The 1,117,001-nt window shown below is 46.8% G+C and overlaps 7 protein-coding genes and 1 long non-coding RNA gene across 44 annotated transcripts; 4 read left to right on the top strand and 4 right to left on the bottom strand.

The window, feature by feature from the left end:
• LOC102165127 lies at positions 44,274 to 79,600 on the bottom strand. Of its 8 annotated transcripts, XR_002339005.1 has the most exons (9): positions 79,475 to 79,600; positions 78,863 to 78,949; positions 77,847 to 78,035; positions 77,462 to 77,529; positions 70,684 to 70,815; positions 48,796 to 52,471; positions 47,988 to 48,079; positions 47,167 to 47,324; positions 44,643 to 46,041 (listed from the first exon to the last, which is right to left on the bottom strand). It is a non-coding gene; the product is annotated as an uncharacterized LOC102165127 (long non-coding RNA). The 8 variants fall into 8 exon arrangements; XR_001306623.2 differs by lacking the exons at positions 77,462 to 77,529; positions 77,847 to 78,035 and having other exon boundaries at positions 79,475 to 79,599; XR_002339006.1 differs by lacking the exons at positions 77,847 to 78,035; positions 78,863 to 78,949; positions 79,475 to 79,600 and having other exon boundaries at positions 44,274 to 46,236; positions 77,462 to 77,757.
• On the top strand, positions 79,611 to 103,793 carry CRB2 (crumbs 2, cell polarity complex component). The gene is made up of 13 exons (XM_003122155.6): positions 79,611 to 79,798; positions 86,413 to 86,736; positions 89,343 to 89,538; positions 89,674 to 89,813; positions 90,270 to 90,455; positions 90,621 to 90,734; positions 93,450 to 94,322; positions 94,411 to 94,919; positions 95,406 to 95,571; positions 96,315 to 97,098; positions 97,935 to 98,051; positions 98,683 to 98,800; positions 100,568 to 103,793. Exons 1-13 carry the CDS (start codon positions 79,699 to 79,701, stop codon positions 100,790 to 100,792), a joined length of 3,852 nt encoding a protein of 1,283 aa, XP_003122203.3. The 5' UTR covers positions 79,611 to 79,698; the 3' UTR covers positions 100,793 to 103,793.
• On the bottom strand, positions 103,051 to 625,413 carry DENND1A (DENN domain containing 1A). 21 transcript variants are annotated; one of them, XM_021074661.1, is made up of 25 exons: positions 625,255 to 625,387; positions 584,202 to 584,272; positions 577,905 to 577,970; positions 485,774 to 485,817; positions 462,657 to 462,706; positions 446,587 to 446,706; positions 373,338 to 373,407; positions 367,841 to 367,921; positions 363,533 to 363,586; positions 348,971 to 349,081; positions 328,303 to 328,403; positions 311,493 to 311,538; positions 287,965 to 288,066; positions 257,279 to 257,404; positions 173,544 to 173,648; positions 173,084 to 173,171; positions 171,139 to 171,179; positions 168,522 to 168,593; positions 167,273 to 167,329; positions 157,896 to 158,027; positions 130,741 to 130,797; positions 124,180 to 124,268; positions 110,001 to 110,129; positions 107,137 to 107,392; positions 103,051 to 106,104 (listed from the first exon to the last, which is right to left on the bottom strand). In XM_021074661.1, exons 1-25 carry the CDS (start codon positions 625,269 to 625,271, stop codon positions 104,914 to 104,916), a joined length of 3,276 nt encoding a protein of 1,091 aa, XP_020930320.1. In that variant the 5' UTR covers positions 625,272 to 625,387; the 3' UTR covers positions 103,051 to 104,913. The 21 variants fall into 21 exon arrangements, with proteins under 21 accessions (XP_020930320.1, XP_020930329.1, XP_020930344.1 ...); XM_021074670.1 differs by lacking the exon at positions 577,905 to 577,970 and having other exon boundaries at positions 625,255 to 625,413; XM_021074685.1 differs by lacking the exons at positions 485,774 to 485,817; positions 577,905 to 577,970 and adding an exon at positions 620,726 to 620,882 and having other exon boundaries at positions 625,255 to 625,388.
• On the top strand, positions 702,993 to 722,950 carry LHX2 (LIM homeobox 2). The gene is given in 5 exon segments (NM_001170519.1): positions 702,993 to 703,205; positions 704,765 to 704,967; positions 705,899 to 706,302; positions 711,933 to 712,138; positions 722,223 to 722,950. Coding segments are annotated over 5 exon segments (1,221 nt in total). The 5' UTR covers positions 702,993 to 703,085; the 3' UTR covers positions 722,511 to 722,950.
• On the top strand, positions 880,469 to 973,022 carry NEK6 (NIMA related kinase 6). Of its 8 annotated transcripts, none has more exons than XM_003122163.5 (10): positions 880,469 to 880,633; positions 927,693 to 927,811; positions 936,585 to 936,725; positions 937,651 to 937,713; positions 940,939 to 941,049; positions 945,907 to 946,015; positions 947,305 to 947,412; positions 960,767 to 960,861; positions 968,643 to 968,756; positions 971,434 to 973,022. In XM_003122163.5, exons 2-10 carry the CDS (start codon positions 927,722 to 927,724, stop codon positions 971,542 to 971,544), a joined length of 942 nt encoding a protein of 313 aa, XP_003122211.3. In that variant the 5' UTR covers positions 880,469 to 880,633; positions 927,693 to 927,721; the 3' UTR covers positions 971,545 to 973,022. The 8 variants fall into 8 exon arrangements, with proteins under 8 accessions (XP_003122211.3, XP_005660481.1, XP_020924229.1 ...); XM_005660424.3 differs by lacking the exon at positions 880,469 to 880,633 and adding an exon at positions 893,072 to 893,957 and having other exon boundaries at positions 971,434 to 973,015; XM_021068570.1 differs by lacking the exon at positions 880,469 to 880,633 and adding an exon at positions 893,306 to 893,724 and having other exon boundaries at positions 971,434 to 973,005.
• On the bottom strand, positions 974,319 to 1,037,451 carry PSMB7 (proteasome subunit beta 7). The gene is given in 8 exon segments (NM_001097476.2): positions 974,319 to 974,546; positions 977,708 to 977,859; positions 1,003,652 to 1,003,710; positions 1,026,522 to 1,026,637; positions 1,034,123 to 1,034,263; positions 1,035,775 to 1,035,872; positions 1,036,848 to 1,036,941; positions 1,037,376 to 1,037,451. Coding segments are annotated over 8 exon segments (834 nt in total). The 5' UTR covers positions 1,037,438 to 1,037,451; the 3' UTR covers positions 974,319 to 974,434.
• Positions 1,060,909 to 1,077,350, top strand: ADGRD2 (adhesion G protein-coupled receptor D2). The gene is made up of 20 exons (XM_021085467.1): positions 1,060,909 to 1,060,917; positions 1,062,986 to 1,063,108; positions 1,063,403 to 1,063,439; positions 1,063,848 to 1,064,060; positions 1,064,376 to 1,065,017; positions 1,065,327 to 1,065,473; positions 1,065,786 to 1,065,871; positions 1,066,008 to 1,066,289; positions 1,067,409 to 1,067,520; positions 1,068,243 to 1,068,377; positions 1,068,851 to 1,068,974; positions 1,069,677 to 1,069,782; positions 1,072,178 to 1,072,233; positions 1,072,701 to 1,072,926; positions 1,074,399 to 1,074,502; positions 1,074,634 to 1,074,736; positions 1,074,994 to 1,075,147; positions 1,075,686 to 1,075,819; positions 1,075,904 to 1,076,019; positions 1,077,136 to 1,077,350. Exons 1-20 carry the CDS (start codon positions 1,060,909 to 1,060,911, stop codon positions 1,077,308 to 1,077,310), a joined length of 3,084 nt encoding a protein of 1,027 aa, XP_020941126.1. The 3' UTR covers positions 1,077,311 to 1,077,350.
• Positions 1,086,553 to 1,113,609, bottom strand: NR5A1 (nuclear receptor subfamily 5, group A, member 1). Of its 3 annotated transcripts, none has more exons than XM_021082954.1 (7): positions 1,113,332 to 1,113,609; positions 1,109,272 to 1,109,388; positions 1,108,988 to 1,109,129; positions 1,106,373 to 1,106,998; positions 1,098,633 to 1,098,752; positions 1,096,019 to 1,096,166; positions 1,086,553 to 1,088,290 (listed from the first exon to the last, which is right to left on the bottom strand). In XM_021082954.1, exons 2-7 carry the CDS (start codon positions 1,109,371 to 1,109,373, stop codon positions 1,088,043 to 1,088,045), a joined length of 1,386 nt encoding a protein of 461 aa, XP_020938613.1. In that variant the 5' UTR covers positions 1,109,374 to 1,109,388; positions 1,113,332 to 1,113,609; the 3' UTR covers positions 1,086,553 to 1,088,042.

Consider the following 1,117,001-nt stretch of genomic DNA (forward strand, 5'->3'; position numbering starts at 1 on the left):
AAAATTTTTTTTTTTTTTTAATAAGAGGATTGGACAGCACGAAGCATTTGGTGGTATCTCTTATTCCAGTATTTTTTAAATTGAAATATAGCTGACTTATAATATTGTTATACAACAAAGTGATTTGTTGTATACACACGCACACACTGTGTATATACATCTGTGTTCTTTTTTCTGTATTCTTTTTTTAATACTTTCCCATTATAGTTTATTACAAGATACTGAATACAGTGTCCTGTGCTATACAGTAAATCCTTCTTGTTTTCTATTTTATATATGGTAGTATGCATCTGTTAATCCCATACCCGATCCCTCCCCTCCCCCTTCCCTTTGGTAATCATAAATTTGTTTTCTATGTCTGTGAGTCTGTTTCTGTTTTCTCTTATTCCAGTATCTTTACTGGGTTTAGAACTCCAAACATTCCTGCTAAAAACATGCAAATAAAACAAAAGTAAAGAAATTAACATTTTTCAAGTGTACCTCTTCTTTCCTACCCCTCTTCCATTCCCTTTATCCCTAATCTCACCTCCCAGGGCAGCTACTTTTAAATTTTCCATGTCCTAAACGTCCAGAAAAAGAAGGTTGGAGAAAATGGTGAACTTAAAATGTGTATGTAACACTTGGATTCTGCGTAGAAAAAGGTCAGAATTAAACACCAATTCATCATGGGGACAATGGACTTAAAATACCTCTGCATTGTTTTAATTGTTTAAGAGTACATTAACATATATAAAAAACACATTTTTAAAATGTGTTTAAAATGTTATAGAGGTGTATTTACATATCATAAAATTGATGCATTTCAAGCATAAAAAGAAAGGATTTTTAGTACTTTTACCAAGTGGTACAAAGTCAATATAAGTCAGTTGCACCCTCTTACACTGTTGGTGGGAATGTAAATTGGAACAACCACTATGGAATACAGTATGGAAGTATCTCAGAAAACTAAATATGGAACTACCATAGGACCTAGCAATCGCACTCTTGGGCATATATCCAGACAAAATTTCCTTTAAAAAGATACATGGGAGTTCCCATCGTGGCTCAGTGGTTAAGGAATCCAGCTAGGAACCATGAGGTTGCGGGTTCGATCCCTGGCCTCACTCAGTGGGTTAAGGATCCGGCGTTGCCATGAGTAGGCCGAAGACACGGCTCAGATCCCGCGTTGCTGTGGCTCTGCCGTAGGCCAGGGGCTAGCTCCGATTAGACCCCTAACCTGGGAACCTCCATATGCCACAGGTGCGGCCCTAGAAAAGACGAAAATAAATAAATAAATAAAAAGATACATGTACTTGTATGTTCATTGCAGCACTATTCGCCATAGCCAAGACATGGAAACAACCTAAATGTCCATCTACAGATGATTGGATTAAGATGCGGTACATATATACAATGGAATGTTACCCATTAAAAAGAACAAAATAATGCCATTTGCAGCAACATGGATGGAACTAGAGACTTTCATACTAAGTGAACTAAGTCAGAAAGAGAAAGACAAGTACCATACAATATCACTTATATCTGTAATCTAATACACTGCACAAATGAACCTTTCCACTGAAAAGAAACTCATGGACTTGGAGAACAGACTTGTGGTTGCCAAGGGGGAGGGAGTTGGATGGACTGGGAGTTTGGGGTTAATAGATGCAAACTATTGCATTTGGAGTAGATAAGCAATGAGATCCTGTTGTATAGCACAGGGAACTATATCTAGTCACTTATGATGGAACATGATGGAGGATTATGTGAGAAAAAGAATGTATATATATATGTGTGTGACTGGATCACTTTGCCCTACAGTAGATATTTACAGAACACTCTAAACCAACTATAATGGAAAAAATAAAAATCATTTAATTAAAAAAATCAGTTGTAAAACATTTTACAGATTTCCCATAAACCGTTCATACTCATTTACTGTTAATCCCCACTCCCACTCAGCCACAGGCAACCACTAGTCTATTCTATTTTTACTTTTTTAGATGTACTAGATAGACTTTTTAATCAAGTAAATGTTTTAGAAAAAAAAGAATAAAAATATCACCTCCTGATCCCACCCAGTGATGGTATTCACTGTTAATATTTATATCTATTGTTCCAAACTTTTCCTATGCATAAAAATACATAACTTTTGCAAAGTGAGATTATAGTATACCTTCAGGTTTCTTTTTTTTTTCACTTAACAATATAAATTAAATACACCTCTTTTGTGTTACTGAATACTCCTTTGCATAATGTTGTATCTTAAAAATCATTTCGGGGGTTCTCATCATGGCTCAGTGGTTAACAAATCCAACTAGGAACCATGAGGTTGTAGGTTTGATCCCTGGCCTCACTCAGTAGGTTAAGGATCTGGCATTGCCGTGAGCTATGGTGTAGGTTGCAGACATGGCTCGGATCTGGCATTGCTGTGGCTCTGGTGTAGGCTGGTGGCTACAGCTCTGATTAGACCCCTAGCCTGGGAATCTCTACATGCCGCGGGTGCGGCCCTAGAAAAGACAGAAAGACAAAAAAAAAAAAAAAAAAAAGAATCATTTCATTAAACCAAACCCCTTATGTTTGGTATTTGGGTCTTTTCCAGTTTTTTCATCGTTATAAACAGGGGGAGGTAATAGATATTGTCAAGTGCTGGAGCTCAGCGAGCTTTGAAATCGCAAACAAGCTCAAATGCTAGCACTTCTTGTTTTATCCATTCGCTGCACAAATATATTCTGAGAACCTACTATGCACGAGTCCCTAGGGATAGAAAAGCAAACAAAGAGCTACCCAGCTCTACCCTCCTGGGGCCCATAGGGGAGAGAGACATGTAATCAAACAGTAACACTGAATGGTCCTGCAGAGAAGAGCCTCCAGGCAAGGGAGGGGGAAAGCAGGGTCTCTAAGGTGGCGTCTTTGGAGCCTGTCCTTGGCATAGCACTGTGTTATTCTTCTAGAAGGCAGCTAATAAAGGGAGGTGGACCAGCTGCCCTGCCAGAGCTGTGTGCAGCCCTTCAATTCCCGGTGACTTCACCCTCAGCCATTTGATCCTCTGTCTCCCCCTGGAAAAGAATAAAATATAGGACATTGAGGCCCAGAGAAGAAAGTGCATTGCCCAAAGTCACCAGGCCAGGAAATAAGGAAATGTGATCTGAATTCTGGTCTCGGAGTTCCCATCGTGGCTCAGTGGAATGAATCTGACTAGCATCCACGAGGACACAGGTTCGATCCCTGGCCTTGCTCAGTGGGTTAAGGATCCAGCGTTGCCATGAGATGTGATGTAGGTTGCAGATGCAGTTCTGATCCCGTGTGGCTGTGGCTGTGGCGTAGGCCAGCATCTACAGCTCTGATTCGACGCCTAGCCTGGGTGCGGCCCTGAGAAAGACCAAAAAAAAAAAAAAAAAAAGAATCTGATTTGACTCCTAATCTGGTGCTCTTGGTCTCAAAAGGAAACTGCCCAGACCAGGAATGGAAATCGTGCCGTAGCAGTGAGAGTGCCAAATCCTAGCCACTAGACCACCAGGGAACTCCTGAGGGTACTCATCTTTGAAGAAGCACATTGAAACAGAGGCAGAAAATGTACAAAGCTGCACTATCAATATAATAGGTAATAATTACTTAAAATTTAATATCAATTCCTCTTTTGCATTAAGCATGTTTTCAGTGTTTCATAGCTACATCTGGCCAGTAGCTCCCATATTGAATGGCACTGAGATAAAACTTTTCCATCATTATGGAAAGTACTATTGGTCAGCACTGACCTAGAGAAACAGTAATAATTACAGTAGTAGTATTAGTAATATCTGACTTGTATATTATTTTCCAAAGCACTTCCTCTGGGGGGTAGAGGTCAGTCTGAGGTCCCTATTCTTTCTTTCCCCACCCTTCCCCCCACCATAGACCTGCTCTCTAAAAAGAAGCTGAAGACAGAAAGGTGGCTAGGCGTGCTGTGGGTGAGGGGTGGGACCTACAGCCCTCAACTTTGAGCCATCATGGTTCTAAATCTACAGGTATCTCCAGCCATTCTCTCCTACTTCCCACCTTTTGCAAAGACCAGCTTTTCTCCACCAAAGCCAGGTCCCTCTGCTGTGCCCTCAACCTCTAAGGAACTTCACTCCTTAATTTGCCCCTCTCTGCTATGCAGCCTTTCTTCTCAACTGGATTCTTTCCATTATCATCCAAACAGTCTCTTTTCATCTTAAAAAAAAAAAAGAAAGAAAGAAGATAAGGAATGAAACAAGATCCCTAGCTGATCACATACACCTTACAGTGTGAGAACCATTGACCCCAAATCAGCAGCTACAGATACCAGTTGGAGGAGACTCAAATACCACAGGCAAAATTGCTCTTGCTGACACGATTTTCTGAAATGGTGACTAACTCTTCGTAGAATCTGAACACAACAAGGTGTAATCTCCATTCACTTTGCATAGTATTTGCCTCCCTGGAATATTAAAATCATGCTAGAATGTACTTTGTCTTTGTAGGAGAAATGGAGTTAGTTGTTAGGCTCAGATAATTGTATACAGGACTTTCACCTACATCAATGTCCAGTGTGATATTCAAAAAAGAAATTCACACAGGATTGCCGCTGTGGCACAGAGGGTTAAGAATCCGACTGCAGGGAGTCGGATCATGGCTCAGCAGTAATGAACCCAACTCGTATCCATGAGGATGCTACATCGATCCCTGGCCTCACTCAGTGGGTTAAGGATCCAGCATTGTTGTGGCTGGGGCGTAGGTCAGCACCTGCAGCTCTGATTCGACCCCTAGACTGGGAACTTCCATTTGCTGCAGGTGCAGCCCTAAAAACAAACAAACAAAAAGAATATGACTGCAGTGTTCCGGTCACTGTGGAGGCAGGGGTTTGATCCCCAATCCAGCTCAGTAGGTTGAAGTATCCAGCATTGTTGCAGCCATAGGTTGCAGCTGTGGCTGGGATTCAGTCCCTGGTCCAGGAACTTCCACATGCCACAGGTGCGGCCATTAAAAAGAAAAAAATTATGCAATATTGTTCATACATTGCAGGACATCTAGCATCCTGAGCTTCCCCCAGTAAATGCCATCATGACTATCCAAACTCTACCATGAATGCTAAAAGCTTCAAGGAGAACTATGGTTCTAGACTCTCATCGAACAATCTTTTCAGGAACTCTCTTTGGATGTCTCACATGATACTCAACTGTCTATTACTGCTGGATCTTTCCCCTAAACCCCAAACCTATGGCCCATTCTCGTCCCCATTTCAGTTCTCTTGTGGCGGCTATGCTAGCTATTGATATTGAATGACTAGTAGACTGAAGCTTTCACGTGGGCAGAATGTTTGTTTGATTTGTTCTCTTTGTGTGCCTTAGAGTAGTGCCAGGCATAGAGTAGAGTAGTGCCAGGCATATTGCTTAAATATTTATTGAATGTATGCCCAGCAAATTTTCCCAGTCCCCATCGTCGGGTAACACACCCCAGAGAAGGCAGTAAGCTACCAGATTCCTGGTCAGGAAGTCCCCACTTTTTACAGGATGTCCTCTAATATCCCTGATACTTATATCAGTTAAAGATGCAAAACTGCCCAGACTTACTGCTGAAATTTTCCTAGGAAAGTTCTCTCATGGCAAAGGAGACTAAGGCAGGCTTCCTGGAGGCCTGAGGATGAGGCCCAAATGCATCAGCCCCAAGCATAAATTTTCTTTGAAGTTTCACATTTTATCTTTCAAATCCATGCAAATTTCACCTTTCATTCTCATATTTGTTTGAACATGAAAATAATGTTTTTAATTACTTCCCTTTGGGAGAAAAATTCAAAGCCTGTCTTTAAAACTCTTTCAAGAGAAATTCACACTCTAAGAAGATGTTGCTGGAGTTCCCTGGTGGCTCAGGAGTTTAAGGACCCAGCATTGTCACTGCTGTGGCTAGGGGTGCTGTTGTGGCACGGGTTTGATCCCTGGCCCAGGAACTTTTGCATGCCGCAGTCTTAGCCAAAAAAAAAAAAAAAAAGTGTTTTTTGCCTATTGGTGGCTCTGAATATTCCCTGGCACACAACCGCCTAGCCCTAATGGTAATTACACTAACAGCCAACATTTATTAAGCACTTATTATATGCCAAGCAGTACATTAAGCACTTAACATGCATCATGTCTTTAATCCTCACAACAATCCTATGAAGTAGGCACAATTTTCCCTTTCATTTAGGCTCTGTGAAGGTAAGTAACTTGCAGGACATCACAGAATTGCTAAGTTGAAGACCTGGGATTCACCTTGGTGCTCGCAGTCACTGTACCGTCCATCCCCGTTTGAAAAGCGAGCTTCTACACTTTTAGAACTAGAGGACTTTCAGACAGCAGGAAGGCCCCGAGAAATCACCCAACCCCTGCACTTCACAAGGCAGGGAAAACACTGAGGTGTCTGGATCTCTGGGTAGTTACATTTTTAGGGTCCCCAAGTTCAAAGAGAAGTTTCTAAACGTGTGTCTTGGTTTCAATGACAGTCTACAAATAACAATTAAAAACAAGTATATTCTGCATCACCGGGACAGCCATCTGGTAAATGATCCCTAGTGCCCAAAATTTAGTGTTCACGTCAGTGCCAAAGACCCCTAAAATGATATTCAATGTGGGAATTCCCGCTGTGGCACAGTGGAATCAGTGGTGTCTCTGCAGCACCACAATGAAGGTTCGATCCCTCAACCAGCAGAGTGGGTTAAAAGGGTCTGGTGTTGTCCCAGCTATGGTGTAGGTCACAACTGCGGCTTGGATGTCATCCCTGGCCCAGGAACTCCATATACCATGAAGCAAAAAAAGAAGAAAGTAAAAAGAAAAGAAAATTAAATGCATGTACCTTAGACGAGGAGTCAAACTTTCAAGCCAATAAGAAAGCATTTCTTTCTCTCTCTTTTTTTTTTTCCTCCGACTTTTCTAGGGCCGCACCCACAGCATATGGAGGTTCCCAGGATAGGGGTCTAATCAGAGCTACAGCCACTGGCTTACGCCACAGCCACAGAAACGCCAGATCCAAGCCACATCTGCAACCTACACCACAGCTCACGGCAACGTAACCCACTGAGCAAGGCCAGGGATCGAACCCGCACCCTCATGGTTCCTAGTCGGATTCGTTAAGCACTGCGCCACGACGGGAACTCCAGAAATCATTTCATTTAAAACAGTGGTTCTCAATTAGTTATAATATCCTCCTCATTCCCCTAACTCCTCCTTTAGGACATTTTAGCAATATTTGGAGAGATGAGACTTTTTTGGTTGTTATAACAACTAGCATCTAGTGTCCAGGGATGATTCTAAATATACACTGATACACAGGATAGTTCCCCCTCCCCCCCCGCCCCATAACAAAGGATAATCCAGCCCAAAATGTCAGTGGTGCCAGGGTTGAGAAACCAAGCTTTTAAATGCGTTCTATGGGGGCAAAGAGAAGAGACTAGAGGGGAGAGGATTGGAAATGAGGCTTCTCTGAATGAGCCTTGTTAGATAACTTTGACTTTGAAATCTCATAAATGATTCAGGTAAATATTTAAATCATTAAGTCATATAAATTTTTAAATAATCCCTAAAATGAAAAACAAGCCAAAACATGAACATAACTTTATATGAGGTTGATAACTTGCCCACAGGAAAAAAAAAAAGCATTATCCCAATTGACCTTAAAACAAAGTACTTTTGACCATACATCTTCAATGAGATATATTCTAAGGATAAAGAAAAAAAATACAACAAAGATAAGAGTTCCCACGGTGGCAGGTTAAGATCCAGATTTGTCTCTGTGGCAGCTCAGGTTGGATCCCAGGTCTGGCACAGTGGGTTAAAAATCTGGTGTTGCCACAGCTGTGGTGTGGGTTGCAGCTGCATCTTGGATTCAGTCCCTGGCCTGGGAACTTCCATAGGTCGTGGGTGCTGCCAAAACAACGACAACAACAACAAAGAAATCACACAGGACATACTTTTAAAATGCATCTATGGTTATCAAATTTGAGTGGCCTGTATTTTCATTTGCTAAGTCTGGCGACCCTAATTTTAGGGGTGATATGAGATGATGTCATGTTCCAGTGGAAAAAAAAAAGGAAGGGGGCACAAATTGAGTAACATATGGCAAAATGGAAATGATTATTGAAACAATAAAGGCTACATGAAAATCCACAGCACTTTCTGCATCTGGACATTATTATAATAAAAGTTTTTCTTTTTTTTCTTCAGTTTCTCTTTTTTTGTCTTTTTAGGACTGCACCCGTGGCGTATGGAAGTCCCCAAGCTAGGAGTCGAATGGCTGCTGTAGCTGCCGGCCTACACCACAGTCACAGCAATGCAGGATCTGTGTGGCATGTGCAAGCTATACCATAGCTCATGGCAATGCTGGATCCTTAACCCACTGAGTGAGGCCAGGGATTGAACCCGTGTCCTCATGGATACTAGTCAGTTTGGTACTGCCGAGCCACAAGGGAAAATCCCTAATATTAGTTTTTCAAGTGGAGAAATTAATATATGGTTCAGGTTTGAGAAACAGTGATCTAAGCCAATTCCTTCATGTTCAGAAAAGGAAACTAAAGCCCAGAGAAGGGAAGTGACTTGCCTAAAGAGACAGCTACTGAGGGGCAAAGCTGGGCCTCAACTCCAGGTCTCCTAGCTCTCAGGATCCAGGTTGTTCCCATTTCCACACATGGACAGACAAAGGCAGTTCCAGAGGTTTCAATCTGCAAGCCTGGATGGTATTGCACCGCTCTCTAAACTAGGGTGCTCAAGAAGAGAGGCAAGGCTGGGAGAAATGAAATGAGTTGGATAATATGAATGGATAGAGCTTTTCCACCTGTGGGACACTTGCTGGATTGGTGTGTGGTCTGGAACGTCTCTGAGCATCGTTTCATCTTCCAAAAGAAAGCTAACAGCACTTATCTCCAAGTCGTCGTGAGCACTGAAATGAAATGTGCCTAGCACAGTGCCTGGTGATAGCAAAGGCTGGTTAAAAACAGGTAATGTTTTGGTTAGCTACTGCTGGGGAACAAGCCACCCTAAAACTTACTGGCTTAAAACAATGTTTTATTATTATCTCTCATGATCCTGAATGTTGACTGGGCTTACATGGGTGGCGCTCACTTGGGGTCCCTCATACAGATGCAACCACATGTCAGCTGGGCTGGATTCATCTGAGGGCCCCATGGGATGGCACATCCAAGATGGCGCACTCAAGCTGTTGGCTGGAGAGCCAACTGAATGTTCACCTATATGAGGCCTCTTCATACATCTTAAGATTCTCACAGCAGTGTGCTCTCAAAGCTAGTCTGAGGACCGTCCCAGCGTCATGCTCCCTGTGTTCAATGGATCACAGTCTCGTCACGGGACTGACCAGATTCATGGGGGGGGCAGGGGTAGGTGTAGACTCCATGGAGCAGTGTTCAGGGAGAGAAGGAATTGATGGCCATGTATATAGCTGGGTACAATGACTCTTCCAAAGCGCAGATGGGGAAATGCCCTTTCCCCTTGTTCACTGCTCTGCTTAAATTTCTCTCAAGTCCTCTCTGTGTCCTCTTCGCCATTATCTTAGTCTACTCCTATGAGAGGGGTGGCCCTGTCTCCCCTCATTCTGCTGGTGGCTAATTGTTGCATACCCCCTGAGTTCTCCAAAAGGCCAGAGAGCCAAGATAAAATGAGCAACTTAGTAAGGTGAAACTACTCCCTGGCTCACTAAAACATTTAAAGGAAAGAATTGCCAGGAGGTCCTCTGCTTCTGCCCCCGCGGCTCACTATGTGCCTTTCCAAAGCTCCCTTCTTCAAAACAGGTCACAGAAATTGTCCTTGCCGAGCCCCAGTGAGTTTGGATTCCTTTAAAAATAGCTTGTTCTTCAAGTGCAAAAAATAACATCTGAGACGTTTGTTTAAGTGTGAAACACACCTTTGTCATGACTCAGTACAGGCTGAACGGAAGTTTATTAAACTTTCCGAAAAGAAAAATTTCCTCTTGAACCAAGAAAGCCTGAGAGAGAACAGCTTGGGAATGGGGTGGGGGGGGGGCGGTACGAAGAAAAGAGGCAGACAGGTGGATCAGTGAGAAAAGCAGGAAAAGGATCTTTCTCATCATGTGAGAGCGGCTTTGGCTTTCACACGCCCGTTCTTTCCACCTTGAACGACCTTCCTCCTCCAGCCAGCCTGATAATATTCTCACCTCCTTGAAGCCTCATTTAAATTTCACCTCTGTGAAGCCTTCTCTGACCCCTCCAGGCAGAGTTACTCCCTCCCTCTTTGTTCTCAAAACCCTTTGAACGGGTGTCTTTATTATTAGCACGTTGTACTGAGGCTGTCGGTTTACAGGTCTGTCTCCCTCCTTAGACTGTGAACTTCTCATCACCAGGGACACTGGGTGAGTCATCTGTGAGCCCCTCTGCCTGGCGCCAGGCCTGGCACTGACGGGCGGGGTGTTGGGAGAGGTTGTTGATAAGAGATGCTCTTGCTGGGAGCTGCCTTAAATCCTCAAGTCCCGGCTTTCATTCCTCGTTCTACTTTCTAAATGCCTCCCGACTCTCTCCACACCCTCCTAATGCCAGATCTTTCAATCTACCTGCCTCTGAGCCTGTTAGCTCTGCCTTCACTCTGGATACAATAGACGAACTGTCCTTGCTGCTACCTAAGGCCAGCTGTTCCCCGTGTCCACCGGATCACATGCCCTTTTGTTTTTGCAATTGCCCCCTGCCTTTCTCCTGCATAATTCATAATTTTCTGTTTCTGATAAATGATTCCACCAACATACACACACTCTTTTTCTCAACTACACACACAACACACACACACACACACACACACACACACACACACACACACACACAGATTCCTTTCTCTGCAATGATCCTATTCTCCCCTCAGTCCACTGCATTCTGTTCCATTTAATCTTTTCAAGGTCATCTGTGGCTTCCACGTTGTCAAGTCCCAATGGTCAGTTCTTTCTCTGCCTCACCTTGCCTCCTATCAAATGCACATGCCTCTGCAATGTGACTTTGCCAGGCCTCAGCATTGTTCAACACCATTGTTGCTGCTCTTTTCTGGAAACAGTTTCTTCCTGGGCTTCCAGGTCTCCACCTGCCCTCCTTATCTTTCCATCTCACTGGCCACTCCTTCTCAGTTTTGTTGGGCCACGTCCTTCCCCTCAACCCTACTTCTAAATGTTGGAGTGCCCCCGGGTTCAGTAGCTAGAATCAGCTTTTTGAAACAAAGGAGTATGCTCAGTCTTGCATATAAGGCCAATGGCTTTTATTGTAGGTCTCCCCTACTCCCGAGATCTTAAGCTCCTTAAAGGCAGTACTTTACTGTCATCAGGTACAGCTTTATTGCCCTTCGCCCACCAATGCCTAGAAAAGTACCCAATATACAGGAGGTGTTCAATAAATACTGAAAGAATGGCCACCTGACTGGGTGAATGAGTAAATTCACTTCTTTACACCGCCCTGCCCTAGGCCAGGCTCCAGCATCTTCCATCTGTCTGGTCAGTTGCAAAATATGACCACAAATTCCTCCTTACCCCTTTGCAGTGTGACTTTGGTTGGCCTCCCATCATGAGGTGGAGACTCTTTGCCCACCCCTTAAATCTGGGCTGGCTTCATGAATTGCTTTAGCCAATGGAATCAAGCAGAAGTGTTCTTGTATGACGGCCAAGGTTAGGGCTTAAGAGACCTTGAAGTCTCTATCTCAACTTTCTTAGAACAATGACCTGAGAGCACCATGCTGAGAAGATATGAAAGACCATTTGGAGAGAGGTCCAGCTGCCCCAGCCAGCCCAACTCCCAACCAACCTGCCAACTGAATGTACCTGCATGAGAGAGCACAGGTGAGACCTGCAGAAGAACTGCCACGCCAACCTACAGAATCATAAGAAACAGGAAATCATTGCTTTAAGCCACTAGACTGGGGCAGGGGCTGTTTTGTTACACAGCAATAGGTAACTGATACAGTCTGGATGGTTGTAGGGCCCTCTGCTCTAGGTTCTCTTCTTTCAGTCTTAACAACTCCAGTTCAGCTCCACAGGTCACCAGCATGGCCATTCTGACTTGAACTTACACTGGATGAATAGTTTTGTTAGGTCTTCATCTTACAGGATAACACAGAGCCTCTGTGTCATACTGTATGGAATCCTCTGTGATCCAGCCTCCATGGACCTCTTCAACCTCGTCTCTAAACACAGGGGCAACCTCTGTGGGTTAGGCCCCTGCTGGGAGGAGCAGTTCCCAGACTCTCTGTGCATTGGCATTACTTGGGGAGTTTTGAAAAATTCCAGTGCTCAGGCTCCTCCCCGAGAGACTCAGATTTAAATGGTCTGAAATGGGACCCGGGCAACTGTATTTTTTAAAAGCTCCCAGGAGGATACTAATGCGTAGTCAGGACTGAGAGCCATTGAGCTGGAGGATCTAAAAGTGTATTTTAAAACTGCTGATCTTGCCTTCAAGGAAATTCAGAAGCTTCAAGGAAAGATTAAATTATGCTCAGTGCCCTTTTAGCATTAAGTAAGCGATACTGTGTTCTAAGTTTTGGGAAATAGGTAATAGACTCTATGAGAACATTCTTTAATTATTTGAGACATTGAACTATCAATACTTTATTTCCTCTATTCTAAGACACACCCTTTTCATTTTTTAATGCTTCTGAAATCAGGCTCCATCTTATCATGAATGTGTACATTTAATGTTACTTTATTTCATGAAAAAAAGTCATAATTAGACTAAAGGTGTGTCTCACTGCCAGTGGTGATCACAGTTAAGGAAACATCTTTCCAGGACACAGCATGGGGCATGTGCAAAATGCTAGAGCTTCTTGGATCCCAAGTGATTCTCCCAAGCTGGTGAGGTTGAGTTTTTAACTACATTTTATGTAAAAATAACTGCTATGATTTATTGAGCGTTGCCCTTGGGCCAGACATGGTTCTGAGTATTTTGCAAATACCATTTCATTGAAGCCCCAAGGTGACCCAAAATGTGATCACCTTTTATGCCTAGGGAAACGAAGCTAAGTGCTGACGACTTTTAAGTAAATGACTCGGAGTCACAGAGCTGGGAGGGAGCCTGGGGAAACAAGGACTACAGCCCAGGGGGCTCTGGGCATGCCATGGGGTTTCCAGGAGATGGGTCTCCCTGCTGGTTTCTTAGAATGAAGTGCAGGAGTTCCCGTCGTGGCGCAGTGGTTAACGAAGCCGACTAGGAACCATGAGGTTGCGGGTTCGGTCCCTGCCCTTGCTCAGTGGGTTAACGATCCGGTGTTGCCGTGAGCTGTGGTGTAGGTTGCAGACGCGGCTCGGATCCCGCATTGCTGTGGCTCTGGCGTAGGCCAGCGGCTACAGCTCTGATTAGACCCCTAGCCTGTGAACCTCCATATGCCGCGGGAGCGGCCCAAGAAATGGCAAAAAGACAAAAAAAAAAAAAAAGAATGAAGTGCAAATAAATGCCTTGACATGACATTTAAGGCCTTTAATAATCTGTCCCAAATCTATATTGCAATGGTAATTAAAATCCAGAGCCCCAGGCTAGAGAGCAGTGATCAGCTGAGAAGAATCCTGGTAATAAAGAGCCCACTATGTGCCAGAAACTTTGCACATATTATCTCTAATCCCCCTCACAACTTTATCTGAGAGTATCTGCAGGAGGCCCGGGTGGGTTTTGCAGGTAAGCCGCTCTCCCCTTTCTTCTGGCTTCTCCTCTAGGAATCATCACCTCTGTCCTACAGTTTGTAGTCTTAGCGGGCCTGTCAATAAAGATGCCCCACCTTCCCCTGGCCAAGGAGTAGGTGAGTGACCCTAGCTAGACCCATCACGTTCTCTAGGGATCTGAACCTTGAACAGAGCTGGGCACTGTCAGAAAAACTGGGTCAAGTTGAATCATCTCAGGGACAAGGTCCTGTCAATAGCAATAATATTTATTGTCAGTTTAGTGCGCCAGGCACTGTGATAAATGTCGTATGGGCATTAATTCATTTAATCCTTGTGGCAATCCTATAAAGGAGGCCTTGATACACTGCTTATCTTCCCTGTCTAGCAGCTGAACAAACCGAGGCCACAAAGCAAGCAAGGCCACACAGCCTTTCTGGACAGAGCTAGATTCAAACCCAGACAGCTTGACTCTGGGACCCCCTGCTTCACCAGGGACCCCATCAATTCTCAGGTGTACCCTTCTCTAGATTCTGTCCCTTGGGCCTTTTCTTTCTGAGCCTGGTTCTTTGTCCTTGTCTCAAAGTCATCTACACTGCAGCCTTGCAATAAACTCCTTTTTCACTCCTGAGACTGCGTAGGTGTCTGTTGGCTGTGACTACGAAACTCTAACTGATTAAAGGAGTATGACTCCTGCCTATAGGTGAGGCGTCTGAAGGCCTAGAGGGGGTCGTGATGTTTGAGGAACTAAAAGCACCAGTTATTATTTAGTAGTGATAACAAGAATAATGGTCCCTTACATTAAAATATACATATATTCACCATTTAATGAGTGCTTAAAACGAGGCAGGCTCTATGCTAATGGATTTACATAAATGATCTCTTTTAAGCATCGCAACCACCCTATGAGATGGAGCCATGTTGTTTACTGAGATATAATTCACATGCAACAAAAGTCACTCACATGGGAGTTCCTCTCACACAGCTCAGCGGTAATGAACCCGACTAATATCCATGAGGATGTGGATTCGATCCCCCGCCTCCCTCAGTGAGTTAAGGATCCAGCGTTGCCTTGAGCTGTGGTATAGGTCACAGATGCGGCTCAGATCCTGTGTTGCTGTGGCTGTGGCCTAGGCTGGCAGCTGTAGCTCCAGTTCAACCCCTAGCCTGGGAATCTCCACATGCTGCGGGTGTGGCCCTAAAAAGACAAAAAAAAAAAAAAAAAAAAAAATTCACTTAAGTGTACAATTCAGTGGCTTTTAGTATATTCACAAAGTTGTATACTCATCACCATGACCTAATTCCAGATCATATTCATCACCCCCCAAAAGAAACCCCATACCCATTAGCAGTCACTCCCCATTCTTCTCTCTGGCAACCGCAAACCTGCTTTCTGTCTCTATGGACTTGCCTATTTTGGACATTTCATATAAACGGAATTGTACAGTATGTGACCTCTTTTTTTTTTTTTTTTTTTTTTTTTTTTTTGTCTTTTTGCCTTTTCTAGGGCTGCTCCTGCTGCATATGGAGGTTCCCAGGCTAGGGGTGTAATCAGAGCCATAGCTGCCGGCCTACACCAGAGCCACAGCAACGTGGGATCCAAGCCACGTCTGTGACCTACACCACAGCTCACGGCAACGCCGGATCCTTAACCCACTGAGCGAGGCCAGGGATCGAACCCGCAACCTCATGGTTCCTAATCAGATTCGTTAACCACTGCGCTAGTATGTGACCTCTTATGACTGGCTTCCCCCACTTAGCGTAATGACTTCAAGGTACACCCACGCTGCTGCACCTATAGTCTTCCGTCCCTTTTATTGCTCAGTAACCATCCATTGAATGGATATATTGCATTTTGTTTATCTAGTCATCAGCTGATGAAGATTTAGCTGTTTTTACTTTTAGGCAATTATGAACAATGCTGCTGTGAGGATTCATGTACCAGTTTTTGTGTGGACCTCTGTTTTCAGTTGTCTTGGGTTAACACCTAGGAGTGGAATTATTGGGTCATACGGTAACTCTGTGTTTAACATTTTGAGGAACTAACTTGGCAGCGCTATTATTATCCTCACACTATAGATAAGAAACTGGTGCCCAGAGAGGTAGGCACTCAGAGCCACAAAAGTGGTGGCTGTGTTTGAGTCTGGTCTGGTTGTCACAGGAACAGAAACCACTGTCCTTCCTGAGAAAAGCAAACTTTGTTCTGAAGAAGATCACTAACAGTGTGAGATTTTTCAGAAGTGTGTGTGTGTGTGTGTGTGTGTGTGTCTGTCTGTCTGTCTGTCTGTCTGTCTGTCTTTTTTGTCTTTTTAGGGCCACACCCGTGGCATATGGAGGTTCCCAGCTAGGGGCCTAATCAGAGCTGTAGCTGCCGGCCTGCACCACAGTTCATGGCCATGCCGGATCCTTAACCCACTGAGAGGGGCCAGGGATCGAACCACAACCTCATGGTTTCTAGTCAGATTTGTTAACCACTGAGCCACAAGGGGGACGCCGAGATTTTTCAGAAATTTTGGCACCTGATGGGAGTTCCCGTCGTGGTTCAGTGGTTAACAAATCCGACTAGGAACCATGAGGTTGCGGGTTCAATCCCTGGCCTCGATCAGTGGGTTAAGGATCTGGCGATGCTGTGAGCCGTGGTGTAGGTTGCAAGGTTGCAGACGCAGCTCGGATCCCACGTTGCTGTGGCTGTGGTGTAGGACAGCGGCTGCAGCTCTGATTAGAACCCTAGCCTGGGAACCTCCATATGCCACAGGAAGCGGCCCTAGAAAAGACAAAAAAAAAAAAAGAAAGAAAAAAAAGAAATTTTGGCACCTGAGGAATTTAATGCCACTTCAATTCTCAGCAAAACACACTTTCATCATCATCATCACCATGTTTTTTTTTTTTTTTTTTGTCTTTTTAGGGCCGCACCGGCGGCATTAAGAGGTTCCCAGATTAAGGGTCAAATTGGAGCTACAGCTGCCGACCTACACCACAGCTCACAGCAATGCCGAGTCCTTAACCCACTGTGCAAGGCCAGGGATCAAACCCACAACCTCATGGTTACTCGTCGGACTTGTTTCTGCTGCACCACATCGGGAACTCCCATCACCATGGTTATTATTAGCTACTATTTATTGAGTGCTTACCATGTCTCTGATATTTTATACACTATTTGTTTTAAACCTTAAAACATGGAAGCCTAGCAGCAGTTTGGGGGTGACAGAGCCCTCAGGTTTGTGTCCTGCTCTGCCACTTGGGCAAGCAGTGTAACCCCTCTGAGCCTCAGTGCTTCATCAGTAAAATGGGACAACAATAATAACTATTTTAGGAGATGAATGTGAGGTTGCTCAGTAAGAGGGCAACAAATACTCTCTTTTAGTTTAACAAGAGTTGTTTTAACGAGATTTTATAAAAAGTCTTCTAAAAGCCATCTCCTGCACACATTTTTCAGCTGAGAAAGATGGAGAGATTTGATGCAGCCTATCCAGGGTCCTGAAGATAGGGGTGGCAAAGATGATGCTTTTTCTTTTTTCTTTCTTTCTTTTTTTTTGGTCTTTTTGCCTTTTCTAGAGCTGCTTCCCACAGCATATGGAGTTTCCCAGGCCAGGGGTCTAATCAGAGCTGTAGCCGCTGGCCTACACCACAGCCAGAGTAATGTGGGATCCGAGCCGCATCTGTGACCTACATCACAGCTCACGGCAACGCCGGATCCTTAACCCACTGAGTGAGGCCAGGGATCAAACCGGCAACCTCATGGTTCCTAGTCAGATTAGTTTCCGACACACCAGGACAGGAACTTTCTTTTTTTTCAAAAAATGTTTTATTGTTTATCTGAAATTCACAATTAACTAGGCATTCTGTATGTTTTTCCTTCTTTTTTGGCCACCCTGCAGCACATGGATTTCCTTTAACCCACTGTGCCAGGCTAGGGATTGAACCTGCGTCCTGGTGCTGCAGAGACTGATCCTGTTGCGCCACAGCGGGACCTCAAAGATGATGCTTTTTCATCTTTGCTCTTTTTGCTGTTGGTCCATCCCCACTGGCACTAGCTCTTCCCACTCCATCTGTGGACCACTCAGACACCTGGGGTTTCTCCATCCTGCCCTCCTTATGAAAACTGAGTAAGTGCCACCCTTTGGGGGCCCCTACTGACTCCCAGCTCACACCCCCTTTCCCCCCCCACATAGGACAGTGTCTCCCAGGACATCTCTTCCCCCAGGAGCTCTGGCTTCTCAGTACCTGACCACTGGGCATGCTCCAGGAAGACAACTTGACTTTGCAGGCTTGAGTTCAAGTTCTAGCTCCATCTCTTAGAGAAATGGCTTAATTCCCCTTGATTCACGGCTTCCTCAAATGTCCAGTGGGAAAAAAGGTTAGACTCTGTGGGACTGCTGCAAAGATTTGAGAATGTATGTCAAGCATCTGGGACAGGTGCCCGGTGCATCCTAGGCGCTCAATAAATGCTCATCACCTTTCTCGGGGCCTGTTCCTCTCGTGCAGTGACAAGGAGAGGCTGAGGCTTCTAGAGGACAAAGCTCAAAGATGGAGTCCACAGGGCTGGGGAAACAGCTTGGCAGCTGGAGGGAGAGCAAGGGAGGATTGGGGGGTGGCAGAGATCAAAGGCTAAATTATGCAGATTATTCCTTTGTTCCTTGTAGTTTGCACTTGCCTTGGTGCCTCCTGGGGCGCAAGGAGAGGCAAACTTACACCATATGCACACAGATACACAAAAGCACACATGTGCAAACATGCACCCAAACCCAGATGCGCATGAAATACACCCTACCAGGCCACACACAAACAAGCACATGGTCGTGGGCACCTTTGTGTGCTCACAAGTGCGTGAGTATACACTCCAAACACATACTCATCCTTGTGCTCATGCAGTCAGTCACGCAGAAGCTCATGTGCTCATGAACATGAGTAAATGCACAACCATGCAGGTACATGCAAGCACATATGCGTGTACAGGCACACACATGTTCACAACCACAAGCCCATACGGAACTGCACACAAATGCCTGTCCACGTGTGCGCGCACTCTCTTTTCAAATTCCCAACTCTAAATAGAAGCATAAGCTGCAACATATGTGCCTCCCTGTCGTTAGGAGAGAGGAGGCTTTAGAAAGACAGCTTTGCAAAATAATGTAGAGAAGCTGGCAGGGGCTCCAAGCACTGCAGGGTGGATTGCAGGGATGGAGGTTGTCCAGCAGCCCAGTGAAGGAGGACAGAGGATGACATGGGTCCCTTAGGCAGAGGAGATGACCCCTGAGGTCACCCATCACCAATCTGAATCCAAGTTGACCACAGGTTTGTACCAGGGGCTCCCAGACTTATCGATTGCCATGGCTAGTCAGAGTCAAACAAGCCTCAATACGAACATTCTAGCATCTCCAATAGGTCAGGCACTGTTCTAAGCCCTGTGCGTGGATGAACTCACTTAATCCTCAACAAAAATATGCTTAACAATAATATGTCAGTGACTAATATTATGATTATTCTCCTCAATTTTCAGAATGGGGAAATGAAGGCAGAGAGTACCTGCCCCCGCCCCCCCAAAAAGATGGGACACCCAGATTCTGGCTTCATCTCCAACTTCTTTTTTTTTTTTTTTTTTTATGTCTTTTTGCTATTTCTTGGGCCGCTTCCTCGGCATATGGAGGTTCCCAGGCTAGGGGTCCAATCGGAGCTGTAGCCACCGGCCTACACCAGAGCCACAGCGCGCCACAGCAACGCGGGATCCGAGCCGCGTCTGCAACCTACAGCACAGCTCACAGCAACGCCAGATCGTTAACCCACTGAGCAAGGGCAGGGACCGAACCCGCAACCTCATGGTTCCTAGTCGGATTCGTTAACCACTGCGCCAAGACAGGAACTCCCATCTCCAACTTCTGAGCACCTCTTTGGACTTGTTCCCATGCCATCTCCAGGTTTCCTACCGATGCCCTCTCCTCCTCCTGGAGTTTCCGCTGCTCCATTGCCCTCTGCACCCAGGCTGGACCTCCTCTGCCCTCATACATTCATTCACACAGAACATGAGTCATTTACTCATGTAACAGGCCGAAGAGGGCTAATACAGTGTGGGGGGTTGGAGGTGGGGACAGATGGAGCTCAAGACTTGCCTTACTGGGGAGGTGACTTTTTTCAGCTTTGAAGTATAATTAATAGGCATTAGATGGCACATATATTGAAAGTGTACAATTTGGTGTGTTTTGACATATCTCTACACCCATAAACAATCGCCACACTCAAGATAATAAACATGACCGTTATGTCCAAAAGTAGGAAATGATTTTTAAGATGAAACATGAAGCAGAAGTTACCCAGGTGATAGAGTGGGAAGGGTAAGGGAAGAATATTTCAGGGAGAATGGACCCCTCCAGGTAAGGTCCTTTGGAAAGAAAAAGCAAGTTTCAGCTGAGAAACCTAAAGAAGCTCGGATTGGCTGGTGTGCAGTGTTGTGGGGAGGGAGGGAGGCAGGAGAAGAGAAAAGGAGGCTGGAAGAGTTCCAAGGGGTCAGGTTACCAGAACCTGCACTGGCTCCACCCTGTGGTCTAGGCTTCTCCCAGCCTCCTCATCCTGCTACATGTGTGGCTGGTCCCAAGGAGGAAGGCAAATTGGAAGTGTTTTCTTCATGGACCAAGACAGCTAAGGCTCGGGAGTTCCCATCATGGCTCAGTGGTTAACAAATCGGACTAGGAACTGTGAAGTAGTGGGTTCGATCCCGGGCCTCGCTCAGTGGGTTAAGGATCCGGCGTTGCCGCGAGCTGTGGTGTAGGTCGCAGACTCCTCCCAGATCTGGCGTGGCTGTGGCGTAGGCTGGTGGCTACAGCTCCAATTAAGACCCCTAGTCTGGGAACCTCCACATGCCGCGGGTTCGGCCCTAGAAAAGACAGAAAAACAAACAAAAAAAGACAGCAAGGCTCTTCCTCATCCGGGGAGGCCCCTATGGCCTATTTCTGGAGGCTAACCCTGCAGAACCCCTGGTAGTACTCACTCTTAACTCTGAGCACTCATCCTGCTTGTTAACTGGTAGGTTTTAAAATTTTTAATCTGTATTTCAAAATCTGTAAAGATTTTTCAATTGATTTTGAAATGTTCATTTGGAAGACATTTTAAAGTAGCCGTAATTCCACCTGACCACATATGACCAATATGAGCATTGAGGAGTGTATTCTTCCAGACCCTTTGCCATACCTAATTATTACATATACACAGATATCGTTTTTTAAGGGATCACACCAAGGGCAGGCTTTTATTCATACTTTAAAATTGAACAATGTGTTATATACATTTCCATGTCTGTAAGCATAACTCTATAACAAACAACTCTATTATTGTTTGTTTGTTTTTTTTAAAGTACTGTAATAGGGTTTCTTGCTTATACATGGGTACACGATTCCTTAATTATTTCCTTAAGGTAGCCATCTTTAAAATCCATTTTATTAAGTTACGCATTTTGATGGGTTTTATATATATTGCCAAATTGCTCTTCAGAAAGCCTGAACCAAATTACACTCAAATTAGCAGTGTATGAGAGTCTCCCTTACCAAACTGTTGTCAGTACATATTGTGTACGAGCAGGTTTTTCTTCTAAAGTTGGTTGGTTAAAACATAGCCTCACAAAGCTGCTTTAATTTGCATTTTTAGTTATTAGCAATGTTGAGCATTTTTCATGTTTATTAGTCATTTGTATCACTTCTACTTGCATGCATTTCCTCTGCCTTTTTTTAATGTAAAAAATAATTTCAGGGAGTTCCTGTCATGGCTCAGCAGTAATAAACCTGACTGGTATCCATGAGGATGCATGTTCAATCCCTGGCTCTGCTCAGTGGGTTAAGGACCTGGCTTTGCTGTGAGCTGTGGTGTAGGTTGCAGACGTGGCTCAGCTGTTGCTGTGGCTGTGGGGTAGACCAGCAGCTGTAGCTCCAATTTAACCCCTAGCCTGGGAACGTCAATATGCCACACACACACACACAAAAAAAAAAAAAAAAAAAAAAGAAAAGAAAGAAAGAAAAAAAGAAAAAGAAAATAATAATAATTTCATTGCTTTTTCTAATTGTTAAAGCACTACATCCTGACTACAGAAAATTTAGAAAATAATACCTGTAAAGAAGAAAATAAAACTTAGTCAGATACCCACAATTAACCACTTTGTGGACTTTTTCCAGAGAGGGAAGATTAGAAACAGATCATATATTTAAAAAAACAAAATAGGATCATGCTCTATACAGTGTTACACCCTGGGGTTTTTTTGCTTTTTGTTTTTTGTCTTTTTAGAGCCATAACTGCAGCATATAGAGGTTCCCAGGGTAGGGGTCAAATTGGAGCTACAGCTGCCGGCCACAGACACAGCCACAGACACAGCCACAGACACAGCCACAGCCACAGCCATGCCAGCTCCAAGCCGCATCTGCGACCTACACCACAGCTCATGGCAACGCTGGAACCTTAACCCACTGAGCGAGGCCAGGGATTGAACCTGCGACCTCATGGATGCTAGTAAGGTTTGTTTCCGCTAAGCCACAACGGGAACGGCTACACTGTTTTCAAATGTATTAAAGAGCAGTAATTTTCATACGGTATTAGGTATTGTTGTAAAAGCATGATTATAATATGTGCAAAAATGTAGTTATACCATAATTTTCTTCATAATTGCCCTAATTTAGACATTTAAGCCCTTCCAATGTTTTGCTGTGATAAAAATCAGAATAATAAACATCTTTATCCTAAGGTCTTTTTCTTTTTTTTTGGCAGCGCCTGCAGCATGAAGAAATTCCCAGGCCAGGGATCAAACCCCTGCCACAGCAATGACCCAGGCCACAGGAGTGACAACACAGAGTCCTTAACCTGCTGAGCCACCGGGGAACTCCTCATTTTTTAAATTATTATTTTTTAGCATAAATTCCCAGAGGAAAAATTTCTTTTCTTTCTTTTCTTTTCTTTTTTTTTGTTTTGTTTTGTTTTGTTTTGTTTTGTTTTTTAGGGCCGCACCTGCAGCATATGGAAGTTCCCAATCTAGGGGTCAAATCAGAACTATAGCTGCCAGCATACACCACAGTTCCAAGCTGCATCTGTGACCTACACCACAGCTCATGACAACACTGGATCCTTAACCCACTGAGCGAGGCCAGGGATCAAACCTGCATCCTCATGGATACTAGTCAGATTTGTTTCCGCTGAGCCACAACAAGAACTTCCTGGAAAAATTTCTAAGTGAAAAAACACAATTTTTTTTTTAAGTTTTCCATAATTTCAACTCTGCTTCAATATACACTGCCATTATCATATTTTAAAAGTGGCTATTGGAGTTCCTGCTGTGGCATACTAGGATTGGCGGTGTCTCTACAATGCCAAGATGCAGGTTCAATCCCTGGCCTGGCACCGTGGGATAAAGGATTCTGTGTTGCCTCAGCTGTGGCTCAGATCTGATCCCTGGCCCAGGAACTCCATACACTGTGGGGCAGCTGAAAAATAAAAATAAAAATAGATAAATAAATAAAATTAAACAGTCTCCCAGGTTTAGGGAGCAGATGCAAACTATTATGTATAGGATGCATAAACAACATACCATGTAGCTCAGGGAGCTATAGTCAATATCCCGTGCTAGACCATAATGGAAAGGATTATGAAAAAGAATATAAATATATATGTATGTATAAAACGGAATCACTTTGCTGTACGGCAGAAATTAACACGACATTGTCAATCAACGATACTTCAATAACATTTTTTACAAAAATGTCTCCCAGGAACGCCTGGGTCAGAGCGGCTGGCTAGCTGCTAAGGTGTTTAATAACACCCCAGTTAATTAACAAGAGAAAGATTCCTTTGTGGTTTGCTTCCCAGGCCGGCAGGAGGACAGCAAGACGCTGGAGACAGATACCGGCCGGCCTCGATTCAGGCTTCTTTCAGAACTTTTAGAGTTAAAAGAGCAAGTTGACAGTATGACAAAGCACTCTGACCTCTCATCCCACTGCTAGGAACCCAAACGAGGGAAATACCAGCTCAGTTGTGCAAGGCTGGCTGCGTGTATGAGGATGAGTTGTTACTGCATTATGTTGGGGGGGGGGAGATATGCAAATTCTGCTTTATTCAGCCACGGCATCCAAACACATGTTTAAAAGAGTGATGGAGGTCTGTCTATCGTGAGGTGCCCATGAAATCCTACAGGATTCCATTTTGCAAAACAACTACACTAAATTACAGACATGGTTCTATACACACAGAGTCTGTAAAGATGTGAGAGAAGACGGAGCAGGATGCACACCTAATCCCCCGAGGAGAGAACAGTCGGGGAGGGAAGGAATGCTTGCACTTTTTTACCGTCACAGCCGTGGGTTGTTTCACATTTTACAAGCATATATTAATTTTGCACTTAAAGGGAAGATAAACAAAGCCCTTTGCAAAGCTGGCTTCCAATGGTCTTAACCTTGACTCACAGAGCTTCCTCATTCCCGGGATAGTCAAGTCAGAATAATCACTAACCCCCATCGTCGTGTTTTCTTTTCAAGCCTATCCCACCCACTATGTGTTTTACGGCCCCTTGATAGATACCATTATTATCAGCTCCATTTGCATCTCAGGAAACTTGGATTCGTGAGTGCCTTTTTTTTTTTTTTATTTGGATGATGATTGCATGAGTGTCTTGAATTGATCAAATTCCCAAAGAAAAAAAATTATACCCCATGTTAACGGAAATGCTAGAATAGGCCCCCTATATTCTGCGGGTGGGAGTGTAAACTGGTGCGAGCCTTCAGGGGAGCAATTTGACAACGCCAATTAAAATTCTTTAAAATCTGCATTCCTTTATCCCAGCAATTCCTTTTCTAGAAATGTATCCCAAGGACATAATTAAGGACATGCACAGAGTTTCAGCCGCAAGGATGTTCATTTAGAAGATGCTTATGATATTGAAAAATTGGAAACCACTTAAATATCCAAGAATAGAAAATTACTTAAATAAATTATGCTCCATTCACATGAGAGAATACTATAAGGTCATTAAGGAGTGGTGAAGAAGAATATTTAATGACAAGGAACGCAGTTCATGATGCATTTTTAAAAGTAGGTCACAAACAGTCTGTATTACATGAGTCCATTTTTGCTTTACAAAAAAGAAATTAAAAAGAACACATGCAATATATGTGCATAGAAAAAAAGGTGGAAATAAGCACACCAAAATGTTACTGCTAATTGCCTCCGGGGAATGAGACACCGAAGATTTTTAAAATTATCTTCTTTTATTAATTGTATTTTCCCCTGCTAAATGTCTTACAGTGAAATGATCATTTTGAATTGCATCACATTTTTTTTTTGGCTGTATACATGGCATACGAAGTTCCCTGGGGCCAAGGATGGAATCTGAGCCACAGCTGCGGCTATGCTGGATCCTTAACCCACTGTGCCAGGCCGAGGTCTGAACCCTCGCCACCACAGAGACAACAGCCAAATTTTAACCCACTGCACCACAGCAGGAACTCCTTTATCATATGACCTTTTTTAAAGGAGATTCATTTCCTTACTCTTCCCCCTGAAGCAACTTTTGCAGTCCTGCCTTTGCGCCTTCCTTCCAGATGGCTGCCCTCTCCACTCCCAGAAAACACTGCTCATTCTACAAGGCTAGCTCCTCCAGGAAGGCTGCCATGATCTTCACTGGCTTCTGGGCTCCCTGGCTCACACTCAGCTTTCCATTCCACTTGCTGGAGACCCAAGTGTCGTGTGACACTGCCAAAGTATCCTGGGAAGCAGCTCATCAGCCCAGGAAGCTTAAGGCATCTCCAAAGCAAGGGCTCAGTCCCTCAGTCCTTTAAATAGATCTGGCTGCTTACACTGCAGGTATCTGGCTGCCTTAAAGCTCAGCAGCCCTCAGAGCCCTGCCTCTGGCTTTTCCTGGGAGGCTCTCCCACTCTGTTCTTCATGCTCAACTCATTAATCTCTGGGTTCTGTGCCCATGCTTTCAAAGGCCTATGTAGCCTTGCTCTGACCGCTGGTCTGCCCCTGCTTTAGAGTTCATCTTCCGGTTGCATTGACGTCTGGGTAACCAGCAAGGCCATCGTCCTTCTGATCAAGCCCTTCAACCAGCACCTGCACAAAGTCAAGAGACAATAACGACCACAGCTTTCAGGTACCAAATAGCTATCGCGTGCTAGGCACTCTGCCAGGTGCTTTACTGACCAATCTCCTTTAATCTGCATAATGATAACAACCATAGTTCTCCTTTACTGAGTCCTCACTCAACTCTTTATATGCACCCCTGTTCTCCCAAGCATGAGAACCTCAGAGAGGTAGGGTGAGTTGCCCAAGGTCACAGAGCTAGTAAGGAAGGGGTGGTGTCCCATCTCAAACCAACCCTTGCCTGAGTGCCAACCTCAGCCCCTTAACTGGTACCCTATGCTGCTCCTATACCCTCTGGGATAGGTGTGAGAGAGAAGCAAGCGAGTTTTGACAAGATTAAGTTATGGTTCAAGGTCATTTCAGTAAAACCTCAAAGGGCCCTGGGAGCTTCGCCCAGATCTGGTCTGGGCAAGGCAGTGGATGAATAGGAGGAGCACAAAAGAGGAGAGTCTGCTAGGGGTAAGGAAGGCTAGGGTCCCCACTAGGAAGGCACAGATCCAGGGCTGGGCTCCAGTCTTGGCACGAGAAATAAAAGCTGGGAAGGGAAGCTTCCTGGGGTTCCCCTCCACCCACGAAACACCACCAACCTGTCTTTACAGCACAGCCGTTTCTAGCTCATACCTGCCACTGTTCCTCTTGGGCCTGGGCCCAGGGATCAGAGGGGTGGAGGAGAGGTGCCCAGGGCCTTCTGGTCTGGGGAGCTCAGGTAAGCTAGGATGGGCACTGTTCACCTGCTAGAAAGTGAGCTGCCGTGAGCAGCGGCCATGCCGCACAGCACTTCTCATCTACTGGGGACATACTAATAAGCCAGATGATAGATCTGGGGGTGCCAAGGGTGACATGGTGAATCTGGACCCCCAAGTTCTTGGTTCAGGTTCTGGCTCTGTCACTAGCTTTCCCTGGGACTTGGGCCACAGCACTTTCCCCGCTGGTGCTGTAATAGCTCCCCTTCTGGCTGTGGAATGATGGTGTGTGGGAAAGTGTTTTGAGAGCTAGAGTCAAGAATAGCTGGTGCAGCCGGTCTGGAAAACAGTCTGGCGGTTCCGCAAAAAGTTAAACATAGAGTTACCATGTGACCCAGCAATGGCACCCCTAGGTACACACCCAAAGAAACAAAAACATATGTCCACATAAAAACGGGTACATGAACGTTCACAGCAGCATTCCTCAGCCCCAGAGCAGAAACCATCCTATATCCATCAGCTGATGAATGAATAAACAGACTATCCTTACAAGAGAATATTATATGGCTAATCAACGATACTTTAAGAAAAAGTTTTTTAAGCTTTTGAAATAAAGGACGTGATTAATAGAAAAAAAAAAGAGCAGAATATTCTTCAGCCATAAAAAAGAATCAGCTACGATCTACATGCGACCAAAATGAATGAAAATACTGTATGTGAAAGGAACCTGGCACCAAAGGCCAGGTAGATGTATGATTCCATTTCTATGAAATGCTCAGAATGGGCAATTCCACAGACAGAAAGCAGATTAGGGGTTGCCTGGGGTAGGGGAAGGTGGAGGGAATGACGGATAATGGGTACAGGGTTTCTTCTGGGGTAAGGAAAACGTTCTGGAAATAATGGTGGTAGGTGCACAACCTCGTGAATATTCTCAAAACCACTGAACTGTATCCCTTAAGTTTTATTAAAGCATACCTGAATTACAATGTTGTGCAGCAAAGCGACCCAGTCATACATATATTTATATTCCTTTTTCTTTTTTTAGGGCCACACCTATAGCATCAGGAAGTTCCTGGGCCAGGGGCTGAATCAGTGCTGCAGCGAGGCCTATGCCACAGCCATGGCAATATCAGATCCGAGCTGCATCTGCAACCTATGCTGCAGCTTGCAGCAATGCTAGTTCCTCAACCCAAGGAGCAAGGTCAGGGATCAAACCCACATCCTCACAGAGACCTTGGGTCCTTAGCCCACTGAGTCACCATGGGAACACCTACATTCTTGTTCTCAAATTATCTTCCATCATGGCTTATCCCAAGGGGGTGGATATAGTCCCCCGTGCTAGACAGTAGGACCTCATAGTTCATCCATTCTAAATGTAAGAGTTTGCATCTACCAACCCCAAACTCCTAATCCATTCCACTCCCTCCCACTCTCCCTTGGCAACCACAAGCCTTGAACTGTACATTTTAAAAGGGAGACTTTTATGGTGTGAGAATTACAAAGAGGAAGAAGAGCTGGCATTTACTGGGAGCTTCCTCCTCCCAGCTCTGTGCCAGGCTCTTCCTGCAAATCATCTTAATCCCCCCCAACAGCCCTCTAAGGGAAGAACTCTCATGATGCCTTTTTTGGAAATGCGGAAACTAAGGCAGAGAGAGGTTGAATAACTTGCCCAAGGTTGCACGGCTCTGGCCGTGCTCAGGCAAGGTCATTGTGGACCCCTCGGTCCTTTGTCCCTTTTCCCACAAGAGTCTCGCTGCCCTTCTCCCCCACGAGGCCATGGGGGCCTGGGGAGCAGATGTCTTATCCTTGGATTCCCGGCTCAAGGCCTGGCTCGTAGACAGTTACTGAATGGACAGACAGTCTTGCTATCTTTGCCCTCTCAGCTAGTTTGCAGAGGCATCGACTTTTCACACGACATCCGCCGTGAAACCTTGAGGCTGCCAGGTGCTGCTTCACACTCGCCCTGAGGTTGCTGAGCCGAGAGGCAAGAACCACCTCAAATTGAGACAAAATGCATTTGTGGTTTTGAAGGAAAGTCGTTAGGAGACAAAGTCTGTCTTCCAAGGCCAAGGTTGCTCTGATGCGTTTACTTAAAGTAGAGAGAAGACAATTCCGCCCCAGTAAGTCTGGGCCCAGCTTGCAGGAAGGAGCGTTTTTTGCTGAGTATCCACCACTAACCACAGGAGAGAGCGGGCGGGGGGCAGCAGGGAGCCAAAGCAAACACTCTGAAGTCAGAGATAATGCGAGAAGGTAGGAGGAATGGGAATAGGTTTGGAGGCCAAGCAGGAAACAGGTCTGAAAGGAAGGGTGGGAAAGCAGGAAGCTTTCTGTGCTTTTATGAAAAGATGACCCTCCCAAGTTTTGGCGGGGCTGGGGTGGGGGTGGTCCGGCTGGAGCTGGGCTGGTTAAGGCAGCACTGAGCCCACACTGCTCCAGCAGCCACCACCCCAACCCCCATGCTGCCCCCTCCCTGCCCTCCTGCACGGGAGCCCAAGGGATCCTTCTAATAAAGAGGCTGCCCTTCCTTCCACTGCTCAATATCCTTCCATGGCTCCCTATTGCCTGTAATTTAGGGAACCATCCAGACGTGGCATCCCAGGCTTCTGTGGCCACATGCTGGCCCTGGCCCTTGGTGTCCTTTCAGCTTTCCTCCCCCCCGCCCGCCGCACCACCCCCCGGCATGCCCCTGGGGTCTCACGCACCAACTTCCTGCTCTTCCCTAAGTGAACTCTGCCTTTCCCAGCTTTTCTATTTCCTCTTTTCTGTATTTTCTCTATGTCTTACCTCCTCAAATAGCATCTTGAGGGATTCCTTTCTCCACTGCTTGTCTTTCGGTGTCTAGCCCAGCGCGGGCCATGTACCAAATGCTCGGTAACTGCCAGGAGAACTAATCAAGTCACCAGGGTTCTGGACAATCCACCTGTCTCGTCAGCTCTTACCTCGCTGGATGTCTTAGGCTGGGTCCCCCAGGAAGCAGCCTCTGAGAAAAGGTGTGGGGTCCAGACAGTGCCTTTGGAAGATGGGCATTAACATAGGGGGCTTTCATAAGCAGGTCCCTGTCCCAGTGGGACCCACGTACCCCTGGGGACTTTCGGGAAGCGGGGTGAAACACCAGCTAGAGTTGCTCCACCATGAGGGGCAGGGCCGCTGGGGTAGTTACCTGACGTCTCCCATCTGTCTTGGTTGAGGGCAGACTGGGGTGTTTACTCCTAGACACTCATGGTCTGCACCTGTCCTCACAGCTGCTCACAGCTGGATGCCATGGGCAGGTTCCAGGTGAGTGGGGGCATGTGCAAGGATGGTCCACACCTGCAAAGGTAGGCCCGCTCTCCCAGCTTCTGTGCTTTTGCTTGTGTTGTTCCTGTGCCCAGACTGCCCTCTTGCTGGCCTCTTCCACCCGCAGGGGTGGATTCCTACCCCTTGGCAACCCTGTCAAATGGTTTCCTCTCTGGGGCTTCTCCTGACCCGCCCCCGAGGAGTCAGGGCCACTCTCCTACCGGCTCCTGCAGCACCTGCTCTCCGTATCACTTTGTGCGGTTGTTCCCACAGCACCGACCCTGTGTGATCACCATGTCCCCTAATGGCCCGTGCCCTCATGGCCCAAGGTCTTGTCTGCCAGCCCCTCTGGCCCGGGAGCTCCCTGAAGGCAGAGTCTCCATCTGGTTCATCTGTGTCCCCAGCACCCAGCAGCGTGAAGGTGTCCAGCAAGTGAATAACTGAAGGAACGAGCAATGATAATCTCAAATATTTGTTGAGGGCTTTTTTTTTTTTTTTTTTTTGGTATTTTTGTCTTTTTGCTATTTCTTTGGGCTGCTCCTGTGGCATATGGAGGTTCCCAGGCTAGGGGTCGAATTGGAGCTGTAGCCCCTGGCCTACGCCAGAGCCACAGCAACGCGGGATCCGAGCCGCATCTGCAACCTACACCACAGCTCACGGCAACGCCGGATTGTTAACCCACTGAGCAAGGGGCAGGGACTGAACCCGCAACTTCATGGTTCCTAGTCAGATTCGTTAACCACTGCGCCACGACGGGAACTCCTGTTGAGGGCTTATTGTGTGCTAGACTCTGATCTAAATTCTTTCTGTGTGATGACATTTAAGCTACACGGCCACCTCGGAGGAAGGTGCTGTCATCGTCTCCAAGGGACAGAGGAGGCATCCAAGCCCAGAGGACTTAAGGCACTTGCCCTGTGCCCCTCGGCTCGAAGTGGTCCAGTGCGGAATGACTGGGGGGACCTTCCCTGGTCCCTCAGGAGCGCCACACCTGCACAAGCCAGGGGAAAAGGGAGACTCAGCTGGCCCAGGGCCCCTGCATGCTGCCTTGGGCTAGCAAACCGTCTTCCTGGAGGATTGGAGGATGGTGAGAAAAGAAAACAAAGGAGGCTGCAGAGAGGGGCCGGAGCTCGGAGCCTGCCCTCCTGAGAACCTGCCCGGATCTCAGGTTGGTGAAGGTGAGTGCGGGGTCCTGGGAGGAGCAGCCCAGGTGGGTGTGAAGGGTGTCAGGTCACATGACAGTTGTGGCAACAGTCTCTCCCAGCCAGACAGCCCCTTACAGGTTTCTAAGCTGTTCCTTAGCTGCGATCTCATGTCCTCTTCAGGATCCCTTGCTCCAACCCCAGTGACACGGGAAAGCATGCGTTCAACACATCTGCCCAGGCTCACAACCAGAGCTGGGACTTCAAATTAGGTGTGTGTGACCCTGAGTGCACTGCTCTTTCCATGGCCTCTTAGTCCTCAGTCAAGGTGCAAATCAAGCTTGTTCTCCTTGAGGGAGGAGGAAAGGCAGTGGGGAGCCAATGTTGTTAAGTCAGGCTCTCGGTTTGTACCAGAAAAATCTCATTCCACCCTCATCACCGCCTTATGAGAAAAGGATCATTGGAATTCCCATCCTGGCTCAGCAGAAAATGAAACTGACTAGTATCCATGAGGACGCAGGTTCGATCCCTGGCCCTTGCGCAGCAAGTTAAGGATTCCGCATTGCCATGAGCTATGGTGTAGGTTGCAGACACAGCTCAGATTTGGCATTGCCGTGGCTATGGGGTAGGCCAGTGGCTACGGGTCCGATTCAACCCCTAGCCTGGGAACCTCCATATGCCTCAGGTGCCACCCTAAAAAAAAAAAAAAAAAAAAGGATCATTATCCCCTTTCCAAGTTGGACAAAACTGAGGCCCAGAGAGGTTAAGCAACTTAGTCAAAGACACACAGCATGGAATCGAAGAGCTAGGATGAGTGTCCAGTTTGAAATGGCTAAAATGTAAAATCTAGCAAGCAGATAGGAGAAGCCACCGACAGGAGTGTAAATTAAGTTTTGACAAGTTGGGTATGCCAACTGCACTGTTTACCTACAACCTCCGAATCTACATGCACTTCATTCCAGAGATGCCTCACAGCACAGAACCGGAGGCAGGCTGCCTGAGAGACCTGCAACACAGGCAATTCACCCTACAGCAGGCGTGAAGCACAGAGCCAAGGTCATAAGCAGATGACACCCACTGAGACGGCTGAACGGCTGGCTGCAGGCATAGTGGTCCCTAAGGCTTGAGCCGGAAATGATGCTAAGGCTCTTGTGCAGCAGTCCCTGGGGGCTAGGCATGGGCAGAGATGCACAGGGCCATCTCAGAGGACAAGAAAGGATTTTATTAGCCGCTGAAATCTCAACTGTTTCATGAAATTTCATTTGGCCTCTAGGGAAAAGAACTAGCTGTGATCCAACAAGGGCAAAAGCACAGATGCGGGGGGGAAAAAAAAAAACCCTCATCTCTTAAAAATGCAAAGGCTTGAAGGTGCTTTCCAGAGATTTCACTGAGATAAATTCCGTGGTGAAAGAGACATCCGTTCAGAAAGGAAGAACGCTTCGTGGGAATCACAGGGCAGGTTTAAGAAAGATGTTTTTCTCGGAAATATGAGAGTGAACTTGCAGTGACTGTTCAAGTTAGCTTCTAAGGAGAGCTAGAATTCTCCTTATTACATTAGAAAGGTTTGGAATTAATAGGGAATCCACCATGCAGTTAGGGCGGAAGGCACAGAGCAAAGACCAAAGGTATTTAAAAATTAAAGACCAAAGGCTACAATTGTATTTTATCTTTGCAGTTTCCCAAACACACGCACGTCTATTACACCACACGATCTACGCTACCCTGATGCAGCAGAAGAGTGGCCAGCATTACACGTTTTCTTTCTTTCTTTAAAAAAACACAAAAACACAGCTTTTTGGAGCTATAATTCACATACCATACAGTTCACTCGTTTAAAGCGTACAGTTCATTAGTTTTTAGTCCATGCACAGAGTTGTGCAACCACCACTATCTAATTTCAGAACACTCTCGAAAATAAACCCTGTATCCATTAGCAGTCATTCCAAATTCCTTCTTTCTCCCAGCCCCTGGCAACCGCTAATCTACTTTCTGTCTCCATGGATTTACCTATTCTAGACATTTCCCATTAATGGAATCATACACTCTGGGGTGTTAATGGGTTGAATTGGGTCTCCCCCCACATCCATATGTTGAAGTTCTAACCCTCAGTCTCTCAGAAAGTGACCCTCTTTGGAAAGAGAGTTGTTGCAGATGTAACTAGTTACAATGAGGTCTTTAAGGTGTGCTCTGGTCCAACATGACTGGTGTCCTTATAAAAAGGGAACGTTTCGATACCCTGTGAAGATGAAGGCAGAGATCCAGGTGATGCTTCTACAAGCAAAGGAACACCGAAGATGGCCAGCAAGACGGCAGAAGCCAGGAGACGTCCTCAGAAGTAAGAAAGGCTGCCGACACGTTGACCCTGGACTTCTGGCTTCCAGAACTACAAGATGATAAATTTCTCTTATGTAAGCCATCCAGTTGTGGCACTTTATCATGGTACTTTATTACTATGGCAAACTAACACACATGGTTTGTTTTTTGTTTTTTGTTTTTTGCTTTTTAGGGCTGTGGCATATGGAGGTTCCCAGGCTAGGGGGCGAATCCCAGCTACAGCTGTTGGCTTACACCACAGCCACAGCAATGCCAGATCTGAACTGTGTCTGTGACCTACACCACAGCTCACGGCAACACGGGATCCTTAACCTACCGAGTGAGGCCAGGGATCGAACCTGCAACCTGATGGTTCCTAGTCAGATTCATTTCCACTGCGCCACGATGGGAAGGCCCACTTGTGGTCTTTAGAGACTGGCTTCTTTCACTTAGCATAATGTAGCCAAGTTTCATCCATGTCGTAGCATGTATCAGAACTTCAACATGCTGATGACCAAATAATACTCCATTCTATGGATTTTATTTTATTTATTTTTACAGCCACATCCATGGCATATGGAGGTCCCTGGGCCGGGGACTGAGCCCTAGCTGCGGCCACACCAGATTCTTTTACCCACTGCACCAGGCCAGAGATTGAGCTCATGCCTCCACAGCAACCTGAGCGGCTGCAGTCAGATTCTTAACCCACTGCCACAGCGGGAACTCCCATTATACCCAATTTTATCATATCGCTAGAAACAACATTTATCCATTCTTCAGTTGATGGAATTTGGGTTTCATTTGCTGTCGTGAAAAATGCTGCTACGAACATTCAAGTACAAATTTTCATGTAGACATGTTTTCATTTCTCTGGGGCGTAGACATATTTCTCTGTTCCAGCTGCAGAAACTGAGGCCCCATGAGGTGACTTGCCCAAAGCTACCAGCTAGCACATGGAAGAACTGTCCCTTCCAATCCAGGTGTCTTTGATTTCAAACACAGAGGTCTTTCAGCTATCTTAGGCTACACACACTCACACTCATGCAAATTCGCTCATACCTACACATCGCACAAGCACAAACGATGCTCAAAGTTCTTTGAGCCCGCTGATTTGTCCCAAGTGCAGAAGTTCAGCAAAAGCAATCAAACAGAAGTGGTGCGCTGCTGAGGGAGCTAGGAAACTTCCAAAGAATAAATAAGTAAGGACATTGATTTGAATATCACCGAGGGAAAGCCCAAAAACATTTAAAGGAGTATAAAGAGGTTAGTGGAGAGCAAATGGCTCAAATGTGGCCTTCAGTAGCATGCACACACTGCTATTGATTGCGACGAGGAGATTTCTGGAAACAAATGCACTTTACCAGAAGAATAGTATGCCAGTCAAAGATGTTTATGTGAAGAGAGCCGCATTTGAAATCTGTACAGGGCTCTGCCCTCACCATCCAGTTACTCAGCGCGGGCGGGAGCAGCTTACATAAGCAAACTTGCTTACGATGGATGGAGCGAGTGCAGGAAGATTTGATTTCACCGTTTCTGTGAGTGAGCAGATCAGAAGCTATTCTGAGCAGCCTCAAAGGAAAAGCGCCAGAAATCATAAATAAAGAAGTAGTCAGGCATGTCCAGTGGCCATATCAAATGGGACATTCCTGCAGAATGTGTGAACATGGTGTCTTTCAAAAAAGACTCTTAAAAAAAGAAAGAAAAGAAAGAGAGAAAAGAAAATACCTTAGTAGCTGGTGACAATGGCATTCGCTACAGTTAAAACCTAGCAGAAGTGACCTGGGACATAAAGAAAAAAGTAGCGGAGTTCCCGTCATGGTACAGCGGAAACGAATTCGACTAGGAACCATGAGGTTGCAGGTTCAATCCCTGGCCTTGCTCAGTGGGTTAGGGATCCAGCGTTGCCATGAGCTGTGGTGTAGGTCGCAGATGCGGCTCGGATCCTGTGTTGCTGTAGCTGTGGCGTAGACTGGTGGCTGTAGCTCCAAGTCAGCCCCTAGCCAGGGAACCTCCATATGCTGTGGGTGTGGCCTTAAAAAGCAAAAAAAGCAACAACAACAACAACAAAAAAACCAAAAAAAGCAAAAAGTAGCGTATGGAGGAGGGCAAGATTCAGCTTTTCAGCTTAACACATATTTTTGACACTCTTGGTGCCTGTCATTCTGGCCCCACTGTTCTCAAGTCCCTCACCCCGCTTTACTTTTTCATACTTTCTTATTGCTTCCTGAGCATCTATTATAAATTTACTTGCTTATTGTCTGTGACGGTTCATTTTATGTGTCAACCTGACTGGACCACAGACCTAGTTAAACATTGTTCTGTGTGTCTGGGAGAGTGTTGGCTGAGATGAACATTTCAATCAATGGACTGAGTCAAGCTGGTTGTTCTCCCGGGTGTGGGCAGCTGTCATCCAGTCAACTGAAGAGACTAGAACAAAAAGACCAAGGAAGAGGGACCTTTGCCCCCCTGACTGTCTGAGCGGGGCGACTGGTTTTCTCTGCCCTGGGACTTGGAACTTATATCACTGGCTCTCCTGACGTTCAGGCCTTTGGACTCAGACTGGAATTAGATCATGGGTTTTCCTGGGTCTCCGGATTGACAAATGCAGGTCTTGGGAGTGCTTGGCCAGTTCCTTATAATAAATCTCTTGAGGTAGATACAGGTGTAGATCTAGCCCATGGGTTCTATTTCTCTAGGGAACCCTGAGACAGTGCCCATCTTCCCTACCGGAGGGCACGCATTCTCAGCTCACTGCCAGGTGAGGGCTGCAGCCTCCGAATTCATCTCTCATTGTCCTTTTGCCTCCTCTCCAATCCACTTTCCCCCAACTGGGTATGTCAGTCTCCTGCTTAAAGTTATCAAGGTTTCCTCTGGGATCTAGAGGGCCAGACAGTGAGTGTGGTCCAGCTCCCTGGTTTCTCTCTCTCTCTTTTTTTTAGGGGCACACCTGCAGCATATACAAGTTCCCTGGCTAGGGGTTGAATCAGAGCTGCAGCTGCCAGCCTACCCCACAGCCATGGCAACACTGAATCCGAGGCACATCTGCAACCTCTGTTGCCACTTGTGACAATGCCAGATGCTTAACCCACAGAGCAAGGCCAGGGATTGAACCTGCATCCTCATGGATACTGGTCAGGTTCTTAACCCACTGAGCCATGAAGGGAACTCTGAGGCCCCCTGCTCTTGGGTACCTGACATCCTGCAGCCTCAGATGGAGACACTTTCCGACCCACGCTGTGACGCAGGTGATTTGAATTTCTTCAGTGGCCTCAGGTCTCAGGAATGCTCACCCCCCTGATTTCAGCATCACTCCATTGGGTGGCAGACCCCTTATCCATCCTGAAGCACCTGTCGGCCAAACTGGGCCACTCTCCCTCTACCTCCCGCCTTCCTTCAAGAAGGTAGGATTCATACAGGCCTGCCTCCAGCTCACCAACACATCAGCCCTGTCCCCAAAGCATGGTAACAAGCTCAAGCGTGAGCTCAGCTCACTTGCTGGCACACTGTAAGTGCTCAAAGACAGGGAGCCCTTCATTTTTTAAATAATAGCTTTATTGAGGTTATAATTCACATGCCATAAAATTCACCTCTTTAAAGCGTGCCATTCAGCAATTTATTCAGTCAGGCAATCATATGCAATCATTACTATGATTTGTTTTCAGAACACTTCCATAACTTCAAAAGAAACCCTGTAGCCATAAGCACGCCCCCCGACCCCTACCCCCCACCAGACCCAGATTTTTGGTGACCACAAATCTACTTTTTGTCTCTGTGCATTTGCCTATTCTGGACATTCCATATAGAAAGAATCATAACCACCTGTGGTCTTTTATGTCTGATTTCTTTACACCAGCACCATGTTTGCAAGATTTATTCATGTTGCACAGGTCTCAGTAATGCATTCCTTTCCATGGCCAAACAACATTCTATTGTATGGATCGATCACATTTTGTTGATCCATTCCTCATTTGACGGACACCGAGTTGTTTCTGCTCTTTGGCTATTATGAGAAAGGCTTCTGTCAACATTCATGCCCAAGTTTTTTTTTTTTTTGGGGGGGGGGAGGGCCTATACACAGTGGTGGAATTGCTGGAGCATATGGCAACTGTCTATTTAACTATCCGAGGGAATGCCAAACTTTTTTCAAAGTGGTTGCAGCATTTGACATGCCCGCCAGCCATGTAGGAGGGTTCTAATTTCTCCATGTTCTCATCAACACTTATAATTGTCTTTTTTGTTTTAGCCATCCCAGTGGAAAGATAGCACTTAATATTAATTGGGGTAGGTGCTGGGTGCTCAAGAGTCCACCCAGCCTCCCTGTTGCCCATCCTTCACCATAATGGCCCATCTCAGTCACCAGACCCCAATTTTGCTTCCACCGAGCATCCCTCACCTTCCTATGCACTGAGACATCTTTGTCTCTGTGCCATTGGTGGTCGTCCCATCCCAAACTAGACAAGCCTCTCGAACCAAGTAAGGCCACATGCCTGAGGAATATGGTTGCTGCCTAGAGCCTCAGCTATTAGGAACCAATGTTCTTGGCCATGGAGTCCAGCCCACATTGAACCCAAATACTCTGTTCCTGGAGATACCACCACAAGGCGAGAAGTTAGCTTTTTTGCGGCGGGCCGGGGGAGGGGGGGCACACCTGAGGCATATGGAGGTTCCCAGGCTAGGGTCGACTCGGAGCTATAGCTGCTGGCCTATGCCACAGCCACACCAATGCCAGATCTGAGCCTCGTCTGTGACCTGTATCACAGCTCACAGCAACACCGGATCCTTAACCCACTGAGCGAGGCCAGGGACCGAACCCGCAACCTCATGGTTCCTAGTTGGATTCGTTTCTGCTGCACCACGACAGGAGCTCCAGAAGTGAGCTCTTTTTAAGGCCTGTTCGAGAAACAGTGACCAGTGCATGGCGACAGTGGTCACACTGGCTAACATTGATTTATTCACCGCTCCTGGCGGGCCTGGCACTGTGCTAAGCATGGACACGTGTGCCCTTTATGAACCTTCACAACAAACTTATAAAGGAACCTAGTTATTTCCATTTTCCTGATGCGGACGTTCTTTTGAGAGGACAAATCACTTGCTCAAGGACACACAGCATGCAAACGCTGGACTAGAAACCCTGGATTATCTGACACAGAATAGAAATGCTTAATTGGTATGTAGCCCCTCCCTACGCTTCAGACATGAACTGCGTGCAGTCCTGGACTCCAGTCCAGGTTGCAAAATCTGTGTTGGTTTCCTATTGCTACTGTAACCAATATTGCTACTTAGCACAAATTTAGTTACACACCAACTTAAAACCAGCAACTTCATTACAGTTCTGGAGGTCAGAGTCCCCAGTAGGTCTTCCTAGGCTAAAATGAAGATGTCAACAGGGCAGAGCTACAATCTTTCTAGAGGCTGGAGGAGGGAATCCATTTTCTCGTCTTTTCCAGGCTCTACAGGCTGCCTGTGGTTCTTTGCTTGTGGCCCCTTCCTCTATCTTCAACGCCAACAACTTTTTTTTGGTCTTGGTTTTCCAATAATCTCTCTAGGATGGCCACTTGGGTTCTACACTCAAGAAGTCCTAAGACTCTGCAACTCTGAGGATTTTTTTTTTTTTCCCACCTAGCTCCCCCGAGGACCAGAAAGCACCAAAGCTACCAAAAGGGGGATAGGTTCTCATAACCTGTATTAAAACGTGGTACCTTGACACATGCTCCTACATAGATGGACCTTGAAAACATTATGCTCAATGAAAGGCCACATCTGTATGATTTCATTTATATGAAATCTCCAGAGAAGGCAAATCTATAGAGACAGAAAGTAGATTCATGGCTGCCAAGGGATGGCGTTGAGGGGAAATGGTGACTGGCCACTAATAGGTAACGGGACTCTTTACGGAGTGATGAAAATACTCTGCCATCAGTGCTGACAGTTGTACACCTTTGAATGTACCACTTAATTGTTCCCTTTAGAAGGATGAATTGTGTGGTATTGTAACAGGGACCAACATGTCTGACTCCATATTGGATCTGGTTTTTTGTTGTGCTTTTATGTCTTGGGTTTTTTCTTTTTAACTTTAACCTTTGTGTTGTACTGTTGTGCTACAAGTGAATCACCAAAGAGCTGTTGTCTATAGGCCTAAATTATACAAAATGGCCCATCTCTGGGAACTTTGCCACCCATGTAATGATCATGAAGCTAAAATACCTTTGTTTAACTCACAGGAAGCCTCCTGACCAGGCCCACCAGTGAATGGCTGTAGGATGGAAGATATTAACACACTTCCTCTGGAGTCTGGCCAGAACCAGGACTTTACCCCCTCCCCTTTCAGTATAAAAGAAGCCTGAATTCTTTTTTTTTTTGTTTTGTTTTTTTCTTTTTAGGGCTGCATCTGCAGCATATGGAACTTCCTGGGCTAAGGGCTGAATCGGAGCTGCAGCTGCCAGCCTACGCCACAGCCACAGCAATGCCAAGTGGCATCTGTGACCTACGCCACAGCTTGTGGCGACACTGGATTCTTAACCCACTGAGAGAGGCCAGGGATCAAACCCGCATCCTCAAGGACCCTATGTTGGATTCTTAACCCGCTGAGCCACAGGAGGAACTCCAGAAGCCTGAACTCCAACCCACCGACGATGGTTCTTTGGGACACTAGTATACCATCTTCTTGGTCTGCTGCCTTTCTGAATAAAGTTGCTTTTCCTCGCCCCAACAACTTGTCTCTCACTTTATGGGCCTGTGGTGTAGTGAGCAGTACAAGCCTAGACTCAGTAACAGTATGTGAATGATATCTCAGCAAGGCTGTTACTTTGCAAACTGTGGTCAGTGGAAAAGGGGTTTGGGGACACAGAAGAAATCTCTTAGCCAAGTCTGGGCTTTGAGAAAGGCTCTCCAGATGATGCTATGGCCACGGCCAAAAGACAAGTTAAGTGTCAGATGAAGGAAGATGGAAAGGGCATTCCAGGCAGATGGAACAGTGTGAATCAAGATAGGCAGGTGGCCTCCCCAGAGCTCCCCTCCTGGGCCCAGTCCGCCTGGATCCAGGGCTTGAGAGATGATTGATAGATAGATGAACTGACAGATGGATAAACAGACTGATGACTGAACGAATGGTGGATGGATGGGCGGACAGAGGGTGGATGAATGGATGGTGGGTGGACGTTTTCAGTGACAACACAGGCACACATGCCCTAATTCTCTTATCCAACACTTAATCCCAGGGAATTGAGGGAATGCCAAGGGTGAAAGACACAGTGTACCCCTTTTCAGTTGTGGAGCCACTCTAGTCTTGCTTCGAGGGGACTTCCCAGGAGGACCAATGGTTGCCTTCAGAGGATGGACAGAGGGGGAGCTGGAGACAGTGGAGTCCGAGAGGAAAGACTGAAACCTGCCTGGGGTACCCTCATCCCTTAGCTCTGCAGGCAGAAAGAAGCTCTCAGGACATCCTCAAGGAGGCATGCCATTCAGGGGAGGCCCCGGCCTAGGACTCTGGAGACCTGGGTGCTTGTCCCCTTTCTGCATTTGAATCCCCGTGGGACTGTGGGTTGGACACTAACCCTCTCTGGACTCCACTTCCTTGTGTGTGATTCCTTGTCTGTGGGATAATGAATGTAAACTTGAAAGTTTCTTTTTTTTTTTTTGTCTTTTTTTAGGGCCACACCTGAGGCATATGGAGATTCTCAGGCTAGGGGTCAAATCCGAGCTGTAGCCCCTGGCCTACACCACAGCCACAGCAACGTGGTATCCAAGCCACATCTGCAATGCTAGATTCTTAACCCACTGAGTGAGGCCAGGGGTTGAACCTGTGTCCGCATGGATGCTATTCAGATTAGTTTCTGCTGAGCCATGATAGGAACTCCAAGCTTGAAGGTTTCAAAACCCCTTCAGTGCAATGGAGAGGGTGGAGTCTTGAGACTCAGCAGAGCAAGGGCAGAAACACTATTTCCAATTTGTGCCAGGCATCATGGTACAGAGGACAGAGCTGGACTTAGTCCTGGACTCTCATCCAGCTTCACCCCTTACTAGACCCGTTGTCTTGGGCAAGTGCCTTAACATCTCAAGTCTAGCTTCCTTTTTTGCATCATAAAATTTTTGTTTTATCCTTTTAGGGCCACACCCACAGCATATGGAAGTTCCCAGGCTAGGAGTCAAATGGGAGCTGCAGCTGCCAGCCTACGCCACAGCCACAGCCAGGCCAGATCTGAGCCTCATCTGCCACCTACATTGCACCTTGCGGTCATGCCAGATCCTTAACCTACGGAGCAAGGCCAGGGATGGAACCCACATCCTCAGAGAGACCACATTGTGCCCTTAACCTGCTGAGCCACAGTGGGAACTCCTGCAATAAAGTTATTAACATTTATCTCATAGAGTCATTGTGAAGATATTAACAAAATATATGTAGGGTACTCAACATACGTCAATTTTTTAAAATGTAAATTCCCACCCCCAATTTCACTTCTCTCTGTTGAGTGTACATATTTTAGGGTTTAATCTGCACCATGTTCCCTTTTCCTCTGAGAAGCTCCAGCACCAGGGGTGAGCCGCAGCAGCCAGAGGAATACTACACAACCCTCCCTGTTCACTTGGTCACAGTGGAGGCCAGGGGCCCAGAAGTGGTCACCTGACCCAAACTGGGCCAATCAGATTGATTTTGCAATAGGGCACAAGACACCTGTCAGACTCTGCTGGGTGCTTGAGCCAGCAAGCAACACATTTAAGGGTCAAGATTACTTGAGGGAACAAAGGAAGGAAGGAAGGGAGAGAATGAGGGAGGAAGCAGGGAAAGAAAGGTTCCCATGAGGACTTGGGTTCGATCCCTGCCCTTGCTCAGTGGGTTAAGGATCCGGCATTGCCGTGAGCTGTGGCGTAGGTTGCAGACGCGGCTCGGATCCTGCGTTGCTATGGCTCTGGCATAGGCTAGTGGCTACAGCTTTGATTCGACCCCTGGCCTGGGAACCTCCATATGCCGAGGGTGCGGCCCTAGAAAAAAAGACAAAAAATAAAAACAAAACGAGTTCCTTCACACCTCACCTTAATTCCACCAGCAGCTAACCCAGGTGTTGGGTGCCTCTCCTGACACCTTTGCCTGAACTGTCCGGGCTGAAGGCCTGACTGATGTCACCACATCCTGGAGGGTCTTTCCCGTGGTCTACTCCTGACAGGGCACCCTCTGGGGACGAGCACATTAGGGGGCCAGGGAAGAAGAAGGACCCCTGCCGAGACAGGCCCGTGCTGGCCAGGAATGACCTCCACCGGCTCAGCCAGAGACTAACAGAGGGGTGTGACTGCCTCAAGGAACAGCGATGACTCGGTGGTGCCCACTGAGGGGTCCTAACGAGGATGCTCCAGGCAACATGGAAGACCTCCCAGTCCATTCTGTGGAGGCAGGGATGGGAACAACCTCGAGGATCCCGTGCTGTTCTGGTGCCCGGCCATGGAGGCCATCTGCCAAGGCTGGCCTCTGATCTGGGGCTCCCGCACCAGCTCCTCCATCTCTGCCGTCCTGCCCCTTGCCCTGCCTACCTTCATCCCACCTCCTGGCTGCTGCCACCACTTCTTATTCAGTCTTGGCTTCTGCTCTCTGCTCTCTTTCCGTGTCTTTTGGCTTCTGGCCTTGCAAAAACAGAGCTCTGCCTCTCTCCGGAGGCTCCCTCTCAAACCCCAAGAGAGAGGCCGTGTTGGCTCCGTTGGTTACTGTTCTCCACGCTGCCTCCCAAGCCACCGGGCCGCCCGTGAGGTGGGCTGCCTTTCCGTCAGGTGCACGCCTGAATCCACCATGCAAGGGTGGGTCACCCAGCTGGCTTTATTCTAGGAGGGACTGTGGCATTGCAGCTCTCACGGCATGACATATCTTTCTCCAAAATACATGGGGAAGGAGCAAATGAGATGGTGGAGGTGAATATGCTTTGGCAAGTACAGTGGGCCTTGCTGGCACAAAATATGTATTATTGATAACATGAGCAAGGCCATTAGGTCACTATTCATGGAGGTTTTGCTCCCCTAGGACTTGCTGGCCAAGGGCAGTGGTTAGTTACCAATAGCCATGGTTGCTGATTCCCAAACCCTCTCCAGGGAAGTTGCTGAACACCCAGCCCCCCTCCGCCCCCTCCGACTAGGGCTGCTTCATCGAGAATCCTCCTTACCTGCTTCCCTGCTGCTGCAGCTCTGGGCACTCAGGGAGCTCCCGACAAGGCTCACAGATCCCTTTTAGGCCGCCAAAGGGTTCCCAGGTGCCTCCACTTTACAGCTACTTCCGCCGGAAGTCGGACCATTCCCACAGGGTACTGGGGTGGGGGCAGCTCACAACGTTCTAGTTCACATATTCCAGCCCTTTGGAGAGAAGGCCTCTTCCTCTGTCAAATGCCCAATTCCAGAGAAGGGACCAGGCCTGGCTCAGCTGGGGTCCAAGGTCCACACGGGCACAATCAGCTGCAGCCAAGGGCTGTGTTGCTCCCCCTCTGCAGATGGGGAGAAGGCAGCTGTGGAGGGCGTCGGCCAGAGCCGAGCCAACAACACTAACGGGGCCAAAGCCCCATCCTTCTCACCAACGGACCAGGCACATGTCTCAGTGCTGCCCTGTGCCATCAGATCTGTCCCCAGCACTTTGAGCCAGGGACTCAGGCTGGGATCAGTCCCCCAGACTCTGTTGCCTTTTGGAGACCGACTATTTTCTCTCCCTCTTTTCCTTTTTTCTTTTTTTTTTTTTCCTTTTTAGGGCCACACCTGTGGCACATGAAAGTTCCTAGGCTAGGGATCGAATTGGAGCTACAGCTGCTGGCCTAGAGCACAGCCACAGGAATGTGGGATCCGAGCTACATCTGCAAACTATCCCACAGCTCATGGCTATGCCAGATCCTTCACCTGCAGAGTGAAGCCAAGGATCTAACCTGTGTCCTCGTGGATATTAGTCAGATTCGTTTCCGCTGTGCCACGATGGGAACTCCTCCCCTTTTTCATCAGAGAGGCTATTCATCCAGGGCTGGACTCTCAGGCCCCAAATACCTTTCACTTGTTTTGGAATCCAAGGCTTATCAGGCAGTTGGCCCTGACATCCCGGGGTTCCCCAGGCCGCCCCTCTTCCCCGACCTCCAGATGTATTCTTTTTTCCTTCTTCTTTTCTGGTAATGGCTATTCAGAGATATCATTCACACACAACACAATTCACCCATTTAAAGTGTCCAATTCAAGTTCTTTGTGTGTTCACAATTACACAATTACGCAACCATCACAACAATCGATTTGCAACCCCCCCAATTCCCATTAGCATGACTTCCTTTTTTCACCCCAATTCTGCCACCCACCCCCAGCTACAGACAATCTCTAATCTACCTTCTACCACTATTTTTTTGCCTGTGCATGATATTTCAGATGAATGGAATCATATAATACACGGTCTTATGTGACTGGCTTTTTTTTGGCCATACCCACAGCACACAAAAGCTCCCAGGCCAGGGGTTGAACCCATGTCACAGCAGCGACCCAAGCTACAGCAGTGACGATGCAGGATCTTTTTTTTTTTTTTTTTTTTTGTCTTTTTAGGGCCACTTCCTCAGCATATGGAGGTTTCCCAGGCTAGGGTCCAATCTGAGCTGTAGCCACTGGCCTATACCACAGCCACAGCCACAGCAGCACAGGATCCAAGTTGCGTCTTCGACCTACACTACAGCTCACGGCAACGCCGGATCCTTAACCCACTGATCGAGGCCAAGGATCAAACCAGCATCCGCATGGATGCTACTTGTGTTCATTAACCACTGAACCTTGACAGGAACTCCACAATGCAGGATCTTTAACCCGCTGAACCACCGGGGAACTCCAGTGACTGACTGGACTCTTTCACATAAAAAGACTTTCCAGTTTCAATCACGTTGTAGCAGATATTCCTCTTATGGCGGAACAATAGTCCATTGTTGGGACACACCTCATTTTATTTATCCATTCATCCGCTGGTGGACATTTAGGCTGTTTCTATTTTTTGGCAATTATGAAAAACACTACTGTGAAGATTCATGTACAAGTTTTTGTGTGAACATGTGTTTTCATTTCTCTTGGATACACAGCTAGGGGTGGAATAACTGCGTCATACGGTAGCTCTACGTTCAACTTTTTTTTTTTTTTGCATTTTTTTTGTCTTTTTGCCTTTTCTAGGGCCGCACCCATGGCATATGGAGATTCCCAGGCTAGGGTTCTCATCGGAGCTGTAGCCACCGGCCTACGCCAGAGCCACAGCAACAGAGGATCCGAGCCACGTCTGCGACCCACACCACAGCTCACAGCAACGCTGGATCCTTAACCCACTGAGCGAGGCCAGGGATTGAACCCGCAACCTCGTGGTTCCTAGTCGGATTTGTTAACCCCTACGCCATGACGGGAACTCCTTAACTTTTTGAGGATGTGCCAGACTGTTTTCTGTGCCATTTTATATTCCCACCAGCAGGGTATGAGGGCGCCAAGTTCTCCAGATCCTTGCCAACACTTGCAATTATGTGTCTTCTTAATTACAGCCTTGAGGGGTTCTTGCTGTCCGTCCTCTGAGCAGGGCCACCTCTTCCACGATGCCCTCCTTACTTACCTGCTTCTCCCCCTGGAACTCCCCCACCTCCTACGATTCCATGTAGTAGGGTCTTGACAAAACTCAGATGTCGCCATGGAAGGACATGTTGGAGCCAGAGTCAGGGCCAGGTCCCCTCTGATATGTGGTGTGATGTCAACAGAGACTGGAGATAGCCCAGGCTAAACCGGTTCTCCAGAAGTTGCTGTCACAGGCGAAAGCCCCTATCAGAGCTGTTCTTCTGGGACAAGGTGCTGGCCCTGAGCTTACTTAGTCAGGACTCAGGTGGCTTGTAAAACAGAAATTCCCTTAATTCCATGGTTTTTTTTTTGGGAGGGGTGTATTTGGCATTCTTTCCCCGTTGTTCTGAAAATAGCACTTTGATCTAAAAAAAAAAAAATAGTTCTTCACCCATTCTGAGGCTACTTAGTTTAGGTGGGGTGGACCCATCTGCAGGTAATGGCCCTTCTGGCCAATCAAAACGAATGGGTCAGGGTGGTCACATGACCCAATCTGGGCCAATGATAATCAGCCCTGGGACCTTTTCTGGAGGAGCCAAAGAGTCAGCAGAAACACTGGTCTGCAGAGGAAAAAGAAGGAGATATGCAGAGAAAAAAAGCAGAAATGGGAGATGGTGCGGCCTCAGATAGGAGAGAGAGACATGGGGTCAGAGGCAGCCTTTTCATTCCTTCGATTTCTGGTTATGCTTCCTGCAGGGGATTCCGAGACATTCACTGTTGCTTTATAATACAGCCCATTTTTAGTTGAAAGCTAGTCAAGATTCATTCAATTTTACGTGACAGAAGCTCAAACCAAATGAGCTTAAGCAAGAAAAGAGGGATTTGGGGGCTCACAAAACTGGAAAACTCAAGGGACGAATCCAGGTATGGGGGAATTTAAGAGCTCAAATGACATCCCTGGGAAGCTGTGTCTTTTTTTGCTGGTGCATCTTTTTTTTTTTTTTTTTTTTTTTTTTTTTTGTCTTTTGTTGTTGCTATTTCTTGGGCCGCTCCCGTGGCATATGGAGGTTCCCAGGCTAGGGGTCAAATCGGAGCTGTAGCCACCGGCCTACACCAGAGCCACAGCAACGCGGGATCCAAGCCGCGTCTGCAACCTACACCACAGCTCACGGCAATGCCAGATCCTTAACCCACTGAGCAAGGGCAGGGACCGAACCCGCAACCTCATGGTTCCTAGTCAGATTCGTTAACCACTGCGCCACGACGGGAACTCCTGCTGGTGCATCTTTTATTAGGTAGGTTTTCCCATGAGCTCGAAAAGGTGGCCCCAGCAACTCCAGGCTGGGCAGAGACCCCTGGAAGTCAGCACCCCGTTCCCAATAGCTCAGTAAGGCTGGAGTCTTAACGGATGCCCAGTAGACCCTGGATCTGCCACACTGGTCACTGTTTACTTTCAGCCTAATGGAGATGGGGGAGAGGGGGCAGACAGAAAGGGAAAGAAAGGGCATAGCCTTTGCGTACTGTATGGAGTCACTGTTCAGCCCATTTACCTGTGAGGGAGCCCATGGTCAATGTCAGCTGGCTGCCCTGGAAGGAAGGCCAGTTCTGTTCAAAGACGGGTCCTTTCTGTGTCTGCGCCTTCCCAGGCTGGACTGTGCAAAGTTGGGCAGGATTTGGGATTGGGCCTGGAAAGGTTGAATTGTTCTGCCTGGGAGAGTAGAAAAATTTGGAAGGGTGATTAATAATAAAATAAAATAAAATAAAATAAATAATAATAATAATGGCTAAAGTTATTAACACTCAGCTAAGGGCTTTGTTTTTTGAAATCCTAAGTGGTTTGCTTTATGAAATCTTCACTGTCAATCCTGTTATCTTCAACTTTTATTATCCTCATTTATAGATGAAATTGAGGTTCAGAGAGGTAAGGTAATTCCCGTCTTATCACACAGATGATAAGATGCAAAGCCAGGCTCACAGAGCCAGGCCATCTGGGAACAGACCTCTTGCATTTAACTACTGGACTGTTTTGCCTCTCAAGGAAGAGAGCTGTGAAAAGGAAGACGAAAAGAGCCAGGATCATTGTACAACTGAGAGACCGATGTCTTATAATAACGAAGTATAGCTAAGTAAATGAAGTATAATCTTTAAAAAATTGTCAATCACTATGTCATACACACGTGACTTATATAATATTGTACATCAACTCTGCTTTTTCTTTTTTGCTTGTTAGGGCCGCACTCGGGGCCTATGGAAGTTCCCAGGCTAGGGGTTGAATCGGAGCTACAGCTGCCGGCCCACACCACCAGCCACAGCAACATGGGTTTCGAGCACGTCTGCGACCTACACCGCAGCTCACAGCAAGGCAGGATACCTGACACACTGAGTGAGGCCAGGGATCGAACCTGCGTCCTCATGGATACTAGTCGGGTTCATTTCCACTGCACCACAACAGGAACTCCTCAACTGTAAAGAAAAAAGAAAAAAGGGAAAAGATGAAGAGCCAGGATGAGGCCAGGGAACTGTGTGAGGTAAAGAGTCCCGTGAAACCCTCCCAGGGCTGGGTGGACCAAAGAAGTTTTAAGAACATCTGTTTGAGGTTGTTGTTCTCACAGCACTTGAAACCATCCCTCTGACTTCCCTAAACCTCCCTCTGCCAGCCTCACACACAAACACCTTCCGCGGTGGGTTTCTGGTGGAAAGAGCAGAAGGCGACGGCCACATTCCATGTCTTAGTCAGAGCTGCGTGAAAACAACACAGCAGACCTAGGTCAGAGGCCCAAGCCAGATGCTAAATGAATTTAGCAGAAGCCGCAGCTCTGAGGCAGAGGAGAGTGTGAAAATGCAAACCATTCCAGAATGCTCCAAAGCTTTGGGGATAGCTTTGCATTTCCACACGGTGTGGGATACGGATTTGAACTGATGTCTTGGAAATCCCAGGGACGCCCCAGTTGATAAATGGGTGAAGTACAGATGGGGAACTGAGGCTATTCGCCCACATCAGCTCCCCTTCTGCATCCCCAGCTTCCAGCCCTGGGCTGGGGTGTGAAGACCAAGACCCCAGCTTATGTCCGGCAGGGAGGGGGCCGATGACATAAGTGAGCAAAGGACCAGGGAGGGGTTGGAAGTCTCCGGATCTCCGTGTCTGAGCCAGACTGGAAGCCGGGCTTGTCGGAACTCACGCAGAGGGACTTCTGAGCGGCAGTGGGCTGGCTTCGTTGCCTTGGGTGGGAAGGGTCCCCGGGCCTGGCTCGAGGCTCATCGCAGGCCTCAACTGGCTCCTGCTCTAAGAAGAGGAGAGAGAGGGGCAGGGAGCCAGGCAGAACTTGGCGGGGGACTCGGGAGAGAGAATCAGACCTGCCTGGTAAACTCTGATGAGGAGAAAGTCTGGAACGCTGAGCCCCAAGAGGGAGGAGGGTGCCGCTGGCCAGGGTGGGGCGGTCTCAGAGGCGGCCCTGAGCAGCCGCCAGAGCCCGAGGAGGGGGTGCAGGAAGCGGGGAGGTACATTTGTCCCGCTGCCCACCTGGGCAGACTCAAGGCCATTAGGTTTTCCAGAGCAGTTGAGAGATGCATCTTGTCAGCTGCCAGCAGGGCCCGGAGGCCGGCCAGGATCTGGCGGCTGCGGAGCTCTTGGGCCAGTTCCTGCAGCTTTTCCTCCCGCCTCCAAATACAGGCTCCTCCGAGGCTCCCTTCTCCTCGCCGCCTCTTCGTGCTCTCTGCTTTGGCTCCAAGGCTGCACGTCTGCTCGACTCTGATGACATCCAGATGTCCTTCTCCTGAGGGCCCCCGACCTCACACCCATCCCCCTGGATCACCCCAGACCCCTCACCCTCAGACACCCCGACACGAACCGAACCCCTCTCTGCAGCGCTAGGCACTGGGGGCAAGACTCCCTCGTTCACACGTTCTTTCCTTACCCGCCACCTCTCACAAGGGAGCCGGACCTGGGGGAATCCGACCCCACCCTTGGCCAAAGCTCTCCTCCTCCTCTTCCCTCTGCTGTCTTCCCGCCCTGGCCCCAGGGGTGACAGGCTAAGCGAGGACCAAGCTCTGGCTGCTGGCCCCTTCCTCTCTGGAAGGTCACCTCCCTGGTTTCAGGCCTGGCCCACGGGGCCCACTTAAGGTTAAGGGATCCTGAGATTCAGGCCCGGCCTTGGAGGGAGAGGTCTCCTCAAGTCTGAAACCAACCTAGAGGGGGCTCAGCATTGGGTTGAGGGCAGAAGCCCAACCACTGACAGAGTGACCCCACGATTCCCATAGGGACAGCGCTCCCAGACCTTGCAGGGGGTGGACAGACAGTTGTCCGACCTTCCCGGACCCCTCTGCCTAATTCATTCAATAAAGCTTCGTTCCATCCCGGTCTCTGATCATCTTTCCCCTTCAAATCCCATCCCCTTTCTGTGTTCCCCTTGGAAACGGCTCATTAAAGACCTTCGGGTCATTCACTGGGTTACAATTTGGGCACAGCTTTATTTTTCGAAGAACAGCTACCAGTTGGGCTCTGTGAGCCCCTCCACCAGAGGGGAGTTCTGCACCTTTGACAGTATTTGGTCCAGTTTCTAACGTTTAGACACTTTTGGATATAAAAGCAGTCTCATTCTGGTTAAGCTCTGGGAGTTTACTTTTTTAATGGCCACACCTCTGCATAAGGACGTTCTGAGCCAGGGGCTGAATCTGAGCCAGAGCTGTGACCTGTGCCATAGCTGTGGCCTCGCCAGATCCTTTAACCCACTGCGCCAAACCAGAGATCAAACCCATGTTATGCCTCAACTCCAGACGCTGCAGTCAGATTCTTAACCCTCTGTGCCACAATAGGAACTCCCAAGACCTGGGCCTTGTAAAACTTTAGGCTCAGGCGTTCTCTTGTGGTACAGTGGGTTAAGGATCCTGCATTGTCACTGTAGGGGCTTGGGTCACGGCTACAACGTGGGTTCAATCCTTATTCCGAGCACTTCCACATGCCATGCGAGCAGCCAAAAAAACCAAAACCAAAAAAACCGTTCAGGCTCAGATTTGATTCCAAACTTTCTTCTTCCACCACAAGGTGAGCCAAGCTGGGAGCTCTGGGGGCCTGAGTGTGTTAATGTGCACGTATGTGCCTGTGTCGTCTCTGTCACACATGCATCCACGCCCTTCCTCTGGGCTCACCCCAGGGCTGGGGTTAAGGGAGAAGACAGAGGGAATGGTCGTCCTTCTAGAGGCACCTGGCCAGGCTGTGGTTCCCCTTTGGAGAGTCACGGCTGTGGTGGAATTAGCTCAACGCCTGTAGATCTGGTGGTAGCAGGTGGAGGCCCCCAGGGTTCCACTGACCAGGGACTCAATTCCTGGCCCCTCTCCCAGACACTGGTGGCCCCTCCTCAGACAAAGCCACCCTGTGCTCTGAGCTCCCCACACCCACCCCCAGGGCTGAGACCCTGGCCCTAGGCTGAGAAGACTCCAGGGAGCCTGCAGCCTCCACTTCCTTCAACTGGCCACAGCTGGTGGCTCCACTCAACCACTGTGCCTCCCTGGAGCCAGAAACCAAAGGCCCTTACCCTGGCACTGTGCCCCCATGTCCCTTTCTGGTGACCCTGGGGCAGGTGGCAGCCCATGGCTAAGCAGACATCCAATCAGGGATGACGTGTCAGTGCCCCCCTCTTGCAGTTACCCCCAGACATTATAAGCAGTACCAGGGCCACCTCCTCTCCTCTGCGGAGGGGCCCTGAGTGGGGGGGAGGGGGGTGCATTTCATGATGGTTTGTTTCCCTCTAAAGGTGAATTTCTCCAGGCTCTGATGCTCTCCACAGTAAAAGCCACCGGACCTGTTGGGCCTCCTTCCCCCTGGGGGCACAGAGTCTCAGGGCGGCCTCTGGAACAAAGATTCCTATCAGGACCTCCTGCTGTGCTGTTACACCTCCCTGCCAACAGTCTTCCCACTGGGGCCAGGACTCCAGAGGCCTATCTGCCTGCCTCTTCTTTCCCTGCCCCATGAAAAACCTCTTCTCGGCCTTCAGCCCCACGTCTCTGCTCCACATCTCTGCTCCACATCCGGTCAGAGCCCCATCCATTCTCACCCTGTCATTCCAGGTCCTTCCACCAATGGCAGTGATCATTTAGACCAACTCCTGAAATGTTAGTCTAGTTATATCCCTCCCCCCAACACCCTCTGATGGCTCCCTAATACCTAGACAACATTCTAGCTCCTTCCCCCACATTCTAGGTCTCTTTCAGTTTGAACTCCAGCCTCATCTCCAGCAAAGTCCACACTTGTATCCACCGCTTAGCCTCCAATGGCAAATAGGTTTCATCTGGGGCCCAGCTTTTCCGCTGGCAGTGACTGGCCCCCTCCCCGCCCCCCAACACTGTGTGGAGGGCCGTGAGGCTGAATCAGTGGGAAGGAGTGTGATGGTCACTTAGTGATCCTGCCATGGGTCCAGGGCTGGCAGCTGCAAGGTGTCTGCCATCCTGTTCTAGTTGTTCCAAACTGCCCACCTCTTACTGCCTGGAGACCCCGGCCTCTCTTCTGCTCCTTCTCCGCAGCACACACCACATCCTTGCCACCATAAACTCTCCACTTGTCCCCAAGCTTGCCACATCCCCGTACCTGCCATTACCCCTGCCAAGACTCCCCTCTGCCTGTCCTCCATCGATTAAGTCTCCCCTCACTTTTCTATTTAACGGGAGTGACCTTGCACCTTGGTTTGCCAGGGTTTACGCTGCGTTCCCACCATAATTATTAGTAGACTTCCCTTCACACATGTCCCCGTTTGCACGATGAATCATATACATTCACCTTGACTCGAGCACCTCTGTCACTTTTAGGTCTGTCTTGCCAGCGCCCAGCCCAGTGTCCGCCACAGAGAGGGATCTTGGAGTGGCCTTGAAGGGGCAGGAAGAGAGGGAGGAAACAGATGGCAAGATGAGAGGTGGAGAGAGGTCAGCAGGCCCTTGAGTGGCGTCCTGGGACTCAAACGGACCCAAGTGTGACTGCCTCCGAGGAAGCTCCGCAGCTCAGGTCCCTGGAGGGAGGGGCCGAGACAGAGCCGCGTGGGTGGGAGACTATAAAAAATTACCCAGGGAGACCCAGATCCTGCCAGCCCACCGGTGTCAAAGGGAGGTAAGCGATCTAAACATACAGCCGGCGGACAAAGAGGAAGTGGGTGTGGTCAGGGGCGGCTGCCGCACAGCTATTGGCCCGCACTGTCCGCTGCCCTGAGGGTGTCCCGGGGGGTGGGGCGGTGCCCCGCGACCCACCTCCACTCTGGCAGAGCTCCCTACGCGGAAGGTTGGTTCCCCCCTCCCTTGGAATCTTCCCCCATCAAACTCCCCTTCCGGAACTTCTTAGCTCTAAGGACCCATCTAGAAAGGCTTCTCGGACAAGTCACCCCTCCCCGCACAGGGATCGCTTAGTTCTGGTCGCTCCTCCACGGCTCGGTCATTAGATCATTATTTAGATGATCAGCAGCCTAACCTTGACCAAAGCCCCTCATACAACTTTGGTCAGAGGCCTTGAAACTGGGCTCAGCTTCTGCCTCCGCCGCTTGCGCAGGCCGTGTGACCTCGGCTGTACGTCTCTGCGCTTGTCTGTAAACTCTTTCCTCCCCTGTAAAAACTCTTCCAGCAGCCACCTCCTGGGTGGTTATGACAGTACTATGTTCTGAAGACGGCCGCGTGTCTGGAACCTTCCCTAACGCATTGTAAGTCCCAGTATCACTAGTGTTCACTACTAAGACTTGAGGGCGGGGCTGAATTGATATTCTTGCCTCTCCCTGGAGCCCCTAGTAAAGTGCCTGGCTTGTTCAGTAAACGACTATCCAATGAATGCTTTTTTTTTTTTTTTTTTTTTGCTTTTTAGGGCCACAACCACAGCATACAGAGGTTCCCAGGCTAGGGGTCAAATCGGAGCTACAGCTGCCGGCCTACACCACAGCCACAGCAATGCAGGATCTGACACCACAGCTCACAGCAACGCCAGATCCTTAACCCACTGAGCGAGCCCAGGGATCCAACCCTTGTCCTTGTGGATACTAGTCGGGTTCATTACTTCTGAGCCACGATGGGAACTCCCAACGCATGCATTTTTATTTATGTACCATCTGGTCCCCACATGATGATGGACGTCATTGAGAGTTTTGCAAATTTTAAAGCAAGTTTAAAATGATTTCTCCTTGATGGCCCGGCTCTGTCCCCATGGACAGCTATGCCTCCCAGATCACCTGCCTCTGGTTACAAGGAAATCTATGTGGCACAGAGCAGAACTGAGATGTGCCTCAGGTCACATCCTGCCCCCATCCCAGTTCTGCCCTCCAGGCCTTGGCCTGGGAAGATGGGAAGCTGGCAACTCCTGGACAGACGTCTGGGTAGGGGAGGGAGTGAGGGCTGGGGAGGAGCCCTGGGCTGGCCAGCCCGCCCTGCCCAGGCCTCTGAGGGCAAGTCGGAGGTGTGAGGACAGCAGAACCGTGTTTTAGTTAAACTGTCGTCGCTCTCACTGGAGTCCCAGGGAGCCTGAATAATTGACAGTGTGGTCAGTAGCTGACCGCTACTTGCGAGCGTGGTGGAAATCGATCAGGTCAACATTTACTGCCCCAGCCCCGGGAGGCCTGCCTGGGGGCGGAGGTGAGCAACACTGCCTGGTCCCCAGTCCTAATCAAGCCGTGTGACCAGAGTCTGTGCGCTCAGTCCTGCTCTCCTGCAGCCTCCTTCCTTCTCTTCTGTGGGGCCAGGAACCTGCAGGTAACGGGAGTGCTGCACAAATAAGACTGTGGGGACAAACAGCAGTGGGAGCCGGGGAACCATGTGTCCGATTCAGGAGGTGTCTGAGTCCGAGGGGCCTGCCCAACAGCCTGGAGGAGAAGGTCCAGTCACTGGATGCTTGGGTCTGGAGCTGATGGGAGGGGGATCCTCGGCAGTCCCCCACGCTAAGGGTCCTCAAAGCCCCACGAATGGATGAGAGTGTCCAGGGCGACTGCAGAGCGAGGGGGAACGAGTAACAGGCACTAGGAGGCCACTGACATTTAAGGAAGGGCCATGGGCCCAGTAAGAGGAGACCCCAGGGGGGCAGAGAAGGAGCTGCGGGGGAGGGGGCAGGAAGGCGTCAAGGGCAGAATGTGGAAAGCCACCCAGAAGTCAGGGAGGATCAGGACCTAAAGGGGCCGGTCTTCTGCATCTAGGGGGCTTCTCAGGGACCCCTGGAGGGCAGCCGTAGGAGTGTTGTAGGGTGGGTGGGAGAACCCAGTTTTCCTAATAGCAGGGCCTCTAGAAGCAGGGGCACAAGGGGAGCTTAGGGGCGCCAAGACCTCACATGGATAACACTCAGGTACAGCTCTGGCATCATCAGGGACACTTAGGATTCAGCCCTAGATGGGCCCCTATTTGTAGGAGTCCTAATTTTTTGTCTGAGAGTTAATCCTCCTTCAACCTAGTCCCTGTTGTCCTCTCTAGCCTCTTCCCCCACAATCATCCCCAGAAAACTCCTATTCACCCCTCAACTCCCGTTTCAAATACCACCTCCCACCCCAGGCAGTTCCTGACATCTCCCCAGGTAGAGTTAAGCCCTCTCCCCTCTGCAGCCTGGACATTCTTTTTTTTTTTTTTTTTTTGGTCTTTTCTAGGGCTGCTTCCCCAGCATGTGGAGGTTCCCAGGCTAGGGTCTAATCGGAGCTGTAGCCACCGCCTACCAGAGCCACAGCAACAGGATCGAGCCAGTCTGCAACCTACACCGAAGCTCACGGCAACCTTAACCCACTGAGCAAGGCCAGGGACCGAACCCACAACCTCATGGTTCCTAGTCAGATTCGTTAACCACTGTGCCACAATGGGAACTCCATAGACATTCTTCTTTTGTGTGTGTCCATTTCTTCCTTCCTTCCTTCATTGACAGGTGCTGACGCCACTCCTGCTCTGTGCTAGGCTTGGGGCAGACCCTGGGGATTCGGTGGGAACAGGACAGACGGTGACAAACTCCATTTCCATCTAGCTAAGGCAAAAGGGGCAGTGCTCAGGGAGGCAGCAACTAACTGGACTGTCGGGAGGGGCAGGGCCACAGCTGGCCCAGGGGCTAGGATGCTGCCAGCTGCCTCCCCTCCCCCAGTGCCTACCCTCTTCTTTTCCTCCTTACTTCTGCCTCTCTCTTCAGCTTTCCTCTCCTACTCAAATTGGCTTCTCTGCTTTGTGAAAACATACCTACTCTTAGATCGAGAGTCCCCACCAGAGTGGGTGTAACTGTCCCCCACCCTGTTCCAGGTTTTTCTTTTTCTTTTTTCTTTTTACGGCCACACCTGTGGCATATGGAAGTGCCTGGGCCAGGGATCAAATTGGAGCTACAACTGCCAGACTATGCCACAGCCTCAGGAATGCCAGCTCCGAGCCACAGCTGTGGCCTACAGCGCAGCTCACAGCAACACTGGATCCTTAACCCACTGAGTGAGGCCAGGGATCACACCTGTGTCCTCATAGACACTATGTCGAGTTCTTAATCCTCTGAGCCGCAATGGGAACTCCTAGTTCCAGTTTAAAACAACAACCACCACCACCACAGAGAAGGAGCTGATTGGCCAGGTTTGGGTCAGGAGCCCACTCCTCCTGAATTGGCTGAACTGAGAGAGTGAGGGCATGTGACAATGTGAAAACTCCTACAGGGCCCACCTACTTCTGTAGGGTGGAGAGAGGAGCTGGCCCCCCAAAGAAAGTAGGGATCTTTTTCCAGAAGAACAGTGAGGGAGGATGGGTCAAGCCAGGGGGCTCTCATCAGGCAAAGGGCCCATGTTGTTGAGTAAGGAATCCTGGCACCAACAGCCTGGGGGCTACAATCCAGAGGGGTCCTGCTGTCCTGGACCCCTTGGGCATCAAGTGGAGGGTGGGCTTCTTTTCAGAAGAATGCTTTGAGGTGCACATGGGATTACTAAGAATGCAATTACCTTGGTTCTACCACAGCCCTCCTGAGAACGCTGAACTCTGCAGGAGTGTGAAAACGCAACTTAATTTGAAATTTGCTGCAGAATCCCCTGGAGGAAAGAGGTGGGAACCCTGGCCTTTCCCTGGAGGGTGGAAGCTGTCAGACTTGCCTGGGGTCTGGGACAGCCCGGCTGAAGCCGGCAGCCAAGGAAATCCTTGGCGGGAGGGGGTGGGTGAGCAGGTGCAAGGCCAAGGCTGCAGGAGGCGGGGCTCACCTGAAAGAGGTGTCTGGGAGAGCTTCAGGTGGCGCAGGCAGTTGACAGGGGACTGGAGAAACAGGCTTGACGGGAACCCGAGCGTGAAGGCCCAGCCAAGGTGCCACGCCAGAGCCCGCCACCTGCCAGCTGGTCACCATGGCCCCTGCTGGCAGCTGGAGAGGTGCCCTTCAGCTGCAGCGCCCTTTAAAGGTCTGATGGATGCCAGGCCTCTGTGTCACCCTATGGAGTGGAAGTCCCAGGAGGGCGTGTCCAGTTGGCCACACTTTAGGCCCCATGTCCACATTCTAGTTGGTGGGGGTGCAGAATACGTGCTGCAGTCTGTGTCTGTGGTGGGAGGGGGGTCCTCCAAACAGACCTTGGGATCCCCCAAACAGATACTGGTTAACCAAAGCGCAGATGTCGGCTATAGCTGGTTCTGAGATGTGTGTGTGCATGGGCGCATTTGTGTGTATGCGTGAGTGGTGTGTGTGGTGTGTGTGTGTGTGTGTGTGTGAACTGAGGTGCTGGTCCTCCCTCCAGGCTGTTTTGTTGAGAGCCCAGCCCTGTGGGGGTGTGAGGTGACAGGTAACCCTGGGGAGAGAGGCCCCTGCCTCCCCCTGAAAGGAAATTCTGCTGGCCTGAGGCAGAGAATAGGGCCTTTCAGGAAATGAACCCAGCCTCCCCACTTCTCTGCAACCCTTTAGAAACAAGGGTGGCTGACACCACTTGGCACGAGGTAGCAAGGACCCCGGGAGGCTTAGGCTTATCCTGGGGTGAGGTCTCTCTAGAGAGGAGTCATGGGCTTCTAGCGATTGATAATGTGCTAGACCAGCCCTTATTGGGAACCTCAAACTGATGGGCCTGCATCTCCATCTCAGCATCTCTGCCCAGGCAGCTTCCAGCTCGGGGCTGGGCACTGAGACCAGTCTGCCTTGTCTTCCTCGCAGGCACCCAGCTGGGCTACATTTCCTAGCCTCCCTTGCAGTTTGGTATCGACCCTGACCTAGTGATCCGCTGAGGGATGTGGACAGATGTGGCTGAGCCACTTCCAGGCCCTACCCAAACATCTCCATAAAAATCCATAAAACCTTGCGAGCCTCCGGATCCTTCCCCCATTCAGCTGGAAGCAGAAGATTCTGAGGCTTTAGGGGAGGGTGGAGCCACACGAAGCAGGGAGGCCCATCCACCCATCATCCACCATGCTCTCTGCCACACAAGCTAGAAGGACAGCTCCGTGGCACCCCCGAGACTGGGGGGCTGGCTCCGGCAGCAGCTGGGGCTCCCTGACATGCTCAGAAAATGGTGCTAAACCAAGCAGTCCCATGATCCTGGACAGAGCACTGCCCTGCCCTGGGCCTCCGATTCCTCCACTGAGCCTGGACCAGGGAACCTCCAGGGAGGAGCAAGCGTGCACGCACATGCACACACACACACACACACACACACACACACACACACACACACACACACACACACACACACACACACACACACACACCACACACACACACACCCTCCTGCTCTGGGGACTGTTTCCCTGAGACCAGGCCTGGGAATGGCTTCTGGATACTATTTGTCTCCAGCACCCAAACGAGGACAGTGTTTCAGAACCTGGTTTCTAACAGACGTCAGGCTAACAAAAACACACGCTGTAGACCAATAAAAATGTGATGGCCAACTCCAGTGATGACATGTGGTTGTTTATATGCGTTTTTATACCTTCCTGGATCATAAAAGGAATTACATTCTCATCAGATGGTGTCCACACACAGGCAGCACCGCAGGGAGAGAGGAAGTGGCAGCCTTTGTTCTTATAACCTTGTGATCCCCGTGGGACTCAGCGGCCACCCTTGTTGGCTGTTTTCTGCGACTTCTGCGGGGCTGGTGGTGGTGGGGGGTGATGGTGGTGCAGGAGGACGGGAAAAACGGCAGATGATTGCTTCCCGGGCACCTGCGATGGCCCTTCACCCCTTTCTTGGGGAGCGTAACACCCGTGAGGCTGTAGCCTCGGGTTGGGACTTAGTCACAAAGGCCCCTGGATGCTAACCACGGCCCACACTGCTCTGCATGCTTTGCATGTGGTACGAACGTCTGTAAACCTCATGATGACCTTATTTGGGGGCTGGGGGTTGGGGGTGGGGCGTTTTACAGCTAGGGAAACTGAGCACAGAGAGGGTGTGTGTCTCAGGTCACACAACCAGTGAATAAACAAGCTGACATTGTACCGGAGCCAGCTTCAGCTCCAGATTTACCTCTCTAGGTTGGGAGAAGATTTTGATCCTTATCCTAAAAGCCACCAGAAACAGAGGACAGGAAAGTGAAAACAGACTCTACAACACTGGCTCCCTGCTGGGGGCAATTTTGCCTCCCAGGGGACTTTTGACAAGGCCTGGACATATTTGGGGTTGTCACAAGTGGGGAGGGTGTGCCACTGACACCTAGAGGGTAGAAGCCGGGGCTGCTAAGCATCTTATAACGCCCAGGACAGCAACCCCCCACCCCCCACCCCCCACAAATTAACCAGCCCCAAATGTCAATAGCAGCTAGGTTGAGACATCCTGCTTTGAAGTCAGGCAAGGCCTGTGACCTCTGCCACTTCCTAGCTGTGTGGCCCCGGGTAACTGGCTCACCCTCTCTGAACCTCGAAGTTTTTAGAACGTGGTTACTAGCATTAATGAGACCAAGCCCGACACCTAGGAAGTGCTTGATAAATGCCAGCTCGTGTTGTTTTCGTCTTATTCTTCCCTGCACTTCCTCCACCATCATTGCCCCCAGGCGCTGTCACATTTCTTGACCGAGAAACAGAACCAGGCCCTTGCCCAGTGAGCCTGGGAGTCATGAATTTATGTTCCCCTGCTCACTCCTGGATGTGCCGACGTCTTCGGCTCCCCTAATTACTTATTTAAAGGCTATCGATTCCTTGGCTGCTGCTGGGAGGCCTCTCAGAATTGCCCGTCTCGTGGAGAGCGGGAGCGCCTCGGCCTAGCAACTGGGGCCGCAGCCTGACATAACCAGGCAGGGGGTTATTTGCACCGGGGATGCTTGTGAAATATTCATGTGCTGATTTAAATACTGAGGATGTCAGAGCTGGAAAGAGCCAGAGAGATCATACAGCACGGCTTGCCCTGGTCCAGAAGGGGCTGCAACTGGGGCGGGGGGAGGACACTTGGGCTCCCTGTGTTACCTTGGGCAGGTCACTTGCCCATTCTGGGCCTTTGTTTCCTCAACTGTAATGAGAAAAAGGGGGTTGTGAGGCTGAAATGAGATGGATATATAAGTATAAACTTAGCACCTAGTAGGCCTGCAAAATTGAATTGCATTTAAAGTCAGCAACCCTGTCAGAGCCTGAATTTCCTCCTGTAGCAATTTCCTAGGCTTGTTAAAGCTCTATGGGATGACAGATGAAATCATCTTAGACCAGGCCACAGACAAAGGGATGGGTGATAAATGTTCAGTGTTTAATGAGCATGTATTAGTGCCCAGGTGCTGCGCTAAGGGCTCAATGGGCACTAGCTTGCAGAGTCTCCCAACAACTGTGAATTAGGGTTATCTGAGTCCCACTGATGTGCTGGTAAACTGACTGGTGGGGGTGGGGCCATGGAGTCCTGATTTGTAATGTTTGCTGATTTCTCTGGTGTAAATACTCCCACTCTGGCCAATTACCAGCCCAGGGTCACTGAATAGAGTTGCGATGAGATGTACAGATCCCTGGATCTCTATTTACAGATGAGGAAACTGAGGCTCAGAGAGGTTGAGTGATTTGGCCAAAGGCACACAGCATGATGGGCCAGAACTAGGACAGGCCACACATCCTTTCTCCCAGACCAGTGCTCCTCCATCAGGTACTTAGGCCAGTCTTGGGGCCACCTTGTCCTCCCCTCGTGCCCCAGAGCTCGTTCAGGAATCCAAGAGAACCACACTTCATGGCGCTCTGGCTCCAAGCCGGGCCCCCTCATGCCAAGTAATTAGAGATGACATTCTCTTACTGATTGATCCCAACAGCCTGAGCAGCAGGAATGCTGATTGCCAATTAATGGAGAAGCTTAGGAGTTCCCGTCGTGGCTCAGTGATTAATGAATCCGACTAGGAACCATGAAGTTGCGGGTTCAATCCCTGGCCTTGCTCAGTGGGTTAAGGATCTGGTATTGCCGTGAGCTGTGGTGTAGGCTGCAGACACAGCTCGGATCCTGCGTTGCTGTTGCTCTGGTGTAGGCCAGTGGCTAGAGCTCCGATTAGACCCCTAGACTGGGAACCTCCATGTGTCGAGGGAGTGGCCCTAGAAATGGCAAAAAGACAAAAAAAATAAAATAACGGAGGAGCTTAGATGGGTGAAGTGACTTGCCCGAGGCCACAGGGCTGGAACGGGGTAGAACTGGGGATCTGAACCCAGGCCTCCATTGACTCCAAAGCCCACGTGCCTTCCTCCCAGGCCCTCCCCCTGGACACCAGCCTCCAGCCTGCCTGATCCATGTGGAAACCCCACGACATTCATAGACCATTTGCTTCTAAAATTCACCCCCTCTCTGTCTCAGTGGTGTATATTTGAACCAACTAGGATTTTAAAGAAATCAATCATTGGGCCCCATATGGATCACCTGAATCAGAAACTCAAGAAGAGCAGTTCACTTGCAGTGCAGTGGATTCAGGATCTGGCGTTGTCACTGCAGTAGCTCAGGTGACTGCTATGGCGCGGGTTTGATTCCTGGCCCAGGAACTTCTGCATGCTGCCGTCATAACACTTCCCTACCCCCACCCCTACCCCCACCACCAATAAAAAAGCTTTCCAGGGAATTCCGATGTACGGCTGGCCTGGGACCGTGGCCCTGTTTCTTTGTCACTCCCTAGTGCCCCTTGGAAGACGGAATCACTAATGGGGACGCATGAGACCCTAGAAAAAGACCCCACGTGCTAACTAACACTCACATGGCCCTGACCCAGCAAGGATGTGCTGGAGTGGACAACGTCCCTTCAGCCTCTTCCTACATGAGTGAGTCCCCTTGTCACTGAACTGGCCTCCGAGAGAGACAGGCACTGGACAAGCACACAGGCAGCTTCACTTCTCCCCTGCTCAGCAGCCCATCCCACTAGTTTATTCACTTAGCACATGTTTACAGGGCCAAACGCCAGGCTGAGTGCTGGGGATGCAGCAGGGACCGAGGGGCACAGTCCTGGCCCTGAAGGAACCTATGCACTGGTGCATGCAACCAGAGAAACTTGCATCACAACTCCTGGGAATTTTCTGGCTTTGTTCAGAAAAATGAATTCTACTGCAGGAGGCAAATGGGCACTGTTAATGTCTTACTTCTGAAAAGGAAGGATAGGAAGAGAAGAAGGTTGAGCAGTAGGGAGAGAGCCTGGGTTGAGCTCAGGGGCAGGGTGGCTGGAGCTGGGCAGGGGTTCCAGGAGCCTCCATTCAACTGGCCTGCATGGCTGCAGGGCAGACCCTCCTTCATCTATGAAATCTAGAGCGAGGGGTGCATTGCTCATGCATGGTTTGTGTGAGGGGCTCAGAGAGGAGCTGGGTTTCACTTTGAGGTCACAACCATGCAGCCCAAGGACTAGAAGGAGAAAGAGCTGGGAAAAAAGGGTTTCTCTGCAGAAAGCCCCTGAATGGGAGCCTCCGGCTGGATCCAGAGGGCCCAGCTGCCCTCGGGGTAACTTGGGAAGGCAGGCTTTTACCAAGTAATTGCAAGTGTGAGGAGGCATGGGAAGGACAGCTGTGTGGCGTTACAGAGCACAGAATAATTTGGAGAGGGACATCAGAGTCCCTGTGGATTGAGCAGGTCTCATGTCCTGGATTTTTGCGCACTGCATGCCACACACGTCTCTGAATCCTCACCAATTTTTTATGAGGTAGCAACTATCACTATAGACGAGGAAATGGAGGCTCAGAGAGGTGCCGTGACATCCCTAAGGACACACAGCTGCTCTGCTGCAGGGCCAGGATTTGAACTGAAATTTGATTTGAAAACCCATGCCCATCACCCTAGCCTGTAGAAGCTGTCTCCCCTTCTTCTTCTCTTGTATGAGAAGGCCTGCAGATAAAAGAAGGGACAAAACCGCATCACACCAGGCCACCAGGGGACCACGCACAAAGGGGAGTATTAGCCAGCATTCCCGCCGAGGTCCTCTGGCTTGGAGAAGTGGGAGGGCTTGCCCAAGGTCACGGATGGAAAAGTGGCTGGGATGGGAACCCAGGAACTTCACAGCCCAGGCCTTGGCTCTGCAAAGCAGGCTGGAAGGAAGCAGCTTGAACCCCTCCCCAGCCCTTGAAGCCCCGCTGCTCTGCCAGCAATGGGGCAACAGGCCCTCCAGCCCAGGCCCACAGCTGGGCCTCCGAGCAAGGTCACAGGCAGCCCCGGAGCCCCCCCACCTCCCCAGTCACCCATGGGGACATCTTTAAAGGGTACACTCGCCTCGCTGGCTCTGTGGTAGAAAAAGGAAAAAGACAAAGCATGAAGGCAAGGAAGATGAGGCCAATTCCTGCAGAACTCACCCCGTTTGGCTGAGTCAGCAACGCACGGAGGCCTCCCTGGCCTCTGAACAGAATGGCAGGAATCTGCAGATATGCTGGAATTTCTCTGCACCGGCTGGCATGGGCGGTGACGGCCCAGAGGGCGACGGCTGCCGTTTTTATCCTCTGGCTCTGCTTGCTCTCCCTACCCACTCCCACCCTGCTTCTTGCCCATGTCTTTGAAAGGCCACTGTCTCGGACTTCACAGCACTCAACAGTCTAGAAAGCCCTTACAAAGAGCTCCACGGCCTCTAAAGTGCTTTATGATTCTGAAGTGCTTTTCGGATTATAAAAAGCTAATCCACAATAGCCTCCTTAATGCGGTAACATTTACAAAACGCTTTGCAAGTCACAACGTGTTTTACAGTTTTGCACTGTCCTTTGCAGCCCAGAAATGCTTGCCTCTCCTGAGAGACTTTTATGGTTTGCAAACCCTGGTCACCCCTGGCCTCATTGGAACTGCAGAAAAACCCCACGGCGAAGGTTAACAACAGAATCTATCCCGCGTGTGGCTCTTAGCACGCGCCCGGCCCTTGTCTGAGCGCTTTATGTATGTTAAGGCCTTTCATTGGCTCGGCAGCCCTGTGAGGCTGGTATTCTTATCAGAGGAGCCGTGAGGTCTGGCCCAAGATCACAAGGCTGTTAAGTAGCAGAGCCTGGATTTGAGGCACTGATGTTTCATGAGATGAAGGCAGGTTTTGCGCCCATTTTTCAGATGAGAGAAACAAAGGCCCAGCTCTGCGCTGCTCACTGTGTCTCGACACATGTCTTGTCTTCCCTTTTCCTTCCCTGCAGAATCAAGGGGATAAGCCTGCCTGGGTCTCTTCTCAGGTCTGAAGAGATGTGAGTCACAGCAGCCACAGTGGCAGCTGGGGGGTGGTTCACGCCTGAGCGCCCACCTTGACCTTGCTCCCTATGTGGCCACTGTGTGGCAGGAGCTCTGCCTTGGTTTCCCCCTCTAGGGCTCAGCTCTGCTCTGCACAGATGGTCACCTGGAGGCCTGTCTTGAGATGGCCTTTCTCACACACAGGAGGAGGGAGGTCAGGGTGAGGGCATGGAGGGAGCAGGGACCTTCTCTGCCTGACTCAGGGAAGGCCTGGCTCAGGGAAGGGAGTTGCAAAGGGGCAAGTGGGCTCCCCTTGAGAAACTCTATGGAGAGCCTGGGGGGGGAAAAAAATCGCACAGTCCAACCCATTGCTTGGATGCAGAAACTGAGGCTCGAGAGGTGAGGGACCCACTTAAGGTCACCTTGAGCACTAGACACGGAGGTGGGACTGGAACTTATTTCTAGATTCCTCCATGGCCCCTGAGGGAAATTGGCTTTTGATCTAACAAGGCCTCAGACATTGATTCATTCATTCATTCAGCCAGTCAGTCAGACAGTCATTCAACAAACATTCCCTGAGTCTCCATTACATGCCAGACCTCACAGATAACAAAGGTGAGTACAGTCATGGTCCGGACTCTTGTGGAGTTTACAGTCTAGAGCTGAGCTGTTCGATGCAATAGCCACACGTAGCTATTAAGCACTTAAATGCAGCTCGTCCAAACCTTAAGTGTAAAGGACATGCTGGATGTTGAAACTTAGTGTGGAAAAAAAGTTTAAAAAAAACCCTCGGTAATGAGTACATGTAAAAGTGGTTTTTGGAGTAGAATGGGTTAAATAAAACATTTAAATTGACTTCAGCTGCTGCTTTTTTTAAGCAGCTACTAGAAAATTAAAATTAAAAATTACATAAGACGCTCATATTACCCATACTGGGCAGCACTGGTCTACGGGGAAAGTCTGAACGTGAACAAACCACCCCATGGCAGCGTTACCTCTGTGCTCACCCTGGCGAGAGGTGCAAACAGGCTCAGACGGCTTGTGGAAAGCTGATCCGGGACACGGTGAGGGTCCAGGGCCGGGGCAGACTCACTTCCCGTCCTTCTCAGCTGGTCCCCAGTACCCCTTGCGGCGGCCCCAGGACTCCCTTACATGGTCTTCCTCCTTCATCTGCTTTCCTTTTCCTCCCAGAGCCTGAGGCTGGCGCCCCTTCTGGTCCCATTTCCTGCCACCACCTCCAGACTCTCCAGCAGCTCAAGGCCAGTTCTCACTGCGTTGTCATCACCCCAAGACCTCCTGCTCATCAGAGAGGGGCATCTACACGACAGGAACCTACTTCCCCTGCCACAGGCCCTCCTGGCTGCTCAGTCCGTGGGGGCCACACCGCCTGCACCGGGTCCTGGCCCTGCCCTCACCAGCTGTGGCCCATTTGACCCTGCCCTCATCAGCTGTGGCAAGTCTCCCATAATGACCCACGTGATTACAGTGGAGCGCGAGGCCCTGCAGGGAAAGCCCAGGGGGATCTGAGCAGGGGAGGGGGTCAGGAGGAGGTGGCACTTGAGCTGAGGCCCTGCTGCAGGTAGATGAAACTACAGGGAACAGTAGGTGCAGAGGCTAGAGCACCGGCCCTGAAGAGACCCTGAGGGCAGGTCAGCGTGGCCTGGCTGTGGCTCAGAAACCCAGGGCAGTGGCAGGAGGTGGGCTCTGGGAATGGGCGGAGCTGGATCACAGGGGCCTTGATGGCCTTAAATTTGGTCTTTATCTGGAGGGTACTGGGGAGCCATGGAAGGTGTGTAAGCAGGGGAGTTCCTGGAAGCCTGAAGCTTTCTCTGGCCCTGGGCAGGGATGGAGGGAGGTGGAGCCTGCAGCCGCCGTCTCTTCTTTGGAGAGTTGGGCCTTCGAAGGACTTACTGGAATCCCAGCTCTGCTGCCTCCCAAAGTCCACTGCTGTGTGACTTTGGCCAGATGACCTACCTTTCTGTGCTTCGGTTTTCTAATCTGTGAACAGGGGTGACAGTGCTGATTCTCTGGGTTTTAAGACTCAGAGACGTGCGCTTATAAAGCGCTTGGCACAAAGAAGGTCCACACATGGCTGTCCCCTTTCCCGTCCCCTTCCTTGAGTTCCCACCCCACCTGTCAAACACCGTGCTCCCCCCGAGCTCAGGCAGCAGGAAGCAGGATCGGAGGCATGTTTCCAAACCCGTCAGGGTATTTATAGCTGTGTTCTGTCAGCTCGTTGTTGTTTTTCGGTTGCATATATATTTTTACATTCTCCTCCGTCACACATGGTTTCTCAGTGTGGTTGAGAAGCGGTGGGGGTGGATGGACGCAGAGGGTGGCAGGTGGAGGAGGTGGAGACAGATGGCCCAGACAAGCCCCAGGCACCTGAGGACCCAGCCTGGGTCATTTCTCTCCAGCTCAGAAACCATCAATGGCTCCTCAGCACCCTGGGCACAGAGTCCAGCCCCCTCCCTGTGGAGGAGGCCCTGGGGCCCCCACTGCATTCCTCTCCCTTGCCCTCTTCTCTCCTCTCATCTGAGCCACTGGACATGCACAGCGCAAAGGCACGCTGGGCCTAGCTGTCATTCACCAGCTGTGCCACCTGGAGAAGTCCAGGTCCATTTTTTTTTTTTTTTTGTCCTTTTAGGGCTGCACCCGAGGCATATGGAGGTTCCCAGGCTAGGGGTCTAATCAGAGCTATAGCTGCCAGCCTACATCACAGCCACAACAATGCCAGATCCGAGCCACATCTGCGGCCTACACCACAGCTCACGGCAACGCTGGATCCTTAACTCATTGAGCGAGGTCAGGGATCGAACCCACAACCTCACGGCTCCTAATTGGATTCATTTCTGCTGCACCATGGCAGGAACTCTTCTTGGGCCCTTTCTGGGGCAAAGTTGCCTGTCCTGTGAAATGGGAGCAGTACTTGCAGCCCCCTGGAGCTGCTCTGAGGATTACATGCAAATGCGAGTGAACAGTAGTCATTACTGAAGGGGCTCCAGTCTCGCCTCTGGGCCTTTGCACTGACTGTCCCCGCCCCCACGGCCCAAAGGAAGTCTCTCCGCCCCCCAAGCACCACACTGGGTTGAGAAGTCCTTCAGCCCCCTCTGCCTCTTCAAGGAGCCCTCCTGGCTCCCCCGCAGGGCAGCCCAGCCTTTCTAGGACAGGAGCTCTTTGCCCCAATACTCTTTCTCCTCTAGAGGCAGTTTACACACTCTTTGTTTGAAAACACTCCGCACCCACCCTCCCAGTACAAAGCCTGCCCGCTGTCCAGTCTGATCCTTACACCAGCCCCCTGGGGCGTGGGCCCCGTGTCCCCATTCTGCGGGAACTGGATTCAGGAAAGAAAGTGAGTCATCTAAGACCTCCTCCAAGCAGGACTCCAACTCAAGGCCTCAGGGTCACTGCCATGAGCAGTTGTGGGCATCTCTAATGGCCCTGCACCAGGCAGGTGCCCTCAGAATAAAGGTCGGTCCAAACAGCCCTTCGGGACTCTTCTCCCCTCTTGGAGCCCCACCCAGGCTCATGGCTCTGCTTCTGAGCTTCCTCCCCCAGCCCCCCAGCCCGGGACCCCTCCTGCCAAGCCCCACTCCAGCCCTGGCTGACTGAAGCGGGCAGGGCAGGGGTGCCTGAGGGCAAAGCTGCCGGGCAATGAACAGCCTGGAAAGAACTCAAGCCTCCTTGAGAGGAGGGGCAAGGGGCCTTTTCCTGGAAGCTGGAGGTGGAACAGTGGCCACGGCCTCCACCTCGGCTCCAATTCGCAAGACCGACCCTTCCCTTTGCTGCCTCCATCCTTCCTTCAAAGCCTCACCTTTTCTCCCCTTCATTCACGTAGCGTAACTCACGCTCACTTATCCATCAATTAGTTTGTAATTTATGTGTTTACTTGCTGCCTGTGTTTACAGCTTCACCACGTACCAGCTGTGTCTCAGTTTCCCCATCTGTGAAACGGGGGTCATCCGAGCACCTGCCTCTCAGGCCTGTGGTGAGCTCAGAACTGAGCGTGTGGTGGCACTTCGCAAGGGTCTGCTCTTAGGAAGATTATTCATTCACAGTATTTTCTGAGCACCAATCCCACGCCTCGTGTCAGCAGTGACAGCGTAAAGTAAAGAAGCTCTGTTGCGGGGAGAGACAGGTGAGACCATAGGAGATGCCAGCCTGGGCCCTGCCCTCCTGTGACTGGACTTCCTCGCACCGTCTCCTGGGCACAAAAGGGGTGGGTTATGAGCACTGGCTGGGGTTGTATCCTGATCCTTTACTTGCTATCTCTGTGCTCTTGGTGACAGACTGAACCCCTCCTGACCTCAGTTTTTCCGTCTGTAAAATGGGACCCGGCAAGCTTCGTGGATCTAGTGAAAAGGAAATGAGATCACGCCTCACCCTCCTCAGGCACAGAGTCTGCATTCAACAAGGGCCACAACTACAGTTACTGGTGTCTGGGCAGAACCGAGGCTCCCCAGGGTGCTGTGAAATCCCCGAGGGCTGAGACCCAGTTCACCTCCGTTTCCTCTCCTTGTTCCACTGACCCAGCTCCGCCTCCTGTTTCCCACCTCCATGCGGGTGCTCACGCTGGTCCCCCCCCCCCGATAATGTCTCCTGTCTCCTAAAGCTCTGATACAGTTTTTGGAGGCTTCAGGCCCCAGCTAACAGGGTGTGCAGTATTATTCATGCTTTTCTGGAAGCTTCTGTCTCCTGAGGCCAAGCCCACAGGGCTGTTTCAGCAGATTTCCTGCCCGAGAACACTCCCAAGAGAGACAGTCCTTGTTATACCCACTCGCAACATCTGGGGCTGCTACTTCCTAGCACTCAGCACAGTGGTGATGCATTTGGTTTTTGTGGGTGTGTCTGTTTAATATGTGGCTCCTTTGCCAGCTTGTACATGCACACAGGATAGGCTCTGCCCACATTGACCCCACATCCACCCCAGACCTGGTTACATAGAGGATGCTCACTGCACAGCTGTGGATGGATGCATGGATAGATGGATGCATGCATGCATGCATAGATGGATGATGGATGGATGCATACATGCATGCAGGGATGGGTGGGAGAGTGCATGCATGCATGCATGCATGGATGATGGGTGGATGGATGGATGCATGGATAGATGGATGGATGCATGGATGCACAGATGGATGGATGGATGCATGCATGGATGGATGGATGGGTGGGTGGAAGAATCAACAGTGTGGAGCAGTTGGGAAAGTGGCTGTCTTAGTCCATATGAGCTGCTAAAACAAAGCACCATGGACTGGGTGGCTTATATACAAATAACTTTTGCTAAGTTTTTGAGCTGCTAAAACAAAGCACCATGGACTGGGTGGCTTATATACAAATAACTTTTTCTCACAGTTCTGGAGGCTGGAAGTCTGAGATCAAGGTCCTGGCAGATTCAGTGCCTGGTGAGAGGCCATTTCCTGGGTCAGTCATTTTTTGGTTGTTTTGTTTTTGTTTTGCTATAACTGCACATGGTGGAAGGGGCCAGGGATCTCTCTGGAGCCTCTCTGATGAGGGCACTAATCCCTTTCTTGAGGGCTCCACTCTCAGCATCTCATCACCTCCCAAAGGCCTTGCCTCTAAATACCCTTGTGGGGGGGTTAGGGTTCAGACTGTGAATTTAGGAGATGCAAACATTTTTCTTCCCATACAGATGAACAGAGGATGGGAGACTAAGTGTCAGGAATTCTGGAGGTGAATCCCAGCTCTGCAAGCCTGGGCAAGTGGTGTCCCCTCCCGGGCCTGCTTCCTACCTGGGCCCTGCCAGCACCCACAGCGCCTACCTCAAGGAGCTGGGTTTGGGAGTCAGCACTCGAACTGGAGGGCCCTGAGCGCTGGCCTGAAGGTGGGGCTGGCTGCAGTTACACAGACTCACGGCTGGCCACTTCCCCGCTGCCCTGGGTGGCTCAGGGACTCGGTGAAGAGCTAGTTTAGTGTCCCACGGGCTCTGGAAGCTCCTTGGAGGCCCTTCTTTGGGAGGCCAGCCTCTGCTTGAGCCTAGACCCTGCAGAAGCACAGAGTGGCCCAGGGTTTGAACGCTGGCTCCGTCATGGCTGAGGCACTGAGCCTCAGCTTCCTCACCCATCAAATGGGTGATAATAGGACCCCATGGGCTGGCTCTGAGGATGTATGATTGTGTGGTGCCCAGGACACTGCCTGCTTGAGAAATGGCAGCCATGAGGCTTATTCTTATTGTTCCTGGTTCACATTTGTGTTCCATAAAGAGACCCCGTTTAGGGGTTTTTGAAGCTACCTCTCTGGGAAGTGAGATTCTGTGACTCTGCCATTGTGGCCGATGGGGTTGTCAGCCAGCCTCCCCCAGTGGGGTTTACTCAGTCCTGCTTCAGTCTCGGCCAGCCCCCCAACCCATCCACCCATCCATCTCCGACATATTACCCTCCCCCCCTTAGTTCTGTTCTATGTGGTGCTCTGATTTCCATGGACTCAGGGCTGAATCCGGGAGCAGCATTGGGGATCAGTCAATGGTTAGAGGCTGGGCTCAGCCTGTGGCCACATCAGGGCTCCGTCTAGGACAGGGGTCAGAGTGGGGACCAGGGCACAACATAGGCTCAGCCCACAAGTAGTACTGGGTACTGCTCACCTGCCTTGGGTCTCACTCAGTGTTGAGACTGGGCTCTGTCTGTGACTAGAACCTTAGATGGGTTCCTGGAAAGCGACTCTGCACTGGAGGACTGCATGCGGGTTTACTGGGGCGAGCCTTCTGCAGACACACCTGGAAGGAAAGAGGAAGGCAGCACTGAGCAGAAGGAGAAGCTGACTGGCCACCAGGCTGCCACAGAGGCCCCTGCGGGGTTCCCTGGAGCTGTGACGATCCTTCCGAATTGTCCCAGTGGAGGCCAGTGAGTCAGGCACTGGGCCCCAGCTGCCCGGGCAGGAGGCAGAGCCCAGTGAACCATCTGCAGCCAATGTTCCCAGCAGCTGAGTGGGTAACTGGCTCTGAAGGGGGACTCTGGAGCCCCCATGGTCCCCCACAACCAGCCCCAGGGCCCTGGCTCAGACCAGGGTCTCAGCCAAATACTAGGAGTAGAAGAATGACGCGCAGGGACTGGACAACCCCACAGCACAGGCTCTTTGTCCCCAGCTTTCAGCACAGGGCCTGGCTGGGCAGCACAGGCCTCAACTCACAAATGGAGGAAGAAGAGAAAATGGGATGTGAGACTAGCCAGTCGGCCTCCACCAGAGGCTCAGAGAGGGTAGGCCACCTGCCTGAAGTCACACAGCTGCTCAGGGCAGAGCCAGGCCTGGAACCCAGGACTGGCTGAGTCCAGAGCTTATGTTCTCTTGACAACACCAGGCTGTGAGCTTATTAGAAAGCAAAGGCTGGGAATGGAATAAGGAGAGTGCTCCGCCCAGTTCTTGGTGCAAGAGCTGGTGTCCGCCAACTCTGGCTGCCTCTGGCTAGGCCCCCAGGACCCGTGCCCAGGGGAGGGAGTGGCATCTTGCGGGCAGGCAGTCCTTCTTGGGTAATGAGGCCCAGCCAGCGGTTTGCAGGCCTTACAATGTGAATAATTCATTTGCAACCAAGTCTGGGAATTAGAAACTGTTACTGGATGATTTATTTAAAAGGGGCTGCTGGGGAGAGGGGAGGAGGACTTTGAAATATAAGAGGAAAGTGCCTGTAGATGGATTTACAGAGGCCAACAGACCTGGGTTCCAATTCCAGTTCTGGCTCCTTCTTGTATGACCTTGAATAAGTGGCTTGACCTCTCTGTGCCTCAGTTTCCCCAGGTGTAAACAGGGACAATAGAGTAGTTAGGAGGATTAAATGAGTCAGAATTTGGAGAGTGCTTCAAATCATGTCTGGCTCATAGTAGGTGCTAGCAGGTGAATGAATAAGGGAAAGCTTATACACAATAATGGGAACCAGCTTAATTAAGCATCTGCTTTGTGGCAGGTCTTGCGCCAAAAACTTTACATGCAATATCCCACAGCACTCACATAAAGTGGGCATTAAAATAAGTATTATTATACTTATGTTAGAGATGAGAAAGTAGAAGCTCAGAGAGGTTAAGACACCTGCTCAAGCTCACACAGTTGTCCTGGCACAGCAGGGATCTGAACCCAGCCAGGCCTCACTGACTCCAGGGCCTGCACACTTATCCATATTCCCATGTCGCGGACTTGGCACACAGCTGGTGTCTAATAAATGTCTACTATTGAATTTGATTTTTTTTTTTTTTTTTTTTTTTTTGCTTCTTAGGGCTGCACCTGTGGCATATGGAGGCTCCCAGGCTAGGGGTTGAAGTGGAGCTACAGCTGCCGCCTACACCACAGCCACAGCAACATCAGATCCAAACCGTGTCTGTGACCTACACCACAGCTCCTGGCCACACTGGATCCTTAACCCACTGAGCAAGGCCAGGGATCAAACCTGCAACCTCATGGTTCCTACTCAGATTTGTTTCTGCTGCGCCACGACAGGAACTCCGAATTTGATTCTAATAACAAATCCAACAGGGGGTCAGGGAGATCGTGGTCCCTATTTCTCAGATGAGGGATCTGAGGCTCAGAGAAAGATGTGACTTGCTCCGTGTCCCACAACCCCAGAGGGAACTCAGGTCTCTCTGAGGCCTCACGGCCATTGTCACAGCTGTAATGCAACGGTGCTCTGGACAGCACTCCGGGGGCAGAGGCTCTGTCTTGGTTTTGCCTTCTTAAATATCAGATGGGGAGAGGAGGAAAGTCCCTGAAGGTAGGTAGTGGGTGGACTCTCTCCTCCTGTCTTTACTCTGTCCCACCCCAGAAGATACACTGGAAGGCACCCACTCAGCACTCCCAAGGGGTGAGGGGGGTGCGGCAGAGCTGGGGCTGGGGGCCATGGAGCCCCCTGATCCTCCCAGCCTTTTGCTATGAACCCAGCCTGGCTCCTCCGAAGGGCATGGTCCTTGGCCTCCCACAGGGGGCGGTGCTTTGTCCATCTCAGATTCCCAGGCCCCTGCAGAGGCCTGGCAGGGTCTCTGGACCCTCCAAGCTGACCTTGAGGTCGGCACAGCCTGCATGTGAGCAAGCGGATAGGGCTGTTTAGCCCAGAGTGGCGGCCTATGGGCCACAGGGCTGTGTGTGTCTGGAAATGAACAGGAGTCTGTGTGTTGATGCGTGAGTGGTGTGTGTGTGTGTGAGTGGTGTGAGTACAGGTGTGCACTGAAGGCTATTTCTGAATCTTGTGTGTCTATTCGTAGATATGCACAGGGGTGTGTGTTTGTCCTGTGCAGTTGTCTGTACGTATATGAGCTTTAGATTTGGAATGATCAGGTGTCTGTGTGTGAGCACCCGTGCATGGATATGAGCAGGTTCGCATGTGTACTGGGGAGATGGGGGCACTGCGGGGACCTCTGCATACATCTGGCCATACAAGGATAGGTGGGTGTGAGTGAATCTGGGAGTTTGTGGAATCTTGCATGTGTCCACGTATCTATGTATCTGCGTCTGGAGAGTATTTCCTAGGCTGTGTGTGTGTGTGCGTGCGCATGTGTGTGTTTAGAGAGAGAGAGGCCAAGTTGGGAATCTGGAGTCTTTGTTCCAAGTCCAACTTCACCATGTGGCCTCAGATAGATCTGCCCCCATCTAAGCCTCAGTTTCCCCTGTGGGAAATGGGAGCTTCGTTCAGTTGAGCCCCAAATTCGGCTCCGCCAAGGGGGCACTGGACGTGAGCTCTGATCGTGTGTGGGCAGATTTTGTCACAGGTTATTAAAACCCGCTTCTCATTATTTGGGGCTTGGATTTGTTCTTTCCTTCAGATTTAAAAGTGGATTTCCTGTTTCAGTGTCTCCATTTGTTGTTATTCATTCTTTGTTTTCACTTTTTTTTTTTTTTTTTGTCTTTTTGCCATTTCTTGGGCCACTCCCGCGGCACATGGAGGTTCCCAGGCTAGGGGTCTCATCGGAGCTGTAGCCACTGGCCTACGCCAGAGCCACAGCAACGCAGGATCCGAACTGCGTCTGCAACCTACACCTCAGCTCACAGCAATGCTGGATCCCTAACCCACTGAGCAAGGCCAGGGATTGAATGCGCAACCTCATGGTTCCTAGTTGGATTTGTTAACCACCGTGCCATGATGGGAACTCCTGTTTTCATAAAAATTTAAAGTTATACTATTTAGATTCAACTAGAGAGGCAAAATCGGCCTTTCCAAAAATTGTAATTCTGCCATTCCCTTTCCTGCGGCCGGAGTGATCCTCTGATCCATCGCAAATGCCCAGCTGTCCTGGCATTGCCCCCAAGGCCAAGGATCCCCTCTCTGGCGGCATCCAGACTCTCAAACGGCACCCATCCTCCCTCCACCTCTGGGCCACCCCGCTCTCTGTGCTCCCTCTATGCTACCCTCTGCCCCAGGCCTGGAACCTGCCCACAGACTCCCCTCTCCCTAGGATGCTACTTCCTCTGCCCCTGGGGATGATGTGGGAGGTGGCTCAGGGGAACCCCCCCACCCCGTTTTTGTAGGAAGTGGAGCATGGAAAGACTCTTCCAGTCTACAACCTGGTCCGGTTTGGGAAGCCCTGGTCCATTCCTATCCCCTAACCGGGAGCAGCAGAGTTGGCTGGGATTGGTGTTGCCTCTGACAGTGGTGTGACTTGGGTGGGTCACTCCCCTCTTGTGGGGGTAGGGGGCACAGAGTGACACTGAACACAGGCGGTCAGTGCTTCTTGTCTGCAGTCCCCAGCTTCTGCCCCCACTTACCTCCCCCCAAAATGCTCCCCAATGCCTGCAAACCAGTGGCTGGAGGACGAGGAGGCTGGAGACAGTGAGTCACTGGACTTGGGCCCGGCCCGGCAGGTAGGATCCACAGAGCCTACACCTGAGCCTTGGGGTGGGTCCAGTCCCCTCTGAGAAGGTGGTGGAGGCAGCGGCTGCTGGGAGAGGGCAGCCTGGCCTATCCTGGAGCTCCCTCTAGTGTCTCTAGGGGGCCCTGCAGCCTGTCCTTCAGGATGGAGAGGACGGGGTTGCCCGGACCCCCCTCCCCAACTGGAGCCATCTTGCCAGCCTGCCTCCACCCTCATCCATCCACCACCGGCAGTTCACTGGGCTGGGATCCCGGGTACCCACTGGCCTTCTCCCTCTTTCTCAGCCCCAGCAGACGCCACATTCGGCTGTTTCTGCCGCTCAAATGCCACCCTCATCCAGTCTCCACCCTCATTGTCGTCCTAACTCAGACCTCATGCCCTTTCGCTGGACTGCTTCTACTCCTGCCCTCCTGCAGCGCACCTCCTCCCGGAAGGCACTCTGCCCCATGTAAACCTGGTCACGCCACCCCCGCTGTAACTCCTTCTACGGCCCCCCAGGCCCCCAGGACCAAGCCCACCCTCCTTGGTATCTTATAAGCCCTGCGTGAACCAGCCTCTGCTGATTACCCGCCTCCCCTCCATCACAGCCCCTCCACTCCTGACCTCAGGTAATATTCACCTGTTGCGTGGAGGAAAGACACCTGTTGTAAATGTGAGCCCAGAACCCAGGTCTGGCTCACAGAGGAAAAAAGAGCATTTTGCATGAATGCTCTGAATTTTAACATACACTGAATTGGCCAGGAATACCACTTTCATGTACAGTGAAGAAGACTGCTCTTTATCTTGTTCAGAATCTTACCCAGAGTTGTCTCCATTTGGGAAAATCACATACTTAGTGTCAACAGCGCTTGTGGTATTTGAGTTGCCAACACATCACTCTGCATAGGTCTGCATTTGGGGCTGTCACATTCAAGGCACAAGCATCTTATCATTTTGTCATGTCTTCTAGTCAGTAAGAGTATTTACAACTTGAAATACATATCATCTTAAATTTAACCAACACTCATTCAGCTGGTAACACGTGCCAGACACTGTTCTAAATGTTTATGAATAATTATGCATTTAATCCTGATAACAACTCTATGCAATAAAGTGCTGCAATAGGGAAAAAAGAAACTTTTTGACTGGGGAGCTGAGCACAGAGATGTTAAGTAACTTACCTAAGGTCACACAGCTGGGAAGTGGACAAGCCAGGATTTGAACCAAAGTCTGTGTGCTTCCCATCAGCCTATAATGGCTTGCTCTGACATTTCGTAGGGGCCCTGGGATCATTTTCGCTGGGCAATTGCACACATATGTATGTCATTTCATTTAATAAAAGCTGATACACGGTATCTGTTACCATGGGGCAGTTGAAAGAGGGTTAAGAACCATAGATGGAGAGCTGAGGAGAGGCTGGGCTGGTCAGGAAGCTGAGGCATAACCGTGCTCACCTGGGGAGGTCATCTGAGAAGGGCAGGGGGCTGGGAGCAGATCGGGACACACCCTAACATTCTGGGAGAAAAGGGGGCAGGAACAGCCAGGCAGGTAGGAGGGAAGCCAGGGGAGAGAGTTCCAAGGAAGGAATGGGTGACAGTGGGGACCCGGTGACGTCAGGGCCCCACACCTGGCCACAAAGGGAGCGGGGTTACCTGAGCCAGGAGAGCTGAAGGAGCAGAGGGGGCTTTGCTGGGGCTGTAGCCGGAAGTGCCCAGGGCAGGGAGAGAGCGGGAGAAACATCAGGCCTACCCCCCACTGACCATCCATAGGGATCAGCAGGGCGGAGAGGGGAGTAGGGACCCACAGAAGAACCACACAGCCCCTGAGAAGACATGGGGCAGAGGTCACCTTGGAAGAGTCTTTAGTGGGGAGCAGCCCCGAGTCACCATCCCCTCCCCCATCCGGGCCCAGGGGCAGCAGTCCACTCTTCCCAGTTCTCTGAGGCAGATACTTGGTGTTTTTTTTGTCTTGTGTCTTTTCGGGGCCGCACCTGAGGCACATGGAGGTTTCCAGGCTAGGGGTCTAATCAGAGCTGCAACTGCCGGCCTACACCACAGCCACAGCAATGCAGAATCCGAGCCACGTCTGTGACCTACACCACAGCTCATGGCAACACCAGATCCTTAACCCACTGAGCGAGGTCAGGGACCGAACCCGCAACCTCATGGTTCCTAGTCAGATTCATTTCTGCTGTGCCACGATGGGAGCTCCTGAGGCAGATACTTGTATTAACCCCATTTACAGATGGGGAAACTAAGGTTCCGAAAAGTAAAACAGATCAACAAAATCTTGCCTAAGGGCACAGGGCAGAATTAGGATTCAAACCAAGGGGGCCTGATGCCAAAGCTACCCAACCACTAAGCTTTACTGCCACATCCTCCTAAGGCTCGTGGGCACCTCAGGACTGGGTGCCCTTGACCTGGGAGCAGGCAGCAAATAATTCCTGAGTTGTGTGGAATGCAGTTAGTCAACCTAGAGTCAGAGGTTGGAGGAGGGGAGAGGGGGTGGCATCAGGCAGATCCCAGTTTGAATCCCACCCCCCATCCCCCGCACCACCACCCCTCCCCCGGCTGTGGGACTCTGAGCAGCCAGTCTCACCTCTCTGGGTCTCAGTTTCCTCATCTGTAAAATGGCGTCAGTGCTGCCCTTGCAGTGTCCTTGAGGGGCTAAAATGAGGTTACGTGTTGGTTTGTTTTCCTCTTCCTCACCGCCCTCTCCCCCAGGTCGGGAGGTTAGAGGAAGTGGACCCTCCGGATGGACCGTCTTCTCAGAGGGGCTGACCCACTCTCACTGTCTCTTCTCGGGGTGCGGACCGGGGGGTTGCGTCAGGATGGTGGGTCTAGCCTCAGTCCTGCCTGCCACCCGCCGACTCCCGGGCCCCCTCCTTGCAGCTCACAAGGGGCTCCCTCTGCCGGTGCTGTTGAGATCCCGCATCCCTCCCTCCCCGCCCTCCAGGACCCCTCAGGACACTCCCGGTTCTGACCACAAGGTGGCGCGTGGCGGCTGCGGGACCGGGGCTGGGGGCAGGGCCCGGACAGGCGCTCGGATTAGGCGCCCTTCTGACTTCGGAGCTCCCTGTGAAAGCCGGTGTTTGGGTCTGAGCATCCGGGGACCCAGCGGGCTGTGGCAGCCTCGTGGTCCTCCTGTTCCCCTTCTGCGGCTCCCTGGATCTCTGAGAAGCAGAATAAAGGGAACTTGCCCTGCCGCTTCAACTCACTGTCATCCCCATTTTAGAGATGATGAAACTGAGCCCCAGAAAAGGAAGTCAGGTGCTGAGGTCACTCCCTAATCAGTGGCAGAGCGGGGCTCAAACCTGGATCTACTCATCTGACCGGGCTTCCGGGGTAGGGTTGGGGTTGTCTGTGAGAGGCGGGGAATTAAAAGTGATTTGGGACTGTGGGGGCTTCCAAAAACCCAGGAGGGCACGTGACAAGAGGGTGGAGACGGGGCGGGGAGGCAGACCCCTGTCCACCTCTGAGCTCTTCCCCAGCGCTGGAGGACCTCCGAGCCACCTGCTGCCACCTGTGCCCTGTGTGACCCCCACTGCTCTCTTCCCTGAGCGGGCCCCAGACCACTGTCTGTCCCTCTTGTGCGGCCTGGAGCTCCATCAATGTACAGGGCTGTCTCTCCAGACTGTGCCCTCTGGGTGTCAGGGACACATCCAGAGCCCAGCATAGGGCCTGCGTGGCCCGAGTCCATGGTCACTGAATTGGGCCACACAGGGCTGAGTTGGCAGGGGCCAGCTGCTCATTTCAGGAAGTTCTTTCAGCAAGGGGATTCTCCTTTCACTGGAGCTGAGGGCAGAGGGAGAATGGGCTGTTTTTTGATGTTGTAGTGCCTTTGAGATGACCTAGATTCCTGGGTCAGGTCCCCACAAGAATGCCTCCTCTCCACCCAAAACATTCCCCCCTCCAGCCTGGAGCAAGCAAATGTCAAGTGCAGCAGACTATAAGGTTAGACAACAAGAAGGACTTCCAGCAGTGGAGCCGGAAAACTTACTGCTTCATGAGAGCTGCTGTTCAGTAGAATGGGCTGCCTTGGATTGCTGGGAGTTTCCTGGAGTTGTAAACAGCAAAGGCGGGGGATCTAGGCCACAGGAGAGAAACAGAAAAGTTTAGAGGGCTGTGGTGGGAGGGGCTGTGTGTGGCAGTGTGTGGGGCCCAAGGGAGTGGAAGGGGGTGGTGGGACCAAGGGACAGTGAGAAGGAAGAGCTGCTAGAAGCTGGCGGTGGGTTGAAGGTGGGGCATGGGGGGGAGGTGTCAGCTGCAGGTGCGGGGAGGGACGGGATGGGGGGGAAGGAGGCCTTTTCAGGTGGGCTGCCCTGGGAGGGAGCAAGCTGAGCGGGAGGGGCCAGGGGCTTTGGGGCAGAGAGGAAGTCTGGGAGGGAGGCCCGGCCCCAAGAGAAGAAGGGGTGAGGGGCAGCTGAAGTCTTGGGAGTCGCTGGCATTGTCTGGGGAGAGGAAGAGCCCCTCGGAACAGAAGTGTCTCTCAGGAGGCTGAGGCAGCAGGACCTGAGAGGAGGGAGGCAAAGGCGGGGGGGGGGGCTCAGGAGGGGGAGAGGGGTGGGCCCTGAGAGAGCATCAGACCCACGGGGGACCCCTGAGGCCTCACCTGGAGTCTGGAGCCCTGGGGCCTTGGGGAGAGGGGTGGCTGGCCCCTGCTCCGGAGCCCTGCTCCAGGTGGAGCAGCGGGGGAGGCCGGGCTGGGGAGGAGGCGGGAGGCCGGGGGAGGGGCCGGGCCTCTGTCCACGGCATTAGTGCTGGTTGGAGGGAGAGGGGGTGTGGAGCCCGCCAGGCCGCCTGTTCCCACAGCCGCCAGCCGAGCAGAGCGCTGCCATGGCGCTGGCCAGGCCTGGGACCCAGGACCTCATGCCCCCAGTTCCTCTCCTGCTGCTGCTGCTGCTGCTCTGGGCCCCTGCCCTCGCCCTCCCGACCGGTGAGTTGGGGCCTGAGCCTTGGAGGCCCTGGGGCTGGCTCTGCCCCCAAAACAGACTCCCTGGACCCTGGGGGGCTGTCCGTGTGGGTGCCTGGCTGACTGCGGGGTGCAGAGGGGAGTGCTGCTGGGGCAGCTGGCACCCGCGTGGTCGAGGGGGACTTTGTGGGGGGATGGTGGCCAGCTGTGGTCCGGGTAACAGGCTCTGTGCATCTCGGGAGGGGTGCTGTACCCTGCACAGGAGGGGGTGTTGGGGCTCGGGTGTCCCGGCCTGTGAGGTCAGCGTTTGGGGAGCTCTGATGTGTGCTGTGTGCAGGCCGGGGTGTGGGTCGTAGGTGCGTGGAAGTTGTGAGGTGGGACGGCTGTCCCACCCGTGCCAGGAGTTGTGTCTGAGGCTCTCTGGGTGCGGTGGGCTGTATCCCAGCGTGACTTGTGGGGTTGAAGTTATCAAGTGGGTGGAACTGTGTCTCTGCTCGTGACCTGGGGTAGGGGCGGGAGACCCCAGCCCGGGGGACTGGGGTGGAGAAGAGGGAAGGAGATCCAGGGGAGCTGGGCGCCTGTCTGCATCCCCTCCATGTGTGAGCTGGCCCTGCCTGCACTGGGGGGCTCTGGGGTCCCTGGGGGGTGGCTGGGCACCTGGGAACACGTGTGTCCACTCTTGCCCCCACCCGGCATTCCCAGGCCAAGCTGAAAGGGCTTTCTGAAGCGTGCCCTGTTCACCAAGAGGCTTTTGCTTTTGTCCAAGTGGATTCCTGCACGCGGGCCTAGGATTCTTCCTGGGGGGTCCAGGGACGCTTTGTCTTGGTCACTATAGCTACGGGGCCAGGACTGGGACGTCTTGCGCAGGCAAATGGCCTGGGCTCCGCCACGGCTGGGGGAGCCCCCGCCTCCTCAGACTCCCAGGGTGTGGGGCCCACACCCCCCCCCCCGCCCCCGCCCAGGCCCTCACCTGGCGCTTCCTCAGCCTCTCAGCCTTCGTCCCCTCTGCTCTCCGCAGGCCTGCAGCCTGGGCTCCTGAGGCAGATCTGAAAGGAGCTGGGGGCCTGCTCTCTGCACAAGGGGCATGTGAGCTGGTGCCTGTCCCCTACCCTACAATGCACACGCACAGATCACTCAAATGTACACATGCGTGTACACACACAAATCACATGTGTACACACACACACACCTGCCAGCACACCAGTGTGGGACACATGACCACGTGAACAGGTGTCCACAGGTACACGTAGACCCCCCCCACGCATGCACTTGTGGGCACACACATGACACGTACGTGACGTGTGCCTGCACACATGTGTGCATTCTTACTCAGACGTACATTCACATGCACCTTGCAGCAGCCTGAACACAAAGTAGATGCTACAGGAGGGAACGGACACCGATAGACACACTCCCCCCCCCACAGCCCCGCTGGGACTCCCAGGGCCAGCCTTTCCCCCTGCGATTCCCCCCAGAGGGAGCCCCCTCTCTGCGGATCCCTGAGGGCTGGTGGGGGTGGTGGAGTCTTGAGCATTTCTGGATGCTGGACCCAAGTACTGACCGCCGGGAGGAGAGGCGCTGGGGATTGTGTCACTTGAAAAGTAGCCTCTATCCCAGAGGGGCTGGGGATTCTGGATGCCCTGGGCCCCAGGCTCTGCTGCCAAGCCCGCCAGGCCCTGAGGGGGGGGTGGGGGCCCCTCTGCCTCAGGCCCTCTCTGCCGCAAAGGCCGGCTGGTTGCTAGGAGAGCACCAAGCATCTCAGAGCACAATGGGGCACATCAGGCTCTCACATCCCTCCCGCTCCCCGCACACCCTGGGAGCCTGGATGACAAAGGGGTGGCGAGTCCAGCCCCAAGTCTGGCCCCTCCTCCAGCCAGAGCTGGGTGGGAGCCTGTGGGATAGAGGCAGGGCGTGGGGAACTGCACACAAGCACCCAGCATCGGGATCTGTTGAAGAGTCAGTGTTCGCCCTGAGTAAAATTTGTTGGCAAATGAATAAATAATACCATCGGCCACTACGGGGCAGACGCTGTGCTGCTGAACTAACATGAGCAAATTTAACTCTCACAACAGCGCTCTGAGGTTGACTCTGATACCTCCAGTCTACAGAGAAGGAAAGTGAGGCCCAGAGAGGGTCAGTAACTTGCTCTGAGTCACAAAGCTTATGTGTGGTGGGGCAGGGTGAGGAGGGGGGCAGGATTTCACAGTCCCCTCTGGGACTAGTCTGTAAAGTCACATCTCTTCTCCGTGCTTCTGTCTAGAGAGCAAACCAGCTCACTCCAATGGTTGCTACAAGAATTCAATAAGAAAATGCAGTGGTTCTCCAACTTAGGTTTGGCATGGCAAGCCCCCCTGCCCACCCCACCCCCCCGCTGCCCGTTTCAAATGACATTTTTAGACAGAAGCCGGGCACCCACTCATAGTTAAAAGTGAAATAGTTACAAGTGGCCGGTCCGGTGGTGGCAGGCCCAGAGCCCCATCTGCTTGGTCTCGCCCCCATTTCCGGACGTGCCTCTGTGGCCCCAGTGCTCTGAGACGATGGTTTGGGAACAGTGGGGTCACTGAGGCCTGGCAAAGGGTAGACAGAGGATCTGTGGCTGCTACTGCTGCCATTATCAACATTATGCCTTTTAACCTCGGGTGACAAACATTTTCGTAAAAGACTATTCCCAACCTTCCTGCCTTATTAGAATAAGTTAGCCCTTTTCCAATGGTTCTGCCTCAGTTGCACTATTATTCAGTCCTTTGCTTGGGGCCTTGTGCTACTAGATGAACTTTTTTTTTTTCTCCCTAGGCCAAAAGCACATCTTCTGAGATCTTGGGTGGTGTCTTAGATATATTCTCTTTTTTGCCTTGTCAAGATGGGAAGCTTCACAAAACCCACCCTCAGGAAACACTTCTCATTTTTTGTTGGCCGTTCTCACTAGGCCCGTTACAAGTGCACATAGAGTAGGAGTTACTAGGCACCGAGTGAGGCCTGAAGCACCTTGGGATTGCTAGCAGCTGGGTTCTGGACAGACAGGGAAGACCACGCATTCTGCCCAGGCTGATACTGGAACCTCCACTCTCAGGCAAACCTTCAGAGATTCTGTCCGTGCCTGGGATAGGCTGAGCTAGAATGCTCTAAAATGATGATCGGTGGGTGACAATTTAGAGTTTGCAGAATTTCACATGCATTGGGAGATATGGGCTTCTCAGAAGTCCGGAATCGATCTGCCTCTTCATTTTCTGAGGGATGACCCTAGGCAAGTTTATTAACCTCTCTGAGTTAGAAAAGCAGAAACTTTCTTAATTTGCACCCACCTTTTCCACTTTGAATCAAATACAATAACGTAGTAATAGATGCAGGAGGTGTAGCGTGGCCCAGAGCACAGAATGTGCACTAAATGGCCGCTGTTGTGAAACTCCTGTCCTTTCCATGGAGAAAATTCCCTTCCTAGAGACGGGTTCTGGGCCTTCCCAAGGCAGGGCAGCAGGTCCGGGGCGGGGTGGGGGTGGGGGTGGGGTCGGGGGGGCGGTGGTCGGTTAATCCCTCCCTTGCCAGGTCGTCCCAGGCAGCCTGAGAGGTCAGGAGGGATTTGTAAAGATAAGCACAGGCCCCTCGTCACCCTGGCAACAGGCCACGCCCCTCCAGCCTGGCCCAGAAGGCCCCTCCCCTGTCCCGCCATCCTTACTTCTCCGCTCCGCCCCGGGCTAGCCTGGCCTCCCGGGCTCGCTCCTGGGAGGCAGAGAGGCCGAGATCTGCGTTCCTTTCCAGGCCTCAACGTGCAAAGGAACCCCCAGGGCGCACGTCGCAATGCAGATTTTTGGACCCGAGGCCCAGCGGTTCTGGATCTCTGGGTCTGCAGGAGGGGCCCAGGAATCTGAATTCTTAGGCTCTGGGGTAATTCTGGAGGCTGTGGAACAGTGAGACCTGGGTTTGGGTTCCAGCCCTTCCTGGGGGACCGTGAAGTCGCTTCATCTCGGAGCCTCACTTTGCTCAAGTTAAAAAAGGGAAAAAGCCCTTTCCACCTTCTTAGGCGGATGTGCAGACAGATGACAGGGAGATGCGCTGGCCCTCACGCGCAGGTTTCTGGCGCACTGCATGCCTCGTGGGACGAACCGCTCCCCTGCCGCTGTCGGCAGGAACTCCTTCCTCCCGTGGGGCTGGGCGCTGTCCCCCGGGCTCTGTCATATGGGGTCACAGCCCACCTGCTCTCACTGTGATGAACACCTTCCCGGTCCCCCAAGGCACTGTCTCCCCAGCCTGCTAGGAAGTGGAGGGCTCTGAACTGGGGACAGAGCTCCAGACTGGGGTGCAGTCCCTTGTGTCACACAGATGAAGGGTGGTGCCTTGTCAGGCCCAGCACCCACAGCCAAGGCCCCTCAGCAGGAGACGTGATTACTGTGCTGTGCCTCCTGAGTGTGCAGGTCAAGGGACCCTGACTTTAATGGCCAGAGCCCTCACTGCAGGCTCACTGGTGCCAGGATTTCACTCATGTCCCCTTGGTGGCTCCTTACAACACCCACAAGGTGGGCACTGTTCATCCAGAACCAGCCGGGTCTGATGTCTAAACCTGTGTCCTTTCCTGAGGGAGCCTGATCAACCTCCCACCCCACCAGAGTATCTTCCCCCCCATCAGAGCATCTTACCCCCACCACTGCATCCTCCCCCCAGTCACAGCATCCTCCCCCCATCACAGCATCCTCCCCCCATCACAGCACCTTCCCACCCCCAAAAGACCATCCTCCCATCCCCCCAGACCATCCTCCCACCCTTATCACAGTAGCTTCCCACCCCCAAAAGGCCATCCTCCCCCCATCACACCATCTTCCCCCATCACAGCATCTTTCCCCATCACAGCATCTTCCCCCATCACAGCATCCTTCCCCATCACAGCATCCTCCCCATCACAGCATCCTCCCCCCATCACAGCATCTTCCCCCCATCACAGCATCTTCCTCCCATCACAGCATCTTCCCCCCATCACAGCATCTTTCCCCATCACAGCATCCTCCCCCCATCACAGCATCCTCCCCCCATTACAGCATCTTCCTCCCATCACAGCATCTTCCCCCATAACGGCATCTTCCTACTCCATCAGACTATCCTCCCACCCCCATCAGAGCATCTTCCCCTGCCATCAGACCATCTACCCTGGGAGACCACACTCTATAGTGATCAGCCACTGTGGCTCAGGGTGGGAAAAAGAAAGACAAGCTACCCATAAGCCCCTCAGAGAGGCCCGTGTGACCAGTCTTTGGGGAGGGGAACTACGGGCAGAGAGGGTCTGTGGACCCCAGAGCCCCAGAAGGCGTTTCAGACCCTCTGCCCCTCTTGCCATATGCCTGGCCCTGGGTGGCTGCCTGCCCCCCACTCCCTCTCAGTGGGCATCTGGGAAGAGTGAGCCCATGTTGAGCTGTACCAGATGCTTTGGGAGCTGGGGGTGGGTGGCTGATGGCTGTTCCCTCCCTGTGTCCACGAGTCGGTATCTCTGCCTCCCTGTCCCCCATCTGGCTTGGCCCTGGCTGGTGAGGGTGGGGGCTGGCCGGTGGAAAGCCTGGCCTGGTGGAATGTGGATGACGCCTGAGAGGCTGCCGAGCCTTATCTGGGGGTCTTCACCAGGTGGGGGAGGGGAGATGCAGGGCTCAAAGCTGTTCCGGGGCCTGGTTAGTGTCTGGATGACAACCTTGGGGGGGAGGGGTGCCTCTCAGAGCCCCAGGTGGAGGGGGTGCCTCCTTCTTGCAGAGGCACCCCCTCCCCCATGACTTATTGCATTCCTACCGCCAGTGGGCACTTGACTGCTGTCTCTGAGGCTTTCAGTTCTTCAGTACCTCGTGGCCAGTACTCAAACCAGGGAGGCTCATAGGAGGAATGACTTGCCCAAGGTCTCACAGTTTGTTGGCCAGGCTGGGATTTGAATCCAGGACTGCTTGACTTCAAAGTTCTTAGACCAGCATGACACTGACGGGCCTAAGAAGGGAGGGTGGGAGGGAGGCGGCCTCTAGATCAGGGGGTGATTCTCTAACAGAGGATCTGCTTTGTGGGGCCAGCGCAGTGGCCAGAGCCAGGAGTTCCACCAGCAGGTCTCAATACCTGCCCTGTACCCTGTGACCTCGGCCAGTGAGGGATCCTCAGAGGGGTTCCCAGGCCAGCAGGGCAGGGAGGGAGGAGGGGCGGACTGCGGAGAGGGGCCTTTGAAGTCCTCCGGCTCCAGTTTCGGCTCCAGTTTCACGCAGAGATGGAGTTACCAGACCCCCAGCAGGAGCAGTGGAGTGGGCAATGGGAGGAGGCCCCCTCCTTGGAGGAAGAAGGCTGGGGACCCCCGCCCCAGGTGGGGCTGAAACATGAGGACAGACCCTGAAGCTCACAGGGTTGTCTGTTCACTAATCCTGCTGCGGAGCCGGGCATCCCAGGCCCTATTTCTCTGCCATGGACGGTCTTCTGAAACCGCTCCCAGTTCTGGTGTGCAGCTGCTTGGGACCCCATTTGCAGACCCCCGGCCCTCCCTCCATCCTCCTGTGTAGGACAGACCACTGCTGCTCCCCAAATCTGTGATCTGTGGATGGGCCTGGATTTGGGGAGGGGAGTGTCCAGGAAGTCCCTGCCTCCACCCTACCCCCCAACTCCCGCCACCAGCCAGTTTCCTTTCTCCACAGGAACGGTGCCTTCGGAGACCCCAGGGGCCTGTGCCTCAGACCCGTGTGCTCCAGGGACCGAATGCCAGGCTACAGAGAGTGGTGGCTACACCTGCGGGCCCACGGAGCCCCGGGGCTGTGCCAGCCAGCCATGCCACCACGGTGCTCTGTGTGTGCCCCAGGATCCAGATCCCAACGGCTTCCGCTGCTACTGCGTGCCCGGATTCCAGGGCCCGCACTGTGAGCTGGACATTGATGAGTGTGCGTCCCGGCCCTGCCACCACGGGGCCACATGCCGCAACCTGGCTGATCGCTATGAGTGCCACTGCCCCCTCGGCTATGCAGGTAATGGCCTAGGCTGTCCCTGGAGGCAGATGTAATGCCCATCCCATCAGGGGCTCAGAGTGTCAAACCGTGTATTCAGCTCTGACCATAGCGTAGACACCCCCAGGCAGCCTGGCAGCTCTAGGGTATGGCTGCTCTTGGCCTTGCTGTGGAATCGATGCTTCTCCGGCTAATCTGGCAGCTCTGGATGAGCGTGCGAGTGTGTGAGCGCTGGCAGGGTGCCTGGCACAGAACAGGCACTGGACAAATGTTATGTCAGTCCCTTGTAGGGTTCAGGCGGTGCTGGGGGGTGGAGACACCCCCAGGCATCTCTGGGACTAGAGTGCAGCTATGCCTGGTTTGACTTCAATCAGACGTGTCTAGACAGCATTTCTAGCACTGACTCACAGACCCATCGGCCAGTGGCGCAGACACCATTTGGTGCCTAATCTAGTGGTTCTAGAGCGTGAACACCCCTGGTATGGTTTGGGTGGTAACGGGTGCCCCTCCCCAGTGGGTGCCCCCTGCGCCCTCACAGCTCCAGCATAGATGAGCTTGCTGATCTTGCTCCAAGCAGTAATGAAGATGCACTCCAAGGGTGTCCACTGTCTTGGGGTCGGAGTTCCCTCCTCCCCAGTAGGGTCCTGTCCCTGCCCCACCACCATCCAAGGTGAGAGCATCCTGGGCCAACTGCCTAGAAGTCAGGAAGGAGGGCACAGCTGGGGACAGGTCTGGGAGCGAGGCTAGGTCTAGGGCAGTTGGGAGCCTGCAGGGTGGACACTGCAGGTTCTAGTCAACCCTGAATTCAGATGACTCTCTCTGAGGGCAGAGGGCAGGGCGAGGTCACCTAAGAGTACGGGGTGCAGACTGCGGGCTGGGCTCCAGGAAATGAGGCGTAGAGAGACGGATCTTGGCACACAGATGAAAATGAACTTTGAAAATGGGTTCTGTGCACCTTTCTCATCATTTGAGATTTCAGGTGTCTGGACAGATTAGCTATGATGTGTGAGTAGGTTACATAAAGGGCCTCTGTGTCTGTCAGTATCCCCAGTGTCTGGGCTCCCTGAATGCGTTTGTGGGAAATGTCGGTGTGTGGGTGCCAGCAGGTGTGTGTGTACTCGGATGTGTGGTGCTCAGATGCTTTGGGTAAGGCGTTCTGAGTGAGTTGTGGATGTGTGAGCTGGGGGCAGCGTCTGCTGTGATTCATTTCCTCCTCCCTCCGTTCTGAGCCAGGCGGGGGAGGCTGGGATTCCAGGAGCCCTGGGCCTGGCTCCCCCTGGCACAGAGGGTGGGAGTGGGGCTGGGTCACAGGAAGGAGGGGCCATGTTTTGTGCTCATTGGGCTGAGAAGGGGGGAGGGTTCCAGCTGGAGCCAGCTGCGTCCCTGGCTTCCCATGACCAATCCCACGTAGGGGCAGAGGCAGGGCCACTGGAGTGCACAATGAATGTGGCCTCCACCATGGGCTTGGGCAGGCCATCTCCAAATGCTGAGATCCTCCATCTCCTTTCATCTCCACAGCCCCACCCCCGAGAGCCTCCCAACCCTCTTGGTTTTGTCCAGGACTGAGGGGGGTTCCCAGGATACAGGACTTTCAGTTTTAAAAACAAAACAGGGAGTTCCCGTCGTGGCTCAGTGGCTCGGTGGTTAACAAATCCGACTAGGAACAATGAGGTTGCAGGTTTGATCCCTGGCCTTGCTCAGTGGGTTATGGATCTGGCGTTGCTGTGAGCTGTGGTGTAGGTTGCAGACGCGGCTCGGATCTGGCGTTGCTGTCGCTGTTGCGTGGGCCGGCAGCTACAGCTCCAATGAGACCCTCTAGCCTGGGAACCTCCATATGGCGTGGGTGCAGCCCTAGAAAAGACAAAAAGACAAAACAAACAAACAAAAAACAGTGCAGGGAAAACCTGAAGGAGTTGGTTACCTGCTCCAGCATCTCCCACCACGCTGCGTCCCTCCTGCCTGGGGTCCATATTTGCACTCTCTGCAAAAAGCCAGCAGAGCGGGGCTTCTAAAATGCAGATAGGATGGTGTGAAAACTGGTAGGATATAAGCTCAGATTGTGTTACTTGGCCCCCCAAGGCCAGACCCCAGCCCACCCCTCCCCTCTGCTCTCCCCTTGGCTTCTGACCCTCCATGAGGCCCCTGCCCCAAGCAAGTCTTGACCGATAGTCTCTCTGGCCTCTAACTGCTCCAACAGGCCCCTATCCTAGTCTAGTGAATGCCCCCTCCTTCTTCAAAAGGCTCCTCTTCCAAGAAACTTCCCTGACTCCCAATTCCCCTGGCCAAGAGCCGGGCTCTTGCTTTTACAAGATCCACCTCGTTGGCACTGTTGAGCCTATCAAAATTAAAAATCGGTCCCCACTTATGCAATATTGACCTAACCCCGTCTCCTGGGCTAGACTGCTGTGAGTTCAAGGGGGCAGGGATGTCTGTGTTGTTTTAACCCCACTGCCGTTGCGGGCGCAAGAAACACCTGCTCTGGATGAACAGACCGACGGATTTCTTCTCTGGATCCTGACATTCCGCTGCTGGTCACTGTCTGGAGCGGGTTTTGGGTCAGCCTGGCTCGGCCTCTTTCGCTCTCCCTCTGGGCGTCCATCTCTCCGTCTGTCTCGGGCCCTGTTCAGGCGTGACCTGCGAGTCAGAGGTGGACGAGTGCGCCTCGGCGCCCTGCCTGCACGGGGGCTCGTGCCTGGACGGCGTGGGCTCCTACCGCTGTGTGTGCGCGCCAGGCTACGGGGGCGCCAGCTGCCAGCTGGACCTGGACGAGTGCCAGAGCCAGCCCTGTGCGCACGGGGGCGTGTGCCACGACCTGGTCAACGGGTGAGCGGGCGCCCGGGTACCTTCAGACGGGAGACTGCGTGGTGGGCCTGTGGGGCGGGGGATGGCACAGCAGAGGCAAGGGAGGGGCTGGGGTCCGGCTCGCCCCTCAACTCCCGCCATCGCCTCTGGCCACAGGTTCCAGTGTGACTGCGCGGACACGGGCTTTGAGGGCACGCGCTGTGAGCAGGAGGTGCTGGAGTGCGCATCGTCACCTTGCGCACACAACGCGTCCTGCCTGGAGGGCCTGGGAAGCTTCCGCTGCCTTTGCTGGCCAGGTGTGTGTGCGCGTGCGCGCTGGGGGGGTGGTGGGGCTACCGGGTGGTATGGGCTTGTGCGCACGCGCTCTCAGTGGGCGAGGCAGTGTGTGCGTTGCGGTGGTAACCTTCTTTGCGCTTCAGTTTCCTGATCTGCAAAGTGGGCTAATCATAGCACTTGCTCCCAGGCTGTTGTGAGGAGATTAAAGGTGTAACATCCATGGAGCCTTGGCACAAGGTCCAGCACGTGCAAAGTGCCCCCTGATACTGGTAATAATAGTGACTTGATGCTGCTGGTGACAAAGACTGCCCTGGTCATTCCTACTCTTCTCAATGTGTCCCTCCTCAGAATATCAGTGACCATATTCGGAGCTGTTGTCTGAGCCTGGTCCTGGGCTGGCCTGGCGCAGTGGAGGGGTGCTGCCTGATGCCCGCCTGTGCCTTGATCCCCGTGCACGGGTGTATGTGTGTCCCCAGGATACAGCGGCGAGTGGTGCGAGGTGGACGAGGACGAGTGTGCATCGGGCCCCTGCCAGCATGGGGGCCAGTGCCTGCAGCGCTCTGACCCAACCCTCTATGGGGGCATCCAGGCTGCCTTCCCAGGTGCCTTCAGCTTCCGCTATGCTGCTGGCTTCCTGTGCCGCTGCCCTCTGGGCTTTGAGGGTGAGTCCACCCCCTTCCAGGGAAGCATCCAGATGCATGGGAGGGATGCCAGGGTTGGGTTCAAACTCCTCCCTGGCCTCAGTCTCCATAGCTATTGAAATGGGCTCTCCAGTTCCAGTCTGGCTCTGAGGGAGAGGGTGGGAACCACAGCTGGGCTTCTTGCAGGGGATGACTGCAGCGTGGACGTGGACGAGTGTGCCTCACGGCCGTGCCTCAGCGGAGGCCTCTGCCAGGACCTGCCCAACAGCTTCCAATGCCACTGTCCAGATGGCTACACAGGTGTCTGGGGTGGGGTGGGCACTGGGGCAGGGCAAAGTCAGAGTTAGAGGGCCTGGGACAAGAAGGTTCCTTCTGGCTGATGTGTGCAGGCTGGATCGATGGGGGACAAGGTGGATGTGGTGGCCGAGGTGACAGATGAGAGGGCTAAGCTGGAACCTGGGTTTCGGAGGTGGGAGTGGAGCTTGAGAAGTATTTGCGTGGGACACTCTCCAGTCCTGAGGGCTGAGGGCTATTCCAGGTGGGAGTGGGAGGGGTCAGGGATGCCAGCTGCGTTTCTGCCCTGGGTGATGCTGGGCAGAGAATGACGAGTTTAGCCTTGTCCATGTGGAGTGCCTGTGGAGCACCCGCAGGGAGGTCTGGGGTCTGGGGCCCAGGAGATGCGCCTGGAACTGGGGGTCAGGGGTGTTATCTTGCCAGCTGGCCAAGGTTGTCCAGGAGAAAGTGTGAAGTGTCCCAGACACGTGACATAAAAGGGCTGGGCAGAGGCCTAGGGGCCTGCAGGAGGGATAGGGTGGTTCAGCTGGGACAGAGGAGGCAAAGTGGCTGGTGTGGGTGTAGGTGTGGTGGCGGGTGGGGAGCATCATGAGATCTGGGAGCAGTATCTAGAGAAGGATGAGCATGCTCTTTGGGGAGCTGGGGCCTGTTGGGCAGGAGTTGGCTCTGCAGAAAGCCTCTCCCTGCCTTGGGCACAGCAGGTGCCAGACACGCAGACATCTTTCTCTAGACACTGGTGAACCCGAGGAACTTCTCACGCACTCACTGAGTGTCCCTGTCCCCTCTGGAATGCCTGTGACGCTTCCCCCCACACCCGCCCGCATTCCTGCCCAGGCAGGCGGCCTCCTCTCCCTGGCACGGTTCCTGGGCACAGGCTCCCGGCCCTGGGGAAGGAGGTGGTGATCTCTGTCCCTCACCCCCTCACCTGCCCAAAGAGGCTGGGGCTCAGCGTCCCACTCCTGGGTGGCCAACCTCCCCGGGCACCCTGAGAGCCCATCTACTGCTCCCACGGGCTGAGGTTCCCCGAGTCCTGTCCCAGAAGCAGTGGCCCCCACACAGTGGGCCTGCAGCGGCATGTCCTGCCTCAGAAGGCATTTTCTGCATTGTTTTTCTTCTCACCACTGCCCCATGAGATAAGCTAAGTCCCCATCTTACAGATGAAGTGACAGAGGCTTTAGAGAGGGGGTGGCAACCCCCTCCCCACCCAGGTTCACCAGTGTCAGCGGGAGCCCAGCTCCTCCCCAAGCTGAGCTCAGCTGATGGGTAGCAGGGAGGTCAGACCTCCGAGTTCAGGGACTGGGAGGGGAACCCCAGCCGTGGGGCTGGGATCCTTGCCGCTGTCCACCCCATCCTCCCTTTGGGTTGTGCTGGGTGTGGGGGAGGCCAGTGCCTGGCATTCCTGAGCTGGCTCCGAAGGAGGCGGCCAGGCCAGGCGGGGAGCTCCGCTCCCCAGCCTCGGCGCCTGCCCACCACTCTCCGCCCATCTGTGGGGACATGCGATGGGGCTGTGGGCTCTGAGGACCTTCCTGGGGGTGTTGTGGCTCCTGGCAGGTATGCGGGGCTCGGCCTTGGGCAGGGGGAGGTGGGGCTGGCTGTCCTCAGAAGGAGGCCATGGTGTTTGTGGGCTGATTAGGGCCAAGATTCAAATCCTGGAGGATTCTGTGGGCTTGGGTTCTTCTGGCTAGGAGACATGGGTGCGGGCAGGGCTGGCCTTGGTGATTTTGTGGAGACTCTGGCTGAGCTGGGGCTGGGCTGTGGCCTTTTGACCCACGCTGGGGCCAGAGCACCTGGCATGGAAGCTCCTGAAGGGGAGCGCGAGGTGGCCCTTTCACACCCAGGGTGGGGGCCATAGAGCAGAGGGACAGAGGGCTTAGAGCCAGGAGCTACTTGAGTGCCACAGATGCATCCTCCATTTCACTGTTCTGTCCACAAAGGTCATGCCAGGTCCACTGCTGGGCACCGGTGACATAGCCAGGCCCCTGCAGGAGATCTCAGCTGAGTAAACAGATATTTTCAATACAGGGTTCTGGAGAGCTGTGCCTGGGAATGGGCAAAAAGAGTTGGGAGTGACACAGTAGCTTGGGGTTGGGAGTCAGAGAAAGCCTCCTAGGGGACTGGGTGTTTGAATCTGGGTTTTGTAGGATGAGTAGGAGTTTGAAAGGTGGGGTTAGGGAGAATGAGAGGGGGCAGTGAGAGCAAAGCCCCAGAGGCAGGACTTTCTAGGGAATGCCTGGAGGAAGAGGCAGCTGGAGGGTTGTAGGCAGCAGGGTTGAGACTTGCATGCCTGGTAGAGCCCAGCCTCTGGATCTCAAATGCCAGGGTTGAGAGCCTGGACCTTAATCAATGGAGGAACCTGGCCAGGTCACACCTTAGAAATAGATCTCTGGCTGCTTTTAGAGATGGATGGTGGAGCGGGTTCTAAAGGCTGGAGAACTAGCAGACACTAGACATGCCCTGGAGAGCTTGTGAGGTGGGAAGGGGAGATCGGAGGGTGTTTAGGGGATTGAGTCCATAGGGCCTGGAGACTCACCAGGTGTGGTAAAGGAAAGAGCATCTTGAACTCTAGTGTCCAGGGACTTTAGGGGACCATGAGAAATCCTTTGGGAATTGGGAATGGGTTTGGCTGATAGAAACAGGTCCCTGTGCTGAGGCAGGTAGGCTCTGGGTCAGGACCGTGGTTCTGGCCTGGGGTGCTCAGCCTTGGCCTGGTCTCTCCTGAAGGCCCGACATGTCAGGAGGATGTGAACGAATGCCTGTCAGAGCCTTGCCTCCACGGTGGCACCTGCGAAGACACGGTGGCCGGCTACATCTGCTGGTGCCCAGAGACCTGGGGTGGGCATGACTGTTCCGTGCAGCTCACCGGGTGCGAGGGCCACACTTGCCCGCTGGCTGCCACCTGCATCCCCACCTTCAAGTCAGGGGTCCACAGTTACACCTGCCGCTGCCCACCTGGTACCCATGGACCTTTGTGTGGCCAGAATACCACCTTCTCCGTGGTGGCTGGGAACCCTGTCCGGGCTGTGGTGCCAGCTGGTGGTCCCTTGGGTCTGGCACTGAGGTTTCGTACCACAGTAACTTCTGGTCCCTTGGCCACTCGCTCGGATACTCAGGACAGCTTGGAGCTGGCACTGGTGGGGGCCATGCTTCAGGCCACACTCAGGAGCCGTGGCAACAATGTGCTTGTCCTGAGGCTGCTGGACATGGCCCTAAATGACGGCTACTGGCACCAAGTGGAGGTGGCACTCCGCCTAGGGGTTCTGGAGCTGCGGCTCTGGCACGAAGGCTGCCCTGCCCGCCTGTGTATGGCCTCCAGTCCTGTGGCCCTGCCTCCTCTGGCTTCCCAGGCCCCGATGCCTGCTGGGTTCTGCTCCAGCCAGCTGGGTGGCGGGGCCTTTGCAGGCTGCCTCCAGGATGTCCACGTGGACGGCCACCTCCTGCTGCCTGAGGATCTCGGCGAGAATGTCCTCCTGGGCTGCGGGCGCCAGGAGCAGTGTCAACCTCCGCCGTGTGCCCACGGAGGGGCCTGCGTGGACCTGTGGACTCATTTCCTTTGTGACTGCCCCCGGCCCTATAGCGGTCCCACATGTGCTGATGGTGAGGAACGGGCCAGGTGGGCCCAGGGCAAGGGCTGCGCCTTCCCCCAGCCCGCAGGCCTCACGCCCAGCACCCTTTCTCCCTGCAGAGGTTCCTGCTGCCACCTTTGGCTTGGGGGGCACCCTGAGCTCTGCTTCCTTCCTGCTCAACCAGCTGCCAGGCCCCAACCTCACTGTGTCCTTCCTCCTCCGCACTCGGGAACCTGCTGGCCTTCTGCTCCAGTTTGCCAACGACTCAGCAGCTGGCCTGACGGTGTTCCTGAGCGAGGGCCAGATCCGGGCCGAGGTGCTGGGCAGTCCCGCGCTGCTGCTCCCAGGGCGCTGGGATGATGGGCTCCGCCACCTGGTGATGCTCAGCTTTGGGCCTGACCACCTGCAGAGCTTGGGGCAGCAGGTGCATGTGGGTGGGAGGCTCTTCCCTGCTGATGCCCAGCCCTGGGGTGGGCCCTTCCGAGGCTGCATCCAAGACCTGCGGCTCAACGGCCTTCACCTCCCCTTCTTTCCACCGCTGCTGGGGAACTCCAGCCAGCCCAGTGCCCCGGGCAGCAGGCAGTCCTGGAATCTCACTATGGGCTGCGTCTCCGAGGATACTTGCAGTGTGAGTGCCAGGGGGAAGGGTATGGGTCCTTTCCTGCAGCATCGCTGGGGGTTAGCCTGTCCTTGTCCTGGGCAGGACAGCATGAGGAGGTGGAGCACCTGCCCGGGGTTCCACTGCTGGAGAGAGAGAGCAGGGTTCACTTTTAATCTCCTCTCTGGCCAGCTGCTCTTGGCCTCTGGTAGTCCCCATGCCTCTCTTCTCAGTTCTAATCTGAGACAGACACCCTGATCCAGGCAGAAGGCTGCCTGAGCCTTTCTGCAGGAGCCGCTTAGGGACAGGGACACCCAGGCTCATGAACAAAGCACCAGTCCTGGGACTAGGATAGTCTGGGTGGGAATTCTGCTGCCTCTATTTCTATTCTACTGGCTAGGTGACTCAGGCAAGGGGGTTTTCATCTCTGAGCCTGTCTTCTCTTCTGTAAAATGGGGATGACAGTAACTTCTCTATTTGTTGGTGAGGAGGTAACCTGCCTTGGTCCTCCTGCAGCCTGACCCCTGTCTCAATGGTGGGACTTGCCTCGTCACCTGGAATGACTTCCATTGCACCTGCCCTGCCAACTTCACAGGGCCCACGTGTGCCCAACAGCTGTGGTGTCCTGGACAGCCCTGTCTCCCGCCTGCCACCTGCGAGGAGGTCCCTGATGGCTTTGTCTGTGAGTGTGTGCCCTGGGTGGCCCACATGGACACCCAAGCTGGGTTAGATCCCACCCTATCCCTCAGGGGTCGGAGACAATAGACCAGGATCCCAAGAGCGCTGGCCCGGTATGGTTGAGCCACTGTATATGGGACAGTCTTTCTGGAGGAAGAGAGCACTTGCAACATTTTCAAGGGCAAATAAAACTCTGACCAGGCGTAAGGAAGGACATTTCAGGAAGTGGGGGGAAAGCATGTGCAAAGGCCCTGAGGTTTACAAGAGCTGAAATACAAGTACAGGTGGATTGCTAGGGTCTTTGAATGCTAGGCCAGGCAGCATGGGGCTCTTCCCCAAGGACAGTGGGGAGCCGTGGGAGGGCCAGCAGGAAGGCGGTGATTTAAAAAGGTGACTGGATTTTATTAAAATGATTGCAGTGAAGACTGAGCCTCAGTGATGACAGGGCAACTTCATGGAGAAGGGAAGGAGGCAGATTTTTCAGGGGGCTTTTATTACCTGGTGTGTGATCTAGAGTGCAGGGGTGAGTGTGGGGGCACGGTGAGGGAGGTCTCCCCAGCCTGGAGCTGCTTCTCTGGAAGTGGGGAGTTGGGAGAAGAGTTTCTGGGATTAGATGATGGGAGGGTGGGTGTGCCCCTCGAGGGGGGGGGCGGGGGCGTGGCAGACAATGTCTGCACGTCACCGCCGTGTGCCTGGGTTGGGCGTGGGCGCCTGTAGGGCATCCCCCGACGCTCTGTCTCCCTGCAGGTGTGGCCGAGGCCACGTTCCGCGAGGGCCCCCCAGCTGAATTCAGTGGGCACAACGCGTCGTCGGGGCGCGCTCTCAGCGGCCTGTCACTGGCCTTCCGAACGCGTGACCCCGAGGCCGGGCTGCTGCGCGCCGAGGACGCCCCTGCCACCATCTGGCTGGCGGTGCGCAACGGCTCACTGGCGGCCGGCGTGCGCAGCGGCCCCAGCCTGCCAGGTGCGGTGCTGCCGGCGCCCGGGCCGCGCGTGGCGGACGGCGCCTGGCACCGCGTGCGCCTGGCCATGGAGCGCCCGGAGGCCGCCGCGTCGCGCTGGCTGCTGTGGCTGGACGGCGCGGCGACGCCCGTGGCGCTGCGCGGCCTGGCCGGCGACTTGGACTTCCTGCGAGGCCCAGGCGCCGCGCGCGTCCTGTTGGCGGAGAACTTCACCGGCTGCCTGGGTCGCGTGGCGCTCGGCGGCCTCCCGCTGCCCCTGGCGCGCCCGCGGCCTGGCGCGGCCCCCGGCTCTCGGGAGCCCTTCTCAGCCTGGCCCGGGGCGCCGGCCCCGCTCCTCGGCTGCCGAGGCGCGCCCGTGTGTGTTCCGTCGCCCTGCCTGCACGGCGGCGCCTGCCGCGACCTCTTCGACGCAGTCGCCTGCGCTTGTGGCCCAGGCTGGGAGGGCCCACGCTGCGAGGCGCGCGCCGACCCGTGTCGCTCGGCGCCTTGCGCGCGCGGCCGCTGCCACGCGCGCCCCGACGGCCGCTTCGAGTGCCGCTGCCCGCCCGGCTTCGCGGGCCCGCGCTGCAGGTGCGCCGAGGCGTTCTGGGACCCAGGATCCTGGCGGCTGCCACAGGGGTGGGGACAGGAGAGGAGGCGCCCGCGGCCGGTGGGCGGGGCAGGCTAGTCTGGAGGCCAGCTGCGGATGCGCTGGCTCCGTGGGCCAGCCACATCCCTTCTCTGAGCCACCAAGCCCTTATCTGTGACTTGGGGACAGCAGCCTCCTAGAGTTGCCAGATAACATTCAGGTCGCCCGGGGAAATTTGAATTTGAGATAAGCCACGCTGTGGTCTGGGGGTGGGGGTGTGGGGGGATGGCAGCAGGGAACCCAGAGCTAGTGTTGGAGGAAAACCTAGAGGCTTTCCAGCGGAGCTGCTCACCACAGATGGCCACCCCCATCAGGCCCGAGGGACGGGGCGGAGTGAGCTGGTCTTGGCCCCTTCCCTTATTCAATCTGGCTACGACTCCCCACTCCTTTTGCAACCAAGCTTATGGAGGGCGTCTGCAGAGGCTCTATGTCTAGGAGGATGCTCTTGCCCCAGGAGAGCCTTACACTTCATCGGCTCCTCAGAAGACTCTGAGCCTCTGAAAAGCCCCATGAGTTCGGGGGGGGGGCGGTCTAGAGGTTGCACACATTGTTGGGGGTGGGGATAGAGCAACAGGTGGCCTGTGCTCCACTCCTTTCACCCCAGACACCACTCCCAAGACTGACAGCAGGGTCTCTAAGAGGTGGCTCTGAACTCCCTGGGTGATGATGCAGAGGCTCAGGTGGCCTGTGGTCCCCTGAGTGACCCATAGTGCGTGGGGGTGGCCAGGTCCTTCCCAGGTGTCCAGCCCCCAGTGCAGCCTCTGTGCTTTCTGCTCAGGTTGCCTGTCCTGCCAGAGGAGTGCAGCCCGAACATCACCTGCCTCAGTGGCGCCCCATGTGAGGGTGGGCCCCAGGGTGCCAACTGCAGCTGCCAGGAGAGTTTTGCCGGCCAGAGGTGGGTGTGGGAAGTGGGCTGGTGAGTGTAGAAAGCTGGGCAGAGCGGGTTTCTGGATCCCCTCTACCCAGGGCAGGTGAAGTGGGGTGTGGATCCTTGCTCACCTTCTCAGCCCTCACTGTCGTCACCGTGCCAGACAGCCCACCTCTGCCACTTGAGTTCTTTCCTTCTGGGGCTTCCAAGACCATCCTCTGTTATGCAGACACCTGCTGGGAAGTGGTTGCCTGGTGGTGTTCAGAGCCCACCTGCATAAGGTCTGCCAGGGGAGGCTGTAAAAATGCAAGTTCTGGGCCCACTGCAGACAGATGGCATCAGCTTCCCTGGGCAGCTGCCTGCCTGTACACAGGCTCTCCTGGGCTTCTGATGGCGTGAGAGTAATTCTCAGTCATGAATGCTGGGGTGAAGGGGCATGGTGGGTGATGGAGGTTACATTCAGCTTCGATCACCTGGCAGAGCCCAGCCTGGCAGAGGTGGTGCTGGGGACAGTGGATGAATGAGCTTTGATGCCTGTGGAGGGTGGGGGGTGGATTGGGGATGGGGGAGGATCTGAGGAGGTTAAGGAGCTGGGGGAGCAAGAGGCAGCATGGGAGGGAGCAGCTTTCTCAGCCCCACCCTCTCCCCTGCCTCCCAGGTGTCAGATCCCCTGTGAAGCCAACCCCTGCTTGAATGGGGGCACCTGCCGGGCAGCTGGTGGGGTGTATGAATGTATCTGCAGTACAAGGTTCTCAGGCCAGTTCTGCGAAGTGGTGGTGAGTGATGCCAGAATGGGTGGGTACCCTGTTTTGGACGTTAGTGAAATGATGTTGGGGTGGGGTGGGGTGGGGGGAGAGGGTAGTGCCTGTGGAGCTGTTCCTGGACCAGCCCAGGGGTGGGGTGGGAGTAGCAGGGAAAGGAGACTCAGGTCCCATCTACACCCCTGCCCCCGGAGATATTTTCACTCCAGGGAGAGCCTGGGGGCCCTCACCATCCCTCTGGGGACCGCAGTGAAACAGTTGGGCTTTGCCAAGTCCAATCTGGGATCGGGATTCAGGGCCCATAAGACTTTGGAATCCTGGTATTTAGGTTGGTGGTACAGGAGCCTGAAATCCCCCGTGATTTCTGAGTCAGGATCCTAGAGTAGGAAGATTTGGGGTGCCCAGGAGTCTGAGTCAGAGGAGGCTTGACTGCTGTGAAGGCAGCCCTGACCCAGGAGGCCCAGCTGAGGGAGGGGCGGGAATAGAAGGGCGGGCGGCTTGAGCTTGAACCTCCCTCTGCCCCCTCCCCACCAAGGGGCAGGGCGGGCTTTGCAGGCCCAGGCCGAGGGAGCCCAGAGTGGGCTGCGCTAGGAAGCCTCCGGAGGAGCTTTGTTCTCCACTAGCTTCTGGCAGCCCAGGTCATAAACCTAAAAATCCCCTCTGCTTCTGGGGAATGTTTCCTTTCAAGTTGAACTTTACAGCCTCTGGCTCCCCTAACCCCGCCTCCTCCCAGAGAGGAAGTGGCTTTACAGTCCCCCAGAAGTGCCCAGGGCTCGAGGCTGGGGAGGGCCCATTCAGAGCAGAGACAAACTTTTTTCTACAGCCTTGGGTACCTTTTTCAGAGCTGGGTGCTGAGACTTGGGACCAGGTCACAGTGGGCTGAGAGGTCTCATGGGACAGAGGGAGGGCTGGGGCTTCAGAATTCCAGGTCTGTAGAATCTCTGATGGGGCATCTGGGGTGGCTGTGAAGAGGTGGAAAGGTCTTTTGGGGGGTGGGGACAGGCCCTGGTGGATTCTGGGCCAGGTCACCCTGCCCCAGCTCATGCCCTGCACAGGCTCCCTGCTACTGCCTGAGAAGCCTCCTGCTTTGGGGTTAAGCATGGTCTCCACAGATGCTTAAAAAGACTAGAGCACCCTTTGGGATCAGGTGGGATCAAGCCTCATCATTTCAGATTGGATGAGTTTATTGAGAGCAGTGGGCCGCAGGGCTGGGCACCGAGACCTGGCTTGGCCAGGTGAAGGAAGGCCCTTCGGCTGGAATCAGAGGCTGAAGGGTGATGGTATGGGCTTGGCATGGGCCTGGCACGGGCGGCAGAGGAGAACCAGTCCTGGCTCGACACCCACTAGTCCTGGCCTGGGGGAATCTGGGCGAAGCCTCTGTCTTCTCATCTAATACTTGTCAAGTGCTGGCCCAGCAGGCTCTGCTCTGCGCTTTGGGCCATAACAGTGAACAAAATAAACCAAGGATTCCTGTGCCCACACAAGGAGGTGTCCTCGCTCCCGTGAAATTACCTGAAATCCCATGCCTGGTGCTGAGCTCCTACTGGGCATTCAATAAATGTGTGTTCTCTCCTCCTGGCCAGAACCCCTGGGTTGTACAGGAATCCCTTTGCAGTGGCTCTGATAGGTGGCTCCCAGGCACTTGCTTGCATACTGCTGGGGCCAGGTCTCTCACTACTTCCCAGGGAAGCCTGCCCCAGGGATGCTTTTCTCTTCTCCTCTGAAGGGCCTGGGGGTCTCCCTGCCACCCTGGTCTCAGGCGTCTCATCACATCTCTTGCAGAAGGGCCTGCCGCTGCCGCTGCCGTTCCCACTGCTGGAGGTGGCAGTGCCTGCGGCCTGCGCTTGCCTCCTCCTCCTCCTCTTGGGCCTCCTCTCAGGGATCATGGCAGCAAGAAAGCGCCGCCAGTCAGAGGGCACCTACAGCCCCAGCCAGCAGGAGGTGGCCGGAGCCCGGCTGGAGATGGACAGTGTCCTCAAGGTGCCACCAGAGGAGAGACTCATCTAGGCTCGTCTGTCTGCAGCTCCAGGACCTGTGAGGTCCTCAGCTTCCACCTGGAGACCCAAGGAGCCGCTTCCAGAACCTGCAAGGAAATGGCTCGCCCCTTCGGGCCCTGGGGAGCTGGTAGGGGGCCCAGGATGCCTGCTGGGGGAGTGTTCCCTTTGCTGGGAGCCCCTGCCTCTGCCCTGTTGTGGACTGAGGGGAAGGGGTGCACTCGGGGAAGCAACGAGGGTCCGGAGAGGTTGTGGCCATTCTCCACCCGACCGCTGGGTCTTGCTGTGGCAGGGACATGGCTGTGCAGGGGGGGCACCAGGGGTGCACATGATGTGTTCAGGAGTGAGTGTGTGAGTGTGTGTGTGTGTACCTGGGACTGGACCTGCAGATACCAGTGTGTTACGGATGGGGCTCATGGGCATGTCCAGATCTTTGCTGTGTGTGCACATGGGTGCAGGTGACCCCGCAGAAGGGCGGCTGGGCTGTGGGGACACTAGTTCTCCCAGAGGCCAGGCCAGGACTTGCCCAAGGACCAGAGCCCCAGGTCTGGCAGCCTCTCCCATCTCCAGAGGCTGCCCCCCTCCTGGAGGCAGCTGGAAATCAGTGGGCAGCAGCAGGACATCAGTCAGGGGCTGTGAGCTCCTGGAGGCAAATCTGCCCCTTCCCTGTGCCGCCCGGAGCCAGGTTCGGGGACACAGACCACAGGGCAGACCTGCAGGAGCTGTGGGGGTGTCTGGGCCCTTCTCCCACCGGCCTGTCACCTGAAGAAAGCAGCCCTGCCTACCTCACAGGGGACTACGGGGATGGGGCCCTGGAAGTGGCTGAAGTTGGGTCTGCTGTGAGGGCTGCCCAGGACATCCTGTTAGGTGTGGGGAAGGGGCACGCTCCCTGAGGGGCAGCAGGGGGGCCAGAGGGTGATGAGGACTGAGGACACCCTCCCTGCCCACCTGCGGTTCTCCAGCTTCACCAGCGCCAGCGCTGTCCTCTCCAGGCTGCCTTCCTCTGCAGACCAGTCACCTCTATGTGGCGTCGGGAGGACTCGAGGAGAGGACTTGCAGAAAGCCCTCAGGATTGTTTGCTGAGGCGGGTGCTCAGCAAACGTTGGCACCGCCTCTGTATCGGGGCTGGTCCTGTGGACAGACACACATGAGGGCAAGAATTGGCCACCTTGCTTCCAGCCCCTTTCCTGGTGAGGCCCTCACACTGGGCTGTCTAAGCCCTGGGACCTGGCTGAGGGCCTGGTCTCTGAGCTTCCGGTCCCTTTGTCCCTGACCTGGAGATGTGCCCTTTGGTCCTTCCTGTTTCTCGGGCCAGCACCTCCTGTGCCTAGGCCAGGAGACCCCTTTCCACTTCTAGATGGGAGGCTGACCTTACCCAGCCCCCGCTGGGGTCTCATCCAGCTTTCAGAGGACAGGAGTCACATCAGAGGTGGAGCCTTGTGGTGACAGAGGGGCAGGGGCAGGGGTGAGGCTGGGGACTCAGCTGAGGCTGGGATGGGAAGGGCCCTGGACACTAGGTTAAGGGGGTACTTGGTCCTTATCCTGTAGGAGGTGGGACCGCCTTTCCCCCAACTTTCTCCATGACTCTTGGGAAAGAGAGAGGAAAGTCTGGTACCAACAGCTTAGCCACAGCCAGTGCCTTGGTTAGTTTATTAAGTCAGAGATTTGGCAAACCCATGGTCTCACAAAGCCCTAAGAAAAGACCCCTGCGTGGAATCCCAACATATGAAAGCTGGGCTCTTCTTTGGGGAGCGCTGAGCTGTCCTAAGGTTCATTTTCCAGTGCAGCCTGGGGAGGGGGACACGACCAAATGATGGGCAGGTGGGGGGACTGGGTGTACCTAGTGCCCACTCTGGATGCTTGGTCTGGATTCCCTCCCCAACAGAGCTAAGGGAGGCACGACTTCCAGGACTCTGCCCTGCTCATGAGGTCTGTGGGGGTGAAGTTCCAGGTGTCCCCTTGCACGTGTTGTCATGGGGCCTGGGTGCCTTTGACATCATTGGTGACCCGCAGCTCTGCTCCGAGGACCTGGCAGGCCTGTGCACACCTGCGAAGCCCCCCCGTCGCCCTGGGTGCCATGCTCTGCTTGGGAGGGGAAGGGGCTGAGCTGGGCTCAGAGGCCTGAATGGGCAAGGCTTGGGAGTGGGCCAGGAGTCAAAGCCTCCCCCCACAGCTCCGAGCCCCAGCCTCTGCCTCTACAAATGGGGATGCTGCAGCTGTCTGAGGCCTCCCCTCCCTGCAGAGCTTCCTCAGGACACAGGGATACCAGCCTTTTCCCCAAGAAGATTTTATTGAACGTACACACAAGATTCATCCTTGGATTTGCAAATTCAATCCAGCAAGTGAAGAGACAGCAGTGCCCATGGCGCACTGGCCACCAGCCCCCAGCACAACCACCAAGACTTCGGGGTGGCCTCCACTTCCCTCAGGCCGCCTGGTACCTCTTGTCTTATACCCTGCCCCAGGCTCTGCCTCCCTGCGGGGGCTGCTTTGTCCCCAGGGGGGCTCAGGAGTCTGCCCAGGACGGGTGGATCTGGAACCCCTACTGAAACACCTGAGCGTCCCAGAGGTGCCCACGTGGCTCAGACATGACACGGCTCCCTGCTTCCAGCAGCCAGAGGACACTGCCCAGATTTAGAGAGAAGACTGGCCTGAGGGGCTGTGACTGACTCAGGAAGGGTCTGTGTGCTAGGCAGGCCCTCCAGGCCTCCTCACCTGCGTGTGGCTGGAGGTCTCCTAGCCGCCCGCCGCTCAGACACTGACAAGGCTCCTGGAGGTACGGGGGCCTCCAGGAGCCCTTGCCCTATCAGACACCTCTGAGACTGTGTGTCTGACCATTCACAAATAGGAAATGAGAAATCAGGATGAAATGCTCACAATTTCCTGCATGTCTCAGAGGGTTGTTTTCTTAAATGGTGGGGCCATATTTTAACTTGGTTTATTGAAACTAGTCAATCTCAAGATTCATCAAATCAATAAAGGAAAAAGGAAAAGAAAGATAAAAGAAATAATAACAAAACATTTCAATTTAGCTTTGGTGACATTGGCTTCAGGAATTTCTATGCTGGCAAGAACCACAAGGTGGGTGGGGAGGGGTGGTTCTGAGCCCCCCTCCTGCCTTCGGGCTGCAAGAAGGTAGGTTTGCCTGCTCCTGTGGGGGTGGGACTGGAGCGGGGCTCAGTGCCCTGCCCACTCCTGCCCCAGGGAGCTGGGCAGCTGGGCCTCCTGTGTCAGTCTGTGCCGTTAAGCTTGGCCTTTGAGTTGGAATCCGAGTACCTGCTTCTCAGCTCTACCCCTGCAGACCGGCTCTACAAGAGGCTGAGCCGCACCTGCCAGTAACTGGAGACCAGGAGAACCCGCGGGGACCAGAGGGCGCGTGCTGAACAGCAGCCTGACTCCACCTGGTACACTCAGATTTACCTGATGCAAGTTTGTCTTCTATGAATCAGGGTTGCTGGTGCTCCCGGCCCCCATGCAGGGCTGGCCAGGGCTGGGCTTGGCTACCATGAGGGACCCAGGGATCTCTCAGCCCCCAAATCCCTACCGAGCCAGGAAAATGGAAGTTGGGGTTGGGGTGAAGACTCATGAAAGAATGAGTGTGCATATTGCTAGAGGAGGCTTGGAAATGCCTCGGCAGGTCAACCCTCAAGCCTGGGAGGAGGGTTCTGAACTTCAAACTCCAAACTGCGTGTCTCGTGCAGACGAGCTCACACTGAGGGTCCCGCTGACGCCTGTGCCCTTGGAGGTGGGGTGTGCAGGGCTGGGCTGCAGCTGGGGCAGGAGAATGGGGCTCGGGAGGAGGCATCCTGAGGAGCCTCGGGACTCCTGGTGGGCAGTTTCCAGAGGGAAGGTGGCTGGGACATGGCCTGGGGCAGTTGTTGGCCCAGCTGACCTCTTTAGTGCAAAACCCAATCAGGGGTGCAGGGGAGGGGGTGGCAGGGCGGGACAGGTGCCCGGGAGCTGGGTCAATTCCCAGGCCGGAACTGGTGCCATTCTCCAGAGATGGGCAGTGTGGAGAGGAGGAGGGGCAGCAGAGAGGGGTCCCATCCCTTCCCACCAGCAGAAACTGGGCAGAAACAGAGTGGCAGGGGAAGCGGGGCCGGCCAGCCTCGTCCCCAGCCCTTGGTGCCTGGCTCACTCGAAGGTCTCCCACTGCTTCCTGAGCTGCTCCACCGAGCCGGGGGCTGGGGCCGGGCTCACATCTTGTTTGGTTTTCCGTAACAAATCCTCAAAGGGGTCTCTGGCCTCTCGTGGAGCAGAGGGCTGCAATGAGGGCTCCAGGCCCTGGGGGTTTCTGGGGGGTAGGAGTGGGGGGTCTCCAGGCCGTAGGGCCAGCCCTTGCTTGGGCTCGGCAGCCCTGGCGCTTGAGCGGGCCAGGGGCAATGTTCGGATCCTTGAAGGGGTGACCGCTGGGGGCCCCAGGGGCTGCAGGGAGTGGGCACCCATGGGCATCTGGCCGAAGAGGTTGGGCATGGAGAGGGCAGACAGGCTGGGTTGAGACCTATGTGGGGCACAGAAGCCAGAATTGGACAGTAGGAGGCTGGGGGCAAAAGCTGGCCCCAGGGAAGTAGGAGGGATCCCGAAAGGCCCAGCTGGTGTGGAGACCAGGGGCATGGTTGGCAGTGATGCTGGCACAGGTGGGACAAAGGGGTTGAGTGATGGTTGTGGAAATGGGGTGGAGGTCCCCATGGGGGGAAAGCTAAATTGGGGGGTAAATGGGGTGGCTACATTTGGGACTGTAGGGCCTGGTGGAAGGGTACTGCCTGACCAGGCTGTGTTAAGTGGGTCCAGGAGGGCCAGCAGGGCGTCGCTGCCCGTGCCCGCAGCCCCTGGGGCCAGGCTGAGTGGCTGGAGCAGTTCGGTGGGGTCTTGTGGGGCAGCAGCGGGGAGGAGCCCGGAGAACGGGGCCAAGCCCAGGGCCGCCCGCTTTTCCCGCTCAGCCTGCAGCTGCTCCGAGGAGAAGTCGCCGAGGGCAGCATTGGCTGCCTGGAGCTTGGCCGGGCGGGCAGTGGGGGGTGGGGGCACGATACCCAGCTCTGGGGTCTTCCTGCCCTGGGGCCGGGGGATGGTGATGCTGCCCAGAGTTGGGGTGGGCACCTCCTCCTTGTCGCTGGGGTTCAGGATGCCGTCCCGGTTCTGGGGCCTGCAGGGCAGGGCTGGGGAGTTCCCAATCAGGGCCGAGGGCTTCTCAGGAGAGGTGGCCGGAGGCTTGCTGGGGATGGCCATGTCGTCCTGGCCCAGGCTCCAGAGCTTGTTGTACGGGTGGGCAAGCTTCAAGGCTCCTGGCATCCCACGGCTCCTCTCGCTCCTGCCCAAGTCCAGCCTCTGTCGGAAGGAAGGAGGGAGGCAATCCCCACAGGCTGACCTGGGACAGACTGGAAGGCAGCAGCGCCCCTCCCCTTCCCGCTCCTGTGTGCCAGGCGGATGCTAGGACAGGGGGCCCAGGAGTGTGGCCCATGAGCCCCCTGGGGCCCAGAGCAGCTGGGGGCTCAGCCCAGGTCAGCAGCAGAAACTAAGTGCAGGTCTGTCCAGACTCCGAGCCAGGCTTTTCTCACTGTGTGGCACAAAAGAGCTCCAGAGAAAGCCCCGTCTTTTCACGCCGGCGCTGCCAAGTAGTTTCAGGAAAACGACTCTACTGGCCTGATCCATTTTAACTTTGCCAAGCGTGTGGGCACTTTCAACCACCCATGATCCTAAGAGGCCCGGACGAAGGCATGCTGACTGCGAAGGAAACAGGAGGACCGGGCTCAAGTCCCACCTCTGCCACGGATAGGGCCCCAACCTGGGTGTCATGTCCCTTCTCTTGGCCTGAGTTCCCTCACTGGCAGCGTAGGAACAGCAACTCCTTGCAGAGGGACAGGTGCTTTGTGAATCCCACAGTGTGACCCGGGGACTGCAGTCAGAAGCCCCCACTGGCCAGAGAGGGCACTGAAGCACAGGGAGGGGGCACGAGAGACTGAAAGTCACAGTGGAAGACTGGGGTCACACTCGAATGTCCAGAGCCAGGAGCTTTGATCCACGGGCTCTTCGAGGAGTTCCACCAGGGGTCACAGCCCCGCCAGGGCTTGGGTGGGGGGTCCTGGGGAGAGGTGCGTGGAGCACCAGCCCACCTCTGACGCATGGATGGAAGTGGAGGCAGACTTCCATTAGGCTCCAGCATCTTCTCCAGTGATCGCTGTGAGGGGGTCTGGCCACTGGCTGGCCTGGCAGGGTCTGCAGTTAGTGACCCTGAGCACTGGCTGAGCACCTTGCAAAAGTCCCTGGTTCTCCCTTGGTGTTTTTCAGCATCACATGGGGGGGACCTGCCTCACGTGCAGAAAGTGCCCTTAGCACTCACTCACCCCTACCCCACCATACCTGATAGTCAAAGGTCCCCGGCTGCTCCCTCAGGTCTTTGGGGGTCCGAAGGTCCTCCAGGCTCTTGGCCTGACCCAGCGGCTGCAGCGGGACCTCCATGTCGAGGTTGCTGAAGACATCTTCCAGAAGGTCGATGCTGGCGGCACGGTCAGGTGGAGCTGGGGCAGGGCCCACAGGCTCCCGCGCTCGCTGCTCCGGGCTCTCTGCCTCGTCTCCTGCACTGTCTGATTCCTTGAGTGTCCGGTATGGCTGCGGCCTGGGAGGAGGCAGAGCAGGCTGGATTCTGCCCCTCGGAGCCTCCCAGGGAGGATCAGGCAGTCCCCACCCGAGGAACCTCCAGGCCTCGAGGAAGCCTTGGGACGGGAAAGTGTCCTGGGCTCCTGAGTGTAGGAGTCTGGGCCGAGGCACCCTGAGACCTGGGGCTGCATTGGGTCCTGCTCACTGGGGGGCCTGGGGCAAGTTGCTCTGGCTCTAGCTTGCACTGGGCACCCACTTAGCTTTCCCCCAAACCACAGGCCCACCGCAGAACTGGCTAGTGGGCTCACAAGCCACTCCCACCCCCGCAGCACTCGGGTCCTGGGAACAGCTCACGGGGAACGGAGCCGAGGGAACTCTCCCCAGGATCCTCAGTGGGGACCGTCTTGGGCCTCGGCCTGTGCTGACCTCAGTTCCAGCTCTGGTACCATCTCTTGCTGTGGATCCTGGGCGAGTCATTTCACCTGAGCCTCAGCCACTCCCCCATTCCAGAATGCACCCTCCTTGCAGGTGGCGGTGGAGGTTGCACAAGCAAACATGGTGCCTGGTGCCCGGCAGACATGCTGACGCTGTTAACAGCATTCTGTCCATTCATGCATCAAACAAAACCTTGTAGCCGACCCAGGGGTAGGTGACACAGGATGCCTCTTGTTTTTCCTTGTCACAATCCTGAGCCTCGGGGCACCACTGGATACGTGAATGGAGTCTAGACAAACCCTGACCTCTAGAGGAGCCTAGGCCAGAGCAACATCCCATTTCTCTAACAATGAGGCTCTGACTCCTGGGTCAGGCACCAACTACCCAAGGCTCCTGGAAAGTGAGAGAAGGGCACCACCTGCTGGTCCCAAAGGCCCACTTACTTGAACCTGGACAGGGGACTGTCAGCAGAGCGAAAGGGCTCAACTAACAGCCTTGACTGTTAGCAAGGACTCCATCAGACAGTACTCTCTCCCTGAAGCCACATAAGCCACCCAAAAAGTAGGATTCACACCCCCACTTTATAGATGAGGAAGCTGAAGCTCAGAGAGGCTCAGTAACTCACCCTATGTCACACAGTATCTGGCAAGAGGTAGAAATGGAAGCCAATTATGAGAGCCTTCTAAAGTCCCCCACTTGTTCTGACTAAGCCATCTGACCAAGCTCCTCTAACCGAGTTTGGACACAGTGAAGGAAACTAAAAAAAACAGGCTGTGTGCTTTGTACAGTTAAGGAAACAGCATTCTTTGGCAAGAACCCATTTGTTTTAAGACGGTCACTTCCCTTTCGAACACACACACAAGCCCATCCTTTTCCTAGGTCATGGCTCAGGGAGTGAGCATTATTTTACGTAATGAGGGCATCGATTAGTTTAAAAAGAATGTGACCTGCTGGACTCTGCAGAGGGGAGGTCCTTGGACGTCACGCACATGGGGTGCCTGTACCTGCAGGGTGATTTTAAGTTGATGAGCCTTTCTTATTCCAATGATGCTACCTTTATTTTTCATAAATAATAGAAATAATAACTGATATATTAAGCCTGTGATATCACAGACATCATCGCTTAGGACAAGGCTTTTCCTCTAGTTTTAAAGAAGTTTCACTGCACTTGTCAGGTGGCATTTGAAGCTCGGGCGACAATGGCTTAGGCCACTGCTGTCTATAAATGAGGACCTCAGGAGGGGATGGACCTGCTCGTGGTCACAGGTGAGGCAGAAAGGTCCAGAACGCTCCTCCCCTGAAGGGACAGTGGCAGGAGCAGAGCTGTCAGTTTATCAGGTGCCCCAGGAACCCACAGGTCCAGCCCAGGGGGAGGGGCAGAATCCCTCTTCTGTGAACTGGCTGGGAAGGTTCACTCTGGAAGGGCTGCTATGGGTGTGCAGCAAAGGGAAGCTCCCTTCTTTACCTCCTTACAAATAAACACAAACCAAAGCTGTCCCTTTGCTCAATCCCAGCTCTGAAAAGCCTGTGGGTGGAGGGGTAAGAACCAGCAAAGAAAGGAGAGCCACCAAAGCCTGATTCTGAGGGGTGGTTAGAATCTGGTGAACCTTTCTTTTCCCCTCCTTTTCTTTCCTTCTTTTTCTCTCTTTCTTGCAATTTCTAATGAGAGGAAGCTTAGGCTATAAAAAATAATGATAAAAATTATCTTTAAGTCAGGCAGATCAGTAAAACCTTTGGACATGCCATCATTAACACATACTTCCATATTGGTGACTTTTTTTTTTAAACTTAAAATCTGACCCTCTGCTTTTATGGGTTTCCAAGATATGCTGAGATAAAGGGAGGCTTGGGCAGCAACAACCAGGCTAATTGTAGCCACCAACTCCACTGACAATCAAGTGCATTTTCTCCATAAGGAATGAGACCAACGCTCACACCTTTAGAGCCCCATCACTGTTGTCACCTCACTCCATCGTCACGGCCCCTGTGGAGCTGGCAGAATGAAAGCCCTGAGAGGAGGCACACAGAGGGGGTGTCCATCCTGCAAGCTGGCACCGGGCACCAGAAGGCAGCAGCTCCAGACACCCCTCCCCACACACAAGTGCAAGCAGCACCAGCCTCCCGCTCCCTCCCAAGTGGCCCCGGAGAGTCACCAAGCCGAGCTCAGGGAAATGGAAGGAGGAAGGAGAGACCATTCAAAGGGAGTGGAGAAGAAAAAGCTTTCGGTGAAGCCAGAGCTCGGGCCCTCTTCCCGCTGGCATTCATCATCAGAGGAGTCTTCGGAGAGGAAGACAGCATAGTGTCGCAAGGGCTTTACCAGGCTGGGGCAGAGGGAGACAAGAGAGAAGAGAACAGTTAGGAGGTGCTGCAGGACTCCGCGTGGCGGGGTGGGGAGGAGGCCTGGGGCTCAGTGCCTGGCCCTGGCCTCCTTCTGCCAGCCAGGGTGGAGGCTGCCCGGAGAAGGCCTGACAGGCCCCACAGTGGGGAAGCTGGTCCCGAACAGAAAAGAAACTGTGGGTTTGCCACCTGTGTCAGGAGACTTAAATGCACCTATGACCTTGTAATTCTACTTCCACTTAGATAACCCTGGATGTAGCAATAGATTAAGCCCAAAGATGTTCATTAGTGCTATGTTTATAATATTAAAACACGAGACAACCTCAATTTCCACAGCAGAAATCTGGTGAAGTGAATTATGATACAGTTGGCTGAATATTATCCTCCCATTAACTTATAATGTTTATAGAGAAAACGCTGAAAATCAGGATACAGAACTGCAATTATATGGAGTTCCCGTCGTGGCGCAGTGGTTAACGAATCCGACTAGGAACCATGAGGTTGCGGGTTCGGTCCCTGCCCTTGCTCAGTGGGTTAACGATCCGGCGTTGCCGTGAGCTGTGGTGTAGGTTGCAGACGCGGCTCGGATCCCGCGTTGCTGTGGCTCTGGCATAGGCCAGTGGCTACAGCTCCGATTAGACCCCTAGCCTGGGAACCTCCATATACCGCGGGAGCGGCCCAAGAAATAGCAAAAAAAAAAAAAAAAAAAAAGAACTGCAATTATATGGCGCTCTCTCTCATTTGCTTGTGAACAACTGCACAGAAAAAAGGCTGGAAAGGCCTACGCCTAAGTGTCATCAAAAGCTAGTAGGTTACAGGTGATTTTTTTTTCCCCTCAGCCTCTTTTTATTTTTGTGGCTCCTACATTTTTTCCAATGTGCATATCTACATCAATAATCAGGAAAAAAAAAAGTTAAAGAAAGTGAGCCAGTAGAGGAGCACTCATGAGAAGGCCCTTTTCTGATTAGCGGCCACTCTCTGGAGTTTCCCTCAGATGCCTCTTCAGAGAGTCTTTTTCATCTGTGATGTGGAAATTAAATATTCATTGTTATAAAAAATACATCTCCCTTGTCAGCCACCTGTGAGCACCACCTCTATAAACACAAATACACACACAGCCCAGAGAAACTCCTTGCCGGCTCCTATGAATTATACACTGACCAGGGCCCCGAGAGGTGTGTGCTTGGGAGAGGGAGCTGGACCCCGAAGACCTTGGTTCAAATCCCGGCCCCAGGGCTGCAGCTTGGGCACACAGGCTGGGGAGCAGGCGGCCCACGCCTCTGCCTGGTATAGCCGGCTGGGCAGGCACTGAGGATCCGTGGGGAGGTGGGCTAGCAGGCACAGGGGTACCTGATGGGGGGCTGTCTCCTCTCCCCCTACCCCCAGCTGGAGCAGTCTCCTTTCTTTGCTTTATCTGATACAATTCTTTTTAGGTGTTATTTCAGGAAGGGGAAATATGTTCAAAAAAAGTGCATGAGAACCAGGGCTGGAGGGTAAGTGAGGGACAGCAGCTGTGCCGGGGGGGGGAGCACTGCGACGGTGGGTTGTGACCAGTGCACCGTCACCCGTGCTAAGCCACTTGTTACACAAGAACACACTGTTCTTTTAGAAGTCCTAGGGCTGTGAGTTCCCCAGTACTGTCACACCCAAATCCTTCATTTCTTCAAATTGTCCCTGGAAGTTTGCCAGGCAACGAGTTTTGTCCTGTACCAAAGGGGAGGGTGAGGCTCAGAGAAGGAAAGCCTCTTGCCCAAGGTTGCACGGCGAGGGGGGACCAGTGCTCCTTCCCTCTCCCAGGCCACCTGGCAGGCTGTCCCGGACTAGAGAGAGCATGGCCTTGGAGGCGCAGTCTCCTCTGGCCCAGGAGAGAGGGCAGAGAGACCCCACCTGCAGAAGGGTGCCCAGCTCCTGCTCAGTCCCCTGGGACATGAAACAAGGCCTAGTAGAAGGGCCACTCTCCACCCAGCCTGGAATCCTGTTCTGAATCAGAGTCCTCCTACCTGCAAAGCTGCTGCTCTGAACCTTGATTTTGATGCCATTGGTTGTGCGGTGAGCAAACCCACTGAGTAAAGTGCCAGCAATACTAATGTTCAGACATTTGCAGAATGATTTACTTGTCTGCTTAAACGTGAGGGGGACCCACTCTCACTCGCCAGCTGGACTGTTCTCTTGAGCAGATGGGGGTGCAGGGGGGCAGGCGCCCTGCCTCAGGCTCCACTCTGGGGAGCTCACTGGGCAGGCGGGCGGGTGAAGGCTGCCAAGCCCCAGCTCCGAGCAGGGCCCACCTCTATGCTCCCTCCCCTCCCTCCCTGCCACCAGCCTGTGCCCTTGCCTGGGGCACTGACTGCCCTTCGCCAGGAAGACTCAGCTCAACTGCACTCCCAGGAGGCCTTCTTGAGCTCCCAGTGGAATTTTCTCCCTAGAAGGAAGTGGCTTCTCCTTGGCCTGCATGGTTTAGCATTTTGTTGATACCACTGACCTGCTGCAATTCTGTTTCTCAAGGGCAGGGGCCTGGAATGCTTTCTTTCTCCCCACCCGCGGTGGCAGCCGGCATGCTGGGGACAAGACACGGCACTCGCCTGTGTCACTCCTCTTCCTGGCACAGGTCCCTCTCCTCAGCTTGTGGCTACACAGCAGTATGAGTGCCCTCTCTCTGGTGTGGAGAAAAGGGGACCCTCCTATACTGTCGGTGGGAACGTAAACTGGTGTAGCCACTATGGAGAAGAGTACGGAGGGTCCTCAGAAAACTGAATATGGAACTACCACAATCCAGCAATCCCACTCCTGGGCATATATCCGGACCAAACTTTCCTTGAAAAAGACACACGCATCTGTATGTTCGCTGCAGCACTATTCACAATAGCCAAGCCATGGAAACAACCTAAATGTCCATCAACAGATGACTAGACTAAGAAGAGGTGGGACACATACACAATGGAATACTACTCAGCCGTAAAAAACAAATGAAATCATGCCGTTTGCAGCAACATGGATGCAACTAGAGATTCTCATACTAAGTGAAGTGAGTGATACGAGATCCTTTATGTGTAGAATCTAAAGTATGATACAAATGAACTTACTTACAATACAGAAACAGACTCACAGTCACAGAAAACAAAACTATGGTTACCAAAGGGGGAAAAAGTGTGGGGAGGGCTAAATTAGGAGTTTGGGATCAACGCAAACACGCTACTATATATAAAATAAACAAGGACCTACTGTAGAGCACAGGGAACTACAGTCAACCCCACAATAAGACATAACAGAAAAGAATAGGAAAAAGTACACACACACAAAACTGAGTCACTGCTGTGCACCAGTAACTAACACAGCATTGTAAATCTACTGTATTTCAGGAAAGAAAAAAAGAATGTTCCCTCTCTGAGCTCCCCATCTCTCTTCTGAGATGCTGAGACTTGCAGAATGGGACCCTGTGTAGGGGTGAGGGTGTTAGATATACAGAGGTAGGCAGGAGTCTCAGAAAAATGTTTTAGATAATATCCACGAACAGGCACTGTGCCAGGGGCTTTACATACGTTATTTGTAAGCTCCCAATGGGAAGCAGGAAGGCGTCAGGGTACAGATTTTATAGAAGACGAGACTGTCATTAGTCATCCATCCACCCGTATGTCCATCCATCCATGCACCCAACCGAGAGGCACCTCCTGAATGCTCGTAGTGAGCAGACCCAGTGCTAGCTGAGCACTGGGACCACTGGGGAAGGGAAGAGGTGTGACCAGGCCCCCGGCTGGGAAGTGAGGGGCAGGGAGGCCAGTCCAGGGCCCTCTCCTTCCCGTCCTCTGGGCTGGTGCTACATGTGCATGAGGGAGACCTGTGCCTCTGCTTGGGTCAGACTGAATGAGGCTTTAGGTGGCCCTCAGGTCCATTTTGAACGCCTTGCCAATACCCACCCGAAGACAGCAACCCCCCCACCCCCGCCAGCTGTGACAGGAAAGCAGAGAGCACAGCAAGCGTGTTAGGTGAACACCACTAAACCTGCCGGCAGCGTCTGGATTCACATGAGAGCAAAGAGCCTTGATGCTGGACTGGACCTTGGCTTTGATCAGGCTGCCACAGTTCCCGTGGCTGTCAAAATCCAGCGCTTCCCACGCAGGCACTTAGGGGTGAGTAGGGGGCAGAGAGGGAGCCTCAGTTTCCAGCTCACCGCTTCCCTCTCTCCAGCTGGGTCTTCTGGCCCGGTCGGGCCGGTTGGGCTCGGCTTTAACAAGAGGCCCAGGGTGTCTCTTGGACGCACCACCCATCTCTCGAAGGCGATGGAGCACCCAGGTGAGAGCTCTGCCATGTTGTGCGGTCGGTTTGTTCAGGTCTAGGCTTTGGGCCACATGGATGACGACGATGACACTAGCAGTGTGTCCATTTAGCAGGCTAAATGCTGTCTGTACAGTTTCTCATTAATTACTTATCACATCCTCATTTTGCAGATAAAGCAGCCAAGGCTCAGAGAGGGGGAGTCACTTGCCCAGTATCACACAGCAGCTAAGGGTAGAGCCAGGAATCTGGATGTGCCTCACTCTAAACCGATTTGTGATCCTGCCTCTTCAGTTGCGTGGATCTGAAACAATGAAATAAGGGGTAGGGTGTTTCCCCTTCCATTTTTGATAAAAGGTGAGATTTCAAAATGAACTTATTTAAATTCTCTGCTCATGTTCTCCCATGAAACATACAGTCAGATATTTGTCAGAGATAAAGGATGAGCCGTCGAATACTTCCAGGTTTAAATTTTTTATTAGCTTAAGGCAGAATATGAAGAAAAAAAGTGTACCTCTTCCCTCATTAACCCAATTCAGCTACTACCCTGCAGTCTGCCACCCACCACTTGCCTGGATTTTATTATACACAAAGAGCTGTCTGCGAAAAGGCAGGTCGTGGCGAACTTGGCTACTCAGCGAGGGCTGCCGGAGTCTTGGCGAGAAAGAAAGGCCCGCTGTCCATCACGCTCAGACCCCATCATCTCCCACGGCTGCTCCCGCCTCTGCCCACCTCATCTCGGCGCGGAGTTCCCATGCAGATGACTCCCCGAGCCCTTTCTAATGTTTGGTTTAACGTGTCGCTGGCTAGCGCGCGTGTGACAGTGGTGACAGGCGCGGCTGTTCCTTTTTAAATACCATGTCAGAGACACAGCGTCAGGAAGCGGGGACGTGCTCTGTGGCTCTCTGCTGCGCCGGGATCGCACGGGCTTATTTTTTAATGAGGAAGATCTGCATCTCGAGAGTTTTTTTCATGTGTCACATCGCGTGGACAAATCAGCAGCACGTCACGCTGGCCCAAAATGAAATGCTGACAAATGTAGATATTTCAAATTTAATTGACATTTAAATGCACTTGAGATAAAGAAGGGAAAAAATCAGCAAGGACTTGGTCTCTGGAGGTAACGAGGGGAGCTGGTGATCATTTTTTAAAGGATCATTTCACTCCAGCACAAAGGATCTTCGCTTTTAAACGTCTTGGTGTCCCTTGATTACAAGGCTCCTGTGGGGCTGATGAGTGGGGACAGGCCCCAGGATGAAGCCCATCTGTCCAGCCTTCTACCATCCCCTACGTGCCAGCCAAGGACCTCGGGAAAGTCATTTTACCTCCCTGAACCTTGGTTTCTTATCTGTAAAGTGGGTTCTCCAGCCCTCCTGTGAGTCTTTTTTTTTTTTTTCTTTTCCTTTCTGTCTTTTCTAGGGCCACACCCGCGGCATATGGAGGTTCCCAGGCCAGGGGTCCAATTGGAGCTGTAGCCACTGGCCTACGCCAGAGCCACAGCAATGCAGGATCGAGCTGCATCTGCAAACTACACCACAGCTCACGACAACGCCGGATCCCCAACCCACTGAGCGAGGTCAGGGATTGAACCCGCAACCTCATGGTTCCTAGTCAGATTTGTTAACCGCTGCGCCACGAAGGGAATTCCTGTCCTGTGAATCTTGAATGAAAACACTTGCAAAGGGCTTCTCCTGGTGCCCTGTGTATGTTCAGTCACTACCCATAGACCACAGTCTCCTGCCGGCAAATAGTTTCTGGGCCCCTTCACCGTGTGTAGGGTCTCCCTAGGTGTTCAAGGGCGAATAGGGTGGTTCCTGCCTTTGAAGACCGTCCCAGTCAAGGTTACTGGTCCCCAGCTGGGCATGTCACAGGACATCAGGATCTGAGAGCACCCTGCCTGCAGACTCTGCGTATCCCACCCCCCCCATCACCTGACATGGGGCCACGGTCCAGAGCGAGCCTTAGCACGTGCATGGGTGAAAGCAGAGAAGGGCTCTGAAGCAAGTGAGTGGGGTCTCTGGGGGAGACAAACTTGGTGCAGGACCCACGAGAAAGCCCTGGAAGCTGCACTGAGGCTATTCCCTGTGTGGCCCATTGCAAGGCCGGGGCTGTTCCCAGGCAGAACTGGAGAGAGATATGGGAACCCGCAGGATGTGGGATCTTTGTCCCCTGTGGCACGTGAATACCCACTGAGAGATGTGTCACGAGAGACTCACTGTTGTAATGAGTCATCATCACCAATGAGAAGGCGTCTTCCTGTCAGGTGGGGACAGGTGAATGTGAGGCCAGGTCCTTCCCACCCCACTGGGAACTTGCTCTGCCAGCGTGCAGTTGTGGAGTGGGCCAAGACTCCACTTGGGAGGTGACATAGAGCTGAGCTTTTAATTGTGGGTCCAGCAGGGGCTGCACAATGGCTTGGAGGTGGAGGAGGGGGCATGGGGCATGAGGCTGGGGTGAGGGTTTCAAGAGAAGAGGGAGGTGGGACTGGCAGGGAGGGACCAGGTGGTGCAGGGCTTTGCACTGGCGTGAGGACTGGAGGTCATGTGCAAGGTCAGGGGTGATGCGGGGGCTGGGAAAGCATCAGGGGGGCCTTATTGGCTTTCCTAGCCTGATTGCCTTCTCTTGAGTTGGTTGTGCCTTTGCCTTTCCAACCTACATTCATCCATCCACCTAATTAGCAACCCATCTCTCTCTCTCTCTCTCCATCCATCCATCCATCCATCCATCCATCCATCCATCCATCCTCCTTCCTCTCTCTCTCCCTCCCTTCATGTGAGAAAGCAGTGGATGCGGATGTGGAGCCCAGCAGACCCGGGTGTATGTGCGAGACTCAGGGCAGGTTATTCCACTTGTTAGAGCTTTGGCGCCCCGTGGCTGAATGCGCTAACAATGCTTTCATTGTGAAGACTTTTGGGGAGCAGGGGAGGTTAATCAAGGTGACAAATGTCAAAGTACTGGGCCAGAAACTGGCACCTGGAAAATGATGATGTGGAGTCTGGGATGGGGAAGGTGCTGGTTGGGATGGCGAAGCCTTTCAGAGGAGACGGAGCTTATTAACATCTTGAGGATGGGGCACATTTTCCAAGGGCATCCTAGAGGCTTGGCTCTGTAGCTGGAACTAAGTCCCCTTATGGCGACAGCTCCTGGGAAAGTCCCTCCTTCCGAGTTGCAGCGGAAGTGGCTGGAAACCAGGGCTGCCATGTTCTCTGGGGCTGCTGCACCTCTGTGGCAGCTCCTGCTCTTCCAGTCTGGGCTCAGGCTCCATGCCTGGCTTCTGGCTTGGCTTTGTCTCCAGACCCAGAGCCCACCGTTGGAGGGGGTAGGGGCCCAAATCAGGGCAGGAACCTCTCACCTTGCTTGATGGGTCTGCATCCTTCTGCCTGGTGTCCTGGCAGCTTGCCAGCAGGTAGTGCCCATTCCGCTGCCCCTGTCCCCTGGGGCCCACAGCCCAGGGCCCAGCTGGCCTCTTGGAGACTTGCTCCCAGGGAGGATCACAGTTTTGGTTCTTAGAAAGGCAGGCCGGGCAGATGGTAATCACATGTGGCACATAGCAGGTGCTTTTACATGTTTTGGGTTTTTGTTTTTTTCTTCTCTTTTTAGGGCCACACCTGAGGCATATGGAAGTTCCCAGGCTAGGAGTCGAATCGGAGCTGCAGTTGCCAGCCTATGTCATGGCCACGGCAACGTGGGATCCAAGCCGCATCTGCAACCTACGCTACAGCTCAAGGCAACGCCTGATCCTTAACCCACTGAGTGGGGCCAGGGGTTGAACCTGCATCCTCATGGATACTAGTCTAACTCATTACCGCTGAGCCACAATGGGAACTCCTCTTTACACGTCTGTCATTGTTAACTGACACACTCCCTCATCTCTAGGGTGCTGGGCTCTAAGCTTCAACCTGCCCTCAGTGACTCTTTTGCTCACACATTCAGTAAATATCCCTGAGCAGACATGGCGAGGCTCTGGTCTGGGAGTTGAAGAGTCAAAACTGGAGTCACACGGCCCTGCCCTGTTCCCAGATGACCAGGTGTGTGAGCTGTGTGTGGATGGGCATTGTGGGCTTGGGGGAGAGGGAGGGTGCCGTTCATGGGGGAGGGGGACTGTCAGATGGTGAGGCTGCAGCAGTCACTGCTGACAGGAATCCTGTGGGCAGTTTCCCAAATCGTGTTCTTTGGGATGTTACCAGGCACTGCATTAAAAAAAAAAAAAAAAAAAAAAAAAAAGGGCAGAGACTTGCTCAAGGTCTCAGATTGGCAGTCACCCTCAGGGCAGCCCTGGGCTGTGTAGGAGGGACAGGGGCTCTGGTTGTGACCCTCAGCTAGGGCGGGGCTGAGCCCAGGTCTCAGGAGACAGAGGAGGGGTGGGGACAGAGGGCAGCAGGCCGCACATCACCCGCCAGAGCACGTGTGCAACGGGCCTGAAGAGATACAGTCGTAAAGTGTTCTGAGACTGATCTTTGGGCAGCGCTCTCACTAAATGCTTCTGGCAGTTTCTTCTGATCTTATTTTAATCTTCTGGGGCTTTGGGTGCTGGGGTCACACAATGCAACTCAGACGAGCGGACTCTCCAAGTCCCTGAGCAGCGTGGGCTGGCCGCCCAGTGTACACACTGTCTGCCCAGCCAGTACAGCCTGCAGAGGCTCTCCGCGGCCAGAGGCTTTCTAACACCAGCCACATGTTCTTCGGGGTCTCTCAGATTCCCGGGGGTCCACGGCAATGATGGGAGTGTAAAGTGGTATAATTCTTTCAGAAAGTTATTTAGCAACACAGAGCAGAGGTCTGCCTATGAGACTCGTTAAGGGTTGGGCTTTGGCGTCAGAGACATGCTTGAAGCTCAGCTCTGCCATCAGCTAGCTGTAGGATCGAGGGCAGAGACCACCTCCCCGAGTCGCAGCTACTTCCTCTACAAAATAGAGCTAATGGTACCTACCCCTGTCCCCGGATTTCTCACAAGGAGTCAATGAAATAATGACTGTAAGGTGCTTAGGATGCAGTGCTCGTTCATGATAGTTTTTATAATGACATAAAACAAGAAACAACTTAAACAAGGAGAGTTACTCGGGCATTTTTCATATTTGTAAGAACCTGCAACAATCTACAATCTACCCATATGAGGGGCATGGTAGGCACGTGTGCGTGTGCACACGCACGCACGCACGCACACACACACACACACACACACACACTGGGATCTCCTGCGGTCACCAACAGGACTTTCAAGGACAAGGAACAAGTCTGTGCTATAGGATATTGCAAAGACACTGGAGGCTCTGAAAAATATATCTAGAAAAAAGGCCAGACAGGAATCTGCAGAAATGCTAATAAGTAGTTGAACTAACGTAATGGGAATCAGAATAAACTGTCTCTTTCCCCTAACTTCTAGATTGTCTGTCAGACTGTTGGGTAATTTGTACAAACAAACAAAATTACTGGAAAAGAGTAGATTTTTGCATGGATCTGGCGAGAGAAGTGACAGGGCAATGGTTTAGGGGCCCCTGGTGGCTGAATCTGGAACATTCTTATTGAGCACAATGAAACTCTTGATAACCAGCCTGCAGCCCGTCAAGACTCAGGTGACTGGAGGGTATTCTGTGTGTCACCTTTTGAGGACAAGGTGTGATGGAAAGAGCTTGGGCTCAGCACGTCTCAGATCCACACTGAGTGCAAACCTTTCCTCATTACCACTCAGAAGACAGCCCTACCCTTCTGGTTCGTGCGAAGGTTTTACAAGGTGGGGGCTGTTTGTAACTACTTCCCGCCGAACTCGCAGCCCTCATGGCAGTGGACGAAAGAGAGAGAGAAGCATTTGGGGACCGGTAGATCAACCTCTGCCTTTGGCCCCTGTCTGCTCACTGGGTGAGGTCCTGAGGGGGAGGCATGCTGAGCACAGTGCTGCCTTTTGGAGCTTGTTATCGGTTCTTTCTAAGCCTGCGTCACATGGGAAGGTGCCCTCTATCTGGCCGTCTGAAGGGAAATTAAGCTGGGGCCCACACCTAGTGAAACACCCAAAGCCCACCTTGAATAGGTGGGGACCTGTGACCTCACTGCCCACTGCGGTCGCCCTCTTCCTCACCACTCAGAGCGGCTTACTGTCATAATCTGCTTCTTAACAAAAAAACCTGGACGGTGCAGAAGAAAGGGCGAGGCCTGTGACACCAGACGGAAGACCTCTCCATTTGCCAGCCCTGAGACCTTGGGCAACTTATGGAAAGTCTCTCTGGGCCTCAGTTTCCCATCTGTTAAATGAGAAAGCCACCACCTACCCTTTACAACCTCCAAAGATGTTCAATAAATGTTACTTCTCTTTCCTTCTCAGATAGAAACCCTCTGGCCCCAGTGAACACTGCTTCCCCGGCCGGAAGGGGACTGAACAGTTCCGGTTCCCAACTAGAGGGAGCCCGAGAGGAAGGTGACATGCGGAGCCAGTCACCTTGGGCCATGGAGCCGTCTCCCTGGGCAGAGCCAGGCTGACAACGGACCCCCGTGGACAGCAGAGTGTCATTGAGAGAATGAAACTGAGCAGCATTTGAAGTCCTGGCCCTGCCACTCTCTGACTGGATGACCCTGGGACACTGGTTAATACATTTTCCGAGCCTGAGTTCCCACTCTGAGGAAGGGGAAATGGATTCCAGCCTAAGGGGGTCTGGCGCACCAGAAATGCTCCACTGTCCTTGCCGTGATTGACCTGGCCTCTGACCCCCAGCCCATGCTGTCTGACCTCTCCTAACCCTCTTATCCTAGGGGATCCTCGGGGCACACCATCAGCCCCGTTTTGAATAATAACGACGGTAGCTGATACTTCTCGAGGAGAAACGGTCACTGAATAGTAATTAGCTAATGTTAATTGAAAAACAGAGGGAATGTTCTCCATGGAAATCTTCTTTTCCAATTGCCATCAAATGGTTTATGGGGCTAGACACCCACCTTTGATTGGAAAGAAAATTTGACAGGAAAAATTTTATTTTGGGAAGATGCAAGCAAACAAAACTCAGCACTGGGATTCTCCTTAGGGCCTCTTTTAGAAATCCTATGACGCTCATACCTAGGAGGTTTTTTGAAGGCGTGTGCTGAATGAAAGGATGTGAGAAGGGACAGATGGACATGGACTCTGAAGGAAGAAGCAGACTTCGACGGATGGACTGGCCAGAGAGCTGCCGGTGGTGCTACCAGGTCTGGGCGAATCCCAGGCGCTGAGATGCTGAGCTGGAGCCGGAGGCTGTGGGACCATCTCAGTCTTAATCAGCTCCATCTTGCTGTCTACAAAGTTAATTATTTAATGTGCTTTTCGGAAGTGAGGGTTGGGGCAAGAAGTCAGGAAGAAGACCGAATCTTTTCCTCAACTTCAAAGATCCTCCGTCTCTTTCTGCTGCCCCAACCCTCTCAGTTTCTGATGCACTTTGACATTCCCAGTGGAGACAAAGATCCATGATTCAAGAAAGTCCAGTCCAGATTAAAGGGCCGGGCCCCGAGTCCGTGTGCCCACCCCAAACCATGGGCAACGGAGGCCCATTAGGATGAGGCTCCGTCCGCTGGCTTGTCTTCTCGTGTCTCCCAACGCAGTGCTGACAGATTGGTGGGGCTGGTTTCTCCCCCCTCCCCAAAACAATATTTTATGAGGAGTCTGTTTTATTAAAATATTTTCCGCTGGATGCTTCCTGTGTTTCAAGAAGTTGGTCTTGCCAGCTGGAGCTGATGACAGTTGAGAAAAACACATTCAAGTGCTGTTGTGACATGGCATTTGGAAGTGGAGGAGCACAACGGGGGGTGGGGGGTGTGTGCGGAGAGAAGGCAGCCTGGGAAGAGATGCTGGAAAACACCCGGGTTGCACCAGAAATGTCACGGGTGTTACAGGAGAACGGCCCTGCCCCCCACATTAAAAAATGTGAACAGAACTCTCAGAATGATGCCCTAAAATATACGGCCCTGTCTCCTGGGGGACCTGGGTCACTGTTACATGTGATCGCAGAGAACCCGTCATTTGTTTTCTAGCGCTGCCGGTTTGCCAGCCCACTAGACTAGCGCCCCCCCCACCCCCGGCCCCACCGGTTCATTTTAACCCCAACTGTTTCCCGAAAAGAAATCTAAAACAAGGCGTACTGCAAAAATGACAACAACAACAACAACTCCACAAAAAGTGGCACTGACGGTTCTGGTAATCACCAGAATGATGGGGTTGCCAGACACAGCCTCGTTGCATACACCGATGATGTGACCTGCTAGCACTGGGCTAGAAAAGCAACAGTGTAAATAAAGGTGGTGAGGAAGCCCAAGCTCTCTAATCGGGACCCCGGCCACCACACGGGTGACGCGCTTCTGGAGGCGGGGAAGTGTTGTTGGTCCGGGGTGTCTGGGGGGCGATGCAAAGATGACCTGGATTTGCATTTCAATATCTACAGGCCCATGACCCTGTGTCCCAGCACGGTGTCTAAAACACGTCGCCCAGTTTTAAAGAGGTGGCTGTAAAGAAGAGTGACTGATTTCATCCCCCTAAGGAGCAATCTTTGGGATCTGAGGCCCTCTGAAGCCATGTGGCATTTTCTCCACAAGGGGGCAATCATAATCCATGCCAGGGAAAGAGGTACACCAGTCCCCCGGTCCTATTGTGCAGAGCAAAAGTTAAACCGACACCCGAGTTCGGCAGCCCTCTCTCCAAATTCTGCATCACCAAGCATCTCTCAGGACACAGAGACACACAGACACACACAGGCTTGAGAACTGCCCAGGCTGGTTCTGCAATGACGCAACAGTCTCAGTGGTACCACACTGTCAGCGGGCGTCCTGGGAGGCTGAAATGGACCAGAAGCCGAGTCAGGCCACAGCCTGACAACTGGGAATCACTTCTTCCTTTGGGCTCTTTTTCTGGCTAGGACCTGCCCCTTTCCTTAACTTCTTTCCCTGAGAACTTCCCTGAAAATGGGGTGGACACAAGAAGCATTCCCCTCTTCACCCAAGGGATGTCAGGGTCCCAGGGGCAATTTTTTTGGTTCCCCCGACAACCCTAGACCTTGATGGATTCATGATCTTTTTTCAAGGCCTCACGGGAGGCCAGTGTGCAGCTTCTGGGTTATCTGGGCAGAGCCCATGGGCTGTGTGCCTTGGGGACGGACGCTCTGCATCCCTAGGATGGGCGACAGCTCTGGAGTCATCTGCTTTAAGGCCCTCCCCACCCCCCCCCCCCCCGCACAGAGACAGCTCAGTTTCTCCACAGTCTGTCCACCTGCCTCATCACTGCCTCATCTACCCAGCGAGTGACTCTAAGCCAGGCCCTGCCCCGAGGAACTCTGGTCCCAAGGGGAGGCAGGAAAGCAATCATTATAAACTAAAAGCTAAGGCACAGGTGAGCAAAGGTGCTGGGGGGATGGGGCAGTGGATGAAGACAGTCCTGTGTGGCAACCGAGCTCTGGAGATGTCCAGCAGCCCAGACCCAGGAAGGTGGGAGCTCTCGTTAAATAGGCTGCCCCCTCACCCGGGTTCCTAACTCCCGCTCACCCTCCTGAAAAGGGCCCGGAACCTTTCTCTGAGCTTGTCTGAGTACCGCCTGGGTGTCATCACTCAAAACCCAGCCCGGGTGCCCAGCTCCCTGGCCTCTGGGGAGCCTCCCGCTGGAGTGCCAATTGCCAGCACAATGGACACTGAAGATCAAGCCCTGCTCCCCAACTGACCTCTTTGCGAAAGACCCGCCTGGGGCTCAGGGAAGACTTTCAAAGGCTGGGCTGCCGCGTGGGCTCCGGCAGACAGAGGGGAGGGGAGCAGCGGGGTACTCACTGTTCGGGGCTCGAGACAGACGTCCTCCGGCCTTCCACCGTGATGTTGCTCTTCGGTCTCTTTACGACATGCGGCCGAGGAGGGCGCACCTAGAACGGGCACAGGGCTGAGTTGGAAGAGCCATAAAGGGACAGTCTCAAGATGCAGAGAAGAGGCCCTGAAACAAATGCTGAGGGACTGCCACAGTATAGGCTCAAAGGCTCTGCTTATCATGGAGATATGGCCTTTGAATTCCGCCTGACACGGGAACTAGAATTCGTGGCCTACTCATGGGCAAGGCTCTTCTGACGGGCTGGGTTTCCTCATCTGCAGCTGGGGGATGGTTCCACCTGCCTCCTCGCGGGGCTGCCCGTGGGGGTTCAGTGAGATACTGTCCCTGCGGGACCTGGAACAAAGAGGTCTTCACTAATGCCAAGTCCTGCTTGCCTCCTGGCACTGGGAAACCATTTGGTGGAACGGAGAGGTTTCACTCAGACCTTGTTTTTAGGGTACATGTGCTTATTTTGTTCCTTTTACAACTGAATTACAGGATGCTTATTCTCCCCCACCCCCGTGTATAGCAAACACTAACGGCATTAGAGGGCCAATAACAATCTTCCTTCTTCCTACTGTACAGCACAGGAAACTAAATCCAATCCCTTGAGATAGACCGTGATGGAAGATAATATGAGAAAAAGAATGTGTGTGTGTGTATGTGTGTATGTGTATATATATATATACATATGACTGGGTCACTTTGCTATACAGCAGAAATTGATACAACACTGTAAATCAACTATACTTTAATTTAAACAACTAAAACAAAATAGAAAACAACCACAAAAACCCTCAAACAATCCTCCTTCTGCTGCCCCAGACATCCCTGTCCAGTCCTTCTGAGCAGGGCTCAGCCTGAAAGTCACACAGCCTGTGTGGCTACTGCACTCGCCGCGTGGACCTGGCCCGAGGGTCGGAGGTGGGTGTATTTGAGAGTGAAGTACATAGCTTCCCAATCCACAGCCAGGCTGCAGCGAGAAGGTGGTTTTCTGTGTTTTGTTTCCTGACCTGCAGCCTCTGGAAAGCCAAGACCAGGGACCCTATGCAAAGACACCCTCCTCTCCCGCCAGAGCCGTGATGAGAGTTAGGCTAAGAATACTCATTTGGTCCAGTGAACATTACCCGGCTTTAAATACGGCACCGTCTTCTCTGAACAACGCCGGAAAGGGGCTGGAGAAAGGGAAGAAAGCCTATCTGCGAATTTTGTGGCCAGTAAAAATACCCAGCATGGGAGGCTGCTCTCGCTCTGCAGGTGAGGGACCACGGCAGGAGACGGTGCAGTTGCTGAGGTCAGCGCACAAGACGGGGAAGGAGAGTCCACACAGGCCGCCCTCTTCCCCACACCCCTCCCCCAACCCTGCGGTGGTGGGTGACACAGCACAATGGCTGCTGAACACACTATAGAAGTTGGCTGCATGAAAGGCAAGTCTCTATAGAATCTCATCAAGCCCGCAGGTCTCTGCACAGCCGATCTAACCGAAGTTTTTCCCATGGAGTGGCCAGTCTGATCTCAGCCCAGTTTGGCAAATGAGAGGTGTGGTCAAAGCCAAGTGCATCCCACCAAACTCTCTGTCTTCAGCGGAATGACCGTGAGGGTCCAACACGGTGAGGTAGGGGAAGCACCTGCACAGGGTCTGCACACAGTGGGGGCTCCATAAACACGCATCTTGCTTCTCTGTCCTCATCAATAACAAAAGAAAGATGGGGGTGGGCTGGGGTGGGGGTGTCTCTGAACGAGAAGATGGGATTTGTGATGGTCTTACCCTTGTCTGGCACCCTGCTCAGTGCTGTTTATAGTGATCCCTCAGCAAGGTTTTTAGAAACAAATGAAGGTTGCTGCTTGGAATCTAAGGAGTGTGCAATAATGTTGCTATTATCATCATTGCTATTAGAACATGGCCTGCCACAAAGCGGACAGCCAGCCACCCTTTGCTGAATAAATGAGTGTCTCTATTTCCCCGCCTGTGCTAACCCTGAACTGGTTTCCCAGCCCAGAGCCACACTCCTCTCGCAGCTGGTAAACAGGATCACCTGGTTTGCACCCGACTTTGCACCACAAAGGGGGTGTGCCCTTGGGGCAGTGTGGCCCTGTCCCCCCATCCTGCCCCCACAGAGGTCCTGGGTAGGGGCTTCGGGAAGGTCAGACATTAAGGCCTGTCAGCCTGTCCTCGCCCACAGCTGCTCCTTGGTACAATAGAGGCGGGTTAGGAATGTGAACTTGTGGCTGAAATGGGGGGATTAAGTTTGTGGCAACTTCAACTGAACTTGCAACGTGGTGAAACATGGGGAAAAAGAACAACAGAGCTAATTAGACGAGCTGAGCTGTCAGAGTGCCGCTGAATGGCTCAGCGCCAACAAACAAAAGGAATGGGTTGGCAATCAGCAGGATCGATGGAGAAGACTGCTTCATTAGGGATGATAAACCAGACAGAGCAGGGAGAGGGAGGGGCTGGAGGGGGAGGGAGGCAGTGAAGGCGGTGGTGGGGGGGAGCCCAGAGACGGTCACCCGCGCAGCTGCAGACACACCCAGCGTCACACACATCTGATTGGTGTGGACAAAGCAGACACAAAATTAGACGCATGGACAGACAACCACCCAGAGACACGGAGAGGCCTCAAGATGCCAACATACCCACAGTCTCACAAAACGCACTCACAGAGGCATGCACAGGAGGAGAAGGCACGTGCTTGAATCTCTCTCTCTCTCTCTCTCTCTCTCACACACACACACACACACACACACACACAGCCACAGACATACAGCTAGAGCCGCAACCAGGCACAGATACACAGAGACAAAACGGTTTAATTAAGCCCGAATCACAAGACGATGCAGACAACTGGCCCGTCATATTTCAGCGATCACATCCATCTTTCTGGGGTGCTCAGGAAAGGTGGGGGCTGGGGATGAGGGAAGAAACCACAGGCACACACAACAGCGACTGGCCCCACCAGGGCTGGGATCCCAGCAGCGCCGGGGAGAAAATGCTAAACAGGGATTTGGAGCTCTGTTCAAGGGGGACTTGAGGGGAAAGTTGGGAAACCAGCCAATTCCCCACCGGATTTAAAACCTGAGAAATCTAAGTCGGCAGGGTTAAATGTGTATTGAATACAAAAGCACCGAGTACATTTGATTTTAATGGTGAGCAAGAAATAATAAATACAGAGCTTATAAAGCGCTTCGCATGCGGCCGACCACAGCCTGCCTCTCCCCTGCTCGCCCCAGCCCACTCCCCTGAGTCCACCAGACACTGGCAAGGCTTTCTTCTGCTCTTGCCTTTTTCTCCTTTTTCAAAAGAAAACCTAAATCCTCTGGTCACATCTGAACTCCGGCCACAGGTGCCGGGGTACAAAGCTCCTTCCAGAAAGGCTGAATGACCAGCCCCCAGCGCCTCCCCCCGGAGGGGGTGCAGATGGCCACACTCCTGCCCAGAACATCCGCAGCCAAGTGACCTGGTGAAGCCGGGTTAGGGACCAGTGGCTCTGGACATGGGAGCCTGTCAGGCCGTCTTTTCCGAGGCCCTTGAGGGGCTCCATGAGCCATGTCTCCCTGGTTCACCCCTAGTGCGCACTGGTGCCCACTGCAAATACGTGCATGAGTGCGCTCGGAGTAAACAGACCCTGGGGCACCAGGGAACGCGAGGCCCTGAAAGCATAAAACTAGGGCTCCCAAATTAGTCCCACAGTGACCCTGCCTGGCAGAGGGTGTCTGGATGGGCAGAACTCGGATTCTATACCCACTGCTTGCCAGGGACTGTGCTGGGCACTACACACAGATGACCTCATCACCCCATCAGGTAGGTATTGCTAAACCCATTTTATAGATGATGAAACTAAGGCTCAGAGAAGGTATGCGTCTGACCCGAGGTCACACAGCCAAGAAGTGGCCAAGCTGGGACTCAAACCAGGACAGGCCTCGCTGATTTCAGGCCCAGGAGAAGTGGTTTTGCCAGGTATCCTGCCTCTTCAGCATGCCATAACCCAAGGGGTGCGGCCCCAAGTGCTGGGCTGGTCACCTCTTGCAGCAGTGCAGTGGTGTAGGCAGTAGCGACTCATCCTCAGGCTTTGCTCAGGACAATATTTGCCTTGCCAAGTTCTCAGTCACCAGCGGAAGTGGCTGTACTCCAGCCGCCCTCACCCTCCCATCTGTATGATTCCCCTCACTGGCGAGACAAAGTGGAGCCCACGGTAGCTGTCTCCAGGGCCCAAGCCTTCCAAGGGGAGCAGCCCTGCCCTGGGTCATGCTTTCTAAGAGACTCCCTGCCTGCCTTGGATCCTGGGTCTCTCCAGGGACTTCTGAGAGCTATCCACTGGATGACTTTGGCTTGGGAGAGGCTGCTTGGTGCGGAGTGGCGGGGAGGCAGGGCAGAGAGGCAGGGCTGGATGCAAAGGCCAGCAGGCCTCACGCCATCTCTGCGGTCTCGGCTGCCAGTTGGGAAAATAGCGTCTGCTCCTCTAGCCCGTTTTAAGGACAAAGGAGCACAGTCCTAGGCACATAAAAGGTGCTCAAAAAACGCCAGTTCTCCTCACCTCTGCATCCTTGCCAGAATCTAATGCTGCGTAGAGATTCTATGGGAAGCCCAGCTGGCTGCTGATAAATTTGCTCTCAGTTGAAGGCTCTGCCTGGGTATTCTGCACCAAGCTAGACCCCGTGGAAATGGAGGTGGAGGGTCCAGGGAGAATGGTATGCAGGAAAGACCATGGGTTCTAGAGTCTGATGACCCCTTTGTAGAGCTGTGGGACTTGGGTTACCTGGTTCCTGAGCATCAGTTCTCTCACCTCTAAAACAGGTGGGACGATGCCTGCTTCACAGAGTTACTGTGAGCCTCGACTGCGATGATGTGACCAAGAATGATTTGCTGACTATGAACATCCCAGGTGAATAATGGCTACGAAGAAACTGGGTCATTCCGCAGAAGTTGTAAGACTGAAAAATCAGTTGAGAGTAAGAACTGCTACTGTGTGCCAGGCACTGTGCTAGGTGCTTTACAAATGTCATACACATTCATTCTCGCAAAGAAAACCTCTGTGAATGAGGGTATATCAGAGAGAGAGAGAGGAGCAAGGCGCAGAGAGCTTCAGGACTTGCCCAAAGTCACACAGCTCTGGCATTCAGGAATCCATGTTGCTAATGACTGTACTGAAATTCTCACTAAATCACACAAGATTTGACCCAGAAGTTGACTTCTTATTCCCCAAAGTGGTTTCTTTTTGCCATTTGTGCCTTCCTTCCAATGACGGCGAGCAGCAGCAGTCTAGCCCCTTGACAGCTGTGCTGACCATGGTTTGACTGGGGCACAGGATGGCTCTGTCACACATGGTTGGAACCACAGTGTCGTGGCTGCCATAGGTGAAGGCACCTGCCAACATCCACCCCACCCTTCCAACCCCCATGCAGGGAAGGGAAAGAGTGCCACAGAACTTTCCAGGGTCTACTCAGAGCAGCCACCAACCGATGCTGGGTGAGTACGTAGAGGATTAAAAATAGACACAGTTGGAGCGTGTCCCGACTACTTCCGGTTTGGTGCCGGCCAATTCAAATTGATTTGGTTCAAATAAACAAAACAGAACAAAAAAGACACAGCTCAGCCTAGTCACCTGCACCCCTCAGCTGCCACACCCTTCAAGATGGATTTGGACATGACCACGAAGACGGGGGAGGGGCTGGGAACTCTGACGGCAGGTGGGCAGGAACTGGACCAGTTTTGTGTGACTGCAAGAGTGGTGGCCACTCTGAACAAGAAACAAAGTCTTCTCTTGGTAAACAGCCCTCATAAAAGGTCCCGGCAAGTTTCCTACTTTAAAGGAACCTGCTGAAGTTATCAGGCCTCCGCAGAGCCAAAGTGTGAGCTCACAAGAACAATGACTTCACCGATTTGCACATGGGACCCACACCTGGTATTTCCCCAGGGCATGTCTCTTGAGCAAACACGGATGGGTCTCTCCCCTTGCCCACCCATTGCCAGGGGTTGGTGGGCTTCTCACACCTCATCCTGCTTTTCTGCCCTTTCTTGGGGCGTCACTTGGGAGGAGGGCCCCATGGGAGGCCCGGAGGGGAGGAGGCTGGTCCCCATCAGAGTCGGCTGGATATTCTCTGGGCATAGCCTCCGCCCCCGGGAAGGGACATCAAATGCATTCCCAAACCAAGACCTGAGGGGAACGAGACCCCTGCTGCCAGACTTCTGCTTCCTTTGTGAGGAAGAGGGGCTGCAGCGAGCCTTTCAAGCTGATAGGTTAGAAACATGGCTCAGCCTAGGAGATTCACGCAAACAATGCACACACGGCCAACACACCACATGGCGGCCCCACTGCCTACAGCTCTGACCTGAGTCGCCAAACTGATTCAGAAAAAGGAGAGAAGCCCAGAATGTGCAAGTTCAGGTACATGCCACACAGAGGGAAGCCGAAAAACCCACTTCCCGGTTTTCTTTTGCAAGGCAGCCGAGTTCAGACTCCCGGGTTTAGTCAGCAGGGAGAACGGCTCAGGCAGTGTTAGGCGGGAGGGAAGGACCACCGGCTACTCACGGGCCTTGAGCGCTGTATCTTGGGAGGCGGCGGGCGAGTGGGACGGAGTCTCTGTGGCTGCATTAAAGTGGAAACTTAAGACATCAGTACACACGGTTTGATGCATCCCACACTCGGCCCCAAGCGTCCGGTCACCCAGACCCGAGGGCCATCTTCTGCGCCTTCCGCTCCCTCGGCCACCACGTCCTCTGCCTCGGGCCTGGATCACTGCAAGCGCCTCCCCATCGCCTCAGCCATTCTCCACACAGGCCGAGGGGGAGCTTCCAAACTGCCACGTGACCCTGCACATCCCAGCCTCGAGACCTCTGCTGCCCTCTCCTGTCCTGGGGTGACAGGTCCACAAGGCCAGGGGCTGGCATTCCAAATCCTCCACAGCTGGGCTCTGCTGTGCCCCACAGACCGCCCCCCTCCCCCTTCACCCGTGCTCACCCGCAGACCCTAGGCTCCCATCCCTGTTCCTGCCTGCCCAGCGGATGGAAGACCTGCCCCACCCTGTCCTGCCTGGCAAACATTTACTTGGCCTTCAAGGCTCCGCCCACGTCAGATGCAGCCTTTCAGTGCTCCCCCGCATCACCCAGTGTCACCCAGTATCTGCCCCACCCAGTGGACTTTCCAGTGGTCATTTCCTTGAGGGATTCATCCCTGTACCTTGGGAAAAAAAGAAATCTGCTCAATAAATGTTACAGGAACAAATAAAACCTGTACGAAATGCTTTTCTTTTCAATTTAGGATTTGAATCAAAACCAAAAGAGCACAGACCTCCTGGCTCGTCCTTTAAACCCTTTATCTTGAAAATTAAGGGTTTTTTTTGGGGGGGGGGGACTGCACTCGTGGCATGCAGTTCCTGGGCCAGGGATTGAACCTGCGCCACAGCAGGGACAACACCAAATCCTTCACCACTAGGCCATCAGGGAACTCTGAAAGTTAAGCTTTGTTCTGCCAACAGCCTGCCCATCTAGATGCCTGGACAGTGGGGATGGCGGGTAGACAGAGTAAGGAGAGTAGAAGTCCACACCACACCAAGGTCACAGGCACTCCGCAAATCCTAGGAAGTTTCTAGCTGGTTCCTCTCATTCAGCCTCGAGGTTCACGGAGGTCCATCATGACACCACAATATCTGGACCTGCACTGCCCACTGCAGCAGCCAATGGCCACACGTGTTGAGTCCAAATGAAGATATGCTACGAGTGGAACTTCAGCGTCACAGCTGCCGCACATAAAGGCAGCCCCCGACGTCCACCCCAGCCCTCTGACCCCCATGCAGTAGCCTTCAGAGACTTAGTTTGAAAAAGGAATGTAGACTATCTCACTAACATTTTATTTTGATTATATGTTGAAATGAAAACATTTTGGATATTTCGGTTAAGTATATCATTAAAATTAATCTTTTTACTTTTTAAAAGCCGTTAGTAAAACATTCAATATTCCATGTGCGACTCACATGTGTGGCTCCCACTACGTGTCTCTTGGACAGCAGCACCCTGGGTGTCACTCGCTTGCAGTGATCCTCCGGATAGCAAAGCGCCTCACAACTCATTCCCTACGCCTGACTCCTGGGGTCCTGGGCGTCCCTAGCCTGCCAGAGTGGTGATGGGGGAAGCGGGCTGACAGACTTGGTGGAGAACTGGGGTCCCTCCTGGGCACACTGAGAGCCCATCTGGGTGGAAATACGGTCTGGTTTCCCAGATCCTGCAGCATTAGGAGTGTAGGCCAAGTCATGCCTGGTGACCCTTCTTCAGCTGGAGGCTCTCTCGCGGGCAGGATGCCACCCAACGGGATGAGCATGGCCGCCCACAGGTGCACAGTCTGCTGCCCTCGACCAAACTCCCCACTGTCTCACACTTACCCCATTTCCCTCCAGCACCCTCAGCTCCCTTTGTTCTTGCCACCCTGCTCTGGGTGACCTCTTTCTCTAGCCTGGAGCCCTCGCCACGAGTCCCCTCTGACCTGGCCGTTTCCGTCCCTGCCAGTGGGGGTGGCAGCATGGCTGGGTGCTCAGGAGATGGCCTCTAAGGTCAGATGGTCTCAGAACGAACCCCACCCAGCCCTTCAATGTAATCATCCAAGCCTCAGTTTCCTCATCTGTAAATGCAATAATGGTATGACCTACTTGAGGGGGCTGTTAGAAGTTTCCGTGAGACAGTGTTTGCCCAGATCTCTGGCCAATAGATGCCAGCAACTATCACCATTAGCAGGTGACCCTGTCTCCAGCCTCACCCACTCAGTGAACCTGTCTCCCACGCTACTCCAGAGTAGACTTTATGCCCAATTACGTCATCTGCCAGCCTAAGTCATCTTGGTGGCGGGCTGGCATCTCTCAAGGTGTCTTCTGGGAAACACTCTGAGAGATGCACTGTGGGAGGAAGAAAAGGGGGGTTCCCAGCCAGGCAGGCCTGCGAAGGGCTGTCTCCTGTCCTGCTCCTTTTGGAGACTCACGATGCCGGTTAGCACAGCAAAGGCTGCCAACGCTTGCAATTAAAAAAACCCTACCCTAAACAGGCAAAACCCTATCAACTCTTTTTTTTTTCCATAAAAGTCCCATTTCCCATATTTATTTGAACATAGACTTGCTTCCCCATAACATCTGTTCATATCCCCTAGAAAATGCCCCAACGTGCTCACAGCCTCCCAGATTCTGGACCCCTCCCACCAGCCTCCACTGTCTCATCTCTGGTGCAACCCCCAATCCTGGCCCTCCCACCTTCCTGCTCTCCCTGAAAGCTCAGGTCTTCTAGAAGGCTATTTCTGAAGCACCTTCGATCTCCTTTTGTCTCACTTTCTTCTTCGGTCTTTTTAGGGCTGAACCCGCGGCATAGGAAGTTCCTAGGCTAGGGGTCGAATCAGAGCTGTAGCTGCCAGCCTACACCACAGTCACAGCAATGCCGGATCTTCACCCACTGAGGGAGGCCAGGGATCGAACCCACGTCCTCGTGGATACTAATCAGATTCATTTCCACTGAGCCACGATGGGAACTGAACTCCCCTTGTCTCACTCTTGATGTTGTCTCACCACCCCTCACCCCCCATGTATTCACAGCACATAGGCTGTAATTATCAGCTCGTTTCTCTATTTGTCCTGGGGTCCGGTATGGTACTGGGTAAACAGTAGGTGCTCAGCAAAGATTTTTTTTTTTTTTGTCTTTTGTCTTTTGTTGTTGTTGTTGCTATTTCTTGGGCCGCTCCCGCGGCATATGGAGGTTCCCAGGCTAGGGGTTGAATCGGAGCTGTAGCCACCTGCCTACGCCAGAGCCACAGCAATGCGGGATCCGAGCCGCGTCTGCAACCTACACCACAGCTCACGGCAACGCCGGATCGTTAACCCACTGAGCAAGGGCAGGGACCGAACCCGCAACCTCATGGTTCCCAGTCGGATTCGTTAACCACTGCGCCATGACGGGAACTCCTCAGCAAAGATTTTTGGCTGAAACTTCCTGGCGCATGTAGAAACTCCGCAAAAATCAGTTCTCCAGATTCTGTGATTAATCAATTTTGCTTTGTCACTAGGAAGTGCTAGTTCTTTTACAACTGAATTTACAGCTGGTGAAAGGAAAGCAGCCCCTCAACCACACCCAACCTAGAAGCCAGCAGAGGACACCAGGGCCATCTACAGACACTGAGGAAGGCTAATGTGCTACAAATACCCTGAGTTGGGCCACGAGGACACCCTGCAGGGTACATTCCAGCAGCTGCCCAGGGCAAGGTGCACAGTGGATTTCCTGCTAAGAAGAAGCTTCTGCTTCCTGGAGCGGAGGGAGTAGTAAGGCTGTTAGGCTGTGGTGGTTGCAGTTTCCCAAATATGCTGGGTGGCATGACGGGGGGCACAGGCTGGGGAGAGCTGAGTACTCCTGGGGACAATTAAAACAGGCCATAAAGGTCAAGTGGTGGTGACTTGGGTGGGAAGAGGGGGTGGGGAAGGGAAGATGCAACTCAACACACTGTTTTCTAGAACCCAGCCTCAGTGCTCGGGACGCTGAATCAGGGAGGGACTGAATGAGGGGCTATGACAGTGAGAGGCGAGGCCCAAGGCGGCTGCAGAGCTGCTAGACACAGGGAACATCATTTTGGTGGGCCAGGGCCCCTGCCCCTGACCGCAGGCCCTATGGACCAGGGACAGCACTGGCCCTAGTGCCAGGAACTTGTCCTTCCGTGGACAAGGAGACAGGCTGAGGGAGGCGAAGCGAGCTGCTCTCAGGCCTCTTGACTGCGAATCCAGGGCTCTTCCCACTGCTGGAAGAGAGGAGGCAAAAGCAGAAGAGCCTTGGAGCAGGGAATCCAGAGGGCCGGGCACCTGTGCAGAGAAATCACGTTGCATGTGATCCTCGATTCCCTGGCTACACTGACTGCTGTTTCTTAAGTGAGTTCGAAAAGGCTGGGCCTTTGGCAGTCTTTAGTAAAGAGTTCTGTTCAACAATTCATCTGAAAAAGACAAAAAAAAAAAAAAAAAAAAAAAAAAGTTCCTGTTGTGGCGCAGTGGTTAACGAATCCGACTAGGAACCATGAGGTTGTGGGTTCGGTCCCTGGCCTTGCTCAGTGGGTTAAGGATCCAGCATTGCTGTGGTGTAGGTCTGAAGAGGCGGCTCGGATCCCGAGTTGCTGTGGCTCTGGTGTAGGCCGGTGGCTACAGCTCCGATTGGACCCCTAGCCTGGGATCCAATATGCTGCAGGAGCAGCCCAAGACATAGCAAAATAAGACAAAAAAAAAAAGACAAACAACAACAACAACAACAATAATTCATCTGGCACTTCCTGAGCAGGGCTGTGGCAGGAGGGATGGGGGTGCTAGAGGTTTTAACAGCCCAGACAAGCACCTGCCTTCCTGAAGGTCATGTGTATAGGGAAGCAGGTTCACTCTGGCAGAGGAGAAACAGGCCTCTGGCGTCTAGGGATGGGACAGCTGCCTGGGGCCAAGGCCTGGGGATTCAGGAGAAGAGGACAGAGTCCAGTCCTCAAGGAATGCATGGGCTAATAGAATTTGACCTGCATCATGGGAAAATATCTTCATTTGGGCTAAACCCCCAAGATTTGTACTTGGTGTTAGAAAGACTCACGTTCATGTCTTGGCTCTATCACTTTCTAGTTGAGGTCAGTATTGGCTCTACCATTTGGCGAGTTACTTAAGCATCAGTTAATTCTTCCATAAAATGGAAATGACTCCTGAGTCACAAAGCACTGGTGTGAAGATGCTCCCTTGTAAGAGTCAGATGTAGGATGCTACAGGAGTGCATTACAGCTGAGTGAGGCTCTGGTCCGGCAACCTGCTGATCAAAGGAGATCACCCAGTCCTCTGCCCTTCCCTTAAACCCACAAGTCTTGCCAGAAGAGTCCTGTGGATGAGAGGAGCTTAGTTTTCCAAGGGAGTGTGCTGTGAGCAAGGCGCTGTTGAAAGGGACTGGATTTTACTAATCTCTTCTATTTACATGATGCTTTTTCCTTTCAAAGCATTTCTAGTTCTCTTCTTTCTTTTGAGCCTCACATTCCCTGGTGAGGCAAGTTAGAGGATTATTTCCCTGCTAGAGAGGCAGGAAATAGGAAGCTCAGAGAGGTTAAGTGACTAGTATGAGATCACACAGCTAGTAGCAGGAACTAAAACGAGCAGTTATTCTCAGTCCACTGTGCTATCCTTGTCAACCCAAACATCCAAGGTCATCTAGAATCCTTTCTGATTTGACTTCTCTAATCGCTGGCCCTTCTGCAGGTAGACTCTGTTGGTTGGGACCTGTGCCTTAGAGAAAAGGCTGGCGAGAGAACGAGTGACCTCCTCCCCTTCCTTCCTTATTTCAGCATCTCTTTCTGGGGCTTTAACAGGAGTCATGTGATTCACGCGTTCATTCGTTTAACAAACAGTGCAGTCTACTTTGTAGAGGTACAGGGGCGCACAGTGAATAAGACCCTGCCCCGCCCTCTGATGGCGGGGTTTTACGGCAGGGGGACAGAGGGGTGCTGAGGTCTATGTGGGTTCAAACGAGGGGCTCTTCTACCCGACGGGCTGCTAGAGAATTCAGGTGCATGAGACGGGAACCACAGAGGTCCAACAGGGTCGAGTGAGGGTGAATATGAGGACGGGTCAGGCCAGGACCTCGGAGGGGCTGGTGGGGGTCACATATGATATAAAGCCTTAAACACTGGCCTAAGAAGTGTGGATTTTCTCCTGAGTACAGTGGGAGGGATGTGGGCAGGGAGGGACATATCCGAGGCCTCCGTGTTCTTGGTGTAGAAGATGGGTGGGAGAGGGACGGGTGGGTGGGCTCCTAAGGACGGACATGCCCTCCTGGCCACGGGGGCCTGTCCAGGCCTCCACTGTTGACAACTCACCAGCTGGCCATACGACTGCTGGGAGATGTGACCACAAGGAGGGAAGCCCCAAAGTGTGACTGACACCAAGTCCCAGAGAAGAGCGGCGCTCTTAGGCCTCTGCCAGTCCCTCGGCAGCTGCATCCATCAGCCATGTGGGCCAGGTGACGCCTCTCATTGGGTATGAAACACACATTTATGAGGACAGCATCTGATTTGCAGTTAATTTGTTGATGCAGCAAAACACATTGTCTCCAAAAGGTCAGGAGGGGAAGCCGTGTGGAATACCAACTTAATTACCTGGGCGGCGTGCATGAGCGGGCGCCCTGCGAGGGGCTTCAGGGTGGAAAACACTCCACTGCTGGGTGAGGACTTGGGCAGAGAGCGAAGTGGCGGTGGCGGTGGGGGGTAGCCTGAGCTCGAGGCAGAGCTGAAGCTCTTCTGTCCACTGGGTTCCGATACCTAACAGCTCACGTTCTGGCCTGGGGGATCCTCAGGCTGGGAGGGAGGGTCATTGCTCCATTTCACAGATGAGGGGAGGCAAAGACTTGCTCAGGGTCACACCAAGCAATGGATGACAGGCCTTCAGAAGAGGGATCGAGAGCTTGTCTCCAGTGAATTGTGCGCTGGGGCAGGGGTCCTGTGATGGATGTGGGAGGGGAGGGGCCGGCTGTTTGGGACTGTCCCCCGAGTCCCCATGGAGGGAACACCTTGGACTATTCCTTCGACACCGCTCCAAGGTCAGAATCAGCATCCCCATTTCACTGCCTGGAAAGCAGGCTCAGGGAGGGGAGACAGGCACTACCTAAGGCCAGATAGGAGATGAAATGTCAAAGCCAGCGGGGTGACAGGCCAGACCCCAAGAGGGGACTGGTGCTATGGGGAAAGGGACAGAAGAACAGAGATGCCCAAGGCCACAGGGACCAAGCGGCTTCGCTGAAGGCTGAGTTCTGTGCATGCAAAGCCTGGGGTGGGGAGGCAACCTGCTTGAGGTGGTAGCCGCAGCTCCCCTTCTGATGGCCAGAGAAAGTGGGGTGTGCACAAGGGTAGCTGGAGGCATGGGAACGGTGGCCTCCGAGGTCAGCCTCAAAGCGGGTCTCAGGCACTCTGGGTGTCAATGGTGATCTGAACTGTCCCTTTTCCATCAGACTCCCATCTAGCCCATCTGGAGGAGGTGCTGGCATCCCCAAAGGGGAGGCTGGGGGCTTCTCTCCCAGGGATATGCCCCAACCACATACGCTGCCAAGAACGGAGAGGGCGAAAGAGAAAATTCACAATTAAACTCCGTCACTGTTTAACGAGGGGAGAGTTCACCTGGTTAATTTTCCTGGCTAGTAGCCACATCAATGCTCTGACCTGTACATGAAACGGCCCCGGTTGGGAGAGGAAGACAAAGCTTTACAAAGGGCCTCTGGGCTGGGAGCAAGGCTCCTCTACTCCTCGGGAAGGGAGAGCTGCTATTATGCAAGGTATGGAAATAAAAGAGGGCTTCTTTTGATAGGCATCCAAAAAGGAGTGTATTGAAGCTATATTTGTGTGGAGTGTCTCCTTTGAAATGCCCAACCAGCTCTTTCGGGCACAGCTCTCGCCTGTCCCCCAACTCCTGTCATTATCTCAAATCCTCTTGTCCATACTTGATAGAGCTGATCCTGCTTGTTGGGGAGGATCAAATGCTTGCCTCTGCCTCAGAGTGTCAGCAAAGACAGCTGGGGAAGACCGGGCACTGGTGTCTTAGAGCATTTGCTCTGAGCCGAGAGCACTGGGCAGGCTTTGGGCCCCCGTAGGATCCTGGGGTCCTCAGGCCCTGCAGTGTCCGCAGAGGGAACTTAGCTCCAGGCTATACCCTGGGGAGGGGGGAAATACTTCTTGTAAGATGCTGCACAGGATGGACTTCTGAGTCATAGCTAAGGAAGAAGTTTCCATTGTGCCCACCCAGGGTGACAAGGCTTCTTCATGGGAAAAGGAGGCTGGGAAGGACCTCATGCTGGAGCATCCTTGACAGGCCAGGCATCACCCAGGATAAACTGTGGATAGAGGTGCTGCCATGATCCCTCCCGCCCAAATCCATACACTGCATTAGCAAGCTGGTGGGTTCGTCTTCGGGCCCTGGTTGTCAGACTCAAGAAGTCCCAGGTGCCTGCAGCTCGCTGCCCTGAGGCACCCTCTGCAAGGGGGTGTTGGGGACTGAAGGTGGCCCTCAAAGAAAAGCCGTAGCACCTGCCGTTGGGTCTGTAAGCCATGGTCTCTGGAGAGGACTCGGCTGCCTGGACAAGTCGACAAATGCCTTGCGAGGCCATTCTCTCTCCGCAGTTGAGCGGGTGCTGAGCGGAGAGACGGCTGCGCCTGGTCCTAAAGAGCAGTGCATTCTTCCCCGATGTTGACAGGAGTAGTATTTTGTAGTGGTGCTGGTTAATTTGTAGTGGCATTTGTGGTTTGAAGCCTTGTCAAGATCCCTGATTACTTCCCGTGCAAGGAGCTCGGCTGACGGGGAAGTTCACATGGCGAACAAAAGCGGCGAGGCAGCTGTGAGGGAAGGCTGCGAGGGGCCGGGTGACCCCGGCCGCTTGGGGGACAGAGTGGGGGAGGGAGGAGGGCCGGCAGTGGGGCGGGGGAGGGGAGGCTTTTGTTTTTTAGTCAGGTGCAGCTGCTCGGTCTGAATAGGTGGCATCCCATTGGCGGCCCGAGGTCGGGCAGCAGATGCAGCCGTGGCTGGGCAGGGGCAGGGAGCCTTGCTGACGCGTGCCATTCTCTGCCCAGACAGAGCGGGAGGCGGGGGCTTCACTGTTACCTCCACCAGGGCAGCCATCTGGGATGCCACCAAGGGTGCCTGGGTGCCACTTCCAGGAGGTGGGGGATGTGAGGAGGGGCTTCCAGATGTTGGGAGAGAGAGTGCCCCTCTGAGAGCAGAGGGGGTGGGGCTGTTTGGTGGCACTTGCTATGTACCAGGTTCTGTACTAGAAGCTGTACTTGAACTTAAGGTCACTAATGATCTCAACAACCCTGCAGAAAAGGTAAAATCCCCACTTGGCAGATGAAGAAACTGAGGCTGCCCAGCTCAGTGACTTGACTGAGCCAAGCTTAACAGCTACCAGGTAGCAGAGGCAGGATCCAGACCCAGCTAAGTCAGACATCAAAGAACCCAGACTCCTTCCATCAGACTTAATACACGAACGACAGAAGGCAGATGCTGAAACTTATCCTCTTGAGAAAGAGGGTTCTCCCCTCTCTCTGGGGAGTTTGTCCCCCCAGATCCTCTGAGCTTTTTGTCTTGCCAAGTCTGTTCTGACCACACAGAAAGGCTCATCTCTGCAGCCACCCTCATTCCACTAGGCCCGCATCCTGACTTGGGGAGAGTTTGCTCAGTGCATTTAAGGGCCAGGGCCAGCTCAGCAAAACCAAGGCTAATTTATCATCTCTGGAATGATGTCCACCCCAAGCAGCACACCACTAGGAAATTAAAATAAAGACCTTCTCCTGATTTTGCAGTTGTACACGCAGCATCGCACAGCATTCTCCGGAAAGGGAGTCCAGGGATTACAAGAGCCTCCATGCTGCCTGCCCTGCCACCAGCAGGGGCCCCCTGGGGCCAGCCGCAGCTCAGGGAGCTGGTCATCACCCTGCAGACAGTCCTCGGCAGGCCATTCAAGACCCGGTCCCTGGCCCACGAGCCTCATGTCCCATCCCACTACCAGCAGTCCCTTTCCCAGCCTTACAAAGACCTGCCCTGCCACTCATGTGCCATAGCCCCTCACGACGCACGTGCCCATCCCACACCTCCCTACTTGGTGGATTCAGTGCATCTCTCACGGCTCTCCCTTCCCTGGAGGCTGTTCCTCTCTTCCTGGCTGGATGGAACCTGGCATCTTTCTTCTGTCCCTACCCTAAAGATGGGGGGCGGGGTGCCCCTCGCAAGTGGTGGGGTGTCTCAGTCACATCTAGATCCTGGGCTCGGAGCATGAGGCCTGCATGTGGATCAGTGCAAAGTAAATGCTCGTCCAAGACTGTGGGAATAGCCTGAAATGGACAGGAAGGCTGTCACCCGGCATTTGACTAATGTGGACCAACCAGTTGGCCCCGTTACTGAGTGGCACTGTCCACAAGGCTGGCAACATTTCTGACATGCTTCTGATCAAGAAAAACTCTCGAGCTAGAGGTATCTTGGTCTAACAGGTTGAGCCTCAGGGCCTCCCCCAAAAGCAAGAGACTTTGTGAGTAGAATGCAAAGGTGGGAAGCTCAGATGTGAAATATCCCCAATTTCCCTAGTGTCTGTTAAAGATAGGCACTCAGGTTCACCCGACAGAGGCTTCTTTTTTCCTTCCCTCGGAACAAATGGATGAAGAACCTGGTTTTAAAATTCCTGGACCCCGGAATACATTTCTATCTGTGTCAAAGTCTACCCCTCCACCGCCTCAGCAGAGTTTAAAATCCTAGCTAATAGGTTAACAACTGTTTTTCTTCAGCTTCAAATGAAGAATATCAGAAGGCTGGGGGGATATGCAGCTCTCCAATTTGTACGGACTGCACACAGCTCCCTGCAACGTGTGTTTGACAGGACTGACATTTTGTACCGCTGTGAGATGGGAAAACGTGTGACATTTTTATTCATGGTGGCGTACGCCCTTGTAATGATCAGCTCTGGTCGATGTGCTTACCGCAGCAGCCCCAGAGCCCTCGGAGAACAAACAGGAACCCAAGGTGCCAGCAGTTCGACTGCCTTATTAAACACCGCCAGGATCCTAACGAAGACCAACTGCTGGAAAATCTCACTGTCAAATCCTCAAGGACATTGTCAGCGCACAGCTAACTGCATATATTTTTCATTTAAAATACTGAAATCCAGCATTGTGCCATTACCACCGAGGGGAGGGGCGCCCACTCCAGCGGCCATCCTGTCAGCTGCCTCTTCGGAGCTCCAGATGCCGGAGCCAGATGCCCAGTGGGGTTCAGGGCTCCAAAAGGGGTGGCGGAGATGGGAAACTGACTTTCTGAAAACCCAGCCCCACCTTCAGGGTGAAAGGCTGCAAGTTACAGGGCTCTGGTGGGAGTCACTTGGAAAGTCGACCCACTGCTTCCCTCCCAAGTCTAAGCTGCGTAATGAGAAAGTCCGTTCCCCGCAGCCAGCCGTCTTCCTGTAGGTGCAACCCATGCCATCCCCCACCTTGGTGCTAATCAGCTCAGCGGCAGAACTTAGGACATCTGCAGGAACACACGGCCTGGTAGGTTTCACACCTTGGCAGCAAAGCTGTGTGTCAGGGCGCCCACCTGCAATCTCACCACTTGCCTCAATCCCAAGGCCTCGAGGTCAACATGCAGGAGGACCCCCTCCTTGCCACGGTCATTTCGAGTGCTGATGCACACGGATATATGGAAGCCAATCACATGGCAGACCCTGGAGCTTTCCGTGTTGTTACTTGGGGTGGTTTGATCATGGCTGCACACGCTAAGGTACTGATGTATTTATTTTGTGAGTGTGTATTATTTATTCAGTGCCTCTATTTCCATACTCCAGCCCTGATGCACCAGGCCACACTCTGCAATTTATTTATGGGGTCCTTGGCATATCAGGCCTAACAGGATGCCTGCGGATGGTTCTTGCAGGTTTGCAAGAAACTGTAAGCGATTGCCTAAACCACTGGATGTTCTCCATCCATCAAGGACAGAGGCTTGTATTTTAAGGGGCCGCCTGTAAAGTTGGTTTTGTGTAATACTGTACATCATCCTTGGCAAAACTGCCCTGGGGACCCTGAAGAGCTGGCAAGTTAACATTCCACACCCTGGGGTGGGGTAGTGGCAGAGTAAGCCATGGGTACCCTGGTTATAGGCCCCCCAGCGTTGGGGGAAGGAAGGTGGGTGGCAGACAGCCCTGGGGCAGAGGCAGGACAGTGAGGGTGGAGGTCACCGTACTCCGTCTCTTCCCAGCTGGCCAGGCTGTCCCTCCATAGAGCCTTTCCCCATTGCCCTCGTACACCCCAATCAAGATGCTCTTTTTCTGGAGTTCCTGTCATGGCACAGTGGTTAACGAATCCGACTAGGAACCATGAGGTTGCGGGTTCGATCCCTGGCTTTGCTCAGTGGGTTAAGGATCTGGCGTTGTCGTGAGCTGTGGTGTAGGTCACAGATGCGGCTCGGATCCCGAGTTGCTGTGGCTCTGGCGTAGGCTGGCGGCTACAGCTCTGATTAGATCCATAGCCTGGGAACCTCCACATGCCGCAGGAAGTGGCCCTAGAAAAAGACAAAAAAAAAAAAAAAAAGCGCTCTTTTTCTCTCAGGCTGTGCCTCAAATCTTATCAGAGCACACTGGCTGGAGGAGGAGAAACGCAGCCCGTGCCCAGCCCTGTGCCAGTCCAAGGTGAACCTCCGGGGTTCTGTCCGTGGGTCTCCTGGGCCTCTTTCCAATCCCTCTCCTTTCACACGAGCAGTGTCCTAGGTCAGGCTCCCAGCAGCTCTTGTCTGAAGGTTGGCAGTGTCATTAGTGGTGTCCCTGCCTCACTCGCTTCCAGCCTCCCCACGGTGGCCAGAGTATTTGTTCCTGGCTCTTGCCTACCTCCACAGTTTAGCTCCTGGCTCTTGCCAGCTGCCTCCTGGCCTCTTCCTTCCCCACGCTGCCCCCTGCTTCTCTGGAGAGTCAGACTCGCCTACCCTTCGCTTACGTCATCCTCTTTACCTGGGGTGCACTCCTCTGGCTCCACCTGGCTTTACACCCCATCTTTCAAGATCCAGCAGACATGTCACCTCCACTGAGGAGCCTGCTCTGGTTCCCCAGAGGTCCTTAGGACCCCCCTCCAGCCGGGACGCCTATATCCACTAGCATTTCTCTTCTCTTATCGTTTGTTCACTGTCTCTCCCAGACAAAGGGCCATCACACATCTCCTTCCTTTGTGACGCTGGGGACTTGGACAGGGCTTGGCATTTGGCATGCCTCAAAATGCACCCGACACGTGAAGGAAGGAATTAATGAGGGCACGAGAAAGTAACTCAGGGTTCTGTCAAAACAAAAACAAAAACAAAACAACAACTCCAAGACTCCAAGGATTTTTAAAGACAGGAGGGCAGCAGGGGAAGAATTCTTAGCTGGTTCCCATGGCTTGGGCAGTGGAAGGTATCTGGTAGACCAGTTCTGGGCGAAACCGTCCCTCTCTCCGGCCCTGTCTCTGGGGGGAGCTGCTGTCTCCTGGCCTTCTGTTGACCGCTTCATTCCACCCGGCCCCCCGAGGCACCAGCTTGCCAAGGCTCAACCTACTGCCCCCCTGGAAACACTCGCTATCAACCTCTCAGGAAGTGCCAACAGGGCCCTGCCTAGAAGGGGTTAGGGACTTAGGCGACCCAAGGAGGCCACGAGTGGCTGGAACCATGGAACCATGTGGCTGATGGGCATGAACAGCTCAGAAATTCAGTTTAAGCTGCTTCCAGGCAGTGTTAATCCCTATCACACTTCGCATTTTAAGTGGGATATAATCAGCCATCCCTTGGGAGACCTCCCTTTTAGGTATTCTTTTAGTACTTTTATTACATTTGAAAATTCTTTGCCGTATAATGTGATTCAATATTCCAGAAGTCATGGAAATAAGCAGACTGACAATAAAACTAACCCAGCTAAAACAGCGACCTAAATTAGGGACAGATCAAGTGTGTAGGAGGCTGGCAAGCAGCTTTTGCTGCCAGGGAGCTGCTGTCACCACTGAGCTGTCCCAGGGCAGGCGAGTTAGGTGATGCGGTAGAGGAAGCCAGGGTTTTGAATCGGAATCCATCTTGCCAGCCAGGGCATGAGGGTAAGGCCCTTGACCCTGGTGAGAAGTGGGGCAGTCGTGGTCCCTCCTGCATCAGTCCAGGGAGAACAATGTGAGAAAATGCAAACACCTACTGAGCTCACTGCCAGGAGCCCAGGAAGTGTTCAGAAGCGCAGCACTGCTGTTGTTCTTATCCCTGTGTTGAGTTTTATTCTGGGGAGGAAGCAAAGTGTCAAATCCAGACAGCAGCCATCAACCTTTGCCAGGAGTGAGGGAGAAGCAGAAGAGTGACCTTGACCTCCCTAGCCACCCTAAGCCACACTGCTGGGTTCTAAGCCCGCCCCAAACTGCTGCAGCCACAACCAGATTCCCCAGGGACCAGACGGAACCAATGCAGAAGGCTCGATGAGATGCTACAGTGAGGGGAGGGTCTGGGGTCCAGCATCAGGTGGGCCTGGTTTGGCAATCGTGCTCTGCCATGTACCCTGGGCAAGTTGCTTAACTTCTCTGAGCATCAGCTTTCTGAGGATAATAACTGCATGGATGTTTCATAGGGTTGTTGAAGGGAGTGAGCTGATGCTTGTGGGGCAGGGGCGGGGGGAGGCTGGTTCCCACAAGTAGGTCTACATGAGAATAAAACCCACCCCAATCCATCTACTCCCTCCCTCCTTGTCCTGCCTCCTCTCAGTTAGTCCTTGCCACCCTTCCCCCGTGCACAGGCAGGTTAATCACTTACCTCGCCCGTGGAAGGGCTCAGGGATTGATGGGGGACAACGAGATGGGCAGCTCTTGGCACAGGACTCCCTGAACTGCCAGTGACACTGAGCTGACTCTCCTGGAGGATCGTGCTTGTAGGATAGAATTTATTTTCAATATTTTATGTTTTATTTCCCCTTCCCTACTGTGATAAACTCTCCACCTTTGGCATAGAGAATTCTAATATGAGAAAATGCCTCCTCTGGTCTCGCTGAATCAGATTTCCTGCTCTTGTCCTGCTGGGCTCAATATCTCCCTGGCAGGGCGCTGCATTCTGAGCTGCCCCAGCACAGACCTTAAAAGAAATGCTGTTTTTAGGCTCTGGTCAGTCCTCTGGCAAAGAGACCCCGCTGTCACACTGCTGATCGTAGACAGGCTTGGGGGACGCGGGAGGCCTGTCACTCACGCACGGCGCCACATGCAGGGGTCCTAAAGTGAACACAGGCCTGCAGGACAGCATCACCCTCTTTTTCGGTTTCTCCTGCTCTGCTGAATCGACCGGCTACTCAAGGGCACGGGGAGAGCGTGGAGCTGCGCTCAGCCCTCCCCACGACCTGTCGCCTTCCGCGTATTGACCACTCACCACTCGGCCGTTCCCCAGACTCCCGGGGCAACTCATCTGCACGAGGCCCTGTGAGGCTGCTAGGGCTACAGAGATGAAGCTGACACTATCCCTGTCTGGGGACAGTGCTGGCCCAGAGCAGGGAGGAGTCAGGGAAGGCTTGTGGGGCAAGAGGTGCGTGAGTGGGCCTGGAAGGATGGTGGGATTTGGTCAGCTGGAACAGGAGGAAGAACATTCCTGGCACGGGGGACAGTAGAAGCCAATTCATCCCTGGGTTCCCCCAGCCCCCAGCATGGGCCTGGCCTGGAGCAGATGCCCACAAAGAGCTGGTGAATGAATGAATGAATGACTACAGAATTGTGCTGGGCACGGAGAAGAGGAAGGGACTCTGCCTGGGATGGGGGCACTGGGCAGTCTCTCGCAGGGTGAGAAGCAACTAGCCAGAAGTCAAGGTGGCAGGTACTGCCAGCCCAGCAGGCCCAGTTGTGGGTGAGGGTGGGGGAGGGGGTGACCCCTGGCAGGGCCCCGATGGCTGGTAGGCTCCCTGGATCATCCAGCAAGTCTGGGACCTGGGGTGGGACTCCTGGAGAGGGACCCACACGCTGGAGGGCTGAAGGGCCCGCCTATCTCTACCTCCCAGACCAGCGGGGAAAAACGACTCATGACCCCCCAGGATACGAGGCGGGCATGGACACAGGGGGGTGACACCCAGGTGGAAATGGGTGGGGAAGTTGGGGGGGGGCGCAGAAGAGACTAAGACTAAGCGAGTAGAGCTCGTGAGATAGGAATGGATGAAAAGGGGGCACTGAAGCTGCTTGAGCAAAGGTGGTGCTAAAACCACAGGTAAAGCCGAGCCCCACAGAGTGGAGAGTCAGAGGGGACAGGCCAGAGCTGGGGAAGGGCTCTGGTTCAGGGAAAGAGGGCCAAAGACAGCTGGCTCCCTTGGTGCATGTCCAGCTCAGACCTCTCTCTGCTGGATGCGACACATCCATCCAGCAGGCTCCCACCAGCCAGCCCCATTTCCATTCTTCTGTGTGTTTGAGTCCGATCTTTCTGGAGACTTTACCTTGGGCCAAAGAAGTGATTTGGAAGGCCGGCATTCTCTACTGCAACCAGCTAGAGAAAGCAGTGAGGACCGTGTGGGTGAGGTGCAGCGGATTCCGGCGCTCAACTAAGTCAGCTGCCACCCCATCCTAGAACAGGCTAGAACAGCAGTTGTGTCTGTTCTCCCAGGTTCAGAAGAAAGTGGCTCCCATCTAAACTCGGACAGGGAGCTCTCAGCCTAGCCGTTGAAGCGATGGAGAGCGAGGGTGTTAATCAAATGCCACATCTACTCTGCACTGATCTCCAACAAGTCAGCAGCCATGAGGCGACGGGCACCTCCTGAGCATAGTGGCAGGAATCACCCTGAGGATCAAAATGGTTGGCGTTTAAGACAAATGCAGAGGGGACTGTGAGATGCCCCATGGCGTGATCACATGGCACAGCTCCGCGCCTTTCAAAACCACCAGATGGAGTCCATCCATCAGGAGTAAGCTGGACTACTCATGTGGCACTGTGGGCTCCCTGAAGGCAAGGACCTTGTGATGGTCACCCTGTTTTCTTGGATGTGGCACAGAGCAGGCATCAGTGATTTCTGCTGAACAAGTGACCTAGGTTCTTAGTGCTTTCTCCACTCCCAGACCCTAGACTGCAGCTGACCTGGCGTACTCCATTTCTCAGAAACTGTCACAGGCCAATGTGTCCATCCCTGTAACCTGTGACGACCCCTGATTCCTATGTTCCCGCCAAGCACGTGCTATTGCTCTTCTGTCCCCCCGTCTCTCTGTTGCCCTGGTTGACCTCTGCCCTTGAATCTTAGCTGTGCATACTCTTGATTTCAAGATCCCCACCACTCTGGGTGTGAAACTTTCTCAGCCATCAGACAGGAGGACAAGGAGCTGGGCCTGTGTTTCCTGTTTGGCCTCTGTGCATGTTTATATCAGTTTAATCTGTTTTCCTTTCTTTTGATAATAGCCCCCTGATTTCCTTTCCAGGAACCAGCCCTCCTTTAACTTCTTAGGTATGTGTTTCAGGTAGGGCCCTACCCGAGGTGCACAGAAAACCCTTGATCACAATGATTAGTTCTGAGATAGGCATATCATCAAAGTTGGTTCAATGAGTGCACCCATGCCTCGTGTGGCAGTCACTAGGAAATGACACCCTATGGAGGGGTGCGGTCTGGAGCTGCTGCAATCATCTTGCCACTAGGAAGGGAAAGCCTGCCTGAGAATGGCACCAGCGGAGGAGGCCGAGCCAAGAAATTCAGCAAAAACTGGGTCTGACTGACATGATTTAATATCTGGATCAAGTCATACTTGAAGCTGGTATGAACCAACGATTTTTCTTTTGGGGTTTATGTCTCTTGAAACCTAAAGTAACCTAATTGATGTGGATTCCTAGAATAAGCCCTGCCTCTGCTCTTTGGGGGTTGGCCTGGTCCCCTGACACCCCCAATACTGACTCCTACACACGCCCAATTTCTGCCCTGCATTCTCTTTTTTTTTTTTTTTTTTGTCTTTTTTTGTCTTTTGTTGTTGTTGTTGTTGCTATTTCTTGGGCCGCTCCCGCGGCATATGGAGGTTCCCAGGCTAGGGGTTGAATTGAGCTGTAGCCACCGGCCTACGCCAGAGCCACAGCAACGCAGGATCCGAGCCGTGTCTGCAACCCACACCACAGCCCACGGCAACGCTGGATCACCAACCCACTGAGCAAGGGCAGGGACCGAACCCGCAACCTCATGGTTCCTAGTCGGATTCGTTAACCACTGCGCCACGACGGGAACTTCTGCCCTGCATTCTAATCCCTCACACAAACCAAGAAAGTACCCAGTGTGCTTTTGGTATCTGGTAGCAGGTTTGGTGCACAGAGTCTACCTGGGGTGCAGGATACCAGCTTTCTTGTCTTGGTGCCCACTGAGGTCCAGAGACATTAGGGAGGGCCCGGAATTTGGAAAGAAACCAGAACAAGGCCTTACCTCACCTGTGGTCCAACACTCTGGGATCCTGAGCCACCTGCACGGCTGTTGCACTGGCCCCATCACTTCCAACCCAGCAGGAAACTGCCATATTCTTAGCACGGGGCTGGGGTATGAATCTGAGGTCTAGTGTTAGACAACATGGCTTTGAATCCTGACTGTTGCTTCTGAGCTATAAACTTTGGCTTCTCTGAGCCCATCTCCTCTGCAAGAGAAGACAATACCTGCGACCCAGTAGGGTGGCAAAAAGGACTAAGTGGGCTAAGCTGTGGGAACTGCCTTGCATGGTGTTGGAACACAGACCCACTTCCCCATGTCTCAGCGCTGCACCTGGCACGTGGTGAGCAATTCAGCCTCGGGCTCCCGCCCGTCCCCCATGCTCTTTGACCATAAGGGGTGCTCAAGCTGCTGTGAAAATGCTCAAGACCTAGCAGGAGGCGGGGTGGACTGTGGCCTTTGGCCCTTTGCAGTCTTCCTTAACTTGAGCTGAATGGACGTCAGGTGGTTGAGCTTAGAAAGCGAACTGCTACCTTGAACCTGGATTTTCATTTGGCTGCTGACACTTCTCTGCTCTTCCAGGGCACATGAGGAGACGCCCAGCTCCCTGTGATGGGAGGAATACTATCCGTGAAGGCAACATCAGGTGCTTAATCAGAAATCGCCTGGATTTTCAACTGAATCCTTATGAATTTCCAGAATCTGATTTCTTGTTTTGATTGGCAAGTTTTTTTTCTCTTGAAATCAAACTTGTCTGCTCACAGCAGCAAAACCTGGCCTTGTTAACCTTCCATCAGAAAGCTGTCTCTGGGCTACCTGGGCTATGAGAAAGTGAAGCGACATGGAAAGACGGAGCCAGCCAGCCACCCTCGCCAGACAGACCTGACAAACCCAGTACCAATTAGGGACCATGCTGCTTTTGGTAATGGCGTGGAATGAGTTCGAACAACTTTGCACAGCCACCTGGCAGCGCTGAGGGCAGAGCTGCCTTCCAGTCACCCTGTGGCTGGCATGGGGGAGCTGGAGGGAGCAGAGCAGGAGACCACCCCAGTGGTGCCCGCTTTCTCACACCAGCAGAAAAAAGTGTGATAGACAAAGGGGAAATATGATTGGGAAACAACAGGGTTTGAAGGAGCAGCGTGGAGAGAGCGCTCTGCCTTATGGACGTGAATGAACAGCTGATGAGCTAGTCCAAGAAAATGACTCTGGACTGCAGACCTCAACGCTCGCCTGCTCACTCACACCCAGTGCCCTGAGCAGCCACGGCCCCTCCCACTCATGTGTCTGAGTCAGACGTGGGCCCCATCTCCTGGCCATGCCACCAGAGCCTCTCCCTCTGTCCCATGATGCCAGCCCTCCTTGGTTTAGGTATTGACTTTCCCCCAAGAGCCACGGGCACGAGGGTCAGTCATGAGTGTGCACGTGCAGGGGAGCTCCCACTGAGGACGCGTGTTCTGAGAGCTGTGATGTTGGCCAAGTGCAGGCAAGTCAGGATGCCTGGGAAGCCCTGCCAGGGGTGACATTTGGCTCCGTTTTCCCTCCACTGGGGAAAGAGACTGATCTTTGCCAACTGCCCATGTGGTACTGAGCCAGACGGCATTTCACCTAATTCTTTCTTTTTTTTTTTTTTAATTTATTTTTTCCCACTGTACAGCAAGGGGATCAAGTTATCCTTACATGCATACATTTTTTTCCCCACCCTTTGTTCTGTTGCAATATGAGTATCTAGACATAGTTCTCAGTGCTACTCAGCAGGATCTCCTTGTAAATCTATTCTAAGTTGTATGTGATAACCCCAAGCTCCCGATCCCTCCCACTCCCTCCCTCTCCCATCGGGCAGCCACAAGTCTATTCTCCAAGTCCATGATTTTCTTTTCTGTGGAAAGGTTCATTTGTGCTGGATATTAGATTCCAGTTATAAGTGATATCATATGGTATTTGTCTTTGTCTTTCTGACTCATTTCACTCAGTATGAGATTCTCTAGTTCCATCCATGTTGCTGCAAATGGCATTGTCATTCTTTTTTATGGCTGAGTAGTATTCCATTGTGTATATATACCACATCTTCCGAATCCAATCATCTTTTGATGGACATTTGGGTTGTTTCCATGTCACCTAATTCTTATAACAACCTATGACGTGAGTATTACCATCCCCGTGCTAAAGTTGAGAAAACTGATTTCACTGAAGTTAAGTGACTTAGTGAAGGTTACCAACTTTTAGTGGAAGAGCTGAAATTTATGTCCAGAACTGCCTAATGTGAAAACAGTGCTTTACCCTCTACTATGCTACTTTCGGCCACTGATCAGCCTCTGCCTTTCAGTAGCTAAATACTAGGGGCGGGGGCAGGGCTGCATTTGCTTCCTCTCTCTGTGAATGGCTCTTATACCATGTGTGTCTGCCACGTGCGTGTGTGTAGTTTTTTGGCCCTACCACGTGAGAGCAAGTTTCAGACATCATGGTACTTCAGCCCTAAATACTGCAGTGTGTACCTCTGAGCCATAAAGATAAGCCCCTAAAAGCCATGATCTCAACAATGACTCTATCATATCACCGAAAATCCGAGTCCATCTCTGAATCTTCCAACGTTCCCAAGAATATCTTTTTTTTTTTTTTTTTGTCTTTTTTTTAGCTATTTCTTGGGTCGCTCCTGCGGCATATGGAGGTTCCCAGGCTAGGGGTCGAATCGGAGCTGTAGGGCCACAGCAATGCCAGATCCGAGCCGCGTCTGCAGCCTACACCGCAGCTCATGGCAATGCCGGATCGTTAACCCACTGAGCAAGGGCAGGGACCGAACCCGCAACCTCATGGTTCCTAGTCGGATTCGTTAACCGCTGCGCCACGACGGGAACTCCCCAAGAATATCTTTAATGCACTTAGAAAAAAAAAAATCCAAGTTTATACTTAGTACTTGGTTATATACCTTAGTCTCTTTTTCGATACAATCTTTGCTTTTTGAATATAATTCAATGGACCCTAGACCTTTCCCTCCCTTGCCTGCTCTCTCCCCAGCTCCCCATCTCTCCAGGTTGACCCATCCTGGGAGCCTGGAGTGTCCCCGCGCTCCCCGCTCTTTCCTTCTGGGGCATATAGGCCTAGACCTTAAAAGCTCATAAGAACACAAAACAGAATGAGACAGGATCTAAATTCCTATAATATAAATCTGTTTCTACTTGGAAACAAAACCCTTATTTATAGAAAGTGACTTGGAAGTAGCTTTTGACCACTTCAAAAGAACAGTCACTTTCCTTTTGCAAATGAACACAATTATAAGCATAGCAACTGCAGTAAAATCAAATAACTTGCTGGATACACAGCAAGTACTTAAAAAATAATTAATTATTAATTAATTTAAAAATCCACATCCTGGAGTTTCCTGGTGGTCTACTGGTTAGGACTCGGTATTTTTACAGCTGTGGCCTGGGTTCAATCCCTGGTCTGGGAACTGAGATCCCACCTCAGGCCACTGCATGCCAGGGTCAAAAAAAATCCACATCAATAATAAAATCCCAAAACATTTACCAACTGCCAGGTCAGTGCAAGCTCTATGGTAGACATTCCAGAGGCTCACATTTTCATGGGAGAAGACAGGCATTAACGAAATAATTACAAGGCTGCATGAGGCACTGCACATGCCAAGTTCTGGGGCGGCACAAAGATGGGAGCAACAAAATCAGCTGGGAGGATTTACAGAAGGGACCTGCTCTGAGGGCAGATAGGCAGACCATCAGGGCCTCATGGGCTAGGCCAAGGGTGGAGGTGGAACCTTCAGAGGAGGCGAGGAGCAGGGAGGTAGCACAGCCACTTGTGTGTGACTCAAGTGTACCCTGTGAGGCTGTGTGGGGGATGCAGTGGTGGTGAGTGTGGAGGCCAGGAGGCCAGTTAGGAGACTATGCAGCAGCCCAGGTGAGCAGTAATACACCTGAACCAGAGCTGTGACAGAAGCAGTGGAGAGGAGGGGGACTGGCCAGGGCGGAAGAGAAAGGCCCTGGGGTGGGTGGGGTGGGCATGCAGGCCTCCGGGGTGAGGTGTCTAGGGAATGTGGGAACATCTGCTGGGGATGTCTAGGAGGCAAGGGTTGAGGTGAAGGAAATCGGGTGTGACTTCCAAGCTCAGCGGGGCAGAAGGCTTTCTCAGGGTGCTCAGAGCCAAGGGTGCTGAGAAGGCATTTGCTGGCTGGGCAGCTTCTCCAGCCCAGCGTGAAGCTGGCACTAGACGACCCGGTTCATGCTTGTAAAGCCGGAACTCTCCAGATGCACAGACAAGCAGGCAACTGCATTCCAAGAGCTGCTCCTGGGGTGTATCCCAACTACTCCGTCCCCCGTCTCTGGAAACTACGGGAACCCTTAGCTTGGGCTTTGGTTTAACTGGCTTTTCAGATTTTGTGTTAAGGAGGTTTAGGAAGCTTTGTTGAACCAGGAGAACAGACACCTTTCAATGCACACTTTTTGGAATCTGATTGGAAGGCAGGCGATTACTTTGTTTGCAAGTCAGTTGGGGGGAACACAACGAAGGGCCATGGAGTGGGTTTGCCATGATGTTCTCAGGGGAGCCCTGTCATCTCGCCTCCTGCGAAGGCTTGGTCCCAGGCCGAGGCCCACAGCCTGTGGCAGTGTGTGTCCAAGACTAGAATCTAGTGTCACAGGGTCCCACTGCCAGTCCAGTTCCCTAGCCAGGGAGGGAGGACTACAGTCAGCGAAAGCTACAGAGGGGCTGCTGGCGGTGGTAAGAATGCTACTAAGGCTACTAATTCAAGCAAATGTCTTCTCGGCCTGTTTCCCCATTTGTATAAAGGCATGAGGACTTCTTTACCTGAAGGCAAAGACTCAATTAAATGAGTACAGATAGGAAAGCACCTAGTGGCCTGTCCATCTTATCATATGCAGGAAGCAGAGCACTTCCCATGGGGGTGCTGGCTCGGCCATTTCTCAGAAGGGGAAGGCGTGCTCCCTCACTCCTTTCCCAGCCGCAGAGAGGAGAGAATGTCCACTTCCCTGCCCAGGAGAGAAGAGCATGGGGGAGTCCTTAGCTTCTCTCTGTGTCCTCTTGCTCACTGCCGCCCAGAGGAGGAGGAGGTCGGGAGAAAGAAGTGACCCGTCCTCCGAGCTTCCACTGCCCCCCCACCTCCAGCAGCCAGTTCACAAACAACCTGGGCACTGCCTGCAATTGTCCGTGTCTCCTGTGGGGAGCAGCACGGTCTTTTCAATTCCGAGGTGAGGCGTGAGCAGGCCCATTTGGTCTCAGGTCTAAAGCAATATTTTCCTTTTAGTCTCTTGGTAAAAAAGCTAGCATTCTCATCTTATTTGACTATCCCCTGGGCCTTATTTCTCACTTGATTCTAAACTCCGGGGAAAAAAAAAACCCCAAAAAACAGTTATTTACAGCCTCCTTAAATCTAAACATTTTCCAAGGCAGGAATAGGTTTTCCCAAGTCAGAGACTTTTGAACTCTTTAAAGAAACCAGACCTACAGAGGCTAACTAAAAATCTATTTAATTGCCCTTGGGCGTTTCTGTCGTGGCTCAGTGATTAATGAACTCTACTAGGAACCATCAGGTTGTGGGTTTGATCCCTGGCCTCGCTCACTGGGTTAAGGATCCGGCGTTGATGTAAGCTGTGGTGTAGGTTGAAGATGCGGCTCGGATCTGGCGTTGCTGTGGCTGTGGCGGAGGCTGGCAGCCATGGCTCTGATTAGACCCCCTAGGCTGGAAACCTCCATATGCCGTGGGTGTGGCCCTAAAAAGCAAACAAATGAAGTGCTAGTGAATTCAGTTTTCTGACAAAATATCTTTTAACTATAGGGTCCAACTTAGGACTCCAGGGAATGGTCCTGCAGGTGAAGAGGTTGCCACTGTGGGGCCCTCAGAGTACCCTGAGCTCACCTCTCTCATTGTTCTCATCACTTTGGGTTGGGCTGTCTATGCACTAGTCTGTCTCCCTTATTACCCCCCACGAGGGCTTTTTCTTTCCACATGGTAGCGCCCAATACACGGATGACGAGATGCAGAATTAAAGGGAGGAATGGTCAAAGCCTGGAAGGACGAGGCTCCAGTGAAGCGGAAGCAAGGGACCATCCTCTCTCCCCCAAGAGCTCTGCCAAGACCTCCACTGGGCTCCCTGCCACCCTCCCAAACGTCTCCATGGAGTCCCTGGGCTGGCTGGACAACGAGGGGAACTAGCTATTCGAGGGGAAGGGAGTAAAGTAATAGCGACCACAACTGCCTCCGCCCCCACTGGAAAGCTAGGTGTTCTTAGAGAATGGAATCCACAGGAACACATATCAAGGCACGGGTCTTCCTGAGGTTAGCATGCTCTGTTGGGCTAGTTTAAATTGTTTTTCCGGGACACGTAGCTTTAACAGACATTTCAAACAGAAGCTGATGTTTCTGCTTGGTGAGCTCGGCAGGTAAACTGTCCTGGGTATCAAACCTATGGTTTTATCAACAGCATCGCTTAAGATGAGGCTAAAGTTAGTGTAAATGTCAGGTTAGAGTCTGTTTAAAGAAAAATATCAAGTAAAAAAAAAAGTACAAATGGAGTAGAGAGAGAGTACGGCAATCAAAAGACTTCTTAGCGAATGCACAGCCCCTAAAACTCATGCCTGCCAGTAGTAGGTGCTCTAGAAACACCACCTCTTTTGGTCAATGGCCCCTCAAAGCCGGCGCCTGAGGGGGAAGGGCTGAAGGAAGAGCTAGCACCAGGGCAAAGCTGGAAAGAGTTAAAAGAAAGGGGTCTCAGGTTTCCCTGGCCCATCCCCCCTGCAGCTAATCTGTCACCTAATGAAGAAGCGGCCAGCGCAAGTGAGCTAGCTGGCAGTTCACTTACAGCAAACTGATTAAGAATGTTCAACCAACAGCAGACTGTAGACCTTTCCAGAGAAAATAAATAGAGTGTAGACTGTATGCAAATGTGTTTGTCACTTTGACAGCACGTCTCAATTAAGGCATCTCGCGGCTGTGGGTAGGCTCTGTGGCTGCAGCTGTAAGGGAGAGCCCGCTGCATGGCTGATACTTGGGGCTTGACCTTAATCCGCATGCATGCATTAAAAAAACCCCTGTCTTCCTGTACACTTGCATAATGCTGGCAGCCACGTGAGGGAAGTGACAAACCGGGGGGGGGGGGGGGGGGGGGGGAGCCACTTTCATCCTCTCCAGTTTACAGACCTGTGAAGGCACAGACAGCTCTTATTTCAACAGAGTTTGGGGTGGCTTTTTTAATTGTTTATCCCCCACCCGCGCACACACACTCTTATTCTGCATTTAGCTGGGAGTGACATTAAAGCATCTCTACTTCTTGCTGAAATGGAAAGAAGGTCTTTCTCCATTTCAAATAGGGCCTCCTTTTTTGTGTTTCGAAAATGGAATGTTTAACACCATGAAATCCCTCTCCCCCGCCCCCTCTTTCTCTGTAATGGGCTCCGAACTCCAGAGAGGGGCTCTTTTCATGGGAAGGTTAGCGTGTGCAGGAATGAGGACAAAGGAAAGCAGGAAGCTGGCTCTGGAATGCCATGCTGGCGACGACCGGGGGGGCTGTGCTTTCAGCAAACACAGCCAGGAAAACTGGGGCGCAGATTTAGCCAACAGGGTCCAAGCACCGGAGGAGGGGGCAGCTCCTCGGGGGTGCAAACGCCAATGAAATTTGAAGATAATCATTAATCAAATGAGCGCTGCCCGGTGGATGCTTCTTTCTTGCGCTACATGCCAATTTTTGTAACATCTCTTTTAAGTGTAAAATCAGAAAAGGGAGATGAACGTCCCCAAGTTTAAGGTGTATGAATGTATTATCTGAAAACGCTGATTACAGAGGAAGATTCCTGTTTCAACAAACTCATCTTTCACTATAATAATCCACAGCAACGATTTCGTTAGTTCTCTTCATTTCTAAATAGCTCAAAGCCTGGTACACAGTAAGCACTTGATAAATGTCTGTTAAAAGCAGGAACATTTAACATGCGTGTTTCTAGATCCCTGAGATGATAAAATAGCAATCATACTTAAGATTAAATTATGAAGATTATTTTAATCATGCTTCCTCTAATAAATGGTTAAAGAATCAGGTGATTTGAGAATGAATAACCTTGCAAATTCTTGTTACAATCATAGAACAGAACCATTTCTCTCAAATCAAAAAAAAAATCATGACTTTTACTAAACAATAAACTCTGGTCAAGAGAAGTAGAGAAGGGTACACAATCTTTTTCAAACAGAAATATAACTACTGATAGGAAATGGAGAAAAATCCTTTCAGTTTCTATATGTTTTACTTAAGAGAAAAGAAGTCAAACAACTGGACAATTTTTTAAATGCTCGGGTCGAAAACAGTTGCCTACAGACTGGGATCCGAAGAATCGTGGTGTGGGTGTTTACTCTGAGCAGCGCGACTCCCAATATTGATTTTCAGGAAGTACATTAATAAAGAACCCCTAATTGATTTTTTTTTTTTTTAAAGACTTCGCTGTTGCCTTTTATCTGAAGAGGCAAAGCAGGGCCTGGATTCTAACGCGATGCTGGGCTAACAGAGGCACCCTGAACGGAGTGCCTTGGAGTCGGGAGGCAGCAGCTGCGCTGAATGACTTCATTCAGCAGTTGAGCTGGGTTATGACCAGAGCCATGTTGTCGCCTCAACATTTCTGAAAAGTCACCTCTGGAAACATGTTTGCATCAAGTGAATCTCTGAAGATGTGCAAGACGCCATGGAGTTGTTTTGTTTTGCCAAAGAGAGCCAAAATGAAAGGCTGCTCCGTGCGCTATGGCTTCCGCTCGCACAAAACAACAAGCCCAGACCATCGAAGGGCTGGGATACATACCTGGCCAAAGTGAACTGTGATTGGCCTCCGGTCTTCTCGGAACTTGGGGTCCTTGGCCTCCACCAGAGGGGATGGCGCAGTCTTTGGCAGCTGCTCTTCTGTCGTGGGGGCACAGCCATTCTCGGTGATGTCCTGCAGGGAGAAGCCAGGTCAGGGGTTGGTGTTGGGGTCATGGCATCAGAAGTGAGCACAGGGGCTCCTCCAACCCCACCGCTAAGAGGCCTGCCAGGGAACGCCCTCTGGGACATTTGGAGCCTGTTCCTGGAGGAAACGGAAGGCTAATTTGGCCCTGTGACTTTTGAGGAGGAGAGAAACCAAAATTAGACACATTAAATTACAAAGACAACATCATAATTCACACTAGTGGGGTGTGGGGCTGGAAATCTTTTCATCCTACTACCTTACACAGCCATTTTAATTTTTATATATTCACTCTGTCCAATGCAGACATTTAAAAATTACTTGCAATCACAGCTCGTGCATAATTTTACATTCTGTTTTTTCTTACTACAGGCATCTCCATGGTGCTACATAGTCATTAGAATGATAATTTTAATGGATGCATAATATTTCATGGAGCAGATACTCAATAATTTAACAAACCATTCTTGCTACTATTGGGCACTTAGGTTGTTCCTAATTTTTTTTTTTAAACTTTCTAAATACCATAGTGACAAATAATGCAGTTTTTCTTTCTTTTGGATTATTTCTTTTATGGAAATCCCTCGGAATGAAACTGCCTGATCAAAAGATAGAAATATTTTTAAGGCTTTTTATTCATTCTACCAATTGCTTTCCAATTTACACCAACTCCCAGCAAGGGATGCATTATCGGCTTCACCATGCTCGTTAGCCTTACCATTTTAAACATGTATTGCTAATTTAAGAGGTGAAAAATTAGACCTCATTGTTGTTTTCATTTGCATTACTTTGATTATTTGTGAGTGTGGACATTTTCTCCACATTTGTTTACTGATGACGCTACTGTTTATGAAAACGATGTGCTCCTGCTCCCTCTTTCTTATCCCTAGTCTTTCTGGACGAGGATAAAAAGGCTGAAATCCGAGATAAGATTCTATGACTTGGAGAAAATCTACAGAGCCAATGTCACTTTTTTTTTTTTTTTAAATTCAGAAATTTACACTTAATTTGTGCTTCTGATGAAGTCAAATTTTAAGGTAAGGAAAAATCCCAATGTGCAAAAGTTATGTGATGGATCCTTTGCCTAAGGCTGGCAGCTGACTATACTTATAGGTTCTGTGGGACATGGATGATGCCAACTTGTGCAATATGGATCAGATGCTTTTTTCAAGTCATGAAACTTGCTTAAATCTTCATTTAAGCAAGGCAGAGAATAAATGTACAAATAAACATTTAAATCATTATTTTTTACTTAAGTAAAAAAAATTCACAGCCAGAATAAAATAATAAATACCATTTCCAATTATTTTCATAGCAAAAACAAAAACATATTTTTGTCAACAAAAGCACACACCCTCAGTACTCATTGAATTCTGCACAAAAAAGATTTGAAAATTGGTTGTTCTTAACTTAGTCAAGTAGAGACTGGTGGCACATAGAGGGAAGTGATCCCTGACTGAATAAAAAAATGCATTAAGAAAGAAATACTTGTAACATTGTTGAGCCTCAGTCTCCTTATCTGTAAAATGGGAATATGGCAGCTATGAGGAGTAAAGGAGATTAAGTGACATAGTGTCTAGAACATTTTTTTTACTTAATAGTGTACTATATATGGTACTCAATAATTGAGTACCCACTAATAAGATACTCAATAAACTATAGGGAGTAAATCAACTATACTTTAATAATAAAAACAAGTAAAGCATAGGACATGGAAACAACCTAAATGTCCATCAACAGATGAATGGCTACAGAAGATCTGGTACATATAACAATGGAATACTACTCAGCCGTAAAAAAGAATGAAATAATGCCATTTGCAGCAACATGGATTCAACTAGAGATTCTCATACTAAGGGAAGTAATTCAGACAGAGAAAGATAAATATCATATGATATCACTTATATGTGGAATCTTAATATGGCATAAACGAACCCATCTGCAGAACAGAAACAGATTCACGGACATAGAGAATAGACTTGCGGTTGCCAAGGGGGAGAGGGGAGGGAATGGGATGGACTGGGAATTTCAGGTTAGCAGATGCAAACTATTCATTTGGAATGGATAGACAACAAGGTCCTACTATATAGCACAGGGAACTATATCCAATCTCCTGGGATAGACCATGATGGAAAAGAATATCAAAAAAGATTGTACACACACACACACACATATATAACTGAGTCACTTTGCTGTATAGCATAAATTTGCACAACATTGTAAATCAACCATAGTTTAATAAAAAAAAGAAAGAAAAAAATAAACTATAGGGATCCCTCCCCCATCCTCTCCTCACTATGTATTCAACTCCATACACCCAGCGGGGTCTCCGCACTGCTTGGTAACAATACGGGAGATGGTGACCTCCTGGTTTTGTAGGGAGGGCTTGCATCAAGTGGCCCCCAAGTCTTAGCGTGGCTGAAGCTTAGTGATGAGAGAAGCTACTGGCAGCCAATTAGGAACAGCTCTCTTGGAAAGGGGCAGCCCTAAGGTGCTCAGGTCAAGTGGAACAAAGAGGGGAAGGGGCCACCTTCTGTGCCAGAAGTAACAAAGGGCAAAAGGGACATTTAGGATCCAGTGGGGTTACTGAGAGGACAGACATGGGAGGCTGAGTAAAGCCAAATGGTAAAAAAAACCTCACTTTCAGCTGAGGAAAAATACTGCATATGTGTGATTGGCTGGGGAAAAAAAAAGACATGGAGTAGTAAAATAATCTAGTCAGAAAATACAGATAGCAATGAAAACTAGAAGATGGCAACTAAAAAAATGTGGTAGCTTTAGGAAAAGTGTCTTAGTTTAAGCTTTTATTTTTATTTTATTTATTTATTTTTTGTCTTTTTTAGGGCCGCACCCACAGCGTATGGAGGTTCCCAGGCCAGGGGGCCAATCGGAGCTGTAGCTGCCAGACTACGCCACAGCCACAGCAACCCCAGATCCAAGCTGTGTCTGTGACCTACACCACGGCTCATGGCAATGCCGGATCCTTAACCCACTGAGCGAGGCCAGGGATGGAGCCTGCGTCCTCATGGATGCTAGTTGGGTTCATTAACCACTGAGCCACAACAGGAACTCCTTACTTTTTTTATTTTTAATTTTTGAGTTTAAGCTTTCAAGTTAAAATTTTGAGTAAAAATTCTTCAAGTTTTGTTTTTACCATTAACTAGCGGTCTGATCTTTCCAGTTCACTCAACCTCTCTGCACCTATTTCTTTATTTTTACAATGGGGAGTGTGCCACCTGCTTGGCACACTTCAAAGCTACTAAAACAATGGGTTAAATGAGATGCCATGTGAGGAAACTTTGAAAAATGGCACAGCCCTGTGCAAATGGAACCCTGTAGCCTTATTCCTTGCAGAATGGAAAACACACCATCTATGGCGAAGAGCTTCCCTGTGCTGCATGCCCACCACTGCAGTCAGACCCCTGACCTTCGCTATCACACTTAGTCTCCACAACAACCACAAGGCAGATAGGATTACAGCTCTTTCCCAGGTGAGGAGACAGGGCTCAGAGAGGGCAAATCACCAAGGCCACGTGGCTAGAAAGTGGAGGAGCCCAGAGCGATGTGATTTCTGGCATTTATACCCTATCGACCCACGACAACAGCACAGGAGAAGGTGTTCTGAGTTGAGGAGGTGCTCAGCCAATCACCAGATGTGACCTCCACCTCGAAACCCCTGTGTCACACTGAGTCTAGGCTGTCGTGCTATGTGGTATCTGCACTGATTTTCTCATCCCTACGGACGGAATGCCTTGGGTTTTGCTTCTCTGCCCCAGAGCCTTGACTATAATACACACTTTCCAACAAATCTTCATAAATTTGTGATTTTTGTCTTTTGCCTTTTTAGGGCCGCACCCGAGGCATATGGAGGTTCCCAGGCTAGGGATCCAATCGAAGCTGCAGCTGCCGGCCTACACCATAGCCCATGGCAACGCAAGATCCTTAACCCACTGAGCGAGGCCAGAGATCGAACCCGAAACCTCATTGTTCCTAGTTGGATTCATTTCTGCTGCGCCGTGATGGTAACTCCCCCAATCTTCATAGAGTTGAAATGAACATCTGGAAGGCCAATGTGTCGCACAGGCACGTGCTCTTGTGTATCAAAAAAACAGCACTGCACGTTAATTTTCTTTAGTTACAAGATCCTAAGGTGCCAAAGACTTCGTACAAAGTGCTGCAGCTGGCCCTCCCTAATCTGTTAACTTCTTCACTATTTCTCCACCTGGGGAAGGACAACCGCTTCCTCCTGGGACCCCGAAGAGCAGAGCGGGAGGAGCCCTAGTCAGGAAAGAAGTCAGGGCGGTTCACCTCCTCTGCCGTACTTACCGGCAGAGACCTTACACGGGCAGGCATCCAAGACACAGCCCTTGGTTCTGGTGATTAAAGAGATGTTGGTCTAAGAGCTAACTGAGACGCCATGGGCAAAGAGTACGGGGAAAGAGGCACTCTCACACCCTTTGTGGTGGGAAGAAAAACTGGCAATTCATATCAAATCCCTAAAAGACGTAAAGGGCTTGGGCCCACTAATTCCACTTCCAGAAATTTATCGGGATGAAATAACTAAGAATTCCTGCATGGTTCTATCTATGAGGATATTTGCCTAGAAAAAATTGGAACTAAAGTGTCCAGTAATGGGATTAATTAATGTATGTATATCCATCAGATGAAACTGTATGCGGCCATTTAAAACATGTGTAAGAAACATGTAGAGGTCTAGGAAATATTTAGGATACAGTAAGTGGAAACGAAGGTTATAAAAGGAGATTATCCGATTTGTTGAATTTTTTTCCAATAAACATGTTTTTTTGTCTGTAAACAAAAGACCCCAACTTTCAAAATGTCATTAAAAAAACCCACAAAATCAGGAAGCTGATGGAAGGGCTAAATCTGTTCCTTCCTGAAGGGTCACACAGGAGGGAGACACCAGACAGAGCTGCAGATCAGAGGCCAATGCAGGGTGGCCCACTTCCTCTCAGGAGCCCCCCTACGGCTCTGCTAGAGCTGGGGTACTATTACTTTCCACCCCTCGGTAAGGCAAAGCAGTCAGGAAATAATCCAGCTCCTATCACCTTCCCTAAACTGGAATCAAAAATCACAACTGGGATCTAATCTCCGCCTGTCTGTGGTGGGGAAGGCAGGGGCAGCCTGTGACGAAGCCTTGGACAGGATCCCCGGGACCAGTCAGGGGCGGGAACCCAGAGCGGGGAGGGGGCTCTGAGTGGCTTTGGGTAGGAGTGGGGTCTGGGGGTGGGGGTGGGCACTGAAAGAGCAGAGGCTAAGACTTCCTGAGGCAGAGCCCAAGGGGCCTGGAGGACGGCTCTGGGGGCTGTGTGGATGACCAAAAGGGAGAGCACCCCACGCCAGCCACGCTCTCGGGGGATGCGCACGCGCAAGGGCAGACTGGCGCAAGGGCAGACTGGCTGCTCCAGATGTGGGATGTGGGTGGGAGAACAGACCGGATGGGAACTCATTTGCTGAGTGGTTACGTTGTGTTGCTGTTTAAACCTCTCACCTCTTCTAATCCTTGCAACAATCCAGTACGTATCTCTATTTCCGCTACTTCATAAATGAGAAAAACTAGGTTCAGAGAGGTCTAGCAACTTACTCAGGGTCGCACAGTTAGTATCTCACCCAACTAGCACTGAAGCCAGCTTGTCTGCCTCAGAAGCCCAAACACCACATGGCAGTGGGGGTGGGGTGAGGAGGACGCTTCAGGCTCCTACGGGGGTGAGGCTGAAGCCTCCCATCTCTGACTCAGATCGCTGGTCTCCGTGTCCAGATCTGTGCAAGTGCCCTTCTTTTCCAGCCGACTTCACATCATAGCAAATGCAAATTACAAGATGAATATTGATATCAAAACAGTATCTAGAATTGGAATTCTGCGATTGAGGCTGCAGCATAGACAGGGAGCTGACAGTTGGGTGATGAGGTGCAAAAACGTTGGTTCTACAAGAGTCTACCTGGCTCTTCCTGCCCCACACATGCTTCCTCGCTCCCTTCAAGACGCCAGGAAGTGTTTAGCCAGAAACTCAAGCCTTCGCTAACCCAACTGTCAGCTTGCTCCTTTCGGTCACACGGATTCTAAATCAACAAGCTCGGATTTATCTTTTAAAAGATCAAAGATTAAGAAACTTTAAAAAGGGCTGAGAAATGGGCCCAGCTGATTCCATCATTTTGACACTGGAAAAAGAAAAAAGATACTTTTTCAGGGGTTCCCCAATAGGCAAAAAATAACATAACATAAAATAAAAATGATACCCTTAAGTAAATGTCATAATGTTCCCTGTAGGTGAGAAGGACTCACCTTAAAAGGAGCCATCCCTTTTAAAACAAGGCACTCCTGTGCTGGCCCCAGAAGGCGCTGTAAGAGAGTGTGATTTGTGGGGAGCTCAAGCCCAGCCAAGGGGCACGCCCCTGCAGGCCGGGTCTGGCGGGGAGGTGCTTGGGATGCAGGCACTGTATTCTCCCTTTAGAAAGCGACGGCTGGGTAGCATTCTTTGCCATTTCTTCTTCCTAATTTTGAGCAAGTCAAACTTCAAAGGAGGCCAAGCTACAGAAGAATTTGACCACCTTGCTCCATTTATCCAGAGAAATGTGCTATCCATCCTTCTTTTTTTTTGTTGTTGGGCTGAAGCAGAGCAGGTACAGAATAAAGCCACGCTACCGTCTCTATTAACAATTATTTGCCAATGGTCACACGGATAGCCTGAAAGCTCCTCTTTCAGATGCTTTGAAAGTCTGCAGCACAAATGAACGAGGGATGGAGAAGGGGCCCTGCTCAGTCGTATTAGAGATGGACCCTCCACACACCATGGTGACCTCTCCACAGGTCGGCCCTACAGTTTCTATTTGCAATTCAAACCCAAGGCGAGAGCGAAGAGGGCAAGGTTGGGTTCTTGATTATATCTGCGAGGTCGCCATTGCTATGCAGAGCTAGAGGAGGCCAGGTGGCAGCCCAGTACATTTGAAAATTGGGTCTTTGTTGGGAACTGCCTCAATTTCATAGCAGCAACCAAACTTGAGATGTCTGTCTGGGATGCATCTGGGGAGCCCCACAGACATGCTGCCACGTAAAGGGGACGGGGGGAGGGGTGGGGAACAAAAAAGCCAAGGAAACATTTTGTGCTGGAGTGAGAGAGGTCAGACAAAGCCAAATCCTAAATTAGCTCAGGCAAGGGAGCTGGAGCACCGCAGAAGACCAAGTCCTGTCTGTCCCGAACAACGCTAGAGTTTCAATTACAAAAGAGCTCTTCCAAGAACAACCGCAAAATATCAAGTCTGCAGAAATCTGTACGACCGAAGGGGGGAAAAGTGAAAATTGAAAAGGGTGCACTAATAGATCTGTCAACAGTCCGATGGTGACAAGCCACATTTCTATGAAATGCCTTCACCATTTGTGTCACCTGAAATGTACTGACACTCTCTATAGAACATTATCTCCTGAAGCTATTCTTGAAAAGACTGGCGGGGGAAGAGGAGAAGGGGAGGGAAGACTGCTTCAGACACTATCAAGGAAAGGAAGGGGAGACGGCGTGGAAGGAGAGTGATCTAGATTGTTTAAGTGAACCTTTGAACAACATCAAAAACCCTGAGCTTCAACTGGTTATTTGCAGAAATGTTACGTATCACAAAAAGGGGATTTTCTTAAGGCGCGATGCTGACAAGTACGAGGAGGGAGGCAATGGCCTGCAGAGAGCGGATCTGACCACGGAGGTGCATGCGGCCTCCGCCTGCGGGGGGACCCTTTCTTTGCTTATACTTCAAGTAACATTCTAATACCAGCCTGATGTAGTTATCAAGGAGGGGAAACTTGGTGAGAACTCTATGCTTCCTGCCCTTCCAGTTGGATTTTATATCTGCAATCCAATTCAGTTCCATTGCAGTAACTGGGGTAGGAGATAAAAACGGTACATTTGGGGACTTTGATGACATCCAAGTAAAGAATTTCACCTGCCAGTCTCTGGTGAGGTGTAGCAGACCACATTTAAGGTCTACGTGAGTTTACATTAACAGGATTTGAATCTCAACTGTTAAAACGTCACTCTTGGCTGAAACTAAGCATTGACATGCTTAGAGCAAATTATTTTGCAATGAAGAGAAAGGAATCAATTCCTTTGACCATTTCGAGTTAATGAGAGGTCCTTTCTGACTTCCTAAAATTAAAACTGCCTTCAATTAAAAAAAACAAAAAAAACAAAAAACAACAAAACTGCCAGGAAAGACAGAGGCCCTTATTAGCGTGGCACCTTTCGGGGGTGTGGGGAAAATGAAATACGTGATCCCAAACAGTTTTTGGAAAACAAAGCACTTGTTTTAGGAAGGCAGTATGAAGTGCTGTAGTGGTGAGAGCACAGACGCAGTAGGAGGTGGATGTGGAATCGAATTCTGGCTCTCCAGGCTCCTACGGTGGGACCCTGGGCAGATCACTGCACCTTTGAACCGTGGTCTCCTCACACATGACATGAAGATAATACCCCCAGGGCTGGTCCATGGATTAAATGCGAAAGCTCCTGGCCTGGACCATCCTTAGAAGGTGCTTAGAGAAGGGTGGCAACACTAATAACAATGATGACAGTCACAGTAACATACAAAGGCTCTCTCTGTTACATTAACCTCCCTGTACACGTCTAGGGAATCAGGTAGGGGGACCATTGGGCCAAGATGCAGCCTGATTTCATACGATTTTACTGATGGTCCAAGCAGACAATCAGAGTCTCTCCCCACCCTTCTAAGTCTCACACATAAACTGTGAGCAGAGCCCACAGCACCCTCCTCGGACCCACCCTTTGTGCCCTGTTCTGAGTGCTGGCCATGGGCATGCCAGGACCACGAACCACAGCAGTCATTTCCCTGCAGATGCTTCGTGGTTTTGGATACAACCAGCTTGGGGGCAGAGGTCAGGAGGTAGAGATGCTGGGATGGGGAGGCCGAGCCAATTTGTTCAGACCCTGGTAAAGCCCAGGCCCGGTGGGGGCGGGCGGGCGGGGGACAGACCGACAGTGGTAACTCTGAACTTGCTTGCCTTTGTGGGTTTAAGCCAGTCTTAATGTTATTTGAAGACAGTTTTTGTCTGTGAATATTTATAACAGTGTGAAAACTCCCGGACAGCTGGTAATGCATTTTGAAGTGTGCTAACAACACTGTATCAAACAGCCTCTATTGATCACATCGTACTTTTTTGTGGCCACGCATTTCATACACGGTGCTTATACATTTTGAATAAGAACTTCAAGTACCTTTTGCTTCAAGCGGTTTTTCACCTCTTTTATTCCCATTTTTGCATGATCTTTTGCCTGCATGAAAAATTAATTTAAGTTAAGATTCCCTTTCTGTTTCCAGCAGGGATTGTGCTTGATTTCAGTCCGTCGCGAATCACCTTCTCTGATTACTAGAAAAAGGAAGGAAAAATGGGATCACCAAGTCGAAAACATAATGGCTATGAAAACAAATACAATGTTGAAAGGTTAAAAAAAAAAAATCCCTTAAAGAGGCTACAGAGACTTTACGTTCTGCATTTTGATGGCACTGATTTCTCCCCCTCTGAAGCCCTTCTTCTGCTCTTGTGATTATTTATCTCCACAGCCTGGTGACAGCTACCAGTAAGAGGGGAGCAGCAGCTTCTCCAGCCGAGAGGCTCAGAGTATCCATTACACTTCACCAGGGCAGGGCCTCAGGACCAATATCCTGCCCAGGCTGAACAGGCACATCGCTGGGTGTCTCTGGAGCCATGTCTCAAATCTCATTTCGGCAGACACCCTGGCTTTTATTTTGTCATCCTAAGACCTGCGTGGTTCTCTTGGCAGCCACCCACCCCATGAAAATAACTACAATTTAAGTACAGAAAGGACTAACAAAATTAAAAATGGAAACGAAACAAAACCACCCCAGTTAAGTGGCTCAGAGTCAAATGAACAAGTAAAAGAAATCATGACAAAAAATACTTGAGGCTCGTAAAAGATGGAGCACAGGGAACTGGCGTGTTCTCTGATTTTCACTCTGCCATGGGCACAAGTCTCACAAACAATGCATTTCCTAAAGGGCATCGAGGAGAGAGCTGATGAAGAATATGGGACTCTAAGCATGTTTTAGGAACCTGCAAAGGGGCTGCTTTATTCTGACATAATAACGAGGATACACAGAGGAAGGTCGGTCAGAACACCTGACAGACCAATATCTGTGGGTCTCAGGGATGCAGGCACGGAGCAGCCTGCGTTGTAGCCACCCAGGCGACATTTTAAAAGCTAGAACCAGTAGCCTCCCATTTCTCTACTGCAGCAACTGTGAACAGAAACACTTTCAATTAAAAATGTCACTGACCTGGTTATTAAACATCAACGCTAAACAATTCTAAGCGCATTGAGAGCTTTAGGGAATAACGCAGCAGCCCCGGGATCATCTCTGCAACACAGGATCAGGCGTATTTAAGAGTTCTGTCATGCTAAGGAATAGACCTGTTTGGAACCTGAGACCAACACCAGTACTTACGAATTTGTAGACAGTCTTCATGGCTGGGTTTGCTTTCGTTTTTACAGTATTCAGAATTGCTCCACTTCCTTTCTGTAATAAAAATGTCAGTTAGTGATTTGTATTAAGATCTAGTAGGCCAACACCAACAAAGGCTTCTTCTCTTTAATTATGTTAAGCAACATTTCAAGAGCGTGCAACTTAATTAGGGGAACAGGCCAAGATGGTACCTGGTCCCAGGCCATTCTGTTACGGCCATGGTGGAATCCCTCCGGGTGGGTATGGGGGTGGGTGGGGAATGAGGACGGTGATAAACTCGCTGAGGGGGGACCCCAGGCTCAGTATTTTGCTTGGCATCTGTCCGCTGGCTAGAAGGCAAGCTCATCACAGGCTCTCTGACGCAAGGCTTTCCTCGTGGTAATCTACAGCTTCTCAAGGAATTCTAGTCACGACATTAAGGTGAGTTTAATGGCAATGGACTCTAACAACCACCAAGTCAGGGCGGAAAACTGGGGGCCTGGTTAGGCTCCATTATCTGGCTGCTGTGGACACATGCTACCTCCAGCCATGCGCCCTCCTCTCCTCGCCCTGGTTTTTTGTGTTGTTTTTTAAAAATCACTCTCAGGGAGGTTGCTTTCCTTACCACATAGATCTTGACACAAAGAAAGAGGGAACAGCCACAGATGTTCATCATTTATGCTTAAGTGTAAATGCAACATCTCCAGGCTCCGCTTCTTGAGGAGGGCAGGAGAGGAAGAGGAGGGAAGGCTGCCCAGCATACAGTGGAGGCAATGCATGCACACGAAGTGCACAGGCTCCAGATGTTTTGTGAAGGCTGCTCTGGGGTGCCCCGTGCCAGGCTCTGAGGGTCCTGAGCCACCAGAGGGCTGGTTTCTGCCTTCGAAGCCCTCCAGGCTGGGGGTGGGGGTGGGGTGCACCAGGTAACAAGGGCAGCCCAAGGTGGTGAGAGCTGTACAGGCTGTGGGGTGGCAGCTTACTGGGTGGGTAAGGCTTTAGAGGATGAGAAATTCAGTCCATGAAGAAGGAGTAGGAGCTTATGTTTGGATAGGAAGGAAAAGAATATTCTACGAATAGGAAACAGAACATAAAAAAATGCAGAAAGGCCATGGTGTATTCTGTAACAAGCAGTCAGTGCCTCTTGGGAGGTGAGGCAAGAGAGGCCAGACGGGATCAGCTCATGGAGGGCCAGCTTAAGGGGTCTACACTCCAGGGCATTTTTAACCATCACACAATCAGATTTATGGTGGTTTGGAAAGATAATTCTTTTTGTCTCTTTAGGGCCACACCCTCGGCATATGGAGGTTCCCAGGCTAGGGGTCCAATCCAAGCCACAGCTGCCTGGCCTACGCCACAGCCACAGCCACACATCCGTGCCACAGCTCACAGAAACGCCAGATCCCCACCCACTCAGCTTGAGGCCAGGGATCCAACCCGCATCCTCATGGATACTAGTAGGATTTGTCTCCACTGCACCACAATGGGAACTCCTGGAAAGATAATTCTAACTGACTTGAACAGGGAGAGAGGGAGACTGGATCCAGCGCGTACACAAAACAGGAAGATAGGTGACGTAATTACTGGGATTAACTTTTAGCACAATTTTGGTAACTGCCTATATTAGAAAATTTGAGTTTTAATTAAAAACTTCAAATTCTGACCTAGAAAGCATTCTTAGGTTGTAGAATAATAGGAAATTTTCACCCTCTCATTTATTCCATACTGCTTTCCAAAATTACTCAGTATCCTATTTCAATGGTCCTTTAGAGCATTAAAACTCCCTTTATCAATCAATCAACAAGTCCTTATTGCTTGTCTGTGATTTGCCAAGTGCTGAGTTTGGCCATACAAGAAGAACAAAAGAAGTCTTTCATTGAGGAACTGCTTACTCTCGGCCAACTGCAGCCACTTCCAAGGGACCCGCCTTGGCAGCAGTGCACTTGGCCCACAATCAGGAGAGAACACTTATCACACTATGTCGGAGTCGCCTGTTTACGTGCCGGCCTCCCCAGTAAGACCGGAGCTCCCCCAGGGCAGGGCCTGTGTCCTGCTCTGCACATCTCCCCAGTACCCAGCATGGCAGCCGGCACAGCAGCGTGGGCCTTCAGGACACACTCGCTGATAAACCCCCATAAAGGAAAGGAAGCGTTTCAATTTGTTGGTGGCTTCTGAAGTTCTAAGCACCTGGCTTCCAACGCAATTTGTTCACAACAACAGTGAGGGGATGAAAACTCTCTCAGTGATGGGTTCTCCCTTCTCCCAGGAGCCTTTGCTGTGAAAAATATTTCACAGCAGCAAGAGGGACACATTTTGGTTTTCCCCTAGAAGGTTCCCAGTTGGTCTGGCCCTAGGAGGACACCCCCGGAAATGCTCTAAGATGGCAACACCCATTCAACACGCCTTGGCCTGCTTCCCAGGACAAGGAAACTTCTGGCTTTCCTCACCCTCGGCGAGAGATGGCTCTGGACAGTCTCATCCCACTAGTCTCCACCCGGCACGAGAATGGCCTGGCTTTATAAACAAAAGCATCGTCAGCTGAGAGAATGCAGTGCCCTGTGGGCGGCAGGAAAGAGGAAGGCTGCCAGGAGAGGCCCAGCAGCTCTGCGGGGTACACACTTACCCGGACTGTGGAGAGCCACTGGTGGTACAGCTTGTCGCTTCCTGGGGAAAGAGGAGGCAGAGGAGCTGGTGATGAAAGTTACACACCCTCAGGAGTTCCTCCAGATGCTTTTCGCAGGAGGGACTTAGAAAGTTCTGGAGACTTTGAAAATCTGGAGACCCACGTGGAGGTGGCCCACTCCCTGAAGGAGCTGCTGTCACAGGTTTTCTTTCTTAAACTGAGATCTGATCCTATCATTGGCCCGAGTACAAACCCCAATCCCCCCTGCTGCCTACTGGATGGGGGTCAGACCCTCAGCGACCTTGCCTCTCTTCCCCAGTCTCCACCGTCTGCCTCTCTACCCTGTCCTACCATCCTGCACTGCTTCAGGCTCCCTAACTACGCATCCCCCAAGCCGTCCATGTCCTCACAAATGCTGTTCCCCTGGACTGGCCGCCATTCCCGGCTCTCTCTGCTGAGTACACTCAGTGACCAGCTCAGTCATTTCCTCTCTAAGCTTCTACTCGTTCCTCTGAATGGACTTCCTGTCAGGGCTCTACATTCTCTAAAGTCCTGTGAGCCACCCTGGGGGCAGGAACCGCAGGGTCACTTGTCCCAGCATAAGCACATTGCTGGACACACACTTGGCCCTCCTTACACCAGACCAGTGATGGGAACAGAAAAAGGAGGCGTTGTGGGGAGCTGACCCATTTTATCTGGTGGGATAAGGAGGTTTTATCAGCAGCTTTTCTAGAAGGCTGGCCAAATGACTTGACTTAGTTTAGCAACACATAAAGCCTGTTTTCTCCCCAGAAATCATATTCAGCTGTTAGAACGCTGCTCAAACCTGCCTCCTTTGTGAAGCCCTCACATAAGAGAGTGAGCATTAATGGAGCCTATCCTACCCGCCCAGAAACCATGTCTGCTCCTTTTCCTGCAGTGGTTTAGTTTGTACTCGCCATTAGTCATGTGGCTTTCTCGGACCCATCTAAAAGCTCTCTGGGGGCAGAACTGGGTCCCTGTTCTCACTCTACAGGGCTGTGGACGCAACAGGTGTCCAGGAAATGCTCACCAACGACCCGCTATTATTCCTGCAGACTCGCACGCTGGTTTTATTGATCAGCTGCAGCACAGGATGGTTGGGCTGAGGCTGGTCGGGGTCATGTAGGTGAGACTTGCCTGGCGCTGTGAGTTTATGCATACCAGTTGGATTATCAGACTAGTCCAGGCCAGACACACGTCCAGCAATAAGAGGGGGCTAGTAGCATGATTATTCTTGTTTTGCACTTAGTTTTGCTTTGCTGACAAAGACTGAGGCTTTGGGACTTGGAAGGAGAGCCAGAAAGGGATTCAGGAGGCAGGGTCAGCCACTAACACTTCTCTGGGCCTCAGATGCCTCCTCTGAAAAATGAGAGGAAGACTCTTCTGGTGCTAAAAGTCTGCAGGGACGGGGTGCCTTGTGATGGCTTTCACGTTTCAAAGAAACATTTACTGAGCAGTGATCCTGTGCCAGGGTCTGTCCTGGGTGACTGTGCAAACCTCTCCTCGGGGTCTCTGATTTAATCTTAATCAGAAGCCCATGAGGCAGGATTACACTCCGTGCACAGATAGGAGCACTTCAGCTCAAAGAGGTGGAAGACTCGACCAGGTAGCCACTGCTAGGCGGTGAAGCGGTCTCCTAACTCGATACCTCGGGTGCTTTCCACTGCATCGTGAGGGCCTCTACGTGTCCTAGAGTTCGCCCGCCCGAAGAAGTAAGTGACCCCAGCGGGGAGGACTTCAGCTGGGCCAATGAGCATCTCATCGGAAAATGAAGAGGAATTCCTCCAACACTTCAAGGCCAAGGTTGATATCAGTGTTTCCCTAACCCCCAGGGAAGGGAAAGAGACGTCACTGCTACTCCTTGCAAACACGCCCTGATCCCACAGACGGCCCACAGCTCAGAAAGGAAACGAAATGCTCTCACCGGCATACTCGCCCATGTTGATCTCTTCTTCAAAAACGTCACTGAAGCCCTCGCCAGAATTGAGAAGGTCTAATCTACCATCGATAAACTATACAGAGAAAGAACAAACGCACAACAGCTAGTACAAAGAAACGGGAAGCCCATTCAGCTGGCCTCCTTAGTACATGACCAAAGAACCGAGACGGGAAAGGGCCTTTGGAGCCGTGCGTTTAACAAAGAGAGTTTCTAAAAAACGGGCTGGGGTTTAGGATGACTTGTAAAACCACATGACATGTTTGCAAAGGTCCTGTCTGGTGGCTGAGCACCTTCCCCACCCAACCTCCCTCCCCAGGCCCTGGGCCCCCTTTGGGTTGAGGCTGGAGTCCCACCCCTGCCTGCAGCCTCAGTGCTTAGAGTGGAGGTAGCTGCAAAAACTCCACCAGGGACCCAGATGCAGACCACGCGAGGGACAGCCGGGCACCTGTTTGAAGAGCTGCAGCTGTGTGGCGTTCTGCAGGAACTGCCTCATGGCTCCTGAGCGATAGTGGGACACGAAGGCTTCCTCACAGAAGGTGATTGGCTCCTCCTGCAAAACAGAGACAGGGAGAGGAGGGTGAGAGGATCCGAGTAAGAGCATCAGGCCCTGAACTCTGTCCTGCACCTGCGGGTTGGTCTAACGCTCACCACTGAAGTGGCTGTTATCCTCGAGGGCACTCCACTCCATGGGTGAGGAAGCTCATTCAGAGACGGAAAGACATCTTCTAAAGTCACAGCGCTGGCAGGAGGCAGGGACTCCCAATGCCGCCCCGGCCCCTTCCGTCTTAGCCACAGTCGTACCCCGACAGCAAGTTTGTGGGATGTGCCCTTCAGTGGGATGATCTCCCAAACTTTCCACTTTTAGGAGAGGAACCCTTCCTTCAGCCAGCACTTTACGCAGAAGGAGCCCCTGGGGGTGCTGGGGGGGTCCTCGCCCTCCGACCCGGGCCCCGCCCGCCCCTCCCCACACCTTTGCAGTTCCGAGAGACCCAGTTTGAAAACCATTCACAGAGGGCTCTTAACCACTAGCAAAGTATAATTTTAAATTATTATTTATTATCTATATTAAAAAGCCAGGGATGGTCAAAAATAAGATTTATCATCCCATCAACTTGGTGCTTATGCTGTTTGATAAAGAAGTTTGCTTATACCAAACTACATTTTATGAGTCAAGAAAATGACACCCTAGGCTTAAAAAAAACCACCCATCTTGGTAGTCAACACCTCACTCCTTCTTTGAAGGTACTTGGAATACTCATCTACCCAGACAAGTCTTTAATTTCAACAGTGTATTCTCAATTCTGAAAGATCAGACTCTTATATCTTGAACTGAATTAAAGGTACCCCTCCCTTCATAGACTTGGTGGCAAACACAGAGACGTTTGAAGCTCCACTTTCATCCTGCTTTAATGAGTTAGGTGAGTGGTAAGTTTACTGTGCAGCTGCTGTAAACTCCAAGAGTCCTTCCTGCTTAAATCTAGCCAATATTAGCTCAGTAATTGGGCAGACTTACTGCACAAGGGCGGAAAGGATGACCCTAAAATATTAGGGTGAAGGGGATATTTATTTTTATATAGTTATACCACACCCAATTTTATAAAGGATTTGAGGCAGCTTATATAAGCACCTAAAACAAAGAAGAAAAAATCAGAGCTGGAAAATACATAAACATGTAAAATGTATTTCTTTGAGAAAAGAGTAGCTGGATATGCAGGTCCCATACGGTTTCCAAAATTAAGTTGCAAAATTAGCCCCGAGCTTCCTGGCTGTCAACGCAAGAATGAAACAATGCAAACTTTACATTGTCTATTAGAAAAAAAGCATACCAGTTCCTTAGGAAAAAGAGTTTCCTGGCATTTGTTACTTGGGCACGAATTTATACCTGCCTTGCTGAAGAGTGGAGAGATGAGCTAGTGATAACCAACCGAAGCCCACCTAGAATTCTATTTCTGCGGCCTGGAAGTTTTGCTTCTTACCCTTGGAACCACAGCAGGCAAGTGATTCTCTCTCCAGGAGATCTTATCCACGAGCACAGTGTCCCCACATACTGACGCCTAATAAAAATGGCCGGCTCAGACATCTCTTGTTTCAAACCCCTAAGTCTCAATCCCCACCTGAACGGTCCACCAGAACCTCAAACTCGAAATGGCCCAAACTCCCAACTGCTATCCCATCTGGACCACACTCTGGATGTTTTTTTTTCTTAGTTATCACTATCCATAGCTACCCATGGTAGACCTAGCAGACTTCCCAAGTCTTTCCCCCTTCCCCAGTGCAGTGTCTCATCTGTCTGTCCCCTGCTCTCCATTCGCTGGCATGGCCTGACTGCCACGGTGGCCATTCAACTGTATGTCCCTCTCCTGTTTTGTCCTTCCCTGTACACATCATTCCTCTGGCTAGACTGATTTCTAAAATGCAAATCAGATCATGTCATTATCCTACTTAAGAACTTTCATTGTGGAGAGGTTACATTTGTGGATTATTTAATTCTTGCACTAGACTATAAGCTCCACATGGGCAGGAACAGCTCCTGTTTGGCTAGCACGATGTGTGTCACACACATGGGGTCCTGTGTGGGAGAGGAAAGAGGAGGTCCTCACTCCTTAGGCAAGCAAACAAACCGCTCCCAAGCTGAGCCCAGCCTTTTCCAGAGTCCTTCTGTGTCCCTTCACCACGCTCCCCAGTCCACTTACGTTTCAAATGCATCTCCAAATCACAGGTCACATCCTCTCCCATCTCCTTCTGAGCTTCTGCCAGTTCTACTCCTTCTACCCAGACCATCATCCCCTAAACGCAGGTGGTCACTCACCCCTGCTCGGTGCCCCCACAGCACCTCGTGCACCCCAGGTACTGGGTAATCTTTCCTGGTGTCCCTGTGACCAGGAGCTCCAGAGGGTAGAAGCCCTGCTGGGCTCATTGCTACACTCCCTGGGGACAGTGCAGAGCCCAGGCCCCAGTTACAGGCTGAGGGATGTTGGTAAAAAAAAAACACAGAATGTGCCTGGCCCTGGTTCCTGTCACAGGAACCCTGCAGTCTCCATGTGCTGAGACACCACTTAGCCTGATTGGTAAAGAGGTCTCAGAGCACAGTACTGGGTGAGTGATGCCTGTGCTCAGGGAGCTTAGAGCTGCTCAGAGCAAAGGCTCATTGGAGCTGTTAGCATTCTCTCCCGGAGCTTTGGCCCAGGGTTGCCAGGAAGAAGTCTGCTGAGGGACCAATAAATTCAAAAGAGAGTGCAACCAGATTTGTATGGGAGAGTAGCCTGAGGCAGGCTTTAGCTGCAGGAGAGCAGGAAGAATCTCGTCTTTGGGGAGGCATGAACATTTTGGGGCTGTTGTCTACTTACTGGAGGTGACACCTCCCAGGTCTGATGACTGTGTCATAAAAACAAACAGAAGGACATGGGCACAGATGGGAAAGACTCAGGGGAAATGTGGCAGTAGGGGCTTTTTCCACAAAGAGCTGAAAGAACAACATCAGCAGGGTCAGCTCGACTCAGAAACAAGTACTACAGACAATGGAGTGTTACTGTGGTGTGGGTGGGTGGGTGGCAAGAGGCTACCAGAGTCAGAGAAGAAAAGGCTAATCCTTGCAGGGCAGCAGGTATGAACATGAGAAAAGCGGGCACATTCAGTGGAGCACAGAAGGGTGAATAAGAGTTAGGTGAGCATACCCCACTTGTTCAGGACAACCGTTCTCTCCTGACCCTGCTGTGGCACTGTCACCTGGAGTCAGCTATGAAGGGCTGAGTGGCAGCGGGCACAGAGGGCAAAGTCCCCTGGCGCTATTCACCGGCTAACAAGATGATGATAATCCCGGGTCACCTGATCTTTACAGAAGAGCAGGGAAGGCAGCGTGCCTGGGGTCTCATGGTCCATATGTGGCAGGGTTGGGGTTTAATACAAAGTGGCTACCAAAGCCTAGCCATCATGTGCGTTGTCTGCTGTGGGCCTGGGTTTTCTCTGAAGCCTCAGTTCTAACTGTTTGCCCCTGGACATTGGCTGGGGAGCATGAGTGTTTGCTTTAAGGTGAGAGCCCCTCAGGTTCTCCTAGGGGACATTCTAAACGCCAGTCCCTCAGAGACAAACAGCTCCCAGGAGGGAGCAGACGCACCGTCGCCCTACTTGTCGCCTAACTATGTGCACTCGCATGTCAGCCCCCCCCTGCAGCTGAAATGCCCCCTCCGCTGTCTGCAGTGGAGAGGAGCAGGCAAGGTGTCTTGTTAATTCCCTCCTTTGTAAGAAGTGCAGATTTAGTTCTCCAGTTAGGCTGATTAAACCTTTTGTCTTCTTGGGCGACACTCTAGGCGCGGGGGTTGCTGACTGGTAGCGACGTTAATTCAGGCAAGTCAGGCCGTGAGCATTCAAGCTTAGATCGTATTAGCAGAGTTTTCCATCTCTGACCCAAAGGACAGTTAAACACAGCTGCTTAACCCTACCAAGGACTTTGTTACAAAAAGACAAGTTTTACTCTCGGATTATCTTCTTGACACACGGACTCAGTTGAAAATTCCATTACTAATGAGTCTATTTTTGTCAATAGGTGAAGTTGGTGATTCCAAAGGTTTTTGATACTTCCGGAAATAAATGACTTTTATCCACAGCATTGTGGGTACTGGCATAAAAATACAATCTTCCATCAGATACTTCAGCAATTTTCCTTGTGCTGCAGATCCATACCTAAAGCATCAAATTCTTATTTTCCTTCACAAATTTAATTTTTATCAAAATTTTATGTGCACATTTACCCTGTGATTCTAAGAAAAAAGGAGGGGTCCACTGTTTACAGACCTTGCTTAAATTAAAAAAAAAAAAAAAGTTAATTTTGAAAGGTTTATCCACCCAAACATCTAAAAAACACCTACTGTGTGCCAGGCTCTGCAACAGGGGAATACAAAGATGAACGAAACATAGTTCCTATGAGTAATACTAATAATCAAATGAGGGGTGGGGAGTGGATGAAAGTATAGATGATACAAGAATGGCAGATTTTTTTTTTTTTTTTTTTGTCTTTTTGTCTTTTTAGGGCCACACCCGCGGCACATGGAGGCTTCCCAGGCTAGGGGTCCAATTGGAGCTGCAGCCGCTGGCCTACACCATGGCCACAGCAACGCCACATCTGAGCTGCATCTGCGACCTACACCACAGCTCACGGCAACGCCAGAGCCTCAACCCACTGAGCGAGGCCAGGGATTGAACCCATAACCTCATGGTTCCTAGTCAGATTCGTTTCCACTATGAAGAATGGCAGAATGCTATGTTTATAGCAGCATTATTCACATTAGCCAAAAGATGGGAGCAATCCAAGTGTGTCTAGAGATGAACGGATGAACAAAATATACATACAATGAAATATTATTCAGCCTTAAAAGGAAGGAATTTATGGCACATGCTGCAACATGGACGAAACTTGAGGGCGTTACACTAGGTGAATTAAGCCAGTGACCAAAGGACAAATACTGTCCGATTCCACTTCCACCAAGAGTTGTCAGCTTCACAGGCAAGTGGAATGAATGGTGGTTGCCAGGAGCCAGAGGGAGAGAGAAGGGGAGCTACTGCTTAAAGGGTACAGACAGACTTTCAGTTTTGCAAGATGAGAAAAGCTCTGGAGATGGGTGGTGGTGATGGTTGCACAACAGAGTGAACAGACTTCACACCACTGAGCTGTCCACCTAAAAATGGTTAAAGTCATCAATCCTATGTATATTTTACTATAATTAAAAGTTTTTTTAAATGATAGAATGTGTATAATTGTAGAAGCTGGGCAATGGGTACACAGGAGTTCATTTATTTTTATATGAATTTGAAATCTTCCATAATAAAAATCAAAAAGAAAAGCTCCTGTTACCAAGGAATCCTGCCCAGTTCAGGGAATAAATAACTACAGTACAGTGTGACAACTGGCACACCAGAGGGCTAGTTTGGTTTTTTTTTGTTGTTGTTGGGGGGGGGGGGGCGGTAAAGCTATCTTTAAAAAAACTTTTAAAAGTTTAAAAAACAAATCTGATCTATTTGAAGTAACACAACCGGTGGGGAGAGCACATGTCTTGGGGTCAGAAGGAAGGACCTGGACTTGAACCTGGATTCTGCAGATACTGAACACGTGGTCTCAGGTGACTTGCCTTCCCTCATCTGTGACAATTACTCAAGGTTGGTCCATTTCTTAGGGTTGCTTCGAAGATTAAATCAGATGACAACAAACAGACTTTCCACAAATAACTATTTCTGGAGGGCAGAGATTGGGTTTGACCCAGGCTAGTAACATAACTTGTGGGACCCAGTGCAAAATGAAAATGCAGGGAAAAATTGCCATTAAGTACTAAAATATAAAGCTTTTTCCTCTTCTTCACAGTCTCTTTCTAGACCCTTTATGGTGCTTTTTAAGTTTAAGTATTTAATGTCATTCCATGTTAAGGAAAAATAAAAATTTAAATTATTAGCATAGCTTTTGTTGTTCAGCTTTGTATCATGCAATGCCAGTTCTAAATGCTAACATATGTGGAATTGTATTTTGTAAATCGTATATGCATTTGTTCTTACCAGACAGTGGAAATGCTGCACAAAACTAACTCAACTGTTTTTATTCCAGTTCTTGACATATGCGTATTTTATTAACATTCTCTATCTTTGGCTTATAGATGAGAAAGGAAAGGGGGTCTCGTTGCTCCATCTTTTCAGGCTGTCGTCTTCACGAGAAGTAGTTGGCTAACACACGGATGAATAAGGAACGTGATAGGTCTCCAAGGTCATTGGTGTGTCCCAGAACACCACTGGCAGAGTGCCCGCTGTGGCACGGTGGGTTAAGGTTTCAGCACTGTTTCCAACGGCGTGGGTTTGATCCTTGGCCTAGTGCAGTGCGTTAAGGATCTGGTGTTGCTGCAGCTGTGGCGTAGGTTGCAGCTGTGGCTTGGATTCAATCCCTGGCCCGGGAATTTCATATGTCATGGGTGTGGCAGACAAGGAAGGTGTCTGCAGACTCCTCTGCTCCTACACGCGCTCCACTGTCCCATTAAACTTCATTTGCAAAGCACACGTTTGAAGGTAAAAGTGGTAAGATTTCGAGATGGTGACAGCACAGCATTAAACCAGGCACAGACCTTTCTGAGCACAGGGCTCCATGACTGCCCTGGTCACACCACACATCAGAAAGGCCCTCCTGGGTCTCACGTGTCTCTTCTCCCCTCTCCCTTCACAGGCTGAATACTCATCAGGGGCTCTGGTAGTCGATTATGTTTGCCATCCGACTGGACAGCATAGAGTAGCTTCAGGCGAGTTTGCAGGTCAGTGGGAGTGGGATTTCTAAACTCCTGAGCCTGATGTTCCAGGCTCTTCGCGACCTTCCACAGCTGCTAGGTCTTGCTTACAACATTGTCCACCTTGTCTACCTACTCATTCCCTGCTCTAGAAATTCTGGGCTCCACCCTCCAATCTCCCTACATACTCTCATTCCTCTGGCTTCCATTCTCCCAGTACTTTCTTGTGAGAACCTTACCTGATGCCCCCAGGTGACGAGGGCCCCCTAGCTGCTCCTCCATGCCCTCACCTATACCGCCTGTGCCCTGGCCGCCCCCAGCCCACTGCAGGCTCCTAGAGGCAGCTCTGATCTACTCCCAGCAGCTGGTGTGCAATAGACGTCAGCTGAGTCACTCCAGGGAGAGGCGGATGGCGTGTGCACAGAGCTGGGTTCCAGTCCCGGTTCTGCTGTGTGTGCAAATGACTGTGCCTCTCAGATCCCCATTCTTACCACCTGTCATGTGGCTGCAGGGATCGCTGGGGGGTTAAACAGGGATGAATGTGATGGCGGCCTTGGCCATGCATCTGAATCACCCGGGGCACTTTTAAAATCCCCAGTGTCAGGGCCACAGTAGTCTCTAAAACTCCCCAATAACAAATGACATTAACAAAGTCAAGGCTGAGAACCAATGACATAGGTGAAATCAACATTCATTTTTTAAAATTTAAGAATAAAGAAGTATTATCAAAAGAGCTGTAGAACCTGGCCCCATTCATCACCAGCAGTTCCAACTCAATTGCACCCTGTTTAAATACCCCCAAATTCCTAATAAAACACCCACGTTTTTGGCCAAAGTGTAGCATAGTCAAAACCTTGTTCTGAAGTCCTAAGGGTGCTCCCACAGCCTCCTCTGGGCAGCCAGCACCACCCTACCGGCCCCTGCTCCGGGCTCAGCACGGCTCCTAAGCTGGGTCTGCTCCTCACGGGGTCAGCTGTAGGGGTGGCCAAGGAACCTGGATGAGTTCCCAGCCAACACAGCAAAGGCTCAACGCGGTATCCCGTCCAGAGAATGCCAAATCCTTTCTGACTGGAAGGCAGGGAAGGAGGGCGGGAGAGCTGGGACAGCAGGATTCGACTCCAATGACTTCAGGTTTGCCAGAGAACAGAGTTTGGAAGGGAGCTGATGTCAGCTGAGCACCTGTTCTGTCTTTTTTTTTTTTTTTTTTCTTTTGCCTTTTCTACGGCCGCTCCCACGGCATATAGGGGTTCCCAGGCTAGGGGTCTAATAGGAGCTGTAGCCACCGGCCTATGCCAGAGTCACAGCAACGCAGGATCCGAGCTGCATCTGCAACCTACACCACAGCTCATGGCCACGCCGGATCTTTAACCCGCTGAGCAAGGCGAGGGATCGAACCCGCAACCTCATGGTTCCTAGTTGGATTCGTTAACAACTGCACCACAACGGGAACTCCCAGCTGAGCACCTGTCCTGGATCAACGTGTGCCTTGCCCTCCCTGAATCCTCACCAGAGCTGAGGGCGGTCAGGAACGACTCCCATCTTACAGGTGAGGAAAGGACGCTCAGGAAGGGGAGATGCCCTGTCCAAGGTTCCGGAGTTGGTCTGAATGACTCCCAAGGGTAGGCACTCTCTCCCCTACCCCCAGAGGCCGACGTGGCACAAGGTCGAGGGCCACCAGGGGCCAAGCAGGTGGTCGCTGCACAGCCACAGTCAGATGAGGGATGACAGAACCAAGAGGGCCTTCTGAACCATGAGTGTGGTGGGCCAGGCACCACCAGGGACAGCCTCCCAGCCTGGGCCCTGGGACTTTAACAAGCCCTAAACAAAGAATCAATGTGTCATTGTGAAGGCGGCTCACTGTTGGGTGATTTAGGTCAGTGAGACGTGGGTGCCCAACGAGAGCGACTCTGATGACTTGCAGGGGCAGGGACGGCTGGGCTGACGGTATTTGCCCATCCAGGGCGCCGCTCCGTATTGACAGAGGCCCCCGCACGCACGTGCTAGATTACAGTAAAGACATTCAAATCACAGGCCAGCGGCCCACGCCGGCTCCTCTGTGCCAGCAGCCCCTTCCTTCCGCATTAACCGAGACAAACAAGGGGAAGTCAGGAAATTCTGATTAGCGCAGGGCCGGCAGACGAGCGGGGCGGCCCCGAAGCCAAGGAGACACAGGGAAGTGGGTCTTCGTGCATGCCAGCTGAAGATTTTCTTCCCATAAGAAATGCAGATGGGGAGCGGCTGGCGGAGGAAAGCAGGTGCGGTGATTACAACAGAGGCCGCTCGCTGAGCGTGGACAGGCGCGGGGTGGCTTCACATGCATTATCTCACTTACTCCCCCAGGCAACCTGCAAGGTAGGTGTTGCTGGGACCTCCTTTTACCAGTGAGGCTCAGAAAGGTGAAGTTACCTGCCTTGGGCGACAGCGCTGGTCACTGACGGAGCCAGAGTTTGAAGCCAAGTCATCTGGTCCTGGGGCTCAAGCAACACAGTATTATTTCTCTTAACCAAAGAGAAATAATCATGAGATGGCATTTGAGGTATCAGCTGCCAACGGGGCTGCTCTAGCAATTCAGAGAGGTGGAGTATAAGGCAGTGATGAACAGACGAGTGAGTTTTGGCTCAACTCCATGCTGGCAGGAGCCATCCACCACTGGAGCCCATTTTCTTTTCTTTTCTTTCTTTCTTTCTTTCTTTCTTTTTTTTAGGGCCACACCCACGGCATATGGAGGGTCCCAGGCTAGGGGTCTAATTGGTGTGGGCCAGCGGCCACAGCAATGCCAGATCTGAGCCGCGTCTGCGACCTACACCACAGCTCACGGCAACACCGGATCCTTAACCTACTGAGCGAGGCCAGGAATTGAACCTGCAACCTCATGGTTCCTAGTCGGATTCGTTTCTGATGCACCATGATGGGAACTCCTGGAGCCCATTTTCTTAGGGAAAAACTACCTACCCTCCCCCTCTGAGCACTCAGTACCATTTATGCCGGCAGGTCCAGGGGGCAGGGCTGGTTCAGAGTGAGAGATGGTGACCGTCCCCAGGATGCAAACGGGCCCGCTGGGATCCTAGTGTCCAACACCTTCTGCTCGGCCACCAGAGTTCACCTCACTGTCACCGAGGGCCAGATTCTGGCTTTTAACACAAAGACTCTTGCATTCTGAAGTCCCAGGAAAGGATGTGCCAAACCGACTAGAGATGAGGGTTTTGTCTCCTGAGAGTGAGAAGACGGGTCGAGAGAGCACACTGGAGAGAGGGTGGGTTTGCAGGGCCTGCGGAGCCCTTGGGAGAAACGTAAATCAACCCAAAGAGTGACCAGCAGGAGAACCAGCTGTAGCAATGGGAATATGGGACTCACGGATCAGAAGCCTGAAGGACAGAAAGGTAAAACTGAAGCAGCAGCACAAACTAGTACATGGAGAGGAAAAGTCTCTACCCTCTGAGTTAAGTAAGGGGAAAACAGACCTCACCAAAGATACGCTGCCCGCCAGTCCTTGGTGACACGGCCCTGAGGGAGTTTATCCACAGTGCTGTCCACAGGCCGGATTATCAGGCTCACTTACTGGCTTGCTGATTTCTGACCAGCTCTCTCCTGAATAATGTCCCTTATTCAGGACCAACCTCCAGAGCCTGGATGGGGTGCCCCGGAGGCTTGGGCAGCAAGTTTTTGGTCCTGAACGAACGGCAGATTGTGAAAGGGAAAGAACACAAGCAAAAGAGTTGAAACACTTGACTTGGCTTTGATTCTTTCTCCTTGTCTGGGCCTCAGTTTCTTCATCTGTGAAAGGGTAAAGTGCTGAGCTAGAAAATCTTCAAGATACTTTCAAATGCTAATATGTGCTGTTTCTAGACACCCACCTAGGCCTTTCTGTAAAAGGCCCTTCTCTATGAGGCCACCTATAGCCCCTTGCAGAGAATATGTCACGATGCACAGCCCTCAGTACAGAGTCAGGAACAGGGAATGAACAGGCCTGCCACTACTGTTTCTGGAGCAGGGGTAAGGCCCTGAACCCTCTGAGACTGTTTTCTTACTCCCTCAATGGGGGAGACACGTCTTATCTCACGGGACTATGTGGGGATCAATAGGTGATTCAGGTAAAGGAACCCGGGGCTTGACTCCTAGAGGAGTTAAAAAATACAGGTCTTCAATCCCAAATAATCGTAGTTCTCCGCCCAAAGCTTGCTTCCCATGCTTTACTTTAGGGCGTGTGACATGCACCACCATCCAGGACACGTGTCAAGACAGTGGAGTCAGGACCATGACTCAGAGTAAGGAGAAAAGGCCTGTGTCACCCCACAGCTGCCCTCCGAGGAGCCCCTGCATGGCCTGGGACCTATGGCTGAAGGTTGCATCTGCATAATAACCCTATTAAGAGAGGCGCTTTCTTCTCATCTTACGGAGGGAGGGACAGCACTTGCCCAAGGCCACAGCACTGCCAAGAGCCAGAGCTGTGCTGGAAGCCAGTTCCCTCTGACCCTAAAGCCTGGGCAGGCTCTTCCTACAAACACCTCAGGGCACCCTGAGCATGCTCAGTTGCCCATTTTTTCCCCCCCTCTAGGTTTCTGGGGGCATTTGAGATACAGAAGATAATTTCTCAAATAAAAAAGTCCTTTCCCACATGTTGCAGCCCCAGTCCAAGGAGCCCAGAGTCTCTAGATGGGGATGATGGGAACTCAAAAGAGGCTTGGTGCAGCCCAGCGTTCGTGAATGGTGAAGCCAGTGAGCCCCTGTGAGCCTCAGTTTCCACATCTGTGAATTGGGGATACTTCATCATATCGAGAGGTCTGAAATGATACAATATTTGTCAAGGTACCAATTCTGAACAGCCTGCTGTGTAATGGTGGTTCATGTCCTAACAGCTCTTTCAGATGCTCTTTGAGGGCTGGGTGCTGCATTTTGTGTGGGACCTTATGCATCTTTCACTCAAAAATTAAATCTGCATCCATGATGGGGTGCTGGGAGAGCACAGCCAGGGTGACTCTGCTAGGGTGGGCCGGGCTCTAAAAAGGCCACATGGTGGGGGGTGGGCAGGAGGGAGCTGATATAAAAGCCAAGCTCCAGGGAGGAGCAGGCACTCGCCAGATGAAAAAGCAGGCCATGAACAAGGAGCAAGGCCCGGAAAAAGTGGTGCCCAGTAAGTTGTCATGTCCTTGGGGTTCAAGGGGCATGTCACACATGGGGTGGGTGAGAGATACTGACGATCTCCTTATTTGGGGGCATCTTCCCTGAGAGCCAGGGATCTGAGGAGTGGTGAATGCTGGACCCCCTAGAATATACAACTGCAAATGAAGGTGCAAAAAATAATTGCTCAGCATGTGCTGGTGGCTCGTCTCTGAGCAGCCCAGCCAGCCCTGAGCTGGGCCTCCTGTGCCCAGGGAGCAGACCTCTTTCACACGGAATGAAGGGTTTCATGTTCTCAGAGCCCCGTCTTTGAATCCACCTGCTGCAGGCCAGGCTGTGGAAGTGCCCCCTTGCCTTTTAAGGGTTAATTCTGGGGACAGCTGCCCCTCATCTTCTTTCTTCCTGCCTGGGGCTGGGTTAGGTGTCCCTGTTGTGCAGCCCCCGTGCTGACCTCCACTATGCCCTTCCTGCCATTTCTGCACTGTCTGGCTGCCCGGCGTTGCCCCGCTCGGGCGGACTCCCCGTGGGTGCTGGCGGAGTCTTGCTGGTCCTGCATCTCCAGTTCCTAGCGCAGGGCCTGGGTCGGCACAGGCATTCTGATGCTTGCTGAATGAATTATTCACTGCAGATAAGGCAACAGGAACATTTCTGAGAGAGGCCAATGGGGTGGAGAGGAAGACAGACTGACTGAGGATGCGGGGACGAGGGTTAGCGGGAGGAAGGGAAGAGAGAACGTGGTGCGTGTGCTGGGAGGGGTGGCGGAGGGAGGCGGGAGGCCGGGAACATCGTCTAATTAGACCACATGTGCAGAGCAGCATCTGGCTCAAAGCGCAGCAGTTTACACCGCTCCTGGAGTTGTCGTGGAGACAACCACATGACCAGCCTGGAGCCGAGACTCAGGGGCAGCAATCCAGATGCACTCCTAACATATTCTGACAGAGAGCAGATGGGCAGCTATTTGCAGGGCCAAAAAATGCCAACTCCGCTCCCCTCCAGACCTGTGTGCCCTCACTGATCATTTTCATCTTGTAAAGTCATTCTTATCTGCCCTGGAACCACCAGTTCCTCCCGTGTAGGAAGCAGTGTGAAAGCTGCTATTTCTGCGGTTCTCCGACCATCACAACTTCCGGCCTGCTCCTGTGGGCGAGGAAATGTTGCCACCTTTAACCAAGGGGTCCTCGTCCCGGGGCTCCACTGCCGCAAGGCTCCTCCCCCTTCCAATCTCTTTCTCCACTAAAAACATCCTCATCTATAGGCCCCACTAAACAGATCCAGGCTCGGAAGCAGCACCGCCGAGCACACGTGGGGAGAACAGGGGCTTTGTGGCTGAGCCCCCGCTGGGCCGGGTGTTCACGGAGGGCAAACGCCAGGCCTCTCTAAGCTCAGTTTACGTCTCTGCAAAGTGTAACCCTACTTTCACAGGGTTATTTCAAGGATTAAATTAAATAATTATGGAAGAACCCTGAAAAAATAAAATCTTAAATTTTTACTGGGACAAAAGTGTTTATTAACCTCAAAAATTTTAGGCAGAAAGCTCATTATCATCAGAGCAATAGAAAAATGGCAATATCTTAGGCTCTGTACGAAACTTTATTACCCACGTACATGGTAAATTTCTCATTTATGCCTTTGGGGAGGTAGGAAACACATCTCGTGTTGGAGAATCAAGTTGGGTTTGAATTCGGGCTCTGATGCTTACTAGCAGTGTGATCTTTAGCAAGTAACTCAGAACTCTCTAGAGCCTCAGTTTCTTTATCCATTAAATGGGAATAATCATTCTTACTGCCTATGAGCTAATTCCAGTTGTGACATTTAACTGGGACAATAGATGGCACCAGCCTGGCACATAGTAGGCCCGCAAGAAATGTTTCCCTTCTTCTTGATCAGTTAACAGAATAAGACAGGGTGAGGAAGAATATGGTGAAAAGTGTGGGTGTGGTTAGTGTGGGCTAGAGTCTCACCCACGGGCTGTGTGGCCTTGGGGAGGCACTCATCTTTTCTGAGCCTCAGTTTCCTCCTCTGGAAAAGGAGAACAGCAGAACACCCTGCTGTCTAGTTTAAAGGGAACCACGAAGGCAAAGCAGTTAGAATCTGATACAAGGTTGTCATGATCCTCCCTGCTCTTACTGGAGAAGTCCTCGACCTTTTAGGGAAAAATTGTATCTTTTATGTGGGTCCAGCCTGGGGCGCATATGCCACAATGTCTCAAGAGAAATGAGTTTCCCTTTTGATGGATGGGACAGGAAGTGAGGAGCTGGACTGGAGGTGCGGGCGGTGTCCACTGCCCAGCCTGCTGCCTGAGTGGCGTGCGGGGCGGGCCCGTCCAGGTGCGGGAGGCTTATTTATAAAGCCCGAAGGGGCTCCTGCTGCCACACTCGCCTGCCATCACAGGTGTGGGGAACGCCGGGCTAAAAATACTGCTAACGTGGGCTTAATGTTGCCCAGCAGAGACTAATGATTGTTTTAAGTAAATATTAATTATAAGAGTCACCCAGATAGAGTGCTGGAGTGGCGTGAATATTCCTGCATCTACATATGCAGGTGAAGAGACTGTGTGGGAGATGACTTCTCATACGCCTCCCCAGGGAATTATCTAAAGACTGAATATTCGGGGGATTCCTGGTTAAAAGATTTGGGAAGTGTCTTATTATGTGAGCTATAGGGATTTTCCTATTTGAGAGATGATCTTTCCCGCACCAAACAGCTGATTCAGTTCTACCGGACGCCTTACCATGAAAGATCGCCACAATGGTGTGGAGAACCCAGAGCTGGTCCAAGAATCAGCACACTGGCCGCAGGATGTCAGCCGAGCATCTGCCTGAGAGCCTGGATGGGGGGTCACCAGTCTGAGATGGGCTTCTGGTTCTAGTGCTTTACTACCTGGGCCCCCGTGGGAAACTCCCTCCCTCCCTCCCTCCCTGAGTCTCAGTTTCCTCACCTATAGGGATGCTAACATTTGATGACACTTTGATCAGTGGTTCCCACGTCTAGTATCCAAGGAAACACACTTAGGGAAGGTCTTTATAATGCAGATTTCTGGGCTGCGGCTCAGACTCACAAAGCTGCTCAGAAGATTCTAAGGCTTTTGGGAACCTGGATGGAGGCTGGGCAGCGGTGGTGTAGCAGTAACAAGAGCAACTGACACACTGCTTACCACCTGCCAGGTATCTTTCTAAGTGTTTTACGCGGATCCACTCATTTAATCCTCTTAAGGACCCCACAAGGTAGACACTACTGCTGTCCTCACTTTACAGCTGGGAAATTGAGGCACAGAAATGTGAGTTAGCTTTCCTAGGGTCACACAGGCAGGATTTGACCCAGGTGGTCTGTGCCTGACCTAGACTGTAAGCGCCAAGGGGACAGTGTCTCTGCTTCTCTTCTTTACCATTATGTCCCCAGTGTCCAGGGCAGAACCTTCTGGAGCAGGTGATAAATATGTTCACTAAACTTTTAGGTACTTTTATGTATTTACTGAGCCCCCAGCATGCAGAAGTTCCTGGGCCAGGGATTGAACCCATGCCACTGGGTGACCCGAACCTCAGCGGTAACAATGCCAGCTCCTTAACCTGCTGAACCACCAGGGAACTCCTCACTTAGGCACTGTTAGACAGGCACATCTCACAACATCTCAGGGGAGCTGAGATCACACTCCGTTTTCAGATGAAGAAACTGAGGTCAGGACAGTGAGTTGAGTACCTGAAGGCCATTTCCGAGCAGGTGGCGGGACTGGGATTACAAGCAAACCTGGCTTGCTCCTTTATCTCCTGCTATAGCCTAGCAGGACATGACAGCGGAGTCCTGCTCCACAAGATGGATGTAAGGGTTAAAAGGACATAAGACTCCTTATAAACTAAACTGTTTCAAATCCTGCTGGTGGACTACCTCTGTTTCCCCCAAGGTGGTTACTTCAAAGGCAAGAGCATTCAAAGAACCTTTGTTGACTGAATGGAAATATATACCAGCTGAGACTATGACACCACACGGTTTTCGGAAAAGAGAGGGTTCTCAGAGGGATCTTTCCACCTGGGCTGTTTCATTGAGACAGTAACAGTCCTATGTGAGGCCAAGACATTCAGTGGTCAGGCTCCTAGACTCTGACTTTCTAGAACCTGGATCCATGACCTTTCAGCTCCTGATCTCTGAGACTCAAATCCCTTCTGTAATAGACAAAGCCGAGAGAAGAGGGTGGCGCTGCATCGAGCCAGCAGGACTTGGGATGGACTGAGCGCAGACAACCAAAGTTAACCTCGCTCTACAGAAATCGCTGAGAAAGCCTCAGTCTCCATTTTCACGTTATGTCTTAAGTCTTCCAAAGGCTTCTGGAGGTTGTCAAGGGGGTGAGCATCCAGGGGATGGGCTCAACACTGTGCCTGGAGCACCACGGTGGCAGGGACTTCCGGGTGTTGCCCAGTCCACAAAATAAGGCTGGTTTGGTTCCCAGGAAATGGCAGGCCCCTCCCAACATCCTGGCTAGTAGGCATCTTACCTCTAGGAATATCAAATCACCACGACTCTCCTTTTTCCCTTAATAATAATAATAATTATGGCAGTAACATTTTAGTGTTTGCTACTCACAAAGAGTATTTATTCCAGTTCATGGTTAACATGGTGAATTATTTAGAGGAAATTGTACTGATAGTTGCAACTTATTCTAAAATGCATCAGAAAATAGACAGTCATAGATGGAAAGATAGGTGATAAGCAAGCACAGTAAAAATGTTAGTGGTACAGTCTAGATGGTAGGTATGTGGGTGTTCCCTGTAAAATTCTTTCAATTTTTCTGTATGTTTGAAAAATTTTGTTACAAAATGTTGGGGGAAAAACCCACAGAGGGACACAAAGTATCAGACTTCAGAGGAGGAACAGTGGTGGCAGGCAGAATGTGCTATTTTCCGATCAACTAGCCTTGAGGGGACACTGAGCATGACATTGTGTTATCCAATTTATTGCTGATCTAGTGACAGGGAAGCATCAAAAGTGAGTTACAAATGAAAAACTCTTTATTGAACATCTACCATGAGCCAGGAACTGGAACAGCAACAACCAAACTGGTCAGAGTCCCTCTGCTCAGAGAGTGTGGGGAGATTCCCCTCTCCCAACACACACACACAAGTGACAGGCATGTGAAGGCATCTACCCTCTTTTTACAGAGCTCTGAAAAGTTGGGCAATGTGCCTAAGACCATGTAAGGTCTTAGGTGGTGGGTGGCGGTTTGCATCCGGGCATGTCTAAGTATAGAGGTGGGGTCCCTGCCTCCATCATCTGCCACCTTTCAAAAGGTCACTAACAGCATCAAATCTCATTTGCTCTTGATGAGAAGAGCTACATGGAAAACTGACATTCCAAGATCATTTTCAAATTTCATTCTAGTCATTGTGTTCAACCCAGCCCCTCATCAGCCTGGATCCCAGAACACCAGCAACCAACTTTTAATTCTTTTCACTTGGGAAACCTTTCGGCTTTTAAGGTGGCTTCCTAATCACTACTTTACTTGATGTTCACATGACCCTGAGAGATGACGCTAGAATTTCATCTGACCTGCGACAGGCTGTCTGCTCCAGTGGCCCTCCCCTCTGCCCCAGGGCTAGTGGGGGCTGGGGGTGGGGGTGGCAGAAGGAGAAGACAGGCTGCTCAAAGAGGCATGTGGACCACAGAGTTTTGACTGGATATTTCCAGGCTCTTCACTGCCCCTTCAGGACCCCAAAGGCCCTTTGCCAATAACCTCTCCACAGGGACCAAACGATTCTCCCTGCTGCCCGGGGGGGAGTGTACATCTGGAGCCTCGCATTTCTTGCTTCCTTTAGAAGCTAATTGCAGGGTAATGTGTGGTCCCAGCCAGGGGGACCGTCAAAAGCCCATCCCAAGAACTCCTGGAAAGAGCTTTTATCTCCTAATGATGAATGGGGAAGGCAAGCCTCAGCCAAATTTGCTTTACTAGCAATACACTTCCTGGGTCAGACCAGACCGAAAAAAGAGGGAGCTGGTCATCTGAGGTGCTTATGAACACAGCTGCTTTAAGAGAAACACAAGATGAGCGGCTTTCTGCCGCAGGGCTATCGTCTTCCTTTCTTAAACACCCTGTCCCTGAGCCCTCCCTCTGACCCCATGAGGCTGCCCTGGTTGGAGCCAGCCCCCTGTCTCCTCTGACTCCTGCTGCCAGGTTCTCTTGGGGAGGGATCTTCCTAAAGCGCCACTCCCACCATCTGATGATCACCCCCACATCTGCTGAAAGTGCTGTGCCTGCTCCTGGCTGCCTCAGTGAGGGCTCCCCAAAGGCCCCTCCAGCCAAACCCGGAAGGCCAGTCACTGTAAGCTGCCTGTTTTGGACCTCCCCTCTTTCCTCTTCCCCGCGTCTTCATCGGGCTAGCTCCAACTCATCTTACAAGGCCGAGCTCAGGTGTCCTGGCCTCCAGGAAGCTGTCCCTGAACCCGTGGCCTCCCTCTCTGGAACGTCCCCGGGCGCCCATGGCATCCTTCATACAGTTCTCTGCTTACCCGCCGGCCTCGCTCCCTTGAGGATGTAAGCTCTTTACAGGTGGGAGTGAACTGCCCTACTGGCCCACGGTTCTTTAGTGACACACAGCCTGGCACACAAGTGGCACTGAATGCTTATGTGTGGAATGAATGAGTGAGTGAATGAATGAATGAACCGTCTATAATCCTGTAGGAGAGTGAGTCCCATGAAATGAAGCTGCTTTCTGAAAAGTAAAAGAAAACCAAGATAGTTTGAAACAGACCCACATCATCCCAGAATTCTTCCTGGAGCAGACGGCGTCACAGCAAGGCTGCAATTATAGACACGCACACACACGCGCGCACACATTGTTTAAAAAAATTCATAGAATGCACTGAACACTGACTTTTTTTTCTTATTGGAAACCTGTTTACAATCTTGTCCACTGTCAGTCTTAAATGTCACTTTTCAGAAAGATGGCTGCTGCCAGGAGAAATTTATTTTCAAATTGAATCACAGCATGTTCATGCAGAGAAGCGCCTCTTTTGAATCTCTAAATTGGAGGGAATTCAGGGAAGAGAACGCGAGGTGATTAGAATTTGCAGAGGCTGATTCAGGAGGAAAAATTATGAGGCTAAAATATGCACGGGTGAGCTAAACAGCAGCTATTAGTTGGTGGAGACAGTGAAGGCAGGGTAGCAACTACTTAGAAACCTACCAGAAGAGCGAGGATGCACAGAATGAAGTGGAAACAGGGCAGAGGGAGTGGGAGAATGAAGTGGTGGGGGCCTTTAAGCAACAGGAAGAAAGTGTACATTTACCAGCTGCCCACCCTGGCCAGTGATGGTGCAAGGTGGCCTTGCTCACTCAGCCTTTGCCCCCTAGCTATATTATCCCTGTTGTCAAGGTGAAGAAACAGCTTCTGAGAGATGAAGAAACCCAAATAAGGAAGTGGGGTGGGGGCCAGGGTCTGCCAGTCTCCCTGACACCAGCTGGTGACAAAGACAAGTTTGCAGTGGGCGTCACCTTCCCTATTTGCCAGAAGGGAGTAATCAGTGAAGGCTTCCTGGCGGGGGAACATGTCCGTTGATTGTGATCATGCTTCTTTGTTCCTGCTCAGAAGAGACCTGTCAGCTTTTAGGAAAAGTGAGTCTGACCTCAGCAAAGCCTCTTGAGTGGTCCCCCACCCAGAGGTGTGGAGGTACCTGACCTCCACAGCAGATTCTGTGCCGCTGCTGAGCCAGCGAGCAGGTGCTCTGTGTGCTGGCTTTTGTACTTATATGCCAAGCGAACTTGGGCCAGTCTGAGCCTAGCTACTTCCCCTAGAAAATGGAGCTGATGCCGCCAACCTCCTGGGGAGGCTGTGAGGACGAAAGCACTGGCACGTGGTAGGAGCTCAGTATGAGCATTCTTTTTCTTTTTCTTTTCTTTTCTTTTTTTTTTTTTTAACACAAACACTGTGCACATTGTCAACTGCTCACTTGACCTGGCAATTGTGTACTCATCCATCAGGACCCAGCTCAAGAAACTATGCCTTTCAGAAGCCTTTCCCAGATTTGCACAGTGCCCCTTCCATTCTGAGAGTCCCGCAGAGGCCTTGAGTGGGGACTGTCTTTTGTTCATCACTGAATCCCCATCTCCAAGGTATATGGAAGGTGCTCTGGAGCCACTGGGGAATGGATGGCCGAGGGGCTGCTGCTGACCCCACAAGGCGGCCTCCAAGAGCTCAGGAAGCAAGTTCCAAGTACAGCCAACCCAAGTCTGAGCCTTTCATGCAGACTCAGAAAAAGCCGAGGACTCCTAGCCAAGGCTTCAGGGATCTACCGGTTCCCCAGCTCTTAGCGGAGCCAGTGCTCGTGCCCTCAGTATCTGCCAGAGTCCATTCATTCTGCACTCCACCCGTCGTGACGGATACCCCATTCTGAGGGCTTCTGAGGGGGAGTGTGTTCTGAGGTGGCTCTGCCTCTGCAGAGGGCTTGGGAACCCTGGCTGTCGCTCACTAGCCATGTGACTGTGGGAAAGTTTTTAGCTAACTAAGCCTCAGTTTGTCGTTTGTAACATGGGCACAAGGCAACCTACCTCACAGAGTTATCATGTGGAACAAGACAGATTTTGTGTCAAAGGCTCTGACTCGGGGCCAGACGTGTAATGGACGGAGACTCAGTTATTACTGTCTTTATTTGAAACAGTTTTGTTTAGAAAATTCATTCTCAGTGTCCTAGGGCTACATAGCAAACTGGTTAGTGTTTCCTAGCAATTGTGGTCATTCAGTACAAGCTATCAAATATTACTTTATTCAGTGAAGACTTGTCTAAGTCTGGTCAGAGTGACTTGGTTCTGTTGAGCTGGTAGCTCTGATTTTTGGGAAGCCTGAGTGCCTAGTACAAGGTCTCTATTCAGAATCCACGGAGCCCAAGCCAGGAAACTCTGCCTTTGTGTTGCCAGCCATTTATCACACCTCTCTCTGGCAGGCCACAAGGTGAAAGGAGAGACACGGGGATCTGGCTGTGAATCCCAGCCGCACTCCCTAGCGTCTGGGCAGCCTAGAGCAAATTTCTCAGGTGGAGGCCAAGAGCTGTGATGGGGAGGCCTTGACCTTCAAATCCCAGTGTCACCTGATCCCTCAGGGCATGTGCGGAGAGTGCCACCCAGAGATTCTTCTGGCTGTCCCTCTGATACTGTCCCTCCCCTGCCTTAAATCTTTCAGTGATTGTCCTACCTTCAGAGTGGCTGTCCTTCCATTCACCAACACTGACTGACGACCTACTATGTACTGGGTGCTACCTAGGTCCCAGGGAGTGTGCAGTGGACAGGAAGTCTGAGGGCCTCTTGCTCTGGCCCCTGCTACCCTTCCTGCCTTGCTGCCTACTCTGCTGCCGTACTGAGCACTTGCAGGTCTGGAATGCACAGGGTGCGCTCTCACCCCTGAGCCTTGGCCAGGTCCCTCCTGCTTGGATGGTCCTTGCTCACATCCTCTACCTGCCGCCTAGGACTCCCGCCCCTCCTGGCGCAAGCTGCCTTCCACCGTGGCCCACTGAGAAGTGGGGAGCTTGCTGGCCTTGGTGGCCGGCAGACCTAACCCTACTCAGCTCCACGCCTTCCCACCTGTGGCACCTGGGGCAGGTGACACCACCTCTCTGCCCCTATTCTCCTCTTCTGTGACATAAAGGTAGCAATATCTGCCTCAGTTTTATTTCTAGGATTACAGGAGACCCGAGGGAGGGGTGTGGTCAGTGGCACCCATTGTGATTGTCTCGGCAGTTTCTTGCCTGTCACTCTAACTAGACTGCAAGCTCCCTGAGGGCAGGAGCTGTGCCTCCACCATCTGGGAACAACCTGAGTGAGGGGCAGAGCCTGGCTTACTTGACGTGAACTTGGGAGAAGTCGTGGGAAATTGTGTCTCTTGAAATCTAAAACCTCTTCAGTGCTGAAGGAGTTAAAATCTGCTCATGCTTATAAACAAGCCCCATTTCAGCTCGGCACTATCACTGGGTGTGAGTCACAAGGCTTAGCAGGTGTGGGCAATAATTAAAGGCTTCAGCAATCTACCTGGGCAAGGTATTTTTGCCTCTTATTCCAAAGAGGAAACTCTCTCTATGGAGAGCAGAGGAGCTCATTAATGAGACTAATTAGGTGTAAAGGGGGTAGAGGCTGGCATCAGCTGCAGCCTGGAGGAGCTAATCATTAAGCTCCGTAATCTCCTCCACTGCACACAAGCAGATCAGGCTCCGGGGCTGCGAGCAGGGCTCCCACACCTGAGGACCTGGCTACGGGCTTGGGAGAGGCTGAAAGGCCTTACCTCTCCCCCTGCCACGCTCCACCAGCGCGCGCGCGCGCTCTCTCTCTCTCTCTCTCATACACACACCTCTACCTCCCCCACAAGATCAGCTTCCAGGGAAAGGAGCCAGCTCGTCCAAGAAGAGGCTTTTCTCTCACTGTTCCCTCACCTCTGAGGAGTGTGCACTGGGAAGTTGTGCCTTGGGTTTTACAAGCTTTCCTGGATATAAGGAATGGATCAAAGAATCTCCTTCTTGGTCTGGGAATGTGGAAGATGAAACTCTCAGGCCTAGAACTCCATTTTCTAGCCACCATTAATGTTCAACTGGCACTGGGCAGATTTCTTTCCTATCCATCTCCTTCCTGATCTGCAGACAGGGGGCCTGTTCCCCTGGGGTCTTCAGTGGCCGGCATCCCAAAGTGTCACGTTTACTCTGGACGGGTGGCCGGCTGGATGGGGAGACTGTGGCACTGCCACCTTCCTCAGCTCTGTGGCTTTGGTCAGGTCACAACCCAGCCCTAATTCCCTCACCTGTGAGAGGAGCATAATGAGGTCATGGGTGCAAGAGCATTTTCAGAAGTATAAACCACTTAGCAAAGTAGTGCACTTACAATTATCGTGTTTAAAATTTCAGTAAGAGAGAGGTTGATCATCAGGGAAGTGGGAAAATAATTCCAATAAAGTCCCGCCCTGGGCTTGAGCTTGCCAAAGGGCAGGGATCCTTGGGCAGGGCTGTGGGGCAGAGAGGCTCACATCTGGGAAACCGGCCTCAGGTGCTGGCGCCGAGGAGCGGCTGCCCTGCTCACAGAGCTCTCACCGGCTTCAGCCTGGCCACCAGCCGCCTGGCAGGCTCTGCATCTCAGGGACGGGCCCTTAGAGACTCCTGGGAGTGGGACGTGGGGGGGGGGCGGGGAGGGGAGGAGACAGTTTGGCTCCTTGCCTCCCCCATGAGACCCCCCTCCACACAGCCCCCTTCGATTCTCCATACCTGCAGCATGTCCACAGGGGCCCGCAGAGCCAGCACCAACCCGGCCGCGTGTGTCCAGCGAACAAACCCTGAGGTCAGTTTGCTGGTGACACTCTCCTTGCCTTTCAAGCTTCAGCTTCGCCACGAGCACCTTGGGGAAGGCTTCCCGGTCATCCAGCCCCTTCCCTACCCGGGCTAACCTTCTGTAATCCTGCCATCCTCTGGGCACCCTCCATCCCACCACTGACTGCTTGTTCCCACATTTGTCTCTTCTGTTTCATTCTGAGTGGGAAGTAACAAAACTCCTTCTTCCCACTGGAGTAGATTTGCCAACCCCCATCCAGCCAAGGGGTGGGTATGTGACCTGCATCACGCCAACTGGAGGCCCCCATCCTCTGGTCACAATGATTGGTTCAGGGTGGCCCAGATGTAGCCAAGCTGGGCCAAGCAGTCTCCTCTGAGAGTGGATGCACAGACACTGGGGATGAGGGCAGGGGGTCCTCTCTTCAAGCTCTAAGGACCACATGGGTCCTCATGCCTCTATTGCAAACCTAGAAAGTGTGTGAAAATAAAAACTAACAGGCCAAGCCGAGCCCAAGAGTGATCACTGAGAGATGAGACATCATCATCTGAGCTCCTGAATCCAGCCACGGCTGTAGGGAGGGAAGCCTTGGGGTTCTCAGGCTTGTGAGCCAAGACATTCTCCCTTCTGCCTCTCCGGCCCAGGAGAGTTTTGGCTGGGCTTCCGCCATCTACAATCAAGAAAAAAAACCCAGGGTTTAACCAGGTCTAGGGCCATTCGGTCAGCCTGCAGGTGTTTTTCATTATCATTGCTGCTACTGTCCTAAATAGAACAATAGTCTCCAGATTCATTTTACCCACTCTTATCTTTCAGGTATGAGCCAAGGTCACAGTCCTTGATCTGAGGTAAGCAAAGACATGGCAGGACCCAAGGCTGCTCTCAGACCAATGCCTGTGGCCCCCAAATAGCACTCCTGGATGCAGCTGTCCTGTGGACAATTTTTGGCTCCACATGTTCCTTTTAAAAACCACAGTGTTTTTTTGTTGTTGTTGTTGAGATCCCTTTGAAAGTTTTCCACAATTTTCTTGATCTGAACAGCAAAAATCCCTCCAAATATAAATCTTCACAATGTCCTATAAAAGCAATATCTTTAAAATAATTAGCATAAGAACAGGGAACAGGGGAACCCAAGACCTGCCTCCAACAACTAAGTGAAGCATTCTGAGAGGGGCGCTGATATATCTGCAGCTCTGATGCTTTATGTACATATTTCACAGATGAAGAAACTGAGGCTCAGAGAAGGTGAAGTTGCTTTCCATCACTCAGCTTGGCAAATGCCTACCCCTCCCCATTTTAGGCCCAGCTCAAGTGTTGCCCCCCGTGACGTGAAGCCTTCTTCTTTTTTTTTTTTTTGCTATTTTTTTGGGGCCGCTCCCACGGCATATGGAGGTTCCCAGGCTAGGGGTCTCATCGGAGCTGTAGCCACCAGCCTACGCCAGAGCCACAGCAACGCAGGATCCGAGCCGCATCTGCAACCTACACCACAGTTCATGGCAACGCCGGATCCTTAACCCGCTGAGCAAGGCGAGGGATCGAACCCGCAACCTCATGGTTCCTAGTCGGATTCGTTAACCACTGCGCCATGACGGGAACTCCTTTTTTTTTTTTTTTTTTTTGTGAAGCCTTCTTCTTGATGTCTCCAGGAGAGCCCCCACAGCTCTCCATCCAGCAGTCAGCACAGGTGCCCTCCTGACAGTTACAGGAGGGCCTCCTCGACAGGCGAGATCTCAGGGCAGAGACTTCATTCATCTCCGTCCATCAGCACAGGGCCTGGCCAGGGCAGGCCTGCAGTGTACATTTGTTGGAGTAAATGAATGTCTGAAGGAGTCATGCTCTGGACCCTGCTTATTCGACTGTAAGTCAGACAGAGCTTCCCCGCCCCCGAGTTGGCTCCTTGACTGCCTCCCGTTCTCCCTGGAGGAAGTCAGGCGGGTAGGAGAAGTGGTTACAAGACCAGAGGGAGCATGGACAATGGTAATAAATATGTAAAACCCAGAATTCATTACATGCAGCTAATTCCAAATGCAAAGGATACCACATCTTCTGAGACGAACCCTGATGAAGGAGTCTGGTCTGCAACCGGAGGTGTAGACCAGGATTATCCGGCCCAACTTAAGAAATCATTCTCTTCTTGATGGGCAAGCTAGCCACAAGGCTCTCCATTTTCTACTAATTTCTATGGCCAGGGGATCACCTCTGCACGCTGCCTCAGTTTTATGTCTGGGAGAGACCCTCCCTGTGGTCCCTGAGAGGCCTCGCCACCTGAACTAGACTCGGTCAGAAGCCTCAAAATCTGCAAAGCGGAGGATGCAGTTCTCTTAAAGAGACAGTGTTGCAGCAAGATGCTACCATTACACAAAGTAAACTCTGTCCTCCGGGGTGGGGGGGGGAGATGCTCCACAAACCAGAAATAACGTGAATACCCCTCATGCAGTGCACTTGAAAACAGGTACCTTAGCATGGTGCCTGCCTTCATCTGTCAGCCCAAAGGAAGGGAGAAAGGGCCTGGCGAGCCACCCAGGAAAGACAGCTAATGCTTACAATTCAGGCAGGCAGGAGGTCTGCAAACGCTCCCCTCTAGCTCCCACTCGAAACATTTCCTATAGTGAACGCTTCAAAGGTAGAAAGGGGAAAAAAGATTTCCTCTCTGCCCTAGGCCAGCCAAGAGAATATCTTTCTGTTCCTTCTGACACACACACACACACACACACACACACACACACACACGAGAGGACCAGAACTACATACCTTGCTAGAAAGCAGGGGACTGGGTTTGAGACCACAGCTGCAGGTCAAGCCAAAATCACGTGAGAGGTTCAATTCCTATTTCTGAAACTCACTAGGGCTACAGGAGACCAAGGGAGAGTGTGGGAAGAGGCCCTCTACGTGAACTGCTAGCATGGCAGTGGTCACACACACCTACACCTCCTGGCACTCACAGGACTGTACTGACTGGGCCTTCATTACCAACTGCAGGAAAGACCGTTCTTCAGCAAGAACTAATGAGGAAAGTCTTGGGGGACACTGGACAAGGCCCCATCCTTCCCCACCTGAGGCCCCAAACGTCTTTCCTACGGACTCTGCCTCAGTGCCATGGCTCCAAATAAAGTTCTCTGTCTGCCTATGGTACCGAAGACCCCGGTTAAAAGCTGCATGTTCCCTTTTAAGCACAACGGTTAAGTTCAGTCCCTATGAATCACTAACACTTTAGTGAAAATTAGTTAATCCAGTTGGTGCTGAAAAGCAGGAGAACAGGTCATACCAGATTTTGTGTTTCTTTTTTAATAGGTGTTAAGGCACTGGGGCGGGTGGGGTGGGGGAGGCGGCTACTTTAGGTACAGAACAGGCTGGTGTTAGTGAGATGTCTGGAAAAACTCAGTCTCCATGTGGGCAAAATGGAGACATATAGGCTGAACAACCATAGCTAAATGGTGAGTTGGTAGCTGTTGTCAGAACTGTTGGCCAAGGCGCTGTGTGTGTGTGGTAGAACTCTCTACTTTGTTCTGATGCCAGCCGACATCACTAAGAGGGACTCAGATAGAAGCGGAGAAAACGCTGATCAAATCTGTAAAGGAGATGGTGACAGCAAGGATTAAAACAATTCTCAGGAGGCTGGAACAATGGGCTGAAACTAACAAGTTGAGATGTATTTGGGACAAATGTAAATCCCTACACTTAAGTTCAAAAAATCAATTCTACAAGTACTAGGCAAGGCTGACCTGTTTTAAAAGCAATTTATAGGGGAGGTGTAAAAGTGGCAGAATTTTATGTTCGGTACATGTTCAGCAATGGCCGACACTGTGATATGGTTCAAGAAAAAGAATAATGTAACCTGCTACATGCGCAAGCTGAACATCCTGAGCTGCACTCGAGTGCAGCAGGGTCCGACAGAGGGATAATGCCAGTCACATAAGCAACTTAAAATTCTCCAGGAGCACATCTCGAAAGTGGAAGAGAACTAGGGGAAATTAACTCTAATAATGTGTTATATTTTTACCCAAAAAATACAACAATTATAATTTCAATATGAATTAGTCTGGAAAATTATTAATGAGTTTTCCATTCTTTTTTTATATGAAATCTTAGAAATTTGGTGTATATTTTGCCCCTCTCTGCTCGGAGTAGCCACATTTTGAGTGTTCAAAAGGCACATGTGGCCAGTGGTATTGTGTTGGACATCACATATTTTGAGAAAGAGTAGAGACAGGTCTACCAAGTTCTTTCTCATCAGACCACATGTGGAATATGGTGTATTTCAGGCAGTTAGGAGAGACAGTAACAAACCAGATCCCTCCAAGGATTAGTGGAAGGACTGAGACAAGCAGGCTGAGCATAAAAGGACTTCCAGTGCTGGCAGAAAAAAATCCCAAGTGATCTAGCTACAGAGCATAAAACTAGGACTAGAGGATAAAAGCTGTGGTAAGAAGATCTAGCTCTGTAAGAGTGAGTTTTTCTGACACAAGGGCTATGTGAGCACAAGGCAGCTGATCTGCAGAAGAGGATGTTCACAGGCAGGAAGTCAGATGTCCTTTAAGGTCCCTGTCAACTCTGAGATCTAAGTATGACCATCAAGCAGAATGGCTGTCTGTCTAGCCGCCAATCCAGAATATATACTTCCAAAGACCTTTTCTCCTCTGAGCAGTCTTTCTGGGGTACAGGTTTATTCGGCTGACCCTCACGGGCTGCCTGTGTAGTTCCAGTTGTCAGATAAAGGCATTTTGGCCTGAATTCACACAATTCCTGCCTTCGAGGAGCTTACGAGTGAGTGTGTGCAGTGATAATGTCAGCTTGCTGGCTCCCAGCTGATCGTGAACGGAAAACTACCAGAAGGGTCTCTGTGGGAATGCTCCTCTGGCCATCTAACGGGGAAAGGATGCCTCCAGCTGCCTTGTGGACTTCAAGGCTAGAGAGGCCTCTGGCCCATGGAAGATCCTGGGAAGCCCGGAGCTCTGCTTTGGATGTCTCACTATCCACTGGTCACCTCTACCCAAATGTACCACAGCTGATGTACCAACATCAGCATGTCCCCAACTCAACTCCTTATCTCCTACCCCATCTCCCACCCTGTCCCGCTGTGGCCCAGACTTGGCTGAGTTCTCTGTTGAGCCAGTTGGTTGTCTCTGACCTAGGTACTGGCTCTCACAACCCAGGGGATAGGCACACATATCTCTAATGTGAAGCAAAAGGGCGGGAAGAGAGGCCTCCCTGGGGACAGCAGAGAAGGACCCCAGAGATGAATTCCAGTTGCGGGAGACTGGGAAGGGCTATCTGAGAAAGGCTTTCGTTCCTTGCCCTGACATTTATATGGGGGCACGTGTGTCACCTGTGCACTGGGGACACCAAGGGCTCTGATGGGGCTTCTGTCCTCGAGGTGCCTTCAGCCTCCAGGAAGAGACGGGCACAAGGCTAAAGGCTATAAGGGGCTTACATGAGAAGACAGAGACTTCCTCTCTGAAGAAGCGGTGGCTTCCACCCAGGCTGTCATGGAAAAGCGACTCAGAGAAATAGAGGCTGGGATGCTTGTGCTGAGCCTTGGAACTGGTTGGGCAGAGCCCGGAGGGTGTGAAGCTGAGCAGCTGGGGGCCCAGGGCCTCCAGGAACGAGTCTCTACACAAGACAACATGGTGGATGGAGAAGACTGAGCAAGGAAGTGAAAAGAGGCTCAATCGCGAAGGTCTTAGTTGCCAGGCCAAGGAGCTGAGACACTACCCTCCATAGACTGGGGGCATAGGAGGGTTTAAAGATCAGATCTGTCAAGAATAAGTGTACATTTTTTTAATACCAGAATTTTTTTGTTCTGCCTTCATTTTAGTAAAAGTGAAGCATTATGGAACTGGCAAATCATCTCTGCATCCCAAAGACAGTGAGACATGTGATAATGACTGTGAAGCGAGGCTGAGCCTGTTAGCAAGAATGACCAGGGAGTGAGAGAGGCAGGAGCAATGCATTACCCTCCGCCATCGTCTCTTTGTTTGAGCATCATTAGGAAAGGGGCCATTAGAAAAACGCTAGCCAGGTAATAGGAGGGAAACAGGTCTTGGCAGGGCTGAGTTACCCATGGAGAAATTAGCAAATAAAATTCAGAGAAGGCAGGGGCTTCTGTGCTTAGCCATTGAGGCTCTGGGGAAAAATGGCACATGTGGCTGCCACCTGAGGAGCTCCTGATGAAACCGCAGATGTGCCCAGCGTGTCACACCAGGCTTCAGGTGAGCAGAAGCCTCCTCCACAGGCAGGGCCGGGGGCCCCGGGCCCCTCACCCCTGAACTGCTCTCCCAGTCACCGGGTGATGGGCCAGGGATTGTGTGATGACTCAGGAAGCCCACACTCCCTGGGGTGGTGGCATCTGAGTCTCGAGGGAGGGAGGCAGGAGGGGAGGGAAGGACTTGGGTTATTCATGCATCCATTTCCCTGCTACTTTGCTTAGCCCCATGTTCCTCTTGTCGAAGTGACCACTCAGAATAGCAAGAGCATAAAAAAGAGAGGTGACTCACTGGTCAGAATGAAAACTGAGGGTTGGAACTGCCATTACTGAAAACAGGGGTCACCCAGAGGGTGGCACTCTCCTGGTAGTAACCCTCTCCTTAATTCTCTTAGGTTTCAGATAATCCTTCATCCAAAACTTTCACAGAGGGCCTGTGAGAGGCCAGGAGCCAAAGAAAAGTGCCAGCCTCTGCCCGGCACTGTAGAGTCCAGCCTGGCACTTCTAACAGGGGCTATGCGTGCCTGAAGGAATTCAGCCGGGGCCGGGGATCTGATTTCTAGGCTCGAAGTTGGGCACTCTGCCCAGGGGAAGTGTGAGAAACACTGCTTCAGGGTTACAGGTGGGAGGGGGACAGGGTATGAAGAGCGGCCTGGGGGAGAGAGTGGAGGTGGGGGGGGCAGAGGGTGACTGCTTGTACCACCATCACTTCAGGAGCAGCTTCTGGCTCTCTCTCCTGAACAGTAGTTTGAAAGACAGGCAGAGAGGCTGCGGGGGCAGCTGGGTGATCTGTCTCTAGGACTCTGAAAACACTCTGCAAAGGTTTCCGGGGAAGTCCCTTCCACCAGGGCATTACATCCTGGGAAAACAGGGACCGGGGCAGGCAGCCAGAAGCCCTTCACATTCTCTGGTGAAATGGCAGAGTGCATTTGAGGGGGCCAGGGCTGAGGGTCTCTCAACTGACAGCTGCTTCAGTGCCAGCACTTTTCATGTCACCTTGTCCTTTTGGAAGAGGTTCCAAAGATGAGGCTGGATCTCCTAGAGCTTTCTACCTAGCTCGCAGTAGCACCTTTTTGCACTGGTTCTCCAGAGAAGCCTGGAGCAGGGTGCCAGATATAGCCCTGGAGCTGGGCTCATCCGCATGTGGCTCCTGGTTCTGACACTTCCCAGCCTGGGCACCCAACTGCACCCGCCTAATCACACCCGATCCTTCCATGACACTGGCAGGGCTGGTGGTAGCTCAGTTTCGTAGATGAGAAAACTGAGGCCGAATTACTTTTGGGGGAGTATACGTAGCTCTTAGGGGTAGATTTAGGGCTAGACTCTTGATATTGAGAGTTCGATATTTTTTTTCCCATCGCCTCCGGGAAGCCTTGGCAAAATGACTCAAGGTTGAAGAACACACTCTCAAGAGAGAAGCTAAGAATACTATTTCAGTTTGGTTCTCTGTCATCAAGTCTGAACCTCTCTATTAAGGACAGACAGTCCGACAGTCTCGTTTCCTGGCCTCTGCTCAGCTGCCCTCTCTCAAGAAGCTCCACCTCACCTCCTAACTTTTCCTCAAACTCCGATTTATCTTTTAATACCTGCCTCATATATCACCTCTTCTGAGAAGACTTCAGGCTTCCTTTTTTTGTAATTTTCCCATCTGCCCATTTATTCCAACTCATCACTGTTTCACTCATGACTTTTTTAAACGTCTGTCTCCCTCATAGGACGTGAGCTCAGGGACAAGGGACTGTACCTCATTCATCTTTCTGTCACCAGCAGTGCCAGACAAACACTAGGAGTCAAATGAACGCCTCATGAATGGACGGCCTTAGGCCGGGGGTTCTGGGAGTGGGAAAGGGCCCTAGGAGGCCGGTTTCATCAATTCCCTGCAGCTCTTCCCTCCACAGATAGACATTCAAATGACTCACGTGGCTGAGTTACAACCCCACAAGACAAGGCCCCTTTTGCTCCTCAGAGGAAAAGCAAACCATGGGTTCTAAATCGTCACTTTCTCCACCATGGGTGGGGTGGGTGGGGAGGGGGCAGAGGGGAGAGACAAAAATATCAGGTCTGTGCGGTCAGAGATCATGATACTTAAACATATCCTGGAAGAACCCCTGACCAATATTAAACACGTGATGTCCCAATAGAAGGACAGGAGGTTAGACTTTTGGATTCTTTCAAAGATGAGCAAGAGTCCTGCCATCAGGGTTCCTCCAGAGCCTGTCCATTTCTTTCCTTCTAACTTGGAGCCATCTTCCTGGCCCATGACACATACGGAAAGCAACTCGCCGAGAGTTTTGAAGCACTGTTTTCCTATTGTTTTAATGGCCCCACTAAGGGCACCCCTGTTCCTTAGCGGTATACACGCTTCATTCTAGTAATTAGCTGTCAGAGAGGACCCGACAGCAGCCTAATGTTGTCCGCTCAAATCATATTAATGAAATGCAATCCACTCAAATGTCCTGAATGCATATCTGTAATTGCATTAAGCAGAGAGACTGGGGACATCAGGATCAAACTTCAGTCTCTGAACAGAGCGCTACGATCAAGCACATTAATCCATTACTTCTTCAGAATCTGACAGCCAATTAATACACCAGGCCTTCATACACCAGGCAAAGGATTGATGTCCCTGTCATGATTTTGTTTTTAAAAAAATCATTAAAATGACTGTTTGTACTCAGGGATGTCAAAGTAAACGTTGGGTGTAATGTTTCTAATCAAAATCAATTGTTCAAAGGTGGAAAGGTAAGAAACAAACTTTAGAGAAGCACTGTCATCTCTACCAAAAAAGGAAATTTAAAGATCTGAAAGCCTCACTGCTTTCCCTGGTGCTTTTAACAAAAAAGTAGCTAAAATTAAGTACTAGTCAGAGTTCAGAAAGCTCAGCTTCATCAAGTGATTTTGAATAGGACATGTTCGGTATGGGTTTTTTTTTATTTTTAACACAAACAGGCCTTTATTTCAAGGATTTCACTAGTATTCACAACTAAGCACATAAGTACATAGTGCAAGATGGTCCGGTCCTGAGTTCTCCTGCTTCAGTCCGCAGGACACACTTGGTTAATTCCCAAAGCTGCTGTACACAAATTAGAACTTCTGCTGGACTGGGGAAGGCAAAAATGAGAATAAATATCTCTTCAAATGTGCAGAACTGCACAAATGTCCTATGAATCAGACCTACTTGGAAGGGTGTGCAGGGCAGCAATGCGTTCATGACTGTGATAAAGTTTGATTAGAAGCTGCTATTAGGACACTCTTCCTGATGGGCTGGAGCACAGAAAGATACAACTGCAGCCTGGGTACCGCCTGTGCCCACAGTGAGAACCGTCTTTGGGCGGCTGCTTGCACCATGCTGAAAGCAAACTCATTTTGGGTTGAGGACCAGACACGCATTTTCCCATCTCCTCAGGCATATTCCAGCCACAGAGCAACCAGTGCTGCTCACCTTCGTGATGGGTCCCTCTGCAAATTCTCCTTGAGTGACAACCCTCCACCCTGAGCCTCAGCATCCCTTTCTGGAGCAGGGGTTGGTAAGCTCTCTGTGGGTCCCCACGAGCCCACGATTCCCTTTACCACAGCACCTGCCTAGACCATGTGGAAGTGCCTGCTCCCAGGCTGACTTCCTTTATGACTGCGCATAGCCAGAGCTTGGGTATGGCCACCTAAATGGAGGGCCCAGCATGTGGTAGCAACTCAAGGAAAGTCTGCTGAACCCAACAGAGCATGAATATCTTGAAGGTTCTTGACATGCACTGCCATGCTATGTCCATACTCTTCTCAGCAGCACAGGAGAGGTCCTTGTAGGCATTACTCCAATTGCAAAGGCCACGTGTGCTGACTCCATCTTCTACGGCTAACCATACAAATACTGGCTGTTTCTAGTTTTATTTCCATAGACCCATCTCCCTTCCACCTAAAAGTAAAACAAACAAACCAAAAAACCCCTCCCCTCCACTTCTCAAATTAAATCCCTCCCAAACCCTGGGAAATGGGACACTGCTTTTTATAAGCAACACCACAAAAGTAGCAGTTGCCTCATCAACCCAGACCCCATGTGGGGAGAAGAAAAAGTTTTAACTATTGTGCGAGGAGCCGCAAGAGTGGACGTGGGGATAAACAGGGTGTGAAACAAGATGTGTGTGATTTTAAGGTTCATGTCAGAAAGACTTTTTTCTTCTTCTTTTTTTTTTTTGGCTGTGCCAACTGCATGCAGAAGTTCAGGGCCCTGGGATCGAACCGGCCCCACAGCAGTGACAACACCAGATCCTTAATCCTTAGGCCATCAAGGAACTCCAAAAAGATACTTTTTTTTTTTTAATGACTTTTATTTTTTCTATTATAGTTGGTTCAAAAAGACACTTTCAATAGCAGGATTCAGATGCTGACAACTAAGAGATGGTTTAGACATGCAAAGCCTTGAGTGAAATGACTGCTGAGAACTTTGGCTCATAAAGAGTTCTGTTCATCTCCTGAACACAGAGGGTGGGGAAGCAGGAAGGAAGACATTCACACAGTGCCTGCTAAGCTGACTTTACACGCACCTCTCAGTCTCCACGACCATCCCTGTGAGGCAGGAATTACCATCCCTGTGAGGCAGATATTACCATCCCTTGTTTTATGGAGGAGGCTCAGGGAAGAAAAGCAACTTGTTTAAAGACCATCAGTGCGCTAGTCGGAAGCAGAGCTGGGATCTGAATCAGGTCTCCCTTGTTCTAGCCCATCCTCTCCAAAGGTCAATGGTTTTCCCACCATTAAAGCAAAACACGATTCAAAATAGCCAGAACCATGGAAGAAGGTATACAGCAAAGACGTGAGCAGAAGGTGTAATGAAGGGGGCCAGGGCTTTGGGGCCCAACAGGCTGCCGTTCAACCCCAGGCTCAGTCACCTTCTAGATTCATAGTTTTGGGCAAATCACTTAGCCATTTCCACTTGGTTTCCTCATTCGAATTTTGGGTCTAAAACCATATACCGTGAAGGGTTGTGCTTACCCACCACTTTCTCCTGCTTACAGGTTAATGGATGGTGGGAGTTCATCCTCCCGGGCTCAGCTCAGTCACCTCTTCAGGAAAGCACTGCTAAGTACCCTCTCCTCTGGTCGGGTTGCTACTCACGTAGCACTTCTTGCTCACAGTAAATCCCTCTCACTCCTCTCCTCATCTGTGAGCTCCCGGCAAGCAGGACCTGTGCCCTCTACTCTCTGTACCCTCAGAATCCAGCGAGGAGCACGCATCCTGCCAGATGAGTCAATGAGCAAGGAAGCAAGGCTCCCTTCACACCTGGGCAAGCAAAAGCTCCACACTTATCCCAGCCAGTCAGCCTACATGGGAGGGGAGGGTTTAATTAAAAAGCAGAAAGCCTAAAAATACTTATTTTTTCCCCTAAGATTCATCATTTGAACAATTGTAAATGAAGCAGGTCACCTGGATACACCATGGTCTCTGAATGAACAAGCATCTATAAATGCTATTCAGAGAAGACAGGTGCAGAAGGCCTCTGTGGGTCCCCCCCCTTCTCAGGATTCCAGTCATGTCAGGTTAGCAGATAGGGTGGGATTGGATTTTCTTTCTTTCTTATTTATTTATTTATTTTCCCACTGTACAGCAAGGGGATCAAGTTATCCTTACATGTATACATTACAATTACATTTGGGATTGGATTTTCTTACAAGTAAGTCAAGGCACCAAGGGCACTAACTTCAAGCTCTACATGAACTCTGCTGTTGTTCTTCAGTAGAACATTAACATTCAATCCAAGAGAGAGTACGCTCAGCCATGTTTCCCCTTTGCAGTTTGGCAAACTCCTATTTAGCCTTTAAAACCCACTGCAGACACACCCTCCCTCACCCTTCTTCTGGGTTACTTGCACAGGCTCCGATTGTTGCACTTAGCATGTTGCCCTGAGAATCCCCCACATGACTCCCCTATGATGTGAGGGCAAAGGCAGGGTTCTGCTCTAGCTCTGAGCTCAGTGGCAGGACCAGAGCACTGGCTTGATAACACACTCTGAGTTTAATGCATAAAGTCTTCATTCAAATCTGGGTTTCTCATCTCAGCACCAAGGCCAGGATCTAACCACTGGGCTTAACTCAGCTCAGGGCCAGAATATTGTTGCACCAAAAATAAACTTCCTAATACATTTACAGAGAAACATTTCTGAGAAATTTCTTGAACAACAACCTCAGAATTACTAAGGGGGAGCAGTGAGTAGACAGAAGTTCGATCCTGACTCTGCAATACCTAGTTGTGATATTGGCTACCAAGCAAGGCCTTAGCTTACTCATTGATTAAGCAGAGGTAATACCACTTCTTTGTAGGGCTGCTGGGGAGAGTAAATGAAAAAATGCATTTAAGGTACTTTGCATAGTGCCTGCTCTTAAACAGAGACTTTCTGAGGGCAGGCAGTATAGCTGTGTTAAGATCATAGATTTAGGAGTCAGATGGCTTTGAGGCCCATCAGCCATGTGACCTTGGGGCAGACACCCACTCTTCATGCTTCTATCTTCCTATTCATCAAAGTGGAACAGCAATACCTGTTAAAATGGTTTCAAGGAATAGTTGGGAGTGTATGTAAAGTACCTGGCACAGTCCCTGGAACATAGTAGGCCCTCAACAAATGGCTCCAGGGAGCCAGGGGACTCCTTAGCATCAGTCTTCATCATCTACCTCCAGCGTCCCAGCCCGAGTCCATACTCAGGTCAGTCACCAATTCTATCTGTGGGCGCCTGCGAGGCTGCCAGGCAGATGACTTGGAATATCAGCATCTGGCTAGCTTCCTGCTTGTAGGACTCATGGAAGGCCCATGTGTGTGGAGAAGGTGTGGACTGTACTCAGAGGGGGTTCTCCCTGAATACCTCCATGTATAACCAGGGGTCTAATCATCGTTCGGATACTGGTGACGCCCCCTGGCCATGCTCCCCCAGGACCAGTCCCTCCTCCAGGCTACAGCGAGTTTTCTAAAATGTGACTGGATCTTACATTTCAATTGACTACAGGTCTCTAGGGGGATGCCCCATCTCAAGCTTTATGTCCTAAAGTTGTCTCCACAACCTCAGTAGGACATTGGCCTCAGGAGGGTTTGATGGTCAGAAGTTTAATATGGGCTCAGGTCAGTCTCCCAAAGCAACAAAAATAAAAGCAAAAATAAACCAATGGGACCTCATCAAACTGACAAGCTTTTGCACAGCAAAGGAAACCAAAAAGAAAACAAAAAGACACCTTACAGAACGGGAGAAAATAGTTTCAAACGATGCAACTGACAAGGGCTTAATCTCTAAGATATGCAAACAACTTATACAACTCAACAGCAAAAATGCCAACAACCCAATAGAAATATGGGCAAAAGACCTTAATAGACATTTCTCCAAGGAAGATGTACAGATGGCCAATAAGCACATGAAAAAATGCTCAATATCCCTGATTATTAGAAAAATGCGAATCAAAACTACCATGAGACAACACCTCACGCCAGTCAGAATGGCCATCATTAATAAGTCCACATGTAACAGATGCTGGAGGGGGTGTGGAGAAAAGGGAACCCTCCTGCACTGTTGGGGGCAATGGAAGCTGGTACAATCACTATGGAGAAGAGTATGGAGGTACCTCAGAAATCTATACATAGAACTACCATATGACCCAGCAATCCCACTCATGGGCATATATCCAGACAAAACTTTCCTTAAAAAAGACACATGCACCCCCATGTTCACTGCAGCACTATTCACAATAGCCAAGACATGGAAGCAACCCAAATGTCCATGGACAGATGATTGGATTAGGAAGATGTGGTATACAGACACAATGGAATACCACTCAGCCATAAAAAATAACAAAATAATGCCATTTGCAGCAACATGGATGGAACTAAAGACTCTCATACTGAGTGAAGTAAGCCAGAAAGAGAAAGACAAATACCATATGACATATGATATCACTTATATCTGCAATCTAATATAAGGCACAAATGAATCTTTCCACAGAAAAGAAAATTGTGGATTTGGAGAACAGACTTTTGGTTGCTGAGGGGGAGAGGGAAGGAGTGGGATGGATTGGGAGCTTGGGGTTAATAGATGCAAACTACTGCCTTCGGAATGGACTAGCAACAAGATCCTGCTGTGAGGCACTAGGAACTATATCTAGTCACTTATGATGGAGCATGATAATATGAGAAAAAAGAATGTATACATGTATGTGTAACTAGGTCACCATGCTATACAGTAGAAAAAAAATGCATTGGGAAAATAACAATTAAAAAAAAAGATATCCAATCTTAAAAAAAAAGATTTTGAGATTCAAAATACATAAATATAAATACAATACTTAGGGGAAAAAGAAAAGAAGTTTAATACTGGGTCAAAGCACGGTCAGTACAGGTAGTTGCTGAGCACATGTGGGGTCTTTCTTGTACACTATGTACTTCCAAGAGGGGAACTGAGTCAACTGTATTCGCAGAGTCTCTTGGCCACAGAACCCTTTTTATTGGAAGAACATCCATCACTACTGGTTTGAGAAACACTGGACTGGAACTGCTAAGAGTCTGAGACTTTTCACAAGCCTTCCTTTCTAGTTTTATCCCTCCCTCTGGCCCCTCCTCATCCCACCGCCATGTTTCAATAGTGCAGAGCTCACTGCTTTGCCCCAACACGTTGCACCCTCCATTCCCACGTGTCTCTGCCTAGAATGGGTACCCCTTCTCCATTTGGTGGAACACGCACTCGCCTTTCAAGATCCAGCCCAAACATCCCCTCCTCTGTGACACCCGCCCCTCATCCCATCTCATTTACCCCATCCCTCCAGCAGAGTGCGCTGTAGAGATTCCTTTTAACAAAGAGATGACCTCTTTACTTGCTTTTCACCCCCACGCCCCTCCCCCCCAAACCCCTACCACAGGAGATGAGCTCCTGCAGGGCAGGGCCATGACTGATTTATCTTTGTACACCTGGCACCAGGCCTGCATAGGATAGGTGGTCAATTATGCTGAGTAAATGCTCAGTATTCAGTCAGAAGGAGCCACTGCATGCAAAGTAATAGAATTTTTAAATATGGTTTAAATGCCTTAGGTTTTATAGACTTAAAGCCTTTTTATTTCTCAGAACATAAATCCTTAGCATCTGACTATAAATTCTTAGTGGATTTAAAAGCATCAAGTACTTTCTGCTCTACTGAATATAGAATCTGAGAAAGGCAGAGCCAAGGGGCCTTCAGAGATCTGCTGACTCTGCTTTGTCATTTTTAAAGATGAAGAAGCCAAAGCCCAGAAAAGGGAGGGCCTGGCCCCAGCGCTGCTTTCCTGAGGCCCAGGCAAGCCCTCTTTCCCTTCAGCTCTGGGGACTATACGGGCCATTCCTCAGGAGCATGGAGGTGACCGATCAGGGTCTCCTGATCTGACTGTCTCCTTATGCCTAGCTGAGCTGAAGAGAACTTCTCCGCAATGACACCAAAATGTTCTGCCTGGTCATTGAGGACTCAACAGTTGTGATGAATTATGGCACATCGAAAAAAGGCTACAAAAAGGCATTGACAGCGTGACACAAAAGCCATGCCCCCACATCCTTAAAAGAGTTGACTAGTGTTCACTCTTAATGTTAAATGATGACAGTCACATATTTGTTCAGTATAACTCTGAAGGAACTCCGTGGTAATTTGGCATCAATATCCAACTTATGTTACCTAACATATTTTAACAGCTACAATTCCCTGCATGAGATATTCTATATGGACAGATCTATGGTGATTGGTACATTACAATATGTACAAGCACAAATGCCTCTAAGGAAACAGAACTTTATGTAAATATGTGATATTTTGTACAGAATCCATGCTACCTACATACACAGGTTGCTGTAATAGATGTGTAAACAGAGAGGTGTTGGCGAAGATAACATTTGTCTTCACAATGGCTTGGACTTATTTCTTCTTCAAACAATAGATTGTGAAGTGGGATTTACAAGTACCCTCCACATCTTGAGGCATGTAGGCAACACGGCTTTAAAAGAGTTAACATGTCTCTACCAGAAGTCTTAACAAATTGAATCATATTTAATTAGATATTGTATTTGGGGGGGGAATGAAATAAAATTCTTTCATTAACTAAACCAAACTCCCTTAAAGGCAACAATATGTTCCTCTTTGTCAGGACAGAATGGAATGAAATCTTTATTTTAATTGGGGTCAGATGAGGAGCCATTTGGCTTCAGATGCTTTGTTTATCAGCCCTGAGCTTTATGGCTGAACCGGAACGTGAAATATTCCATTACACAACCGTTCCACTTAAAAACCCACTTTCCCAATGATTTTTTATATATAAAATGCTGTAAATATAGCCTAAGCGTGCTTTGAAATTTAGAAATAGAATATTTAAAGATTTCCCAGTGACATGATGATCCCAGATGGCCTTGGGTCAGAGGTGCCATTTCTTCTGTCCAGCAGTGTGGCTTCCCTTTGACAAGGGCCCTGTGATGGAGAAGAGTAGGCTTGGAGGCCATCACTGGGCCACTGCCCCTCAGTGTGCATGAGTATGTGCCCTTCAGACACCTGCATGGAGAGGCGCCAGACACAATGAGCATTTATCAAACATCTGCTACATGCCAGGCTCTGAGAGGCGGCACAGTACGGTGATTAAGAGCAGGGACTCTGGAGCTAGACACCCTGTATGAGAATTCCAACACCAACTCTTAACTTGGGCAAGTTACTTAAACATTCAGGGTTTTGGTCTTCTCATCTGTACAATAAAAAAAATAATAGTATTCACCTCATAGGGTTGAGCCAGGTACAGAGTAAGTGCTATTACTATGATTATTACTAATAAATATTCTCACATTTGTCCTCCCAATAACTCACTGAGGTAAAGGTAGGCAAAGCTCTTTCATGAACGAGGAAACAGGCTCAGAGAAGATAAGTTATTTGTCCAGAGTCTCAGAGCCACTTCGACCCAGGTTGTTTTAAGTTCAGGGCTCTTTCCACAAAGAGATGCTGCTTTCAGGACAAACAATAAACACATATTCAAATCTTAGAAACCAGAGATGGCTCAAAATTTCCATACACTCTTTAAAAAAGAAACACATAACATTTTTGTATGGGTAACCAGGCAGGGAAGAACACATGCGTAACCACTACCATGTTCCCTTATAACTTGTGTCCCAAAGGGAATTCTAAAAAGATCTTATAGTCTACAAAAAGATGACCCACGTCATCTGATACAGTAAATGATTCACATTTAAAAGTTGGCACTTTCATTATAACTGAGGACAACAATAGCTATGATTAAGTGTATTAGCTCATTCACTGTGTGTTTATGTGCAAGGCTCTAGGCTGGGAGCCATTCATTCACTTTGATTATGTGAGATTATGACTTCTCCCCCTCAAATGGATGAAGGCAGATATAGAAATACTATTTCTTATCTCAAAATAATAGTGTTCAGAGAATCAAAAGACAATTTCTATTTCCACTGGGAAATTTCGTCTGGCTTTACTCAGTTCCCCTTAAAATGCATTCATTCAAAAAACAACTTACTTTTCGTCTATCAAGTTCTAGCATCAAAATCCATCTAGAGCTTCAGGATTCTTTTTCAAGCACATTGGCAGTGGGTTAATGATGACATTATCTGATAGCTCCCAAATAACACAGGCAGAGAGAGAAGGAACTGATCAAGAAAACACTGCCTCAGCTAGACTTGACAAGTCCAGAGCCAATGTTACACAAGGCTCCTAAAATGAAATTGATAAAGTAGCAAAGTTTAGGCAAAAGGCACATTTTATACTGTCATTTTTAGTGATGACGATGAGATCATATTGTCTGCACCTGATAGGAGAGAGTCAAATTCCAGTACATCTTTGAAATTTGCATTCACACATGCTTACAGAAAATACAGCCATTTCAAATTAAATGCATCATTCATGGTTCATAAATTCTAAGATGACACCCATGAAGTTCTCTCCGTACATTTCCCCATCTTCTGTAAGATGCTGTGTTCTTGGAAAATGTAATAAAATGATCTGTTTCTGCAACTTCACAGCAGGTAATTTGATTCGATGGTAAATCGCATTTCTTTACTATTTTCACATAATTGTGCCAGGGTCTTTCGACACATAAAAAAGATAAGCGGACAGCCATATGTATGTAATTCACTAATTGCACATCTTTTGTGAGGGGAAATGCTTATTTTAAAAGTTATGGATTCTCTTAACCAGAGTTCAAAGTGAAGGTGCCATGAACATCTAAATAAATATCAAGGAAGGATCAAAGGTAACGAAGGCAGAGCCAGGTGAAATGTGAAGCGTTAAACTGTATTTAAAAAGGTATGAACAATAGAGAGAAAAGACAGATTATACTCAACTTCCAATTATCATAATGTTGTCATATTCCCAGCACATTCTCAAACTTGAAAAAAAAAAACACTGAAGCCAGAGAAACTCAGAGTAGAGTAGCCCCAGGTTGCAGTTGATGCCTGACTGAGGCCCAGTTTCGGCACAGAGCTGGGTCTCGTCCCTGCTTGGCCACTTACTATCTCTGAACATTGGGAAAGTCACCTCTCATGTCCAATCCCCAGCTTCTTCCACTGAGAAACGTGACGAATGCTGGTATCTGCACCTCTTCCCTGACAGTTGGCCGCGTGTGTCACGGGGGACTTTGTGAACCAGAGCCCAAGCCAACCCCAGTGGTGAATGCTGCAGGGTGAGGCTGGGATGGAGTAGGAGAGGCAGAGGAGCTCCTGCCCAGCTGGGCTCAGCGGGGAGTGCTGGCTGTGGTCTGGGGGTCCTTGGCTCTCACAAAACCCAGTAGTTATCAGGATTTCGTGACTTGAGGGTCTCCACTTTGCTCATATGTGGAAGCTGTGTGCGGTCAATCACACGGGAAACCAAAATCAGAGAGGAAAATGACAAAGGGAGAGAGAGAGGAGAATACAGAGGATCGAGTAGGTCAAAGTGTTCCTAGAAAATAAAAGCCCCAAACAAGAGCCAGCAGAATGGCAAAAAGGCAAACAGACGATCAAAAGCAAGAGAACAAAATGCAGGCCGGGAAGTCAGTGCCAGAGAATTGATTAGTCAAACATATGAATCTCTCACGCTGAAGCAGAAATATCACAGCTCCGGCTCCTCACTGTGGAGCCCTCTCAGCATAATGGGAGCTATGAAGAAGCCGGGGAATAAAGCAACTTTCATTTTTCCTCTGTGAACGCAGAGGGCCCGGCCCCATGAGGACCTCGCCTTGTGCTGGCTTCGAGGGGGAGCGTGGCCCCTGGCCACGGGAGTGGGGTGCGAGTGAATGGGCCGGCACTCAGCTCACTTCACTTGAAAGCTTGGAGGCCTCTATAGACGCAGATCTCGGGCAAGAACAGCATCCTGGGACGTGGACTTAGAGATTCAAATGAGGAAAGGTGAGTGTCCTTCTCAGCGCCGTGGGGACTAGAGTTCCTTCGCTTCTCTTGTCAGTGCTCCTTCCTTGCTGCTCAGGCCCACTGGTTACTGCGGCAGCAGGCAGTGACAGCGCCGCGGATCTCAAGGCAGAAGCCAGAAACCCAGCCAAATGATGCAACTGGAAGACTCCCAAATGTGTGGGGGGCCCAGAAAGGGTGTATATAAGTTTGGTTGGCAACAATAAAGATCTGTAGGCAGCTTGGAACAGTGGAAGGAGCAGTGGATTTGGAGCCAGCAGACGCTGGTGCTAATACTAGCTTTGCCATTAATGGTTATGTGATCTCGGCCAAATTACCTCATCTCTCTGAGACTCGGTTTCCTAAGCTGGAAAATGGGGATAATGATACATAAGGCTTGCTGTGAGGATTAAATTAAATGAGACGTGAAGATGCCTGGAAGTGTGCCTGCCTCACTGTTGAGCAATTTAGGTAATCTGAAGAAGACATGCTGCTGAATTTTAAAACATTTCTGGTATTATGGAAACTAGAGAATGAGCTCCATATAATCTGTGGCTTTTCTATGAATGGGCTACAGGAACTTGGATCATTCAAGTTTATTACCATTCAAATGTCATTCTGAGGGCTGTTTAACTTTTGGCTTTTCTTCTCTGGTGGCCTGTGAGGCAGCCCCAGCCTGAACTCCTGGATGAAAGAGCTCAGGGCTGGCTGGCTTCTCTGTTGACTCTGATTCTCAGTGCAGCCCAGGCCTCCTTTTTACTCTACACCCAGAATCTGCCAGGCACAAGGGGAAAAGCTTAGGCTTTGGGAGTCAGAGACTCAGGCTGGAAGCCCAAATCTGCCACCGACTCACGTGGTGAGGATCAGTTTTTAAGTTCTCTATACACATCGTATACATGTGTTACTGGAAATTTCAAGAAGGAAATACTTTTTTTTTTTTTTAAGGATCTGTCCCAGTGGACAGGTGAGCTCCAACAGAACTGATGCGAATAGAAGATTGTCTACACACCTCATTGCTACACTGTAATTTTATGTCAAGATTCCCACCTCTTTCCCTCCTTGCCAGTAAGTCAACTAAGGCCCAGGGTCTGCGGACATTAGAGCTGGAAGTCTCTGGATTTCATCCAGTCCAATGGAGAAACGGAGACCCAAAGGGTTAGGCAATTTACACCCAGGTGACACAAGGGATTGAAGTACTGCTTTGGGTTGGTGCTGCCCCAAGCTGGCTCCAAGGCAAACACACAGAGTGCTGCCCCTGACCACTGGCAGTTAAGGGACGAGCTGGCTGCTTCATGGACAGGATGGGTTGGTCAGTACAGTTGAGCATGCTGTTGCCTGGAAGGCAAATGACTACAGAATAGTAGGATACATCCCTGCTGACAACTGCCCGCACGGCCCACTAGGGGGTAAGCTTGAACTATATCCTAGATGAAAACTCAGAACCTTGCTCCCTCATCTCCTCATTGCAGCCTTGCCTAACACCTATCCCCAAAGTCTATTCTCTAGGATGAAAAGATAGGAAGGAATCAGCTGGGATCAAAGAGCTGCTATATACATGATGCTATACATACATGACACTCAAAAAACTAAATGTCAACAATCATTTAAAAAATTGCCAATTCGAAAGAAATATTTGTAATCTATATCATAAACAAAGGATTTATTCACCTAATATACAAAACATTTCTAAAAATCAAGAAGAAAAAGAATAATTACCCAATAAAAAATAGATGAAGTCATTATTTGTAGGAATGCTTCCTCCAATTAACCTTAAATGTAAGAAAATATATTCAATCTCACTTGTAATAATAGGGATGTATATAAAATTTCAATGAGACATCATTTCTTACCCATGAGATTGGAAATAATCCATAAATTAGCAATATGGTCTATTGGTAAAGCTGTGGGATAACAGGATAGGAATGGAAAATAATGTAACCCCTGTGGAAGGGAATTTAGCAATATCTAGCAAAATTACATATGCAACTATTATTTGACCCAACAACCTCACTTCTAGGACATAGTCCAAAGATCTAAGAGAAAAATACAAAATGATACGTGTGCAAGGTTATTCACTGTGACATCTTCTAGCAACATCTAAAGAACATCAACATGGTACTGGCTGAAAAAAGCTGTGACACATCCATACTATGGAGCACTGGCAGCTGTGAAAAAGAATGATGAAGATCTCTATCAACTGTGATGGACTCATTTCCAGGATAGATTAAGTTTAAAAAAAAAGTGAGATGCAGAACAATATATGTAGTGGCTACTTTTTTTAGTAACAAAGTGGGGTTATGGGAGAGGGAAGTATCAGGGTAGAAGGAATTGAGACGAAAGCCTGATTTCTCTCAATGAACCTTGTTATATATTCTAAATCATATAAAAAGTTCATAAGATCAAAAAAAAAAGAATTAAATTTTAAAGAATTTCTAAGAATTGAAAAGATACTGAAACAGATGAACTGAACTATATATTACATATGACATAACCATTTTGAGAAAAGTAATACTGCAACAGACCATTCAGACAATATTCTATATATGCCAAGGGGTATTCTTTAAAGACAATTAAGAGCAAAAAAAAATCATAATTTGAAAATTACTCATGGCAATAAATTTGATGTTTTAACTTTTTTTTTTGCTTTTTAGGGGCACACCTGTGGCAGATGGAAGTTCCCAGGCTAGGGGCTGAATTGGAGCTGCAGCTGCCAGCCTACACCACAGCCACAGCAATGCAGGATCCGAGCTGCACGCGCGGCCTACACAACAGCTCATGGCAACACTGGATCCCTAACCCATTAAGCAAGGCCAGGGATCGAACCCGCATCCTCATGGATACTAGTTGGGTTCATAACCCACTGAGCCACAATGGGAACTCCTGGTGTTTTAATTTTAAAATGATTATTGTAAATATTGATAAAACAAATAATTATTTTCGATGAACATTTTTAGAAGCCAAGAATTTCAAGACAGAATAAACATGTAAATATAAAAAGTACACATGTATGTGTAACTGGGTCGCCATGCTGTACAGTAGAAAAAAAAATTGTATTGGGAAATAACAATAAAAAAAAAGTCAAGTAAAAATTCTGAAATTTTTGATTTGAAAAGAAAATCCAATCTGCACTCATTTTCCTTCTTCTTCTTCTTCTTCTTTTTTTTTTTTTAAATACATCTAGACTCTGTCTACCAAAAAGCTCTAGAAGCAATGACAGGTCAGCAGTAATGACCACCCCTAGTATTCAGAAAATGGTTTCTAAATATCATTCCCCACTAAGAAGAATCAGGGCTCACTGAAGAAAGGCCTGATTCCAGACCTGGGACAGGAAATATACAAGGTGAACTCAAGGCATCCTGTCATGCTAGAATATGGTGCTGCGTTAACAATCAGAAAATCTACACCATTAGACATTCTATAAGACAACTGGCCTGGACTCTTCAAAGATGTCAATATCATGAAAACCAAACCAAAACAAAACACGAGTGTTCTAGATTAAAGGTCACTAAAGGGACAATAACAACCAATACAATGTGTCATCCTTGTTTTGAGCTTAACTATATTAAAGAGAGAAAGAGAATTATAAAAGATTTTGGAGGCAACTGCGAAAGCTGAATATAGATTGTAAATCAGGTAATGTTTTTATATCAGTGTCACATTTCTTGAGAGTAAGAATGGTTTTGTGGTTACGGTAAGGAATGTCCTGTTTCTGAGGAGAGAGAGGCAGAAATAATTATGAGTGAAGTGTCATGACATCTGCAACATACTTTCAAATGATTCAGCAAAAAATAAAACAAGATGTGTGCTGTGTATATGTATTTAGACAGATAATGCAAATGTGTAAAACATTAATTATTGGTGAATTTAGGTGAAGGGTAAACGGGTATTCATTGTACTAGTCTTTCAACTTTCTCATAGGTTGGATTTTCTTTTAAATAAAACAGTTGAGGGAAAAAGAAAATTTCAGATTCTTATTTTTTAAAGATACTTACTGGAGTTCCCGTCGTGGCGCAGTGGTTAACGAATCCGACTAGGAACCATGAGGTTGCGGGTTCGGTCCCTGCTCTTGCTCAGTGGGTTAACGATCTGGCGTTGCCGTGAGCTGTGGTGTAGGTTGCAGATGCGGCTCGGATCCCGCGTTGCTGTGCCTCTGGCGTAGGCCGGTGGCTACAGCTCCGATTCAACCCCTAGCCTGGGAACCTCCATATGCCGTGGGAGCGGCCCAAGAAATAGCAACAACAACAACAACAACAAAACAACAACAACAACAACAACAAAAAAATAAAGATACTTACTAATATAACAAGGGTAAAATGAAATACAACACCGAATTTGCCTTAAAATACTTTGGCCAAAAAAACCCCAAAAAACAAAAAAGTGGAGAGAGTAGGAAAAGAAAGAAATGAAACAATACGACAAAACGGTAATCACAGTTGAAGCTGTGTGATGGACAGATGAGAAATCTGTACCCTGTGCTTTTGTGTATATTTGGAAATCTTTACATAAAGAGCTCATGTAAATAAAAAATAAAAAACATTAAGAGCCCAGAAGAAAAACGGACAAAAGGTAGGTAAGTACCTGGCTCATATACATGAAAAGAAGTTCAATGTCATTAGTAATCAAAGAAATGAAAATGAAAATAGAATTCAATTATTTTCACAGATTAAATTAACAAAGATAAAAAATAAGCCTCTTTTATCTGTAGCCCGGGGTGTAGTGTTATCACCATAAATGGACAACAGTAAAACATTTATGAAAAGTAACTTGATAAGCATATCAAGAACCTTAAAAATATGCATACCCTTTAATCTAGCATTGAAATTGCTGGGAATTTAGTTTAAGGAAAAACTCAAATGCCAATAAACTCTCACAGAAAACCACCACCAACAGCAAAGATTCAAATTTCAACTTACTCCAGAGGAGTAAGTTAAGTAAGTTGAGGCAAATCTAAGCAAAGGCATTATACAGCTATTTACAAAGACACTGTCTCACGGCCTGAGGAAAATCTACATGATGAAGATCACATGAAAAGAGAAGAAAAATATGAATTGGCCGTTTGAGCTCAATTATGTAAAAAGGCATAAAAAGATTTGGAAAGAAACACACCAAAATTTAACACCGGTTGCCTTAGGGTGTGGGAATGTGAGTGACCTTTTTTCCTTACTTTTCCAAACTTTCTACAATGAAAATACATTACTTTGACGATCTGAAAAAACAACACACATTATTATTTTTTGGATGTTGTCTCAACCTGGCTCTTTGCCTGGGTGTAAATTTTTATTACAACAAGAAGAGAAACTTTGTAAATGACTGGGTAGCCCCAAGTGGCATTAGGGACTCACCTATGAGGGTTGGATTTTATCTAGCACTAAGGACCCTGTAAGTAGGAACATTCAAAGACAATTAGTTCATAACAATATTATAAATAGAAAGGGAGCCAAATAAATGTTTCCTGGATATCATTAATTTAGTTGTAAAATAGATTCAGAGTTGCTCTGATAACCCCATATAAAGAAGGGACTCATTATAAAGACAGCCATGTGTTAAACAAGAAAACGTTAGATGCAGAGATGGCTCTGTTGTACACAACTAAGATATTCCCACGGAGACAGCAATTCTCAAAATATCACCCTCAAAAACAAAAGCTTCATCTAGGAAAACAATCCCAGTGCAATGTTAATTCAGTTGGTCCTGCCCACCTCTCGCAGCATCCAGCTCTCTTCTTCCCCCCGCCCCGACTCTGGCTCAGTCTGAATGCTATGACCCAGGGCAGGCCACCTTTTGGAACTTTCTTATTTGTAAAGTGGGTATAGTAATTTACTTCATCACCACCAACAAAAAATTACTGTATAGAAGGAGAGAGAAGTTTGGACATGAGAGGCCCAGGGAAGCACCTGGTGCAGTGCCTGGCAAGTCCTACCGATCCTACCTCCAAAAGAACTCACCCCACACCCCCGTTTCCACTGCCACCACACAAGTCCGAGTCACCCCTGTCTCCTGCCTGGGTGATCACGGTGACCTTCTAATTGCTCTCTGTGCTTCCACTAAGGCCCGCCTCCTGGCAGCCAGTGTGATTAAAAAATAAAATAAAATAAAATAAAATAAAAAATAAAAATAAAGATGTGTGACAGAGTCACACATCTGTCTTAAAAACCCTTCACTGGATTTCCACTGATTTTGAATAAAATCCAAACTCCTGTCTGTCTGTAAGACCTCATGTGATCCTCTAAATCTCTGCCTTCATCTCACGCCACTTGCCTCTTTGCTTGCTGCATCCTGGGCTCCCTAGCGGCCTTTGGTTCCTCCAAGATGCAGTTATCCCTTTCCCTCTACCTGGAACATTTTCGTGCCTCAACCCAACGTGGTTGGCTGATTCTCACCCTTCATCTCTCAGGTGAAACAGCCCCCTGAAGACTTCCTTGGCCACTCCATCTAAAGTAGAAGCACTCAAGTGCACCTCAGAAGAAACAGACGTTTTAAACAATAGAGCTGTGTGCCTCATTTCCTGTGTCTATTTCTTTTTTCTTTCTTTTTTTTCTGGTCTTTTGTATTTTTAGGGCGGCACCCGAGGCATATGGAGGTTCCCAGGCTAGGGGTCCAACTGGAGCTACAGCTGCCAGCCTACGCCAGAGCCACAGCAATGCCAGATCCGAGCTGTGTCTTCGACCTACACCACAGCTCATGGTAACGCCAGATCCTTAACCCACTGAGCAAGGCCACGGATTGAACCCGCAACCTCCTGGTTCCTAGTCGGATTTGTTTCCATTGCACCACCACGGGAATTCCCCCCTGTCTATTTCACTAGAATATAAGCTCCTTGAGGACATCTGTTTCTAGTCGCTACTGTTAGATGTCTCCCTCCCCTCTCTCTTTTGTAACACAACCCCAATTTGTTCATACCCCCATCCTCCTCCAGAGGACATGTGTTCCAGTCCCATCACAGAGGCAGGGGGTGGGTCCTGACATTGCAGCAATCCCAGTGGTCTCAATTTCCTTACCAGTGACTGGCTAGGGCATAGGCATGTCACTCAATTCTGGTCAGTGACATATGAGGAGAAGTCACCAAGAGAGCTTCTGGTAAAGGTTTCCTGAATCTTTAGACAGACCAGGAAGAGAAGGCCCTTTGGGGGTCTTTTAAGATTGTTGTGAGGATGTAATGCCTGGAATTGACACAATCATTCTGAGACCATGAGGGAAGCCATCCTGGTGGGATGGCCAGTAGGCTGAGATTGGCAGAGTCAAGAATGAAAGAATGGGGCTCTTGATATCACCACTGAGTTGCTCAATTAGCCAATCACTCACAACAATCTTAAACGGCCCCCCAAAGGGCCTTCTCTTCCTGCTCTGTCACTCAAGCCACAGAGATGTTGGGCAAGGGGTAGGGACAGGAGTAGTAGGACCCCGTTATAGATAAGGAAACTGAAGCGCAAAGATGTCGTGTCAGACCTACGGTCATGACCATTGAGTGCATGGCTGAGACCAGAGACCAGAGACCAGAGCCCAGTTCTGACTGACTCCAAGGCCTGTGCTCTTCTCTGGACCACAATGTCTCCCAGGAAGGAGGCCAGCCTTTGGCACCACTGGGAAGCCAGATCTCAGTTGACTTGTGACACATGGCATTTAGCCAGTTCCCATGCCCTCGGACATGTAAGGCCCTTCTTTAAGGAATCATAAAACTTAAGGATTATCGTAGGAACGATTTCCTCATAACTGTAGCTTCTTTTATATATTAACAGTCATAACAGTGAACTACACTCCAAGCCTGGCACATAGGAGGAACACAATGCATGTCGACTCCCTTCCACCTCTTTCGGTATCATCTCTTCACATGCAGGTTGAAGCCAGAAACTCTCAGTACACAATGAACTGGGCCCCCCTGGCAGGAGGGCGCAGGAATGGTACAGTTGGCTTTAAAAAGATGACTAAATTGCCCAACAATGGCAAATACGTATAATAAACCTATCCTACGAATGTTTTATTTGGTTTTAAGGCCCTGCTGTGCTTGCATCCTGCTACCCTCTTGAACATGGGGGTCTTTACTGCTCACTCACACAGGGAAAATTGGCAGACCCCTCTCCCCCACCCAGGGCTGCTTCTTGTGCCCTCTGCCCGAGGATGGGGATGTCACAAGAGCAAGGGAGCTGCACAATGTGCAGAGATTTATGAAAATACGCATCTGAAAAAGGGAACGCTGTGCAGAGAGTGGTCGTGTGGGCAGGCCTGGTGCATGGGAGCAATTAGAGCAGGTTTGCAACAACTCAGTGCTGTTCTATTCAATTGCTTAAAGAATTGCCATAGCAACAGCAGCCACACATAGTAAAGTGGCAGCAAGACGGAGCAAACACTTGAAAAAGACTCTCTTGTTAACCCTCCCCCCCTCCCCAAAATGAATAAAGGGCCATTTTGTTTTTCTAAAATAGTCTTGCAATCAATGTCCATACTTCATGCCAAAGTGAGTGACTAGATGCCCATCTTTCTTCTTCTTCTTTTGGTGTTCATGACAGTAGCTACCTTTTAATGAGCTCCTACTATGTCCTAGGTCCTAGACTGATAAAAACGTCAGCTAACAATTCTAGCAACTGGCATTTACTGAGTGCAAATTATATCTGCACCAGGGATGTGAGATGTCATGGACACTGTTCCCCTTGAAAGTGGGATGGAGCCATGCGCAAACCTGCTTAGGAGAGGGGGTGGCATCTGAGCCAAATCCTGAATGAACACTCAACAGGCACCCACTCTCTGAGGGACATAGAGATGAGTGAAAAACTCTTTTTCTTCAAAAAGCTCACTCTAGTGTGGGGGAGAAAGATGGAGGTAAAGCAGTCATTGAGGCCACATCTAGTTGATAATACACCGAGTGAGATCACATTCAGTAATTTACTTGATAAGACAGATTTCAGGAGGGGTGTGTAGGGACGATTACATTTAGGGCGAGCTGCCTCCTGTCTGGCGGGCCAGGTTCGTTAGCTGCGTACTCATGGTCAATGTTGTCACTCCCTCCAGGGTCACAGGCTGATCCCTGACTGCACGTCACATGCTCTTCCTCACCCTCATCCCACAAGAACCATGGGAAGCAGTAGTCCCTACTCTGTGTGTACGATAAGATGTGCAACCAGACCTCAGCTAGCTGTGACTTGCTTTAAGGTCATGTAGCTAATAAATCAGAGATGTGAACCCAAATCATCCTGATGAAAAAATCTGCAGTATTTACTTGGTATGCTGAATAGATTTGGATTGACAGGTCACTAGGTGGAAAGTTCATAATTTGTTCTTGCAATAGTAAAGTTGAAATCGAAAGACTATACAACAAAACTACTTCCAAAGAAAAGGTTAAAAAAGTAAAAGAAGAGTGGCCACTAACGACCTTTCTGAAGAGCCCTGAATGCTGGAGGTGTTTGGTAGCTCCGTGCAAAGGGCTCTGCTCTTCTGCAAACTTTGACCTAGAAAGAAGAACTTGATTCCAGGGTTAGAGTTTCAGAATGAATTTACCTGGAAGTATTTCCATGTATGGGATACATGCAGAAACTATCTGTCTGCTCTTGGGAATCAACAGCATCATTGATAAACTATTAGAATACTTTTAGGTTAGAAACTGGAGTTTCTAAGAGGTGATAACAGCAGGGGGCGTGAAATTCCCTAGAAACTAAGGACATAATAGAACGGACCCTTTGCGCCTGTAGAAACAGCCTAACAGAAAGGGGGATTTAGGTATATAGCTTGAGAGAAAAAGAATGAAGGATCTGGTGGCATCTCAGGGATGTTGGGCAACTGACTTGGCACTGAATGATGTCTTTTATACAATTACCCCAGGGTAAACATTGCTCCTTTCTGGTATCGATCTAAAAGAGGCCACTCATGGAGGGTTCCTCGCAGAGGGCTCAGAGACGTACCCACTGAGGGTACATGTAATACTTGGCACCTAGAAGGCACTGAATAAAGAGTCTTTGAATGGCTAAGTGAACAAAAGCCTCAACGACATACTTCTGCAAACACAGTAAGAGGAGTAAAATGACTTTCAGTGATTATCTATGGGCCTGACAGTCTGGGTTACTTCAGGACTGAAACCTAGAATGGATCTTGAAATAAAGGTTGCTGACTCAAATGCCTTCAGTGGTCCACTGGAATATATATGAGTGATGGGAGCAGGTGTAAGATAACAGCAAGTGGTGGCAAACAAAACAGCTATACCCTCTTTCTCCAAATAGTTGGAGGCATTAAAAAAAAAAAAAAAAAAAAAAAAAAAAAAAAAAAAGCACTGCTTGAGAAACCAACACAGTTAACAGCTGGGTTTGAATTTACCCCACAGGCTGCCAGTTCTGACCTCTGATAGAAGAATGGGTGGACTACACCCATTTGCCCATCAAAAATCCCTCCACAAATAATGTCTCCGACTGGCCATCAATGGGGCCAGGCAGTAATGGTTGAGGGCTCTGTGTTCAGAGAGGGGTCTAAAGGGCTGTCATTCTGTCCTATTGACTAAACATTTGTACTTCTGTATTCTTTGCTACTCACATGAGCAGATGGGGGTGCGCAGTCTCATTCTGGAAACTGAGGAGCATAACCAAACACTTATCTCCAACTCTGCTCCCTTGCAGAAGACAGATGAATTTTGACCTGATCTGTTATTTACCTGAAAAGTCAGGGACCTGCTCTTTACTCGAATACCTGAAAATGGGGCAAGGACAGGGAATAGACAGGCAATGCAGCTCTCTCTAGGTCCTTCACATACAGTGGTTCACTAACTTCTCTGAACCACTCTGGGAAATAGGTACGACCGCTGTTTTACAGATAATACTGAGACTCAAGAAAGGAGGAATGTTCAAGGTCACACTGAGTGTGAGCAGCAGGACCAGGGCTGAGATCAGGCAGGCCTTCCTTCGAGCACACCTTCTATTGCTCTGCAGAGGCCACAGAGGCAGGTGCAGGAACCGGTGGAGCAGCCCTCTTCAGAGAGTGTTCTATGGAGAGAGGGGTCCTTCCCCTGCCTTCAGGCCTGCTATTAGGCTCAATCTGGCCTGCTGGGGAGATGGCTAAAGGAAGAAGCCCAGCAAGAATTCCAGCCTCTTTTTTTTTTTTTTTTTTTTGAGGCTTTTCCTGAAATGTGTGCCAACCATCTAAGTGCCATGAGAGAAGATACTACTTGAGAGTTTGCCTCAATCACCTGTGCACCTTGGTGGGTGGCAGACAAATGGCAGGGCCGGAGGGCAGAATGCTTTAATAGGACCCTTCTCTTTCTGATCAACAGGTAACTCACTGAACAATAATCAGCCGGCATTATGACCCTTCTCCACAGGAGGCTCAGGGGAAAAGGATGCTCCAAACACAGGACAAAACATGCAGACCATGCAAAGTCCACTTCCCCCTCACAACTGGGCAAATCCTCCAGCCTTTAAGGAAAACCATCAACCTTCCAGATTCGCCCACCATCCTCTAGTCAGACCTGCTCCCTCTCCCTGTCTCCAGCTGCTGACCCACCACAGCTGTCCCCAACCACTGCCCAACACACACACACACACACACACATACACACGCACATGCACACACGCACATTCCTGCCAGAATGTCACAGAGAAAAGAAAAACCATCAGATGGACCCCTTCCTTCTTTCTTCGCCCGAATCCCCACCCCTTCAGGCTTCCTTCCCCACTGATACTCAGGCAGAGGGGTACCTGTTCTCTGCTCCAAGGCCAATCTAGCTACCCTGCTTTGCCAAATTCCTGCCTTCTCAGGGCCCTAGTTCTGTCAAATACCCTTACTTCCCCTGCAATGTGCTTTTGTTTCTTCCAACGGTAAAACAACAAACACTCCGTCCCCCTCAACTTCCCCTCGTTTCTATAAAGCTGCCTGGCTATGGCGATTTCCTCTCTCCACTTTCTACTGGCCAAACTGTCCAGAGGTGTTGTCCGATCTTATCCAAGAGTCCCAAGACCTTTGTGTGGCTAAAACCCACAAGAGGGTCTCTGCCTTTAACTGACTTCTCTTCAGTGGTCAGACATTGTTTGCTAAGCACACTCCTCCTTTGGCTTTGGGTGTTACCCCGGGTTTCTTCCCATCTCTCTGGATGTGCCTTTTCTGGCTCCTTCTCTGGCTCTCCTTTCTTTGCCAGCCTCTTACATACAGATGTTCTTTGTCTTAGGCTCTCTTCTCTGATGTCCTATACTTCCTCTGATTAAATATTTACTGTCCACATGTTAACATCTCTTAAATCTCTATCTTCATCTCACCCAGCTCTCCTGATCTCATGGATTCATATTCAAAGTTGCCTAAATGGACATTTCTTGGTTGAATGTCCACTGACAAGTCAAACTCAACATGAATAAAATTAAACTCATCTTTTTTCCCAAACTGGTTCTTCTTCTTTCACCCCAAGGAATGGGAATAGCCCTACCCAGTCACCTAGCTCAGTCTTGCTTATCTTTTCTCTCTCCTTCCCATTCACTCAGTTACCGAGATCTGGGGCTTCTACCTCATGTTTCTCAAGCTCTTCCACTTCTCTCCAGGCTTCAATCCGTTCCCCAGGCCAGGGTGCCTCATCTTCCCCTGGGTTATGATGACAGCTTCCTGAGTGGTCTTGCCTCCAAGCTTGCCTTCCTGTTAATGGGTTCTCTTCTCATACTGCCATCACAGCCATCTTTAAAAACGCCTGCATACTCACACCACTTTCTTGCTTTAACAGCTCTTCCATAGTTGCCCCAATATTATCAGAATTCATTTTCATCTTCCTGACGTGGCTTATAAGGTCCTCCCTGATCTGGCCTGCCATGCCACTCCCTTGTGCCAATGTCTGTTACCCCCTCTGTCTAGAGGATGCTTCCCTCTCTCACTTCTCATGTTTCTGCCTGGATATCACTGCCTCTGGGTACCTTCACTGAGCCCCAGTTTCTGATTGGGTGCCCCTCCTTGGATCCAACCTCATCCTCTACTTCCCCTCTGGAGCACTCAACAGACTCTACTTACAATTGTCTACTTGCTTGTCGTTCTCCCCACTGGTCTGTCTCATTCCCTGCTGCCAACCCATTGCCCAATCTGATTACTGAGACATAAGGGTTAAAACAGTGACTGGATGAATATAAAGCTCAAAGAAAGATGTATTTATTTAAAATATTCATGCGCTAAGAGTGGACAGTCATGGGATGGTAGGAAAAAACACTAGATTTCTGGTATAAATCAGCTTTTAACCTTTTATCCTCAAGTGACTTGCTTTGTGACCTGGATTGATTGTTTAATGTCTCAGTTCCCCGTCTGCAAAACTGATGTTACCACCTATCTCTCAGGTTGCTGTTATTAAATGAGATGGAATGTGAAAGCACCTGCCACCATGCAGGGTGCATAACAGGCATCAGAAATATTTTTTAAAATTAAGTGAAAAAGTCTAATTATTCAAAAAGAACATTTTAAGGTACATGAGTATAGAGCTGGCCAGCAAGACGCGTGACCAGCACTCTGTCTGCAATGATGAAAGAAAGCTAAACGCAGGAGTCACGAACTCAGTATCAAAGTTATTCTGTGTAAAGGAGAGGATTCCTCCAAAGACGTTAAATTAGAAGAACTAAGTTTCCACACGTTGTTCTCATTACTTTCCTAGCAAGCTGCAGAGAAAGTGAAGCCATTTTTCCTTGGGCAGCTTCTCTAGTACACCATTCTTGCAGAAAACCAATATTGTTGATTTCCTCCAGGATTGGCCCTTGCTTGACAGAAACCAAGATGAGGGGAAATATCTGCTATATTTTTTGTTGGAGCCTGAGACTGTGAAAAAAACCTTTCCACACAGGCCCCCAAGCTGGAATCCTAGAAGTCACCCTAGACCACTCCCTTTTCATCCAGCCTTACATTTTTTGACCGACTGATTCTCTCTCCTAAATCTCTTAAATTTGTTCTTTTTGCTCCATGTCCACTGCTTTAGAGTTCTGGGCTCAGTTTTCCTTCCAGGAACTAACAACAGCCTTCTCACTGGTCTCAGTCTTGGTCTCATTTCTTTCCAACCAACTTTCTTGATGCCTTCAGAAATGTCAATATTTCCGACTTTGAATCTTTAAGTGGTTTCACAGAGTGCAGAAGGCCACCCAAACCTCATGTGAAGCAGTTAAAGAATTCTGCAAACTGGCCCCTTCCTCTTAACGTTATCACTCAAAGACACACCCTGTAATCCAGGCATGCGTCATGTGGAACAGTCTTTTCTAAAGGTTTACTACTTTTGCTGTTACCTCTTTTTAAAGCAACCTTTGTTTTTTGGAAAATTTTCAAGACCCATTTCAAGTGAGTACCTCCTCCTCCTCTGGGAAGCCAACGTTAACCTATCTTGGCAGATTTAATCACATCTTCTTTTGTGTCTCCCTCTTATTTAGCACTTTCCTTCATTTTACTGCATTACAGCTGTTTTCATGTTTGTTTTCCTCATAGGCCTGTGAGTACCCCTGTCAAATAAGAGATGATCAATATTATATTTTTTAAATGAATGAATGAATGACAAAAATAACATATGTGTCACCCTCAGCTTTGGCTATACTACCCAAGCTCGGTGGTTTGAGCTCCTACAAAATATTGCTGAGCTACTGAGAAAAACAACAGATAAAATATTACAAAGAAATTACAAGGGATGTGACTTGCACAGAAAAAAAATCTGTGTGAGCCTGGACCCTTCCTCCTCCCACCGTAGTGATACTCAACACCCAGCATTCTGTGGGCGCTTAACAAATGTTGAATAATAACAACAATAGACTTTTTTTATTTATAGAATAACATTGTAAACATTTCATCACTTCCCTGTGGCTGAAAAATTCTAAGTTTAACAACATCTGCCCAATAAAACAAAACCAAAATTCTGCTACTGAGAAGAGACAAGCGGTATACAAACAAACCTTGGTGAAGAGTCTATGTAGACAGCCAAAAGAATGGGAGAGATGGAAATTCTGTGCACCATAAAAGATAAAAAGGAACGAAGGTTCCCTTTCTTAGAAACAACATAGGATGGAAATGGCAGCGAGGCCAAATATAACTCTTGACACTTCTCAGGTCTTCTAGCACGTGGTATCCTGCACAGGCTGAGGCTGAAGTCACATTCATCCTCCCAGTTACATCCACCCACACGACAGGATAATGCAGTGGTCTGAAGCTATTTCACCATTTTGGGGTTTAAACATTTGTAATGAACTTATGAATTCACAAATGACAGAACTGTGGTCAGAAGCTGGGTAGATCTGAATTTAAATCCAGGCTCTTCTTGCTAGCTATCTTACTTCGGGCAAATCCAATTTCGGTGTTGGATTTTTCGAAACTCACAACATTTGAGAACATCACCTATTCTGGAGATAATACTAAAGAGTTCAGCAGAACAAAGCAGAGAAAGATCAAGAGTAAAAGAAGATGAAAGAGTAGTTAGATAATAGATTGGGAAGTACCAACATATTTATATAGGAGTTTCCAGAATGAAAACCTAAAATGAAACAAACAAAAGAAACCCTAGGTTTGGCAGATAAGTAATATTTAAGGAGCTAAGGACTAAGAATATTCCAGAATTGAGGAGGATATGATCCCTCAGACTGAAAAGAGACTACGAGTACCAAGCAGCATGAATAAAAATATACCCATCCTTAGATGCATTATAGTAAAATTGTAGAATATAAGTCGAAAGAAGTTCTTACAGAGGAAAGATAGATGTTTACATATGGGTTGATCATGGACTTTTCACCAACAAGAACAAATGAGAAAAGGCAAATTTTCAAAGGGAGAAGGAAAACTATCAATGTATAGTTTCATAACTAGATAAACGATCTTTCAAGAGTCACAGTGAAATAAAAATATTTCAGACATACAAAGTAAAAGGGGTTTGTAGATCCTCACTGAAAGAAATATTAAAGATATAACTCATCAAGAAGAAAAGTGAACCCCCAGATGGTGATAAACTGTAAAGCTACAGTCTATGTTTTATTGCTAATGTTTTTTTCAAAAAGTTAGTATTTTAGTAATGACAAGATTTGTACATGGGGGTGCCCAATGATTAGTTAAAGTATATTAAAATCCTTGAATTGCTGAGGAAGAAAATAGAGATACTAAATAATTTAGAGTTGTTATTTTATGTGATTTCCATACATGTAAGTTTCTCAGTATTCTGGGCTAGACTCCCAAAAACTCTTCGAAAAGCAAAATGTTTGCTTTTCCATTTTGGAGATGTAGTCTTCCTATCATATTTTACAAAAAGCTTGTCTTAAGCTAAGCTACTCTGTGAAAAGACTGTTGAGGACCTTCTCTCTCCCTCTGCTTGGTCTTTTTCCTAGCTGAGGCACTTTCCTCCCCTTTTACCTTCCTTAGTTTTTCACATTTGAACTTCAATTAAAAAAAAAAAAATCTTCCCCAACCCTCTACTCTTTTTTCCTTTTAAACTTGTAATCTTGACATAATTTCAGATTTACAGAAAAGGTGCAAAAATAGTATAAAGAATTCTTATTTATCTATTTATCACCTAGATTCCCCAAATGTCAATATTTTACTGCAGTGGCTTTACCTTCTCTTTCTCCCACCTTGTGCGTGTGTGTGTATGCACACAGTTAGTACATTACATATATGTTTTATCTGTATAGAGTGTATTTATGAACATTTTGAGAATAAATTTAGACATGATGTCCCTTTACCCCTACATTCTCAAGTATAGTCAGTTCCGTCATAATGTAACATATATCTTCCTAAAAATCCCTATGTTTGGGGTACAATGCTCAAAAACTTCATCAATGACTTGTTAAAAATAAGATAGAAACCTAATAAAAATAGTAGCACCATTTTATACATGTTAAATGGGTACAAAATATATAAATACAACAATAAATGTCATTTTTACCTTGAAAAAGACCTCAAGCTTGCTATGGAAGTGGGTATCAGAAGGGCTGTTGCATCTGGGTAGATTCTGAAGTGGTGGAAGGAGGACGGAAAATTGGGCTTGCCACACATGCGGTGAAGTGAGGTAGCCTTTAGAGATATTCTGTGTATTACTACATATCTTGGTTAATTCGGGCTCTTGGTTAATTTGGGTGCAGTTGTCTGCATTTACCTAGTATTTCTCAGGGATGATATCAGGCGTAATCAAACACAAAATTCACATTATGGTCAAACTGTTCCCGGATATATCAACTGGATTAGAACAATCTTGTGCTATTGAAACAGGCATTATGACAAGCTTTACTTCCTAAAATCAAGAATGGTGTTTTAAATAAACACAGTACAATGATTAAAATCAGGAAGTTTACACGGGTAGAGTTAAAATCTAATCTACAGACTTTACTCAGAATTCACCAACTGTCCCAACAATGTCTTTTTACAGCAAAAGAATATCCTGGATCATACACACTGCATGCAGTTGTCCTGTCTCTCAGTCTCCTTTAATCTAGAATAGTTCTTGGGTCTTTCTTTGTTGCAAGACATTAACATTTTTGAAGAGTACAGGCCAGCTTTTTTTGTAGAATGTTCTTCAATTCAGGTCAAACCTTCTACTCTCAGCTCAATCTACCACTGTTGGCTAAAGCACCATTAATGACCGAAATCTTCCTGAATGTGATTCAAGTGTGGAGGTAAGGTCCATGTCTTTTATCATAGTTCCCTTTGAAAAATCAAATGAAATCTGCATTGGGAAACCTAGAAAATGGCAGTTACCTAACGGCCCTAAAAATAAAAGTCCCTTTTTAAAAAAGAATTAAAAACTAAAAGAGACACAGAAAACCCATCTACCACAGAAAGTAATTGGCTTACCATACTCCAAAGTGTAGGAAGTACACGTCACTCACCGAACGGTCATTTTAAGAAGTTTGACATTCAGATTAATATTTTAGGAAGGTTATTATGACTAGGGGAGGAAGCTTGGGAATTAACTTTTTTTGAGCATCTATAATACATTAATTATACACATTACTGCATTTATGTTCTAATTGTATAGATTAGGAAACTGAGCTAGGATATGAACTCCTGGCTAGACTGCTCTTAATCTTACACACTTGCTCCCATACCTCGCTGTATCTTCTAAGAATTGGCACATTCTCATGTGTATTAATCAACAGAAAAAGGAACCGGTGAGGTCGCAGTCCAGGGCAGAGCATGGAACAAAGAAGCCGAATTTCAGACTTGGATAAATAACGCAGATAGTGGCTGTCACTGTTTTACCCAGAGCTGGCACTCACAAACAACACTGTCACACACAAGCACATGCAGGACATTTTATGTAGAAACTGAAGGGTTACAAATTAATATTCAGATAAACTGTCTTACTTTGGGCTTTCTTGGTTTCTGCTGTTGAAATGTTTCTCCTGAAAAAGGAAAAGCACATTCTCTGCACAACCATGTTCTGTACTGGAATCAAAATTCTACTACTTATTTGCCATATGACTTGACTGTTGAGTGCCAAGCTCTACATCAAACATATAGTAGGTACTCAATATAATAGAAAAATGTTCTGAAAATGCTTTTAATTAGCTTGGTGGTGGGTTTTTTCTCCCAACTGGATTCTTATCTTGACTAAAAAGAAAATGGCACAATCTACTCAACTCACTCTCTTTAGCACACCCAGAACAAGGCAACCAGAATCTACTTCCCATATCCTTTGGCATTCGAAGGTTTAGAACAGAAAGGTTCTAAATAACAGGAGTTCCTGTCATAGTGCAGCAGAAATGAATCCGACTAGGAACCATGACATTGGTTTCGGGTTCAATCCCTGGCCTCGTTCAGTGGGTTAAGGATCCAGCGTTGCCGTGAGCTGTGGTGTAGATCGCAGATGTGGCTCAGATCTGGTGTTGCTGTGGCTACGGCCTAGGCTGGTGGCTACAGCTCCAATTAGACCCCTAGCCTGGGAACCTCCATGTGTCTCGGGTGCAGCCCTAAAAAGGACAAAAAGACAAAAAAACCCCAAACAGATAAGATGAAACAGTATAATAATACCATTTATCTCATTAAGTAACAGAGTTCCTCATTACTCCTCCAAATAACAGAGGAAGATTTTCTCAGGTTCCAGAGCAGACTTGCCATTTCTTGTGCTATAGGCAGAGTTTAGAAAGACAAATTTCCTGGAGTTTGGAGGTTGGTGACTGTGATTTCTTTGCAGGTACCCATACTGTGGGGGGTGTCGGGAGGTCTAGGAAACTGGAAGGAAAGCATCTTCTAACTAGTCAGGTAGGTTTTTTTTTTTTTTTTTTTTCTTGTCTTTCTGCTATTTCTTTGGGCCGCTCCCACGGCATATGGAGGTTCCCAGGCTAGGGGTCGAATCGGAGCTGTAGCCGCCGGCCTACGCCAGAGCCACAGCAACGCGGGATCCAAGCCGCGTCTGCGACCTACACCACGGCTCACGGCAATGCCGGATCGTTAACCCACTGAGCAAGGCCAGGGACCGAACCCGCAACCTCATGGTTCCTAGTTGGATTCGTTAACCACTGCGCCACGACGGGAACTCCAGGTTTTAAAACAGGATATGTGATGCTGCCACTATTGAGGGGGACCCATCAGATCATGCTGAGACTCCCTGTTCAAAGTTGCAGGGAGCAATTTACCTGTCCAACAGAGTTTCTGAATTAATTCTTTCTTGAAAAGCCAGCAAAGATAAAGGCCATAAATTGGATTATCTGGGTTTAGTTACCAAAAACCTGGGAAAAAAATGTTTACTTACATACTTACATTCTTACTCTCTTCCAGAGCCTCTGAGGAAATCTAAACTTCAACATACTGGGTCAAGCCACATTTCAAGACCCTTAGGAAATGTGTTGTACTAGAGGGGTCCAGACCTTGCAATCCCTGGGCTGGATTTTAAACATAGTATTATGATATTATAAAATTTAGAAATTAGTGGAGTTCCCACTGTGGTGCAACGGGATCAGTGGTGTCTTGGGAGTGCTGGGATGCAGGTTTGATCCCTGGCCTGGCACAGTGGGGTTAAGGATGCCACATTGCCACAGCTGTGGCTTAGGTTGCAACTGTGGCCCGGATCTGATCCCTGGCTGAGGAACTCCATATGCTGCAGAGTGGCCAAAAAAGAAAAAAAAATAATAATAAAATTTGGAAATTATTAACAGTTTATCTAGTTTATAACTTCATTGAGTTCGCCACATAATTTATATTTACACATGAAAGACTATGTAACCTGCATTAAGGTATGGAGCCTAATAAAACATAAACAGATACAATCACTGCATTATCTTGATGTCCCTTCACTGTCTCTTCCTATCCCTTTCTCTAGACCCCAATAACTTCTATCCGCAATTCTGCTTCTCATTCTCTAAAGTGTTTATTTTTTAAAAATAAGTTTTATCACATGTTTGTGGTCTGTGCGGCCTAAATAATATTTAGTTTTGCTTACTATTGAGCCTTTAAAAAAATTAGTCCAGTATGTTGCTAAGGTTCATCCCTGTTGTTGCTCCACTAATTCACTATTTTTTATGGCTGTATATTTCATCATATAAAAATAGTTTATGGAGTTCCCTTCGTGGCTCAGTGGTTAAGGAATCTGACTAAGAACCATGAGGTGGCGGGTTCGATCCTTGGACTCGCTCAATGGGTTAAGGATCTGGCGTTGCTGTGGCTCTGGCATAGGCCGGTGGCTACAGCTCCGATTAGACTCCTAGCCTGGGAACCTCCATATGCCAAGAGAGCAGCCCTAGAAAAGGCAAAAAGATTAAAAAAAAAATTTATTATCCTTAAATGTATATTTGAATTTTTTCCATTTTTTTGTTGCTACGAAAGTCTTTGAACATTTCTTCTAGCCTAACGGGCAAGAGTTTTGACTTTTTATAAAATAGCATCAAATTTGAAAACTGAGGTACAAATTCACACTTTAAACAGCAAGATAAGGACACCTATTGCTCTGCATAGTGACCAATAATAAGTATCTGGTACCAAATTAATAGGTGCAAATGTAATTTTTTTTGTGTGTGTGGTCATTTCTAGGGCCACACTAGTGGCATATGGAGGTTCCCAGGTTAGGGGTCTAATCGGAGCTGTAACCAATGGCCTACGCCAGAGCCACAGCAACACGGGATCTGAGCTGTGTCTGTGACCTACACAACAGCTCAGGGCAACACCGGATCCTTAACCCATTGAGCGAGGCCAGGGATTGAACCCAGAACCTCATGGTTCCTAGTCGGATTCATTAATCACTGAGCCACGACAGCAACTTCAATACCTGAGTCTTAATTTCAGTGTCCCGAGTATATTTTCAGTATCTGAACAGAATTGTCTGTTCATATATTACTGATTTATAGAAATTCTTTATATAATCTAGAAACCAAGCCTCTATCCATTAAATTTGCAAATATCTTTCTTTAGTTTGTTTTTTCCCCCACTTGCTTCATAGTCTCTATCTACTTGTTTAGGAGCAACATTCTACCTGACTTTCTCTGAGAAATAAGATTTAAAAAGACTAGAAACTGGAGGCAGATCAAGATCTTAGAAGACATCCTTGATTCTTCTCTTTCCCTCATCCAACTCATGAGCAAGTCCTGCTACCAAATCATACCCCGAATCTGACTGCTGCTCTCCATCTCCATTTGGCCACAGTGGTCTCTCCCCAGACCCCGTGACTATTCCTTGACATCGCCAGAGCCCCTACAGCCCTCTCCCCAGACAGCAGCCAAAACAAGCTTCTTGAAACTTGGAACTCAATCATGATCCTCTTCTGCTTCAAGTCCCTCCAATGGTTTCTACCGTACTGAGGTTAAATCCAAACTCTTCCTGAGCCCACAAGGTGCTTTACAATCCAGACTTTGCCTGGCTCTCTGACCTCCCATGACTCTGCTTCAGCTATGTTGAAGCACTTTCTGTCCTTGAAATGGGCCAAATGCACTCCTACCTCAGGTCTCTGTACTTGCTGTATATTCTGCCTCGAATACTTTTACCCCAAATATCTGTACACCTATTAGTTCTCATCATTCAGGTCTCAGCTCAGACACCACCTCCTTGGAGCAGAGTACCAAAAAGCACCTCCATACTCCCTCAAATCTATTACTTCCTACCCTACAGTATTTTTTCTTTGTAGCACTTGTCACTATGTGCAATCACCTTCTTCCACTTTTTTCATGTTTACTACCTATCTTCGTCCAGTAGAATGTAAGTTTCATGAGGGGACTTACTATATTTGTGGACTTCTAAGAAAGAGATGGAAGAACAGAAAAGAAGGATTCTGGGAATTTGGTGATGGTGATAATTGTGGTAGCATAATTTTTTTCAATATCTTCAAATCCTCACATAAAAAAGGCAGGACAATTAGAAAGCAAACCTTCAGACACATGTGCAACATTAGCAAAAAAGAAAAACTAGGTGAACAATGAACCCCAAATATACAAGCAGGTGAGTATAAACCAACAACACTGCAAATCACCAATATACCTGCTTGGTGTCATATCTGCATGAACAGATGTGAGGATGACTGAACCTCCAAATAGTTAACAGGACCTTGCCGAAAGCTCAATGGGCCACTTTAAGAACACAGCTGAGGAGTTCCCGTCTTGGCTCAGTGGTTAATGAATCTGACTAGGAACCGAGAGATTGTGGGTTCAATCCCTGGCCTCACTCAGTGGGTTAAGGATCTGGTCTTGCTGTGAGCTGTGGTGGAGGTCACAGATGTGGCTCGGATCCCATGTTGCTGTGGCTCTGGCCTAGGCCGGTGGCTACAGCTCCAATTAGACCCCTAGCCTGGGAACCTCCATATGCCTCAGGTGTGGCCCTTGAAAAGACAAAAAGATAAAAAAAAAAAAAAAAAAGAGAGAGAGAGAGAGAGACAGACAGACAGACAGAGAGAGAGAGAGAACACAGCTGAAACTAGGAGGGTTCTGATCTTTGCACCAGTTGAGAGTGCAAGGGACCTATAATAAGGACTGAAGAAGCAGCCCCTATGAGTCCAATGAACAAGAACATGTCAGGACTCCCTTCCAAGCCAGGGATACACATTGGGGAGAAGCTGCTGGAGTGGAACCAAGGCTGAGCAGAATAGGGACAAGAGAGAGGAGGGTCCAGATCAAAGTGGGAGATGGGAACACAGCCAGAAAGGTTCACAAAGCAGCTGTCTAACATTTGAACACTACCAAAAACAACAGAAGAGGGAGCTCTGTGAAGTTCAGAATAGCTTTCCTGAACTCTACCTCATTCTTAAGTCAGGAAAACTAATTTCACATAAAAATAAATAACATAAAGGCACAGAATTATAAGGAAAAAAGGGGAAAGATATGTCCACAAAAATATATCTTGAAGGATAAGCCCACAAATAGATTAAAATTGCAATCTACTCTGTCAAAATGAGCTAAAAACATTAAGAAAACTATGCAAAGAACAACATATGATTGAATTATAAAAACTTAGAAACACAGGGATAGAACTCAGGGAAGAATTAGAAATAAAAGAAAAACTCTCTTCTGAAGTGACGACTAGACTAGAGAGACTATAAGAGCATATCAACTCAATAGAAAATACTTTAAGAAAAAAAAGAAAAAGAAAAAACTGTTAAAAAAGAGGAATTCTATCTCAATAATAACATGAAGTTAAAAAGAAAAAAGAAATAGAGATTTAAAAGAAGGCAAAAATATTGAAGATAGCCAAAGAAGATTTGAATATACAAATAATTGGAGCCTCTGAAAAAGAAAGATAAAGCAAAAGAACAGAGTCAAAGCTAAAACATAGCATTCAAAAAATTTTTTTTCCTTGGGATTGAAAAATGACTTGAAGTCATGTGTTTCATATATGTTGAAAGACCACTTTATATACATGAGACTACAGACCCCAAATGACCATCCGAGATAGTTTCATAAAATTACAGGACTTTAAAACAGAAAAAAATCCTTAGCATCTAGTAAAAAAGTACATGTGATTTTTTTTTTACAGGAAGAAAATTAAGATTATTATCAGACTTTGACAGCAATACTTTTTTGCCAAAAGAAAATGTATCAACACATTTAAGATCCTCAAGGAAAGAAAGTAGGAGACAGAGATTTTATATCCAGCAAAACTGACTCACATCTAGAAAAGACACAGAAAAATTATCATCAACCTTTAACGACAGAGGGAATACTGCTTCCACGAACCTTCCTGAGGAAGCTGCCAGGGAGCCAGCTTGACAACCAAAAATGGCCAAAGAGCTATCACCATTAAAACAAGTTATAGTTATCTGAAGACTGAGACTAAGTGAGGGCTGAGAGGGAAAGTGTCTAGGATGTAATGGCTGTGTGTTCCAGCAAAGTAAATATAGTTCAACCGGCCAAAACCTACAGGGAGAATAGGGAGAGAACATGCAAAACAAAGTTAAAAGATTTTCTGTAATCATGCTGGTGGTAACATTTGTAGGGATTACCGAAGCTTCTGTGTGTGAAAGTAAACAAGTAATTATGGGATATTGTAATTCTATTATCCTCTGTCCCCTTGAGAACCAGAATTCTCAGTACAGAAGAGAGGAAAGACAAATGCAGTAGAGAAGAGGTTAAGCAAAAGGTCTGTAGTTTTGAACTTGGACTGAAGGTATCTAGATACACCTCTACGCACATGGATATTACGCATATGTGTGTACCTCCTACCCCTGTCCACTGAAAAGGCCTGGAAACAATGACCAGGAGTAGTGAGTATCCTAAGCACCTGGGTTTTGGTCTTGAGCTATTACTTCTTACTGAAAGAAGCCAGTGCAACATTTCCTAAAGAAATGTCTGACTCTAGGTTTGTGGGCTGGAAAGGTACAAGATGTGCATGGAGTGTCCTGTAATAGCAGATAACAAGGGAACTGTCAAAGACTACTAGGGTCATGTAAAAAACAACCAAAAAATCTCAGAGCCAACATGAAAAAGTCTCACTGGCTGCAATGGGATAGTTTAAGTTTCAATAACAATAATAACGGTAACTGACCCAAATCTATCAAATATGTTTAATTCCATTAGGTCAAAATAATACATATACAAAAGAACTGCCATGTTTTGAGGGTGTTAGGCAACCAATTCATTATACCAAACAGGTAAATATAGGGAAGAATCAAGCATTTATCTTATCTTTGCTGTATGAATTCTGACACTGGGTAATAACACTGTAAATTAAGGAAAGAATTTCTTTATAAAGATATTCTAATCAATAAATGAAAGATAAACAATAAATCAAGAATATCAACATTTTACAATACAGGTATTAAGCATCACTGGCTTAAAAAAAATCACAAAAAGAGAAAAAAACAGACTTGATATGTCTCCTATAGTCTTGCCAAATACCACCTGCATATCACCAAAAAGACTGAATCTTAGTCTATTCGATCTCAAAACCCAGTCACCAATTAGCAGGAAATACAGAGGATCATGCATCACGATCATGCAGTTAGCATGAGGAACCTATAAGTTAAAAGAGAATTTTAAAAGCCATATAATTTTTTTTTTAATGGACAAGACTAAACTATAGCATCTAGAGATACACATTTGGGTAAGAAAACTACTTTTAAAAAATATTAAAGCCCAAGAGCTCTCTCATGGTGCAGAGGATTAAGGACCTGGCATTGTCCCTGCAATGGCGGAGGTTCAATCCCTCACCTGAGAACCTCCATATGCCTCTGGCGTGGCCAAAAAACAATAATAATGTTTTTGATGATGGATGAGGGTATGCTTGAGTGGGAACAGGAAGTATATGGGAAATCTCTGTACCTTCTACTAATTTTTCTGTGAACCTAGAATTGCTCTAAAATATAAGGCTTATTTTTTTAAAAAGGCAACAAGTATTAAGTTCTTGCCATATGCCAGGCACCATTCTGTATTATCTCATTTAATCTTCACAATAATCCTATGAAGCAGATTATATTTGTTCTTCTTTTACAGATGGGGAAACTAAAGCAGAGGGTCTGATGAATGTGCTTAGTATTACATCAATAGAAAAGCGGAATCTAGGTCTATCTGACTCTTGAGGGCAGGTTCCATATTTGATCCATCTTTTGGTTCCCAGTCCCTACTTATGGAATTAAACTGACTTGCCGATAACTAAAGATCATGAAATCGATACTAAGCTTACATAAGCTAATACCTACAACATCACTTCTTGGAAGTAGAGAGAAAAGAGCTATGAGTTCTTTTGAGCCCAGCAGTCACAGAGACCTTCCTCTAGGGTAGACTGATCTCCCCAGCATTAGGGCTTGAGTCCAAGCTGGCAAGATGCTTTCTGCATCAAGATTAAATGTGTTTGGGAAACTAGAGAGATGAAAGAAACAGTTCCATGCTGCTGACAGCAGGGAGTGCAGCAAAAATGTTTTCTGTACCCTAGGAATGCAAAGTCACCACCCTGACACACTGAATTATCAACTTCGGACTAAGAAGTGAGATGTTAGAGTTCACATTTCTTCACCTGATGCTGGGAACCATCACCAAAGAGGATCAGAAGCAGCATGGGACCGGTGGAAAAAACATGAGTTCTAGAGGCAGACAGCCTGGGTCTCCATCCTGGCTCCATCTCCTACCAGCACCTACCTTACCTGGGGTTTCTCTTTATCCCCTTCCTTGGCTTTCTTTTTCTGCACAACACTTATCACCACCTAACACATTATATATTAACTTTCATCTTTGTTTCCTGTCTGTGTCCACCTAGAACATAGAGATGTGAGGTCTGGGACTTTATTTTGTTTGCTGCTGCATCTCAAAGCACCTAGAACAGTGTCTGGCATAATAGCAGGGTCTTGTCAAATGTTTGTTTAAAGTTGTTGATTTAAATTTTTTTAACTTTCTCTGCTTTAAGCTCCCTATCTATCACACTGGGGAAATACACATGTACATTTAACCAAGAAGATATAAATAAAGGGCAAGAAGTAGGGATTTAATACATAGCAAGTTCTTCCCTCCCATATTTCTTGGGTGTAAAATTCCTCAACAGAGGATAAAACTAATCAGCTCACGATTAAAGCTCCCCTTCAAAGAATAGATAATGACCTTTTAAGCTGACAACTGACTTGCTCAGGACACCTTCAAACCTACAGACCATTTTCGATACTGTGAAGATGAGAGTAAAAGTGCATCACAGGAGGAATATGGGGGGAAAAAAAAAAGTCTCAAGCAAATGGGTCATGAATAACGCCAGTGAACTGTGACTGACGAGAACAGGGTGAGTGGAGATCTGCCAGGACACATCACTAACAGGGACCAGCAACCCAAACATAAATAATCTCCAGTTAAAGGCTTTCCAAAATTCCTGCCACAACTCCATGGAATGTGACTGCTGGTGAATCGGGCATTCACTGGATAAAAGGGAAGCTGCCTCCAGAACCTGTTGCGGACGGTGGGGGCGATGAACAGAGAACAAGTATTTACATCCACCACCTCGCTTAATTATTAATATGATTTTATTTTATTCTTATTTTTTTGGTCTTTTTGTCTTTTTTTTAGGGCCACCCCTGCGATATATGGAGGTACCGAGGATAGGGGTCCAACTGGAGCTGTATCCGCCAGCCTACACCACAGCCACAGCAACTCGGGATCTGAGCCGTGTCTGCAACCTACACTGCAGCTCATGGCAACGCTGGATGCTTAACCCACTGAGCAAAGCCAGGGATCCAATCCGCATCCTCATGGACGCTACTCGGGTTCACTAACTGTTGAGCCATGACAGGAACTCCCTCAAAATGATTTTAGGAGGATGGCATTTCTATCCCCATGAAACAAAACAAAATGAAAACTAACAAACAAAAACCCCCTGTGGTTCAGCAGGGAAGGGCTTCCCAAGGTTTCAGATCCCTTACGTGGCAGCTTCTTGGAATCTCCACTCTCTTTAGCCTGTACTGAACTGGAACTACAATCAGGCGGAGTCCTTCTCCAACACTGGAACATTTCATTGCACATATTACAAGCTTGTCCACTCCAACAACCCCGGGAAGTGAATATGTTAAGAAATTAGACATCTACTAGATAATAATTGCTAGCTAATAATATTTCAGCCCATTCACTGAAGTCTGGAGTAGTCGATCAACATATGTGGATTTCTAACACTCCTGTTAGCTCCAGGCTAAGCCCTCGAAGTTTTCAATACCTTGTTCTTATTTCATTATAAAATAGGAACCAGCCAGACATATGTCAAGGACACCCTGTGGAAGGATCATTTGAGTAGAGATTCTCTTTCCTAGTTTATAAGTCAGACACTAAGGTTCAGGAAAGTATAAGCCTAGAGTCACAAAGCTGGGAAGAGGCAGAGAGTCCAGGTTGGCTCCAGATCTAACTATAAATCAAGGGGCTTTTAACTTCACTATGTTGTTTATTATTTGCCCGGGGAGGGGCATGTCACTAAATAGCCTTAATATCTCGCTCAGATGTGGGAGTGCGGGTTCTGAGCCTGTCTGATCTCAGACCCACTCTTCACTCTTCTCTATTCTGTACAGAGGGGAGGCCGAGTTCCCTGGGTTCTGGAGTCAACTGGCTTCCTGCCTGGTTTGGCAAATGTGGAGTGCTGGTGGTAGAGGAGGAGGCGGAGGACAGCGAAGGGCTGAGTGTTTCTAGAGTGTTTCTCCTCTCTCCCCGGCCCCTGGGTGAGCTGTCCAGCAGTAGTTCGCTTCCTCTCTGACTCAAGCGCCCCTGGCACAGACACACAGGTTCTGGCTGTCATCAGGTGACCCTGGCCCTGGCCTCAGGTACATCAGCTCTACTGTAATCTCTGGATTACCTTTCTGCTCCTCTGTCAGCTGTATGACCACTTCCTTGAATTGTCTTCCCTCCTATAAACATCTGAAGGGGTTCCTGTTGTCCTGGTTAGATCCTGATACCAGTATCAAGTGGCAGGACCAAGGGGACCAGTTGGTGGCTTACGGCTCTGTGCTGAGAAAGGCAAGCGATGGCTGGGCTCTGGGTCTTAAGACCACCTGCTGGCCACGATCCTCTGTCTAACAAGAAATGCTTTGGAGATGGAATATGCTTTTTTTCCCCCTGAAGCTCATACCAATGAGACTGGGGTAAAATGAACACAGTCGGTATCCTAATTCCATGTCCTTTGAGCAAGAAAAATTCATCATCAATCATTAGCTACAGCAGTGTTTCCCAAACTGTGCTGAGAAGTAGTAGATGCATGGAATGTTAATAAGTATTTCGTGGGGAAAGGGTTTTGAAAAATGCTGGGTTAAACAAAGTTAACTAGATTTCTTTGTAGTGGGGCTGTAAGTAATGTGCATTGTAAGGATCTAAAAAGAAAGAAGAGGTATAATATGCAATATAGGACAATCACAAGGTACGTGATCAGAAAACATTAAAACATCTTGTGGATCTATTATTTCAAGGACCACTGCTGTAGAAATGCTGCTCTATGCTGTGGGCTAAATCCTTTTGCGGCCTCCTAGGTCTTTCATGGACTGGAACTGTCCCCTTTTCCACTTTGCCCTTAGCCACACTCCTTTCTGTCTGTGCCACAGGTGCACGCATGCTCACAGGACCTGGCCATGCCATGCGTTTCAATGCCCCTTGGCTTTGCATGAGCTACTTTCTGCCCCTGCTCCTGGGGAAGAGCTACTCCTCCTGCCAGGTGCCATCCCAGGGGCATCATTCCCTCGGAAGCTTTCCCTCAGCATCCAGGCGGAGGTGCCTCTGGTGGTCTACCATCCTGTCCAAAATGCTACTACTACAATTACCGCATGCAGTAAAACTCTCTGCCTGCTACAGCTGTTGAGAGCAGGACTGGGTCTTCTTTGTCAGTTACGTGCAAGTCCGTGCCCAGGGCAGGGTGGCCACTCCGTCAGGTTGGGGTCGGGGGGGTAAGGATACCAAGATTTTAAATACCTGTATCACTTCCTGCGAAGGTTTGATTGTAACTGACTTTAAAATTCATGTCAAATCAAATAGAAATTCCGCCGTTATGATCCCTAATAAATTAACCCTATATTAATGCAACTTTTATTATGATGAAAATAACTGATTAAAAAAAAAAATCCTAAAATCAACTAAAAAACAACCATCAGCCTTTAGCACCTAGATTAACACTGCTACCAGAAAGCTCGCCACTAGGTGTCAGCCAAGGAAAAGAGGAGGGAGGGCTGCACTTGGACGTGTTTTACTTTTTCATCCAATTATCACCATAAATATCAAATATTTAAACAACAAAATATTGGGCAATTAAATTTATCTATTAAAGGTATGTTTTTAAAAAGATATAAAAAATGTTGACACTTCCCCTTTGCAAAACAATTTATAAATGGTGTTAATTTAACCTGTATTTTCCAAGAAACATTTGCACAGATTAGAGATACTGACTTTTAAGAGGAGAGCAGCTCAGTATTCTTTTGAGATGCCCTCCAATTGTACATAACACAGACCATATGGCTATCACCGTTGTGGTGAGTGGTCAGAGGAAAGAGCATGGTTGCTACAATTAGGCAAATGGAAAGTCCAGATCCTGGCTCTGTCACTATTTAAAAAAACGACCTAACCTTTCCCAGCCTTGGTTTCTCATCAATAAAATGGGGCTACACCACTTTCTTCCATATGAGGATTGTAAAAATCAATAAGGGAATATATGTAAAGAATGTGGCATAAAATAAATACTTCATATCATTTTTCTTTTTCTTAAGACCTCAAATCCTAATGATTTATTTAACAAAACTGTTGCATCTCCCAAACTACTAAGGACACAGTAACTAGGGACTATTGCAACTTCATTTACTCCACAGAGAACTACTGAGCATTTCTGACGAACCAGGCTCTGTGCCAGGGATACGTGAGTAATCACGACACTACACTGTGGCTTCCATTTCTTTGTAAAAGAGGAGCATAAGGCTGAATGAGACTGTATATATCCGAGATGATACCCATACCCCACAGAAAATCAGCGTGGATGCATGTCTGAGGGGTTGGAGGGTAGGGAAGGAAATCTACAATTTTATCCTCTAATCATCGTGTAGTGTGACATCCTCCACAGAATAAACCCACCATCACTCCACCTTATGTCACTGGACCTCTACTGTGGGCCAGGGGTATAAGAAAGAATAAGACAAAATCCTGTTCTTCAGAAGCTCACAGTCTAGCTACGTACATGAAGTCCTATATCACTGTTCCAGGCTCTAAATTGTCAAATGTTATCACTGCTTAGAAATGGATCAGAAAGGCTTCCTTTTCAGAGTCTCGCTGAAAACGTAAAAGACCCTAAAGTGAGATCATTTGACTTAAAATGCTGGTAACAGTAAGCATTTCTCTTTGCCACTGCTTCTGCCACCAAGGATTCTGCTTACTCCATTAATATAGTTGCCTTCTGAATTCTCCTAACTAGAAACGAATACTTACTGCACGTGGTGATTTCACAGAGGGTGGTCCTCTCCAGATCCTAACTGCCTGTGGTTAGCTACCATGCAGATGCTGGGCTGTGCCTTTGTTTTACATTTACACATTCCCGGTGTGGTGTTTGTGTCAGATTCTTCTCATGCTCTAAGATGACGCTATGGATAATTTTTTTTAAACTAAGCATCTATATTGGACAACACTGAAATAGGACCACCAGTCTTTCTGATGCACAGTACAGTAGAATCAGGTATCATTCACTCATTTGCTTATCCATTCGTTCAACATTTAATGAACACCTACTAAATATCAGACTATGCAAGGGACTCCAAGGAATACAAAACATGATTCCATCCTATAGGAACAAAGTAAGACAGGAGCCAGAACTATTAAGAGAGCTCAAGTGAAAGCCTGGAATTCCTCCTGGATAGTTTAAGGTACACTGGCTATGTTTTATTTTTCAAGAATTTTAGAACTTATGGGAATTTCATTTTGATCATATTCAGTGATGCTCTTTGAAATCATTCAGTTAAGCTTGATCATTGTGTTTAGGGGGATTTCCTGCCATTTCTCATCTTCTCTCACTTAAGGACCAACCTTCTACTTGGCAGTCTACTTGTAGAACAACGACTTTCAGTTCAGTGAACATTTACTGTGTGACTCAGGGTGCCAGGACTCCCAAACCAGGTTCCTGAGCCATCAGTGTCCCTGAGAGGAGAAGAGGGGAGATTTGGTGCCAATATGGAGCAAGGGTCAACTTCTCCCAAGAGGCCAAAAATATTGTGATGAAAGAGAAAGAAGATTCTCAATGATATTTTCTCTTAAGCATTGCGAAAATTAACCCTAAAGCATTTCTGAATTTAAAACTCTTGGTACCACCACTCCCATTTGCCTGTAAGTGCTGGTGAGCAATAGCATGAAGGAATAATTATCAAATAAATACCACAGGAAATAATTAAATATGATTTCTTCTAAATCCTTTATGTATTATTTGAGACAAAAGCCAAACTTTCACAGTTAACTTAAAAAAAAAAAAAAAAAAGGAATAAACAGGCCAGATTTTCATTGTGTTTTGACTGGTTCCAGGTAGCCTGACACTTGCTGAACAAGGATGGCCACGGCTTTTCTAGAATGTGGACATCTCATTCTCCTCCCCTTCCTCCTTTACTTTCTTGTCATCCAGGAAAGATCACTCTCATTTGGCTAACATGTGCTATTAGCAAAAAGCTACACTATTGCTATTTTTCTCAATAGTCCTACAAGGTAGGCATTATTTCCATTTTATAGACAAGAAAATTGAGACGCAAGGTTATCTTCTGGTGGATGACAGAGCCTGGATTAAAACCCAGGTGACTCCAAAGACCATACTCTTTCCATCATGCTCCCGAGCCACAGAGCTACAGTGGTGGTCCCCAGAGCTCTGATGTTGGGAGCACCTCCCCTTCTCCCTGTTTCATTTCAAGGACATGATCTTGACTTGGGATGAACACAAAAACAAGAGAAAATGGTAGCCGGTGAGTCACCAGACCCTTCTCTGACTCCTACGTCAATGCATCTATTTAGCTCAGGCCTGTAGGCTTGGCTATAATTCCCTACCTACTTGCTTAAAACAAACTGGAAAATGAGGAAATCGTTCACCAACTTTCCCTATAGAACTTTCATGGGTACATATCCATGTTTCACAAACATACCACTGTCCACTTAAAAATGCATGGGCTCTGTGTGGAAACCGATTTGCTAGCTCCTCAAAAAGGTAAACATAAAATGACTATGTGAGCCAGCAATTCCACTCCTAAGTGTATATCCCAAAGAAGTGAAAACAGGGACTCAAACAGAGACTCACGAGGAATGTTCACAGCAGCATTATTCTCAATGGCCAAAAGGTGGAAACCACTAGTGTCCATGAACGGGTGAATGCACACACAAAATGTGGTGCAGACATACATACGGTGGAATATTATTCAGCTATAAAAGCAATGAGGTTCTGACACATGCTACAATGTGGATGAACCTTGAAAACATCATGCTAAGTGAAATGAGCCAGATACAGAACAAATTTGATACAATTCCATTTATATGAAATACCTAGAACAGACAAATTCATCAAGTTAGAAAGTAGACTAGGTTACCAAGGGCTGGTGGAATGGGGGAATTAGGAGTTACTACTTAATGAGTTCAGAGTTTCTATTTAGGTAATGAAAAATTTTGAAAATACATAGAGACGGTGGTTGTACAACATTGTGAATGTAATTAATCCCACTGAATTATATACTTAACAACGGTTAAAATGGCAAATCCTATGTGACGTATGTTTTACCGTGATCGAAAAAAGAAAAAAGCAAGGGCTCTGAGACAGACGTGGGTTTGACTCCCAGCTCTACCACTGCCAAGCTGCTCGGGGAGCCTCAGAGCCAGCACAGAGGCACACGTCCCAGCCCCTTCTGGGCTTCGTTTGATTTCTCCCTTTCCTTGCTCTCCTCACTTCCTTATCTCGGCTTGCTGTGCGATACATATTGTTTTCAAGGTCCTCAAACTTTCTTTTAGCACAAGATAGAGGCACAGACAAATTAGTAACATCCTTTTAGTGTGTTCTGGGTATACTCTACTTGCCTCTGCGGAGGGCAGGGAGCATACAACACCACAAAACATCCTAAATCTCTCCATTTTGGGCTGCTCTTAGGCTGAGTCAACGGAAATCTGCTTCCTTACCACGTTGCGACAAGTTGGCACCCAAAGTCAGGTTCCTGCATGCAGACTTGAATTTCTTCTACTCAGAAGACTTCAAAGTAAAGTGTTATCCAAGCTTTATTCAAAGATGTTTAGTGCAATATTTTGTAAATATTTTTTCTATTTTCTGTTATACTAAAAACATATACAGTTTGTTTGTTTTTAAAAAACCATAATCTCAAAATACTGGAAACAATCTAAATGTCCAGTATGATAGAGTGGTTACGGAAATTACGGTAGCTGTACTTGATAGAATATTCTGCAGCTATCTAAAAAAGCCAAGGCTGTAATGTTAAATGGAGGAGAAACAAATTTTTAACTTAGATTTGATAGTAACTATGTAGATAGTCTTCATAAAGAAAAATAATTAGCAAGAATTTACAAAAGGTAGTTGAGGTAGTTGTGTTCATTCAATTGAAGTATAGTGATATTTTAGTTTTTCTAGTTTGTAAATATTTTTTCTATTTTCCGTTATACTAAGACCATATACAGTTTGTTTGTTTTTAAAAAACCATGAGATCAATGGTGTTACTCAAACAGGAGACAGATATATATGGTATTTTTCTGACCTGCTCTAACACAGCCTCGTCTGTTCATGCTTGAAAGCCAGGCTATCAATCTGCTTTTATCTTAACTTCTCTGTCTTCAAGGGGTTTTAGGTGGATAAATATGACTCAGCAGAATCAAGTGCAAAATCAGGGGCTGTAAGATGGATGATGCCAGCGTACCCATGGCTGACTCTGGAAGCTGGTCCTCCTGGGAAGGACTAAGCAAGCTGGCCAGGAGGAGCTGCCTACTGCCTGCACAGCCTGCTTTGCGGCTCTGACATCAACTAGCTTTACCGTCCCCACCTCAGCCGTCGCTCCCTGTGGGCAGGGGCTGTTCTCCATTCATAATGGGGAAGCCCAACCAGCAGAATGCCCCAGAGAGAGCCACGCAAGCTTGTTGAACAAACAACTCATGGTGGGCCATCTACCCTGGCCTTTCCACAGCTACTGGCACAGAACAGAATGCACGTTGGAGCACCAATCTCCATCAGTTTTGCTCTTTGAGCTAACATTTATCAGGGACTATGGGCCAGATATGGTAAAAGCACCTTCACATGTGCTGCTTTAAGATGACTCCACGTAGCACGAGCTATGAAAGAAGAAACTATGGACAGAAAAAAGGATGTAATTAAAGCACACAATTCTATTTTTGAAAGTGCTTTAAAACTGAGGCCACTGTGCTAAGAAACGTCTTCCAAAGAGAGGATGCTGGTTAGTCTTATTCAGATTTCAAGATGATATAATTTTAAACAAAAGAGTGAGGAAAAATAAGACTCTTTTTAAAATTCATTTGGTCTCCCGAGGAGGGAGAAAGGGGACCATTCGCAGCAAATTCAGGACCCACACTGCTATACACATCCTCCAAAAGTTGCAATCTTCTACCCAGCAGAGAAAGGATCCTTGGCCTAGCAATTAAAATCATTTCTTTCATCCCCTTCTTGCCAAAAAGGACCCCAGCCCTAACTAGTTAATCCCTAACACACACTGCTACTCCCAGAGTTGCCTGGCAACTGCTAGGAGGCGTGTCAGAGAGCAAGAAAGGCCTAAATAAATGAGCTAGAGCCTGAGCTGCCGCTTGACACGGATAAAGGGGGTTTTTCCGAATGGGGCTGCCTGGCTGCTTGTGGATCTGTCATTTAAGTGGAGAAGAACAAGTTGGCTTGGCTGATATTGTTAAATATCTTGGGCTTTGTACCTCATATTCTCCAGGTGACTGAAAAATGGGTCACATGCCCTTGTGATTTGCTGACACTCTCCCCTCTGCCAGGCAGCGCCAACCTCCAAAGCCTAAAGACAAGACAGGATATAATGTGTACGCACTGAACAGAGGCCCAGGGCCAACCCCGGCATCACACACTTCTCTGTTTGTTCATTTCTCTCACCCATCCTTCCATCCACTGTTCCAAATACATGCACTGATGCCTTCGCTCTGCCATGACCCGGGCCCGGTGCTAGAAATGCAGAGCGGGTTGTTAACGTGAAACACGAGGCAACCAGAACAAAGACGGGCAAGTGGTGTGGTGGAAGAAGCTTGGGTTTTCAAGTCAGGCCGACCTGAGTCTGATTCCTGGCTCTGACACTTGCCAAGAAGTCAGGGGCAACCTCAGCCACTCTCCCCAATCTGTAACATGGACAGCAACGAGCTCATGGGGAATCTCTGAGACCACAGATGCCAACAAGGGGGGTGACCTTGGGGAAGGCCACTGAACAGGTAGGAGACTTGCAGCTGGATACCCTCAGGTCTCACTTTCTGATCCTTGGGACGAGTAACCCACCTGGCCCTGAAGAGACCCTGCCAGGGAGCCCACACAGACCTTCTGGCCCTGGGACAGGCACACAGCAGAAGGCACGGGTGGAGTGGGGCAGCCTGATGCCTGGCATGTGGCTGGGACTCAGCCAGGGGGGTGCCTTCCTCTTCCCTTCCAGGCAGGGGAAAGAAAATGAAGTTTGGGACTCCCTAGCCAGCTGCATTTTGAATTTTTTCCAGTAGGAGAGGGAAAATGAAAAAAAAAAAAAAAAAAAAAAAAAAAAAAGGCCAAGGAATTAAAAATTTCAAACGAATGAGCTCTGAGGCATGGAGGAGCTGTTGCTCATCTCTGCCTCTGGGGCGAGGTCGGCCCCTCCTGGCCCTGTGGGAGCCAAGCAGAAAAGAGCATCCTCTAGTCTGTCATGTTTCATGTTTCAAAAAACCCAGACTCTGACTTTGTAATGACCTGAGTCCCATGACTGTGGCCACTAGCCAGGGTGGGAAGCTGGTGCCCTGCACATGCCTCCCAGGCCCGAGCCCTCAGGCCACCCTCGGCCCTGGGCTGCTCTCCACTTGGCCTGTCCCAGAGTCTCCCCTCCAGGCTACCAACCGTTTCTGGTGACCAGCTTTCTCCTTCAGTTTACGAATCAAAGGCCTTGAATGTACTTGGGTCCTCAGACCCAGTAAAACCACATTGGGGATTTCACCTAGGGAAATAATTCAGACTGTGAATGAAGATTTATATAAAGCTGTTCACCATCGCGTGGTTGAAGACTGTGGACAATTCAGAGAACCAGAGGTGGGATGATGTGGTGGGCCTTGGCATTGGTTCTGGACTGCAGGAAGTGGACAATATTCTCTGTGAGTGGGGCCCAGATAGTTGCCACTTTAAGAGCCCCCCAGGTGATTCTGAGCCACAGCTGGGGTTGAGAACCACCTGGGGTCACCAAATGGGAGATGCACAGCCAATATTTAAGAGGAGTTTTTTTTTTTTTTTTTTTTTTTTTTTTTTTTTTTTTTGTCTTTTTGCCATTTCTTGGGCTGCTCCCACGGCATATGAAGGTTCCCAGGCTAGGGGTCGAATCAGAGCTATAGCCGCCGGCCTATGCCAGAGCCACAGCAACGCGGGATCCGAGCCACGTCTGCAACCTACACCACAGCTCACGGTAACGCCGGATCCTTAACCCACTGAGCAAGGCCAGGGATCGAACCTGAAACCTCATGGTTCCTAGTTGGATTTGTTAACCACTGCACCACGACGGGAACTCCAAGAGGAGTTTTTATGTGATGTGAAAAAATGCTTACAATACACTAAGAGGCAAAACTAGCTAACTGGGAATGTACTGCTTTGCCAGGAATATCTCGACCCTCTAAAAGAAAAACAAAAGAAAACAAATGAACCCCCCTCCCCCCAAACCCTAGAACCTTGGTGGAAACATGCTAATATGTTAACTCCAGATGATAGATTTTAGGTATTTTCTCATTTCCAGTCCTGTTACTTTAAATCTTTTTTTTTTTTTTTTTTCTTTTTAAACCAAGAGCAGGTGCTATTTTTATAACCAGAGAAACAACTAAAAGACAGGTGGCCCCATGGAGGGCACTGTATCCCCTTAGCTCTGTGCTGTTTGCCACACAGGCAGGTTCATCTAAGGCACCGCTCTGCACGCCCGTCACGGCCTGACTCCAAAACCCCTGACCCCTTCATGGGCTCACAGGCCCTTTGTGGTCATTATTTTAATTACGCTCACAAATAATCTGTAAGGGAAGTGTTGTTATACCAATTTTTAGATGAGGAGAATTGGCTAGCATTAAATGTATGGTTTAAAAACAATCTAGGTAACATGATGAGGCTTGGTCAGAAACTTTCAGGCCCTCTGGCTTCTCTCTTGGCCTTACGGGGCGGGGGAGGGGGGAAGCCATTCTGGTACAGATGAATCAGACCAAAAGTAAGACAAATCTGCCTTATTTCATTGAGTCTAAGATGTAAGTTTCTTCACATTGTAACATGTCTGAAATCTGGATGTCTTACAATTGATGGCACTCTTCAATTATAATTGGCAGCACTCTTTTCTCTTTCTTTCTTAATGATACATGAAATAATGGTAAATCTTATGATGGAATGGCAAATTCAATGAAATGAACCGCGTTTACAACCAACCTCATCATCCTAACCTCAAAATGCTACTTTTAATGGCTACATGATATTCTATAACATGGATATACTTTAGTTGTTTATCATTATGGACTCTCAGTCTGTTCCCTGTGTTCACCATTGTAAATCTGCTACTGGAAACACCTTTGGATCCAGCTTTCCATTTTCCTACAGTGGGCATCACCATCTTCTCCCAGATCCAAATCCTGGGAGACATGTTGATATTTCTTGCCCCTCACCTCCCATATTTCATTTATTACTAGACTCATCTAGTCAGTTCTTCTTTGTGGTATCTTTTCCTGGTGTAACCACTGGAGGGCTCTCTTCTGAGTTTCCCTAACAGTCTCCTGGTCTCTGCTTTCAGTTTCTTTCGCAGTCCACTGCTGTACTTCTGGTCAAGATGACTTTAGTTACATCACATCTCTGCTCACATGCCTAGCCCAGCATCCCAGGCTCTGTCAAATTGGGTCCAACCTCTCCTGCAGCCCCATCTTCCAACCCAAACCCATGACTTCAGACAATGTGGACAAGAAGGGTCCTGCCTCCAAGCCTTTGTTGCCTGAGATAACTCCACGTGTACCACAGGAAGAGAAACTGCTGTCTTTCTTTGTTTAAACCCTACCCATCAGATACCGGTCAAGTTTCACCTTTCCTATGAAAGGTTTTATGGCTCATTTGATTCTTATAACATCTGGAAATGTAGAAAAATAGGTCTTTTTATCTTCATTTCACAGTGAAAAAAACTGAAGTTTAGAGAGATGAAGTGGCCTGCTCCAGGTCATACAGCCTAGAAGTACAAAGCCAGGCTTTAAACTCCAGCATTCCCATCCTTAAATCCAATGCCTTTGAGAGCCAAGTGCACGTACAACCATAAACTTCTCTGGAAGAGCAACTTGTGCCAGATCATCTACCCAGAAATATGCACCAGATTCAACAGCCTCTGGGTTCTAGATGTACACATGACCTCACTGACATCATTGTAAGGAGGGAAATAATACTTCATGCCTGTCAGTTCCCAGTAGCCTCAGAAAAGGACCGGGCCAGTTGTCCCAGTCTTACTTTAAAGATGGGAAGAAAACAGAATTTATACCAGCTCTCAAAGCCACACTGACTGGTTCAGCTGGGCCCAAGGTCGGGACAAAGAATCAGAGTCACCCGTCTTGGAGACAGCAGGACACGAAGAACTTGCTTTAAGCTGAAGAGCTTTAGAAGACCTGAGGGAAGCAGTTCTTAGGAAGCAAGAGTAGTGCATCCTTTCTGTGATGTGACTGCAGCACTACCTGAAACTGAGGCAGTGCAGAGAGTCAGGCCTAAGTGCTAGATGGAAGGCAAAGGAACAAGGAGGATGGTGGTGGTAGGCTGCTGTGCCCTGAGCGCCCACTGCCCCGGCCCTTCCCTCCGGGTGATGGGAAAACAAGGGGCGTGCTGTCACTCTGTGCTTCACTTACTCACACAATGGATACATGATGGTAAAAAAGTACTTAGCAAAATATAACGGTGGCATATGAGGAAGCATGATCAAGATTCACTGTCAGTTTGCACACGGAATGCATTGCCTGATATCTACTCAACTTTTGTCAATAATCTAATAAAATTCTATGGGTTAAAACAAAAACAAATGTCCCTGACCTCTAGGCAGCGTGACCTGTGCTGGTTCCCCACACCCACTCTGACTAGGCTGGGTGAGGCTGCATCTCCGCCTGCTCAGGACAAGGGAGCTCCACGGAGCTCCGGAGAGAAAAGGGCTGTCGGCAAGGTCCCCGCCCACGGCCTCTCCTATGCAGTGACCCACGTCCCTGGGCCAATTTCCCCATTCTCCTTGGCCAAGAGGCTCAGAGTAGGCTGGGTAGAGGGGTATCGGATGAAAGCTTCTCATTGAAGCTGAGAGAACTGGTACTTTCTTCGGTTTTAGGGATGACCTGGTCTCTTCATAGCCTCACAGTAACTAATCGCCTCAAGGATGAGGCCACAGAGGCTTGGAAAGGTTAAAGGGCCATGGAGGCAGATAACATATCCCCTAGTCCTCAGCATACTTCGTCACCAACACACCAAGAATACTCTGGGACGACTAAGCAGAGTCATCCCCTGGATGGTTTGCTTTCTCAAGTGTGGAGGAGAGGTCCCTTCGCAGGAAAAGAGCAGTGAGGTGCGGTGGGAAAGCATGGGCTTTGGGACCACCTACCTAGCTCTCCCATGGGTTAGCGAGTTATTGCTCCTGTGAGCCTCAGTTTCCTCATATGTCAAGTGGAGATGATCACTGCTACCTCTCAAGCTTACTGGGAATCCTTGGTGGGAGCAGGTGTGCGTGCAGCCCTGAGCACTGGACACGCAGTGGGGGCTCCTGTCCAGGGAGGGAGGGACCTCAGCATCCACAGGAGCAGAAGGGCTTCGCACATGGTGGTGCGGCTTCCTTGTGCCAAGAGGTAGCGCAAGTGAGGACGCCCCCTGCCCCTGCCCCCACAGACACGCACAACCTCTCTTGGTGAATTTACCAATCAGACAAACAGCAGGTTTCTTATGGCCCCTGAGGTACGTTTGTCAACCCTGACTGAGCATGGAATCGTGACATGCCGCGAAGCTACTCACCGGCTCAATTTTCAAAGCATTTCGGTAGCTGCCGAAGAAGGCGGCCTGGGCCTTGAGGAAAGCTCTGGCCACACCATCACCCGTTGTTGTGGAGACCTTCTTCAGCCGGCTCTTCAGTGAAGAGATCTGGTGACGGGAGAAAGGAGACACATGTTGAAGGCAGGGTGGGAGGAGGTCGGCCGGCTATGCCCAGCACTAGAAACAGAACTCTAGAAAATCCCTGGGAGGTGGACCGATTTGACACCTCAGCTACCGGGAGAACAAAAATGCACCCAATATTAGGGCAGGTTTTTGAAATTTAAATAGATGTTGCTCCAGTTAGAGCATATCTAATAAAAACAAAAGCAAGCCTTCTAAGCAGTTTCAATGTGCCAGGTAATTGCTTTCACATACGTTTTCTTTAATTCTTTCTACAATTGTCTAAGAAAGGGGTTGTGTTCCTGTCTTACAAGGGTGAAACAGTCTCAGAGAGGTTAGATTACACACATGCCTAGGAGCAAACCCAAGAAGTGGCTAAGGTGGAATATGAAGTCTTGCAATCTGAGCCCAAGCTATACAATTTTCTTTAGTTTCAACTCCATTTCTTCTTCATATTACTTATAAATATAGAAGTAAGTGGCTTATTTACAACATATATTATTACATACATCATACTTCATACTCTAAATATATATTTATTAAAGTATATATTATGTATAATATATAATACTATATACTTCAGACTCTAAAGGAATAGTCATTATATAGACTTACGGATACACACTTATAGAACTTATAGATATGTATCCAACAAATTAAAACAAAATAGACAAGAAAATCAATGCAACCGGAAAAGAAGAAGCCAGGTCTAGATTTAATATATAAACGTGAGCCATAAGGTCTTATATGGTAGCTAGAAGTAGACTGCAGATTTGACTTAAGAGCCTCCTCGTGTTCAAAACAGAAAGGGAATCATGAGAAGTGAGATTCCTGGGGGCCAAAGCAGTTGCACAAATGAACACAAAATTTCCTGAAGGTGACAACCAAAAGAGATCTCTCCTATGAATCCTTAACGTAGGAAAGACTGTGTCACGATGGCTGTTGCCCTCAACATCACCGATAACATCAGACTTCCTGGTCTGTTTCCACTATGCCAGTCATCTCAGGATGCCATACTGCACAACTTCTGGGCACACCAAACTGTGTCCCAGGAGAAAAACGCCCCTGGAATTGTGCAACTTAGTAGCCTTGAGTCAACGGTGATACAATGCTGAGCAAAGCCAGACAGGGGTCCTGCCCTCATTAAACTTACATTCCAGTGAGGAAAATACCAATACATGTGACATTGCTATCACGCTGATCCTGTGATAGAGTTCACCATGGAGGTCAAGGAAAGCTTCCTGGAGAGAAACAGGCTTGGATTGAGATCTGAAGGATGAGCCAAAGTAGTTAATTCACAAAGAGGGGAAGGAACAGTGTACCAAACACAGGGATCAGCATTTGCAAAGACACTACAGTGAGAAGGAGTTCAGAGCCTACGGAGAACTACGGCTTCAGGGGAGAGAATGATGGAGGCTGTGGCTTAAAATGAGGATAGAGGGAAAGGCAGGGGTCAAGAGCTATGAATACATTAAGGATTTTTTTTTCCTTCATTTTGAGGTAAATGTAATGACTATTTTTAAGCATGCAGGTGATATAGTTAAGTGCATATTTTAGGAATCTGTGTGGGGTTTAGATGTAGGACTATCTAATGGCCTGACATTACGAACAGAATTTAGGATAAAATTTAAAGATGAATTAGAAAATTAGATGCAGGTGGTCTAAGAATCATCTACGAAATTTTAATATGAATGAATAATGATCATTTTTCTGGGTATGGGATGTTTAGCTTTCTTCAGGTTTCTAAAGGTGCCTGCAAACCTAAAAATATTAAGGATCTGGGGTGGATTACATATACTTTTAAAATGCTCCATGGGGAGTTCCCGTCGTGGCTCAGTGGTTAACAAATCCGACTAGGAACCATGAGGTTGCGGGTTTGATCCCTGGCCTTGCTCAGTAGGCTGAGGATCCGGCGTTGCCGTGAGCTGTGGTGTAGGTTGCAGACACAGCTCGGATCCCACATTGCTGCGGCTGTGGCGTAGGCCGGTGGCTACAGCTCCGATTGGACCCCTAGCCTGGAAACCTCCATGTGCCGCAGGAGCAGCCCAAGAAATGGCAAAAAGACAAAAAAAAAAAAAAAAAGAAAAAGAAAAATTGCTCCATGGACATTATTTCTTTTTATTATTATTATTTTTAATAGTTATTTCCCCAATACAATTTTTTTTCTACTGTACAGCATGGTGACCCAGTTACACATACATGTACACATTCTATTTTCTCACATTATCATGCTCCATCATAAGTGACTAGACATAGTTCCCAGTGCTACACAGCAGGATCTCATTGCTAATCCATTCCTGCACTGTTGGTGGGAATGTAAGCTGGTACAAGCACTATGGAGATCAGTATGGAGATACCTTAGAAATCTATACATAGAACTACCATCTGACCCAGCAATCCCACTCTTGGGCATATATCCAAACAAAACTTTCATTATTTCTTATTGCCAAGCTTCTGATAAGGGGTTTTTAACAGCTTATTAAGATATATTTTGTATATCATAAAATTCATTCATTTTAAAATATATAATTCACTAGTTTTTAGTAGAGTGAAAATGTAGGACTATCACTATTACCTAATTCTAGAATGTTTTCATCACCCCCTAAAGAAAACCATCTTATTGGCAGGCATTTCTCACTCTCCACTAATCATGCTCCCTTCCTCCCTCACCCTGATCCTAGGTAACCATTAATCCACTTCCTGTCTCTATGAATTTGCCTATTCTGGACATGCCATATAAATGAAATCGTATAATGTGTGGCCTTTTATTTTTGGCCACGTCCATGGCCTGCGGACGTTCCCAGGCCAGGTATCGAACCTGTGCCACGATAGTGACGATGCTGGATTCTTAACCACTAGGCCACCAGGGAACTCTGGTGTGGTCTTTGTGTGTGTGTGACTTTTTGGGGGAGACTTGTGACTGGCTTCCTTCACTTAGCATAATGTTCATTATAAACAATTTCCTTCACACTGTAGCACTTACTAGTACTTCAATCTTTTTCACAGCTGAATAGCATTCTATCGTATGAATAGGCCACATTTTATTTACCTTCATCAGTCAATGGGCATCTGAGTCATTTCCACTTTTTAGCTATTATGAATAACGCTGCTGTGAACATTCACGGACAAGCTTTTATGTGGAGACAGCAGAGACTGTAAGGCAAGAAACCAAATAGCAAAAATCCTCTGTTGCCAGATCTTATGAGATGAAGATATGCTGAAAGGCCACAAGAAGTCATGGAGCACAGTGCTTAATCACTGTGGATCCGTGATTAACATGGAGTACAGGGGAAAAAGTGCTGTGTGCCACATGCTGGGACAGTCAAGCAAGTGAAAGGAGGATGACCCCCTTCTTGGCTAAGTCAGAAGGGATAGGAACATGCATTGAGGGGGCGGTCACCCCGTCTTCCTCAGAGGTAGGCCAAGGAAAAGTTTTCCTCAGGAAGCAGTTTGAAGTCTGTCTCAACACCTGGGTGTAAATATTCCACTTATTGTGATGTAACCTCCCCTATTCGGGGACACACGTGCTCCAGTGGTGAGAGCCCATGAGAAGCAGTTTAGGCCCTCCGCACCCTGGCAGACTCTGTCTTGGACCTCCAACTTGAACTAGCAATATGAGAAAGAAATATCCTTCATTAAAATGTTAAAAATATTGCCAGCTTCCCATCCTCCAAAGAATAAAAATCCTGCCTCTCCCAGGGACTAGGGTGACATTTGCATCTTTTGAAAGGGTGCAAACCAGAGTCACTCTTTTGGCTCCTCAAAGCCCTTGGGCCACCTGTGCTGTAGATTATTCCTCACTTAACCTTCCCTGGCCTTTCCCTTTCATTCGGGAGGTGTTTAATTACCTTGGATTCACAAGGCTGCACTTCAGGTGAGCCTCTCCTAATGGCCTCATTACCATTTTACACAAAGAAGTCGTTGCTGATTGTAACTGAGCAAATAGGAGAGTGTGCCTTCTTGCTCGCCCCCGTTGCTCTGAAACCAGCCAAGTGGTCCTGGGCTCTTGGTGCCCCTGTGGCCACTTAGGCCAAGACTTCTGAAGACCTCTTCTCACCTCGCAACAAGGAGAAGCTTTTGTCAGCACTTCAAACTTTGAAACTTAAAGCATATGCGCATCTGATAACTGGTGATTGCATTTTGTCCTTTAAATAAAAGCGAGGAAAGAAAATCTAAGGTTTAAATAACCCACAGTCACACATCTAAAAGTGAACTTTCTCTGAGTGCTCCTGGGGTGCAAATCATTAGAGTCGGGGCTCATCAGGCATGATTTGGGGGGGGCACAGAAATGCCAATGAGGGTGGCTTCCTCCTTTACTGAGGTAGCAGGAGGGAGACCAAAACAAAAGGGAGAGTACAAAATTGAACTCATCAGCTTCTTAGCTCCCCTCCTCCTCTGTGTCCTATCTTGGTTATTGCAGCACCATCCAACCAGTCTCCAAGGCGAGGTTCCCACATGAGACTCCATCTCCTCTTCCCCAAAACCATTCTCCACCTCTCACCAACATCACCCCAAACAGGTCCCTAATCTCTCAGGGCCCATGACCTTGGCCCTGTGCTGTTCAGCTCCCCCCAGCCTCTCTGATCTAGATTAGTGGAGTAGCTTCCTGGATGGGCTCTCTGTCTTCAGCTTTCCCGCAACGCCACCTACCCATGACTGTCCCAGTATTCTCAGAAACATATGAATCTGATCTCTATCAAAATCCTCCCATGCCCCCTCCCCTGACCATCACCAACTGAGCATGCCTCCTCAGAGCAGTCTGTGATGCTTTCCTCATTTGGCCTCACTTCCCTTGGCCCCACTGAACGTACGCATGACTGATAATGAACTGCTACCTAGAAGCATGTACTACCCTCCAGCCTAAACATAAGCTGGCAAGTCAGATGAAGCTGTCTCTTGCCCCTTTCTGTTCTACTTGTGAACATCTAGTCACCCTTTGAAAGACCTACCAAGTGCCCATGAATAGGGGCCTACTAAGTAAATTATACCAGATCCTTACAATGAGATACTGCACGGCTGCTTAAAAAATGTGGCACTACCATATGAACTGACATGAAAAGACAACCACAAACTACTGCCAAATGGGAGAGAAACATGAATTATGGACCAATATACATAACATGAATCATTAAAAAATTATATATATATATATATATATACACACACACACACACATATACATGTATGCTTATATATGTAGTAAGAATCTAAAATGCCATGTATCAAACTTTAACCACGTAGGGATGCTTTCACTTTCTATTTTATGCACTTTTGATTATTTTGATTATCCTATATAAAAAACCATGTTACTTTTATAATAAAGAATTTAAATGAGGTATGTTTCTTTAATAGTCAAATTAAACATTGCCTTGGGTTAAGGGAAAAAAGGGATCCAGATGTCCCTCCTTTGTGAAGCCTTCCCTGGCCACTGAGACAGGCTTAATGACGCCCTGCCTGGACCCCCTTGAACTGTGTAGGGGATTTATCAGTGAGCTGAAGTGCCTACCACCTTACCTGCTAGACTGGGTTCCTAGAAGGGCCAGCAGCGGCCCAGTAGTGCTTGGCCCAGTGTTATCATTCAGCACTTTTTGCTAAATGAAAGAACAGATGAGTGAGTGTTTTCACATCTTGAAAGGCACTGCCAGTGGGCAAGCCTCTCCACTTGGAGGAAAGTCTAGGACCACATTCTTCAGTGACTGACCATTGAAAGAAACTGGTCTCGGTTGGGAAGGATTAGAGGAGAAACATACACGCCCCTTTCCCTTTGGTAGAAGACCATCACTAAGATGCAACCAAAGTTACGAGGAAAATGAAGCTCTAGCTGCTGAATGAGTTACACAACACTGCACAAGCCACACGTCCAGTAACATACGCAGTATTCCCCACCCCATCCTGCACCCTCTTCCTGTTTCCCCTGGTAACTGGAGGCTCTACATCTTGGTTCTCCTGGCTTCACCTGCTCATCTACCCCCACACACTCCTCAGGCAGTAGAATGTAGAATTTGAATCACAGAAGCTTAAGTCTTAGAAACCTGGCTTCCTTACCTTAACCTTTCTGAGCTTCAGTTTCTTTTGCTGTAAAATGAGGTCTTTGCAACATACATACATTGTGAGGATTAAAATATAATGGATGTAAAATGGAGAACAGATGTAGCAGACTGCCCGGCTTTGTGTTTTGTTTAATTACTGCCTGGACTACTACTGCACCAGTCTTTAAACTGGTGGCCCTTCGCCTATTTTCTCCTTGGTCTAATCCCTCCTCTGCACTGAGTTATCTTTCTAAAGCGAGGGGCTAACATGGTGAAGGATATATGAGAAAAAGAATGAATATATATGTATGACTGGGTCACTTTGCTGTACAGCGGAAACTGATAGAACGTTGTAAATCAACTATAAAATAAAATAAAAAAATAAAATGAGGGGCTGAATCATATCACCCCCTTCCTCTAAAATTTTCAGTCACTCCATGGTGCTAACAAATAAAGCACAATATTCCGGGCCTTCTATTGGCTTGGCTCCAGCTCTGTTTCCACTTACCTTCTCAATTTCAGGGGCCTCAAAACTATCCCTAAGCCTGGGATACTCTTTACCCCAGTCTTAAAAAAAAAGCCACTGACCTTCTATGAAACCCTCTGTCAGAACAAATAGCTCTTTCTCAGGGCACATTAGCCTGTTCCTTTGGTTGATGCCTAATCTTTGCAGGCCCCATGCTGAAGATGTGCTGGAGACAGAGCTGCAGCAGATCAGGGCCCAGCCCTCAAGCACGCGCACCCAGGCTTCCCCTGACCAGCCACAAGCTCACACCGTTAGCTTATTACTATTTCCAACGGGGCTCTCACACTGTGTTCATTGCTACCCTGCTACTTAGCTTTTTGTATCATCAGCAGCTTACATATCTTCCTTCCCATATGAGGAAGATGACCCTTGCAATTCAGATCAGCCCTCAACCAGTACAGGTTTACTTCTTCATCACTTGGTTGTAATTTGTGGGGGAGGGAGACCAAGGATGGCACACCACTCATGTAGACGCCTCTACGACACCCCTGTCCACCTCTTTCCATCAGTGCTGCCACCTTAAGATCTTTCAGCAGTTTCCTCTTTGCTCCGAGGATAAAGACCGAGGCCTGGCCTGCAAGGCTCTTGCATCCTCCACAGCTTTTGCACACACTGGGCTCCAGCCGCCCTGCCTCCCTTACACCCCAGGACCTTCAGATAGGATTAACTCCTCTGCTCGGACCGCTCTCACCACCATCACCCCCTTGCCCAGCATTCAGCGCTGTCCAGGCCTTTCCACAAACAACCCATCAGCTGAGTTGTCCAATGTGGTAGCTGCAATTAGGCACTTGAAATGCAGCTGGTGTGATTGAGGAACTGAATTTTATTTCTCTTTAATCAATTTAAATACAAACAGCCCACACGTGGATAGTGGCTACCATTCTGGACAACCCAGGGCCATAGATCAACTACCACTCATCCTTCAGACGGCAGCTCAGTCTGACACCCTCAGACTAGACCAAGGTTCCTTTGCCATATATTCTCAGTGTACCTTCCCTTCAGAGACAAACAGCAATGTGCTGATGCATTGTGTAAGAGTCCATAAATGTCTGTCTCTCCCAACAGACTGAATATTCTAGAGGGGCAGGGACCATGGCCACCCTCAGTGCTGGCACAACACCACAGTACAGGTAAGGTCCTCTCAAGGTCTGACTCAAGCCAGCCTGTGCAGGGGGCCCCACTGCCGCCATTAATTGGTGTCAGAACTGGAGTTAAAAGTTGTTTTATTTTTGACAAATCAGACACCTAGCATCAACTAGAAGGAGGAATCACTTTCTCTACCCCTTTAAAAAACAGCCCTTAAGGCCTAAAGCAAATTGATTCTTCCTTTCCTGAGTAAACTAGACATCAAGGCTTTGTTACAAGATATCCTGTGGAATGTCTGGGTCTGGAGAAAGGAGAAGGGACTATCGCCTTGTTCCCCATCCTCAGGGCACATATACACTGGCTCCTCTCGCATCGTCACATGGGCAGTGGAAAACAGCACGGTTATCTACCTACAGCTTAGTTCTTGCCTCAAATCTGAAGCAAAAAGTCTTCATATGTAAAGGCAATCCCACCCCACTCTCTTTCCCAGTAACATTTTTTTTTTTTTTTTGGGAAAACCAGGACTTGCATCAGGAAAAAGGAATAGGAGCCAGTATTTATCAAACACTCTGCTAGGTACCAGAAGCCTAGGTAGATGTTTTCCTATCCAGCATTGTATTAAAATTTCAGAACAAGTGGGCTAGGCAGGGACAGTTGTACCCACCATGCAGATGAGAAAAGTGAGGCTCATCTGCACGTCAAAGTTAGCACCCAAGGGCAGAGGTCAGAGCGAAGCCCAAGTCTGTCTCACTGCAGTCTGCGCTATTCCATTAATTCTCACTGCTGCCAGGATCTCTCAGGCCAGCAAATTGGATTTGTCCACGATACTGGTTTATTTTTTCCACAACTTAATATATCTCCATTATTACTTCCTTTCAGTCCTTGCTTTTCTGTTTCTTTCTTGAGAACACTGTTGTACCTCGACCTCGGTTGGCTTTAATTGCTTCTTCTGCATCCCATTTTCCCCTCCAAGAGCCCAGTTCTCCATGGGGGAGTGGGGACTGTGCTAGTTAGGTGGTGCTCCAAGCTGAGGCTGGCTCTGACCCTGGGGCCCAGGTCTCTGCTCCCTCTGCTTCTCCCGTCATCTCACGGGCTGAGTATTAAGTCAGAAAGTTAGAGGCAGGCATTACAATTCTAAGCAGTTTTTTGTCAAGACAAAAGGATCAATTTTCATTATGTGAGGGGCTACTTTACTACATGTTATGATGGCCTTGTGGAGCATCCTGAGAAACAAACTATTGAGGCCTCAGGATGACATTCTTGAAGTAAAAAAGTACAATTCAGAAACAAAAATGCCTATTTCTACTATTTGCCAAATAAAGTTCAGGAGTCTTGTGCACTCCAGCCCCTCCCTGTGTGTTTAATCCCCAGTACCTCAGTGTTCTAAACTCAAACACACAGCAGCAAAGATTTTTCTATGTGTTTGTAATACTCATCTTCCTCCAAACACCTTTTTTTTTTTTTTTTTTTTTGCCCAGAGGAAGTGAAATTGTCTTTGTTTTTCCTAAAAAATAATTTAGCTTTAACACCACACATACACACCCCGCACAATTAATGCAGCTGAACATTAAAGGAGGCTACAAGATCTGAGCTTAAAGTAAATGAGTATTTATATTAGGTGCTCATTCAATAAGAAGATCATTTCCATCCAAATATGAGCATGCATGTATGCCTATGTATGTATGTATCCATGGAGTATTTTCAAATAAGGGTTTTCTCCCCCATACTTCTGGCAGTTTAGGTTTAAAGGTCAGATTTAAACTATCACCATGTTTCACAACGCAATCTGTGCAGTGCCGCATAATGAAATGGTTCAGTAAAGGTGCTCGTGGAAATTCTTTTAATTAGGTCTAAGGCTTTTCAGTTGTCAACATGAATAAACCAAGAACCATTCTCTTGCAAGCACAATGCACAAAGCACAAATCTAAGTTACCTTTGAAAAGACAGATACCCACTTGTAAAGGAAAGTTATGTTTTTTTTTTTTAACGACATATCCTTCACCAAATTAAAAAACAAAAAACAAAAAAACCCAACATCTTTCAAGAACAAAATGGACTGCAGATCAAAAATAAGGAGGTTACTCTATTTCTAATGAACCAGGACACACTAATGCCTGGTCCTAATGAAAAGTATTTGGTGGAAGACTAAAGTTAATCATAACTAAAAATGTGTACCAAGAGACTGACTTGACTTTCTTCCTGAGCAAAAGCTATTTCTTCATTTAACTACAATTAATCCTAGAGATCAGCGGTATTTCAGTCACACATGCGAATGTTCCATAATGACTCCTGCAAACTGAATGATATCAATTAAAAATGCAGCAAAATGCACTTTTGCCCTCAGCCCCACTATCTGAGGCCCCAAAGATGAGCATATCACAGCAGGAACATCATCAAGCCTCCTGCTTTTCAAAGCTGTGTTGACAAACTAAACTACTTAGATTTGGAATTTTTAGCTGTCAGCTCAAAGCTGAACCTAGAAATTCAAACTCACAAAATGAAAACTTCAAGAAAATGGTAGGTTGCTTGGGGAAGTTCAATTGTATTTGCATTGAGCTCTGATGGAAAAAGTAAAACTCAATAAATGGTTCCAGTCACCATCAAGAGTTCAGATTTAGAAGGATGGCATTTGTAAAAGCCAGTCGGGTGGCTTGAGACTTGACATGGACGACTCAAAGGGAGCAGAGGCTACATGTCACAAACACGTGCAGTAAATCAATGCACTGACTGATCAACCAATGAATGTCTGCCTAGCAAACCCCAGTTCCGCTCCTGACTCAGCTGCTGGCTATTAGCTGGCTGCCTTTAAGTAAGTTACTTAACCTCCTCTCTTTATCAGAAAAGGGGTAAAGGACTTCCCCTCCTCCAGGATTGCTACGTAGATTAAATGTCAAGTTTTCAAAGCCTCTAGTACAGTGCCTGGCACACAGTAGGAGCCTAATAGATGGTGAGTGTTCTTCCATACGAACCCAAGTCCAAAGTCAAAGCTACCCAAGCCATTATTTCAGCATAAAAAGAATAACGGGCTCACAATTAACATTTTCTAGGGCCTCATTTACTGAAATGTCACTCATTATGCTAAGCCTAGTGGGTTTATCAAGTGACCCAAACTCATGTGTATTTGGGAGTTAATTAAGTGCTTGGTGTTTACAAAGATAAAAGCAGGATTTGCCTTAGCAACAATCCTGAGCTAAATAGATAGATTTCCATGCTTAGCGATACGGCCGGGCCGGATCCTTGGTGGATCACATGGATACATCCACACAGAGTGAGATATCTCCCAAGTGGATCCGGGCATCTCCACCTCCTCAGGGGAGAAAAAAACAGGAAGGGGGGGTGGGAAGTGTATATAATAGATGTGTTTCACAGTGTCCCTGCTGTGATGAACAACTTGATCCACTTACAGTTCCAAACACATGATGCATAAAAGAGCTGACAGAAATTCAATTCTTGCAAAGAAAAGCATCTGCTCTCTAGTGGGAACGGCCAAATATTAAGCAGTTTTAAGACAGGGCAAAGACCTAGAGGAGCGCACTTCATTATCTAGATAGCCAGAGTCAAGAAATGCAGAGGATCTCCAACAAACGAAGGAGCAGCCGAGATTCCAAGCATTAATTACCCGGAGTAACATGATTCAAGTTAAATCTTTGTTACGACAAATATTAAACCCAGCTGTGTTTATGTAGCAGTTGTGAAAAAGAAGGAAAAAAAGAAATCCGTGTACAATATCTGTGAGCTCTGCCAGTTAATTGAATTCGCTGGCAGCACTTCCTCTACCACGAGCCAAACATCCTCAAAGATAAAATGTAGCTTTTAAACAGACCTGGGGAAAACGGAATCAAGAAATTTCAGCCAATAAAACACAACTCTTTACTGGTATAAAAGTAAAGTAAAATTCGGTAATGAAAGGAAGGAAGTCTCTTAAACATTTACTGCATTCCGAAGCTGGGAGCTGCGGTTTATTGCTGAGGTCTCCTCTGATGTCCCACAGTGCGCCTGCTCCAGCATCTTTAATGAAGCCCCATAAACTCCCGTAAATAGTCGATTGTTGACAAATCATACACACACACGCACACACACACACACACTCAGGACAAGGCCCACTGGATCACAATGTTCCTTCCCTTTCTTCATGAAATGTACAAGTCCTGGAGAAGACACTGTCATGGAGAGTGGGCCAAAACAGAACAGACAATCCCCTAAAAGCTAGAAGGGTGAATGACTGACAGGGGTGACAGGTGATACAGATGAGAATTCTCTTTAGCCCACTGTCACCTGACCCAAGTCCAATATCAGATTTGTCGTGGGGAAAGATTTGGCCAATCATTTAAGGAACCAGAGAAGCAGCAAGAGGTTGGATCTAACACTCTACCCTTAGTCTGAGTAGGGTAGTATGATGCAGATCCTATCATGTTATTACCTGACCTACCTACATTACCTGACCCACTGCCCAAAACATGAAGCCCAAACTTGTTTTTATGACAGAAGACCGTTTCCTATCTGGCCCTTGCCATCTACTTCTCTGGTCTCATCTTCTGTCCCTCCCAACCACACACCCTATGTTCTAGCTGGACTAAACCGCTATTCCCTGCCCAAACACCTTACACTTTGGTTCCACCTCCAGCCTCCCAGTATGCTCATCTCTCCTTTCCAGGAACAGTGACTATTTCTTGTATACTTCCATGTTCCTATGGTCTAACACACTGAACACACATCCAAAAGACTTTGGACGAATAAATAATCTCAATTCCTGAACTGGCTATCAAATCTGTCCTTTTGGGACATTCTGAACCAGAAGGGCCTGGAGGTTCCCGTGGATGGAAACAGGCTAAGAAGGTAGGAGAGAGGTAAGGCCAGAAGAGGCAGGCAGAGACTGGATTTAAAAAGGCCACACTATGGAGCTTGAATTTTACCCAGAGGAAAATGAGGAACCATTAAAGTGTTTTAAGTTGAAGAGTGGTACTTATGTTCTAGAATATGCCTTTATTTACAGCGATGGAGAATGGTCCAGGATTGGCAAACTGGGGACAAGACTGGCAGTCCAGCCTTCTATTAGGTCTTCTAGTAACCAGCCAGTGACCTCAGAGACTAAGGCCCATGTCTTAATCATCTCTGCATCTATTATACCCACAATAAAGCCTGACACATAGTAGGTGCTCAGGGAATGCCTGTTTTCCCCCCCTGGCTTTTCTGAGGTCTAATTGAGAAACAAAATTATATATATTTGAAGTGCACAAGGTGATGATTTGATATACATAAATATTATGAAATAATCACCATAATTAGGTTAACATACTCATCACTTCACATAGCTACGTGTGTGTGTGTGTGTGTGTGTGTGTGTGTGTGTGTGGTAACAATGCTTAAGATCTACTCTCCTAGCAAATTTCAAGTATACAATAAGATATTACTAGAGTCACCATGCTGTACATTAGATGCTTATTACGTATCCATGTTCTAACCTTTGTAACCTTTGACCCACATTTCCCCATAGGAAATACCTGTTGAATGGATAAATATTCTATAGAAGATACTAACAATGTATGCTTTAACATGGCAGAAGGATCAAATCCAAAAGGGTACTAAGCCTACGAGGCCCATCCTTGTAGAGATGTATGTAAGATGCTTAATATAATCAGAGCTGCCCATCTCCCCACCTAGTGTCCTTTTTCATATTGGGATTTTAAGATGGGTTTTTGCAAAGTTCACTATTAATTTAGACATCTCCCAGAAGGAGAGATTATTCAAGTCAGATAGCCTATGAAGTCTTTTCTATAAGATCTAGTCCCATGCTTCTGGGATCAAACGCTTTGCTGACTCACAAGGCAGGATGGCACAGCAGTGCCTAGGAGGCCCTGGAGCATCATCTCTAGAGTCTGAGGACTCTGGCCTTTGGAGAAACATGGCAGGGAGAAGCTCCAGCCAGTGAAGCTCTTAGCAGTGGCCTAACAAAGCAAGGCTGGCCCTAAGCAGGGACTGTTCTCTCCCCAGCTAGCATACTAAGCAGGGGGTACTCCAAAGAGAGGCAGCAAGCAGACACTGGGGCCCTTCTGAACCAATTTTGCCTTTGGACTCCCAAAGACAGTCAGCTACATGGTATAGCCCAATTTTAGTGTAATCTGAACTAGTCCTGAGGTCACAATTGAACAAGACTATGTCAATCATTTGGTGAAAATTTATTGAGTATGTGCTATATACTGAACTCTGGGGCAGATACAAACTTGAAGAAGGAATAGTTTTTAGTCCCTACCTAGAGGGATTTTAAGAGAAGACACAAAAAGAAAAAAATTCCAATATAACATGATGAGTGCGGTAACAAAAGGATGTGCCATGTGCTTTGAGAATACAAAGGATAGAGCCATCAACTACTGAGGGAGGGTCAGGGAAGACTTGATTCTGCAAAGACTAGAAAACTGATTGGAGTTAGAAGAGACTGAAGGCAGGAATTTAATTAGGAAGCCACTGCCAATTTCCCAGTTTCACAGCGCAGAAGAGAAGCACTGGGTTCAAATGACTCCTGGTCTGCACACCGGGGGCTAGGATACCTACACATGTATACAATTTCCATGAAAAAAAAAAGTTTATGAATTTTAAGCAACTTTTCAAAAGCGGTTCCAACTATTAAGTTACTAATAAAAGTGAAACCTGGTATAATCTTTTGGGGGAGGTGGTAGCATTTAAAAGTATTTATCAAAAAAAAAAAAAAAAAAAAAGAGAGAGAGAGAGAGAGGAAAAAAAAGGAGTTCCTGTTGTGGCTCAGTGGTTAATGAACCTGACTAGCATCCATGTGGACATTGGTTGATCCCTGGCCTCACTCAGTGTGTTAAGGATCTGGTGTTGCCGTGAGCTGTGGTGTAGGTTGCAGACATGGCTCAGATCTGGCGTGGCTGTGGTGTAGGCCAGTGGCTATAGCTCCAATTTGACCCCTGGCCTGTGAACCTCCATATGCCATGGGTGTGGCCATAAAAAAAGACAAAATGGCAAATAAAAATAAAAAAACAAAAGTACGTATCAAAAGCCTTGAATGTTTATGTAACCATGATTCAAAAATTCTCCTTCTAGCAATTCATGGAATTCAAGTAAGTGATACAGAGATTTAGTTATGGATATGTCTATCACATTGCTGTTTAAAATAATGCAAAACTTGAAATTATCAGGAGAGGTTAAATATATTATGGTACATATCCGTACCGTAAATGGTAGTTCATACATTAAAAGGTATGAATTTTAATGACTAAAATTGTCAAAATATATTAATGGTTTCCCTTTCTTTTTAAAACTGTGGTGGAGAGTAATGAATATATTATACATTGTAAACTAATTTATGTATATTATGTATATTTAAAAGTTTCATGAATTGATGCTTACCCATATTATCTGCCATGTACTCTATTTTTTATTTGGCTCCATTTAAAAAAATGCTTTGCTGTGACCCAATAAATTGATTTTATGGATTCACTAATGGGTAACTACTTGCAATTTGAAGAAAGGCATTTTTAGGTTGTAAAGTAAAATCCCAATGGCATTTAGCAATCATGACCAAAGAATCAAAATACCTGCTATTCAATATACCCAGTAAATGGTAGCTGTAGTGTGCACTGAATTTCTCCTGTCTCTTTTAAAAAGGAACTCTGATCTTTAGTGATCTTTCTTTTCCAGATACCTGTACAAAGTAGAATGTCAAATGCTGAACACTTAAATAAATGAATTCTCCAAGGTCTACAGTTCAAACTAGATTGCATACTTTGCTCATTCATTCATTCACTCATCCCACAAACATTCACTAAATGCCCCTGTGAGCCATGCTCTGTATCAGGGCTATTTTCACAACCATGCACAGCCCAAATGCTTAGGAAGGGAAGAGTTATGTAAATAAGCATTATGATACAGTAAGCAGTATAAAAGAAGTAGGAGAAAACATTATGGCACTCCCAGAGGAGGGAGTGGCAAACAATGGGAGCATCACAGAGGGGCATTTGAGGAGTGCCCTACAGAACAAGGAGGTTTTGCCAGGCAGAGAAGGGAGGGTATGCTCATCAGAGGGAAGAGCATGGAAAGGCACACAGAGAAGTGAAAGCGCATGAGGCACTGGGGAATGGGGTGTGAATAGCGAGGAGATGCAAGATGAGGCTGAGAGGTGGCCTGGTTAGCATCCAGCCTGTTTGGAAGCTGGGAGGCCACGTGGAAGGACTGGTAACTACTCTGGCCTGGGGCACTGCAGGCGCTCGCTCAGTAAAGAGAATCCTACTTCTCTTGCTTTCTCCCCTTTCTTACACCAGTGAACACTGCTCACTGTGGTTTCTCTCCCTCTTCACATGCTTAGAAACCTCTTGGCTAGCCCTCGAAAATTCCACCAAGGGATAACAAGAAGTTAAGTGGTTTAAATCGCATCATTAAACCATTTGTGATTTTATATCCAAAGAATATAGAGAAGAAAGAGAAACTATAGTCCTGAAGACATACAAACCATCAAGTCAAAAGCCAAGATTCAAGTGTTTCAGGAAAGAGGAAGAAGAAGGATGATTTTTCCATCATAAAATACTAATAATCATACCACAGTAAACTTGGAAAGTAAGAGGAAAAGTGTTAACACAATTTTTCTATCCTGATATACCACTGTTGGCAACTTGGAAGTTCTTTTAAAAATCTTTTACTTCTGAGTAGCTGGCTGTTTTTCTTCATTATAGTTGTAGTAAGTGTAGCATTCATTATTCTGCTTTTTTCACTGAATTTTATCCTTAGCATTTCCTCTGTTGCCCACATTCTTCATAACTATCATTTTAACTTTTATTTTATTTTTGGCTTTTTTTAGGGCCACGCCCATGGCATATGTTGGTTCCCAGGCTAGGGGTCTAATCAGAGCTGTTGCTGCCTGGCCTACGCCACAGCCACAGCAATGCCAGATCCGAGCCGCATTTGCGACCTACACCACAGCTCACGGCAATGCCGGATCCTTAACCCACTGATCAAACCTGCAACCTCATGGTTCTTGGTCTCATTCGTTTCCGCTGCGCCACAACGGGAACTCCCCCATAACTTTCATTTTTAACGGCTGTATGGTGTACTTTAGTGAACAGTAGTGGAATGGATTACCTAACCATTCCCCTTAATTTTGGATATTATGGTTGCTTCCAATTTCAGTTAACACAAACAACGCTATTTGGTTAGGTGGCTTTCTCCCTTTAAAAGGTATTTGCCAGGGGAAAAAAACCTTTAAAAGTAGAAGTATTGAGGAGTTCCCATCGTGGCACAGCGGGAACGAATCCAACTAGAAACCATGAGGTTGCAGGTTCAATCCCTGGCCTCAAGCAGTGAGTTAAGGATCTGGCATCGCTGTGAGCTGTGGTGTATGCTGCAGATGTGGCTCAGATCCCGCGTTGCTGTGGCTGTGGTGTAGGTCAGCAGCTGTAGCTCCCATTCGACCCCTAGCCTGGGAACCTCCATATGCTGAGGGTATGGCCCTAAAAAGCAAAGCAAAACAAAACAGAAAAGAATTATTGAGTCAAAGGTGAATACATATTTTAATGTCCAATTACATATGTTATCACATAAGAAAGTCTGATTTGGAAGAGCATCAATCAGGTTATAGAAAGCATGAAGCCAAAGAAAGGAGAGTGTAAACACATGATAAAGGCCCCCACATACAGGTGAATACACAAAAGTCTGTGAATTTCTGACCAAATATTAGAAAGGGCCCAGACTGAGCTCTGGGAAATCAGTGATGAAGTGAGGTCTGTCCACATCACCGGAAGCCTGGAAGAGTTTGAGCTCTTTTTTACCAAGCTTTATACAGCTCTACAAACTACCTGTTGGCTAAGCAGCTTATACTTAACACTCTTGAAAGAACAAGAGATCTTTAAATTTTAAAATGGAAGCAGATGATGAGCACTTGGTTAAATGGCTGCAGAGGGAGGGACATTATGTTTCTGTTCTCAGCAACCACAGGGGCTTGAGATAAACACAGTCTGCAAACAGGTCTTCATATCAATAAAATACTCTTGCCACATCCCTCCCTCAAATCCACAGCTAGGGAACAATACAATATTGTCAGTGAAAACAATATATTTGCAAGTTTCATGAACCCAGCAAAATACAACAGTATTAACCATGCCAGATTTTTTTTTTTTAAGGTAGAAAAAGCTTACTGAAATAAGGTAACAAAATTTAAGACTAAATTGTCTATTGACTAAGAGAAGGCCAGAGCCAACCTGCCTCCAAAGTTACCCCTTAACCCATGTAAATAAATCATGTGAAAATCAGCAGAGCTGTTCTGAAGGTTACTCAATATTAGAACCTCTTTTTAAAATTAATTTCCAAGTCCTCTTCCTTTTTAAAATTTATTTTATCAAGTCATAACTTATATGTAGTAGAATCCATACACTTACAAAGTATAGTTCAATGAGTTTTGACAAATATCTGTGTAACCATCACCAGGATCAAGAAACAGAACATTTCCTTCACCTCAAACGTCCCCTGGTGCCTTTCTCAATCAGTTCCCCATCCCAGGCCAGGGCAACTACTGGTCTGCTTTCATCCATTATAGACGAGTTTTCTCTCTTTTAGATTTTATATAAATGAAATCATACAGTACATTCCCATGTGCTTGGCTTTTTTTTTTTTTTTTTTTTTTTTAAGGCCGCATCGGCAGCATATGGAGGCAGGCTAGGGGTAGAATTGGAGCTGTAGCTGCTGACCTACACCACAGCAATAGCAATGCAGGATCTGGGACCTATACCACAGCTCAGGGCAACGCCAGATCCTTAACCCACTGAGCAAGGCCAGGGATCGAACCTGCGTCCTCATGGATGCCGGTGGGGTTCGTTAACCACTGAGCCACAACGGGTACTCGTCGAGTGCCTGGCTTTTTTCGCTCAGTGAATTCAAGATTCATCCATGTTGTTTTGTGTATCACAAGTATGTTGCAATTGAATACTGACTCAGTAGTAAAAAATAAGAGATAAAACATATTGCTTATCCATCTATCCATTAGGGTTGTTACCAGATACTGTTTATCAGGAATAAAGCTGCTATAAACATTTATGTACAAACGTTTAGATATATATTTTCATTTCTTCTGGATAAATACCTAGGATTGCGTTTATTGGGTTATATTGTAGGTGTATGCTTCGCTTCAGATAAAACTTCCCAACTGTTTTCCAAGGTGGTTGTACCATTTTATGCTCCCATCACCAGTGATGACAGTTTCAGACCAGTTGTTCCATATCCATGCTAACACTTCTTATTGTCAGTCCTTAAAAAACTTTTTTAAACTCAGGTATGATTTGCATACAGTAAAATTTACGACTTTCACTGACTAGTTCTATGACTTTTGAAAGATTCATGTAGCCACGTAACCATCCCCACAATCGAGATATACAACAGTACCTCCCAAATTTCCCTCCTACCGTTTTATAGTTAACTGCTCTTGACAACCATTCGTATGATTTCTCTCTATATGGTTTTGCCTATTCCAAAATGTCAAATAAATGGATTGTTTCATTTTGTATGTGAGATTCATCCATTTTTTTTGATAGAGCAAGTATCAGTTTCTTTTGATTGCTGAGTAGTATTCCATTTTATAGACATACCACTGTTTATACCATCACCAGTTGAAGAACATCAGGCATGTTTCCAGTTTTCGGTAATTATGAACAAAGCTGCTAAGGACATTCAGGTACGTGTGTTTGTGCATATACAAGGTTTCATTTTCTTGGGTGAATATCCAAGACTAGAATTGCTTGGTCATAAAGTAAACATATGTTTAAGACAAGAAATGCACAGTCTTTTCACTTTAGCCATACCAGTCGGTATACAGCAGTACCTTCCTTGTGGTATTAATTTGCACCCTCATGGGCTTACTGAATATCTCTTATTGTTAAGTGTCTCTTCGAGTCTTTTGCCTACTTTCGAATTCATCTTATTATTCAGTTTAAAGGTTCTTTACACACTCTGGGGGGAAAAATTCCTTTTTCAGATATAAATATTGAGAATATTTTCTCTCAGCATGTGGTTTGTCCCTTCTTTTAAATGGTGACTTTTGGGAGTTCCCGTCATGGCACAGTGGAAACGAATCTGATTAGGAACCATGAGGTTGTGGGTTTGATCCCTGGCCCTGCTCAGTGGGTTAAGGACCTGGTGTTGCCATGAGCTGTGGTATAGGTCGCAGATGTGGCTGGGATCTGGTGTTGCTATGGTTGTCGTGTAAGCTGGCAACTGTAGCTCCGATTAGCCTGGGACTCCTAGCCTGGGAATCTCCATTTACTGCAGGTGCGGCCCTAAAAAGCAAAAAAACAAAAAAACAACAAAAAAATGGTGACTTTTGAATAGAATAACTTTTTAGCTTTAATGAGATTCAACTTAGCATTCTTTTCTTTTATGATGTATGTTTTTTGTCTTAACCAAGAAAACACTCCCTACCTCAAGTTCATGAAGATTTTCTCCTATATTTTCTTCTATTCATCTTAAGAGTTTTTGCTTCTAAGTTTAGGTCTACAATCCATTTTGAACTAATATTTGCATTAAGTAAAAGTCAACATTCATTTATTTTCCCATATAGATATCCAATCCTTTGAGTAGCATTCATTGCAGAAAACTGAGAAACAGTTGAATTACTTTGGCATATTTGTTGAAGACATATTAACCATTTATGTGTAAGTCTAACTCTGAACTATTTATTCTGTTCTACTGAACTCTATGTTTACCTACAATGTCTATCCACATTTACTATAACTTTATTGTAAGTCTTAAAAGTAGGTAATACAAGTTCTAAAACTTTGTTCTTTTTCAACATTGTTTTGGCTATTCCAGATCTTTCGCATATTCATGTATATTTTAGAATCAGTTCGAGTTTTTTTTTTTTTTTTTTTTTTAAGCCATCTGGAATTTGGGCTGGGATTATATTGAATCTATAGATCAATTTAGGAAAAATTAACATCTTAAAAATATTGAGTCTTTCAATCCAAAATGTGGAATATCTCTCCATTTGTTTGGGTCTTTAAAATTATTTTCTCAGAAATGTTTTATAGCTTTCAGTATACAAATCCTGCACATATTTTGTTAAATTTATTCCTAAGTATTTTGTGTTTTGTATGCTATTGAAAATGGTGCTTTAAAATATTTCATTTTTCAATTGCTCATTGGTAGTATATAGAAATACATTTCACTTATGTATACCTTATCCTGCACCTTTGCTAAATTTGTTTTTGAGACCTTCTTAGGATTTTCCATATACAAGATCATGTTGTCTGAATAAAGAAAATTTTTCTTCCTTCTTTATAATCTTTTCCTTGTCATAGTGAATGGTTAGAACCTCCAGTACAATTCTGAATAGAAATAGGGAGAGCAGACCACCTTTTTTTGGTTCTTATTCTCAAAGGGAAAGCATTCAGTCTTTCGCCACCAGCTCTGATGTTAGCTCTAGATGCTCTTCATCACAAAGAGGATACCTAGTTTGCTAAAAGCTTTTATCAAGAACACATGTTGAAATTTTTTCTAAAACACCTTTTTGGGCTCTGTTTTGATATAGTTTTCCTTTTTTAGTCTGTTGGTATGGTAAATTACATTGATTTTCAAAATACTTAACCAATTTGTTAACCACTTGATCATGATGCATCATCGTTTTTATATATTGCTGGATTCAATTTGCTAATATTTTGTTAATGATTTTTACATCTACATTTATTAGGTATAATGGTCAAAAGCTTTCTTTCCTCATAAATCTTCATTTGATTTTCATGTCAGGATAATGCTGACCTAATAAAATAAGGTGGCAGGTGTTCCCTTCCCTGCTGCTGTCTGAAAAATCCTTAAATATATGATAGAATTAATCGGTGAAGCTATCCAGGCCTGGAGTTTTCTTTGTGAGAAAGTTTTAATTACAAATCCAAATTTCTCTAATAGAAACAGTACTGTTTCTCTATTTTCTATTCCTTCGTTGGTCGCTTTCTGTAATTTGTGTATTTCAAGGCATTGGTTCATTTCATCCAACTTGTCAAAATTATAGGCATCAAGTTCTTCATAATATTCCCTCTAATTCTTCTTTTCTCTATTTAAAAAAGACATTTTGGAGTATTTTTAGAGTCACAGAAAAGTTGCAGATAGGAGAATGAGTGCCCACATATGCCTCACCCAGTGTGTTTCCCATATCTTACATTGCCATGGTGCATTTGCCAAAACTAAGAGACCAACATAAGCATGTTAATATTAACTAAACTCCAAACTCTGTAATTTCACCAGTTTTTCCATTGATGTCTCTTTTCTATCCCAGGATCCAATCCAGATTCCATACTGCATTTAGGTGTCATGCCTCCTTAGCATCCTCTGGTTTGCAGAAGTTCTCCAGTCTTTCCTGTGTTTTAAATGACTTCCCTAGTTTTGAGAAGTACTGGTCAGGTATTTGATAGACTGTCCCTCGATCTGAGTTTATCTGAAGTTTCTGTCATGAATTGACTGGGTTTGGGGGAAAAATAACACAGGGGTGACACAGCCTCCACATTACATCATGTCAAAGTTACAAATGACACAGCACTTGGTTAAGGTAGTATCTGTCATTTCTCCACTAGGGTTACTTTTTCTCTTTACATACTCCAGCTTTTGGAAGAGAGTCACTAGGTCCAGCCCGCATTCAAGTGCATGTGTGTGTGGTGGAGAGGCAGAGATTAAGCTCCTTCTCCTAGGCAGAACAGTATCTACAGATATTATTTGGAATTCTTCTACAGGGAAGATTTATTTCTTCTCCCCTACCAACTGTCTTGATTGGTGTTTGTCATGGTATATTCTTTCCATCCTTTTACTTTTCACCTGACTCTTTATATATAAAGTGAAATTCTTGTAGACAGCATATAATTGGGTTTCGCTTTTCAAATACAATTTAATAATCTCCGTTAAGTGGAGTATTTAGACAATGCACATTTAATGTAATAATCAATGTAGTTGGGTAACTCTTATCATCTTGTTAACTTTCCTATTTGTTCCATTTGTGTTTGGTTCCTTTATCTCCCCCCTACCCTCGCCCAGCGCCAAAGTCTGGATCTTTCATATTGGCTTATTAGCAATATATCATTGTCTTACTTTCTTTTCTTAGCGGCTCCTCTAAGGTTTACAATATAGAGTTTTAACTTAATAGTCTGCTTTCAAATAATATTGTACCAGTTTACATATAATTTAAGCACCTTAAAATAGTACACTTTCATCCTCCACCTGTCCTTTGTGCTACTGCTGTCATGCATTTACTTCTGTGTGTAGCACATAATACACTGATATCATTTAAATACTCAATTATCTTTTACAGCAGTTAAAATGAGAAAATCTTTTATAGTTACCCACGTATTTGCTTACTCCTGGCACTTTTCACTCTCTTATTGTCCAAGTTTCTTTGTGGTATCATTTTCCTCTCATCTGAAGAAACTCCTTTAACATTTCTTATTATGCAGGTCTGCTGACAATGATTTCTCTCACTTTTTGTCTGAAGTAGTTTTAATTTTGTCTTTATTTTTAAGGATTTTTTTCCATTGGATACAGATTTCAAGGTTGACAAAAATTTTCTTTCATTACTTTAAAAATGTCATTCCATTATCTTCTGGTTCATGATCTTTTTTTAAAATTACTCCATGAATTTTATTACATTTATAGTAGTACAATGATCGTCACAACCCAGTTTTATAGCATTTCCATCCCAAACCCCCAGTGCATCCCCTGACCTGCCAACCTGTCTCATTTGGAAACCATAAGTTTTTCAAGTCTGTGAGTCAGTATCTGTTCTGCAAAGACGTTCACTGTGTCCCTTTTTTAGATTCCACATGTAAGTGACAGTATATGATGTTGGTGTCTCACTATTTGACTAACTTCACTTAGCATGATAATTTCTAGGTCATTCTATGTTGCTGCAAATGCCATTCTTTCTTTCCTTTTAATGGCTGAGTAATATTCCATTGTGCTTATGTACCACATCTTCTTTATCCACTCCTCTGTTGATAGACATTTAGGTTGTTTCCATGTCTTGGCTATTGTAAATAGCACTGCAGTGAACATTGGAGTACACGTGTCTTTTCAAGTCATGGTTTTCTCTGGATAGATGCCCAGGTTTAATTATGTCCCATTTGTTTATTTTTGCTTTTATTGTCATTACTCTAAGAAGTAGATCTGAGAAGATATTGTTGTGGAGTGGGATTGCTGGATCAAATGGTAATTCTATTTTTAGTTTTCTGAGGAATGTCCATACTGTTTTCCACAGTGTTTGCACTGATTTACATTCCCACCAACAGTGTACTAGGGTTCTCTTTTCTCCACACCCTCTCCAGCATTTATTGTTTGTAGACTTTTTGATGATGGCCATTCTGGCCAGTATAAGGTGGTACCTCATAGTGGTTTTGATTTGCATTTCTCTAAAAATTAGTGATGTTGGAGTTCCTGTCGTGGCGCTGTGGTTAATGAATCCGACTAGGAACCATGAGGTTGCGGGTTCGATCCCTGCCCTTGCTCAATGGGTTAACGATCCGGCGTTGCCGTGAGCTGTGGTGTAGGTTGCAGACACGGCTCGGATCCTGCGTTGCTGTGGCTCTGGCGTAGGCTGGCAGCTACAGCTCTGATTCGACCCCTAGCCTGGGAACCTCCATATACCGCAGGAGCGGCTCAAGAAATGGCAAAAAAAAAAAAAAAAAAAAAAAATAAAAAAAAAAAATAAATAAAAATTAGTGATGTTGAACATCTTTTCATGTATTTTTTTGCCGTCTGTATGTCTTCTTTGGAGAATTGTCTGTTCAGATCTTCTGCCCATTTTTTGGTGGAGTTGTTTTTTTTTTGGTATTGAGCTGCAAGAGGTGTTTATAAACTTGGGAGATTAATCCCTTGTCCCTTCATTTGCAAATATTTTCTATGAGTTGTCTTTTCATTTTGTTTAGGGTTTCCTTTGCTGTACAGAAAATTTTAGGTTTAATTATGTCCCATTTGTTTATTTTTGCTTTTATTGTCATTACTCTAAGAAGTAGATCTGAGAAGATATTGTTGTGGTTTATGTCAGAGAGCATTTGGTTTATGTTTTCCTCTAAGAGTTTTATAGTATCTGGTCTTATGTTTAGGTCTTTAATCCACTTTGAGTCTATTTTTTTGTATGGTGTTAGGAAGTGTTCTAATTTCATTCTTTTACACGTGACTGTCCAGTTTTCCCAGCACCATTTATTGAAGGGGGTGTCTTTTCTCCATTGTATATTCTTGCCTCCTTTGTCATAGATGAGTTGACTGTAGGTGCGTGGGTTTAATTCTGGGCTTTCTATCTTGTTCCACTGATCTATATTTCTGTCTTTGTCCCAGTACCATGTGGTTTTGATGACTATAGCTTTATAGTTTAGTCTGAAGTCAGGGAGCATGATTCTTCCAGCTCCATTTTTCTTTCTCCTGATCTTTCTTACAGGAAGTCTTCTGCCATTGTTTCTTTCTTTTATACAATGTGTCTTTTTCCTTTAACTTATTTTAAACTTTGTATCACTTGTTTTTTAACTAATTATCATGATGCACCTTTGTGTGGTTTTGTTTGGGTCTATTATGCTTGAGTTTATCATTTTCATCAAAATAGAAAAAAAAAACTGGCTAAAATTAAATATTTTTCTCTTTCTGTCCTCCTCTCCTTCTAGAACTCTAATTACATGTATGTTAGTCCTCTCGATGTTTTGCTATGGGTCCTTGAGGTTCTGTTAATCTTTTCCAATTTTTTCTTTCTATGCTTCATATTGGATAGATTTTTTTTTTTTTTGCTATGTCTTTATATTCACTGAGCATTTATGCTGTAGCATCTAATATCCTTTTAGTCCTATTAGTGAAAATTTCATTCTGGGTATTATATCTTTAACCTCTAGATACTCCCTTTCATTCTTTTTACGGCTTCCATTTCTTTCCTGATTTAATTCAAGTCTCCCTTTAAATTCATGGGCACACTTCAACTTTATAATATCTTAAGGTTCTTGTCTGCTAATTTTATCATATATGCCATTTTTGAGTTTATTTCTATTAATTAATTTTTCTCTTGGTACATTTTTTTCCTGATTCTCAACATGACTAGTATTTTTTTTGATAGGATGCTAGATTCTGTGAATGTTAATATAGTTGAGTGCTGGATTTTGTTGTCTTAAAATAGTTGAAATTTATTTTCTCAGGAGGTTAATTTTCCCATATATCAGGTTGATCCTGATAAGGCTTAAAAAATGTTTTTTTAAAAAAACTATTTGCTGAAGTTTAACATGCATATATAAAAGCACACATATCATTGTGTACAGCTTGATAAATTCTTGCCCACGTACCTGGCACTCAGATAAAAAGCCAACACATTACTAGCACCTCTGAAGCCTCTCTCTTCTGCTCCTCAAGGCTTGGTTTTAAACTGTATGAGGGCAGGGCTAAAATCACCTTTACTCTGAAAAAATTCATAGTACCACGCCTTGGCATGGCCTCCAGGGGTCTCTAATGATTGTCTGAGTGATCAGCAAGCTCTTCTTAATCTGGCTATGTGAGCTCCCCCTGCACATGGGCAGGTCAGTCTATAGCAGATTAGTCAAGATTTCAGATTTTTGCTAAGTAACTCCCTCTTAACTGGCACTCTGACCCACAAATTTAAATCATCTCTCCCTCAAACTTAGATCTCTAACCCCTTGACTCAGCAAGACTGTTGTGCTTTGCTGGGGAGTCCCCTCTGGCATCAGAATCCAGAAAAATGCCTCAAGGCAGGAAGCCAGGGTGATCACAGGCCTCATCACAATTGCTTCCTTTCTCTCAGGGATTATATTCCTGCACTGCCGGTTGTCCAATATGTGAAAACAGTTGTTTTCATATTTGCCCAGAGTTTTATTTGTAAATGGAGGGAGGAGAAACTCAGTTCCAATTATTCCATCATGACTAGAAGCAGAACAAAGGCCTCTTTTAATAAAATTTCCAGCATGGATGCCATGTTTTGCAAGATTTCATCTACCAAAATAACCCAATCCATATGTCCCTTCCATCCTTCCATCTATCTATTCAGTGGCTGCTACATCCCTCAGAAACAAAGATGAATAAAACTTGATTCCTGCCCTCAAAGAACTCACGATTAAAAGGGAAAGCTAGGAATGTGTAATATAGTATGCTGCTGGATAGTAGAGTATAATTTTTTAAGCAACATAAGGGTTTGTGAGGACAAAGACAAGGGTATGGTCAAATCTACTTGGAGAGGTCAGGGAAAGTTTTTACAGCCTTTCGTTTAGCCTAAGTCTTAAAAAATGAGTAGAGATTGACAGATGGGATAGGACATTTGGGATAGAAGAAACTCTGTATGCAAAGCATAAAGTTATGAAACAACATGTAAGCTTGGGAGCACTACTAATTCCTATGATATAGAGTTTGGAGCAGGGAGAGGAAAGAGCTAAATTATGGGGGGAAATGGAAGGATGCTCTCATAGAAGAGGGCCCTGCATGCCCTGCTAACCATCATTCACATCTATAATTCATCACTGTTACCACCACCTAGGGCGCTCACAGGATAATTGTTTTATTCATATTATACTCATTATACTTAATTCTCACAACCACTATGAGGAAACTACACAACTCACGATGAGGAGAGCTTACATAATTTTGACCAAGAGCACATGATTAGTTAAGTACAGAAGCCAAGATTTAAACACAGGTCTGTTGGATTCCACAGCCAACAAAAAAATCTTACCTCTAAATCTTTAGGCACTGGGAAGTTAAGGAAGGACTTGTTGTTTTTCGTTTTTTAAATTATGTTCATTGATGAAATGGTTTTCAGTAGGATGGAATCTTTATTTTAGAAAGGGCCTCTGATACATGAATTAGAAGGGCTGGAGTCTAAAAAAACCAGTTCAGAGGCTGCTGCTAACAGTGCAGGGGAGAAATGAGAGCTGGGATTAGGTGGTGTTTAGGAGGGATGGACAGAGGATTTGAGAAGTGTTTAAGCAGCAGTATCTGGAGTTCCCACTTGTGGCTCGATGGTAATACACCTGACTAGTATCCATGAGGACAAGGTTTCGATCCCCAGCCTCGCTCAATGGGTTAAGGATCTGGTGTTGCCATGAGCTGTGGTGTAGGCTGCAGACACGGCTTGGATCCTGAGTTGCTATGGCTGTGGGGTAGGCTGGCAGCTGTAGCTCTGATTCAACCCCAGCCTGGGAACTTCCATATGCTGTGGGTATGGCCCTAAAAAAAAAAGGCAGAATCTGTCAGACACAGCAAACAAGCAGATTTGGCGAAGGGAAAATTGTGAGGTCAACTGTGGACATGCTGAAGCCTGGCCCTGTACCACATGCTGGGGACACAAAGGAGTGTGGGATGAGGCTGGCCCTCTCCAGGGCTGGATGGCTGACAGCCCCAGTGAAGGCAACCCCCTCCTCGCTCACGGTAGGAACATCATCAGCACCCTGTGCTGCAGCCCCAACCGCTTTTGGCTCTGCTGCCACAGCCCCAGCATCAAGGCAGAGCCCCAGTGCACCTCTCTGGCTTTGCCTGCGGATGGCCAGACTTTGTCTGCTGGCTGCTCAGAGAGTGAGGTACAAGTGTGGCAGGTGACCATCTACACTCGCTAGAAATATATGTCAGAGCTTTAAAAATAAAAAACCTGACTTTCTAACTTAGAAGACTCAAATCTATGAATCAGAATCTATGACTTCTACTGAAACACACTAAGTACACATTCCCTCTCCACTACTATCTTGGAATCTTTGATGGGTCTAGAGCCCCGTTCTGGACACCACTGCTCTGGAACATTCTCAACCCTGCCACAAACCAGGCTGCAAACAGGAGGGGCTTTTTGTGAAAGCTGAGAACTATTAGGATGTGGAGGGAACCAACTGTCCTTTAACTCTGGCTGTAGTTTTTGACAAGAATTGTATTAAAAACAAGGCAGGTACCACTATGCAACACTGAAAACATGTGCACAGTGCCAAGCATCTGATGAACACCACCATCTCATGGACTTGCCACAACCATCCTAACAATGGCCTAATACTCCCTTTTTAAGGATGGGAAGAGGAAGCTCAGGGAGGGACAATAACTTGCTCAAGTTGCTCTGATTCCCTGAAGCTACCTCACTGACCACTGACAAGGCACTTTGGAATGTGCCCTCTTCAGGAACCTCCATTACCCTCGCTCTGGACCCTTCTGTGCCTGATCCCTATTTTCTTTGTGGCCCCCGTTGTGCTCTACCCGCCATTTATGTAATTTACATGTCTGTTTCCCCTACTGGAATATGCTCTTTGAAGGAAAAGACTAGATCTGCCTCATCTCCAGGTCAGAGCACTCACTGCACAAGGGATGGTCAGTCCAGGGTCTGTGCCATCCACCACGCATCCTGGACTGCCCGAGACCCTGGCCCTTCCTTCACCTAAAATACCCCCGGCTCACTTGCCACATTTACTCAGCACTTGCAAGGGCCATACCTAAAGCTATCTCAGATTTAAAGGAAGAACTTTTCCACTGAAAAGGAACTGGGATAGAAACCTCAGATTCTTTGGACAAAAGAACTCAAATTATGGCCAAGAAGCCCTAAGACATCAACCACATCCCCTTGTCCTGACACGATCGGCAGCAAACCTCACAGTGTCTGGCACTTTTATTTCTCCTACGCTGTCATTTCTCTCTGCCTCAGAGGGGGGTGATGTACGTGGAGTGGAGGCAGCACAGACTGGGTGTCATGCAGACTCTGCTCCGATCACAGCTCTGCCCCCGCCAGCAACACAAGTGCTCCCTAAAGTTCTCTCCTCCCCCACCTATTCCATGGGGCCAGGGCGCTCTGTGGAGTGACAGAGTTGGATTCACTTTTTGCCTCCCCCTCTTCTTAGCTCTGTGGGTAAAGTGAGAATAAGAAAAACACTTCCCTCAGAGTGCTATGAAGAGTAAGTGGGAGGTCAATGACGAGCATTTAGCATGTAGAAGTCAGTGAATGGCAGCCATTGTTTAGATATGGTACAAATGACACCCTTACAGAACACAAATGACCAAAGGCTCCCACCCAGTGAGTTAAGAGAAGAGGTCTGAGACCCTGTTGCAAGCCATTCATCAGCGAATAACAATCTCTTCCAGCGAGCTAATCCCAAAGGGCCACCAGGACTCCTGGCGGTAACGCAGTGGCAGTGCCCACCTGCAATTACACAACCCTAGAGACTCAAACCCAGACCCACATCAGCACACCTGGCCAGGAACATCACTCCTTGCAGCCCAGAAGCCAGTGCGACTTTACAGGTCTTCTAGCAAGCAAGTCATGGAGGCCAAACAAGAAACACGAAACCCGGACTTCCCAGGGAAGCCCCCCCCCCAACTTGTGTGAACGATGGCCGCCCACGAGGCAGTTCTGAGTGGCAGGTGTGTGGTCAGAGTTAGTGCGGCAAAGGCAGCAGCCAGTTGTTTTTCACTAACTGAAAAGGCCCATCTCTGTCTAGACCTGAGTTAAGTAAGAAAGATTTAGGGCCCTTGGAGCCACACTCAGAGCACTCAGCAGATACCCTGTTACATGGGAAACGCTGGGTTTGATAATGGCGCAGGAAAAAAAATGTAGGTCTGAAGGGCCCCAAATTGCCCACAGTGAAGCCCTTCCACCCACTTTCGGTGGGGTTAGCCCAGGGAGGCTGTCCTGCTCTCTGGACACGGCAACGGCAATGGGGATGGCAAGACCCCCAGGTTCCAGAGAAAGAGGAGCTGTCTAGACCCTGGACTGGGATCACTTCAGATGAGAGTTGAGAGCAAAACACGGCTAAAACAGTGGACCATCTCCCAGCTTCCTTCGCTGAGACTAAGGTTCCAGAGGAAAGACAAACCAACTGCAGTTCTTAGGCCACAGGAAAACCACCGCTGTCCCCGTCCCTTCTCGCCTAAGTTGTGCTCACATCCACTGCACAAGCTCGGGAGTCAGCGCTCGAGAGCTCATTACCTACCACATCATTTGGGAGGCTCTGGAGGTCATCAAAGGGGGTTTCCAGGGTGTTGGTGTCCACATTCAGGATCACGACATCATCCAGGGCCATGTTTCTGACTTTCTGCAAGTAAAAAAAAAACAAAAAAAACCCCAGAAGAGAAAATCATTAAAGCACCATGAAGACACAAATAGTTCCCTGACCTTCTCTGGGAAAGGGGAGTAAGGAAGAAGAGTGACATTTGACAAAGGTGTGTTCTGAGGCAGGCCCAATGCCAGGTAGTTCACATGTGTGAGATTCTTTAACTGTCACAAAAACTGTGAGCTTGAATGGTCATCTCCAAGTCCCAGGAGTGGAAAGGGACTAAGTTAACATGCCCCAGGTCACAGAGCCAGGCAGAGAGATCTTTCTACCATGACATTATTTTTTTCCCCCTATATTTTCAAATTAAAAGAAAGAAGAAGAAGGAGAAGAAGCTGAAGTCTAAAAGTCTAGTTCCAGAAACACTGAATTACAGCTAGGCTCTTGGGATTGGATACCCATATTCAATCCATCCCCTCTCATTTACCGAAGGCTACTGGCCCATCTCTTTCGAATCCTGTCATTCTTTGGCATGGAAGATGTTGTATAGCCCAGTGCTAACATATTAACATTTCTCTTAAACATTAAGTGAAAAGGTCACACCTTCAATTTGTTCCAGCTAGTGAACTATGGCTCTGAGGCTCTGGCCATAGCCCATGATTCCACTGGCACAGTAATAGAAAGGGTAAGAGAGGCTGGTGCCTACTCAGCGTTCACGTTTGGTGAGAGGATGAAGGAACATGATGGAGAAAAGAAAAGCCCACCATCCAGGCACAACTCTTGATAGTCTGTGAAGTACAGGATTGAGTGGAGACTGAGTTTTGTGTGTGTGTGTGTTTTGTTTTGTTTTTTTGTCTTTTTGTCTTTTTAGGGATGCACCTATGGCATATGGAGGTTCCCCGGCTAGGGGTTGAATCAGAGCTGTAGCTGCCAGCCTACACCAGAGCCACAGCAACGCCAGATCCTAGCTGTGTCTGCAACCTACACCACAGTTCATGGCAACACTGGATCCTTAACCCACTGAGCGAGGCCAGGGATTGAACTGGCATCCTCACAGATGCTAGTCGTGTTTGTTAACCACTGAGCCACGACGGGAACTCCATAAACTGAGTCTTTAATTACACCATTTGCCCACTGCTGGAATCCATCTCTATTTTCCTCCCACCTACCAACCATTTCTAATCTCATTCAATCCTCTTAACCTATCATATATCGAAGCTCATTCTTTAGAGTCTAGAACTTCAGATCTATAAAATTTTGAAGAACTTTATTTCATTTTATCCTGGTTAAGCAGAAAACCCTGTATTTTTTTTTTTAGCCAAAATGGGATACTCGTGGATGTGAAAGAGAGCTTATTACCCCAGGGCAGCAAGCGTAAGATGGGATATATATGGTCCCCCCACATAGAGGGGATCAGTTTCATCATTAGCCACACTCTGAGCCACGGGACATGACTGTGCAGGCGTGCACTGCCCAAGCATGTCCGCCAGCCAAGGTGGGGCTGAAATCTGCCAACCCATGTGCCTGCTGAGTGGCAACAGCTGAAGGAGGGGCTGGGTGGTGGTAGAGGGAGGGAGGAGATGCCTTATCCTAATTTGTCCATGAGCACCGTCCAGGCTAGCGAAGGAGCTGGACACCCCGACGCCTGCTAAGTTTGCTGGAACGGGACAACAAATAGAATGGAGCAGATGCCTATGAGTGCTTGCTCTAGGCTTTACCTACCAAATCTCACTGAATCTTTATCAGACCCTGTGAAGTGTACATTACCACCTTCATTTTAGGTAACCTGAGGAAAATAAGGCTCAGAGAGGTGAGGTAAGGGACAGAGGTAACACAGTACGGCCGCCTCCTCAGCCCATGTTCTTGTAACACACCATCAACCTTCGTGTCGTTAGACACCCCCAGTGAAACGGACCTCCGCCACCCTTGTGAGCCTGGGCCCCAGCACCCCTTTGCCTGCCTCCCCTGCTGGGGTGTGGGTTCCCTCAGAGGTTCATCGGTTTGGTGCATAAAATCCAGCACACAACAAAATGACTGGCACTTGATAAGTGCTCCTTAGTACTGGCTGATGTTTGTCGTCTCAAATCCCAGCCTCTAGGACAGAGGCTGTTCCCTAAGTAAACGTCCTGAGATTCTTCCCAGCATGAGAGTAGAGCCATGCTGGTTAGATGCCTCCTGGGGTTGAAGTCACACTCCTAAAGGGCAGAATCCTGGAACCCTTTCATTTAACCAGAAAGACCAGGACCCTCAAATTTCTTCTGCTGTGGACGTCTCCAGGGGCTAGTCCACGAACCTATCAACCAACTCATAACCACTTACTAAATGCTTCCTATGGGCTGAGAGCTGCATGGGAGGGACAGGACTGCATACTCAGAAGTTTATTCTTCCTTCCAAACCTCAAAACTCTTATGAACGGACTGATTTATTCACAGGGTGAAAAAGCGACCAGCAAATAACTATCAGTAAGGAGCACTGATAACTAGTATTTTACAAGGCACAAACTCATTTTACAGATGAGAACATTAAGACTCAAGGTGAACTGTCCAGAGCTCCTTAGCTGCCTCACTTTGCAATCCAACAGGGTAAATACCAAGCAGTGTGTGAGCAGAAGGTTACGCACAGTCTCAATGATAATCTTTTTCACTTACATCACACTTCAAAGCTCACAAAGCACCTTCACAGAGAGGCTTTCCTTATCAACAGTAGCTGGAGGTGTGGGATCACCACTTCCATTTCAGAGATGAGAAACGGAGGCTCAGAGAGGTGAAGTGGCTTATCTAAGGTTACGGGGCTACTAACTGGCATCTTCAACTGTACAATCAGGAAAACTGTGACTGCCCTCCTTAAGCATCTTCCCCCCCGGGCTGCTGTGCAGATTAGAGATGGTACGCCCTGTGCTGGGCACACAGTAGGCCTCACAGTGGCTATGATTATTGCTTTTATAATATACACCTTCCAGCCAGGGCCAGTCTGGAAACTGCAGTGGCAATGGCCTACGGGCAACAATCCTCTGGTCCCTCTTGGTAGCTGTTTGGCTCTCACTTCAAAGGCTGAGACACTGTCACTGGACTTGGAATTAGAGAAGGGGCCACAAGGGGCTCCAGAACTCTCCAGAACTCTGCCAGTGACTCCAGGCCTTGAGGACTGAACTGAGGGCTTCTGTACCCCCCCAACCCCCCCAGAATTGCTGATTTGGCCTCATTTGACCTTCAAAGAGCTCCAAAGAGTCCCAAACTGATGGGGGTAGGCTGAAAGGCCCAGTGACAGGGCCGTTGATTCTGGATCAGAATCGGGAGTTGTTTCTGCTTTCCCAGTGGGTCCCCAGTAGCACAGACCAGCCCTTGTGGGCTCTCCACGGCTGGGCTGGAATGGGCTTTTGATTTCTTCCCACTCCTGGCTGGAGGACTTGCCGGTTAAGCTGTGTGGAGTGTTTACTTTTTGAACAATGGCAGCAGGCTGAAGAAGAGGAAAAAACCTGGCTCTTTCTTCTGACTTTCAGGCCAGGGTCCCCTTAGTAACCAAAATGCCCGTGTACCAGGCTCCAGGAGGAGCTGGGTCGGCACAGTTTCCCCTCATAGGACAATGCCTGGTGGCAAGGCCTCTTCCAAAGGAGCTGGCGTGGACTCAAGGGCCTTCCTGAAGCTCATGTTCCCAAGGAAAGAATCAGAGGCCAGCTTGGCCGGATGGTGCCCTAGCCCTGAAAGGCTCAAGGAAACAAGAGGAACGAAGAAAGGAAAAAAACCAAACAAACCCCACGAAACCCTTCAGGCTGGAGGATGGGGTGGGCGGTGCTGATGGAGAAGGAAGCTGGGCCGTTACTGGGTGCCTGCATTTAACCCTGACCACGCCATGTGGGAGACCTCACCAGCTCCATGGTAAGGAGGCTCAAAGGTCAAAGAAACTGCCCCAAATCACACAGCGAGGGACTGGCGGAGCTGACTTCTGAACCCAGTCTTTCTGACTCTTTCTGAACACGTCCCCAAACCAACTGCTCAGGCTTCAGAACAGGAATCTGCCTGCGCAGGGCACGCAGCTCTTCCGGCACTCTCAGGGCTGGCTTTCCCTACAGGAAAGGACACGCACCTTCCGTATCACAACAATTATGGAAGTCAAAATCAATAAATAAACAAACAAATAGGAAAGAGAAAAATTCAAAGAAGAAAACTGTGGTAACTCTAATGCCTCCATTTGAAGATAACGTTTTGATGTATTTCCTTCCACACCCTTCCACCCTGATCCCTACTTTTTAAAACACAGTTGAAACAATTTTTAATGTTTCTTTCTGATTTTCTCATTTATTAAATATAAGCAATGTTTCACTTCATTAAAAGCTTTGTAAAGATCATTGCTAATTGCTACAAAATGTTCCACTTCATAGAAAGAAACCCAATCAAGCCCCTTTTGTTGGCTATTTCCAGTTTTTAAGAAATTATTATAAACAATATTGTTGTGAAATCTGTAGGCATAAAACCTTGTGCTTTAGGATGGATTCCTAGAAGTGGAATTTCCTTTCTACTTCTTAAAGAGTGTCCCTCTCAAATTTGACTTTGAGAGAGATATCTTTACTTCCAATTATTTTAAAGTCATTTTATCCACAGCTTGTGTTTCCTACTCTAAGTGAAGAAAAATCAGCAAAGACACGAGCAGATGTCAAAATAGTCCTCCAAAAACCCTACCCAATTAAAACACTTACTAGTACCGCGGCACACCGAGACAGCTCTCCGGTAGCCTGTCCCACCAACACATTCCCTCTCTTTTTAGTTACAACATATGCCAAAGCTCCTGCCAGCTGCAAACCCTCCCCCCACCAGACTCTATAGGCTTTTTCTCAGAATGAAGGGGGAAAAAAAAAAAAAAAAAAAAAAAAAAAAGAGATACTGACATGCACACTGGCTTTCCAAATGGCATTTCTTGCACAGAGAAACACACAAAAATGGCATCTTCCCATAAATGTTGTTAATCAAAAATGCCTTTATCTTTATGCTTTGTCACAGACAGACTTAGGCTGACCTCTACCTTTCAGGACAGGGAAGGGAAAAAAAATCACAGAATGGGAGGTGGTCAGGGCTGGCTGAGCAAATACAGGCTCTGAAAGAAACTTTCCCTCTAAATTGTCCCTGACCACGTGGGTTGCCTTGGGCGACTCACTCAACCTCATAACCTCCCAGTTTTCATCTGTAAAATGGGGATCACGATCACCTCAGAGCTGTTGTGGGGATCAGAGAAGCAAATGCACGTAGAGGAGTGAGCACAATTCCCAGGCCATCTATAATAGGCATTCGACGAACAGAGGCTCTCTTGCCTGTACTGTCCCTTCTCCCTCAGTGGTTCCTGGGACTTGAGTGGAGTCTGGTTATCCTCAACCCAGTTTGCCCTTCCCCATGCCTGCTTATGGTTTACTCCCACAACCAGAATAATGCGTCAACCTGGAGTTATTAATACAGGTTGACATGCACACTGGCTTTCCAAATGGTCTGTAGGTTTCTTGGAGCCACCAAGACAGAACTCCATACTCTCAGCTCCCATATCAGGCAATTCGTGAATGAATGAATAAATGAGAGGCAGGAGAGCCCAGAGTCTAAGGGTCTGGGATCTGGGAGCCAGTTCATCTGAGCTCTAATACAGCTCCACCATTCACCAGCTGTGGAAACGTGGGCATTTCCCTTAATCTCTGTGCCTCAGTTTCCTCCTTTACAAAACTGGGCATAACAGGGCCTATACCTCATGTCTGTGATAAGGATTAAATGAGTTAACATTTTTAAAGTACTTAGACTAGTGCCTGGCACATGAGAAGCTCAAGAAAAATGTTTGTTAAATAAAAGTGAGGGTCTTTTGAGGGTGATGGAAATATTCTACATCTTTATTGCAGTGGTTTCATGAACATATAAAACTTAGAATTCATTGAATCGCATTCTTTAAATGGATGTTTTTTTGTGCATAAATTATAACACAACGAGTTGATAAACACATTAGTACTATGCCCAGAACATAAAATAAAGCCACAATAAGACTTTGAAAATAACAATGCATGAATGATGGTGACCAAATGCCACATGACAAGGTAATTCTGCCTGAAACCATCACTCAGTGTACATTCTGATTTGCAGCTGTGTGGATCCCTTCCTCCTTCTCTTTTTGTCTAGCCCAGAGTTTTTAAAACTTTTTTTCTGCTCATGCCCTCCTAGGATAAACACAGAATCAATGCCCCTGATACAATTCTCTACACAAAAATTGGGTCCACTTGAGAATCACTCTACCTTCTGTGTACCTTCTCTAGTCAACAAGATTTTACTGAACTTACTTTCTAAACGTGGCTATATAAAAACAGTGGGTTCCCCCTCTATCGCCTGCCTCTAAAATATAGAGTATCAGTTGCACTTGTTCAAACCACACAAGCACTTCGCGCAGATGCAGTGACCTTGCCTATCTACAGTGGGGATTGAGCAGCCAGAGACCAGGCAGGACTTCTAAGCAGGTCATAAAATGAAGAGCAAAGATTTGCACTGGCGAGGTAATCCTGGGGATCCAGAGAATGGTCAGGAGCCTGAGGTGCTCCCCTGGCTGAGGAAGCCGAGAGCTGGAGATGGAAGAAGGAAGCTGCCCTGAATCTTCAACGGCTGGACCCAGATCCAAGTCTGCCTCCTCAGCTGAGAACTGGGCTCCCTATCTAGGACGAGGCTGTGGGGGTCTATGAGGCAGCAGCATGGGATAAAGGAGCCAGCACACAGTAAACCCTTTCTGCTGTCCTTCCATCAGGACCATTGTCAGGGCAGACTGTATCTTATTTGTCTCTGCAACTCCAGTGCCCAGCACAGTGGCTAACACAGGGCAAATGCTCATTAATTGGAGAAAGAATGAAATATTGTGGTTGGGTCCATTCTTCTGGGAGGCAGGCCTGGAGCAGACATCAATGTAAGCTCAAATGGACCATGTAAGCCCAATGTAAGCGTTTGCTCCAGGAAGTGAGAGGGGGATAATAGTGATGATGATGACAGTGACAACAATCATGTGAAATTATCAGGATTAATTAGTGTAGAATTAATTCACAGTTGACACAAAAACTGACATAGGTGTTACCACGGTAGTTAAGATGTGGATTCTAGAATAAGACAGCCAGATTCGACCCTGGCCTCCACCACTTTGCAGCCTTTGATAAGTTCTTTACTTCTGAACCTCAGTTTTCTTATCTATAAAATGGGGATAATACTACCCACTGTTCAGCTGGTTTGGAGGGTTGAGTGGAATAATACAGGTAAATAATTTAACACGGTACTTAATTGCAGTAAGTGCAATAAAGGGGGAGGCTGTGAAAAGCAAGTTTCTATCCTTGCCTTTTGACAGATTAGGGTTTCAAAACGAAAGATGTGAACGACTACTTTTCAGACCAAAGGCAGAGGATAATGACTCCATTATATGCACTATTTTGATTTTGTTCCATTAAATTTAAACTCTCACCAACCTATTGTTCTTTTCCTGGCTATGTCTTAGGGACATGGGCACAGGGGCACTCTGTAGCCAGACTACAAGTGTTAATCTTGACACCATCAGTTACCACTGTGCTACCTTGGGCAGACCCTTTAACCTCCTTGTGCCTTGGTTTCCGCATCTGTTCAATGAGATTAAAATAGTACTGGTACCCAGGACAATGGTTACCCTTGAGTCAGAGGGACAATGACTGCAAGGGGGCTCAATGGGGCTTCTAGAGGGCTGGTAATATTTTGATTCTTGAGCTGGTGGTGGTTACGTGGCAGACCTGCCTTGAAAGAACTCATCTTGCTCCATACTTCGGATGAGTGCACCCTTCCCTATAAACCCCATACTCCACTTAAATGTTTATAAAAAGGAAATAGCAAGAACTTCACTGTATTTTTATGGTGGTTAAATGAGTTAACATACATATAGTACTTAGAGCAGTGTCCACTATATAAAAGGCATTGGACATTGACCCTTATATTATTATGAAAACAATTTATCAGTAATTCTATGGGTTAAAAGAATCCAATCTAGAATATATTTCATGTCAGGAAATATGTTTGCAAAGGCAGATACGCCCTGGACAACAACTGCTTCTTCCATCAGTCCTGTCTCCTTCTCCAGCAAGGAACAAAGCAGCAGTATTACTGGGTACCCTCGAAGTCCTGAGGGGCCCTCGAGGTTCTGTGTCAGCCTGCTTTGGGATAGGAGCAGGACTGAGTAGGAGTCAAATAGGGCTCTGGGTTTTATCTTCTTCAATCCCTACTCAAGAGACCCAGGGCAGGTTCTTTAAATGTAACTGAACCTCAGTTTCTTCCTCTATAAAATGGGGCTGTGACCTTGTGCAACAAAGGGTTGTGAAAAGATTAATAGGAAAAAAAAAAACATAAAAGGAAACATTTACTTTGTATCTAATTCAACCATGTTCCCATTTGCCCAGGGTGCTAGCTAGTTTTGGCTCCAGGCAGGCCTTCTCCTGCTGGAGTGACCCCAAGGCTTGTAAGCTGTCTCCCCTCCTCTGGCCAAATCAGCACCTGAGGGCCACACCTCTGACAACCAGCAACAAGACCATCCAGCAAAGGGGACAGGTCCAGACTGGCTTCCTGCAAAGACACTTTCTTCAAGAGGATGCATCACCCTCTTCTATCAGCCTGTTATCAAACCTGCAAAGTACTTTACTTTGGCTCAGAGAAAGTCCAGTGTTTGTCTCTCTCTGAAAAAGGCACAACTGATATGGCTCCTGGCATGATACTTAATGTCTCACTTAAGTATGACTTATTGGCAGTTTTTTTTTTTTTTTTTTTTTTTTTTTAAGTTTTGAAAGGCAGAGAATACGGTTAAAACTAAACAAAAAATAACACCTTGGAGTTCCTGTCGTGGCTCAGTGGTTAACTATCTGACTAGGAAAGATGAGGTTTCGGGTTTGACCCCTGCCCTTGCTCAGTGGGTTAACGATCCGGCGTTGCCATGAGCTGTGGTGTAGGTTGCAGACGCGGCTCGGATGCCGCGTTGCTGTGGCTCTGGGGTAGGCTGGCAGCTACAGCTCCAATTAGACCCCTAGCCTAGGAACCTCCATACGCTGCGGGAGCGGCCCAAGAAATGGCAAAAAGACAAAAAAAAAAATCTTCATAGTCCATCAATCTAGACTTTATCTTAAGCAACAGTTGGCCTGGCTTCACACACACTGTCACCTCTTAGGCTGACTATACTCCTGGTTACGTGTGAGCCGAGGCACAGCTAACTTTACGGGGGCCTGCACGGGCCAGGGACTGAGTTACACACTCTGCATCCATCATCTTACTGACTCCCACAACAATAAAATGAGAGCTACTAGCTGTTGTGTTCCTCCTGTGGCTCAACCCTTACATGTACCACTTAATGCAATCCTCATGACACTTCTGCAGAGAGATGAGGAAAGGGAGGGTAATAGAGATAAAATAATTTGTCCAAAGCCCTGTGTCTTCACATCAGTGGAGCTAACACTGAACTCAGTTGAACACCAAAACCTTTGTATTACCCAACGCACCTTACTAACTGCTGTGACACACTGTTTCCATCAACAAACATTCTGAGCAGCTGTAATTTAATAGATGTTTGTCAGGCACATACCAGAAGAATCAAGCAGCTTGATGGTTGGTCTAGACTCCATTAAAATTCTGAAGGGGTAGGGTTTCCTATGGCATTCTGTACCCATTTGATGGATGAAGACACTGAGGCTAGAGATTAAACAGTTTGCCCATGTTCTCATGGTTGCCGTATCTGGGTCCCCCACGCCAATGTTCTTTCCACGATACAGCACACATCAAATGTACTCAAATGCATGCGCATGTCTATGAGAACATAACAAAAAACAGCGTGGGGGAGCTGTGGCCTCCCAGGAGGAAGGGAGAGAGGAATCGGAGGGAAAGAGGGAAGGGCAGGAAGAAGAGAGGTATACTCAGGTATCCTAACTCTACTCCCTCCTGAAGCCTCAGATACCCTCAGACGGAAGAGTGCCATTTTCTTTCCCTTCCTCAGGCCTCAAAGGTCACTGAGCTGCCAAGCAGTTGATAAACGTAGTAGCTTTCCTTGGAGCCAGGAGGCACTCATTTGCTCCTTCCTGCCCTGCAAAATTAAAAATCTAAGCCCGACGACAGTTCAGAGGAGCCCTGAAAACACTGCTGGAATGTCCCAGTGTGCTTTAAACAGAAACAGAAGCTTGGCAGGGGAGGGAAGTGGTGTAAGCACCTCACGGGTCAGGCCAAACCCACTCCTCACAAGGGAGTAGCACTGACTCTCATCAATGAAGCCAGAGACTTTCAAGGCAGGTCAGCAAAGGGGCTATTTCTCTGATGGACTTTTCCTCCTTTCCTGACCATCCATCCATTGGGCATTTACGTATTCACCCAATTATTCACTGATTTGGTCGGACAGGCTTCAGAGAGCCAATTGCATGAACCTGATGTGAGGTCCTAAGGACAGAGACGACTCAAATGTGATCTCTAATCTCAAGGGGCTCCCAGCCTGTTTGTGTGGGGGTGGTGTGAATGGGGAGGGCTGGGGTAAATTCTAACCAATAAGCCTAAGAAAAGGCACAGTCATATTATGTAGCAGAAAAGACCTCAGTCTGGTGGGACATCTCCACTCACATGGAGTCTGCCTGGCTTCCTCCCCAGGATGGCCATGGGCCCAGGGGCGCAGAGTCCCGGGGCTGGTGCCCTGGCTTACTCGCTCACTCACCAGGTTGCTTTAGGCAAGGCCTTTGCTTCCTTTAGCACTAGTCAAGTTTCCTTCTCTGTGAAATTGGGTCTTGAGCCTCACCGTCAGGATTGTTGAGAAGATTAAAAGGAGACATGGGAGGGCAAGTGCTTCACAGAGGGCCAGCCACAAGGCAGACACTCAGACAGCGCCTGTCCTCCTCCTGCGAATTTGCTTCTGCCAGTTCCGGGGCTCCCTCTACCAGACCATCCAACATGGTACCACCATCCAGCCTGACCTCCACTCTGCCCTCCGAAATGGAGCAGTGTGCCCATCTATACCTCTGACTCTGCTGGGGTTTTGGCCCAAATTGAGGCATCCTTCCTACTGTTAGAAACTCAGTCTCCTCATGAGTAAAAAGAGGACAAGGAAGGTGCCAACACCCTTCACCACTGCTGCAAAGTGCAAATGAGAGATGAGGTGGCAGAGCGCTTGGGAAGATGGCCCAGAGACAGATTACCGTGATGACCCCCTCCTGCAAGACCCTGCTCTTCGATACAACCTTCCTGACTACTCCTGCTCCCACAACAAGCTGCCTTCTTTGGTTCTAAGTAAGTACAGTGGGCAACACATACGTGGCTCCTCAATTCAAACTTGATTAGTGATGTTTCTGTTTCATGTATACCTGTCACTTCCTTCTTAAAATAACTGGTTTCACCATACCATGTTTACAAATATGGCAATAACACGCACCACTGTCACCTATAAAATACTGTCGGGTTTTAAAAGACTACATTTTAAACTATATGTTTTCATTGGATCCTCAAAGCAACCTCATGGAATAGGTATTATTATTCCCATTTCACAGCAGAGAAAAATAAAGTTCCTGCCTGAGGTCCAGACAAATAACAGAGGTAGGATTTGAGCTTTGGGCTGCTGGTCTCCAAAGCCCGGTCCCCTTCACCTCTCTGTATAACCTCTTCTGCTTTCCTGGCTTAGCAAATACTGAGGACAGTGACCAGGTCACATATTTCTTTTGTAACCTCCATGGACAGGCTTAAAAGAGGCAGATATATAACAAACAGACTCTAAAAGCAGGGCTTGTATCATGTATAGCTATATTTTGTACACACTAAAACACTTCACATAACAAAATAATTGGGTTTGAATTCTGGTCCTGCTAATTATTAGTTGTGTGACTTTGGACAAGTTGCTTTACCTTTCAGTGCCCAAATTTCATCATCTGTAAAGCATAGCCACCACTTCTGGAGTACAGATTTGTGAAAATTAAATAATGAGTGTAATATATCCAGCAGTGTTTCAAAAACAGTATCCAATTTGAAACGACGAAACTGAAATTTAATAAGAGTTTCACTTGGGTTTAAGGGGATCTTGATTCCCTAGCCCCAAAATGGTTTGGGGTCACCCTCTCATAAAACAGGGCCTTCCTTCCTCCCACACAACTGCCACTTGCCATCATTCATTCATCACTAAGCACAGCAAACCTGGACTCCCATCTCCACCTGCCTTTTATTTGAAATGTCAATTTTTAAAGAGTGGAGAGGTTGGAAACCCAATTTAACAAGCATGCTGAAACATTGTTTATTGCCCCCATAAACATGGCTTAGTGAGAATTACGGACTTAATCAGAGTGAACTTATCTCCCAGTGAAAAGGAACACTTTAAATTTCAGAAATGGCACCTTCACTGTGAAAATCTCTTAACTTTTCAAACAAACTACAGGGGGTCTTAAACATATGGGCAGTAAAGGGACAGCCATTACTGTGATTTGTCTTACCCAAGAGCCAAGGAGCCCTAAAGGTCCATAACAACTTTAAGATCTAGGAAAAATATCTGGAAAATCATATTCAGGAGACATGTCACTAAAAACACCCAAAAGATCTGCCAAGTGGCAGGTATTATCTGTACAGTTGCTTGGAGCTGCCCAAAGAAAGGACCCTGCCGTCATTAGAATGGGGCCGCGTAATAAGCAACAGCCCTGAGAAATCTCCCCTCTCCTCCTGTGTGTAAGATTAAAAACACTTAGCAATAGGTAATATTTTGGGACCTGCTTTTCAGAAGAGAGGTGCTACATAAACCCCAAAGGCTGCTAAACAGGTGGGTGATATTTTTTCCTTTTTAAAAAAACATTTCCAGAGGATGAGGTCCTATGAACCCCAACTTCCCAATCTGAGGCTTCATTAAGGCTGCTCTGATCATTCCAGGCAAGGTTTTCATAAAGACGCCCCATCTTGCAGAGAATGTATCAGCCTGGCTGCCAGAGGCAGGAAAGGCAACAGATATAAAATTTTATTATTTCAATGCCCCAGTAGCAGCCAGGAGGACTTAATGAAATCGCCAAGATTTACAATCTGAAATAGCTATTGCACAGACAGATATGGTTAAGGGAGCTGTGCCCTCTGACCTTTCAACCCTTTGATCCCCACACAGCAGGTGGCCTGGAGCCCCCTCCTGGGCATCTTCCCTCTCTTCCGACACTGCTGAACCTTGATGTGCAATAAGCCTGACCCGATACAGGTGACTCTCACAGTGCTTATCACTAGCAGCTGCTGCTAATGGATTGGCCCAAATCACTTGGCCTCGAGATGCTATATCTGAGATGGGGAGGGGGGTGAGGGATCTGCTGTGCAGTGTCCAAACTGCTGAAATGATGCCCAATAAATAGTTCAGCCTCAAGTCCAGCTGTTTGGAAATGCTTAGCAATGTCATTACCAAAAACTGTCCTAGAAATGGGACTCTGGTCTCCTCTGATTTATACTTTGAGTTAGAAAAAAAAAAAAAAAAATCACCTTTTAAAAATAAATCACAAATCTCAAAAAAAAAAAAAAAAAAATCAACCCCGAAGTCCCAAATGCATCTCTCAGAACTTCCCTAAAACCATGTGCAGCAAATTTATACCAATGAAAATCAAAACAATTTTTGGAAACCTAAAATTGACTGTTTTCAGTTCCATGAAATTTCATTTAAAAAACCCCATATGCCAAAATGTCCAAATTCTCTTATTTTTAAAAATTGGGATGACTTCCAAAATCATAGCTATCTTTTTCTTCCTTTTTTTTCTTCTTCTAAAGCTAAGGATGGGTAATGTGCATATGTACTTATCAAGCTTCATAATTTAACCCATTCGGTCAGTATAAAATATTTTCAGTAAAATGCTGAAGAAGCAGGATATAAACTTATCACCACTGCCTCTTTTAAAACAATTGACTCCTAGGCACCAGGGCTTAACAGATACTCTATTTGGTTAAGGACATGTCCAGGAGTCTAGGCGGCCCCAGTCTGCAGCTTTTGGTTTTTGTCAGATATTTGGGTTTATGGAGGGAAGGATTTTAGGCAAGACATGTGAACCATTCTGTAGGATGTTGCTAATGTCCAACTTAAGCACCACCATTGACCACACTTAGGAAAAGCCCTGAGCTCATGCGTTTGTTTCTAAACAAACATAGCACAGTGCCCCCATTCTTTACCTACAAAGGCCTGAGCTTAGGTCATGAACGTCTGAATCCAATGGGCAACGAATTAACCCACTTCTTTTGTAGCTAAATGGCATATATTTTAAATCTTCAACTTTAAATTCATTTTTAAATCAGCTGAGAATCAGACAATATGTAGAGAGAGGTTTATAGGCTCCAATTTTAGTCACAATCTTCTCTATGAATGTTTAAGTTTAGTACAGAGAGCAGTTTATGGAGAAATTAGTTTAGAAGGGGGGAAAAAAAAGGTATGGTTACTATATCACAGTTTGACCACTTTGTACGAAATTATTATTAAGCTCTCTTCTTCAGAGATGCCTATATTGGAAATATTTTATTAACATATAATATCTACCATTGGGTGAGGGTCTACTAATGGGCATGGAACTTTATCCATATTATTTCTAATTGTCATCACTTTGAGGCAGGTGACTTGAATTTTGCAGATGAAGGTGTGAAGGCAAACACACACAGATACTTGTGACTTGCCCAAGGTACAGAAGGACAAAGACTGGGGCTGGGATTCAAACTCAGCTTCACTGCCTGCCTCCAAACCCTTGGTGCATCCACACTTTCCCCAACAAAAGCAAAATGAAGACAAACAAAACAAAACAACATGCAATAACTTGTGCAGAAAATGCCAGATTTCAGCTTGCTTACACACTGCCATGGTCTATTTAAAGGCCTTCCGAATCAATTATTTTAGGTTATTAAGAGGAAGTTTAATTTGGTTGACAAACACCCCTACTGTGGTGACCTCACATATCAACAACAAATGCCTGATGGTCACAAACCCGTACCATGAGTCTGCTGAGCATGGTGTTAAACAAAACCACATGTGCCCTGCTTCCAAGAGGGATTTGACTAGGCCAAGGGTACCGCTCTTCAATCATCACGCTGCTGGTCTCTGAGCTCCCACAATGGCCCCGCCCCTAATCACTTGCAAGAAGTTTATGAAAAGAAGTCACTAGTCCCATGTGGCTGGGTTCGGTTGAAAGTGCCTTTAAGCCAATGTTGATTTAGAAAAAGTCACTCAATAAAAAATACAAAGGGAGGCTGAAAAAGAGGGCAGAGCCAATCTTAGGTAGATGTCTCAGCTTCTTTTAAGGAAAATTTACCAGTTCTACACACACATAATACTGATAATCCACTTCCATTTATGTGGCGCCTACAATGTGTCAGGTACAATTTTCTCATTTACTCCTTATTAAAAAAATCTCCTATGAAGTGGAGAATCTACCCATTTTACAAGCAAGGAGGCTGATGCTCCGAGAGGCACTTTTATATCTGCATCTGCAAAACAGGGGCACCTCTCAAAGGGGTGACAATTAAAAATTATATGGCTCATGTGCTGTGTATATTGGTAGAACTGCATCCAATGGCTGATATTATTATTAAATATTTCCAGTCAGTATCTCTCGAGAACATAATAGTGGTTTTGTAGAGAGTGCTCAGACTGTGTGATATAGTAACCCCATCTTTTTTCCCCGCCTGCTCAACTGATTTCTTAAACAAAGGAGCTTGTTTACAGTCACCTAGCAGTGGTGAAACTGGAATTTGAATCCAGGTCCCCACACCTGTAGAGTTCCTTCCACTCCATTCCACAGCCTCCTTGCATGCATGCTGCTCCTTATTGTAATCTGACAGGAATTTGGATAGTTCAAGCTTCTCTTAGTAGCAATTTATAAACTTTAAGTTTTCTTTGAAGTCAGCTTCAACATTGCTAAATTGGCTAAATGTTGATAGGAAAGTTGGAAAACAAAAGCATCAATGATGGTTTCACATTTTCTACTGGGATTCTCCCTCATAAATTACTTAGTTTTTCTAATCTATAACAGAGGGCTATCTCATCTCGCAGGAGAACATTTCAGTCACAACAAATTAGACTGAAAATGTACTGACTGCAAGAGATACTTAAATCAGCCAGAAGTACTTGTTCCCTTTGATTACATAAATTACTACTAGAGCTTCAAGTTGTTTTATATTAACTAATTCCAACATTAGAATAAGTGCCATTTAAGAATCATACTCATTTTAAAAGCAGATGCCACATGAGGAGGAGAGAGCTTTCAGGGGAAATCTATCAGGAGAAATCCAGAATATCCTTCAGGCCCTAGGTTGAAAAGAGCTGCTGCATGCTCACTCTGAAGGCTCTGGATGTGATGATTTTACTTGACAACAGCATGCTAAGGAAATTCCAGCAAGACCAAGCTACTGCCCAATTACTTTTTTCTTTATATAATTAAGCAAGGGTTTCATTGATCTAAACTTTGCCTCTTATTTTTATACTGCTCACTATGAAGAATAATGTCTGGTAGAATTTTTTAAAAAGCTCTTCACATCCATTATATCAGTTAGTTCTCACAATCTGAGATGGGTAATACGATCTTAATTTCACTGATGAGAGAATGGAGTCTTGGGAGGCTAAGTAAGCCGGCCCCAGTCATAAGTGTACTCAGAGGTTCCTCTAGAGAAGTATGAGGCTGCCAGGTGTGACCCCTCCTTTGCCTTCACTATGATCCACAGTGCAGGGCCTGGAGGCCAGACTAAAAAGGAGAAGTCAGGCAAAGGTGGGAGCCTCCACCCAGCACTGGAGCAGGGCTAGGCCTGATCCACACAGCCTGATCCAGGGGTTCTGGTGTCTGACAAACCCATAAGAGCTGAGGAACTGGATGCAAATAGTTCATCTTGCTGAGCCTCGGCGTCCACATTTGCAAATATGGATTCTCCTCCTTGTGGGAGAGATTCTGAGGATGCTCAAAAGTAAAAAAACAACAGGTATGGTACCTAGCATTGTGTCTGGCTTCGAGCAAGGACATAGAAGATAGCAGTTTCTTCCTAATCCTCTCTCTTTCTCGCTGAAGCTCTTCCCGTGAACCTATGACTAAAACTACTAGGTGGAATTTTTCATGCAAATTATCACCTTCTTACAAAGCAGGACTATGATTACTTAACACTAACAGATAGATCCCATGTGGAATTTCTCAATTCTTGTGAGGACACATTCAAGTTTTATCACTTATACTTGAATATAATCGTGGCTCAGTGTTGCATCAATCACCGTATTAACAACTGCAAGCTACATCTTACTACTGTCCACCTGTGGAGTCCTATGAGGAAGCAAAATGGTACAATGGGAAACAAGAAACTCTCTTCTCTACTCACCATGAAACTTTAAAAAGTAGGTGTAAAAAATGGACAAAGAATTAAAGACTTTCTATGCCAAGGAAAAATGAAAAGAAAAAAAAAAACTAGTTAAAATGGTGCCAATTCATTTGACGGCAATTCAGGTTCTTTGAGATACAAAGGAAAAAAAAAGTTACTTTTCTTGTCTGTAAATAAGTAAATCTTGTTCCTTTGTGTAAAAGCTCTACAGTTAAACTACTACAGCCACAGATAAATACCACCTCTGGATCCCAGAGACCAAGAGGCGCTTGGATGTGGCACCTGGGTGCTGTCCTTGGAGTAAGTGGTGGCTCAGCACTGTCTCAAGCACTTGGTGCCTTTGCAAAACCAGGCTTCCAAAGGCTCCGGCTAAACCTTCCTACAGAAAGGACAGTGAGGAGGAGAGAGGAAGGCTGTGAGTGTGGCCTGTCTCCAAATGCCCCATCACAAGTCTCGTGAAATTGGAGAGGTTCAGTGGGGCTGTGAACTTGGAACCTGGGTGTCGCTCCCCTTGTTCCTACTGCCTGAACTACCACTAAATTTATACTCCCAAACCATGCTGTAGAAAGATTATCTAAGTCTTAAAAAAAAGTACTTAGAAAGAGAGGGAACAAAAATCTAGTAAAAATGGTGCTTAAAACCTCAAAGAAAGCTATCAGTACAAACACCTCTGCCACAGTTTGGTAGCAAGGAAACCATTTGGAAGCTTGGGTTTGGGAGGCTGACACATCTGAATTTTATATATATGGTTGTGGTGTGTAATTTACGTAAGAATTACCTTGATCTCTACAAATATCAGTTTACTTTATTAACATGGTTAGGTAGTTTCCACGCATTTTATATGGAAGGACCGTGTTTCTAATGGCCCAGGAGGAGGACGCCTAACCATGTCCTTCCCCTATTTACACCCTTCAATGGCTCTCCGTTGCCCTATAAAGTTGAAACTCTCCAACATGGCTTACAAGGCCCTGGATGGCCTGGCCCTTGCCTGCCTGCCTGCCTGCCTGCCTGAGCACTCCCGTCAGACCCTGAACTGCTTGCACTTCCTGGGAAACTCCGTGGTCTATCCTGTAAGTCTTTGTAGATGCTGTTCCCTGTTCCCCGGGTTGAGCTCTAATTTATCTGTTAGGTTCCCTTCCTCTGAGAAGCAGAGACCTCAAGGCTCAGTTCTGTTTTCCCTACCAGAGGCTATAGCCTCTTGGATTCCCTGCAATTATATTCTCCTTGTCTGCATCTGCTCCAGAGAAAACTCTGAAGGCGCGATTATGTTACATTCACCATTTTACAAAGAACTCCTAGTACAATACAATTCCTGCCATGCAGAAGGCTCTCCAGACATTACTCTGGAAGGAGACGTGTATTGCGTGACTACCCCAGGCCAGACGCTGGGATACACTGGACAGATATAGGACTCAGTTATTTAATCTTTACCACAATCTTAAGAGATGGGGACTCACCACTCTTACAGATGAAGAAAAGATCAGAGAGACAAAATATCCTGCCTGAATTACTACAGCAGGGGAGTGGTCAAGCAGGAACTGGAATTCCACATATTAAGTTCTCTAAAAGTGCCACTCCGATCCCTGGCACAATGCCTCCAGTGTTGCCAACCAGGGGAAAACAGTGCAGGCACAAATCAGTTTCCTTGAAGTTCTCTCCCTAGGGAATGAAGACGATGATCCCTGGAACTTAAAGAGTCCCCAAAAAGCAATTTCAAAGCCATCAACTTAACAATGGCAATGGCTTTAAGGCCACTGAAATAAAAGTAACAGTGGCTGCTGACCTTTGCTGACCTCTCTATGTGCCAGGCACTGTGCTTGGTAACCCATAGGCGTTATCTTACTGGATCCCTCAATGATACAATAGGGGAGGTTGGCCATTGCCTTTATTTTACAGGTGAGAAAACAGAGGCCCAGAGGCGCATTTCCTTGCCCAGAATCAGACAAGCAGGGAGTAGGGAAGTCGGAACCCAGGCCCCACATCCTCACTGCCTCACTTTACCGCCTCTGTGTAGGTGGAACTTTTTTCACAGGCTGGCCCGAGCCTCTGTGTGCACTGTCACTGCTACCTCCTTTCCTTCCTCCTTCCAGACCAGGAACCACACAAAACTCCTTCCACATACATCCCTCCTGTCGCTCTAAGGCCTGTACACAAAGCATTCTTTGTCAGGCTTGCAAAGGAAGGTTTTCGTTTAACAAGAAGGAAAAGTACACCATCTATCAGATCTGACCCAACACCTGCTACCAGATCTGGCACAGAAGAGGAGCGGCAGAGCATCTCCTGAACTGAGCTGAGGTCGAGAGAATGAAAGGAAACAGTCACTGTGTAATCTGGCTGCGTTTGGGTATTTCCTAGCTGCCAGCTAACATGATCATTCCCTCCAAGAAGAAACTAGGTCTATGCCAATACCCTTGGCTATCCTGCTAACTTACCACCAGCCCCAAATTAGTGTTTGCTTAAATGAGAGAAAGGATATAAAAAGGCACAAGAGGGATAAGAATGACGATCAGCTAGAAACGTGTCACTTTAGAAGGAAGGCTGACTCTTTAAGGTGACTAGGTTGCCAGTTAACAAACAGTCAGGGCACCCTGTGAGAGTGTGGAGGCTAGAATTAGATCTTTCCCCCAAATAACCTTCTTTCAAATGAGAACACTAGGTTATAATTTATATTTCCTTTTGTGCAACAAATTTGAGTGTCATAAAAATGGTTAAAAAGTCTTCCTATGGTAGCTTTTTCTAAACTTTTATGAACATCTGCCACATTCATTTGAAGTTTAAAAAATTCTGGCACATATGCAAAGGCATAATAAGGTGCCTATAGCTTTCAAGAAAAAATAACAAGACAGTCAAAAATAAGCCTTTCGCTGAATTGCCAGTAAGAAAACTAGCGTGCGAGAGGAGATGGGCCTTCCCGAGCTCCTTCCTTAAAGGGCTTTCCTTTGGCCCCAGGTCTGAGCTCCTCCCCAGGCATGAGAGCCCACAAGTCCTGGGAGAAACCTCAGGGGAGCATCTCTTTCATGTGAAGGGATAACAGGAGCAGATAAGCACAATCAAAAAGCACAACTTAAGAGCTCTGCAAGTGGGAGCTGAAATCCAGGGGAGGGGATCAGGAGACTGCGTTTCATGGTTTGGTAGCTCACCACTGCCTCGCACATGCAGGAAGTGCTATCTTGTTTGGCCAGTGCCTTAGCTGGGTTCAAGAGTGGGGCCGCTACTAATTTTCCTTTTCTTTCAGTGCTGACCACATGATAGTTCAGCATGGCAACCCCCTCCCCAGTGTTAATCCACCGACAGAGCTAAGATTTATGGTGGCCAGTGCTTCCCGAAACTTCTCCCTCAAAAAACCCTTCAAAGGCAGAGGAGAGGGGACTTTCACCTACTCACTTAAAGTGCAAAACTCTGCCTTGAGTTTTTGCTTCAATATCTATGCATGTTTTGCTGTAAAAAACCCCCTTGTTTTAAGTTATTTACAGTCATATACAAAGAAAAAAAAAATTTACTCCCTCCATCTTTAAGTAAAATTATGGAGCTGGGTTCCCTGAAACAGCGATGTCTTTTGGAGAGGGCTCTAATGTGCCCTGAGTTCCAGGTCTCCAAGCACTCACTCAGCCCTTCTTTTCAGAAGGCACCCGCTGGGCATCCTGTGAGGTGCTAAGGACACCACAGTGAATGAAGCACAGTCCCTTTTCCCAAAGAGCTCATGCTCCCAGGACGACAGAGAGGACAGGGAAAAAAACAGCTGTCATCCCAAGCCGGAGGTTCAGTAAGCAGATGACAGCCAGGCCGGAGGACTTCCTCAAACAGCTGGGGGACAGCAGGCTTTGGCTTGCAGGGGTGTGGGGACGCGGGTGGGACCAGCCAGAGCACTGACTCTGCGGGGATGGTGAGGACCGAGGCCTTGACCATGGCGGGGAGACTGAACAGAATTTAGGGGTGGGCAGAGGAGGCTGGAGGGCGGACTACTCAATGCAGAATAACCAGGTGGAAGGCAACCCCTTATGTGTCGGGACCGGGGACTGAATTTTACACTCGTCTTCATACCTCCATGACCTAGCAAAATGTGTGTGATTTTGCGTCTAGAATGAACACGTAAAGGCTTTGCAAAAATCCAAGACAGCAAAGTAAAACATCAATGAAGGCAGTGAGGAAAGAAGAAGGTGAGAGACATGTCAGAACCTTAGTGGTTATTTTGAGAGAAAGAATGAGGAAGAGGACATCCAGCCATGCTCTGTGTGCCCCACTGTAGTGTCTTCTCAGGCAGTGGTGCCATTCACAGGGACCCAAGACAGTGGAAGAGGAGTAGAGTCACTCGGTGGGCGTGTGTGTACAGATAACAAGGGTTTGGGGAAGACTGAGTCTGAGACATCAACAGGCTATCTCATGACCTTCAATTGGCACTTGCAACTTTGGGCCTGAAGTTCAGAGACAGGTGGCCATTGTTCGACGCACAGCTGGGAGTCACCGACATTACCTTGGTAGCGGAAGCAAAAAGCATTAAACAAGATGACCAGAGGGCATGGAGAGAAGAAAGGCAAGCCAAGACTAGAAACTTGGACATTGCTCAAGGTAAAGGGCCGTGAAAAGGAGTGTGAGAAAGCCTGTGCTGGAACAGTCTGTGAGGCAGGAGCGGCAGGAAAGAGCCGTGGATGCCGATAGACCAAATGGTCTTTAGATTAGTGTTTCCAACTGTACAACAATTGGCAAGAAAGGTTTATTACCAAGTGCTCACTTTCAATTTTTCACACAGGAGCTCTGAATACACCCCTAAACTTGACAAACAAAGGTAAAACACAGAAATCTCTTCAATCTGATCTAAATACACCATCCGAGATAGTCCATAAACTGTACTGTATGTGCTCAGGGCTGGGTGATGACAAGGAGGAACTGTTAACAGAATGTAGGAGCCACATGGCCGTCCTGTCAAATTAGAAATTTGAGCAGATTTCTGTGGTCTATTTTGATCGAGATTCTCAATGTCAAACAAACAGGTTTTTCGATAACCAACTTGTTTCATTTTCGTGAGCACAATAGCACAGTGTGCAACAGTGAAGAAGCAGGTGGTCCTCGTCGACGTGAAATGAAGGGAACAGAAGAAGAGAAGTAGCACTTCCTTTAAGACATGCAAAGCATCACCACAGACGGACATGGCTTTAGCTTTTCCCTCTGAGGGCTTATCTCCTGTGCGAAACAGGCAAGCCCCTACCTCCTGCTTAATTTTACTCTAGTACAAATTTCAGCTCTCTCCTGAGGAGGGAAAAGCTTAGGGTTCATATCTACAAACCAGTGGCACTTATAAAAGCACAGAAAAGACCTTTAAAAGAATTGCTACCCAATTGGTACAGTCATGCAGGCAGCAATCTGGCCTTTGATTCGCAGCTTTGACCAAGCATTTCTACTTTGGGGTTCCAGGCTAAGGAAATAAGCCAAAATGTGGAAAAAGCCTTATGCTTAAAGATGTTCACTGAAATGTTATTTATAATAGCGAAAAATTCCAAGTAGCCTAAGTGTCCAACATAAGAGGAAAATGGCCAAGTTTTAGTGCATCTAAACAGTAGAAGGACAGGGAGCAAACTTAAAATTATTGAGAATAGACAAAAACATGTAGAGATCCCCATGCCATACTACTGAATGAAATAACAACAAAATGATATACCATATCCATTAAGTACATGTACACAAAATATATATTCACAAAATAAAGATGAGGATGAAGACCACTACTCCACTGGTTGAAGCTGGAATAATGGTACTGCGGATAATTTTAATTTTCCTCTTTATACCATCTACAGACTCTCTATACCACATTTTCTACAATGAAAAATGCAACACTGTTATAGTGATTTAGAGCAAACATCATTTTGAAAAGTGAATCATTTCCCTTCCCTCGTTCAAACCCTTGAAGAACCCTTTCCTCCGGCCTCTTTGAACCTCACTCCCTCACCCATGAAAATTGACAATCTCCAAACAAAGTGGAAAAACACTGGAAACAAGAGCCCGGTGGAAAGGGTCTAAGTGATCGCTCAGCTCCGTGCATGAGGTGTTGCTCCGACATGCTCTCACACGTGGAGCTGTGAATGCAGAGACTGCGTCTTTTCCACTGCCACGTAGCAAAATAAAACTGCAAGCAGAGAGATCGGGGGAGAAGAGGAGCCAACTTACCTCCATTAAACTTAAATGGATTCCTATGAGGTAGGGCATGGGAGCACTGTGAAGAGAAACAGAGACACACAGCTGCTTTAATGACTGTTGCTTCCGACAGAAAATTACAGATGGTTCACTATTTGGAGAAAAACTTTTTTTTTTTTTTTTTTGTAATAAACGTATGCACAGTTACATTCCCTTTCACAACACAAATCCTAATGTGACATTTTGTTCCCAAGTCTAGAAACTTTGGAAAAATTTCACCATGCGGCTAGCCTTAGAAGCAGCAGGGGTGGCAGGAAGAACGCTGGCCTTGAAGTTAGTCCCTAAAAAACAGCCATATGAGGGCATCATCTCAGTTGCCTTGTCTTTTTTTTTTTTTTTTGGCTTTTTTGGGCCGCACTCCCCGGCATACGGAGGTTCCCAGGCTAGGGGTCTAATCAGAGCTGTTGCTGCTGGCCTACACCACAGCCACAGCAATTCGGGATCCTTAACCCCCTGAGCGAGGCCAGGGATCAAACCTGCAGCCTCATGGTTCCTAGTCGGATTCGTTTCTGCTGCACCATGATGGGAACTCCTGCCTTGTCTTTAAAAAGGCATTTTGGACTCTACCTGGCAGCCTGCTATTAGAATGAGAAAATACATGTCGAGTGATTAGTACAGTTCCTGGTATAAATGGGAACCATTATTGCTGTGATTACAACAGAAAAAGCAGTTAACAACTTCCGAAGGAAAGCACACATGCTTCAAAGCAGAATGTTTTTTTATGTGCCTTTTCCTTCTGCCATCAAGAGAAGTGCTCAACTGTCCATTGTAACCGGACAAAGTATACCAAAGCCAGCAAGCGTCTCCTCCCCAACTGCACACATGCCACCCCGACAATACTGTAATTCAAAAAGCCCTTTCACCTGCTTCATTCCCAGAGCAATGGGTTTCCTAAGTTAGTGACTGAGCAGGAAATGGGAACCAGCTTCAAGGGTTTTAAAACCTGGGCATTATAGATTGATCTCCTTTGGATACACACACACAATATCATCATGATGCTACTTACCGATGATAAGCATGCTTGGCATCATAAGGGGAACTTCCAATTCATCTTTCCTAATCCACACAACAACCTCAACAAGGTAGGTATTATCCCCATTTTACAGAGAAGAGAATAGGCCTAGAGAATTTAAAGCACTTCTCTAATGCCACAAAACAAGCGGCAATCCTAGGATTTGACTCCAAAGCTTCTTCCTCTGTGCCACACTGCCTTTTTAATACCAGACCTAAAACCCCCAGGCCTGTCTCCCACACACTGTTTTCCTGGGGGTAGGGGAGGGAGGGCAATGAACAGAGAGGGAAGGAAAGTCTGCCAACTTATCCCTAAGTGTCTCTAGCATGGGCTACATCCCATGATAGGTGCAAAGGGTAATTCATGAGCCTAGAGGAGAGAGACCTGGCTCAGACTGAGATGACCAGGCACCCTTCCTCTGGGGCAGCTGGGGCATGGAAGTCAACCTAAGAGGGTGGCTTTCTCGGAGACTGGGTGGGAAAACGAGGAGTGGAAAGAAATGAGAAAGGAGAGGTTTGCTTCCTACTGAATACTAAGGCGTTTAGACTTTATCCTAAAAGCAATGGATAGGCAACGAAGAAGGTTTTTTAAACATCAGATGTGCATTTTAAAATTGCTCAAACATTTAAAAATAAGAAAGAGCACAATTCCCTCATTACCATTCAACAAATAAAATTCTTCAAGCAAAAATCCTTCCCCAGAATATAAAATGTTCTCCCTACTACAGATCTCAGCAGTAATACATCTTGGGAGCCTGTAAAACAGACTTGAATATTAGCAGCACAGTTTGGGAACTATTCTTCTAGGAGACGTTTGTATTTGATAATAGCCAAAGAAAGAATTAGACACACAACTGCAGTGAAAGTGGAGTTGTCTTTTCTTTTCTTTCTTCTTCGTCTTCTCTCCTTTTTAAAGAAAGGTATCTGCTGTGCACATTCGGCTTCTCTTCGCTTCTAGGGGCAAGGAAATGCCCTACGATATTTTTTTTCCCTTAAACTGTAAACCATTAGTTGAGCTGCCAGCTACACAAATGCTCAAACTTCCCAGTGTGCCTGACTCTGCTGTCCAAGCTTTTTCCAGTGCACACTGAAATGAATGTGTTTCTAATTAAGTAGCTTCAGGAACACGACAGCTTCAATGTCAAAAATACAAAGTCTGAACCCTGGCAGGAAGTCTTAAGACTGCAAATGTCTCATCTAGTGGAACCTTGCCTAATGTAATGAAAGGAAGCAGGAAGAGTGCAGAATTCCAGAAAAAAATGGCTACTTGCTAATGTGTCCAGAAACATAGCCAAACACATACAAGGGAGAAAACCTCAAATCCATAATATTTAACTGAATTTTATAAACTTCCCCAGCTCCTACTACTACTGTCATGCAAGTGACAAATGATCCTGTCAGAACTGAAATTCCAACAAATGAGTTAACGTATAGAAAAAGACATTCAAACAACTGTGAGAAAAAGGTGAAAATACAGCAAAAGTCTCTGTATAATTTAACTGTAGCTCTTATCTGAAAAAAAACATTTTCTAGAATTTTAAATACGTAGGTTTTAATGCCATGCCCTTTTGGCCTACAATAAAAATCAATGTAAGAGAGAAAAAAGGAGTCAGAAGTGACGGCAAATGTGAGAAGGGATAAAGCGAGACACACTCTTCAGGTATCATTAGGTAGGCATTTTTTGAAGCCCAATAATTGTTCAAAGAGTAATTAAGGCCTATTATAGAAACGTGGTTTCTCCACCAACTTAGGGCTGCAACAGCTCTGTATTTAGAAAATACTTAAAACACATTTATTCTGAAACACAGCAGCTCCACATCTTATATGAATTCAAATTTGGACAAATACCTTTTACATTGTCATCATTTGCTTGCAAAGCCTTAAAGGCTTCTCTGAATCTGCTGCATTTTTGCTCTGCAAACATAATGATTATAAATTTCAAGTGGGGAGAGGGAGAGAAGAAAAAAAGAAACCCAAAGTCTCCTTAGCATCTCAATGTAGCAAATACGTACCTGGGTAACTCTACCTGCACTCTGAAAAAAAAATTTATCTTTTGTCTTTTCATCTTTTAGGGCCTCACCCGTGGCATATGGAGTTCCCAGGCTAGGGGTCCAATCAGAGCTACAGCTGCCAAACTACACCCCAGCCACCGCAACACCAGATCCGAGCCGCATCTGTGACCTACACCACAGCTCACGGCAATGCCAGATCCTTAAGCCACTGAGCAAGGCCAGGGGTTGAACCCATGTCCCCATGGATGCTAGTCGGGTTTGTTAACTGCTGGGCCACGACAGGAACTCCTGAAAAAATTTCTAATTTCAACATACCTAAACAGTTTTTGCAGCTACTGACTGAGATTTCTTTGGCAATCTCTTTTGTTTCGCTTTTTGTTGTAAAGATAAAGTGGGGTTGGGGGGGGACACTAACCCATGATCAAGTCATCCCATGACAACTACTTTTATTTTTGTGTTATTCTCCTCCAACACTGGCCTACATCAACATTAAAGATATCTTCCACATTACAGAGTTCATATGCTTTATCGGTTTCTCACTAGCTCCATTAATGTTTCCCAGAGTATACCACAATTTTTGCGATTATTTTAAAGACTGTGTAATAGTCCACCAAGTATGGATGTCCCATAATTTACTGAACCCTATTGCTAGAGTTAGACTTTAGGTCATTTCCAACTTTTCACTACAAGTAACACCGCAGTGAAAATGAACAACTTCATGTGCATGAATTCCCAAACATGGAATTACCAAGTCAAAAGGCAGGACTGTATTGTACATCTTTTGTTATATCGTGGCAAAGTGTCTTTTAAAAGGGCAGTACCTGCCCTGGTGGAAATCTTTCAGGATTGCTGCAAGGATTAGAGATAACCCATGAAGTGCCTGGCAGAGAAGCAGTGCACAGTAGGCTCAGTAAGTTATCAGGTCCAAGTGGGTTCTCTTTGCAGCCCTGGCATGGCTGGTACCACTGGACCCATTCTTTTAGAGTCCAAAGAATGACTTCTAGCTCCTGCCCCGGTTCTGAAGGGCACCTGTAAGTGTTGGTGAGGACAGTGGAGACTCCATGATGAGCTGAGGTGCTCTTGATACATCATCCTCCACATGGGTTTTGACCTCAAGCACACTTTCTCGTCACTTGATTACCTGCCGAGTTCAGCAGGGTGGCTTATCACTTTCTTTGGATTTTATGTAGCACCCAGAATGCAAAAACCACCAAGTAAACTATGATTCATTACTTGCTTATCACATGGGATGATAAATTTAAAAAAAATCACTCACCATTCTTGGGTATACATTAAAAAGAAATTATAGCAAAAAAGATTGGTTCGGTTATTCTTAAAGAACTTCACATTCAGAACCTGACTCTTATGAATCATTTTCTGATTCAGAGTCATCAGTGTTCTTTCCAAGGATATCTCAGTAACAAAACATAAAACTTCATCTAGACGCGGTCTTCCTCTATTAGACACCATGCTTCTCTGCCCCGGTGCCTTTTAGCATTCACACTGACTTCACATTTCAATGCTGAATCTGACGGTGATTTGGAAGACATTTTAAACGGCAATTAGACACAACATGTGCAGAACCAACAATGCACATAATTAAATCAAACTGGTGATAATATTAACAGCTATGACCAAGTTCATGCATAGGCGGGCCGTGACAACTGTGTCACGACTGCCCTATGGCTGACAGCAACTGTGAGATTGCACTGTGCATCTCTGAATACTGGAATAGGGTGTACCTGCCCTAGGCCTCTATTCTCTGGGAATTATGGCACTATCTGACTTCATCAGTTACATCCTGGAAGAGTCAAAGTCATTCTTTCTTCCTTCTCCCCTGCAAAGGACAAGAGTTATATTGAAGGTGTCAAGGCAATATAATGACCTTTACCGGAAAGGTATGTTTACTTTGAATCCTTTTAAAGAGAAAAGTAACTAGTATCAATTGAGCTGTTATAACCCAGTTGCTTTTATGCATTACTTATACATAATTCTCAAGGTAACACTGCAAGGTATCACTACTAACCACATTTTCAGACTGGAAAACAGGCTCAGACAGCAGAAGTCACTTGCCCAAGGGTCACAAGTTAGTAAATAGGGAAGCTGTAATTCAAAATCAGGGCTACTGGACTGAAAGCCCATGCTGTCCCCCATGCATACTCAGTACTTAAGCCAAAAGGAAAGAGTGCTGGTAACCCAAGGGGCTCTTCCCCCGTCTTCCACCAACTCCAGCTGGGCCCGCAGTGCAGAGCACTGCTCTTACAGGTGAGTCCTAGCAAAGAGATCATTGCTAGCAATGAACAGCCATGAACTGTTCTGCAGACTTATTAGCGGTCCTGTAGTCCCTGTTCATTATTACTGCACTTTCTCAATTTGTTAATTCCTTTCCCCCAGATAACTAGAACCCTCTTAATTATGTTCCCCTGAGCTGAGAGGCTACTAATTGGAAAAGAGTCAGGTGAAATAAAAGAACACTGGCTGCTAAAATACATTAAATGCAGTTTCTCAAGACGAAGAGGGTGGGGAGGGGAGGGGAGATGGGAAGTGGAGACAGAGAGGAGGGCCCCAGCTCCAGGTGAGCAACCACTCTTTAACCTCAGTGTGGATACAGCTCAGAGCTGCCCACGGTTTTGGAAGGTGTACTCTTTTCCTTTCCCTAGAGAGATGCATACACAGCACAGCATCCATCTCACCTTTCAAAGGCACCCCAACTTCTTAGCCAAATACCCTGTTTAGCAAAAGGGATCCCATATATCTTTCCTCAGTTCACTGTTTTTGAAGGAAAGGAAAACTCTGGTCTTGTTCATTTGAGTTTTTCTATCTTTCTTTCATTCTCTCCTTTTCTTCTCTCCCTACATCTCTCTCTTTGAAAAGAAACAAAACTGTAGACACAGTCTGCTTTACAGTTTAAAATTTGGCTCTGAAACAAGGCCTGGTATTGTTAGGTTAAAAGACAAAAGAATGGGAGAGAGAAAGCCAACAAAGACCATATAACACATCTTGTTGGAAAACACAAGTAATCCTCACTTTCCTCTGAGAGTGACCAGCTAGATGGGCCACAGGCTAACACAGTGGCCAGCGGTGCACAGGGAGCCAAGAAGAGCAAACATTGTTTACAGTGCATTTGCCACAACTAGCACAGGCTAAGGGCTTGATGGGTATTTTCTCTTGGATGCTTAGGACAAGGGCATGATGTAGGTACTATTACCTCCAGCTGTTGTACGGATGCAGAAACGAAGGCTGGAAAGCTAGACGACTCATTGAGGTGACAGAGCTAGTAAATGGCAGCATGGAGACTAGAACCCAAGTCTGTCACCCTGAGACAAAGCAAGCCAGGTGTCCCAGCAGCCCAGTGTGTGTCCGGGCTTTGGAAGAAGAGGGGAAGGAGGTTTTCTAAGGTGCTCCCTGCAGGCCCACCAGCAGCTGTGCCAAATCCCGGGCCCTTCCACGTTCTATCCGAGACCCCAGCAGCCCCCTCACCACAGGAACCCAGACTTGCCTCTGAGGTTAGCCACACATGGACCTGTGGGTCCCAGTCCCCTCCTCCTCTAAGTCCGAGGACTAGTGCTGTCCACCAGGCACTGCTCAGATCACCCCAGGGGTTGCTAACACTTCCCAATTCAGCGGCTTTGTCTGGGTCGTCCATTTGGCTAAAGCACGAGCTAATTTGTACAGTTATTCTCGACTGTCAGTCACAGGAGAACCGAACTCTGTTTTCTATTCCCCGGAGTCTACGATGGGGCCATGTGCAGAGCGGAAGGAATAAAGAGATGGAAGTGCTGTGTGCTCACCAAATACCAAGGGATGTACCTTATCTCATTTAATCCTCAAATAATCCATTTCACAGATTAAAAGTACTGTCCACTTCATAGATTAAAAAGGGGAGTCTCAGAAACTTGCCCATGATCATGGTTAATGGTGACTGCAGCCCAAATCCTCCTACTTCAAAATCTCTTATACTTCTCTTGCTTTATCTTTACTTCTTTTAACTATCATGTTACACTTAAGAAAAAAATAGTTATTTGATAATTTTAGCTGGAAAATAAAATAGCAAGTGGACACTTTGTAGCCAGAATAAAACTACATTTGCCTAACTAGCTTAAATGAATTGATATCCTTTTTTGTTCTAAATAGAATTTAAGGCAGTTTATATGAATATAAACAACAAAAGCAGGAGAAAAAATAGGGGCAAAAGGAAAATAACACAAGCCAGGGTGAGGTTAGTACTTCAACTGTGTGCTGGGAGGTTTTGTACACCTGCTGGGATGGCCTCAAATTTGGCTCTGAATGCTCCAGCTGCCAACCCAAAGAGGGAAACAGGATTGTAACATGATTCGTGGTATCCACAGAGAAAAATAAACTAGTCACTCAGGAACTTGAATTTTAAAAAGGCAATCGGGGAGGGAAAAGAGAAAAAAACTGACATCTTAACGGTGCATTTACTATGCTCAGTGCTTTCCGTATGCTTGTCAGTCAGCAAATATTACTATGAGTCAGGTACCATGTTGGGCTGGGGACAGAGGAGAGAAAAACCGTTCTGATCCCTGCCTCTTTGGAGCTTACAGTTCACAGCAGACAGTAAATAAGCATATTCTTGTGTAAAGCTGTAGCAAGGAGACTTAGAAGGCGCCAAGGGGCAGATGTAAGATGACCTCATCTCATGCCCACAGCAATCTTGAAAGGCTGATCTCCATAATTCACAGAGGAACCTATGGCTCCAAGAGGTTAAGTGACGCGACAAAGGTCACAGCTGGTGAGAGGCAGAAAATATGGCTTGAAAAGCAGAATGGGTGGAAATGGCATGAGTTAAAGTTTTCTTAGGGGAGAAGGTATTTAACTCCTTGCCTGGTGTCCAACCGGCCATCCCTGATCTATGAGCAACAGCAGAGGACAAAGGTGTGGGCAAGCACAGGAGCAATTCTAGATTAGGAGAGGCGGCACAGAAGACCTCATTTCCAATTGCAGTTTCGGCAGCCGGAGGCTCACAGCCCTGGAGGGGCTGGGTGCGTGGTTGGTGCTGGGCACTGGAGACGGTCTGCTAATGTGATACACGAGTACATCTGAGCAGATGGTGAAAGGGGGCAAGAGGGAGGACAATGCCCTCCTGCGGCTTCTTGGGGATTGAGAAAGATGCTTTCTGGAGCTCCAGGCCACCTAACCCAACCACAACAAACATGAGTGTTACAAAGATAATGCCTGGACGAAAACCCAGAAAGGTCAACATCAAAGCCTGGGGCTGTCCACCCTTTTGTGCCTCCTCGGGCTACCGGAAGGAGACGGACTTGGAAAACATCAGGAAGGGCTCCATGGCTAAGACCGCTGTGGCAGGAGAAGTTAATCACAGAGGAAAGGTCAAGAGACGGGGCTCTGTACTGCTCCAGAGAGTTCAGTAAGAACCATAACAGCTAGAGCCAGGCTGCGAAAGGAAGTGTCACAGTGAGAGGCACCAGCGGCCCATAAGACCCTTGAAGAAATGCAGGAAAGAGTGAAGTACAGAAGGAACAAGAAAAGGAAAAGAAAGAGAGGCTTATGGATAAATAAGCCAAAAGAAAGTAATCCAGAAAAGGGTGTAAAAGTTGAAAATGCAAAAGTGGTAACGAGGGGAAAAAAATCTTCTCTTTTTGTTTTCACAGGACTACGATATGTCACATGCCAAGATGCACAGCATTCAATTGCCTTCTTAGCCTAGCCTGTCAGGCTTTCAAATGTTTATGGCAAAGACAAACCCACATAGGTTGGGAGACTACTCTGAGCCTAGCAGCACTGCGTTGGTGCTCCACATATTCTCCCTGTGAACGAGGCAGGGACTCTTATCCCCAAATTCCTGCCACAAGGTAACTTCCTCCACAGCTGAAGCTTCTGTGACAATGACATGACATGGTCTGTGGCTCCTGCTCTATTGGTGACCATGAACATATGCAGAATGTCTTTGCTATAGAGACTACTACGCTGTGCCTTAGAAGCTCCAGAGTTTTCTAAGTGTTGGATTCAAGATGGGCTCCAGGTCAGGGAGAAGTGAGGAGTTACATATAAGATGTGCCACAGGAAATGGAAAACCAGGCCAAGGCTTGGTCATATAAGCACAGGTCAGAGCCAGCTATGCCCCATGGAGACCAGTTAGAAACTGAAGCGAGGGAGGCTGCTGCTCATTACCACAACAGGCAGCAGGAGGGGGACTGGCAGGGCAGATCCAGATACTCAGACGTAGATGCAGCAGCAAAGGAGGCGGAGGACCATGGGGTAGTGGGCTGCAGCCAGGAGAGTTCCCCAAAGAGTGGGTGAGTGAGCCAACAACCACCAGCCCCAACCACAGAGAGGTCACAACCATGGCAAAGGGACACCGTGTCTTCTCTAATCTACAAGTCTCCGCACCCTCACAGGAAATGTCGATGCTGAGGCTGGATAAGAGCTGCCGCATGCTATACTCTTAGCATTTGTGCCATCAGGGGCACCTTGGAGGGACCAGGTTAAGGGTCTGATGCCAACCATCTACACAGACTACTCATTTCTGTGGAACATTTGCTTTATGCTATATGTACTTTTGAAAGGCTAAAAAATATTGCCTTTCAAAGTAACAGGATGAATTACCTTACCAACAGCAATAAAGAATGTATGAAAAATCTAATAGATCTGGAATTAGATAGTGGTGATGGCTGCACAATCTCGTTAATATACTAAAAACTAATGAATTGTATACTTTAAAGAGTGAATTTTATGGTATCTGAGTTACATTTCAATTTTTAAAAATCAAATGGAGAACTTGAAAACACACTTTTCCCATAGAAGCTGTATTATATAGATTCCTACAGAATCCATAGCATAGATAATGCAAAGAACCATCTTTCCTCTCTCCCATTGTTTTTCCACCAGGAAGACAGTTAACTCAGAAATTGTCCAAGGCTGCCTCCAAAGGCTCTTGGCATTTTCGATTTTGGGTGCTGCTGAAGAAAATGAAGGTACATCTCAACACAGGGCTCAGTGACTGTCATCACCTAACAACTTCTTTTTAGGTGTCTACTTGACGCCAGGCTCTTTATGGAAAATTGTATTTTTAGCTATATTTTTGTGGATGAGGAAAGAGAGGCTGAGAGGCTGTGTGACTCACCCAAAGACATATATTCAGTAGGACCAGAGCCAGGATTTGGATCCAGAACTTTGACGTCCAAGCTTGAATTCTTTTCTACTACTCAGTCGCTCTGTTCAAACCTCAAGGTCAAGTTCAGCCAAATCTTACCAAGGTATTTACCCAGGAATCTTTAATTTCACTTTGTTCAACCAACACATATTATTTGTGCACTTTCTAAGCATCAGGCCCAGCCAGACTCAGCTTCCCTTCTTCTTCTGTCTGAAACTGAAATCTGGTCTGTATCCTCTCTGACCCTTCCAGATGAGTTCCTAGTTCAGCGGTTACACCTCCTAAGCAATGGACCTGTCATGGTCCTTTGATGCTTCCTAGCTTAAAAACAACAACAACAAACAACCCCTCAACTCTTGCCTGACACCTGAGATCTTTTGTGAAGTAGTATTTCCTCAGATCCAGAACCATCTATAAGCTTCTACCTTCCTATGGCCAATGCCAAGGACATAAAAGACACTCATAAATACTTGCTGAAAATGAAAACAGTTTTTGCTTATGTGTTAAAATTCAATCTTGAACAAAGCCTGCACAGCCCAGAGTTCAATATAAATAAAATAATTTTAATCATACCTGTTTACTTAATCCACTTTCATCCTACCTGGGTGTTGGATACTTGAACTGTATTGTTGGATCATATATATATGATCACACACACACACACACATATATCACACATACACATTAGTATATATTGACTATAAATATATATTTATATATAGTCAGTAATAACAAAAATAGTACCTATTATTTGTGGAACACCTGCTTTTTATCAGTAGTAACTACTATTCACATTCAACAGAAGATAAAATTGGCTCCGAAGTGCTCAGTGACCTCAAAACTAGTAAACAGGGAAGCCAGAACCAAACCTAGGTTTTTCTGTTTCCAGTATACCGCACTTTGTCGATTTTTAGCGCTGCCTCTGAGAATATCAACAATCCCACTTACTTTAGCAACAATTCATTCCTCATGCAAGATTTCACAGCATCAACGAAGACAGAGATTAGAATGGTCCCAGCTCTGATCATCCAGATGTCACTTCACAGCTGTGTCCAGACTGATGCCCCATCACCCACATGGATTATGCACCCCGTGAAATGGCATATTAAAATTGTTTGCTAAAAATCTGAGATGGAATACATGATGCGGCATGATTCAGAACCCCACATGCAGCACAAATAAAGAGCCTAGAACTAGTATGTCTCACAGAGAATCTGAGCATGCCCATTCTGAGTGGAAGAATGGATTCCAGAGGCATCCAGAAATGTCAGGAAATATTTTTATGAAGTCAGATAAAAAAAATCCAAACCTTTTTTTTGGTCTTTTTTTAGGGCCGCACCCGCACGCCGGATCTGAGCCTTGTCTGCAAACTACACCACAGCTCATGGCAACGCTGGATCCTTAACCTACTGAGAGAGGCCAGGGATCGAACCTGCATCCTCATGGACACTAGTCAGATTTGCTTCTGCTGAGCCATGACAGGAACTCCAAAAAATCCAAACCTTAATTGTACACATCCGATTTAACTTTTTGGTTCAACCACGCCCTCAGAGAACCTCAGGAGTTAACTACTAATTTGGCTCTTGGCCTGGCTGTCCTTTGGGGGAAAATATGAACTTGTCCTCATCTGCTTTGAAAATATTTTATCGCATATTTGGAAACATGTTAACAAGTGTCCGGAATAACCCAAATATACAATTCAATTTGGAAACTGATTTGTGGTCCTTATTTAGGACAATTTCTGAAGGAAAAAGGGAAAAGAAGGAATTTACATGGGAAATACCATATGGCTTCTATTGGGACCTTTTATTAGCAACATTTAATTAGCATAGTGCCTGGTACATAATAAGTGCTCTATAAATATTTGTTGAATAATAATGAACAATAACATAAGTCTACAATTATTAGCAAGCCGTCAAAAAGCTTATGTGAAGAATTTTTTTCACATCTTGGTGATGGATACACCTTGTTCTCTAATACTCTGGAGGACACTAATGAGAAAGCTTTAAGATGAGATGGACCTTCAAGGGAAGCTTCTACCATTTCTTAGCTGTGTCATGGTGGGTAAGTCACTGAACCCCTCTGAACTTCAATTTCTTAATCTATATAATGGAGCTGATATTTACCTTACAACTTGATTTTAAAGATTTGTAATAACGTTTATAAAGAACTTGACATGCACACTGTATTCTCTAGATGGCTATTATTATCGTGAAAGGGAATGCTGATTCTCATCAGCAAGTTAACCTTTTGGTCCCAGAAATGGGAAGGCTCTTTCCAACACTGGCCAGGGTCAGGGCTGCCACCAGTCAAGGTAGGAAACATTCTCATTTTCACTTTCAAAGTCAAGAGAATGGCATAGATCTAAAGTAGAAAGGAACCAGCAGCACATGTTTTTAAATATTCATAAGGGCTGGAAATGTCTTACTCCTTTCGTTTTCTTTGCCATCTGCTTTTGTTTCTTTTCTTTTCATTCTTATGCCACAGCTGCAAATGAAAACAACCATACAATAACCCAAGTTAAATAAAAAAAAAAAAATCAAAATAAAAACAATCTGATGGGTAAAAAGAGAAGATGAATTATAAAGTTTTTCCCTGAGCTCACAAGGCAGCAGAAGGAAGAATAATGTTTGATATGAGTTAAAGCTTCTGGAAACAAAAATCCACGACCCATGTTTATAATAACCATAATATGAGCAACTGCTGTTTATTAAGGCCCCTGTGTGCCACTTGATGACCAGTGTCTCTAATTCCTAAAGCCACTCTTCAAAGTAGGTAAATTAAACTCATTTAACAGAAGAAGAAATGGCAGATCAGAGAGGTAAAATAGATTTTTCATGTGGCTACGTGGCTAATAAGAGATGAAACAGATTTGAACTTGGGTCTACCTGAATCCAAAGCCCAGGCACTTTCCCTACCACTCTCTCCAAAAATAGGTAGGGACATGAAAAAATTAATTTGGGAAATACTTAGGGCAGACTATTTGTATTAAGTGGATTTATTCAGATAATTAAAATCTGTGATTATAGCTCTAATTAAAGTTAACTCAGATAATTGGTTGTTGTATTTGTGAACGTGCAATTAGTCTTCCACATAATTGCAGGGTTTTCGGCATCATACTTTCCATTTATTCACTGCTTCCTAGAGCTTTGCTACACTGGCTTCTGTTCTACCAAAGGCTGCATTACAGCTCTCGGGGTCTCTGGGTCCAAGGACCATGACCTATAATACCAATAGCAGGGTCTAGGCTCAGCCCCATTTAGCATGTCTTTGTCCAGAAGTCAATGAACACTTCTTCAAGTGCAACATAAAAAGCTCTTACAGCCTACACTGTTGTCCTGAAAACTCCTAGCAGCATGTACCTGAAGAAAAACTGGCAGCAGTGGTCCTCATGTGTTAATTACACTTGCGAAGTCTATTATGCATAGAAAGGGCACCTGCTGGCAGTGAAAATGACTAGAATCTGCCCTTCCTGTGCAGTGAGTAAATTGAGAGTTCATTTCTACAGGAGATAATAGTTTTCAGATTCCATTTCGTGTATCCCCTGCATGGGGACGTACTTAACATTTAAATCATCTGCAGAGGAACAAACCGCCTTCAAATTTACATGTTTCAGGCTCCTAGCACTTTACTTAAAATGCTAGTTATCCCTGCTGGCTCTTACCACCAAGGATTAAACTCAACGGTGGTGAAAGTCACTGAGCACAATAGAATAAAGTTATTAGCATTGACTCAAATTTCATGACATTTGTAGTTTCTGACCAAAGCAGTGGTAGCAGGCTGAAGGTGATCAAATCAAGCCTTGAACAGAGGATCTGTTTTTCCTCTTTGGGTCTTTTATTTCTTCATTCTTACATCTTGCAGTTAATAACCAGATACCAAATCCCCACAGGCCTGCAATCGTCCTTTGGTCAAATGTCAGAAAGTCCTTTCATGAAAACAAGAACCAGGAGAGAGACTGCTACCACACACACAGAAACTCCCAATATGGAGTCTAATCATAAAACCCACTCGGGCTCCAAAAATTACAAGTCTTAACTCTGAGTTTCTGGAGTGGAAGCTTGGGGTGACAGGGGCTTAGCAGTCTTCCTTGCCAAGTCTTCCCTTCTCAGAGCTGCCATCATTGCTTTTGGTCAGGCTGGTGACAGTTCTTGAGAGGACTAGAGTTTGAGAGGAAGTTGAAAAAAGAATCTCAGGTCAGCTTCCTCGGCAGAGTGAAAGAGCTAATATACCCTCTAAGCAAACAAGAAAGGAGGGCTGAGACCTGAGATGGCAGCTGGAAAGAACAACTAGCCAGAGTAAACACTGATTTTTTTTTTAAATAAAACTTTTAAATTATAAAAACTATACCTTTTCATTGTAGAAATATTTGAAAACAAAGAAAACAAAATAAAAATCATGCAGAATTCCTCTCCCTCCTTCCCATAACAAATCACTGCTTTGGTGTATTTCCCTCCAGATTTCTGCCTCTCTATATGTTATGTATCTAATTTTTGTGCTACATATACACCTTTTGTTTATAAAAATGGAATTATAGAGTATACAGTAACCATATTAGAGCAAGGTATTAATCCTCTTTGGGGCCTTGTTTTAGTGATCTGTGAAATGGAGATAATAATACCTGCTTTACAGGGTTGCTGGAGGAACTAAATGAGATAGCAGATGTAAGGAGAGGGTCCAGTTACTGGAGGCACAGGAGATACTCAACAATGGCAACTATTGCTATTATGATGTTACTGACAGAGTACTTTCTTCTCTACAGTTTTGGGGCTCTAAGCTGCTGGTTTTAAACCAGTTAACAATTTAGTAACAAAAACACTCCAAATAATGGAAAGTTGAAGCTGTACTACTTGGGAGGCAGAGGGACTACCATGACTTTCTCAAGCTCCACCAATCCCTGGGTGTTCCTACCTGAAGCATCAAGATACACACAGGTGCGTCTCTTCCAGGGGGAATGCTAAGGTTTCCCTAGAGAGCACATGCCTGGGGTGAGGTGTATGGGGGGGGGGGTATGTCTCTCCCAGTGTGGGGTCTCTGACACACACATCTCTGGGAATGTACAGTGTCTGTGTGGAGGGGTATGGAGCCATGTGCGAGGGGTAGGGGATAGAGCATTGTGCTGGCAGGTTCTCTGCGCTAAGGGGACTGCTTGTCACTGCGTGAGTCTCTCTTTGGGACAAATGTCAAATGTCCCCTTCTTGACCTTTTCTATCTCCCTTCCATCTTCTCTGCATGTGTTTGTCCTTTCTTTCCCCTTCTCACTCTCCTTCCTCTCTCTTCCTGAGAGTCAGTGTCTGCTCACCCCCCAATCTTTCAAACGACAAACACTACTGGATAGAGCACATGGTCTTTCCTTTGAGCTATGCGGCAGTGGAAAAAACCCATATGGTTAATTCGGAAGCTCAAAGGAAGCAACAAGTCTAAGTAGAGAAAATGCCCTTAGTCTCATGAGAGGTGGGAGAAAAAAAGCATGGATAAAAAAACCCACCTGGATAGGAAAGTTTATGCACTGAAGAGAGAAATGAGCCAAGTTGAGTGCTATGAGCTAGAGAGGGCCAATGATTTTTACTTGACAGCCCTGAGCTACAAGCTACATCTTTGCTGAATCCATGGCTTCTTCTTTTTCTTCTTCTTCTGAATCCATTCCAATAAAATGAAGAGGTCTACAGGGTACCTTTAAATTCCCAGGACAATTTGGCTACCTGGGTGAACCTTTTCACTGAGAAGAATGCAAAACCAGCTGGAGAGCCCAGCAAAAATTATGACTGACCTGGACATGATCACTCCGAACCGTTGGTAAATGTCCTGAATCATCTCTTCTTAAGCAACAGGCTGTGACCCCCTCAAATGGGCCACTTCCTGTCCTTCCTCCTTTCCTTCCTTCCTCCCTCCCTTCCTTCCACTAAAACACCTTTCCATGAAAGTGAAATTCACATCAAAAGACTTCAGAAGATTTTGGAGCCTGACTTGTGCTCCCAAAGCACAGCTGAGAGCACGTCTTCCAGACTGTGCCAGGGCCTGGCTGAAACTTGAAGACCTTAGGGAATCTCAACTGTTCTTGACACCAGTTTCCAATGTGTCTTAGGGGGAAAAAAACATCACACAGCTACATGGTGCTTTGGTTTCCCTAAACTGAGGAATGGGAAAAGTCTTAACTAGGCGTGTGAACTCTTATAAATGTCATGGCACATATGAAAGCTGTTTGAAAACAAACAGGCCATGCAATCAGGTGGTCTAAAATTCAGATCACTCTGAAGTGAGTATTTTTATTTTTTGTCTTTTTAGGGTCTCTTGTGCAGCACACGGAAGTTCCCAGCCTAGGGGTCAAATCAGAGCTGCAGATGCCGGCCTACATCATAACCAAAGCAACACCAGATCTAAGCAGCATCTGTGACCTACATCTCAGCTCACGGCAACGCCAGATCCTTAACCCACTGAGCAAGGCCAGGGATCCAACCTGCGTCCTCATGGATCCTAGTCGGGTTCTTAACCTGCTGAGCTACAACGGGAATTCCCTGAGGTATTTTAAATTTGGAGTCACCAAGTGCATGCAACTTGTAGACCTAACATGCCTGGTCATTCTTTGGGGAAGGAAAAGCAGAAGACAGGGTAAACAGTGCCTTACCAGCAGTAGTCCAGCAAATGCGGAGGCAGGACAGGGATATACACGTGCTGCCAGAACATGGGGTAGAGCATCGCAGCAGACCCGTGGATGCAGGCAGTCAACTGCAATGGAAGCAAATCAGAGACTCAGAGCTAAAAATTCAAGTCAGGAGACACTATCATGTGGGTTCAACAATTAAATTAAATATATACTTATCAACATATTTAAAATTGTAAAAGTTAACTCAATAACCCTAATTCAAATTTAGTAAGATCTTTCTTTTAAAAAAAAAATCTTCTTCATGATTATGAAGCTAATTACATGATGACAGTCAAAAATTTAGAAAATGGAGAAAGGGATAAAAGTCTTCACCATCTGAAAATACGTTAACACCTTGGGATACTACATACATATTCGCTTTTCTAATAAAATCAGGATTACTGTAAATATAGCGTTGATTTGCCCTTTACTTAATATTATTTGCTGGCATTTCCCCATATCTTTAAATATTCTTAGAAAACATCTTTTAATGCCACTCAATGAATTTCCCATACTACACTGAACCACTCTTCCATCATTAAGTTATACCATTGGATCAGGTCAATAATTTTTATATGTGGTTCCTAGATATAGAATTTAAAGACAAAGGTTATAAATATGTAAGACATTTAAAACATATAGTAATATAAATATAATCGATGTGCTAATACAATACATGGATGAAGGACTGAGGCTCTTACACACTCCCAGCCACATACTGGCATGATGGACTTCCGTACCTCACTACACTAAGAAATACAATTCAACTTAGTAGCTTTAAGACTGTATCTACATTTTATTTTTATCTCTCTAAGCACAACCAAAGCTGAACAGCTTGTTATATGTTTCTTAACTATTTTTCTTCAGTAAATATGGTCTGTTCATATTCTTAGTTCACTTTCCCTAATGAGAATTAGTATTTTTTAATTGATTTAAAAGCAAATATTGGCTATGCAAAGGATAGTAATCCTATGCAACGTTTTTGAAAATAATTTATCTTTATTTTTCTCTGAATTTTTGGGTAGAGAGAAGGCTTAAATAATTACATAGGCAGATATTTTCCTTCATGATGGTTTCCATTGTTTTATACTAAGAAAGTCCTCTAAAGTTTTCCTCAGCATTTAACTTTTTAATCCATCTGGAATTAATTTAGGTTTAAGGACTGAGGTGAGAATTTATTTTTTCCACACAGTTAATCAATCTCTCTACCACCGTTTACTTACTAATCCTTCCACTCCCTGTTCTTCTGACTTGTCCCTACTTCATATTTTTCTTCTTATGAGTGAGACACATCATACAATCAGTATTTGATATAACAGAAAAATTAGGAAACAAAGAAACGATAGAATAAAACTGCTACAAAATTCAAAATAGTGTAAGAAGGGAAAAAACCCAACACCTTTGGAGATATGGCTTGAAGTGACAAAAGCCAACAACACATGTTTCTTTGTCTTTTTTCTTTAATGTTTCTTTGGTTTCTGGGAAGCCTATTCCCATGAAAACTTTGCTTCTTTTGGAAGCTGTTAACTGGCCCTTGCTGACAGAAGGACATTTACGTGGTGAAAGAGTGACGCGCCAAGGCCCAGTTAAAAGAATCCCAGAGGTTAGGGTAACATGAACAGCTTTAAATCGGATATTCTGCTGATGTTTCACAGTTGTGAGAAGGATGTATTAAATCCAGGGCCGCTACTTTTCCCCTTCCTTTTCCCTCCAGACCCTATTCTTTAAAAATCAGGTACATGCTACGAACAGGAGCTCATCCAAGAGTCTCTCAAGAGCAGTTCCCAATGACTCTGCCAAGGCTTGTAGGTTTAATTCTTCTTGTCGCAAACCCATTCTGGTAGGGTTCCATGTGAAGGAGGCTGTCTATCGTAGTGTACACAACTAATCTCTTTGGAGTTAAAAGAGATAAAAAATCTTTGCTGGTGTTGAGTGAGTAGAAAATGGACCAACTTTACTCCAACTCCACCCTGAAGTCAGGCTGGAGGGTTATACCGACCTCCCGCCCCAGCTCTTCCTCCCCATCCTTTAAACAGCTGCCGAAGTACTCTTACTAGAGTGCAGGTCCCGTCCTGTAACATCCTGCTTGGGGACACATCGGGAACTGGCATGTCTCCACCAGTTCCCAACCTACCTGTAGAGCAGCATCTCCAGCCATAGTCTCTGTTGCCTTCTCCAAGTCTATCTTTGGAATAAATCATTTGCAGATTTAGGAGTAGTTATGTACTCCTCTTCCTCCCTTCCTTATGATCACTGGCCCAGATCTGTGTCCCCAGCAAACTCCCGCTCCTTTAAGCCTCTGTGCACTTCTTTCCTCCACAAAACCTTGCATGCATCCACTGGGCATGTGCCCCCATTATTAATGGGACTCTAACTGTGTGTATGTTTGTCTTCTCACTGCAAAGTACAGGAAGACCCTGTCTCTCTTTTGCCCAGTGACACTGTATGTATGTATATGCGCGTGTGTATACACACACACCCCACGCGTTGTTTCTTGAATGAATAAAAAACAATTCCTACTAAGAATATATTTACAATATAAAGATAGTGGCATGAATCTCACAGAGTAGGGTATATGACTCAAATTCCAAAACAATAACAGCAAGCTTAGACTTACAAATATGTCACTTTTGGAAAATCATGTCAATGAATTTATGCATCCAGTTATTCAATAATATGCCTACCCTGTACCCTACAACACACCAAATAAATAAATAAAAGCACTTAAAAATCTATATAGTGCCATACAAATGTAAGATCTCATCACCACATGTATTCGTTGGTAATTCTCTTTGTAAAAGTCATTCAACAGAATGTTCCTGGTTGAGACAGAACTTGAATACTTGCCTCTTTTTAGCTTAAACTGGTTTGAGTCAAAATTCTATTTCAAGCAATAAAGTGGCAGAGATCTTATCTTCAGACAAAGTTCTTTTCATGTCTCCTTAGCCTCAAAAAAAAAAAAAAAACCCCAAAATAAAAAAAACCTACCAAGTTACATGACAAGGTTTTAAAATTACTTAACCCTCATAAAAACCAAACTTTTAAGATGTTTGATCATCATTTTCATTGCGGACTTTTCTAAGGGCCAAATCTCTGCATCTGGAACAAAATGCATTTACCCATTTGATTAAGAAAACAAACAGAAAAGGGACTTGTTTGGCTCTTTTCCAAAATACGAAATGGCAAAAACAATATGAGTCATTCTTTAGGAATAGTGGCTAAGTGGACCACGAATAAGTGTTATGACATATCTACGTTAAATCAGAAATAACATTATATCCTGTAAATTATCATTAGCCACTTGCTTTAAAAGAAAACTCTAAAACCAACCCCATTAAAAAAATAAGGGTCCTAAAGGCCTATGCTCATTCCTTACAGAATACAAAATTTTAAAGTAATGAAAGTATACAATTTGGACAGTAGTCAACAAAGGGGTATTGTGAATATTTAATTGAAGTGCAAGTTGAGAAAAATGATCCTATCAAAATCTCACTCAGTGGGAGAATAGAAAGATAGTATGTGTAAAATTTGCCCAAAGTCATTAGTCACAATGAATATTCATCAGAAGCCAATTATCAATCCCATTTAATGACACCCCAAAAGATTTTGCCCTGAAGCAGCTGAATAGTCTAAGACTCCAGACAAAAAGAGACAAATTACACAGCCAACAGCCAGTCTAGCCAGGACACAAATTGTAAGGTAAACCACTGGTGGGTTTTTGGATGCACTTTTAGCAAATTCTGTCCTCAATTAAAGGTGCACAAGGTCAGTCTGATTTTGGAGCTTTCTATATGGCTCCATAGTTTCCTTTGAGGCAAAAGGAGAGAAAGGAAAAGGCAGGGGAGGTAGGACATAAATGGAGAGCGATCAGTGATAGGGCTTGAAAAAAATCACAAAGACACATATTTTTTTCTTTTTTTTTCCAATTTGAGGTATTTCTTAGGGATAATGCCCGGACTGTCACAGTCTTAGATTCTGATTCAGCAGATTCCTAATAGTAGCTCTGAAATTTAACATGGAATAAAAGAGACCCCCTTAAAAAAAAAAAAAAAAAAAAAGAATCTCAGTGATGTAGGTGCCAGGTACCATGCTGGGGGTTTAGGATCTTGCAAAGCAGTGTTTTAGAGGTAGGGGTGTGTGTGTGTGTGTGTGTGTGTGTGTACACATACACATTCAACATCACATTTCACAGACAAAGCAACAGTCTCAGAGGTGAAATAACTTGCCCAAGGCCCATAGTAAGCGACAGAACTGGGACTCCTTTGCAGGTCTGTCGGACTAGAACAGCCACCTTCCCAAGGGACAAATTAACTACAAGTGTGCCTATACTGTGCCCATATACTCTGCTCAGGATTCTGAACTAGGTGACATAGCATCAGCATGGCCAAAATACAGAGACATGTGTTTGCCTTGCTGTTAGATGACCAAGTATCTAAAGCAAAATACAAATTAACAGAAAATAAAACACAGAGCTTATCATTTCCTGAGGATTACTTATATTTAACTAAGGTGGTACAGTATCCATAAGAAATTCGAGACAATGAAATAATGACTGTTAAAGGGAAAGGTTTACATTCCAGTTTGGGCACATCTATTGGAAAGTTTGCCTTTCTGTCATGTTCCCTTTAACATACTTGATGGAGTTTTCACTTAATCTTTTTGATCTGAGCAGGCTGCTTCCTCTCCTGGGTCTCAATATGGAAAACAAGAGGGTAGACTACATGATCCCCGTGCCCCCTTCCAGCTTTGACACCTTTGATCTAGAGGAACTGCCATCCTTTGACGAAAAGAACGCGCCTTCTCTGCCCCAGCTCACCTTCCTCAGCTACACTGACTAAGTATAAGGCCAACAGGCTCTGTCTCAAAGCTGGTCTTGCCTTCTCATTTCTGCAGTCTCAGGGGCCCACCTGGAATTCATGTGCCAGCCAGGAGCCACCAGCTTTCAGCCACCCCTCTCCATCACCTGACTGTGGAGGGCACAGCCTTCCTCCAGGCTTGGCCCCCAACACTCTGAAGATCTCAGCAGTAGATAATCTTAGGAGGCCAGGGCGTGAGCTCCTCAAGGACAGAGACCTCATTTGATTCCCTCCTTATCTCTGACTATGCTTGACACAGAGCAGGTGCTGAGTGAATGTTTGGGGAATGTCAGAATGCCTCTAGTTTAACATCATGATGAAGGGTAGACACGATTATCAGACATTTAACAAATTGCAATTGCTTAACAGATCACAACTAGGAGCTGTAAATTCCTAAAACGTATTGGAGATTCCAAGTTCCAAAAGTTGAAAGAGGAAAAAAAATCAGATGGTCACAGTCATCCTTCACAGCCAAGAACTCAGAATGTTAAAAGATTAAACTGACACCTGCTCCATCACAGGGTTAGAGACATTTGGATTTCTCCTCTGAACCCAAACTTCAGGAAAGTAATAAAATAAAGAACACCAAAAGAGTTCCAGATTATTACGTTTAAGGACAGGTCATTTTTCAGTCTATCCATTTGGACCAAGAACAATTATATGTAGAACAGTTGTAGAAAACTGTGTGTCTGAGAGAAGTTGTTAGCTTTTTCAATGTGAGAACTAGATTCTTCTATTTAATTATAAACCATCCTTGTATTCAAAAGGAAATAAATGGTGCCATGATCCATACAGTGTGATTCAAACAGTGTTTTTGATTTTGATTTTTTTTTTTTATTTATTCTCAAACGCAAAACCCACTATAAGACCAGCAGAAAGTTCTAAGTAAAACTTTCAGGGACACTGAAAATGAATGGACTCAACCCTTCAAAGAGTATGAGAAAACTTTTAATTATGTTTATTATAGTTAGTGGGGGAAGAATTGGCTTTTTAAGAAAGAGGCTTTAGGAGAAAGAGAACTTAGCCTCAGAAATGAAAGACCTTCAGCTGTTCTAGACAGACACCGTGCATGTGAGTAGAAAGGAAAAGAGCCAAGAATGTCCTGCTTTTCTGAGCAGTTGAAATGTAATGCCTCTGTATTCATTTATTTTTTTGTGGGGGTGGAAAAGGGCAATCTTTCTTCAAGCAGTTTGTTTTTGTTTTTTGCTTTTCAGGACTGCACCTGTGGCATATGCAAGTTCCCAGGCTAGGGGTCAAATTGGAGCTGCAGCTGCCAGCCTAGGCCCCAGGCACAGCAATGCAGGATCCAAGCCGAGTCTGCGACCTATACTGCAGCTCATGGTAATGCTGGATCCTTAACCCACTGAATGAGGCCAGGGATCAAACCCACATCTTCATGGATATTAGTCAGGTTCATTACCGCTGAGCCACAATGGGAATTCCCTAAGTAGTTTTTCTTTCAATTGGGGAAACTCTTGCTGCTCCACCATCTTCAAAGGAAAGGGAAGGAAAAAGACCCCCACAAAAACCAACACAGCAACATGGAGTCAAGTTGAGTGCTTTCACTAAGACAAAGATCATCCCTGCAATAGGAACTTTCCCAAGCCATCACCTGCTTACCCATTCACTTCTCTTTCCACCCTCCCCCTTTTTTTTCCTTAAAGCTACCTACTATCTAGAGTAATCCGAGTAAGTTATTAACCAAGGCAACAAGTTTTGTGCCAAGAGCTGAGACTTCAAAACACCAAAGAAACTAAAACTTCCAGAGAAAAGCTTTAGGTGCCAAAGCAGAGGCAGAAACTCTAGTATTATAAACTACAGTGTGAATAAGCCTGTACCACCATGAGTGAGCAAGCTGCGGACTTCTCTTTAAGATAAAAAAGAAAAGGTACAATTAAATTGTTATTGATAACAAGGCAAATACAGGGACAGCCACTTCTCCATTCTGTGCTTTGACAGATATTCTAACCAATGTGGAGTCAGGACATGGCCTGCAGATCCCTCTGAATGTGCAACCATCATCCGTGGATCTAAGCGGGCACTCAAGAAGAAATCTATTTTCCACCTCAAGCCTAGTATAGGTGGATATTTATATTCATTTGAAAATATTTCTAAGATCATAATATATGTTCAGCAAATTTATATATTGCTTTTAAAGAATCACATTTTTAAAAAGAAAAGAAAGCATAACTGAACATAGACTCATGAGTACCTAATTGTGAGGCATCCAGACATGAAAAAGAAACTAAGAAACCTTCAGGTGGTAAGAGTTACCAGATCTGAAGGCATAGGGGGGAAAAAAGTTTCCCCTGCACAGTTTTGTCAGGCAAATCCAACCTTAGAAAGTGACAGTAAATTCAGAAAGACTGAAGCTACAATCAATAGACACCACCATGACCACTTTCTCAGCATTTACTTTTGCCAAGCATGGGTCTGGGCGCTTCATATACAGCATGTTACACATTTAACCTTCACAGCAGCTCTATAAGGTAGGTAGCATTATTGTTTCCATGTGCAGGTTCCTAGACGTTAAGGACCTTGTGCGAGGTCACAGTAGTGGCAGAGCTAGGACATAAACTTACGGAGTCTAGCTCTGGAGTTCATGCTCTCAGCTCATAGGAAACTGCCTCTGTGCTGTGATCTGTTATCAATCTGACAATTACTGAGTATCCACTATGTGTACACGTCATGCCCTCAAGCAATTTAAAATAGAGAGAAAAAGATCAAAATGCAAACAATCAACTTCAACACAAAAAGCATTATGAAAGAGGTGCTATAATAGAGGTTCAAGTGTGCTAGCATAGAAAGAAGAAATCATTAATTCTGCCTGGGGCAAGAAGCGGGGCTGCTTCCCAGAGAGAGAGGCCTGAGAGCAGAGCCTAGAAGGATGAAGACAGGAAGTCGTTAGTCTTCTGCCCTAGAAGGCTGGTCAAGTGGTAATGCTGGGTCAAGTGAACACAGCAGCTCCTTAGGCCACTCTAGCTCTACACGGTGAAGACTATGGAGACTTGAACAAGAAATGACAATTTCGTCAATGACTATGTGACTAGTGAGATGTGGGTGGATATGGAAAATCTCACATGAGTTGCCATGGCTGTTCTCTGTTGCTTAGATTCATTCACCCTCCACTATCACCAGCTGTACTAATTAAATCTTCAGAGTGCTTTCAGGATGTCTACCGCCCTCTCTGCTTCTCAAAGTCAAATCAGGATTTATTGCCCAAAGAGGTGAGACTCAGAGTCAACATTCACTGATGAGCAATACGTGCCCGGCACTGGGCTACACGCTTTCATATCCTTTCAACAACCCTGAGGCAGGTGTTAATTCCACTTATTTTTACACAAGGGGACAGGGAGATTCAAAAAGACTAAACTGGGGAGGACTGAAGCCACGTGGCTAGGGAGGATTAGGTACACAGGTAGGAATTGAACAAAACCATCCTGACTTGAAGTCTGATGCTCTCTCCTTCAGTCCTTCTGTTCTTTTTCATGGGAAAAGATGGTAGCAGCAGGGCTGTCTGAATCATCTAGCTGGGAGAATGCATATCTACTAAGACAAGAGAAGAGGAAAAAAAAGGTGAATTTCCACAAGGTCTGCTCCAACCCCTAACTACATGGTCTAATCTGACATTACACTACCCTTGTTCCCAGTGACCGCACTTTCGGCATGAAGAAACCAAAGGAAATTTTGAGTTCTTGTCCTCGCTGACTCAGCACAAAGCAGGTGTTCTAATTTCTTTAATGAAATCCACATAGATGTCTGCCAGTGTGGGTGACATTTAGGGCTTTTGCAAGTATATTCAGATGTCACTGACTTGAATATTCCCCATTAGTTTTTTTAGTAGAGATTTGATTCGTAAGAGTCATATTAAAAAAGCTATCAGTACTACAATCTAAAGAACATACAATTTATTTCACAAATTGACACCACTAAAATAACAAGACTCTCTGCCATGTTTTCATTGCAATGGTTAAAAAAAATCACCTCTCTAGTTCTATTTATACATATGTAGCCAAAACTATACTAGTGGTTATTTAAAAACTATTGAATAAATAGTTGTGCTTTAAAAGAAAAAACAAAAAACCCACAAAGTTACACTGGCCGACTACATCAATATCTAATATTACTGAGAATGTAAATAGATTATACCTACTCTCTGTTCTGGTCTAGACTAGCCAATGTCAAAATCAAAGGTCTCTCAAAGAGAAGTGTGGAAATAAAGAATTTTTTAGTGCTCATCTGTACTCATAAATGTCTTCTAAACAAACAATCAGCCTCTATTACAGAATTTCAAAATGAAAAGGACTTTATTGATGCAAAATAACCAAAGAATAAATACGGTCTCAGAGAACTGTCTATCCACTGGTTTTGAATCTGGCTGTGTATCCATAATTTGGGGAACCTTAAAAAAAAAAAAAATACCCATTCCATGGTTCCAGGCTTTCTTTCCAAATAGAGTGTCTGGAGCCAGTGCCCAAGAACTTAAAATTTTTAACAAGTTTTCTGAGTGATTTCTTTCTTTTTTTTTTTTTTTTTTTGTCTTTTTTTGTCTTTTGTTGTTGTTGTTGTTGCTATTTCTTCGGCCGCTCCCGCGGCATATGGAGGTTCCCAGGCTAGGGGTTGAATCGGAGCTGTAGCCACCGGCCTACGCCAGAGGAACAGCAACGCAGGATCCGAGCCGCGTCTGCAACCTACACCACAGCTCACGGCAACGCCGGACCGTTAACCCACTGAGCAAGGGCAGGGACCGAACCCGCAACCTCATGGTTCCTAGTCGGATTCGTTAACCACTGCGCCACGACGGGAACTCCTGAGTGATTTCTAACACAACTAATCCATGGATCAGCATTTGGGAATCACTAATAATCTGAATCCTGTGTCTAGTCTCAAATAGGTACTCAATGCGCCGAAGCAAGAGGCAGGAGAGGAAGGTAAGAACTAGTAGGAAAACCATGGCTGGTTAAGTCACAGCAATTTTTAAAGTATCACAAATTAAACTGTTGTTACTTTACATATTACATAGTTCATATGGTCTCTAGAACATCAAGGTTCTTCATTCTAGTTATAGTTCAACATGAACAAGAGAAAACTAACTCACACATAATTAAATGAAAAACATAGTTCAAAAAGTAGTTAACTGTATTTACAAATGAAAACCAGAGAAAAGCCACATAAATAAAACATATCAATGTTTTCTCCTATTTCCTGCCAATGGAAGTTCCTTTCACTTATTTCTAACAGTTTTTAATATTCTCTGAGCCACAATAAAATTTTATGTGATGGAGATTAGAGAAGCTATGCCATTTGAAAGTTTGGCTGCAGAGTCTGTATTTCATACCACTTCATTACATTTTGTTAAGGATTTCCCTCTTCACCAAAAGGGATTAGTTTTCTCCTCACTTCTTTGAATACTCTTCTGAGGTTGTTAGTGTGAACTAGGTTAATCTCTTTCTTTTTTAACATATAAAAGATGAACAAACAAAATGTTCGATTTATTTTATTTTTTAAATGAAACACTAAATTTAGTCTTAGAATTCTCTGTTTGGTGAGGTTCCAGTTACAAGGTCTTGGCTTCCCTTGAGCACAGTTTGAAGCAAAATAATGCAGTTTGTTCCTACGGCTGAAACATGCAGAGTGGAGTGTGCAGGCAAAGAGGCCCTGGCTCTGGTCCAGTATATCAACCTTCTTAAACTGCCATTCTCATCTCAGCTTCAAGGACTACCGATAAGCAAACAGGATTAGTTGTTTCTGCTCCACAAGAGCTAGGAAAGCTTCACACACATCATTTAAGTACCAGCCCACTACACAGGCCGACAGAGTCATGACCAGGTAGAGTTTAATCAGGAAAGAAGTGAAGATGAAACTAAATCTGAAAAACTCCCTGTCCACAAACTGGCCCTTCCATAAGTCACAAGACTCGTGGTGCTGACAATGGATGCCATTAGTGGGAGTGGACAGGATCAGAGCAGGATTGGGAAGTCACCGATTTCTTCACACCAACTCTGAAGTGTCTATGAAGGGCCAGACCTGAGGGTGCTAGGCAGAGACAGGAATATCACCCACTACTCTCCAGGCCACCAAGGTCTAAGCCCTGCCCAAGGCCCACATTCTCTGGGACTAATACATAATGAAGTACTATCGGAAAAGTAGTAATTATTTTCATAGTTATGGATGCCACACAAATAATTAGGTGTGGAGGCTCAATTAATTAGGTTAAGAATCTTGCCACTAAACTGTGCCCTTCCTAAGAACTTATTTTAAAAAGCATCCACTGAATAAAACAAAAATACATTCCTTTGTAAAGTAAATATGCTTTTGTCATCATTTAAGTGGATAGTCTTAGTTGTCAAAACTTCTTGTAGCACCCCTAAATCATAGAGGAAGTGAGTAGGGCCAAGGTACACATGGGCTCAAAGGAACCGCAGTACACAAAACCTGGAAGCACAGTGAGTTGGGGGCGTTGCAACCCAGGGACCCACCAAGGCTGGGCTCACAGTGGAGGACTGGCTCAGGTAGGGCTGGGGGAGTCTAACAAAATGCAGACCGAGTGGGTTGAAACAAACAGTGTTCATGGAAATGGGGCTTTGGCCAATAGGATGAATGTGCCAGTTCAAAAATCACGTATTAAGCCTTCTGCTTGCCTGATGCCAAGCACATAAAAAGTGTCCACTGAATCTGAAGTAAAAAGCTTGGGTGTACATTCAAAAGCAATGTCCAGGCTGAAGTTCTTCCTGCTATTTCAGATCCATGGTCAACAGAATCATACCAATGATATTTCTCTGGGTACAAGTGGCAAAGGGAACTCATAACAAATGGTGAGTTAGCAAGGAGGCAGTATAAGGTAGTAAAAACGGGGTTGGCTTGGAGCCAAGAGAAGGGGGTTAATCCCCTCTCTGCCAGTCATCTTAGATAAGGCACTTCAACTTTCCAAGAGCCAACATTCTCATCTGCAAAAGGATGAAAAGCACCTAGTTCCTAGGGTTGCTGCAAGAACAAATGGAGAAAACAAAACAAAGCAAAAAAAGCAGTGTCTGGCACATAGTACGTGGCTCAAAAAGGTTAACTTAAAAGAATTTTTAAAGGATATGGGGGAGAATTGGGGACCTGCCATATAAAATGTAGAGCAGAGCTAAGTAAGGGGGCCCTACACACTTAGTCCACGGATGCTGTCAACACATTTTTGGTAGTCTCAGAGCTACTGACAAGCTACCTAAGAAGCTTCCCTAAATACTTTATAATCAGGACTAACTTTTTACCCAAACCACCATTACCAGCTCCACCAGCCACCTTATCCACCAGATTTGACTCAGAGAATCTTTTTGGCTCTTTACGAGAATTTTCAGAGTACCTCTAGTGGGACAGATATTCTCGACAATGTGCTTCTCTGACAATTCCCACACAAGGGTTCTGATGATAGTTTGAGAGGTGGCACCCATAAACATAAGCTGGTCCCCAAGGCGAGCACTCTGAAGGGGCTAAGATTCATCTGTATGTGTAATTCCTGGTTGCTTCTCCCTTTCCTGAAGCCAAAGCCTCCATTCCTCTGACTCTGTGTCTTAATGATCCACCTGCATATCTGTCTCTCCAATGACTAGGACATAACCCTGGGCAAATCACCCCATCTCTCTGAGTAGATGAACCATCCTGTAAAATGGGGATAATATGGATCCTCTAGGACTTCTGTTGCAATTAGATATTATCTTTATAAAGATCTTAACTTTAGACCTACCTACTATCCACAACAGTTACCAAAGTCATATGAATTAAACGCAGATATAAAAGTCTGGAAGAAAAATGGGGCTTTTGTGCTAAAGGAAATCACACTGAAGTGTTTACATTAGAGAACAAGATTTAGTTAAGCCTTCCCTATTTATCATTTATAAAGGAAAACAATCAATATACATTAATGGTGCAAAAAGAACAAAAACTTAACATTTTTCTTATGCAGAGTATCACAACATTATTGACCGAGAAAGCCTGAAATGAATATTACCTGATTCTGAACTAGACATTGCTGGGTTTGTCTCTATTGACGCACAGTCATTTTTATAGAAGACAGCACTCTGGAGTGTTCAACAGCTTTTATCTTTCAGATGCTTGATGGCTCTGAGGAGCATTAAGCCCACATCTTATCAAACAAAATTGAGAAAAATGTGGTTTGTCAAGGTATGACAGGCCACATCTGGATCTGTCAAGAGAGGGTCATCAGGAACCTTAGGCTAAAATAGCCTTTGCATTTTCCTTCATCTAAAAGATAATAAAAAGCCACTACCAAGGAAATAAAAGGCAACAATTAGAAAACTTTAATTCTGAAATTGAAGAGGTCCAAAGGCTTGGATAAAACTGATGTTACTCAGCTACTTTATCCCCAGAGAAACTGCACATATCTGATCAGCATGCTGCTGATCCCATGTGAGACATAAGGAGACTCCCTTCTCCTTCAAGAGATTTCTACCATCAATAAGTAAAACTCAGAACTCAGTTAAGAACCAACTATTTAAAAACATTTTTTAGGGGAGTTCCCATCGTGGCTCAGTGGTTAACGAATCTGACTAGGAACCATGAGGTTGCAGGTTCGATCCCTGGCCTTGCTCAGTGGGTTAAGGATCTGGCGTTGCCGTGAGCTGCGGTGTAGGTTGCAGATGCGGCTCGGATCCCGCGTTGCTGTGGCTCTGGCGTAGGCCAGTGGCTACAGCTCCAATTAGACCCCTAGCCTGGGAACCTCCATGTGCCGCGGGAGTGGCCCTAGAAAAGGCAAAAAAAACCCAAAAAAACAAACAAAAAAACCCATTTTTTAGATCAAAGAATGGTGTTTATTGTCTTAAAAACAGAAAGTGCTAAAGGCTTATACTACTGACTAACAGCAGTCCATTTCATGATACTCCTTAATTCAAAGTAATGACATTCACCATGTTTATCTATTTCTAAATAATTATTTCTTGATTTAAATTTTTAAGCATTAAAATTTGAATACCCAGAGTTTCTTGGTGGCCTAGTGGTTAAGAATTCGGCGTTGTCACTACTGTGGCTTTGGTTCGACCCCTGGCCTAGGAACATCTGCATGCTCCAGACACAGCCAAAAAAAATCTCTCTCTCTCTACACACACACACACACACACACACATATCTGACTTCCAATTAGAGATGTTAATAATTTATTTAAAAAAAAAATATATATATATACACACACACACTATATGCCAGGCTCTAAGAGTTTTGCACGTATTAATTCATTTTATTTGACTTTGGTGACTGAACAAAAGCTGTTTTGGTGGAGGTGGGGGTTAAATCCTAAAACAAGGCAGAGGAGAGGAATTAGATCATAAACTGAAATAACTCTCTTGAAGAATTTTATTCTAAAAGAGAAGAAATGGGATAAAGAAGGATATGGTTAAGGATGTTTTGTTGTGAAGTTTGGGAGACACTCTATAGGCTGCCAATAAGCTCATAAGAATGTACCGGTAGAGAAGAAAAAACAATGACACCGGAGAGAGGAGCTGAATCCTAGAGCAATTTCTGTAAGACAACAAGAAGGACTCTGAAGTGTGACTTTCTCACTGAGGCACTCCTTGGTCATCTATCCAAACTACAATCCCTGCCACTTCACCAATCCTCACTGACTCTCCTCCTCTGCTTTCCTGTGCTCCTTGTACTTATATTAGCGACTGTACTGTATATTTAACTTACCTTGTTTATTGAAGATCCAGCCTATTGGAATGTAAGCATCATAAAGACAGGGATTTCTGTCTATTTGATTCACTGTTAGGTCCAGTACCTTGGCCTGGAGAGGACGGACAGTTCATGCACAATAGACAAGGGGAGAGGAAGAGTAGAGACTGGAGGTTGACAGGAATGGCAGGGTTCTCTCCTGAGAGCTTCCACTAGATAAGGGTAGAATTTCAGCTTAGAAGTCACTTTCCCTTAGAAGTTTAAGACACTGTTTCACTAGAATTGCCAGTGCAAAATCCTGTGCAATTTTGATTCTTGACCTGTGTACAAGAACTACTTTGTCTCTATCCCTGTAATGTAAAATTTCATGATAAACGGGCTTGGTATCTGCTTTTTTAATTTTTCAAAAATTCTAAAAGACATATACACATAAAAGTATGTATACCATATAAGCAACTTTAAAAGGGGAAAAGCTTAAGACTCCAACACTCAGCACCTAGCTCAAAGATAGACCAACTATAGCCCAAAAGCTAAGGGTCATGTGCCTCCTATTTTATAAGGAGAGCTTCTTGGAACATAGCCAGCCACTGGTTTACTGACTGTAAACTATAAGGTTAGAGTCCAGCAGTTGCAATAATGACCATATTTGCTATTGGCCACTGTTTAGTAAAGTTTGCTGATCCCTAACCTAGTTTAAGACAGAAAACCTACTTTTCATGAGCTATGTATGCCTCTTCCCAATTATACTCTTCACTCCCCCTGAGGAAACCACTACCTAATCATTTCCCCACTCCTTGTAGTTTGCATGCATCCTAAATAATATACCATTTTATTCTTACTTGACCTTTATATGAATGAAATCATACTGTATATTCTTCTGTAGCTTGTTTCTTTTACTCAGAATTCTGTATAAGAGACTCAATCATGTTGATGTGTAGCTCACTTTCACTTACACATTATTCCACTGTATGACTAGGCAAAAATTGATGAGTTCTCTATTGACGGTCATGTGGGTTCTTTCCAGGTTTACAAAACAAAAACAAAAGGCTGCTATGAGGAGTTCCCACCGTGGCTCAGTGGTAAAGAATCTGACTAGTATCCAAGAAGGTTCGGGTTCGATCCTCAGCCTCCGTCAGTAGGTTAAAAATCTGGCGTTGCCCTGAGCTGTGCCATAGGTCTCAGATGAGGCTTAGATCCTGTGTTGCTGTGACTGTGGCATAGGCCAGCAGCTACAGCTCTGATTCAACCCCTAGCCTGGAATTTCCACATGCCTCAGGTGCAGCCCTAAAAAAAAAAAAAAGGAAAAAGAGCAAAAAACAAATAAAAAATACTGCTGCTATGAGCATGCTTCTACATGTATCCCACTCTATATGACCAAAAAGAGTGTGCAGGTTATGTCTATGTATACACACACACACACACACACACACCACACACACACTTTGACCCAGGAAGGGAAATGCTGATTGTTGGGCATATGCAGATACTTTAGTATCACATACCCCTCAAAGAGTAGAACATGAAATTCTGCAATATATCATCAATGTAACACTTGGCTTCATCAGACATTTAATTTCTGCAAACCTAGTGTTTTAATCACTGTAGTTTTAATTTGCTTTTCTGTGATTACCAATGTGGTTGAGCATCTTTTCATATATTTATTAGCCATTTGTGTTTCTTCTGTGAAATGCCTATTTGTGCTTTTTGCCAATGTTTCTATTGATAGATTTGTCTTCTGTTTTTTTACTGTAGTAGTTCTTTATATATATATATAAATACATTAATCATATATATATATTAATCTTTAATCAGTTTTATGTATAGCAAATATCTGGCCCTCAAATTGTGACTTGTCTTTCCTTTCTCTCAAAAGTATCTTTTAATGAACAAAATTCACAATTTTAATCTTTTCCTTTATACAATTATATTTTGAATTATTTAACTGAATCCTTCTCTATTCCAAAATCACAAAATATTTCTATTTTGTCTTGTAAAAGTTTTAAATTTTGCTTTTGATGTTTAAGTCCTTGATCCATTTGGAATTCATTTTTTCATGTTGTGTATCTCTTTTTTCCCCAAGCGGATAATCAATAACTGAAAAGTGCATCCATTCCCCCAGATTTTACAATGCCACCTCTGCTGCATATGAAGAAATCACACACATGGGGTCTGTTCCTGCAATCTCTATTCCATTCCATTACATCAGTCTATTTGTGTATTCCTCTGCCACTACTAGCATCTTAATTACTATAGCTCTATAAAAAATCCTGATAGCTGGTAAAGAAAGCTTCCACAACCTATTCTTCAAGTTTCTCTTGGCTCTCCCTTTGGCTTTTGTTAACTTTAGAATCAGTTTGCCAAGTATTATATAAAATCCCTATTGGGATTTCGAATGGAATTGTATGTAATATATACTGTACATCATTTTGGAATGAAATGACAACTTCAATATAATGACTTCCTACTCATGAATATGGTCATGCTTTATCTCTATTGGTGAATGTATGAATTCTATCCCTATTTTTTAAAGAAATTTCATGGCCACACCTGTGGCAAATGCAAGTTCTCCGGTCAGGGACTGAATGTGAAGCACAGCTGAAACCTATGCTGCAGCGGCAGCAATACCAGATCCTTTAATCCACTGCACTGAGCCAAGGATTGAACCCACACCTCTGCAGCTACCCAGGCCACTGCAGTTGGATTCTTAACCCATTGTGCCATGGCAGGAACTCCTGAATTTTCCTATTTATTTATTTATTTGGCCACACCTGTGGCATGCCAGAGATCCCAGGCCAGGGATCAAAGCCAAGCCGCAGCAGTGACAAAACAAGTCTTTAACCACCAGGCTACCAGGGAACTCCCAAGAATTTCCCCTTTAATGTGGTGAGTTATATGAAACTATTTTCTAATATTATTAGCCTACATTTCTGGAATAAAGTCAACTTAGTTATTAAGAATTACATTTTTTATAATATTTGCTTCTATTTTAAGATTTTCACAGCTATGTTGATGAGTGATATTAGCTAATAACTTTTCTTCCTTGTAGTGTCTCTTCCTGTAATTGAATGTCAAAATTATACAAGTATTAGAGTTTTCTGGTGGCCTAGTGGTTAAGGACCTGGTGTTTTCACTGTAGTGGCTCATGTTGTTGCTGTGGATCAGGTTCAATCCCAGCCTAGGAACTTCTGCATGCCACGGGCATGACCAAAAAAAAATTTACACAAGTGTCACAAGAAAAGCTAGAGTGGGTTCCTTCTTTTTTATACTCTTATGGATTTTGTCTAAGACTGAAATTACCTGTTCCTTGAGATGTTTGATAAAACACACCTGTAAAAACATCTGGGCGAGAGTTTCAGAAAAAATTTTTATATATTGCTTCAATTTCTATAAATTAAACAAACTAGTCAATTTTTGTATTTCTCCTTAATCCAATTTTGGTAAATTATATTTTTCTATTCATATACCTCAGTTTCAAATGTTGACATAACATTGATAATAAAATTTTATTAAATTTCTTTTTTTTTTTGGTTGTGATATGACATGTGGAAGTTCCTGGGCCGGAGATCAAACCTGCATCACAGCAGTGATGCAAGCCACTGCAGTGATTTGTTGATATATTCCTTTATTTCATTTCGGTTTTGGGAAGGAGCAGAAATAACCCTGTGTGTTTAATCCATTACATTTACCTAAACAAAATCACACAGAAAATTCTTCCTTGTCTATAAGATGAAAGTAATAACAGAACCTACTACAGACTGTTGTAGTGACAATTAAATGAGTTAATAGATGCAAAGGGCTTAGCACAGTGCCTGACACATATAAAGGGCTCAAAAATATGATTATGTTATGGGGATTTCAATTCCACTGTTATTTCGGCCTGTACTTGTTTTACTTAGGTTTAATATTTGAAAGCAACTGGTTACAGACTTGACTCTTTCAAATGACCTTTTCATTTTTTCAACCTCGTAAAAAGGCAATGACAAATCTGGTTGGCAACATTCTCATTGTGAACCTCTGTCTGGGTGTTCAGGCCCTAAGATCAGAAACCGCACTTACAGTTTAAAATAAAATGCAAAACAAAGCAAGAGGTCTACTATGGAGTGTTTTTCTCTAGAAGTCAGGGACTGTTCTTTTATCATCTACTATGTGCTATGAGTCTAGCATCTAGAAGGCAATCAAAAAATTGCATATTCTTGACAAGCAAACAATATAAAAATAATAAAATAATAACGTTATGATAAAACCGTTAAGAAAACTCTAAAGGTCTCATCAAGTCTTCATTATTAGGTGCCTCAAATTCACAAATAAACACGTAACTGATTTTACCCACAGGCCCTTCATTAGGGAAATTTCTAATACAAGAAGGTCTTTCTAACCTAATAGTTAATTGCTCCCAGACAATTTTTTAAGGTAACTTTTACTTCAAAAGAACAAATATACCATAAACAGATATTGAACTTAGTTAATAACATACATACTCATTTATTTGGGGAGAACCAGGGATGTCTGTGATTTACTTTGAAATGCATCAAAAAAATGAGATGGACTGGAGTTCCCATTGTGGCTCAGTGGTTAATGAACCCAACTAGTATCCACAATGACGCGGGTTCAATCCCTGGCCTTGCTTGGTGGGTTAAGGATCCGGCATTGCTGTGAGCTGTGGTGTAGGTCACAAATGCAGCTCGGATCCTGCGTTGCTGTGGCTCTAGTGTAGGCTGGCAGCTATAGCTCCAATTGGACCCCTAGCCTGGGAACCTCCATGTGCTGAGGGTGCAGCCCTAATAAAAGTCAAAAAAGACCAAAAAAAAAAAAAGATAGATTGATGGATGGCATGAGGGATGGATATATGGATAAATATGTGCTAAAGCAAGCATAGTAATATGTTACTGGCAGAATCTAGACAGAATTACATGGGTGCTCACTGTAATATGAGTTCAATTTTTGATATTCAAGAATTTTCATAACTGGAGTTCCTGTTGTGGTATAGCAGAAACAAATCTGACTAGTATCCATGAGGATTCGGATTCGATCCCTGGGCTTGCTCAGTGGGTCGGGGATCCAGCATTGCCGTGAGCTACGGTGTAGGTTGCAGACACGGCTAAGATCCTGAACTGCTGTGGCTGTGGTGCAGGGAGGCAGCTGCAGCTCTGATTCGACCCCTAGCCTGGGAACTTCCACATGCTACAGGTGCGGCCTTAAAAAGCAAAGAAAAACAGAAGAATTTTCATAATAGATATTGGGAAAAATATAAAATCCTATACTTAGCAAGTTAAATAACAGAAAGAATAGGAAAAAATTTATATTATCATGTAGTAAAAGATATTACAATATAAAAAGAGCTCATTCCAATTTTTTTTTTAAATCAAAAACCCTGTAAGATAAATGGGAAAAGATATTAACAAAATACAAATAGGAAAAAAAAAAACCTCATGGAAAATATTCAGTCACCTCTGACCAAAGAAGTTAAAAATAAAGCAAACCTGCAATACCATTTTATGCCTATTTTATTAGGAAAACTGAAACTCATGTCCACAAGCACACACACAATTCTGGCAAGGCTGCAGTGAAAACAGTACACCCATACACAGCTGGTGGCGTTCACTGCTAGTAAGTACAGCCTGTTTGGGAAGCAACGTGCAGTGCATAAACCATAATGCTTATTCAGTCCTCTGACCTGGTGGTCCCAAGCCTTAGAATATGAACTGTATTAGTCAAATGCAGCCAAAAGATATTCATTGCAATGTTACCTATTTAAAAGAGTAAACTATGAACAACCTAAATGGCCACCAAGACAAGAAAGATTTAGTAAATGATGACACATTGGTATAATGGAACATGACAGAGACGTTAAAAAAAAATGACAATAATGGAAGCTTATGTGGAAATATGCAAAGTGTTCATAACACACGATCAAATGGGAAACTGTTTATAATGATTGTGAAACTACAAGAATAAATGAAATGTGCATTGACACTGTAAAGGAATATGAATAATTAATGAAAATGACATGTTATTATCTGAAGGGATTGTGGCTGATTTCTTTTTCTAAAATTTTCTTTAATCTTCCCAATACATCTTTCAATTAAAATAAAATTAAAAAGCCCGTCTCAAGACTGTCTACTCACAGTGCTGAGTTTGCTGCAAATGATGAGTATCCGGCGTTCGTAGAGCATACTGGCGTACAGATGTAGCATGTTGTTTACATCCACAGCCACAAAATATTCTGTCAGATTTCTCTAGGAGAAAGAAGAAGGGGAGGTTTGTGGCTTAGTTCATTTGTTCTTATTACACACAGTCTCTCTAACAGAAGCACGAGAAACAGAAAATAATCAGAAAGCATACCCTCCTCTTCCCCTGTCCTATTCTTTCTCCTTTGGAGATCAAATCTCACTGATGAGTAAGTCATGACATATGAAGTTGGAAGAACCCCAGAGATGAAGGAGTCTGAGCAATCACACCTTTGGGTGGTGATTACAGTTTACAACTTGAGGTCACATGCAGTTCCATCTGCTCTTTGTATCAGTAAAGGGGAGCAGGACAGGAAGCCTGCAATCTCACAAATGAGGAAACTGAGGCAAGAGAGTGCTGCCAAGATCAAAAAGTCTAATGAACAATGAAGATGGGACTGCAGCTCAGCTCTTCTGACCCCAGGTCCTCGAAATTGCCCAACGTACCATGCCACACGTCTAAGCAAAATAAAGTACCCAGGGACCAAAATGCTTCTGGCACAGGGCCTGTTTCTGCCCAACTGGCCCCACCGGCAAAGGCCAGGGCTGTCCCTCCTTCCACAGTTTACAGTCTCAAAAACGGCTCAGCTGGAAGTAAAACAATTTCCAAGATCTACAATTTCCAGGTATTTCACTCAAAAGGGGGGAAAAAAGACCACTGAAGACAAGTAGCAGCAAGTTGTGACAAAGCAGTGTTTTAAACTGGCTTTTGTCTATAGTCTGGGCTTCATTCCTTTAATTAGTACTATAAATTGGTACTCTTCAGATTTCAGAAAAAGTGTATTTTATTTCTGCAACCCTTTCTATACCCACCTGACTTTAATAATACCCATGAATATGCTAATTTCTTCAATGTTACAGTTGTTCAATGCCATACAATATAATCCTCTGAAAATGAAGGGGGCCGGGGAGGGAAGGAATGCTATTGCCAGGGGTCGCGGTTTATAATGATGAAAGATCCATAACCCATAAATTCAAGTAAACCAGGTGGATTTCATATGCAAAATAGCATAAAGTGCTTTTCAACAATATTATGGGTTGGGAATAAGAATGAGCACTTAGCTTATGATTTATTATTGTTTGATTTGAGCACCAGGTTAACTATCGACCTTCATAAATAAAGTGTGAGTGAATTAATAGCTCCATGTGCTGACTACCTACCAAGTACCAGGCACTGGACCAGGTGCTCTTGAACATGAAATTTTAAGAGACCTTCACAAAAAATCCAATGAGGTATTTTACCTTCCATTATATTATAGATAAACTACATCTGGGAGAGATTCAGAAACTGGTAGAGTCAGATTTTAGACTCAAATCCAACTCCAAAGCCCATACACTTTCCTTTACAATTTCCTCTTAAATACTTTTAAACACCGACAATATACAAGGCTTTACATATATTATCTCACTCATCTTGAAGCCACTCCTTGAACAAACATTATCATCTCTATATACAGATAAAAAAACAGAGGCACAGAGAAGTAATTTGACCAAAGTTATACAGTAAGTGGATAAGGCATTGTTGAGTCTCGGGTGGGTCTGTCTCTAAATCTGGGTTTTTCTACATGCTACTAAAATTAGTAGATAAAAGCTGTATAAGCAAAAACAAACAAACATACAAACAAACAAAAGCATGGCATAGGAACAAGCCAGGACCAAAGTATGGGCAAAGGAAAAGATGAAATGTTATTCCATTTATTGAGTAATCCTTATGGGCCAGAAAATAGGTACTTTACAGCAAACCCAAGAAAGGCATTATCATCTCCATTTCTTAGATGGGAAAAACTGAGGCTCAAAAGCTTAAGTAGACTTTCCAAAGGTCACCCAGGTAGAAAGGGCCGAGTTTCAAAACCAGGTCTCCTGAACTCCAGACTCTCGCTCTAGCCACCACACCAACGTGCCTTTTAACAAACTCGAAAAATAAAACTAAGCCAATAAGAAAGTGAGTGTGAATGAGTCAACAAGTGCATTTCCTGCCCAGTGGACCGCTGAGGAGTGCTGAGCTGATAGAGTCAGGGTGGGGTCTGTTCTGAAGACAGTGACACGGCAGAGCTATTCTCGCAAACAAAAATGCAAGGCCCTCAGCTGAGAATTTCAGTAAAATGCTTAACTGCTGATGAATTGCATGAATTTTTCTGTTAGGAGAGGATGGAAGTAAAAAGAAAATAGAAATGAGGAGCTTAAAGAAGGCCAGAAAGCCCATTAGCACTTTTGACAGATCCAAAGATAACTCTGAAGCCACCAAAACGTGGCCTCAAGAGTCTGCCAAGAAGCTTCACGCTGGGTAGAAATATGTTACACAGCTTGCCGTCCAAATAGGGAGACACAGCGTCAGAGACAAATCCTGCGCCTTATTTTGGTGGGAGAAAAAAAATCACAAGGATACTTTTGGGGATGGGGAAGGGAACAATTCTGAAATAAAAACACCACTTGGTTGAGGCCTAACCCCAGCCCAATCAGGTTCTGAAGGATTCAGGTACTTGTTCCAAAAACTCTACACAGGTATGTTAAAAATATGTAACATTTAACCAAATTCTCTCTAAACTGTCATGTACTTTTTTGGGTATTTCTCATCCCATCTGTGCTGATTACCAAGATATTTGTGTCTAAACAGAAGCTGTCTTTCTTATCTGCTTCCTCCCTGCCTCTTTCCTTCTGGGATGCCACCCGCCTAGGCAGTGGGAGTGGGTGGGAGTGGCAACGGCCCTGGGAACCTTGCTCAGCCGTGGGAGCACCCGGGGGGCAGAGTGGACCTGGGGAACACCTGTAGGGGCCCTTGCAGTTCCCACCAAGCCTCATCTCAGAAGAAAACACTTTGGAAGGAGGGGCCTCCTGCCCCCTGCCTTTAAGCAACCAGTGGCTTAAGCTACAACGATCCCTATTTCTCAGGTCTGCCATGCCTTTCACAGTCCCAGGCCCTTCCACTGTTTCCTCTGTCTACAACGCTCTTCTCGTCATCGAGGACACACATTTATTTTTCAAGACTCAGCTCAAATGACACCTCCTCCTGAAAGGCTTCCTTGACTCCTCATTTGTCAAGCCGCCCTTTGTGCTTCTATGGCAACTTGTCTCTATCTGATAATCGCTCAGCTACAAGTATGTTTTTGCCACTAGACTGAGATCTCTTCTGGGTAAGATGACATAGCCCATCATCTAGAGGTCTGATGAAAGAGGGGATCAATGAGTGGAGAAAGCAACCGACTGCTCATTAGTTCAGGCGTGAGCAGTGTGGCATAAGAGAAACATGCTGGCTTGGAAGGGGGATGATGCGGTATATTAGGAAGAACTTAGCACTTGACTTCAGAAAACCTGGGTCTGAGTTGGATGAAGCAATCAAATACTCAGTAATGATGAAGGGCCTACAGGAAAAGAACTGACACTGGAGACTCACAAAGTCAGGTAGCTGGGGGAGAGAGAGCTTTTATAGGTATCTGTGGCTACATTCATTTAAAATGTAAAGAAACAGGCAGTTTGTTCATCAGGTAATTGGGGTGGGGGAGAAGTGTATACGGAGGGAGGTGTTCATTTCACAGTCAGGTCAATCACACTTCTCAGATGAGTATGATCAGAGTATAGGCAACAGGGAATAAGAAGAGAAGGCTTCCGTGGCAAGTTTCCTAGGTCAAGACTGCAGCCAGAACATACTGTGAGCGTATATTTATGGAAGACACAGGTATGCCACTGTCTTCCAGTGCTTGACTCAGTCTTCGAGCTTCCATTTTTGTGTCCTATAATCAGCCAATCAACACTTGTTTGACTCCTACTATGTGTAAGCACATAAGTACCACCCTAAGAGCTGGGCCTGCAGGGGTTAACTCAACATGATCCCCATTCTCCAGAAGTGGCATTAGACCCAGAAGCCTGGGATGCCAAGAACTGTGATTCAGGCTAGACACACTCCAGGGCTGGCTGAGAAGGAAAGATTCAACTCTGCCAGATGGATGCAGGGTGGGAAGAGTTGGGGGGTGGGGTGGGGGGGGGGAGCTGGGGAAGACTTGACAGAGAAGATACTTGCTCCAGGCCTCCCAACAGGGAGTTCGCTCAGGGGATGGGGGAGACATGCGATCCAGGCAGAGGCAAAGGCACAAGGAGACAGCAGCTCTACGCAGGCCAATGAAGTGAAGTCTGTGGGAACACGCTCAGGTAGGGGAGCTGGGTTCAGAGCCGGGGGGTGGGGGTGGGGGCTAGACTTTTCCCACAGGTAACAGGGAGCTGCTCAAGGGTCATGACACCATCATATCTATGTTGCAGAAAGCTCTTCCCTGAGGAGAGAGCTGTATCCTGAAGTCCTGTGGAGGATGCACAAGAGAGGGCAAGCAGGGGGCATGGCGAGCAGTTACAGGCTACTGCCACATTCAGGGAAAGAATGATTAAAACGAACTATTCAGATAAAAGCTCTGAATATGGATGTCACAGATCTCTCTAAAGTGGAAATCTAAGGACCTGACAATGGATTAGACTTGGAAAGAGGGGAGCAAGGATCTGGGACAAGCCCCAGACTTCAAGGTTCCTGTGCTCCACATCTGTCCACTTGCCCAGTTTTTTTTTTTGTTTGTTTTTTTTTTAAGGGAGGGTCCATTCTTTTAATCAACCATCCTTCTGAAGAACCATCAATCCCATCAAACACAGTGTTACTGTCCTCTAGTCTTAGGCCTAGTGTCCTGGGTTATAAGGTCATCATGGCCAGGCCTAAATAACCACCCTCTTTATTCCCTGACAACTACTTTGTGTGGCTCACCTGCTAGAAAAGGAAAATCTTGCTTAGAGGGATGATTTCCCCTTGTCCATGCTCTAAAGGGATCAGTGCCGGCATGTTTTTAGGCTTAAGGAAGGACATCGCTTTTCTGTCCATGGAGTTTAAGCATTAGTTCTGTGACACAGAGTTATGTGCCTAGCATTTATTATATGGGCCCCTCTGTAGGGCTGGGGAGCAGGGACACGAAGCTGACCACTTCTCCCCAGGCTGAACAGGGCTCAAATCCGAGGAAAGTCTCTGGTTGATGGAGGCAGAACAGCCTGAAGTTGAGCTTCAGAAGAGGCATGTGCTGCACAAGCTCCTTAGGCCCTCCAGGCTTCTCATCATCACAAAGGAATAGTGGTGAAGAACCTTCTAGCTCTAACTCTCTGTGGCTCTAAATCCAGACAAAGAAGAAGGGAAAGGCACCTGGCAAAACCCCATTTCCCCCAGGAGAAGCCCCATAATGGGCTCCCTTCTAGCTGTCCCTGCTGGCTCCTGTGCCGACCCAGGTGGCTGGGGACCTCAGGCTCACTGTGATCCACGCCCCGGGTGAGGAAGCAGGTGGGGGTGGGGGTGGTGATGGCGGGTGGAAGAGGCCTCGGATGGGAGGGGATGTAGCTAGGCTTAGAGAAAAAGCGTCTTAGGTTCAGTACCTTTGGGAAATGAGATAATCCCCAAACCAAAGAACTGACTCTAAGCTGGGAACTCCTTGGAGCCTTTGAAACAGATGCTAGTCCGCCCCACGGTCTGTCATTTTATTTGTCTTCGTCACTTCAGCTTCATACACAGTACAGATGATAAAGACTGACTGTACTGTGTCTGGAGGAGGTTTCTAAGGCAAGAGGCTTGGTTGGTTTTGTCCATTGGTCTTATTTCCTAAAATAACTCCTGCCCAGATTATTTTACCATAATGTAAACCTTTAAAGTCTTCAATTGATTTTTTTTTTTTTTTAAGAATTTAGGTTACTTGAGTTGTGTGGGATTCTTAAAATGGAATTATAAATTTGGATTCTAAAACAATCTGGTTGAGGAAGAATTCCACAAACTCACATAAGCAATCAAATCAGAGAAGTATATTAAAGGAAAGAAAGCAGAGTTTACCCAAAGGTCAACTTTTATCCCTCTGTGTGAATAGAAAACCATTAGAATAAACAATTACCTGACAACTCTTAAGAGCCAACAATGGAATTTTCTATAATCTCATACTTGATAATAGGTCTGCTACTACCACCTCAACTTTGTTTATTTTACAAAGTCACGATGAGTTCATAAATCTTTTCTATATCACGGTGCATCTTTTGACAAAGCGGAGTCTGGGCAATGTTATATGTAACTGTCCATTCTAAATGCTTTCCTCGCATCATTAACCATTTGGTATGACACAGGCTAGATAATTAAAACAGGTTTGTTTAATATTCAAAAAGAAGGTCTATATGATTATTCATTAATCAAAAGTAAACTTCAAAACCTGGCCACTAAAAAAAAATCCCTAATACAGCCAGTTTACAATGTAATTATTAATACATATCTGTTCATGATCTGTGACTTTTTTTTAAAAATGCAGGTCAACTGTTTAAAATTTATAAAGATTTATGCTCATTTAATTATTGCCTATATAAAATTCACTCCTACATGTGTTATCTTGATAGACAGAGAAAACCCTGAAGAGCAATTACATAGTAATAGTTTTTCAGTAAAAAGAAAATATTTTTACACAGAAATTGCAGAAATAATGAGAATTAACTTCAACAGGAATCTGAAAGTGGAAAGAATTAATTTTCTACATTTGCTTTTCATTAATGTCTTGCAGACTCACTGGCCCAAAAGCCAAGTGAAAGGAACTGTTCTTTTTCCTTCTCCTGGGAGTTATTGTACTGGTAATTCATTCATTTGATCATTCACTCATTCCATTCCATAAATATATACTGAATATCTACTGGGTTCTAGGTACAGATGCAGTGATGACAAAATACAGATCCCTATCCTTATGGAAGGAGAAATGATATTAAACACATAGACACAATTAATTATATAATTCATACTTAAGATGAGTGAATTCTCAGGAAGGTATTGGGAGCCATGGAACAGAGGTCCAGATCCCAGGAGCATCTCAGTGCTAGAATCAGAGTATGACTGCTGGTTTTTTGTTTTTGTCTTTTTTAGGGCCTTACCCACCGCATATGGAAATTCCCAGGCTAGGGGTTGAATTGGAGCCACAGCCACCAGCATATGCCTCAGCCATAGCAACATCAGATCCGAGCTGCATCTGCAACTTACACTGCAGCTTGCAGCAACTCCAGATCCTTAACCCACTGAGCGAGGCCAGGGATCACACCCACATCCTCATGAATATTAGTTGGGTTCTTAACCTACTGAGCCACAATGGGAACTCCTGATTGCTGGTTTACTGGCTGGGTGACTAGAGGCAAGTTAACTCATGTCTTTGGGCTTGATTTCCTCTTCAGAGGAGGGATAACAACCACACTGTAGGGCTGCTGTGAAGATTTCATGATATAACAAATAGTACCCGATCTGGCCCATGGTGGGTGTTCAGTCAATACTAGCTCCTTTCTCTTTTCGCACATTAACCCTTCTCTGAAGTGGTCCAGAGACTATGATCATCTGGTGAGAGAATCAAGTTCCATATTCAAAAGTCCTTTTACCCTTTTCTTTGCTTATTCTCTTGGCTCAGTGTGTCCCTAAGAGGAAATAATCAACAAATGTTTACAGAACACCCCTCACCCCCAACCAATTACAGACAATAGAGTCATGGACTCTATTCCCTGTACCATTTCCAGTCAATGGTGCCAAAGAGACTTTTGTGGCCAAATATACACTCCATGAAAGGAAAAGTGTTGACCTTTACAAACAAGAATGCCAGCAAAAAAAGAAAAAAGAAAAGAAAAGAAAGCTCCAAGAAGTAATATTCCCTAGCTCTGAGGAGAAGGTTAAGATTAGAATTCTAAGAAAGCTGAGTGAAGGAGAGAAAGAAAGGACCATTAAAAACAGTATTTCTGTTGCACGAGACACTGAACATGGAACTTTATATGTAATACTTCATTTGTTCCTCCCATTTTCCTTTGTTAGATAAGGAGGCTCGAGAATACTAGTAAGTAGCCCAAGGTCCCAGAGTGGTGGAGCCCAGTGTCTGGCTGTCTCTAAAACTCATGTTCTTTCCACTACAGCAGACTATATCGTATTAACAACCCCTTCGTTATTGCTTGTTTCAATTTGCAATGCAGCAATTTAGTCATTTTAAATTAATCCTTGAAAAATCACCAAGAGATTAAAATGCAAATTTCAACATGGCTAGAGCTCAATAGTGATTCTATGTCAAAAATTACACAAATTGGTCCTACAAAAGTTCAGATGCTCCTTAGAGGGAAGCTTTCCTGCTTCATTTCATATTTGAAATATGAAAAATCATTTCTTTTCCCTTTTCCTCATGAATATCAAAAGTCAACTATAGGGAGGCAGTGGGGGGCGCTATAATGGAAACAAAATGCTTTGGTTCCTTATAATCCTAGATCACTATACCCCACTTGGAAGCAGATCTTGGGCTATAACCTCAGGCTGGTGAGCCCTGGGTCACCATATGTAAAATGAGGCTTACATCTACCTCTCACAGAGGACCTATAAGGATTTAAATGGGACCATGTATGTTAGGAGTTTGGCAGATTGTTTTTATTATTCCTGCTTAGAAACAAACAAGGCCAGCCTTTTACTGGTTTACAAAGGAGGATTTAAGGGACAATTGTCATACACAGGGAATTGGTTCATTAGTGGCAAAACCAGCAGAGGGAATGCAAATTTTCTTTAAATGGTGGGGGCAGGGGCAGTGGCATACAGTGCAGACAGGAATTGGAGGTGGGGCTGTGAAGAAGACAATTTTTCCCCCTACGCTATTTCTAATCTCAAGTAATTGAGAAATTATTAGGACTTTCAGATACCTTAAAGTTCTTAAGGAATTCTCAGTCCTTAAAATTAAAAAATAAGAGGATGAACCTAATCTAGGCAATAATTTATAACAGCAAAGCATTAGAAACAATCTAAATGTCTGTTAGCAGGTAAAGCACAGTTAAAACATGAGGGGACTTCCAATAAAATACGGTGGATTAAACACATATATTTGTCTTTTCTCTCTCCTGATACCATGCAACCCCATCTCCCTGGCAGGAAAAAAACCTCAAAGAATGGGAGAAAAGACAGTGATGGATGAGAGACGTCAAACTTTCAGAAGCCAGAAAGCAGACATTACTAAAGAAACGGTTCTCAGTCTAGGTCATTTGACCCAGGGAGCTTATGGCAATGTCCCGAGACATTTTTGGTTGTCGCAGATGGGGGGAGGGGCAGGGGTAGCGGTGTTACCATCTTACAGTGGGCCGAGCCCAGGATGTAGGATGCTGCTAGGCATCCCATAACATACAAAACAATCCTACACAACAAAGAATGATCTGGCCCACGGTGTCAAGAATTTCAACCTAGCCTGAGAAACTAAAGGAGAGTGACTTGGCAGCCCAGAAAAGGCTGGGGGCAAGAGAATGGAGCAGCAAACATCCAACCCAAATCCTATTACAGAACACCAAGAAAGTGCAGAACTAGAGACAACCAGCACCTCCAAAGGGTGTCAACAAAAAGAAGAGTCATTTGATGCCAAGATTCTCTTTTCTCCAGCTCACTGAGCTAGTTAGTCAGCTAGCCTTCTGGAACCCTGATTAGAAAATAAATGTTTACTTTCTAAAGAAACTTAACCAGAAAGGCTTGTGGACATGAGATATAGCTTAGGACAGGGGATAAACCATTAAATCGAAAATGGGAGGGGAGTTTAAAGTATACATACTATAAGTTCATATCCTATAACGTACTGGTCTGCTCAGCTTCCAGAACAATTGTAATGAAGCTTATCCTCACTGGCAAGAGGAAACTGACTAGTTCAAAAGGAAAGATTCTGATCCTGATGTTTGAAATCTCCCCCTTCCCAGTAGCCACACCTCTAAGCCACCATCTACAGTAAAGTGCACCAGGTAACAAGCCCCATTCATGAACACAGAGCTACCAATTAGCTTTTTAGTGCCTCACTCAAATATGACTGGACAGTGAATTGAGGAAATAGCTCTACAATCAAAGATAAAAAAAACAAAAACAAAAACAAAAACAGATGAGAGGACAACTGAAGAAGAAAGCTGTGCAAGAAGAAGAATTTTTTTAAAAAATTATGAATAATAGTATCTTAGAAATAAGAAAAAAATGTCACATCTGTGAAACAAGCTGGCATTAAAAAATGAACAATCTATTGTACAACACTAAAAAGCTCTTGGATATTAACAATGATGGCAGAAGTAAGGAATTCAAAAAGGTGGAGTTCCTATCATAGGTGCAGCGGAAACGAATCCGACTGGGAACCACGAGGTTTAGGGTTCGATCCCCGGCATCACTCAGTGGGTTAAAGATCCAGCATTGCTGTGAGCTGTGGTGTAGCTTGCAGACACGGCTTGGATCCTGCATTGCTGTGGCTCTGGTGTAGGCCAGTGGCTACAGCTCTGATTAGACCCTAAGCCTGGGAACCTCCATATGCCTTGGGTGAAGCTCTAAAAAGACAAAAAAAAAAAAAAAAAAAAGAAATTCAAAAAGGTGGAAAGATTAGTTGAAGAAAGTAGAAAGAGGACCAAAAGAGAGACGGAAAACAGAAAGATTATGAAAATTAGAGAACCAGAGATCCTGCCCTGGCACAGTGGATTAAGAATCTGACTGCAGCAGCTTGGGTCGCTGTGGAGGTGCAGGTTTGATCCTGGCTAAGTGGGCTAAAGGATCTGTCACAGCTGTGGCTTGGATTCGGTCTAGGAACTTCCACATGCCGTGGGTACAGCCATAAAATTAAAACAAGAAAAAAAGAAAGTTAGAGGATCAACACTAGGAAATTTAATACCTCACTATAGAGACTCCGAAAAAAGAGGAAAAAAGCAAAAACAAAAAACAAAGAAGAATTTTTTCAAAGAAATAATGTGAGAAGCTAGCTCTAAAGGACATGAATTTCCATGCATGGGCCCACCAAATGCCCAGCATAGTAAATGAAAATGGACCCAAAGCAAGGCAAATCACTGTACAATTTCAAGATACTAGAAACAAAGGATCCTAAAACAGGCAAACAAAACCCTCTAGCAATCAGAATGCCTTAAGACTTCTACGTTTCAATGGAACTATGCCTTCAAAATTCTGAAGGTAATTCCCAACACTATCAAGAGTGGAATAAAGTCATTTTCAGTCATGAAAGAAAACATATCATAATTTACTATATGATTCAGCATGCTCATTGAAATGTAAACATTAACTACTGATTTAATTAAACATTTTTCTGAGGATAGAGAAAAGATAGGGGAGGGGAAAGTGAGTGACAAAAATATTTTATGTGTACGTGTGTTTCTACTTTGAAGTTTTTAGCAGTCATGGTATTTCTCTCTATATTTTTAACTAACATGCTCATATTGCTATATTTTATTATTTTATTATTTATTTTATTATTATTGCTGTATTTATTATTTATTTATTATTGCTGTATTTTATTATTTTATTTTATTTTGTCTTCGTCTTTTTAGGGCTGGATTCCCAGGTTCCCAGGCTAGGGGTCTAATAGGAGCCACGGCTGCCAGCCACCACAGCCACAGCAATCAATGCAGGATCCCTAGCCCACTAAGCAAGGCTAGGGATCGAACCCACAACTTCTTGGTTCCTAGTCAGATTCATTTCTGCTGCACCACAATGGAAACTCCAAAATTGAGTTTTTATAAAGTCTTATTTTCCAGTTTAACAATATTTTCAATTAATTAAATGGTATAATTTATTTTTGTAGTTCCGGCTTTTTTATTACTATTCTTTTTCTAGCTTCTTGAATCAGAAGTCAAGTTCATTATTTTCTAAATTTATTTACAATGAAAGCATCCAAAACTATGAATTTTCCCAAATATAGTTTTGGCCACATCTCTTAGGTTTTTATTATCTAGTATTCTCATTGTCATTAATGTCTAAATAATATCCAATTTCAATGTTTTATCATCTTTGAGCCAACCACCCCTTCAAGTAGAAGAATATTATAAAAGCCTTCATTCATCATTAATTTCTAGTTTTATTTCATTGTAATAAAAGACAGTGGACTTTAAGAGTTTTCTATTTTGAATTTTTCAGTGTGACCTAGCACATAATCAATTTTATAAATGTTCCACGGCACACCCCTGGCTTCTGCTCTTTTTGCAGGGCTTTTCCAGTTCTTTTGGGGTTCCTTCCCTGTCTATACCATATTGACTGCCCAATAACCATCTCATTTATGTTGCAGAAATTCTTCAAATGTTCTAGTTCATGGTGGCTCCTTCTGCCATTATGTGGACATTTTTTCTCCTTAATTTTATGGTTCTTTTATCACTTCAATGGAAATTTTTTGAGAGACAAAAGGTAAAATTATTGGCTCAAAGTTTAGCATAGTATATGAGAACTCAGTTTCCAGTATCAGCAAGATTAATGTTTGAATCCTAATTCTACCACTTCTTTGCTGTAGGACCTCAAATATGCTACTTAAATTTTCAAGACCTCAGAGTTCCTGTTGTGGCTCAGCAGAAATGAATCCGACTAGGAACCATGAGTTTGCAGGTTTGATCCCTGGCCTCACTCAGTGGGTTAAGGATCCAGTGTTGCCATGAGCTATGGTGTAGGTTGCAGACGTGGCTCAGACCTGGCGTGGCTATGGCCGTGGCATAGGCTAGTAGCTGTAGCTCCGATTAGACACCCCTAGAAGGGGAACTTCCATATGCCATGGGAGAGGCCCTAAAAAGAAAAAAAAAAAAAAGAATTTCAAGACCTCTGTTTCCTAAAATAATAATTAGGGTACTTACTACCTAAGATTGATAAGAGAGATAAATGAGAAAATATAAGCAAAGCACTAAATACATTATTTGACAAGCAGTAGTACTCAATAAACATTAGCTATTATTGTTAAAATGGTAACTGTGGTCTGGATTTTTTACTTACTTAATGTCAAACAAAAAAGAAGCAATGTCTTCCACTGGAACCTGATCATACTGTTAGTAAACTTTGTGGATATCTTCAACGGTCCCAACTTTCAAGACTGTTATCTAATCACAACATTATAACCTTATTAATTAAATGTGATGGCTTGACTTATTCCAGACCTTTAAAAAGTTGACAAGTATATACGCAAAAGAATCAAAGGGACTGAACAGATAAATAATGCTAAGGTATTTTTCACAACAGCCTAAAAGTGGAAGCAACCCAGTGTCCATCAATGGATGAGCAAAATGTAGGATATCACATATATACAATGGAATATTATTTAGCCTTAAAAAGAAGGAAATCATGACACACACTACAACATGGATGAACCACAAAGGCATATGTTAAGTGAAACAAACCACACATAAAAGGGCAAGTACTTTATGATTCTACATAAATGAGGTGCCTAGAGTAGTCAAATTCATAGAAACAGAAACAACAGTGGTTGCCAGGTGATGGGAGAAGGAGAGAATGAGTTGTTTAAAGGGTATAGGGTCTTAGTTGGGAGAGATGAAAAAATTCTGGAGCTAGTTGTTGGTGTCAGCTGCACAGCAATGAATGTGTTTACCAATGAAATGTATACTTAAAGATGGCTTAAAACAGTAAATGTTATGTATATCTTGCCACAATTTTAAAAAGCAACCAAGTGTCTTAGCAGTGGTGATTCCATATTTAATTCTACGCAGTACTATTTACAATCTGAGTAAAACATGTTGAAATTATGTCTTAAGACTAGGCTAGATATGTCATTCAGCTTGTTCAGAGGGCAAACATTAACCTCTGCTCCCTCAGACTCAAGTTCACTGCTAAGTCTTTAAAAGGTGGGGTGGGGGTCCTCACACTCCTACCCACGAATACTTTGTTTTACCCTCTTAAAAATGAATATAGAAATGTAACAGAAGCATAATTCTACTTGAGTAAGTCCACCCTAATAAAGAAATCTTTACATGGAAAGTTCTTTATATAGAAGCATTTTATTTACAACAGCAAAAACTGAAAACCACTTAAATGCACAACAGTGAGGAAACAGCTAACTACACAGCAAATGAATATTATGCACTTAACAAAAAGGATTATGCATGAAATGGCAAAATGCTTAAGTAATTGGTGATTCCAACTATGTAAAAAATACATTCCAGGGAGTTCCCGTCGAGGCGCAGTGGTTAACGAATCCGACTAGGAACCATGAGGTTGCGGGTTCGGTCCCTGCCCTTGCTCAGTGGGTTAACAATCCGGCGTTGCCGTGAGCTGTGGTGTAGGTTGCAGACACGGCTCGGATCCCGCATTGCTGTGGCTGTGGCATAGGCCGGTGGCTACAGCTCCGATTTGACCCGTAGCCTGGGAACCTCCATATGCCGCGGGAGTGGCCCAAGAAATAGCAACAACAACAACAAAAAAAAAAAAAAAAAAAAAAAGAGAAAAAAAAAAACATTCCAAAAAGACTGCAATGAGAGATCGATATGTTAATAGGTGATTACCTTTGAGAAGTATGAATAATGATCCCTCCTTGTCATTATACTTTCTATACTTTTCAAATAGTCTCTATTCAGCTGTGCTTTTATAATGCATTATTTTTATAATGAGAAAATATATCCCTTTATTTTCTTTTAAAAATAAAAAAACAAAGAATACAAATTTAACTCACACCCTGGCCAAGTACTCACATTCTCAGGGATGCTGGGAAGTTCTCTGGTATCAGGCACAGTAAAATAAGAATGCTGGAAAAGAGGGAAAAAAAAAAAAGGCTATTTATTTCTGCAAAGATATGCAACAAGCCCATCATTCAGAAACCAGGTAAATGATCTGAAGATAATGCCTCACTCACATAAATAAACAGGATTTCACCCAAAGGGAATGTCTATGGAATATTTTCTTTGGATAAGGTTGGATTAAATCATCTTTTTGGTGGATAGAGTTCTTTTCCATGAGATATGAACTTTCCTGGGAGATACAAATGAACAGCTCAAAGACGTTAAAGGCTAAATTCTCATTCAACTTTTGAAGGTTTCTAAACACATGAAAGCTGCAGGCTTCATAATTTATTGTTCAATGAAGCACACAGACTCTAGGGACCAACTCTAGGTTCACTTAGGAATGGTCTTTACCAACCAACCTGCCAATTCATTTCAGCATCCAAGATTACATCCATCTATAAGCTGCAGGCCAAATCTGCCCTGGAGGCCCAAGCGATGTTAAGGACAGTTGCAGCTGAAAGGCTGCTGTACTGAGACGTTACAGATGGCTAACAGTGGAGAGAGTCTTTCCATTAGGCCTGCTCTGCAAATAGGCCTCCTGACTTCCAGTGCAAATTCCAGTGTAGGGAGCTGGAGCCTCAGTGGAGTTGAAAACCTGACCTATTCAGGGAACATACAAGGAGACATCTCCATGTGTATAACAAGCATGTGTCCCCGGGTCAAATGACAACAGGCTGAACTGAATATACCTCCTCTGTGCTACTAAAGACTAAGAGAACAATGGCAGCCAGGAATGGAAGAGCTTGGTGCTGGCCAATTAAAGAAGGGATTGTGCAAAGGCCAAAAAAGGTCACACACAAAGTCAGCTTAGCCACGGCCTAAGTTCAAACCTGGACCCCCAAGTGATATTTCATGAAGTTCTCCCCACCCTCCATTCTTAGATAATTGCAAAATAAGTAGGTCCCTGGAAAAATGAGTTGGATAGGCATCCTGAAATAAAAGGCCTGGGGGACAACTACAATAATGACAATAACAACAATAACAGTATGAGCCACTTGTCTAATATGCAGCAGATACTTATGAACATATGCTATGTGGAAGACTTTACTCCAGGTACTTCCTCAATAGTATCTCTAATTTCCAAAGCAAAATTTAAGACAGATATATCTCCATATTGCAAATGGGTAAATTAAGGCTTAGAGAGGTAAAGTAACTTAAGGTCACAGAGCCAGTAGGTGACAGAGCTAGGATTGAAACCAGGTCTGCATAACTAAAGCTCTGCTCTTTTCACTTTAACAGACTATTATACTTGTGGTTTTTATGTGCAAACTTTAGCTAAAGCCATTTAAATTAAGCTAATAAATTAAAAAGCCAAAAAAATTGAAAGATAACTTAAGAAACACCCTCTGCAGTGTTATATTCCAAAATCTGTGTTTGTGCGCCAACACATCATCTATGACGTCTTACAATAGAGATTATGCAGCATGATAACCATGGGAAACTAACCGGAAACTACTTAATTAATTCAACTCAACAATGAGGATTGAAATAGTAAAAGTAAAATACAAGGTTAAATTTGATGCTATGAGATACCAAATTCTATGCCAAATGGCTAGAAGGGAGTTCCAGGAAGTGTTCAGTAATGGATGTCCAGGTGGTGATGGAGTCACAGAGTAACGACAGGTACAGTGAGGGAGAAGAAGAGGGACCACAGAGTCAGCCACTTAACAGTTATGTGACCTTAGGCAACTTCATTTAATAGCTCAGAACCTCAGTTTGTTAACCTGTAAATGGGAGTTGTAACAGCTACTTCAGATCTGTTGTGAAGAATAAATGCTGTATATGTGAAGCGCCTAGCATTCCATAAATGGTGCTTTAATAGAAAATTACTATTACTGCTCTATTTCTATTTATCTCAATCACCTATAGCAGACACGCAGAAATATTTTCTTATAGCAAAAGATAAAAAGTCCAGTTTTGCCACTTTATCAATATTTCAGGCTTTACAATCCAGATGAGACTAACCCTCCAGCAATGCAACATGGAGAGGGGCATTTTTTGTGAACAGGAAAGAATATCTGCCTTTACAAATGCAACGGATTGTAAATAGTGAGCCTACGCAGCTCCAAAACCAAGCAGTCCCCAGGCTGTCCTTTGAGATTCTGTCTTGCTCCATCGCCCATGAAATGCTGGGACCAGAGGAGGTCAGAAACATTCCTAGAAACCACTGGCATGAAACAGCTGCACCCCCAACAGTTCCTCCTGCCCTGGCGATGGCTTGTCCTTAAGGCCTAGCAGCAGCCACTCAGGGGAAGGAGAGGCCCTGCCTCCCCAGCAGCTGGTGACCCAGCCAGCCTACTCCCTGGCTACCTGTCGGATGTCATTACAGATTGAAGCAGTGAGATCAAGCTGCTTAAGAAAAGGGACTGAGACAAAGACAAGGTTGCTTAGCTATGCGGCAATGACTGGGGCAGGTTTAAAGCTGCTTTCTTCATTTTTTCCAGACACTCTTCCTTACATGAATTTCTGGAACAAGTTTTCTTACTTTCCTGTGCTCCATTAAAATGAGCAAAAACCTTCTTTCACTTCCTTCTTTCCTCCCTTTCTTTCAATACTCATGGTCTAGTGGAAAGAACACAGGCTTGGAAGTCAGCCTTGGGTTTAAAATCTCACTTATTAACCACATGCCCTTGGATAAGCAAGTATCTTTTCCTCTCTCAGCCTAATCTATGAAATGAGAATGCTAACATCTATTCGCAGAGTTGTTTTGAACATTAGAGATGCATACTTGGCATAAATCAGGAACTTAGTAAATAGATCTATTATTAGTTATTGGCAGTAACAGTTCTTTCAATTTGATCATCATGAAAGAAACACTTTAAGTTCATTTTCTTTAAGAGGGCAAATACCAAGATAATTACCACTGAATATCAACCCTGTACCTGGTCACAGTAAAGCTGAAAGACAAAACTGTTTAAACATTCAAACCCCACAACATGGGGGCACAGCTCCTGGATAATCTATAACTGGCCAAAGGGTGTCCCTCTTAGAATTTTGATGAAGGTGGTGGCAAGGATTTGACCCAGGGAATCAGAGAATTCCACTAACTGGAATATGGAAAAGACCCCTTCATCTGATGCCTTATCTGACGGAGGAGGAAATTGAGGCCCACAAGGTTAAAGGTTTTGATTAAGATCACTCAGGTCACTGGCAAAACTATGATTTGGGGATTGATAACTTCTGAGCTGCGATTCAGAGGATTTTCTACCCTGGCACACTATGGACCACATGGCATGCACATAAGAGAGAGTTCAAAGAGGAGTTCCCATTGGCGCAAAGCAGAAATGAAATCCAACTAGGAACCACGAGGTTTTGGGTTCCATGCCTGGCCTCTCTCAGCGGGTTAAGGATTTGGAGTTGCCGTGAGATGTGGTGTAGGTCACAGACAGGGCTCAGATCCCATGTTACTGTGGCTGTGCCTTAGGCCAGCAGCTGTAGCACTGATTAGACCCCTAGCCTGGAAACCTCCACGTGCCATGAGTGCAGCCCTAAAAAAAGACTGGGGAAGAAAAAAAAAAAAAAAGAGAAGAGAGAGAGAGAGAGAGAGTTCAAAGAAACAATCTGGCCAGGAACTGTGCTAGGCATTCTCCATCCCTGTCCTGGATGGGCATACAGTCCAGAGGCAATTAGAAGAAAAGAGATTATTCCAATGCGACGTAACTGGTACCACAAAATGTACAAGATGCTTGGTGCAAAAAAGAAAACCTTAGCTAAGCCTTAGGGGAAGTTAGGGGAGGATTTCTCTGGAATAAAAATCCAAGTTGAGTTCTGAAGGATGAACATGGGTTACCCTGGTAAACAGGGGAAAAGCAGTGTGGAAGGTTTGGCGGCAGCAGGACGGGCTCTGGCAAAGGGGCAGGCACATTAGTGCTGGGGGGCAAAGTGTGAGGCAGGGAGCCCTAGGACACGGGTAGAGGAGGCAGGCAGGGGCTGGCCATTCCATTCCAAGCCCAGCATCTGCCATCCAGGAGATACTAGTGACGGATGACAGCCAGGAAGCAAGGAGCCTGGGGACATTTGGGATCCATTCCTCATGGAATCCCGTAGAAAGAAATACAACACCCTGGCCTTTCTTGAGGTCTCAGAGTATCAGCAATGGGGAAAGGGAGCGGGGGGAGGAAAGGGGAGGTGCAGAAGACAAAAGACAATCCCACTGGGCTCTCTCTGTTAATAGTGGAAACATTTCTCAGTGATCACTAATATTCTGCCCCCACTTACCACGCTGAGATGAACAGACACTCCTGGGTCAGGGATAGGAAGTTTGTGCAGAGTTTCAAGAAGCTCATTCCACTGACTCTCCTGAAAGAAATAAAAGGCCTAAGTAACAAAAAGCAAGGCTGAACCCTTAGTAGGAGACCTGCAGGGAGGTCTGGGCACACAGGGACCTGTGGGTCCACATGACTGAGGGGGCTGGGGAGGTGCTGGCCCCAGAACAGAAGTAAGTGCAACAGTCAAGTAGGTTTGGACAAAAGACACTGCTTATGGCTCAATAAAAGAGCCAAATAGATCCTCCCACACCAAGTCTGACATTTTCTACTCAGTGAGACACCTACCATGACCGCCTTTTATGGATCATATACCATAAGCTCTCTGCAAATCTATCCTCTCAACTCCATAGCAACAACTTTTCAATGTAAACAACCTAGCTTACAGGGCGGGGGAGGTTGTGAGAAATCACGATGACACTATAGATCTTGTCTTCATCATCATTACCCTCAATTAATTTTATTGAGTGTTCACTGGATACACACAGCAGCCTCCAATTATGGAAAGTTAAAAATGAACTACGTACAACAGCATGCAATATAGGATGGTGGCTGTGCATTTTAATTAGTGAAATTGAGCTACAGAATGAAATGTAAAGCAGTACAAATTATTCAATTGAAAACAGATTCACCTTTAAAATGTTCAAAAGAACACTGCTTACAGAATGATCCAAAAGCTCTCTCTCCCACTCTGTGCAATTCTCTGCACTGATAAAATAGTACTAAGCTTACATATGGACCCATTTGTTAGCTGTTTGAGCCTCACAACTACCTCACTTTACAGATTGAAAACTAAGGCTGCAAAGGGTGAAGCAACTTGCCTCAAATCAGCCAGTTAGTAAGTTGCACAGCCAGAAGCTAATTCCAGGTTCTCTGGGTTTAAGCCCAGAGCCCTCTCTGGTGTCCACAGCTGCCTTTGGTGGTGAATTTAAAGGAGAGGGGGAAAAAAAGGATGATCCCAGATTAAAACACTACGCCAATCTGAACTCATTAATCACTCAAATTTCTCAGAGGGGAGAAATGAACGCATGCAGGTACACACATTTAATTCTGCTCTGAAACAATCTCAAATTCACAGAATAAAAATAGGACAGTACAAAAAACTTTATTTCCTGAGCCATTTGAGAGTGAGTTACTGACATTATGCCCCATCATCCATAAATCCAAAGGACATTCTCCTACATAACAACAACTTATCATCCCAATCGGGAAATTACCATCGAAACAACAATACCATCTAATCCTCAGATCCCACTGAATGTTGCCAATTATGCCAATAACGTCCTCGATAGCAAAATAATTCCAGTCCAGAATCACATGTTGCCTTTAGTTGTGACTCTCTAGTTTTCATCAATCCGGAACAGTTCCTGAGTCCTTCCCAGATTTATATAAACTTAACAGTGAGACCATCATTTTGTAGAGTAACTCTCACTTGTCTGATGTTTCCTATTGATTGAGGTTTCTGTTCATCCCATTTCTGATGATATTCACTCTGATCGTTTGATTAATTCATGTGATGTCTCTACTTGAGATTACTCATTCTCCCTTTGTGTTTAGTAAGCATTTTGTAGAGAGATACTCTGTGTAAATAACCCACTCCTCAAACTTTTAATTCATCTATTTACTTATTCATATTAGTATGGACACATGGTTCCCAGTTTTATTCAGTGGGCTATAATCCTTTGCTATCATTATTTGTTTTGATGCTCAATTTGCTCCAGATAAGACCAGTGGGAACCCTTTGCTCCTTTTATGTCTTTAATGTTTTTGCGGCACAAAAAAATATTCCAGGCTCATCTTGTACTTTTCCCTGCCCCAGTTCTGAGATTGGACATTTCTTCAGGGAGTCCTGGTTCCTTATAGGAGAAAATAGATTTAGAAATCAAGATTTGGGCACTTGGGTGTGCTCATTGCTACTTTGGTATTGTTGACCACAGACCTTTTCAGTGGATAGAGCCAGGGAATATATCACACACACCCAGACCCACACTACACAATTGCATTTTGAAAAAACCATGGCTTCACACCAAAGGCTCTCATTTGAACCCAACACAGGAATCATTCTAGTTTCTTCCGTTTACATATTTGTAACTACATCCTACAAAAGTGAAAAAAAGGCTGCCCCTATTTTCTTAATACATTTCCTTGCTTGTATGTAAGCAATCCTATTGCCCCTACCTCGCTCTCCAGCTAGATGCCCTCCTTGTCCTGCTCCAATACTGTCATCCACTGGCAGGCCACCAATGTCTGCCTCCTTCCCCCGGACTTTCCATCAACAAAAATGCCCTCCTCACCACAGGCTCCAACATCCTAGTGCCAGGCCATTGCTGCTGTCCTCTTTCCCACGTGGCTCCCTCTAGATCCCACCAGAGTTCTGGCTTCTGGTGCCTAAGTGATGCCGAGCCACTGTCACCACTGTCCCACATAAATGAAGGCCACATTTTTCAGCCTCCAACACCCTCAGCTGAGCTGCTCTTTTCACCCCCTGCCATCCCTTCCACAGGGATGCCCTGTTTAGAGCCTGATAACCACGTTGTGTTCACGACTCGGACACTCTCATGATGTAGCACAGCATGCTGAGCCATCACGGTTATCTCCCCGCTCCTCCACCCTCAGTTGAAGTCTGCCTACCCTGCCCAACCTTCCCAATAACTTCTGGGAAGACGTGGGGAAGAGATTCTGATTTTTTAATGAAAGCCCTTTCCTCTTGTTCTAATCTGATGACCCGCACCTTAAAATTAAGCCAGTTGTAGGCAGACAAACTGTCATCTGTGTCCTAATTCCTTTAACCAGAAGAAATTTAATAAAAAGAGTTAAACAGACTCCACTAAAACACATCACTGATCTCAATCTCCAGCACTCCAAGAGCCAGCGTCCTTAACCAGGGCCCAGAGGATTGATATACCAATTTTACAGGGTAATAACCCTACTTCCCCCATGCATAGTTTGTACCTACCCGATCTTTTCTGTATCCCAAGACATGTTTTCAAAAGCCTACTAAGTTTTGTTTTGCTTTTATAAACTGACTGGAGCATATATATAGGAGAAAAAAGTGTGAGTTCATGTCCAATTCTAAGACTGTTAAAAGCCTACATGTTACACAATTCTATTTACTAAAGACATCTTTCAATTTTTGAATGAAAAACTGAATGACAAAAGTGAACTGTGAATCAGAAATCAATGAACAGACACAAGGTGGCCTCTTAACTCGTTCATCAAGGAGCAAATCACTTCTTTTAGGACAGAATTAATTCCCTGAGAGCTAAGCATCCTTTCAGAGGGGGTCTAATGATCTAGGGAGCCATTTCTATTAGTTATTCCTACCATTTACCGCGGCCTCTGGAATACATTTTAGTGAGTAAATCCAACGTAAACATTTATCCATTTTTCACACAATTTCCACCTTTTCTCCAAAAATAGCATTTCCAAAATGTGTTCCAGGAAACACTGGTATTTCAGAATGTTAATATCTGTCTGAGAATTAAAAACGTATGGGACCAAATAAGATGGAAACCCTAGGTGATATAGATTTCTCCACTGTAGGACTTTTCAGAGCCTATATTACATGAAGTTTTTTTGTTTGTTTGTTTTTTGTTTTTTCCTTTCTTTCTCTTTAGGGCTGTAACTGTGGCATATGGAAGGTCCCAGGCTAGGGATCAAATCAGACCTACAGCTGCTGGTTCAAGCCACCGCCACAGCAATGCCAGATCTGGGCTGCATCTGTGACCTACACCATGGCTTATGGCAGTACTGGACACTCAACCCACTGAGTGAGGTCAGGGATCAAACCCGCACCATCAAGGATGCTATATGTTGGGTCATTAACCCACTGAGCCACAATAGGAACTCCTATATGAATCTTAAGGAGACAAAAACGAGACACAGCTTTCCCTTTCCCTGATTCCAATATTACTCAACTATGGTACCCTTTTTGAATGGAACATTTCTTAGAACTAATGTTCTATAGAAAATATGATGTAAAAAATTCTCTAACATTTAATAATAACATTAATCTCTTTAATTAAAAATCTTAGGCCATTTACAAAAAGTAAAATGTAGGAAGTTAGGTATATGGACAAATAGTCAACTCACTAATAATCAAAGAAATGCAATTGAAACAATGAAAAAAGGTAAAACAGTGAGAATTGTTCAAGTAAACAATGAATTCAATACATGATACTAGGAGAGTATTTGATCCAGAACTCTTGTACTTTGCCAATAAAGGGTATCTTTTAAGAAAACAATACAATTATCTCGGAAAGCAGTTTGGGAAATGTTTTAAAAACATTTAAGTCCACTGACCTTAAAATGGCCCATCTGAGATTTTCCTCTTAAGGAAAGAGTCCAAAATGAAGAAAATGCTTCATGCTCAAAGATGCTAATAGCTATAGTTAAAATAGTGGGGAAAAAACCCCCAAATAACAAAAATCCTCAACAACAGAGAAATGTTTCAGTAAACCAAGGTACCTGATACATAAGACGTAGTTATGAAAAAGATTTACAGTGGCTTTATTAGCATGGGGGAAAGGCTTCTATTACTATGGTATATGAAAACTGCGGCCTTCAAAAATGTAAATACAGCTCCAGTTGACCCCTGACATCCGCGGAAGATACTTTAGCATACCATGTCTTCCAAAAGGTCAATAAGGTATAGCTGAACTTTTAAAGTGATTTTAAGACCCTTAAAAAAACTGCTGTAAGAGCATAACAAAGCCCGACCATAACGGGAACTTGGGACAGCAGGCTAGGGCACTGGCCAGTTAAGTGTTTTACTCACAAATTCTAGCAATTCAAGTTTTTACCTCAGCAAAATTATTATTTAATACATATCATGAACTTTTAGGGCTGCTTGGGAATATTAGATGGTGACTATTAACTCTGAATGCTAAGGGTCTATTTATTGTTTATTTAATTCAAAAAGTAAAGGAAGAAAACATCCCAAAATGCTAGCAATATTTATTTGGGAGGGTGGGTAGAGAGACATATTAGGAGAGATTTTTCCCTTCCTTCCTACAATTTTCTGAATTTCCCAAACTTTCTTTTTTTTATTTTGCTTTTTAGGGCCACACCCACGGCACATGGAGGTTTCCAGGCTAGGGGTCCAATCGGAGCTACAGCTGCCTGCCTACACCACAGCCACAGCCACACGGGATCCGAGCCACATCTGCGACCTACACCACAGCTCAGGGCAACGCTGGATCCTCAGCCCACTGATTGAGGCCAGGGATTGAACCTGCAACCTCATGGTTCCTAGTCGGATTCGTTTCTGCTGCACCACGATGGGAACTCCCTAAACTTTCCATAATGGGAATGTGTTACTCTTTTAGTAAACATTTTAGCAAAATATAAAGCATGTATTATCATAAAAGTTAAAGTTTTATGATAAAACTTTATAATCATAAAAGTTAAAGCTTACTTGTTAAAAAAACAATAAAATAAAAGCCAAATACCTGTCCTTTCGTTGTGTAGTCTGCCAAGATGTTAAGCAGCTTATAAAATACTTCGAACCAGGGGAGATAGCTGGGGGAAAAAGAGGAAATACATGAAATATTAGTATGCAGGTCAAAAACTTTAACCAGGAGCTAATTCCAGACGGTACATTTCAGCTTCTATATCCTGAAGAGCCTTCCTGTACAGGCTGTGTCGGAAACGCAGACTAGTAAAATGCTAATTATTTCTGGGATTTTAAAAAATTGCCTGTGTAAGGCAGAAGATTGAATGTCCATTATAAATTATTCCTATGCCTCAGAGCTAGAACAGGTTCATAGAGAAGAAATTTAAAGCAGACTCTGCAATCAGGAACCTTCTCTGAATAGCCCTCCAGGCCTCTCCCACCACACCCACACTTTCTAGGAAAGCTTCTATTCAAGTTTCTTGTGATTGGACACACAGCTGCACACACACATACAGCACTTCCATGGCTGCTGTGTACGAGGTGTCCCAGAGGCCCAAGAGCCTGAAACCATTCATGTTGTTCTATCAAGCCTTCTACCTATACTGCACCCTTCTCTATACTTGCTGTAGGAAGAGCTCTAACTCTCTGCCCCCACTGCCTCCATTGGGCCCTGACCATCATGCCCCTAAACTCTGACAAAGCCTAGTCCTGACCTTACTCCACCCTCTGTGTAGCTCACAGAATGGCCTTTCTAAAATGCAAATTAAGTGGCGCTTTGGAGTAAATTTCTGCAGTGGTGCCTCATCACTACAGGACTTCTTAGGATAGCATCCTCGGCTCCTCTGTAAGGTCTTTGACTGTCTCGCTGGCTGTCCTTGCTCTGAATCCCCACATACATATACATACTCCTCTCACTGCAGCCTCACTCCGAGGATGTCCAGGCATCCTCAAGCCTGCCTAAGCTTGCACACCCCTGGTGCTTTTCTCCTTCTGACCTTTACTATCTAGTCTAGCAGATCTCTACTCATCCTCCTAACATGCCCTATCCCCTCCCGGTCCCTGCCTCTCATGCCCTAATTCCCTCTTTTCTGTGCTGCCCTGGTCACGTGCAAACTCCCGTTACAACAGCCCACATGCATGTGGCGTTCAATGGCATGTCTGTCTTCCCAAAAGAGTGGGCGTGATGAAGACGAAGGATCACATCTTTCTTTCTCCCCACCCGTGGCATATGGAGGTTCCCAGGCCAGGGATCAAATCTGAGCCACAGCTGTGACCCCTGCCGCAATCGCAGCAACGCTGGGTCCTTAACCCACTCCATCAGGCCAAGGATCGAACAGGTGCCACCACAGAGACAACAAAGAATCCTTAACCCACCATGCCACAGCAGAAACTCCCATCACATCTTTATCTTCCCAGGGCCAAGCATGGAGCCTGGCAGACTCTCAGTGCTCAGCTTTGAGAGAACAAACAAAACCAAGGGCTAACAGCAGAGGCACATTAGTGTTACAGAATTATTGTTGAAACATAGCCCCACTCCCAAGAAGTCTTTTCACCAAATTTCAGTGGCTCTGTTCTCCTCAAGAAACTTTTCCAAAGCGACGTCAAACAGTCATGTGGGAAGAGTGCTGTACCAAGCACTTGCTGTCCTGTTCACGTCGGCCCTGCTGAGCTAACAGTGTCCGTTACTGATAGAGCAGGGGGCTGATGCTGAATGCCTCCATCCCTCCAGGCAGGGGGAAGGCAGCACCCTGCACAGATTACCAGCTGTACCGCGAAGGGTAATAAATGAAGTGAGAGGCAATAGAGAGGACAGATAAAGCACACGGTTCTCTGTCATTAACGTCTGTCTGAAGCCAGCACATGCTACTGTAAAATTTAAGTAGCTTATCAAAATATACTGATAAGCAACTTAACTTTTCACTTCTATGACAGTATTATCACTTATGTTAATATGTTTCAATCAGCTCTGGCAGCTGCATATTGATTATTACAGAGCAAATGACTGCTGCCACTTTACACAGCATTTACTTTGGCAGGGTAATGTAAACATTCAAGAGGGATTAGGGAGGAGATAAGTTTCTCCCTTCCTATTCTGTTAAATAAACCTCGGCTGAGTTAAAAGCCATTATAGTGGGAACAATAAATCCCCCTCAGAAGAAAACTCCTGCCCAGATTAGAGGTCTCTTAGTAAACATATTCAACCAAGGACTACAAATATCTTTTTTTTCCCCTGAAAGAAAAAAACAACCACTCGTTAAATCCAGTAGGAAGGGGTGGGGGGAAGCAAGAAGAAAAAATATTTTCTTGCAGGGAAATCACGGCTTCAAGTAAATGAGAGAAAAGCTGAAGTCATTTTAGGAAGACATGACAAAGCGACTTGGGACAGGCTGGACTGTCTGATGATTTGAGACTATGATAGAGAAGCAGCAGTTCTGGCCACTAGGTTCAACCGACCAACATAGTTTGGGTCCAGGACCTCACGTCTCGCATCCTCCCCTGCCATGACGGTGCAGGAAGGTGACATGGTACAGTCGCCTGGCCCACAACAGACTGGGTCCAGGTTCTCACACTCAACCTCGACCTCACCAAATCAATTCTTTTTGGCTGTGCTAAAGAGAACCCTCAGCCATGAGAGGTTTTGCAGTTACCCTGGAAATCAGCCATCTCTCTCTCCCTTCAGTCTGACCGGACACAACTGTTCCCCACATGTTGTCCCCTGTGCACTGACAGATGAATATCTAGTGATGGCAGTGTTAAGGGCTTGAAACCAAAACCCAGCTGTCTTCTTCTTCAAAGGATCCCTCTTTTCCCTTGTTGGGAGGCCAAGGTTCACAGCTGAACCTTATCCAGTGGCGCTTCCTGTACTGCTTCATTAGTGCTGGCACAACAGCTTTGCGCCGCCTGCCAGGGTGCAGGTGAGGATATGGAGACCCTCACTCCATTCTGTGCTTGTCTGTCATCGTGAAGTAAACACGACTTCCCAATCCAGAGACAGGAAACAAACACTCCACTATGCTGCTCCTCCCTGGACAGCTAAAGGAGGTCCAAACATCTCAGGACCTGCTCCACTCACTACCTTTATGCAACTGTGAGTTTCCAATGCAAAGCATCACTATGTGGTGGGCTCAGTCAAAGGCTGGGGCCAGAAATCCAAACCACAAAGGGTCCCTGCTCTCAAGAAGGCCACGGTCCTAAGTGGGGAAAAGCTATATATCAAAGAGTAATAGTTTGGGTGGGGGAGCTTGATTTAGACTAGGCTTTTGGATCAAATTATTAAATTATGGTGCATCATTATCAAGACCCAATCAGCAGTGCTTTGTTGGGGGCAGTCAAAATGGGAAAAGCCAGCTTCCCAGACACTGGCCTTAATCTAAGCTTCTCTTGCCAAATCAGGATTCAGGAAATTTTGTCCCAGGTTCTGTCCTCACTCTTTGACCTGACAGTCAAATGAAGAGGATTTTGTTTTGTGTGAAGCAGTATAAAGTCTTAAACTTGAGAAGAGTTCAGGCAGCACCCAAGTATTCCTACACACAGCCTTTATAAGATGTGCGGGGCAGATTCCAGAGGCTGCACACGTAATCAAAGGGCCCAGTCAAAATCATGTAAAAAAGCCCTTACGCTGACCCCAGTGTACAGCAGACATGGTCTGTATGGATACAAAGCAGTTGGACTTACTGAAAGAAAACTGCCTCTGTTCAAATCTGTCAGCTTGGTGAGCCACTTACTTTCCAGCTGAAGTGAGGAACTGAGTTCAGGTGAGTTCTGATGACTCACTTTTCTAACCTCACTCCACTGAATGGACATTCAGCATAATCAGGCCCACACCTGTATAAGTGACCTGGAATAAGTGTGTGTATGATGGGATTCCACTCCAGCGTGGCAAGTATGAAAATAGAAAACCATTACAAATTTGAAAAGCTCCCCCCTTCTCTTGCTAGTAGTTCAGTTCAAAGATATTAAACAAGCCCAGGCAAAGTGGGTGGGTGGGTGTGTGCGCGTGAGATGGGGGGCAGTAGTGGCAGAGGCTGACCAAGCTGAAAGAGGTGGCCACCCGGGAGAAGAAAAGCTGTGAGCAGGTTGTCAGAAGCAAAGTATGGAGAGGAGGGTATCCCCTGGTAGGGACAAACTGGCACAGAGTTTTGGAGCCCCAGTGGGTGCGGAGCATTCTCTGGTAAAGGAAAGTCAGGGCTCCAGGAGGACAAGGAGTGTGTCCACACAGGAGGTGGTCTGGCTTGGAGTGTCACAACTCAAGAAGGGTAAGAAGGGTTTTAAGTTGGGATAACGTCTGGCACTGGGTAAGGAAAGCATGTATGTCAGTAGAAAGAGGTTAACTAGACTGGTGTTGGAACCCAAGAGGATTCAAAAGAGCATTTGGAAGGCAGTCCAGTGTGGGATGTTTGGGCCCAAATGGGTAAGGGGGCTTCCATGAAGGGAGGCCAGGCACAGTCCTAGCAGTTGAGAGGATGTTTACGGCAAGAGGAAGCAGCAGTGATTGCCCTGCTTACTATGTCTGGGTCCAAATGGAGTGAGGAGGGCAGCCACAGGGGAAGGGGACTACAATAGACAGAGACTGGTTACACATAGGGGAACAGATCAAGACTGATCAACCACGTAAATATATAATGAGAACCAAGCTTTATTACCAACAGAGAAGAGAGTTACAAACATGGATAGGGAGAAAACAAGAATGAATCCTACAGTGCTGAACTAGAATTAGATCCAACTGAAATCCTGGAGATAGATAAAAGAAATATAAATACAAATGTGTGTGTGTGTGTATATTACAGATAGATGTATTCTCTAGTCATAGCCACTGAGGGGCCTGGCAGAGATATCCCAATTATAATAAGCATGTTTAAAGCCCCGATCTTGGTTTCTAAGTACCTTTCTCCACTAGAAGGAACCAGGGCTCCTTGAAGAAATGTCTGATTCCAGAGCCATGGCGGGGAAATACTTTGTGCTAGAAAAAAGGCACGATCAGGGCATAACAATAGGACACAAAAGCCACTAAGAATGGGCTCCTACTGACCAAATCTGTGACAATTTTAGGGTCAAAACAAATGATAGGAAGTCATGAGTCCTTGCTGGTAAATTAAAAGTGTGATGAGGAAAGAATGGAGACGCCTGGAAGACACGATCTTAATCAAGTAATGGGACAAAGTCAAACAGTATGCCAACCGGTAGAATGCAATAAAAAGTATGCAGAATATTTGTCATATTCCTGCCACAGATATAGAACATCATTCTTGAGGAAACATCAGATAAACCCAAACTGAGGGAACTTCTACAAATTAACAGCCTAAACGTCGAGTTCATAAAAGTCTCAGAATCACTGAGGAGCTGTTTCACAATAAGAAAACTAGAGAGGCATGAAAGCTCAATGCAACAGGTGATTCTGAATTATATCCTTTATACACGTGCACACACACACGAATGGGGGAGTTCAAATATTACATGGTAGTATTGTATCAAAATTCATACTAATTTTCTAACTTGATGACTGTAATACAGTTATGCTATTTTTTTTTTTTTTAAAAACTACACGCTAAAGTATTTGAGGATTAACAGATACTATTTTAGCAACATCTCTCAAATGGGGCACAAATGAAGAGGGGAGAAACTAAAGGGTCTCTTCTTCCATCAAAATTACCATAAGTAAAGTATACAGAGTATACTAGAGTATATAGAATACTGCCATGAGTTGGGAAAATAAAACTTTTAAAACCACAGTAATGAAGAGGAGAGCTGGCTGCTGCAGTAGGAGTCAATACACATCACATAGAGAAGGCTGGGCTTCCACTAAGTCTTGAAGAGGTTGTTCTCAGTACGGGAAGAAGGTTAGAAGTCGGGGGTGGGGGAGTAAACAGCATTAGAGGCAGAAAATAAACCCCCAACCTCATGAGCAGGAGCTACTGGGATTGACTTGAGAACTGTGTGTAGTTGCAACAGCCAGAGAGCAGGGTGTGCAGGCTGTAGGGCGAAAAAATGAGGCAGGGGCAGAAGGGCCCAATTCTGGAGGGCCTCCCTTGTATTCTAAATGGGCAGGGAATTCAATGGCCAATTAAAGAGGAGCAACATTCTGAGGATGATTATTTAGAGTCAGGTAGAAAGGGGTTATTTCCCCTCAGCACAGTCCAGGGGATCATCTCAGCCTCACCAGAGCCAGTGTCTACTTTGCTGCCCTAAAAAGAAAATTTTAGGTAATAGGATCTCATTATATTTGAAAAGATCAATATAATGCTCAGGCTCTAATATAAAAGAGAAATAAAAAGAAGTTTTTTATTTTAAAAAGTTTGACATTTAAATACTCAGACGCCATTATATTAAATGTTATAATGAAACAGTACCTCCCTGAGGGCCTTGTGGCAGATGTGCATCTACTTATGTCTGAAATGATGAGTTTAAGGCTAAGAGGAGCGACATGGAATATCGTCTTACAACTTTTCGTGGTAATTTCCATGGCCTGAGGAGCTTTTAAAACTCCATCATGGACACTCTAAGGGAGAGATCCTCCTGTCCTTACCTCCTGTCAGCAGATTTTGTGTAGATTCATTGTATGACAAAGCACCCCTTGGTTAAGGCTATTTGGCATTCAGTATTTAAAGCTTTCATATTAAACCCTCACTTCACCCCCCCCAAAAAAAACAGAGCAGCATAGCACTTGGGGAGAACACAGATGTGGGTGAAATATCCCTGTGTGAATCTCGGTTCTCATACTTATTAGATGTGACACTTCAGGGAAGCAATTTTTTAAAGACTCAGTTTCCTCCTCTATTAAAAAGATACATACCACCTAACTAATGTAACTGATGTATGCAGACACCCCCCAACCTGGGGCCTAGAATGCTCTTCCTGCCCCCCTCTGCCTAACATTCCTGATGTCTACGTCAGAGGTTCCTCCAGGACTCTGTATAGGAATTCCTCATGCCCTGCAGTCACCAGAGTGGATGAGAAGGTACAGGCTGTCATAAGAGGGAAATACAAATTATATGACTGCTTAAGCCACTAAGTCCTCACTCATCCCTTTCAGCTTGACAAACATCTATGCCTACTCCTCTGTTAGTGTCTTGGTTGGTCAAACATCTACAATAAAATGCAAATAAAATGACAATCTTTGCAAAAGATGCAAGATTTCATGAAGCCCTTGTTAGAGATGCTGGACACCTGCTTAGAGTTGAGGCAAAGTGACTAACAAATGAAGACCTGCCAGCATTAGACCAGGTAACAAGGGACAAAGGGGAAAATCAAGAAAAACAAGGATGCTGGCACAACAGTCACATCAAAAGAAAATGAATTCAATATCAAAGGAGTAAGAGAGGCCTTGGGGAAATTGATGAAGTCTTCAAATACTTTTGGAAAAATTACTCCTTTTATGATTATGCTGTGAAAGTTAAACATGAAATGTTATTATGGCTGAAAAATCATAACCTCCCCCCAAACCCCCACTGACTCATTATTTTAAGAATTAATGTGTTGTTGGAATAAAAGCTAGATTTTGTCAAAATAAATTTATTTTCGAGATTTTAGTTTCATTTTTCTAGATAAAAATTCTAAATAAATACCTCCCAATTTTCACTATAAAATTTTGGTCCCCACTTAAATAGATGCATTTTTTGTCCCAGAATATGAGGCCCTTCTGGGCTTACTCCACATGAAGACTCACCATAGTTTATAACATATGCTTGTTGGTCTGTCTTCTTGATTAGCATCAGCTCCATGGAAGCAAGTATCATGGCTGTGTATTGACTACTGAATCTCTAATGTATGCCTGGCAATGTTAGACACCCACTAAGTCAGAACTTTCCCTGAGGGATGTAAATCATCCCTATAGTTTCTGCTGAGGCCATCACCACCAGAGTCCCAGAGTAACAGCAACCAACTCTTGTTGGGAGGTGGGGTGCCAAACTTAGGAGGCAGCATTCTGGTTAAGAAAAAAGATCCCAAACTGAAAATGATTCCTATCAATGGACTGCTGGAATCTGTGACAAATAAACCAGAGTGAGTAGACACTCAAAGTAGATCAAGAAGTACCCACAAATGTTAAGAGGTTCTGTTCCTTGCCCATCCTTTCAACACAAGTAAACCCTCATCATCTACTTTGTTTCTACTTCAAATGCTATGGGAAAATATCACACAGCAAGCTGATTACTGTAATTTGGCAACCTAATTTTTTAAGCACAGGTGAACCTCTAAAATTGCTCAAGAATCTGCTAATCTGTCAGTGCCGTAGGTCCCAAATTCCCCACAGAATCTGCTCCAAATTTTTTCTTTTTCTCCCATATTTAACCCAGTTCTCCTCTTTAGAAGACACTCTTCCCTCCAAGCTTAAAGAAGAGAAAAGCTCTAAAATGAACTCAAATTTCTTTCACTCCTACACTTCTCATGCCCCCCTCTTCCCTCCTAACTGGAGGTGCAAGGTGGGAAGACCCTAACCACACTGCCTTCTCCAGGATGTATCTTCCTCCTCGGTATACTCAGCCAACACGCATTCCCATCTTTGAGAACAACAAAACCACCCCCACGTGCCGGTCTACAGGTCTCAAACTACAGCCGTCCCACCAAGGTGTACACGTTCTACCCTATGCGAAAAACACACCAACATCCTCCTAAGCTAACTGCATTAAGCCTCAATGAACAATTCTTGGAATTTAAAATTGAGGAGACATTTACAGTCCAAACATCACACATTTCCAGTTCATTCTGGAATGATCATTCCAGATCATTTTCAAATGTTGTAGTCAATCGTCCATGAAACCACATTTTCCTAAGTATTTAGTAAGACCCATCCGATATATTCCTGGTCCTCTGCAAGGTGGAGGAGACTCAGGTCGCAGCATTTGGGGAGCTTGGCCTCTAGTGAAGGAAGCAGACACACTGGCAGATAATGTCAGCAGTGATGGGTCAGTATTATGACAGAGGTTTATACAAGGAACAGAGGAGAGGTTCTGGAAAGTCTTCCCACAGGAAATGACCCTTTGCTAATGAACTTTACACAGACTTCAGTCAGGAGATCCACCTGTTCTGTCACTAGCTGGGTTCTGAGCTGTGTTTCTCCTCCCCAATCTGTGAAACGGGGATATACTATCTACCCTCACGTGCTGTTGTGAAGGGAAAAACATATGTACCCAGCCCTGTGCCTAAAGAGAATAAACAATGGGTTTTTTTTTTTTTTTCCCTAATGAAATCATACTCTTTTGCCATGAAGACGAAAAGTTGGGGTAACCTAAATTAGAGAAAAAACAATCCCCTTTGGGAGATCGGAGCCAGTCTCACTCAATCTGAGCATTCTGCTTTGCTCACAGCTGCTAATTCCAAATTGTAAATTTATTACAGAATCCAGTTAAGCTCAAGAATCTCTGATTTACGTCCATAATTAACATCCTTTGTGATACCTTTTACATCCATGCAAGAAAATGTATTGTATGTACTGAATGAGGAGAAATATTAATTTGCATTAGGAAAAAACACAAAAAGCTCCTATAAAACATCTGTGCTTATATAAATCTACCCAAACATACACTTGGATTTGATTTTGGAAACAAGACTCTTTTCCCTCTTGACGGGTATTCAATAATTGTTGCTTTTAGAGAACAGATTTGTCGTCTTCTTTTCTATGACAGTATTACTATGATTGAGGGAGATTGCGCAGGAGGAAAGCACAGAGGCACTTTCCTGTTATCACTGGTGAAGTGTTGGTAACAGAAGATCTTTGGAGTAATGACACCTGCACTGACAATTGAGCGTAATTCTCAGATATTTTCCATTGAGCTCAGAGAGGGCGAGCACATAGGCCTTTCATCATTTTCCTAAGAGAGTTTATGATGCAGCCCACTCCTGTATTCACACACCTGCAAGGATTTTTTTTCTTTTCCCATTCTGAGCATCTTATTTTATGGTTTAAATTACTACTGTAATATAACGTAATGGGTTAGTGAGGTTCTAACCATGGCCCAACCTTACTGAAGCTTTCATAGACTAAAAGAGAAATACATTGTCTCTACTAAAAAAAAACAACAACAAAACCACAAAACACAACAAAAGGACGAAATGGCTACACAAGAAGTTCTGTCCTACTTCTAGTAAACAACAAAATTAATTATCCCACTGCGATACTATTTGATATTACTCTCGCTTTAGAGCTTGGAAGTGAAAGCTAATGGGGAAAGGGGGTGGGGGACATTTATCAAGTGTTAGTTGCTTTGAAGTATTATTCTTTACAACAACGCTATGAGATGAATTATCATTCCATTTTACAGATGAGAAAACTGAGTTTCAGGGAAATGAAGTGACTGACCTAGGACAATACAGCTACTAAAAGCACAGTTCAGACACAAAACTAGCCATTAGGATTTCAATGCTACCTGTTCCATATAATAAAATACTAGTTGTACAACCGATCAAGTATAATAATCAATCCTGAGATTAGCACTTAAAAATCTTTAGCTTGCAGTTCTCACTGTAATGCCCTGATAAAAATGAAAGCTTGCCTCCAAAGGCCCCTTAGCTCTAAGTGTTCTGAGCAATCCAACTTTGGCTGTCTCCCAACAATCCAGCATGTTTTCTTACTTTGCCAGCTCCGGGGACACTAGTCATGTCTCAGCTCTTTATTGCTTTAGGAATTAATGTACATGTTAAATTCAGAAACACAAATATAAATAGCTCGATTTAAGTTGTATTAATCCAACATGGCAAAAGAGATATTTTAAGTTTCCAGTGCTTCATGTCAAAGCCCAATGCATCTGGTACCTTAGATGTGTATTTTAAAGAACTTACCTAGAAAAACGATGGCCTATGTCACAGATTCTTAGACTGTTGCCTTTTTTTTTAATTTAAATATAAAGCTTTTTAAACGTATGCTTAGGGTGACAATTAAGGAAATGCTAGATTAGACAGGGCATCAGTTTTCCACGTATAGCGCTCATTTAAGTTCATTTCCACCCCAGATCTCTGCTTGAATGTTGTATCATTCAATCGCAAATCTCTCTATAAAAGTGTCTGGCTGTCTCTTAAAACCATTTACGCTCTATGCTTCAATGCCTTTCCCTGGCAACTTTTTCCATATGCTTAACTTCTTTCAGGGAAACAGTTCTGTCTCAATTCACACAACAGCACACCAATCAACACGAGCAGGCAGGCAGGTAAAGAAAGGAAGGAGGAGAGACAGGCACACAGAGAGAAAGTAGGATATGACTGTAGCTGGTCCAATAAAAGTCATGTTTTAGAAGGCAAAGAGTTTTAGGCCAAAAGAAAACTAACTTAGCACCTATCCCCAAGCATCAGAGAGCTCTGAACGTGAATTTATAACCCAAACACCCTTTACCATATGCAACTTGAGACACACAACTGGTAGCACTACTGGGGATTTATGACTTATGACTTGTTCATATTTAATTTGTAACCAAACACTTCCCCTTCCTCTTAGCTGCCTTAGAACTCTTGATTAACTCTTGTTTTCACAGGTCAGAGGTTAAATAAAGGAAGGGAAGCATTCTGAGGTGAGATTGCCCAGAGCACCACATCTGAGAGTGACCTGTGCAAAGAGCATTAAAATAAGTGATAAGACCAGAGATTGTTCAAGACAGCTGATGTTCAAAGCCTCCCTTGGGTATGAAGCAGGACCTTACAACTAGAGAGCAGGCAAGAAAGGCAGACAGGAAACTGCTCTCAAGTTACCTTTCGTGGGGAGCAACTCTCTCACCAAGAGGTTTTTGGAAATGAGACTGATGGTTCTGAGAGAAGGTACAACAGAAATTTGTACAAGGTAAACAGGCCCTCTCTCTGCTTCATTCGGCCACAGGCATCTGTCTTACCCACCAGATTCTTCACCAAAGAAAACCTCCATGACTATCTCATTTGTTGGCAGGTCTGGGCGAATGTGAGAGAAGCAAATTTCTGGTACAAAACCAATCACGGAAGCACAGCTGAACAGGGTATAATCTGTCCAACTGCAAGATGCAGCTCATTCCGAGTACCTTTACTGCTGTGCTACTCATCACGCACCAAACAGATAAAAGTGTTAACAGCAGAGACCACCATTTATTCTGGAATATAGATGCCAGGAGCTTTACATGCATTTGCTTATTTATTCCTCACAGTAATTCTATTAAGTAGGTACCACTGCATCCCCAGATGACATATGAGGAAAGCGAAGCACAGAAAAGGTAAGTAACTTGCTCAGAGTCACACCGTCACAGAGTAGATCAGGGTTGAATCCAGGTCTGGGTGACTTGTTGTACCAACAGGAACTTTTCTGAAAAAAATCTCCCTCAGGGAGCAGTATTGGTGAAGTACACACTAGATAGCACATACACTTTACATGTGATTAGGTGTTTGCAAATTGCCAAAATGGGACACGCATTATGCTCATCTTTTACAGCTAGCTCTCATTTGTTTGTTCGTTTGTTCATTCATTCATTACCTAATATAAGCCAGGCATTGGGCAGAGAGCTGAATAAGGCATAGCTTCCACTGAAGTTGGCCCCTGGTTTAAATCTAAAACCAATATGGCATTAGGAATGACCTGACAGAGGCCATAAAAACAAAACTTGGAAAATGTGCGAAGTAACGGCTGGGCTACCCTGCAAGGAGCTGAGGCGTGCAGTCTCTGCACCATAACCATTAAGAACACAGCAGTTGCATGGAGCAGGCAGTTTCCACAGCTGAGCCTTCAATAGGATGGAGACACCCAGTCCTGAGCAACCTGAGAAGGTGGGGGATCCACCACCGGGGAAACAGAGTTGAAACACAAAAGGCCATTGGTCACTCCCTATTGTTACCCTGACAAAAAAATCCTATCCCTCAGGCATTCCTTATTTTTAAAATAATCTGTTTATGGCTTACTGCTTGGTTATAATCCAGGAGAAGGCATCCGTACTGCTACAAAAGCCTAAAATTGGGAGCTTAGAGGAAAGCTAAGTATTTGGTTAAACAAGTCAGAAGTCATCAGTCCCCAGAAGCACCATCAGCTGTGTGTCCCCCTCAAAAGCAACCCTAAACACCAATCTTTAGAGAAAGGAAGCTCAACCAGCAAGCCTTTTGGCAGAAGTAGATTCCCCTGACATCAGTTGTTAAATTCATATGGTATGAAAGAGAGCGGGAAAATGGTTGTTCAATGATTAACTATTAAAAGCAGACTATGAAGGTCAGAAAATGAATGTGTGAATTGTTTTTATTTTGTTTCCACCAGCATTAAATATTATAATTTTCTGTAATATATTTTAAATGGAAGTTCTTGACTAAGTGTGTAACAGCAAAACGTACACATATACACCTAAACATATGCTAAGAGAATGGTTAATAAATTACGGTAAATCCAGGCAATAGGAAATTAGGTTTTAGAATATTTTTAGCAAATGCCCATGAAATAATATACAGCTGACCCTTGAACAATACAGGTTTGAACTATGCAGGTCCATTTACATGCAGATTTTTTTTTTCCAGTAAATATAGAACCTGTATTTTTACAGATAATTAAATTAACTAACTGGGGGGGGGGAACTTTGAGTTTGATTACTGATCACAATATGTAGAATCAAAAGAACTGGGGTCTGAATCCTGCTTCTATCCACACTGTTCCAGCTCCCTGCTCTTGGGCAAGTCATTTATCAATTCCTCTGCTTTTGAGGCAGAGACAGTAGTATGTGGATCTTCAACTGTTGTACCCCCAACCCCTGCATTGTTCAAGGGTCAGCTGCAGATTGAAAAGAAGCAATATTCACAACAATGTATCACATCCAATCATCCACACTCACAGAAAGACTAGGAGATAAAAATTAGTAGCAGTTATTTATAGGTTGTGGGATTATAATCTTTGTTTCTTTCTACATTTTCTGTGGCTTATGTACTAAGTATGCAGTGCCTAAAAAATTTAGAAGTACTTGTTTCACCTTTTAAGTGTGTTATGTTATCCATAATTGCAAATACTTGGAACCAAGCTAAATGTATAATAGTTTACATTATGAACTATCGAAGTAATGGAATTTCCTTTAAATTTTCAAATGCAAATTAAAAAAAAAAATCTTTTTAGGGCTCTACCCGCAGCACATGGAGGTTCCCAGGCTAGGGGTCGAATTGGAGCTGTAGCTGATGGTCTACACCACAGCCACAGCAACGCCAGATCTGAGCGGCATCTGCGACCTACAGCACAGCTCACCACAATGCCGAATCCTTAGCCCACTGAGCAAGGGCAGGGATCGAACCCGTAACCTCATGGTTCCTAGTCGGATTCGTTAACCACTGTGCCACAACGGGAACTCCTCCATGTGCAAATTTTTTTAAGTTTTATATTTTTATTAGGAAAAAAAAAACCATTAGAGTCAGGTGGTTTATAATTATGAGCATGTAATTTTTAAATTAATTATTTTTTTAATGGACACACTTGTGGCATATGGAAGTCCCCGGGCTAGGGATTGAGTCAAAGCTGCAGCTGCTCGCCTATGCCACAGCCACAGCAACACAGGATCCAAGTCGCACCTACGACCTATGCCATAGCTACGGCAACGCTGGATCCTTAACCCGCTGAGTGAGGCAAGGGATCGAACCTGCATCCTCAGAGACAGTGTCATGTTCTTAACCCGCTGATCCACAACTCCTAATTTTTTTTAATTTTTAATTTTATTTTTATTGAGGTACAGTTGATGTACAATATAGTTACAGGTGATAATACAGTGGCTCACAATTTTTAAAGGTTATGCTCCATTAAAAGCTATTATAAAATATTGGCTCTATTCCCTGTGTTGTAAATGATATCCTTACAGTTTATTTTATACATCATAGTTTGTACCTCAATCTCCTTCCTCTATATTGCTCCCCTTCTGAATATTACACATTCATTAAAATCAGACTACAGAAAAATATTTCAACATAGAAAAATATTTATCATATATTTAAGTATAAGAACAGGCTCTATAATATGTACAAATGACTTTTCATTTTGTTTTCCTATATTCTCCAAACTTTCTACAATAAATATGCATTATTTTTATTCACTTTTAAACTAAAAACCAGAGACATGTGTGACTCCTTCCTGCCTACTAACTTCCAGGTCATCCCGCTTGGTAGTAGGGAGGTAGACTGGTTAGTGAGAGCAGAACTGAAAGCCTATCTTCATTCGCATTTCTTTAAGTGTGCTTAAAAACTCTGGCAACCTAGTTCCCAAAAGAGGGTCTTATGATGAAATGGAAGTTTGCATGCTTTAACAAACTGGTCATACCCATCTCGTGCCCTTTCCCCGGCACCATGCTTATCAGGGATCTCAGTTCCAGAGAGGAATAGTTGGTTAATAAGGTTTTTAGGGACCTTCCTAATGTGGGAGCCATCAGCCTCCATAAACCCTGGTGGGTCTTAGCAAGACATACTCGGAGTTTCCGCCATGGCTCAGTGGTTAACAAATCCGACTAGGAACCATGAGGTTGCGGGTTCGATCCCTGGCCTTGCTCAAGTGGGTTAAGGATCCAAAGTTGCCGTGAGCTGTGGTGTAGGTTGCAGACGCGGCTTGGATCCTGCGTTGCTGTGGCCATGGCATAGGCTGGTGGCTACAGCTCCGATTCGACCCCCTAGCCTGGGAACGTCCATATGCCGCGGGAGTGGCCCAAGAAATCTTAAAGAGACAAAAAAAAAAAAAAAAGAAAGAAAGAAAGAAAGCAAGACATACTCACTTGTGCAAGGCCACCATAAGTTGAGAGGGGAAAGAATAAAAGGTCAAAATCGTTTTTTCCTTGTTAGACTTTGAGGCCAAGTTCTCGAGGCTGGTTCATTCATATAAACATTTAGTAAGCATCAATATATGCCAGCCTTGCGCTAGACAGCCAGGATAAACATGTGAATGAGACACAGCACTGTCTGTCCTCAAGGAACCTAGGTCTCTCCGGGAAGACAGACATGTCTACAGTTAATCCCAAGGCTATGTGAGGCTGCTGTGATACAGCAGGGCACTGAGAACTGTGGGACACTGGCGAAGAGCATCTCAACCAGGCGGGGGTGTTAGCTAAACAAGGGAGAGAAGTTAGACAAAAGAAATGTGCACTTACATCTGGAGGGGGCAGAATATTCCAGAAGCAGAGAGAGAGCGGACTATAAATGGCTTGGGGAAGTTGGTTTCCACCTAAGGCTGTGGGCAAGATGTTTCTCTGTGATTTTTTTTTTTTTTTTTTTTTTTTTGTGGAGGAGAGAGAAAAGGGGTTGAGATAGGGGTGCAGGTGGGAATCTTGGTAGTAGAAGAAGATGAGACTGGAGAAATCCACAAAGACCAGCTGGTGAGTAGTTTCATGTATAAGGCTAGGGAGTTTGGCTCTTTCCTGGAAGCAAAGAAAAGTTTAGAGCAGAGGAGGGATTTGATCAGATGTGCCTTTTTATAAGATCATTTTCACAATAGACTGGAAGAAGAACTGCAAGGTGACTCTGGAAGCAGATAAACTTGAAGGCTTTAAGACCGAAGTAGCTGGCAAAGTCCTCTAGGACGAAGGTTCTAATAGTGGAGGCTTATGTCAATGCTCTTTTAATTACTTAACTGAATGCAATTAAAAAGAAGATTTGGCCTCAGGAGCAGAGCTAAAAAATGAGTTCCTGTTAGGCAAAGGTTGGCAAAGGTTAGTGAGCCTTCTGCAGAAGTGGCACCCACTGTGTGATATGGTAAGAGAGGAGAACAGCCTGGTGGCTCCCTCTGAGCTGTTAGTTCATTTCTCCAAGCCCACTTTCCTCTGCCAAAGGGCAATGCTTCCTATTTACCTAACAAGATCATCGGTATGGAACAAATTAAGCAACTTGATTCAAATTTAATAATAACTTTCTAATGCAAATAATACAGAATGCCCATAAGAGTTCACAGACCATACCAGGTGCTCAAAAACAGGTAGCTTCTGTTATGACAGTTATAACAGACATATACCTGCTCTCTCAGGAGAAGTAGTTCTAAGCCATATTTTGGATTAAACATCTTTGAAAGGCTGAGTGACACAAACATTTGTGTGTTCTTACAAATATTTTAACATTGTATTTGTCATAAAAGAGTGGGCTAGGGTCAATGGGAATTTTATTAATATGTATCCACTTGATAAAGATTTCATCTCAAAGACAGAATGAAAGCAAAGAAAAAGATAGGGATCATAAAGGTGTCACCAGTGTTTTTTCATTCATTCCTCAACAAATGATTCTTTTCAAGATAACATGGCAAAAAGGTCCTGTGCTCCTCTGACTGAAGGAATACTACAAATTGTTCTTAACTAATTAAATGTGACTTAACCCTAGAAGATTTAGTATGCTATAATGATACAGAAAAAAGCAGCAGTAAAAAGATTCTAAGAACTATCACTAAACAAACATGGATGTTAACATTTTTACCTCTCACAATGTTTGAACTTAACTTTCATGGGTTTAAAATAGAGCAGGTTCGGGTATTTTAAAGATCAATTCTCCACACGGAGCCATTCACAGGTTGGGGATGAAAATCCCTAGTCCTCCGCTGCATCAGGCAGTGAACCAAGCAGTTCAAGGGCATTATCTCTACTCCTCCCCGAGCTACAGGACATGGGTATCTTCAGCTGCAACTAATAGGTGAAGAAATGGAGGCTCAGAGATGTGCAGTGACTTGCTCCAGATCATCAAGCCAGTAAGGTGATGGTCACGATTTGAAGTAAGGTCTTCTGGTTTCAAAGCTCAGGGTCTTTTTTCTTTCTTTCTTTTTTTCCCCCCCTTTGGCCACACCTGTGACTATCCCAGGGCTAGGGATCAAACCCACACCACAGCTGCAACTGGCCCTTAACAGTCACAGCACTGGGTCCTTAACCCACTTGCACCACTAGGGAACTTTTTTTCCTTTATGAATAAACTTTGAATTATTATTTACATGCAATAAAGCCCACCCATTCTATGTGTATATTTAGAGGACTTTTGATAACTATTTACAGCTGTGTAATCACCACCACAATCGGTATATACAACATTCCAAGGGCCTCCAGATGTTCCCTTGTGCCCCAATCAATCCCCCTTATCCCTCTCAGGGTGTCATATAATGTACCATAGTTCCTACCACACCACACTGAAATCATCTCTTTTTCACCTATTCTCACCACTACCTTTTTTAAATTCACTTATTTTTAAATTCAATTAAAATTCACCCTTTTGAATGTATAGCTCCTTGAGTTTTGACAAATGCATACAATGGTGTGATAGCCACAGAAAATCAGGAACACCCAGGACACTTCTATCCCAAACCACCCAATGTGCTCATGTTGCCCCTTGTAGTCAGTGCTTCCCCCACTCCCAGCACCTGATCCGTTTCCTATTCCTATAATTTTGCCTTTTTCATAATGTCATATAAAGGAAATAATACAGCATGTAGTCTCTATCATGATCTATCATGGCTTCTACCATGATTTTTAAGCCACAATGGATATTTTAGCCTTTTCCCCACCATTGACCAATGAAAGACAAGTTTTACTAGTGACATATTATTCCCCTGGAGAGTCCCATGTATCCCTGCTCCAAGGTACTGGCTGTTGCTCTACCCCAAGTGAGGGGATGTAGAAAGAATACCTTCAGTCCACCTAATGCATTAAAACAGTATGTTATTCACAAACTTCATGTTATATCATACTTTACTTGAGACACATTTCACATGTGAATGAAATAGACCAATCCGTCCACACTGGGGTTGTAGTATATCTTGCCTCTGTATCACCATGCTTTCTCCTAGCTATAGAACTGTGTCCAGCCCAGAGGTCTGACCATGTGCTAGGGTTGGTTTTTTTTTTTTTTTTTTTTCCAGAAAAGGTAGAACCCCAGCTCTCTGCCACCTGCCCCAACCAGATGAGGCAAAAGAAAGGTGAGAGAAACCAGGTGCTCTAAACTGTTCTACCTTCTCATTTTTATAGCAGAAGGAAGGGATGTCCAGAGAGTGGAAGAGACTTAACCAGAGCCACCCATGTGCAGAGGCAAAAGGCTATCTCAACAAACCCAGAATGTTGTCCCCACTGAATGGACTGGCAATCTCTCAGTATTACTCTTTCTTTTTCTGCTATGCTTCCTACCAACTGGAGTACAAAAGAACATGGTTTCTCTTGTCTGAGGGAAGGTAGAACAGTTACTGTCTTCAACAACTGGAATTATTCTGAAACATCAAAATTTCAGCTGGATTCCACAGGGAATTCCCATAGTCTCTTACTAGCCAGGATTCGCAACAGTGTCTGTTTAGATTCAAACTTGATGATCTTTCTTTCTACTGTGTATTTTGATATCTGTTCTGACACTCATTTGGCTTTAGTGTTCTACTAATTCCTTCACTGATGTCTGCTCATTCAAACATCAAGCATTTTTGACTGTGAGGCCTTTTGCTGGGTCTTGGGGCTGCTAACAGGTGAATGAAACACAGTTTCTAGTTTTGAGGAGCTCAGTGTCTAGAGGGGGAATCAGACGCATAAACCAACAAATGTAATTACTAAGAAAAGTGCTATGAGGCACCAATTATTTCTCACATAAACTTGTACATACATGTGGGGCAGATGACCAGCCCTATCATACGGGGACAGAATTTCCTTAAGTCCTAACAGGGCTTGCTAATAATTCTAAATTCAAATAGAAATGGTTATGATAGAATATCCTTTATTTTCCAGAGGATAGTCGAACAAAGACTAATGGAGCTCAGAATCCAATAGTGATCCCCAAAAAGGGCCACTTGATTCTTATGAACAATTTTCTTCTTCCTTTTTCTGTTAATACAAAAAACTAGCACCTTTGTCTGGGCCCAGAATGTAAAATCAGGAAATAAAATGGAAAGTCGTACAACTGTGAACTTCAATCAGCTCATTACAAACCAAAGGGACATATTTGAATGCATGTTGCTACATTCATTTACCTATTCTGCCAAGCCATTCAATTACACGATTTCAGATTTTGTATAAAAAAATGCAGCCATGTTTCTTTCAAAAGCTGGTATTTGGAGAAAAGTGATTAGAACAGCATGCTATGATACATTAATACAGTGGTTTCATTTAATAGACAATAGCAGTTTCTGAAATGCTCCCTGTACTTTAAATTATTACACTTAGAATTCATGACTACAACGTGTCTCAACTTTTTCTTTACTGCTATACAATATACTCCACTGCCACTGTGAATGCAAACAAAACACATTATCAGAAGAGTTTTATTAGCATTTACAATCTTAATGAAAGTCATTTTTAAAGATGGGGGTGGGTACAGTGGGCTGTGCAAACCATGTGAACACTGAGGAGGGTAAAGCATCATAATTGAGAAAAGAGTGGAAAGGGAGAAAAAAAGCCAAAGCAGGAGAAAAATCTTAAACCAAAATTTAACATCCCCTTGGAGATAGAGGCACAAAAGAGATGCAGTTTATTCGAACCAGAAGCAGCTGTTGCTGTCGAATTAGAAAGCATTCCTAATGAATCAGCAGTTCTTATAATAAATATACTCTCCTTTGAAATGTGAGGATTCCACTACGAGAATTTCTTTTGATATATTTTTTACATGAACTCATTAGATGGAGAAGAGGCAGGGATCGAGCATGTTTCTTTCTGAATTTATGGCGGAGATCTTATCCACATCATGTCCTCTCAAGGTTAGTTAGGCGAGGAATAGGAAAACAAGAAATAAAAAACACAAAGCTAAAAGGCTTTCTACTGACAAGCACCTTTTGTGGCTCACGCTAAACAAACTTTGTAAGATGCTTTGTAACAGCTACATATTACAAAATACCTGCTACTACACTAACTTAACAAGTGCCAGTTAAGTTTAAAATGGAAATCAGAGCTATACAAACAATGAAAGAGGTATGTCTTTTGCATGCGTTAAAAAGATTCCCCAATTCCAACATGCTGAAGAGCTGCCTGCAGAGTATATCCTGTTCCCCAGATACCCCTCTTGCCATTTTAAGAAAAGGAAAAAATTGTGCATATTTATAAATATACACACATGCAGATTTATTTCATCTTAACCTCGGTTCCATATTACTTTTCTTTCTTGCATTTAAAAATAGCCATTTTAACAGGTTTCTCTAAGCAAAAAATCACTGTGCTCCTATCAATATAGGCAAAATTTAAAGGCTCCCCATTAGCAGAGGTAAGAGAAACTGGATGGTCATTATTCTACCCACAAGTTTTCCTCAAGTTTTAATCCATCAGTCTTCCTCATCTTCTGTGATGGCTTTCCAGGATTCCTGGAGCCTCAATGAAAAACCAGGAACACAGAAGGAGTTGTAGAGTGACACAAGAAATTATGGTGAGACTATTAGAGCTTCCTCATCTTTCTTCCCCTAACACCAATGATACTGAAGCTTTAAACTTGGAAATGAAAATGAAAAGACATTCCAAACATAAGCATAATCTTTAGGCTGCTTAGAAACAACACTTTTCACAAACTTACACATGACTTCCTATCTCATTTAGGTCATGTGTGCTCTCAGTAACAGGTTAAGAGAATTTAAGGGGTAAGTAGACCTGCAGAACACAGAAGTCAAGGACCAAGATGATTTAACTCTATCATTACCATATCATACAGCAGAGGCAGAACTGAACAATTCCTTAGAGGAAAGAAGACTTACATTATATGTGGGAATGGTGTATTACCCTGCTGCTTCTACAAAAATCAGAGCCCTAATAAGGATGAAAGCAGGGAACAAACCAGGGAGTCTTGAGAAAAATCCATTTACTTAAAGATTAAATCCATTTACTTAAAGATTAAAGTGTGTGTCCCCTACATTCTGAATAGTTAGAAAGGTGGGGCTGGAATTCCCATTGTGGCTCAGTAGAAACAAATCTGACTAGTAACCAGAAGGATGCAGGTTCGATCCCTGGCCTCGCTCACTGGGTTAAGGATTTCCAAAATAAGAAACCACTGAATAGTTAGTTCCACAGAATTCCCTTAGATCTGTTCCCCTGCAGATTTGTATTCCTATAGAAATGCCTGCCCTGGCCTGCTGCTTATTTGGCTCAGGCCTTCATCGACCAAAAGGACGGCTCCATAGTTTGTGCATTGTTTTGTCCTGCATGCTATGTTGAACAACCACATTGGCTTTGAAAATATTTCATTAGATGAGGATGGATAAAATATATGAAGGACTGGCAGGCAGAAAGAAGTTCAGGTTTCTGAAATATAAACAATGATTTTTACACAAAGGTATACACCTCAGAGCTACTTCTAACAGAAAACAGACCAACCAGCAAACCATAAAGAGTCTAAAAATTAGCAGTGTATTTTTCTTAGGGACTGAAATAAAAGACATGTGAATTATAAACCCAAGCTTCACATCAGATAGGCAGTCACTTAAAACCCTTAGTTTCCTTGCCTTTAAAATGGAACTAACTACCAGAAAGAGCTGTCATAAAGATTCAACAATACAGTTTCATGTGATATGCTTAGCACAGCTTCCACATGGAAAGTAATAAATGGCAGCTACTATTACTACTATTATTAATCCCAACAGGAAAGATCAATAGATTAAGTTCTGGCCACATTTGTGATTTAGGTTTATGTGGCCATTAGTAAAGAGAATATCAATTAAAATGTATACAATCTCAAATACGTAATTTTTAAAACGTGGGGGGAGGAACAAGTTAGGGATAGAACACGAAGAGTCACAAACTAGGAGTTCCCGTAATGGCGCATCGGAAATGAATCCAATTAGGAATCATGAGGTTGTGGGTTCGATCTGGCCTCGCTCAGTGGGTTAAGGATCCCGCATTGTGGTGAGCTGTGGTGTGGGTTGCAAATGTGCCTCAGATCTGGCGTCACTGTGGTTGTGGTGTAGGCCAGCAGCTGGAGCTCCGATTTGACCCCTAGCCTGGGAACCTCCATATGCCTCAACTGCGGCCCTTAAAAAAAAAAAAAAAAAAGGCATCACAAACTACTGTGTATGGAACAAATAATATATAAGAATGTACAACACAGAAATATAGTTATCTAATTTTATTTGGTGTATAATCTATAAAAATATTGAATCACTATGTTGTACAACCTGAAACTAATATTGTAAATCAACTGCATTTCAATTAAAAAAAATTTACTTGTAGCCACACTGAAGAAAATGAAAAATTAAATATGTGCACATGTATTATATGTATATGACATATTTTATCAGTGAAGGACTAAAAGGAAATACACCACAATTTCTACCTTTGGATGATGGAATTAATTATGTTTTGGAAGTTCTCTTATGGAACACTGGATTAAGGATCCAGTGTTGTCATTGCAGCAGCTTGGGTCACTGCCATGGTGCAGGTTTGATCCCTGGCCCAGGAACTTCCACATATCTCAGGTGCAGCCAAAAAAAACCAAAATATAAAGTAAAGATATTTTCTTCTTCTGTACTGAAAAACATGCATACATTCGAAAGTCAGTTGCATTTTTCCCCTCTGTGGATATATGTTTCCTTAACATTTTCTCTTAATAGACCATTCTTTCCCCCACTTTAATCACCCTGTCACCTTTGATAAAAAAAATTAATTGATTCTTTATTCTGTTCCACTGATCAATATGTCCATCCTTATGCCAATACAATAATGTCTTGCTTACTACAGCTTCACAATAAGACTTGAAATCAGGTAATGTGGTTCTTCCAAACTGATTCTTTTTCAAACTTCTTTTGGCTAAGTTCTTTGCCATATAAATTTCCATACAAATTTTAGGATCCACCTTGTCAAATTCTATTTAAAAATCCTGCTGGTACTGCACTGACTCTACAGATCAATTTGGGGGAAGTGACATCTGTATCAGTAACAGTCCTCCACAGAAACAGAATAGGATATATATAAATAGAGATTTACTTTAAGGAATTAGTTCATGCAAGTCAAAAATATGTGGGGCAGGTCAACAAGCTGGAAGCTCAGGCAAGATATCGCTTACTATCTTGAGGCAGAATTCTTTCTTTGGAAAATCACAGGGTTTTTTTGCTCTTGGGCCTTCAACTGATTGGCTGAAGCCCACTCACATGATGGAGGGTTGTCTCCGTTAAACTCAACTGATGATAAATGTTAATCACAGCATCATCTAGACTGGTGTTAGGCTGAACAACTGTGCACCATAGCTTAGCCAAATTAACCATCACAACAACCTGACAACACTGAAGCCTTGAAGTCATGGGCATGGTTTAAATCTTTACTTATTTAGATCTTCTTTTAACATATATCTCAGCAATGGTGTTCAGATCATGCAATATTTTGTTCCGTTTACCCCTAAGTGTTTCATGTTCTGATGCTATTATAAAAGCACTGTTTTATTAATTGCAATTTATAATTTTTAATACCAATTTTCTTAACTCACATCATATACCAAATTAATAGAATGGATCAGAAACTTAAATATAAGAGATAAATCTATAAAGTGTCTAGAAAAAATATAGGAGAAAATCTTTGTGCTCCTGGGTTATGCAAAGATTTTATAGGACAAAAAAGATATGAACTATACAAGGAAAAAAAAACCCCAATAAACTGGACTTTGAAATTAAAATCTTATGATATGTGAAAGACATTGTTAAGGAAATGGAAAGGCAAGCCAGAGACCAGGAGGAATATTTGCAAAGCACATATCTAATAAAAGACTTATAACCAAAATATATGAAGAACACTCTTAGTTTAGTAATAATAAGACAAAGATCCCAATTTTAAAATGTTCAACAGATCTGAGCAGATGCTTTACCAAAGATGAAATGTAATACCTTGTAGTAAACGCATGAAAAGACTTTCAACAGTCATCAGGGAAATGCAAATTAAAACTACAATGAGATACTACTGTAAAACTACAATGAGATACTACCGTAAAAAAACAAAAAAAAACAAAACAAAACAAAAAAACCTAACAGTAGCAATAGCTGGTGAGAAAGTGGACCAATGGGAACTCTCATGTATTGCTAAAAAACAATTTTTCGAAAGTTCCCTTGGTGGCTCAGCAGAAAAGAATCTGACTAGCATCCATAAGAACACAGGTTCAATCCCTGGCTTCGCTCGGTGAGTTAAGGATCTGGCGTTGCCATGAGCTATGGTGTAGGCCGCAGATGCGGCTTGAATCTGGCATTGATGTGACTGAGGTGTAGGCTAGCAGCCACAGCTCCGATTTGACACCTAGCCTGGGAACCTCCATATGCTGCGGGTATGGGCCTGAAAAAGACAAAAAAAACCCCAAAGCAAACAAACAAATTTTCAGTTTCCTATAAAGTTATCACACCATAAGACCCAGAAAAATCATGTGTCCATGTAAAAACTTCAACATGAGTGTTTCTATCAGCCTTATTTACAGTAAACCAAACCTAGCAACAACCCAAATGTCCATCAACAAGTGAATAAGCTGCAGTACAGCCATACAAAAGAACACTACTCAACAATAAAAAGGAACAAACCTCTCATAATCATCACAACATGGATGAATCACAAAATGCAAAGCTGAGCAAAAGAAGCTAGACGCGAAAGAATGCATAATGTGTGATTACACTTAAGTGAAATCCTAGGAAAGACAAAGCTAACCTATGGGGAAGGAAAAGAGATCTGTGGTTGCCTAACACCAGGGCTGCTGGGGGTGTCTAAAAAGGGGAACAAGGAATTTTTGAGGGAACAAAAATGTTGTATATCTTGACTATATTAGTGGTTACACATCTGTTCACCCTTGTCAAACCTGCTAAATCACACACTTAAAGCTGGTGAGTGAGTGTGTGTGTGCGTGTGTTTACATTTCTTTAGAACTCCCATTTTGGCATATGGAGATTTTATTTTCTAAATCCTCCCAATGAATACAGTTAAAGTACTAGATTATATATTTACACACATGCAATCTTAAAACATATCGCTAATCTGGCAAAAAGAAAACACTTCAGGGATCAAAAAAATGAAGCTTTTTCAGTGAGGTCCTAATATATAACATAGGAAATTATATCCAATCTCTTGGGATAGACCATGATATGTGTGTGTATATGTATCTATATGATTGACTGGGTCACTTTGCTGTACAGCAGAAATTGGCCCAACATAGTAAATCAACTATGCTTCATTAAAAAAAAAAAAAAAAAAAAAAAGAAGCACAAACTGTGGGCACTTTGAGCTTCCAAATAATGGAGTTAGAAGGCAGAGTAGAAAGGAAATAAAGCCTGGAAACCTCCCAACAATACTACCCGAAGCTGGAGCACTACATTTTTAGTGGAAGGATAAAAAAAAAAAAAATTGAATACATTCTGCCAGCAGAATAATTTCCATTCTTGATGTTCTCAGAGGGCGGAAGGCAAACATCTCCACTGACAAGTTCTAACTGAAAGTATGCTCTTACATAGACGTGCAACTTAAATTCACCTAAAAGGTCTGACAAAAGAGCAAAGAGGAAATTTACAGAGCACCATAATTATTAGGACTCCTAGATGATATACAGAAGCATAACTGATATATAGATCTATCATGGAGCTCCCATAGTGGCGCAGCGGAAACAAGTCCGACTAGGAACCATGAGGTTGTGGATTTGATCCCTGGCCTCGATCAGAGGGATCCTGCATTGCCATGAGCTGTGGTGTAGGTCACAGATGAGGCTCGGATCCTGCATTGCTGTGGCTGTGGCAAAGGCCAGAGGCTACAGCTCCAATTCAACCCCTAGCCTGGGAACTTCCACATGCCGCAAGAACGGCCCTAGAAAAAAGAGAGACAGAAAGGCAACAACAATAACAACAACAACAACAACAACAAAAAAAAAAAAAAAGGGAAAAGAAAAGAAATATAGATCTTTCAAAGAGGAACTAAAATTTAACTAAGGCCTCAGAAAAAAATCCTCCAAATACAGCTTTACGGACACCTAAAACAATCAGACACAAGATGTCAAAAAACAACAACACGGTTTAATATGTTTAAAAACTTAAGAAAAGACTGGAAATGAGTAGAAAACAAAAGATCACGAATAGCCAGGCAGATCTATAAAATAATAAAAATGGAACTTCACAAAATGAAAAGATCAGACACAAGCAAAAGCAGAATTAATGAAATGAAAAAACATATCCAGATATATTATCCATTCTGCGGTCTAAATAGAAAAATAGAAGGAACAACTATGAAATAGAAGATAAGCAATATGAGAATGAAAAAGTCTAACACATTCTAGTCAGATTCCAGAAGGATACATATACTTCCTTTAAAATTAGGAACAATAGTAGTTCCCGTCGTGACACAGCAGAAATGAATCTGACTAGGAGCCATGAGGTTGCAGGTTCGATCCCTGGCCTCGCTCAGTGGGTTAAGGATCTGGCATTGCCATGAACTGTGGTATACATCGAAGACACAGCTTGGATCTGGCGTTGCTGTGGCTCTGGCGTAGGCCTTCGGCTACAGCTCCAATTAGACTCCTAGCCTGGGAACTTCCACATGCTGTGGGTGCAGCCCTAAAAAAGGACCAAAAAAAAAAAAAATCAGGAACAATAAAAGGACATTCACTATCCTACTCGGCATTGTACTGGAGATACAGGGCAGCAAAACTGGACAAGAAAATTTTAAAAAGGGTGTAAAAAATAGAAAAGAAAAAGACAAAACAGGGAGTTTCCATCTGGCTCTGGCTCAGCGGTTAACAAGTCCGACTAGCATCCATGAGTCTTGTGGGTTCCATCCCTGGCCTTGCCCGTGAGCTCTGGTGTAGGTTGTAGACACGGCTCCGCACTGCTGTGGCTCTGGCGTAGGCCAGTGGCTGCAGCTCCAATTTGACCCCTAGCCTGGGACACTCCATACGCTGCAGGTGTGGCCCTAAAAAAGACAAAAAAAAAAAAAAAAAGACAAAACAAGTCATTTATAAATTATGCAACTTTCTATCTGAACCTCAAAAGAAAGCATCATAAATTACTTGAATTAATTAGGCAGCTGTGCAAAAAGATCAATATTCAAAAATCAATTGAATTTCTAAACAGAACAGAAAAAGCAATTAAAGATATATACCATTTACAAAAAGCCATAAAAAGTTCATATGGAAAAATGATCCAAAGATATGCAGGATCATTGTGGAAGAAATTTTAAAATGTTATTAAAAGTTATTAAAATAAGACCAAAAGAATCTGACATCATGTTCAAAAACTGGGTAGGAAGACTCAATTAACATATAGATGTATTCAATGAAAAGTCCAATCAAAATCTCACCACAATTTTTATGAAACTTGATAATGAATCTAAAATTTACATGGAAGCGTAGAAAATAAAAAAAAGTAGGTTATTTTTGAGAAAAGTGACAGGTATTAATTAAACTATCATAATCAATACAGCAAGTTATAGGTACGGGGATAGGTTAACTAACAGCAGAATGAAAAGCCAAACTTGGAAAACTTGATCAATGACAGGCCTGGCACCAAAAATCCCAAGGGAAAGACTGATATTCAAGACATGTTAGAGGAGCAATTTGATATCCAAGAGGGGGAAAAAATGAAAACAGGTCCCAACTGTATAATGTCCATAGAAAGCAATTCCAGGTAGATTAAAGATTTAAATGTGAAAGGTGGAAACTTCCAGAAGAAAGATAACTCTGATAACAATACTGAACAAAGCCATTATAAAATATATATAACTTAATATCTGTCATGAACACACACAAAAATTTTAAATCAAATATTGGCTAATCGAGACCAGTAATATATAAAAAGAACAAAATATCATCAAGTGGATTGGTAGAACATTAAAAAATCCACTGTAATTTATTTTTAAAAGACTAAAGGAAAAAATTGATGTTTATAGCAATAGATGCAGAACAACATCCATTCCTGACAGAAACTCCCAATGAACTAGGAATAGAAGGAAACTTCTTCAATTTAAGGGCTGCTCTGAAAAAAAATCTACAGCTCATACTTTATGGTAAAACACTGTTCCCTCTAAGACTGAGAACAAGATAAAGATATTCACCTTCACCACTTGTGTTTAACATTCCACATGGCACTAGAGATCCTTGCCAGTGCAATAAGAAAAGAAATAAGAATAAAAGGCATAAAATACTGACAGGAAGAAGCAAAACTGTCTATATACAGATGACATGATTGTTTACATTACCTAAAGAATCTATAAAAGAACTATGAGAACTAATAACAAATTAGTAAGTCACAGGATAAAGGGTCAATACACACAAAAAATCAGTTGTATACTACATACAACAAACAACTGGCAAATACAATAAAATAAACAAATAATTCCATTAGAGGCATTGTAAAAAATAAATCAAATACACAGGAATAAATGTAACAAAAGACATGCAAGATCTTTAAACTGAGAAATAAAAAACACTGAATGAAATTTAAGACAAATAAATGGAGAGATATGCCATGTTCAAGAATTAAAAAAAGATTCAATATTGTTAGGATGTTTTCTCTCTAAACTGAACTACAGATTCAATATAATTCCAATCAATCTCCCACCAGATGTTTTTGTTTTTATAGAAACCGACAATCTGGATTCTACAATATAAACAGAAATGCAAAGAATCTAAAATATCTAAAGTATCTAGAAAAAGACCACCACAGTGGAGCATATACACTACCAAATCTTTGCTACTCACTCTAAAGCTACAGTAATCAAGACAGTGTGGCATAAGGATAAATAAACATATCAATGGTATAGAATGCTTACACAATCACTATAAAGGTACCAAAGTAATCCAATAGTGGAAAGAAAGCTGTCACAAAAAATGATGCTGAAATGACTGGACAGTCACATGGGAAAAAAAAATAAATACTAACATACCTCACGTGTATGAAAGTTAATTTAACATAGACCACAGGCTTAAATTCAAAAGGTAAAATTATAAAGTTTCTATATGAAAACATAAAAGAACATGTTCTAGATGAGAACATAAGTAAAAACATAAGAGCACTATTTGGGGGTAAGCATAAGTTTCTTAGAACAGAGAAATCATTAAAATAAAAGGAAAATATTGATAAATTAACTTTTGTAAAAACAACAACAAACTTCTGCTCATCAAAAGACACCATTAAGAAAATGAATATGCAATCTCAAGAATGGGAGAAAATATTTGCAAAATATTTGACAAAGGAATCAGTATTATTAAAATATACAAAGATTTCTACAACTCAAAAAAAGTGAGTCATCTGCAAGAGCATACATGCAGATGAAGCAACACAGAAGTCAGTATAGCTGGAGCACAGCGGATGAGATGAGGAGCAATAGAAATGAAATAAGGAGAGTAAACAGGTGGCCATATTATGCAGGGACTTGTCCTGGGAAGACTCTTCTTCCAAAAGGAAACTATTGGGGGATTTGGGGCCAAGGAATGGTCTAATCTGTACTTCCTCCAGATGCTGTGCATCATCATTCTCTCTTAACCTGGATTTTAAGGAAAAAATTAAGCCTTTTATGCATCGTAGTCACTCATAATATATCATATATCAAATCATTATGTTGTATATTTCTTAAATTAATAAAGTTACATGTTAATTATATCTCAATAAAACTGGGGAGGGAGACCTAATGTCTTAGGTATTCCTTTGTAATGAACCCACTACTTTTCTACACATCAAGAAAAATATCAGTTGAGAGAATTGAGAAAACAGTTCTTCAAATCCTCTTCTGTGTTCTGGGATCAAAATGAGGGATGCTGTTTGAGAATAGCTGCATCTGGAAGGTTAACACTCAATTCGGGGAAACCAGCTATAGCACTCCAGCAAGAATCTTGTTAGCCTGGACTAAGGTGTAGCAGTGGAGGTGGAAAGAAGGGATCAGAGCCTAGATATACCTGAATATGAGCTAAAACTCAATCTGCCAATGGATCTGATACAAGGGTACTCAACAAGAAAGAAAAGTCAAGGACAGCTCAAGGTTTTTGGCATGATTGAATGGAAAGACAGCATTGCCATTAATTGAGATGGGGAAGATTGAGAAAATCAGAAGCTAAATTTTGAATATATTATATAAAACTTTCTTTTGGACAGCGAAGAGGAACTGTAGACAACTGGAGGTAAGGGAAAGCCCAGGTTTGAGGTTCATATTTAATTTTGGGAGTTGTCAGATGGTACTTATAATCATGACATGCACTTGGCATAATCAACGGAGTAAATATATTTTAAAAAGAAAAGACAACAAGGACTGAGCTCTGGAGCACAGGTTGTCAAAAGATATGGGGAGCTATAGAAGAAATGGGAAAGCAGACAGGAAAGAAAAGCCTGGGAGGTAGTGGGAAAACAGGAAAGCAGTGTTCCCTAGGGATGATATGACGAAATGTATCAAAAATAGGTTCAACGGAGTGGTTTCCTACTTACCCCTCTAAGATGGGAGAAATAGCCACATACTTGAACAACAATGGGAAAGGTACAGCACAGAGAGGGTAAAATGATGATCCAGATTAGAACGAGAAGGGCTAATGGAATTGAATCTTGAGTAGGTAAAAGAGGATGGGATCTAGTAGAGGGACAAAGGGTTTTGCCCTTGCTAAGAACATGAAAAGTGCATCTGTGATAACAAGAGAGAAAACAATATATGGGCAAACTTGCAGGTGGGTCAGAAGATGTGGTAGTAGGAGTCTGCAGAATTTATCTTCTGATTGTTCATAACAGCAGTGTTCATTATAGAAAACACACAACACGTGTCTATCAATAGTAGTTTTTAATGCCATTGGTCATGTTAATAAGCAAGGCAGTAGATTCTCAGGTGTTCATTTTATCATTCTTTATATGTTTTCTTATTCTTTCACATGCACCAAATAATACATGTAACAACCATGCAGTTCTATTCTGCATAGGGCACTGGAATTGAGGGGTGGTTAAAGGAGACTTGCATTTTATCCACATTATTTAAATATTTATGCATGATTTGAATGGTGACTTACAAAAATGTTGATATACTATTTGCATAATATTTCTGAAAACCCAAGTTTCTGGGTAGATGGCATTATGGGGTTTTTTTTTGTTTTTTTTTGGGGGGGGGGCTGCATTCGTGGCATACAGTACTTCCCAAGCGACTAGGGGTTGAATCAGAGCTTCAGCTGCCAGCCTATGCCACAGCTGCAGCAATGCCAGGTCCAAGCCACGTCTGTGACAACAGGATCCTTAACCCACTGAGCGAGGCCAGGGATCGAACCTACATCCTCATGGATACTAGTCGAGTTCATTACTGCTGAGCCACAATGGAAACTCCATATATGGCATTATGGGTCACTTTCTGCAATCTTCTGATATGCTATACATTTACTTAAAAGCCTAAGTATATTCATGGCTGGAAAAAAATTTCAATAACCATATAAAAATATCATAAGTACATATGTGAAAAAACACTCAAAAATATGTCATAATTGTTACATGCACCAGAGGGTTATGTGCCCCCCCCCTTATATTTTCTTATGATACTTTCAATTTGGCAGGGGCAGAAGGATGAGCAATCAGTATGTATTAATTACATAATTAGAGAAAAAAATTTTAAAAAGAAAAAGGAAAAACTGTTGTAGGCTTGTTTTCCACCTCTTTTAACATTCTCAGTAGCCAAAATCCCTGCCTGAGCACTAGCGCCCCAGTTTCCAAGTGAGAAATTATGTTCCTTGTTCTGGTACCCCTGGGATGGATTTTTTTGTATTCATCAAGCATTGATTCTCATATAGGAATCAGCTCTCTGTTCTGAGGGCTTTCCTGCCTCATTCTCCCCAGACTGGATTTCCCTCAGTTCTCTATGACTGGCCTGGAACTGATTCTGCTTTGCTAACTTCTGAACTTGATCTGAGAAGTTATCCCTACCTACCTCCCCTTTCCTCCAGGCACTTTCCCCTATTGCTTTAAGTTTTCTGCAAAGGCCCATTTTCCACTAGCATCAAAGCTTAGTATGTCCTTGGTATAGGACCCACTCCTCAACAATGGCTACTGTCCACCCATCATCTCTGCAGTAGCCAATTCTGACAGACAGAATGTACATTGTGAACTGTATTTATGACAGTATCTACTGAAGTTTCTCCTAAAACTTTGCCCTACTCAGGAGAGCTGGAAAATGTATGGCAAACTTTCCAACTACCATCTCTAAGGAAACTGAAACCAAGGTTTCCTCAAGCCAAATGATCTAAAATTTAATGGAATATAGGGGGATGGGTATTAGAAAGGGAAAATTAAAATTTGTTCAGCAACTACTATGTGCCAGATATTTACCTTACAGAAGCTATTTAATCCTTGCCAACTGGTAGACAATGTTTCGAATTCACATCCTTCTGATTTCAAAGTCCAAACTCTTTACCTAGCTGTATAAATTAGATTCAGATTCATATGCTTATTTTTGCAAAAAAAAAGTATGCATCTAAAATTATGAAAATGAACAAGAAAACAAATAATCCAATCAAAAAATGGGTAGAAGACTTAAATAAACATTTCTCCTAAGAAGAAATACACATGGCGAATAGGCACATGAAAAAATGCTCAACAGGGCTAATTATTAGACATATGGAAATCAAAACTATAATGCAGTACTACCTCACACCAGTCAGGATGGCCATCACCAAAAAGTCTGCAAATAACAAAAGTTGGAGAGGATGTGGACAAAAGGGACCCCTTCTACACTGTTGGGAATGTAAGTTGGTATAATCACTATGGAAAACAGTGGAGGTTCCTCAGAAAACTAAGGACAGAGTTACTATATGATCCAGCAATCCCACTTCTGGGCATATATCCAGGCAAAACTATAATTCACACAGCTATGTGCACCCCTATGTTCATACCAGCACTATTTGTAATAGCCAAGACACAGAATCAACATAAATGTCCATCAACAGATGAATAGACAAAGAAGATGTGGTATATATATATAATGGAATACTACTCAAACATTTAACAAAGAAAAGCAATTATGCCATTTGCAGTAACATGGATGCAACTAGAGATTGTGATACTAGGCAAAGTAAGTCAGAAAGAGACAGACAAATACCATATGCTATTACTTACATGTGGAATATAAAAAATGACACAAAAGAATATATCTATGAAACAGAAACAGACTCACAGGCGTAGAGAACAAACCTGTGGTTGCCAAGGGGAAGGAGTTGGGGAAGGATGTGGTGGGAGGTTGGGGTTAGCAGATGTAAGCTATTATACATGAGAGGGATAATCAACAATATCGTACTATATTCATTGTGCCATGATAAACCATAATGGAAAAGAGTATTTTTTTAAAACGTGTGTGTGTGTACACTGAATCACTTTGCTGTACAACAGAAATTAACACAGTATTGTAAATCAACTACACTTCAATTAAAAAATAAAGAAAATGAAGAAAAGGTTATTACTGAGCAATATGATGCAAGAGGTTGTTCTTTTTCTTTCTTTCTTTCTTTTTCTTTAGGGCTGCGCCTGCAGCACATGGAAGTTCCCAGGCTAGGGGTCAAAGGGGAGCTGCCACTGCAGGTCTAAGTCACAGCCACAGTAACGCTGGATCCGAGCCACGTCTGCAACCTACATCTTGGCTTGATTGAACCTGCATCCTCATGGATGACAGTGAGATTCTTAACCCGCTCAGCCACAATGGAAACTCCCCGTTCTATTTTGTTTTTAACCACTGAGCAGATTTTTGTAACAAGGCACTGTGTATTAAGAGTTGCCTTTTGTTCAGTTACAGATCAGAAAATCACTATTTGAGTTTGAATGCCAAATTCTGAAAGCTAAGTTCAATAAAACTATCACTCTAGGGAATCCTTTCTGGTCATTCACCAGACAAGGGAAGACAACCCAAGGGCAGCTGCATTGTCAAGTATCGTAAAGGTAACTTATCGAAAGAAAATTCACCATCACACATAATTTGGTTTGAGCTTTTAAGAAATTCAGATAACTTAAAAATGTTGTTAGGGACCTCATACCCCCTAGAAAATATAACCTAACTAAAAAATATTGGAAGATATTATTTCAATTTATCTCTCCCATCTATCTTGGATGAGTATCAGGTATTTGAGAACTGTTAGTACAAAAATGCATAAGCAAATGTACATCAGTATTCATACATGAATTCAATAAAATTACATCTTCCAACTCCACTGCTACTGGGAAACACCACTTGCACATTTGACTTTTCAGGTGTTTCAGTGACCCATAATGTTTCTGACCGCCTTCTTTACTACACCTCAGCCATCTCCAACTTTAGTCTCCCCTTGACCTTCCTATTGCCAAATTAAGACTCCTCAGTTCTAAGCCTACTTTCCTATCTTCGGTGTTTACCCACCTTACGACTCCAACTATACCCGTTCCTAACCCTCATCACCAACAGTCTCTTCATCCTCTCCCTTCATCAGACCCTGTCTTCTTCACCCCTGCCTTATCCAAGAGGTACATCATAACAAGACCTTAAAGGTCCCGTCTCTTGGCCTTTCATCATGTATGTATGGAAATGCCTTATCTCTGAAAGAATCCAAATATAGACAATTCTCTGTGCCTCTATTCAGGCTGATACATACAGCTGGGGGAAAAAGTCCCCACTAATATGCTGTACCTCTAAAAATTCTCCATGTAAAAAGTCTACAGCATCAAGTAAGCCTTCAACACCACCCAGCAATTCTTTTTTCACTAGTCAGCCTACATACCTATTAAAATCTTCTCCATTATCCAAACATCTAATCTCTATACACTCTCTTCCTTACTCTCAGTATCTGACTTCACCACCTACTTCAACAAGAAAAGAGAAAGAGAGAGAGAGAGAGAGAGAGAGAGAGGCACGCAGGAGGGGTGGGGGAGGGCAGTGACTGACAGGAATTGCTTCGACTTTCCAACAGCTTTCACTCATTCATTCACTATTTATTAAACACCTCTGGATATCTTCGTTCTGGAACCAGATCACCTATGTTCTTATTCTAGTTTTGTCCTTTGGACAGGTCATTTAACCTCTTTTTGCTTTGGTTTTTTTCATTTCTAAACTGGACATAAGAATAGTAGCAACTTCACAGGTAGTTGTGAAAGTTAAGAAGCAGCATATTTGGAACTTTTAGAATGGTGCCTGGCACAGAGTCAGAACACCATAAATATTAGCCATTGCTAGCACCATGATGACAATTACATGGGTCAGGCATCAGATGTATACAAATCTACAGTCATTTTGGCCTCCTCCTCTTTTGTTACAAGGTAAGAATATCTATGTCACCTCTGTTACAACATGGGAAAGGTCTGTGTCTCCTCTAGTGGCAGGAAGGCCAATATTTCCACTCTCTTTCTTTTAACTGTGTTTAGGATAGGATTAAAAACAAAATAAATACAGCCTAATGTGACAAAACTTGGAAGGCAAAAGTAACTAGTCCAAAGTTGTAAGGCTATTAAAATGTGGAGCTGGGCTTAGAAATCAAGTCCAACTCTGTAACTGTTATCATTCTGCCTTCCATGTTTCCGTCAGATTTGACAGAAAGTTCTCCCTAGATACCTCAGAGCTCCTGCTGCAGAAGAGAAGCTCAGATCTGACAAATAAGAATTTCCCCCAAAGTAAATATGGGTCTTCAAAGGCCTGAAACTACAAATATGCATAAAACACTAAATTATGGAAAAGGGAGTACTGAATCCTGACGGTGGTCAGAGAAGACTTCACAGTCTACAGGATGCCAACAGGAATACTGTGAACAGAAATATGCAGAAAATCCCTGGCCGAGAGTTAACAAGGGGCAGGGAATGCCTTGATGGAGAGAAAAAGTTAGAGCTGCTACCAGCAGGAAATCTCCTGGACATGACAAAATCTGTTTAATAAAAAAGAAGAACATATTAAAACTATTTGGCATGTGGGCCCGAATCAAACGGTACAGCATGAAAGTCTGGAGATCACCTGAGGACTAAAAGCAGCATCCCTTCAAGTAGGGAGTTAGAGTTCCAACAGCTGTCAAGGAATCCCGATCCTTCAAATACTATTAAAGAGGCAATATAAAAGAACTTTAAGGAGTAACTGTGGAGGTGGCAGATAAGAGATTTCACTATGTTCAGAACACCTGGAATCACTTAAGAGACATCTGTTATCATCTGGGAATCAGAGATTAGAGTGCAGGACCACTGGTTTAGGTCAATTCAGAATAGCATTTCCATTTTCCTGCAGCAACTGTTCATACGAGTACTACGGGACTTTGGGCTTTTCATCGCAGCTTTACACAAATTCCTTATTATGGCATTTAGAACTATACAGTTCTACTACAAATCAGGGTAAATATAATGAATACATTTTACAATGAAGAGAGTGAGAATACGAAAAAAAAAAAAAAGACAGACTATATCAAACATCACGATATGCCAGTAATTCTTATATATAGTATATTTAAGTCTCACAATGAGAGGATAATAATTAATTAACACTATTATCCCTAAACTGAGATTTTGAAGTAAAATGTCTTGCCCAGGGATATACAGTTCATAAAACATGAGCTGAGAACTGACTCTTGATCTGACTTAGCCACTGTATCTTCGCACATAGGGCGAGAAGGGAAAAAAAAAAAAATCACAAAATGATGTCCCTTTATAAAGCTAGACCAATAGCTTATAGACAGAAGTCACCTAAAAACTGAATTTTACTTTTAAAATTAGTTTTAAAATAGTGTGTTTAAGTATTCTTGCCTAGCAGGTGATCAAGTAGACTGATAAAGTAAAAGAAAGAGAGGAGTTCCCGTCGTGGCGCAGTGGTTAACAAATCCTACTAGGAACCATGAGGTGGTTGCGGGTTCGATCCCTGGCCTTGCTCAGTGGGTTAAGGATCCGGCGTTGCTGTGAGCTGTGGTGTAGGCTGCAGATGCGGCTCAGATCCTGCGTTGCTGTGGCTCTGGCGTAGGCCAGCAGCTACAGCTCCAATTAGACCCCTAGCCTGGGAACCTCCATATGCCACCAAGAGTGGCCCTAGAAAAGGCAAAAAGACAGAAAAAAAAAGGTAAAGACAAAGCAGTTGCATTTTATGCTTGAGAATATACAGCTGGCAGGTGTAGAGACCAGCCCTAAACCCTCAGCACTGCTTCATCAGAAGGCCTCAGAAAGTCATTCTGTTGAGCTGGGACTGGCATTCCCTTCCATATGATGCTTTAGCCACAGATATCAGCCCCAGCAGTGGGGAAGGCTGAGAAAGCGCGGAGGTGGCTCTCTCCAGGACACCATGCCCACTACCACGTTGGAGAGACAAAAACTCTCAGAGCCAGCACTATCACTAGAGAGCATCATAAGTGCTCTGGCATGAGAAAAGCAGCACAATTTCATACATTTTCGTTTGCCTGCACATTGCCCCAACTACAGAACAACAGGGAAGGTTGGGGAGAATAGATCAATTGAAAATGGACTCCATTCTAGGCTCTCTCTTCATTATTGATGAGTCCACAGGTTGGTTGCCAAGAACAAACATTTCTCAATAACAGGTATCACTGACTTAAAAATTATCTTTTCACTGACTTCCAATATATGTTTTGTTTACTGCTTAACTTTTCTGGATTAGCAAGAGAAATGAGAATATAACATTGTTGCAAAAAGTAACTCTATGGCTTAGAGACCCTGAGCTGGCAGCATATGACTAGCATGATGTTCTAAAACTCACTAACCTATACACTTGCCTTGGTCAGATGATCCCATCAGAGACTGAGCTGCCTGAAGACAGACAGCACAGCTCCTCCATCTTTCAGGTACCCATATAACAACCTACTTCCTTCCCCTAAAGAAATGCCTGAACAAGGAAGGTGTTCAATACATGCTTGGTTAGGAGTTAAGTAGAATTCTTTAGCAAACTGCCAGAGTTGGTTTTCAGAGGTTGGGCAGCACTTCTCTGGATTTAAACCAAGCTGAATCTACCCAAAGGTACCCAGATTCTAGGGCTATAATCTGTAGGACTGGAGCTCAGGGAACTTAATGTTCCAGCACAGAATCTTAAAGCCAAAACCAAAGTCCCGTAGAGGCATGACTTGTGCCGCCCTGAACTGCTCTAAGGAACAGCTTCTTTCAGGACATATGTCATCTTGGTCAATACCAAAAGCACAGTGGAGAAAAGCACATTTTCATGTACTCCCTTAACAAAGACACTGTAAGACATTCTAGAGAGTGGCAGAAAGGCACAGCATAAGAACAAGGGAAATTACTTTTCCTGCAATAATTGTTTCTCGGTTAGCATCTTCACAGATCTCTACTCCTGGGTGCAAATTAGACCTGATCAAGTAGAGAACAGACCCATGGACAACACTTACCTTCAAAGAGGAAAGAACACTTACGATGCCCATTTACTTTTAAAGGTTCCCATACAGTAACAGTATTAAGCTCTCATTTTCAGCATTAACGCAAAGAGTGTTCAAAGCTTTAAAAGGAAAGGGGGGAATGAAGGGAGCATGCCGAGGCATCACAGCTGTCTTGAAAGCTCGAAGACCGATGTAGTCACAGTCCATCAGTTTCATGCCTGTGGTTTCCTTTCATTCTCAGAGTCAATTTAAATTACTAATAATCAGGAAACCTACATGACAAGACATCTATTAAAGACAACTACTAATAAAATCAAAACTAAATATCAAATCGGATCATGGTACGGCTGGCTCCTGGGTTATAATTTAAGCTTGCATGAAGTGCAAACTAATGCAGTGAAGGCACTGCTCTGAAGAACAAAATTAATTGCCTTTGTGAGTTCTCCCAACTCACAAAACTCCTTCAGGGAAGTTACTGCTTTGTTAACAAACAGTAGCCACTTAAAATCCCAGATCCTGTTAGTATCACATACACTCGTGGTGGGACAGAGGCATAAGGAATAAATTTTTGTGTAAGCTTCTCAATAAACTATGCCAACATTTTAAAGTTGGGGCCAACTTACTATAATCACATGAATGATAAATACAAATACATAACCTAGTTTTTAGCCTGATATATACACTCTGACTTGATGAGTGAATGTGGCTACTTCCTATTTTACTTTTCCTTTTGCCTGCTAGAGTTACTATGTAGCAAACACTGAGAAAGAGTAAATACATAGTCACATTACAAGCCAAGAAATTTGGCAGTGCTTGGTGGCATTACATATAAAATTTAAAGGAAAGGCCACCAGATTAGTCAGGTGACCCACATACTACTCTCAGCTCTGATCAAACGACCTTGGATAAGTAACACCTTCTCAGGGTTTCACTGGGAAATTGAGGGACAAAGAGGCTCTGATACTGAGCATGGCTGTAAATTTCATGAGTGGAGATTTTCTTGATCACCACTGTAGTCCCAATACTCATTTGTTGAAAAAAATGAATAGAGGAATTCCCATTGTGACTCAGTGGAAACAAACCCAACTAGCATCCATGAAGACGCGAGTTCGATTCCTGGCCTCGCTCAGGGGGTTAAGGATCTGGGGCTGCCGTGAGCTGTGGTAAAGGTCGCAGATGTGGCTGGGATCCCACACTGCTGTGGCGTAGGCCAGCAGTTGCAGCTCTGATTTGACCCCTAACTCAGGAACTTCCACATGACACAGGTGTGGCCCTAAAACAAAAAAGAAAGAATAGAATCTATACCATGGGCCAAGACTTGACTACAAGATGTGTAGAGTGCAACTCATTTAATCCCTGTAACAGTGCTGTGAAAGGAAATGATTATCCCCATTTCATAGGTAAAGAAATGGAATTCAAAAACAAAGCCAACTGTGAAAGATCACACAGCTACTGGCTGGAGTGGGGATTTGAACCTAGGTTTGTCCAACACCAAAACCTAATTTCCTATTTTTTTTTCCACTAAGAGAGAAAAATAAGTATTTCTATGAAGTTGAATTATTTTACCACACATGACCCAAATCATTTTAGTCTACTCAAGAAAACAGGATCTTGGAGTTTCCATCGTGGCGCAGTGGTTAACAAATCCAACTAGGAACCATGAGGTTGTGGATTTGATCCCTGGCCTTGCCCAGTGGGTTAAGGATCTGGCATTGCCGTGAGCTGTGGCGTAGGTTGCAGGCGTGACTCGGATCTTGTGTTGCTGTCGCTCTGCTGTGCTCTGATTAGACCCCTAGCCTGGGAACCTCCATATGCTGCAGGTGCGGCCCTAGAAAAGACAAAAAAAGACAAAAAAAAAGACAAAACAAAACCAGGATCTACACCATTTTTAATTCCTAAACCCTATTTTAATTTAGGACTTTTACACCTTGCTTATACTTACAGAATTGTGAGTAGCCGAGTGGTCAGAGCATTGCTGGAGCCCCTCACAGTTTCCCAAAGGTTACCCGTTAGCCACTTCATTTCCTCCAGCTTTTGCCAGAGTGCTCAGTTTATTTCCTACACTTCTAATCCATCTCCGAGATGCCAAACTGTGTGCTGTTGGAATGGCCCTATAGCTCTAGCATGCACAGTCCAAATTTTTGTAAAGCAGCTACAAAAGGAATTTTGGAAACATACAACTCTTAACAACTCTCCCATCTGGTTTTCACACCGGCTCCTTCCTCCATAAGCCCACAGAAGTCACAGGCAGCTCCTGTTTTCTGGGAAACTAGCTGTCTTTTCATCTTGCTGGGTGTATGTTATGTCTGTCTGTCAGCAAATTGGAAAATGGCCTCCATCCTGACAGATACATTTTGTAAAGCCTTAAAAGCACATACACTAATGTGAAGAAAAAAAGGAAAATTTTCTGTTTTTGGAATCTGGCTATTTGCTCTTTACAGCTTATGTGTCAAGGGAATGGGATTTCCCAGGTAGATGTACTAATGTAAAATGCATTAGTGTTAAGGTGGGGGCTCCCAATCCACCCAGGGCCAAAGGGTTAATACAAAATGACAGAATTTAATGACTGCTATTATGGTTGCTAGGCAACCAAGAGAAGGTGTGCCATAAAGGCCTAATTAATGAATGAGGTAGCAAGAGTTTCTGTTAACTTGGTAAGCAGTTCACAGTTCACCATTGGATGGCTTTGCCCAGATGGTAATACTCTTAAGCTTTCTTAGCTCCACTGAGCAGCAGCAAAATAATGTGATTATAGTTGCAGCTCTGGCTAAAGTTCTGACATCTTTTCCATACTCAGCGCAATTTCTCAAGTCAGTTGAAACAAGAGTCTCCTACAAAGATTCATATCGGGGATTATATGCTTGCATTTGATTCCTCATACATTCCAGGTCCAGAGGAACACTAGGATGGTTATTTTCTGAGTGCTCTCTGGCTGCAGTAACACTAAGAGAAATCAAAATTTGGGACCACAGCTGAATTGCCATTGGAATTAGAGGCTTTGCTAGAAAAATGTTCCCTTCAAAGAAGAGCCCAGATGATAGTAACAAAGGACTAAAATGGGGGTGTCCAAGATTTGCCCAGGGTCTGTATTAGTGCTTTATGTTCATTATTTCACAGCCCTGTAAGGTAGGAATCACCACTCTCATTCTCTAAATTAAGGCTCTGAGAGACTAAGTACCTTGCTGCTCAGCATGACACATGCTGCTGGAATGTGGCTGAGCCAGGACTGAAACATTGTCCTGACTCCCAAACCCATTCTCTCCATGGCACTACACTGCCAGTGCTGTGGATGAAATCATGATGACAACTGCCCTCCAGAGAGCACGTGCTCAGTGTCAAACACAGAGCTAGTATTTAACACCTATCATTTTATTTCATCTTCATCCTTCTAACAACGAAGATCCTACCGGAATTATTAATCTCCATTTTAAAGAGAAAGAATATGAAGCTCAGTTAGGTATTTGCCTAAAGTTACAAATCTGGCAAATGAGGATGCCAACACTTGAACACAAGTCTGCTGGTTCAAAAGCTGCTCTCCTCCCACTGTGCCACACTACCTCAGCTCTTAATTAAGGGTTAGCTCTAATTTCCATCCTGAAATGAACATTATTCTCAATTATTCTGCTCCCTCTGTGCTATGATCATCAATTAAATATTTGAACTTTCCTTTAAAGCGTGCACCTTCAACTCCAGAATGTAGCATAAAATCACACCTATTCAAACAGGGGAAGGCCCCTGAGAGCAGGTATAATGTACTGGCAAGAGAGGAAAAAAGGTTTTCTTCCCCCCATCCCTCAGCTAAGTCTTGGGAAAAACAGAGAAAACAAGAGGGGCCGGTGGGGGCGGTGGGCAGACAGAAGAGGCAGCAGACTCAGATGGTCTGAGCCTCAAGGGGAAATGCTCTTATTCTGTAAGGGAGGAAGGTCTGTGCAAGCTGAGGGGCCAAACAGGGGCCCCAAATGAACAAAGGTGAAAAGAAGATGAAGAAAGATTGTTCTGAGACCAGTTAAGTGCTCTCATTAATAGGCCTGCAACTTCAAATGTCATCAAAGTAGAGGACCCAGCTCAGTCTAGCAAAAGATCAGAAGAATTGCCCCTCCAATCCTTTCAATCATCAAAATACAGTCTTTTTACAAGGCCCCACAACTGGTACAGACAAATGATCGCTTTTCTAACCATCAGGGCTATTTAAAATACATTCAAACCTTTTCAGACTAATCTTGGCAGAGTTAGCATCTTCTTTTTTTTTAAATGGTTTCATCCATAATTATTTACAACTGACTCTTGCTTATCTATGGCAAATTTTAAAATCCAAGACTGGCTTCCTGCTGCCACCCAGTATATGTGTGGGCTGCCTCAGTCCTGCTATTTTTGAGTGTATACTTGGAAAAGACAAACAATACTAGTTTAAGCAAAATGGAATCAGAAGACTAAATTTGCCACCTTTGCCCAAAAGAAATGGCATTCATTCAACAAAAGCCAAAATGCTAGGGATTTAAGTACCAAAAAAATAAATAAATAAGTAAATAAATAAAATAAAAATTTAAAGCACCCATTAGATTATAGGCCTTCAAGACTTAGAATAATATTCCTTCCAAGTGTATTGCTAGGTGAGAACTGTCTTCTTCCTTAGACTGCAAGCTCCCTCACTCTGCAACTCAACTCTTCCTCCCTTCTCTGCCTCAATGTTGGCCCTCCACAGCTTCCCTTCTCACCTCTGGCTGATTCCTCTAAATGAAGTCAAAATAATTTCCAACACACACATCTGATTATGCCACTCCCTCAAGATTCTCCCGGGTCACTCTTCACTGACTTCAGGTTCAAGGCCAAACATGAGTGTCAGGTAAGATGTTTGCTCTCTGGTCCTCCACACCCAGGCCACTCTGCTGCACGCACACTAAATGACTTGCCACTCGGCAGCAACACTGTGCTCCCTTGGTTCTGGGTCTCTGCTTGCTCTTCCTAATCTTCATTCCTACTCCAAGTCCCCACGTAGCTGGATAACATTCTCACTTGCCTCATAACATGTCATCTCACTTCCCGACTTCATCAAGTTAAGTGAGCTACCTCCCCCAGGGCTTTGTTGTTTTACACACTCATGACACTGAAACTGCTAGCTCTACCATCTTCTCCCACAAGAACACCTCATCTCTGCAAGGTCTGGGTCACAGCAGAAATGCAGTAAATGCTTGGTGAATCAATGTTTATTGAATGAATGAATGAATGGACTATAACTAACTAGAACATGTATAAATATAACGTACTATCAGTTATATAAGGCAATAACAGACTACTCTAGCTTTATCTTTGCTTGCTGCCCAGATTGTTAAAAAATAAATAAATAAAATAAATTCCAAAATTTCCTCCCTCCCTCCCTCCGAACTGGTCTAACCTTTTCAGTCTTAGAGGTTGCTACACACTCCCATTTTTAAAGTCAATTGAAATGTTCCAATTAACCTGTATTTCTCATCCTTAACCCTGGCGTTGAAATTGAAAGCCACAATATAAAACAAGTGCCACTCATCACAAGAGAGGGAAGATCCAGGAGATCACACATGTGGAACATCTAATCAACTTCTAAAACTACACATACCTAAACTTTCCTAATGAGACTTTAGTATGAATTTCATCCTTTAGTGGTACTGAAAAATAAACACTGCATTCTCAATGCTGGCTTCAGGCCAAACCTGTCCTCAACTCTGGCACCAAGAGTTCACCACCTAGAGTGAGAGGGAGGACAGCCGAGAAAAAGAGAGAAAGGGAAGAGAAGCAGAGGACCTTAAAATTGCAAAAATATCCATTGAGCACACTTAAGAAGAAAAGCCTGGTTGATTTAAAATGAAAGCTAGGATGCAAACAGGAGGTGGCAGCATGGACTTGAGGTCTGAGCATCAAAGTGCCTGGCCAGGCCTCCCCAGCCTTTTCACCAAGGCTGTGCCACTGAGGCCAGACCATAACCTCTCTGAGCACAGGTCTGTCCTCTAAAAAAGGGAGGAGCAACTCACTTTTCTTAGTCTAAAGGATATTCTAAGAATAAAAAGACTAAGATGGTTAGCAATTCCTCTAAGAACCAAGCTGTAAAAATACAAATTATCCCCAAGTGTTTTCATAGCTGATACAGAATTGTCAAAATCCGAACTTGCATTCTAATTTTGACTAACATTCTAAATTGGTTTTTAGTGACTCAAAAACATGAAAATGGCTTTATTGTATAACATTTCAATCTGGCTCAAAAGTCATTAACAAATGCATCTATAGGAAAATTCTTAGCAAAGAGAAATTAAAAGGCAACTCTTAGTCATTTTTGAAATCTTGGTTTCAATGAATTCTAAGATTATAGTAAAACATCCCTGCAATTGTACTGCCATTCAGAGTGCAATGATGCCAATTATGTATGCCCCAAGCCTCACTAATTATTAAAGATTTCAATATGACCAAAAATTTAAAGTTGAATATAAAACTCTCCCATGATCCTCATTATATTTTTCCTCAAAAAGTTTTAATATTAGTGGCATAATTGTGAGTTAAATGCTAAAATTCAGTAACATTAAGAGACAGAATTTACAAAGCCTTTTAAGACACTTAAAAGCTGAATGGCTCGGGTCTTTGATGTGACTGAATGCTTTGCAAACCAACTTGAGAAAAGTTGCCTTTTCTCCAGTATGCAAAGGCAGCTGCCCACAACTACAGGTTCTAGAGTGTGATTTGGAAGCATTTTAGCATCACACTCCTCATAACTCAAACCCTGGTTTGTGTCTGTCTTTATAGGTCATTGTTGGCCAGATGGAAAATATTAAGGAAAAGATATTGCAACGAAACCAGAGGCTGTGGTACACAGTTGCAAGGCCCCCGTTAACCACAAGCAGACCTACAGGCAGGCTCTGCTCAGCTACAAGCAGGGCTCTGGTACATCCTCTCTCTGCCCAGCAGCAGGAGGGCCCCCGGCCAGCTGAGAGCAGCCACTGTGCCAAACAGACTGTGTGAGTCTCACTGCTCGGATGCTTCCAGAGAAAGAGGGAGAATCGATGGGCTCCTTTGTAAACAACTTCTTGTGCTTTCAGACTTCGACTGACTTCAAAGGTAGCATAACTTAATCCTGTCACAAATTATGCCATGGAAATCTTGAGGCAGTTTTCCTCCTGAGGAAATAAATACCTATGTGGGCGCTTATAAATTGGATTCTAACAGGTAAATAGCAAATAACAAAAGAAAAACAAGCACAGCTTTTAGCAAGGAAGAAAAACACGGCACAGCCAAATAAAATTTCTACTCGGTACTTAAATCCATTTTCAGTAAAATTTTGCTGGATATTAGCAAATACAGATCTTAAATATAGAAATTTGAGTTGCACTATGACATTTCTCTACAGGTCTATCTCCATTAATAGGTGCCAACTCACCCTCAAATATTTGTTGAATAAAAAACATTTTAATAATATTTTTATTTGTTTATTTCTCTTTTCTTTTTATGGCTGCTCATGCAGCATACAGAGCTACAGCTGCTGGCATACATCACAGTCACAGGAACACCAGATCCAAGCTGTATCTGTGACCTATGCCACAGCTTGCAGCAATGCTGGATCCTTAACCCACTGAGCAAGGCCAGGGATTGAACCCACATGAAGATGCTATGTTGGATTCTCAACCCACTAAACCACAATGGGAACTCCAAATTTATTTTTAAATGGCTACACCCAAGGCACATGTTAGTTCCCATGCCAGGGACTGAATCTGAGCCATAGCTGCAACTTACACTGCAGCTGCAGCAACACTGGATCCTTTTAACCTGCTGTGCCAGGCTGAGGATTGAACATGCACCTCCATAGAGACCTGAGCCACTGCAGTCAGATTCGTAACCCACTGCATCACAAAGGGCACCCCCGATAAAAAGTTTTTCATCGCTAATAATGACTAAACTTTACTCAGGGCTTAGACTTTAACAGTCATTCTTCTGAAGTCTTTATGTGTACTAAACTTCTGGGAAAAGTCATTTTACCAAGAAAAGCCCTCATTTAGAAAGGATGTAACGCAGGTGTTAATATCATTATTTCATTACACAAAGGTCTAGGATAATTCAATAATAACTTGCCTAAGATTTAATCTGACTATGAATCCAGATTCTCACACTACTCCAAGCTGCCTCTCCACACCATTTGAATGAACTTTAGCCATTCCAAGCATGGCTATTTCTGAAATGCATTGGTCCATGAAGCCCTTAAGGACAGGGGTAGAGCTTTATTCATAGCTGAATCCTCAGCATCCAGCACAGAGCATGAAAGAATGAAAAGAATGAATGAAGAGTAGTAGAAGGAAGAGCTTCAGGCTTTTACCAGTTGCCCATATGCAAGCACCCAAGATAGGTAATGTTGAATTAGCATCCAAGTGTCATAGGAGAGAATACGGTACTGAGTGGTCTTGATAATTAGTGCATAAAGAAGAGGTCTTGAGAATGGATTTTCAACTGAGGCTCCAGAGTCATAGAAGGGGTTTTGTGAAAACTTTTAATGTTTATCAAACTTTATAAGGCTATCCAAAAACATTTTTTGAAGTTTCTTCCTGGAGCTTTCAGCAAAATTTCAAAGGATTCCCATCACTCCAAAGCTAGCCCAGTGAGGTAATAAGAGTGGAGAAGACCCTTTTGGAGAGCAGATTGGGGAAGACCAAGGACTCTGACGGTCAAGGGCCTGTGTTCAAGTCATGCCTTCCATGCAGCCACTGAACCTTAGTCAGATCACTATCACTCTGAAGCTTAGTGTTGTCACCTTAATTTACCTAACTGTCACAAGAATTTTGCAGGATGATGGATGTTGGAAGATCTAGGCCTGATAGCTTCTCTTTCCCTGGCTGTACTCCAAGTATGCATAGTACACGACAGTAACACATGAGCAGGAGATGGTACAGAACCACTGAAAGGAATATAATGAAGGTAACAGCTGCTGTTTCCTTTCCTGAAAATGTTTTCTTATTTCGTTATCAAAGAGTAGAGACCCATGGAGTTCCCGTTGTGGCTCAGTGGTCCACGAATCCAACTAGGAACCATGAGGTTGCAGGTTCGATCCCCGGCCTTGCTCAGTGGGTTAAGGATCTGGCATTGCCATGAGCTGTGGTGTAGGTCACAGATGCGGCTTGGATCTGGCGTGGCTGTGGCTGTGGCATAGGCCGGCAGCTGTAGCTCCGATTAGACCCCTGGGCTGGGAACCTCCATATGCTGAGGAAGCGGCCCTAGAAAAGGCAAAAAGACCAAAAAAAGAAAAGAGTAGAGACCCAGAAAATGTCCTCTTTTTCCACAGTGTCTACTATAGAGCCTTGTTTTTATCAAGCTGAAAGTTAATGTCCATACTTAAAACTAGATTTTCTGAAGTAAAAGAAGGTGAACTGTATTCTCAAATGCAAAGCAAAACAAAAGACATTCTAAAATGCCCATGATAGCTGTTGAAAGAAGGAAACATGGATTCTGTCTCAAAGTTAATCCACCTGAACAGGGAAGAGCGCTTTTCAGATCCTCCCAGATACAGCCTTTGAAGCTGTCTGCTTTGACATCATAATTACAAAATAGTGCAAGAGCCATGAGATCACAAGCAGATGAAGACTCAAAGAAGAAACATCAAGACACAATCTTTTACTTGCTAAAGATCTTAAATGATAGGAAAATACTTTTAGAAAACAAAAATTATAAATTAGTGTAAAAATCATGAAAAAATAGTATTTAATTTTTTCCCTGTATTATTTATACTTATAACAAAAAACCCCAGGAAATTTAGATATAAATCTAACAAAATATTATGGGAATTGTATGCTGAGGACCACGAAACACAGAAGAAAGAAATTTAAAAAGTCTGAAACAAAGAGATGGACTGAAAGACTTAATTCTGTAAAAATGTCAACCTTCCCCAAACTGATTTACATATTCAACCCAGTATTAATCCAAATCCCAGTAGAATTTTCTATAGCTATCAAAAGCCAAGGAGCTACAAGAGCAAAATCTATGTAGTAGGGCAGAGGAATAAGAACAGCAAAAACAATTTTGATTTTTTTTTTTTTTAGGGCCACTCCCACGGCATATGGAGATTCTCAAGCTAGGGGTCTAATCAGAGCTACAGCTGCCAGCCTACACCACAGCCACAGCAACACTAGATCCAAGCCTCATCTGCGACCTACACAACAGTTCATGGCAATGCCAGATCTCCCATACACTGAGTGAGGCCAGGGATCCAACCCACAATTCATGGTTCCTCATGGTTCCTGATTTTTTTCTGCTGTGCCATGACGGGAACTCCCAAACACAATTTTGAAAAGAATACAACTAGGAGTTCCCGTCGTGGCGCAGTGGTTAACGAATCCGACTAAGACTGCATGAACATGTGGAATTCTAGTTTGACCACAGTAGTAGATATATGACCCTGCATTTGTCGAAACTCATAAAACTATACATCACAAAAATGGATTTTTATGTAAACTAAAAATGACAAAATAGGATTAAAAAGTCATAATATTTCAATTTTGAAAAAAAGAAATAGATTTAAACTTTTCTAATATGCATACCTGTCTGAATGAACTTGTTTTGGAAATGTAGGCTCTAGAATCAGAAGAACACTGCCACTTTTTAGTTGTATCACTTTAGGCAAGCAACCTAAACCTCTGCCAGCCTCTCCAACTGTGCAATGGACACCATAGTGCCCTCTCTCAGGGCTATTATGCAGATTGAACAAAAGAATGCATGGAAAGCACTCAACAAACTATAAGTATTTAATATGAATATTTTAGCAATTTTTTAAGTTATAGAAATAAACGATGTTACATTCAGCCCCACACCAGAACTACTTTATAATTATAATGTGCTAAGATTATATTGTGATACCTGAAACCAACAGAAGTCAACTATTCAGAGGAAACTCTTTAAATACACAATGACTAACCACTGACATAATCACCTAATATCCTGTGCTTTCCTTAGCAGGGTTCAATATTACGATTAATTATGTGTCTGCATTCAGACCCTGGGCCATGTGAAAATTGGGATATGTGTGTCTTGTGTATTGCTTCATTCCCTGTGCCTACAGTGGAATACCCAGCACCGAAGGACATCTGATAAATGCTTCCTAAACCTAAGTCAGAGAAGGCAGAAATTATGAGATGGAGGCTGCACATAAGGGTGAGAGGAACATGGCTTTTTAGAATCAAATGAGCCAAGTTCAAATGCTGACAATATAATATTAATAACTAACATTAAGTTATTAGCTAATAACTATTCTCCAAAGCTCATTTTCCTCGTCGGTCAAATAAAAATAATGTTTCCCTTGCAGGGCTACTGTGAGGGTTGAATAAGATAATATACGTGAATATACAGAGCATTCAGTTCCCTAAATGTGATGGGATTCTACTACGGCAAATTTCTGACTCATTCTCTTACATTAACACATCCCAAGAAAGGGAAGGGCTTGAGAACAAAGCTTGAGAAAATGAAAAAAGAAAAAGAAAAAGAAAAAGAAAAGCCCTATTAGGTTTCAAGTTGGTCACCAGGTAAAACTTGTATAGGGATAAATTACTACAAAGAAATGTCATATGCTATTATTTGAACCTCGTAACAATCCTTTGAAGGACGTATTATTGTCTTCATTATACAGATGGGAGAAAAGAAAGGCAGAAAAGTTAAGATATGCTCATGGAAGTATAGCTGGAAAAATGAGTTGGTATTTGAACCTTTTGAGTTTATATTCTGGGCTTTTTTTCCCTAGAGAATCAAAGAAAAAAAAAATCAAAGGACACATTCATCTAAGGGCTCAATGACCTTCCCAATATTAACCAGTTGATGAAAATTAAAATATTCCAGTTTCTGTCATGACTGTTTCTAGATGCTCTAAACCTGTTCGCCCAGGGAATACCGCTGTAGAGCCCCTCCTGTTTATCAGGTACTCTGCTGATTTGCAAACAGTCTCAAACAACATTTTGAGGTGGGTTCTTCAGTTTCAGAGGTGAAAAAAAACCTTAGTTTCAAAATGTAAAGTAACTTAACAAAGATCATGAGCTGGCTAATGAGCTTAGAGTCAAACCTAAACCGGAGTCCACAGTGCCTGTTCTTTCCACTCTACCACAGTGCACATTGCCAGAAACATCATGATGCTCCCAACTATAAGAAGCCAGCTTCATGATTTCCTCAGTGCATACACAGCACTGAGGATTTACCTAAACTTCTACAAGTTATCCTTTCAGAATGCACCCTCTCTATAAGTCTACTCATAGCTGGACATGTAGTTCTGATGAGAAGTAAAATTCTTTACAGTTAATTATACATACCAATAGCAATTTTATCTTTATTAAGGCTAAAGGCACAAAGAAAAAAAAAATGAAAAAGATGTCCTCAATAAGTATCTGAGAACAGATGACCTGTAAAAGATGTACTGTGAGCTTGGAGGGGGGCTAACAATATCATCGGAGGGAAAGCCCAGTGTCTTGCCCAAAGGCACACCGTCCATGAGTCTCGGAGTGGGGTCTAGATGCAAGGTCTTTCCTTTCCTAATCCAGTGGTTCTTCTCTTACTACATCAGGGTTCCAGGCCAGGTCATGCTATAACATTGCAAGGAAAATGTCCCCTGCCCTCGGTCTTAGTCTTCCCAGGGAGAACCACTAGGGAAAGATAGTAATCACATAGAGCCACTTAAAGCCTACCTACTTTAACAAATGAATGAGGTTTCATATTTAATGTTCCATCTCGAAGTGAAAAAAACGTTAAGAACCAAATGCAATTTTAAAAAATTTAAATACTTCCATGCATTGGCAAGACTCTAATAAAACTTCTAGAATCTCTCTGATCATGTATCGCAAACACATTCATGGGAATAAGGGAAGAATCACCCAAGAAACATGAATTACAGCAATAAAGCCCTAATGAGCTCACTGGAATTTGATAAGATGATATGAATAAAAACAACAACAGCAACAACAACAACAACAAAAAAAACAGAAAAATTTGAATCTAAAGGGATGCTGACAGCTATCTAGTCCAACTCCCTCATTTTATAGATAGGGTTGATACAGGTCAGACACCTTGCCCATCAGAAGTACATACAGAATTTGAACTCAAGTCCTAAAACTCATCTTTACTATATACTGCACTGCTGCTAAAGAAGACTTAATTAACTACCAATCCTGTGAGGCTACTGATCTTAAAGTTATAGAATGTCAATGTAATTTATTATTAACACTTTTAAGACAGACAAAATTTTTTTAATAATGATTTTTATTTTTTCCATTGTCAAAATTTCATTAAAGCCAGTGAGGTAAGCTAAGGGAGTACAGCAGTTAATCCTGCCTGAAGTAGAACTATTATGATTATACTAGGTTAGAATTACTGTCAGCATCAATATGGAAAACATTAACAATTTTAAAATTTAACCTTGAATTGAACTCAGTCCTGAAAGGGCAGCTCACTATATAATTGTGTAGTTCAAATTAAATTTACTAAGAAAACCTAGCTGTGTTTGGAAAAAACACAATAGAAGCAAAGATGTTTGTGTGTGTCCCCTGTTCTTCTACAATGTGATAACAGGACATCCCAGGAAGACATTTCAAACTCCATCTTCTTCGGGGGACTGAGCAGCCATCACCGCACTTCAAAAGGAGCAAAAAATGTGTTGGTATAAACCATGAGCAACTCCCATCCTTTGGAATTATTTTGAAAACAATACTCTTAAAACAAATACACCTGAATTCCAAGTGAATTAATGTACTGCCATTTAGTAACTGTTACTGGAGTTCTGCTATTTACATCCTAAGCTATTATTTAACCAAAAAATACAAATATCCTTCTGGAAAGTTTACATGAGAAAATTCTTTCTAAGACCATTTAAAAGAACCCACTAGTTTTAATAGTCTTAGCTGAGAAAACTTCCTAGAAGAATGAGAAATTTAAACAAGAGGAACAATATCCAGAATATAAAGCACTCAACATATAAACGTTTTTCAGGGGACTTGTAAGCAGTATATGTTAAAGAAGATTTTTAAGATTAATAGCTAGAATGAAATGAAATTTAAAACATATTCAAACTAATCTATATATTTGTTTGTTGTATATACAGACTCTCAAAAACAGTCCCTAAATATAACTTACAACCCTAAATCATTGTTTGCTGGTTCTCCTTTTACAAAGTAAAAACGTGAAGATAAATAATCGTCACAAAGCTGCACACTGCTGACATCTGGGCCAGATTACATCAAACACTGCCTTCTGGTTCAACACAGCACAAGAGAATAAAAAAATTTTCCCAATTTAAACCTGTCCCTAGAGCCATAAAGAATGAAAAACTGCCGAGTCAACAGCTTCTGGGTTTGTGCGTGCATGCGTCTGTGTGTTTGGGGGGGGTGGTGATGTTTTTGTTAGCTTGTTTGCTTTCCAGTTTTTACTTCATGCATGTTCAATCTATCTACATACTTTTCTCTTTCCTACCTTACCATTCATTGGCTTTGTAATGCTCTGAAAACTTGCATTCCAAATTATTAATGGAACAAACCTCATATCCTTAAGTGCTAAAAGAATTGGCTACTGGTACAGAAACCATTTGAAGGACACCAGCAACTTTTGTTAAGGCTATTGTTTTATAGCTAAATGCCATTCAGAGCAACTTGAACTAGACCCTTTTACTATCAAAGAGAGTAATTCACTGGGTTGCCTGGGATTTGGCTGGCAGGCCATCCCAATATTTATCTGGGGACAACTTTCACCTTTGGCTACAAAATACTAACACAGAGCTTGAAATTGACCAAAGTAAGGAAAGTAAATACTATGAAAAAGATGTAATCTGGATTTGCTGTGGCTATTACTCAAATGATGAAACCTACAATACTCTGTTGCAACACAGTCACATGTGTGCCTGTGCACATACACACACAAAAGAAGTTAAAAACATTTTGTATGGCTTTTAGTTAGAGTATAACATTCCAGCCTTCGCCTCAATCTAGAAATGTTTTCAAAAATAAAATCTGAAGATAAAACCAGTTGTCTCCATACTCTCAAAAAAATCTGCTGACTTGCTCTGATTTCGGTGTTGCTTTTCATTAGCAAAAGGTAGGAAAAGAGGGATTTATGGAGTTTTCAGAGCTGACTTAAGTTTCAAATAATTACCTTACAGACACTGGAGCAGTCAGTGCAGTGAGGGAGTGAGAAGGCCTAGCACAAAATACATGGAGCAGAGGAAGGAGAGAAAATAACAAGCAAACTTTGGGCTTTCTTCCTAAGCTTCAGGATTTCTTATTTTCTTATTAAAGATAAAATTTAAAGCATTTATCTTTCCTGAGCTGTACACAACTTAAGTTCCTACTCGGAATAAGGATGATGTTCAGATATAATAAAACCAAGAGAGAAAAAAGCCAGACTTTAAAGCATCTGGGAGTGACAAATTAAGACAAGAAATGGGGTAAGCCGTGGGAAAAAGTCTCAGGTCCGCCTTAGCTATGACTTGCAGCTGAAAGCTATCTCAGCTTTCCAGGTCCCACTCTTCCGAGATGATGAACTCATACTACCTTTTAATGAGAGGCTCGTATCTGCCTTTGATGTGTGAAAGACACTCCCAGCTGGAGGACAGTACAAGAAAGATCTAAAATATTTGCTTCAGCTGCACAGAGCTATTAATGAAAGTTTAGAAAATGAGGTAGCATTAGGGGGAAAATCTTCAGAAAAAAAAAAGATGGCATACCCTCATTTTAGCAACTCTTGGGGAAAATATTCCCTTAAAATCTGACAAATAATCTTCCCTCTTCTACACACAAGAGTTCTTCACCTTCCTCTGCCTTGTCCAGGGCACATTCTTAATTCCCTAGCATGTAGGAGACAGAAAAAGGGCTTCATATAATTTGCTACTCCCACAAAACACCAAGGGTGAAACTCATATAACACTCATACAATAGAGAGGTTATGAAACCCAGTGGATTCATAAGCTCAAATGGGGGAGAGTTTTAGAATCAATTCTTGTAAAACCACCTTTAAGTGTGTTTAAGAATGGGAGCACTTACAGTGAAATCCTGGACGAAACGGAACTCAGCACGAGTTCAAAGAATTATTTTTCTAATTCTCTGTACTGTTTAATGTTCTGAGGCTACTATCTTCTTTCTAGGTGACAAAAAGCAAGCAAAGATAGAATCTGGCATTCTTAATCATCTATCTATCTAAATACATTTCTAACAATCAAGTCTACTCTTAATATAGTGCAGAGGCACAGAAAACAACCGTTATTTCCACAGGCTAAAAAAGGTTTTCTGTTTAGAGTTTGGGACACTTTAAATCACTCTCAGCTGATCTTCAGAGTAACTGCACTCCCTGAATGAGCAGGGAATATCTTAGAGTCAGTGAAATATTTGAGACCTTGTCTTACTCCTAAATCAGCTGTTTCATATAACATTGTTACCTATATGTTAACAACTTTACAAAGAAGGTCTCATTATATTTATTTCATAGATGTTGGAAATTAGGATCAGAAAAAGTCAAGTGATTTGATTTATCACATGACTAATATGTCAGAAGCTGAATCTAGTTTGACTAAATTTAAAAGCTTTGCTTTAGAACTTGAGGTAATTAAATATGAAGGTATCATCTACCTTCTGTGGGAGTAATAAAGGCTCTAAAGTAAGGGTGTTGAGGAAGGAATCGTGTGTGTGTGTGTGTGTGTGTAAATACTGTGTGTGTGTGTGTGTGTGTGTAAATACCGGCATTAGGAAATAAGTTATTGTACCTATTCTATTCATTCAACAAATACTTATGAGGGATCTACTACAGATCAGATACTCTTACGAGCTCCCTCTTAATCAATCTAATTTTTTATAAAGTCTCTAGGAAATTATATCATTTCTCTTCTCAGAGTTTCCATATTCCTAGGCCTATGTGACATTCCCTTTTCTCCTCACACATGCCTGACTGAAATCATGCCAAACCTCAGCAGCTTTTAGAAGTGATAAGTTTGGAGTATTTATGTTAAAAATAACAACTTCAACAGCATAACTGGAAATAAATATTACATTCCAACAATCAAAACTTAACAAGTGGTCAAGTAGAGAGAGATATGGACTGATATGACTGTATTCCTCAGGATGACAAGTGATAACCAAGATAGCTTTCCTAGCCACCATCAACATGTTACAGTATTAAAATAAATCAACTTTGTAAACAGAATGCTTCCTCTTTTTAGTCTGATTAACTTATTCATTTCTTTCAAAACATTCTGATTGCCTCCCTGTCTTTAAATTCAGATAATGTAGCTGGATTAAAGACAAGAATTAGGGAAAATAATAGTTTCTCGTCTCAGTTACTATGTTGGTTTGCAGGAGCACAAATTATTTAAGGCCTTTTCTTATGATTCTTTTTGACAGAGAGCAAGGGACAAGAAAATGCTTACCCTCCTCATGCCTAAGTTTCCTCAACCAGTAAATGAAGAGATAGATTCACTGCTCCTTGAGTTTGATAGAAACTGAAACTTGTTTGAGTAAAGCTCCCCAGTGGATGCTGAGGGCCATCCAAAACACCTAGTAATTTCCCAATCTGAGTTACGAGTTCTTATCCTATATTTGAGCCACAGAACACCAACAGAAAGATCATATCGAGAGTTTTGAGGGGAGAAGAGAAAGGCCAGACTCAACACCATCAAAAAGAAAGGGCAATTATTTTCTCTTCTCCTTATGTCGAGCAAGAATTCTGAATTGTCTACCCCAGCCAGAACACTAGGAGGACATGTCCGGTTCAGGCCGGAGTGTGGCTTTGGAGTGAAAGGGTTATCGCAGTGCTCTGGAGTTCAGTCTCCTCTGCACATACACAAACACAAGTGCATAGCGCCCCACCGCTGTTTGTCCCCTCGGCCTCACAGCCCTGCCAGTTGGCAAACCCAAGCCAGGAAGTTGTCAATTCCAATTGCGTTTAAGGCCATGTAGTCCTATTAAAGAAGCCTTGCTGGTTAAGGGGCGTCCTCTGTTTCCAAAGCATGGGAAAAAAAAAAAAAAAAAAAAGGGCTCTGCTTAGATTGGAGCTGGCAACTTTCACTGACTAGAGTTTTCAAGGAGCTATGAATGAGTTTAACAAAGGAGGTCTGTGGCTAGTTTCTGGCTGAACTCCATGTCAACAGTTTTTAAGGTCACAGGCCACACTAACTAACATTTATTCCCAGCAGACCCTGTTCTAAACACAAGCTGTAAGTAGTACAAATTTGGAATTTTTCTGTAATCCCTTGAGATATTCCTGATCCTTCCACATGTTTCTGCTCAATTAAAAACAATTCTCACTTTGCACCACAAGAGAGGCCGTGCTCAGCGATCTCAGTCCATCCTTAGGGTAGATGAACAAAAACCTGGCAAATCAAAGGGCTCGAGTGGGGAAGGGAAGGAATTCAGCTGGATCACACTGAAAAGTGCAGACAGCTCCCCAGGGGCTCAGTTTGTGAAAGCATAAAATGGGTTATGACAGAGATCCTGAGGCCATAAAAAAGCAGGTTTGAGGCACGAATTGGGAATAGGTTCCTAGTCCTTTCACACAAATAAGATAGAAATTTCTGAGAAAATGAAAAGGTCAGCTAGGTAAGTGTAAAGTGGTGATAATCTACATGACAGATGCTAAATATCCCACTGTGAAATTAATACAATCATTCCTCAATTAAGATGAACTCTTAACATTTCTAAAATCAAGATGCTTCTTGAAATCAATCTAAAAATTCAATACAGTCTTTTTTTCCCTCCACTGAAAAGCTGTTTTTACCTCTATTGTGGTACATTTTACAACTGAGGGTATTTTTAAATCTTGCAAGGCAACATAGGAATAATTACTTTGGATTACGCGCCAAAAATTTCATTTAATCCCCAGGAGTACCATGGGAAGTATTCTCTATTTTATGGATGAGGAAACTGAAGCTCAGAAAAGTGAAGTGACTTGTTTCCATTCCTATGGCAAGTAAGAGGTAGAACCAAAATTTGAATACAGGTCTAATTTCAGAGCTCAGGTCCATTCCACAAACTTAGTGGGGAAGAAAACACATACTAGGCATCAGTTGTCATTTTGGTAGTTAAAGCACTACCATTTGTGGCATTCTATATTGGGATTATGTGCTATATGAAGGTAATTATAATTTTTCCAAATTAAAAAACACATAATCTGTGGTGTGATGAATATTTGCATTGAACTTGACAGGATAAAACTGCCTGAAGAACTACCTCGTTGAAAACATACAAAGAAGGATTTCCCACCTTGGCTCAGCGGGAAGGAATCCAACTAGGAAACATGAGATTGTGGGTTTGATCCCTGGCCTCGCTCAGTGGGTTAAGGATCAGGCGTTGCCGGGAGCTGTGGTGAAGGTCGCAGATGCAGCTTGGATCTGGAGTTGCTGTGGTTCTGATGTAGGCCAGCAGCAACAGCTCCAATTAGACTTCTAGCCTAGGAACCTCCATATGCCACGAGTGCGGCCCTAAAAAAAACAAACAAAAAAAACAAAAAACAAAACAAACAAAAAAAAAACCTTTAAAACACACATGATCCCATTACTTAACTAATCTCATTGTTAATACTTAGGTATTCAGTCTCCCGGTCTCTTTTTTTTTAGGGCTGCACCTGCCGCATATGGAGGTTCCCAGGCTAGGGGTCAAATCAGAGCTATGGCTGCTGGCCTACATCACAGCCACAGCAATGCAGGATCCTTAACCCACTGAGATTTGTTTCTGCTGTGTCACAATGGGAACTCCTGATCTTTATTTCTATAAATTTCTCACAAAACAAAGATATTATATATGAAAATTCATCTTTTTTTTTACATTATGTCCTAGATATTTTCCGTGTCATTAAATAATTACCAAAAACATAATTTTAATGGCTACATGGTATTAATTGAGCTATTTCCCTCAATGAATATTTTCTAACTTTTCATTCTATATGTTATAATAAACATCCTCATACACCTATCTTTACATATATTTCTGAGTTTTCCTTACATTTCCAAAAATGGGAATAATTTTCAAGGTTTTGAATATACACTGCCAATTGTTTCCAGGAAGGTTGGGACCATTTTCCACCCTGACCCACAGTATGTAAGTGTTCAACTTAGGGCCACCGAGTATCATCTGCAAGTTGATGTGACCAGACTCACACAGACTTGGTGATGTACTTGCCCACACAAATCACATCTATGACAGCAACATGTATATGTTGCAATTGGTCTATCCTTTTAACGACACCTGAGCTGTGTAATGTTGTAAGGTGCCAATCACTACCTAACCAAGATCCTTTGTCTATTTTATCTCTAGTCCCAACCCAAAAAAAAGTAGAAATGAGGAAATTAAGGCTCAAAAAGTATAAATGGAGCACCTAAAAGCAAACTTTCACGCCAGCAGGACTAGGATTCAAGCCCTATTCTTGTTCTTTATGCCATGCCTCCTTCTAGCTCATTTTACCTTTCGGATGATCAACTTTCCTCTTACAATCCCAGCACTGCCTCTTTCTCTAGCAATGCCTCTTCAGACCATGAGGCAAGAGTAATCTTGAGGTAAATAAAGAAGGGGAATACCTCGATCTAGTAGGTTTTGAGAAAGGAGAATAGCAAGCTGCATGTCTATTTATTCATTTGGTATGTATATTTTTTAGGGCTGCACCTGAGGCACATGGAAGTGCCCATGCTAGGGGTTGAGCTGGAGGTGCCAGCCTACACCACAGTCACAGCAACAGCAAGGTGGAATCCAAGCTGTGTCTGCGACCTACGCCACAACTCATGGCAACGCCAGATCCTTATCCCACTGAGCAAGGACAGGGATCGAACCCACATCCTCATGGATACTAGTCAGGTCGTTACTGCTGAGCCACAATGGGAACTCCCTGCATGTCTTCTTTAAAAACAAAGCTGTAAGTGGCAGCAGTGTGGGAACAAAATGCTTACACACAGCTCGCAGAACCGTAAAATGGCACAGCCACTCTAGAAAACAATTTGGCATTATCCAATAAAGTTGAAGATATATGTAGCTAATCAATTTGCTTTATACACCAGAGAACCTAGTGCCCTTATGTTCCAGGATACCTATTTAAGAATGTTCATAAAAGCCATGAACCAGAAACAGCCCAAATGGCCACTTAAAATACCAAAAACTTATGTAGCAAAGAAAACAAACTACAACTATAAGCAACAGCATGGATGAATCTCAAAAATTAAGCAATAGAAGACTTAGAATAAAAATTCCAAATTATATAATCCACACAGAGTTGCAAACAAGACAAAACTATGCCCTATTATTTAAGGATAATACCTACGTGAAAAAATCAATTATAAGGTGTAGATTTTTTAACTTAGATAGTAATTATATGGGTATTTGCTACATAATTGCTTGTGTGCACTTATGTGATACATATAAATATATGTACACTTATTGTATGTATAATGTGTGTACATATAGTTAAAATCAATGCACTTTCCTTTTGCAGGTTATAGTTCACAATATACAAAAGAAAGGCATAGGGTTGCAGCTAAACATTTTCACAGTAGATACAACACACAAAAACTTTATCAAGTGTTACTTTATTAGTCATCACAATACTCTGAATTAGTATATTCAGAATTCCCTCCTGAAATAACTGTCACAAAGATGAATGATGGATAAGTGAAAACATTTTTTATTATAATCTGATTTTTAAGAAGATAAAAAAATCAAATATAGCACCAATGTTCACGCCATTATAACCTAAGTATTAGATCTGAGGAACGGACAAATTCAGGGATTCCCACTGTATGAAAGTTAAACTCTCTCTTCAAATTAAAAGACTTAGAATTATAATCTCTAAGAAATTTTAATAAAGAGAAAAGATACAAAATCACGTTTTGTTTCCAGTGGTTAGGAAACACTGCTTATCTTTACTTAATGAGGATAATCAACATTTATATATTTTCATGTACCAAAAAAGAAAAAGGACAAACTAAAAATTTCCCTAAGATAATGGAACCAAAATTACTATTTTAAAAAAAATTTTTTAAACCTATGTGACAACAGAAACCCTAGCTCAGCACAAAACTGGACACTAGCAAATCTTTTCACTAGAATCTTTTCGGCTTGGGGTTGTTTTTGTGCCTTTGGTTTTTGTTCTTCATCCCTCTAAAGATTTCCTGTTTTCATATGAGACTAGAATTATATGCTTTAATTTTTTTAATGTTCTTTTTTAAAAAAAATTTTTATTATAGTTTATTTACAAGGTTCTGTCAATTTCTGCTGTACAGCAAAGTGACCCAGGTATACATATATATAGACATACATATTCTTTTTCTCACATTATCCTCCATCATGTTTCATCATAAGTGATTGGATATAGTTCCCTGTGCTATACAGCATGATCTCATTGCTTATCCGTTCCAAATGCAATAGTTTGCATCTACCAACCCCAAAGTCTTAGCCCATCCCTACTCCCTCCCCATCCCCCTCGGGAAGCACAAGTCTATTCTGCATGTCCATGAGTATGTTTCTTTTCTGTAGATAGGTTCATTTGTGCCATATATTAGATTCCAGATACAAGTGATATACGGTATTTGTTTTTCTCCTCTGACTTACTTCACTTAGTATCAGAGTCTCTACTTCCACCCATGTTGCTGCAAATGGCATTATTTTGTTCTTTTTTATGGCTGAGTAGTATTCCATTGCATATATGTATCACATCTCTTTTTCTTTTTGCTTTCTAGGTTTGCAGGCTCGGGGTCAAATCGGAATTGCAGCTGCCAGCCTACACCACAGCCACAGCAATGCAGGACCCAAGCCACGTCTCTGTCCCAGACCAGAGCTCACGGCAACACTGGATCCTTAACCCACTGAGTGAGGCCAGGGGTCAAAGCTGCATGGATACTAGTCAGGCTCCTTACCACTGAGCTGCAACAGGAACGCCATACAACATCTTCTTAATCCATTCATCTATTGATGGACATTTAGGTTGTTTCCAGGTCTTGGCTATTGAGAATAGGGCTGCAGTGAACACAGAAGTGCATGTATTTTTTTCAATAAAAGTTTTGTCTGGATACATGCCTAGGAGTGGGATTGCTGGATCATAGAGTAGTTCTATATTTAGTTTTCTGAGGTAACTCTGTACTGTTTTCCATGGTGGTTGTATCAATTTACATTCCCACCAACAGTGTAGGAGGATTCCCTTTTCTCGACACCCTCTCCAGCATTTGTCATTTGTACACTTACTAATGATGGCCATTCTAACCTGTGTAAAGTGGTACCTCATTGTAGTTTTGGTTTACATTTCTCTAATAATTAGTGATGTTGAACATTTTTTCATGTGCCTGTTGGCCATCTGTATGTCTTCTTTGGAGAAATGTCTATTCGGGCCTTCTGCCAATTTTTCAATTGGGTTGTTTTATTGCTATTGAGTTGTATGAGTTGTTTGTATATTTTAGAGGTTAAGTCCTTGTCAGCTGCATCATTTGAAACTAATTTCCCCAAAAAAGGTTGTCTTTTTTTTTTTTTTTTTATGGTTTCCTTTGCTGTGCAAAAGCTTGTAAGTTTGATTAGGTCCCATTGGTTTATTTATTTATTTTCATTTCTATTGCTTTGTGAGACTGACTTTAAGAAAACATCCCTATGGTTGATGTCAAAGAATGTTTTGCCTATGTTCTCTTCTAGGAGTTATGGTATCTTGTCTTATGTTTAAGTCTTTAAGCCATTTTGAGTTTATTTTTGTGCATGGTGTGAGGATTTGTTCTAGTTTCATTGATTTACATGCAGCTGTCCAGTTTTCTTAGCACCACTTGCTAAAGATACTACCTTCTTAAAAAAAAAAAAAAAAAAAAATTTTAAAGGAAATTAGTCATTAACCAAAAAACTACGGGACACTGAATTTCACCCAACTTATTTTTCCACTACACATTTAAATAAGTTTTAAAATGTCAAGTTTTTTTAGAGCCAAGCACTTTTTCCTGCATTTTGGGCTCATTAATACACATAAAGAGCTAGTTAAAATACCAGGCTGAATAAATGAACAATGGGACAATTAACCCCACATACAAAGCTCCACCCAGTGTACTTCAAAAACATCTGAAATAGAATGGATTAGAAACCATAAATGATGCCTCTCAGAATTAATGGTAATAAATACTGCTTTGTATTATGGATAAGGGATTAAAAATCTTCATAGTGGCAGTCTAACACTTATGAATTTAGTTAGAGGACAATGTCCTTAGTTTTGCTGAAGGTTACTGGTAGTTTCATTCTCCATGAGTGAAAAAATAAAAACGTATTTGATTTCCATTTCATACCATAGCATAGAACTAAGTTTATCTACAGTGTTTAAAAATTCCCAAGTTTCAGGAGTTCCTGTCATGACTCAGCGGTTAACAAGCCCAACTAGCATCCACGAGGACTTGGGTTCGATCCCTAGCCTCGCTTAGTGGGTTAAGGATCCGGCGTTGCCATGAGCTATGGTGTAGCTCGCAGATGTAGCTCGGATCTGGTGTTGCTGTGGCTGTGGTGCAGGCCCATGGCTCTGATTGGACCTCTAGCCTGGGAACCTCCATATGCCGCGGGTGCGGTCCTAAAGAGACAAAATACAAAAAAAAAAAAAAAAAAAAAAAAAAAATTCCAAGTTTCTACATAAATTTTTAAGATATGTATACTTTGTTTTCATTCGGAATGTAATACACTCAAAAATCAAAATTTAGGAGTTCCTGTTGTGGCTCAGCGGTTAACGAATCCGACTAGGAACCATGAGGTTGTGGGTTCCATCCCTGGCCTCACTCAGTAGGTTAAGGATCCGGCGTTGGCATGAGCTGTGGTATAGGTTGCAGACACGGCTCGGATCCTTTGTGGCTGTGACTGTGGTATAGGCCGGTGGCTACAGCTCCGATTCGACCCCTAGCCTGGGAACCTCCATATGCCTCAGGTGCAGCCCTGAAAAGACAAAAGGGGGGAAAAAAAAATCAAAATTTATACTGCTTTCTAATTTTAAAAGTATTCCCTTTATGCTACATTGTTTTTTGCAATTTACAATATAACTAACGCTAATAAAAAGGATTACTCTGAAGATATAAATGTCAAAGTGAAATATGGAAAGGAAAAGTAAACTAAATATATACTTTGGACTTGATTTAACTAAGACATTTGACAGTATTTTCATACTTTAATGTTCATTGTTTTTAGAAGTTAATAACTATTTTTCATTGTCAAGAATTGGGTAATAGCTTACGCATTCATGTTAAGATAAAAAGTAGTTGAGGGTTTTTTTTTTTAAACAAAAGTACCAAAGTAATTAGCTGAATGATAAATTCACTAGAAATGCATTTATAAAAGCTTAAGTCTTAGCAAGAAATAGTTTTTAGATAACTAAGAACTTCTTCCTTTATAAATCAATCTCACACAAATAAATTATATAATCAAAAAGACTCTCAGGAAAGAAAATTTAATGATATATAAAGAAGCTTTCTTAAATAATATAATAAATGAAAAAGCTAGATATAAAACTATACCTACAGCATGATCCCAATTCAAGGAAAGAAACACATCTAGTCATTATTAAAGTCATGAGATGACAGACCACTTTTCTTACTTTCCTGAAGTTTTCTAAATTCCTCTAGTGAGGAAGTATAGCTTCATAATCTCAAAAAGAAAAAAAAAAATAACATCTTAAAAATAAGTGGCTCATAATGGACTATAAGAATTATGGGTTCCTCAAACTTCAGATGGCATAATGATTTTTCTGTTTGCAATGATGTAAAGAGGTATTATCTCAGTCTTCTGGGGCCACTCCATGAGAGACAAATGTTAGGCTTCCTACTGCTTCTAAAACTGATCACGGGGAGGGCCAGAAAACCTAAGTTCAGACTCTTCTTTGTATTCACAAATCTATCCTGCTCTTAAAATAAGAGTGCAGCTGAGATCCAAAGGGCAATTTTAGGTGTGAAGCATATTGAGTTATTTTCCTTTCTACCTCCTGCCCAGTGAAAAGCAAAGATAAGGCTCAAATAAATACATTCTGCTTATTGTTGCTGTGTAGGAAAGTGGTTTGCTTGCAGGGAGGTCCAAGAAAAACTGCTGACACTCAACTCAACCAAAAGGCACCAACTGGCCTCTCCTACACAATGTTTTCTCCATCTCCCAAAAAGGGTTCCTCATATGGAATTCTTAAGACTCTCTCTCAGAAGACAGACTCAATTTTTACTGGTTTTCCATTCAAACACACTCTGCATGAGATAAACAAAACTGTATCATTTTTTTACTCTCTAATCATATGGTTGGATTGTTCAAACAGACTGCAATGATACAGGCCAAAAGGGAATGTGACTTTTGTTCTTAACTGCAGGTTGCTGAGTCTTGAAAAGCCTTAGTCCCAGGTGGTCATGGGCTTATTCTCCTTCTATGGAAAAATCACTGCCATATCCTGGACAAGACCCTGGATTAGGGGTCAGAAATTTGCTATTAGCCAGCTAAAGAACCTGGGACAAAAATCTTCCCTCTTCAGGTCTCATTTTCATCATATATAGAATGAGGACGACCATAGCATATTATTCCTAAGAGCTCTTTAAACTGACCTCCAAGGAGATCCTGTCATGGCTCAGTGGTAACGAACCCAACTAGTATCCATTAAAATGCGGGTTCAATCCCTGGCCTCAATCACTGGGTTAAAGGATCTGGCATTGCTGAGAGCGGTGTGGGTTGCAGATGTGGCTGGGATCTGGCATTGCTGTGGCTACTGAGTAGGCCAGAGGCTACAGCTCCAATTTGACCCCTCACCTGGGAATTTCCATATGCCACAGGTGTGGCCCTAAAAAGACAAAATAATAATAATAAAATAAACTGACCTCTGAGATTATTCTGCAAAGGCAAACGACCCGTAATGACTCTTTTATCTAAATACAATGAAAAGAAACAAATTTTGAAACTGGTAAAGGTTGCATGGTAGCAAGAAAATAAAATCTGAAGTTTTCAATCAGAGCCAAAATAAAGTTACCGGCAATAAGCCCAAAGCAGTCAACAGTATGAGATTTGGGTTGGATTTTGGGTTCCAAACCGAATTCCTTCACTTACTCCTCATGAGATCTTGGTCAGGTCACCGTATCCCTCTCAGTCTCAAGCTCTTCATCTCTCCGAGGGAGATAATTTCATATGGTTGCAATAGAATAAAACAATTATGTAAACCACCTGGCATATTAAATAAATGCTGCTAAATGCTAATTCCTCTTTTCCTTTCCAAATCCTCTGCAGTGAACTGTCCTGACTTAAGTCTATCCATCTACAAAATGGCCTAACAGCCACAGTCACCAGAGGTAGCAAGATAAATAAACTATGGAGGGGGAAAGTGTACTCTTGGAGTTCCTAGGGTGGTTTCACTTGCTGCCCTGCACTGAGCTTCATGAGCATTAAGACAAGGAAGTGCTCTGCCTTCAAAACAGGGCGAGAAGATATCATGTCTCTTGTAATATCCTACTCGTTAAATCTCAAAATGAAAAATTTCTTTTAGCCAAAATCTTGGTTTTCAAATACCCACAACCCTGGGCTCGGGGTGTGTGAGGGAAGGCTGAGCCAGGCTAGTTTCCTTTATAAAGGACAGAAGCGGCTTCTTCCCACCGTGGACAGCCCTGAGGTTGGTTGCTGGTGCAGGAGGCACACCTGTCTTTCCAACTGTCCAGCTTTCCAGTCCTCAAAAAGCAGACCACTAGGAGAGCAAGGCAGTTTTATTTATTTCCCTTTCTCCTCTTCAAAGGTGATTTTCTTAAAACTGTAGAGCTTGTTACTATTGTTGAGTTGTGACTCTCTAGAGAATTATACATTGCTATGCATGAAGGCATCTGTGGCAATAAAACATGCAACATTCCCTAACCACTTCATTTTTTTTAATTAAGAAAAAAAAAGTTACAACCTCCCACAAAGTGATGTTCCAATGAGCACACCCCCCATGCAAGCCTTTCAACACTCTCAGAAAAGGCCTAGTAAACCAGAGCCTCCACAGGCCCCATCCCATGGGTTGGGTTCTGACAGAAGCCATGTGCCAGGACCCACAATGGATGGAATTATAATCTGCCATAGCAATCAAGCCTTCTCCCTGCTGACCATCCAGAAAACAACAACGTACCCCATCATACATTTAAGGGAAGGAATTAAAAAGAAATCAAACAGTCCCAGAGAGATGGAAACACTTGAAAAGCAGAGGAAAGTCTTCTGTTAAATAGTATGAAAGATCCAGGTTTCCCAAATGGCATTTGAGGCAATGGGAAGAAAGGCTGATTTCTCCCAGAGGGGCCCCAGCTTTGATGCCCAAACTGCCCTCAAACATCAGCCTGTGCATTTTTGTATAGCAGGGTACCCTCAGGCAAGACAACCATAAATAGCTTAAAACAAGAATAGGAGATTCCATCTGTTTCTGGAATATTTCAGCAGCACCTGCTTTCAAGGTAAAAATCTGGGAGCGGTCCCCACAGCCTTCCTTCTCAACACCCTTCCCCATCCCCCATTCACTTATTTTAAACTAAAGTAGCAAACACACAATCCAAAAGGGCTCCTGCCACTGCACCTGCCACAGGAAAGAGTCCTTTGATTTTTCTCCTAAACTGTATGTGTTGTTTAAAATACATGGGAGCAGTAAAGATAGAAGTCAAAGTTCTCAAAACCAGATTCTTATTACTTCTAGCTTCTTTTTCTCTGTGAAAACTGAGCTTTCCCATTTATAGTAGAAACGAGTACAATACAGATGAAAAAGGATGCAAGAGTTGTTCCTGCCATTAAGTCAGAAAGTGTTCCAGGAGGAACACGGTTCTCACTTAACACAATCAATGTTTAAACATAAGCCCATATGCCAACTTATGTGGAAAGAAGGACAATAGCTCCCCAAAAAGGACCAAGGAACATATTTCATTAAGTTATAATTAAAAAAAAAAAAAAACCCTAAAGTTGAGGCTTGAAAAGTCCAATCTAAATCAGGTACTACTCCCAAACTGATGACATCCCTTCTAACAATAACCAGAAAACCCCAAGTATGTGTGTACACAGCAGTTTCACATACAAAAGCCACTTTAGCCTTGCTGTACAAACCGGTATTTCTAACGCCTGCCCCTGACCATCACATGGCACTCCATTCTCTATGGGATAAATCCAAAATCTTGAGCATGTCCCATAAGGGCTTTCACAATCTGCCCCAAGACTTTGATGGCATCATCTGTTGCTACCACCCTTGCATCACAATTCTCATCATTCTTTCATCTAGCTATACCTTTCATTTCTCTGGGCCCTTGTGCACCAGTTTCCACTGGCCAGAGAGCTTTTTTCCCATTCTTCTCCAGGCAAGCCCCCACTGATCCTCTCAGACCCAGTTTAACTGGAACCCATCAGCAACACTTTCCCTGATTCTCCAAGTCAGACATGGGCACCACCTAATCTGTGATCCTGAAGAACCTTATACATACATACTTTTTTAAAACAGCACTTATCACATTATATTTTAATTACTTGTTTACATAGTCCCTTACCAAAGATTAAGTGGCTCCTAAGACAGTAAGAGTAGCAGAAGTTAAATGGGAGGTGGGTATCAAAATCAAGAGGTCTGGAAATAATGCACCCAGAAGCATATTCAGTTTTATATTTGTTTCAGTTTGTAAGACCAAGTTCAGAAAACTCAGTTCACCAAAATCTTGCATGAACATGACATCTGAAAAGGTTCTCATGTGAGAGCTGGGGCTAGATCTTTGAGTCTCTTTTAAAGGATCTTGAGGTACATAAAGGCCAAAGACCACAAGTTATGCATTGCTCATTCCTGGTATATACAAGACACTATGATACTTACTAATTAAATAAAAAGTTTAATTGTTAAACTAAAAAAAAAGTTTAGATCCCATCTTCATGAAACAAGTTATTTCTTCCCAAAACGTATAATAGGTTCTGAACAGTTTTATTTGGGTATAAAGATAGTTACTCAAGCTTTCTCAAGGGCTGAAATAAGATCCCTATATATAAAAGAGAAAAAATTATGGAACACAAATATTTTTAAAGTTCCTTTATAAAGAGTAAATAAATTTAATATTATATGGCTCATCTTCCAAATCTACTCCTTCCCCTACCCCAAACAATACAGTTATGGCTTTGAACTCTTATGTTTTGTTCATCCAAAACCAGAAGTTATCTATAAATAGCATATTTCATTACAGTTTTAGCCTGGCATGTGTTATTTGGGCATATAGGAACCATGAAGAAATGATCTAGGTCACTCTGCTTTATGCTATTTGAAATATTTCAGAGGTAAATTCTTATTATATTTTAGACTCAGATAGTACTATGTGAAAATGCTAAAAATATTTTCTCACATTCCTGGGTTTATAATGGAAAACAACTAACTTACCCTTAACTCTTGTTCTCCTAGCTGTTGCTTTTAATCTATTATTAACTACTATCTAGGAACCAGTTAAATAATACAATGGTGAGTCTCAAGGTATAGTAAAAAATGCTTTAATAGAAAGAACTAGTCAACTGTGGGAGGGAATAATGCCTTTGACTTTATATACTATGGTACTTTCTATTTTTAGGGCTGCAGATGCAGCATATGGAAGTTCCCAGGCTAGGGGTCAAATGGGAGCTATAGCCACCAGCCCATGCCACAACCACAGCAACACCAGATCCAAGCTGCATCTGCAACCTATACCACAGCTTGCAGCAACACCAGATCTTTAACCCACTGAGCAAGGCCAGGGATTGAACCTACATCCTCATAAATACTAGTTGGGCTCGTTTCTGCTGAACCACAACAGGAACTCCTGCGATGGTACTTTTGTTAACAAGACTTACACTTTAGTACAACTATATCTCTGTCAGGGTTAGCTGGTGACAAGAGTTCAAATGAATTTTGCAAAAATGTTTAAAAATAAACTCAGGGATTCATTCCTTCATAAAACAAGTATTACTAAGTATCTACTATATGCAGACATTCTTCAATACACTTTGGGTGTATCTGTGAACAAAACAGGTAAGAAGTCCCAGCTTTTATGGAGTTTACATTCTAGTGGGAAGGAACAGACAGTGCCCCCAAGAACAAACCTAGTATGTTATACTGAATAAAGGATGTCTAAGAATAGTTCATCGTGAAGTTAAGTTTAAATCTTGTAATACTGATGACCTAGTCCTTCATGGACATGCCTGTCCACTGTGACACTGAATCTCCTCTGCGAGACTCAAAGGTACACCTCCTATGACTAAAATGAACTGGTTGGTAGTGTGAACAATGCTTCTGCCAACAGCTGTACTTCATATTTTTTCTTTGAACTAGTGTCTACTGAGGACTTTCCTCTCACTCAGAGCCCTCAGTGTCCTAATCTTCCAACTGAATTTAACAGATCTCCCTGTCTCTGAAAACCATGCACATAATATTTTGGTCAAGCACTACACTAAGAGCTGGGGATGCAAAGTTGCTTAAGACATACACTTTTCCCTAAAGAGTTAACTGTCCAGTAGGAGAAAGGCAAAGGAAGATCAAGTTTTATGACTGTGTAAATGAAGTATGCAAAGCATGCTGGGTGCATCCAGAGGATGGGATGATTTCCTCTGCCTGGAGAAGGCTACTCTGAGAAGCACACAAGCCGAGTTTGAGAGAATGGGTAAATGCGTGAAGGCAGAGAGGTCTAGTGGTTCATAAGGGTCAGAAAGCATATGAGCTTGGGACAATAGTCAGAGAGGAAGTGATCGTGAGATGCTAAATCCTACAATAGTGGAGCCTATGTGCACACAGATGCCATCACTGGGAATTACTATTCTCATAAGAAGAAATGGAAAGCAAAAGTAAAGTTGACTACAGAGCAGACCTGAGTCAGAGTACTGGGCACAATGAGAACAGTGGCTGGATCTCAAGGCACAGGTTAACTAAAGGGACAGCATCTGAGGAAAGCAAGGAGACCAAATAGCAAAAGAGGATGATGCTAATAATGTAACCCAGACCCAAAACCCACCCATGGTCTCTTGGCAGTCCTTTCCACCCTCCGCTGGACACGTCACTAACCAGTAATCCAGGGTTAACAGCAAGCCTTTCCTCCCGCCTACTAGTTTTAACCCAGCATTATTCCCAAACCAAGCACAGGGAAATGCACATCCTAGAATTCATAGAAGACCTTTTCTTTTTTTCCTTTTTTTTTTTTTTTTTTTTGTCTTTTTAGGTCCACACCCATGGTATATGGAGGTTCCCAGGCTAAGGGTCTAACTGGAGCTGTTGCCGCCAGCCTACACCACAGCCACAGCAATGCCAGATCTGAGCCATGTCTGCAACCTACACCACAGCTCACAGCAACACCAGATCCTTAACCCGCTGAGCAAGGCCAGGGATCGAATCCGCAACCTCATGGTTCCACGGAAGCGTTTCTGCTGTGCCACAGGAACTCGTGAAGACCTTTTCATTTTTAACCACAGTCACTATCCTCTGGCACTAGAATATCAATAGCAAGAAGAATATCCCTATACCATGGCATTGTTCCATGTATTACAGAGCATACTATAGCATGATCATCCATCTCCCCAGGGACTAGCTAATAGTAGGCACTCAGTTAAGGGCTGACAAATGAATGAATTAACCCATCAAATTTTTTTCCATAGTTCCAAGCTAGTATAATAGATTAAAAAACATGCCTATTGCTGTTATTTTTCACTCTAAATGATGCAGCAAGAGGCCATTCAACTAGCTTCTTGCAAATATGAAGTGGATGGGCCTACATATGGACATACAAAGTCAAACATCAGAATCCAATGAGAACAGTTTTTAAATAAACAGGTTTCCACTCTCTGAAATTTGCTGAGTGAATGAGATAGTGCCAGTTCATGGGTCCCTCTCCCCTCAACACACACATCCAAGCTTTGAAAGAAACATCATAGCCTTTGGGGGAAAAGCCCTCCTGCAAAACTCCAAGAACCTGGTTTAAATTCTCAGCGCCTCTAAATGACTATATAAATACGCAGTGTCCTAGCGGACATTTGATAGCTGAAATAATAGACAAAAATAGAAAATTTTCTTTAAAAAAACATCGTAAAAACTAAAAGTAAATAAAAATTTACACCAGAATCTAACACTTTGGCCAAGCAGTCCTTGGGCCTGGGCTACTGAGATGTGCTTGAGAAACAGCAGCCTCACAAAGCAGCCAGGTTTGGACCTTCTCCCACGGTCCTTCCAGCAGTTGTCCTCTAGTATCCTAATCAGAAACGCTACGCTTGATGAAGAAGAAAGTTGACCTCACTGATTTAAAAACAATGATTAAAAATAAGACGTATGACTGACAGTTACAGAGTGAAGGCACTTTGAAAGTCAGTCCTCAACCACCTCTATGATGTGAGGATGTGTGTTTGGGGGGGCAGGGAGGTCTTTTCTAAGTGAAGAGAAGAAGAAAGTACAGACACTAGTACACCAGAGAACTACCCTTTCTGGAATTCACAGAGGGTCTGGCCTGCCATCTCCAGGCCTAAGCCTAAGACTGGGGACCCGGGTTTTGTCAGGGCCGCCTCCCTGCTGTCCTGCCCTGAGCTGTTGCACATGAGCAGAGAGAGACAGGAGGCAGGCCCCTCTGACACCTACTTAACAAGGCAGATGGGGAGGGGAGTGCGTGGGATGCCTTTACTTCCCCCGCAGGAGGCGCCCAGCAGGAGCCCACAGAGCCAGCAGCTCCAAAATCAGATTTCCACACATCCTCCCACCCCAGAACACGCCTTACCCCTCTGGCAGGAGGAAACAGAGCATTAAGCAAGTGTGGTTCTGGTGTATGAACGGGGTTTTAGAAGACCTAAAGAAGACTTCTTACAGAATTCTGCACTTTTTTCAAACCTCTACAGAGGTAGCCAAGTTGGGAAGCAGTTACACATTGACCCAAAGGGGGCAGGGGTGTTACTTTGAGAAGGACATAATCAGTGTCTGCAAGACGTCCTGAGCTACAGACACATACTTTATTAATAATCTTACATACACAAAATGTCCAAGGGAAAGCCTAACAGGCTAATTTCTGACAGTTCCAGATAACAGTGGGAGGAACTGAAGGCACGCTGACTGTCCAGCTTCCACACACTCCACAGAAGCAGTGATCCTTTTTCCCACCCAAGGGATGTGATACAAATAAATAAATACAATTATCTGCAGAACTTAAAGTGCAAGGACAACATTAGGAAGTCCTTCTCCCCAAGTGCAGTGACTTGTGGGAAAGAGATAGGAAAATAAAAGGACAGCTGGAAAATTTAATTACCAGAAGAATAACGCAAAAGCTGACATTGTTTCACTGAACTAGCCATGGCCAAAGCCGTTCTCCTTACCTTAAGATACAGAAGCAGCTCTTCGCTCCTGAAGATAAGCGACAGAACCCAAATCTCTGTTTGCTGTCAATGTCAGTGAGCACGAACGTGAAGTTCTGGCCAACTTGGCCAACTGTGAGGCTGCCGCAAAGACAGAACAAAGGGGAAAATGAATGTGCAGTAAGTCTCCTGATAAAGTATCTAATCACAACAAGTCGTTGAACCTGTAACATTTCCTTTCTCAGTGGAACTCTTTATAAATGAACTTAAAATTTATACACTTCAAGGGAACAGACTGAAATAGCATTAAGAAAAAAAAAGATAGCAAGCAATGACCACTTCATCACAGATACGAAAACTTCTTCTTACAGAGTTCAGGCAGGTAGCTTTGTTAAGCACTGAAACCAATTCTGAAAGGTGCATTTTATTAACCTTAAAGACAAAGAGTGGCACTGCCCAAGGTGCCAACTGATAAACTGCAACAAGATGGATTTTAAGGCCTATCTGACACCAAAACCCTCTCAGCCAGTGCATTGCTGGCAATGTTGTTCACCTGATCATTCCTCTAGTTCAGAAAACAAGAGACTGCAATAGCAGAATTTAAGTGTCAGCCCCCAAGCTAGACACTTGATATCATACCATTTCATTTGCTCTCACAACCTGGGAATTTTTTTTTCTTTTTTTTTTTCTTTTTAGGGTTGTACCCACAGCATATGGAAGTTCCCAGGCTAGGGCTGAACTGGAGCTGCAGCTGCAGGCCTACATCACACCCACAACCATGTGGGATCTGAGCCACGTCTGTGACACACAACAGCTTTCAGCAATGCCAGATCCCCAAACCACTGAGTGAGGCCAAGGATCAAACCAGCATCCTCATGGATACTACTTGGATTTGTTTCCACTGTGCCACAATGCGAACTCCACAACCCTGGAATTTGGATGATGTTCCCATTTTACAGAAAAGGAAACTAAAGGACTGAATAGGTAAATAATTGAATCAATCACAGAGCTACTAAGGGGAGGAGCTGGAATTCAAAAGCTGGCAAGGTTAAATGTTACTTTCCTAAATTCCTGTATCTTCCATATTTCCAAATTTATGAGGAATACATTTTATGTTTTACAGGACAAAATACCAAATATTTTGACAATGCTTTCTAAGAAATGAAACCAAGGCTTTAAAGAACATTAAAAAAAAAAAAAAGAAAGAAAGAAAGAAAAAAAAAAGAAAAAGAAAAGAGAAGATAATTAAAGAGACTTTCAATGTATTCCAGTACAAAAGGTCAATGGACCCTACCTGGTCATATTTAAGGAAACAATTCCCTGTCATATTTAAGGAAACAATTCCCTATCTTGAAGAGTGGTTAGAGAATACAAGAAAATAATTCAAAAAGAAAAGAAAAGAAAAGTGTTCTAACTCTCCTTTTTTATCTAGGAATGTGAACAAAAACAAGGTAGCAATTTAAAAGCTACGTGGTAATAAAACAAGTGTAAGTAATGCTATCCCTCCACCTTACACAAGCCAGGAGAAGGAACATATTTCTATAAAAGTTATAGAGCTGTCAAGGGGACACCAAACGCTACCTTCTTATGGCTGTTATGTTTTATCTATAAAGCTTGGATACTGTGTTACTATGGTGATTTAATACTATGTTTTAAAGGGGGATTATATGATTAATTTTAACAAGGTTGAGAACTGAAGATGTGTGAGAAACAGGATTCTAGTTCACATAATTAAAGTGATTGGGGAAAAAAGTGGGCCTCACTAGGGGTGGGGAAAAACCTGTATTATTAAAATATTTAAAGCGACAGGTCAGGAAGACTCTAAGTTACAAATAAAGTCAGGCTTTTGTGAAATACTATTATGAGATCATATAAAATACGACGGTTCATTGTTTTAACTCAGGGTTTGATTTCACTTCTAGAATATTTAAGGAGCACCTTGGAAAGAAAGGGTATTGACAGGACTAGATGAAAAGACAACACCCAGGGTCTCTAGGAAAAGGACAGAGAAGGAACACAATTTGGTTTGTGATTTGAGTGTCATTAATTTCCCTATTATCTTCAAATTACCATTAAAAATGCTAAAAAATTCTTTCAGCCATATTGTCATCTCAAAGAAAGATTCATTACTCATTTACTTGGTTCAAATTCCAACTCAATCACTTGCTACTAACTGTGCCTTAATTTAGCAAATTATTTAACCTCTAAGTAGCTCACCTTGCTCAGAAGGTAAGTGACTTGGAAACTTGGAAACTACCACCCAACCCAAAGCTTATTTGGTGAATAAGTGAGATAAGCATTTGATCTAAAGGCTAGTCCATAGTAGGAACAATTAATAAAAGAGATGTCAGCTGTTACCACTGAATGAAAACTAAAATTCATATTAAAATCATTCATTTGCTTTAATCTTCCTGTATGACTCAGCTTTGTAATACTTGTAAGGAGAAAGGAAGACTGCCTTTCTCTCTCCTCTCTGCTGCATCCTTTCTGCAAAGAGGGGGTGGTCCTCTGGGCAACCAAATGAATTGCTCATTCTTGTGTTAAAGTGAAAAAGATTCTTTTCGAGGAGGCACAGCTTAGAAGGGGGCACTTATTACTCTCAGTTGATTCACTTTTTAAATTCCTATTAGGGTGAAGTACAAGTCATTAAGAGCCCCAGACCATTAAACTCTAAAATATTTTTTCCTTGGACAATTTCCAATAAACTTACAGTTGAGCAAGGGCAGTCAAATAGAGGTTAACTCAAAGGGTTCTGAATCCCCAAGGAATTTATCCTTCCCTCTCTACTTGCTAAGGTAGTCTATGATAGCATTCACTATTTCTCCATAAAAACAACTTTGGGGAAAGGCTTCCTTTAAGGCTTCAGTTTTTGCTATTATCCCCAGGATCAGAACCAAACATTTTTTTACGGGAATCAGAGATTTCACAATGAGAAAAGGTGGCAGGAACCTTAATTAGTAAACCTTGTCCAATTCTCTTGTTTCATTGATAGGGAAACAGGGTGGAGGGGAGGGTGGTGGTGGTTTTGGTTTTGGTTACTGTTGTTTTTCAAATTAGGAACAAAATAAAACCAAGCCCAATTTTGCTTCAAAGTCCTTTCCAATTCTGCCACACTGCACCAAACACAGTGAAAACCCTCCCAAGAAGCTGTCAACTCAGTTTAAGGAACTCAGGTATGCGAGAATTCATACAGTTGTTTCAACAAACAGACTAACCATACTCCCCACTAGGCAGGAAAAACCAAATTTCAGAACTTCCAGAATTAAGCCCAAGAAGACCAGGGCCAAAATCACCCTAGCTATGCTTCCCATGCCTAGGTAAATATGGAAAACAAAAGAGAAAAGCAGTGACTATTCCAACCACAGACTTTACATTTCATACTGCCTCTTTAGTGCTTGTCAGTCATTCAAGACCCCCTCCTGCAGCCTTTTTCCTAATCTTCAAATTACATACAGGTTCTCTGTATCAATGGCATGAATTGTATGGATGGACGGTATTGATGCCCATCTTCCCCGGAGAAATGAGATTTTCTCTATCAGCTTCACGTTTAAGTTTAGATACCCATCTTAGAAACTGAGCAACTATATCGGGCACTGTTACAAATGCCGGATATACACCATGCATCCTGATGTGGGGCTACATGTCTAGCTGGAGAGAAGTAATAACCATAAAGCACACAGCTTGCGGATAGTGTTATATGAAATCAAAGAAGGAACAAAGAGAAGGAAAAGCCCTATTGAGATAATGTGGTCAGAGGCAGCTTCTCAAAAATGATGACAATTACTGACAGGAAGGATGAGATGGAGCAGGTGGACTGGGTGTTTCAGGGAGACAAAGAGCTGCACAAAGATTCTTCAGCTGGAAGGAGCTGGGCATGTTCAAGGAACTGAAAGGACACCAGTACAGCTGAGGTATGGGAGAAAGGAGGAAGTGGCTTGAGAAGGGGCTAGGTAAAGCAAGTGCCACATCATGCAGAGAGCCCCACAGTTCATGGTAAAGAGAGAGACTAACTGATGAGTAAAGGGCAACGGAAAGCTACTGAATGATTTTAATCAAGAGGAACAACAATCTGGTCTACAGTTTTAAATTTTTTAACTGACTGTTAGGTGGAGAACAGTTTGAAAGAAAGCAGAAGTAGAAGCAGAGAAAACAGTCAGGAGGCTAGAGCAATAGTCTAGGTGAGTCTGGATAATGGCTTAACTCTTACAGTGAAAGTGGAGATGGGTAGATAGATCCCAGTTAGAGCTAGCAGGTATAAATGCCAGGCTTGCAAATGGCAGGACTGAGAGTAAAAAGGTAGCATGTTACCATTTAATGATAGGAAACGCTAACGCATTTGGGGAGAGACTTCTAGTTGGGATATGTTAAGTCTGGGAAACCTGTAACTAGAAATGTCAGGTACATAGCTGAACAGACTACGTAGGAAATCAGGGGCAAAGTTGCATTGGAGCTATAAATTTGGAAGTCATCAACACAGAGAGAGTATTTAACACCATGGTAAAGGATAAAATCACACAGAGAGCTCAGAGAAATAGAAGATGACCCAAGACCAAGTTACAGAAACACTAATTTAGAGGATGAGATGTTTCTGCAGGGGCACAGTGGCTTAAGAATCCAACGGTAGCTGCACAGGTCGCTGGAAAGGGGCAGGTTTGATCCCCGGCCCAGCCCAGGGAGTTATGGATCCAGCATTGCCAAGGCTGTGGCAGAGGTCACAGCTGTGGCTTGGATTCAATCCCTGGCCCAGTAACTTCGATATGCCATGGGTACAGCTATAAATTAAAAAAAAAAAAAATAGAGGAAGGGTAGTGAAGAGAACATCAAAGGAGGAAAGAATGACTTGTAGGCAGAAAAAGCAGGAAAGAGTGGTCGACTGTATTTACATGCATCAAGAGAAAGAAATGTCTACTGAATCCAGCAACATGGCAGTTTTAGATGAGTTTGAGAAGAAAAGCTCTAGATAAATAACAGAGCAGGACCACCAGAACTTGTTTTTAAGCTGTTGTGAATTATTTCATAGAGGCAGAGGCTTCTGACACAGGAGAAAGAAGGTGAAACAGTAAGGTCTGGGCTTTGGATTAGAATTCCAGATATGCTACTCACTGCAGAGGTAAGCAGAGGCAAATTACTGCACTTCTCTGAGCATCATCTCTACAATGAGAGTAATCTCAACAAAATTTTAGCCAACCGAACTCAGCAAAATATCAAAAAGATCATACACCACGACCAGATGGGATTCATCCCAGGTTCACAAGGATGGTTCAACATGGGCAAATCAATCAACATCATATACCACATTAACAAGAGAAAAGTCAAAAACCACATGATCATCTCAATAGATGCAGAAAAAGCATTTGACAAAATCCAACACCCAATCATGATAAAAACACTTACCAAAGTGGGTATAGAGGGAACATACCTTAACATAACCAAAGCCATTTATGACAAACCCACAGCAAATATAGTACTCAATGGAAAAAAGCTGAAAGCCTTCCCACTAATATCTGGAACAAGACAAGGATGCCCACTCTCAGCACTTTTATTCAACATAGTATTGAAGTCCTAGTCACAGCAATCAGACAAACAAAAGAAATAAAAGGTATCCAAATTGGAAGATGTAAACTGTCACTGTACACAGATGACATGATTATATAGAAAACCCTAAAAACTCAATCCAAAACTACTAGAACTGACCAACAAATTCAGCAAAGTAGCAGAATATAAGATTAACTTCAGAAGTCAGTTACATTTCTGTATACCAACAATGAAATATTAGAAAAGGAATACAAAAATACAATACCTTTTAAAACTGAACCCCCAAAATCAAATACCTGGGAATAAACCTGACCAAGGAGGTGAAAGACTTATATGCTGAGAATTATACAACATTCATCAAGGAAATTAAAGAGGATTCAAAGACATGGAAAGATAGTCCATGCTCCTGGGTTGGAAAAATTAATATTGTAAAAATGGCCATACTACCCAAAGCAATCTACAGATTCCATACAAACCCTATCAAATCACCCACGACATTTTTAACAAAACTAGAACAAACAATCCAAAAATTTATCTGGAACCACAAAAAACCCAGAATTGCCAAAGCAATCCTGAGAAACAAAAACCAAGCAGGAGGCATAACTCTCTCCCAGACGTCAGGCAATATTACAAAGCCACAGTCATCAAAACAGTGTTGGTACTGGTACCAAAACAGACACAGACCAATGGAACAGAATACAGCCCAGAAATAAACCCAGACACACAGTCAATTAATCTTCGACAAAGGAGACAAGAACATAAAATGGGGAAAAGACAATCTTTTCAGCAAGTATTGCTGGGAAAACTGGACAGCTTCATGTAAATCAGTGAAACTGGAACTCACCCTCACACCATGCACAAAAATAAACTCAAAATGGCTTAAAGCCTTAAATTAAGACAAGACACCATCAAACTCCTGGAAGAGAACATAGGCAAAATGTTTTCTGACATAACCTTACAAATGTTTTCTCAGGTCAGTCTCCCAAACAAACAGAAATAAAAGCAAAAATAAACAAATAGGATCTCATCAGACTGACAAGCTTTTGCACGGCAAAGGAAACCAAAAAGAAAACAAAAAGACAACTTACAGAATGGGAGAAAATAGTTTCAAACGGTGCAACTGACAAGGGCTTAATCTCTAAAATATACTAACAACTTATACAACTCAACAGCAAAAAACTCAACAACCCAATTGAAAAATGGCAAAAGACCTGAACAGACATTTCTCCAAAGACATACAGATGGCCAACAAGCACATGAAAAAATGTTCAACATCACTGATTATTAGAGAAATGCAAATCAAAACTACTATGAGGTACCACCTCACACCAGTCAGAATGGCCATCATTAATGAGTCCACAAATAACTAATGCTGGAGCGGGTATGGAGAAAAGGGAACCCTCCTGCACTGTTGGTGGGAATGTAAACTGGTACAACCACTATGGAAAGCAATATGGAGGTACCTTAGAAAACTAAATATAGAACTACTGTATGACCCAGCAATCCCATTCTTGGGCATATATCTGGACAAAACTTTCCTTGAAAAAGATACATGCACCTGTATGTTCACTGCAGCGCTATTCACAATAGCCAAGACATGGAAGCAACCCAAATGTCCATTGACAGATGACTGGATTAAGAACAAAATAATGCCATTTGCAGCAACATGGATGGAACCAGAGACTCCCATACTAAGTGAAGTCAAATAACAGAAGAAAGAAGAAAGACAAATAACATATGATATCACTTATATCTGGAATCTAATATTTGGCACAAATGAACCTTTCCACAGAAAAGAAAATCATGGACATGGAGAACAGACTTGTGGTTGCCAAGGGGGAGAGGGAGGGAGTGGGATGGACTGGGAATTTTGGGTTAATAGAAGCAAACTATTGCCTTTGGAATGGATAAGCAATGAGATCCTGCTGTATAGCACTGGGAACTATATCTAGTCACTTACGATGGAGCATGATAATATGAGAAAAAGGAATGCATACAAAAAATTTAAAAAATAAAATGGGAGTAATACTTACTCTACAAAGTGATTTTCAGGCTGATAAACAATGTATACAGAGTAGAAGTTCCCACTGTGGTGCAGTGGAAACGAACCTGACTAGTATCCACGAGGATGCGGGTTCGATCCGTGGCCTTGCTCAGTGGGTTAAGAATCCAGCATTGCCATGAGCTGTGGTGTAGGTCACAGACACAGCTCGGATCCTGTGTTGCTGTGGCTCTGGTGGAGGCCGGCCTGGGAAGCTCCATATGCTGTGAGTGCAGCTCTAAAAAGACAAAAAAAAAAAAAGTAACTGGCATCTAGGAGGTATACAATGAAAATAATAATTCTTATTGTTATGAAATTATAAATGTTGAGATATGGAACTGAAACATTTTTTCATCCTATTTACTATTGCTTAATAAAAATTCCCTGTTGGGCCATCTACTGTAAGGTATCCATAAGAGCTGCTTCTCCTTTTCTTCAGTGCATATGATACATCAGTTTTATCAAACTACCATATCTCCCAACCTTTAGTTATACAAGCCTCAAAGCTTCTTTCCATAAGTATACCTTTCATCTGCCAAAGACTCAAGTTTTCACACTGAGGTCCAAGTGGCAAAAATGACATTGACCCAAAATGTCTGGGGACCAAAAGTAGGACACACACTGCCAGATATCTGCCTGAGAAACACAATGGATAATTCTACAAACAGGGAAACTCCAGTCCCTCATCATGACAAAGTCAAAATGAATCATAAGTCGAGTATCAAAAGCCATCAAAACTAAATAAAATATTTAAGGAGTTCCTGTTGTGGCTCAGCAGGTTAAGAACCCGACATAGTATCCCTGAGGATTTGGGTTTGATCCCTGGCCTCACTCAGTGGGTTAGGAATCCAGAGTTACCACAAGCTGTGGCATGGGTCACAGATGCAGCTCCTACTCAACCCCTAGCCATATGCTGCAGGTTCAGCCGTTTAAAAAAATTCTATTAAGTATCAAAACTAGGAGGAATAACAGAGATTTACTCCAATTCCCCCTTTTTAACCATGAAGAAACCAAGGTGCTCATGACAGAGGTCACCTACCTCACAGCACAGAGGGAGTCAGTGGCAGAATCAAAACTCTAACCTGGGTCTCCTGGTTGTTGCCCCTAGTGTTTTGTCCACTAAGGCCAAATTACTTCGTGGTTATCAGATGTTGTAGAAAATGACTACGGCCAAACTTAACCCAGAGTTTAAGCTAAACTAAGGAACTAAACCAAGGAGGGAAAACAAGGGATGAAACCGGTCAGTGGATTCAATGTTGAAAAGTACAGTAGGGTGAATATATAGAAGTGGGAGCAAGAGGAGAGGTCTAAAGACAAAAACTAAAACACTAATCATGTGCCTTTTATTTTCTTTTAGTTATCTGAATAAAAATGGGTTCCACTGTCTTCAATTATCTGCCTTTTCTACTTTTTTTTTTTTACAATAACTATATAATGCTTTTGAAATAAATGTTTAAAATTTTCTTGGTTAATTTGTGGTGTGATGGATCTAATGGGAACAGTCTGATACAGACCAAGTACGATGGACAAACATGGGTCCCAAAAGCAGCTGTGCCACCTATGGTAGTGGAACCTTGGGCATGTCACTGAATCTATGTGAGCCTCTGTTTCCTCATATGTGGCACTATCATAATGGCAACCTTGCAAATGTGTAAGCTTTTAGTGCAGGAAAAGAAACATCACAATGCATGGCACATAACAAATACATAATAAAATGGTAAATAGCCTTTCAACCATATTTGCATCTGTGGGGTTACATTCTAAATCATTAAATTACGCCTCTGCCCTTGAAAAGATTGTGTCATTTCACTTCATGCTCATGTCACTTGCGTGTACAAGTATAGTTTATAGGACAACTGAACAGTAGCTGGTTTTCCAGGTTCTGAAAGAAGATAAGCACAAACATGCAGAAGAACAGCTTTTCCATCATCCAGTAAATGTCTTGAGTGCTTTGACTAACTGAAGCAGGTTGCCAGTTAGCAAGAGCAAGTTAAGTAGCACCACAATGTGAAATGGTATTCAAATCTTTTGTTGTTGTTGTTGTGGTGGTGGTGGTTGTTTCAAAAGACTGCTTTCATCAATAATAATAAAAATGTTTTGAGAGTGATACAGGGATCTCAGCACTGTCATTTCAATGCTTCTCTAGACCAAGAGCTTCAAGTATAATGTAGGGTAGAAATAACTCAGGCTTAGGAACAAGGTTAACTGTTTTTTTTTTTTTTTTTCCTCTCCCAGCCTTGTAATTACATAGTGACATAAGAATGTCATTTCATCTCTATGGATCTTACTTTCCCTTTAGTAAAATGGGATGCTTAAACCAGATGAATTTCAGCTTTAAAATCCTGTGGTCTTATTCCCAAACATTTTCAAGGCCTCCTGTAGCCAAAGCCCAAGCTATCCTGCACATGTTACCCTCTCCACAGGAAGCTCCATCTGCTCTGGTCCAACAATCTCTAGGCTCATTCCCAGTTTCTCCTCTGCTTTGCTCCTTAGTGCACATGAGGTATTGGGCTCTCCCTTCTACTTAACATTCTTGCAGACTCAACACAAGCCTCACCCCACTATATGATGTTTTCTCTGACCATCTCAGTCTTTCCCAACCACACTATCCTTCTGGATAGATACTGTTTTCTGTGCTTTTACAATACTGACCGGATTAGACCGAGAAACACATAGAGCTCAGAGCTCCAAGTCTGATACCATTTCCATAACACCCAACATGATTCTATACACTCTGAAGTTTCCCTTGCTTTTCTGTAAAAGAGATACCACCACCTCTTATCTATGAGAGTTGCTGGGAAGAATAAAGATATTATTGTAAAAATGCCCAGCACATTGATTAAAATCATTTAAGAACTCAAATCCCAATTTCCTTCTTTTCTTCTATTTGGTGACTGGTTTCCCCACAAAGTCTCTACTGAAAAATGGTCTCGTTTAGGGGAGCTCCCGTGGTGGCGCAGTGGTTAACGAATCCGACTAGGAACCATGAGGTTGCGGGTTCGATCCCTGCCCTTGCTCAGCGGGTTAAAGATCCGGCGTTGCCGTGAGCTGTGGTGTAGGTCGCAGACACGGCTCGGATCCCGCGTTGCTGTGGCTCTGGCGTAGGCCGGTGGCTACAGCTCCGATTAGACCCCTAGCCTGGGAACCTCCATATGCCGCGAGAGCGGCCCAAGAAATGGCAAAAAGACAAAAAAAAAAAAAAAAAAAAAAAAAAAAAAAAAAAAAAAAAAAAAGCCATCAAAACTAAATAAAATATTTAAGGAGTTCCTGTTGTGGCTCAGCAGGTTAAGAACCCGACATAGTATCCCTGAGGATTTGGGTTTGATCCCTGGCCTCACTCAGTGGGTTAGGAATCCAGAGTTACCACAAGCTGTGGCATGGGTCACAGATGCAGCTCCTACTCAACCCCTAGCCATATGCTGCAGGTTCAGCCGTTTAAAAAAATTCTATTAAGTATCAAAACTAGGAGGAATAACAGAGATTTACTCCAATTCCCCCTTTTTAACCATGAAGAAACCAAGGTGCTCATGACAGAGGTCACCTACCTCACAGCACAGAGGGAGTCAGTGGCAGAATCAAAACTCTAACCTGGGTCTCCTGGTTGTTGCCCCTAGTGTTTTGTCCACTAAGGCCAAATTACTTCGTGGTTATCAGATGTTGTAGAAAATGACTACGGCCAAACTTAACCCAGAGTTTAAGCTAAACTAAGGAACTAAACCAAGGAGGGAAAACAAGGGATGAAACCGGTCAGTGGATTCAATGTTGAAAAGTACAGTAGGGTGAATATATAGAAGTGGGAGCAAGAGGAGAGGTCTAAAGACAAAAACTAAAACACTAATCATGTGCCTTTTATTTTCTTTTAGTTATCTGAATAAAAATGGGTTCCACTGTCTTCAATTATCTGCCTTTTCTACTTTTTTTTTTTACAATAACTATATAATGCTTTTGAAATAAATGTTTAAAATTTTCTTGGTTAATTTGTGGTGTGATGGATCTAATGGGAACAGTCTGATACAGACCAAGTACGATGGACAAACATGGGTCCCAAAAGCAGCTGTGCCACCTATGGTAGTGGAACCTTGGGCATGTCACTGAATCTATGTGAGCCTCTGTTTCCTCATATGTGGCACTATCATAATGGCAACCTTGCAAATGTGTAAGCTTTTAGTGCAGGAAAAGAAACATCACAATGCATGGCACATAACAAATACATAATAAAATGGTAAATAGCCTTTCAACCATATTTGCATCTGTGGGGTTACATTCTAAATCATTAAATTACGCCTCTGCCCTTGAAAAGATTGTGTCATTTCACTTCATGCTCATGTCACTTGCGTGTACAAGTATAGTTTATAGGACAACTGAACAGTAGCTGGTTTTCCAGGTTCTGAAAGAAGATAAGCACAAACATGCAGAAGAACAGCTTTTCCATCATCCAGTAAATGTCTTGAGTGCTTTGACTAACTGAAGCAGGTTGCCAGTTAGCAAGAGCAAGTTAAGTAGCACCACAATGTGAAATGGTATTCAAATCTTTTGTTGTTGTTGTTGTGGTGGTGGTGGTTGTTTCAAAAGACTGCTTTCATCAATAATAATAAAAATGTTTTGAGAGTGATACAGGGATCTCAGCACTGTCATTTCAATGCTTCTCTAGACCAAGAGCTTCAAGTATAATGTAGGGTAGAAATAACTCAGGCTTAGGAACAAGGTTAACTGTTTTTTTTTTTTTTTTCCTCTCCCAGCCTTGTAATTACATAGTGACATAAGAATGTCATTTCATCTCTATGGATCTTACTTTCCCTTTAGTAAAATGGGATGCTTAAACCAGATGAATTTCAGCTTTAAAATCCTGTGGTCTTATTCCCAAACATTTTCAAGGCCTCCTGTAGCCAAAGCCCAAGCTATCCTGCACATGTTACCCTCTCCACAGGAAGCTCCATCTGCTCTGGTCCAACAATCTCTAGGCTCATTCCCAGTTTCTCCTCTGCTTTGCTCCTTAGTGCACATGAGGTATTGGGCTCTCCCTTCTACTTAACATTCTTGCAGACTCAACACAAGCCTCACCCCACTATATGATGTTTTCTCTGACCATCTCAGTCTTTCCCAACCACACTATCCTTCTGGATAGATACTGTTTTCTGTGCTTTTACAATACTGACCGGATTAGACCGAGAAACACATAGAGCTCAGAGCTCCAAGTCTGATACCATTTCCATAACACCCAACATGATTCTATACACTCTGAAGTTTCCCTTGCTTTTCTGTAAAAGAGATACCACCACCTCTTATCTATGAGAGTTGCTGGGAAGAATAAAGATATTATTGTAAAAATGCCCAGCACATTGATTAAAATCATTTAAGAACTCAAATCCCAATTTCCTTCTTTTCTTCTATTTGGTGACTGGTTTCCCCACAAAGTCTCTACTGAAAAATGGTCTCGTTTAGGAAATGGACTTTGCCCGCAGCCTAAGAGAACCTGGGGCAAGTCACAATTTCTCTACAGCTTAGATTTCTTCAAACGAAGATAATAGCACTTGTTCTCATCTTTTATGATAGGAGGATAAAATGAGATAATACATGAGAAAGCACTTTCTTTTTAAAAGGTACCAGCATTATTATTTTTCATAAGACCTAGTTTCAGAAAGAAAAATCTTAAAAACAACAGTAGAGACAGCAAGATGTCAATGTTAATGGGTGATCTGATGACAGCTATGAAAATCCAACTCTTGATATAGGCTAGAAACGTCAGAAAGTTGTATTACTGTTCCTTGAGGTAGAAAAGTACAGATACTGAAAAGATGAGGGAGCTTTCCTTTTTTGAACATAATCACCTGGAGCATTACTCATCTCCCATGCCAAAATATTTTCTAAGTCAAACAATATCGTAAGTATATCTGGGGAGCTTTGCAGGCCTTAGAATTTGGGCATATCCATTTCACAGTGCTAACTGCAAGATAAGAAAAAGGATGGTGATATTAAAACTTTTGTATTTTTGGAAATAAACTTAATTATTATTCTCTCTTCTGTATTAAAGTATGCCACAGTTAGAAGTGGGGGATCAATAAAAGCTATCAATGCCTACAGGGTGTGTAATACAATGCAATTTAAGAAAGAACCATTGTACATGGCAAAGAGTAAAACATATCTATAAAAGGATATTTCTATTCCAAATCTTTTTGTGAAAAAAACAGGAGGAATATGATTAGGGGAGGGTAATCTGGAGAGAAGCATTTCGGAAGAAAGATATTTTGCAAACAAAATAAAGACATCAGACATGATTGGTGACAAAACAGACTTTAGGACTATAACTTAGGGACTCTCGTTTTCCTTCCGTTTCAGAATGTAATCACCCAGACAGATAGGTAGAGGTATGCCTGTGGCTTAAGACAGGGAAAATGCATGTGTGCATGCGTGCACATACATATGTGCTTTGGGAGGGATTTAATCTCATTGTACATTTCTTCTAATATTAGTTAACAAAGTCATTTAAGGAATACCTACCCAAAGCATATCACCATTCTAAACAGGGAGTCATGAAAAAATATATTCTTATTTTTCTTTGTTAAACACCTACCCATTTTTAAAACATTTCAGCTTTATTAATTTGTACAAATATGCCCTTGCCATAATTTGTAATACATTTTATAAGCGACTGGAGATTTCATGCATCACTAATTCATACATACAAATGTGAAGTTTGCATTAAATGTCTCTAAACAAAACCCTACTTCCTTGCTATTTTTAGAGGGAATAGGATAAAGAAGAGACAAGAGGACTCTCATTACAAAGACTGACCCTCTTAAAATTAAGACTATTCTGTTTTGAGCATCAACCTGTAACTAGAACAGCCCTGGTACTAGGATTTTAAAGGCCTGAGTCTGGAAATACTACAATGGTTGATTGGCTTAAAAAATAACTAGTTAGACCCAGAGAAAACAGTGATTATAAGTGGCTGGCAACACTCCAAAGCTGCTTTTTTTCAGTACTCTTTTGCTTTTTAGTACTCTTTTAAACACTTCTGGCTACCAATTCTCATCTCACACCATTTTTAAGTTTATGCCAAATAAACCAGAACACTGCCACTACAAAGTGTAGAAAAAATCCAAGTGGTATACTACCTACATGCACTCTAAATCATGAAACTCTTTCAGGCCTGTCTTGTTTGGGTATACTAAAATACAAGCTAGAACCTTCCTTAAGATGAGCATGTTCTGTAGCTTTCTTGGAACATATTATGGCACTTTTATTTATAATGATATTTTCTAAAACCTCTTGTCACTAAAAGTAGAATTTTCAAGATGCAACATTGATACAGGCTCATAGTTCAATTCGCCATGAAGAGAACATCACAGATAGGCAGCTATTGAGTGAACAAATAAATGACTGCAAAAATAATGCTTAAATCGTAATTAAAAATACAATAGACATTTCTTGAAAATTAGATTAGGAAGATTGTTTTGCCATTTTATTAACATTGTTAGTAAATTATAGTTTTAAGTAAAAAAAACTCTTCTAAAATTGTTTTTAAAATAAGCCATTTAAAAATAAGCTAGTGGCATATTTCAAAAACAAAAACAAAACTAACAAAAACCCACTCAGACTATTTTAATTATCTTGGAGTTCTGATATTCATTCTGTTCCAAGAAACATTTATCATGGAGTTCCCACTGTGGCTTGGTGGTAACAAACCAGTATAGTATCCATTAGGATGTGGGTTCCATTCCTGGCCCCACTCAATGGGTTAAGGATCTGGCACTGCTGTGAGCTCTGGTGTAGGTCACAGATGCAGCTTGGATCCTGCGTTGCTGTGGCTGTGGCATAGGCCAGCAGCTGCAGCTACAATTAGACCTCTAGCCTGGGAACTTGTGTATGCCCCAAGTGTGGCCCTGGGGAGGGGAGTGGGGAGAAGGAACATTTATCATAATGCAAATACTGAAAAAAAGGTTACATAATTTTTATTTTTTAGTCTAGAAATATAAATAAAATGTTTATTTCCCCAGAGATATCGCTTTTAGCCACCTAAACAAAATGTAAGACACTATTTGGCAACGTACCTTTTAAATAGCTGAACACCTTTAAACAAGTTGGGCCTATGTTAATTTAAATTTTAAGCTGAAGCCTAAGGAAAAAAGTCTACATAATACTCATAAGGCCACGGTGTCACATGATATTACTTGGTTAAGTTAAATATATTCATACATCAATAAAAATTAAATAGCATTGGATTAAATACCAACCATTCTTAATCATGGTTGAGTCTGATAACCGAAATAAAAAATTTAATGTCATGCAAAATATATCTCACAAACTAACCAAAGCAAAGCTCTAGGCTTTAAACTTTTTTGATAGTGTCAATAAAATCCCCAGGAAAGGAGAACACCACAACTCTCCTTGAAACATAATGTGTTTTAAATCATGGTTAAACAGACAGAATGTTAAGAATGGCATGGTTTTTATTTTCCAGAGCAGGTTTATTGACACTTTTTTTTTCTAGTAAAATTTGAAAATCTGACACTACCTGTCCACATAGAAGGGGAAACAAAACTTGGTCAAAGTCTGTAGAACTTCCTGTGGAGAAAAAGAGAGATAATTTATACATCTAATGGGACCAATAAATCTAACATTAACCACGGCACACAATCTAGCAACTTTACCCTAAAGAAAGAGGAGACAGATGAAGAAATATGGGCTTTATCAATTACATAGGAGGAGTACTAGGCAGTCAATCATGAGAAATAATAAACATGATCAAACTTCATTAAAAATGAAAAATTAATCAAGAATCACACATGGGCAAGCAGCAGGAGCCATGCAGGAAAGCTCTGAAGGGAGGGAGGCGGTTGGGTTGCTGAGTGTTAACACCCCTCTAGGGACCATCTCCAGCCTGACCATATGGATCAGAGTGAATAACACTGAGCCACATGGGTTTGGCCTGGCAGGGCCGCTGTTGCTGGCACTGTTCTTGCCTGTTACCTAGGAACAGAGGGGGCCGGGATTAGACAACGCTTCCCAACATCAATAGGCCAACTCACAAGCAAAGTAGAAAACCAACATGAAGATAATTGTCCCTGAACATTGTCAACTACTTTTTTTTTTTTTTAAGAGTTTAAAACTTTATTTACTTACTTTATCAAGAAGCTGCCATTTCTGGCATGAATTTATTTTGTAATCAAACTATAACAATTTTAAGTATGCACTATTTTTAGTTAAATGGCAGTACCATAATTGTATATACTTACCTGCTTGTAATTTATACAAATCCAAAGCAAACGACCAGCTTAAATGTCTTTTTACAAATACGTAGGTACATAAAGCCAAGCATATTATTCAGGGAAGTATACAAAAAGGATTCAAAAAAGCACAGTGACATTTCAAAGATTTATTAATAAAAGAAAAGCTTCTAACATTAAGAATCCTAAATGAGTCACAATATACAGTGGTGTGTGACTTTTCCCAGTAGATATATTTCATGTATACAGAACATATATACACAGCAATACACACACCCAAGTAACTGTTACTTCTTTCATAGAATTTTCTCTAGCTTAATTTTAACTGCAGACTTGGACAGCCCACAGTTGGTGTTTATCATAAGTTCACGGACCAATGTTATAAATTTTAAAAAAGTATTCCTTTCAAGCGTTTGATTTGGTTTTTAACTATTTAAAACCTCAACTTCAAGACAAAATGAGGAACACATTTTTCAGTCATTGAGAAGCTGGTTCAAATTAAAACAAACCTGCCCATTGCAAATCCTAACCCAAGTGATAAATTAAAGATCAGTTTACAAATGTAGCACTTTTCTAACCAATAATAATGAATTATCAATGCTAACTGAATTGATGCTTCTCGCTTCATTTATTTTTAAAACCAGTTCTATCATTCAAGAAATAAACCACATCAATCTAATAACCCACTCAATGAAGCAGAAAGCACACTGACTTTCTCTGCCAGAGCATGTTCCGCCTACATAATGCAATTGAGCATATCCTATTTTTTAATATCATTTTGGACTAGATGTATATCATAGCACTGTTAAGGCATGTCATGAAACAGGAAGAAATAGAAAACTGGAAAATGAAAAAGAGTGGGTGAGAATACTTCAACATATTCTGAGGCATTACTGGCACATTATGTTCATTTCATATTCAGAAGTCCATATACATTGTTTTAAAACTCATTGTTTAAATAAATTGCAATAGCTAATAATCAGAAAAACAATAGCAATTTCTCAATGCATAATGTTATTATGAGGCAAATATCAGAAAAAACATCATACAGAACTTTCATGTTAATGTCTGCAGTTGTAAAATACATAACCCTCACAAATAAAACTCTTAGGTTTCACGCCCCAAAAGACATTCCTTACAAATTCTTTTCATATCGAATCTCAAATAACACAAAGCATCAACTGACTTCAGTTTATGTACCAAGCATTCTTTCAAACTTAGTTCCCAGTGTTCACTCATTGCCAACACTGGCTACAAAGACATTTATCCTTCACTCCTGAAAAGTTACCGGTGCAAAAGCACCTACTCTAGCAGGAGCTGAGCTACAAAAAACACTTCAAGATTTGTGAAAGAAAGGACCCCCATGGCTACAGCAGAGTCAGAGGGATCTAATATGCCCACCTTATTACTCACCACAATATAGAAACTACCCACTACTTTCTAATGTCAAGAGTAATAACCAACCATGAATTTGTCTGTCAGATAATATTAGAACAAGTATCAAAATACTCAATGTGGGCTGAGTATAACCCTCTCCCAAGAGCTTTCCTTTTCACCCAAGAAAGCGGTGATAAGGCTAATTAAGGAATGGGGCATGGGGAGGGGAGGAGAGAAGGGAAGAGAGGCAAATGGAGGCACATGTTTGTGCATTACAATATGTTTCTTCGTGTTTGTGATATTACAAAGAGCTCGATTTTCCAATTTAAGTCAAACAACACAGTGTTGTGCTGTCAGAGGAGAAAACAAAAATGAGCATTTACTCTGTGTTAGGCATATTCACACATTTTCTCAATCAGAACCAAAAAACCAACTTCTTGGTTTGGGAAGAGGAGGACAGGAAGAAGGACGGGAAAACAAGCAATGTTTCCTGTAAATAAAAACTACTGAAATAAACCAATTTTCTTAATACTGATGTTTTCCCTATACATAAACATTTAAGTAACTTATACTCTCCAAAGAAAAACACAATTACTTCAATTTGAAAAGTACCACTGTCTGAGAGAAAGGACTTTAAACACTGATTTAAACATATTTTAAGCATCACATGTACAGCAGAGTATCCCACAGTCTTTCAATATTAACTTTATTGGGAAAACAGTTTCCAGCCAGTTACCAACCCCTTTTTCTCTCTAGAACCTGTGTCTCTGACTAGGGAACTTTGTAGAGAGTAATTTTCCTGTTTCATCCCCCCTGCATTCCCCCTCCAAGCTCTTTCAGGCAAGTAGCCTCAGTACAACCTCAACTGCCATATAAATCGGATCTTCGAGATGCAGTACAGCTGATGAAATGTAAATGACCTCATTGCTAAGGCAGGGGGTGGGGAAGACTGTGCCAGCTCTCCAGATCAATTCCCAAGTTTATATTTTCACAAATCTTTTTATGTACAGTTTGATTTTTTAACATTTTAATGAGCAAAAAGTGCATCTATAGTAGCCAGTCACCACAGTTAAAGTGCAGGGCATGAACTAGATCCCAGGAGGGAACCAGTCCACCATGTCACCACTGGCTTTAGGACATTCGCCACCTGGTTCCATGTCCCCAGGTTCCAACTCTTTTCATAATCAAAACACTGCTGACATTATAAACCCCAGACGGGTTTTCTAAAATCCCTCCCAATCAATATATCCAACACATAACTTATTGGAGACAACACTGAGCTCATTGATTAAGGTGAGTTCAGTAGCAAAGTTTTCAAATAAATGAGACAAGAACACAGCATTCAACCCCTTTGTGTCACCAGACAATTTATGAAATAGGCAATTTCCAAAAGGGCTTTTCTTCGCAATGCAATATATAATACTCCATGTGGGAAGAAGTAAGAGCAGAGGGGGCAGGGGGAAGCATGGAGGGTGGGCAGCTGCACAACCTTTCAGTTGTGTGTATATTAAACAGCAGACCATGCACAGTGCCATAGAAAAGCAACAACTACAAGGCTCAAATCTCAGAGTGTAAACCAAAATATGAAACCAACAATCGTAACACTGGATTCACTTGCAAATAAGAAATGAACTCAAGATTCATCTCAGTCTTCTTTGGATTCATTTCACCCAATTTGAATTTCCTTGCGGTCAGAAGGCCCATCAAAGGAACATATTCCAATCTGGACAAAATCAATTACATTCTAATGAAACCAAGCCATTCCCTTAAAAACCTGGAAATTTTTACATTTATAATTTTGTACATTATAGCATCCTACCTGGAGGCAAAACTTCGAAGACTAAATTTGAAGTAGTTAACAAGAATTATTAATAATGAGAAAGATAAAACAATTCCCTCTGAATTCGGGGTACAAGGTGGGAGATCCTGCAACAGCCATCAGTTCAGATGTCAAATACTTTGTTTTCATTACTTCATTGAAACCCATAAACAAAAATTTGTTGTATTTGGCAGATGAAAACAACTGACAGTCAAACACAGACACACACCCTACAAATAAATGCCATCTGAAAGACAAAAGCACAGGCTGATTATAATGTCCACTGGGGTTATAGAATGTTGGGAGATGAAGCACGTTCTCAATAGTTCAAAAGGGAAAAGAAAATGTGTGCAGGAAAACATTTAAATAAAGCAAAGAGACTGCTTGAATAAATGAATGTATTTTAAAATATGAAAGCTCCAATCAGCCTTTTGTAGACTGTTGAAAGCTGGCATAGCAGCTGATAATTTACCTTTGTCCAAAAAAAAAGAGTGAAGTAGGAAGAAGCAGGGAGACAGGTGGAGAACATTTCCTGAGTTTCTCCTATCTAATGTATTTGTACATTTCAAAATGCAGATGTGTGATGAAAAGATCACTGGAGCCCAAATTCCTAAAATACTCTATTTCTATGTTTAAATTTTTTTAATAGCATGAGGGAAATGCTGACCCTCTAAGTCCTACAATGGAGATCAGTGCAACTGACTTGAAAGAAAAGCCTTTGATTGATGATCTTAAAACTCAAGTTGAGAGTTAAAAACAGAACACACACAAAATCCAAACATACAAAAAGAGCTAACAAAATTTCTACTCTAAGCCATTTCAAGTTAAAACCAGGGACTCTAAGTGAAAGCTAACAGAGGTTTTAAGCTTATGATTAAGAAGAGTAAAACAACATGGTAAGAAGTTCTTAGAAGCTTAATTAGCACCAAGTTCAAGAATGTTGATCAAAAATTTCCTAAATATGAAAACAGGAAACACAAGTTTTCCCCTTCACTATAAATGTCAAATTAAACCCAACATCTATACTATAGTTACAACCAAACTTTTATTTTTTTCAATGAGAAAAAGCTTTGAATAAGGGATTTTACAGAAAGGCCTTTCAACACCCGAACATAAAAGCCGGGTCAAATTTCTAACAATGCTGCTCAAATGCTACAGAGTCTGCTTCCTTTCTTTGGTATATTTCAATATTTACTCCCAGTTTACTCTTTATAAACTTTAGTTAATTCTGAATCATAGGTATCATTATGCTAACATATAATATCTAATATGCATAGTCAATGTTTGGATTCAAAAATTTTAAAAACTACAATAAGATATAGAAATTTACCATTTTCCATATCAGGAATATTGTAAACTTTACATTTAAATTATCAGAGACATTAAGTAAATAGGTGGAATGCTTATGACAGCCAAAGAGCCGCCTCTAGAACTACTTTTACATGTAAATCTTCATGACCTTTGAAGTCCCAAATAAAAACACTGGATATTATAAAAAAAAAAAATTAACTTAAACAACACCAGTTTATCCTTCTGTATTCTTCCTTTTCTTAAAAAATTACTTAAAACAAAGCTGTCCCCAAATTTCAATGTTATATAACATCTTATATTCTCAGACATCATTTTATTAACTTTAAACTTTATAGCAAAAGGTTTGAAAACGAGAGAACTACGTTTATAAAGTCAATATTAAACCCCCATAAACTTGTTGACAATTCTTTCAAGAACAAATGATTTGGTTAGAATCTCTTGCAATTAGCATTCAGTGGTATCAGTAATATAATTCCTTGCACTTTAATAGTACTACTCTACAGTATTTGGCCTTGTTCATTTCCTTAAACATTTAAAATCCTATTATCCAAACACTTGATTTTTTTTTAATTTATCTAAAAGAAAGACTGGAGAAAATGGGGGGGGGGCAGATTAAGGGGGACACAAAGTAGCACATACCAAAGGAATAGAGTCTCAACAGTAAAACCGCAAACATGATTTCACTGAAGAAGCAAATGCCCTCAGGAAGATACTATTTAGAAAAAATAATAAAAGAGCACTGATAGAAATACTAATTTGTAAGCATATTAAAAATCATCAGCTTTTAAATATTTTAAATGTACACAAAAATGTGCACAGATGGGCAACTTTTCTACTCACATCAGTCTAGAAAAAAATCTTTCATTATCAAGCTCAAAGTCCTTGAATTTTTTAAACTTAATTGTGCCTCTATTTCTTAGAATTCACACCCCAAGGCCAAAGCTTTCCTGCCACCAGTCCTTCAAATCTGACTTGGACATTACACGGGAGGAGGCTCCAAGCCTCCCTGAGGTCTCACTCTTTTTACAACACACGAAAAAGCAGTCGATAATGGGCCCATGCTGAATTCACTGCTCTCCACGTCTCCTCTTGGGACACAAGCCTAGCAGATGTGATAAAAACTGTGTCAGAGAAGTGGCTCTAGTTTGTGCCTTAATGACAACTTAAACCTCTAAACCAATACAACCAAAGGACTAACAGAACTGGCTGTTACCTCTCTCTCCTGCCAATCTTCGAATATCTCTGAACTAAATTAGCACCTCTACCCACAACATCCCCTGCCACCCCACAAAATCCATTCTAATTTTAAAAGAAAAATGAATTCAGCAAAGACATTGGCCGCACCAGTGTCTTGAGCGTGTACATGCGTGCGTGTGTGTGTGTGTACCCTTGTCCTATAATTAAGCCCTAATACTTATTTCATGCAGTTTATATTTTCTCAAGGTATGACTGTACATTCAGATATCTTAAAGGACTGCCTGCTTTATTTCCTCTGATCACCAAACTAATAACCATATTAACACATACAACTGGTAGCCTTGCAGTTTCCCCAAAATGCCTCAAGGTCTAAAAATTATTTTTAAATACATTCAACCACAGGAAAGAAAAGTGATATTCTGAGTTACTGAAACATTCTAATTATTAAAATTTATACAGGAAAAATTTTTAAACTGTGGGTGGTTATACTTCTCTTTTAACTTGTAAGAACTCTTTGTCTAACCTAATGATATGGTACCAAAAAAACAGATTTAAATGTGTACTTCTGATAACATTTTCTAAATTCTATAATTCAGCCTTCAGATGATAGGCCTTTTTACCCAGTATCTTGAAAGCCTATTCAGTCACAATTGCATACCCACTTAATCAGCAATCATTGTTCTGGGATGCGGGACTTTGTTGTCAAGACAAGCACCAAAACCTGAAAAAAAATTTTTCAGAACTGGCATAAGAAAAAAGTGATCTTTGTCAGACAAGGACAAATTTATGCAAATCTTTTATAAACATTCACAAACATTTATTTAGCTTTTGAAATGTTGGCCTCATTTGAGAGCATGAAAATGAGGGGGAAGTAGGAAAACGCAAAGGACAGCTTAGAAGCTGGCACGCTACATAAATATTCAGAAGGAAGATTATAGGATTCATGTTAGGCTGTCTTAGGCTTCTCCAAAGTCCACACAGAATAGCAAAGAACAAAACTAACGAGAAGTACAGCAGATGTTAGACAATGCATCAGCCTCTTTTCCTCTCTCACTTGGCTATACTTGGACGCTTTTATATTTTCTTTCAATATGGTTAGGTCATTCAAGGATTCTCCTATAGACTATGTATTGTGGCTACAGATCTATAAGCTGGAGGTCTGTCAGCCTTCCAAAAGTTTCCAATGAAAAGGCATTATGCAAATTCTACCTCTCTTACCCTCTTTCAGGGGGGAAAAAAGCCTCCAGTATGCAGTCATCGGAGTATTGGAAGCCCCAGCCTTCATTTCTGTATAGCTGTGTTTGCCTCAGGGCCACGCTGCTTGTTTTGACAGTGGATCCCCCTAGATAGTTGGGATTAGTCGAGCTTGTTTAGATAAACTTGAAATCAAGGCCTTCTCTAGGTAGACAGCTAGATGTAGCTACCGAGTTTCCAGCTGCCTCTCCTTTCATCCCCAAACAACTGGAGATTCACAGTAGCTATCACAGCCACAGGCTATGTCACATACATAAGTACAAAATTAAAGGCTGCTAAAAGAAGCCTTTGTAAGTCTTAGTGCTAAAATAAGGAATCTGTACTGCTTGGTTTATACAAATTATTCTAGCACTACCAGTATGGAACTGAAATCATCAGTTAACAAGGCATATTCATCAAGATTCTCAGCTTCTTCAGACAGACGGGATCATAGTTTGATAATATACCTAACCTTCTACTTCTTCGCTCTTGTATGAGAGTAATCACTTAAAATGTTGAAAAGAAAATAATAGGCTTTATTTATCCAGTGACAGGGGATGTCAGACACCGTCGACAAACACTGCAAGCAGAATATGAAAATCAAAATGTAAATATCAAATTCGCTTTTGAGAGAGAATTATTTAGAGATTGATTAGACAGGGCCTTAGTATACAGTCATCTCCAATTACAGAGCTGTTTCAAATCAACTTTTATTTCCTACAACTTGCAAATTCTGATGGAACGGTATCAGGAGAATTCAAGAACTGAGGAAATTTATATTGAGAACAGATCGATGACATCTCATTACAAAGACAGAAGGCAGGTGATATGAAACACTAGTGATATTTTAAAAAGTATACAATTCAAATAGTTTTCTAAAAGCTAATATTCAGGTTTTACTCTTTGTAACTAAAACATGTCTCTTTAGAGAGCCAGCAAAATACAAAGAAAATAATTCAATTCTATGTATGTTATTTTGCTTTACATGTCTTGCTCCACCATGTAGATTCTAGTGTTTAACCTGGATCATGTTTAATTCACACATCATTATTGTTAAACAGCCAAGTGTCTACTGCACACAAACATACTCTTTTTGAAAAATTATTTAAAATACAACAAATTAAAAATAAAACGTATTTCCACTACTCGGAACTCACAACTGTTTTCTGGCATGGACTCTTCAGAGAAGCAATTCCTTCTTCTTTTATTAACAGTTCACTACTGTAGCTAAGGTCCAGGAGTTTTCTTGATAAGTGGCTTCATGCTCTCTGGATTGCTGAGAGTACTTCAATTTGAGTTATTTTGTTTATAATATTTAAAAGCAGTATTAAAAGAGAACAAAGCCCTTTTTGGTGTTTTACTCATCAGTCACTCAAATACATGTTCTACACCCAACGTTCTATTAGATGTAGAGCACAGGTGGGCCCCTTCCTGCCTCCCTCACTCAGTTTCTGCCCCCTCCCTCTTCCGATTCCTTTCCCTTAAATGTGTTTCCTAGGAATTGATCTTCTTTCTCTCTCTGTATCCTCCTCCATTAACATGGTCTACTTACACTTTAATTTCAATTACCATCACTATGTAAATGGCTCAAATTCAAATCACTTCTAAACTACCTCTCCAGCTCCAGGCCTCCATTCCAAATGCTTTTTGGACATTTCTGCCTCATGTCCAATAGGTAATTCAAGTTCAACATGTCAAAAATCTAGGCACATCATTGAGGTTCCTGGTACACTGTTTACTAATCCCTTTCACCCTATCAAAACAAGAAAGAATCTCAGACCACCAGTAAAACTTGCTAGGGGACAGATGATCCACTCATGCAACTTTGACTCAAATATTTGCTATGGTTGTTGAATTTCAAAATTACTCTGTGAAGAAAACTGCCAAGTGTCAATAAACAAGAAAGGATACAAGGGAACCCTAGAAATCAAGAATATTTCAAAGTCACCTTTGAAAAGAAAATTGATATACTTCTCCAAGTAAAATAATATATTTAGTACCAAGCAATGTACTAAAGATCCTGTCTGCATGGCGTTTCCAATCTTGTTGAAAAGACAGATGCTATGCAAAGGAATATGTGAATACACCATTGGAATTGTGACAGAAGCTGTGAAAGAGAAGACCAGAGGGCTCTTAAGCGAAACAACAGGGGCCTGAATTTAGATGGAAGGGTCAAGGAAGTGACATTTTGAACAGAGACTTGAAGAATGAGCAGGTGTTTACCAGCCAAAGACTGAAAGAGGGATAGGAAGAAGGCCAAAAAAATAACAGCATGAGCAAGGGCAACTGAACAAGAGCCCTGGACACATTAAAAGAACTAAAATAAGCCTGGCATGTTGGAGCAAAGAGGTGAGGGAGAGAGTGGCAGAAGATGAGGTTAACCAGGTCGGCAGAGGCCAAATCACATGGGGCCTCACAGGGCAGGGTAGAGTCTGGACTTGATTTTTATGCACTGGAAGTCACCAGGGGAGTCTGAATCTTTTGCATCCCACTCGCATGTCACTTCCTAACCCCTCCATCTACCCCCAAGTCTTCCAAATTCCAGGGGGATTCAGAAGATATTCTCAGTGAGCTCCTTGCCTCCCTGAGTTCCCATGCCAATCCCACTGCCATATTTCTGTTATCAGACTGACCATAATCTCAAGACCCTCCATTTCCACAGGAGAGAAAAGACACACAACTGGGTGCTTTAGGTCTCCAAGAAAGAAGAGGAGCCTCAACACAGAAGCCTTAATAATAACCCTGGAGGCAGGGAGATGGGTTGTGGTTGAAAAGAGCACAAAGGAACTGTAACAAATTTGAGTAGGACCAGCTTAACATCTCTCTTCAGAACCTGTCAAAAGTATACATGTCTTCTTGTTTAATCCTCACAGGAGAGCAGTGAGACCACACGGGCCAAAGGAGAAGCGAATTTATCAGAGAACCAATATTTATTCTTGATATAGAAAATGAAAAGAATAGGCGTCCCCGTCTTGGTACAGCGCAAACAAATCCAACTAGGAACCATGAGGTTGCAAGTTTGATCCCTGGCCTCACTCAGTGGGTTAAGGATCCGGCGTTGCCGTGAGCTGTGGTGTAGGTCACAGACGCAGCTTGGATCCCGCGTTGCTGTGGCTCTGGCGTAGGCTGGCAGCAACAGCTCCAATTAGACCCGTAGCCTGGGAAGCTCCATATGCCACAGGGGGTGGCCCTGAAAAGACAAAAGACAAAAAAAAAAAAAAAAGAAAAGAAAAGGAATAGAAAAACCTCAAAGTTTGTATAAATGCATTATTAACATTTATGACTTAAAACCTAAGAATTATGTATATAAAATATCCAGTTGATTTACTGAAGTTTCTTCTGTTTCAGTCTGTATTTTGTTTCCCATATACCAACGGTTATCTGCTCTCTGGAGGGAGTGAAGTGACAAGTGGAAGGAGACTGACAAAGCAGCTAATGTGTGTCATGTTCTGTGCTAGAAGCTTTACATATATTCAGTGATCCTACCAGTAATCTGATGTTGCTATTATCACCTTCTCACAGGTGAACTGAGCCTTGAAAGCCAAGTAAAATTAGTTGAATGGTAAAGTAACTTGACTAACTGCAAATAGACAGTGAATGGAAAAGCTAAGATTCAAACCCAAGTTCATCTTTCCCGGGAACTCAAGCTCTTCCCACTTTGTTTTCCAATTGCAGCAGTGGAATGAATGATTTTTGTTGCTGTGTCTTAGGTTAGGATAACCTTGCATGCCAGCTTGCCCAGGGCATTTTGGTTATGCTCATTATCTCAGTTTAATCATGGAGCCCCCTTTCACTCTCAGAAGTGTCCTAGATTGGATGCTGTGGTCATTAGAGTCTTAGAGACAGGGAAAACCATGGCTCATCCAAAGGGTATTGAAAGAACAAATAAATGTTCCATCTGCCTTCTGATGGAAAACTGGAGAGTGGTGTTAGAAGAGTTAATTTTCATCACTTGATTCCTGGTTCTTTATCCACATTAAAGACTTATCTACATTCTGGGATTTAATGCAATACTAGACATCAACAATTAGATGGGAGCAGCAAAATCTTCTCTTTGCTTCATTTTCCTCATGCTACATTTGAAAACATTTATTAGATTAATTCAGGTACTGTATATACCCATCTCTACTACAAATTCTACAAAGTATTACTTCTTTGTTTTACAGATGAAAAAAATGAGGCTGAAGAAGTAAACTTTTGCCCAAAGTAACATTTCCAAAGCCAAACCTCATACAACATGGGGATACTTGTCTTTTACTTTTCTTTAGGCCAAACATACCAAAAAAAAAACCAAAAAAACAAAAAAACAAAAAACACAAGAAAAAAAAAAAGGCACTTAAAAATTTTAGGAGGGAATGATATTTGTTAAGAAATAAATGAAAAATGAAAACTATTTAGCTGCCATTAAATCTGTTTATCATAACATACGTTTTTAAAATTTAGAAATATTTCTCAGTTTACCAGGGGTTTAATCTCTAGGAATGAGAATATTTCTCTGATAAAAATAAGTTCTTGGGAAGTTCCCTGTTGGACTAGTAATTAGGATTTGGAGCTTTCACCGCTGCAGTCCAGGTTCAATCCCTAGTCTGTGAACAGAGATCCCACATCAAGCCACTGAACGAACACCATGACAAAAAAAAAAAAAAAAAAAAAAAAAAGTTCTCAACAATTTACAGCATTTACTTTTAACGCTCGATATTACTAAAGGGGCACCATGTTTGAAATATATTCAAATACAAGAATCCTCGATTCTTCTCTGTTAGGTAAGGAGACATTTAATAAATATATGCTTTGGTTTGCCCTACCTTGTTCAAATTCTGAGCCCAAAGATCACAGTGTGAACACTATTGGTTCATACCAAATATTTGGTCTATTAACATCCATGTATAATATCAAGTTCTACAGATAGGGACATGAACCAGGCAAGAATCCTTAACTTTCGGCCTGGAGGAGTTCCTGTCATGGCGCAGTGGTTAACGAATCCGACTAGGAACCATGAGGTTGCAGGTTCGATCCCTGCCCTTGCTCAGTGGGTTAACGATCCAGCGTTGCTGTGGCTGTGGTGTAGGCTGGCAGCTACAGCTTCGATTAGACCCCTAGCCTGGGAACCTCCATATGCCGCAGGAGCGGCCCAAGAAATGGCAAAAAGACCCCCCCCCAAAAAAAAAAAAAAAAAAAAAAAACTTTCAGCCTGGAAGATGGAGAGAATACATAATCAAGTTTAAGTTTTCTGACAGAAGTACGGTCAAGGAAAACGGAAGGCTCTCAGGTCTACCCAGGGGATGTGAAAGACCCTCAAGAGGTGGTGACATTTGAGCTTACTTTGAGAGATGAGTCAGTATTTACCAGATAAGCGAGCTAGATATTTAAAATATTATATAGATATAAGTATAAAGTATTATATAAAATATTCAAGGGATAAAGGCAGTATGAAGCCATATTACATATTTCACAAGTTTGATATGAAAATAATGATTCTGATGATCTCAATTTTATGTAAAAAAAATCCTAATTATTTTATAAATAACATTTCTACCCACCAATCCCTACTTGCTATATACATTCAGACATACATACACATACAGACTTAGTTCATAGTCTGGACTTCGGGTAATATCACATTTGAAATCTGAAACAGACTAAAGTTAGTTTAAAATTATGGTAGCCAGAGGAATCTTAACTCCACTGCATATAAGTATTTTTTAAATGAAAATTAACACAATAATACAAAGTACTACATGCTACACCAAAAGGGCTAATTTACAAGGACAGTGGGACCCATTACTAAATTTCTGAAGTTTTGAAAATGCAAAGTCTCAAGATACAGATTTCACAACTGAAATAAAATGCAATAAAAGTAATTAGTGGAGTTCCCAACGTGGCTTAGTGGTTAACGGATCCGACTAGGAACCATGAGGTTGCGGGTTCAATCCCTGGCCTTGCTCACTGGGTTAGGGATCCGTCATTGCTGTGAGCTGTGGTATAGGTTGCAGACGCGGGCTCGGATCCCAAGTTGCTGTGGCTCTGGCGTAGGCCAGCAGCTACAGCTCCGTTTCGACCCCTAGCCTGGGAACCTCCATATGCTGCAGGAGTGGCCCTAGAAATGACACACACACACAAAAAAAGTAATTAGTTATTTAAAATCTCTTCATCACCATTTAAAGAGTTTCCATATTTTCAGTACATTGTAGAACATAAATATTCAGCAAGTATTTCGAATTATATCGCTTTATCTTTACTTGACAAAGTACTCTCTCTTACCTTGGTGATTTCTTTAAATTTTGCTCTAGGACAGTGTGAACTTAGAAAGAAATGATTTTTCAGAATTCTTCCTAGGATCAGTCTGAAACTCTAGAGATAAAAAGTTATCAGACATAACCCTAATACCTGACAAAACAAAAGCACCAAACCTGGTGACCTTGCTACATTAAATACATCCCCTAAAAACAGTAGGTACTCTATAATTACTGGTTATTATTAGATGGCAAGTATTATCCTCAGCACTTTACACATTTCAAATCACTTAAACCTCAAAACAATCCTATGAGGTCTTCACTATGATTATCTCTAGTTTACAGATGAGGAAAAGAAACCCCAAAGAGGTAAATCCCAGTAAATGACAGAGCTGGGATTCAAACCCCAGCAGCCTGGCTCCAAAGGTCAAGTTCCTAATCACTTCTGTACTCTCTTTCTGGAATCTGAACTCCTTAGCTATTATGTCTGTATATTACATGCTTCATATTCACAACTACTCATTAGCCTTTAATTTATCCTAGCGGCTAAGAAGAGCCAGTAGCATTGACTACAGTCATTCTTGAAAAGTTCACAGACTAACAGACAATAAATAAAAAATATTATGTAAAGAGTCAATGTTGAAAATGCTCTCCAAGTGCTGAGGATGGAGTGACAAATTCAGTCAGGGCCAGTTTCACAGAGGACGTGACATAAGCAGGGCGTATAATGCTGAACAGACATACATTGGATATTGGGTTGGGAGGGGGAATCAAGGAAGGCATTTCAACCACAAAAACATCTTGGGCAAAAACACAGAGATGTGAGAGAGCCAATCATGCTGGGAAACAGTGAGACATTCTATGTCTGATTATAAAGAAAAGTGATAGGAAACCAGGCTGGAGGTTGGGGCAAGGTCAGACTGTGATGGGCCTTAAACTCAAGTTAAGAAATTTGGAATAGATCTTGAAGGCATCAGGGAACCATCAAGAGTTTTGACTTAAGAGAAATGATGTGATTTGGTTCAGGTTTTAGAAAGATATCTCTGGCCATCTTATAGAAGATAGTGATTACAAGGTCACTGGGTTATAGGTCATTAGGAAGACTCCACAGGAGAGAAGCTGAGAGTGTAAATTCAGAGGAAAAGAGCAGAATAGGACAAACTAGAGAGCATTTTAGGAAGGATAATGAACAGGACTTGATGACCACAGACTTATAGGTGCATCCAAACAAGCAACAGGGACTGATTAAGTGAGGCTAAAGTTAAGACTCAGACTACAGCTCTCAAAAGCAGCCATAGTCCATGTAGTTATCGCCAAGTAACTCACCAGAAATAAGACCATCCAATAATATTCAGAGATGTCAAAAATTTAGTGGGGCTTTTTTGGAGCCAGAATAAAAATAGTAGAACATGTCTAATAAAAATGTATGAGGATTGCATCATTCCATTTCCTAGAGTCAGATTCAGGTAAGCAGTAGTATAACGTAGCTATATAGCTTGTTCTTATACAAAGAAGAGCTCGAGAATTTGTGGTCTGAATGAGCCCCTTCTTTATAACTGTAACAGTTGAGGAGTGATCAAAGTGGAAAGAAATCTTCAAGTGAGAAAAAGACACAAGTCAGAAAATGTGTCAATTTTTCAACTGAGTTTGGTTAAATATTTAACGTTTTGAAATACAGTTTCACTAAGAAGCCAGTCCAAGAGTTCCTGTCATGGCTCAGTGGTTAACAAACCCAAGCAGTATCCATGAGGACCTGAGTTTGATTCCTGGCCTTGCTCAGTGAGTTAAGGATCTGGCATTGCCGTAAGCTGTGGTGTAGGTCACAGACACGGCTCGGATCCTGTGTTGCTGTGGTGTAGGCTGGCAACTATAGCTCCAATTCATCTCCAAGCCTGGGAACCTCCATATGCCTTGGGTGTGGGCCTAAAAAGACCAAAAAAAAAAAAAGAAGCCAGTCCAACCACATCCTGTTAAATTTACCCTTTTCTGGAACTGGGTGGAGGGGAGGATAAAAGAAATAGATATGACAGAATAGCACCTATTATATACAAAGTGGTTTTTCTTCAGCAAACACTTTATTTATTTATTTATTTTCTGCAGCCACACCTGTGGTATATGTAAGTTCCCAGGGCCAGGGATCAAGTCTGAGCTACAGCTCAACGTACACCACAGCTGCAGCAATGTCGAATCCTTAACCCACTGCACCACAGTGAGCTCCAGCAAATATTTTTAAAGGATCCATCCAAAGTGATAAACTTGACTTGTAATAGCAAAGGAGGAAATAAAAGATAAACCAGGATACATTATTCTTCCACATCCATGAGGCTATAACTTGAAAAAACATTTAAACAAGCCAATCATCAAGAATAGGACACTTTTAAACATATACAAAGCAGCAGATGTTTCATCTGGGATGCATTCACACATCTGCAATATATCAACGACGCTTTCTGAATCTGTAATATAGTCCATCAAAATGGCTATATTTGGTGGCAATTGTGGGCGCTGATGCACTACCTGAAAAAAGGTGCTATAGCAGGGTGCTTTGCTGCTATTATGCTGAACAGTCACCTCCTGGGCCTTAGGGTCTTAAGAAATTAAGAGTTTCTATCTGTGGATGAGAAAACTACATTTCTAGCTACAATCACGGAGTGCCAAGTTACTAAGAAATACAGAAAAATGACCTTTTTGAGGAAGGGGTTTTAAAAAGTCCATGAATCAACAGTGACTTTTAGAAAAGTACACATCTAAAACAAACCTAAAAGATGATATTCTTTAAAGGCAGCTCCAAGACTTTCCACTTGGGTTTCACTCTTAACTTTACTAACTGCTACGGCTTCACAACACAAAGAACAAGAAATTGTAGGAACATGATACATGGTGGAATCACTACACCCCTGGGTCCTAATATTCAGAGAGATCCCCCAATTTCTGGCCATGCCATTGTTCTACCAACTAACAAAACACCCTGGACATGCATTACACCCTTGTAGCTTACTAGACAGTAAGGTCTTTCAAGGAGGAGATAGAATCTTCTACTTCTTCCTCTCTCTTTACCTGGTACAATGTCCAGCTCACATTCTGCAGACACTACACTTGTTAAGCTCACTCAATTAACACACAAAATCAAATCCAGTCTCCCAGACAGTTTCTGCCACCAAAAACAGGTATGGGGGCGGGGGGAAACCCATGAAATGTAGCCACTTATAAGTTAGTCTTTTTAAGGCCAGTTTATGGAGTCATTTTAAAGGGTGACCCACTTGAACCTCATACAAGCAAACCCTTTGCATGATATTCAAATCAACCGACAAATTCTATTCCATAGGATATGTTGTCATAGAAAGTTTACAAGCCCAAACTTGATTTCACCATTTAAAGTGGATCAAATCCAAACGGACTGTATGAGTAGGCTGGAAGCACGACGGCACCCACTTTGAAAAAAGAATGGGGTTGAAAAAAGAAAGCTCAGACATTTCCAAGAGGAATGGGACACACGCAGGTCCATCCAATTCCACTCTTTGTGAGCACAGTGAATGCAAGGCCCAAAATACCACAAAAATCCAAAGTTTCAATTCCAACTTTAAGATTGACAAGTCACTACAAAAAGAATGGCAGAATCTTTGTGGAATCAATGTTACATTTTATACAAACCAGGTACACTGCTGCTTATGTTTTTCTTCCTAGTAATAACGGGAAAATCAATTTTATTATTTGTTTTACATTTTGTGTCAATATTATACCTGTGCATCATGTTACACAATGTTGGCAATTAGGCTTCCTTTCACATAACAACAACGACAACAAAAATTGTAGGAGCTATGGATTATTTCTGTAATTTCCTTATTAGACAGTATTTTTTCAATGAATCAGGGATGGGCATGTTTTGAATAGAATGTTTAGTTTTTGGCTTAGCAAGATTTGGAAGAAAATAACTTGAAAGTTTTCATACACAGCTGCTCACCAAAAGAAGTAGATAACAACACACAAGTAGGGAGTCTTGATTAAATATTATCTCTGCTACCTTTCTAATCAGAATCTTCTAAACCACTTACATAGGTTATACTGTGAATGACCATGAGTTTAAATGTTTTCTTTAGAGCATACCTGAAGCGTGAACAGATGAAAACTTCATATTTAAGCAATTACATGCAACTCAGAAATGCCAATTTCCATCACAATTAGCCTACGTTATACAACATATTTTTGTTCCTTTTTAGTATATAGGTGATGTATGCTTTTACAATTTGCTTAACTGCCTATAGTGAAACTTTAAAATCACAGAGACCATATAAAACCATAAAAGAAAGGGTACCTTTTTATTTTTCCCAATGTACCATGTTTCTACATTGCTTATAGAGCTTATACAAGAAACACTGTTAGTTTCTATATAAAGATTGCCATAAATTTTTTATAGTTTCTATAAATGCATAAAGATTGTTGCTTTCATTATAACCTCTGTTGCAGTGCCAGTGGAAAGAAAAATTACCTGCAACTCTAAATAGCGATCAGCATATACAGGGACGGGTAACTATGTTCGGACTTCTATTTAAAGAGCTCTAAGACCTTGCTATATTTCATCAAAATATAAATGAGCACACTGGAGAAGCAACTTCTAGTACACTCAACTCCAATCACCACTCTTAGAACAAACAAGCTATAAAAAGTGCAACTGTGAGAACAAATTATTACTTCTACATGTTTTAGTACAAGAAATAAATTGTAATATAACTAATACACCTTAAAGTGATAGATGTAATGCCTATTATACTTGACACATTATAAGGCTTTTTATGAAAATCTCTGTGATAGGTTACTGTATCTTTATTCTAAATTATCACATGCTACATAATATAAAGGCTCTTTCTTTAAAATCTGAAAGAACGTATGTTTTGAAACTAAAGATGGAATCTGGAAGAGTGGTCACCATAAGTTGCTAACATGTTAGTTTAACTATGCCTTTTCTCCCTTAATTCAATTAGTATTCATTAAAACTGCACTAATCACAATGAATAAAGTTTTACCAATTATTTCCATAATTATGAATGAATACAGTAAACAGAATAATTATAAATCCACTTAATTAATTACAAGGCTATTTCCAGCAGGGAAAGATATTCATGTTTTGTTTTCTTATTTTTAATGTTAGATTGACGTGTTGATAATTTTGAGAAACCATGTCTAGAAATGAAAGAAACCCATTATTGTGATTCTGTTCTTTAACAAAAATTTTCTATTAGATAGGCTTTATTAAGAGCCACATTATCTAAACTTGTAGTGAGAGTAAAGAGAATTTGGTTTAAGCTACCAAAACCAAAGTAACTCAAAAAATGTATTTATAATTTAGTAATATCAAACCTAAAAAAAATTTAGACTAATTGAGATTACACTTATGAGACAATTTTTTTAACTTTCCTAAGTAAGTTGTTAGATTTTTTTTTCTAAACCACTTTTCAGAATCCTACCAATGTTGATGTTTTAGTATTTAAACTAGCTAAGCAATAAACAAAAGCAGATAAATAAATGAGCTCTGTAAAGACCTTGCTTTTGCCTTTTGTTTGTTTTCTCTTTTAAAAAAACATAGGCATTGCCTATCTTTCAGGAATTAAAGCCTGTACTTTCAGGTTTTAACGTAGCAGGCTTAGTGGATTTTAAATGAAATATTGAGTGCTACAGTGATTTAATGGTTTTAAACCATAGATGTCATTGCAGTCTGAGAGTGTCACAGACAACTTAAGGAAGAAAAAAAATGGGGCACAGAGAAATCACTTTGTCAGTAATTACAATCAAGAGTCCTAAAACGTGGCTCAGGCTGCTCATTACTTCTTCCTTCTGTATCAAGACCCTTATTTACATTTCAGATTACATTTTTTATGAAACAGTAAGATCTATCAGAACTGAGAGGACTGAAATAATGAGGGGAAAACATTTTAATAAAACGTGTTGGGTCTGCATTACTTCCGTGTCAGAAAGAAAGGCTACTTCTGTAGTGATGGATCATTTATTCTGCTTCTAAACGAGAAGCAAAAAGATGAAACTGATGAACTTTTACTGCCCATTTGTCTTTAGCAGACAATTAAGACAGAGAAGATCAAAATGGATTATCATACCACGCAGACAACTGGCCCAACAGTAATACATCTCCGGGACCACAGATTTGTAACTCTCTTTTATCCCTCCCCTTTCTTCTTACTTCTTTTTCCACTCTAAAGGCACTGCTAGCTTTGTGGCTCAAGGAGAGCCAAAAGGCTGGTCATCATTATTCAGTCACAGATGTCAATCTAACCTCCCTTTTTTCTCAGTTTCTAAAGCAGTGAGCCACAATAATTTGTGACAGATTCTTTTACTGTAAGGTACAAAGAACACACAGAATAAAACATCTAGCAGCAGCAAGCGTCTCTGATCAAGTGTGCTGGTACATGGGAAATACACTATATGTAAAAACAAGCACTAGTAGTTTAGGCGAATGGGGAAAAAAACTGGGTGTGTGTGGCGGAGTGTGTGTGTGTAGTAATAAGTGCTATACTTTGTGGTGAACTATCTCAAATATTCCTTATGGATTACACCATAAATGTTTTAACACTAGAAATGTTGTCTAGATTAAGTACACATTCAGTATTTAAGGTTTGTACATAATTCTTAGAAATATTTCTAAGAATTTCTTCATAATAGCACCAAGGAAGAAAGATAATTTGGCTTAGTCCACAAATGCTGAGAAGAAGCAAAAACATGTTAGATCAGAATCCAAATGATAAAAAGAAATATGAAGGCCTCATTTCCTTTACTAGCAGACCAACTCTTAAATAAATTTCTTGGCATTTTGATATAACTACTCCAAACAAAGTAGAGCTTTCATTTACCCTTCTTTCTTGAGTTTTATGTGGTAAAGAAGGGAAACTGTGTCGAGTTGGAAGAGATGCTAAATAAGGCACTGACCTGCTACCTCGTAAGTTTCTATCCAACCTATTGAGTATCATCCTCTAAATTTCAAAACTAACTGATTTAAACAAAGAAAACAAATGCCTATCCTAAGAACACTTTAGAACAGGTAAGAGTTATATTTTTTAGATAGTCTTTTTGTCTTTTTAGGCCCACACCCGCGGCATATGGAGGATCTCAAGCTAGGGGTCTAATCGGAGCTATAGCTGCTGCCCTAGCCACAGCCATAGCAATGCGGGATCCCAGCCGCATCTGCAACCTACACCACAGCTAACGCAATGCCCGATCCTTACCCCACTGAGCAAGGCCAGGGATTGAACCCACAACCTCATGGTTCCTAGTTGGATTCATTTCCACTGCGCCACGACGAGGGGAACTCCCCTTACTATATTTTTAAAAACTTCGAACTTCAATATATATAAAATACCTGTAAGATCATCCATTAACTAAAGTAAAGAGAAGTATATAACACAACCATATCTAATCAGTAAACTGGGTTCTATATACAATGATAGAATTGGTAATAATCTATATTTGTATTTCTATCTCATATTTCACATGTAGGTATGTGTAGTTCCTGGATATGTACATACTCTAACACATATAAACAAATATATATACACAAAGAAATAAATGTAAAAATAAATGCCAAGTTGTCACAGTAGTTATCTCTAAAACTACAATGACTTATTTTCTTTTTCATTATCTATCTTTGCTTTATCTGTGCATCTCCTAAATTTTTTTTTGCCCATGAATATATTACCATGCAACTTTTAAAGTTATACCAAAACAAAAACAAAAAACAAATATGATGTTCACAAATTTTCAGATATAGCAAGAAACTACATTTAAAGGAATAAAACCGTATGTTAATTATGTTATTTTGTTTTCTCCTACACAATTTTTTCTCATTGGGTAATTCAGCTGATGGGACCACAAAGATTATTTACGTACACAACAAAATTTTTTAAAAATGATTTTCTTAAAGAGCTATGTCAAGTCTACTCTAAACAATACTTTAAAATGTTCTACCCTTTAGACATTGTCTAAAGAAAAAAAATCATTAATAAAAAGGTTTTATAATCTTTGGATTGTGTAGTTTAAATCCAGAGGGTTCGATCCCATAGCAACTTAAAGTAAGATAAAATTTTAACTCTCTTGTTAGAAGATGAAGCTAGAGGTGGAGTGAGAAAACTACTATTTTTTTAAAAAAAAAAATCTCATTTAAAAGTCTTGACATCACATGCAAAGCAAACCATACCAGTTCTCTCAGGTTCTTGTACAATAACATCTCATTACAACGCATCTCATTATACTGATTATCCAGTTATATTCCTAAAGATGTATCAGATGCCTTGCCGTCTACACAACAGGCCACACTGCAAAAGGTGTTACTACTACTGTACTGGCTATTTCTATTCCATTATACTTATCCTCATTCAAGGGCATTTTTTTTAATACACAAAACTAAATAGATGCACTTCAGAAAAATGGCTTTGCTATGTATAGTATCAAGCTGTTTTTATCACTATAATCAAGGATGCTTTTATTTCAAAACTCATTTAAAAAGCATACCAAATTGCAAGTTTTAGCTAAAAATGTAAGGTGCCCTCCAAAGCTACAAAACATCTCTAATATTTTTCAAGATAGAAACTGGAATCCAGAATGTATAACCCAGATCTAATTATAAAGAGTAGAGCAGCTTCAGAACTTCAGCAGTATTTTGTGCGTAAAATAGTTCCTTCTATACCACTGCACGCTTGCAGAATGCAGGAAATTCAACATGGCAGGACCAACTGGCCACACTTAACCGCCCTCACACTAAAGACCATTCCTGCATGTGTATCATCTCCTTCAAGTACTACCACACACTATAACACAGTCTCATAATTTATTTCCAGTTCCAGGAAATGTGATAAATCTCCATCCTCCCTACCTTTTTGTTATACTAGTTCTTGACTGCTTAAATAGCATTAAAAAAAAAAAAAGTTCACAGGCACTCCAAAAAGGATTTCCTAATGAACTTCAGACTATAGCACACCTCAAAGTAAGAAGTAAAATTTGTGATAGAGTCTCTTCCTCACTTTCTGTGCATTTTTTCCCTGAAGGTAACACGCCAAATCTAGCACCAATATTTTCCATCCTGCTTCAGTATGTTTTACTTTTTGTCTTGGGTTTCTAATTACTGTTTCTCTTCTAAAAATTCATTTATCTCTTTCAGTAAAAAGAACAGTAATAATATGTTGAACAACTCTGAAATAAATTTTGTCATGTAAAAAATTAATTACGCATTCCGAACCTGGTCACTGTAGTCCTCCGGGAATTGCCTCTGCACCTCAGGATCTGTAAATAATTGACAGATAATATTAATTGGCTTTGGATTAGTGAGCAAGCAGAGGATCACACATTAATATTTGATCAGAAGATGATAGCAGCCCTGGCAGGGGATCCAAGGGGGGCAGCTGAGGCTGCTATGTTGATGAGCACAAGGAAGGACTCGGCAAGGCACTCCCATTACCCTCCTCCAGAAATATAAAAAAGAAAAATTTTAAAGACCTGATGCTACTGTTAACTTTAGACTATTACCTAATGCAAAAATCTGGCCAGCTGCAAATTGCCCTTGATATGTTTTTCCAGAGAAAGAGAGTCTTAAACCTGCTTGACTTTTCTTCTCTTATCAGAAGCCTCTGTTTCATAGTTACAGATGTATGCTTGATAAACCACCTTAAACTAGCCAGTTTCAGATTGTGTGTGTTGGGAAAGGGAGGTTGGGTGAGACAAGAATTGTTTCAAGGAACAAGTGTAAAATTCCCTGCTTTTAAAAATAAAATATATCCTTTCCCAAATACTTATAATCTCTTGAAAACAGATTAAGTTTTCTTCAAAACAATACTTCGCAGTGTAAACAAAATATCATAATATATTATGTTCTAACACAGACTTGCTCAGAAACTATCAAAATATATAGGTGAAAATATCTTTCATGACCATCTGTTTAAAATGGAATTAGGAAAGGGGTCACTTGATTCCTCAATCATAATTGCAAGATAATCCAATGCCATCGTCTGTTAGTCAATACAGAGTGTACTAATTAAAAGCTATTAGCACTCCATTTGCTATTGATTAGACAAACATTCAATCTTTTCTAATAGGAGAAATGTAGTTCCTCAGAGACACATTAAGGGGAGTGATCAGAATAATATCTATTTCAGAAATCATGTATCAATGCACAAGGCTAATGGTAAAGCAGAATATTTGAGGGTCCCCGACCTCAGCGATCACAACATATGCCACTCAGTTTTTACATCTAGCTTTTAAACATACCACTTTACTTCTCCATGAAAGTGAATCCATGTAAACGTTAAAACCATCCATGTGACAAGATAAAAATGCAGTTGATTGTTCAGCAGTGAAGAACCAAAAGGGGATAATATTATGGGCCCATTCACGAACTACCTTTAAATCCTAGAAATACTAGTTTTCAAGTCAATGAAGTCAATGGATGTTATTTTTCAAAACTCAAGACTAATAGCAAAAGTAGGAATATTCAAAAGTTCACAGCAAAAGCAGTGCTTCCCAAAATGGCTGATGCAAAAAAGTGGAAACTATCTCTACACTTCTTCAGCTCTCAAAAGTGTTTTCTGGTTGACTTAGAAACTTGGGATCAATTTCTTTACTCTTGTTTTCAAACACTGGAAAGAGACCAATGATGTGTATAGCCTGGGACTAGAAGAACTCTGGAGTAATCTCCCCTGCAGTACCTTGCAGAGCTGCCCTGGTGGGTCAGAGGAAGAAGCTGTTGCTTTTCTCTGCCCTGAAGTGCTGAAATCTTGGAGGCTAGAGAGCACTAGCAGTGTGGTGTGAAAAAGCATTAGGTCTACAGGGAAAAACTAGCTAGCCAGATGCAAAGAAAGAGCCAGATGCCCAACAAACCTCTAAAAGTGTGCTGTGGGGGTGGGCAGAAGATCCAAAAAAGAGGGCAGTGCCTTTAATTCCTAAAACATATATAAATGACTTTGTCCAGACAGAAAAGAAAGAAAAAAATCTGGTATTTTACATTTTAAAATTTGGTACCAAGACCAGCTCCCACCCCTCAAAAAATGCAGCTCTTAAGTCACTAAGGAACAGAGTAAAACAGAGGCTGGAAAAGCCAGTTGTCATGTGGTTAAACACTCTTCTTCAGAAAACTTCATACAGAAATGACTCACATATCAATCTTTAATATCAGGTCCTCTTTCTTGTAGTAGTTTGATAATTTGAAGGAACCTCAAAATTATCAATGGAAAGAAAAGTAGAATCAAACCAAAGATTTTTTTTTTTTTTTAAGCACCATTTTTTGAGGGGATGAATATCAGAAACCAAAATTTGGAATATATTCTTTGATTTTTAAAAAATGTTTCTTTTGTTTCAGTGGGAAAAGGAAGGATTTTAAATCTTTAACCAACTAACCCAACTATGTTAACAAGAAACTATATTAATTAACTTTTCATTTTTAAAATGTATTTTATTCATATATACAACACAGAATTGAAAAAAGAGAAGATAATACACTGAAGATAAAGATGATCATGTAATGCCGAGACAGGAGTCTTTCAAACCATATTATCCTAAATACTGCCTCAACAGTAGGCAACATCAACTAAACACCTTCATCAACTGAATTCCTTCAACTGTCCTAAGGCTAACCCTAGCATGAACTCCTAAATTTCAAGAGAATCATGTTCCAAAATAATACATGAATTATTGTTTACTATGATTGAAGCATAAAACTTTGATTCCCTTGAGGCCCTGAGATTTACAAAAGCAAACTTCATGGGTCTTTAACACTTTCAAAAGCAACATTCAAAAAAAAAGGCAATGCTTTTTAAAACCAAAGCCCAGCCTATAAAGTTCCATTCAATTAGCTCAAAGATCCAGTCTGATAGTTAATAAAACTATGGAAGCCATTTTGCAAAATTTAAAATAAAAAATTTATATGAATTTTCTTAAAATGTCTGTTTTACACAGGAGGTTGAAATCTTCTTTCACACTGAGTCGATCATAATGCCATAATGTCACCAAAATATCGACATTGGAAACATCTGAGTTAAAAAGGTCTAAATACAATCTGCTTTTCTCAAGCAACACAACACCCGCCTTACTAACAGTTTCAGCATGGCACATGTACAAAACCTAGCACCCTGCAGTTAAGCAAACCGCCTTTAAATTTTCTGTCTGGCAGCAATCCACTTGCGTGTCTGTATGTTTTTACAAGTACTCTATGTATTTCATTGCATCAGCTGCATTTCTTTTGAGTTTTAAATGGTCTGGGAACATTTTATGAAATGTTCTATATCTTTATATGGAAAATAACATACACTGGAAAACTGTGCATCGGCCTAATATTTATATATCCATTTCTTTATCCACCATCAAATGCTATAATTGCTAATGTTCCAAAACGTCTCACATTCATACCCTCACAGCCTAATGCAGTGTCGCTAAACATAACTTTCGACATAAAAATCTGCAGATGAGAGTACTACCATGGAAAGAGTAACATTACAATTTGTTTAGGTAACTGGGGGTAAGAAAGAATAGAGTTACCAGCATTAGGTTAAGCTTTTTCTTTAAGAATTGCCCCTCTGACAGAAAAAATTAAGAACATGATATTGTAATACATTATTATTCTTTCTCAGCAACTTTCTCCAGATTCAAGTAATAGATTCTTACAAAATTAAAAATCAACTTTATCACCTCCCAGGACAATACAATATTTCTGTTGAAATGTATTTAAAATACCTTGCCAACAAGATGTATGGCATGGTGAGTCCAGGCATGGCCTAACCACACAAGGCTAAAAGAAGCAGCTGGCTCTAGAACCGGGCTTCACATCATGTCAATCTAATGAGTGAGCTGTAGCCACCGTCTTCTCCCAGCCCCACGACCATGCGAGCGGCCGACCTTCCACAGACACATGACCTTACACACACACGCAGCCATCACATCTCTTCCACTGGAAGTCACAAGAGCATTTCCAATTTAAAACCATCATTTCACAGTGCAGGACTCCCAAAAGCACAATCTCATTCAGACATAGAACATGACTATGCTTAAAAGCCTATGTCTTCATGGCAAAAAAAAAAAAAAAAACAAAAAACAAAAAAAAACTGATCTCACAACAAATACTTTACATTTTTTTAAAGAAAAGCTAATTTTCCTCCATCTCAACAGTCCATCTTTTCTGGTCTTTAACTGTAACATACTTTTAAATCTTTAAGATATACCAGATTGCCACAGGATGTTTAATTAATAGAATAAGAGTTTAGGCAAGACTTACTGGAAAGGTACTATAAATTATTTTACACGGGCTCCAAAACATTGAGTTCTGCCTTAGGCTTAAATTTCCTCAAAAACGTGGTAGACAGATCTTTTACAACAGAAATGCAAAATAATTCATAAAAGAACTGTGCTTATGTATGAAGGCTCATTTGTAGATTGGTAACTAATAAGTGTACACACACACATATTCCTTACAAAATTACTTTCCTGTTTTCTCTGTCACACCAATGACTGACTCCATTTGAAGGGTAAAGGCATGACACTGATTACTGAAAACTACACTGTCTTCATTGTCTATGAAAGGTAAATGATTGCATAATAGTCAAATGTTACAATATTCTACAACTGGAGTTTTCTCAGGAAATTTAAGAGAAACTGCAAATGTAGGCCATTAACAGGAGAATCTACACTGCTTTCACTTTTAGCATGCTAGGCATCAAGGCAGAAAACAGTATAGTACATTTAATGCCTGCTAAATTTATCCAGTCATTATCTCTAGGATATCTCAGTCAATAAGAGACAAAATATTGAACACATTTAAAGCTTACAAGGATAAAAATCTGCCCTTTAAAAGCAAGACTTTAGCTATAAACGATATAATCTCATTGTTCAATTTCATGGAGTTTAAGATACTATCTTCCTCTCCCCCAAAACCACAAATGTTAATCCCAGCTGTAATCAGATTTAATTTTCCAGGTGATAAGATGGGAATATGCTGCAAACGACTAATCGTCCATTATAATGCTCTTTCCCTAATGACATTTTCAAATTTTATGTACTAAAAATGTAGACCCTCAGAAAATAGCCTGAGAAGCTGTGCATTTTGAGGACAAACTCAATCTTCCTCAAAACACACTTAGAAATAAACTTTCTTTTAATCTTCAAGAAGAAAAGTTAATTGTTTTGTAAAATGTAGAATTAAAAGTTTCTTGATGTATGATTGCAACTGGATAGCACCAAACTAATAAAGAGCTTCAAGGATACTATCTATCAAACCTGTTAGAGCTATGAAAGTCAGCTTTACCTACTTTGTATTATGAAACATCTGAATCGTTAGTTTAGACTTTTAACTAAATACAATTATTCTAGTGAATTATTTCATTTATGGGAGTTCCCTGGTGGTCGAGTGGTTAGGACTCGCTGCTTCTACTACTGCGGCATGGGTTCAATCCCTGGTCTGTCAACTGAGATCCCACATCAAGCTGCTACACACCGTGACCAATAAAATAAAATAAAATGGATTTATTTTTTAAAAAGAACTTAAAAACCTATTTCATTTATGATAGCTAAAATTTACTTATTAAAAGTATTTTGAAAGAAATGTTTCACATTAGCAAAAACAAAACTATCGACATATTTTGTCTTTAAAACTGTTTTTAAATTAAAAATTTCTCATTTCAAAAAAATTACTGATCCAAAAATGCAGATTGAAATTATAAAGGAGTATAATTCACTAGTTTTTTAAAAATCATTTCAAAGTACTTTAAATGAACATTTGGTCTGCATGTACAAATGAAATTTCTTACTTATAAAAGCCTATAATAGGTATTACCTTTTTGCTCTAAAACATGAAGACTGTCATTAAAAAAAAAAAAAAAAACCCAAACCTTTGCAAATCACCAATTTTAAACCATGTTTCTATTCCAGCCATTTTCCTCAACACTGGCAACTTAAAATACATTCAAATACTACTTCACAGCAGCCAGCCTGATAACTCAGGAACAGTTCACCATCTACACCTATAAAAAAAACTCAAATAGCATTATTCAGTAAAGGAGAGCACAACCCACCTCAGTATGGCAAGCAATGGAACCATTCACATGCCAGATTCCTCCTCAAACTAACATATTCTGCCTTTCAGACATATCCTCTCCGATGTGACTATTTACGCATAAACAGCAGACACTGACCTATTGTTTTCAGTTGTTGGACTTATGAATGTAGTACAGTTACCAATTAACTGAATCAACAAGTACTAAATGCATCAGCTGTTCTGCAAATAATGAGTCCATTGACATTATGCAGTAAAATCTAGGGAGTTTCATCTTTCTTTCTAGAGAATACTGATAGATTTTGACCAGCAAATGCTACTACTTACTGATAATTTGAAATATTTTTCATAATTAAATTCACCTACAGGAATATAAATCTGATCCTTAACCAAACGTTTGCTGCCTAAACCCCAAAATCAAACACAAGTCAAATTCCAAAGGGAACTTTAAAATGGAAAAGAGAGGGTGTGCTGGAGGGAGAAAAAGTCAAAAGAATACATTCACTTACACTTACTTTTTTCCCTACTGAATATGCTAGTTTTCAACTTTCATTATTATTTAAATAGAGTTTTTACATTAGTTCAAAGTTTTGAAATAATTCATAAAATCTACCAAACTGGCAGATATTGATGAAGGTTTTTAATGGTTATAATCTCAAGCTTCCATTTAATTTCTCTAAATTATTTTACCCCACTGTTTTGAATGAATACCCTAAGTATCAAATTTTTATGCCAATGTGAATAATTACTTCAAAGTTAACCTAAATTAACTTAAAAGGGCACAGCTGTTAAGGTTATGTACCTCAAAAGTGATACCACTGCATATGGTCTTCATAAACACGTATGTCACATTTATCAAATTTGGTGAAAAGAGATATTCACTCAAATACAACTACTGATTGAGTACCCACTATGTGCCAGGCACCGTAGCAGGCATTTTACATAAAATATCTAATTTTATCTTTACAACAAAGTTATTATTGGAACTATCATCATCAATTTTTTTTCTTTTTTGCTTTTTAGGGCTGCACCAGTGGCATATGGAGGTTCCCAGGCTAGGGGTCAAATCGGAGCTACAGCTGCAGGCCACAGCCACACCAGATCCAAGCCACATCTGCGACCTACACCACAGCTCACGGAGTTGGGCCAGGGATCAAACCCGTGGCCTCATGGTTCCTAGCTGGATTCGTTTCTGCTGCGCCATGATGGGAATTCCTCATAATCAATTTTATCATAGTTAAAGCAATCGGTTAGCACTCATCCAAAGTTAGAAAACTACTATTTGCACACGGCATAAATACTCTGATGTAACTAGCCCAGTTGATCAATAAACCACAGCCTTTGCTCCCCAGGAGTTTACAGTCTAACTCTAATGGAGAACACAAAGAATTAAACAAGCAATCACCACAGGGCTTGGTAAATGCTGCACTAAGGATTAGCAGACAGGCACTGAGCCTCATCGTGGCCAGGACAGAAAAAGCTTCAGGAAAGAAGCAGCAGAGCCAGAGGTCTAGTCCAGAACTACACCAGGGTTCATCTCATACTCCCACACACCCCTTCTGAACAGTCTACGTGACAAGGAAGAAGTATTTTGTGAGTCCAGGGCCCACGTTCTACGAAGCTTTGTCTCCTAGAAAATGTCTTGCCCACAGATATATCGGCATAATAGAATAAACAGAATAGATTAAAATAAATTCATTACCCTGTCTAAATGGATAAAAGGCTTATTTCAAATATCCAATTGAAAAGAAGTCTTTGAAAGCTACAGTCTTCCTAAAGACACACTGGCATATAGTAAGCACACAATAAATATCAGTTGTTGTTATATTAACCCCAGTGGAGAAATAAGCAAGCTCTATAAATTAGATGGCTACAGATGTATAGGTGTGCCTCAAATTGGAAATACATGTGTTCCTGAAATAAACTTTTATAAACCCAATTAAAATTTTCCTGTTGCCTGCCATTACGTACTTAGAAATATCATTACTTTATCAGAAACTGATTTTCTCTTCATTGTCAGTGGTTCAAAAATCCTTTAGCTACAGTTTATTTGCCTCCTGGCATCTGTTTGCTAATGATCTGTAAACATCAAATGCACTAGGGACTCTCCCAGACTTACCGAAACCCTGAGGTGAATCTTTGTATAAACTGAAGGACCTTTCTGTTAATTTCTTTGCTTTCTAAGTCTGCATTCCAGGTTTCAGAAACAGTTTCATTAAAGATTTCTGCAGTAATAATTATAATTCAGCTACGACTAACTGAATGCCTAGCTGTACTAGTCATTGACATGAGATTAAATAAGATAATAAAAAAACTACCTAACAACCACTCTGTCAGGTAAGTAGATATATCCTTATTTTATAAGTAAGACAAGAGAATTAAGTAAAGGAGCTGAGTTTCGGCCTAGAACCATCAGGCTCCTAAGAATCCAACACTGGTTTTCTATTTTGGCTTTATTTATTTATGTTCTCCTGTTGGTCTGTCTTCTAGTCATTATTGTGATTCAACAATAAGAATACATCTGGACAAATAACTAAAACATGTTGTCATGAAATAGGCCTTAGCAGATTATGAATGAGAGCTTTCCAATTTCTCTATTTAAATGTCTTTGCCAAGTTCGGGATATAAATAAAACGACTCCAAAAGTAACTAGCACTCAATTTTAACTAGCAAACACAGTTTTTGAAAGATAAATTCATATTAAAAACTTAGAGTAATTTTGAAGGCAAGAGGTTATCCATATCTTCTACAAAAAAAAAAAAAAAAAAAAAAAGTCATTTGCTAAATAGAATGAATAAGAACACAGAAAAAATGTTTTCCTGCTTAAGAAAATGTGTTTCCAAGTATCTCTAAATCTTTGAGAACCAAAGCCAAACCAGTACGTATAGAGAAAGCTGACACCCCAGCAAGGGAAACATAATACGCCTGTCAACCAGAAGACTCTATCTTATACCAAAATTCTGCCTCTCTTCCCTGAAGAAATCAGCCACTGCTGCCTAGTAGTTATCCATATTTTTACACAAACAGTGCCTATACCCTTTGTTACTTTTGTATATGTGCATGTATATGTGTGTAAAATACACATAACATAAAATTTGCTATTTTAACCATTAAGTGTACAATTCAGTAGCATTCAGTATATTCACATTATTGTACAACTATCACCACCATCCATTTCTAAAACTTTTTCATCTTCCCCTCTGAAACTCTGAATCCATTAAATAACTCTCCATTGTCCCCTCCCCACAGCCCTTGGCAGCTACCATTCTACTTTCCATATCTATGAATTTAACTGCTCTAGGTACCTCAGGAGTCATTCAATATTTGTCCTTTTGTAACTGGCTTATTTCACTTGGCAAAATGTCTTCAAGGTTCTCCATGTTGTAGGTATTGGAGTTTACTTTTTTAAGGCTGAATAATATTCCATTTTATGTATATGCCACATTTTGTTTATCTCTTCACCTATCTATGGACAGTTGAGTTTCTTCTATCTTCTGGCTACTATGAATAACGTTGCTATGAACACGGGTGTACAGGTTCTTATTCGAATACATGCTTTCAGTTCTTTGGATATTTTTCCAAAAGTAGAATTGCTAGATATGATTATTCTACATATAATTTTTTTGAGGACTTATACCACTTTTAACATGTTTCAAGAACTTTATGTTCTAAAGCTAGAATCCCTATTCTGGCCATTAAGCCCAACCCACCCAATTTTATCTCTGTTTCTCAAAAATAAATCCCCAAACCTAGCCAGTCTGACAAAATCACTTTCCCACAAAACTTGACGTGTGTTGCTCATCTTTCCCTTGTTCCCACATCTAAATCAGACCCTTGCAAAACATGCTCTTAGGCATCAGAATTTATAAATGTGGCCAAATGTATATTCTTCAATGAATTAACACCACCACCAGCACTTTAAATTAAAAGGACAAAGAACCATGTCCTCCATCAAAAGTGCAATTAATTTTACATGTAGCTGGCAAAGGAACAGCAAAGCTGGCATGTTCACTTACTTTGTGCCCTGACTGACAAAGCTCCTTTACTTGCTTTCTAGCATTCATGGTCACTGAGCAGCAAAATTCTCAACCCCTAAGTTCTCTTCACATTCTCACATTCTGACTGGACCCAAATGCTGGCTTCCTCTGGAGCCTCTCAAGCAGTAAATATTTCCATTCCACCCCTCCTCCCACTGGCCTAGAAGTGGGGTAGGTCGTCTGTTCCTTTTGTCACTTTCAGATCATTCGCCCTCATTTTCCAAAACCCCAGATTTTAACCTCAGGTCACCAGACTACACCCCCTCCCCACCCTGCTGTTGTCATCTAATCCCAAGGTCACTCCTCATTCCCTGAATCTTACAGATCCTGGTACACTGCCCCTCACTCTAATACTACTCCCACCACAAACTTATAATTTTACTACATATTCACACAGATGATCCTTTTAAATCCCACAAGTCTTGATTTCTTGGCCTCCTCCCCACTAAGGATCTTTCCTCTCTACCTTATCTCGACTTCTCACTCGCATGGTCACATCCAAATCCTACAGTTACCAAGAATTGAAACCCCCTCAATAAATTACTGCAGTCCCCAGCCATGACCTACCTCCTTCCCTTCTAGTTCATTCCCTACGGCATCTCAACTTCTTTCTTCAATTCCACAGAGACATACACTCTATTAATCTTTTTACTCCCCTTCATCCACCTCAAGTCCATACTATCCTTACCCAGCTTAAATTCTATTTTGTTTTTTATAGGTTTATTTTTTATAGGTTTACTTTTATATAGAATGATTTTTATTTTTTTCCATTATAGCTGGTTTACAGTGTTCTCTCAATTTTCCACTGTACAGCATGGTGGCCCAGTTACACATACATGTATACTGTTCCTTTACATACATCCTTGATGCCTTTATGCCTCTCTTACTGTGTTGTCCTCACTTGGCAAAACCACAGTCCTTGTTAAACCCAGCTATCTACCTGCACCCCTGTATCTGGAGAAAAATATACAACTATGCTGACTAATCTAACTTTAAATTCAGATTATTCACTGTAAGTGCACTTTAATGCGGCTTAGTAATTACACATTTTTCTTCGGTCATTTACTCTCTCACTTTCCTTAGTGACCATTTCATACGTTCTCCTCTTTCATCAAATCTCCAACTTCCCCCAGCCTCAGTTGTCACTAATTATCTTATTTTCCCCTTCAATGAGAAAACCAAGCAATCAGAAAAAAACTCTCACAAGCCTCCTCCACCACTTCTATCCACTTATTTTTTTTTTTTTTTTTTTTTTTTTTTGTCTTTTGTCTTTTTGCTATTTCTTGGGCCGCTCCCGCAGCATATGGAGGTTCCCAGGCTAGGGGCTGAATCGGAGCTGTAGCCACCGGCCTACACCAGAGCCACAGCAACGCGGGATCCGAGCCGCGTCTGCGACCTACATCTCAGCTCACGGCAACGCCGGATTGTTAACCCACTGAGCAAGGGCAGGGACCGAACCCGCAACCTCATGGTTCCTAGTCGGATTTGTTAACCACTGCGCCACGACGGGAACTCCTCTATCCACTTATTACCCCTGACCCCAGAGACTCTACCTTCATCTCATTAGAATGGAGAACTGTCCATGCCCTTTACAAAGGCCCCTCCTCCACTTGTGAACTAGGGTCTATGCCCTCTCACAAACTCGGACATCGCTCCACCAATTCTGTTTTAATAATTTTACCTCTCTACTGGATCTTCCCATCAGCATGCAAATGCACTGTTATTTTTGCACATATCTTTTTAAAGATCAAACCTACCCCCCCACAGCTACCACCCAATTTCTCTCATTCTCTTTAAAGCTATATAACTATACCCACTGTCACCAATTCTTCTACTCCTACTCTCTTGAACCCAAGCCAAGCTTCCACCCCACCACTTCTCTGAAACCACTCATGTACCAATGACCTACTGTTGACCTCAGTTATTAATCCTCAGTCGCCTCTTACTCGACCTGCAGCATCATACAACACCCTTGATTCCTTCCTCCTCCTTGGACCACTTTCTTTCTGTATGTGGCTTCCAGAGCATCCTACTTCCCTGTCTCAGTGGTGCTTCTTGGGCTCCTTGTTGATGAAACCAAATAGGGCCCTGTGGGGGTCCTGGTCACAAAAGCCTTTCTGTGTCCCCCACTTCTTGTTTTTAGAAAATACACCTCATTTAGACCCCTGACCTTCCCTGAGTTCCAAAGGGTGGGTTCAAACCATTGCCAATCAGGGAAGAAAGGGGATGCAGAGACAAGGAACAGTCTAGAAACAATAGTGCTGCCTTGGGGGAGGGTCCTGGTTCCTCTTCAAGGAATATACCTAACAATATCTTTGGGCTCTTTGGCAGAACTGGAACTCCCAGCAAATAAAAGATGTTCACTACATGATGAAGTTTTCTTTATTCCAGAAAGAGAACCACCAGAACCAATGCCAGGGCCACTAAACACCAGATTTGAAGAAGAATACAAGCTTGCATCTACCCTGATCCTTATCTGTGGCCCTATTTTCCCCTTCCCAAACAATAAAAACCACCTCTTATTTGCTTTCGAAGTGGGGCACAGTCTTTAGGGCATTAGCCTGCTGTGGTCTCCTTTGCCTGGCAAAGCAAAAAAGCTATTTTTTTTTCTCCTTCACCCAAAACTTTGTCTCTGCATTTCTATTTGGCACCAGTAGACAGCGGCAACAATGATTTCTTCCTACTGAGCCCCAGAGTTTAGTCCACTTCTCCTTCTTGATGCCCTCCTTTGCTGGTCTTTTTCTGTTTCATCATTTCAAATACGAACATGCACTGCCAACTTTGTATTATTTCTCCAGCTCAGACCTCTCCCAACTCCAGACTCATTTATCTGACTTGTCTACTCAACATCTCTATTTGGATTTCTAATAGACTTCTCAAATTTAACATGCCCAAATCTGAACTCCTGATCTTTCACTTTTCTGATCCAATCTATGAGCCAATCCCATCTACTAAATCTTCAAAACATATTCAAATTCTGACCATTTCTCTCCGGCTCCACCACTATCACTCTGGTCTAAGTCACCATCATTTCCCACTTGGATTACTACAATAGTCTCCTAAAAGACTTCCTGCTTCTGCGTTTCTGTAGACTGTTCTCAAAACAGCAGCCATGTAATTCTGTTAAACTTAAGTCAGGTCTTCCTATGTTTGCTCTTTACCAGCAATTCTCTGACCTCACTTCCCACTACTCTCCCCTCCCAATTTCATCCAGAGGGGTCCATTTGCTGTCCTCAAATATACAAGCCATGCCTCCACTTCAAGGCCTTTGCCCTTGTCCTTCATTCTGTCAAACAAACGTCAAGGAATGAGGTCTGTGCTATCAGTCTCATTTACAGGTTACTTTCCCAGTGTGGTCTTCCCCAATCACCTTATTTAAAATTATAGTTTTTCTTTAGCACATTTTACTATCCAACATACCATCCAACAAACTATTTAAATATAAAGTATACATATGTTCTTATTATGCTTTCCCCTCCTAGTATGTATGTTTTATGATGGAAGGGGTTTTTTCGCCTTTTTTTGTTCACTACCATATCCCCAGAACCTGAATAGGGCCTAGCAAATAAATACTAAATGAATGAAAGAGGGAATAAAGGAAAGGAGCAAAAATTCAACCACTCCTTCTAGTAAATAATCTGGCACTATATTTCCAAAGTATGTGTGTGTGTGTGTGTGTGTGAGTGTGTGTGTGTGTATACACATATCATTTACATCTTATCTGTTCTATGTATTATGTTATTATTACTACTACTTTTACATTACTATTATGATACCTACTAAAACCTTTTATGGGCCCTTCAGTATTAGAGAGGCTGGAAAGCTAAAAATGATTTCTTGGAGTTCCCGTCATGGCACAGTGGTTAACAAATCTGACTGGGAACCATGAGGTTGCGGGTTCAATCCCTGGCCTTGCTCAGTAGTTTAAGGATCTGGCATTGCCATGAGCTGTGGTGTGGGTCACAGGTGCAGCCCGGATCCCGAGTTGCTGTGGCTCTGGTGCAGGCCGTCAGCTACAGCTTCGATTCGACCCCTAGCCTGGGAACCTCCATATGCTGTGGGAGTGGCTCAAGAAAAGGCAAAGGAGTTCCCATTGTGGCTCAGTGGTTAACGAATCCGACTAAGAACCATGAGGTTGCGGGTTCGATCCCTGGCCTCGCTCAGTGAGTTAAGGATCCGGCGTTGCCATGAGCTGTGGTGTAGGTCACAGACACGGCTCGGATCCCGAACTGCTGTGGCTGTGGTGTAGGCCAGTGGCTACAGCTCCGATTTGACCCCCAGCCTGGGAACCTCCATATGCCGAGGAAGCAGCCCAAGAAATGGCAAAAAAACACACCAAAAAAAAAAAAAAAGAAAAGAAAAGGCAAAAAAGACAAAAATAAATAAATAAATTAAATCAAAATGATTTCTTAAAGGACCCTGCAACTAGGATACCAGGTGTGAGTATATAGTACAGAAGGGGGAGCCAGGAGGTAACACGAGGAATTTATTTTTCTGATACAGAACCAGCAGGAATAGCATGATGGCTCTGGAAGCAACAACTTTGATGGAGACTTCCTGAGCCCAGATGGCAAAGGTGTGAATATCCTGCAGCTGACATCTACAGTTTCCAGATTCCCCCAGCTTCCTGACATGGCAGAAGTAGTAGTTCTCTTGGAGTGCTACTTTCTGCACTGTTACTCTGAAAGTAATTCCTGAAGATTCAGCCTAAAGTCTATTCTTCCACCTTTTCTAGTTACTCTATGAGACCAAATCCTCTGTATTCAATCCTTTTTCTGATAAGAGTAGTTTCTCTTGTCTTCAACTGGACCCTGACTGATACACATCTTGTGCCGTCTGCCCTGCATTTATCACGTTGGACTATAATCTTCTGTTTACTGGCTGATCCTGCCTAACCCTAGCTTTTATCTTTGTATCCTCTATACCTAGAACAGTATCTGAATCATAACCACACAATCATTTTTTGGTAAGCTTTTAGACATTGCAATAGCCATGATAAAATGAGAAAGATGAGGCATGAATATTAAACGCTGGATTGGGAATCAGCAGGCCTAGATTCTACCACTTTGTGATCATAATAAAGACTCTGAACCTGAGTTCTCTCAAATACTAACTGAAAATGTTTATTCAACAAGTTTCTTGAGTCTAAAATTCTATGATTCTATAATCTAACATCCTTAGACATCTCACTGCTTTGGCAAGATGGCCATGTCTTCAAGTAGGCTTTAAAGCAAAGTGGCCCTGAGGAAAGAAAGCACTTGTTTCTGCTTCTCCCTGTGGCCAACCATCCTATAGTTAGTTAAGACTCTCATCAAAGGCAGAAAACAATTCTGAAGTCCTTTCAATTAAGTAAAATTTTAAATTTAAGCAGCAGCAGCTATTTAAATATAATTCTACTTATACCTTTTAAATTAAGGACTTAGGAAGTCTGAACACTGAAATACATATTTCCCATTAAGAAGCAATTAACTCGATAATTGTCCTAAACCAGACCTACACAACTGACCTAACAGTGAGATACACATATATATATTTTTTTTTTCTTTTTTTTTAAAGGGCTGTGTCCACAGCATATGGAAGTTTCCAGGCTAGGGGTCCAAATGGAGCTGCAACTGCCGGCCTATGTCACCGTCACAGCAACTGGAGATCCAAGCTGCATCTACGACCTACACCACAGCTCATGGCAACACCGGATCCTTAACCCACTGAGAGAGGCCAGGGATTGAACTTGCGTCCTCATGGATACTAGTCGGGTTCATTAACCACAATGGGAACTCCCTAACGATGAGGAACTTTAAAGACTTTATTCATCTTCTCTGCCTGGCTCCAGGACTTTTCTTTCCATAGTTTCACTTCATAACGTGGAAGGGTTTCCTCTCTCTCTCACCACTACTATAAAACTTACACTCTGTATAAGGCCAGCCTCCACTTCAAGAACCAATAAAAAGAACTATGTAGAAGATAATAGGATTCTTAGCTTAGAGTAATTCTATGGTATCCTCTCCTACTCAATTTGCATTTTCTCAGTAGTTTACAGACACCATCATGTATGCGCTTTCAAGTTATAAGGCAGCTCTCTCCTTGGTGGAATTCAAGGAGGTTTCCCTGGCTTTTAGGCTCTGTAATCATGATAGGGCATGGCTCCATGGAGCTAGGTGAGGATCCATAGCTTGAGAAGCAGGGCGCACAAGAAATGTGGGTTGCTGGGGGGTAGAGTGAAAGCACAGTTAAGTGGGCAGCAGAGGCTGGCACACAGGGGAAGGGGAAATGGAGGAAGGAAAACTCCAAACCCCATGGGGGCTAAAGCTAACCACTGTCAAAGTTTCAGTAACTTTTTCCAGCTCTTCTCCATGCCTAAACACACTAGGATTCTCAGAGAACTAGCCTGTGCTCAGGGTACACTGAGATAAAGGCATAGCAACAAAAGTTATCATATTACTGGTTCTCTAATACTTGCTCACACAGTCCCTCACATAGGTGTCTTTGAATAACCAAGCAACTCATCCCTGAGAATAGAAACGAGGTTTTGTCAGGGTTGGGTCTTCCTATCTGCAATCTGGAGGTTACTGAATTCAGAGGATGCAGCATATAGCGTGCTTTCCCAAGACACTGACTATACCCTTCTCCCTACATATCCCCATTTACAGATCAGGACACGGGCTCAGAAGAACTGATTTGTTCAGAATCACACAAGCTGATAAGTAGTTGAATCAAGATTCTAACTTTGGGGAGTTCCCACTGTGGCTCAGTGGGCTAAGAACTCGACTTAGTGTTTGCGAGGATGTGGATTCAATCCCTGGCCTCACTCAGTGGGTTAAGGATCCAGAGCCACCACAAACTTCAGCGTAGGTCACAAACGTGGCTCCGATTCAACCCCTAGCCTGGGAACTTCCATATACGGCAGCGTGCGGCCATATGAAGAAGGGGGAAAAAAGATTTTAATTTCAGACTGACTTCAGTGCTCATTCTCTTACACTTGTGGAAAATAATATTAAAGATGATAATGCCTAAAACAATAATGTCCATAGAATTTTCAGGATTAAGCAAAATAATGGATGTCAAACACTCTGAATAATGACTGGCACCTGGTAGATGTCTAATGCTCTTTTTCCTCCTAAGGCTACTCATCTGATGAAGGCATATAAAAACAATAAACAGCTTCAGTAATTATCCAGTTCCTCTGTCTCTGACCTTTTGCCTACATAGAATTGGAGTCTTTACCAAAGCTCTATTTCCAAGCTGTACTTAAAATCCTGACCTTTTCCAGTCAGCCCTGCTGTATTGCCGCCTCCCATTTCTTTCCGAATGAGACATCTGGATCTTTTACACTTGTCCTGTCCCTGGTTAGGCTAGACAGGAGCCCTTACTATTTCATGCTGTGCTCCTGGCCTTTCTTGCCCTCAGTTGCCCATCACTGGCCTTATCCAAGAAGCTCCAACCTTGAGGACCAGTAATGTGAGGATGTCAAACTACCCTGACAACATTCCCCTCCCAGGTGAAAAAAAGGGGGTCTGGTGAACCAGTGGGTCCTTCATTATAAAATTACTTTGTCATACTCACTGCTAGCGGTGTGTTATGCACTAAAAGGGCATCAAGAGACATGACCTGCAATCTCTCCCTGATAAAATGCAACAAATACTCTCCTAAAATGGCCTAGGTGTAACAGAAATTAGGCTTGTTTTGAAAGGAAGAGTAAGTGAATTAAGGACCCTCATACCTAATCGAATGAGGTAAGAGCTCTGTTAGAGAATAGAGAATTGTATCCGCTCCCCTATTTCACAGTAACATGGCCTGAAGTTACTTAGATAACCAACAATTTGAGCTTGAATTCTTCTACCATTCTTGCTTGAAGCCTTGGCTAAACCCTGTTAAACAATCAACTGGGCCTCTCCTCCCCTCACAGCCTCCAACTGAAGGCATTTCCCAAAGAGATGCGACACCAGACCCCAAACCATACCACTCCAAAAGATGCCAGAAAAGGGCTGCAAAGAGGTGCTGAAGTTTTACAATCTCTTAACTGCTGTCTTCCCCCCACCCCCATCAGATTAGTAAAGCTTCAAAATACAGAAAATATCTAGAAATTGAAGATCTGAGGAAACAAGTACTCTCATGTACTTGATGATTAAGAGTGTGGTTGACTGGAAAGTAATTTAGTATAATTTTCACCGGCACAAAGACAATCACTTTCAAATGCCCATGCCTTTTAAACCACCAGTTTTACTTGTAGGAAAACATCCACGGAATTTATGGAGATCATTGTCTCTCTACAAAGTTAATTTTAGTGTTGTTCAAAATACTGAAAATATAAAACCACCTACATAATTAACAGGATAATGGTTAAATAAATTATGATAAATCTATGCAATGGAATATTAGAGAGTCATTAAGAGTGATTTAGGAGGACTGTAGATCAACTGGAACTCCCAAACACTGTTAGAAACAATAAATTGGTACAACCACTTCAGAAATTATTTGACGATATTTAATAAAGCTAAGCAAACATATACCCACCTTATGACCCAGAAATTCCACTCTTAGGCATACAGCCAAGAGAAATAAGTGTACATGTTTACCAAAAGACATGGTAGCTTCATTGCTAATAGTAAAACAAAAGTGTCAATCGACAGAAAGATGGGCAAATTGAATTATATTCCTGCAATGGAATACTATACAGCAATTAGAAAGAATGGACTACATGCTACAACATGGATGAATTTTAATTAAAAGAAAATAGATGATCCTATCTATATGAAGTTCAAAAACAAGACTAATTATAGTGTTAACAAAACAGTAGTTGCCTCTGGGGGTCAGCAGGAGAAGGGAGGATGCTGACAAGATGAACAAGGGAACCTTTTAGAATGGCACAATTGGTGCTTTCCCCCAGCTTTACTGAGGTATAATTGATAAATAAAAATTATATTTCCTTAAGGTAAAACTTGCTGTACTGATATACATATACATTGTAAATAGTGTATCCATCACTTCTCATAGTAATAACTTATTTGGGCTACTGTGAAAACACTTAAGATCTACTCTCTTAGCAAATTTCAACTATGTATACAATTCAGTATTGTTTACTCTAGCCACACTGCTGTACCATACCTGAACTTGATCTCAGTAAGAGGTACACAAGTATACACATACATCAAGCTACACCCTTAACTTGGTGGATTTACCTCTTCTTAAACCACGATATATTTTAAAAAATAATAAAGTGATTTAGAACATATAAATGACTTTAAAAGATGTCATTTTAGTAAGTTTAATTTGACCTCTGAAATGCTTTCATGTTGACTGCCATAGAGATTTAATAAACATTAACTTTTTATAATTTAACTTTGGTGTATTTCATATGGCAAATAATTCATCTATTTTAAGTAATTCAATGATTATTAGTAAATTTACCAAGTTGTAAAAGCCACCACTATAAATCAGTTTAGAACATTTTCACCATCTTAATGAAATTCCTCATGCCTCTTTTCCTACTCCTGTTCCAAGCAACCATTAATCTATTTGCCTCTCTAGATTTGCTTTTTCTGGACATTAATCTAAATGGGATCACACAATGTGTGGTCTCTGTGTCTTGCTTCTTTCCCTTAGCATAATGTTTTTGAAGTTCATCCATGTCATGGCATACATGAGTAGTCTGTTCCTTTTTATAGCTGAATAGTTTCCCATTATATGAACATACGACATTTTGTCTATTGATTCACTAGCTGACAGACAGAAATATTAACTGTTTGTGACATTTCTATTTACAAATATAGCTAAAGCACCACCTCCCACCCTCATCCCATTCTCCTCCTCCTCCCCTTCTCAGAAGTCACCATTGTCTTGAGGTTGGTGTGCAGTCTTCGCCTTCATGCCTTTATACTTTTAATATACTAAGAATGCACCCATGACAAAATGCAGAGTTGTTTTGTGCTTTTAACATTTCCACATCTGGTTTACTGTATGTGATGTTTTTCAATTCTCTTTTTTCTCCCTTTACAATTATATTTGTGAGGTTTGTTCATTTTGTTTTAAGTAGACTAGATGGATACATTCATTTTTAACTGCCATAAAATTCTCCAATTATGAATAAGTCATACGTTATCCATGCCTCAACTGATGGCCATTAAAGTTACGTTTTTTTCTATTACCAAAAAAAAAAAATGCTATAAACATTCTTAATTATGTCTCCTTGTGCACATATGAGAATTTCTCTACATTATCTGCATAAAAGTGACACTGCTAGTTCCTAAGGTATTAACACCCTCCACCTTACAAGGTATTGCCAAAGTTCTTAAGAGTTTTTGTTTCCCCAAATGCTCACCAATTCTTGGTATTATTCAACTTTTAAAATTTTCTTCTGCCACTGTCAGATGAAATAGTATCTCATGTTTTTGATTTGTATTTCCTTGATTTTTAGTGATGTAATCTTTCCATATGATTATTAACCATTTCAATTTATTTTGTGACTTGCTATTTTAATATTTTTGTCCATTTTTCTACTTAGTTTTTTCAAGTTCCTCATGTATTCCGTATCTCAAGCCTTGAAAATTTTTTCCTTCAATATGATCAAGTTTCTTTTTGTTTTGTTTAACTTTTTTTGCCATACCAAAATTTTAAATTTTAGTGTAATAAAATAATAATTTGTCCTTTTCCATACCTTATTCAAGAAATCCTTTCCTATTTATACCTTTAAAAAATATTCTCACATTTCCTTTGAAAAGTTATGAACTTTCACTTTTTAATATAGTTCTTTAATCTAGCTGTAATTTATTTTTATGAATGATGTGAGCAGGAAACTTGTTCCAAATGGACAGCCAATTGTCTCTCAAACTGAACTGTCTGAGACAACCATTTTATTCCTTAACTCCTAAGGGCAGCTGTCAAAGGCCTCCTCATCTCCCCCCTCCCCCCCAAAAAAAAGTTTAGAGAAAGGGTTGGATATGTCTTAATTCCTTGAAATATGACAAGTCATAGCTAGTGATATTGGGTAGGGCATTCACATGCCCTGATATATTGGGTCAATTTTTCTTACACCCAAAGGAAAAGGCCTGTTTCACCTTTATCCAACAAAAGTACAATGAATCCAAAAAGATACCCAACCACAGAGCAAATGAAAATACCAAGCAATAGCAAAGTGCTGAAAATTTCTACCACCTACCACCTTTCTTTTATGAATCATGAAAGACCAAGCTTTAAGAGCATTTCATGGGAACACAAATCCAAACTTTTACCTAGCCCTCAACTAGTAGAGCTTCCCTCTCCTTTCCAAAGCTTAGATTTCAAAAAGGATCACTAAGTAAATGCTTATCTCAATAATTACAGTGTTAAGAGAAAAGAAATGCCTCACTTGATACTGCTGCAATCATCTTTAAACCTCATTCATAATAATATTCTTACATAAACAAAAATTATTTCACAATATAAATCCTCATGTAACTACTTGGAGATTTTTACATAATGTTACATTTACCACAATAATTTACATAATATAGCTAGTACTAAGCAGCTAAATTTGAATTCTTTGTTCTCTTGAAAAAGGGAAAGAACACCATTTTAGTTAATGATATGTTTCTGAACATGACACTATAAGGCATTCTTAAAGGAGGTACATAATATGGACATTGATAATTTACTAAATAAATCCACTATGATCAATTCTTTTATAAAAATTCACAGGAACTGTTAATGAAAGCAAATGTTAATTTAATATTTTGTACCCCTACCTTCTCCTGCCTTCTATTAAAACCTAACTTACTGAGAATATAATTTTTAACAGTATTTCTTTGCAAATGCTATACCGTGACTGTTGTATAATTACCTTTTAGGCTGCAAAATTTCAGCATTCTACATGCTTTATAGTATATTTTACAACTACTTAAAAATGTAAACTCAATGGTCAAGAAAACAAAAAGGTACTCTTTGGTTTAAAAAATTCATTAAGCATAATAAATTCAATTAGACACAGTATGAGATTTTCCTCAAAGCCATACAACAATACTACAAGTATTGTATTGTTCAAATATTCTCATTGTTATACAGGTTGTCACATATCACTTTTAATAGGAACTGACTCAAAGAGACCTTGAAACAAAAGTATCCTAACCAAGTAGCAGTTCCCAAAGTGTCATGCTAAAAAAACATTACTCTCCAATTCACACAAATCAAACAATCAAATCAGAGAACAACCACTTCTTTATTAATAGAACAATGCACACTAGTTTCCTGTGTCCAAGTGATGCTACCTAAAAAATATTTAAAGAAAACTACAGAGGCAATAATTGGAATAATATTAATACTAATAAAATATTTTTAAACTGCCCAGTTAGATCTTATCCACTGAATAATATTTTTGTTGAGTCTAGCAATGATTCCAACTTTAGCTGAAAACAAATGAGTTAAAATTCCTTAAAGGAATTCCTAATGCTAACAGTCTTTTTCATTAAAAACATAAAACTAAAAACAAATCAATCCATTAAAGACCAAATCCCACTTAGAAAAGAAATGTTGTGGTTAGGTAGGAAGTTAAATATCACTGAAACTAAGATAATGGAAATAAAACAGCACTTTCATAACAAAGATATCACAAACAGCTCTATCCTTTAAAATTATTTGTTCAAAATATAATTTGCTCTCCTGCAGGGTCAGATGCTAATGCAACTGATTTTATACAATCTAAGCACTGTCTACATATGCACCTTCTGTTTTTAAATCAGCAGGAACTACTGACCAGCATAAGCAGTATTCCTAACTAGATATTCAGCAAATGTATAAAGTCTGACACCCCCTTCAAATACAATTTGACCTTATAAGTGCTTCAATAAATTTGCATGACTATAAACAACTGCAACACACTAAATAATTCTAATTCAAAAAGGATCAGAAAGTCAGTTATTGCAAATAGCCACTGTACTGCAGGAATAACTGTACTTCAGCAATAGCCTCTAATAACTCCTATCACCCCAAAAGGAGGAAATTGTTTTAGTGAACGCATGTTTTCTAAGAGAATTCCAAAAGATACACAATGTTATGACCCATCTAGTTTTCCAAACTGACTTTATTCCCTTTTATTACATAATATTTAACACATGAGGAGGCTAAAACATATGTATAATTAGTCTGTCAGGACAATCCAGTATTCTGTACAAAAAATATATACATATAATAATTCAAAAAGAATAGGAAAACTTAACAACATTATATTCAAAGAATATGGAGAACAGCAACTATTTTTGAGGACCTAATTTGGCAATGGGCCTCAAATTGACTTAACATTTTTAGTCTTTACAACAATCCTATGAGATAGGCACTGTCATTCTTTATTTACAGATGAAGAAACCAAACCTTAGAGGTTAACTGATTTTCCCAAGGTTATACAACTGTTAAGTGACTGAGCCAAGACTTAATCTCACATTTGAGGAACTTTCAAAGTCCAAATTTTCATCTGCACCAAGCTCTCCTCATTAAAAAAGAAAAAAGAAGGGGTGTGTGTGTGTGAGCAATAGGCTTTATGGTCTAGCCAAAGAAGTTATTTAGAAGGAGATTTATAATTCCAAATAAGTCTATTACAAACCTATCCAACATGACACTTTGTTAATTGGAAATGTTAATTTGGGAATCAAAAATCTGTGACAAATATCTGCAATAAAAATCTTTAACAAATATCAGAAAACAATTTGAAGGAATACAAATAATTACCTGTCTAAAACTACCCTTGGGGGGTCATGGAGTGATTCATTTCAACAGTCCCTCGAACAGAGCCAAACATCATGCCATTTTTTAATATACCGGAGTTTTTACATCCAAATGAAAATTATCCTCACAAAATAGTAAGGCAATATACTTATTTCAATGTTAAATTATTTTGAGAGTAACTTTTAGAAACTTCCCTCAGAGACTTTAGAAGGTTCATTGAAATTTCTTATAACTTCCCGGTTGGAATATAATGGTTACAGTCTGGAATATGGTTAGGCCTTACACAATAAAGGCCTTAAGGATGTGCCAACTCTTTGACCAGGTAATTGAACTTCTAGAAACATGGTAAAAGGAAATGCTAACGAATGTACATAATGATGATCATCATCACAGTGTTTTATATAAGAGCAAACCTTTACCATCTGTCTCATAAGGGATTGGCTAAATAGTGACACATTTATGTGATAAACTATAATACACCCTCAAAAATCCTATTGTAGGGAGTTCCCTTGTGGCACAGTGGAGAGGGATCCAGAGTTGTCACTGCCTGGGCTCACTGCTGTGGGGATGCAGTTTCAGTCCCTGGCCTGGGAACTTCCACATGCTATGGGAGAGGCCAAAAAAAAAAAAAAAAAAAAAAAAAAATTCTGAGGCCTATACCAGACCTACTTAATCAAATTCTAGGTAAGTTGTGCTTTCAACAATCTCTCCAGGTAATTATCATGCACACTAAAGTTTGAGAACTATGGCAGAATAGTATTTAACAACTATCTAGGGGAGGTCCCGTCGTGGCTCAGCAGAAACAAATCCAACTAGGAACAATGAGTTTGATCCCTGGCCTCGCTCAGTGGGTTAAAGATCCTGCATTGCTGTGGCTGTGATGTAGGCTGGCAGCTGCAGCTCTGATTCGACCCCTAGCCTGGGAACCTCCAATATGCCGTGGGTGTAGCCCTAAGAAGACAAACAAAAAACCAACTATCTAAAGAGACAATTTCTCCATCCTAAATTTTAAAGAGTAGAACTGCTATATAATCCTCAGACTCCTTTGCTTAAAATTACACACCAAACACATGCACACATATGTACACATGCACACAGATGTACACATACAACAGAGGTAGTAGCCTTCACTATCCAAACTCTAACCATCACAAGTCAGATAAATGTCCAGATGAAGCTCTCACAAATCCAAGTTCTTGCCCTTTGTCATTCAAAATTCAGGAACCAAATATTGATTCAGATAGGCAATAGCCTTGCCACTCAAGGAAAAAAGAGAATCACAGAATAAGAAATATTTGATATAAAGTGAAGTGTGTGTACATACCTAGGGACTGGGATTAGAAGTCATTTCAGTTTTTCCCTTTTTGCTTTTCTGAGTTTAATAAACAATCTTCAGCGTAGGTATTCTAAGTTAAAACTTAAAAGATTATCTTAAATTTGTATCAATCACGCAAACTAAAAACATTTAGAGACACCGACGTACAAGGTAATCACAAAAAGCAAGAAAATGAGAAGATAAGGGGAGAGGGGCTGGTGGTTATCTGAGGGTGTGAGTGAAAGACAGTAAGAGGGCAGATTCAGGGAAGGAGCAAACAGAGGGAGGGCTTCATGGCCTTAGTAACGTTCTATTTAAGCTAATGTGGTAGTTTGTCTTCAAAGACATCGCCAACAATTAGCCTCATCCCTTTAGCACATGCCACTTCTTCCACCAAGCCATGCGGTGTGCCTCCCTTCTCCTTCAATTGGGCTGACTTCATGACTTGCTTTGAACAACAGCATGCAGTGGAAATGATGCTGAGCCACCTCGGAGCCTGAGCCTGTAGAGGCTTGGCAGCTTCTGCTTTCATTCTTCTGGGATCTGGCTTCCATGTATCTCAGGCTAAATGAGGAGAGGCCACATGGACAGAGAAAGGCCCAGCCAGGACCCAGCTGTTCTGGCCACCCAGGTGAAGTGTGAGACACATGAGTGAAGCCACCTTGGACACTTAAGCTCCCAGCTGAAATGATCGACTCCAGCTGACACTCTCTGAAGCAGCAGAACTGCCAAGGGGAGCCCAGCCAATTCACAGAAACATGAGTATTAATAAAACAGTGTTGTGTTAAATAAGTTAGTTTGGGGGTTATTTTCCTAGGAAGCAATAAATAACTGAAAATAAAAAAAATTTATTGCTATTTTCTATATCTGACATGTAATAAATAATCTTCTGAGGGATGAAAATTTTAATTCATAAGTTATTTACATGCAGAGTGAATAACGTAATAGCATTTTATATGCAAAATATACAAAATTAATTTTCTTACGGAATTTCAAAGAATGGCTGGAGGAACAGCATTATCCATGTCAGTTTCCTTGTCATAAATAAGACTGGTGTGTACTTTTCTTTTTTGTCTTGCCATTTTGTCCTAACATTATTGTATTTGGGTTACAACAACTTCATAAGATGAAGAAGCATGCCATTGAAGAACAGGTTAGAACAGTCTGAATAGCACAGGCATCCTCTGCAAAGATGTTGAATACTGACTAGCTAAACCATCTGGAACTGGCAACTTTTTAGAATAGTGTTTTGACAACTTTATCAAATTACTCCATGAATATTGTTCCAGGTAAATTTTCTACCTCTTTTTCTTTTTTTTTTTTTTTGTCTTTTTGCTATTTCTTTGGGCCGCTCCCGCGGCATATGGAGGTTCCCAGGCTAGGGGCTGAATCGGAGCTGTAGCCACTGGCCTACACCAGAGCCACAGCAACGCAGGATCCGAGCCGTGTCTGCAACCTACACCACAGCTCACGGCAACGCCGGATCGTTAACCCACTGAGCAAGGGCAGGGACCGAACCCGCAACCTCATGGTTCCTAGTCGGATTCGTTAACCACTGTGCCACGACGGGAACTCCTCTACCTCTTTTTCATCTCCTTTGGTATTACGTATTTACCTTTAAAATATTCATTTCATCTCAAAATCACAAAAAATACATAGTATTCTCATGTATTAACAGACAATAGACTGAAAATATACATCATAAAATAGTAATCATCTATCGCTGAGTAGTGGAAAATTTTTATATTGCATTCTAAATTTATTTTCCAATTTTTCCAGAATAAATGTCACACTTTTTAAATGAAAAAGAATGTAAAGAATAAACAAGAAACCACTGTATAGCTCCAATTCGAAAAACAGGACAGCCTTTAGCTCACCAATCTGCAATGGCTGACAGAAATTCCTAATAAACATGAAAACTCAACTCTGTGACTTGACCACAGTCTTTCCTTATGGTGGATTAGAGGTAACAATTTTTAAATAGTAATTATTTCACCATTTGCCACTAACACCTACAAAACAGACTTAAGGAAGGAGGCAACCTATGCTTGTATGAGCTTTTATAAGATCCCCAGAATATTCTGTTCCATCAAGTCTCGAAGAGTTCTAAACAGACCTCTTAACAGAACTGCTTTCTCATCCCTTTTAAAATTCACTGTTGTCTCTAGCTTTGTGGGGGTCAGGATCTATTTCCTCAGCCCAACAATCTGCAGAGGACAAGCACACAAAATACCATCCCAGTGGACACAATAATGCAGCAGCTCCAACATTTCCCTTGCTGCCATTATCATAATTTATGCGTCCTTGGAGACTGGCGAATAAAACAATGATTAATGCTGAGAAAGTCAACAGTATCAAAGGTTTGGAACTGACCACTGGCCTTAAGGAAGAAAATCATAATTCACTTACACAAATGTTTATCAAACCTGTATTTTAAAAATCCATTGAAAAATGAAAACACTTAAGCTACCACAATCATAACCATTATCATCTTAATCCAATCCCTAAATGCTCTGGTCTCCTTTTACCTGGGTCTGTCTTTCTATGATCCTCCATATAATCTGGGTTTTTTTTTTTTTTTTTTTTTTTGTCTTTTGTCTTTTTGTCTGTTGTTGTTGCTATTTCTTGGGCCGCTCCCGCGGCATATGGAGGTTCCCAGGCTAGGGGTTGAATCGGAGCTGTAGCCACCGGCCTACGCCAGAGCCACAGCAACGCGGGATCCGAGCCGCGTCTGCGACCTACACCACAGCTCACGGCAACGCCGGATCGTTAACCCACTGAGCAAGGGCAGGGATCGAACCCGCAACCTCATGGTTCCTAGTCGGATTCGTTAACCACTGCGCCACGACGGGAACTCCTAATCTGGGTTTTTATATATACATACAGCGTTTGATTTTATCAAACTAATAATAACAGCCTATAAAGTCACTAAGGCAATAAAATTTAATAACAGCAGTAATTTAAGTTATCATTAGACAATGTTATTATGACAGACATAATATGTTAACATCATCATTACATAGTTTATATAAGACAGATGTCATCATAATAAATAACAATATTGGAGATATATTTTCAATACAATGGAAAAGGCTATGGTATACAATATATAGAAGTAGAAATTACTTTTAAAAATATGTGAGTTAGAAATAGATATAGGATCCATATAAAGGAAGAAAATTAGTAATCCCAGAAGTTTTGATGATGGCACTGATGCCTAAGGAAGATTCTAGGGCCTTGAACAGTGTAAGAAGTCAGTAAAGGTATAAGGAACATTTAAGAACTGGGTATATCCTCATTTAGCTGCCCTAGCTTAAACACAGTGCTGTCTACAGGCTACGCTACCACACTGTGCTATAGCTAAAACAGTGGCTTTCAAACTTTTTTCTTTTAACCATTCTCCATCTAAAAAGTATGTTTTATCTCCACCTGGTACATACATAACATCCACGGACCAAAAGTTTCAGGAAACACTTTTCCTTACTTTCTCTGATAATTGTTATTCTATTGCAGCTCATATTTTAAAATTCATTTCAAGGCCCACTACATTGACTTCATTACCCACTAGTGGGCCATATATAACTTGTAGTTGGAAAAACACTAATAGGTCTTTCTTAATGCTTAAGGGAAAAAAGAAAGGAACCAATACTAGAAACCCATTATGTAAAACATAATATGCAATAAGACATCATTTGTGTCCTAATTTAATTTTCACACCAACCCTACTGGGCAGGTAATGTTCAGTCATCTCAACAAATATACACCCTTTCAACAAAGTACTCATCCTAACTGAGTACTAGGTACTAGGCTAAACCCTGAGAATAACTGAAACAGTGAAAAAAATACACTGCATATTTCCTCAAAAAACTACAGTCCATGGAAGGAAGATACTAAATGGGAGGTAAATGCTACAAAGAAAAACCATGGCATGCTATGAGAGCGTGTAACAGACCTACCCAACTTATACCAAGAGATTAAAAAAGGCTTCCTGAAAGAATTATCACATAAGCACAGACTTCGAGGATGCAAAGGAATTAGACAAAATAGGAGAAAGGAAAGTGGTGCAGGCAGAGGGAGCATCATTGACTAGAGGAAAACCTGAGACAAGAAGGAATTTGGATCAAAAGAATAACTAAAGAAGGCCAGAGTAACAATCGATCTCTGACAGCAAGGGAATGAAGCCAGCGAAGTAGGCTGGTACCAGGCCATGCAGGATCTCACAGGGCACATTAAGGACTCTGGCCTTTATTCAGGTGTAAAAGAAAGCCACTGAGAAGTTTTTTGTTTGTTTTTGTCTTTTTTGTCCATTTTTTAGGGCCACACCAGCAGCATATGGAGGTTCCCAGGCTAGGGGTCTAATCAGAGCTACTGCTGTCGGCGTACGCCATAGCCACAGCAACGTCAGATCCAAACCATGTCTGTGACTTACACCACAGCCCACGGCAACACTGGGCCCTTAACCCACTGAGTGGGGCCAGGGATCGAACCTGCAACTTCATGGTTCCTAGTTGGATTCGTTTCTGCTGCGCCATGACAGGAACTCCCCACTGAGAAGGTTTTCTTTTTTTTTTTTTTTGTCTGTTTTAGGGCCACACCTGAGGTATATGGAGGTTCCCAGGCTAGGGGTCCATTGGAGCTATAGCCACCAGCCTACGCCAGAGCCATAGCAACGTGGGATCTGAGCCGCATCTACGATGTACACCACAGCTCAGGGCAACGCTGGATCCTTAACCCACTGAGAGAGGCCAGGGATTGAACCCGCAACCTCATGGTTCCTGGTGGGATTCGTTAACCACTGAGCCACGACAGGAACTCCCCCACTGAGAAGTTTTAAACAAGGAGTGGCAAGTAAGGAAGGGGATCAGATGTGTTTTCCAAAGATTAGCTGTTCTGTGGAGAATGGACTAGAATTAGGCAAAGCTGAATAACAACAGTGGTCTGAGTGAGAGAGAGTTTAACTTTGACGCAGGAGATGGCAATAGAGGTGAAGAAAAGTTAGCTGACTTGAGATAAAAGCTAGAATTGGAGAGATGTGACTGAATGATTGAGTGAAGAGAGACCAAGGCAGAAAGAGGGAGAGAATAACTTTCAGGTTCCTCATACAAACAACTCTAAGATGGGAAAGCTGTAGAAGGAACAAAATTTGGGGGGGGAAAGACCCCAAGTTCAGTTCGAGATGCCTATACAGAGAAATTCAAGAGGAACTGTACAATAGCGCAGTGTCACACACCTAATAATGTCAAACAGATTGGAATCCATCCAGAGCTATTCAATACCACAAGCTAAGTTCTTTCACAACAATGAAATAAAAATGAGAATTATGATGGTGATAATGACAAATATGATACAGCATCAGCTAGTTACTGAACTTTCCACTATGTCCTAGGTACCCACAACCACTGTACTGAAGCAGCTGGGGCTTAGAGAGGTGCAGTACCTTGCAGAAGTGGACAAAGCAGCAGCACTAACATTCAAACTCGGATTTAGAAAGGCTCCAAAACTTATGCTCTTAACTTCTAAACCACAGTGCCTTTCAAGTCTGGAGTGGGGACACCAACACCTTCAGCTCCCTATCACCTGCCAACAAGAGAATGAAAGTCCTTTGAAGGTAGGGCAGTGCTGATTCATCTTTGTAAATTCTACCACAACGCCTCACTAGTGCAATGTGAAGAAGCATGTACTCAATTTGCTGTTAAATAAATTTTTAGATTGATTGGAAATCAATTGATTGGAAAATCACCAAGAAGAAATTACATTATCATTAACTTTTTTTTAATGTTTAAATTCAAAACATTTAAGTAACTTCAAAACTGAGATGCTAACAAAGTGAAAGATGTCAAAGTGGCAAAAATACTCTTCCAATTTTTTCATAGCACACTTCACAATCTATATATAAGGTACTCCTAAAAGATGTTGTTTTAAAGGTGAAGATCATCGATTAAAACATAGTAATTTGAAAATAAAACAAAACTCACCTCCTTACCAAAAACCCTTGGCTCCATTTACCCAATAAATATTGAACATTTTTTAAATGTGCAAGAAGCGTATTTACTACATTCCAAACACTCTAAGAAGCTGTAAGATACACCCGTAGTGTATTATTATCCAAAGAGGAGAATTATAGTATAATGGTTAGTTGTGTAAAATTAACTTATACTTATTCAGTTCTTTAGAACAGATTATTTAATCTAACACTACCATACATAAATAAGAAATATAAGCACAACAAATTAAAGTATCCCTAAAACTTCTTCACATTCAAAGAGCAACTCTTCTGAATCACTTTCCAATGCAAAGTCCTTAATTTATAGATTTTTCAAGTATCATCCCCTATGCCACCAAGAATACTTGGTGATTCAGAAAATTTTCAAAAAAAATTTTTTTAATGTTCCACTACTGCCTCCAAGATTTTTTCCCAAACTGCAATGGATGCTGATCTTCTTAGAGGATGTCAGAGAGTTTTCAGATGAAAATCTAGATTCATATTCTATTCTCAAATGGTTCTGAAATGTCAATAGTTGCAGGTGTCCAATTGTACCACCAGGACCAAGAGGCAAGTTCTTCCATGCCTTAGCAATGACATCACAACGGCTGCCTGGCTTGCAGTGGTTATAAAACCTCATCCATTTTAAGATGCATCATGATTTCAGACATTAAACTATGGAAGAAAATGGGTCCCAGAAGTGATAAAATAAGGTAAATTGGCTCTAATCCCGCAAGATTGTACTCTTATCACATAAAGTCTCGCATGGAAAAAAAGATATGGCTGATTGTAATTTTGCAATCAACTTTTCAGTTCTCCTTCCTGGAGAGATGACACATCCCTGCCTGTTGGCATGTGACTGCAGCACCCTTCTCTGTGGAAGTAGTGGCTAAAGAAATGTGAATGCAAGTAACCTGTGCTAATTCGAAGCCAAAGCATTTAGGGATTGGATTAAGGTGATAATGGTTATGATTGTGGTAGCTTAAGTGTTTTCATTTTTCAATGGATTTTTAAAATACAGGTTTGATAAACATTTGTGTAAGTGAATTATGATTTTCTTCCTTAAGGCCAGTGGTCAGTTCCAAACCTTTGATACTGTTGACTTTCTCAGCATTAATCATTGTTTTATTCGCCAGTCTCCAAGGACGCATAAATTATGATAACAGGAGCTGCCTAGAAAAAGCAAAAAGAAAAAAAAAAAAAAACCAAGATAGGAGTTCCCATCATGGCACAGTGGAAACAAATCCTACTGGGAATCATGAGGTTACGGGTTCGATCCCTGGCTTCACTCAATGGGTTAAGGATCTGGCGTTGCCATAAACTGTGGTGTAGATCACAGACACGTCTCAGATCTGGCACTGCTGTGGCTCTGGCATAGACCGGCAGCTACAGATCCGATTAGACCCCTGGCCTGGGAACCTCCATATGCCGCAAGTGCAGCCCTCAAAAATGACAAAAAAAAAAAAAAAAGAACCGAAGATTGTTAATATGAGCCATAGACTCTTAAAAATGTATTTCCAAACGTCTGGGCCAGAAAGTCTCCCCTAGGCCACCATGTTCTCCCCTATGAGCCACTAGCCACTGCAGCAGCACACGCTTCCTCTAATTCACGTTAATTCCAGATACTTTTAACAAGCCACTCCTCACATCTCATTCCATGCTACTCTCCATTCTCTTGGCTAGGCCTCTCAATACAAACTCTCCTCTTTTCGTTTTCACCCTGCTCCTCAGGCTTGGTTCAAGATACCATCCTCCCTTGGATCCCCATCAAATCTATTTCTGTTCTCTCCCATGGCCTGCTATCCCATCTGTCATGTCCTAGAGTCCATAAACCGTGATACATATCCTGTGGACAACCTTCTCATTCATCAGATGTGAGGCTCAAACACCAACTAGATTCTCCTAGTTGGAGGTCTATCAAGAAGTATTTTAAAAATTCCTCTTCCAGGAGTTCCCGTCGTGGCGCAGTGGTTAATGAATCTGACTAGGAACCATGAGGTTTCAGGTTCGATCCCTGGCCTTGATCAGTGGGTTAAGGATCTGGCTTTGCTGTCAGCTGTGGTGTAGGTTGCAGACATGGCTCAGATCTGATGTTGCTGTGGCTGTGGTGTAGGCCGGCAGCTACAGCTCTGATTAGACCCCTAGCCTGGGAACCTCCATATGCCACGAGTGTGGCCCTCAAAAGACAAAAAAAAAAAAAAAATTCCTCTTCCAGAGTTCCTGCTGTAGCTCAGTGGTAACGAACCTGACTAGTATCCATGAGGTTGCAGATTCAATCCCTGGCTCTGCTCAGTGGGTTAAGGATCTGGCATTGTGGGTTAAGGATCTGGCATTGCTGTGAGCTGTGGTGCAGGTCACAGACACAGCTTAGATCCCAAGTTGCTGAGGCTGTGGTATAGGCTGCAGGTCACAGACATAGCTTAGATCCCAAGTTGCTGAGGCTGTGGTATAGGCTGAAGTCCTGACTCAACTCCTAGTCTGGGAACTTCCATATGCCATGGATGCATACCCTCCTGACAAAAAAAAAAAAAAAAAAAAAGAAAAAAAAAGAAAAAAAAGGAAAAAAAATTCTTTCTAAATGATTATGATCTAAAGCAGTATGAAAACATAACAAAGAATGACTCTAGAAACAATGATTTACATCTAACCTAATGCTGGAAAATAACCTCTGAGTTTCTAACAAACCCATAATTAATCATACAGCATGGACTGAAAATTATACATACACAGAGATTTAATACGAAATCTCTCATAACGTATGGCCAAGACTTGAAAAGTAATTTTCCATTGAAAAATAGCTAAATACAACTCAACTAACTATGTGGTTAGATTCATATCCAATTATTCATGCATACAAAATTGATTATAGATTTTCTGTGGTCTACATTACATATATACACCCATAATACTAATCTTATCTGGACTCGCTTCTCTGTCACTTACATTTCCTGTGTACCTGTCATATGATATCAAGGTGCTTGCTACCCTAAAGTCCAAAGACTGAAAGAAAAAGTGGACTAGCACATGGATTTCCCACTGCAGCACAGCAGAAGCAAATCCGACTAGGAACCATGAGGCTGTGAGTTCAATCCCTGGCCTCAGAGTGTTAAGGATCTGGCGTTGCCATGAGCTGTGGTATATAGGTCACAGATGCAGCTTTGATCTGGTGTTGCTGTGGCTGTGGTGCAGGCCAGCAGCTGTAGCTCTGATTAGATCCCTAGCCTGGGAACCTCCACATGCCATGGGTGCAGCTCTAAAAAAATAAAATAAAATAAATAAAGTGGACTAACACAGGATTATTAACTGTCTCAAGGGAAAGATTTTGTTGTGATCTTGGATAATTTCATTAACCTATTTAGACATCAATTTCCTCCCAGGAAAAGAGGGATAGTACAATCTTCCTCCAAGAGTGAATGTTATGATTAGGAAACATTGTAACAAATTTAAGCCAATGCTTGAATAAAGGGTTCCATTTTATTTTATTTTATTTTTTTATCTGTGTTTTTGGGCCACAACCGTGGCATATGGAAGTTCCCAGGCTAAGGATCTAATCGGAGCTATAGCTGCCAGCCTACACCACAGCAGCTCAGGATCACAGCTGTGTCTGCGACGTACACCACAACTCACGGCAATATCAGATTCCCAACCCACTGACCAAGGCCAGGGATTGAACCCACGTCCTCATGGACACTAGTTGGGTTCATTAACCACTGAGCCCACAACAGGAACTCCTGGGCTCCTTTTTAAAAAGCTAGCTTGAGCTCTACTCCAGTTAAGGAGAACTAGGATTTAGGTCTGTGTTCCTTTTCAGAAATATATGAGAGATAAATAAAATATAAAAAAGAACAACTGTTCAAAGGCATTAAAGAATTATCAGAAAAGCATCAAACTACACTGAGGCAAGATGGCAAACATCTTAAAAAAAAAATTCTACCTGTGAGACCACCTATCTTGTAAAGATATAGGCTGACTCCAGGAAAGGCAAAAGAGGCTAAAAGGTGATCAGAGTTTTTGAATCATGACAGGTTAAGAGGATTAAACTGAATTCATGACCCATGAAAAGGAGGTCATCTCAGGAAGCACCTCAGACTTTGGGTATCAACCCCAAATAATCATACCCCACAATAAAAGGGAAAAGGAAATAAATAAATCCTCAGAGACTGAAGCTCTTCTTCAAATCGTCTAAATCCCTGATAGGGAGAAAAGGAGCATGCGGTGAAGGGATGGGAGACTGCTAGTGTTCTGAGTATAAATGCCAAAATTAAATATAAATCCTTACCCTGGGGCTTATAAAATGTATCTGCAGTACTGGATATATAATAATTGGCACTCAATAATAAATAGCCATGAAAACAAGAACAAAAGAAAGGTGAGTGAAAACTAAAGGACACCACAGGCAACAGATCCCAAGAGATGCAAATCATGGTGGTAAAAGATTCAGACACTAAAATAATTTAGCTTAATGAGAAGGTAGAATGGTGGGAAGGTAGGATGGGCAGAGGGAGGAAGGGAGGAGGGATTCTGTAGAAAATTCGAAATGATAATGAAGTGAGATTTTAGAAGTGGAAATATAATTAAACAATAACTCAATGGACAGGTTTAACAGAAAATTTAACTAGTTGAAGAGAAAAATTAGAAAAATGGTAACTAGGTCAGAAAAAAAATATCTAGGTTAAATCTCCCCCAAACTATAGAAAATATATATACGGAATATAAGAAAGAAAGAATAAGAGATATATGGCCTACTATGAATAGGTCTCACTTACATGTAATTGATTTCCTAGGGAGAGAATAAGATTACCAGCAATAGGTAAATGAGAGTGAGAATAATGTGAAAATTAATGTGAAAAATAAAATCCTAGATTCAAGGAACACACTAAACCTCAAGCAGGACGAATGCAAATACAACATAACACAATTGTTGAAAACAAAAGAAGGAAAACCTTAAAAGCAGCCAGAAACAAAAAAGAGGAAAATTTACCACTGAAGGAACAACAATAAGACTTTCAACTGACTTTCCAGTAGAAGCAATGGAAACCAGAAGGCAATGAGATAAAACTGTTGAGATTCTGGAAAAAACAGCTGCCAAACTAGGTTTTTATACCCAACGAAAATATCAAAGATGTAACTGATATTCAGGGAAGAAAGCTGAGGAACAGCAGCATGGTTTTTAAAACTCTGAATCCTCATATAGAGCTCTCTTTCAGGATAAGGCCCTACACTGGATGGAAGCTGCTGGGAGTGAAATCAACATTGAACAGTGAAACTAGAGAGGAAGAAAAGAGAAGGTTCAGTAAAAGTGGGAGAAGAAGAGAGAGCCAGCAAAGATTTGGTAGCAAACCATTACATACTTTATTTTTTTTAAATTGTTATTTGTTTATTTTTTTAAGGGTCAAAGTGCAGCATGCAGAAGTTCCCAGGCTAGGGGTTGAATTGGAGCTGCAGCTGCTGGCCGATACCACAGCCAGAGCAACACGGGATCCCAGCTGCATCTGCAACATACACCACAGCTCATGGCAATGCCAGATCTTTAACCCACTGAATGAGGCCAGGGGTTGAACCCGTGTCCTCATGGATACTAGTCAGGTTCCTTACTGCTGAGCCACAATGGAAACTTCCATCATTAAACACTTTTAACCACCACATGAAAACAACAGAAGACAGAACTCAGTGAAGTTATTAAAGCTCCCTAACCACTCTTACTTCTAAAAATTTGGAAGAGTAAGATTCAGACTAATATTCCTATAGACAATGAACATATGACCACAAAATAATCAAAATTATAATTTTGTATTTAAAAAGTTAAAATACATGAAGAAAATTGTACAAGACATGAAAGAAATCAGAACTATTAAAACGTACAAATGGGAGTTCCCGTTGTGGTGCAGTGGTTAACGAATCCGACTAGGAACCATGAGGTTGTGGGTTCAGTCCCTGCCCTTGCTCAGTGGGTTAACGATCCGGCGTTGCCGTGAGCTGTGGTGTAGGTGCAGACATGGCTCGGATCCCCTGTTGCTGTGGCTCTGGCATAGGCTGGAGGCTACAGCTCCGATTTGACCCCTAGCCTGGGAACCTCCATATGCCGCAGGAGCGGCCCAAGAAACAGCAAAATGACAAATAAATAAATAAATAAATAAAATGTACAAATGAAGTAATAAACTCAGAAAAGAAGAATTTTTAAAAAATCATTTTAGGTATGAAAATTAATTGGAGGAAACATGAAAACACACACACACATAACAGATAATCCTGAAAAGAAACAGGTGGGAGAGAGTCGGGGGGGGGGGATGTCCCAAGAAATGAGGAAACAAAATTCAAAATAAAGTGGCAGATATTGGAGAAACAAAGAAAATCAAACAGATGGATAATAAAAGACAAAAAGAAAACAAAAGCAAGGGAAAAATATAAAAACATGTAATTCAAGAAAACTTTTTAAATGAAAAAAAAAAAAAAATGGCTTGAAATTACACATTGGAGTTCCCAGTGTGTCTCAATAGGTTAAGAACCCAACATTGTCTCTCTGAGGATGTGGGTTTGATCCCTGGCCTTGCTCAGTGTGTTAAGGATCTGGTGTTGCACAGGCCACAGTTGCAGCTCTGATTCAGCCCTAGCCTGGGAACTTCCATATGGCACAGGTGCAGCCATAAAAAAATAAAGAGAGATTACATATTGAAAAACCACACCAAAACCTGAGAATATTAACATAGAACATCCAATACCAAGACATAGCTTAGTAAAATCACTTGGCTTTGGGCTAAGATGGAACAATAACAAAGACAAGATTTATTTCCTGCCTGAACCAAAAATAAAAACAAGAAACAAAACAAAACCAATCAAAAACCATGAAACAGTTTTCAAGACACTGGACATCAGGAAGTGAAGGACAATGGCCCTGAGAATGAAAGACCAACAAAGTAAGCCTAAGATCACACCAGCTTGCTGCCCAAAGAAAGTTTCCAGACCAAGGCACTGAGGGGTGAAGCCAGAAGGATCCCACCCTTCTTGAGTTGAAGAGACACAGCTGAGGAAGTCAAGGGAAATCAAGGTGACTAGAGTTAGCAGAACAGAGTACCAAAGAGGGAAGAATACACAGAGAGCTCTGGAAATCTCCAGAGGGCTCCCACTGAGTATTCAGCACAGTGCTGATCTGCACAGGCATGTAAAGAAATTATCCAAGGATGGGAAAGAGCATCCAAGAGGATTAAAGGGAAGCATGCTCACACTTATACAAGGCCAAGAACATTAACTGTTCCTCTTAGCTGGACTGGAAAAACACTTCACTGGACAATAGGCAAAGTATTTAAGGAAAAAAAAAAAAAAAAAGTCTTACCTTAATAGTAGGGAATAATTACTCCCAGATTAAATGATGCTGTTGGCACTAACAAATTTTAAAGCAAGACCCCGAAGTATCATATTGTTTCCAAGAAAATTAACTGTGCCCCAGCACAAAACTCAAGAATACTTATAGAAATACAAAAATATACAGCACCCAACAAGATAAAATTCGCATTCTCTGGCATCCAAATAAAGGTTACTGCAAAGAAGCAAGAAAATAAAAACTAACTCATTATTCTGAAAATTGGTAAATAAAGGGGAAGAAACCACCACCATTTATCCTTTTTTTTTTTTAATGGCCACACCTATGGCATATGGAAGTTTCCTGGCCAGGGAATGAATCCAAACCACAACTGTGACCTATGCTACAGCTGTGGCAATGCCAGCTCCTTTAACCCACTGCACCAGGCCAGGAACAAAACCTATGCCTCGGCAGCAACCTAAACCATTGCAGTTGGATTCTTAACCCACTGCACCACAGTGGGAACTCTGCTTATTTATACTACCTTTATCTATGAACAGTAACACATTTACCAAATAGTAGACAAATAGAATCTCTTTGTACAAGTATTCCTACTAATAAATTAATGGATCTAGGCAGTGGGAACAACAGCTGTTAACATAAAGGAAGACAACTAGATATTGTGTGTCCCCACATGGGAAAACACAATACCATCTATGTTTTAACACAAATCCAACATGATTCTAATCAAGCCTTTGGACTCTGACTATGGGAAACTCTAGTAAGTCACATGTCTAGTGTTTTTCAGCAGATAAACTTCAATAAAAAGAAAAGATAGAAGGTAAGCTTCTAATTTAAAAGTAATTTAAAAGGACACATTAAAAAACTTTAGGAGGAGTTCCCGTCGTGGCGCAGTGGTTGGCGAATCCGACTAGGAACCATGGGGTTGCGGGTTCGGTCCCTGCCCTTGCTCAGTGGGTTGACGATCCGGCGTTGCCGTGAGCTGTGGTGTAGGTTGCAGACGCGGCTCGGATCCCGCGTTGCTGTGGCTCTGGCGTAGGCTGGTGGCTATGGCTCCGATTGGACCCCTAGCCTGGGAACCTCCATATGCTGCAGGAGTGGCCCAAGAAATAGCAAAAAAGACCAAAAATAAATAAATAAATAAAAAATAAAATAAAATAAAAAACTTTAAATGTATGAAATTAAAGTATACTAGGAAGGCACATTTAACTGACAAAATTATAAAGATATACAAAAAAAGTGATTACTATAAATTTAGGATAGTAGTTATTTTAAAGGCAGAGAGAGTTGAGATTGGGGTGGGCCATATGGAACATTATTTAAACCATTAAAAAGGAATGCAGAGAGATTCTGCTATGGTGCAGCAGAATTAGGATCCAACATCATCTCCTCAGTGGTAAGGGTCTGATCACTGGCCTGGGTCAATGGGTTAAAGGATCCAGCATTGCTGCAGGTGTGGCATAGGTCACAGGTGCAGCCAGGATTCAATCCCTAGCCCATGAACTTCCACATGTGAGGCAGACAAAAAAAAAAAAAAAAAAAAGAGTACAGTGGTGATACATTCTATAACCTTGAAAAAATGCTAAGTAAAAGAAGCCAGACACGAAAAGCCATATACTGTATGATTCCATTTATACGATGTGTTCAGAACAGACAAATCCATAAAGACAAAGGTGGATTAATGGTTGCCGGGAAATGGTGAATGATAGTTAATGTGCATGGGGTTCCTTTTAAAGGGTGATAAAAAATGTTCTAGAATTAAATAGTGTATTCACAAGGTTGTGCAATCCTACCACTAAGGGGGAAAAAAAAATCACTGAACACTACATTTTAAAATGAAGCTCATGGTATGTAAATTATATCTCAATTTTTAAAATAGCAAATGAGGTAAACTTTAGGGAAAAAATCATTACCAGATATAAAAAGGTAATGATGATGAAAAGTTCAATTTACAAGGAATAAATAATTCTAAATTAGTATTCACCCTTAAAAATACCTAATAAGATGTATAAAGCAAAAGTTAACAGAATTACAAGGGTAAATGAAAAAAAAACAAAATTTCATTCTATAATTATGGTTAATATACATACTTTCCACAACTAAAAGAACAAGACAACAAAAATTTATTAAGGGCATAGAGGAATTCAAAAAATCTTGATCTAGCTGACAGATAGAACACTGTAACCAAAACTGCACAGTACATATACTTTAAAGGATACAGGGAACATTTACCAAAAAAAAAAATGACCAAATTCTGGGCCATAAAGCAAGTCTCAACAAATTTCATGGAAAAAAATAATTATTAAAAAAAACTTTCACATGATTAAAATCATACAGAACAGGGTATCAGCAACATTTTTCATAAAAGTCTGCACATTTAATTATTTTAAGCTCATGGACTAAATGGCCTATGGCATAACTATCATTCTGCTGTTGTAGTAAGAAAGCAGTCATAAACAATACATTAAAAAAAATGGATATGACTGTGTTCTAGTAAAACGTCATTTATAAAAGTAGATGTCTGACCCCTAGGTCATGGTTTGCAAACCCCTCAACAGACTATGTACTCTGATCAAATTGGAATTAAGCTAAAAATCATTAGCAAAAAATAAGTAATAATTAGAAAAATCTCTAAATTTGAGCACTACACTGCCAAATAACATGGAGATTAAGAGTCAAAATAAAAATTAGAAGATTTTAAAATTAAAACATTAATAAATCTTGTATGATAAAACCAAAATCATGATTACAGAGGAAAATGTAGCCTTTATTTTAAAAAAGATTTACCAGAAAGTAAGAATAGCTGAAACGTCAATGATGTAAGCCAGGATAGGCAAGCTATAGCCCCAGGATCAAATCCAGCCCACTATCAGGCATAAAGTTTTATTGGAACATATCCCTATTTTTACATCTAGTTTACATCTTGTCTATAAATGCTTTCTTTTTGGAGCAGCAGAGGTCATTTGAAATAGAATCATACAGCTCATAAAGCCAAAATTATTTACTATCTGGCCCTTTATATAGAAAAGATTTGTCAACCTTTGATATAAAGCAGCCATCTCAAACAGTCAGAACAACAACAAAAAAAAAAAACTAAAGAAAATGCAAGGATCCTTAACCCACTGAGCAAGGCCAGGTATCAAACCCGCATCCTCATGGATACTAGTTGGGTTCGATTCCCCTGAGCTCCAACAAAGTGAGCTGTGTAGGTCATAGACACAGCTCAGATTGCACATTGCTGTGGCTGTGGCACAGCCTGCCAGCTGCAGCTGCAGTCTGACCCCTAGCCTGGGTACCTCCATATGTTGTAGGTGAGGGGAAGGAAAGGACAAGAGTCAGCCTAAATAGCTCACTTGGGAGAGCATTAGGCTGAAGAAATAAAGAAGGAAGGAAGGAAGGAAAGAAAGAAAGGAAGAAAGAAAGTGGAGGAGGGAGGGAGGAAGGAAAGAGAGAGAGAAAGAAACAAAGAAACAGAGAAAGAAACAAAAAGAGAAAATGGAAGGAAATAAAGGTACAAATAAAATAGAAGAGCAAATAAAATTATGGATCAAGGAAATATAAAACTGGCTTTGTGAAAAGATGAATAAAATTGATAAAACCCTGATGAGATTGATCAAGGGGAAAATGAAAACGCACAAATAACCAGTATCAGAATTTAAAATCATCAGTACAAATTCTACATTCAACACAATAGCCCCTAGCCACATGTAGCTGTTGTCCACTTACAAGGAAAGTCTGAATATAGTAGGCCTCTAAGTGAAAACACAGAATTTGAAGACTTGGTATGAAAAAAAAAACTCAATAGTTTTTATAAGGATCACATGTTGAAATAATATTTTAGATATACTGGGTTAAATTAAAAATATTATTAAATTAGGGAGCTCCCATAGTGGCTCAGCAGTTAACCAACCTGACTAGGATCCAGGAGGACGTGGGTTCAATACCTGACCTCACTCGGTGGGTTAAGGATCCAGCATTGCCAAGAGCTGTGGTGTAGGTCACAGACATGGCTCGGATCCCAAGTTGCTACGGCTGTGGCATAGGCTGGCGGCTACAGCTCCGATTGGACCCCTAGACTGGGAACCTCCATAGGCCATGAGTGCGGCCCTAAGACCAAAAAAAAAAAAAAAATCAGTAAATTAAACTTTTTTTTCTAATGGGCCTACTAGAAAAAAATTAATTATACATGTGAATTCTATTATGTTTCTACTTGTCAGTGTTGCTATGGACATGAGAAAGATTATCAGAGGATATTATAAACTAATTAATACCAATAAATTTGATCATTCAAATGAGGTTTTCTTTGAAAAACTACTAAACAAAACTGACACAAGAAGAAATAGAAAACCTGAATAGTACAGTAACTATTAAAGAAAGCAAATGCATAATTAAATATTTCTACCAAGACGACTACAAGCCCTCATGACTTTATTAGTGAATCCTTCCATGATCTTAAGAAAAAAATATCAATCTTACACAAAATATTCGAGAAAATAAAGAAAGAAGAAACACTTCTGGACTTATTTTATGTGATATCAAAACCTGACAAGGACAATACAAGAAAAGAAAGTTAAAGGTCAATCTCACTCATTTATGTTAATGCAAAAATTCTAAACAAAATATAAGCAAAGTAAATCCAGCAATATATAAAAAGTAAAATGTAAGACTACTGTAATGTTTGAAAACCATTCACCACATAAGCTGAAAAATGGGAGAAAAATCATATTATCTCAATATAAAAACAAAGTTATAGAATTCAGCATAATTTCATTATAAAAAAAATTAGAAACACAGAAGAATTTCCTTTTCTGTCTACAAAATAAAACCTCTACTTCACTTGAATGTTCACCAACAGAATGGACAAATTGTGAAATATTCATTCAATGGGTTACTATTGATAAAAATTAATAAACTGCTGATATGTGCAGCAATATGGAAAATTCTCAAAAAAATTTATGTTGAGTAAAAAAAGCCAGAGTTAAGAGGATATAAATAGAATGTCATTTATACAAAGTTCAGAAAAAGCAAAACTAATCCATAATGATAAAAATCAGAAAAGCGGTTGCCTCTGGTGAGGTGAGGGAAGAGGTAAAACTAAAAAAGAACACAGGAAACTGATCTAAACCTTGGTTATGGTGTTCATTACAAATGTGTATATATGCTTCAAAATTCAAGCTCTATACTTAAGATGAGTTCATAAGGACACAAGTTCAATCCCTGGCTTTGCTCAGTGGGTTGGGAATTCGGTGTTGCCATGAGGAGTGGTATAGCCTGCAGATGCAGCTTGGATTCTGAGTTGCTGTGGCTATGGCGTCGGCCAACGGCTACAGCTTCAATTTGACCCCTAGCCTGGGAATTTCCATATGCCAAGGGTATAGCCCTAAAAAGACAAAGGAAAAAAAAAAAAGAAAAGGAAATGTTAAAACTTCAATAAATATAAGAGAAAATCTTTTAAATCCATGAATAAGAGTTTTAAAATAGGACACAAAAAACACAAAGCATAAAGAAAATAAATTGGACTACATAAAAAGCAAAAATTTCTATTCAGCAAAAGACCTCATCAAAAGCATAAAGATAGCCCACTCTTGCCATTCTTATTCAACAAAATACTGGAAGTCCTAGCCAGAGCAGTTAGGCAAGAAGAAGAAATAAAAGGCATCAAAATTGGAAAAGAGGAAGTAAAACTGTCACTATTTGCAGATGACATAATTCTCTATATAGAAAACCCTAAAGACATCACCAAAAAATAATAGAAACAATAAATGAATAAAGTCGCAGTGTAAAAAAAAAAAACAACATAAAAAAATCTCTTGCATTTCTATATGCCAACAATGAGCTAGTAGAAAGAGAATTAAGAAAACAGTTCCATTTATATCACAACAAAAGAATAAAATGCCCAGGAATAAATCTAACTAAAGAGATGAAAGACCTATACATTGGCAACTAAGATATTATTGAAAGAAAGACACACATAAATGAAAAGATATTCCCAGCTTGTGAATGGAAAGAATTAACATTGTTAAAATGTCCACATTACTTAAAGTAATTTATATCAATGCAATCCCTATCAAAAGCCTAATGACATTTTTCACAGAAATAGAACAAAAAATTCTGAAATTAATATGAGGAGTTCTCTGGTGGCCTAGCAATTAAGGATTTGGCATTATCATTACTGTGGCTCAGGTTCAATTCCTGGCCAGGTCACATCCACATGCCATGGGCACAGCCAATAAATAAATAAAATTTACATTAAACTACAAAAAAAAAAAAAAAAAAGTCAAAGCAATCCTAAGGGGGGAAAAAAAGTTGGAGAACAAATCACTCTGATTTCAAACTATATTACAAAGCCACAGTAATCAAAACAGCATAGTACTGGCAGCAAAACAGATACATAAATCAACAAACAGAATGTAGAGCCCAGAAATAAACCCACACACAGATGGACAGTTAGTTTTTGACAAAAGGAGCAACAAACATACAATGAAGAAAGGATAGTACCACTCAGTAAGTGGGGTTGGAAACACTAGACAGCCATATGAGAAGGAATGAAAATAGACCACTACATAAAAATCAGCTCAAAATGTATTAAAGACTTGAGTGTAAGACCTGAAACTAAATCTTCTAGAAGAAAATAAAGGCAGTATAGCCTTTGACATCAGTCTTAGCAATATCTTTCTGGATATGTCTCCTCAGGTAAGGGAAACAAAAGCCAAAATAAACAAACGAGACTACATCAAACTAAAAATTTCTGCACAGCAAAGGAAGCCATCAACAAAACAAAAAGACAACGTACCAAATTAGAGAACATACTTGCCAAAGATATACCTGATAAGGGATTACTATTCAAAATTATATATAAAGAACTCATACAACTCAAAAACAAAACAAAAACCTCAATTTAAAAAGTGGACAGAGGAGCTGAATAGACAGTTTCTCAAAGAAGACAGAGATGGCCAACAGGCACTGGAAGAAATGTTCAACATAACTAATTAGAAGCATGCAAATCAAAACCACAATGAGCTATCACTTCACACTTGCTGGAATGCCTATCATCAAAAAGGAAAGAAATAACAAGTGTTGGCAAGAATGTGAAGAAAAGGGAAGTCCAATGTACTGTTGGCAGAAATGTAAACTGGTGCAGCTTCTGTGTAAATTTGTATGGCGATGTCTCAAACAATTAAGACTAGAACTACCATATAATCCAGCAATTCCACTTCTGGGTATTTATCCAAATAATATGAACATACTAATTCAAAAGATATATGCACCCCTATTTTCACTGGGGCATTGTTTATAATAGCAAAGATATGGAAATGACAAAGTGTCCATCAATGGGTGGATAAAGAAGATGTAGTATACATACACAATGGAATACTACTCAGTCATTAAAAAAATGATGAAATCTTGCCATCTGTGACAACATGGATGGACCCTGAGGGTATTATGCTAAGTGAAATAAGTCAGACGAAGAAAGACAAGCACTACATGATTTCTCACATATGGAGAATATTAAAAACAAAGAAACAAAATTAACGAACAGACAAATCAAAAGCACATAGATACAAAAAACAGTAGTGATTACCAGAGGAGAAGGGGTCAGGGGGAGAATGAAATGAGTAAACTGTAATGATGGATGAAACTAAATTTTCAGTGGTGAGCACATTGTAAGGTATAAAGAAGTAGAAACAGAATGTTGTACACATAAAACAATGTTATAAACTAGTATTATCTCAATAATTTTTTTGGAAGAGTAGAAAAATAAGTCACAGAAGGTAATTTTAACAAATGTAATGAAAGGAATTAGAATACACAAAAAAAACTCCTAAAAGAAAAACAAGATAGGCAAATAACCAATAAATATATTCAAAGATGTACAGATTCATTACTAATCTGAAATACCACAAATTAAAACCAAAATGAAACACACCATACAACCACCCAGAATGGCCAAAATTGAAAAGACTTTATTTTAAATGTTGAAACTGTGGAGCAACAGGAACTCTCATAAATAGTTAAATGGGAAGCAAATTGGTTTAACCACATTGGGAAAACTGCTTGGCATTTTTTTTTCTTTTTACGCCCACACCAGTAGCATATGAAGTTCCTGCGCCAAGGGGCGAATCAGAGCTGCAGCTGTGGCCTATACCACAGCAACACCAGATCCACAAGCTTGTGGCAACATTGGATTCTTAACCCATTGAGCAAGGCCAGGGATTGAACCTACATCCTCACAGAGACAACATCAGGTCCCTAACCTGCTGAGCCACAACAGGAACTCCTGCTTGGCATTTTATGCTAAAGTTAAACACACACTTACACTGTAACCTAACAATTTCACTCCTAAGTACATCAGCAGAACAGAAATGTGAATACAGGAGTTCAAGGTCATGGCTCAATGGTTAACAAACCCAACTAGTATCCATGAGGACACAGTTTCGATCCCTGGCTTTGCTCAGGGGGTTAAGGATCTGACGTTGCTGGAGCCTGAGTTGCTGTGGTGTAGGCCAATGCCTACAGCTCTGATTCAACCCCTAGCCTGGGAACTTCCACATGCCACGGGTATGGGCCCAAAGTGACAAAAAAAAAAAAAAGTGACTACATAAGCACCAAATATATCCAAAATAATGACATGTGTGTCCTTATTCAAAATAGCTAAAAACAAGGGGGCAATGTTAATGTCTATATACAGTAGAATGAATCGATTACGGCATATTAATATAATGGAATACTGCATAGCAAAGAATGAAATGAGCAAACTATAGGACCACGCAACATGGATAATCTCATAAATGTAATGGTGAAAAAAAGAAGCCAAATGAAGAAATAAATACACTCATGACTCTCCACATATGATTCCACTTATACATGTTCAGAAACAGGCAAAAATAATCGATGTTGCTAGAAGTTAAAATAATGGTTCTATAGGGAAAATGGAGAGGGTGACGACTGGAAGGACACATAGGATGGCTTGCAAGATGCTAGTAAAGTACTATTTCTTTATCTGGGTGTGAGTTCATGAGTAGTTTAACTGTTACAATTAATCAAGTTGTTAACTTACGATTTCCTCATTTTCCTGTCTATTGTGCTTAAATAAAATTTTTCTAAACATAAAAACAAATGATTAACTAGAAAAAATTAGAATAAAACCTGTTTTGTCAGCCAATTTTCTTCTCTAAAATCCTTGAGGCGAAAAATGTGAAATTTCCTATAATGATCAAATGAGGACTCTATTAATCTGAATCACCAGGATATACTCTGAGCTTAAAAGGAGTAATATATGGGTTTCAGAAATGGGTTAGCAGCAAGTTATTTTCAGCATCACCAGCAGTGAAGGTTTCTGAATTTGCCTCTATTTTTTATTTAACAGGGGTGGGGTATGAGGAAGGAAGCCCATACTATTTTTTTGCACCTAGGCTTTCAAGTGGGCAAATGAGAGAAATTCACCTTTCAAACTTTAAAAAGATAATTTGTATTCATAATACACATCAATGGGTCTCAAAACCACAGTTTAAACAGAATACACAGTTGCTTGTTTCTTATTATTACTACTGTTAAAAGAATGAGTGCTTGATTCTTATATACTTGACACAAATTAATACATTTGAAATTCCTTTACCAAAAGAAAAAGAGATGAAAGATATCTACTTCCTCCAAAATTTAGCACACACCAAAATAATTTATTCAACACTTAACGATCACAGCATAGTAATTTTTAAAAGCAGTCATCATTTATGGAATTTTACTATGTGCCAGGCACTTGCTAAATATTTAAGATACTTATTTTATCATAACAATACCACTGTAAGGAAGATTATTTTTCCCATTTTATGGATGAGGAAATTGAGGCTTAGAAAAGTCAAATAATTTGCACACAGTAGATAACTGAGGGGGCATTTAATCAATTCTTTAGCTTGATATAAAAGATCAGTTTTCTATTTACATTTTCTATTTTGTATCTTTTTTTGTCTTAAAATTTTGAGCCTAAGTATTACATAGGGCAGGGAACATGCACATATATGTACATATATACATACTCACATGGGTTTTAAAGATGAAAAACTACTGACATTTAAAAGCACCCTGTGTAGCACTGCATCTGAACAGAGCTTAGGTTTGCTCCAAGAAACAAAACGGACTTCTCAATGATAGACGAACAAGCCAAAGCACTGCATATAGTAAGTCTACAAAGCATTAACTGGATTAATTAGCAAGGGATTTGAGAAGCAGCTTGGAGCTAGGAAACCAAAACACTAAATTGTTTAAATACTTTGGCAAAAGATCAAGGTTTCTAGGCAGCACTGGGTCTCCTTCCATCCTTTTCGTTCCATGTTTTAACACATTTAACCTGTCTGAGGTACTTTTTCATGAAATATGAATGACATTGTCAAAATACCAAAAAGAAAAGTGAATTAAAAAAATACTGCAAGCTGTTACCAATTCTGCCAACATGTGAGAGCCCAGGCAACATTAATTACAAATCAATTGCTTAGGACATAAACAGCTCTTATCACTGGTAAACTCTCCCTCTAAAATAACTTGCTTTAGAGAAAAAAACAAAGCAAATGTCTCTTCTATTATACTTGATGACCTAAGCAAGACAAAGAAACAAAATAAAACAGGAGAAAATGCACCAAAGAGCAAATGTGAAAAAGGAATCCCAGCTAGATGAACGCCTGGAATGCTACAAGAACAGCACTATCATTTAGAAATAACGAAGAGGAAGTGGTCAGGGTAGAGACACTTACTGAATGGATTTCTGGTTTCCAGGAAGTAAGAATTTTTACAACGCAACTGATTTTCACAAACACATATGGCAGCAAAATGATAAAAGAAAGCTTTCAACTATACAATCGTGGAGGGGGGAAAAAATCTAGTTTTATGAGGGCCAAGCACACACATCGCAACCCCCTACCTCCACCACACACAAATACCCAATCAAAATAATAAACTCAAAAATCAAAGCGTCCTTCCAAAAGTCTAGTTAATTTAGATACTGCCCACAAACTACTAATTTCCCTCAATCCATCCTGGCTATCTCTGAACTTTCCTCTTAGCTTCCCTAAAGGGTTAGAGAAAATCTACCTTTCTACAGCAAAAACTCTCAAAATTCAGCTACTCCACAACACACTTCATTTATTCAAAGGGGAGAGGGGGTGGGGTGAGGAAAAGTAAAAGGGAATCAACTACATTCTAATTCCCATTAGAAACACTGGGATTTCTATGAATATAGGGTAGAAAAGTGGGGAGAGCTTCAGCTATGAAGCTTGGCAAAAGTGGTGGGGGGGCAGCTTTCTTAGACTCCATCAATTAAATGATGAATATAATCCATTTTGAAGTGTGGTATTAAAGATACTATTTATAAAGTATCCAGGAGGTTGTCTAACACAAAGTAGGTGTTTAGTGATTACTATTATTATTTCTTCTTGGCTCTAGGTGTATGGTATGTAAAGTTTTAAGAATAACAAATTCTTTGCTGAATCAGAAATTTCATTGACAATTACATAAACAAAGCACCAGCAGATTATGTTAGGCTGATGGTCATGAATAAAATTTATTCCAGTATGTCCAAGGCACCATGTCTCCAAAGAGCTCTCAGCACTCTCACATCAACTGTGCACTTTTATAAAATAACTGTGAGGAAAGGCTAATGGGCAAAAATACCCCTGGGTTCATATCTGAATTAACAAGACGGAGGAAATCAGAGAGTTAACAGTGCAGTCAAGCTCATGTAAATTTCCTAACTATAGATATTTTATTCACTAAATTTGACTGCCTGTAAGAGAAAAACAAATTTATTTTTTCAAATAAAATTGTAATGAAGAAAAATATGGTTTAAAAAAGAATGGTTTTCAAAAAAAATGAGAGGCTATATTACAAAAATTCCAAAAGAAAAGTGGTCCAAAAGAGAAGCAGGTAAAAACGTAAAAATGGGTTTAAGTTTTTGAATTAAGAATTTTTTTTGAAGTGACAGTATCACAAATTATTCAAGATTGAGGAAATACTAAAATATTATTGCATTATAGCAATTATCCATACAAGTATACATACATTTTAAAAAATATTTCATGCTGTCTTAAAAAGTTGTTATTCACATTACAAAATTCACTACTTTTATAAAGATAATTTTATTTGTCCTTCATTTAACAGTGGCTAGTTTACAAAAACACTAATAATATAAAGTGTTTTGGAATATTCATTGCATAAAACAGGCCACAACTACATCTCCGTTATCATCAATAGATCCCTTACCAAACATTTATTGAATACCTACCATAAGTGAGGCACTCTGAATACCTTATATCGTTCAATTTTTTATGCCATTAAATTCTCAAACAACCCTAAGAGGCAGATAACAATAATTCCGTATTACTGCTAAGAAAACTGAGATCTGAAAAGATTAAGTGCCTTGCCTGAGTCAGTTTACTGTCCATTGAAGGGTCAGGATTTATACCCACACTGAACATAAAGCCCATGCATCTTAGACTCTGCATGCTACTTTCCCATATTTCTACATTTTCTGTAATTAAAATAAATCAAAGAAATACACCATCCCACTGCCTTCACAGACACCAGTGTTTTATCACTCAACAAAGATCCTGCACAATTAACCCCCTTTGTCTGTTCCCAAAAGTGGTGAGCATCTTTCAACAAACCAGGTCAAGTTAAAGGAGAAGAAAACACAACTTTAAAATAGTCTTGTTGCATCCGCACAACCCAGAAGGAACCAGATTTTTCTACCCAGGGTTAAAAATATGGATAAACATACAGACATATATAGCTTTTCTGAAAACTGAAAAACTAAACTATTTTAAAATTATCTTTCAAAACTCTACAATTTCTCTCAGGGAAGGCTGCAAGCATAACTCAGGAGGCTTGACCCTATCATTGCCAATCTCACCCCAAACCTCAAGGTGAGAACCTCTCTTCCTAAAGAGCTCCAAGAAAAGGCAAAAGTTAAGAAAGGTGAAAATCTACTCAAATATAGAGACCAGGAAAAACTGTCTACTTTGAATTTAGCTAATGTAACCTGGTGGCATAAAACATACAAATCAATACAACTTCTACATTATTCCAACATTTATACATTCCTCTCTTTACCATTTGCCTGTAAGTGAATTTGCAATTACAGAAATTGCAGTAACAAAAAACTACCCTCCTTTATTCCTGATACCAAGCCTCTAGGATGGGGCCCATTAAAAATCCCATTTTACTTATTTAAAAAAAAAATTAATTCACACAGCCTATCATCGCACAGCTTAAAAATGGCAGTAGCTAAACTAGAACTTAAGCATTTATTAACTAAAACATAAACTGGTTCAGTTAAACCATAAATGAAGAAAAATGGTGTTCCAACAAAGAAGCTGAACACTCCAGAACACAGCTGAACCATTACCCTTAAACAGAAATACCACAGACATAGGCACATTCTTTTGGAGGCAGCATGGTATAGTGGGAAGAAGCAGGCCTAGAACCAAAGCACCAGCCCACTACTTACTAGCTGTATTATCTTAGGGCAAGTTAATTCCTCTGTACCTTGGTTTGCAACAACTATAAAAATGAAGACAATAATTCATATCTTATGGGCTCTAGGAAGAACAAGAAAAAAAACACACATATATACAAGCAAATGGAAGCTCAACAAATGCTGTCAGGTTCACGCCCTTATCTACCCCTTGAGTTTGCTCCATTTCAGTGCTCAGAAGAAAAATGACCAAGGTAATGACAATGACCATTAAAGAGCAAATGTGGAACCTACCAGTACTTTAACCAGATCATTAGAAAGTAGAAATGCTGACAAGGAAATATCGAGTCATTAGCCACAATGGACCAAACCCAAACACTGCAAAAACTTCCTTATGCTGTATTAAGATATTTTTGCCAATCATTCAATGTGGCACCTGGAAAGAAAACCTGACTAAGAAAAGTTATTTTTCTTTCTAAACTCAGTGTCCTTGCATAGTTGCAATCAGGAAGCAATTACAGACTTGGACCTTTAGGAAGTCCTACCTTAGAAATCTAACTCCAAAATAAAATCACATCACCTGCCCTCAATGGTAAACCCCAAAGCCTCTAACCATTTCCTCAGTTTCCAAATACTGCAGATGACTGTGACTGTGGTGGTTCATATACATTTATTTACAAGGAAGTCCTTAGCACTTTCAGTAGAAGTTATCTTCATGTGTATATCATCTCCACAAAAGGCCACACATGGGCAAAGGTCCTGTCTTATCCATCCAGACCCATTTCACTCTCTGCACTCCATGGCCCCCAGAAAAGGCATCACCACAGGGATCATCTCTTGCTATATGCTGTGAACAGACACAGGAAATGTCTGTTAGCCATGGGAAGCCAAGCTGGAAAGATTATCTACTCTGAGGATGCCAATTTGAACCATTATCAAAATAAGTAGTGAACCAAGGAAGCCAGTAGAGAAAAAAAGAACAAGCAAAGTAATGAGCAAAGAGATGGAGTCAGCCCAGTCCAACACTTTCCAGTTCTAGCTTGTCCTCATGAAGCCCAGCTACATTTTGCATCCTGTTCTTCCCTGTACAACAGACTCCTCCACCTCCATCCTTGCCCTTCATGAGCTAGTTTTTCTGAAATTCCACTCCTTGCATTCAAAAAACCCTTAACAAGGACATTAGCCCATTGCCTGGCACACAGAAGGGATTCATTCAATTCAACATTAAAAAACAGGAGTACATACACATTGGAATACTATTCGGCCATAAAAAAGAACGAAAATAACGCCATTTGCAGCAACATGGATGGAACTAGAGACTCTCATACTAAGTGAAGTAAGTCAGAAAGAGAAAGACAAGCCATATGTTATCACTTATATCTGGAATCTAATATTTGGCACAAATGAACCTTTCCACAGAAAAGAAAATCATGGACTTGGAGAACAGACTTGTGGTTGCCAAGGGGGAGCGGGAGGGAGTGGGATGGACTGGGATTTGGGGGTTAAGAGATGCAAACTATTGTGTTTGGAATGGATAAGCAATAAGATCCTGCTGTGTAGCACTGGGAACCGTAACTAGTCACATATGATAGAGCATGATAATGTGAGAAAAAAGAATGTACATATGTATGTGTGATGGGTCATTTTGCTGTACAGCAAAAAAATTGACAGAACTGTAAACCAGCTATAATGAAAAAAAATAAAAATCATTAAAATAATAGAAAAAATGTAAAAAAATAAATAAAAAACAGGAATACAAACCTTATAAAATATCTGATGCTAGGTGGGCAGTCCCATAATTACAGTTCCCCCAACAGACAGGCCAATTTCCCTTAATCCACTTACCAAATAATTGTTGAGGACATAAACAGTATTTGACCTAACACAATTTATTCTAATTTATCATCTAATAACAATTAAGCATTCCAAGCTTGCAATGAAGGCACAGCTCTGCAGTTCATATTGTTCTTTTAAACTGAATAACTTGGAATCCTGTGAAGAGGTCCACCTTACAGTATATTCCCTCATTCTTGTGCAAATACAATCTGTCTATCAACATATTAGCATTTCAATCACCTTTGCTTTTTTTCGTAACTGGGAGATGCTGTCTTCATTTATTCCTATTGAGCATATACCACCTATGAATTATTTCTAAAGCTAAGCAGTAAAATTGAATTTAAATCCAAGTAAATGAGAAACTGAAACCATTTTCAAAAATAAATTCAGAACACTGGTTCCAGGTACATGCTTCCAAATATTATAAATATGCTCTTCAATGGTTAATTTATCTTACATTGCAAATAATTTCTTCTGAATTAAGCTGTTATAAACCCCACATTTCAAGAATTTTTGCCTTAATATTTATTTTTTTAAAAATTCTGCATCAATTTATATTCCTGGGGTAAATACATCCACCATTCAAAACCATTTTTTTCTAAGCCCCTTTAAGCATCCCTTTAAGGCACTGACCATAAATGGTGTAATTTGCCCTGGACATCATTAAAATGTAAAGTTAATGAGGATTCAGCTGAAAACAGAAGGAATGTAACCTATTTTCAGGCAAAAGTTCTAACACAGCAATCAGAGGAAAAAGCTCTTTGATGTTTCTTTGTCTCTTCTCATTAATTTTTTTTTGTCTCAAAAAAAAAAAAAAAAAAAAGAGAGACAAGACTATTTAAACTAAAAAAAAAAGTGTATACACACACACACACACCCAAAGTTTAAACAATAATTATAACACAACTCCAATGAGGTCATTAGAATTTTTGAGATAAACAAGAATCAGTCATATATTCATGGGGATAACACCACCTACCTGGCAAAGTCGTTATAAGGTTTAGAGATACTGTAAGTAAAGTGTGTAGCCCAGTAACTGACACATGGGAAATACTCACTTACATTAATTCTCTCCCATTTTGTCCCTCCCTGTTCTCCAAGGGCCCAGTAGAGTGCTGGCACAAAAATAGTGCTCAAAGAGTAGTCATTATTATTATCACACATGATGTATTCTTTCTTCCTGCTGAAAAATTCACTATATTAACCCTAACCTTCTTTTCAAGATTTATGCAAGACTCAGCACTTCCTGTCACTAGGCAGGTGGGGCATTATCCAAATAACCAGCATGGAGTAAACAGTCCCGTGTGACATTTTATCATGTGAAGTGCCTGCACAGGTATAAATATTATATCCTCTCCAGTTTTATTGCCTCATTTTACAATTACACTACTAAAGAGCAAAATAGCATGCAGAATGTTAAGTGGCATTCTGCTGCTTGGAATTTTATCCCAAGGCTCCATTCAGAATAACAAATGTGGGAGCTATTTCATCTCTGCTCTATTGTGAAGAAAGTCATCACCTTTACTTGAATATATACGAGGATTTGGTTTTCTGCAACCCATTTTGTGCTAAGTGAAATCTTAAACCAAATGTGCTAATTACTAAGAAGGTGTCATTTAGGAAGTATTACAGTGCTTTCCAGAGAGACCTTACCCATACACTTTGTAACTGTTATAGCAATTCCATAATCCCAGTAAACAAAGCCTAATCAGCAATAAGTGGATCTATTTAAGATGACTCACCCTTAAATACCACTAGAATTTAGAATTTCTCTACACCCAAACCAAAAACTGTAGATTCAATAAACTCATCAGTTTTTTTAAATGTTAAGAGATCAAAATAATGTTTTCCTACCAAATTTCATTTTAAAAGCATTTCCACCTAAATTATCTCATTTTCGCTTATTCATTCATTCCTAAATATTTATTAAATCTTCTTAGTATTCAGCACTGGTCAGTCATAGTGATAAAGAAAACAGCACGTTTTAGATCCAGGGGAGAAGCTCAAACTAATAACCACACAGGTAACTTAATTACAACCTGTGGTAAGTGCTACAAGAGGTTATCAAGAGGGTATAGTATACAGAACAAGTTTACTTAGTGATCTGAGAAGGTTTCCCTGAGGAAGCAGTTTCTGAGGGAAGAGCTAAAGGAACGCAAGTTACCTAGTTTAAAAAAATATATATATATATTAGGAGTTCCCATTGTGGTGCAGCAGAAACAAATCCCCTGACCGAGATCAGTGAGTTAAGGATCCATCGTTGTGGTGAGCTGTGGTGTAGGTTGCAGATGCGGCTCAGATCCCACAATGCTGTGGCTTAGCTCCATTAGACCCCTAGCCTGGGAACTTCCATATGCCATGGGTGCGGCCCTAAAGAGCAAAAAAAAAAAAAAAAGTAAGAAAGTTTTAGACAGAGGAAAGGCATCTAAAAATGGTAATTAGTCTGCAGAGGCTGCAAGTACAAAGTGTATGAATAGTAAAAGGAAAAAAACAAACAAATATTAGCTGATTTGACACCTAGCCTGGGAACTTCCATGTGCCTCAGGTGGGGCCCTAGAAAGACCAAAAAAAAAACAAACATTAGGACCAAATTTGCAGAAATAAAAAAGGATTATAAGAGAATCCTATAAACAAATGTACTTGCCAACAAATGAGATAATTTAGATGAAATGGACAAATTCCTAGAAAAATCACAAAATACCAAACTGACTCAGGAAGAAACAGAAAATCAGAATAGACCTAGAACAAGTAAAGCGATTGAATGACTAGTGTTTGAAATTCCCCATACAACCAAACAAAGCCCAGGCTAACATGACTTCACTGGTGAATCCTACCAAACATTTAAAGAATCATTAACACCAATTCTTCACAAACTTTCAAAAAATAGAATAGGAAGAAAAACTTTCCAACTCATTCTATAAGGACATTATTAATGCTCATATCAGAACCATCACAAGCAAAGTATAGAAACACAAAAATCATCAAGATATCAGCAAACTAAATCCAATACATAAAAAAGAATTCATTCAGGGCTAGTGACAAACTCATGGGAGGGGTTGTCTCTTGCTAGAGTGGGCCAGATGGACACCAGCTCCGCTTCCAGCATGGGCCCCACGGACTCTGATGCAGCAAGACTACCACGTCTAGAAAGTACAGTGGCCAGAGCCAAGCTGCCAATTAAAGAAAAAAAAAAATTATACAAAGGGTATGCAGAATATGTGAAAGAGATTAAGAGGTACAAGACTATAGTTACAAAATAATAAGCCATGGAGTTTCCACTGTGGTTAAAAGCCAGCATTGCCACAGATGTGGCACAGGTTGCAGCTGCAGCTTGGATTTAACCCCTAGCCCAGGAACTTCCATATGCCATGGTTAGACTGGCCATAAAAAAAATAATAAATCAGCCATGAGGATGTAATATACAACATAAGGAATATGCTCAAAAATATTGTAATAACTTTGTATGGAGACTAGACTTATGGTAATCATAAATTAAATCTCTATGGACTCTATTTCGTAAACCACAGAAATCACAATTTTCAAATCAAAATTTGGATAAAAAAACAAGAATGCTTGTGAATTCTTATAATCAATATTTTAATCTAGAATCATACAGTGCATTTTGAAAGGCTTTAGACTATGAACTTAATATATGTTAATAAAACTGAACGTCAGTAATGTTAAAAAAAATCACTATGTAGTGAAAATAAAACATGTCAATGCTATTTTTTTAAAAGATTAAAAAAAAAAAAAAACCGAACTATACACCATGACCAACTGAAATTTATTCCAAGAATGCAAGGTTGGTTTAACACCCAAAAATAGATGAATGTAATAAGTAAGAGAATAAAGAACAAAATAACATGATCACCTCAACAGACACAGAAAACATTTGACAAAACCCAACATCCTTTCATGATAAAAAGCACTCAACATGCTAGGAACAGAAAAATACTTCAAACTGCTAAAGGGCATCTACAAAAACCTACAGCTAGTATCATACTTGAGAGTGAAAGACTTAATATTTCCCTTCAAGACAAGGATACTCACTCCTGCAACTCCTATTCAACATTGTATTGGAGGTTCTAGCCAGGGCAATTAAGCAAGAAGAAGAGAGAAGTCATCTGGATTGGAACAAAAGAAGTAAAACTCTGTTTGCAGAAGACATGATTTTGTATAAAGAAAATCATTAAAAAAACCATTTAAAAAACTATTAGAACTAGTAAATTAGTTCAGCAAAGCTGAAGTGGTATTGAAAAAAAAAAAGAGTAAGACACATAGGGATAAATGTAACGAGAATTGCAAAACTTGTACTCTAGAAAGTATAAAACAATATTGGAAGAAAAAATTATTTAAATAAACTGAAAACACCTCATGTTTATGGATTGGAAGTATTACTACTGTTAAAATGTCAATGCTCCCCAAATAGATCTATAAATTCAATTCACTCTCTATCAAAATTCCAGCTGAATTTATTAGCAGAAATTAATAAGTTAACCTTAATTAATATTCATATGGAAATGCAAAGGACCCAAAAGGGCCAACACAATCTTGAAAAGGAAGAACAAAACTGGAAGAATCTCACTATTCAATTTCAGAATTCACTGTAAAGCTACAGTAATCAAAACAGTGCCCCCCCAAAAAAGACAGTACAGTACTAGCACATGGCTAAGAGTGGAATTAAGAATTCATAAATAAACATCTACTGCTGTTAATTTTAATTGTCAATTGATTTTAAACAAAGGAAGCAAGACTACTCAATGTGGGAAGAACAGTCTTTTCAACAAATGGTGCTGAGACTAGGTATGGACACTCAAAAGAATGAAGTTAGACTCTTTCCTTATAGCATATACAAAAAATCAACTCAAAATGGATCACAGAACCAAACATATAAAATGAAACTATAAAAATCTTAGAAAACATATGAGTAAATCTTCCTGCCCTTTGGCTAGACAATGTTTTTTTAGATACAACCTGAAAGCACAAAGAAAATAAATAGGACTTCAAAATCAAAAATTTTTGTACTATAAAGAAAGGGAAAACGTGGAGTTCCTGTTGGGGCTCAGTGGGATAAGAACCAGACTAGTATCCATGAGGATGAGGGTTTGATCTCTGGCCTTGCTAAGTGGGTTAAGGATCTGGCATTAGTAAGCTGCGGGTGTAGGGTGTAGGTTGCAGGAAGATTTGAGCCCGAATCTGGCTCAAATCTGGTGTCACTGTGGTGTGGGTTGACAGGTGCAGTTCCTATTGGACCCCTAGCCTGGGAACTTCCACATGCCACACATGCAGCCCTAAAAAGTTAAAAAAAAAAAAAAAAAAGAGAGGAAAGGGAAAAGGTAACTTACAAAACAAAAGTATTTGAAAATCATGTACCTAACAAAGGACTTGTATCCAAAATATATTTTTTAAAAAACATTAGAACTTAAAAAATAAATAAATAACACAATAAACAAATAGGCAAAGGATCTAAATACATGTTTCTCCAAGGTATACACAAATGCCCAAAAAAGCACATGAAAAGATGCTTATCATTAGTCAACAGACAAATGCAGATCAAAATGAGATACCACTTCACAACTACTAGGATGACTAATAAGACAGACAGACAATGGCAACCACTGATGAGGATGTGAAGAAACTGGAACCCTTGTACATTGACGGTGGGAATGTGTTTAGAAAAAAATCATTCTTCCTCCTATGTCTCTCTCCTTTTACTCTCATACTATTATCACACTCAAAATACTTCTGACACCTAATGTGTGGGGTTTTTTCCCCATATCAAGCAATTCTCTGTGACAACAGCTACAATTTACCTCAATTCTGACATTATCTCCCTGGAGATAACATGAGATCCACAGGTTAAGGACTCAGTTCTACGAGACTGCCACTTCTCATGTCCAACCTGGCTGCAAATAAAAGGTTCCCATGAACCCCTCCCCCTTAGATTCAATTATCTGCTTTGAGCTAAGAGAACTCAAGGAAACACTTATGTATACCAATTTATTATTTAATAAGGGATATGATAAAGGATGCAGATGAATAGCCAGGTGAAGGTCTGGGAGAGTTCCAAGCACAGAAGCTTCTGTCCCCATGGAGTTGGAGTACATCATGCTCTCAGTACATGGATGTGTCCACCAAGCTGAAAGCTCTCTGAAAGCCACATTATTGGGATTTTTACAGAGGCTTCCTCACGTAGGCATGATCAATTATAAACTCCATTTCTAGCTCCTCTCCCCTCTCTGGTCAAGGGGGGGATAGGGCTAAAAAATCCAAGCTTCTAATCATACCTCGGCCTTTCTGATGCCCAGGAGCCATCCAGGAGCATACCCAGAATTGCCTCACCAGAACAAAAGATACTCCTGACTCCCAGGAAATTCCAAGGAGCCCTGTGTCAAGAACTGGGAGCAGGAACATATGCATTCCTTTTTATTTCATAGAAGATAAAATGGTGCATCTGCTTTGGAAACAACTTGGCAGTTCCTCAGAAACAAAATTAGCATATGATCCAGAAATTCGACTTCTAGGTGTATAACCAAAGGTACTGAAGACAGAGACTCAAAACAGATACTTGGATGCCACTTTCATTTCAGCATTATTCATAATTGCCAAAGGCAGAAATATGCCAAAATGTCCTTCAATGGATGAATGGATAAACATGCAATATACGCACACAATGGAATATTATTTAGCCACAAAAAGAGATGAAGTTCTGATAGATAATGTGAATGAATCATGAAACTACCATAAGTGAAATAAGACAGACACAAAAGAAAAAATATTGCATACTTCCACTCATATGAGGAACCTAGAAGAGGCAATTCATAGAAAGAGAAAGTAGATTAGAGGTTCTCAGGGGCTTTGGAGCAGGAAAATGAGAATTATTTTTAATGGTTACAAAGTTTCTGTTTAAGTGATGGAAAAGTTTTGGTTATAAATAGTGGTGATGGTGGTATAGTAATTTGAATATGATCAATGCCAATTAATCACAGGCTTAAAATGATTAAAATGGTAAATTTTGAGATACATATCCAACAACTTAAAGAAACTAATGTCATACCAGACACCATGAAATTATATCTTTTTTTTTTTTTCTGTCTTTTTGCCTTTTCTAGGGCCGCTCCCAGGGCATATGGAGATTCCCAGGCTAGGGGTCTAATCAGAGCCATAGCCACCAGCCTACAACAGAGCCACAGCAACGCGGGATCCGAGCCGCGTCTGCAACCTACACCACGGCTCACGGCAATGCCAGATCCTTAACCCACTGAGCAAGGCCAGGGATCGAACCGGCAACCTCATGGTTCCTACTCGGACTCATCAAGCACTGAGGCATGACGGGAATTCCATGAAATTATACTTTTTATACGGGAGAACTGTATAGCATGTGAATTACATTTCAATAAAGCTATTAAAAAATAATTTAAACACTACGTTGATGCTTTAACAGCACTTAGACACAGCTGCAGAGAGAACTAGTAAACTGAAAGATGTGAAGAAGTTATGGAAACAAGGCAGAGAGAGGCAGATTGATAACAAAAATATGGCTAAAAACTATAACAGACAAAATGAGAAAGTCCAACCCATGTCTAGTCAAAAGTTCCAGAAGAAGAGGAAGGAAATAATGAGAGGGAGAAACAATAACTAGAGACATAAAAGAGACCCCAAACCTCATATTCAAAGAGCTCAATACTAATTAGGATATATAAGAAGAAAAATCCACCAGTAGACATATATTATTGCTAAACTGAAGCTTATCTATATAAAAATAATAATTAGAATGGAAAATGACTTCTCAACAGCAATACAGAAGCCCAAAGACAATTAAAAAACATCGCCAGTGTGCTTAAAAAACAACTATCATCAACCACAGGAAAAGAAATGAGAAAAAACCTCCTACATGGAGACTAAACAACATGCTACTAAAAAACCAATGGGTCAATGAGGAAATCAAGAAGGAAATTAAAAAATACCTGGAGACAAATGATAGTGAAGACACAACCTCTCAAAATCCATGGGACGCCACAAAAGCAGGGCTCAGAGGGAAATTCATAGCGATAGAGGCCTTTCTCAAAAAAGAAGAAAGATCTCAAATTGACAACTTAACCCTCCACCTAAATGAATTAGGAAAAGAAGAACAAAAAAGACCTGAAGTCAGCAGAAGGAAGGAAATTATAAAGATCAAAGAGGAAATCAATAAAATAGAGATTCAAAAATCAATAGAGACAATTAATAAAACCAAGAGCTGGTTCTTTGAAAAGGTAAACAAAATTGACAAACCCCTGGCTAGATTCACTAAGAAGAGGAGAGAAAGAACCCAATAAAATTAGAAATGAAAAAGGAGAAATCACAACGGATACTGCAGAAATACAAAAAAAACATAAGAGAATACTATGAACAACTATATGCCAACAAATTTGACAATCTGAAAGAAATGGACGACTTTCTAGAATCTTTCAGCCTGCCAAAACTGAATCAAGAAGAAACAGACCAACTGAACAGACCGATCACTAGAAATGAAATTGAAGAGGTCATAAAAACTCTCCCTACAAATAAAAGCCCAGGACCAGATGGCTTCATAGGCAAATTCAACCAAACATACAAAGAGGATCTGGTGCCCATCCTCCTTAAACTTTTTCAAAAGGTTGAAGAAGAAGGAACACTCCCAAAGACATTCTATGAGGCCACCATCACCCTAATTCCAAAACCAGACAAAGATACCACCAAAAAAGAAAATTATCGACCAATATCTTTGATGAACATAGACTCAAAAATTCTCAACAAAATTTTAGCCAACCGAATCCAACAACATATCAAAAAGATCATACAGGAGTTCCGTCGTGGCTCAGTGCTTAACGAATCCGACTAGGAACCATGAGGTTGAGGGTTCGATCCCTGGCCTTGCTCAGTGGGTTGAGGATCCAGCGCTGCCATGAGCGGTGGTGTGGATTGCAGACATGGCTCGGATCCTGCATTGCTGCAGCTCTGGTGTAGGCTGGTGGCCGCAGCTCTGATTGGACCCCTAGCCTGGGAACCTCCATATGCAGCGGGAGCAGCTCTAGAAAAGGCAAAAAGACAAAAAATAAACAAACAAACAAACAAAAAAATCAGAAAGATCATATACCATGACCAGGTAGGGTTCATCCCAGGTTCACAAGGATGGTTCAACATACGCAAATCAATCAACATCATAACAAAAGAAAAGTCAAAAACCACATGATCATCTCAATAGATGCAGAAAAAGCATTTGACAAAATCCAACACCCAATCATGATCAAAACTCTCGCCAAAGCAGACATAGAGGGAACATTCCTGAATATAATCAAAGCCATTTATAATAAACCCACAGCAAATATAATACTCAGTGGAGAAAAATGGAAAGCCTTCTCACTCAAATCTGGAACAAGACAGGGATGCCCACTCTCACCACTGCTCTTCAACATAGTTTTGGAAGTCCTAGCCACAGCAATTAGACAAACAAAAGAAATAAAAGGCATCCAGATAGGAAGAGAAGAGATAAAACTCTCACTGTATGCAGACGACATGATACCATACATAGAAAACTCTAAGGACTCCACCCAAAAACTACTTGAACTGATTAATAAATTCAGCAAAGTAGCAGGATATAAGATTAACATTCAGAAATCAGTCGTGTTTCTGTATGCCAACAATGAAATATTAGAAAAGGAATACAAAAATACAATACCTTTTAAAATTGCACTCCCCAAAAATCAAATACCTGGGAATACACCTGACCAAGGAGGTAAAGGACTTATATGCTGAGAACTATAAAACATTAATCAAAGAAATTAAAGAAGATGTAAAGAAATGGAAAGATATTCCATGTTCATGGATTGGAAAAATCAATATTGTAAAAATGGCCATACTACCCAAAGCAATCTACAGATTCAATGCAATCCCTATCAAATGACCCATAACATTTTTTACAGAACTAGAACAAAACAATCCAAAAATTTATATGGAACCGCAAAAGACTCAGAATTGCCAAAGCAATCCTGAGAAACAAAAACCAAGCAGGGGGCGTAACTCCCCCAGACCTCAAGCAATACTACAAAGCCACAATCATCAAGACAGTGTGGTACTGGTACCAAAACAGACACAGACCAATGAAACAGAACAGAGAACCCAGAAATAAACCCTGACACCTATGGTCAACTAATCTTTGACAAAGGAAGCAAGAGCATAATATGAGAAAAGGAAAGTCTATTCAGCAAGTATTGCTGGGAAACCTGGACAGCCTCATGTAAATTAGTGAAACTGGAACTCACCCTCACACCATGCACAAAAATAAACTCAAAATGGCTTAAAGCCTTAAATTTAAGACAAGACACCATCAAACTCCTGGAAGAGAACATAGGCAAAACACTCTCTGACATCAACATCATGAATATTTTCTCAGGTCAGTCTCCCAAAGCAATAGAAATTAGAGCAAAAATAAACCAATGGGACCTCATCAAACTGACAAGCTTTTGCACAGCAAAGGAAACCAAAAAGAAAACAAAAAGACAACTTAACGGAATGAGAGAAAATAGTTTCAAATGATGCAACTGACAAGGGCTTAATCACTAAAATATGCAAACAACTTATACAACTCAACAGCAAAAAAAGCCAACCTCCCAATGGAAAAATGGGCAAAACACCTGAATAGACATTTCTCCAAAGAAGACATACAAATGGCCAACAAGCACATGAAAAAATGCTCAACATCACTGATTATTAGAGAAATGCAAATCAAAACTACTATGAGGTACCACCTCATACCAGTCAGAATGGCCATCATTAACAACTCCACAAATAACTAATGCTGGAGGGGGTGTGGAGAAAAGGGAACCCTCCAGCACTGTTGGTGGGAATGTAAATTGGTACAACCACTATGGAAAGCAATATGGAGGTACCTTAGAAAACTAAATATAGAACTACTGTATGACCCAGCAATCCCATTCTTGGGCATATATCCAGACAAAACTTCCCTTGAAAAAGGCACATGCACCTGTATGTTCACTGCAGCACTATTTACAATAGCCAAGACATGGAAGCAACACAAATGTGCATTAACAGATGATTGGATTGGGAAGATGTGGCATACATACACAATGGAATACTACTCGGCCATCAAAAAGAACAAAATAATGCCATTTGCAGCAACATGGATGGAACTAGAGAGTCATACTGAGTGAAGTAAGTCAGAAAGAGAAATTCAAATATATGATACCACTTATAACTGGAATCTAATATACAGCACAAATGAACATTTCCACAGAAAAGAAAATCATGGACATGGAGAATAGACTTGTGGCTGCCCAGGGGGAGAGGGGAGGGAGTGGGAGGAATCGGGAGCGTGGGGTTATCGGATGCAAACTATTGCTCTTGCAATGGATTTACAATGAGATCCTGCTCTGTAGCATTGAGAACTACGTCTAGATACTTACATCGCAACAGAACGAAGGGAGGAAAAAAAATATATACAAATAAGTGTAACTTGGTCCCCATACAGAGGAAAAAATAAATTAAAAAAAAAAAAAAAACTATCAATCCGGAAGAAAAAAAAATTTTTTCAGATAACGAAAACAGGTATTTGACAGCAGCAAATAAGTATCCAGACAAGAATAAAATTATCCCAGATGGAAAATTCTGAGATGTACAAAGTCATAAAGGACAAAGAAAGTAGAATATATGTGGGTAAATCTAAATAACTGGCTATATTAAAAATAATAAATGTCATAGGTTTATAGTAAAATACACAACAATAAAAGCATGTAAACAGGGAGAGGAGTGACTAACGTTTAACAATTCAAGGTATTATCCAGAAAGAGGGTAAAGATGCCAATTAACTTTGCTAGGTTACGTAAGCACGCCAAAATTTCTCAGAGAGACTCTATATTTCTGTTAGTTAATATCACAGTATCATTTCTGTTAGTTAATATCACAACACCCACGCCTTTCAAACGCATACTACCTGGGTAGCGTAGCAGTAGAATAGAACCTCTACTACTTGCAAGTTGGATGGCCCTAGGTAGATTATATAAAGTCTCCATGCCACTTTTCCCATGTGCAAAACTGAGACAAAAATAACATCTCCTAGGGTTTTTGTGAGGATTAAATGAGTTACAGGTAAAGCATGTAAAATAACAGCTAGCACATAGTAAGTTCTATGTAAGACATAGCCACTATGATGTTTAGAGTAACTTATTAAAAATATTTTAAAAAGTATTTAAGTTCTAATTATAAGGGGAAAAATAGAATAAAAATGTTTGAACGGAAAAGGAGAAAACTTTAAAAGCATTCCCAATGAAAGATGCAGACATCAGACTGGATTTTTTTTTTCTTTCTTTCCTTTTTAGGGCCACACCTACAGCATAAGGAAGTTTCCAGGCCAAGGGTCGACTAAGAGCTACAGCTGCCAGCCTACACCACGGCCATAGCAACTTGGGATCCGAATCACGCCTGCAACCTACACCACAGCTCATAGCAATGCCAGATCCCTAACCCACTGAGTGAGATCGGAGAACAAACCCACATCCTCATGGATACTAGCTGGGTTCTTAACCCACTGAGCCAGAACAGGAACTCCCCAGACTGGATTTTAAAAGATCCAGATGCTGGGAGTTCCCATCGTGGCATGGCAGTAATGAATCCGACTAGAAACCATGAGGTTGCAGGTTCGATCCATGCCCTTGCTCATTTGTTTAAGGATCTGGCGTTGCCGTGAGCTGTGATGTAGGCTGCAGATGTGGCTCAGATCCTACATTGCTGTGGCTGTGGTGTAGGCTGGCAGGTGTAGTTCTGATTAGACCCCCTAGCCTGGGAATTTCCATGTGCCGTGGGTATGGCCCTAAAAAGCAAAAATAAATAAAGATCCAGATCCTGCTGTAGAGCACAGAGAAATATATCTAATTACTTGTGATAGAACATGATGGAGAATAATGTGAAAAAAAAAGAATGTATATAAGTGTCTAACTGGGTCATTTCACTGTACAGCAGAAATTGACAACACTGTAAATCAACTGTTATATAAAATTTTTTTAATATGGTAATATATTTTTTTAATACGGTAATATGTTTTTTACAAAAAACATACTTCAAAATAAGACTGAAAAAAGAAAATATAATGATGGACTAATAGAATTTGACAACTTTTGTCATATGCATTAACCCATGAAACTATGACCACAATCAGTCACCCCCAAGTTTTCTCCTTCCTACCCCTTTATCATCTATCCCTCCCTCTCCATTCCCCATCATCCATCCCTAGGAAATCACTGATGTGCTTTCTGTCATTTCTGTCACCCGCTATAGATTAGTTTTCATTTTCTAGGATTTTCTGTAAATGGAATCAGAGAGTATGTACTTTTTGTAGTCTGGCTTCTTTCACTCGGCATAACCATGTTGAGAGCCATCCAAGTTGCTCAACAACTTGTTCCTTTTTATTACTTACTAGCATTTTATTGTATGTATAAATTCAATTTGTTTACCCATTCCCAGCTTCTCCCAGCAAGTGATGCTAAAATTAAGAAATGGCTTTTGGGTAAAGATCAAATCCATGGGACTCTTAGGATACCACTGTCTAAAGATAAAGCTGAGGGCACAGTTTTAAAATTCTTTGTAAGACCTCCAAAAGATCCAAGGTGGTAGAGAATCATTCAGTCAAACAACAGGGCTTTTAGGAAGCTTAAGAGTTTGGTTTCTCAGCGGTCTAATTAGAAACCCAAAGCAGAAATGGGCTTATCTCATTTGTAGGTATGAATATTATGCAAAAGAGTAACTTCAATAGATTCACAGGAGAACCAAGGATTTTTTTAAAAGAGAACTGTGCTAAGAGAAAAACTGCCAGCTTCGACTGAAAAGAACAGAGAAAATACAAAATTAAAAAAAAAAAAAAAAAAAAAAAACGGCATTTGAATCACCAAATTCAAATTCTACAGGCCTAAAGTAGGCTGAGAAACTACGTGTTGTAAGTACAGGTTCCCTTTCACTGAAAAAGAAAAGATGGCTCAAAACCCAAAGGCCTAGAAAGTGGAACTAAGAGCCACGGAGAATCATTTTCAGGCAGGGGAAGGACGGAGTGAGTCTCCATCAAGAAACTTTCAACATGTGCCCAGCTGTGCTTCAGAACTGCTATGAAGCATGGCCTCCTGTGTGCTCCTATGTGCCTCCCACTGCTCCCTTTTAGAAGATGAGTGTCTCTGGTAATTGTCTTATGCCTGTCCCATCATTATATGTTAGGGAAAGAATAAGGTTGAGGAGGGAACAAATAACTTCTCTTTAGTTTACAAATTAAGATGACCTGTGCTTAAGAAGCTGTACTTAAGGAACTAAATCTAGGGCACCTCATTCTCATCTAGGCCTAACATGGTTTAGGAGATTGAGGGAGGGGTATAAACTGATGCTGCAAGGGGATTAAACTTTGGGGGGAATTTGGGGGAGACTGAGTGAACATATATTTCCATAGCAATTGGGTACAAAATTGCTTGCTCCTTGTTTCCTCTACTGAGCTCCCACAGCACCTTGTGCCCCTCTTTAAAATATAGTCATCCCAAATATTTATAGTTACTGGCTTACAACTTGTTTCCCTCACCAGATTTAAATTCCTTAAAAAACAAAGTGTTTACTTTGTATCCATAGCATTGACTAGTCCCTCAAATTACTTGTTTAAATGTTTGAATCAGTATATGAAGCCAGCCCAGGATGTCAAGGATTCAGACCATGTAAATCCATGCTGATACAGACAAGGCCACATTCCAGGTGCATTTGTGAGACAGCCTTCAGTGAAACAGTCAGGGAACTAAGCAGTTAAAAATAAGAATGATCACATTATAGACCACAGCAGTGCATGGAATATGAAAATTAAAGCTGTTCTCAAGAACATCCTGAAAACATCACCCTATAAAACCTGTATTTTGGTAACCTGACATAGCTACTCAAAAGTACAGATACAATTGGTTTTAAAGAGAAAAAAACCTCCCAAAGGTGATTTTTTTTTTTCATTTTAAATTTTACTGTAAATAATCAGTGATAGGTTATCAACAGGGCAGGGCAGAGTTGACTGCCCCAGCTGTTGTGTAAAAGAAAAAACTGTCATAAAAGGCCCCTAAATGGAAGACACTGAAATTATGAGCTCTAGCTAGTTTACTCTGATTTTAGGGGACAAATCCTTTGGTTAGCGCTTTCAGGAGATTTCTTTTTTTGACACAATAAGGGATCAATGACAGAGTAAAGAAACCATTCACTATCACTCAGGGGCAGCATGAGACACACCTTTCTGTCTTCAAGTGCCAGCTTCTCAGAAGTAGCAGCTCCTCTTTTAAATGATTATTGCAATACACCTAAAAGAGCAACTTCTAAGATATTTTCCTGGAAAAAAAAATTAAGTATATACCTTCACCGTCAGAAAGTCTGAGCATGTCATTTGCAAGAAAAGGAAAATGCTGGGTGAAACAAATATTGGACAGCAATAATTGAATCAGATGAAGGTATTTACACATCAGTTTTGAATCTGTTACAGTATCTCCTGTTAAGCCTGATCATTCTTAGTACTTTTCTTCTAGCAAATCAACCTTCCTGGTCGCTCCAAAACAAATGGCAAGTTGTGAACATTCATTCCAGCCCTCAGCTAACTCTTCTGCCCAGGAACCTGAGATTTTTGCTTGATCTCAATCACAGCTTTCTTAAAGAACTTACTGAGACCCTTGAAGTTTAATAATTTGCCTCAGATTTTAAAAAATAAAATTCAAACTGACCCAGATAGCAAAGGAAACCAAAATCCAAATAAATCAAGTGATTTAATCAATTTAGGTGAATTCTTAGCAATCCAAATAAAGTATGTCTCTCCTCTTCTGTCTCTTGGTCAAGCATATCTGTGTCACTTAACTAAATAGGATCAGATACTGCATAGCCTACTGCATGCACAGTGGATGGGAAAAAGAAGATAATGAGGGAGTTCCCGCTATGGCACAACAGGATCAGCAGTGTCTCTGAAGCACTCGGACAGTTTTGATCACCAGCCCAGCACAATGGGTTAAGAATCCACTGGCCCAGGAACTCCATATGCTATGCAGCAGCCAAAAAAAGAAAAATAAAGAACCAGTCCTTGATACACACGAAATCTCTTTTCCACCCTGCTAAGAAAAACAAGGGTAAGTCCCTGGAGATATTCTAGAAGTAAATTAACTATAGGTAAAACTCTGCTCTAAAAAATACAATTATGATGCCTAGTTCAGTGTAAATGAGGCCATTTCAAAAGTCTTACTAACGACTGGTACTAACATTACCTTGCTTATTTGGAGAAAAACAAAATCCACCGAATGAGAAATTCTCTAAAACAAGTTTTTTTTTTTTTTTTTTTGTCTTTTTGCTATTTCTTGGGCCGCTCCTGCGGCATATGGAGGTTCCCAGGCTAGGGGTCGAATCGGAGCTGTAGCCACCCACAAGAGCCACAGCAACGCGGGATCCGAGCCGCGTCTGCAACCTACACCACAGCTCACGGCAACGCCGGATCGTTAACCCACTGAGCAAGGGCAGGGACCGAACCCGCAACCTCATGGTTCCTAGTCGGATTCGTTAACCACTGCGCCACGACGGGAACTCCTAAAACAAGTATTTTTAAATGTCTCTTCATTTAGGTAGCTACCTACTGAATAGGGTTATCCTTTAGGAAAGAATTTAAGCAACATTGTTCCTGACCTAAAGAATTAAAGAAAAGATAGTTATAATACAATATGCATGGTATCAAAAGGAAAGTCATCTAACCAAGTCTGCATGGGGTCGGGGAAAGAAAGCGGTAAGGGCGGACAGAGAAAAGGGATGATTAAAGAAGGTCTTCTAAAAGAGGGGGTACCTGATCTGAGACTTAAGGGACAATGCAAGTAAACCAGGAGAAAACAAGAAATAAGAAGATGATACTGAAAAAGCAAAGATCAAGCCCTAAGACATGAAAGAAGAGATTTAAGGGATTCAGCTAAAGCACAAGGTCAATGACAGAGGGTGGTAAGAGAAGAAGTGGGTACCAAGTCATGAAGAGCCTTGTATGATGCTACGGATTTGAGTATTATCCTATAGGTAACAGAAAGGCATTATAGAGTTTAAGTAAGATATGGACATGATTACTTCTGTTTAACATACATACATCAGTGACAACAGGACAGAAGACGGTTTGGAAGGAGGAAGATTCCAGCCAAGTAAACCAATAAAGTAGCAGTAATTCAAGGAAGAACAAGGAGAGCCAGAACTAAGGCAAAGGCAAAGTTGGATGAAAAAAAACAAAGACGGGAAAGAGATCCAGAAATTAGAGTTCTCCATTCTCTTCCCCTCTTCCCAATTGACAATTTAATCCAAAGCCAAGGTACACATCCATACTTGGTCCCATAACCACAGTGGTCCAGAGCAGTGCCCACATAAGGAAGACACCCAACATGGGGAGAGTACAAGAAATATGAGGAGGGTGTCCACGCTGAAAGGGACAGTCCAACATATAGAGTGTAAGAACCCAAGAAGAATAACAAAGATGCCCAGTGCTGCAAGTCAAAGCCCGAGCAGAAATAAAAAGGAATCCAGAAAATAGCTGGGTAGTGTGGGTTATCAGAGGCAAAACAGTTTGAGAAGAGTGTCCATGGGGAACTGGTGAGGTGTCAGAGCACCTAAGGAGGGTAAAGGAACTTCCATGCAGGGGCTATCTAATACAGGGTGTCAGATCCTGAGCAGGAGGAGGAGGGCAACAACATGGAGGGAGGTGGCAGTCATGTATGGGGTGTCAAAACCCAAGATGAATAAAAGCATCCAAAATGAAGGACCAGCCTGTGATGAACTGCCAAAGCCCAAGCTGGATGAGGTGGGGCATCCATGTGACAGAGGCAGAGCGGCATATGGTATTAGAACCCTAGTGGGTTGAGGTGGGCATCCATGCTGGGATGGAGGTGGTGGTAGCCACGATGCGAGACTGGTCACATACAAGAGAACAATAAAATAAGGTAATATATTAAGGATAATGAGAACCAGGCTGCTTACTGTCAAAGAAAGAAGTTAACAATATGGAAAGGGAGAAAACTTGTGGTGTTGGATTGAAATTGGAAGTATTGTTGTAAATTCATGCTTTTCAATATGCACAGATGGATACAGAAATACACTTAGATGTAACTGTATGTGTGTTTACATACAAATCACATACTTTAGTTCTGTCCACCAAGAAGGCCTAGGGGCAGCAACACCTCAGCAACAATGACTCACCCAGTTTCCAGATTTTTGGCTTTTAAATACCATTGTGCACTAAAGGGAACCAAAACTTCCTGGAGATACGGCAAATTTCAGAGCTGAGAATAAGAAAGTAAAAGATGAGCATAGGACAGCTTGCACCAGAAAGCAAAGAAGTACTCAAGGAACAATTAGGAGGTGTCATAAGAGCATAAGTGTTCCTTCAAGCTGGTTCACACAGATCAAGGTTAGAACAAACTGAATAATGCAATTTGTTAAAATAATCTGGGTAATTCAATAATAATCTTGAATAAAAAAGGAAATGATGAGTCCAAAGTCAATTATACAAAAAAACTGAAAGTGTAATGAGGAATGTAATAGTTATATAATTTCAAAGTACCTTACCTCAAAATACTTATTACAAAGAGGCAAAGAGTAATTTTTCAATAGAGAAGCCTGGCAAACACTACCTTAACCAAATGATAATCCTCAGCAATGGGACAGCACTACCTGATACATAGCAGAGCATAGCACCACTTGTATGATTTTCCTGACAAAGATCTTTACCTTAAATCTAATCATAAGGAAACATCAGACAAATACAAACTGAGGCCTGAAATCTACAAATATCAAAATAATGCAAACCAAGGACAGACCAAGAAGTGTTCTAGACTGAGGGAGAGTAAAGAGACATAAAATTAACTGCAATTTTCAATTCTCAGTTGAATCCTTTTACTTTAAAGACCATTATTGGAGAAAATTGGTAGGACTGCGAATTAGATAGCAGTACTCTATCAATGTTAATTTCCTCACTGTGATGAATATATTGTGGTTATATATAAGAGAATTGCCCTGTTAACAGCAAATACTGAATTACTGGGTGAGGAGGGGAGGGTTGGAACTTATTCTCAAGTGGTTCAGGTTGGGGGAGGGGGAGTTGTTTGTAGTGTAATTACAACTTTTCTATAACTGTGAGATTGTTTAAAATATTTTTAAAGCTTTTTAAAAACAGAAAAAAGTACTGTGGTTCAAATGGCTATAGGAAGAGTCTAGGATGACTTTCAGATTGCTGGAAGTGAGCAAATGAATTGGTACTATTGCCATTCATTAAGATCCTAGAATAGAAGGAACAGTTTAGAATTGGCTTTTCAGTTTTGTTTTACTGGGTAGCCAGCAGTGAGGGTAGAAAATTGGGCAAGGTGGGGGTGGGGAGGCTAAATTCAATTTGAGGAACCTGTGGAACATTCAGAAGCAGCTGCTGGCAGAAGAACCAAGTCTGGCATGCAGGAGTCTGGGCTAAAGACACAGAATGAGAAACTATCAGTCTGCAGGTGACAGCAGAAACCAAGGTGTGACTGAGATCACACTGGGAAAGTTTATACTCTACCACATTCTAGAAACAATTTGAGAGAACTTAAAAAAAAAACACATATAGTTAAGAGGAAACACATGTAAACTAAGGAACTAAGGATAAAGGAAAAGTTAAAAGGTAGAAAAAATAAAGCCAGGGAAAATAATAGCATACAAGGAGTTCCTGCCGTGGCTCAGTGGTTAATGAATCTAACTAGGAACCATGAGGTTGCTTGTTCCATCCCTGGCGTTGCTCGGCGGGTTAGGGATCCTGCGTTGCTGTGGCTCTGGCGTGGACCAGCGGCAACGGCTCCAACTGGACCCTGGCCTGGGAACCTCCATGTGCCGCAGGTGTGGCCCTAGAAATGGCAAAATGGCAAAAACAAACAAACAAAGGCATACGAAAAGTATAATAAAAAAAAATGCATATATATAAAATAACAACTTTGCAAGAAAGTTGCATATGGCTCACAGAGGTAGAAGGCAAATAAAGCCCTAAGGTTCTTGAGAGGCACCCAAAGAGAACATACAGCAAAGAGGAGCCTTTAAATGCTTCATGGACACCCATTTACCACATAGTATGTGCTTCCTTTGTTAGCATTTACCAACAGTATAAATCTGACATTTTCCTTTTGAAAGAAAACAAGGGTATACCATTTTCTGTTTGCTGTCAAAATAGGCTTATATTTTAACATGATATGAATAAAACAGTTCTGATGTTTTTCAGTCATTGAAATACAAATCTATCTATAACCGTGAATGCTTTCTCTTCATTTATAGGACCTGGAATAACTTAAGAAAATTAACAACAGTAACTAACATTTGCATGGGGTTTACAGTTTGAAAAGCATTTGTATTTACTGTACATTATTTCACTCAGTCCTCATGCCACCTAGTGTGACAATCAAGGCTGGTCCAGACTTAATTTCACAGATTAGCAAACAGGTTCAGAGAGGTTAAATTATGCATCCAAAATTACATGACTAATAAGGAGAAGGTGAACTATAATTCCAGCTTTCTGGTTCACTCATTCATTTATTCATCCACCCAAATATTTACTGAGTCCCTCTCAGAGAATATCGCCCATTCTATGTCACTGCTGTTTAGATCCAATAAAAGAGCACGGGACTGTTTACAAAAGTACGAAGCCTATAAAAATACTAGCTATTTCCAAGCATCATCATTAGATCCCCCCCTTTTAAAGATATCGGCCCTTCTTACATTTTTGGGAAACTAAATATGATATGGAAATAGAAAACATGCATGAAATTTGGTTGTGGCATATGAGGAAATGCTTATCTAGGAGAGGAGTGGCTAACATTAGCTGGAGTAGGTAGATCATGGAAGACCCATTTGCCCGGCTAATGAGCTTGACTTTAGCTTGTGATGAAAAAGAGGACCCAGAAAAAGTGTTAAGAAGGGGAGTGCTGTGGTCTCAGCTGTGCTTCTGAAAGATCTCTCAGATGACAACATTAAATATGGATGTGAAGGAAGGCATAAAGGCCAGTTAGGAGGCTAGAGTAATCAGCTAGGAAAAAGAAGGTGCACGCCTGAGCTAATTGAAGAACTTTAATTTTAATCTTGCAGCACTATGTTGTCTCTGGTCTCTAAAAACCTAACAGAAACAGAGACAAGCCAATAGGCCCCTAGAAAGAACAAGTTTGAAACAACCTCTCAGTCGTTCTACAGACAACTAAAAAACTAAAACAGAATCATCCCTGGGACTTTGTTTCCACAGTAGAGTTACACAGTATAATTACTATTCTTATTAATCTACAGGGAGCCTACTTTAAAGTCATTAGTTCATTGTTTCTTTTTAATCTGAATGATTCTCAGTAATTAAAGTTTTTATCAGTTACAGAATTCTCTACAGTGAAATAGAACAGCTGACTTCAGATGCATTATGCTTTAAGCAAAAACTAACACTCATTAACAAGATTACCTGTTGTGATTAAATAAATACAAACTGTTTGCAAAGTTTGTAAATGAGTACAACAGCATAAAAGTAAAACTTACCACTTAGCACAAACCTTATTTTCTTAACTCTTTGCGTCCATGTAGGAAGTCAAGCACTTACTCATTTTTCAGTTCCCATTTTCCCAATGCATTGCCTAATGAACAACTATGCTTTATTTTCTGCTACTTTAACTTCCTTGATAGTATCTGCTAATAATGCCTAACCATGTTGAACACAACAGCAGCACATGAAAGAAAGCCTGTGTCCTCTGCTTTACAGTGCTCCACATGGCACAATAGTGTTTCTAACAGTGCATCAGGTCGTAAAAGTTGTACATATTATGAAATCTCAAGACGGCTATTTTGTGGAAAACACTAATTATATTTACAAAAAGTTCTTAACAAATCTTTAGTAAAGGCTGCAATTAATTTATGGAGCCATGAAAAGTCTACAAAGGGTATCAGTGATAATACTAGAAAAAAAGAAAGAGTTTCATCTGGCCTTAAACTGCAAAGTTCATGTCTAATTTGACTGGTAAGAGTCAGACCACAGACTATTAAACTTGGAAGGGATCTTAAAGGTAGTCCAGTCCAATGCCTGTGCCCCCACTTCAAGGGTAAAAATCCCATGTAAGACTCTGACCATACTTAGGCAGCCTATTCTGACATCTCAATTTATTTTATTTAAGAAAAATTCTCCTTCAAATATTCAAGTTTCAATTTGGCAGTTAATTTCAGTCTGCTGTTAAAAGGCACTAGCTGTCAGTCAGATCTCTCACCCAGTTCCCTCCTGAAAAGAAAAACTGACAGATCACAGGAGCTTTCTTTTGTAAACCAATTCTGGAACTTTCATGCTTCTTATTTGTTAGGTTAAAGGTTAAATTGCTGACCTGTGCCCTCCTGCTTAGCGGCCTTCCCCTTTTTCTGTAAAGCTTTATTTTGGGGCTGTATTTACATGGATTAGTCCCTTTTCACGCTAAGAAGGAATCTGTTCACAGCCAAAGCCTTAGTTCTGGTTGTACAAAAAGCAGCCACAATTATTCACCACCAGACAATGACCATATTGTGGATTTACAAAAAACCCACCCCAGCCATGGAAAGATCTGTTCTTGCTGCACAAAACAATAGAAGAAAAATCTTATCAAGCATTCAAGAGAAAGCAAACAAAGCAAGCCCACTGTGAACTTGATGAAGATGTCAAGCTCCTTTAAAATATATATATATAAATCAACAAAGAGGGGTTTTCTTGTAAAGTCTTGGGAGTGAGACTTTTTCTACTCTGAGTTTCCCTTTCTGGTTAAACACAGTCAGTAGCAGCAAGATATTGACAGCCAAGACCAGCAAATGCTGCCGTTTTCTAAGCACGCTTACAGACACTTTTTTAAATGCACAATGCAAAGAGGCTTTCCTTTCCAAATATGCCCAGTGCAAATGCCAGGCAAATCATTTTCAAGCTAGTCCCTTACTACACAAGCTCTTTCAGCAAAGGCAAAATTCCTGTCCCAATCTCTAAGGAATGAATATAGGCTACCTCCCCAACCTCTAACTTACTAATTCCTTTCAAAAAAGGAAAAGAAGGAAGAAAAAAGGAAAAAAAAAAAAAAGCCATTGGATTTAATTAAACCATAGCTCCAACAAGATTTCTTCATCTAACACCAATGAAGTATTACATACACCCTGTTTCTTTGGAGTAGGTTTGAATGACAGTCCCAAGTCACAGAAACAGACTTACACTGGGAACATTTTATGTAAGGTGAGGACTTCACAGCTGCTACAAAAGCTAACTCCAGTCCAGGACACAGCTGTCTAGCAAGACATGAGAGCAAATACAAAGAATTTCTCCCACCAACAAGTCTTTTAGGTAGATGATTTCTATTCTCTTTATGGTAAAATGACCTAAATCCACCATCAGCAGAATGCCCTTCAAATAAGAAAGTAAAACATAATCAATGATTTAAAAAGCACATCTAAGAATCCCTAAAATACAATTAATTTTTTTAAAGAAATGATACTTGAATTAGCCATAGAGCGAAATACTAAGATAATAACACCTTATTTTGATTTCAGAAAGTGGCTCAATTTAAGGCTTCGTACAAATTTTGGACTTTGAAAAACATTTCCATCTGTAACAGTTTAACCTGGACACAGCCCTTCTCATCCCTCCAGCCCTCTGTCTGCCTCTCCACCTCCCTGATCCCTGTTGCCCCAGAAGAAAGGAAAAAAAAAAAAGTTAACACCAAAGATTTGGCCACAAAATCTACAACCTGAGTCAGAGTAATATAATTTGTCTTATTTTAAAAGGGACTTAATTTATATGCATAATAATAAGGAACCAGTTAATCAAACTAAAACAATGAACTTTCAAAAACTGATTGAAATGTTTATAACCATTAAGGTCTTACTTCTTATTTAAAAATGTACAACAACCACAAGGATGTCAAATGGGAATATTCAAGACTTCAAAGTGGCATTGCAATGGAGTTAATTTTATTCTCCCTCTCAAACTTCCTGTAATATTTTGTCTTCTTTGTAGTATTTTTAGTGTGATAACCAAGTGCTGGGAAAATGAGACAATTCTGGCCAATAGCTCTACTTACATGACTGTGACAACTACAGAAAGTATTTCCATGAAAAGCCAATGCACAGTGTCTCAGAAGTTTGCTTACTTTGAATTAGGAAATTTATGATCCCTGAGAAAATTAGGATGGCACTACAAGGACCAGAACACAAGTAGGAAGTACTTAAACTCCTTACTAACTTCTAGGAGGAACGAGATTAGGGCACAAACTACACTCAGAGTCAATTCAAATGTAAATGCTCTGCTTCCTTTCAAACAATGATAAACTCCCTCAGAGTTAATAGTTTCTCCCTAAGAGATTCATCTCTCTTTTCAACTTAGAGGTATGTTTTGGAGAAAAGGAAGAAACACATGGTGGGGCTTAAAGCAAAACCTTTTAAATTCTTTGTCATAAAAGCTGCAGAGTAAACTACATTTCCTTTACTAATCCTTCGAACACTTGTTAAACTTGAGTGTGCTGACAACTTTGCCACTGCAATCACATTTTGGTTTCTAACAAGTTAAAAAAAATACTGTGGTCGTACTAAATTGTATTACCATCTTCCTTGAGCACCAAGTGAGAATTTATGCTGCCTTCACAAACTGTTGAAAGAGACACTCCCTAGGGAGAAATAACTTTTGGCACATTGCATAGCAAAGCTAAAGTTACAAAAGCAGGCTAAAATATCTCTTTCACCACACATATATTTTCATTCTCTCATTCCCTCCCCCCTTCCCTTCCTCCCCACTCCCTCTCTCACTCACATGCTCACACATACACTCAGCAACATGTAAACATAAAAACATGGTATGCTCTCCATAGAAAGCTGAGTATGGGCATAGGAACTGTCTCCAAAGACCTTTAATTTAAGTTCATAGCTGGAAAAATTTTTTAATTATGTACATAAGTTTTTAAATTAAGTACTTAAGGGTTTAAAGTAGCTTTTCCATGTCTTTGAAAATACACTAACAAATTTTCATATTGCTCACCAAAAGAAAAAAAATACAGAAAATCATTATTAAGCATTTCGAAGACTCCACAGTCCTCCAAGCTATGAAAAATAATATACATGTTCTTTTGTGTCAGGAGGCTGAAAGAATAGAAAACAATGACTTGGCGTGACAGAAGAAAAAACTAAGCACTGTTAATCATTTTATAGTTAGTGTTTTATTTAATCCCCACAGTAAGTCTAAAAGATAAGCATTAACAAATATTCACAAATAAAAAAATGAAAAAGATGAACAACTTCCCCAAGGTGAAATCACTGTTACAGAACTATAATTCAGACCCAACTCCCAAGCTCTTTCCACAACACCCACTGCTTCTGGTAGAGGAGAGGGTGCGCAGCTTTCAGTGAGGCAAATTCCCATGGTGCTGGACCACCAGGCAGTTTCCCAGCAGTGACAGAAAAAGCCTAAAATGCAAAAAGTACAGGCTGCAGCCGAGGCCTGGGGTAAATGCCTCATTGTACTCTGGAAAGTCTGATGGACACGTACTAAATAGAGAGGAAAAGGCATTCCTTGCCTAGCAAGACAAATATAAGTGTGCCTTCCTTTAAACTTCTCATCCTGAGCACATCTACTCGTAGAAAAGGCGGGACAGCATCCTCCAGAAAAATCACTAGAGAGAAAACTTCAAGATAACTCTTGCTTCTAACATAATAATTGTCCCTTTCTAGTCTGGCCCAAGGAATTTCCATCAAAAAACAGAATATAACAAACTGAGCAGCCATTCAACTCACTGGAAATAAGATATTTATCAACAATAAAACTGCAGAGATTAATCAAAATATCAAGGCTTGCTACAAACAATTGGAATTGTTTCAGCTCATTCATTTGTCCAACAAATACGTACTGAGTACCTACTATCCCACTCTGTCCTAGGTGCTGGGCGCACATGAGTGAACTGAGTAAACAAAGACCTATGCACTTATGGAACACACAGACTGAGCATGACTGCACAGGGTCCCTCACGCTGATCAGAAGTCGTATTTTTTATTAGTAAAAAGAAATAAACTATTCCTCCATGGCTCTGCAAATGCTTTGCCTTCTGTCTGAAATGCCTCCTCCTCTCCTCAGCAAGCTTTGATCATCTTGCAAGCTTTGATAAATACTGCTGAAAGGCTGAAGTACGATAAAAAAAAAAAAAATCTTTCTAAACAAAAAGGGGGAAATGTAGTAGTGGTCGGCCCTAAACTTCAGCTTAAATTGGGTCTAGGCCTGAGTTTTTATCCTAGGGCAGATCCAGAGAAGCCCAAACAAAACCTAAATCGATTCAATCTCCATTCAGCAAACTCAATAGAAATTAGGTTGGCTTGTTCCAAGGTCCAAGCCCCAGGATTAAGAATGTTTTCAAAACCTTGCTACAGCTGCTAGAGGCAAGAAAGGACCCGTCCTCAAGCCTTCCAAAAGATCTTCTTTGGAAGATCTAAGAACTGCCTTAGATCTGGTCCCAATGTCCTGCTATCAAGGTTCAGAAGGAGCCTTCAATAGGAGCAGGTGACATTTTCCCCAGTTCAGACCCCCAATGACCCTCAACTTCTTTAGTCTGAAGGATCAAAACAAATGAATCCAACTTTTTTGTAATGATAGTTCAAATTGAGAAGTGCTCTGTGCCACGTCCAGTGCTTAATTCTTTAATATTTTTTCCCTTTTAATCACTGCAATAACACTATGAAGTACCATCATTATTACCCCCATTTTACAATGTAGGAAACCAAGACAAGGATAGAGACTAAGTAATTTGCCCAAAATCACACAGGAATATAAGTCATAAGTGGTAGGGCTGGAATTTGAACCCAGATGATCTGATGCTCTTAACTTTTGCTAATTTTATTTTTGAACTTTTGGGGGGAGGAGGGGCAAGAACTCCTATTAACCAAAATCTTTTGCAGGAAGAGGAAATAAATATTCTGCCGAGCTGGCTTTCTACTTCATTGAGAACCATGATAAAAAATATTTTTCATTTTGGTCCTTGTAAAAATCTTTCCCAAATACTTCATCAATCTTCCTTTTATAGTAAGTACAACCTAACAAACGAATGGGACTCTTTTGCTTAGATGTTCTAGAAGCCAATCTCATCATCTGAGTATCAGTGATGATTAACACCGAGGACAGAAAATCAAGCTAAATATACACTAACTATAGACCATATTCCAGAAGTGAGCTGTTTTAATAAATCTCTGATACCAGCTTATTTTCCAGGCATCTGGCTCTTCTCACAGCTAGACAGTTAAAATTTTTAAAAACTCTGGTAACTGAGGATTGATCAGGGGGGTTCTTGTTAAAGTTTAACTGTGACATAAGTGGAGGAAATGTGTGTGTGTATATATATGTTACTAAGTGCTTTCCCATGAATAATTTGAAATTATTGAAATTACTTATGTAGTCAAAGTGTGTTTTTCTGGAAACAACTCAGAATTAATCCTACATTTTCTGAAAGAAAAAAATGGTCATTCAGACAGTTTTCTTTTTATCAGGTAAGTTCAATGTCTTCACCTCACTATTGCTCTAGTATTTGAACCCTTTCAAACAGGAATTTAATTATATCAGAAGGAGATTTAATCTCTTAACAAAATCACAACTGCAGAAGTTTTATTGTTTGTTGTTTGTTTTGGTTTGGAGTTTCAGGTTTTGGTTTGTCGCACTTAAAGACAATGTTAAGTCACCACAAGAATGCCTAATAAGTACTAGTTTCCACATTAGGCTTTTAATACATGTTGTCTCTAATTCACAAATAGCCTGCCAAATAGATAAGGGTCATTTAAACAACAAGCAAACTAGAATCAGTTTAAATAACTTTCCCAAGGTCAAGCAATTAGTCAGTGGCAGAAGAAATCTGATTTCAAAGCCCACAGTCTTTCCATTACATTGTTTTCATTACAAATTATCCATGAAGATATTTACTGACATTGTTATAATCTAGACAGCAATTCATCTGCATCTATTTTCTCTTCAAATAAGGCTTTGTGATAACATAAAATTCTAATGCTTAAGAACACATTAAAGGTTAAAAAAAAAAAAACTGTCTTTAAATCAAGCAACTTATTAAAGTTTCCTGCTGGGCAAAGCAAGCTCATAGTGATAGCTTTTTCTGAAGATTTCTTTTTCTAATGCAAGCCTTTGAGGAGACTGCCATGTTTTCAATGTAACATAAAGAAGGAAATGCAAAAATGTGTTGTGAAATAATAACCAAAATAAGTTCAAAGGCTAGACTATAATTTCCCAAACGTTTAAAAAAATTTCCTAAGCAATTAAAACATAAGGCCCAGTTCCTAACTTATAGAGCTCACACTCCACTTTCTATAGAGTCTAGCACAGAATGGAACCTAAAATGAGTGCTCAAAGAATAAATGATTAAAGAATTCTAACTAAAACTTAGATGAATGATAACAAGACCTCGATCATGTAGACTCTTGGGGAAATCAGACTATATGGCAGTTTTTGAGAAAATGGAAGTCCTACATTTTTTAGCACTGAAACTTCACTTTGGTTGTAATTACAAACAAAATTATACACCTTATAGCTTTTTTGAAAAGAATGTTTTGGGTAAGATATTTTCATGATGACTACAATGGACATTTATTTGAACTGTCTACCATCCATTCTACCTTCCTCTGGTAAGAGCACCAGATTTTCCTCAGAGGAACTACCCTGCCCCATTCTCAGGCCAAGAGTGCAAATGGCATTGAATAGGCCTCCCTCATTCCTCAAACATCTCAGTCATCCATCCAAAAATTATTGTGATTGGTTCATAGATCAGCCTATGACCTAAACGGGGCTTGGGACTCTGTCTCAAAAAAAAAAAAAAAAAAAAAAAAATGTAAAACACTCTTTTTCCACTTCAGTGATTAAATTGGTGAAACATAATCTTGGATTTGCTAGTAACCATCCTTGTCATTGTCTGGGAGCACTTGCCCAGAAATGCACCAAACACAGAAGATAGAAAACCAGGAGATAAAGATAAGACAAATCTATGCAAATTTAAGTAGAGCACACTTAGATCCAGCAAAACCCAAAGCCAGTTTTACCACTGCAACTTTTCAGTACTGAAGAGCCAAAAATTTCCTTTTTTTGCTCAAGCCAGATTTCACTGGGTTTCTGCCACTTACATCAAAAAGAATCTTAATACAATGATTTAATGTCATCAACATGATTGATAACTGCTGATCAATACAATATAGAAAAATCCTCAGAGAATACAACAGAGAAAAATGGTCTCTTCAACAAACAGTGCTAGAATAAATGGACATCCACATGCAACATACTGAGTCTAGACACAGACATTTCCCACATCCCTCACAAAAATTAGCTCAAAATGGATCATGACCTAAATGTAAAACACGAAACTATGGAACTCCTAGAAGATAACATAGAAAACCTAGAAGATCTTGGGTATGGAGATGACCACAAACACAGTCCATGAAAGAAAGAACTGATAAGCTGGACTTAATTAAAATTAAGAACTTCTCTGCCAAAGACAATGTCAAGAAAATGAAAGAACAAGCTATAGACTGGAAGGAAATACTTACAAAAGACACATTTGATAGAGGGGTGTTATCCAAAATACAAAGAATACTTAAAATTCAACAAGAAAACAAGCCAGTTGAAAAACTGGGCAAAAGGTATTAATAGATAACTTCACCAAAGAAGATACACAGATGGCAAATAAACATATGAAAAGAGGCTCCACATTCTGCTGCAGAGAGATGAAAATTAAAGTGATGAGAAACTGCTGCACACCTACCAGAATGGCCAAAATCCAAAACACTGACAACACTAAATGTTGGTAAGAATATGGAGCAGTAGGAATGCTCCTTCACTCTTAGTTGGAATGCAAAACAGTATAGCTACCCTGGAAGACAGCTGGGTAGTTCCTTATGAAACTAAATCTATTCTTGCCATGTGATCCAGCAGTAGGGCTCCCTGGCATTTACCCAAAGGAGTTGCAAACTTAGGTCCACATAACACCTGTACACAGATGTTTATAGCAGCTTTATTCATAATTACCAATACTTGGAAGCAATCAAGATGTCCTTTAATAAATAAATGGATACATAAACTGTGGTGCAACCAGGCAATGGAATACTATTCAGCACTAAAAAGAAATGAGACAACAAGCCATGAAAAGACATGGAGGAACCTTAAATGCATATGACTAAGTGAAATAAACCCATCAGGCTACATACAAGTATGATTCCAATTATATGACATTCTAGAAAAAGCCAAAACTGGAGAGAGTAAAAATATCAGTAGTTTTCAGGTAGGGGAGAGAGTATGGAGGGCTAGAAGAGGTAAATACAGCACACAGAATTTTTAGGGCCATGACAATATTCCGTACATCATAATGAAGGATACATGCTATTATACATTTGTACTAACCCAAAGAATACACAATACCAAGATGAACCATGATATAAACAACAGACTTTGGGTGATTATGATGAGTCAATGTACTGTAACAAAGGTACCACTCCAATGGGGCGATGTTAATCACAGGGGAGACTGTGCATATGTGGGGCAGAGAGTTATATATGGGAAATCTCTGTACCATTCTCTCAATTTTTTTGTGAACCTGTATCTTCTCTAAAACAACAAAATCTTTCAAAACAAATGATAAATAACAACAGCTCCTATTAAGAAGATTCCATGTCCCATGCTCTGTACATTTTACTTTAATCCTTTCAACTGAATGAAATAGGTAATACTAGGGCCCTCATTTTATAGTTGAGAAAATGAGGCTCTGAGATTGGCATTTTGTGGAAATTAAAAAAAAAAAAAAAAAAGGAAACAAATAAAAAAAGACAACCTAAGAAATGGGAGAAAATAGTTGCAAATGATGCAATCAACAAGGGCTCAATCTACAAAATATACCAACTGATACAATTCAACAACGACAAAAAAAAAAACCAATTGAAAAGTGGGCAGAAGATCTAAATAGACATTTCTCCAAAAGAGGACACACAGGTGGCCACTAGCCACATGAAAAGATGTTCAACGTCACTAATTATTAAAGAAATGCAAATCAAAACTATGAGATACCACCTCACACCAGTCAGAATAACCATCATTAACAAGACTACAAGTAACAAATGCTGGAGAGGGTGTGGAGAACACCCACCCTCTGTTGGTGGGAATGTAAATTGGTATAAACACTGCAACAAACAGTATGGAGGTTCCTCAGAAAACTAAAAACAGAATTACCACGTGATCCAGCAATCCCACTCTGGGGTATGTATCTGGACAAAACTATTTAATTTGAAATGAAACACATACCCCTCCATTATGGTCACAGCAGCACTGTTCACAATAGCCAAGACTTGGAAACAACCTAAATGTCCATCAACAGATGAATGGATTAAGGAGATGTAGTACAAATACACAATGGAATACTATTCAGCCATAAAAAAGAATGAAATAATACCATTTACAGCAACATGGATCCAACTAGAGGTTCTCATAAGTAAATCAGAAAGAGAAAGACAAATACCATATGGTATCACTGATATATGGAATCTAAAATATGGCAAAATGAACCCATCCTCAAAACAAAAACAGACATAGAGAACAGATGTGTGATTGCCAAGGGGGAAGGATGGGGGGAAGTGGGATGGACAGGGAGTTTAGGGTTGGTAGATGCAAACTATTTAGAATGGATAAACAACAAGGTTCTACTATAGCACTGGGAACTATATCCAGTCTCCTCACATAGACCATGATGGAAAAGAATATAAAGAAAGAATGTATATATATGTATAACTGAGTCACTTAGCCATACAGCAGAAATGGGCACAACATTGCAAATCAACTATACTTTAAAAAAATTAATCAATAATCAAACTTGCTCCTCAAACCTGAATTTTATCATTTATTAGATCAATGAATCCTGGTTCACCTAGAAGGACATAGGCCTAAAACCATAAATCCCAGATACAGCAAGAACAACCACACTATTGTGAATAAACCAACAATTGTGAGACTTTCCTGTACCAAAATTTATACCCAGATGGTCCTTAAATCACACAATTTAGAAACAGGAAAAAACCTGAAATCAGCTTCAAATAATTAAATACTACAAAAATATATGGCTCACTTTCTGTTATTTTTAAGAGCAGCAATTCAAAGTCATTCTGAATCAGTTTAGAGCATCAACATAGTATATAAAAAACACAAGCTTCAAGTAAGGATATACAATTAAGGTAAAATTCAAAATGTGATTTCATCAGAGAAAAGCAACTTTAGAGAGGTATACAGGAGGACTCAGATATACGAAATGTTTCTCTTTCTTAAATTGTGGGTACATACATTTTTCATTTATTCTTTAAACTGTACACATACATACATATATAGAAACTTTGTCCGTTTTCATAAACTTCTTTAAAGAATACAATCAAACTAGAGTTCAAATCCCAACACTGTCCTTTGAATAAGTTACCTCCTATCTGTAAGCTTTAATCAATGCAGTACTTACTGAGGGTCTACTATATGCTGAGAACTAGTCTAGATATTGGAATATATAGGTTCAAGAAGCATAATTTCTGCCCTCTTGGAACCCTACTTTACTTACCTATGTAATTGAGATAATACTCCTTACATCATTAGGTGGTGGGCAGAAGTTACTACAGTGAACTTTCACTAGGTTCCACTCTAGTTTAAATAAGTAATTATAACAATCATAAATTCAAGGCATATTATAATCCTCAAAGCTACCCCTGACTTTTTTTTTTCTTTTTAGGGCCACATCTGCAGCATATGGAGGTTCCCAAGCTGGGGATCAAATCAGAGCTGCAGCTGCTGGCCTCCACCACAGCCACAGCAATGCGGCATCTGCTGAGTGTACAGCCTATACTGCGGCTCACAGCAACAGATCCTTAACCCACTGAGCAAGGCCAGGGATGGAACCCGCATCCTCATGGATACTAGCCAGGTTCTTAACCCACTGAGCCACAATGGGAACTCCTACCCCTGACTTTTTTAAATCAGCCTAGGGAGTTCCAGTCATGGCTCAGCAGTAATGAACTTAACTAGTATCCATGAGGACACAGGTTCAATCCCTGGCCTTGCTCAATGAGTTAAGAATCCAGAGTTACCATGAGCTGTGGAGTAGGTCACAGACACAGCTTGCATCTGGCATCGCTGTAGCTGTGGCAAAGGCCAAGAGCTATAGATCCAATTCAACCCCTGGCCTGGAAACTCCCATATGCCTTAAGTGTGGCCCTAAAAAAAAGCAAAAAAAAAAAAAAAAAAAAAAAAATTCAGTGAGGAGTCCCCTTGCGGCACAATGGGCTAAGAATCTGGCATTGTCACTGCAGTGACTCAAGTCACTGCTGAGGTGTGGGTTGATCCCTGGCCCAGGAACTTCCACATGCCATGGGCATGGCCAAGAATATATATATTTTATAAAGTGAAATAAGATTCCACACCTGTATCCCAAACAAGATCTTTTCTGACATATCAAATACTTGAGTCCAAAAAAATTACAAAGGTTTTTAAGTAATCCATGTCTTTCAAGTAGTAATTTTTCCCTACTATACTACTACAGGTCAGGATCTGTATCTTAATACTCCATAAAATGGATTCAGTTTCACTGGAAGATTCAGGAGAAGAAAAATAAAAATTCAAGTGATTGTTTTTATTTTTTGCCGAATCAAAAACAAATAAACCAAGAAACCCTTGACATCAGGAAACAACTACAACTAATTCAAAACGATATATGCACCTCAGTGTTCACAACAGCACTGTTTACAGTAGCCAAGAGATAAGAACAAACCAAGTATCCATCAACAGATGACTGGTTTAAAAAGATGTGATAGATATATGCACATACAAAATACAATACTATTTGGCCATAAACATGGATTAAATATTGCCATTTGCAGCAACACAGATGGACCTAGAGAACAAGGTAGGTCAAGTAAAAGACAAATAGTATACAATAATACTTGTATGTAGAATCTCAGAAATAATACATATGAATCTATATACAAAAAGTAACAGATTCAGACACAGAAGACAAACTTACGGTTACCAAAGGGAAAAGGCAGGGGAGAGAGGGATAAATTAGAGTAGTTTGTGAGATCCCTGGTGGCGGAGCAGGTTAAACATCCTGTGCTGTCACTGCTATGGCTCAGGCCACTGCTGTGGCACAGGTTTGATCCCTGGCCCAGGAACTTCTGCATGCTGCAAGGAAGGCCAGAAAAAAAGATACGAAACTAAAAATAAAACAGATAAGCAGCAAGGCTTTACTGTGTAGCACAGGGAACTATATTTAACATCTTGTAATAAACTATAAAGGAAAATAATCTGGAAGTATATACACATGTGCAACTGAATCACTTTGCTACACACCTGAAACAATATAATTAACGTAAATTAACTATACTTCAATTTAAAAAAAAAAAAAACCATTTTATCTTTCATGACTAAAAACTCCCTCTTCCCTGATTTGCTCTATAAGCCTAATTTTTCTTCCTCTACATTATCTGATTTTTCTACTACATGTACAGGTAATATTAGCCAGTTATTTTGAGGAAGATGCCACAGGAATGAAATTAAAATCCTGATTCTACCACTTGTGGCTGTCCAACTTGAACAATTACATTAACCTCTCTAAGCCTCAGTTCCTCAAAAATAAGACCCATGTTAGAGGGTTGTTCAAGGCTTTAAAAGGAACTCTAAAAGACAAGTGATGAGTCATAATGACTCAAAAAAGTTAGCTACTGTGTCATCATTCTTCAAAAATTTACTGATTTATTATCTTATTCTTGAAAAGAAATAAGATGAATTGTGTTATACCTCAAAGAATATCCTTATTTTTATCTGAAGTTTAACAACTTTTAAAAGGGCTTTTCTCCCCTTCCACGTCATTTTTAAAGACAGCATAAATTGTTTATTTTTCCAAGTCAATTTTTAAAAAATATCTAATGGGAGTTCCCGTCGTCAGATTCGTTTCCACTGAGCCACTAGTATCCGTGACAATGCAGGTTCAATCCCTGGCCTCACTCAGTGAGTTAAGGATCTGGCGTTGCTCTGAGTTGCACTGTAGGTCACAGACATGGCTTGAATGCTCTGTTGCTGTGGCTATGATGTAGGCCGGCAGCTATAGCTCCAATTCGACCTCTAGCTTAGGAACCTCCATATGCTGCAAATGCAGCCCTAAAAGACAAAAAATAAAAATTAAAAAAATTAAAAATTTCTAATAATATTGATCATACACTGATCACAGGCCAAAATCCCAGAACTGGAATCCTGTAAAATCAAAGTGTAAGTTCAGAAAAATAAATCTGGCTCTCAGTACCTTAAGTTGGCCAAGATCCAGTTTTCTTCATAAAACTGATAATTCAGAAATGTCAGAAATGTGAACAGATACTTAAGAGAGATTATAAAGCCAGGTGGCAGTTTTGTTTGTTTTGGTTTTTGGCCTTTTTTTTTTTTTTTAAGGTCACTGCCTAACACCGATGTAGCTGCAAAACTCAGTTCAGCAAAGCATTTCATCTTAGGCATTCTTTTCACAGAGTTCTCACAACAGTTTCTCAACTTGACTATCCACTACTTTTTTAAAAAGTGGCCACTGGGCTAAGGTATTAACAACACTAGGAGGGGAGCAGACACAGACGGAAGCTGGTCTGCAGAACAGCCTTGAGAACCCGATGCCGCTGCACTCCCAGTGCTAAGCGCCTGCCAAAGAGTGTCTACAGCAGGCTCAGAGATGCCAGCTGTAATGAGACACTAGTGTTTGCAATGCATTCCAGAGTTTCAGCATGGCCAGTACCATCTGATCATGCGACCAGGCAGGCTCATCCGTCTTGCCAAGAGCACCCTCTTTCGAGACCTTCAGTCTGACAGGCTGAACTCGGCTCTGGGAACTTACACAAATGGTGGGGACTGTGTTCATTTTCTGGATTCCCATGCAAGTGGGTTCTTGAACAAATACACAAATCAGAGTACACAAAATGGAACTGACAAAAAAAGAAAGCATTAAAAAATTAGGAACAAAGTAGATCAAAGATCTACTCAAAATAACCTATCTTCTTTTTAAAACATTAAAATCACATACCTAAATAACAAGATTATACACAAAAGATGTTCAATGGCATTACTGACAACAGGAGAACCCTGGGAATAATCTCAAGATTAATAAGTAAATACAGCACATAAACATGATGTCATGATTTATAGCAACTAAAATGATCTTTACAAAGATATATTAACTTAAGGGAAAGTTTAACAATAAATTTGAAAGGAACAAGAAAAACACACACATGTAGCAAAAGCTGGGGAGAAAAGTTTATGTATTTACCCACACCCACACCCACACACAGCCTACAAGGAAATCCAAAACATTCACAGTAGTTACTACTGAGTGATGATTTTTTTTCTTCCTTATAACTTCAAGAATTTTTAAATTTTATACGTTCTCAAAAAACTATAACAAGCCACTAAAAATTTAAAGATGAATAGAAAAAAAAAAATACACACCAGGATAATCTGCAATATGTACTCAACTTAAAAATTTTTAGTAATTTTTTTTCTTACAATGAGCAAATAACATAGCATAGTATAAGAAAATCAGAAGAATGAAACTCTCACAGAAATTTATAGAACAAAATGTATACTAAATCCTCCAATTAAAGACCCATAAAGTAGTTTCAGTGCTTTCTAACCCACCTTCTCACAGCAGGGAATTAATCCCCCTGGGGGATGCGAACAAACTTCAAAGAGAAGATTATGCCCAGACACTAGTACTGTAGAGCGTAAATTTTATACCTAAGTTTGCTCAGATATTTTGGCAGAGATCAGAGATGCAGATCCAAGGAACAAAGACTAATTTTAAGGCAGATTCTTTGTAATCATCTAAATAGCAAAAATAATGGCAAAAATAACGCATTAAATAATATCAGAAAAAGGCAAATATAAATTGTATTGAAAACAAAAAAAGATTGCAGAAGTAGACAAAAAGTTACCTTAAATCAAGTATTAAGGTACAGCTTATCTGCTCATTTTAAAAACTAGAAAATCTTATGAATTCCCCAAGAAAGTAAGTGGCACCATGAGTTCAGTTTGTATACCAAATTTTTTTTTGGTGGGGGTCTTTTTAGAGCCACACCATGGCATATGGAAGTTCCCAGGCTAGGGGTCAAATCGGAGCTATAGCTGCCGACCTATGCCAGAGTCACAGCAATGCAGCATCCTTAATCCACTAAGTGAGGCCAGGGATCGAACACCAAGTCCTCATGGATACCAGTCAGGCTCATTACCGCCGAGCTACAATGGGAACTCCTGTACACAAATTTTATTGGCACAGTCTTTGGAAGATGTCCCACTCAGTGTCATAGGTCTGGATGCAATATCTGAGCAGAACTGACAGATTACATGTCCCATCCGCAGATGTCAAGGAATGCTCTTCAGAGCACAAAAACACATGAGAGTTTATATTACATGTCTTCACTAGTTCAGATTTTATAAGTAGTCAGTGGGAAAAACAACGGTCTTTAAAGTCTAGTAACATTTCTTACTGGTCTTTCTCCCATTTGCCATCCTTTTATTGTGAGGTAATTTTTTAGGTATTATTTAGAAGTACCTGACCATTTTACAAAAACACGTTTTATGTAGAGGAATAGCTTCTCTCAGTAATTTGGGTTTATTCAGTTTCCCATATTTTCAAAATCATGGATAAGGAACCAAATTTAAGTTTAGCTTTTCTGGATGTTAATCATCTAACAGAAAACTAAAATTCTTAATAGATTAAAGACCTAAATGTGAAAGGCAAAACTATAAATTTCTGGGAAGAAAATACAGATAATAGCTTCATATCTGTAGGGTAGGAAAATATTGATAAACTATAGACATGAAAATCAAGAAGTTTTGATCAAAGATACCAGAAAGAGAGTGAAAGACAAACTATAGTTTAAGAGATCAAATCTACAACACTCTTAACTGGATAATTAACTCACATAATATACAATTTCTTATAAATCAACAAGGAAAAGATAGAAAACTCAAAATAGTGAGTAAGACTTGAACAGACACTTTAAAAAGGAAGATATTCAAGAGACCAATCAGCATATGAAAAGGTGCTCAATCTCATTAGTCACCAGGAAAATGCAAATAAAAACTACAAGGAGAGAGCAACTACATAACTAACAGGTTAGCAAAACCCAACAAATCTAATTGCATCGAGATCGATGAAGATGTTGAACAATAAAGACTATTAAACACTAGCACAATCAATTCTGAAAACAATTTAGCATAATCCAGTAATCAAGTATGGCATATATCCTATGTAAATGTATATTTACATGCTCCAGGATTTATGTATAATAAAGATTGCAGCAGCATTGCTTGAAATAGCCAAAAACTGGAAACAATTCAAGTGTTTTCAAGAGTAGAATGAATAAACTGTGATATAATCTTAAAATGTATTATGCTGCAATGAAAATGAATGACTACAGATACACACAACATGAAGGACCCTTACAGTCTTGAACAAAAAAGCAGCCAAACTACATACAGAGTAATTCTATTCTATAAAATTCAGAAACAGGCACTACCAAATTAAATTTTTCAAGGAGGTATATTTATGTGGGGAAACTACAAAGAAAAACAAAGAATGAGCATCATAAAAGTCAGGATAGTAGTTACCTCTGGAGAAGTGGAGGGAGGGACTTCTGGGGCACTGGCCAGCCCCACTTCTAACATTTACAGGGCCTAGGCAAGGGTACAAACAGAAACCCACAAACCATATATCTAAACATTTAAAAGATATGAAATAAGCTAACAAACTATTAAATATGTTCCATCCTCCTATTATAACAATCTGGAAGGCCAGATTCATACCAAGACTTCTTGGATTCCAGGTAGAAATATGATTCACAGAAAACTGGCCACTGGCCCACTGCCATCTCTCCTTTTCCACCCCACACTGCCAGGGACCTCACACACAGGGATTCTACTCTCAAGTCCAAGCTCCTCCATCCCATGCCCACTTCCTATAAAAAGATACCCTTAGGTGAATCCTTGGGCCTATGGGTGTATACATCAGAATCCAGCCCACCCTCAGAAGGAAAGACCCCAGGCAAGACTCATATAGACTCTGGAAATAAGCCTGGGGCCACTGGGGCAAAAGACTCTCATATCCTAGGTACTTAAAAGTTTCCCTGCAAGGGAAGGGTTCGGGCTCTAAGTGGACATGTCTCATAGACCCCAGAGACTCATTGCCCCATGGAAAGGGGCACATTAGAAGATGGCCAAAGCAGGGTCCTCTGAAGCATAGGGCTAGGGTATGGGGCCTCTTGCCAGGACCAGAATTTTCTTAGAACCAAGTAACATTATATGTCTTAACCTGGATGGCAGTAACATGGGTGCTTCAATTATAATTACTAAACGGTACATAAAAATTTTATGCACTTTTTTCCACAAATAATGGGATGGACATCATGTCCCTGATGATATGATACACTGAGAAGGACACAATATCACATTTGAAATGCTCCTGCCAAAAATCCATAACCTGATTTCAGTCATGAGCATAACAATCAGATTAAAACCCAAGGACTTACTACAAAACAAGAGACCTAAACTCTCCAAAAACATATCATAAAAGGTAAAGAAAGGCTGTAAAACTATTCCGGCCCAAGAAAATAAATCAATGTGTAAACTAAATATATTATGTGATCCTGAATTGGATTCTGGATCAGAGGGTGAAGTGTTATAAGGATATTATTGGGACCACAGATTCAATATGGACAACCAACATTGTATCAATATTAAATTTGCTTGGGTGTTCCCACTGTGGCACAGTAGGTTAAGAACCTGGCATTTTCTCTATAGCACTGTGGGTTCAATCCCCAGCCTGGCACCATGGGTTAAGGATCTGGCATTGCTACAGCTGCAACATAGGTCAAAGCTTCAACTTGGATTCAATTCCTAACCCAGGAACTTCCATATGCCACAAGTGAGTGAAAAGAAAAGAAAATTTTCTTATTTCAATAACTGTACAAGAGTTATTTAAGAAAACACCCTTAATTCTTAGGAGATATATCCTTAAGTACTTAAGCATGAGGGGTCACAATGTCTGCAACTTATTCAAAAGGTTCAGCAAAAAATACATATAGAGTGATAAAGCAAATATGGCAAAATAATAATTGATGAATCTAAAGGAAGGGGATGTGGACTTAACTATTTTTATAATTAAATGTCCATCAATAGAGGAATGGTTAAAGAAGATGTGGTACATATATACAATGGAATACTACTCAGCCACAAAAAAAAGAAATAATGACATTCACGGCAACATGGATGGACCTAGAGATTATACTAAATGAAGTAAATCAGACAGAGAAAGCAAATGCATGATAATCACATATGTGGAAGCTAACAAAAAAATGATACAAAAGAACTTATTTACAAAACAGACTCACAGATTTTGAAATCAAACTTACGGTTATCAAAGGGGAAATGTGGGGTAGTGGGATAAATTAGCAGGTTGTGATTGACATATATACACTACTACAGGAGATGGGATTAAGATGGTGGAATAGAAGGACTGGAGCTCAACTTCTCTCCTAAAAACAACAAAATTACAACCAAATCCTGAACCTTCAACCAAATGAACTGGAAATTTTCAAAAAGATATTCTACTCCAGAAGACAAAGAGGAGGCCACATCAAGAGGTAGGAGGGGCGACTATGTGATTTAAGCAACCCCTGGAGTTCCCGTCGTGGCGCAGTGGTTAACGAATCCGACTAGGAACCATGAGGTTGCGGGTTCGGTCCCTGCCCTTGCTCAGTGGGTTAACGATCCGGCGTTGCCATGAGCTGTGGTGTAGGTTGCAGACGCGGCTCGGATCCTGCGTTGCTGTGGCTCTGGCGTAGGCTGGCAGCTACAGCTCCGATTCGACCCCTAGCCTGGGAACCTCCATATGCCGCAGGAGCGGCCCAAAGAAATAGCAAAAAAAAAAAAAAAAAAAAAAAGAAAAAGACAAAAAAAAAGCAACCCCATATCTCCTGGGTGGAAAGCCTACAGACTAGAAAGCAACTGTATCACAGAGACTCACTTACAGGAGTGAGAGTTCTGTCAAGACCCCAGGCCTGGGGATCTGGCATTGAGAGAAAAGAGCCCCCAGAGCATCTAGCATTGAAGGCCAGTGGGGCTTGTGCACAAGGACTGGGGAAAACAGAAACCCCATTCTTGAAGGGCACACACAGACTTTCATGTGCACTGGATCCCAGGGCAAAGCAGAGGCTCCATAGGAATCTGAGTCAAACCTGACTGCAGTTCTTTCAGAATGTCCTAGGAAAGCAGGGGGTGACTGTGGCTCATTGTAGGGGAAGGACATTGAGGCAAAGCTCTCGGGAATATTCATCAGAATATGTTTCTCTGGAGGTGGCCATTTTGGGAAAATCTGGCCCCACCCAGCAGGCACCAGTCCCTCCCATCAGGAAGCCTACAGCAAGCCCCCATACCAACCTCAGCCACGAGGGGCGCAGACATCAGAAGTAAGAGAGGCTACAACTCTATCATCTGCAAAAAAGTCACCACACCAAAAAACTGTAAAAATAAAAATGAAAAGGCAGAGAACTATAACTCAGATAAGGGAGCAAGGAAAAAACCCCCAGAAAAACAGCTAAGTGATCTGGAGATTAAAAGCCTCCAGGAAAAAGACTTTACACTGCTGATGCTGAAGAAGATGCAAGACACTGGAAATAAACTGGAGGCAAAGATTGATAATTTAGAGAGAACACCAAGCAAAGAAATACAAGATTTAAAACAAGCAAGCAGAGATGCAAAATACAATAATTGAAATAAAAAATTCTTCAGAAGCAACCAACAGCAGAATTCAGGAGGCAGAAGAATGAGTAAGTGAGGTGGAAGACAGACTAGTGGAAATCAATGATGCAAAACAGAAAAGAGAAAAAAGACTGAAAAGAAATGAAGAGTCTCAGAGAACTCTGAGACAACATTAAACACACCAACATCCGTACTATAGGGGTGCCAGAAGGAAAATAGAGAGAAGAGGGGACATAAAAAATATTCGAAGAGATAATAGCCAAAAACTTCCCTAACATGGGAAAGGAGCCACTCACTCAAATCCAAGAAGCGCAACGAGTACCATATAAAATAAACCCAAGGAGGAATACACCGAGACACATGTTAATCAAACTAACCAAAATTAAAGACAAAGAGAAAATACTGAAAGCAGCTAGGGAAAAGAAATAACATTCAAGGGAACCCCAATAAGGTAATTGGCAGATTTTTCAGCAGAAACTCTGCAGGCTAGAAGGGAGTGGCATGATATACTTAATGTGATGAAAGGAAAAGACCTCCAACCAAGATTACTTTACCCAGCAAGGCTGTCATTCAGATTTGAAGGAGAAATCAAAAGCTTTACAGATAAGCAAAAGCTAAGAAAATTCAGCAACACTAAACCAGCCTTACAACAAATACTAAAGAAACTTCTCTAGTAGAAAAGAAAAGCCCACAATTAAAAACAAAAATACCACAAATAACAAGGCTCACCAGTAAAGGCATATATAAATAAAGACAGGAAATCATCCATGCACAATTAGGCTACCAAAATCAGAAAGCATAAGAAGAGGGTACAAATGCAGAGATGTACTTGCAATTAAGAGACCAACAACTTAAAACAATCTTGTATTTATATAGACTCCTATATCAAAACTTCAGGGCAACTGCAAACCAAAAATCTACACACTACTACGTATGAAATAGATAACTAACAAGGACCTACTGTATGGCACAGGGAAATCTACTCAATTTTCTGTAATAACCCATATGAGAAGAGAATCTGAAAAAGAATAGATATATGTATTTGCTGTACACCTAAAACTAATACAACATTGTAAATCAACTATACACCAATAAAATTCTTAAAAAATAAATGCAATATTTTCAAAATTAAAAGTTTTCAAAAAGTAAACTAAAGAGGTAAACAAGAAAAGAATTGTCTATAGGGAGAGGAATTAGGTTACAGGGAGAAGATAATAAGGTAAAGACCCTTTATTTTGTTCATTCTTCCATCTTACTTGTAACTCATTCTACTCATCTTATTTGTATCAAACTTTATATTCCCCAAGAAAATTAATTTTAACTTTGGGGGAAAAAAGTCCTATGATGGTGAAAGAGAGACTATCAGCAACTTCAGAAATAAGAAAAAAAAAATTTGTCCTTAAAGCTGTCCAATCACAGCTGTCACCAACTACTCTGTCAAGTCAACCCACAGAGGTGCTGCTGCATGAACACACCTAGTGTCAGCCACCTCCCTTTCCCAATGCAATGGTTTGAACTATTACAGCCATAACTTAACGTGGATATTAACATTCTACTTCTGGAATGACTGTAAGTTGATAAACATGTTTCACAGCCTTCATAAGATAATCCAGAAAGGATCTCACACAGTTTGCACTTTTACTAAGGGAAAAGTTTTGGGTTTTTTGGCTGTATCCACAGTGTGTAGAAGTTCCTGAGCTAGGGATCAAACCTGCACCACCGCTGCAGCAATGCCAGATCCTTAACCCCCAAATCATACAGGAACTTCCAGAAATGCATTCATTTTGACTAATATTGGTGACATTATGCAAAGCCCTGCAGATGACGTGGAAAGATGTGTACAACAGGGTTGCTGCCCTCAAGAAGGCAACTCAGGGTGAAAAGGATTTGAACCAAAAATCCTGGCAATTCCACACAGTAGCTATATGATTGTGGTGAGTTATCTGACCTCTCAGGTTCTGTTTTCTCACAGGCATAATGAAGATGCCATCCAACTACCTTTAAGAGTTGTACTGTAAGGACTAACTGTACATGACAAGCGTGTAGCACAACAGAGAACAACAGATACTCAATAAATGGTAACTTTTACTGCAATCTAATTAAAATAATGAAACAGAAAGTATGTCCAAGGTTGTACAGCCTATCACAGGTATAACTACTATTAGACTCCTGATTACTCTTAAGTTTCTAATCCAAATAAATTCATTCTCCCTAAACAGCAAATAAAATACGCAACTGTTGGTGTGTGTGGACCAAGAGCTGCTTTGGCAAATGTGTCACTCTCTTAGGCACCAAGAAAAAGAACACTAGGTCAGAAGGGGTTTTTTTATTTTTGTGTGTTTTTTTCTCATTAACCAAGAAGTCTTTCAGGTCAAGAAGTGATTTAGTCAGCCTGCACAAGATAATTCTAACCTTATATAAAACCCTGTTGTTCAGGAATACATGTCCCAATTAGTCCAAAAGCTAAAGCCAGAGGAGGTGTTTCCTTCAACTAATTTCCAAACTTTTTTTTTAGTAGCAGACATAAAATTTACTGAATTAAGGGAGTTCCCACTGTGGTGCAGCAGGTTAAGGACCTGGTGTTGTCTCCGCAGTGACTCAGATCGCTGCCAAAGCATGGGTTTGACCCCTGGCCTGACACAACAAGTTAAAGATTCAGTGTTGCTGCAGCTGTGGCACAGGTCACAGCTTCAGCTTGGATTCAATTCCTGGCCCAGGAACTTTGATATGCTGTGAGTCAGCCAAAAAAGAAAAAAAAAAAAATTACTGAATTAAGTCCATTTCAAACATCTTCTTCTAGTTTAATGGCAGAGATTTTCCTTTACACTATTTTATAACCCAATTCTAAACCCTCCTTTTAGCAAGGTGACAGTATTTCAAACTAAATAGTTGACTTCAGGTATCTCTGAAAGATACAAACCAAAACCCAATGATTACAATAAATAAAGCTATACTTCAAGGCTATTAAAGCCAATGACTCTTAAATTGTTCAATATGCTTATTCTCCTTTCCCTAGGATGATGTGGGCACAGATAAAAAGATACTTAAATATACTTAAAGATAAATAATAGTTTAGAATATTCACATATTATCCCATGTGCATAGCTATCTCATACAATAAACACACTATATAATGGAACATACAAATACCTGAAAGAGTGCCACTTGTCCTAGGATAGGCCACCTCAACATACACTTCAAACGTGGTCTCTGGGTTTTGCCTACAAAAGAAAGAGAATGTGATTACTGACAAGAATTGAGGTAGCTAGGTATTCAGGCTGTGGTATAGGGCAGATCCTGATTAAAATCATTAGCTCCACAACTTAATGTCTTTGGAACTTAGGGAAAGTTACTCAACTTCTGAGTCACACCTTTTTAACCTGTAAAACGAAAATACCTAACTAGAAGAATTATTGTGAAACACTAAAAACACATACACACACAAAATTTGTCTAGATACAGCGTGGCACATAACAGACTAACAATTATGATTTTACAGATGTTGTATTTCCAGTTTAAACTTCTGGATTTCCAAAGCCATAAGTAGAATTTTGAGGAAAGTCAAAGCAAGGCAACACTAACACAAAGCAGCCTTCTCCCTCATACTCCAGGATAAGACATTCAGATAATAAAGTTAAATAATTACATGTTTTAAAGACTCAAATAAGAGAACAGTATCCTATCTCATTGGACTACTACAAAAATAGGAAGCTAACCTAAATTTAAGAGACTATTTTCACACAACGGGTTTCACTTGCACTGGTAATAACAAGAATGTGCATTATTACATCCTTTTACAAACTTTCTATGTCATAACTATTTCATATGACATTTTTAAAAGATCATGGCACTAACAATGTTAACAGCTATTCATTTTGAGGGATGAGAAAATCGGGGTAATATTTTTATCTTTGATTCTGAAACTACAATAAAAAGATATTTTTTTCCACATTGAATGAAATCATTTAGAAGAAGAAAATATTACACATTCAAATGTCTATGACTGAATTCTATCTTAAACCTGACAATAAAGCTCAAAGAAGACAATTTTTGAGTTGCCTAATCCAATCTAAGGGTTAATTTCGATCAACTAAATTCCCTGAATTTGCCATTTAGATTCCACTTTTCAAAATAACTACCTCATTTATCTAATTTCATCCTCATTATAATTCTCTGAAGTATGAGGATGAGTCATGACTCTCACCATACAGACAAGGCATCTGAAGCAAAGAGATCCTAAGCGACTAGTTAGAACGCAACTAGTCAGAAACACAACCAGGAGTGTAACTCAGACCTCCTGCCACTCAAATTCTATGTTGCAATGCTTCTAAGATGAATTTTTTTTCCCCACATTTTCAATCTTACAATCTCTTGAGTCTTATAATTCTAAATGGCAGCACTTTTTTCTTTTTTAATAATACATACAATAACAGTGCATCTTATAAAAAGGATATCTTAGACTCCATAGAATAGAGTGGCACTCCCTCTACTTCTTTTTAAGAGTAGAAAGAAAAATGTATTTTTGTCAAATGGAGATCTACTTATTTCTCTTGTGAAGGATCACCATTTCCTCACTGAAGAGAAATTTGGGCTTTCGCTTTAATTAAGTACATAGAGTGAAAAAGAGTCAGCTACTCTAAAATTCAAGGTATTTAAATTAAATATACCTTTGTCAAATATAACTTTTAAGTCAGTGTATCTTACTTTAAAAACTAAATAAAAGTAAACTAAAGTTTTAAGAATGCCATTTTTAAATGTTTTTATGATTTTTTTCCCCATGCAAGAGAGTACAAAAAGACCTAAAGATCAGCATCCTTTGGTCATCAAAACATTTGTGGAAAATACCACATGGAACATCCCTTTCACTCAAATGATCTCAAAGTAAAGGATTTGTTGAAAGAAAGGAATGTTCTAAGGTCATCTGAAGAGCACCAGGAAGATTCCTTCTAAAACCTAAAAATATTCTTAAGCCTATTTTGCAACTGGCTGAATTTCATCTCAGAATATCACTCCTCTGGATTAAGATAATGGCTTTCAAAAAACATGTGTTCTATGGGACCCTAGTACTCCAGGGGGATTCTTCAGACTCCACACATTTTTTACCCAAATTTTCACTTTTAAGCTTATTTTCTTCATTAAAAAAAAAAAAAATGAAAGGAACAAACAGGAGCATGTAAAAGTCTTACATACCAAATTGTTTGCTTTTTTTTAATTTTCCCACTGTACAGCAAGGGGATCAAGTTATCCTTACATATATACATTACATTTTTTCCCCCACCCTTTGTTCTGTTGCAACATGAGAGTCTGGACATAGTTCTCAATGCTACTCAGCAGGATCTCCTTGTAAATCTATTCTAAGTTGTGTCTGATAAGCCCAAGCTCCCGATCCCTCCCACTCTCTCCCCCTCCCATCAGGCAGCCACAAGTCTTTTCTCCAAGTCTATGATTTTCTTTTCTGAGATGTTCATTTGTGCTGGATATTAGATTCCAGTTATCAGTGATATCATATGGTATTTGTCTTTGTCTTTCTGGTTCATTTCACTCAGTATGAGATTCTCTAGTTCCGTCCATGTTGCTGCAAATGGCATTATGTCGTTCTTTTTTATGGCTGAGTAGTATTCCATTGTGTATATATACCACCTCTTCCGAATCCAATCATCTGTTGATGGACATTTGGGTTGTTTCCACCCAAATTGTTTTTTTTTTAAACAATGGAGCTCTGACATGTTAACCTGTGCCACTAAGTTGTTTTGTATAGATCTGCTATCTCTTTAAGCAAAGAATGTCCCAACATTGCCTAAACTCATTGTCCTTCTCTTTTAACACATTTCAACCAGGCTTCAGAACCCACCACACCACTGAAAACAACTTGTCATGATCACCAACAACCTCCACCTTGCTAAAATGTGTCAAAATAGTTTTGTTTGGGGGGGGGGTTGTTTTTTGTTTTTTTTGTCTTTTGTGGCCGAACCTGAGGCATATGGAGGTTCCCGGGCTAGGGGTCTAATCAGAGCTGTTGCTGCAGGCCTACGCCAGAGTCACAGCAACACCAGATCCGAGCTGCATCTGCAACCTACACTACATCAAGCTCACGGCAACGCCGGATCCTTAACCCACTGAGCAAGAGCCAGGGATAGAACCCGCAACGTCATGGTTCCTAGTCAGATTCATTCCTGGGAACTCCCAAAATAGTTAATTCTTGATGCTTAATCTTACTCAAACTCTCAGCAGCATTTGACACAGTTGACTGATTTGCCCTCCTTTGAACACTTCCTTCACCTGCCTGCCAGGACATTACCCTCTGTTGGTACTCTTCCGACCTCACTGGTTGCTCCTGTGCTCCTTCCCACATAAGTTCCCCTACACTCAAATTTACTGCTGGACCTCTCCCTGTCCACACTCATTACTTAAATAATCTCATTCAGTCTCATGGCCTTAATTACCAGGCAAATGCTGACAAGCCCCAAAGTCCTATCTCCAATCAGACTTCTTTTCTGGACCCAGATTCCTTTATCTGACTGTCTATTAAACATCCCCACCTGGATCTCTAAGAAGCATTTCTATCTTAACAAATGGCATTTTTCTTCCTCACACCTGCATTTCCTGATCTCCACCAGTTATGCAAGCAAAAAACAACAACAAAAAACTTGGTATCATCCTTGATTCCTCTGTTTTATATGCCAAATCAACATAATTCTGTTGATTTTATCACCAAAATATATCCAAAATCTCAGTGGGTCTTGGCATCCCCAATCCTACCATCCTTAACAGGTTACCAGCGTCTCACTTCAATTACTGTAATACTCTAACCGGTCCCGCCCTCCCTGCCCTCCTACAGTCAGATTTCAACTTAGTGGCTGCTAATTCCTTTATTCTAAAGGTCAAGTTATGTCAGTTCTCTGCTCAAAAAACTCCCCAAAGCTTCCCATACTGCTCAAAGTAAAAATCAAAATCTTAGTTCTGGAAATGGATGGTGGTGACAGTTGCACACCATGAGTGTACTTAATGCCACTAGAACTATACACTTAAAAATGGTAAATTTTATATTATGTGCATTTTACTACAATTAAAAAAAAAAGAGGAATAAAGTCCTTACAAGGTCCTACATGATCTGGCCTCTACCTATCTCTCCAATTTCATTTCATACCTCTCTCCCCTTGCCCACTGCACTCCAGCAATCCTGGCCCTCTGCCTGCTCCTCAAACACACCTAATTCATTCCTATCTTATAGCCTTTGTATTGATTTTCATATAGGTGGGCTTCCCTGTCATTCGAAGCACAGCTTGTAACTGACTTCCTCAGGAAAGTCTTTCCCAACACACTCCCTACCATCTAATTTTAATTTTCCACATCAGACCAATCACAACCTTGTTTATTGTCAGGTTCTCGCCTCTAAATGTAAACTGCAAGAGGGCAGGGATTTTGTCTGTGATACCACTAGTCTTTCCCAGATACCTCAACAGTGGCTGGCACATAGCTGGAATCAAATAATTATGGAATAGAAGGAATAAAGGAAGTACACTAGCCTCCCGGGGGTCGAAAAGATTTTAATAAATAAACTTTAATAATAAATGAACTTTTGTCGTGTTGAAAGACTGATTTCTAGCCCCACCTCCAGGGTTACTGGGGCAGGGCCCCAAAATTAGCATGTCTAATATTACTCAGGTAACAGTAATGATGCTGGACTAGTGATTGCTTTTTTTTTTTTTTTTTTATTGTCTTTTTAGGGCCGACCCATGGCATATGAAAGTTCCCAGGCTAGGGGTAGAAGACGAGTTGTAACAGTCAGCATAACACCAGAGCCACAGCAACACCAGATCTGAGCTGTGCCTGCCTCCTACACCACAGCTCACGGTAACGCCAGATCCGTGAGCGAGGCCAGTGATGGAACCTGAGTCCTTATGGATGCTAGTCAGATTCATTTCCACTGAGCCATGAGGGGAACTCCCCTAGTTATCGCATTTTAAGAACCACTGATATAGTTAAATGGAATTCTTCCAAAAACTAGTACTTGTAAAATAAACATGAGGCATACCTAAACAATCCATCATTTCAACAATGCTTTTATAACAAAAGATTTCCAAGAAAAAGGGCATTTGTGGAAGCAATGTAGCTTACTCCCCTTCTTCTATTGTTATCCATAGTAAACAATATAAAACTACCTAAGTTTCTTTTTTTTTTTTTGGCTTTTTGGGGCAGCACCTGCAGCATATGGAAATTCCCAGGCACTAGGGATTGAATCCCAAGCTGCAGCTGCCAGCCTACACCACAGCTGCACCAAATCCAAGCCACATCTGTGAATCTATGCTGCAGCTTGTGGCAACACAAGATGCTTAACCCACCGAGAGAGGCCAGAGATTGAACCCCAAGCCTCATGGATACTAGTTCGGTTCTTCATCTGCTCAGCCACAATGGGAACTCCTAAGACACTCAACCTTTTTAACTACTTGGTTAAAGGAACTGAAAATCCTATTTCTGCCCTATTAACACTCGCTGGTAATTTACTACACGTAATGATGCTAGGAATATCATATCTCAAGCCAGTTTTCCAATATGGACCCAAGCTTTCCCAGAACACATCATATCATAACCTATTACTATGGAAATGTCCTGTTTCTGCCATGATATTCCATTACTAATTGCCTTACACTCCTATACCTCCATGATCTGTAACACTGTCCATCTGCCAATCGTCTTTTTGCTACCCATCCTTACCTCATGCAGCCTTGCACCCTAAGATCCAGCCACAGAGTACTTGTAGCTCTCTAAACAAACCATGCTCTGATTCTCTAATGATAACATCATTACCATACTACCCTACTATTCCCAGTGTGCCAGGCACGATCCTAGGCACTTTACATGCATTGTTCAGTTAATCTTTAACAGCTTTGTAAGTATTATTATCCCCAGTTTAGAGATGAGGACACTGAAATGTGAGGAAGTAGCAGAATCGGCAAGGATCATCCAAAGGCACTAACCACTTTACTATTCTACATCATTCAGCTACTCTTCTGCAAGGAACTGTCTTTCCAGTCTTTTTCACTTGGCAAATTCATTCATCAAGCCCTAGTTCAGGTGTTTCCCCTTCTCTGGGAAGCCTTCTCAATACCCCTGCCCCCTTCTTATCCTAGACACCCCCTAAGGCACCCTGTGCTTCCCCACTCTTGCAGCTCCTACCACATTCAACCCTGACACAATTACTCAGGAAGCTTTTAAAAGCCCTGATGCCACACCCTAGACCAATTAAATCAGAATCTCCAGGTACTGTTTTCTTCCCCTCCAACTTCCCCAACTTATTCCAGTGTGCAGCCAAGGTAAAAAACCAGTGTGCCTCTAATTAAATATTTGTCTTTCCCACTAGACTGGCAGCTCCTTGAGGGCGCCAACTGCCTTCTCATATCCCCAGTCTGACACCTGGCACAATAAATGTTTGATGAATGAGTTTTCCTCCAACATCTGACATGCAGTTTCCAGTTCCCAAAAACTGCTTCTCTTTCTCTAATAAGAGGCAATTTACTGAATACACACTGCTTAAACCTGTTAGTCTTTTAAGATGTTTTCCTTTGGAGGCAAAGTTATCAATAAGTCACACCTGCTGACAACAACAAAAAAAAATGACACACAAGCAGCTAAAATTTGTTTCAATGAAGGGATGTCGGCTCAATTCTTGCCTCTGGAAAAACGAAGGCTGAAAGTAAGCCAAGAGAGCATTTCTATTCAATACCTCACTCTTCTGAACACAATTCTCAGTGCTTCACTGGAAGGGCCACGCTTAGTGCTCAGGGCCACATTCTCAAAATGATTAAGTACACTCAGCTTGAAGTCATGGAACACACAAAGGCTTTTGACAATATTCAGGCAGCAGGAAAGCTAATGTTTTTGTTGTTTTTTAAAGAGCATCATGCTATTGATCACCCTGCTGGATCATCAGCTTTCAATTAGGACCTACTTTTCTTCAATTACAACATATTATGAGATTAGGAGGAAAATGTGACACTAACTCCTCATAAAATGAATCTTTGCTACATATGGTAACCATGCCGCAGCGCTAGGCCTTCATCCCTTGAAGGGTTCCTAAGAAGTACAGACAGAGACACGCAGTACTGGGACCCCCTACTCATTTCCCAGCTATCACATCTTCAAAACAGCTAGAATTCTTTGTTGTTGTTGTTGTCTTTTTTTAGGGCTGCACCCGTGACACATGGAGGTTCCCAGGCTAGGGGACTAATTGGAGCTGTTACTGCCAGCCTGCACCAGAGCCACAGCAATGCAGGATCCAAGTCGCACCTGCGATCTACACCACAGCTCAAGACACCACCAAATCCTTAAACCCACTGAGCAAAGCCAGGGATCAAACCCGCAACCTCATGGTTCCTAGTCAGATTCATTTCTGCTGCGCCACAATAGGAACTCCCAAAATAGCTAGTATTCTAAAACAAAATAGCAACCTGTTCTCTATAGAAAGGGTAAAACTTTAGTACACTGTCTCCTTTGTTACAGACTTAGAAGCTGAGGGGGCTGAGTTACCGTATTTCAAAATTCATATCAACCGAATTGTCATAAAGTTGACAACATGGTCAAAGGAAATTGTATACACTTCAGAACATGCTAGCAAACGTCACCTAATAAACATTGATTCCTTTAAGCCAGATAAACAAGCAAAAAAGTTAGTGTTAATATTTTCAACAAGTCTCCATTTGTTTCTGTAGACTCTAAAATTAAAGCCATTTTTCTAGGCTGAAAATATTCTATCAAAGAAAGGGTGCTTTCTAACACATAACAAGTTAACACGTCCATAGAAGAACACCGCCACTGTTGAGACTGGTTCGAAAATGATTAAATTTGTTGTGTAATTGAAACAAAGTTGTTTCAAGATTCCACACTTAACTTTTCATTTCTAATAATGTTCTCAGGATCAGATTAACAAACAGTCTTACCTCTCCATAGATCCCTATGTAAAGATTCTTATGCCACAATGTGCAAAGCAAGTTAACTGGAAGAAGCAGAGCTGCATACCAAGCAGAAAGAGCCTGCATACCCTCTCAGCACTGCAGACTCCTTGTACTTTTAATAAATTCTCTCCTGTGCTGAGCAGCAGTGTAAAATCTAAACTCTTCAATCATATTAACTAAGAGCATTTGCAAAGATGGCATCCATTTCATTATTAATAAATATTTTTGTCCTTAAAAAAATTTAAGAGTCTCCCCTGGGTTTTCCTCTGCTCTTTCTGAACAATTTAGTACTAAAGCTATCATGTGGGCAGAGCAGGGTAGACATCCATATCGGCAATGGCCCAGCTTGAGATGTGAAAGCTGGAGCAAGGTGAGGAAAATGTTCCTGCAGAAGGTGATCTGACAAGAGGCATCAGAACTTAAGTGAGGTAGGAGGACATCCATGCTGTGAGGTGGCCTGACAATAAGTGGTCAGAGTGAATGAAGTCACCCACTGAGAGGGAATCAGCCTGGCCCAAGAAACCAGAACCTGAGCAAGGTGAAAAGAGCATGTGCATCCAAGGGCAGCCACAACTGGATGTTGAAACGTTAAGTGGAGGATGGACAGCCCAACATGAGTGTCAGAGCCCAAAAGAGCCTGAGGGGCATGTCCAAGCACAAGGGCACCTTTGAGTAGGGTGGGGAGCCAGGGCAGGTGGGAGGAGGTTGATCGTGTGGGTGGGAGGATGCTTGCCCACCAGGATGAGAGGGCATCCCAAAGGCAGTAGGAGAGCAGGGGCATGTCAAACCACCGGAGTAGGCACTGTGATCCCAGGAAAGCAAGGTGAAAGAGGAGAGCATCCACATGAGGTGGAAGGTGATGGGGGAGCACGCCGAATGCAAGCCCAAGACCAGAAAGGAAGTCTGCTTTCTCACAGTTGAGGTGAGCAGAAACTACAATGAATTCTACAGAGTTGGAGCTCTCAGTGTGAACTCAAGGTTTTCAATTAATATATAAAAGAGAACTGTAAATGTAACCTGACTTCTAACACACACATACTTCTTGGCATTGTCTATTGAGAGGGCCCTGGCAGGATCAATACTCTAATAGCAGTGAGCATATCTCGTACCCAGACCTTGGCTTCTAAATACAACTCTCCTCTAAAAGGAACCAGGGCTCCTTGGAGAAATACCTGATTCCAGGGCCGAGGCAGAAAAAGTATAAGACTGCAACATCTTACTGTACCAGAAAGCAAAGAAGTGCTCCTTTGATGGGGACATGTCAAAAGGATACAGGAGACAGCTTAAAGAGGCCCCCACTGCCTAATCTGGGTAATGTGAGAATCAAAATCAATGATGATATTAACAGATTATTAACCAAAGTCCACGCTGAGTTCACACTGATATAAATGAAAGAATTGACAATTTAATGAGAAATGGAGTATTTACATAGTTTCCAAGTATCTTTTCCCAAAATACTAATTGCAATGGTAAAGAGTAACTTTTCAGTGTACAAGTTTGGCAAAAAAACTACTTTAATCATGAGGTTGCGGGTTCGATCCCTGGCCTCGTTCAGTGAGTGGGCTAAGGATCTGGTGTTGCCATGAGCTGTGGTGTGGGTCGAAGATGCAGCTCAGATCCCGAGTTGCTGTGACGTAGGCTGGCAGCTGTAGTCCAATGTGAGCCCTAGCCTGGGAACTTCCATATGCCGCAGGTGCAGCCTTAAAAAGCAAAAGGACATAAAGAGCACAGCATCATTCCCATGATATTCCTGTCAAAGATGCCTAGCCTCAACCTAATCCTGAGGAAACAAATTCGAATTCAAAGATCTGAAAAATATACAGCCTGTAATTTTCAAAAGGTGTCGAGGTCATGAAAATCAAGGATGAAGATGCCTTTAAGATTGAAAGAAACTGGAGAGATGACAACTAAATGCAACATGTGATGCTGATCTGGATCCTTTTGTAAAGAATGTTATTGAGGCAATGACTAAAATGTGAAAGAGTTCAAATGACTAGATATAGTAATGAATTTCCTGATTTTGATGGTTGTATTGTGATTACATAGGAAAATGCCCTTGTTTCTAGGAAAAGTGCACTGAGGTATTCAGGGGTGATGGGATGTCAGGTCAGCACCTCACTTTTAACTTTTAGAAAAATTCTCTATATTGCCGACTTTTCTGGTTTTTCACGTTTCGGGTTGTTTAAAAAATTTTTAATAAAAAAATTAAAACCACCATTCATTAATCGTAGTTTCCCTGATCTGCTTTTTACCAAGACTTTCCCAGAAAAATGTTAAGTGGTTCTGTGGAGAGCCCTAGACTATCAGAGGGCCTGGATTCCAATTCCAGCTAAATCCTTTACTCACTATGGGATTACAACAAGTCATTTACCCTTTCATGCATCAGCTTCCTCCCTTTTCAACAGATAATATCTGCCTTGCTCTGCTCAAAAGTTGTCTCAGGAATCAAATGACAGAAAAATGAGGAAGTGCTTTGTAAACTAAGAGATACTAAGCCAAGGTAAAGAGTATTATTTATTATATTTCAAAAAATTGTTTCACCTTACAAATTATAGGCTTTGTAAGTAATCCAGACATTGTTGTGTATTTCGAAGACTAAAAACCTTAAGCTTTCAAATACTGTTACTAAAAGCAACCCAGAAAATAAGGAACTATCCAAATAGAAACATTAATCTAGGAAATAAAGAGATTTTTTTTTTCTCTTTTGGTCTTTTTTCTTTTTAGGGCAGAACGCCAGAAGCATATGGAGGTTCCCAGGCTAGGGGTCAAATCCGAGCTGTAGCTGCTGGCCTACTCCACAGCTCAGGCCAACACCATATCCTTAACCCGCTGAGCAAGGCCAGGGATGGAACCTGTGTCCTCATGGATGCTAGTCAGATTTGTTTCTGCTGAGCCATGATGGGAACTCTGGGAATAAAGAGATTTTAAGAACAAGGGGTAGAGCAAACTATTGCATTTGGAGTAGATAAGCAATGAGATCCTATGGTATAAACAGGGAACTATATCTAGTCACTTGTGATGGAACATTAAGGAGGATAATGTGACAAAAAGAATGTGTACACATATATGTATGTATGACTGGGTCACTTTGCTATACAGCAGAAATTGACAGAACATTGTAAATCAACTATAATAGAAAAGAAAAATCTTATTTAAAAAATTTTAAAAGAACAAGGGGTAGACATTCACACTCAAACAAAAGTGAAAAATAAAAAAACCTCTTTTCTACAAGAAAAATGACTGAACAAATGCAATGTTATGAAAATCAAGAGTCTCCAGATACACAACTTTTCCTCTCAGTCAGTAATACAGTGAATATTTGTGAATGTATGGAATTCTCATACACTTCTGAACTTGACTGTCAAAACATTTTCAGGTAATGGGATAGTACTATTTTTCCTGTTTAACGTAAAAGAAACTGAGGATAGGAAGCAGTGACTCCCGGTTCTTCCTTGTTTTCAGATTCCAAAGCCCTTAACTTTTCTGCCATGACATTACCACACTGCCTTTTCAAAAACTACTCCCAGTTGTTTAAAGCAGCAACTCTTTTTCCTTTTTTTTTTTTTTTTTTTTTTTTTTTTTTGCATGCAGAAGTCCCCAGGCCAGGGACTGAACCCATGCCACAGCAGTGACAATGTCAGATCCTTAACCATTAGGCCACCAGGTAACTCAACTCCTAAAGTAGCAACTCTTTTGTCTTTTGTCTTTTTTTTTTTTTTAGGGCCGCACCTGAGGCAGATGGAGGTTCCCAGGCTAGGGGTAGAATTGGAGCTGAAGCCGCCAGCCTACACCTCAGCCACGCCAGATCCAAGCCATGTCTGTAACCTATACCACAGCTCACGGCAACATCGGATCCTTAACCCACTGAGCAAGGCCGGGATGGGACCCACATCCTCATGGATGCTATTCAGGTTCGTTAACTGCTGAGCCATGACAGGAACTTCCTAAAGTAGCAACTTTAATCTTAGATTGGGGGTGGCAAAGACAGACCCTGAAAAGCTTCACTATCTTCCCAGAAAAGGGGACTAAATTTTTTTTTTACACATAATTTTCAGGGAGCTCCCGAGGCAACTTGCGGAAATAAATTATTTCACTGATGACCTGCTTTTATGTTCTTTCTCATTTAATCCTCAAGCCAAGCCTGTGAGAGTAAAATTACTATCATTTAATAAGAGTAAGATACTCTGCACAAGAGTAAGCAGTTTCTAAATCTTATTACTTACTAAACACCTATCTATGTGTCAGACACTGTTTTAAGCATTTTTTAATGTATTATCTCATTTAATCTTCCCAACAACCCTGTGAAAGAGGAACTATTATCATTCCTATTTTAGGAATGAGGAAACTGAAATAAAAGGCTACCTTCCCAAAATCAGCAGCTTGTAAGAGATGAAGCTGGAATCTGACAGTGTGGCTCCAGATTTCCTACTTTTTTTAAACCAATTCTACATATATAATATACAACAGTGTCTGTATTAATACACTCTAAAATGCACCTATTTAAGTGTATAGTCCTGTGAATTTTTTCAACTATACAATCGATGTAACTTCTACTCCTCAAATTTTTTTAAGACTTTTTTTTCCAAGAAGTTTTAGGTTCACAGCAAAGATGAAAGGAACATAAAAGAATGTTATGGAATCCCCAAAGCAGGGAGGGGCAGAAAAGATATTTGGGAAAGTAATGGTCAAAAATTTTCTAAATTTGATGAATACTATAAATGCACAAATCCAAAAAGCTCAACAAACCCCAAACACAAGAAACGAAGAAGTCTAGGACAGATGATAAGCAAATTGCTCAAAACCAGTAATAAAATCTTAAAAGCAGAACAAAAAACATGTGTTACATTCAGAGGAACAAAGAACAGAATGACAGAAGATCTGTCAAAAACAAGGCAAATAAGAAGACAGTAGACAACGCCTTTTAAGTACTGAAAGAAAAAACTGACAACCTAGGATTCTATTCCCAAAGAATATTTCAAAAGTAAAGGCAAAATAAAGATTTTTTAGACATTACAAATGCTGATAGAATTCATCAGCAGCAGACCTGTACTACACGAAATGTTAGAAGTCCTTCAAGTAGAAAGAAATGATGCTGGATGGTAATATAAATCTGTGTCAAGCAATAAAGAACATCAGAAATGCCAACAACATGAACTAAAGTCAAATGATCATCTCAATAGATGCAAATGGTTTCCCTGGATAATTCTATTGAACATTTAAAGAATACCAATTGTATGCAATTTATCTTCCAGAAAATGAGAGGAAGAAATACTTCCCAACTCATTTTACAAAACCAAAGACAGTAGCCCCCACCAAAAAAATTAATTCTACACACACACAACACTACAGACCAATGTCCTTCCCAAATATAAACACACAAATCTTTAACAAAATTTTAGTAAATTCAATAATATACAACATGAGCATGTGGAGTTTATTCCTGGGATGCAAGGCTAGCTCAATATTGAAAAATCAATATAACTGACACCACATTAATAGGCTAAAGAAGAAAAATCATAATTATATCCACTGATGCAGAAAAAGCATTTAAAACAATTCAAAACATATTTATGATAGGAGCTCCCATCATGGCTCAGGGGTAATGAATCTGACTAGTATCCATGAGGACTCGGGTTTGATCTGTGGCCTCACTCAGTGGGTTAAGAATCTGGTGTTGCCATGAGCTGTGGGGTAGGTCACACACGTGGCTTGGATCTGGTGTTGCTGTGGCTGTGGCCAACAGCTGCAGCTCCGATTCTACCCCTAGCCTGGGAACTTCCATATGCTGTGGGTACAGCCCTAAAAAGACCAAAAATATACATATTTTTTTCATGACTAAAAAAAAAAAAAAAAAAAACTCAGAAAACTAGAAACAGAGATCTTTGTCAACCTAATAAGAGACCTCTCTGGAAAACCTACAGTTAACATTATACTTAATGGTGAAAGACTATATTCCCTCCAGGATTGGAAAACAAGGCAAGGATGTCTACCCTCACCATTTCTCTATCATACTAGAGAGCCTAGCCAGGACAATAAAGAAAGAAAAAGAAACAAAAGGCATACGGACTGAAAAGGAAAACAAAACATTGTTCCTATTCCCAGACAACATGACTGTCTATGCAGAAAAGAATCAGGAATTGAAATTGAGATAATCTCATTCTTTATCTACAATTTTTCCATTTCTAACCCATCTCCTTCTAGGAATTTTTCCTTACAATCCTTCCCTAACAGTGTCCAAAGCCAAAACCATAGATCTGGATAGCTAAGGATATGAGACTTCAAAAACACAAACTATAATGTGAAAAACTGATGTATTTGATTATATCAAATTAAGAATTTCTGTTCAACAAAGGAAAATTCTGCTTAAAATTGAAGTATTCTATCCATTATTTTTTTCTGTGACTTGGGAGAAAATATTCAGCAACATTCGATTTTAACAGCAACTCAGAACACCAAAGTTCTACGGGAATATACCTTGAAAACTGCTATTAATTTATCCATGACTAAGAAGAATGAAGATACATATATACAACTCCCCTTTAAAAAAAAAAGTGGTGAGGGACCAGGACAGACATCGGACAGGTTGAGTCAATTAGATTCTCTCCCTTAAGAATCCAGGACTGAGTCACAGGACTAGAGTCAGTTATATGACTTGTTCTAGAATTTAGGTCCACAAGCGGACCAAAATCATCTGAGGAATTTTTTTGAAAATAGATTAGATTCCCAGGTCCCAGAGATTCTGATTCAGAGGGTACAAGATGGGGTCCCAGAAAAAAATTTAAGTTCCCAAGGTGATTCTAGGGCATAACCAGCCAGATTTAGGACCTGCTTAGTTAAATAAAAGTGCTTAAAACTCAAAGGTACATGGCCTAACAATGATCCCAAGTAGGAAGAGCCCACTGGGAGGAGGGAGATAGAAAATCCAACACAAGAGTCTGTGTGGTCCTCGAGAGACTAAAAGAGCCTAGAGCCTAAGAGACCAACTGTGGAAACTCAGCCACTGGGTGTTCAGGTCCAGACTCTATGTGACTTGGCATGGATGCCTACGCAAGTGTCTGCTATTTCCTTAATATAAGATCATTGACAGACAGGAAAACTTTAAATTTCCTCTAAGATTTTCAGCTACAGTTGGTCTGCTTACTCGCCCAGGTAAATAATAAAATGCCCATTTTTATTTTAGAGTATCTTTCCTTCCCATGTAGTCTGCCTGTGATCTAGATTTATTGATACATGGCACTTACTCAGAGCCATAAGAGCTTATCAATATAAGGAAAGGCATCTTGGAATATCTAAGCAGCCCAAATCCAAGGCCCTTCAGAGAACCTCAAGATCAATTGGAGGAACAAAAACCAATCCATAGTCTCAGAAATAACCCTTCAGAGCAAAGTCAACATTAAAGCCAAGAAAACCCCTTGCTGTTTTAAAAAAGTATGTAAAGAAGCATGATTCCAAAAATGGTGAAAACTATCTGCTTGCCCTGGTTCTGGCGATGAACTGGCTGTGCAATTTAGCGCAAGAAATGAGAGACAATGGTGCACAAAGAGGACTAAAACGTGAGCACATGTGGACTGGCTGCAACATAGCTTTAAAGACTTCTCTAGAATCCAATTTCCCCACCCGTAAACATATCGCTAAGAATGACCTCTTTCACTTCTGATATCTTGTAACTATCATTCTAAATCAGAAAGATGTGCCAACTGTTTTGCAAAATGCAAAGTCACATTTTGGTTGTTAATGTGAGGTTCATGGTTTATGCACCAAAATATTGAGTTAAATAAATACACATAATAATTTCCCAAGTTCCTGACTTACAAAAGTACTTAGCCCTGAACATCAATTTAACAGACACTTAAGTGAAAGTCATTAGGTCACTTGTCTTAGGCTAGTGATTTTTAGAGAGTAGTGGAGATATATCTTAGAGGGAAAAGAAGGGACCCACCACATAGAACTACTTTTTACTGTTTTAGATGTCTAAATTTCAAATAGATTTCCTCTGACAAAGAGTTCCATAGCTTTAAAAACATGGCTCAAAGAGCATATACGCAAACAAACAAGATAGGTGTGTTTATTGTCCAGCTTACCAGTGAAGAACCTAAGGTACAGAGAGGTTAAAGTACTTCCTGAAGTTAGGCATGTAGGCAATGAGGAAGCTGGAACTAGAAGCCAGGCAGTTCAGCTCAAGTCCACATTCCTAACTACTATGACCCAGCTCACTATGCTACAGCTACTACACCATGAAACAATTTAGAAAATAAAGACAAAAATACAATGTAAATCTCCAAAGCTCCCAAATGCATACAAAAATATAAAGATACTCATTAGAATGACTTGCGAGGCTGTTTCCAATTCGGCCTTGCCTAGACTCTTCACCTTCCTCTGCCACAACCCCTACCCTATACATACACACAACATTACAGTCACATTGAGCTTCTGATCAGGACTGAGTCACCCCCTATGCCTTGTATGTGCATTTACCATTTACTGAGCTATTTCCAAAAGACTGAGCACTGGGCAAAACACTTTATACACCCCCCTCATTTATCCACATAAAAATATTGTGAGGTAGGAAGTATTTCTGAATTTTACAAAATAGTCTTAGAGAAATTAAATAGCTTACTCAAGGACAAACATCTTGAGTACATGAACTCAAATTCAGGTCTATTCTTACTTCAAAGGACATGCTCTTGAACCCAATTTCCCTGCCTAAATGTGCTCCATCCTCAATGTCCAATTCCTTCAAGATGCGTCTACAACAGTGCTTGGCAAGGAGTAAGCATTTAAGAGATAATGAATGAATGAATGAAATGGCTCCTCTCTGGAGGCTCCTCTGACTCCCTTACAAAACTGTTGCTCTCTTTACACTATCACAAAACTTGTTTCAAAGTTCTATTAAAGGCTTCCCAGGTCTTAGTCTATACTTCTTACTTGTACGTACATGTTACCCACTAGACTAGGAATTTTGTTTCACTTCACCTCTATTCTCAGCCCCCCAGCAAAAGGCCTGGCTTTTAATAAGCACTGCATTTGTTAACTGAATGGATTTCCTTGAGGAGGAGAAGACAGATGAGTAGGAGATTCATGATTCATATTGAAATTTCTTCTTCCTTGGGAAATAAACAATATTCAGAGTTATAATATACTCAAATGTATGCTCTATAAATATTTCTGGGTTTCAACTATCATCTGAGGCATCTAAATTTAATTCATTCAACATATTTATGAGTAGTCTAAATTCATACATATAATGGCTCTTAAGGAGTTTACAATCTAGTCAAGGAGACAAAAAATAAAATATAAAGGTAAACAGTCAAGCATGCACTGCCATGAGGAAATACATGACTAGATGCCACATAAACAGTAAAACAAAATGCTGTGGGTTTCAAGTTGAAGACTTCATTCTGAGCTAAAGCTATGGGTCTGATTATCTGTGGACAGTCAGCAGTGAGGCTCTGTCCAGTCAGTAGCAAAATGAGGGGGAAAATGGGACAGCACAGTGTGTTTTCCATAGAAAGGTATTTAATCCAATTTTTAAAACTCTCCCTAATCGGACATTATGTTCCTCCTGCTCTCTTGATAAAAAAGTAATTTCTTTTCAAAAATAATGGTAAGAGGAAATGACCCGTTTTTACATAGTTCCACCAAGTTTGTTTTAAAATTTGTATTGGTATAAACACTCTGAACACTTGGGAACTACTGAGCTAGAGCATTCAAGAAAAGCATCAGGAGTTCCTGTCGTGGCTCAGGGGAAACAAATCCAACTAGGAACCATGGGGTTGCGGGTTCGATCCCTGGCCTCGCTCAGTGGTTTAGGGATCTGGCATTGCTGTGGCTGTGGTGTAGGCTGGCACCTGTAGCTCCGATCAAGACCCTAGCCTGGGAACCTCCATGTGCCGCCAGTGGGGCCCTAAAAAGACGACAGACAGACAGAAAGACAGACAGACACAAAGAAAAGCATCATAGAGGAGGTGAAACTTGAAGTGAACACTGCAGGATGCACAGGACTTGGCTAGTAGGGGAGGAGAGAGAGATTTTAAGCAGGGGGAAGAGCCTGCACAAAGTACAGAGGTAAAAATGTTCATGTAAAGTTTGAAGAAAAGTAACGAAATCAGCCTGATTAAAACTTGGGAAAAATTTCAGCTACAAATTCCACTTCTGGCAATATGGCAAGCTAAGTACCTTTCTGAACCTCCATGAAAAACAATTATAAGTAAAAGATTTTTTGCAAGAAAATAAGGAAGATTCAGACAAAGAACTAAGTGAAGACAGACCCAATAAGGCAATCAAAACACAAACTAGCTTTCTCTTTGAAGTCATTTATATACCCCAATGCAAGCTTCATTCTCCCACATTCAAGAAGTCAAATTAACACAATTAATCATCTGTCTTCCCACCACTTAGTCTGGACTTACAGGCAGTCATGGGAAGAGCACAGTAGAACAGTGTAAATAAAGCCCCAGCTTTCTGACTAGCAGAACGAAAAGGGAGCCTTAGGGATGTGGGGAAATAGTAGAGAGGGTGGCTCAGAAAAATTACCCCATAAAGTTGGCTTGAACTTCAAGAATGTATGAGGGTTCCAGTTGTTCCTCATTCTCACCAACACTTGGTAGTGTCAGTCTTTTTAATTTTAGCCATTCTATTGTGTTGGAACTTATTCAATATAGTTTTAATTTGTATTATTATTATTTGAGGGGGGAGGGTCTTAGGGCCACATTTATGGCATATGGAAGTTCCCAGACTAGGAGGTCAAATTGGAGCTGCAGCTGCTGGCCTACACCACAGCCACACCAGATCTGAGCTGCATCTGCAACCTACACTACAGCTTCTGGTGATGCCAGATCCTTAAACCACTGAGTGAGGCCATGGATCAAACCCACATCCTCATGAATACTAGTCAGGTTCTTAACCCACGGAGCCACAACAGGAACTCCTTAATTAGAATTTTCTTAATGATTAATGATGCTAAGCATTTTTTTTCATATGCTTACTTGCCACCTGTGTTATCTTCTTTGATAAAGTGTCTATTCAAATCAGAGTTCTCGTTGTGGCACAGTGGAAACAAATCCAACTAGGAACCATAAGGTTGAGGTTCAATTCCTGGCCTTGCTCAGTGGGTTAAGGATCCGGCATTGCTGTGAGCTGTGGTGTAGGCCAGCAGCTGAAGCTATGATTTGACACCTAGTGTGGGAACTTCCATGTGCTGAGAGTGCAAATTGTCTCTTCAAATCTTTTGCCCAATTTTTTCTATTGGATTCTGCCTTATTGGGTCTATATACTGGGTTTATATATATGTTAGACAAATGTTTTACATGAAGGAAGCAGTGGAAATAGAAAAGAACTGATCGAATGTGTGAGTTTTTTTAAGAAGTCTGTAGCTTATCTTCATTTTCTTAAAGAGTATCTTTTAATGAATAAAAGATTTTAAATTTGATAAAGCTCAATCTATCAATTATTCTTACATAGTCTGCTTTTTGTGTCCTACTCAAAAAGTTAAGTAGATTGGAGGGACAAATGATAGGAGAGGGCTCAAAGTTAACTCCTAGATTTCTGCCTTGGATGAATGAATAAATGCAACACCAAATTTAGACTATCTTCTCAAAGGACATCCACAACCCACCATTAAACCAAATCATCTTTGCTGATACCCATTTACACCGCCCTCCCAACAACATTCTACATTGCTTACCTACATCTCTTCTTTTCCCCTAGGTTCAAACCTTGAACTTTGCTTTGCTGTACTCAGTTTGAAAATTCCCGTAACTTCACATTTTTCTTATCCATGCCAATGATTTTCAAATCTCTACACTCTCTTTCCGGTAAGAGTGGCATCCTCCAGCATTTACTGAGGGCCTTATGCTGTGACAGGCACTAAGCCTATCTTCTGGCTGCCTACTGCATATTTCTCCTCAGCCTATCATTAGTTTACACTCAACTAAATTCATCATTCTTGACCAGTTCTCCCTCTTGACACAACAGCTTGTCAATGGTCTGCTGACACTCCCAACTTGGAAACCTTGATATTATCACCTCTCACTTTAGCTTCTCCTCCCTCCTCATAGTCGATTAATTTAACAGTTCTCTAACTACATTACCTGCAATACCAGCAGTTTGAGAAACAGACTAAGATGCCAAAATGGCTTCTTCCCAATTTCCATGAAAAAAAAAATAAGGTAATTTTAAGTTTTCCTACTATAAATTTTTCTTAAACTTCTTTCACCTGCTATTCCCTGTCTATTCTAGAATATAAAATAAAATAATATCTGATTTAGAAAAAAAGCAGTTTGAAATTTAGTATATAAATATTTCATTGTATCCCACAGAATACCATGACTTTTAGGTACTCCGTCACCTGAACATGCTTGAGCACCACTGAACTAATAATGCGCAGCTCATATTCCTGTTAAATTGTTCTTTCCTGTGCAATATGGAATAATCCTATGAGGAAGTCAGACCAGGTGGGAAAGGTCAGACCAATTTGCCTGAGAAAAGATCAAGAAGTGGGCCTTGAGAACACTCTATAAATTTATTCCTCTTTAATTCCAGCCTATGACTGCCTATCCTCTGGCACCAAAGATAATAATCAACTTATAAGTAGAGGAGAAACAATTTTCAATGATCAGTGTTAGAATAACTGACTTTATATTCTAGTCACAGCAAGTGAGACACCCCAAGCTGCATCCTCCAGTTAAACCAGCACATTCTGAATTGTCTTTTTTTGTTTGTTTTTGCTTTTTTGGGGCCACACCTGAGGCATACGGAGGATCCCAGGCTAGGGTCGAATCAGAGCTACAGCTGTCAGCCTACACCACAGCCACTCCAGATCTGAGCCACATCTGCAACCTACACCACAGGTCACGACAATGCTGATTCATTAACCCACTAAGTGAGGCCAGGGATCGAACCCACATCTTCATGGACTCTAGTAGGGTTCGTTACCACTGAGCACCGACAGGAATTCCCCTGAATTGTCTTTCTCTGCTGATTATCAGTATTTACTCCAAGGATAAAGCATAACTACATTAGCTTAAGAAAAACAAACACAAATATGAAAATTTGTTATCCCAAAGAGGATTTGCCAAAGCCACATGATTTGGGAATTATCCATTATTTGGAACCATCTCAAACATAAAGAGTTGGGAGTTAAATATATAAAAAGAGTACTGGGAGCTCCCCATGTGGCTCAGAGGTAACAAACCCAACTAGTATCCATGAGGATTTGGGTTCAATCACTGGCCTCACTCAGTTAAAGATCTGGCATTGCCATGAGCTATGGTGTAGGTCACAGACGCGGCTTGGAATCCCCCGTTGCTGTGGCATAGGCCAGCAGTTGCAGTTCCAATTCAACTCCTAGCCTGGGAAGTTCCATACATATACTAGGGTGTAGCCCTAAAAAGCAAAAAAAAAAAAAAAAGTACTGATTATACTATTCTAGGAATGAAGCCCAGTCAACAGCAAACTTCTACATTGGGTAAACATTCATTCAATTACTCTTTCAGCACCTGACTTCATGAAGTCCAGACTACAGGAAAGACCATCAAAGGAGAGTAACTGCCAGGGCTGATGGGCAAAGTTCCTCAAAGTACAGCTGAAGGGTAAAGAGGATGCTCGTAGAGGGTTTCTTCAGAGCTATATTTAAGCTAAAGCCTGAACAATGATTAAAAATTAACCCAGAGTGTGTGCATGTGTGCTTAGAAGAGTTCTATGGATGAGGCTGGGTCAGACAAAATGGAGGAGAAAAGACACTCAAGAATCATAGAGATCTGGGCTCCAATCTCAGCTTCACCTCTCACAAACTGTGTGCCCTGGGCAGACATTTCTGACTTTGGTCACTTCATTTGTAAAAGGGGATAATAACAATTCTTACCTCACAGGATTAAGGTGGGGAATAAATAATATACTGCAAGTTATTAGCTTCCCACTTAGCTCTGTGACCTCAGGCAAATAGAAACCTTTGCGTCTTTCTCACCTGCAAAATGGGGATCATAGAAGTAACAACTCTACTACGTTTCTAATGAGGGTGAATTCAAAGATTCACTGTGAAGAGCTAATGAGATAACAAACGTAAAGTACTTAGAATAAGTACTAATGTTCAAAAGAGTTCAATTAATATTAGTCATTATTTTTATATTACTAGGCAGAGTCAAGATCTCAAAAGGCCTTTTAAGCTATATTAGGTGTGTGGATTTTAACCTGGAAACATACGGAACAACTGAAAGATTTTAAGCAGTGAACAGATCTGCCCCCCACCCCCCCCGGAAGGCTTACTCTGGATACTGCAGAGAGGCAAGAGAGGTAGAAAGAATTCAGTCAGGAGGAATTACATTCATTAAGATAAGAGAGGATGGCGGCCTAGACCAAAAGGACAGCAGTGGAAAGAGAGACAAGGGCATGAATCAATAAGATTTGCTGTTTGGGAGTTCCCACAGTAGCACAATGGATGTTAAGGACATGGCAATGTCTTTGAAGCAGCCTGAGTTCCAATCCCCGGCCAGGGACAGTGGCTTAAGGATCCTGTGTTGCCGCACGTGTGGCACAGGTCACAGCTGCAGCTTGGATTAGATCCCTCATGTGGGGGACAGGGGGACACCTCCATATGCTGCAGGTTCAGCCGAAAGAAAAAAACAAACAAGACTTGATGTTTGGATTCAGGGTGTAAGAAATCCCCAACATCTTACTGATCTTTCCCTCCTTCCTACCCTCTATCCACCTACTAAAAATTCAAGAATGTCTCTAGTTCTCAGTACTGACCACTCTGAAACTGACTCTAAAACTGTATCTTCAGTTCCCATCTTTCTTGTGATCTTCAGGTCCAAATTGCAACTGTCCTTGGAGAGCTCCCCATGGATGGTAACCTCATCCAATATAACGCAAGTTAAACCAATGATTCATTTCCCCAGAAAAATCTCAATTTCCCTATTTTTAATGCTAGCTCTGCTATCTTTTGCTCCCAGTCACCTAGGTTAGAAACTCTGGAATCGTCATCCATCTGGTTGTGAAGATTTTCTGATACAATCTCTTGACACCTCAACTATTAAAAATAAAAGCAAATGTGATGCAAAATAAAAGGAAATATTCAAGTATCAGCCCTCATTACCTCTTTTCTATTATAACAGGTTAAGGTGTCTTCCCACTTCAGCCACTTTGCCCTTCAATCTTGGATTATTATACCATGGATCATACAGATACACATGCACGCACACATGCACACACTGTCATAGGTAGGGAGAGCTATCAAATCTCTTGACTCCCTTTTTAAATTAGTTATACGAGTTATAATTACTCACAAAAAGTACAGTGAGAACAGAGACAAATATAACTCTAATGGAGTACACACTGGGAATTTTTGTTCTTTTGCATGTCATTAGTTGAAAAATATAAGAGTATCAGGCAGAGAGGGAATAAAATCCTATCTCAGTAGTGAAAACACCTGCTAGTCACTAGGAACTCTACTGGGAACAATGAACATGACCAGCTCTTCAACTACAGATCTGAAAAGGGATCTCACTGTCGCCCAGGGGCATAAAGACTACAGTGCCCACCTGAGCGAAACAGCAAATCTAGATAGAGCCCACCTTGTTCAAGGGTACATGGAAAATAAAAGATCTGTTAAAAATACTGCAAGGATCTTGGAGGGTGAATATACCTCTGAAAAAGATTAAGATATTTCAGGAAACCGGCATCCTTAAATAGAAGAGAAACATGACTTCAACAAAACAGGAACAGAAAGCTATAAAGGATGGAAAAGAAGAGGATAAAAAGATAACAAATGAAAGCCTTAAAAAAAGAAAAAAAGGATGGAAGAAAAAAGGGTGACTTTCAAGGAAAGTAAAAATACATGGTATCAGACACAGTACCTATAGTATGTAGAATTCTTGCCAAAATGTTTAAATATGAACTTAAGCATGAGGAAATAAGAGAAATCCTAAACATAGGCCATTCTACACAATGGTAAAGATTCTTTAAACAGCCAGTGTCAGGAGTTCCCGTCGTGGCGCAGTGGTTAACGAATCCGACTAGGAACCATGAGGTTGCGGGTTCGATCCCTGCCCTTGCTCAGTGGGTCAAGGTTCCGGCGTTGCTGTGAGCTGTGGTGTGGTGTAGGTCACAGACGCGGCTCGGATCCTGCGTTGCTGTGGCTCTGGCATAGGCTGGCAGCTATAGCTCCGATTCGACCCCTAGCCCGGGAACCTCCATATGCCGCAGGAGCGGCCCAAGAAATGGCAAAAAGACAAAAAAAAAAAAAAAGCCAGTGTCAGCAACATGGATGGAACTAGAGACTTTCATACTGAGTAAGTCAGAAAGACAAAGACAAATACCATACGATATCACTTATAACTGGAATCTAATATACAGCGCAAATGAACATTTCCACAGAAAAGAAAATCATGGACTTGGAGAATAGACTTGTGGCTGCCCAGGGGGAGAGGGAGGGAGTGGGAGGGATCGGGAACTTAGGGTTATCGGATGCAAACTATTGCTCTTGGAATGGATTTACAATGAGAACCTGCTGAGTAGCATTGAGAACTATGTCTAGATACTTACATTGCAACAGAACAATGGGAGAAGAAAAAATGTATACATGTATGTGTAACTTGGTCCCCATGCTGCACAGCAGCGGGGGGGCGGGGGGAGTCAATGTCAGAGACCACAAAAATTTTTAAAAAAGAAAAGGCAAAAGAACCGTTCTAGATGAAAGGAAATTAGAGACATGATAGCAAAATGCAGCGTATGACCCCTAATTGGAATTGGGCTCAAAAACAAACACCTGCAAAGGGGATTATTGGAATAAGTGGAAAAATTTAAATATGAATTTTATGTTAGATAATATTATTGTATGAATGTGAAGTCTTCATAGTGACAATAGTATTGTGGATATACTGAAAAATATAGTTATTCTTAGGAGATACATGCTAAAATACTACATCGTGATGACTTGATATTGAATTGTTCAGCCAAAGAAAAAATAAAATACATCTGTGTGTATAACTGAGAAGGGGGAGTGAGTGTGAGTGTGGAGGGGGAAAGGGAGGCATTACCTAACCCCTCATATTATAGGGAAACAGATATGCATTTTTCTATTCCCATTACTTATGAGTAATACTTCATGTTCCTAAATTCAACATAGACTTACTCTGCTCATCCAAAAATCAGTAACCACTGATAACTTCTTAAAGTAAAAACCATACCACTTCTTTAATAGTATAGTCAGCATAGCCTTGATACCAACAGCTAACAAGAATGTTACAAAAAAAGAAAAATTATACAAGTTCCCCAGTAGCTCAGCAGGTTAAGGATTCTGTGTTGTCACTGCTGTGGCTGGAGTCGCCAGTGTGGCACAGATTCAATCCCTGGTCCAGGAACTTCCACATGCAGCAGGCACGATCAAAAAGAAAAAAAGAAAAATTATAGCCAAAATCTTTCAGGAATTCCCTAGTGGCACAGTGGGATAAACATCTGGCATTGTCACTATAGTGGCCCTGGATCACTGCCATGGTACAGGTTCAATCCCTGGCCCAGGAACTTCCACACACCACGAGCACAGTCAAAAGGCAAAAACCAAAATAAAATCTCTCTGAACATAGATGCAACAAAAATAATAAAATATTAGTAAACTGAATCCAGCAATATGTATTAAGAGAGTATCATGACCAAATGGGCTTATCCCATGAATGCAAAGTCAAACATTTGAAAATAAATGTAATTCACTGTAATAATGAAGTGGGTGGGGGAAGGGCCATATGATCATCTCAAAAGATGCAGAAGGAGTTCCCGTCGTGGCGCAGTGGTTAACGAATCCGACTAGGAACCATGAGGTTGCGGATTCGGTCCCTGCCCTTGCTCAGTGGGTTAAGGATCCGGCATTGCCGTGAGCTGTGGTGTAGGTTGCAGACGCAGCTCGGATCCTGCATTGCCGTGGCTCTGGCATAGGCTGGTGGCTATGGCTCCGATTAGACCCCTAGCCCGGGAACCTCCATATGCCGCAGGAGCGGCCCAAGAAATAGCAAAAAAAAAAAAAAAAAAAAAAAGATGCAGAAAAAGCATCTGGTAAACTGAATATCCATTCATAACTCTACCAGCTGGCAACCCGGAAACTCCAATTGATGAAGACCCAAAAAAGCTGTAACAAAAAGTCAGCTCCCTCTAGTCAAAGGACCAGAAAAAGGGGCAGCCTAACAAGACAGAAAACCTTTAGAAAATAACCACCAAACAATATAGCCAAACATCACAGAAAAATCTGTGTGGTCCCATGTTCACTCAAGTCAGCAAAAGACAAGCAAGGACAACACCTAGACTTCTACCTTTGCCAGGCTCTTAAAGAAGGATCCCATTCGTCACCCCCCATCAGGTTGGTGTCAAAGAAAACCATGTGGGGAGCCGGGCAGGGCTTTCAACATCCCTACTGCACAGTAATGGGGACCCCCTCAACGTGATTTTAGTGGAGATTTCCTCGACTTCCACTCTCATGCAGCCATGGAGGGAGCAGCAACCAACAATGAGGGGAGGCACCACTGCACCCAGCCAAGGAGGTATGATGGAGGCCTCCTAGGGAGCCAAAACTCCCATCCCCACCCTGCAGTAAAGGGAAATCCCTCACTCTGGTTGTCAACAAAGGCTGATGAAGGAACCCAGACATATATTCCAACCCAAGAATACAAAAGCAAGAGTACTCCCCCTTCCCAGAGCAGTGTCAGAGAAAGGCAGCAGAAAGACACTGGGGAAATAATTTCAAAGCTCTGCAGGAAATTTTTCCAACCTAGAACTCTATGCCCATACAAACTATCAACAAATGTAAGAGAGTAGAATTTTTCAGACATGAAAATACATGTAAGAAATCAAAGGCACCCTTCCTGCAAGTCCAGTGGTCTCCTACAAGAACATGAATATGTCCTTCAGCAAACAAATTAACACCAGAGCCAGGAAATAATGAAAGAGGAGAGTGGTGAAGGGACATTCCAAGATTACAACAATACAGCTAACTTTACACAGATGAGAACTGGAAGGTAGGAACCATTATGAAAAAGGGAGGAAGGGGAGTTCCCGTCGTGGCGCAGTGGTTAACGAATCCGACTAGGAACCATGAGGTTGCGGATTCGGTCCCTGCCCTTACTCAGTGGGTTAACGATCTGGCGTTGCCGTGAGCTGTGGTGTAGGTTGCAGACGCGGCTCGGATCCCGCGTTGCTGTGGCTCTGGTATAGGCTGGTGGCTACAGCTCCAATTCGACCCCTAGCCTGGGAACCTCCATATGCCGCGGGAGTGGCCCAAAGAAATAGCAAAAAAAAAAAAAAAGTTAAAAAAAAAAAGGGAGGAAAAAGCAGCCTTGATAAAAACTGCAAGTTTGGAAAAAATTAAGGATATGGTAAAGCAAATAATGTAAGGGGGGTGGAGGACTTAGAAACTCAGAGGGGGAGGTAGAGAATATGATTTTTAAAAATACAAGTGTTCCCCTCATGGTTCACTGGAAACGAACCCGGCTAGTATCTATGAGGATGCAGGTTCAATCCCTGGCCTTGCTCAGTGGGTTAAGGATCCAGCACTGTCGTGAGCTATGGTGTATGTTGCAGATGAGGTTCAGATCCCGCATTGCTGCGGCTGTAGCGTAGGCCAGCAGCTGTGGTTCCAGTTCAACCCCTAGCCTGTGAACATCCATATGCCACAGATGCAGCACTAAAAACAAAAGAAATTTAATAAATAAAAATTAAAAAGAGTTCTCATCATGGTGCAGCAGAAATGAATTCGACTAGGAACCATGAGGTTGCAGGTTCCATCCCTGGCCTTGCTCAGTGGGTTAAGGATTCGGCATTGCCATGAGCTATGGTGTAGGTTGCGGACTCGGCTCGGATCTGGCATTGCTGTGGCTGTTGGGTAAGCTGGCAGCTGTAGCTCTGATTCGACGCCTAGCCTGGTAACATCCATATGCTGAAGGTGTGGCCCTAAAAAGCAAAAAATTAAAATTAAAATTAAATAAATAAATAAAAATCATAATCTTTTCCATGCTCAAGCACTTTTTAGGCTGCAGGCAGCAATGCACATATGGCCAAGTCCAAGAACCACCCCACACATAACCAGTTTCAAAATGGCATCAATAAGCCCTAGTCATAAAGATAGACTTTAAGGAGGAGGAACCTTAAGTTCCTAAGGATCCTGAACTTATTTAAGAAACAAAATGATCTAAAAAAGATGCAGACCAAAAAAACTAAGACCAACAAGGCCTTTGTCAAGCTTAAGGTCCTGAAAGGCATCATTCCCAAGCTTGGGAGACATGCTTGTACTGACAATGCCAGGGTACGAGGCTCTGCTGATCTGAGGCTGGCACCAAGGCCAAAGTCAAAGCTAAGGCTCAGGCTCCCAGAGGTGCCCCAGCCCCTACAAAGTAGAGGCTTCAGTCTACCAACAGGAGGATGGAAGAATTCATGTGATGCCCTGGGCTACTCTTTACACAGGGCTGTTGTCCCTGTGCTATTTTGTGCAGATAAATGTAAAACTACATTTTGTATATACATGTATACATATATACATTTTGTGCATATAAATGTAAAACTATATATACATATGCACACACATATATCCCATATATATAACAAAAGAAATTTAGCATAATTTTAAATTTTGAATGGATTATAAGAAAAAAGTTTTATGACTTTGAGGAATCTCCTTGAAACAGGATTATGACAACACACCAAAAAGGAAGAAAATGTTAGTCTAGCACACTACATGACCTATGTTCAAGAGTATTTAAATATTCATAGTAACACAATCTTTAGAATTAGCCAAAGGATAAATAAAGGAAAATTTGGTTCTGGTCATGGACCAGAACTAAAATGATCATATAAAGGTAAAAATATAGCCTAGAGAAAGTAGAAAAGCAATTCTTCCCTTAGAAAGTGGGGAGACAAAAGACACTGTTGAAAGCTAATGGAATAAAGAGGATTAAGTACATTACATTAAAATATAACTACTACAAGAATTAGAAATAATATAAAGACATAAAATAGGGGAAAAGAGAGAAGTATTATAAAGGCAATCATTCTTCATTCAACAAATACTGTCTAATGTTAATTAAGAGATAGAGATTTATCTAAGGGTTATGGGTTAACCACCAGAAGAAATAAAAAGCAAAATCAGTTAATAGAGGCTATTCCTAAATGGGTGTGGAGTAGGGTAGAAAATTATTTCCCTTCATCATGAGTTCTTACAAATTAACTGATTTGTTAACATGGGCATTTATTTATGGCTTTAACTAAAATTTTTCAAGTTTGACAAACACATTCTGTTGGTAAAGCTTTAAGACAACAGGCCCTATCACACAGGGTGATATGAACTGGAACAACCTGTGTGAAGGATAATTTGACCTATTTAGTAAAATTACATATAAATTTGCTCTTTGACCCAGCAATCCCACTTCTAAAAATCTATCCCAATGGCACGATAAACAAAAAAAAAAAAAAAAAAGGCAAAAAGGCACATACACGAGACCAGTACAGTATCATTTGTGATAGCACTACAAGCAACCTAAATGACCATGAGCATGAGACTGTTGAATAAACCATGGGCCACCCTATTACGCTGTTGGTGGGATTGTAAATTGGTGCAACCACTGTGGAAAACAGGATGGAGATGCCTCAGAAAACTAAAAATAGAACTACCATTTGATCCAGCAATCCCACTCCTGGGCATCTACCCAGAGAAAATCATGACTCGCAAAGACACATGTACTCCGATGTTCATGGCAGTACTATTTACAATAGCCAAGATATGGAAACAACCTAAATGTCCATTGACAGAGGAGTGGATCAAGAAGATGTGGTACATATACACAACGGAATATTACTCAGCCATTAAAAGCAACAAAATACTGCATTTTTGGCAACATGGATGGACCTAGAAATTATCATGCTAAGTGAAGTCAGCCATACAATGAGACACCAACATCCAATGCTTTCACTGACATGTGGAACCTGAAAAAAGGACAGACTGAACTTATTTGCAGAACAGATGCTGACTCACGGACATTGAAAAACTTCTGGTCTCCAGAGGAGACAGTTTGGGGAGTGGGGGGGGATGTGCTTGGGTTGTGGGATGGAAATCCTGTGAAATTGGATTGTGATAATCATTATTCAACTACAGATGTGATAAATTCATTGAATAATAAAAAACAGAATAAATAAATAAAATAAACAAACAAACCATGGACCATCCATCCAAAGAAGTAGTACACTATGCCTACAGAGAAATGAGGATGACCTCTACATACTACTGGAAGTGATCTCTTTACAGCATATAAAATGAGAAAAGTGCACATAGAATGCTACCATTTGTCTGAAGGGCTGGTGAGGGGAAGTGTAAAATACACTTATTTACCTTTTTTCTAATAAAACTAAAAATGAAAATTTTCTTTAAAAAACTAGCTACCGGGAGTTTCCTTCATGGCTCAGCAGTTAACAAACCCAGCTAGGATCCATGAGGACGAAGTTTCAATTCCTGGCCTCGCTCAGGGGGTTAAGGATCTGGGGTTGCCAACGAGCTGTGGTGTAGGTCACAGACACGGCTTGGATCCCCCAATGCTGCAGCTGTGGTGTAGGCAGCTGTAGCTCTGATTAGACCCTTAGCCTGAGAACTTCCATATGCTGCGGGTGTGGCCCTAAAAATCAAAAAATAAAACTAGCTACCTATAGAGGAGGGAAAGAACAGGGTGATGAGGGAAGGACAGAAGTTAGATTTTTCTAAATATACTATTTTGATAGATTTTGTTTTGAAACCATAGAAGTCATTTATGTAATTATAAGACAAAAAATTTTTAAAGCAATCCCAAAAAATTCAAAGAAAAAAACACTTTGAATTGATATGGTCAAACGACCACAGTGAAAAACTATTTCTAGTGGTTTAAAAACAGTAACTTGATTATTCATTCCTAGTGGGATATACTCCAAGGACAAAAAGAATTGCCAAATTAGAAAACAAAAAACTGGAGAACCCATTGTGGCTCAGTGGTAACAAATCCAACTAGTGTCCATGAGAACATGGGTTTGATCCCTGGCCTCACTCAGTGGGATAGGGATCTGGCACTGCCATGAACCATGGTGTAGGTCCCAGACTCAGCTTGGATCTGGCATTGCTCTGGCTGTGGTGTAGGCCAGCAGCTACAGCTCCACTTTGACCCCTAGCCTGGAAACCTCCATATGCCGTGGGTGCGGCCCTGAAAAGACAAAAAAAAAAAGGACAAAAAAAAATGTTTTAAAACTATAGCCTTGAATTGGAAATATCAATATGAAAATGTGATACAGTTTACGTTAAAAATGAACACACACACACCCTAGTTCTGAACCCTGGAGAACCAGAGAAATAATGACTAACCAAGCAGCCAAAAAAAAAAAAAAAAAGAGTTCGAAAACCCAGACTGGGTGTTCCCACCGAGGCGTAGCAGAAATGAACCCAACTGGCATCCATGTGGGTTAAGGATCTGGTGTTGCCACAAGTTTTGGTGTAGGTCACAAAGGCAGCTTGGATCTGGTGTGGCTGTGGTGTAAACCAGCAGCTGAAGCTCCAATTCCACCCTTACCCTGGCAACGTCCATATCCTGCACCTGCAGCCCTAAAAAATCAATCAATAAACAAACAAACAAACCCAGAATGTAATCTCTAACACCATTTCCCACTGAAAGGAAGCAGACTCCTTAGAGAAACGGCACAAAACAGGTCTGGAGCAGGAAATATACAAGATGAGCCTGGAACATCTTGTCATACCAAAAGGCATGGAGCTATTAAAAACTACCAAGATCCTGTCAAAAGGACTCTAGATGTTAACTTGAAGAAGCTCCCGATAGACAAAGATAGGACAAATTAACATAATGAGGATAACTACAGTAGAGTGAAATACAGCAAATAGGTTTAAATCTATGTGTTTAAAATGATATTCAAAAATTTTTTTAAAAAATCAGTCACCTTGGGAAAATGCTAGGAAACGCAGTTTGAAAAACAAACTGAATCAAATATTTATTCTGCCTTTCCAATATGAGCTGTACCTCAGGGTAACCAAATAGTTGATACACAGAAGTTTTTCTTGAGAGAAGTAGCCTAGTTAATATCAAGAAAAAATGATGGGAAAAAAAAAATCACCACTTTATAGCCCCCGATAAACTGATGGATTAAAAGAGATAACCAGAGACCACGCCTCCTGATAAAAGTACTTAATCACCACCTTCTAGGTATTCTCACCAAGAAAATGAACTTGGATCTCATCACATCACTAAATCTAACTACCAATTTGTAGGAAATAAAGGGGATAGAATATACTAAACAGGATGCAATAGAAATTACATAGTCAATGAGATCCTGCTGTATAGCACTGGGAACTCTATTTTGTCACTTATGACGGAACATGATAATGTGAGAAAAAGGAATTTATATGTGTATGTGTGATTGGGTCACCTTGCTGAGAAGTAGAAAATTGACAGAACACTGTCAAAATAAAAATCATTAAATATAAATAAATTAATTAAGGGTTTAAAAAAAGAAATTACACAGGACAAGTAACCTACTTCTTCAATAAACTGAAAGGGGGAAAAAAGAGATTATGAGATAACTTATCAACCAGCTATAAAGTATGACTTCACTTAATTCAAACAAAACAACTGTTTTTAAAAAAATTGATATAACTAGAAATTTGATAACATACAGAAATTTTTTTAGGTGTCATTGTTGCTGTATTTTTAAAGAGAATTCTCTCTTTTTTTTTTTAAACCCCAGTCTGTTCAGAAAAATGTGTCCCATCCACTCCAAACAATGTTAATGATAGCTGCCACTGACTCAAGTAATTTCTCTGCTGAGGGCTAGATATAAGACTGCTTTTAATCCTCACGACAACCCCAGAGGTGAATTTACTAGCTTCCTTTTATAAATTAAGAAACTGAGGCTCAGAAACTTAGAACTCGGATGGGAATCACGCATATTGCAGGGACTCAAACACAAGTGTCCCAGGTCCCCAATCCCCCTCACTCCTCTCACACAAGAGCTGCTTGCCTGAAGTCAAACAGCATCTTTCTCTAGACTGGTTTCCTTCCTCCTATTCATTCATACAGCCTAGGCGAGATCAATGCAACATTCCTGAAACCTTTCCTGTGGTTTCAAAAGTTTATTTTTTTCGCTCTAAATCTAACACGGACAGATTTCCCCTTAGCCACTTGGCCCAGCCCACTTGAAGTCTTCGTCATCTAACAGAGCATACACATTCGCTATAGAGCCCTTAAAGATTTCTTCCTTTCTCACCACAGACCAAAATCCCTTCTCCCAATTATAACTTTTCACTTCTCCTCAGAAAAGCAAACACATTATATAAACAGTCCTCACCTTCCAAACACTCAATTTATAACATAACTTTACTAACCCTGGCAAGTCATCTCGAATTCTTCTCTCGCCTCTTACATGTAATTTGTCACCAAGTCTTATCAATTCTACCTAAAATTTCTCTCAAAGTCATCCTTTTTCTTATGAAAACCAAAACTTCACTTTGGGCCTTCATCTTCTGCAGCGTACACTGTAACATAGTTCCATAAACCAGTGGTCTCCAATTTTTTCCCATGTACTTCTACTAGTTAAAAATTTGAGCATACATTTGATATATGAATATTTATTTATAAATTATAAGAATATCTAGGAGTTCCCGTGGTGGCGCAGTGGTTAACGAATCCGACTAGGAACCATGAGGTTGCGGGTTCAGTCCCTGCCCTTGCTCAGTGGGTTAAAGATCCGGCGTTGCCATGTGCTGTGGTGTAGGTCGCAGACGCGGCTCGGATCCTGCGTTGCTGTGGCTCTGGCGTAGGCCAGTGGCTATAGCTCCGATTAGACCCCTAGCCTGGGAACCTCCATATGCTGCGAGAGCGGCCCAAGAAATGGCAAAAAGACAAAAAAATAAAATAAAATAAAATAAAATTCTTAAAAAAAAAAAAAAAAAAAGAATATCTAGAGGTTTCACTTGTGGTGCAGTGGGTTAAGGATCCAGTTTGTCACTGCAGCAGCTCAGGTCACCACTAGGGTGCGGGTTCAACCCCTGGCCAGGGAACTTTCCACATGCCGTGGGAGCAGCCAAAAAATAAAATAAAATAAAATCCTTCGTAAAGTAAAACAGAACAGATGTAAAAAGTCTTACTATAGTAATCCATTGTATATTATTAGAAAACACAAAAAAAAACGGAAATTTTGAAGATTGATATAGAAACGAACTTAGGTTCTAACATAGTCTTTTCACACCCCAGTGGATTACGCTGCACAAGCCAGAAGTATCGCTGTTCTAAACTCCTGCTGCCAGTTATCTTCCTAAAAACCCAAATCTGATCATATTACATTCCCAACTCAATCCTTCAATGGCATCAAGTCCCAGTGGCACAATCCAGCTTTTTCACCTTCATCACCTATAATCTTTATCCACAGAGTCTGTTTTCCAGCTGTACCTGTTACCTCCCTATGTCTTTTATACACACAATTCCCTCTGCCTGGAATGTCTTTATGCTCACCAGTCACTGATCTATACATAACATTCTAAGAGAAAAATACATTCTAAATGCCATAACCATATTACAAATAAACTTTTGAAATGTAACCCATCTTTATATTTTAAATATATATTTTCTCACTTTCTCTATTTGGCTCCTTTTCAAGTCCAAAACACTTGGAAAGAATGAGTAAGGGTTCCAATTAAAGCAGAGGAGACCAACTTTGTTTTGTTTTCTTTGCTTTATTTTTCATCCTTGTTCATCTTTCCATTTCCCAACAAAATCCTTTCAGGCAAAAAGGATGTTTTGCAAATCCAGACATTAGTCTCCCCTACCCCACGCCAGGGCCAGGTAAAAGGCTTAACCTTTGCAATGCACAAGAATTCCTGCCAGGAACTTACAAACAGATTTAACAGCCTGAATAAAAAACATTTTCCTACAGTAATACTCAAGTTTTACCTTACCTGTTTCAACCTTCCTATCGACTGCTCAAACACCTCACAATGGCTCAGATTAGAATGATGCGATCACACCAATACACTTTCCCGAAAAGTCATTAAAATTCAAGGGACTGACTCTGGACACTAATAATGGGGGGCTTAGTCTCTAGCAAGACTTTTGCTATTCGACCCCAAGTCTTTGCACTGTCTCCAGTGGAGAATGGGAGGGGAGCACTGTAGTGGAGAGAGGAAAGAGAAAAGGCAATCGAGGGCCCTGAAGAAGTCACATTTCAAATCCTAGTCTTATCCCACAGAAGGAAGATATGTTAGTTGTGCTGTACAGCAGATCTCAAGAAGAAGCCAGCCTATGGCATCATTTGGTAATGGGGTCCTTTAAGGGGTTTTCCACAAAAAGCCAGCAACAGAGCTATCTTAAAAAGGTGAGGCTGCTCCTCTGTAGCAGAAAACAAAGAAATGGGTTTATCTCTACTTTCATGTCATATAACCTCCACTGTTCTTCCTCTGGAAATCCCTCCTCTCTTCTCCCATTATCTTTTTTTGTTGTTGTTTCACCCTCTTCTGAGAACTCTATATCTGTCTACACAACTCATGTGGGCCAAATCTCAACCACAATGAGATACCACTTTACACAAAGTGGTGCAATTGCTTTGGGAAACAGTTTAACAGTTCTTTAAACAGAATCACCATATGATTCAGCAATTCCACTCCTAGGTATATACCTAAGAGAAACAAAAACATATGTCCACACAAAATGTTCAAAGTAACATTATTCATAAGAGTAAAAAAGTAAAAACAACCCAAATACCTAACAAATGATGAATGAATAGATAAAATGTGGTTTATCCATACAATGAAATATTATTCAGTAATAAAAAGTAATGAAAATTCTCATATATGCTATAACATGGATAAACTTGGGAACCATTACGTTTAGTAAAAGACAAAGGAATATATATTGTATGATTCCATTCATATGAATTGCCCAGAATTGACAAATCCACAGCAACTCTAATTAGTGATTGCCAGGAGCTGAGAGGGTTTGAGGAAATGGGGAGTGACCACTAATAGATATGGGGTTTCTTTCTAGAGTGTTCTGGATTTGGGCAGTGGTATTTCTGAGTATACTAAAGACCATTTGATTACACACTTCAAAGGAATAAATTTTATAGTATGTGAATTACATCTTAATAAAGTTGCTCTCAGATTACCACAGCCTACAAGACTCTGCTCAGGCCCCAGCCTTTCCACCAAGGGTCACTACCCAAACCCACTGCCCTTTTCTCAGTTCCTGAAATCCACTGAGGTTTTTCTTGCCTCAAGGCCTTTGTCTATGCTCTCTGCCTGGAATGAAGTCTTGCCCAGTCTCTTTACATGGCTAATGACTTCTCATCCTCAAATGTCATCTCCACAGTAAGCTCTCAGACCTCGCTGCTCTATCTCCCTTCATCCTCTCGCAGCAACTTGTGTTTATACCACATCCATAGCTTTACATGAATTGATTTTTTTTTTTCACCTGTCAGGTCCATTGGACTGTAAGCGCCACGAGAGTAGGAATAAATATTATTCACCATTAACTACCAATGTCTAACAATATCTGGCATCTTAATGTCCATTAAGTGGTAACTAATATTTTATTTCCCCAGTATGTCATGTCTCCACACATGCTGCCCCCTCTATCAAGACTACTATCACTGATGCCCCCAGCACCACTGTCACTGCCACCCTCACCATGGTTTCTACCCCCTTTGCCACCACTATCACCCCTTTCACACCCTTACTCATCTCTCCTCTCTCAAGTGAAATATCATCTTCTTGATGAAGCACTCCTTCCTTGGAAGCTGTGCTTGGGCAGTCTCTCCTTCACTTATTCACCACAGGCTGCATCTCCACCACAGCAATGATCTTGTCTGATAGATTTTTCAGCAGTGAGGAGGCCTGGAGGAAGTTGGTTTTGTTTTACATTTCTGTCTCACTACTACTCTGGAGAGCCTCAAAAAAAAATCTTTTCACTTTTGTGTCCCTAGGATTTCACATACCACCAGGCCACAATATAGCACACCCACCAATTATAATAACAATGATGACTAATATTTATTGAATGCTTAATATGTGCTTGACACTCTTCTTAGCTCTACAGTGAGTGACTGAATGAATAAATGATAAGTTCCTTAGTCACCAACCTCAAAGAGGTCATGGCCTGACAGGGACAAAAGACAGGTATACAGGCTAATGTGGAATAAACCCCACTATAAGGCCAAATCAACTGCCCTGTCCTGTCCCTATGCCTTCAACTCTTTGAGTATGCTTTTCTCCAAGTCCATAAATGTCAGGTTTCTTCAAACTCACCTAGAATACTTCCTTCGATTACTTACAATCCACTTCCTTCCCTCGGTGCCTGGAAACAATTTCTAGGATGTCACCACAAGCAATATTAAACTGCCACAGTTTCCTGCTGTGTGTCTACATTATCAGTTAAATTGCTTCATATTAACCACATTCCAGTCCACTGGGATCACTCAAACAGTAAATAAGATTTAAACATACCTGTCCAAGATTGCCGGTTACCACTGCTCCTTTTATCTCTCTAGATAAATAAATGTCTGCTCAGGTTTAAGGTTCAGGAGCTTTCCAGAGTGCTACCTGCATACTCGTGACCTTTTCTTTCCTTTGTCAAGTAGATGTTTGGGTTGAGACAAGACAAGGTTCCTTTATTTAAATGAACATGACCTTAACACTCTTCAGAGAAAATGGCTGGCTAGACTAGGGCAATGTGGCTTAAAAACTTATAAAACAAACACTCCTCTTCCTCAAGCAGCAAAATGTTACTTTTCAACTCTATGTACATTCCACTCAGAGCCTTTCCGCGGGATCTTAATTCAGATCCCAAACTATTTTTTTTTTTTTTTTGTCTTTTTGCCTTTTCTAGGGCCGCTCCTGAGGCATATGGAGGTTCCCAGGCTGGGGGTCGAACTGGAGGTGTAGCTGCTGGCCTACGCCACAGCCACAGCTTCGCAGGATCCAAGCCACGTCTGCGACCTACACCACAGCTCACGGCAACGCCTGATCCTTAACCCACTGAGCAAGGCCAGGGATCAAACCCGCAACCTCATGGTTCCTAGTCGGATTCGTTAACCACTGTGCCACCATGGGAACTCCAGATCCTAACCTATTTCTTAAATGCATTCCGTAAACTCTTTCTAAACAACTTTGTGTATCAGGTACTAGGTTTGACATAGGTAACTTAAAGACAAATAAGATAGTTCCTGCTCTCAACAAGTTATATCAGGCTTAGTACAGGAGATACACAAGGAACTGGATTTAGCACTACAATGGTGATAAACACAGAGGGCCACAGAAACAAATGAAGGACACCTGGCCTAGGTAGCAGAGAGGGCGCACAGATGAGGGGCACCTGGCTTAGGCTGGAGAAGGGGAGGGAGCTATCATCAGGGCAGGACTCCTGGGTGTGGCATCTGATTTAAGGCTTATAAACCCCCATTTTCTCATTTGAAAAATGTGGCTAACAGTACCTACATCATTGGACAGTTGTAAGGATTTGATGAAATGGTTCACATAAAGTATTACCACCGTGCCTGACACAGAAATTATGCTCATCCAGCCTTAGTTTGAAAGAAAAGTCTGCTCCAACACTAAACCTCAACACCTGTGCCTAGCAACACACCTGCTTAACTACCGCTCCTTTAACAGACACCAGCTTCACAATTACACAGAGTACTGGTTTTAATCAACCTTTAATTTTTAATGAATGTTGAGTCCCGCTCTGCATGTTCAGTCTAATTCCTGGATCATCTAGACCCTCTTCTCCCTTACCCAAAATGCACAGTTCTCTGGCATTCCTGGTATAAAATACAGCCGTTTTCTTAGTCTTCTGATAGAGAAGGTATAAAAGAAAACAACCACTGGGTTTTTAATATGAGCCCGGCAGTCACGTTGATGCTGTGTTTATTGCTAATGATGACCCTGTAACATGTAGTCCTCGCCATTTTACCCTCAGGGAAAAGTGAGGGTGAAAGAAGTATTCTGTACAAAGTTTCAGAGTCAGTAGACAAAAGAGCTGGAATCTGAATCCAAATCTGTTTCCACAGTGTCAGCCTGACTGGGCCACACAGTACAGAGATGAGGCAAGAAAGTTCAGGCAGTCAGAGCAACTCTCCTGCTCCCCACCCCAAGGCTGTCCCACACCATGCAGCCTATTTAGACTTAAGACTTCACCTCAGTCTTGAACACCCTCAGCTAAGTCCGTGCTTTCCTGTCAGGATGGAACGGACAGTCAGCAGTAACCAAAGTTCTGTTTCCTCCAAAAAACTACTAGCTGGCACCTAAGTAGATGGTTTCCTGACCACTGGTCCATCTTCATTCCTGCCGGCAGGCTGAAGCCACGCAGTCACCATAAATCACAACCACTCGCTTTTTGTAACTTCTCTCTTCATATTCTCTTTCAGCCTCACCACAAGTAAAGCTCACATTTTCCCCAAGCCTAAGTTTGAATCACCAAGCAGTCTAGTTTCAAGATCAAGAAAGCTATCTTCATACTAATTTCACGTGTTAGCATAGGTTCTCTTGCCAAGTGCTCAGATACACAGCAACAGGTTGCACAAAACACACCTGAGGCCTGCAATGTTCAAGAGCAAGACAGAGACCCGATGCCTAGTCATCTGAACTTCCACTTGTTGGATTTTCATGTTGATTCCGACACTGACTTGACTCCTATCTGGCAAGTTTCTGAACAGCTCTGTAACAAGAATAGTAAGAAGCTTCACAAGTATACTCTGCGACATTAAGGTGGCTTTTGTAAAGTGTTTCTAAGTACTATTGAAATCCAAGTTTACAACGCTTTACTTGGAAGCAGGAGCTAAGCTTGGAGTGCCTCTTTAATCCCAATGCTTCCCAGACTACGTCTTTTTACTCCCAAGCTTCTTAGGCTCTTAAATGGAGCATGCTTCTCTTTCCCCTCATTTCCACAAAAATCAACAATTAACAGTGTGCTCATCCAACTCTTCCGTTTTCATTATCATAAGCAAACTTTTTCTAGTCTCAGGGCTTCTGCAGTCAATTAGATACATTTTGTGAATGGAGGCCTAAACTGGTCGCCCAGGAGGCTAGGCAAAGGTCACACTGCAGGAATATGGACTGGACAAGAGATGCAATACTTGAATAACTATTAGATTTCACCCATAAGGTCCTTCCCCTTTCAAACTTCCCCAGCATAATTCTCAAAATGCTGAAATAAACACATTCCTCAGACTTTCTTGGAAGCAGGTTTAAAGTGTCCTAGGAAAGCTGTTTTAAGGAACAGCCTAAGCTGTTAACTTTGTTTCTAAGTGCCCTTAAACAATTCTATTACTCATAGAGAAAAAGTGAACATTTGTTAGTGATTAAAGATAAGGCATCTCCTGTTCTGGAACTGAGGAAGGGAGAGGCCAAAAGAGGACCTGGCTGGGAGGGGAGATAGAGTCCAAAGCAACACACCCAAATGGGACTGCGTACAAGTTGCACTTTCCAAAGTCAATTTCTAGGTCTAGAAAGAGGGTAACAATGTTTCAATGGGTTCTGAAGTCAGATGTATCAACAATTTCCCCGGAAAACTAACCCTCCACCAGGGACACCAGATGAATGAATGAGGGAATTTGCCAGATTGGATTACTAAACCTTTCCAACGATTATCAACATCAGGTGCTCAGTTACAGCACAGAGGTATCTTCCCTCACAGCCTTTGGCCCCTGCTGTGAGGAGACTTTCAGAGACTGAAGGGAGAAACAGGAGGAGAGAGAAAAGGGCCTTTCTCCCCAGGACATTCAGACCTTAAGTCCTTAAGTGGCCTCTCCCTCGGAAAACCTTACGCGACTTTTTATGGGGGCCCGCAGGCCTTCAGCAGCCAGGCTGCCACCTCAGGACCTGCCCAACTCTCAGGGGCGGCCCAAACACACAACACCCTTGGGGAAGTTGCTTCCGGAGGTTCCTCGCCCTCCCCCCAACACTTGTGTGACCGTTTTCAGAGGCTCTCCGTAACCCGGGGGGAGGGGGCCACCTTGTAATCTCAAGCTGTTTCAGCCCTCAGGTGAGGAGAAGGCACCTGACCACCCGCGCCCTTGCACCCCGCGCGCACCCCGCCCCCGCGCCTCCCTGGATCGTCATGGCAACAGTCCCCCTTCCCGCGTGACGCCGGCACGCGGGGCGCCCCTCAGGTCCCGGCAACAAGTCCCCCGCGCGGCCCGCGGCCTGCAGCCCTTGCCCGGCCTCGCCTCCCCTCGCCCGGCCCGGCTCCGCCCGGCCCGGCCGCACTCACTTGATCCTGGAGCCCATGGTCCCCGGGCCTCCTCATGGGCCCGCGGGCCCCGCTCGGCGCTGCGCTGCCCGCCCGCCCGCGGCCGACCGGCCTCCCTCCGGCGCTCTCCCCGCCCCTTCCTCCCTTCCCTCAGGCTGGGCCCGCCCGCTCGAAGCTCCCTCCCTCGCCGCCGCCGCCTCCCGGGGTTAATGTACTCGCTTCAGCCGGGCGAACGCCATGGTCGCCGGCGCGCGTGCCCGGCGCGCGCCGCCCCCTCCGCCTCTCACACGGCCGCCCCCTCCCGCCCGCGCCGCCGCCGCCCACGGGGGCTGCTGGGAAGTGTAGTCCGCTTGCGGGAGGCGGGGCCGCCTGAAGGCTGTGGGGGGTGGGCGGGGACGACGCTTCCGCCCGAGTGGACGCCCGGAGCTCCGTGGCCGGTCCCTTCCGGGTGCAGGCCCCTGAAGGCCTTCATTCCCAGTTGTCCTGTTGACTCGAAGACCTTCATCCCATAGAGACCGTCAAGCTCACCTGAAGAAACCTTCACTCAATTCCTCTCCTATGGAGTCCTCCCCTCCCAGGAGCTTGGGTGTAGAGATAATCTGTCTCCCACTCAGGCTTCCATGAACACACAAGTTTCCCTTTGAAAATCGTATACCTTCCAGTAAGTTCCTCAGGGGAGCCATAGACCTACTTCTGTCACACTAGCCACTTCCCTAACGTGTGTCTTGATGGAACCTTTAAGGAGATCTCACGTACCCACAGGAAAGCCACCTGGGAGCTTCATAGGACGCCTTGAGTGGCTCTGCTCTGCCCCTACCCTTGACCTCAGCCTCCCTTCATCAGCCATTTGGGGGGCTCCAATGCAGAAATCTCATGCCACCGTAACAGTACAGATGGAGATTAAGGCAATGCAAAGGAAGGTACTTAAGAACCAAGATCATCAACCTGCTCCTCCTTGGGGTTCACTTTCATGAACATTCCAATATCATCCCCTCTAGGCCCGCAGGAATCACAAAGGAAGCAATCATGATCGCTTTCATTAGCTACCTTTCAATGTGTGAGTGATTGAGTATCCTCTCTCAATCAGGTGCTATATTTCCTCTACCTGGTTAGAACCAATCCTCCCAGTAATCTTGTGAGTTTATCCCCGCTCCTCCCAAAGAGGAAACTGAGGCATGTGCTCAAGGTTACATAAGTAGCAACTGGTGGAATGGAGATGAGCATCCAGACTGAGAAATTCCAGACACCTGACATAGTTTGCCCACAGGTGAGAAGATGCTGTGGGTTCATGGTTCCCTTTTGAAATTAGGCTCTTCTTTTTTACAGTTTTCTGTTCTGAAATACCATTCATCTCGTCTGCCATTTTAGCTCTTATAAATTCGTGGAGTGTCTCCCTACCCCACAGTCACCACAGTAACTAGTCCCAACCGGGCAGAGAGCAAAGAAAGCAAGAACTCCTTTGAGAGTTACATTCTGGATAAAGATAATGTTTCTCTTTTGCCTATGCCCTGAGGTTGTTGAAGGCATAGGATGAACTTTTTTGAATTAAAATAAACAAAGTGGAAAATGTCCAAACTGCCTTTTCGAATTCAAAGTCTCTTGCACCCAGACACCAACACTGACTTATAAACATCCCCAGGAGCAAAGCTCTGCTAGACAGAGGCAGGGCCTCTGTAGTGTTTATTCACCTTGTTTCCTATGAACCCTCTCCAAGGAACAGTTGTTATCAAGATCTTCCCTGGAATGAGCAGCCAGTTCAAAAGCTCTGAGCAGGAGACTATAAATAAAACAAAATTATTTGGTGGAGGGGAAAGCTGGCTGTTTTTCAAAGGATGTTGTAGCCATCCTGGCCACAGAAATGTCTGAGTGTCTGCTGGGTGAGGTGGTGGTGGTGGTGGTGGTGGTGGTGGTGTGTGCGTGATGCAGGGAGAGACTGGAGGGGGAGGCCTGTGAATCTGTCCAGGTGGCCTCTGAGACTACGGGGTGGTCTGGGGAGAGAACATTGAGCGGGGAGTTAGGAGTCTGGCTTCTCATGCTAGCTGCTTCTCCAACACATTTGAAGCAAAAGATTTTAAGCAAATGTCTGCTTCAGTTTCCTCCTGGTAGAAGGAATATAGGAGGAGTTCACATCATAAGAGAGAGGGTGATATAGGAATTAAGCGGGCAGGCTCTGGAGCCAGACTGCCTGGGTTCAAATCTCAGCTCGGCCTCTTACTAAATATGTGCCCTTGAGTAAATTATTCCCTTTCCCTGTGCCTCAGATTCTCTGTCTGTAAAATGGAAATTATAGTCATAGATCTATCTTATGGAAATGGCATGGAGATTAAATGAGTTAATGACACTTATAAAGTACATAAACAGTGACTAGCATGTGGTAAGCCTTTAAAAATTATCTGCAATTTAAAAAATACTGTGTAATGGAAACAACCCAAATGTCCATCAACAGATGATTGGATTCGGAAGATGTGGTATATATACACAATGGAATACTACTCAGCCATAAAAAAGAACGACATAATGCCATTTGCAGCAACATGGATAGAACTAGAGAATCTCATCCTGAGTGAAATGAGCCAGAAAGACAAAGACAAATACCATATGATATCACTTATAACTGGAATCTAATATCCAGCACAAATGAACATCTCCTCAGAAAAGAAAATCATGGACTTGGAGAAGAGACTTGTGGCTGCCTGATGGGAGGGGGAGGGAGGGGGTGGGAGGGGGGAGGGAGGGAGGGGGAGGGAGTGGGAGGGATCGGGAGCTTGGGCTTATCAGACACAACTTAGAATAGATTTACAAGGAGATCCTGCTGAATAGCATTGTGAACTATGTCTAGATACTCACGTTGCAACAGAAGAAAGGGTGGGGGAAAAATGTAATTGTAATGTATACATGTAAGGATAACCTGACCCCCTTGCTGTACAGTGGGAAAATAAAAAAAAATAAAAAATAAAAAATAAAAAAATTAAAAAAAACTGTGTAATAACATATATGGGAAAAGAATCTGAAAAGGAATGGATGCGTGTATATATATAACTGATTTACTTTGCTGTAACCTGAAACTAACGTAACTTTCTAAGTCAACTATACTCCAATACAATTTATTTTAAAAATAATAGAGGAGTTCCCGTCGTGGCTCAGCGGTTAATGAATCCGACTAGGAACCATGAGGTTTCGGGTTCGATCCCTGGCCTTGCTCCGTGGGTTAAGGATCCAGCATTGCTGCGAGCTGTGGTGTAGGTTGCAAACGTGGCTTGGATCCTGCATTGCTGTGGCCTTGGTGTAGGGCGGCGGCTACAGCTCCGACTAGACCCCTAGCCTGGGAACCTCCATATGCCGAGGGAGCAGCCCTAGAAATGGCCAAAAAAAAAAAAAAAAATTATTAGCAATTATTATATACAAGACACTTAGCACAGTTCGACATTTATTTTTATTTTTTTAATTTTTAAATTTTTTTTTTTTATTTTTAGGGCCGCGCCTGCAGCATATGGAGGTTCCCAGGCCAGGGGTCGAATCGGAGCTGTAGCCGCCAACCTACGCCACAGCCACAGCAACTTGAGATCTGAGCTGCATCGGCGACCACACCACAGCTCACAGCAACGCTGGATCCTTAACCCACTGAGCAACACCAGGGATCGAACCCACAACCTCATGGTTCCCAGTCAGATTCGTTAACCACTGAGCCATAATGGGAACGCCGCATTTATTATTAATTGTAATAATCTTCATAATAAATAGTCCTTTACTTGGATTCAGGAGACCCGAGTTCCCAACCCAGAATGTAATTTTTTATGCTCTTAAAAAATTAGAATTCTGCTCAGCTGTAATGATAGAAGACTGAAATAACAGTTGCTGGGGGAAAAAAAAAAAGTTTCTCTCACATAAGGTCTAGAGATGAACATTCCAGAGCTGATATGACTTGTAGACTTGTTTTCTGTCCCTCAGGCTGTGACCTCTTTGAGGATGGGGACCTGGAATTCTACATTATGGCTCCTCTCTTCCCCACTTTCCCACTTTCTGCCTCTTGGTCCTGGATGGCTGCTTGTATTATCTAGCCATCTAGTCTTCAGCCAAGCCAACAGAAAGTAGAAAGTCTTGCCCCACCCCAAGCCTTAATCTTTAGGTACATTTCCCTGAGGTTGCTCATACAGCTCCATTTACATTCCACTGGTCAGAACTTATACAACCACATCTCACTAGGAAATATAGCCATGATTTCAGACAATCCTGTGCTCCCTGAAGGCAGGCTAGGGGGTGCATTCCCAGGGAGGAAAGGGAACTCAGGTATCACAATCTCCACCAAGCCATACTCAGCTCTGTGACCTCGGGCAAGCCCCTGAATTTCCCTGAGCCTCAGTTTCCCTATATCCAAAGTAAGAGATTCAGGCTACTTGACCTCTCTTCAAAGTCCTTTCAGTTATAAAATTCTATAATCAGAGGCTTATTGTTTTATTATTCCTTTAAACCTGTGCAAATCTGATGTCATACAATAAAAAGAGACCTCTCTGCCAAGTGCATGGCATAATCAACTGTTGGAATTGAAGTCTTCCAGGAATGAGAGGGGTTTAGGAACTACCTTCTCAACTGTTGTCAAAATAGGCTACCTAAGCATATCTAGCAGACAAAAAGTCCAGCAGTGTGTGTGATACCACCCACACCAGACAGTAATGCTCCTGGGTTTCCAAGATGGCCCTCGCTTCTCTGTACCTATTTAGTTTTTCTGCTTAGGATTTAGAGGACTGTCAATTGAGGGGAGGAAGCAACCCCAAGGAGCTCTAATACCCCACTAATGATACAGTGTAAAACAGCAAGACCAACAGGCCAATGCTCTGCTGTTCCTACTACACTTAGCTGTGATTATATATATATATATAATTTACGAGGCATAAAATTCTCCGTTTGGGGAGTTCCCATTGTGGTGCAGTGGAAAAAAATCTGACTAGTATCCATGAGAATGCAGGTTCGATCCCTGGTCTTGCTCAATGGGTCCGGGATCCAGCATTGCCATGAGCTGTGGTGTAGGTCACAGATATTGCACTGGTCACTACAGTTCCCACATTGCTGTGGCTGTAGTGTAGGCAGGCAGCTGTAGCTCTGATTTGACCCCTAGCCCGGGAACTTCCATATGCTGTGGGTACAGCCCTAAAAAGCAAAACAAAAACAAAAACAAAAACAAACACACACACACACACAAACCACCTCCATTTTAATGTGTCCGATTCAGTGGTTGTTAGCATAGTCACAAAGTTGTGCAACTGTCACCTCTAATTCCAGAACACTTCCAGAACACATCCCAAAAGAAACCCTCTACCCAGTAGCAGTCACTCACATTTCTTGCCCTCCCCTCAGCCCCCAGCAACCATACCGTGTATCTACTTTCTGACTCTATGGATTTGCCTAGTCATAAAAATGGAATCATTTGATAATATGGCCTTTCTCTCTGTCTTCTTGCACTTTGCTTTGAAAATATTATTTCAAGGCGTTCCCATTGTGGTGCATCGGAAACAAAGCCCAATAGGAACCATGAGGTTGCAGATTCAATTCCTGGCCTCGCTCATTGGGTTAAGGATCCGGTGTTGCCGTGAGCTGTGGTGTAGGTCGAAGACGCGGCTCTGATCTGGCGTTGCTGTGACTGTGGTATAGGCTGGCAGCTACAGCTCTGATTGGACCCCTAGCCTGGGAACCTCCATATGCAGTGGATGCAGCCCTAAAAATACAAAAAAAATATATGTATATTATTTCAAAGTTCATCTATGTACCATCTATCAGTAATTCATTATTTTTTATTGTGTAATAATACATAATAATATTTCATTATATGGATAGGCCACATTTTATTTGTCTACAACAGATGTTGATCGATATTGGGGTTGTTTGCACTTTTGGGCTATTATGAATAATGCTGCTGTGAACGTTTGTATATAAGTTTTTGTGTAGACATGTATTTCTCATTCTCTTGGGTGTTGTGGTTATATTCTGCAGAAAGAATTCTCAGCTCAATTAGTAGGGGTGCTGCTCCCCTCACCCAAAAAAAGGAGGGGTTATGTCATGAAGTAAATTTGGGGTGTGTAGAATCATACCAAGTTAAATAGTTTTCTTTGAACTTCTCAAGGACTTTTGTGTTAGCATAATGCGTTGTGGGAGTTCCCGTCGTGGCGCAGTGGTTAACGAATCCGACTAGGAACCATGAGGTTGAGGGTTCGGTCCCTGCCCTTGCTCAGTGGGTTAACGATCCGGCGTTGCCGTGAGCTGTGGTGTAGGTTGCAGACGCGGCTCGGATCCCGCGTTGCTGTGGCTCTGGCGTAGGCCGGTGGCTCCAGCTCCGATTCAACCCCTAGCCTGGGAACCTCCATATGCCGCGGGAGCGGCCCAAAAGAAATAGCAAAAAGACCAAAAAAAAAAAAAAAAAAAAAAAAAAAATAATGCGTTGTGTATCTTCTAAGAGGGGAATGTAGGCAATACATACCTGTTCAGAAAACCAGCTCTCAAATGAGGCAGGTCCAAGCTGCCAGTTGAGTGAACTTGAAGAAAGTTAAAATCTGAGCCTAAGTTTCCTCATCTTTAATAAGGTGGATACAGATACGTAGGTATATACTCAGAAGTGAAATTGCTGGATCATGTGGATAATTCTTTTTTTTTTTTTTTTTTTTTTTTTTTGGTCTTTCTGTCTTTTCTAGGGCTGTACCCTTGGCATATGGAGGTTCCCAGGCTAGGGGTCGAATTGGAACTGTAGCCATCAGCCTACACCAGAGCCACAGCAACACCAGATCCAAGCCCCGTCTGTGACCTACACCACAGCTCACAGCAACGCTGGATACCTAACCCACTGAGCAAGGCCAGGGATCGAACGCGCAACCTCATGGTTCTTAGTCAGATTCGTTAACCGCTGAGCCATGATGGGAACTCCTGGTAATTCTGTTTTTAATTGAGGAGCCACCATACTGTTTTCCATGGCAGCTGTACACTGTTTTCCATACCAGAAGGGCCCAAGAGTTCTAATTTCTCCACAGCCTCACCAACACTTGCTATTTCCTGTGTTTTTTATTTGTTTGTTTATTTTGGATTTGGTTTTGGGTTTTTTTTCCATTAGCCTAATGGGTGTGAAGTGGTTTTGATTTGCATTTCTCTAATGATTAGTGACACTGAGAATCTTTTCATGTGATCCTTGGCCATTGTGTACCTTCATTGGAGAAATGTCTATTTAAGTCCTTTGCTCATTTTTTAATCAGGTTGTTTTGTTGTTACTGCTGTTGTGGAGTTGTAGGAGTTATTGTATTCTGGATATTAGCCTCTTACTTAAATGATTTGCAAATACATTCTCCCATTCTGTGGGTTGCCTTTTCATTCCATTGAAGTGTCCTTTGACAGAAAAGTTTAAAATTTTGATGTAGTACAATTTAGCTATTTTTTCTTTTGTAACATTTTGTGCATTTGGTGTCATATCCAAGAAATCATTGCCAAATCCAATGTCATAAAATTTTCTCCCTATGTTTTCTTCTAAGAGTTTATAATTTTAGCTCTTACATCAGGTCTTTGATCTAGTTTGAGTTAATCTTCTATAGGGTGTAAGGGAAAGATCTTTGTTTTCTTTGGGGGCTAGAAATGCTTGAGTCCTTCCTCTTACGTTGTTAGTAACCATTCATCATTTCATTATTGTTAACAATATGACTTTGCAAATACTTAATGGTCTATATTTTTCCAACTGCTCGATAATCAGAGAGAGCTATTTTCCTTGCTTTAAAAGTGAAGATGCTGGCGTAAGTGACTTACCTGAGATGAGACAGCCTGAAATTGATGGAGCCAATCAGATGCCCTAACTCCTAATTGTGGGTGAATTTGTTCCTAAAATATAATGTTTTATTTTGCCATGGTTTTCCTTCACCAATTTATTCATTAATCATCGAATATTTTTCTTAGTGACAATAATAACTTCATCATTGTTAAAAAAATAAATGACAAGAATAAATAGCACATGTGATTCCTTTGCAGTCCTCTCCTGGCTATACATGGATAGAAAATGATGTACTTGGAGTTCCCATTGTGGCTCAGTGGAAACAAATCCGACTAGGAACCTTGAGGCTGCGGGTTCCATCCCTGGCCTCACTCAGTGGGTTAAGGATCTGGCATTGCCATGAGCTGTGGTGTAGGTCGAAGAAGCAGCTTAGATCTGGCATTGCTGAAACTCTGGCGTAGGCTGGCAGCAACAGCTCCAATTAGATCCCTCACCTGGGAAACTCCATATGCCATGGGTGTGGCCCTAAAAAGAAAAAAAAGAAAATAATGTACGTAAGTCTCTTCTTGTAGAAGCTCAGAGCATGAGCTCTGCATGTGTGACCGTGGGCAAATTAGTAACCTCTCTCAGACTCAATGTCCTCATTTGTAAAATGAGGATCATTGTGAGAATTAAATGCGTTATACGTGTGAGGCACATAGATTCGCCTTGCTTTTGGTAATGGCTCAATGTGAACGATTATATTGTTGTCTTAACAGCAAACAACCAATAAATGCCAAGTTCTAAGAAAGGCCAGTGAAAATTGATGACTTAAGGCCTTGGTTCCCATAATTAGCTACATGCATCTGCGTCACCTGATGCCGACTGTAACACGGAGTCCTGAGTTCTGATCCTGAAGGTTCTGATTCAGAAGCAAGATCAGAGACTGTGTTTTAACATGTTCTTCAGGTGATAGAAGTCCACAACCAGATAGGGAACCACTGATTTCAGCCTTACCCAGATGCCAACATGAATTGAATTCCCATTAGTTCCTACAGGGCCTCAACAAGACACCAGTTCCTCTCCCAGGTGTCACCAGCCTCCAGCTCTGGATCCTGCATATCCCCTGCTGTCTTCCTAAAATAATAGTGGATTTGGCAGAACATTGATGGTGCTTGGAGGCCCAAGGTAGGTGTCATCAACAATCCACTCGCTCACGTTCCAAATTCTTCCTCTCTGCCAGGCCACAGAGGCCCATTCCCAACTGTGGCCCATTCCTCTCCCCAGCCTCTCAGTGTGCATTGAGCAAACATTTCCAGCGCCTTACTGTGCTTGGTGCCTAATGCTTGTTGCCCAGGATACAGTTATAAATAGGAGAGCCTGTGGATGAGACATGGTAGAGTCTGGACTGGTGTGGTCCCATCTGCCATCTTGCTTATTCCTGACGTCTCATGCTGGACACCCTACAAAAGAATCTTTGTGTGTTCCTGCACTTGCTTCTGAGCCCTTGCCTTACCCCCAGTGCCCTGATTTCTGGGCTTTCCAGTTCACTACCTTGCAATTTGTTCTTCCATATTCCTTCCCTCCACACCCCTAATTTTTCTTCTATTTTAAAAGTTACATGTGCATTGTTTTCCCAGCCCTGACCTTGGCTCAAACCACCTTGGGTATTAATTCTATTCATCAGGACTTCTAACACCCCCTGCCCTGGAGCTGCCCTTATTTCCACATTCACTAGTGTTGTAGGCAAGACTCAGCTCTAAACACCGGAAGTTCTGTTCTACCATGTTGAAGATGGTCACCATAGAGTTCCCGCTGTGTCTTAGTGGGTTAAGAACCCAACATAGTGCCCGTGAGGATGCAGGTTCGATCCCTGGCTCAGTGGGTTAAGGATCTTGTGTTGCCATAAGCTGTAGCATAGGTCTCAGCTTGGATCTGGTGTTGCTGGGCTGTGGTGTAGGCTTCAGCTGCAACTCCTAGACAACCCCTAGCCTGGGAACTTCCATATGCCACAGGTGCAGCCCTAAAAAGAAAAAGAAAAAAAAAAAAAAAAAGATGGTCACCATGTACCTCCACCCTTTTGCAAGTGAGCTGGAGGAGGGTTTCTAGAACTCTACCCTAATGTACTCATGGACTCTCTTGCCAGTTTTATTTTACATTTTTTTCCCTGTATGTGTATATATATATATATATATATATATATTACTAATATATATTATATGTTGTTTCCCTAATTATTTCAACTCTCCCTTTCCCTAAGCCTCACATAACCACTTTAGTATTTTGATTGTGAGCAGAAATTGTAATTGGTTGAATTCTAAAGTTTCAGTCCTTGTATATCTCCCACTGCACAAATCAAGGCACACAAAAGGAATGACAGTGACATACTTGCCTTGGCTTCTGAATGGAGATTAGTACCACAGTTCTCTGACCACTTGGACTGGGCAGAAATTTTTGCTGGTCTGTCAGAGTGGCCATGACGTTGGGGAGGAGATACACTGAGTTCCATAACGAGGTTAGGTCATTATTTTCAACTTGTAGGTAACTTACTGAGGTCCTTAAAGGTGCCTCTACCTCCTGAAAATAATGACCCAACCCTCCCGTGACCTCTGCTTCCAATGGTGAAAGTCAAATCTCTTTAGGAACAATAGAGGCAGTATTGTGTGATGGCTAGGGCATAGGTGGCCTGGGGTTGAATCCTGGCCCTACTAGAGCAAATTACTCAACCTTAACTTGGTTTTCTCATCTGAAAAATGGGGATGCCCTGGGTACCTGCTTCATGGAAAGTGATGAGAATGAAATTATTATATCCGTAAACACTGAGGACTCAGCAATAGTCAGTATTTTATAGGTGAAGAGTTATCATAGGGGAGTTCCTGTCGTGGCTCAGCAGTAACAAACCAGACTAGTATCCATGAGGACTTGGGTTCAATCCCTGGCCTTGCTCAGTGGGTTAAGGATTGGGCATTGCCTATGAGCTGTGGTGTAGGTCACAGACAAGGTTGGAATCCTGTGTTGCTGTGGCTGTAGTATAAACTGGCAGTTGCAGCTCTGTTTCAACCCCTAGCCTGGGAACCTCCATATGCCGCAGGTGCGGCCCTAAAAAGCAAAAACAAACAAACAAACAAACAAAAAAAACAACCAGAATTATCGTAGGTAAAATGGGTGACCACTAACCACATGCTTTACTCACATTATCTTCAGTCTTTACAACACCCCTGGAAGGCTGGTACTCTGAAACACATTTTCAGAGAGGGGAGGTGATTTGCCCATGGTCACCCAGCCAAAAGCAATTTAAGAGCTGAGAGCTGTGCTAAAGGGCTGTCTGATTCCCAAGCTGCCTCTTCTTCCCAAACAACGTCTACCAATTCTCATTCTCTCTTCTCATCTGTCTCTCTCTCTCAGCTCAGCTAAAAATATCCTGAGCAGCATCCTCATTAGCTAATATGCATACATTATTTCTTGCTTTCTGAACATAATTGGTTCATTCAAAGGGAAGGCTTCCACCTACATGAAGGAAGGAGCTGAGCTGCTCTGTGAAAACTCATCTGAATTCAGAAAAGTCAGCTGCCTGTGGAAGCCCCTCTGCTTCCGGGCTTGTGTCCCTAGTTGGAAGGCAGTGTAGCAGAGTGGAAAACAAGCCCTTCATTCACACACGCCCGCCACTTTTGAGCCGAGTGGCTTTGGGCAAGTCTTTTGTCATTTCCCGAGAGCCAGTCTCCTCAGCTGGTAGGTGAAGCTCACAGAAACATTTGCCTTAGAGTGTCATGGGGAGCATTAAATGAGATAACCCATCATGGAGACTGACATTTAATTTGCAGCCCCTCAAAATCCGGGAGCTTCTATGGCATAAGCCATCTGTATGGAATAAACAACCAACATTTGCAGGAGAGGCAGGATGGCACGGGGTCTGTGGCCAGGGCGAATGACGGCTCGAACCCCAGCATGTACCACGCTCTGGCTCTGTGACACAGTTTCTTTCTCTCCCCAGGCCTCAGTTTTCCTGTAGTAAAGAAGATATAATACACATAAAGAGCTCAATAATGAACAGTGACTGCATTCACAGCAAGCCTCTCCAACCAGATCATCGCTCTAATAGCAGTGGGAGTAATTGATTTCTGCTTCTAGGGCAGTGCACACACGGACACCACGGAGCATTCATCCTGGGGCAGAACATGTGTGCTCCGGGCAGCTAAAGCCAAACTGTCCGCCCCAACTTCTCCTGCTGGTAATGTGGCTGATGACAGCTTAATGGACTCTTTACCCTTGAATGCTAAGGGGAAAATAACTTGTGGCATTATAACGTATGAATGTAATGGTTTTGTTTTGTTTTGTTTTGTTTGTTTTTCTTGAGCAAAGTAGAGAGTCAAAAACATATGCAGACTTGAGCCAACAACCTGAATCTCCCTCTTCCTAGCCCTGTATGTATGGGGGACAGATTTAGCCATTGCAGTTAACCAAATCATTCATGTTTGTAAAATACAGCCTTGTCTGTGTGTGTGTATTTCTCTGAATTATCTGAGGCTAACAAAACAGAGGACATTATAATGAGTTTATGATGAGAGGATGTGAATGCCCCCAAATTCTTGATTTTCCAGGGACAAGCCAACAGGCAAATGAACACACTCATGCTAGTGTACGTGCGTGCGTGCACGTACGCGCACACACACACACACACATTCTGTTGTTATGAGGAAGCTGGTCCAAGATCCACCTGCAGAAGTTCCTGCAGTGGCTCAGCAGGTTAAGAACCTGACATAGTGTCCATGAGGAGGCAGTTTCAATTCCTGGCCTCTCTCACTGCGTTAAGGATCTGGCATTGCTACAAAGGTCACAGACGAGGCTCAGATCTGGTGTTCCCGTGGCTGTGTAAGCCTCAGTGGCAGCTCCGATTCAACCCCTAGCCTGGGAACGTACACATGCTGCAGGTGCGGCTGTTAAAAAAAAAGAAAAGAAAGAAAGAAAGATCCACCTGCACAACTTTCAAAAAGCCGTGCTCTCCTGACCGCTGTCTGAGTTAATATTTTCCTCAGCCTCCCAGTCTGAGGGAGGAGGTGGTTAGTGGCAGCCAGAGACACCTCTGTTAGACTGAGAGGAGCTGGAGGCAGGGACGAGGGCAAAGAGAACTGTGTAGGAGAGTGGGGAGACCATAGACTTGAAGAGTCATGTTGATCTGGGATCAAATCCACCATCCTGCCTGCGGGCAAGCCTCTTCCACATCTTGAAGCCTCAGTTTCCCCAGCTGTAAAATGGGTTTCCTAAGACCCCCTACCATGGTGTTAGGAGAACTAATGACAAAGCAGGTAAAGACCTAACAGGACAGGAGGCATGATGCCAGACTCAGGGTAGCACTGGGTACAGGGTGGCTCTTCTCCCGCAGGAGGGGATCCAGGCCAGGCAGGAGGTGCCCAGAGTCCCAGCTCCCGTGCCACACGGGCAGCGTCCTCTCTAGCCACCCAGAGCCTTGCCGAAAAGGAAGCGTGTGGAGGCGCGCGGCTCTCCATCTGGCTAATGTTCACTTGTGTTTCCTACTGGAGAGCATCACTTTTTTCACCTCACCTGGTTTGTTTACCCAAACAAGCTGCTCATTAACAACACGAATTGCATTTTCTGCAATTCTGTTGACAGCACAAATGTCTGCAGTCAGCTTGGGAGTTTGGTGGGAACTGTTGCCGGGTCCCACCCAGCCCAGCCAGCACAAGCTTCTGAGGAATGAAATCTAAGGCCGCTTAGGGGGCTGGGGTGGAGGGCAGGGGGCCAGGCTGGGGCCTGCTGGCAAGTCCAGCCCCAGGTCTCCAGCCCCTGCGTGGAGACAGGGCCCTGGGCCCTTCTGCAGGGGCACTTGCCGGAAACAAAGATAGACAGAAGATTTTCAAGCGGGGGTGGGGGGGGTGAGGAGCCAGACATGAAAGAGTAGATGAAACCCCAGACAGAAGTACAGACCTGGCAGGGGGGAGGCCCGGCCTCCAGCAGAGAGACCCTGAGGGGCTTCCCTCGTGGACCCAGCAGAGCCTCCATTCAGCTGCCTTCGGCACCTCCGGCAACAAGAAGCAGATGAGAAAAATAAAAAATAATTATCTCTCCTCTTGGTTTGGCCCCAGAAGGCTGAGCTCAACCTGGTTTGCCAAGGCTCTACTCTCTCATCTCCGCGGCTCCAGCAGGAAGAAAGACAAGGTTTTTAATGTGTTATGTTCATTTATTTTAAATGATTGCCCGCAGAACACTTTCGTTTCTGTCCATTTCCTCATTCGGTAAGTTTCTGTTGAGGGTTTACTGATGGCTGTGCAGTTGTTGCTGAGGGATATGGAAGTGAGAAAAGACACAGGCCCTGCCCTCTTGGAGTTATTAGTCTGGTGGAAGGAGTGATTGATATTAAATTACAGGACAAACAATTGCAAATCATGATGAGCTGGATGAGGGAGAAGTCCAGGATGTTAAGGAAACTTGTAACAGAGGGAACTGAGCCCTGGCAGGGGCCAGCCATGACATCTAGAAAAAGTGAGCTTTAAGCTGACACTAATTAAGAGGAGAAGTGATGGGATTGAAGGGTGGCAAGGGGCAATGGACTCATGTGTTTGGTATCAGATTTGATCAATCTGATTTCATCAGATTTCATCAGATTTTATCTGTGTGAGGGAAAGTGTGCATGGAACCTGGGAAGTAGATGGTACTTGCTTTACTGTTTGAGATAAGCTCAAGAACACAGGGCCCCTGTCAACACCGTGGCGTCTGGCATACACTACACACATACACATATTTGTTAATTGGAAAAAGAAAATAGCAGGAGATGTGGGTAGGAATTCCATGCAGGGAACAGCATGTGCAAAGGCTCAGTATGTGCCCACCCCTCCCTCCTCTGGGTGAATGTTAATAATAAGTCAATGAATGATACTGCTTATTATTAACATGTACCTACAGTTGTTCTCGCTGTGTAATGAGTTCAAATTCATAGCTTCTCGATAAGGTTAAGTCATCATCTTCACCCCTAAGGAAATGCCCAGTTCAGGGTTCTTCTGTCTTCCATGAGGATAACTCACAATTTGCTCATGCCTCCTCCTCACCCCTGGCAGATCAGGTTCTTAACTTAGCTCTTATCTCAAATATGGGTGACGCCGGAGTTCCCGTCGTGGCGCAGTGGTTAACGAATCCGACTGGGAACCATGAGGTTGCGGGTTCGGTCCCTGCCCTTGCTCAGTGGGTTAACGATCCGGCGTTGCCGTGAGCTGTGGTGTAGGTTGCAGACGCGGCTCGGATCCCGCGTTGCTGTGGCTCTGGCGTAGGCCGGTGGCTACAGCTCCGATTCAACCCCTAGCCTGGGAACCTCCATATGCCGCGGGAGTGGCCCAAGAAATAGCAACAACAACAACAACAAAAGACAAAAAGACAAAAAGACAAAAAAAAAAAAGAATGGGTGACACCAATTATGCAACCAGACCCCCATGACCAGAGCCAAGAGGTAGGACAGAAAACACTGGGGCCCAAGAGCCAGAACATCCTTTCTGTCTTTGCTAGGGGATCAAACATTCCTCATTGTGCCTTTACCTTTCCCCAACCCCCTAACAAGTGGTTCATTCTGTAGGGCCTCCTGATCCAACCCAAAGTCAGGAGGGATAAGATAATAATAGCAAAAATGTGTTGAGATCTTACTCTGTACCAAGCATGGTTCAGAGTGCAGTTACTGGTATTAACTCATGTAACCCTCCCACTCACTGTATGAAGGGAGACTCTTGATTTAACAGATGAGGAAACCGAGGCACCAAAGTATTAAGTGACTTGTGGATAACATTACCCACCGTACTTCTCCCACCCCTTGTCCCTCCTCAACTCTTTCTGGGGGTGGATCCACAACTGTTGACATCTTCTGTGTGCCACACACTGTTCATACATTGTTTTGTTTCATCCTCACATGAATCGCCAGGCAGAAGTGGTCTTATCCCCATTTTACAGTGAAGAAGACTGAAACTCAGAAAGGGAAGTGACTCATTCTAAGTTCCTAGGTTGGAGAAGATCTTAAACCCAGGTCTGTTTGACTCCAAAGCCCACGTGTTCACCCCAACTTCCAAGCCAGGCAGGATTCCAGTGTATTCCACTCTCTCCTGCAATCTCACCCTGATAATACAGCAACAGTGGTACCACCACCCCCACAGGTGGGAGAAAGAACATCCAGGCTAGACTTCTACCTCCTCACTTGAAAATGGAGATCCTTAATCCTACAATTGCTTACAGATTAAATGAGATCATGTCTGTTACGTACTGGGTACCCAGAGGCACTGAAGAAATCCATCTTCGTACCCTTCTCTCAACCCCTTCTTCCCAGTCTTTCAGACAGTCTGGGTTTGTGTGAGTCCTTCTGGTTCCAATAGGTGCCCATACTCACCAGCCACCAAGGCAGGATGTCCCTTGAAGGTGGAAACGTTGCCCCCTGTTCTTTTCCTCTGGGCACTTACCCTCTGGGTAAGGTGCTGTGTACACCTACGGCCCCATACAAATAATCACTAATAGTGGTAATAAACCACTCTGCTTTCATTTGCCGCCAAGCACAACGCATTCTGACACGTCCTTCTAGAAAGGCAAGCCCATGGCTGCACAGACATGGGAAGTCATTTTCCAAAAGGGCATTTTCTTTGGAAGAACTAATTTAGCCTCATTTCCACCAGGCTGCATTCCTGAGGCCTCTAAGTACAGAGATTCCAGCTGGCTGGGGTATATCCTGGGCTCAAGTGGGGGCCAGTGATGAAGAGGAAGAAGTCCATTGATTCCAAGAAGCACACACTGGCCTGGAGGGCATCACGCAGGTGGGGAAACTGAGACCCAGTGGTGGAAAAAACAAAGCAACGCTAATAATCGTACCAGCTAGAAACGATGGGAGACACAGTTCCAGAAGGCTGTTTTCTCCAACGGAAAGTAATCAGCCATCACTTAGAACAATCTAAATGAGCCCAAAGACTCTCCAGACTGGTAAGAAAAAAATGGTCACCTTTTTAGAAAGCAATTCAGTGTGTGTCAAAATACGTTTAAAAGTTCATGATCTTCAGGAGTTCCCGTCGTGGCTCAGTGGTTAATGAATCCGACTAGGAACCATGAGGTTGTGGGTTCGATCCCTGGCCTTGCTCAGTGGGTTAAGGATCTGGTGTTGCTGTGAGCTGTGGTGTAGGTTGCAGACGCGGCTCAGATTCCACGTTGCTGTGGCTCTGGCGTAGGCCGGTGGTTACAGCTCCGATTGGACCCCTAGCCTGGGAACCTCCATATGTGCAGGAGAGGCCCAAGAAATGGCCAAAAGATTAAAAAAAAAAAGAGTTCATGATCTTCAATATAGTCATTTCCCTTCTCAGAATCTCTGACATCAACAATCAATTATGAAGGCAAAAGAAATGCACAAAAATGGTCACTGCAGCATTACTTATAGACATCTCAGTTGTTTATCAAGCATCTATGTGCCAGTCAGGGCATGGCACTGTGCTGTGGTAGATTGGACCTCAGGTTACCCAGGTCATTCTATCCTCTTCATTCCTTAGGGAAGAAATGTGGCAGAACAGAGGGAGCCTGGGAATTGGAAAGACCTGGATTTCCTATTCATTCCTTCTTTTATTCACTCATTCATTCATCCTACAAATATTTATTTAAAACCCTTATATGGGAGTTCCTGCTGTGGCTCAGTGGGTTAAGAACCTGACTAGTATCCATGAGGATTTGGGTTCAATCCTGGCCTCGCTCATAGGTTAAGGATCCAGCCTCACCACAAGCTGCAGCATAGGTTTCAGATTCGGCTCAGATCTGGCATTGCTGTGACTGTGGTGTAGGCTGGCAGCTGCAGCTCAGATTCAACCCGTAGCCCAGGACCTTCCATATGTTGCAGGTGCAGCAGCAAAAAAATTTTGAATAAATAAAACCCTTATGTGTAAATATCAGATTATCATAGGAGCTACCAATTTTACTGCTAGGTATACAACCAAAATAACTGAAAACAGATATTCGAGCAAATACTCGCACATGAATGTTCTTACTAGTATTATCTATAATAGCCCAAAGTGGAAACAGGGAATTCCCATTGTGGCTCAGTGGGTTACTAACCTGATGAGTATCCATGAGGATGCAGGTTCAATCCCTGGCCTCCATCAGTGGGTCAAGGATCCAGCCTTGCTGTGGCTGTGGCGTAGACTGGCATCTGCAACTCCGATTCAACCCCTAGCCTGGGAATTTCCATATGCCATGGGTGCAGGCCTAAAAAAAAAAAAAAAGCAAAAGGTAGAAACAACTGACGAATGAACAAAATTATGGTCTATTCATACAATGGAATATTATTCAGCCATAAGAAGGAATAAAGTACTGATACACATTGCAGTATGGATGACCCTGGAAAATATGATAAGCAAAGGAAGCTGGACACAAAAGGTCACATATTGTACGAGTCCATTTATACGAAATATCTAGAATAGGCAAATCCAGAGATAAAACTTAGATGGTGATTGTCAGGGCCTGAAAAGAAGAGGAACTGAGGGTCGGGGGCAACTGCTTTAATGAGTACATGGTATCCTTTGGGGGGGTTAACATGTTTTGGGTCCTAACCAAGGTGACAATTGCACAACATTGTGAACATACTGGATGCCACTGAACGTACATTTTTAAATAGTTAATTTTGTGTAATGTGAACTTCACCTAAAAAAAAAAAATCTGGAGTTCCTGTCGTGGCACAGTGGTTAACGAATCCAACTAGGAACCATGAGGTTGTGGGTTCGATCCCTGCCTTGCTCAGTGGGTTAAGATCCGGTGTTGCCGTGAGCTGAGGTGTAGGTTGCAAATGGCTCAGATCCCGAGTTGCTGTGGCTCTGGCGTAGGCCAGGCTACAGCTCCGATTCGACCCCTAACCTGGGAACCTCCATATGCCGCAGGAGCGGCCCAAGAAATGGCAAAAAAAAAAAAAAAAAAAAAATCCTTAATGTGATGTTTAGGGGCTTAGGCACCTATTCTAAGAATGGGAAAAAAATCCCTCTTCCCTGGAGCCTGGGGCAGGCAGTCAACACATAAGTACGCAAAACAAAGCAAAAAATGAGATGATTGGGGTTTCCTGGTGGCTCAGCAGGTTAAGGATCCAGCTTACCACTGCCAAGGCTCAGGTCACTACTGTGACTGTGGCATAGGTTTGATCCCTGGCCCGGGAACTTCCAAATGCCACTGGCACAGCCAAAAAAAAGAAAAAAGAGAGAGAGAGAGAAAGAGAAGATTGCAGCTTGTGATAAACCTAAAGCAAGGTAAAGAGATAGAAAAAGCTGAGCAGGAAGGGGAGTTTCTTAAGTCACATGCTTAGGGAAGGGCTCTCTGAAGAGGTGACATTTAACAAAGATCTAAGTGGGGTGAAGGACTGAATGATGTGGATATCCAGGGGAGAATGGTCCAGGCCAAGAGAAGGGCACAAAGATGCTGGAGCAAGGACAAACTTGGCAAGTTCCAGCTGAGCAAGGTGGCTGGTGTGGCGGAAGCAGAGGGAAAAATGGGCCTGCCCAGGTGGCCTTCTCTGAACCAAATTCTCAATCTAAAAATGGGGAGTTCCCATTGTGGTGCAATGGGATAGGCAGCGTCTCTGCAGCTCTGGGGTTCGGGTTTGAACCCCACCCCTGCAGAGTGGGCACAGTGGGCACAGTGGGTTAAGGATCTAACATGGTGGTGTAGGTCGAAACCATGGCTCAGATCTGATCCCTGGCCGGGGAACTCCATATACCATGGGGTGGCCAAAAAAAAACAAAACAAAACCAAAAAAGGGCCGAATATCCACCTTGAAGTTCAGCCACAAGGATCGAAACAGTCCGAGGCTTCACAGCCTATGAGAACAAGTACATTAGTACAAAGTCTTTGCTTCCTGGATTCTAGAAGTCCAGGCTTTCACAGCCCTAAGCAGGTCTGGGATTTCCAGGGGTCTTTACATGTGTCCCCATCCCAGACCTGGACATGGTGCCGTGTGATATGATGTGACGTTCTCTCGGGACCCTCATCCGCCCCTTGTAATGTAGCATAGTCTCCACCACCCCAACTCTGTCGCATCTGGGTGAGTCCAAACCTCGGTGTGGGTGAGGTTCTGTGTATGGTGGGTATTTTCCACGGACTCCCCAGATCCGTTTTCCACTCTCTGCCACTCTGCTCTGTGCCCCAGGACACTGAGAGTCACAGTCACATCAGCCAGGCTTGCTCACCCTCTGGCTCCTGGTTGGGTTCAGCCAATGAGTAACACCAGCCGGAGACTGGAGGGCAGGCGGGAGCAGGCTGGTGCTGACACACACTCCACTTCGGTCTGGCAGAGGCTGCCTCTTCCTTCTGTGGCCACAGCTCGGGGGCACCTGTCCACAGCTGTGACTCTCACCAGATTCCAGATTGCACTCCCTCCTAGTAATGGCTCCCTGCTCTTGCTAATCTTGGGGTGCACCAACATCCCTTCCCCCTGCCCACCCTTCCAAGAGTCTCTTCACTGAACCCCCTTTAAGGATCCCCTCTTGAACATGTCCCCTCTCTCCATCCTGGACTCTGAGCGTGGCAAAATCTCCTCCCCACCCCACGGATCCCGGGAACCCCTCAGCCCCCACGCAATTGGTGAATGTAAGCAAACAACAGAATCAACACAAGGCCCCGGTCTTGGTTCAGACAAGCAGCCTTGTTACTTGTAGAAATAAAGAGTGAGCTCTTCCAGATCCAGGTTAGAGATGAAGAAAGGCTAAGGATAAGCACTTGGAAAGACATCTGAGGAGGAGCTCCTTTCAAAGCAAACAGAGCTTTGGAACCGTGGCGAGTTTTGTTGTGACTGGTGAAAGCAGGGATGGACCACAGCTAACAGGCATCTCTGCCCGGCTTCTCAGTCCCACAGCTCCAACACACACAGACATTCTAGAATGAGACAGAGAAGGTGCGCAGCTAAAATCCTGGATCTGACTGGGGGAGAAGATGACAGGATGCAAGCGTGTTGGAAAGGCCCAAGTTAATAATTTGCTTTCTCTCAGCTTTCCCAGAGAAAAAGAAGCAAAGGTGAGATGTTTATTTTCAAAGCAAGCAACATATTTCTTATGTTCTTATATTTCTTATGACAATATCTCCACTTAATAGCCCTATCATGTCTAATCACTTAGGAGATAAAATACGTTTCTTTGATCTGAGCTAGTCAAGAAGAGTGACAGCTGGCATTCTGCACACAAATTTAGTGCCTTGTCTAATTGTGTTGACTTCTCATTATTGAAAAGTCTCACAACCAGTAGAGTTTTTTTTTTTTTTTTTTTTTTTTTTACTTTATCAAACTGTTAACCATTTCCGGGCTCCTACCCCACTCCACTGCAGACACATGCAGCCACTCGAGACTGATAGCCTTTCATGAGTGGAGTCAAGGTTGCCCATGTAGCTCTGGGCTACAACTTGAGTAGCTCTCTGGAGCTTTTCTCATCAAGATGTGGGTCTTCCCCAACCCTGCGTGTATGTCCTCTTCCAACCTGGGGTGATCACCCACATTTGGACCCAAGGAGAGCAACCACCTGAGCTGGTTTTTTATGGATGTGTGTGATTTTTATCCGCATATCAGAACACTGGTAGATCAGGTTCACTTGGATATAAAGGCTGGAAAATAGAAATGCATCAGTGTTGGTCTCTGCCCGGAAGGATTCACTATTTATTGGGAGAGTCGAGCATAGAAACAATAGCCCTATTGGATGATGACTGAATTGGAATCCTGATTTGGTTGTTTCCTCCCTGGGTGATCTTGGGCTGTCACTTCCTTTATCTGAGTCTCAGTTTCCCCAAAGGCAAAGCAGTTTTTGCTCGGGGGCTGTGTCTTTCCAGGTTTAGACAGAATCACCTGGAGGTCTTCGCCAAACACGGGCTGCTGAGTCCCAGAGTTTCTGATCCAGAAGGTCTGGGGGAGGCCCGAGAACTTGCATTTCTAAAAGCTCCCCGGGGGGAGCGGGGAGCACCCCCTTTGAGTACCCCTTTCATGCCCTTGGAGGAGATTCCACGAGCTAAGTGTGTGAAAGACCCAGGGCAGTGCTTGCCTGGGTTTTGCTCGGTAATTCTCCATAAAGACCACAGGCTAAACACACAGCCCTGGGTGAGCTCATGTGGCTGGGGGAAGGGGGAAGTCTTCCTAGAGGTCATTTGGCCACAGAGGCCAGAAGGAGGAAGCGGACAGCCAAAGCTCATCTGGGGGCTAGCCAGCCCTCTTCTGAGGAAGACCGTTTAGCATTTCCCTCCTGAAACAATGGCTTTCAAACTTTTTCCTGGGACTCACCAGAAGAGATTCATTTTATGTCACCACCTTGAACACACCCTACCTACGTATTACGTCAGAAATGCAAAACAGGGCTTCTCCCTGCTCTGTGGGAGATTTGCAGAGTTTCTATTTTATGTAGCATTAACCCCATGCTTTGCACAATCACTAATATTAGCTAACTTACACGTGCTCTATGATCCATTACACACAGGGTGCCTCTAAGACAGATTTAGAGGGACATTTAAACCAGAATTGGGGCTGGGGGAGAGAAAAGGCTGGGACGGTTTTTGTAACAGCTAACCCTGTGAAGTGCTTATTATGAGTCAGGCTCAGTTACAAAACTGATCTAAGTTCCAGATGAACAGATTAAAATACATTTGGATGTGTAGCCCAGAGCTACATGGGTGTATGTCTGTGTTTTGACCCAATCCTTATCTCAGCTCTTTGAAGTAGATAATAGTATCACCATCCCTCATGTTACAGATAAGGTTAAGTGACTGGCACAAGGTCAGAGAATCCGTGGGTGGAAGATCTAAGAACCCTAGCCCCAAATTCTGTGTTCCCAGCCACTAGGGCACGCTGCATCTCTGTGCTAATGGATTGCAATCCACAGACTAGAAATCTACCCCTGGGGACCCTGGTCAAGGCCCATCCACTGGGTCAACAAACATTTAAAGGATTTCAAATGCCAATCAGAATCCTGCATGTTGGCACAGATCTCAACAAATTAATTTTTTCCTTCGTCCAAAGTCCCTACTAGGTGCCATGTTTGGTACCAGGTACTGGAGTGTGTGCAAATTAGTTAATTCACTTGCTCATGTGCTCATCATGTAGTCAGTGGCACCTGCTCTTTGTCAAACCCTCATCAGAGCAGCCACACCTGGGCCAACCCCCAGGGTTTGGGGATCCAGGGAGAAGCGGGGGACCCTCCCTTGGTTTCGCATGCACCGACTGGTGTATCTGGATCCCTTCTTTTCCCCCAAAGAAACAAAAGACCAGGACTCTCTTCTTGTTTCTTCCTCCCTGCAGCTAAAGCCCATAAAATGCCAGGCAAACAGAGACGATTTATGGAAGGTATTTATAAGGCCAAATTTGCGGTAGCTGGTTTGGTTGCACCCACACTTTTCTGTGCTCTAGGCAGTGAGAGCCGCCAGGGAACACCCGTTAAATGCATTCTGTGGTCGTCTTTGGCCCCCAGCCTGCTGACTTCCTGCCTCTATCAGGATGCTCTGCAGAGGGCTTTGCTGCCAGGGAGCCGGCAGCCTGGCCCTTTGGAGAACCCCCTCTGCTAGTGGTTAAGCCAGAGCTTAGCTTGATTCCTTTGCATGGCCCCCCAGGTGCACAGTCATCAGCCTGTGTCTCTTCCTCACAGAACAGATTGCACCGACTTTGGCCATGGTTTGAGTAGATCACGCTGCGTTAGTATTCTAAAGCTGTAAAACCAGTTCTTGCTGCTTTCCGTCTTTTTCTCCCTCTGAGCTTCCTATTCTCTGTGTGATGATCTGACTCAGAACACTGGATTTCTTTCTGATAATTTCTTTATGAATGGTAAAGACTTGGGCTTTGGGTCAGACAGACCTGGGGTTGAAATCTAACTCCACTGCCTAGTGGCTCTCTGACGTTGGCCAGTGGCTGCATCACCTGAGCCTCAGTTTCCTTAGCAGAAAATGAGGATGGAAGAATGCATGTAAAGATTAGCAGCAACTAGGAGTTCCCCGGTGGCTCAGTGGGTTAAGGATCTAGCATTGTCACTGTGGTGGCTTGGGTCATGGCTGTGGTGCAATTTTGATCCTGGCCTGGGAAATTTTTCATGCTTTGGGCGTAGCCAAAAAAAAAAAAAAAAAAAAAAAATCTGCAAAGACTAAGGAGACATGACTAAATGCTATGTTGTTTCCTGGATTGAATGTGGAACAGAAAAGGACAGTAGTGGAAAAATGGAGGCAATCTGTTTGGTTAATAGTGTCATACTGATGTTAATTTCTCATTTTGGCAAATGTACTTCAGTTATATAAGATGTTAATATTAAGGGAAAGCTGGGTGAAAGTGACATAGGAGCACTTTGTACAGTCTTTGCAAATTTTCTATAAATTTATAATTATTCCCGGAGTTCCCATCATGGTGCAGCAGAAACAAATCTGACTAGGAGCCATGAGGTTGCAGGTTTGATCTCTGGCCTCACTCAGTGGGTTAAGGATCTGGCGTTGCCATGAGCTGTGGTGTAAGTCCCAGATGTGGCTTGGATCTGATGTTGTTGTGGCTGTGCCGTAGGCCAGCAGCTATAGCTCCGATTGATCCCTAGCCTGGAACCTCCATATGCTGTGAGAGCGGCCCAAAGAAATAGCAAAAAATAAAATAAATAAAATAATTCCCAAACACAGAGTCCCCGTTGTGGCTCAGCGGAAATGAATCTGACTGATATGCATGAGGACAGAAATTTGATCCCTGGCCCCCACTCAGTGGGTTAAGGATCTGGCGTTGCTGTGGCTGTGGTGTAGGCCAGTGGCTACAGCTCCAATTCAAGCCCTAGCCTAGGAACGTCCATATGCTGCAGGTGTGGCCCTAAAAAGACAATAAATAAATAAATAAAATTATTCCCAAATAAAACATTAAAAAGGAATGCTGATGGAGAACTGAGTATAGTGCTGCACCCAGTAAATTCTTTTTTTTTTTGTCTTTTCTAGGGCCACACCTGCAGCATATGGAGGTTCCCAGGCTAGGGGTCTAATCAGAGCTGTTTCTGCCGGCCTAGGCCACAGTCACAGCAACTGGGATCTGAGCCACATCTGCAACCTACACCACAACTCATGGCAACGCCGGATCCTTAACCCACTGAGCGAGGCCAGGGATCGAACCCGAAAACCCCATGGTTCCTAGTCGGATTCGTTAACCACTGAGCCACAACAGAAACTCCTGGACCCAGTAAATTCTTTAAAAATGTTAGTTATTATCCTCATCATATAACCATCTCATTTTTTCCTTACAAGTCTATGAGATAGGTATAATTATCAGCCTCATGTTATTGATTTGGAAATTGAGACTCAGAGAGGTGACACATTTACCCAAGATCTCACACAGCTAGGAAGTGGTAGAGCCCCAATTCAATCTGTCTCTAATATCCATGTCTTCACCCACTCTGCCTCCTGCTCCATAGTGCTCTCATTACTACAATAAATGGTAAGTAATTATCATTACTATGATAAATACTAAGGAGGAGTGGGACAGAGGGGTATAAAACAAGTACAGATTTTAGACCCAGAAAGTCATGGGTTCAAGAGCTACTGAGCATCAGGTCCTTTGTCATTAACATAGAAATGAACTCAGGCATCGCTGAGATGGCAGTAAAGGGACTAATACATAGGAGAAACTCACTTCATACTAGTTCTTGTTCCACCTCATCTAGAAAACTGCCTCTGGTAGGGGCACACTCAGGGGAGCGAGCAGGGGTTCTTCCCTGGCTGTCAACTCTGATGCTGCTGGTTACTCACTGTGTAGCTTTGAACAAGCTACTTCACATCTCCATGTGTCAGGTTGCTCAAGTATTAATTGAAGATGAAAGTGCCTGCTTTGGGGGATTATTGATGGAATTAAGAGATGTACCTGAAAAACCCTTAGCACAATGCCTAGCACATGATACATTCTCAAGAAGTGGAAGATACCTGGAGTTCCTGTCATGGCTCAGTGGTTAACGGACCTAAGTAAGACCCATGAGGACACGGGTTCAACCCCTGGCCTCACTCAGTGGGTTAAGGATCCAGCGTTGCATGAGCTATGGTGTAGATCGCAGACTTGGCTTGGGTATGGTGTTGCTGTGACTGTGGCTGTGGCGGGCAGCTATAGCCCCGATCCGACCCCTAGCCTGGGAACCTCCATTTGCCGCGGATGCAGCCCTAAAAAAAGAAAAAAAAAAAAAAAGAAGTGGAAGGTACCATTTCATAAGTATTTCTGATTCTCTCCCCTTATGGGCACACGGTTGCACCTCTTGGCCTCCTGATGATTGTGTAGGACCATGGGACATGTTCTAGCCAGTGAATCATGGGTAAAAAGTGACATGTGTCATTTCCAGGCCAGGACACCTGGCTATCCATGGGAGAACCTCCAAATCTCTTCTTCCCCTCAGAGACATTGGTCACAAACAAGACAGCGGCTGCTCCTCGGCCCGTGTCCCTTTGGGACCAAATGAACAGCTATTGACCCATGATGGACATGGAGCAAGAGTGAGAAATAGACCCTGGAGTTCCCGTCGTGGCGCAGTGGTTAATGAATCCGACTAGGAACCATGAGGTTGCGGGTTCAGTCCCTGCCCTTGCTCAGTGGGTCAAGGTTCCGGCGTTGCGGTGAGCTGTGGTGTAGGTTGCAGACGCGGCTCGGATCCCGAGTTGCTGTGGCTCTAGCGTAGGCCGGTTAGACCCCTAGCCTGGGAACCTCCATGTGCCGTGGGAGCGGCCCAAAGAAATAGCAAAAAAAAAAAAAAAAAGAAAAAAAAAAAGAAAAAGAAATAGACCCTTATTGTGTTAAGCCACTGAAGTTTTAGGGTTGCTTATTATTATTTTCTTTGGCCACTCCTGTGAACCTGTGCCACAGCAGTGACCAGAGTCACTAGAGTGGCAATGACGGATCCTTAACCCACTGTGCCATAAAAGAACTGCAGGTTTTGCTTATTGTTGTAGCAAAACCTAGCTTATTCTGACCTATTTGGTAGTTATATTAAATAATTATAATAAAAAAGTATATATATATGTGTGTGTGTGTATATATATATATATATATATATATATATATATATAGAGAGAGAGAGAGAGAGAGAGAGAGAGAGAGAGAGAGAAAGAGAGAGCAAGTTCACAGTAATTTACAAAGCATGCTCTTCATCCCAGCAAGCCAGGATTTATCTCCATTTTGCAGACACAGAGGTCAAGGTTGCTTGTCGAAAGTCACTCGGCTGGAAAGTAACTGAGTCTGGATTTGAGCATTGATTCAAATCTTCACATCTGCCTGTTTATAGCATGGTTGCCAGCCACAAGCTGTACCATTCAAGATGAATCTGGGTCAGAAATCTGGATCCTTGAGAGGTTTCTAGGAGGTGCTGACAAGGTTGAACTTTACTTTGTTCTCTTTCCATCTCTGCCTCTCACATCTTGCTTTGCTCTTCCATCATTTTAATATCTGAAACCTCACACCGACCAGGTCAGTGATGTGAATGTTTTCAGTTAAACATGTGCTGGGCATATGATTTCGGCTTCAGCTCTAGCACTTTGTAATTTCCATAGTTTTCAACTGACAGATACTCCTCTGTTCTGCAGCTCCTTCCCATGTTGTATCTTCACTGTGAGTTTACTTTAGAGTCTTATCCAGGCTCCAGCCTCTTATCTTTCCATGGCCCCAAATGAGTTATTTACCCTGCAAACTGCATCCATCAAGTGGGGTTAGAAAAGCTACTTTCCCTGTGAGAAGCATTTTGCAAACACTTAGAACACTGTACACCAGTTGTGTTGACCCAGCACTTCACTTATTTATTCCAAAGCAAACATCTATTGAACACCTACTGTATACAGCGCTGGGGGCCTGGAGACAAGAAGTGAACGAGATGCTGGACATGCCCTCAAGGAGGCAGTATATTGTCATGGTTTAAACCACATGCAGGAGTTCCCATTGTGCCTCAGCTGTAATGAACCATCCATGAAGACTAGGTTTGATCCTTCATCCTGCTCAGTTGGTTAGTGATCCGGTGTTGCTGTGAGCTGCAGTATAGGTCATAGACGCAGCTCAGATCTGGTGTTGCAGCTCCAATTTGAACCCTAGGCTGGGAACTTCCATATGCCACAGGTGTGGCCCTTTAAAAAAAACAAAAACACACATACAGTGCAGGGGGAGGGTGTGGTGTTGGGGGGGGCGTTGGAGGGGACCACAAGAAATAAAGAAAAAGTTTTTGGTTTTATTTTTTATTTTTAAAGAACAAAAGGGAGTTCCTATTGTTGCTCAGCAGGAAATGAATGCGACTATTATCAATGAAGTTGCAGGTTTGATCCCTGGCCCCCACTCGGTGGGTTAAGGATTGGGTGTTGCTATGAGCTGAGGTATAGGTCGCAGATGCGGCTTGGATCTGGTGCAGCTGTGGCTGTGGTGTAGGCTGGCAGCTGTAGCTCTGATTCAACCCCTAGCCTGAGAACTTCCATATGCCTCAGGTGTGGCCCTAAAAAGCAAAAAAATAAAAATTAAAAATAAAAATAAAAGAACAAAAGCACACACAGTGAAGTCAGAGAAACCTGGGACCCATTTCTTATACTTTTGTTTTGTTTTTTTGTCTTTTTTGCTATTTCTTGGGCCGCTCCCGCGGCATATGGAGGTTCCCAGGCTAGGGGTTGAATTGGAGCTGTAGCCACCGGCCTACGCCAGAGCCACAGCAACTCGGGATCTGAGCCACATCTGCAACCTACACCACAGCTCACGGCAACGCCGGATCGTTGACCCATGGAGCAAGGGCAGGGACCGAACCCGCAACCTCATGGCTCCTAGTCAGATTCATTAACCACTGCGCCACGACAGGAACTCCCCCATTTCTTATTCTGATACTTGCTTGTGGCCTGAGTCTTTTTCTTCAACTGCAAAGTGGTGATGACATTAACATTTACCTCAAGGAGCTGCTGTGAGGTTTAAGTGAGATGATGCTTAACAAGTGTTGTGCCTGACACTGACAGGTGGGAACATTTCAATAAGGTCATTGTGACTAAACAGTGTTTGGGAGACCTGGCAGGAGTTCGATAAATGAAAAAGAAGCTGGAAGAGCAGTGTATGGACATGATGTGAGCATCCATGGGGGACCTGGCCAAGCTGACCTCAATCTGAGCTAAGATGAGGGCCCTGGGCCTTGACCGAGGCGAAGGCTCGGCAGCCTTGAGACCCTCCACTGTAGAAGCACCCCTCAGTGTCAGGAGCTCTCAAAGCCACCAGGATGTTATATCCATGTTCCTGGCTAGCACTCCCCATTTGGGCAGGCAAGTGTTAACACGATAGTGAGGAATGAGGAGCGAACATATGGAATGCCATTAGAATGCAGAAACCTGGGATTAAACAACTCAGTGGCACAGGAGGAGCAGCCACACTGAAGGCTCCATTGCTCCACTGGGCTCCCTCTTACTCCCTCTGCCTGGGTTGGCACACAGAGCAGGCTCTGGTTTTAGGAGACAAACTTGCCTCCAGAGGTAAGGCCCCAGGGGGGTGACCAGGGCTTTGGGGTCAGGCAGTCTCAGGCTAGAATCTTGGCACCCCACTTCCCCTCTGCAAGATAATGGCAAGTCACATCACCCCTCTGGGCTTGGATTCTGCTTCTGTCAAGTGGGCACAATACCACCTTTTTTCTCGCTGGGTTTGGTTGTTTTATTATTAATGGCTAACATTTATTGAAGAGACCTCATTTTTATTTTTGTCTTTTTAGGGCTTCACCTGCGGCATTTGGAGGTTCTCAGACTGGGGTCGAATCGGAGCTTTAGCCACGGGCTTGTACCACAGCTCATAGCAACACTGGATCCTCAACCCACTGAGCGAGGCCAGGGATCGAACCGGCGTCCGCATGGTGCTAGTCAGATTCGATTCCACTGAGCCATGATGAGAACAGCTATTGAATAGACTTTATGGCATTTCTTGCATCCACTCAATTAATACTTACAATAAGCCTAGTATAGGTTATTATTATCCCCAGCTGGCAGGTTAGGAAACTGAAGTTCAAAGAGGTTACAAAACTTGCCCATCCAAGGAAGGGGCTGAGCCAGGATCTGAACTCAGGCTCTTTTGACACCAACTCCTACGCTTTCTCCACTTCACTGTTCGAAGACATTTGGCTCACATTTCCTCCACTTCAAATATCTTTAAATCATGGGGAGAAGAAACCCATTTTTTTTTTTTTAGAACCAGTTTGAATAATTAAATTTGGCAGCAAAAAGCTCAGCATCGGAAATACTTTTCACTACCCCATTGCTGAATCTGTGTAATGTATTTTGAACCAGCTTCGCTTGGCTACTTAGGAAATGGAGCAGGAGTTAAAATTTGAAAACCTCATCTATATGTTGTTTGGAGAAGTCTACACTGAACATCATCAGCTTCCTACAGGAGTCGTGGGGAGGTCACCCTCACCTCTGAACTCATCCGGGGCTCTTTAAAGGCAAGAACAGCAAGAGAAGAGGCACGGAGGAAGACTTGAAGAAAGCTTTGCGTCTCAAGCCATTTATTTCCATAACAAGCACGTTTCATCTTCAAAGCCCTTTACAAGCCATAATTAATCTTTAGAACACCTTAGTGAGGTGGGTGCATGGCATTACCTGGGTTTTATAGGCCAAGGGGGCCCAGAGGGGGCCTTTGGATGGTCTGGCAGGCCAGTCTAGGATTTCCCAATCCCAAACCGGGCCCATTCGAATAATCTTCAAAAAATATTTCCTGATGTAAAGGAAGGTGAGTCAAAGAAGAGGCAGAAGAACTTGGGACACATGCAGAATGTAAACCCCAATGTTGTCATTTAAATATGTTTCATTTTATTGGACTTCTACCTGGATTGTTAATTTTATTTATGTAACTCCTTTTTTTTTTTGGTCTTTTTGTTTTTTTCTAGGGCCGCACCCACAGCACATGGAGGTAGGTTCCCAGGCTAGGGATCGAATCAGAGCTACAGCTGCCGGCCTATGGCAGAGCCCCAGCAACTCAGGATCTGAGCCGCATCTGCGACCTATGCTGGATCCTTCACCCACTGAGCAAGGCCAGAGATCGAACCCACAACCTCATGGTTCCTAGTCGGATTCGTTAACCACTGAGCCACCGTGGGAACTCCTATTTACGTAACTCCTAATAATAATAACTCATGTTTGTATATTTATATTTATCATTTCTAAGGCACATTCGTATGCAGTGTGTCAGGTGATCCTCACAACTGTCATTCCATGCAATGCGTATTTATTGAGCACCTACCTGGTGCCAGGCTCTGAGAGGCTGGAATAGTGAAAGAAGGCAGGTGAGGGCCTGCTTTCACTGGGCATATGGTCTGGTGCGAAAAGTCACTATTGTTCTCCATTCCCTCCCGCCCCTTATTTTTTAACAGATCGATGGAACTGAGACTTAAGGTCACACAATGAAGAGACGGTAGAAACAGAACTCAGTCCAGGTTCGGTTGATCGCGAAGCTTGTGTGCTAGCCAAGTACAAAGATGCTCATGGCAGCAGTGCTTAAAATGGCAAAAAATTGGAAGCAACCTACATGTCCATTGGCGAGGAAAGGGATAAATAAAATGTGGGAAATGCATGAGATGAAATACTACACCAGTTGAAAGGAATGACTTACATCTACTTACAGATAATGTCAAAGAGAAAAAGTAAGAAGCAGAATTAGATGGATACCATGATACCACTTCCATAAAATTTTAAAAGCACGCTCAGAACAATGCAATATATTTACACATACGTGAATAAAGGTATAGAAGATGGATTAAGAGCCCACGTTAGATACACAAGAGTGGCTGCCTTGGGAGTAGGAGCACGACTATGAATTAAGGGTAGGGGACCAAAAAACTGAGGGTGGGGATCATGCGGGATGAAGACAGTGGGGTGCCACAAACCAAGGGACCTGGCTGACAGGCTCAATTTGCCTAAGCGCTCTCCCAGGACCCCTCGAAAACTAAGAGCATCACAAGACACACACATCATCTGCTCTTTTACAAGCTACATTCTCTCCCCTCAATCTCAGTGTCGAAATTGCCTGTCGAACTTGAACCAGCCAAAAATCTAAATGGAAAACAGGAACAAAAAAGAGCAAAATTTGAAACCAACTTGAGAAGTGAACAGTGTCTGTTTGGACTGCAAATGGGTGCTGTCGAGTGTGTGTGACAGCCATCAGGGAGCAGAGACCAGGAGCAGCTGAGCTGTGAGCCCGTCTGGGGCTGGGCCTGTGCCGTGAGCCAGGTCAGCCACGACACCAGAGACGCCCTGGGGGAGCCTGGGAAATTGGGGTCAGAGATTGACCCAGAATTGGGCTTCCCCACTCCACAGAGCCACACTTGCCGGCTTCCTTGTTGGTTTCCTGCCATGGCATGATCGATTCTTACAGATACATTTTCTAGAAGTTGAGTTGTGCCAGGCGAACCATGCCAAAGCAGCCTCATTTCCATGTGTGGTCTGGGTGGATTGGGGGAGGCTCTAGGCAGAGCGATTCTGAATTTCAGCAAGGCACTTGGAGGAGTATTCTGCCCACCTGGATCTCCCTAAAATGCAAATCTGACCTGATCCCTCTACTGCTGAATCTGGATAGACTGGAAAACCCTCAGCTGTGCATGAGAGGCCTGCAGAGATCTGGCCTCTGTCAAACTCCCCAGTCTCCTACCCTGATTGTGTCCCCTTGTCCTGTCCCCACCAACCCTTCTGTGCCTTGTTCCCATGGTGGATCTGCACCCAGCTTTGAGACTCAGCTGAATGGTCACCTCCCCACCCAACTTCCCAGACCCTTCTTCTTCTCCTGCTCCACCCGATCAGGAAGAAGTGACATACCAATGACATCTGTTACCTACATGTGAAATGCTTGGGACAGTAAGCATTAGGGTTAGATGTGCCTCGGAATTCAGAATTTTTCAGATTTTATAAAATAGAGAAAACTCATATAACATTTTATAAAAGATCTTGAGCAGGATATAGAGCAGGACCCCATTAACCTTATTACTGCTTCGGCGGGAAATCCATGAATATTCACACACTCAGTGAAAACTATAAATAGTTTCATGTCAGGTCAGGTAAGGTTTTGCCATTAAACTTCTGAAAGAAAATGTTGGCGTGGTTCTTCAGAGCATTTAGGATTTTATTGTCAGCATTATTTTATTATTATTATCATCATCATTCTTATTATTCCATTTTTGATTCCTCCGTTGTAACAATAACCATCTTTAGGACCAATACAAACACTTACCATTCCATAAGAATTAGGCAAAGCAATTAACATGAATAGTCTCATCCTCATGCCACCATGAGGTACAAAGTTCAGTAACTTGCCCAAGTAAATGACAGAGCTATAGGACTTGAACTCACAGCTTTTCTGATACCGAAGCCCACAGTCATCTATGGCCATACCCCCCTGAACGCACCTGATCTCTCAAAGCCCACAGTCTTAGCCACCACCTGATATTGCATTTCCCTGCTGCCCTTTACAACCATGAAACTTATTTCCTTTTGCTGCAATTCATTCCCTATGAGTTTATCTCTCCAACTTGGCCATGAGCGCCTCAGCTGTGGGGACTTGGAGCTTCTCCCTCTCTGTCTGCCTATGAATGAATAAAACTTATATACATGGGATGGTGACTGCCGTGAGCTTAATAATGCAGTCATGGTTGACTGTATCATGTGTTATTGAGTAGACTGATGCCACCTAGGTGTTCACACACCAACATTGATTGCATACCTGTCTGTTAGGGGTGCCAGAGTCAGGCAAAGACATCAAGAGGTTCCCAGTCTAGGGGAAGAGATAAGATGCATTTCCATGTCACTGTAACATGAGGTCAGGGTAAGAGAAATGTCTACATACTGCTTGGGAACTTGAGGGAGGAGAAGTAATCCCACAGGAGATCATGAAAGGCCTTGTGGACATATCCATTAGCCATTTTCGCATTAAAAAAAAAACACACCAACCAATACTTAATGGTTTAAAACAACCATTTCTTTAGCCCAACCATTTCTTTAGCCTTTGACTGATCTTTGCTAGGCTCACTTATGTATCCGAGACCAGCTGGTGGGCTGGCTGGTCTTGGAAGATCTTGGCGGGACAACTCAGCAGTTGGCCATGTGTAGTTACTCTTCCTACAACAACCCAGCCCAAGCTTATTCATGTGGCAGAAATGATGGGGCGGGGGTGTGTGATAGAGATTGAGGAAGTGTGTAGGATGGCTTGAAGCCTAAATTTCTACCCTGCAGGTCAGTTGGAAGAACTAACTGAATTGAGGCAGGGAAGATGTGATGGTTCATTTGACGTCAACTTGACTGAATCATGGGGAGCCCAAATATTTGGTTAAGCATTATTCTAAGTGTGTCTCTGAGTGTTTCTGGATGAGATTAAATGTGAATCAGTAGTCTGAGGAAAGCAGATTGCCCTCCTAATGTAGGTGGGCCATATCCAATCAGCTGAAGGCCTGAATAGAACAAAAAGGCTGAGTAAAAGGGAACTCCTCCACCTGGCTGCCTTTGAGCTGGGACAATGGTCTTTTCCTATCTTCAGATTTTTTTTTTGTTGTTGTTGTCTTTTTTGCCTTTTCTTGAGCCACTCCCGTGGCATATGAAGGTTCCCCGGCTAGGGGTCTAATTGGAGCTGTAGCCACTGGCCTACGCCAGAGCCACAGCAACGCGGAATCTGAGCCGCATCTGCGACCTATGCTGGATCCTTAACCCACTGAGTAAGGCCAGGGATTGAACCCGCAACCTCATGGTTCCTGGTCAGATCTGTTAACCACTGAGCCACGACGGGAACTCCCATTTTCACTGTTTTTAAGCATACTGCTTAGGAGCGTTAAGGGACATTCGTGTTGTTGTGCAACCATCACCACTGTTCAGCTCCAGAGTTTTTTCATCTTCCCAAATTGAAACTCTGTATCGATTAAACCATAACTTCCACGTTCACCCCCATCTTCTGGTGACCACCATTCTACTTCCCGTCTCAATGACTCTATGAACCTTCTTGCATATGTATTTTGGTGCATACGTGCTCACATTTCTACTGGTAAATAATAATGGCTATATCAAGTGGGCATATGGTCAGATTTTGAAGACGTCAAACGGTTTTCTTTCTTTTTTTTTTTTTAATCTTCAATATTTATTTATTTATTTATTTATTTATTTTTATTTTCCCACTGTACAGCAAGGGGGTCAGGTTATCCTTACATGTATACATTGCAATTACAGTTTTTCCCCCACCCTTTCTTCTGTTCAAACGGTTTTCTTAAATGGTTGTACAAATTTACACTCCCACCAGTGGAATACAGGAGTTCCATTGTTCTACATCCTCAGGTTTTAAACTCTTAGCCATTCAGATGGGGGTGAGGTGGTGTCTCGCTGTGATTGGGAACCCCATTTCCTTGACCTCTAATGATGCCGAGTACCTACCTTGTCATATGCTTAGTGGCCATTTGGATGCTGATTTTTTCAAGTACCCAAAAGCACCTTTTGTTAAAGTTTTGTTCAGTTTTCTATCAGATTGTCTTTTTCTTATTGATTTGTAGAGTTCTTTATATATACCAGATACTAGTGCCTTGCTAGGTAAATACATTGCAAATACACCCAGTTTGTGGCTTCCTTTTTTACTCTTTTCAAGACTCTTTTGAAGAACAGCTCTTTAAAAAAAAAAATTTTTTTTTTTTATGGCCATACCTGTAGCAGATGGAAGTTCCCAGGCCAGGGACTGAATCGGAGCTGCAGCTGAGGCCTACACCACAGCCATGACGACACAGGATCTGAGCTGCATCTGTGACCCATGCTGCAGCTTGTGGCAATGCCAGATCCTTAAACCACTGAACAAGGCCAGGGATCAAATCTGCATCCTCATGGAGACTATGTTGGGGCCATAACCCCCTGAGCCACAATAGGAACTCCTGATGAACAGTTCTTAATTTTATTTTATTTTTAATTTTTATTTTTTGTCTTTTTAGGGTCATACGCACAGCAGAGGGAAGGTCCCAGGCTAGGGGTCGAATTGGAGCTACAGCTGCCAGCCTACACCATAGCCACAGCAACCCCAAATCCAAGCCATGTCTTTGACCTACAGCACAGCTCAGGCAATGCTGAATCCTTAACCCACTGAGCAAGGGCAGGGATCAAACCCACATCCTCATGGATTCTAGTCGGGTTTTGTTACCATTGAGCCAAGACGGGAACTCCCTTGTTCTTAATTTTAATGTCAATTTATCAATATTTTTATTTATGGTTAAAGTTTTTGTATCCTGAAATCTTTGCTTACTGAAGGTCGTGGAGGTAGTCTTTTTTGCTTCTAGAAGCTTTAGTGTTTTCTCTTGCACGTTTAGATCTGAATAAAAGCGACATTCCCCTGTGAATTTTATGACACCCCATATCCAGCTCCTCCCTTTTTCCTTCTGTGCACCCCGTCACCTTTCTTCCTCACCCTGTCCTGGCAGATGAGGGGGAAGACGCCAGCAAAGAAATTCAAGACTCAGGCTGGTGGGGAGGTGGGGGAAGGTGCTGGCTGGACTGAAAACTTTTGTGGCCATACCCACAGTCCATTCCCAGCTGGGAACTTCTCAGCAGGGATGCCAAGGCTATTCTTCCTCAAAGAGCCACCCCTTCCCCACTCCAACCTGGCTGATCTGAGGGCACCGTCAGGGCACAGGAAAAAGTATATTTTGCTGGGCTCCTGTCTGTACAAACAATTTGAGTCATTCAAAATCAGCAAATCAGCACCACTCTGATAGCTCAGGCTCACAAGATTCTGCTAAATTCCGTGTGGGTTACTAAGAATGAATGATCCGCTCACCAAGCTACCTTCCCAAAGCTGGAGACTGTCTGGTCCACATGGGGACGAGTCATGAAGCTCTATAGGCATCTGATGAAGGGGAGAGATGAATCTCGGGGTCCATGCAGGCCCTAAGCTCAGGGTACCCACCCAAGTGGCACAGCCCGTTTAGCCAGTTCTAGCCATGGCATGTACAAGTTCCAGGGTCAGGGACTGAACCTGCGCCACCGAAGTGGCTGGAGCTGCTGCAGTGACAATGCCGGATCCTTAACCTGCTGCACCACAAGGGATGGGATTACAAAACGTCAACGCACTTCAAGCAGGAGGATCTGCTGAGGGACGGGTGTGGAGGAGTGTCTAAGGGTAATTCTGGGTACAGTCAGAGTATGGGCGGGGTACCCTGGGCAGAGACCTTCCCCTATCTGATCTTCACAGTCCCGTTTCCTCTCATCTCCCTCTTCTTTGGGTTCTGTTTCCTGAGAGTCCCACTGTCTGGCTGAATTCTTGGTCTACTGGCTTTCAAGCGCCTAAGTCACAGCCTCGTTGACATTTTTCCTGTGTGTAAATGGTACATCCTTGACCCCCACCCCGCCCCCCAATCTAACTTTCTCTGCCTTCTCTGTTTCTTTTTTTCTTTTATTTCCTTTCTTTCTTTCTTTCTTTTTTTTTTTTTGCCTTTTCTTGGGCCACTCCTGCGGCATATGGAGGTTCCCAGGCTAGGGGTCCAATCGGAGCTGTTGCCACTGGCCTACACTACAGCCACAGCAACTCAGGATCCGAGCCACGTCTGCAGCCTGCACCACAGCTCATGGCAACACTGGATCCTTAACCCACCGAGCAAGGCCAGGGATTGAACCCGCAACCTCATGATTCCTAGTCGGATTCGTTTACCACTGAGCCACAACGGGAACTCCAGCCTTCTCTGTTTCTTTCATCCTCTATTACTCTCTCTTTCTCCTCCCTTCTTTCCCTCATCATTTATCTTTCTGCTTCCCCTCTATTCTCCACCTCCTCCCCCACCAGATGTGCGCGTGCACACACACACACACACAGTCACTCACACACACTTTGAGCCTGGCAGCCCCCAGAATCCTCTGAGCTAGCTCTTCTTCTGGGCCGGCAGGCGGGCGTGCAGACCATATGTGTGCCAGCAACAAGCAAGAGCCTGGCGGATGTGGCGTGGCAGCCTGGTAACCATTTGTTTTCACCTGATCCTCATGCTGCTAACATGTTGGAGCATCTCCTTGCTTTAACCCTCTTGTGGCCAGTTGCACAGCCTTTAAGAAATGGAGGAGAGCATGGGAGTTTCCTCATTCGTTTATTCACTCAGCAACCATTGGTCGAGCCCTAACTTGCCATCTGTTGGGTCTGGCTGGGCTCAGGGGCCGTAGACTTGAGGCAGGCAGGCTTGGTCCAGCCTGAGCAGAGCTCTTAGTCTAAGAGGAAGAAACACAGCCAAACAGTTCATACCCAGCCTGATACACACAGTGATGGGGCGAAGAGGGGGCACTAGAGCACCAAGGAGGACACCTAATCCAGGCGTGGGATCCAAGAAGAGGCTTGCTGGAGGAGGTGTTGCCAGGGCTGAACTGTGAAGGGTGACATGAGTGTCAGGTGTGTGTTAGCTGGGCTGGGAAGGGGGACAGAACATTCTAGGCAAAAGGAAGAGCAGGTGGAAAGTCACAGAAGCTTAAGAGCGTCTGGTACATCTAAAAAAAAATTAAAAAAAAAGGAGTTCCCATCATGGCACAGTGGTTAATGAATCCGACTAGGAACCATGAGGTTGCGGGTTTGATCCCCGCCCTTGCTCAGTGGGTTAAGGATCCGGCATTGCCGTGAGCTGTGGTGTAGGTTGCAGACGCGGCTTGGATCCCGTGTTGCTGTGGCTCTGGCGTAGGCCGGCAGCTCCAGCTCCGATTGGACCCCTAGCCTGGGAACCTCCATATGCTGCTGGAGTGGCCCAAGAAATGGCAAAAAGACCAAAAAAAAAAGAGCATCTGGTACTTCTGAGAAACTGTTCAGAATGGCAGTGTGTGTGTGTGTGTGTGTGTGTGTGTGTGTGTGTGTGTGTGTGTGGTAGGGGTGAGGGATATGTGGAAAATGAGGTTAAAGAGTAAGACAAAGCCCAGATGAGACTCCAAGGATCTCCAACCCCAAACTAATTAGCCAGAACCTTATTCCAAAGGCCATTAACACAGAGTGATGGAGTCACATTTGTGTTTTCAAAAGCTCCCTGTGGCTTCAGGGTAGAAAAGGAATGGGAAGAGGGGTGGTGGGAGACAAGGATACTAAAGAGGAGTCTCTGGAGCTCCCTCCGTGGTGCAGTGGGTTAAGAATCTGACTGTAGTGGCTCAGGTGGCTGTGGAGGTGTGGGTTCAATCCCCGCCTGTGCAATGGGTTAAAGGATCCAGCATGGCTACAGCTGCAGCTTGGATTCAATCCTTGACCTGGGAACTTCCATATGCCATGGGTGTGGCCATAAAAAGAAAAAAATAAAATAAAGATGCGTCCCTTCCTCTCTCTGGTTCCCCCCACCCCTTCCAGTGGGGACGATGGCCCCCCTTCCATCCCCCTCTGTGTGTGCCAGGCACCAGCTTGTTCCTGGGTGGCTACATTTCCTTCTCCATAAAGGCCTCCAGGGCTGGGCCAAGGAGGGTAACCCCAAGCTGCCAGGCTTCTGGACTTATCCTGACCTCAGTGGGGTGTGGGTGGGAGGGGCACAGCAGCCCACCCCCTCGGGCAGGTGGGGCCCAGGACCAGTCAGACCATCACCCATTTGGTACCCATGTGTCCGGGGGAAGCTCTGAAGCCCCAGGTGCCCCCTCACTTCAGTTTTTAACCACTCACCTACTAGCTGAGAGTCAGCTTGTTAGGGAAAGCCTCAAAACCTGGATTCAGACTGCCAGAAGGACCTGGGCTTCTGTCCTGCTCTGCAGTGACACCCTGGGGTCACACTCTGTGTCACACACTGTGTATGCTTGGGCAGGCCACTGTGCCTCTGGGCCACTATCCTCACTTGCAAAATGAGATTCTGGTCTTCACCCTGGAGACCAAGAGATTTGCATGCGATGACCGGAAGCATTTTGCATTGACACCTGTAGCACTAAATGAATGGGACTGTGATGGTTGTCCTTGTATACTTTGATGGCCCTGGTGGGAGTCCTTACCAATTGTGTGACCTGGAGGAACTTAGTCTCAGCAGGACTCAGTTTCCTCACCTGTAAAATGGGAATAATGCCAGTTTATACTGTAGGGAATTGTGAATTAATATAGGTAAAGGGCTAACAGCAGTGCCTAGTATGTAGTAAACATACAATAGTATCTTCTTCTTTGAGTTTCTCCTAAGAATTCTATTTTTCTGCCTCTGATTTGGAGATCACCACTGAAGCTAGAGCCCCTCAAACACTGCCCCGAGACCCAACTTAGGTCCCAGCAGACCCCAGACTCCATATAATACAACCAAGTGTTAGCTCTGAAAGTATGCCTGCTGGGATTATCTTAAGACACGTCACAGCCAATTTTATCAAGACGCTCTGGGGAGTGAGGAGTGGAGTTTGTTCAGTGAATTGTTTTGTTTTGTTTTGTTTTTTTGTCTTTTTGCCTTTTCTAGGGCTGCTCCCGTGGCATATGGAGGTTCCCAGGCTAGGGGTCTAATCAGAGGTGTAGCCAAAGGCCTACGCCAGAGCCACAGCAACGCGGGATCCGAGCCACATCTGCAATCTACACCACAGCTCACAGCAACGCCAGATCCTTAACCCACTGAGCATGGCCAGGGATTGAACCCGCAACCTCGTGGTTCCTAGTCAGATTCGTTAACCACTGAGCCACGACAGGAACTCCATGTTCAGTGAATTGTTTAACTGAGTTCCACCTTGGGTGACAGCGATCAGTCCCCGTTAGGTTGGAATAGGCCATTCATTCATTCAGTCAACAAACTCTGATACGTTCTCTGAGCCAGAGGGGGATGGTGAGGGAAGCACGCAAAAATCGCTGCTTCTCATCAACGAGCAGACATGTTGCTGAAATTTCCTAGGTGGATGATATAAGCAAACTCCACTTCCCTGCAAGAAGAGCCAAGAGTAAAATGATTTCTCCTCTTCCAACAATTCCATATGATGCTCCCAGGTCTGGCAAAGGCATTCCCTCTATTTAGAACCACCGAGCAGTAGCTTTCCAAGAAACTTCTAATGTAGCTTTTCATTTAATCTGCAAACAACACTGTGAGGAAGCGATTACTGTGTAAAGAGAGGAAAATCAAGACTCAGGGACCTACCCAGATCGACCTAGAGTATTGAAGAGCCAGGATTAGAACCCAGTTCTTCATAACCTTTCTCCCCAGCTTTGAAGTGCACATTTGGTTCACTGCACAAGGCTGACCTGTAAGGACCCCTCGATGCCCTATTTACTGTGGTTCTTTCTTTTTTGAGATTTTAGTCCCAGGTGAAAGGAAATTTGTCTTCAAGAGGGAAGATTCCGCTCTCTGAGTGGCCTTGATTCTGGTTGGCGGGACAGTCTCAGGAATGAACAGCATCAGTTTTTTCCCTCCAAATCTCTATTTCTTTCTCTTTATGAAGGTAATGCATGCCTATTTTTAACAATTCCAACATTATCGAAACATTCAAAAAGTGCGAGTCACAGGTACTCCCCTCCCCCAAAATAACAGCTGTTAACAATATGGAACATATTCTTCCAGTCTTTCCCCATGCAAATATTAATAACACACACAAATATCATAATAATTGTAGCATTACAGAAATTAAGCATACCATACACCTGTAAAAAATTTAACACTATATTGAGCAGTGTTCACTGTCGGTTCATATAAGCTGCTTCATTCTTTTTTTTTTTTTTTTTTTTTTTGGCTTTTTGCCTTTTCTAGGGCCGCTCCCGTGGCATATGGAGGTTCCCAGGCTAGGGGTCCAAACAGAGCTGCAGCCACCGGCCTACGCCACAGCCAGAGCAACTCGGGATCCGAGCCGCATCTACGACCTACACCACAGCTCACGGCAACGCCAGATCCTTAACCCACTGAGCAAGGCCAGGGATCAAACCTGCCACTTCATGGTTCCTAATCAGATTCGTTAACCACTGCGGCACAACAGGAACTCCAGTTTCTTTTCTTTTCTTTTTTTTTTTTTTTTGTCTTTTCTAAGGCTACTCCCACGGCATATGGAGGTTCTCAGGCTAGGGGTCTAATCAGAGCTGTAGCCGCTGGCCTACACCACAGCCACAGCAACACCAGATCCGAGCCGCGTCTGCAACCTACACCACAGCTCACAGCAAAGCCAGATCGTCGGCCCACTGAGCAAGGCCAGGGATCAAACCCGCAACTTCATGGTTCCTAGTCGGATTCGTTAACCACTGCACCACGACGGGAACTCCCTCATTCTTTTTAATAAGTTGCTATAGGCTGAATGTTTGTTTCTCCCACCCCAATTTACCTATTGAATCTTAGTCTTCATTATAAAGGTATTTGGGAGTTCCTGTTGTCCCTCAGTGGAAAGGACTCTGACTAGCATCCATAAGGACATAGGTTCCATCCCTGGCCTCACTCAGTGGGTTAAGGATCCGGCATGACCATGAGCTTCGGTGTAGGTCGCAGATGCTGCTCGGATCTGGTATTGCTGTGGTTGTGGCATAGGCTGGCAGCTACAGCTCTGATTCGACCCCTAGCCTGGGAACCTCCATATGCCTTGGGTGCGGCTCTAAAAAGAAAAAAATACAAAATAAAAATAAAAGAAAAAATAAAGGTATTTGGAGGTAAGCCTTTGAGAGGTGACTTAGTCATGAGGGTGGCGCTCTAATGAATGGGATTAATGCCCTTAGGAGAGACTCTAGAGAGCTCCCTTCACCTTCCTTCTGCCACATGAGGTTACAGCCAGAAGACAACACTCTATGAACCAGAAAGCGGACCCCCATTAGACACCAAATCTGCCAGCACCTGGACCTTGGACTTCGCAGCTTCCAGAACCACGAGAAATAAATTTCTGTGGTTTACAAGTCCCCTGGTCTATGGTATTTTTGTTACGACAGACCGAACTGACCAAGGCATAGGAGCACAGAAATCCAATGTACAGATCCACAGTCTTCCCCACCGCTCCCTGCGGACGGATATTTGAACGGCTTTTTTCACTTACAGATAAACATGACTGGATGGATTTTTGAACCTTGTCCCACATTGCCCTGCCTTCCTCACTTGAAGTACTCTGTATAACCGCAACTAAGGATTTCCACGAACAGCTTATTCAATGGCTCTCTCCCTTCCTGAGCTCTGAGATTTTAAAAAAAAATTTTAATATTTAAATTTTTATTAAAGTGTACTTGATTTACAATGTTGTGTCAATTTCTGCCATAGAGCAGTCATATGTGTGTGTGTATATATATATATATATATATGTATACGACACAACACACACACACACACACACATATGCATACACATTCCCTTTCTTATGTTCTCTTCCATCATGGTCTATCCCAAGAGACTAGATAAAGTTTCCTGTGCTCTACAGTAGGACCTCATTGCTTAGCTCTGAGATTTTTAAGGGAACTTAAAGGGATCCTGTCTGTGTGTTCATGAGACTATCTTGGAGCCTAGTTCAATATCTGACACATAGTAGAACCTCCATAGATCATTCTGTGTGAACAACTAAAAGAACAAATTACTGCGTGGATCTGTGTGCACTTGTGTGTGTGTGAAGGGCACATTCCTCAGAGGAGAAATGTCAGGTCACAGGATGTGCATCTTTGAAGCATGTTTACAGGCTGCAAAATTGTCCTTTGGGAATAAAAAAATAATGAGCCAGTGTGAGGGTAGGAGAGAGAGGGGTGGTTGCCCTACACTGCCGGGAAGACAGCTTTTGGGAGGATATGCAAGTAGCATTGTATTCCACTGTGTCCCATACAGGGTGTGGGGAACCTTCCCCACACTGCCTTCCAGGACCTCTCACCTGCCACCTGCCAGGGAGAGCAGAAAGGAAATATAAAGCTGCTTTGTCTCTGCAGGGGAGACAGCCCGCTCCCCAGCCCCAGCACGTGTGGGCACTGCCTGCTCCTGGCTACGCCCCACCCTGCCTCCAGCCCCTGGTTTCCCAGCTCCCTAGCAACCAGCAGTTAAAGACACAGCCTTTGAAGTCTCTGTCTGCCCTGCCAGCTTTGCTACGACCGCCCTGTGCCCTCTCCTCAAAGGCAGATGGGAGCAACACCCAGTCTTGCTTTGAAACGGGGGATTATAGCAGTTCCTGTGGTGGCTCAGTGGTAACAAACCTGACTAGTATCCATGAGGAGGCAGGTTGGATCCCTGGCCTTGCTCAGTGGGTTAAGGATCCAGCGTTGCCGTGAGCTGTGGTGTAGGTGGCAGACGCAGCTCCGATCCACAGTTGCTGTGGCTGAGGCGTAGGCCAGTGGCTACGGCTCCAATTTGACCCCTAGCCTGGGACTCCATACGCCTCATGTGCAGCTCTAAAAAGCACAAAAACAAGAAACCAAAAAATCTGGGGATTATGCCACAGCTGCACGGGGCAGTGGACAGCCATGCAACCTACAGGCAGGAGTTAGGTAAGCAAGGAGATGGCCCCAGGACCTCTCCGCTTCGAGCCAGCTCCTTTCTTCTGATCTAAGGGATGGCTGCATGGGGTTTCACACGTGTGTGTGTGCATCAAGTGTGTGAGTGCCCTGGACACACAGGTGCAGTCATCCACCCCCAGGATCCAAGGAAGCACTAGAAGGCCAAGGGAGATTAGGGCTCTGGCTCGGTTGGCAGTCAGGACACAGCTGAATCCCTCCATTTAGGCTACACCTCCTCTTAGATAATGTATCACTTTTACCTTGTACTCACTCTTTCAACAAGTATGAACTGAGAACCTGCTCTGTGCCAGGCACTACCCAGGGCTCCAGCGACAGCACTGTCAACAGGCCAGATAAGGTCCCCGCTCTCACGAACATTATATTCGAAGAGGGAACTGACTGTAGGAGCACAGGCAAATAAATGAGCTAAATAACCTCAGATGCAAAGTGTTTTGAACAGAATAAAATAGACGATGTGCTGAAGAGAGCAGTGGGGACGGATGGCCTTTAGACTGGGTGGTCAGGGAAGGCCTCTCGGAGGAGGTGACATTTGAGCTGGGGCTGAAATGAGCAGAGGGAGCCAGCCTAGGGATGAACTAGAAATAGAGTGTTTCTGGAGGAAGGCGTGATAAATGCAAAGACCTGGACTTAAGAACAAACTTGGTGTTTGATGGTCTGGAAGATAGAATGGGCACATGGAAGGCTGGGGTTGGATCAGGCAGGACCTGGTCGGCTGTGGGAAAGGGACCAGATTTTGTTTCGCATGCAGTGGGAAATTATTTCCTACATTATACGCAAGCTACTGTTGAACATCCATTCATTCACTATCTCACTCATTCAGTCAGCTGGGTGGCCAGTCAGTTAATAATCCTTTTCTGAGCAAAAGCACAGGGACTGGAGAGAGAGAGAGGAATGAGAGACAGGTCTTGCCCTTGCAAAGCTCATAGCCTTGGGAGCAGACAGCGTGGGCACAGATACTCACAATTCACCTTGAACTCAGAAGGATGTTCCAGCTGCTGGGGACCCAGAGCATTTGTTTCTGAAGTGGGAGAATCAAGGAAGACCTTGGAGGAGTTCCCGTTGTGGCTTAGTGGTTACCAAACCCGACTAGCATCCATGAGGATGTGGGTTCAATCCCTGACCTCGCTCAGTGGGTTAAGGATCCTGCGTTGCCATGAGCTGTGGTGTAGGTGGCAGATGCAGCTCGGATGCCGTGTTGCTGTGGCTGTGGCGTAGGCTGAAGGCTCCAGCTCTGATTTGATCCCTAGCCTAGGAACTTCCAGGAATTTCCCTAAAAAGACAAAAAAAAAAAAAAAAAAAAAAAAAAGGAAGACCTTTGAGAACACGTGATATATTTGAGCCGGATCTTGAAACGCCAATCTTCATGCTGGCACATCGAGGTGCTTGTATATATTCATTAAGAGAAAGAAGGAAGGGAAGGAGGGAAAGAAGGAAGGAGGAAGGATGGGAATTTGCTAAGTACTGAAGAGAGAAAGGGCATTTGAAGCAGAAGGAACTATGTGTGCGGAGTTTTGGCCATCTGAAACAGTGTGGAAAGGAGTCATAGGCAATGTCCCAAAGGTAACAGGTGAGCAGAACCCTCGCTCCTCATTCTGGAACTCCTGCCATGCATGCCACATAGTAGGTACACAGTAAAAATTAATGGGTGTGGTGGTATTTAGTAGGATTTGCTAAATATTTCAGTCCCTTGGCTTTCAAGGGCCATGCTAGAATCGTACCTCTCCACCATATGTAGAATTAGATGTGGTTATGTGACTTGTCTTGACCAGTAAAATATGAGCAGAAATGATGTGAGTCACCACTGAACAGAAGCTTTAAGAGCTGGTGAGTGACTTTTTGGTCCTCGCATTTCCCTACCTCAGCAATCACAGAAGCACAGAGGAGGATCCCACTCAGCCTGGGTCCCTGAGGGAGAACGATAGAGAGCAGAGGTCCCCAGCCAACCAGCAGTGTGCATTCAGAATGAACCACTGAGATTCTGGAATGGTTGTCACTGCAGCAGAACCCAACCTCTCCTGACTTACAGAATGAGTGAGTGCATGGCTGGAGCCAAGAGCAGATTTCTGAGTTAAGGCAAGTGCATGGGGCCTCTTTGGAAGTTATGGGCATGGTGAGGCTGTTAAGGAATGAGTCACCCAAATCCCATTAAAAATATTTCTTGGGACAAAAATCTTGGAGTCTCTTAAGTCAGCCAGTAAAGGGAACTGGACCACCACTCCAACCACCCTGACCTCTTTCTCGAGGGCTTTCACGTCTCTTCTTTCCCAGGGACAGGATTTTGAGCTTCCTTGGAACATAGCTGTAGCCTTGGTCCATTCCATTGGCTCATTCATTGTTTCCCAAACATTTCTTGTGACCTGGTATCTGCTAGAGATAGAGAGGCAGACGGATGGACAGAGAGACAGACAGACAGACAGACACACAGACACAGATGTCCCCAACAGGAGTTGGCTTCTCTGATGTGTTAGCATGATGCAGAAGAATGGGCCAGCATTCATCAAATGGAAAAGGCAGGAACTATATCTCAGCAGTAGAATCGATGCATACATAGGTACAAGGTTAGGATAGAGAAGTGAGGCTCTCAGATGGGGCTGGGTGTTGGGGGTAGAACTAGAGGGTTAGACAAGGAGAGCTCATGAAGGGCCTTGATGCCAGGCTAAGGGGTTTGGATTTCATCCTGACATCAGTAGAGGGTCAGCAAAGCTCTTTGGGCAGAGGATGGGTTAGGTGAGAGTTGAGTTTGGGTTGTGAGAACCACGAGGCAGGAGTCCCCTAGGCCCCTCTTCCCACCCTGGTCTCTGGCAGTGCAGCCCCAGTGAGGCCAGTCCCTGCTCTGTTTCCAGTATCTCCATCATGTTGCTTAGCAACCTCCTGCAGACCTCCTAGTGCCCCCCAGATTCCAACTGAGGCCAGGCTTTGCCCAGCTGACCCCATCTTTCCCTCCAGCTCCTTATTTAGGCAGGGGCTTTTTAAGCAGTGATGAGTGAAGAATCTAAAGCCCACAGACCTGGATTCAAGTCCCAGTCCACCAGTTTTTAGCTGCATGATTTGGCCAGTGAAGACCTCTGTGCACCTCAGTTTCTTCGTCTGTGAAATGGGACTGACTACTGTATACATGTACTGCATATAATGTTTAAAGAAAAACAGTCCCAGGAAAGAACGTAGCAAGGTGCCTGGCACATAGGAAGGCTGAGAGAATGGTAGATGTGCTTATGATGAATAGAGTGTGACCTCGTAGGGGACAAGAGTGAGGTTTAATGTGTGTACAGTGTTGGGAGGGAGGGAAGGTCGCATATTTCCAGCTACTTTGTAAACTCTTTGGACTCTTACAGCTTGTGCCCAGTGTGTCTTGAATCTCCTTGAGGGCCCTCAACCTGGAGGGTGGACAAGCGAAGGGGATGGAAGGTTTGCACCAGGGACATCCCTCTGAGCCCAAGGTCCTGGGTCTGCATCACTCTATTGCTAAATCCTGGGACCAGGGATGGGCAGCTTTGATGTGCAGCTGCAAAAGTCCACCTGCGTCTGCCTGAGATGGCCAGGTCTACACAGGTGACAAAAACCGACCCATTTTGGAGGTTGTCTTTCATAAGGGAGGTAGTCTGGAAAATCCCAGAGGCTGTTTCTGGAATGCCCCTGGTTAATGGGCACACAACAGACTTGGAGCTTCGGTTATACTCGGGTCCTTGGGACAACTGGAGTAATTTTTTCCTTAGGCCCAAAGAGGAAGGAGCCAGCCTTGGTTGAGTGACTGCTGTGTGCGGCACTTACACATCCAGAATGTCGAGAATCCTCTCAGCTCCCTTGCAAGTCGCTTTGCTTGTCCCCGATTAGAAATGGAGACTCCTGGGAGTTCTTGTCATGGCTAAGTGGTTAACGAATCCGACTAGGAACCATGAGGTTGCGGGTTCGACCCCTGGCCTTGCTCAGTGGGTTAAGGATCTGGTGTTGCCGTGAGCTGTGGTGTAGGTCGCAGACGGGGCTTGGATCCCGCATGGCTGTGGCTCTGGCCGAGGCTGGTGGCTACACCTCTGATTAGACCCCTAGCCTGGGAAACTCCACATGCCGCAGATGCGGCCCTAGAAAAGATCAAAACACAAGAAAGAAAGAAAGGAAGAAAGGAAGAAAGAGGCTCAGGAAGGGCCAGTGACTTGCCATGCATCTCCAAGGAATGGAGCCACAGGAAGCAAGGTCTACCCGACCCCCAAGCCCAGTCACTTTTATTCCTATAAACCTCGGGGGAACAGGTTGGAAGGGATCTCTTCTGCCAGGCTCAGCCCTGTTCACACTCTTTCCAGACAGTACATCTGACGACCTTGCCCTCTAATCCTCACCCTCAATCCACAGCCCCCCACGCCTCCTCCAGCCCCTGCAGGCATCCAGTCCTTCTGACTGGTTCACTGCTCTTTGTTCTCTGTAACACCTCCAGGCCTCTGCCCAGCTTCTCCCCTCTGCCCACAGGACTCCCCTCCACCAAAATCTCTACCTGGGAAACTTACTTTTCCTTCCCAGCAAAGTGCCAGCCTCACAGCCTCACCTGGGGAGCCATCCTTGGGGTTCCCGTGAGAAACACCCCGCCACCATATCCCTCCACTGCTGCCTGTCATTGTCCATTTAGGGCCTTTCTCCTCCACTGAATCATAAAGTCCTTGAAGGCCAAGGTGCTTGTATGCCTCAAACTTCCAGTCCAGGAGCTCACAGATTCCTGAAGCAGATATTGATCTCTGCACATGTGACTTTTCTCCCCAATGGGGGGACTTGAGGGCCATGGGGGGAGCCCAAGCTGTAAAGCACAGCAGTACCTAAGGTTCACGAAGGCCCTGCTATGACCTGGGTCACAGTCAAGCACTTTACAGAGAATCACCCAGTGACTCCACAAACCTTGTGAGGAAGATTCTTTTTTTCTTTTTCTTTTCTTTCTTTCTTTTTTTTTTTTTTTTTTTTTTGCTTTCTAGGGCCGCACCAGCGGCATATGGAATTTCCTAGACTAGGGATCAAACCGGAGCTCCAGCTGCCAGCCTACACCATAGCCACAGCAATGCTGGATCCAAGCCGCGTCTGCGACTTATACCACAGGTCATGGCCATGCCAGGAATCGAACCTGCATCCTCATGCATACTAGCTGGACTCACCTCTGCTGTGCCACAACGAGAACTCCCAGGAAGGTTCTTATTTTCTACCCATTTTACCCATGAGAAAACTGAGTCCCGGAGACCTGAAGCATCTTGCCCAAGGCCTCTTCAGTTACTTAGTGACAAATCCAGGATTGTTAACTGCATTCGAATGGATTCTTTTTGTGACCTTATTCAATTTATTGAAATGTATTGAGGGCCTGCTCTGTGCCGGGTGGCATTTTAAGCACTGAGGCACCTTGGATAAGGTATGTGTGTCTCTGAGTGTGAGTGTGAGTGTGAGTGTGTGAGAGTGAGTGTGTAGGAGTGTGTGTGTGTGTGTGTGTGTGTGTGTGTGTGTGTGGTACAGGGTGCAGTGGTGACCAGAGAGAGGATCAAGGAGGGCTTCCCAGAAGAAGTGACGTTCAGACTGAGACCTGAGAATGAGCAGGGGTTAGTTCAGCAAAGGCAGGGGTGGGGCAGCCTCTAGGAGGGGGCGCAGCAGAGGCGAAGGCCTGGGGTGACAAAGAAGACAGCGGCTTGGAGGAACTGGGGGAGGAAGGAGGGCAGAGGCTGGTGGGAGATGGGGCTGGAGAAGGAGGCACACATGGAGGGCCTTTCCAAGAAAAGTCACCCTCATAGATTTTTTTTTTTTTCTTTTTAGGGCCACACCGGAGGCACATGGAAGTTCCCAGGTTAGGGGTTGAATCGGAGCTGCAGCTGCCGGCCTACACCACAGCCACAGCAAAGCCAGATCCAAGATGCATCTGTGACCTACACCAGAGCTCACGGCAGTGCTGGATGCTTAACCCACTGAGCGAGGCCAGGGATCGAATCTGCATCTTCAAGGATGCTAGTCACATCAGGCTCACACCGCAGAGCCACAACAGGAATTCACCTTCATAGATTTTTGATGACCTAGCAGTTTGGTGCCCTTTAGGGCAGGGAAGAGAGTTTCTGCAGATTCAATGCCACGGGAATGTCCCGTGTCCATAGCCTGCTAAGTGTTCCTGCATTAGAAAAACACAGAAGGAGGACCCAGGGGCTGAGAGGGAGGCAGCCCCAGCTCTCAGAGAGCTCCAGGGTGGCAGGTAGTATAGGCTGGGCCCCAGGTCTGAAGCCAGGCACCCGGGTTTGGACCTTGGGGGCTGGCCAGCTGTGTGGGCCTGGGCAAAGTCGCTTTACCTCTCTGAGCCGGGTTTTCCGTGTGAAATAAAGAGACCATTCCCCATGTCGGTGCCCTAGAAATGCTTGCCCCTTCATTTACTCCTGGATGAAGGAGCTTATTTTGCCCAAGAGGGCCAGCTCAGGATGGAATAAAACATTTATTGGACATGCTCTGATTCCCTGCAACTCCCAGCAGGCAGTAAAACACAGGGCGGAAAATCTGTCCCAGGGACTTTCTGAGATGAAAGGTGTCTGCTTTCAGGCTGGGCTCCCTACTGGCCTCTGACGGACCCTCTTTGCCAGCCTCCAGGCTGCCTCTCCACTCTGCCCAGAGGTTAGAGTTTCTACCACTTTTTTTTTTTTTTTTCCCACTTTGTCCCTGTACCAGGGTGAGTCGAACATGCCTGGAGCTGTCACTTTCCGGCTGTGTGTTCCTGGGCAAGTCGATTTCCTTTTGTGGTCATAATGGTTAAGTTCCTTCCTAGCTGTAAGCCCTGGGATGAGTCCCTGAGAGACTCGGTTTTCTCCTGTGGAAAATGGGAGAAATAATCCCCGCTGTGAATGTTGTGCAGGACTAAATAGACGACAAAAGGAAAACATTCAGCAGAGTGCCTGGCACAAGCACTCAATAAGGATTATATAGCATGCGGTTTTTTGGGGGGTGGGGGGCAGGGGTTTGCCTTTGTAATTTCTTTTTTTTTTTTTTTTTTTTGGTCTTTTTTTTTTTTGCCATTTCTTGGGCAGCTCCTGCGGCATATGGAGGTTCCCAGGCTAGTGGTCGAATCGAATCGGAGCTGTAACTGCTGGCCTACGCCAGAGCTACAGCAACACAGGATCCCAAGCCGCGTCTGCAACCTACACCACAGCTCACGGCAACGCCGGATCCTTAACCCACTGAGCAAGGGCAGGGATTGAACCCGCAACCTCATGGTTCCTAGTCAGATTCGTTAACCACTGTGCCACGACGGGAACTCCTGTAATTTATTTTAGGAAGAGGTTTTTTTTGTTTTGTTTTGTTTTGTTTTACTATGCCTGTTATATGAAGAAGTTCTTGGGCCAGGGATGGTAACTGCCCCACAGCAGCGACACGAGCCACTTCAGTGACAATGCCAGATAGGAAGAATTTTTATTAGAAGTAAGGGAAATGACAACTTTGGAGGGTTTTTTATTACGGTGAATTGTGCATAACATTAAATTTTGATCATTTTCATCTTTTTTTTTTTTTCTTTTTTTTAAGGGCCACACCTGCGGCATGTGGAGGTTCCCAGGTTAGGGCTCGAATCCGAGCTACAACTGCTGGCCTATGCCACAGCCACAGCAGTGCAGGATCTGAGCCGTGTCGGTGACCTACACCACAGCTCACAGCTACGCCAGATCCTCGACCCACTGAGGGAGGCCAGGGATCGAACCCGCATCCTCATGAATATTAGCTGGATTCGTTTCCACTGTGTTACAACAGGAAATCCATTTTAACCCTTTTCAAGCGTGCAGATCACTGGCATTAAGTATGTTCACGTTGTTGCACAGCCATCCCTGCTGCTTCCGCACTTTCTTATCTTCCCAAACTGAAACTCTGCACTCATTAAACAGTAACTCCCCATTTCCTTCCCCCCAGCCCCAGCAACCACCGTTCTATTTTCTAAGAATCTGATGACTCTAGGTACCTTATACAAGTGGAATCATACAATGTTTGTCCCTTTGTAATTGGCTTACATATTTCACTTAGTATAATGTCCTCGAGGTTCATCCACGTTGTAGCGTGTCAGAATTTCCTTCCTTTTTTTTATACAATGATTTTTATTAGAATTTCCTTCTTTGTAAAGACTGAATAATATTCCACTGTATGTAGACACCATATTTTGCTTATCCATTCACCTGTCAGTGGACACTTGTGTTGCTTTTGACTCTTGTGAATAATGCTGCTCTGAACATGGGTGTACAGATATCTGTTTGAATCTCAGCTTTCAATTCTTTTGGATGTATACCTAGGAGTAGACTTGCTGGATCATGTGATAATTCTATGCCTAATTTTTACATAGTATGTTGTTGGAGTTGGGGTTTAGCTATGCCCGCGTCATGCAGAAGTTCCTGGGCTAGGGATCAAATCCATGCCACAGTTGTCACCAGAGCCACAGCAGTGACAATGCTGGATCCTTAAGCTGTTGAGCCACCAGGGAACTCCTACGCAGTGTGTTTTAAGGCCTCCATTTCTTCAGCTTAAACAGGACACCATGACCAGCCAGGAGCTTCTTCTGCACCCCTCTTCCATTGCCCAGCACAGAGTCAGTATGGGATCTGCCCACCACTAGGCATTGGTGCCCAACCCAAGGCTCCTTCGGGTTATGCCGACACCCACTGGTGTGTTTCTGGCCCTCCGTTGACACGTGGCATCCAGCCATCTCTTGCCGGGTAGCTCTGGCCTCTGGCTCCCACTTCAAAGAGGAATTGGGGAGCCTCCTGTTTGATACTTCTCCCTACATGAAACTAAAGTACTGCCCCTTTGGCTCAGCAACATTAGGAGGAAGACCTTTTCCTGCTGCCAGCTGGGGAACCCAGCTCCAGGTCATCACTGTCTTCCCAGACCCATTGGCCCTCCAGAGTCTGCATCCCAGCAGCGCTTTGGGAGCAGATAGATCTGGGCTTGAGACCTGGCTCTAGCAGTTGCTGGCTGTGTGACTTTGAAAAAGCCACTTCTCCCCTTTGAGCCTCAGTCTCCTCATCTTCAGAAGGGGATGGTAACAGACTCTGTTAATAGGACGATTGAGCTAATACATGGAAATCTCTGAGGCTTCTGCCAGGAACAGAGCAAATGGTGAGTGAATGGAGCTGTCATGACCACGCCCTTTACCTGGCTGGGCAGGTAACTGAGGAAGCAGAGCTCCCAGAGGGAGGGAGGCTGGGATGGTGAAGCACTTCTGAGCAGGGTCCTCAGGGTCCCAGCCGAGGACACTTGGGAGGAGATTCCAGGTTGGCAAAAACTCCTCTCCTCCCAGCGGGTCTTTTTTACTTTTTAATAATAAGGTTTGGAGGAGTTCCCGTCATGGTGCAGGGGAAACGAATCTGACTAGGTACCACGAGATTTTGGGTTCTATCTGGCAGCTGTAGCTCTGGTTAGACCCATAGCCTGGGAACCGCCAAATGCCTTTTTTTGCCTAAAAAGCAAAAAAAAAAAAAAGTTTGGAGCTCCTGCTGTGGTGCAACATGATCGGCAGTGTCTTGGGAGAGCTGGGACATGGGTTTGATCCCTGGCCTGGCACAATGCGTTAAGGATCCAGTGTTGCCCCAGATGTGGCTTAGTTTGCAGCTGTGGCTTAGATCTCATCCCTGGACCTGGTGCTCCATATGCCATGGGGCGAGCGAAATAATAATAATAAAGTTTAATTTATTTTTGCTTTTTTTGGGGGGGGGATGCCTTGTCTGTGGCATGTGGGAGTTCCCAGGCTACAGATCTACACCACAACCACAGCAACGTGGAATCCGAGCTCTGTCTGTGACCTACCCCCCCCCCCACAGGTCATGGCAATGCCAGGTCCTCAACCCACTGAACAAGGCCAGGGATTGAACCCAAGTCCTCATGGATACTAGTCAGGTTCATAACCCCACTGAGTCACAACAGGAATTTCCATTTTTGCTTTTATGTTTGCCCTCAAGGCATATAGAAATTTCCAGGTCAGGGACTGAATCTGAGCTGCATCTGCAACCTACACCACAGCTACGGCAATACTGGATCCTTGACCCATGTCACCTGCTGGGATGGAACCAGCATCTCCACAGAGACAAGTCAGGTCATTAGCCCACTGGGCCACGGCGGGAGTTCCTCCCATGGGTCTATCTTATTTATTTATTTATTTATTTATTTATTTATTTATTTATTTTGTCTTGTCCTTTTAGGGCCGCACCCGTAGCATAGGGAGGTTCCCAGGCTAGGGGTCGAATCAGAGCTGTTACTGCCAGCCTACACCACAGCCACAACACCACCAGATCCGAGCCACATCTGTGACCTACACCACAGCTCACGGCAATGCCAGATCCTTGACCCACTGAGCGAGGCCAGGGATTGAACCCGCAACCTCATGGTTCCTAGTCGGATTCGTTTCCACTGCGCCACTATGGGAACTCCCGGTCTATCTTAATTTAAATTCCCTTTCCTTACTATGAGTTGAAGGTGGGGAAGGGAGCGCACATTGATGGAATGTCATTGTTGTGCCTTATTGTGTCTCACGGAAAAGGTGTCAGCCCTTACAGCTTTGTTCATCCTTCTTTATTTGAATGGGAGAATTTTGATGAGAAAATTAGTCCTGTTCTTCCCCACTAAAATATTTCTAAAAGGGCAGGTACAGGAGGTGGCAATGTAGAGGGTGCCTCCTCATCTTTCTTTAAATCCCTGTATTTGAACAGGATGTTAGTGTTCGCACGATTCTGTCACATAGTCATCTCGACCCGCTTAATAGATGGTGACACGAGGCTCTGTGAAAGCGGCGCCACAGAAAACTGGAGCAGGAAACAGCGCTTTCTCTTTTAGGCGCCTCGCTAAGTGCACGATGTGCGCCAGGCACTGAGCTAGACTCAGGTTCTGGGAGGTGGTGATGATGTGGTTGTGACCCTCTTCCCCCGCCCCCAGGCCTGAAGGATTTCTGTCCTTCAGGCCTGGGAGGAGACAAGTTTCCCTGCAAGAATCAGCTGCTCTCCATCTCTGACCCTTCTTGCCCCACGTGCCGCTCTGGAGTGACTTCCGAGGCTCCTAAGCCACAGTCAGCTGCATCTGGGCCTGGGGTGGGAGTAGGGAACCCTGCATGCCTCCCTCAGAGCTCTCCCCATCCCAACCCTCAGCTTTCCAGTTCTCACACTGATAAAGAGGAGGATTCCAAAACTTCTTTTTTTTTTTTTTGCTTCTTTTTAGGGCCGTACCCACAGCATATGGAGGTTCCCAGGCTAGGGGTCGAATCAGCTACAACTTCCGGCCCACATCACAGCCACAGCAACACAGGATCGGAGCTGCGTCTGCGACCTACATCACAGCTCACAGCAATGCCAGATTCTTGACCCACAAAGCCAGGGATTGAACCCACATCCTCATGGATCCTAGTCAGATTCACTTCCACTGCACCACAATGGGAACTCTCAAAATTTCTTATTCTTGGAGTTCCCGTCATGGCGCAGTGGTTAACGAATCCGACTAGAAACCATGAGGTTGCGGGTTCAGTCCCTGCCCTTGCTCAGTGGGTTAACGATCCGGCGTTGCCGTGAGCTGTGGTGTAGGTTGCAGACGCGGCTCGGATCCCGCGTTGCCGTGGCTCTGGCGTAGGCCGGTGGCTCCAGCTCCGATTCAACCCCTAGCCTGGGAACCTCCATATGCCGCGGGAGCGGCCCAAGAAATAGCAAAAAAAAGACAAAAAAAAAAAAAATTTCTTATTCTTGCCTCGAATTGTCCTTCAAGTCTTAAACACTCTTCACTCCCACCTTCTTTTCTTTTCTTTTTCTTTCTTTCTTTTTTCTGCACCCACAGAGTGCAGAAGTTCCTGGGTCACTGTTCAAACCTGTGCCACAGCAGTGACCCAAGCTGCAGCAGTGACAACATCAGATCCTTAACACACTGAGCCATCGGGGAACTCCTCACCCCCACTTTCAGACCTTCTCCTTTGTTACTTGATATAAGCAAAAGGCTCCATGTGAAATTAGAGTGCAGGTCAGCCCTCTGAGCTTCATGAGGGCAGGTACCCTACTTGTCCCTCTGATTTTCCATTGTTCTTCCAGAACCTCCTTCAGTTCCTGGCAGAGTAGACACACACACACACACACACACACACACACACACACACACACACACACACACACACAAAAGAGTTCTACCATCCAATACAATCTCTGCTTTCTCCTTCCCCAAACCATCTGCCAATGGGATAAGTGGGCTGCCCAATGCTTAGCATCAGCACATCTTGGATGGACAGAACAGGACCAGCTGCACCAGCCAGAATGGCCATCATCCAAAAGTCTACAAACAAGAAGTGCTGAAGAGGGTGGGGAGAAAAAGGAACCCTAGTACACTGTTGGTGGGATTGTAAATTGGTGCAACCACTGTGGAAAGCAGTATGGAGATTCCTCAGCAAACTAAAAATAGAACTACCATTTGATCCAGCAATCCCACTCCTGGGCATCTATCCAGAGAAAACCATGACTTGCAAAGACACATGTACTCCAATGTTCATTGCAGCACTATTTACAATAGCCAAGACATGGAAACAACCCAAATGTCCATTGACAGAGGAGTGGATCCAGAAGATGTGGTACATATACATGATGGACTATTACTCAGCCATTAAAAGCAACAAAATATCAGCATTTCTTGCAACATGGATGGACCTAGAAATTATCATGCCAAGTGAAGTCAGCCATCCAATGAGACACCAACATCCAATGCTTTCACTGACATGTGGAATCTGAAAAAAGGACAGACTGAACTTCTTTGCAGAACAGATGCTGACTCACAGACATTTAAAAACTTATGGTCTCCAGAGGAGACAGTTTGGGGGGTGGGGGGATGTGCTTGGGCGGTGGGGTGGAAATTCTGTGAAATCAGATTGTTATGATCATTATACAACTACAGATGTGATAAATTCATTTGAGTAATTAAAAAAAAAGAAAGAAAAGGACCAGCTAGGGTGCCCCCCAGAAGTCTCTTTCCAGGAGACAGAGATCTGCCAATATCCTTTCATTACAGGTAGTCAACATCCTGATCATCTTGGAATCCCTCCTACATCTTCCCTGTCCCATTGAAAAGAAGACCATGAGAGGCTGGAGTCACTGTGTCCATCATCACATCCTTCCCAATCCACCCACCTGGTGACTTTGGCAAAGAAAAAAATGAGGCTGATCTGGCCATGGCTTATTCTCCAGGAATCAGTGTAGGGTCCTGAGAATTATTGCTTTCTCTCCTAGTTGCTCTCATAAGGTCTGACTTTGCTGGAATATTGCTCAGAGTGACCTTAAGCTCACAATTCCATGCATTTGCAGAATCTGTTGCCTTCTAGATTTTGATAATGCAAACAACTCTTGTGCATTTCTTAGGCTTTGTGGCTTTTCTCTGGTTCCCTGAGATTCCCTAAGGAATCAGGTTAGTGACTTGACAAGCCTGTGTGTAAGTTCTCTCACCCTGGAATGAAATTCTCCCAGCCAGGGGACTTAAACTTTTATGTCTCCTGGTGTCCTCGCCACTGCCTCATCTCGCCTGGCCTCCTGTTTTCATTCAGCAATATTCCTTCAACTCTTTTTGGGTCTGGCAGTCATTGTAATGGGTAGATTGATGCCCTCCAAAAGGATATGTCTGTGTCCAGGAACCTGTGAACATGACCTTATTTGGAAAAAACGTGTCTTTGCAATATAATTAAGGGTCTTGAGATGAGGTCATCCTTGGATTACACAGGTGGATCTGAAGTTCAATGGCAAGTGTTCTAATAAGTGCAGAAGAAAAGACACAGACATAGAAGAGGAGAATGTCATGTGAAGATGGAGGGAGGCAGCTGAGGGCAACAGGATTGGTGGCGTCTCTGAGGTGCCAGGATGCAGGCTTGATCCCTGGCCCAGCACAGTAGGTTGAAAGATCCAGTGTTACTGAAGCTGCAGTGTAGGTCACAACAGTGGCTTGGATCCAACCCCTGGCCCAGGAACTCATGCTGTGGGGCAGCCAAAGAAAGAAAGAAAAAAAGAAAAGAAAAGAAAGAAAGAGGAGTTCCCGTTGTGGCGCAGTGGTTAACGAATCCGACTAGGAACCATGAGGTTGCGGGTTCGATCCCTGCCCTTGCTCAGTGGGTTAAGGATCCGGCGTTGCCGTGAGCTGTGGTGTAGGTTGCAGACTCGGCTTGGATCCTGCGTTGCTGTGGCTCTGGCGTAGGCCGGTGGCTACAGCTCCGATTCAACCCCTAGCCTGGGAACCTCCATATGCCGCAGGAGTGGCCCAAGAAATAGCAAAAAAACAAAAAGACAAAAAAAAAAAGAAAGAAAGAAAGAAAGAAAGAAAGAAAAGGAAAAGGAAAAGAGATGGAGGCAAAAAGGGAGTTTAGCAGCATCTGGAAAAGGCAAGGAAGAATTCTCCCCTCCAGCCTTCAGAGGGAGTTCAGCCCTACTGACACTTTATTTATTTATTAATTATTATTATTATTATTATTTTGTCTTTTTGCCATTTCTTGGGCTGCTCCCGCGGCATGTGGAGGTTCCCAGGCTAGGGGTCTAATCGGAGCCGTAGCTGCCAGCCTACACCAGAGCCACAGCAACGCAGGATCCGAGCCGTGTCTGTGACCTACACCACAGCTCACGGCAACACCAAATCATTAACCCACCAAGCAAGGGCAGGGATCGAACACACAACATCATGGTTCCTGGTCGGATTTGTTAACCACTGCGCCACGATGGGAACTCCCCTACTGACACTTTAATTTGGGTCTTCTAGCTCCCAGAACCATGAGAGAATAAATGTCTTTTGTTTTAAGTTGCCCAGTTTCTGGTGATTTGTTATGGCAGCAGCAGGAACCTAATACACTGGTGGTGACGGCAGCCCCTAGCTTGGCCTGCTCTTCAGCATAAGCCCCCTTTGGGATGACCAGTCCAGGCTCCCCTCTGGCAGCCTTGCCTCCAGGCTCACTCCCTTCAGTCCCTCTGAGACACTGTGACTGCCAGAGTGATGTTACTAAAACACACGACAGTATCACACTCCCGTTTGAAGCCTATCAGCCAGAACCGTCTGTTCCAAGTGACAGAAAACCCAACCCGAACTGGCTTACACAAAAAGGAATTTATTGGCTCATACAACCAAAAAGGGCAGGAGCTAGGGCTATCTTCATCTTGGCTGGATTTGGGGCTCAAACGATGTCACTGAAACTCATTTTGCTCTGTCATACTGCCTTCTGCTCTGTTGGCTTCAATTTCAAGCTCTGCATGGCAGTAAGATGGTGGCAGCCCCAACCCCTGCATCCTGGTAGATGAGAGACCAACAGAAAGGTTCAAAGACCTCTGTCAGATCCTCAAGCTAAAGCCCTGGGTTGGCTCCCACTGGGCCTGATTATCCACCCCTCAACCAATCACCGTGGCCACGGGAATGGAGCGTGCTGATTGGCTTAGGTCTAGGTCACATGTTCCTTCTCCCAGAGTCATGGTAGTGTTGCCTCTACTAGAACCACGTGGACTGGGAGGGAAGAAGGGGTAAAGGGGGGGGGTGAAATTCCCCCAAAAAAGTCCCACCCAATTGAATGCTGAGCAGCCAAAAAACCAAAAACAGAACAAACAAGGGTCCATTCAGATGCTCTTCAAAGGTTCTCCCAAGAGAACTGAGAGCATCAAGATCTCAGTCCCTGGTGTCCAGACTCACCTCAATTCCACTTTGTTTGACGTCCCCAGGTACACCCTGCCATTTCTTGCCCACATGCTTTTGTTCATATGGTCTCTTTTATCCAGAATATTCTTTCCCCCTTCCCCACACACCTTCATCTGACTAATTCCTACTCCCTCTTTAAGACTGCTCAACTGAAGGCTTCATCTCCACTCTGGACCCCAGAGCATCCTGAAGTGCCTCTATAATGGCTCCTACCTCATTGGACTGAACTTGACTGCTATGGAGTCTCTTCTTCGTGAAACTCTGCACTCCGTGGGGACAAGATTTTTTGTATTTTTATTTGTATTTGTGTTCAACAAACGTATAGGGCCCTTTCCAAGGGTCAACCACCATTCTAAGCTCTTTACAAATATCAAGCCATTAATCCCATAATAAACACATGAAGAAGCTCTATTATTAACCCTACTTTAAAGATGAGGAAATTGAGATAGACAGGTTGTATCTGATTCATCTCTATCTGTGGGGCCCAGCTCAGGGCTAAGCTCATGGTAGGTACTCAAAAATTATGTGTTTTTCAAGTTGTCTCTTCTGGTAGTTCAGTCTTCCGTGATGGCCACATCCTCAGATTTCCCCATTTCCCAAAGCTGCTCACAACCTTGGATCTCTCATCCTGGAAAAGGATGTTGCTCAGGCAGCTCAGCCAGAGCAGCCTGGGCTGGCATCTCTCTGGCTCAGCATCATGTGCCAGGCTGGTGACCCAAGGGCTGGCACAGAAACCTGTGACATGAGGAAAGGACCTCAGTCTGGACTGTTTAGGTTTATAAAATCCCTGCAATTGGAGGATGAGCCCAGGAGACCCCTGGGTGACCTCCTGTCGCCCCCATACCAGTGCCACCTTCCTCCTCCATGTTCCCAGAGCCCAGGACAAGGGTTCTGTCCTGACAGCCCCATTCCTGGATGAAGACCGCTTTGTCTAGAATCCTACCCTTAACCCCCCTGAGCTTTAACTAGATCAAAATTAAAATGTATATATGTCTTGCTCTCACAGGAGAAATTATTTCATAAGACCAGTGAGCCTCCTCTTCTGCCTGGATCTCTTTCCTCATTCTCCCGCCTTCCACTGGGGCTCAAGCCCCATCCCTCCTCCATCACTCCGAGCTGTCCTTTCTGTCTTTACTCTGTCCTTCCTGTCTGACTGTCCACCCCTGCCCTTGCTTTGCCTCTCGCCTCTTGCCATCTGTCTGGATGCATCTCTGCTGTGGTCCCCTGGCCTGACTGTGCCTCATGCACATCTGTACGTTTCTCTCCTGGCCTCTGTCTCCCCATCCTTGCTTATGTGCAGTGTCCAGCAATGGGTCTGGGACCTCTAGCTGAGAGAACCCCTCTGTAGCAGGGCAGCCCCAGGGCCTCCCAGCCAGACTCTTTCCTATTCTAGGAGGCTCCTCCCTGCTCCCCTGGGTCCTCAGGGCCCCTCTGCTCAGCCCAGGGGGGCAGGAACCCTTGGGGCCACACGGGCAGGGTGGCCGTCTGCTGCCCTGAGGACCCAGGCTGCAGCGGCTTCCCTTAATGAGTGTGCCTTTAGTGACACATTCATTATTCCTCTTCGGTCGCTTCGAGTCAAAACTGATTAGTTACACTTACCGCTGCAAAGATGTAATGATTTTATTGTTTATCTTCAATTTATTTTGATTAACATCTCCGTTCTCTTCATTGCAAGTGCAATTAGGTGCAATCTAGCAGCGACTACTTTAATTTTGTTGAAATTAAGATGAATAAGTGACGGCTTATGGTGCTTTGTTTAACAAATAAATCATAGTTAAGAGGAGTGTATTAGTAATAAATGAAAAAAGACAGCTTAATTAAAATGCATGGAGCCAGCCTCTTGATGTACATCCAAAATCCAAATCTGAATTCCAAAAATCAGAGGGCGCTGAGGTGATCAGAAGATGACAGAAGGTGTGGTCTGCTTTGAAGTCTGCTGCGCAGAGAAGGGCCAGAGGCACATCAATGACCTTTGTGAGCCTGTCACACCTTGTCAGCCAAGACCTCCAGGAACCCAGTTAGACACCAGACTTGGGGAGTTCCCGTCATGGTGCAGTGGTTACCGAACCCGACTAGGAACCATGAGGTTGCGGGTTCGATCCCTGGCCTTGCTCAGTGGGTTAGGGGTCCGGCGTTGCCGTGGGCTGTGGTGTAGGTTGCAGATGTAGCTCGGATCCCGTGTTGCTGTGGCTGTGGCGTAGGCTGGCGGCTACAGCTCTGATTCAACCCCTAGCCTGGGAACCACCATATGCCGCGGGTTCGGCCCTTGAAAAGGCAAAAAGACAAAAAAAAAAGAAAAAAGAAAAAAGACCAAAAAAAAAGAAACCAGACTTGGGAGGACACAGGAAGAAAGGTCTCATTTCCCACCCCACCCCCGCCCCATCCCCATCCCAGGAGGGATCAGCTGCCAGGCCCATACCCTGAATTCTCTCCGGGAACTCACTGTGGGCAGGAGTCAGGCTCCCCCTCCAACCACACCTCCCCATGCCAGGTTCCCTTGAGAGGTGGGGGAGCCCAAGCCCAGCCCCAGAAACCCAGAGCAAGGCTCTCAGTGAGATCTCCTCCCCGCTGGGCTGACAGGGACTTCCCCATCTCTTGATTTGGAAACAAAGTGCAAAAAGTCAGCCCTGGAAAGTTTCCCGTGTGAAGTTTAAAAGCGCCAGCGCTGAAGAGGCCGGCTTTGAAGCAGCTCGCCGGGGCCCCTCGGCAGGCTCCTGCGAGTCAGAGGGCCGGCTTGCCTCAGATCCGCCGCATCCAGCCTCTCCTGGGCTGGGAAATGGGAATTGTTTTTAAGCTGAAAAATTACTCAGAGAGCTCACTCCATTGCCACCGCTCTTCTTTTGTTCTCAGTCATCTCCTTCCTCTTTTTAGTGAATAGGAACGAGCAGACCTGGGTTCAAATCCAGATGCTGGCTCTGACTAGCTATGTGACCTAGGGCCAGTGACTTAACCTCTCTGGACCCCAGTGCTTATGCAGAAAAGGGAAAGCAATGGTGCCTCTGAGGCAGGGTTGCTGTACAGGTCAGTCAAGATAACTGCACAAAAGTCCCCAGCACCTGCCTGGTCCAGGGAGGAGCTCAGTAAGCTTTAGCCCCCTCCCCCTCCATAGACCCATAGACCCTTCTGTTTCTTCCCAGATCCTTTTTTTTTTTTTTGTATTTTCCAGGGCCACACCCGTGGCATATGAAGGTTCCCAGGCTAGGGTCCAATTGGAGCGGTAGCTGCTGGCCTATGCCAGAGCCACAGCAGAACCAGATCTGAGCCACATCTGTGACCTACACCACAGCTCATGGCAATGCCGGATCCTCAACCCACTGAGCAAGGCCAGGGATCGAACCCGCAACCTCATGGTTCCTAGTCAGATTCTTTAACCACTGAGCCATGATGGGAATTCCTTCATAGATCTTCACAGACAATTCTCCTCACCCTATCTCCTGGCTCAATGAGCTCCCATGTATCCTCAGTTCTTTTGCACTTAAACTTCACTTTTCTTTTTCATCCTCTCAATACATGTTATTGAGTGCCCGCATTGTGCCAGGCACTGTGCCACATCCTGAAGAGGGTATAAGACAAGCAGATCAGGATGAGCCTGCCCTCAAAGAGCTTCCAGTCCCACACCCCAAGTCCCCTTCACAGTGGGCAATACAGTCCTGTGGGTTCAAAAGTGTTTTCCCCATGAAACGGGCACTTTGGGAAGAGAGGGGCAATGCCCAGCACAGAGCCTGACACACAGCAGGCACTCAATGGCTCCTGACAGTTTTGTGGGGCTGCCTGTAAGGGCACAGAGAGGCACCAAGCCTGGGTGTCAAGAGCCTGGGTGGCACAGATGTCAAGACAGGCAATGACACTGCTGGACAGTGCTGGGACAGAGCAGAGGACAAGAGATGACAACTCCCAAGACAGACGAGGGGCAGAACTGAATCTGGCTTCCTCCCAGTCAAGAAAGGAGACTCTGGACTCATGGGACCTCCAGGTACTGAGAGGCGCGTCTTTAGCCTGTAAGCCCCACCCTCTCTGTGCCTGGCCCCGCCCACCTCTCCAGCGTCATCCCCTCCTTCCTTCTGCTCCAGCTATACCGGCCTTCCTTCTAGCTACGCTCCCTCTTGCAGCTCAGCACCCCCAACATATACGGGTCACTCTTACAGGAACACTCTCCTTTAACCGCCCCTTCCCACTTCCTGCCAATTGCAAGGCTGGCCCTACCCCTGACTTCAGGTCTCACCTTCAGAAAGCCCTTCTCGAGCCCCCAGCCTAGGTTGGTTCCCCTGGATGTTTGGTCTCACCTGTACTCTCAACTCCATCATGGCACTTGTGCAACTGTCATGAAATAATTATGGAATGGCTGTTCATAGTCTGTCTTCCCAGCTATACTGCAAATTGCGAGAAGGCAGAAACCACACCTGCCTATGAGTCGCTGTACCCTCTGTGTAATCCTCATTACATATTTGCTGAATAAAAGCTAGACAGAATGAATACCCTTCTCTAGGCACACTGATGCGTACCATGGATGATCCCAACCACAATCCTAAAAGGGAGCTGGTTATTGCTCCTATTTTACAGATGAGGAAACTGAAACTTCAAGAGATGTGACTTGCCCAAGGCCACACACTAAGTGGACTTGAACCCACATCTGCCTGACTCTGAAGCCTTGCTCCATCCAGGAAACATCTTTGAAGCTTAAAAGCTTTCCATGTGGGTATGTGTGTGGGTGTAGGCAGGGAGGAATGGGCTTTCTCCTGCTTGGTGTCAGTGAAGGAGGAACCAGCAGCTGACAGGACCTGAGATGTCAGATCCAGCTCTGGGTTCTGCCCTGTGGACACTGGCAGGCACCACAGTTGCTTCTCAGGAGGGGTTTTCAGGACAGAAGAACCACCCTGGACTTTCCTTGCGGAACTGGACTTTCGCACTTGTCCCGTCCCAGGAGGCTGGTGACAGAGGTTTTGTGGGGCACATTTGGCACCTGGTGAGCCTTGGTCGCCAAGCACCCGCCGCAGTGGCTGGGGCACTTGAGTAAGTATGAACTCGAAGAGGGGGAACCGGAGGCCACGAGCACCTCCCGCATGCCCTCCCCGCGGCGCCCCTCCCAACCACATCACCAAGAGCGGCTTATTAACTCCTTTCAGACACGGAAGCTGCAGCTGGGAGGGAGGAAGTGACTTGTCCGAGGTCTCAGAGCAGAGAAATGGATGAAGTTGGATTGGGGCAGGGGCTGCTGTTCCAAGGAGGAAACGAGGGAGGGATAAATAGTCCTCCAGAGCAAGGGAGCAAGAGGTGGAGAGTGAGGGGAGGTCGAAGGAAAGAAAAAAGGGAGTGGGAGAAAATGGTGAGGAGAGAGGGTAAGAGAGTCAGCAGCACGGATGCAAAGAGAGAATACGAGAGGCGCAGTGAGCAAGAGAGCTGGGGACATCGGGAGGGACCGAGAGAGGAGGGGAGACCGAGAAACGCGTTCGAGACCAAGAGATGGAGAGAGACCGGGGGAGGCGGCCAGAGACCGACAGACTGAACAGCCAGACCTAGTGACAGCGACGGGGGAGCGCGCAGCAGGCGGGGGCCGGCGGCGGGCGGGGGAGGAGGCCGGGATGCGGCGCCGCGCGGCCCCCGCCCCCGCCCCGCCCGGGCCGCACGCGCCCGCAGCCTAATGACCGCCGCCCAGCCCGCAACGCCGGCCGGAGCGGACCCGAGGCGGCCGGCAGCTGGCGGCGCGGGGCCGGCCGGGGAACGGCGAGCGCCTCGGCGACGGTGGCAGTGCCCCGACTCGGCGGGCCCTGACTGATTTGTCAGCCGAGGCGACGAAACCGCCCCTCCGATCCGCGCACACGGTCCTCAGCTTCCCCGGGCGCGGGGCCTCCCTCCCGCGCCTCGCTCGGCTCCCGGGCCGGTCCCGCAGGCTGGAGCTCCCCGTCCCCCGGCCCGGGCCCGGGCGCCCCTCCTCCGCCCCCCGCCCCCCGCACCTCCTCCGGCTCGGCCGGGCTCGCCCGCGGGCCCTGGGGCTGCCCGCTGCCCCCTCGCCCCCCTGGGCACCGTGCCAGCCCCCCCAGCCCTCACCCTGCCGCTCCCCCCAGCCCGGCGCCCCCGCCCCCCGCCCCCGGGCCCTGGCCTGGGGCCGCCCGCCGAGCCGGCCACAACCGCAGCGGAGGACTTGGAAAGGTAAGAAGGCGCCCAGGCGCCCGGAGGGGCAGGGGGCTGCGCGGGGGGCGCGTGCGGACGCGGGCGCGGCGGGCACCTGGAGCCGCCGCGGCCACGGAGCCGGATACACGAGCCCCGCCGGGCGGGGAGGGCGCAGGGCGAGTTAGAATAGCGTTGGGAGGACCCGGTGGGAATGGGGCGAGATGGTTACCGGTTTTTCTGTCATGGGACTCCGGGGTCTCGTTCTGAGCAAAGACGTCTCTGTCCATATCTTATAGGAAATTCTCTCCCTCTCTCTCGGTTTCATCTCGGAGTCTCAAAATTTATGGGACCATTTTCCTATGTCTCTTTTGAGGAATCACCTCTTTGCCTCTTTCTCTTTCTCGGGCAGAAGGAGTCTCTTCGCGCATCCCTTTCCCCAATTAAGCACAGTCTCTTCTTGCCCCATTGAGAAGGATTTTCTCACTCCCCAGTTGAGAAGTCAATTCTCTCTGCTCACCATTTATCACTGTCTTCTTTTCTCACCCATTTTGAAGGCTAGACACCCCCCCCTTCTCTGTCATCTTTTTACCCCACTTAATTCTCAGGGTGCTGACACCATTTGAGTTTTCAACGAGGGGGTGCACCTTCTGTTTTTCTGGTGCAGGGACCAGTTATGGGGACTCCTCACCCAAAGCAGGGTACCAGCCATCCGTGCTGGCCTCCAGGCAAAGAGCAGCTGCCCAGGTGAATGGGCCATTTGTTCCCAGGGCCAAGGAGGGAAGACTTCACCCAGAAACAAAGAATTGAAACCAACTGAGACTGTTCCAGCGTCTTCCAAGGCTGAGGAACCCCAGCTTCTGGGCTGAGGGCCCACATGGAGCCTCCCTCCCCCACTCCTTTAACTTTAAAATAGTTTAATGAACACAGAGAGAGAAATCATTTTTTTTTTCCTGCGTGGTGAGCAGTCTACAAAGAGAAAGGGGAAAGAGGGAGAGAGCTTTAACTCTGATCCCCGCAATTAGTTCCCTGGGAGTGGGAGGGGGGGCAACCTGGGAGCCTCAGTTCTTCAGATACAAAAGCATTTAGATCGCTTTAGACCGGTTAATCCTGAGTCTGGCTCGGGTCTCTTTTGTTTCCCAACTCCATTGTGGGTTTTGTGCAGTTTCTCTCTGTTCGCGTGATTGACTAGCCAATGGATGGTAATTATCCAAATGTCCCCTCTGTCCTTTGACTGACTTCTCCGTATTATGGGCAACTGTCATGCATTCTGTCATTCCATATCATATTACATGTATTATCATATGAAGTCTCCCCCCGCCCCCCCCCATATAAAGGAGGGAGCCTCAGCCCAGATGCTGCTGCTTTTAGAAGGAAGGGCCCAGCGAAATTTGTCCTGGGCACGATTTGGAATACAGTGCAGAGGACTCCAGAAATGGGAGGTTCTGCAGGTAATTTGTTTTGCTGGCTGGGGGTGGGGGGGTGGTCTCTGGGGTTGGGGTTTGAAAGACTGCTGCTGGCTTGGAGCAGGCTTGCCAGCTGGTATTCCTCTGGCTGGGTGCTTGGAGCAGTTTGGACAGATCCAGCATACTTCATGGAGAAACTTAGAACCAGCCTTTTGACCCTAGAATATCAAAAAGTCTGCAGGGCTGAGTCCTTTTTGGGATACTGGAGCTTACTGGCATATGTGCTCAGGATCAGCCTTTGAGATCCCAAAATACACCTTTTCTATGTGTGGCCCTTCCTAGGACAAACCCTTTGGACTCTTGTCCCTGTTTGCTGCCAAGGAGATTGGGGACAGAAAAGCCAGTGTGTCTATTTCAAACTCCCACTGGCTAATGTTAAAGCTCTGAGAAGGGACAAGCTTTTCCAATGGTGCTTTTGCCCAGATAAACTTAGCGCCCCTTGGTGCAATTGTGCGTGCCATCACTTAAGAGGGAGGCAGGATTTATAACAAGGAGGCTTTGCAGATGGAGACTCTGGGGTCCTCTGAATCTGTGGGCAGGACTAGCCTTTCTTCTGCTAAAATGGGAAAAAATGTTTTATTATTACAATGGATATGAAGCGCCGCCCAGATGTACAGCCTCACAGTTAATTACCTTGTTCTTCATCAAATATATGAGCAATAAATTCTCCAGGAAGGGAGGTGTGTGTGTGTGTGTGTGTGTGTGTGTGTGTGTGTGTAAGTAGACGGATAGATGAATGCAGGGGAAAGAGAAACTCACTCTTTTTAAGACCACAGAAAAAGACTATTTTATGGGAAGCTTTATACACTGCTGCAAGATGCTTTGAATTTTTCGATGATCAAATATACATGATCAAGCTGTGCATGTTAGGGTGTGAGGTGCACTGACGGTCAATGGCTATTGATCAGGCTGTTAAGTGTTTCTGCTCAGTTTTATAAATATAGATAGATCCCAGATGATTTAAAGAATTGGATAGTTAAGAAACTGGCATTCTACATTTCTTTGGAGAAGGGGAAATGGCTGGTCAGTTACGAAAAACACAGACCATTGTTTACTCCGCCTCCTACACACACACACACCTCAGAAAAGTGAATTTCATTTGCAGGGGTGTTTATGAATAGAGTAAAAATATTCCCAATGTTTTCTTTGGGGTCTACCCAGAACAGTCACTTTACTTGAGCATCATTCACAGTCTGGGAGTTTACTTCTCTGTCTCTGTCTCTTACACACACACACACACACACACACACACACACACACACACAGAGGCAACCGAAATTTTGACCCAGATTGACATGCTGCTCAAGAGAGGGGGCGAGTGTCATTTCTGGAAATGAGGTGGAAAGTCCTTAAAACCCTTCTAGTTAGGAACAGGGTGAACTGGCCCCATGGCCTCTCCTGATTAATTTCTCACTAATCTAAAGATTTTAAGAAAGGTGTAGGGAGTATGGGGGGGGTGACGATTTAAAGATGGCCTCTAATTGGTCTGGAAAAATTCAGCCAACCCTTAGGAAACCTCCTTATTTATCTTCATTCTCACTCCATCTTCCTCTCCTCTTCTTTTTCCTGTCTTTTTCTTTCATTTTGCCTTCTAGAAATTAAAAGTAGACTTTAAAAGGAAGGGGCAAGGAGAAACAGTTGGGAAGGGGGAGGAGAGAAAGCAAACTTCTAATTTTTTATTGTGTTGCACTGGCAATTCTATTTGTAATCATCCGATTAGCTATTTTGTAGAAGGATCCTGTTCAAGAAAACCAGCCTTCACCCAGATCAGTGAAACTTAAGCAGACGGACAATTTATAGTTATTCTTTGGTTTCACATCTGAAAGAGAGAGTGTAGACTTTAGGTTTTTCTGTCTGGAAAAACCTTTTCCAGCTAAGAGCCCCTCACTGGGGGAGCTCAGGCATTCCTATTGATAAATCCTCCCTGGAATTGGGACTGAAATTGGCATCCCTCAAAAAAGTTGATTCACCTCGAACTAGATGAATCAGTCCTGATTGGGTGGACATGCCCTTTCACCTCATTGTGTCTGACCTATCACTTAATTAATCTCTCCCAGATGCAGAGCTGTTGACAATGCCAAAGATAAGCAGTATTTTGAACAAAGCAGAAAGCCTTTTAAAGAACAAGACACAGTGAGGGTTGAAGCTCTTAAAAATGTGTAAATCATCAGCATTTAGATGGAGTTTGTTATAACATAGCTGGAGCTCAGAGACGGTCCCATCCTTGCGAGAAACTTTCTGTGTTTTCTTTAACCACTGATATCTAGCTGCATTCATTTTCTGCCTCTTCTCTCTGTCTCTGGTTCCCTTCCTTCTGCCACTCCCTCTCTTTGGATTCAGGCTATCCATGGCTAGTTTTCTGAAAATTGTCTTCTGCTTCCCAGCCTTGTCCCTGGCTCTTCAGATCCTTTTGATAGTATTAGGGCTATCGAGGTGGTCAGCTTGGAAGACTTTGGGTGACAAAATATTGACTGCATTTGCTGGTACCTTATGAAGAAGGACATTTGTGCTGGAGGCACCTTGGTGACATACAGGGAATAGTTCATTAATTAAAAGACTTGCTAATTGCTGCTTGAATCACTGTACAGAGAGAATGAAATGAGTCTGTAAAAAATGACAATTTGGGGAATAATTTTTTGGCTTAAAATAATTGTATAAGCACGTCCTAGAAAATGTGTTGCTTTTACTCATGCCTCTATCGTCAACTATTCAATTGAGCTTCAATTAATGATAATATATGGTCCGGAATCCTTACTGGGCTGACTGATGGAAGAGCTTTGTTGAATTTGGTGCAGGTGGCACTGTTTAATAAGCACAGGAAAGAGTGAATAATGTAGCGCTTGCAAAGAGAAGTAAATGCAAAATAGATCGCTCTAATTATGGCAACCCCCAGAAATGGAGATGCAAGCTGAAATGGCCAGCTAGCCGGGAAATTCTAAATAGAGCTGACTGTCCCTTGCCTTTTTACATCTGAGGACGGATGGTAGCTTAAAAGTAAATTTGGATGGGCTCTTCTGACTCAACACAGGCACAAATGCAAAACCTAGGTCTGATGACCTCTCAGTGTTTGCCTTAACTGCCTAGGTGCCTTTACCAGACAGGACAATTCAGCTCTAAAATGGGGCCATCTGAACATTTCTTCCTGCAAGAGATCGGCACAAGCTCATTACTACTCCTCTTCGTGCTTTACTGCAGAGTGTCAGGAGATTTTGTTTTTGTTTTGTTTGGTTTTGTTTTGTTTGAATTTCTTTATGCCTGAGAAAATGAGTCTATTGGAAATCAAAGTGTGAATACTTAAGCAAACAGAATTTCCCATATACCTGCAAGGGCCCGGAATGATTTTCATTCATGCAAAGATAATCGATGGAACATTAGTTGTTTTAATTAATGGAAGAATAAAAATGGGGGAGGGGGCAAGAGGTTGGGCTTCAGCTGAAGCTTATGTGGGAAATGACTCGGTTCTCACCTAAGGAGACAATGCCAGCTCCCCAAATAGCAGTAGAGATTTGCTAATCAAGCCAATGGCAAGTTGGGCTGGGGTAGAGAAAGGGCTGTGCTGAAAGCACAGCGTGAGAGATGAGGGCCACGCTGAGTGTTTTCCCTTCCCTGTAACCTCACTCTTCCCCTCGGAAACGTACTGTGTCCTACATCGCCTCCTAGGAGAGGAACCTCCTTGCTTCCAAGGAGGGTGCAGTTTGTGCTAGAAGCCTAGTTAAGTTTTGTGATGATAAAACAGCATCAGCGGCTAGGAAGCCAAAAGCAACATTCTTTAACCTGGATTGAGGAAAGGCTGGGGCTAAATACTTGGGAGTTTATGAAATGGACTGAGAGGTCCTGGGTATGCTCCATATGGGGCGATCCGTACCCAGTCACCGCTCCTGTGAGTGCGCTGGGGTTCTCTGACTGGGAATTCGGGGAGAGCCAAGTCCAGCACCTTTAGCCAAACCCCCCTCTTTTTGTTCTGCAGAATTGTTTACCAAATCCACCTCCAGTCTAGTCAGCACTGGCTGGGTACCCTCCTCGATTAGTGTATGTGAAGCTCATAAAAGGTTTATGGGGAAACCTTTGCTTGGAAATAGAGTTAGGGGTACCCTGCTGTCAGAGGGGGTGGCAGAGATGCCTTTGAATGAAGAAAGACTGTAGTAGGAATTTTTCCAGTCTCAAGTGCCTGTGGATACAAGAGTTGTCGGTTGAGAGAGAGTTCATCTTCCATCTTCACTTTTTTTTCCCCCCACACAATCTTCCTGATTCTCCTCTTAGCAAAATGTGGTTCCCTATGTGAGGAAATTTATGCTGTTACTTGTGCTTCTGTCTAAGGTGCAACCAGATTAACAAAATGAGCCAAATTCTAGGGAGTGGAGCCCTTCTAGGACCGGATAAGATTCTGGGTTAGATTAAGAAGACATTACCCCCAAGGAATGGTGGTAGTTACACCAGTTGGAAAAAAAGATGACATCTTGTTGCAATATTTACTTTTCTCTTTTTCTTTTTTCTTTTTTTTCTTTCTTTCTTTCTTTTCTTTTTCTTTTTTTTTTTTTTTTTTTGCTTCCAGGGCAATTTACGTCTTTGCATGGAAATTAGTAGGTGGGGAGATAACAATTAGCTACCTTGTATTTTGTTGCAATTGTTCTTTAAGAATAATCTGATCTGACAGATTTGCATTGTTGATGACGTGATTTAAGTAGGACCCGGATACAAACTTTTCCCCCACCCTAATCAATAATGGTAAAATCCTTTGGCTGAGATGAACAATCTGGGACCTAGAAGATTCATATTTTACCGGTTCCCTGTAATAAAATTGAACATTTTGTCACCACTTTGAGAAACACTGCCAAACACCTTAAAACACATGTCACACGCCAGCAGCCCCTCATTTCCCTCCTCCGGGAGTTTCTACATCTGGAATCATAATCACAGATAAAAACCTTGACAAAATTGCATCTGAGCACATTCCTCTCCGCAGCCTTTACTTTCTCATAACATTTAATACAATATTAATACCTGCTACCAAAAGGCAGGAGGGAGGAAAGGGCTGCCAACCTCCACGTTTCCTGATGCATCATGTTCAAACCTGAAATTCGCACTTCGTGTTTCATTTTAAGTTCAGTGCGTTTAACAGGGCCCTAGAGAGAGGGCCCTGGTTACTTCCCCAACCTGCTCAGCTGACGCTCAGGGAGGCAGTTTCGGAACTGTTCAGATTGCTGCAGGGAGAAGAGGAGGGGGAATTGGGCTCATCTCTGCCTGAGCCGGGCCAAGCCACTTATCTATCCACAGACATGGGGTTCTTCTTTGAAACAGCTAAGGCCCCACTAATTTTTATTGTCAATAGGGGAAGATTTTCTGTAAGGTGTGACTAAGGCAGCAGATTTTCTGTAAGGTGTGACCAAAGGCAATGAGTTGATTTCATAAAGAGGTAGCCATGCCTGAACTGATTTGCTGCTGATTGACAGCCTCTCACATCAATATCAAACTCCCCCCCTCTGCCTCCCCCACCCAGACCTGGGAAGAGGGGGGTGTCCTCGCTGGAGATGTGGGACTCTTCTGCCATTCTTGTGACTCAGCTTCACCCCATCTCTTCTTGGAGATGTCTACAACCTCACATTCCTGCACGGTGGTGGTGGCAAGGAATCACCATTTTCCTGCTATACAAATGTGAGACAGGGGTTAGAGAGAAAGGAAAGTGCAGGAAGCTTATCCCACTGGGAGGTTCCTGGGGGCATATGTGGGACACTGGAAGTGGACTTTCAGATGTCGGTGGCTTTGTTCAGTCCCTGCCATTCTCTAACCAGAATTAGGGTCAAGACAGACCACAGCAATCCCAACCAGCAATGCTCCTTCCCTTTTTAACATTTAAACCACCAGGTTTCTGAAATGAATAACCAGCCCCTCCAGCAGCAGCCTCACTGTAGAGGGACACACCCCCATAAACACACACACACCTCCCCCCCTCCCACTTCGTACACCGCCCCCCCACCCCAAGCAAGACCCACTTCGCAAGCAAGGAGAATAATTTGCTGAGTGGTGTAACCCTGAGAACAGGAGATGTTACACTCGCCCTGTGACTGCAGCCAACAGCTTTAAGGACGCAGTTCTTCTTGCTCTAAGGCAGAGAAGAAACAGTTGTTTTGGCCTCTTTCTACTTTGCAGTTATTATCCAAGAGGCTTTCCCACCCCAGTCTCCAGCGCCATCCTCAGTGTTTCAGGAGGTCCTTTGGCAGTGCCCAAAGGGGGCCCCCAGGCAGGCCGTTCTGGGGCCAAAGAGGGTGGCTCCCCCTATGCGGAATCCTTCCCTGGTGGCTCCCAAATCAGGCGTTTTCTCTTCCTGCCTTTCCCTCGGGGGAGATTCGAGAGGCTGCAAAAATCTGGGCGCCCGTTCGCTCGCTTGTCAAGAAGCAAACTGTCTTCACATTCTCCAAGAGCAACATCCCTGCCTAGGAAAAGGAAAGAAGAGGCAAAATAAATAAAACCAGTTAATGTTGTAGTTAACTTGCAAATCAAGTAAATCTGTTGGTGCCGTATTTGAGAAATAAACCATCAGAGCGTCACAGCAAACACACACTTCTGAACGTCTTCATTTTGATTTAATGGTATATCAGCGTCAACTATCGCTTCCTCTGCTGGTACACACGGCCTGATGCCGCGGGAGGAGGGTGCCCATGTTTATCACCGAGTGAGATGACTAATTACACCTTGTCAATCACCGGCTATGAAGACATAAAACCAGCGCGCACAATGAAGTAGTTGCCTGCAGCGTCAATTAGTTGGCGATTCCGAGGTTATTGCGTGGCCCTGCTTTGGCCGCCTCTAATAACGGGACAGAGCGCCGGGAACAGCGCACTGATCAATCACCCTCCTTCCGCGGCCGCCTGGCTCCCGCCCCCTCTTCCCCCGCCAGGCCCGGCCTCACTTTCTCTGGGCGGCATGTGCTTCCTCCCTCCGCGGCCCCGGCTCCGTGGCGCCGGCAGCCCCGGGAGCCCCGGGAAGTTTGCGCGCGGCAGCTCCGCAGCCGGCAGCCGGGAGCCCCGCAGCCTTCGGGGAGCGCCGGGGCTGGTGGCCCCTTTGTTGGAAGAGGCGTGGAGGGAGAGCTTTTGTTCTGAGTTAGTCACGGTGGCCGGCTGGAGGCTGCTACCTCATTATGCGCTGGGTCTGCCTGTCTGCGAGGAAGCAGATGGTGGGGAGGTAGGCAGCGGCGAGAGTAGCCAGACCTGAATTCCGTTCACCTGTCACCTCCCACAAAAGGCAGGTCCGAGGGACTTAGGGAGTCTCGGTCCCTGTCTGGGGGGAGGGGCGTCGAGCTGCCGCGGTTCCCGAAGCCTCCGCAGCTTCCATTTACCTGCGGATGCCCGCTCCCCCACCCCCTGCCATCCCCTCGGCTGCGGCTTCTCGCACCGTGTAAATGTCACTCACGTGTCAGGATGTGTGTGTTTACAGCCTGTTCCTCTCCTTGTTTAGTCTCCGCGGACAGGGCTCAGCGGCTGTGCGATGTCCCCCTGCAGCTGGGGGAGATTAGCAAAGTTACCGGCCTCTGAACCCCCGGGCTGGGGAGCCCCCAGATCCCGCCCCGCCGCGGGAAATGGGTTTGAATCTTTTGCAGACCGGAGCGCGTCCTAGCCTGACTCGGAGGGATAAATAGGCGGGCGCACCCGGCGGGAATCCTGACTGCTAGGAAATTTAGGATCGGTCAGCAATGGGTGTGGGCTGCAGGTCAGAGAGGTGGCGAAGAAAGCGTGTGCTTACAGATATGAGAGAAATGAAGAGCCGCACGCTGTGTTTCCACGTTTCTTGGGAAGCCCGCGGCAAGAGTTACTGAGTGCCCCTCCCCGCCCCCCGCAGCTCCTAGGGCAGCCCCTGGAGTTCTCAAAAACGTATTGCATCCATCCAGCCTGGGCACAGAGCTGCACCAAGGACAGACGCTCCAGCATTGTTACAATTTTCTCCTACCAGTTGAGCCACCTCCAGATGAACCCCAGTGACTCCCAGATTAGATTTTCATTCCCTTCTTTCTTTGAAAGAAAGTGCCCCAGATGCGTCAGTAAAACATGCTTGTTTATGTGTGTAGGCGTCCGTGTGCCTGGGCGCCAGCCGTGTGCAGGCGCCAGAACACACGGCTGTGTGAACGCTCGCACACACGAGTCTTTGGGTTTATGGTCCTTACCTCGCTTTGGGGCATCTGTGCACATGCAGCGAGTACACACTTACTTGGAACTTTAAGAGTTTTTGCAAATACACAAAACACGGCCTCGTAGACTCGTGCACAAAGCTTTAGGTAGAATAGCCTGAGCGAGCAATTGTACATACGACTGTGCAATTTTCCAGTTTACAGAGGCATCCTTTTGCCTGGTACTGTACTGTACTTACACTTGATGTGCACGTGCTAGCTCTGCATTCCTGCTGGCCCTGTTTTTGCCAACAAAGACGAACATGTGCATTTGCGCATATGAACATGCACTGCTTGGGTATTACAAGCAGAGGTATATTTGTCTGAAATTTATGTATGGTATGTGGAAAGTATGATTTTGTGCTGCTTCAATTCTATGCCCTCTAAGATAAACTGCACATCTCCTGACTAGTCCCTTCCCTCCTGCTGGTAAGCAAGTCACTTCACACAGACCTGCCTCCAGAGCAGAGTCAGGAGATGGGACTCTGTAACTGACTAGCTCATTCAGTTTTTCTCTACGTTCACTTTTTGTTTCCTAAATCCAGCTTCACCACCCACCCTAGAATCACTCCCAGGAGACTCTCGGTTGAGCCTGAAGTCTGGAATGGCCGTTGGGATTTACATGGCACACCAGGGTGTTGGTCCTTGGCGAAAAGGTGCAGGCAGGTGTCAGGATGGAGTCCCTTCTCTAACTGTATTGTGGCATGATGTACCCAACAGAGATTGGGCCTGTGATCCTTAATAACCTCGCTGCTGTTGCCTAAGGTAGCTCAAGTGAGAAAGTTTTTAGAGGGAGGAGATGGAAGGGGAAAAGGGAATGATGGGAGAATTTGCTTAGTGCCTACTATGTTCCAGGCAGTTTACACCCGTGATCTCTTTCGCTCATCACATCCATGTGGACAGGGCTTTCTTGACCCTCATTTAAAGATCAGAAACAGGCTTCCGGGAAGTGAAGTCATTTGCCTAAGGTTACACTGAAAGTAAATGGAAGAACTAGGATCTTAAGCCATGCCTTTCACAGTCCCAAAGCCATGCTTTCGCCCACTCTTCCTGGCTGGAAAGAGACCTAGAAGAGTGAGAAGGAGCTGCACTGCTGGGCCTTTAATTGGGCCCTAGCTCGCTGGAAGCGAGGATAACTGGCTGGCCCCACTCCCCGGGAGCCACGGCTCCCGCCGATTCTTGCCTCTCTGGCTCTGCTGGGTCCGCAGGAGGCCTGCGCGGTAGTCCGCAGCCCGCGGCGCGAAGCTTGGGCCAAAGGAAGAACTCGGCGGGAAGCGGCCGAGGGCTCCCCCAGCTCTGCTCCGGACCTGCCTTCTCAGGCCTCCCCAGCCGGTGCGCGAGGAGTGGCTCCGGGCCGAGGGGAGACTGGAGGGAGACTTCCTCAAGCATCCTTTAGTGGCTGCGTCTTCTTAGGATGGAGATGGCGGGGAGAGAGGGTTTAATTTTCCTTCCCAAAGAAATTACAGGAAACAGTTCGTAGCTTAAAACTCCAAACCCCGCGCTCTCCCTCCTCCCTCCCGCCCCCGCCCTCCAGCCTCGCCCACCAGCTCCCACCATCTCTTCGCTCCTCTCCTCCTCTTGCTGCTCCCCTCCCTCTCCGGTCTCCCGCCTTCCCGGAGCACGCGCTGCCAGGGCCCGGGGTGCCGGGCGGCCAATGGGGCGGCGGCAGGACGTGATGTCAGGCGCGGCTGTAGAAAAGGCGCGGACGCTTGGCTGGCGCGGACTGCAGAGCCGGGGCTGGGCTCGGCGCGCTCTTGGAGAGCCTTGCGCGCGGCTGGGCCCGCGGCCGGCGGCTCCTCCTCCTACTCTGCTCCTCCTCCTTTTTCTCCTCCTCCTCCTCCACCTCCTCCTCCACCTCCTCCTCCTCCTCTTCCTCCTCCTCCTCTTCAATTCTCCCGGTGTCTCTGCTCGGCTCGCTGGCTTCGGAGAAATCCCCACTCCAGTAGCCGACCCAGCGCCTAAGCGGGTCGCCTTGGGCTAAGGGCACACCCTGGGGAGGGGAGAGGTCTAGGCAGCTGGGCCGCCGCGGGCACCTAGTCGCACCCCGGTGAGCCCCGACTGCAGCCGTCGCCGCCTCGGGCAGACTTTGCGCTTCTGCTTTGCGCCCGGGGCGCCGAAGCCGGGCCGGCGATGCCCGCAGCGTGAAAGCGCCCGCGGCGGGTGGCGACCTCTGCCCTGGTCTCCCACCCCCTCCCGCACAGCACCCCCCCCCCGCCCCCTGCCCTTGTGACCCTGGCTTTGGCGCCGCCGCCCAGGCGCCCCGCGATGTAGCTGCCCTAGCGCCTCGGCGGGAGGCGTCCTGGCCCGCGGGCGCCCAGGGCCCGGAGCCCGGCCTGGGGGCGCAGCCGAGCTCGGGCGGGGCCGGGGCCGCGGTGGCGATGCACCGGGCCCGTTAGCGCGGGGAGCGCCAGGCAGCTGAGGCGGGGGCAAGCCCTCCCGCGGAGGAGCCGCGCCCCCGGCCCCGCCGGTCCCGCCGCGATGCTGTTCCACAGTCTGTCGGGCCCCGAGGTGCACGGGGTCATCGACGAGATGGACCGCAGGGCCAAGAGCGAGGCTCCCGCCATCAGCTCCGCCATCGACCGCGGCGACACGGAGACGGTAGGCGCACGGCTGCGGGGTCGGGGCGAAAAGCTGGGATGGGGCCGGTTCGGTCTGCGCCTCTGCTCTCCTAAGTTTGGGGGCACTTTGGAGAGCGTCCTTCGTGCCGCACGGGACTGGACGCTGGGGATCCGCGGACAGGATGCGAGGCCCGTAGCTCCCGGCTCAGGGGAAACCCGGCTGCTGGGGCGGAGGAGGGAAACAAGGTTGAAACCGAAATTTCAGACCCTCAGGGTGGAAGAGAGGATTTCTCCCGAAGTGGGAGCGAAGTCCTACCCGAGGCCCGGATGGCTCTCTTCTCACTTTTCCCGGCTTTTCGGTCGCCAGCCTCCGCGCTCTCCTCCACCACCGGCTCTGGCTACTGGCGCCGCCGCCTGAGGCGCGGGGAAGGACGAACCAACCGGCAGCACTGGGGCTCCAGCCGACTTGGGCCGTTCCCTGCTTCCTGGCGATCAGGTTCCCTCCCTAGCACAGTTTCACGGGTCGGAGTCCTCTGGGCCAGCGCTTTTTCGTTGATCGCGTCTTGGGCCTCCTGGCTGGTCCGACTTGGCCGGGTTAGCGCCGGGAGTTCAGGCTCTGGCCTGGCCCTTGTGGAAGGAGAGTCCAGTCGGATCTCCACACCTGGCTCCACCAGCTCAGCCCCAAATAGCCAGTTCCTTGCCTCAGACGTCTCTGGGGGCCAGAGGAGCAGACACTGTCCAAGCCGGGCCCAGAAGTGACCTTTAGAGGCAGAGGAGGTGGGGAGCACGAGCGAAGCTTCTCGCTTGGAAAGGAAGAGCAGCAGCTCCAGCGCCTCTGCTTCTGAACTTGTCTTCTGGAGTTAAACCCTCTCAGCCTGTCAGTTTGGTTAGGGGAGGATTTGAATTGGGCCTGTCGTGCACTCAGAGACTTTGAGGGTGCCCATGCACCCCACTCACCATCTCTCAGCACCCAAGAGGGCCCCAGCCAGTGGGGCAGAGGTGGTGGAGGGGCAGAGGTTGAGCGATTTGCCCTGGCCTAAACCTTCCGCTTAAGGATCCAGAGATCACTGGGGTTAGGGGCCAGGAACTCCACCACGTCTCTGGAGAGGAGTCTGTGTGGAGGTTGACTTTTAATGGCCATCATACCTCTTTTCCTGGGGCCCAGCAGAGTGGCTCCTTTAAGAAACAATTTGAGGGGGAGATTTTGGAGGGCTTGGCTGAAGTAGCCATCACTGCTCCAGCCCCCAAACGCTGCATGAACCTTTCTGAGAAAAGAGCAAAAGCGACAGGAAGGGGGAGAAGTAAGCAGAAAGATCTATCCAGGCCAGTCCCGGGTCCTGGGCCCGTGGCCGGCTTGGGCCCGTGGGCCGGCGTAGGTTCTGAGCCCCCCACCTCCCGGATATGGGCCTTTTGGGGTGGAGAAAGCACCCTGCACACCCTGGCGCCCTCCTCCCCCGTGTTTAGGGCTAGCGGGAGCCACGGAGGGAGCTTCAGGTGCCCGTTTCCGCGCCGGCGCCGCCGCCGCCGCTGCCGCCGCCGCCGCCGCGGGGTCGCAGGCTGACGCAGGCGCTTCGGTCTTGCGCCTCCCTCCCTCCGCAGACCATGCCGTCCATCAGCAGTGACCGCGCTGCGCTGTGCGCCGGCTGCGGGGGCAAAATCTCGGACCGCTACTACCTGCTGGCGGTGGACAAGCAGTGGCACATGCGCTGCCTCAAGTGCTGCGAGTGTAAACTCAACCTGGAGTCGGAGCTCACCTGTTTCAGCAAGGATGGAAGCATCTACTGCAAAGAAGACTACTACAGGTAACCCCCGCCTCGGGACCCACTGCCCTGGGCACCCTGGACCCCGCATCTCAAAAACAATCTTGTCCAGTTGCCTTCCCTGCAGTCCCAAGGGAGGGCTCCCTTACCTAGGTCCTCCCTTCTTCAAGCCAGTTCAAAATGGGTGGCATCCTTTTTAAACAGCAATTTGAGGGAACTCTTGGAAAGATCTGTGAAGTGTAGGGACCCAGAGCAAAGCAGAAGCTGCCCTCTTCTTAGCTCAGAGCAAAAATAAGCTTGGGATGGGTGGTCCTTGCCCCCTTCTCCCTTTGAAGTTTCTTGGGTCCACTAGAGGGAACGAAAGAAGCACCCCCAAACCCAGGCAGTCTCGGCTGGTGTGGAACAAAGTTGGAAGGAGAACTGGGGGAGCGGATTGGGTGCATTTCCGGGTCTTTCCTGGAGATGGGAGTGAAAGCTGGCCAGGATTAAAGAACCGGAATCACTAACAGACTCCAGGTTCCTTGTTTCTCCTCTCTGGGTTTAGGGTTAGGTCTGTTTATTTCCTCCTCTCTCTCTCATCCTGCCTCTGCATCCCTGTCTCTGTGTTTCTTACAAATTGCAAAGGTCTGCAGGATGCCCCGGCACAGGGTGGAGGGTAGGGGAAGAGGTTGAGGAAGGGGTAAGTGCGAAGTTTCTGATCACTCCCGAGCAAAGGCTTTCCTGGGGCTTACTCAGACTCTGGGTAAAGCAAAGCCTTTGTAGGCATGAAAATGGTTAAGGGAAACTATATTTCATGGTAGGACCAGACCTGGGCCAAAATCTAGTTCCCTCTAACCCCCTTCCTCTAAGTTATCCTAGTTGCCCATTTTAAGGAGTGGATTTTGGCCAGTGGCAGCAGTGGCACCTGGAGGAGGGATATGGGGGGGTACCCAACCGTGTGTCCCCACAGTCCCTCCCTCGATGGTCCCTACAGGCGGTTCTCTGTGCAGCGCTGCGCCCGCTGCCACCTGGGCATCTCGGCTTCGGAGATGGTGATGCGAGCTCGGGACTTGGTTTATCACCTCAACTGCTTCACGTGCACCACATGTAACAAGATGCTGACCACGGGTGACCACTTCGGCATGAAGGACAGCCTGGTCTACTGCCGCTTGCACTTCGAGGCGCTGCTGCAGGGCGAGTACCCCGCGCACTTCAATCATGCCGACGTGGCGGCTGCAGCAGCGGCAGCTGCAGCGGCCAAGAGTGCGGGGCTGGGTGCAGCCGGGGCCAATCCTCTGGGTCTTCCGTACTACAATGGCGTGGGCACGGTGCAGAAGGGGCGGCCGAGGAAGCGGAAGAGCCCCGGGCCCGGTGCGGATCTGGCGGCCTACAACGCTGGTGAGTGCGAGGCGCCTCAAGTGCCCCGACGGGTTGAGGGAAAGTGCACGGCATCAGTGGCTGAGAACAGAGTGAATTTCGGTGCGCTTTACATGTATACTTATAGCACTCTGGCTATTCCAGCCTTTAGCCTGTCCAGGCCCTAAGCACAGGACGACCTGGCGGAAGGGACGTTAGCTCCCTGGGTTCCAGCCCGTGTGTCCCTGGCTGGAGCGGGAAGGAAAGGGTGCATTAGTGGTCTTGATGCTCTGGGTGCAGGACCTCATGGCTGAGGAATTTTTTTAGTGACAGCTTTTTGGTTTGAGGCTTTTAACTCACTTTACTGGGCGGAAAGTGCAAAGATAGAGACAGAGCAGACAGTCCTGGAGGCTCTAGTTTGTCTTGGCTGAGGGAGAGGAGCTGGGACGATGGATGAGCAGGGAAGAGTGGCAGGGATCCCAAGAGAAAGGACAGACAGCGGCTGGGGGCGCCGAGTGAGTTCGGCCTGGCCTGAGGGCCGGGTCCTGTAAGGTGCCCTGAGGGCAGCAGGCTGGGAAACTTGGGCCAAGGATCCGTTTGAACAAAAGCATGTCCTAGTGCCCCACACGATCTGATCCTTCTGCTCTGCCAGGTCTTGGTTTTCCCTGGGGCTCTTCCTCCAAGTTCCGGATGACATAGGGGCACTGGGATGAGAGCCGGCGACCCTTGGAAGCCAGCGTCAGGGGTTGAGACCGAGTAGGCCCGAGTGGGAGTAGTGTGGAAGGTTCATTTCTCATTTCCGGCATCTTTGAACCCTAGGTCATTCCGGGAGAGGCTCTGCCCTCTTCCGTGCTTCTCCCCACTTAGGACAGCTGTGGAGGTTCTGAGGCCCAGCACACTGAACCATCAACATCTGCCCAAAGTCTGCGTGGCCAGGAAAGGTTTATGACTCCCCTGGCTTCTGAACTTGATAGAGTTTATTTGCAATTACTTTCTTTCGTTTATGACAGATTCGGACTAGAGATTTTTTTCTTCCTCCTTTTCCCCTTAGTCTAATGCACAAAAATAAAACAAAAAACCCTGGATTGTGCAGAGAGGGTTGTGATGGGGAAGAAGTCAGGATTATTTTGATCTTTACAAATCTGAGCTGGCTGGGGTGGGGGGGGAATGGGGATGGCTGGGGGTCCCCAGTTCGCTCCAACGAAGTTGCTGGCTGGGTGACCACATACAGAGCTGGGCGGAAAATACAGCTACCGAGGTCTGGTAAACAGCGAGGCGGCTGCAGCCAGGTCCGCCAGGCGGATTTAAGGCTCTACCAGAGATGCCGCTCTCCCAAACTTCCATCCCTCGTCACCCGCCATCCTGAATAGACTAAGCTGAGTCCAGACCAGGTCCCCCCAAACAAAGCCTGGTGTATTTATCAAGTGGGATCTGCCAGTAGGAAGCTGGGCCACAGCGCGAGTGGTGGGTGGGGATTGGGATTATGTTTTCCCCGGGCACGAAGGTTCATAACCGGGTTTGCAACTGAAAGGTAGAAGGTACAGAGGTTTATTTGTGCTTTTTGCTGCTCCTCTGCCTTCCCTGGCGAGGCTGAGCAAGATATGGCTGGAGGCTGAGTTTCAGAGGAGCTGGCACCTCTACAGGACTTCCCCACGCATGCCATCTCCTCGTTTTCTCTTTGGCCCATCTCTTCTTTTTTCCCTTTTTGCTCTAGACCCCTCTCTCTCTTGGCATGTGTATCCTGGTTTCTCTGTTCCTGTCTCTTTTTCTCTCTCCGGGCGTCGGAGTCTCTGCCTTTGGCCCCGGCTTCCTAAGCTAGTAAAACCCTCCCAACCCACGCTGCCCTTGGCTGTGCCGCTCGCTTTCTCCCGGCTCCGGCTCTGGCTCCCGGGACTAGATTGGGAAGTGTGGGGCGGGGGTGCCTCCCTGGCCGGGCAGCTGTCCCTCTCCTTCCCCTCGCCCCGGACCAGCAGGAGAGAAATGGCCGCAGTGGGCGGTGTGGCTGCTGGGACTGGAAAGAGGGCCTCTTGGAGGGTGCGATTTCGGTTGTGTCGGGACAAGTGTGTGTGTGCGCGCGTGATTTTGAGTGTGAGGAGGACTCGAGCTTGTTTGTGTGACCACCCCAACCCAGAGGTCCAGTCACACCGACCCCCTGCAGAACCCATCGCTCTCGGGGAGGGACATTCGGGTGGAGGAGCGGCAGCACCTTACTAAGGGGCCGTGAGCTCGGCCCGAGTGGGGAGGGGGCGCCGTCGGTGCGCCCGGCTGGCGGCTTGGGGAAGGACCGCAGGAGCGGCGGGGCTGCGGGGTGGGAAAGTCCTTCCGGGGCGGTGGCCGCGGCGGTTCTCCTCTGGCTGCCCCTCGGGTGCGAGAGCGCAGCCCAGGTCCCGGAGGCGGAACTGAAAACTACCCCACCCCGGAGCGTGGCTGCCCGTGGGCCAGGGGTGCGGACAAGAGGCCGGAGCCGATGAGGGGCCGGGGCCGCGCGCTTTGCGCCCGGGTTTGCGCGCCGCGGCCACGGGAGTCCCGCGCGGACGGGCCGGTCGCCCGGGCCTCCCCCAGACCCAGCTTTGTGTGTGTGTGCCTGGCGGCGTAATTACTGATTTGATTCCAATCCATTATTTAGACAATTGAACCTACAATCTCGTCTTTAGTAAAATGAGGCGAAGTCAGATTTGATTACAGGTTCAGTCCCAGCGACAAGAGCTCGAAACCCGATGGGTTAATAACAGATCACGAGTAAATTATTCATGATTTTACGAGCTCTTTAGCTCCATTGAATCGGCCTAATTGAGAGGAAAAAAAAAAAAAAAAAAAAAAGGAGAGAGAAAAGCTTGGTCTTCCCCCTCCCTTCGGCCCCTTGCCCCTCCCCGGATCCGATCCTGGGGAATCGCGACCTGGCGGGGAGCTTGGGGCGGGAGTGAGGGGGGGGCCGCACCAGACCAAGTCTGGGCTCCACGGCTGCTTCTCCACCCCCAGCGCAGCCCCCTGCCCCAGCCGCTGGCTGGCCTCGGCCTCCCTACCTGGGGCCAACTCCTTTTCTGTCCTCCCTCCCTTTCCCCCTTTCCTCTTTTCACCACTCTCTGGCCTGGAACGGCTTCGAAAAAGCCACGCCACAGGGACCTGGTCTCTTCGAGACCCGGGATTTAGTTCCTTAACCTGGACCCTCCACCGCACAATATCCCCTCTATTTCCGGGCCTCGCTGCGCCGCCCCCCCAGGCCCTCTCTGTGTCTCTCCTGATTTCTTTCCGGCTTTGTAGTTGTCTCTCTCTCTCTGGTTCTCCCCACATCCACTGCTTTCTTTTCTTGGATCTCTTCTCCTCTTCTTCTTCTTCTTTTTTTTTTTTCCTGGCTCTGTCCATCTTCCTTCCCTACTATCTCTCCTTTTTTTCCCCTTCATTCTCTTTCTACCTCTGTCTCTTTCTCTCCTTCCCCTGCCCTTTTTTTCTCCCTCCTCCAAACCACCTCCCCCAAACCACCTCCCCCCATCTAGGCCGCTCTCAGGGCACGTCCCTTGGGTGCGTGGGGCGCCAGGGTCCCCATGGAGCTCATTAACAGCAGCAAGGCCCAGGCAGAGGCTGGGCGGAGGGATGGGCCCAGAGATCCCCTGTGGGGAGGCCTGCCCCACCCCCTGTGGAGCTGGGGACTAGGGGCCAGAAGAGGGTCGCTCCCCGCAGTGGGGGCAGGGCAGTTTCCATGGATCCCATTTGGAGTCAGTCTCTGATCCCCTTTAAATTGCCGAATCCCTGTTCTTCACTCTGGGCGCTCTCAGTGGGAGTGCAGCCCTGGTGGAGGACTTGGGTGCCAGGGTGCATGTGGGAAGGGGCCCTTAGGAGGTGTAGCCACTTGCTGACTGCAAGGTTAGGGACAAGACCTGCATCTTGCAAATTTTTTCTTCTCTTGGGCAGGGGAGGAGCAGGTCACCTGGAGAGCAGGAGTGCTTCTGAGGTAGTGTTGCCAGATAAAACACAGGAGTCCCATTTAAATGTGGATTCGGGGTAAATGACAAATAAAGTTTTAGTGTACCTCATACACTTTGAATTCTAAATAAACAACGAATAATTTCTTAGTTAAATTGTATGCCATGCAATATTTGAATTTTAAGCCAACAACGAATCAGTATAGGTATGTCTCATGCAGTATTTGAGACATCATTCTAAAAAAATCGTTGTTTATCTGAAATTCAGATTTAACTGGGCAAACTGTATTTTTATTTGCTAAATCTGGCAGCTCTATTATGGGTCTGTGATAAGACAGATGCATTCCCAGTTGCCCACTTTAGGGGGACTGAATTAATTTTGTATGAGGTCCCCAAACTAAGACCTTACGTGTGGGATGGCTCACGATGTATTGAGGGGATCTTAGAGAGGGGTCTCGCAGGTCCCCATCAGCCACCACGTTGGCAAGCACCTTTCTGATGCCTGAGATTTCCATCCCTGTCCCCCACCTCCAGTGCCTTCCAGGCATTGGCAGCTGGGCCCCAGCTGGGCCCCTTCTGGATGGGGATGGGCTCCCCAAAGAGTCCGGCTTCATCTTGGTCTGCCTCTGTGGTGTGGAGGAAAGAAATGGCAAGGGCTGCAGTGTTGAATGTAGGTTCTTCCGTTACCAGTGGTGTGGCTTCATTTCCCTCAGTGTTAGTTTCCTCGTCTAAGATGGGGTGCATAGCAGTAGCCAGCTCTTGGAGCAGCAGTGAAGGTCCCCTGATGTATGTAGAGCCAAAGGCATACGCCTGGGTGTGGGGTGTTAAATACATGTTAATTTCTTCCTCCAACTTCCTTCCCTTTCTGGTTAGAACTTAGCCACTAGGTGAGATTGCTTAACCTCTCTGCCTCCTTCACCTTATTTGTAAAACTGAGAAACAACTGCCTCAGAGGGCAGTGGTGAGGATTAAACTACAAAATACAGTTTCCAACCTTCGGCCCAGTGCATGAGGCCCCAGGGCACAGGGGTGGCGTAGTACTTTTGGGTGTGGGAACTGATGTGGGAGAAATGAAAGTAAGTGTGGAGGTATGGAAAGTGAGTGGAAGTCTGTGATTCCATGTGCTTGGCCAGACACTGTGTGTGTGTGTGTGTGTGTGTGTGTGTGTGTGTATGTGTGTGTGTGTGTGTGTGGTGGTGGTGGTGGTGGTGGTGGTGGGGTGTGTGTGAATGGAGATTTCGTTCCCCTTTAGGGAGTGCAGGGGGAAGCGGGAAGATTGCATCCGCAGTCAAGTGACTTCCCTATTGGAGCCTCAGTTTCAACATCTGTAAAAAGGGGAAAATAAACCTTGGCTCAAAGGGTTGTTTTGAGGATGAAAGCGTATATGTAAAGCCTTTATCGAATTATCTGGAGTTGAATAAGTCATCAACAAGTTGTTCTTGTTGTCATATTATTATTGTTGTTATTATTATTATTGTAACATGATGGCTCAGGATAGTTTTTGGATTCTCCTAGAGCTGGGTTTGAATCCAGCATTTCCTAGCTGAGTGAGCAGGTGGCCCTCTGAACCTCAGATTCCCCTGTAAATCTAGAAAATGGGGATAATATCACCATCTCAGCAGGGTGCGCGCCCGCAGTGTGGTCCGGAGGCTAGAAACATTTGGCGGAGCGTGGGGTGGGTGTGATCTTGGCAGTGTCGTGGGGGAGGGGGGGCCAGGAGGTTCACCTGCTGCCTCTGCATCCCCTCCCTAGCGCTGAGCTGCAATGAGAACGACGCGGAACACCTGGACCGGGACCAGCCCTACCCGAGCAGCCAGAAGACGAAGCGCATGCGCACTTCCTTCAAGCACCACCAGCTTCGGACCATGAAGTCTTACTTTGCCATTAACCACAACCCCGACGCCAAGGACTTGAAGCAACTCGCGCAAAAGACGGGCCTCACCAAGCGAGTCCTCCAGGTCAGCGGGGGCGGGGCCGGGGGCGGGGGCATCTGCGGTGCCAGGGCCTGGGATGCAACCCCACCACCTTGGAAGCAGGCCTTGGAAGGACTTTCGTCTCTACACCAGCCTATCTTTTTGTTTATCATTCTCTTTGTCCATCTCTTCCGTCTGTCTCGAGCTGTATTTCATTCTCCCCCCCGCCTACAACTTTGTCTGCTCTCTTCTACAATTTTTGTTCCTCATGTTCGTCCTTCAATTTTTGTCCCTTAATGTTTCTGTTTTGTGTCTGTGAGTCTCTCTGTCCTCTTTGTCTACACAGTTTCTTTTCTTCCTTGTAAGCAATTCTTAGTTGCTATTTATTACTCAAGTGACACTCAAATATGTTCATGTTGTAAAAGGTTCAAGCATTTCAGATAAATCCAGAGCTCCCCTCCCCACCTTGGCCCCTCATCCCATGATGCCCGTCCAAGGCAACTGCTGTGAGCTGTTTGCTCCTTCTGCTTCCTGCTCCTTGCTTGCACTCTCTAGTTTCTCTCTTTCTTTCTGTCTCTAGATTTTCCTTCTGTTTCTTTGTTGTCTCTCAGACTCTCCCAGAAGCGAGGTTTGGTGAGGGAGGGGGGATTAGGACAGATCCTCTGGGTGGAAGTAGATGGGTGCCTCTGAAACTAAGCAGCATTGCACTTGTATGTGAGGGTGCTTTCTTGATAGAGAGGGTCCAGCGCTTTCACCAGATTTCCTAAGGGTCTGTCCATCACCCCAAAGATGTTAAGAACCCCAGTTTGGAGAGTCCCAGGCACTCGCATGTCTCAAACTTGTGGCAGAGCCTTGGGCCACCACTTTTTAAATCTTCATCTCCTCCTGGTACTCATTTCCTGGTCCTTGGCAAGGCACTTAACTCCTCGAGCCTCAGTTCCCTTATATGAAATGGACACAAGAAATTGTCTACATTGCAGGCTTAGTGGAGAAGCCACTGAGATAATATCAGTGCCCATCACAGTAGCTGATACTTAACCCACTCAGTGGATGGCAGCTAAGAATGACATTAACTAGATTAACCAGTTAACTGATATATTAACTAGTATGAATGATTATTCTGGTGGTTGGACTTCAGTTTTCCCATCTGTCCCATGATGAGGTGGGAGAAAATCTCCCTTTATAGCCAGTTTAACCAATTTATTCCTCAGAACGTGTGATTGTAGGGATAACACTGCAGATGTGAGGAGTAAGAATACCGAAAGATGAAGTGATCCGACCGTGGTCTCACAACAGGAAGAGTGGTGCTGGGATTCGAGTACAGGTCATTCTGACCCACCTTCCAGCCCCAGATCTAAGGGGATTAAGGGCCTTGGGGTGAGTGGCAACACCGAGGGGATGAGGGTGATAGACACCGAAGGCTGTGGAGCCGCCCTGTTTTCCTGCGCGTCTGTTAGAATTTTTTCAAAAGCATTTTGAGGGTGACGGCGGTGGCAGGATGAGACTGTGATGCGGCCAAGGGTCCGCAGATCTCTGGAGAGCGGGGTCACCTGCGCACCGCATGGGCCTCTTGGTCTTGCGCCGGCTCCTGAAGTAGCGGAGGGAGGTGAGGGCCAGCCAATGGGACGCTGATGCGTCTTTCTGGGCCCGCCCCCCGCCTTGGAGCGCCGCTTAGGCCCCGCCCCTCGCATTACGGCCCTTTTGGCCCAAAGTTCCTCTGGCCAGGGCTGGAGAAGAGGCGGGGGTACTGCTGCGCCCGTTGGGGTCTCGGATCCGGCTGGTCCGTTTCCCTCGGACTTTATCTTTTGGGGATTAGGTCGCGGGACGCTCCTTGGCACCCAGTCTCTTCCTCAGCCCTGGGTGAATTTGGACCGAGGACTCGAGGTCGCCGCCTTTTCTCCTGGTTAGTAGTCCCTTCCTCTCTCTAGACTCCGCCGCCGCGGGGGTGAGTTGGTGGGGTGGGGTTGGGGGGGGAGCAGTCTGTGAATCAAACCCTGGAAGCCGGGCAGGGGCAGGGGCTGGGGCAGTGGCAGCGGCTTGATGTCAGATAGAGCTGGGTTCCATTCTGCCCTTCTACTCGTTGTGAGTCATCGCTTTCTCATCTGTAAAATGGGCACCCATTTACCCCACCAGTTATGCAGATTAAGTGAAATAAAGACTAAGTGTCCATGGTTGGGTCTGAATCTGGGGTGAGGAGCCAATCCCTGCTGGCTCTGGTAAGGTAGGAGGCTTGATTTAGGAGCACGTTGGATTTCCAGCACAGTTATCTCTCATTCTTTCATCTGACCAAATACCTATTGGCACCAGGCCCTGGGCATACAGAGATGAATGAACCACTGAGATGAATTTCTTCTGGCCCTGAAGAAATTCATCTGTTAGGTGTCAAGACAGATCCACAGCCAGTTTCCCCACAGTGTAGTTGTTTGGGAGGGGGAGGGTTCTGCAGGAGACCAGGGGAGAGACCAGCTACCTACCTTGTGTGTGAGGAAAAGTTCCCCTGAGTGACCTGAGTCTAGGCTTGCCTCTTCCCCTAGAACCCTGACCCAGGGCTGTTCACACCTGCCTGCCCTCTCCACCACGGGGACTCAGAAAGCCAGGGGCATGGGACTAGTTGAGAGAGAAGCACTGACAGTTATGGTATGCCTGTTAATCAATAAATGTTTGAGAGCTCTTCTGTATGTCAGGGACTTTGAAAGGCCTGTGAGATGAATTTGCTCATTGAGTCCTCGCTGTCATGATCCCTTCACCACTGTACAGATGAGAATTGTTGGGGTTCCTGTCGTGGCTCAGGGGAAATGAATCTGACTAGCATCCATGAGGATTCAGGCTCAATCCCTGGCCTCGCTCAGTGGGTTATGGGTCCGGCATTGCAGTGAGCTGTGGTGTAGGCCAGTGGCTACAGCTCTGATTTGATCCCTAGCCTGGGAATCTCCATGTCCTGTGGATTCGGCCCTAAAAAGACAAAAAAAAAAAAAAAAAAAAAGAGAATTGTTGAGGCCCAAATGATTTCCATTTGCTCCAAGACACACTTGACTGAGATTCAAATCCAGGCCTGTCTGATCAGTGGGCATTGCTTTTTCCTCTAAACCAACCCATCAGTGACTGCCTCTGAGTGTATCACCCGTACATTGTTGAGGTAAGGGCTGTCATACCCCTAGGACACATCAGACCACTGTTCTCCCTCCTCCCAATCTCCTGCACAAATCCTTAATATTCTCCGACAGCACCGCAGCTCATGAATATGCAGCAGTTTGCAAAGCGTTATCTTTGCAGCCACTCATCTCCCTCACCTTCATATTTTCCTTCCCATTTTACAGATGAGACGCTTAAGAACTAGTGAGCTGAAGTGATTTACTGGAGGATACAGGAGCCAAGCATTAGCAGGGTGGGGCTCTCTCCCAGGTGTTGGGTACTGATGGCTGCTGGGGGAGATGGGATGGGGGCAGTTTGTGGCAAGGCAGCTGGTGGCGTGACCTCTGGAAGGTAACATACAGATTCAGATACTTTCTGACATACCAGCGGTGTGATTTGGGCACTTTAACTTCTCTTGAAGCCCAATTCCTTGTCTTTGAAGTGGAGATAATAGTAGTTTGTACCTTGAGGATTCCTGAGGATTGAGACTATGATGGGAAGGCTCCAGCATGGTGTCTGCTGGTTGGTACCAAGTAAGGCCCTGTGAAATGGTTTCTCATCACTGTCTACACCATCATAATGGTACCAGACCATGAGTGCCCCCTGCAGGCTGTGGTCCACTTTGACCCTTTAGAGAGTCTGCATGGCAGGGACTGGTTGAGATTGAGGCTGTGTTCCCAGAAGTGGATGTTGTAGGGTATGTGTGTGTGTGTGTGTGTGTTTGTGTGTGTGTGTGGGTGTGTGTGTCTAGGGGCTCTAGGCTGTTACTGAATATGTAATTCATAAGCCCCATTAACATGGCAGGCCTGGGACACAGTATGATATGAGGTCCAGACTCTGTCCTCCCACTTATTCCCTGAGTGATCAAGAGTGTGTGACTTAACCTCTTTGGGCTTCAGCTGGAAAACAGGATGATAATAATGTCTTCACTAGGTGGTTGCATGGAGTAAATCAGATGACATGAAGTATAATTTATAAAGTATATATTAAGGACTTAATGCACATTAATTTTGTACACATTTACCTAGGGGGTTCAATCTATCACCCCTTTTACATACATTTAGAAAATTTAATTATCTTCGTTCTGCAGATGAACAAACTGAGGTTCAGGGAGGCTAAAACCCTTGCATGGCTCACAGCTAATAAGTGATGAGAGAAGTCAAGCCCAGATTGGTCTGATTCCACAGCTCTTTCCAGAATAGCACAGCGTAGGGATTACGAGTCCCAGCATCCCATCCGCTTGGATGTTGCTCCTGAATGCAGCAGTACAGTTGGGGGATGAGACAAGGGAAGGAGTGGGGCATAGATGCCATACCTTGGTAGGAAAAGCAGGAATTCTGTTGTAAAGCCCCAAGGGCCTAAGAAGTGCTGAAAATTATCATCGGCAGCAGCACAAAAACCACAGTCCTCACTTGTCATCAGTGGGCAAGGTGACCGGCAGACGGAATGGCCCCTTGGATAGAGGTCCATTAAGACATTAGGCTTTGCCGGTTCTTGGAGACCATTCTCAGCACATCCTCTGAGTCTCCCCTCTCCCTTCTCTAGGAAGGGTCAGGAAGGTGCAATATTAAGATGCTCCAGGCTTGGGAAGGGGATGGCGAACTGATTGATTGGGATGAGGGTCTCCTTAGGGGTTCCTGGTGTGACTTTGAAAGAAAATACATTTTAATAACCCACCGTTGAGATATATTCTTCAGCTGACTTGTTAGTCCTCATTCAACTAGGTGAGAACTTAGGAACTGAGAACACTAGCTTTCCTTTGTTCACTTTGTCGACAAATACACTGACCTGCCATGTTCTGGGTGGGGCCTGAGGCACTGAGAATTCAGAGGTGACCGTGGCGGTGCACGGCCCAGCTGGAACATACAGTCCGGAGGGGAGACAGTGCCCAGCAAGTATTGCATACATAATTACGATGCTGATGAGATTCATCTCTATCTTTTTCTGTATATTTGAAATGTCTCATAATAAAAATATCTTTTGAATGATTCCAGGACCAAATAAGTTTGGGAAAGCTAAAGATTGTCTGTCTTCTTGGAACTCAGAGCATGGTGGCATTAATACAGGCATTGAGAAATCTTGAAGAGATTCAAGTTTGTCTCATCCAGCATTTCCCAGATTTGGCCACAGAACCCTTATTTAACTCTTGATGAAAATGAAATAGAACAAGTGCTAGGATGGAAAAATAATGGGGGTGTGACAAGGGCCCGAACATGGGGACCTGACCAGGGGAGAGAGGTAGTCAGGAGTGACTTTTCTGAGGAGGTGAGGTTTAAATTGGGACTTCAGTTCTTTGAGCCTCAGCTTTTTTACCTGTAAAATGGGGAGAGTGAGCATCGTTCTGCCTGTCACTTGGGAAGTGTTTGATCTAGTTGTTGATGGTTGAAGCCGGATGGGGTTTCATAGATGATGTGGCTTGAATTTCTCATTTTATTTATTATTTATTTATTGGCCATACATGCTGCATGCAGATGTTTCCAGGCCAGGGACTGAACCCTCACCACAGCAGCCACACCAGCTGCTGCAGTGATGACACTGTATTCTTGACCTGCTGTGCCACCTGGGAACTCCATCACATCTCTCATATTAGAAAAGAGGTCGCTGAAGCTCAGACAGGTGGAGTGACTCGTCCAAGGCCCCACAGCAAAGTAGTTGTAGCCCTGGAGCAGGAACCAAGGGGTCATGATGTCAAGTCCAGGGCTCGTTATTTTTCATTCTTTAAAAAGAATTTTCTTTAAAGTTATAAAATTGGAGTTCCCATCATGGCTCACCGGTAACGAACCCAACTGGTATCCATGCGGGCGTGGGTTCAATCCTTGGCCTTGCTTAGTGGGTTAAGGATCCGGCCTTGCTGTGAGCTGTGGTGTAGGTCGCAGATGGCAGCTCCCAATCCCGTGTGGCTGTGGCTGTGGCTGTGGCTGTGGCTGTGGCTGGCAGCTGCAGCTCTGATTTGAACCCTGAGCCTGGGAACTTCCATATGCCATGGGTGTGGCCCTAAAAAACTTTTTAATAAAATAATAGAACAACCATACAGAGGGGTTAGACACATGGGGGGAAATCACCCATGCGAGGATATAGGAAACCAGTAATCCAGTTGTGCAGGTGGAGGTTAAGTAGTGGGTAAGGGTGTGGGCCCAGCCTACCCGGCTCCACATCTCAGCTCCACCTCTTTGGCTGGGCTCTGGGCCTCAAGCTCCTCACCCGACAATAGTATTATTCTGACCTTGTAAAGCACTGGGAGTTCATGTGTATAAAATGCTTAGAATGGTGCTAAGACCTTGCCTTGTGAGTGAATAATGTTCGTTGTTATATTTGCTTTATGAAGTTGTCATACCAGAGGACATGATTTTGTTATTTCCCTCACTTAACATTTGTCACGAGACGTTTCCTCTGCAACTGCATGGAGTGGCTGTGGTGTGACTTCCACTTGTCCCATCTGGTTGGATGCCTCGGATGCAGCCATTGGTCTCGATGTCGTAGTCAAATGCCACGGATGTTGGGGGGCATGACGCTTTTGTCCTTTGGCTGATTTCCTTACCGACCCAGGAGGAGATGTGTGGGACAAAGTGAATTCTCACTGGCCCTCCTGGTCTCCTTGATGACCGAGTCCTGGGGAGGGGGATTTGTGAGGCACACCCCAGGAGGGGCACGTAGTCATGCGGGCTTCCTCATCAACCAGGACTAAGTGGGGATCCCCAGGGTGCCAGCTGGGGCACTCCCTGCAGACGATGAGAGGGCTTCAGTTTAAGAAGATGGGTGGGTAGAGCAAGCAGCTCATCTTCCTTCTTGCAGCTGCCCTAGCATCCCAGCCTGTCAGAACCCCAAGAGGCCATAGAGACCATGTGGTGTGGTCCACCCCCCTTGTACAGGGAGGGAAACGGAGGCAGACCCAGAGGAAGGGGACTAGCCCAGGTCGCTCGGTTGGTCAGTGGCAGAATCAGAACTGGAAGCTACATCCAGTGCATTTGCCACTGCACCTCAGTTGCTTCTGTGTTTATTCATTCACTCACCCATTCATTCATTCATTCATTCACTTGCTGACTCACTCGGGATCATGTGGTAGGGAGAGCATGGACTTTTTATGGCAGATAATCCTGGATTCTAATTTCAGCTTGGCCTCTGTGTGACCTTGGGCAAGTGACTTCACCTCTCCGAGTTGCTTTGGTTTTAAAACTCTAAAATGAGGATGGTGATAGAGCCCCCCCCCCGCCCCCGCCTCTGCCCCCACCACCCCTTGGCCCGTCATGGAGATAACCTGTGATGGTGCGTGTTAGAGGGTGGCCTGGTGCCTGGCAGGTAGAAGGCGATAATTCTTATCTCTTATTATTACTATTAACTCAGTGCACGTGACTGACTCTTAATCTTTGCCAGTCCCTGTGCACGTCCTCAGGGACACGAAGACGACTGAGACAGGGTCCCTGTCCCAACAACCTCTCGGGAGGGGATTTTCTGAAATACCCAGGAGCACTGTGGTGAAGCCTGGCTTAGGGTGAGAAACAAACTCAACGCAAACCCCCAGAGCAGCTGGCTTTTAGTTGTGTTGTTGACTTTTATCCACCACATTCCCAGCGCCTCAGATCCAGTAAAGCAGAGAAGGCAGTGGTGGAAGATGGTGTCATTGTTTACAAACCACTGTTAAGGGCAACGCTGGAGAAAGAGCAAACAGCCAGCAACTAACTGGTTCCAGCCCTTCCCCAGGGCTTCAAGTCCCGGACCAACAGGCCATGCACCGCCCCCAGGGCTTCCCGCTCCTGCTACCGCTTGGGGAGTCAGATACACAGCAAGTCTCTGGCCCTTCTCATCCCCAATCTGCAGTGACACTTTGCGAAGTCTCCTCCTTTTTCTGAGGGCCTGTCTTTGGGGGCTTTCTCCATCATTCTCTCCATCGGTCCTTCTCTGAGCCACATGGACACAGCAAGGAGCTCCCACTCCAAGAAGTGCTTGTTAAGGCTGGTCTTGAAGCACCATGCTTGTTTGCAAGCCCCTGGAAGAGGCGGTGGGCTTGCTCAGGGCAGAAGGCCAGGGAAAATGTGCTTTCTTCCTGCAAAGACCCAGCGTGCTGGGGTGAGATCTTTGTTTCCCAGCTACACAGGGTCCTGATCCCTCCTCACTCCAGGATCCTCGGGGCTGTGCTTTTTAATTGAGCCCAAGTTGTATCAGGCCACCAAAAAGGTGGGTTTGAGGCGACAGGCTCCTGGAGCTGCGGTGGTCCCCAGGGGAGGGAAGGGCCAGGAGTCAGCCCTTCCCATCCCTGACTGAGACACTGGGAAGACAGGCAGATGCAGGCACATCTGGAAATAGGCAACTGGACACCCCAGAATCTGTAAAATTCCCAAAGGTCCTTTGTTTTATGGGGAGGCTTCTGGCGGGTGTTTTCCTCACGCAAAGGGAAGTGAAGGGGCCCGGCCCCTTGGGCTGTTTCTCTTTGGGAGATACAACCGCCCATCCTCCCCCCACTCCGAGAGTCTCTAGGCTTCTCCCAAAGTACTTTGAGGACCTCAGGGTACAGCAGAATCTCTCTGTGGAGTTCGACTGGTGGGCAGGCTAGTGGTGGTGGTGGGGGCGCTGTGTAGATGGCTTTTGCTACTTGTCTTCGTGGGTACGGTAGGCTCGGTTGCAGCCGCGTGGGTATGGATGTGTGCGTGAGTCTGTGCCCAGGGGAAAATGAAAGCAAACCCTTGTTCTCTCTTGGGCATTCTTCTCATACCAAGCTCCGGTAACGTGGCCGCCACCCCAGCTCTCATGAAGGACACTGGGACATGGCGGGTTGGGAGAGGGGGTCTGTGGGGCACACCACTGCTTGGCCTTCTTCTAATCAGGCAGCTGTGCCCACTCTGCCCTGAACCTGAAACCCAGGGGTGTGGGGTGCTGGCACTTTCTCCAACGGATGGTGGTGGGGATTAGGATCTCGTCTTTTCCTCCTCTTAGTAGCTCTTTATTGACTGATTCCTGTGTGTTCTTTATACCATTCTAGTATTTCCCAGACTGACTCACCAAGAAAAACTTTAAAAATTGTACCAACAAGAACCTGTGGGATCTCTTGCCTGCTTAAAGGCGACTGCTGAAAAAACAAATTTCTCAACCATTGTGAAAAAGGATTGCGATCTGGTTTGTGTGAATCTTCCAGAACAGAATAGAAAGGCAACGTGAGCCACATATATAATCTTACATTTTAAATTCTCGTGTAGCCACATTAAAAAAGCAAAAAGAAAGAAACTGGTAAAGTTAATTTTAAGAGCATACCCTTTTTTGTGCGTGTGTGCATTTTAGGGCCGAACTTGTGGCATATGGAGGTTCCGAGGCTAGTGGTCAAATCAGAGCTACAGGTGCTGGCCTACGCCACATCCACAGCAGCACAGGATGCGAGCCTCGTCTGCGACCTACACCACAGCTCATGGCAAAACCAGATCCTTAACCCACTGAGCAAGGCCAGAGATAGAACCTGCAACCTCATGGTTCCTAGTCGGATTCGTTTCTGCTGTGCCACGATGGGAACTCTAAGAGTATATTTTGTTTGGCCCAATATGTCTGATAGATTCTCATTTCAACATATAATCAAAATAAAAATTACCGCTGAGGTCTACCTCCTTTTTTTTTTTTTTCCTACCAAGTCTTCAAATCTGATGTCTCTTCTCACGTACAGACTGGCTGTTTTGGGAACTAGTCACGTTTCAAGTGCTGAGTGGGCTCCCCGTGGCCAGTGGCTGTGATATAGGGGAATGCGGCTCAGCTCTGGAACCTTCTAACAGAAGGGGAAACCCCGGAACAGCCAATGAGAGGAAAGGACATTTTTATTGTATTCAGAACAAACTCTCGGTGGGGCTGACTTTTCAATCTCCCGCCCTCCCTTCTGCCGACCACTGATTAGCATCCCTGCCTTAAACAGTGGCGGGGTAGTGGGGCTGGGGGTGGGGGGTGGGGGGGGTGCTCTGCTCTTCTCGGGGATCCTGCCCGCCTTCCTCTGACCAGCCCTTCCGTCTTCCCCCCCTCCACGCAGGTCTGGTTTCAGAACGCCCGGGCCAAGTTCAGGCGCAACCTCTTACGGCAGGAAAACACGGGCGTGGACAAGTCCACGGAGGCGGCGCTGCAGACGGGGACGCCGTCGGGGCCCGCTTCGGAGCTGTCCAACGCCTCGCTCAGCCCCTCCAGCACGCCCACCACCCTCACAGACTTGACTAGTCCCACCCTGCCGACTGTGACGTCCGTCTTAACTTCTGTGCCTGGCAACCTGGAGGGCCACGAGCCTCACAGCCCCTCGCAAACGACTCTTACCAACCTTTTCTAATGACTCGCGGTCCCCCCACCTCCACTCCCCCCCGCCCCGCCCCACAATTTCTTTAAAAAAGAAATTATCTTTAGTTGAATTCCAAGTGTATTTTAAAATAGAGGCTTTGAGCAACTAACTAACCACATTTTAGGATCTCGCCTGGAAACTGAGGAAGAAAATAATCGCCCCCCCACCCCGCCCGCGCCCCACCCCCGGCTGCCGCAGCAGTGTGGACTGGAATTACTTGGAAGATCTATCTGCAACACAACATTTGTGTCACTGTACAGTTTTGTGGACTGAGCGAGGAAAAACAACAAATAATTTAAGTTGGCTAGAGCTTCTGTATTTTCAAAGACTGCCACGTGCCTTAGGAATACTGTTTTATCTCCATACTTTGGATGACTTGTTCATTTTTCTCTCCCTCTTTTTCTCTCTGTATATTTATGACCAGAGCAAAAATGTAAAAAAAAAAAAAAAAAAAAATTTGTTACTTTGAATAGTCCTAAAAAGAAAAAAAAGGAAAAAAAAAATCAAATCCCCTCCAACGGTCGCTTTGTTGTTTTAGAATTTTAAGGTGGAAGTCTGTTCGAATATCAGAATTTGTAAAATCTAACCAGTAATAAAACCACTTATTGAAACTAGTTGGTGCCGCTGCTGTTTAGTTGGGTGTGAAATTCACAGGACTTAGAGGAGTCTTATTGGAGTCCAGAGGTAAATTCAAGGCTCTTCCCCTATTTATCTCTAATAATTTGTAAGTATTTGTTTATGGGGCTCCTCTTTTGTGCCAGGGCCTGATTATTGGGATCCAGAGATGAAGTAGATACAGTCCCTGCCTTAAGGATTTAGAGTGGAGACAGACACGACATCGTCTTAACACAGGGAGAGCATGTAAGCAGAATACCATTCATTCATTCATTCATTCATTCTTTCAAATATTAAATAAGCGTGCCCTGCTGGATACTTGGGTCAAAGGTCATCCCACCTCCCTTTTTCTGCTCTTCTCTAGTCTGGAAGTGTATGTCGGGCAACGAGGGAGGCCCTTCCCCATGAGGAGTGAGTGCTGTCACCAAAGGGCAGCTTCAGCTCGAGTTTTCCTGATGAATGATGCAAAATTTCAAAAATCTTCAAGAGGGCAAAATCAAGCCAATTTGGTTTCTTTCTTAGAGCTTCGGGTAACCTCAGAAACCCTGGGAAAAGATGCATCCAGAGAAGGTGGAGGATGGCAGCCGGCAGAATGAGGTTGGAATCTACTGCTGAGCAGAGTGAGCTGAGGGAAGTCCTGTCACCTCTCAGGCCTCAGTTTCCTCGGCTAGAGGGTGAAGATCATAACCCTTGCAAGACAGTTGTAGTGAGAGCAAAGTGAGGTGTGCTGAAGGGCCCAGCAGAGGGTCTAGCATATGGTAGGAGCTCAGTGTATTTTATGGGATGACAAATGACATGTCAGGATTTTGCAGATGGAGAGCAGGAATGTGTGTATCCAGGCATTGCCTAGCATTGCTGGATGCAGCAAGCAGGTGTGACATCTGTCTACTGCTTGTAGGGCATCTTACACCTTTCATTTCTTGCCCTAAGCCCTGCTGCAGGGCACTCCGTTACCAGCCCGATCTAATGCCAGCCGGCATTGAGCAAAATGCCCCACAGTAGCCCACCAAATAGAAAATCCAGAGGGAAAAATCACAGCTGCTTTGAGAAGAAAACAGCCAGGCGATCCAGCCTGGGACTGTGGTCTCTCTCCCTTCCGCTTTCGGCCATTGTGATGGGAGAAGGACATAGGGCAGGAATAGATTGAGAATGCTGTTGTTGCTATTGCTGTTTAATGCCTGGCAAATAGTAGAAGCTCAATACATTTTTTGTGAACTTTTTTTTTTTTCTTTAATGGCCAAACCCATGGCATATGGAAGTTCCTGGCTAGGGACTGAATCGGAGCCACGGATGAGACCTACACTGCAGCTACAGCAGCAGTGCTGGATCTTTTAACCCACTGCTCCCGGCCAGGGAATCAAACCCTTGTCTCCACAGTAACCCAAGCTGCCTCAATCGGATTCTTAACCTGCTGCACCACAGCAGGAACTCCTGTAAACTTTTATATTGCTGGATAATGTACCTAAAGGGCACAGATCTGAAATGAACAGCTTGGTTACTGTTTTCCAAAGGAACACACCCATGTAACCACCACCCAGATCAAGATCTAGAACTTTTAGGGAGTTCTAGATCTTGGTGCAGCGGAAACAAATCTGACTAGGAACCATGAGGTTGTGGGTTCGATCCCTGGCCTGGCTCAGTGGATTAAGGATCCGGCATTGCTGTGAGCTTCCGTGTAGGCTGTAGACTCGGCTCAGATCTGGCATTGCTGTGGCTCTGGCATAGGCTGGCAGCAACAGTTCCGATTAGACCACTAGCCTGGGAACCTCTTTGGGTGTGGCTTGGGTGTGTATGCTTTGGGTGTGGCTCTAAAAAGACAAAGGTCAAAAAAAAAAAAACAAAAAAAAAAACTAGGACTTTTACAGCCCCCTGAAGTCTCCCTTGGGCCCCCTCCCTGTCAGCCATCATTCTCAACTCTAGCATCATAGATTAGTTTTATCTGGTTTTGATTAACACATTTTTGCTGAGTGAATTCAGGATTTCCCAAGATTAGCTTGCCTAGGGTCAGGCTGCTAGCGGTGGAGGAGCCAAGATTTGAACCAGGTCTGTTTCCAGATGGCCAAACTCTCAACCTTAAGCAGATACCTTCAGAGTCACACATTCAAGCCTGGGGGTTAAAGCCTCTACTATTCTACCTGTCAACAGAATCTATACCTCACTGATGACTAGGGACTAGAATGCAAGCAGAGGGCCTGGTCTGTGGATGGCTGCCCGGATGCATTTTGACACCAGGCCCTCCCAGGTACCCACGGACATGCACACAGGTACACTCTGGAGGCATGAATGGATGGATAGACCCACAGGCTAAGTTGCTCACACCCAGACAGCCCCACACAAAGACGCACATACACAAGTCTTGCAGACAGACATAAACAGGCCCAGACGCTCACAGCTATATCTAGACAGACACCCAGACCACCCCACACAGGGAGACCCGCACACACACCCAGATGTGCGCACATGCAAACGTTTGCAGGCACCCAGACGCCCCCGCATAGCCTGGCTGTGCCCCTTGCTCAGGCCCGGACAGAGCCAAGTCTGATTCCTATCTCTTCTGTCAGCACTGCCACCCAGATGGAGCAGGCCCTGGAATGATGCCCTGGGGTCCCCCCGCCCCGACATGGGAGCAACTTCAGAAGCCAGGTCTGCTCTTGGGCCCGGGATGGGGGCACTGCTCTCCCCAGAGTCAGAGACTGCGAGCAGCACACCCAGAGTGAGAGATTCAGAAGCAGAGAGTGACAGAGACTGGGAGATGGTGAGAGAGGCAGAGAAGGGCGACGACAGTGATAGAAAGAGATGGTGACAAAGATATGCACGGAGACAGAGACACAGAGAGACGATGACAGGGATAAAGACACAGGACAGAGAGGCAGAGAGACAGATTAACAGTGGGCAGGGAAAGAGAGATGGAAAGGGAAAGCCACAGTAGTGGAGGCAGACAGACGGAGACAGTGACAAGGACCCAGGTTAAAAGAGTCAAAGACACAGGCGGAGAGAGGAAGCGATGGAGAGAAAGGCAGATGGCGATTGAGAGGAGACGCAGAGATAAAGGGAGATCCTGGGACAGACTCAGGCTGAGAGAGACCAAAACAGAGAGACGGAGCAAGAGAAACAGAGATGGCCCCTTAGGCTGGTGAAGAGAGCTGCTCAGAGAGGGAGAAGGTGGGACCAAAAGGACAACAGAAATAGGAGTTCCCATCGTGGCTCAGTGGTTAACAAATCTGACTAGGAACCATGAGGTTGCCGGTTCGATCCCTGGCCTCTCTCAGCAGGTTAAGGATCTGGTGTTGCGGTGAGCTGTGGTGTAGGTTGCAGACACCACTCGGATCCTGCGTTGCTGTGGCTCTGGCGCAGGCCGGCAGCAACAGCTCTGATTCGACCCCTAGCCTGGGAACCTCCATATGCCGCAGGTGTGGCCCTAGAAAAGACAAAAAAAAAAATAATAATAATAATAATAAAGGAGGAAAAAGACAAAAGGACAACAGAAATAAACTGAGGCTCAGACTATAAAACAGGTGCTCAGTGGGCAGGGATTGGGGCTGGGCTCAGGCTGCCAGTCCAGCTCTATGCCCTGGAAGTGGGAGGGAGGGAGAAGAGGGTGGGAGGATGCTATCATCATTGCCACCTGAGACTCTGGAGCAGTGTCCCCACCTCCCCACATGCTGGCTTACAGAAGGGACCCAGGGATCATCACCAAAGCGCTTTTGGCTCCAGCCTCTGTGAACATGGTGAGCCTCCTGGTTCTTGGGACCTATTCCTACTGGAGCCTGGCATTGAGCAGTTTGCAGGGGCCATGATCTTGACCGTGACTGTCCCCTATCCTGCCCCATCCTATGAAGTCTCATTTTCCCTGGAGTGGGGAGGTCGAGGGCAGATGGAAGAGACCTTCCACGGATTTTTCTGGCTTGCAAGAATTTTGGCAAGGTACTTAGCCACTCTGAATCCATAAAATGGGGCCAAAGGCATTCACCTTGCAGGGGTATTGTTAGGATTCCATCAGAGAAAATATGCATGCTATATTTGTGGTTTGACTAAATATGAGGGAAGTTCCAGGGGAGGTGTGAGGAATTGTCTCAAGAAGTTGGGAGAGGAGTTCCCGTCGTGGCACAGCAGAAACGAATCCGACTAGGAACCATGAGGTTGCGGGTTCGATCTCTGGCCTTGCTCAGTGAGTTAAGGATCTGGTGTTGCTGTGGCTGTGGCATAGGTCTGCAGCTGTAGCTCCATTTAGACCCCTAGGCTGGGAACCTCCATATGCCTCAGGTGTGGTCCTGAAAAAAAAGCGGAAAAAAAAAAAAAAGTTGGGAGAAACTCCAAGGAGGTGTTATGTAGTTGGAATCTTAGATGAACCAAGGCTGACTGGGTGGAGAAGGGGGTGGCAGGAAACAGCCAGGGCACAGGCAAAAGGATCCAGACCACAGTCTCAGGTGGAGGGTCATTTGATGGCTGGGGGTACCCTTGGATGGGTGGGTGAGGTTCGGCTCACGGATAGCCTTGAATACCAAATGGAGCTTGGCCCTGGGGGGCCTTGGACAGATGCCTCAACCCCCACCCCCACCCCCACCCCACTGCATCCCTCTTCTTTCCTGAGCTGCAGGTCCAGGACACAACCAAGCAGACCCCTTCCCTGTCCTGTCAGATTGGAGACCCATGCGGCAGAACCAGAGAAAGTGCTGCTTCCTGGAGAGGAAATGTTGGCTGCTGTGACCTGTGTGTCAGCTGGCAAGAGTGGACACCTCCAGGAGTTCCTGTTGTGGCTCAGCGGGTTAAGAACCGGACTAGCATCTGTGAGGATGCAGGTTTGACCCCTGGCCTGGCTCAGTGGGTTAAGGATCCGGCGTTGCCGGGAGCTTCAGTGTAGGTCGCAGACGTGGCTTGGATCTGGTGTTGCTGTGGCTGTGGTGTAGGCCGGCAGCTGCAGCTCTGATGTGATTTGACATCTAGTCTGGGAACCTCCACATGCCAAAGCAGGAGCAGCCCTAAAAAAAAACAAAAACAAACAATCAAAAAATGAGTGGCCACTTGCAGACTTCATCTGTCAGCTGAGGCCCCTGGGGAGAACCACTCTGGCCCCTCTCGCCTATGGGGACTCTAGAGGTGCCAGCAGGCCCTTCACTCCTTCCTTTCCATCCTTCCCCTCCTCTCTCCCTCCCTTTCTCCTTGGCCCCATGCTGGGAACGTGGAGATAACTTGGCTACCAGCCCCCTCTCTGCCTCTCAGGCTCTCTGGGAAACACATGCATCAACCGCCAGCCACTGCTGGCATGAGGGAAGCCTGGGGGCCTACAGGACCCCCAAGGAGGGAGAGTCCAGGTCTGCAGGGGTAAAAGTCCTAGGCAACTTGCCACGCCATGTTCATTATCTCATTGAGTCCTTCCGGAGTTCCTGTTGTGGCTCAGTGGTTAACGAATCCGACTAGGAACCATGAGGTTGTGGGTTCAATCCCTGGCCTCGCCCAGTGGGTTACAAATCCGGCGTTGCTGTGAGCTGTGGTGTAGAACACAGGTGTGACTTGGATCCCTCGTTGCTGTGGCTGTGGCACAGGCTGGCAGCTACAGCTCCCATTAGACCCCTAGCCTGGGAACCTCCATATGCCATGGGAGCAGCCCTAGACAAGCCCCCCCCCCCAAAAAAAATCAATGTTACTCATTGAGTCCTTCCCACAGCACCAGGGCCAGGGAGCGCCCTTCCATTCTGGAGAGAAGGAAGCCCAGGAGGGCTCCTTTGTTCAGGGTCACACGGCTTGGGGGCCACAAAGAGATTTCTTTCTTTCTTTCTTTTTTTTTTTTTTTTTTGTCTTTTTAGGGCCACACCCGCAGCATATGGAGGTTCCCAGGCTAGGGGTCTAATTGGAGCTGTGGCTGTTGACCTACGCCACAGCCACAGCAACGCAGGATCTGAGTCACGTCTGCAACCTACACCACAGTTCACAGCAATGCCAGATCCTTAACCCACTGAGTGAGGCCAGGGATCGAACCTGCAACCTCATGGTTCCTAGTCAGATTCGTTTCTGCTGCACCATGATGGGAACCCTCACAAACATATTTTTATTGCAATTCAAGAAATTCAGCTACTGTGTATCCATCCCTCCACTATGCCGGGCACTGTGGCTGGGGGAACCTAGACAATTCCAACCATCCTGGGGTCTTGAGGAGGCAGACCAGGTAGGAGAGTAGCTTTGAATGGACGTTCAAGCAGCAGAGGGAGCCTACAAGGGGCTCCTAACAGGGATTGATGTTTTGGAGAACTCTTTGAGTTGGAAAATTAGGCAACTTACGTAAAAGTTTGAAGCGCAGTAGGGGTCCGGGAAGAGGGCAGAAGGTGCAGGGTGCAGGATTTTTCCACCACTGAGCAGCACCCACGTGGGTATGAAAGAATCACTGCCAGTTCTTCGGAGTTGGGAGCAGCCTCAGAAAGCCTCAAGCCAGACCCAGGTTTCAGAACTAGCTTTCTCAGAGCCAGCAGCTTTTCTTTTTTTGGCCACAACCATGGATTGTCGAAGTTCCTGGGCCAGGGATTCAACCCACACCAGAGCAGCGACCCAAGTCACTGCAGTGACAATGCCAGGTTCTTAACCCCCTGTGCCACAGGGGAACTCCCTCGGCAGCTTTTTCTACAATAGAAATAGTACACTGTGGGTATTTAAACAAAGCTTTTTATTATGGAAAATTTCAAACAGCTGCCAAGTTAACAGAAGAGTATAATGAACCCCCATGCACTGACTGCCCAGCTTCTATAGTTCTCAGAGTTTGCTCATTATAACATCCATACCTTCACCCTCTCCCCACTTCTGATTCAGTGATGATGGTGATAATGATTCCCTGTGCCTTTTTGAAAAGCCCCTCAGAGATTCTGACAGGCAGCCTGAGTTGGAGACTTCCCCCCAACCTGGCCCCTTCATTTGAGGGATGAGCAGGGTAAGTTCACAGAGGGGAAGGGTACTCAGCACGTAAGCAGCAGAGCTGGGCTCATCCTTTATCACTCGATAAAGGACACTTATCGAGTGCCACGTCCTGTGCTAGTCACTGGGGATACAAGCAAATAAGACGGCCCCTGTCCTTATGCACCTATGAGTCTCATGGGGGATATACATGTCAAGTCACCTGAAAAGTAACTAATGATAAGGTGTATGTAGGACCATATACTCAGGGGAGGGAAAGGGCAGCTTCCTGGAGTGAGGTGTCACTGAGAGAACAGATAAGTGAGTGGGAATTAGCAAACGGGAGGGGGAGGGGGAGAAAAAGGAGTAACAGCATGTGCAAAGGCCCTGAGCCCAGCAGGTCCAAGGTACTCAAAGGTAGCCAGTGTCACTGGAGCTCTTAGAGCAAGGGCCAGAATGGTGAGAGCTGGGGCTGGAGGCATGGCTGTGGGCTTTCCAGGCAGCTTGCCTGGATCTGGAAAGGGCCACCGAGGGCAGGCCTCTTCCCGCTTAGATCAATACTGCCAGCACAGTGCTGGGCACAGGGTTCCTAGTAACAGACCTTTAGCAAGTGAGCAAATTAATGACAAATCTGTGGGTGCACGTTTGGGACCATTTTACCCTTTTTCCTGCAACTGTACGCTCTGTGACTCATTGCCTCTGTGTGCATCTTTCTATTACACCCAGCAGCGTGCCTGGCAGGTGGTGGGTCCTTAAAAAATATTCCTAGATCCTGGAGAGAATAAATGTCGGAGGGGCCTTCACCCGTGGCTGAGAATCCAGCCCTTAGAGCTTTGGCCCTAGACCCTGTCCTGCTACTTCCTGCTCCTGGGATCTTGGACAAATCACGTCATCTCTCTGAGCTTCTAGCATTTTGAATCTGTAAAACAGAGGTACTGGTAACACCTACTGCTTAGAGTTTTGTCAGCACTGACTGATATAACTCAGAGAGCTTGGCACGTAGGATGCTCTGCTGGGGTGGGGGCGGTGGGGGACGGTGGGGGGGGAAGCTGTTGCTATTTACTCAATTCAATTCTGGCTTTCACTCCAGCCACCTTTATGAGCCTTTGCTCCAAGAGCCTCGGGAGGGGACTCTACTGTGGGGTGGCCTCAGAATTTCTTCTAGGAGCCGGGGTAGGAGTGGGCTACGGGGCGGTTCCGGGCAGAGGGGGTGGCCGCGAGCCCGGAGCTGTCCTAGGAGGCCTCTGGGGACTGGGGAGGGGGCGGAAGCCGGAGCCGAGGTCGGGATCCGGCGGGGTGAGGAGCGGAGACATCCTGTGGGGGCGCCGGCCGACCAGAACCTAGCGAAGCTCCCGGGGGAGCTGCCCGGGCACGCACCGAGGGGACTGGAAGAGGGACGCCGTGTGCCGCGTGCGGGGCGACCGAGCGCCCACAGGGGCCGGGCGGAGGGCGCCCCCTGGCGGTGCACCGCGGCATTGCCCCAGGAGGGTCTGCCCTGTTGACGTGCCCCGCAGCGAGGTCAGAGATCAGAGACCTGTTCTTTGGGGGGGGGGGGGGGCGCTCAGGACGCTTTTCTCAGCTTCTAATTTGGAGTCTGTAACACGGGCCAGGCTCGCAATTAGGCAGAATCGATGGGCTGTGACAGATGGAAGCACACAGCCCTGGGATTGGCACGCGATAGGTCCCCCTGAATGCCCTCCTCTCCTTTTTTAGGCTCATCCTCGCAGGCCTCTGGGCAGTGGTGGTGGGCTCAAGCCTGAGGAGCTCCCAGAGTACAAGAAGGGATGAGGAGGTGCAACTCCATGCGCCTATCCTGGGCTCCTGGGAGGGCTCACTCTGCCCCGCAGTGGCCTCCCCAAAGCCCGTCTGTGTGGTGTGATGGGCGAGTGGGCTGTGGGGTGAGCACTGAGGTGCAGTGGGTGTAGGTTGGGGGACGGGAGGTGTGCTTTGATGTCATTGTATCTCTGTGTATAATCGTGTGATGTGTATATTAATGGAGGTGTGTGTGTGTCTGTTGAAATGTGTGTCTGTGATCAGGTGTGTGTGTGTGTGTGTGTGTGTGTACGTCTGTGTTCAGAGTGTTTGTGTGCAGTGTGCATTTGTGACCAAGAGTGTGTGTATGTGTCTGTGATCATGGGTGTGTGTGTGTCTATGTGGGTGTATATTTGTGATCAGGCATGTGCATCTGTGTTCGGGGTGGGTATCAGTCTGTGTTCACACGGGGATGAGAGTTCAGGTGAACAGAGGTGTTTGTGATGGTGTCTGTTTGGGAGCTGGAGGTTGGGGAGTGTGTGTTGGGGCTGAGGGTGATCCCGGCCTGTCTGGGTGGTGGGGTGAAAAGCCCCAGCCATGTTTGCACCCACAGCTGGGTGGCCAGGCCCCTGCCTGTCCCCTTAATTTCCTTTCCTCCTCCTTCCCTGACGCCTACTTGTACCTGAGTCGCGGTCTCTATGCCTCACTTTGGAGATGAGGAACCTGGGCCTGTAGCAGGGAGGGACTGGCCCACGGACCCTGAGCCAGTAGGCAGTGGAGCCAGGTTACTGGTCAGACTCCTAACTCCAGCTGGAATTCTTTCCTCTCCCAGGAGGACCCTGCACGCCCTGCGCCCAGCCTGGGGCAGAGGTGGGGACAGGTTTCTGGGCTGGGCCGCTTGGGGAGTAGGACACAAAAGGCCCAGTGTCTGCCCCGGCCTCTCCAGCCTGGCTCTGCCCTGCTCTGGGAGTCAGGTGGGTGTCCAGCACCAGACTGGGCAGAGAGGGCCACCTGTGACAGCTGTGCTTACCTGGAGGTCAGGCCCAGTGCTGGACCCACCTGCCCCAGTGCTCTATGCGCTGACTCTTGTTGGGTGTAACAAGGAAATAAAGCTTTGCCCACATTTTGGGCTCATGGTGCCAGCTCTCAGCTGGCAGCCACTCAGGCCCAAAGGGCTTCAGCTTGCCCTGCTCTAAGGAGGGACTGATGAGTAATTAAAGATCCTGATGATATCAACACGCATATTAACAGAATCATAAGAATGGCTACTGTTTGCTGAGGCCTGACTATGTGCCATTTCTAAGCTCTTTATTTTTTTATTGTTATCTTTTTCATTTTTAGGGCAGCACCTGCAGCATATGGAAATTCCCAGGCTAGAGGTCAAATCAGAGCTGCAGCTGCCGACCTACACCACAGCCACAGCAACCCCAGATTTGAGTCGCATCTGCAATCTACACTGCAGCTCATGGCAACGCCAGATCCTTAACACACTGAGCGAGGCCAGGGATCATATTTGCGTCCTCATGGATGCTGGTCAGGTTCATTAGTGATGAGCCACAACGGGAACTCCTCTAAGCTCTTTAAACAGATTCAGAGGCGGCAGGGTGGTTAGGACCTTGGGCTCTGGTGCCAGCTAGACTGCCAGGATTATTTCCCAGCCACGCACCCTAAGTGTGTGACCTTGGGCAAGTTGCTTAAAACCTCTCTGCCTCAATGTTCCCAGCTGTAAAATGACAGTAGATGAGTTAACCTACAGAAATCACTTAAAAGCCCTGTCTGGCATTAAGTGTGCAAGAAGTATTAACTCCCATCATTGTGAGCTCTTTGGCTCCTCATGTCACCCTAGGAGGTACGTACTCTTATCCTCATTTGACAGATGAGAAACTGAGGCTGAGCCTTTAGCCTTAGGTCAAAAAACAAGGGGGCGTCCAGACTGGTCCTGGGACCAGGCCTAACGTCAGAGTCTTTGTCCAAGGCTGTATTCCCTACCCACCTTGATAGGCTAGTTTGTAACTGAGAAGTGTTTTGTTTTGTTGGGTCTTTTTAGGGCCGTACCCGCTGCATATGGAGGTTACAGGCTAAGGGTTGAATCAGAGCTGTAGCCACTGGCCTATGCCACAGCCACATGCATCCCAGGATCTGAGCCTCATCTGCGACCTACACCACAGCTCACTGCAACGCTTGATCCTAAACCCACTGAACAAGGCCAGGGATGGAACCTGCTTCTTCATGGATGCTAGTTGTATTTGTTTCCACTGAGCCATGATGGGAGCTCCCTGTAGCTGAGAAGTTTAACCCTCTACTAGTTCAGAAAGCGCGTCCAGAGGCATCAACTTGTTTGAATTTCACCAAAGCCTTAAGATGGGTGTTTAATGTTAGCATCGCCCCTGATAAATGAGGAAATTGTGGTCCAGAGAAACAGTGCCTTGTCCAAGGTTACATGGCAAGTAAGTGACAAAGCCAGCATTGGAGTTCGAGTCTTTCCACTGTTCGATTAGCATCATTTTGTGGAATTACGGTTTGGGAGTGTTACCCACTGTGTGTCAGGTGGCATGTTGGCCCTGTGCCCACGTGCCTTTGTCATTCTTATGACATTCTCAGAGTGGCTCCTTGCTCTGCATACACATCTATCTCTCCTGCTCTGGGCCGGGTCCCCTTAGAGAACGGACCAGAATATAATTTATCTCTGGGTGCCCGGGGCCAGCATGGAGCCGGATGGGGAAGACAAGACACATGCCTGGGGTGGTTACATGGGTGAGGCAGGCTGCCAGATGGCGTGGATGCAGGCGGGCTTGGAAGGGAATGTCACTGGGGCACCTGACCCACGTGGGAGTCAGGAAAGACCACGTTAGAAGGCAGACATCTGTGTTGAGACGGAAAGGGCAGGTGGGCATAACACATTTACCTCTAGAAAGAAGTGTTTCTCTGTGATATTTTGTGTCTGACATTAGGATAGGTATGATTTAAGGGTTTTAGGGTCATTACCACATTTCATCCTCAGACTGTCTCATGTAATTCTTAATACTTGAGGTTGATCCAAGGATTAACCCAATTTTATAGCTACAGAGACTTGGGCATAAGGTGATGAGGTTGTGGAGCTGGCAGAGCTAGGATTGGAACCTTGGTCGTCCTCCTGTCTCAGGGCAAAGATGGGTATGGGCTGCAAAGCCGGTAGGAGACCCCTCAGTCGTCTCCTTTCTGTCTCCACCAGTTCTGTGAAGGTCTGCCTGAGCGCTCCCGAGTTTTAAAAACAAGAAAGGAGGCACCCTGTGTAGATGAGATTTTTCCCCCTAATTTCCTGCTGGCTATGCCCGTTCTCAGTGCTTTCCTGGTTCCCATACCTCCCTCACCCCCGCTGCCCCAGAGCAGGGCCAGGCATGCAACAAGCACTCAATGCAGTGGTGCTGATGGATGCCTGGATCCGCCCCTCCTGAGCTCCAGGCTGGGGCAGGGATAGGGCCAGAGCTGGGTCCCAGGAGGCCCAGGCTGATGCGAGGACCTGGCAGGAGAGACCTTAAGAACAAGCATTAGTTAAACGCCTCCTGCATGCTGGGCTCAGGTAGCCCTGGGCTTAGGCGCAGGGGCTCTGGGTGGCCTCCTGAGAGCCAGGCTTCCAGCACTCGGGACCCCCAGAGTTCCTTCCAAGCCCCCGGGGGAGCTGTCAGGCCGGAGCCTCTCTGGGGTGAGCCAGCGTCTGGGGCCCCGCGGCTCCAAGCAGGCCAGGGAACGCCTGCTGGAGCATTTGTTTTTCCATCAACAACAGGCTTACGTAAACTCCTCGCCGGCTCCGAGGGCTGCCAGCGCGGGGGAGGCGGTGGCCTTATCTGATGGGGGTTCTGCCAGGGCCGGGGTTCCCTGCGTGTCCCGGCACAGGCCCCGCGGCCCCACGGAGAGAGCCTGGCGGTGGGTGGGGGGCGGGCCTTGGCACCCGGCTCCCCTGCTCTCCCCCAAGCCCAGGGCGGAAGGTGCAGGGCGGCTTTCCCCCAAGGTGAACAGGGGGACTAGTCTCTGTCCCCAGACCCCAATCCTCCATGGAGAGCCCTGCACGTGCCCTCCAGGTAAAGGCCCACTTTACCTGCGCCGCACAGGGGAGGGAAGCAGCCTGCAGTGAAATGTTGGGGTAGCCGGGTCACCCCAGGTTTGTGCTGGTCCAAGGGGTTCTCAGGATACAGCTTGACTGGGAGAAAAGCTTGGTGCACCAGCCTTACCTCCAGAGATTCTGATTTACTGGGTCTGAGGTGGGACACAGTATTGGCAATTTAAAAATAAAGAATGTTTGGAGTTCCCTTCGTGGTGCAGTGGTTAACAAATCCGACTGGGAACCATGAGGTTGCGGGTTCAGTCCCTGCCCTTGCTCAGTGGGTTAAGGATCCGGCATTGCCGTGAGCTGTGGTGTAGGTTGCAGACGCTGCTCGGATCCCACATTGCTGTGGCTCTGGCGTAGGCCGGTGGCTACAGCTCCGATTGGACCCCTAGCCTGGGAACCTCCATATGCCAGAAGTGGCCCTAGAAATGGCAAAAAACAAAAAAAAAAAAAAAAAAAAAAAAAGAAAGAATGTTTTATTTAGAACAAATTTCAAAATTATGGGAAAAGTAATAATACATGAACACAAAGCACTCACATATAACCTTCCCAGAGTCACCAATTGTTAACCTTTTGCCACTTCTGCCTCCTCGCTCTCTCCCTCCCCACCCCGAGTCCTTGAGGTGGATAATGTTATGTATTATAACCACTTTACAGGTAGAGCAAAGGAAGATTTAAGAGCTGAAATAACTTGTCCAAGAAAGTAATGGAGGTGACATTTAGTTGTGCTGTAGGCCACCAGGGACGTTCTATGGTGGTGACATTTGCTTTCTTTATGATTTTCTTTTGTTTAATGTATTTGGAATTTTTTTTTTTTTTTTGGAATATAGCACTTGCATATAGGATTTGAAAATATTAAGTATGCCATTTTCTAACTCTAGCATCTTAGGTCCTTCCTTTTTTTGTTTGTTTGTTTTTGTTTTTTGCTTTTTAGGGCTGCACTCGAGGCATACGGAGGTTCCCAGGCTAGGGGTCTAGTCGGAGCTACAGCTGCCGGCCTACACCACAGCCACAGCAATGTGGTGTCCAAGATGCATCTGTGACTTACACCACAGCTCATGGCAACACCGGATCCTTAACCCACTGAGCAAGGCCAGGGATCGAACCTGAAACCTCATGGTTCCCAGTAGGATTTGTTTCCACTGCGCCTCAACAGGAACTCCTTAGGTCCCTACTTAAAAGCAGTCTTTGTTACTGGCTTCATGTGTATCTGTTCAGAGATATTCTACGCCTATCAAAACACGTCTAGGAAATAGTTTTCACCTGAATGGTATTGTTTTGTCCACGTTGTTCTGCACTTTGCTTCCTCTCTGCCCTTAACTGCATATTAGAGAGATTTTTTTCCCCATTGTAAATGTAAAATGGCTCCATTTTTAAAAAAACAGTCCATAGTATTCCACTGAATAGATGTTCCATAATTCATTTCACTAAGCACCCTACGGGCGGGAAATTAGGCGATTTCCAATCTACTATTATGATAAGCAAAGCTGCAGTAAATAGCCACATGCATAATCAACTTGCGCACATACGAGTGTATTTGTATGGTAAATTCCTAGAAATGGAATTGCTGGGTTAAAAGGTATGTAGATTTTTAATTTACTTAGATATTGCCAAATCGCTCTTCAGGGAGGTTGTACCAATTTGCCCTCCCACTTGCAATGAATGAGAATGCCTGTTTCCCACACCCTTGCCAACACAGCATGTTATCAAACTTTTTGATCTTTGTCAATCTGTTAGATATAAAATGATATCTCGTAGCTGTAATTTCATTTCTCCCGCTACAAGGGAGGTTGACCATGTTTTCATATGACTAAGAATCATTTACATTTCCTTTCCTGGGAACTGTTTGTTTATATCCTTTGCCTATCTTTTAATTAGTTTGGTTTTTTTCTTTTCCTCCCTGACATGTGGGAGCTCTTAAAATAGCAGGATATCAGCCCTTTGTCAATAACATACGATATATATATATAATATATATGTCTTTTGACTTTGTTTACATTATTTTCATGAGGAATTAAAATACTTTTTGTGGCCAAATTTATCCATCTTTTTATTTAAGAATTCATTTTGTTTTCTTTTTGGCTGCACCCGCAGCATTTGGAAGTTTCCTGGCCAGGGATTGAATGTGCGCCACAGCAGCCACCCAAGCTGTAGCAGTAACAACATTGGATCCTTAACCCACTGAGCCACAAGGGAACTCCTATGGATTCATTTTTTATTATTTATTTATTTATTTTTTTAGAACCATCTTTTTTTTTTTTTTTTTTTTCGATTTCTTGGGCCGCTCCCGCGGCATATGGAGGTTCCCAGGCTAGGGGTCTAATCAGAGCTGTAGCCACCGGCCTACGCCAGAGCCATAGCAACACGGGATCCGAGCCACATCTACAACCTACACCACAGCTCACAGCCACGCTGGATCCTTAACCCACGGAGCAAGGCCAGGGATCGAACCCGCAACCTCATGATTCCTAGTCAGATTTGTTAACCACTGAGCCACAAGGGAACTCCTATGGATTCATTTTTTAAAATTATACTTTTTTTAAATGGCTACAACTGTGGCCTATGGAAGTTTCTGGGCCAGAGATTGAATGTGAGCCTCAGCTGCTACCTAAGCCACAGCTGCAGCAACACCAGATCCTTTTAACTCATTGCACTGGGCCTGGAATCAAAAAATTATGCCTCCACAGAGATCTGAGCTGCTGCAGTCAGATTCTTTTTTTTTTTTTTTTTTCCGTCTTCTCTTTTTCTTTTTAGGGCTTCACATGCTGCGTATGAGAGTTTCCAGGCTAGGGGTCGAATGGGAGCTGCAGCTGCCGCCCTATGCCACAGCCACAGCAATGTGGATTCCAAGCCTCATCTGTGACCTACACCGCAGCTTACTACAATGATGGATCCTTAACCCACTGATCAAGGCCAGGGATTGAACCCTCAACCTCTTGGACACTAGTCAGTTTTGTTACCACTGAGCCACACTGGGAACTCCAGTCGGATTCTTTTTTTTTTTTTCTTTTTCTTTTTAGGGCTGCACCCGCAGCATATGGAGTTTCTCCAATACAGCTCAAATTGGAGCTGTAGCAACTGGCCTTCGCCACAGCCACAACAACGCCAAATTCGAGCCCCATCTGCACCCTACACCACAGCTCATGGCAACACCAGATCCTCAACCTGCTGAGCGAGGCCAGGGATCAAACCTGAAACCTCGTGGTTACTAGTTGGATTCGTTTCCACAGCACCACAACAGGAACTCCTCCAGTCGGATTCTTAACCCCCTGTGCCACAGCAGGAATTCCCTAAAAATTATACTTTTAGCTAGAGTCCCCTTGTGGCACAGCAGGTTAAGGTTGTGGCTTTGTCATGGCAGCAGCCCTGGTTGCTGCTATGGCTTTGGGGAAAATTATGCTTTTAAAGACCTTCCTGGAGTTCCCGTCGTGGCTCAGTGGTTAACGAATCTGACTAGGAACCGTGAGGTTGAGGGTTCGATCCCTGGCCTCGCTCAGTGGGTTAAGGATCTGGCATTGCCGTGAGCTGTGGTGTAGGTTGCAGACGCGGCTCAGATCCCTCCTTGCTGTGGCTCTGGCACAGGCCAGTGGCTACAACTCCTATTAGACCCCTAGCCTGGGAATCTCCATATGCCACAGGAGGGGTCCTAGAAAAGACAAAAAAACAAAAACAAAAACAAAAAAAAAACCTTCCTTACTTTATGAATCCTTTTGATATTACTCCCAGGTTTTATTCATTTTAAAATTTGTTTTGGTGTGTGATGTGAGGTAGGGGTTCAGCTGTTTCTCTGGATGGCTATCTAGTTGTCCCAATGCCATTTTGTGAATAATTCATCTTTTTGTTATTGATTAGCAGTGTTACAATTGTCACAGACTAAATTCCTGTAGAGATTTAGCTACTGTGTTAGTTTCCCAGTGCTGCTATAACAGATAAGCACAAACCAGGTAACTTAAAACAGCAGAAACTTCTTCTCTCAAAGTTCTAGAAGCTAGAAGTCTGAACTCAAGATGTCAGCAGGGCCAGGCTCCCTCTGGTGACTCTGTTGGAACAAACCATCCAATCGGTCTGTCCTAGCTTCTGGTGGTTGCCAGCAACCCTTGGCACCCCTAGGGTTGTGGCAGCATAACTCAAGTCTCTGCCTTGGTCTTTTTTTTTTTTTTTTAAGTGATCATCTTTATTTTTTATTTATTTTTATTTCTTTAATTTATTTTTTTAGGGCCGCACTCATGGCATATGGAAGTTCCCAGGCTAGGGGTCACATCCAAGCTACAGTTGCTGGCCTATACCACAGCTCACAGCAACACCGGATCCTTAACCCACTGAACAAGGCCAGGGATCGAACCTGCATCCTCATGGTTCCTAGACTGGTTCATTAACCACTGAGCCATGAAAGGAACTCTCACTGTCTTGGTCTTTACATGGCTTCTCCTCTCAGTGTTTATGTCCAAATTTCCCTCTTCTTGTAAGGACACCAGCCATTGGATTAAGGCCTAATCCCATATGACCCTAATTCAGTATGACCTCCTTCTAACTTGATTACATCTGCAAAGACCTTATTTCCACTAAGATCATATTCCCAGTACTAGGAGTTAGAAATTGAACAAATCTTTTGAGAGGACACGGTTTTACCCACAATGAATATGCTCTCAAATTTCCTATTCTGTTCTATTGATTTATCTGTCTAAAATGTACCAAATACACTGTTTAAAATATCGTAGATTTATATTATGTTCTAATGGCTATTAACACAAGTTCCCATTATTCGTCTTTTCAGGATTCTCAGAATTTCCTTACCTAAATTGCTATAGGGACTATAGAATCAGCTTGCTTATTTTAAAATTCCTTTCTCTCCCTCTTTCTCTCTCTCTCTATATATGTATACACACACATACACACATATGCACAGATATCACATATGCATATATAATAGATATGTACTATATGTGCATATATAATATATATGTATTATATGTGCATATATAATATATTATATACATCCTAATATATATATTAGGAGAGAATCATGTTTAGGTCTTCTTTTGTGCCCATGGCAATTTATTTATTTATTTATTGCTTTTCAGGGCCACACCACACATATGGAGGTTCCCAGGCTATGGGTTGAACTGGAGCTGTGGCCACTGGCCCACGCCACAGCCATAGCAATGTGAGATCTGAGCCACGTCTGTGACCTACACCACAGCTTACAGCAAGGCCTTAACCCACTGAGCGAGGCCAGGGATTGAACCTGCCTCCTCATGGATACTAGTCAGATTTGTTTCCACTGTGCCACAAAGGGAACTCCCCCCTTAGCAATTTATTAAAGTACATTTCTAATAAATCTTGTATACTTTATTTTTGTGAAATTAATTTCCAAATAATCTATCTTTTTTGGTGCTATTGTAAACAAGGACTTCCCTGTCATAATCGTTTCTACTGAATGTTTTATGTTTATGAAGACTATTTATTCCACATTATAAATTATTTACCCAGCTACCTTACTGAGTTTTCTTACTATAGTTTTTAAGTTGATTCTGTAATCAGTTTCCTCCTTTTTTTCTGTTTTATAAAACTTCTCATTTCTTTTTCTTGTCTAATTGTGTGGGCTGGTACCTCCAGAACTATTTTAAATGATAGTGTTGAAAATAGACGCATTTCTCTTATTTTTCATCATAATGGGAATGCTTTTAATGTTTTCCCTTAAGGCATGAGGCTGGCTTTTGCATTGAAATAAATACATTCTACTGTATTTAAATATTTTCCTATTTTATTAAGAAAAAAAAAGTCTTTCTAAACTGCCTACTTCTCTGGCCTCCTTTATATACAGCTTAAACTCCGCAGGACTGAATTACTTGTTACTCACTGAACAGGTCATGTCATTTCATGCCTTCTAGCCTTGCCTAAGTTAATTCCTCTTCGTGGACTGCCCTTCTCCCCAGCTTTTCTCAGGCAAGGTCCCAAACAATATCATTTCCTCTGGGAGATGTTGCAGGCAATCACTCCCTCTGTCTTGTCTCCTCATAGCCCTTTTCATGCTGGACTGTAGCCTCCTGGGTCCTCTGTTCCCCACACTAGCCTGTGAACACGAGCTTGTGCATATGTGTGTGTGTGGTGGGGAGCGGGGTGGGGGAACAGTAGCATGTCTGGATTATTTGTGTGTCCCCTCTGCCTAAACAAGGGCTGAAACAGATTAAAAACATGATAAATGCTTTTTGGAGGCGTATTAGAATAAACTAATATTTATAAATACTTATTAGGTGTCAGGCCCTATGCTAAGCATTTTCCATTCATTATCTCATTATTACATACAAAATGTATATATTAATGTATCTCATTAATACAGAAATCCTGTGAGGTAGATCCTTATTATCTCCACTTTGAGAAGGGCCAATCAAAGCTCAGAGAGGTTATGTAACATGTGCAAAGTCACACAGCCAAGATGTGAACCTGGTTTGTCTGGCTCCAGGGCCCAGACTTTAAGTACTATCTTTGTTATAAAAGTAATGTGGAAAGATTGACAAGTGATTTGTTATCACTTTAAAAGGAGTACATAGAGAGTGTTGCATGGGCGGTGAATCTGGAGCTTTCTGGGGCCCCAGTTCTAGCGCCTGGGGTGTGTCATTTGATTCTAGAAGGGAAGGCCAAGCACAGGCACTGGAAGTGGGCCATGAGGGTACGAGCTGTGTCTGTGTCCTCTCAGGCCCCCTTACAGTGAAGGAAGACACTGCCAACATAGTGTCTCCAAGGGCAGATCCTATAAGCATTCCTGCAAAGAGTCTGACTTGGGGCCTCACTCTCCCCTCCCGTGCAATGGGCTGGGAAGCGGGATTCAATGGCTTCTGAGGCTTTGGGGTCTTTGAGCATCTGCCTGGAAGTTTTCTCTTTCAGCCCCATTCCTCTGACCCCCGAGACTGCTGTCTGTGTCAGTACTGACTGGCAAGTTTTAAAGGGGTGGTGGAAAGCCCTAGAGCTTCTGCCAGGGTGAACTCTGTGATCAGGGCCCCAGAGGCCTCCTCCAACCCTGGCCCAGGCCCCAGCTGTGCCTCAGGATCTCTGGGAGCCCAGGAGAAGTAGGGGTGGCAGGCTGTGCCAGCCTTGGTTATTTCCATGAAGTCAGAGCAGCTGCTGTGCAGATTTTGGGTAGTTGTTGTTCTGCCAGGGGAGACCCCAAGGGAACTGCTAGAGCCAGGGCCCTGGCCAGGGCTAGGTGATCTGATAACCCCCAGATGAGCTCAGGACTTGCCCCCGTACCCAGCAACTGAGCAGAAGTACTTACCAGCCAGGAGTTCCCATCGTGACGCAGCAGAAACAGATCCAACTAGGAGCCATGAGGTTGCCTGTTTGATCCCTGGCCTCGCTCAGTGGGTTAAAGATCTGGCGCTGCCGTGAGCGGTGGTGTAGGTCGCAGATGCGGCTCAGATCTGGCATGCTGTAGCTGTGCCGTAGGTCACAATTCAACCTGGGAACCTCCATATGCCACAGGCGCAGCCCTAAAAAGCAAAAAAAAAAAAAAAAAAAAAAAAAAGAGAGAGAGAGAGAGAGAAGTACTTACCAGCCCAATCAAATACTCCTTGGTCAGGTGAAAACACTCAGCAGTGCGTTAAATGATTCAACGGTCGGGTGGCACCACTCACAGGGCCAGCTAAAGGCACTCCCTAAACCTGGAATAATACTTAGCAGGCCTTAGGAGCATTCACTCACCTGGAAAATAAAAACTAAGACAAAAACCTCAGAACAGGCTCTGGGTTCACATCCTGGCCCTGCCTCTTCCTGAGCTGCTGTTCCTCTGCGGGGATATTGACTCCTTTTGTGGTCTGCTGGGAGGATTAAATGAGATAATGTCTACACAGTGCTTCTCTTAGAGCCTGAGGCACCGTGTGCTGTCTGGGATGATACACCAGACCCTACCGTTGCAATTCCTACAGCCCTGGGGGCAGTCCTGGGAACTGGAGCTTCAGCCAGGGAAGGCTTCTATGAACAAAGCACAAGAGCGTTATCCATAGCTTGAACCATCATGGGACCCTTTAGGATTCTTTTTGGGTGGCCTCTGGTTCTCCTTTGACTGTGTTTACAAAGCCCTGCCTCACACCCAGATGCATCTCTCTTCCTCTGCCAACTGCATCCACTGTCCACCTCTCTTCTGGGCTCTGGGTTTCGGAGATGCTGGACTGGACCCCTGTATAAAGAGTCGATTAGCATGTCTTAGAAGTAGTCGTGATACAACTACTAACATCAATACGATTGATATTATTGCACACCTGCCCATTTGTCCATTTCCACGTTATGAAGAAGTAGCTACGTGAATTATATGGAGAGTGGTTTTGGGATGGTCTGAGTTCAATCGGGCTGCTGTAACAAAAATGCCATATCATGGGTGGCTAATCAACAGCAGAGATGTATTTCTCCCAGTTCTGGAGATCCAGAAGTCCAAGATCAAGGAGCTGGCAGATTCGGTGTCCAGTGAGAACCTCTTCCTGGGTCAAAGACAACTGTTTTCTCACTGTGTCCTCACATTGGCAGAAGGACTGAGGGAGCTCTCTGGAAAGCTCTTTTATAAGCCACTAATCCCATTCATGAGGGTTATGCTCTCTTGACCTTACTACCTCCCAAAGACCCCACATCCCAGTGCTATCACTTCGGGGTTAGGATTTCAGCATATGAACTGGGGGGGCACATTCAGTCTGTAGCACTTGATGTCCACTGCATTATTGAGTGTTTCGAGATTCCAGGTCGAGGGGGCGGGGTCAGAAAGATGGGCAAGTGTCCTCCAGGCTTCTCAAAACGGTAGTCAATGACAGGTCATTTGCTAGCTGATTGGGAGGCCCTGGATTAAAATAGCACAGACAGAGGAAATAAATGGGTTTCAAATATGAGCTCCAAATCCACCTAGGGCAGATGCCGAACGAGGGGGTTAATTTGTGATCAAGCTGCTTCAAACACTGGCAACTCTGTGTAGCTTCTCCACGATGAATAGAGGCAGGAATTGATTTATTTTACTGTGGGTAATTATCTCCCTGGTTTTGCAAGAGAAGCCAGTTAGTAATAATTATAAGAACCAGCATCAGTTAAACACTTTCTCTGTGCGAGGTAATTTTATGCATTTTTATCTGGCTTATTTCTCAATATGACTCAGGAGATGGGTGCGATCATATGTCCAGAGAGGTTAAGTAACTTACCCAGCTAATAAATGGCAGATTTAAGATTCAAACCTAGGTTCACCTGTCAGAGGGACAAGGCCATATACTCTAAACTTTACCTAACCTACACTGCCTCATGCCTTGGACCCTGCAATTTACCAAGTCCAAAGCTCCCTGGTTTTCTGACTGGAACTGGAAAGGAACTGATGTTGCTCCATATGAGATCAACAGAGAAAATCCACAATGTGCTTATCTACCAGCAATGACCAATTAGAAAATGGAAACGTAACAGAAAAGATATAAATTTGGAACTACAAACACGAGGAATCAACTGACTAAAATGTGTAATAAATCAATGGAGAAAATACAAAAGATTATTGAAGAACACACACATGCACATAAGAATAAGTGAAGATATGTATTATTATATTATTGTAACTATTAATATTATTATTATTTTGCTACACCTGTGGCATGTAGAAGTTCCCAGGCCAGGGATCAAACCTTCACCACAGCAGCGATCCAAGCCACTGCAGGGACAATCCTGGATCCCTAACCCGCTGCACCACAAGCAAACTCCTGATATGTATTATGTTTATGGAAAGGAAGACTCAATAGCATAAATACTGTAATTTTTCAAATTACTTCATAAAATCAATGTAATTTCAATTAAAATTTCAATAGGATGTCTCATTAAATGTATTAAACTGATTCTAAAATTCACACAGGCAGGTAAAATTACACAAATAGCTAAGGAAAATCTGAGATGAAATAAGGTAGGGGTTCTATCCTGACAATATCCTGATTTACAAAACAGCATGGTGTTGGCAGAAAAACAGATACATAGGTCAATGGAACAGAGTTGAGAGCTCAGAAAAAAAAAAAAAACCCATGCTTCTACAGCCAATTAATTTATGATAAAGGAGCAAAGAACGTACAATAAATAGGGTTGGTAAAACTGGACAGCCACATGCAAAAAAATGAAACTAGACCACTATCTTGCACCATCCACAAAAATCAACTCAAAATGGATTAAAGAGGAGTTCTGTCGTGGCGCAGTGGTTAACGAATCCAACTAGGAACCATGAGGTTGTCGGTTCGATCCCTGGCCTTGTTCAGTGGGTTAACGATCCAGCATTGCCGTGAGCTGTGGTGTAGGTTGCAGATGTGGCTCGGGTCCCGAGTTGCTGTGGCTCTGGCGTAGGCTGGCAGCTATAGCTCTGATTTGACCCCTAGCCTGGGAACCTCCATATGCTGCAGGAGCGGCCCAAGAAATGGCAAAAAGACAAAAAGACAAAAAAAAAAAAAAAAAAAAAAAAAGGATTAAAGACTTGAATGTAAGACCAAAAGCCATAATACTCCTAGAAGAAGAATACATAGATGGTGGGACTTTCCATTGTGGCTTGTCAGTAATGAACCCAATTAGTATCCATGAAGATGTGGGTTCTATCCCTGGCTCTGCTCAGTGGGTTAAGGATCCGGTGTTGCCGTGAGCTGTGGGGTAGGCTGCAGACTTGGCTTGGATCTGGCATTGCTGTGGCTGTGGCATAGGCTGGCAGCTGCAGCTCCAATTGGACCCCTAGCGTGGGAACATCCATATGCCGCAGGTGCAGCCCTAAAAAAAAAAAAAAAAAGAAAGAAAAAGAAAAAGAAAACATAGAGAGTGTGCTCTTTGACATCAGTCTTAGATGTCTTTCTAGATATGTCTCCTCAGGCAAGGGAAACAAAAGCAAAGATAAACAAACAAGACTACATCACACTAGAGAGCTTCTGCACAGCAAAGCAAACCATCAACAAAACAAAATGGACAGACAACCTACTGAATGAGAGAAGATATTTGCAAATGAGATATCTGATAAGGGGTAAATATCCACAATACACAAAGAACTTACACAACTCAACAACCAAAACAAACAACCCTATTAACAAATTGGCAAGTGAGACATTTTTCCAAAGAAGACACACAGATGGCCAAGAGGCACATGAAAAGATGTGCAACATCATTAATTATTGGGGAAATGCAAGTCAAAACCACAATGAGATATCACCTCATGCCTATAGAATGGCTATTATAAAAAAGGCAAGAAATAACAAGGGTTGGCGAGGATACGGAAAAATGGCAAAGATCACGAGCTGCTGGTAGGAATGAAAATTGCTGTAGCCACTATGGAAACCAGCATGGAATTTCCTAAAAAAATTAAGAGCAGAACTACCGTATGATCCAGCAATCCCATGTCTGTGTATTTATCCAAAGCCCAGGAAGACTTGAAAAGATAGATGCACTCCTATTTTCATTGTGGCGTTATTGACACTAGCTAAGCTATAGAAGTAACCTAAGTTTCCAGTGATGGATGAATGGATACGAAGATGTGGTAAAAATATACAATAGAATGCTATTCAGTCTGGAATTCCCATTGTGGCTCAGCGGAAATGAATCTGACTAGTATTCATGAGGACACAGTTTTGATCCTTGGCCTCGATCAGTGGGTTAAGGATCCAGCATTGCTCTGAGCTGTGGTGTAGGCCACAGATGCAGCTCAGATCTGGCATTGCTGTGGCGTAGGCTGGTGTTCACAGCTCCGATTCAACCCCTAGCCTCGGAGCCTCCATATACTGTGGATGTGGCCCTAAAAAGACCAAAAAAAAAAAAAAAAAAGAATACTACTCAGTCATAAAAAAGATAAGATCTTGCCATTTGTGACAACAAGGATAGAACTTGAGGGTATTATGCTAAATGAAGTAAGTCAGATGGACAAACACCTTATGATCTCACTCATGTGGAATAAAATGAACAAAAATCAAAATAAATGAACAAACCTAATCAAACAAAAACAAACATGTAAGAACAAAGCAGCAGGTATTAAAGACAAGGGGAGGGTGGGGGAGGGTGAAAAGCGTAAAGGGATCAACTGTATCATAATGATGGAAACACAACTTTTGGTGATGAGTTTGATGTTGAGGGTACAGAAATAGAAACATAATATTGTACACGTGAAACTTATATAATGTTATAAACCATTGCCTCAATAAAGATAAATCTTTAAAAAACCTGATTTATTATTACGTTTTGATAATGAACACAACCTTGTTATTAGCACAGAGGTGGACAGATAAACCCATGGAGCCATAATGAGAGCCCAGGAGCTCTCTTATGGTGCAGTGGGTTAAGGATTTGGCATTGCCACTGCAGCAGCTTGGGTCGCTGCTGTGGTACAGGTTCGATCCCTGGCCTGGGCACTTCCACATGCCGAGGGAGTGGCCAAAGAAACCAAAACCAAAACCGAAAAGAGAGCCCAGAAATGGACCCACATTATATGAGACCTTGGTGTGCCATCAAAAGCCATTTCAAGTTTGTGAAGGAAAAAGATGGACTATTCAAAATTGAGGTTTGGGGAAGCTTTCCAAGTGGAAAAAAAATTAGACCTATCTCACACGATACACAAAAATAAAGGAGATGAATTAGCGAATTACGAATACATATGACATCATTGATGCAAAATTTTAAAATACGATACTATGTATGATTGTGGATTTTAAAAATGGACTGGGGCTATACATACCAAATTCCTGATGGTACTTGCTTCTGTGTAAGGAAGGGAATGGTATTGGGGAGGGGTATAAAAGACTTCACTTAAAAAACCTTCAGCATGTGTTCTTTTATTTAAAACTTCTGAAGCGAAAAGAATGAATCATCTACATTTGTTAACTCAAGGTGGTAGGTGTGTGTGGGTATTTGTTACTTTATATTCTCTGGGTTCTCTGTTATTACTGAGTGTGTTTCCGTGACTATACAGGCATCTGTGTACACAGGTGAATTTCAAATCTTTGCTTAAGAGTATGTGCATTTATGTGTATTTCCTGTGCTCTTCTTGCTCTGGCTGCCTTGCTGTACACACTGGCCTTGTGCCCTTAGCATGGTGGAAACAGCCCTGTTAGGTCACCCGGTGACCCTAGGTGACAAGTAAAACTTGATGGTGTATCAGAGACCTGCTTTCTTCATACCTCTCCCTGGGGGCAGCTCTTGAATTTTCTGGGTAAGGAACACTTCCAGAGTGGGAGCCCACGGGGGCGTGAGGCTTTTCTGGACCTAGCAAGAGCAGTGGCAGGGGCAGGGGCTGCCTCCCACAGGCTCCTCGGTCCACTCCGAATGCCTTGATTCCTGGAAGGCAGGACCACAGATGGTAGAAGCACTGAATAAATGTCTTCTCCCCAAGAAAGCAGAAACAACCCAGCGCCAGCCAGGGGACAGAGCCTGGGCTGGGCATGGTCTCTCTCCACTGTGCACTGTCTTCTGTGAGACCTTGGGCCAGTGGCTCCCATTTCTAAGTCTTACACTAAGTGAGAGGAATGAATGAGAACAGATTGACCAATGGCGCACATCTCACGTCACACACCTGCGCCTCTGGAAGACATCATTAATCAATCACAGCACATTTTCTATCTGCGGTCCCATCCAGCCTCCAAATCCTTCTCAAGCAGCCCCAGCTGCCTTGCGAGAGGAAACCACCCTTGGGGTGGATGAGTCCCCAGGGTCTTTCCGACTCAAATGTTCTGGGATCCCAACCTCTGGGTGGCAGTAAAACACCCTGGAAACTTTCTCAGTTGCTTTGTCTGGAAAATGGGGACGAGAATCCTTCTGAGGTCTGCTATGAGACTAAATGAGGTAGGAGATGCGAAATAAGCTCACATGTATGCCCTAGAAAGTACAGTAGAGGCTGGTTGAGGAGCTGAGTAGTTCCCAGTTGCATCCTCGTTGTGTCTTCTCCCTAGACTGGGCAGCCAAGGTGTCCTGGGGTCCTATGGGCACTGGGCTGGATCCGTTTCATTTCCTGCTCACCCACAAGGTTAAAAATAACTGCTGTAATGATGATGATGATACTAATAGCTAACAGATGGAGTTTTATGTGTCTTACATCTTTATTCTAAGTTTTTACATATATTAATTCATTTCACTTTCAGATCTGCACTGAAGGTAAGTACTGTCATCACCTCCACGTTATAGATGAGAAAAACTAAAGCACAGGGTGGTTAAGTCACCTGCCCAAGCTCACACAGCCAGCAAGGTTCAGCACAAAAATTTGAACCTAAGTAGTCCTGCATGTGAGCTGCTCCTGCCTTTTATAAGGTAGATGCTGCCACACCCACTTAACAGATTAGGAGACTGATACTCAGAAAAGACAAGCGCCCAAGTTGCCCAGGCCTCCCTGAAGGAGCATTGGTGAGTTCAACCCCACCTGCCTGGCTTTTTCCTGCACCATCCCAAGGTGCCCTGGGACCTGCATGCTCTCAGGAAGAATAGCAGAGTATAGGGCTCCCAGGTGGGGTCCTTTGAGCCCACAAGTGTCCCATAGAGAAGGAAGGCCCACTGCCCCCTGGGAAAGGGTGAGGCTGTCAGCTGGGAAGGTGTTAGTTCCAAGTGGACCCACATGTGCAGCCGCACTGGGGCTAAGGAGGGGGCGGGGCTTGAGATGGCCAACCCAGATGGGCCCCTGCTTAGGGTGTGGGAGTTGGCAGAGTTGACCACCTTCTGCTCTCTTCCAGCTGGGAGGACAGGCGAGCTGGGGTCCTTTCTGGGCTGTGTCATGATTGCTTATGTATAAGCCCCCTCCTTAGAGTCCAGATCCCTTAGGCTCTTCCCTAGGGTTCTCTAGACTTGTCCTTGCATGGAAGTCACGCTGGTGGGACCAGGACCAGGGTCTGAGCACAACTGTTAGGGAAACTTCAGGAGGTGGGCCAGGCTGGCACTGAGAAACACTTGCATTCACATGCGTGAACACACACACACACACACACACACACACATGCTCATACACACACCCCGACTCACCCTCTCACACTGTCAACCACAGACACTCCCAGTCACGCCCCCCCCACTCATTCTCACACTTACACCCTCACACTCAGTCTCCAGCTCACACTCAATAGACTCACCCACCAAAGGTCCTGGGTAAGGAAAGCGGATCCTGTCGTGGATTTGCAATCCCAGGACCTCTTGGCTGTGTGACCTTGAACAAGACACTTTGTCTCTCCCAGCCTCATTCTTCTCATTTATAAAACAGACATAATAATCCAGTAGAAACCTCTCAGCTAAGCTGATTGGCCCAAATAGTTGTGTAGGTAATCAAAAGATTGGCTTAGAAAGGCAATTATTAAAAATGGATGGAGTTCCCTGGTGGCCTAATGGTTATGATTCAGTGCTTTCAGTACTGTGGCAGGGGTTCAATCCGTGGTCCAGGAACTGAGATCCCTCAAGCCATGCAGCATGACCTACATTTTTTAAAAAAAGGATTCATAAATTTCTCAAACGTTTTGTTCTAACATGAAAAAATCCGTATAGGCCAAAGCTAGAGGACTGGGTTCCAGTCCTCTAGCTGGAGCTCTGCTTTGTGCTACCTGTACCCACAGAGCATTCCCAGTTCTCTTTTTACTTTTTATTTTATTTTATTTTATTGTCATTTTAGGGCCCCACCCGTGGCATATGGAGGTTGCCAGGCTAGGGGTCTAATCAGAGCTGTAACTGCCGGCCTACGCCAGAGCCACAGCAACGCAGGATCCAAGCCTCGTCTGTGACCTACACTACAGCTCATGGCAACGCCAATTTTTAACCCACTGAGTGAGGCCAGGGATCGAACCCGCAACCTCATGGTTCTTAGTTGGATTAGTTTCTGCTGCACCACAATGGGAACTCCTCCTTTTACTTTTTAAATGGAACTCAAGGACACTTGTGAAGCAATTTGCATTTGGAATTCCACATTGTTATTTTCCCCTCCCACCCCAAAGCTCTCCCCAAACGAAATCAACAGATTTATTTTTAGCAATTCATCTTCATTGCATATTTTCAAAGCATGAGCCTTAGTTTTTCTCAAAACAATACTTCCTTTCTTTTTCTGTGCAGTCTGACTTCATAATTTTTGTTTTATTTGGCTAAATTATATGATTACAACAATAAATACAAATTGGCCAATCTTTTTGGGGAACAAGTTCTCCCATTTCTTTTTTTGTCGTTTTAAGGCCGCACCCGCAGCATATGGAGGTTCCCAAGCTAGGGGTCTAATCAGAGCTGTAGCTGCCAGCCTACACCACAGCCACAGCAATGCCAGATCCTTAACCCACTAAGCAAGGCCAGGGATCGAACCTGCAACCTCATGGTTCCTAATCAGATTCGTTTCCACTGCACCGCGATGGGAACTCCCAAGTTCTCCCATTTCTGGTTGCTCATGGCTCAGCCGGTGGGGGCAGAGCTTGGATAGGGTGAAGAATGCCCTAGAAACGTGAGCCATCAGCTCTGGTGGACGGCATCAGTGTTTTCTAACCAGGGACTGGAGGGCAGCCGATAGTCCAGTAAATTCATTCAATGCAGGAAAGTTAGGATAACTTCTACTGAACACGTGTCGCAAAGCTGTTGGAAAGATGAGAAACAATTTAGGTCTCTGGTCCAGCACCTGGGCACTTAGGGAACTGTGGCTCTGGCTGCTGCCCTTGCACATCTTGTCATAGCCTTAGTCACCCTGACTTGGGAGGGACGATGACCGATTCCCTGAACTGTGAGGGCTCCATGGGAGCGTGGTCTCCATCTCTGTCTCTTCAGAGCCTTGTCCTGGAGTTTGAGGTGGTGTCTGGTTCCAAAACCTACACCTTTTACCACTAGCCATATGCTGCACACACCGGCCTAAGTACCAAGGGCACTAACTCGTGTCAGATATCCTCCTGGACACCAGAGAAAGACCCTGCCTTTAACACCCCACTTCCAGGTCCCTTGTGAGTGCTCCACAGAGGGTCCTGCCACCCAGGTTGTGCCCAGGTGGTGATGGTCTAGAGCTATGATTCTGGCCTTGAATGGAGGGCTACTGGGTACCCCCACTCCATCTGGGTACGCCCCAGTGGTCCCTGGGGTTTGGGACCTTCCTGTGACCTTCCAAGATGGCATGCTGTAGGCTCCCACTAGTTGAGCCTCAGTAGGTGCCCAGTGAGAGGACATGGTTTGGGGCAGGGCAGAGGGTCCTATTATATTCAGAAGCCCAGCTTCCAGGGTCCCTTGGCCAGATGGTATTGTTGAGTCTGCTCTCGTTTCCTCCTCCAGACAGGTGGGGGTGTTTGCCCTTGTTGGGATGGGACCAGGATGGGGGAGGGAGGAAAGGGGCAGGGAGAGCCTTCCCTCACCAGAGAGGAAGGGTCCCTCATCTGATGATCCCTTCTTTTCCTTTTTCTGATTAGAAAAGTAAAAGGCAGCTGAGAAGTACCCACAAAGATGGTCAACATCATTTGTGATTAAGGGAGTGGAATTTGGTCTTTGGGTTTGTTTGTTTGTTTTGTTTTGTTTTGTTTTGTTTGCTTTTTAGGGCTGCACCTGTGGCATTTGGAAGTTCTCAGGCAAGGGGGTGAATCGGAGCTACAGCTGCCAGCCTACACCACAGCCATAGCGATGCAGGATCTGAACCGAGAATGCAACCTACACCACAGCTCAGGGCAACACCAGATCCTTAAGCCACTGAGCAAGGCCAGGGATCAAACCCGCATCCTCATGGATTGTAGTTGGGTCATTAACTGTTGAGCCATGAAGGGAACTTCTTAACTATGCATAGGAAAAAACTATCTGGAAGATTAGAGTCAAAGAGACTCTCTTGTGGGTAAAGCCCATATTACCTAGGCATGTGTGGGCAGTCCACGAGGTGGTTAGGAGAGCCAGGGCCACAGTCCTGCTGCCTAGGATGGGATAGGGCCAGATAGTGCCACCAACAAGCAGAGTGACCTCCACAAACCATTTGATAATGGTTTGCCTCCATCTCCTCTTCTGTAAAATGGGAATAATGATACTGACCTCAGTGAGTGGAGAGGGATAAATGAGACAGTGGAAGAAGAGGCTGCTGGGTGCAGAGAATCAACATGTAGATTCTCATCCAGCAGACCCAGCGGGTGGATCCCCGTTCCACCAATCTGCTGCCTGAGACAAGTCACTTAACCTCTCATCCATCAGATAGGAATTTAATTCCCTTAATATAACTACCCATTAATATGACCACCTTGTAATTTGTGGCTCCTGGCATGTAATAAGTACCCAGTATATATTGGTTGGTGTATGGTTTGTGATATACTATATCTCAATAAAGCCATTTTTATTATGAATATGCATTTGATATTTTTAATTTTTATTTTTTATTATGAATATGCATTTGATATTTTTTATTGCATTTTTAAATTTGTATTTATAGTCTGGTGAAGTCAGCCACCAGACTCCCCAGCTGTTTGGTTTGTCCCCCAGGATGGGAGGACTGGTAAGTGTTCAGAGCACATCCTTCTACTCCAGGTGCCACAAGACCATTTGCCAGTCACTCAAGGGAGGAGAAGCCACCCCATATTGCAGCTAGCCTTCATGGTCCCTTATTGGCCAGGCATAGCAAGATGTCCTTTGACGTCCCCTGCTGCCAGGAGCCCTCACAGTAGCCAAGCTATATTCTGGTTTGTGGGTGAGAAGTGGGGGCCTGTGGGCAGGGTGGCAGGACCCCCCTTCCTCCACCTCTTTGTCTGCTGGCCCTGGAAACAGCACTACCTGGACCCAGGCCCTCATTGGATCTATCCCAAACCCAGTTTCTTCAGGCTTTTCGGCTGATCTTTCTGGGATAGGGGCCTATAGACGATCAGATTATCGCTCCTCAGTCTTCATTGTTTCTATGGAATGAAACACAGTCATACACTTTTCTACCCAACTTTGCGGTGCCTACCAGTAGAGCAGGTGGTGCGTATTCCACCTTGCTTTGAGGTTAGGCCTCCTGGTAACACGCTTTGGCCAATGAAAACTTAGCAGCCATGATGCCCACAGAGTTTTAAATGTAGTCTTATTGTTTGCTTGGCCTTCTGGGCTTAGCCATCCATCATAAGAGAAGCATGCCCTGGGTAGCTGCTGCTCTGGAATGAGAGACACACAAAGCAGACTTAAACTTGATCTGCAGCCTGAAGCCAAACCCAGCCAACACCAGGAAGGCCTAGCAGAGTTAGCATAGCCACAAATTCATGAGTAAAAGGTAAACACTTATTGTTACTTGCCATTGAGTTTGGGGGTTGTTTGTTATATGGCTTTATTATAACAATAACTGACTAATACAGGGCTGAAAATTATCCCTTTTGCTACAAGGTCCTTAAACATGCACTCTCTTTTCTAGGATCCTTTACAACCGAAATAACTTCTAATTCAATAGCCACAACCACAATACTAAAATTTCCATGGTGTTAACCCATGCTAAGGATGACCAGTTTAGTAGTTTCTTAACCATCCAGACACTAATGTCTGGTTTGGGCTTAGCTACTACAAAATAACAGCAAATATCTGTTCTTCTTCAGAAATTTCTGCCATTATAAAACCCTTCCCCAGGAGTCCTGGTCATGGCTTAGTGGTAACGAACATGGCTAGTATCCATGAGGACGTGGGTTTGATCTTTGGCCCCACACAGTGGGTTAAGAATCTAGCATTGCCATGAGCTGTGGTGTAGGTTGCAGTCACAGCTTGGGTTCTGTGTTGCTGTGTTGCTGTGTTCTGTGTGGCGTAGGCCAGTAGCTACAGCTCCGGTTTGACCCCTAGCCTTCCCAGAACTTCCACATGCCATGAGTGTGGCCCTCAAAAGACAAAACAAAAAACACTTTCCCAGCCACCAACTTCACTGATATTCACAAACAGACCCACAAGGTAGGTATTACCATCTTCATCTTGAAGGAAGCAACTGAGATGACTTGATCAATGTTCCGAGTGGCACCTTGTAAGGTCTCTGAGGAGTGGTGCATCCTGCATCCTCTCTAGGAAGACATGGTCCTGTGCGTGATTCTCCTCAGTTCCATCCAAGCCCTCTTTCTGTCACTGCCCAGGTCCTTGAGGAAGCAGTGTCTCAGCCATGCCCAGCTTACAAGCCAGAGTAGGAGAAAGAGGTGAACAAGCTGGGCAAGAACCTTGACTGAGTCACCTCTGGACCCCCAGAATCCAACAGAAACATTTCCACAGAGTGGGTTCAGAGGGTTTTTGGAGTGACTGAACAAATGAATGGATGGTGGGAAGGAGACAGAAGCATGAATGAGTGTGTGTATGGTGGGTAGAAGAATAATGAATGGGAGATGGAAGTATGGATGATAGCAGGATTGGGTTTCTCTCTGTCAAATGCTCTCCTCTTGTCACTTCTAGACCCTGGGAACCTTCATGATTCTATTTAAGGCACCTCCAAAGACAACCCGTCTTGGGCGCTCTCCTACTTCTCTTGAACCCATTCACACCAGACTTTTTCCTCTCCTGATTTACCTCCTTTAATGTCGCCAAGCAAGGGGCAAAGAATGTCTGAAGTTCAGCCCTCGTTCTGCCTGTCAAACCACATGCCCTGGTTAGAGCCCCATGTATCAATAGGAAGAGGCATCATTTTCTTTACACACAATGTGTTCCTCCCAGCCAAGCTTGTAGGGCTGTGATGGCTCAGAGGGGTGCCTTTTCCTAATTTGGAGGAAGACAAATGTTAGGTAACAGGTGGCTCTGTCTCCATGAGTTCTCCCTCTTCTGCCTTGTTCCTCTTCTCTTCTTGTACCCCTCCTCCTTCTTCCCTCTACTCCAGCCTGCTTCTTCTCCCCTCTTCAATATTTCCTTCTACCATATGGCTGGGAGAAAGAGACAGAACTTCGGATTTAGATCAACTTTGGTTTTAAGCAGCTATACTTTTGATCAAGTCTTTGCACTTCTCTGAGCCTCGTTTTCCCATCTGTAAAATGGATCTAAAGGTTCCCAACCATCAGGGTTGTTGTGTGAATTAAATAATGTAACATGTGCAAAGTGTCCCATTACCGGGACAGCAAAGTGGAAGTTATTACTTTTATCAGTACAATTGTCATCCCCAGCCTCCTTACATTTATAAAAATAACGCACTGACCACTAAAAAAAGAAAAACAAGAGCTGCCATGTATATCATGACATACTCTAAATATACATATATTGCATTCCTTCTATACTTTCCTTGGAGAGCTTCTTTTTTTCTTTCAGTTGAACCTTTAATCTTTCACAAATGTGTTTTTTAAACAAAATACCCAGGCACAGGCATTTATTTAAATGATGGAGGCATCATTTGAATAAATAAACAAACAAATTAATTAAATTAAATTGTCTGCTTCTAATTGTTTGTTATCTGTTTACTCAATGAACATCTGTTGCTATTGTGAAAGCATCAGAATCTACTCGGTTTTTTTTTGGCTTTGCCTGTGGCATGCAGAAGGCCTGGGGCCTGGGATTGAATCTGCACCACAGCAGCAACTCTAGCTGTTGCAGTGATAATGCTGGATCCTTAACCCACTAAGCCACTAGGGAACTCATAAAGTACTTTTAAAGTTAATGTCACAGAATGCCTTGAAACAGTCAAAGAAAGTGTTTCCAACAAGCGATTGTAGGAGGACCTGTGTGGATGGACACATACACTGGCCCACCTGAGAGTCGTGAAAAGAAGGCAAGTTCTATGATTGGATAATCCTGGCTCAAATCCCAGCTCTGACCTTGAGCAAAGACATTACATCTTTCTGAGCCTCAGTATCCCTATTTGTTCAGAGAAGATGTAAATGATCCTGATCTGGCCAAGATGTTGTGGTAATCAGAACAGACAATGGAGTAAAACTCTTTGAAAACTGCCAAGTGGGATTCCTATGGTTGTTGAGATGTTTGTTGAATTTCAAGGCAATTAAATAGAGAAGAGTTCTCAATATAATAGAGAACATGCTTTGGAATCAGATGAGCTCAAATCTTGGTTTATCATCCAGTAGTTGGGTGACTGAGGAGAAGTCCCTTTGCCTCCCTTAACTTTAGTTTCCTCTGCTTTTGGTGCCTGCCCACTGGTCTTGGCCCTCTGGTGGGCAAGGCTGTGTCAAAGGGTGTACCTAGAGGTGGCTGTGGGCTCAGGAAGTCTTTAGATAGTCCATCTACTGATGGGTTGGGCTGTGTTCCTGTCTTGTTAGTTGTTTGGCCTGAGGCATCCCAGTCGTGGAGCCTACAGGCTGTTGGGTGGTGCCAGGTCTTGGTGCTAATGACCCAAGCAAGATGTCAGCCTTCAGCTGAGTACCCCCAGATATGTTGCCACAAGTTTTTATGTCCCCCCTGCCATCCCCAGGAGATCCTCTAAGAGCAGGAGGTAGGTCTGGCCCAGGCTTCCATAAAGTCACTACTTTTGCAATGGGTATTTGTGTGTAGGAGACCTTATGTGTGTCCTTTAGAAGTCTCTGTTTTCCCCAGTCTTGTGGAGCTCTTGCAATCAAGCCCCACTGCATGCAAAGCCAAATACTCTGAGTTCTCCTCCTCTCACATTGGACCCTTAGGCTGAGGAACCTGGCATGGGGCTCAGAGCCCTTTCTCCTGTGGGAGAACTTCTGTGACATAATTATTCTCCAGTTTGTGGGTTGCCCACCTGGGGGGTATGGAATATGATTATATTTCAGGTGTGCCCCTCCCACTGTCATGCAGTTTCTTTTTTATGTCTTTGGATGTAGTATATCTTTTTTGGTAGATTCCAGACTTTTTTTTTTTTTAAACAATTGTTGGTCAGCAGTTAGTTGTGATTTAGGTGTGCTAGTGAGAGAAGGTGAGCTCAAGTCCTTCTACTCTGCAATCTTGTCTCTAGTCTCAGTTTCATCTTCTGTAGATTGGAGATAATAACTCTACGTAGTGGATCTCGGACATTTTGGTCTCTGGATTCCTTTACACTCTTTAAAAGTATTGTTTTGCAGACACAAACTCATAGACATTGAAAACAAAATTATGGTTACCCAAGGGGAAAGGTGTGTGTGTAGGAGGGAGGGATGGATTGGGGGTTTGGGATAAGCATATGCACACTATTGTATATTGAATGGATGGTCAACGGAGACCTGCTGTGTAGCACAGAGAACGCTACTCAATATTCTGTGATAATCTATATAGGAAAAGGACCTGAAAAAGAATGCATATGTGTATATGTATAACTGATTCACTTTGTTGTACAGAGAAATTACAACAACATTGTAACTCAACGCTACTTCAATAAAACTTGTAAAAAATTTAAAAATCAAAGGTATTGTTTTAAAAATTTTTGTTAAATTTTTAATGTGTGTTCTATTTATTGACATTTATTACATTAACATTAAAAGTAAAATCTTAAGACTATTTATTAATTTACTGAAAAAGAACAACACTAAATCCATTACCTATTAACATAAATAGCATAATTTACATGAAAACTAATTATGTTTTCCAAAAAAATATCTTGAAAGTGTGGTATTTTTTTACATTTTGCAAACCTTTTCAATGTTTGGCTTAATAGAAGAAAATTGGATTTATATATTTGCTTTGGCATTCAATCTGTTGTGGTATGTTGTTTTGGTTCAATTACATGAAAAAGGTATCTGATCATACGCAAATATGCAGTTGAAAAGGGAGGAGTATTTTAATAGACTTCTCAGATAATTATGGATATTCTTCTCTGATACTACACCAAAACTTGACAAGTGGTTAGTTGCAATGTAGACTCTGAATCCTATCAGTGAACAGTTAATACTCTGTTTCATAAAAATCTGTTGGCCTGTCTTGCATTTTTTTTTTTTCTTTTTAGGGCCACTCCTGCTGCACATGGAGGGCTAGGGGTTGAAGTGGAGCTGCAGCTGCTGGCCTGCACCACAGCCATAGCAACACTGGATCTGAGCCTCATATGTGACCTACACCGCAACTTGGGGCAATGGCAGGTCCTTAACCCGCTGAGCAAGGCCAGGGATTGAACCTGCATCCTCACAGACCACTATATTGGATTCTTAACGCTCTGAGCCACAACAGGAGCTCCATAAGGGAGATTTTTTTTTTTATCCCCACCCAAGGTATACAGAAGATCTCAGACCAGGGATCAAACTCATGGCCCTGCAGTGATCCGAGCCACAGTAGTGACAACACTGGATCCTTAACCCACTGTGCCACCTGGGAACTCCTCAGAAGGGATATTTTTGAAACTGTGCTGTGTGGTGGTAAAAATTATCATGCTCATTCGTCCAGTTTGGTGACACCACCCTGGTTCCCTCAAACCACCTTTCTTGTTCACCGTCAGAGCTAATGTCAAACTGCAGGAAAGAAAGGCAAATAGCTTTTAAGTATTGTTACAAAAATGTTTGATTTGCAAAGCCTCCAAAAGAGTCTTGGGCATGTCTGGGATCTGCATATCACACCTTGAAAGTTGCTGACGGGAGTGAGATGTTGTAATAACTATGATCATATATTTAAATGGCTGGCTCAATGCTGGGCATGATGTAGGTCCCTAACCCAAGTTATTTCCTTTTATTCTCCAGCTATGCCCCCAGCAACCCCTTCTTTAAGAGAGTTGTTCACCAACACCCTTTTTTTTTTTTTTTTTTTTGGTCTTTTTGCCTTTTCTAGGGACGCTTTCTATGGCACATGGAGATTCCCAGGCTAGGGGTCTAATGGGAGCTGTAGCCGCCAGCCTACGCCAGAGCCACAGCAACGCAGGATCCGAGCCGCGTCTGCGACCTACACCACAGCTCACGGCAACGGCGGATCTTTTTAACCCACTGAACAAGGGCAGGGATCGAACCCACAACCTCATGGTTCCTAGTCGGATTCGTTAACCACTGCGCCACAACGGGAACTCCCAACACCCTTTTTTATTCTGTTATTTACAAATAACAGGACTGGGAATTCCTGTCGTGGCTCAGCGGTTAACTAATCTGACTAGCATCCATGAGGTTGCAGGTTTGATCCCTGGCCTCGCTCAGTGGGTTAAGGATCTGGCGTTGCTGTGAGCTATGGTGTAGGTCACAGAAGCGGCTTAGATCCTGTGTTGCTGTGGCTGTGGTGTAGCATGGCAGCTACAACTTCGATTTGATCCCTAGCCTGGGAACCTCGATGTGCTGCAGGCGCATCCCTAAAAAGCAAAACAAACAAACAAACCCACACACAAAAAAACCCCAAATAACAGGACTGGTCCTCCCCCTCGTCCACTTTCCCACATTTGGAAGATCCTGGGAGACCTACAGAGATCTAGGTCTGAGGCTGTTTGACTCACCAATCTACAGAGAATTCATTGATCGTACAGTGATCCACGTAGCTGGAACTGACCAATATCTGAGTCCTAATCTGATTCTGAGATACTTTAACGAATATTTTATAAGCCTCAATCTTATCTTTTTTTATTTAATTTTTTTTTTTTTTGTCTTTTATGGCCACATGCATGGCAGGAGTAACGCTGAGTAGTTACGCTGCACACCACCTGGGGAGAATAGACTCATGGTTGCCAAGGGGGAGGGGGAGGGAGCAGGATGGGTTGGGAACTTGGGGTTAATAGATGTAGACTAGTGCCTTTGGAATGGATAAGCAATGAGATCCTGCTGTGTAGCACTGGGAACTATATCTAGTCAGTTATGATGGAGCATGATAATGTGAGAAAAAGAATCTATACATGTCTGTGTAACTGGGTCACCATGCTGTATAGCAGAAAATTGACAGAACACTGTAAACCAGGTATAATGAAAAAAAAAATCATTATATACATAAAAAAAGGCAGGAGGAGAGATTTCTATTCCTATCTTGTCCAAGGGCATTGCCTATGCCATGCTCTCAATAAGTTAAAAGAGGAGTTCCCCTGTGGATCTGTGGGTTAAGGATCTGGCATTGTCACTGCAGTAGCTTCTTGGGTCACCTGCTGTGGCGCAGGTTTGGTCCCTGGCCAGGGGACTTCCACATACCATAAGCTTGGCCAAGAAATAGTAAGTTAAAAGAAAAATAAGATAATGTTTTCTATAAATTAAAAGTAAGGACTTTTGAAGATTCTAAAGATTACCTGAACTTTAAATATCGATGAGACTGATTTTTACCAGGATGCCAGTATCAGCAGTACTCTAAAGCAGTTAGATGGAATGATAGAAAAAGCAGAGGAACTATAGATAGTCTATTGTGTACATTTCTGGCCATTCAAAACTTTTGTAAATTTTGGGAAAGTGTTCCTTGTCTGAATTCATTCCAATTCTGTTTTATTGTTATATCCTGTTATTACTAATATATTTCTCAACTCCTTTCTTCTCTCTTTCAGAGGTCTCTAAGAAAGTCAAATAAGGTCCTTTTCCTTCATACATTTTTATAAGTCAGATTGCTTCATAAAATTCCCAACGTAAAAGATAATCAGTCTCCATGAAAGTAATGGAATTTTTCTGGAGCTTAAGGGAGAAATAAGTTATTTTAGAGACCTGGGCCACCAAGAGAGAGCAAGCCTGGTGGATGCTTTAGGCATATCAGTGAGGTAGCAGGATTGAGTGTGAGAGTGGAGTTGTCAGACAGTGGGAGGGGTGGCCCAGAAAGGGTAGAGGTAAGATCTTAAAGACACATTTGGCTGAATTCTATGAATTACTCAAGGATGACTTCTTAAGTTGGTCTGGAATTCAGTGTCATGCTGGTACCATTCTTTCTTTCATTTCTCCAGGGACAGACTGGGCTTCTGGACCAGGGTTTCCGCCATGGCCTATCAGCAAGTCACGGTGCAGGGCATTCATTCAATAAACGTATCTTTAGAACATGTTCTGTTTCAGGCTCTAGTTGGATGTTGGGGATATAGACATTGCTCAGCCTCTATTCCCGCCCTTGATTACTCTTGATCTTGCAGGGAAATCAGATCATCAAATTCAGCTCATTGTGGCAAGATTCTTGACCAAGGGATGTTCAAGATGCTGTGAGCCCAAGTTTAGCTACTCTGTTTCATGATATTAGAGTACAGTTTTGCTTTTGGGGGGGCTGCAAGCGTGGCACAGGCTAGGGGTTGAATCAGAGCTACGGCTGCCAGCCTGTGCCACAGCCACAGCAACACGGGATCTGAGCCTCATCTGCGACCTACACCACTGCTCACAGCAATGCCAGATCCTTAACCCACTGATCAAGGCCAGGGATTGATCCCGTATCCTCATGGATATTAGTCAGGGTTGTTTCTGCTGTGCCAGAATGGGAACTCCTGGATAGGGTCTTGAAGGATGAGTAGGAGTTTGACAGGCAGAGAAAGACAGAAGCATGTGCAAAAACATATGGAAGTGTGAAAGAACATAGCTTACTCAGGGAGAATGAGAAATTACAGGATCACTGGTTAATGGGAAGAGATGGTGATGAGCATGGGAAGGTGGAAAGAGGTCAGGTGGTGAAAAACCTTGAAAGTCACTGTAAGGAGTTTGGGCAGGGAGGAGAAGTGGGGAAATGTCAGACTCAAACCTGGGTTTGCTGAACACTCAAGGCACCCACTTAAAAGAGTGTGAAGTCCCCAGCCTGACCAGGAGTGTCTTACATATTTTCTGCTGCAGTAGATACTAATTCCAGGATGCTGGAAGCTCCAGAGCAGCTAGATAAGGCAGGCACATGATATTCCTGGCTGTGAAAAGCAGGGACAAGAAAAGAATAATTTAATGCATTTCTAAGCCATTCAAAGCAATGCAAATCTCATTTGACAAATATTTGTTTAGCTCCTACTGTAAGCAAGACAGAGACTATGAGTGTGTTCAAGTCAGAGGTCAAATACGCATGCCTGGGAACTGGGTTCTAGCCTCAGTTCTGCCATTGATTTGCTGTACAAACTTTGGGCAAACTACTTCTTCCTTCTGGGCGCACGTTTACCCATGGGTACTGTGTGGGAGTTAGATATAAGAATTTGGACAATAACTTCTAGCTCTCATGTTCTGTGACTCTGACATGCTCTCCGATCTCGGGCAAGTGCCTTCCCCTTTCTAGGCCTCCGTTTCCTTATCTGTAAAATGGGAGGTGGCTAGACTTAGCTCCAGATACACCGATGGAGCCTATGCCATAGGCACCCAAGACTCCCTCGCTTCTAGCCCAGGGTCCTGAGCCATCCCTCCAGCACACTTTAGCTTCCTCTACATTTCTCATCAAGATGCAACATACTTTAAATAGCATCTGCATGACTGGCTGGTTTTTTTCTTCCCCGAGAAGCTCTCTACAAAGTGTGCCAAGTGGCAGCTGTCAGGGCCGAGGTGGCATTTCCCTCAGTGATGCTGACAGCAGCTGTCCCAGCTCAGGCTGAATGGAATGGAAATGACATCATGTTTATTCAGGAAAGATGTTCCCAGACCCAGATCAGTGTCAGCAAGATGCTGGGATGCTCGAGGATGGAAAACACGCCCGAGACCAGGCGCTGGATCTCTTCTCCTGGAGCACATGCTGCATCACACACCACACACCACACATCTCCCACCTCCCTCCACCACGTACGCATGGCTCACCATGCCCTGCAGACCCATGCACCCCCTGGCAACAGATCGCCACATATACCATGCTCCCTCACGTACACACACACACACACACACACACACCACACACTCTTCCCCACACCACACAGACATACGCTAACACATGCTACATACTACACACACTCCCCCCACACACATCACATAGACACACACCAGCTCATGCCACACAACCACACACACATCACAGACACATACCAACACATACCCTACACCATACACCCTTCCCCACACACATCAACAGACACACGCCAAAACACACCACACACCCCACACATACCACACAAAACACTCTCCTGCATTACACTGACACATACCAACACATGCCACACACCACACACACTCCCCACACATACTTCACACAGATACACACATCCCACAGACACACACCAACACACGCCACAATGGCAGCACATAATGTGCATCCTAAGTTCACAGATACACAAACACCTAGAGGCAGTTACAGGTGCACAGGGTCACCCCCAATCTCTATAGAGATGACCATCTATCACATATACACTCAGGTTGTAGCAGAGCACCTGGGATTGGAATGAAGCTACAGGTGCTCAGGTGCATAATCTGAACTTTCTTCTTTGTTTCTTCTTGAAAGGAGGTGTTATACCATCTAGACCTTTGTACTGTTTCAAGGACTGACTAGTAGAGGCAGAATCTTATGCTAGGAAGACTTTGGAGACAGGCAGAATTGGAACTGAGTTAAGACCACGAGTTCTAGCTGTGACCCTGTGACCCTTATTTAACTACTCTGAGCCTAAGTTTCCACATCATTAAAATGGGCCGTTTTGAACAACTAGAGTATGTAGAAAGCCCCAGAGACTCCACTGAAACACTGTTAGAACTAATAAAGAAATTCATTAAAGTTGCAAGAAAGAAAACCAACATACAAACATCAGTTGTATTTATGTTCCCTAACAAAGAACTAACTGAAAAATAAAGAAAACAATCCCATTCACAATAGCATCCAAAACAATGAAATACCTAGGAATAAAGTTAACTCGAAGATGAAAAATCTGTACAATGAAAACTATAAGACACTGATGAAATAAATTGAAGACACATATGGAAAGATATCCTGTGTTCATGGACTGGAAGAATTCAAATTATTAAAATGTCCATACTACCTCAAGCAATCTGTAGATACAATGCAATCCTTATCAAGATTCCAATGGTATTTTTTTATAGAAATAGAAAAAAAAATCCTAGAATATGTTTGGGATACAAAAGACCCCAAAAGAGCCAAAAGCAATCCTGAGAAAGAGGAATGAAACTGGAGCCATCACACTTCCTGATTTCAAACTATATTTCAAAGCTATAATCAAAACTGTATGGTAATGGCATAAAAATGACACATAGACCAATGTAAAAGAATCAAGAGCCCATAAATATACTCATACATATATGGTCAACTAATATTTGACAAAGGCGCAGAGAATAATACTTTTCAATGGGGAGAAGATGGTCTCTTCAATAAATGGTATTGGGGAAAAATATTTACAGGCAAAAGAATGAAATTAGAACCTCTACCTTATATCAGTCATGAAATTATCTCAAAATGAATAAAAGACCTGAAACTATAAAACTTCTAGAAGAAAACATAGAGAAAAATCTCCTTAACTTCTGAAGAGACTCCAACCCAATCCAAAAGAGCTCCCCCTGATGGGTTTGGTCCTCCCTCCTCTACCTGCCCCCCAACTCTCAGATCCCCAGCTTAAACTATCCTGTGGCTTGTAATGCCCACCCTCTCTTCCATATAAATTTCCTGCTGCTAAAAAGAAAATCAATGGCTGCCATTTGTAGAGCACCTACTACGTGCCTGGCACTTTCATTATTTGTGTCAGTGAAACCTGACAATTCCATGAGGTAGAGAGTCTTATTCCCATTTGACACATGGGGAACCTGAGGTTAAAAGAAGAACAGTGACTAACCCAAGGTCACGGAGTCAGCTGTAACAGAGCTCCTGCTTCTTCTTCTTCTTCTTCTTCTTTTTAATGCCCACGTTCATGGCATATGGAGGTTCGCTGGCTAGGGGGTCAAACTGGAGCTGTATCTGCTGGCCTACACCACAGCCAGAGCAATACAGGATCCGAGCCGCATCTGTGACCTACACCACAGCTCAGGGAAACGCCAGATCCTTAACCCACTGATCAAGGCCAGGGATTGAACCTGCCTCCTCATGGATGCTAGTCATATTTGTTAACCACTGAGCCATGATGGGAACTCCCAGAGCTCCTGCTTCTGACTCTGCTATTTCCTCCCTGGCACTGACAGCATTTAGCTTCCTTAGATCAACACTCATTCCAAGACGGGTCCAGGACAGCAGGAAGCAGTGTTGAGATTGGGGGTTGCTCGTGGGGAGTTGGGAACATCCTTCCCTCCCATTTTTTGCACACATATAAGACACAGGGGCTGGATTCAGATGGACCTGGTTCAAAGCCTAGCATTGCCACTTCCTTGGGTAAGGGACTTCACCTCTCTAAGCCTCAGTTCCCTCATCTAAAAAATGGGGATAATTAGAGTAAGAATCGACAAAACAATATAAGTGCCAAGTTTAGAACATGCTGGATGGGGGTGTGTGTGCATAAATGAAGCAAGATTAAAAAAATATCAATAGTTGCTGAAGCTAGGACATGGGTATGTGGGAGTTCATACTATTTTTGTGTATGTTTGAAATTTTCTGTAATAAAAAGATTTTTAAAGACTTTATCTCAGTGCCTGCCACTAATGGTAACTATTAATAAGTGGAGCCTGTTCTTGGAAGGTGGAGGTAGAGTGGGAGTGGGTGAGGGTATGGGGGAGCTTTTAAAGAAGGGGATTGTACCCTAATACACAGAATTACTGTCACCTTGAAACAGGTGCAGCCACCCAAAAAGTTCAGGACTAATTGTTATAAGAATTCACTGATCTTCCCTTTCTGTCTAGTTTCCTCCAGGTGTCATCCATCTTTCTCTTACCAATAATGTCCCACTTGTCCCCTACCCCTACCTCAACTGGTCTGGAGCCTCCCTTCTCCATCCTGCCACTGGAGAACAAGTGAAACGATGATATTCTGGTTTCATTCCCTCTTTTTCTTTTTTTTTCCTCCATCTGTTTTTCCTCTTTTTTTAAAAAACAGAAATGTAATTCTCTATTACATCTCTCTATTGAGATGTAAATCACACATTGGCCATTGTGTATCTTCTTTGGAGAAATGTCTGTTCAGATCCTTTGCCCGATTTGTAATTTTCATTTGTCTTTTTATTATTGAATTGTATGCATTCTTTATATCTTTTGAATACAAATCCCTTATCAGATATATGACTTGCAAATATTTTCTCCCATTTGTGGATTCACACTCTCTTAAGTTGGAGTCTCTCCTTCCAGATACTACCTGTATTCAGCTTTGCTAAATCCTGAAAACTTCCCTGGAGGGTGCTGCTTCCTGACTGTGTGACCACAAACAACTAACTCAGCCTCTCTGAGCTTCAGTTCCCTCATCTGCAAAGGGTGGGCTGAGATGCCTGCTTCACAGGGTCATTGTGGTGAGGAAATGTAGTTCTTGACAGCCATACAATTGGAATCTACCTGAAATCTACTTCAAAGGTGTAAAGGCATTACCATTTGGTGGACAGTCATTTACTTAATGTAAAGTGTACAATATTAAATCATCATACAAAATGACTTTATTTAATGTAAAGGCACTACTATTTAGAACCTGCAAAATATGGTACTCCTGGTAGAATACAGGCGTTCAGCTCTTCCAGTTTGAGATGCACCACTGGGTCCACACCTTTGTCTCCCATTTCCTATCCTGAAAAATAAAAATAAAAGGAGAAAAGTTAAGTTAAACAGAGAATAAGTCCACAATAGCAAATGTTGAGAGGGGGAGGGTTCACCATCTTTCTCTTGAGACAGGAGATTTCAGCCAATGTGTGAAAGGTAGAAAACAGATGGGAGTGGGCTGACAGATGGAATGGGCACAGCCTAGAACACACTCCAAGAGGGTCACAGAAGGGCAGCAATGCAGGCCCAGGGAGAGATTCCACCCTAGAGTTAAGGCAGAAGAGGGAGCTCAAGGCAGGGCATTACCCGCAGGTCTGTACCTGGGATTACAGCTGTTTGTCTCTGCAGCCTTGTCCTTTACTTTGTGTAGAAAGCATGCTACAGCATTTATCCCAGGCCAAAAGCAGGAGGCTTTCTTTGTAAACAGAGCAAGCAAGTTGTCTGGGAATGTTAAGGATCCTGATATGCATGTTGGTGACCTACCATGAAGGTCTCCTCATTCTGACATTTGAGGGGCCCTCTAGCTGGCTCTCAACATACTTGCCTTAAAACAAAGCCTGCCTTGGATTTCCTTGGTGGCTCAGCAGGTTAAGGATCCAGCATTGCCACTACTGTGGCTCTGGTTACTGCTGTGGTGCAGGTTTGATCTCTAGCCTGGGAATTTCTGCATGCCACAGGTGCAGCCCAAAGGAAAAAAAAAACCCAAACCCCAAAACTTGCCAGTCACGTGCCCCACCTCACTCCACCAGACTACACAGTCAAAATCTTCAGTTGGCGAGAGGCCTCAGAGAAAACTAATATCTTTATAAAACAGCAGAGGAAATCCACATGAGGTACCCAGTCCTTTTGTAAATACCAACAGACATCCAAGGAGTAGCAGGCATAAGAAGAGGACCGGCACTGTGAAAGAGAAAGATCAAGCCAAACAGTAAAGCTGACCTGGAAGAAACAGAATTAATTCAGAAAATGGAAAAGAACTTTTAAAGATCTTTTAATTAATACATTCAAGTTAGAAAACATTATAGCCACAAAAGCAAGTTAGACTGCCATGAAAAAATGAACAGAGGACAAGAAACATCCCTAAAAGATTAAATCATGATTGTGAAGAATAAACTCAACAGAAAGCCTGGATTATAAGGTTGAAGGATATAGAGAAAAGTCAGAGTTTAATATATATGGTATATTATATTATGGTATACATATATTTATAGTATACATAACATCTAATATCTAATATATATATTGTAAAGATAAGTTCTTTATGGACCATCTTGAGCCCTAGAAAGAGTGAACATAAATATAGGAAAGAGCCAAAGAAGTAACAGCCGAGAATTTGTTGATTTGCCAGAGAGACTCTTTATAGTGAAAGACCCCTTCAGGTACCCAGCATAAGGAATGAGAAAATACACTAGGCACATCTTCATGAAATATCAAGGTAAAGGAGAAATCCTACAAAATTTCAGAGAATAAGCAGTCCATTGACATAAGAATCAAATAAGATTAGCAGGAGCCACCCCACCAGAAACACTGGATTCTAAAAGTCAAAGGAGAAAGACTTTTAACATTCTGAAAGAAAATTATTTTCAACTTAGATTCTAAACCCATCCTTATTACAAGTCAAACACCAGGAAGAGAATTTTTTAGACATGTAATGATTCATAATTTCATGGACCCCTTTTGAGGATGTATTCTAGCAGTTAAAAGGAAACATCCCAGAGAGGGGAGGAAGACAGTGGGACTCAGGAACAGTGGCCCCCAACCCAAAGTGGCAGGATGACAGTGAGGTTAGAAAACAACCTGTCCACAAGGGAGAAGGAGAGTGGATGGGTCAGAAAAAAAAGAAATGGGGAATTTGATAGCCTAGTAGAGCAATAGAAAATTTGAAAAAAGGAAGCTATAATAAAGTAAAAGAAAGGCAATTAACAACTCCAGGAAAAGCAAAAAATTGTAGGAAGTCATGGTCCCAACACAAAGCAAACAAAAGTGGCAATGTTTTGCATGATTGCAGAGTTTAGAAAAGGGAATTTAATAAATTTCCAATGACGCGAGGAAAATTCTCCAACCAGTGACCCAGAGGTCCTTATATTGGATTTTAAGAGAAGAAATGGAATCCTAAGATATTAACTGACTCTTCAAAGAATAATATCTACATATTCACAATAATGTAAATGCTCTTTCTTGAATTTCAGTTTTTAGAGTCAAACTGTGAACAAAACACAGAGCTCCTGGCTGTAGATGAAGATCAGTATGTAAATACTAGCAACCTTGACAAGGTGAAAATAAAAATGCAGCCTGCAGAAAGGTGGAACAAAGGGTATGGGTGCACAGCCCTTACTTTCAAAGTAAGGAGTCAAGAAATACTCTTAAAAAAGAGCAAAGCAGTGGCCTAAGGGTAGTGAAAAAGAAATGTTCTAAAACAAATTATTTACATACCACTTCAGGTTTCAAAGGCAACAACTGGAAGATTTAAAAATAATTATCTCAGTTTCAAACACTGGAAGGAAAAGAAGAGGTAGACCAAGAGGGCTAAATTCCCATCTTTCAGGTCATGGAGTTGATATTGTACAAAGGTGATAAACCAAGAAATAGAAAGCAAAGCAAATAAGCTAGAAATATGGAATTACCCACCAGAGAGTCAGAAAGACAAGTTATATATTTTAAAGTTGTTTTGGAGTTCCCGTCATGGCACAGCGGAAACGAATCCAACTAGGAACCATGAGGTTGTGGGTTCGATTCCCTGGCCTCGCCCAGTGGGTTAAGGATCTGGCATTGCTGTGAGCCATGGTGCAGATTGCAGACGTGGCTCGGATCCTGCATTGCTGTGGCTGTGGTTGTAGGCCAGCAGCTGTAGCTCCAATTGGACCCCTAGCCTGGGAACCTCCATATGCTGCGGGTGCGGCCCTAAAAAAAGCAAAAAAATTTTAAAAAATTAAAAAGTTGTTTTTCCCAGGTGGGATGGGTGGCTGGGGTGGGGTGGGAAAGGGTAGAAGACTTGCTTTTTATCACAACCTCTTCTGTACTATTTGTTAACTACATAGGCAGAGTGCTGTGATTGAAAAGGGATGGTTTTATAGGAAAAAGAAGGATTCCAGTTATTCTAAAAGAAACGACTCAAGCGGGTACAAGACTCCCTGGCTGCCATCTGGCCGCCATTTAAACAATTTCCCTTTCTGTTGAAATCCCAGTTTGGCTTCCTGACAGTTCTTTGATTGGGACATGTCACTTCTCTCAGCCTCAGTTTTATCTCCTGCACAAAGGGAGCGGTACCCTTGCCTGGTCAGGTGGTGTACACTCTATGGTGATGTATAAACAGCCCCGTGCCTTCCTTCTTCCCTCCCCGCCTCCCCACCTCCCTCCCAACACCCCGGCAGGCTGTTTGGAACCCAAGGTGTAAGACTGCTTTAAAAAATTCAGTAGAAAAAAGGCCTCAGTCCCCGAGAAACGTTCTTTGCTGCACAGCGGTGAACGGATGTTTTGCCGCAGTGCTGCTCCTGCCTTCCAAGGAACGGTCTGGACCAGCTGGCGTGTGCACGCGTGCCTGTGCGTATGTGTGTGTATCACAGCCTCGTGGTCCCTATTTAATACTTGGGAAGGGGGTGTCAGCTGGAGGCTGCCGTGCTGCAAGCTTCCCGCTGAAAACGAAGGGCAAGGGGGTGACTGCTTAATGACTAGATGTTAAATGTTCCAAACAATTTATACATTTAGAATCCTAAGTTTTCAAAACTCAGCCCGCCGCGCGGTTCTGCAGATCTTGTTTATAACACATTCGGCTAAAATTATCTCAGTGCATACTGCACCTCCTATAGCACAGATGCTCCGGAACCTGCAGCTCTGTTTTGATCCCAGATATTCGTGCTGAAGCTATTTGTGTTCGCCGTAAATGAAACACGAAACCGAGGAACAGTGGCTCTGGTGGTTTTTATAAATATATGCCTAATCTTCACGGCGGGCACTGGGGTTCAAGTTTTATTTATGTGTGTTTTTGCCTCCTGGTGCCCCCAGGGGCTTGCTTTCCCATGTGCCTACAGGGGCTGCAACCTGTGCAGGGAGAACAAGGCAGGTTGGAGTTGAGTCTCATTTCCAAGGAGGGGGGCCTTGTCCTCATCCTGGGAGGTGGCTCAGCAGGGCGAAGATCATGGGCTTTGGTCTCTGCCACTACTTTTGGGCATTCTTCCCTCCCCCACCCCAAGCCCTGGCCTGAGCCTTACCTTCCTCATCTGTGAAATGGGAACAGTATTATTTCCTACCCTCAGAGTGGTGGTGAGGATGCTATGAAATGTTCAATAGATTTCAGTTCATTCATTCAAGGAGTATTTACTGAGCCAATCAAGGGTTCTTAAGCTCTGCTCCACATTCAATCATGCGAAGAGCTTTAAACAATCCAGCCATGTAGACACTCCTCAGATCAAATGCATCAGAATCTCAGGGTGGTGGGGTTACCCAGACAGCAGATTCTTATTTTTATTTTTATTTTATTTTTTTATTTTTTTTAGGGCTGCACCCAAGGCATATGGAGGTTCCAAGGCTAGGGGTCTAGTCAGAGCTATAGCTGCCAGCCTACGCCCCAGCAACGCCAGATCCGAGCTGCATCTGTGACCTACACCAGAGCTCACAGCAATGCCAGATCCTTAACCCACTGAGCGAGGCCAGGGATCGAACCCACAACCTCATGGTTCCTAGTTGGATTCGTTTCTGCTCTGCCATGATAGGAACTCCAGACAGCAGCTTTTTAAATTCCACAGGTGATTCCAATGTTTGAGAACCACTGACCTAGATAAGTGCTTCCCAAACTTTCTCATATATGCAAGTTTCCTGGGATTTGTTTAAGTACAGATGGTGGTAGAGGAGGTTGGGCGTGGGGCAGGGCTACTAAGAGTCACATTCTCAGCAAGCCTCTGGGTGATGCTGAGGCTGCTGGTCGAAGGGCCACACTTGAATAGCAAGGTTCTAGGAGGAGTCAGGTTCTGTGAGTACAAAGTTAGGCTGGGCAGAGGTGGTTACTGCCTACATAGATCTTACAAAGCGTAGAGACAAGCAGGTGATAATGAACGGGGCCCTATGAATAGAGTGCACATTTGAAGGTGCATAGGGAACCATCAGATTTGAGAGTAGGGGTGGGAGGGAAACAGGAATGACTTCCTGGATCAAGGCAAATGTTAGCCAGAAGAAACAGGAGGAATGCTGGGGAGATTGATGCAGGCAGATGGAACAGCATGTGCAAAGGCCAAGAGGCAGGAGAGGGGAGCAAGGTCTGATAGTTCAGGGTGGCTGGAGTTTCCAGGTGAAGCTGGTTCTGTAATCAGGGCCTGGATCAGGCAGCAGCTTATTGGGCCTTAAGGTTAAGGGGCTTGACCTTTATCCAGAAGGAATGGATGGGGAAAGCAGCGAAAAGCTTAAAGTGGGGAGCGATCAATCAGCTATGCCTGGTAGGATTATCAATCATTCCACTGGCTCCTGCTTCTCACCAAACCTCATTAGCAAAGCATCTCTCCCCAATACAGCTGGGTTACCAGGGATCCATGAGGAGGGAGAACAAAGCCCCTGCTGTGTGCAGAGCCCAGGGCTAGCTGCTGGGCTATGCGGAGATAACTCTGACTACTTCCATCCTCTGAAAGCTGTGTGTGCTGGGGGTGAGCACTGATGGAAGGCTGACACCCAGAAAATGTGAATCCAGTAGATTCTGGGAGCAGAGTATGAAGTGTGATGGGGATAAAAGGGGCAGAGAGAGGTTCTGAGAAGGCTTCTAAGAGGAGGAGGGAGTTTGGGAGGCTGGTACCAGGTCAGGGGAGAAAACAAAGTGCATTCCAGAGGGACTGGCAGGGGCATGCTGAGAGGATGGTGACAGACAAGCAGAGCTACGATTAGGAGTGAAAGGGCAGGGCCCAACTACTCATAGCCGGTGCCTGGCACTCAATAAATGTTTTTTGACTGAATGTTGGTGGTAGGGTGATGCTACGGACTGAATATTTGTGTCCCCTCAATATTCTTATGTTGAAATCTTAACCCCCAATGTATTTAGAGGGGGTCTTTAGCAGGTAATTGGGGTTAAATGAGATCATGAGGGTGGGGCTCCATAATGGGATCAGTGTCTATAAGAAGAGACAGAAAAATGATTCTCCCCCCTCTCTCCTCCCCTACTCCCTCCCCCTCCCCCTCCCTCTCTCCCTCTCTTCCCTGGCTCTGTGAAGCCACCATCAGAAGGCATTTATAAGCCAGGAAGAGAGCTCTCATGAGGAGAAAAATCGACCTGCACCTTGATCTTGGACTTCCCAGCCTCCAGAACTGTAAGTAAATTAATTTCTCTTGTTTAAGCTGCCCAGTTAATGGTCTTTTGTTTTGGCCACCCACGCTAAGAGAGGTGGAGTCAGTGTGAAGAGTCTGGCTGTATTGGTTCGGTGCGTTCTGCTGGCACCTTCTTCAGATACTAAAACATTTCTGTTTGGTTGGCAAATAGTTGCTGGGCCAGATCCCTGGACAGCAACCACCACCACCCCTGATGGCAGGCCACCTGCCCCTGACATTTGGCTCTCCCTGGAAGGGCTGGATCTTTCCATTCTCAAGCAACTAAAGGGTTAATGTCCTGACTACCAGGGGACCTCTGGGACCCTGCTCCAGGGCCAATGTCAATGATTGTCAGGCCACATGGTCGAATTGTTAAGTCTTTGGAATCTCACTTTTGGCTGCTAGCAACAGAAGTCACCTCTGGGAGACTCAAGTTCAAGTGAAGGTGAGTGGAAGGACCTGGCTGGCTTCCTGAGGCCAAGGGTTGGGTGCAGACAGAACCAGGGCCTAAAATCCCCAGGAGCCAGCCCAGGAAGTGAGCTCTGTCTTGGGCCCTGCTTCTTTCTGTGCTGTCTGTCTGCTCTCTGACACCTGACTTTTCCTTCTCCCGGGTCCACATGGCAGGGCATGGCCAACAAGGCCTCTTTACATGTCCTAAGACTCAGCCATCCAAATAGCCTGACCTCTTATCAGTTCCAGGTCCAAAATAGCAGGGACAGCCTCCAGCTGGAGTCACGTGCCCACCACTGGACCAACCAACTGCTCGGGGCGGGGTCATGCTAACATGGTTGCTTATATTATAATCCTGCAGACGGAATGCACATGTGTGTTGAGATTGGGCAGTGAGGGGATGTTTCCGAAAGAGGCAGGAGTCCCAGAAATAGGAAGAGGCTGGGCAACCAAAGAGTCAGTGTCCACTAGACTAAACTAAGGAATGCAGGTCTTATAGATAGGCCACGGGAAGCCGTGGAAGGTTTTGGAGACCTAGTGTGATCCGAATGAGGAAAGATTATTCTAGGAGGTGTGTAGAGGAAGAAGGAGACAGAGACCAGTGGAAGCCCCTACAGTCTTCCGGAAGTGATGGGGATCTGCGTTAAGGGTACCAAAGCCAGCAGAAGGGATGCAGGATGCAGGAAATCAATAGGGAATGAATGACAGGCCAGAGTCAGCATCAATCCCATCTGCGGTCTTGGTGACTTAGGGCCCATTCAGTATTTGGGAGTCATTTCTGTGGAGGATGATGGGTCTGAACCCTGGCGAAGGCCAACATTTGCACTTGGAATCCACCTGAACTCTTTCCCAGGGTGGCTGAAGAGAGGAGGAGACCTGAGACTAATTCTTCTTACAAGGAGAAAGGAGTTGGTGTGATTTCATTAATCTTGCAAAGGGGAGTTTTCATTGTGGCTCAGCAGGCTAAGAACCGGGCATAGTGTTCATGAGGATGCAGGTTTGATCCCCTGGCCTTGCTCAGTGGGTTAAGCATCTGGCATTGCTGCTAGCTGTCGCGTAGGTCGTGGATGTGGCTCAGATCCCACGTTGCTGTGGCTGTGGCACAGGCCAGGAGCTGCAGCTCCGATCCAACCCCTAGAGAGAACTAGGGAAAAAAAAAAAAAAGAAGAAGAAGAAAGAAAGAAATCTTGCAAAGGGAACATGGGCCTGACATTTTCATAACCAAGAGACTCGAGGAATTTCTCAAAGCCTGGGCTATCTTCCATATTGAGCGTCAGCAAACTATGCTTGTCTGGTAAACAGTTTTATTTGAACACAAACCGCTCATTCATTTTGTTTTGCCTGCAAAGCCTAAAATATTTACTATCTTCCCATCATAGAGTAAGTTATCTGACCCCTGTTCCACAGCAGTTGACCCTAGCTCCCTCCCATTGCCACCATCCCCCAGCCCCAGAGTGGGACTCAGACAACCTCTGAGAGGAACAGATTAAAATCTCCGTTTTTAATTCAAAAGTGTGAGTCCTGGTTTACCAGGGCCCACCTGTCAGTTCTGCCGTCATTACCAGGTTGTATCCCTGGAGGCTTGGGGAGTCCTCATGCACATAGGACACCTGTCTCCAGCTGTCTCAGCATCCTGGCAGCACCTGAATCACACTGCTCCCTGGGATTTTTCTTCCCTTGGAGGGTGGATATCAGAGAACTCACAGGAAGACTGAAGCTGATTATGAAGTTGCAGAATGAGAGAGCAGAGAGGAAATTGTGACAGTCCCGACAGGGTGGTCAGGGGGATGAAGGAGGGGGGCCACCAGAAACATCAGCGGGAACACCCCAGGTGGCGCTACCCGCCCCGCCAGGATGGAAGGAGGAGCTTCATTAAGAAGGAGCCAGAGGAACACGACAGGGGAGGAAGGAGGGCTTGGAGGTGTTTAGGGATGGGTTCTGGTGCAGTCAAACTTGTGAAAAATGCTTCAAACAAAACCAAAGCGGCTCCAGGGTTGGGTCTGGGGAGAGACTCTACTGCTTGGTGCAAAGACAAGGCTAATGGGAGATAAGGCATTCGGGATTTCTTTCTGTCCACTCATGAAGGAGAACGTTCTTCAGAAAGGAGAAGGAAGAGCTGGTCCTGACAGACCAGGTGTGCATCAGGCATCAGGCATCAGTCTTTTTTGGGGGGCCACACCTGCAGCATGTAGTCGTTCCTGGGCCAGGGACGGAATCTGAGCTGCAGCTACAGCAACGCCAGATCCTTTAACCCACTGCACCCCCTGCAGTGGCCCAAGCGGCTAAAGCTGGATTATTAACTCACTGTGCCACAGGGGGAACTCAAATCTTTTGTTATTTTAGAGTTTTTCGTTGAAGTAACACACCCATACAGAAAGGCACACAAATAATAAGTGCACAGCTCAGCAGCTTCTCACAAACTGAACACACCTGTGTGATCCGCCCCCCCTTGTGTCCCCTCTCCAGTCACCGTCTCCCCCAAGGGTAGTCATGCCCTTGACATCTCACACCCTAGATAGGTTTCGCTCCTCTTTGAACGTCCTATTAATGGAATCACAAAGTATGTTCACTTTGCTGTCAGGCTTCGTTCACTCAGGGTTGCGGAATTCAGACACGGGTGCCTGCGGTTGTAGACGGTTCTTTTCCATTGCTGTATTGTGTGACTACACCAGGATGTGTGTGTCCATTCTAGTCTTCCCCCCTCCGTCTATTCGACCATCCATGTTCAATCAGGATTAAATTTTTTGAGTAAGAAAAAGGTAAGAAAGAGAATGTCTTTGTATTGGTTTAGAAAAAAATTGTGTGTGTGTGTGTGTGTGTGTGTGTGTGTGTGTGTGTGTGTATTGAGAGAGAGGGAGAGAGAGAGGGAGAGAGGGAGGGAGAGAGAGAGAGAGAGACAAGGAGAAATAGAGAAGCAAACCATTCTATTCTGACGGGAGCTTGTGTAGTTTCTGCTTTGGGCTATTATGTCTGCTGTGGACATTGTAAATTGCGCTTTGACAGACCCATGTATGCATTTCTGTGATGGGTACTTAGAAATGGTGTTGCTAGATATAGGGTAGGTGTACATTTAGCTTTAGTTGATACTAATTTGGAAAAATTCTTATTCACGTTTTATAAAGATGGGGACTGAGGCTCGGCGAGAAGTGATTCACCCAAGGATGCCCAGGTTCTTGCGGCTCCAAATCCTCTGCCATTTTCTCCAAAAGTATCAGCCTTCAGAGTGGTCTCTAGGGATGTGCTATAGGGCTCCGGGTTCTTAATCAACATTTTCAGACAATTGAATAGACTTGTCAAAGACATCGAAAAATGGATCTGTGCTGATGGGAAGCTGGAAGGGATGGTGCAAGTGCTGGGACTTTAAAAAGCATCACGGGGAGTTCCCGTTGTGGCGCAGTGGTTAATGAATCTGACTAGGAACCATGAGGTGGCGGGTTCGATTCCTGACTGGCCTTGCTCAGTGGGTTGAGGATCCGGTGTTGCCGTGAGTTGTGGTATAGGTTGCAGACGTGGCTCGGATCCCATGTGGCTGTGGCTGTGGCTGTGGTGTAGGCTGGCGGCCACAGCTCCAATTAGACCCCTAGCCTGGGAACCTCCATATGCCATGGGAGTGGCCCTAGAAAAGGGAAAAAGACAAAAAAAAAAAAAAAAAAAAAAGAAAGAAAGAAAGAAAAAGAAAAAAGCGTCATGGATTTTACTTGAAAGGGAATTGCCAGTCGTACCGGGTGGGGTCCAGGCAGCAGTAAGTCCAAGGCGAGGGTGGAGGGAGAGGGGATGTCCACCCAGAAGTAGACAGTGGAGAAGAGGTGGAACCAGGATCCCAGAAACCAGAAAAGGCCACAAGAGGCAGGACACGGGGAGCAGGGGCCTGAGCAGTGCATTCGCTTCTAGCTTCTGAGGGTGTCTGCCTACCAAGGTGATTTTTGTGTCAAGTGCTCCTGTGTCTGACCAGGCTATATGGACCCTTCCAGGGTGGCTTGGAGACTGCTGAGTGTGTGCAGGGTTGGTAAAGGGGTTGGTGGGTGGTTTTATATGTGTGATCTCTGAGTGTGGGCATCCGGGGTGGATACATGTAGGTGAGCAGGTGAGGTGGGACTTCTGACTTTCTCCTAACCACTACGACATGGTACATGTGACGGGATGTCACACCTGTGATTAGGTACATACCCTCCCCCCAACACACACGCCTCATACACCTGCTCACCCTGCTCCATCTAGCAAGCATGAATGAGAGAAGTTCTCCATGCCAGCTGGATGGGTAAGTGGCCATGCTGAAGGAGCCCAGGAGACAAGGAACTGCAGGCAGCCTTTAGCCAACAGCCAGCAAAAATCTGGGGCCCTGAGTCGCAGGCCACAGAGAAATGCATTCTGCCAACACCCTGAATGAGTTTGGAGATGGATTTCCCCCCACTTGAGCCTCCAAATGAGAATGCAGCCTAGCAGCCCCCTTGACTGCTGCCTCCTGAGATCCCGAGCAGAGACCCCAGCCAAGCTATGCCCAGACTCCTCACTCACAGAAACTGAGATAAAAAAATATGTGTTGTTTTAAACCACCATTTGTGGGTATCTGTTCCAGAGCAAGAGAACACCAATACGGCTGGGTAAATGTGAGTGTGTGTGAGGTCTGGGTCACTCGGGGGCTTGTGAGAGCAGGTGTGGATTCGGGTGGCAGGTGTTGTGTTTGTGTGTCTGCGTGTGCATCTGGGTGTGTGGATGTTTGGGGGTGGCACAGGGGTGTGCATGTGTGTGCTCATGCATGTGTGTGTCTGTGAGAGCAAGCATGCACGTGCTTGTGTGAGGTGCCCCCTCCCCCAGCCTCTTTTATTACTTCCTCCCTGGGTTTGATGTTGGGGGTGAATAAAATTTAAAGAGCTCTAATTTTTTTTTAGAGGAGCCCTGAAGGGAGGGGTGCTTTCTGCTGCATGAGTCATTACCAGGAACACCTGTGAACTGTTGATTTCAAATGGGCCACAGCTCTCAGGTTGTAGAGGGGCAGTCTCAGTCCCTTGGCTGGTTTGTCCCCAGCCCCCGCCTCCTGTCAGATCTTTGGGCAGGTACAGAGGCAGGGGTGGCAGGGTGGCCCCTCACACCCTTGTCCTCACCAGGCCCTCGGTCCTCCCAGGAAGCAGCAGGACAAGGCTCTGTGCCTTCGGGCATGAGCTGAACTTGGGTCCGGCCTCCGGTTTTAACTAGTGCCTCACTCAGGTCTTGGGTCCTCCATCCGTCTGTCTTGCATGTCCCTGTGCCAGGAATCACCCACCTGAGCCCTGAGTCCCCCCACCTTCAGAGCCACACCCTCACTCACACACACACATGCTCATCTGGGAGTTCCCATTGTGGCTCAGTGGTAATGAATCGAACAGGTATCCATGAGGACACAGGTTGGATCCCTGGCCTCGCTCAGTGGGTTAAGGATCCAGCGTTGCTGTGTGCTGCCGAGGTCACAGATGTGGCTTGGATCCTGCGTTGCTGTGGCTGTGGTATAGGCTGGCAGCTGCAGCTCCGATTCGACCCCTAGTCTGGGAACATCCATGTGCCACATGTGCAGCCCTAAAAAGCAAAAACAAAACAAAAAAAAACCCCCAAAATTAAAAAAACCCAAAAAGCTCACCTGTGTTTGCAAACCACACTTCACTAATAACATCAGTGAGGGCTGGTCTGCTACGTCTCCATACACCTGGTCTCACTGGATACTTGAAACAAACTGTGAGCTGGGTACTTACCATCCCCGTTTCACCCTCCAGGAGACTAAGGTACAGAGGGTTCGGGGTGAGTAATGCACAGCCACCTGTGCACTGACCTGCACACATACACACACACACACACACACACACAGACGTGCACATGCCTCTCCTCTAAATCAACTATAATTTAAAAAAATTTTTTTTTAAAAAGAAGTTATGTGGAGTTCCCGTCGTGGCTCTGTGATTAACAAATCCGACTAGGAACCATGAGGTCTCGGGATCGATCCCTGGCCTTGCTCAGTGGGTTAAGGATCCGGCGTTGCCGTGAGCTGTGGTGTTGGTCACAGGTGCGGCTCGGATCCCGAGTTGCTGTGGCTCTGGCGTAGGCCGGTGGTTACAGCTCCCATTAGACCCCTAGCCTGGGACCCTCCATATGCCACGGGAGCGGTCCTAGAAAAGGTAAAAAGACAAAAAAAAAAAGTCATGGCAGAAAGCCAGTGAGCAGAAGGGATATCAGCACAGCAATGACCCTAAAACATCGGGCATGTGACTCATTATTAGTGCTGTCTTCAGGACCCGCGGTGACCTTCAACCTCAATTCCATGAGTAGCAGGACCTCGTCCCCCTCCTGCCTCTGTCATCACATTAGCCCTGTCCCTCAACGTCACCTGGTCACTTTCCTTCACTCTATTCTGGGATGGGCTGGTGTCAAGGCCAACCTGCAGCCTGTTTCTCCAATGGCCCCACGTCTTTGCGCTCAGCTCCCTCGCAGGCCACCACTCCCCAGGCTGCTGGGCACAGCATGGCCCTGGCACTGCCCACCCCCTTCCCTGGTCCCCCAAAAATGATCCACACAAGGCCATTGAGAGTAACAGGAAGCAACTTTACATGGAGGTCAGTCGTGGTCCCTACAGGCGAGAACCAGACCCTCCCACCCTAGAGAACCACACTCTCTGCCGTCTCCCCTCATTGCAGTGACCCCGCCCCCCAGACTCTCCTCCCCAGCCCCTCCTCTCTGTGCCCCTGGGCAATTCTGAACTCTTTATACAAGCCACAACCTTTGGACCCTTCACTATCTGACCTCCTCCCCCAGCCCTGCCCAGGGCCTGGCCTGACCAAACTGGCCCCGGGGGGTGTTTTCCTTAATGAAGAATCAGGGTCCCCTAAGAAGGACACCCAGGTCAGCTCACTGCTGCTGCCACCTTCACCGTTTCTGCTCTCTCACTGCATCAGCAGCACACAGGCCTTGCCGCACACCCCCCAACAATCATGATGCAAAGAGAGCTGATCTAACTCACCTGGCTGAGGCCACATCTGAGTTGGAGAAGAAGCTGAGGCGTGAACCTCACACTCCACCTGCAGGGAGGGCTAGCAGATCTGTAAGATCAGTGAGAGACCCCAGAAAGCAAGTTCATGCTGCTGCGGAGAGAAGGGCTTGCCTCTCCCCCTCCATCCATGATGAACTCATGCATTCATTCCTCAGCCTTCTCCCTGGACTGGGAGAAGGGGGCAGAGAAGAGTCAGAAGCAAGGAGCTGGTGGGCTAGTGACACACAGCCGACCTCAATGCACTGAGGGAGAGAGGAGACAGGCTTTGGGGACCCAGACACTATGTCCGGTTCTTCACCCACTGAGCCCTAGTTGGAACTCCCAGAGTGAGTTCTCTTTCTCTCTTTTCTTTTTTTTTAGGACCGCACCCATGGCATATGGAGGTTTCCAGGCTAGGGGTCTAATTGGAGCTACGACCGCCAGCCTATACCACAGCCATAGCAACGCCAGATCTGAGCCACTTCTGTGACTTGCACCACAGTTCACGGCAATGCTGGATCCTTAACCCACTGAGCAAGGCCAGGGATTGAACCCGCAACCTCATGGTTCCTAGTCGGATTTGTCTCCACTGTGCCAAGATGGGAACTCCAGAGTGAATTTCTGATGATAAATTTAGGAAGAATCATTTGGGCTTAGTGTTTCCCTTTTATCCCTGGGAGCAAACTGCCTACAGGGAGCGGGGCTTCTCTTCTCTTCCTCTATGTCCTCAGAACTTCCTGGACAGGCTCCCCATTTAGGACTTCCTGGGGTACATGGATCTTAGTCTGGAATCCAGCTTGCAGGTGTGCTTGGCTCTCACCCATAAATATGCTCCCTCACATGACTTTCATCAGGCACTTAGGTGACATCTGGCCTTCATCAGCCTTGGTCTTATGTCTTAAGTTGTTCAGGACTCAGATGGGGAAGAGAGTGGTTCCTTAATGGACCTCATCAAGAATGCCAGAGGAAAACATCACCATATACTCTTTCCTTAAATAAAGTCTCTTCCCTCACCTCCGTGCCTCGAGTTTAACCAATGCTTGTCCACACAATGCTTGCCAGACACTCTCAGATCCAACCACTTCACTCCATCCCCACGCCCCTCCTTCGTTCAGGGCACCACTGTGTCCCCAGCAATCACAGCCTCCCTCTGGTCTCCCTGCCAGCACCCTCTCTACCTCTTATCCCCTCCTCTCCTGGCCATGTGACAGGTGCCCAGAGTCTGCCTCTGTCCCATGGACTCACGCACTACTTGAAATATCCACATTCTATTTAGAGGGGACCATTCCTCATGTCTCCCCCTTTTTTCGCACTTTCCCTCTGGACAGGGAGTCTATTTTTATTTTATTTCATGGAATTTGTCTTTTGAAATAATTAACCACCTTCTTGTAGCAATTTTTTTCACCCAGGAATGCAAAAATCACATAACACATTGGGATATTTTTTTAACACCCACTTTAAATTATGCAGTTGCAGTATTGTGATAAATATGTAGATCAGGGGAAGCTGGGGTAATATGTTCTGAGCCTGAAGCTGGACTCCATCCATCCCAGTCCACGGAGGAGGTTGGCTGGGGGAGGGGTAGCAGGCATGTCCTTGAATGGCCAAAAGCAAGAGCTATCCTCAGCTTTTTCTTCCTATACAAACCCAAGACCCAGAACACAGCCCATTCAGTCAGTCCACGGCCAGATGCTTTATTGTGCCTGGCCTCACTTCACGCTTCTAATAATGTTGGAAACGGGACTCCAAATTTATAGATGTGCAAAGTGAGGCTCAAAGTGGCCATATGAATTCCCTGGGGGAATGTGGTTAGGAAGTGGGCTCCAAGTGCTGTTGCGCAAGCGAGAGTTTCCTGGTTGAGATGACAATTTCATGACTTCAAGATGACTGTCATGCATCTTTGTCTTTCTCCTCAAATCTCTAAGGCCCTTCCCCTGTCCTCAGGCTCAGCTCACCATCTCACCTTCCTGTTTCAATGAGACCACAAGGAATGAGAAGAGAATCACTGATTGGATGTATGGGAAAATGTTAAACAGCTGTCCCTCTGGGTAAGAAGGCATCAATGTGTAGCACCTGCCAATTTCCATGGTGTAAATGTTTCCACATTAGCCTATTTCAGTCTGCCAATGGTTTGCTGACCAGCTCACAAAAAATTTCCTGAAAATTTAACCATCAGCTCTTTACAGCCAGCTCCAGGGCATCAGCATGCAGAATCCACCTGCCCCAGGCCCTCCAATCTTCTTGCATGAGTGTATTCACACCTTCTCCACTGTCCCTGCTCTCACAGCATGTTCTCCACTGCCCCTGCTCCTTCATGAGGCTCATGTCTACATGGGAACACCCTAGACCCTCCCCTCTCATCCAGCAAGACAGAGTCCATGCAAGTGTTTCCTTTCTTCCTGAACCAGCAATTTCTCCCTCCACTCAATCCGTCCCATCATCAAACAAACACACCATCATGTCTCCCAGAAGAAAATCTTCCTATGAACAAATGCCCTCTCCAGGCACCACCCCATTTAGCTGATCTCCTTCAGAACCAAAAGTCTTGCAAGAGCATCTAGAGCCACTGTCTCTACCCCTTCCTATCCCATTCACTCCTCTGCCACACGGCCTCCTTTGGAGATATTTCCATGAGACAGAAGCCTCAGGGGGCCTCTCCTAAGATTTGTTTGTGCTGTCATGGTCATGTAGTTGTTCTTGTTTTTGTTTTTTCCCCCTGTAGTTAGAGACATTTCTCTCTAGCTTAACATTTTTCATGGCACCACATAACCTTTAGGAAAAATCTAAAATCTTGAGCCCGGTATATACATCCCCTTCCATCTTCTGAATTTGACCTCCTTCTCTATTTTTACCTGCCCTGACCTGGGGTCCCCCCCAGCCAGCTGAGCACTTGCAACTCCTCACCCACTCCAGATTCTGCCTCAAGTATTAGTTTGCTCAGGCTGCCATGACATGGTACCCCAGACGGCATGGCTTAGTTAACAGAGACTTATTTTCTCATGGTTCCAGCAGCTAGAAGTCCAAGATCAAGTGTTGACAGGGTTAAGGGGAGGATCTGTTCCAGGCCTCTCTGCCTGACTTGCGAACAGCTATCTTCTCCCTGTGTCTACATGTTGTCTCCCCTCTGTACACGTCTGTGTCCTCATTTCCTTGTCCTATAAGGACACCAGTCGTATTGGGTTAGGGCCCACCCATATGACCTATTTCACCTGAAGATCTCTTCAAAGGTCCTAACTCCAAATACAGTCACATTCTGAGGTCCTAGGCATTAGAACTTCAGTATGAATTCCTGCGGACATAGTTCAGTCCCTAACACCTCGCCTGGCTAATGCAAGTCCATATCCCATCCCTTCCCTGACTCTACTACCCTCTAACGTGCATCAGCCCCCCTATTCTGTGCTCCCACAGGGCTTGCTAGGTTGGAATAATTGTCTTTTTTATAAAATGTCTCCACTCCCCCCATCCCCCATTAGACTGTGAGGTCCTTGAGTTCAACTGTTGAAGGTGAAAGTCTCTTCTGACTTTTTCTGGGACAACTCACTGTATCTTGAGAAACAGAAGCCCCCGAGATGCCTTGGTTTTCTAACCTCCTTCACTGATGGACTTTGTGAGCCTGGTTTGCGGCTCATTTCACCACTGTAAGCATCCGTTTCCTTCTGACAAACAGGCATTATCGCCCCTGACCTGTTATGAGCATCAGAGAAAACAATGGGTGGCTAAGTGCCTGGAAAAAAAGTCAGGTCTGTCCATATGAAGATGTTAGTTATTGTTATTGAATTCTAAATGGTGACATAGAAATTATTTCCCTGGAGTATTGTATATATTGCTGTTAAATAATAGAACTGGCCTGATTTGGAATAAGTGGGGGTAGGGTGTTCGTGAATTAGTGATAAGTCTGAATTATGGGACATAGCAAAATTTTTATTACCTTCAAATTAATGCGAATTAATGACTAACCTTGTATTGTCAAGACATGGTCCCTTAGGAGCATTGCTTTAATGAACAGATAAGAATCATGGGTAATTAAGCATTCGCTATAAACAAGGGGGTGAAAAAACTGAGTGGTTTTAAAAACACTGGAAAACTTTCTCTTAAAAAAGCTAACCATCTCCTCAGTACCACTGGTGTGCTTGGCAAATGTTTTCATGCTACCCCACCTAGGTCAGATCATGAACAATTCTGAGTAAGCAGGATTGTGAGTCATTGAGGCGTGGCTACTCCCAAAACGACAGGCTGGGGATGGTGCTCAGAGTGGCAGGTTCTGGCAACTGGCAACCTTGTGAATTACACAGGACCCTCGAGCCTGCAGATGGCTGAAAAGCTGGCATTATGTCCAACAGCTGCACCCCCACCACACACATACATGCACCCTTACACACTCAATCATTTCTCATTTGCACGTGTTTTTCCATACCCAATTACATGCACCCTTCCATAAAAGCCACAAAGCCACACACAATCACATGACACACTATTCCTAACTCATAGATATATATACACACAGTCTTATGTACACATGTGTGCACACACACACAACATAACAAAGACAACCACAAGGGCTGAGCATTTCACTTAGAATCCCAAACCTATGTAAGAGATAAAGAGTCTCAGAGAACTGAGGCTGGGCTCCATGTATGTCTTTCTCCCAGAGATGAAAGTACACAAGATGGGCTGCAAATACAGGTGTTCACTCTGCTTCCAAAGAGGGCACAGCAGCTTGAGGTAGGGCCCTCTACTCTCCAATTTGTCAGAGAGAAGGCAGAGTGTCCCTAGAAAAAATGAAATGAAAATCAGGAAAACAAGAATAACAATAATGGCTAATAGGCATTGGGCACTTGCCATGTACACCTGTGGAAAACCTTTAATGCATTTTCTTCTTTGCTCCTGGCAAGAATCTCATGGGGAAAGGGATATTATCCTCACCACTTACAGATGAGGAACTGAGACTAGAGAGGGTAAATGACTTGTTTAAAGTGCCACAGCCAGCATGCACTGAGCTAGGATTCAAACCTAGGTGTTTCTGTTTGTTTGTTTTTCTTTTTTTCAAACCTAGGTTTGCATGTCTGTCTCCAATAGATATTAACCAAACTCTTTATGAGATTCGAGAAGAGGTAGACTTGAGGTGTGTGGGGGCTGATATTATACTGAATAGGGAAAGAAAGAGGAGGAAACTGCTCCTCTGGGAGGTACAAGAGCCCCTGGGAGCGGAAGTAAAGCCAAGCCCCCAGGAGAGTCTTCAACATTAAGGAGTCTGCAGCTGACTTTATGGGAAAGAACATGTGGTGATTTTTGCCTCCCCTTTGAGAGCCTTAGAGTCAGATACTTGAAGTAATTATAGCTACCAATTTATGGAGCATTTATTGAGATATTACTAAACATTTCAGGAGCAACATCTCCTTTGATTTTCTCAGTAACTCTTTGGAGGAAGTGTGATCACTAACTTCACTTTATAAATGAGAAAACTGAGGCTCAGAGAAGTTACCGAAGTCAGGGAGGTAGTGAATAACAGAGTTTGGACTCCAACCCAGGTCTGGCTTACTCCAAATCCCATGCTTTTTTCTTGGTATGTAGTGACTTACTTGCCCTGTTGGAACATGTGCTGAGAACCATCGTGGCTTTGACCACAACCTTAAATGGAGAAATGGGTAGTAACAGATAGATTCAGGACATTTGGTGCTTTTTTCTATGGATCATCAGGATTGGAGATGAAGAAGAGGAGGCAAGAATTATTTAGGTGTTGTTGAAATTTGTTTTGGATTTCCGGACAGTGACTTAGGAGAATGAAGTGATGAGAAAGCTTGATTAACAATATGTGGTTAGCAAATATTATTGTGTTTTGTTCTTGTTTTCATTATAATTCTACTTATTAAGCCAGGGTTCTTGGACCCAACACAAAAGACATTCAGTGGAATGTGCGGGAGGAAAAAGAAACATCTGCCCACCATGGGAATGATAGCTTTTATTCTACAACAGTATGTTAAGCCTGGTGACAATGATTTGAGATAAAATTGTGAAAGCACTGTGCCCTCCGCTTGACCTCCAAGACCTGTGAGAATGTCACAGAGGTCATGGACGAGGAGCACATGTGAGAGAATGAAGAGAGCATAATCTTTTATCAGCACCGTGGACAGCAGCCAAGCCAGCATGGATGGGGAGCTGTCCTGGGTACTAGTGCTAACAGCCAGGCGAAGAGGGCGTTTATCAAGTCGGCTATGTGCCAGGTACCATTCCAATGCTCTACATATGTCGTCTCATTTAATATGACCAATGGGTCTGCAAGGTACATGTCATTTCCCCCATTTTACAGAAGCAAAGATTGAAGATTGGTGACAGAGAGCATCTTGTCCACATGCACATAGCAAATAATAGAGCTGGGATTTGAATCTATAGTTGTCTGGCTGTCTGTCTAGCTTCCCACTGAAGATCTCCCACTCTCCATCCTGGTAATCTTGGACCCAGGCTGGAAAAGGCCTGAACTGTCCATCTTTTAGCCCTGGGAACAGGGCACCTGGGAAATGGAGTGTCTTATTCAATCCCAGCCACACACCTGTCTTCAAACTATGGTCAAATCTTTGGTCAGCAGTAGATAGTGGCAGCACTAGCTGACAAAGGGGAGGAGGTGTCCTGCAGGCCACCTGAAATGGAGGCACAGGGATATCCACCCACAGGCTCAGATCCCGCATCTCAGAGCTCTTCTAGACTAGCAGAGGTTGTGAGAAGAGACAGCCACAGAAGGGAGGTCTAAATTAGTGGCCACTCTGGTAGCTGTCCAAGGCCTTTGTGGTTCTGAGCTCACCCCTGCCCTCCCAGGAAGGCCCAGTCTCATAAGACTCAAAGCACCTCCTTTGAGAAGGCTTTTGATCACTCTGCAATCCTTCTGTTCCCTTTCAGTCATGATGAATCAATTGCATGTCCCCAAAGGTGTTAACTCCTCTCACTTCTGGGACTTTGCGCATGTCGCCCTCTGGCTAAAACTCTCCTCCACTCTGACTCCAGAGCTAATTCCTATTCCACCTCCAGGTTAAGACCTCAGCTTAGACACCCCTTCCTTGAAGCTTTCCTTGGCTCCTAGCCTGGGCAGGTATCACTCTCTGTGCTCCCCAGGGCACTGGGATGTGAGGTGACTTGGAGGCTGAATGGAAGGTGAGGCAGGAGAGGTGAGGGGAGGGTCGTTGCCTCCATAGTCCACACCTGTGGCTGGAGAGGCAGCTGCAAGCAGCAGGAGGCATGGGCTGGGGCTGGGGAGTACCACTGTGGCTGCCACCTGGAAGGTTTCCTGAGCTTACCTCTCCTGGGAGGGGCCCAGGTGTGGTGCTTTGTGAAGCTGGCCCGGAGGGAGGCTCTGCTTACCTGGCAGATGGGCGTGGAAAGCAGCAGCCTGTCTCCAGAGGATCTGAGCCACCAGCTGGCAGGGCTCAATACAGCACTTCCCAACTCCTGAGCTCTTACCTGCCAAGAGAGGGCAGGGCAGGCAGGAAGTCTGTGCCAGGGCCCAGATCTAAGTCTGAACTTAGCTCTGCACAAAATCAAGTCAGTAAACTTGATGTGTACAACCGCATGTGTCCTACATTAAAATATGTGGCTGTGAGTCTTCTGGGAATTGACTATGTGTTTATGTGCCTATGTGTGTCTGCATACCAGTGTGCCATATGTGGGAGCCCATGTGCATGGGTGTGCCTATAGGTGTGCATCGATGTGTCGGCACCTGTGCTCTGGTTGTGAACTCAGGAGTGTGTGATGTACGCAGTCGTGTGTTAGCAAATAGTCTAATGATTGTGCACATTGGCCTTGTAATCTCACCCACTGGGGTTCAAATCCCAGCTCAGCCTCTTCCTAGCTCTGTGACTTTAAGCAAGTCACTTCACTTCTCTGAGCCTTGTTTTCCTCATATGTACAATGGGTGTGAAAATTATAATACTCATCCTGACTGATTGTGCAAAGAGATACTCGGCATGGTGCCAGGTTCATGGAAATACTTAGTAAATACTGGCAGTTAGTGTTTGTATCATTTGCGATTGTCTGTGAGTTCATGTGTATATTCAAGTGTGGGTTTATGGACCAGTTTGAGGTTAGGCATATAGTATTGTGTGTTTATGTTTAAGCATGTATGTTAGTGTGGGTATGTGTCTATATTTCACCTTTTATTTTTATTATTTTTTTGGCTGCACCCATGGCATACAAAAGTTCCCAGGCTGGGGATTGAACCTGAGATGAACAGCAGTGACAATGCTGAATCCTTAACTGCCAGGCCACTAGGGAACTCTTATATTTCATCTCTTAAACAAACTTTCCGTGGTCCCCTGGAAGCTCAGGTGCCAGAATTACCATTATAAATGAGATTTATGCCCTTACATTTCTTAAAACCTCTTTCCCTGAGGCCCTAGTCTTTGAAGAAAGATGGTTGTTCTTTCAAAAAAATCAAAATTTGAGTTATCTGGAACACACACACGGTACCTAGTAGTGCACACGTGTGTACACACATATTAACATTCATGATAGTCCATGTGTAGCCCAGCCCACAACCCAGGAGCCTGCACAAGGTGGGCTATAACTAGTACCTTGACTGATTCCATCTTGACCTTGGAAGGAAGTGGAAATCTCTGCAAGAGCCCTGAGCATGACAGCTAGAGAAGGGTGGGCCTCGAATCTCGCCTCCAATTCAGGGCCTTTGTCACTGCATGTGCCTTACAGCAAAGAGCAGGGACTTGAAGTCAGATAGATCTGGGTTCAAGCTCCCCTCTCCCATATTGGCATGCAGATATTGGAGGGTCACAGTTGGCTGTGATTTCTCTGAGCCCCTTGCATGGGCCTGCCCCCAGCCCCAGGGCTGCAGCTAGAGGAGACTCAGACCTAGTCCCACCTCAGTGAGCTCTGGATCCCGAACAGGCCATCCCAGCAGGTGTGGCACACCGGGGAATTGTGGGGGATGAGGAGGGCTCAGGAAAGGTAGAGTCCAGCCAGCCCACAGACCAGGCCAGCTTTGTCACTGGAAACGCAGAGTGAGAAAAAAAAAAAAAAAAGAAAGAGGAGCTCCCATCGTGGCGCAGCAGAAATGAATCTGACTAGGAACCATGAGGTTGCGGATATGATCCCTGGCTTTTCTCAGTGGGTTAAGGATCCGGTGTTGCCTTGAGCTGTGGTGTAGGTCGCAGACGAGGCTTGGATCCTGTGTTGCTGTGGCTGTGGTGTAGGCTGGCAGCTGTAGCTCTGATTTGACCCTTAGCCTGGGAACCTCCATATGCCATGGGTGTGGCCCACAAAAGACAAAGAAAGAAAGAAAGAAAGAAAGAAAGACGGAAAGAAAGAAAGAAAGAAGAAAAGGAAGGAAGGAAGGAAGAAGGAAAGGCAGACAGGGGATGGATAATGAAACTGAGAGCAAAGGGACAGAGTAATTTTGCCCATTGAATCTAGTGCATTTTGTTTTCTTTTTAGGGCCACACCTGCAGCATATGGAAGTCCCCAGACTAGGGGTGGAATCAGATTTGCAGCTACTGGCCTACACCACAGCCATAGCAACTTGGGATCTGAGCTGCATCAGTGACTTACACTGCAGCTCACAGCAATGCTGGCTCCTTAACCCACTGAACAGGACCAGGGATCAAACCTGCATTCTCATGGATACTAGTTGGGTTCATTACTGCTGAGCCACAACAGGAACTCTGAATCTAATACATTTTCTAATGGGGCTTATATTTGTACACCAATATTCATAACAGACTGTTCACAATAGCCAAAATGTAGAAACAGTCCAAATATCCATTGGTGGATGAATGGGTAATCAACATAAGGTCTGTACATGCAATGGAATATTATTCAGCCTTTGAAAGGAAGGAAATTCGGACACGTGCTATAACATGGATAAGTCTTGAGGATACTATGCTAAGTGAACATAAAGGACACAAAAGGACAAAGACTGTCTGATTCCACTTCTGTGGGGTACCTGGAATAGTCAAATTCATAGAGAAAGAAGTACGATGGCAGTCACCAGGAGCTGGAGGGAGGGGGATGGGGAGTTCTTCTTTAACAGGTACGGAATTATAGTTTTGCAAAATGAAAAAAGTTCTGGAGATAGAGGGTGTTGATGGTTATGTAACATGGTTTACCTGTAAATATACTTGATGCTGCTCGATGGGACATTCGAAAAAGGTTCAAATAATGAATTTTACATTATGTAGATTTTTACCACATTTTTTTAAATGGAGTTTTTGTTTACATTTTAAAAAGTCATATTGATTGGGGTATGATTTATTTAATTAATTTTTTTTTTTTTATTTTAGGGCCATACCTGCAGCATATAGAAGTTCCCAGGATAGGGGTTAAATCAGAGCTGTAGCTGCTGGCCTACACCACAGCCACAGCAATGCCGGATCTGAGCTATGTCTGTGACCTACACCACAACTCATGGCAACTCCAGATCCTTAACCCAATGAGCGAGGCCAGGGATCGAACTTGTGTCCTAATGGATAATAGTTGGGTTTGTTACCACTGGGCCACAACAGGAATTCCTTTATCTTATTTATTTATTGGAGTGTAATTTACATGCAGAAAAATTCACCTCTTGAGTGTATATTTCTATGAATTTTGACAAACAGTCACATCACTACCACTGCAATCAAGACATGGAACATTTCCATTACTCAAGATTCCTTCATTCTCCTTCATTGTCAGGGCCCACTCTCACCCCCAACACCCAGCCCCTGGCAACCACTGATGTACTTTCTGTCATTATAATTTTGTTTTTTCCAGAATGTCATGTAAATGGAATCATACAGAATGCAGCCTTTTGAGTCTGGCTTCTTTCACCTAGCGTAATGCATCTGAAATTGTGTGTATCAATAGTTCTTTCCTTTTCATTGCTGAGTAGTACTCCAATGTATAGATGTACCACAGTTTATCTATTTACCACTGAGAGATATTTGAGTTGTTTCCAGTTTGGGATGATTGTAACTAAAACCACTGTGGATATTCTCATATAAGATTTGTGTGGACATATGTTTTCATTTCTTTGGGGTACATGCCTAGGAGTGGGATTGCTAGGTCCTGTGGTAAATGAATACATAACTTTATGTGAAATTACTATTTTCCAAGGTGGTTGTACCTCATTTTGTTTGTTCATTTTTTTTTCTAGTGGCTTATGTTATTGTATTTTTCAAAAACATCTCTCCCTCATGGCTTGGAAGGAGGAAAAAACACAAACTTCATTCTATCCCAGAGTTGGTTTGAGAAGTTCTAGTTTGGGAGGAGTCAGGAGATGAAATATTGGGGTAAAGGCTTTTCAGCAGAGAGAACAGCATGTGCAAAGGCCCAGGGGAAGGAGAGGGCTTGATAAATGGGATGGGGGAGGGGCAGCTGGTGAGCCATGAGGCTGGGAATGGGGTCAGGGACCAGATGGTGCAAGATGAAGCTGAGTTGGGACTTTATCTGAGGTGGGGTATGGAGGGCCATTGAAGGATCTTAAGCCAGAGAGGAAAATGATTTAATTTACATTTCAAAAAAGTTTCTCTGGCTGAGAGCGACAACTCCCAGGCCCATGATGAGACCTGAATGAGGGCGTTGGCAGCAGTGGGGCATAGAAGGTAAAATGCTTAAGATTTGGGGTGGGCTAGATGTGGGTGGGGAGTAAGGCTTTGAGTGGATTGAGGGGGCCCCAGCTTCCCCAGCTGGGGCCAGGTGCCCCTGTAGGGGAGTCAACGGGGACAGGGAGGGTGCCTGTTGGGGGTGGGAGTTGGGCAGGGGCTGGGAGACCTCCCAGCTCTGTGGCTGCCAGGCCTGCCTCCCTGAGCGCCTCCCCAGCCCAATCTGGACCTGATTCAGCTGTCACTCAGGCAGGCCAGGCCTCTGAAAGGCCCCCAAAGAGCTGGTGATTTGTGCAGGCCTGGCCGGCCCATTGTCCCACTGGGATTTGGTCTTTGCCAAGAGTAACAAAGAGCTCAGCAGAGAGCTGGCTCCAGGCTTGGTGTAGGGGTGGGGAAGAGGGGGAGGGGGAGGAGATGGGGGAGGGACTGGCCTTAGGCCCAGGCAGGGTGGAAGGTGTTGCTTTTAGCCTTCTCCTCAGGCATGTGTGGGTCTGTGGGTGTTGGAGCTTGTGCACACATAGCCTTAAACTGTGTGCAGGTGCTTAAGGGTCTACGTGAATATGTATGCAACGAGTGTGTGTGTGTGTGTGTGTGTGTATCTAAGTGCCTTGTACGTATCTCCATACATGTTAGATATTTGCTGCCTGCCCCTTCAGATCCATCTGCTCACCACCCTGCCACATGCCCCCCAAGAAGCCCAACCTGGGAACACATCAACCAGACTCCTGGCTGGCTTCTAGTTGGGTTCAGTCAACAGGAGGCCCAGCCAGCAGATAGGAGGGCAGAGGGCTGGACAGGTTGGCTCCTTCCCCATCAGGCTGTGGATCAACAGTGGCTGTGGTCCAACCGGACAACCACAGTTTCTATCAGGCAGTCCCTTGCCAATCTTACAGCTCTCACCAGCTCACACAGTTGCTCCCTCCCCTGTCCCTTCAGGCCTGGGACTGGTGACTTGGTCCCAGTCTGCAAGCCCCCAGGTGATCACCATTGCTTTCCTTGTTCCCTTCACCCCACCCTCACCTTTGTAAATGGCCTCCTTGTTAAATTTTGAGTGTTTCTTGCTGGAGTCCTGACTTGAGACAAAGGCACAAACATTGAGGAAGCGAGAGCGTGCACATACCACACCTCTTGGCAGGGCTGTGCTGGCTGGACCTGCGGGCATATCTGTGTGTATTTGTGCACATGCATGTATGCATGTGCTCTGTACATGTGGGTAACCTTCTGTGTGCACATGTGACCTTTTCTGAAGAGGGGAACATGGCATGGATGCCCAGGTGGGTAGGCAGGTGTGCATTTTTTATTGTGTTCCTGCCTGTCCATGGGTGTGTACTTCAGCTGTGTTTGGTGTTTTGAGGTGAGAATGATTGCAAGTGGCTATGAACGTGGGCCGAGAAGGAGGCCTGATAGTGGCAGGTGCAGGTCCTCCTGTAGGCTCCCAGGCAGCTGGGGATCTAAGAGTGGCTCCTCCCAGGCTCCCCCATGGGGCCTCTTAAGAAGTCGTGCCCTTCCAAAGGAACCAGCTCCCGGGAGTTCAGCTTGTTTTTCTCAACAATCATCACTGGGGGCCCTCACTGCCTCCTTTACTACCCTCTGGGATGACCCCTCACCCATTCCAGCCTGGGAGGGAGGTGATTCCTTCGACTGCCATCTCAGGACCTCAAATCAGATGCAACATCAGACAATGTTCAGAGAACAAGACCCATTCTTACTGAAAGGGTTAATATCTTTATTCCATAAAGGGCTTGTGCAGGAAAAACATGAAACCCAAAAGTTATAAAGAAAATGATCAACAGATCCAACTCTACAAAAACATTTTGTGCAGTGAAAGGAATCCAAGAAATTTAAAAGACAAAAAAATTGACTGGGAATAAGTACAAAGAATACTTGTAAGGACTGGGAATATTACAAAGAGTAATATCTACAATATATAAAGAGTTCCTGCAAACAAATAAGAAAATAACAACAATCCAATAGTAAAATGGGCTAGATATATGGTCAAGTATTTCAGAAAGAAATACCACAAATGGTCTCTCTGTCTCTGGCTCTCTTTCTCTCTCTCTCTCTGCCATGTGAGGACACAGTGAGAAGGCAGTCATCTACAAGTTAAGACAGCTTTCACAAGGAACCAAATTGTCTGGCACCCTAACCATGTACTCTCTAGTCTCTGGAACTGTGAGAAATAAAATTCTGTTATTTAAGCTTCTCAGTCTATGGTATCGTGTTGCAGCAGCCCAAACTAAGACAGAACTCTCACATTTTGGTATGACTTGCAAGCAAGACACTGTCATTTGTTCTGGGTTCTCTTGTCAAGGATGTTTGTGTGGAAAACTTTCTTGAAAGAGAGATAGAGGAAGAAATGTTTCCCCCTGTGGCCAAGGACAGGGCAGCCATGCTACTGCCCATTCTAGAAGATGTAGGCTCCTTAAGCTCAAAGTCCTCTCCTACAATACAACCCGCTGTGCATGCAGGTGATTTCTAGACTTTGTCATATTCGTCTGTGAGAACCAGGGACTGGATGGGAAAAAAATGCTGATTCTGTGGCTACTGTTATTGTTGTGCATGATAAATTAATTGCCCTCTGTGTCTGACCCAGGAGTCTCACATCATCCAAGATGTGGGGGCAGGTTAACTTCTTAGCTTGTAAGTAGGGTAAAATCTCAGATCCTGCATAGTTCCTGGCAGTCCTCCTCTGCACTGAATCAGACCTGATCCCATGGCCAAGAGAATACTGCAGAAGTGATGTTATGTGACTTCGAGACCAAGTGTTCAGAGATGATACAGCTTCTGCCCTCTTCTCCTGGGATGCTCATGCTTGGTTCCCAGTCGCCATGCTGTGAGGAAGCTCAAGCTGCCCTGAGGAGAGGCACCCACAGACAGTGACTCAGCCCTCACCAGCTTGTTAGAAATGTGAGTCAGCCAACCTGGAAGTTGAATTCTACAGCCTTCCAACATCTTCCTGAAGTTGCAGGCTCAAATCCCCAACTCAGAGAAACCATGAGAAAGATTACTGTTGTTTTAAGCCATTACATTTGGGGCTGATATATCATGTGGCAGAAGTCACTAGTACATGGGACGCAGCCCTCATCCCCTCAGTGGCAGGGTTGTCCAGCAGAGGGATATTCTGAGCTTTCCTGAAATCCCATGTGGTGTGGACGTTGAGGTGAGAGTTGGCAGACCTGCCATGGGCCTCTGAGCTTCAGTTCATCCATCTCTATAATGGGAGATGCTAAGGGTGCCTCCTTCCTAGGATTGTGGTAAATATTCCATGAGATAATCCACGTAAAGCACACCGCAAAGTCCGACAGGAAGTCAACTTTTGTGACTTGCAAACTCCATCATGAGCGTGTATTGCTTTAAATGATTTAGAGAGATTAAAATTCAGACAACCAAAAGAATAATCACTCATAATCACACCACTAGATGAACAACAAATAACTTTTTTGTCACACACATCTGCTTCACATCTTCTTAAAATTACACAGTCATACAGGCATACGTTCTCCCGTGAGAAAGGAACCCAAACATTACAGATGAAGCTGGAACCCTCCTGATCACCCCCAGGTCCCACTCTCCTGGACAGGCCTCAGCAGGAGTGTGGTACGTCTACCTCTGGACCAGTTTTTCTCCCAATGCTACTTGCAATGTCACCTGCACAGTTAGCCCCACCTCCGTTATCAGCACTACAGAGTCATGGTGTCACCTGCAGTCAGCCCCATCACACCATGTCAAACCAACACACACCAACTATTTGTCACCTGTGTGTGGAGAGGCTACAAACAGGCAACATTTCTCCCTGGTGTCATCCCCGCCCAGGCACGCAGTGTCCCCCAGCTCGGTGACATTCAGTGCTTTGCAGTCCTATACTCCATCAGTTGCGCCATGTGGCGTGACATCACACACACTGTCACTTGGACACAGGCAGACCCCTCCCCCCTCGGAGCCCCGCCCACAGGCCTCCTGACACCCTGGGCGCTGCCGCAGTCCAGGCCCTTCCTCCCGCCAGTAGGACCACCATTCAGCCTTCTTCTCCATGAGCCGAGGAAGCCAGGGCGCTGAGGAAGCGAAGCAAATGCAGAGAAAAGGCTTTGTTCTTTGTGGGCAGGTCATTAAGGGGAGCTGGAGCCCCTCTGCCAGCCCCTCCCCTCCAACAAAGGAACAAAACAGCAGCTATTTTTAGATTCATGTCAAACTCAGACCATGGGGTGGGGAGTCCCCAGAGAGAGGAGAGAGAGGCATTTGCGAGGGCTCTAATGAGCGGCAGCAGCCGTGCGGCCGACTCTCCAGGCAGCTGGCCCCCATCTCTGCCGCCAGGGGAGGAGCCAACCCCGGATGTTCCGGAGACAAAGAGAGGGCCGAGACAATGAGAACAATGCCCGGCCTCCAGGACGCCTGGAGGTGGGGGGAGCATCCCCCACTGTGGAAGGAGGTGCCATTGGCCCAGGGCTTGGGCCTCAGGACGCTCCCGCCCTTGTTGAACCCACAGGCACCTCACAGGCCCCAGTTCCCAAAGGAGGCTACCTGGGATGAGCTGCTTGCCAGGAAGCGCCTGGCTCTTCCTACAATACAAACCTCTCGTGATGGGCAAATTTGGGATCCTCCAGACCGAAGAATGAATCCCAGCTGTGCCTCTTGGAGCTGTGCGGTCTCAGCTTCCACACCTGTAAAATGGGAACCATCACTCTCACCTCCCAGGTGGTGTGAGGCTTCCAGGAAGTAAGAACCGGGCACACAGTAGGTCCTCAGCCCACTGAGCTGTGAGCTCCTCACAGAGCAAGGCCTTCATCTCCCACCCTGGGCTGGAAAGCCCAGCATACTGCCTGGCACACAGTAGGTGCTCAGCAAACTTTGTGAAGAGGTTAGTGGAGGGTCCTTACCAGCCTTCCACCCTATGGGCTTGCCCCAACTTGAGTCACCCTCTTTCCAAGCCCTGCTCCTAGTGTCCACTTGGAAAGAAATTTGCCCGCTGAGACCAAATCACTGGTCCGCGGGTGTCACCTTTCCGGGCTCGGAGCCCTACACTGCAATGACAGAGTCCGGCCACCAGGGGGCGCAGTCTCTTAAGGTTTCTGCACCAGCCCAAGTCGTTCCTGCCACTCAGGGGCCAGGAGGTCTGGAGACAGTAGAGCTCACCAGACGGGGTGCCTGGCCACCCCCTCAGCTGGAGATCTTGGAGCTCTTCTCCCAAAACTCCGTGGAGGAGCAGCATTACAACGAAGCCTGTCATCTCGCAATGGTTAGAAAGAAGCACTTTGCAGGCGTAACCAGCTTCTCCCGTTTTGTGGTGTCCTGTCCTCACAGCCTGTGGTGACCCATTGCTGCCCCATGCTTACCCCACCAGTTTCAGGATTTCCTGTTCTGTCACCCTCCCTCCCCAGCCAGAGAAGCCCAGGCCACCAGAGCCAGAAGCTCCTCAAGTTGATCTGCGGGTTCAGGAGTCCCATTTTACAGATGAGAAAGCTGAGGTCCACGGAACAAACCTCAGGGGTACACAGTGAGGAGGCGGCTGAAAACCTAGGTCCTCTTTTTCAACGTATGCCATCCTCACACGTGAGCTGTTTTTCTGTTGTTCTAGGGGAAGGAAAAAGAGAAAGGAAGATTTTCAAGGTCTTATTCTGATCTAGGTCTTTGGCCTTCCTCTGTACCTCATTATTTCATCGAACCCTCTACCCACCCCTCGAATAAGAAGTTATTGTCGCTACTTATGGATGAGGAAACTGAGGTCTGTGGAGGTGGCCCAGCGTGTCCCAGCTAAGAAATGACAGCACTGATATTTGTCCCTGGGGCTGGCTGATTCCCAAACCCATATGCTTTCTGTTCCATGAGGTTGAACTATATAAAACTGCCACTCCCATAGGTCAAAGTTTTAAAAATATCTGGTATTGTATGCTTAAGCTTAGTACTATGCCAAAGAGTTGCTCTTATCCTAAAGGAAGTCGTCATTAATTGGAATATTCTGGTGACAGTGAAGGATGGGCGATTTCTTTGGGAGCAAAACACCCTGAGGAGATGATAGCTACTGCAGCGATCACCCCTTCCGATCCCAAAGTCTGGATCAGGATCCGGAAAGGACCAGTGGGCTCTCGAGGCTCAAGTTCATGGACTCTGACGACAGAGGAGTCATGCATCTTGGGCAGGAGGAGAATTGGAGGAGGGTCTTGAGGGGACACAGGGCTCTCTAGCTTTGGGAGGGAGGCCCCTTGGAAGAGAGGCACGCCCAGGTGAAAATTTTAGGATGTCACACAAAGCCACAGACTCTCGTGGCTAGAAAGCCGTAGGGTGCTGTTGAATGTCCAGCAATGTCGTAAAATGCTCCGAACGTCAAGGGATATCACAGGATACCATGAATTCTTGCAAATGTCATACATGGTTGTAAGTGTCAAAAGATGTCCTAGCGTGCTGTAGATGGTTGTAAATCATCAGTGTCAAAGACCGCCTTCCGGTGTCATCACAGAATGCTGCAGATGGCTGTGAATGTCATGTGGTGACCTAGACCGTCATCCTCGATGGCCCAGACCGTGGTAGGCTGTCACAGAATGTCAGCCTCACCGCGTGTCATGGAAACTTCCAGCCCGTTGGAAAGGACTTGGGGTTCCAGGTTCACACGCTCATGTTGCAGATGGGAAAACTGAAGCCCAGAGAAGAAAAGGGGCTGGTCTATGTCTCTGAAGTTCCCCCACACAGTCCCTGGCAGAGGCAGTCTGTAGGCTCCCGACTCCAGCAGCCTCCCTTGGCTGAGGCTCATGGGGACCAATTAACCCTGTGATGGAAACCGTGTGGCCCAGTGGGTATTCAGCAAAATCCCCACTTCTGACTGGCACTAGCCCTATGTCAGGATGGGGAATTAGCTCCATGTGTGGGGCTTTCTGCTCCAAAAAGCAAAATCATGCCTTCTTGGCGCTGAAATCAACAACATGCCTTCGCTGCAGCAGAAAGAGGGTGGGTGTGTCGGGGGATCCCTGAGAGACCCCTGCCAGGCCCTGTGCCAGGAGAGGTGCCCCCAGGCATCCTGGGAGTCACTCCTTGACTTACAAGGACTCAGAGGTGCCCGATCTTAGAGACAACCCTTGGCAGAGGCCCCGAGACCCAGGAGGCTGGGTGTGGGTCTGAGAGGTGGGGAGCAAGGGAGGGGACCTGGGAGGGTCTTTCCAGCCAGATGTTAGGCAGGCTGGGAGGACATCACTTGGGCTAAACTGGTTGCTGTGGGTGAATGGGAGGTTGCAAGAAGACGCCAAATCTGAAGAGTTTCTGCTGACTTGGCAGCTTGGTGGCTGAGGGGTCAGGGAGGTGGGAGCAAGATGGTAGGATGAAGGTGTCTTCAGGAGGTGGCCTTTCCTGGTCTCTGCCTCCAACCCATGGTAAGACACATTCCACTTCCCTCCTTTTGTCCCCAAGCCCCAAGGCTCTCCCTCTCCTTCTCCCCACTCTCTTCCTCCCTCATGGAAAGATTCCCACCCAGAACATCTTGCCCCCTCTAGGCTCCTGGGCGGAGCATCCCTGCTCCACACACATGGACAGAGCCCCGCAGCTCCCTCCCCCCAAATGGGACATGGATCCGGAAGAAAGCCAGGGATCTTCCCCCATCCTCTGAGGCAGGATCCCCTTCCCCTGGCTCCCGGTCTAGGGACCTTTCCAGGCTCAGAGCCCAGCCCTCAGGGGAGAGTTGGCAGTGGCACTGAGCCAGCTGGCTGGGGAAGGTGCCCCTGGCTGACACTGGACCTGGTCTGGGCTGACCACAGCCACCATCTCAGCCGAAACAGGGAAATTTGCCCCTCAGGGCTGGGCTGGCAGTGACTCAGAGCCTTAGGCACCTGCCCCCTTAGCAAAGCCTTCCCCTCTCCCTAAGAGTTTGCTCCCTGCAGCTGTAAAAATAACAAGGTCCCAGCAGAGCCTGGCGGCAGCCAAGTTTAGGAAGGAGCATAAAGAAAGAATGTACAGGAGAAAGAGGGCATGGAGAGGCTCAGACAGGGCAGGCCATGGCCGGGGGCTGGGGGTGATCGAGGGCTATGCAGGACCGCAGGGGGAGCAGTGGCGTTGGTCCATATTAATGAAAGTTTTCTAGCAGTGCATGTACGTGTGTTGCCGGTGACTGTACATCTGTGTATGGACACGTGTGCCTGGGTGTGTATGTGCTCATCCCTTGGGGCTCTGTGTGTTTGTACCAATGGGTGTCTGCAGGTCATTCTGCACGTTGCAGTGTATGTGTGTAAACCCGAATGTGTTTCCATACGGTGGATGGGAGTTTGTGTGCATGTGTATGCATCTTTGTATAAAGACGGTGGTCTCAGCATCAGCTGTAAGCGGATTTCATTTAAAACACGGTGGAGAGCAGAGTGGAAGAGCTCTACCCTGGACTCAAGAAGATCTGGGTTCCAATCTTGCCCGTGGCACCTAGGGCAGGTGCTTTAGCATCTGTGAATTTTAGTTTTCCATCTGTAAAGTGGGACAATACTAGCAGCACCCTCCCAGGATTATCACCAAGTTTTAGGCAGACAGTGACTGGCAAAGCGCTTGGTGAACTATAAAAGGATGACAAAATGTGGGGGAAGACAGGTGATGCGGACTTGCTGTGAGTCCTGAGGGTACATATGGTCATGATACGCAAATCACATGTGAGACTCCTATCAGGAATAAGAGAATAATGGAAGGAAGTGCCAGGTCCTCTGTGTACATGTTGGGGACCGTATTTATGGATGTGCCAATGCCAAGTATATTCCAACCCCCTGCCCCCGCCCTCCATCCACCCCTTGCCTACCTGGTCCCCAGATCTTGAGTTGAGAAACATCAGTAGAATGGGTACAGGAGAGGGCAACGGAGAGGAGAAAGGAGAGACTGAGACAATCTAGATGATACAGAACCAGAAAGGGGGAAGAAGAAAACAGAAACAGGAGCAGCGGTTGTGGGGAAAGTGTTGGAGCAGGTGCAGGTGAGAGACTGGGCAGAACAGAGGGGGATTGGTGAGAAGTGGTGCTGAGTTCTATCTAACTTGGATCTCCTTTAACGTTCTTGAAATTCAAATATGGGCTGGGAGTTCCGGTCGTGGCTCAGCAGTAATGAACCCGACTAATATCCATGAGAACGCAGGTCTGATCCCTGGCTTCACTCAGTGGGTGAAGGATCCGGGATTGCCAAGAACTGTGGTGTAGGTGGCAGATGCGGCTCAGATCTGGCGTTCCTGTGGCTGTGGCGTAGGCAGGTGGCTGTAGCTCCAAGTTGACCCTAGCCTGGGAACTTTCATATGGGTTTTTTTTTAGGGTGCAGATCAAAAAAAAAAAAAAAAAAGAAAAGAAAGCCAAAAGGAAAAAAAGGCAAATACAGGCTGGAATTCATAGTATCCCATTGGATGGCTGTATCTTGTGTCTTTGAATGTGATTCTGGACTGAGACTGGACCATTTGGCGCCACCGTCTATAGTCTAGAGAGCTGTGTCCAAGGAAGCTGGTCTGCCTCTGGGAGGGAGAGCGGTTTAGGGAGATGGGGATCATTGTGAGCCAGGCCGGTCCCTCCAAAGGCATCGTCCAATGGGGGGCACTCTTGGCTTGGTGTCAGAGCATCCTCCTTGGGCAGGTGCTTCTCTCTCCTCCCAGGGAAATAGACAGAAAGACTAGAGAGGCTCCCGGGGCCCTGGGGTAGGGCCCCCTGGGACTCCCGACTTCAAGCTGGTGAAAGTCATTGGCATGTGGTCTCTGCTTCACAGAGCTTATATTCTACAAAAGGAGACAGGAGCCACAGCTCCATAAGACACGGTGAGAGTAACAATAAAGGTGTTACAAGACTTTGCAGGGAGGGGAAAGTACTGACCCAGAAAGCGAGCCACAGAGGTGGTGAGCTTCCGCTTGAGCCTTGAGGTCTGAGCCAGAGAGGGCCAAGAGGACACAGGGGAGAAACACATTCTGGGAGGCAGGAAGAGCCTGGGCAGAGGGAGGAGATGAGAGGAGCCCCGCACATCGGGGAAAGGCAGGGGAACGAAGTGTGGGAATGAAGAGGAAGAATCCAGAGCAGGAGGGGCTGGGGGAGGAGAGGAGAGGGAGACAGTATATCAGGGGCCACTTCGGGGAGCGCTTGGATTCCAGGGTAAAGAGAGAGGCAACAGGGAGCCTTGGAGAGATACAGAAGGTTTTACTCAGGGAATAATGGGATCAAGATGGCATTTTAGAAGGATTACTTAGCCTGCTGGATGGGACACAGGAGGGAAGATGGGAGGCAGAAAGGCAGTGATGAAATAAGCGCGCTCATTCCCTGAGGTTTAGCGTGTCATTTCATCTTACTTCTTCCCCAGCCCAAGTAAGAGCGGCATCCCTGTTTTATAGAAGAAACTGGGACTTGCGAGATGAAGTGAATTTCCGAAAGTCACCCAGCTGGCATCCCGGCCCCATCTGATGCCACAGCCCTCATCTCAGTCTCTGAGCCTGGGGTGAGGTGCAGGGGCTCTGGGTCCAGGTTGTTTGGGTCTTCACCAGAGCATGTGACTTTGACACCTGACCTAGAGCTTCGGGCCTCAGTCTCCTCATCTGTAAAATGAGGTGAATAATAGCATCTGCCTCATGAGGGCGTGAGAAACAAGTGAGTTGATCTGTGCGAAGGGCTCAGTCCAGTGCATGGCAAGCGGCGATCGCCCACTGGGTCAGGTGCTGTCTGTCACGGGGCCCAGCAGTGAGCCCTCCAGTCAGGCAGGGGGAACCAGCTCTGGGCCAGAGAGAAGGGGGAGGACTTGAGAGATGTCGCGGGTGCAGTGGGTGGGACAGGGGAGGGAGGACAAGGAGGGAGGAATCGAGGATGTGTCCTGACATCCAGGGGGCGTCTGGGGGAGTGGAGGGATTGCAGGGACTGGAAGATGAGCAGGTTCAGGGGAGGAGAGTGAGCTGGACTTGGGAATAGTGAGTCTGAAGCACCTGTGAGCATCCACCAGTCCCCACCTGCCCCTGCTGCCTGGAGACGACCTGTGAGCTTCCTCCCAGCCCTGACCCTCCCTCGGACAAAGACCTGGTCTAAGCTGAGCCTCCCAGAAGCGCTCTGTGTCCCTTGGCAGAGTCTAGGGGTGGATCAGTTCTCACCAGAGTCTAGGGGCGGACCAAGGCTGGCTCCTTGCCGGACCTGGGGTCCCCCATCCAGCCTCAGAGAAACTCCCCGGTTCCCGCTGGACTCCCGGGTGTGGTCCATGCTGGGTGGGCCTGGAGCCCCTGCAGGGCCACGTGCACTTAGAGGACTGGGGTCCTTGTGTGAGTTCAATGTTCTCCTATGAGATGACATGAACACCACTGCTGGAAAAGTAAGAGCTTTTTTTAAAAGCTGGGAGTTTCCATTGTGGCTCAGCAGGTTAGGAATCAAAATAATATCCATGAGGATGCGGATCAACCCCTGGCCTTGCTCAATGGGTTAAAGATCCGCGTCACCTTGAGCTGTGGTGTAGGTCACAGATGTGCCTCGGATCCCGTGTTGCTGTGGCTGTGGTGTAGGCAGCAGCTACAGCTCCGATTTGACCCCTAGCCTGGAAACCTCCTTATGCTGCAGGTGTGGCCCACCCCCCCAAATAAAATTTAAAAAGCAGGGTTTCCCCCTAATATGTCATTTTGGGAGTATTTAGGATGCCAAAAAAGACTGGCCATCCATATGATTCTTTCTTTTCGGTCCTCTGTTACAAAAAATTAAAGGGAAAAAAAAACAAGGCAAAATATTCCAAATAGGAATCCCTGAGGGTAGATCGTGTAAATCAGGGGTGAAGGACCCACTTTGGAATTCAGACAGTCCTGATGGGAATTCCTGCTCAGTCTGTCCACATTCTGAACTGCAGGCAAGTTATTTTCATCTGTTGGAGCCTTGGTTTGCTCATCCTCTACACGGACATGGGAACCCGGCAGTGTTTTCGGATCCCAACAACCAGTTCTCCATTTCACCAGACCCCCGCTGGCATCCAAGAACTCAACTCAATTCTGACACTGTCTACCTGGAATTAGCGTCAGATCGCATAAGTTGCTGACAAGAGTCCCCACCTCAGATGCCAGGGGCAAGTCCTGGGTCACCTGTACCTCTGACCGACTGGCTATAAATTGGGGGTCCCACGAGCTCTATTTCAAATCCAATAATTTGCTAGAACAGCCCACAGAACTCAGGAGGAGAATACTCGCATTTGCTGCTTCACTGTAAAGGGTATAATTCCAGAACAGCCCGACGGAAAAGCTATATAGAGCAGGGGTGGGGGCACAGAGCTTCTGTGCCTTCTCCTAGCGTGCCACCCTCCCAGAACCTTGATGTTTTTGATGCTGCAGACAAGAGAAATAAAGAAGCCATCTCCAGAGGGAGAGGCCCGGAGTGAGTGCTCGAGAAACGGGAGCTGCTGTGAAATGCCCGGGGCAGGGTGTGCCTGCTCGAGTCCCATAGGCAGCAAAGGGCTGGGCAGGAGGGCAGGGCTGGCCAGGGGCAGTTGGCACGGGGTTGGCCCGGAGACTGTATGTGCCTTAGTCTCTTCTTTGCCCCAAGAGGAAATCATCTTTAAATAAAAGTAACATTGACATAAAAGATTCCTTGGAAACAAAAAGAGTCACTGTACGAGATTCAGAATGTAGAGAAAGGAGAAAGAAAACAAAAGTCAGAGCAAGCCCCAGTCCAGACATCAACTGCTACTAATGTTTTGGTATATCTTCCTCCATAATTATGTCTTTTATCTATCTCTCTACCTGTCTGTCTATTCATCTTTCCATCCATCCATCCATCCACCCACCCATCCATCCATCCAGAAAATGGCATCATAATATACTTGAAAATGTTCAACCTTCCTTTGCACATGTTATGTGTGAGCACCTCCCATGGTATTTAAATGTCTCCAGTAACCCCTTTCCCTGGTTTTAGGGAAATCAGCTTCTTTTTCTTAAAACCTTTTTTTTTTTTTGTCTTTTTTGCCATTTTCTTGGGCAGCTCCCATGGCATGTGGAGGTTCCCAGGCTATGGGTCAAATCAGAGCTGTAGCCGCCAGCCTACACCAGAGCCACAGCAACGTGGGATCCGATTCACATCTGCAACCTACATCACAGCTCACGGCAACGCCGGATCCTTAACCCACTGAGCAAGGCCAGGGATCGAACCCACAACCTCATGGTTCTTAGTCGGATTCGTTAACCACTGAGCCACGACGGGAACTCCTCTTAAAACCTTTTTATTAGAAGATGAAATATAGAGATAGAACCCACACCAAAGGATGTATAGCTTAATGAATTATCCTAAGCAAACACCCACGTGACCACCACCTGGCTCAAGACAGAGAACCTGGCCAGCGTCCAAATGCATCCTGGTGCCTCGCCCGGTCACGACTGCTTCCTTCCCCCCAAAAGAACAACATCCTGAGTTTTATGTCAATTACTCCTCTGTATTTTTTTGTAGTTTTATCACCCTAGTAGATACACTGAGACACAATAGTTTAGTTGGACATTTTTTTAAATTCAATATATCTTTAAAGTTCCTTGAATCTATAACCCATCAGCAAGTCTCCATTAATAAAAGTCACGACTAGGAAGAATAAAAAAAAAAAAGTTCTTTTGAATCTATTGCTTCCCCCTGCAACCTGTTTTTTGTTTGTCTGTTTTTGTTGGTGGTGGTTTTGTTTTTTTGTTTTTTTTCCTTTTTTTCTTTTTAGGTCCTCACCCATGGCATATAGAAGTTCCCAGGCTAGGGGTCTATCTGGAGCTACAGCTGCCAGCCTACACCACAGTCACAGCAACGCCAGATCCAAGCTGCGTCTGTGACCTACACTGAATCGTGGAAATGCCCGATCCTTAACCCACAGAGCGAGGCCAGGGATTGAACCCGCAACCTCATGGTTCCTAGTCGGATTCGTTCCCCCTGCACCACAGTGAGAACTCCCTTTTTTTTTGGTTTGTTTTTCGTCCTATTCTTTTCCTTAAAATCTCTGTGTTGAGAAATGCTGTCCATTTGGCCTGAAGGGTTTCTACAGTCTGGATCTGGGCCAGTGCAATACACTGTGTCCTCGGTTGGCTGTAGGCAAATCATCTTCATTTTTAATGGCCGTGCCATGATTTGCAACCAAGCCCTTTGGACGGCTCACCTTAGTTTTTTGAATTGCTGTAACAAAAACCACCAAAATGAACATCCTTGGCTGTGCCCCTTTGCGTGCTTGTGGCTACCGTGTTCTGATGGGGACTGAACCCCTCCCCGACCCCACCCATCCTTAGTGGGGAACAATGTGGTCTTACCTTTGGGCCACCCTGTCCGGGGCGGTACCAGCAGCCTCTGCCCACCTGCGAGCAGGGCTGCAACCTGTCAAGGTGCTGCCCAGACCCCAAGCCTCCCCCTCTGCACCGTCCACCCCCACCCCCGTCTATGTTTGATTCACTCTCTCCCCCTGGGAGACCCTTCCTGTGTGGTTCCAGTTTCTAGTCCTTCCCCGCAGCCCTTATGTCTGATGTTCCAGTGGCGTTGGGAATGATCCCCACCCAAAACACAACATGGATCTTTTTTATCTTTTTCTCAGTTTGTGGTCAAGGTATTTACATATTGAAAAAAAGGCCACCTAGCCTATGCTATTTGTGGCCCACACCATATCCGCTGGTGCTACCGTTAATGTCACCTGCAGCTGTAGTGGCCACTTAGGGTTTTTCCAAGGCAGCTGGGGAGTCCTCTAGGAGAGTTAGCAGTTTTGTGGTCCCATTGTGTTGGGGCGGTGTCAGGGGGTGGGGAGCCAGGGGACAAATTCCTCTGTTTCCTGCCATTTAGAGAGATGATGCTCAGGTGTATGCTCCACTTTTCCTTAGGGAGTCCCCTTCCCAGGGGCGCTCTCCTCCCCTGTCGCCTTCCTCCTCCCTGTGTCCATCTCCTGGGATTACCTCACAATTAAACTCCCTGTCCCCAAGTCCCTGTCTCAGTCCTTGTCTGTTTGGAGAGGACTGTTTGGTTTCTAGGACCTTAGAGTCGTATTTTGTGAATCACAGCCTGGCGACTGGGCTAAGCAGAATTCTCCAGAAGTAGGCAGCTTGAGAACCCACACCAAGGGAGCCCACACTTGCTGGACCTCAATAGTGATGACAACCTCCTGTGCTTGGGCAACAGGCTGCAAATTAGGTGCCCACTTTCTGCCCACCTGAACAGGAGAGTTGACCTTTGTGGCAAAAAAGCCTTGTCATGTCTCTGACAACAGAATAGTATATTTGACTTGCCTGCTTCCAGACCATGGCACATAAAATTGCCACGTGGGGCCCTGAACTAGAGGAGGGAGACCAAGGCCAAGTGCCTGGGAAGCCACCAGGAGGAAGGAGTTGGTCATGGCCAACGTGAGGTTTGGTGACGTTTGTCTTTTTTATTATATTTACTTTCTTCATTTCAATTTTGAACTCTTCTTTTTTTTAATTTCCTTTGGCAAAGAAGAGGTTTTGTTTTTGTTTTTGTTTTTGTTTTTGATTTTTACAGCTGCCCTTGTGACATGTGGACGTTCCCCAGCTAGGGGTCTGATCAGAGCTGCAGCTGCCAGTCTACACCACAGTGCAGCCACAGCCACGCCAGATCTGAGCCACGTCGGTAACCTATACCACGGCTCATGGCAATGCTGGATCCTTAACCCACCAAGTGAGGCCAGGAATAGGACCTGAATCCTCATGGCGATTAGCCAGGTTCATCACTGCTGTGCCACAACGGGAAATCCAAGTTATTCTTTTTAAACCTAAAAGAGTTCATTTGGTCCGTAAAGCTCTCTAAAAAGTCAATGGAAAAGTGGACCAAAGACCTAAAAATTAAATCACATTAAAATAAAGACAAACAGGAGTTCCCGTTGTGGCACAGCGGAAACGAATCCGACTAGGAATCACGAGGTTGCAGGTTCGATCCCTGGCCTTGCTCAGTGGGCTAAGGATCCAGCATTGCCGTGAGCTGTGGTGTAGGTCACAGACACGGCTCAGATCCCGAGTTGCTGTGCCTGTGGTATAGGCCGGCAGCTACAGCCCTGATTCGACCCCTAGCCTGGGAACCTCCATAGGCTGCAGGTGTGACCCTAAAAAAGGACAAAAGAAAAAAAATAAAAAATAAAGACAAACAGCTAATAAAAAGTGAAAACATGATCTTCCTTTCTAGTGAGCCCAAAAAATTGCAAATTAAAATAACAAAATACTATCTTTTGCCAGTCAAGCTGGCAAGGATTTTAAGATGCTTAAATGCCTAGGCAGTGTGACAGACTGTCATTTATTACCTCAAACACAGCCTTTCTTTCTTCCATAACAGCAGAGTTGTAAGTGGACACATGGACATCCAGCTAGAGACCGTATTTTCAGGCTCCTTTGCAGCTAGGTATGGCCAGGCAACTAAATTCTTGTCGATGGAAGTGCCAGAAGTGATGCATTGAATTTTTTTTTTTTTTTTTTGGCTTTTTAGGGCCGAAACCATGGCATATGGAGGTTCCCAGGCTAGGGGTCGAATCAGAGCTACAGTTACTGGCCACAGCCACAGCAACACAGGATCCCAGTCACGTCTGCAACCTATACTACAGCTCATGGCAACGCTGGATCCCAGTCCCACTGAATGAGGCCAGGGATAGAAACGACATCCTCACAGATACTAGTTGGATTATTTTCCACTGTGCCATCACGGGAACTCCCTGCATTGACGTTTAGTTTCTCTTGTTGTACTAGTCAGAATTCCAGCAGGAAAGATACAGCATCGTCATATGGGTAAATTGGGGAGGGCCAAACATGGGGACAATTTATGAAGGTATGGGCAGTGTGTGATGAAGAATTCGGCTGGCTCTCGTCTCTGGTTTCTGGGTGGTTACTGTAACAGAGTAGATCCTTGTGGGGCTCCTGGGCACATAAGTCTTTCTGTGTCCTCCATTTCTTGTTTTTAGGGAATAAACTTCAGCCTCCATGACCTAGTTGTGATTCAGGGAAGGGAGGGGTTATGGAGACCAGGGAGAAGCAGCCAAGAGACAATAGTGCAGGCTTGGGGCAGGATTCTGGTTCCTCTTCAAGGAATATGCACAATATCTTTGAGTCTTTCTGCAGAACCAAACCCCCCCAACAAATGGAAGAAACTACCTGATGAAGCATTCTTCATTTAGGAAGGAGGACCTCTCCTGGGGCCGCTAAACCTCAGCTTTGAAAGACAATGCAAGCTTTCCTCGACTACATCCCCAGTTATGGCCCTATTTTCTCTTTTCTTTCTTTTTTTTTTTTTTTTCCTTCAGTCTTTTTGCCTTTTCTAGGGCCGCTTCCTGTGGCATATGGAGGTTCCCAGGCTAGGGGTCGAATCAGAGCTGCAGCCACCGGCCTACGCCAGAGCCACAGCAACATGGGATCCTAGCCCCATCTGCGACCTACACCACAGCTCAGGGCAACGCCGGATCCTTAGCCCACTGAGCAAGGCCAGGGATTGAACCCGCAACCTCATGGTTCCCAGTCAGATTCGTTAACCACTGTGCCACAGCGGGACCTCCCTATGGCCCCATTTTCTACTCCTTAAACTATAAAGCCACCTCCTAATCTCTCCCAAAGGAGGCACAGTCTTTAAGGCATTAGCCTGCTGTGGCCCCCTTTGCCTGGCAAAGCAATAAAGCTATCTCTTTCTCCTTCACCCAAAACTCTGTCTTAGAGTTTGTATTTGGCTCTGACGGACAGAGGCTGAGTTTCGCAACATCACCACCAAATCCTTGACATTTTCCTGAATGATCTTTGTTATTCATGATGATATCCTTAGACCATACCTGATAGTTTATGCTAATGAGATGACTTTGGTCCCTTAGAGAATGTATGCTAATTAGATGACTCCGGATGGAGGCAGACATGCCAGAAAGTCCAAGGATACAATTAGAGGGTTGAGCCACATGATAAAAAATATCCATGATGTACTAAGTATGGATTAGCCAGCAAGAGTCTGTCCACTTGAATTTAACCAATGTCCATATAATTACTTCTCATGCCTCTTCCCCATTGCTTGAATTTGAGTCTGATTTCCTATCTCTGAGACCTGCCCCATGTGCACTCTGTCCCAAATATCCTTTAGGTTGATAACATTGGCTTTTCCTCCCCAATGCACACATTTTCACTCATGATTTGCTAGGTGCTCTAATGTTCATCACAGCTTCTCTGATTTTGACTTCCACAACTACCTGGTTTCTGATCTTGTGAGATCCTACCTCATGATAAATTCTAACATTTCCCTTTCAGAATTATTTACTTCCAAACTGTTCTTTCCTCATTCCTTAGCAGAGACTGGGTCCTATTTAATTACAAGGTGCATCTCTGGTACTTTGAGAAATTTGGTCCTTATTAACAATGATGCCCATGGTGGGAAGTGGCAGGATCTAACCGCAGGGAAATGCAGACCAGTTTTCAGCACCAAGGAGAGCTCTGAGGGAGCAGGATGATCTCCTGCTGACAAAAGCTTTTTATCTTGGGGAGTTCATGAACACCCCTAGAGGTCACATCCGCAGGGAGGAACTGTAGATCCCTGGGGTGTCAAAGGATTTCACATTTTATGCTAAGTGTAATGGACTGGTAGGGGCTGCCCAAAGAGCTCTATTGGAGAGAACTATAAAACCTTGTAAAAGTTCAACAGGAAATTGTTCTAAGATTGATGAATGATGTCTGCCCCAGGTGGAAAAGGAGTAAGCCATGGCATGTTTGTTATTAATTTGCCAATTTTAGTCTAGCTTTTAAGATGCATACAGAAAGTGATATATATGTCTATCTTTTACGTTTAGGAACTGTTTGCTTTTTTTTTTTTCCTAATGGAGATTTTCCTGCCGTGAGTTTATGAAAATATTCTTTTTTCTAAAATTTTTATAGTAATTTTTTAAAATCTCATGTGTTTTAGTGGTCCAGTCATATCTTCTCCCATCAATACCATAATGTTCTAATAAGTATAAATTCGTATTTGGATATCTTATACTGAGAGTCTCCATTGTTTCTTTCTTTTTAAATGTTCTTGGCTATCCTTGTATATATTTCCTCCTCTAATAAATTTTTTTCCCTTTTTTGGCCTCCCTGTGGCATATGAAATTCCTGGGCCAGGGATCAGATCTGAGCCACAGTTTCCACCTAGGTCCTTAATGCACTGTGCCTGGCCAGAGATTGAACCTGTATCCCAGTGCTCCCAAGATGCCACGTTTCATTGTGCCACAGCAGAAACTCCTCTAATAAATTTTAGAATCAGCTTGAAATTTTTCATTAGAATTTTAGTTGAGATTTCATTGAATTTATAAATTAATTTGAGGAAAATGGGATTTTTGTTATATAAAATAATCTCAGGCACACTGTGTATCTTTCTTTAAATCTTCCTTTATTTACATTGATAAATGTGTACATTTTTCTTCATAGAGGCTATACATATTTCATGTTCAGTTTATTCCTGAGTACTTTGTACTTTTTGATACTATTATGGTGGGATTTTTCCTGTGAAATGTTACAGTTGTTTAGTACTAATGGCTTGGAAAGCTATAGATTTCTTTACGTTGTTCTTATATCCAGAATCTACTAAAATAAGAGTTTTTCATTATTTTCCTCTGAATTTTCTACCCTTATTGTCTTCAAAGAGTGATAGCTGGTCTTCCACTTTTTTGTGTGTGTGGCTTTCTAGGGCCACACCCATGGTATACGGAAGTTCCCAGGCTGGTGGTTGAATTAGAGCTGTCAGCCTACACCACAGCTACAGCAATGCAGAATCTGAGCTGTGTCTTCAACCTAAACCACAGATCATGGCAATACAGGCTCCTTAATCCACTGAGAAAGTCCAGGGATCAAACCCACATCTTCACAGATCCTGGTTGGGTTCATTACCACTGAGCCATGATGGGAACTCCTCCACTTTCAATAATATTGATATCAAATCATCAATCTATCTTATATTTTTTGTCTTTCAAGGTAAGTTTCAGGCATCAGTACATTTCATCCTTGAGCACTTCATTTATTTATTTATTTCAGTCTTTTTGCTTTTTATGGCCACACCTGTGGCATATGGAGGTTCCCAGGCTAGAGGTCCAATCGGAACTGTAGCTGCTATCCTACGCCAGAGCCACAGCGATGCAGGATCTGAGCCACATCTGTGACCTACACCACAGCTCATGGCAACACCGGATCCTTAACCCACTGAGCCAGGGATCGAACCCGCAGCCTCAAGGATCCTAGTCCGGTTCACTAACTGCTGAGCCACGATGGGAACTCCAATCTTTGAGCACTTTAGTATGCATATCTTTAATAGGCATTCAATATTTTGATGCTTTTTTCTTTTGAATATTATATTGCTTTGTGTGTAATGTAAGGATCATATATAACAGTATAATTCTAATTTTTCTCTTCCATCCATTGAGCTATTTAGTCAAACATTTCACTTTAAAAAAATTTTTTATGACTGCACCCATGGAATATGGAAGTTCCTGGGCCTGGGATTGAATCTGAGCCACAGATGTGACCTATGTCACAGTTGCAGCAATGCTAGATCCTTTAACCACCGTACTGGGCTGGGGATTGAACCTGCACCTCTGCGGCAACCTGAGCCAGTCCAGTTTGATTCCTAACCCACTGTGCCACAGAAGGAACTCCCCATTTCACTTTTTTATATGTTGTAAACACACAATATATTGAATTTTATATGTAGTTTATGGTATTTTCATTGTTCTTAATTTTTAAGTATAGCTCCCTGCTTTTGTCTGGTATCTTATTCTTTCTACCTAAAAAACTTCTTCTAATATGTATTTAGTATGAATCTGCTGGTAATAAATTTTCTCAGTTTTTGTTTGCCTAAAAAAATTTAATTTTTGAAAGATATCCTCACTAGGTAGATAATTCTTTGTTGACAGGGATTCTTCTTTTAAAACCTTAACAATATCACTCTAGGCACTTTTTGCTTATAGAAATCTGCTATAATTCTCATTTTTGTTCTTCTGTATGCAAGTACCTTTTATCTCTGGTACCCATAAGATTTAAGATTTTTTTCTCTTCATCTTTAATTTTCAGCAGTTTGAATATGTTGTAACTCTCTTTAAAAAAAAAAAAGTATCCTCCTTGGTGTACTCTGAGCTTATTGGATATCTTCTGATTTATTTTTCTTTTCTTTTCTACTTTGGAATTCCAGTTACATGTATATTAGACCACGTAATATTGTCTCATACCTGTAGGTCCTAAGTCAGTCCTTTTACCATTTTCTGAGGGATGCAAGCATATATTTTTTTAGCAATTTAATCCTATTTATTACATCCTGAGCTTTGTGATATTGTCACATATTTTATATATATTATGTAACATGACTGTTACCCTTATGTTTATCAATTTTCTTCATTTGTCATTCTTTCTTGCAGTTCCATGTACCCATCTGGGCTCATTTTCTTAATTTGGGAAAGTTTTCTGTTGCCTGAAGTTTTTTCTTTAGTATTTCTTGTTGCAAAATGCGTTGGCAACGAATTTTTCAACCTGTATTTGTTTGAAATGTCATTACTGTACCTTCAGTTTTGAAGACTATTTTCATTGTGTGTAGCATTCTATGTTGCCAGATTTTTTTTCTTCCTACACTTTGATTTCATTCCATTGTCTTCTGACTTCTGTGGTTTCCATTGAAAAGTCAGCTGTAAGTCTTACCGTAAGTCTTTGAAGGTAATATGGTAATGTGTCTCTTCCCCTTTTGCATCTCTTTTCCCTTTTGAGATGCTCTGTATCTTATTCTCAATATTTTGTCTATAATGCCCTTAGATGTGGTTTTTCCTTAATTTTATCTATTTGCAGTTTGCTGAATTTCCTGTGTTTTGAGGCTGCTGCCTTTCTAGCTTTAAAAAGTTTTCAGGCATGCTCTCTCCAAATATATTTTCTGCCCCATTTCTTCTCTTCTCTCCTTAAACTACAATTACACAACTTTAATAGAGAAAATAGAGGAATACTCCCTGTTTTCATTGTATCCCATATGTCTTTGTCTCTTTTCTATATATTGCATTCTTTGTCTCTCTCCATGCTACTGACCTATCTGAATATTTTCTTCCAATTTTTCCACTTCACTAATTACCTCTTTAGCTTTGGCTAAACTGCTGTTAAACCCATTTAGTGAGTTTTAAATTTTAGTTTTCATATTTTTGTTTTAGAATGCTTATTTGATTATTTGCATAAATTTCAAATACTTTTCATTCGTTTTGTCCATCTTTTCCATGGTTCAATTTAACATTTAATCATAGTCCTTATCTAGTAATTCCAGTATTTCATTCAGCTGTGTGTTTATTTCTATTTTTTTTTTTGTCTTTTGTCTTTTTTGTTGTTGTTGTTGCTATTTCTTGCGCCGCTCCCACGGCATATGGAGGTTCCCAGGCTAGGGGTTGAATTGGAGCTGTAGCCACCGCCTACGCCAGAGCCACAGCAACGCGGGATCCGAGCCACGTCTGCAACCTACACCACAGCTCACGGCAACGCCAGATCGTTAACCCACTGAGCAAGGGCAGGGACCGAACCCACAACCTCATGGTTCCTAGTCAGATTCGTTAACCACTGCACCACGACGAGAACTCCTCTATTGTTTTTTAAAATTGATTATTGGCCACATTTCCCTGCCCTTATACATGTTCAGCAATTTTTTTAAAATGTTATGCACACATTATATATAAAAGAATCATAGAAGCTCCAGATGAAGGTTTCCCCAATCCTCTGTGAGGCAGATAGAATGGGGGGAGCTGATCATTTCACTATAATGAGGGATTAAGCTGGGTCAGGGCTGAGTTGCACTTTTAGTAAGTTTCAGCCTATCTCTGATTCGTTCCTGTTCTTTGGATATGTCCCCCCTTCCCCATCCAAAGCTTTTGATTAAAAGACTAGAAATTTTTGTCTCCTGAGTCCTAAGTGACTATAAGAGATTTAGTTTTTCTCTTTGGAGGTTTGAGCCTCTTAATAATGAGAGCACCAGGGTTTGTGATAGCCTCCTCCCTCTCATGGGATAAAGCACTGTTAAAGCACAGATTTCATTCCAGTTTCATTCATTCATTTTCAGAATTTTCTTTCCCAGCCACTCAATCTCCCGCAAAGCCCCAGAACTCAAAAAAAAAAAAAAAAAAAAAAAAAAGTCCCATCAGCACATTGTATTGTGGACCCTTATAGATTCTACCCACCCTACTGGCTCTAGAAGATCACAAAAAGCTTTGCTGCCTTCTTTTTCCTTATGTAGAGCCTCAGCCTGAATTGAACAAAATCCTTAGGTTTGCCTAGAATCAGAAAATGCTCTCAAGGCTGATCACCAATTTATCTGGGAAGGGCTCTTCCTCCTGTGGATTTTAGTTCATCTATTCCTCATTACCACAGCTCTGTGACATCTTTAATAATACGGTTTTGCAATTTATTTCCTTTATTCCTAGTTAATGTAGTGCAAGCCTACTATATAGCCTATTATATCCTACTCAGAAAGATAATCTCCTTCCCTTAAATGTTTAACACATATTTAAACTTGCATTTTTCTATGTATAGATCTACTATCTACACCCTCTCCTTGAACAAGTTAAGAACAATTTCACTCTCCATTCCTACTCCTGAATACATTCCACACTGAGATCATTTGGGGTTTTAGTTCCTTGGTGGTTGTTGTCATTGCTGCTGCTGCTGCTGCTTCTACTGCTATTATATTAATCCATTAAAAATTAGACTTAGCCACACAGTTTTACTATTCTTTTTTTTTTAAATCTGTGTTCCCTGTATCCCATGTCTTTTTTGGCCTCGTATTGATTTTTGTTTTCTTTTATGACAGTACATTCTTGAAGTAGTTCCTTCAGAGAGTCTGTGAATAATAAATTTTTTCAGAGAGTATGTCCAAAACGTCTTCATTTTCCTCACTCTTGAAAGCTAGTTGGGTTGGGTATAGGACCTTAGGATTAAAATGATTTCCCCCAGAAATTCGAAGATCTTTTTCCATTGTCTTCCAAAGAGAAATTATTTGCCAATCTGATTCTTATTCCTCTGAGGATAAGCAGCTCCCACTCTCTCTCTTTCCCCTCTCTCTTTCTCTAACTTTACCTTTTAAGACTTTTCCCTCTGAAATTTTACCACTGTGTGTCCAGGGGGTGAATCTCCCTCCTTCCATTTATCTGTTTAGCACTTGATTGATCCTCTCAACTGAAGACTCTTGCCTTTCTTCAATGGAAATGTTCTCTTATTGAATATCTTCTTTTCTCCATCTTCCGCTTATGGAACTCCTACTAAGTACTAGATAAATGTTGAAACTTCTGTATCTAATCTCTCTGTCATTTAACTATTTTTTTTTCATTCCCTTTATCTCAGTCATTTTGCACAACAATGTGAGAGAACCCCTCAGCTTATTTTTAACTCACTAATTTGTTCTTTCAAAAACAATTTTTATGGGGTTAATAGGTGCAGACTATTGCCTTTGGAATGGATTAGCAATGAGAGCCTGCTGTGTAGCACTGGGAACTATGTCTAGTCACTTATGATGGAACATGATAATGTGAGAAAAAAGAATGTATACATGTATGTGTAACTGGGTCACCATGCTTGTACAGTAGAAAAAAAACAAAAGGGAAAAATTTTTTGGAAATATTTCAACCATACAGAAAAATATAAAGAATTAATAATGTAACAAACATACTGATACACACAACCCAACTTTGTCAGTTATTAACATTTTGTCTTGTTTGCTTCATATTTTTATTTTTAAGAAATTAAACATTGCCAATACAGTTGAGGTTCTTTTTGTTCTTTTTTCAGTTCCATTCCCTTCCTTTCTTCTCCAGGGGTAGCAGTGATGTGGAATTTGGTCTCTATGATTTTTTAGTTACCTTTTTATGAAGGTATTATTTCTACACTGTATAATTCACTTAAGTGTGCCATTTGAAAAATTTCGGCATTTGTATGAAATTGTGCAGCCACTATCACAATCAAGATGTAAAAACAATACTATGACCCAAAAAAGTAGTCTTTTGCCCCTGCAATCAATCCTCTGCTCCCACCCTATCCTAGACATTCCTCTCTGTCAACATAGTTTTACCTTTTCTATAATTTCGTATAAATGGAATTATACAATGCATGGCCTTTTACTTAGTTTAGTTTTTGAGATTCACCCATGGTTTAGTATGCCTAGTCTCTTTCACTTAGCTTAGTATTTTTGAGATTCGGCTATGTTTTGGTATACATTATTTAATGTTTAATTAGTTTTTCCTGCTGGGTAGTATTCCTAAGTATGTCTATGCAATAATTCACTTATCTGTTACCCAGTTGATAAACATTGAGATTACTTCCAGTTTGGGTCTATTCTGAGTAATACAACTGAACATTTATATACAGATCTTTGTGTGGACATATGTTTTAATTTCTCTTGGGTAAATAACTGGAAGTAGAATTGCTATGTTATATGTTAAGCGTGTGTTTAACTTTATAAGATGCTAATGAACTGTTCTCCAAAGTGGCTGTGCCATTTTGCATTCCTGCCAGCAATCTATGAGAATTCCAGTTGCTCTATATCCTTGCCAACACTTGGTATTGCCAGTCTTTTTAACTTTAATATGTAATGGTACCTCATTATTATTTTAATTTGTATTTCTCTAATGACTAGAAAAGCTGGGCATCTTATAACTATTGTCATTCATATATATTCTTTCATGGAATTTCTTGCAAATCTTTTGCCTATTTTTATTGTATTGCTTATCACATCATTTTAAGAGTTCTTTATATATTTTGGATACAAAATTTTCATATACATTTTTAATGTAAATTTTATTGGAGTATATCATTCATGTTATAGTGAAGGCATTTAAAACTGTATATACTATTATTTTCATGTTTTAAGTTTACATAATAGGTATTATATCAGTTAATCATTCTACATTGCTTTTTTGTTTCACTCAGCATTATGTTTTTGAAATTTATCCCTTGGGATACATGTCACTCTAGATGATTCACTTTGCCTGTTGTATAGGATTCTATGATATGACCAAAGCACAATGTGTTTATCCAATCTGTTGGATCATAGGCTGTTTCCAATTTTTCGCTATTACAAACAGTTCTGCAGTGAACACTCTGATACATGTTTCCTTACACACATTCAATTTCTCTAAGCATACACCTAGAAGTGGCAGAAGGGCTGCATATCTTTAAATTTATTCCAATTTCTCTTTGGCTATATTCATTCTACTATTCAGCCAACCTACTAAGTTTTAAATTTGAACAATTATTTTAAAATTTCAAGATCTCTTAGTGATTCATTTTAGTAACAGCCTGTTCTCAATTTATGGATGTGATAGTTTTTCCAATCTCCCTAGGAATGATAATTACACTACTTTAAAGCCTTCTTTTTGTTTGTGTTGGCTCCTTTAAGTCTATTCCCTTGGGTGTTAGGTCTTCTTTTTGTTAAGTTTGATGTCTCTCTTGCATAGTGTTGATTTTCCTCAACTGCTTGGGTATTCTTGGGTTTTGGCTCACCTTTGCTTCGAAAATCCATTTTTGCCTGTCTCTCAAGGATGGTTTTGACCACAATGCCTCTGATCATCACTGTGAAGGAGTTTTGCCAATAATGTGTGATAGAAGCTGGTCTTCTTCCCACTTCCCAGTGTGTCAGTGGATTCCCCTGTGCCTGACTCTCAGACCCAAACATGCCCACTCACTGCTGTGGCTTGTGGGTAAACTCTCCTGCTGTCAGCTCTTCAGCATGAGCAATGGGGCGGGGTGGGTGGGTGGAGGAGATGTGATGGACAGTTGAGCAGGGAGGGACCAGACTGGCTGCTCTAAGTACAGCTTCTCAGTTGCTCACTTTCATGATTGCCTAGTCCCCCTGCTGCTCTGCGTATCCTGAGGTCCTGTTGACTCTGAGCTGGGAGCATTCCAGGAGTAACCCCCACCCCTCCTTGCACAGTAATGCCCTCCTCATGTGTTTTAGGCTATGGGCTACTTTGTCAATCCACGCCTGTCTACCTTTCATCTTTCAAGAATTCCACAAAGTTTCTGGTTCTCTCAAGACTTTCTTTCTTGATTTCTATAACTGTAACAGTAGTATATGTTTACATTAATGCATTTTTTTTCTGTTATAACTGGAGATTTGGGGAGATAGGACTGGACCCGTTCTATCATTTTCATCCAATCTCTCTTGCTTTTCTTCTTTAAATTCTGTTTTTTCTGTCTTCCTTGGATCTGGATCCCTCTGTCCTTGGGTCTCCCTGTCTCTTTCTGTGTCTGCCTCTGGCTGTGGCTCTGTTTCTATGTCTTTCTCTGGCTCTGTCTCAGTTCTGATTTTCTCTATTTATGTCTTTCTCTCTCCTTGATTTCTCTAAGCCTCGCTGCCTCACCATCCCCTAATCTCAGGGGCTGCTCCGCATCAGTGGGAGGCTCTGGCCCCCACGGCTGGCTGGCTCTGGAGCAGTTTGTGGGTGGGGGAGCCCCAGATTGCTGCAACGTGGAACAAGGATTTCCAACACATGCTCCCTCTGGCAGCCTGCCACCACAGCTCACTGCCTGCCAACATCACACTTCAACTTAAAGAGGGAAAACTGCCAGACCAATGTTTTAGCTACAGCCCCGTGTCAGGGTTGCATGGGGAATCTCACAGCAGCCCCTGCCAGAAGCTAGAGCTGTGAGGGGATTGGGGAAGGGGCTTGGGGCTGCTTGGTGTTGGTGGGGGGTCCTGACTGCCACCCTCTCTGGCCTCATCAATTCTGAGTACCAGAAAGTTTGCTTGGAATTCATTCTGGGCATCTCCCAGGATGGGGGCTCTTCCCTTTCAAGTTCACACCTGGACAGGTAGGCAACTAGTCCTGCATCCTCTCCCACTGTCTCTCCTGCCCTGTGCTACCTGCAGTGTGGCCGCCTCCTCCATCTCCGGGCAGAGCACCTCTGTGCCATGAGCTGAGACTCAGGGAATGGTCTAAGATTGAGGAAGTCCATGGAATCACTCTGGATTTACTGGTCAAGAGTTAGGAAATATCAGAGACCAGTGTAGAAGCACTTATACCCCCCAGTGAAAAGTTTCGCATTCTTCTCAGCGCAAAAGCTTCATTCTTTTCTAGGACCATACTCCCGCCAGCATAGAAGTGCTCATCCTTGTAGTACAGACATGCCCATCTATAGCAGCACTCATTGTAGCAAATGTAGGGATTCCTGTTTGTGTGGATGGAGAAGCACCCATCTCTGCTTGTGTGAAACCCCTTCCCCACCAGCATAGACTCACTCGTTCCTTCTTTCATCATAATCATTCCCAGCTCAACCACCACGGATGCTTTTGCTCTGATCAGTGTAGAGCTGTGCCTCCTATCCCCAACAATAAAGAAGTGCTCTCTTGAAAACTCCCACCAGGACTCTATTCACATATCTCCTCTTCCAGGCAGCCTTCCAGTGAAGATGCACCCTCCCTGAATGTGCAAGGGCCCTCATTCAGGGCAAAGGAGAAACGTGTTCATCTCTACAGCATAGAAGTTCCTGGCACACTATTTATTATTCCCCCTGCAGTAAGGATTTGCCCAAAGTTCCAGCAGGGATGAGCCCATCTCAGACTAGGGGCGACGTCTCCTTTTAGGAGTACAGTGGCTCTTAGATATCCAAATATAAAACATATCTGCATATATAAACACAGAAGTACCCATTCTAACTAGCATAGAATTGGTGATCCTTGAGAATCCAGAGATTCCCAATGCTACCAGTGCAGAAGTGCCCATCAATATGGAAGCATCTCCTGGCGGGAGTGCCAAAGACCCCAGCCTGCCAAGGTGGAGCACCCCTCTGTCACCAGAGGCAAGGAGGCCCCTTGAGACACCTGGCAGACCCAGGAGGAACATGAACCAATGAGGGAAGGCAGCGTGGAGAGGCAGGGTGGGGAGATGGAGCCACTTGATCAAACCGACAGGCTGGCGGAAGTGCCGGCTGCCAATATAAACAGATAAGCACTAATAATCACTCTTTCTTAAAAGCCCCACTTGCGTGTCCCATTTTCCTGAAGACGCCACCTGCACAGCTGCTCCTAATCAAGGACCATTTAATTCGTTCCCAGATCATTGTCTGCACTAATTGTCTTAAACAAACCGAAGTTCATTTCACCTTATTCCCCAAGGGCCTGGAGGGCTTCTAATTACCTGTAGGTGGTTCTCCACACAGCCCAGCTTCATTAAAGATCACAATATGTTCCTCTAATAGGTTTCCCATTAAAATCCAATGGGTTCCCATCAAAATGAGTTATGTCCCAGGAAAAAAATCCACTAAAATATATTTTAATTAAAGTGAATTAGATATTGCAAATGTCTGTTTCTGCCAACAGGTTGCACTGGGGACCGATGCTAGCAGAAAGCTGAGGGCAGAGGTGGGAAAGAGAGGGAAGGGGAAGGAGCAAGAAAGTTCAGCTGCAGGGTGAAGAGCTTTGGAATCAGACAGTGGCACTGCCACTCCTGGCGTAAGACTTTAGGCAGTCACCCCACCTCTTTGAGCTTCAGTTTTGTCATATCTAACATGGAGAAAATAATCCCAAAGCTTGCAGTTTATTTTTGCTAGAAGTAGAGATTATATATAAATATATATATGCTTCATACATTGAAAATTACTCAATATGTGTTACTATTACTACATAATACTATAAATAGCTATTGTATTAGTCAGCTGTGCTGTCTAACAAACAGCCCTCCCAAAATCTCAAAGGCTAGCAACAACAAATCTTTATTTCTCACAAGGACTGCCAGTTAGCACTGCCCCAGGTATCTTCTTATTCTGCAGCTAAGGCAGAAGAATGAGTCCCTCCCTGGGATATGCCATTCTCATGACAGAGGGCAAAGGGCATGCCACTGTGTTCAAGGCTTGTGCTAGACATTCAGGTGTCACGTCATTCACTTTCCAATGGTCCAAGAAACTCACACGGCCAAGCCTGGCAGTGGTGTTGAGAACTCTAGTCCCACCCACCAGGGGACAGGCCAAGGGTGGGGCTTAAGAATCCTTGTAGGGATGGGAATGAATATTGTCAACAATAAAATAATATACCACGATCCTATCAGTAGATATAGCAGTGTTTCTCAAGTTTACCTGGCAATAAAATTCTCCTGGGGATCAAAATATAAAGACCTGAGTCCTAGATCAGAGCTACTAACTCAAATTCTCTGGAGGAAGGTCCTGAATTTTAATAAGTGTTTCAGATCTTCCTTATCATGAGGAACATGTGAGAAACACAGACTTATAGACTAATGGGTAAGAACTTTGATTCAGAGAGATATGAGATTGCAAACTGTCTCCACTACATATTAGCTGTGTCATCATGGGGAAGACTCTTAACCTCTCTGAACCTCTTCATTTGTGATATATGATAACATGTGCAAACCACATAGCACAGCGTCTGATAGAGGGAAATCCTTCAGTAAATACCGACACTCCCTGTTTTTAAAATAGCAATCATCATGATGATATTGATGATAATTAATGCATTGCAATAAATGGTAAATAGTATTAAATAATGATAAGGATAAATGTACCTAATAGGACTATAACAATAATATATATGGTAGAATTCAATAGAAAGAACTACCTGCAACCACTGGCTTTTGCTCTAAACTCCTTAGCAAGAGCCCTTGACCCATGTTACATATTAGAATCACCTGTGGACCTATAAAATCACCCAGTGTCTTGGCCCCATCCTTGGAGATACTGATTTAATGAGTCTCAGGTGTGCCCCACATTGGCCAAGCTCCCCAGGTGTTGCCACTATGCAGCCAAATGTGAAAACCATTGCCCTAGGGTCTTGCTACTCAAAGTGTGGTCCAAGGACCAACAGCATCAGTATCCCCTGATGTGATGCTTGTTAGAACGTGGAATCTCAGGTCCCACCCTGGACCTGAAGAATCAGAAATCAAGGTTTGACAAGACCCCTAGGTGATTTTGGACACATGAAAATTTGAGAAGCGCTGCCCCCAAGGACTTCATCCCCCTACCCCGAGCCCCAGCCCTGGCCCAGTGGTTGGGTCCCTCACTCTCTCAGCAGCACTCAAGGCTGTTCTGAAAATCCCTCTCTCCTTCACCTAGCATCACACCACCACCACCTCTGGTTTTCTACATTTCCAGCTCCTTCTTATTTTTTCCCTTGATTCTCCTTCTCCACTGGCCTCTAAATGCTTGAAATTCATAATAATTGTTTGCCTTTTCTTTCTTGTTTTAAAAAATGCACAATGTATTTTTTTAATGTCCTCATCCTCAGCATGTGGTAGTTCCCAGGCGCAGCTGTGGTATTGCCCGATCCTTTAACCCACTGCACTGGCCCACTAGGGATGAAACCTGAGCCTCTGCAGAAACTCCAGCCACTGCAGTAGGATTCTTAACCTGCTGCACCACAGCAAAAACTCCCTAAAATTCATAATAATTTTTCAGAGTTCCCATTGTGGCTCAGGGAAAATGAATCTGACTAGTATTCACGAGGACGCAGGTTTGATCTTTGACCTCCTTCAGGGGGTCAAGGATCCGAAGTTGCCGTGAGCTGTGGTGTAGGTCGCGTCTGGATCAGATCTGATGTGGCTGTGGCTGTGGCTGTGGTGTAGGCCAGTAGCTACAGCTCCAATTCAATCCCAAGCCTGGGAACCTCCATATGCCACGGGTGCGACCCTTAAAAAAAAAAAAAGAAAGAAAGAAATTCGTAATAATTTCTTTTTTTTTGAACATATGGCTCTGCATTTGAACATATGGCTCTGCATTTTGCAGTGGGCCCTGCAAATTATGTAGCTGGTCCTGCCCTTTGCTCCCAACAAGACTCTCTAGGTGGGGAACTCCTCAAAGGAGCAAAAGGCTTCGCTTCAAAAAATGGGGAGTTCCCTTTGTGGCTCAGCAGTAATGAACCAGACCAGTATCCATGAGGATGCGGGTTCCATCCCTGGCCTAGCTCGGTGGGTGAAGGATCCAGCGTTGCCTTAAGCTCAGTTTGCAGACACAGCTCAGATCTCAGATCCTGTGTGGCTGTAGTGTAGGCTGGCAGCTACAGCTCCAATTAGACCCCTAGCCTGGGAACTTCCATATGCCGCAGGTGTGGCCCTAAAGAAAGACCAAAAAAAAAAAAAAAAAAAGGCAAAACTCCCCCATAAAAAGCTTCCCTCACCCCCAACCTATTCCTCTCCCAGTTTCCCCCTGTGGTACCCGATCTTTCAGACCAACAATCTCACCAGGATCCCCGATGACTCGTTCAGCCCCCAATCACTCTCCCATCTGCCTCTGAAATATGGGCAGCCCCCTCAGCTCTTGCTGGGACATTTGTAACTGGTCTCCCTGCCCCTCTTTTGCCTCCAGAACAGCTGGAATGATGGGAAGGGGAGGGAGGCATTGAATCACAGCACCCCCCAGCTTGAAAGCCTCTGATGGCTTCCGAGCACTCTATGCAGCCCCTATGGACTCTCTGATTGCCTCCCCAACCTCCCCCCAGACTGAATGTCCTGCCATCCTTCCACCTCTGGGGTCTTTGCACAGGCTCTTCTCTTGCCTTTCTCCCCACCCACTCCCACGTCCCTTCCTCCACTCCGCTAACTTCCGAGCTTCCCCAGCCCTCAGCTTATAGACCCTTCCCCTGAGCAGCCTTCCTTGGTGCCCCTCCCCCACTTGGGGTTTGGCGCTCCTTCCCTGGGCAGCCCAGTCCAGAGCTTCTCACCATACATTTTCCGCAGCCCACATCACACCCACATCCACTTTGTGACTCCAGTTTCCCTGAAGGAAGGGAAGGACAGTGTCTGTTTTGTTCTTTGCGGTGGAGCTACAGCTGGAGCTCATCCATGGTTGAATGAATGAATGAATGAAATCTCCCCCTCTTTGTTACTATTCTAGCCCTGCTCTCAGTCCAGAGTCCTGAAATGAGTTTTTGCCCTGTTTCGCAGGCCCGGCCTTCACTAGGGTGCTCCTCTAAAGGGCACAAGGACAGGCCCATGGCAGCCCAGAGACTCGAGGTCCACCCAAGCCAAGGCCCTTTAGTGATAAGCTGGGGGCATTTCCTCATTCCCCAGGTCTCCCCAGGACACCTGCCAGCATGTTCATTTCTCACCAACTATTCCTCATCCTCGTTTCCCTGGTTGGCTGCACTGGGGACGACCCTCCCAGCCCTGTTGGTCCGCTTGAGTGTAGCCATGGTAGGAATATTTACACCAGGGACATTGGCAAGTGCTACAAATTAGGGCTCTGCTATTGTTGTTCAGAGAGCCGGTTTACAGTTCACCCCTGGATTTCATTCTGGCGGCAGTTTCAGGACTGGCTCAAATTCCTTGGGCTCTAACAGCCAGACAGAGGCTGGCCTCAGCTTGCCCAGGCTCCTGGCTGTCAGGTGTCCCACCTGCCTTCTGCCACTACGTCTGTCTCACTAACTCTGTCTCTCTCACAAACACATCCCTGTCTGCCTTTTCCTTCTTCTCACTGTCTTTTTGTCTCATGCTCTTTTTCTGTCTCTCTCCTTGTGCCACTATCTTTCCTTCCATGCAGCTGTCTCTCCCTCCTCTCTCCCACAAACACATTTCAGCCTGTGATCAAGTCTTTCCTCTGCTATTTTATGAACAGGCAGCCAAATATGCCCCCCACCACCACCCAGGTTTAGGACTCATTTCAAGTAACCAGCCCCAAAGGCAGCCCAGCATTTCTGAATCTCAATGCCAAAATCATGAGAGAGAGAGAGAGAGAGAAGCTGATGGGCTCAGCTTGAGTCAGCATCCAGCCCTGGTCCAGCCACTGTCATCAGGAGAGCAGAGCAGTGAGAAATTAACAGGGTCTGTGGGACTCTGCCTCGGGGGAGGAGGAAGTCTCCAAGAAGGGAGGTGGAGGCCAGAGGAGCACAAGAGATGCTCATCACATCTGTCTGCCCAGGTGGACCCTCTCAGCAATCGGTTTCAACCTGAAGCAAGCTCGAATCCCCCATCCCTTTGGCCATAGTCATCTGAGCTCCCAGTGTGTCCCCATTCTCTTCATTCCAGCACAAGCCACTTCCCTTCTTGGAGGCTCAGCTTCCTCATCTGTGAAATGGTGACAAAAACCCCTCCCAGAAAGGCAGTTGCAAGATCCTACTCGACATCTTGTGGGCAGAGTGCCCAAGGCCCTTTGGTCAGAATGACCATGACACATTTGAGTTCCCTAAAGTCCCAGAAGTTCCCCTGGTCTTCACCCACCTACCTCCTCCTCCTTCTTCCTCTCCTGCCACCACCATCCTCCCCCACTGCCAGTGTGGTCCCCGGATGTCTTGTGGTCACACCCAGTGAGACACACCACCACCCTCACCACACACGCATCACTAATTTGCAACACCCACCAGGGCGCCTGCACTTAGTTATTGAAACCACTGAATTCTGACCCTCCTCTCTCAGTCACTAAGCCTCATGCCCAAGCCTGGCTGGGCTCCTTGTGGACCAGCCTTTGCCACCCAACCCCCAGGCTGGATACTGTGGGGGATACTAGCAGAAAGGGGAGGGAGGCAGGAAACACCAGTGTCTACAGGACATCAAACACCCTGGGTGCTTCTAAAGGCCTCCTGGGACACCCTCCACATCCTGTGGACAGAAGCATCTATTGCTTTATATTTCTTCTTATTATTATGTTGTCATCCATTGAGTGAATGTTCCCTATCCTCTCTGGCTGGGCACTGGAGATCTGGAGATGCGACAGAGCGGGTGCTAAACTTGGGAATCTTTTTTTTTTTTGGCTTTTTAGGGCTGCACCCATGGCATATGGAGGTTCCCAGGCTAGGGGTCCAATCAGAGCTGTAGCTGCCAGCCACAGCCACAGCCACAGCCATGCCAGATCCGAGCCATGTCTGCGACCTACATCACAGCTCATGGCAATGCCGGATCCTTAACCCACTGAGCGAGGCCAGGGATCGAACTCACAACCTCATGGTTCCTAGTTGGATTCGTTTCTGCTGCGCCACGATGGGAACTCCCAACATGGAAATCTTAACCCATGCCCTAAGGCTGTCCAGGTCTCATCAGCCTATGGGTGGAAAATAAAAAATCACATGAAGATACACACCCAGCCCCCCAACCCTCCCCTCACCCCAGAACTCCAGTCTACCTCGAACCCCTACCTGCCACCCTCATGGTAGTTCTGGTTGACCCCAGTGGAGATTTGAATGGAGCCATGAATCTGTCTGGGTTGTGTTGCCCTCTGCTGGCCTCTGCCCCCCACCCGCCCCCCCACTGGGTGGTGAAACTCTTCAGCCCTGTGGGCACCTTGGCTGGCCTTTGAGGCCCTGAGTCTGCCACTCTAGCCTCTGCTCCACCCAAACTCTGCCTTGGCCTTGGCCTTGGCCCATCCTCAGGGGTTACTGAAGGCTCCCACGCCCAAGGTTCAGGCAGCTCCTGGGTCTGTGACAAATGGCTTTATTCTCAGCCAAGAGGTCCCTACAGTGGGAGGGCTTAAGCCCACACGTGATATAGAGGTTGATGAAGCTGCGCCTTCAGTTCAAAACACACGACAGCTTTCTCCCTGGGGGCAGCTTTCTCCCTGGAGGAGATTTAGGGGGGCTTCAAATCCGCAATGCTCTTTTTCATGCAGATCCTGTTGCTTGCTCCAGAAGCCACGTTTTCTAAAGATTCATTCTCCCCACGAGGCCCTGCAGCCCCTCCTTGCACCCCGACTGCCACTGGCCATTCCCAGCTGCAAGTAGCAGAAACCTCCACTCTGCTGGCAAAATGTCCTGTCTCACAGGAAACTGAAGGTGGGCAGGCCTGCTCCCAGGTCCACGGGCTCTGCACTAGGCTGGATGTGTTGGTCCGCACACAGCCGCTGGCTTCTGATCTGCTCTGCTGGGCTTTCCTTGGCTGTTGGAAGGTGAGCCAGTCCCCAAAAGCCTTTGTGGGAGTTGCTTTGTCCTGGAGCCCCTGTGATCGGCTGGGAGAGGAGTGCTCTCCTGCTCACCGCGGCCCCTTCAGCCCAGGCCTCAGAATAAACACTGGCAGAATAGACCAGAACCCAACCCACAGTCTGCAGCCCAGGGCCCAGCCCTGCCCAGCCCAGCCCAGCCTGAAGTGGCTGAACCCACAGGAAACCTGCTGACCCGTGACCTTGAGCCTGAGCAGTGGTGTCACTCACTGAATTTGGGGCACAGTTGTCTTGTGGTATTACCCTAGTCACAGCTGACGACACTGGAGGTGGGGTCACTTTCCTCAGGCCTGTCCCCTCAGGTCTCGGGTGACTGCTGCAGGGCCAGGAGCCACGTCTTCAGACAGCCACATGGAGAGGCAGGAGAAACAAGGAGCTTTTCTGCAATGGCTCAAAGGGGACACCTTCCCCAGACGCCTCCTCCCCCATAATGTCTCCTCCTGTCTAGTGGGCAGAGTGGTGTCATAGGCCTGTCACCCACGTTCTAATCAACCAAGGCAAGAGGGGTGGAAGCACGGTGATTGGCTCACATTAGAGAAGATCCCCCTCCTAGCGGTGGAGAAGGGGTTCCCTGAATCATAGGGGTGCCCAGCGGTCAACCAGACGGAGAGGGTTCAATCAGCGAGGGTGGAAGTGGGCCACAGCGAGTGAGTGGGAACCCACAGGTGCAGCCACAGACTCCTGCAGCCCCAGGAAACTGACAGTCAAATGTAATATCTCTTAATGCATATGTCAAACACTTAATTGTTAAAACAGCACCGCGATTCTTATTTCCCCGTGATTCCAATCGGTCCTCTCTGGGTTGACAACCTTAAGGCAGTCGTGGACTGCCAGATTTTTAGCAGAAGCATTAAAAAAAAAAAAATTAGGCAGACCTCTAAAACGTAAGACAAAGAAATGTTGTGATTCATAGGGGGTTTGAATCTGTGGCAGTGGGGGACAGGGAGCAGGATTGGGGGGGATCCCCAAGCTTAACCTGCTCAGCTTCCCTCTTCACCTCCTCCCACTCAGGACCCCTGAGATAGGGTCAAAGAGCCCAGGATTCCACCAAAGTCAGTTAGGAAACAATTATTTACCAAAAACAGAAGCCACGTTTATTGAGTATCTACTATGTCCTAGGCCATTGTATATATATTGGCACCTTTAATCTGACAATATCCTTGGAATTCGCTTAGTGGCACAGCAGGTTGAGGATCTGGCATTGTCACTGCAGCAGCTTGGGTGGCTGCTGTGGTTTGAGTTCAATTCCTGATGCAGGAATTTCCTCATGCTGTGGGCACAGCCAAAAAAAAAAAAAAAATCTGACAATATCCTTCATGCAGTGCCCCATTCCCTACCCGCCACCCCCAGGGGAACTGGCCTCAGGACAGCGCCCCAGGCTGGCAGTGAGGCGCTGGGGAAGAGCATTCATTCTGAAGGCAAGGGGTGGCTCTGGAGGTGGCCTGGGTTTGAGTTCCAGTGGTGACTTGGACTTGCTGTGTGGCCTCGGGCAAGTGTCTTGACCTCTCTTGGTCTCAGTTGCCTCATCTGCAAAATGGGCTATCCAGTCCTGAAGCTTTGACATCCTAGGATTTACATTTAGGCCAAGCCACGGGCCTGGATTGACAGGAGCTGGGCGAGTCCTCTCCACCCACAAGGCAGGAACTGCATGGAAGGGCCTGGGCCTCCGAGAGAGGAAGTGAATCTGGAGCCTCTGCACCCCCACTCACCCCCCACGCACTGCCACCATCTGACCTGATTAAAACCCAGCCCGTGGGGCCCGACGGTGACTCAGCCCCTTGCCCTATCTGATAGTCAAAGTCTATTCCTAGAAGTTGAAAGTCACTTCTCTTCCGCAGCCATCGCCACCACCTCCTCCACGAGGCCAGCTCTAATTCTGTCCTTTCACCGCAGAGCCAGGGCGAAGGCAGTGACGGCACAGGGGGTTTCAGGGGAAAGTCTGGGTGGGAAATCCAGGGCCGGGCAATCCTGGAAGGGGTGAGAGAGGCCAAGGGTGGTGAGAGGAAATAGGATGTGTAAATGGAGCAGGGGACAAGGCCTCAGCTCTGCCACTTACCAGCTGTGTGATCTTGGGCACATTACATAATTTCTCTTTGTCTCAGTTGTGTATAAAATAAACAGGAGGAGTTCCCGTCCTGGCGCAGTGGTTAACGAATCCGACCAGGAACCATGAGGTTGCGGGTTCGATCCCTGGCCTTGCTCAGTGGGTTAAGGATCCGGCGTTGCCGTGAGCTGTGGTGTAGCTTGCAGATGCGTCCCGGATCCCGAGTTGCTGTGGCTCTGGTGTGGGCTGGCGGCTACAGCGCCGATTCGACCCCCAGCCTGGGAACCTTCATATGCCACGGAAGCAGCCCAAGAAATGGCAAAAATGAAATGAAATGAAATGAAATAAAATAAAATAAAATAAACAGGAAAACTCTCCTTCCCAATTTCACTTCTTACAGAAAACCACTGCTAAGGGCTTAGAGTGTGTTTTTCTGGACTCTCTCTTTCTGTCTTTTTTTTTTCAGATACAGACCCAGAAGAGAGGAATAAAGATGGAAAGATAGAGCGATGGGAAGGTGAGAAGACTTGACCGCGGTAACCACAGCAATGGGATCCCCCTGTGCAGGGAGGTGGGTGAGGATGCAGACTTCCTATGAAACACCTGTTTTGGAAGCATTTTCTGTCCTGCTCACTGACCTCCAAGAGAATGATAAACCCAACAAGAGCAGGAACGTGGCCTGTCTTGCTACATCCTGGTGCCTGGAACAGCACCTGGTGCACAGAAGAAGCAGGAGGCGGAGGAGCCACAGCTCCGGCTCCTGCCCTTGACCAAGGAGTCCGCAGCTAAGTGACAACATGCAGGGGCTGTCACAGAGCCTCACCCCATATACCCGCCTTCCAGGGGCTCTTCCCTTCCATCTTCCACGTCTCTGCTAGTCCTGTGCCCACCACCCCAAGAGGTGCCCAGGAAAGGGAATTCTGGGAAATGTAGTTTCCCTTAGTTGACACAGTGCAACCCCAGCCCCACCCCTGCCAACTAAGATGTCCTGAATCCCTTCAGGTCACACGGGGACAGAGGGTAGGAGAGGTCAAACCTCCTCTGGGGGAAATCAGGGAAAGTGGACTGTCCTTGGCCCTGGTGGATACGAACAGCCTCTGAGCCTGCTTTCTGACGGAGATGGAAAATATCCTTCTGCAGCTCAATAGCCAGCCACGCTAAGTGCCGGGGGCTATGGTGTTCTGGAGCAGCAACTGTGGTCGGGGCTGCCACCTACTTGGGTTTATGGTGACTCACCATCATCTCTGACCAACTGGGTTTTTACTGGGGCTCCCCGGCTGAAATGAATGGCGACGTCATAGGAGCTGCCGCTCCTGTATCCTTCCCATCCTTGAGGTGGCTCTAATTGCTGCCATTCCTCCCAGCATGTGGCGCGGCTCTGGTTTACTATCTCGGCTGCGGTGGTGGTGGGGGTACAGTTTGGGGCCCTTCCTCTGCCTTCCACCCAGGGAAACGGGGGGGGTGGGGGGGTTGCTCTGCCAACTGTTGAGTATATTCATCCCGATTACACACGGAGGCACTGGAGAGATGACCACCGGTGGGTCCATGGACCTATTAGACCCACTGTGAGCTGGACTTAAGCCAGCACTCATCTGCTGTCTGTCCACCCCAGGACAGCCCGTTGGTGAGGCTCTGGTCTCACATGATACACCCATTCTCATATGTCCACCTTTCTGAGGCTTTTTTTTTTTTTTTTTTTTTTAGGGTCATACCCCCAGTATATGGAGGTTCCCAGGGCAGGGGTCAAATCGGAGCTACAACTACTGGCCTATGCCACAGCCACAGTAACACCAGATCCAAGCCGCATCTGCGACCTCCACCACAGCTCACAGCAACTCCAGATTCTTAACCCATGGAGGGGGCCAGGGATTGAACCCGCATCCTCATGGCTACTAGTTGGGTTCATTACCACTCAGCCACAGCTGGAACTCCTTTGAGCCTTTTGATCCCTTCCCCAGGGCTCTGCCGAGGCAGGCAGTTTTGGCATCTCCACCTCCCTGCAGACAATTTCCAGCCTAAGCCTCATGGAGCCACCCTGGCAGCGTTAGGAGGGGCTCAGGGCCCCTAAGTCACAGGGCCACACCCCCTGTCAATTGCCTCCCCATTCTGCATTCTATCCCCCGTGTGCTGAGAGAGGACCTTCCAGATTCCCTCCAGGGGTGTCCTGCAGTTCTTTGCCAACCCCTCAGATCACACCGAGAACTGATTTTAGCTACTGATCAGAGCAGCAATTAGGAGAAACAGAGGGTGTCGTGGAGGAGTCCACATGGTGCAGAGGGGCAGCCATCCCAGGAGAGAGACCTTTGCATTGTCTCCCACCTCCGGGGGCTCTAGCAAAGAGGACGGCCGCTTCCACTCGGCCACAGGGTTCAGGGGCATTTGAGGTTCAGATTGATCCATCTTATGCACACGAATATTCCCATCGCAGGTCTCAGGACTCCAGCCTTTCTCCAGCAGCTCTTCTATCAGCCTAGAAGACCCACCGGGGCTGGGAATTTAACACTTGTCCCTCACAATACTTCCAATTAGGTCTTGGGTCTGATTTTCAGCAGTCTGGCCGCCCCCACTCCGCCCCCCGAGCTTCAGGAACAAAGGATCTATGTAAGTGCTGCCCTGGTGGCTTTCTGGCTTTTGCATGGGGTCCCTTGTTGATAGTGGATGAACTCGAGCCTGTCATTGTCTCCCTACAGGATGGTCACGGCAGTTAACCTTGGCCAAACAATGCTGCACTCCTTTGTGTTATCAGTGCTAGAGCTACTGGCTAACCCAGTGCATTTCCTACACCTGCACCTCTCATCCAATAAGATGGGAGTCTTGGCAAAGGTCAGGGTACAGCACACAGGGGGCGAGCATCTCTCCACTCAGCACCAGCAATGTGGTCCTTCTTGCCATCTAGCTAGTGAGTGATTCAGTTCCAGAAGCACATCCTGAGAGTCTCTTCCTCGGACCCTTTGTGTTACCAACCCTCTCTGGTTGGTGCCCACAGAAGCAGACCCTGGGACAAGGACGGAGTATAAGCAGCCAGTTCATTTCATTTAATTTCATTTCATTTCAATTTCGCTTTTTAGGGCTGCACCTGCAGCATATGGATGTTCCCAGGCTAGGGGTCAACTCGGAGCTATAGCTGCTGCCTAGACCACAGCCACAGCAACGTGGGATCCAAGCCATGTCTTCGACCTACATTTCAGCTCTCGGTATGGCCGGATCCTTAACCCACTTAGCGAGGCCAGGGATGGAACCCGCGTCCTCATGGATACTAGTCAGATTTGTGTCTGTCGCACCACAATGGGAATGCCGCAGCCAGTTTATTTTAAAGTTCATCTCAGGAAACAGCAGTAAGGAAATAGAAAAGGGATACACAGAAGGAAAAGCAGTACCATGTGTGCAGATGAGTAAGCGCCCACGGTGGGCAACTGAGGCTCAGTCTCCCCAGGACACTGACGAAGTAGACCATGCTCTAGAGTTGTCCTGCCCAAAGGACTGCACCCTTGGCTTGAGTGCTGCCCCTGGAGGTGTTCACAGCTCCGTGCTTCTGGCCTCTGATAACCAAGTGCAACTGGGTGAACGGGAAGCCCCCAGGCAGAAAATCACAGATGCCTGCATCAGACGCCATTGGCAAGTGGGGACACCCAGGGGCCGCTCTGTTGAGAACCCAAGATACACACGCATGGAAATTATTAAAGCGTACCTAGAGCTGAATTTCTGAGGGCATACTCTGTTTAAGCCCTTTACGGATCGTTATTCATTTCATCACAGTGACACTGTTAGGGTGGCTGCTATTAGGATCCCCATTTTACAGAGGAGGAACTGAGACACAGATAAGAAGCCACTGCCCCTGGGGGTGGGGGGATGTGCTTGGGCTGTGGGATGGAAATCCTGTGAAATCAGATTGTTATGATCATTATACAACTACAGAGGTGATAAATTCATTTGAGTAATAAAAAAAAATTTTTTTAAATTCAAGACCCCCAAAATTGTGGGCAGAAAAAAAAAAGAAGCCGCGGCCCCAAGATGCCACAGCTCGTAAAGCACCATACTTCAGGTTATAGCTGTGCCTGGTTTTGCTTGAAAATGTATATGTTAATATTTAATATATACTTTATATTAATAAACGGATGATGAATTCATCTCGAATCCACGTGCAGTGAATTTTCCGAGGGCAGGACTCAGAACCTTTGGCTTCCATATTCAGAGCATTTAGCCCAGAGTTGGCACTTGATGGGAACGTATGGAATAAATGAATGAATGACTCAGGAAGAGACCCGGAACGAGGAGTTTCTTCCTCAGCAACAGATAATTGTGTGATTTTGGGAAAAAAAATCTCTTTCCTGGCCTGGCCTCAGTTTCCCACTCTATAAACACCCCACCTTAACCCTTGCTTGCTAGCTGTCCAGCTCCTTGCTCAAGGGCTACCACTGCAGTGATTTTTGCATTCTCACGGGGCCTTCTGATCTATTAGCCCCGCACCCACTAACCACTGCTCCCCTCCAATGACCCCCTCCTGGCTTCATTTCTCATCTTGATCAGCCCCAGCGTCACAGCATCATGGTGACTCTGGACACCCCTGCCTTCTCACAGCGGAGAATATTGCTGGGGAAAATCATACAACCAAGTTGCCAGGTTTCACTCTAAGTTCATGACCACCGACGTCAAATGGGCACTTCAAGTGTCCCCTCGGAGCCCTCTGTGTTTCTCTTTCCTGGGGTGACCCTTTCTTACCTTCCCTCTTTCACGCTCACCACCCTCTTGGCCGCGCCTCCTGCTCTCAGTAGATGACCTTGCTGCAAACATCGTTCAAAGCACAGGTGCCAAGAGTTGTGACTGTCTTCTAGCCTCGCCCCATCCAGCGGACCTGCTCTATCTGCCTTCATCTTTGCTTCCTCCTTCCTGACACCCAAAGGCCACATTCTCTTCTCCCCTCGGAGGCCAATCTGGCCACTTGTGCCCTGGGTCCTGTTCCTTCTCACCTTTTCAAGGACTTGAATTCTCGGGTTATGGCCTCTCTCCTCCATCATCTTCACTGCTTTGGTCCCATCAGCACACGGACCTGCTCCAGGTCTTGCACCCACGCCACAGCAGGGACCGAGCCACAGAAGTGGGATCCTTAACCCACTCTGCCACCAGGGAACTCCCTGGGTCTTGCTTCTACACAAAGCCCTCTGTTGGGCCCCATCCCATCCTTCCCTCCTCCCATCTTCTCAGAAGACTCCCCTCCCCCTCCTCCCATCATACCCTAACCCAGATGGCCTCTGTTCCTCCCTGCCCTAGGCTTCCAGGGAGGCCCTCCAGGGCTTAAGGCAGGAGACAAGGGGCCTGTGTCCTCAGTGCTCTCTCCAGCCTTAGCAGCAACGTGTCATCTGTCTCCACTGGCCTGATTCAGCCTGAGCCACCCAGCTCCCTGTTCGGTCACCCAAATGGAATCCCAGCTTCTCTCCCCTTTGGGGACACACCCCTTGACTGTAGGTTTGGGGCTAATTTCAGCCAGTTCAGAGTGGTTTGAGCTGGTTTAGGACCAGTGCAACCAGCTAGGACCAGCTCCAAAAGATGGAATCAGCTGCATCAGTTTATGGAGCTCAGGAGAATTCCCCGGATCCAGCAGGGATCAAGCAGACCAGCCCCAGGAGCTGTGGGCAGGTAGGCTCTGGGAGCCACAGCCCACAGCCCGTAGCTTGAGCCAGTCCAAACCTGTTTGCTGGTCCCATCTGGTTTACTGTGGTCAGAGTGAGCTTTTTAAGTGTATTGGGGGCCCCATACATTTTTGCTCGGGGGGAAAAAAAAGTGTTTGGAAACCACCAGGGGAACATTGCTTATGACGCCTTCCAGCCCTGCTCTTTATGGCATCAAGTGCCAAGGAAAAGGCCAGGGCTGACTTCTGCCCAGGGCTTTTTATGATTAATTTTTAGAACTTTCGTTTTAATTGTTCTTTTTTGGAGACTTTGATATTCCGAGCAGTTTTAGTTTAACAAGAAAGTACACAGAGTTCCCCTGTACCCCCTCATTTTCCCTATTATTTACGTCTTGCATTACTGTGGTACCTTTGTGATAACTGATGTACCCGTACTGATGCAGTCGCATTATCAGCTAAAATTCATAGTTCACATTAGGGTTCACGCTTTGTGTCGTGCAGTCTATGGACGTTGGATCCACCACTACGGCATCACCAGGAATAGTTTCACGGCCCTAAAAATCCTCCTCGCATCATCTATTTGCACCTCCCTCCCCTTCCCCACCCTCCCTCCTGGCAGCCCCCGATCTTTTTTACAATCTTCACAGTTTTATATTTTCCAGAAGGTCATCTAGTTGGAATCATACAGTTACGTAGCCTTTCCACACTGGTTTCTTTCATTTAGCGATGTGCGTTTAAGTTTCCTCCGTGTCTTCTCATGGCTTAATAGCTCTTTTTTTTTTTTGGTTGTAAAATATACGTAACATCAGAATTTTCCATTATAACCATATGCAAGTGTACAGGTCCGCAGTCTAACATACATCCACATTGTGGTGCAACCAGCACCATTATCCCTCTCCAGAACTTTCTTCATTTTCGTGAACGGAAACTCCATACTAATTAAACAATCACACTCCCTTCCTACAGTTTATTTCAGTGTGTTTATCCATTCACTTATGGAAAGACATCTTGGTGGCTTCCACAATATGACAACCAGGGATAATAAAGCCGCCATAAACATTTGGGTGCAGGGTTTTGTGTGGACCTCACTCATTTGGGTATATTTTAAAGAGCATGATGGCTGGACCCGAGTCGGACTTTATTTCATCAACACGACTGAGCACCCAGAATGCTCAAGAGGCAACCCCAACGCTCTATAGATAGCATCTTTAACTGCCACAATAACCCTGAACACGGGTGCCGTTAGCCCCAAGTTACAGATGAGCAAACTGAGGCTCAAGGAAGTTAAAAAACAAAACAAAACAAAACTTCCCCTCAGTCATGTATCTATGAATTGGCAGAGCCAGTACATCAACCCAAGCTTTCAGGTTTAGAGAACCGTGCAAGACACAGGGGAAAGGGCAAAGAGGTGATTTCCAGCTTGGGGGGGCGGGGGCGGGGCGGGGGTTGACTGTGCCCACAGCCTACAGAAGTTCGCAGGCCAGGGATCAAACCAAAGCCACAGCAGTGACAACGCTGGATCCTTAACCCACTGAGCCACCAGGGAACTCCTCCAGTTTCCTTTTTCAGCCAGCTTTGAGTTGCGCCTTTTCCCTTTCAGACAAAACATTTGCTTTTCCCATGGACGTTCTTGGAGGAGTGGCCTTCCCTTCCCAGTTACTCTCTGATTGGACCAGCTCTCCGCCGCAGAGCCAGCAAGCCCCGCCCCCATCCCTATACACAAGTCCCTGTGGATCCCCCTTTCCTATCCAGCCACAGCCCTGGACTTGATCAGAACCAACAACTCCTAGTTGTGGAAAAACAAACATCCTCAATCTCGTTCCCTTACAGGCTCCTTCTCCCTGGGTGTCGCCTGACTGTGGAGTCCCAGGAGAGACCAGGAGGGGCAGGCCTGTAGGGAGACGTACAAGCAGCCACTGCCGTGAGCGGCTTTCTCTAGGGTCCTCGGTGGACTCGGGCAACAGAGCCGAGGTTCATGGGGTTCTGTCGCTCTGGATTCCAAGGATCCTCAACCAGAGAAAAAGACTGGGCCTACCCACGCCCACAGCTTGGCTTCCAGGCCCCCTCCGTAGCTCCCAAATGGCCTTCCTTTTTTTTCCTCACCCCCTGCCCGTTCCCTCCATCCCCAAGCCCCCTTAAGTACCAATAATGGAAGTGCTTACTAGGCCCCGCAACAATTCACCCTTATATTTTATTTATAGCTGACAAAGCTCCAAGCAGGAAAAATATAATCACACTTTAAATAATGGAAGTTGTAGGTATTAGAGCTACACGGGCAGTTACCGGAGTTGCTGCGATGTCTCCCTGCAGACCTGACAGGGCGCATGCCGACTGCATTTTTAATTTTTAAAACATATTTCTTCCCAAATTATTCCACGTTACAGAGGAGCCACATTTATGGGGGTGATAAATTACTGTAATAAAGTGCCTCTTCCTCAAATATATAGGACGAAGCCACGCTGAGCACAGCCCAGCACTGGCGGCCCCGAGAGAGAGTGGCGGGAAGTCCCACCGCCTCGCTCCTCACTTTAATTATTTGGCCGATGTGTCCTACATTTTTAATACAGCCACAACTTTTTCTTTAACCAAAGAATTCGAACCGGCCACTCATTTGTATCCGTGTGTGTGTCGTGCACAGGGGCCATGGCTGCAGGTACCTGTGTGTGTGCACCCATGGGTGCTGAGGCATGCATGGGTGCAAATGAGTGTGCACGCCTGTGCATCTGTCTGTGAACATGCACGTGTATTGATGCCTGGTCACACGTGCACATGCGGGGGCCTCTGGATGCCCTGATGCACGCACCTATGTATGAACACATCCCCGAGTGCTGAAGGCATGTGTGTATTTGCACACTTACTGGATACATCTGCATTGGCTAGACACACAAAGACCAGTTTGTGTAGACCGGTCTTTGTGTACACACAGCTCTCTGGAGTGGAAGTGTGGGTTCAGGCATGTTATTCTAGGCTGATCGCCTTCTCCTCCCAGATCCTCCTGTGCGTTTGAATCATTTCTTCCGCATCAAATCAGTTCCCCTCCTGCCTTCCCTCCATCCTCAAACAGTAAAACGCAGATGCTAAACCACAGGCTCTGAGGTCAGACTGCCGAGTCCAAGGGTCTCTCATGATCTAAACCACTTCCGGTGGGACCCTAGGTACCTCCCTTTCCCCAGCTGTAAAACGGAGTTTGGCTGAGGACCGCTGGGAAGATGAATGCGTTTCGTATGTGTCAAGCAGCGCATGCCAGGGAGCACAGGTGTTAACTATTGTCCTTCCTTCCTTCCTTCCTTCCTATCGGCCATGGCACAGGCTGCTGGAACCTTCCTTGGAAAGTTACCTACAGGAGAAAGCCAAGGATGGGGGAACCCTGGGTCAATGAGGAAGTGGCTTAGCTCAGCCCTTGCCTGCCATGTGCTCAGCGAGTAGGGGCGGGGGCTCAGCAGTGCCCCCCCCACACACACACTGGGAGTCCACATCCATCTATGCAAGCTTGGGGGCCAGGCTGTGCCCGTTTAGTCCTGCACAGGGACCGGCAAAGTGAGCAGCATGAGTATGTGCTGTCTGGGCAAATGCGTGACCAGATGAATGGGAGGGGGAGGGGTGGGGATGAACAGGAGCAGGGTGGGCGATGGGGAGCAGGGGGCTCATCTGGGAGGCCGTGAGCTGGGGAAGTAGGAGTGAGGGGGTGGGGGAAGTGTGACAGGGAAGATAGAAGGACCAAGAAGGGGTGTGAAAATGAGCTGGTCACTCGGTGGGTACTTGGGGCTCTGTCCCATGGGGATCCCCTGAGCAATTGCATGGAAGGTGCCTAGAGCTGTCCACGTGGTGATGGGCAAGCTGGGGCATTTCATCAGTGCCCATCGCTCCTCTCTGGGCCAGGTCTCCCCTCAGGACATTTCCAGCCCTGGCGTCTCTGGGTGCCCTGCCAGGAGCTGGTCGAGCTGCTGTGGTACTAAGGAAAGTTCCAGGCAGGAAAGTGGAGGCGTGGAAGCTGGGGGTGAGAAGGTGCCCCCTGCAGCAGGGATGGTCAGGGCAGAGCAGAGACCTCCGAGTTTCCCTGGGGTGGGAGTGGAGCGTGAAAAGCATCTACTCCAGGTGAGCATCTCAGGCAGAGACTCTCAGATGGACATGAGGGTGGACAGACGCGGGGGTGTCCATGTGGTGGTTGGTGAGCTTTCTCTGACCCGGGAGGAGAGAAACTGGTCAGTGGGGTGACTCTGAGGCCCACATCTTCCCCTGCAGAACTGGTGAAGGCCCCTGAATTGTCAAAGCTGGAAAACTAGGAGGGGAGGCAGCAAAGGGCCATTCTAGGGGCTTCCCAGACCAGAGACTGGTGTAGGGACTGCCTCCCGCTGAGGCTCACAGGTGTGCCCTGGGCCGGCACCCAAGCAGACCTGCCCCTCACAGACACTTCTTCTGAAGGACTGAAGCTGCTTTCTGCCTGGGGTTGGAACCCAAAAAGAAAAGCAGAAATGAGAAAGCTCATTCTTCAGCCTCATCTGTACTACTCCTGGCCACACCCACGAGATCCATAGACTGGCTCCTTTCCCTTCCCCACAAGCATGCTTCTGCCTCCTTGACTTTGCATGTGCTGTTCTCTGTGCCTGGAATGCTTGTCCAGTATGATCAACCTGGAAAATCCCTTTAGGAATCCATCAGGGCTTTCCTCGAATTCCATTTTCTCCACCAAGCCCTCTGGCCAAAAGGAACCCCTCCCACCCGCCTGCTTCTTGGGGATGTCCCTTGGACCCCAAATGTTACACTGACCAGCATCCACCTGGGTTCTAACAATGCTTGTGCTGACACCTCGGTTTCCACCAGCTTCAGGCTCCTCAAACCCATTCTTCCCCAAGACACTCTCACAGGCCCTCCCAGCCAGACCCCAGGGAGGCTGGCAGTGCCGCCCCCCGGCCCCCATTCTCTGCCCAGAGGGCAGTTCCTGCCCAGTGTCAGGTGCCACAGTACAGATGCAGATATGGGAGCTTGGAAGATGAATTTGGAGATCGTACGGCAAGTCACTGTCAGGGCTGGGCTTGAACCCATGTCTCCCAGCTCCAAGATCAACCTTATTCAGCTTCGGGGAAGCAGGTAGGAAGTTCCTCACCCGAGTGCCCTGAGCTGTGGCTCAGAGAATGACTGGGTGCCTCTTAAGGGGCCCGGGCGCAGGGGGAGCTGTGGGTGGGGGCATCCAGGAATCGCTGCTAAAATAAGTAGCAGCTTCCTCTGAAACGCCTCTGCGGTCTGAGCAGGGGAAGGAAGCGAAGGCCCGGAAACGGGAGGGGGCAGAAAGGTGAGAGGCCTGAAACTGCTGCCAGCACCTCAGAGACCAAGCTGGGGCAGCCCCCGCCCACCCAGACCCAACAGGAGGCCTCAGCCTGGCTGCAGCCTTGGGGCCCAGGGGAGTTCAGGCCCAACCCTGACTCAGCCCCAGGCTGGAGGACCCCTCTCCCCACTTCCCAATCATGTCTGGACGTTCCCCTTTACCTCAAATTCTCTTCTCCACTTTCTCCTTTTTTTTTTTCCTTTTTCGGCTGTGCTCACAGCATATGAAGTTCCCAAGCCAGGGATGGAATCCAAGCTGTAGCTGCAACCTTTGCCACAGTTGCAGCAACCCTGTATCCTTGACCCACCACACTGGGCCGGGGATCGGCCCACACTGCCGCAGAAACAATGGCAGATCCTTAACCCGCTTCACCACAGTGGGAACTCCCTCCACCTTCTCCTTTAAGGCCCAACACCCATGTCACCTCTTCTGGGAAGCCTTCCTTGGTGGTCCTCTAGAGAGATAGTCAGACAGACAGACAGAGATAGATAGACACACACACACACAGGCGCACACACACACAGAGATGTACACAGGATCAGATACCCGGAGACCCTCATGGTTCATAGTATATTTATTGTGGAGTTCCCCTCGTGGCGCAGTGGTTAACGAATCCGACTGGGAACCATGAGGTTTCGGGTTCGATCCCTGCCCTTGCTCAGCAGGTTAAAGATCTGGCGTTGCCATGAGCTGTGGTGTAGATTGCAGACGCGGCTCGGATCCCGCGTTGCTGTGGCTCTGGCGTAGGCCGGCAGCTACAGCTCCGACTGGACCCCTAGCCTGGGAACTTCCACATGCCGTGGGAAGCAGCCCTAGAAAAGACAAAAAGATTAAAAATAATAATAATAATATGTTTATTGTGACAGCTGGCAGTTGGTGAGTGCTTCATGTTTACCGAGTGCCTGTGTAGCCAGGACGATCTCACTGGATTCTTTAAAAACATGATGCTGTGTTCCTATCAACAGCTTCGTTTTGCAGATGAGTACAGCAAGGCTCAGAGAAGAGGACCAGCTTCCTTAAGCTCACACCGTCAGGCAATGGCCAAGCTGAGACGGCAACCCAGGTCTGACCCCACAGGTGGGTCATTTCACCAGGTGCCATCCTCTTAGACTAGGATGCAAATGGTGCCCCCGGAGTAACACGACAGACACATGTGCACCAAGAAGGCTGCACTGATGCTAAGGAAGCTTAACTCTCAGGCTGGCCTCCGCCCGCTTGCTGGAGTAGCTGGGAGCTACAGGGAGCTCTAAGGGGAGAGAGAAAGCCAGGTTGCCATCAGGAAATATTTCGTGTAAACATTTCTGGTAAACTGTGTGAAGAGATTTTAGAAATATCCGGAGTTCCTGTTGTGGCGCAGTGGTTAACGAATCTGACTAGGAACCATGAGGTTGTGGGTTCGGTCCCTGCCCTTGCTCAGTGGGTTGACGATCTAGCAACTTGCCGTGAGCTGTGGTGTAGGTCACAGACGGGGCTCGGATCCCGCGTTGCTGTGGCTCTGGCGGAGGCCGGTGGCTACAGCTCTGATTCAACCCCTAGCCTGGGAACCTCCATATGCCGCAGAAGCAGCCCAAGAAATGGCAAAAAGACAAAAAAAAAAAAAAAAAAAAAGAAAAGAAATATCCCTAAGGCTTCGATACAGAGCTGGGTTTTCTGTTCATGGATCTGCCCCCGCCAACCCCACCCATCACCCAGTTGACTGCCAACTCCCCATGCGCAGAGACCAAACCTTGATTTCTTTGTCCACTGGAGACTGCCTAGTAGGCAGGAGGCGAGGACAGATTTGTAAAGTGAGGGAAGGAATGAATGAAGATGTCCCTTCAATGCCATCAAAAAATATGAATGGCATAATTTCAGCTTAAAGATTCTAGGTCAGCTCCCTCTGTGCCAGCCTGTACAGGTGCTGGGGGTGAGCGACCATTTGGACAGAGTCCAGCTCAGGCCAGTGTCTGACAAGAAGGCCCAGGAGCCTGCCCCTCCCTACCCTCCACAGAGGCAGGACCCCAGCCCTGTAGGCCTGGGCCCAGGAATGCCCCTTCTGGCCATTTTTTCCCCCTGTGTTCTTTTTCTTTTTACAGCTACATCTGCAGCATATGAAAATCCCCAGGCTCGAGGTCAAATTGGAACTGTAGCTGAGGCCTACACCACAGCCACAGCAACGTCGGATCCAAGCTGCCTCTGTGACCTACACCACAGCTTGCGGCAACACTGGATCCCTCACCCAACGAGCGAGGCTGGGGATCGAACCCACATCCTGGCAGACACTATGTCGGGGGCTTAACTCGCTGAGCCACAATGGGAACTCCCTCATGGCCTTTCAAGCCCACAAGGAGCAGGCTTCCTTGCTGAAACTGTGGCAGATCAAAAGCCTCCTCCAGCGAAGGAGGAAGTGAAAGTGCTGGACGGGTGAGTCATCGAGGGTCCTGGGAGAGCCCAGGGGTGACAAGGAGGGACAAGCTGGAAGGGAAGAGACGCCAGGGTGAGGAGCCTTCCCAGGACCCGGGAGGGCACCCAAAGGGGAAGGGCCTGAAATCACCTCCCCGCTCCTCCCCAGACACTGGGTCTTCAGCCTGGAGATGAGAACCTGCGGGAGATACCATCCCCCTGCCGTGTCTCTGAGGGCAGTTACGGGACATTTCCCAGACAGGGAAGTCACAGAGGCCACCGCCCGCCATCGGGGCCGATGCGAGGATGTCTTCTAGAGGTCACGACGGCCAATGGCAAGCAAGGCAGTGCAGTGAGGTGGTTAGGGCGTGGGCTCTGGGTTTGAATCTCCAGCTTTGCCCCTCACGAGCTGCACGACCTCAGGCAAACGGCTTCCCCTCTCCAGACCCGCTGCTTCCTCTTCTGTAAAGTGGGTTCCGTAACCTAAGATTAGTGTGACATTAACACACAGAAGAAGCACAGAAAAAGGCCTGGTCCAGGGAACCCTGTAATAGCTGATGACAACTGTATCAGGCAGTGCTTCCTTGGGAACCACTCTAGGTTTTAATACAGGAACGGGTGTCTCAAGCCTAGAAGCCCCGAGAAACTAGACAAGGGATACTGCTGCTGCCCAGAGATCAGTGACATCAGGAAGACTGGAGGCCGGCCGGAGGAGGTGGCTTATCAGAGTGGAACAGGAGAGTAGAGAGAATCCACATGACAGCGGTGATGGGCTGTGGGCCAAGGAGGGCGAGGAGAGAGCCCGAGGGCCAGGCAGAGAACAAAGGGGTGCAAGAGCATGCCCCCGACTCGGCGGACCTCAGTCCTGTTCTGCTTTCTCATGGCATCATCATCCTTTACTCGCATCACCTCTCCAAGCCTTTAATTTCCTCACTTGTAAAACCAAAATCAAAACAACACATAACAGCAGCAAACACTTATGTCAACTTCGGTGCTCACAACGGTCCCGTGAAGCAGGTACTACTATCGCTATTGCACCCATTTTACAGATGAGGAAATGCGGCACAGAGAAAATCCGTCACACAGCCAGGATGCGACATGTGCAGCTGGGCTCCAAAGTCCCACTCTTAGCCACCACGCCATGCTCCCTAGTCTCACCATCAGTGGCTCTTTTCCCCCCTGGCCTCCCTCGTTTCAATGCCTCTCTCCATCTCAGAATTTTGCCCAGAGCCCAGCCCAGGCTGATCATCACCATCTGCTCCCAACAGTGGCACCTGATCCCTGACTCATCACTTTTCCCCTAGGCTCGGGTCTGTGGCGTAACTCCGATGTGGGTGTGAGTCCCGGCTCTGCCATTTTCCAGCTGGGTGGCCTGGGAGAAGCCACTTCCCTTCCGAAAGCCTTGGTTTCCTCAACCACAGCCTGGAGAACCTTGTCCTGAGTTGGCTGGGCTGTGGTGGGGATAGCAGAAAGCCACACATTCTTCGCCGGAGCCTGTGGCACAGGGAAGGATGTGTGTGTGCTGTCCATCAGACTCTTATCAAAAGTTAATCATATCCACAGTCCTGGGGATGGAGCCAAGTATTTCTTTACTTTTCCCTCCACGTCCTCTACAGAGTGCATCATGGGAAAGCATGCTGGGCATGGCCCGTGTGCTTTCAAACACGACCGCTCATCTCCTGCAAACTGCTTTTCCCAGGCTTCCTGCTAAGTTGAGCCAATGGGAAGTTCTGGTGGGAGACTGGAGGGTGGGAGAAGCCAGGGTTTTCCCCACCTGCTTCTCTGCTTAGTGGAGGTTGCCAGGGCAGGGGGCATGTCGTCTTTCCAGCACTGGCTGCTGTCTTTTGTGTCTTTAGCGCCCGCAGAATCACCCATTCCTCTGTAGCTCAGGCTGGCGAGTGTCTCCTGCAGTGATTCAAACCACATGTGGGCAGTATCCTTGCCTGCATTTGTCCCTCCAGCCCAGGAGAGGCAGCTACTTCTGCCGTTGCCCCAACTGGATTGCCTCCCCGTTTGCTTTTTGGTTTTTCAGCCTTTCCCCCTTCTGTGCAATCAGTGCCCTGCATTAAAATTCCTCTGTTTGAAATACCTAGAGTGGTTCCTCTGTTTTTCTGACTGGCCCTGACTCTTACAGCAGGCATCCAGAACTTTCCTTCCTGTAGAATTTCCTCCCTCTTCTCCAAGCTCAGAGTCTTCATCCTGGAGGGTGGGAGTCAGACCTCTTGGGGCATGTGACAGGGCTCCTTCTAGCTCTTTGCAGTGAACCTGCTCCAAGGCAAACAAAGCTTTCTTGTGGTAACACTGTCTCCTGCAGCATAGATGGAGTGTGTTATGTGCAGTGAGGCTGTCTCCTTACTGTGCCTTCCCAGAGGCTCACTTGCACAAAGTCAGGGGAAAGAAGAAAGCAGTGAAGGTGCAAAGAAATCCCCAACCTGCCACACTTGCAGAGGGTCTGGACCAAGCAGGCATTTAACAAGCCTATCCCTTTTTTTTTTTTTTTTTTTTTTTATTTTAGGGCCAAACCAGAGGCATATGGAGGTTCCCAGGTTAGGGGTTGAATCAGAGCTGAAGCCGCTGGCCTACACCGCAGCCACAGCAACACCAGATCCAAGCTGTGTCTGCGACCTACACCACAGTTCATGGCAATGCCCGGTCCTTAACCCATTTAGTGAGGCCAAGGATCAAACTTTCCTCATGGATACTAGTCAGATTTGTTTCTGCTGAGCCACTACAGGAACTTCCTAGCAAGCCTATCTTGTCCTCTTCTTTCAGGGTCGTCCCTAGGACTCAGGCCAAATCTTTGAACTTGAAAAACAGCTCTAAAGGGAATGAAGACATTCTCCAAGCTGGGACAGCTGCCCCAGGACCCCACTCTTTAAGGAACAAGGAGCCAGGGGCAGACTCCTTTGAGGGAGTAGAGAGGTATGGTCTTGCCTCCCCACCAGTGCTGCCGGGACTCCTATTGGGGGCCACTCCTATTGGGGGCCCCCCTCCCTTCTTCTCTTTCAGCGTCCTGGGTGGAGGTCACTCCAGCCAGCCCCCTGCCTCTAGGCCACAGCAGAGGCTGGTCAGATTGGAGGTTCTGGCAGGTCTTGCAGTTTCTTCCTGCTTGGGTCCCATCTCAGGCTCTAGGTCCCATCTCTCACGTGAAAGCCTCCTGCCCCTCACCCAGGGACCAACATAAATTCTAGGATTCCTAGGTTCTCAATTTCCCCATAGTTGCATTTCTTTGGGGTACTTGCACAGGCCCCCACAAAGGTAAGAGGAGCCCCAAACTCCTAACCTCACCCTCCGTTGCTGGTGGGACATGAAAACTGGCTGGAAGCTTGCAGAGTCATTGGCAGACTGCAGAGTGATGGGGCTAAAACATGCAATGAGCTGGAGCAAGGCCCCAGAGTCACATGTCCTGCATGAGCACCTGGATAAGCATCTATCCTTCACGTGAACTCACGGGTACCAAAGAGAGCACACATGTCTACAAACCATCATACCCCCACAGGCTCAGCAGCCAGGGGCTCCCACGTGCACAGACATATGCACACATGCACACCCGTGATGGGCAGACATACCCACCCACCAATGTGCCCACATACACGGGCAGACAGCCACATGCACATTCTTCAGCACCTACGAGTAGCCACAGACCTAAACAGACCTCTGGGGAATCCCGTCCACATGCATAATCTCACATGTATGCAATCTGCTGTCTCATCACATGCATGCAAACAGCACACACACACACACACACACACACACACACACACACACACACACACACACACCGGCTTGCCAAGGTGCCCTCAAACACCTGGACACATTTCACACTGTGGAGGCTGTGCATTTATCCCAAGCACCCATGAGAGCAGAGCCTCGTCCAGACAACCCTCCAGGATTGCTCCCAAGCAGGTGACCTTGTGAATAACCACAGCCGCAGGCACATTGCTGCTGCCTACGTGCACAGGCAGGGCCACACGGGAGCTCCTCCACCGTCCCTGCGGCATGTGTCCTGACCCCCCTTGGTGGGACCCTTCTCAAGGGACCGGGAGCCACTTGGTTGCCTGCGGAACTGAGAAAGCACCCAGCCTGCTCCCCAGCTCTGTCGCCTAAGCTGGGTGGCCTGGGTCCTGGGGGAGGGGGAGGGCTGCTCCCCACCCCACCCCACCCCCCGGGCCTCAAGGTCTGGGGCCAAAGTCTTGTTTGCAGGCGCTGGCCGGAAGTTGCACAACCTGCCCCAGCACCGGAGCCTCCGGCTCATTGTCTCCAGTTTCCCCTTGGCTGCAGGCCCAGGCCCAGCCGACAGACCTGTTTCTCTGGGGGAGGATGGGGACAGTGGCCCCTCTCTCCCTGGCCCTGGGAACTGGCAGCCAAAGAGGACACCACTGGGCCCCAGCTATATGTGCCACCCACCCAAGGCGAAGATGCACAGAACTTGGAACCTAACTTCTCCTTTCCCAGATGAGGAGCTGAAGCCCAGGGAAGGCAGGGGGCTGGCTCTGGGTCACACGGCAACCCGCAGTTCAGCAGGGCTTGCACCCAGGCTAAATTTTCTCTCTAAACCTAAGAAAGATCAGGCAAAAGCTCAGTAGTTCTAAAGCAGATGAGCAGAGCTACTCTGGATTTAGACGGAGGGGACACCAGAGTCTGTCAGTAGAGACCACATTTCATCTCCCAACCCCCACTGCAGCTGAGTTAGTTTATCAAAGATCAGCTTGCTGTATCACTAACTTATTGAGCTAACCAAATTTCTCCCAATTAAAAAACAAACAACTTTTTAGGAGTCCCCATTGCGGCTCAGTGGTAACGAACCCGACTAATATCCATGAGGATGTGGGTTCGATCCCTGGCCTTGCTCAGTGGGTTAAGAATCCGGCATTGCCATGAGCTGTGGTATAGTTCACAGATGCGGCTCAGAACCCATGTTGCTGTGGCTGTGGTGTAGGCCAACAGCTGAAGTCCCCATTTGACCCCTAGCCTGGGAACTTCCATGTGCCACAAATGTGGCCATAAAAAAAAAAAAAAAAAAAAAAAAAAAAAACTTTGGAGTTCCCATCGTGGTGCAGTGGTTAACGAATCCGACTAGGAACCATGAGGTTGCGGGTTCGGTCCCTGCCCCTGCTCAGTGGGTTAACGATCCAGCGTTGCCGTGAGCTGTGGTGTAGTTACAGACGCGGCTCGGATCCCGCGTTGCTGTGGCTCTGGTGTGGGCCAGTGGCTACAGCTCTGTTCGACCCCTAGCCTGGGAACCTCCATATGCCGCGGGAGCGGCCCAAAGAAATAGCAAAAAGACAAAAAAAAAAAAAAAAAAAAAAAACTTTTTAATTTGTAAAGTTTCTAACAACATGTAGCATTTGAGGTGAATTGGCAAGGCCTTAGAGGCCCAGGGGAAGCCAGATCCTCTCCTCCTCTGAAAACTTCTGCAGCTCAGGCTGGGACATGATCCATTCTCCCTGGGGTCTTGATTCCAGTTCCCTCCAGGGGCAGCACCAGGCAGATGGGGGAGAGACAAAGTGAATATTCCTGAAAAATCCCAGAAATCTGCTATGAAAAACCATCCCTTGTCTGGCAGCCTATTTTCTCTCTCCTTCCTTCCCACCCTCCCCTTACCCCTTCCTCTTTCCATTTTTCCTCCTGCCTGTGTTCTTTTTTTTTTTTTTTTTTTCCTGCTTATGCTCTTTCTCATCACATCCAGTTGAAACTCACAAGGCAGGTCCTAGTGGGCAGTATGGTGGCCCTTATGAGGTCAAAGTTCACGTTGGGTTGGACAGCAGCCTGGTGGCCAGAGGATGGGACGATACAAGGGATGGAGCAGATGAATAATCCACTGTGGATTAAAGGAGCCTGGTTTCTCACCAACAAGGAATACGAATATGGAAGGGGAGCTCTGAAGAATGCTATGGTATTGGACTGGAATTGGAGCTGTCAGTGAGAGACATGGTTTAAACTGTGTGTGCACTTGTGTTTTCTCAGCTCTGCTCACTGAGAAGGTCTGGGAGTAGCAACGCTTCTGTAGAAAGAGCACATTTAGCACGAATATGGTACTTTAAAAATACCATACTCCTCCCCAAAATGAATCCTTCTCTTTGGAGGAAAGGTTGATTCCCAGTCTGGGTTAGAGAAAGCACTAGGTGAGCCTGGACATCTTGTTGTTTCAGACATTAAAGAAGTGCTCAAAGGATGAGGGGACATGTCAAAAGGACACAAGAGCCAGCTGGAAGGGGCTTCTTCTGGCCAAATCTGGTGTAACTTCAACATCAAAATAAATGATAGTGATGGATCACAGCCCATCAAATGAAATAGGAATCCATGAGTCCACACCACTAAAAGAACAAATGAATGAATAAATGGGCATAAGAGAATGCTGTGCCTTAGAGCAGAATGCCAAACAATAAATGCAGAAAGAAAACCACCTTTTGGCATCAGTTATGATCACCATTTCAGGTAGGAAGTGTCAAGGAATGCGAAAACAAGGGGTGTCAATGGGGTGAGGAATGGGATTTTTATATCTTGCTGAAGTATCCCCACGCAAGATACTTATTATCTACTAAAGTAACAAAATAGCTTGAGTGGGCAAACTGGATAAAGCAGTGAATTGATCAAAGTTAGCACCACCAGAGGTTGTGTGACACCTGAGAGGAGGCAATGAGACAGCACAGCTCGCTCCTTGAAATTCCTGCCCAGGACATGTAATCAGGGTATAATCGTGAGAAAACATGAACAAACACAAAGTGGGCAACGTTCTGCAAAAGGGCCACCCCGTTATCTTTAAAATACCAAGAGCGTGACCCTAACAGTAAGATGGAGGGCCGTTCTAGACTGAGGAAGACTGGAGAGACAAAAATGCAGTGTCAGGTTGGGTCACTATGCATGGCATTGTGGGGGCCGCTGGTGAAACTTGAATGGGGTGTCTCTTCGGGGTTTTTTGGCAAAACTCAAGGCACGTGGAAGTTCCTGGGTCAGGGATCCAACCTGAAACCCAAGCAGCTTCAGTGACAATGCTTGTTCCTTCATCTGCCACGGCAAAAGAGAACTCCCTTACTGGGGTATCTAGATGCAGGGCACATGGAGTTCTCTGTACTATTCTTGTCTATTTGGCATAAGTTGAAATAAAATTATGTTTGAATCCCATGAAGCACGACTTTATAAAAATGTTAAAGGAGGCTCTGGGTGGATGTCTCTAAGAAAAAGAAGAGCTAGAAGGGTTTCCTGATGGCCTTATCTCCTGGGGAAGGGATTGGGGTGAACTGGGGTGATCCCCTAGGAAACAAGCAAGCAAAAACCAGGAAGATGAGAAATTCTGGGAGAAAGAGAAAGACATCCAAGAAAAGAAAGGCTATCATAGTACTCTGCATGGCTGGGCTTTCAACAGTATCTACGTTGTCACAAAATAAACCCAGAATATTCATCTAACCAAAATTTATGATCTGACCATCTAAAGAAGATAGACCAGGAGAAGCAGGGGAGGTGATTGAATGGGGAAAAAATTCCTATCTTCCAAAGCAGGAAAACAGTAGATTATATCTAAATCTGAAAATCAAGAAATAACAGTATATTTGGGATAGAAAAGTCCTTGTTTTTTTTTTTTTTGTTTGTTTGTTTGTTTTTTTAGGGCTGCACCAGAGGCATATGGAATTTCCCAGGCTAGGGGTCAAGTTGGAGCTGCAGCCACCGGCCACAGCCAAAGCCACAGCAAAGCCAGATTGGAGCCATGTCTGTGACCTACATCACAGCTCACAGCAACTCTGGGATTCTTAATCCACTGAACGAGGCCAGGGATTGAACCCACATCTGCACAGATACTAGTCAGGTTTGTTACTGCTGAGCTACAACAAGAACTCCCAAAACATACTTTTAAAAAACATTTTATTTTATTTTATTAATACTCAATGAGCTTATTACATTTATAGTTGTACAATGATCACCACAATCCGATTTTATAGCATTTCCATCCCACAACCAAGCACATCTCCCCACCCCCCAAACTGTCTCCTTTGGAAACCATAAGGTTTTCAAAGTCTGAGTCAGTATCTGTTCTGCATAGAAGTTCATTGTGTCCTTTTTTCAGATACCACATGTCAGTGATAGCATTTGATGCTGGTGTCTCATTGTCTGGCTGACTTCAGTTAGCATGATAATTTCTAGGTCCATCCATGTTACTGCAAATGCCATTATTTCATTCCTTTTAATGGCTGAGTAATATTCCATTGTGTATATGTATCACATCTTCTTGATCAACTCCTCTGTCGATGGACATTTAGGTTGTTTCCATGGCTTGACTATTGAAAATAGTGCTGCAATGAACATTGGAGTACATGTGTCTTTTCGAGTCATGGTTTTCTCTGGATAGATGCCCAGGAGTGGGACTGCTGGGTCAAATGGTGGTTCTAGTTTTAGTTTTCTGAGGAATCTCCATACTGTTTTCCACAGTGGTTGCACCAATTTACAATCCCACCAACAGTGTACTAGGGTTCCTTTTTTCCACACCTCTCCAGCACTTATTGTTTGTAGACTTTTTGATGATGGCCTTTCTGGCTGGTGTAAGGTGGTACCTCATAGTGGTTTTGATTTGCATCTCTCCAATAATGAGTGATGTTGAACATCTTTTCATGTGTTTTTTGGCCATCTGTATGTCTTCTTTGGAGAATTGTCTGTTTAGGTCTTCTGTCCATTTTTTGATGGGGTTGTTTGTGTTTTTAGTATTGAGGGGTAGGAGGTGTTTATAGATTTTGGAGATTAATCCCTTGTCAGTTACTTCATTTGCAAAGATTTTCTCCCACTCTGTGTGTTGTCTTTTTGTTTTATTTAGTTTCCTTTGCTGTGCAGAAACTTTTAAGTTTAATTAGGTCCCATTTGTTTATTCTTGTTTTTACCATCATTACTTAAAGAGGCAGATCTGAGAAGATGTTGCTGTCATTGGTGTCAAAGAGGGTTTGGCCTATGTTTTCATCTAAGAGTTGTATAGTGTCTGGTCTTATATCTAGGCCTTTAATCCATTTGGAGTTTATTTTTGTGTATGGTGTTAGGGAGAGTTCTAATTTCCTTCTTTTCCATGTGGCTGTCCAGTTTTCCCAGCACCACTTATTGAACAAGCTATCTTTTCTCCATTATATATTCTTGCCTCCTTTGTCATAGACTAGTTGGCTGTAGGGGCGTGGATTTAATTCTGGGCTTTCTATCCTGTTCCACTGATCTAAATTTCTGTTTTTGTGCCTGTACCACACGATTTTGATGACTGTTGCATTGTAGGATAGTCTGAAGTCAGGGACCCTGATTCCTCCAGCTCCATTTTTCTTTTTCAGGATGTCCTTGGCTATTCTTGGTCTTTTGTGCTTCCAAACAAACTTTAAAATATTTTGTTCAAGTTCTGTGAAAATGTCCTTGGTAATTTGATAGGGATTGCATTGAATCTGTAGATTGCCTTGGGTAGTATTTTGATAATATTGACTCTTCCAATCCAAGAGCATGGTATGTCTTTCCATCTATTTGTGTCATCTTTGATTTCTTTCATTGGTGTCTTATAGTTTGCAGAGTACAGGTCTTTTGTCTCTTTAGGTAGGTTTAGTCCTAGGTATTTTATTCTTTTAGATGTGATGGTAAACAGGGTTGCTTCTCTAATTTCTCTTTCTGATCTTTCATTGTTGGTATATAGAAATGCTGTCGATTTCTGTGTGTTAATTTTGTATCCTGCGACTTTGCCAAATTCATGGATGACCTCTAACAGTTTTCTAGTAGAGTCTTTAGCTAAAACGTACTTTTGATTATAACTTGCATCCTGACTTTTTAAAGATAATTGTATATACTATTCATTAAATCCCTCTGTATATATATTGCTGTTTTATGCATTTAACTCAATAAAGAAAATAAGTTAGAATAAACAAAATATTTTTATAACATTTTAAGAAAGAAGGAATAAATAACCTGTGAGCCTGTTATTTAGAAGTATAAAGGTAAAGGAAAAAGAAAAAGCTGTGTCTCGCTAAAAGCAATGGCCACTAGAGCCTGGAAACTGGAGGCAAAGCCAGATTAGACAGGAAATGGCATGCAGAAAAAAAATGTATGTATAATTTTAATAAAAGCTGAAATCAAAATAGAAATATATAATTAAAAGAAATACATTTTGAGCAAAGCAATAACTTTCCACAATTTGTGGAGTTTTCTATTGAGCAAAATCTGCAAAGGAATCCCCCAAATGCTAAGTGCTCATGAAACAAAAAACTAATTTTTAAGAGATTTTTAAAAAATCAGTCTATAAAGAGAATTTCCCATGTGATACTCTGCAAAAATATTCATAGTGTATTATTTTAAACGAAGAATAAATGCACTAGACGAGTAAATATCTTATGACCCTTAGCTTTGGCCATATTTAATTGTCCCTGAAATAATGCTAGGGAGGGAATATATTAGAACAAAGAACAGAAAAAGTATTTCTTAAAAGAATTTTTGGAAAATCAGTCACCTTAGCAATATGCGGCAATGGTCCTTCAATGAATCTTTGGAGAACTAACTTCAGCCAAGTTGTCCTTTGGAGGCTTGGCAATTTCCCCTGCACCCCAAGACCCTCCCCAAGCCCCAGGCCATTCTCAACCAGGTCCAGTCCCCATCTGAATGGCAGCCTTCCTGGCAGAGAGGACTCACAATTTTCACAATAGCCCTGTGTGCTATAAACATAGAACCTATTCTACAGGTGAACAAATGAAAGTGTGGAGTAAAGAATTGACTTGCCCAAAGCCTCATAGTCAAAAAGGAGCCTAACTGGACATGTCGCATAGGTTGATGAAGTCCAAGGCCAGGGTTCTCTTGCTTCCTGGCCCTTTGGCTCTCTCACCTGCTGGCGCCAGACCTAATTAGAGCCTTGCAGGCCACCGAGGTGGGCTGGGAGGAGGTGTGTCATTAGAGCACGAGATGCTGGGAGCTCCCACCATGTGTCATTCTGTTTAATTACATGGGTTGAGGCATTGCGTGGGCTGGTGGAGCCAGAGCGTCTCTGTGCCTAAGCGGCCAGGGCATTTTTGCAGCTGAGTACTGGGACAGGGGCTGCCAAAAGTCCTTACAACAGCCCCGGGGCAAGGCCCACGTTCCCTGCATTGGCTGGAGAAAGCCAGCCTCTAGGCTTCCTGAGGCTATGGGGAGGGTCTGAGTGGGAAGGTGCTTTCCTTCACGCCTCTCCAGATGTTCTTAGTCCGTCTCCCTCCTGGGCAGGCGATGGAGTCAAAGGAGATGGTTACACAGCCCCCAGTTCCCCTCATCCCATGCCCAGACACACAGATACAGGCATGTACATGCATGTGCATGCATGAGTGCGCATGCGCGCACACACACACACACATGCACGCACACTATGTAGAAACATGGTTTTGAAGTTATATCTGAACTTTGAGCAAAGAGCTGCTTACACTTGCATCAGCTGCAGTGTGTTTGCTTTGGGGGAAGGGCAAGCAAGAAGGAATATGAAACAGGAAGAAGATGAGCTTTTGTCCTCTCTGAGTAGAGATGGCCCATGGAAGCCATCTTTTGCATATGTTCATTTCATAAACAGGTATTGAGCTGCTTTTGTGTGTCAGGCTTTGTTCTAAGCACTGGTGTTATGAAATCAAATCCCTGATCTTAAGGAGTTTACTTCTAAGGGATGAGGGACAATAAACATACGAATAAAAATGTAATGTATCAGATAGTGACCAGTGGTATGAAGAAGAAGGGTGAGGGTGAGGAACACCTGCTCACAGGTGATGATCTGGCTGCAGAAACAGCAGTCAAGCGGCTCTCCTCTGACGTGCCCAACCCAACCCAAAGAGTAGATGGAGAAACAACACAGGTGGTAGAACAAAGGAACTCATCCCCCCAGTAGCCTCTTCCTCCTCTTTAATCTCCTCTTTTCCTCTAGTATTTCTTAAAAAAAAAAAAAATTAAATACTGGAGTTCCCGTTGTGGTGCAGTGGAAGTGAATCCAACTAGTATCCATAAGGATTCAAGTTCAACCCCTGGCCTTGCTCAGTGGGTCGGGGATCTGGCCTTGCAGTGACCTGTGGTGTAGATCAAAGTTGAGGCTTGGATCCCAAGTTGTTGTGGCTCTGGTGTAGGCTGGAAGCTGCAGCTCCAATTTGACCCCTAGCCTGGAAACTTCCATATGCCTCAGGTGCGGCCCTAAAAAGCCAAAGGGGAAAAAAAAAAAGTAAATACTTAAGGGAGTTCCCTGCTGTGGCTCGGTGGTAACAACCTGACTAGTATCCATGAGGATGCAGGTTCGATCCTTGGCCTCACTCAATGGATTAATGATCCTGTGTTGCCATGAGCTATGGTGTAGGTTGCAGATGAGGCTTAGATTCTGTGTTGCTATGGCTATGGCGAATGGCGGCAGCTGCAGCTCCAGTTCGACCCCTAGCCTGGGAACTTCCATATGCAATGGGTGTGGCCCTAAAAAGACAAAAAAAAATCTTCTTCAGATTTGTGGAAAACCAAACCCAAACTTGTAATCAAAGCTCACTGTATTAGTCAGGAAAGGGTAGGTTATGTAGTAGTAACAAACAATCACCAAATAGCAGAAGCTTTAAATATCCAAAGACTATGTCTTTCTCATTCTCTGTATCCAGTGAGGGTTGACTGGAGAGAGTTGTATTCATTGTAGTCATTCAGGAACCCAGGCTGATGAATGCTCCACATTTTATGATGCTATATATAATTTTAATAGACTTCAGGGTCCACCATGCAGGAAAGGGAGCATGAAGACTCACACACTTGCTCTTAGATGTTTACAGTTGTCAGTGGCATATGTCACTTCTGCTCATGTTTAACTGGCTAAAGCAAGTCATGCGTCTGTGTTTAACTTCAAAGATGCAGTGAAGTGTCATCCTTTTATGAGCTTAGAAGACAAGAGCTGACATGTTGGCGAGCAATGTTAATATCTACCACTTTTGGAGTTCCCATCATGGCTTAGTGGAAACTGACTAGTATCCATGAGGATGCAGGTTTGATCCCTGGCCTTGCTCAGTGGGTTAAGGATCTGGTGTTGCTGTCAGCTGTGGTGTAGGCCAGCAGCTACAGCTTCAATTCAACCCCTAGCCTGGGAACCTCCATATGCCACGAGTGTGGCCCTAAAAAGACCAAAAAAAAAAAAAAAAAAAGCAAACAAACAAACAAACAAAAAAAACAAAAAAATTACCACTTTCGAGTTCCCATGGTGGCTCAGTGGAAATGAATCTGACTAGTATCCATGAGGATGCAGGTTCAATCCCTGACCTCACTCAGTGGGTTAAGGATCTGACATTGCCTTGAGCTGTGGTGTAGGTCGCAGTCGTTGCCCAGATCTGGCATTGCTGTGGCTGTGGTGTAGGCTGGTGGCTACAGCTCCGATTCAACTCCTAGCCTTGGAACCTCCATATGCCACTGGTGTGGCCCTAAAAAGACAAATATGTATATATATATACATATATATATATATATACCACTTTCACTAACCCATTTCCATCTATTCCTCACTCCCATGGATAAGCCCCATCTGGAAGCTGTTACATATTATATCCATCTATGGATTTTGTTTTAACTTTTAATATACCTGTATGTATCAGTAAAGAAAGAAATCACAAAGAAAATTAGAAAGTGTTTTGAACTGAACAACAACAAAAACACAACATATCAAAATCTGTGTGATGTAGCTAAAGCAGTATAATAGAGGAAAAGTTATAGTATTAAATGGATATATTTGAAAAGAAGAAAGTTCCAAAACCAATCTAAGCTGCTAGCTTAAGAAACTTGTATGTGTCCCTAGTAGTGAAGTGGGTCTCTTGAAGACAGCATATATGTGGGTCTTGTTTTTGTATCCATTCAGCCAGTCTATGTCTTTTGGTTGGGGCATTTAGTCCATTAACATTCAAGGTAATTATTGATATGTATGTTCTTATTGCCATTTTATTAATTGCTTTGGATTTGTTTTTGTTGCTCTTTTTTCTTTCCTTCTTCTCTTGTTCTCTCCTATTTTGGTTTGATGACTATTTTTAGTGTTGTATTTTAGTTGATTTTTCTTTGTTTGTGTATCAATTGTAGATTTTTGGTTTGCAGTTATTCTGAAGTTTTGATATGAGTCTATATGTATATGAGATTGTTTTAAGTTGTTGTTCTCTTTTTTTTTTTTTTTTTTTTTTTTTTTTTTTTTTTTTTTTTGTCTTTTTGTCTTTTGGTCTGTTGTTGTTGTTGTTGCTGTTGTTGCTATTTCTTGGGCCGCTCCCGCGGCATATGGAGGTTCCCAGGCTAGGGGTTGAATCGGAGCTGTAGCCACCAGCCTACGCCAGAGCCACAGCAACGCGGGATCCGAGCCGCGTCTGCGACCTACACCACAGCTCACGGCAACGCCGGATCGTTAACCCACTGAGCAAGGGCAGGGACCGAACCCGCGACCTCATGGTTCCTAGTCGGATTCGTTAACCACTGCGCCACGACGGGAACTCCAGTTGTTGTTCTCTTAATTGCAAGTTCATCTCCAGTGTCCTGCATTTGTACCAACCTCTTCTCATGATTTCTGATTTTGGTGGTATAATTGTGCATGGATGATTTCATATCTTTACTGTACATATACCTTTACTGGTGAGCCTTGTCATTTGTGGAATTTTTGTTTCCTGTTGCTGTCTTTTCTTTTCTGCCTAGAGAACTTCCTTTAGTATTTGTCATAAGGCTGGTTTAGTGTTGCTGAATTCTCTCGGCTTTTGCTTATCTGTGAAGGTTTTGATTTCTTCTTCAAATCTGAATGAGAGCCTTGCTGGGTAAAGTAATCTTGGTTGGAGGTTTTTCCTTTCATCACGTTAAGTATATCATGCCACTCCCTTCTGGCCTGCAGAGTTTCTGCTGAAAAATCTGCCAATAACTTTATTGGGGTTCCCTTGTATGTTACTTGTTTCTTTTCCCTAGCTTCTTTCAAAATTTTCTCTTTGTCTTTAATTTTGGTCAGTTTGATTAATATGTGTCTCAGTGTATTCCTTCTTGGGTTTATTTTATATGGTACTTGTTGTGCTTCCTAGATTTGAGTGAGTGGTTCCTTTCCCATGTTAGGGAAGTTTTTGGCTATTATCTCTTAGAATATTTTTTCTGTCCCCTTCTCTCTCTCTTCTCCTTCTGGCACCCCTATAATACGGATGTTGGTGTGTTTAATGTTGTCCCAGAGTTCTCTGAGACTCTCTTCATTCGTTTTCAATCTTTTTTCTCTTTTCTGTTCTGCATCTGTCATTTCCACTAATCTGTCCTCCACCTCGCTTATTCATTCTTTTGCCTCCTATATTCTGTTAGCTGCTTCTAGTGAATTTTTTATTTCAGTTATTGTATTTTGCATCTCTTCTTGTTTAAATTTTATATCTTGTATCTCTTTGCTCAGTGGTTCCTGTAAGTTATCCGTCTTTGCCTCTGGTTTATTTCTAATGTCTTGCATCATCTTCAGCATCAACAGTCTAAAGTCTTTTTCCTGGAGGCTGAATCTCTTCATCGCTTAGCTGATTTTCTGGGGTTTTTCCTTTCTCCCTCATCTGAGTTATAGTTCTCTGTCTTTTCATTTTTATAGGTTTTTGGTGTGGTGACATTTTTACAGTAAGAGAGTTGTAGCCTCTCTTACTTCTGGTGTCTGTCCCCTTTGTGGCTGAAGTCAGTATGGGGGCTTGCGGTAGGCTTCCTGATGGGAGGGGCTGATGGCTGCCCACTGGTAGGTGGAGCCGATTCTAATCCCTCTAGTGGTTGGGGCTTAGTCTCTGAATGGGATTAGAGGCAGCTGTGTGCCTGAGGGGTCTTTAGGTAGCCTGTTTACTGAGGGGCCAGGCTGTGATCCCACCTGGATTGTTTGCCCTGGGGCTTCTCAGTGCTGACTTATGGGTGGGGCCAGATTTTCCCAAAATGTCCACCTCTAGAGAAAGGCACGCTGCTGGATATTCCCAAGAGCTTTGCTTTCAATGCCCTTCCCTTACAACAAGCCACATTCACCCCTGTTTTCCCAGGATGTCCTCCAAGAACTGCAGTCAAGTTTGACCCAGATTCCAGGGCATTGCCCTGGGACCCAGTGCACATGAAAGTCTGTGTGCACCTTTTAAGAATGGGGTCTCCATTTCCCCCAGTCCCATGGAGCTCCTGCACACAAGCCCCACTGGCCTTCAATGCCAAATGCTCCAGGGGCTCTTTCTCCCAGTGCCAGATCCCCACACATAAGAGTTTGATGTGGGGCTCAGAACTCTCACTCCTGTAGGTGAGTCTCTGTGAACCAGTTAGTTTCCAGTCTGTTGGGCTTCCCACCCAGGAGGTATGGGGTTGTTTATATTGCAAAATTGCCCCTCCTACCTCTTGATGTGGACTCCTCTTTTTCTTCTGGAGTAGGATATCTTTTTTAAGGTTTCCTGTCCCTTTGGGTGAAGAACGTTTAGCCTTTATTTGTGAATTTTGTTGTTTTTAGGAGAGAAGTTGAGCTCCAGTTCTTCTATTCCGCCTTCTTAGAAAGGAGATCTGCTAGCTTAAGAAACCAAACATAGCAGAGCAGATTAAACCCCAAGAATACAGAAATTTAAGAATGATGTAGGTAAGAGTAGAAATCAATGAATAGAAAACTAAAAAAAAAAAAGAGAAAATAAATGCAACCACAAGCTGGCTCTTTGAAAATGTCAAGAAAATTAATAAATCTGTACCCAGTTTGAAGAGGAAAAAAAAATAAAGACACAAATTACCAATATCAAAAATGAGAAGGACCACATCCCCGTAGATCCTAGGAACATTAAAAAGCTATAAGGGAATGTTTATACCCACCTTTATGACCAAAAATTTGACAACTTAGATGATATATGCAAATTCCTTAAAAGACAAACTATCAAAGCTGACTCAAGAAAAAACAGTTAACTAGTCTATCTCTTAAGGAATAGGAACTAATAGCTAAAAAAAAAAACCTTTCCCATGAAAAAAATGTCCAGGGCCAGATGGATTCACTGGTAAGTTCTCCAAGTTTTTTTTTTTTTTTTTTTTTTTTTTTGTCTTTGTTGCTATTTCTTGGGCCGCTCCCACGGCATATGGAGGTTCCCAGGCTAGGGGTCGAATCGGAGCTGCAGCCACCGGCCTACACCAGAGCCACAGCAACACGGGATCCGAGCCACGTCTGCAACCTACACCTCAGCTCACGGCAACACCGGATCCTTAACCCACTGAGCAAGGGCAGGGATCGAACCCGCAACCTCATGGTTCCTAGTTGGATTCGTTAACCACTGTGCCACAACAGGAACTCCAGATTTTTTTTTTTAGGTGAAGTTCACATTACACAAAATTAACTATTTAAAAATGTACGTTCAGTGGCATCCAGTATGTTCACAATGTTGTGCAATTGTCACCTTGGTTAGGACCCAAAACATGTTAACCCCCCCAAAGGATACCATGTACTCATTAAAGCAGTTGCCCCCAACCCTCAGTTCCTCTTCTTTTCAGGCCCTGACAATCACCAATCTAAGTTTTATCTCTGGATTTGCCTATTCTAGATATTTCGTATAAATGGACTCGTACAATATGTGACCTTTTGTGTCCAGCTTCCTTTGCTTAGCATATTTTCCAGGGTCATCCATACTGCAATGTGTATCAGTACTTTATTCCTTCTTATGGCTGAATAATATTCCATTGTATGAATAGACCATAATTTTGTTCATTCATCAGTTGTTTCTACCTTTTGCTTTTTTTTTTTTTTTTTTTCTTTTTTAGGCCTGCACCCATGGCATATGGAAATTCCCAGGCTAGGGGTCGAATCGGAGTTGCAGCTGCCAGCCTACGCCACAGCCACAGCAAGGCTGGATCCTTGACCCACTGATGGAGGCCAGGGATTGAACCTGCATCCTCATGGATACTCATCAGGTTAGTAACCCACTGAGCCACAATGGGAATTCCCTGTTTCCACTTTGGGCTATTATAGATAATACTAGTAAGAACATTCATGTGCGAGTATTTGCTCGAATATCTGTTTTCAGTTATTTTGGTTGTATACCTAGCAGTAAAATTGGTAGCTCCTATGATAATCTGATATTTACACATAAGGGTTTTATTTATTCAAAATTTTTTTGCTGCTGCACCTGCAACATATGGGAGGTCCTGGGCTACGGGTTGAATCTGAGCTGCAGCTGCCAGCCTACACCACAGTCACAGCAATGCCAGATCTGAGCCAAATCTGAAACCTATGCTGCAGCTTGTGGTGAGGCTGGATACTTAACCTATGAGCGAGGCCAGGATTGAACCCAAATCCTCATGGATACTAGTCAGGTTCTTAACCCACTGAGCCACAGCAGGAACTCCCATATAAGGGTTTTAAATAAATATTTGTAGGATGAATGAATGAGTGAATAAAAGAAGGAATGAATAGGAAATCCAGGTCTTTCCAATTCCCAGGCTCCCTCTGTTCTGCCACATTTCTTCCCTAAGAAATGAAGGGGATAGAATGAGCCTGGGTAACCTGAGGTCCAATCTACCACAGCACAGTGCCATGCCCTGACTGGCACATAGTAGATGCTTGATAAACAACTGAGATGTCTATAAGTAATGCTGCAGTGACCATTTTTGTGCATTTCTTTTGCCTTCATAATTGATTGTTGATGTCAGAGATTCTGAGAAGGGAAATGACTATATTGAAGATCATGAACTCTTTTTTTTTTTAATCTTTTGGCCATTTCTTGGGCCTCTCCTGCAGCATATGGAGGTTCCCAGGCTAGGGGTCTAATCGGAGCTGTAACCACCGGCCTACGCCAGAGCCACAGCAACGTGGAATCTGAGCCGCGTCTGCAACCTACACCACAGCTCACGGCAACACCGGATCCTTAACCCACTGAGCAAGGGCAGGGACCGAACCCGCAACCTCATGGTTCCTAGTCGGATTCGTTAACCACTGCGCCACGACGGGAACTCCAAGTTCTCCAAGTTAAATTCACTTAAGAAAAAAATATTATCATGCATAAACTCTTTCAGAAAATAGAGTTTAAAATTACTATGATACCTAAAACATAATAAAATATTGTAAGATAACCATAGAGCTTTATTCCTCATGAATATACATACAAAAAATAAAATATTAGAAAATTAAGTCCAGCAATATCTAAAAAGAATAATATATCAAGACAAGAATAACACATCACGAACTTTGTGAGGATTATCTCAGGAATGTCCAATAAAATAACAAAAACAAAAAAACAAATAAATGACAAATAGATTGGAAAAGAACAAGTAAAACTGACTTATCCATAGACAACATGGTCATCTATACAGTAAAATCCCCAAAATCTACTAAAAATCTAACAGAAATATAAATAAATTTAGCAAGGTTGCTGGATACAGGACCATTATGCAGAAATCAAGTGTATTTCTTTCTTTATTTATTTTTTTTGTCTTTGTTTTGCCATTTCTTGGGCCGCTCCCACGGCATATGGAGGTTCCCAGGCTAGGGGTCTAATCGGAGCTGTAGCTGCCAGCCTATGCCAGAGCCACAGCAAGGCGGGATCCGAGCCGCGTCTGCAACCTACACCACAGCTCACGGCAACGCCGGATCCTTAACCCACTGAGCAAGGGCAGGGACCGAACCCGCAACCTCATGGTTCCTAGTCGGATTCGTTAACCACCGCGCCACGACGGGAACTCCCAAGAAATCAATTGTATTTCTATGCACTAATAATGAAATTTTTGAAATTAAAATTGAAAATCAATACCCCTTGCAACAGCATCAAAAACATGCAAAAACTAACTGATAAATCTAGTGAAATAAAATTTGTACACTGAAAACTGAAAACCATTACCAAAATAAATCAGAGGAGACCTAAATAAATGGACACACTTTTTTCATGGATCAGCAGACTCAGTGCTTTAAGATATCAATTCTTCCTCAGTTATTAATAGAGTCCACACAATCTCAAACAAAATACCAGCAGGCTTTTTTGTAGTTACCGACAAACTGATTTTAAATTACACATGAACATGCAAAGGACTTAGAAGAGCCAAAATAATTTTGACAAAGAAGAATGAAATTGGGGGATTCACTCTACGTTATTTCAAGACTTAGTATAAAGCTACAATAAGCAAGACAATGTAATGGTGACATACGTTTAGAGCTATGGATCAACGCCACAGGCTAGAAAGTCCTGAAATTGATCCAGACGCATATGGTCAGTTGATTTTTGACAAACGGATCAAGGTGATTCAGTGGAGAATGACTGAATTTACCTTTTGACAAATGGTGCTGAAACAATCAGACGTACATATCAAAAAAAAATTGAACCTCAACTTTTACCTTTCATAATGTGTACACATTAACTCAAAATGGATCATAGACTTCACGTAAAAAGTAACACTAGAAAATTCTAGAAGATAATACAGGAAAATCTATTTGTGACTTTGATAGATCAAGATTTCTTAGAATGGGAGTTCCCATCGTGGCTCAGTGGTTAATGAACCTGACTAGTATTCATGAGGATGCGGGTTTGATCCCTGGCACCGCTCAATGGGTTAAGGATCCGGAGTTGCCGTGAGCTGTGGTGTAGGTCACAGACAAGGCTCAGATCTGGCGTTGCCGGCAGCTACATCTCCAATTCAACACCTGGCCTGGAAACCTCCATACGCCATGGATACGGCCCTAAAAAGACAAAAGACAGGAGAAAAAAAAAAGAGTTCTTAGCATGGAAGTACACACCATAAAAAACCAAAAATGGATAAACTCAACTTCCTCAAAATGCAAACTTCTGCTTTGTGAAAGTCACTGTTAAAAAAATGAAAAGACAAGCCAAAGACTGGAAGAAAACGTCTGATAAAGAACTAGCACCGAGAATTTAAACGAAATTAGAGAGGTCTTTTAAATTAAACAAACAAGTCAATAAAATGAATTCAATTTAATAAAATGAGCAACAGCTTTGCAGAGACAGTTCTCCAAAGAAGACTAAGGCTGGATGGTAAATACTCAACATTATTATTCATGAGGTCAATGCAAATTAAAGTACAACGGGTTAGCACGACACACCTACAGGATGGCTCAAATTTTGAGTATCGACAACTGCTGGAATATGGAGCAACGAAAACAAACATTGCTGGCAGGAATGCAAAATTGCACAGCCACATTGGAAAATAGTTTGGTGTTTTCTTACTGAGTTAAATATATGACCCAACGATCCTACTCCTGGGTATTTACTCAAGAGAAACAAAAACACATGTCCACGCAGAGACTTGTACATGAATATTCACGGCAGCTTTATTCGGAAGAGTCAAACACTGGAACCAAACCAAATGCTCAACCACTGGTGGTCGGATAAGCAGAATTCAGTCCTTCCCGCAATGGAATGCTACTCAGCAATTAAACACTGTGAACTACTGAAACATGGAACAATCTCAACATGGATAAATCTCCAAAGCAACATGATAATTAAAGAAGTCAGATGTTGAAGGCTAACCCTGTATGGTTCCGTTTCTATAACGTGCTGAAAAATCCAAAACTGTGGGAGCTGAAACCAGACGGGTAGTGACCAGGAACTTGAAGCTGGGATGAGGACTGATGATAAAGAGGCACAAAGAACTTTTGGGATAATGGAAATTTTTTTTTTTTTTTTGTCTTTTTGCCATTTCTTGGGCCACTCCCGCGGCATATGGAGGTTCCCAGGCTAGGGGTCGAATGGGAGCCATAGCCACCGGCCTACGCCAGAGCCACAGCAACGCCAGATCCGAGCCGCGTCTGCGATCTACACTACAGCTCACGGCAATGCCGGAATCCTTAACCTACTGAGCAAGGCCAGGGATCGAACCTGCAACCTCACGGTTCCTAGTCAGATTCTTTAACCACTGAGCCACGACGGGAACTCCTGGGATAATGGAACTGTTCTCTATCTCGACAGCCGTGGTGGTTACAAAACTGTATTCCATTTTCAAGAGTCATCAAAACCTTCACTTAGAAAAGATATATTTTTCATATGTAAACCATTTCTCAACAACCCTGACCTTCAAATGGCTCCAAGAAAAATATTATCTTATCTATGCGATGGATATACGCACATAAACATGCCTCCCACATGTCTGTGTACGTGTGTGTGTGTGTGTGTGTGTGTGTATCTACGCACCTACAGTGAGAGATTAGAGGGAGAAGAATGATAAAGCAGATGCAAATATATGTGTGTGTATAAATATATATACACACACACACTTTTTTTATATGGGGGAGAGAATGACGAAAAAATGTGGTAGAATGCTAACATTTGGGGAATCTGAAAGTATACGGAAATTCTTTGTTTCATTTCGCAGCTCTCTCTGGTCTGAAATTGTTTCCAAATAAAAAAGTTCAAAATTACATATGATTGTTTTGGCATGATAAAATTTTGCATATATGACATTAGACTGCATAACATCCTTTACAACTTGATTTTCTTCATACCCAATCATTGTTTCGAATGTGTCCACGTTGCTATGGATACCACGTAGTCATTCATTTTCACGGTCCTAGGATAGCCCATTGGAGCTCCTGTCGTGGTGCAGCAGAAACGAATCCAACTAGGAACCATGAGGTTGAGGGTTCAATCCTTGGCCTCGCTCCGTGGGTTAAGGATCTGGCGTTGCTGTGAGCTGTGGTGCAGGTCGCAGATGCAGCTCGGATCTGGCGTTGCTGTGGCTGTGGTGTAGGCCAGTGGCTACAGCTCCAATTGGACCCCTAGGCTGGGAACCTCCATATGCCGAGAAAAATGCAGCCCTAAAAAAATAAAAAATAAAAAAATAAAAAATAAAATAAAAATTGAGTTTTCTCTCTCCTCTCCCTCTCCGTTTCTTTTCTCCATAATTTTCTTCTCGCCCAGACGTATTTCTTGGCAGTTCCCAGACAATTCCTGTTCTTAATCCCCTGTCTCTGCCTCTTTTTACCAAATGTCCTTATTCTGCATCAGCCCATGAACTGCCAAAAGGAAGCAGTGGGCGGAGAAGCTATGAGCAAACACAGATTCTCTCATCCATCTGGGAGGCCGTGGACACCAGGACCAGGGTTCGAGTGAGGCAAGTGAGGCAACTGAGAGCACAAAATGTGAGAAGGTGCTCGCCCTCGGGGCCCCCAAGCCCAGGTTAGCACCAGAGTGTGGGCATGCTGCTTCCTTACCTACAATTTACCACCGAAGCCACTTAAAAGGGTACAAGCCAGTGGTTTTTTTTTTTAGCACATTCACAATGTTCTGGAACCTTCACCACTATCTGGTTCCAGAGCATTTTGATCACGCCAAAAGGGACCCCCGTATCTATTAGCAATCATTCCCCATTTCCCCCTTGCGAGGCCCGAAAATCACCAATTTTCTTTTTTGTCTCTGTGGATTTGCCTATGCTGGATATTTCACATAAACGGATTCATATACTATGTGGCCATTTGTGACTGGCTCCTTTTATTGAGCATAAATGTTTTCAAGATTCAACCACATGTAATGGGTACTAGGACTTCATTCGTTTTTACGGCCATGTAATATTCCATTGTAGGGATGTATCATGTTTTACTCATCCACTCATCCGTTAATGAACATTTCGATTGGTTCCATCTTTTGTTATGCTGATTACTGCTGCTGTAAACATTCAAGTACAAGTTTTCATCGGAACCCCTATTTCTAATTTGGGGAGTTTACACCTAGTAGTGGAATTGCTGGGTCACGTGCTAATCTATGTTTAACTTACTCAGGAACCATCTCCTTACATTGTGCAAGCTTGGGTATCTAGCTTGCTTCTTCCCAGCCTAGTCCTAGAGCACACTTGCACATGTATAACTTTTGTCCCCACATCCCCACCAGCCACAGCCACATCAGCAGCTTTGAGGCAGAGAGCTTGGCCTGGGCCATGATTCTAAGTCACATTTGGGGGTCTGAAGAGACGTCCCGTGAAGCTGGAACACAAGGGGAATGCTGGCAGTGGAGCTGGAGAGGTCGGTAGATGCCAAAACACCAGACTGTCATCCTCAGAAACTGGGACTTCACACTGTCGGTTGCAGGGACCTGGGACAAGAGAAACCACCAGAAGATTTGAGGGCAGGGAGGCCAGCGGGGCAACAGATAACACATCTGACTACGGATCAGATTTGAGCGCACACAGGGACAGCGGGAAAAGTCACTCTCATTCTGATCTGCCCTAAATCCATGCAGCAGTTGAGGTGAACCCCTCCCAACCCGTGGGCCTCAGTTTCTCAGGTTGGAAAATGGATGCAGTAAGCTTCTCCTGTCGGTTGTAGATGAGATTCTAGGTGTGAGCTGGCTGCATGATTTATGAAGTTTAGGATAGAAGCTTCCACTGGAAATGCCCGCTCAGGTGGCTTCCAGACTGCAGAACAAGTAGATCTGGTTTATTTGACCCTACAGGAGCATCTGAGAAGTTGCATGCAAACTGAAATTCTCTAAAGGGAGACCCATTTACGACATACACACGCGGGAGCTGACAACTCAAAGGGACCCAGCAGGGGCTCCTCAGGCATGACTTTTGTGTTCCATAGATTGGACTGGGTTTGCAGCTCAGCCAAATTCTGAAAAGTTAGGCCAAACCGCGTGGAGGGGGATGTGGTAGGATTCCGACGTCTTCGGTTTTCAGGGTATAGGGACTTTCTCCCAAGCAACAATCTCATCAAAAGGAGGCCCAGGGCCTCCCACGTGGGCTTGAAAGGAGAGAGCTCTGGACAGAAGAGGAAAAGGGGGCCTGTGCTTTCCCCACCCACGGGGCATGAAGGTCAAACCAGATTTTGTTAAGGCAGCAGGCGTGCTGATCTTACCTGGGGAATTTGTAGATTACCAAGATTGGTGGAGAGGGAGCCAGGGGACTTTCTCTGGGGCACAAGGATATCTTAGACTCCAATGCAATCCCCATTTGTACAGGGAACTTCAGCCCCATGCTAGGCACTTGGTACCTGTTCTCCCATTTAATTTTTCCAGCAACCCCTTAATTTACAAAGCCAGCAAAGGTCAAAAAGGTCAAGTGGCTTGCTAAAGGTCACAGGGCAAATTCAGCCCTGCATTGGAACCCAGATCTCAAGACTCAGGCCTTGGGGGCTGGTGCCACCAAGCCACCTTCCAGTTCCCTTGAAGGTTACAAAAGGTCAGACATGCGAATGGCATCTGGGACTAATGTGACCCTGTGGGAGGGTCATTTGGGTTTTCTCTTTTTGGTTTGTCCTGGAAAGTCCCAAGTCTTTTGCAGAAGGGCTTCCTAGCATCCTTACCTGGGATGGAGGCCAAGGGCAGTCGAAGACCAGGCTTGCCTTGGAAGCCTGAGAAGAGGGGCCCAGGTCAAAGGGCCAGCCCATCCCATGTGGCCTCCTGGCCAGGGGCCCCCCAGTGGAGTTAGTCTCTGTACTTCAACCCCCCCCCCTCACTGTCCCAAGCAGGGATCTGGCAGGCGGGGGCAGAGGCCCCCAAGTTGACGCTGCCCTGCCCCGCCCCCAACATGGCTGCTTGGGATTCAGAGACCATGTGGAGAGAGCAGGGACTTTAGGTGAGACTTGAGTTCAAATCCCAGTCCCCATCCTCACCTGACAGGGGAGATACCAGCTGGCTTTCCTAGAGCGAGGCTTATCCACGGCATTCTGGATGTGCTGACCTCTGCGACTCCCCCAATTACCCGCCCCCCCACCACAACACCCCAGTCCTATCACTTACTTGGCTAAGTTTCCTCCCCTGTCTGTGCCCTGATTTCTCCATCTGTAAAGTGGAAGCCATACCTGTCAGATATTATGAGAGCACATGCAATAGGTGAGCCCATAGGAAGCCCATCCCATCAAGGAATGGGAGCTGTTTGAGGTTTCCTGGGGCTCCTCCAGCTCCCAGTGGTCATTTCTAAGGAGCAGAGCCTGTGCCCAAAGTGCTACCCTACTGACCTGGGCACTGGCATGGCCCTGGGAGGGTACCGTGATAGAGCAGTCATGGTCTCTGCCCTTCAGGAGCTCATGGACTAGGGAGGAGGCAGAACCAAGTTAGCCAGTGGAATAAGGGCTATAGCTGAGGGATGCACAACACAGCCCAGGAGGTGGAAAGGAGAGACTGTGTAGGGTCAGAAAAGACTTCACAGGGGGAGAGGATGGGGCAGAGTCTCAAATTTTAACAACCTGCTTGTCATGGTCCCTGACCAATCAGAAAGGACACTGGCTGTAAGCCATCCATAAGACCCATCAGTGTGGCTATGATGTCCTGAGAAGGGGCATTTGATTTGGGTTCTGATGGATGAATAAGAGTTCTTCTGACTGGTGCGGGGAAAAGCACTCCAGGCACAGGGAAGAGCATGTGCTAAGGCTAGATGCCAGAAAAACTGGAGTGTGCCTAGAAAGATATGGCTGAAGAATAAAATGCTTGTGGGGGTGGGGGTGGGGAGGAGAAGGAAGGGTCCTGAATATCAGACTAAGTTAGGTGCACTTCTGATGTGGCATTCCACACCAGGGACCCTGACCAACAGGTACTGCAGTGGGAGTTTCCAGGGTCTGGACACTACTCCCGTCTGAGGCCCATGACATCTACTCGGGGCTTCAGGATTGCTTGGAGTCTGGTTCCATTCTCCTGGGAGAGGGTCCAACAAGGGTGGGCCAGGAAGAGAGGCTCAGTCAAGGGGCTCTAGAGAGTCTGTTGGACAAGGAAACTGAGTCAGATACCCAGGTGTTTGGGTGGGAATGACACAGTGGGAAGTGGCGATGTTAGTGCCCCAGGCTCCCCTGGCTTTCGCTCCAGTCCCAGAATGACACTGAGGCTTCTTGAACGCTCAGGAAAAACTCAGGGAAGCTTTGGGAATAAGGGGCCTGCTTCCAGCACAAGCGCTGCTGCTTATGTGCTGTGTGATCTTGAGTAAGGCACAAACCCTCTCTGGGCCTTAGGGTCCCCACATACAGCATGAGGAAGCCTGTTGATTTCTCCCTTGGAAATTAAGAGGGTGCCAAGCTAATCCGCTCCCACCAGCCATGTCACCTGGCCTCCGGGGAACCATGAGGGATTGGGACTCAGGCAGAGCCAAGTGGCCGTCGCAACTTTGGGATGTCCTGGATCTTTGATTTGAGCAACTGTTCAGCTCTGGGCCTTTATTCCTTCATTTCTAGAATGCAGACTTGATGGCGGCGTCAATACCATACAGAATGGATGAGAAAACTCAGGGGGAGCTGGTCAAGACAATAAAAGTGGTCAGAATCTTGCTCCCTTCCTTGCCTTCGAAGGGTGCTTTTGCTTGAATCTGCTCAGCAGCAGGGCCTTTGCTGACGCTGGAAGTCAGTGGGGAGGGGCGCGGGTGGGCTGTATCTTTTTTTTTTTTTTAATCTTTTTGCCATTTCTAGGGCCGCTCCCTTGACATACGGAGGTTCCCAGGCTGGGGGTCCAATCGGAGCTGTAGCCACCGGCCTACGCCAGAGCCACAGCAAGGCGGGATCCGAGCCGCGTCTGCAACCTACACTGCAACCTACAGCAATGCCAGATCCTTAACCCACTGAGCAAGGCCAGGGATCGAACCCGCAACCTCATGGTTCCTAGTTGGATTCGTTAACCACTGAGCCACAACAGGAACTCCCGGGTGTATACTTTACTGCTCTCCCAGGACACTTTTGAGCACGAAAGTGGGCACTATTTATTGGTTATAAACAGCTATAAGCCAGGTCCAGCCTGCGGAAACTGGAATCTATGACCACCTGAGAGGAGGAGGGAGGCAGAAATCAGGAAGGAGCTGCAGAGGTGGGGAGAGATGGGAGCAGGCTCCGTGTGAAGAGGGCATGAGGTCACAGGCTGGCTTGATGACTTTTTCTGCAGGATGTGCTGCTTAGTTCTCTCAATGAAGAGCTGCTCTGCTTTGTAGCGGTTTGGGAATTGGAATCGGGTTGGATTTTTTTTTTTTTTTTTTTTTTAAATCTCATGCATTTGCTTGCTGGTTGGTTGCTTTTCTTCTTGGACGCAACTCTGTGCTGAGCCTGCTCTTGGTCGGAGGGGTGGGGGGTAGGAAGGCCCAATTCCAGCTGATTCTGCAGGTAAAGAGCTTTTCGAGGCCCCGACAATAATCCCTGCTCAGTAAATACCCTTTCCCTTCCATCTTCACCAACAGAGCCCTCGCACCGGGGCCCGGTCCACGGTGGTCTCAAACCCCCAGACTCCCCAGGCCCGGGGCCTCCTGCCTCCTCGCCCCTCCCCACCCAGGAATCCTGAACCCGAGCACAGGAACTCCTCCGAGCGCCTGCTGGATTGCTGTCCTTCTCGCTTCCTTTCTCTTCCTCTCCGGTGGGGGCTGGGCTGAGATGCAGCTGGTGGGGCTTGGGGGGGGGCGTTCTCCCCCAGACCGCTTCTCTCCATGCGGCCCCCTCAACTCGGCACACCCGGGTCTGCATTCCTCCATCCTTAATGCCTCCTCTGGGAATACAGGCTTTCAGAAATCTGAGAAGACCAACCAGCCGGTGCAGGCCAGAGGGAGGTGGGCCCAGACGGGTGGGGGAGTTAGAGGGGGGCTTGCACGGCTTCTCTGCCTTTGCTGGAAACAGAAACCTCAGGCCTTCCCATCCCCTTTCAGCTGCTCTGGGCTTCCAGGCCTGGGAGAAAAGAGGGTTTGCTTATGCTAAATCCACTTGGCAAGATGAGGGCCAGAGAGGGAAAGGAATGGCGACAGTTGGTAAAGGGAGATGGACTTTGCCACATTTACCTGGTGCAAAGGTTTCCGCATCAGGGACCCTCCAGTGCCCCTTGGGCTTCCAGAATAACAGGGGAGACGAAAGCGGGACCAAGGACAACCCGAGAGGTGGCACTATGAGCCCATGGTCACACAGCCAGGATGCTGGAGGGCTGGAGTTCAAATCCAGGTTCTGCAGCACCACCCGGCCTCCGAGCACGTGTGTCCCAGGCAGAGTGGGAAATATGCCCTTCCCGCACACCTCTGCCCAGGTGGGCAACACGCAAAACTCTTCCCTTTAGGGATTAATTCATTCCATGGGTGTAAACCCCCACCCCCACCCCACTATGCTCTTGGAACCTTAAACTGATAACTCATTTAGGCCAGAAAAGAGGGTTAAGGAATGGGTTTTTCCAACTCCTTCTTATAGCCAGGGAAATTGAGGCCCAGAATGGGCCAGGACTTGCTCCTATCAGACCCAGAGCTCCGAAGACACAGCCTGCTTTTCAGTGGAGTTTTGTCAGGAAGACTGGGTTTGAATCCTGATTCTGGGAGTTCCCACTGTGGCTCAGCAGGTTAAGAACCTGACTAGCATCCATGGGGAGGCGGGTTTGATCCCTGGCCTCCCTCAGTGGGTTAAGGATCCAAGGTTGCTGTAAGCTGCGGCATAGGTTGCACATACAGCTCAGATCTGGCATTGCCATGCGTAGGCCTGCGGCATAGAATTGGAGATTCGACCCCTAGCCCGGGAACTTCCATATGCCACTGGAGCGGCCCTGGAAAAAAAAATCCTGACTCTGCCATTTACTTCCTGGGTGACTTTGGCCAGCGGATATAACCTTTTTGAGCCTTGGTTTTCTCACCTAGTAAATGGGGATCAGAATACCTTCACTGAAGGGCTATTGCAAAAATTAAAGGGAGTTCTAGATTTGGATGCAGCAGCATAATTCCTGGCACATAGTGGGTATTCATAATTCCTGGTACATAGTAGGTATTCAGTACAGGCTGGCTGCCTTCCTTCTTCCCTCGCAAAGAAAAATGGAACCTGAAAGCACTGAGACCAGGGCCACCCCTTGACAGGGTCTAAGTGGGGGATGATAGGACCCAGGGATGTGCAAGAGCTGGCTTGCGTTGGCTGGTGAGAGTGGACTGTTAAATAAGAGCAGGTTGTTAAATATTTGAGACTTACAGGGAAGTGCTGATAGCTTTAAATCAGCCATGTTGGGAGTACTTTATACCACGGAAATTGGCAAACACTACATCAGGGATTTTTTTTTTCTTTTTCTTTTTCAGTAAAGGCATATAGTATGAGATGTGCCAGAAGTAGGAAGTGACTCATGGTATCATTCTGCTTACTTGACACTTGAGATCCTGGAGCTAGCTGTGCCAGCTAACTGTATCTGCATATCACCATTCCGCCACTGCGTGACCTTGGGCAAGTCACTTTACCTCTCTGAGCCTTTTTTTGTCGGTCAGAGACATGGAAGCACATACCCAGCTGTATGCGTAATGCAAAGGGAAGTGACCCTGGCACCCACCTCATCGGCTTGTTGGGATGATGAAAAGAAATGACACTTGTACAATGTCAAGTGCCGGGTTCTGAGCCTGATAATCGGTGGATATTGATACTATTTTCAGCCAGGAGCTGGCTTGGTATCTTCACCTTATCCTAACCTGGTGACAAAGTTTCCCAATGAGGAAACTGAGGCTCTGGTTGGTGAAGGAGCTTCTTATGGCCAAACCACTAGTAGGTGGCAAACCGGGCTTGGAAGCCTGGGCTGATTGGCTCCAAGGCTGGGTTTCTGCCAAGGCCTTTGGCCCCAGCCCAGTTCTGGGGGGGTGCTGATTGCAGAGCTTGGGTTGTGGTATTTGGCAACTGGCCTCAGGCAGAATGTGTGGGGTCAAAATGGTGACCCAGCCTAGGTCTGCCTGAGCAACGCGGCTCAGAACCCAAAGCCTGAGCCCAAAGCTGAGCAGTGCCCAAACATGCCTCCTTCTTCAGGGATTCTGGAGCCCCCAGACTCACTGCCTCTCCTCTTGGGTGACCCTCTACCCATACACCCTGCCTTGGGGGACTTTCCCCAAACAGCAGTGGCCACTCCAGACCTGGTCCCTCCGAATATCACTGAATGAGGGAAAATGGATTTTCTTTTCCGGTGGTGGAGTAGATATTTGCTGCTCCCACTCCTGGCACAGAGGGCTGCTTTGGGGCTGGGGGAAGGGAGTGGCAGTGCAAGGCCCTTCTCAAAGAAACCTCATCCAAGCTTTTCTGATTCCCTGCCCTCTTCCTCCTCACTCCCACTCAGGTTTTGCGGGCCTCCAGTCTCCATCTGGCCCCTCCTCCCCTAGCCCCCGAGACAATCCTGGTATGTCTTGATGCCTGGAAAAGTCACACCCATTGCCAGCAAGCCAGGGGCCGGGCTGAGAAGGCCAGCAACCAAAGGCCCGTCTCCTCCTTCAGAGAACTTCCCTCACTTTTGGGATCTGTGGTCAATGGATGGATGGTGTTGGCAGCCCGAAATCCAGAGGGCCCCTTGCCTCCATCTGCTCTGAGAGCAGCCAGCCCCGAGAGGGTAGAGAGGAGGCCTCAGGCCCAGAGGAAACTCATCTTAGCCACATATGCCAGGATTTTCAGGAAGGGCAGCTGGGCCCCTCACTTGGCTCCCAAAGCCATGTGGGCATCTGGAGGCCGAGGGGAGGACCTGGTGACTCGGTTCGAAGCACAATTCTGGACCCATCGGATGCCCCCTTGAACTGTGTTTTAGACAAACCGATTCACCTCCTCACGTTCACTTTACTGTCTATAAACTCTCATCAGGGACAGGGATACCCATTATCATGGCCAATGCGTAGGTGACAAGTGCATACCTCAGTGTCCTACCGAGACGACCAGTTATTGACACACCTGGCCAGTTATTGTTTCATTTGGCATGAGTAACAGGGTGGCCATATAATTTATTGTCCAATCCAGGACACTTCTGAGCCTGGAAGGGGACCCCATCATTGTTGCTAGGACAGTAGACATGACCCGAGACTGCCTTGGGCGCACAGGACCTTCTGGTCACACCCTGAATCTTGTGTCTTCCCTGTGCCAGGCTCTGGGCAGCTGCAGAAGGCCCTGGCCAATTCATCCCTGAAGAGGAGAGAAGAGACGCCACAGCCAGAAAGTCTCGCTCAGCTCAGTGTCAGGAGGGCACAGGCATCCAGAAAGTAAACCAGGGCCAAAGTCCCAGCGTTTCATGAGGTTATGAGAATCCTTTGGAGGCCCGAATAACATTCCTGCACTTCCCCATCTCCATGCCTGATGCCTCTCAGCAGCCACAAAGACCAGCCCTTTGATGCAGGGGCACCGTGGTTTTAAGGGTTCAGTAATAGCAGTCTCTGAGTCTCAGTTTGCTCATCGGCAAAATGGGCAACCATCACTACCTCACAGTGTGACGGAGGAGGTCGATTAAGCAATCCTACGTGAAAGGTACAGTTCTCATTCCGAGTCCAGATTTGAATCTGTTGAAATGCCAAGTATTGGAGGGCGGTGGCAGGAACGGCAGGGAGGGAAGGGCAGCGCTGAGGTGGGAGGGAGCTTTGACTCAATCCTGCCCTTTTCCCCAGCAGGCTGGGTCTGCTGCTCCTGAAAAGCCCCGTAAAGTCTTGTGAAAGTTCTTGGTCAGATACACACACATCAGAATGTGGGGACAAGCCCAGCAGACAAGGGGCCCCAATTTCATAAAAGTAAAATCTGAATCCCCCAATGCAATGACCTTTGCAATCAACCAGAATGACCCTAAAGTTAATCATCTAAATCCAGACCCCCTTTTTTTTTTTTTGCTTTTTTACTTTTTAGGACCACACCCGAGGCACATGGAAGTTCCCAGGCTAGGGGTGGAATCAGAGCTGCAGCTGCCAGCCTACACCACAGCCACAGCAACAGGGGATCCAAGCTGCATCTGTGATCCACACCACAGCTCACGGCAATGCCAGATCCTTAACCCACTGAGAGAGGCCAGGGATTGAACCCACATCCTCATGGCTACTAGTTGGGTTTGCCACCTGCTGAGCCACAACAGAAACTCCTGCAAACACTTCTGGAGTGAAAAGGAATGCTGTTTACAATCACACCCAGGAGTTCCCGTTGTGGCTCAGTGGTTAACGAATCTGACTAGGAACCATGAGGTTGCAGGTTCGATCTCTGACTGGCCTTGCTCAGCAGGTTAAGGATTCGGCGTTGCTGTGGGCTGTGGTGTAGGTCGCAGACGCGGCTCGGATCCCGCATTGCTGTGGTTCTGGCATAGGCTGGTGGCTACAGCTCTGATTAGACCCCTAGCCTGGGAACTTCCATGTGCCGCGGGAGCGGCCCTAGAAAAGGCAAAAAGACAAATAATAATAATAATAATAATAATCACACCCAGACGACCCGTACAAATGAGAGTTGCTGGGAAAACCCAGAGCATCTTCTACAAATGCCCATCAAGGGGAAACCCATCAAGGACCTTTTGGACATAGGGCTTTCAAAGAACCAATCTGATGCTGATATTTCACGCCTCCTTCTCCCCGTCCCCCTCCCGATGCCACTCCCCCCAAATACTGACAACCATACAGGCTTTGGGTCAACCCCGGGTTCCATTCCAGGCTGTCTTCAAACCACGTTACTCCTCTGAGCCTCAGCTTCTTTATCTGTAAAACAGCAATCCTGACCCCCACCTCGAGGGATGCTGGGAGGATGAAAAGCCTCAAGCAGAGCCAGGCACAGACAAGGTGCCCCACAAGAGAAGGTCCTCTCCCCCTAATGCAGAGAGATAATGAAACACAGCCTTAAGCCTGAAACTCTTAGGGGTGAACAGAGAGTCCTTCTCCCAGATCGGATTCACAAATGCCACCGTGGGAGGAAGCATCAGGCACTGTGCGCGGGGAGACATTGATTCTAATTCTGGGAGTCTTTTTGCAAAGCACCTCTTCACGGTGACTCATCCGGGGACTCGAAGAAAAAAATCCTTTGCGTTAAAAACAAAAGTTGAATGGGGCTCAGGTTGTATTGTACCAATTCTCTCTACCCACCACTGCCCTGGCCAGGGTGGTGCCGGTAGTGCAGGGATTGTGCTGGGTCTCTGGGCAGAATTTAACCTGATTTCCCCCTTCCCCCCCCCCCCCCCCCCGCCCCAGCACATCACCAGGGACCTGGGACCAGGCCAGAGGGAAGGAAGTAGGCGATAAGGAAGAGGAAGGCCGGGAAAACCGGGTGGGGATAACTCCCCGTGCCCTCAGTCCTGCTGCCCTACCCTCCTGTCTCTAGAAGCCTATAGCAGATGTCCCAGCCCCTCCGGTCCCTAAATTATAGTCCCAGAGGGAGGGAAGGGCTGGCCAGGACATCTTCATTTCCCTAACACGCAGCAGCAGCCAACAGCTGGCCTGCAGCCAGCCTCGTCTCTGCTGATGGTGGCTAGCTGTGTGACCTGTAGCATATCTCTTGACCTCTCTGAGCCTCAGTTTCCGAACTGGCAAATGAAGACCTTGGGAGTGCCTGTTTCAGGGGCTCTGTGAAGCTGAGAATGGGCTTTGCACATGGCAGATTCTTACACAGATATGGGGGGGGGTGCTTCTTTTCTCAGTGGTCTGGAGCTGCTCCCGAAGTTTCCTTCAGACAGGAATGTTGGTGCTTGCTCTGTAGCGTACCAGGATGGTTCTCAGAGCATGGGGCCTGTCCTGCACACAGACGTCCTCTTCCCCCAGTCCTTCCTATAGGCCTCTGTTCAAATACCACCTCATCCGAGAGGCCTTCTCCCAGTAACCTCTATGAAAAGTCACTCCTGGGCTCTCCTCTCACTTCCCTGCTTTATTTTCTCCACCAAACCTACTTTCCCTGCCATCCCCAGATACTTTTCCTCCCCCTAACCCTCACCCCCAGATTGAAGCCCCAAGAGAGTCCGGACTATATTTTCTTCATGACTGTATCCCAGCGCCTAGAATAGTAGAAGGCGCTTGGAGATATGTGCCGAGTGAATGAGTGAATGAATGAATGTTTGCTGCACAAACACAGCCAATAGCACCCATCTGCTAGGTCAGGTCACAGTCCCGGGCACAGGGGGATGCCCACTGGGCCCCACTATCTCCAAATTTTGATTTTTTCCTATTATTTCATGCACCGTTTATTTCTTATATTTAACTCTTCAATTTAGCTGGCATTCATTATAAAGTATATCATGTGATGTGAGGTTGTAAATAGATCCCCAACTAACCAGTTTGCAGAATGATCTGTCTCATCGGGGTTGGTTTGTGGGAGGGCTGTTTCCTCTTATATCAGCAGTCGGCCCCTCCTTATATCAGCAGCACAGAGCTGATCTGTTCACCATCTAGATTAGGGACATAGACACTGGAATCAGACAATCTGTGGTCCAACTGCTAGCTCGACCACTTACCAGCTGGGTGCCTTTGGGCAAGAGACTTTGCTTTTCTAAGCATCGTTTCTAGGCCTCGTTTACCCCATCTGCAAAATGGGCTCAAAAGCAGCTTAAAGCCTTCTTCATAGAATGGCTGTGGGACCGAATGGCACCAGCCAGGCAGAGTGTGCAGCCATGAGTCTGGCACACAGTGGGTGTTCAGTTGGTGTCGTTATTGTCATAGATCACAGCCACTTGAAACATGGTCACTCACTGGGCAAACAAGGCCCAGTGGGCATCCCCCTGTGCCCAGGACCGTGCCCTGACCAAGCTGGGCAGCTGGCAGGCAGTCAGCGTCAGTCTCTGGTTCCTGCCCTCCTTGGGGACACAGCACAGTTTTGCACGTGAGGAGAAGCATCAGCAAGTGTGGATGCAATAACTGTCTGAGCCAGGAGGGTCCCCTTTTTTGGGGGGTGGGGGCCCTTCTAGGAAGTGAAGCAGGGAACTGAGCTGCTGCCTTTGGGCCCCCATGTGGACTCTGTCTCCTTAGAGGGGGTGATAAGCATTCCTCAGTAGAATCTTCTTCCAGAAACGTCTGCACACTGACACTTACCGGTCTTGGGGTTCACAGGAATTGGGGAGCTCCAGACAAGAGACGTTGGCCCCTGAGAGCAGGGACCAGCACCTTCACACATCGAGATACCCTTGGAGCTTATTTCAGCGGCTCATTCAGCAGGCGCAAAATAAGTGCTTGTTGATGAGCCGAGATCCACATGACCAGGGCTATGGTGGGAGCAATGTCGGGGGAAGGGTACCCAAAGAGGCGTGGCAGGGGTCCAGGGGGGTTGACTGGCTGCAGACGCTAATCCTAAATGTCTAGAGCTTGAGAAGGAGACATGTTAGGCCTGACTCGCTGGGTGAGTCTGGGCCTCAGTTTCCCCAGCTTGAAAATGGGGAGGGGGTCCTCAGCTAAGCGGGCTTGGGAGAGTGGGAGATCCGCGCGTGGAGAGGGCGCCGCCCCGTCGCCCCCCGAGCCTGCGTGGCGGCAGCGCGCACGAGCGCAGGGGGCGGCGCGGCCCCGCGGCGGGGAGGGCGGGAGCGCGCACGCGGGCCCGCGCAGGCGGCGGCGGAACCCAGCGGACCAGCGTGCGGCCGCGGCGCCGCCAACTCGTGTGGGACCCACTGCTCCTGCCGGCCGCCCGCCGGTCCGTGCGCGGGTCCTTCAGCCCGCAGCCGAGCCCGCCTGCGAGCCGGTGAGTGACCTGGGGCCGGGGCCCGGCCGGATCGGACCGGCGCGGGCCGGGAAAGGGGCGGGGGCCGGGCGGCGGGGCAGTCACCCACACCCGGGCCGAGCAGGGGGGTGCGCGCGCCCGCGCGCGCGCCCGAGGCTCCGCGGGGGAGAGCTGGCGGGTGTGCACGCGGGAGGTCGGGGCGCGCGTGAGCCTTGAGTGTGTCCCGGGCCGTGCGTCGGAGCGTGCGTGGGCGGCGTGTCCATCTGTCCCTCCGGGTGTGTTCGCAGGAGTGTGCGCGTGCCTGTGGCCGAGTTGGTGCGTGTGCACATGGGAGCGTTGTGATCGTGGGGTTTGGTGTGAATGAGTGCGGGGCGAGTGGGCATGGCTGCCATTTGTCCATTTATTGAGTGTTTACTATGTGCCAAATGCTTCTTGTGGGATCTCATTTTTGTGACGGAGAACGTGTGGGTTCTGGGGCTATGTGTGCGCACACACACGAGTGAGTGCCCACAAGTGATTTGTGTGCGGACTTAGGAGCCCATGAGGACAAAAGTGTGCACATGTGGCTGTGAGCGTGTACTTTGTGTACAGGAGTGTTCAAGTATGTTTACTCTGGGGGCTGAGGGTCCCCTTTGCGCCCCCCAGGCTTACTGTGTGATGAGCTGGTGGAGAAGCAGGCCCGGCCTGAGCACCCAGTGGGTGCTGGGCCTTGTTTGGTGAAGGAGAGGCCAGAGGTCACATTGCAGAGCCCAGCGGGGCCTGGGTAGGGCCACTGGCAGGCCCCTCCGTGGGGCTGTGGTGGGCCTGGTGGAGCTGCTTAGCTTGGCCCTGGAGGACTTGGATTCATTTTCCTAAATACTCTTCTGGGTCTCCTGGCTTTGTTCTTGCCCCTTTCTGGCCCTGGTGAATTTTAACCCTTTCCCCAGGCCTGGGGTGTGGCTGACCCTGGGGAGACCAGGGGCCCAGAGACACTTGGCTGTATTATCTAGGGGTCTCTCTCTGCCTGCCTTGCAGAGTAGATAGATACTCATCTGATTCTTTGTATCAAGCCTGAGCACCAAGTATGAGCCCCCAAGACAGTAAATTGATCACAGCAGGCTTGGGACACTGTTTTCCAGGGTCTGTCCTTGCAGTTTTGACTGACAGGTTTTTTTTTGGTGTGTGTGCTTTATAAATGTTGGAAATCTCTGCAGTCGAAAGTCTTAATTGCTTTAAGGCAAACTTTAGAAACTCTGGAGCGCCCTAGTTCCTCTGGATTGTCAAAATTCAACCTGCCTTTCTGAGGGGAACATGTCGTCTTAGGAGCTCAGTGTGTGCGCAGGCGAACCTTGGAGGCACATTTAAAAACCGTGGCGTTAATGGAAGAAGAATTTCATTGAAAGGGATGCAGAGCCGGCTGGAAGCGCCTGTTCCCAACGCCCTGCAGTTTACGGAGTGAACTTTGGATGTCTTCGTTTCGCAAACAAAAGCTGGAAGGAAACAAAAAAGCCCCATGTTCTTTTTCTTTGGGGTCCTAAAAAAAAATGAAAGGAAAAAAAACCCCAAACCCACCTCTGGGTGTGCTGGAAATGCTGCCTCCCTTCCCCCAGCAAGGCCAGGCCCTCCTCCCTCAATCCCCCACCCCCAAATAAAATATGCCTGCGGGGAGCCATGAATGAGTCACTCCCTGGCAGAGAGCCCCACGGGCAAACATTTGGGAAGGTTCTTGCCTAACTTCCCAGAAGAAAGGCCCAGGATTTAAAATGGTCCCTGTGGTTTGTCAGCCTCTGCCGTCCCGTCTGCTTCGGAAATGACTAAAAAGTAGTTTCTGCTGCCACCAAATAAAGTCTCAGACTGAAGCAGCAGCTCAGGTTGGTCTGGGGATAGGGCCACGCAGGTTTCGAGCGAATGAGCTCCTGGCTTTGCCAGATGGCACTTCTGGAGGCTTCAAGCGAGGAAGGAGCCAGGGAGCGGGGAAGGGAAGTCACATTTATGAAGTCCCCACTGGGGCCGGGCACTGTCCTGGGCGCCACGCTGTTCCCAGAAGTCAGGCTGTCGAGACTGGCTTTTGGTTTTATATGCACAAGGAAATTAGGGCTCAGAGCAGGCGAACCGTGTCCTGGGACCGCTGAGGAAGTGGAGGCGGAGCCCTGTCACCTGCCTGACTTCACACCTAGCCCCTTTTCCTTGCACCAGGATTTGCCTTCTGAAGGTGCACGGACCCACCTCCGAGTGTTTTAACATAGCACACTCATTTAATTTTCACTGTGAGGCGGATGTTATTATCTCCATTTCACAGATGAGAAAACTGAGGCCCAGAGATGAGACGATGTCCATAATTTTATCAACTGATGGTTCACGGCCACCACTGTCTGAGGGTATAACATGTGCCAGGCACACCCCCAAAAGCTTTAAGTGCCTGTTTCATTCACTCCACTCACCGACACCAAGAGATGGGAGCGATCATGATGCCTATTTTACAGAGGACGGAACCAGGGTACAGAGATTGAATAAAATGCTGAAGATCATGTGCTGATAGGCCGTTACTTGACCTTGGATTTGAACCCAGGCTTGACTGAGCAGAGCCTATAGTCTTCCCACTGCACCGGGAAAGCCACCGTGGCTGTGTCCCAGGTGTCTGGCACCCTGCGAAGGTCCAGGATTGTTATCCTGATCTTACAGAGAAGAAGATGAAGCTTACAGTAACTTGGGCGGGGTCCCACACTGGCTGATGGCCAAATCACCATCAAAACTCACATCTCTGATTGCAGAGTTGAGGTTCTTCACTTTTTTTCTTTTCTTTTCTTTTCTTTTTTTTTTTTTTTTTGTCTTTTTGCCATTTTCTTGGGCCGCTCCTACGGCATATGGAGGTTCCCAGGCTAGGGGTCCCATCCGAGCTGTAGCCACCAGCCTATGCCAGAGCCACAGCAACGCGGGATCCGAGCTGCGTCTGCAACCTACACCACAGCTCACGGCAACAGTGGATCCTTAACCCACTGAGCAAGGCCAGGGATTGAACCCGCCACCTCATGGTTCCTAGTCGGATTCCTTAACCACTGAGCCACGATGGGAACTCCTGAAGTTCTTAACTTTAAACCGGGTCTGTCCGGCTGTGGATTAAGACCAGCCAGGGTCCTCACTGGCCTGCAGGCTTCTGAGCGAAATCTTTCTGGAGGCACTGCCCTCTCTGCCTTCTCCGCTCTTCCTCCTCCCGTACCCATGGCCAACGCCCAGGGCCCGAGCTGTCAGATAGAAAGGGCGGCCGTTCACAATTTTTCTCTCCTCTCGAAGTGCCAAAGATGGGTTTCAGAAGGGAAGTGTCAAAACAATTGTCAAAAAGAGAACAATATTCCCTTCCTTTTCTCGGGTCAGACCGAGGCAGGGAGCTGAAAGGGCGGAGAGCGGAGGGCCCTGGTGAGTCGCCCAAGATTTGAACACGAGGTGGCACCTCCAGGTGGTGTGGGGAGGCAGTGAGCCGGCACGCTGCCTCTCAGGAAGAGCCCACCATCCGGACCCCTGACGATGGAGAGTTGCCCCCACGGGGCCTGACCCTCAATTCTGAATATCTGACAACAGAATCCTTTCGATATCGGCTGCTTGTCACCTGCCGTTTCAGTCCCGGGCCAGTCTCTTCCCCACTCATTTCCATTTATATCACGGTTTATACCGCACGGTCCTTGAAAGGAATATGGTGTGCGAAGACCATGCGGTCGGGGGTGTGGGGCGCCCCTGCGAGGGTCCTTTGGTGTGGAAAGGAAAAGGTATTTCTCCCCCTTCCCAGTGTGTTCTGCAAATTGATGAACATTTGCAAATTGCTTTGAGATGCGTTAATTTAAGGTGTGAAATAATAGATCTTGTGCGAAGGCCCAGCCACATTTCTGGCATTGATGGATTTCTCTCCCGTCTGGCCTGTGATTTGGGGAGGTAAAAATAGTCCTTGTTTCTACATTTTAATCTTTCTCTCTCTCTCTCTTTTTTTTTTTTTTTTTTTTTTTTTTTTTGCTGACATCATTCTTAGGAAGAGGTTTTGCACACGCCATGCGCCTTTCCGTGGCCATCGCCTCCGAGGGTGATCAGAACGCGAAGCTCTGGGGAAAGGGTGCTCCTGGAGTGAGGAGGTGGTCTGGGTGTTCTGGGGACCCCTGGGCGTGTTTGAAATTGCTTTGAAATGAGCCCGAGGGGTGGGGTGTGAGCGGAGGGCCATGCCTGGCCGAAGACCCTGGGTGGCTTTTTGGTAGTTAGACATTTTCTCATCTCTGACTCCTGGGGAGTCACACGATAGCCTTTTGGAAAAATGTTCGTTTAAAGAGAAAGCGTCAGGCCACTGGCCTCACCTATCCCTGTGTGAGCGGAGTGACACAGCCCTTCCTTTGGCCCAAACTGAATGAGGCCAACGGCCTCCTCAGACTTGACGTCCAGACAGGAGCTGCCACGGGGGCAAGTCAGTTGGTGGTGTAATTTCCTGTGACGTTCGATTTGGGAACTTGAACTTGGAGCGTGGTCTAGCATTTTGATATCTGTCCCTCTCACAGAACTTGCTTGTGTGGAAACAGACCCTCACACACAACCCCTGGCGTTGTCTCCAATTCTGGATTTTTCCACAGACGACGTCTCGGGTGGTCTGGTGGCACAGGCCGGGTCTTCTGGCCAGGCCTTCTTGGTGTCTCCGGGCAAGATCAGTGTACCCCAGACCCCACTCAGCGTCGCCCAACTGCCAGGGTTGGCTTTCTCTGGGGGGCGGTGGTGGCGAGGGAGGGGCCTTTGGAATTGAAAGGTGGCCAGCCGGGCTCTGAAACGCATTCAGTTCCAAGGGCCTTGATCCGCGTGGAGCCAGCCTTTCTTTCTCTGAGACATCTGCGTGAGGGTGACCTCACAGAAAAGAAAAGCGGGCTTTATGTGGGAATTCCATAGAGTGTGAAGGAATTTGGCCAGGGGAAGAGGGGGGGAGGAAGCTGCCATTGAGAGCCTGCAGGGCCTGAATTTCCCGGAGTTGTTTAACCCTCACACTTCAAAATTAGGCTGGGGGAGGTGGCAGTGCTTGACCCGAGTGAATGGAGAGCCGTTTAAGAACTTCCCGAGGTCCCTGAGTTGCAACTGAGGCCGCTGGGTTTTGTCCCTCAAACCCATTCTCACGGCAGGTGAGCAGTGGCGTTGGAATTTGTGTGCCTCCTCTTTGCCCAAGGCCTGCCTCTCTGGTTCCTGGGTGTCCCCAGAGTCTTTGGAGAGTGTCGGGAAGAAACCTGCAAAAGGACAGAGTTACTTTTTTTTTTTTTAGGGCCGCACCTGCGGCATATGGAAGTTCCCAGGGTAGGGGCTGAATCAAAGCTAAAGCAACCGGTCTATACCACAGCCACAGTAATGTGGGATCTAAGCCGCATCTGTGACTTACACCACAGCTCACAGCAACACCAGATCCTTAACCCACTGAGTGGGGCCAGGGATTGAACCTGCATCCTCATGGATACTAGGCAGATTCGTTAACTGCTGAGGAACGACGGGACCTTGGGACAGGGTTGCTTTTAAAAACCACCTTTGGCTCTGACCCGTCCAAGCTGCAGAGGAGGAATTCAGGAGGCTGGCCGTCCAGGGGGGAGCTGCGGGCCCATTGCACAGGACAGAAACTGAGGCCCGGAGAGGGGAGGCGCTCCCCCACAAGCCCCAGAACTTGAGTTGTGGCACCATGTGAGATAGGAGGCCCAGACCTGCTCACCTCTGGGAGCCTCAGTTTCCTCATCGGGAAAACAAGGACTGTGTCATAACCACATCACGTTTGAGGGAAGAACTACAGATGAGGAGGCAGGTACGATGCCCACTTGGGGAGTAACAGCTCGAAAGCGCTTGATGAGAGACTCGGAGCGATGTAATTACCAAGGACCAGCCCAGAGTCACGGTGACAGGAAGGTCATCTCTTTCTCTCTTTCTCTCTCTCTCTTTTTTTTTTTTTCTTGTCTTTTTGCCTTTTCTAGGGCCGCTCCCGTGGCATATGGAGATTCCCAGGCTAGGGGTCTAATCAGAGCCATAGCTGCCAGCCTACGCCAGAGCCACAGCAACGGGGGATCCGAGCCATATCTGCGACCTAGACCACAGCTCACGGCAACGCCAGATCCTTAACCCGCTGAGCGAGGCCAGGGATCGAACCTGCAACCTCATGGTTCCTAGTCGGATTCGTTAACCACTGCGCCACGACGGAAACGCCAAGGTCGTCTCTTTGACGATCTAATTACCAAGGACCAGCCCAGCGTCACAGTGACCGGGAAGGTCATCTCTTTGGTGGGAGCATCTTTGGGGCCCCTGGATCTCGAGGCCTGAAACTAGGCTGAGAGGGGTGCCGGGGGGGCCCCTCCAGGGGCCACTGAAGCACTTTGCTGGGATCATGACCCTCACTGTAGACCAGGGAAGAGACAGTGACCATGGGGAAAGCGGCAGGACTTAAATGTCACAGTGGCCCTGGGCATCTTCAGGAAATGTTAGAAATCAGTATTTTGCTGTCGGATCCGCCCCGTCCCCCAACACGGCGGAGCAAAGCAAGCCTTGTAAGCTTTTGGTGCCTCCTCTTGGCGCGGGAGGGTCTCGGGAGGCCGCCAGAGCTGTGTCAGCCACAGTGTGTTATTGAGCGAGGCAGATGTTTTGTTAATTATTTACACAGCGTCGGGCCCCATCCGAGGGCTCTGCTGACAGAGATGCTGCCACAGGCCCAGGCCCGGGGCAGGCTGTGCTCAGGTGGAAGCGAGCCAGTGGCCCTGTCCCCAAACGGGGACCTCGTGGAGGGTCTGCCCCCCGAGGGCTGAGGGAGTTTGGCGCCCCCTCTCAAGCCATGAGCGTTCCCACGGGCTGGCTTGTTTTTCCCTCAGGGAGAGGAGAGATCCTTGTTGTCCCCCCCCCCCCCCCCGCCCCCGGGAGTGGCCAGCCTCCCGAGGTGGCTTCTGCAGGCCTTTGTCCAGATTTTCACGTCCGAGACCCGCCGTGGTGTGTGTGCTCAGGGGAGAGCCTCAGGGGGCTCTGGAGGGCTCTGAATCCGGCACCTCCCAGCAGTCGTCTCGGGCTAGGGCTTCATTCACGTGGGCCCGGCCTCTACTTCCTCATCTGGAAAATGGGCCGGCAACCTCAGGCTCAAGGCCGTTGATTCGCAGGTACCTTCTGGAATGATTTGCCTCAGACGTCCAAGTTTAGGATTAGAATTCTGAAAAGCAAGGGCCTCGGGGAGTTCCTGCTGTGGTGCAACAGCTGGGGCGTAGGTCAAAGCCACGGCTCAGATTTGATCCAGGCACGTCCAGATGCCATGGGTGCAGCCAAAAAAGAAAAGAGAAGAAAGAGCCTGGGATCAGAGCCTTCCCTGAAAGGCCACTAAGGATGAGGGGTGGCAGGGGAGGGGCCGGGGTCAAACCTATTCCCGTCTTCAGCCTCAGCCCTTCTCCTCTCACTGTTTTACGGGAGGAGGTTTTGCTCAGGAGTCATTTTATTTTTTATTTTTGTCTTTTTGCCATTTCTTGGGCTGCTCCCGCGGCACATGGAGGTTCGCAGGCTAGGGGGTCCAATCGGAGCTGTAGCCACCGGCCTACGCCAGAGCCACAGCAATGCAGGATCTGATCCGCGTCTGCGACCCCACACCACAGTTCACAGCAACGCCGGATCCTTAACCCACTGAGCAAGGCCAGGGATCGAACCCGCAACCTCATGGTTCCTAGTCGGATTCGCTAACCACTGCGCCACGACGGACACTCCATCGAGAGTCATTTTATGAACAGGTTCTTATGTGAAATATTCAGAATCTATAAATGCATTGAGACGGAGAGCAGGTTGGTGGGTCATCGGGAGCGGGGGTGAGGGGACAATGGGGAGAAACTGGTTCCTGGGTACAGGGTTTTTCTTTTGGGGTGATGCAGATGTTTTGGAACGGGATAGAGGTTGCAGTCACAGAACCTTGTGAACGTACTAAATGCCACTTGATTTTTACCGTGACAAAATGGTAAATAATGAAATGGTTAATTTTGTTAGGTGGAAAAAAATTTGCTAGGACAAGTTTGTGATGTTTAAAAATAAAAGCCTAGGATAAGACCTCAATATGTGAGAAAATGACGACTTCGAAAATGAAGTTGATGGAGTAGGAATCCTCAGAATGGGTTCTTTGAAACTTAAAAAAATAAAAAAATAATAGGAGTTCCCATCATGGCAGAGCAGAAACGAATCCGACTAGAAACTATGAGGTTGCGAGTTCGATCCCCGGTCTTGCTCAGTGGTTTAAGGATCTGGCGTTGCCATGAGCTGTGGTGTAGGTCGCAGACGAGGCTCGGATCTGGCGTTGCTGTGGCTGTGGTGTAGGCTGGCAGCCGTAGCTCCGATTGGACCCCTAGCCTGGGAACCTCCATATGCTGCGGGTGGAGCCCTAAAAAGACAAAAGACAAAGACAAAGATAAATAAATAAATAAATTAATTAATTAAAAGCCCATGAGTTCCCGTTGTGGCACATCAGAAGCTAATATGACTAGTATCCGTGAGGATGCAGGTTCGATCCTTGGCCCTGCTCAGTGGGTTGGGGAATCCCGGCGTTGCCATGAGCTCTCATGTCGCGGTGCCTGAGAACTTCCATATGCTGCAGATGCAGCCCTAAAAAGCAAAAATAAAATAAAATAAAAGCTTAAAAGCCTCTCATTTTACAGACAGGGAGCCTGAGGCTGAGAGAGAGACTGTGAGCAGCCTAAGGTCTCCCACGCAGGCTGGGGCTCTGGGGCTGAAATTAGACCATTCTCTCAAACTTTCAAGGCCAAGGCTCTGGCCCCAGCCTCTGGGCTCAGGCTGTGGGTAAAAAGTCTGACATGGAAACACAGACGGTTCACGGTTGCGTGGGTCGAGGGGACTCGACTCTGTTAACCAGATATGGCCTTGCTGGCTGCACGTGCTCCCCTGTCCACCCATTCACTCGGGAAGTAGGTCCTGTCGTTCTGGGGCAGCCATTCTGCTGGGAGCTGGCACCGAGCCCCGTCTCATGGCCCTGCCCCTGGGCCTCTCACCACCTGGTAGGGGCAGAAGCTGTATCATGACCCCCTCCTAGGTGCATGTGAACAGTTTGTAGTAGGCACCCCTTTGGGACGCTCTCTGGGGCAGTGGGAGGGCTCCAGAAAGGAGGGGCTCCGGGCCAGCCTGGAGGGAGACATGAGGTTTGCCAGGCGGGGTCCCTCTCGGAAGCCTGGAAGCCTGAGAAGGCTGCGGTGAAGGGCAGGTCAGCCACAGGGTGGGTGGGGCCGTGGGACGGGGAGCTGGGAGCAAGACTGGGGTCCTGGGCTGCGGGCAGACCCCCCAGCAGTGTGTGAAGCCAGGAACTTCCTGCCTCTTCCTCAGCCTTTGAGCCCTTGAATAGCCCCTTTGTACCAGGCACTCACCACGTGTTCCATTCTGTTCTCACCCTTTTCGTGGATTAACTCACTTCATCCTTCCCCCGTTCTATGACCCAGGTGCCATGATGCCCACTTAATGGACAAGGACACAGGCAGAGAATCCAGACTATATGGCTCTACTTACTCTTCTTAGCCTTGGGGTAGTGAGAAGCCTGTGTCGTGGGGGTCGGGTCTGAAGAGCCAGAGGGCAGGGCTGCCATCTGGGAGTGCCCGTTTTGTGGGCTGTGAGTTGGTGGCGAGGCCCAGAGCCTGGGAGAGGGCCTCCTGGGCGGCTGGGAGGAAAAGCATGCCCTGTGGGGCAAATGGTGGGAGAGGAGGCTGCCAAGCCCACCGGGATCTATGAGATTTGGTCTTTACTGCCAGAGCAGTGGGGGCCCCTGCTGCCTTACTTTTTCAACAGTCTCCCCCTTCTCACCCCACCCCAGTCACATAGCCTCCCTGACGTTCCCCAGACATGCCAAGCATGCTCCCACCTCAGGGCCTTTGCACTTGCTGTCCCCACTTCCCCAAATCCTTTTCCTCCTCATAGGCCCATGACTTACTCATAGCCTTCATCAGGACCCTGCAAAAAGTCCCTTCTCCAAAGAAACCCCACCCTCCCCGCCCTATGAAAATTCACGCTGTGTCCTTCACTCCCCACTCCCTGGCCTGTCTTTGCTTTTCGTGAGGGCCCCCGATGCATCCCTGACATCATGCGTTTGTTATCTGCCTCCCAGACTGGAACGTGAGCTCCATGAGGGTAAAACTCGGTCTGCGGACCACAGCGGTGCCTCAGTGTCCAGTACAGCGCCTGGCACGTAGCATGTGCTCAATTAATATTTCTTGAATGAATGGGAAGTCTTAAGTGGCTGAGGGGCGAGATCCTTGAAGAATGTTTCTGTGGAGTTCCCAAGCTGGGGGCAAACTTGACTGGCTGCAGGGACCCCTCCCCATTCCTCCCAGTGGGCCGCAAAGGGCTGAGTCGTGCCTGGCCAACCCTCCCCTGTGCAGAGATGTTTTCTTAGAGATGGACTCCACCTTGGGCTCTTCCAGACCGGAGGAACCTAAGCCTGGGGGTTACCTCCCAGAGTTTCAGGGTCTCCTTCCTTTGCCCCTTTTCTGCAGAGGTGGCTCCCGAATGTCTGGAGAAGAGGGGCTTTGGGTAGGATTGGGCGGGTGCCATGTCTTTAAGCTGCATTTGCCAAGCGCACCTATTTTTTTTAGAATGCGTATCGTTTGGGGATTGCTAAGGGAAGGCGAAAGGGTTAACTCTCCCAGGCCACCTCCGGGCACAGACCTTGGCCGTGCAGCAAGTGAGCAGAGCGAGCCCAGAGTCTGCCCCAGCCCAGAGAGCAGGGAGTCCTGGACTGGAGGAGGAAACAGCCCCCTGGCTGGTGTGGCTTTGGCGGGTGGATCCCCAGATGGCGGGACCACTGGGCACCACATGGCAGAGAGACAGGGAGCCCACCCCGTGCGTTTGGCGGGTCCGGCCAAGTCCAGCCGGATTTAGTTACACTGGGCTCTCAGGCATGGACTTGGCTGGCCTGACTCAGTGGGTGTGCCTTTCCTTCGTTCGTCTCCCCCAGGAATTTTCCTGGTCTTTTGTGTTTGTTTTAAATGCCAGCCTCCTCGGCCAACCCAAGAGGAAATGAGGACGGGATTTTTGTCTGTGCAGAGGCTGGGGACAAGGGTGGGGGCCACCCGCTCTTGATGGTGACAGCATGGCATTTGGGGGACAGGCAGAGAACATACTTTGACTTCAGGCTAACAACTTTCACTTGCCAATACCTCTCTGCTCTCCCAGGACACCAGACATTGGTCATCTGTAGGTCAGGGGCACCATGACCAGCGTTTCCAAATGCCCCAAAGGGCAGTGGCCTGTAACAGCATTTTAGGGACACTGGGAGACCAGAGAGACAGTTTGGAAGAAGCCGTTTGGTCACTGGTGTGTGAGAAGTTCCCGGATGCTCAAATGGCTCAGGGGGCAGCATCTTTGAAATTGCACAGGGCTGAAAATTCCGGGACATATGGTCACTGTGATATGCTGATGTTAGCAAGCGAGATATTTAATTACCCAGAAAAACCCCCTTGCCTGCCCACTACGGGTTACTGGAGAGCCTTTATCTCTCAGGAGGAGGGTCTTACACGGTATAATTCGGACCAGCAGACAGGGGATCATTATCCCTCATTAATTTATTAGCTAATTAAGTGATTTATCTGGTCACGCATTCATTCCTTCAATTGCCATTCATCCAGCAACACTCACTGGATCCCGCTCCGGGTTTGGCCTGGTTTGGCACTGGGGATGGAGTGAAACAAGAAAGCAAATGTGACTGAATCCCAGCTGGGGGGCAGCCCATCGGGCTGTGGCAGGGGCTGCAGGAGGATTGCTGAGCACCTACTATGCGCATCCCCAGGGAGACCCAGAAAGGAAATGACAGAGCTTGAGGGATTTGAACTCTTGTCCTGTCTTGTGGGGATTTTCCTTTTTGGTCCTGGTCCTCTGCTGTGATAAACCCGGCCGGCCACCATCCACAGGCCGCACGATGACATCCCCGGAATGAACCTGAAATAATCCAGATGCCCCAGGAACCACCGCGAGTACAAGTCTTCCCCTTCACACGTCGCGTCTCAGTTCAGCGTCTTGCCACCACCCAGCATTTTGAGACAGAATGTGAGATCTCGTAGTTGGCTAAATACATAAATATTTTATGTCTCGATATTCTGAAAACGCAGCCCAAATGCGCAGAACTGCAGCACATCAGTGCTATAGATCATATGTTATAATAATCTGATGACATGTTGTTTAAATATTTATGGGCTGATGTGACATGACAATGGGGGGAGAGAGCAGTCTCGGAGCAGAGTCGCGGCAGATGCTAGGAAGGAGGGAGCAGACGTGCACGAGCCCTGGAAGCACCCTGCGACGCCCCGGTTTCTCCTTCGATGTGTCGGGGTGGGTTTCGTGGCCGTGATGGCAGTGGCCGACGTGTGCTGAGCACTGGCCGCGTGCTGTCCCCTTCACCGACATCCTTTCGTTTTCCTCATCACAGCAACCCCTCCAGGATGCGACCTTTATTAACCCCAAGTTATAAGTGGGAAACCGAGGTCCAGGGCAGTTCCGATCCGCCCCAGGGCCCACAGCTGAGGGGTGGCCCAGGATCACAGCCGGGGTGGGCCGACTGTGCCGCCTCTGAGCTCTTAGTCACTGTGACTTCTGCTCTCTCGGTGACGAGTCCTTTCAGAAAAGCCTGTTTGACCCCATGCTCGGCACCAGCTGGACTTTAGAAAGTACAGAAAGAAAGGTGAATTCTGTAATATGCTGGGCCAGAATAGAAACCACAGGAACAAACAGCTACCCTGGGAGGAGACCAATGGCGAGATCAAGCCACTGTAGCCTGGTGCCTGGCAGTGCCAGCCCTCCGCCTTTTTTTTCTTTTGTCTTTTTAGGGCTGCACCCACGGCATGTGGGGGTTCCCAGGCTAGGGGTCGATCGGAGCTGTAGCTCACAGTGACGCCAGATCCTCAAGTCACTGAACGAGGCTAGGGATCGAACCTTCGTCCTCCTGAATACTAGTCAGATTCATGTCTGCCGAGCCACCACGGGAACTTCTGCCCTTTTTTTTTTCATTGTTGACTTTGTAGTCACTTAGGGAGTGGCTGCTGACTATCCTGTGCCCCGGCCTTTGACTGTCCCTTCTCCCTGCCGTGCCCACGCCGGCCAGGCTGGGGACTCCACTTAGTCTCCAGCAGCCCTGAGAGGTGAGTAGAGGTGTCCCTGCCTCTCGGATGAGGGGCTTCTGCCCATCTCCCCACGCCTTCGGGAAGCAGTCTGCCTCTGCCGGCTCTTGCCTCCTCGCCCTCCCTGCTGCGCTGCTGAACCCGCTCCGCCTGACTGTGCTGCCAGCAGTCCTGCCCTTTTCATCACTGCTTTGCAACCTGGCTGATCGTCACATCCCTGCCACCGGAGAGCAGGCCGGGCCCACGAGAAGGCAGTAAGTGACCAATGATAGGGCTTCAAAGAACAAGACTGGAGGGAGTGGGAGGGTGGAGGAGCCTTGTTCCGGAAGCTTCTTCAGCATGATGGCCTCAGACCGGAAGCGGTGTCTTCTAGCTTTGCAGAGTCCTGGGTATCCCCAGGGATCAATAGATATGTGGAAGGCAGGGCCAGCCACATAATTTGTGGAGCCCTGTACAAAGTGAAAATGTTAAGCTCCCTTGTTCAAAAAGCAGGAAGAAAGCTTTTCTTTTTTCTTTTTCTTTCTTTTTTTTTTTTTGGTCTTTTAGGGGTACACCTGCAGCACATGGAAGTTCCCAGACTAGGAATCAAATCGGAGCTGTAGCTGCCGGCTTATGCCATAGCCACAGCAATACTGGCTTCAGCAACACTGCATCCTTAACCCACTGTGCAAGGCCAGGGATTGAACCTGCATCCTCATGGCTACTAGTTGGGTTCTTAATGCACTGAGCCACACCAGGAACTCCAGGAAGAAAGCTTCTTCCTCCCGTTCACAGTCTGTCTCCACCTGTCGCAGTGTTTTTAATTTGCTGTTTAATGCCACGATCCCCTAGTCACAGGGACACTCACAGGGTGAGTCCAGACCCTCGAAGATGCCTGTGGCCCCATCCTGTGGCTCCGTGGGCAGACCCACCTGACCCCAACCCTCCCCACACCTGCACCCAGGCCCCTGCCAAGGCTGAAGAATGCTGGGAGTTGGGTGGGCAGCTGGCAGTTGAGCCCCTGCCCCCCAGGCAAGGCAGGACCACTGGTGAGCCAAGGCTGGACACCCCCACTCCGCACACCCCAACTTCATTTAAAAACCACAAGTTTAAAGATAAAGTGAAGACTTTCCAGAGAATGAGCACAGAGCGTGAAACCCGAAGCAAGGGGCTGTCTGCGAAGGACAGGGCCAGATGTGACAATGCTGGTCACTTGCCTGTGAAGCTGGGAGGACTGTAGCCTTTCAGAAAGAGCAAGGTCCCTGTTCGGGGTCTTAATGGGGGCTTGGGCCCAGTCTTATTGGAAGGGAAAGTTCCTCCAGGAGGAACTGTCTGCAGCCCGCTGGCCTGGGGAGGTGGCTGCTGCCAGGTGACCCTCTGGTCACCCGCTTCGCCCGGGCCTGTCCTGCAAATGACGCCAGGGACATGGGCCTCCTGGGACATGCCCTCCCTGCTCCAATCTGTCACGTTGTTGCCGGATGTTATTGCTGTGACAAACCCATCCCCCTGACTTCCTATCCTGGAGTGACAAGGGTCAGAAATCGAATGATAAGGTTGCTGACTGGCTCCTTTGGGATCAGTGCCAAGCAGGTGGTGCCCTGGAGATCAGAGAGGGCTGGGCGCTTGGATTCCACCAGCCACCCACGCTGTTCCCAGCCCCGAAATTGGGGGGCCTGGCAGCCACAGGATGTGGATATCTTGAAAACATGCATGGGGGGGAGGCCTGGGACAATTAACTGACGTGTGTTATTTAGTACCTACTGTGCACCAGCGGTCTGGCCAAGTGCTTTATCTGTTAATCCTCCCAACAATTGAAGGCTGACCCCATTTTCTAGATGAGGATAACTGAGATTCAGAGCAGGAAGCCATCCATCGGTCCAAAGCCATAAGCCACATGGTTTGAAAATGGAGATTTGGACCCAGGCCAGGCTGACCCCCCACCCCCCCCTACCCCCAAGCCACAGCTCTTCCCACAAACCCAGGCATGGCTGCATGGCCGGGGTCACTACGTGTGCATGGGATGGGACAGGAGCTGGACCCCAGCCGCTGCTGTCTGCCAGCTCCTGCCTCTGGGCAGTCACCCTTCTTGGCAGGGAGCAGGTGCGGAGGCTCCAGCTCCCGCTTTGCTCCTCGAAGATCCAGCCAGCTCTGTGGCTCTTCTTTAGGCCCAGAGAGGGAGGAGGGAGGTGCTGGGTGCAGCAAACCCTCACCTTGTCTCCTTGGCTTGTTGCTTCTCACCGAGGCCTCCCCACGTCTCATTGCAAAACGAGGGATAGTTTCAGTTCCCGTCCCAGGGGGAGTTTTCGTGATCCCGTGAGGCACGCGTATACATGACAGACACTCAGCAATTGGTGGCTGTTAATTGTGTTGATAATTAATGGCACCGTGGGGTGAGGACTGACTGCAGCTTGGTGGCACCTGTGACACTCAGGAGCACCTCTCCACGCTGGGGCATGATAGAAATCACTCCACCCAGAGCCACCCTCCCCAGGGAATTCATCCCTTCCTTGTTTCGCTTGGTCATCCAGCGATCCAGCAGATTCTGTTCTAATGCGGATACTGAGCAGAAGGGACAAAACAGAGCTGGCCCTCCGGTGGGGAGACCAACCAGAAACCATAGTTTGTTCAGTGTCACTGGTCCCTGTGTTGGGGCTAGGTGAGGGGGAGGTGTAGGAGGGCTGGGTGTCTCCGGGCTGCTTGATGGAGTGACCCTCCCTGAAGTCTCTCAATCGCCTTGGAAGGCCGTCGCTGGGGATTTAGCATGCTGCCTGTTGTTCAAGGTCCCAGCTCTCCCAGGGGGCCTGGGGTGGCCTCCTCAGGTGGCTTTGCCTCCCATGTCTTTTTTGGGATGCGGGAGTTTTTCTCAGGCTCCCCCAGGACTCTCAACCGCTCCCTCTCAGGACTGCTGGTCCCCCAGGCCACCCCAGGCAGGCTCTGGCCACGTGTTACCACACTGACTCCCCTTGGTGACCCTGTGAGGCAGGTTCTGTCCGTCCCATTTTACAGATGAGGAAAGGGAGGCTGAGTGTTCTGCTCCAGGGCACACAGGAGGTCTGTGACTGAGCGAGGAGTTGAACCCGGGCCTTCGGTTCCCAGAGCGCATAGCCTACACCACTGTGCTGCAGTGCCAACAGCCTAGTATGTGTCTGGGTGGTGCTGGGGAATGCAGGAGGGTGTGCTGACACTAGAAAGAGCATCGTGCTCCAACTGGCCTGACAAGTGGCCACTTCCCCGTGACCTGGGATTGCATGTGCTCTTCGCTCCAGGGCTGTGAGAGGGGTGGGGTTAGCCCCGTGTTGGGGATGAGGAGCCTGAGGCCCAGAGAGATTCCATGGCTTGTCTGGGTCACACAGCCCTGGGCAGCTTGACTGCAGGTCCACTCACTCTGCATGTCCTTCCCTTTGGCACTGTCCTTCCCAGCTTTGGCCTCCACCCTCATTTTGCATTTGTTTAAACCGAAGCCCAAAGAACAATGCAGCAGCTTGATCCCCAGCTGGGGTTGCGGTGGGGATGGGTGGGGGGGAGCCCTTTGGGTCACCATGGAAACGAACGCCCATTGCACAGTGAGGCTGCTTTGGAGGTGCTGCTGCTTCTCAGGGCAGGAGAGGCCGGGAGAGATGGGGGCTTGTGATGAGGGCCCATGGGTGTGATCTGGGGTTGGGGGCACTGACACGAGGGCCGTAGGGTTTCCTGGCATCTGGGACAGGCAAGCCTTTTGAAAGAAGAGCTTCCCATAGCGGTGCCATCCCACTGTTGGCCAGCCGTCCTTAAACGGCAAAGAAACAGCCGTGTTCCGTGTTCACAAAATGGTGAGCTGGCATTGGGGCCCACTTATTTAAAGCTGGAATCAGCGAGGCTAAAGACTTGAGCCCTGCGTGGCAGCTCGCCGCCTGGCTTGCTTGCAGCAGGGGGGCGTAATCCTCAGGGTTTTCTTGCCATTTACGGTTTTTGTGTTGTTGTATATTTGTAAAATGAGGCTTCTGCTGGCAAAAGCAGGTTTTAGCGAGCGCGGCAGCTCTTTCAAGACCTAATAAGGCCCCCAAGGAGGGTGTGTTCCGGCAACACTTTTCTCTCCCCCCCCCCCCCCGGGGGGGCCCATCTCAGCTCGCCTCGCACACTTTGGGCACCTGGGTGCCATCCGTCTTGCTTCCCATTAATGGAATTACCGCCATCACTTCTGCGGGACAAGATGGGCCCTTTGGAACTGCCTTGGGGACAGAGGCGGGAGCAGCTGCCAAGCAGTTTTGCGTAGAGGGCAAAGGGAAGAAAAAAGAGAGACGGAGAAAAACCAAACTCTTCCAATTGGATGGTTCTTTGGGTCCTAAGCGCCTGGGCCAAGGAGGAAGGGGACAGCAGGCCACCCTGGGACATCTCTCAGAGGAGCGTGGACAGGGCCTGGATGGTCCCCTGCCCCAGTGCCTAAGAAGAGGGCTTGTCGCCCTGAACTCGCACCTTCGGAGGAAGGGAAGAGGGGGCAGCACGTACGGGGGCCCTCACATGTGTCTGACCCTGCACCGGCCACTTGGAGTGTGTCATGGGGGAGTGGGGGTCGTTGGCGCCGTTTTCAGATGAAACAGAAGCAGCTCAGAGTCCAGAAACTTGCTTCGGATCGTCTGTTTTCTACGTGGTAGCTCTGGGGTGTGTTCTTGTTCCTGGGCTGCCCTCTGGAGAACAGCAGGGCCCCTCTGGGAGGTGACAGGAAGTAGCAGAGTGAGGACTCCAAGTCCAGATGCCTGTCACCAGCCTTCCCTGGCTTTACCCCCTGATTCTACAAGAGGGAGCCAACATCTGGGGGAGCTTTGCTGATAGGCAGTGATGCTGGGGGAGGGCAATGCTGAACACTCGGGCTTCCTGGTGGTGAGAGTTCCAGCATTTGAGCCCCTGAGAATGGAGGAGGGAACTGGGGAAGGACTTTCTGTACTTACTCTGCCTGCCGGCCTAGGCACCCCTTTGCAGCAGGGATGGCAACCATTGTCACCTCCAGCGCCAGCGCTGATAGATTGGTCATGGCCTCCTGAGAGGGCATATTGAGGAGGCTTTGGGATTGATTAGCAATGTCTGCTGTGTGCACAAGAATGGGGAGAGGAGGAATGAGAGGGACCAGACTCAATACAGTTTTCAACCTGAGCTCTGACCCAGGGGTCATTGTCCTCATTGTTGGTTGTGTGCCTTATCACACTGTGAACTTGGGGAGGGCACAACCACTTGTGTGTCTGGGACACAGTGGGAATTCAGCAAATACCAGAAAGAAGGCTTGATGAAGGCCCTGCCAAACTGCGAAAGAACTGTCAGTTGGGATTCTCATGCAGTGAATGTTTTTAAAAACACATTTCTAAACTTCTAGGGGTGAGATTTAGGTGCTCACATGTTTAAACCAAGGCCTTCCCCTCTGTGTCACTCATTTGTGTGTGTGTGTGTGTGTGTGTGTGTGTGTGTCTTTTTAGGGCCATACCTGTGCATATGCGAATTCCCAGGCTAGGGGTCAAATCAGAGCTGTAGCTGCCGGCCTACGCCACAGCCGCAGCAACTCAGGAGCTGAGCCGCATCTGCAACCTACAGCACAGCTCACGACAACGCCGGATCCTTAACCCACTGAGCAAGGCCAGGGATTGAACCTGTGTCCTCACGGATGCTAGTCGGATTCATTTCCGCTGAGCCACAATGGAAACTCCTCCATGTCACTAATGTGCTGGCTGCCTTGGAATAAGTAACGTCACCTTTCTGAGCCTTGGTTTCCTCATCTTTCAAATGAAGTCCCTCATGGGACCATGGCGAGGGGTGACCAAGGCAGTAACAGACACGGAGCCTGGAGCCCATAGGTGGGAGGCTTGGCATTCAGAGATGTCCACTCCGGCTGTCCCTCTTCACCTGCCAGGCCCCATCCCACTGCTGTGCCGAACTCTAGGCTCTCCTGGCCTATAATGCCTTTCTTCGATGCTTTTCTTCTTGCTTCTCAAACATTACCTTCTCCTGGAGTCTCCTCAGACCTCAGACACTACATAGGACCCTGTTCTGAGCCCCACAGCCCCCTGTAACTTCCCTGTCCTGCTGTGTCCCCTGTCCCTTGGGGCCCACTGACAGGTCAGTCCCCTGGACTGGGAGCCTCTCTAGGGATGGGACAAGTTTATGTTCCTCTGTGGTCCCAACACCAGCAGGGCCTGGCCCGGCGAAGGCCTTGGTGACAGTGATGAGGGAAAGGAGTGATGCACACCCACCTCCCCCCGAGTTTGCTCCTTAGAACTTGTTACCACGGACACAGCTGAGACTCAAGACTTAAACACCGTGTTTGAAACCCAGGCCTCTGTTGGGGACAAATGGGTGGCTGGAGAGATAGAACCTGTCCCATGGGGAAGAAATATTGTGATTCACACACTTTGTGGGCCTGCTAACAGGTGACTCCTTAATGAAGGGTTTGATCCTATGGATGATGCGCCTGTGATCCTGAGATGATCCACTTTGACCTATGGGTGATGATCCTGTGATCCTGAGATGATCCACTTTGACCTATGGGTGATGATCCTGTGATCCTGAGATGATCCACTTTGACCTATGGGTGATGATCCTGTGATCCTGAGATGATCCACTTTGACCTATGGGTGATGATCCTGTGATCCTGTGATGATCCACTTTGACCTATGGGTGATGATCCTGTGATCCTGAGATGATCCACTTTGACCTATGGGTGATGATCCTGTGATCCTGAGATGATCCACTTTGACCTATGGTGATGATCCTGTGATCCTGAGATGATCCACTTTGACCTATGGTGATGATCCTGTGATCCTGAGATGATCCACTTTGACCTATGGGTGATGATCCTGTGATCCTGTGGTGATCCAGGGTTTGTCCTGTGGGTGATGATCCGGTGATCTTATGATGACCCAGGGTCTGATCCTATGGGCGATGGGCATTGGGAAAAGTCTTGAGTTGGGGAGTGGCTCCTGAAGCTCAGGTGTGGCCTGTGTGGAGACCGGGGGTGGCCACGTGGGAGGGTGCTGCTGCAGATGTCAGGGTGGATGTGAGCTGGGTGAGTATCGGCGAGATGGGCAGCCTGGGGCAGAGGTGAGGAGGGGCTTGGTGTCTGCAGTCTGTGCTCCTCCCTGGAGACCCCTGGGTCAGGGTGGGAAGAAGTTGGGGCTGCAGATTCTCCAGAACCTTCCACTGTGGCTTCAACTGCTTGAGCCCCTCGGGAGTGATTCCCAGTCTTAGTGAGGGAGGGGCAGTGAGCTCTTTGCCCTTTGACTCAATACCTGGGTTTGGGGCAAGATTGGAGGTGGGGTGAGGCCAAGGCCCGTAGGGTCAGACTAAGAATAAGGGGGAACAAGAAGAATCAGGAAGCAACAGTGAATTTCCTGCAAGACATTGAAGGGGCTGTTGACTCGCAGTTGCTTATTGTGAGCAGGGGCCTGCGTGTGGCTGGAGTGTGTTCAGAGGGGAAAGGCTTGGCCGTGGTGGAGGCTCCACGCCCCATGGCCAGCGCCTCCTCTGTAGATACCAGTCAACAGTATGTGATTATTTATCAGCCGTCTTCTTTTTAAACAACTCTTCCTCCTACCGCACTTTCTCTTGCACCAGGGCAGACACCAGGTGTTTACTTGTGCTCTCAAGGTCTAGTCTTCACCATTAAATGGTTTCCTCTTGTGTTGGACTCAAGACTCAGGGAGGTCAAGTGACTTATCCAAGGTCACACAGCAAGGATTTGATCCAGGTCTGTCTCCCCTGGGTGCACCTGAAGATCAGTAAGGCTTAGCCAGGTGGGGAGGGAGCTAGGTGGAGGGCAGACGGGATGGGGAGGAGTCGGGGCGGGGGGGCAGTGGTTGCAGAAAACAGAGGCGCTGTGGGTGGATGACAGACGCATGTCGGCTGGGATGGGGGTCAGAGGAAAGGAAGCCTCAGATGCCACCCTCTGCTCCGCTTTGGAGTGATGGCTTTATCTAGACGTCTTGGAAATTGATGGGGGGGCGTGGTCTGGGGGGCATTTCTGGTGGCGTGGGGGGAAAGTGGTTTGGTGTCATGAAGGGTGTTCAGGCGGGGAGACAGGGAGGCTGGTGCAGATGCGGCTCTGGACTCCCCCAGAGCTCTCAGCTGCCTGAGGTGGAAATTCCACCCCAGAAGAACCCTTCGGCTTTTCTCCCGGGGGGGGGGGGGGTGTTGCGCCCTGGGGCGCCCCGCCCAGCCCTCTCCTGCTGGGTGTCGGGGTGTTGGGGTGGGAGGCCCCTCACCTCCGCACCCTCAGCCTCTCTCACAGCTTTCTTGTGAAAAACAAGGCCGACGCCTACTGACTTGCTGGGGACAATGTGAGAATAAATGATAAAATATGTAAAGCTCGCTGCAGCCGCTTGGGAAAGGGGAAAAAAGTGCCACGGATGTGTTATCTTCCCTAAATCCGGATTGCTGCGTGTTTTTTCCTTCCTGGGGATGAAAGAAGCCAGAGTTACTGTGAGTGCATCTGCCCAGGAATGCAGTGATTTCCCCCCATTTCCAGGTAGTCTCGTCAATCTGCAAGAGCCCCGGCTTGCTTTCTCGCTTGTTTTTATCAAAGTGTAATTGACTTACAGCGTCGTGTCAGTTTCGGCTGCGCAGCGTAGGGACCCAGGCATGCGCATTCCTCTTCTCCTCCTATTTCCCATCATGTTCTCTCCGAAGCGATTGGATATAGTTCCCTGTGCTGTACGGAGGACCTCAAGGCCCATCCGTTCTAAATGTAGTAGTTTTGGAGTTCCCGTCATGGCGCAGTGGAAACGAATCCGACTAGGAACCATGAAGTTGCGGGTTTGATCCCTGGCCTCGCTCAGTGGGTTGAGGATCCGGCAATGCTGTGACCTGTGGTGTATGTCATCGCAGATGCAGCTTGGATCCTGCGTTGCTGTGGCTGTGGTGTAGGCTGGGCAGCTGTAGCTCCGATTGTTCCCCTAGCGTGGGATCCTCCGTACGTCGCGGTGTGGCCCTTAAAAAAAGACAAAAGAATTAAAAAATAAATAAATGTAGTAGTTTTCATCTACCAACCCCAAAGAACCCCGGTTTTCTCATGTGCTTTGTGGGGAGCCAATTGTATTGTTACCGTGGTTGAATTCCGATTCTCCTCTTATCTATTCCTTGATTGGTTGATGGGTCTGGTGGAGTCAGAGGTGAAGCTGTTCAAACGAGCAGTTCTGAGCTTTAATGTTTGTCTCTGGCGCATTGCGTGCAGTGGGGAAATGGGCTGGGGTCAGAGGTTCCCCAGGCCTACCCAGCCATCAGCCTGTCTTGCCACTGACACATGACCTATGGCGAGGGGCTCACAGCATCACGTTGGGTGCGAGGCCACGTGGCGCGGTCCTGAGGTGCCCAGCAGGTGAGCCGGCTGCTCCCAGGATCTGTCCAGGCATAGTTTCCCATGGAGGGGGAGCCTAGCCTAGCCCAGGAGCCCCTGCACCCCCTCTCAGAGCCACATAATGCCAGGGGGCTCTAGAGACTGATCTGCCCACCGAGGGGTTCAGCCACACCCTCCCACCCTGCCACCCACCCCCAAGGACCCACTTGGGATACAGTCCAGATATTTTTTATGTTGAATGGATGAATGGGGGCGAGCAGACCGAGGTGTCAGATACTGCCTGGATGACTTCATATACTTGGGGGTGGGGTGGGGGTCACATTTCAGCATCACCAGAACCCACTTCTCATCTAGGGAGACTGAGACTCAGAAAGGTCAGCATGGTGGCCAAGACTCCCAGCCAGTCATCCGCGGGGCTGGTCTTCACAGGGCTTTGACCCTCCAGGCCTGTTAGAGCACCAGCCCCTCTCCTTGGCCTTTGCCTTCCAATGCCAAGCTCCCCGAGGGCTGGACCCGGCAGCCCAGGACCAGGTCCATACTCCCCCTTCCCTCTCCCTCCCTCCCCCTGAGCACTGTGCCCCCATCTAGAGCACACTCACACCCCACTTTGGTGCCCGGCAGGTGGGCCTCCTGTGTGCCAGGCACACCTTGGGTCTTTGGCCTCCACCATCTCATCAAGCGAGCTTTTTAGGGAGGGCTTCCAGTGTTCAGATCACGGCAAGTGAGGCTCATAGAGGTTCTGAAACTTGGCCTTGATTTTCCAGCAAATAGGTGAAGGACCTCCAATTGAAATTCAGGGAGGGCCATTGCCTGTTGGAACAGTCCTGCTGGAGGAGAAGGGTCATTTGTTTGTGGGCCGGCCTGGGGCAAGATGATTGAGAAGCCTAGACTGTGTCAATGGTTTGGGGGGGCAGGGGGGAGCCAGATGGAAGAGGCTTTCCCACCAAAAAAGAGCCGGGAGTCCGCTGGGGTCAGGCAGGGCCGGCGCTCGGGGTGGGATTCGGGCTCTCCCTTGGCTTCCTGGGCAAGGTGTGCTGATGAGGCTCCCCAGCCAGGCCAGTCCTTAGACACCCTGCTCTGGCCCTTTCTTCTGTGGCCTGGGTCGTCCTGCCTGTGCAGTGGGAGGAAGGAAAGACCCTCCCTCCTCCTCTCGGACTGTTGATTATTTGCTAAGCCGTTCGCTGCACCATCTGAGTTCATTGTCCCTGCGACCCTCTGAAGCCTTATTCGTAGTACCTGGCCCGCTCCTTGGCTGCTTTTCTCCGTAGCACTTACTGTGTCTAGAATGACCGTGTCTGTTTGCTGCCACGTCTGGAGCCGTCTCTTGACTACACACCTCTGGAGGGACAGGACTTTCTCTGCCTGTGCCTCTCACGGTGCTGGGCTCTGTGAGCCTCTCAAGAAAGCCCTGGCACAGGATGACGGAATGAAGGAATCTCGTTTTCTTGGCAAGGAAAGGCAGCCCCCAGGGCACAGGTCTATGCCCTCTGGCCTGTCCGGGGCCGGCTGGGGCCTCTCTCACTGACGGGCCCTTGGCCTGGAATTCCAGGTGCGCCTGTGTCCCTGCAGGTCCACGGCGCCCAAAGAAACTTCCAGTCCACGCTTGTGGCTTTGGATCAGCTCAGAAGAAGCGTGTCCTGTGACTGCTCAAGGAATCTGGGCATTTAGCCCAGAAAAGAGTGTGTTTCCTGGCTTCCTGAGAACTGGGGCCCACCCTGCCCCTGGCCTGGGTGTGCAGGAGGGGAGGGAGGGAGGGATGGACTCCAGCCCTGGAAGGCAACGGCGTCAGCCCTTAGCATCTGAGGCTGTCCCGGCAAGGCCACCCCGGCACGGCTGTCAGCCCAAGCTCTCTGGGCAGAGGTTTCCCCCACGCTGGGGGCATCTCAGAGATGGGATTAGCGCTCTCGAGTTCCTGGCGAAGACACATTCCTTGAACAGAGACAGATTTTTATCCCCAGGCTTCTCTGCCAGCGCGCCTGGCGGGTTTCCACGGGGCAGACGTGGGTGCAGTGGTCACGAATTGCAGGGGTGACCGGCTTCCACTGGGTCATCGGGCCACCGGGGCCAGATGTTTGGAAGGCTCCTCCCCACAGAGGCAGGCATCTGGCCTCTCCCTCCAAGGCTGGGCGTGGGGTTTACGAGGTGCCTTTGAAGAGGGCTGGAGCCGTCCGGCCCGTGATGTCTGCCCGTTGCGTAATTTCGCAATTTGCTTTTCTTTTCACCAGAAGGGTCAGTGCGTGTCTCTCTCTCTCTCTCCTTGTCCCTCCTCCTTTTCATTTTTCTCCTCTCTTCCTCCCGATCCTCCCTCATTGACTGGCCTGGAATCCCTCCTCCTCCTCCTCCTCCTCGGGCTGGGAGATCACCCAGTCCTCAGAGGGGATTAACTGGAATTACCCACAGGTTAACTGGAATATTCTTGTCAAGTCACTGAGATGGAGAAAACCTCCTTTTTGTAACAAAAATTTTTGGTTAGGCATTCCCATCGTGGCTCAGTGGTTAACGAATCCGACTAGGAGCCATGAAGTTGCGGGTTCGATCCCTGGCCCTGCTCAGTGGGTTAAGGATCTGGCGTTGCCGTGAGCTGTGGTGTGGGTTGCAGACGCAGCTCGGATCTAGCAGGCTGTGGCTGTGGCGTAGGCTGGTGACTACAGCTCTGATTCAATCCCTAGCCTGGGAGCCTCTATATGCCGGGGGTGTGACCCCAGAAAAAGACCCCCCCAAATTCTTTTTTTGTCATAGTTGATTTACAATGTTCGGTCGATTTCTGCTGTACAGCAAAATGACCCCGTTATCCATATGTATATATTCACACATTCTTTTTCTCACATTATCCTCCATCATGTTCCACCACAAGAGATTGGATCTCATGGCCTGTGCTATACAGCAGGACCTCATTGCTTATCCACTCCAGATGCTACAGTTTGCATCTGCTAACCCCATACTCCCAGGCCGTCCCACTCCCTCCCCCTCCCCCTTGGCAACGCCAAGTCTGTTCTTCGTGTGCATGAGTTTGTTTCGAGAAAACCTCCGTTTTGTACTCAGCCGAGCGTGGAGGAGGCCAGCCTCCCTTCTCTTTGGCCAGGACATTACGAAGTCACCCATCAGGGCACAGCAGCCCGCAGTTTGGTTCCCAAACGCCAGACCCAGACCGGACCCAGGGCTGGGTGACACGGTCGTGGACCCATGGTGACGTGAGAAAACTGAAGGACAGGTCTGGCATGGGCTGCTTTCTCCTGTCAGGTGTCCCTTTATGCAGGACGGAAATTTTGTTTTAGATGTCAGGGAACGTCGGCCACCTTCTGTCCATGTTCGCAACTTGGGGGAAGCCTTTGAGGCCTGTGAAAGCCCCAGCCCTGGGAACCACTGACTGACTTCCTCTGCGGCTCCCGAAATGGAAGTTGAGCCTGAGGAAGTCTTGGGTGATGCTTGCAGTGCCTGGAGAAGCCCGGCTGCCTGTGAGGGCCAGCTGTGCCCCCCGGGGGTGGGCAGGGAGTGTATTCACTTCCTGGGGCCTCCACAGCACATCCCCGCACACAGGGTGGCCTAAGACAATAGACATTTATTCTCCCACAGCCCTGGAGGTCAGAAGTCCAAAATCACGGTGTGGGCAGGGTTGGTTCCTTCTGGAGGCCCCGAGGGCGAGTCTGTTCTGTGCCTCTCTCTCCTGGCTTCTGGTGGTTCCTGGCAGTCCTTGGTCTTCTGTGGCTTGAGCCCACATCACTCCCATCTGTGCCTCTGTCGACACACGCCCCTCCCCCTGCCCCCCCCCCGCCCCTGCCATGTGTCTCTGAGTTCAAGTTTCCCTCTGCTTATAAAGACACCAGTCATTGGATGAGGGTGACTGTACTCCCTGCCATCTCATCTTAATTTGATTGCATATGCAGAGACCCTCTTTCCAAAGAAGGCCCTGGTCCCCAGTTGCAGGTAGTCATAAGCTTTGTATTTGACCTGGTACGGGGCCTGGAGTGTGAAGAGGAGGAGGGCCTGCCAGTCTGGACAGAACACTGATGAGCCTTAGGGTGGAATGCCTCCGGCTGTTGCATTGGGTTAACCAGGGTACCCAGGGGGTCGGCTGACATCCCCGCCCGAGACAGAGGTGCACAAGGACCCCAGGCCTTGAAGGGGCAGCCGTTCTCACAGCCAGGGCCGGGTCATGTCAACCCCACGGAATAGACTCAGAGAGACCTGGCCAGGGGCTCGCTGACCCCGTAGTCCGTGCTCCGCATCCCAGACTCACTGGTCATACAAGTGTTTAGTCCTTCGGTGGCACCGGCCACGACAGCTTAGAGCCAAGGGCCTCTCCTCGCCCTGCAGGAGCCGCCGGTCCTGGCCCTGCTCCCTGGGCCAGGAGAGCAGCCCCTCCCCGTAATGACAGGGCCCCGCCGTTACCATTGGGTGACGCCTGCCAGCGCGGCCTCCGCCTGCTTTGTGGGTAAAGGGCAGCCTGCAGGGCAGGAAGGAGGGACCCAGGCTCTTCTGTCCCTTCAGGGACACTTATCGCTTTTTGGCACAGGCCCTGCAGCCAGATGTTTCCGGCTTAGCTTCTCAGCCTGACACCTCCCGGCTGGGTGGTCTTGAGCAAGCAAGCCCCAGGCCTCCACCAGCCTCTCAACCCCTCTCCTGGGCCCGAGGAGTAGGGCATCCAGTCCTACCCGTTTCAGGATGAGGGAAGGGCCGAGTGAATTAGAGGTTGCGACCCCCTTCTCTGCATCCCTCCGGTGCCTAGCACAGGGGCTGGCACACTGCCGGTGCTCAATAAATATGCACCAAATAGGACAGAGTGGCTCGGAGCCTGGAATGAAAGCCTCATGGCACTCCTGGGGCATGGCCCCCTGCAGGGTCTCTCGAGAGGGAGGTTCTGTAGGCGTTTCCTTCCTCCTGGCCATGGACAAGTTCCCCAGGGTCACCAGGGCAGGGCTGGGGAGGTCAAGTGAGCACGTAACATTGGCAGAGGCAGGATGCTGCTGGACTGTGACTGGGGCTTTGATTCATCACGTAAACTCATTGAGTAAAAATCATACTAAGCTTGGTCCCGTGGGAGACAGGGTGTGCACAAGAGCACTGGAAAGGGAGTCTGGAGAGCCACATTCTTGCCCTGATTTTGCACCGCTTAACCGGCTCGGTGTGCAGGTGTTGACTCCCGCCCCCTCTGCAGACCCGAGGCCACTACTGTCGTTTGGGGCTAGTCCCACAACGAATGCTCGTCCTGCCTGGCCTCCGGGCTTTTGCACATGTGTGCCTTCCCGCTGGAGCCTCCCCCCCGCCCCATCTGCTTGGTTCAGAGCAGGTTCCTATTCTGAGCAGACACCCCCACCTCCCCGGGCAGACCACACAGACCTTTCCCCGTGTTTCCACACCCTGGGTGCGCGAAGCAGCAGTTACACTGGGTGCTAGATGATGGTTTAGGAAACTCCTTATTTTTCCCTGAACAAGGAGCCTCACTGAGGATGAGGACTGGTCCCAGTGCCTGCTGGGCCGTTGAACAGACGATTGCACGGCCTCAGACACACGGTTTCACTGCTCCGAGCCTCAGGTTCCTGTCTTCCTGCTTTCAAGGACAGGACGTGGACTGGTGGATTCTTAGGGGGTTTTTCTGAGGTCTCTGGTGAGACATGAGGCCTCGGATGAGTGGATTCAGGGTTTCTCCTGCTCCCAGGAATAGAACAGTGGCGTGGCAGCGACTGCCTGGGTGTTGAACGATCATCTGGCGTCGATGCAATGATTCGAACGCAGGCTTTCCCGGGTGCTCGGCACAGTACTCCCAGTCAGTGGATCCTGGGGTCTTTGGAAAGACCAACTGAGGTAGCTTCAGTGGGGCGATTCTAACTGCCCTTGGGCCCCCCACCTCCATCCGTCTGCAGGAATGCTTCCCACATGAGGAGGGAAGCACGGGGGCGTCCAGAGCCCAAGACACCCTCAGCACCCACCCCACAGAGCTCCCTCTGCGCCTCTGTCTGGCTGGAGCTCCCCTTCATCATGCAGACAGAAGCTTCCCCTGGGGGCCTTCCCCACCTCCCTACACCCCAGCCTGGCACGGGATTTCAGCCCCCTCCTTTGCCATCTCCCGGCTCTTTGACGAGATGGGGCGCGTTCAGGGTGGCATGGCCGTAGACTCGCCCGGCTGTTTGGATCAGCGGCTCTCCGAGCCTCAGTCTCCCCATCTGCAAAATGGAGATAGTAACGCCCACCCGTGCAAGGGACCCAGCGGACCCAACTATGTGGCACAGTGCGTGGCCTGGAGTGGGAGCACGTTCTCACCACGAGTGTGCCTTACTCCAGCGATCAGAGTGAAATGGAGATCAGCCGTCTCTTTGTTGAAGGCAAAAAATGTCTGTTGTCTGAAGAATTTTGTTTTGGAAGACAAGCCCAGGTTTTGGGTCAGAACCTTATTCCCTCAGGCATTTCACGGGTCGCGCATCCAGGCAGATTTTATCAGCTTGGTGGCCACCCAGGGCTTTGAGCCTTCCACGTTGGATGTTCCCAGGTCAGGCTTTTCGGGAATCTTGCACAGCTGGGCTGCTTGTCGCCTCGATAGCATCATTCCCACCAAGCAGGTTCTGTCTGGCTATGAATAGATGTTGCTTTTTTTTTTTTTTTTTTTTTCTCTCCCTCTCTCTTTCTTGGATGCCTGAATGGCAGTCTCCCTCCTGCAGTCCCAGAGGCCGACCTGAGTATAAAACTCCAAAACGGACATCAGAGCAGGGTTGTCCATGCCTGCTTGGACTCGTGGCTCCTGGCGAGGCTCAAAGAGGCGGGTCGATGCCTGCCGTGACCTGGGAGTTTCCCAAGGGTCTCCTGGGCTGCAGTTGACAAAGGCTGCTGAGCAAAGTGAAGGAATCAGAGTTCACGGACAAGGTGGCAGCTCTGAGCAGCAGCCGAGTTAAGGAGGATGGTTCGGGGACGCCAGCAACGGGCCCACTGGCATCGCAGCCACAGATGCAAAGCCCCTGAGGGTGGGAAGGACCCGGAGCTCTGGCTGCTGCAGGCTGGAGGGCCTGGTGGCTTGTGGTTGGAATGCGGGTTCTGGAGCCACAGCACCTGGCTTCACACCCCGGCTCTTCCACCTGTACCCGACAGCACGCCTGCCCTTTTTATGCCTGTTTTCCCCTCGTGTAAAATGGAGATAATTATGTAATATAAGGGGTCAGTGTCACTGAAGTGCATTAGAACAAGACTTGGTGCAGAGTAAGGGTAAATTGAGGCCCAGAGAGGGCAAGGGACTCGTCTGTGGTCACCCAGCAAGTCCTCAGAGCAGCCAGGCAGAAACTCATGATTCCCGGTCTCGTGGACACGTCCCCCCTCCCCCTTCCCCCTCAGTCAGACTGTTTCAACCCTGCCTTCTGCAGAGGAAATCGCGTGACCCCTCAGCCCACAAGAATCCAGACTGTACAGAATTTCGGAAACCTCTTCGGGCTGGCTGGGGGCCTTGTTGCAATTCTGTTCAGCTGCTAGTTCTTTTTTTTTTTTTTTTTTTCCACCTCTCCTTTTTCCTTTGCAATCTTCCCTATCTCGCCCCCTCTCCCAAGAGAAAAAGTAACCTCTTGGCAAAGGAGTTTGAGACTTGGGTCCCTGCTGTATGGCCCTGAACCAGCCAGCCCCCTGCCCTCTTTCTGGGCCTCAGTTTCTCCACCTGTGAAATGAGAAGGGTTCCCCCCACTCCCCTCCCTTGACAGGCTGGACGGCCCCTACCTGCCAGCCCCCACCTGCCGGCCTATAGTTGCTTCGGGGACAAGTGAGGAGAGACGTGCCACCTAGAGTGCGGATCTGCGTTGCCGGTCGGGTGAGGGCTGACTAAACGGAGGCTGGTGACGCATCCTTCTAGGAAGTGAGGTGAAACCCACCAGAAATACCGCCCGCTTCCGCCTACCTCCTGGTTTCAAAGGTCCTTTTGAGTCATCCGAGTCGCCTGTACCGCTTGAGCTCCTGCTTCGGCAAAGTGCTCTTCAACCCCTCGGGGCCAGCTGGCCAGGCGGTCCCCTCTGCAGACACCCCAGCCATGAGTTCTGGAGGCTGCTAGCCGTGGGGATGAATGCCCAGCTCCTAGGCTGGTGACACACCCCCCGCCCCGAACTTTGGTCTCCTCATCTGCGAAGTGGGTGGGCGAGCCCTGCCAGCGGGTGAGAGGGCAGGCCCCAAATAGGCAGACGGGAGTCCTCTTCCTGCTCACGAGACCCTGGCTCTCCTGGGCTCTGGCTGGGGCACAGGCATGTTCCTGAGACGTTGTCCTGCCTGGCTGGGGGGGTCAGAGGGACATTTGACCAAGCCAGGAAGCCCGGAGGCAGACCCCACCCCATCAGAGCCAGCAGCATCCCAAGTACTGCTCAGCCCTCCAGTGGGGAGCCTGGGGCCCAGGAGGGGGAGGACCCAGGGCAGGGAGATGGTGGAGCCAAGATCAGAACTCAGGATCCTAGGCCAGGGGTCCCCTAGACCCTGGCAGGGGCCTCAGGCAGGTCATGCCCCCCATTTCCTTATCTCGAAAATCAGCATCATTCCTGCTGTGCCCACCTCCCAGAGTTGTTATGAGGCTTCGTAAGATGATGTGGCTAAAAATCCTTCTGCGGACAATCGGCAACTGTCCAGATGTGAAGCATTTGGTATTTATCATCCTGTGGGGTATTTGTGTAGCCCTGTCACTCCGGCAGTATCTGATACAGAGTGGGTGCCCCGGAAAGTATTGAATCAAGGAATGACAGTGGGTATCATTTATTAAGCACCTGCTGTGTACCAAGCAGCATCCAGGGAGCTTGCCATGACGTGCTGTTAAGCCTCACGACAACCCCGGGAGTGGGGGGTTTAGGTATGTTCCCATTTTACAGATAAGAAAGCTGAGGCTCCAAAGGAGAAGTACCTTATACCTAAGGTCACCCACAAATATAAGAGAGGTACGTGAGGAAGTCAGGGCTCACACCAGGTCCTCACAATTGGCGTCCTGGGTCTCCGCCGTCCTGGAGTGTATGCTGCTGTTTAACAAACAGGTCCCCGGGCAGAGGGGTGAGAGGGGGAAGGATCTGTACGGAGCCTTGATCTGTAGCATTTGCCAATTTCCGCAGTGGAAACAGCCCTCCTGTGCCTGATTTCAGGCAACCAGCATGATAAATGTCTCACAGAATCCCTGAGAATTTAGCCCGCGGCCCCCACGAGCCAGGAGTAGCATCCCCTGCGCACCCGGGCACCCCTCCACCTTGCACAGCCCCTCCCACGCCCAAGGAGGGCCCCAGAGCTAGCAGTGTCCCCTGGCCTGGGACAGCAGGCTGGAACCAAGCACCGCGTGGACTGGCTTGGGTGGGCATGCCGGTGCCTCCAGACGCCCCAGCCCCCTTCCTCCAGCGCCCCTGGAGCTCCCGGGGCTCTCAGTGTCACACAAAGACTGGGGAGGGGGGAAGGAGAGGTGACGACAGATCTGCAGCGCCGAGACCGGAATATTAAGGCCTGCCAGCCCCACGCTATTCCTGCCAGGCCCGGAGCAGGGCCCTGTAAACGCCGGGATGTAATGGACAATAAAAGTCGCTGGAAAATAGTGAGTCTCCTAGGACCACTGTCATCCCTGCCACACACTGCTTGCCGGAACCACGAGCCCTGTGATCACGAGGCAAGAACGTCATGTAAATATATAGGGTCTCTCGCCAGCCACGGGCCAAGATTTATTTTACGGAGACAATGGGGGGAGGGACCGGCTCAGGTTCATTGTCCTGGTAACTTTGTAAAATGCTTTGCCATCGCTTCCCAGCTTCCAGAGAACATGGCAGGAGCCAGGACGGCCTCTCCCCTCCTCCCCTCAAGCGGAGCTCCCCAGAGGCCAGGGTCACCTCCTGCCACGTTCCCCGGGGGTGGACCCCAAGACTGGGGTCCCCAAGGGAATGAGGACCAGACTTACGGTGACAATGGGTGGGCAGAGTGGGTTGCCAGAAATGTTTGTGGCGGCAGTATTGCTGTTGAAGGAACGCTGGTTTTTATGCTGCTAACAGTTATCATAATCGTAGCAGCAGCCACATTTATCGAGCCCTTGTGTGTACCTAGTCCTGATAGTCCTGGGCTGCTGGCATTCCACCTGCATGTCCTCTACTCCGTCCTCATAACAACCCTCCCCACAAGGTGGCTCCTACACGGCTCCCCATTCACAGAGGAGGGAACTGCAGAGACGTGGCCACAGGCCTGATCCAAGTTCGTGTGGCTGGACAGAGGCGGTGCGGGATTTGAACTTGGGGCTGTCAGACTCCAGAGCCTGTGCTGGGCTGCCTCGCCGCACTTCCTGAGCCTCGGGTCCCAGATCAAGTGCCACCCCCTCCCTGCAGTCCGCTTGATGGGCTCAAGCTGGATGCAGCGGCTCCTTCTATGCTTCTGCAACTGAGTTAAGCACTTGGTCTGGTACCCACCCCACGACCACCCCGTTTGCCCCTTCCCTGAGGGCAGGAGCCCAGGGTGTACGCTGCAGAGTGTCCAGGTGAGCAAGGACTCAGGTCTGCCCTTCCATGCGGCTCTGCCTCTCTCCAGCTGGGATGCTCTCAATGAGTCACGTGACTTTGCCAGCCTCTCTTTCCTGCTCTGTCCAGTGGACACACTGTCTGCCTTGCAGGGTCGCTTTTTGAGCCCACGAGCTGCCAGCCCCACTCAAGGATCTGGCCCTGTACCTGGCACTAAAGGGGTGCTCTGTGTGTGACCCCCGTGTATACACATCCCACGCCCATGGTTGTGTGTCTGGGAGCTGGGAGGCCCCAGAGCCGTGCCTGCACATGGCTGTGGCTTGTCGCAAGTGGGGAGAGCAGTGTGCAGGGGGCTGGGGGCTGTCTTCTAGGGTCAGTTCCAGATCCAGAAGGTCCGCCCTTCCTCCTGGAACATATGAGTAGAGACAGGCTTCCAGCGCTCAGTTTCAGGGTGCCCCAGCCAATCGCAAATCCTCCATCAGCCGCATAGAAAAGTGTCGGCACAGGAAGCTGCCCCCTCTAAGACTGCAGAGTTAGACCCACCCGTGTTGTAGGTGAGAAAACGAGGCCCAGGGACAAGTCATGACTTTCCCAAGGTCATGCAGCCCTGTGAGTCCCCGGCCACCACGCCACACACGTCGTGGCTCAGAGCAGAATTCACCCGCTGGGAATTAGGGGTGGCCTCCTGCTTCCCAGGCCCGACTTGGAGTCAGCGAGGATCCCAGAGAATGTGACCCAGGAAGGTCCAGGGCCACCGTGATGTGGCCCTGGAAGCTGAGATTATGTGCCAGCCTGTACCTCTGCACAGGGTGGCAGGACTGGATGGAGGAGGCACTGTTGCCCGCAGACCGAGCCACACTCAGCTGCCTGGAGGTCATGCTGGAGGCTCCTGGTGACCCGGGGGGGCCTTGAGAGTCTGGTGACCAGTGGGACTCGCAAGCCCATCTGTGCCCCTCAGCGCCCCTCCGGCCTCTTCGGTGGGCCAGGTGGACGGGCAGGGAGGGACTAGTGGCAGACGTGTGTGCACACAGGCACGCAGGCTGAGCAGAGCCAAGGCAGATGTCTGGGAAGTTTTTGCCACCAGGCCCGGGAGGAAGAGGAAGGCTCTGTGAACCTGTGTTTTCCCTGGAGCTGCCCGTCCTGGGTGGGAGCCCTGGACAGAATTCCTCTCCAGTAGACAGGAGGCTGGAAGCAGAAGGCAAACGCTCAGGCAGACGTGCCCAACTCAGGGTCTGACTGGCCTGTCTGGAGCCTCTGCCGTGGGTTGGGACTGATGCTACCCACCTCAGTGGGCTCATGGAAGACAGTCCTGAAGGGGTGCCCCATGCACCAGGGCCAGGCCTGTGGATGGCTGGCCTGGGCCCAGCTGCTGCCACCAAGGGGGCCGGCACCTGGCATATGCCCGACAGTTGGGCCCGGCTGGCGGGGAAGGTGTGCTGGCAGGTGGCCGAGCCCCGGTGCCAGGATCTAGCGCGGTGTGTCCTCCGAGGCCTCAGCTGCCATATGCCTGCGTCAGTCCCAGTGGCCGAGCTGCAGATGGGGCGCGGGGGGTTGGTTTGCCCAGGGCAGAGCTGGCTCTGGTTCTGGAGGAGGAGGCAGGTGTCAGCCGCAGGAGCTCTCTTCAGAGGTGGAGGGCTGGGTGGTCTGGAGGCTCCCATGCGTTCTCCCACCTGCCCATTGGTCCCCCAGCCTCCAGGCCTTTGAGCCCACTTAGCTCTCCACCCGAATCCCCTTCCCCTCTGGGGCTGACTCTGCCCATCCTTCTAGGCCACCCCAGACTCCTCCTCTTCTAAGAAGCTATCCGTGGAGTTCCCATTTCTGGCTCAGGGGGGTTAAGAACCCGACATAGTGTCCACGAAGGACACAGGTTCCATCCCTGGCTTCCCGCAATGGGTTAAGGAACCGGCCTTGTGGAAAGCTGTGGCATAGGCTGTAGATGCACCTTGGATCCCGTGTTGCCATGGCTGTGGCACCCCATGGCCTGCAGATGCAGCTCCGATCCGACCCTTAGTCTGGGAACTTCCATATGCTGCAGACGAGGCTGTGAAAAGGGGAAAAAAAGAGAAAAAAAGCTGTCCATGACCTTGCCTGGCCTGAAGTGAGAGTCCATCAGTCTTTTTCTTGGGGGCACTTTTCGTGCTCTTTCTGGCTTGTGGTTATCCGTCCTCGTGGTGCTGGCTTCTCTCCTGTGAGCCCTTAAGAGCAAGGGGGTTTCCATCTGTGTCGTCTCGGGGTCACCAGTGGTCAGCACAGGCCCTGAGCAGAGACGCCAGCTGCAGGGGTGTATGGAAGGGAGGGAAGGTGAGAATCCTCTGAGCACTCAGTTCCTGGATCCACAGCCTGGTTTTGGAGAGCGTGGGGCCGGAATAAGGATGTGACTGAGCTTCGAGGGTAACTCCACTGACTGGGGCTCTGTGATGCGTCAGGCCCCGGGCTAAGCACATTGGATCACCTGATGCTGTGGGACCCTCCACAGCTCAGGGTGCTGCATGCTGTTTGTGCCCCTGTTTTACCCATGAGAACACTGGGGCACACACAGCTGGGACACGCCAGGGCCACCAGGACTTGAACCCAAGGCCTCCGCCTGTCAAGGCTCTCATCTCTCAGGCAACAAATGTTTTTGGCTCAGGTCCCAAAAGAGAGACTAGAAAGGGTTAAGCTTGCTTTTTTTTTTTTTTTTTTTGTCTTTTGAGGGCCGCACCCACAGCATATGGAAGTTCCCAGGCTAGGGGTCAAATCGGAGCTATACCTACCAGCCTACGCCACAGCCACAGCAACGTGGGATCCAAGCCGCATCTGCAATCTACACCACAGTTCATGGCAACACCAGATCCTTAACCCACTGAGCGAGGCCAGGGATCGAACCCACAACCTCATGGTTCCTAGTTGAATTCGTTTCCGATGCGCCACAAGGGGAACTCTGAAAGCGTTAATCTTTTAAAGGGACAGCAAGGATGTTTATGCTTCTTAGCATTTGCTGGCCCCTGTAGGGGTGGGTGGGATGGAGCATCTAAGACAAGGGCTGGGCTGGTCCCTCCCAGGCTGCTTTCATCTCAGCATCTGCTGTCAGGGTTCAGGGTTCTGGGTTCTGGGTTGGGGGTGAGGAGGTGACGGAGGCTTCGGGGCAGGTTCCTTGGTCTGACAGTGTGGGCGTGGAGTGGTTTTAGGAGGCTGGGTCCTGGCCAGGCGCTGCCACTGCTGGGCTCATGGCCCTGGGCTGGTCTCTTGTCCTCCCACCTCAATTTCCTGGAAGGTAGAATGGGGGAGCAGGACCAGGTGATTGCAGAGTGGACCCTGGTTGCATTCCAAGTTCCCCGGCTCGGGGCACACACACGCTGTCTCCAAGACTGACCCATGGCTGCTGCCATCAGATTCTAGTCCCTGAGCAGCGGGCCACCCGGTGGCAGTGACAAGTTCCTTTCACTACGGAGGTGGCAGCTGGAGCTATTTTTGGAGCAGCTCGTGGTGGGGGAGTTTCCTTTTGGCAGTGGCTGGCGATGGCAGTCTTGAGCAGGGGAAGTCCCATACGGAGACAGGGCCGGCCCCTCTTCCTTCACCAGCCCTGGCACAGAGAGGCCACCCAGATCCCCGGAGGTCTTGCTACTGCTCGCAGCTGCGTCTTCCCTCAACCCTGAGCCGAGACCTTCCCCAGAGCTTCTCAGGAGCCACTTTGCAAGGTACTGGCCTTTGCCCTGCTCCACTGTGGGGAGCCCCTCACCCTTTTCTGCCACCTGGGGCCACTGCCTTTGCCCTCGAGGGTGTGCCCAGCAAGTGTCAGAGAGGCAGGCCCTAGAGACCTCTAGAGCCCGAACTCACAGAGCATCTGACCTTGGCTGCACCTCTGCCACCGCTGCCCCCTTGACCGCCCACCCGGTGGGGGCTGGCAGTGGGCCAGTGCCATCAGCCTGGTATGCCCTTTGCCCCAGCCAGCTTGGGCTGGGGGCAGTTTCACATTGGCTGATCCTGGGCTTTGCCAGAACTTTTGAAGCTGCAGGGAAGCAGAAAAAGTAATTCTTTTCCCTTCAGGGTGGGTTTTTGGCTGCCTGGGTCCCTTCCTGATGTCTGAGCAGTGAGCTCTCCTCAGAAGTTTCTCCTGCCAGGAATAGTCATCCTTTCAAAAAACCTAAAAAAGAGGGCAGGACAGAAAATTAGGGAAGGTCGGGGTTCAAGACTTCCGGTGGGAGTTCCTGTTGCAGCTCAGCAATAACGAACCTGAGTAGTATCCATGAGGATGTGGGTTCGATCCCTGGCCTCGCTCAGTGGGTTAAGGATCCAGCGTTGCCATGCGCTGTGGTGTAGATCACAGACGCGGTTCGGATCCCACATTGCTGTGGCTGTGGTGTAGGCCAGCAGCTACAACTCTGATTCGTCCCCGAGACGGGGAACCTCCATATGCCACAGTTAGGCCCTTAAAAAAAAAGAAAAGAAAAGAAAAAAGAACTTCGTGTGTAGAGGCTGCTGGGTGGGCTTATGGGTGTCCTCCGGGAGCCCAGGAGAGCTTTTTACAAGCACTGAAACCTCCACCTGCCTGAGGGCCGCTCTGCCGGGTTTCCTCCCTTGGCATCTGGTTGGCAGGGCAGTGGTTGTGGTCTGAGACAGGGCTTGGGTTTGGAGGAATTTATGCTCTGAAACTGCCCGTTCCCTCACACCCCGGGCTCTCCTCAGCAGCCCCAGGGATGAGCTGGCCAGGTCCCCAGGCTTCCCCCTCCTGGCCTCCGGTGTTCACGTACTGGGTCAACAGCCCTGCACCTTGCCCTCCGTCTGTAACCTGCTGAGGCCACGAGGTGAGTGATTTGGCCTCTGCCCTCAAGGAACTCTCCATCTGAGGGAGAGGAGAGCACGTGAGCAGGCAGCGACAGAGCAGAGACCAGGGCAGTGGAGCCTGGGAATAACGAACGGATTGCCTGGGTGCATCCCGGAAGGCTGCTTGGAGGAGGTGCCCCAGGTGGGTCTCCGAAGGCGGATACAGGTTTGCCAGGAGGCAGTTCATTCCTGGCAGGGGAAGCAGAGCCTGCCGAGGCCTTGAGGAGAGAGCAAGTTCATTTCCCTGAAGGACAGGGGTCCTTGGGATGGTGGGTCTGCCTAAGCGGTCTGAGGCTCCTAGCAGAGTGAGACTCCAGCGTCCCCCAGCTCCATGGTAGCCTCCAAGGATGGCCCCAGGCAAATGAGATCAAAACCCGGGCTTTGGAGAGGGGTGGATCTGGATTCAAACACAGGTGCACGCGTTGACCAGCGGCGGGCTTGGTGAGTCACTCAGCGTCTCTGCACCTCGATTTCCTTATGAGAGGACAGTGCAGACGTGGGGGTGTGTGCGAGGCGCTGGGTGTCACTCCCTGGCGTGGAGCACGCGCTCCGCGGGTCTTCCTTGAAGAGGGGGTGGGACGGGGTCCACCCTCCACCAGCTCCTGGAGCCAGAGGCTTTCCAGGACGGAAACCAAATGCCTCATTGCACCTGTAACTGAGAGATGTTTACAGCTCCTGCATTTTTTTTTTTTCCTTCCGGAATTGGGTCTTATTACTTGAGAAGGAGAAGGTGAAAGGTGAGCAGGAGCAGCATCGATTTTAAAAGGCTCGGGGAAGTCCTGCAGTGCAGGCGTGGTGTGTTTTGAATGGCCTGGTGATCTCTGCCTGATCTGAGACCTCGGGGATCCTGAGCTGGGAGGCAGGTGATTCTTGCTCGAAGTTTACTCAGCCAGCCCCCACCTGGTGCCCGCTTTGTGCCAGGCCCCAGGCGAGGCACTGGCGGCTTAGAGATGACTGCTCAGTTCAGTCCCCGCCTTGAAAGGCCAGCAGAGGAGGAGGAGAGGGTGACAAAGGAAGCAGTTTGTCCCCAAAAGCTGGACTCGAGGGGAGAAGCCTGTGCGGATGCCTTCAGATAGAGTGGGAAGGGGGCTGGGAACTGCTGACTGCCCCTGGGTGCCCAGCCTGCGAGGTCCAGCTGTTTCTTCTTTAAGGATGAGGAAAGCGAGGCTCAGGTGAGGCGGAGCTTTCCCAGGACCCCCCACAGGAAGTGCCGGTCCTGACGCAGGAGATGTAGGAGAAGCGGGAGACGGACTTCGCCCTGTGGGAGGTCATGGATTCCAGGCAGAGGCTGGCGAGTGGAAAGGCCTAGAAGGGCCAGGGTGTTGGTGTGGTTGGGAGAGAGAGGCCCTTGCATGCAAGGGCCTGGGGTGAGGCGGAGTTGGGGAGGGCAGGCTGGCACCAGCTAGTTAGAGCTTGGGATGCCTTGCTTGAGCACACCCAGGCCCCTTTCTGGGGAGCAGTGGGTGCAGAGCGGCGGGTTGCTTGAGCACACCCAGGCCCCTTTCTGGGGAGCAGTGGGTGCAGAGCGGCGGGTTGGGAGTTGTGCCTTGTGGGGGGGCTCCCATGGTGGGCTGGAGGTCGGGTCATCAGGTAGGAGGCGACTCCAGGAACCCCCACCCCGGCCAGAAGGGACCAGGCCAGCAGGGGGCAGGGTAAAGTGGAGGCTTGTTTGTGGAAAGAATCAGCAGCCTGGATGAAGGTCAGGTGTGGGCTGGGAGGGAGGGCGAGGCGTCTGGGGGCCGAGATTGGGTTCCTGGGCAGACAGGAGACCCCGTCGCTGAGATGAGGACCCCGGGAGGGACAGGCAGAAGCTCCAGTTTGGGCAGGTGAGTCCTGAGTGCCTGGGACTTTTGGTGGCTGGGGCCTGGACCTCTAGAGATTGATGGGGGTGGGGGAATGAGGAGAGAGGGGCTGGAAGAGAAGGGCAGGGCGGGGGTGCTGCAGATGCCAGCTGGGTGGGCCCTGCATCACCCCTCAGCCGCTGGCCTTGGGTTCTGCAGGCCCATCAGTGGGGAGGCCCTGCTGCCCTGAGGAGGGGGCTGAGGGACCCCTCTGCTCAGGCTGCACTGACCTTCCTGCTTAAGGTTCCAGGTCTTAGAAGAAGCCTGGCTTTGGCTGTTGGTGGAGCCAAAGAATCTGAGTAGCAAGTGTGGCTTTGGGGGTGGGGGGGTGAAGGGACCCAGGAGCAGTCTGGAAACCAGACACCAGCTGCGGGTCATCCCCTCCAGCTCTCGGGCGCCCTTGATGCTGGCCTGAGATCTGGCTGCTTCCTGTCACATGATGAATGGGCAATGTCTGCTCATCCCAAGACCAGAAGGGAAGGGGGGCCGGGGTGGGGGGAGGACACAGCAGCCAGAGCCATGCCTCATTCATTCACTGACTCACTTTCCAAGGAGGTAGGTAGGGGCTAGGGGTGTCAGGCAGCCTTGGTTTCAAGCGTCAGTTCTGCCTACTGCCTGCTGGGTGACTTCGGGCCTGTTGCTTAACCAGTCGGAGCTTGCGTTTCCTTCCCTGCGCTTCGTGGGTCATAGCAGCCCCCACCCAGGGCAGCTGTGAGGTGGAGCGAGGCATGCATGGCACTGGGCGCGTGCCTGGCACACACACAGTGCATGCTCTGCTAGCAATGGGCCGTTAACTGCATCCTTTCCACCAGCCAGTCCACGTGGGTGGGACGTTCCGTACTGCCCAGGCCCCGTGCTGGGACACGAAGTCCCTGGCGTCTCTCTGCTTCTGCACAGCCTCTCTGGTCTGAGGAGCAAGTTCAAGCGGTAGCTCTTTCCGCTTGTGGACTGAGTTTGACACGTCATGTTGGAGTCACCTTGGAGCCTTGGTTTCCTCATCTGCAAAATGGGGCTGTTGGCACCTCTTGGTGTTTCTTGGGAGATGTCACGTTACTCAGCTCGGGGACGCCTAACGTGAATGTTGGCTCATACTGAAGGTGGTCTGGCCTTGACCTCACCAGGGGCTAGCCTGGGAGCTGCCTGGTCTGCTGCTGGGCCTCAGAGCTCCATCTGTGTATGGGTGTATTGGGCCATGCCAGCCTGTGGCACCTCTCCTCTCCTGGCTGGCCAAAGGCCCCCAGCAGCAGCTATACCTCCTAGGTTTCTGTCACCAGGAGCCTAGTGGACCAATAGAAATGGCCCCAGGTGCCTGAGCTGGTGTCGGGTCACTCCATGTGTAGGAGGGTGTGACGTCACTGGGATGGTTTTCTTTTTTGGGAAAACAGCCTGGGAAGCGTTCCCTCAGCTGGAAGGACTGAAAAGGGGCCTTCCCCAGAGAAACAGGCACAGGGCTTGGCATCCAGCTGAGGCCAAGCGTCCCAGGTCGTCTCTGTGGTTCTCCCCAGGGCTTGGCAGAACCTTCCAGCCTAGGAGTCACATTGGCCTTCACCAGCTCCACCCCCAAAAAGGGGGCAGTGACACTCCTGCCTCAGCAGATGGACTGAGAACACGGCTGGGCTCACAGCTCTATGTCCTGACTGCTTGCGCACGCACACAGGCCAGGGCAGGCGGACACACCTGTTTCCACTTCAGGGTTTGGAAGCCAGGCCAGGTGTAGACAGATACTTGCACAGATACTCAGACCCCCAAACCTACCCAAGCTGGGTCTTTGGCCTGAGACCTCCTGGCGTCTTGGGGCCTCTCTCACTAAGAGGGCAAGGCCTCCCTGAGCCACCAACCTCCAGGAGGTGTGGTATTTGGCAGGAGACAAAGGAGGGACAGGACTTCCACTAGAGGAAGTTTTAGAAATTGGGAGGTGAGCACAGGTGACAGTCTTGGTCAGAAAGGCCACTCAGGAGTTCCCTGGTGGCCTAGCAGTTAAGGATCTGGTGATGCCACTGCTGCAGCACAGGTTCGATCCCTGGCCTGGGAACTTCTACATGCCACAGATGTGGCCAAAGAAACCCCTCCTCCCAAAACCTTAGAAAGGCCACTTGGGAAACCTCAGAGCCTACACCCCAAGAGCCCTTAGGGTCACGGCTCATATTAGTGAGAGCCTTGCCGGGTGCCCGGGCAGGGAGAAGCACACTGGGGCTTTGCAAAGGCAGCCACAGTTCCCTTAAGCTCCAAGGAAGGTGTTTGTCCAGAGCCATCCCAAAGAGGCCGTAGTAGTAGAGCATGATCTGGAGTCCAGCAGCCCCTGTTCTTTTATCAGCTGTGTGACCCTGGGCAAGTCCCTATCCCTCTCTGAGCCCAGTTCCTGTGTCTGTCACATGGAGGCAGTCCCTCTTCCACTGCCCAGTGATGGTTAGCAGTAACAACACTGGTAGCATCTAAAGCCTCCGAGGGCCCTTCACATGTGCCAGGCTCTAAGTTTACATCTGCTCACGCATTTACTCCTCTCAGTGACCCTGAAATGTAACGCTTACTCTTAGCCCCATTTTCCAGATGAGGAAACTGAGGCACTGTGTGGTTCAAAGGAAGCCGGGCTAGGATTTGAACCCAGGCAGTCAGGCTCCCACCAGGCCCTAGGCCTTCCCCCTGGGAGCCCAACCTGTTCCAGTCTCTGGGTACCTGGTAGGCAGGCCCAGGTGTGGAACCCAGGCTGGGAAGCCACACTCTGCATCACCAGCGCCGGGGAAACGCAGACCCTTGCTCCCTGCAGAAGAAAGGCTCTCTTTGAGGTGGTGCCGAGCATGGCCTGAGGCTCTGGGTCTGACATTCCACAGATTTTTGGCCCCTGACTTAGGCTTGGCAGCCTGGACCCCATTGTTCTGCAGCTTGGCAGGAGCCAAGAGGGACATGCAGCTCCCTGTGTTACCCGGAGGTGCCCAGTGCTTGCAGGGTCTTTGCTTTCAGTGTCTCGTCCTCTGCAGCCCTCTGCCTTGGTCTGTCTGCATCTGAACCCCCTAAGAAGGAGCTTCTGGCAGGACTTTTCAGGGTAAAGGGTCTGGGTTTCTGTGTGGGATATAGACGGACAGGATGCAAATCCTCTGAAATCCAACACCCCGGAGAGCCTCTCAAGGCAGTGACTGTCTTGGACCTGGAAGGGGCTTTGGAGGCAGAGCTGGTTCACCTCTCCCCTCTGTGGCTTGCTCTCAACATGACCTTGACCATGACTCATCATCCCTCTCTGAACCTGACTCCCCATCCATAAAATGGGTCTACCCAACGCCCAGGATAACTGAAAGAGATCTGGCCACTGGCAGGCTCAGAGAGCCTTCACTGTCCCCTCCTTCCCCCTCTTAGTGGTGGCCCTGTCTGGCACCTGCGGGGGGTTGTGACTTGCAGTCCTTTCCTGGAACAAAGGCCCTTCTGCCTCGCAGGCACAAGGTGCAGCAGGTTCTGTTAGATTCCAGGCAGAACCGCTCTCAGGAGCAGTAATTTACCAAAGCCCCAGGGCATCGGCAGACAAGGGGTGTGGACAGCAGTACAGGAAGAGGACTCTGGGGATCCCATCCGTGAGGCCCTGTGTGGGGAGTGGCTCCTTGTGACCCCCCGGCTCTGGGATTACCCCTGCCGCCCACTTGGCACCGCCGCCGCCTGCTTTTTTTTGGCTGCTGCATGCGGCGGCTTGATGTGGGATCTCAGTTCCCCAACCAGGGATTGAACCCGGGCCGCAGCAGTGAAAGCACTAAATCCTAACCACTAGACCACCAGGAAACTCCATGCCCCATTCTTGAGTGGAGGGGGCTTGTCAGTGGGGAGCCTCCGGAAAGGAAGATGAGGTGTTGCTGGTTAGAGCCTGTGGGGAGGGGCAGGGGTTTGAGTCCTGGTTCCACTACCTGTGATCCATTTGATCCAAGTCTCAACCTCCCCATGCCTCAGTTTCCTCGTCTGTAATGTGGAACAATAATAGAAGCTGGGAGTTCCCGTCGTGGTGCAGTGGAAACAAATCCAACTAGGAACCATGAGGTTGCGGGTTCGATCCCTGACCTCATTCAGTGGGTTAAGGATCCGGCGATGCCGTGAGCTGTGGTGTAGGGTGCAGACACGGCTCAGATCTGGCGTGGCTGTGGCTCTGGCATAGGCTGGTGGCTACAGCTCTAATTAGACCCCTAGCCTGGAAAGCTCCATATGCCACGGGTGCGGCCTTGGAAAGACAAAAATAATAATAAAACCTGTCTCACGGAGGTGGGATTAAAATGAGCTGGGCTGACAGGTGAAGCGTGTAAGTAGGACCCAGTATCATACGGGCCCACAGTTGTTGGCTTATTTACTATTATTCTGATGAGCCCAGGACCCTCTTGCTTTGCTCCTGGGCCTGTGTGAGGAACAGGGTAAGCTCCTGAGAGCCTGCAGGCAGCTGCCTCTGGGCACAGCTTTTGGATCCCACGTCGGGTGGGGACCTGGCAAACGACATCATAAAGGCAGATACCTACTGGGTATCTGTCCCGTGCCACCTGCCCAAGGTCCCAGCCGGGGAGGGACAGGGTCGAGATACAAACCCAGGCCCTCTGGCCCCAGGAGGCTGAGGGAGGCAGGACGTGGGAGCCAGAGATGGAGGCGCCATGGGTTCCAATCCACGTGGTCTGTGAGCAGCAGGTGGGCAGGTGAGCGAGTCCCTCAGGGGCCTGGCCTGTGGGCCGAGCCTGGTGCCTTCTGAGATGAAGATAGAACGTTGTCTTGTCGCTGAAGACACTTCTCCTCCAACCTTCCCCCCCGAGGTCCCCCTAAGGGCAGAGGATGGCGAACGTGTCACCCCGAGGGGTCTGGGGGTGTAGCCCGAAGCAGCTGCCGAGCCTGCGGGAGTCTCCGGTTTTATCTTGAAATGCATGCGCATTTTACATTTTGTTCCCTCTGTATCCGGTTTATTGTCACACACTTTTCCCCCCTGAGTCACAACTGCTGCCTCGGGAAGCTGCTCGCATTTTTCTGTTTATCCTGGGGCTTTCCGTCCCCAGGTCCTCCCTGTGTCGAGGGGGGGCGGCAGCGGCGCAGGAGCTCAGGCACAGGAGGCGGGAAGATGCCAAGGGGGGCTGTGGTCTCATCTGCATTTCAGGACGGGCCTCAGTGGCCCACGTGGAGGAGGAGGGCTCGGTGGAAAGGGTGGCTGGCACCGGGGGACCCAGAGATCTGGGCCAAGGCGAGGCCTGCCCTGGGGCACAGGCAGGAGCGTGGGGGTGGGGAAAGGCCTCAGAGGTACAGGCACACCCTGTAATGCCCTCCACGTGACACCCCCTTGAGATAAGAGCAGAGAGGGACAGCAGGAGAGCTACCTCTTGGTAAGTACACATCGGAAGGAAGGAGGCCCATGAAATGCCGCGGGGGGACCCAGGACTGGCAGGTTCACAGGCAGGAGAGACCCTGGCCCAAGCTGTGCTTGGCAGGATGCTCCCAGCCACCCAGGGCCTCCTGCCCGGCCAAGGTGGGTGCCGTGTGCAGACTGTGCCACTGCTCCATCCTGCCATCCACTGAGTGTGCTGGAGAGCTGGGGGATTTTTTTGTTTGGTTGGTTTTGTTTTGTTTTGTCTTTTTGCCATTTTTTGGGAGGTTCCCAGGCTAGGGGCCTAATCAGAGCTGTAGCTGCCAGCCTACGCCAGAACCACAGCAACGCAAGATCCGAGCCGCGTCTGCAACCTACACCACAGATCACGGCAACGCCGGATCCTTAACCCACTGAGCAAGGGCAGGGATCGAACCCGCAACCTCATGGTTCCCAGTCGGATTCGTTAACACTGCGCCATGACGGGAACTCCGCTGGAGAGCAGTTTTACCCCGAAATGCTGAGGAAAGGGGCCTGAGAGAGGAGCTGGGCCCACCATGAGGACACGAATGTCGGCTGCTGGACGCCAGTATGCGGATTCTAGGAAGGCTCCGGGTGCCTTCAAGGGCAGAGTCGGGGAGGCTGAGGGGCTAGCTCAGCAGGCGACTCAGGGCTCGGTGGACACCCTTTGACAGGTGTCGTGGTCATCCCTGAGCCCGGGATGATGCCCCATCAGGTACCAGAAACAACTCCAGTGGGGAGGAAAGGTGATCCGCGCCAGGTCTCCAGGGCACTGACCCGCTATGCTCGGGTTCCGGTCCCGCTGCCCAGAACTCCCTGTTTGTGTGGGGCGCGTGTCCATTTTGGAGGCCACGCTGCAGGGCCCGTCACCTTGGGCTTTGGTGGGTGGGGGTGGCTGGGGTGCGGACGACCAGGTGAAAGGCGGCGAGAGGCAGAGTCCATCTAGAGAGAGGTTCTCAGATGCAGGCCTTGAGGGGAGGCCATGCCAGGGAAGCCACGAAGGCATAGGGGAGGCAGACAAGCAGGGGTGCCATCTCAGATCGAGTCCCAGACCCCACACCCTTCTCTGGAGGGAGTTATACCACAGAGCATCCCCACCGGAGGCAGGGGAACTGGGTTTCATAATCACCCCCCGGGTCATTGATTCTTAGGGACTCTAGCCCTGCAGCGGGTATAGACGAAGCTGCTCCTATAGCCTGGCTAGCCCTTCAGGATTGTTTGGATCAAGTAGAAGTGCCCACAGGACAGCCAGGGCAGGGTCTGGTGGAAGGAACAGCAGCCTGATTCAGGGGCTCTGCACCCTGTGTCTTCCTGGCATGCTGGGGGAGCCCAGGCCTGGCCTGGACACTGAGGTTTCGGGGCTGCCGACATGCTGGTGGGTGAGTGGAGGGCTTTCCTCTTGCATTCTGGGGGATCACTGGCCTTCCAGCTGCTTCTGTGAGCCTGAGCCTGCGTCCTTTCTGGGCGGGTGCTTGTTGCTGGAGAGGCCGGCTGACGCTGCCTATGACACCAACCATGGAAGTGATACTGGGAGGGATGCTGAGATGGCCTCTAGCTCAGTCCTGGGCCCAGGATGGGCGCTTAACAGGGACAGCTACTGTGGTTACTATGGCAACTGATGACTGGTATCCTTGACTCTCCTGGGGGTCTCTGCTGTGGCAGCCCAAGCCCTGGAGGCTGAGGGGGCTGCTCCCCTGTGCCGAGGGCTCTGCCTCTGCCCAGAGGTTTATGCAGGACTGTGAGTGGGACCCCTGGCCTTGGACTTCCCAATGTCAGGTGTGCCAAGGCCCAGCAAGAACAGGGATGTGGAGTCCTTGCTGCAGCTGCTGCTTGCAGTCTGACTCAAGGTCTCTCTCTCTTTCTCCTGGCCACCTAGGCTGCCAACCTGGGTTTATGTGTTTGGGGGGGGCAGAGAATGGGGGTCAGGAATGGGGGACAGTGATGCAGAAGGAACAGGCTTTGCAGTCTGGCATGTGTGGGTTTGCATCTGGTGCTTCTCTTGCTGGCTGGGGTCTGCGTTTAGACTTTCCCTGCACAGAGCCTGTTTCCCCTGCTATCCGATGGGGACAGTCCTGGCAACGTAGTTGGGACAGCGTAACGGAGGGACGGTGTGTCCTGTGGGGTGTCGAGTCCTAGGCCTGCCACTTCCGAGCGAGGTAACTATGGACAGGTTGCTTAACAGTTCTGCACCTCAGCCTGCGCATCCGTGAGATGGGGCGAGTGAAAGTACATCTTTGGTCTCGGGACCATGGAGGAGAGAGAGTGAATAGGTCTGTGTGTAAGAAAGCCCTCATTTTCTGTTGCAGCCTGTGCCCTCGTGAGGCTGGCATGCAGGATGGCAGGACAGCCCAGTCACATGCCCCACGGAGGGAGCCCGAACAACCTCTGCCACACCCCGGGGCCCGCACACCCTCCTGACCCCCAGGTAAGCCCTCTTCCTTTGTCTGCAGTGCCTTGGAGAGTCTCTGCAGAACACAGATCCGTGAGGCTGCTGCGTCCCAGCCACTGGCGGAAGCCCCTCGGCAGCCCCCAGGCAGCCTCTTCTTGAATACCCCAGCGCTGGAGAGAGCTCACCCCTGCACATCAGCCCTTCATTTCAGGCAGCAGCCCTCAGAGCTGCCTTCTCTGTGCCAGACTCTGGGCTGGGATGCCAGGCCCCACTCCTGCTCCTGGGGTTTCCGTGTGCATGGAACAGCTTTAACTCGGAGAGATCAGCACTGGTTAGAAGGACAAACCTAGAAGGAGTTGTGGGGTCCCCGAGAAGAGTGAGGGGTGCAGGGGAATGGGGTCAGAAAGGGCTTCCTCACTCTGAGCCCGTCTGCCTCCTTTCTGGTCTTAGCTGTGCTCTGGTCTCTGTAGCCTCTTCGTCTAGAACCAGCAGAGCTTTGGGAATGCTGGTTTCCTTACACCTGCCCCACCCTCTCTGGAGAGCCAGGCAGCCTTTCGCAGCGTCTCAGAAGACAGCTTCTGGGGTTCTGAGCTGCTCGTGCACTCCACGCCATTGCACCTGCTGTTCCTGGGCCTGGGGTCCCCTCACCTACTCCTCCAGACCCTAGTCCAAATGCCACTGCTTCTGGGGAGCCTTCTCCCCCCACCGCCCCACTCCCTGCTCGGTGCTGCTCCCCACGTGTGCACAGGTCATGGCCGTGATCACATCCCACTGGGGCACCAGGTCCTGGACAGAATCCTCTGGGGCGGGGCTTCGCCTGCTCAGTTCATGACCTGCAGAGCTGGGTGGTGCCTCTGCCCAGGACACGGGTGGGAGCAGCAGCCTCAGCGGGAGAGAAAGACAAGAAAGAAAGCAGAAGAAAGTGGGGGCACAGTGGAAGTCCCATAAAGCATGTGATCCGAACCAGGGGACCAGAGAGGCCTCTTGGAGGAAGTGGCGTGCAGAGGCCTGGAGGAGAGAGCGAGCTGAGCTGGGCAGAGAGGCCAGGGCCAGCTACTGTAGGGCCTGTGGGCAGCCTGGAAGGATGAAAAATAATTGTCTAGGGTTGGCTTTTTTTCCAGGCCCATGAAACGTAAATCAGGAAGAGACTCAGAGAGCGCCACCTTCCTGGGCCATGGAAGGGTTGTCAGGCTTCTAACTGCCTAGTCCTGTCAGAGGACTTCAGGTGGAATGGTGTTTGACCTGCTTGGGCAGGGTTGTCACGTACAGTTGCACAGGTCATGCACTGCCCAAAGGTACCTGGCCAAGGAGGCAGGTGAGGCTGAAGTCCTCCTTCTGTACCTGAGCCTCAGCAAGCCATGCTCCCTGGGGCTGAAGCCCCAGGGAAGGGGGCACCTCTGTGGATTCACACAGAGGCGACATATGAACTGGGACAGTGTGTGTTGTGTCCAAAGGGATCTGTGCTATTCATACTCCCTATTCTAGCTACTGGCTGGGATGCGGGGGCCCGTTTCCTGGGTGGAATTTGGGGAGGCAGATCCTCCCAGGAAGCCGGGAAGCCCATGGACCCTGCTGGTCCAGCGTCCACCAGGACCTCTCCCTGATGGCTGGGGGGCAGCGGGGCCTCCTTGGGTAATGTAGCAATTTGTCATATTAAGTCATTCACTAACAATTGAGTCCCCCTTGATTAATCTCCCTGAATTAGCCAGTTGCATTTTGAGCAATTAGGGTTAATTACAGCCTCATTTGGCAGAGCAGAGTGCCCCGTAATTATTTCACGAACCAGGCAAGGAGGTGGTGGTGGTGGGTGGCGGCGGCGGCAGCATCCGGGTGTCTCCTCGTGCATGTGGGAGCAGGGAATGACATAGTTAAGTGTAATTAGACACAATTGCTCAGCATTGGCTAGCGGCTGGCAGGGAAGATGCTCCCGGTCCACCAGCATCTGGCCAGGTCCGCAGAACCAGGGCACAGCCACGTTGACACTGGGGCTGCTGCAGGTCAGGGCCGGAATGAAAACAGCCTGGCACTTTCTCTCGCCTCGTCTCATGCAGCACGGGTATTTAAACACTGTCTGGGGAGATATCACAGCTCAATTCCTACCTGTTTCAGGACATGGAAACACCTCAAATTGACAGCAGAGGCATTTTCCTTTATGGCAGGAGGCACTGCTGTTTCTCTGAAATCATCCTTAGAGGAAAGGGCCAGGCTGCACAAAGGCAAGGATGCTGTGCTCTGGACCAGCCTGGGTTTGGGTCCCAACTCCGTCCTTCACCAGCTGGGTGACATTGGGTAAAGGACCTCGTTGGATCTCAGTTTCCTCATCTGTAAAATGGGGGCCATGAAGCAAATGAGACGGTATATTTTAAATACCCAACATAGTACCCAGCATTGTGGATGTTCAGGAAATGATTTATCATTGATCTTATTATTTTTTTGGTTTTTTTTTTTTTCCTTTTAGGGCTACATCCATAGCATATGGAGGTTCCCAGGCTAGGGGGTCCATTCGGAGCTGTAGTTGCTGGTCTGTGCCACAGCCACAGCAATACCAGATCCAAGTCACATCTGTGACCTACAACCACAGCTCATGGCAATGCTGGATCATCAACCTACGGATTGAGGCCAGGGACTGAACCTATATCCTCATGAATACTAGTCAGATTTGTTTCCACTGAGCCACGACAGAAACTCCTTATTCTTAGATTTTAAAAATCATTTTTGTTTTCGCAGCTAAAGAGCACAGGGCTGGAGGTAGCCCCAGTATAGAAGGAACAGTTGCGTGAACATTCAGACTCTGGCTTTCGTTAACCTTCTGTGTCCAAGGCTAGTGGTTTGTTCATTTCAAGGAGCTTTCTAGCTCTGGGTGCTGTCAGCATATGTGTCCTGAACTTGGCAGAATCGTATGTGAAATTGGTATATACTTGGGAAAGCTGAACATGCTTGCTTTTTATTGAGGTTTCAAATGAATGAATGATTGAATGAAGTTGAGAAAAAGAGTTTAAAAAGCCCCGATGGTTTATGATTGTATGATTTGCCTCAGAACAGTGTCATCAGGAATGAGACACAAGGCTCAGCTGACCCACTGAGAACCACATGACTTTCCAAGAAGAGAAAGGTGTTCTTGTCTGAGAAAGCCCCAGCTAATGCGTCTTCCATCTGGAAAGTCTTTGCAAACCTGCTCGGGACGTGCCAAGTGCAGTTATATTCGGCACTATTCAGAGCGAGAGGAATGCACATAACTTTGCAGGAGGTGGAGATGGCTGGCTTTGGGTCTTCATTGCACCGACCAAAATCCTTATGAAACTCTTCCCAAAGCAGGAATGGCAGTTAGAGGAGATTTAATGACCAAGTATGAATGGCCATTAAAATGCAAGAAGTGTTTGCTAAGTGCTGTAAATTTACCAGGCACTTGTCTCATTTCTGCCTTGGGGCTGCCAGGGAGCCCTCCACGTAAGTCAAGACAGTGCAAACGTGGGAACACCCAGGGAGGGATGGACAAACGCAGAGGGAGCCAGAGAACGAGGGTGGTTGGTTCTGGCTGGGGCCCCAGGATCAACCAGGAACACTCTAGAAAGGAGATGACAGGTGGTCTGATGATGATCAGGAGTTTGGGGCAAAACAGGGAGAGGAGGCTATCCCAGGAAGAGGAAAGAGCCAGACCTGCAGGTGCAAGACCAGTTGGGTGAGATCCGTGTTTGAATACTGGGGCTTAGATAAGGTAGCACAGCTGGTGTTTGTGAGAGGCCTGGAATCTCCATTGTCATCTGGAATTGAATCTGTAGCAAATGGGGAACCATCATAGGTTTAAGTTGGCAGGAGAGTTGGGGTTTTACGTCCCTGGTGGCGGGGGCTCCAGGCACAAGTAAGGTGAAAATAGGTAAGAGGGTGCTTTGGCCTTCAACGGGCCAGACCTGGAGAGGGATGATTCCAGAGACTTCCAGGGGGAGAAACCAGCTTCTCATCCTTGATCACTGAAGGGACGAGGGAGAGGGAGGTCGAGGACATGGCCAGCTCTCTGATGGTGGGGGCCGATGCTCTTTATGGTTTGTTTCCCTTCAAGTCTTTGCTTGTGAGATGTTGGAGCTGGTTCCAGATTCTCTCATCCGTATGTTTAAGCTCGGCTTTCCTTGAGCTGGGTTAGCGAGGCTCGTCCCAGAAGAGCCCCCATAATTGAGATGACCTGAGGTTTCGTCTTCGGGGCATCTTCTGTGTTCAGGCCTCTTGCTCACCATTCCCACGAGCTGCTGGCACAGAGCTGAGTGTAGACAGACCGTCCAGGTGGAGACAGTCAAGGGTGGGGGCTGTACCTGCATTACGATGCCTGGCGCTTAGGTCATTTTGTCCTCCTCCCAGTGCAGAGAAGGAGGTCTTATTGAGAACTCCCTTTTGCAGGGAGGAAGCCGAGAGGAGCAGTCACTTGTCCGTTTTGCTGTTGAGGGGCAGAGGCAGGAGTGGCTCCAGATCCCCTACCCCTGCCCCGAGCCCCTTCGTGCCACTAGGGCTGCAAGAAGGAAGACCAGCTTCATAGGAAAATAGCCAGATCCTGAAGAGCTGACAGGGGCTGGCCTTGTAGAGAGTCCGACAATATGGACTTTTTGTAAATCCCATCCTTCTTGTGCACCGTGCAGATTTAAAACACATCGCTGTGTACACATACACCAAAGCCATTACAAGTTCCCCGCACGCAATGTCAGATGTCTTTAAAGGTGAAATTCGTTTACAGGAAATGTCATTCTGATGAAGTGTGCTTTTTAAAATCATAGAAACGGTTGCCTTAAAATTAATGATGCATTGCAAATATCAGGGAAAAAAAGACCCATCCAGTGTAAAGATGATTAAAATTCAGGTCAGAAGTCTGACTTAGTCAGGCTAAATTTTTTAATGAGATTTCAGAAAATTAATTGGGCGAATGCGTTTTTATTCTTTTAACATGTAGTTTTATGCTCCTGTTTTAAAAAAAAAGGAAAGAAAGGATTTGTCGATGGCCGAGGTTTATTGTGGTTCAAACATTTTAAACTCAAATTAGTGCAGGGTGGGGGCATTTGTGGCCTAATTTGATCTGACTTGGGGAAGAGAGCTGGGTTTTTCCCGGCTTTCTGGGGTAGGGGTGTGCCGGGGTGGTCCAAGACACCCCCTCTGCCTGCCATGTGTCTGATCTTGTCCTCCCATTTCTTGGGAGGGTGTGATTGGAGCTAGAGGTGCCCCATGACCTTGGCTGTGTCCTTGACTACTGATCCCGCCAGATTCCTTCTGCTGCCCAGGGAGTTACTCCCAGAGGCGCCTCCTCTCTGAGACCCTGAGTCCCCCACCTCCACCCACCAGGGCCCACCGCCACCTCCTCCTCACCCTTCTACCCCATCTCTTCCCCTGCCTTCCTGGGGAAGGGGGATGAGTGGTCAGAAATGGCCTCTGGTGCCCACAACACAGCCTAGAAAGGGAGGCAAGCCTGTTGTCTAGCACAGGCGCTTGGCAAAGAGCACTTCACCCCTTTATGGTAGCCAGAGGGTGCTGGGAAGAGTACCTCCCCAAGCCTCAGTTTCCTCATCTGTGAAATGGGACTGTGAAGACCTAAGCAAGATTATATTTGAAACATCCAGCATCTTGGATGTTACAGAAATGATATGTCATTGATCTTATATATTAGCATTCATTATAGTTTTTATAGTTAAGGAGCACAGGGCTAGAAATACACGTAGCACAGACCCTGGGCACTGGGCACACCCTGCCTCTGTCCCTCCCCAGGTCCTGGAAGGTAGGTGCTGGTGTCCTCCAGACCTCCCCCGTGCCAAACCAGGGACAGTAACAACACATGCGGGCATTTCCTCAGTGCCAGCCCCTCCTCTAAGTGCATTCGCTTATTAGCTTATTTAACCCCTAACAGTGACCCACCAGAGGGGGCGCTCTTTCTCTCAGTTGGACCAATAAGGAAGCGAAGCCAGAGGGCTTGCTGGGAAGTAGCAGAGCTGGGATTTGAACCCCGGCCTCCAGGGACCATGCTCCACTCTGCTGCAGGAGCAGGAGTGGAACTTTCCAGGGCTCACCTAGGTGTGTGGGGGTGGCGGTGAGGACGGCCTCAAAGGGGGCAGCAGAGAGAGGCCTGGCCTTTTAGGGCAAGAACTCAGTCTGCTTCTCCTTTTCTAGTCCGAGCCCCTGAGTTAAATTGGGGTCAGGACTCTGCTGGCTCAGGCAGCTGCGCCCAGGAGCCCTGAGTCCCGCGGTGACCCCCACCTGAGCAGAAGCCCCCTAGGGCCAGGGCCGGGTCGTAACCCCTGGGAGGGCATGGCATCCCTGAGCCTGCCCAGGCTGTGCCCCTCACCACTGCGCTGCTGCTCCCATAACCTGCCCCCTCCAGGAGCTTTCCTCTAATTAGGTCGAATGGGTTGTGACAGGAAATGCAAATCTGGGTCATCGCATATGCAGATGTGCAGTGGGGTCTCAGCGATGATGCCCGGCTGGGAAGTTGCCCGCATCCTCTGGGAGCTTCTGGGGAGGGCAGCTGTGGAGCCCGGCCCCTGTGGCCTCTGGGGAACATCCTTGGGGTGCATGCAGCACGCTGGGGTCTCCCTTGCAGCCCCGTGTTGGCAGAGCCTTGGTCCCCCGGAAGAAACAGGTGGGGTGGAGGGACCCTGCCCCATGTTGCCTGTTTTTCAGGCTGTTAGGAGATTTAAATCACAGAACCTAAGTAGCTAGTATAGCAACAAACGCATAGTAGGTGCCCGATCAGGACAGCTCATCATTGTTTTCATGAGCATGTGTAATTCCTCCAAGTGCCAAGAAAGTTGCCTTTTCCTGAGGATATGTGATCGCAGCTACACCCACAGAAGTGACAGTGGCTGCGTCATACAGTCCCTTGTACACCTGGCTGTTTTGAGCACATTTTATCGTGTCATGTCAACCAGCATGTCCTGAGCACTTGCTCCGGGCAGATCAGAGTCTTGGTTTGGGGGCTCGGAGTGGGGGAACTAAGACAGAACCCCACTTTTTTGTGAGGCCCATGAGGGCACAGGGTGGAGCCAAGGTGGCTGATGGAGGAAGTGGAGGCCTGACTTCGTCACGGGCGTCGTGAAGGAAAAGCAGAGGCGGTGTCCAAGTTGGGAGACCGCACGATCCCTGGAGTGCCCAGTCCCAGGTTCAAGTCCCCACCGTTACGCGTGGTGGGGTCTGCAGCCTCCCCTCCAAGCCTCAGTTCCCTGAAATGGAGAGGACAGTGGTGTCTGCTCACAGGGTCCTGGGACACATTCTGCTCCGTGCCTGGCCCATAGTAGGTGCTCAGTAAATGCGTGCCCGCTTGTCTTGGGTGGACGCTCAGTGTGTATGTAGGTCCCTTGCTGTTACTAAAGAACTTTATCTAGGAGTTCCCGTCATGGCTCAGTGGTTAACGAATCTGACTAGGAACCATGAGGTTGCGGGTTCGATCCCTGCCCTTGCTCAGTGGGTTAAGGATCTGGCATTGCCATGAGCTGTGGTGTAGGTTGCAGATGCGGCTCGGATCCCGCGTTGCTGTGGCTCTGGTGTAGGCTGGCAGCTACAGCTCCGATGAGACCCCTAGCCTGGGAACCTCCATATGCCATGGGAGCGGCCCAAGAAATGGCAAAAAGACTAAAAAATAAAGAACTTTACCTAACAGAGATGGGCAGGTGGTGGCTAAGAGCCTTGGCTCCCTCTTCCACCAGCCCTCGCTTCTGCCCTGGTCCCAGGCAGAGCATCTTCAAATCTCCTGCTACAGGAGGCAATTCTGCTTTACGACGTTGGAGTCGGGGTGGGTCCAGCTGTTATCTTGCTGAGGGAAGGAGGTAGCGGGATTGCGGGCTCTGAGACTGAGTTCCATCTCTCCCTCCTGGCAGGAGGGTGCCCCTTAGGGTCTCCTTGGCCACAGCTGGGCCTCAGCAGGTGCAGAAAGACCCCAAACAGAAGTGGGGAGTAGCCGCTCAGGGCACCCCCCCGCCACCTCCCCACTCCTGCCCCACCCATGGTTATCAGTCACACACTGCAACCACTAAGCACCTACTGTGTGCAGGGCTCAGTGATCTCGAGGGATCCTCATAGCCATCCTGTGAAATGTGTTTTTTGGGGGGGTGTGCCTGGCCACTTCCTGAGAGCACCTTTGCAGGTGTGGTTTTTTGGGGGGGCGGTGCAGGGGTGGTGCCTGGCCATTGCTGCCTCATCTGTTGGCTCCACCCCCGAACAAGTGCTGAGTTTCATCGTGGCTGTCAGTGCTGGTCCCTAGTGGGTCATCATGAGGTCTCCGGATTCTTCCCATTGCCAGAAAGGGGACAGTTGATCCAAAGAATGGGCTCAGCGTGTAAGACTGCAAATTTAACTCTCCTTTTCTCATCTCTGAGGTGGGCATGGCCATCCCTGGAGGGGACGTGGCTGCTGCTTACGATGACGTGCAGGCTTAGGGCTGCGGTTGCACGTGGAGGCCACGGGGCCAGAGAAACCCCGCAGGGCCTCCCCTCCGCTGGGTGACTTGGGAGAGTCACCTCCTTAAATGTTTATTGCACCTGCTCTGCTAGCCAGACTCAGGAGTGAACAGGCAGGTGAGGCCCTGGCCCCATGGAGCTGCCTTCCGGGGATGGAGAAGGGAGCAGTGACCAGATGCTGAGGGCCGGTGACGAGTGCTGTGGCGGAAGCCCCATCTGCACAGTGGGGTCATTGGGACCCAGTGGAGCGGGTGCGGAGAGCGCCACGGGGGCGCTCTGAGAGTGGAGCTGGCGATGAGGGGCCTGGAGGGGGCGTTGCCCCCCCCCCGGGTCCCAGCCTTCCAGTCTGCCTGGCTCGTCACCAGTGCCCTCTTGTACCTCTCCTCCAGAGGCACCCGAATGCCCTGTCTTTTCGCTGCTCGCTGGCCGACTTCCAGATCGAGAAGAAGATCGGCCGAGGCCAGTTCAGCGAGGTGTACAAGGCCACCTGCCTGCTGGACAGGAAGACAGTGGCTCTGAAGAAGGTGCAGGTGAGCCCACCGCTCCGTGGGGGCAGAACCCCATTGGCAGCCGGCTCGTGTCTAAACACTGTACTTCTGGGCTCACCCTGTCCCTTCTCTGTCCTTCTGTCCCCCTCGCCCTCCCCGCCCCACTCTCTCCCGTTCCTCTGTAAGTGAGGGAAATTAGTACCCACTTCGCCCACTGGGCTCTGGGAGGATCAGGTGGAGTGAACCATAAAGGAGAAGAGCAGTGAGCATGCGCTGAGCACCTGCTGTATACTGGGTGGTGCCAGAGCTCCCCGAACCTTGACCGCAGTCTTCTAGGTAGGGATCACCATCCCATCCTTCAGAGGTGGTGGGTGACCCAGCAGGGCCCAAGGGAGCTAAGGGGAAGCCGAGACGCAGCTCTGCAGCCAGCTGGCCCTCTCTGGTCGGTTCTGGGCTTCTCTGGTGTTGGTTCTTAGTGCCAGGATGGGTTCTGTGGTGGGGCTGCTGCAGGGACCACCTCCTGTGTCTTAGCAGGTGCTGGGAGGACCCACGCGGAGTGAACACTAAAGGGGCTGGGGCGTCAGGGGCCGTGTACTGTACCCCCTCTTCCTACTCAGTCCACACAACCGCCCTATGAGCCCAGGCTGTTGGCCCTATTTACAGAGGTGAAGACTGAGGCTTCAAGCGTGTTTTCCTGCCTGCCACTTACCAGTGCATGACCTCAGCAAGTCACTGCACTTCTCTGGGGCCTCGCTCTCCTCCTCTGTAAGTTGGTGACCGTATCTCCTGCCTCATGGGAGGTACAGTGATGATTCGGTGAAAACCGCCCCTGGCAGGTAGTAAAAACTCAATAACCCAAATCATTGTCCTTATAGGGTTCCCTCAGCAAGGAGGTGGGAGAACCCGGACTGGGGGTGCTGGGTGCTAGGTTTTAACCACTCTTTCTCTGTTTTTTTTCTCCCCCAAGATATTTGAGATGATGGATGCCAAGGCCAGGCAGGACTGTGTCAAGGAGATCGGCCTCCTGAAGGTGAGTGGCCTGGGCCGAGTGGGAGCCCCTCACTTCCATGGGCCAGGCTGGGCCACCGCATGGCCATTACAGCCCTTAGCCCGTTAGGTAAAGAAATGACTTACTTTAGAGAGGCAGCAGCTTGTTCATTTTCTTGTGGCTGGGCGGGAACTCCCACCTTACTTCTGCCCAGTCCTCAGGGTGCCCCCAGGCTGGCTGTCCTTGTCCCACGTGCATCCTGGATGTGGATGGGAGAGCCTGGAATAGCCCTTGCCCTAAGGCAGCCAGATCACGTGGCTGCTGCAGGGGAGGCTGGGCGTTGGGTGGGACTGCAGGTTGCCTGTCTGTCTGTCTCCTTCTCTCTCTTTCTTTGCGCTCAGCCTCATTCTCTCGTACTCCCACGTGGCGGCACACACATGTGGCTATTCAGCCCCAGCGTGCTCTCTCCACCCCCATCCTCTTGCTCCCCCCCCAGGAGATGCTCTCTGCTGGGGAGACTCCCACAAAGCCTGCCTGGGGCGCTGGGCAGCATTGACAGCTAAGCCCGTGACCCCAGGTTCTGGGGGCTGGAGGGGTCCAGGATCCCGGTCCCTGAGTTGTCAGCCTTTTGGGCTCTCGCCGGGCCTCCCACAAGGAGGAGGCAGGGTGCACAGCTGGGGAGGGGTCTCCCCAAGGGGGTAGCTGATGCGCCCGCCCCTCTGCAGGCGGAAGTCCTTGGTTCAGCCAGGGCACGGCTGACGGACATGGTCCTGTGATGGTGGCGTCTGGGGCCCTTTTCCCCTCCCCTCTGGCTTCCCCGCTGGGGTCCTCAGCGTCAGAGATAACGGAACTTTCTGGATGAGACTGAGCCTGGGGCTGCTCTCCTGGCCATCGTCCCTCCTCCCCAGGCTTAGGATCCCGCCGGAGAACTAGTCGGTGACAGAGGAGGAAAATGCGTATGGGATTTGGAGGCCCCAGAGCCTGGGTTCAAACACCAGCATCCTCATTTACAGGCTGCGTGACCTTAAGCATATGCTTTAACCTCCCTGAGACTCAGTTTGCCTAGCGGCTCCATGGCGAGAATACCTGCCTCAAAAGATACAGGCAGATTGAGAAGATGAAATAAAATCGCATCTGAAGCGGGCCTGGCGCAGTAGGGCACACAGTAGGCGCTGACTTGGTGTCCTCCCCTCTTCCCACGAAACAGAGAGCTTGCTTGGTAGCTTCCTATAAAGGGGGGGCTGCTGGTGGCAGTCAGGCCTGGGCCTCTGCCTCGGGGACCCCCAGACAGAAGGGGAATAGACAGGGCAGCAGATGGTGACTGTCCACTGTGATGCCAACTGACCCGGGGACCCCAGGAAGACCCTTCAGAGGCCAGACCCCCGTCTCAGAATCCGGAAGACTGAGAGGAGCCTGCTGCAGGAACCCCGACAGTGTGGCTCGGGGACGGGTCATGGTGGCCTTGAATGCCACACTCAGGATTCAGAACTTGAACGTGGGAATTGGGGGTGAGGCTGAAGTGACCAAGAGCCAGGAGCTGGAGCCAAGGGGAAGCTGTGAGTGCTCACTGGGGTGGCCCCTGGCGGGGATGGGTCCCAGGGGCAAGGCTGGAGGCAAGAGGCTCTTAGAGAGGTGCCCACAACTCCAGCTATCACAGGTCCAAATATACCCTTCAAATCACAAATCACACTTTTTTTTTTTTTTGGCTGCACCCGTGGCAGGTGGAAGTTCCCAGGTCAGGGATCAAACCTGAGTGACAGCGCTGAGTCCTCAACCCAGTGAGCCACCAGAGAACTATCAAAAGTCACCTTTTTAAAGTTTTATGAGATGGTCAACTTCGGGGCCCGGTTGTGACCTCAGGGACGCTGATCCCCCACCCCGTCTCCCCATGTGTGTCCAAGAACACACATGTGCCACTCACACGAGGAAAGAATTGTAGGGTGTGGGCACTGAGCCAGCCTGTGTGGTCCCTGGGCACAGAAATGTGTGATCAGGGCCCCACGTGGCCATGAACTGGGCTTGACTGGGGAGGGGGTTCGAGACTCCCCCGGGCTGCGGTGCTCCTACGTGCTGTCAGCTGTGGGCTTTGGGGCCTCTGGGGGTGGACGTAGCCCTTTGCTCACTAGCTGCGGGGCTATGGGCAAACTGCTGTCTGCTGGGGACCTCAGTTTCCTCATCTGTCAAAGTGGGTGGGGACAGCCATGCTGTCCTCTCAGGTGTTGGGGGAATTAGATGCATTGGAAGGACATAGCACCTGGTTCGAGGCAGCCCTCGTTGCCATGGTTATAACCTCTGCCCCCCAACACCAGCCCCTTTCCAGAACTCGACTCAGCCTGCCTGGGGGAAGCAGACAGGATATACCAGGGCACCAGGCAGTCCCTACAAAACAGGGAAACAGTGGTCTCTGAGGGACCACTGGGGGACGTCATCTGTGCTATTCATGCCAGGACTGGTGCAGAGGCTGCCAGTCGCGGGGCAGGCAGGCGAGCCCTGCAGGAGCCTCCAGGGCTGGCTTAGGGAGTGAACAAGAGGAGGTGACATGGCTGTGCGATGTCCGCCCAGGGGCCCCCTCGTTTCAGAATCCAAGGCTGGGTGCAGGCAGCACACGGCACAGAGGCACGCCCCTCTCCCAGCCCCTTCCAGGCTTGGGGAAAATGTGCTTTCAGGTAGCCTCCGATTGTCACCTGACAGATGGGGAGCCCCTGTGGATGGGCCGGCCACACTGGGGCAGCATCAGAGTCGCGCTCTCTTCCCCAGATCCTGGAATCATTTTGGTGTAAACATATAAGCAGTTGCCAGGGTCTCCTGGTAGCCAGTGGGGGGCTGGCTTCCAGCCCGAGGGCTCTGTCCTGGCGGGTGCACACCGGCCTTGGCCCTGAGCACCTCAGTTACGGCAGCTCACACACCAGGAATGATTTTTTTTTTTTTTTTTTTTTTTGGCCAGATTTCCTAAGGGATAGGTCAGAAATTGAGAAAGTGGGAAGAAAGAAGGATGGAGATGGACACTGAGAGCAGACACGGAAGAGCAGAGATCGGGGGGCTACGGGGTGGGGCATTCCCATGAATGTCTACTGAGTCTTAGCTCCGTGTGGCCAACCTTATGCCCATTGTACAGAGGAGGAGACTGAGGCTCAGAGAGGCAAAATGGCTCTCTCAGTGTCACCCAGGTCTGCCTGCCTCGCAAGCCTCGGCTTTGCCCTCAGATTCTCACCTCTCCAGCTGTCACGTCTCTCACTGGCTCCGTCTCCTTTCTCTCTCTTTGGGCAGCAACTGAATCATCCGAACATCATCAAGTATTTGGACTCATTCATCGAGGACAACGAGCTGAACATCGTGCTGGAGCTGGCGGACGCAGGCGACCTCTCACAGATGATCAAGGTGAGGGCTCCCGGGAGCTCCTGTCGTGGCGCAGTGGTTAACAAATCCGACTGGGAACCATGAGGTTGCGGGTTCGATCCCTGGCCTCGCTCAGTGGGTTAAGGATCCGGCGTTGCCGTGAGCTGTGGTATAGGTCACAGATGCAGCTTGGATCCCGCGTTGCTGTGGCTCTGGCAGAGGTTGGTGGCTATAGCTCTGATTCGACCCCCTAGCCTGGGAACCTCCATAGGCCGTGGGAGCAGCCCAAGAAATGGCCAAAAAAAAAGTGAGGGCTCCTGGCAGGAGGGCCTGGTTTGGGGGCTGCCCGAGTTCCGCTCTGGCCACAGGCAGAGGGGGCCGCCCAGGGCCGTTCAGCCGATGTCCACAGGCCTAGCTGTGGCCCAGGGAGGGCCCTCTCAGGCGCTGTCCTCACTTGCTGGGAGAGGCCACCCGTGGACAGAAAGGACCCTTCTGCTGTCCCTCACTGCCCCAGCCTGCCCATGGTCACGTGGTCCCCTTCTGCCTCCCAGAAGGAATGGGGACAGAACCCCATGTAGCTCAGAGCCCAGCTCACCGAATCTGGGAAGGTGTCAGGTTGGGTCCAGCTGGCTCAGTTTATACAGAGGAAAACTGAGCCCAGAGAGAGGGAGAGACTTGCCTGAGGATGCCCAGCAACGTGGGGACAGAGCCAGGGCTGTGGCCCAGGTCTCTGCTTCGTGGCCAGGGGACATCATCCCCCAGACACCCCTCCTGGGACCACTCCCCCCTCTCCAACCCTTGGGAGGCTTCTTCGTCCCCAAATAATGGCTGAGGCCGGGGGTCTCTGAGGGGGTGAGCGACTTGCCAGGTCCTGCAGGCAGGCTCAGCACCAGGTCCGGTTCTGCATCCCAGGTCTGCCCCCAGCTGCTCCGCCCTCCTCGGGCCCAGGGCAAGGTCTGCCTGAGTCTGAACTCTGGAACCACTGCAGCTCCACTGCTGGGGCATCTGCTTCGGGCCACAGCTGTCCTGAGCACATGCATTACTCGCTGAGTCCACACTATCCTTAGATAGCAAAGCTCAGAGAGGTTTAGTCACCTGCCTGAGGCAGCACAGCCTATTATCCAACCCCACCCCCCAGCCCCAGCCCAAACCCTCTGGTCCCCTCACTGTTCCTCCCCCAGGGTCCTCCCTCCTCTGCTGGTTTGACCCTCATCCACAGGCCCCTGTCATGGGTTTCCCTCCCCCAAGCCCACTCTGTCCCTGAGCCAGGCTGGGCCGCCTGAGCTCCTGCCCTGCTCCCAGTTGCATTTGCAAATGGGGCCCAGACATGGATTCTGTCTTTCCCACCCGGCACTGGGGGTTGAGCAATTGCTCAGCATTCGCTCTTCTGAAATTTGGCTCCTAGGAATACGGGCATCGCCGGGAAGCGGCATTACTTGAGCTGTTATCACCTGCTTTTATATTTTCGTTGACATATTAATGTGTTCGCCGGGATGTTAATCTCCGCACAGATCCCTGGTGGAAACAGATGCGCTATATCACGTCGTCTTCCTCGCCGCCTCCTTCACACTTTGTTTCTCCTTCCCGTGTCATTCTCTCACGGAACAGGCATGCATCCAGCACCCTCTGTTGTGCCCTCCCCCGTGCTGAGACCCCCGGGTGCTGCTGGCCTGCACGCTGCCCTCACGGAGTTTGCCTTCTGGTGGGAGGGCAGAGCCGGGGATGAGCAGTCACGGAGCTGGCATGAACAAGCCAAGTTCAGGGTCTGCGGGAGCCAGGGAAGGCTTCCTGGAGGAGGTGACACCTGAATGGAGCCTAGAGGAAAACCCACAGCTCAGAGGCAGAACAGCTTGTGTCAGAGCCCAGAGGGATGGAAACCCAGGGGTCCACACAGCACCTGGGTCCAAGAGAGCCCTGGGCAAGGGGAGGGGTGGGGAAAGTGAGGCCAGGGGAGGTCAGACCATCCAGAGCCTCAGGTCCAGGCTCAGGATTTGGCACCTTGCCCCGGAGTCAGTGAGGGGCTTCCAGAGACTCATGCTGGGGAGTGAGCCTGGTCAGTTTTGGGTCCTGGAAGAATGCCTGGCTGCCCAGCGGAGCAAGGGGTGGGGGTGGGGCTGAGGCTGGGCTGCGGGGGGAGAACAGGAGGAGGAGAGACCCCGGGATGTGGTCCCCGGAGAGGGCGCTGCACCCTGTCAGCCCCAGCGGACCCCAGACCCCCGCACAGCCTCTCAGACCATGGAGCAGGGCAGGAGTCAGACAGTCAGGGCTGATGGGGCAAATGACAGATCCCTTCCCTCCCTGAGCCTCACTTTCCACCCCTGTCCCAGGGGCCGCGTCGGGGAGGGCAGCGTGGGAACTGCGGGGCCAGGACGCAAGCTCCTTCGGCCAAAAGAGATGGGAGGGAGGCACGAGGTTGCCCAGCACTCTTTGTGCCTGGCCTGGGGTGGGGGCGCCTCCCCTTCACCCTATACCCCTTCCCCGGCTTCCCCAGGGACGGCCCTGGCTCAGGGTTCAAGGTGGTCACTCCCTGGGTTTCTGGGGCAACGGCCCGGCTTCCGAGGGCCTCAGGCCCCACTTCTCTCGGGAGCCCCCCTCCTCACCTGGCTGGGCGCACACCCTCCCTCGGTCACGGGGCCTCTCGCCCGTCCCTTCCCAGGCCTGTGTCTGTTCCCTCTGCTGTGGCCCTTCACCAGCGGAGCCTGGCTGGGTGCCGCCCCTGGCAGGCGGGACAGGCAGGGCAGGTGATAGAAAGACCCAGAGTCAGACACACTGCTGGATGGCCTTGGGTGGCATCCTGTGCCTCAGTTTCCCATCTGTAATGCACCCAGCACAGTGCCTGGGGCATGGTAATTTGGTTCCCCTGGCCTTTCCCTCCATCTCAAGCCACCCTGGGTTTTGAGGGGAACAGGGGCCTTGCCAGGGCTGTGCCTGGGGCTATACCACGGTCTGGCCTGGGAGGCTGCTGGCCAGCTGACCCTGCGTCCCAAGGGCCCCCAGACCCAGGGGCTGAGCAACACCACCATGGCCGTGGTGCAGCTTTATTTACGATGGATGGCGAAGTCGGGAGCTTCTGCCACCCCAAAACCCACCAGAGACTCTGCGCCTTTCTGCTAAATGTCACACGCACCAATAGGACGTGACATTTAGAAAATCACCACTCACCGCCGTGCGCGTGCTTGCTTTAAACGCTATAATGAGGATTAGCTAACATCACAGCATAAGTAATACCCCAGCCTGGCCCATCCCAGAGGCCTGGGGTAACCTCCGGGGGAGAAGGAGGTGCTGGGGTCCTGGGGAGCTGGGAGCTTGGGGCAGCTCACACGTGAGGCCCCCTCCCAGAATGGAGCCTTGGCAGAGCCTTTGGGGGCTTTCATGCCAGGCCCAGGGACTTCCAATGCTGTGACTGTCGCACTGTTGGAAGTACCTAGATCCAGTCTCAGCTCTGCTGCTCCTGCTGAGTGACCCTGGGCAAGTTCCTGAACCTCTCTGAGCTTGGCCTTTCATCAAGTGATTACTGGTATCATTAGCTTAAGAGCCAGGGCTTCTTGGGTGGAAGGCCTGGGCTTGAGCCGAGACTCTGCCCCTTCCTAGCTCCTGTGGGGGCCCTCAATTTCCTCATCTGTGACATGGGTGCAGCCATCCCTGCACAGGGCCCAGCACAGTGGCCCCATGTGCTGGGGGCTTAGCAGAGGTGAGCCTCAGGTCCTGCCTTCTACCCCGAGCCCCCATCCCAGGCTGGGAGTGTGTTCTGGGCCCCCGTCTTCCCTGTGCCAGTGCACCTGCCCTCTGCTGCTTTGGGAAAAGACGGTTGCTCTGAAGTGAACAAAAACCTGGTACCAGGTTCCTGGTGTGTGAGTCGTGCTCCTGACCCCCCAGCTGGGGCCTGGCTCTGGGGAACCCCCCGCCCCCCAACCCAGCACCTGGAGCGATGCTGATTGGATGGCACAGGGCTTGTTCCTGGTTTACTTCTCCAGGACCTTTGGTTCCTTACAGCTCACACAGTGCAGCCGGGGTGGCTTTTTGTTTTTTGTTTTTTTTCTGGAGCACTAAGTATGATTTTCCAGGCAATAAAGTACCTTGATACCTCTTGAAACTAGGGGGTCCAGGAGTTCCTGTCGTGGCTCAGCGGATTCAGAATCTGACTAGTATCCATGAGGATGTGGGTCCCATCCCTGGCCTTGCTCAGTGGGTTAAGCATCCAGCATTGCTGCAAGCTGCGGGTGTAGGTCACAGACACGGCTTTGATCTGGCGTGGCTGTGGTGTAGGCTGGCAGTTACAGCTCTGATTTGACCCCTCGCCTGGAAACTTCCATATGCCGCAGGTGCAGCCATAAGAACAAATAAATAAATAGACAAACGGGGGGGTCCATTCAAGAAGGTCAACCCTCCCTCCTTGAGGTTCTTGCTGATTACGTGTGCTGAGATTTGCCGGCTCTGAGAAGGGTGATTTAACTCCAGGCGAGTCTTGGGTGCTGCCATCCCGGGCCACCATCCTGGGCCAGGCTGGAGCCGGGGCAGAGTCCACCCCAGTCACTCCTACAGGGAACTCCCTGTGGGGCAGTGGGCGGAGATGGGCTTGTGTCTAGGAGATTCCAGAGAGAGTGATGAAGAGCAGCCTACAGGATGAGTCCAGGCCTCTCCTCTGGGCCAGGCCTGCCCTGTCCCCAGGAAGCCTGCCTGTGGGGAGGGCCAGTGACCTCGGGTCTGGGCCCATAAGCAGAGGTGTGAGCCCAGCGTCCTTCATTCCACATTGATGGTTTCTGAGCAGCCCAACCACCGCCCCGCCCCGTGCCAGGCACCACCTGCCCGCCGAGGACAGGGTGGGGCCAGACCCTACAGCTGCCCTCCCCATTGGCCCATCACCCAGGCCTGTCCGCCTGTCTGTCTCCCCCACCGCAGTATTTCAAGAAGCAGAAGCGGCTCATTCCCGAGAGGACGGTGTGGAAGTACTTTGTGCAGCTGTGCAGCGCCGTGGAGCACATGCACTCACGCCGGGTGATGCACCGAGGTACGTGCTGGCCGCCCCACTCTGGGCCCGGGGGACAGAGCCCGCGGGAAGGCTGAGCCCCAGGACACGGCTTTCCCCCGGGCTCCTCCCGGCCCCACGGGGGACACACTCATGAAGAAGTTGGACCACTTTGTGTTCCCCAGCCAGTGGGTGTCCAGCACCTTGCCTGTTCTTTTGGGGGTCAGAGCATGGACACATGAGGCCCTCGGCTCAACTGCATATTCACACACCTGGGCCCCACATCAGGGGGCCCTCCATGGTGGGGGCACCAAATGGTTACACAGAACCCCAGGGAATAGGGGCTGTGCTCGGCACATAACCTCTAGCCTCTAAGACCAGCCAGCCCGGCAGCAGCACAGAGGGGGCTGCAGCAAGGATGGGGTGGAGAAGCTTGCAGGGAGGTGGCCCAGTCATGGCCAGTCCCAGGATGGCCCCCAGCTCTGCCTGGGAGGGAGAGAAAGCATCCTGGAAAAGGGAACTTTTAAAATGGGCTTTGAAGTCTTAGTAGGAGTTGGCTGCGCAGAGGCGATGAGTGTTTCTGAACGTCGACATCATCTTGGAGTTCCCGTTGTGGCTCAGCGGTAGCAGACCCAACCAGTGTCCACGAGGACTCGAGTTCAATTCCTGGCCTCACTTAATGGGTGAGGGATCCGGCGTTGCCGTGAGCTGTGGTGTAGGCAGATGCGGCTCAGGTCTCAGGCATTACTGTGGCTGTGGTGTAGGCTGGCAGCTGCCGCTCTGATTCTACCCTAGCCTGGAAACCTCCATATGCTGAGAGTGTGGCCCCAAAAAGACCAAAAAAAAAAAAAAGTTGTTGATGTCATCTTGAATTGTGAGGAAAGAGCCTGCTGGGTGCTTTACATAGATTTTACTTCACTGATTTCTCGATTCATTCATTCCACCTGCATTTGTCAGTGTCTGCTGTGTGCGGGGCGCTGCCCTCGTCTCTGGGGAACCACTGAGGTCACCTCCCTGAGCACCTCCTGCGTCTCTTACACAAGGTTTCACAGAGTGTCTGCTCTAGCCTCGAAAGAGGAAACAACAGCACAAAAATCCCTGTCCTCCTAGGCCTCACGGTCGCCCCGTGACATAATGAAGTTAGACCCATTTTACAGATGAGGAAGCCAAGGCTGCGTTTCTCAAAGTCCCACAGCTTGAGAGGGAGCAGGACGGGGGTTGAGCCTCCATCACCTAAAGGACCCTCCTCTGCACCCACCCCCAGGCCTCCTCCTCCCTCCCGCCCTCCCCACCTCCAATCTGACACCAGCCGCTGTGTCCTTCCCCTGTAGACATCAAGCCTGCCAACGTGTTCATCACGGCCACCGGCATCGTGAAGCTCGGTGACCTTGGCCTGGGCCGCTTCTTCAGCTCCGAGACCACCGCAGCCCACTCCCTAGGTAAGGGGGCTCGTCTGTGCCCCAGGGTCTGGGATGATGTGGGGGGGATGCGAGCCCCATCCGATGCTGCCTTTGCTTAGTGCAGCAAGATGCCTTGTTGAACCCCAGACTTTCTTCCGAACAGATCAGCAGGGAGTAAACCAAGCCCCCCGCCCCGGGGTACCCCTGTACCCTCATGCGCTTGTGTCCGGTCCAGGAGGGGTGGCTGAGCCCAGCTTAGGGGGCAGGAAGATGTGGCTTTGTGGTCGCTCGGGCAGCTGTTCTATCTTTCTCGTCGCTGCATGGTGTCCCATCGCCTGGGCCAACATGCTCGGCCTGGTTCCTCCCGCTGGGGGATGTTGAGGCTGTTTCTGGTTTTGACTTTTAAATGTGCACTTTTGAAGCTGTGGGGACTGGGTGCTCACCCAGCAGAGGCAACTTTGTCGCTGAACTGTGGGGCATGAAGAGGCGCTGGCGGGGCTGGAGGAAGGGATGGGGCGAGCAGGGTCGAGGGACTTTGGATGGCAGGGAAGGCAGGCAGAGCCTTGAATGCCGAGCTCAGGAGCCGGGCACCATCCCAGGACTGCGGAAGTGCTGAGAGCCATTCGCCAGGAGGGGGGTCGGACGTGTGTGGAGGTCAGATGTGCGTTTGGGGTCACTCGAAGCATTGTCCACGTGCCGGGTTCATGAGTGAATGCAAACCTTGGAACAATGGAGAGTGTTATGTTTAGTTAGAAATGCAGGAGTTCCCATCGTGGCGCAGTGGTTAACAAATCCAACTAGGAACCATGAGGTTGCAGGTTCAATCCCTGGCCTTGCTCAGTGGGTTAACGATCCGGCGTTGCCATGAGCTGTGGTGTAGGTTGCAGATGTGGCTCAGATCCCGCGTTGCTGTGGCTCTGGCGTAGGCCGGCAGCTACAGCTCCAATTAGACCCCTAGCCTGGGAACCTCCATATGCCGCGGGAGCAGCCCAAGAAATGGCAAAAAGACAAAAAAAAAAAAAAAAAAAAAACGCAGAGACCAGCAGAGTCTCCAGAGGAACACAGAAATGGGGTCCCCTGTGCGCTATGATCAGGGCCATGGGAACGTTTCATGACGGGGCAGCATGCAGGAGCACCTCCTTTCCCCACCGGTTCCTGGCCCCCTGAGGCGGCGTTGGCAGCGGCAGGTGCCTGAGGCTCACCTCCCTGAATGCTGCTCCGTTCTCAGGAGGGAGCCGGTCCCCTCGAAAACCACTCTGTCCTCCACTCGCCTCCTTCCACCACACAGCCCAGCCAGTTGGTTCCCATCTTCCAGTCCCCAAGTGCCTGCGGCTGCCGGGAGTACACACAGCACCTTCTGGTGATGGCGAAGGTGCTTCCCGAAGACACACTTTCCTGGTGGAACCTGTCACTTTTCATACAAGTCCCGATGGCTGGAGGCTCTCGGCGTGCAGAACACAATCTGGAGAAACACGCTGACTCTCGAGATCAACAGCTCCCAGCTGCGAGCGTGTGTGTGTGTGTGTGTGTGTGTGTGTGTGATCATTGTGAAACCCTTGGCTCCATGTGACCCGGGAGGACTCCTGGCCCGGCCTCTTTAGCAACTGGTACATCGTGGCTCTTCCACTAGGTCAGAATGAAGGGACGTTCAAGGACCCCACCCCCACCCCCCGCCATCCGTGCATTCAGGACACTTTATCCAGACGTCAAACAGACATCAGAGTCCATAGGATCCTTCTTTCATGCCGCTGAGGAATGTGAAGCCCGGGGAGCTTGAGCGATTCTTCTGAGTCCTGTGGCGGCAGAGCCAGGACCCAGTACAGGCCCCCCCATCACAGAGCCGATGCTCCTTCCGAAAGACCAGGGCCCTGCAAGGATCGGTCTCCCTCCGGAGCCCAGGCACTGACTCCTGGAAGGGAGCCGTGCCTTTCCCACTCCCCTCAGACCCTTCTCTTTGGGGAAATCAGTGTGTCTCGTCAGTTTGGGACTCTCTGGCTAAAGAGCTTCAAAAAAGGCCAGAAATGCAAGGGAACCCGTCAAAGAGAAGAGTTGAAGCCACTGCTTCCTGTCCCCTGTCAGTCAGGTCCCAGCCCTTCTCCGTCCCGCCAGGGAAGAGACTGCGGCACTCGTCAGAGCCAGTTAAGCTCACATCATTAGGGACGGGCAGAAATACGGGCTCCTCCGACAGTGTGAGTTTATCGACTTGGACTGGTGCACTTATTATATTAATGAGAAGGAATTGGAACTTGGGAAAAAGCCGCCCGGGGAAGCCAGGCTCTTCCTGAGGCCTCTGAGCGCCTGATGGGCCGGGTGGCGGGTGGAAGGAGCCGTCCTGGGGCCGTTTGCCCACTGAGCTGACAGGCCTGCACGGGGCTCAGCCAGGCCCTGCTGCCAGAACACTCGCCCAGAACCCAGAACCAAGGGCCAGGCCCCACAATGGTGACAGTGCGTGCAGAGCTGAAGCCCGGTGCCTGGAGTCTCCAAGATGCAGAAGAAGGACCATCCATAGTGAGGCGCTGCGGAGAGCTGAGTCTTAGGCACACATTCGATGGGGCAGAAGATTGAACTCATGGCAGGTGCATCATGACTCAGGAAGGGCTTGGGGGGTGGACGCTCCTTTACACCCTATGTGTGGGGGTATGAATTATGCAGCCCTCGCATCTCTGCACACCTACTATGTGGGGATGCTTTGGGGGCAGCCATGTCACCCCAGCAACCACCTTGTCCCCGAGGCAGCTGACCCACGGCAGAGCTTATGCAAATCCCATCTCCTCCTGCCTCCCCTCTGCAGCCCCCTCCCCGCCTCCATATTTGCTAACACGAGGCTGGCATGAAAGGGCATTAGTCATGCCATGGCCAGGCTGACAGGTGCGGTACCCAGCGGTGGCAGAGCGGCTGCCTCGGTGTCAGGAATAGGAGCCGTAATTAGAGCGCGGAACAGAATGAGCGTCAGACGAATTACCAGGCAGCAGATCATATTTGTCAGGAAGGATTGCATACATAAAAATTAAGTGACAGTACACGCCGGCATAATGAAAGAAAAATGAAAGATTTGCCTACACACCGCTCACAAGCTACAAGCAAGTGTCTCGCTCCGAGCAACGGCAGCAGCTGCAAGACAAATTGTGGGGCTGGGAGAGCAGCCCCTGCCCGCTCTGCAGCAGCGACAGGGCAGCCTCGGGCTGGCACCAGGGGTGGGAGGTGAAACTGGCTCACACCCAGGGCCCGTGCGGGGTCCCACACCGCCTCTCAGGGGACTGGGGGAGCAGGTCCGATTGGGAAGACCCCTGTCAGGTACTCGAGATCAGGGCACACTGGGCTTTCCCAGGCCGCCGACCCCCTGAGGTGATGGGGCCATGAGATGCTGCAGCCTTCCCCGCTCTCGGGGAGCCCAGACTGGTGGGGAGGCTGACAGTCCCAGGGTGGCACTGCGTGGGGCCAGGCGGAGCTGTCTCCCGAGGGCCCACTGCGTATGGGCACTGCTGGGGTCTGTGACTCAACTGATCCCGGGGTCCACTGCTGCCTTGAGGTGCCTCAGCCTCCCCAGGCTGCCCTTCCCTTCTGTTCTCTGTCATCACTGCATTTACCACGGGAAGCAGGTTAACAGAGAAAAGACAAGGTTTAAAGGATGTTTGGAAAAACATTTTGCTTCTTAAAACTTTATCCCTGCAAGGCATCATTATGTCTTCATTTGACAGACGGGGAAACTGAGGCTCAGGGCTGTGCTGCCATGTCCCTCTGGCCCCCTGGGGCAGGGACAGCAGCCCCCTGGGGGTCAGCCACTCTCCAGGGCACCAGCCCGCCACGTGTCAGGACGTGAGCTCGGGGCCCCACGAGCTCTCGGGGTGGGCAGCTCTGCGGGACGCCCACCCGGCCTCACAGCCATGGATCTGGGGCTTGTCCTGGGCTACAGGGAAGGAAAGGCGAGCCTCTTCTCCCGTCAGGCCAGCTCCCCTGTGAACGGGACAGCGGCCGGGTGCCCCTGGCAGCCCCATCCGTGTGGGGTCAGAGCACCAGGCAAAGGGGTCCCTGGTCACCTCTTGCTTCACCCCAGCAGCCCAGGGCACTTGGGAACAACGGGCCCAGAAGGCCTGCTTCATCAGGTGGAGCCCAGGTTCTGAGCACTGACACCGCCCCCCGACCCCCTAGGGCAGGGGGTGGTCAGGGGAGGTCACACAGGGCTGAGTCCTGGCTTCTTTGCCATGTCCCTGGCATTTTCAGGGGCACAGACCATTAGAACAAGAGGGGCTGGTGCCAGACAGGGAACGGTCTTAAGGGGGCAGCAAATGAGGAATGGCTCTGCGCCTGGGGTGCAAACTCCAGCTCATTCATTCACCCATGCCAGGGTTTGTGCCAGGCCAGGGCTGCTCCCCCAGAAGGCCCCCCCGCCTTCTGGAGCAAACCACCTGGGCTGGGGGAGAATCATTTAGCATCTTCCCACGAAGCAAGAGTGGTTCTAAGACTCTAATGATCACGTCCCAGGCCCACCTCATTTAGGGCTTCAACCGCCCTGGCGGGCAGGAGGCATCACAGCCCTTCTCAAGGGAGGAAGCCCAGGTGCAGGGGGGTGAGCACCTTGGCGAAGTCAGGTGGCGAGGCCGGGGCGTGGGGGCCGAGGCGTGGCCAGGTCAGAGTTTTCGCACATCCATCCGAGGCTCCCTGAGCCGTCTTGGATGAGATGCCAGTGCCTGAAAGACGCGGGGTGCCGGGCAGCGTCGCGGAATCTTGCCACCTGTAGACTCACATCTGTCAGAGATTCTCAGTGTGGGCGCTAAGACTAGGCAGACATTAGTACGGATGCAGACAATCTGGAATCAAGTCAACGTGGATAAAAGGATGTTTTCCCAATGTCGCTGCTTCTCCAGAGTGCCGTGTGTGGCCCGGCACGGGGTCAGCTGGTAATTCATTAATTTAAGGAGGACTCCGATGACCAAGGGGTGACACAGGAGAGCTGGTGTTGGGGGGGAGCGGGGAGAACCTGGGGAGGCCACCAGTGCCAGGCTGAGGATGTGGCCTTTCTCTCTCGGGGATGAGGAGCTGGGGGGGCCGAGACGTGGCCCCTGCCCTGGGGTTCAGGCCAGTGGCAGGGCTAAGCCAGCAGTCCTCCAGGTGAGGCGGAGCCCCTAGGGCCGTGACCAGAAGCCCAGAGGGGAGGGAAGGAGCCTCAGGATGTGAGGTCGGATTGCTGTTGGGGCGCAGAGGGAGTTTCATAGGATGGGCTCTCATGTAGGTCACAAGCCCAGAAGAAGCGGGGCTGCAGTTCCCCAAATCTGGTCCTCGCCTGCTCTCTTGTTCTGCCCCTGCCCTCATCGCCCCCCCCCCCGCCCTCCTTTCTCGCCCACCCTCTCCCCTTCCACGCGCGTGTCTAAGTGTGGAGGGTAGACTCTCCCCACCTTGCAGAGAGGGCTCCTCGGGGTTGGGGGAGGACCCCTAGAACCCTCCAGCTCACCCCTGTGTTCCTCCCCAAGGGGGAGGCAAGGCTGGAAGAGAGCGTTTCAGTTCTCACCAGCCAGCAAGTGGTTGCAGAGAGTCAGACCCGCTGGGCGCAGCCTGTTGGGGGGTTGGGGGGGGGTGGGAATGGCACCCAGGCCCCGACCCGCCAGGTAGATGCGTGTCCACACCTGCACCCCATTTCCTAGCCGTGTTCCAAACCACCGTTTGGGGAAGACGTGAGCCCACGGATGCCAGCCTCGCCTTCGTGTGAAATCCTTGCCTTTTTCATATCTAATGAACACGTTTCAAACACCGCGAGCATTTCAAAACACGGCCAAGTTTGTTTTGACAGGACGGGCGCATCTTGGGGAAGCGGGGCCCTTTAATCAGCCTCCGCTTTGAGGTCCCGCGTTCTCCTCTGATATCTTTCCGGTTTGAAATGTGGGAGTCGTAGGTAGAGGCGCTGGGAAGGTCAGGGTTTGTTAGGCTCCGCTTTCATATGCAGAGCTCCGTCCCCCGCGGAGGAGAGGGCGGGGGCAGGGCTCAGAGCCCCCGGAGCAGGTGGGGAGGTGGCTGGAAGGGGGTTTGAGACCCTGGCTGCGTTCGCTCCGCATCTGAGCATCTCGGTGAGACTGTGCTGCTGCTGCCTTGCCTGCTGGAGGGGCCGACAGAGGGTCCCCCTGGGGCAGGACAAGAGGCAGGCCCCGGGCCCTTTGTCCATGGAGCCTTCTCCCCGTGCCAGCTCTTCCCTCTTTTTCCCCCCTGTCTCTGCCCCCTGGGGTGTGGGGTCATATCCTCCAGGGCCCCCTGCAAGCTTGGGACTTGTTCAAAGTCTCTCATTTTATCTGTAAAGCCCATGCAAATGGTACATTATCCTTCCTCGTGTTTGAGCACTTGTCGGTCTAAAAGTCAGATTTTACAGACTTACTCCTGGGGAAAGCTGGCCAGACAGGAAGAGGTGCTGTGTTTGCACCTACAGCTTTGTATACCCCTGGCTCAAGCTGAGCACCCCTCCGATGAGGCAGAGCACCCCAGCTCTACGACTCACAGACTAAGGGGGTCCGGGGACACGAGAAGCTGCCTGGAGGCAGGGACAGGAGGACCCGGGGCCGGCAGGGACAGGCCAAACCTCCCTCGTTACTGCGTCCACGGATGTTTCTGAGCATCTGAAAGGAGGGCAGCTGGGTGAGGTTTTGCCCGGCTCCTCTCAGATTGCGACATGTGCCAGCCTTTCCCAGGAGCTTGTAGGAGGTACAGGTGTCCACCTGCCAGCCCTGACAATGCTGATTTCACAGGCCTGGGTTAAGGCCACGGGTCCAGATTGTTAACTGCATCTTCCAGGTGTTTTGGCTACAGCCACTGATCAGTCCAGTCTTGCCTTGTTTAACTGGCTCCTTCTGGACACTTCCTGGGACAAGCAGTTCACCCCTTCCTGATGGGCCCACTCCTGGGAGGGCCCAGCACGGCACCAAGCCTCCGTTAACGTTGGATGCAATAGATGGATAGAGAGATGGGTGATCAGACAGACAGATGATGGCTGGTTTACGCAGCACTGGCATCTTCGAAGCAAGTACAAATCGTATTTGGGCGTTGGCCTCTCTCCTCTTGGACCAGCGGAGACTGGGGTAAAAGCAGAAAGAGCAATGAAGAGCGAGAGGCTGGGTGGAGAGTGGAGGGAAGGGGGCGGGTGGCATTTTTCTCTCCCGACGCCTCACGGCTTTTACCCCCAGCAGGGCTGAGGCAGGGGGGTCTGGAGCCCCGACCGAGGGACAAACCAAATGTCCGGACCTCACCGGGCAGCTAGCTCTCCCTGGCCAAGGGGGTGGGAGGGGGCAGTTTAACTGGATCTTGAGGAGCTCACCAGGAGGCAGAGGCCCAGAGGTGAACTGGATCCAGAGCAGGCTGGGGTGGCCAGTACGGGGACCCAAGCAGGGGGACCAGCTCTTCGAAGCCTTCACTTTCTTACAGGCCTGGCCAAGGCAGCCCCAGGCCAAAGCCTGGCCACTCTGCAGAGACCCAGGGACATCTGACAGAAACAGAGGGGGTTCCTGTTGGGGCTCAGTGGATTACGAACCCGACTAGTATCCATAAGGATGCCAGTTTGATCCCTGGCGCCGCTCAGTGGGTTGAGGATCTGGTGCTGCCATGAGCTGTGGTGTAGGTCACAGACAGGGCTCGAATCTTGCATTGCTTTGGCTGTGGTGTAGGCCGGTGGCTGCAGCTCTGATTTGACTCCTGGCCTGGGAACCTCCATATGCCTCAGGTGCAGCCCTAAAAAGCAAAAAAAATAAAAAAACAAAACAAGCAGAGGTTGGACTTTCCCAGTGGTTCAGCAGGTTAAGGATCCAGTGTTGTGACTGTGATGGCTGGGGTTGCACCTGTGGTGTGTTTGGTTGTTGGCCCAGGAACTTCTGCATGCTGTGGGTGTGGCCAAAAAGAAAAGAAAAAAAAAAAAAAAAAAGAGGAATTCCCCCTATGGCTCAGTGGAAACGAATCTGACCAGTATCCATAAGGTCGCAGGTTCCATCCCTGGCCTCGCTCAGTGGGTTAAGGATCCAGCATTGCCATGAGCTGTGGTGTAGGTCACAGACATGGCTCGGATCTGGCATGGCTGTGGCTATGCCATAGGCCAGCAGCGATAGCTCCAGTTCAACCCCTAGCCTGGGAACCTCCATATGCAGTGGATGTGGCTGTAAAAAAACCAAACGGAAAAAAAAGGAAATGAGCAGAGCATAAGACTGAGGGTGGCGAGGGCCCTGGAGGTGGGGGTGGGGGCTCTTGGCCAGGGGTCTTAGGGATGCGGTACAGCCAGACAGTGGACGGTGCTGTCTGTCACTGAGGGCCCCCAACCTCCTCCCCTCCTCTGCTGTCTGTGTGCACCCCATCAGCACCCCCACACACACCGTGGTTCTGCGTGGGAGACAGTTCTCACCTCATCGGCACATCCACCTGCAGCACCCTGAGCGGTGGAATCACTTACAGTTGGGTCCGAGAGGTTCCCGCTGTGAAGTGAGAATGGTTTACATTTCATCCTGTGGTTTGGATGTGACAAGTCGTCCATTTCACACTTGCCCATTCATTTTCCTTTGGCTCCCTTGTGACCGAAATATACAAGGGGTTGCCACTGGAAGTCGCAGTTTGCTTACGGAATCTCACACAGATTCGTTCCTGTGTTGACGGACAGCTCTTTCTGCTGAAAAGCCGTTCACTCCTGGATTTCAGCCGTAAAGTATGCATATAGGATGCCATTTCTCAGAACGTGTATTTAAGTAATGGCTGCTGTCCCGGTTTAGGGATTGTTGCCATCAAAGGGTGCTTGGTATCCTGCTAAAACAATAATCAGAGAGTCCCTCTTGGGCAGACATCAGTTAAGTAGACAGGGCTTTAAGCCACAAGGAAAAAAAAAGTGTTAACCCTGACAGGTGCCATCTGATAACATGCAGATGGATTCATTGACTCTGTGAGCAGACGCCTAGAAGGTGCCCGCTGTGACCTGGTCCCGGGCAGGGCACTGGGACAGTTTGCTAACAAAGTCCTGCCCCAGGGTGCACATGCCAGGAGCCCGGGTCTCCAACACTGTTCACGGCCCCTGCATGTCAGGTGTGTCAGAATTTCTCACCTGCCTCCAAGGAGATGAGAAAAAAAAAAAAAAAATGATGGTCAAGTTTTCAAATAGCTAATCTAGTTCCGTGTAAAGTACTGACTGGGTTTTCTCATTAAACAGAATATTATGACACTAAATGGTACTTGGGATTTTGTTGGGGGCCGGGGGGGAGGGGGATGTTTTAAAACATCTTTACTTGGCAAAATTAAGTTGCCCTGAAACCCCTTTGGCCCCTGACAGCCTGAAGTCTGGGCCCCCGTCTTTGGGGTAAGCCATCACTTTCCTAGTCCAGCCAAAAGGGCTCTTCTTCTCCTGGGGGCCCCTTGTTTCTGTCCTGCTGGACATCCCTCCTTCCCAGGGTCGTCTGCCCACATCCCAGGCTTGACCTCTGCCCCACTGGGCTCCAGCTGCCTACACAGACCCTGGCCAAAGGAGCAGCAGCCACATGCACGTGGTGGCTCCAGGCCGGCAAACTTGTCCTTTAAAATCTGGTCCTATGGTCTCTTCAGCAAGTTGGTGCTGGGAAAGTTGGACAGCTGCTTGTAAATCAGAGTTAGAACACACCCTCACACCATGCACAAAAATAAACTCAGATCAACTATAATAAATATTTTTCGGAAAAGGAGACAAAAAATACACTCAGAATGGCTTAAAGACTTAAACCTAAGACATGACACCATAAAACTCCTAGAAGACAGCAGAGGGAAAACATTCTCTGACATAAATCGTTCCCATGTTTGCTTAGGTCAGTCTCCCAAGGCAATAGAAATAAAAACAAAAACAAACAAATGGGACTTCAACTTAACAAGCTTTTGCACAGCAAAGGAAACCTTAAAAAAAAAAAAAACCAAAAACAAAGCGAAACCACCCTACAGAATGGAAGAAGATATTTCCTAACAATGCGACCAAAACATACAAACAGCTTATACAACTCAGCAACAAAAAAACCAAGAAATGGGCAGAAGACCTAAATAGACATTTCTCCAAAGAAGACAAGCAGATGGCCACTAAGCACATGAAAAGATGCTCATCAGTGCTAATTATTAGGGAAATGCACATCAAAACTACAATGAGGTACCGCTTCACACTGGTCAGATTGGCCATCGTTGAAAAGTCTACAAATAACACATGCTGGAGAGGGTGTGGAGAAAAGGGAACCCTCCTGCACTATTGGTGGGAATGTACGTGAGCACAGCTACTATGGAAAACAGTGTGAAGGTGCCTCAGAAAACTACGTGTAGAGCTACCAGTATGATCCAGCAATTCCGCTCCTGGGCATGTATCCAGACCAAAAAAAAAAGGTTCCAAGGGATACATGCACCCCAGTGTTTTTTGCAGCACTATTCACAATAGCCAAGACTTGGAAGCAACCTAAATGTCCATCACCAAATGAATGGATTTAGAAGATGTGGTATCTACATACCGTGGAATACTACTCGGCCATAAAAAAGAATGAAATAATGCCATTTGCAGCAACATGGATGGAACTAGAGAGTCTCATCCTAAGTGAACTAAGTCAAAAAGAGAAAGACAAATGCCATATATCACTTATATTGTGGAATCTAAAACATGCCATAAACGAACCTGTCTATAAAACAGAAACAGACCGATGGACAAGAACAGATTTGTGGTTGCTTGAGGAGAGGGAGTGGGATGGACTGAAAGTTTGGGGGTGGTAAATGCAAACTATTACATTTAGAATGGATAGGCAGGTCCTCCTGAGTAGCACGGGGAACTATATCCAGTCTCCTGGAATAAACCATAATGGAAAGGACTATTAAGGAATGTATATGTGTACATAACTGAGTTACTTTGCTATACAACAGAAATTAGCACGACATTGTAAATCAACTGTATAAAAATATATGTATTTTTTAAATCCGGTCCTAAAGCCTCCAGAACAGTCATCCTCCAAACAGACTGATACCAAAAGTTCAGGTTGCAAATCCAGATTCCTGGGTCCCTCTTCAGCCCTGTGAAATCAGCTCTTCTGCTGCAGCTTGCATGCCTCTGTTGATGGGGAGCTCACCTCCTCTCAGAAAATCCTCCCGTCTTTGCCCAGCTCCAGATCTTCAAAAGTGTGCCCACTCCAGTTTTTAATTGAGACATGACATACATGCAGTAAATTCCCTGAGCCCTTTCCTGACCACTACCCCCATAGAGTAGTTTTTCCTGTTTGTGACAAATCGAAGAGTGCACGCTCTCTTGTGCCTGGCTGCTTTCCCTCAACATTGCATCTGTGAGATTGATCCCTTTTGCGGCATATACCTGAGATTTGCTCTTGTTCATTGCTGTTTAGTATTCTGTTGTGTCAATGGACCACGTCATCAATTTTTCCTTTCTACTGGCGATTACCATTTGTTTCTAGTCTCTGGCTATTAAGAATAAAGCCCCTCTGCATGTTCTTTGTCGTTTTTTGGTTTTTTTGGGTTTTGTTGTTGTTGTTGTTGTTTTTGTCTTTTCTATGGCTGCACCCACGGCATGTGGAGATTCCCAGCCTAGGGGTCTAATCAGAGCTGTAGCTGCCAGCCTATGCCAGAGCCACAGCAACATGGGATCCGAGGCGCATCTGTGCCCTACACCACAGCTCATGGCAACGCAAGATCCTTAACCCACTGAGTAAGGCCAGGGATCAAACCCGCAACCTCGTGGTTCCTAGTCGGGTTCGTTAACCACTACGCCACGACGGGAACTCCCTTCTGCATGTTCGTGATCACGTCTCTTGATGGACAGAAGCATTCATTTCTCTTGGGCATGTACCTAGGAGCGGAATTGCCGAGTTAGGGTTGACCGTGTTCAGCTGTAGTAGGTACTGCCAAACAATTCTCCAAGGTGGTTGTACCAGTTTTTGGCCCTGTCAGCAATGTCTGGAGGTTCCAGTTGCCCAGTACATCACCACCTTGTGTTTTTGTTGTTGTTGTTGTTTTTGTCTTTTTGCCGCTTCTTGGGCCGCTCCCGCGGCATATGGAGGTTCCCAGGCTAGGGGTCTAATCGGAGCTGTAGCTGCCGGCCTACACCAGAGCCACAGCAACACGGGGATCCAAGCCACATCTGCAACCTACACCATAGCTCACGGCAACGCCGGATCCATAACCCACTGAGCAAGGGCAGGGATCGAACCCGCAATCTCATGGTTCCTGGTCGGATTCATTAACCACTGAGCCACAACGGGAACTCCCACCTTGCGTTTTTAACTTTATTGAGGTGGGTGGGTAATAGCCCGTCATTGTGCTCTTATTTGGCATTGCCCTGATGAGCAGTGAGAAACATAACATCACTTCGCGTGCTTATTGGCCATTTGGATATTCTCCTTTGTGAAATGCCCCTTCTGGTCTTTTGCTTGTTTACATATTGATTTATGGAAGTTTCACAGTAGATTCTGTATGTGAGGGCTTTGTTGGGTGTATGTGTTGAGATGACCTTCCCCCAGTCTGTCTTTGGCTTGCCTTTTAACTTTCCGAATGGTCTTTGGGTGAACTGGAATTCCTAATTTTAGTGAAGTCCAATTAATCTTTTCTTTTTAAAAAATTTTTTATTATAGTTGATTTACAATGTTCTGTCAATTTCTGCTCTAGAACGAAGTAACCCAGTTATGCATGTATATACATTCTTTTTTTCACATGATCCTCCATCATGTTCCATCATAAGTAATCAGATAGCGGTCCTTGGGCTAAAGCAGAATATCTCATTGCTTTTCCACTCCGAATGCAATAGTTTGCATCTCCTAACCCCAGATGCCTAGTATGGTTGGTGTCTTTTCTGTCCTGTTTAAGAAATCTCAGCCAGCCCCAAGTCTGGACATGCTGATTGGTGCAAGTACCCAAGGGTGGTGGCTAAGAGCTCAGTCTCTGGAGCCTGGAGATCTGGGTTTGCACCTCAGTCCTGGCACTTTTCTGCGCCTCAGTTTCCCCATCTGTAAAATGGGCAAACACGTGTGCCATTCACAGTGGCATTTTTCTTTTCCCTCTTGAGAGCCTCATCTGGACCCTTCTGGGATTCAAGCAATTGCCTTAAAGGACATTTGGTCCATTGCTTCCAGAGCCCGGCCACTGGGTCCCACTCCCCTGGGCAGTTGGCAGAAACACCGATCCCCAGCCACCCAGCCCCAGACTGATTCCCAGCTCTGGGCGGGGCCCTGTCTCCAGGGGCTTTTAGGGCCCTACAGCGTGGGAGCTGGTGGTCCGGCCCAGCCCTCCCATTAGACAGAGGAGGGGACAGGAAGAGATGAGCGGGCACTACCCCATGTCCCCGTGAGGCCAAGGCCAGGCCTTTTCCCAGCCCCATGCCCTCCCCTCCTTGCCCTTGTGTGCTGTGCTCGCTCAGAACATAAGCACCCATCTCTTCGCTGTGTTTCAGTGGGGACACCATACTACATGTCACCGGAGAGGATCCATGAGAACGGCTACAACTTCAAGTCTGACATCTGGTCTCTGGGCTGTTTGCTGTATGAGGTAAGTGTCTGGTCCGTGGCTCGGTGGCATTTGGGGGGGCGTGCGCAGTGGGCACCCGGCCGGGGCAGGGCTCGCCCCATCGGTGGGAACCAGGGATGCACAAGGTCTGCCTGTGGCATCAATACCATCTGGTTCCTGTCCTTCGGGCCTCTTGACTCAACGTCGGCTGGAAGAGGTTAGAGGGGTGGCCGGTGGCAGGTTGGGTGCCATGTCACCCTTGGGCCACTCAGACGTGGGAAGAGAGTCCAGTGTCTCCCTGATGATGGAAGGAGCACAGCGGGGGGGATCTGATTGCCGCTGTTTCCCTGGTAACCAGAGTGATTCTGTTCACTCTTCGTCATTTACCTGTGGGTCAGGCCCCATGCAGGGCCCCTGGGACAGGAGTCAGCTCGGGCCCGTGACGGAAACCCTCCCCACCGAGGGGTTTCCACGTTCTTCCAGGCCCAGCAACGTGGGTCTCACTGGAGACCCCTGCCCTCTCCCCTGAGCTGTGAAGTGGAGCCACCAGATGGCCGTTTCCTGCGCAGACGGTGGCCAACCTGCGCAGACGGCCAGAAACGTCTCTGAGACTTGGTAGGCTCAGACGTGAGACAGCTGAACTCCTAAAGCCCCACCCGTGTGGGCCAAAATAGATTCTGTATGTGAGGCCATTGTTGGGGGCCTGGGGAGGACAAGGCACGCTTGGCCGTGAAGCTGTTGCAGCTGCAGGAGGGAGGGAGGCAGGCCCGAGCCCTCTAGTGTCTCTGCGTGGGCAGCCACACCTTCCCCCTGGGCCTGGGCACCATCCAGGGCTGGGTGGCTCTGAGATCCCATCTGTCTCCTCATCTGTAAAATGGGAACAGTAGCTGTGCGGCATTGTCACCAGCCAGATGCGTGAAAGGCTTTGAAAAACCCCAGGCCTGTGAGACACCAAGGCATGATTTGGCTTTAATGCTGGAATCTTGGTATTTTCTGCTTTCCCTGGTGTGGGGGGAGGGGGGAGGACTTGAGCATCCCCAAAATCTTCCCTGGAACCCATGAGCTGAAGTTTCCCGCAGCTGCGCCCCTCAGGGCAGTGCTGAGGGGCCCCCAGGAGTGTTGGGAGTGGCGGAGACTGGCTTCTTGGCTTCCTCGGGTCTCTTGACTCTGGGAGTTGATCTCATGGCCTGTGGGTATCAACTCCAGGACTAGGCTGCCTACTGCTGGTCCACATAGGGACCCTGGTGGCCACGCGTCAGGGTCTTTTGGGTTACAGGCTGACTGTGAGATCAAAACTTGACCCCTGGAGTTCCCGTCGTGGCACAGTGGTTAACGAATCCGACTAGGAACCATGAGGTTGCGGGTTCGGTCCCTGCCCTTGCTCAGTGGGTTAACGATCCGGCGTTGCCGTGAGCTGTGGTGTAGGTTGCAGACGTGGCTCGGATCCCGCGTTGCTGTGGCTCTGGCATAGGCTGTTGGCTACAGCTCCGATTCGACCCCTAGCCTGGGAACCTCCATATGTTGCAGGAGCAGCCCAAGAAATAGCAAAAAGACAAAAAAGAAAAAAAAAAAAAAAAGCTCTGACCCCTTTGCAAGGTCTAAGCTTCATAGCGTCTTTCTTTAAGAGCAGTGGCTTTGCGGTTAAAGATGAAGGCCAGTGGCGATGTGACCCATGTGGCGTCTGGGCCTGGGCCCCCTCCTCCTGGAGGTCCGCAGTGGGGGTGCCCCACGGCATCATCATGCAGGTCCGTGGGTGCGTGAGGCCCGGCCGTCAGAGCCAGGAGCAGACTGTGCTTCTGGGGCTCACGGGGCATCTGTAGTAGGAGGAGCTCCTCTGATGGGCACCGCATGGGAGCAACTGTGTCGAGCCCCGGGGTGGGGGCTGGAGTGGATCAGGAGGGTGAGCGTGGTCCTGGCCCCCAAGGGTGCAGGAGGGCTCAGCTGTGCCTGGACACACCTGGATCAGAGGACCTGAGTTCAAAGCTCAGCTCCCACTCACCCCCTGGGGCCCCGGGGCCAGTTGGCACCAACCCCCAGGAGCTTCAGTTGCCCGAGTGAGTGTAGTGAGGTCACACATTTCTTGTGAGGTGTGAACGGCCCCTGGCTCGGAAGGCCCTTGGGCAGCGGAGGGCTGGTCGCTGCGGCGTTGTTACTGCCCACCTTGCCACCCAAGAGCCCCCTGACCGGTGCAGGAAAGTGGCTGGTCACTTTCCCTCTGCGCTTTGGCCAGCGGGAAGCCAGACGTCAGCTCCACCCCGGGGAGGTTTGGCTTGTCGTCCTGCCCTGGCCCAGGGGCCCTTTCCTTTTCCATCCCACGTTCAGGATTTATCAGCCACTTCCTGCCTCTGGGCAGGCCACCAGGGTGTGACCAGCCCTGTTCCCCTCCTCAGGGCAGGGCCGGGAAGACGGCAGCTGGCTGACCCTAGAGCTGGCGGTCCCTGCCCGAGCCTCTGCCTGACCCTAGAGGCAGATGCAGCCCATGCCGCCTGCAGCGCCGGCTTCGGAGGATTCCCAGGCCCAGCAGCCTGGAGTCTTGGCCTTGGTTGCTTGAATGCACATCTAAAGAGGCAACGTCCAGGAATTCCCATGGTGGTGCCTCGGAAATGAACCCGACTAGTATCCATGAGGACACAGGTTCGATCCTTGGCCTTACTCAGTGGGATAAGGATCTGGCGTTGCCGTGAGCTATGGTGTAGGTTGCAGACTCGGCTTGGATCCCACGTTGCTGTGGCTGTGGTGTAGGTCAGCAGCTGTAGCTCTAATTTGACTCCTAGCCTGGGAATCTCCATATGCGGCACCTGTGGCCCTAAAAAGCAAAAAAAAAAAGGAAGCAACCTCTGTAGGTGGCTCTGCAGCGTGGAGGTGCTGGTTTCTTTTCTTTTCTTTTTTTTTTTTTTTTTTTGGTCTTTTTGCTATCTCTTTGGGCTGCTCTCACGGCATACGGAGGTTCCCAGGCTAGGGGTCGAATCGGAGCTGTAGCCACCGGCCTACGCCAGAGCCATAGCAACGCGGGATCCGAGCCGCGTCTGCAACCTACACCACAGCTCATGGCAACGTCGGATCGTTAACCCACTGAGCAAGGGCAGGGACCGAACCCGCAACCTCATGGTTCCTAGTCGGATTCGTTAACCACTGTGCCACGACAGGAACTCCTGGTTTCTTTTCTTACTGATTTATTTGTCGGCTGTGTGTGAGGCCCTGCTGCCTGTAGCCAGGGAGGGACATATGTCAACGAAACCCCTTGAATCCTGTGGGGACAGCTGATCTGAACCTGATCGCCCCAGGGCAGGCGTGTCTGGTGCCATTCCCTCTGGGGGCACAAGGCAGTAGCGGCTCTTCTGGGGAAACAGAAACGGACGTTTTCCCCAGACAGGGAGGAGAACACCTGAGCTGGGGCCGGGGTGATAGGAAGGACACCCTGTGGTGTGGCCAGCTTGGACAGCTGTGACAGACTCCCCACCCCCGCCCAGGTCACATCCCAGGAGGCACAATAGCCCCCGTGTTGCACACCTGGGCCAGGGCACCTGGAACCTGAGCCCCTGACACAGCCCCAAAAAACCTGCGGCACTGGGAACCGGCCTGCCCTTTCCCATGAGCCCCCATGTGGGCTGCAAGTCTCAGGAGCCCCCTGTGTCGGGTTCATACGGCTGCTGTCACAGATGACCAGTTGGCTTCATACAACATAGTTATTCTCTTATTGTTCTGGAAGCCATAAGTCCACAGTCAGGTTCACGGGACTAAAGGCAAGGAGAATGAAAAGGCCACCCACACTCCTTGGCTTGTGACCCCATCCTTGTAGCATTTGAGTCAGCACACCTCCTTCTCCTCTTCCGTACTCAGCTCTCCCTCTGCTCCTTTATAAAGGTACCGTGGTTACAGTTCAGGTCCCACCTTGCTCACCAAGGACACTCCCCACCTCGGGGGATCCTGCATTTCATCACATCTGCCAAGTTCTTTCTGCCTTTAAAAGGTAACACATTCACCGGCTCCAAGGATCAGGACCCCAACATCTTTGGGGGCCTTTATTCAGCCCACTACACCCCCTTCCACCTGAGCATCCAGGGGTCCACCGAGGACCTCCTGAGGTCACCTTAAGATGCTGATGTTGACCTATGGCTGGTGAGGAGGTGCCACAAAGCACTACCCCTGGTCTGCACCCCCCTCCCCAGGGTGGGTGCCAAGTGGGCTCTGTCCTGAAGAGGTCAGCCTAGGAGAAACAGGCCAAGCAGCCCAGCAGCTGGGAGCAGCATGCCCTTGGCATTGGAGAGAATCACGAGACTCACACCGGGCCAGTCCCACTGTAAGGGAGGAAACGAGCTCAGAGAGGTGCAGAGACTTCCCAGGGTCACACAGCAAGGGCGTGGCCTAGATGGGCCGCCCTCCTGTGCATGGGAACCAGGGAGAGACGGTGGTCCTTGTGGAGCCAGGGCCTCTCCCCTTCCCTCCAGCCACCAGGGGAGGCATGGCTGGTGGAGAAAGATGCTAGGCCACTGCCCAGAGCCCCTTTGAGCAGATGACCCGGTTGTGGGGAGCCCCCAGTGGCTTTAACGGCCCCTCCTCTGCTCTGGGAGCTCCCAGAGAGATGCCAAGCTTGGCCTGTTGGAAGGCCCCATGCTTTATTTTCATTACCCAGCACGTCCCTCGGAGGCGCTCAGCAGGCTGCCTGGGCTCTGCAGAATTTACTTATTTACGTGGGAGCTCAGCTCTGAGCCGGGAGCTGAAGGAAATGGCTCATTCGGCACCAACCTCAGGAAGCTCCATGGAGGGCCTTCTCACAGCAGCTTCCAGGGGGCCAAGACCAGCCAGAAAGGGGGCGGGTGGGGGGAGGAGGGATGACCAGGGGTCAGCTTGCTTTGGATTCCTGGCTTGAGCCAGAGGATGGTCTGGATGCCCCCTCCCCGTGGAGCAGCAGGGCTGGGGACTGCTTGGCAGCTGGCCTCTGGGTTCAGCCTTCCCTCCGGGCTGAGCTGGAGAGAGACTGGTGATGAGATAGATGTGTGAGGCCCTGACAGGGACAGAGTCAAAGGCAGTCGCTGTCCCCTTGGCATCGAGTCCTCTTCTTCTGACATCTCAAATCACACACCAGTTTCCCTGAGCCTTCCCGGCAGGGCAAGCGCCCACACCCTCCCGTTTCCCGGGCTGTGTGTCATCCCAGTGACGCCGGGGAGGAGAGGCTCTGCATCGAAGGAGCAGCGCTGAAGCCGTGGCTTCGGTGGTCCTAACGAGGCAGCCAGGATCAGTCCAAATAGCAGCTCCTCCTCTGCTGCAGCCAGGCAGAGGGGGGTGGTCGCTGGTGCGAGGGGATCTCAGCATCCGGGGTAATCGTTCTAATCCCAGTGTCTCGGGCAGGCCCCCCCCCCCCCGAGGTGCCTTCACAGCCCAGTGCTCTGATCTGGGTGGAAGGCCCCTGGCCGGCAGCTGGAGGGGGCAGGCGGGGGCACGGCTTCCACTGGAATCCACCCGTGTGGATGGAGAAGCCACTCTGAGCCAGGGAAGCCGAGAGGGCCCCTCAGCACAGCTCACTGCTTTTCTGAAAGTGTAGCCAAGGTACCGGCAAGGAGGGAGGGAACATCTCAAGGGGATGCTCCCCCCCCCCATTCTGAGGCTCTTTAGGGTCCCAGACAGCAAGGTTGTGCATGTCAGACCAGGTGGGCTCATTGAAAGGATCAGCCAAACCCCTTTAGCGGGTCGGACTCATGGAAAACCAGAGCCTGTGCCAGTGGGGCCAACGCCGAAACATCCTTTTTGCTCTGAACAGAAACACTTTCCAGGAAAATCTATCTTAATCCCCCTGCGTGATTTGAAGGGCACCGGATCACCCGGAGTGACCGCCCTGGAGCCTCAGCTGCTCTCCGCTGTGGCAACAGATGTCCTCGTGAAACTGCCCAATTAACCCTTTGCACCTGAGGTTCTCGTTTTAATTACTAGAAATGCAGGGCCCGAGTGGTTGGCGAAGCCAGTTCCTGGTCAGGCTGGTGGAGCCCACAGAGCGTGGGGCCTCTGCGCCCTCAGCCTGCCCTGCCTGGTGCCAGGGCCACACCTGGCAGCCTTCCCGCAGGGGCAGGTTCCGTGGTCCAGGCAGCTTCCCGGCCCACCTCAGAGGGGCCCGAGGCCCTGGTTGGCGGGAGGCGAGAAGCAAGGCTAAACACCCATCTGGAAGCGCCCAGCCGTGGCCCCGGGCAGACTGCTGACCTGGTCAGAGGAACTCTGCATCCAGGCCACCATGCTTTTCCCAAAGGCCGTTTGGACACCCGAGGACACTGCCTGGCTCTGAAGCCCGCTTTGCTCTTCTGAAGGAGCCAGGCTCTGCTCTTGGGGTCGCCTGACCTGGTCACAGGGGTGAACAGGGGTTGTGGGGGGCGGCCAGGAAATGAAAGCTGACGGGCCACCACCGGTTCCTCCCTCCCTTGGGGACCAGGTTCGCTGTATGCCCTCCGGGCCTGAAGGGGAGCGAGGATTCCTCAGGTGTCCCACAGCCCCCACGATGGAGCCCGAGCAGAGCCGCCCTGCCCGCCTGGCTCCTGGAAGGTGGGCGCGATTACTCTCAGGGAGGCGTGAAGGCAGCAGTTGCACCCTTCGCAGAGTAATCGGCAGGGGGCGCTGGCGGGCGTCGTGCTGGGCTCCTGTGCGCCCCCTGGCGGGGCTCTGAAAGGCGGGGCATCTGAGCGCCCTCCAGACGGGCAGACAGGGCAGTTCCGTCAGGGTGAGCACCGGCTGGGGCCCCCTCCCTGGCCCCCAGGAGAGCCGGCCTTCCGGGCGGAGCCGGATAACGGCTCAGGCCGAGGTTTGCCGCCTCCTGCGTCAGCCGCCGCCTCCCCTGGCCCCGCCCGCGCAGCCTGGTCCATTTTATGGATGAGAAAAGCAAAGGCCAGAGCCACAGCCAGTGAGCACAGAGCTGGGATTCAGAAGCTTCCACCCCGGAGCTTCCATAAGCAGAGGGTCCCCAGCCCCCTGCATCCAAGGGCAGCCGAGTGGCCTCCTGCTTACCCTCCGCCCACGGCAGCAGCCCTGGCCCTGAGCATTGGGCTTTGACACAGTAGCTCTGTAACCGACAGGCGAGAGCAGCCAGAATGAAAGCCAGACATGAAGTGCCTCACTGACCCCTCCAGCCCCCTCTCAATACTAGTCCTTAGGTAAATAGTTTCCTAAATTAATTTCTTTTTTAATGGCCTCATGCATGCTGTACGGAAGTTCCCTGGCCAGAACCAAATCCAAGCTGCGGCTGTGACCTACACCGCAGTGTTGGCAAGGCCAAACCCTTTTAACCCACTGCCCTGGGCCAGTGATCAAACCCACACCTCTGCAGTGACCCGAGTGGTGGCAGTCAGATTCTTAACACGTTACACCACGGAGGGAACTCCCATTTCTAAACTGGTTTCTTAAATAGACCTCCTCCCACAGGTGTCTTTGGAATTGCTTTTTGGAAATGTAAGCACACCAAGGGGAACCCACCAGTCCCAAGCACAACCCCTGCTGAGCCGAGCCGATCTCCCATCTGCCATGTGGGAGCCGAGGTGTGAGAGGCCGGGTGTGGCCTGTGCGCAGCTGGCCCTCAGCTTTCAGCTGCCCCTTCCTTGCTGTCTTCACAGTTCCGTCACCGAAACCTTTGTCCTATTTAATTTGCTTGTATAGCAGGGATCAGGTTAAAACTTTAAATTTGCTAAAACTTTCTCTCGAACCCCAGCCTCCTCAGGGTGTGGGGGAGCCCTGCTGCACAGCCACTGCCATGAGGACCAGGAAGCAGCGCACTGCCGTCTGGAGCGGCCCCCTTGGCCCTGGACCTCCAGCTGAACGCTCATCTCTCTCATCCGCTCTCCTTGCAGATGGCAGCTCTTCAGAGCCCCTTCTACGGAGATAAGATGAATCTCTTCTCCCTCTGCCAGAAGATCGAGCAGTGCGACTACCCGCCTCTCCCTGGAGAGCATTACTCTGAGAAGGTGAGCTTGCCGCCGGTTCCAAAATCCCAGGGCTCTGCCACCTTAACAGGGCAGAGGAGGAGGAGGAGCCCCCAGCAAGTGACGCGGGGGAGGGCGGGAAGTAGATTGATTTGGCCAGTGGGGTCTCAGGGACCCCAGGGCGGCCCCAGACAGCAGGGCTGTGGCCTGTGCACGGGCACAGCAAGCGGCGGGAGCTGCCTGTCAGCCCACTTCTGCCCATTTGGCTCCCAACCCGGTGCTCGAGCGTGAGGCTCGTGTGGTGTCAGACATCAGGAGCCAGACACCCGGGGTGGCAGGGCCTTGGCTGGCCCCACACCACCATTGGCGGCCACTCAGCTCCCATGACAGGAAACCACAGCCAGCAGACGGGCCGCGGTGCTGTCACAGACCTACGCCGCCGCGCCCCTTGGCCTCTCACTTCGAGCACGCTGGGTGCAGGGGCTGACCCCCGGGCTGTGCGCGAGCGTCATCTCCCTCGGTTCCCTCGTCTTGAAACCAGGGCTTCTATTTTGACTTTGTGGCTAAAATGGGAGGATGAAATGCCAGGTTTACAGCACAGCACGGTTGAGGGTGTAGACAGATGCATAGGTTTGCACACTCCGCTCACTCGCTTGGGTGAGCCTCTGAACTGAGTCCCCAGTGGCTTATCTGTAACTGGGGGGCGATCCTGGACTCTGCCTCTCAGGATCAGTGTGAGAATCGGGGGGACGCACGTGATGTGCTCAGGTGGCCAGGCCGACGCCTGCCGCCAGCCGCACCCAAAGGAGCTGCTGGATGGAGCACAGGGCCTGGCGCAGAGAAAAGGCACAGTATCCAGCAGCTATTCTTGTTATTTCTGTGCAAGGTCAGTGCTCATGGGTGTGACAAGGAGCCTGAGCCCTCCGCGGGCCTACCCTGCAGGACCACAGGCCATTGCCTCACAGTAACAACAGCTCGTGTTTCTGACTTGCTGTTCCATCCCTCCCCCCGCCCCCCACCCGTGCCATTAGAAGGAAACGGAGACTGGTTAACTCACTGGCCCAAGATCACATAACTGGCAGGTGATGAAGGTGGGTTTTGACTCAGATGACCCTGTACTAGCCACTGTGCCATCCTTGCCACATCTCTTCCCCCTCCCCTGGCGTTTGCTCCGAGAGTTCTGTGTACCTTTGGAGGAAGTACTTAGGCACTGGGGTGGAAGCTGGCAGGAAAGGCAAGGACTAGTTAAGAGTTCTTCCCCAAGTTAATAGTTGCATTTGATTTTTCTTTCCCATCTTTTGTTTGAATTTGGAATTATGTTTGTTGGAATTTAAGAAGCCTGGAGTCAGACAGCTTGGAGCAAATGACAGCTTCTCTGTGTCTCAGTTTCCCATCTATACATGGGAACTGTGACCTCTGCCTCCTGGTTATGAAGCCGAAATGAGCAAATCCACATAAAACCCCCTTCTCTCTGAAGCCAGTTCTTGCATCTTCACGAGCTCCTACTCCCTGGAACACGTGGCTTTCACCAGTTACGTGCGGCTTCTAGAGGCGGCTAATTCTTAGCACTGGAGCCATGCCTCACTTTTGAAGGTGTATCACCTTTTAGAAATGGAAATAAGACACTTTCTCTTCTTAAATGTTCAGACATGGACTTACTGCCAGCTGTGTGGTCTACTACGCACAGATGAGCAACTCGGATCACGCAGACTTTACCTTAATCCAGTTTTCTTGGGCACTTCAACCTGTCGGAGGCCAACCACAGCTACCATCCTCCGAATACTGTAGGGTTCTGGAGAATGTCGCTCATCATAGGCAAACCTGAGACTCTCGGAGTGTCCAGGCCAGCTGCAAGCTCAGCTGCATCTAGCCAGGGGCTCCGCAGTGTTTATAAAGCACTGGAATCCCAAAAGGCAGCACACAGGTCGGACCCTCTCCCAGGCCCCTCAGCCTGGAGCACCTCAGGAGTGAAACATGGCACATCCACAGAACCCCGGGCCTCCGCAGGGCCCTCATGCCCTCCCCAGACTCCCTGGGCACGGTCAGGTCCTCGTGAACCCACTTATCCAGGGCCTCCCCTCTCCCTGCTGCTGCCCAGACCAGCCCCTCCAGGAGCAGGTATTTAAATGAAAAAACTGCAGTGAGCTCAGTGATGCAAGTTAAGATGTAGGCTTTTTAAGGTCATTATTTTAATTACCATTAAAATAATTGGCACTCTGGCTATCAGAAGAATGGAGGGGATCAGAGGCCCAAGGTGCCCCTCCCCCACCCCGAGGCAGGAGCAGCCTTCAGTGTCTGTATAATTAAAAGCCCCGTCTTTCATGAGCACAATAAAGAGGCCGGGGGTGGGCAGACTGCAGCTCTGCTGCATGTTAATGCATTTATTATGATCAATAAGCCCTTGCCTCGAGTTTCGTCCTCTGGTTTGGGCATCTGTGTGACTGACAGCAGCCGCAGACACGCACACTGGATGCACAGACTTGCTCGGCCCCGCAGACAGTGGCAGGTTCACAATTATTTGGAGACAGCCACTCCCCAGATGGTCTTTGGGGTCAGACAGGCCTAGGCCTGGTCCTGGCTCTCCTCTGGTGACTGTGACTACTCACCCACCACCCCCCTTGAGCGTCTTTCCTCACCTAGTTGCCACGAGGGTCCAGCGGGTGGATGCAGAGCCCCAACGGCTGCTCAAGGATAACATGCACCGTTCTCTCCCCTGCAGTTACGAGAACTGGTCAGTATGTGCATCTACCCCGACCCCAACCAGAGACCCGACATCGGATACGTGCACCAGGTTGCCAGACAGATGCACGTGTGGACTTCGAGCACCTGAGCGCGGACACGGCGTCCTCCTCAGAAGCCACGCCACTCTGCCTTACCTGAGTCTTCTCGCCACAGTGGCCACCGGGTAGCCGAGACCAACCGAGACAAGAGGGTTCCGCAGGTTCCCCAGAGGGGGCGTGGGCTTCACCGCAGATGCTGAATGCAGGGCCGCTGGGGGGAGGGGCACTGGTCACGTGTTACTGGTGGTCACATTCGAAAGTCCTTTCTTTCAACTGTCATGGACACGCTCAGCTGGGGTTTGTCGACAAGGGTGGTGGGTGGTTCAGCGAGCCTCTGCCGCACCCCTTCTATCTGGATTGTAATGTGAATCTTTAGGATAATTCCCTCAGTGACTTGTCAAGGTCTGTACTAAGGAGAATCGCAGGAGGCTGTGTGATTTGTAGTGAGCCTTTGAAAATGGTTAGTAGCAAGTTCGGTTTAGCTCTTAGAATCTTTCCAAACAATCAAGCTGTGTGCTTAATTTACTCTGTTGTAAAGGGAGAAAGCGGAAATAATTTTTTAAAAGTAGAGTGGAGATTTTCCTAATGTTTTTATCTACATGTGTAACTTGAGGAATGACAATGAGGAGAACCCAGCATCTGGCATAGAGGCAAATCATGTTTGAAAGCCACGAGTGTTTTCTGCGCAGTCCGGCTCAGCCATCCTCTCCCGAACACCTGCTATGTACCAGGCACTAGTCACCTGCTTGAAGGCTGGCAGTTCATTTCATGATCAGTGTTAAGTGTTTTCCTCCGTGAGAAGAAAGCATAGGATACAAAAAAATATAAAGACTCTGCCCTCAGGCTGTTCTCTGTACAAGCTCTGGTTCTGCAGCTTCCTAGCATGGCCTTGGGCGAGTTTCTTAGCCTCTCTGAGCCTGTTTCCTCATCTGTAAAATGGGACTAGTGACATCTACCTTCAGGGTTGCTGGCAGAATTTGAAATAAAATGTGTAAGTTATCTAGCCCATTGTAGATGATCCAAAAGTGGTAGCCACTCACCCCTTCACAAAACTAAAGTGCATGGACCATGGAGTCAAGAGTTAATGTACAACTGTATTATTTGCAGGAAACCGGAAATGTGTTCACTTATTTCTTGTTCCCAAATAGGATTAACTGTGAAGACTAATTTATAAATGTGAACTTACTTAAGGAAAACGCAAGCTCTGAAGGTAATAGCTTGAATTTTGTTTTTATACTCAAGTTAATCCTCAGATGTCCCAAGCTGTCGTCCACTGACGTGGTGACAGTTCAGCCCTGCAGACAGAGCACAAGCCCTTCCGCCCCACTGGTGTCCTGGTCAGGCACTCTGACCCGTCTCCCTGGGGAGAAAGGACTGGGGCTGGGCCACACGCTGTTTCCATGTGTGAACTCCGTTCTACTGTAACACTGTCAGGTTTGAGAGATTTTCTTCAGATGCAACCTTTGCTTTGTACTTGTTCTCCATGGTTGAAATAAAATGGGGTGAGAGGGGTTCCTTCTGTAAATAAGGGTGAGTCATGAGTAATTTTAAAACCGTTTCACACTGCAGCACAATTCTTGAGCCGCCTTTAAAAACACACTTTTCTCAGGCCCCAGACATTCTGAGTAATCTGGGAATTTTTTTAAGCTCCACAGATAATTTTGATAAATCATCAGCCAAGTTGCTGTCCTAAATAGTTCCATTGTCCTCCCCACCCCCTCCGGGCAGTTGAACAAGGGAGGCTAGTCCAAGAGTGGGGTCACTGGAAGACCATGGCTCTGGGCTTCTTAGGTCTCCCAGCCACGCTCGCTGTGGGGGACAGTCAGACCCTCCCTTCTCTCTGGCATTCACCATTGAAAGTTTTCCTGATTCTGGACAGTTTTTTGTTTTTGCTTTTCAGGGCTGCACCCATGGCATATGGAGATTCCCAGGCTACAGGTTCAATCAGAGCTAGAGCTGCAGGCCTACACCACAGCAACGCAGGATCTGAGCTGCATCGGTGACCTACACTACAGCTCATGGCAACGCCGGATGCTTAACCCACTGAGCAAGGCCAGGGATCAAACCCGCAACCTCATCGTTCCTAGTTGTATTTGTTTCCACTGCGCCATGATGGGAACTCCCAATTCTGGACAGAATTTTTGCAAATATTCTGCTTACGACTCTCAGAATCCCTATGTGTCTCTGTCTCTCTTGGCAGCATCAGCCCTGGCCACAGGTGAACATGCTTTCTGCATGCCATCCACCTGCAGCTCCATGAGAACAATTCTGCCTGCCACCAGGACCCCCAGTCATTCACTGGGCCTGGGTGTGTGTTTGCGAAATGATCGTAGCCTAATTATTAGAGCTAGTACGCCCCAAAGCTTTCCTCTGACTTCCGTGAAACTGGCCAAGGTGGCATTCACCCAGCTTCATGCAGCTCTAGCAAAGCAGCTGTCTGCCTGGCTGCTTTTTCTCGGTGCTCAGAACCAACCATCTCTCTTTCCCACGTGGCTGCTGGGGTAAAGGGCTGCGCTGCACTCAACCTTAAAGACAAACGTAAGAACACCTGGGGCCACCCTGAACAAGGACAAAGTATGTTCACACAAGGGGTGAGTATTCCAAGTGTCTGAAGAATCCAAGAAACGCAACCTGACTTCCTGCAGCAAACGAGGCCACGTCTGTCTGGGGAGGGTTACGTTGCCCTTAGAGCCACCTGAACACAGAGCAGCACTCGCGGAGGGATTAACATCCTGAAGGGGGGAGGGCCAGGTGGTCGATGGCCCTCAGCAGCCAAAAACACAAACAAAAAACCCACACAGCTCCCAGACCTCAGCCACTTCTCTTGGTTTTCTTTGTTTATTGGGTTCATTCAGCAAACACCAGCCAAAGGTCTTGTGGGAGGGGGCCTCCACTGCCCCCCGTCTTCCAGAGCAATCATCAGCCGTCCACTGACACCACTCAGGACGTGTCCATTGTCTGGACTGTTTCTTCCAGGACCTCAATGTCCAGGGCAGTGACCTTTTCGGTGAGGACTGCAGTGGTCCCTTTCTCACACCTGTACCGGCCAAACCTAGCGAGAGAAACGAAAGCAAGTTAGGGTCCCTGCCAAAGGGCCCAATGGAGGGCTGGCGACGGGGAGAAGTGCTCAGGCAGCGAGCTGGCCTGGCCTGAAGTCCTGGCCCCTCCTAATCGCCAGTTCTGCCACCTTTGGGGGCTTCAGCTGCCCCGAGGTTCACTTTCCTCGGCTCTCAAGTGCTACAGACCAGGATGCCTGGTCAGTAAGATGCACGTTCACAGCGACAGTACAGAGCACTGAGTGGACACTCAAACTTCCTCGCCTACCTCACCATCCCCAGAAGATGCTGGAAAGCATTTGGTCACCTGCCTTCAAGCTTCAGCTTCCCTGAAGTACCTTTCAGTAACCATCAGGAAGCAAGCCCTTTCATTAAGCTGCCACTACCCTTCTCTTGTACAGTAACAAGCATGACATGACTGTTGCCTTAAACACTTTAAAAATATTTGGACGCATAAAGAGTATAAAAGTGACCCGCAGGCAGACTCTTGACCAAGCTCTGGAGACTAAAGAAGGGAGAGTTAACTGTCCCTGTAGAGACTCAGCAAAGCACCACAGGGACACCCCACCACCACCAGCACCTTGCTCAGGATGAATCTGACAGGTTTTTCTGAGCGCAAGGCAGTCTGGAGAGAGACAGATTTGAGCTGCTAATTTCACGGTGGGGCCGGAAATCACAACACTGTCAAAGCGCACAAATCCAACTCTTCCTCTCTCCTGTCCACAGCTAGGACGTTTCTGTCAGCCCAGCATGGACTAAGAGAGGGATGCTGGCTGTGCCATAACCACGTGCTCCTCAAAAAGCCATCCTCTCAAACGGAAAGCGCGTGCTCAGAGAGAGAGCAGGAAGCAGCAAAAAGAGGGCGAGGTGTATGAGAGCTCTGCAAATGTGGGAGTTTGTGCAGCCAAGAACAGGTGGCCTTTATTTCTGCAAAACCTTCCCACAGTCACGTAGTCTCCACCACGTTCTCTTAACAAATCAGAGCAGCAGCCCCTTTTGAAGATGCCCCACCCCTCGCTGCTCCCACACAGGAGACCCTCGGCAGCTTGTGGTCTTGGAGCCAAAGCCCCACCTGACTCCAGTGGACCCGATTCATCTGACCTGCAACATCTGTAGGATGTGTGGACACACAAGCTCCCCCAACCATCCTGGGTCACAGCACCTGGGATCGGGCAGCACGAAGGAGGGCCTCTACCTGAAGTAAGAGTGGGCTGCAAAGGGCTGAGGGCAGACAAATGGGAACGGGCCAGACCGACCCCAGGACTGGGCACAGGACACCTGTCTGGCCGTGAGGCTCTGTCCTCACCCTGATGCCCTTCTGGGAACGGGTTCCCCTAACCCAGGGAGTGCGCCCATCGGTCACTGACTGAAAAGATGACGCTAAGGTTCCAGAGTGTGGACACTGCTGCGGCAGGGCCTGCTGCCACGTGAGGAGGAGCAACGTGGCGCAGAGGGCAGGTTACGCCACCCGCTGCGTGCTCAGTGCCTTTCACACCACCTCACTGGTCTTCACGACTAGCCAGCAAGGCCCTTTCCCTTCTGTTCTGTCACTTACTGTCTCCTTCACAGATGAGGGACTACATCCCAAGGAAGGAAGATGAGCTGCTGCCTCACGCCTCTTTGGACCAGGCCGCCTGCACTAAGCACAGGTTCCATGTGCAAACCACAGATACTACTTTTCAATGGCTCCGACGTGGTTCTGGAATCCTCACCTAGGACAGTGTTCAGTCTAATCACCTCCCCTTCCCCGACATCTTCACCACAGACCTGTTCGGAACACGCAGCATCTTGCAAATAACGGGGAAGTGGGCCACGCAGGGGTGCTTGGCCATCAAGGTGCTCCCAGCACAGCCCCAGGCCCTTCCCACCAGGGCCCAAGGAAGTCCTCGGGCTCATTAGAGATCACCTAGTCCAGTGCCGTCATTTCTGAGACAGGTGCCCCGAGTCACCACGCCAGGCAACGACAGATCCCACCCGAGCCGGAGCTCATTGCTGCTGCGCTGCCCTACCTGTCACCAACACACTGGTCTCCACAAAGCTGGGCTGACCCTGCAGTGAACACCTGCTGGCTCTCAGTGTTCTCTTTGTTCCTTGTGGATTACGCAGAGCTGAGAACACATGGTGGGCGTTAAAGCGAGACTGAAGAGATAATGTGCTTTCCTCTCCTCTGGCTGAGCCAAGTTTATAAATGCTGTTGCATACATTCAGAGTAGGCAGCTGGAACAGAGCTCAGAAGCCACATCTCAGGAGTTCCCATTATGGCTCAGCAGTTACAAGCCCAACTGGTATCCATGAGGATGCAAGTTGAATCCCTGGCCCCAGTCAGTGGGTTAAGGATCCGGCATTGCTGTGAGCTGCAGTGTAGGCTGCACACATGGCTTGGATCCTGCGTTGCTGTGCCTGTGGCATAGGCTGCAGCTGCAGCTCCAATTTGACCCCTAGCCTGGGAACTTCCATATGCTGCACAATTCGGCCCTAAAAAGCAACAAAGCCACAGCCTGAAGCAGTTCAGGCTTCAAGGAAGCGGTCAGGACCATACAGGGCTGTAAATGAGCAGCTCACCTGCGCGAGTACAGGTCCCCAGGCTCCATCAGCCAATCAACAAGAATCTTATCCTCCACTCCCAGCTGGGCCAACCCTCCCCCCCCTCAGCCAGTGCCTCGAAGCTAAATGGCAAGGTTCCCTCCAGGCTAGGAAGCAGCAGGTAGCTCCCAGACGCTAAATCTCAGAGACTCTTAACTCTGAACCAATGGTTGATAACCATTTAGGACTCTGGAACCACCCTGAGGAAAAGCTACGGGCTGGCTGCCCTGGAAAATGTTCCTTCTCACAGAATTTCATAGAGAATTCAGAGGAGTCTTTAAGTGACTAGAGAAAGTGATCCAAACCTCTCCCCACAACCCCTACCTGGGATTCTTTCCACCCATCCTTTCCCGTCAACGTTTTACAAATGACAGCACTTTTCTAAACCTGACAGCAGCCCACAATCGTAAAGCAAATAATGAATCAAAGGTCTGCTGGGTAAAGCTGGCTTGGGGATACCGGCTTTACTTAATGCGGGTGAGGATCAAGAAAATCCCGTCCAACTGTCATGAATCTAACAAAGGTGGCCGTGGAAGTCGCGGGACACAGGAACAATCTCATCTCTTCCACTTACCTGGTCCCCTTCTTGTTGGGCACGGAGTACGGGCGGAGAAAATCCAGCTTGCTCTTGCTGATGACACAGAGATCAATGTTACTTCCAGACCCCAGGTCATTGAAGATGCCGGCGGCTATGGCTTCACTCACTAGCTGCTTGGCTTCCTCCTCCTGAGAAAGAAAAGAACAATGTCCACAGTCAAATGGAGGGGCTGCTCTGCTGTCCACAGCGCTGTCACGAGCAGGAAGGGAAAGGGGGGGAGCCTACCTATGAGGCAGGCATTGTTTTAGAGATGAACCAAAGGTCTCAAAGCTCCTTGAGGATTTGCCCCAGGTTCCTCAGCTGGTGAGTCAGGGCCCCTTTACCGCACACGCCCTCTCTTCAACACACCGCTTCACACCAGACGCTCACCGCCTAACTGAATCCTGTGGGCTGACAGAGCAATTTATCACCTAAAACGGGGGGTGGTAAACCTTCCTTACAAAGGACCAGGTAGTAAATATTTTAGGCTTTGTGAATATAGAGTCTTCACCATAACTACTCAACTCAGTCATGGCAGCACAATCAGCCACAGACAGTCTGTAAACAAATGGGCATGACCGTGTGCCAACGAAACTCCATTAAACAAAAATGAACGGTAGGCTGGATTTGGGTCCATGGGCAGACCCGTGATCAAAAATGTCCCCAAGTGGCTGCGATCTGCTTCCTGGGTAACACAATGAAGAAAGTCAGTATCACAGGGAAAAAACTAACACCAGAACATAATGGTTCTGGGGAAATGTTGGCAAAGCCAAGGGTGGGGACCTCTTGCCCCAAAAACTCTATCACCTCCTACTAATGAGAACGCACGTTCACTAAAGTGATTCATTTTTGGAATCACTCTCTTTCATTTCTCCTTTAAGGGCAAGTCTAAGTCTCCCACAGTTACTGGTGAACAAGTAGATGAATTCATTTCTTATCCAAAGGCCTATCACTTGCAGGGTCCTGTACCCAAGCTAGGGATGCAGAGATGGGCAAAGCCTCCAAGACCCCTGCCCTGCAGGGGTGTAGAGTCCAGTGGGATCAAGAGACCCAAGGAACTACAACGCAGTGTAGTGAGAGTTAATTGATAACTGAAAAGGAGCTGTGGGAACCGGCTGGGTCAGCAAAGCCTCAGGGAGGGCTGAAGACAGGCTGCACACCAGACATTCAGAAAACAGGGCAGTGAAACAGAAGACCAGCAGCAGCAAGGCAAGTCCTGGAGAAATGCCAAGTTCAAGCTCTTTACACAACAAGGACCAAAAAAAAAAAAAAATCTCCCAAAGAAGAGACTATTAATATTAACTTCAGCTCCTTCCCAGGCATGAGGGGCCATATACATGCAAGATGAACTAAAGGAACATCCTGGGAGAAACGCCAGTGCCAGGCCCCAAATTCCAGTCTGACATCAAAGAGCAGGTTCACTGGCTTCAAGTCACGAGAAGATCTGAGAGATCACTCTCAGGCCTCCTGCTCCCCTGCCTGCCCTAAGCCAGTAAGTGGGATGCCAGTGACATGAGCGCCCTCTGCAGACTCACAGAAGGATAGAGAAGGCCCTGCTGGAAGTGGGATCCTCAGCAACCCAGCAGCAGGGGCTGGGGGTTATTCTGATCTTGATCCCACCAGATTTTTTTTTCACTTCCTGAGCAGTACCTATGTGGGGCCAATGAAACCAGTTATCCTCTTGCGCAGATAGAGCCCTGTAGGATTCATTCAAACAGGATCCTCTGATAGGAAATTCTCTGCTGAGAGTCCCAAGTCTATAGAGGCCAAAGGCCTTACCAGCAACCAGTGAAGGTGGGAGCAAAGAAAGCATCTCAGAGCAGGAGATGGTTGCTGCTGCTACTGCTGCTGCCACAGAGACAGCAAAAACCAACCACTAACTTCACAAATGCAACCCCATTCCAACTTGCTTCTCTTAATAAACAACGTGTGTGTGCGTGTGTGTCTTGCTTGTTACATCCTTCTCCTGATCTACCACCTCCTCTTCTCCTCCTTTCTCTGCTGTTCTATTATTTCCTTTGCTTTCTTGTCACTGCTGCTGGTGCTTGGAGCCAGCCAACAGTGCTAAGTAGACGTCACAAATCCTGCTGGCAGTGGTTACAGCTCCGCAGGTTTAAATTTCTCAAACTAGTTTATATTTGGGGATGGGAATGGAAGATTTATTTTCCAAATATTCCTTAATGTGAGTAGATGAACTTATGAAACTTAAAAATGTGTAAAAGGTACTGTGTAGAGCCTGATTTACTCATAAAATTATCGTATGTGCTATTATTTAAGTATGTCTTTAAAAATTAGGGAACATACATTTAACCCCATCCATCTCCCCATTATAGGGAAGATAATTCCTTAAGGAAGGAAATCTCACAAGTCTTTTTTTTCCCCCCAGTCCTACCTCCCTCTCACATACACAGGGCTGAAGATTTATGAAAGGAGTGAACCTTACAATTTACTGAGCACTTAGTATAATGTGCCAAGTACTGAGTTAGGCAGGCACTTTGATGATCATCAATTTTACTCCTGCCCTTAACCACCTTCTGAGGTTGGTACTGTCAAAAACTAAGGCTGAGAGAGCCCACAGGGTCGCACAGTAGGAAATAGTAAGACAGGTCCATTGGGCTCCAGAGCCGGAATGCCAGGGCACCACACCAGCTCACAAGTAGCCTGACTCAGCTGTGAGCTCCTTGGCACGTCGGGGACAGGAGACAGCTGTCTCTTGATGCAGGTGTCGCTCCCCCATCAGCAAGGATCTTCAGAACCTGAGCAAGTTTAAGAGAAGGATGGTGGCTGCCCATCTCTCTCTGGGCCAACCAGCAGCCCCTCTGATGGTCATTTCCACAGTTTCCCAAAACCGCCCAGAGACCACCACCTACACATTTCTACAGTGTAATACGGCGGAGAGAGAGCAATATTCAGATCCAAAGTCTTACTTCATATATCCCCCACCCCCAGCAAAAACCCTCAAAAGGCAAATCGGGTAAAAATTACTAAGGCTCTTTTGTCTAACCACTTACACAGTTAATGTCTTCAACAAATATTTACAGACACCTACTATGTTCCAGGAACTGCCTCATGTGACGACTATGGTCTCTTACCACAGTATTTCCATACCCAGAATTCTAGACAGATATGCAAATATGCTACTGGGCATATTCTTACTGTGTTTTCTTTATAGTGGAATTTCACAATTAAACAAGTCTTGTCTTTAACACGTGCTACCACATATTTAGGAAAGCTATCGAGAAAAACCACAAACTAAAAGCAAGAGGTGGGGGAAAACACCACATTTTTATCTGTCTCTGGCCTGCAGTAAATACAAGAAGCATTGTTACCGCCTTTAGGATTCATTCTTCATAGGGAAATATTGCCCCTCCGTTTTCTGGAAGAGGTGAAGTGACCTGAGCTCTGAGCAGCATCTGCCTGGGGACAGCTGGCCAGGCCCAGGTGTGAGGCTCTCTCCCACTGCCGGGCCGCCATCCTCCCCTGGCCAGCTGTTCTTGGATTTACGTTGCTAGTCACAAGGGAACTTGGATTCCGTGTGTAGACAGAGCAGCCAGACTCAACCAGGCTATCGGAAAAATGGCCCTCCAGGCCAACGGCAGCTTTCTTTTACTTTGAGCTGCTCAGCCAAGACCACCACAACCCCAGTGACTGCAAGGTAGCTGGGCAACCCAGGTTCAAGATCATCTGACAGATGTGGAGGCAGACAGACTGGGTTTGGATCTCCAGTTTCCTACTTACTGCTGTGCAACCTCACGAGTCATATCACCTCTCTGAGTTCATGCCGCTCCTGTGTGATACAGTGACGATACATCAGGATTTATCATAAGGCTGCTGCAAGAATTAGAAATGAAGTACAGAAGGCACCTACCATAGGGTTTGGCACATAGCTACGGCTTAATAAATGGTAACTTACTTAACAGAGCAAGCCAGCGGGCTCCTAGAGACAATTTCTCTCTAAGCAGTTGACGGCCTGGACCAAACCCCAGGCAAGAGGAGGAGGTCCAAACAAACCTGCTGACAAGTCTTCCCACAGAGCTGTGGAGAAGTTCCTCTAATAATTAATCCAAGCAAAAAGCACACTCCCTAAAAGTTCAGAGAATATAAAAGGAGCACTTCCTGCTTTATAGCTACAAAGCCCAAACTAACTGGGACTATCAGTCCCCCGGGCCACCCCTGCTTCTTAAATGAGATTACAATCAGAGTGATGTACTGTACTCCACGTCGGCTGTGACAAGCAGCACTTTATAGCGCTATCTGTTTGTCTCCATCACCGCAGCACACAATGTGTCCCTGGACTCCAATGTGCAGCTCCATTTACCGCTGCATGACAAATGCGCAGCACTTGTCACAGGCACAAAGAGGTCCACGTCGGCCACGTAATGGTCACCACAGCTGTACCCGAGTGCTTGAGGGGACAAAACAGACCCCCAAGTTCATTAAACTGACCAGTAATGGATCTCTCAAAAAGTGCCTTAGGAATCGTACAGAAAAGGCTAAAATAAATAACTCAGCATGGAAGGCTAATCTGAAATGGTGTTTGATAAATTATTTATAACACAGGCGATTGTCTGCATTTAATATTGGAGCTACTAGTAGCATCTTTAAAAGATGATTTATGTGTTGTAATGCTATTAAACTTTATATTGGCCCACTGCTAGCTATAAAGTCTGCTGAGATTTAGAGAATGAGTTTTAAACTGTCACTGCAACATCATAGGAGATGGAGACTGTATTAAATCTTTACTTTAAACCTGTTATCTAGAGAGTTGCATTTTGTAGACACTCACAAACTGATAGATTACCTCGGCAGCCACTACGGTGCAGCTCCAAAACAGCACTGTGAAGAAACTTTTCCACATTATTCTTGTCTACAGCTACAATTAAATTTCTCTTCTCACTTAAGTGATTTTTAGACTGGGAATGTCACCAGAGTAAAATGTAGGTCCTCTAGCCAATGGGCACCCTGGACAGTTCGACATCAAATTAATACTAAATAAAAAATTTAGTAAATAAATCCTCCACTTGCCACCGTTCGGTTTTGCATTCTAAACAGTGCTTTACTTGCATTGGGGGCAGGCAAAACATTAAATATACATTTGACTGAAAACCTAATACACCATTTTAGATACGGCTTTGGAATCTGAAAATACACATACATGCCAAGTCATTTGAAACAATCAATTTGTAATTAAATTTTCAAAATTATTTTTTATTTTCCTTTTTTTGGCCACATCTAAGGCATGTGGCAGTTTCCAGGCTAGGGATCAAACCTTCGCCACAGCAGTGACCAGAGCTGCTGCAGTAACAACAACAGATCCATAACCCACTGCACCACAAGGGAAGTCGTAAAAATTTTTTAAAGGAAGTTTAAAAATAGGGGAGTTCCCATCGTGGCGCAGCAGAAACAAATCCGACTAGGAACCATGGGGTTTCAGGTTCGATCCCTGGCCTCGCTCAGTAGGCTAAGGATTCCAGCATTGCCGTGAGCTGTGATGTAGATCGCAGACATGGCTTGCATCTGGCGTTGCTGTGGCTCTGGTGTAGGCCGGTGGCTACAGCTCTGATTGGACCCCTAGCCTGGGAATCTCCATATACCGTGGGTGTGGTCCTAAAAAGACCAAAAAAAAAAGACCAAAAAAAAAAAAAAAAAAATTGGTTATTTGCTGGAAATACATTCGATTTATGTGGATGAGGTGGTGATGTTACGGCGACTGAAAAAGGAAGAAATATTCAGCCTTTCTCATAAAGAATAGAGCTGCCCTGGCTCCACTATTTTTCAGGGCATTTCAGATGCCTCCCTTTGCTTTCTGTCCCACCGTCATGACAAGAGTCAGGGGACAGTGGCTCTCCCACCTTTACATAAGGGGAAAAAGGATGTGGGTGGCATCGTAGTTGAACTTCCGCCCAATTTCCATCAATTTTCCTATTTGCTATCAAATCTACAAGGCCCATTAAGTTCATAACAGGTTACTCCTTTACTAAAAACTAAGGATTTTACTCAATAAGAACTGAAGCAGTCCAAGTTAATCTTGGAAAATCCGCATTATCTTCTGTCATTTCAATTTCAGATTGCAAAAAGAAGGGAGTTCCTGTCGTGGCTCAGCGAATCTGACTAGCATCTGTGAGGATGCAGGTTCGAGTCCTGGCCTCGCTCAGTAAGTTAAGGATCTGGTGTTGCCGTGAGCTGTGGTGTAGGTTACAGATGTGGCTCGGATCTGGCGTTGCTGTGGCTGTGGTGTAAGCTGGCAGCTAGCTATAGCTCCGATTTGACCACTAACCTGGGAACCTCCATATGCCAAGGGTGCAGTCCTGAAAAGACAAAAAAAAAAAAACCCCCCAAAAAAAAAAAAAAAAAAAAAACAAAAAACAGCACAAAGTGCTATTGCTCTGATGCTCTGCAGCAGGACAGATAAGAGTCTGGGTGCGACAAGAATCTGGACTCTAAAAAGAGGGCCAACATCTTGCCATCTCCACCTCAGGCGGCTAGCACAGTGCTTGGTATGGCTATCAACAAACGAAAAAGTGAAACATCAACTTCAAATGCATGAGGTTTGCCAAACTAAAAGACAAGATTAATTCTGAAACAGATCGATACCAACATGGGGGGATTCCAAAACGGGACCAGTCTCAACTGGGAACCAGGGAGCAAGACCATTCAACGACAGTCACGCACTCGAGAGGAAGAGGTTTGAGCGCGATGTTCTGCAGTGGCTGGCGGACGCGCTGAGGTTCTGACCAGGCCACTGAGCGCCTGATGGAGTCACTCATGGTTGATGCTGAATAAAATTTAAAGAGCTCTAAAAAGTGTTTACACAGTCCCTCCAAAAGCAGTGTAAGAGACTGCACCACGTATGAGAACTGATGCATCCCCTGTATAACCACCTACTTTACAGTGGAAAAGGTTAATTTTTTTTTCCGACTGGACTGTGTGACAAAAGCAAGGGTGTCTGAGTTTTGTTTTTGGCTTGAGCTGTTTGAGTTAAACGCCTGTGTAAACACCTGGAACTGTTAGGTGTAACTGAGTTGAGCTGGCACTGAGTGTATCCTGAGTGGGGGGTGAGTGAGTGACTGTGTCCTTAAGGTCTAAACAGTACTGCCATCTCTTCTTGGAAGCTTTTGTGGCACCCAGGACGTGGGCGATGCAAATAATGAAGGGCAAACCCACTAGGGGTGCAGAAGTGATTGAAGAGGTTTTCAGCTGGGATGGGAAAGGGAGTTCAGGTTCGAGTCCCTGCCAACTTGGCCTGTCCCAGAGGAATGAATGATGCAACAGCCTGAACACAACCCCGCTAGGAGAGATGTGCAAGGCTGCACAACCACGCTGGGCTGGAAAGAATAAAGTCTGGGAAAACTGGGTCACCAACGACCATGGCATTTAACTCTCTCTGAGCCACAGGGGGCCGTGTCGGAAGAATGGGGATAATGCCTCTGACCAAGGGCTACTGGGTGGAACAAAGGGACAGGAATGTCCCTGACACAAAGATTTAACAAAGAGAATTGGCAGCAAGTTCTAGAGTAGAAAGAGTGAGGCAAGAGTGTGAGAGAACTAACACGGGCCTGTCACATCTCGGGGGCTGAGCCGATCACTTACATCACGTGTTAAATCCTCACGACCACCGCCTGTGCAGCAGAGGACACCCTGAGGTGCAAGAAAGGCTGGCTGGTGCACTCAAAGGCACTTGGCTGTGTGTAAGTGGGACGCAGGGATCCGTGCCACGTTAGTGCCTGGCCTGCCCAGAGCCTATGTCTTCCTACCCCACCACGGGAAAATCAGTGGTGGGCAAGAGGTTTTGCTGGATTCTGAGACAGCAAATGGAAGGGAAAACACCTAAGCTTCCAGAGGGATAAGGACCAAGAGAGATGAGAACATATTGCTTTCCACAAGGAGAAGAAATCAGCATTCACAGCATATGTGTATACAAATATATAAAATTTCCAAGGCTGCACTGAATCAAATATAATCAGGGAAAAAAAAAAAAGAAAGAAAGAAAGACTGGGTTTAAAGACAGAGTGAGAAATATGTTCAACAATCCTCCAAATGAAAACCAAGCCACCCCAGGTAGTAATAAGATCTTAATAATATTTCTCTCTCTCCATAAAACAATGCGGTCAGTGATAACTCTGCCAATAAATTCCCGGAGATGCAGCAAGGGCTATCACCTGAAAATAGGGGGTGGGGTGGGTAATGAAGTGAATTTGTTCCCTGGGTCACAACAAAGGTAAAAAGGAGCCACATTCACATGGAGCCTATGTATCTCCAAAGTCTGGAGCCTGGGGAAGCAGTGCAGAGCGGAGGGCTCATGGGTAGGCTACGGGGACTGTCCCTCTCGTGATCCTGCTTCTATGGCCTCACAGGGATGAGGAAGGAGATCCAAGGAAGTGCCCAGCCCCCTTGTGCTCGGATGTTTAAAGATGGCCAAAGATGAAGCAAATCTCAAATGACGGCAAAACCCCTGAGAGAAGTACACGGATCAGCTTAGTTCAGCAAACTGATCCTAATACACTTGGGGCACACTGTGCCAAACACTAGGGATAAGACCTGAACAGACACAGAACCTGTCCGCAAAGAGTGCAGAGTCCAGAGGGGAAACAAGTACGATATGGTAAGAGCTTTTAAGAAGCAAGGCTGGGAGTTTCCCATTGTGGCTCAGCAGGTTAAGGACTTGACTAGCATCCATGAGGATGGGGGTTCGATCCCTGGCCTGGCTCGGTGGGTTAAGGATCCAGTGTTGCTGCGAGCTGCTATGTAGGTCACAGGGGCAGCTCCTATGCAACCCTTACAAGAGTCCCAATGAGAGCAGGCAGTGGGCCTGGGCCAGCAGTGGGGAGGACCAACAAGACCGGGAGGCGGACGTTCGAGAGGAGGAAGCAGCCAGGTGGGAGTGCAGGAGAGGGAGGAGCAGAGGGTGCCGCCGGGGCTTCCGGCATCGGTCATGAGCACTGAACAAACTCGGTCTTCACAGAACGGCCTTTTATAACTTCTTGGCAGCTATTTTTTCTGGTGGGTTGATAGGAGACAGCAATTAACTTAATTTTATATTCTAGACAATTATATATTCTGCAGTAGGAACTCTAAAGGGTGTCACCACAATGGGACAAGATGAAGGCAGAGCCAGTGAAAGTACGTATACTGAGGCTGTTCTGGAAAAAAACGACCTGGGCCAGAACCAATCTATAAACGCCATTTCACTGATATCACGGGCTTCAAAATACTCCTGTGTGGCCTCTGGTGTGTGGTACAAGGGACTGGTTAACTATGGGGGTAAGAGCTGGAAGGCGTCGAGAGAGAATCTCCTCGAAAGGGAGATTCATGGTCATAAGGGTTTGGCCACCTGCCAGGTAAAGTTACGAGGAAGCAGAAGCGGCAAGGCCTAAGCCGAGCAGAGAGGCAGAGGGCAAACGGGGCAGGTGAGTCCGATCCCAAGGTGCTACTAATTCAGAGACTTCTCCATGAGGCCCCTGGCCCACCACCTTCTCCTGGGACCCCAGGCACACATGGCCTTCAGACACACTCTGTTACTTAAGGTTCTTGGGGTGGGGAAGAGGAGAGCTTTTCAAAAAGACATGAGGAAACTCTAGAGCTGTCAGATGTACTGATGATACTCATCGAAGTGAGGAGGGTAGGGGAAGGGGGGGAGACGAGGCAGAGGCAAAAGTTGAAGAGAATGAAGATCCAGATGAGGTATGAATTGAGTCTGGTTACTTACGACCTATGTCACCCCAGCACGGTAAAGTCACTCAACATTTTTAAGTCTCAATTTCCTCATCTGCAAAAGAGGCCTAAAACCATCTAGCACTGGGGTGGTCATGAGGATTAAAAGACCAGTGTTCAGTAGGCAGGAAACCCATGATGACTGCTCACCGGACTGATTCTACCCCCTCTCTCTAATGTTCACACACACAGTTATCAAAAGCTTAACTCTTTGAGAACCACCAACGCAACGGGCAACTGATAACTCACTATTTTTTCGATCTCTAGTTCAAGGCAAATCAATTATGAAAGGAGCCATTACATGCACATGAAATTCAAAATGATGTCATAAAACCCTGTGTTCACATGCGCACTTTTCATACGGAATTTACTGCCATGTCAATAAGGAGTGTACGAAGTAGTACGTTTTCACTTATACATCACTAGAAACTGAATTCTAAAAGGAGGAAGGAGAGCTCGCATTTTCTGTTTGCAGGCACTGTGCCAGGTACATTCTTCCACTCACTCTTCCAAATAACCCTTTAAGGGAGGCCCTACCCTCACACCCATTTTACAAATCCAGGAAACCAAGGCTCAGAGAGGGAAAGTGACTGACCCAAAGGCATACAGCCAACACCTGGAAGGCCTGAAATTCAACATAGTTTTGTCTGCCTCCAGAGCCCATGGATTTTTTTCACGCACTGTAAGAGAATCTCCTAACAATTAGAGTCCAAACACAGTAATGATGCTTATCTAGCTCTTCAATATAACTGATCAATCATCACTCATGGGTTTATCTTTTTAAAGTAGTTTACCTCGACAATTCTTCAAAGGTGCAAAAATATTGTTTAAATAATGCTACTCTATCGTTCCACCATTCATTTGGCTCGCTACATTTGGTAGAACACTGATGAATTTTTTTTTTAATAGGGAAGAATGTACCCTCATCAAATCCCAAAGCAGAAGCCTATCCAATTCACTGCATCAGTACTACATTCAAATGTTCACATCTCCCTAAAATACATGTATAACACCTCCCAGCAAACAGAATGAGTCAAATTGTTTTTTTAACTACCTTGTATGTCAATTAAAAAGAAATCATTTAACTTAACTTTCCCATTAGACCGTTTGTTGATTGTAAATCTTAACTAAAACAGACAAAGAAAAGACAACCCCGCTTTAATTCTGTTAACATTCTGGGGTAAAAAGTAGTCAGAGGAGAGGTAAGAAAGCAAACTTTTGTTAAGCCTGACTACCAATATACGAGTAGGATCTCCCTATTACTTCCTTCAAGTACCATTTTACAAACGAGTTTTCTATTTTACAACCTGGGCTACAGGGGTTACAGAAGAGGCAAAAATGGATCTTCAAACCTAGATGTCCTCAAAGCCCATGCAGACATCACACCCCGTTCTTACTCCTCTATCACCCCAATTCCATTGATCCGAGTGAAAGGAAACTAATGCGTTTGTCAAGGAATCAAAGTTAACGAGTCCTTAAATCGTTTTAGCATCCCCAAATCACCACGGTTCCAATTCAAAAAAAAAAAAAACAAAAAACTATATGCCAACATTATGACAGGGTGACAATGACTGTGAATGTGACTGTGTCCTATGGATACAACGTTCATCGCAAATATTTTCAAAAATCTGTACTACTGCATGGAATTTTAAAGTATCTATTTAGCACAACTTCACATCATTTTAAAAATTTTTGTTTCCACACAATTGCAGGGTTAGGGGAGAGTGCTATAAATTACCTCACAGAAACCCACAAGTAACATTATCTGTTAAGGTTAAAACTTTAACTACCTTCCTGAGGTATGCTGCTGGGGTCTCATTACAGCAGGTAATCTCACATTCTGCCATGCACAACACACTAAGTACCCGCATCTCCCAATTACACTGCAACGTAAATCTCAAAGGACATCTGAAAAGTCTACACAGTTGCTGCACCCACTGCCGAAACACAACCACCTCTAATGGAACGTGGCAGCTTTCTAAACTAAATATTCACACGCAGGGACAGGGATGCTAAGCCTGGCCTTGTCCCACACTGAAGAGTGGATGCTAATTAAAAGGCCACAGTGACTCGGGAGATGACCACTCAGATAACTTTAGACACTGTCTGGAGTTTTGTTTTCCTATTTCCAAACAGGCTCAGCTGTCCAAACTTCCAGGATTACACAACTAAGAAAGTTGGAGCAACAGCCCCCACACCTTTCTCTTTGGTCTCCCTACCCCACCCTTTCCTCAAACCCCAAGACAGAAGAAGAAAAAAAAAAAAAAAAAAAACTGTCGCGCGAGAAGTCACATGTTTTTTGTGGCCACCTTAAAGTCCCCCAGAGAGATCTCACCAAACCCTCCTCTGCGTCACCTCTGTGCCCCCTCACATGCACCACTCTTCTACTTTTCATGTCACACTTTCGGTTCTTGGCTGTGGGTCTGTCCACCCCACTGGGCTGTAAATGTCGCTAAGAAAGGAACCATGCCTCATGGTCAGACACACAGCTTGGCATCTGGCTGGAGAGACATAAAACTCAGGTGAACAGCGTTCAAGGCCACTCTTCACATCTTGGAATGACGACCACCTCTCAAAAGTTTACAGAGGCCTTAAGGGCTACTCCATGGGGATACATGTGTTCTGGTAGGGTAGGTACCAAGGAACATCTGGTTTCCTTGCCCACTGCTCTATTGCCTTTGCCAGTTTTGATGTGTCTCAGAAGTTTTGAGGACACTTTGTTTAAAAAGCCTTCATAACAGCAGAGGTATCCAAGGTGCATTCATTTTTACCACAATCATTTGGCTATTTTTGGAACTGTTTTTACTTGGGCTAGCAAAACCTAGACTTGATATAGGCTGTGATGCAAAAAAAATAACTGTCATAATAGTAGTAATGGCTTTGAAATATCTCACGTAAGCCAACTTTATTCTCATGCCTCTTAAGAATTGCCAATCCCTTCAAATATTGGCGGTTCCATTTATTCAGATCTTCCGATACATAAAATTTCCTGACTTTTCCCCCCTTGAGTTGATGCAGATATATGAAAACCATAGGGCTTGCTTTTTTTTTTTTTGGCTAGAAATGAAAACTTCTCTGCCTGTGCAAATTACAGAGGCATTTTAAAATTACCATATGTTTTAGATCAGAAGGTAAAAACAGTACAGCAGTCCATGAAAACTTTCCAGCCCATGAAAGCTTACAATTAACTCGTTAAAATACAGTTCAAGCCCTCGAGTTCCCCTACTCTTGTAAGCAGTGTTCCCATGTAACATTTAAATATTCTGTGTCAGTAAGTTCACCATTTTTATGTTCATTTACATGTACAATGTAAACGTACATAGGTGCCACATTTAAATATTTAGCCCCAAACGTTATTTTAAACTTATTTTTTCCACAGAGCTGTTTGAGTTTTTAAAAATAAGAAGAAATATCCCCCAAATTCTTAATCACACTTGCATGTACGTTAGTGAATGTGTAATGTCTGGCTGCTTTGCACACCCACATGCTCACCACCTCCCCCTTTCTGATATCGCACACCACACAAGTATAATAAACCATGTTAATATTTCATACCACCGTGAAATATGCTGGAGTATCAATTCAACATCTGCTGTCTTTAGGGTCCAGGAGTCCCGCAGAGACACTTTCAATTTGTAATTGAGTTCTATGCTGAATTAATCAGCAGTTTATCTTTTTTACTAAAATAACGTCTTCACCACTAACCCAGATTTACATTAACAATTTATGCCAAATTACCTGCCAAGGCAAAACTTATAAGATTCTAAGCTACCATCCAGTAACACTCAGTCCTATATTTCATTTCTTGTATTTCTCCAACCTAAATACAAGAAAAGTAGAAATCCATTGTTCAAGACCTCGCAAGCCTCTACCCACAGAAGACTTCTTAGATTTGTGACACAGAGCCTCACTTTCGATAGTAAAATTCAAGGGGGAGGGGTCCTCCCATCATTCCTTGAAAGCGACTACTCAATAAGTTTTTACGATTCAAGATTTTTACAAAATAAGACTTCTAAAATGGAATGGCATCAGTAAATAATAAAAGAGCTTCTTTTCTCTCTTTCCCCAAGGAGCTATGACATTCCAAATCTTGGCTTGATGTGAGGAGCAGAAAAAGACAACCTAGATAAAGGAAGCATTTTTAGGACCTTAAATTATGTCCCCGAGACCCAAGCTAGCAAAGGCAATTCGATTTGCTAAGAGATGGATAAAGAAGTCCATTTTCTGATATCATGATGCAGACTATATTAGCAATAATACCTTCTTTTTAACTCCACCTGTACAGCTGGAAGTCACCAAACATTTATTTCGATTCAACATCATCCCCAGCTCTTGCCTCGCTCTGATTAAAGAATCTCTGGTCACAAAGCAGTTACATTCTGTCTGCTGGATCTTTGCCACAGGTGCAGCAAGCAACAACATACTTTGTGAAATATTTCTCCTATATAGTATATTTTCCCCTACCTTTCACAGCTATAGGAAATATGTAAAGTGAAAACATTTCAAATGGAACACCTGCTCCAAAGAAATGCATCATAAATAATTACCTATCTACCAGAGTAAAATAATCCCTTGTTTTCAATCTACCTCACCCAGAGCTGTATAAGGAATTTCCACCATCGCACAGAATGGCCTCTTCCAATACTACCTCTGGATTATAGCACCAAGTGTAACACATTCAGTTGGTACCCAATTAGCATGTGCTGACTGATTACACAGTATTGATCATATAAGAAAATGAAAATTCACTGTATACAGAGCAGGGTAGATGACCTGGAAAAATTTTTGCACAGAAATATTTTTGGTTGAAAAATCAACAACAATGATTTCTCAAAGTCAATACCTATGGCAGTATACCATCTGCAATTTTTTCACTACTCCTCAAAGAATTAGAAACAAAGACCTTCAAATTTACACAGGGTCACTTTCCTAAGATTTGTTGATTCTTGAATTCCAGAGGCCTGGCCCCAAGTGGCCATTTCTAAATCAAGGAAGACTAAGGAATCCATGAAAATCAAAGGGAGAGAAGCAATTATGTACCTGCGAAGTTCCAAACTATACGGCAGGGAGCGAAGTCTTGCCCTTACAAAACACCACAAAACGAAAATGAGCAAGGAGATCCAGGGGAGGAACCTTAACTCAAGCAGTGCTTTTCTGCCTCTCCAAAGCTGGCCCACCAGTGGGTTCAAATTCAGGAGAAGAAACTCACTTTTTAAAAGGGGGACAACTCAAAATATCTGACACTGGTGAGAAGCTTTAAACCACCAACAGTGTCTTACCACCTAAAAAAGGTTGAAGGGTAATTCTTCAAATCACTTTCTGAACCATAAGGCCAACTTCAACATCTACTCCTTCCTAAAATAATTCTTTAACTCCGCTGGAAATCACTACTAGGGATAATTCTATATAGGGCCCCAGAATTTATATCTTGGATTTCTGACATCTCTAAAAACTTTTTTTTTTTTAAGGGCCACACCTACAACATACGGAAATTCCTAGGCGAAGGGTCGAATCAGAGCTGCAGCTGCCAGCCTACACCACAGCAACACAGGATCCGAGCCGCATCTTCGACCTACACCCATAGCTCACAGCAACACCAGATCCCCAACCCACCAAGAAGGACCGGGGTTCAAACCCACATCCTCATGGATACTGGTTGGATTTGTTTCCGATGTGCCACAACAGGAACTCCCAGAAACTACATTTTTTTAATGTTAAATACAAGAGAAAATTATTAGGGGAAATTAATACATTTGCTGATCCAATAATAAAGACACAATTTACTATGTCTAATGCTTCAGGTCTTCAAGGAAAGCCAGCAAGCAGGAATTGTGACCAAAAGCAAATGACAGAAACAGCCTGAGGGAGAGGCTCTAAAAGCAACCTTTCACTAGTTAAATACACAACTGTCCCAACTACTGCTCAAATCCAATCCAGAAAGAAGTGTGTCAAGTATATTGCAACAGTTACATCTAAACATTTCCACGAGTTCCCGTCATGGCGCAGCGGAAATGAATCAGCGGAAATGAATCCGACTAGGAACCATGAGGTTGCAGATTCAATCCCTGGCCTCCTGCTCAGTGGGTTAAGGATCCGGCGTTGCTGTGAGCTGTGGTGTAGGTCCCAGATGCAGCTCGGATCTGGCGTTGCTGTGACTTTCACGTAGGCTGGCAGCAACAGTTCCAATTAGACCCCTAGCCTGGAAAACTCCATATGCCGTGGGTGCGGCCCTAAAAACCAAAAAATAAAATAAAATAAACAATTTCCACACTTGCATTAGTTCTTAATCAATAAGGAATCCATCAAAACCATGACTAGACACCAACTCACACCTACTGGGATAGCTATAATCAAAAGGCCAAACAATAAATGTTGGCAAGGGTGTGCAGAAACTAAAATCTTTATACACTTGCTAGTAACCAAGCCACTTTGTAAACCAGTCTGACAGTTCCTCAAAAGATTAATCACAGAGTTACTACATGGCTCAGCAATTCTACTCCTAGGTACACAAAGAAGAAATGACAATATATGTCCACACAAAAACTTTCACACAAATGTTCGCAGCAGCACTATTTACCACAGCCCGAAAGTGAAAACAACCCAAAAGTCCACTAACTAATGAATGGGTAAATAAAATGAGATACACCCATACAATGGAATACTATTCCATCACAAAAATTAGGATGTAGCACCGGTACATGCTACTCCAAGGATGAAAAGTTATGAAAATACCATAAGTTAAAGAAGCCAGTCATAAACGACATATTACACGATTCCTATTATAGGAATGTCCAGAATATGCAAGGCTGCAGAGACAGAAAGTAAAGTAGTTGTTACTGGCGGCCGGGAGGGTTGAGAGTAAAGGGGGAGGGGAGGAACATGGAGTTTCTTTTGAGGGTGGTTGATCACGGTGAGAGCTGTACCACTCTGTGAACATACCAAATGCTGAGGTAGGCTGTATGCATGTAAACTACAGCTCAATGAATATTATTCACTGTTATTAAAATAATAAGGCACCCAGAGTCCTCCGGGGACTCAGCAGGTTAACGACCCAGTGTTGTCACTGCTGTGGCGCAGGTTCAACCCCTGGCCTGGGGAACTTTCACACACCGCAGGTGTGGCCAAAAATAAATAAATGAATGAGGCATCAACACTCTCAGACAAGACGACCTTAAAAAAAGTCCAAACATCTAGTGACATGTCACCAGTCCAAAGAATTCACATTCTCACAGTAATTTTTTAAAAGCTATCACTAGGAGCAAAAATGTCAGCATGGATTCTCAGGAGCATTTCCTAAGGAAGAATTTTGGCTTTAAGTATATATATTCTTCCCCAGACATAGAAGATACCTAAACAGGTGTAGCACCCAGACAAACATAACCTTAAAATCTAAAAATCTAGAAAAGTCAAGTTCGGCTTATTAAGCTGACACCTACTAAAAGTGCTACTAGAAAAACAGTCTTAAACACCATCAATATCAATACAGACAAGAAAACTATTGTTTATGACCGCTATTGAGGGTCAGTTTCTTTTTTTTTTTTTTAATTTTGCATTTACTTAAAACTCTGTTTGATGCCAACAGGATTCGAGTCGCACAGGAAGGCGCTTTGGCTAAACACTGATAGTCTTCCTTGATCTCCATTGTCTGCTGTGTGGGTTCCGCCAGCAAACCTCCCAGCGAGTGGTCACCTTCCCATGGAGTCATTAAACCTCTGAATGTCAGCTGGTGGGATTAGCCAGCAGCTTCCACACCTGAGCCCCCGTGGCAGGGACAGAGGCATTTGGATCAAGATCACTAATGAATACAGAATTCATATGCCGCTTGTCAGGGCTCCTGAGCTCAGAGTCGCACAGATGCAACCTAAATAAGACGGAGGACAGAACAATTGTTGACGAAGATTAAAAAGTTTTGGCAGTTGGGGAAAAAAAGAGCACCTCATTATTCAAATATGATATAGTCTTGCTCATTTTTTGTATTTTTTTGTTCAAGTTATTCATGCTTTGCCTCAAATGGACAAATGCCATTCACCAACATTTAAAGACTTCTCGCTCTCATCACTAAATCTGAAGACTATGCTACCTGAACATCAGCTAGAGAAAAACAGCTCTCCTGTAAATATCTGAAACTTTGGGGGAAAAAACAATCACAGGATATCTGAGGTGGAGGACAATTAAAATATGAAAAATTCTGATGAATTCAAAGAGAGGAAAAAAATTTTTCCATAGCCAAATGACTTACTTCTATTCCCAATATTTCTGTATTTCTACCTCCCTTGCATCTTTCTATTCCTGGGTTCCTTCCAATCCCTGAGCTCACCTAAGAGGTTTACTTACACACCTCCTCTGACATTTGTCTGGCTTCCTGCCATCTTCACAAGACCTCATCAGAGGAAAGGAAGAGCCCAAACAGCCCACCCCTCCGCTTACCTGGAATAAGATGTCTTCCCCACTCTGTTGACAAAGAATCACAGGCCTACCAAAGAGGCAGGACGGCATCATGACTGATCACATCCGAGGGCCAGACTGACCAGGGCTCAACCCTTGATTCCGGCACTACCTGCCTGTGTGACCTCAGGCCAGACATTTGACCTCCCTACACCCTGTTTTTCTTCTCTACAAAAATGAGAATAACAAAGTACAGACTCCACATGACTGTTGAAAAGTCAACGAGATAATGCAGAGAAAGCTATTAGAACCGAGCTTGGCATGGTGTAAGCACTCAAAAAGCATCAGCTATCATGATTACTGTGTTTTCACTATCTTCTCCCCATGGCAAAAAGGCAAATACTTCTGCAGCCTGTGCTATGTGTTCCATAGGCTTTTCCTACTGTCACTGTGACCACTAGCTAGGCCTATCTCTGATTTTAAGCATTCAGACGGGAAAGAAGAATCATACCCATCTCTATCATGCTATATATAAATCACCAAGACGATGCAAGAACCAATAACCAAGTTAGTTGTTGCTATGTGGTGTTTGCATCCTACTAATGAATTACTAAAAAAAAGAGAAGCAGCAGCCATATTCTAGAGCCAATTTTGTGGAGCCACTGTATGAAGTGTTTTACAGACCACACCTAATCCAGACAGCAACCTGCAGGCAGGTCTCTGGATCCCCATCCTCTGGATGAAGAGTGCCGGGCTGTGGCCTGCTCAGAGTCGTGCTGCGAGTTCAGGGGAAAGGCACTCACAGCCCAACCCTCTAGCTCCTTAGCTCCCATGGCCCTTTCCATCTGACCACACTCAACTCAGCCTCCGTGTTTCCCTTTGGAAACCAGTCTTGGTGCCAAACTCAACAGATTATGTTCTTTAAATCAAAATAATACAGATCTCTGACACTACCGTCCATCTGCAAGGCACAAATAAATCTGAAACTCTGTGCCTTTCTACTACTAGACTTCAAACAAACACACAGCCACACTTACTTCTAAGATGTGCTGTCAGAACACCATATTGGTATCAACTCTTTCGTTATTTAAAGTGGATCTATAGCTGCCTGCAATGACAGATTAGTTGTGTTTCCTCCATAGCTAGATGTTTGGCATCATGTTTGTAAGGTAACCACAAGCCTTTAGGGCGATCACTGCTCACATCCTCAGTAATCTATAAGGGCTTCTCTGGAGGCCAGCACTTGCCGAGTGATGAAATATGACTCCGTAAATCAGACAGCTGAAGTGGCACTTGTGTACGTCACCGTCTATCCTCAGAGCTTCTCTCTGAAGGGTACAGGGTAAGAGCTCATCCCCCGGCACTGTGACCACAGAAAGGACCATCGGAGCTGGCACCGACTAAGCATGTGCTACTTAAAACTGAAGACACACTAAGACTGGGGGGCGCGGGGGGGAGATCCTGCTGGTGTTCGCACGCCTCAGGCAGTGGTAGAAGCTTCAGCAACTCATCTTCAAAAGGCAGAGAGCCAGAGCTCTAGAAACCTGCAAAAATTGGCTAAGCCTGCAGTCTTCATTTCTTTAAGTTGAGCATCTTCAAAGTCTAGAATTCTAACTGTAGGGCACAGCAGCTGCCACTGCAGATCTGATCCTCTCAGCTTTTGGCAGCTCTCAACTTGAGATTCTAGCAAAAGAATTTTTCAAGTTGCTATTATTGCCTGTCACGGATTTATAAATATTGTGCACTATCTGCTGTGGCATGGCTCTCCTGGGACGCCAGAGCATGCCAAATGCATAACAGAATGAAAAACAGTTTCTATTCTTCAAATAAATGCTAATTTTTTTAACTGTGCTCACATGATGTGTTTGGTGACCAACTTCAATAGTACAGAATATGTATCAGAGAGGGGGAAAAAAGCTGATTGTCTTTTTCAGCAGCATTCAGCTGCTACTTTCATTAAGCTTGTTTAATTAGATTCCAGATGCTAATTTGCAAGTCGATACCAGAGGGTGCAGGACAGTTTGCCTTTGAATCATCTCCCTGTGATGTGAGGGTCCTGCCGCACACCACTACCCTTCAGCGGCCCTCGCACGCTTTCTGACAATTAGTGCAAAGAGGGGACAGTATTGATCTTGACAGACTAAATATTAATCTTCTACCCATTTTAATGAATTATAATCTTCAAGAGTTTAAATTCCTCACTGGGGCCAAATGAAAACATTCCTTCTCACAAAGAAATGGGATGGAAGGAAAACTATCCTAAGTTATCAGATTCATTTCCTTAATTCCCTCCCTACCCTAAAAAATAACAATTTTTATTTCAGCAATCTTCAAGATACATACTCTCATGAAGCTAACGCCCTATCTACGGTACGATGGTCAAATTCCTTATACTTAACTGGAAAATGAACTCAGAAGACCACCATCTGCGTATCATTCATTTCCTATCTAGCTGGCCTATGGGTAAATAACCAGGGCAGGGGGCTCAGTTCTTATGCCAGCCTTAACAATGGAGAAAAAAATTCTAAGGGAATGGCTCTATGCAATTCATCATCACCAAAAAAAAACCCCCTCTAATACACCTGACCCCTTGTCATTAGGTCAATGCACAATTTCAAAATCAACTATTCTAATGTACAAGTACAATGTCTGAATAAGCACGTCTGCTGATAAAAACACCGCGAGATTTTTCAGCAGTTAGTAGTATAATTACTTTATGCCTTCCTTTTTATCAATCTGAGTACTATGAACACTGAGGGTGAAGTTATCAAATTGTCTCAAAGGCAGGCAAATCTGGCAACAACTAAGGAAAGGTGCTTCTGACACCTTTTTATCCACTCGTTCAACAAATACTGGCTGACTACCTACTATGCACCAGTTAAGAGGCTAGGCACGAGCAAACAGAAACAGGTAAGCACAGAGAGAAGTGCCCTCAGGGAACTTCCAGGCTGATGGCACGGATGAAAACAAGAAAATGAACATCCCAAAACTAGGAAAGGCAGTGTTAAGGCCACAAGTGGATGAGAATTTTTAAAGATTTTTAATGGGCCTCAAGTTCAGCTGGATAGCCGGCAGGTTCTCTGCAACCTTGAAGCAAGGCTTTTACTTGAGGCAAATCACTGGTTCAGACTGAAACAGTGAAGGCCCATCTTAGCCGTTTATGAATCCCAGGCTAGGTTTCACTGTCCTGCTTTTTGGCCGATAATTTCCAGATGAGTATTTGCCCTTTGGCCCATCTTTGTTTCTCTTATGTACTTAGCAGGGTGTTTGCTTTGTTGACTCTGCCCCAATACTATGTATTATTTGAGCAATGTACTAGTTATCTTCCTCTGTAACCTCAAAAAAAAAAAAAAAAAAAAAAAAAAAGTTCAGCACTTTCCAGATGGGAAGAAGAGAAAGTCCCCTCCATTTCCCAGGTGGTTTTTGATGACTCAGATTGTGCTTCAGCACAGGGTTATCCTGTCTCAACTCAACAAACACGTACTGAACATCAGGAGCTGAAGAAGAGAGATGATTTCATGACCTCCGCCCTGAAAGGCCTCCCTCTCTCAGCAAGTGGGGGAGATGCCCCTGAAAACAGTCATGAAACAATGGGACAGGTTTGTACAGTGGAGTACAGGAACACGAATAAATGAAGAAGCCACCGGGAGCACTGCTGGCAGACACCAGCACCAAGGATTCGAGAGCAAGAAAGCACACACTGTATTCAAAGAACAGCAAGCAGGTGAAAGCGGCTGGAGCAGAGCAGGAATGCAGACCTGTTTCCTAAAGCTTCATACGCATAGCCCTGGGCTTACACATGATGGTGATACATGAATATATTCCGTATTTATACTAATAGTATGCACTCATTTTCACGTGTCTTGGGGAAAGAAAAAATAACCAACACATCAAACCCAGGATTTCATAGATACAAACTGTATTTTAAAAATAGATTTAAATTAAAAAGGTGAACCTGAGTGGCTGGAGGGAAGAGAGAACAGGGAACTGACCGGGAAGGAGCACTTCCGTGATGAAGGAAATGTTCTGTCTTGAGTGGACTGATGGTTACTTGGATAATTACAAATGCCAAGATCCACTGTACTGTACACTTCAGATCTGTGCATTTTCTTCTATGTAAATGATCACTCAATTTATAAAACAGTGAGCTGATGTAAAAGAAAATGTTCAAGAAAAATAACAGTACAGGTGGCACCCAGACATGGCAGAATCCTTAAATGTGGTGTGCAAATGACAAGTTCAAGATGAGCCTTGTCCCATAGAAATATGTGAATCACATATGTAGTTTTGAATTTTCTAGTAGCTACATTTAAAAAAAGAAAATAATTTTAATAATGTTTTTATGTAACCCAATATAGTTAATATTGTATTGTTTCAACACGTGATCAATGTAAATATTAACAAGATGTATTTCGTAATTTTTTGTTACCACGTGTCTGCAATCTGGCATGTGTTTTCTACTTGCAGCATCTCCCAATTCAGACTAGCCACGTGCAAGTGCTCAATAGCCAGCCATACGTGGTTGGCGGCTACCATACCAGACTGTGCAGCTGAAGACGATGAGAAAACATTAAAGGTTTTTAAGGAGAGAGGAAGTTTTCATTTCATAAATGCTATAGTCCAGGCCCAGCACTGTCCAAGGCACAGGTTTGTGGTTAAAAAAAAAAAAAAAAAAAAAGACTGGGTTTTCTCTAATTGATTTAACAATAAAGCCAAGGCTTGTTTCATGAGTCTGGCCAAAAATTACTATTTGGCAAACAATTCGTAATTACGATAGCCTAAAACTGCCCCCTCCCAATGCAGTTCTCAGTGAAGTGAGTAGCAGTTACTGTCCTGGCAATCCATGCAAGATCTGAGAGGCACAATTGCTCTGCTGGGTTGCTGTGTGAGACATGGCCAGAATCCTGTCCCTACTGAAGGGAAAAAGCAGCCTTAGTCACCCAGCCCTGCAGGCTCAAAACAGGCAAGAAAGAAACGTCATGGAGGGTTCTTCCCACAGAAAGAAAACAAGCCTCCCTGAAAAGAAGGAAAATAAAAAGGTTGGAAATTTGAAACCAAAGTGTTTCCAGGAGCTCTGTGCAAATGCGGGACCAGAAATTCAGACACCCTGACCGAATTCTCTTTTACAACAAAGTTACTAAAAACGATGTCCTTGCAACTGTGCTAAGCAGTCTCCACCTTCCAATGAAACCACCTCATTTAATCTTCACCAAAAGAGAACAGGGTGGCCTGTCTTCACAGTAGTTTTGTTATCTATTAACATCCTTTCAGACTTTTAAAGTATTACCTGTGCCTTCCATTTACTTTTTTTTTTTTTTTTTTTTTTTGTCTTTTGTCTTTTGTCTTTTGTTGTTGTTGTTGTTGTTGCTGCTATTTCTTGGGCCGCTCCCGCGGCATATGGAGGTTCCCAGGCTAGGGGTTGAATCGGAGCTGTAGCCACCGGCCTACGCCAGAGCCACAGCAACGCGGGATCCGAGCCGCGTCTGCAACCTACACCACAGCTCACGGCAACGCCGGATCGTTAACCCACTGAGCAAGGGCAGGGACCGAACCCGCAACCTCATGGTTCCTAGTCAGATTCGTTAACCACTGCGCCACGACGGGAACTCCCCATTTACTTTTAAACACACTTTAGAAGAGGCAAGTTCTATCGTCTCCTTCAAAGGTGACTTTTGTTGTTGATAGTCTATGTCAACTTCAGTGAATAAAAAACATTCACTTGAAGTTGTAAATTTAATTAATCGATCTAAAATGGGAATCTGGTCAACCTGTTTTAAGGTCTCAAGCTAACACAGAACATTAAGTGTCTGAGTTACAGACAAAACTGACTGAAGGAACAATCTTCAGCTTGACAGTATCAGGTGGTTTACTGAAGGGACGATCACATTCCCTTTACTTCCCTGCATCACAATGTGAAATGCATGGGCCTGTGAATCACTTCCAATCCAAACTCTAATAATATTACTTCAGCCCTGTTACGCCCCTTTTAATATACCTCACGCTTTCAACTTTTTCGGCAATTCTCATTTTTCTTTAACATATGGATGTCCCAATCAATTGGAAATAGACAAAGCTTTCAAGAAAATTTGAGAAGATTAATGTGGTTAAAGGAGGAGGTGGCATTACTGAGGTGATTTTCTAAATGAAAATCGTCAGTCTTTCTCCCTGCACCTTCGTTAATTCTAATGGATTTGTAGAGACTTAGGACTTCCTCTCCCTTAGTGTGAAGACTGGGACATCGTTTTTTCTTTTTCTTTTTAAGTGACCTAGTATATCTTATTTTTCCTCTGTACATAAGAACTCCAAACAGAAAATAATGCTGATGTGGGACTATATTTCCACATTGAGAAATGAGAACAGAATCCTAATCTCATTTATAGTTGATACTTGGACTTGTTTACGGTTCTTAATTGGAGCAAGACACTACTGTTTCTAGTACACAACACCTAGCTAAATATTCTATCTTTAGTCACGTTTTAATTCCTGCAAATATTCAAGAAAGGGAAGAATGGAGTTCCCTGGTGGCACAGCGGATCAAGGATTAGGCACTGTCACTGCTGTGGCTCAGGTGGCAGCTGTGTCGCGGGTTTGATCCCTGGCCCCGGACCTTCTGCATGCCACAGGCACGGCCAAAAACAAAAAGAAAGGGAAGAAAACTAGCCGTCAGTGACCAAGTCACTTACGTCTGCTGTCCTCACGTACCCAGTGGCTTCTGGCAGGAGACCCCTCTCCTGGCTGAGCGGTATCCACAACCCTACATGCTCTGCTCTCCTGGCACGTGGCCAAACTTAAAGATCACAGACCTTCAGAGTTCCAATGACAATGAGCTAGAGAAGAACAAAATTTTTAAATATGCAATCTCTTAAAAAGATGATCAGGCATAAAGCACTGTCAAAAAGTAATTCCCAGGAACACTCTGCTACCTAAACAAAACACTACTGCAAACGAATAGGGTAAACCTCTCATAAACAGCTTTATAGCTGTTGAAAACAAATTGATACTGCCGTCAAGACATTAACATCTATCCAAAAACTAAGCACAGAAGACAAGGGCTGCCTTCAGGACGTAATGTGCCTACAAGCTGGCTCAGCAGTGGGGATAAAGCACAGTGGAGGAATAATGTGGCACCAAAAAGTACTTAGGAATATTGAGCACTCCTTTAAAATGACAACGAAAGACCAGTGAACTTGTTCTTGGAGATGGGGTGGGGGTGGGGGCTGCTTAATGGAAGTACATCTCTCATTAAAATAGACTCGCACGGAATGTCATTCAGAAGAAACCACCCCACGCACCACCAAGAAAAGCATAATGAAGGAACCTCTTATAAATATATGTGAGACACTAGTTCCATCACACTCTGAGCATAATCCACTATACACATGATACTGTCCCCATGGTCTGCCAGATTTTTCAAACTGCCCCCATTTTCAGGCCAGGTCCGTGTGACATGAAAAGACATACGCAGTTCCTCTGTTCTTAGCGAGGAAACAAAAAAAACCTGTCATTTTGAGGTATCGTGACACAGAAAGCTTGGGCATCAGGAAAGAATCTACACTGCAGCAGCTTTTAAGGCCAAGAAGATTCCCAGCCAGCCAGAAGGCCAGAGCAAAAAGCTGAATAGCGCTGGCTGCTCAAGCCTGAGGAAGGGCACAGCAAGGGCCACTCCAAAATGAAGTTTTCCCAGGTAACCAGTCTTCTCAGCAAACTTAGTATAAAACACAGCCAAAGAACCTTCCAACAAGAGTGCTGAACAAGCTCTGGAGGAATCAGTAATCAATCCGTCAAGGTCCAACAGACAACGAGAAAGATATCTGAAAGAGAATAAAACCGTAGAGACTTACGTACCTCCATCTCTGGCCTAAATTTATCTTCAAACACGGCCATTGCTGCCAAAGAGCCAGAACCTGTTAAGACAAAGATGCGCTTTTAGCATATTTACCAACTCCCAGCTTCTTCATCTCAAGTTTACCTCGGGGCAGCAAAAACGGCAAAACACGCCCAATGTCACATTCAAGTACAGCGCAAATATTGATACTGCAGGGCCACGAAAAGCAGGCAAACACTGCTCTTCAAAAGCCCGGAGTCACTTACCACTATCCTGGGTAAACCCACAACTGGCCCTACTTCTACTACTGACGAGAGTAACTGTAAATTATTCACCATGAAATCCTGAAGGATGAAAATGAGGTTATGGATAATTTGTATTTGTTCAAAAAGTGAATGCCACATTATTTCATATACCCAGTGCTGTGACTCTGGTGCCCCACAACTGTGCCTTGGCAGGCGGCTGGGTATAGAGCACTATACCAAGCCAGTTAGAAAGAAGAGATTGTTTTAATGAGCTGGCCCTGGTAAAGTCACCTTGACACACAGGGAAGAAACTACAGCACCAGCAATGGTAATAGGACTGCGAGTGCAGCCACCAGGCTATTCCAGCTACAACTGTAAAACACTTTATTATGTGGCATTTATTTGGAGCTATTATTTTTAGTTTGTACTTTGAAGAGTAACAGCTGAGTAGACAAAATGGCAGACAAAGAAACAAAAATTTATTATCACAATAGCAAATGGCTGAAAGGTTATGTTGCATAGATATTAACAGATAGCGAATTTCTCCCTACAAAAGTAGGATGCAAAGGTATTACAAATAAGTATGGCCTCTCTCTGAATGGATGTAAAAGGCAGCTCAAGCACTATCTGAAAATGTAAACCTGCTTTGTTCAGAAACCAGAGAATCTTTAGAAAACCATCATCTTGTCTTTACAGGGTCCTGGCGATATTTCAGGATACGCTACTTTTGGAGAGAGGATAGAGTTGCCCACAATTTTTTACTCCAATTAGAAGATTTTTTTGGCATTTATTACTTTTTAACTTGTTTTGCATAACACTATCTATTTAGCTGGGTCACAGAGAAAACCATATTTTCTATTTAAAATGATTTGTGTACATCGCTTGACCACCTCAATGGTTTAGCAAAGGAAAAAGGCAGCGATTAAACAGTTTCAAATGAGGTGTCCTGCTGATTTTATCAAGTCTGCTGAATGTATAATGAAAAAGGAGAAGCTGACAGCATCGCTGCATTGAGAAAATACAGACTACCTTATCTGAACCATTTAAGGAGGTCCAATTATAGATCAAATTTAAAGGGTAGAAACAGCAGATTTACAGACACAAATCAATGAGCGTGGTAATCCCGATGACTAGGACAGATACTCCTGTGAGGGAATATTGCTGCGGCTGAGGATCATTACCTTCGCAGCACCGGATACATCACATCTAAAGCAGTGGGAAGCGACGAGGGGAGATGGCATTACAGGCAATGACTATTCATTCAGGCTTTGGGAGCAAAAAGGCAACCCCATTTTCCCTCCTCACAGTTTTTTCTCCTTAAAAGGGGGGGGGCTAAAAAGATATTAAAAGCCCTTTGGAAAGGAGACAGAAATTAAACAGACATAATACCAGTGCACCCAAATAAGACCAGATATATATATATATACACAAATTCACCAAAATCAAACCTCGGGATTTCACAGCATATGTATCCTAGAAAGTCTGAATTTAGAGTCAAAGTCCACCAATGTTTTGTGAGCCACACACTCAAGAGTTTGAGGGCTCAAGGGGGAAAAGAAACCTAAGTTTCTGTTTTAAGGCACGGGTGAGAACCAGCCTCGGACTTTGGACTTCATAATAAAAAAACGAACTGGTTTTGCGTGTAAAACAAAGGAAGCTCTGTCATAAAGAAACAAGAAAATTGCAAATAAGGGAAAGCCAGGAAAAAGATACAAAATGCTCCTGCAGAGAAACCATCAGCTGGCTTGCCTTTTCTCAACCTGGTCCAAGATACCTCTCTGTGAAGAGCCCAGGGGTAAAAACACCAGAGGCCAGAAAGACACCTTATAAAAGGTCAGGGGAAGGCAGCAATTCACCCAACACCAACAACTTGGTGGAAAACTGTAATCAATTACTGAAAAAGGGAAAACCTGACTTACCTTAAAGCCATCTTTCCCTAAAGATCACTAGCCCTGTATTTCCTCCTAGGTCATCCTTTTTTTGGCAGTTTCACAGTAAATTAATTTTACTCTTATTTTTCCTAGGCACATATATTTCCTTCTGCTTAGCTTCCTCCTAAATTTTATGAAAGGTATTTCCCTCCCCAAACAATAATTCTTCTTTATCGAAAGCTTTTTCCTTCAGAAACAATGCTGCAGGCAGAATTTCTTTAAGTAGAAATACATACTAAATCTAAACTCTTAGTACAAAGTGTCTATCTAATGTAGCGATGCTTCTCTTGTTATCAGAGACAGTGACTTTTTTTTTTTTTTTTTAAGGATCTGGAAGGTGTAGGAGAGGTAAACAAAGAAAGGACACAGGAGTCCGTATTACATTATATTTCTGCTTCCCCTTTTACCTCACAACCCCCAACACACTCCAACTTGCACGCACGCACATGCACAGTGTCGAGGAGTTTTCTGGAAAACAAGAGCTTGCTAAACTGCCGGATTCTGCTTCCCCTGAGATCAAAGATAAGTGGACTCCAATAAACTTAAAAAAAGGGAAATTCAACATTGAAAACAATTTTTTTTTTGTCTTTTTGCCATTTCTTGGGCCACTCCCACGGCACATGGAGGTTCCCAGGCTAGGGGTCTAAATGGAGCTGTAGCCACTGGCCTACACCAAAGCCACAGCAACACGGGATCCAAGCTGCGTCTGCAGCCTACTCCACCGTTCATGGCAACGCCGGATCCTTAACCCACTGAGCAAGGGCAGGGATCAAACCTGCAACCTCATGGTTCCTAGGCGGATTCGTTACCACTGAGCAATGAGAACTCCTGAAAACAATTTCTAAATCACTTGCAAATTAGCTCCTGCTCCTAGCTTTTTAGGAAAGGAGGACTTTGGCGCCCCCTTTTCAGAAATACACAGAAGTGCTAGGAAATGAAGTCCAACTGACTTTGTCAACAGGTTTCTAGTAAACTCCGAATGTGTGTCTATTATTTAGAAAAGCAAAGTCAGAATTTCAAATATGACTGCAATCATCTAAAATGGCATGAGAACAAGACGCCAATCCTCACATAATTTCAAGGCAATGTAACCGGGGAAAGGAAAAAGGAGGTGGCCCAATGAAGAGAAAAAAGACGGTAAACTCAATGAGACAGGAATTTTTAAAATAATTCCATTCAAGTTTCCCAGATTGTCCCAATGCCACTTAAAACTATATACAATAAATCACAAAATTCTGAGTTATTACAAGCAGCCATGTCACTCACAAAACATTTAAATACCATATCCCATTTTCCCCATATACCAAATTTAGGCTTTCTTCAGCCATTTCATTATTTCAGCATTAACCTACTAATCTGGCACTCATACCCCAAACCAAGGCAGAAATCCTCTGAAGGAACATTTACCCTGATTTTTTATTCCAAAGACAAGGCCACCTTAGACTGAATGGTCTGGCTTCCCATTAAAGAATAAACAGAAGAGACAGGGGCCGCTGTTTTCAACAGCAGGCAGGTCAGGGGAAGGAAATGGGTATCAGAGGGAAGAGACTTCCCACAAAGGCAGGATGAGCTCCAGGAGCAAGGAGTATGAGGCCTGCCCTCAAAGAATTTCTCTCATAGCAGAGAGGAGGCAGCCAAGGGGGAGGAAGGAGAGCATTCTGCCTGAGCACCCACCAAGGTCACGCATCATACGTTATGTCATTCATGTCTAGGATTAGAGGACTAACAAGCACAGGGCAGGATTCCCGTCTCAGGTGTGACCCTATGTCACTCTCTCAAGCAGAAAGTTCTATAGGCCACAATAAAGTTCAGAGCAGACATGCATGACCTTCCATGACAGGTCTCTGGTCCCTCGGTCTCTCTTCCTCCCCAATATACACACACCTGACATTTTACCTACACCAAACTAACAATAATTTCCTAAATGCCCAGGCCATCTCCAGCCTAACCCACCTTGGCACATGCTACTACCTTTGCCCTCCTGACAGTCCACAGGAATCCTAGTCACCTGTCGAACTCCAGCTGACTTCCTCCCAGAAGCCTTCCTTGACCACTGCACCCCCACGAGAGCTGATCGCTCTCCCTGCCAACTTGCCCATCCTTCACATCTGCATCCCCCATAGCCAGCAGGCTCTGGCACAGAGCAAAGCACTGAATGAACAGGGCTGATGTGAGTACACCTGACCAAACGTAGGAGCTGGGAAAACTGAGCTGGCCCTGAAGGAGTGACAATAGCAGTAAAAGCCTTGGTAAAGTATAAGAGAACATTTATTGCCTAACTTACCACACCAGGCTGAATAGAGGACAAACTCAAATGTAAAGGAAGTTCAATTTTCAGAAAGGAGAAAGGCTTGAAACCCACGAAACCATATCCTATTTATATACGTCCTAGTCTGGTCTGAACTCTATGGTATCACAGGAGTGAAATGCCCTTGTTAGATTTCTGCACTTTTCTACCAAAGCTCTGTCTCATCAGTAGTTTCCAGGTAGCTGCTCCTTAGCAACCTCCACCAAGTCTGCCTTTTTCAGCCCACCCACAGTTCCTGAGTTGCCAGTGTTGCTCCCAGAACAAAGCTCTTTAAAACAGAAAAACGAGGTACAATTCGGTGACCAGCATTTAGAGACGGCTGAGCAAGATGCTGTCATGGCTACCAAGTTACCCTCTGACTCACCTCTGCATCCACTGCCTCCCCCAAGCTCACTCCCGCCATCCACACATATCTGCTGCTCAACCACCAGCAACTCCCAAACCACCCAGCAGCCAGACTGGCAAGAGACAGGGATGGGGGACGGGTACTCAACCCAGCCCTCTTTCCGCCACGGGGCCCAGAAACTGCTCTGCCCTCCCCTATCCACTGCAGCCACCTGGGAGGGCACCACCTCACCCTGGCTGTCCAGGTTTAGTGCTCATTAAAAGAATTCAACAGACAGCCCCGTGAGTCCCGGAAAGCACGGTCTGCTCCCCATCTCTGACTGCCAGGGCCTGACTCACCCACAGCCCTTCAAGATGACTCTGAGGGGCACCCACACTGGGGACAAGGGGGGACGCAGGCCCAAACACCACAAAAGCCACATCTCCAGGCATTCCTAAAATGAACTGTCTTATTAATGACAGACCACCGGCTAAAAAAAAAAAAAAGACTAACACCTGTAACAAATGTAAAATGTAAGCCCTGAAACTCAGAAAAATATGTGCAACATGCAGGTCATTAATAACTAAAAAGAGCTCAGAGATAAATAACACCAATACACCAACAGGGAAAAAGGACACAGCAGTTTACAAAAAACAAACAAAAAAAAAACAGGCAGAGCTGAGACATGTATACATTTAGAAACAATGTTCAAATTCACTAGTCATCAAAGAAATACAAATTGAAACTAAACAGCCATTAATTTCTGCTGTGGCACAGTGGGTGAAGGATCTGGCGGTTGTCTCTACCACAGCTAAGACAGCTGCCAAGATGTGAGTTTGACGCCCAGCCTGGTACAATGGCGGGTGACTGGCAGAGGTTGCAGCTGTGGCTCAGATTCAATCTCTAGCCTGGGAACTTCCTTATGCCTTGACTGGGGCAAAAAAGGAAACAGTGGAGTTCCTGTCGTGGCGCAGTGGTTAGTGAAACCGACTAGGAACCATGAGGTTGTGGGTTCGGTCCCTGCCCTTGCTCAGTGGGTTAGGGATCCGGTGTTGCCGTGAGCTGTGGTGTAGGTTGCAGATGCGGCTAGGATCCTGCGTTGCTGTGGCTCTGGCGTAGGCCGGTGGCTACAGCTCCGATTGGACCCCTAGCCTGGGAACCTCCATATGCTGCGGGAGCGGCCCTAGAAAAGGCAAAGAGACCAAAAAAATAAAAAAAAAGGAAATAGCCATTTTTTTCTTGGCTTTTAGATTAGCACCCAGTGCTGACAACGATATAGTAAAAAAGGGCAATTTAATACTCCTGTAGCAGCACAGATGGATAGAACTTTTTTAATGGGCAGTTTAGAAATACCAATCAGAAAGCACAAAGCTATACAAACACACAAGCCAGCAATTCTACTGCTAGAGCGATATTCTAAAGAAATAAATAGATTAGTGTCCAAATTACATTATGATCATTGTTTCAATTAGGAAAAAAAACAAAAATAACAACAACAAAGAAAAAACCCTGGAGGTAGATGTAAAGATCCAGCACCAACAATCAGGAGATACGGAGAATAAATACTGTATATATGGTCATTAAACGTGACTCTTTTGGGGGGGGGGCAAAGAAAGACGTCCATGATATAATATATGCTGAGGGAAAACCATGTTCCAAAGCAAAATTAACAGCTATGCTTATACACTACATATTGCACAAATCTGGAAGAAAGTTTTTTTAAACTACTCTTATTTGTAGGTGGTGCTATATATTGTTTTACCTGTGTTTTCTTTTCTTTGAAGATCATGCATTATTTACAATTTTTTAAGATATACACTTGGAGGAGTTCCCATCACGGCACAGAGGAAACAAATCCGACTAGGAACCATGAGGTTGTGGGTTTGATCCCTGGCCTTGCTCAGTGGGTCAAGGATCCGGCATTGCCATGAGCTGTGGTATAGGTCGCAGACGCGGCTTGGAGCCTGCGTTGCCATGGCCTATGCGGGCAGCTGTAGCTCCGATTAGACCCCTAGCCTGGGAATCTCCACATGCTGTGGGTGCAGCTCTAAAAAGGAAAAAAAAAAAAAAAAAAAAAAGATAATATACACTTGGAGAAAATAAGAATTCAACATTGTGAAGGGATTGGGGGGCGGGGGGAGACTAAGACCCTGCCAGCCACCACAGTCTTGCTGTGTAAGAGCAGCAGCAAGGAGCTTATTCCTGAAATCTGTATACAGGGGCCAGAAGGTCAATCCACACATGAGTCAACAGTCCCAAGGAACAACAGCCATCAATTATCACAAATAAATACACCATGTCTCTCTACCACCTTAGAAGGGCTTCCTTAGGACAGGCACCAAAAATTTTTTAAAAGAAGTAAAATAACCTTAACAATGAAGTCCTTTGAGCCTGTCAGCACCAAGCCCAATCTCGCCTATCCAGAAGTCTACTCTGTGGCAACAAATTATTGAAAAGACCACACAAGAGACAGAGTCCACATGGAGTTTATAAAATTTCAAAGCACAGTCACATGAGTTCTGTTTGCTCTTCAGACACAGCAGGTAAATGCAGTCCCATTCATAGAAGGAGAAGATTCCATCTTGGAGATAAAGAACTTGTCCAGATCACACAGCTGCTAAGACGTACATCTGGGAATGTCAGCCCTGATCATCCCAAATTTTAAGAGTCCAGCACTGCTTCTGTTGCATGTGCTGCCTCTTTAACTACAAAGGTAAACACTTGAAATCAAGATTAGCAAGCAAGCATGGAAGCAGCTCTATTTTCTTAACTCCCCACCTCTCAAAAGCATGCTTTCTAACTTACTTTTTGCTCACATTTCAGCAGAACAGTTTCCACACATCTGGACACAGTTAATTTGTGCCGTTTTGCTTAGAAATTCAAATGAGACTGGGATTTTAGTTAAACACTTTAAATGACTAAACAGACGTCATTCACTGTTCAGCAATGCCATTCAAGTATCCAAGTATTTATTTATTTTTTATTTATTTATTTTGTCTTTTTTTTGCCTTTTCTAGGGCCCTCCCATGGCATGTGGAGGCTCCGAGGCTAGGGGCCGAATCGGAGCCATAGCCGCCAACCTACGCCAGAGCCACAGCAACACGGGATCCGAGCTGCGTCTGCAATCTACACCACAGCTCACAGCAACGCCTGATCCTTAACCCACTGAGCAAGGCCAGGGATCGAACCCACAACCCCATGGTTCCCAGTCGGATTCGCCAACCACTGAGCCACAACGGGAACTCCTCCAAGTATTTATTTTTTAATAGCCCACTCAATAAAATAAAACAGTGAACAGTCTCCATTTTCTAAACCCTCTGAGGGTGTTTTTGATTTTAGTTTATCAACATTAGCGTTAGTTGTTCAATTTGAACCTAACTTCTCAAAACAATTCAGGACAAAATTTGAAATGTATCAAGAAAAATTTACTAAGATACTGCTTTTACTTGCTCTATATTTAAAAAACACCTGTATTAATAAGGCTTATTTTTTTTAAACATGAAACATGTTATTTTTATATGTCAGAGTTCACTAAAGTATGCAATCAAACCTAGCAATTCTAGAATATCTACGTTATCAGACAAGCTGAAGAAACTATAAAAGACAAATCATTTTCTAAAACCCACTGCTCTAAGTCACACTCTAGGAAGGGCCCGAAAGCCAGCAGGTAGAAATTCACTTTTTCTAATAAGGTCTAGGCTTACAAATTCTCAGACTGGGGACAAGAAAATATTTATTCAGTCTTTTCGGTCCAGGACCCTAAATCCTGGTGTAAAATTTCCTCATTTTACAGATAAAGAAACCTGGCATGGCTAATTCAAAGGCAATAAGGGGGACCAAGATCCCAACTTAGGTCTTGTGGCTCTTTAGCCCATGCACCTTTCCGAAGGACAACTTTCCACTCATTCCTTCAAACAAACCATCCCAAGTGCCCACCGCGATGTACAGATGCACAGGATGAGGCACGGCGCTGTTTCCTCTGTTTTCTCACAGCACATCACTCAGGCCCTCTGAGCCCTCAAGGCTGCCACGCTGCTCCAGGAGGCACCACCACATCAAGCACAAGGTGAATGATGCCCCCAGAAAGTGCAGAACAGCAGCCCTACTGCCCTGGCTACCTCCCTGCACAAAGGGGAGGACGATACATCTTCCCGTGTCCCGTTTCTCATTTGCAGGGTAAAGGCTTCAGCCTCCTAGACCTTCCGGAATACCAAAGAGCAGATTCAAACATCTGCTAATCAGGGAAATAAAGGCACGAAGAAACAAAGGAGGAGCAATCAAGCAACAGCATCAAAGCGGGATCCTGGTTCCTCCTCCTTTTTTTTTTTGTCTTTTTGCCATTTCTTGGGCCGCTCCCACAGCCTACGGAGGTTCCCAGGCTAGGGGTCCAATTGGAGCTATAGCCGCCGGCCTACGCCAGAACCACAGCAACGCAGGATCCGAGCCACATCTGCAACTACACCACAGCTCACGGCAACACCGGATCCTTAACCCACTGAGCAAGACCAGGGATCAAACCCACAACCTCATGGTTCCTAGTTGGATTTGTTAACCACTGAGCCACTGGTTCCTCCTTAAAGGATATACAAAACCGTATCTTTGAGTTCTGCAGAAACTAAGGCCCTCACACTAACAGAGAATGGTAACCTCAGGCTGAGTGCAAGATCCCTAGAACATCACCCTGTTACTTCACCATCAACTAATCAGAAGAAAGTCACATGCCCCGAAGCCCTCACACCAAATTTTGCCTATAAAAAACTGTCCCTGGAGTTCCCATTGTGGCACAGCAGAAACGAATCCAACTAGGAACTATGAGATTGCAAGTTCGCTCCCTGGCCTTGCTCAGTGGGTTAAAGATCCCAGGTTGCTGTGGCTGTGGTGTAGGCTGGCAGCTGTAGCTCTGATTAGACCCCTAGCCTGGGAACCTCCATATGCCTTGGGTGTGGCCCTAAAAAGCAAAAAACAAAAAACAAAAAACAAAACCCTCTGCCTGAAAACCATCAGGGAGTTCAGAGTTTCAGAGCACAAGTTTCCTCTGCATGGCACTGCAACGTACCTCTCTCTGCTCCAGACTCTGACGTTTTGGTCTGGTCTGTGCTTCAGGCACACAAACTTGTGTTCAGTAACAGGTCCCAGTCCTCCAGGGGCTCTTTTATACAATCATTCTCAACAAGTCTCAGGGTTGGCAGCTTTAATAGAAATAGAGGTCCTTAAAATTTCTTTTCTCAAAGTCATGAAGTTCTGAGAGGCAGCAGGAAATGGATTTCTACTGCTTTTTCCCCAAATCAATTTAACCAGATCTTTTCAGGAAAGGAGCTGCTCCTTCTGCTAAGGAGTGGTCCATCTTAACCACCCAAGGACCTGTTTGCCACCGTGGACTGCCAAGGTGTAAGACGTATGCAGCGATAAAAGAGTAACACAGAGAACTTTCTCATCCATCAGTGTCCACTCTCCCTGACAGAGTGCTTACTCACAATTGCTCATTGTTAGTCAACTGGCCACTCGTCCTGGACAAAAATCTGGTTTCTCCTCAGACCCAAGGACAGGGATCATTTTTCACTCTGCTCCCGTCTACAGGGCCTGGTCTCCTGGTGTTAGTGTGGACTCTGGAGGCCAACACTGCCAATGTGTGAACAGCTGATTTATGAAAAGAAAACAAATGTTGGTGCCGGGGGACCCCATCTAGCCACTAGAGAGCAGTGGAACTCCTCTCGGGCTCGGAAAACTCCGACACCGACTGGAAATGGTTTAATTGTATGCACGCATTTCATTATAAGTCTTGGTTGGCCAAGAGCTTCTAGGCAAGGCAGGCTAAGCAATGAGACAATCTTGCATGGGTTGCTGAAATCCAGATTTGTCCTTTGTCAGCATAAACACTTTAATTTGATGTTTTCACTCCTGAGTAAGCACCGAGTATTACATTTAAACCCCTCGTGAGGGGAAAGAATGCCTCCTTTTCATCAGCAAATGTACCTCAATGTCAGAGTCTAGCTTTTATTCCCAGTGAATAAAAACAAAATAGTCCATTTAATTTGCTAAGAAATAGATTTTTAAACATTTTAAAATGTTTCTGAAGACATTTTCATTCAGAAACTAACTTCTCAAAAAATGCAGATCCTTTTCTAAATGTAATATAGTCAAAAAGGAGTTAAATTTTACTCTAAGTAAATAATCTAAAACACCACTGGAAGGGAACAGGGATTTTTTCTTATAATTGTAAATGCAACATCTCCTTGACCTGACAGGTTACAAACACTTATTCTTAAGAAATGACTAACATTTGGAGCATCTAGGCCTAAAAGTAAAAGCTGTGTTTTATTAATGTATTTTATGAAATGCCACAAGATAGGAGGACAGAAAACTATTCTCTTTCAAACATAAGAGTCACCTAACACCATGTTTGGAGGATAAGATGGAAGATGAAAAATGCCTCTTAATCAGTCTCCCACAATCATCAGGCCCCTCGAGGAACCTAGCTCTCCCTGGGCCCTCTGTGGAGCATGTGCGCACACTTCTCTCTGCTGCTGCAGGATCAAGGCAATCTGAGCTGACAGGTCTTTCAAAAGCACCCTTTTTTTGTTGTTGTTATTTTAGGGCTGCACCCAAGGCATATGGAGGTTCCCAAGCTAGGGGTCCAATTGGATCTGTAGCTGCCGGCCTACGCCATAGCCACAGCCATGCAACGCAGGATCCGAGCCTAGTCTGCAACCTACACCACAGCTCACGGCAGCGCCGGATCCTTAACTCTCTGAGCAAGGCCAGGGACTGCACCCACATCCTCATGGATCCCAGCTGGGCTCGTTAACCGCTGAGCCACAAAGGGAACTCCTCAAAGGCACCCTTTATTCTGGTCCACATTTCAAAATAACTTCCCAAATTGCAAGCTAATCCACTTTGCAGGCCTTTTCCAGGTTTTCCTGTCCCTCAACCCTCAAGGACAAAGGATCACAGAGTTTAAAATTTATAAAAAACACATCTGGTCTTAATTTTAAGTAAAGGTTTATCTTGTCCACAGAGCCTATATGCAAGCAATACATCCTACTTACTGAAAAAAATATACAAAAGCACTGCTACATATAGTTTTTCACTTTATTCATCTGTGGACTAGATAGTATTATCTCCTTTTATAGACAGGGGGAAAAAAAACAACAAAAAAAAACTAAGACCAGAGAGGTAAAGGAATCTAAACAAAACCACACAGCTAACAATGCTAGATCTGGCTGCCAGCAAATTCTTAGTTCTACGACCACCATATGAAAAGTCTTCTGATGCATAAAACGACTCTCCAGTTGGTTATGTCCAATAAGAAAGCACAAGACTGGAGTTCTCTTGTGGCTCAACGGGTTAAGGATCCGGCATTGTCACTGCAACAGGTCGGGTTCGATCCCTGGCCTAGGAATTTCTGCATGCCAAGAGTATAGCCAAAAAAGAGGAAAAAAAAAGAAGAAGAAAGTAAAAGATTTTCAAGCAGTAAAGCACTAGGTTACGAGAATCAAGAATATAAAGGCACTTTCGGAGTTCCCGTCGTGGCGCAGTGGTTAACGAATCCGACTAGGAACCATGAGGTTGCGGGTTCGGTCCCTGCCCTTGCTCAGTGGGTTGACGATCCGGCGTTGCCGTGAGCTGTGGTGTGGGTCGCAGACGTGGCTCGGATCCCGCGTTGCTGTGGCTCTGGCGTGGGCCGGTGGCTGCAGCTCTGATTCGACCCCTAGCCTGGGGGCCTCCATGTGCCGCGGGAGCAGCCCAGGAAATAGCAACAACAACAACAAAAAAAGACGGAAGACAAAAAAAAAAAAAAAAAAAAAAAGAATATAAAGGCACTTTCGGAGCTCCCGTCGTGGCTCAGTGGTTAATGAACCCAACTAGCATCCATGAGGATGAGGGTTCAATCTCTGGCCTTGCTCAGTGGGTTAAGGATCTGGGGTTGCCGTGAGCTGTGGTGTAAGTCAAAAATGTGGCTTGGATCCTGAGTTTCTGTGGCTCTTGTGCAGGCCGGTGACTACAGCTCGATTAGACCCCTAGCCTGGGAATTTCCATGTGCGGCGGGTGCAGCCCTAAAAAGACCAAAAAAAAAAAAAAAAAGAAAAAAGAATATAAAGGCACTTATTTTGCCCCCACCCAGCACATGGAAGTTCCCAGGCCGGGGATCAAACCCTTGCCAAAGCAGTGACCCAAGCTGTTGCAATGACAACACTGGATCCTCAATCACAATAGAGCTCCTAAAGGCACATTTTGTAGTAAAGTCAATTCTGAAACAAAAGCAGGTGAAGAGGAACTAACTGACCCACTCTCTGAAATAGGGTTTAAAGCAAAGGACTAGAAACTATGTGCACTGCATTTAACTTCCAAAACATACTCCTGGCAAGGACTTTTCCTCAGTTGTAGATTAAGGATTGAGCTCAAGTCAGAAAAGACTTCACGGTAAAATGTCAGAACAGAAAAAAAAAAAAAAAAAAAAAAAAAAAAAAAAAACAGGAGGAAGAAGACCCTAGCATGAATTCAATATCTCACCAGTTTATCTACAAGAGAAGCATTTAATATTTCTTACAGAGAATCAAGAACAAAGTCCACTCTAATTAGAACAGATTAAGAATTGGCAAGGGCTGGCTCTATTACATTCCCTGAAACAACACGATGAATGGCGGAAGTAAATATTTTCTCATTTCCTAACATAACGGCACCATCTATTGGCTTGGTACCACCTTTGCAACAACCAGTAATCAGTATGTGCAATCCAACTTTCATGGGCTTTTGGTTCCCAGTTGCTTTATTCCTGGCATTCCATAGTGGTATAAATTTTAAGATACAAAATCCATGCATCGCACATTTTAAATCTTCTGAAATTCATCTTATTTATACTAATCAAAGCAGGGGAACCTGCCAGAGAAATCTTAGTACACAGAACTGCACACACAGAATGTGTCAGCACTGAAATTATCAAAACACCATGCACCAAACATCTACGATGTTCTACACACAAAGATTTTTACATGTGGTATCTCTCTTAATCATTGCACATTTCCCATGGAACAGATGCGCTAACCCCCATTCTCCTGAAAGAGAAATCAACGCTCACAGTCAAACAGCTAATACATGCTGGACTTAGATCTGAACCAGCCTGACTGCAAAGACCAGCTCTTTTCAGCACCCACCCTACCTCAAAAATTAAAAAATGAAGCCAGAGCAACATACACCCAGGGAAAAAGCACACGGTGTTTCACAGAGTGTGTTCACACACCTGACAACGCAGCCTCTCAATGACCTTGTGATCTTCAGGTAAAAAAAGAAAACAAAACAAAACAAAAAAACACTGTTTCTTTTTAGAAATGAGGGATTTGAGGCTCAGAGAGTTTAGGTGGTCAAGCAGGGCTGGGACTGAGGCCAGGGCTTCTCTCTCTTTCTCTAGGCGTCCAGGTTAATACATCAGGTGGTTACAAAAGAGCCGGCTCTGGATGGACAAAGCTTCCACCAGAACGGGGTTCCCACCACTGCACGGCCCCTGACCCACAGAGAGCAGGGGTGGAGACTCAAGCTAGTTCTGATGGAGACACATACTTGGAGAACCCCGCACACAGTCTCCCAGCCCACCCCGGTCAGGAAAGAGAATTTCCCGCAAAAGCAGAGCGACGAGGTCGTGCGCCCTTTGCGAAGACTTTTTACATGCACTTATGAACCAAACAGAGTGCTGTTCAGTTCACACCTGATTTCAGAGTTGGAAATGGACGTGGAAGAAATACTTGCCACCTTGTAGCACACTAATTTGATCCAGCTCAGAAAAATTTTTAAATCAAGTCATGCGGAGCTAACAAAATGTCTGCACAAAGGTTGTACTTTAGTATAAAAAATATGGAGAAAATGGCAGGTCTGAATTCCCTACTGATGTTCCCAAGTTCCAACTTAATTCTGAGACAAGTCTTTGCCCACAAGGTGAGATGCCTGGTATGTTTACTACTCTGTCCCGAATCTTTCTAATTGCTAGGGGGCTCTGTAAACTGGGACTTAAGAGGTACATTCCAGTAATTAGGAGATTGTATAACCAGTTTATCTGGAGATAGAGTTTTACCTGGACGGCCCTGACAATGACCCTAAGCCTTCCCTAATGGTGCATATCAATGTTTATTCCTTAAGTTAGTATTCCTAAATTGTCCAAGGGCCTCATTGCCAGGAATGTCGTGCTTGAAATTTCATTCATATTAATTCTCTGTGTGAATAAGTGGGCAAAATAAAAATTTTATATACATTGCCAATGCTGCTACAAGGAACACTGCCAAACTAATAGCAAAAGATGGTCCCTAAGCTTCTCCTGACACTACTTCAGTTTGCCTAATAAAGAAAAGCTGGCAAGTTAAAAGAATAAGCTAATTAATCTGAGAATTAAAAGAGCCCACATTTTGTCTATTAAAAAAAAAAAAAAAAAAACCTCATAACCCTTTTCCCTTTCTTAATAAATGAAACTCAGAGCCTTGCCCGGCTTTGTGCCATCACGCTAATCCATCACTTGCAGCCTCCAGCAAATTATTTTCTTAAAAAAGAAATAATTAAATGAAACCTAAGGGGTTCTTCTTTTTTGAGAATGGACCAAATCACATTTGGTCTGGGCTACATGCCGCACACGAGTCACAGCAATAACAAAGTCAAGGGGGGAGAGCCACAGGGCGAGACCGCGCACCTCTCTGCGCCTCAATTCCCTCACCCCTAAGATGGGATGATAGTCCCCACCGCACCTCGGTGCAGATCAGACCAGTAAAGCACCGCACGACAGCTGCTGGTGCTGCAGCTAGAAAGCTGCTCAAAAGACGAATGCTGCTGTCATTATGGTCAACATCCCATCCGCAAGGAGGTTTTAGGACAGAAGCCATCTGAGGGCCACACCAGGAGGAGTGTGATACATTCCTCTCTCAAGCAAACCGTCAGGAAGCCAAGCCCTCAGCGAGGAGGCCCCTGGCCCCCTGTGCTCAAGGAGCTGTGCCAGCAGGTTAGAGATGCGCAAGACAAGACAGGTGTCTTCAATTCTATGTAAATTAAGAGTAGCCTTCGGGCACCTGGCTAATGGCCAACACAGGCCCATGGGTAGACAAAATTTAGACACCCTTGTCTTATGGGTAATTTGTAGCTTCCAGCTCTTACTGTCAAATCACTCAAGGGAAAAAAAAAAAAAAAAGATTCATTACAAAGTTTTGTTTTTATTTCTCATACTAAAAAACTCCTAATTGCACTAAAACATGAGAATTTACATGAAATATTCATTTTCTCACTTGCGCCACACTTAAAGTCTCAATCCCACAGGGAATGTGAATGTTCTGGGCCCATTTCAGTTCCGAGGGCCTCTATTTTATCTATAGTTGGAGGTTGGGTTTGTAGTTCACCCAAAATAAGTCACCTGAATTAGAACAAAAACCACCAAATGTTGGCACTTCTCAGGTTCTCTCTCAATATCCAGCTCTCCCCACACACACCGCCACCACCACCCTGGACAAAAATTTAAAAAAAAAAGGGGGCGGGGGGAAGAAAAGCCACCTCCAGCACGGGAAGCCAGAACTCCTTCATGGGGAAGAAAGGCAGCCCAGCACAACTCCCACCACTGGGAGAGAGGCATCAAGCCCTGCTCCCAAGTGAACAATGGCTAAAAGAAACTCAAAGAATGACAGAGACAAAACCAGGGCAGCACAAAAACTGTATTTTACTTCACATTCTCTGATAAAAGGGCTCCTCTTCACAACAGACTTAGATTAGAAAGAAACAAAACACAAAAATCGTGTTGTCTTCAGGAGGCAGAACTGTGTATAATTTTCTAAAATCTCCTTTGATACTATAAAGCTATTTCAGTAAATACTGTTTTTAACATGCAGGAGAGAAAATCTGCACAAAGAGCAGTCAAAAATATGCCAAACAAATAAGTGCCCCTCGGGAATTTGTATAAATATTTTTAGAATTCAGAAGCAAGGCTTAATAACTTAACAAAGTAACATCTGTAAGATGATAAAAATCAAAGCAGCTGCGATGAGCTAGGGCTTGCTTGAGCTGAAAGACAAGGGTTCAAATCCCAGCTTTGCCACTTACAGGCACAGCAGTAACAGGCAGGTTACTAAACTAAGTTCCAGGTTTCTCATCAATAAAATGGCAAGGACAGCATCCCTTGCATAGAATTTCCATTGAAAATAATGTGACAGCACCAGCAAACACTGCCAAATTTGTTTTAAATGTAAAATAATTCTAAGCTTTTTTTAAAAAAAAAAAAGGACCTATCACATATACAATGCTTTGTGCTGTTCTCTTATGGCTCAACTGGGGGTCACACAAATGGAACACAATCACACAATCTAAACCAACTCTGTTCCACAGGTATTGTAAACTGCTGGATCACAAACAATAAACAGCAGTTTAGGTTTCACATATTTTTTGGCACAAGCAAGTTAGGAAAATCAGAAAATTAATTCACCTTCAAAAATACCCTGAGTCACAAAGGACTCCGTGAATCTCTGGGAGTGAGACACAGATTGTACTGATAGAGATCTCAGATTTGTGGAGGGGCAGAAAGGACAAGGGCTGGGGAAAGCAGAATGTGGACAAGGCTGAAATCCTAGAATCAAGTTTCACACCAAATGCCCGGAGAGGGACTTGCTAACAGCCTGAGGCGGTCACGAGGGAATGGCTTCTGGGCTAGACCTTGGATGACAAGTAGGAACACTCCAGGCAGAAAACACAGTTCTGAAGGGAGGCAGCTCGGCAGGAGTGGGGTGTGAAAGCCAGTTCAGGGGAGGGCGACAGGCCTGTTGCCACAGAGCCTAGGGTACAGGAGAAGGAGGAACTGAAATGGAGAAAAGGGTCTCAGAGCTGGACCAAGAGGGAGGTGACCCCAGTGCAAGAGCTACTGCAACAGTGCGCTCAAGAGCTACTGCAACAGTGCGCTCAAGAGCCAGGGAGGAACTGGCACTGGGGAAGACGACAGGGGAGGACGGATCAGAGACCCGGGCTGAGTGCCCTCTGACGACCAGGACACCCCTATGCCAATGGGCCCATCCACACCTCAACATTTCTGGCCAGGTGCAATGTCCCTCTCTGCCTCCTGACTCCCCCCATGCCAATCCCCCTTCCCACAGCTGTCAGGCGGCTGCAACAAGTGAGTCTTAGCCTATCACCCTGGCTTGAAAACAGTAGGTGGGAACCTCCAGAACAAAAGCAAACAACTCTGCCTGTATCACCCGGGCTCTCTCAGCCTAGCTTTCCAGTCTTGCCTCTGCTCCACCCACCTGAACATCCATACACCTTCGTCCCTCTATGTCGTTGCTTCTGCTGTGCCCCCAGCACGGAACACTGCCCCCACCCACTAGACTTGCCTCCCCCATTCAGCAAACTCTGGCCTTTCAGGTCCTTGGTCCTTGTGCACCACAGGGCCTGAAAAGTCTTCCTTTGGGGGTAGGGAGTAGGGTGGCAAATGCCCACTTATCATCAGCTTAAGTGTTACTTTTTCCCATCTTTCACCTCCCAGACTGGCAAGAATGCCCAGTGGAGGTGAGGTTGTAAGAGAAAGGCATTCTCATGTTCTCTTGGCAGAATATAAACCAGTGCAATCTTTTTGGAGGGCAATTTGGCAACAGCTCTCAAAAGGTAAGACACACTGTACGGCTAGTCATTTGTCACTTTGGGGGACTGCCCAGTGGCTACACTTCCTTTCTACGTCTGGGGAAGCCCACCACCTTATGAATGGATGTGGGAGTTTCATCAATCATCCCCAGTCAAGCACCCACCCTTCCATATAAGGAACTGACAGGGAAGGCAATGGCAGGAAGACTCAGTTCCAGGAGAGGTGGGTGGCCTGAGCAGCAGAGCGAGCAGCAAGCCAGGGCCCTGCTCCAGTTCGGCCAGCAGCATTCTGCCCTGTCCGCAGCATTATTTCTATGCTGCTCTTGGCTTCACACCCAGTCTTGCCCTACCAGTTATTCAGTGAGCCACCTACTTTTTTTTTTTTTTTTTTAAGTCCTCCTTTCCTAAATCATCCAACGATTCTCTTGCCTGCAACAGAGAATTCCAAGCAATCCACACACACACACACACCCTAACCCAGAATTTCCACTACTAGGAATTTATCTGATGTACTTACATAAGTACACCAAAATCTGAAAACTAAAATACTCATCAACAGAATGGGTCACTAAATCATGATACACTCATATAATGTAATACTATGAAGGTTATACTATAGATTTGATATTGATCTACAAGTACTGATACAAAAACTTTTTCGAGAGTTCCCGTGGAGGCGCAGTGGAAACGAGCCGGACTAGTATCCGTGAGGACACAGGTTCAATCCCTGGGCTCGCTTAGTGGGTTAAGGATTCAGTGTTGCCATAAGCTGTGGTGTAAGTCACAGACACAACTCAGATCCCATGTGGCTGTGGCTGTCAAAGAGGCTGGCAGCTGTAGCTCCAATTCAACCCCTAGCATGGGAACCTCCGTATGCCATAGGTGTAGCTCTAAAAAGACCCCCCCCCCAAAAAAAAGGCATTCCCGTCGTGGCTCGGTGTTTAACATCCCACTAGGATCCATGAGGATGCGGGTTTGATCCCTGGCCTTGCTCAGTGGGTTAAGGATCCAGCGTTGCCGTGAGCTGTGGTGTAGGTCACAGACGAGGCTCAGATCTTGAGTTGCTGTGGCTGTGGTGTAGGCCGGCAGCTACAGCTCCAATTGGACCCCTAGCCTGGGAACTTCCATATGTCACGAGTGCAGCCCCCAAAAGACAAAAAGCAAAAAATAAAAATAAAAAAATAAAAGATAATGTTCTCATGTCACTTGCCCATGAAGGACTTTCCCAATACCCATTATCCATATACTCCTTCCTGCTATTTCTCTTATTACTGTCCTTTCCCTCCAGGGCACTTAGCACAGTGCATTCTTTTAGACTGATGTGTATTGTTTAATTCCTGTCTCCCTCATGAGGCTCTCGTCTCTGAGGACAGGCACTATGCTGTCCACTATATTCCCTGTGCCTAGCACGGGCCCTAGCACATAGAAGATGCTAAATAAATGAGAAATGAATAAAGTAACTTATCCTTCCTTCAAGACTCAGCTCAGAGGAAGTGAATGAAGGGTTTCCTGAAATCTTTCAGTTTAGTTGTGATCCCTTTTACCTTGGGCCTCCACTGGCCTTTGTACCTGCTGCCCTTGTCAGTTTATACATCTGTCTCCACCGTTACAGTGTGAATGTGCAGAAGCCAAGGATCCGGACATTCACCTCTATCTGTAGAGTTTGCTACGGTACTTTTACACAAAAGGCACAAAAGAAACAGCTAATAAATGAACACATGAACAGTCAAACTAAACCTCAAAGCAACAATTTACTTGTGTATTAAAATCAAGTGTTACTGAGTCTTGCTCATCTTAATCTTCCTAACCTTTCATGGAAGCAAAACCAGACTGCGTAGAGCGCTGATTTCTAAACAGAAGTGCGCTATGAACTCAAAGCTGTGGAGCCATCACCCTGGACTAACACTGGACTTGGAGGGAAGCAAGACCACTGTCCCCCAGGGCAGAGCACAAAGCAGAGGTATAGGAATGAAACACCAGACACAAATCTGCTTTACTCACTTTGAGCAACTTTTCCTAAATTCAGGATAATACTAAGGCAAATTACTACCATTTGAAAGCAAAAAAGGAGTTCCCATGGTGGTGCAATGGTTAACAAATCCGACTAGGAACCATGAGGTTGCAGGTTCAATTCCTGGCCTTGCTCATTGGGTTAAGGATCGGGCATTGCCGTGAGCTGTGGTGTAGGTCGCAGATGTGGCTCAGACCTGCCGTCGCTGTGGCTATGGTGTAGGCCAGCAGCTACAGCTCCAATTTGACCCCTAGCCTGGGAACCTCTGTATGCCATGGGAGTGGCCCTAAAAAGACAAAAGACAAAAATAAAGAAATAAAGTTAAATTTCCTGATTTTGATGATTTTTACCAAGGTAATACAAGAGAATATCCTAAAGGGTTTAGAGGTGGAGGGTTATGGTATCTGCTATTTACTCTTAAATTGTTCCACATACAAAAATTTAATAACATATGAGAGAGCAAGCAAAAATGTGGTAAAATGTTAACAATCAATATACATGAGTAAAGGGTACATAAGACTGTTCATTGTACATTACTGCTACTTTCCTGCAAATACGAAATTTTTTAAGTTAAAAAAGGAATATTAACTACTTGAGAAAAGGCCATTCCGCCTTTACTCCTATTTAAAGACATCAGATGGGAAGACATAAAAACTGTACTTTCAGGAGTTCTCTTGTGGTACAATGGGTTAGGGATCTGGTATTGTTACTGCAGCGGCCTGGGTCACTGCTGTGGCACAGGTTTAATCCCTGGCCCAGAAACTTTCGCATGCTGCAGCTGCGACCAAAAAGCAAAGCAAAACAAACAAAAAGCAGTACTTTGATGGAGATAACAAATACAGTGGAACAAAGCAATTCAGAACAATTCTAAAATTACTATATATTCATTTTAAAACAATTTTTCTCCATATGGCATCTAGGGGAAATCATTCTCACAAACAGGGAACATCTGCTGTACACAACTCTCCGAAGAAGCTTGTGTATTACATGGAATGGTGTCACGAAGTCTCCAACCAGCAATTTCCAAACTATTCAAGGCAGCGGTTATTCCTGGCTCTGCAGAGCCAAGATCCCAAGACAAAAAATGTAAGAGGTAGAGAGCTCCTGCTGTGGTGCAGCAGGTTAAGGACCTGGCATTGCTGTGGCGGTGGCAGAGGTCACAGCTGCAGCTGGGACCTGATCACTGGCCTGGGAACTTCCATGTGCTGTGGGTGCAGCCAAAAATAAAAAAGGTAAGCAATAGCTGGAAAAAGGCCACCTACACATGACCTGTTTGAATTTCTGGACATAAACAACTTCACCCAGAAACTTAACACGGAAGTTAAACTTGAAAGTATCAATTCTTCTCAATTTAATTTTATCACTTTTTTTGGTCATTTAAAAAATACTCTTATCTAGCATTTAGAGCTAAAATACAAAGGTACAAGGCGGATCTAAAAAGCACAACGACTACTTTTAGGCCAGGCGCTGGACCAGGAGCTTAATATACATTATTTCTAACCATTATACCAGGGGATGTATGGTGGGTATGACTGATGCCATTTCGTAGGTGAAGCAATCAAGGTTCAGAGAGGAAGTAAATGCCCAGGATCTCTCAGAGATAAAGCGGTAAAGAGGGACTCCAGTCCCTCTAGTCAGGTCCCTCCGGTCACTCTAGCTTAAAAAAAAAAACCTCTGCATGTACCAGGCCTGCTTGCACAGTGAGGCTCCTCTCTAGCCTTCCCTCTGCCACTCAAACCTCACCTTCTTCATGAGCCTACCTTGACCTTCCTGTTCAGCACCACAATCTGCCTTCCAGCCCCCACACTCTCAAGTCCTCTTACGTGGGCATTAATTTTTTTTTTTTTTAGGGCCGCACCTGTGGCACATGGAGGTTCCCAGGCTAGGGGTCAAACTGGAGCTGCAGCTGCCCGCCTACACCACAGCTCACAGCAACGCTGGGTCCTTAACCCACTGAACGAGGCCGGGGATCCAATCCACATCCTCATGGATACTAGTCAGATTCGTTTCCGCTGAGCCATGGATGGGAACTCCCATGTTTAATTTTTTATTTTGAGATAACTGTAAATTCACACACAGATGAAAGAAATAATACAAATTTTTAATACACCCTCGCCTCAGTTTCCCCCAAAGTTAGTACTTTGCGTAACTGTAGTATAGGATCACCTGCATTCGTTTTTCCTCCTAGGATTTATCACTTTCTAACATATTATAAATGTATTTATAATAGTTGTTATTGTCTGCCAACCCCCACTAAAGTACAAACTCCTTGTAGACAAGAATCTCTGTTAACTAAATGTTGTTCACAGCTGTATCCCATGCAGAGAACAGGGCCTAATTCCTAGGAGGAACTCAGTCAGTATTTGCAGAAGGAATCAAAGCAGTGTATTGCACTGCTTCTGCTAGCCCGAAATAGACTAGATCTCTAAGAGACCACTGCGCTAAATAAAGAGGATGCTCAAACAGTAGGGAAATGTTACACTCACCCATGGTGACATAAGGCAACTTATCAGTTGATCCGTGAGGATAGATGCTGTAGAGGTGAGGTCCAGTAACATCTACTCCCCCCAAAACTAGGGCTGCACCAATGTAACCTTGATACCTGGTGATCAGAGCATGCATAAGAAAAAAAAAATGAGTCTACATTGCATCACGATAACTTAACCAAAAGCTGTATGAGAAGTCAGACAACAGAAAGCTTTTCTTACATTACTACTGCTTCACTAAGGAGTTACTGTTCTGATGGGAAAAAAAATAGGAAATGGAGCAAACACACTTGAACATCTACTATTCGCCAATAAAAAGTGTAAATCGTGTGAGGCACTCCAAGTACTTTATATCATCTTCATCTCACAGCCTCCTTTAAAAGAGGCCACTACAATCTCCCTGTAGAGAAGAGAAAACCAACCCAAAGACACCCAGAACTCACAGAGCCAAGCCTGGCTTACCCCAAGAGGATCAGTACCCTCCCGTCATACCTCTTTGTGGGTTAGCAGATAAGGTCCCTTCCAAGTCAACAATGAGGAGTTGCTAAACCAAAGCTGTTCACATTATTAACCTCACCATAAACTCACAGGAAAATGGCTAGTATCGTCAAAACACCTTTCCCTCGAGTAAATCCACCAAATTATGACAGATATGAATCTAGAGGTATTTGTTCCTTTGGATCTTCTACTTGGTGGGTTTTCCACTTCTATACATTGATTTCCCTGTATTTGGTTCAATTTTTTACCAGTAGAACTGCTATGCTAGATAAACAGGCTGGATCTAAAGTTCTCCACTGTGAGCCTTCAGCTTTGGGGGAAGAAAAATGAAACCAATCCATGGTGAATTTGCCTGATGATGTAATCATTAAAACTGATATAAATAAATTAACACAAGAACCAAAGTCATAATTTTAGATTGTCTGACACAAAAGCTACCCATCAGGAAGTACTTCAGATCAAGTCCAGTAATTCCCACGTCCCCTGATTACCAATTAATTACTTCAAATCTTTCATTTACAAGTGAAAAAATAAAGAGCAGGAAAGGATTTTAAAAGCAGCCTTAAGAGAGAACAGAGGCCCAGAAGAGGGAAGAAAGTGGTCCTAGGCCACATGAGCCAGCAGCAGGGTCAAGCCTAGATCCCTCAGCTAAGAAGCCAGAATCACCAGGCCCACCACTCCCACCCTAGTCCAATGCCTGATCCACTACACCAACTGCCTGCCAAACAGATTGTTCAGATTAAATCAGTAATTACCAGTTAATTCCGTTCCAAGCTAAAACATAATCTCTGTTTAATGCCTTCAAAAGAGTCTGGGGGAGTTCCCTTCGTGGCTCAGCAGTTAACAAACCCAACTGGGATCCATGAGGATGCGGGTTCTATCCCTGGCCTCACTCAGTGGGCTGGGGATCCAGCATTGCTGTGAGCCGTGGTACAGATCACAGACACGGCTTGGATCGCATGTAGCTGTGACTGTGGTGTAGGCCAGCAGCTGCAGCTCCAATTCAACCCCTAGCCTGGGAACTTCCATACGCTGCAGGTGCAGCCCTAAAAAGGAAAGAGTCAGACATTTTTGGCAAGTTAACGAAATCCTTAAAAACTGACCCAGAAATTCTTCTTCCAGGAAACTAATTCTAAGATATAAGAAGACAAATGTGAAGAAATGAATGCACGAGAATGTTTGATGCAGTAACTGTTCAATGTTAGCCAATAAAGCTATACAGCAGAACACTACCCAATCATTTACTACCATGCTACATTGTTCATACACTATTGATAGTAGTACAACTTAGTGCAATTCTTCTCAAGGACAATTTTGACAATATGCATCAAAATGTTAAATGTGCGTATCTCTGACCCAGCAATTCCACTTCTAGAAATTTATTTTAGAATACAGTCTAGGACTTCCCATCATGGCAACTAGGAACCATGAGGTTGCAGGTTCGATCCCTGGCCTCACTCAGCAGGTTAAGGATCTGGCGTTGCAGTGAGCTGTGGTGTAGATGGCAGACACGGCTCAGGTCTGATGTTGCCATGGCTGTGGCTGTGGTGTAGGCCAGCAGCTACAGCTCTGATTCAACCCCTAGCCTGGAAACCTCCATATGCCGCGAATGGGGCCCTAAAAAGCAAATAACAACAACAACCACAAAAAAAAGAATACAGTCTAAAGAATTAATAACAAAAGCACCTAAAGGTTTACATTCCAAAGGTTCACAGAATACCTTATAATAACTTAAATACCTTAAAACAGGCAATATTGTCAATGTTCAAAAATTGGTCCACCCAAAACTAAGATGTTCATCAATGGTTCTTAAACTTTTACAGGGAACAGATCCCTCAGAAAAAAATATTAAAATTGTGGGACCCTTGCCCATCAATAGTACACACTATTTTTTTTTTTTCCACTATTTCAGGAGTTACAGATCTCCAGAACTCCTCCATAAGCTCAAAGTAAAATCCCTGGATGATGAGCTTGTCTACTGATGGGAACAACACTCACAATATGCTGCTATGTGAATAGAGTCAGTTACAAAAAAACACACAGTAGGATTCCAATTTTGGGAATGCATAAATGAGTATATATATATATATATATATATATATATACATATAGCAGAAAAGGTCTGAAAATCATAGATCTCAGAGATGCAGTGTATGTGCTTAAGTGGCAGAACGTCTGCTGCAATCTACGTCCCTCTTTCCTCATTTCTACAGTGTCTGAATTTTTTTACAATGATCCATATATATTACTTTTATAATTTACAAAAAGGTTATTTACTATTTGAAATACTCCAACATGGAAACTATCTGAGACGCACTGGTAGGTGAAAATATTAGGTTATATTATGGGATAGAAAGCACAACTATGACCTCATTTTTGTAGAACAAAATTGTATTATTAAACACAGAAGAAATCTTGAATAGTGTAATCTGTTAGCACAAACTGCCCATGGGTGGCAGAAATTCAAATAATCCCTTTACTTTTTTGTTTTTCCATACTTCCTAGCTTTTTCACTGTGAATATTCACTTATAATATGGAAGGAAAGATTGAATGAATGAATGAACAAATACATAAATTTAAAAGACCAGAAGTATATACACCCAACCAAATAATGATTCTCCCTGAATGGCAAAATTTTAATTTTTTTCTTTGGATTTTTCTGTATTTTCTAAATTTTCTGCAATGACTATACATTAATTTCATAAGAAAAAAACAAGTTTAATAAAATAAAGTAAAATAAATAAAAACAATTTCTAAAACAAAGAATAGTCTATCATAGAGATTTCTGCTAGCAGTTCCCACTGTGGTACAATGGGTTTAGAATCCAACTGTGGTGGCTTGGGTCACTGCAGAGATACAGGTTCAAACCCCAGCCCAGCATAGTGGGTTAAAGGATCCAGTGTTGCTACAGCTGTGTCACAGGTCACACGTGTGGCTCGGATTCAATCCCTGCCCTAGGAATTTCCATATGCCACGATAGCGGCCATTGGGGGGGGGGGGAAAAAAGATTTCTGCTAGACTCAATAAGGAGACTCAATCTTCAAAAGGAACACGTATCACTTACATCCTCAACATCTAGCCATTACAGAGATAAAAGTAATGCTTAAATAAGGAAAAAGATGTCTACCTCCATTTACCAAACTCTCTCTTCTTGCTGACTCACACACAAGGAAATGGATTAATCGGGGGGGGGGGGGGGGACGTACAATAATAACAAAAATAGTACACCTTGTATTCCTTTCAGCCTCTGAATGGGAATCTAGGCCCTGTACCAGGCACTGTCATAAACCTTCCTTTTTTTTTTTTCCCCTTTGTCTTTTTTGTCTTTTCAGGGCTGTAGCTGCAGCATACGGAGGTTCCCACGCTAGGGGTCAAATCGGAGCTACAGTTGTCAGCCTATGCCACAGCCACAGCAATGCTGGATCCTTAACCCACTGAGCAAGGCCAGGGATAGAACCCACGTCCTCATGGATCTTAGTTGTGGTCATTAACCACTGAGCCACGAAAGGAACTCCATAAACCTTGTTTCTTTATTCATTTCCTCCTCAAAAGTTAAAGACAGAACTATCCTCCTCATTTTATTGAGAAAGAAACTAAGGCTAAGAAAAGTGAGGTGAACAGCCCAAGGTCACACAAATTTAAGTGCTATAGAGATGATCTGAACCAAAGTTCTAAAGTCAAATCCTATAGTTCTCTCCCCTATACTAATGACTAACTTTATGTAACAACAAAAATGTCAAAACACATAAAGAACCATAATTACCTTGGTTTAAGTTTTTACGTGTTCTTCTCAAAACCTTGATAAAATTTAACTTTCATAAAGTATATTAAACTAAAAATAATAAAACACTGAAAAAAGAGAATTTAGAATTCCTAAAACATTCTAAAGAGATAAACAGAAACATCTGCTAGATTGAGCTAAATGCTTTAAACGACACTGCAAGCAATTCTGAAGTATGCAATTTACTGCAATTTTACAGTTTAAAAACTGTTTTAAATGTAATGCACCATGCAAACCACCAGAGGGAGCCTTGTGTTTAAAATCAAAATCACAAATGTCTTCAGATTATCTTGACAACAGATGTGCTTTAACAAGTTCTCACACTGCACTGGAAGAATTTATTTGATAGGTGATAATTCTCCAGGATTAGGATGATTACGTACATAAATAAATGGAAATCGCTGACATAAAGGCTCAGTACAGCCACAGCAGCAGTTGGGTAGACATGACTGGGCTTCCTGCCCATATGACTCATTAACCCTTGTATCCTCTGCTGTAACATGGGGATCTATGGTACTAGTCTTGTCGCACAGCTACATTTCACCTAATAATCACTTCTGAGGGCCCAGGGGCCATGCCACACTTGCAGGTGAAGACCTACAAATTCATAGGAAGGCAAGGGCCAGGCAGGAAACAGGTTAGTGACTCAGGCAAGGACTGAATGACCGGAACCATACTTCCACTTCTAAAAGCAACATCCATCACTCGGTTCCAGATTACTGCCCCGTTATTCCACCTACTTGATGAATTTTATCAAAGAAGCCGGAAATCCACATTTTAAATTCAAAGCTCCCAATTTATAATTATTGGCCACTACTTTTTTTTTTTTGCTTTTTAGGGCCATACCCGCAGCATATGGACGTTCCCAGGCTAGGTGTCAAATTGGAGCTTCAGCTGCCAGCCTCAGCCACAGCCACGTGGAATCCAGACTGCATCTATGACCTACACTACCGCTCACAGCAACACCAGATCCTTTTTACCCACTGAGCAAGGCCAGGGATAGAACCCACATCCTCATGGATACTAGTCAGATTTGTTTCCGCTGAGCCACAATGGAAACTCTGCCACTATTTTTTTTTTTCTTTGTCTTTTTGCTATTTCTTGGGCCGCTGCCATGGCATATGGAGGTTCCCAGGCTAGGGGTCGAATTGGAACTGCAGCCACCAGCCTACACCAGAGCCACAGCAATGCTGGATCAGAGCCGCGTCTTTGACCCACACCACAGCTCACGGCAACGCCAGATCGTTAACCCACTGAGCAAGGGCAGGGACCGAACCCGCAACCTCATGGTTCCTAGTCAGATTCGTTAACCAGTGTGCCACGACGGGAACTCCACTCTGCCACTATTTTTAAAATAGACCCAAATGGGGAGTTCCCTTCGTGGTTCAGAAGTTAATGAACCAGACTAGGATCCATGGAGATGCAGATTCGAACCCTGGCCTCATTCAGTGGGTTAAGGATCTGGCGATGCCCTAAGCTGTGGTGTGGGTCACCAAAATGGCTCAGATACCATGTGGCTGTGGTGTAGGCCGGCAGTTGTAATTCCAATTCAACCCCTAGTCTGGGAACTTCCATATGCCACTGGTACAGCCCTAAAAAGCAAAAAATAAAATAAAACAGACCCAAATGAAATTTCTCTACAAGCTGAATATGGCCTGTGAGCTGTCAGCTTATAATCTTTGCTTTCTATTCCAGCTGCCCTTTAATTCTCACAGGCCTGGATGCAGCTGCTGGCCCTGGGTCAGAGAAAAAGAAAATGTCTCATGTAGGTTGCTTAATGAATGATGACTACCAGAATAAAGGCCTCTGATCAACTTTCTAAGAAAATTTTAAAAGGTCGGAGTTCTCATAATGGCTCAATGGTTAATGCACCCAGCTAGCACCCATGACGATGCAGGTTCGATCCCTGGCCTCGCTCAGTGGGTTAAGGATCCGTCGTTGTTGTGAGCTGTGATGTGGGTTGCAGATGCGGCTCAGATCGTGTGTGGCTGTGGCTCTGGTATAGGCTGGTGGCTACAGGTTCAATTTGACTCCTAGCCTGGGAACCTCCATAGGCCATGGGTTCGGCCCTAAAGAGAGAGAAAGACCAAAAAAAAAAATAATAATAATAATAAATAAAAATTATCATGAAGTGCATTCTATAAAGAAAGAAAGGGTAGTTATTAAATGTAAGACAGATCACAAAAGAAGCCAGTATTTCAACTCAAGACTAAATGTCCAAGCCATTTCCACCCTACTACATTGCCTCGCTTCTCTTTATGAGAAGCAAATGAGAAAATGGATTTAAAATCTGAAAACTATCTAGACCTACACAAACACAAAGTGATGATGTGATTAAGGAAGAAAGAGAAACAAAACTACTAGGAGGAACTCTGTAGGAGTCAGCAGGGAATGAAGGTTAGATCAGGCCAATGACTGCACCTCTTCAAACCTCTGTTCAACTTATAAATCAGAGATGTTGGAGTTCCCACAGTGGGTCAGCAGTAACAAACCCAACTAGTATCCATGAGGACGCAGGTTCGATCCCTGGCCTCACTCAGTGGGTTGGGGATCCAGCATTGCCGTGAGCTATGGTGTAAGCTATAGACGCTTAGATCTGGTGTTGCTGTGGCTGTGGTGCAGGCCGGCAGCTGTAGCTCCGATTTGACCCCTAGCCTGGGAACTTTCACATGCTGCACCTGCAGCCCTAAAAGGCAAAAAAAAAAAAAAAAAAAAAAAAAAAAACAGAGACGTTACAAGCCCCATCTCAGAATTAAAAGGATAAAATGAGATCATGCATACATACTGAGAACAGGGCCTGGTACAAAGGATAAAATGAGATCATGCATACATACTGAGAACAGGGCCTGGTACAAAGACAGAGATAAATGCTGCCTGGTATTAATGTTATTATACCCACTGACAGCCAACTACAAACAGCATTTTTCATTTCATTTTTATCTTGCCCCTAAAAGAGGGAGGAAAAACAATCATGCGTGTTTGTGTGTGTTCACAAAATGAACTCAAAGGTTCCTTCCAGCTCTAACTTTCTTACTATGAACAAAAAAGGTTTTTTTATCCAGTAATACCATAAGCCTCAGGAAATGACTCAATCAGTCACATGTATTCACTCATGGGGAAAAAAAAAAAAAAAAGATCCCATAAATTCAAATGCATTATCAAAAGCTTTATGAAATTAAAATGGCTTTTTAGTACTAACTGATTCCTGGAATAAAATGTGTTATTTCTGAATGCTTTTTCTTGAGCTTCCAGGCTTCCCCGGACAGAAAATCTAAGACATGAGAAAAAGATGCTACAGAAATCCCCATCCTGGAACCTCACCTGAAAAGCATCTGCTTCAGCATCCGATTGGCTGTCACAACCCTAGGAAGGCGGCCAGTGGAGAGCGAGTGGAGCTCCAAGTTGGAGGAAATGAGTTGGGTTGTCATGTCTGTGTCCGCAGCTGTCCCAGCACCACAACAACTAAAAAGTACAATTAGAAACTGAGCTGGAATTTAATGACCAAAGAACTCAACTAGAAGTGGAGCGTCTTGGATAACGTCCACAATGTTCAGGTACAGAGAAGTTTTTGAGTATATCTGCACTGTTATTATTCTAACCAATCTTAAGTGAACATGAAACTAAGGATGCACATCTAATTATATGCAAATGTATTTTCTGGGGCCGATGGAAATTTTCAAATCATGAGTTATTTAGTTTCCATGTTTCTAACAGAGTACATTTTACTAATTCTAGAAATACAGCCAAGCTGTACAGGCAGAGCAAGGCATGCTAAAAGTCTTGCCGTTTAACATTTACCAAGTATTTACTATCAGATACCAATCATTCCAAAGTGATGAGAATAAAGAAAATATAACACGGCAACAGCACTTGATTTCAGAGTTGAGTGGAGACATGGGTAGACAAAAATTCAGGATCTCAGAGAATGTAAGATAGTTGCATAGGTACAAAATGCCATAGGAAATTGGAGGAGAGGGCAATTAATTCTCATCTTTGAGAAAAGATTTCATATGAGTTAGGTTTAGAAGAACAGAGTAAAATCACTGTACGAGCAGAGAAGAAAGGGCATTTCTTTTTTTTTTTTTTCTTTTTTTGTATCTTTGCCTTTTCTAGGGCCACTCCCGTGGCTAGGGGTCTAATCCGAGCAGTAGCCAAAGGCCTACGCCAGAGCCACAGCAACACGGGATCCAAGCTGCGTCCTTGACCTACACCACAGCTCACGGCAACACCGGATCCTTAACCCACTGAGCAAGGCCAGGGATCGAACCCACAACCCCATGGTTCCTAGTCCGATTTGTTAACCACTGTGCCACAATGAGAACTCCCGAAAGGGCATTTCTAAGCAGAGGGGCTGGCAAAAGCAGAGGTGAGAGAGCTTGGAGATGAGGGGCAAGGGGACATGAGGCAAACAGGAACAGTCCAGGTATAACTGGACACAGGGTGATGGCAGCTAAATAGGATGAAAAGTTTTCTGTGAGACTGTGCAAAAGTTTATACCATGCTAGAGGTTTTTTTTTTTTTATCCTGAAAGTAATGTGGAAATGTGAATAATCTCTTGAAAAGTTTTAAAGAGGAAACGGACATAATCAGATCTGTATTTTACCAAACCCAATGTAACAGAAGAATGAACAACAGAAAAAGAGAAACGACCAAGGGCAGAGAGGCCATTTAAATGACAACTGCAATAGTCCAGCTGAGAAAATAGAATCTGAACTAAGGCCTTAGCGGAGGGAAGGGTAAGAGGGAGCGGATTCAAGAGGCACACAAAGGCGGAACTGGGTACCAAGTGAACTGAATGACTAAAGGAGAAAGAGAACTTGATGATGGCTAACTTAGGTGGATGGAAATGCCATTTAAGGGAGACAAAAAGGAAAGACAGGCCGAACAACAGGTTTTAAAGGGACAAACAGTAAATTCAATTTTAGCCCTGAGATGTTTGAAAATATAAGTTATTCAAACTAACCAATACTTACTAAATGTTAGGAGATATGAAGTGTATTTTTGAGCAGTTCTTGTCAGCAACAACCATCCCTTCAGTTGCCCTTGTATCTGCTCCAAGAACTATGCCGTCCTATTTTTAAAAAAATATATGCTTTTAAACAAGTTGACACACACAAACCACAATTTAGGAAAAACAATACCAACCACCCTCTGCTCCCTCAACTACCTACCACCTGCCAAAACTCATATTAAAAATATTGTGCTATACTTTCAAAATTCAAGAAAAGGCTCGTTAATAAATATTAGTTGAACCTTCAATAGGTGGTAGGAACTATCATTCCTGTTTTTCAAATGAGGCTCAGACATTCAGTGAATTCCTTACAAATTACAGAGCCAACATGGGAAAAGTTTGGATTAATATGCAGAAATCCTTCCCTTAAAATAGACACCTCTGTCATTTTCTTTTTCTCTTTTTTTTTAATGGCTGTACCTGGGGCATATGGAAGTTCTCAGCGCCAAGAATTGAATCTGAGCCACAGATTTGGCAAAGCCAAATCCTTTAAACCACTGCACCCACTGTCGATCCAACCCCCACCTCCACCTCAGCAACAACCACAGCTGCTGCAATCGGATTCTGAACCCACTGCGCCACAACGAAAACTCCTGTCAGAGATATCACTCTCTACTTCAACAACAATAACCATTACTTCTTTTCACCCTCACGCCAATTTAAGGCAGGAGTTATTATGTCCCTTCGATGGATAAGAAAATGTGGCCATGGAGAAGGAAAGTGACCTGCCCAAAATTAGAGGCAGCAAAGAAATTAAATGGTTTAACTAATCTTGTGTTCTCCCATTACTTCATCCTGCTTCCTAAAGTAGTAACCTAAGACAGAAAAGAAACTGGCCCTCTCAAAAACTCTGCAGAGTGAGAGCTGGTAAGTGCACAAAACTGATGAAGAGTCTCTCCTAAAAGACCTTTCCCTGATGTAATGCTCCGTAATATGAGCCCTTCCTCAGACAGCCCAGAGAAGTGAAGGCCGCCAAGCGGCTTGGTTCCTGTAATTAGTTCCAGTCGCTGCTGCTCTCATCCTGTCCCCGCTTACCTTATAGACCACCCCGGCGATGGTCGTCCCAGTTTTACGAGCCGTTGGAAGCTTGTATCCTTTCTTTGCAAAGTCGGCTTCCAAGATAGCATTTCTAAGAGCAAATGAGAGAATAAAGCTTTGAGGAGCAGGACCATATTAAGCCGTCCTGACACGAAGAGTATCTGATAGGGAACTCAGGAAAATGAAAAATTACTAGCATTTGTTTTCACACCCATCTGTTCACTGACTCCTCCCAACAAGACTACTGTCCCGTGTTTCAGTGAAGAGAGCGTCTGAGAGAGTCCACACCTCGCCAAAGGAGAGAGAGATGGAGGTGTCCAGGTGCGCAGGTAAAGCGGAAAAGCAGACCCCGCCTCAGAAGAAACCCACGTTCAGGCCCTGATTCCCCTGAGTCACACGGGGCGCGGGCCGCAGGCCCGGCCGTCCACCCTTCCTTAGGACTTCGCGGCTCAGACCTCAGCCCAACCCCACCCAGGTACCGAACTCCTGCTCCCGCCCGAAATCCGACCCCGAGCATGGCCTCACCGGCGGCAGTTATCAAAAGAGAAACCTCCAACGGGTCGCTCATACACTGACACAGCCGCCATCTTCCTGAAAAGGTACTTCCGGGTCGGGGGCGGGAGCAAACAAAAAGAGCCCAGTACTTCCGGCGCCGCCGGCGACCTGGAGCTGAAGGGGCGGGGCAAACTTCGCGCTAAAGGTATTGATCTTCGAGTTACGGATTCCTAGAGGAGCCCGGAGATGTTTGGAGTGTAGCGCCCCAAGTGGCAGGAAGGAAAAACTGACGCCCGGAGAAGGTGGTGGGGGAAAGGACTTTTCCAAGGAGGACACAACCAGAGACCAAGCCTCCAGCTCACCAGACCAGAGCGGTTTCTACCGCTAAATGGGCTACAGGAGGCTTCGCAGACAGACACACTCAATTTCTAGGCAGAGCCTCACCACCTGCCTTCAAGGAGCAAATTCTCTCACACACTCAATTTCTAGGCAGAGCCTCACCACCTGCCGTCAAGGGGCAAATCCTCTCAACTCTCTGAATTTGTTTCCTCTGCTGTCAAATGGAGATAACAGCCGCCTCAAAAGGTTGTTGTGAAATGAACAAGAAGCCTGTAAAAAAAGATGTTCACCATCATCCGTCATTAGAAAAATGCAAATCAAAACCATAGTGCCATACCATGGCACCCACTAGGATGGCTGTAATCGAAAAGATAGAAAGTAACAAGTGTTGGCAGAGATGTGGAGAAATTGGAACCCTCATAGGTGGCTGGTGGGAATGTAAAATGGTGCAACTGCTCCATTTGAAAACAATTTGGCAGTTCCCCAAAAGTTAAACATAGACCCAACAATTGTCTCATCAGTGTATGCCCAAGAGAATTGGAAACAGATGTTCACAAAAACTTGCACACAAATATTTATAGCAGCATCATTCATAATAGCCAGATAATGGAAACAACTCAAGTGTCCATCAACTTGATGAATGGATAAGCAAAATGTGCTACATTCATGCAACAGAATATTATTCAGCCATAAAAAAACAATGAAGCATTGGCACATTACAACAGGGATGAACTTTGAAAACGTTGTGCTCAGGGAGACAAAAGCCATAAAAAGCCACAAAAAGTACTGTTCTGTGTTTGTGAAATATCCCTTCTGGATAATCCATACATCCAGAAAATAGATTAGTGGTTACTGGGAGATGGGGGGAGGAGATAATGGGGAGTGACAATATAACAGATACACAGTCTCTTTTAGGGATGATGAAAATGTTCTGAAAGTATATAATTGTAATGGTCACACTACATTGTGCATATACTAAAAGCAACCGAATTGCATTTTTTTTTCTTTGGTCTTTTTAGGGCCCCACCCACAGCATATGGAGGTTCCCTGGCTAGGGGCTGAATCAAAGCTGTAGCCACCAGCCTACACCACAGCCACAGCAATGCCAGATCTGAGCCGCATCTGCGACCTACACCACAGCTCATCACAACACCAGATCCTTAACCCACTGAGCGAGGCCAGGGATCGAACCCAAGTCCTCATGGATGCTAGTCAGCTTCGTTAACCACTGAGCCACAACGGGAACTCCCAAACTGCATATTTTTAAATGATGAATTTTGTTATGCTTATTTGAGTCTTCTAAAAGCTGCTATGAGAGTTGAAAATTGTACATGGAGAGCGTCTCTCCTGGCATGTAGCAGCTTCTCAATAAATAGCTATGATTATTAATAGCACATCCATTTTTCATCCTGCCAACAAACCTCACAGGTACCTAGGCAATTCAACTCATTTTGCCAGTGGAAATCAAGGTTAATTGAAGTAAAGTAACATGTTCAAATTTATATAGCAAGTAAATCACAGCCCCAATTACTATGGGATGAATTCATTTACTCCCTCAGCAAATATTTAAATTATTTAATTCACTTATTCACTCAGCACCTACTCTGTTACCAGGAATGGAAGAATGAATGACTGAAGGGCGTTCCAATCAGCCGGAACCAGTGCCTGGCACAACTGTGTGTCCAATAAATATTTGCCGAAGGTTCAATTCCTTTTCATTACCTCTCTGGGCCTTGAGTGTGAAATGAGGAAAATAAAGCCTCACCCACCTGCCTCCACAGGACCCTCCAATGAAAAAGTTTGAGTAGCTCCTGGGTCACCAAGTTTCTGCTTTGCTGAATGTCAAAAAGTAAAAAGATGGAGTTCCCGTCGTGGCGCAGTGGTTAACGAATCCGACTAGGAATCATGAAGTTGCGGGTTCAGTCCCTACCCTTGCTCAGTGTGTTAACGATCTGGCATTGCCGTGAGCTGTGGTGTAGGGTGCAGACACGGCTCGGATCCCACGTTGCTGTGGCTCTGGCATGGGCCAGTGGCTACAGCTCTGATTCGACCCCTAGCCTGGGAACCTCCATGTGCCGCGGCAGCGGCCCAAGAAACAGCAAAAAGACAAAAAAAAAAAAAAAAAAGTAAAAAGATGAGTTCTGCTCTAGAGATGTCCACTTCCTGAGGAGAGCATCCCAACTTGACCAGACCTGGACAAGGAAAGTTATAATTCAATGTGCCCTGGCTGCTGTGGGGGTCAGGAAGTAATTACAGAAGGAAGCAATGCCTTTCCAGCATTCATCAGCCTCTCTCATGCCTGCTCTGGGCTCAGCACTGGGGGATCGAACACAAAGATGAATCAGATGAACTGCCTCTCCTTAAGGTATATGTTGAATTGTGTCCTCCCTCCCCCCCAAAACTGATATATTAAAGTCCCTAGTATCTCAGAAGGTGACCTTATTTGGAGATAGGGTCTTGCCTAGAGCCATACCACCCTGAATGCACCTGATCTCGTCTGGAGATCGGGCCTTGACAAAGGTAATCAAGTTAAAACAATTAGGGTAGATCCTAATCCAGTATGATCGAGGTCCTTTTTTTCCTTTTTTTTTCTTTCTTTTTCTTTTTAGGGCCACACCTGCAGTATATGGAAGTTTCCAGGCTAGGGGTCAAATCAGAGCTGCAGCTGCTTGGCCTATACCACAGCCACAGCAACACCAGATCTGAGCTGAATCTATGACCTGTGCCGCAGGTTGTGGCAATGCCAGATCCTTAATGCACTGAGCAAGGCCAGGGATCAAACCCAAATCCTCATGGATACTAGTTGGGTTCTTAACCTGCTGAGCCTCAATGGGAACTCCAAGATCCGAGTGTGTGTGTGTGTGTGTGTGTGTGTGTGTGTGTGTGTGTGTGTTTAGGGTCGCACCCACAGCCTATGGAGGTGCCCAGGCTAGGGGTTGAATTGGAGCGGTAGCTGCTGGCCTGTGCCACAGCCACAGCAACACGGGATCTGAGCCTTGTCTGTGACCAACACCACAGCTCACAGCAAGGCCTGATCCTTAACCCACTGAGTGAGGCCAGGGATCACACCTGGGTCTCCATGGATACTCATCAGATTCATTTCTGTTGAGCCACAATGGACACTCCCCGAGGTCCTTTTAAAGGGGGAAATTTAGACATAGACATTTGCACGACACCATGGGAATGTGAAGGCAGAGATGAAGCCAAGGAACACCAAAGATTGGCAGCAAACCAGCAGGAGTGAGGCAAGAGGCCTGGAACAGCCCTCAGAAAGCACCAACCTGCCAACACCTTGATTTCAGACTTCTAGCCTCCAGAACTGTGAGATGATAAATTTCTGTTATCTGTTACTTAAGCCACCCAATTTATGATACTCTGTTACAGCAGCACTAAGAAACTAATACACTTCATGGTGCACAGTCTCGGGGAGGAGAGAAGTCCCCAGAAGGACTCACAGCCCAGGGTGCCCAGGGCTGGGTGGAGCCAGGATGCTGCAGAAGCCGAGAGGCTCAGAAGGACAGAGTGTGAGCACATGCGGTGAAAAGGCAGAAGGGACAGACACACAAGCAAAAGCTTGGGGTGTGAAACAAACAAAACCAGACAGAAAGCCCTGGCAGGTTTTGTTTCAGGAAATAGTGATGAGTCTGATGGGGCTCCCAGGAAAGGAAGTAGGCAGCCTGTGGCCACTCTGAAGATGGTGGCGGGGCACCTGTGTCCAGCCTTTGGGTCTGGGCAGGAGCTGGAGGAGCCAGGGAAGGATCTGTTTGCCCCAGGGCATCGGTCTTCCTAATGGGTCTCTTTAGTCTGGTTTTCACACCCAGACTGAGCTGAGGAGTTGGCACTGTGGGTCCTCTGCCTCTGGAGGTGGCCCAGCAGAGGCAGCTGGAGCCCAGCAGAGGGCGACAGAGAGCCTCAGGCAGCCTGGATCTGGCCCCTGAGCGTCCCAGCCCAAAGCCCCCTGAACTCCACTTAGCCTTGGGGCAGGGCCTCCCGACCTCCAACTGTAGGGAGGGCAGCTCCCTGGCACCCAGAGATCCTGTCCAACATGACTGCTGCCCCCTGGTCTAGAACCGGGGCCTGGACACAGTCCCACTAATCCCGCAACGCCACCAAATTGACCGACTAGTAAAACTACCACTTCCGCTCTGGACTTAGCTGTGTGACCTCGGAGGAGCCATGAGGCTCTCGGTGCATCAGTTTCCTAATAATAAAGTTAAGAGCCAACATTCCTTGCATGCCCCCCATGACCGGGCTCTGCTCCAACCCACTTTACATACAGGATCTCCTGGTCATCCTAAGCACTTAAAACGTGCCAACCTCCAGGAAAACAGAGGATCAAGAGACAGACCCAGTGCTGCTCTCAGGGAGCTGGCAGTCCCTCAGGATGAGGCATCACTGATCCACTTTAAAGATGAAGCAACCGGAGTTCCCGTCACGGCTCTGTGGAAATGAATGACTGGCATCCGCGAGGACGCAGGTTCGATCCCTGGCCTTGCTCAGTGGGTTAAGGATCTGGCTTTGCCGTGAGCTGTGGTGAAGATCGCAGACACGGCTTGGATCACATGTTGCTGTGGCTGTGGCATAGGCCGGCAGCTACAGCTCCAATTAGACCCCCTAGCCTGGGAACCTCCATATGCCGCGGGTGCAGCCCTAAAAATTAAAAAATAAATAAATAAATAATGAGGCAACTGAGGCCCAGGGAAATGATGTCACTGGCTCAAGGTGATACACGCCCCACTAAGTGGCAGTGTCACAATTCAAATCACAGGTCTCCCAGTCCCAGACCAGATACAGCACTTAGCAATGATGATCCAGCTTCCCTGACCCCTGGCAATGACGGTCCAGCTTCCCCGACCCCTGGCGATGATGGTCCAGCGGGAACTCAATTCCCATGTTCCCATGTTCCCTGGGGCTTTGCCAAAAGCAAGGCTCAGCTAGTTCCCAGCTGTGGGCTCTTCATCTGGTCTCTTCATCTCATCTGTTTCCTTATCTGTAGCATGAGAGCATGTGACAGTGTTTCTCTTGCCTTGTGCATCCCGAGTAAGAATAGGCATGTAACCTGTAACGTACCTTTCATTCATTTGTTCGTTCAGTATTTATCGAACCCTCCCTTGGTGCCAGGCTCTGGGCCAGATCATAGCCTTAAGGGGCGCTGGTCTGGGAACAGCATCTCCAGTTCACTGTGCTAAACGCCCTAAGTGACATGTGCCAGAGCACAGCCAGGAAACATCCTGAGGTGGCAGAGTAAGCACCCAGAGGACAGGAGTTAGCGCTGCGACCAGGAGCCTGGAGGGTGTGTCCCACATGGAGGGTTCCGCCACGCATGGCCCCTGTTCCAGCCTGGATTTTCCAAGGGCCTGGCCAGTTCCCTCCCCCAACCAGAAGCCCAGCGTGGGATGGCCCTGGAAGGCTCACCCCCCGTCCTCTAGCAGGATACACACACATCCGGGGGTGCCCCCCACAAGGAGACTTGGCCATCTTCCCATTGCAGGGAAAGCAGCCCATGATGCTCTCGGTTGCTAAGGCAACAGGGCCCTTGTTTTTCCTTCTTCATAAATAAGCTATAAATAGACAAGGCAAACCTGGGCGCCTTCCTTTGCATGAATTAGAGCAGCTGCTCCAGGCACCAGGGCCCTGCCAGGGCACCCAGATGCCAAGGCTTGCTGCACAGGCGACAGAAACACAGCTCCAGGGGGAGGCGACAGCAGCAGGGCAGCGTGGGTTCCTCCTCTCTCTCCAGACCCTCCTGGGGCACATAGAAAATTCTGGGGCCCTGACGAGACTCATAGAATCCCAATCATTGCAAGCGGGGCCTGAGATGGGAGTTTAACTACTTCACCGCCGCAGATGAGATGAGCCCTGAGTCGGCCCGCCCGGCTGATGGGCAGCAGGAATGGGCATCTTCCCTTCTCCCTATCCAGGGCCAGAGCGCCTTGCAAGGAATCAACCTCCCATTATGAAGGGCTTTGTTTGAGATCTTCTTTGCTTTCTGGCACCATGAGAGGTCCCCAGCATGGACTGTAGCCTTTTCTGGGTCCCTCCAGCCTTCCAGGCCACAGAAACAGCCATGCCCCTCTGGGTCCACAGAGGGCTTGAAGGAGGTCCAGGTACAGTCCATGCTTTCATTGATGGCCCCCCTCCAGGGGCACCGGGCCAGTGGCCTTGAACTTAGGAACAGGGCACCAGCCCGCACGGGCACCTCATCACACATCCTGTCATTTTCTCCTTGCATGTGGAAGGATGTCAGTTATTGTACAAAGAGGAAGGAAACCCTGTGTCCTTTTTACAAATTCGCTGAGGAATTTTAGGAGGGAAAAGCACATGGGCCTGCAAGCGTCTGTGCATGTGTGTGTGTGTGTATGGGCGTGCACGCGCGCATGCATGTGTGTGTGTGTGTGTGTGTCTCCCCAGGTTCTCCAGGCCCCTGCAACCCCCTTTTTTTTTTCTTTAATCTGACTCCTTTTCTGGCAGAGGTTGAGTTTGCAAACAGTAAAATGAACAGATTGGAAGGAGACGGTGGGTTTTGATAACTGTGTAATCCGCACGCAGCCACGATACATTTCCACCGAGCCCAGGAAAGATCTCCCATGCTTCCTCCAGTCGATCCCTCCTGAGGCAACCACTTTCTAATCCCTTGGGATTCCAGAACGTCACCCAAAAGAAATCATCCAGGGGCCACACCTCCTTTTCTTCTTTTTAGGGCCACACCCGCGGCATATGGAGGTTCCCAGGCTAGGGGATCAAATCAGAGCTGCACTTGCCGGTCTACACCACAGCCACAGCAACACGGGATCCCAGCTGCATCCGTGATCTACACCACAGCTCATAGCAACACCAGATCCTTAACCCACTGAGCAAGGCCAGGGATCGAACTCACATCCTCAAGGATACAAGGATACAGCAGGTTAGGTTCTTAAACTGTTGGGCCGCAACGGGAACTCCCAACACCTCTTTTCTTTTAACTGCCAAATAAAATGGTGGTGGGAAGCCTGGCAGTGGCACCCAAAAAATACTGGCCCCCCCCCAATAGTTCCGAGGCTTTCCTGGGGAGCGAGGAAGAGGCAGGACACGGATGTCCCTCTGTAGGGTCTCTCTCCAAATCCTTGCTCCCAGGCTGGTGACCAAAAAAGGGGCCCAGACCAGACTCAAGCCCCCACCCAGAAAAAAAATCATCTTCTGTGGCCCAGAAACGATAGCCTAGAAACCCTGCTGGACATGGCAGGAGGCTCTCTACCCAGGAATGAGGCTCAGACATGCAGACAGCCCTGAGCCCTGACTCTGGGACTCCTGGGGGGGTGCTGCGCTCCCATCCATCTGGCAGCAGGAGCAGTGAGCAGCACCAGTGGCCAGTCAACCAGCCAGCCTCCTGCATCTCTGCTGTCAATCTGCCCACTGCCCTGGGTTGTTTACTGGAAGCTGGCCTCCCTGCCAGGGTTCAAAGCCCTGGCCCTGGGCGCGTCCACGGCAGGAAGCAGGCCGGGCGGTAATTGGCAGCACGACTGTGCTCAGCGGCCAGCACGGACCCAGCATCCTCCTCAGCATCGTCTTTGAGTGGCTCCATGCTGACCTTCCAGGCCTGCAGGGACTTCCTGCTGAATGCCGAGCCGGCACCAGCAACAAATTACTCGTTCCCCAAGAAATCTATTAAAAGGTGACAGCAGTTTGGGGGGCCGGGGGGCCCCCAGTACAGGAAGCCTAATGTCTTCTGTTCCCAAGAGCCACCAGCCAACTCCTGTTGAACTCGAAGGGAACCTAGCTAGAACTCAAACTTTTGGGCCGAGGGAAGAATGACTCAGACATAAAAGAGGCTGCCACCCTTGGGGTCCGTCTATGGCTTCATGAAGGGGGAGGAGGTGGAAACTGGAGTCCCTGGACCTCAGATCCAAGCTGCCAATTCCATGCTGTGTGACCTTGCGCAAGCCTCTTGGCCTCTCTGAGCCTTCCACGTCCATAAAGGAGACAGAAGCCCACTCCTTGGGTCGGCAAAAAGTAAATGAAATGCCAGCGCAGAACAGATGCTACACTCTGTGAGTGTTGCTGCATCCGAAGCAGGTTATATTTATCTCATTCTTCAGCCAAGAGAGAAATGAGCTCTGAGTGCCCCCCGTGTGTGCCTATATCCCGAGTAAGGCGGTGGTCGAGCCACAAGATCAGGCGGAGTGGAGCTGCAGCTGGAGGGTCTGGGGGTGGGGACAGACATATAGAGCATGCGGACTTGTACCACCTCCAGCAAGGCTCTGACCAATCACAGAACCAGTGGATGGAACTAACAGGTGAATGTCACATCCCTGGAAGATACGGTAGGCAGAATAAAGACCCCTTACAGATGTTCCCTCCAACATGTGACAGTGACACCTTACATGCAAAAACGGACTCTGCAGATAGATCAAGCTAAGGATCTTTTTTTTTTTTTTTTGTCTTTTTGCCTTTTCTAGGGCCGCACCTGTGGCATATGGAGGTTCCCAGGCTAGAGGTCCAATCGGAGCTGTAACTGTCAGCCACAGCCACAGCCACAGCCACAGCCACGTGGGATCCAAGCCTCGTCTGTGACTTACACCACAGCTCACAGCAATGCCAATCCTTAACCCACTGAGCAAGGCCAGGGATTGAACCTGCAACCTCATGGTTCCTAGTCAGATTTGTTAACAACTGCACCATGACAGGAACTCCCAAGTTAAGGATCTTGAAATGGGAAGGTTAGCCTGATTATCCAGGTGGGCCCAGTGTCATCAGACAGGTTCTTGTGAGGGAGGCAGGAGGCTCAGAGTCCAGGCCTGAGCCAGAGTTGAGGGAAAAGTAGTTGCAATGGACTTAAGTGATATCAAGGCCCACAACTCTGGGACCTATTTGGGCCCAAAGGCCAATGTACTATTTTCACCATAGGATGAACTACTGGACCCACTGACCTTATGATGGGAGGACCAGAAAATACCAGCTCACGAGGGACAGCTCAGATCTCATAAGCACTCGATGTCCCATGGTCACTAGTCTCTATTAGGGTCCAGTTAGGCACCAGCCACAGAAGTCATGGACTTGCTTCTAAACCTAGTTAAAAGAAATAATTCTTGGGAGTTCCCATTGTGGCTCAGCAGGTTACAAACCCAACTAGTATCCATGAGGACACGGGTTCGGTCCCTGGCCTCGCTCAGTCGGTTAAGGATCCAGCGTTGCCATGAGCTTTGGTGTAGGTTGCAGACGCATCTCGGATCCCGAGAGGCTATGGCTGTGGTGTAGACCGTCAGCTGCAGCTCTGATTCGACCCCTAGCCTGGGAACCTCCATATGCCGTTAGTGCGGCCCTAAAAAGAAAAAAACAATTCTTCATAGACACTTTTGATTCATTTAACAAATTGCCCATTTCTTAAGTGACCATAATTTGTTTTTCAGGGCCACACACACAGCATATGGATGTTCTCAGGCTAGGACTTGAATTAGAGCTGTAGCCGCTGGCCACAGCCACGGCCACAGCCACGCAGGATCTGAGCCACATCTGCCACCTGCACCACAGCTCACAGCAACACCAAGTCCTTACCCAGTGAGCAAGGCCAGGGATCAAACCTGCATCCTCATGAATGTTAGTCAGATTCCTTAACCACTGAGCCACGATGGGAACGCCAACCATAATTTTAAATTGAACTAGCTTTTGGAGAATTGGTTTTTAGCAATATCAGTCAATGCTGACTTGAGAGCTGGCTAGTTTAAGGTACAAGAATGGCTTCAAGAACTCTTCCTCATGCTTGGATTTGCTCTCTATGGGCTGGCCTTGCTTTCATTTGACTCCTCTCTAAATTATGGCAGATGGGAGTTCCTGTCGTGGCTCAGTGGTTAACAAATCTGACTGGGAACCATGAGGTTGCGGGTTCAATCCCTGGCCTCGCTCAGTGGGTTAAGGATCCGGCATTGCCGTGAGCTGTGGTGTAGGTCATAGAGGCAGCTCGGATCCTGCGTTGCTGTGGCTCCGGCGTAGGCCGGAGGTTGCAGCTCTAATTCAACCCCTAGCCTGGGAACCTCCATATGCCGTGGGTGTAGCCCTAGAAAAGACAAAAAGACTAAATAAATAAATAAATAAAAAATAAATTGTGGCAGAGATGGCCACCATTCCTCGGATGTGGCTGCCGTCTCTGGAAGAGCATGACTTTCCCAGTAATTGGCTACCTGAGTCATGTGCCCATCCTAGAATGACTCTCCTCGGCCAGGCGTGTGGAACACCCCGAGTGGATAAGCCTGACCTATATGCCCATGTATGGGAGGCAGAACTCTAAAGACGCCCCCTCCTGATTCCTGTTGTTGCTTATTCAACCACTCACCTAAGCACTATGTGATGATTGATTTTATGTGTCACCTTGGTTGGGCCATAGTACCCACATGCTTGGTAAAATATTATTCTGGATGAGATTAACATTTTTTTTTTTTACGGCCACACCTGTGGCATATGGAGGTTCCCGGGCTAGGGGTGAAATTGGAGCTGCAGCTGCCAGCCTATACCACAGCCATGGCAACAGGAGATTCAAGCCACATTTGCCACCTGTGCCACAGTTTGTAGCAAGGCCAGATCCTTAACCCACTGAGTGAGGCCAGGGGTCAAACCTGTATCTTTATAGATACTACATCAGGTTCTTAACCCACTGAGCCAACAATAGGAACTCCAAGAGATTAAAATTTAAATTGGTGGACTCTGAGTGAAGCAGATTTCCCTCTGTAATATGGGTGGGCCTCATCCAATCAGGTGAAGGCCTTAATGGAGCAGAAGACTGACCTTCCCAGGACAAGAAGGAATTTCACCAGCAGACTGACTTTGGACTTGAACTACAACTCTTTCCTGGGTTTCCAGTCTGCTGGCCTTCCCTGCAGATATCAGATTTACCAAGCCTCTACAAACATGTGAACCACTTTAAAAATTTTTTAGTGAATCTTTAAAATCTGTTCCCCTATGCCATCATTAACAAGTCAACAAACCACAAATACTGGAGAGGAGCGGAGAAAAGGGAACCTCCCTCATTGTTGATGGGAATGTAAATTGGTACAACCACTACGGAAAACAGTATGGAAGTACCTCAGAAAACTAAATATAGAACTACCATATGATCCAGGAATCCCACTCCTGGGCATATATCCAGAAAAAAACTTGCATCGAAAAAGATACATGCACCCCTCTGTTCATTGCAGCACTATTCACAATAGCCAAGATGTGGAAACAACCTAAATATCCATCGACAGATGAATGGATTAAGAAGATGTGGTGCATATATACAATGGAATACTATTCAGCCATAAAAAAGGACAAACTAATGTCCTTTGCAGCAACATGGATGGAACAAGAGACTCTCATACTAAGTGAAGTCACTCCACCTTCAGAGGACAAACACCATATGGTATCACCTATATGCTGAGTCTAAAACAAGGCACAAATGACCTATCTACAGAACAGAAACAGATCATGGACATGGAAGGGAGACGTGTTTGCTGGAGGGGAGAGGGGGGAGGAGGAGCTGATGGAGAGTTTGGGATTGGTGGATATCAACTGTTACATTTAGAACGGATGGGGGATGGGGACCTGCTATGCAGCACAAGGATCTGTATCCAGTCTCTTGGGTAAGAACCTGATAGAAAATGGCAAAAAAAAAAAAAAAAAAGGGTGACTGGGTCACTTTACTGTACAATGGAAGGAACATTATAAATCAACTGCACTTTAATTAAAAAAAAAAAGTCCCAGAGTTCCCGTCTTGGCACAGTGGTTAACAAATCCAACTAGGAACTACGAGGTTGCGGGTTCAACCCCTGGCCTTGCTCAGTGGGTTGGGGATCCGGCGTTGCCGTGAGCTGTGGTGTAGGTCACAGACGTGGCTTGGATCCCGCGTTGCTGTGGCTCTGGTGTAGGCCGGTGGCTACAGCTCCGATTGGACCCCTAGCCTGGGAACCTCCATATGCCATAAGAGCGGCCCTAGGAAAGGCAAAAAAACAAACAAACAAAAAATCTCCCTCTCACCTTGATATATGGAATTTGTAGATGTAATTCAGGTTACTAATCAGCTGACTTTAAAATAAAGTTAGACTGGATTATCAAGATGGACCAACATAATCAAACGAGCCCCTAAAACAGAAGAGGAAGACAGAAGAAGAAGACAAAGAAATGAGGCAGAAAGGAAAGATGGAGAGACATGAAGCAGGAGAGGGATTTACCTGCCTTGCTGGAGGAGGCCACAGGAGAAGCATGAGAGGGAATGCAAGCAGCCTATAGGACACAGACTAGCCCCTGAATGGCAGCCTGCAAGGAAATGGGGGACTCGGGAGCAGAATCTGGCCAACAGCCTGACTGGGCTTACAAGCAATTTACCCTCAGCACCACCAGAAAGGTAGGCAGCCTTGTCAACACCTTACTTTCAACCTCATGAGACCCAGAGCAGAGAAACCCATTGAGCCAGCCTGGACTTCTGATCTACAGAATTGTGAGATAATTGATTCGTGTGGTGGCAAGCTGCTACATTTGTGCTCATTTGCTATGACTAATAGAAAACAAATGCACATACACCCCGCCCCCGAAGCAAGAGGGAGAGCCAGCCCCTCCCAACACCACAGGGACGAATCTGGGAAGGCAGGCTCCCCTAAGGAACATCAGGTGCTGGTCCCAGAAGGAGCAGGAGAGGGGGCCTGGGCAGAGCTGACCACAGCGTCCAAGCTGAAAATTGATTCTCCATTGCCCAGCACGCAGTCACCACCAGGGTCAGGGTCCCACCCCAAGTTTCAGGCCCAATTAGGTGAGGGGTCTTAGCCCCTCTGCTTGTGCCCATGGCCACAGCCCCCTCTGACAGGATGGTAGTTGTTTGTGGGTTTTGCTCCAGGAATTTCTCCAGCTCTTCCTCCACTCTTGCCTCCCTTTTGGGGGCTTCTTCAGTTTTCACCCCACTACTCAGGTGTCCAGAAAACTCCCCTGAACCTGGTCAGCCCCCTGGGTCAAACTTGGCATTCAGTCCACAAAAACCCCCAGCAATTATGGACCAGACTCCCTGAAGGGAGGACCAGGAGGAAGAGCAGGTGGGTATTAACACACGTAGTCCTTGTCACAGCGCCACCTGGTGGGCAAAACGGCCCTCTTTCTCAGAAGAAAGGCAGCAAATCTTTGTCTAAGGTCAGCACACCCTCCCAGTTACAAGGGACAGAACCCCAACTCAACCTGGCTTGAGAAAAGGAAGCATGTGCTGATCCGCCCAACCTGGAGGTGGAGGGGTGGCGCCCTTCTGCTCAAGGACTCGGCGAGGTCCCCCTCTCCCCCCGTCTCTCTGTCCCTACATCTCTTGCTGCCTCTGCCTCTTTTTCTCTCCCCCTCGCTCTCTCTGGTTCTCTCCACTCTGTCTCCTATCCCATGAGTGTCCTCCTCTCGGGTGGCTTTATTCCCTCTCACTGCGTATGGACAGGACAGAAAATGTAGCCTGTGACAGAGACAGAAGGCCAGTTTTATTTGAGGCAGCAAAGTGCCCAGGTGACAAACGAGCTTTCTCAAACTCCTGTGCAAACGGTGGCATGTAAATAGAAATATTATATAGTAATTCTGGGAAGGTTCCCTAAGTGGGGGGAAGGAGGCAAGCTGACTCAGATGGAAAGAGCATCTCTTCTGCTCTCTCCATTTTCTGCCTTTCTTTTGCCTAAAATGCAATGGCCGGAGCTCTGGCAGCCATTTTGGGCCATGAGGTGAGGCTGAATGCCAGCACCAGTTATATGAGCCTTGGACTGGCCACCATCAGACTTCCTTTATGTGCCAAAAAATAAATAAATATGCAAATTAAACTCATTCTTGGTTGGAGTTTTTTGTTATATGCAGCCAAACAACCCCATGACATGTGACCACAACACCTCCCAGGAGCCCTGCTCTTCTCACTCACAAGGCATCTAGTGAGCTTCAAATGGCACAGCTAGGGTCACACACACATCATGAAAGGAATGGCCAAACCATACCCCAGGCCTCCTCTTCACGTGCTTGGTGTTGCTCATCTGTTTGCTTTTGAGGAGAGACAGCCAGAGGGGAATCACACAAATGGTGCAGAGGAGAATTCTCCACAGGAAAAGGGTGTGCTGGACACCCAGGAAGTGAGCGGAGAACCCGTTTGCCTGACTCCCAGGCTGGGCACTCCCCACCTACTCTGCAATATTTCACTCTTAACAGGAGGCCTTCCCTACCTGTCCTCTCGGATGCAAGATGGTGCAGCCTCTCTCAAGAAAGTCCACCTGGGAGTTCCCATCATGGCGCAGTGGAAACGAACCTGACTAGGAACCATGAGGTTGTGGGTTCGATCCCTGGCCTCGCTCAGTGGGTTAAGGATCTGGTGTGGCCGTGAGCTGTGGTGTAGGTCACAGATGTGGCTCGGATCTGGCGTTGCTGTGGCTGTGGCGTAGGCCGGTGGCTACAGCTCTGATTGGATGCCTAGCCTGGGAACCTCTGTTTGCCATGGGTACGGCCCTAGAAAAGGCGAAAAGACAAAAAAAAAAAAAAAAAAAAAGGAAAAGAAAAGTCTATCTGGAGGCCACAGTGTGTGGGGTCCCAAGGACACCAGGGTGGAGGGCTCCAAGGTCAACTTCAGGGAACATGTCTCAAGTCAGCCCTGCCAGGTCCTTGTGGGAAACCAGTGTGAGTGCCAGAGGCAGACAGAGCCCAGGTCAAAGCCCATCCTGGCTGCTCCAGCTGTGGGGCCTTGGGAGAGTGGCTCTGCCTCTCTGAGCCACCATGCTAATGGCCCCATTTTTGTCTCCAGGCCTGTCTTCACTCCCTCCCTCCCAGCCCTGCACACATCTAGAATCCCCTCTTCTTCCTCTTCCTTTATCTCCCCATCCACCTCCAAAAGGCCCACCTCAACAGCTCCTGCCACACCCAGCCGGAGACTTAGCCTGGGACATGCTGGCCCCGCTTCCTTGATGCCAGGATGCTCTCATGTGGCCTAAGAAACAATGCCACTTTCAGATTTTCCAAATCCCCCAACAAATGCAAACAACACAAAACCAACTACCTCCACCCAATTCAGAGCCCGGCCCCTGCAGGACAGACCACCCCCGCCCCCCACCCCGACTTGGGAAGGGGCGGGGTCACAGGTGGGCAGCACCCACCCCTGTTCCCACTCAGGGACGGGGAGGGAGCCGTGTCCCAAAGTCCTTGTTCTTCATCCCAGCTCCAGACTGCCCAGGACACTCTGCTGTCTCCTAAGGGTGCAGGCAAATGAAAATGAGCCCCTGAGGTGGCAGGGCGCAGAGACTGAGCCGGGCAAAGAAATAAATATTCATTTAAAAACTACTGTCATCATTTTCATTTTTTTCAGTTAAACATTTATATTTTCTTCCTTTGCTTTCTTTTTACAGCCATACCCATGGCATAGGGAAGGTCCCAGGCTAGGGGTCGAATCAGAGCTGCAGCTGCCAGCCTACACCACAGCCACAGCCACAGCCGGATCTGAGCCACGTCTTCAACCTATACCACAGTTCACGGCAATGCCAGATCCTCAACCCATTGAGCGAGGCCAGGGATTGAACCTGCGGCTCGGATCCCACATTGCTGTGGCTCTGGCGTAGGCTGGCGGCTACAGCTCCGATTCGACCCCTAGCCTGGGAACCTCCATATGCTGCGGGAGCGGCCCTAGAAAAGGCAAAAAGACAGAAAATAAATAAATAAATAAATAAAATAAAGAAGAATAAAGAAACAAACAAAAGTGATTCCTTACTTTGTCATTTGGAGGCAGCTGGGTTGCTGCACTGTCCCTGTGGCCGCAGACACCTTCCTCGTGCTGACACTGTCCTTGGCGGTGCTGCACGTGGGTGGGGACCGGCTGGGAGTCACACCTGTCTGGCACCCAGCACAGGGCCTGGTGGGGAGCAGGGCTCAGTGCATCTGTGGGGAACAGGGAAGGAAGTAGGGAGACCCCCCACTTCCTTGTGAAAAGAGGGACATAGCCAATCGTGGGGGACCCACAGAACATCTCACTGTGCCTGGCCAGCCGGGGGGTCGGGGGAGTGGGGGGAGGCAGCCACTGACACTAAGCTGAGTCTTGAAGCATGGCTAGGAACTTTCTAGAATGTGCAGACATCCTCCAGGCAGAGAAACAAAGGGAAGGCAGGCTATGTGCAAAGGCGTGGAGCCGTAAGAGAAGCCGCCCACTGGGCCTTTGTGGGAAGCCCAGGACAGCCCTGGCAGAGGGTTTTGGAGAAGAGAGGGGATAGGAGAGGCTGAGGACCTGGGAAAGGACTTCCTGAGCTGGCACGTTATCCTCTTGATTTCAGGGGACGCACGCTCCCCGAGCCTTGAGCTGAACCAGGTTAGAAGGCGGAGACCCCAGTCCAAGCACCGGAGCGGGCAGCAGGCCCGGGATCCCAGCCCCTGCCTGGGCCCCCAGCAGCTACACCTCCTCTGCCACTTGCTCCAGCCTGGATGTTTTTCTCTGCGCTTGATGAAGTTAAAATAAGCCCTCTCTGGGGTGACTCGCAGGCGTTCAAATTGGATTGGCACACAGACGTCGAGCAGTTGGTGGCAGGAGCCAGGGGAATCGGAGAGCAGGTTTTCGCTGGAGGGGACGTGAGCTTTATTTCCCTCTTGGTTGCTGACAAGGAAGCAGCTGTCCTTCCCTGATTATTTTTACCTCGAGTCACAGCCGCTGATGCCGAGCCTCCCCAGCGCCCGCCCGCCTGCCAGGGCCAGGTGAAGCGCCCGAGCCCGGGCCCAGCTCTGCCGCGAGCCTCGAGCTCCACCTACTGCCGCCTCCACGCGGGACCGAGAACCAGCCCCCTGCCTCGGGTCTAGACCCTTCCACGCCGCCTCGGTGGGGTCACTGCCTGGAGGAGAGAGAGCCAGAGCAGCCTTGAGGAATATTTGAGAGGAAAAAATTTTATAACCAGTTCCCCTCCGCTAACACGCTAGCTCTTTTTGTCTTTCCTCTGATTTTTAGTTTGAAGGGACTAAACCTTGATACCAGTTGACTATTAACGAAGCATTTCCAAAGCCGTCCTTCTAGCCTGGCAAAGCCCGACACGTGGACATCATTAACTCCATCTTACCGCTGAGGAAACTGAGGCTGGGGAGGGGGGGAGTGGCTTGCCTGAAATCACACAGAGATAGGATGTGAACCCCAGTTCAAATCTTGTACAGCATCCATTGTCTTTTCAAGTCTTTGTCCACGTATCAGTTAGCAATGCTGTCAGCAACGACTAATGACCACGATGCTTTAAAAGAAATGCAGGTTTATTTTCCTTGTATATAAAAGACTGGCAGCAGGTGGTTTTTAAATTGGGAGGCAGCACAATGATGTCAAGGACCCAGGGTCTTTCAATCTTGTGGCTCCATCATCCCAGCTAGGTTGCCTTTTGACATGCTTGCTGCCTCATGGTCACAAAAGGGCTGCGGCAGCTCTGAGTATCTTCCCTATATTCAAGGCAGCAGGAGGATAGAGGGAGGGGATGATGAACGCTGTCACAATCCCATTTATCAGTAAAACAATGTTTCCTGGAATTCTTCCAGGAGATTTTGATTTTCATCTTCATGGTAAAATGGCTACCCGCAGCTCCAGGGATGCTGAGAAAGCAAGTATTTGGAGGACAAAGAAGGGCAATGGGAACAAGGGCCATGTCGGTCCCCAACAGTATCTGCCAGTCTACACAGAGTTGCACTTAGTTCGTTGCGATTATATCACACATATTTTTGCTTCCCTCTTTTTTCTTTTATTGTTAGGTCATTTGCAGTTTCCTCATCCCTATGTCGTTTTTATAATGCTTTTTTTTTTTTTTTTTTTTTTTTGTCTTTGTCTTTGTCTTTTCAGGGCTACACCCGCGGCAGAGGGAGGTTCCCAGGCTAGGGGTCCAATCAGAGCTGTCGCTGCCGGCCTACACCACAGCCACAGCAACTCGGGATCTGGGCTGCGGCTGCGACCTACACCACAGCTCCTGGCAACGCCGGATCCTTAAACCTACTGAGCGAGGCCAGGGATCGAACCCGCGATCTCATGGTTCCTAGTTGGATTCATTTCTGCTGTGCCACGACAGGAACTCCATAATTCTCGTTTTTAATGATAATAGTATTTCTTCAAGTGGATAAGTCATCACGTATTTGCTGGACATAGGAAGCTTCCAGTGTTTTCGGTATCATCTATTATAGCAGAAGGAACATCTTCACACGCATTCAGTTGGGTGCTGCCGAAGCATAAATTCCATAGGGTAGAATTACTTGAATCAAAGATGTTAACATTTTGGGGAGTTCCCTGGTGGCCTAGCGGCTAAGGATTTAGCATCGTCATTGCTGTGGCATGGGTTTAATCCCTGGTGGAACTCCCGAATGCCGTGGACATGGCCAAAAAATAATGTTAACATTTTTGGTTAATATATAACTCTTTATTTCTGATCTTAATATATTACCTAACGATTTCCAAGAGGATTGTGCTATTTTATACTATGTAACAATACCTGGGATATATCGATTTTACCACAATGCACACTGCCTGCAGAGTATTTTACCACTTTTTAAAGGTTTTTACCGAATTAGTATCATAAAATGATACCTTAAAGTTGCTGTCGGAGTTCCCATGGTGGCTCAGCAGGCTAAGAACCCAACATAGTGTCTGTGAGGATGCAGGTTCAATCCCTGGCCTCGCTCAGTGGGTTAAGGGTCCAGCGCTGCCGTGAGTTGCAGTGCAGGTTTTGCAGACTTGACTCAGATCCTGCATTGCTGTGGCTGTGGCATAGGCTGGCAGCTGCAGCTCCGATTCGACCCCTGGCCTGGGAACTTCCATATGCTGCAGGTGCAGCCCCCCCCCAAAAAAAGTTGCTGTTTTTATTCCTTTAATTACATGGGAGGAGAAACATTTTCCCCCTATATCTTTCGCTTTGTATTTCATCGCTGGTGATGTATGTATTCATTGATTTATCCAGTCATCATCTAGAGTCAGAAACCCATTTTTAGGAGTTCCCGTCATGGCTCCGTGGTTAACGAATCCAACTAGGAACCATGAGGTTGCGGGTTCGATCCCTGGCCTTGCTCAGTGGGTTAAGGATCCAGCGTTGCCGTGAGCTGTGTGGTGTAGGCTGGCGGCTACAGCTCCAATTAGACCCTTAGCCTGGGAACCTCCATATGCCACGGGAGCAGCCCTAGGAAAGGCAAAAAGACAAAAAAAAAAAAAAAAAAAAAAGAAACCCATTTTTAGAGGAATGGCCATACTGCAAATGGTCAGATTACAATTACATATTACATATTATAATTACATATTACATATGACCATCACATATTACAATTACCTCTGGTCATATTACAAGCTGACTTACTCCTATGATCCTACCAGTTCCTGGAGGAAGGCAGGGTGGGGAACAGGATCCGAGTCACAGATGAGGAAACTGGGCTCGTAAAGTCCACACAGCTCCTAAGAGGCAGAGCCTCCATCTCTGAGCCCAGCACTTTTTCTTGCACAATATGGCTCTTAAAAAAAAAAATGCTTTACTGAGATGTAATTCATATACCATACGATTCACTCAGTGCACATGCAACTGCTTTTAGTACATTCACAGAACTGTGCAGCCATCGCCACAGTCCATTTGAGAGCATTTCATCACCTCTCGGAGGAGCCGTCATGATCAGAGGCTTCGTGGGGTGGGCAGAGTTCTAGCAGGACCCTCGCCATGCAGTGAACTGAGGGCACTGCAGAGGGGCAGCTGGTGGGGGAGCGCCCGAGGCTGACCTGGCAGGGGGAGGGCAGGCCTGCTCTGTGCTGTGTCCATTTCCCTGCCTCGGGAGTCCCAGGCCATGTGTTGGGGTCTGCCTGCTCCATCCACCTGCACTCCAGGGCCAGGGTGCTGACTGCTGGTCTGGTCCTGCTCTCTCTTACCTGCAGCTCCCCCTCTTTCTCTCTTTCCCTTTAACACCACAGGGACTCTGATGCATTCTTCTCTCTGTTTCATCACCCCCAAGAGAAACCCTGAACCCACTAGCTATTCACTCTCACATCAGGTAAAGGGAAAAACATTTCTAGGCTTGGAGCAAAGGGGTGGGTGGGGCGGGCTGTGCGAGGAAAGCAGAGCAGACTCGGGCCTCGCCATGGACGTGCCCTGTAGACTCAGGTCACTTCCCCACCTAATACGAATAGGTATTTACTGAGCACCTGCTGTGTCCAGATGTTCACTGTCTGTCGCTCTCTCTAAAGTGGGGTGAGGAGCCCCGCGTTATAGGAGACAGAAACCCAGACCAAGAGCAGAGAGAGACATGGAGTCATTCACGCCCCTGTGCTGGTTGGTGGCAGAGAGGGTCCTGGGGGGAGGGGGGAGGGGTGGGGGAGGGGAGAGGGAGGGTCTGACTCCCAGTTCAAGGCCACTGCCTCAGCTGTCTCCAGCTCCCCTTTCTGGAGCTGCCCCAGAGACAGGTGAGGACAGGTGTGGGCGGTGGGGGGCATTGCTTTGTGCACTGGCTGATGAGGGCCCTAAACAGCTTGGCACTAAATAGTTGCTTCACCCTCAGGTGGCCGCAATTGGGGGTACCACTGTCAGGCCCTGGGAGCCCATTAAGCTGAGTCCCCTTCCCACTGCTCCCCCCCATACACACCCTCACACACAAACCTTAGAGTCACAAGGTGTCTGTCTGGGGCTGTCTAGATCTGCGGGAGTCTTCCTCAGTCCTTCCAACCAACACAAAGTGCTTGCTCTGTGGAGCTCTTCCCAAGGGGCCAGGGGCGTGGGGAGAAGGTTCCTGAAACAGTTGCAGATGCAGGGAAAGCATCCAAGAAGATCTATGGGGATGCCTGAAGGAGGAGTAGAAATGAGTCAGAAAGGACCTGGTGGTGGGCAGGTCCCCCTAATCCTAGGCAGGGGGAACAGCACGTGCAAAGGCCCAGGGGTGAGAATGGAAAAATGTTCACTCTGGCCACAGACTGGGCTACCGAGTGAGGGGGGCAGAGACACAGTGAGGGAGGAAGGAGGGCAGAGATGGGTCATATTAGCCATGTGTCCAAGGCTGGACTTTCTCCTGGAGCCACCAGGGAGCCACAGAAGGGTTCTGAGCAGGGGAGGGCCAGGAGCGGAAGGAAATTTTGGAGCGAACGCTCTGGCTGCCCAGTGGAAAAGAGGGTGGGGTAGGTAGGAGGGGAGGCAGGGCTGGTTCTGGGCTGGTCTGGTTTCTAAGGACCCAGGGTGTGCAGGGGTTGGGGGAGAGGGGAGGGACTCTGCCTGGAGAGCAGAAGCCAGTCCTCCCCAGAGAAAAATGACAATAGGCCCAGGTTGTGGGGCTCCCCCACCCCGATACTCACACAGCTCTTCTCACAGCCACCTTCGATGTCCCCAAAAGGAAGGAATGAGTCTCCCACCGTTGGTGCAAGAAGATATGAAGGACAGAGACGTGGTGGGTGACATTAAAGTTGGTTGATGGCCAAATTGCAGTTTTGTGGGGTTTGTGGTGACTCCAAAGTGGACACATTCCAGCTGCTGGCTTCCTCCTTCCGAAGTTCCCAGCCCTGGACTGTGGTCAGTTTGGCTGAGGGGCTGGCACAGGGCCAGAACCCTGGGAGGAGGATGCTGGCTGTCCTCACCTGCCCTGCCTGCTCCAGCCACCTGCTGCCCCCTCCCCTGTCAACACAGACAATGAGCCCAAGGGACCCCATGACTATCACCCACCCACGGCCTCCGGGCCTTGTCTATGGAGACAAGGGGCCTGTCAGAGCCACCTGCCCATAAAGCCAATGAATGGCCCTTGGCTGCCAGTCAGACAATACCCAGGCTCTGGGAAGGAGAGATTAGGCAGGGCCATGGCCCAAGCCAGTCCCAACTGCTCAGGATCCATGGAACACACACACACACACACACACACCCCATGGTACTCCTGGGACATGTGACCCCAAGGAAGGGAGGGAGCAGGGATGAGGGCCCCAGAGGCAGGGGTGTTGCCACTGATGAGAAAGTCATAACTGGTTACAGGGGATAGATCTGGGGTGGGGCAGGGAGGCAGGGAGGCCAAGAAGACATACAAAGGAGGCTGGGAGAGTTGAGGTTCACACAAAGCCCGCCCACTCATAGAGAGAAATTGCCCAGCTTAGGAGGCAGACCTGGGATCCACCTGCTCCTCGCTGTGTTATCTTGAGTGAGTCCTGTCTTCTCTCCTGGCACAGTCTGCAAGGGCTCTGTCGCCCCCTTTTCCTTCCCACCAGCTTCCGAGTCTGGGCTGGGTGAGGATGCGTGGGTTGCAGACATGGGAGAGCCAAGACCTGCTGGCCCAGGAACCTGGGAAATGCTCAGAGCTTTGCCCCAAGTGGGAACCTCTCATATCATGGTTTTTATTTTGGAAATTCTCAAACCTAGAGAAAAGCTGACCGACAAGCACACTGAGCACCCATGTATCATCATCTCTCTTTCTTTAAAAAGAGGGGAGGGAGTTCCCTTCGTGGCTCAGTGGTTAACGAACAAAATTAGGATCCATAAGGATACGGGTTCAATCCCTGGCCTTGCTCAGTGGGTTAAGGATCCAGCATTGTTGGGAGCTGTGGTGTAGGTTGCAGATGCGGCTCAGATCCCATGTGGCTGTGCCTGTGGTATAGGCCCAGAGCTGCAGCTCCAATTCGACCACTAGCCTGGGAACTTCCATATGCGGCAGGCACAACCCAAAAAAAAAAAAAGAGGGAGTTCCCATTGTGGTTCAGTGGGTTAAGAACCCAACCAATGTCCATGAGGCTGCAGGCTTGATATCTGGCCTCGCTCAGTGGTTAAAGATCCAGCATTGCCACAATCTGCAGCATAGGTCACAGATATGGCTTGGACCCCAAGTTGCTGTGGCTGTGGCACAGGCCAGCAGCTGCAGTTCTGATTCAGCCCCTAGCCTGGGAACTTCCATATGCCCCAGGTGTAGCTCTAAAAAGAAAAGAATAAAGAATAAAATAAAATAAAATAAAAGAGGAGTCCCCTCCTCTTTCTTTAAAAAAATTTTAAAAACCATCACAAAATGGTAAATTTTGTTACGTGTATTTACATAATTTGGTTATGTATATTTTACAAGAAAAAAAATGAGAAAAAAAACCCCAATAAACCCTTGTGTTATGGGCTGGCTATTACAAATGTAGATTAAGTTTTGACAAGAATGCTAAATGGACTGTGTGCCAGGCACCAGGTACAAGCCACAGGCTTTGTACATATGGAGTCAAAGTTGTTTCAACTGCACAGCAGGCCCAGGAGTTGTGTACTGTTTATCATCCACACACTACAGATGGGGAAACCGAGGCTCAGAGAAATTATGCAGCATGCCTCAGGTCAGTGTCAAGATGAACTTGGATGTCTGACCTCCCTCCCCAGCAGGAATCCCTGCCACCAAGGTGGGACAGCTCCCTCCAATCCCAGGGGCACAGCTCTCACGCTGGGATACTGGGAGCTCCTCGCTCTGCACCCCTCCCCCTGGCCCAGGCTCTGCCCTTAGAAGCCAAAACCCATCTATTCTCTTCCCTCCACACAGGACCTCTCCCCGCTCCCCGTGCTACCCTTTGAATCACCTGGATGAAGACCCAGAGCCCCCAGTTCAAGGCCAAGCTCTGCCACTGGCCAGCTGTCTCACTTGGGATAAAAAACCCTCAGTCTTCATCTGGAAAATGGGCATGCCCGCCCTTCCTCCTATCTGGTTGAAGGCAAAAGAGATGAGGCCTGGAAGGGACCAACTCAGAGCACGTAGTAGGCTAGGTTCTGGGTGCTCCCTCATCCTGGGCTAAGAAGGGCCGGGGAGCCAAGGATCCTTGAGTTTTCCCAAACTTACTTGGGATCTGGGCCTCATAAGGTGGCCCTTTCTAATAGGGTGACTTTCCTGGGTGTTGTAGGGAGATATGTGACACAGGTCCCCTCCAGAGACTGAAGACCCCCCCACTCCACGCGGTCCGGCTGCTCCCCCTGCCCAGCCGAGAGCGCGCTGGCCGGCAGGGGTCTGGCACCGAAGGCCTGGGGCCGAGGGGCGGGGCCTCCTACCATCGCCCCGCCCCGGTCGGTCCGGCTGAGAGCCGCTGGCAGGCAGGCAGCACACAGATGCCGCCGCCGCCGACTCCGGACTCCATCCTCAAAACTCTTCGCAGAAGTTGGGTTGATCACAGGCTCCAGGCCCAGCGAAGCCGGTGAGGACCCGGGCTGGGAACCGGGGCGGGATCAGCGCGGCTGGAGGGGAACCCTTTGAGCCTGGCCCGTCAGCCTCGAAGGGACTCCCCACTGGCCCCCTGGGGAGGAGGGACCGGCCCTGGCGGCCAAACTTCGCATCTCTCTTGAATGCCAGTCTGGTGAGCAGGGAAGATGGGTGCCCAGGAGTTTGCAGGAGGCAAATACTGGCAAACATGACAGAGGGATGGGGCAGTCAGCAGTTACTGTGGGCCCTGGACCAGACTCAAAGGGGGAAAAGGGACCATAAATTGATGCTTTTATAGAGTCCAAAAAGTGTGACTCTCCATATCCTCCTGGGCTGGGATGTGTTTGATTTTCATGCTCATAGACTTTATCTGTGAGAGCACAAAGGGTGGTATAAATTGTCATCAGTGATGGTTCCAGACTTCCAGGTGGCATGAGGCTGGCCAAGAGGACACAAGTGGGGCTTTATTTCACTTCTAGGGTGTTCTGAGACCCATGTGTGCCTGACCAGGGCTCTTTCCCAGCCTGAAGCTCCCCCAGGCTGCCAAAAGCAACCCCCAAATCACCTGTGATGTGGGTCTCCTCAGCTTCCGCGGCTCCTGGCAGTGGTGGGTCTGCCCTAAGTGCTGGGTGGATGAAGCGATGGCAAACTGATCTTGTAGGCGATGCCTCTGAGGGCGCGGGAGGCCAGTCTCGGCAGGAGGGACAGAATGGCCAAAGGTCTGGAGAAGGAATGCTGCCTGGGGAAATGGGAACAGCTTGGGGAGTAAGGGACGAGGTGGCTGCGTGGGGGAATGGTGGACAGCAGAGATGTGACAGCAGAGCCTTGAATGCCAAGCCGAGAAGCCCAAAGAATATGAGGAAGCCGGGCCCGGTGCTCTTCCTCCCCCCCCACCGCGCCATCCCAGCCCCCACCCCCACCCCAGGAGACCCTTGCTTTGTTTCCACCCTTTGTGGCCAGTGGACGGCTTACTGCTGCCCTCCCTCCGCCCCCCTCCCAGCTCACCAGGGCTACAGTGTTTCCCAGCTTTGATCCTGGAAGAAGCTCCTGGAGACCATCCTTTTGTGCAAGCAAATGTCATCCCCACTGGGTGGGCCATCCCGTCCTGGGCTTCCAGCCCAGCGGGGTCTGGGAGCCAAACAAGGAGCAAGATGACAGAGCAGCTAGCATAGTGAGGCAGGACCCTGAGCAGCTTTCCTGTGCTGTTTTTCCTTCCTCAGTCCACACTGGCCACGCGCGTGATCCCTGCTGTTCCTCGCCTGCCCCTGCTGGATCCAGAATGGCCCCCTGGTGCTACTGTCTCCTCCTCACCCTCCTGGTACCTGAACTTCTGGGAGGCAGGGGTGCGGGGGAGGAGGGCACTCAAGGCTAGGGCTCCAAGGGGCCACCTCATATCACGAGGTAACTGCAAGTTACACAAGCTAAGTCCCTGGTGTAGAAATAAAACAAAAACACCCACTGGATGCTAGGAAACAGGCGCAGGGCGATGAAGTGACCTGCCCAAGCTCATACGCTGGGTGAATCTGCAGCGCCTACAGCCTCCGCTGTCCCCTGCCGGAGCACACAGTAGGCATTCAGTAACTGCACATATGACATGGGGATGTGACTCAGACCCCACCTGTCTTCTTCTCCCTCAGATAACGAGTCTCTCTGGGACCCCTTCCAACTCCCCAGGTGAATCAAGGAACCCTTGGGTTACAGGTTGGTATGAGGAACACCCCAGGAAGGCTCCTCTTCCCCCAGCTCAGCCAGCCCGTGGTCCTCATGCTGCATCGGCCCCCAAAATACAAAGGAAAGGAGGACATGCCTTTTAGTTCATTCAGCCCCACCATACCAGACCCTGGGCTGAAAGCATCTCTCATGTCCATCTCATCCCTGTCCCTATAGAGATGACAGAATAGATTCAGCAAGGGGACAAAACTTGCTGGGTCATACAGCACAGACAGGGTTCAGACTCTTTTAGCCCCATATGACTCTAAGCCCAGTGTCCTTGACCCTCCCATTCCACCCATCCCACCCATCCCACAAGGGTCAGATGCCCACACACCGTTCTCCCACACCGGCCCTCCTCTCACCCTGCAGCTCCACTGGCCCCCGGAGAAGTAGTGGAGACCGCCAACAAGGTGTGCAAGTTCTCTGGGCAGCGGCTGAGCTGGTGGCAGGCCCAGGAGTCCTGTGAGCAGCGGTTTGGCCACCTGGTACTGCCACCTCCAGATGGGGTCCTTGCTCCCCGGCTGCCCAACCCCATCTGGGTGGGCCAAAGAGAGAGCCCTCTGCGAAGACCCCCGCAGAGGCGTGAGTGGGGCCAGGGTTTGGGAGATGGGAGTTGGGTAGGGGAGGCTTTGGTGACCATGAGACGGCACCCCACTGGGACAGTCCTTGCGGATTGAGCCCATCGGAAGTCGGCATTGCATCTCGGGTTCTCTTGTCCTGGGCTGAAAGTAGAGGGCTGACCCCTGGGCAGGGCACTGGAGCCCCCATTTCTCCCTTCCCGAGAGAGGGAGGCACCCAAGGCCCAGGAGAGGTCCTACAGCTGCGCAAAGGGTCATCACCTGCAGGACGGTGTGTGCAGCTGGGTAAACTGAGTTCGCGGCCCGCGTGTCCCCGCAGGCGCTCACACCACTGCGGCGCTGAGGTTCGGTGAGAGGACGGCGGACAGGGCAGCGCGGCTTCGGAAGCCCCTGCCTGCGCTGGGGGCGCTGACGGCGTGCGCCCACGTGCAGTGGGACGCCGCCTCGCCGGACACGGCCGCGCTCTTCTCCCTCGCGGTGCCAGCGCTGGCCAACGCGCTGCAGCTGCGCGCCTTCGCCGAGCCGGGCGGCGCTGTGCACTTGGCGCTCGTGGTACGCGGGCATCACGCGCCCTTCCGCGCTGCCTTCCGCGCGGATGGCCACTGGCACCACGTGTGCGCCACGTGGGAGCAGCTGGGCGGGCGCTGGGCGCTGTTCGCCGACGGGCGGCGGCGCGCCGGGGCGCGGGGTCTGGGCGCCGGCCACCCGCTGCCACCTGGCGGCGTCCTCGTGCTGGGCCAGGACCAGGATTCTCTGGGGGGCGGCTTCTCTGCGCGTGACGCCTTCAGCGGCAACCTTACTGACTTCCACCTATGGGCCCGGACCCTGAGCCCCGTGCAGTTGAACAGGGCACGGTCCTGCGCGCCGCCTCTTGGCGGCTTGCTCTTCCGCTGGGATCTGGGCGCCCTGGACGTCACACCTTCGCTGCTGCCGCCGGTGTGGGTGCGGCTTTTCTGTCCAGGTACGGCTGCCCAGCCTCCCGGCTGCCAGCCCCCGCCCACCTTTTGGCTCCAGCTCCAATTCCCTGGCTTGCACCGGCTTCTCTTCAGTCTGGGGGACCCCGCCCACCTCTTGCAAACCGAGCCACGGCCAACTCTGGCCACGCCCTCTCCAGGCCTCCAAGTTCCCATGTCGCCCCCTAACTCCATCCGGGGCCATGCATCCTGGGGGCCCCTCTGGTGTGCAGGCGCCTTCCAGGCACATTGGAGGTGGATCATAGGGCCGATGGGAAGCCAGGATGCATCCCTGACAGCTCTCCCACCCTGGCCAGTGCCCTCAGAGGAGTGCCCTACGTGGGACCCAGGACCCCGCACCGAGAGCCCTCTGCTCTGCTTGCAGCAGCTGCCCTTCCTCTGCTGCTACGGGACAGGTAAATCCCTGTCCAGCTGTGCCTTGGGCATGCTGATGGCGACACTGGGTATGGACTGCTGCAGGCCGAGGGGGAGCAGGTAGCAAAGCCTGGGAATTCAGAATCTTCTCAGAATTTCAGGGCCCCCACGAAGCCTGGACCACAGATAATGGGGCTGTACCAACCTGGGGTGAATCCCAGCTGTGTAACCCAGAGCAGGTGATTTTGCTGTTCCGGGCTTCAGTTTCCCCATCAAAGACACTTCCGTCTCCAGACACACAGCCATCGGTGTGCTCTTCCTCCCAGAGCCACAGGTGGTGGATGGGGCGCCGCTGGGGAGGAGGTTGCCCGGGGCTCAGTCTGGAATCTGCTTCTTTGCAGAGAACTACCTGCGGCTGCAGGAAGCCCAGTCATGGTCTGGCCAGGATGTTATCAGCCAAGTCAACGCCTTGGCCAATGCCACTGTGGTGAGCCCCCACCCAAGGGGCCGGAGAGTCTGGGGGTGCTATGGGTGGCCTCCCTGCCCCTCAGTGTCCTTACCTGTAAAGGGAGGGGCCCCTTGTGACAGCCTGACCAGCAGTCAGCGGCTCCTGTGCCCCGCAGCTCTTCCCGGATCCTCTCTCCGAAGAATATGGGGACCTGTCCCCAGCAGAGGCCTCCAGCTTCCTGGGTATCCTGGAGAGAGTCCTGGCCAAGGAGGCAGCTCCCCTGGGGCCCGCCGCACTGCTGGCTGTCGTGCAATTCCTGAAAAGAGTGGCAGCCCTCGGGGCCTGGGAGTCAGAGCCTGGGACAGGGCCGTGGGAGCAGCTGGGCCAGGCCGTTGTGTCTGTGGCCAGCCTGGTCCTGGAGGAGCCACTGGCCAGTGCATGGCTGAAAGTCGGCGAGGTGAGGCTGGCAGGGCTGGGTGCAATCTGGGCTCTGGTTCCTCCCTTGTCACCAGTTCATGTAGCCGTGGGCGAGCCAGCACCCACCTGGGGTGGGCTCCCTCTCTCCATCCATCAGGAGAAGCTCCTCTTTGTCTGATAGGCTGAATTTCCACATACGACTGCCTTTGAACAACAGCTTCTGCAGTTAACAATTAAGAGCCACTCGTCAGTAAGGGCCACCCACATCCGACAGTCCCCTGACCACCTGACCTGGGAGGTCCTCTCTGCTGGGTGTTCAGCCGTGGAGAACAGAAGAGATGGGCGGTGAGGGTGTTGTTGGAAATCTCATCCTGACAGAAGTGCCCGTGGGTCTGGGAGTGATCAGCCCAGAGACGGGAGAAAACAAGGGGTCATGAACGTTGCCCGAAAAGCTCTGGGGCTTTAGAGGCAGACATGGTCCCCTGTGATCTCAGAGGACAGAGCTGAAACCTGCGGATGGAGTGGGGATGGCACCACCCAGGAGGCTGGTCCCCTGGAGTGTTCAAGTGGTGCCCCCCATCCTGGGAAGAGTGTTAGCCCACATTTGACTGGGGACCGGAGGCACCATGGCAGACTCTGAACCTCAGTCTTCTTCCCTGGAAAATGGGAACACTCAGACCTGCCTTGCTTAAGTAATGGAGAGGAGTTGATGTGAGTCAGGCGACTTTCCCAGCCGAGCAGGTGTCCCATGAGGGCGTGTTTCCCCTCCCTGCCCTGTCCCCACACCCCCATGGCTTTCCTTTTGGAACCTAAAACCGGAGCACCTATTATAGGCCTAACACTGAGTCAGACCCAAGGAGCAGAAGGCATGGCCCTGCCTTCAGCGTGTGCCCGGCTGGCAAACAACCTACCAGCAGGCAGAGCCCTGCGAGGCCGTCAGCTGGACTAGAGGATGGCCTGGCTCAGGAGAGTGTTGGCGAGGCCGGAGAAGGCAGGGCTCACCTGCAGTCTGAGGAGACTGGACTTGGTCCCGGAGGCCCTCTGGAGGCGTCGAGGGTCTGGAGAGGCAGGCCCCTCACTGATCACGGAGAACAGCGGTCAGGGTGGGAGGCGGTGGGGTGTGGAGTGTGAGAGGGGCTGAGATGCCACCTCCCCCCAGGTGGTAGGTGGACCCATGGCCCTGGTGGCGAGTGTGCAGCGCCTGGCACCCCTGCTAAGCAGCGTGCTGACCTCTGAGCGGCCCCGAATGCACTTCCAGCACCGCCAGGCTGGTGAGGCTGCCCCCACCTGTCCCACACAATTGGGCTCTGAGTGGGGCCTGGGCTCAGAGATCCGCCTCAGCCCTGGTCCCTGGGAGCTCTCTGACTCCCACAGAAACTCCATTCTGTTTCCTGCCTTTGCCCATGTTGTGCCCTCCCTCCAGAATGTTCTTTCTGTCTTGACCTCCTAGCGAACTCCTATATAGCCTTCAGAACCCTGCCTGAGCAGCAGCTCTGCTAGGGAGCCCTCCCCGGTTTTAGGTCTCTCCTGACAGTCAGTTCCTCTCTCCTCTGTTACCCCAGTATCTTGAACATAACTTTTGCTGTATTTGGGGTCACTACGTAATTCCACCCTGAAGCTCCCTGTGTGCCAGGGTTATTTCTGAGTCATTTCTGCATCTCAGGGCCAAGCCCAAGTGCCCGCTCAGTGAATGTTTGTAGACTGAGTGGGGGAGCACTAACAGTGGGACCGCGGGCAAACATTGGGCTCTTCAGGCACCCAGGGGTTTCTGGTGGCTCATCCATACCCCCCAGTGGCTCCCCCTCACCAGGGACCCCCTCCCTCTGACTTGGAGAGGTCCGGTTTATCCTGGGCAAGGTGCCAAACCCCTCTGAGCAGGACTGGCCTCCTGGATATGGGGCCGGGAGAGAGGACGTGGACCCTGCCAACTGGGCCAGCTCAGCAGAAAGACCTCCCTCCTGAGGTCCAGACACTCGGCCCCATTTGATCCCAGGCCTGGAGCTGCAGCGGCTGCACCTGAGGGAGGCAGGCCCAGAGGGTTCCACGTTCACGATGCCCGGTGGGCACCCAGAGGGGCCTGGCCACATCTGCATCCCTGCTGGTGAAGTGAGGCGGCTCCTCGGGAAAGGTGGGTGAAGGGGAGGGGAGGGGGAGCCCTCTTGGGGTCTGGGTCAAACCTCAGCCCTCAGAGTGGCTAGCTCTGAAAATTTGAAGTCCCCTCACCTTTCAGAACCGTTCCCTCATCTGTGAGATTGTCCTATTCATATTTGCGTCGTTGGGTTGTTACGAGGCTAATGGCACATAGTAGGTGTTCACTTAGTCGCCTCCCCTGAATCCTGTGCAGAATCCCTTGCTGCCACCCGGGGGTGGGGGATTAGGATGAGGAGCAAAGGGCATTGGAGCTGCCAGGTTAACCACATGAACTATGGCTGGTGGAAATTCTGGCCCCGCCACTTATTAACACGTGATCTTCGGGAAGTCCTTTAATCTCTGTGCCTCAGTGTCCCTGTCTGTAAGGTGAGCAGAGCCTTACCCTCCAGACCAACCTGGGGTGCTTGCTCAGTCCTCGGGTGGGTCTTGGGCCTCCTCGCATTCATCCAGGCCTCTCTGGAGTCACCGTGATCCACAGCTGGTTCAGCTCAAGTGTCTTCAAGCACATGCCAGGGGCCCCCGGCCAAGGGCCCCCAGCCCCTGACAGCTCTGAAGAGACAAGCAGAATGCAGAGGTGAGTGGGTCCCACCCAGCAGACCAGTGAGGGCCTGGATCCCTTCCGCAGGGAGGGCCAGGCCTCCGCCTCCTCCCAGAGCACCCCCCTGTGGTGGTCAAATGCAGCCCAGGGCCAAACCCACTCACCCGTGACACACACACTTCTGGGCCTGCCAGAGACATGTGGGTGGGAGAGTGGCTCAGCTCCTGTCTGGAGTCCTGGCTTCTGTGTTGAGTCTCGGGGAGGGAACAGGACTTACTCAAGTTACCAGCAAGAATGGAACTCAGGGGGAGTTCCCGTCGTGGTTCAGTGGTTAATGAATCCGACTAGGAGCCATGAGGTTGCGGGTTCGATCCCTGGCCTCGCTCGGTGGGTTAAGGATCCGGCATTGCTGTGAGCTGTGGTGTAGGTCACAGATGTGGCTGGGATCCCGAGTTGCTGTGGCTGTGGCGTAGGCCAGCAGCTACAGCTCTGATTTGACCCCTAGCCTGGAATCTCCATATGTCGTGGGAGCGGCCCTAGAAAAGACCAAAAAAAAAAAAAAAAAAAGAACCCGGGTGCCCCAATTCCCAGCACAGGACTTTTCCTGATGTTTCTTTGAATACAGAAGGTGTCACTTCCTCCACAGGGGCCTGGATGAGATGACCCCATCCATGCATGACCTCTCTCCCCCTTTCCCCAGACAGCCGGTGCCCTTAAAAGCTCCCTTTCTCCCCACAGGTTCCTAAGCACCCAGGTGGGGTCAGCCATCATCTCCTCTGACGTGTGGGATGAAGCCGGGGAGGTCAACACAGCTGTGACCTTTCATCTGCAACACCAGGTCCAGGTACTGGATGGTGCTTCTGGGAAACAGCCACCGGGTCCCGTTATCCTGGTTTGGTGCCCCACCCCCTACCCCACTGCCACCACATCCCAATATTTGTTCACGGGACAACCAAGGTCTAAAAATGTTCAAGAATGGAGTTCCCGTCGTGGCGCAGTGGTTAACGAATCCGACTAGGAACCATGAGGTTGCGGGTTCGGTCCCTGCCCTTGCTCAGTGGGTTAACGATCCGGCGTTGCCGTGAGCTGTGGTGTAGGTTACAGACGCGGCTCGGATCCCGCGTTGCTGTGGCTCTGGCGTAGGCCGGTGGCTACAGCTCTGATTCAACCCCTGGCCTGGGAACCTCCATATGCCGCGGGAGCGGCCCAAGAAATAGCAACAACAACAACAACAACAAAAAGACAAAAGACAAAAGACCAAAAAAATAAATAAATAAATAAATAAAAATTAAAAAATTAAAAAAATAAATAAAAATGTTCAAGAAAAATGCTCATCCACAAGCCGTCCCACTGTCCTCAAGAGAGAGGGCAGGGAAGTCATGCATGGCGCACTTACTTACGGCAGGTGCCTTGAATAAGCAGCATTCATTTAATCTTCCCACTGCCCATTCCACGGCAGGAAGCTCAGGGGAGCTGCTGTGCTTGGTCCCAGCTTGTAAGTGGCAGAGCTGGGATTTCATTATAGTCGGTGTAACCTGCAAGACTGATGGTTCCCACGGGATGATCCAGAAAGATGTGAGGCCTGCCCTGCACTGCGCTTCATACGCATGAAAATAACCAAAACATCCATCAACAGGGACTTTTTTTTTTTTTTTTTTTTGCTTTTTTAGGGCTGTACCTGTGGCATATGGAAGTTCCCAGGTTAGGGGTCGAATCAGAGCTGCAGCTGCCAGCCACGGCCACAGCCACACAGGATCCAAGCTGCATCGGCAACCTACCCCGCAGCTCACAGCCATGACAGATCCTTAACTCAAGATCGAGGCCAGAGATCGAACCCGTATCCTCATGGATACTAGTCAGGCTCATAACCTGCAGAGCGGCAAAGGGAACTCCCAATAGGGACAATTTAAAAAGTCTTATGAAGCTACACAGGGGACCATCAGCTGAGGTTATGAAAGGAACGAAGTATTTTGTTATAAACTGACATGGGAAGATCACCAAGATATGTCATGTAATTCATTATGTGTAACACACAAATTCCTTTTTGACTTTGAATGTGTAGAGCATTTCAGAGGAAGCTAAAGTCTCTTTTTCTCAAAACGACTAATCCTGGACACATACACACACACACACACACACACACACACACACACACACACACACCACAGCTTATCAGTCTTTTGCGTTTCATCTCAAGACTTCAGAAACATCAGTTTGATCGAGATATAGAAATCGTTGGTCGTTTCTTACAGAGTCGGGATTTTCTCATCCTGATCATGCTGTCTGCAGATGAAGACAGTTGTTTTCTCCTTTCTCATCCTTGTCTTTTTTTTTCTTTCTTTCCTTGGCACAGTGGATAGGACCTGTAGTTCAGCATTAAAAAGGAGTGTTGAGGAGTTCCCTGGCGGCTCAGTGGGTTAAGGATCCAGCATTGTCACTGCTATGGCTCTGATTACTGTTGTAGTGCCGGTGGGACCCCTGTGAAGACAGAGACCTAACCACTGTTTTTTTGTTTGTTTCTCTGATTTTGTTTTTTTTGTTTTTTTTTTTTTTTTCCTTTTAAGGCCAAACTCGAGACATGTGGAAGTTCCCAGACTAGGGGTCAAATAGGCAAATTGGAGCTACAGCTGCCAGGCACAGCCACAGCCACAGCAACATGGGATCCAAGCCACATCTGTGACCTACACCACAGCTCACAGCAACACCAGATCCTTAACCCACTGAGCGAGGCCAGAGATGGAATCCGCATCCTCATAGATCCTAGTCAGATTCATGAACTGCTGAGCCAGGAAGGGAACGCCGAGACTTAACTACTGTTCCCTGTGTGTTTGCTTCCAGATCTTTTGTGCATGTGTTTTCTCAGTTACATAGAACCTTATTTTTTTAACCATAAATGGGCTCCTACTGTGCGCCTTTTGGAAAAAACACATGGCGAGCTCTCCCCGCATCAGTAGAGCCTTGTGTGTTCTTACCAAACAGAGCGTCCTGGAGGGAAGAGTCATGCTTAGCTTGTTCCTAGGATTTCAGTATCAACCATAATGCCAGCCTGAAAGTCTGCTCCCTTCACCTTCCTTCTGCCTCTCCACCAGTATTTTTCTCCAGCTCCTGAATCCATGACCCACCCTGTGCAAACCCCTGGTTCCTCCAACACAAGGAGGCCTCCACGTCCCCCTGCATCTCTGCCTCTCCTTGCCCACATGTGCTCACACACCTGCCCTGTCCCTGTTGGCTGCCCTTAGGCCTTCCCTCAGAAGCTGGTGGAGCCTGTCTGTGCTTTCTGGAACTTCAGCATCAGGTGAGTTTCCAAGGTCTTTAAACGAGGCACTTAAAAAAAAAAATGCATTCTGCTTAAGGATGAGGCAGGACCCAAGCATGGTTTTGGCCTCTATTCACCACTTCTTTGTGGGGGTGGCTCCTGGCCCTACTCAGCTGGAGACAAGCTGGGGCAGAAGAGCCTATTATCTCGGCGGTAGTGAGTTCCCTGTCATAGGAGGTATGCAAGCCTACTCTGTCGGGTACCTAGAAAGAGACTCACCTGTCGTATGGGTGTTAGAGTCAATGACATATCCAAGGCCAGGGAATGAATATCAATCACTGTTGCTTAGTAATTAATGCAGTTAATCAATGGTAATTACTGGTATCAGTCCCATCATCCTACATTCCTGAGAATGTGAAGTCCATTTTACAGATGGGAAACTGAGACCCAGGGAGGGGCAGTGACTTGTCCAAGGTCACACAGCTGGCTAGAGGGAGGGCACTAAGGGACCCCTTGCTCTGGCAGAGGCTTTGCCCTGCTTGCTACCTGCCCCTATCCCCATGTCAGTGCATCTCTAGAGCCCTCTGTTCCCTACTCACCCCAAGCCCAGACTCAGGGGGCTCCTGGGCCACCAGTGGCTGCTCTGTGACCGCCTTGTACCGGGACTCGACTGCCTGCTTCTGCAACCACAGCACCAACTTTGCCATCCTGTTGCAGGTGTATGACGTCCAGGTGAGGGCTGGGGAGGGGGCAAGGGAACAAGGGCAGGTGATCTCATTGCCAAGTTTTAAAGGATGAACAGGAGTTGAGCACGAAGGGCCAACAAAGGGCCATCTGAGCAAAGGCAATGGGGCCAGAAAGGGCTGACCTGTTACGTTCTAGACCTGCATTGTGTCTGGAGTTTCCAGTGCGATGCCCAGGAGTGGGGTGGGGGACCGGTGGAAGTGGGCAAGGTGGGCATGGGTCAGATCCCACGGGCCTGGAATGCCAGGCTTACATGCTTGGATGTGGTCCTATTGCAGAGGGCGGGTGTGGAAGAGTGTGAAGCAGGCTTTAGATTTGCACAAGGGAGCCTGCTGGTGCCAGCAGTGAGGCTGGGGCGGGGAGAGGAGGAAGCAGCGGGCCTGGCCTAAGAGAAGGGAGGGACCCTGGACCAGGGAGCAGGTGGGAGACCAGGTGGGTGGGGCCGCTGGGGGATGAGGAGGCGCAGGTAGGCAGCAGCTCTGGGCAGGCCGAGGGCCTGGGGGGCTGTGAGGTCTGTGGTCTGGTGCTCAGGGCGAGAGAGGTCTCAGCTGGAGTTGAAGAGCCAGGAGGTAAAGTCATGGCTGAGATGAGGTCAGAATAAAAAGAGGAGTTCCCGTTGCGGCTCAGCTGGTTAAGGACCCAATTAGTATCCATGAAGATATGGGTTCGATCCCTAGCCTCGCTCAGTGGGTTAAAGTCGCAGATATGGCTTGGATCTGGTGTTGCTATGGCTGTGGCATAGGCCAGCAGCTGCAGCTCGAATTTGACCCCTAGCTCCAGAAACTTCCATATACCTGCAGGGTGGGTGCAGCCCTAAAAGAATTAAAAAAAAAAAAAAAAAAAAAAAAAGATAAAAGGAGTCCTGACCAAGACAGGCTCCTGAGAGGTACCAGCATGTAAAGACTCAGGCAGCGGGGAGAGAGCTGGGGCGGAGGGGGAGCCAAATTCCAGAAGGAAGCCAAGAGAGGCGGGCTCACCGGAGCCAGAAAGGGCCTCTGAGGGGCACTTGCCAAGAGGATGAGTGAGATGGGGTCTGAGCCCAGGAACCCTGGGGGCACTCTGCATGTTGGGGAGCACACTAGAGGAACTCGCTATCCAACACATTTTTCCTGTAAAAACACAGCGTGGACATGTGGCACATCATGAATAATCCGTGACCCGCTGGGTGGGTGGCTGTCCCCCTGCCAGCCCCTCCCCACCACCTGAGTGTGTTGGTTGCTTCAACCTAATGCTCTTAGTAGCTGCGGAGTCAGCGAGAGCTGGGCCCCAGCTGAGGGAGAGCCAGCAGGAGAGGCTGTACAGATGCTCATTATTAAGTGCCTGCTGTGTGCAGGCCTGGCAGAGGAAGAGGTGGCCTGAGGAACCTGGGAGTTGCCAGGCGGGGGCAGGTGAGGCCTGGTCCCTTCAGATCAGGGTGGTGGCCAGGCTCCCAGGCTCCGGGGTCCCTGTCCCTCCTGCAGAGAAGCCCTGAGGATGAGTCACTGCTGAGGACACTCTCGTTTGTGGGCTGCGGTGTGTCCTTCTGCGCCCTCGCCACCACCTTCCTGCTCTTCCTGGCAGCTGGGTAAGGCGAGCTCCCCTCTCTGCCTTCATTAGCCCATCTCCCCAGGGCTCAGTGGGGCTGGGGCTGCTAGGGGCGGGGGGGGCTGGGGGCTGGGATGGTGTCCTGGTTAAGCAACTCCTCTGCCTGCCCAGGGTCCCCAAGTCAGAGCGAGCCACTGTCCACAAAAACCTCACCTTCTCCCTGGCCTCCGCCGAGGGCTTCCTGATGGCCAGCGAGTGGGCAAAGGACAACGAGGTGGGTGGCAACCGATGGGCTGGTGACCTCAGGGGGCCTGGGAAAGCACCCTCTGCCTTTTCTGGGTCCCCCCCATCATCCCTCAGCTCCATTCCCTGGGAGGAAAGGCCCTGAATGACTGGGCTGGGCCCAGGGTGCTGCCTGGAGCCCCCACCCACTCGTCCACTTTGGCTGGGCAATGCCAGGCATTGGCAGGGGACCCATGGAGGGGCTGCACCCGTGACGGGCCGCATGGGGATCCCCCACCCTCCTACCAGGTGGCATGTGTGGCCGTCACAGCTGTGATGCACCTGCTCTTTTTGGTTGCCTTCTCCTGGATGCTGGTGGAGGGGCTGCTGCTGTGGAGCAGGGTGGTGGCTGTGAGCATGCGCCCGGGCCCCCGGATGAGGCTCTACTACGCCACGGGCTGGGGTGAGGCCCCTCTGCCCCCACCCTTGCTCTGGTCTCCTCGACTCTGCCTCGCATGGCCTCTGCCCCAACACAGACTGCCCCACACCTGCCACCGCCCCACGCCCACCTCCACTGGCCCCCAGCACCCCGCTCAGCAGCCGTCTCCGACACAAACTCAGCTGCTCAGCTCCATCAACCTCAGACTCTACCCACCTCCAATTCTGGAACCCCTTCCACTTCAACTACCTCCACTCCCGGCCTCTGGCGCTGCCTCCCTAACCTGTGACCCGCTGACCCCCATGGCAATCGCCAGCCGCCCTCTCTGTTGATTCCCAGCCCTAAGGCCTCAACTGAATCTCAGCTCCTCCACTCCCCATCTGCTGAGGGCTCCAACGCCACCCAAAAGGATCAGGCCCACTGAGTCCACTCCCCGGATCTCCCAAGGCCGCCAGGACACCTGCCACGGGGACAGCTGGGCGTGGCAGTTCTGGACAGGCACTGGATCCCAGAGAGGCCAGAATGAGTGGCATGGTCCTGAGGTCCTTTATTCTTCCCCTAGGTGTGCCTGTGGTCATTGTGGCCATCACCCTGGCCACGTCCCCCCAAGACTATGTGGCCACTGGGCACTGCTGGCTCAATGTGCATACAGACACCATCTGGGCCTTTGTGGGGCCCGTGCTCTTCGTGCTGACCGTGAGCAGGGAGGTGGGGGGCCTGCAGGGGAGGGATGTGGCAGGGGAGGGCAGGCCCTTTCGCCCACTGACCCCAGATCTCCAGGCCAACACCTGCATCCTGGTCCGTGTCGTGATAGTCACCGTGTCCAGTGCCCGCCGCCGGGCCCGCATGCTGAGCCCGCAGCCCTGCGTGCAGCAGCAGCTCAGGATCCAGATGTGGTGAGGCCCCAGACTGGGGGAGCCATGTGTGAGCATGTGTGAGTCCAGCGTGTGTGTGTGCATGTGGTCACATGTGCTCATGCGTGCAAGGCTATGGGTGAGCATAGGTGTATGACGTGCCCCTGCGGTGTGTGCACACTTGCTCGAGAATGCGGCTGTGTGGAAGCAGGTGCTCATGCACTTGGCCTGCGGGGATGGTAATTGAGCCTGTGTGTCTATGAGGGGGATGTCACCAGCCACCGTCCTGGGGACTCACCATCTGCAGAAGGCACTGATGGCCTGGTGGGGACAAGGTAGAGGAGACCCCCAAATCAGTCCCCAAAGTTCAGGTTCAGGATGAGAATCTAGGTCTCTATTCCATCCAAGAACCTCAGTCACTCTCCAGGACCATATCCTGATGGAGGGGGCACCCCCTGGCCTTCCTCTCCCCTACCCACCCTCTGCCCAGAGCAGGGAAGCCGGAGCCAGTGGGGCCCTGAAAAGCCTAGCAGGGAGTTCCCGTTGTGGCTCAGTGGGTTACAAACCTGGCTAGTATCCATGAGGACTCAGGTTCCATCCATGACCTGGCTCAGTGGGTTTAGGATCCGGCATTACCGTGAACTGTGGTGTAGGTCACAGATGCGGCTCGGATCCGTGTGGCCACGGCTGTGGCATAGGCTGGCAGCTGTAGCTCTGATTTGACCCCTACCCTAGGAACCTCCATATGCCATGGGTGTGGCCCTAAAAAGCAGAAAAAGACACAGAAAAGCCAAGTGGCCCGGGGGAGCCTCGAGGAGGGGAAAGAGGAAGCCCTTCCAGCCCCCACGTGTCCTGGATCCACCGTCCAGGCCTCAGCCCTCCACCTGGACAACTGCCACTCCCTTCCTCTGAGCCAGGCTTGGGACTGGGACCCCATCTCTCCAGTGCCACCACCCCTACTTGATGCCACTCGGGGCATATGAGAAGGGGCCGCCGGCCAAGTCCAGCAGAAGGTTCCAGCTACACCTCAATCCTGAGCTGTGGTCCCCGGTCTGCAGCTCGGGCCTGTCTCCAGGCACTTTCCAGGGGCTGCCCTCCCGAGAGCCCGGTAGGGAGCCGGCCCCCTGGTCTCCTTCAGCCCTACCTGCTGTCCCGCAGGGCCACGGTGAAGCCGGTGTTGGTCCTGCTGCCCGTCCTGGGCCTGACCTGGCTGGTCGGCGTGCTGGTGCACCTCAGCCCAGCCTGGGCCTACGCCGCCGTGGGCCTCAACTCCTTCCAGGTACTTCCAGGACACACACTGGAGCTCAGAGGGCCTGGTTTGTCAGGGGACTGAGAAGAGATGTCCCCAACAGCAACGGGGGACATGGTCGCGGGGAGGGAGTGGGAAAGGAGAGTGGGAGCAAACCTCTAATCCAAGAGCAGTGCTTCAGGGAGGATTCTGCGCCCGTTTGGGAGCTGAGGGAGCTGAGGCCCAGCAGCCTGAGATGCTGTGCTCCAGCCCCTTCAGGCCCCGGCAGGAGGCCGAGGATGGGAGTGTAGGACACCAGGGGCCTCTCTCTGGGGTCTGCAGGTGGCCTCCTGTGGGGCAGCATGAGCTGCTCCATTGCTGAGGATGGCGGTGTAGCCAAGGTTTGGCTTGGAAGGACATGAGCCCAGTAAATGAAGCAGGAACCTGGGACCACAGGAGCCCTTCTGTGTGCCTTTTGGTCCTGCGTCCGGGAGCCACAGAGATGGGTCAGAGGGCTGGGTGGGCATCAGTCCAAGGAGGGCCCTCCCCACCCTGCCCTGCCTCTCCCCCCACCCATCCTGCCGCCTCCCTTGTGTCCCCAGCATCTGTTATCTCTACCCACCCCTCCTGGCTCCGCCCAGCCCAGGTTCCTCCTCAGAGTTGGAGGGTGGGGCACAGATGGGCAAAGACAAGCTCAGGAAATCAGGTGCCAATTCTGTCCAGGAGCCACGTGTCCCCAGAGCTGGGCATCCTGGGCACCCCCCGTCCTCTCCTCAAAGGAGGGCTGAGAACACCTGGGTGCTGAGTCCTGGGCCAGGCTCGCATTTGTATCTCCAGACAGACCTTACAGATGGGGTACCTGAGGCCCCGTGACGTCACTTGCCCAAGGCCTCATTGTAGAAAGGACTGGTGCTGGGGTCCAAGATCAAGTTTGTGTTCTCGGCCATCAGGTGTTCAGCTTTGCCTGCAGATGGGTCTGGCCTGTTCCCGGAAGAACTGCCAGGCCTGGGGGTGGGGGTGGGGAGCTGGGGTGGGAAGGGGCACCCTCATCCAGTCTCTGTGATGTTTTTGGAATATCAGGTGCCAGGCACTGTTCTAGACACTGGGGACACAGTAGCAGAGGAGGCCACAAAATGCCCTGTTCTTGTGGAGCTGACACGAGGCGGGGAGCAGACCAGGCCCCAGGCCAGGGAGTGAAGGGTTAAGAAGGGAAGAGGCAGAGAGAGGGGAAGGGGTGCAAAGGGAGTCCATCTCCAGGGTCCTGGCCATACTGTCTTCTCTGCCTGGATTCTGGGGGTCTGTCAGGCAGGCATGGGGATGGAGAGAGGAAAGGAGGCAGGGTGGGGTGGGGTGGACAGCCGGGGGAGGATGGAGTTCATGCCCCAAGGGGGGGACTGGAGAATTAAGAAAAACTGGGGTTCCAGGAGTTCCCACTGTGGCACAGCATCTTGGGAGCCCTGGGACACGGATTCGATCCCTGGCCGGGCACAGTGGGTTAATGGTCCGGCATTGCCACAACTGAGGCTTAGGTCGCAACTGCGGCTTGGATCTCATCCCTGGCTCGAGAATGCCACATGCCACGGAACAGCCAAAAAAGAAAAAAAAAAAAAAAAAAAAAGGAAGGAATCAAAACTGGGGTTCAATGTTCTTCCCAAAGAAGCATGACTCCCAGAGACCTGGTGGGGCCTGGGCACCCAGGGACAGAGAAGCCCTTCTTCTAAGCCCCTCCCCCCCCCCCCCCCCGCAGAGCCCCAGGGGCTGGAATTCCAGCTCGGCCCACTTAGCAGAGAGACCCTGCTCAGGTCTCTCCACTCTGCCTCAGATTGATGAGGGCAGCAGCAGCATCCTGTTGCTATGGCAACTACTGCAGCTCCATCCCTGCCTGTGACCCTCAGGTGGGCAGAGCTGCAGCCACAAAGCCAGAGCCCCCATCACCGCTCCCTCTGCCTCCCTCCCAAGGCCATCCTTTCCTCTCTTGGGGTCTCACACTTTGTCTCTGTCTCTGAGCTTTCCCTGAGATTCTTCCTCTGTCTCTCAGGCTCTGTCTCTGTCACAGTCTCCTCTCCCTGTCCCCTTCTCTGGGATGGACCACCTGGCTTTTCCCAGGCTTCTCTACCTCTCCCCTTCTGCTGAGCTCGGACCCTGACCCACCTCTCCTTCGGGTCTGGTGAAAGGAGGGGAGAGGCTGTCTTATGGGGGGGGCGGTCAGAAGGCCTCAGATGTGGGCCTACTCTGATGTTCCTGCAACTGTCTCGGGGCAGGTCCCCGAGTCAGGCTGGGAGCCAGTTTGCATCTCAGGGGAGGAACTGCTGCCCTTCGCGTTGCGGGGATGGACTCTGAGCAAGTCCTGGGCTCCAAATCCCACCTGCTGAGCCACATGTCAGCCTGGGACACAGAGCTCTGTCCCCTACCCTGGGCCCCAGGGTCCCTCTCCCCACCCAACCCCCAACCATGGAGCTACTGTGGGGGTCAAGTGTCACCCAAGTGTGATGGTGCCTTGTGAGTGGCCAGGCTCGTGGTCCTGACACACGTGGGGAGGAGGAGGCTGCTCCGACCCGGCCACTGTGCTGGGTCCGTCACAGTCAGCAGAAGGCAAGTCCGGGCCTCATCCCCACTTTCTAGATGAAGAGACAGAGGCTCAGAGAGACCTTCCGCTAGAGACACGGTCAGAATGCAATCAGTCTTCTGTTTCCAGACCCGATTTAGCCTTGGAGCCCCAGGAAGGTGTCCCCTCTCCCATTCGCCACCCTTGCAGCATAGTGAGGCTTGAGGATGAGCCAGGTCAGGGACGGGGGTGGAGCATGGAGGGACAGAGGGCAGGGGGCCTGCATGATGGCCAGAGACCGAAGGCTTGGTGTCCAACCCTCCTGGTTCTCTTTGCCATAAAATGCCACACCTGCCCCCTCCCCATTGTGGGTTGAGGGGCAGGGCAAGATTTGTGGATATCAGCTCATGTCTCTAAATGTCTCTGAGGGTGTCTCCATGGCAATGCCAGGCCAGGTAGTGGCGGGTAGGGGCTCCCAGGCAGTGACACCCACCCTCACCCTGGGTCTGTCCCCAGGGGCCGTACATCTTCCTGGTCTATGCCGCCTACAATGGGGAGGTAAGTCCAGGGATACCGGCTGCTGGGGGATGGGACGGGGGGGGGGGCAGGCAGGGCTTACGTGCAGGGGGCCTCTGTGCCTGGCCCCTGCAGGTCGAGGGAGAGTCCCAGGCCTGACCCTGGCCCCATCCTCCAGGTCCGGAGCGCTCTGCAGAGGATGACTGAGAAGAAGGCAGCGGAGGCCTTCCCGGTGGGCAGGCGCGGGCGGAGGGGCGGGGGGCCCTCCCCATAGCCGGGGTCCTGGCACTGATTCTCTTTCCTTTCAGGCTTGCTCCAGTCCCGTGGGCCCAGGATTCCACCCTGGGCCCTCAGGCCCCTGGGAGATGGCCCGGGACAACCCTGTGGTCTTGGCTCCCCCCCGAAGACACCTGGCTCTTAGAGGTAAGGCCACACCACCCTCTGTTCCGAGTCCTCCCCGTGCCCCAGTCTCCCCAGTGCTCAGGGGGAGCTAGGAGGGCAATGGCAGATCCTGTTAGCCCATCTGAAAGACGAGGAGACTGAGGCCTGGGGGATGGCTTCGAAAAGGCTCCTTTCCTTCCACCACCACCACCACCCGGCTCCCTGGTGCCCGGCCCAGAGGCAGAGCTTGTCCAGGGTCCCCTTCCCTGGGTCTCCATGCAGAAAGGGTGTGGGGAGGTGGCCAAAGGCAGGTAGATGGATGAGGTTCAGGGCCTTGAGACAAGACATGGGATGAATGACTTAGAGTCAAGCCAGGGATTTGAATCCCAGCTCCTACTTCACCTGCTGTGTGCCCTTGGGCCAGTTACTTTCCCTCTCTGGGCCCTAGTTTCTTCATCACTAACCTATAAGGGAAATTCTGAGTGGATTCTTAGGGTCTGTGTTAATGAGGTCCCTGTCCAGGGTTAGGGAGCACAGAGAGAGCTTCCTGCCTCAGCTTCCTGCAAGTTCACCTGCTCGTGTGTCTTCCCTCCACTAGGAACTCACAGCCCCAGAAACCCCACAACCTTCTCCTCCATTGCAGAACCCGAGAGACCGGTGAGGCCGGGGAAGGGCAAGGCTCTGCCAAGGGGCTAGGAAGTGTGACCAGCAGGGTTGGGGAAACCACAGGGAACAGGGTGGAGCTGGGCTGGGGGCTTCCCCTGGGGGCCCAGGTGGCCTCGTTTCTCAGTTCCCAGGCAGAAGGGTGTGGGAACAGCCGGGAAGAGCTGACCCCGTGCTGGCAGACCCCGAGTCCCAAGGCCCCTGGGGTGGAGGAGTCGTCCCCAAGACAGCCAAGGGGTCCCAGGGCCAGGGGCGCGGAAGGCGTGGCGGCCACCCCACTGATGGACCCCCCTCTGTCCTCAGGCTGTGGAGCTGACAGCATTCAAGCCTTCAGGTACAGCTCTCACCCCAGGGGCTCCCTCTTTTCCTCTCAGCACCCGGATACCCCCTCAGCCCCAATGTCCCAAAATGGAAATTATTTGAGAAAAAAATGCACCCAACCTGCCACAATTTGAGGGGCTCTTCCTATCACTCGGCTCCTTGTTGGTGCCTGAAAATCCCCCATCAGCACCCTGTGGGCGCTGACAGTGAAAATGCAGGGATCAGGGGGAGAGGCTTAGTGAGGGAGGAAGTCTGGGACCCCCCCCCAGGCCAGTGCTGCCAGAGAGGCAGCGAGCGAGGAGCCTGCCTCCCTCCACGCACCCCAACACCCAGCCTCTTCGCCTCGCGCCCTGGCAGGGCCCCCATCCTGTGGCCCTGTGGTCTGAGACGCCTCCCAAACCTGGAGAAGAGCAGGGGCTTTACCCCAAGGCCTCTGTTTCCTCAACTGGACAGCTGATGATGGCAAGAAGGGGACCTGTGGGTAGTGGGGCAAGGCTGGGGCCATCCAAGCTTTGCTCAAGGAGGGTTCAGCCAGGCCCGAAGGGAGCTGTGGGGACTCTGGTCACTGCCAGCCTCTCTGAGCCTGAGTTCCCACAGTCTTAAACCAGAGAGGAGCTGATGGGGGGTTGGGGGGGGGGCCTCAGCCCTGCTCGGCCTCCAAGCTGGGGATCTTTCTTTCCCCTCCTGTTTGTGGAGCTCTCGCTGGGGCCGGGCCCTGGGCAAACCCGGGCATCTGCTGACTCCTTTCACGTGGCCGCCTGGGGTGCTGTCACCCTCCCGCGGTGCAGATGAGGAAGCTGAGGCTCAGAGAGGAAGGTGTCACCAAGCCAGGGTCAGAGGCAGAGTTGGGGTCAGGCCCCACCCCAATAGATGCAGAAACTGAGGCGCAGCAGTAGTCATGTGGTGTACGCGTAGGCACTCTTGAACCAGGTCTGTAGGACCCCAAACTCGCAGCTGGCCACCCCCCCTCCCCCGGGCAGGTGTCCCAGGTCCTCAGCATCTCAGCTTCCCCTTCTGCAAAATGGGCTGGAGGCGCCCCCTGCAGGCCTGCGGGGAAGGCGCAAGCACCCGGCTGTTGGTGGGCGTTCTGAGGGGGCCGAGCGGCACCTCCCATCACCCCCCCACCTCGGCTCCCAGCGCCCCCCGCCCCCGCCCCCGCACAGCGTCTGTGGGAACAAGAGAGCGGCAGCGGCGCCTCTGCACTCAAGCGACAGCGCCTTTGTCTCCGCTGAATGGGTGCGTTGCTAAGGCCGCTCGTAGCAACGGAGCCGCTTCCACCACGGCCTCTCCGAGGGACCCCCAACTCTCCCCGTCCTCTGGATGCCCCGGCCCCCCCACCCCCCGCCCCACCACGCGACCCATTCGGGTGGCCTGAGCAAGAAGTGCGGTGGAGTGAAGGCTGCCCAGCTGTGTGTCTCCAGCGACGCCTGCCCCTCCTGAAAGCCCACGGCGCCGGCGCCCCACGCCCACGTCCTGGCGTTGCACGTGTTCTCCAGATGGAGAAACTGAGGCTCAGAGAGGGGCTGCGGGAGACTGTCAGGGTCGCCCAGGCCAGAATCCCACGCCAGGTCTTCTCCCAGCCTCAGTAACCAGCCCCCTCCCTATCTCGGAAGCGTGGGTCTGCACCTTGGCTCTCTGCCCGCTCAGCCCAAAGGGGGCACCTTCCTCCCAGGTTTCTAGAGCGAGTGCATGGGAACTTTCCTCCCAGCTCCTCCTGGGGACCTCATAGGAGAGACAGCAGCATCTGGACCACCACCTGCTCCCAGTGGCCTCAGCCTCTCCCTCCTTCCAGTGGAGCCCCTGGCCCTGGTGGTCCGGCTTAACCTGCCAGGTCCCACAGCTCTGTCCCCAGCTTTCTGTCTATGACTGTCCCGCCCCTCTGCCCCTTCCCTCCTGCCCTGAAATTCTGACAGCCCTGTGGTGTCTGCTAATAAATGGTACTGTGGGAGTTCCTGTTGTGGCTCAGCGGTAACAAACCCAACTAGCATCCATGAGGATGCGGGTTGGATCCCTGGCCTTGCTCAGTGGGTTAAGGATCCAGCATTGCCATGAGCTGTGCTGTAGGTCACAAGCATGACTCAGATCCCGCATTGCTGTGGCTGTGGTATAGACAGGCAGCTACAGCTCCAATTCTACCCCTTGCCTGGGAACTTCCATATGCCATGGGTGCAGCCCTAAAAAAAAAAAAAAAAAAAAAAAAAAGATGGTGCTGTAGTAACCTTTCCTTCTCTGGGTGTGATCCTGGCCTGGGGAGGGGGACAGGACACCAGGCCCCCCGGGAGAAGGGAGGGACAAGGGAAGCTGCCACTTTGGTTTTGGGACTAAGATGGATCCAGTTTCACCATCAGGATAAGGGCAGCTGACACTTATTAGCATCTCCTGTGTAGCCGAGCCTGTTACTGCCTTAGGTCTGCGAGTCCTTGTCTCAGCCCTGAGACCCCATCACCCCTGTTGTACAGAGACGGAAACTGAGGCTCAGAGAAGGTCTCCATGACTCATACCTGGGTCTTCCTGGACGGGTAACAAAGATGTCAGGGGTGGCGGTCGCTGTGAGTGGGAGCCATCCAGGCGGACTGCTCAGAGGAGGCACCGGGGTGGGTGGGACCGGCTCCAGGTCTGGTGTGTCATGCTGCGAGAAGACCAACTGGCTGTGGGACCAGGTCCTGGCACCATTGATTCTGTGGCCGAGAGCCAGATTTGTCTCTGAGTCCGGGTCTCCTCTTGGCTAGAGCTGGTTTCAGAGCTAAGGTGAGCAGCACTGATGACGTGTTCGGGCTTGCCACCAGGGTGGGCCCCAGGTAGGGGCCAGGTGAAGGAGGGGCCCGGGGCTGGGACTTGGGGTGCAGAGGCTGTCAGCACTGTCCTGCTGACCTCGGCAGGGCTCACATGCTGCTGGGGGAGGTAGGGAAAGACAAAGCCACTCCAGATGCAGGTGAGGGCAGGTGGCCGGGGCTGCAGGAGAAAGAGCCCTGAGAGAGACCCAGCCAGGTACAAGCTGCCCCCGGCTCCCTCTGCAACCTCAGGGCCACTTTCACCCTGGGCCCCACCTGCACTGAGTCTGGGACAAGATCTCTCCGGGGTGTAGGTGACCCAGCACACAACACAGGAGTCTGGGGATAAAGGGCTGTGGAACTTCTGGAAGCCCAGTCCATCACTGGCAGAATGGGGGAGAACAGGCCTACTCCGAAGATGACACGGGGCCGTCCTGGGTATCAGTCCCAGCACCCAGCACACACAGGCACTCGGGAAAAGTCAGCTGTCACCGGAGAAGGATGTGCGGGGGACCGTGGGGGCCCAGACCCCGCGGGCCAGAGGAGGTGATTTCTGAGGACTGGAAGGCCCCAGGCAGAGAGAAGACAGCGGGCCCTCTGCTCAGGGAAGACACCACAGCAGTGCTCCGGGGGGAGTGGCAGACTGGGCATCACCGCTGAGGTTCACCCACCAGGGCACCCAGCAGCAGTGGAGGGGCTGGGACCTGGAGGGCTGGCAAGAAGGTGTTGCTGAACTGGGCAGGGTGCTGCTCGCATCTGCAGTGCCCTCTGACTCCTTCCCCTCCCCTCCAGAGGGCCCCTGCCTCCCCACAACTGAAGCATAGAAGAAGCGGGAGCTGCTGGGTTGGGGGGGGAGGACCAAGGAGTCCTTTCTGGTCCCCCCACCCCCTGCTCCATACTCTCCCCCCCAACCCCACACCTTGTCTTTACTCTTGAGCCCAACTAACGTCTCTTAGGTCCTCACACATGGCTGGTTGACACCCCGGCATCCCTTTGCTCACAGTGTTCCTTCTGCCTTGACTGCCCCCAACTCATGTCTGGCTGGCGAACTCCTGGGCATCCTTCAAAACCCAGTTTGGATGATACCTCTGCTATGAAGACTTCCTGTTCCCCCCGGAAGCAGAATCAATCCCTTCCTTATGTTGTGCCATTACTTGATGTATCACCTCAGATTTTGATCTGATTAAGCGTCTCCTCCTATAAGACACTGAACAGTCCCCAGGAGTGGGAACCAGGGTGTCGACTTCAGAGCATCTGAATGTGCCAAAAGGGAAAGGGACAGGTTTTTTTCCTTTGCATAAAAGCCACCACCACATCACGTGTCTGAGGCTGCCTTGCCCTAGAAGGGGTGTCTTTTTCTAATTTGTGCAGAGCTACTGGTGGACCAGCAGGGGCCCTGGAGGTAAACTAGGCAGGCTGGTGAAGGTGGGTCGGGGTGATGGAAGTTTGCATCATAGTTGGCCCTTTTCAGTGTGTGAGCTTGGACAGGATATGTCACTTTTAGTTTCCTCATTTGTGGTCTGGGGTTGCCACCTACTGAAGTGACTGACAAGGCAGGTGAAGTCCTGGGAAGGGGTCCGGAGGTGGCCGTGCTCCCTGCTGCCACCAAGTGGGGGGGGGGGCGGCGGCAAGGGGATCAGTGGGAGGGGCCAGGCTCGGGGCCATGGGTGGCCACCAGATGGACAGAGAGGAAAGGGCCAGTGCTCTGAAGTCAGGTGGACCCAGGTTTGAATCTGCCCCAGCAGAGGGCCTACTACGGGCCCTGGCCAAGTGCCTCTCCTGGATGATAACCCAGGGCCACTGGAGGGACAGTGAGACGAGGGATGCCACACAGAGGAGGCTCATTAAGTGACTGTTCCCTTCTGCCCAAGATGGCAGCTGAGATGCACGCCAGCGTGGAACTGGGGCTGAGAAGCCGGAAGCCCTAAGCCTCACTCAGGCCTCCCAGAGGGGGATTTGGGGCCCAAAAACCCCCAACAGTGCCTGGCATCCCCCACCCTGGCCCCCACCCCCAGCCTGCCTCCCCCAGGTTTTGAACCTAAGGTTATCGGAGGGTTGTCTCCATCCCATGGGGAGCACAGCCCCTCCCCAGGCCACCCGAACCCATTCAGGAGGTTCTGCTTTGATCCTAGAACGGAAATAGGCAAAGGTAGCTGGAAACTAATTGCAAAATTTATTCCAGGACTGCGAGGGCTGGGGGGTTCTTAAGGGCACTTCTCGTTTGGGGGCTGGGGGTCTCCAGCCTGGCCAGGGCACAGGTTTCGGGGGGAGGAGTAGGGACTGAGATGGGGTGGTGGAAGGCGGGGGCAGGAATGCCCAGTCATCTCCAACTAGGCGGGCTCAGTGCAAGCTGCAGCGGCAACATGAAAGCAGGACAGACAGCAGACGCCCGGCCCGGAGACAGAGGACTGTCCCTTAGGCCTGGCCCCGGAGAGTGTCTTTCAGGACATAGGACAGGCGTTGAGGCCCCGCATCAAGGGTTTGAAGCAAGGGACCCAATGGGATGGGGCCAGTGAAAGAGGGCTCATCAGCAATGTCCCTGATCTGGAATCCAGATACTGTCCCCAAGGTCACCGTATTCCCACCCACAGAGACTCCGAGCCCCCCACAAGCCATCCTGCTGTTCATCTAGTGGCGGCGCAGGAGGGGGGAGTTCTTCTCTGGATTGGAGTGGGGGCTCAGAAATAACGACCCAGCACCAACCGTGGGGTGCTTGGTATGAGGGTGTTTGGGGGAGCCAGGGACTGTATTTGGTGCTAAGCCCCACATCCCAGCCTCGATCCTCAGATCTGCCCCCTGCCCGTCCACATACACACCTTTCAAGGAGTATCTGAATTAAAAGACAAATAAAACAGAAACAAACAAACAAGCAACTTCTTGACTACAGCCTTGCAGACAAATACCAGCCTGGATGGGCCACCTGTGGGTGGGGCTGGCATGTGCCCAGGTTCTCCCCTGCTGGGAGAGGGTTAGAAAGATGATTGTAGCAAAATTCTTTTCAGAGAACACATCCAAGATCCCCCCTGCAGGAGTCAGATGGGTAGAAGGTTGAGGGAGGGGGTCGTCGGGGCCTGACCAGTTCTCCCAGTGTCCTCTAGGCTCCACCAGTCCCTTGTCTAATTTCGCAGACTCTTGTTAGCCCTGGTTTACAAAACAGAGGGCGGCCCTCCTGGCTTCTGGGAGGAAATTCTGGAAGCCCTCCCTGCTCCCCCCGGCTGCTGTCTGCTCAACTCCCTCTGCTTCTGTCTGCAGGAGAGAGGGGACAGATGACCTCTGACTCAAAGGACACGGAGGCCCACTGGGGAATCCAAACCTCCTCCCCGGGCCTGTGCTCCAGTCCCCAGGACAGACAGCTGGGGGCGGGGGGGTGGGGAGAGGGAGGGAGTGGTTAGCAGCCACCTCCTTGGGCCACTTTGAGTGGATGCCAAGTGCCAGTGGGGGGGACCACCCCACCTCAGCCAGGCCCTGCCCACCTTTCACCCACCTTCCCAAACACAGAGCTTCAGAGGGCTCAGGGGCAGGGGCCTCCGTGGTGGGGTCCTGGGTCCGCATAATAAAATAAACCACCCGGAGGCCGTGGGGGTGCTGCGGCCCCTCCCCAAGCCCCGGCCCGCCCCCCTCCCCCACCTCGGGCCCAAGCTCAAGTCTGCTTGGCCTGCAGCATCTCAATGAGCAGGTTGTTTCGGGGCATCTCGTTGCCCAGGTGCTTGTGGTACAGGTATTCCTTGGCCTGCATGCTCAGCGCCCGCACCTCCACGAGGCACAGCAGCAGCTGCTGGAATTTGTCCCCGCAGTGCGGGTAGTGGCACAGGGTGTAATCAAGCAGGGCAGCGTTCGCCTTCTCCTGAGCGTCCTTGACCAGGCTGTGGTTATTCAGAAACTTCACATCTGCAAAGGGAGGAGGAGCTCAGTCGCCAGCCGCAGCTGTCATCAGGGCTGCGGCTGGCATCACCCGCGCCAGCATCCCCACAACCCCCAGAGGCACGGGCACTGCCACCATCTACACCAAACGGTGACCTCCCCCCTCACCACCATGGTGCCGTCACCATTGTTGGTGAACACGGTCACTGCCATCAGTCACCAATACCAACATCCCTGGTCTTCACAAACACGCTCGCCGCTGCCATCGACGACCAAACCGCAATCATTGCTGCCACCACCATTGTCACCAGCAGCAGCAGCAGCAGCAGTCACTGCCACTAACAGCCCTGGGGTTATCACAACATGGCCATCATCGGCCACCCAACCGCAATCGCCTGTCACCACCACTGCTGCCACCGTCATCAACCCCACTGTCATCCCCAAGAGCATCAACAACCTCAGCAGGTGTGTCGCTGGGCATGTTCAATAAAACCTCTTAATTTCCTCATCTGCAAAAAAAGGGGGGGTGACAATAGCACCTGCTGCACAAGACTGTCGTGAGAATTCAGGGGACTGATATGTAGACAGTGCTCAGAAGAGCCATGTCTGGCACGTCCTAAGGCTCAGCCTGTTAGTGCCATCATTCCTCTGACTCTCACCATGTCCATGAATGACGCCATCCCCAGCCCCCGGGTCACAATCATCCTGTCGCCGTTGTCCCCCGGGGGAGTCACCATCAGCGTCACCACCCTGCCATGATCATCACTATCCCCCACCAGCACCAGCACCGGAGGGGCGCACCGTGTGGGGAGGGGCCCCAGCCCACGGCTGTGGGGCACGTGGACTGGTGACCCCATTCCAGAGAGTGACAGGCATGGTCCACTCTCTGACCAATCGAGAGGCTCTCCTACCCCAAGGACTCTCTCTCGTGGGACCATTGGGGGCCACGGATGTTCACTCTGAGGAGATGATGGGCAGGTGGCCTGGATGGCCATGTGGTGGCTGCACCCCTGGTGTCCTGTGCACTGGACAGAAGAAACAGAGTGGATCCAGCACAGAACAAATGGGTGGACCTTTGAAAGCATAGGGCTGAGTGGGGAAAAAAACACAATAAAAAACAAACAAAAAGGGACATCCAGAATGAGGTCTATCAGGTAAAGCCATCTACATAAATTACAAACGCCGGCACACAAAGCACACACTCTACGTAAGAACAGGGACAAACAAGATCCAGGTTAACCATGAAGGGACGGGCTGCCGACAGGAGGGAGAGGCAGGTGGGTGGCTCTTGTGTGGACCAGTGATCTTTTGAAATGGGGACAGAGGAGTGTGATTAAGGCAGCCCCCTGCCCCTGAGGTCCAGTGAAGAGACAAAAAAATAAAGTGTCTTGGGAGTTCCCTTTGTGGCTCAGTGATTAACGAATCTGACTAGGAACCATGAGGTAGCAGGTTCGATCCCTGGCCTTGCTCAGTGGGTTAAGGATCCGGCGTTGCCATGAGCTGTGGTGTAGGTCGAAGATGCGGCTCAGATCCTGGTTGCCGTGGCTGTGGCACAGGCCGGCACCTGCAGCTCAGATTAGACCCCTAGCCTGGGAACCTCCATATGCCCCGAGTGTGGCCTTAGAAAAGACAAAAAAAAAAATTAAAAAATTAAAAAATAAAGTGTCTTGAGGGTGATGTGGGTGGTGGTTCAAATCCCAGCCCCACCATTCAGAAACAGAGGCCAGTGCCCTGTCCTCTCATGACCCAAAGGCCTTCCTCCTCTGTGGGAGGGGCCATGCCCACCTTGAGGGGGCAGCGGGGTGGGGGGAGCTTGAGTGCCAGAGGCCCATGGGGGGCCAGTTTCCTGTTACTGGAGTCCTCCCCACTGCCTGCAGGCCTCCTTCAGCTCCTGGACGACATCTCCAGCCTAGAGGCTGAGGGGCAGCAGGAAAGCCCAGAACTTGTCCCATCCCCCATCCTAGCCCCGCCTCACCTGGGATGTGGCAACTGGTGGCTCAGAAAATGGGTTGTCCATCCCCTTCCCCTCCACTCCCAGCGCTCCCAGCCCTGCCGTGAGGGGGAGTCTGGAGCCCAGCATGCGCAGCCCTTGGCCCTTCTAATCCCTCTTAACACCCACTGCGCCAGGAGGGCTGGATGCTCCTGGCAACCCTGATCCCTGGCCGCCCCAAGCACGCCCACCGAGGCCTGTGTTGTCCAAAGTCGGATTTAGGGAAACCCGAGCTGGACCCAGGGCGTATGGCAGGATCTGTCCCCCTTCCCTCCCCTCATCCCTCCCCCGCTTCAGTAAGTGAGCCCAGCCTCCCCAGGATCACCATTAGCCCATAGGGCACCTTTGTGCCAATTAGAAAGACAGTTCCCTTGTCCCCATAAAGACAGATGGGCAAGGGGCATACAAGCTGGATTTCAGCCTCTGCTTCGCCCGCCCCCTTCTAGGTGCCCTTGTTCTATAAACAACCCGACCAACTGTACATAGCAGCCTTGCTCCTTGGCCTGCCTCTCTGACACAGTCAAAGGTCTTGAGAAGTCTGCTCATCTAACGATCCTCCTGGGGGCAAGCGGGGCCTACGGGCCCCATCCTTTTCCCAGTCTCCTTCCATCTCAACCCCATCCCATCTACCTTCAGTGCAGCCTTCCCCAGGGCTGGGCAATTCTCCTGACATTGTCTGCCGACAACTCACAGTAGGAGGCTGGGGTCCAGAGAAGGGTAGGGACCAGCTCAAGGCCACACAGCAGTAAAGAGGCCCAGAGGAAAGAGGTGAGGGTCGGGAGAGGATTGGCTGAGACGCTGCAGTAGAGGCAGGAGTGGGAGGGGGCTGGGGAGGACCAGAGCTCGGCTTTACCAGGATTTACTGTTCCCAGCAGCAGCGCGCCAGGGACAAGGGGGTGGAGCACAGGGTGGGGGGTGCAGAACAAGGACGGCTTTAGGGGACACCCCCATTCTAGCAGCTCTCTAGGTCCTGCAGCTCTCAGCAGGCTGGAGACCCCCACTGCCCCTGCAAGGTGAGCTAAAGGCTTGGGGGAGGGAAATGCGGTCACTGAGTTCGAGCCATGTAGTGTGAGGTGGGAGAGCCGTTCCCCCAGCAGCTGCTGCACCCTGTACCCCGCTCAGTTAATCCCCACAGCCACCCAGGCAGGCTGGAAAGGACGTCCTCACACAGGGACAGTGGGGCGTGCCCCGAGCACACAACAGGTAGCAGAGCCTGGATTCAAACCCAGATCTCTTTGGCTCCAAAGCTCTATGGGCAAGCAGGGTGCGGTTAAGCCTGGATTCCTGAGGGGTGAGATGACACGATAACTTTATATTCCATCCAACCCAGGAGTCTTGTCCAAGGGGCCCCAAGCCTACGGTCCTTGGTTTCCCCAGGGAGGCTACTCTGGATTCCACCTTGAAGGGGACCACCGTCAAGTCACGCCCCTTCTCCCAGCCTCCCTGTAAAGGGACACTTGTGAAGATTCTGTGACATGACTGATGGGACAGAGCCAAGGTTTCTCGGAATGCCACGCCCTTCCTCCATCAGACACAACAGCAGGGGTCACACACACCTGGAGCTGCCCCCTTTATTCCCGCTCAGACCCCAGCTCCACCACCAGTGGGGTGACCTGGGGCAGGTCCCTCCCCCAATCTGAGCCTCAGTTTCCTGTCATCTGCAAAACGGGGGTAAATGAATCTGCCTCTCAGGGCAGCCAGGAGCTGGACCTCATCTGCTGCGGGGCTCTGGGCCCTGAGCTGCCGCAGGTTGGAGATGGGTCTTCCCAGCAATCCCGGAGGTGGGGGGTGGGTGCGCCGGGAGACAGCACCCCCACCTCCCAGAGCAGCCTGCTAGCTCTGCCGAGCCGGGGCCCCCCAGGTTCTCAGAAAAGCCCCCTTTTCACGGTTTAATTGAATATTTGAATAATCCTTTCATTCCAGCGAGGCATAAAGAATGTTGTCCCAATAGCGGTGACTCAGGCAGGCGCCCCCGCGCACAATGGCCCCTCGAGTGGGGCTGCTATTCAGGCCGCCTTTTGTTGGCGCGAGCAGTGGGTAAATTGCAAACGCTTAAGGGAATGCTGCTGCCGCCGCCTCAATGCAAGTCAGGAAATCGAATGTTAGGTCAATCCATTAAGCTTCGATTAAGCCCTCTGCGGAACAATGCCAGCCGGGCCCATCTTCATAAACACCGTGATTGCCAGGAGAGAGGCACTAATTTTAATTAAACCTCCTTACCTGCCTGCGAGCCTGCTATTTAGACGCCAAATGGCACCCTTCTGTGGAGGCAGGCGAGGAGGAGGCACTGGAGGGCGGGGGTGGGGGGACAGTCGTCACCCAGGTTCAGGCTGCCCAGCCCAGAAAGGCACTACCCTGGGATACGCCCAGCATGCCAGCTGGAGGACAATGGGCAAGTGGCCATCCCTCTCTGGGCCCCCGTCCCCTTGGGGACCCAGCTCTGGTAGTCTGGCTGGGATCATGGTGTAAGCCAGTCCTGCCCAAAGTAGTCCCCTCCCACCCTCTGGACTCTGGGCAAATCTTCTCTCTCATCTTGCCCAAATTTGTCAGTTTCACCCCAGCCGCGGGGCCACCGCAGCAGGTCTAGCCCCTGGCAGGGCTCTGGGCTGCCACCTGGCATCGTTTTCCCATGCTGCAGTTGGAAGGACTTGGCTAAACTGCAGATGTGGTCGCGCTGCTCCCTGGCATTCGAAGTCTTGCACAGCTCAGCCTCTGCCCACCTCTCCAGCCTCCCCTTCTCCCTCCCCCTGTCCCACAGCTACACCCACTTTCAGGATCCCCCATCCTTTGCACCAGCTGTTCCTTCAGTCTGGAATGCCCTCACGCCTGCTTGCTTTGTTTCCTCCAGAACACGCCTGCTCACACTCAAGGCCCAGCTCAGAGGCCCCTTCTCCAGGCAGACGTCCCTAATGTCCTAGGCATAGTTGGTTTCTCCTCTTTGGCTCAGCCCTGATCGCAGGGGACTGTTCAGGCTCCTGTCTTCACCTGAAACCCATGAGCCAGGTGGCCTCGGTGGCTGCCCTGGCCTCCTCTCACAGGGCGGTATGAGCTCAGACAGGCCTGGGTCCCTGGCCTCTTCTCCCCTCACAGCCCCGGCCTCAGTAGAGTTTCTGGCCTGCTGGGATGAGCGTTACCCACCCCCCGCAACCTCAGCCAAACCCGTGTCGCTGCTTCTGAAGACAATGCACTGAGCCAGACACACAGCGTGCGATAAAGACGGAGACGGACTCGTTCGTTCCTTCCCGTCATTCATTACCTTGTTCATTTCCTCATGAACTTCGTGATGCTTATGATAAAAAACGACACCGATGCCTGTTCCCAGGGGCCACGGGCCACGCTCTGAACGCTTCGGGGAATTTTCTCATTAAATCCCCGTAGCAAGTGGAAGACGATTATGATGTTCATTTCACAGACAGGGAAATAGAGCCTTAGAGAGAGGAGGGCCGTGCTCAAGGGCCCGCCCCCAAAGAGAGAAGCCAGACTGAGCATCCCCGCGGTCCGTTCCCGGTCCCCGTTCCTAACCACTGCGCCACCCCGCTTTGCATGTGCGCGAGCGCGCATGCGCACACAAGCCGCTCGCGCTCGTCAAGCCCACTCGCCAGCCTGTGGCCGCCAAGCGCTGGAGACAGTGCGGGTCCCTCAGGCCCCAACTGCCTCTTCTGGAAAACAGGATGCAGGGTGACAGGGAGGAGGGGCCCTGCAGCCCCCTGCCTGGCCCCACAGGAGGGCTGGCTCAACCTTGCTGTCCTCCCTACACCCCACAGAAGGAAGAGGCCTGGATCGAACCCCTGGCGGAGGCCAGAGCTGCGCTGGGCCTGGCAGTCCCCGGCACCGGGGTTTTGGTGGGAAGAGAGGCAGGAGCTGCAGGCGTGGGCCTCAGGCCCTGGATCGTCTGGAGAGCCCAGGCACAGTCCCTGCTCTGCAGGGGGCGCCCAAGGATGGATGGAGCCCTGGCCAAGGAACCTGGTGGCCGGCAGCCCCACCCTCCCCAGGACCTCTTGATGGCAGTCAGGTCCAAGAACTGTCGCCTCACAGTCCGCCCGAACTGCCACTCCAAGACAATGTGCTCCCAAACGTCACCTCTCCCAGTCCCTCATGTTTCCACATCTGCCCGTCACTCTCATTCCCACCCAGGTGCCTCACACTATGTGACACACACAAACCCACAAGCTACAAACGTTCATAGTTGGCACCCGCATGAAAACAACGGCACAAACCCAAAGCCAGACACACACATCACCCCTGAGCCTCCACATCCCAAACCACACACATCCGTGGCCCTGGCCTGAGCCAGTTCTCAGAGCCTCATCAAACACAAGATTGGGAGGAGGGTACCACTGGAGGCAGAGGAGGAAGGGGCCTTCCCCAGCTGGAGCCAGCCGGGCACCAGCCCCTGAGGCTCCTCCAGGGCTTCAGGCTCCTAGACAGCTGCCCAAGATTCTGGCCCTTCTTCTCCCATGCTTGTCCCCCTACCAACCCTGCAGCCCTGCAGATACAGCCTCCAGCTACCAGCCTACTGTGCCAGAGTCAGGAGACCCAACCTAGGCACCATGTAGCCATGGCCACAGCCTGAACACAGGACTCCCCTGATCAATACTTCACTAATCACCCCCCTCCCAGTTTGTTTTCTTACTCCCAGCTGCCACTGCTCTTGGGCAGACACGCCTTTGCCAGACGGTATCTATGATGCCATCTGCCACAAAGACAACATCTCCATCCTGCCCCCTCCCCAAGTGACAAGGCATTTGTCCTCTGTTCCAAACTTCTATTCCATCTACACCTCTGCTGAAAGATTAATCCCTCCCAGCGAACTCCTACTCATCCTCCACAACCCTGCCCAGATGTCCTTCCAGGAAGGCAGCCTTCCAGGCAGATCCCTTGCTCCCCATGCTGGCTTCCCCATCTCCCTGCCTCAGCCCTGATGGCACAGGCTGGAGGCCCTGCCCAGGCCAGTCCCTCCTGAGAGCGGGGAAAACCTCAAAGATGGCAGCATCGCTGGGTACAGGGGCGGGCACTGGAGATGGCTGGCTGGGTGAGAGAGGACAGAGGAGGCCGACCACGTGACAGCCCGGGGGGGGAGGCTGGGCCGGGGTCAGGAGGGCAATGGGAGGGAGACGCCAGACACTTGGGGAGCGAGTGAGCTGGGCTTGCCCTCTGCCCCTGTCCTGCTTTGTTTGCCTCCTTAGCACTTACTAAGTCTTCCAGGATGTACATTTTACTAATCATTTCACTAATTTATACATTTTACTAATCATCTTACGCTTGTCTCTTTCTCCAAGAGAAGATCAACTCCATGAAGAGAGATTTGGGGTCTTTTCTGAAAGAGGGAAGGAAGGAATGGCCAAAGGGGTCTGGCCCCAAGGATCTCAGAGTCAGAATTCAGACACCCCTGGAGCAAGGAACTCAGAAAAACAGGGACCTCAGCATGGGAGAAAGGGGTCAGAAGCTCCTGAAATCACACAGGCATTTTCTAGGGTGACATGGGCACTTTTCTAGGCCTTTTGACCAGGAATTTTCCGCATTCTCAGAAGGGTCCCTTGTCCGCTAAAGGGCAAGGCCCTCTGTACTTCCAAACAGAGAAACTCAGGCCCAGAGAGGAAGCAGGTGCCGGGCCCGGCCCCTCCCACCTTAGTCACTCAGGGAGGGGGCCTGGCCTCACCAAGGCCCCCCATCGCAGAGTCCCTTCTCCAAGCCTCCTTGCCAGCCCAGCCACCCACCACACCCCTGGCCACCCCTGGCAGGCCGGGCCTCACCCATCCACTCACCCAGGCTGAAGAGAATGAGGAACTTGAGGCAGACGAACTCCTGGCGGTCCAGCTGCAGCGCATGCAGCTGCAGCACCAGCTCCTGTGCCCGCAGCACCAGGCCATGCAGCAGGGAGCCTGCCTGGGCAGCCACCGTGGTCAGCTCCACCTGGGCGGCAGAGGACAGGGGTCAGGGACAGTGGCTGGGACACAAGGGGAGGGTATGGATGGGAGGCAGGAGTCAGAGTCCGGGGGGGGGGGCGCGGGGACCCAGGCTTGGAGCAGAGCCAGATGGAGGAGGCATCTCCGCAGGCCCCAGGACCCCTCCCAGGCCCCCAGCTCTCCTCCCACGCCCAGCCAGACCGAGCAGCCCCCGCCACCACAGAGCAGAGCTGACACCGGGCAGGTGGGAGCAGAGGGAGAGCTGAAGGGTCCTTCATGCACAAAGAGCCGCCGCCAGGCCCAGTGGTACAAGCCGCTTTTGTGTTGCGTGTGGTGTCTGCAGTGAGTACCACATCATGCTGGGCGTGGGGGCAGGGGCAGGGCAGCTCTGCCTGGATACACGTGGAGGCGGCCACACGACTGCCCAGGACCCACATGCCACACGTGGACACCTGGATGGGGGATGTGGCCGCGCAGCCCACGTTCACGCACATGCAGGGACACATCCAGAGGGTTTTCCCCCTACATCAGGATTTGAACACACACACTCAGCCTTGTATGGTCATAGCACAGGCTAATTCAGACACACACCACGTACATGTTCCCATTGACGCGGTCACAGCAGATCTCGGCACCTACCCACTTAGGACTGTGGAGATATTTTCACAATAAAATATAGGCGTGCACACATACACGCGCGCGCGCGCGCGCGCAAAGGATGGTCCCCTGGCCTCAGAGACTTCCACTTACACGTCAATAGGGGCCGACACACGCTCACACCTCATGCACACTCACAGGTAGCCCCAAAGCTCTACCCTTGCGATCAGCATTTCCCTGGCCCTGGATGGCCTGAGACACCCAGGTGAGATCAGAGGACGAGGACAGAGGGCTGGGTTGGAGGTAGGAGGTGGAGAGCAGGGTCTCCAGCCCCAATCCTCCCTGCCCCCATCCCAGCCCCTGGTGAAACCACTCCTCCTCCTGTGTCCCCCCAGAAGTGAGGCTTCCTCCACCAGACCAGACCCCCCACCTTCTTCCTCCTGCCTTCCATTCCCCCTACACCTCCTCTCACATCCTCCTTGGATTGTCCCCAGCATTCTGAGCCGCAGGTGGCTGCCTTCGTTTCCCCCTCAGCTCCCATCTTGCCCCCTCCTCACAACCTGGCTGTCCTTCCCCACTTGAAACACTTCCGATGCTCCCTGCCTGATTTCAGGAGCCACCCCCCAGGGGTGTGTCAGCCTAGTGCCCCTAACCCCTGCTCTAAGAGGGCCCAAATTGTGACTCTGAGCTCTGGCCCAGACCCCTTTGTCCCTCCATGCAACTATCCATCCATCCTTCCTTCCTTCCATCCATCCATTCATGCAACTATCCATCCATCCTTCCTTCCTTCCATCCATCCATGCAACTATCCATCCATCCACCCATCCATCCTTCCATCCATCCATCCATCCACCCACCCATCCATCCTTCCATCCATGCAACTATCCATCCATCCATACATACATACATCCATGCAACTATCCATCCATCCATCCTTCCTTCCATCCATCCACCCATCCATCCATCCATCCTTCCTTCCATCCATCCATCCATCCATCCATCCTTCCTTCCATCCATCCATCCATCCATCCATCCTTCCTTCCATCCATCCAACCATCCATCCATCCATCCTTCCTTCCATCCATCCATCCATCCATCCACCCACCCATCCATCCATCCATCCACCCATCCATCCTTCCATCCATGCAACTATCCATCCATCCATCCATCCATCCATACATCCATGCAACTATCCATCCATCCATTCTTCCATTCATCCATCCATCCTTCCATCCATCCACACATCCATCCATCCATCTATCCATCCATCCATCTATCCATCCATCCATCCATCCTTCCTTCCATCCATCCATCCATCCATCCTTCCATCCATCCATCCTGGGCCCCAGGGCACTGCAAGGTCTTGCTCACTCAGCCCCTAGTCACCACTCCAACCTTATCTCTCACCTCATCCTGGGCCCCAGGGCACTGTCCTCTAGATCCACGTCCCAGGACACAAGCAGCCCCCAGCAGGTCGGCAGTCCTAACCTCCTCTCTGAGCCTTGGTTGTGTTCTCTCCTCTGTCTGTGTGGACGTGGGGACTGCCCCTCCTCCACCTCTCACCACGTGACTAACCTTTACCTGGTCTTTCACCACCAGTGCCACCATCGCCACTTCTAAGAGCCTCTCTGACCTGCCCTACATCCCTGAGCTGCTTTCCCCAGAGCAGGGGTCCCAAGGGCTGGCTCCTCTCCAGGTCAAAGCTAGGACTGGTCCACAAAAGGTCAGGCTGGTGGGTATCCCATGAACTTGGGGAAAGGGCTGATAGTCAGTGGTACCCAAGGCCAGCCCTGGAGAGGCATAAGAATACTTGTGGGCCCAGAATTCTGGAAGTGCATGGTGGGGGGCAGGGCAGGGCACAGTAGGGTCTGGTCACCTCCTGCCCGGTGACCAGCAGGATGCTGCCCTCCTTGCCATGCTGGATCTGGCGGTAGATGTGGTCGAACACTAGCAGCTCACTCCAGCAGTTCTGCAGCAGTGTCATCTGATCGGCCACCTGCAAGGAAGAGGCACAGAGGATCCAGGGTCCAGCTGGAGACCTTCCCCTTGCCCCCACCCCCACCTCCCAGCTCTGAGTTTATAGGCTCCACTGTGTATGTGACCTGGGCAAGCTTCCCAACCTCTGCATCCAATTTTCCCATCTGTCTTCTTCATTGAAGTGTAGCAGGGGGCTAGCAGAATAAGAAAAGGGTCCAACAGGCGCCCTCGGGACTCAGATGGGCCTGGCTTCGGGACCCGCCTCTGCCTCTTATGAGCTGCTTGACCTTAAACAATTCTGCAAGCTTCCTGGGCCTCAGTTTTCTTATCTAGAAAGTGGGCAAAGGATCAGAAGGTGGCCAGGCACATATGAAGCACTCCATACATGTGAGTGAATAGTGGCCATGGAAGTGCTTTGTGAAGGGTCCCTCCAAACGCAAGGGAAATTGCTTCAAATCCAAATTTTCAAATTCAAAAATTAGTGTTCGGAGTCCCCATCGTGGTGCAGCGGCAACGAATCAGACTAGGAACCATGAGGTGGCGGGTTCAATCCCTGCCCTCGCTCAGTGGGTTAAGGATCCGGCGTTGCTGTTAGCTGTGGTGTAGGTCACAGACGCGGCTCAGACTCCACGTTGCTGTGGCTCTGGTATAGGCCAGTGGCTACAGCGCCAATGAGACCCCTAGCCTGGGAACTTCCATGTGCCATGGGTGTGGCCCTGAAAAGACAAAAAAAGCCAAAAAAAAAAATTAGTGTTAATTTTCCCTTGTGTCCTTTTAGCCTGTGGTCACATCTCTAGCAGCTTCAATCACTTAAAAGGAGTCATGTAGGGAAAAGAGAGGGCTTCCCCCGGGTCCTATGTGGAGCTTTCAGGCTCATGGGAAGAGAGGAGGGCCCGCCTGGCCGGCGATCCCACCAGGGAATGAGCAGGGAGCTGGCAACAGTCTACATCGGAAGCAGGAACAGAAAGGCACACGGGGCTGATTCTGAACACCCAGGCTGCGTTCAGGGCCCCTGAGGGCAAGGGCAGGGACCGTCCTCCTGGCTACGGGATCGCCACATTCTAGCAGACACTGGTGACAATGACAAGTGGGATTCAGGACCATAGGATGTCAGAGCCAGAAGGGCCCTCAGGGATCCCCTGACCTCAACTCCTATTTTCAGATGAAGGATCTGCCACTCAGAGGGGTCAAGGGACTCTCCTGGGATCACAGAGAGGCAGAGCCAGGCCAGGCCACCACCCACTCTCAGTCCACAGCTCTCCACCGTGACAAATTCTGGATCCTTCTGGGTGTTTAGCACTGTCCCGGGCACTGGGCAGCCTCCAGTCTCCCTCCGCATCTGGGGCTCCTTGGCCAGCCACCTTCTACCCCACAGATGCTTCCTGGGCCGTGCCCTGCCGTGAATGCAAACCAGGGCGGCTGATGGTCACTGCACTGCAGCTCCACAAGCCTTTGTGGTTGGTATCGCTATTATCCCCCATCCATGCAGAGAGGACACTGAGCTCAGAGAGGTCAAGTAACCTGCCCAAGTCACACAGCTCTGGCTGGCTCATCTGTGCTCATAATCACCAGATGTGGAGGGAAGACCCACCCTCTCCACCTCCTCCACGAAGCCCTCGCCCAGTCCCTCCTTCCCTAATTCCCTCACCATCCTCTGGACATGGCACCTGCATCATCGGATGGCACCATTCATGCCTCGGTCTCCCTCCATCCCTGTGGGGTCTGGGGAGGCAGGGCCGGTGTCCACCTCATCCCTGGGCCCCCAGAGGGAGCAGTGAGTGCTTAATGAACAAGCAGGTGCTCCCCAAGACAGGCGCTGCGGAGAGCACAGAGGAACCATCCCCAAGCTGGCAGCGCCCCCAACCTGAGCGAGCTGGCCCAGGCCCAACCAAGAGCTCTGCCTTCGGGGGCGAGGAAGCCCCCTCCTCCCCTCCTCTCCTGGGGCAGCCCTAGGGCCTGTCCTCTGGCAGACAGAGGGAGAGAGAACAGTGGACAAAGAGCAATGCAGAAAGTTCTTCCCACCAGAACAGGAAGCCCAGCCAGGGGGACCCAGGCTTAGCCACAGGTTGCCCTGGACTGGAGGGGCCAGGAGAGATGAAGGACTGGGCAGGGCAGAGTTCCTGTCGTGGCGCAGTGGTTAACGAATCTGACTAGGAACCATGAGGTTGCAGGTTCGGTCCCTGCCCTTGCTCAGTGGGTTAATGATCCGGCGTTGCTGTGAGCTGTGGTGTAGGTTGCAGACGCCGCTCAGATCCCCCGTTGCTGTGGCTCTGGCGTGGGCCGGTGGCTACGGCTCCAATTAGACCCCTAGCCTGGGAACCTCCATATGCTGTGAGAGCAGCCCTAGAAAAGGCAAAAAGACCAAAAAAAAAAAAAAAAAAGAACTGGGCAGGGCACATCACAGACACACGTCCCCTGATCTTGCCTCCGGAAGTGGTGGGTCCCCACGAACCTCCCCATCCCGGCTTCTGAGGAGGGAGGCAAGTCTCAGTGAGCGCCTGGACCAGGCCATTCCCAGCTCGCCAGGTCGCCTCACCCCTGCCGGTGCCAGATAAGGAAGCAGAGGTAACCCAGGGCTGGTCTTCTAGGAGGCCCTGGGCACTCCTGGAGCCCAGGAAGGAGGTGCCTGCTCCAGGAGTCACACTAGCCCACCCTGGGCAGCCCAAGAGGTGGGCAGGGGGAGGACGTGCCAGGCTGGGCTCTGCCCCCCACTCGCTGGGGCCCTCGGCAGCAAACAGGCTTGTGCCTGAATTAAAGGAACAGAGGGTGGGGAGGTGGAAGCTCAAGAGATAAGGAGGAGAATTAGGAGATAAGCTGACTGAGCTTTGGGCAGAACGCAGAAGGGGTCACAGTGACCTGGCTGGCCAAGCCCTGGGAGCAGACTCTGTACCCAGACCTCGGACCCTGGGAGTGGGGGCAGCCTTGCTCACGGGGCTGACAGGGTGGCAGGGCGGAGGGAGGCACCTCGGCGGTGGCTGAGCCTCGGTGCCCTGGGCCCTCTGACTCCCACTTAGCTACACACCCCCGTCTGCCCCGACTTCCCATTCTGAGAAATGGGGGAAATCAATCCTCTCCCTTTTGGTTACAGAAAACACACACGAGTCAGTCGTGCAGGGTTCTGCGGACCCACAGTTGGCTATTCTAGGACACTGCCCTGCCCAAACAATCGTGCCTTCCAGAATCTTCACTGGCTCGTCCCCTAGATGAATATGTAAAGACAGCAAACTCCAAACACTCCCCACAGAGACAAACACTCCTCTCTCCTTCTCCCTCTGTCTCCTTCTACCCTCTCTCTCTCCCCCCTTTTTATTTAAAAGAAAACCACAGGACCCTAGCTGCCAGCCCCTCTCCACCATAAAGCAGGTGGCTAAGCGGCTCACTTAACCAAAGAGCATTGGTTTTCACCTTCCGTGGCTTTCTCCCTAAGCAAAAGATTCTTCCTGCATCCTGAGGCCACTCTGCCAGCCTGGGAACAAGGACGTTTGCAGTGCAAGCCCTGGGGTCCCTCATCAGCCTGGCCTGTCTGCTGGGCCCACCCCCCATTCTTCCCCCGCCCCAGTCTGCCACAAATCTTCCTGGAGCCTTGACACTGTGCAGCCTGCCTCGGAGATGGGGTATTTATGGGTGCTGAGCTGACCTCCCTCCCAGCAGGGCCCCCTCCGGAGCCCCCTGGTGTCTGATCGGTCTGGCGGCCGAAGGCCAGTGCGCTCTGTAATTCTCCAGTGGCTGACACGCCACGGGCCGGCCACGGCGCTCTCCCGGCCGAGTGGTTGGCGGGCTGTCATTCGTCAGCCCAGGACTGACATGGTTACTGCCACTTAAATGAAACCATATATCTAAGCAGTTAATCGGGGCCTCGCAGCTGGACGTCAAGGGTGAACTGATATCAAGATGGGTCATCAGGCGCTCCGGGCCCTCGCCTCCACCTCACCGATTCCTATCCTGCCTCCCCACGGCCTGTCCTTCATGAGGCCTGTCCAGAGAGGCTGCCTGCCTGGGCCTACACCCTGTCCTGTACCTCGCAGGTGCCAAGCTGCACTGGAAGCCCAGGGGAAGATGGGCCCTGACTTCTCCCAGAGCCCTAGCGGCTCAGAGGAGCATGGACGCAGGTATGTTTTCTGACTCCTCCTGGCCGGGCCCGTCTCTCACCTGCAAGGATGCATTAAATGGCACAGCAGCAGAGGGGCCCGCCGAGGAAGGGAGCTGCCGGTCCCACTCACTGACACTTCCCCTGGTCTGTGCTCTTCCCATTTCCCAGAATGCTTTCTGGAGAGGTACAGATCGAAGACACCTTCTCTGACTTCCGAAGACAGAACCATGTGCTCTCCTGCTGGGCTCCCTCGGCCCCTCTCTACCGCTTTCAGAGCCCTGGGCACAGAGGAAGTGACACTTCCTCACTGACACTTCCTCTGTGCTGCACCCTGTGCTGAACTCTTGGCCTGTCTCAGCTCACTAAATCCAGCCAGTGACCCTGGGAGGTGGCCACTATTGAAATTCCTCCCCCCAGCCTTTCTTCTTTTTTTTTTCTTTTTTGGCTGCCCCCGTAGCATATGGAGTTCCCGGGATCAGATCCGAGCCATAGCCTCAACCTAAGCTGCAGCTTCAGCAACACCAGATCCTTAACCCACTGTGCCGAGGCCAGGCTAGGGATCAAACCTGTGTCCCAGGGCTCCCAGGTTGCCTCCGATCCCATCGTGTTACAGCAGGAACCACTCAACTTCCTCCTTTTTACAAATAGGGAAAACTGCGGCCCAGAGGAGTAAAGTCACTTGCCCAAAGTCACACACCAGCTATGTGGCAGGGCTGGAACTCAAACACAGGCCTCTCTGGTCTAATTAACCTCCAATTATTAATTAATTAATAATGGGATTAATTAATTAATCTCTAATTATTAATCTCCATATCATGTCAGACCTAACACACCATGACTATTTGATGTGGAAAAACAGAGGCAGAGGGCTATCCAAGCTGGGAAAGAGGACTGAGAAGCAGAACCTGGAGAGGGCATCTGTAGCCAGATGACGGCTCAGCAAAGACCCGGGGCCTCCCTGAGCAGCACGACGTCATTGGCATCCTAGAGGGCTCAGTGGGCCTCTGGGGGGAGCTCAGGCTCCATGCAGGGGGTGGGGGTGTGGGGGGAGCCTGCCCTTCCCCAGGATGTGGGGCCCCGGCCAGCCCTGGCAGGCCACCGGTCACCCACCATCCAAGGACCTGCTTACTCCCGGCCCAAGCTCTACTTCTGACCTGCCAGCCTCTCCGGCCTTGCCTCACAGGACCACCTGGGGCTCCCTGGCATAGGGTGCCTTTTCACACCTCTGGGCCCTGGTCTGTGCTCTTCCCATTTCCCAGAATGCTTTCTGGAAAGGTACAGATCGAAGACACCTTCCCTGACTTCCTAAGATAGAACCATGTGCTCTTCTGCTGGGCTCCCTGGGCCCCTCTCTACCGCTTTCAGAGCCCTGGGCACCCTGCGTTGGCCACAGCCATGGACACCATATCTATGTGTCTTCCTCTAGCCTGACAGCCTCCTGGGTCTAATTCCTTTCGATGTCCCTATGCCCAGGCCACAGGCTGCCCCACTCTCAGAGCTAGGGAGGCCCCTCTGCTGCCTCCTAAGATGTGTCCTGCCCGAAGGTAAGGGAGTGAAGGTTCAGTCGAAAGAGAAAACAGAGTCACTCAGCTCCCCTCACATTCTCCTGCTTCTCTATCTCTGGCTTTGCAAACAGATATCAGCCCAGGGCTTGCTAGACCAGTGGGAAAGAAGGTCCACATGGCTGATGAGAAGGCTTCGAAGGGCTGGGCTGGTACTTATTTGCAAGGCTTCTTTGTAGAGGGTAGTACCTGGTTCATATTCCTGAGCTTGAATCAGAGACTCTGGGAAGTGGAAGCAGGAAGGTTTGGACCACAGAGAAGCCAGAAGCAGGAAAAAACACTCAGTGAAGCTGGGACAGAAGCCCTTCCCATCCTGCGTGAAAACCCCCGAGAGACCAGGAAGGCGTCCAGAGGAAGTGCCCTGCCCCTGCATCCAGGGTTCTGGAAGGCCAGGAATGCTCTGCTCCTCCCCTGCACTGGGGGCTCATGGGAAGCCTGGAGGGGAAGCTGGCAACCAACCCCAGGGTCTTAGGATCCTCATCCTCCACCAGGGCCTCCAGCCATGAGTGGAAGGCCGATGAGATTGTTCGAGGCTCTGTCTCTTGTTCTCTCCATAACGTTGGCCTAGAGAGGGGGCAGGGGTGACAGGTCCCACCCCTTGCCAGACATGTGGCACATCCCCAGGCCTCAGCCATGACAAGCCCTCCACTGGAGAAGCAGACGCCTCCATGGCCAATTCTTAACTCCCAGAGCAAGCCAGGACACCCCCACCCTATGATGCCTTAAGGGCTCGCAGTGTCCAGCCCTCATCTTCTCCCCCCACTCCACCCTGTGCCCGGCCCAGCCCAGGCAGGCAGTGCCCCTGGCCCATCCGGCCACATGCCCCTAGAGGAAGCCCAGGCCTGAGTGGCGTCAGCAGTGACAATGCTGCTCAAGGCTGCGGTGGCCCCAGCTGGGAGGGCAACAGGCCCTGCTGTTTATACCCCTTCCCAGAACAGCCAGGGGGGCCAGCCTGGGAAAGGCGAATGTCAACCGGCCTGGACTAAAGGCCTGTCATGTCTTCGTCCGGACTGGGGAGGACGGGCTTGGCCAGGCTTGGGGCGGGGGCCTCTGAGGTTGGCTGAACACCTTGATCACAGACAGCCATGGCACTAGAGGGGCAGCTCCCAGGCTTTGGATGCTTTAAACCACTAGACGGGATGACAGAAGTTCTTCCATGTCTGGCCTGAGTTTCTCCTGCTGTGCCCTGCTTACTTTAGCTGCAGGTACCTCAACCCAGGGTGATGGAAGGCCTTGCCATTGAGGCATCTGGAAGATGAGAGGTGGGCCCTGCAATCCCCCAGTGACCCTCCCACCTGGCTCTTCCTGCACCCGGACACACACATGTACACGTGGGACTAACCATCACGCATGGGAGATGCGGGAGAGTAAGACCTTTCACCTTAGCTGGGAAGGAGAAGCACCCCGGAACTCTGAGATACTAAGATCCCCTGTCTGGCATCCGAGGCCAGCGGGGAATGGTGGCCTCTCCAAATGGGTGCACAAGACAGACTGAACCCTCTTCCTAACACTGGGCTGGGGGAGCCGGAGACAGTCTCCCAAGGACACAGCTAGTCCTTTGGGAGAACCCAGGGTCTCAGAGAAAGAAAGACAGATGTCTCCAGGAACCCAGACTGGGAGAGAAACAGACAGAGATGGAAGGGATTAGGAATGGCAGGGAAGCAGAAAGACAGGACGCCAGGGAGACAGCCAACAGAAGGGGACAGAGACAGAGACAAGAGACACAGAGGCTCTGAGAGCCAGACCCTCAGCTAAGAGAGAAGGAGAAGAGGGGAGAGGTGGGTGAGGAGGCTGGAGAGCAGCAACGAAGGTGGTGATGGACCAGAAACACTCCATCTGGACCAGAAACCAGATGTGGCCTCCCTGTCCCCAAACACGGCCTGAAGCCAGGGGGCGGGACAGCTCCATTCCAAAGGGTGGCCAAAACCCAGGCAGCTGAGAGGACGCCCCAGATCCAGCGGGCGACCTGGTGGAAGCAGGGACTCACCTCCAGCTCCTTGAAGACCATGCACCTGCGCGCCCAGTCCACGATGGAAATGAAGGTCTGGTCGGCCATCCTGCACAGGAGGCTGAAGGGCGCAGGCTGGTCGGGGCGGCCTTTGGCTGGTTCCTGCAGGCAGCCCACGATGCGCGCCCGTACCTGGTCCTCGTCCGGCTCCAGCTGCAGCAGCTGCACGATGAGCTCGGGCACGCCAGGCCCTCCGGAGAAGGGCTCTGGGTAGCCGTAGGGCGGCCCGGGCTGCGGGGGGCTGGCGTAGGGCTCCGGGTACTCAGACTTGATGGCGCGGCCAGGGAAGGCAGGATAGAGGTAGCCAGCCAGTGGCCCGTGGGCGCTGGGTACAGCCATCGGCAGCGTCGGAGCCCCAAAGTCGCCCAGTGGCCCAGTAGGTGGACCAGCGGCCAGGCCCTTGGGCTCAGGTGCATGCAGGCCAGGGGGCAGCATGTAGTCCGGCGGGGGAGGCGGTGGTGGGGCCACCCCCATTGGGGGGCCTGTCTCCAGCTTGAAGCCATTGGCTCGAATCTGTGCCTTCTTCTGCTGCTTCAGGGCCCGGTCCCGCTTGTACATGGGCCCAAACTTGTTCCGGCCACCCCGCATGCGGTCAGCACGCACGGCTGTGGGCAGAGGCAGAGGGGCAGGCTCACCCCCTCCAGGCCACCCGCCATCCTGCCCCGCTCGCGATTCTTCCCCAAACAGATGTGCCTGGATCACCCTCCAACTCAGCACCTCTCATGGCTTCTCCAGTGCCCTTCACCTGGCACTCGGAGTAAGGCCATCTCCCTTGCTTGGTCACCTTCCAGGTCACCTCCCCTTCGGGAGAGCCTTACTCTCTCTGCTCCTCTGCTCGGCACTTCCTCCACGCTGCCTTGGACATGGCTTCTGCCTCAAACCCTTTCCTTCTCTCATGCCTACTGAACCCCCAAAGTGTTCCTGGACTCACCCAGGCATCGTCCTTGCCCCAGATGTCCTGCCTCTGGCCCACTCTCGTCCTGCCCAGGGCTATCATGCCATGGACTCAGGCTGAGAGCTCCTGGGGGCTCAGTCATGCGCTCAGGTGCCCAGCACAGGGCCTGGCAGGGAGATGGTGACAAGAAGTGGGCTCTGGTCAGCCTCATTCACAGGTGGGGCCCCAGTGTCCAGCTACTTCTTTTGACCAAATGCCTGACTCTGTTGAAGCCCCACTGCAAAGTGACCCAGGCTTCCCCTGCTGCCTTCAAGTGTGAGGCTAGGTTTTGGGCTGGCTGAGGCTCCGAGCTGGAGGAAGGGATCTCCCTTGCTAACCAGATGTCCCTCTGCCTGGCCAAGAAGGTGTCACCAGATGAACCCAACAGGTGTGTCTCTGTAGCTGGAGTGTGGCTCCAGCCCCTGATTAGACAGGACCCCACCCTGGGTTCCGGGAGAAGGGGAAGGAGGAGGAGGGAGGGGGCAGTGCTCAGCAAGGGATGTGTCGGGGTGGGGTGGGGGCACCCAGCCCATCTTCCTGCCAGGCAGCCTTGCCCACTCCTTCATACCCCACCAGGGGTTGCTGCTGCTCATAACAAGCAGCCCCCAGGACCTGCAGCTGGGGCATGGGCTCTGAGGACAGGACAGTATATCCCCTTCGCATCTCTAGAAGGAGTCCTTCATCTGGTGGCAGGACCTGTGGGCTATAGCTCTCAGAGCCACCAGGGGCCGTCTACATTGTTATAAAACTCTAACCGACAGCTGCCTGCTCAGCAGACAGCCCGGCTGGAGCCTGTGGGGTGGAAGCCGATGGCGGTCCACCTCAAAGAGCTTGAGTCTTTCCTGCTGAAACATTTGTGCCCCCCTCTGGATGGAGAGCTAGGGGTGGGGGAGACAAGGATGGACCTGGGGTCCTCTGGGGGCCACTGTTCCCCATTCCTCATCCCTCTAGGACCTGGCTAAGAACCTACTGAGTGAATCTTGGGGGTAGAAAGACAGATGAACACATAGGCCGGCTGGGTGGGTGAGGGCTGCACAGCCATGCTGGACAGATAATAACACAGATGATGATAACAATAATAGCTGACCTACTAAGCATTTTCTACATGCCAGGCATCATGCTAGGAGCTTTTTTTAGAGAATTCTCTCACTAATTCAAGGAGGAAGATACTACTATGAGACCCATCTTTCAGATGGGGCATCTGCAGCTCTGAGAGCTTAAAGAACTTACCCAACGTCCCCCAGCCTGTAAGTGGTGCCATTGGGATCTGAAGTCTAGTAAAGGAATGGAAAACCTTGGCCCTGGCTGGTGGGAGGTGTCAGTGGGGGTGTTACGGAGCTCATGGCAGAGGCAGAAGCTCTGTGGGGCTCTGCCCTGGGCTGCTCGGCCCCCAAGGGGTCATCTCCCTGGGGTTCACTTTTAGATAACTTCTCAACGGACCCAGGCTAGTCCCTGCAAGCATCCCTTCAACCAGACTGACATCGGTTCCCACCCCTCCCCCACAGAGATGGGGCCCTAATGTCACGTGAGGGGCCAATCGCCCGGCCCCAGAAACTTTAAGGGAGTTTTCCTGGCGCCTTCCCTTCACCCCTTTCTCCCGCCCCATCCCCTGCGCCCTCTCGCCATCGGAGGAGGTCAGGGTGGGCGGCGCAGTGCGCACCTTCCAGGCGCATCCCCACCGTCAGGCACTTCTGGAAGCGGCAGAAGGGACAGCGCTTGCGCTGCGTCTTGTCGATCTTGCAGCTCTGACTCTCGGTGCACGTGTAGTGCTTGTTGTTCTGCACCGTGCGCTTGAAGAAGCCCTGGGGGAGAGGGGAGTCGGCGCGGGAGGGGGTAGGCCTAGTGGCCCCCTCCCCGCACCTCCCAGCAGGGCTTTCTGTGGTGTCTTGCCCACCGCTCGCCATCCCGCCACACCGGTCCCCTTCCCCGCAGCTGCCCGCTCACCTTACAGCTCTCGCATGTGAGCAGCCCGTAGTGGTAGCCAGACACCTTGTCCCCACACACGGGGCACAGTTCGTCCAGGTCCTCGTCGTAGGAATAGTCCATGCCCGCGGCGTCCACCTGTGGATGGAAGAGAGGGTCACTGCCGCCGGGACCGCGACCGGCAGCACAGGGGACCTCGGTTGGGCAGGTCGTGCACCACGGCGCACCCTACGCCCCATGGCACCCTCTTCATGGGTCTGGCCTGTGGCCCCCATCACAGCGCGCTGTGGTCAAGGGCACCCGTTAGAGCACCCTGAGCAGCCAGCCGGCACCACATGTGCCCAGAGCAGCTCCCATGCTGGTCCTTGCTGACTCTGTCCCTGTGCTCCAGCCCCTCCCTCTCTCCAACCCTCCTGGGGGGCTCCTCCTGGGCCGGCCTGCCGCGCCGATCAGGACTCTCTGATTGATTACGCCTTGATCTGGATTCGTTCAGTTGAGAACAAAACCCCGATTCTGAGAAAAGGAGATGGGCTCCCCCGGCGAGGAAACTCAGGGGGAGTGGAGCCCAAGTATTCAGGGGATCGGGCAGGTTCGAGGGAGGCAGGGTCTGAGAGAGATAGACAGATGGGCAGAAACCGACCACCGCTGCCTATCAGAGAGAGTACCCCGGGGGCAACAGAGACAACGAAAATTCGAGAGTGACAGAGACTTATTGATGCGGAGCCAGGAAATCCTGCTGGGGACAAGAAAGACAGAGAGACAGAGGTAGAGACAGAGACAGAGAGGGGCTAGGGATAGAGAGCTGAGAGATATGAGAGAGAGAGAGACTATGAATCAGAGACGCCGAGAGACAGAGGCCCCAAAGAGAAAACCTGGGAGAGACAGCGGTAGAGCCGCGACACAGTGGTAGAGACAGATTGAAACACCGAGAGACAAGTGAAAACTGGGACATATCCAGACAGAAGGAGAGGGTTACAGAGACACTGAGAGAAAACCTGGAGAGATGGAGGTGCCCGGCCAGGGGGTCGGGGACGGGAAGACGCCCGGAAAGCGACCGGACCCGGGATCCAAGCTCAAAGGCGCGGCCCGGCAGAGTCGGACCCGGACAGGGGCTCGAGCCGAGAAGGCGAACAACGACGGCGCCCGGGCTGAAAACCCAAAAGCGCGCGGGGCCGCTGGGCCCCGGAGCCGGGAGAGACAAAGCCCGCAGCAGCCACCCAGCCAGACACCGAGGCCGTGCCACCGAGACCGAGACGTCGGGCGGAGAGAGCCGGCGAGGAGAGTGCAGGGGGGACGGCGGGCGCTGGGTGTGGAGTCGCGAGCCCGGCGCGAAGCGCAGAGACCTCGGCCGGAGACCCCGCGGGCCCCGGGAGAGAGGCCAAGCCCGATGCGGGGGAGAGACCTCAGGCGGAGAGTCGAAGTCCCCAGGAGGGAAAGGCGCAGAGCCCGGGCCAGGGCAGCGTGAAGGGGCGCGACGGCGGCCGCCACCCGCCCGGCGCCCACCTGGCCGCTCCTGCGAGCAGCAGCGCCCCGCGTCCCGCCCGCGCGAGCCCCGCACCGCCCTGCCGCGCCGCCGCCGGCGATGAGCCGCACCCGGGCGCAGCGCCGCCCGCCCGCGATGACGGCCGCTCGGGCCGGGGGCGGGGAGGCGGGGGCTCGGGCCTGGCGGCGCGGGGCCTCGGCGCTCCCCCACCCCGCCTCCCCGCCCCCGCCGCCTCCAGGGCCGCTCGGAGATGCACCTGGGACCCTGGCCCCTCCGCCGCCAGTGTGTGCTGCGGGAACCCGCCGCGCCGGGGCCAGGGGCCGGCCCCTCTATCTGGGCGCGTGCGGTATCCCGGGGCTGAGGCCCGGCCCGCACCCTCCGCCGCCACCGAGCCGGGTTCGCGCCGTTACCCTCACCCTCTCGGCCCCTCATCCCCAGCCCGGCTCCCGGAGCCCGGGCGCCCCGGAATCCGAGCACCCCGGAATCCGAGCAGGTTCTGGGCGTCTGGGAGCCTCGGGCCACCCGCCTGCGGTGAAAGGAGGCGAGTCCCTGTTTGCAAATCCAGCTTAGTTGTGGCCGGGACCACGCTCGGGCGCTGGTCGGTTTGCAGCGTGGAAGTAGGTAGAGCAAGCGTGGGTGGCCGTGGCCAAGGCACGGGTTCAAGGCTAGAAAGTGGGTTCTCGCCTGGTCCAGGCACATTTCCTCATTGGAAACTGAAGCAAATTTCCTCGTCCTCAGTGTCCTCATCCGTAAAGTGGGATGGATGACTGGACTTCTTTAAAGGTGGTCGGATGAACCGAAGTGGAGTTGAAAGAGCACATGCCTAGCACGGCGGAACGATCGAGAGCGTCCAATTATTTGGGAGGGCTGGGGCAAACTCTTTCTCCTCCTTGAGCTTCAGTTTGCTTGGCTGGAAGTGGGAGTAGTGGTAATCCCACCCTGCGGGTTTTCTGAGGTTTGGTGAGGACCCGAAGCCACCAAGGGCGCGGGAGCTGGGAAAACAGAGCCCAGGGGCAGGAGAAAGCCCTCTCTCCTGTTCTACGCTCTTACCCGGAGCTGGAGGCAGGAAAGTGAGTGCTCTGCAGCCCCCCGGGGGAAAAGGGGTTCCCGGGGTCAAGCCGGGAGGAGCTGAACCATTGCTCTAGGGTGGGGGAGGTCGCCTGCTCGGATCCTGCTCCTGCCCCGTTGGGCATCTATGGTCCTAGAGAGTGCTGAGAACAGCGAAGCCAAAAAGCCATCTACAAGCCGGGAAATATCACAATTTTGTATTCGCAACGACGCAGCCGACGGAGGGGCCCAGATCTGAAGGCTGGGACCCTGGCTGCGGCTGGCTTCGTCTGGGCCCCTGCATCGCCCCCACCCCAGCCCACCCCCACTCCCTCCCCCTTGGGCCTCTAGCTTTGCTAGGAGCTGGTGCCTTGGTCCTGCGATCTGAGGCCCCACGACCCGGCACAGACCAACTCTCATCTCCCTCACGCGGCGGAATGGAGGGCAGAATCTGCGGCCGACTCTCGATGCCAGCTCTGGCAGATCACTTCGTTTCTCTGAGCCTCGGTTTCTCCATATACAAAATGGAAAAGATCAGCCCCTACAGAAGCGTTCCAGTGGGAGTTTCCTTGCGAGTCCAGGGACCAGTCTTGGTGAGGAGGGAGGAAAGAGAGTTAGTTGCACGACCCCTCCCCATCCCCCACCAAGCCCCTGAGGCACAAGAGTAACTGAGCTGGGGGTGGGGGCTACTGCCTCTGAACCCCTCAGGGAGGGCCCTCAGAAAGTAGAAAAGAGGAGCAGCACCACCTGGCAGCAGAGTGAAGGGAAGCAGGGGCCTGGGCTGGGGGATCCCCAATCAGCTTCTCTAGGAAGGAGCCCACTGGGGTCTCCTGGACATTGGTGAGGCAGACCCAGGCAGTGGAAGCCCAAGCCTGGGCTGGGGGCCTAGGTGGGGTGGGGACTGGGCTCTGAGCCAGTTCTCCCCTTGTCTCTCCACCTAGATCCCCTCTGCCAGAGGTTCCACCGTCACAGTTTGGGAGCTCGTGGGTTGATCCTCCAGGCTTCAAGGCACCAGCCCCTAGCCCCAGGTTCCAGCTCAACATGTGGGGGATTCACAGCCCCTCACCCACCTACCCAGGGAAGCAAACACAGTCCCAGCCCAGACACAGGACCTGGACTGACAGATGGATACTGGAGACAGACGCGTGAATCCACACAGAGACTCAGAGACATCAACAGAGACAGCACAGACCTGCAGGCAGGGAGACCCAGGGACCCACAGACAGACCCAGGGACCACGGACACACTCACAGACGAAGAGGCTTGAGTCAACACAGCCCTGTGAACTCCAGGCCACCCATAGACAGCAGGACACCCACAGACCCCCGTGGGGCCTGTCCTCATAGGCCTAGCTCCTCCCATCAGCCACCCAGGAGAGAAGAGGGGCAAGCATGGAGGGAAGGCAGGTCTGGGGAGATCTTTGGCCCCTTCCCTGCCCAGAGCAGCGGGCACCAGTCACTCCGCAGAGCGGGCAGTGGCCGGCCCAGGCCGCAGGGAGGCACTGAGGAGGGAGGCTGGCCATTAGAGGCCTGGGCCAAGGCCCTCACTTACGGAGCGGAAGGCGAGCTCTCACGCTGGATGGTGGTGGACAGTGGGCACCGGGGGCTCCAAGGGGAAGCTCCAGCAGCCCAGGTGGGGCAGTGGCGACCGTGGGCACACAAGAACTCCTTCACGCCACAGCGGGCGGCGGGCGGACAGTAGGCTGGCCCTGTCCGTCCGTCCTCCTCCTCCTCCTCCCCGCCCTGGGTGGGGGGGCCACCGGAGGCCCAATTGGTCTCTGCCCCCACGTGACTCTGCAGGCCTCTCTCCTTCTTTGTTGGTGTTTCTCTTCATTTGGGTCTATTTTTTTTTTCTTCCCCTAAAAGAAAAAAAAAAAAATACCCCTATCTATCTCGGGGCCGCGGGTGGGGGCGGAGGCCAAGGCACTCTGGAGGCCTTGGCCAGCTGGCTGTTCCAGGCCGCTGTGGGAGCCCAGAGGCAGGGACCCCACGTAGGCGGGTAGCCAGCCCCGCTTGTTAGCGACTGGGTGGGAGTGGGGCCTGATTTATGGGCAGCTCCCCCACCCGGCCTGCAGCCCGGGCCTCTCTCCCCTTGAAAGGCTACCTCCCTGGGGCCTGGCCCAGCGGGGGTCCAGCCTGGCCCAGACATGAGAGTGGAGTCGGGTCGGGCTGGCGTGGAGGCAGAGGCATGGATGACTTGACCAGGTGGCCCTGCTGCTTTGGCCTGGTCTTTTTACTCTTCCAGAAGGTGAGGAACGGAAGAGGGGGACAGAAGACAAGCAGGTGAGCTGAATGAATGCCTCCCGTGTGCCCTTTCCACGTTGGCTTCTCTGAATGTCTCCATCCACTGCAGGCTGCTGCTGTTTCTGGTCAATGGCTGGGAGGGGTGAGGCTGGGCTGAGACCCGCCTCTGGGGCCAGGTGGTTGGTTACAGTGGCCCCAGGGTGGTGGGGCGAATGGGTAGCTAGAGCAGAATAGGTGGGGCAGGGCAGAGGGAAGGGGGTTTTGTCTAGAAGGCCGGGCCTCCCCACGCAGCTAAGGGTGTCCCTGTCCCATCTCCAGGCCCAGACAGGTGCAGGTCCCACAGGGCCCAAATGCTCTGCTCTGCACCCTTCCCCTGGTGGCTCACTCTTCTATGCATTCTTTCATTCATCTCACATTCACTGAGGGCACACTAGGTGCCAGGCACTGGTCCAGGCACTGGAGAAAAGGGAAGAAAAGGAAAGACATCTCTGTTCTTGGAGGATTTACTTCCCAGCCTTTGGTTCTAGGGGGTGGAAAGGGAACAGGGACACCACGTGGAACCCACGCACAACCCCCTTCATTCGCGGAAACAGGCGAATCACATAGAAAGAACACCTCCTTTATATGGCAGGGATGAGAGGGACTTTTGTAAAACTAAAGCCAACTACATCTAAAACCTAGTATGTCGGGAGTTCCCGTCATGGCTCAGTGGAAACAAACCCACCTAGTATCCCTGAGGATGTGGGTTCTATCCCTGGCCCTTCTCAGTGGGTTAAGGATCCAGCATTGCTGTGAGCTGTGGTGTAGGTCACAGATGCGGCTGAGATCCTGCGTTTCTGTGGCTGTGGTGAAGGCCAGCAGCGACAGCTCTGATCAGACCCCTAGTCTGGGAACTTTCACATACCTCACCTGCAGTCCCTAAAAACAAACAAACGAACAAACAAAAAATGTGCCTTCTCCATTGTGCCATTTAAAACATCCCCCCCGATTTTTCTCTTTTTTTAAGGGCCTAACCCATGGCCTATGGAAGTTCCCAGGCTCGGGGTCAAATTGGAGCTGCACCGGCCAGCCTATGCCACAGCCACAGCAATGTGGGATCTGAGCCACATTTTCGACCTACACCACAGCTCGCAGCAACTCGGGACCCTTATCCTACTGAGCAAGGCCAGAGATTGACCTGCATCCTCATGGATACTAGCTGGGTTCTTAACCCGCTGAGCACCAATGATAACTCTGTTTTGCTGGTTTTATTGAAAAAACAATTAACATGTATCACTGTATAAGTTTAAGACATACAGCATGATGATTTGATTGACACATATTTTGATTAACACAATAGGTAAGACTTGCGAAAATACACAATAATTTTACTACGATCATAAGTAACTGATTCTACTGATTCAATATATTCTAATTCTACCTATGACATGATTTGCACCTTCTTCCCTAACATGCATGATCTCATGTCTTTTTATCCTCAGAATTTCTTACAAATTGTGTATATGACCGAACCTAACTAGTCTCCCCATTTTATTTTATTATTATTTTTTTAAGAGTTATTTCCCCAATGTCCCCATTTTAATATAATGATTTTGATTCTGGATTAATACCACTCATTCCTCTGAATTTAAAAAAGAAATATTCTGGGAGTTCCTGTCGTGGTGCAGTGGAAACAAATCCGACTAGTACACAGGTTTGATCCCTGGTTTGGCTCAGTGGATCAAGGATCTGGTGTTGCCTTCAGCTAGTGTGTAGGCCGCAGATGTGGCTCAGATCCAGCATTGCTGTGGATGTGGTGTAGGCTGGCAGCTGTAGCTTCTATTCTACCCCCGAGCCTGGGAACTTCCATAAAGTCTCAGGTATGGCCCTAAAAAAACAACAAAAAAAAAAGCAAATACCCTATATTACCGATGTATCACATACATGTAACAACAATAAATAAATAATCATAGTCCTTTGCACCTCTTTTGATGGGATATTTTGTGAAATTATTGAGATGAAGTTAAAATTATTTTTACAAATTATGGATATATGGAGTCATTCTAAAACTATTTGACAAAATAACCCATTAAAAGAGGTTCAAAGGTGCTTTCCCACCTTCTTAAATAGGACAAACAGGATCTTTCAACATCATAGCATCATGGAAAGAGCCAGCCTGTCTTTGCCAGTTTTCTCATGAGGCCTGAGTCTGGAGAAAAAGAATTGCTGGGGGGCCAGTGGCAGATTCTGTATTAAATCCCAGTTCTTCCATGTTCTAGCTGTGTGACCTGGGACCAGTCACTTCCACTCTCTGGGCCTCATATCCTCTTCATAAAATGAGGAAAAAATGAGACAACACATATAACATACTCAGGGGTTGCATGGCATGTCATATGTGCTCTGTAAATGTTAGCAAAACACAAATAAACCAGCTGAAGGACTGGCAGGTCTGTCCTTAGGGGCCCTTTCAGTGTTCACTGAGTCTGAAATTGCAACATCATCCTAAACACTATTTGCCCTTCTGTGAGAGAATGAATCACCCCAGCCTGGGGAACCCACAAGGAAAGGCTCAGGGCTGATTTATTTCTGAGTCCACAGCAGCCAGCACCAGGCCAGCATCAGCAAGGGTTTGTTGAATGACTGCTGGCTGCTGTACCCACGTGCTGCCTGTTCTCCAATCTTGCTGCCTTCTCTACATGCAGTCAGCTGTCACCTTCCATCCCTTGAGCTGGGTGCTCCCTGTCCCAATCACCTGGGATGTTTACTGAGATCCTCTTGCTTTATGCCACCCCCTCTGCCCTCACCCTTACTGGAGGAGGCCTGCTGGGAGCGGCAAGGCCCTAACACAAAAGTGCCTCCTATGTGCTTGGTTCCCTACTGACCATTCCACACCTGCAGTCAGTCTCGAACCCTCTCTACCAGGCCGGGAGGTAGATGGTATCTTCCTCTCATATTTCATGAAGAGCATCTGAGAGATGAGGCATCTTCTCAAAGTCACA

Source organism: Sus scrofa, chromosome 1 (assembly GCF_000003025.6).
Source record: "Sus scrofa isolate TJ Tabasco breed Duroc chromosome 1, Sscrofa11.1, whole genome shotgun sequence".
In the NCBI taxonomy this organism is placed as follows: domain Eukaryota; kingdom Metazoa; phylum Chordata; class Mammalia; order Artiodactyla; family Suidae; genus Sus; species Sus scrofa.

What these genes read in the sequence shown, in the direction of transcription:
- DENND1A (XM_021074643.1), bottom strand. Translation starts at nt 623,746, where the DNA reads ATGTCGCAGAGTATACTTGTGAAGCTTCTTACTATTCTTGTTACAGAG. An exon ending in CATTTGCTGGACTACTGCTG is followed by an intron (nt 311,539 to 328,302) that starts GTAAGGCACTGT and finishes TTCTCTTCACAG; the next exon opens with TGCTCCCATGCCCTACCTCA. An exon ending in TGAAGACTGTCTACAAATTC is followed by an intron (nt 167,330 to 168,521) that starts GTAAGTACTGGT and finishes TTTTTCATGCAG; the next exon opens with GCAAAAGATCATGCAAAAAT.
- NR5A1 (XM_021082954.1), bottom strand. Translation starts at nt 1,109,373, where the DNA reads ATGGACTATTCCTACGACGAGGACCTGGACGAACTGTGCCCCGTGTGT. An exon ending in TCACATGCGAGAGCTGTAAG is followed by an intron (nt 1,109,130 to 1,109,271) that starts GTGAGCGGGCAG and finishes CCTCTCCCCCAG; the next exon opens with GGCTTCTTCAAGCGCACGGT. An exon ending in TGGTCTTCAAGGAGCTGGAG is followed by an intron (nt 1,098,753 to 1,106,372) that starts GTGAGTCCCTGC and finishes TCTTCCTTGCAG; the next exon opens with GTGGCCGATCAGATGACACT.
- NEK6 (XM_003122163.5), top strand. Translation starts at nt 927,722, where the DNA reads ATGGCAGGACAGCCCAGTCACATGCCCCACGGAGGGAGCCCGAACAAC. An exon ending in CACCGCAGCCCACTCCCTAG is followed by an intron (nt 947,413 to 960,766) that starts GTAAGGGGGCTC and finishes GCTGTGTTTCAG; the next exon opens with TGGGGACACCATACTACATG. An exon ending in TGGGCTGTTTGCTGTATGAG is followed by an intron (nt 960,862 to 968,642) that starts GTAAGTGTCTGG and finishes CTCTCCTTGCAG; the next exon opens with ATGGCAGCTCTTCAGAGCCC.
- CRB2 (XM_003122155.6), top strand. Translation starts at nt 79,699, where the DNA reads ATGGCGCTGGCCAGGCCTGGGACCCAGGACCTCATGCCCCCAGTTCCT. An exon ending in GGTCCCTGATGGCTTTGTCT is followed by an intron (nt 95,572 to 96,314) that starts GTGAGTGTGTGC and finishes GTCTCCCTGCAG; the next exon opens with GTGTGGCCGAGGCCACGTTC. An exon ending in GAGAGTTTTGCCGGCCAGAG is followed by an intron (nt 98,052 to 98,682) that starts GTGGGTGTGGGA and finishes CCTGCCTCCCAG; the next exon opens with GTGTCAGATCCCCTGTGAAG.
- ADGRD2 (XM_021085467.1), top strand. An exon ending in TGAACTTCTGGGAGGCAGGG is followed by an intron (nt 1,063,109 to 1,063,402) that starts GTGCGGGGGAGG and finishes CTTCTCCCTCAG; the next exon opens with ATAACGAGTCTCTCTGGGAC. An exon ending in CATGCTGATGGCGACACTGG is followed by an intron (nt 1,065,474 to 1,065,785) that starts GTATGGACTGCT and finishes GCTTCTTTGCAG; the next exon opens with AGAACTACCTGCGGCTGCAG.